Here is a 1,089,686-nt window from a genome sequence, read left to right as displayed (position 1 = left end):
GGCTTCTTGTGGCGAGAAAAGAATGCGCCAAATTGTTGGCACAGTCTTGCAGATTTGCTGTTAGTGAGTCTCCAAACTCATCTTGCTTGATATTTCATGGAGACCGCATTTGACAGATGACGCTAGATTTGACAAACGCAACAAATACTTGGTGGAGTCTATTCTTATCGTTTGTTAGCTGAGAATATCAATCCAACTCATGAAGAAGAAGGAGAGGCATTATCTTTGATATACGGTAGATTGTGTAGTTTCTTTGGAACATGAAGGTGGTGTAGATGTGCAGCTTTTATATCTCGACTTTTTACTACTACAATATGCTATGGTTTCTATGGTCTTGACGCCCACCAGCAAAGGAAACAGCATGGTTCCATTTCGTAAGATGGCTAGATTGATGATGATAATGTTGTCAACTTTCAGAATTCAGCTTTAGAGTCTTCCGAGGATAGCCAAGAAGCACCCCCTTCAAATCATCTGCTTATTATCTTGCTTTATTACTAAGCAACCAGGTTTATGTTAATTGGTTGACACAATTCACGCAACTATATCCTACGCCATCCAATTACCACTGCTTATTTTCAACAGAAATTGAAGGGCAGACAACTTTTCCTATAGGACAAAGAATCAGGGATGGAAAACATAGCATAATGGGTTATGGACGTTTTCACAAATTGGACACACGGCTCAATCATCTCAAAGTCAAGTAAACACACACACATTTGGGAATTCAAAAAGCCAACGGTAGATCATAGAGCACCTGGCGACTCGCAATACACCCCTTTTCCTATGTTTTCATTTGAGATATTATGTTTGATGATAGGATTAATATTTGTACAGTTGCATTTGAGAGTATTAAATTGTAGATTATGCTAATAGTAGGATTGCAGTTGGTAGTGGTAGTGTGGTTATGTATTTACAGAACGATTAGGTATTAGATTTGGTGTTGTGAAGCTCTGTCTTTCATCAGCAATTCATAAATGTCATTTCGCACTTCATCCTCATCATAAGCTGAATAATCATCCTCATCCTCATCATCCAATTCATCCGCAGATTCTCTACTGCTGTTGTTGTTGTGAATCATGGCATGTTTCTTACTATTCGTGGTGTGTGTGGAACGTGAATTCCACGTGTGCATGGACTGGGTAACAGAGATGGAATCTATTGATTTATGGCTTGATAATCGGCGTCGATAGCTTGATTTCCGAGCGGCCTTATGATCCGAAGACACAGAGTCGTTGGTGTTGCTGGTCTGATGACTTGATTTTCTTGCTGCTACATTACTGTTGTTCTTGATATTGTAGCCCATGTTTTGTAAAATGGCGGCAAGATGCTTCATCACTTCCATGTACTGATCCTGACTCAACGGCTCCTGACTGAATCTTGCAATCTCGTATCCTCTCAGATAGAATGATCCCAATTGTTTGTCGATCAGTCCTTGTTGTATCAAAAACTCAATGTATTGTCGAACTGGAACATAGAGAGGCCTGAAATAGTCGGGGTTGATGCTCAATGCAATCTTTTCTGTAGCGTGGCGTGAGTGAGTGGGCGCAATGCGATATAATCCAACTTACCAACAATCGCAGGTGTTCTAGCAATGGCTTGTTTGAAGTCTAAACCTTCAAATAAAGGAGTACCTGGTAGCAATGATATCCATCAGTCAACATTCTAGTGCAGATGGTGTGAATACCTACCTGGCTTGGCCCAACCCACAGCTTGAATATCTTCTGATCTTGGCCCAGCGAGTTTACGAGTCTGCTTGGCTTGCTCGAATTCGTGGCGAATCTTGTGAAATACTTTCTGTATATCCAAATAGAACAAATCAATATACAGCAAAAAAAATTGTAATTGATTGATCTACAAACTTACAGTGGGCAAGTCTTCCTTTTTGATGGGAATATACAGCTTTGGGATATCTTGAAGGGATCCTCTTACTGTCAGCATTCTACTACATGAGAATAGCAATGAAGCCAATGCCTAAATTCGTTTAGTTAGTATTCATCGGATAGACATCAAAGATTATTTACCAAGAGCAGGTAACTGCCTCCAACGACAATCAGATTTCGATAATCAAACTGGCCAGTATTTGTCTTGTCTGTGAGAGCTTGAATAACAACATCAGCAGCAGAGATGGCAACGCAAACAGCTGTTAGAAATATGAGAAAGAACAGAGACGCTGTGTACAGATACTGCGTTAACTTGACAGACTTCATGAATTGTGAAAATTACAAAAGAGAAGAAGAGCAAGAGCAAGAATGCTCCTCCCCCCAAAATAAGCAAATGCTTTGATGCTTGATATGGAATGGATGATCTCCATTGTGACCGTTGCCAGCCCAACATGAAGAAGGGTCAATTGAACGTTTATTCCATTTCTTTATTTCCATGCCACCTAAAAAGACCAACGCAGTGAACAGTGTTGTCAGTGACCTGATCAGAGCTGCTGCAGGTGCAAGTGCAAGGAATGTCTCGGATGAAGACGTCGACAAATATGTTGCTGATCTCATTCTCAAGGAAGCAGAGGAGAAGCGCAAAAAGTACAACCAGGTGGGCGTGAAAGCATATCAACCAGACACGTAAGGGCCCCATTTCATTATCCCATCATGCAACAACTAAGTATCTTTACTAGACCACCCAGCAACAAGCCAAAACCAAACACTCGATTCTTATTGAATATGGTCAAAGCAACAGACAGCCACAATCAAGCAGTGATCCGAGCAAATGAAGAAAATGTTGCAAGATTGAGACAAGAGCGATTGGAAAGGGAGAGAAAGCAGAGGGAGGAATCCAGACGAAAAGACGATGAAAGAAGGCGGTCGAGACATCATCGCCATCACCGCGAGGATCGCCACCATTCTCACTATAAATCCAAATCTGAATCAACAGGAGAACCGCCATCTCCCGAACGCTCTCACAGCAGCCGACACAAAAGACATAGATCAAGGTCAAGATCACCATTGAAAAAAGAAAGCAAGAGACATAAACATGACGAAAAAGAGAAGCCTGTGCAATTCAAAGGTCGAGGAAAGGTCAAGATCAATTTATCCATGGACAAGTATTTTTCAGAGGGGTATGATCCTTTATTAGATGTGGCATCTGATAAAGAGGATGACTACGTGTTTGCATTGAATGATGACAAGGAGAAAAGAAAGAGTCAAAGCAAGAAAAAGAAGAAGAAGAAGAAGAGTAAAAAAAGCGATACAGATAGTGATTCCTCAGTCGACGTTGGGCCACCACCACCTGCAGTGAGAGCTTGGGACGTAGGAAAGACATGATCAGCTTAACCGCGGAATTCACGCAACGTGTCCTAGTTGCTTGTTAAAATAAAGACATTGTACATACATATATAGCATTCATACGTACTTTGAGGTATTTATTGACATCTCTTGTATTGACTCTGCTTGATCCTCTTTCATCTGCAGCCTTTTCAGAATTCTTTGCTAATCTCTCTAGAAACATCAAAAAATTCATGTACATCTAGATACATGTAAGCTTTTCACAGGTTTGAAATACAGTGTCTCATTAATATTACAAGGATGTCAGTATCTCCAATGATCTGCTTTCCATCGAGGCCACTTTCAATTGATTTCTTGAATCTGGTGCGGCTGTATAGCTTTGTCATCTTGGCGTTCGGTTTCTTCTTTTCAGCAGGCATTGTTTATGTATTTGGATGAAATGACAAAAATAAGAATTGATACAATTTCAGTCTAGTTCAAGGCTGATCCAAGAGTCACGATTGTCACCAATAGAATGGGCATATAAAAGGGTAGGGAGCACAGACAGGAAGCTTGCATTACTCTTCTTTTACTTTCCTGTCTAATATTCGAGATGAAGTATAGTGCTGCGGAATACCCTACGAAAATGGCATTACTATCGAAGCATACCACCAAGCCAACATACTACAAGAGACATTCGAATAAGCAAAATTCATGTAAATCAAAGGTTTGTGTGTGTGTGTGTGTATATATATATATATATTTTCAAGCAACTACATCATGATGCTCATGCACATACACTAGTCTCGATATCAACATATGAAATCATACCATGAAAAAGACACCCAAAAGATAGACGCAGAGAAGCTAGGGTATCTTTACAAATTGAGACAGGAAGCGTATAATGACCTACATGCTCAACTTCAATCTTACAACGATGAATTTATTGCCCGTATGCAATACATGGAAAGCAATCCGTCTATGCCTTCAGACAAGCCCTTATGTAGTACAGACACGGATTCAATTGAGATGCAGAGCTTGGTAGAGATGTTTGAAGCTGGCACTGTAAAGGATTACAGCCAACTCATTGAATGGGAGGAGTCTTATCAGGTAAATCAGGTTATAGCTTAAAAATATGCCAACTTTGTTTGTTGATGCAACTGTGCGATAGAATATGCCAGCTTATTTCGAAGATCAAGGTCAATGCGGAGACCTCTGGTAGACTATTGAAGCTTAAATTGCCATCGTCATGTCCCATTTATACTTCTTTTTTTTTCATATACGCGCCGTATTTCATCTCAAGATACTTTTCATTTCGTTTCCATACCCATGTACATACTATCACAGAAAAAAAAATCACAAGATGGGAATCCTTTATGATGCATGTATCTGTATCAAAGCATCACACCTAAAATCTCATAAACAAATAAAACTTGATGTACGCTTCTCATTGCAAACAAACGACTGGGATTACCGTTAGGCACATGCACACTTTATGTATTTTATAAACAAAATTCAAGTTGAACAGGGCCGGTTATCACGAGTGTCTCTAATATGCAATGGGTCTGTCTCCATACACCTGCTACGGATGCCAGGTCCTGTCCCACGTCCAACGTATATGTATAGCCTAACATTTATAATACAGCAAGTACAGCTCTTGTTGATTAGACAGATCAATGGCAGGTGCATTAACTTCTAAGCCAACAAGATTATTCATTAAAGCATGATATATAGTTGCACCCTACCTACTATTGTGTAAGAAGGACTTGAGCGGTTGTCAGGCACCGAGAGCTACTTGATACCGTTTTGCTGTTGATACAGCATTTGGTTCGAGCATCTTATTCTTTAATCAAAAACAAGCATAATTTGACATTTCGGAATGACCTATAGCTCCATATATGCATCGTATGCATTGACATTTTTATGAATTTGCATACGATGGCTAGAAGTTGTGCAACAAACGATTGACAGTTCGATAGATTAGGTGAAAGCTTACATTAGAAGCTTTCTTGACAAAGTGAAGATCTAGAGCATTGTTTGCGCATAAGCCCCAAGCGAAGAACAAGACAACAACTGTATCCCAAAAAACCATAGAAAGAGACAGACTAGCCAATAGCACTATCTCGTATTTACAATACTGTATCCTTCCCTTTATTAGCTTCAGAAACATCATTCATCCTTTCAAGAAAGGCAGCTTGCCCAGCCAAAATCGATTCATTCTCCGCTAATCGTTTGCTGCTCTAGATTGGCCACGCTCTATTCAACTTTGACTCGATTGATCTATTTTGCTAGATTCGACTATACAAACTGTGATCATCATCCTACACGCTCTATAACATTCTCAAAGTACTTTCTGAGGCGCATCGGATGGCAGTAAGTACATTTGGAATCTTTACTAAACTTAGCAAGCAATCTGTGAAAATATGATTTGACGTTTTTCGCAAAAATGTCGAAATTTCACATATGAAGCTCTCGCAAACAAGATTTCCGGGGCTGCGTTGGATCTAGAAAAGTATTTTAATCTGACATGTACTATAGTAAAAGTTGTCCTTTTCGAGGCGAAAAATGCGATCGTTTGATTTTCAATGATTTTGACAAGGGGCACCTCATGGTTTGGAGACGATTTTCATTTATGTTTTTTTGATTCCCAAAAAGTTGAGCAAAGGTGTCAGAAAGTAACTGCTAGATGAGAGCAATTGTTTGGTGCTATTCTGATCATCTAAAACGGTCCTGAACGCAAGAAAAAGCAGCTCAGATACACTCAGGTTTTGTTGTATCAGGGACACTAAGGAATAAAAGAGGAAATACCGGTACGCTGCTTGCCCGTATACAGAGTAGTTACGTATACATGGATGTAGAGCATTACATAAAAATCAGATCCACAGATAATATGAAGGGTCTTCATGTGTAAGTAGAGGGTCAACATGAAAGTAGTAGTATTTTAATAAGCTACGCAGCAAGGGCAATCGGTAGCTCGAGCTGCCGCTGTGCAGGCTGCTTCTCACGAAAGCGAAGCGAAGATAAAGAGCCATCCGAAGCATAAACACTCATATGATTAGTGATTATATATCAATCAACAATCAAGGTTCTTCTAACATTTTAGTTATAAAAATTTTGCGATATTAGCCAAACACCCGTGGCAGCGCGAGCCGTCTCAACATAGGTTGGTTTCCACCGAAGCGAAGCGTAGGTCAGGAAACCACCCCAAGTGTCGAAAGGCTCGTACAGTGTAATACAACTCTACTCAAGAGTCTGACTATGCAATAAAATGCTCGAGTGAATGTGCTTGAAACTAATGAATGCAATGATCATATTATAGCTGCGATTTTTCACTCAGTGATCACATACTCTAAAACTACACGGCGTTTCATGAAAAAATCCACTGGCAGACAGCATACATGCAGTGCCTCTTACTACTTCAAAGTATCTAAAACACAGCGTAAACTAGATGTATTTATGCTGCATTTTCTCGTGTTGTAAGCTGCTTTAGACCCTCAGAATAGCGTCAAATCACTGCTTTCGCCTAGCACTTACTTCCAGGCACCTTTGTCCAACTTTTTTGGGATCGCCTAAAATCGTCTCCAAACCAAGAGGTGCCCCTTGTCAAAATCATTGAAAATCAAACGATCGCATTTTTCGCCTCGAAAAGGACAACTTTTACTATAGTACATGTCAGATTAAAATACTTTTCTAGATCCAACGCAGCCCCGGAAATCTTGTTTGCGAGAGCTTCATATGTGAAATTTCGACATTTTTGCGAAAAACGTCAAATCATAGTTTCACAGATTGCTTGTTAAGTTTAGTAAAAGTTCCAAATGTACTTACTGCCATCCGATGCGCCTCAGAAAGTACTTTAAGAATGTTGTAGAGCGTGTAGGATGATGATGATCACAGTTTGTATAGTCGAATCTAGCAAAATAGATCAATCGAGTCAAAGTTGAATAGAGCGTGGCCAATCTAGAGCAGCAAACGATTAGCGGCGTATGAATCGATTTTGGCTGGGCAAGCTGCCTTTCTTGAAAGGATGAACGATGTTTCTGAAGCTAATAAAGGGAAGGATACAGTATTGTAAATACGAGATAGTGCTATTGGTTAGTCTGTCTCTTTATTGTATGGTTCTTGCTATTAAATCAAGCTGTTGCCAAATGCGAATCCAAATACAGCTCCTAATAATGTGAAATGCGGCCAGTATGATAGCTCAGCATTTTTATCATTGATCTAAAGTGCATGATCAAATGGGCATTTGCTCCATCACACGTCTTGTACTTTTTGCCTTTGTTGCTTTTCATGCACTCACATTCGCTTATTGTCAGATGCTGTCATTTTCTCTAGCTGGTTTGGTGCACCCAATGACAGAATGGAATCGTAATGAAGCAAAGAAATTTTCTTACTGACACACTAGGATCTCAAGGCGCTTTTTGTTATTACTCGTCCTTTTGTGATGCTTAGGATGCTTTTTCTGGCCAAATGAAGCTTTCATCAAGGTTCTGAGAGGCGTTGTTCGTTCAAGATGCCCTCAAAAAGAACCTTACCCACCTTCTCGTTTGGTCTAGTGCATCTACTTCATCGTAGTTACTGTCCAGACTCTACACTCGCTGCGCTCTACTTGAACCACGTTCGGTTCTGCTCATCATGCCTATTTCACGAGAATGACAAATTCAAGTGTCATTTCAACGAAATTGACATTGATAAACCCATGTGCATGCTTTGTTACTCTAACATTTTATTTTTCTCTTTTTTCTTATATACAAACATAATCATAAGGAAAGAAAGAAAGAAGAAGCTACACATGTATATATATATAGATTTGCGTGTGTTGTGTTGTGTTGGATTGTGTTGGATTGAATAAAAGTCGAAAAAGTGTGTATATTTGTTCTTTCAATTAGCTAATTTTGATAGACATTTAGAAGCCGGGAGCTCTGAGTTGTTGAGGTTGCTGTTGAGGTTGTCCAGGAATTTGAGGTTGTCCAGCAGCCAACATCTAAGCATCAAGGCATCAGTATCACTCTGTCTCTGTCTCTCCTCTTTTTTTTTTTAAAGAGCTTAACGTTACCTGTTGTGTTCCTTGTTGCTGCATGGCTTCCTTTTCATAAGCAACCAAAGCTTGCTCCTTTTCAATCTCCAAAGCCAAGGGTAAAACCAACAAGAACATGGAAGTAGTGATAACCCAAGCACTCTTGCCCACAAAAGTAGCGCCAGTCTTACCCCAAGAGCTCAAGGTAGAGACACTGTTGGAGAGTCTGTTTCTGTGCTTGAGAGGAATGATGTCCTTTAAAGCGGTGATTCTGTCCAAAAGAGATTCATCCTCGTCATCAAACTCATCATCAGAGAAATCAGAGTAATCTTCCTCCTCGCTCAAAACTTCAACCTCTTCGTATTGATCAGCAGAGACTTCCTCGAGTTTAACCATTGTGTATTATATATTTTGTTGTTGTATGAGAAAAAAAAAACAAGAGAAGAAAAGCGAAAATATTTTAGTTTTTTTTTTTTCTACGCTCAGTAGTCTCTGCCCAGTGTGCGTGAGGGCCCTTGTCTCAAATTTTTCTCTTTTTTTTTTTCCATTTTAGCTTGTGCCCATTTGCCACTAAAAATGGGACTCTTTAAGATCAGATCAACTCGACACACTACAGTCTTAAATGTTAAGTGAATGCATACTCTCAGAGGAGATGATAAGCATTTGATATTGTTATTCTCGAGATGGTGTTAGCATGGGATCGGCATATTTGAGAAATGAAGCTGAATTCTGTATGCTAAATTGAGATGAAGCAATGGTTGCTCACCTTCAATCAGACATGTATATGTGATATGCAGACCGCTTCGAGCATTGGTTGTGCTTGATTCATATTCCATATAATACAAAAAGACAAGTAGCATGTCCAGTGTCTTGACGCTGTGGATACTTGAGATTGAATAAGACACATCCAGATACCAATGCTGATATCATCCAAGTGTTTTAGATTACGTAGGCATAAAGCGGATGCAATGTCATTCTGCCGTGCCGTTTATTTATGTGTAGCGGCATCCATAAGAAATGGGCTACGTCTCTACATGAGAGCTCGCTTATATGACCTGGCATAAGATGATGGCTGTTTGATTGACAGGACATATTCGCTCTGGCTATTCTTCCACAACATTGGGGTCATGTTATCTTCTCTCTAGCCGGCTGAGCGTATTTACAAAAACAAGCCTCCCTAGATAATGTATACATCAAAATGTACATTTGGTGATCCACATTCATGCCTGCCCAAATGTGGGGTATGAATGAATCATTTTGTAACATTGATTTCATTACAGCACATAAAAGAAATGCTCCTTACACACTGCCCTGCCTACCGCACACACACACTCTCTCTCTCTCTTTTCTCTCTTTAGAGACGCAGCAATGCTATGATTTATCACAAGCATCTCCATACAAGCTGAGTTTACATGTCATTTGGCTAAATGTGAAAGGGAAACACGATATGCTTCCAGTCGCGTATACAGCCTTTCTTCATTTTCAATCCCAATCAAACCCCTTTACTACGGGCTTTCTTTGTTTTTTTTTGCTGTCTGCTCCACAAACAATACCCATCCTACAATGTCACAGGAATCATGGACGTCAACAACAAGAGTATCCTCAGGCACCCACCACGAAGACGATGAAGATACATTCAGGATCCTGATTGCAACAGACAACCACATTGGCTATCTCGAGAGAGATCCTATTCGAGGCCAGGATTCGTTTCAAACGTTTGAAGAGATATTGCAAATAGCCGAGATTGAGCAAGTGGATTTCGTACTATTAGGAGGAGACCTGTTTCATCACAACCGTCCTACCAGATCCTGTTTGTATCAAACCATGAAGATGTTACGTCGTCATTGTTTAGGTGAGCGTACGAGCAAGATTTGGATTTCCAGCGATCAATCTATCAATTTCGCAGACGAATTCTGCAAGGCCAACTACCTGGATGACAACTTCAACGTCAAGATGCCTGTATTCAGCATTCACGGTAACCACGATGATCCGTCCGGTGTAGGCAATCTGTGCGCATTGAACTTGTTGCAAGTGTCTGGTCTGGTCAACTACTTTGGCGCATCACAAAGCATTCAAGACGTCGAGATACACCCCATCATCATGCGAAAAGGGAATAGTTCGTTAGCATTGTATGGATTGGGAAACATTAGAGACGAGCGTTTGCATCGACAATGGCGTTCTGGGCATGTGAACTTTGTAAGAGGAGCCGACGACTGCTTCAATTTGTTTGTGTTTCATCAAAACCGAGCTCGTCATGGGCCAACATCTCACATTCCTGAAGAGTTCATTGATGGCTTTATTGATCTTGTATTTTGGGGTCACGAGCACGAATGCCGTATTGTGCCAGAGTCATATGAAAAGTTTGACATTATCCAGCCTGGATCGTCCGTCGCCACGAGTTTAAGTGAGGGAGAGGCTGAACCGAAGCATGTTGGATTGTTGACTATCAAGGGCAGTGAATTCAGCTTGGACAAGATTCGACTCAAGACAACACGACCGTTGCAGTTTGCCACAGTGATCCTCTCACGCGTAGAGGGACTCAACCGCTCAGACACCAAAGCCATACAAACCTATTTGGAGGGAGTCGTTGAGTCCTTGATTGAAAAGGCTAGATACGCCTGGGAAGAACAGCAGCAACAAAGCCCGTACCATCTACCCTTGGAGGACCCTGATATGGAAATGCCGATGCCTCTTGTACGCATCCGAGTGGATTACTCTGGTGGTTATGAAACCTTTAATCCTCAACAGTTTGGACAAAAGTTTATCGACAGGGTAGCAAATCCAAAAGACATTCTCAAATTCCAGCGTGCTCAAACACGAGCTAATGCCAATGTAAAACCTTCTGATATAATCTCTGATTTGAGCATGGCTATTCCAGAAAGATTGGACACCTTGCGCGTCGAGGATTTGGTGAGTGAGCTGTTGTCTCGTGATTTGCTGATTCTGCCAGAAACAGGTTTGGAGGAAGCTGTCATGTCGCTTGTGGAGAAAAGTGACAAGGAAGCCATCCGCACCTTTGTTACAAGATCAGTTGCACAAACACGCGCAAGCATTACCGTTATACCAGAGGATCTTAGTTTAGACTATGTTAAACGCAAATCGGCCGAGTCCAAAGAGAGCCAAGATCAGCCTCGGCGTCAATATAGAACTGCCGTACCACCCACACAGGAGATGCGAGGTAGCACAACTCATGTCAACAATGATTCTGATGATGACCTTATGGCTTTACCGTTACGATCACAACAATCTCAATCTTTGCAATCGCGAACAACATTAGATACAACAATTACAGCTGGCAGAGGCGGAGGCAGAGGCGGAGGCAGAGGCGGTAGAGGAGGCGGAGGCAGAGGCAGTAGAGGAGGCGGAACAGGCACACGAGGCGCAAGTAGTACACAAGACGGAAGAGGTCGAGGAAGAGGTTCGAGCGCAACTGCTAGTACCGCCACAAGTAGACAACGCAAACGAAGAATTCAGCAAGACTCAGAGGAGGAGGAGGAGGAGGAGGAGGAGGAAGAAGAAGAAGATCCAGTGGAGAGTGATGAACAAGAGGATGCATCTCCATCTATTGCTGCACCCAGGGCAACAAGAGCACGACATGGCAGAGGTACATCTTCTCAGGCAGCTTATACAATTTCCAGTGACGATGACAATGATGATGGCAGCTATCATACCAACAAGAGACCAGCGCCAGCATCATCTCCCTCGCCCACACCAACACCACTTCCAGCATCACAGAATAAACGCAGAAGAGTTCTTCCTGGTAGTAAATAAAAAAAAAAACCTTAAACCATTACACGTAATTAAAAAAAATCGTTCCAGCATCGCTAAAGTGCCTTGGTTTGTTTATCATTTGATTTTTTATTTGTTACAAAAAAGAATGTATACATTCAATTTTTTTTTTATATGGATAGATGAATTGGATTTGTTTTTTTTTCTCTGCAACGTCTACAATAACTCTATATCATTCTCGATCTGACAAACATTCAAAATGGAAATCTGTTTACAATGACCATTTAGAACAGGATGAAAAAAAAAAAAAAAAAAGGTCGTATTTGTTTGTATGATGAGGGAAGGAGTATGTGTGTGTGTGTGTGAGAGAGTTAAGATTTTTTGTGTTTGGATGTGTGCGTTATGAGTTGGTGTGTGTAATGTATAAAAAAAAAAAAGGTACGGTTGGGAATAATTAGATTATATTACATTAAAAGGAGTAAAGGGAAAAAAAAGGAGTATCGTAACTTGATCCACCTATCAATCTTGTCATGAAATAGGAGAGAGAGAGAGAGAGAGAGAGGCAACGAGGAGAAGCGAGAGACACACCAAGAAAATTACAATACGGCAGGGCTATGTACAGTAGATTATATATATATATAAAAAAAAGCTTAAAAGATGTTGCGTATAAGCTTTCTTGTATTCTTGATAAAGGACTTTTTTGGCTTTTCCGATGTTGTTGTTGCTGCTGTTGATTTATTGAAAGGTTTGACAAACTGTTTAAGTATATATTTGAGCCCCTTCTTTTTCTGGCTACTGCTATTTGAGGTAATAACAAAGGTGGTGGTGGTGGTAGGTGCTGCTGATGGCAATGATGTGGATTGTGGTAATGGTGGTAACGGCTTTTCAACTTGAGGTGATACAACTGTTGTAATTTCTTGCTGCTCGGAACAAATGGAGAAAGATGCTACCGTCGTAGCATTCTTGTTGTTACCATGACGACCACCCGCTGAAGCCATTTGCTCGAATGGGCTAAAGTTGTTTTTGCGCTTTGGAATTTCTATTGTGTCTAAGTTATCAATTTCATGTCTGCCATAATCCACTGCTTCATTAAACCAGCTAAGACCAGGTGGCGAGGATATGTGTGTTGTATGGTTGTAATTTTGTGTATTGTTGGATTGAATGTCGTTTTGTACCAATGTAAATCCGCCCTTCAAGATATCATGCAATTCAATGCGCTCCAGATTCAGGAAATGTTGCGATAATTGTGACAAAAAGTCCTTTTCCTCTAATGTGGGTAGTGATAATTTGGGTGGCTCATAATTGAGGAAATCATCTTCTTCGTCATCTTCGTCTTCATCCTCTTCATTTTGCACTGGGATGTACTGCTTGAAACTGAGCAAGTTTTCTGCCTCTGTACAGGGTTTATCTTGTAATGTCTGCATGAATTCATCCAGTGCCCAATCTCTTGATTCAGGGATCTTGAAGGACAGAGGCGATGATAGCTTGGCTAATCCAGTATCTGAGGGGAAATGAAAGTCGCTTGAGTCGGAATCGTAGTCCATGATATATTTATATATAACTATGTAGAAACAGAGAGAGAGAGAGAGAGCAAGTGGATGTATAGAAAAAAAAATAAAAAGAAATGTTGGCCAACAACAAAGAAAATTACAATGGTCTTTTTATACTTTTTCAAGGCTTTTTAATTAGACTTTATAGTAAACCACTGTAAAAGGGGTCCATCTAGTATAGTTATATGCAATTCTTGTGATACGTTCGTATTTTATTTGTTTTATATAAACATGTCGTACATGAACAAAATCAACGGAAGCGAAGGTACCGAAGCTTGAACCCAAAATTAGCGTTGTTTTTTATTGATTTTCCATAAATTGCAAATGACCCCCCCCCCCAACAGTGTGCTACTACTCTATTCGAATCATTTGAAAAAAAAGGTAGCAAACGGATAGATGAACAAGAACAGGATGATGGCAATGATGAACAGTATAGTAAACAGGTTACAGAACCCTCGCGTATGGAAAAAATGCCGTTTCGCTGTAGCAGCAGCAGCCATATCTGAGGTTTCAATGTTCTTGTATTGTTCATCAAGCCAAATAAAAGAGTAAGATGCATCTTTAGTGATGATACGAGGGTGCATCTCAAGGCTGTAATTTGACATGCAACCAAGTTGACGTGTTGATATGGTTGCTGCCGATTTATTATACATGAAATCTGATGATTTATGCATATAAACAGGTTCTGGCATTTGGGTCTTTTCCTGCTTCTCCTGTTGTTCATCAGACAGGGCTTGTCCTCCAATGACAGTAATCTCTGTATCCGAGTGTGTGATGGTTGTATTCTCATTATTGCTGTTGTCTTGTACCATGTTGTAATTTATAGCAAGATGTATGTAAGAAGCAAAAAGAAAGAAGAGAGAGAGAGAGAGAGAGAGTATGGAATTGCAAACATATTCAATCCACATATATAACCCCCTCTCTTTTTCTACATTTTGTATCAAATTGCTGCTATAGCATTGTTTCTATAGTGTCAGAGAGCAACAATAACAACAACATTCATCGGTATGGCATTTCCGAGAGTCAAAAAAAAGGGGGGGGGGAGGGGTCAGAGCAGCACTAATTCCCAAAGCAGAGGGCAAAAATGTCTGTGTACAACAACACTTCTCTTGCATCTCCAATGTTGGATGATTTCATGTAAATCGCCTTACAAACACTCAAGAGGGTCATTGGTGGAGTTTCAACATCCTTCACAATAGAAAAGACCTATTGTGTCAACGAATTCTTCTAGCAGTATCCAATCAGTGCTAGAAAATCCATAATGAATTTTCCATTGCATAACAGAGTATATAAATGCCACTCGAGTATTAAGGGGTAATTTCTTCCATGTCCTGGGATAACTCAATATGCTATTAAAATGATTAGATTCAGCAGAGACATACACGCTAACACAAAGACTACGGATGACAGCAACAAGGCATCCACGTTGTCTGCCATCACCTCAGACACACCGTCTCCAGACGAAGAGGATGACCTATGCCATGTCCCGTCATTGCCGTCGGATGACCAGCAACCAGGGAATGACACACATCATCATCATTATCAATCAGAGGAGGAGGAGGCGGAGGAGGATGCCAATGACGGTGATGAACAAGATAGTAACACAGCACCCATCTGTGAATGTGGAAGACAGCTAGACAGTGGCTGGAAATGTTCCCACTGCAGGCGGCAGTGCCCCATTTGCAACCGATCTCTCTCCATTGACGCTGAAGAATACTGTGAGAGATGCTTTCGACTCTGTACATATCATGGCTTATTTAGCATCGCATTTGGCTCCATCGAATGCCAACAATGTAAAAACGATTAGATATACTTACTACTTGCTCTTACTATGCTGTGACTCGATTGATAGAGTGTCCTTCTTAATGGTTGCACACTGTAGGCAGAACGCATTTTGTTGAATTTCTCTTACCCCTTTTCACCTCCCCCCCCCCTCTTTTCTTATTCCTCATTTTTCTTTATATTAAATATGAGTCAAGAACCTATTAAAAAGAGAATAAAACTATCATTAGAACCTGCCATTGACAATAATGTGGTTGATATTACAAATGCAGGACAAGAAATTTTGAAAACGTAACATGAGTCCATGTCGCATGTGAATACAGAACACCCTCACTAAACACGTTTTTTTTTTTTTTTTGCAGAGACACCTCGTTGCCAGAAAAATTGATGCAATCCGTAGATCGCATTTGGTTTGAAAGAGGCGAATGGAAGGACATTTCAGAGAAATCACTCATGGCTTCCATCCAAAGACGCCAACAACAGCCTGAGCAGGAGCAAGACGGGGAGCAACAGGTGCACACAGAGAACGCGCTACCGTCGCAATCATTACCGCCTGGATTCGATATTGCCAAACTACGAGAGTCTGTCATCAACAAGCTGTTTCATGCCAAGAGTGAGATTGACGTGGCTCTGGATGTCATCAATATCCTAGCAGCAGGCAATCGTGGATCCTCGTCAGCCGCTGTCAAAGACCTCGTTTTACCTGCTGGATCACTGACCGCTACCTACGTGACAAAACCCAAGCAGACAACCAAAGCACAGCTTGAGTCAGTGCAGCTGAACCTCGGCTTGAAGAGAAAGAAACAGAAGCAGGCTTCCGATTTCCTCAAAAAGAGCGCTGCAGCATTGAAGCGTCTTGTGGAAAAGGAGCAAGTGTTTTGGGATGAGGCATTGGATCTGCGTAGAAACAATTGGCACATGCAAGCAAATAGCAATGCGGGCACCTCTTTTTTTGTGCAGTATGGATATACCGAAGTGGGCTCTGATTTCAACGAGCAATCCGTGGGCGAGTTGAAACGTTCCAATGAGGAGGACGGCGATGAGAAGGAGGGCTCGAATCTGCTACAAATGTCACTTCCACATGGTACCTGTCGCAAAGTGGCAGTGCGTATCAGTCAAAGCCATATGGGCAAACTAGGGCTTGGCGGTCAAAATGATTTCTCGGAAGGCATCTTGGGTATTTTGGAAGGAGAAGGTGCATATGCAGATCAGGAAGACAAGGAGAGGAGCACTTTAAAGCAAGGAAAAGAGGGGGTTCATGCAGTCAAAGGTAATACCCAGAGAGTAGCATGTGTAAACAACATGCTAAATGCAGTAATTCATAGTCTACTCCAACACGACATCGCACAGCAAAATACAGAATCAACTTGCAGAGGCACATTCAACGGTGTTTGACGCTGAGCTGTTCTCGGATATTCTAGCTGAAGCTCAGGCATTGAGTAGCAATGTGCGATTCCCCGACGACGAAATAGTCATCAACATTGATGGCCAAATCGATCTGCATGTCTCTAAAGTGCCTGTCATTTCGGCACCCAACAAAGCATCCAGTGCCAACAAACTCACATCGCAGCAGATCATCAGTCAATCCATTGACTTGTCCTTTCGACTGCTGCTCTTGCAACACCAACGATTCAACCTATGGAAGACCAAGGCAAGGATCTTGTCCAGCAATCACAAGGTCCACCAATTGCTGAGTGATACGGCTGTGGCTGCATCCACTGCATCCTCGGCTGCTACTCCTACTGCTACAACCAATGCACCTACACCAACTCAATCTGGCAATGGTACGACTGGAACACCAGCTCCCACCCCCACCACTGCTACTTCTGGTAATGTGCTACCCGTCGTCGGAACAAACGGTTCCGTATCCACCGCTACTAGTCGTGCACGGACAAGACTTGCTATGGCTGCGAACAACAGTGCAACTGCTACTGCTCGTGATCTTCCAAAGCACATTCCCATCCTATTGCCAATCATATCTCTCACGCGATTTTGGGTGCAGTTCGATAGAATCAGACATGTCACCAACAAAATCATCCGCGAATACCGCAATCTAGCGATGACGGTACATTACACATTTGCAGACGACAGCCACTCCAGTCAAGTGAGCAACAAGGAGACAAGACCCTACGATACCTATCCTGGTTATGGACAAGTGGCATTGTGCTTAGGGCTCGCTATATTAAGAGGGTAATGTGGAAGCACGATTAGATAATGATGATGCCATGTAACGAGAGAGCATAGTCCCCCCCCAAACTCACATTTGTATTATAGCCCATCTTTACATTTCAACCTAAGTCAATCGGGTTCCATTTCCGTGTGCCTTCCACAAACAACGGTTGTACTTCAGAACGTATCCGAATTCGAGGCTTTTCTATCACGAGAGATTAAAGTCATTTGTTTGCGTACAGTGTGTGATGTAGCAAATGACATGATCAAAAGCCAGCAATTATGGCAGGTCGATCAGGTAGATGAGGCTATTCACGGCTCCATTTGGTGGCAGCAGCAGAGCATTCCTCATTGGCGAACCATGTAAGTCTTATAGGTCATGACGACTGTGTGTGTGTGTGTTACTCTTGTGATTCGCTAATGATATCAACATTGAATCTATAGCACTGTACGCTTGTTGAATTCCCATCTTGAATTCAAACTATCGACTACGGCTACACCACAAGAGCTGGAAGACAAGAGAGTGTATATGCTCGAATTGAATCAAGTCATCACACCCATGCATTTCAAAGAAAGAGTCTGTGCCATTATCAAGCAAATTACTCTGGACGCACAAAAAGAACAATAACGCATTGACAACAAGGAGGGTATATCTGGATAGAGTACACACACACACACACTTGATCATGTTTAAACTAAATGAAATGATTCTTTGTTGTTGTCATGTATAACCATCGAGTAACAGAAAAAGTGCTGGGTTCCCGCCCTTTCATCATTTGAATAAAAGTGTGGTGTGTTTGATAAAAAAAAAAAAAAAAAAAAAAAAAAAAAAGGGCTTGGACCAAAATAGCCTATTAAAGAATACTTGTGCTATGTGATCCATAAGAGATGATGTATACATGGCAAAAAAAAAATGTATTCTTATTTTGGAAACAAGCCGAAGCTATTCTTTCATAACTCTACAATCATCCTTTGCAAAAATGCTGCATATACTAAATGGGCTTATGAAATAGAGATGATCAAAATTCAACATGTAATAACGTGCGTACTTGCCAAGCCTGGCTTTGCTTTAGACTAGCCTTGGCTACCAGTGAATTGTGTGTCATCTCTCGTTATGGTCACTTGCCATTTCCATATAATACTGTAATTTCGCTTTTCAACGTACCACAATCATGTGAGAGGCCTCCATAGCAGTGCATCTGGCTCTTCTACAGTGCTCTGCCCTGCATTGATGGGAACAATTGATATTCGGTTGGACTGCATACCAGCAATGCCTCTTAGACTAATGAAAAACAGGCAAATCACTACGAAATTTGGCAGTAATTTCCCATGTTAAGAAAGGCATTGAGGTCAGCCAGTAGCAATGCCGCTGCCAAAATCGATTCAAGCTCAGCTTATTTTTTTTTCTGTTCAAGATTGGACAGATTTTGTTTTCTTTTCGACTTTTTAAATCTGTTTTGTCAATCTATTCTGTAATCTATTTTACTTTGTCATCCCTTTTCGCATGTCAGACACTAGTCAAGTACATCAACGTTCCTCGCAAGCTGACACTGCGGCTCCACTGTTGTGGACTCATGTGGTTAACTCACGCCGCAAAGGGAACAACAGACAACAACAATCCATCGTCTCTTTCAATCCCACTATCGTCAAACGACCTGTAACGGAAGCAGAGGCCTCGCAACAGGCCATCAATGGGGATACTTCGCCACCTCCTCAGGCGGTTATCCGTCCATTCCTCAAAGGCGTGGAACAGGATTCCGTCTTCATCGATCTGACACCTATCAAGGATCGCAATCTCTTGAACAAGGCTCTTCTTCAATTCAACGAAGCCTCTAATGCTGAAGACATGTATGAAGAATTTCTTGGATACCGGAAACAACCTCGACACTACCTCAACCATGCCTTCTTGGAAACCATGTGGCTGCCCAACAGCGAAGGTCGTAAGACTCTCATTGAAGAAGGTATCACTCTAGAGGATGGCACCTTTGTGAAAGGGTTTGCCTCGTACCATGCTGATGCTACGATTGTGAAACTGACCCTGGAGAATCTTCCTTTCTTGCCGGCCCTTCAGTTGAAGGAGGAAATGGCTGCCCGACTTTCTGCGTTCGGGGATGTCTTGGATCACGGCATCTCGAGAACTGATGGGATCTATCAAGGAGAAGGTTATGCTACACTTAATCTAACGGTTCCTTCCAGCCCTGGTTATGAATGTCAAGAGTTACATCCCGTTGGGAAATCTTGCCCTGGTCATCGCCATTTGGAGAAACTCAGTCGTGTCATTGTCTGGGATTTGACAGCTTCGGATCAAAGAAAAGTTTTACTCCAATGGGATCAAATGCCGGCTTTCTGTCGTAATTGTCAGAGCTCTGAACACTGTCGGGCTGATTGTCCTGACTACAAGAAGTGGGTCCGCTGCCATCATTGCAATGAAACTGGACATGTGGTGAAGAACTGCAGTCGCAATGACAGCCCAAACAAGGTCCGTGCGGTGGAAAACACTCCTGCCAAACCCCGAAAGGGCTCTCAGGTGGCCAAAGAGGGTAAAAAGGGTACTCAGGGTGGCTCCAAAGTAACTCCTGGTGGTGCTCCAGTTGGAAACAAAGGTAATGCCCAAGGAAAAGGCCAGGATGTTGCATCTGGTGGTTCCCAAGGTGATTCCGATAATCGAACTACTGCTACCCAGCAAGGTAGCACTCAAGGTGACGCTGATAGTCAAACAGGTGCTAGAAAGCAGGTAGTTGATAGAGATGTTCAAATGGATGATCTTCCAAAACTCCAAGTTAAAGAAGTCGATGGGAAAGGGGCTTCCAATGATATTATCATGTACGACTCTTCTACCCATTCTGCTAATGAACGAGAGGAGCGCCCTGAACGCCCTGCGAAGAAGATCGGTAAATTTAATGGCGCGGATGATGTTAGTTCTGCCAAACAACAAGCTGCATCTAATGAAGTAGAGACTGGACATCAACTCGGCTTGACAGGCCCTCCTTCACCTCCCCAACATTAATATGATTAATCAGCAAAATACAGTGAAAATAGCCACCCTCAATTGCCGTGGCCTAAAAAAAACAGATAACACCAAAAAAAGACAACAATTTATTAGATATCTTCGAACATTAGGATATGACATCTTAGTGCTTCAAGAAACACATGCAACAGACAACACATTTATAGACATACTCAACACTCAATTTACTTGCAAGTCGAGTCTTTGGACTCAACATTGCGGCATCATTTCCCTCAACACTCATTACTCACTCAAACACATCTCAGAAGGCATTGATGGGGGTCGATTTATCTTGGCTTCCCTTCATCTTACTCGAGACCTGGAAAATTCACCCAATTCACCACCAATAGCAACAATACTTAATATTTACGGTCGTGCGTCCGCTCACACCGACCGATCAGCGTTCTATTCAGAACTCATTGGCACACAAATTGTCAAAGAAACTATTACTACTACAACAAACACCGTCTTTATCATGGGAGACTTCAACTACCAGTACAAGGATCGTCGAGTCGATGGCACCCTCACCAGTGCACCAGTAGAATGGACCGATCTACTCGATGATTACTTTATTGACGTTTTTGGGGAAGACAAACACAACACATGGCATAGTGGAAGCAATTCAGGGATTCTGGATTACATCTTTTGTAGTTCAAACGCCCATCATCTAGTCACTAGCACCAACCAGCAGTATCTGTCTCCTGCCTGGACCGACCATGAACTCTTGGGATTCTCTTTTCGATATCAAGATGCGAATGGCCGTGGCCCTGGTAACTGGAAGGCAAATCCGTTCTTGGCTTGCAACAAAACATTTAGGAAGGCATTGGCAGAATTCCTCATTGATAGTGAGGCGCGTCTGGCAGAAATCAAGCGTTTCTCCACTCCCCAACAACAATGGGATTGGATCAAAGCCGAAGTAAAGATGTTTATCAAACAGTATCAAATGGAGGATTTGAACTGGCGGAAACAACAGCTACACCGACTGCTATCAAAGAGAAACAAGATGATGCGGCATAAGAAGACAAGAGGCTTGGTGTTTCAAGGCTTGGACACGGTTAATCAACAGATTCAATCTCTCCAGCACTCTCTTGCAGAAATAGAGATCTTGAAGGCAGGAAAATTTTGGCGGGAACATGGTGAGAAATCTCCAGGCTTCCTGAAGCGCTCTGTGGTGTCTCGAGAAAATCGTCGTTCAATTGTGGAACTCAGGAACCCTACAACTGGCGATCTATGTCAAGATCAACCTAGCATCTCCAACATTGCTACCAACTTTTACACCTCACTGTTCACACCGGAGGCTCTGGATTCAACCTCCCTCAGTGTTATAATTCGCAACATCCCAGGTCATTTGAAGCTCAACAGCGAGCAGCAGGAATCATTGATGATGCCGATTGATGTGGAGGAACTCTTGACCGATAGCAAGCAGACTCGTCGTTTGAGTAGTCCTGGACCTGATGGATTACCTTATGAAATCCTGTACTTGGTAATGAAATTTCCACCGTTCCATGATCTCATCCAATTAGTCTACAATGAAGCTTTAAAGAAGGGTAAGTTCCCGCCATCTTGGAACGAATCCGTCATGTGTCTGCTTTACAAGAAAGGCGATCCAGCTGAAATGAAGAACTACCGTCCTCTGTCTCTGGCTAATTCAGACTACAAGCTCTTCACTCGCAATATCAACCGTCGAATCATGGAAGTCTCTTCCAACTTGATCAGCCGACATCAGCTTGGGTTTATTCCTGGTCGATTCATTGCTGAAAATGGAATGATCTGCCAGCTCCTAATGGAAGATGCTCAACGGAAATGGTCCATCGCTGAACAACAGGAAAATGATCCTTCCTTTAACACTTTGGATTATGACATCGGTCTTCTTCTGGATCAAGAAAAGGCATACGATCGGGTGAACTTGGAATATTTGAGGAAGGTATTGGGGAAATTTGGGTTTCCTCGCCCTATTATCAAGTGTATCTCCAAGTTGATGGGTGACAACCTCATACGTATCAACATCAATGGCCATCTGTCAACTGAAGTGGCGAAACTTCGAGGCTTGAAGCAGGGGGATCCTCTCTCTCCTGTACTGTACAACTTGGCATTTGAACCTTTTCTGCTTGCAATCCTGCATGATCGCCAATTTCAAGGCTACTTGATGGGTACTGCACGAACAAAACTCCTGTGCTATGCTGATGACGCTTTGGTGTTTATCCATGACTCCAATGATTTGACTCGGTTACAGCTCCATATGGCTCGTTACTGTGCTGCCTCCAACGCCAAGTTCAATAATGCCAAGGTGGAAGCCTTTTCAGTGTCTGGTCGGGATACATGGGATATGTGGGATGGTCCATTATCACAAATGGGTATCACACATCTCCATTCTGTTGAGGACGATGAACCGTTGACCTATCTGGGATTTCCTCTCGTCCAAAGTAGGATTCAGCGAGTTCACTTTATGGGTGCTTTGGTAACAAAGATCAAAACTGCCATCCAGATTCATTCTGGTCGCTCCCTGTCGGTCGTTGGAAAGGCTACAGTGCTGAACTCTCTTTTGCTCTCCAAGCTATGGTACATCCTGCGTGTTACGCCTTTGACTCAAGCTGACTTCAAGCAGCTGCGTTCTCTGGCTATTCAGTTCTTGAGAAGAAACATCTTCCCCGTCATCCCTTGGAAGGTGTGGACTCTACCAAAGGACAAAGGTGGTCTCGGTGTTGTAGACATCCAAATACAAGCTTCAGCTTTGTATTTTCGTTGGCTCCACCCATTACTGGTTCAAGATCAAGATGTCATAGATTCCCATCCTGTGTCGTACCTCTTAAGCTACCACATTCGCAATGTTAATGGTTACCCCCACCATCAAATCCCGCTGCTATTTCCCTCTGCTCGTCGTACTAAGGGGTTGAAAAAGCAACGCACGGGAACTGTCGATATGTTATATCGTACAGTTGACTATCTTCCTAAGTTGTTTGATGCGGCACCGATCAATTCTGCAACTGCCATGGCTCTTCCATTACAGGCGGCTTTCTATGTTCCTCCATCCTCCTCACTGGTTGTTCCTCTTAAAGTCAAAGAGATGATGGTTTCTGATGTATTTCAGTACGATGCCCGGCTTAACTTTGTACATTGGAGAGACACTCGTGACCCTTCCCTCCTCAGGTGGAAGAGAGCTCCTTCAACAGTGTTCAGAGGCCTCGCATCTGGCACTCTTAAATTCCAGCCCTACTTCCTCCCAGTGTGTAATCCAGCCCCTGTAGTAGATCCTGGAGTCTCTTTTGCGCCGCTGGTGGATCAATTTTGTCTGCACGATGGCCAATCTCTTAGAAACGCTCAGGCTTCCGCCAAAACATTTCGTCTGTCTGTACTGTCGTCGGTGGAACAGCCCTTGGTCTTGCAAAATGTCTCTGCTGCTAATTGGAAATTCTTTTGGTCCCTGTCTCTTACCTACATTCAACGTAATGTGATATACCGATTCATCGCAGGCTGTATCCCTTCTAGAAGCAGATTACACTACATGATGCCTGCATTTTTCGAGTCCCACAATTGTCCTGTCTGCTTGTCTCCCAATGAAACTGCCAGCCACCTGCTCTTTGACTGTCCATCCAAAGAAAAGGTATGGCAAGGCGTCATTTTTGAGTTCCTATGGCCCACCACGTCCATCACTGACATCAAAGAGGCTCTTCTGTCCCTGGACTTTTCAGATATCTGGTACTCCCAAGTCAAAGGCATCCATCCATACAGAATCCTACTCATCACCCTGTCTCAAATATGGCTAGCCCATATGCGCTTTGTTTTTGACGGCACTATCTTTGTCCCTGAGGCGATTCTGGTACATATCCACTCCACTGTCCGACAGACAGTGGATGAAGATCAAATCCATTCCCTCTTGTAATTTAGATAGTTAGATAGTTCCTTTTGTTAGTTTAGTTTAGTTTCCATTTATATTTATATTTTTTTCATTTCTCAATTGCACCCGCCTCTTCACTCTGACCTATTACTCTTAGTGTACGCGGCTCAATCAATAAACACAATTTAAAAAAAAAAAAAAATCTGTTTTGTAATATTCGACTATATAAACTGTAATAAACATCCGATGCTTCCTAATACATTCTTGGAGTACTTTTCAAGACGCTTCCAATGGTACCAAGTAAAATAGATGTTTTGACTGAACCTATTGAGCAATTTTAGAGAATATGAAATAAGGTTTTTGGCCAAGATGTCAAAATCCTGCGTATGAAAACCTCATAAAAGTGATTGCAGAAGTTGCTTTGGATCGAGAGAAACATTTTGGATGAATATATACCATAGTAAAAGTATTTATTTTCAAGGTGAAAAACGCGATTGTTTGATTTTCGATGAAAACCATGAGGTACCCCTCATGCTTTTTGGTCGATTTTTGACCATGTTTTTTAGGCCCCCAAAACGTTGAGCAAAGGCGTCAGAAAGTTACTACTACTCAAGTACCATTGTTTGGCACCATTCCGGTGGCTCAGAAAGGTCTATATGTCAAGGTATGAAGGCTTGAAAGCTGTCAAATCTGGTTATGTTTTTGCTTTATGGCTTTTATTTACACGGAATGGATCACATCGTTGGTAGCTGAGATCTTCTGGAAGGGCAGTTCTGCAGCCTGTGCAACTTCTGATTCGAATAGAAGGCATATTGATTTTGGTAAAGCTGATTCATGCAAATTTTGATGCGCTATGTTGCTGGTAAGCTTGATAATAACGGAAATGAGTGACCGAATTTGCTGCTTGAACACTATGGTTTTGAACCTTCGCTTCGCTGCAATCAAGCCCCTCTATAGATCAATGTTACCAAGTATTGGATTAGACGCCTGATTACCATGGCTTTGCGCTTTTGCTTCGCTACGGTAAAAACTCCCCTTTAAATCAATGCTATCTAATGTTGGATAGCAGACAAACGTTGCCCTGACATTTCGTGACGTTCAAACCTCCAGCATGAAAAAAAGAAACCACATATCGAAGAAAGCAAGGAAAAAAAAAAAAAAAAAAAAAAAAAAAAAAAAAAAAAAGTTTTTCTCTTTGATCAATTCAAACGCTTAGAAATGGATGGCAATAACAACCACAACAACCCACCGCAATACCCTTACAACCCATACTACTATCCACAATACTATACCAACTATCCACAGCAACAGCATGTGCCACAAGGAGATCCATCAGCCGCACTGCCATCCATGATGTATCAGTTGCAACAGCAGACACAACAGCGACAGGCAATGGGCGCCCTTGCTGCTGCCTCCATCTCGAATACGCTTGGAAGCAATCGCCAACAAGAGCAGTATCCACCTGTAGAATATTACGCCGATTACTATGCTGTGAACGATCAGCGATCCATGATTAACTACAATGATATTACGCATCCCAACGCCACTGCTGCCACTGCTGCTCCACCCACAGAGACAGCTGTCAATGAGAGTGATCCATCGCCAAAAAAGTATGTATAGATTTTTGCTTGTTGATGCATGTCATTTATACAACCCTAGGCCGAAATTTTGTTGCAATCGATGGCTGAAAAGTGCCGTTGCAGTAGCACAACATGAGAAACTTCATATCCAATGTCCAAGCTGTGATCATATGTGTTTGAAATCAGCACTACCAGAGCACGAAGAGATTGCGCACGGAAAAGAGAGAAAAGAAACCAACAAAAAGCCGTAAGTTGGGTTGATTCACATACTTCACATACACAAGATAACACTGTATACTCAACCAGATCTCGGCCCGATGGAGTGATTCCTCCCAATGCGCCTCGAATTGATACACCTGAAGAATTAGCAGCATGGATCGCAGCTAGAAAGAAGAATTGGCCCAGTAAAGACAATATAGTCAGAAAGGAACAGGAGATGGCTGAAAAGGAGGCTCGTGGTGAGCTGCCAGTGAACAACAAGAAGCGAAAATTAAACGATAGAAACAAGCAGCAGCAAAACAAAAAGAGTAAATCCGAGGAATCGTCGCTGGTAGATGCTCAATACGACTCGAATTCTGATTCTGATGATACCATGGACCCTGAAAAAGACGCCATTTCATCCAAAGATCCATCTGCGATGGGAAAGATCTTGTTGCCTGAGGATAGACCGAAGCGAAGATGCAAGTATTTCATGATGGGTAAATGCAAACGAGGTGATGAGTGTGGGTTTTCGCATGAAAAGCCTGAGCCCAGGCCCAAACAACCCAAGAATGCACCCGTGTTTAAAAAGAGGCCTAATCTCTTGTTCAAGGTGAGTTGAGTCACTGTGATTTGTTGGCAGCAGGAAATCTGATACTGCCGTCTAGTTGCTGGAAAAGGACATTATGCAGGAAAAGAGCGTCATTTTACAGTGCTTGCGATACATTACGGATAACAACTTTTTTGGTAAAGGAGGAGAGCCTGTTGATGTGCCATCATTGCAAGAGGAATCCAATGTGCCGACAATACTGGATAAAACAGAAGCTTCTATTACGAATGCAAGTGGGAGGATTGATGAGACGTCGGCCAGCTCTGAGCCTGTGGAGCAGCCAGTTGAGGCTGTCACTGTTGAGGAGAACAAGGAGGTTTCTGTAAGCCAGGAGCAACCGATCACTGAATGCAACACTGTCTTGCAGCAATAGTGGTGCTCGTATTCATGTAGTATTGTACCATAGAGAAATAAATTAGTTTTCATAGCAACGCTTTCTTGCAGACATAATAAGCTCAGGGACGACACTCTCTACAGCATGAGATCTAAGATGTGAGGGGGTAGGGGGGGGGGCGAGTCAGAGGGATGGAGGAGCGATTGAACCCAACCAAGATATAAGGCTGATTGTTGCAGTGCAACATTCAAAATACCTAATGGCTTCGGCTTGATCCAGGTAGCCCAAGGAATGATGGGAAAGATGCCGTTGTGTATAAATTTGGCACAGATTGGCTAGATTGCTTGTATAACGCTTTGAGAAAACGGAGCTACTCGCAACACATACAACCATTTGGCCAAAACGAGACTATCAAGAACAGTAGCGTTACCAACTACAGAAAGGCTTCGTACACTATGGATTTTGACAGCTGTTCCAAGATTGTCCAGGAGATCACCTATAAACACTCACGTTGTTGGTCTGATTGTAGCAGAGGAAACTCAAGATAGATGATTGGATTTGAATCCATGTTGGATGTAAATTAGGGCGCTGCTCATTTCAGTGGACCATGCTTGCCAGTGCAAGAAGCGCTTCTTCTTGGTCGTTTTTGTTTCTATAAGGAACGCTTCTAGGCTATCTTTTGTTTCCATAGATACAAAGGCGCTTCTTAAACAGCAGAAATAAAAAAAAAAAAAGAGGTGATTCCAAACAATCGTTTTCGTCCAATCATTTTAGTGAGCATTTAGATAGCATTAGAACTTACTTGCCTTCTTTTCCTTCTTTCTTTTCTCAATCTATATTCACAATATGTCTAATAAAACACGTCAAATTGCGCTTGCCATTGATCCCGTATCAGAAGAAGCCAGCAAGACGATAGAATGGGCCATTGAAAACTTTCTGCGGCCTACCGATGAGATTCATGCAATCATGGTGATGGTACTGGATTGCGAGTTTGGTGAGCAAGGTGAGTTGTATACGTCAGTACCAAGACGCACACATGGACTGACTGAGAGACGACAGAGTCTATTGAGCTGCCACCTACAGATTCGCTCGAGACGATTGAAAAGGAGGTGAGTACCACAGGAGTGTCGGCATGATGAGATAAGGCTTGCATATTGATTTTATCATACTAGTTGACGCTTGAAAAAATGAGAGCCATGGACAAAGCAGTGGATAAAATCAAAGCAGCAGGATTTCAAGTGAAAACACACGTATTCAAGACAGATACCACACATGCCTGCAATGTGCTTATTGATTTCCTGGATACCAAGACCATGGATTGTTTGATCATGGGAAGCAGAAATCTATCAGGATGGAAGAGGTATGCACTTTTTTTTTTTTTTATTATTATTGAGGATATGCAGTAAACTAATTGGGGTTATGAAAACAGGTTCTTTATGGGTAGTTTTAGTGATTACGTACAATCTCACGTTCACTGCCCAGTTCTGATTGTAAAATAAAACCTCAACTCTTGTTGGAATACAAAAAGAAGGACTTGACCTTGTGAAAAAAAGACTTGCGCAGAGATGATTTTTTGGTGGATAGCGAGCGAGATCTACCAGTGGATCTTGTTGAAGATGGTACATTGGTTATGGATAGTGCTGGGGGTGGGTTGTCGTACAATTGAACTGGCACATGCTTACCAAGGAACTGAGTCAGTGCAGGTGGGCTAGAGGACAGCATATCGTTGCCATTGATTTGATTGGTATTCGCTGGCATGTCATCTCCCATATAGTCTTGTAAGAGCGTCTTTTCACCATCCCTTTCAAATTGATATTTGGTGCTGGGTATCATATAGAGAACATCATGTGAATGGAGTTCTGCTTCTTGCTGTGTCACAGCTGCCATATTCATTTTTTACTATGCTATATTCACCTTCTTGAAATGAAGATAGGAAAGATAAGCAACATAATATAAATGCTATTTTACAGACGTTTATAGAGCTATTTTTAAACAGGAAAAAGGTTGTCAACACCAACAACAAAGATGGATCTGTGCAACTAATCACATCACTATGATCTACAGTCTGTGTGTTGATGGTTGGCCCTGGAGGAGATGAGGGCCCTGAATAGAAGGGGGGGGGGGGAAATGCATGGAGCATTAATTTTCCATTGCTCTTGGCGGATCCCTTTGTTAAAGCGACTCTAGAATGACTGGAACTCGTATTGTTACAAAAAAACAACAACAACGTCTAGCTAGAGCAAATTGCTGAGGTCATGTTTTGGCACGATTAGCCATACTGTTCACCACCATTGAATTTTAATTTACCAATTCCCTTGATGAGCTCAAGCATAAAGATCATTCTTCAGTAGTGCTTGAATACCCAATTCAAATACAGGATACGACGGAAATGAAAAGTATGCACCATGGCTTCAATTTGACAAACCCCCCCCCTTCTATCGATGAATGCTCCTCAGAGGCAATACACAACCTACGTAGCCATCTAAGAGTCTTGGATACTACTTTGAATTCCCTATCGAATGGTACTGAAAACTTTCTTACGTTTCACCAAAAAATATTTCTAGAATTGGCAATAACAGAAAACGTTTATTTAGCCGAAAAGTTGCATTTCGTATTAGTAACTCCCCAAAACAGCGATTGTATATGATAAACGAGCTTTCCAGGTCTCTATGTTACTAATACATATAGTAAAAAAAAACCGTCGTTTTGAGGGTGAAAAACGTGATCGACTGATTTTTGGAAAAATTCATGAATGGTAACTCATGGAAAAAAAAATGAGTGAAATTTGGTCAGCGGTTTTCGACCCAAAAAAATTGAAATAAAGTGTCAGCATAAGAGAACTGGTCGAAAGGAGTCGTTTGGTGCCATTCTGACGATCTACAGTGGCCTGTACAAGGAGGTAAAAAGGCTTAAAGGTAAAAAGTTCTTGTATGCAAGAACCTGAAATCGCAGCGAAACGCGAGCAGCCATGATTCAAGGAATATAATATTGTCAATGGTTAAACAAAAGCTAGCAACTGTGACGAAAAGCAACAAAAGACAAATGGTAACGCGTTTGCCTTAAATGTTGCGTTTACTGAATGTATTTACTAGAATGCTCTGATCCACTACTACTACTACTACTGTAAATCTCCCAATAGAATAGCCGCCAAGGAACTGTAGCGAATTTCTAAATGCAATCCTTTATGTTCAATAGCAGCGAATCACAATATATGTTACTTTATACACTTTTTTTTTTTGGTTACAAAGCTAATCTTGAAAAGGGTTGTGGACGCCAACAACAAGACATATGATTTGTGCAACTTACACAAACATCATCAAATGTATAAAGGGAAGAAGGGGTTTTACGTAGTACTAATATAATATATATACACTTTAAACAAGGAAGGGGGGGGGGGTAATACAGAGCATCTACCAGCTTTCATCAAATAATCCAGGAATCACCATGGCTTCTGTTAATTCTGCGCCTTGAACATTACCTCTCACTGATCTAGTCATGTACACTGATCTCTCCTTGCGTTCCTTACGCAATTCTAATTGTGGTGGTAAGGTGGGGATACTAAAGTAATTGGGTGGGTCATCGCGAGGTGTGGAGGTCATCAAGGCTGTTTGAATGGAGCCCAAGAGTTCACTTGGTAGCGCTGATTGCTCTGGCGGCTCTTCCAATGTAGGATCAAAGAACTGAGGACATTCCTTGCTGGTCTTGTAAAACTCAATGGACGTCAAACCAGGAATACGCAGTAGCTGGTCATACGGTAAATTAGCAATGGTGATGGGGATGGCGAATTCAGATGTGTGTGTGGATTTGAATAAACCGCCATGCTCCATTGTTACTTGGAATTGAATATCGTAGTAGACGCGCGTGTGATGTGATATGAAGGAGGGAGACACCAGTCGAGTAGGGACGTCGAATGAAATGTCTTGCTCAAACTTGAAATCTGAGCCAGGCACAGGTATTTGACCCTGCAACACGACACGGACATGCTCTCTGAACGCTGTGCCTCGTTGAACCAGCATCTTTCCTTCATGGTGTTTGCGAAATTTGAATCCCACTGATGTGATGCGAGAATCAGATTGACCCAGGAATATCTTTAAATGCATGATAAATGGCTCATCTATTAGTCATAAAGACGTTACTACCTATACCCCTTCCATGCTTGCGTGAAATGTGATGAGCTTACCCGGACAGTAGGATTGTTTCACCAGCTTGGCAAGCACCTCGGCGGCAATGGTTCGTTTATCTCGCATTAGCGTTTTTCTATACTCCCATTGACGATCTACATAGCATCAGTGAGCCATGTATAGATGGAAAAAGCACTGACTCACACGCCGATCTTACCTGGTGTTGATACAATGATTGGCCTGTACGGGGTAAGATATTCTCTGCTTTTCAATCCAGATTGAAGAGCAGGCCCATCTACTTGAGCTGTCCAAACATAGCGAATACTGAATCCTTTGGGCTCTTCCATAGAGGGAGGGTAGTTGACATTAGGAAACTGTACAGTGCGGTTAGATCCTGTTTCTGTCAAAAAGCAATCCGCCACCAAAACAAACTGACCTTTAATGCAAATGGGAATTCGTATTTTCCAGGCTCTAATTCATCCCAACCAGCTTGTGAATAAGCTTTACAGAATGTTAGATATGACGTTTTTTTTAAGACTCAATATGACCCATCTCTCTCTCTCTCTCTCTCTCTATATATATATATTACCCGTAGCATCATTGCCCCACAGCTTCCAATCTGCCTCAAAGAAGGTAGTGATAGTCTCGTGCAGTCGTTCGCCGCCCTTGTTTTCGCCTCCTCCTTCATCGATACGCACAATAGCTACTTCCTCTGCACGAAACTTGTTGCTGCATGTCAGTTTTTCACATCTCAAGCTCATTGTCATGCTTCTCACCTTGACCCGAATCCTTGTAACATAGAGTCTTTCGACAGCGGTCAATATCACTTTACCTCTGATAATACGGTTGGGTCGCACAATGACGTGAGTTCCACCATCAAATTCAATTGTCATATTATTAATAGGGCCATCGACAGCCGTCAGACCCACTGCCGAATTTCTTCTGCTGTCTAAATGAGATGCACTGTTGGAGGGTGAATGAGAAAGATGATTCGGTGCACTGGAAGAGTAATCGGCTGATAAGCGACGGGCATTTGCTGCTGCTGCTGTTGTGTGATCATGAGGATGGCTCGAGACATTTGTGTGTTGAGGTGGTGGCGGAACAGGCAGAGCAGTGGTTGAACTCAAATGCTGAGAATGACGATGACGGGTGGTTGCAGCACGAGCCAGATTACCGATCGTATGCGTGATACTGTTCGTTTCCATGCTATCAGTTAAGCTGGCTAAGCTGTTTGGCATCTCTTTTGTAATGTAAGCTTAAAGAAAAAAAAAGGAAGAAGAAGAAGAAGAAGAAGAAAAGACAAAAAAAAAAGTGTACCACATGGGATTTAACCTTATGGTTTGAGATAAACGGACACCAATGCCGTCATTGGCTCAACCACGGATCCAGAATTTCACTGTTCTACATGCTATATGCTACACGCTCCTGTCATTTGAATCGCAGTTTATCCGTCAAATGCGTGATACACACCACACTTGAAACGCTCGGATCGAGAGTTTTTGTTTATTGCAACTAAAAGTGGACACGCAACTCAAACAACAAACTTTTCGTGTTTGTACAAGTCTTGATCCAACATGTGCAATCCAAGTCCCTCTCCACCAACTCGTTTGATTTGCGTATAGCCCTTGGCGACGTTGGCGATGGTTTCTACCTTGTACTTTAAATGACCACCCCTATATAGACAGCGTTAGTATGGCGCCATCATACACTTTGGCAGCTTACTTGAGGATATGGCGCAAATGAGCGTCTGCGTTGTTGATGGCCAAGGCGGTCAAACTCAACAAGGATTTGTTGACATCCTTTTCAAGGGATAAGCAGGTTTCAACGGCATTGGTAGCAGATTTCCAATCAATCTTCAAGTAGTTGCATCAGTACACACGCCAAACCAACAAGCACACGCTTACCAATGGCTGAGGAATAGCACTGATAATACAGATGCCTCCACGCGTAATTTGATAATCAATCAAATGCTGAGCCATCTTGCCTTCATGCTCAGCACGCTCATGAAAGAACTTTGTAAAACCCTGTAGAGGATGATCAGACTCTGCACGCCATGCTCCAAATAAGAGCTACCTACAGGCAGTGCTACTTCTGCGTTATTGAAATAAGCAGCAGCAGCGATGTACGTCTGCTGAGCCATTTGGTACATTTGAATCTGCTGATTCACAGCATCTTCTGCCAATTGAGTGTAGTTTTGCTTTGCAAGAGATTGAGTTACCATGATGGATGTATATCTTTGGCTTGTTTTTGTCTATCTTAATGTAAGGAGGGGATAAACAGGTGCCTAGAAAAAAGAGATACTTGGTGAACAAAAAGAAGAAGAGCAGATAATAGTAAGAATTTTTCGTTTTAAATCTATGATTTGACGCATATTTTCGTGTGTAACCAATTTACACAAGCCTTTAAAGCGTGGGTGTTGATTTGATGATGCTGCTGTTGTTGTTGTTGTTGTTTATTGTAACATTGTTCCGTTCGCAGGACTGCAACTATAGATGCTATTCTGCTGTAGGTCTTGATGAACGCTCAATAGTGGACGGGATTTGCCTGATATCCACAAGCAAATGATAGCGGTAGTGTGCTATCTAGCGATAAGGGTATGACAATCCACCGAAATGGAGCAAAGAGTTACAGTACCAACCTTGGTCTATTGTCAGGTCAGTATATCATGGAGCAGCTTTCACGCAGCGCTCATGTCGATACACTTGATGTCTTTCCCCTTGGTTGGCTGTATAGGGCACATCCTTCCGGTATTCATGCTCTTGAATGATGCTCTCATTACATCACATTGAATCTGATGATCAGGCCAGCATTATACACCACTACAGCTGTCACATCCAAGGCAGCCGAAGCGGCCTCTCCGCTTTCCCTACATCAGCCTGCCCATCTTTTTTTTTTCTTCATTTATACACACTCTTGAATCGCGTCTAAACATGAATCATCCACAAGAAGACCACCTGTCATTAGAAGATCGCATTTTGCGTATGGCTGCTACGGATGCTAGTGATCTACCTGATTTCCCAGATGACAAGAGTGATTTGCCTTCCGATTTTGAATACCATCCTGAAGAGTACGATCAAGATGAAATGGAGGTCGTCGAAGAGATAGCAGAGAGTGAACTACTGAAATACTTGGATCAGCAAGAAAGTGGGCTCTCTGTGGCGCAAAGACTCTTTTACCATGAACTCAATACAACCGAGTATCAGAGACACAGCGGTTCATGGGATCTGAATTGCCTGTCACCTGAAGCTGTGGAAGAGCTGTATAGCAAAGGATGGACTGAATTGGAGGGACAATTGGACTTGGACACGTTGCGAGGTACAGAACGCATCGGTTACCTGGTGCCTAATGCAACGGACTGATGATCTTTACTTTTACTAGGTGCGCATAATGAATCTCTGCAATTATTGGAACAAGGTCAATTCACTCCTGCAAGCAATTTTAGTGAAAATGATCCCTCCAGAGACACAGCTGCCAGAGATGATTCCATTTTATGGTATGTAGACAATGCGAGCGTATAAGCATCAGTATTCATCATGTGTTCCGTGACAGGTTTGATCCTGACAACCAAGCAGACCATCAGAAAGGCATTGTCGATACACCTCCTTACTTTCAAAAGATACTCGAGTTTATCCAGGGCCCATTGATGCACGATATCAAGCAGATGGTGCGTCTGAACGGCCGTACTGAATACCAACTAGCCTACTTCCATCCTGAAGGCGCTAGATACGAACGTCATCGCGATGCACTGCCTACCGATGATCCAGCGGACCGACATCAGAGACGCATCACGGTGGTGTTCTACCTGAATCCTGGCTGGATCGCAGAGCATGGAGGCGAGGTAAAGATATACAGTCGCCCTGATGATCATGGGTTACCTGAAGGTGCAGAGAGAATTGTGAAGCCCTTACTGGGCAGGATTCTATTGTTGCTGAGTGGTGCTGTGGATCATGAAATCATGCCTTGCAAGCAACCCAGATTTGCTTTAACTGCGTGGATGCGATAGATGGATCTAAATAAAAGCCCAGATTGCTTTATGTGGCAATGGAGTAAGAAAAGATGCTCACGATGGTTGTTGGATCAGCTTGGGGCTTATCAAGTGCCATGGCATGAGCGCCTGTGTTTTGCCAGTCATTCGTCATTTTACATTATGTCTTGTATTTATTAGTATTTAGTTATATAGGTATGTACAGAATTGAGTTGGAACAGTAAAAGCTCAAGTTACATCATGGGATGCTCGTCGATGAAAAGAAACTTGTTCATCTTGCGAGGATTAAAGTAACGGAATCTTGCAGGGTTTTTGCCATTCGCTTGCTGCTGTTGCTGGTCGGGCGGGATATATGCATTGAATTGTACAAATGGAGGAGCTGTCGAGAAGGATGATTTTCGACTATTGATACCAGCGTTTTGTTGTGGTGGTGGTGCGGATGGCTGCCTGCTGCTGTTGTTGTTGCTGGTTGTGGGCAGTTGTTGCACGCTGAATTGATTTTGAAAAGAGATGGACTTTCGAGGCTGCTGCTTTGACGTCTTTGGTGGAAGAGATGATGATGATGTGGATGGTTTTTTGGATGACAGTAATGAGGATGATGATGATGGTGATAGTTTAATGAGAGATGCTTCATGAGGATGCGGTTGATGGTCATTGAGAATGGCGTTTGGTTTGAGATGAGCCAAAAAATAATCAGGCTTGTTCTTTTTGTGTGTCTCATCGTCAATGTGTTTCGCTGTATGGGTTGCATTACCGACTAACTGGTGTCTGCGGATCTCTACTTGGATCCAGTCTGCTACTTGGAACCAGTTCTTGCATGAAAAACGGAATTCTCTTGTGTTCTGCAAAACGTCGTATGATTTACGAAGGCCCACTAAAAAATCCTCCATTTTGATGCCGGTCAGGATCTTGGCTTGATCATCAGCAGAGATACACGTGTCGTAAATGTCCATGGTGACAGAGATCACTTCAGCAGCACGCCATAATTCATCGCGATCAAAGGCGCAACGACCCACATCGCCCATATTGCAGGTCTTGATGGCGCTGAGCTGGGACAATGCAGTGGACAAACAGATGTTGAGCGACTCCAACGAAGCTCGGCTTGGCCTTGTGTCATTCATCTCTGGAATGAACAGTTTGTGCAAAATGATACGCGTGGCATTGTACTCGATATTGACCCTCAAGCACGCCAGAAACAGATCTTCACTTCCATACTCGAACCCACTGTCAAACACCAGGTATTCAGGCAGGGCGCTATGGAAATCCAGCAAACGTTTGTCGTATTCAGCCAATTGTTCCACTGTCAATTCCGAGCTTTGCTGTTCATACAGGGCAGCCACAATGTCGGCCTGAATTTGCCACAGCGTAAGGCAGTGTGCAAATGTAATGACGCCGATTTCACCTTCGTCGATATCTTGTTCAAACACTTGGGGCAGATCCACTTGACCAGGAAACTTGGGTTGGGGTGTGTTCTTGGGCGAGCCCGCCGTGTACAGTGAAAAGTCAGCAGCCCATGCAAACCACCAAAGCCTGGTATCCATCTCCTTGTCGTAAGAATCCACATCTTGATTCACCATACGAGGGTAGATGTCCAATTCATGCAAAGCAGAGCCAGCCAAGCCGGCATAGTGATGTCTTTTGGAGGGTTCAGCACGCAAGCTCATGAACAGAAGCGCAGCCACAGTGTAGCGATCAGGCGTATCGAACGATTGCGACAGACATTCTCTGGCACGACTAAAGAAAAACTCTTCCTGTTCTTGCAATTTGTCTTGATCCTTCAGAAAGTGGCTCAGTCCTGGCCGTGGGTGGTGTATGACCATGTGGCGAAACACATAGGAGCAAATGGCATTGACAATCAGTGTATCCGTGGGAGCATCTTGTTGCTTATACCACATCATGAATTGGTCTTTGCGCAGGATGGGCTTGAAGCGAACCCAGCAGGTGAAATAGGTGTCGACACAGGCATCTGCAATCTGCTGTAAGCTTGTCATTGAATCAGAGTGTGGATTACTGATTTGGCCAAGTCTGCAAGTGGAAGCGAAAAAGTTGACTGGCTTGGTTTGGTTACTCTTGTTTCTGTACAGTAGCATTTTATCTACTACTCTTGATTTAGGCTCTTGTGACACATCCGCGCTTGAAATATCCCCACTGGTATTCGCAGTGCTGTTGGTGGCATTGCTGGCGTGTGCTGCTGTGGATGCATTGATGTTGGAGGAGCAGCACATCTGGCTAAACGCATCAATCAGTGAGCGCAATTCCGATGCATTCGAGATCTTTGCTTCCAAGTTAATTCCGACATCGCTGTACGAAAACTGGATCTTTGACAATACATCAGTGAGATGAGGTGATGCCTCTAGATGACCAGCAGCATGGATCGAGTCGGCAAGCACTTTTGGCGGTGAATTGTGGTTGACAGTAGATGCAATGGATGGTCTGTGTATGGGGCTCTGCATTGACTGCGCACTGTAAGTATCGTCTTGCCAGTAGCTGTTGGATTGCAGTGAAATGTGGTCATCGAGACTCGACGATTCTAGGTATTCTGTGTTGGTGGTGGCGCCTGCTGAATAAGGAATATCAATGGGTGTGGCAGATGGTGTTGCTGGCAGCAAGTAGTCCATGGATGTCGGTGAAGACAGAATGGACGACTGGTATGGAAAATATCTGCTTGTATCAAATTGAGAATAGTGAGACTTGGACCAATCTTGCTCCTGTTCCTGTGACGGATGTGGATGCTGGTGGAGGTGCTGTGGTTGCTGTGCCTGTTGCTGTGGCGGCTGATCGATACTAAACACTTCAAACGATGATGATTGCATGTACCAATCATCTTGATCGTCTTGGGCAAATCCATTTGCTCGAATTCGTTTTGTTGATCTCTCTACTGTATCAAAGGGCATTTGGTTTTTGTGCGTGGTCTTTTCTAGAGTATGTAAAGAAAGAAAGAAAGAAAAGAAGAAAGAGAGTGGTGGGAAAAATGCAACCTTTTGTATAGAGATATTAGGAATCTGTTACACCAACAACCTCTTCTGACTCAAGTATCAGTGATTGGGCACAAGGTATTTATATACATCGAGTTCATTCTAGGGCCATTAAAATATGAGATGTCCAAACACCAAAAAGATCTCTCCGTTTGTGATAAATGTTTGCTCAGAGAGTGTTACTCTTTGTCCTACTTTCCAGCTTCATCTGCGGAATGCTCATTTACAGCATGGTTGATGTGATAGAGGTGGAAGGCATTGGTGGTGTCCTGTTTTCCGACATCTCCGAGTGTCACTCTTATCGCTGTACTCCGCCATGATTGATTAACAGTTTTTTTTTGCTTTTGGGACAAACTGTTCCCTTATCTCACTTTTAAATAGCTTTCTGAGCTTATCGAAGATAACCATTGCTCCGTGGGCTCAATTTGGCTACCATGCACATATACACTCATTCAAAGAAAGGGAGCTCTGTTGTTTACAGTCTATTGACAGGTTCCATTGTCACTTATCCACATTGTTAAGAGGGAGCCGCCCCCCCCTCCTTTTTTTTTTTTTTTTTTTTTTTTTTGCACCAGTGCATGTACAGTTGATGACATTCAGATGTATTATTTCACAATGCAAATCAAGTGGTGGCACATTGATTTGTGTATCCCAAAACGTTGAAACAAGATTATGTTCTTTTTGCAACAAATCAAGCACCCTATGCACAATGGCATTCACGTCCGTGTATATATGCCATTCAGGCACACGGCAAGAAAAGAGCCATTTTTCAACCTGATCACGTATTTCAATGAGCTGGTGCGTTTATCTGTAGAAGCATTATACTTTTTGCCATAAACTTAAAAAAAAAAAAAAAAAAATGAGCACATGTGAATTATAGATTCATTACTATTATTGATTTGTTATTGTTGCACCGAGAAAATTAAACTGCTTATAAAGAAATTCCCAACTAGACAAATTGGAAAAACACCAATGATAACCAAGAGAGTCATGGCTGATAAACTATATGCTGGCACTATGCTGTTGCTACCACTAACTTTAGGCTCGAAATGATCCATGGGCATTTGTGTTACTGTCTAAATGAAATGGTCCCTAGCGAATATGCTTCAAAATCATGTAGATTTGAGAACAACATATATACATGCATGGCATTGTATTAGTTTTTGATATAACCTCACTGCCAGCAAAAAAAAAAAAAAAAAAAAAAAAAAACAGAGAGGCTTGTTTGACAATGTGAAGCGTCTTCAAGCTGATATGGTTGGCCGGATATACATTGAATGTCTATAAAATCAAAGAGTATTCGAAAAAAAAATGCAATGCCAACATGGATATGCTAATCATGACTTATACGCATGAGTGGTAGCGCAAGTAGATTAGCTCATTTTCCAAGCAAATGCATCACATGTTGACAAGGATCTTTTATGCCATGGTGCAGGATGAGATATCATTTGTAGAGAAAAAAAAAAAAGGCTTTCTATATGAATTGATACGACAATCCTAAAAGGGTAAAATTAGGAAAATCAAATGTCTCTTTTCAGTGTTACTCTCGCAGGCAATTCAAAGGAACCATTAAGAGATGGCGCGTGTCATATGAAATCCTCCCCAGAAAATAATGTGGCTCCTTTTGAATCGAAGCAGCGCACTGATTATTATCAATCCGATACACCATGTCCCGCGTCCTTCATTTGCACATGTAACCATCCCCTTAAGTTACCAGCCTATAGTGTAGAATGACCCCACACCTTTTGAAATCGTCCGCTTATTAAATTGTGCTCTTTTCTAATTATACATTTGGGTCTTTGAATAAGCATTGCTATTCATCGCTGTATGTCATCAGAAGCGTCGCATTTACACTTTTGTCGGGCACCTTTTTCGTATTTGACATGATTGTTGCTAGAGACAAGCACATCTAATGATATTTAGATTTAACGACAGTGAGTCCTAGTTTGTGTTGCATTCGGTACATAAGAAGCCACATAGGGTAATCTGATCGCACACACTCATTTCTCATTGTATCAAGTTGCCGAGAGAGTGTACATGGCGTCAAACTTTCAATGAGCAGGAAAAGATGATTAAAATGAATCATTATTCCAGAGAAACAACTGTAGAATTGAATCTACCTTTTAGTGCCTTTTGTTTAGCAGTTCATTCTCATTGACACGCCATCTTTCAATCTTTGTTGAAGTCTATATCCTATATTTGTTAATTTTCAAACTTTTTGGAATTAATTCGACCTATTTTGCTAAATTCGACCATAAAAATGTGATGCTCATCGCATACTTCCTAATGCTTTCTTGGGGTACTTTCCAATGCGCATCCAATGGCGCTAATTTCAAGAGATGGTTTGAACAGACTTATTGAGCAATGCTGGAAAATAGAAAACGAGGCTTTTGGCAAAAAAGCAGAGATTTTGCATATAAAGTTCTCACAAACAATGTTTCAGAGGTTGCGTTGGATCTAGAGGAACATTTTGATTTCATATATGCCTTAGTAAAGTCTTCATTTTTGCAGCCAAAAACGCGATTGTTTGATTTTCGATTTTTTGATGAGGTATCCCTCATAGGGCAGCCAAAGTTGTTTTTGGGCGTTTTCTGGTTTAAAAAACAGCACCAACCGAATGCCCTACAGCATTGGCCACCCTTGATCTGCTGCTGTTAATGTGGTCTCATATTCTTTCCTTTTTATCAATCTACAACTTGTTTTGATTACATTTATTATGCCACCATCTGCTTATAATTTGAAAGAAGCGTGAGTATATCAATAGAGGAGAGGAGAAATTGAAGGAGCAATCAGTGGCAGAAGAAACAGCTAGATGTAATGATCCACATTACATACGTTTCAATCCGCATGATTGAAACATTAGTATAACACACACACATATATATATATAGATAGTCTTCTTTTTTGACAAGCATTGAACGGTAGTGAAAATATCTGTCATTACTACTCATTATATACAGTACTTTTATCACAATAAATCCATCACTTGATCCTAATACTACTCGCCCAAAAATATTTTTCATGTTTTTTAATAAATATTGCCCAAGTTTAAAGACATACAAATAGTAACACCAATCCGCCCCTCCCTAGTAGATATATATATATATATATATTTTCACAGAATCATTGCACTCTTATTACACTAGACTTGTAACTGTTTTTTCAAAAAATGAAGAAAATTATGCAGAACGCCCAACTCTTGAGGTGGGCATTATTTAAGGTTTTGGTCGTTTTTTTTTCTTGCAACCAATTGGTCGAAAAAACGCACAAAAACAACTTTGGCCACCCTATCATGGTTTGGAGTCGATTTTTGGCGATCCCAAAAAAGGTGGGCAAACGTGTCAGAGAGCAAGTGCTAGACGAGACAAGTCGTTTGGTATTATTCTGGCGGTCTGAAGCAGCCTATACAAGGAGATATAGGCAACCATATACCATCACATTTTGCTGCATTTTGGCCTTTTATCGTCTCTAGAATGGTGAAATGGATATGGTGAAAATGCAATACACCGCATTCATATATCTGGATGTCGTGCTTTTTTTTTAAAAAAAAAAGTTAAATGTGTGCTTTGAAATTGGCTTCCAAGGCGAGGTAGCCGAGTATATAGCAACTAGCCGATCTATCTCGCTATGCTCGATGTCGGCGTCGCCCTGTGGGCTCTCGACAAAGACATTTTAAATCTATAGTACAATTTGGGTATATCAAGTAGAGTTTAAACAATTTATTATTAGTTAGTAAAAGAAAGGCTATACTAGAGCCACCAGGAGGAGGAGAGGAGGTATCTCCCTCAGCATTCTTTTTGCTTACACTGATATCAAACAGAGCCTACTATTGGGACAATAATGTAAAAGAAAATTCAGGTTTTATGCAGCATTTGTACATCACAATTGTCATTTTCTGATAATAGAGTTGCCATATCATTCGCTGCTGCTGATGCTCTTAATAGATAACGACATATAGCTGGTGATAAGTAAAATATAGGACTTGTGTAAGATTTACAGCCACTTTTTTGAGATATTGCCATTGCAAAAGACATATTCATGAGGCAAAGCTCCCCCCAAAAAAAGTATTCAGGCTATTCGATTGTCCTTTCAATTCCATAATCTCCATTTAATCAACATTGCAATCATCATTGTCATCAAAAGAAAGGCATTTAGGTCAGCCAGCAGCAATGCCGCCGCCGCCGCCAAACTTGATTCAAACTCAGCTTATTATTTTATGTTCAAGATTGGATAGATTTTGTCTTTTTTCGACTTCTTTAATTTATTTTGTTATATTCGACTATATAAACTGTGATGATCACCCTAAGCTTCCTAATACATTCTTGCCGTCCTTTTCAAGACTCTTCCAATGGTGCTAATTGTAATAGGTATTTTGAATGAAATTATTGAGCAATTTGGTAAAATATAAAATGAGGTTTTTAGCGAAAATAGCCATATTTTGCATATAAAAGCCTCATAAAAGTGGTTTCAGAGGTTGCTTTGGATCGAGAGAAACACTTTAAATTAATATATACCATAGTAAAAGTATTCATTTTCAAGGTAAAAAACGCGATCGTTTGATTTTCGATGAAAGCCATGAGGTACCCCTCATGCTTTTTGGTTGATTTTTGACCATGTTTTTTAGGTCTCCAAAAAGTTGAGCAAAAGTGTCAGGAAGTTACTACTACTCGAGTACGATTGTTTGGCGTTATTCTGGTGGCTCAGAAAGGCCTCCATGTCAAGATATGAAGGCTTGAAAACTGTCGAATTTGGTCATGTATTGCTTTATGGAGTTTATTACACGGCATACAACACATCTTTGGTAGCTACAATTTACTGGAAGGGCAGTTCTGCAGCCTATGCAGCTTCTATCTAATTCGAGTAGGAGGCATATTGGTTTTGGTAAAGCTAATTCATGCAAATTTTGATGCGCTGTATTGCTGGTAAGCTTATTAACAATGGAAATGAAAACCCGAATTTGTTACTTGAATACTATGGTTTTGCGCCTTTGCTTCGCTACTGTAAAACCCCCCTATAAATCAATGGTATCAAGTGTTGAATTAGACGCGTTATGTTCTTCCCCCAAACCCCCCCTCCCCATTGCCAGCTTTGCCGGTGAGTTTATTCACCTTGTACGGCACACAATTCTTTACATTTTAGAAAGGGTATGATTGGCTTTTCTGCTTTTTTTTTTGAATGCTTTACAGTATCTATAGTGAAGATGGATGTCGCTGTGAAAGCAGTACACTGTAGCTTCAATGAGAGATTCAGCTAGTTATATGCCTTACTCGAGAAAAACTATGCATTACATGTCTTTACAGTAACTAGATGATTGCATCTGTACAGGATATGTACAGATACACACACGCACACACACACACACATCTGGTGCACCATGAAAGCTCTGGATGTCGCTCTTGGTTGCACACAGTTAGGTAAGTCTCACGCTATGATTTCTCTGCACTCTCCTCTCCCCTTTCATTGTATGGCACCGATTGCTGTAAGAATCACCTTTAGCCATCGCAGAGCGTTTGAATAAAGGGGCATCCATTCATACTACATTTACGTGGTGTCGAGGCCAATTTTGGAATCGACATGATTGTGGTGATACTGTAACAGGGAACATCATCTCATCTCGAGACAGTGTCCCCTCATCTATTTTTTTTTCTGAAATGTAAATACTTCACGATAAGCTTGTGAAATGAAAGAACCGTAGCAAGATGAACTATAGACCATGAGTCGCAACTGCTCATATGTCAGAAGATCATTGACATGTCAGCGCGAAACATGGCATGATTCTTCTCCGCCCACTGATTTTATCAGATAGCATCTTTTTTTTTTTTTTTTTTTTTGGCTCTAAATTCAACTATTGCACAAGATGATTCTATTTGGCAATATTGTTCTCTTTTCATTTAGATCCCAGTTTTGATAATTACAAAACGATGTGTATAACTTTCTTTCTCCAATGCCACCAAAGGATGTTATGGCAACCTGGTGCAAAAAAGATATGAAATCAACATCAATGCAATGCTTGTGAAACGTAAATCTATTTTCATCGATATATACACCCAACAGAAATCTCGCGTTCTTTTTATTCAATGTGTCAACTGTATACCAGCATGTGCATTGAAGCGTACACTGAACAATAATGCCATTTCATCATGTTTCGGTGGGAACTAAATGTAACTGTGTTTATGAAAGGGGTTTATCGATAACCCCGAAACAGCACACGAAATTTGCCCTATTTACTAGGAATTTGCTTGGGCAATGATAGACGACATGCAATGACAAATATGATGTAATCTTGGCTAGTTGATAGCATCTCTTTCATGACTGCAATGTTCATGTTGTCTATATGAATATAAACGCTAATCTCAATCATCCAAGAGAGGGTTCATTGGAGAAAAAAAAAAAAAAAAAAAAAAAGGCCTTCTCGGTGTGAAACAACATTTCGCTTAACGGGACAAGATCCAAATCTTCCAATCTATATGATCAGTGTAATCTCTGTTCTCTCTTTCTGTGCGTCACTTTAATGTGACACGTGTCTTATATAAAATAACATAACCATGAGCGACTTTCATCTTGCTCTTCTTTTCCTTTCTTCTCTACTCTTCACATTAAATAATTAAACAATGGCCGGTGGTGGTGAAAATCCTAAAACTAAGCAAACTCCCAAGAACAAGGCTTGTCTCATCTGTATTGATGGTTGGGGTATCTCTCCCAAGGCTGATCATCTCGGCGATGCCATCTACAATGCTGAAACTCCTGTCATGGATAAGCTCGAAAAGGAGGATCCTTTCGTCCCCATTGCTGCTCATGGTCTTTCTGTCGGTCTTCCCGATGGTTTGATGGGTAACTCTGAAGTCGGCCATCTTAACATTGGTGCTGGTCGTATCGTCTATCAGGTAACTAGATAAAATGCGATCTTTACTACTTTTTACGTGGTGTGAGACCGCTTGTTTCACATACATATCCAGAGACAGATTTGAACTGATAGCATAATGTGTCACTGTAGGATATCGTCCGTATCGATCTTGCCATGAAGAACAACGAGTTTGGTCAAATTGAAAACATCAAGGGTGCTTTCGAGCGTGCCATCAACGGCAACGGTCGTCTCCACTTTATGGGTCTCGTCTCTGATGGTGGCGTCCATGGCCATATCGATCACCTCATCTCTCTCTTGACTGCTGCCAAGGCTGCTGGTGTCCCCGAATCCTATGTTCACTTCTTTGGTGATGGCCGTGATACCGCTCCCAAGTCTGCTGCCAAGTACATGCAACAACTTGTGGATGCTATCAAGAAGCTCGGTTACGGTAAGATCGCGGATGTAAACGGTCGTTACTATGCTATGGATCGTGATAAGCGTTGGGAGCGTATTCAAGTTGCCTTTGATGGTATGACCCAAGCCAAGGGTGAAAAGGTCTCTGACCCCGTCAAGGCCATTGAGGACCGTTATGCTGCTGGTGAGACTGATGAGTTCTTGAAGCCCATCATTGTTGACGAAGCTGGTCAAATTAAGGAGAACGATACCATCTTCTGCTTCAACTTCCGTTCTGATCGTATGCGTGAAATCGCTCAAGCTTTCGGTATTGCTCCTTGCCCTTTCGACTCTCCTGTCCCCAAGAACATTGAACTCTACACCATGACTCAATACAAGGGCGACTTCCCCTTCAAGATTGCTTTCCCTGCTCAATCCATGGACAACGTGCTCGCTGAATGGTTGGCCAAGAACGATGTTCCTCAAATGCACATTGCCGAGACCGAAAAGTATGCCCATGTCACCTTCTTCTTCAACGGTGGATCTGAAGCTCAATTCCATCTCGAAGAACGTGGTTTGGTTCCCTCTCCCAAGGTTGCCACCTACGATCTCCAACCCGAGATGAGCGCTGCTGGTGTCGCTGAAAAGGTCGCTGAAGCTCTCGACTCCAACAAGTATCCCTTCGTCATGTGTAACTTTGCTCCTCCTGATATGGTTGGTCATACTGGTGTCTATGAAGCCGCTGTCAAGGGTGTTGCTGCTACTGACAAGGCCATCGGTGTTGTTCTCGAAGCTTGTAAGAAGAACGGTTATGCCCTCTTTGTTACTGCTGATCACGGTAATGCCGAGAAGATGATTGCTGATGATGGCAAGAGTCCTTTCACTGCTCACACTTGTGCCAAGGTTCCTTTTGTCATGGCTGACGATGATGCCAAGTTCAAGTCTGATGCTGAAGGTGCTCTCTGTGATGTTGCTCCTACAATTCTTGCCTACATGGGTCTTGACATTCCCAAGGAGATGACCGGAAAGTCCTTGTTGGCTTAAGTTTTTATATAATTTAGTTGGTATATAGTCGTTGTTGGTTTTTCATATATTTTTTTTTAGATATACATAGCATTTTTTCATTATAAAAAAAAAATAAATAAATAAAAAACAACTGTTTGCATGTAAATTACCTTTTCCAATGGCTACTTTGGATTTAGAAACGTTTGACTGCATGACAATGTTGATGGTTGCTCGTTCCAGTGCCACGAAATGCGATAATCCGTGTAACAGGGATAATTCAGTGCTTCGCTGGTCGCAGATCCTATTCCATGCTATCGTGCAAGCAAAGTGGATAGTTGATTGACGAGCTACTACTCTTCGAATCACAGCAATGCATTGACAGACTCCTTGGCGTAACATCCCAACAAGAAGCCCAATTTCGGCATATCAAAAGAAGGGAGATGTCGATGATGAATCCTATCAAATCAAATGGGCTTTTAAAATGCAAAACGCTATCTCTGTGTCTCTATTCTTGTTTTGGGAAATATTTGAGGAGAACCAGAAAGAGAGGGACAAGAAGCGGATGAGTGCGAGAGGCTTGTGTATTTTTTTTTTCTTACCTTTACCTTCTTTCTATCTCACATCTCACTCTTAAAGATGCCATCGATATTGCCTACACAGATAAGTGAACCGCCTCAGAGGAAATTCTTTAGCAAAATCACATCCACAAAAAACCATACCCGTCATTTCATGTCTGACAACAACGACGCTACATATGACAAAATACCTCTAGACACTCATACAACAACCCATCGACATCATACAGCGGTCTCTACAGCATTACAGCACCATGTATCCCTATCAGACAACTCCAAATTTCTGCTGTGCTGCTTCATGTGGTACATTTGCTCTTCATTGTCAAGCAACACAGCTAAACAGATTATGAACACCTTCAAGTATCCCGTAACCTTGACTTTTGTACAGTTCCTCATGGTCTCCTGCTGGTGTGCCTTGATGGAGAGAGTCTTCAAGTCATCCGGCATCAAGAAACCCACCAAAGTCATTATACAGACGATTGTTCCATTGTCGTCGTTTATGATTGTGGGCCATGTGTTTTCCAGTATCAGTATCAGCCGAATTCCAGTGAGCTTAGTGCATACGATCAAGGTATATAATATACAAACAAAGGGAGGGGACAATGTCAAAACTAAAATCTACATACTCACAGGCATTAGCGCCTTTATTCACCGTGCTGTTTTATCGATTTATCTTTAATGTGCACTATTCATCGCAGGTATACACAGCCCTGATTCCACTGACGATGGGCGTTATTTTGGCATGTTCGTTTACCTTCTCCAACAACCTCATTGGGTTGGGATGCGCCTTTTGCTCATGTCTTGTGTTTGTGATGCAAAACATCTTTAACAAAAAGCTGCTGTTCAAGGAATCCAAGATGGGCGAGCACAACCCCAACAAGCTGGACAAGATGAACATGATGTTCTACTCGGGCTTTATTGCGTTTGTGTTGATGATCCCCATGTGGTTTTATTACGACGGCTATCTGTTCCTGATCTACAGCGAATCTGTGCAATTGGACGTGAGCAAGACACGATTGCTGATCTACTTTTTGTTGAATGGTACAACGCACTTTGCACAGAGTTGGTTTGCATTTACGACATTAGGCATGTCTTCACCTGTTACGTATTCAATTGCATCTTTGGTGAAACGTATCTTTGTTATTGTCATGAGTATAATTTGGTTTGGACAACAAGTGAGTTTTAGTCAGACATTGGGCATCGCATTAACGTTCATTGGGCTCTGGATGTACCAAAAGGCCAAGCGAGAGATCGACCAAGGCGAGACAAAGGCCAATGAAAATTCGATTCAGGTGCTGCCCACAAGTAACCTAGAGACGAGCGAGCATCCAGGCAGCAACAGCATCAAGAAATGGATCGATAATCGACTGAATAATGAAAAAATCTTGTAATAAAGGTGTTGTACAAATAGACTTGTTTTGTAGCTTATAAACGAGTTGTCTGTTCTAATTGATCTTTTTACTTTTTTTTTTTTTTTTTTTTTTCTTTTTTCCCTACAACAACTATAAAAAGGAGAGTCCCATTTCTCCCATTTTCCCTCTATTTTTTTTCTTTTTCTCTCTCTTCCTTCCCAAAAAAAAAAAAAAAAAAAAAATGTCTTCAGATTCGCCTATCGTTCAGGTACCAGAACCCGAAGAGACGTACAACAGCCAAGACCTCATCTATTCAGCACAGCAGCAGCAGCCACAACAACCACAGCAGCAGCAAAATGACCAGATGGACGAATTTGAGAATCATGACGCTATTCCTCAGAAATTAAAGCTAGACCTCAGAGGAACTCGTATGGAACTCCACAGAGACACATTGGTTAATTTACCCGAGAGCCTGTTAATTGCCATGTTTCCCAATGGCCTCGTTTTAGCACGACCACCAGACGAATACGAGGACGAGGACGAGGACGAAGAAGAGGACTATGATGGACTTTCACGCCATTCAGTTGGCGTTGACGAGCAAGTAAACCTCGTGGATTTCGACCCTGCTTGTCTGGAATATGTACTCAAGTTTTATACACACGCGGCTCAAGTTCGGGACCAAAACCAACAAGATGCCGATCTGCAGAGACTATTAACAGCATCAGCAGCATCGTCGCCCGTCTACTACACACTCTTGACAAAGCAGCCCATCATTGTACTGCGTGAGGAACTAGAATACTTTTGTCTGCCAACGGAAAAGAACCAAGATGCAAAGCATTTGAAGCTGGAATCAGGCAAATACCTCCAGGAACATGATCATATCTTTGACGCATTGCAAAAGAACATTTCAAGGGAGAACAACGTCGCTGAGCAGCACCTGATTGATATGCTGTGCGATGCAGGCTTCCAGAGAGATGATCGATGGGGATACCGTGAAATTGAGCCATTAAAGACCACAATTGTCAGTATGGCGCTTGTGCTGCTCAAGACCATTGGACCCAACAACCACATGGCAACAGCGCAAAAGCTATTTTTGTTTTGGAGAAAACCAGCAGTAAGTGATTTTTGAATGAGAGTCTATGATGATGTGCTAAGATTTTGTCTTGTAGCGCAAATGTTGGTGGGATGGTAATACAGTGGAATTAAAGGATCAGACAATCCGCCTATGGGCAAGGAGAACTTGGACATTAGAATTAGCTTTGGTTTAAGAGAATCAAAAAGAAACAAAAAGGACAGATATACCAATTACTTAATGTATTAAATGTATTTCAACGTATAGAAGCGACAGCACCTATACATAATTCAGACAACAAACACAAACGCATTGCACACAGACACCTCACACACACACAACAATATCCCCCCCTCCTCCTCTCCTCTTCCTCTCCCTCTTTTTTCTTTCTTTCTCCTTTTCTCTCTCTCTCTCTCTCTCTCTCTCTTTTCATTTTGTACTAGTAATAAGATCAATAAAAATTTATATACACAAAAAAAAAAAAAAAGACACTTATTGAAAGTAGAACGAAATGTCATCATCATCGCTGTCATCTTCTTCAAAATACATTCTAGTTTTACGATGTTCATCTACATTGGGTACAGATGGCAGTCGTTGACGAGTCATTGCAGGAGGTGATGGTGCCATACCGGCAGCGGCATTCACAGAGGAGGAGGAGGAGGAAGAGGGGATAGGAGGCAACTCTGCTCCAACATAGTGGTTTGTGATAGAGGTCGAATAAATGCTCTCTGGGTCGATTGAGTTTGATCGCTTCTTGATGGACAATGTCTTGTAGGATGAGGATGTATTGCTGCTTTTGCTTTGGTTCAGCAATGCTCTACGGGCCGTGGTGGTAGGTGATAAGAGATGGCCATTCTCTAAAGAAGAAGAATGGCTACTGTTCCTATTGCTATATGGCACAGGTGGCAATGGCATTGTATAGTGGTCAATGGTGCTGCCTGATGTCTGTGCGACGGAAGCAGGTGATGTGGGCCGAGAGTATGTCTTTGCTGAAGCTGTTGAAGTAGAACTACTCGTCGTGAGCTGTCTTGATAGCGTACTTGAATCATCGCTTTCGAGTTGCATCTTGGCTGGCTCCTTTTTACGGTTATTCTTTCGAGGAGGAGGATGTAAACCAACAAATGCACCACTAAATGGCGATTTCAATGCTGCTGCTCGGTCATGGTCGTCAAAAGGTGTACTAGACGCAAACATAGCTGATGTAGGCATGTACATGTACTGTGCGGCTTTATCTCTGTTGTTGTTGTTGTTGTTGTTGTTGTTGTTGTTGGCAAGGTGAATGTCGATGGATTGGACGGGTAATTTGTTTGATTTTGTACTGGAGGGCCTTGAGGTGGGTGGTGATGGTGTAATGGACCTACGCTTACCATTGCTGCTACCTCTCAGAAGGCTCTTTTCAGAACTCGTCCTCGTTCTTGAGATATTCTGATCCGATGCTGCCTTTTTAAGGGTTTTGCCATCTGCTGTTGATAACCAAAAGCTATCTTTCAGCGGGCTGCTCGTAGTGGAAGATCCATCCAATGTGCTTCGATAGCCATCATGCCGCTTTGCGGTAGGAATCGCGTCTGCGATCTCTACTGAAAGAGGCAGTTCATGTAGCTGTGCTTCAATGGCATGCTTTCTAAGTTTGTTGCCGCTGTCGCTGCTGTGGATGCTGATGGAGTCAGGCACGGAACTTACTATAACTGGAATTTTCGCACGAATTTCATCTACCTCACCACCAAAGTTAAAAGTCAATTCTAAATGATGAGTGATAGCGACCAAAGGAGAATCGATATCGTGCTCCAGCAACATATCCAGTTCTTGCTTGACCAATAAAGGCACCGAGATAGCACCGTAATCTTGATCTTGCACGTCCAAATTGTTTATTGTTGCTGGTATGACACGTTTCACGGTCTTGGAGAATAATCCGGCATCTCCGTACTTGACGAAGCTTTCAATAATTGGGCTATCCCTCTTGATGCCTACGATGGTCATATCGGCTTCTGTTTTAGAGACATTGCGACACCTAAATACAAGGAATGCGTAAGCAAAACTACCATGGCAAAAGGCTCTGGACACAGAAATTTACTTGAATGTGGTTGTCTCTATGATTTGCGTGTAAATTTGCTTGACTGAGAATGCCTCGTTTAGGCTTTTAAAGTCAATCAAGATTGGTATATAGCCTTGTTCGCTGCAAACGATCTTTGGTGTCTCTACTCTGAAGCGCAGCATGTCATTGACGCCATGCTCAAATGTTCTGGTGGTAATCACAGCGATCAAGTCTCTTGATAGAAACATGTGTCGACGAATGACAATGGTGCGGTTCACCACAATCGATTTATTGATGCCGCCAAGCGAAATTTTGAGTTGCACTTTGTAGTCTACTCTTGCTCTTTGGTTATGAAAGCTTCGAGGATAAATGTTGGGCACATCCAATTCCCAAGGCAGTACATGCTCTCCCATGGGTAATATGGCGGGTTTCTGTAATAATTTCATCTTTAACTTTGGCAGTAGAGGCGTTGTCACTTGGTTATTGTAGTCAAATGTCTTTACTGAAGATGCTCCCTTGAATTTCACTGTGATGGATTTGATTTTAAGAGCTTTCATCAATACGATGCGCACATGGCCCTTGAGGGTTTGGCTCTGCTCGATGGTGTCAATGTCATTGGTGGTGCCAATGAAATCGAGATACCTGACGGCTGGAACAATCTCTGCTAACTGTATGCCTTCTTTCATCAAGTGTGTTGTAATCTATAGTGACAAAAACTAAAAGAGAAGCAAGAGAAAATACAAGCACAAGGAATTATAGACATTATAACGCCGGCATTCAATTGTAAAAAAGGAAACCCGACTTCTAAATTCATTATGTGCAACAGGCTGATGTTACATCAACAGACCTTTTTCCCTGAGCTTTGGCATGATATAACTTGGCTGTTGTCGGTGCCCATTTGAGTAAATTTGCCCTGAAGATTATTTTAGTAAAAAGTTACTCTGTTTGAAAAAAAAAAAAAGAGTGCGGTATAAGTGCATGGACAACGTGTTTGCGGTATCACATTGAACTTATTGGTAATTACGAGGCATTGGTGAACAAGTGCTTGCCTTGATCCCAACTATTATTTTCTTCATTTTAGTCGTTGTTTGGTCGAGATGCCATTGAATATAGCATAAACTAGCTAAATTTTCAAGTGGGGTAGTCATAGATCAATGTACACAGTGTCTGGGATAGCTGCTATTAAAAGTATAGCAAACCCCAATTCTTTCTCATTGTTTATTCTTCCAGGACGCTCTGAGAGTACAAACATTATAGTTTGCAGATCGTCTTCAATCTCAGGTCCCCATCAATTTGATTGTTGAGAATAGAGTAGAAGCCCCAATTTAGTCTAATAAACGCAGCTGTTGCGAAATGGAGGCATGGGATTTTTCTTGCTTTTCATCTGCTGAAGCAAACTCGTTGATATTTATGATTTTACCATAGGCTACACAAATTTGGATATTGGCATGGTTGTAACCCAGTCGCCGTGCACTCGGATTATCAGTTTCAGTTGGGTATAATTGTTACACTCTAATTCTCTTGAGTTTTCAGATAAGATTCTATTTCCCATGACATGACATGCCAGACTTGACAAATGTCTCGATGGCTAGGTCGCAGTAAGCAGTGACAGGATCTTTGAAAGATCTACTATACAACATGGCATCACTTGCTTGTCATCCGTCTTTCTTTCTTTCTTAAAGACCAAATGAGTAGGGCGGTCAGCATATTGACACACCCAAAGTTAAGTGTCGAGCCAACGCCAATGTCAAATAATAGGATATGAAATACGTCGAGAATGCGGAAACTAAAGGCTCTTTGGTAATGCTCTTCAGGAGCAAAATGCCATTACGATATTTGCAAAATAGGCTTACCTGAGCTTTCACCTTTTAAATGATAAAATGCATTTCTTCCGTCTTCAGCATGAAAGTACCTGAAAGAGCAATCTCAAGTCTGAACAGCAATAGGCTCTCCACCCGTCATACTCAGGACCAACAGCCCCAGCCTTATGCGGATGCTAAAGGCTTGATATCAGGCCCACTTTGAGGGGCTGCTAAACGTATACAGGGTGATAAACAAAGCCAGAATATCAGAGACCTCGTCGAGCAAGCGATAGCTCACAGCATCCATTTTTCTGCTGTTAATGGATTGCCTGACAAAGCACAGGAGATCACGCAAAACATAACCATGGCAAGTCTTGTTGAAATTGTACTAAATGATACCTCACTACAATGACACGAGTAAGTTTATTACTGATTTACATGCCCATGTTGGTATCATACCAATATAAGCCAATCTTATCAGTGGTGGGAATTACTCGTAGGTTGCGTTTGGCAACAGTGTTTCCATTTATTGCCTTGATATTTTATAATAAAAATGTACTATTTCAAGTATATTTCAAGCAATCAGTCCATGGCTATGACGCTAGGACCCTTCCTAATTGTGGATTTGACTTTCCTACGATGATGCTCCATAACTGTTTCCATGGGAATAGCTCATATAAGGGCCCACAGAATATTAGCGTTGCCTCTCATACTGAAAATTATGCAAAACGCGGCAAAGGTTGGATGCATTCGAGTAGTGATTATTCATGCTAGAAGCTGTTTGGGACTGCCAGAGTAGCACCAAGCAATTGCTTTTATCTAGTAGTACTTCATTTCTGATCTCTTTGCTCAACTTTTTCTGGGTCAGAAAAACATGACCAAAAAACCATGAGGGATACCTCATCAAAAATACCAAAAATCAAATGATCGCGTTTTTCACCTCGAAAATGAAGACTTTTAATATAGTATATCTAACATCAAAATGTTTCTCCCAATCCAACGCAGCTCCTGAAACTTTGTTTGCGAGACATGTATATGTAAAATCTAAACATTTTCGCCAAAAACCTCATTTCTTATATTCGTGAATTGCTCTATACTTTTATTCAAAACACCCCTTGTACTTGGCACCATTGGATGCGCCTTGAAAAGCACCCTTAGAAAGCTTAAGGAAGCATTGGATGATCATTTCAGTTTATATAGTCGAATCGAGTAGAATAGTTTGACCAAGTCGAAAAAAGGATAGAACCTGTCCAATCTTGAGCAAGAAAGAAATTTCTGAGTCTGAATTAATTTTGGCCGCGGCGCTGCTGGCTGACTAAAAATGCTCACTACTATCATCTCATCTTTGATCGCTCCCGCCCCTGTGCTGAATTGTATTCAACTCAACATCCAAAAGGTGATCAATGAGGGTGTCATTCATGGAAGTCTATAGCTTATCTTTTATTTAAATCGTTTTCATACATTTGTCTCAATATACAATATCACGGAAAATTGCGCCCGTCGCCTGACTATAAGCATGCTATAATAATGCCATCTACAATGGAACTTTACGCAATGCATGAATAACCCAAAAATTAGAAGTCAATAAAGCCAAAGCACCGGCCTGATGAGCAGCGCCCAAGCTAATGGGCACCATGTAGATAAGCGTACAGATGCCCAAGGTAATTTGAGTAGCAGCAGCAAGCATCATGGCGTTACAAGCAGCACGCGCATTGGGAGGCAATGGCAAACGTCGAGAATAGAGCCAGAAGCCAGTTGTACACAACGCCGTGAATTCAGCTAATGTACGATGATCGAATTGAGCAGTTACTGGATTCTCCAACAAGTTGCGCCATTTACCCTTATCCTGAGGCTTGACATAATGGTCGCTCCAGAGCTCGTTCTTGGGAGGAATGTAGCCTTCGCCCATCTTGGGGTATTCAGTGTAGATTAAACCAGCATCTAGACCTGCTACAATACCACCCGACAGGACAGTAATGAAGATGAGACCACCCAGCCAGTGAGAGTATTTGCGCAATTGTTTCAAGACAGGGCTATTGATCATGTCCGCAACGTGTTTAGGGTAGGTGCCCTTGGCCAACTTGTCGTTACGTAGGATACCAGCAGCAGAGAAGATGGCACCAGCATAAATGATGAATGCAGTACAGAGATGAGCCGTGAGACGGTATTGACTAACACGAGGTACAGCACCCACTTCCTTCATCAAGGCCTCATTCAAACCAGACTTGACCATGAACCAACCCATAAAACCTTGGAAACCCATGACACTTGCAATGAACAAGACTTGCTTTTGAACAGATTTGGTCATGTAGCCACGACGAGCAAAGTAGATGCCAGGCAAGAGGATGGACATGCCAATGAAGCGACCAATCATACGATGACCCCATTCCCAGTAAAAGATACCTTTGAAATCCTCGATTTCCATATGACGATTCAAACTGTCAAGAAAGAGAGAGAGAGAGAGAGAGAGAGAGAGAGGGGGGGGGGGTGAGTACATTTCAGGGGAACATGTTATACACACACACGCATTCAACCTACAGCTTGTATTCTGGATATTGTTTGTATTTCTCAAACTCATCTTTCCATTCCTGTTCAGACCTTGGTGGTTTCATGCCAGAGATGACGTTCCATTCAACAATCGATAAACCAGACTCAGTGAGACGAGTTAAACCGCCTACAACAACAATAGCAAACACCATGCCAGCATTGAAATAAAGCCAATAAGCGACAATGGGCTTAGTGTGTGTAACGACGGCTTTGGTGGATGAAGACACCGTGTTGTGAGCAGATGCCGCCATGGACGACATGAACTTGTGTCTCAAACTAGCTCTGCTGCATGTCAAACGAGAGAGCACCTTGGCCTTTTGAGGCCATTGCATGGATGAAACGGCATTGGATGTCAACAGTCGCTTGGGTGTAGTAAATTGGCATAATGAGCGGGTCGACACAGTATGGCGAGGATTCAAAACTGGTCTACAGCGACTAGCAAGGCACGATAGTCTTTGCAGTGTGCGTGGTATCATGTTGTAGTGTAAGCAAAGCAAAAAACAGCAAGAAAAACAAAAAGAGGTTTCTTTTAAATATGCTGGATTTGGCGGGAAAATTTTTTTTCTCGAGAGAAAAACCACCTCATTATTTCAAGAGATGTATCAGATATTCCATTTTTCGATACAGGGATAGCATCTGGTTCAGTTTGGGAAGCATCCCTTTAAGCTGGCTTGAGGGTTGAATGCTCAAGCACGTTTGCTGTGATGCGCTGTCCATCCACATACAATGCCGTTGCAATTTTGTGATCCAGCAATTGGCCTCACTTTGAGAGTGTTCATGTTCACGCCATTTCCAGAAAACAAAGCCTTTTGATTACTAGCATGCGTCTGATTTGAGAGAGAAAGAGAGCATTCGTCTGGTATGATCGGTAAATTGGCCCCATAGCTTGGGTAAATGAACATTTCACTAATAAACAAGCCATGATCTATTTTCTGACAGATGTTGAGGCTTGCATGAAATGCTCGCTCCCTTTGGTCCTACATTACACACACACACACACACACTGCGCTCTCCGCAAATTACAACATTTTGAATTGAAAATGGAGCTACAATAAACATGTAATGTTTGCTTCTCTCCTTAGTGCAATAATATCAATGCTATTCCCTTTATTTTCTTGCCCCCTTACTTGGCCTACTATACTTCCCCCCCTTCTTGGCTAATCACAGTTTTTCACTTGGAATTCCATCTCTTTCTCTTTTTCTCTCTCTCTCTCTCTCTCTCTCTCTCTTTTACTGGCCTTTTTTCATATAGACATACGCGCCCTCTTTTGCACACAGAAAATGACAGATGATTACCTCGTAGAAGACAACAGGAGCTGTGCAACTACCGCCACTACCACTACAACACACACAACAGCAACGACGAGGAAAAACAACCAAAACACATTTTCGTGGTCTTCGACAAGTTCGTCCTTCTCCAATTCGACACTTTTGACGCAAGAAGATGCTGCTGCACAGGAGGACGAGTTCTCTTCCTTGTACCTGATACTTTTGGATGAGTTCTTTGACCTGCCCACCAACGACAAGAAGGAAAAGAAATTGAGTGAGATACTGGGCCGTGCTGCTTCGCATGGAGACATTCACACCGTACGACAGATTATCATGGACGAAAGGCTACGTCCGTATTTGAATCTGGATGCATCAGATGATGAAGAGAATGATGGTTCAACACCACTGATCTATGCAAGTTGCTTTGGAAAACTAGACATTGTCAAATACTTGCTTCAAGTAGGAGCCAAAGTGGATGTACAGGACAAGAGTAAGCTTATTGAGTTTGCATGAATTTCTGTTTATACTGACATTCTCTCGTAACAGTTGGATGGACTGCTCTCATGTGGGCAACTACCAATGGACACCATCACATAGTGCAAGCCTTGTTGGAATACAGCGCCTCATCAGAGACCAAATCTGCCAGCGGAAGAACAATTTACGATCTTGTGGATCTCGAGAACCAAGACATGATTAACATCTTGAATCAGACAAAGTTTGCAGAGACACAGCACCAACAACAGCAACAAGAGCAGCCCCATTTACCGCCTACCAAAGCACTGGACACTGAAAAGGAGCTGTTGCACTGTGAAGAGAGCTTTCGATCTGTACACAAGTTTAGCTGGGATCAATGCCTTCCAGACCAGATGTTTGTGTTTGCTCAAGAAGAAGTGGATCATATATTAAACGTAGCCATATCCAATTTAAAACTGCCCATCAAGTCAAGATCTGAAATCTACGTTCCTGCAAACATCATCTTTTTGTGTGCACGATTTGCTCATTACTTTACGAGTAGAGAACTGGTGCATGAGCTACTGTCCAAGGCAGTACAAAAGATTGACGCCGTAGTCAAGGTAAATGTCTAGCGCTGTTTCTTGCTCATCACTAAACAATGAATCCATAGTCCAATGGCAATGACATCCATACGCTGGCTTTTTGGATTGCCAATCTGTCTCAATTCTTGTACTATTTGAAAAAGGACGCTGGTCTTGTGGTTGCAACAGCAGAGCATCAACTTGAGATTTCAGAACTCATATCAGAAGCATATACACTGCTTGTGCTTGACTCGGAGAAACGCATGGACCGTATATTAGAGCCTGCCATGGTGGAATATGAGCAACTAGATGGCCTTGAAGTCGTGGCATTTGCGGATGACTGGCATCGCTTCTTTCGTCGCAGCAGGTCTTCTCCACCCAATAGACGGTCTCTCGGCAACACCAGTATCATGGATTCCTTGTCATCACCGCCATCACCACAACTACCACCATCCCAACAGCAACAGCAACAGCAACAACAAATAAGAGCTACATTATCACCCCAATCCATTACATCACTGATGACATCTATCCTGTATGTGCTTCAATCATACGACGTACATCCAGTGATAGTGATTCAGGCCATGGCACAGCTGTTTCATTTCCTGTCATGTGAAGTGTTTAATCGAATACTGTTCAACAAGAAGCATTTGTGTCGATCAAGAGCACTCCAGATTCGCATGAATTTGACAGTCATTGAAGAATGGGTGCGCGAGCATCATTTACCCACTTCATTAGGCGCCTATTTCAATCCCGTCATTCAGCTTGTTCAGTTACTGCAATGCGTATCACAACTCGCCGATCTGATGGATTTCATCCATACGGTCAAGGCGTTTGATTTGCTAAACCCCATGCAAGTGAAGCGTCTGGTGCTCAACTATCGCTATGAAGTCGCAGAGCCTAAATTACCCGAAGAAATCGAGAAATACACCATGCAAATAGCGGAAGACACACTCAAGAGTGTCCAAACAGAGAAGCAGCAGCAAGAAGAGAAGCGATCCATGGACACGAGTAATAGCAGACCTAATAGCATCTCCAGTCTGGGCAGTTTACTCATGTACAGCATGTCACAGCAAAGAAAGAGGAGGCCCAATGCCAATCGCCTTTCTGTGCAAAGTGTACCAGACACAGCCATGGACGATGATGCATGCTCCATGGCGAGCTTGGATGACGATGCGTTGACACACAGCAGAGAGATGATTGTTGAAAAGCGGGATTCCAAGTACATGCTGCCATTTTCACTGCCTACAACGACCAATATGGTGCATTCAAGATGGGACAGCAATCAAAGGCCAGAGCCCATCGGCACGAAAGAAGACATGAGTCTGTCGGATAGCATCTACTTTGAGCTCAAACAGAAAATGTCGATAGAAAGAGAAAAGAGCATGCGAGAACGCAGTATTATCCCCACAATACCAGAGGAATGGCTAGAAAGGTTAGACCACCACACGGGCCAATATTAGTACAGAGTGAAAACCGCATGTTAAACCGATGCTTTTGCTTCTGCTCTCTCCTTTTATTCCATATTCTCCTTGAATATAAATATATATATATATATATATATATATTTACCCCTTTTTTTTATTGTTATTGTTGTTTCGAGTAGCTTATTCACCCTGCAACATCTCTCTCATTTCATTATTTACCTCTTTCTTTCATCTCTTTTTTTTTTCTTTTTTTCTTTTTTTTCTTCTTTTTGCTACTGCTTGCTGCTGCTGCTACTACTACTCACTTTTGACATTAATAAAATTGATAATAAATTGTATTTATAGCCACACTTCGCATAATGAATACGACACAGCAAAGTGTCCTGGGCGATTCTTTGTATAATTCACTGGCCTTTGGAAAGCTACTGGTCGATGACTTGTACAGCAACATCAATCAGACAGATAACAGCACAGTCTACATTACGCCCAGATACAACACAACAGGAAAGACAGAATTAAAAGTACAGTTTGTCAGCCTACAAAAAATGGTACTTGCACTGACCATCACACATGTAGATTGGCGTGTTGCTTCCGTTCACTCAAAAGAACGATAATCTAACAGCTCAAATTGTGTGGGGGTAAAATCACATTAGCCATGTCTGTAAATTATGCATTAATCGAAAATAATAGCGGATCTTCGGCAATTCGAATGGCCGTCAATGATATCAACAGTAGACAAGTGATTCCTGGTGCCTACATTACACTGATCGAAAAGGACTCATTTCCTGACGCATCACTTGATCAAATGTCTGTAACAAATGCAGTCTATGCATCAGTAACGCTGCTTCAGCAAGGTGTCATTGGCGTCATTGGCGATATCTCCAGCTCTTGGACATCACTGAGTGCTCTCATGACGTCCACTCTAGAAATCCCTCAGTGCTCGTTCACAGCGAACGCAGTAGCTTTCTCTGACAAGACGCAGTACAAGTACTTTTTCAGGACCATACCCACCCAAGTCATTATCGCCGATGTTATGCTGGCTTTTGCATCAAAGCAAGGTTGGAACAAACTCGGTGTGCTGTACACAGACGATCCCCTGGGCCAGCAATTCTACCAACGAGCGCTGATTCAGGCAGGCACAATGGACCTTCATATTCTGCAGTACCAGGCCATTGCAGCAGGAAATGCACCAGACGACATTAGCAATGCACTGAAAAACATCACAAATGGTGGCGCGCGCATCATCATGGTCGCAGCAACTGCATCTCCACAGAGCCAAATCATGTTGCAAGCACATGCATTGGGTCTCATTAGCAAAGACTATGTTTGGCTGATGATGGGTGATACCACCAAAGAATTGCAGACGGGTGTGGATAGTTACAATCGAAACCACACGATGAAACAAATTGACTTTGCAACCGAGTATCAAGGCCTATTTTTGTTTGATAATTGGTTGTCGTTGAACGGCTATCCTCCTTTTGATAACTTTTTGGATCAATGGGCGTTACTGAACCCAGACGCCTATCCATATGCTGGCCATAGAAACATATCGTCCTATGAAGGGTACGCCTATAAACACTATTCCTTATATGTACAACGCACGCTTACAAATCTATAGTTTAGCATATTCATGCATGATGATTATGGCCGAAGGCTTTGGAAAACTCATCAACAATAGCAAAAACAAAACAGACGAGCTCTACAAGCTGTCGACTGGTGAACTGGGTGACGAAATGTTACCCAGCGCATTCAACATTGGCTACGTGGGTCCAGAAGGGCCAATGGTCTATGATTCCAATGGAGACCTCACGACAGGGTAAGCATCCGATATCTCCTTCATATACACATTGAACTAATCAAAAAAAAAAAAAAAAAAAAAAAAAAACTCACCCCAGGAATTACTTGGTTTATAACTTGCAACATGGCATCAAAAATGTGGTTGGTAAAAGCACTGGAGGTGTTCTTAATATTACTGCATCGCCCATGTTCTTTGATGGCACAAATCAGGTATTGTAAATTAAAAATCAAGGATGATAATAGCCCACATCTCCTTACATGTTCATTAAACTAGCCCCCTCTTGACTCACCGCCAAGCGCGCCTCTGAATCCAGACATTAGCTCTCCTATTTCACATGCCATCTTGGCTCTGTCCTCTGCTGGTATCCTCTTTTCGCTCGTTTGCTTCTTCATCGTCCTGTTCAATCGAAAGCATGAAGTGTTCAAGGCCTCTAGGTAAATAAGGCGTGTTTGAAATGGTGCCATTTTGTCCTCTCACTCATGGAATCACACATAGCCCCCTTTTTTGCTGCTTGGAATTAGTTGGATTTATCTTAACCTATATTTCTGTGGTTATGATGATCGGCATTCCCTCACAAGCCTCTTGTATTGTCACACCTGTAACATTTAGCTTAGGCTTTCTGCTCGTTTTAGGGTAAGTTACTTTGCACAATCGTATGATGTTTTACAACATGGCTCCCTAAAAAAAAAAACATCGACTAGAAATATGATTGCCAAAAACTATCGCATCTATCGCATCTTTAACAACATATTCATTACAAGAAATGTCATTACAGACAACCATCTGATTCAAACGGTAGTTGGCCTGGTGGGCATTGAAATGGTGATTTTGGTGGTTGGATTGATTGTAGCAAAACCAGTGCCAACAAAGTTTGAAGTGTCCTTTTCGAGCCATTACTGGACATGCGAACCACAGGGAAGCAACAAGATCATATTCCTCGTGTTATCCACCATTTATGCAGCCTGCTTATTGCTGTTTGCTACATTTCTGGCGTACAAGACTCGATTTGCTGGTAGGCAATACAATCGATACAGTGAATGTAAACAAATGGGCCTCTCTGTATAGTAAGTAGGTGACACAGAGGACATTCAACGTGTAACACTAACACGCGCTTTGACATGCAGTAATATTCTATTTTCTGCCCTCGTAGGATTTGCTGTCATTGTCAATCCCCTGGCTGATTTCTACACAAAATACTATATTGAAGTCATTTCCATATTATGGGCTACCAGCTTCTCGTTGCTCATTCTATTTCTGCCTAAATTACAAGCGTTCTATCGATTCAAGATGAAGGAGAGGAAAGAAGAGCTAGACAAGATGCAGCAAGAAAAATCCAGCAACAGTGCCACTTCACAGCAACACCGCAAAAGCATATTTTCGTTTTTGAAAGCATCCAATATCACCAACTCAAATTACTATGACAACCATCATGCTGAGTCACATCACCACCATCAGACAGGTGGCATCAGTGAGCTACTGAGCTTGGAACAAATCTTGGCTTCTGATGGTCCCGTGTTAGATGAAGATGATAACAGTTTGCGTAGACGCAAACCAAGTGCCATCAGCACCACAACCACAACAGACAATGGCGGAAGCAGCAACTTTATCGAGGTCCATGAAGGTGAGATGCCCATCAGAAAAGTGTTTCGCTATTTTCCCTTCTTGTCTCAATGGGAAATGCATCATATTATGGTATTTCCTTGGCTGGGCTATTTCTCTCATTTCTCTGTAAGTCTATTTCTGGGATTTTTTTTTTTTTTTACGTCGACTAACTCGAGTGATAGAAATACGCCAAGAAAGGCACCGTCATGTCCTATCATCAAGCATCCGTTTACTCTGCCAAATTAGAGGATTATGTCCTCAAGATCCATGGTCAAGGATGGTCTGACATGTACATTCAGTTGCCCAACCTCAATGCATTAAACACATGGGAACAATGCTTCAACCAAAAGAAGCCAGACTATCTCGACTTTAGACGTAAACCCACACATGACACCCTTAGCAAAAGAGGCTTGCCTGCATCCAAAGAGCAAGAGGAGGAAGACCAAGAAGTGCTGCAATCACTGGATATTATTCGACACCCGCATGATAACACAACAACTACCACAATGATGGAATCAAGCATGTCACAGGATTTATTGCTGAGAAGAATGAGTGATCCATCAGAGGAAGATGTGAGCAATCCAAACACTGTGACCCATGTGGCAGCAACAAGCAAAGACATTCGTACATAATCTCATATTCAAAACCAAAAAAAAAAAAAGCAGAGTTATATTATTATACAGCAACAATAGCAACCGACTTAATTTGACATATACGCAACAACAACAACAACAACATACACACATATTACAACCACCACATATCAAATCTACATTTATTTTCATAATCAATAAACAAATTATTATTTTTTATTGTACCATACATACACTCTTGGATTTTCCGGCGGTCCCATTGATATACGTTGATTTGGATAGCATTTGACATTGAGGACGCAGGTATCCAATGCAAGACGTTCAAGAAAAGGAGAAATTTTGCTCAGGGCTGGCAAACGTTCCGTGTATCTTCTTTAACTACTATAGTACCAAATCATTCATCAAGGCAGGCTGATGCTGGATGTGGCCATCAGCGAGTTTCAGTTGTTCATTGCCTGGTGAGTTTATCAGGAGCTCTTAAAGGTTTGATTTCGGCACTTTGTCTGTTGGACCATACGTTCGTTGATGTCCAATTCGGCCACATTACCAATCATTTTAAACAGATACGCGGCAGATTGTCGTCGTTAGTCATAATGTCAAGCTCTGCATATCCCTGTGAAATGCCTCTTCCCGCATCAATACTTGTTAAGCGGTTGCCCCAGAACTCAGGCTTGTATATCTACAGATAATTGCGCTTGCTCTTCACTGATTTAACAACTTTCTTGAGCATTTCCATACCTTCCATACTCCACATAATGAACGCTACCTGCCCGATATTCTTTACAACTTTTAGATAGTGCTCCGTTGCGCCTGTTTCGTTCAAAATCACAGGGCCTAGCATGGCATCCATGGTATTTATACTTGTACAAGAATTGAGTGTATCTTGCACGAGTGAGCCATCTACAGCTTTGGCGTTGGGAGTAAATGTCACCTGAAACAAGTCCTTGTAGGAGGGAAGCATGTCTGTATTAACGTTACAGTCAAGGTACATGGATTGGATGCAGTAGCATAACAGGGGCTTCTTGACTAGATGACTGTAGGATTGGGTAATGGCCTTCTCGTTTTTTAAATGTAGATTTTTTTTTTTTTTACTAAATATGGCTCTGTCAGCAAGAGAATCCTAGGATCTGCAGACCAGTCGATATTCAACCAACGGAGCTATACTCTCTACACGTTTGAGTACAATCAACCACACTTTGGGATACATTATTCTAGGTAAGGGTTATTCTCAAGTATTGTATGATAAGGTAATTTATAAAATGATATTTCTGAATTGAAAGCGATCTCACTTTTGGCAAGGATTTCGCTGGCCAGCCAGAGCTGGTTAAATCTCCGTTGAACCTGCTATGTTTTAGATTGGTCAAATTTTGCGTTTTTCGACTCAATTAATTTATTTTGTAAAATTCGACTATAAAAGTGCGATAATCATTTGATACCTTTCTAAGCTTTCTTGGTGTACTTTTCAAGGCGCATTCAATGGTGATAAATACAAGAGGTGTTTTGAATAAGAGTAGTAAGCAATTTTAGAGAGTAAGAGATGAAGGTTTTGGTCAAAATGTCGAGATTTTATATATCAAAGTCTCACAAACAAGGTGTCAGGGGTTGCTTTGGATCTATTTTGATTCAATATATGCTAGAGTAAAAGTCTTCTTTTTTGAGGTCAAAAACGCGATTGTCTGATTTTCGATGAAAACCATGAGGTACCCCTCATGGTTTTGAGTCGATTTTTGGTCATGTTTTTTTTTGGTCCTCAAAAAGTTGAGCAAAGGTGCCAGTAAGTAAATGCCAGCTCAGAGCATTTGTTTAGTGCTATTCCTACAATCTCAAACGGTCTCTATCTCGAGAAAACACGGTTCAAATGCATCCAAATTTCGCTGGTTTTGCATACTTTCAAATAGTTAGAGGTGATTCAAGCATACTGTCTTACCCAGAGATGAACCGCTCTCATTCATACAGACATGAAGCATCATAAAAGACTCAGACCCATAATCACAAGTCATTCATCAAAAGATATTCGAGAGATGGTGGAAAGATAAGAGGCGCAACTTCGGTATATATTGGTAGGATATCCTTCTACTCTATAAATCACACCAAACTCACTCAATAAACAAGTTTCCTCTGCCTATAATCTTATATCCGTTACTGTAAATAGTCAACTCTTGTTCGCAAATGCACAATCACATTGTGATGGCAACGTTGGCACTACAGATTAGCTATTTAAAATTGATTGCCTACCACAATCTCGCGTCATTTTACTTTCTGTAAACTTCACACTTTGTTTCTATTTCGTAATGGCTACAGGATGATTCTATTCAGAGGCTATTTGTATCGAAATATACGACAAGCTAATCTCTTCTGCCTTGTCAACACTATGCATTCTCCCCAAACACACATATACGCATGCTATGTATATGTAATTACTATAAAAAGAATGTTGAATGTGAGGGTATATATGAAGATCAAACAAGGAGGCCGTTCATGATGAACCCAAACCAACACTTTACATATGCAATCCAACGCAAGCTAATAGCAAGTGCTTGTTTGAATATGCAGTACATACCAGACGTTATACAGTATGCACAGCAAGTCCTTGTATATAGCAAACTTGGCATTGTATGTACAGTGCGAACGTCCATGTAGTGCGGATCCTGCTTCATAGTTGCTGTGGCCAAGATTTGCTTTCTTATCAGGTTATGTCCGTCTCACCACATAGTAAATACTTGTACAGAAATCTGTTTCCTCTGTAGTCTGATTGACCTGGTTATACCATGTCCTAATGATCTACATCAACAAGGTTCTATAGCGTAAAAAACAAACAAATCGGCTATTAGTCTTTTTTTTTTGCACACTATCTATACGTAACGACTCTAATTCGTGCGTTTGATATAAAAACGTTTCCTTTGTACTCATGTGTATAGATATCTCTCTCGTCATTCCTTTCTTTATGAAAAATGATGCATGCTCACTTTTTGATTCAACTAGCAGCAGTGTGAGCAGTAGACTCAACTTAAATATACATGCGACTCATTATTAACCCGTTTACACGCACACGGTTTCTCTATTTTTATAAAGTGCCAATACGTTTCCTCAAATTCCTTGTATTACTTGAGCAAAAAAAAATTTTTTTGAGTCATACCGCCTTCCGTGAATATGCATTTTTATTATCTCTCTGATTTCAAAGTCAGGATCAAAAAAGATCTGATAAGATGGAGATCGAATCCAGCAAGATAAAATCTGATAAAAAGCATGGGAAGAAGGTAAAAAGGTTCGTCATTATGTTGTGTGTGTGTGTATTGTACAGCTGTGTATGGTCAGTTTTATTATGTAAAAAAAAAGGAGAGGGGTTAAATGAAGAGAAAGATCAAAATGCAAGTTTGTTGTTATATATATATATATGTGGTTTTTTGTAAATAGTAAATTGTGCAATGTTGCGATAGATGGAGATAGTAAAAAAGAGTTCAGGGTATATATCTTTATGATATTTTTTTTTGGTGTTAAAAGATTTCTTGTTTGTGGAAATGATAGGATGATTGCAAGTAGATGGGAGACTTTTTCTTGTCTTGCTGCAGTTGTTGTTGCTCCCTTTGTTGATAGATATGCTGATAAAGAGAATCTCCACTCGTATTTAAATTAAACGTAGGCGGTTCCTTGAGCGATGGAGTAGGTGATAGCAATGGCGATAACGAAGCGGTAGATGATGAAGATGCTGTCAGAGTAGGAGACGCAGATGAGCGAGGGAAATCTTTGAGCTCGGCATAGTCATAACCCAACAAGGGATGGTGATTTAAGGCATCAGATCTTAAGCAATCTTCAGAGCAATACAAAGAGTTCTAGACACACAACGTGTTAGTGGTTGCTATGGAAACAAGAGCCTGTCATTTCTTATGTACTTACAGAATAGGAGTTAATAGCATTATCGCAATATGTGCACCAGTTAAGATCGCTCATGATGAAATGTTAGTTTTGATAGAATTGGAGGTTATAATTTAAATGAAGGAAAAAAGAAGAAGGATGGTAAATGAATTCATGCTATTTATAACTGTTTTTTTTTCTTACTCGGGTCACTTGCCTTACTACCCCTTAAAGTCTGTGCCTCCCCTTTCATTTTTTCACGCCAAATCAATACCACGAAATGATTGGCTTTCAATGACGGAACAGACCTTTGATCTTTCTACACACGCGCACCCAGGGCAGAAGAGGAGGAGACTAAGAAAATACTCACAGCCGCTATAGCAACACGTGCATAGTACAGATTACAGAGCAAACACATCAATTTACAACAAATACTACCCCAATTCTTTACACATTTTTATTCTAATTGCGACGAAGCAACCTGTAGAAAGTCTGTGTTTGCATATATGTTTCTAGACTGTAAATCAAGTGGGTGTGTGAGTACGTTATACTCACTGCTTATAGCCACTCTTACCATTTGCCAGATCTGCACGACATTATCCTCTGCTGCACTGGCCAAAACCCATCTATCAGTAGGATTCCAACTAAAGTCAGAAATTCGGCTTGTATGGCCGCTGTGGACAAACTATAGATATAAAGTTAGCATTTAATCCATGCTAGCATGCATGCATGTTTATTACCATGATTTCTGGTGGGCCATCCTCAGCATCTTCTGGTGTTTGCTCTTGTCCAATATGTCGCAAATCCCAAATAACAATTTTACGATCTGTACCAGCTGATGCTAATATAGGGTCATTATGGGGACTCCAAGCGACTTGCGTGATTTCCCCTTCATGCAGTTCCATAGAATGTAATTTTGTGTCAATTTTACGAATATCAAACAAACCGACCGTCTATTGCAAACATGAATCATTCAGGCCTGAAATCACATCATCCTCACCAGAGAGCCTTACCTTGTCTGAACTGCCAGTAGCCAGCATCCACTCCTTATTGGGATGAAAAGCCACAGAATTGACCTCGCCTTGATGGGCTTGCACTCTCTGCACTGGTTTGACAGGATCACGACTATCCCAACTAAATATGAAACTTGAGTGAGTCCCTAGGATCACCTTTCTTCACATAGAGGGCCCTTACATCATCAACTTCATATCATCAGCAACGGATGCAAATAAAGAATCATTGGCTGAATTCCAACTAACATCCTACATGAACATACATCCAATCGGGTATGAGTGAGTATCTTTTTCTCTGTGTGCACACTTGATTTGTAGCAGATTGTTTACCTACCTCGACACAGCCCGTATGACCCTCATATCTCTGATAAGGTTGCAATTCCTTATCGCTGTTTGGTGTGATGCCAGTATCCCTATAGACATATCCGCTTAGTAAAAAAAGAGGCTCTCCAATGCTACACAGTACTTTTACCAGTGACAGATCAGATTATCAAACCCGGCACTCAGCAGATGGTTCTGTTTGGCGAGATGGGGATTCCAGGCTAAGCCATAGCCTTCCATTTGATGACCTTTTAATCTCAAGATGGGTTCACACGTTTCTGTTGTTTGCGATTGTGTACGATCAAACACGAGAACATCACCATCCCGTGTCTTTGTTGCGAAAATATCAGGTTGATGAGGTTGGTAACGTGCCTTATTCACTTCTCCTTCATGACATATCTTTTGTGTAATGTACATCTTGGTCTTTTGCTCTTCAGGCGTATCCAATCCTTTCTCTGGAATGTCAATGTCAAGAAATTGCGCATAATTGTCCTCTTCGTCGTTGGTGTGTGTGCCGATCAGAAGCTCCTGCTTGACGAATCCATGTGCACTGTGAGGAATGATGAGTGATTTCCATAGATCAGCCAAGCCGACTACAACCTACACTGTGCGTTTAGGCAGCCATTGACAGGTCAAGGTGGGCCATGTAAGGTTGTGTGTGATAACCATGTCATACAACACGGGTGCTGTCTTTTTCCACTGAGTGTAGTCCTCCAAGATGCGTTTCTTCTCTTCTTGCTCGTTGCTTGCTAATCAGTCAAATGTTAGATCCATTGCTATCTAGTCTGCTCGTTTGCCTGTCTTCACTGTTACCTTGTTCAGCCATTCTGTGTCGATCTATGCAGTGAGTTGATACAAAAGAAAAAAGTAGATGAATTAAGCTCTTGCGCGACTTTTTCACAAGCAATAAGGAGTCACTGGTGTAGCAGCGTGCTGTCCAAGGTACAGATCAAATGTGGATTTATTATGACTTAAAGATTGTGCGCTTTTATGTGCTCTCGAGCCTTTTTAAAGTTCTCTGTAGATATTACAACCCATTGCTTCATGCTCTTTAAACCTTCTTCTTCGTAATCCTCTCTGTAATTCTCGAGGGGAGGATACTCCTGTCCGTTCTTGGCAGCGACAGTGGTGGCATGATGGTTCAACCAAACAATGAGTGGTTCTCTTCTACGTCTGTCACCATTAAACAACTCTAGAGGACTGATGCCATCATCATGTTCAGCAGAATACTTGAGCATAAGGTCTCTGTTGGGCAAAAGAGCAGCACCACTCCATACACGAGCTACAGCTCTTGCCTGGGTATCGTATTGCGACAGTGGACTAAAGAAAGGAGGCTGTCCAACAAATGCCAAAGTAGGATCGCTGGTCAAGAATGACTCGCGATAAACATTGAGAGGGAACTGGGGACCAAGCACGACATGGCTCTCGGGAACATCATCATAAATAGGCCGAGGTGGAGTATACTTGACATCTTCCTTTCCTTTGGGGATCACTAGGTCTCCAAGGAATGGCATGCGACTATTAAAACCACTGCAGAAGATGACTTGATCAATATTGTCCAGAGTGGAATCGTCTTCAAAAACGACAGATCCGTCCACTTGCCCTTCAGCATTGGAGAAGGCTTTGACTTCAGGTTTGACATTGACACATTTGGGAATCAAGGAGCGCAACACTTGATAGATGACAAATGGAGAATCAAATGGGCCCTTGATAGAGATGGTGATTGATTTGGCAATTCCCTCCAACGATCTCACAATATCCACAGCGGACACACTGCCACCCACAACCAATACATTCTAATCCATACAGCATGGTGAGTGCACTATCATGGATAACTATGCATACCCATACACACCTTGTCTATGTAATCTTCAGGCTTCCTATACTGAACAGAATGCGATACTTTATCAGGATAAATCTTGTTGAACGCTGTCAGATCCTTGATATCAGGCACATAGGGGTCTTGATGCTGACCAGAGGCCACGACAACAGCATCAAATGTCTCCTTCCAGCGAGTCTCACGCACCATACCACTTGTATACACATCGTATTTACTCAGGGTCAGTTCCCAAGTATGATCCTCTTGATTCTTAGTGACCAGATCCACGCTTGTATCGAATTCAATCAATGGCATCAAATCAAATTCATTTGCATAGTTTTCCAGATACTCTGCAATGCTGAAATGAGGAATGTAGGTGGGCGTGTTCTCGGGAAATGGAAAATCAGGCAATCCCATCAGTGGAGTGGCCGTATTGTTGTACAAGTCTCTGTAACATGCTGATGGTGGTTTCTTGGTGAGCAATAGGTTCTGCACTTCTGGCGTCATTTCAAAAAGCTTCTTTTGAGGTTCATTTGTTGCAGGATTGGTGGTGGTTGCTGTTGCATGCTCTGCTTGTCCTCTTGCTACACGAGACGTAGGCATCTTTGGTTTGGGTCGAGGTCTTTCTGAATAGACCCTGTTGCAGTGTGCAGGGGTCAACACTCAGCACATGTATATGTCCAGAGTCCATCACTTACCATACACCACCCACATGCGAATTTCTATCAAACACTCGAACAGAAAGCCCTGCTTCCTTCAAATGTCGTGCTGATACCAACTGCAAATACACACACTGGTTTAGTATCAAGATACCATACTGCAGAAGGACTCCCACTTACGCCAGAAGGCCCAGCACCAATCACTGCCACCTTTTGTATGTCTGATTTGAAAACGTAGGGATCTTTTAATGCTTCATTTGCTTCCTCCAAACTCTTGTTTACGATATCTTCAAACGCTATTTGTGTTGGCTGATCTCCTTCTTTTATGGACATTTTTTGATTTAAAAAAAAAAAAGAAGAGAAAGAAGCATCAGTCATCTTTTGGGGGGGGGCACACTATCAGCAATAAGTAACCCACCGGTCTATTGCACACAAAGTTACCATCACGTGCTAATGGTCTACCTATGCCAACACAATGTATTTGCTCTGATTTATGGAAGGTACCCAAAAATCATTCGATGTTAGTTACAACTCATTTACGAGAATAACGGGTGCTGCTTGAATTCTAATGCAATTCCCGTGTAACTTGTGTACATGAAGCGTTTTGCGAGATTTAGTTGAGCGCTTCATGACATCAAAGCCGAGTTCTTTAGAGGTCAGATAGGATGGCTATGAACCAGATGGCTGTAGGCTGTGGTAGTGCATAACACTCGGGCTTACTTTGGATAGATCGTAATGTTTAATCCCGCGCACAAGAGAGATGCGAATCAGTAACGCAAATCACATCACATGAAGCAATCATGCACAGAATGTCCATCAAACAGGGTCCGTTTACTGACATGATTTAGCAGTTTCCATCTCAAAGTTTCTGTTATCTCTTATCTGACATGCAGCCATTCCAACGTGTACCTTTTGGAAAATGGAACTTTCCTCCTCTTCAACAAGCTCGCCAGTTATAAGATTGACATCTAGACCAGATAATGATACACATACACACACACGCACAAACAATCGCTCCTGATAAGATGAAAGTATAAAAGGCAATTTTTTTTTGTTACCTAACGAAAAAATGGGCAAACGACCGAAGAGAGAAAGATTTTCCGTGGGAAGAACTATGCAGTTTTCCACCACTATCATCATTATGAAAGAAAAAAAAAATACAACAAAAGAGTCAGCTGAAACAGGTTTATTTCGTATAAATACTTTGAGTGTAACCCCCTCTATCTCTCTTTTTCTTTTTGCTTTACTATATCCAATATGAGCACTACACCTACCAGCGAGAGACCTCGTCGTCTTTCCATGCCTAAATTAACACGTCGCTTGACAAATGTTACTATTCATGTGGATGATGATAAGGATAATCTAGAGCCCGTCACTACGTCAAGTGTGCCTTCTAGCAAGTCCAAGCACATTGCATTGGATCCTGAGCATTTGAAGGAGTGGAAGCATGAAATGACGCCCAAGAAGAACGACAAGGCTTCCATCAAAAAGGACATTGTGCAGCATTCAGTAGAGACCCTCTGCCGCAACCCTTACAACTTGGACAAGCTCGCTGTCTATCAAGCAACTGCCTATTCCGTGCGTGATCGTCTCCTGGAGGATTGGAACATGACGCAAGAAGCCATTCACAAGGAAAACCCAAAGCGCTGCTACTATCTCTCCATGGAGTTCTTGATCGGTCGTGCTTTGGATAATGCTCTTCACTGTCTTGAGGTCAAGGATGTCTATAAAGAGAGTGTCAAGGATCTAGGCTTCAATTTGGAAGATTTGCTGCAACAGGAGCGTGATGCTGCTTTGGGTAACGGTGGTCTGGGCCGTCTTGCTGCCTGTTACATGGATGCTGCTGCTACTCTGGATTATCCTACGTGGGGCTATGGTCTGCGCTATCAATACGGTATCTTTAAGCAGCTAATCAACAGTGATGGCTATCAAATCGAAATGCCTGATTACTGGCTTGATTCCAATGGTAATCCTTGGGAGTTCCCTAGAAACGATGTGCGTTACGAAGTCCAGTTTTACGGTTATGTTGCAACCAAGGTAAATGAAAAGGGTGAATCGCGCATGTCATGGGAAGGCGGTGATAGAGTGCAAGCGATGGCGTATGATGTGCCTATTCCTGGTTTCGATACCAAGGGGTGTGGCAATATCCGTCTTTGGGCTTCCAAGTCTCTCAAGACCTTTGATTTTGCCTCCTTCAACGATGGTGATTACGACCGCTCTGTGGCTGACCAAAAGAACGCTGAAAACTTGACATCTGTGCTCTACCCTAATGATAACCACTTGGTCGGTAAGGAGCTGCGTCTCAAGCAAGAATACTTCTTTGTCAGTGCCTCTCTTCAAGACATTATCCACCGCTTCAAGCGATCCAACTGTGCTTGGAAGGATTTCCCTGATAAGGTCGCAGTCCAACTGAATGATACGCATCCCACTTTGGCTATCCCTGAGCTGCAACGTATCTTGGTCGATATTGAGGGCCTTGACTGGGACGCCGCCTGGGACATTGTTACCCGTGTCTTTGCATTCACAAACCACACTGTCTTACCCGAAGCCTTGGAGTGCTGGTCCGTGCCCATGATGGAGCATATCCTGCCTCGCCATATGCAAATTGTGTACGACATCAATCTTTTCTTTTTGCAAAAGGTCGAGAAGATGAACAGTGATCGTGGCCTGTTGAACCGTGTCTCCATCATTGAGGAAAGCAACCCTCAACAAGTGCGTATGGCTTATCTCGCTGTCGTTGGTTCTCACACTGTCAACGGTGTTGCTGCTCTCCACTCTGATTTGGTCAAGACCGAATTGTTCAAGGACTTTGTTAGCTACTATGGCCCTGAAAAGTTCATCAATATCACCAACGGTATCACTCCTCGTCGTTGGCTTTACCAAGCTAATCCTGATTTGCGTGATTTGATTACTGAAACTCTGGGTGGTAATCACTGGGTAACTCATTTGGATGATTTGAAGGGGCTCACCAAGTATGCGGACGATGTTGATTTCCAAGCCAAGTGGATGAACATCAAGCTCAAGAACAAGGTGCGTTTGGCCAGCTGGATCAAGGCCAATTTGGACATTACTGTGGATCCTCGCTCTCTTTTCGATATTCAGGTCAAGCGTATTCACGAATACAAGCGTCAATTCATGAACATTCTCGGTGTCATTTATCGTTACAAGAACCTCCAATTGTTGTCTGCTGAGGAACGTAAGGATGTCACTCCTCGTGTGGTCATTTTTGGTGGCAAGTCTGCCCCTGGCTACTACGTTGCCAAAATGGTTATCAAGCTGATCAATACCGTCGCCCAAGTAGTCAACAACGATGATTCCATTGATGGTCTCTTGAAGGTGGTTTACATTCCCGATTACAATGTCTCTCTTGCTGAAATTATCGTGCCTGCATCTGATATCTCTCAGCACATCTCTACTGCTGGTACAGAGGCTGCTGGTACTTCCAACATGAAGTTTGTCTTGAACGGTGGTTTGATCTTGGGTACAGTGGATGGTGCTAATATCGAGATCCGTGATGAAATTGGTGAAGAGAACATCTTTATGTTTGGTACTCTGGCTGACAAGGTAGCTGATATCCGCCATCAACAAAAGTACCATGGTGTTGAAATCGATCCCAACCTTCAAGTCGTGCTTCAATCCATTCAATCAGGTGAATTTGGTGGTCCTGAAACTGCTTCTGTCTTTGGTCCTCTCATCAATACCTTGACCTATGGTGGTGATTATTATCTGATTTCTGCTGATTTTGAGAAATATTTGGATGCTCAGGATAAGGTGGATGAAACTTACAAGGACACTGCTGCTTGGGCCAAAAAGTCAATTTTGTGTACTGCTGGTATGGGCTTCTTCTCTTCTGATCGTGCTACTCGTGAATATGCTGATAAGATTTGGAATATCAAGCCTGTCCACATTAAAGAATCTGCTGTCTAATTTGCATTTGTTGTATATCTTGTCTAAATACCGTTTTATAAAAAAGAAAAAAAAAATAAACATGATGTTGTACATTCAAATTGATTTATTGTTACCAAAGATTACTGTGTGGATGGATAGCTGCACTTGGGCAGACTGCTTTCAGTTGGATTGAGATGTCTACAAAAAAAAAAAGGTTTATCGAGAGAAATTCAACACCTGCTGTTTATTAATTTCACCTAATTTCATAAAGTTTTGTAATGCTTAAGGTTATCATATACTTTTGAATTGCACAAGATATTGGTATTTTAGGTCGCTGCTGCTGAATCAGCGTATAGTCAAAACTACTCGATTATATCAGGCTTTCTTGCGCTGTTGTGATAGAAACTCAAGTGATTTGCTAATAAAGGGGGAAACCTTTTCTTAGCTCTGTAATGATACGAGAGACTTAGTTCCAGGACCATTTATATTTCGACTTGGAGGGGTTACTTAACATAAGAACACACTTTTAGCTGCTACATTGGCTGTCAAATAATTCAGGGAAGAAAGTGTAACGAAATCAAATGAAAGAACAGTGGTTTGGGCGCTATTGTTCAACTGTTAAGTCAACCCGCTTTTCCCATTTATTAAATTTTGTTCTGCTGTGCTTGCTCTGTTGTACTGTACTAATGTTTGAATTATGCGGACTGAAACATATAAATGTAAACCATTATATGTACGAGCTTAATGTAACTTTGTTGGGAATCCCTTGACAACTTTTCAGACTCAAAGCCGTAAAGTTTAAGATTTTCAGTATATTTATAAAAGGAACGTACATCTGGTACTTAAAACTTTTATAGTATAATGGATATAACATAGAGCTATCGAATGGTCTTTGTTTTGTGCGAATCCAGTGTGTATGTGTCGAGATATGGTTAAAAAAAGAGTATCATGCATAATCATGGATTTTTCTTCAAAATCTGCCTGTGATAGCAAGCAAAAAAAACTGGGTGACCTTTTTTTGGTCAGGACAATATTGTCAATATTTCATGATGGAGTCATGCCAGAGCTTCAAGCAATAGCTCATTCGATAGGAAATTTTTTGGTCTGCAATGCCTAGTAATGCTTAACAACATGTTTTGATGACAGATAGTGATTAATCTTTAGAAAACAATCATAAAATTGCAAAAACAATTGTACCAAATATCAAGTGAACAATGTACACCAGAGACTTGATATGGATACCGTTGTATTTTCCTTTGAATTCTCTACAAGTTTTATATAAGTTTGAAGGGGTGGTTACTATCAAGAAACGCGTAATGTTAAGGTCGATAGATTTCGGAATCCCATGGATCATCACTTAGAACAATAGCAATTGAATCTCCGTTGAGCTTTCGCATGTGTACACCACACATGTATGCATTTGACCAAGCATTTTAAAAATTGGAGCGTACGAAAAGGGCCATATTAGCTTGCTGGTTTTAAGTTATCAATAGATACCTGACATGTTGAAGAATCTTGCTGTCAAGACTAGACAACTGTAGCTTGCTTTATTCAAGAACAATAACGTTTCCAATTTAAAGTATGTATATTCCCCCGCTTAAAAATAGCATCTCCAATGTCGATTAACTCATGAACCAAGCCTTCCCAATTGCAGGTTCCAACTCTAAAAAATATGGTTTATTTTCATTTTTTTTTCCATCTTTTTCTACTTTTCTTTCAGCAGATGGCTTTATATATTACTGTTTGAAGTCTTGTGTAACCGTAGTCTTTATATGAAAGTGGTTTAATACGCCTGACTCTCAATCCACAGGCTCCCGGTTTGGTCCTTGGCTTTTGAAGCTGTGGAGATTTTCATCTTGATAGTGTGAGATGTTTTTACGTTTACGAAATGTATTCGTAGTGTATTTGCTTTTTTTTTTTTTTTATATCTTTTGCTGTCAACTCAATTGTTGGAAGTTGGTCCGTTTTCATGCTTCAATGTTTTACATATTTTTCATCACAGGCACAACAACGCGGGCAAGTAGTCTCTTTATTTTGAACCAAAAGCAGATAAAGTAAAGTTTGTAACAACACCTATCTATTTTCGCTTCGAATCATATGCTCAGTCACTGTATTCAATGCACAAACCCACTCTTCCTTTTCCCTTCGACTCTTGGCCAGAAATGTCCACGTTTGACCGTTGGGGTTGAGACGCTGATCATGACGATAGACTCTTAGTCTTTGCTTGGTGGTGCTGAAATAGCGTCGCAATTTAGGCTTCCATATGGAAAAGATACATGACAATGCATCGTCATCAGTGGCTAAACCATTACTGTAGATGCGAGCAGCTTTCTTCCATTGATTGTCTTGATTGGATCCCTTCTTTTGCTTGCTACAGTCCACACCCGAATAAAAGTAACAGCCTGCAACATCGATAGCACCCTTTTTCTCGTGGCTGCATATCTTTTTGTTTGACTGGCGGTTGTAAACATCAAAGAACAGGATCCATCCATTGGCGGTCAGTATGAATATCTTTTGTGAGTAGGTGCCTCGCTTGTGAGGTTTGTAATAGAGAATACCAGATTTCTATGGTAAATGTGAGCCAAATTGTCTCTTTTTTTTCACAGAGAAAAAAAGAGAAACTTACCACTACATCACGGCACTGCTCGTATAGACAGTAACTCCAAATACGAGTGTCTGCTACCTTTTTCTCATTTTGATGCGCGCAACCATCTTCTGTGTTGGCTCCAGTTTTGATGAATGCATTTTCACTTTCAATTGCTGGTTGAGTGAGGAAATTGTCGTGTGAGTGTGCATCTTTTTCAGCTTCTTTGCGCGCTTTCCAATATACAACGATCTGTGCCAAATAATTCACCCATAAATCGCATGTTTCGCTTGAATACACCTAATCGAGGGGGAGGGGGGTGTCAATAACCATGTGACAAAGAGACATGGCCCAAAACTTACTTCAAAGCGAATCTGCAAACCGTTTTCCATAATCATCTCCAAGCAAGGCTTCCTGCGGCTCTGTTTGTTGGAAAAGATGCTTTGTCTCCCTGCATGCTTATCGCGTCTGGGCTGACTACTGCTGTGGTTTGGTAAGATGGGTGATCGACTTGAGCGTTTGCTCAGGCTCAGTTGACTTGATATGCCATTCTCTTCTTCTGCGTCCACGGTATCATCAGAAAAGGTTCTTCGTACATAAGAGACTTCCGTCAGATCAATCACTCCCTTTGATTCTGTCATTAATCGCATACGCCGCAGCACCTCGCCCATTTCTATATCCTGCGTGCTTGTGGATGTATAGGGAGACACCGCTGATACGTACGGCTGTGCTCTGATGTTTTTCGGCAACAGGTGGTCGTCAATGAAGCATGCTAAATTGGGCGAGGACACTCTACCAGCTGGGATGTAGAACAAGTACTGATCAAAGGACGCAAAGTAACTCATCTTCATCTTCATTTTGCTGAATGCATTTGTTGAGCCATTAAAGTCAAAAGGACGCAACAGGAAGCCCTCGACAGGCGGTGGTTCCTTCAGCACCATGTTTTCTCGAAGTATAATGTCATGCGGTGTATGCTCAATGAGTCTCAGTTCCAATCTGTGCGTTTGCTCGATATTTTGCGGGCAAATAGCATAATCTATGCGCTTCTTGGGATCCGACGCCGCATGTGTCCAGTAGATCCATTCAGCTCGATCTTTGGTCGTCCAACATAAGCCCAAATCATCCACGGATAAATTTCTGTCAATTTTGTCTGTATGTACAAGGCGTTGCACCATATCGCCTTCATCCTCCAGTATGCTGATGACAGCTTCCTTGACATCTTCCATGGTAACAGCACGGTTCTTCTTGGCCAATGGTAGGTTTACGGATAGATCCAAAATGGGTATGTAGACTTGACACCATTCAGGCATGGGATGCTTGTTTTCAGCAGGCAGCATATGGTACAGTTGCATGTACCATTCTTGGCATTTCAAGAATGATCTCGCCTTGAATGTCATTGTCACTACCATGGGTGTACGGCCAGAAGAAGACTGGAAACGCAGACAAAACGAGTAATCCAGCGCTGAGAGTAAGAACAGCTCCAGTCGCTTGGGTTTTCGACTGCCTTCCAAGTAGATTCGATGTTCTAATCGTTGCTTTGGCCAGAAGAGAGTCTATATTGACATCGAGAATACTCAGTTCTACATCCGCTTCATTCGCTTGGCACTCTATACTTACAGATGACGAGTATGTGGTCAAGTAAGTTGAGGTCAGCACCAACTCCACCTGCCTCCATTTCTCGGTGAGCAAATCATATCTTGCCTCTTTGGCTGCCTTGTAGCGGGTAGGTTCATTGCTGAGACATCCTGCTGCAGATCGCATACACAAGATGGGCTCTCGTTTGATAGGTCTTCCTGTCGGGATTGATGCAGGCTCTGGTGTCACCACAGTAGGTAGCCTTGACACAAACACAGATCCAGCCTTTTTCCAAACCAATGGCTTTTTGTTGCTGTTGCGATGAATGTATTTGGTCTTTCGTTTCTTTTTGTGAATAGATGGGAGAGGGGAGGGTGATTTTGGTGGCGTTGTTGCTGTTGGGGCCATGGTATCTTCATGTTGGGCTGGGGATGCGTCCAAGGGAGAGCTGCCTTTATTATTTGGTCTAATGGTTTTGGTGGATTCAGCATCACTGTTATCTTTGGGTGGTGATGGAGGCGATGTAGATGATGACGGCTGTCCAATCTGCATACCCGAGTTGAGTATACTGTAATCGATTTCCTCGTCTTCGTCCTCATCCTGCTGTTTGGCCATTTGCTCTAGATAGTGTGATTGCGAGTCGATGCTGCTGTAGATACTTGAGTTGGGTCTTGATCGAGCAGTAATAAAGCTAGTTCCATCTGAACTGGGTGTCACTAGCTGATCCAAAGGAGACCGATCCGAGTTGGGTGATTTGTAGGAGGTACTTGCACTTTCTTTACGCGAGGATCGATGCATGGCTTTGATCGAACTATCACTGCTGGCATTGGATTGACTATCAACGTCATGAGTATCACTATTCTCATTCAGTTGCTACTACAGATGAACAACTTACTCATTGAGAAATCTCATGCTCGAGTCGAATAGAATAGAGCTGTTGCTACTGTCGTAGGTGTTTGGCAGTATTTGTTCAGGCGATAGTGAGGGAGAAACAGGCGTCGCCCTAATATCCCAAGGCCCTATAAAGATGCGATTTGCACAGCTCTTACGATGCCAGAATTTAGTGTCGCCAACTTGTGAGCTATCCCCAGTGTCGCTCATGCTGAAAAGCTGCTGAAAATGATGAGTAAAGAAAAGAACAAAAGAACAGAAGAAACCAATGAGACGGTATATGACCAAGAGATGACGGCCGTTTTCCAAACTCGGGAACATGCTTTTCGTCTCGACCCAGATCCACATGGATCAGTAAGGCGAGAAAGTAAGCCACATATACCATCTCATCCATTGATTGCATACGTGCTTGTATTCTCCATTTGAGGAGCCATTTTATTTTTGCTACAAAGCATAATGATAGCATCATGGATGGCAGTGTGTATCCAATCACATGTACGCTTGGGAGATGCAATTCATATGCTGTAGGTCAATTTGGAGAGAGAGAGACTTTTTTTTTTTTTTTTTTTTTAATATATTTCTTGAATAATCCACCATGTCCACCGACGCAACACCAGAGACTTTGCTCTTCTCATCAAGCGATTACGACAATGAAGAATTAGCGCGTCTTGTTGAACTTCAAAGACGACAAACAGAGCTTTTACAACCTGACATTGATAACCTAGATTTCCAAGAGGACGATGAGGATGACTTTTCAGTGACCAACAGAAGAGCATCCATCAAAAAGGGGCCCACTGTACCCGATATGCGTTTCGAGAAGCAAGTTGAAAAGTCGATTGCACAACTGCAAGAGAAGGGAGCGTCCAACTTCTCCATCATGTGGTCTATTGTAGTCAAAGACAACATCCTTATACCTTTTGTCAGTGGCTTTACGTGGAGTGTGTGTTCAACAGCGTGGACCTGGTACAGAACAAGAGGTGTGGTGAATGCAAGAAACCCTGCAAAGAAGTTTGGTTTCTTTCGCGGTATCCAACATGGCATTGCTGAATGGACAAAGTGAGTGAGAGGAGAGGGAAGGGTTTTATTGAGACATGAATTAACATGCTATTAGGCTTGTTTATAATGCAGTGGCTGGAAGTACACAACATTTGCTGAATAGCACACCAACAATCGCTTAATGTGTGATTTTTACAATAAACTGCTTTTCTCTACCAGCACGACGTTCCATGATGATCTTTGCATTCATTTCGTATGACTCTTTCATGAGCTGCACCACTTGATCAGGCTTGTTTTCGTTGATTAGCAGCAGGTAGAATATGCCTTGGGGAGAGAGAATGCCCTACACAAGTGTCAATTGATAGGCCATCCCTCCATTCAGTGCACTACTATACATACCTTGACAAGTGGCAGCAACTGATCAATGACTTCTCGGCCATCAATGCCACCTGCCCACGCTGCTTCAATGCCCAGACTGCCAACCTCTTCATGTGTTGTCACCACATAGGGTGGATTGAAGCACAAAATATCGATGCGATTCTTCAATCGCGGCATGATGCCTTCGACCAGCGATGTTCTAATCGGTTCAATCTGTGTAATTCCGTTATGTAAACCTGTTTTCCGAGTAGTTTCACATGCAAATGCGCTGATGTCGGTGGTAAGGAACACTAGTTTGGCAATGTGAGTTACAGGCTGCATCTCATAGACACTGAGTTACCTGCATTCTTATTTCCAACTATTTTGGCAAGCAAGGTTGTAACACATCCGGAGCCAGATCTGCAATGGTTAGTTAGCCTGTATCTCTTATGCTACTACCTCGCTGTGCATACCCTATTTCAAGACAGATACTCGGCTTGAGCTGCTGAATCAACGCTTCGTCTTCTTCTAAAGCATCTAGTAATAAAAAGGTATCCTCTAAGCAATGGTATGAGTAAATACGACAGACTCTTTCAGCATGAAAAAAAAAAAAAGAAAACTTACCCGCTGGCTCATAGACTCTCTCAAAGTCCTCTTTCTTGATATGAGATAAATCCGGCGTAGGTATCATGATGGAGAGGCGGTAACAATGACAACATTTCAAAAATTGTTTGTTATCTTGCAAAAACACAAGTCTTGTCATCGGATGTCCAAATGGAAATGTTGTCAATGTATGCTCCATTGATCAAGCAAGCAAACAGATACTGTATAAATAATGCCGACACCAAGTGGCAGTATTTCCAATGCATCGCTCCTCTTTTCATCTTTCATAAAAATGACCAAAGATCAAATTGACGACATTCGCATCACAGGCTACAATTCTCTTTTGACACCATCGTATGTCAAGGAGGAATTCCAAATAGTAAGTGAGATGCAACATCCCAAGCAGCAATAATCTGATCTACTGTCATCTCTATAGTCTGCCTCATCAAGAAAGACCGTGCTTGAAGCAAGACAAGATATAGCAAATATCATCCAGAAAAAGGACGACAGAGTGTTTGTCATTGTGGGTCCTTGCTCTATCCATGACACCATTGCTGCAAAAGAGTATGGTAGGTGACATCCAACATGAGACACGCCCTTCAGAGTATTGACGCATCCACATCTGCTACTCTCACTATAGCCAGACTACTGTTAACTGCCAAAGAAAAGCACAAAAACGAGCTTGTCATTGTCATGCGTGCTTATTTCGAAAAGCCAAGAACAACGGTAGGCTGGAAAGGCTTGATCAATGACCCTGACATCAACGAAAGGTAAGTTTCTATCTGTCTCATATACAAGCATGCCAGATCTAACCACCCCCCCCCCCTCTCCCCCGACAAACCGCAGCTTTGACATCAATAAAGGTCTTCGTATTGGTCGTGGTCTCTTGAACGATATCACCAATATGGGCATGCCAGTATCCGTCGAACTGCTTGACACCATCTCGCCTCAATACATGGCTGATTTGATCTCTTGGGGTGCCATTGGTGCTCGTACGACTGAATCGCAACTACACCGAGAACTTGCCAGTGGCGTGTCCTTCCCTGTTGGATTTAAGAATGGCACGGATGGTAATCTGACGGTAGCTATTGACGGTATCGGTGCTGCTGCTGCTCCTCATCACTTTTTGGGCCTCAACAGTGCTGGCGTAGTCTGTATCACGCATACTACTGGTAATCAAGATTGTCATGTTATTCTGCGAGGTGGTAAAACGGGCCCAAATTATGACGCAGAGCATGTACAAAAGACCAAGGCGTTGTTGACAAAGGCCGGTTTACCTACTTCAATTATGGTGGATTGCTCTCACGGTAATTCCAACAAGGATCACAAAAACCAGCCCAAAGTAGCGCAGTGTATTGCGGATCAGATTGCTCAAGGAGACGATGGACTTGTAGGCATTATGATCGAATCTCATTTGAATGAAGGCAAGCAAAGTGTCCCTGAAGACGGCCCGTGCGCTTTGAAATATGGTGTATCCATCACTGATGCTTGCATCGATTGGAAAGAAACCGAAACCGTATTGCGTAATCTTGCCTCGGCTGTTAAGCTTAGAAGAGAGCATGCTTGTGCCAAATAAAGTCAGGCATGCCTTAGCATCTAGTAGTTGTCTTGACACATCTTTAATAAAATAAGCATTTGATGCAATTATTGTCTGATTTAAAGCTCGTTAAACGACACACTAGTTCTTAGCATCAACTGCACTCAGGCAAGTTTATTGATTTTTTTTTTACTATGTACTGTGATATTTATTCTAGAAAGGAAAAAAAAAAAAGGAGGGTTCAGATCAACACATTTAATAGGCCATGTTGTTTTTATAATAGGTGATGGAGGTGGGTGAGGTGGAGGAACGAGTTATGTAATAAGAGGTGATAAAGAAAAAAGAGGATGCGACTATATGTAAATGCTGCTTAAGCAATTTCGTTTGATACAACACGATCTACAAGAGGCTGAATGTCCTTGATCTTTTCCAAAAAGACATCGAGTGCTGAAAGGAAGATTTGCTCAGCTGGAATAATACCAGAGGTTTCGACATTGACTATTTGTACAACCACATGTTAGCAATTCAATTGCCCATCAACCACAAATTTGTTCAACTTACAAATAAAATGATCACGGACACGGGTTAAACGAACCTTGCCGTCAAATTTATCATGTCGTAAAACTTCTCTGCTAACTGTATCTTTGCGGGCATTGACAACCTTGGCAGTCTTTACACCATTCTCCATAACCACATCGACAACGCCATCAACAAAGCACTTTTTGAAATCCTCAGCATCTTCACCAGTGATGGGCTCTAAAATAGTGATTTCTGGCAAGATACGATAGGATGCTGTAGCAACAGGAGACCATTTAGCATGTTCTCTGCCCACACCCTTTTGACAATGCAATTCCATTTCCATCTCTTGACCAGGTCTTAACTTTGCAATGACAATATCATCATGAACAGGTCTGGGAGGATTGTCACCAAACTTTTCTTCTTGATTACCCTTGGGTTCCCATACTAAATCGCTAGAGTAAACTGAAGACACATACATGACGGATTAGCATTCTTGAACCATGTCCCTTTGTATATATATATACTGCATCCTTACCAAAACTGTTGATATATTTCTTGTTGGGATCAGTTTCATCAGCTGCAGCTTCAGGGTTGAATTCACATTTCTTTTTCAATTTGAAAACAAGAGTGTTGAGATCAGTGGGTCCACCATCTTCTGTCATGTAATCAAATTCAAGAGGATCAGCTTTGATAGGGATCAAACCCAAACGATGTGCGACGACTTCATCTTGAATAATGGAGGTGTTGTTCATCACATATACTTTTTCAATGGCCATGGTAGGAACCTATAGATGGTGTCCATTGACATGTCAATACACTAAATCCCCTTGCCCAAATATCCAAATAACACTTACCTCGGCAATCATGATACGACGAAAGGCATTAGCAACAGACGCGTCAATGCCAATCAAGTCAAACTCGACACTGTGCTTGGATAGACGCTGGATCTTTACTTTGAAGTTCTAAACACAACATGAACATCAGAATGCGGCTGATCTATCGACTCTAGCCTCTGTATAATACCTTTTTGAATTCTTCGAGATTGAATGCGTTGCTGATACCACGATATTGGTTAGGGTAATCACTACCACTGACCTAGATTTTTTTTTTTTGACATGTTGGACATTAGACATCTTGCAACTCTTTTCGGGCACTCTAGTCAAATCTGTATATCAGCGGCTACTCACACTGTAAACTCTGTCTTTTTCCACTATAACACGAGTGCGCAAAAGTTCGACATTTTCGGGAAGAGCGGCGTCCTTCATTTTATAAGTGATATGTAATCTATAAGCACAAGAAAGCTATTGTATGAAGAAAAGCTTTTTTTCGTTTCTGTCAGAATAAAAAAAAATTGGGACATGGTTTTCTCGAGTCACAGGCACTGTTGTTCATTAGGAGATGGTTTTGATATCAGGAATGGCATGGAATCAACATTAGCATCCATACTACTATTTGCTCAATACAATCACCGTTTGTTCAGCGAAATGTTACCTCTTTAGTATCACCAATGAATGTTACCCTCATGATGCATCTTATGTCTCCAATTCCTCATGGATGTCATCCAAATCCAACTTTCGGGGTACAACATTTGATAAAATGTCCCTGACCAATGATATGAAGAAACATCAGTAAACTCCATTGCCAAAAGCTGATCATCATGGAAAATGTGTGTAAAAAAAATGCTTTATTTTGTATTCTGGTGTATATATATGTGTGTGTGTGTGTGTGTGTGTGTTCGAGTGCGTGAATGTATGATAGAGTGAGAGAGCTGTATCTATTTTGCCTTTTTGTTCTTGCTTTGAGATGTTGTCTTTACAAAGAAAGCGGTGATGAGAGAGACACCTGCAACCAAAACAGCAGCAGGCAAATAAATAGCATATTCATGAGGAAGGAAATACTTTTGAAGGCTACTGTCTTCGCTTAAGAAAGGCTAGTTCCATACAGTTCAAATGTTAGCTACTGTCAAGTGAGTAGGCATATTCATGATGCTTTTTCACCTACCACAATAAAGGTCCAAGTAGAATAGTATACGAAAATGAAGAGTGCTGCACTGACGGCAGTAGCACCAAAGATTCTGTCTGTTGAGCCCTAAAATGCATTCGACCGCTTAGATATCTTCATCACCAAGGCATTTAATTTAATGTTTTACCATAATTTGTTAGATGTATCAGTAAATGAAAGAAAGGGTATCAATTCCACGCGCTTCTTGGATACCATTGTGTGCCATCCATCATACCTAACGTGGAAGAAGCACATCAAAAGTGACTATGTTTGATGGCTCAGTTCCCAAAATGGGTGGATTTTGCATAGGAATCAAGTGCAGTATAACAGCTTTTGATAGCAAAAGGCATCATGGTTTATGTGCTTTTTGATAAGGCAGTCCATAACATAAAAAGTGTGATCAAGCTCTTCATAGATTTCCAACAGCATCAATCGTCTACAGGACACGCAAGGCATCACTTCTGCCAGCAGCCAAAGTTTTTCAGCCTCCGACTAGCAGTTTTTTTCTTTTTTTTTTTTTTTTTTACTCGAAATGGGAATTTTTGATCAACTTTCGACTTGCTCGATCTATTTTGCAAGTGTCGACTATATAAAATGTGATAATCATCCAATGCGTCCTAATACATTCTTGGAGCACTTTTCAAGGCGCTTCTAATGGTACTGATTGTAGGTGGTGTTTTGAATAAACTTGCTGAGCAATCTTGGAAAATATGAAATGAGGTTTTTGGCGAAAATGCCAAGATTTTACATATGAAGGTCTCTCAAACAAAGGTTCAAGGGCTGCTTTAGATCAAGAGAAACATTTTGATTTAATATCATCATAACATAATGTTGAGAGGGTGCGGTAACGGGATGTAAATTACCTGTGCTTTTAGTAAAGATTACGCTTATTCAACTATAAAGAATTTGGACACGTCAAGTAGCTATTACGATCAATACTACTTCTCTAGTGTACAAAATAAATGGTTCCAACATCGACCCAGTCCACACCAAGCTTTCCTTAACATACTCACCAATGTCATTACCACCATGGATCGAATATACCTCGTTCCTTCACAACCTGTCACTTAGATTTTCATACAGGTTTATCATTACCTTTCCTTGAAATTATCTTACATACCCTCCCTTCTACTCACCCCCATTTCTCTTCTTTCACAGCTCCAGATCAACTGTTTGACCGACATCACGCCGTCCAGAAACTGCTCGCAATAGATGTGTTTACCTTTGGCTTCGACTTACAAGTGATCCGTCTTAGAAACTGGACCTTCCTTGAGTTTTGCCATTATCCAAGAATATCTCATCGAGTTGCCCGTTGGATTGAGGAAGGCCAAATCTACCTCCAACCATTCTTTCTCGCTCTCTGCCGTCAGGCCCCTCGCCATTCATTTACCAGTGCCTCCTTTGGTGCCAACCCCCACAACATCCGCCCACTCATTCGCCGTCTTATCAAACCTATAACACCACTACCTCCAACAGTGCCACTCAACAGTATTCAATACTATAAACACTTGGTTTCCACTGACATGCCCACCATCAACAACTCACCTCTTTCCCCATCCCAATGGCGCCTCTTTTGGAAACTACCTATTCTCCTTCAATCCCGAACTGTATGGTATAGACTTATCCATCGAAAAATTCCCTCCAAATCGATCCTCCACCACTTCATCCCCACAACTCACCCTTCACCTTCGTGTCCTCTCTGTTTGACCCAGAGCCCGGAGGATATCCAACATTTCTTCTTTACTTGTCCTCTCAAACTCGCTGTATGGCGGTTCCTTGCCACTACATACCTATCCCACACACCGATGACCGACGACGTCCTTCTCCCATTCCTCCACGGCATTCAAACTCTATCCATAGCTGAACCCACTCGCTCTGCCTCCTTACCTTTTCCAGAGCTTACCGTTTACCAAGTTTTCGCTACCAGTCTACTCTGTATATGGCAAGCCCACTGGCGCTCCATCTTCGACCATGTCCCTTTTGTCACCCTCAACGTTAACGCATCTATTGCCCGTTCTCTGTCTCGCTTGGAATCGGAATTACAGTTTGATTTGTAAGTATGTACCCCCACGTATTTTATGGTCGTATTCCACTTCCTTGCTTCCCTTTTTCATTTCCTTGCCTTTAAAAATATATCCAGTCTTCTTCTTCCCTCATCATGACATTTAGAGGACTTTAAATAAAAAATGGAGTACAACTCCCCTACAACAAAAAAAAAAATGCTTCCTTAAGCTTTCCTGGAGTACTTTTCAAGGCGCATCCAATGGTACCAAGTTATATAGATGTTTTAAATACACCTATTGAATGATTTGTAAAAATATGAAATGAGGTTTCTAGCAAAAATGTCAAAAACTTACATATAAAAGATACACAAACGACGTTTCAAGGGTTGCTTTGGATCGATAGCAACATTTTGATGTAATACATACCATAGTAAAAGTCATCATCTTCAAGGTAAAAAAAAAAAAAAAAAATGCGATTGTTTGATTTTCGATGAAAACCATGAGGGATACCTCATGCTTTTTGGTCCCCAAAAAGTTGAGCAAGGGTGACAGAAAGTTAGTGCTAGATGAAAGCAATGGTTTGATACTATTCTGACGGCCTAAAACGGCCTTTAACACAAGAAATCACGGCTCAAATGCATCTAAAATACGCTGTGTTTTGCGCACAATCGAGTAATAAAGGGTAATGCGTGTATCAGATCGTTGAAGGCCACTTCCATCCAAAGTAAAATTGAGTCAAGCGAGCCATGTAATCATTGTCTGACATACCAATATGCTCGCCGTCTCCATCCGTCCATGGTAACCGGGATTTTGTTGAAATGAAATATATGACAACGAAATATACAAAGATACAGCCATTTAGCCAGGTCATCCTTGGCTGTAGCATCATTCAGCGTACCAGAACAAGCCCAGCCAACATAGACGCAAAGACTCATGTTTGACATGAGGCAAAACTACAGCGTGCATAGTCCCCAACACCTACATATGCGAGCTTAGGCTTTGATGTACTTATATCTGCATGGCAAGATAAGCTGCCTCCTTCGGATCCAAAGAGCTTATCAAAAGCAGCTAATACATCCAATCCGAATTATTGATTTCCATAGCAGTAAACTTATACCCTTTGCATCTCATATCGACATTTATAATTTCCTGGGCAAATACAAGATTTTATTGATATAAAATAAGCAATGTTTAATGTGTACTCATATCAGGCACACGCATTTAATGTGTATTGTATAGTTTTTCATTTTATTTATTGTAAAAAATAATGGTCTCTCTTGGTTGCTTTTACAAAAAGCTTACAGGTTGAACCACGAGAAGGTGGAGACCAATCTCAACCCAAAAAGTGAAAGTAGGCATGGGGGAAGGGAAACACATGACAACACAGAAGACTTATTACAGAAGACTTATTACAGAAGACTTATTACAGAAGACTTACTACAGAAGACTTATTACAGAAGACTTACTACAGAAGACTTATTACAGAAGACTTACTACAGAAAACTTATTACAGAAGACTTACTACAGAAGACTTATTACAGAAGACTTACTACAGAAAACTTATTACAGAAGACTTACTACAGAAGACTTATTCCAGAAGACTTACTAGAGAAACCCTCACACCAAAGACACGAAACTCTCAAAAGACAAAGTACCAAAGACTTGAAAACCTCAGAGTGTGCCCTTAAAAAATCCCCCATGCGAAAGAATACGACCAAATAAATATAAATATCTATATACTAGGACCAGAGAGAGCCAGAGAGAGCCAGAGAGAGCCAGAGAGAGCCAGAGAGAGCCAGAGAGAGCCAGAGAGAGCCAGAGAGAGCCAGAGAGAGCCAGAGAGAACCAAAAGTATCCAAAGAGAACCAGAGAGAACCAGAGAGAACCAAAAGTATCCAAAGAGAACCAGAGAGAACCAAAAGTATCCAAAGAAAGCCGTCAAGTAGAATAGAACCAGTCTTGAAATACCATAAGCCTTGTATTGTGAACCACCCTGATTCAGAGCATGTTACCATCCGTTATGTGCAGACAAGACAAATATACTTACATGATCACCAGTCTTCTAGTAGCGTCTATTGTTTTTGAGAGAGAAAAAAAAAAAAAAAAAAAAAAAGATGAAGAAAAAGATAAAGAAAGGACGTGAGATAAAGAGAGAAATCTTCTACCTTTTATACCTTGATTACAGTAGCAACAATTTAAGGAGACACGCAAAAAACACTTCAAACGCAATTCTGAACGCTACTGGCATCCAGAGACAATGCAACTAATACCATTGGAATCGCCTTCAACTGCCCTACAATATGATATGCATTATTACTACTGTATACACACAAGATATGATATAAACTCATATGGTTTATTTCGTTTATTGATTAAACACAGTCAGCTTGTTTACATTTACATCTTGTATTCGGTTGATAACGGAAAGTGAACAATTTGATTCGCTTTGGATTTGAAAAGTTCGAGCAAAATGTAAACAATAACGGGTTCTTTATCAGTATAGTTTTGCAGTGATTGCAGTATATAAATTACATGTATTCACTATTTTATATGTACAAGCAGAGCTGTCAAAGTTCTGGTGCTACTGTCACCAACAGGATATGCTCTTACTTCTTTGAAAAGAATGTAGGCAAGTTGCACGGAAAACAAACAAACAAAAAGTCATCGTTCAATTAGAGTGAGCATATTGGTAGTAGTGCAAGCAAACCCATTTGAAGCTATATTTTACAATGTGTATCCAAGTAAAAGGCAATCTTGATCCGCTGCTTTTGGGCCTGTAGAACACTTGGGTGACATGACGCCGCCTCAAAATACAGTATTTGCATGATTTTTAAAAAAGTGTGTATGTATAAACCAGTTGTCTGTCTTCGTTAGTGCTCAGTAGAAACCTCACATGTATTTCATAATTAGTATTGCCATCTATTTGCTAAAAATTCCTAGTAACAGGAGATGTGATGGCCCTTACACTTTAATAAAATGGACATTTGGCATTAGGTTCCCAAGCGTATATGGTATTATAGCATTGCCTTAGTGGCTGCTATAGTATAGCCTAGTAGTGGTATCTCAATGTACAGTACATCAAACCTCAAGTGCCATTTGCAATTTTGAATAGCAAGAAAGTTTGCGTTTCATATTAGGCCATTTATTTGAATATGTAATAAACAATGATTAATCCGAGTGTCAGAAACAAAATGTGCTTCAGAATCAGGCAAAAGTAGAGAGAATAAGCTACTATAATACTTTTTTTCAAATTGCAATCCTCTTTATATTAGCTTCAAGATCGTAGATTACATTGATATCAGAAGCACTCAAAATCAATTGAATTCTCGCTTAACGTCTATTCCAGATTGGACAGATTTTGATCCAAAAACGACTTGATTCATCTATTTTGCAGAATTGGACTATATTAGATGCGATGATCATCTTATACTTTCTAATGCATTTCTGGAGTGCTTTTCAAGGCGCATCGAATGATGGTGCTTATGGCAGATGTTTATAATAAACGCATCGAGCAATATCAAAAAATATGAAATGAGGTTTCTAGCAAAAATGTCAAAAACTTACATATAAAAGATACACAAACGACGTTTCAAGGGTTGCTTTGGATCGATAGCAACATTTTGATGTAATACATACCATAGTAAAAGTCATCATCTTCAAGGTAAAAAAAAATGCGATTGTTTGATTTTCGATGAAAACCATGAGGGATACTTCATGCTTTTTGGTCATATTTTTTTTTTTGGTCCCCAAAAAGTTGAGCAAAGGTGTCTGTTGAGTCTGTAGCGGTTGCGGACATTCAGTAACTCAGCAAGAGTCGGATCATGATTTACATTGTCTCTCACTGTCTACGTTAGGACATTAGGTTCGACACAGAAGTGAATCATATAATCGATTATGATGGTCTCTGATAGTGAAGGATAATGATGGCTGCAGATTGTATTATCATGGCTGATAGAACGAATCGGATCCTTCAATTGACTGATATTAGATAAACATGATACGATGTATTGACTCAGTTGAAACAACAAGATAGATTGATGATTCATCAGTAATGATCTCTTATAAATAGGATGTGTTTGAATCAATTAATAAATCTTTAGTTTTCGTATCTGGTTACTTTTTATAGTCTTCCTTTTTTTAAAATCTATCTTAATTTGTTAATACTATATCTTTGGATACAACAGTGTCAGAAAGTAACTGCCAGATTAGGGCAAGTGTTTGGTCCTATTATGACAATCTAAAACCGCCTTGGATGCGAGAAAACGCAGCTCAAATGCATTCAAATTTTGCTGTATTATGGACACGAAGGACTAAAAAGTGGAAATACCTGTATTCTACTTGCCCGTATATGAAGTAGCTAGATGTATATGGATGTAAAGCATCACATAAGAATCAGATCCACACATAATATGAAGGGTTTTCATATGCAAGTAGAGGGTCAGCTTGAACGTAGTAGTATTATGATAAGATACGCAAGGGCAGCCGGTAGCTCGAGCTGTTGCTGTGCAGGTTGATTCTCACCGAAACGAAGCGAAGGTAGAGAACAATCTGAAGCATAAACACTCATATGATTAGTGATTATATATCAGTCAACAATCAGGGTTCTTCTTCTAACATTTTAGCTTTATTAATATTGGGATATTAGCCAAAGGCCCGCGGCAGCGCGAGCCGTTTGAACGTAGGTTGGTTTCCACCGAAGCGAAGCGTAGGTCAGGAAACCACCCGAAGTGCTGAAAGGCTCGTATACCATAGAAGAAATCTTCGTTTTCGGGGTCAAAAACGCGATCGTTTGATTTTCAATGAAAATCATGAGGTATCACTCATGGATTTTGATCGATTTTCGACGATCCTGAAAAAGTGGAGCAAAGGTGTCAGGCGGTTGCTGTCAGATGAGAGCAATTGTTTGGTGCAATTCTGGTGGCCTAAAACGGCTTCTAACGAGAAAACGCGACTCAAATGCATGCAGTTTGAGTAATATGAGGCAGTTTAAGCTGACTGAGGGCCTTAATATGAATTTCTCACACTGAGACGGATATGGAGCACCGTGAAAGAGCTAAACCCATTACTTAAATTCGCTCATGGACGGTTTTCATACGAGAGGAAAGTTTAGAAAGTAAAATCCAATAAGAGGTATAAATAATGGCAGATGAGGCTAATACAGTGCATGCCAAGACTATCTCGAAAGCAAGATGTGTATAATACTTTTGGATGATCTCTCTTGTAGGGATGTATTAGAACGTTCAGCTGTAAGCTTCACTACCTCTATTAGCGTAAGCTGTTTATGCGAAGTGATCGGTTCAACCCTCCGTTTCCAAGATGCTATACACATGAACAGCTCATTTGTAAACGAAGGTAGCGTTTTGTACATACAAGGGTATTTTGGCTTCTCCTTGTTGAAGTCAATAAATTTATTCAGCTAAATGTCAATAAGCAAGTAAAACTGTTTGCTTGCTTTCTGTTGACTATCTACTTTTGGCTACCACTCAAGTTGCACCAATTTCATTTTAACCCAAGGTACTCTAGCTCCTAAATATGTAAAGTTGGAAAAAAACAGCAGATCAGAAAGATTTTGAATCTACTTTTTGGCCCATCAATGCAAGAGTGAAAAAAAAAGGAAAGAAAACTAAAATAGTCCCTGGTTCATTAAAAGAACAAAATATTGGCAAGTTCAATTTGATACTTGAACACACAATAAATACAGTAAACTCATCTAATATATACATCGTTGCATATTCACACTGGATCTCATGTCTGAACCTACAAGTTTTCGTATGAAATAACATTTCGCATTACTCGACTATTTTGATAGCACTGAAGGAGTAACAGTTTTAAGGTTCTCTTCATCAGCTGGCAATGTGATGTAAAACGAGTGATTTGTGCAAAGATCAACGAGATACGATGGCTTCCAAGTGAAGTTCAAGATGACCTATGTGTGAATGATGCTTTTTTTTTTCGTATATCGAGATTTCGAGGCAAATAGTATCGTAGATGTGCAGCAGATCATTGTCTTTGACAAGATCAAGAAGAGATTGACAGCCTGGATCAACCTGGATCTTCCTCTGCTCCATCGGTACCTTAACCCTTCAAAATTTCATATTATCTAGTCACCCATGACGTGAGCTAAAGCATCCAATTAAAAGCTCAATATGAGAAAAAATTTATGAGTAGAAATCATAATAAATAATTTTTTTTTCCTTGCAGACAAAGGTTCATCCTCTCTTTTTGAACGTTGATATTTGACAATGAAGCATCTCGCAGCCTATCTTCTTCTCGTTGCTGGTGGTAACACCTCTCCCTCTGCTGAGGACATCAAGTCCCTCTTGACCACCGTTGGTGTCGAGGTTGATGAATCTCGTGTCTCTGCCTTGATCAAGGCCATGGACGGCAAGACCGCTGCTGAGGTAAGTTTCTAAACGTTCATTTGTACTTTGTGTGTATACTCATATTTCTGGATAGGCCATTGCTGAAGGTTCTTCCAAGCTCGCCTCTGTCTCCTCTGGTCCCGTTGCCGCCTCTGCTGGTGGTGCTGCTGCCGCTTCTGGTGATGCCCCCGCTGAGGAGGCCAAGGAAGAAGAGAAGGAGGAGTCTGATGATGTAAGTTGATGAGAGTGTGTATGAATAGATAGGATCATTGTGTATTTACTGTCATTCTTTTTCAGGACATGGGCTTCGGTCTTTTCGATTAAGCGCTGCAATTATCTAGCATTTACTTTAAACGAAACCTTTTCTGCGCAAGCAATCATTGCTTGTTAATAAAGACTATATAAAAATTCAAAAAATCAAAAAACGTGCCCGCGCTTCTGGCCGCTTCCTTCGTATATGGACAAACAAAGTGATCATGTAGTTGGATGTAGGAAAGTACAGTTGCTTGGAAATTCGGTGGCTTAGGGCATCCTCTTTTGAATGTCAAATGAAAGGGACATTGTATACATTTACACACAAGCAGACTAATGCTAGAGCAGAGAATACAGCTTGCAACTGTTAAGATATGCCACATTAGCATTCTTTTCGCTTCAAAGCACTGTGCATGCAGAACAATCGACACTTCACGTCAATGTGGCTTAGACGACTTCTGGAAAGGGCTCGATCTCCTGGTGGTTGCATGCTTTAAAGGTTTCTTGATGAACTATGGATCTGTCTCGTCGATTTGTAGACAGGATATGCACAATAGTTCACAATTACTATGAAATGAGACTGCATTTAATTGCTGCCGATTCTAATCGCTGAAGCTGCAGAGTATTTCACATCCAATTCATTTCGTAAGGATGAATCAGCATTGCAAATTAAGTATGTTGCTATGGTAACCTTAAAGGCTATATGGTAACCAGCAAATATCTAGCGTGATGACTTGTACGATCTAACAATATAAATTGTGACCCCAAGGATACGATTATCAACTATAGACATGAATGTGCTTGTTTATGAGCCTTTCAGTATGCACTTGAGCTACCATTTTGTGGCTGCCTATACTCTGAACATTTTAAGGCTTATGAATGTGATGTCACTCTCACGAGGGAGAGTTCGCTCTGTTCGCATTACATTCACACTCGCAGCAACTTGTGTATCAACAATTTAATTCTTTTATAATCAAAAATGGCCACATACGATGAAGAATCTATGGTAAAATTCATTTGACTCAAATATACTGATAGTATTATTTACCAAAATGTTACCTGTTCGTAAAGAGACAAGAGAAATTATTCGGCTCTAGTGAAGAGGAGGAGGAAATGAGCGACCTTGATGGTGATCAAGGTAATACATTTTACCCACCAGATACACAATGATGATGATAATAACGAGATATAGCATCTGATACCGAGGAGCCTGTCAGATCAACCCACATCGAAGAAGAAGAAGAAGAAAAAGAGCAACAAGAGGTGCAACATGACGAAGAAGCACCCAAGCCCATCACAAAGCTACCATCTTTCAAAAAAAAGCATAGAGACGTTGACGATGAGGAAAATGCTCGCTTAGAAGAGGTCCGCCGTGAAATTCGTGAATTAAAGAACAATTCGTCTCATCACAACAGCGCTGATGTTATTGAAGACGAGGATGAGGCTCCTATTGATCCTCGTCAAGGTATGAAGATTTGGCCGTGTATTTACTGCTCAAGCGATTCATCTGTATATCATTTTAGCTTTGAGAGATGAAATTGATAGAGAGTTTGCCAAGGCTTTGAAGGGCGGCAAAAAGAAGAGAAAGAAGCAGGATGGTGAAGATCTTGAAAGTTCTATGGATGAGGAATTATCCAACTTGAGAGAGCGCATGAGAAATGCCTCAGAGGAAGATGCTGTTGCTAATGGAGAGAGACGAGCTGCCACAGCAAAGTTGAAGATGTTGAATGAAGCTACCACGATGCTGACAAAGTAAGGCAGTTGCAATATATGTCGGCTTGATGATCTCACTGATATGTTGTTATAGCAAGCATTTGCATGATGCGATCTTGGATAACGGTCTTTTGGAGATGATAAGACTATGGCTTGAGCCTTTACCTGATCGTTCTTTACCTAGTTTGGATATTCAAAGTGAAATGCTTGATGTTTTGGACAAACTGCCCATCGCAGGTGATCATTTGCGCGAAAGTGGAGTTGGTAAAATCGTCTATTTCTATACCAAATCGCCTCGTATCGAACCCACCATGAAGAGAAAGGCTGATCAATTAGTAGCCAAATGGAGTCGATTGGTTATCAAGCGCAGTGAAAACTACAAGGAACGTCGACCAGCTGTCCAAGAGTACAGACAAGAAGATGCGTGAGTAACATTATACGTGTACGGTTAATAGGAAAATTGTGCTTATGTTTTCAAACAGACTTCATCAAAGAAAGAGATACAGACGTCCTGCTGAAGAACCAGAGGAAGACAAGTACGTTATCTCGTGTATAACAAAAACTTTAATATATTAACCTTTTCGTACCCGTTTCTAGACAAGAGAATAGACATTTTGTTCGAGTACCTCAAGCTGTGGCCGCAGATTACGATGTTGCACCTCAGAGTACTGTTAGAACCGATAAAAACAGAAACTCTCGAGTAAGTTTTTAACAGTAACTATCAAATGCATGAAACTAATTTTACTTGAATAGCCTGATAATACATTCAGAAGATTAAACAACACAATGCGTTCTATCAAGACTGGACCCAAAAGAACTACACCCAAGGTGTCTATTGAGGGAAAGGGAATGTCTTTCTAATCACATCATATCCTTGTAAATGTAAATAAAATAGCTTTCAATACAAGATAGTATCCTCTCTCGCCCATTTTATGTTCCTGAAGAATAGCGCGTTAGGGAGTGCCATTCGGAACCTAATCCGCTCAGATTATGTTCATTTGTAACACTGGAGTTTTTCTGGAACTATATAAAAAGAAATGGCATTGTCTTCTCGTCACTCCTCCTTTCCTAATAATATACTATTATTTATACAATGTCTGGTAAGTATTCAAGTAGAAGAGATGCCTGGTTATGCCATTCACTCATGGTATAATACAAAAAAAGACTCTGAAGAAATCAACTATGGCTCTCGCCCGGATGGCCCTATCCAATTTGGTAACCACATCTCTTTGAAGCACAACATGACTGGTCGTTATTTGACCTCTGTTGAAGGCAATATCTATGAAAACGGTAGTGGACAACAAGTCGTCTTTGCTGGTGGATGGGAACCTGACCATGAAACTACTTTTATCGTGATTCCTCGTATTGGTGATGAAATTGAGGGTCAAGTTGATGTCAACTTTGGCGATGTCATTCGTCTCAAGCATTTAGCTACCAGAACCAACCTTCACTCACATCCCAACATCCCTAGTCCCATTACCGAGCAACAAGAAGTGACATGTTACGGTAATGACTTTACTAGTGATGAAAATGATGAGTGGATCGTGGAGCAATGGACCTTTGATGAGGAGGAAAACGAGGAATTTGACCCTGAGGATGCTGTAAGTGATTTTAGCCATGATACACTCCTCCTTTTGGATATGTCTAACATGTTTACATGATATAAAGACTTGGTACACAGGTCGCTCTTTTGCTCTCCGTCATGTTGCTACTGGATTAACATTGTAAGTTTGGATACTTTCTTGAGCTTCCATCATTATGTTCTAACAACAATTTCTTGAAACTAGGCACAGCCATGATGAATCCCTTAATGAAGATCAAAATGAAGTTACTTGTTACGGTGCTGGCCCTGATGAGAATGATAGATGGCGCGTTGCTTTCTAAGCGATAGCTTGCTCAAAAGACACATAATAAAACTGACATTTCAACACACTACTGTAGAATTCATTCAACCTTAATAGCATCCGGTTACACGAATTTGATTGTAGTTTTTTTTTAGGTGTATTTTCTCCAGAAAAACGACTCATGTACAGTAAGCCTTGTGCATCTCCAATATTCCCTCTTCTGTTGAGTTCAATTGGGCTTCATGACCAGAATTATCTAATCGATTAAACTTCTATTTGGTACCTGAAATTATATCGATTAATGCTGGACTGGTTTTGACTCTAAGCAATACAAATTTCATATGAAACTGTCCCTGACAAAGCTGTATTGTACTTTGAAGTAAATGTGTATATTTAATAGGCAATAGGAAATGCAGATTTGCTAACATTATTTGCGTTTTTGATACTATTGGATGGTGAAGGTTCGGCCGTTTGAGTAGCACTTTGTAATGGAGGGAACACCACGTTTTCCAATTCACTTTTTGCCTTCATTTTATTCTGATAGTTAAAACTAGTGTTCAAAGAGAACGCTTATGAGCCTAATTCATAGTACCTTTACAACGAAAAATCTTACCTTGAAATACCCTTAAACTCGTATTGATCACCATAGGTAACATTGAAGAATCGTGGACTAAACTCTCTGCCCTCAGCTTCACGAAGCTTGGTTTCCTCGCGCTGTCTGTCTTCTATAAGCGTCTTTTCGTCCGTTGCTGTATCCATATCGTCTTTGAGAATGGCTGATGTCACCTTGGACCAGAGTCTGTACATAAATTAGGAATCTCTTTGCAAGTATGGATTAAGCGTCGTATATGTATACCTTCTGGATTCTAGTGGCTCTTGCTCATCAATGTCTTGCACCACCTTGGGATGAATTGTGGACGATTTCACATCAAAAAAGAGTGTCTTGTTGGAGGCCTATCGCAACATCATCAGCTTCAGCAATTACTGCTCTCAACTGCGTCTATTACCTTGGCCATCTTGATGTAAATCTCATTGGACCATTGACCTGATATCTCGTAAAGCACCTCGCCCGTTGATTCCTTTTTAACTTTGCCTGACACTGAGTTGTACTGCCCTGAAAAGAAGCCCTGATGACACCAATTCAGTAAAGTGTCTTTGGACGCTGCCTCCAAATCAACTTACCTTGGTTTTAAAATCAAGCTCGCATACCAAGTCGCTTGTTCGGCATCGAACGACACAACTGTCGCCCAACTCTAAAACCATTTTACCGACTAATCACAAAGATAATTAGCTCAAATGTTACCCCATCTTCAAATCTTACCACAGATACGTTACATAATATTCCTCTCGCATAGACGTTAGGCATCGTAATATCGTATCTTTCATTGTGCAAGTGCGTAAAGACGATATGATTCTCGCCTTCCATTAATGTAGCGGCACTGTTTCCGAGGAACCTCGATTTAGGTCTAAGATCACCTTGAATGTAAACGCCATTTTCAGGGCTACCATAGTAATAGGCGGAGATGGGCGGGTGATGAGATACTTGCTCGGCAACGTATGTTGCTTCCGTGCCATTGCTGTATTTATACTTGCACCTGAATATTTCACCTAATACAGGGTTGTATGGCTTTTTTACTCCCTATACGTGCAACAGAGTTTGTTATGATTTCATATGAGGAGACGATTCTGTAGAACCTACTTTTGGTTTAATATGCCATCCTGATAAAAAGTATCGCACTACGTCCAAGAATCGTACTAGGGGATCTGTCTTTGTGCTTGCCCTGATATGCCAAACGATGGTTTCAGCAATTGAAAAAAAGAGGACGCAAGAGAGATACTTACTCGATGAGCAATTCTGGATGACTCATAAAATCGGTGACTCTTTCAAGCATTGACCGAGGCTCCAGGACAAAAGTAGGAAGTGTCACTCTATGCAAATCCATGTCCTTTCTTAATTGGCTGATGATACCCATCAGAATACTACGAGAGTTGTCCTCTAACACTTCAGTGCAGTCTGGATCACCACCTTCAGCATTTGCATTTCCACGTCCAAGCATGATTTGAGAAAACCTAGGGAATTGAAGAGAGAAGAAAAGGAAGAAAGGAGAGAAAAAGCGTGAAAAGAAGAAAAAAAAGAAGAAAAAGAGGGGAAGCCAAGAAAACAAACAAGATCCCCTAATGGTATAAAAGCATAAATGATAGACATATGCTTTTTTCAAAAGAAAATCTTCTCAGCCCCCAGGTAGCAATCTTTGGAATTAATAACAAACAAAGTCTAGTCATCAACCTCGTCATTGTTTGTTTTCTTTCATAAACCCCATCTTCTCTAGGACTTCCATGTTGTTTTCTGCTTTTCTTTCAGATGTACATTTTACTGCTACAGCCTCTTGAATTCCCGCTTGAATATTGAATTACAATGTAAATAGCTTCAAAGCAGGGCCTAGTCCAACTTAAACGTGCTTATCACAGCCATCTGCTCGAGCTTACGTACATGAACATCTTGGAGTCAGTTGATCAGCATCCATAAATTGTCAACCACAAATCATCATGCATTTGGAACCATGTTTTAATCCCATAGGGGGGCTCTGACGAAGGGAGGAAGGGCCCTCGGATTTTGCTTGGTGAGACAGACTTACAGCAATGGAGTCTTTGTGTCAATTTTTATGCTTGCAAATGACCATTGCGTGTTACAATCATTTTCAATTGACCATAACTTCTTCTCGAACGGAGCATGATTCAAAACGATTGACACGAAAAGGGCCCTCAGCAGTAATACAGGTGTCCAATAATTGGAAATGTCTCTCTGTACGAGAACAGATCTCTGAGCACTTGAACCTAAAGTTATACTTGAGTTGGGAATATCATAGAAGCTCACGCGACACGATTACTTGATTATGCTCTTCAGTTACAGACTTCAATGGTCAAACAATTGCGTGGGATTCCATCTGTTTACAATAAGGATTCTATACAGCAGAGCACTCATTTCTCCTTTTTTCATGTCAACTACAAAGTTTTTTTACTTCATATGGTCCAACCTTTGTGTATCATATAGGATTGAGCTTTTGGTAGTAAATTCAGCATGCTCAATAGATTAATAACTTTAAAAGGCATTACCGGTTCGAACTCGCTAGACTAACTTTAGAGACTCTTTTTTTTTTTTTTTTTTTTTTTTTTTTTTTTTACTGAATTGATTTCTGTAAGGCATTGCATAATCCAGCTTTTATGACAGAAATGTTGATCAAACCGGTCTCATAATGTCAAATAACGCTCAGCTCTCGAACGATAATTGATTGAATCATATTGCCTTTCTGGTACCAATGGTAACCTCGGATGATCCAAATAGTGATATCGTCAAATATTGAAGTAGACAGGCATTTCAAGTCCCAGCAATGACATAAAGTCAAATGGCCCTTGAAAAGTTGATGCATCTAATATAGCAGGTACAACAAGCAATGTTCTAATAGTTTCTATGGAATGATGAAGCAAGCTATACATCTTCTGAGTCTTGGCAATCCATATCTTGATTTGAATTTGTACAAATACAGATGTTTCCATTCGTACAGACTTGATCTTGATACGTTTTACAACAATAGATTCTTGCTCGAGCCACGTGGATTGCCACGCTATTCACATCTCTACTTCCGTTTAGCAGCAGCAGTAACTGATTTGCGATCCTGGAGTACCTATGACAATATCCCTGATAAAACGTGGCTATTCTCATGTGCAATCGACATTGTAATACATTTACAATTTAAGCGATTCCAGTGCTTTCATTATTTCCTCCACATGGCATCTGTAACAACGGCAAGCTTGTAACACTCAAGCGAATTAAATTGGTGTCATCATTTGCCATCAAAATCAGTTCATTTCCCTGGTTCATGTCAAGGCGCAAAACTCAGATTCACGATTTTGAGCATTCGTTTAATGAAATCAGCACATGTTGTATCTCCAAATGTGATTGTTTACACATAAATTGACAGTTGATAACGAAAGCGAAAACCTTAAATTTACTGTTGTACATTACATTTCGATATAAATTTTATGTATATAAAAAAAAAGGTGGAAGAAAGCGAGAATTAAGTTATATATCACTCATGGTGAAGCATCAAGTACATATGGATGGTAAGAGAGAGAGAGAGAGAGAAAGAGAGGAATAAATAGATTGATCATAAAAGGGGGGGGAGGATTTTTTTTAGGCAAGAGTGAAATTAGAATAGGATAGTAGAGTGTAATAGGATTATCGTGCAAATGAGACATTACATTAGAATACAGCATTTGTCAGAGGCAACGTCAGGAGCATCTTGGATGCCAAATTGATCATGCCCCCGTGTTTCTTGCTCTTTGTTGTATCTACGGATATCACGAACAACCTCGAAAAAGGCTTCATCCACATTGATTCTTTGCTTTGCAGATGTCTCGATGAACTGACAGCCGAAATTCTTTGCCAAATCTCTTCCTTCCTGACTGGACACTTGTCTGTCACCCTCCAAATCACACTTGTTTCCTACCAATACCATTGGAAAGTAATCGCGATCCTTTACGCGGCAGATTTGTTGATAGAATGTTGTGATTTCTTCGAATGACAGGCGAGATGTGATTGAATACACCAAGAGGAAACCTTCGCCATTTCTCATGTACTGTTCACGCATAGCACTAGAGTTGATTTCGGTACCTTTTTTTAATTACAGCTCCTAGGAACCACAACATGATGCAACATACCTGTATTCCTCTTGACCAGCCGTATCAAGGACATCGAGTAGAGCAGTTTCAGAGTCAATTACACATTGCTTGCGATATGAATCTAATATAAAAAAATAATTTCTTGTGTTACTATACATAATATAATCGAGAAAACCAGGTACATCGAATAGTTGCGTTTTTACCTTCGATTGTAGGATCGTACTCATCGACAAAATGTGATTGAATAAACTGAATGGTCAAGGCAGATTTACCAACACCTGTTGCATGAGTTAGTTTTTGGTTTCAAGCACTTTTTTGCATTCTGGTCAAGATGAACCAAGATGGCCATTTTGCCCAAGAAAATCAATCAATACTTACCACCGCCACCAACCATGACCAACTTGTATTCACGTACAAATGAAGAAGCTTTTGACATGCTGTTTGATTCAAGAATAAAGGAACTAAGCGAAATCCAAAGAGAAAAAAAGGAAGAAGAATCAAAGAAGAGAAAAAAAAAAGAAAAAAAAAAGAGGAGAAGAAAAGAAAAAAGAAGCAAGGTTATACAGTGAGATGGAGACACACACACTTACACTCACACAGAAGAGAGATAATCAACTCAACGCAACAATAACGCCGTGACGTTGGTTAAAACCAAAGTTTAGTAGATTTCTCAAGTTACATTTTGGATTACCTGATGATTCTTCCATTGGTCAAGTGTCGCTTGTTGTTGGGAGATCCAGCCATTTATCCATCCAGCCCCTTGAAGATCCAATGTAAAGACATTCTGGTGAACGTTCTTGAGCTGGAATCACCAGGCCCTTCCCTTGATGTGTTGGATGCTGACATGCAGAGTTTCAGCTCTCATCATGAAAAAAAAAAAAAAAAAAAAAAAAAACTCCCTAGAGATTATTTACATCATATACGCCAGTTACACAGCGTATTACTCTTGTATATTTGATCTGTAAAGATTAATTGTGTACAGCCACACTAAAGCATCCATTTACAAGTTATGATGCAGCGATCGTTTTTCTGGATTGAACTGGTTCACATGTTGTGCCTTGCAATATTATCCCTGCTTGCTGTGATACTAGTCTACTCGTATGCAGCTAGCAAAAATGTCTATTGTAGTCAAGGGCTATATATCAATGCATTGCACCTAATGTAGATGCCTTGTTTGTATAGTGTTACCAGAGTAACGTTGTCTGGAGCAGCAAAAAGTACAAGTAGAGAACAGCCATGCTATCTAAAGGAAAGCGATCTAAACCACATGAACCTTTTAATTACGTTACATCTCACTTGTTGAGATGCATTTGCCAGAGGAACATAGTTTAGACATACATCTCTGGCCGAGAAGTGACACTTGAGGGTATTTATACCAGATCAGCATCACCTGAGCATCAAGATAAAGCTTTGAACGAGTTCATTAACTCTGTCAAAGAAAAAGCAGATTAGAGAAATAGAACCATCCTACTACAACGTATACTTAGTCCTCACTCCTCGATAGAAATCCTTTGTAAATTGCCTAGAACCCGCGGATCTGGCTCTTTTACAACGCTCCACGCCTATATCGTAAAAACAATTCACATTTGGACAGACAGCACACTTGCATCACCTCTTACTATTCAAAACTATGCAAAACACTGCAAAATTTGGGTGCATTCAAACCGCATCTTCTCGTGTTAAAAGCCGTTTTAGGCCACCCAGAATTGCACCAAACAATTGCTCTCATCTGGCAATCACTGTCTGGCACCTCTGCTCCACTTTTTCAGGATCGTCGAAAATCGATCAAAATCCGTGCGTGATACCTCATGATTTTCATCGAAAATCAGACGATCGCGTTTTTGACCCCAAAAACGAAGACTTTTTCTATGGTATGTATTAAATCAAAATGTCTCTGTCGATCCAAGGCAACCCCTGAACCTTTGTTTGGGAGGCCTTCATATGCAAAATCTTGACGTTTTCGCCAAAAAACCTCATTTCATATTTTCCAAGATTACTCAACAAGTTTATTCAAAACACCACCTACAATCAGTACCATTAGAAGCGCCTTGAAAAGCGCTCCAAGAATGTATTAGGAAGCATTGGATGATTATCACATTTTATATAGTCGAAACTTGCAAAATAGATCGAGCAAGTCGAAATTTGATCAAATATTCCCATTTCGAGTAAGAAAAAAAAAACTGCTAGTCGGAGGCTGAAAAGCTTTGGCTGCTGGCAGAAGGGATGCCTTGCGTATCCTGTAGGCAGTTGACGCTGTTGGAAGCCTAGAAGAGGGTATTGCAAGCTGAAGATTACTATAGCCTTGTTATAATACTTTAAATTGCACTTGTTATACGTATGGTTTGGCTCAGAAATAATGATAGAGGCCCAACATGCAGGAACAGAGCGCTATGTTGCAATATTGAATGATGTCGTTTCCAATATCGCTTATTATGTAGTTTTTCCCTGACACTAGTAAATTGAATGAGTGAGAGAGTGTATTATATTCTAAGCTTTTGAAAAAAAAAAGACTGATGTATATCGTCTGGATCGACCTCAAATCAACATGTAGATCTGGAAGTTTAAATTGAACATCTCACACTGGCCATCATTTGCATTTAACGTTTGTATAAAAATGCATGTATGGGAAACAAGGTCCAGCGGTATGCAGTATGCACCGATAAATTGTTAAAAGCTTTGCATGCATTGCGATACCAGAAGTAATCGTATTTCCTTTATACAGGATGCTCAATTGCAACATGTAGTGTAGTGCATCCTTTGAAGAAGCCATGTTTACAAGCCACGATTGTAGAGCTATTACTTTTTTTTTTTTTTCTTCTCGGAGGTTCTTTTCCTCTGCCTATTAGACGCGTTAAGGAATAATTCATTGCATCCTTTTCTCTCTACATACACAAAATGGCTGCTGTCCTTCGTATTCCCGAGAAAAATGCTAGTGAGATCCTCTTGGTCTCCAAGTTGGTTCAATCTGATGCCAAGGTTGAGACCTCCAATGACCTTGTTTTAGAGGTAAAAGCGAAACGATATTTATGCCTCGACACATTTAAAAACAAGAAGCTCCAACTGACATGTTACAATGTAGTTGGACGGTGAAAAGATTGATACTCCCAACTCCATCATCAAGGCTCTTGTTTCCAAGTCCAAGAAGGCTGAATTACTCGGTGCTGATAAGGCTGAACAAGCTCAAGTAATGACGAGAATGTATAGAGTGGCACATGTCGAACATTGGAAAAAACTGACAGCTCATGATGATAGGTCGAGGAATGGTTGTCTTTCACTAACCAATCTCTCAGAGGCGTTGGTAAGAAGGAAATTGTCTCCAACATTGAGGTAGGTTACAGTTTTGGAGGGAGATGTCAAAGCTAGCAAAGCAGATCATACTTATATCAACATGTTGATAGAAAAAAATCAATGACCATTTAAGCAACAAGACCTACTTTATCAACAACCATTTGACCATTGTCGATGTTGTCATTTTCGGTCTCTTGTTCTCTCATAGTGTAAGTTGGAGTCATGTAGGGGGTCTCTATGAAGAGGCAGTGAATCTAATACTGCGATACCACAGAAAAGCATCAAGGTCACTTCTGCTCCCAACACTTTGCGTTGGTTTGATCTCATCCAAAACACTGTTGTCAAGGCCAACAACTTGACTCAAGACTTCCCTCTTGTTGAAATCAACCTCGATGATGTTCCTGAGCCTGCTGCTCCTGTTGTTGCTGTAAGTCATTTGTTGCATGAAATACAGAATTTGATGACCAACATACGTCTATAGAAAAAGGGTGACAAGAAGGGCGGTGATGTCAAGGCTGCTCCTGCTGCTGCTGCTGCTGCTGCTGCCAAGGACAACAAGAAGCCTGAAGCTGCTGCTGCTGGTAAGGATAACAAGAAGGGCCCTGTCGAAGGCGGCAAGTCCAAGAAGGAAAAAAAGAAGGCTGAAAAGAAGCCTGCTGGTAACGTATCATGTGGGAAATGATCTGATAAGAACTTGGTTCTAATGGCATGCAACATGTAGCTCCTGCACCTGTTGAAACTGATCAACCTGTTGTCTCTCGTATTGATATCCGTGTTGGTTTGATCAAGTCTGTCAAGAAGCATGAAGGTGCTGATTCACTTTATGTTGAAGAGATCGATATTGGAGAGGAAGAACCTCGTACCATTGTGTCAGGTCTTGTCAAGTGGTATCCTGTTGAGGAGATGGAGAACCGTATTGTTTTTGTTGTAGCCAATTTGAAGCCTGCCAGTATGCGTGGTGTCAAGTCATACGGTATGGTTTTGTGTGCTTCTGCTGCTGATGGATCTGCTGTTGAATTATTGGCACCTGTTGATACATCCAAGGTCAAGCCTGGTGACAGAGTCTTTGTTGAAGGTCAAGAAGGCGAGCCCGAGAAGGTGTTGAATCCCAAGAAGAAGTACTGGGAGACTGTTCAACCTGAACTCCATACCGACGATAATCTCATTGCTCATTACGGTGATAAGCCTCTTCTTGTTAGAACTGCTTCTGGTGAAGCTATTCAAATGAAGGCTGCTACTGTCAAGAATGGTGGTATCAAATAAATAAAATGTCTTGTTGTATTCTGTCTATCTCTCAAAGCAACCTTGTCCATTGAGGCTATAAATTTAGATCAAACACTGTATGAAAATGGATATTATGTACGACATCAACCTTAAACCACTGTGTTTTGGTAGTCGTTCGAGTTGGTATACTAGAACAGAGGGCGCAGATCGGCGTGGTCCAGTGGCAGTTTGGTTGAAATCAAAATCAACCACCCCGCACGATACATGGAGCCATGACCAACAAACGACACACTTGTCCGTAAGAAGGGGCAGACCATAGAGCAAGTGTTCTTCCCATGGTCGGAGTGCGTGGTAAACGTGGATGCAGACCAAAAAAGGGGTGCAACAAATGGAAGCCAAGGCACACAGACACGAGAAGGTGGTTGGATGGCAATCCCATACTGACATGTTTTAGTAATGTAGTATATATTAAACATGGTATAAAATCTTGCCCTCGCTTTCTTCCCCCTTTTCTTTTCTTTTTTTTCTTTTTCACTTTTTTTTTTTTTTTTCCTTTTTATACATAGATCAACATTATACATAATACTACATTGCATTGGATATACTTGTATATAACTCAAAGCATAACTGTATCATACATCGCAAAACACAGACGCACGCGTACAAAATAGAGGTTATATATGATGCAACAGCCGTTTGCAATGGAGTTTCCTTCTTCTCGGGGACAACCTGATCTACAGCAACCAAAAGCCAGGAATCAACCACAGGGTCAGGTACAGCTTTGAATTCCTCCTTGGATTCATTCATCTCTCTAACCTACTGATAGCTTGCTGCTTTGATGAGAGGCCGCATGGAACCTGAAAATGAATTGTACCTGGATTTGCAGCAACAACAGCAACAGCAATTAGAGCAAAGACCAAGCAGTGCACCTCCTGATCCTCATCAGTTTCAGTTTCCCATCCAAAACACTACTGGAGAGCACGTAAATCTACTTGGCAGCCACCATGCATGGAAGGGCAACCATCAGCCTGTAGCTTCTCCTCTGTTTGACCCGTCATCTTCATCTCGTCAAGTATGGTCCAGTGCTAGCAACAAAAGCAATAAGAGCAGCCGTCCCAATATGGATCAATATTACAGTAAGTACAGCATCCACTAGATGCGAAAGCCCCAGTCATAACTGTAGGTTCATTTTAGGTTTCCAAGGCAATCAACTGGAAGAAAGCAGTTACTTTAATGTGGAAACACATCAGCAGCAGCAGCAGCAGCAGCAGCAGCAACAGCAACAGTTTCATCTCGATGTAAGTATATCTATGAGATGCACATTATACAAGCTAAACATCTGGGCGCTCTTTTGATATACAGAACTATCACCGATCAGGTTCACCATTTTCTTCTCAGGCACCAGCCAACAAGCGAGGTTTGAATCATAATGGCAGCAGCAGTAGTCGCATTCTGGACGAGGGCAATCATAATCAGCGAGGCTACTTCTCTGTGTTTTCTGGAGCCGAGCAGCCATCCACTCCTGCTTTTGCAGTTGATACTACTACTGATGGAAATGCAGATCTTCTGGCTCAGCAACAACAGCCTTATGCACGTTTCCCTTTGTCACGGCCCATGTCACCTCCTGTCCGCAGCAAGTATGTAGCCTCGCCTCCACCTCGTGCCAATTCCACTCCACCTACAGCTCAACATCATCAGTACAACAATCAACAGCAGCGTCAAATGGAAGACTACGAGTATAGTCAGCTACTGATGGGCATGAGTCAAGCAAGTCTGAATGAAAAGGTTTGTCATAGTAGCCTTTAAGTAAATCGAGTCTAAATTGCTTATCTTTCTTTTTTCTCCCTGATCCCACATTCACTCCTTAAAATACTTCTTTTGGGTTTGTTTAGCAGCATGAAGAGGCTCTGTCAAAAAGGCATTTGCAACAACAACAACAGCAACAGCAGCAGCAGCAGCAGCAGCAGCAGAGATACTATCAATGGATGAGTCAGCAACAGCAAGGCAACATTGCTGCTATGCATCCACCGCCTCAAAGCTTAGATGCTGTATTGAACGAGAATTCAATGCCATGGAGTGGTGCAATGTCTCCTGGTAACTATCTCAATCGTGTGGAGTGCGTTTCAAGGGATATGTATACTAATACATCATTTCAAGTGGACAAGAGTAGTAGAATGCAAACACCTCAAGGATACCACCCAAATACCATGTGGGATAGTAGTGACCGTGTGGGTACGCCCGATATGATGATGGAGTATAAAGGCAACAGATACAACAGCAATGAGGATATGATGCGCTCACCTTTACATCCTCCTCCTTCTTCTTCTTCTTCTTCTTTTGTCAATCAATGGGCCACTTCGGGCGAGTTCTCTGGTAGAGCAAGTCCTTCAATCATGTCCAACACGGATTTCAGTCAGCCAACTACACCAACCATTGCCACATCGAGCATGGGCCAGCCACAAGAGCAGCCATCACTTACCAATGACCGTTTGTTGCTCCAGTTGCAGTCTCGTCAACGCCAGATACTGATGCAACAGGAGCAAATTTTGATACTGAGAGAGCAAATGATGAGACAGCAGCAATTACAGCAGCAGCAGCAGCAGCAACCAATGCCATCTTTGGTTGCTGGTGTCTTGCCCAACCTCAGTACCTCTGGCTATTATCCCGGCTCCACCAACAATGGCCTCAGTGCATCCATGCCGAGTACACCTGCTAGCCCTGCTCCTCCTCGCAGCAGTCGCAACAACGGATCCATGACACCCAACAGCAACTCGATGCATGAATCCAGCACAACGCCATCATCATCAGCCGCCACCGCTGAGGCTGTTGTTCCTATTATCCGTAGCCCTTTGTTGGAAGAGTTCCGCAACAACAAGAACAAGAAATTCGGACTTCGCGACATCATTCACCATGTTGTCGAATTCAGTGGCGATCAGCACGGTAGTCGTTTTATCCAACAAAAGTTGGAGACAGCCAGCAGCGATGATAAGCAGTTTGTTTTTGACGAGATTCTACCCAACTGCTTGCAACTGATGACAGATGTATTTGGCAACTATGTGATTCAAAAGCTATTTGAGCACGGCAATCAAGCACAAAAGACGGTGCTTGCTAAACACATGGAGGGACACATTTTGTCCTTGTCGTTGCAAATGTACGGGTGTCGTGTTGTGCAAAAAGCACTGGAATACGTACTGACGGATCAGCAAGCAGTCTTGATCCGTGAATTGGATGGCTGTGTATTGAAATGTGTCAAGGATCAAAACGGCAATCATGTGGTTCAAAAGGCAATTGAGCGTGTGCCTGCGCAGCATATTCAGTTCATTATTGATACGTTTTATGGCCAAGTCTATCATCTAGCAACGCATCCTTATGGCTGTCGTGTAATTCAGAGAATGTTTGAGCATTGCCCTGAGGATCAAACAGTAAGTCCATCATTCTGCAGGTTTTATGCGTGGGTACTCAGACCATCCTCACTGTAGATTTACTTGTTGGAAGAACTACACAGAAGTACTAGCCAATTAGTGCAAGATCAGTACGGAAACTATGTGATCCAGCACATTTTGGAGCACGGTAAGCCCAAGGACAAGGCTCTGATTATCAGCAAAGTCAGAGGACATACACTTCAGCTCAGCAAGCATAAATTTGCCAGTAACGTGGTTGAGAAGTGTGTAGCCTATGGATGTCAAGAGGATCGACAAGCATTGATTGAAGAAGTGCTCATGACTCGACCTGATGGGTAAAAAAAAAAAGGAAAAATGCCCTCTCTTGTGTAGTAGTCTGACTTGTTGCGTAGATCCTATCCATTAATGTCCATGATGAAGGACCAATATGCCAACTATGTTGTCCAAAAGATGCTTGATGTCGTTGATGGGAATCAACGCGATCTGTTGGTAGCAAAGATCAAGCCTCACCTTCAAGGTTTGAAAAAGTATACGTATGGTAAACACTTGATTAGCAGTAAGTATACTTTCTATCTAAAGTATGGCCTTGATGCTTTGTACTAACTGCTCTTTGGTATAGCTTGTTTAGAGGTGGAAAAGCAAATGATGTATGCTGCTGTTGCCAACAACGCGTCCAATATGGCAGCAGGAAGTTCGTCGCCTTTGATCATTGAGAACCTAAGTATCGCCAAGCCCTCTACATCATCTTCTAACACTACATCAACAGCAATCTCTCCTGCTGCTAGCCATGATATCTCTTTTATATCTCACCAACGTACATAACTTTTATACATATGTTATTCTTTGTATCATCTCTGTCTTTGTCAAACAACCGCTCACTATTACTATTACTACTACTACTACTACTACTACTAACAAGCCTTATATCTTTTCCAGATATATTAATTCTTCTTTTCTTTTCTTTTCTTTTCTTTTTAAATACTATATATATACTCTTTGAAAAAAAAAATACTTCATATACTTTAATTTTCAATAAATAAGAAACCCCCCCTCCTCCTCCCCCTTCAATCTAAATATATGTGTTATTTCTTTTCCTTTTGCTGTTTAGCTAATCTCTCTCTTTCTCGGTTCTCCTCACGCAACTTTTTTTTCTGCTCCTTTTCTGCCAATTTTTGTGCTTTTAGTTCCAATCGCTGCCTCTTCTTCTGTAGCTTGGATTCCTCTAGCATTCGTTTACGCTTCTTTTTCTCCTCCATCAGAACCGTCGAATGAAGTGTATTGGATCCATCTCGTAGTGCTTTGCGCTTGTTACTGTTGATGTGTGCTGCATTGGCAGATCGAATATGAATAGGTGGGTATTTGGGGCGATTGCTCTTTTTAGTAGGTTTGAATTCATCTTCCATTGCAGCATTTTGTGGATTGTCTTGCATGCGTTTCCTGTACCATGGTTTTAATAAACCGATAAAGGCATCCTCGCTTTCTACAGGCGTGAATGGTGGTGGCGCTGGGTGCTTGCACTGAGGTTCCTCTGTTGTTGTGTCAAAAAACGTCAATACCAGGATGTGATCCGATGCAAGTGTGTGTAAAGAATCATACCTTTTGTTTTGCCTTGTGCCATCTTTTTTAGTTTTGATTCATCGTTTTTGAACCAAAGCTTGGCTGGTATTTGCAACGAACTCATGTTGTATTCTTGGTCCAATCCCAGCTCTTTAAAACCAAAGAAATCCTGGCCCAATGCCTCGCCAAACAATCCTCTGCAAAAAAGATACAAGTTAGAGCTTCTTGCAACGCGGTAAAGCTTCTCGCACATATATATATATATATATATATATATATATATATATATACTTACGCAGTAAATGCATCATCATCTCCAAACAACTCGCTTTCATCATGCACCGATGCTTCCGTAGATCCCGCTACCAGCTCTTGATACGTGCCTTCCAAACGTCTGCTCACGTCTTTTAAGCGATGCCCATATTTCTCCACATCATCCGTAACATAGGTCTCTAAATCCTCCAGCTGACTCACACCGTTCTCATGCAGCGAGTGCAGTAAGATCTCCTCGCCTGTCATGTCCTTGCTATGCGTATCGCAATATGTTTTAATTGTTTTACCAATGTTTGTGAAATACTCGGCCATAAGATCGGTCAGGACGTTCAAGGGGCCGCCTTGTGCTGCCTCGAATCCAGCATGCGTCAGTAATTGGATAATCGTGCGTTGCATCATTTGGTGAGTGGCTTCTTGACTGATCTCAATGGAGGAGACATCAGAACAAGCATTAGGTGGTATCGACGGTGCAGTATGTGTTGGTGTAGAGGATGTCGGCATGGATGCATCGTCGTCATCGTCCTCTTCTTCTTCCTGCTCCTCCTCCCTGATTGTATTACTGGATTCGCCAAGTGGGGTGTTGTTGCGAATGGCATTGCATTTTTTGTACATGAATCGAATGTTGGTGAGCTCTTTGATATTGTCATCCATGAGTGCACCTAAACCATGATCAGTGCGCTTTGTAGCACTGTATTGATCCAGCAGCACTGGAAGCTCTCTCTTCTTTTTATTGGATGCAGTGTGCTCCTGCTGCCCATCTTTCTCTTCGTCTTCCTCCTCATTGCCATAGTACTCATCTGCATTGTTAATTTCCTCAGAAACACCTTCGATCTCGGGCAATCCAGGCACGGTCGAATATTCGGGCAGAAATAGGTCATTTCGAATCGCATCGTCCTCATCGGTAGGCTTGGGTTGATCACTTTTACGGGAGAAAAAGAAGCCTCCGTCAAATCCATCTTCATCTTCAGAATTCAGGTCGAAATTATCATAGATGCCGCCGCCCATCCCCTCATATCTTTCCAACCACCTCGAGAATGCGGCCCGACTGCAACGCATGAGTTTCTTGGTGCTTTCAGGCTGGTGATGCAAACGCTCCATTAAACTGAACCGTTCCATGTCCAGTGACGATATGGTGATAGCATGTCTATTGCCAAAGTCAAACTGATACTGCTTCTCTATGTCCGTCTACATGAAAACCATCAGCATGTTATGCTACCTATAGCTACTGTGTGCATTTACCGTCGCTTTGGCTCTGGTCTTTTTGGTCACTTCTCTCCAGATTGTATTTTGTAATTCGCCCTTGTCCATTTCTAATTCTTGATGCAAACTCTGTTCTTCATGCGCTGTGTCGATAGCAGTGTGTGGTTGCGTTGTGCCTTTTTTAGGGTGTTTTCCAGCATAGTTGGCATGAAATCCTTCGTCCACCAATGAATCATGCGTGACGGATCTCTCTCTGGAGGCACGACTCGCACTACGTTCTCTGTGGTTGTTGTTGAGCGTCAGCTTGATGGTTGGAATGACGCCGCTTTCAGGTGCTGGTGTAGCCGATGCTCTCTCATCCTCGCTCATGTCCATGGGATCATCACCCTCCTCTCCTCCAAATCTTTCCTTGACATTGATATCAGGCACACGGGGTAATAGTCGATCCGTCTTTCTGCGCATGGCAATGGCATGTTTGCGATATTCGCTGTGAGGGTCTGTGTTGTAGTCCAAGCAATTTTGGTAGATCAAGTGCAAATCATTGGCGAATTCCTTCTTGTTCTTGTACTGAAATGCCTTGAGCTTCTTTGACACTGTGCCCAGATCCATTGGATTTTTGATCACTATGACAAAAATGGTCAAGTCATGGCTACAGGCATAATGCTTCCCTCCCCCTCCCCCTTTCATTTCATTTCTTACCTTCATAATAATCGGGCGCTTCTCTTTTACTGACTTTGGTCAAGAATGGTGTAGAATGTTCAGTGTAGTTTTTCAAATCTGTCAATAGTTTTTCGCATGCTTCATACAAATCTTCCTGTCCCACTTTGTCGTCATTTGCCCATTTCGATTTGTGAGGTTTGACGTCCAGTAACAGATTTCGCAGTTCTCGATCTGTCAGGTTTGTTTTTTCTCGGTTGTCTGCAATGCCCTTGAGCAAATACTTGAGGTTGAACTGATCTGAATCATCTAAAATGTGCAACTGTATTCCAGCAAAATGTCAGATTCCGTTTCGAAAAAAAAAAAAAAAAAGTCTCCTACTTACAGTCGAATTATTATTATTGTTTTGGCTCTTTTCTTCATCGTGGGCTTCTTCTTGTGCTTGGTATTCCTCTAGTTTTCGTTGCTCAATCATGGCCGCCATGTCAAACTCAAGTGTATGATAAATATCTAATAAAGGGACATGGTCACTGTTTTGAGCTGCATGTTGTTGCTCGTCTTGCTGTATCTGCTGCTGTTCTTCTGCTGTAATCGTGGTTGTTGAATCAGTATCCAGCAGCAATTGATTTTTTGGTATCTCTAGCTTAGCAATGGTGGTTTCTTGATTGTCTTGAATCTGCCTTGCTTCCAAGCATAGTTTATCAATATCCAGTCTCAATTGTTGGCAGCATGGTCGATTTTGCTGATCCTCTTGTTTGTTGTGCTGAAAGAAATGTGGTATAAATTGCTCTGAGAGTAAAGCACGCACTCGAAAGGCAGTGAGTTGATGGCTTGTGAATTGGCATTCTGGTCCTGCTGCTGTGTCCATCTTGAGTTCGATAAAGTGCTGCCATTGTTGAAACGATGCCAGTGCTGTGTGCAGATGCTCTTCTTCTGCAGGTGTGAGGAATGTCTTGGGTACATCTTTATGGACAAGGTGCTTGGCTAGAGCATAGGACAATCGAGGCCATGGTGGCAATTTAGTCGGTAGTTGTGTTGATGTAGCCATGATCTTTTTGTGTGTAGCTGTAGAGATGAAAATGAAAAAGAAAAAAGGTGTCAAATTTAGTCAGTTCGCGTTTTAGAATAATTTCAAAAGATGAGCTCAAAAAAAGGGGAAGGGGGTGGAGACCATTGAATACAAAAGACGTTGACATAGAGTTCAGCACTTGAAGCAATTCAAACAGGATTTTTGTATTAAAGTCGCTAACCCTAGCGCTCTTATTCCATCTGACGCTCATTAGTATGATATGCGTCTGTGTCAATAGCTGTTTCCACAGATTTATATATCACGAGTAAGCTTTCAGTGTGGAACGAGAAGATGCTGTTTACTGTTAATGCTTAGACATTACACTACTCCCTGTCAAAGATTATGTTATATTCGTTTTAGTAATTATCTACATCAGTTAGTTTTCAAAGCCTAAAGAATCCATTACTTCTCAAATCTTGTCCAAGCACTTTCAATCGCTGCATATCATCAGTACCCATATAATTGCAGATGGCATATGATCCTACTATTTAAGCTTCTAAGACTAGGCAGGAGCCCTTGATGGACAGCCTGTAGCAGCTCACCCAACGTTTCCAAGATACTCCATGTCGGTATCAGTGCAAAATAGCTTAAATACAAACATACAAGATACTCTTATTACCTCTTACTATTCAAAACTATGCAAGACACTGCAAAATTTGGGTGCATTCAAACCGCATCTTCTCGTGTTAAAAGCCGTTTTAGGCCACCCAGAATTGCACCAAACAATTGCTCTCATCTGGCAATCACTGTCTGGTACCTTTGCTCCACTTTTTCAGGATCGTCGAAAATCGATCAAAATCCGTGCGTGATACCTCATGATTTTCATCGAAAATCAGACGAACGCGTTTTTGACCCCAAAAACGAAGACTTTTTCTATGGTATGTATTAAATCAAAATGTTTCTCTCGATCCAAGGCAACCCCTGACCCTTTGTTTGGGAGGCCTTCATATGCAAAATCTTGGCATTTTCGCCAAAAAACCTCATTTCATAGTTTCCAAGATTACTCAACAAGTTTATTCAAAACACCACCTACAATCAGTACCATTAGAAGCGCCTTGAAAAGCGCTCCAAGAATGTATTAGGAAGCATTGGATGATTATCACATTTTATATAGTCGAAACTGGCAAAATAGTTTGAGCAAGTCGAAACTGTTTAGAATCTGGCCAATCTGGAAAGTATTTTTGAAAGCGGTCATTTCAAACCGTTTTGGCTTGCAAAATGCATTCTTACAAAAGGCAATTGATGTTTTTGAAGCTTGTTAGAGGAGCATTGCGAATTAACACATAGTGTAGCTTTACCTTACAACTCTCGTCTATGTCTGCTGCGTATTTCTGTATGTAATTGATGTACTCGTTGCGAATGGCTTATCCAAATACAAAACTCAAATATAGAATGCAACGAAATGGCATCTTGCTCAAGAACATTTGCTCATGATACTTTGACAGTGACTCATAGTAGTATTGCTTATTCAGAGGAATATTTAAAAATCGCAATTTGATTCATTTGCTTCACATGTTTGAGAACCAGATATTCGGAAGTGGCCAAATACAACATCGGATATACCCTTTGAGTGATCCCAACAGGGATATTCACAGCTGTATCTTTTGCAAGGCTATCACTTGCTATGGGTGTTATGCAACTGCATTCATTTAGTCTGTATTTTTTTTTTTTTTTTTTTTGAAAAATAGTGGCAGGGGTTTCACATAGTATGGCATATTTAAGATACCAAAGATCGCCGCAGATTTTCATGTTATCTCTTACATTATCAGAAATGGCTACACCAGGTAAATAGGTCAATATAGAGTGTTTAATCAACATTGACTTGGGCTCACTAAAAAAAAAGCGTTACAGATTTCAAGAAGCTTACACTTTGCGGCGCATTATTTTGTCCTTACGTTCAGCGCACTCGTATCACACTCGCAGAATTGGGCGTAGACTATGACTTTGTGATCATTGATGCAAAGAACAAACCCGCTTGGTAAACATGGTATTTGGTCTTTACCAGAAACCATATTGACGTTGGTATAATTTAGGTATCTAGACATTTTTCCAGAGGGAAAAATCCCTTGTTTGATCGACGAGAATAAGCATACCATCCCTGATTCTCTGACAATTGTTCAATATCTGTGTGAACGATTTGCTGATAAGAAAGCGTGAGTGAATTCAAAAAGTGGTTGTTGCAACATTGTCTCATACTTTCTCCCTCAGCTTGATTTCTGATGATCTTGTCAAGCGTGCTGATAGTCGTTATGCTATTGAATTCTACAGTAGCTCCATCGGGTCTGATTACAACAAATATCTCAATACATGTGGCGAAGACGGCTCTTTCAGGCACTACAGAATGGTCATGAACGCACATTTACTTCGTGTAAGTTGAAGAGCTCCCCGACTATGATTGCGTATTTGTTTAACAGGGATTCTACATAGCTAGATCAATTGCTAAGAGCTCAATCAACCACAGGACCCTACTTTTTAGGGACTGAATTCACTTATGCAGACATTGGCATGGCGTCGTTTGTGATCCGTATGCTTACGTTTAATAAACACATGCTCGATGGATTTGAATTTAGCGCTCTCGAAGCATGCCCAAGAGTAGCCAACTACTTTGAAGCACTCGTCAGTAGGCCATCTGTACAAGAAACATTCTTGGGTACTGAAGGATATCTCACTTGGTTGACAAATGATCACAATGTAGCAAAGCCCACCAAAAAATAAATAAAACGGGACCTTCATCTATGCAACTACAGGATTGTGTATTTCGCAATTTCAGGCTCTAGATGTAGCGGAGGTTCCTTTGAAAAAGGTAGCAAGATCACATCTCTGTTGTAAGCTTATATCATCAAGCACCTTAGAGATGTATAGATCAGGTAACACGATGCTTGTCATGCTTTTTCTGGTAAATGACCAACATCTATTGAATATTGTGCAAGCATCCATTTGCATTATACTTTAATTTTTTTTATATATATATACAATTAGTATCCGTGTCGTACATGCAATGGATCATGGGTATTGGTAAGACATGAAGGGAATGTCTGTTTAGCATGAGTTGTTGTACAAGCACAGACGTACAGGGTAGCACAACAAAAAAAGGGTTTGAATAAATGCAAAGGGTATATTTACATGTCATAAAGGAGGGTGGAGGTTTTGGTCAATGGTTAGGACATGCCACTTTGTATATATGGCATCTGTCCAAGCCGTGTGGATCTTCTCATAAGATAGGGTCAGTCATGGCTATAGTATGGTCATACTGCACACAATTCTAGCAGCGTATGGTGCAATACTCTTTCAGAGGATCAGATTTCCATATATATAAGCATTCAACTAGAGAGCCTCTTTATCCAATAGCATGTTACAAATAGCATCCACAAAGCCAATGGAATCACTGGAATCATGAAATCACGCAAGACGGATTTGAGAAGATACGATCCGTTTGATTTTTAGAATAACTTTGACACATATATAAAATCAAAATGTGTGCATCTGTGTGTGTGTGTGCATCTGTGTGCTTCTGTACACTGTATTGAGCTTTTTATTGAGATCGAATGTAGATTTTGTGTTCACAATAGACTATAGACATGTATGTTTATTTACAAAGAGTGATTGGATTTGTGTCAGTTTTTGATTTTTTTTTATTGAGTTCGTTTCAAAGATAGAATAACAAAAGAGATGATAGCCCCTTGAAAGGAAAAATTTACTCTGTATTCAATAAAGCAGGATCCTTTTCAACCACAAGCGCACGCAACCATTTGGCTTCTTTTTCTAGCTCAATGACTCTCTTTTCGAGTGCTTCGGCTTTGATAGTCATCTCTTTAGCTGTTTGCTCTAAAGCTTGCTCCCTTAATTTCTTTTTCATACGGAATCTAGCAGACGCAGCTGTGTTTCGCTTTCTCTTGTCTTCTTCAATAGCATCCGTGTGTTCCTCGTCTTTTGAATCTTTGATAGCTATCGATGCTTTGCGTTTCTTGGAAGGAGCAGAGGGTGTGTTGTGGTTTTGTTGAATGGGAGATTGGGTTTGTGGTTGTTGTTGTTGTTGTTGGAGTGGTGCGGGTGCTATTCTTGGTAATAATTGAGATTGGAGCTGTTGTGGTTGTGGTTGTGGTGTAGGTTGAATGGATTTTACAGAGGAAGATGTAGAGGGTAGTAAGTAATTGTTGTTATTCAAATAAGTGTTCATCAAATTGTTGTTTTGTGGTTGCAAATCATTTAAGCCAGCAAATGTTGCAAAAAGACCATGTTGTTCAGCAACAGCCTTGTAGGAATCATCCGCAATAGCTTGGCCAGGCTTTGTATCAAATGTGAATTGAGCATTAGCCCAGATGGCAAGCTCCTCACTGAGGGCTTCTTCGGAAAGAGGTACAGGCGAATCGTCTCCAAGTAAATTTAATGAAGAAATATATGACATATTGCAAACAAACGAAAAGTGAAGAGTGAGAAAAAGAGAGCTACTAATTTCCAATGAAAAACACATCGGATTTTTATAGCCTTATTTTCCAGACTTTATCACATCCGAACCGCACGCTTGTCTTACGAATGAGGTAAAAATTGCTTACAAATACGTTTATCTAGACTTTTGGTGTTGGTTTCCAGGCGCAAGAGGATGCACACGACCGAGAGCCATCATATTGATTTTGTAGACTCATGCTAATGCGTTTACTTGTTTCTAGTTTTTGTTTCAATCTGTTGTATCTCGACAATAGAGGGAGCTCATCTACTATCATCCTTTTGATTTCTTGACCATAGGCATTGCAACACGGACTATTTTCATACAGAAAGCGTTTATCAATCGGTGAATCAAGGATGTGTTAGTAGCTTGAATGGCTTTCTCAATGATAATGGGTAATGCGCACTGCCACCATCGTGGTTTTACATGGCATTAGGGATCTGAGCGATCTATTGGGCTACCGAACAAACGCACGCACTTATAGATCCATGATGTCAAATCATCGCCATAGTAACGAAATGACTTGGAATAAACAGTAACATGGATATTTCTTGCTTTTCACTGGATGAACAATCATGCTTGCTCTGTAGTTGAGTACCATAAAAAAAAAAGTAAGAGATTGGAATTTGATTTTTATTGATTTGACAAATTACAGAAAAAAAAAAAGAAATGTGGGTAAAGAAAATCAAATTATGTGTTGACGATGGTACCGCCGTTAGGATGCAAGACGGAACCGGTAATGTAGCTAGAATCCTTAGATGCTAAAAAGATGTAACAGGGTGCAACTTCACTGGGTTGGCCAGCACGGCCCATAGGGACCTGCTTGCCAAATTGTTCAACTTGTTCCTCAGTGAATGATGCAGGAATCAAGGGAGTCCAAATAGGGCCAGGAGCAACACCGTTGACACGAATGTTTTTGCTTGCTAGTTGTTGTGATAAGGATCTTGTAAAGGTGACAATAGCACCCTTTGTAGAAGAGTAATCAACTAACTGTTGGCTTCCCTTGTATGCAGTGACAGATGTAGTGTTGATGATGGCACTACCAGATTGCATGTGGTTCAAAGCGAACTTGGTTATGGCAAACATACCAAAGACTACAAACAGAGTGAGTAGAAATGAAAAAGAGTACGGCCTTTTAGACTACATACCATTGGATTTGAATGTTCTCTCAACTTGCTCGAGATCAATCTCGTTGAGACTATCACAAATGTGTTGCTCAGAGGCATTATTGATCAAGATGTCAATAGCACCAAACTCCTTCATGTGGTTGTCAATAGCCTTCTTTGCGAATTCAGTATCAGCAACATCACCAGCTTCGAAACGGACACGAGCACCATGCTTTTCAGCGAGTTTAGCAGTTTCTTCAGCATCCTTCTTTTCGTGCTCTCTAAAGATGATGGTAATACCATCTACGCCTTCCATAGCAGACATGACGACAACAGATCTGCCAATACCGGAATCACCACCAGTGATGAATAACTTTTTGCCCTTCAACTTGCCAGCAGCCTTGTAGTCCTCGGCAACAGCGGGTTGAGGATCCATTTTATGTTGAAGACCAGGTTGCTTCTCTTGCTTTTGTGCGGGAAATCCAGACATGTTTGTAAATATGATTTTGTATATGTGTTTTTCTAGAAGACGTAGGAAATCAGAGCTCTTTTATATGTATTTATGGTCCATGCAAAAATGACAAGGTCATCATTACATAATGATTACTTACACGCTCGCGCTATGTCGATATGCATGATACCATCCACTCTATTTTGGTGATTTCATTCTTATGCTAACGTTTGGGCCATCATCATGATTACAGCAACAAGTCAGCTCCGAAACAAGGCTTTTCGCGTCGTTTTGGCCTATTAGTTCAACCTTACGTAGAGCGATATTTGACTGAAACCCATTTCATGTTTGTTGTTTTTGACAGTAAAGTATATTCTATGTGCAATCACCGTGATATAATTAGGTTTGATTGATTGATATCAAGGCAATGAAGGGGGGGGGGGCCTTAACCATAACAGGCACTATCATAGTTTGATGGTGGTTGTGTTTATTGATTTGAATGAAGAAAATTTAAACATTAGCATTAGTAGAGTAAGAAGATGTTGAGAGATTAAGAATAGTATTATAGTTGAGTACATGAGTTAACGAGAATGATGTGGGTCTTCGTTTGTCATGTTATCTAAATCAATAGAGCATAGTGAAAAGGAAGACACATCAATGTCTGGTAGTAATCCGCCATCTACAGCAGGCACATAGGTGAATGCGCTTGTGTCAATGGTTGGTGCATAATCTTGAGTAGCCATAGATGGACGAGGTAATGTCTCTTCTTCATCATCTCCTTCAAGAGAAGCAGTGCGGCTAGTACGTCTACTGTCACTTGATGTGCGAGGTAATTGCTCAGCAAGGGCTCGTTCATGAGGATGCAAGGGTGTTAGTGGCTCTTCCATAATAGAAGCAGCACTGGCATGAGGGTTATTATTTTCTCCATTGCCAGTAGTGGCAGCAGCGTAAGCCATATGTTGTGCCTCCATGGCTGGAGATAAAGGTTGTTCCTGCTGCTCTTGTTGTTGCTGTTGCAGTGTAGCATTCTCTGAAGCCTCTATAGCTCTCAAATCAGCTCTCAATCCAGGCGAACTAGGCGCTTCTGTGCTTGTGATCACGGTGGATTGGCGTGATGGTTGCGTCTGTCCTTCTCTTGCAGCCGTATTAGTCGTTGGCAAATCACCCACTTGGCCTATTCTCTTGCGTCGATTTGCCTTGAATCTGAGGTATGGACGCAGAAGTATGCCTCGTAATCCAGTTACCTTGGAAGCAGCTACCAAACCATCAGGATCGTCTATGACCGTCTCAGATTTGCTATCGACAGAACAATCGAATTTACAAAGGGGACATTCTCCAGACTTGCAAGTCAACCAAGGGTCTATACAAGGCAGTCAGTAAAATGAGTGTTGTGTGCTGCAGCAACAACTTTACCAATGCAAATGCAATGGTATTCGTGATGACAGGGCAGCTCACGCACTTCATCCCCAATCTTGAATGCTTCCAAACATACAACACACATGTTATTGATAGGCGCATCAATCTTGATAATGACAGATGCCAATGAAGGCTTTCGAAGTAGCATCTTTCTTTTGCTACCAAAGAAGGATCTTTCGTTTTTGGCGGTTGCAGCAGTAGCAGACGATGCAGCCGTCGTATTCATTAGCGCTTCTCGTTGCTTTTCATCCGATAGAACCGTCTCCACCTTTTTGCGTTCTTCTTCGTCTGGCAATGAGTCAATGGTCCTGGTAGGAAACTCGCACAATCTAGCCACCGTGAGCAATGCTTTACCCATGGGCAAGCCTTCTGTGTTATTGGGAGCACGCTGACGCTCAACCACCGAATGAAGTCTCTGGTTCTTTTTCCACATGCAAATATGCATGAGCACTGGTTTATATATATACAAATTACTAAAGTGACCCTTTCATTTACATAGGATAGCAACCTACCTGAAAATACAATGCTTGTTCCTAAAATCACAAGCATGACAAGCAATGTATACTCCCAAGCAACAGGCTTGATATTGTCGGCTGGCATCAGCGATACACGCACTGTGATTTTGGTAGTGAGATTGGAATTATCATTGACAGACATCTTGTGTATAGGAACACCTGCCATCTTTTCCAACTGATGATACAGCTCTAAGCCTACGCTATGATCAGCGTAATATGCAGGTATGGTAATACCGCTCTCTGGTGGCACTCCCTAAAGACATAAGGTCAGTTCTATATACAAACGCTCGATCAAAGGCTCCACATTCAGGGGAGAGGGGAACAAGGTGCTCTTTACCGCTTTACGATCGTCAACATGAGTCGCATTGACCAGAGTATCATAGACAATGGCACCGATAGCGCCTTCATGTTCAGCATTCAATATCTTTTGAATCAATGTGCAGTTTCCACCTTGCTTTTTGATGAGTGCAATCTTGGGCACTTTGGTTGATTTGGGATCGACATCGTAGAATGGGAGAGGGATAGGCTGCTGGACAGTGAGAGGCGAGCAAGAATCATCTCGATTGTAGAGCACACCTGTTGCTCCATCGATGCTAGGCAAGGGGAGGTTGTCCAATGGAGCCACTGTCTGGATAAATCTGTTGGCAGGAACGTCCATGGCGACTTGAGTGATGGCGCTGGAATTAGAGTAGAGCCATATTGCGCCTAATGTGTGCCATGCTTAGCCCGACAGTGGCAAGCGTGTTGATGTTAGAGGTTACCTTGTAGAATCAGTGGATCCTTTTCTTTCAAAAAGATGCCTGCGTCTACCAGACTAGCAAGGCAAGTGCAAACAACTGCAATCAGTGTCTTTTTCATTTGATTGTTGAGCAAGAGAAAGAAGAAGCAAACAAAAAATACGAAATCCTTCGATTCGCATGATCTGATGGATTTCTCTCTCTCTCTCTCTCTCTCTCTCTCTCTCTCTTTTTCCGAAAGGAGGTTGTGCCCTTTCGTATTCAAAAAGGAAGCAGTTGGCCCTTAAACTTTCTGCAATCATCAATTATAAGCTTAATGATTTGCATGAAGCTCAACCATCAATGCCCTCCTTTATTATGTAAAATCACACGTTATTTTTGTGTGTGTGTGTGTAAATGGATAAACCTATTGCCAATGATTTAAAGAGGGTAAAAAAATTCTTTTTCTTCTCTTGTTCTTTTTGTTCTCTTCTCACAAAACACAAGCAAAGATGGATGTCGAATTAAACGCTCCAGAGAAATTCATACTCTGCAATAACGAAAAGTGTTCTACTGTATTCAAATACATGGATGTATCAGTTCATACTGTCGTTGATGGCCCTGATCCAAGAGATCACCTTGCCAATGAAAGAAATATACTGGCTTGGATTCGAACAGGCACTACATTGTCCTTAGTGGGTAAGCGCATGGTGTGTTGATGATGAGTAGTCCTTTTTAACAAGTGGATCTAGGTTTCATGACGCTGCTAGACATGCCCACCAAGAATTTTGCACCTTCTTACTCACTGCCATGGACCAATGAACCAGTGTCCATCAATGCAAAGATTGTATCTTACATCTTTGTCGGTCTAGGCTTCACATGTTTCATCTATTCACTGTTTAGTTACTTCAAGAACCAACAGCAGATTGTCAAGAGATTGCTTTGGGTGGGCCATGGCTGGGTTGGATACACTGTTGCTGCTGTCATTATCGTCTTTGTCATCTTCATCATGGTCATGGCATTGACTGAAATTCCACCACCTGTTTAGAAAATGCATCGTCTTGCTTGAATAGATACACCTATATATACCTCTTTGTAAATAAATCATTATTCTAAATACACTAGAACAATCCAAAGAATGCAGCAGATATTAGGAGATAACTTTATTTTCATCATCAGGCTCATCTGTGTGGTATCGTACATGTCCCTGTGATCTTCATCGCCGATGATTTGCTGTTGCCATGTTGGAATTGACACTGTGCGTTTCTGACAGATGTCTTTTGGCAGTACTATGCATAGACACTACTGCACCATGGCATCTTGCTTGCGCAAACGCACGTTTCATTTCAACAGAAAACATCCTTGGGAATAATAAAACGTACTACGGCACAACCATTGAAGCATTGGTGTCCATGCAACTAACCATTTGCATTGGCTCGGTTGCTATGCCAATCAGCGGATCCAATATGAGCAGAGCTGTTAGGTACAAGGTAGCAGATATGCGTTTCATCACTGATAGGCGTGTGCCAGCTAGGTGATACAGTCCTTCATCATCATTAGAAATGCAATACGTTGTTTCATACACAAAGTTCAATTGGTGATGTCGCTTTTTTTTATTCAACTGCCTATTTCTTTGTGCTATTCTTTTCCTCGTTCAACTTGCTCATCATGGCTCTGTAGATCAACTTTTCCTTTTCGTCCATTGATTTATTAGCAGCAGCCACCCTGGCCAATTCTTGCTTGACTAGAGCATCTGCATAGAAATAGTCAGCACTCATCAAGACACATACCCCACCCCCACCCAAACTGACCTCCGGGATTCTGCTTCTGCACTTCCTCAAGCAATGATTTTGCAATTTCAATGTTTTCAGCTCTTAAATGGGCCTGTCCCATTCTAAATTTTGATTTTGTGTTTGTAGGATCCAATTCATTTGCTTTGGTTGCATAAAACAAGACACGATCCCAACGGTCTTGCTTGGCAAAGACGGCAGACATGTTGTTGTAAATCATGACAAGTTGCTCGCTACTTTGTTGCTTAAATTTCGATTCCTCCTTTTGTCCACCCACAGCCTTCAAATGCAAGAGCGCATTGTAGTAGTGTGTCAAAGCTGGCGGTTGTCATCCATTCGTGTCAGCCGTTGTATCTTCTCTAGCGTGATTGCGTCAAGAGTTACCTTGCTTTAAATCTTGCTTTTTGAATGCTTCGTTGCCATCCAAACGAAGCTGGACGCCTTTATCAAAGTTTTCTTGAGCAGTACCCATGCGCTGTATATTGATTACAAAGAAGAAGAAGAAGAAGAAGAAGAAGAAAGAAGGTTTTCAGCAAACTGTAGTTGAGCACCATCTCTATTTTCAAGTAGCGTCACATTGGAGCAACATGATGGATGGTTGTATTTACATCTTTTTTTATTATTATTACTACTACTACTGCTTGAGGAAAATCAACTTAGAATCCTGATCTTATACGCATATCTTCAATCTTCTTTTGTACATCAGCAACGGGACGATCCAGCTCTTCAGCAATCATACGTCTCTTGTCAGCTGGCAGTGAGTTGAATTGTTCACATAAATCCCCGTCAATGACAGATTTAACGGGTATGTAAAAACTTCTATAAAGTAAATGATCTCGTCCAGCAAGTGGTGGCGCTTCTGCACGCATGTGCATTTCAAGCATCTGGAAAAAGTCGACATCTTCTTTGGACACAAATGGGACGTAGATAGAGATGGCACCCAAGAGCGACGTGGTCAAAAGCACTTCACGACCGCCTGATAACAATGTGGTTCTATGGATGGAAGTGACAATGTCACCCGTAAAGTATTCGCACAAGTTTTCAACCTAAGATCAGATAAGAGAGTATGTTAGTCCAATAGCCCGCCATGTCCATCATTGACAATCTTTACCTTGTTGGGTGCACCTTGTAAATAGCCCTTTTCATGATAAATACGGTTGCCTGTGGTATCTTCATCTATTTCGCGAGATACATGCTCGGGCAAACGATTCACAAAAATGTTACCAAACTTGTCACCACCTGCCACTGTTTCGTAATCGACCATGGTAGAAGCTGTCATCCAACGAGGAATAGTGTCATCTGCAAACACGACCAAACGGTTGTCTACATGCTTGTAAATCACATAATGAACAGACTCTTGGATGTCTGTTGCAATGATACGATGGCCTTGTGTGTGTAAATTGACAATGCAGTTGGGCAGTGTCTTGGTTTCGCATTTTCTCAGCATCTTCTTTTTACCAATATCATAAATACGCAGCGCCTTGCCTGCACCGACGAGCAAACGGCCTTGGAAAGCCAGTAAAGCATAGGGACATTCATCCAGTGGCGTCCTGTGAATGAAATCAAGACGGAGCACACCGTTTTCTCCTTGAACCACGCGATAGACACGAAGATAACCTGCTGTGCAGGAGCGAGGTGTCAGTGTCACATTTTGGCCTGTGCCAACCACCACGAACTGTTCATTGGCGTCTGTGGCATGGGGGTTGGTACGGAATTGCACCATGGCCACACTGAAAGCAGCTTCATTCTCCTCCAGTTCAATCAGCTGTAGCGTGGTGCCCTGGAAGGGCTCTACGAGTCGAATGCAACTGGCCCATTTACCTTGTGCGTTACGCACGTTGCCAAACTGCACAGGATCCAAGTCAGTGATCTCGGGATCAATTTCAAATCCTTCTTGTTCCTTTTCCAAAATGCCGCTAGCTTTGGCTTCGGGTGAGTAAGTGGCGTGGTCGCTTTCAATGATGACAAAAGTACGAGAAGGTGGGTGAAGCGCGAACTTTCGAGGCGTGTATTTCAAGGGAATCGAGACTTGATTGAAGATGTTGCCCAATTTTTCGACAGTAAAGATTCTATCTACGGTTTAGCATTCGTCCCTACACCAAGTGCTACAAGGCTTACCTCAATGTATTCCCTGCTACAGCGACCACACCTTCAGGGCATTGCTCACTCACAAACGCACTACCATACTCGAGCATTTCATAACTCAGAGGAGTCAAGTACAATCTATTTTGGAAGGTATAACTGACCCAGGGCTTTGTGGATAACGCCAATACAGCAGGAAGGCCTTGGATCCAGATTTTGAACAGCTTGACACTCTTGGCTCCAATGAAGCGAGTTCTTGTGTCTGAGAGTTGGCCCGTGATGGTATCCAAGATGGTACGCAGCAAGACACCGTTGGTCAAACCAATGTTCAAGTAGGTAGTGCCATGTTCAATACCGGTATCCATCATTTCTACAATACACAAACTAGAAGGCACGCCTTGAAGCGCTTGCATAGAGATAGCTTCTAGACAAGAGTCAGGATCCAAGCTCAAGATACGCACAGTTTGATCTTCACAGCCAGCAGCCAAGTAACGCGAGCGTTGACGACCCTCAGGCACATCGCCTAACGCCAATGCGGATACAGCAGAAGACATTTGCTTGCGCTCCTGGTGTTCGTTCAATTGGCCCATGTTGTCCATTTCAAAATACACTAGCTCACCACCAGACAGAGCAATCACCACTTGACGGCTGTTGGTAGCTGCTTGTCTGATCACTTGGCCATTGGGTGATTTCCACTCATTGACACGACCACCCGCACGAATATGACGAATACCTCTGGGATGCACTTGCAAAAGAGCATCATCACCAATTTGTTGCACGGCTAATGTGGGCTCGTTGGTCAGAAATCCAGTATCCTGCACCTCCTCTACTGTTTCTCCAATCGACAAGACAAGCGTAGCATTAGCGAATGAGACGACAATGTAGGCATGAAATTCATCATCGGCTTTGAGCTTGGTTGTCCATACAGCACTGGGATTACCGGGCAATTCACTGACAGCGAGTTCAGCAGCCTCTAAGCCTTGGTTCAAGATACGAAATGTGGATTGAGAGCCTTTGCCACAGATGGAGTAGATTCTAGGTGATTCCTCGTCGGCCAGATTCAGCACTTTGGAGTCCATCAAGGGCGCCATAGAGCTCAGTTCATCGACCAGTGACAAATTCTTCAGGGCACGAGGTTTAAAGTAGACCAGAGGTCTTTCTTCTTGCTCTGCTTCCGCCTCCATGTAATCTGCTGATGAAATCTCTGGATCATCATCGTCGTCACCGAGACTTTCAAAGAAGTAATGATGGCTAAAAAAAACCATGTGTGAGTGATGTCGTCCTGCACACTGATCGATCTACTTACTGGTTACCAAATTCGTTGGCTACAAACAAAAAGCCACTCTTCAGGATACAAAGCGATGTTGCAATGGGAATGGTATCGAAATACTTGATGGTCAGGCCATTCACAACGCCTTCCTGGTGATCCATGGTGACCTTGTAAAGGTCGCCTTCTTCAGACTGCAGCAAAAAGAAGAATTGAGTCTTTTTATCTACACGCATTCTGTGTACAGCAGAGGCAATAATGATGATGCCACGCTTGGGGTCTTCCAGAGGCTGAGCACGACGAGGAATAGGAATGCGAAGCTCTTCTTGTTCGGGATGCTTGTAAGTGATGAAGTTTTCAGTGCACACCAAGACACCAGAAGGTCCATCATTTCCACCAGGAACTGAGAGAGTTGAGATAGTGAGTTATCATGCCTTGTCCCTTTTCCTCCCTTTCCATTTTACCTGGCACCAACAAATTAGCATGACGATCGACAACATCGCTCCACTTGCGCACAACATGATTCAATCCAAGATCCAACTCGTAATATGTCAATGTCTTTTCTGCCTCCTTGGCAGCTTCTCCAGTAGGATCTGTATCTGCATCAGCATAATCGACTTCCAAACAAGCAAACATGGGGTTTTCGAATCCAACGTCGACAGCGACAATATGATGATTGATGGTGTGGCTCTTGTGTGCTTCCAATGGTGAAGAGATAGTCAAATTAGCCGCTGAATCACGGTTGAGAATATAGACGAGTTTCTGCTTTTCGACAGCACCAATCATGACAGCACGACCCTTGGGATCAGCTGCCAAATATTGGCCAGGCACAATACGACGACAGCCAGTTTTACCGTATGTCTCTTGGTGTACTTTATCAAATGTGTTTTTTGTTGGGTTGTATTCCAGGATGACTATGCGACCAGAATCTGAACCTACAATAATGTAGTCTGATAGCAGAATTGAATGAGATTGCTGCATACAACTGCAAATGGAATGTCCCTTGTTTTACCTTTACTACCACCTGTCAAGCGAAAAGGGGCTAAACTGCGGATGAGGCCAAAGCATTCATGTGAAAGCACAGTATGTACTTTTCCAGATGAAGCATCAGGACGCAGCAATTCCAAACGTGTCTGGCGAGCGACAATGATTTCCTGCTGCCTCGTGCCCGAAAAGTTACCATAGATAGCTTGGTTGATAGCTGTGGTTGGGTTGATGGTGATATTGTACAAAAACATGTCGGTCGCGTATAGATGTTGTTTCTTTCTCTTTTTTTTTTTTGCAACGGATGATGATCTAGATGCGTATCTTTTGAAATTTAAAAGAAATACAGTTGCGAGCTCTCTCTCTCCTTTTGTAGTTGTATTAAGAAAAGAAAGGGGTGCTTTCTTGCAGAAGAAAAAAGAAAGAAAAAAGGTAGAGGGAGAGAAATGGACAAAGGATTTGAAAATTATTCAGAAGGAAAAAAAAAAAGAGTACTAGCAGGGTTTCCTTTTCCCTCCACTGAGATTCAATGTGTGGCTTGACGATCTGAGGCATTATTTGTTCAAATGTCATGTTCTTCAGAGTGAATGATGCATTGATTTCTCAAATTCACACTGAACTTGGACCTTAGATGAGAGCGCTACTCTCATCTGGTTATGTTATCCAAAGTTTAACCGTAATTGCCAACGAAAAATTCGGCAGATACGAAAGCGAAATGCCTTGATCGAGTCACGTAGCTCTGCTTTCATCCAATGCTGCCAGGTTGGATCAAACAACCAAAGGCTTCACCTAGAAGGAATAAACCAAAGATAGCACCTTTTACTGCAAAAGACAATCAAGTTCCGCGCAGTTTCTATATAGCAATGGTATTCATTCATCTTTGATGTGTGTTGCCACGTTGTTTGTATCAATCTTATGTCGGTATTCATATATAGAGTGTATCAAATCATGTTAATTGAACATTGGACTCAAGGAAATCATTGGGATCACACCAAAGAATTTCGTTGCGTATGTTTTATATGCATTTAGGAAGAAGAAAGGATGGCTTTACTATCCAAAACACCTGCCATGAATTCCGCCAGTGCGATATAATTTAGGTGGAGGTGCTTTTTGTTTAATGCTTGCAAATCACCGATGATGTCCAATGCCATGATCAAATCATTCTGCAATGCTCCTTGTCCGTTTCGAAGCGAAAAGATATTATACAAGCAGACAACATACTGGCATTACCTCCAACCGTTCAAAAATATGCAAAATACAGCAAAATTTTTATGCATTTGGGTCGTGTCTTCTCACGTTACAAGAAGTTTTAGGCCGCTAGAATAGCATTAAACAATTGCGTTCACCTAGCACTTACTCACTGGCGCCTTTGCTCAACTTTTTGTAGATCCAAAAAAACATGGCCAAAAATCGACCAAAAAGCATGAGGGGGGTACCTCATGATTTTCACCAAAAATCAAACGATCGTGTTTTTCACCTTGAAAATGAAGACTTTTACTAGGACATGTATTAATTCAAAATATTTCTAACGATCCAAGGCGCTCCCTAAAACTTTGTTTGTGAGACTTTTGTATGTAAAATCTCGACATTTTCGCCAAAAACCCAATTTTATGTTTTGTGATGATGCTCGGTAAGTGTAGTAAGAGCATCCCTCATAGTTGGTACCATCAGAAGCGCCTCAAAAGGTACTCTAGGAAAGCTTAGAGGGGTATGAGGCAGTTATCACAATTTACATAGTCGAATCTTGCAAAATAGTTTGAGCAAGTCGAAAACGAACCAGAAATTTCTATTTCGAGTGAAAGAAATGGCCACCGGAGCTTCAACTTGTTTTGGCTGCTGATGGCTAGCAGGACTCAGCTTTTGCTTGAACAAAGTTATAGCAAGAAAGCTTCTTACGGCAGACAGTAGTAATTTGAGCAATAGATTATCCCAAAGCAAAACGAAGGCTCAAGCTTACATGGAATTAAAGAAAGAGCCTACGCATTCAATCTGCTGCAAAGTTTTATAGTTGTGAAAACAAGCTATTTGTAGTTGCATATATCAGATGAAATGTAGAATGATGAATGATAAATGATCCTTGACCATAGCTCGCTTATACTTGAAGAATGCCGACATAAAGAACTATTGCGCATGAGTTTGATGTGGCATATGTGTATCGCATAGCATCATGATTTTAACATACTAGGCACGCTGGAGCTAGAACACTTTATCATAGAAAGCCATGGTTTGATGCTTTATCTGATTGCCTCAAGCCTAAATGCTGCCGATTACGTGTAATTCGGCCTTGGCCTAATGTCGGATGATCCGAAACGGGCGGCAAACTTTTGAGCATGATGGATGTTTCACGTTAATATTACCAACAATGATGCAATGATTCAAATAGAAAAGCGACGATAATGTATGTTGTACCCAATGAAAAATATTCAAAAGAGTGGTGTTTATTGTTGGTTTACATGATTTATTTGTTGAGCATCTTGGACATCAAGCCAGAGGCAATAGCACCAAAGCCGCTATCACCACCACCACCATGCTGTTGCTGTTGCTGTTGTTGTGGACCACCTTGAGGAGGATTGTATCCGCTGTAGTCACCTTGGTTCTGTTGGTTGAATTGCTGCTGATTGTGTTGTTGGAACTGCTGTTGGTTTTGCTGCTGATAGTTCTGTTGGTTGTTATTGTTACTGTTATTGTTGTTGGAGCCACCACCGAGAAGAGAACCTACCATGGCACCAATGCCACCGCCACTGGAGTTTTGTTGATTGTTGTTGTTGCTGTTGTTGCTGTTGTTATTGTTGTTACCAGATGAACCGCCGCCCATCAACATACCCAACAAACTACTAATTCCTCCACTACTGCCTCCAGAAGAGTTGTTGCCGCCAGATTGCTTGGACATGTACAGTTTGAGAGCCATCATGGCAGCTTGTTGAATAGCAGCACTTTGGCTGTTATTACTGTTACGATTATCGCCGCTAGCAGCATTGCTGTTGTTCATGAGCTTGGACGCTTGAGCCATAGCCATTTGAATCATTTCACTCATACCACCGCCCGATTGTTCACTACGCTTCAATGCTTCCACAGCAGCAGCATTACCCACGGCTTGAGGAGATGCTTGATTTGGATTCTGAGAGACTTGTTGATAGGACTCTTGAGCAGCTCTGATTTCGTGCTCTTCAGCGGGCTGGTGACCAGAGACATTGGCCATCAAGTTGTTGAGGACGTGGTCAAAGCTGTTACCAGCATTCTGTTGTTGTGGTTGCATTTGTTGTTGGTCTAACGATGGAGAACGCCACACATTGTGAGCTGCTACTGGTGTTACGCAACACACAGACATTGGAGTCTACACTTACCAAAATTGTGGATACCTCCATCGCCACCACCGCCTAGGTAACTAGCAGCTTCGCCTTGTTGCCGTTGTTGTTGTTGTTGTTGATAATTCATGATTTGTTAGTTAAAAATGCAAACCAGGAAAAACTAGAAAGATGCATTTTATTTAAAGCCGTTTTTCCCCCAAAATTGTGACCTTTTGGAGAAAGTCTATCTCCATTCGAACACGTTGCTCAACAAACACACAGTGATTCTAAGCCTATCATTTGGATGGTTGTTGGTGTCTGCTTGAATCCTGTCGCATAATAAATAGACAAAAAGTTTGCAAAAACAGATGCCTTGGTATAATAGCTGCTCGCTGTCGATGCTGTAGTATATAGCGATTATATCATTTTACGCACTAAATATCTATATCATTTTGTATATTAATAGTAAAGGCAATTTATGGTATTTATCTGAGACACGAATATTGGCAACCCGGTTGATGCGTGCGTGTTGTATCATCATCAACACTGTATGACGCTGGTCTTATCTGCCAGCGCCTTAAAGTGGCGTTCTGAGTGTATGTTGATGCCTGTATCCATACAGTCTACATCGCTGCACAAAACATCGCTAATTCAACTATTATACAACGCATTCGCATTCAAATGTGTAATCTTGGCGCTTTCCTGGTTTAGAATTCATGGAGTACAAACCGAAGGCTTCTTTCCTTTCCCGACTGTAAATGAGCTTAGCCCACGAAATGGTTAAAGTAACAGCATGGCAACGCCTATAAATAAGCTTTTTCTTTTTTATTTTCTCTCGCTTTTTACTCTCTCTTTCTTTCTCTTGTATTACTACTGTAGCTTGAAAATATACACATAACATGGCTGTTGGCAAATTAACTGTATCTCCTGGTAAGTTTGATGCATGTAATAGTCATGTCGAGATTCTCGGTTTTAATAAACGCCCAATATAATCAGAAACTATTCGCGGTTTCCCCTCTGCTGGCTATGAAGGTAATGTAGATAAAAACGCTGCTTATGCACAGAATATTCTCAACTCATGCTCTCCCTCATAGACTCCAAACTCTTTGTTGGCTGTTTCATCAGAGAGTCTGAAAAGCACAGAACTCACTCTGTCAATGGACCCGAGCCTTTTTGGAAGAACTCTTTGGATGTGTAAGTGCGGAATGGGACAGACAAAAGAGAGGAGGATCCACGAATACTGAGTCTTGTTTGTTCTGCAGCACTGTGCCTGAGGGTGAAAACTACTTGAACATTGAAGTGGTCAATGAGGGCCCCAACAATGGTGGTATCGTTGCTACAGCCAAGGTTGCTTTGAATCAAGTTTACAGCCAAGGTCATGAATCAAAGTGGATTCAATTAAACTCTAATCAAGGTCGTTCTTATGGTGAACTCAAGTTGAACCTCACCTTCAATGTAAGTGCACTCAAAATCAGCGTGCGATCCATAGGTTAACATGCTGTCTATCGTAACAGGGTACCAGCTCTGTCAGTTCTGTTACTTCCTCCTTTGGTGACATGAATTTGGCTGGTGGTCAACATGCTTCTTACCAGCAAACTACCACTCATTCTTACTCCACCTCTCACAGTCAATCAGACAGCCGTCAAAGCTCCTTCTCCTCATTGGGTCCTTCCAACCCCATTCCTCAAAACTACGGCTCTGGTGCTCCTCCTCCATTCACTCCTCCTGCCGCTGTCTCTTATCCCGAGAAGAGCGGCAACAACAGCATGCCCGGTAGTAACAACTCCTATGTTGGTACTCCCACCGCTGGTGGTCTCGTAGGTACTGATGGCGTCGTGAATCCCGAAACCATGTCCAAGGGTGAATTCGAAGAAGCCAAGGCCAGAGGCACTATCCCTACTTGGGCTGTAAGTACTTTTTTAATATACACATATTAATGACGATGATGATGGTTTATTGATTGTTTGTGTTACCCTTGTAATGACATTAGAAATACGGTGGTGGTGCTTTAGCTGGTGCTGCTGCTTTGGGTCTCGCTGCTTGGGGCACACATGAACTCAAGGAGCATTTCGATGAAAAGAAGAAGAAGGAGGAAGAAGATGAAAAGAAGCATAAGAAGGATGAGAAGCCTTTTGTTCCTCCTTCTGGATACCTCCAACAACAGCAACCCCAACAACCTTATACCATCCACAACCAACAACATAACCAAGAACATCAACCTAAACAATATCCTGCCCCTCCTCAACAACATGTCTCCTCTGGCAATAAGGGCGATTGTCACAAAAAAGACAAGAAGGAAAAGAAAAAATCCAAGAAGCACGGTGGAAGTGGGTCTGACTCTTCTTCCTCTTCGTCTGACTCGGATTCCTCTGATGATGAGCGCAAGGGAAAGAAGCACGATAAGCACCACAAGAGAAGAGATAACGAGTGGCATTAAACTGCATTATAATGGTAACAATCGCGCCTTCTGAATAAAACCAATCTTTGATTTGCTACACATGTGAATACATGATTATTTCTTGGTGCTCCGTTGAGGGATACAACGACTTGCTTGAGTAATTGAATCAAGGAAAAAAGATAAGAATAAGCGTTCTTGAAGGCTGTAGATTAAACGGTCGTTATAAAAATAAAAGCACTATCATTAGCTAGACAGTTGAACAAACAATAGCATCTAAGCACTACTGTTCTTTATACATTGGTTTCGTTATATTTTAGTAGCTAAATCATTTGACAGCTGGTGTAGCGACTAAACATCCTTTTATATGCTTATTAACAGCCCCTCAAAATGGGCATACAGTATAATCTTCCTGACAAGAAGTCTTCAAGAGCATCAATGTAGGGCGTGAAAACGCTGCTCCTCCCCATTCTTGGTAAAATGCGCAGCATATCTTAAAACCTTTGCAAAACTACAATGAAGCAAGGTATCAACAAGCGATTTTGAATATAGCCTTTTCCAATACCGCATCTATTGATCTATTACGCGTAATCACTCGTAATTGACAGGCTCTTCTTATACAAAACTCATGACTGAAGATTGGGTTATTCTACAAATCGCTCGTTTCTCAACACCAACTGCTTTTATTTAAAATCCAATTGCACGATCGTTTTTCTTGCAGAATTTGGCAGTAGAAACATGCGATTCTCAGTATGTTAGGATCCAAGAGCTCGCATTTAGATAGGTAAAAAAAATAGACATCGAAATTCGTCTTTTACACTCAAAATACGATAACAGGTGAGGAGTAATACCCCCCACAAGAGTAAAATTTGTGATACATTTATGCTAAACAAAGCATATTTGATTACTATGAAGCTGCAAAGGCCTAGTGGACAAGTTGAACGACATTAGATGGCATTTTCTAAGCGGGGAGAGTATGTATGCCTTAACTTAGAAAGCTTAATGGAGTGGAGCAAAGTAAGTTACAGTTGCTTAGCCTTAAAAGTGCTAGCCAATCTATCTTGCTACGCTCGATGTTGGCGTCGCCCTGGGAGGGGGGGGCTCTCGCTCAAGACATTTTAAATCAGATATTGTCATTCCAAAAGACATTGTTGTGAGGCATATCTCCTCCAAAATAGTATTTGGGCTATTCACTTGTCCTTTCAACTCCATTGTCCCTATTTAATCAGCATCGCAATCATCATTGTCATCATTAAAAAAGCATTTGGGTCAGCCAGCAGTAGCATCACCGCCGCCAAAATCGATTCAAGCTCAGCCCCCCCTTTTTTTTTTTGCTCCAGATTGGACAGATTTTGTCTTTTTTGCGACTTGATAGATCTATTTTGAGGTATCCGACTATATAAAGTGCGATGATCATCCGATGCTTCCTAATACAGTCTTGAAGTACTTTTCAAGGCGCATCCAAGGGCACCAAGTAATATACATGTTTTTAATAAACTTATTGAATAATTTACGAAAGTATGAAAAGAGGTTTCTGGCCAAAATGTCGAAATTTTACATATAAAGACCTCATAAAAGTGGTTTCAGAAGTTGCTTTGGATCGATAGAAACATTTTGATTCAAGATATACCATAGGAAAAGTCTTCATTTTTAAGGCGAAAAACGCGATCGTTTGATTTCCGATGAAAACCATGAGGTACCCCTCATGCTTTTTGGTCAATTTTTGGTCATGTTTTTTTTTTGGTCCCAAAAAGTTGAGCAAAGGTGTCAGGAAGTTGCTGCTACTTGAGTACAACTGTTTGGCGTCATTCCGGCGGCTCAGAAAGGTCTACATGTCAAGATATGAAGGCTTGAAAGCTGTCAAATTTGGTTATATATTGCTTTATAGCTTATATTTACATGGCATGAATCACCGCTTTGTTGGTAACTGAAATCTTCTGCAAGAGTAGCTCTGCAGCCTGTGCAATTTCTAATCTGAATAGAAGACATATTGATTTTGGTAAGATTAATTCATGCAAATTTTGATACGTTATGTTGTCGGTAAGCTTATTAATAATGGAAATGAAAATCCAATTTTGCTGCTTGAATACTATGGTTTTGCACCTTCGCTTCGCTACAGTAAAACCTCATTACGATTAGTATTATCAAAATGCTTAGTTGCCATTTTTTTTACACTTCGCTGTGGTAAAACTGCCTCATAGGTTACTGTTACCAAATATTAAATTAGATGCATTATGTTTTTGGTGGATGAGCTTAGCACCGCCTCCAAACCCTCTCCCAATGCTGGCTTCGTTGGTGGTTTGTTCACCTTGTACGGTATTCAATTCTTTAAATTTTTTGAAAGGATATGATTTGTTTGTCTACATTTTTGAGTGTTTTACAAAATATATATAGTGAAGATGACTCATCAACATGTCAAGCATCCGTTGATAACTTGAAATCAACAACTTATTGAGGAGGTTATGGCACACTGCGAGCTCAACATAGGCCACACATTTGGTTGGGATACCATTCTGAAGCACACAAATTGAGATCCACGAGCTCCTGTTGTGTTGACACCAGTATATGATGCATACTCTCACCTTTTCATCGCTTGAACGTGTTCTTTTCAATAATAGCCACAGTTTTTAGTCCATAGTAAGTTTGTATACAAGTAAAATGCGCATCAAATGGTATCATTTTTGGGATTCCATGATAGCATCTACAACAGCCATCAATACCATAATCGAATTCTTCTTTGTGAGTCCAGACATCTTCTTTGCGTGATGGGTGTAGAAGGTAGCTATACCAAGCAAAGCTTTGCCCAAGCAAGATGAGACTAAGCGAGGGAAACGGATTAAAGAAAAGAAGGATGAAAGCGCTTTCACTTGAAGCTCTCTAGAATAAGGTGGAATGAGCTAAAAGGCGCCTAGGATCAGGCAGCCTTTTTTCCCCCTGATGCATACTGTAATTAAGGTTGATTTTGAGAAAATGCTCTCATAAAATCACTCACTCCACCATGCTTTTTACAGTAGTAGCAGCCATCTTGGCCTATGCAATACTAAAGGCGCTACAGTAGATGGCATTCAGAATCAAATAAATTGTACCAAAGAGGTTTATACTGTAGGATTCTAGATGTCCACGGCAAAAAAACACCAGCAGACATATAATAGAACTACGCTTTACTATGATGGCATGCATGTACACAACTATGATACCTGTAAATGGCTGGAATCATGTTCAAATGTGCCTTTTACCACACATTGACTGCAGCATATAGAGCCTGGCGCAATCTATGACAAAATTATGGTGTACAGTATATATCTATTGCAAGTTCCTATCTCTTTGTTGTCCGCACCGTATTTGAATTGATTGTAGTCAGTGATGCTTCGATAATAAGATCTTCAACATTGGTAGCATCCCTTACGACAATTGCCTTTGACTTTCTATAAGCAGCTCATTGATCAAAGGTTTACTCATTTGAGCTTATCGTGCATTGTTTCTCAAAGATGGTACATTCATCCAAGATGTACGGATAGTTGGGAGATCCCTCCTTCGTAACCCCACATGGAGCATCTGCATCTAGAATGCTCTGATCTGATCTTGATGTTCCATTACATTTGCTTTACCCAAATGCACAGCTCACGGCATGATTTAACACGCTTTCTAAATACCAGTGAACATTGACATGAGGTTGACGCATACAACACAGCAATACGAATCAAGCGTATGGTAATATAGAAGCTGCGAGCGATCTCATGAGACACTTTTCATATACACAGCACTTCTTATATTCATAAGTCACGAACATGAGTGCACTGGTGGCTTTTTACGCGGAAATGATGGACTCTTTATTTCCATGAAATTGCCCATTTAACCACGCCCTTTTTTTCCCATTCAACCCTCTTGGCTTATTCATAATCATCTCAGCAACAATAACAACAGCAGAGATACAGTCTATCATTTCAGCTATCCCATTCATACCAAAACAAACTAAGTGAGAGGTCTCGAGCATCGACGTTTTCACACACACACACACACCATTACAAACGCGCAAATTCAAATAAGCAAGAGAGAGAGAGAAAACCTACAATAAATATCAACTCCACCACCTCATCTATATTCACAACTGATCGACCAAGAAAAAATAATGCCATTAGGTCCTCCTTCTTCGCCTACCAGGTAAAATGCCATTTCATTCTCTAGAAACTGACTCGACTAAACCAATGCAGATCTTTGGTGAACACCGAAGCTGCTGCTCATAATACTACAGAACCCTACATGAGCTCATACAACTCTCCATCTGATGCTGCACGATCTACAGCGACAGTGGAAAGCAGTCCGTATCAAGCCAACTCCGTTCATGCTGCCTCTGCAAATGTAGCGTCGTCCAATGTAGCATCTGTAGATCAGCCATCATATCATATGCGCCGCACCTCTGAGACACCACCTCCGCCTCAGTTACCTTTACTGCAATCAAGTAACTCACCCAATTACTCGAGGTCAAGGACACCTACTGATGCAGCACCTAGTAACATTGCAGTTCCTGAATCCATAAGCAGCAACATGCCAGCCAACAATGCGGCAGTACCATCGGAAAACCATAGTGCCCCGCCTAATCCAGAGAAATCACCCAATGCTACAGCAACAACAACAACAACAACAACAACAGCAGCAGCAGCAGCAGTAGCAGCTAGCAATTCATCCAGTGGCTATCGTCCGCTCAACGTCAAAGATGCATTGACTTACTTGGATCAAGTCAAGATGAAGTTTGCTGATCAAGCCAAAGTGTACAATCGATTTTTGGATATCATGAAGGAATTCAAGAGCCAAGCGTAAGATACCGTGTGTCCCCTGTTTTGTTAATACAGATTATTAACTTGCCTTATACATTTAGGATTGATACACCTGGCGTCATCGAGCGAGTCTCCACATTGTTCAGAGGTCATCCAGCATTGATATCTGGATTCAACACATTTCTTCCACCTGGCTATCGCATTGAATGTTCCACAGATGCCTATGCTAGAGACATTATCAAGGTAACGACACCCACAGGCACTACCAGCACAACGAGTGGCGAACCGCTTAATCTACACTCTGAGAATGCAGCAACCCTTTACTATAGCCATCAGCAACAGCAGCAACAGCAACAACAGCAGAGAACACCAGCACCTACGCAAGCTTATCCAAATAGTAGTTATCGCAATGCGGGTGGTTCTTTACCACCAATCGCTACCTACCATCCATCACAACAGCCTTTGCATCATTCACAACGCTCGTCTGTGCCACCACCTTCTTCTTCTAGCGCGGCTATGCCATCTTCTCAGTCATCACACGCACATCGATCCAGCTCACCTCCTCCACCCTTGTCAGCAACAACAACATCCAACAACACTGCGGGGGATGACCATGGCACGCGTCGAGCTCCTGTTGAATTCAATCATGCTATCAACTATGTCAACAAGATCAAGAATCGATTCAGCAACGATCCCGAGACGTATAAGCAGTTTTTGGAGATTCTTCAAACATATCAAAAGGAACAAAAGCCCATTCAAGAAGTCTATGCCCAAGTGCAAACACTGTTCAATGGGGCCACTGATCTGTTGACTGAATTTAAGCAATTCTTACCTGATACGTCACAGCAAGCACCCGTTATCGAATCCACCACGACCCTTACCAAAAAGACAAGCAAGAAACAACGAGCTTTACCTCTTCCACCCAAACAAAAGAAAGCCAAATTACAGCACCACAGCACAGGAGGTTCTATAGCCAGCATAGCGAACCGCATGGATCATCACATGATCACGTCAGACATTCGTCGATCGCCTCTTGTTTTACCACCCAGTGCACCTGTCGATGGACCCATTATATCAGCAGTAGAGGCAGAGTTCTTTGATCGCGTCAGGAAGCACATTGGCAACAAGCAGACCTACCTCTCGTTCCTGCGTGTGCTCAATCTGTTCACTCAACAAGTGCTGGATGCAAACCAGTTGATTGAACGTTGTGAATCGTATCTGTCTGGCAATAAGGAGTTGTATCATCAGTTGAAGAAGCTGGTAGGGTATGATGGCAAAGATCGTATTATTGAAAATGTGCCTTTGGTGTCCTCCAAGTTGGACTATGGCGCTGCTTATGAATATGGTCCCAGTTATCGATCTGTACCCAAACATGTAAGTGATGGTGCGCTTGATGAGGTAAGGGATAACAGTACTAAAAAGCAGTGATAGTGGCAATCTCAAAAGTGCTCTGGAAGAGATACACTCTGTTGGGAAGTGCTGAACGACGAGTATGTGTCCCATCCCACGTGGGCGAGCGAAGATGGCGGATTTATTGCATCCAAAAAGAATGTGTTTGAGGAAGCACTGCACCGTGTGGAAGAGGAGCGATACCACTATGACTTGGACATTGAAGCCAACCTCAACACCATCTCACTGTTGGAACCCATCAACAAGAAGATTGCGTTGATGACGGACGAGGAAAAGAACGATTTCAAAGTGTCTCCTGGGCTTGGCGGCCCTTCCAAAGCCATCTATCAACGCGTGCTTAAAAAGATATATGGCAATCAAACAGGCGCCGAAGTCATTGACATGCTGCATAACAGTCCAGCACATGCAGTGCCCGTGGTGTTGAAGCGTCTCAAACAAAAGGACGAGGAGTGGAGAAGACAGCAGCGTGAATGGAACAAAGTGTGGCGAGAGATTGAGAGTAAAAACTATTACAAGGCGCTGGATTACCAAGGTGTCATCTTCAAGACAAACGACAAGAAGAACATGAGCATCAAGCAGCTGGTGAACGAGATTGAAGCCATTCACCATGATCAGACAGAGACGCAAGAACCTCAACTCAAGTATCAGCTCAAGAACAAGAAGGTGTTTAAAGATGTTACCCGCGTATTGTACAGCTACTTTGAGCGCCAAACAACGTATGGACATGAGGATTGTGCCGTGATGAAGGCGTTTATTGAGATGTTTTTGCCTGTGTTTTTCGATGTGCCTGATGTGCTACCTGAAAAGGAGCCATCGCAGGATATTATGCTGGATGACGAAGACGAAGATGTAGACGACGATGTGGATGGAGACGATGCAGATGACGATGACGAGGACAATGACACACAACATTCATACGACTCTTCCACAGACTCCAGGTCCACCAAACGAGGATATACACGCCGCAATGGCAGAAGATCGCCTCGACATAAGCCCAACGATGAAGATCATCAAAAACTGCTCAAAGACGTGCTCACCAAGAAGCTGAAATCCATCACAGAGACCAAAACAGGAGCAGCAGAACCCAAAATACAGCAATTGCCAGCAGAGGAGGAAGAGGAGGAGGATGTTGCGATGGCGTATCCAGACAGGGAGCAAAAGATTTACAACTTGTTTGGCAACACCACATTCTACTGCTTCTTCCGCCTATTCCAAGTGTGCTACGACCGTCTCTACCAAATGAAACAACTCGACAGAGCGTACAGAACCAACGGCCCTGAAGCCAAAGCTCTCACCAAAGCGGCGTTGGACCTCCATGTAACCGGCAAAGACTACAATGGGGTGCACATGGACTTTAAGAGGGGATATTACCAAGCACTGCTGAAGCTGATTGACCGCTATTTCGATGACGCCTTTGACCAAACCATGTTTGAAGAGTGCGCGCGGTACATCTTTGGCAACAAGGCGTACGTGTTGTTCACCATTGATAAGCTCATGCAATCCATCATGCGCCAACTGCACCAAATTGTCACGGATATGAAGGCACAAAAGATTCTGTCCTTTTTCAAAAAGAACCATGAACACGAAAAGAGCACACCAGAGCTGATACAAGCGTATCGATCCGAAGTGGCAGATGCCTTGGGACAAGACGACAAGTTGTACAATTTAGCATTTGATACCTTGAAGCGCACATTGTACATTCAGCTGCTGCAGAAGCAGGACAGGACCTTTGGATTGAATGATATGGATGTATATACCGATTATGTAGCTCATTATACCAACTGGGATGTTGATACACCTGGTATTGATCGAAAGGCATTGTCCAAACGATTCCTGAGCAGGTACGTTTTTTTTTTGTGCTAATTGAGGGGAGACAGGGTACAGATGGCTAACACCTTCTTAGAAATATCGTTCATCAAGCTGATACAGACTTTACTGTGAAATCAAGCCTCGAGTACAAGATTTGTCGCAGCACATACCATCTGTTCTACGTGACAGGCGAGGATGCCTTTGTGCGATGGACCTCACCACAACCGACTGCATTGGACAATGACACTGTCAGTAGGAACTTTGCTTGGAAGTCATGGCTTGATAGAGAAAAAGACACGACTGAATTAGACAGTAAAACTCGCTCATTATTCACTTGATTCTATTGTACATAATAAAGTTTACACATTTGTATGTCTTGGGCATCATTGGATCGTTGATTGGTTGGCTCAACGTAAAGTTTAGTGCGTTTCCAACGAGAAGTTTCGTGTTTCCCTTTTTCTCTTGTTCACTATTATAATAATGACAATTCATACTGGCGATAGACTGAAAGCTTTAAGAGCACTATTCCAATCTGAAAAGCAACCCATCGATGCCTTGTAACTATACCCAGAGACGGATGGAAACAAAGGCGACTCTAATTCATTCTATTAGTTTAATCCCTTCCGAAGACGCTCATCAAGTAAGAAATCACACTAGTAAGCAAAAAAAGGCGACATATAGATTGACATTTTGACTGGCATGGTAGAGTGAATACGGTGCCGAGTGCGACCAAAGACGTCAATGGATTTCTGGCTTCAATGGCTCTGCTGGCTTTGCTGTTGTTTCAAACCTTGAGGCCGCTTTGTTCACGGATGGTAGATACTTTTTACAAGCATCAGAGCAGCTGGATGAGAATTGGACCTTGATGAAGCAAGGTCTTCCCGGTGTGCCAACATGGCAAGAGTATCTTGTGAACGTAAATAGAGTGTTTTTATCAAATGGAAATGAGGCAGTAAATGACTGACCTGGATATGTAGAGATTACCTTCTGGATCTCGTATTGGCTTGGATGCCTCACTGACAACTGTTGCTGATGCGCATGATCTCAAGGAACGTTTGCAAACTGTAAATTCGGTGCTCGTTCCTGTCGAGCGCAACTTGGTAGACATTGCTTGGGGGGACCAAAGACCCTCTGCTCCTCATGATAAGGTGTTTGTCCACTCTGTAGAATTTGCAGGTAAAAAGGCTAGTTTTATGATTGTGTGTTACAACAATATTTAACATGGTTGTTAGGCGAATCGCACCAAGACAAGCTAAGCAAACTTGTTCAGCACTTGAAGGAAAGGGATCAGTTTGGTGTCATTGTGTCTGCATTGGATGAAATCGCTTGGTTGTTCAATTTGAGAGGTTCCGATGTGGACTGCAACCCTGTATTCTATGCGTACGCTGTGATCACTCAGAGTCAAGCGACACTCTACATCAACCCTGAAAAGCTGACAGCAGATGTACGCCAACACTTGAAGGGCGTCGACTTGAAGCCTTACGATGCTGTTTTTGACGATTTGAGAGAGTTCAAGAGCACTTTGGCAACGTCTCACCAGAAATTCTTGATTGACGGTAATACCAGTCTAGCAATTGAAGAAGCTGTGGGCGCTGAATTCGTGGTGGATGAGCGATCCTTTATCAATGACGCCAAGGCCATTAAGAACGAGCGAGAATTGAAGGGTATGCGTGATTGCCATATTCGTGATGGCGCTGCTCTGGTGCAATACTTTGCCTGGCTCGAGAAGCAGTTGGCTGCAGGAAAGCAACTGGATGAAGTGGAAGCTGCTGATCATCTTGAAAAGTTGCGTGCTTCTCAATCAGATTATGTCGGACTATCCTTCCCTACCATCTCATCCACTGGCGCTAACGGCGCCATCATTCACTATGAGCCAGAGAGAGGCAATTGCAAGGTGATTGATCCCAATCAAATCTACCTTTGCGACTCGGGTGCTCAATACAAGGACGGTACTACGGATGTTACTCGTACATTGCATTTTGGTACACCCACTGATTATGAAAAGGCCTGCTTCACTGCCGTGTTGCAAGGTCATATTGCGCTTGACATGGCTGTATTCCCTACAGGTACAACGGGTTATCTTTTGGACCCCTTTGCTAGAATGCCTCTTTGGAAGCAAGGTTTAGATTACCGTCATGGCACTGGTCATGGTGTTGGCTCTTTCCTTAATGTACACGAAGGTCCTCATGGTATTGGTGTAAGAGCACCCTACAATAACACGCCTTTAGCTGCTGGCATGACTGTAACAGATGGTAAGTGATATGATGCTACTACCATGTAACAAGCTATTCACCAAAGTATGTATGATATTAGAGCCTGGTTACTATGAAGATGGAAAATTTGGTATTCGCATTGAAAATGTGTTGATTGTTCGCAAACAAGATACACCCAACAATTTCGGCGATCGAGGTTATTTGGGCTTTGAGCATGTTACCATGGCACCTATTGGCATGAATTTGATCAATACAAGCTTATTATCACCCGCAGAAAAGAAATGGGTGAATGACTACCATCAAGAGTGCCTTGACAAATTGACTCCTCTCATCTCCTCTGATGCTGATGCTGTAGCATGGCTCACAAAAGAAACTCGTCCTTTATTGTAAAAAAAAAATCATTATAGTGGTCCAAAGAATTTAACGCCCATACTATCCTCGTCAGTTCCCTTAAATATTTGGGCGTTTCCTCGTTTTACTAAAATATTCAGTGCCTTGCTCAAAATTGCTTTATCCAGTTTGAAGAATTCTAGCATCGTGCTATTTAGCATATGAACATGTAGTAAGGAATTACGATCACATTGATTTTACCTTGTCCTTCGGCCAACTCGCCATGTGCAATTTCATAATATGTCACAATCTGGTTGTTTTGGCCCGTCTCGTTAATCTAAACAGATGCTGGATTAGACCCAACGTAGCAGTACAAGCTTACTATTAAACATGTTACCCAATTCCAGATCAGATTAGCCCAATCTTCAGGCGTATGCCAGTAGATCAAAGCTTCGCTCTTTGGCCCTTTAGACCCTCCTTCCCATTCTGCTGTACCTACACCACAACGTCCATGATTATTACCATATGATACACCTTATCCGTTGTTGTAGTTGTGTGTGTACCTTTTCTTGCCATTTCCTCGATAATGTTTTGCAAAGTTTCAAATGATAAGCGTCTATTAATTTTCTTGTTCTCGAATATTTCGTTTCCACCAGGAGTAGTAGCTTGATGGAGATCCAATCGAAATATGTGCTTTTGTCGAGTATATGCTAATATCAAGTTCTCCCATTGCATAACTTGACTTTTCCATGTCGACTCGGTAACCTGTCGTCTAACGTTGATATTTTTGTCCTAGTGAGTGAGTATATCTTGAATACGGTTGCTTGTATCTTACGTGAAAAATGGTGGAAAGTCAAACATTGGGGGGTATTGAAAGCTGGAGTTGCTCATTATTATATATATATCTTTGGTGTGAGATTGCAAAGGAAAAAGCATCTGAATGCTTACACTGCTTGCCTTCGTATAATAGTACGTGTTTCAAAGTACGATTGAAGCTCCCGGCTTTTCTTGACATCCATCGTCAATGCAAAATTATATTGAATTGATGTTGTTCAGGCAAAAGTATCAAGATGAAATATAATAATATCTAAACATCTGGCCATATGGTCTTGCTCTAAATTATTAGTCGAATAACAAGTAAAGGTACCATTGTGAGCAGAAAGGCGCTCTTCAGCTATTAAACAGCATTTATCGTTTAGTAAGACTCAACGTTGTGCTCAGAAAAATTCATATTTACGCTACATTTGCATGCAAGCAGCTTGCCATCAGTTCAATCATCTGTTTAGGCTGACAACTGGACACTGAAGATACCCCAAGAAGATAGCAGTTGCTAAACAACTGTATACTTGGCTTGCAATGTAAAAAATGTATATATGTCCTGCGACTTCCAATGGCGAATGGTGCACACTTGGCATGTGCCAGAAAACACCTCTAACCTATCTATTATCCGGATATACATCCCTTCTATCTTCCCTTTAGAAAAGGGATGCTTGAAATGCTTCGAACAGGTTCGTGGAGATTTCATAGGCTTATCAATAAAATAAAATCAAACATCAGTCTTTTCAATCTAACCTAGTCAAATTGTATTATGAAGAAAAAATATTTGAGTGTTAGGATAGTATCCATTTATAACAAAGACATTGAAGCGTAAAAACGGATCAGCTTGCAACAAATGAGTTGATAGCAAAAGATAAAAAAAAAAAAAAAAAAAAAGCAAACATACTAAGAATACATTTTGTGAACGTAAAAAGATCTCACGCTATCAAGATTAATATCTCGATAGCTTCAACAGCCAAGGATCGAATCAGGAGTCTCCGGATTGAGAGTCGGGCGTATTAAATCACTCTCGTATAAATACCGCGGCTACACAAAACGTTAAACAGTAATATATAAAGGCATCTGCTGAAAGGAAGCTAGAAAAAAGTGAAAAAAAAGAAAATACACCATATTTTTTAGAGTTGGAACCTGCAATTGGGAAGGCTTAGTTCATAAGATAATCGACATTGGAGATGCTATTTTTAAGCGGGGGAATATGCATACTTTAAACTGGAAAAGTTATTATTCCTGAATAAAGCAAGCTACAACTATTTAACCTTATAAGCAAGATTCTCCATCATGTCAAGTATCTATTGATAACGTGAAGCTAGCTGTGGAATTTGAGGCTTTATAGACTAAAAATCACGGAAAAAAAAGAATAAAAAACAGTAATGTCAACTTGATAAAGGTATGTTTTATTATCAAACTGACAGGTGTAAAGTAAACTGAAGTCTCTCTACTGGCCAGGTAGATGATCCTTCTTATATACTATAACAATGGATAAAAGTTCTATTAATTAGATTGACAAATAAGTCAACTCAGATCAACTAATGTCTAATTATGCTAAAAGACAACTCCAGCAAGCTAATCATGATTTAGCTCTGTCTGGATGAATAATTAGACTCTCATCCGAAGTACCCTGATCTATCCTTTCTATAAGGATAATTAATATCGATCTAGAAGCATGTATCCGATAGGTACAGTCTCCTTAGTCTATATCAGCAGTACATATCTAAGTGTATATCGCTGAGCATACATCTTTAACATGTATCTGGATATATGGCATGTCTATAACATATCGTATGCATGTCTATAGCATGTCTCACATATAGTACAAGTCTGTAGTACATAAAGTATCTGTAGCTAGTATCACGGATATAAGCATGTGTCTTATAGCGTGGATCATAAAGTACACATCTGAAGCAACAAGCTCATATTGCATTAATCTTGGTGCTTATCCAGATATGGTAAACATCCGTAGTCAATGTCGGAATACAAGTATAAGTCTGTAGCGCCATCCATGTCCGTGGTGCCATCTATAGCCTATATCTTATATAGTACAAATCCTATAGTACTAGCGTATCTGAAGTCCATATCTTCTTATAGTATAAATCGATATCGTACTGTACATCTAATCCGGTGTACATATAGTTTATATCTAAATCTGGTAACTGGATGAACTGTCGGAATGCAGATCATAGTGGATGTATTCCACAGATATTATGCAAGTTTGAATCTAACAGCTTGCTCAGGTTGAACGAGATATCTATTTGGTAAGCAGGACAATGTTGATGGTTGTCCATAACCGAGATGCCCATTTCTAGACGTGAAACTAAACTTAAAGTCTATGCACAATGCTAAACACTCGTATTTTATGGGAAATGACTGTTATTGGGCACAATACTAATAAGTCGGTTTTAGCACGATGAGTAGGGACAAACAATGAAATCACATATTAAAATGGACTGTGTTTAGAATAACAAAATATAGACAGAGTAAATACAATTAGAACTGAATATATTTATTATGTTATTCCAAGATTCAATCGGGATCAAAACTAGTGTAGAGATCAAAGGTATTTATAGTTATTTGACAGTGCCGCAGCAATAGGACCTTGATCTTGAATGCGGGATAACTGTATAAGCCTTGAACCAGTAACGAGGATGTGCTGCATCAGAACTCATGAACCACCAGTCAAGGATAAACAACAAAGACGATCCAGGATAGAATGTTCTTCCTAATGGCTTTGACGGAAGAACATTTGTTGGAATTGAAACCCACTTCCAGGGACGAAAGGCCATAGGCTACCACTCTCTAGGAACCAGGATGTAGATTAGCCATTTGATGGCACCACTCATGTTCCTTCGTGCTGCTTGAATAAAGACCTCTCACTTCTACTATGCATCTCAGCTCATTCTCAGATCCTCTTATGTAATAAACGACGCCTAATACATTTGCCTCTCAGAGATGATCTATATCCTCAACAGCGTTTGGGTGGCTATTTCATTACAGGCCTATTTGGATACTCTTTTATTACAAATATAAACTCACTAAAGATGACAGCTCAATAGGAGATCAACTAGCTAGAATCCTTCGGTCCCTAAACCTCTGAGCCAATCAAATCGCTCAAAAACTCCGCTGACCTAAAAAAAATTTTGCGAGGGTTTCCCTCTGTTTTGATGTGTGGCAAAATTTTAAGCGCCGCTATAATAGCAATATAGCCGCTGCTATCATCAAATTTTCCTCAGGTGCTAGAGCATGCCTTACTTACACCACCTAGCTCTAAATTCTGGCATTGAGACCCTCAATCATCACTAAAGTAAGTAGTGATTGTGGAATTTGAGGCTTGATAGACTAAAATTCACGGAAAAAAAGAATAAAAAAACAGTAATGTCAACTTGATAAAGGTATGTTTTATTATCAAACTGACAGGTGTAAAGTAAACTGAAGTCTCTCTACTGGCCAGGTAGATGATCCTTCTTATATACTATAACAATGGATAAAAGTTCTATTAATTAGATTGACAAATAAGTCAACTCAGATCAACTAATGTCTAATTATGCTAAAAGACAACTCCAGCAAGCTAATCATGATTTAGCTCTGTCTGGATGAATAATTAGACTCTCATCCGAAGTACCCTGATCTATCCTTTCCATAAGGATAATTAATATCGATCTAGTAGCATGTATCCGATAGGTACAGTCTTCTTAGTCTATATTAATAGTACATATCTGAGTGTATATCGCTAAGCATACATCTTTAGCATGTATCTGGATATATGGCATGTCTATAGCATATCGTATGCATGTCTATAGCATGTCTCATATATAGTACAAGTCTGTAGTACATAAAGTATCTGTAGCTAGTATCACGGATATAAGCATGTGTCTTATAGCGTGGATCATGAAGTGCACATCTGAAGCAACAAGCTCATATTGCATTAATCTTGGTGCCTATCCAGATATGGTAAACATCCGTAGTCAATGTCGGAATACAAGTATAAGTCTATAGTGCCATCCATGTCCGTAGTGCCATCTATAGCCTATATCTTATATAGTATGAATCTTATAGTACTAGCGTATCTGAAGTCCATATCTTCTCATGATCATAGTATAAATCGATATCGTACATCTAATCCAGTGTACATACAGTTTATATCTAAATCTGGTAACTGGATGAACTGTCGGAATGCAGATCATAGTGGATGTATTCCACAGTGATAACCAAGTGAAGGCAGCCTATCTACCTCCTAGCCTCGGATAGAGTCTTGTTGAGCTTCAGGGATAGGCACATCCACACAACGTAAAGAAAAGGTATGCTTCAAATAAGAAACATAATAATAATAGAAGAAAGGAGAAAAGAACATAATACTATAGGAGTATAGTAGTACATAGGCAAAAAAGGAATACTCACACAAAGTGAGTCAAAGAAAAGTGTAACAAATACAACATCAGAGACGTTCATAACAGCTCATTGCTGTTGCAACAAAAATGCATACATGAGCAATATGCGTGGTAATAGTCGGATGTAAAGCAACACAACCAACAAAAGAAGAAGAAAAATGCAACAAAGAAAACATCATGAATGCATTATCATGAGAAAGGAAGCAATAACACAAACGCTCAAAGACATTTTATATCATTGCGACCAGAAGAAAGAAGATACTTACCACTTACCATCACCGTAGATAGACCAGAAGATATGCAACCACCGGATATAGACCAGACAATAAACGTGCACCAAACACAGTAGACCAGGAAAGACCGTAATAGCAGCAGCAGCAGCAACACCAGTACCGTAGACAAACCAAAGAACAAGCGATACCAGCAGAGACCAGACAAAGGCCAAAGAAGCAATCACCAGACATGATAAACCAAAGAAGCAGGCAGCAGAAATGGCAGAGAAGTAATGGCAACAGCACTCAAACAAGCAGGAAATTATTAAAACCTAATAAACAAACTGAATTAATGTTACTTCTACGCCTTCCAGTGCTCGTTATCGAATGGTACCTAATATATTCCACTTAAAAGAAGCAGTATCAAGTTCTTCCAACAGTACAAGACAGAGTTGTCGGAAGCTAGAGAGTTATTATCAATCAAACGGTGTCCAAAACCACCATAGCTTGATACTAAAACGCGTTTTGCAAAAAGGGTAAAAAACGGAGGCATGGAGAAATGAGAGGGCACCCTATTCGACGTCACGACCAGTAGATTTAGTCTTAGTCTTGTACCGTAGCAGTCGTAATTGCGGCAAATTAATTTGAAGTTGTGCTGTGGTATTTTCGTGTTCAAACTTGACTTGATCTTACATCCTTTAAACGTTTTTGCTAAATTTGACTATGAAAACTCTCATCGTCACGCCCAACTTTTTAATACATTTTTAGAGGAATAAAGAAGCCGCATCGAGTGATGCTGGTTACATTCAGTCTTCAGACTGAAAATAATAAACAATTTGCAAAAATATGAAAACAGGCTTTCTGTGAATATGTCAAAATTTAGCATATGAAAGTCTCATAGAAAGAGTTTCCAATGTTGCATTTCATCTGTACGATCAATTTGGTCTGATATGTATTATAATAAAAGTCTTCACTTTTGACGTGAAAAACGCGATCGTTTGATTTTCAAAAATTTTCCCTTGCTAATACTCATGGAAAAACAATGATTTTCATGAATTTGCAACGACCCAAAAAAAATTGAGATAAAGCATCAAGAAGTAAAGCGTAGCCAAGAGAAGGCGTGTGAAGCTATTTCAAGCGCTCAAAACGCTTTGTGGCATGAGATATTCGTGATTGTAAATGGCTAGATTTGATCAGAATTCGACCTAAAACGACGGTGTAGTGGGTTGCGTTACCAGAAGAGTAAGTGCATTACAATTCGGTCTAATGTCCCTGATGTTCTGCATTGTACGGAGCGCAATCTCTAAGTTATCGATGCTTTTATTCTTGCAGTGAAATCAGGTTTGAATAGATTTCACAAAAAAAAATAAAGCAATAGTAAAATCCAATAGAAATCAACTGTATTTTATTTGTGTATAAAATGAACTGAAGATCCTGGAATTGAGTAAAAAAACAGAAGAGTATTTATACATTTGCAACTAGCTTGTAGGATTAGTAATGTTAGAGAGCAATAGGTGCTGCTTCTGCGATATCTGGCAAATGTTGTTGACGTTTGATTTTGTTAAGCACAAAGAATAAAAAGATTATTATTTGTAGCTTATAAAAAATGTTCAATATTATAAAAACAAGAAAAGACTTATTTGAATAAGATCAGACACAAAAACTAAAGATTTATTGATGAAGACAAGAGTTATTCTATTTATACTAAGTTCTGAATGCCAAAGTAGCAATTTATCTTGTACAACGCTTATCACATCTGGTGAACCTCAGTATTTAGATAGCTGAGATGCACTTCACTTATCATAGCTTGTCCATGTTGTTGCACAACACAGACATATCTACCCATCAAGAATACCTTAATCTTTATAAAAACTTGTAGCCCTTTTGGCACAACAACACAGAGCATCTGGGTTATCAAACAGAACTGTAATTTACTTACTTTTTTGGCAGCACAACATACTACACCTTATTTTTATGCCAGATTCTGCCCAAACCTATCCATTTTGAAGCAGGAATAACTCATGCTACAAAGCGTTGTAGACGCTTAGAATAGGGCCGAATGGCTCTCCTTTGATACGCTTTACTTACTGATGCTTTATCTCAATTTTTTCTGCGTCATTGCAAATTCATCAAAATCGTCGTTTTACATGAGTATTAGCAAGGGAAAATTCTTGAAAATCGAACAATCGCGTTTTTCATCCCAAAAATGTAGACTTTTTCTATGATACATATCAGACCAAAATTGATCGTAAAGATGGAATGCAGCACCCGAAGCCTTTTCTACGAGATTTGTATATGCTAAATGCTGACATATTTGCAGAAAACCGGTTTTGAACTTTTCGCAAAATGCTCATTATTCTCGGTCTGAAAGCTGAATGTAACCAGCATCATTCGATGCGCCTTCATTGACTCTTTATGAATGCATTAGAAAGTAAAGTATAATAACGACAATTTTCATAGTCAAATTTAGCAAAAACGTTTGAAGAATGTAAATTCGAGTCAAATTTGAACACGAAAATACCCAGTGCACAATTTCAGATTAAAGTACAGCAGTTGCGACTGCCACTGCAGAAGGCTGAGACTAAATCTACTGGCCGTGACGTCCAGTAGGGCGCCCTCTTATTTCTCCGTATCTCCCTTTTTTTTTACCCTTTTTGCAAAACGCGTTTAGTATCATACAATATTGGTTTGGAACCCTTTTAATTGAAAATAACACTTTAACTTCTGACAACACGGCCTTGCACTGTTATAAATACTTGATACTGCTTCTTTGAAATGGAATACATTAGGTACCCTTCGATAACGAGCACTGGAAGGCCTAAAATCAGTACTACTAATTGAATTTGTTTATTAGGTTTTGATGATTCTTTTTGTCTCTTTGACGTAGGTGCTGCTGCCATTACGTCTCTGCCATCTCTGCTGCGTGCTTCTTTGGTCTATGTCTGGTCTCTGCTGGTAGCGTTCGTACTTTGGTTTGTCTATGGTGCTGGTGCTACTGCTACTGCTACTGCTACTGCTAATATGGTCTTTTCTGGTCTACTGTGTTTGATGCATGCTCTTTCTCTGGTGTCGCTCGTTCTTTGGTTTATCTATGGTGCTGGTGTTGCTACTACTGTTGCTATTATGGTCTTTCCCTGTCTATTGTGTTTGGTGCATGCTCGTTCGCTGGTCTATATCCGGTGATTGCGTATCCTCTGGTCTATCTACGGTGATGGTAAGTGGTAAGTATCTTCTTTTTTCTGGTCGCAATGATATAAAATGTCTTTGAGCGTTTGTATTATTGCTTCCTTTCTCATGATAATGCATTCATGATGTTTTCTTTGTTGCATTTTTCTTCTTCTTTTGTTGGTTGTGTTGCTTTACATCCGACTATTACCACGCATATTGCTCATGTATGCATTTTTGTTGCAACAACAATGAGCTGTTCTGAACGTCTCTGATGTTGTATTTGTTATACTTTTCTTTGACTCACTTTGTGTGAGTATCCCTCTTTTGCCTACGTACTACTATACTCCTATAGCAGCATGTTCTTTTCTTCTTTCTTTTTTTATTATTATGTTTCTTTGAAGCATACCTTTTTTTTACGTTGTGTGGATGTGCCTATCCCTGAAGCTCAACAAGACTCTATCCGAGGCTAGGAGGTAGATAGGCTGCCTTCACTTGGTTATCACTACTTACTTTAGTGATGACTGAGGGTCTCAATGCCAGAATTTAGAGCTAGGTGGTGTAAGTAAGGCATGCTCTAGCACCTGAGGAAAATTTGATGATAGCAGCGGCTATATTGCTATTATAGCGGCGCTTAAAATTTTGCCACACATCAAAACAGAGGGAAACCCTCGCAAAATTTTTTTTAGGTCAGCGGAGTTTTTGAGCGATTTGATTGGCTAAGAGGTTGAAGCAACGAAGGTCTACAACTAGTTGATTTTCTTTTGATCTGCCATTTAACATTATTTTGTCTTTGTAATAATAAAAGCTTAGCCAAGTGGAAATAAAAGTATATGATCACATCTGTAATGTTCTTCAGAATGGAGACTGTTCATGTCTCAATGAAAACAATTCAGTAAAAAAACATTTGAGCTTGTGAAAAATACCTGGATATCACTGTGGAATTTGAGGCTTTATAGACTAAAAATCACGGAAAAAAAAGAATAAAAAACAGTAATGTCAACTTGATAAAGGTATGTTTTATTATCAAACTGACAGGTGTAAAGTAAACTGAAGTCTCTCTACTGGCCAGGTAGATGATCCTTCTTATATACTATAACAATGGATAAAAGTTCTATTAATTAGATTGACAAATAAGTCAACTCAGATCAACTAATGTCTAATTATGCTAAAAGACAACTCCAGCAAGCTAATCATGATTTAGCTCTGTCTGGATGAATAATTAGACTCTCATCCGAAGTACCCTGATCTATCCTTTCTATAAGGATAATTAATATCGATCTAGAAGCATGTATCCGATAGGTACAGTCTCCTTAGTCTATATCAGCAGTACATATCTAAGTGTATATCGCTGAGCATACATCTTTAACATGTATCTGGATATATGGCATGTCTATAACATATCGTATGCATGTCTATAGCATGTCTCACATATAGTACAAGTCTGTAGTACATAAAGTATCTGTAGCTAGTATCACGGATATAAGCATGTGTCTTATAGCGTGGATCATAAAGTACACATCTGAAGCAACAAGCTCATATTGCATTAATCTTGGTGCTTATCCAGATATGGTAAACATCCGTAGTCAATGTCGGAATACAAGTATAAGTCTGTAGCGCCATCCATGTCCGTGGTGCCATCTATAGCCTATATCTTATATAGTATGAATCTTATAATATAAATCAATATCGTACATCTAATCCAGTGTACATACAGTTTATATCTTAATCTGGTAACTGGATGAACTGTCGGAATGCAGATCATAGTGGATGTATTCCACAATAGATGCTATTTAAATCCTTCTTTATTCATAAATAAGATAAGACGCATTTGTTTAATATGGTATCCATTAAACAGCTTGATGTAAGAGTTATTGCTTCAAATTTACAATACGAGAAGGTAAACTGCAAGTAGTATTACTGAAGCACAGTATTGTTTACGTTGTTTTTGTTATAACAGTACCTAATTTAAACTTTTGAATCATCTGCAATATAGAGGAGGGTGAAAGAAGCGGATGGACCACTCCTCTTACAATCCTTCTTCATTCAAAATTAGAACAGTCGTCTGCAATGAAATGTGCATTTTGCTTCTCTATTTTTTATATAATTTGGTTCATATTATCTCTTCTCATCTGACAGCAGTTTAGTGGCTCCTCCCAATAATTCCATTATTTAGTTACTGATCCTGTGGATCAAGACCAGTATTTTAATATAAGCTATATAAATCATGCGTGAATAACAGCTTCTTTCATCGTTGAGCATGTATCTTTTTAAGGCTTATATGAATTACAAAACATTGCAACAACACCCTCCTTGATATTTACTTTAGTACTTGTCATCTCTTATTCTTTCAGAGTGCTTACCCTTGCCATCATCATGCAGTTGTTCTTATTATATATGCATGTCTTTTAATAGTAACATGGCCCCGTTGAGATGACAGTTGTTTTGGGCATTCTACAATGGAAATCAACTCTTGGCCACTTCACCATCTGTAATCAAGCTTCGAAATATTGATGCTGAAGCTTTGAAAGTAGCACGTTCCTAGTAGAGTCTGATTCTGCAAACAAAAGGGCAATAAGGTAATTGAAGTCTTATGATTAAATTGAAAGAGTTGCTATTGAGAAAAGACGGGTGAAAATTTGAAATAAGGCGATTTTGAACAAAGAAGAACTGTGTATAACAGCTATTGAAAGTTGATGATTACAAGTAATTACGAGCGAGTGATATATAATGTAGAGATTATTAGATGTTGGAAAATGTTGTATTTAAAACGGCTTGATGATGGGATGCTTCGTTGCGGTTTGGCAAAGGGATATAGTTGTTGTTATGCAGTGCGTTTTACCTCATGAATACTATCATCATCATCTGCGTTATTTACTGGAAAACATGAACACAAAAGCGTCGTCGTAGCCGATCAAAGATTAAAAGGTCCTCTCTCAAGAACATTACGCATCAAATTCAAGTGATTTCTTGTCTGTTAGTTGGCTTTGGAGGGAGTGATTTGTGGTTTCAAGGCAACATTTGGTAACATTGGCCTTGAGAAGGTTTACAACAGTAGCGAAGCAAACGCGCAAAACTATAATGATCAAGGAGCAGATTCGGGTTATCATTTTCATTGTTAATAAGCTTACTAGCAACATAGCGCATCAAAATTTGCATGAATCAGATTTACCAAAATCAATATGCCTCCTATTCGAATTAAAAATTGCTCAAGCTACAGAACTGCCTTTCCAGTAAATTGCAGCTACCAAAGATGTGATTTATGCCGAGTAAATAAACTCTATAAAGCAATACGTGACCAAATTTGACAGCTTTCAAGCCTTCATATATTGACATGTAGACCTTTCTGAGTCACCGGAATGACACCAAACAATTGTACTTGAGTATTAGTAACTTCTTGACACCTTTGCTCAACTTTTTGGGCCAAAAAAAACATGGTCAAAAATCGACCAAAAAGCATGAGGGGTACCTCATAGTTTTTTACGAAAATCAAACGATCGCGTTTTTCACCTTGAAAATGAATACTTTTACTATGGTATATATTAATTCAAAGTGTTTCTCTCGATCCAAAGCAACCTCTGAAATCACTTTTATGAGGTCTTTATATGTAAAATTTCGACATTTTGGCCAGAAACCTCTTTTCATACTTTCGTAAATTATTCAATAATTTCATTCAAAATACCTATTACAATTAGCACCATTGGAAGCGCCTTGAAAAGTACTTGAAGAATGTATTAGGAAGCGTAGGGTGATTATTACAGTTTATATAGTCTAACATCATAAAATAGATTAAAGAAGTCGAAAAAAGACAAGATCTGCCCAATCTTGAACAGAAAAAAATAAACTGCGTTTCAATTGATTTTGGCGGCGGCGGCAGCTTGCTGCTGGCTGATCTAAATGCCTTTCTTTTGATGACAATGATGATTGCGATGCTGATTAAATGGGAGTCATGAGTTCGAAGGAACAGTCGTTTAGCTTGAAGTCTTTTTTTTTATTTGGTTTTATTGGGAGTTTTTTCCCTGTATAGTAGGTGTCTTTTGCAATGACAATCTCTCTCAAAAAAAAAAAAAAAAAAAGTCGCTGTAGATCCCATGAAAACCCTGTGTTTACGCATGGCCAGCTCTGTGTCGCCATCTCAAGAGCAGCATCCGCGAATGGTATCACAGTTCTGTCGCCAGAAAATGCGACTTGGACGGAGGATGTAGTGAACCAGAAGTCTAGTAATAATACAACGTAAATGCTACATAAAAAATACTGATCTGTACCTCCCAAGTTCTGTCTTTTAAATCAAGTTTCATGCCTGTCTTTGGCGAGAGCTCGCAAGGCGACGCCGACATTGAGCGTAGCGAGATAGATCGGCCAGTGCAGAACATACTCAAAATGTGTGGTCAATGTTTAACTTTGTATACAAGTTGCTTATACCGTCTCATTGACTAATATCTGACGTGCGGGTGAGTCTGGGCTCAAGACAGTGTGCGTCTGCCTAGCCTTATGTTTTACAACTAGGCGTTCCAAATCAAGATGGGCAACATTTCCCTCGCTTAGCAACGCTTTCTGCAATGTCGATTGCATATACTGTATTCGAAAAGCATCTTACTGATATTTGTTACTCTTTTGCAGAGCCTTAACATCTTGTTTGCCATAAGGCTGTGTGTGTGTGTGCAAAACTGTGATTGACAAAGAATAGAGGACATCCTAACTCAGGAGCCTGAATTGGATGATTGCGAGCGTACGCTCAGAAAATAACTTTTCGAATTGAAGAGGTCTAGGGTGAGAGACAAATGTAGGTATTATACAGACAGATACTGAGATAAAGGGTATTGGTATTATTAGTGTTATTATAAAGTAATTAAATTAGAGATATATATTTTTTAGATAGGAAAAAAGGGCATGCAGTTTAAGCTACCACAGCCGTAGCTGTTGCTGCATTGGCTTCTTTACTTGTTAAATTAGGAGGAGAAGGCGTATGAGGGGCATCATCTAAAATGCTGCTACTATTTCCACCACTGCTACTAGCTGTACTTAAACGATGATTGGCATTGCTCTCCTCGTGGATCACTGGAGGTGCTTCTTCTTCTTCTTGTTGTTGTTGTTGTTGTTGCTGTTGCTTCTCGGTATTCAAGTAACCGCTTTTACCACCCAACTTGAGTGTGTCCAAAAGTGTACGATAGATAAACTTGTAAGCCCACACATTGCCTCTCATACGACGCATGTCCACAATATAAAGGCCTGGTAGGTTTTTGATCTTGCAAAGTTCCACGCTAAATCGAACTTCTTCTCCGGGATCCACGTTGGGATCACCATAGATGGTGGCAGGCTTGGTGTTACTGTCACTACTACCACTCTCACTGCTCTTGATGGTGGTATGTGTTGTCGTTGTTGTTGTTGCTGACACAGTGGATTGATGTGCACTGGATCTACGTAATAACATGCGGAAAGGAGGATTGCCACTACTGCTGCCATTTTGATGATAATGATGGCTGTTCATATTTCGTTTCTCAGCAGGGCGTTTGGGACGAGAACACTTGAGCTTGTATTCACCTCCATCTCGTTTGCATTCCAAGCCTGATGCCTTGAGTGCTGCTTTCACCTCTGCAAACACCTGTGCTGGCGGCCTCGAGGTGAGTGCTTCTTGATCCACGGCACCGTGATGCGTACGCAGCTTGGGGTCGACTACGGTGGTTGCATCTGAAAATCCAGAATTAGTGTTGGATGAGGAAGAGGGTAGATCATGACTGTTGTGCAACATTGTATCACTAGATTGGTTTGTAGATCTGTGAATGGTACCTGAAAAAAAGAGGTTAAGATTTGCATTTGTAATTCACAGTAAAATATAAAAAAAAAAAAAAAAAAAAAAAAAAAAAAAAAAAAAACTTACTCAAGGGCTTCTTTTTAAACCAATCCATTAATTTCTTGCCTGCGCTACGATGCTTTTCTTTGTCGGTCATTCTGTTGATCGTGTGTTCTGAAACAGAAGGCATCATGTGGACACGTTCCTCAGTTACTGCTGCTGTTGTGGAAGGTGGTGGTGTACGCGCATTACTCTGGCGTCGGTTCGAGAATGGCATTTTGGTATTGTCGGTCATGGAGTTGACCAATAGACTCAGTGTCTTTCTTCTTGTGCCTCTGTCATTCGTACGTGATGGCTGAGGTTGAGGTGGCGGTGTCATGGTGCTGAGACGGACATTGCGCTTGGTGTTGTTGGGCTTTTTGCTGGGATGAGGCGTGCTAGCACTGGTATTGGGTGAAGGCGATGCTTCAGGTGTGGGCTGCTGTTGTGGTGAGGGTGAGGGTGATACCGTTTTGCGTTGATTGATACTGGACAAAAATTTAGCTTGCAAAATGGAGGGTGATCCATTTTCAATTGCGAGAGACATGTGCCTTGTGCGCTTTTCATTGGTGTTACCTGGTTTAGGCGTGTTGCTATGACCAGAAAGGAAATGAAGAACCTTTTCTGTGGAGGAAATTGTTGATTTAGGTCTATTTTCAGTCTTTTGGTGAACAGTAGGTAATGGTGAAATTGGCTGCACCTCGTCCTGAATGATGGGAATGTCTTGCTTTTGAGGGGGAATAGGAGGTGATGGTGAAACGGGTGTTTTGCTCTCTTGTTTTGGTGGCTGCTGCTGCTGCTGCTGCTCTGCTTGTTGGTTGGCGGCATTTTCCTCTGTAATGGTTTCATCCGTTTCGTCTGTAGTCGCGGTAACAGTGAGAGGGGGTAGTTCGATGGTGGATATATCCTGCATCGGTGTGTCTTTGGTGGTAGCATTGGAAGTGGTATCCTCATGCTGTTCTGAAGGCAGCTCTTCCATTTCTTGATCCTCGCTCACCTCTTGCTCTTTGATTGTTTGAGGTATATCGACAATTTCATTTGCGTCATTTTGGTACTGTGATACGCCAATGGTGGTATTGCGTCTAGCGGGTTCAGGTATAGGTGTGTCTTGATCAGGCACCACTTGCTCTTCTTCTGAAATAGTATCGTCCTCTTCCTGGGGCGCTTGAGCAAACAAATGTTGGTGTGGGCTCAACCAAGGATGAGCCATGATGGTTTCCATTGTACATCGCTTCTCTGGATCAGGCACCAGCATTAGACTTAATAAATCGCATGCTTCTTCGGATATGTAGTCTGGGAATATCAAAGGGGTATTCAAAATGTACTTGTAGAGTAAATTGATGTTGTAGCTCTCTGGATTTGCTGGATCGTCGTCATAAGGCAAGTAACCGCATAGCATGGCAAACAAGATGACACCACAAGACCAAATATCCACCGCAGGACCGACATACACACCTTGGTTCATGACCAGCTCTGGTGCCGCATAACAAGGGGATCCACATGAAGTTGACATCAAGTCATCCTGAGGCGATGTGAACTGATTTGCAAAGCCAAAGTCAGTGATCAGCACATTGCGATGCTTGTCGAGCAACAAGTTTTCCTATAGTCATAGTGAGCATGTGCTTTTTGAAGAGTAGCAATAGACAACATACCAATTTGAGATCTCTATGGACAATGTGCTTTTGATGCATATAATGTACGCCACTAATCAGCTGTGCAAATAATCTGCTAGCGTCTCTTTCTTTAAGATAACGATGAGCAAGGATGTAATCGAACAATTCACCGCCTGTGGCGCACTGTAAGATGATGCCGATATATTTCTCTGTTTCAATGACATCAAACAGTTCAACGATATTTGGGTGTCGCAATACCTGCAATTTATGTGTGTGTGTGTGTGTGTGTGTGTGTGTGTTAGTCTTGTACAGAAATCATCAAAAGAGCCATTTTTACCCGTAACACAGATATTTCTCTTTCAACTTTAGTCATACGTGAGGTGGAATCAATACTATCTTTTCTAATGAGTTTAATAGCAACCTAATCAAAATTAGCTCAATACCAATATACACACAGCCAAATGGTTGTCTCCAAAATTACCTCTTGCCCTGTTTTCACTTCGATACCAAACTTGACCTTGCCAAACTCACCCTCACCCATGGTTTGCAACAGCAAATAGGGACCAAACACTGTTGGCTTTCTTCCCGGTGGCAGATGATAATGGTATAATTGGTAGTAGTATTGCCACCAAGGCTGATTATGACGAAGCTTCTCCTGATGCTCTGCTTCCTGATGTCTCATTACTGATTTCTGTAATTCGCTTGGCATTGCAGTGACAGAGTAGGCTCGTTGTTGAGGACGAGGAGGGGGTGGAGATGGTGATGAAGACGGAGTTTGTTGCTGTGCTTGTTCTAGATGTGCTTGTTGAGACATGGCGGTAGAATCTATATGAGAATCAGGCACAAATGTTGGCTTTTCTTGTTCAGATGGTTGAGGTTGCTGTTCAAGAGGATGAACAAATAAGGACATGCTTGTTGGATTTATATTTATATATATTGGTCAGCAAGAAACGTGACGAGAAAATTCTCTCTTTCTCTTGTTCTAGTTTTAGGTTTTGTATGGAGAGTGAGTGAGAGCCCAAATAGAAAAAAATAGAGGGGGGGGGGGGGAAGGGGCTGCTTTCGTGGGGGGGAGGAGGAACAGTATAATGCAAAAAAGAAAGAAAGAGTGAAAAAGAAAAGACTATTTTATTGTCGAATATATATATATATATATATAACGGAGACACAAGAGAAATTATTTAATAAAAGAGAGGAAGAGATAAAACACTGTTTTCCTTACGCAAAGGGTATGATATTTTGCTGTTTGTGGTGCTCTTTGTTCAACAAAGATTTATTAGAATTTAAACCCAAACTCGATTGTCTCTGTAGAGTGGATATTCTTCCTCTTCTTCTTCTTCACTCAATTCCTCTACTTCGACTGTTTCAAAGACATAGTAATTTGAATTGTCAAAGTAATGCTGTTCGCTATCATACGAATCCGCTTCCTCCTCTTCCTCTTCCTCCTCTTCTTCCTCTTCTTCTTCATCTTGTTGATCTTGTTCTGCAAAGTAACAGTATCGTAGTGGACTAGACGGCTTTGGAAACTGTGCAATGATTTCCTTCCAACTTGTCATACGATGCACGTTTTTCGACAATTCTCGAGGCGTTTGATGATACAGTCTTTTGGAGGTAGATGTCAGTGTTGGAGCAGAGTATTGTGCATGTCGCTTTTTCAGTATATCGTCATGATTCCAGATGTATTGGCCTTGTCTATCGTACAGCAAGATGTCAATCCCCAAAGTCGAACAGTCAAATGCATGCTCCAGCGAGTCATCAATCAGTACATCGACTCCAATCTCCTGGCAGATGACAGACTTTGGTTTTGATACGTATTCCAGCTGCTCAGAATCTGATAGATCCAAGTTGCAAAAGTAGATGCTATCGAAAATGCCTTGTTTGTCCTTGTGTATCAGTCCGTGTACAACAAAAGCCAAACATGTGTGCGTGTGGTTGCGTTACATACCTGGATAATGTCTATCAACAAACCGTTTTGTTTTTTCTGCAACAAATTGCTGGCGGGATGTGATGATAACCAAGGTGAAATGACGTTTTTTCAGCATCTTGAGTGCCTCCAATGCAAAATCCTGTATAGGCTGGATGCGATCAAAGTAGCTCGAGTCATAGAAATCTCTGATCTTCATACAGGTTTCCTCTCGAGTGCCTCCCCAAACCTTCCAGTATTCGTACGTATTAAAATCTGTAACATCAAGGTCGGTGGCATATGTGTCGTTATGCCATGCCACTAGGCTTTCCAATGTGTGTGCTAGTGTCTGATCGAGGTCAACAGCAATGACTTTGCGAGCTTCTTTGTGCATTGGGTGAATGAGAAATTGGAGTGCAAAAAAGCAGAAAATGAGAAAGAGAAAGAAGCGAAAAAAAAAATTGGAACCGCACAGATATTAGATGATGTCTTTTTAACATTGGGTTCCTTCTCTCACCACACAAATTCACATTGGCTGCTTAAAAGGCAACCCAATTCGATTGAAGTTTTAGGCGGGCGAGAAATCTGTAGGAGGGAGTTTATAAAAAATTTATCCCCTGGCCCATTCAAAAGAGCTTCCATTTCACTTACATTCTTAAACAGACCCAGTTATCATTCGAAATCGGTTTCAATTGAGTTTTAATGGTCGAGGATATGAAGGATGCAACATCACTCATTCATGTTTAATTGATTGATTCGAGGCAACATCTGGCTACTGTGTTGCATACATTTACATCTCCACCTTTACTCTCCCTGATTGCCTAATATAAACAAAGAAGCTCCCTAAATCAAGGGAGTGAATTACAGCCCAGAGATGTTGAGATAATCACTTATACTACGTGTCCAATTTATGATAGATGAATTGATCAACATGTCAGTGGAATAGTCCAACTCGATTCCGTCAACCAGCATTTTCATCTCCAAGTTCTCATCGGAACGGCTTATAGATATACTGATTTGTGGCAATTTCACTTTGTTTTAATTTGATCCATCTCCTGAGTTGAGGCTTTGCACTTGGCTTTTAAAGGCTTGCGATTCTTTTTAAAAAAAAAAAAAACGCAAAAATGATGTACCTCTGAGAAAAAAAATCGTCGTACCGAGATTTGGAGTACAAGGCTGTTGCCCCGAGCGTCTAACGTTGAGTAAGCATGGCCTGGTTTGACAATGTGTCTGTGTCCAATATCTTGGTTGTCATGGTGATTTTCATCTAGTGCTGCCCTTTTACATTCAATCCACTTTTATCACACTATTGAATCATGCACACCATTTTGAATTCCGTTTGGAGCTTCAAATCGTTCCCTTTTTGTGATCCACAGCTATTTTCAATGCTAGTTGCCTATTTAGTACATGCGCATGGTACGCTTGTGTAGCCAGCATGTAAACCTGGTGTCTATACGATGATAGAGCATAGTAATGTGCTTTCATTCAAATAATATCAAGTCGAGCGTTGGAGAATGTGCCTTTGGTTTTAGATGGATTTTAAGATGTTTTTGCAAATCATCGCCACTTGAAAAGCGTCAACATTGATTGTCTGTAAAGCATATCCATGTTTCCTTTTTGAGATCCAAAATCAATTCAAGCAAATTTTATTTTTTTTTTGGGGGGGGGGGTGCAACGATTTGAGAAGGAACATTTTTTCCAGCACCGTTAGGTGCCTGAAGAGGATACTAAATGCATATGTTCATAACGGCGGATCCGTCCGTTGACACATCTATTTGGATTGGCTTCAACATTCCATCTGGTATTATGTGTTTGTGCGATTATGAAAGAATCAATGATATTTAATTATGTCCAAAAACGAGATTCGGTCGTTTCAATGTGATATTGGCGGGTAATGTGTCAAACCTAGAACCAATCTCTTCGCGCTAAATGCCTAGTGTACTAATGACAGCACAACAAGTGACAAGACACGTGTGATACTCTGTAACATGTAAAAGTATATATGTGTATATTAGATAAGAAGGCCATTGTGGGTTTCAAATCATGATACAATGACGATGGCATCCCAATGCCAACCACTGTGGAGCCAAGATTTAGTAAAAAGAAAAAAATCATCGAGAGGGAGGCAGTATTTGAGCGGTTTTGTTAGCATAAATGTAATTCAGATGCTCTAAAAAGCAGCCCTGGCTTGTTTTTAAAGCAAATAATGAAATTGATAGGCATTTTAGTAGTTTCAAAGTGTTTGTTAAGACTCTTGTAAACGTAAGCGGCACTTGATTCTAGTGAAATCAGGTACCAATCACTCTTGATTTGATCCAACAACCAAGAAGACGAGAAGCAAAATGTAAAACAGAGTTGACAATCTTTCTAAATATACAAGCAGTGTCAAATAATTATAAATTGGGAGATGCAAGGGGTTGGTGCTCTGGAGAGAGAGAGAAAAAAAAAGGGAGAGGGGCTGATAAATGTTTGATGTAACGAAAATTGTAGTAGATCATTACAGCAAATAAAGAAACAAGAACGTCAAGGAGAGAATGAAAGCAGCGACGAGAAAGGGAGATGATGAGCAGTACATTATCTAATTGTGTTTGTGTGTGTTTATATATACATTGCATGTATCCATACACTGCTAGAAGCAAAGTGGCAATCTGACAATTCCTTGTCCTTGCTGCTGCCCCCCCCCCCTTTGTCGACTCCCTCTTTTATCTTTGGTCTATACATTACATTTGTTGTTTATTTGTGTAAAGAAATAGAATGAAAGCACTGTTTGTGTAATATTCAAGCTAGTGTACGTATCGAAATACACCACATAATATATACTGCCATGATGGTTGTCGGTTACAGGTTGCAAACAACTTGATTTTTGTAATACATGTAATGAGAAAGAAAGTGTCAGAATGAAACTATCCTGTCAAAATTTGTCTTTACCCGGTCATCAAGAAGCAAATGGCAACAAACATCTGTAGTTGATTCAAACAAAACAAACAACTTTTTTCTTCTTCCTGTTCTTATCGACTCCTGGCATATGTTGCTCCAAGGGCTTCCAGCTTCAATGTAGCAAAGAGAGAACAAGAAGGGCTGTCAAAATGATATAATTTACCCCTCAGTTTATTTCGATTTCCTTCTCCTCTTCTGATCTCCCCCTTCCCTCGTGAACCCCTTGGAGAGACTAAATTATTTATACCAACCTCCTTAATCATGGATGATGGATCTATTTCACATCTTTGCAGTCGATTGCTGAATGCAATGGTCATTTTGAAAGAGAGATCAAGACCTCTGGGAGTGGGAGGGAGGGGGGGAGCAACATGGCATTCAAGCCAGTACAAGGCATGATACACAGAGCACAGGCCAAATCAACCAAAAGAGCATGGAGATGTGTCAATTACATCCATCTTCTCTTTCTCGCTTGACAGGTTTTTATCGAATTACGAAACCAGCTAAAAGTTGTAAAACAACAACAACAACAAATAACTGCTGCTGCTGCTGCTGCTGCTGCTACCCACTCTAAATATCACAAACCTTTGCCTTGTGCCGATCAATCAGTCCTTAACACATCCGTATTTTATTTTCACGCCTTTCTGCTTTCATATGCACGTCCCTTGAAATCTTGAGTGCACTATATAAATAGCTGTACGTTTTTGTTGCCTTTTGCTTTTTTATCTCACTCTCTTTTTCTCTCTTTCGCATACATTCTGTATATCCGTCAAACAAAAATGTATCACTCTACTGCTACCACATTACAAAGCCAATCTGCAGATGATGCCAGTGTAAGTGTTTGCTGCCAGTGGCGGTGTGGCCCTCGCCTCATTCCATTCGCATCGTGTTGATTGGTATCCATTAGATCCGTATATTTAGCCCCATCATCTTATTTCATGATGCAAAGGCAGCTGAGTACTGTAGTGATAATCAGCTGATTGAATTGAAAAAGCAAAAGGTGGATGCAATGCTGAAAACAAATGTTCAGTTTTGGAGTAATGTCATTCAGAATACCAGACGTCAAGACTTGTCACCACCCGAAACACCCCCTCCATGTAGTCAATACATGCCAACCTCACCCACCTCATCAAGCTGCTCATCACATAAATGGTATTCTGCACCACCTCACCGCCGCCGCAGTCGCCAAAGACACCACCAACGTCATCGCCGTCAGGAACAAAATGAAGAAGATGCAGAAGATGAAGAGCACGATGATGCAGAAGGAGAAGAGGAGGATGAAATTGACGAAATCGAAGACAGCGAATCCGAGAAAGAGCAACATGTCAAACCAAAAGGCCGAAAATCTGTCCAGTCTAATACAGGCAACAACAAGGCAAAGGTTGCCAACAACAATGGTAGAAGACGACGAGGCAATCTGCCAAAGAGCGTAACAGCCATACTAAAGCAATGGCTTATTGATCATAGCCGACATCCATACCCAACCGAAGAGGAGAAGCGCGGGTTAAGGATCAAGACCGATCTTACTTTGAATCAAATTAGTAACTGGTTTATCAATGCACGCAGACGCATTCTGCCGTTGATTGTATCCAATCCTCCAAATGCATTTGTCCATGAAACTACTGAAGACATCAAGAAAAGAGCAAGCAAGAAGAGAAAAGCATCTTGGACATCTGAAGGTAGCACTTGAGATACATGAGCAATGTATATAGACTGACCATGATCAAGGTAGACCCTATTGCCCAATTGTGAAAGGAGTGCCATCAAGACAGCCAGGATTTGCCTTTCATGCTACCACTTGTTCGGAGATGAGATAACGCCTCGCCTTTGTAACATGTACATCTTACCAGATTCTCCCTATCAAAAGAAATTTTTTTCTTTATATATCGTGCGCTGTTCTGCCTTTCCTGTATGTATCATATCATATACCATTCGTTTATCGTAGAATAAAATCAACCCCCCCTTTTTTTTATAATAAATATCCATGCGATTTATTCAAGAGGGTTTTAAACCGGAGCAATGGCAATCAACCTCCTTTTTTTTTCACTCTGTGTGCATGGGCTTACTAATAATGTGTCATTTCCACACTAGCCAAGACAAAATCACACCTCAAAATCTTATAATTCTTACCTAAGAATTTCACAACATGGTCAATGGTTACAAGAATAGATTTTTTTTGACATTGGTGGCACAAGATTTACAAGGCCATTGGGAAGAAATTTATAAATCGATGGATTGTCATGCATTAGAGAAAAAAAAAATTTTTTTTTACAGATGATCCCATATCAAACTAGTGTGATAAATACTCTACACCTCGAAAATAAAGTTCAAACTATATTTCATGTCTTAAATCTTGATGCTAAATGAGCCCTTCAAAAAACCCATATAGAATGATCCAATGTTGAATCATTTTGAGCGCAAGCCAAAAAAAAAAAAAAAAAAAAAAAAAAAAAAAGATAATGCCATTTTTACAATCTAATACCTCAAGCAGGTATATTGATTGAATTAAGGTTTTGTCTCATTCGCAATAAGGAGTATATCTTTATATTGTCTTGGTGTTGGATTGATGCGGCGATTTAGAGATAAAAAAGAACAGAACAGGCTTTCCCAAAATGAGTAACGATGGCTACAATCTTTCGGGATTGCCAGGAACCTGAAACTGAACAGTGCCAATGATTGCGAACCTTAATCTGACCAATTTATGCAAGCATGTCTGATAGCCAGTGCCATTTGTGTTTATGATTTCGTCCATATAGACACAAATTTATCGCAAAAATAGCAATCTATCCTAATTCACTCTAGTACTCCTTGTTTCCCGCCAAGATCAAATCAATGTGGATTTTTTTTATCGTTTCAAATGTTGCTCTTGCAGATATGAGTACATTTTCATTCATGATTGCTTCCTGTTTCAAAGGCATATCTTGAACTTTATTTTCTTTTCGTCGGTTGACATGTTGTTACAAAACATTTTTATCGTTCCATGAAATTTTCTGTTTTCCATCACTATAGAAAGAGAAATGTCTCCATTATTAATTGCCGTGTGTTGAGCGCAAATCGCTCAATTTTTGAGACATGAGAAGAATATCCTTTTTTTTTTTTTGTTTCACCCCAAAAAGAAGAGAGGAGACAGAGAGCTGGAAATACAGGGCAGAGAATAAGGGCTAATGAATGGATACCATTGTTGACTTACGCTGTAATTTGTTATAACAAACAAAACAACAATTGAACACAAGATCGATTCGCATGATATATACAATGCGCCCAACACACACACACACACACACATACATACACACACACATACACACACATACACACACACACACACACATACACACACACACACACACACACACATGCGTATATACACACATACACACACTTGTTTTGATGAACTACGGGAAATAAGCGGGTAAAATGAAATGCCATGCTCAAACTGTCTCATTATCAGCTTTTTGAAAAGAGGAGAGGAAATAAATTTCGCAAACCTTAATGACAGCCATAACAGCTCTCTATCGATTAGATAGAAAGAAACGCAATATTCCCCGAGAATGACTGTAATAGAAAGATTCAGAGGCCCTTAATGCAAAAAGACGCACTCACTCACTCTCTCTCTCTCGTCTGATCAAATGACACTCGGACCATCTTTTCTTCATTTTTGACGCCATTCTAAAACGAAAAAGAAAATTTCTATTCAATGAGGTGGGGGGGGGGATTGATAGAGAAAATAACAAATAAAGTGTAACAAGTTCTTGTGTGTGAACAAGCAATATCTATCTAAAGTAAATAAACTATGGGGTTTTTATTTTACTTTATGGTTGTTAAATAAATAATCATATATCTTGTGCAACTGTCCAAGAAAAAAGAGGTCCAGACAGTTTGCAAAATATCAGATATAAACGGAGCAAAATCTATGGAGTTGGTGAAACGACCAAAACGAACTCTAAATAATTCACCTTGGTCTATTTCCTTCCATTATAAATAGAGCCTCTTTTTCTGCTTTATCTGGTCTTTCTTTCCTGTATCTATCACTTTTTCTCTTTCACTTTTTCGTTTTTCGTTTGTTTGTACATATATATATATATCTCAGAATGACATCTGCCCTATCTCCAACTCAATCCCATTACATGAACCCAATGCTTCATCAATACAGAAAGAGAGTCATGTTGAAGCGTTCCACACATCAGATCAATGATCCCGTTGTCGTGCAACAGAAATACACATCCAACAAGAAGTTGGTTCGATTTCATGATGACAAAGATCAGCTTGAACAAGTTCGCTACTTCTTCAAAACTCAATCACCCATCACTGTCAAGGATGATCCTCCCTTTATGGATACATCAGCTGATGACTACAAGCTTACACAGCCCAACTGGCCTACAAGAAACCAAATCTTTTACAATACTGAAAGCAAGATCCGTATGGAAGCGGTGCAATTGATTGATGGTGATGTTGAACACATGGCAGAGAACAAATTTATCATCCAGGGCCGTTGCAGAGCAGCCAATCTTTCATTTCACAAACTCGTATCCATCAGATACACCTTTGATTTATGGCGTACTTACTCAGAAACTACTGGTGAATACCGTGAGTCAATTGCAAGCACATCAAACACCTGGGATCGATTCTACTTTTCAATTCCTGTGGAGGCAAAGCAAGCCACTCAAACCGTCTACCTTGCCTTGAGATACACTGTCGATGATCAAGAGTACTGGGATAACAACAATGGCATGAACTATCAAATCATCATGACTCCTGATGAATCCATTATGAATACTAAACACAACGATACCAATAGCATTACACTCATGGATGAAAAAGAGCAGGCTCTCACTCCTATCACCACTACCACTACACCAACATCATCACCATCCTCCACTACCACCACCAACACACTCTCATCACCCTTCATTCCCGAAACAACTGTCCAGGAAAAGAAAGAAGCTACAAAGGTATTGGGTAGACGATATGATTTCACTGCTTCTCTTACTGCTGCTCGCAAGCCCATGTCTCCTCCTCCTTCCCCACCTGGCACTCCTGTTGATACTGAAATCTTTAATTATACCCCTCCCGTCTTCTTTGGTGATTCCCATCAATTCGATGTTGCTCCTGCTGTTACCTATCAAAAGTCTGAACCTATTGCAATTGCTTCAAAACCCCCTGCTTCGCCGCCAATCTCGGCTGAAGGCTTTCAAATGAGCTACTCTGACTTTGTCAACAAGTATTGCTTCTATAACTCTCATTCCAATCCTATTTACAGTACCTTTTCAACTTCTCCATCTGCTGTTCTTTCCTAAAAATCCGTTTCTTATCTCATACCATATTGTAAATACTTTCTTTTTCATATTCACACTTTCACTGCTGCGTTTTTTTTTTTTGCTAATGTCTTTCCTATTATTCTTAATACCAAAATAAAATGTTGTCTCTTTTCTTCTCGAGTAATTGTTGATTGATATCAGTGCATGCTATTAACATATGAAGCGGGATGACAACCCGCAGATCCGGGCTGTTGACTGTAAGGGTAGTACTACACTCGAGAAGGGGGGGGGGGGGACATGATAACTTCTCATACACCAGCATTGCTACATTTAGGAAATGAGCCGAATTCTCATCTTCTAAATCAGGCTATGTTTTCTTGATTGCTTCTTTCCTTGGGGGGTAATGGAATCCATGATAGAATACGACGGATAGAAAAATGACTCTATAAAATGATAGCATTTGCTTAAGCTTTTTTTTTTTGCACAAATGTTTAAAATGACAGCTAACGTTATAAAGTACTATTTTTTTTATATATATATATAGTTGGTGGTATCATCAGATTCCATTTTTTTGATGTCTTCTCACACTCGGACCACATTCAATCAAGTCTGCCTTATCGATACTTTAGTGTACCTGACAATAACAAAGATCGCTGCCGATAAAAAAAAATACTCACAAGCACACACACACACATTAGCACAAACACGCATATAAAACACACAATAAATGGCGGTTCCACATGTTTTCGGTTATCTACAGGTCTCACAAATCATTCATTGGATGAGAGAATTGTTGGAAGAATACGCCATCTCTCTCTTTTTTCAATGAGAAAATCTATTTGAAACTTTTAAGCTTGTTGTTGTTGTTGTTGTTTGTAGCAAAAAAATGACCACAAAACAAATAAATTTGGATATTTTTGTGGGGTAACATTAGACAAGTTTCTCATACTCAACAAGATGGCCATAATTTCTCTCACACATCCAAGAAATCAGGCTGTTCATAGTGGCTAAACTAGATGTTCTTTCTCACAGATTCTCTGCTTTGATATGTGTTAGATCAAAAATAGACACAATATTCTATATTTCAGTTTCATATTGTCTACATCACTCCCACACCCATATACATCCAATATATACATCTATAATAGCAGCCCCAGATACACCCGCACCATATCACTGAGCTAGAAGAGACCATACGTAATACATATTATTTCATCATAATCAGCTTGATCAAAGTTATATCTTGATCCATTTAAAGTACGCTGGAATATCTCTTTTCTTCTTATACCACATGTATGCTACATACCAAAGAAAGAAGGGCTGGGCTTTTTTTTTTATCTATTTTAGGCTCTACCTCTCTAACTATAAACGCAACTCATGATAGTAAGACGAATGAATCAAAGGTGGTTTAAGCGCATTCAAATAAATAAACACAAATCAGATCTGTATCAACTACACCAATCAAATGCAGATGTTGACATTTCTATCTATTGTATGTTTTTAGTAAATCGATGGAGGCAAATGCTGAGATTTTCACCCACTCTAGACCCCCTTTCTACTCCGCGTTATCGAATCTTAGTTTATATTAGGATGTAAAGGAAACATTACCATTGGACAAATGAAAAATCCGGGGAAAGTCGGTAGTTTCTCTCTCTACGCTCTCTCACTTGCTGTCTGTGGTATAACATGTAACACAAATGTGGAGGAGGTAGTGTAAGAAGCCAGTCAGTTGGAGTCAGCCATGAGGAATGGGAGATAAGGAATTGCTTGTTTCCGCTTGTGCTTGGACTCTTGTGCATGGCTTGATTGTTATATTTTGCATGCACATCATCAGAAACTTACATAATATATACACACAAAAGATTGATATCTGATCTACTCTTTTAAACGTTTTTCCTGCATGTATAGATTACATTTACTTTAAGCCTAGTGTAACTAGAGCGTTCGTTTGATGATTTTCCAAGCTAGAAGCAAAAAGAATAATAACTTACATTTTAGTTTGTTTTGTTGGGGAGAGTGAGTTGCTCATTGCCCAAAAGAAGGCCCTTACCTTTTTCTATCAGGGTTCAACTTTTGTTACACGTGTGGACAAGTAACAATCTAATTTTGATGCTTGAATGATAACAGAAAGAGTTTTATAAGTTTCAAGTTGAAATTGCTAAATTACATGGTAATTTCATGCATGATTGTGTACTCTGCACATGGGAATTTGCCATCGAATAGAATCTATACTCACATGGTGCTGAAGCGTATCCCATCGTACAAGTTTGTTCCCAACCAAGACGTTTGCTTATCATATTATTGACACCATAAAGTTTATTACACCTCTTGAAATCACTGCCTTGCATAAAAATTACGTAAAACAAATATGCTGTGCCTGACAGAGATAATGAACATGTATCTTTCGAAAAAAAGATACAGTTTATGCTTCTGAATCGCAAGACAATCAGTTAAAAATGAGAGTTTTGCGTTTGACAAAATGCTTATTAGATAGACCCCTGTATAGAGTGTATTTACAGTTCGATATGGAGTTGAACTAGTCTCCCATCAATTAAATGGCATGATGTTACAAAATTTAGCACCAGTATCTTCTCTTACCATGCCTAACAGACGCACAAAGGAGTACTAGGCAGCAACGATCGGATGTAACAACGCCCTGGCCATTCGTCTCTAGGCTTTTGATGAAGCAAATGTTTGTAAAACTTGCCAGATTTGTTTGCAAGACATTAACATTTTTGAAAACAGAGTTGATAAATAGTGAATATTTCTAACTTTTGTAACATTTTTTTACAATTGATCCCGTCAGATATTAAAATATATTATAAAGGAAGCTGGTAAGGCCGAGCTACTTTAGTACTTTCTGATTCGCAACACTCTCTTAATTAGCTCTCAAAACCATCGTTCAACTTCATCAGGAGGCATTTGGGCAGCCACATTTTATTCTATCTCCGACTGTTTTTTTTTTCATCCAAGATTGGACAGGGTTTACTCCATTTGCGACTTGATTGAACTATTTTGCCAGTTTCGACTATATAAACTGTGCTGATCATCCCACATTCCATTATGCTTTCTTGGAGTGCTTTTCGAGACGCATTCAATGGTGCTAGTTATAAAGCATGTTTTGACTGAACTCATCTAGCAGTCTTTGAAAATATGAAATGAGGTTTTTGGCCAAAATGTCGAGATTTTATATACAAAGGTGTCACAAACAGAGTTTCAGAGGCTGCTTTGGATCGAGAGAAACATTTCAGATTAATATGTGCCATAGTAAAAGTCTTCATTTTCGACGTCAAAAACGCGATTGTTTGATTTTCGGTGAAAAGCATGAGGTATCCCTCATGCTTTTTTGGTCGATTTTCGACCATGTCAAAAAAGCTGAGCAAAGGTACCAAAAGGCAAGCGCTAATCCAGAGCAATTGTTTGGTGCTAATCTGGCGGCGTAAAACGGTCTCCAACGCAAGAAATCACTGCTCAAATGCACTCAGATTTCACTGTGTTTGCACGCTTTTAGGTAGTAAGACGTAATGTCAGTATGCTATGTGCTGGTATATGAGCTATTCTCATTGAGACAGACGTGGAGCACTTTATATCCCCACTTAGAGGCGTTTTCTAAGTGATAATAGTATGTTAAAAAGTAAAATTTCAATGTTTATTAGTAGGAAGTTTTGTTAGTGACGGATTTCATCAAGGCTTCTTGAAGAAAACCGAGTAAAAAACATCTAGCTATACGGCGATTGCTACACAGTGGAAAGGTTTTTTGGGAAAGAGTACGTTGGCGTCAAAAAACAAACATTTGCTTTTTCTGCTTAGGCTTGATCTCAACATTGCGTGCAATTTAGTTACGCTGATATGTCCCAAGCTGCATACTCAAATTTAGGTTCAATTTTCTTGATCCGCATACACAATTGACATGTGTCTCAGTATGGAAAACGCCAAAGCCAGGGCCGGAAAGAGAAAAAGCAGGTACCACTCAATTAAAATACAGCATTTATAGCAATCCGTTGATAACTCTTGATTCTCTTCAACTCTTTTTTTTTTTTTTTTTTTTTTTTTTTTTTTTTTTTTTTTTTTTACAAATCACTATGATGCAGCAATCGAATCATGATGTGGAGGGCCAGAAACCACCATTGAAGAGACTCTATTTGATTATAGCTTCGTAAGTGTCGATATATTGCGGCGGATCAGATGTATTTGATTGTTTGTATTCATTCCCTTAACAAGACTATGTGTAGTTTCGTTTCTAGCAGCCTTTGATAATATCATCGTAGCCAGCAACACACCATTGATAGCAACAGGTATTTACACTCGCCTGTCAAGCGTTCTATTATGCTAATACAGACTATCCGTGCTTCACAGAGTTCAATGGATTTGGATTATACGGCTGGGTCAACACTGTAAATATCGAGATTTTCACGATTAATAATCACATATTCGATTTCTGCTCACACACACATAAAACAAATTTCTATAATTCAGGCCTTTTTGTTAACAGCATCCACATCTCAGCCCTTATATGGACGATGTGCAGACATGTTTGGCCGAAGAATATGTTTCCTGTTTGCAACAGCAAGTTATTTGATAGGTGCTGTACTTTGCGGCGCGGCACAATCAATGGTAATGTTGATTGTTGCACGTGCACTGTGTGGATTGGGAATAGGCGCATTTGACACATTGATGAAGATTGTAGTCGCAGGTAGTGTATACATACCGTCAGATGATGATTTCGATCTCTTGTGTTAAGGATACATTTAGACCATATTCCTGTGCGATATATTGGCATGTACCAATCCATGTTGGGGATATCTTGGGGATTAGGCTATGTCGTGGGAGCGCTTGTTGGTGAGTATTACATGCTAGTTTATCACGGTTGACATGTGATGGCTAATCGATCGTGGAGCACAGGCGGTGTCGCTGCGGAAAATACTGGATGGAGATCTGTCTTTTGGATGGCTGTAGGTGTGATTGCCTTGAATGCATGCTCATTATACTAACGATACTACATATAGCTTGGATTGTAAGTAGGAATTGGATTGTATTATAGTTGAGAAGGATGCGAGCCTAACTAATTGTTAAAAAGCTGTGTGGTCGCATTAGGGTTGATTTTCATTGCCATTGAAGGCCATTGCAGCATATACAGCGAGAATATCGGTCATGTCGATTTCATTGGTATCATACTTTGGTGCATTGGTGTAGTCTGTTTGGTACTGGCATTGAGCTGGGGAGGAACCACTTATCCATGGAGGAGTGCTGTCATCATTGCATTATTATGTGTCGCAGGTGTGTTATTGATCGTATTTGCTGTATTTGAGCAAAGACTGGCCAAAGATCCGATCATTCCTCGCGGTATCTTTGCAAACCGCAGCACTGTGCTTATCCTGATTGCTGCATTCTGCTATGGAGGCTGTTTCCAATCACTCATGACCTACGTACCTCTTTATCTTTCGGTGATACGACAGGAGTCAGCCATGGCGTCTAATTTGGAGCTTTTATGCTTAGTACTGCTCGCTTGTATATTCAATGTATTAACAGGGCTCCTCATTGTCAAGACGGGCACATATACATGGGCCACTCGAAGCTCCTTATGTATACTCGTGATTGCGTGTGGACTGTTGCAGCTGCTCAATGTTGATTCAAGCCGTGGGTTGATTGTGGGATTAATGGTAGTGACAGGCATAGGAAGTGGTGGCATGATCAACAGTGAAATTATTACAGCGCAAGCATCCGTTTCAATTGAGCAGTAAGTGGACCCATCATCCAAACCAAGAGTTTATGTTGATTTATAATTGTGAATTCAGTGTACCTGCTATAGTAGCCTTTATGACCTTTTGTGACCAAGTAGGTGGTATAACAGGCATCACAGCACAGGGAAGTATTCTGTCCAACACATTGAGCTCCAAATTGCATGCAATGCAATTGCCTGGAGTGACACCTGAACTTGTACGCCAAAGCTCTGCTTATCTCTGGAGTTTACCTGAACCTACACAGTCTATTGTGATGGATGTATATATGCAAGCAGTGAAAATGTCTTTTTGGGGATCGTTTGCATTTGCTGCGGCTGGTCTACTCGCTACTTTGGGGCTCAAAGCCTATGTGATGAGAGAGGATATGAACAATGTCAGCACCGCGACCTCTACTTTGAACGAAAAAGAAAATGGCAATGATGAAGATGGTGCGATTGTGGATGAAAACCCCTCTTCCGTTATTAGAGAAACACGTAGAAAAGAATAACAACATATACTACCTAGATTCCTTTATCAATAAATACCCCCCCCCCCTCAAGTGTGAGATCCATCATGAAACGTTTATATACCTATCAATTGTTCAATGTGCCGACGATCAGTGATTGATCCTGATGGCCAATTGCGATATTCAACATTGTCGTATGCAGATGTAACAGGATATTACACTTTGATCAATAGTACAATCTTTTACAGGCAGTATTTAAGCATTTTACTAGTATTTACTAGAGTCTCACTTTTCAACTTTCTACCATCGCCGCATAAATGACCTGAAGCTGTGGGTCTAGCTCTTTTGGGGTACTCCACGCTGAAAGCAGCGTGGAAAATCCATTTACAGGTCAACAGTATACTTGCATTGCCTTTAATCACTCGAAATTATGCAAACACAGCGAAATTTGAGTGCATTTGAGCAGTGATTTCTTGCGTTGGAGACCGTTTTACGCCGCCAGATTAGCACCAAACAATTGCTCTGGATTAGCGCTTGTCTTTTGGTACCTTTGCTCAACTTTTTTGACATGGTCGAAAATCGACCAAAAAAGCATGAGGGATACCTCATGCTTTTCACCGAAAATCAAACAATCGCGTTTTTGACGTCGAAAATGAAGACTTTTACTATGGCACATATTAATCTGAAATGTTTCTCTCGATCCAGAGCAGCCTCTGATACTCTGTTTGTGACACCTTTGTATATAAAATCTCGACATTTTGGCCAAAAACCTCATTTCATATTTTCAAAGACTGCTAGATGAGTTCAGTCAAAACATGCTTTATAACTAGCATCATTGAATGCGTCTCGAAAAGCACTCCAAGAAAGCATAATGGAATGTGGGATGATCAGCACAGTTTATATAGTCGAAACTGGCAAAATAGTTCAATCAAGTCGCAAATGGAGTAAACCCTGTCCAATCTTGGATGAAAAAAAACAGTCGGAGATAGAATAAAATGTGGCTGCCCAAATGCCTCCTGATGAAGTTGAACGATGGTTTTGAGAGTTAATAAGAAGGAAATCATGTCTACGCCCGGAACTTGTTATGACACCAGGGTTCTTGAAAATGCACGCTACGCTTCCGTGTAATAATTGTCACGGCCTTTCAGGTGAGGAATCGTAATCTTGATATGTAGTTAAAAGCCCATAGCATCTTTGTCCTGACGCCTGAACGTCAAATGCTAAATGGATTTAGAGTTGATGTTGGTATTCAAATACCAAGGCTAGATAGAAACATACATGGTTGAATTACTAGATTCAAAATCTTCTTTGCAAGGTGTATGGAAGTCATGCAGTATCGCTTCGTTGATGATAATGATGCAACTGCACAACTAAGATTTCTCCCTTGATACTTACAGTAGCTTTCAAGGTGCACAATGTTATGCATGGTGAAATGCTGGTAAAGCATTTTTTTTTGCAGAGATAGGTTGTGAAACAGTAATGCGTTGCGATGATTAAAAGTAGAAACTGATGTAATGCAATAATACAACAAATCCACGGCTTCGGAAACAAATCATTTGATGAATCTTAAATCTGGAAAAATAGTTCTTTCAAGATTTTGCCAACAGGAAGAGAAAGATGCCATCTTCCAGTATAATACATTGGACAAACGCCATCTACCAATCGACCAAATAGGTGCCCTTTTTGCATTGAATGTATTGTAATGATATATTTATTGCTTTCAACGTTTCTAGAATTGTTCCTGGAAACACCAATAACTCAACTGTTTGACATGTGTGTCTGAATTGAAATTACAATGTTTCCCTTGGCATTGTAATCACACTTTCGAGTCTAGCTAAAAAGTTGCAGTATACAACAAGTCTGGTTCTTTCATTCTGTTACATTTCATATATGAGCTGTTTATTTTTAGCAAACAACTGCACAAAAATTAATTCTGTAGAGCGTACGTATAATTAGAAAGAATGCGCATATTTGGTCTGATTGAATGATCGGAAGATCCACGATGGTCTACATCTTGAGCAGAGAGCCCTGTTTCTGTGCAATCATATCCTAGATGAGAGAACCAATGAAGTAAACATTCTCTAATAGATGATGAATGACACTCTCTTACATACATGCCAAACCATACCTGCTATCCGTAGATGGCCTATAAAATGCTTCGGGAAATGAGCCTTGTTGCTATAGATTTGTTTGGAAGCAATGTGTACTTGCAATCCATCATGATAAAAAATGATGGAATGAAGGCAATTTAAGCCAGGCTTAAAACGAATTGCTTTATTCTCGGTAAATAGGTATTCTGTCAATAAGGCAAGCCAAGCAAATGGACTGATTAGGTATAATGGAGTTCGACTTGGCATGTGCATTTAATTGTCAGATCAACAAATGATGATATCGAGACAGAAACCCCATCAAAGATTGTCCAATGCACTGATCCATATAAAAGGGCGAGTGGAAGTGAGTGTCTATATTTTGGCAGTTATAACATTCACATCATGAAAATCACGACTGGTAAAGTAAATCAGACATCGACAGCAAGAGGGTTAAACTAACCCGCTTCAACTACTAGCCATCGCCTTTCTTGCAGCCAGCATAGCTGGTGTAGCTGCATCTTCTACAATAACATACAATGTCATTTCACTTATTTCAGATAACCAGACGCTTGGTGTCATTGTAGATGATGAAATTTACCCACTCACTAGCACAGATGATGCTTCTACTTTACTCCACAAGGGTAAAGCGCCTGTTGCAAGCACATCTTACAAATATGCTATTCTCAACAAGGACAATACCACCAACATCATTGATCAAGAGAGTTTCTCTAGAGACCCCATCACAAACTCTAGCAAAACACTAAACGAATACTATGGCAGATTTTGGAATAGTAAATCTCTGGATCAGGTTCCAACTATCATGGATCCTCTTCCTATTATCAACCGTATTGATTCTGATCTTCATATCGATGGTGAAATCCCTACAATCCACATCACTGGTAATCAGACAGCCATTGATTACATTCATGCCAATGCAGAATCCGATATAGATATTACTGGCTTAAAATTGGCATACATAAGGTATAGTAACTTCTTCTTCGCAACAGGAGCATTGTTATTGACATTTTGCGCCCACTAGTCCTTCAGATGTCAAGTCCTTTAAAAACATCACTCTTGCCGTGTCTGGTCATTCTACGCGTAGCTATGACAAGCTTTCTTACAAGGTCAAGCTCCAGAAAGACGATGATTTGTACAATTACCGTCGCCTCAAGTTGAGATCCATGTCTACTGATGCCTCTTACATGAGAGAAGAAATAGCCTATGATATTGCCAAATCCATTGGTATGCCTACAAGCGACTATAGTTACGTCCGCGTCTATTTTAACAATCAAGCGATTGGTCTGTTTGGTTTGGGAGAAACGCTCAAGAATCCATGGCCAAAGAACGAGTTCAATAATGGCAAAAAGTACAATCAAGGCGCTTTGTTTGTTGCTGATGTGAGTGGCAACCAAGGCGGCGGCACCTCTTCCTCAGCAATAAGTGCGCCTTTAGGTCAAAACCAAACAGAAATTGGTGCTTCTGGACAACAGCAACAAAATCAAACAATGGGTAGCTCTCCTCCAAGCGGTGGCATGGAGGGCGGTGGTGCTGGTGGCGGTAACAGCATGGTTCAAGGATCTTCCTCTGATTTGAGCTATCTCGGTGATAACACGACTCTCTATACTTTACACTACCCAGTAAAAGAGGATCCCAGAACTGGCTCAGCTAATTATACTCGCATTGTTGAACTGACCAAATTCATCTCTGAACAATCTAATGTCACATCTGATGACAGCGCTGCCAGTCTTTGGGAACAATACATGGATGTCACTAGCTTCTTGCGAGGATTAGCGCTTGAAATTGTGATTTCTGACTCGGACGGCTACTTTACCATGGGCAACAATTACATTCTTTACGATGACCTTGACAATGAACGCATCCTTTTCTCTGGCCAAGACTTTGATCTTACCATGGGTAACGTTCAACATACTAACACTCGACTGATTGATGTGGCACTAATAGCCTTTTGTGGATTCAGGTACTTCGATCAATAATGCCACCTTGATGAACAGTGGCAACTATTCCGATTTTCCCAACTTCTCTACGCGTCCATTGACATCTCGTCTATTCTTGGTGCCTGAATTCAAGCAAGAGTTTGAGAATTTGATTGTCAACATGACAAAAGCACTTGTCAACCCTGATATACTGACTTCTCGTATCAATCAACTGTATGAAATGCTGCAAGAAGACGTTGCCTGGGACAAGAGCTTGCCACGTGTTGCTGCTAGTAATTCCTCTTCATCGCCCACTTCCAAAGGGATGGGAAGCAGCTCAGTGGATGACCAAACATTTTATGCCGGTGTCTATGGTCCTACTAATGCCTCCACATCTTTGGCAGAGTGGTTGGCTCTTCGTAGTAGCAATATCTTGACTTTTTTCAACGAATCCATTTAGTTTAATACCTTGCTATTAAAGAAATTCTCATTAAACACTAGCATCTAGACATCTTGTTTGAACTACTACACAAAAAAAGCTCAGTGACACCCGGTTTGGAATCGTTACTATACATGGAAGATGAAGCGACTAAGGTTCATTATATAAAGTCGTTCACGTATGACACAGTAAATAGTGTATAGTACGTCTTTTTGCTATTCATCAACAAACTAACTGGAGAAATGTGTAGAGGTTCGTAAAAGAGACACTTTTTGTCTCCAATAATTTGACAAGAATGTCTAATGATTACATTGTTTATTTAGCCATAAAACAGCACGGACATGGGAATGTGAATATGACGATCGAAATACAATGTAACCCACATGAAATTCAAGGGTTGGAAAAACGCAGGACGAGCAGTAGCTGCTAAACGTATGACCTGCGGGAAGACGACTGAAACTGCATAATATAACCGGCTAGACTACTTATTGGAAGCTTACCATGAACGCACTCTGCAATCTAATTGCAGGCCTTACATTGGAGGCTACACATTGCACTGTTTGGTAGGTCTGATAACCAAGCATAACAATTCCAGTTGATGGTGTTGCCACTCATTCGTGAATACAAAGCCATTCTCAAAACCTGAATCCGGGGAAAAGTTGAAAAAGAATCTAATCTCGAATCATTGTAACATTGCTTTCATTGATCACAGAAGAACCTTTTGATGTTACGTGGCAAGATGTGTTCTTGGCATATCATTGGTTCATATGACACATAAGATTCGTTCAGGTACTCAGTTGTATGTAGCTGGATCAATCAACCTGAAACTGTATAATGAGCTGATGCAGAATGCAGTGCAAGTACCCAGCTTATTTTACTGATGTAAAGAGATTATATCTTGCATCACCTTTTTCTTCAAAATCAAGCCATCCCATACATCAGCTGTTTATCATGGCATGGCTCGCATGTAGAGACATCAATCCATTTAGGCAATTTTTGCTATAGTTACCGAAGGAGGCTACCTTTTTAGGGAACTTTTATGACCCTGTTAGTGAAAGGATGTCAAATGCTAATAAGCACACACAGCCGCGGGGAAATGAGCTGACTGGGAAGAGGTAGAGAGAGAGAGAGAGAGAGAGAGAGAGAGGGAGGGAGGGAGGGAGGGTGAGAAGTCTATATGGGCTCTCTCTCTCTCTCTCTGTAGGTTCTCATGCGGGAAGGCCAATATTTCATGTAAATTATGTTTGTGTAATCTGGGATCTTTTACCATTCAGTGTAACATTTGGCTCATTCGATCAACGATCAATCGTTTTGTCACTGTATGAATTTCATTTCCCCTTGTACATGTGCTTGGGTATTGTTGTTGAAAAAGACGGGACGCAATGATGTGCTATTCGAGTGAGGAGCTATAGGTCTTTTGTGTAATCTTGTGTGTTGTATGTCTATCGATCCACAATTAAAGGTTGATAATGCAAAATGAAATGCAACTAAATCACACAACGTATATAAAGAGAGGCAATTGAGCAGTTTTTTTTTTTTTTCCAATTCTTCATCTCATCAAGCTCTCTCATTTCTCTTCTAATGAAGTTCTCAAATCTTCTCAAGAAGCCTCTCCTTTTGATCGCTGGTATCTTGGCTGCGACTGTTGTCGCCGAAACTGTACCTACTACTGCTGCAGTCCAAGTCAAGTCCTTTACCTATGATGGCTCTACCTTGGCTGGTCAGATTTATGTAGGCGCTAAGATTTCCAATCCGTTGGATGAATGCATTGCTAAATTTTCCGTATATATAGGTCAAGAACATTGCTTATACCAAAACAGTTACTGTCATCTATTCTGATGGTTCTAACAATTGGAACAACAATGGCAACACAATCGCTGCTTCTTACAGCGCAGGCATTTCAGGCACCAACTATGAATATTGGACTTTCAGCGCTCCTGTCAGCGGCATCAAGCAATTCTACGTCAAAGTAAGTTTTGTGATCCATGTGTGCTGAGTGCTCAATTACTAAGCCTTCGATCTGTACTAGTATGTTGTAAGCGGTACTACCTACTATGACAACAACAACAGCGCAAACTATCAAGGTAAATGGACTTTCACATGTTGCATTTGCATTGTCATACTAAAAGAGCCTTTTAGTTTCAGCTACTACTACTACTACTGCTCCTACCTCTACCACCACTGGCGGCTCTTCTACTACCACTGGTGGCTCCACTACTACTGCAACTAGCGTCCCTACTGGTGTTCCCTCTGGTTTCCCTACAGGTAACTCCACCATCAGCTCTTGGATCAATGGCCAAACCTCTGTAAGCCGTTATGCCATGCTCCGCAACATCAACCCTGCTGGTACCGTTCCTGGCTTCATTGCTGCTTCCATGTCTACCTCTGGTCCCGATTACTTTTATGCCTGGACCCGTGATTCTGCCTTGACCTCTCATGTCGTTGCCTATGATTACAACACCACTTTGGCTGGTAACTCTACTATTCTCGGCCTCTTGAAGAACTATGTCACCTTCTCTCTCAACAGCCAGACTACTTCCACTGTGTGCAACTGTCTCGGTGAGCCCAAGTTCAACGCAGATGGCAGCAGTTTCACTGGTGCCTGGGGTAGACCTCAAAATGACGGACCTGCTAGTCGTGCTGATACGTTCATCTTGATTGCTGACAGTATTCTCAAGCAAACAGGTGATGCTGCCTATGTCACTGGCACACTTGCTCCTGCCATCTACAAGGATTTGGATTATGTTGTTTCTACTTGGTCTAATGGTTGTTTCGATTTGTGGGAGGAAGTCAATGGTGTTCACTTTTACACTTTGATGGTGATGCGCAGAGGTTTGGTCAAGGGTGCTAGCTTTGCTTCTCGCAATGGTGATAACACACGTGCCACTACTTACACCAACACCGCTGCCTCTATCAAGAGCAAGATTGATAGTTTCTGGAACTCCAACGGTCAATATGTGTCTGTCAGCCAAAGTGTCACTGGTGGTGTCAGCAAAGCTGGCTATGATGCCTCTGTCTTGATTGCTGCCAACTTGGGTAGTCTCCAAGACGGTTTTTACACTCCTGGTTCTGACAAGATGCTTGCTACTGCTGTTGCCATTGAAAACAAGTTTGCTTCTCTCTACTCTATCAACCAAAACTTGAACGGTTATCTTGGTAATGCTATCGGTCGTTATCCTGAAGATACTTACAATGGTAATGGTAACTCTCAAGGCAACCCTTGGTTCATCTGTACCAACGCCTTTGCCGAACTCTACTACCGTGCTATCAAGGAATGGTTCAACAGTGGTGGTGTTACTGTCACTAGCATCAGTTTGAACTTCTTCAAGAAGTTTGATTCCTCTGCTGCTGTTGGTACCAAGTACACTGTTGGTACCTCTTCTTTCAACAGCTTGGTTCAAAATGTTGCTGTTGCTGCTGATGCCTTCTTCTCCACCGCCAAGCTCCATGCTGCTAACAATGGTTCCTTGAGCGAACAATACGGTCGCACTGACGGTTTGATGACTGGTGCTCGTGATTTGACTTGGTCTCACGCTTCATTGATCTCTGCTTCTTACGCAAAGGCTGGTTCCCCTGCTGCCTAAGAGCAACTCAACATTTAAAACAAATAATACTCTATTTCAACATAAACATACATTGAATTAACTCCTTTTATTATCAAATAAATAAAATCTTGGGAGCTGCCAACTGTTCCCTTTTTCAAAATTATATATTGTCTGCCGTGGAGTGTAACTTGTACCCTTGCTTGTGGGGAAGATCCATCAAGCGTTGAAGCACCGCCAACAGATTTCCTTTCCAAATACAGGTGGTTTTTTATCTTATCTCTTCTTTTCATACCCTTTTCTCACATTTGATTTTGGTCATGTCTGCTCGTACGTTCTTGACTTCAGGTAAAAAGATTGTAGCTATTGGCAGAAACTTTAGGTAATTCCATCAGACATTCGATATCAAGTACTATGCTCATCATTCCAATACCAGTGAACACGCCAAAGAGCTCGGCAATGCAGTTCCTAAATCGCCATTCTTCTTTCTGAAGCCCACTTCTTCCTACCTGGCTAATGGTGGCACCATCGAGATTCCTAGTGGCTGTGATGTGCATCATGAAAGTAGGTTAGATCATTGTGCTCAATGCCTCGGTGACTAATCCTGGGATTTGATAGTTGAATTGGCTGTGGTCATGGGCAGAGAGACTCGCGATTGTCCTGCTTCCAAGGTGATGGACCACGTTGCAGGTATATTTTTGTATGCTGGAAAATTGAGAGTACCATGTGTACTTATAAAGAAAGAAACATAAGGTTACGCTTTGGCTATTGATTGTACTGCCAGAAATCTCCAGGTAAGCTGAGGCAGTAGATGATATACACTCAATGCTAAACAAGCTTTAAATCAGAGTGATGCCAAAAAGAAGGGTTTGCCTTGGAGCGCTTCGAAGGGATTCGACACATTTTCACCCATCAGGTAAGAAGGAAAAAAAAAGGGGGGGGGGAAAGGCAATCCAGGCACCAGATGTTGATCTATATCGCTAGTGAGTTTATCCCCAAAGACAGCTTTACTGACACTGCTGATATCGATCTCTGGCTCAAAGTAAACGACACATTCCGTCAACAAGGAAACACAAAGGATATGATCTTCAAGTGAGTCTGACTGGGATACTTGTATACAATGAAATGCTAACTTGGGTGATATTTAGCGTTCCCTTCTTGATTGAGTACATTTCATCCATCATGAAACTTGAGGTTGGCGATGTTATCTTGACAGGTACACCTTCTGGCGTTGGTCCAATCAAGGCAGGCGATGTTATTACTGCAGGCATGAAGCCTGGAAAGGCAGACAAGGATATTGTGTCGTTAAAGTTTAATGTTGCTGATAGACACGGCCTTTTCAAAGCTTGATTTAATGTGACGTTTTAATCATTGAATAAAATCTGGTTCTGTCGTGTTGACAAAGAACTCTCTTTTCCAATCCTTCTTCTTTCTCCAAGTAAGCATGTCGCATCAAATGGATCCACTCATATTTTGGCTGGAGCAGGAGCCTACCATCAACAGGTAATGCCATATTGGCCAAAGAGATACCCCTCGAAATAAAAACTCATGAGAAATTTGTCTACACAGTGAAGACAATTTGGTATTCCTACCCGCGGATACCCCTACTGATAACACACTGAACAAATACAACTATCAATTAAGCAAGAAAGGACATGTCAGAAAACACAGGACAGTGAACAGACTAAGAGCATATGAAATGGAAAAGATTGCAATGCGGCGAAGGACGCCCCATGCGAGGGATGCGAGATCTCGTCCACTGGTCAAGCTGGAAGTCATCAAGGGCGAGGAATTTCTGAATACCCACAAGGGCGAATTAATGGAGCTCTTCAAGATGACCGAGAAATACCAAAAGGGCGACAAAATTGTCAACACTGCTACATATCGAGACTCTAAACTCTGCCTAGAAGAATGGGATCACAGTTATGCAAGAGGATTGCAAACGAAGGTAAGAATCTTTGTGTGCGGTTTATATAAATGTGTTGTATTAAGCATGTTGAATAGAATGCAGCTGTGATAGAAGAGCACGAGAAGGAATTCTACAGATTAAGGAGCGAGATTTACAATAACGAGGTGAGAGATCCTGGCCACCACTCACACACAGCATCATCTTCGTCATCCTCTACTGTGCCTCCCCATTCACCCACAATGTCAGGCAGAGATCCCCGAAGCTCCATCACGGACTCTCGCAGACCACAACAGTAAATACTACACATACATCATTCATACCACCATCACCATCACCAGACCATTACATTTTATTTAAATACTACTGTACATTTTTAACAGCAAAGAGATGGATCTACCTTCTTCTTTAGCTCAGAGATCATGTCTTTTCTATCCAGCACTAGTCCACCACCTTGATCTGCATTCTTGGATCTCATGTCCTTGATTCTAACTTGGTTGTTTTCAATTTCGTCTTTACCGACAATGACAGCAAACGGAATTTGCTCCTTTTCGCAAGCCAGCCATTGCTTTTCAAGTTTGGGTTTGTTTTTCAGTGTAAATGATGCATTGATGCCAGCGTCCCACAATTCCTGCACGAGTTCCATACGCTCTTTCAAAAGCCCATCACCCACAGAAATCACATAGACCTGAGTTGCATTGCTCTTGATATCATTGATGTTGCGACGCGACATGAGGATAGAAAATACGCGTTCAACGCCGATAGAGACGCCTACACAGGGTATCGTTTTGGGTTTACCAGCCTTGTTTGTACCTGAAAACATCCCCACAAGATTGTCGTAACGTCCTCCTGCTGCAATGGACCCCACGCCTTCAGATTTGTCTGTGATAGCTTCGTAGATAATGCCAGTGTAGTAATCCAATCCTCGAGCCAAACTCAAGTCCAACTTGACACGATCGCGCACGTTGAAAATCTCCAGGTACTCCAGCAGTAATTTAACGTCTGCTAACCCTTTGGCAGCACCTTCATGAGCCATCAATGCTTGATCATTCTGCAAGTGCTCTAGCAAGTTAGGTGTATCTTTCGTCAGCTGCACATAGTCTCCAATGCGATCTGCCGCATCTTCTGCCAACCCCTTTTCTTGCACCATTTCCTTCTTGACATCCTCCCATGACAGCTTATCCAGCTTGTCTACAGCAGCCGATATAGACCGAATGTGTTGTTGTGGCACACCGCATACCTCAAAGATACCATCCAAAATTTGACGATGGTTTAATTTGATGTGGAACGGGATTTTGACGGCATCCATGGTATCGCTTAGAATCTTGAGAATCTCGGCGTCTGGAATCATAGCATCATAAGCACCAGCAATATCGAAATCGCATTGGTAGAATTCTCGTAATCGGCCTTTTGTCATGATGGGCTGGTCTCGTCTATATACTTTAGCAATCTGATAACGTTTCATTTGCTGAGCATCCTTTTTCCCTTGCATGGCAAGGTATCTAGCGAATGGCACTGTTAAATCATATCGTAATGAGCAATCCTCGCCTCCTTGATCCGCTAAATCGTATATCAGTTTGCTGTCTTCTCCGTATTTGCCGCTCAGTATGTCTCTCATTTCAAAAACGGGTGTATCAATCGTTACTCCTCCATGACGTTGAAATACTCGAGTGATGGTATTGAATAAATCTTGGCGTACAGTCATCTCTTTTTCATTGTAATCTCGAGTTCCTTTAGGTGTTTTCAGTTGAAACTAGCGTACATGTTGGTCATCTGTGTCTTAAGCTCGCTTTGCTACTTACGTTGCTTTTCGACTTTCTCTCTGGATGCACATCCATCAATGGTCATGGTATGTCAGCGATATGCTCCCCACAATGTTGAATATGTATGTTGCTTACCTGGTACAGTGGCCATAAGGCGGCATGATGCAATTGTCAATGGCTTCTTGGGCTGATATCTCAGTAAATTTATGGATGCTTTAAACATGCTAAAAGGCGAAGAAATTATAAAAAAGTGTAAGGGGTGGGGGTGTGTGGCTTCTTGAAATGGTGTGTGTAATCGGGGATTTATTCATTCTGACAGCTCATGATCTGTAACTGTGTCTTTGACGAATGACAACAAAACTGTGTTCGTCCATGCTGTACATCTTTTTGAACCAGACACTCTGTATGAATTCAAGGTATCAACTCTGAAAATGAAATGATGTGATGTGTATTGACTGCGTACTGCTAACAAAGAGCTTTCACTGTTGCCAACAAAATGATAAATAAGAATAAGTGAGCTCTTTATACTCTCCATCTTGACAGACAAAAAAAAAAAAAGTATAAATTGAGTAAATCTATAAGCGAAAGTAGAGTCAAATCTTCTGAAAACCCCTCTATATTTTAAATATCTCTAATCTATCACATATTTGCAAGAAAGATGGATCAAGATGCTGGAAAGGTTATTGCTGGAACATTGCTGGCTTTGATGGTTGTGGCCTCGCTCTTATTTATGCTGGTTATGATCAACTGAAAAGGCTTACTACCATGGCATTTGCTACACCTGCTGCTTGCACGGTAGAAATAACTGCACATAAGCTGTTGAATTCTAATAATAAACGCTAATTTGAATTTGCTACCCTACTCACAGTCTTGCTATATAATCAGCCAAATGTTGAGCTGAACTTTTGATGTATGGCACCCGCTATGTACTGCAGCGAGCCTCTGCTAAAGCTGGAAATCCAGATCTTTTACAATTTGTAGAGCAATTGCCAAAGGATTTTAAATCAAGTCTGTGAAAGACTCATTATTATATGAAAGTGCATTGTTCAAAAGCGTATAAATAAGACTGGCTAATCAACCAGCTGGCTTCTCTTCCTTCAACCACTTATTCGAAAATCGCACACATACTCTATCACAACAAATGGAACCTGACTCTAGATCCGTAGTCGCTGGCTTTATCTTTTTTGCACTCGTTGCTGGCTTAGTCATTGGTGCAATCGTTTTGACGGTTTCCTTTTAAGCTGCTATTATATGAACGCTATCATACATGGTGGTGCTCAGTTGATTTAATAAATACAACCCTAATGATAGTAACATACTTATAGCCATCTAAGGCTTGAAATAAAAATCAATCACTTCAATCTATAAATGATAATCTTCTACAAGCTATGCTTTTCCAAATAGCAACGTGTGGATTTTATACAAATGTAGATCTGTCGTTTCTATGGCGCTTCCCATCTGTTTGGACAGAGAAATTTTTAATAGAGGTAGATAGAAGACTTGCTTACTTTTGTATGACAACAAAGCTGTGCGTGTCCCCTTTATACATCCCTCTGATCCATACATATTAGTGAGCCAACAAATCAATCCTTAAAATTCAATGTTATAATGTGTATTGACTACACATTATTGTTAATAAAGAGCTTTCAATGGTGCCATAAAAATGAAAAATAGGAAAAGGCGGGCTCTTTGTTTCTCTTCATCATTGAAAAGGTATAAATTCAGTAAATACAGAAAGAAAAATGAATTAAGCCTTCTAAACAAATCCTTTATTTTCAAAATTATACCTTCACTACATACATTACATACTTGCAAGGAAATGGAACAAGATGCTGCATCGGTCATAGCTGGAACGCTATTGATCTTGGTGATCGGAGGCTTGATGGTTGTTATGCTGGTATACACGACCTAAATTGGTGCACTACGATGGTATCCGCTAATAGCTCCTACGTACGTGGTAGAGAATGATCGCACACAGCTATTGAGTTTTCGCAATAAAAGCCTATTTGAGTCTACTACCTACTCATTGTCTTTATGGATGTTTACATTTAGCCAAATTACACATCTTCAGCGAGCCATTACTGTAATTGGAGACAATGATCATTAATAATATGTAAAACAATCAGCTGTAACTTTACTTTTGATTCATCTCAAACAAAGGATCTTTGAGCCTGTTCTTATAAGAGACTCGTTATGAAAGTTCATTGTTTAAAAGAGTATAAATTAGGTAGATTTATCAAACATCTGGCTTCTCCTCATACAACCACATATTCAAAATCATACAGACTCCATCTCAACAAATGGACCCTCAAGAAAAATGCGCAGTATTTGGCCTCTTAGCCTTTGTTGTCTTTGCTGGTCTAATAATTGGAATACTGACTTTGACGCTTTCTCTTTAATCTGCTACATACATGAACGTTACATAGCATTTTAATCAAATAGGAACAACTCTGCCAAACCTGATAGTTATAACTATCTAAATCCCTTGAAATAAACTTTTAATGACCTTTATTTTAATAAATAAGGATGCCTGGCAAATCATGCCCGTTCCAAAGTAGTAATGTGAGAATATGCAGTACATTTAGCTGTGGATTGGGCTCTTTCGCACTTCTCTGAGTTTGTATCAAAGAAACAATCCATTCACAAGTTGATAGCATACTTGCATCGCCTTTAATCACTTGAAATTATGCAAGACACAGCAAAATTTGAGTGCATTTGAGCAGCGTTTTCTCGCGTTAGAGGCCGTTTTACGCCGCCAAATTAGCGCTAAACGATTGCTCTGGGTTAGCACTTATTTTCTGACACCTTTGTTCAACTTTTTGGGGACCAAAAAAACATGGCCAAAAATCGACCAAAAAGCATGAGGGGGTACCTCATGGTTTTCATCGAAAATCAAACGATCGTATTTTTGACCTTGATAACGAAGACTTTTACTATGGTATATCTTGAATCAAAATGTTCCTATCAATCCAAAGCAACCTCTGAAATCATCTTTGTGGGACTTGGATATGTAAATCTCAACATTTTGGCCAGAAACCTCTTCTCATATTTTTACAAATCATTCAGTAAGTTTATTCAAAAAATCTATATTACTTGGTACCATTGGAAGCGCCTTGAAAAGTACTTCAAGAATGTATTACGAAGCGTAGGGTGATCATCACAGTATATTTAGTAGAATATCACAAAATAGATTAAAGAAGTCGAAAAAAGACAAACTCTGGCCAATCTTGAGCAGAAAAGCAGACTGAGTTTGAATCAATTTTGGCGCTGCTGGCGTTTCTGCTGATGACAATGATAATTAGGATACTGATTAAATAAGGATTATGGATTTGAAAGGACAATCGCCTAGCTTGAACATATATATATATATATATATATATATTTGCTTTTGTTGGGGGGGGGCTTTCCCTATAAAATTGTCTTTTGCAATGACAGTCTCTCAGAAAAGTCGCTGTAGATCTTATGAAAGTACTGTCTCTACGCATGGCTAGCTTTTTGTCGCCATCTCAAGAACAACATTGGTGAATGGTATGACAATTCTACTACCAGTAAATGTGAAATGAGCGAAGAATGTGGGGGTACAAATGCTGCATACACCTTGAACTCTTTTTCACATCGTCCTAGTAATAGCCTTCATTTAATACCAGACTATAAATAATGGCCGAGTGCAGGGGGGAGATACCTCTGACTCTTGGTCATCAAGCGTAGCGAGATCGATTGGCTAGTGTAATTATGCTGACACCAAAGCAACTTTTTGATCAAAGGTAAACGGATGATTTAAAAGTGGAGGCTATCTGCATTGGTATCACCTTATTAAACTGAAACCCAGCGGCAAAGTTATTCCATAGCTCAACAAGAGGCTGAGGACATTCTATAGATGGTATGGAAACATGGCAACACAAACCACTCGAAAAGTATTCACCCGCAAATGGGCAATTAATACGAATTAAAAATACGGCCAATTATGAATTTGCCAAGGAGCATTCTACCTGTCTCAATCCTACTTGACCCTACTAAACGATTGCATTGAGCACTCTTGTTGCACGTAGTAAATATAGAATCGTGCATTTTGAGTTTACATTAGATATCTGTACAAATAGACAAATGCTAAGCTGTCTCTATGGATTAATTATCTACAAGTAGTAGATGCATCTATTTGGCTATTTATAGTTAATTTCCTGTGCACTACTGTGATAAGGTTTGTTGAATCTTGGGCTGAGTGCTGTACAATACTTTACGGCGTTGTTGGATGACATTCTCAGTGTGACATTTCGATTCAAAAACCTGGCTCAAATATATGATCTATATATACGCATATCGCAATTAAGTCTATTATCACGACATGCTACTGACAACAGAGGCGTACAATGATCTACACGAACCGTTTCACAACAAAACGATGCATGCATCCTACTACAAATCAACTTTGAAAATGCCTCACCGTGGTGTCTTGGCTGTCAAAAATAGGAAAATAGGCTAAAATTAAGCATTGTACAAAAAGTGTTTTCTACATATTTAATGATATTTATATTACAAAAAAGAAATAAACAAGATGGTAAACAGGAAAGAATCATAAATTTACATTAGGCAGAAACAGCTTTATCGTACTTTCGCCTGAAGAGGCCACATCCACGCTTCCACCAACAGATGTACGCTGTAAGAGCCAGAACAAACAGGACACAGATAACAATGACAGCAATGAGCCAGCCGGGGAACGTGGATGAACGGCTGACTTCAGGTCTGGGAGTGGTGATGGTAACATAGGGAGGATCAGCTGCGCCAGTGCTTAATTGATGAGCAACCAAACCCTGGAAGGGAGCATTGTAATCAAGAGCCACTTCAGTTTGAGCATAGTCATCACGAATGTCATAAAACTTGTCATTCTTATCAGGTCCTCCTACAACAGCACCGTACAGCAAGTACTTTTCTTCTGGAGGAGAAGAGTCAATGTTACCAATATCAGTACCTCCAGAAGCGCCGGCATGATGGGGATTACGAGGCGAGTTCATGTGGATACCGCAAACATAAGGTGTCAGCATGTAGTTGTTGCCGAGCAGGTAATCGATTTGGCTTTTAGCGAATTTGGTGTAGGCATCAGACTTGGAGCTATCAATTTGACTGTACAAGAGCGCCAAGAGAGCCATATCCTGAGCGGGTACAAGCGAGTTTTGGTCACTGTAACCATCACACCACAACAAACCGCCGTTAGTAAATGTACAGGGCGATCCAGACCCACTATTCACAATCGTATCCAGCACTTTCTTGGCAGCTGTAGCATACTTTGTATTACTCGAATCGAGCTCAGCACCAAGGACATATACGCCGTTTGTCTGATCACTCCAATCCATGACACCAATCGGAGACTTGGCCAAATTGAATTGATCAAAGAAGTTGGAGGCCATCGTTCTATAAGTTTCGTTTCCAGAGGCCTTGTACATCCAAAGAGCAGCAAATGTGAGTTGACTAGTGTAGTTGTTGGTGCCGTAGAAATCCGCAATAGCAGGCACTGCATTGACATAGACGTTGCGAGGCTGGGCAGTATCGGCTAAATTAAAGAGGGATGCTGCTTTGTTTAACAAAGTATCAGCATAGGCTGAATCGTTCAAATTGTTCCTAAACAAGTAAGAGGCTGATGCCAATGCGGCGGCAGAGATAGCCACTGCATCCGTACCGACTGCTGTTCTATTGACTTGATAGGAAGGACGAGGTGTTGGAATATTTGTGTCGGGACCTATCAATAGGGTGTTAAAAATAGTTACAGACGTTATAGAAATGAATAATAAAAGCACTTTACCCCAATAGTTATTATCAATGTTGCCATCGCCTACTTGAACGTAAAATGTGTTTGGGTTAGGGTGAGCTTGCATCACCCAGTCTGTTCCCCACTTGATCATGTCCTTCAAGTAGCCCACTTGGTTTGCTTTCTGGTAGCCATCAAACCACTGAATGGCTCCCCATGCGACGGTTGTCAATGAGTAGGAGAGTGGTAGTGAAAACTTCAAATAATCACTACGTAATCAGCAGGTTAGACATCGTGGTGGTTTACCATATCCAAACAATCTATTTACCCGGCATCGTAATATCCGCCCGTTAAGTTGACATTGTTGTCACTGCCATCATTCAAAGCAGAGTCTGAGCGCCTATAATATGATTACAATGAGCCCATTATTACATGTATTTTCACCCGAGCTGAATTTTTTCCCCACTTGCCATGGCACTCGATTGTTGGCAGGTAATTTGCCACTACGTTGAGCCTCATAAAACCATAGAGAGTTGTTCATGAGATTTGCATAATGCACATTGCCAGTGACGCCAGGAGGGTTGGAAGGGCCGTCTGTGGTGGGCTGCTCTACTGCAATGACAGCAGATGTCAATGTGCCAATGAGAGCAATACTACTGCAAAGTATTGAAATTGGGCGAACCATGTAAAATGTTGTATTGAAAATTAGAAGAAAAAGATAAAAAAGAACTAAATTAAGAAAATCTTGATATATACTCAATTTGAAGAGGGGTGTACACACATGAAATGTCTATTTTAAGACATTAAATCTTGCCACTCAATTCCATGATCAAATGTATTCACATCAGCCTTTTTTATTTCCTATAAGGTGAAATATTCCAACTTGATATGTTTCTATTATGTGTACATGTCTTATAGTATAAGCGCCAAGACACACACACACACACACGGTAATACATGATGCACTTGTCTTGTTTTTTTTTATGGGCAGGTTACAGTTTGTGAAATATATTCAGCGGATCCAATAGCCAATCAATACTGAGGGCACGTTACTTTTTCTCTTTCTTCTGGCCCTGTTTCAATTGATTCAAGCGTCTATCGTCCACTCGCTGAAGAAACGCAACTTTCTCCATATAGCCGTCTTTGTTCTTGTACTTGAGATCATCCCGAATGCCTTCCCTATCCACATAGCCTTGCCAGTCCAATTTGCTCTTCTCCAATGTGTTCATTTTGGGCTCTTTGATGTTGTATTTAGAAACAAGCGATGAGAGTTGAGATTTGGGTCTCTTTTGCTGCAATGGTGATTTGGGCTTTTTGATTTGTTTCTTTTCAGGTGCGGCTGGTGGTTCAGATGATGCTGCTGTTGCTGCTGATGCTGCTGTTGTGGTTGTGGGTGGTTCTGGATCTGCTGCTGCTTTGTTTTTAGATGATGGTGTCTTTGCTGTGTTCATGTCAGCCCAAATTGCGTCAATTCTTGACTTTTTTGTGCTCTCTTCTTCCTCACTACCAGCATTATTAGACACCACTTCAATCAATACATCAACCATCTCTTACTTTTGCTCTTCAAGTGCTCTCTTTTTGCCTTTGGACATGCCAGTAGGTTTCACTTGCTCTTGTTCATCATCATCGTCATCGTCCTCGATTACATCCTGATCATCACTCTCATTCTCTAGTATGAGGCAGCGTTAGCAAGTACACACACATGCACTCCAATCAGTCTTACCATCTGGGACAAAGTCCTCATCATCCTCAGAATCTTCCTCGTCTTCAACTTCTGGATTATTGTAAAAGTCTTTCAAACTTGACATGATGATTGTATTCTGCTGCGAAAAAAAAAAAAAAAAAAAAAAAAAAAAAAAAAAAAAAAAGACTGAAAATTGTTTTCGCTTGTTGCGGCACGCTACAAAATGAGAACGAATAGCGTCGCGACTGAAATTTGAAGCCTGATATATCACCATGGCAATTTTGAAAGGGTCGCCTTGGACATGGATCACAATTTCATCGTAGACCTTAAGCCCAACATCTCAACTTTATGTTTTCATTCTATTACAACAACTTGAAAGGCTCGATTATGTACTTATGAGGCGCAAAAAAACGTGCGGTCATTCCTTGCTAAACCCCTTTTCTGAAGACTCAACTTTGGCTTGATTAGTAAAATTCCCTATGCCATCGATGAGATTCACAAAAAAAAAAAAAAAAAAAAAAAAAAAAAAAAGGACATTGCTTGTTATGTATCGAGTTATTTTATTTTATGAAGAAAAGAAGTAAATGATGAAATAAAATAAATAATTGCCTAATCAAGAGAGAGAAATAGATGAAAAAAAAAAAAAAAAGAGGTTGAATTCTACATCAATGTTTATATGCGTTTTGGTGTGGTTTCAAGTGTGCTGTTTACTTTAGTGAGAGTGTATTAAAAATGTTGCAATGGAAGTGATATTAGGTTGATTTAAGTATATAAAATATCTACTGGCGAAGATGAAGAGACTTGTTGTAGGTCCAAGCACCAGCATCCAAGTGATGTTTGGTGTCAATGTTCTTCTTCAAATCAGCATTCTTCTTTTGATATTCGCTTCCCTTGGGTCCATCAATATCCTTCTCGAATACAAACAACTTGGGCTCCCAAACTTCCTTCTTTTCCTCACGCTCTTTACGAACACCACGCTGCCAATCCTCAATCTTTGTCTTTTCAACATTGGCAACCTTGTAGTTCTTTTCCTTGAGTGCTTCTGTAACAGGCCCCCAAATCTTGTGAGTTTCCAGTTCGCCCTGCTCCTCCACAGGCACGGTGACACGATCTGCCATAGCCTCAGCCTCGGCATCAAACAAGAGCTCCTTTTTAGCATTAGCGTCATTGCTAGGTTTGCTAAAGAAGGACTGATGACTCCAACGGCCGGATAGGTTGTAGCACAACTTACCACCGGCGTAGAGAGAGCCCTTGATATGATTGTATTCACCACCAAACCAAGGCTTGGGGACAAACTCAATGACAGCCTTCGTGCCATTGGAGCCGATAATAGTGCAGGAACCACCCAATTCAATGTAAGCACCACCAGTCAAGACACCACGAATCAAGAGATCGGGGAAATCGATCATGTATTGCTCATCGAAATTCTTGAGATATAACACTGCTCTACCTACTTGCTCTACCTTGATGGAAGTGCCCTTGAACTTAGACTTTTGACCACCTATATTCGTGTGAACGCCATGACCAAAATACCGCACATACAACACAACTTACTATGGCCATTCAATGACACACCAGCCTTCTCATCCTCGAGGTAAAATGCGGAAATTGGGGGATGATGACACACCTGCTCGCATACGCATTTTGCGTTTCCCATATCACAATGGAACTGCTCGCCCAAGATGGGGTTGTAAGGCTTCTTTTCATATTTACCATCAGTGCAACGAGAAGCGTAACTACCATACAATGTGGAAATGAACCAACGAGAGATGGCCAAAAGACGTTCTAAAGAAAGAGAATACATTTTTAGCATGGTTATTTTAAAAGTCATTTTGTTCAAATATAGTTAAATCGTGCACTATACCTTCAGGTGCCTTTGCATCATTGATAGCAGTAAAAGTAGAAGGATGATCACCCCAGTATGTACCGTACTCTAACAAAGACAAGCCATTCAAAAAGAAAGCAGGACATGTCAATGAAGACAGGTCGCCAGTAAAGCTAATCACGACCTTCAAGAACTCTTTGAATTCCTTGAATTGACTCTTTTCAGCAGTGTCCAAGTTCTTCATGGAGAGTTTGTCGACATCGCTGCTGTTGGGAGTGTCCTCGTCCGAGGACTTGCTTCTGTTGACTTTGTTGCTGCTGCCAAATCCTAATGCCATGATTGCTATTGAATGTATAAAAATAAAATTGAACGAGTGAAAGAAGAGAGAAAAAAAAAAAAAAAAAAAAAAAAAAAAAAAAAAAAGAGAGAGAATGGAATGGAATGGAATTTCATGATAATGATATCAATCCGGAGTTTCTGCTGTTCGACAAGGTTTTGTACAGGTTTAAAGCAGCATTTCCTTTTTTTGAATAAAGCAGCATATAACTACGTATCACCACAATGAAGATGGCCATGTCATTTGGCATTGCTCGATGGAAGTTGAGATACGAGGTGCCTCGATGCACTTGGGAGAAGGCTGTCCTGAGCGAATGGCCGCATTATTCATGAGTGTTGTTTACTGCTTGAACCACTACAATAGGCAAAAAGCTACACCGGATATGGAGACAGAAATTCAATTTGTATGTGCAACTTTCATCCGTTTGCAGTGGCTTATTCTCAAGTTATCATACCAACACTTTCATACATTGAATCGCAGATGCACCATTAACGGAAGTTGGCCACGTTGGAAGATCGCTGGATGAACGCCATCTCTTTACAAGAAGACCTTCCCTTGAGGATTCCATTGTTTGTTCAGTGGATGTTTTATCAAACGATGGAAATCAATAGTGATATTAGTATTCCGCTGGAATGCGTAGTATTATACAGGCGGGAAAGGTTTTAATGATGTAGTTCATGTACAAAAGTTCAAATTAATTTAATCTGGCTGTGTGTGTGTGTGTGTGTGTGTGTGTGCATGGAATACCCAAGGCAATGCATCTGAAAATTGCTCCAGCGCGCCAATATTTGAACTTATGCAAGCGACTCTTGGTAACATGTACAAATATGCGAGATGTAGCCGCAGCAACAGCAACATCAGCAGTAACATGAGTCAGACCAGTCAGAGAGAGAGAGAGAGAGAGAAAGCAGGGACTTGGGAAACCAAAGTATAAAATACAGCAATCCGTTACATATAGACTTCTTCTCATCTGTTTCCTATACTACGATTCAATGACTGTTCCTTCTTTAGCTCAATTCTGTGTTCAACTGCCCAAGGTAGAACTCCATGCTCACCTTAATGGAAGCTTGAGTCCTGCTACAATGCGTGAACTCGTTGAGAGAAAGAAGGCTGACAAACCTGAATTGGCAGATTTCCAGATCCCTGATTCTCTGGATACAATTGACGAGTAAGAATTTATGAACTTTATGCTGTTTCTTGATCTCCAATCAACACCCCCCCCCCTTATCATGTAGCTTTTTCCCCCTGTTCAAATTTATCTATCAAATCACTGACGATGAAGAAAGTATCCGTATTGCTACTCGTAATATCATTAACGAATTTGCCAAGGATAATGTCAAGTACTTGGAATTGAGAACTACACCTAGAAAGAACGATGAAACAGGTAAGAATGAATGGCACAGAGGACAAGGAGGAGGAGGAGGAGGAGGAGAGGGCGTGTATTTGTATATGGACAAGTATAATAAAAATCTGATTTCTGCCATTCACAACAAACAAAAAAAAAAAGGCATGACCAAGAAATCGTACCTTGCCGCAGTAACATCTGTCATTCAAGAAGCTAGAGATGACATTATTGTCAAGTTGATCGTTTCTATTGATCGTCGCAACAGCCTCGATGAGGCACAAGAGGTCGTTGATTTGGCATTAGCCTTCCGATCTCAAGGTGTTGTGGGTGTTGATCTTTGTGGTGATGTCAAAGCTGGTCTTTTTGAGAACCTAAGACCTGCATTTGAAAGAGCAAAGCAACACGGATTTCCATTGACATTGCATTTCAATGAAGTCATAGAGAATGTTGTTGAATCATCTTCTTTACTCTCCATTCAACCAAATCGTCTGGGCCATGCTACTTTTCTGGATGATTATTGTAGAAAGACTATCTATGGCCAGAATATCCCCATCGAGATCTGTATGACCTCCAATGTCCTTTGTAAAACTGTAAAGACGTTTGAAGAGCATCATATTAAGGAGCTATTGGTGGATAATCATCCCTTCATTTTGTGTGTAAGTAGTTGGCTTGTATTGCTTTGAATACAGAATATGCTAATCATTGTGTGTTGCATTCAAATAACCATATAGACTGATGACAAGGGCGTCTTTTTCTCGGAATCCTCCAATGAATACAAACTGGCTGCTGAGACGTTCAACTTGAGCAAGGAGGAGCTTTTTACCATCACCCTTCGTTCTGTCGATGCTATTTTTGCAGATGATACAACCAAGCAATCATTGAAGCAAGACTTTCTTCGCTGGAAAGAGGAACATCAATCAGAATTCTAATCTGTTGAAGATGGATTAAATAATAGCATTTATTTATTATTACACTGATATTTACTTATTCAAAGACTTTTTAACTGCAATAAATGGTGATTGTTCTGAACGAAAAATGATCTGTCAAGGGCTATCAACAATCTGAGGCAGGAGAGTTGATTTTCATGGACATACATACTTCACTTTATTAAATTAATACCGTGAATGAAGTTTAAAGGCATCAAACGTCTATGATAGTACAGTCAACGAAGCTGAAAACTTTCAATAAAACACCTGTACTGTGGAGCGAACTTTTCCACGACAATTCACATCTGTATCAACGAGAAAAATCCATACACGGGCAGTCAGCATGCCTGCCAAACCGCTTGCTGCTCAGAATTATGCTTAATCTGGGCGCATTGGAAAGGCAAATTCATGCAAATTTTGATGCGTTATGTTGTTGATAGGCTTGGTAATAGAAACAAAAAGCTGAATTGGCTGCTTAAATGCTATAGTTTTGCACCTTCGCTTCGTTACGGTAAAACCTCCTTATACGTCAACATGACCAAATGTTGAATGAGATGCGTTACGTTCTTGGTAGAAGGACCAAGTCTCTCCCCCCCCCCTCCCCCCTCCTCAATGCCAGCTGAAGACTGTCGCCTTATCCAATGTTGCATTGATACTTCAACTGGCAGTTGATTTTATACATAAAGCATGCAGACCATGCACTTTACTTTAATTAAATTTTTGTTCTAAAGCACGAATGTAATGTTTGGGGTATTCGACTGTCAACAAATAGATATGATGTGTGTCCAATTCAATCTTTCCAGTCTTCAAATCAACCTTCACAGGAACATGATGTACACGTCTGTCAAATGATACATGATATCCACGCTCGGATAGTACATCCATCACAATGGCAGCAAAATGATCATTACCCAACAAGGGTTCCTCACTATGTGGTATATGCAACACACTGTCAATACAGCAGAGCCAAGTGCTGCTCAACATGACGGCTTACCTTCTTACGTTGGCATGTCCACTGATGGAATGACGATGCACTTGAGGAATCACATGAGCGTCTATAAATTTGATAGCCTTGTGTAACAAATCTGGCTCTGTATCTTGGTAGTGTTCTAGTCTGCTAATCAGATCTTGACGAGCATGAATGCCAATTTGAGTTGCGACTGGAATATGAGAAATCGAATCAAACGTATCTGAATCCAGTTCAAGCGATGATTGATATTCAAATTCCTTGAGAATAATCTGCAAAACTTCCTTGATGGATCCGGTGGCGTTGATCAAATCTAGTGAAAAAGGAACATATTAATGAAATGACACTATAGTTGGATCACACGACGAAATCATACGAAATGGAAACATTTTAGACAATTTCAGCAGCGAGCCATAATGCGCCTTGAAAATGGAATATCTTTCTCGGATCAACTGTTCAGTAGCCATTACGATGAGTAATGTCTTAACGATTTATAGTAGTAATTAACACTTACGCTTTCATCATTGTCTGTAACACGCTCATCCCAGAATACACCTTGACCCGTCTTTTTGACTTCAAGGTTGTGTTGGCGAATCATTCGCCCTCTCGACAATTGTCTTTGTACCGATATCTCTTCATCCACGTAGAGTACACAGATGCGAAACACAGGACGACTAATAAAGCATGAGATGATGCATCTGGTATGACCATACATTGCCAATTTACTCACGGGTACTGATCTCGTCTATCTGTGTTCCAAAACTCACGTCTTAATTCTGTCATGCGATCATGTAGCAACTTGAGTGCCTCTACCTGTATGTCAGTGCGTGGAAAACCATCCACGAGAACGCCAACAGTGGGGTCACAATCCAGCATGGCGTGCAAAATCAATTCTATCACATATCTGTCTGATATCATTTGGCCTTGGTTGATGAGTTCTTTGCATTCAGGTGCTTGCAGCAGTTGGGAAACAGAAATAGGAGGATTGGTGATGCCACGTGCACGCAATATAGAGGGAGTATGTGTGCCTTTGCCAGATCTAAAAGTAATGGCGTGGATAAGAAGGGTTGATTTGATGAAAATGTTGGTTTTTTTTTTCATTACCCAGGTGCGCCCATCAAAAAGATGAATTCACGAGGCAGGTGGATGTTCTCTCTGCCATAGTGATCTTCAATATTCTTCCATGCTTGGTTGAATATCAGTTTTGCGTCTTTTATCTCGGCGGCTCTACATACAATAGATGAGATGCTATTATGAGAATCGCAACGAGCGCTCATCATGTACTCACCTCGTGGATTCGTGGTTGTCCTGATTTGCAGCTCGAGAAGACGTCGTTGCTATACAACATTCAATTAGTGCTGATGTGAATGTGAGTTACTATGACAAAAAAAATAGTACTTGTTGGCTCAGGTACAGCTGCTAGACGCTTCAGCGAAGAAGTTGTGTACAGTGCTATCCGCTTGGACAACATTGGTGTTGATCTCGCCATTGAAATACGGGGTTTTTGAAGAAGAACAGGTAGGATTCTTCGAGTTGCCATAGTGATTATTAGGTGGTAAAGTAAATGAAAGAGATAAAGAGAGGAGGAAATGTGGGGTACAATAACGGTTAAATATTGAAGGAATGGCGGAGAGGGCCGAGCAAAGTGACGTATGTAGCATCAAGCGAGTGGTCCTGCAAATGTGAAAAGCATAAAAAGTTCGTAGTAATTGTTTTCCGTATGTGGAAATTACTCTTTTCCATTATTTATCTCCAAATTTAATTACTTTTATCATGTCTTTTGTGTCTAAAAGACTGCTGCAATCAAGGCCAATCAAGTTTGCACTGGGGACATGCCTGCTAGGCGGTGGTGTTTATGCCTACGATTCTCGAACAGAAGCGCAACTGATGACAAGAAATGTCAGAACATTTTACAATGGTGTTGCATTAGCCGTTGATTACAAACTCAATTTCAAGCCAGGACACTCACCAGAAGACGGCCTCCACATTGAGCAGCTGCATCAGAGAGTGGCAAATCGCATCTTTGACGTTTTTGAAAAGAATGGTGGGCTCTACATCAAAATGGGCCAGGTCATCGGGACACAGGCAGCAGTTTTACCAGTTGCCTATCAAATCAGAGCAAGGCGTCTGTTTGATTCTGCTCCCGCTGTTTCGTTCGAATCTGTGGAACGCGTGTTTAAGGAAGACTTTAATGGGAAGCATCCAAGCCAAGTGTTTGCTGAATTCGACATAACGCCGATTGCATCAGCATCGATCGCTCAAGTGCATAAAGCAAGATTGAAAAATGGAGACATCGTCGCTGTTAAAATTCAGAAACCTGCGATCCGAAAGCAAATGGATTGGGATCTACGGGCTTTCCGTATTCTGCTGCAGGTCTATGAACGCATTTTTGATCTGCCTCTGTCATGGTCGAGTGAGTACATTGAGGAGCATATGAGGATGGAGGCCGATTTTGAGATTGAAGCTGGGTAAGTGATGAACACGTATACATGCCTGTCTATTGACATCATTCTGTTGTCAGCAATGCGAAAAAGGCCTGGAAGCATCTGCAAGAGGAGAAATCATTGAAAGATCGGGTTTACGTCCCCAAAGTGTATGATGAGTATTCCTCAAGAAGAGTGCTAGTATGCGAATGGGTGGATGGCACGCAATTGACGAATGTAGACGTTTTGACAAAGAAGGGTATCGATCATGTGGATGCAATGAAAACTGCGATTGAGGCATTCTCTAGTCAGATCTTTCGCAGTGGATTTGTGCATGGTAAAGGGAAGGGTGCTTTTGAGACAAGGCATGATGCTAAAGAGATTTGTAGGTGATCCACACCCAGGAAATGTTCTAGTGAGAAAGCATCCACACAAAAAGAACCAAGACCAAGTCGTTTTAATTGATCATGGTTTGTATATCCAGGAGAGTGAAAAGTAAATAAAAGGACAGGATACAGGAGAGAGCTCAGTAACCGAACATTGCTACTAGATTCCGCCTGGAATACTGTCAACTATGGGAGGCGTTGTTTATGCTGGATATACCAAAGATGACTGAGATCTGTAAAGAATGGGGCATCCATGATGCTACCATGTTTGCTACCATCACGTTACAGAGACCATTTTCAGGCAAAAAGGCAGTGCATATAGATCAACAAGTGAATGTCAAGGACATGTACGAACTGCAAGCCAACATGAAGGAACGCATCAAGGATTTCTTACAGGATCAAGCTCTGTTTCCCAGGGAACTGATCTTTATCTCGAGAAACATGAACATTGTGAGAGCAAACAACAAGGCTGTTGGAAGTCCCATCAATCGCATCAATCTCATGGCTCGCTGGGCTGTACTTGGTCTCTCCCGAGATAAGGGTACATGGCTTAGCTGGAGATCTGTTGTATTTGAATGCACTCTTCTTTTGATGAGCCTCAGTTTTTGGCTGCTTCGATTCCGAGATGCCACTAACAAACGCATCTTTGGAACCAAGGCAAGGGGATTAGAAGAAATTTTGGACGAAAGAATGAAAGATCAGGTAGCATACACACAAACGATGGACCACATTTCAATGCTAAAATCTCAACTTCACATAGATGTTCAAGCAGTTTGGAATCAAGGTGGATCCCTCTGTATTTGATGGCTAAATTTATAGACTAGATTTTGATTTTCTGTATATACTCTCAATAAAAGACCACTATACCATAATGTGGCTTGTTGCTCATGAGGGACTTGTTGTATCCAACTGTGACTACAGACGTAATAATTTTTTTCTTCCTTTAAATAGCTTCTCAGATTTGGGGATGTGTTGTGTTCCCTCCCTAATTTCTATCCACTAAAAGGTAATTTCATACTATGCATCCATCCATCCATCCATCCATCCATATACTAAACATTGATACATTAGTTATTCAAAATGGGTAAAGAGAAGACTCACGTTAACGTTGTCGTTATTGGTCACGTCGATTCCGGTAAGTCCACCACCACTGGTCACTTGATTTACAAGTGTGGTGGTATCGATAAGCGTACCATCGAGAAGTTCGAGAAGGAAGCCGCTGAACTCGGTAAGGGTTCCTTCAAGTACGCTTGGGTTCTTGACAAACTCAAGGCTGAACGTGAGCGTGGTATCACCATTGATATCGCTCTCTGGAAGTTCGAGACCCCCAAGTACAATGTCACTGTCATTGATGCTCCTGGCCATCGTGATTTCATCAAGAACATGATTACTGGTACTTCTCAAGCCGATTGTGCTATTCTTATCATTGCTGGTGGTACTGGTGAATTCGAAGCTGGTATTTCCAAGGATGGTCAAACTCGTGAGCACGCTCTTCTTGCTTTCACCTTGGGTGTCCGTCAATTGATTGTTGCTATCAACAAGATGGATACCACCAAGTGGTCTCAAGATCGTTACAACGAAATTGTCAAGGAAGTTTCCGGTTTCATCAAGAAGATCGGTTTCAACCCCAAGTCTGTTCCCTTCGTCCCCATTTCTGGCTGGCACGGTGATAACATGTTGGATGAATCCACCAACATGCCCTGGTTCAAGGGATGGAACAAGGAGACCAAGGCCGGTTCCAAGACTGGTAAGACTCTCCTCGAAGCCATCGATGCTATTGAGCCCCCTGTTCGTCCTTCCGACAAGCCTCTCCGTCTTCCCCTCCAAGATGTCTACAAGATTGGTGGTATTGGTACAGTTCCCGTTGGTCGTGTTGAAACTGGTACTATTAAGGCTGGTATGGTTGTCAACTTTGCTCCCGCTGCTGTTACCACTGAAGTCAAGTCCGTCGAAATGCACCACGAAACCCTCTCTGAAGGTCTTCCCGGTGACAACGTCGGTTTCAACGTCAAGAACGTCTCCGTCAAGGATATCCGTCGTGGTAACGTCTGTTCCGACTCCAAGAACGATCCCGCTAAGGAATCTGCTTCTTTCACCGCTCAAGTTATTATCTTGAACCATCCCGGTCAAATCTCTGCTGGTTACGCACCAGTTCTCGATTGTCACACTGCTCACATCGCCTGTAAGTTCTCTGAACTCATTGAGAAGATTGATCGTCGTTCCGGTAAGTACTTGCATCCGTCAAAATTGAAAGTCAAATTACCATCATCGGGACGGGTTTAAATTGCATGATTTCTACCCCTGAAACGACATTGGTTGATTTTTCTTTCCATTTTTGTCTTATTTTGATTATTTTAAATGGTTTATTAACATTGTAATTTTCTTTCGGATAACAGGTAAGAAGATGGAAGATGCTCCTAAGGTTGGTATTAAGTAAACGAAACAACTGCACCTGAAAACTCATATTCTCTGTACATAGTTCGTCAAGTCTGGTGATTCCGCTATCGTCAAGATGGTTCCCTCCAAGCCCATGTGTGTTGAAGCTTATACTGACTATCCTCCTCTCGGTCGTTTCGCTGTCCGTGATATGCGTCAAACTGTCGCTGTCGGTGTCATCAAGTCCGTTGAGAAGGTTGACAAGGCTGGTAAGGTCACCAAGGCCGCCGCCAAGGCTTCCAAGAAATAAATTTCCTCTTAGTTTGTCTAACATGTAAAGAAAAAAGTTTGAAAGATCTTTTTTGTAAAATTTAAATAAAGAAATTTAATTAAAAAAAAAAATACTCTGCATCTGTGTTGGAGACATTGCTCTCGTTTATTAATTTAATATAATTGCAACTGTTGGGTTTCTGATTGCCTGTTGATGATCAGTGTTCTTGAGTAAGATATTTGATTTTGATCTGTTCATCGGAGAAGTTGTGATAGTAGTATTAATAATTTTAGAATATATATAAAAGTGACCAAGGGGATCAGACACTTATATTTACGCAGTGATTCTAGGTTGTAAGGTTCAAAAGAGGTTACTGTATAGAATCAGATTGGTGGGTAAAGACGCATTCATGGACATTTTCAATGGAGTGGTGTAAAATCTGCCCTCGTTGTAGCACCTACTTTGATTCATGTACCTTGAATAGCGTATGCTGAGCAATGATATCATATTGTAGAATCCAGCAATCAGCATATAAGATATTTATAAAGCTAGCGGTATAAAAGTGACGGAACCGGGATAGAAAGCTTAGCTTCCGAGAGCTTTCATATACTTTTTTAAGCATCTCCAGAGGTAAGCATCCTAAAAAAGGTATATACGTATTTGAGGCGTTGTCCTATTATTCAAAAAAAAGAGCTTTGCCTTTGTTTGTTGTTTCGATTTTGTCGCCTTTTTGAGAAAGATTGAGAAAATAGGACAACAATGATTGCGCTGATTGTAACACCAAAACGTAAGAGCGAGTTGCTTTTCTAAGAACACAATTACCCAAAACATGTCCGTTGTCCTACCTCGACAAAGGAGTAGTTCTGTAAACGGTCATGTTTGTTTGAAGCAGTAAAAAAAAAAAATAGCTACTCTTTCAAGGCATATGTGAACTCAAGAGGAAATGGTTCATTTTGACATGTATAGATGATGTCTATACATGGATCTTGGAGTGTATACCGCAATATGTATATAAAGAAGCTACTTTTTCTCGTTGATGTTGTTCATTTTATATCATCTACACTTGACAGCTTCTCAGAAACAAATATCAGTATACAATGGCAATTCAATGGGTATACGCAAATGGCTCACAATGGGTCCCTCTTGACAGCAAGGCTCAGAAGAGAATTGAGATGCTTTGGAGCAACAACTACTCCACTTGGATTGACTGCAGAGTATTTCAAACTGCAGTTTACATTGATCTGGATCAAATGGCACTTTTTTGCAATGGCTATTCATACACAATTGCTCGTCGTACAAGCTAGACTTTCACATTTGTTTTGCTGATCAATATTTACCATTACAACTGGCGTGTCAATCATTTACTATGCAATTTTGACATTGCATCATTTGAATTACTTGGTATGACTACTGCTACTACTACTACTAAGATTCAATGCCATTCAAACACTGTACATCCAAACAACATTTACCTTTGTTGGCTTTTTTACATCACTCAAATCACGCTCTTATAATAATCCCTCGCATAAAACAGCATTTCAACAATAAAACCCATATTACATTCATGACCTTCAGTTATTTTACTATTGGACACAGCGTCAGATCGAAGCTTTATAACTGCCGATATATGATCCATATATCGGCTGCATGCAAATAGTGAATATGTGCATCTTCCTTCATGTGATTACGCAAAGCATCATCATCTGCTACATTTGAACATTGATGACAAAGCATGTGCCTATTGCAGATCCCCAAAACCAGCTGTCGTTTGGCATCTCAAGCATCCTTGAATAGTCTTTTGCTCTGACAAAGATGCAAGCGGGTCGTTGAGTTAATAAGCTTCCTTTTCTCTTTTGCACTGTCGTGCTCTTCAGCCGGTTTAATGATTATGTTTCATGTTGACATACAATTTATCTAGATTGTTCGATCTAAAAGGAGGAGCAAGAGATCTACCCTCAGATGCCATCATTCAAAACATTCAAGTCTAGAAGACTAAAATGTGTGGTTGTACATATGGCGTTTGATGATGAATCTGCACTCAGGGGGGGGGGGGGGGAACACATCAAAATGAATCAGAGATCCCAGCAAGGCATGTCAATGTGCTGTGCTGTGCTGTACTTGCCATCCAATGTTTGCACATTTGCATCTATTCAAAGCGTTTGTATCAAATACTGTACAATCAGGGGTATAGGATCAGACAGAATTTAGAAAACTGATTTCATATCTATATATGGAATTGCAGATTTGATTTGCAGCGTGTCTCAATTCTTTGGATGAACCTTGGCAAAGGTTATATATCCACCAAACCTGCGGCTATTTAATCCACAGAAGGGAGCTAAAAAGAGGGAAAAGATTTTTCATCACATCCAGGAGTTTCTTTTTCTTCAGTTTAAACTTTTTTTGTTTTAGTCTTTCTTTTTCTTTCAATTTTTTTTTTTTTTTTTTTTTTGTACTTATGTACTTGTAGACACATTTCAGATTGCAACAAACAAACCCCAAACAAAATGAAGAATTTGTTTAATTCGGCTGACTTGGAAACCGCCATTCAGATAACAGGATATCATTTTGAGAAGCCCATCTTATTAGAAGGTGTTGACAATGTAGCCATTGCGCATGGCATAAGGTATGATCATACACACAAATGTGCAGAAGCAGTATGTAAACTAGACTCTTTTTCTTTTCTTTTTTTTTTTTTTTTTTTTTTTTTTTTTTTACAGAAATCGAGACAAGCTCCCGGTCGTAGCCAAATTGTCACACCAACCTCTCCGTTTAGAAAGAGAATTTCATATTGTGCAACGTTTATACAGACAATCATCAGGCAAAGATCTCCTTTGTAAACCTCTGGATAAAATCACCTTGTCGCATGATGGCTTGATTGCCTTTATTTACGAGGATTCTTGCAACAATCTACTGGACAAGTACCAACCCAACGGTACTCCTGAGTTTCTGAATCAACAAAACCTCGCTGCTGCCGTGGATCATATCCCTCATGTCGTCATGACGGAATTATTTATATCAATTCAGCAATTCCTCGACTTTGCTATCCAATGTTGCGATTGCTTGGAAATGATTCATAAGCACCAGAGTACGTATATTTGTCTGATACAACATGCATCGGCTCTTTTGCTAACAACACTAAAAATGCAGTTGTTCATGGCGAGATCAAGCTGAATGCATTTCTATGGCCAGAGGGGAACACTGTCAAAATCTGGAATTTTGGATCTGGATCCCGAAGCCTTGAGCAAAGCCTGACATCTGAAGGTTGGCGGAAAACAGTGCAGCGAAATGGAGCCAACAATTTCCTGCAGATGCTGATCTACATGTCTCCGGAACAAACTGGACGCACAACATTTCAACCTGATCATCGCACCGATCTTTACAGTCTTGGTATCACCTTCTTTGTGGCATTGACGCAATCATTGCCATTTGCTCATAGTAGTCCTATGGAAATTGTACATAATGTCCTGAACAAGAAATTACCCTCTGTGCATGAGGTCCGCCCTGAGACGCCTGTGGTCATCTCCATGATTATTGAGAAACTGACTAATAAGGTATGTGAACAAATGGGTAGTGTATGCCATGTGGCATTGACTGACTAGGTACCATAGTCTCCTGATGAAAGATACACCAGTGCTCATGGATTGAGAGAGGATTTGAAAGAGTGTCAAAAGCAACTGCAGCATGGAAACAGCATTTTAAAGCCATTTCCATTGGGCAAATTCGACATCGCTAGTATATTCACATTACCAAACAACGGCTGCTTTGGACGAACACGAGAGCTCAGTCTGATCAGCACCATCATTCGACGCACTGCCTACATGTGTGGCTTCAACATTCGCCGACGTAGATCAAACGAAATCACAACAACTGCCGCTGCAGCGGCCGTTTTCACGCCGCTCAAATTGGCTACGGAAGAGCAATCGCCTGCCTATAAACGTGTGCATAATAGAAACGAGGCGTTGAACGGCAAAAGTAGCAACAAAGTGCACAGCAATCGAAAGAGACCTACAGAGATTATTGCCATCTATGGCAATACAGGTGTTGGTAAATCGACACTTGTCAGAAACGTCCAACAATTTGCTAGAGAATACGGATACATTGCGATTGCCAAGTTTGATACTCGGCAGCCCACACCTTATGGATGCATTTTACGGTGCCTATCCATCTTTCTGAAAAACATCCTGACAGAACCCGCATCGGAAATCGAGCGATTCAGACGCATGTTAAAAGAGCAACTGGGAGCAGAGACCATCTCTCAGTTACCGACACTGTTGGTGGACAATATACCTGAGTTGGCTTCTTTTCTGGATCAGCCATTACTGCAACGCGTGCCCAGCACCAACAGCAATGCATCGAGCGGTTGTGAATGTGATATGGAAGGCGGCGAAATCAAGCTACGGTTTCATTCTGCATTCATCGAGATTTTTCAAGTCATGGTCAATTTCAAGTTTGTCACTTTGGTAAGTTGCAAAAGCTCGTATTGACGTAATATGCCATCTAAATGTCATCATCCATGTATAGTTTCTAGACGATTTGCATCAAGCAGGTAAATTAAATTTCGATTGTTCCATGTCAAATTTGGAAATAACCAGTGCGTATTTTTTTTTTTTTTTAAATGACAGATGAAGCTTCAATTGAGCTACTGGATTCGCTCATTTCAGCCAAACTCAACTTTTTAGTCATTCTCACCTATAGAAGGAATGAAGTTTCTAGCCTCATTACAAAACTACTACGCAATGAAAACTCGATTGTCAGTTACATCAAAATCGAGAATTTGGATCAGACAGCATTGATGGAGCTTGTGAGGACCACGATGCACCGATTGGAAGAAATTGATCTCGCTTTACTGACACCCTTGGTGGAGTTTATCTATAAACGTACGCACGGAAACCCGTTTTACGCCTGCCAACTGTTGATGACCCTGGAAAAGAAGAATTTGATTTATTTTACCTGGGAAAAGACAAGATGGGAGTACAACCTGCAAGAAATCGATAAAGCGCTGATATTGGACATGCAGGAGGACAACAATGGTGATATGGACATTGCCTTCTTGGTCAGACGATTAGAGGAATTACCGCGGGACGGTAGAAAGTTTCTCAAATGGGCCTCGTTTATTGGAAACAACTTTAACTATGAAACAGTGCGAAATTTAATGATGGAAAACGAGGATGTAGAGGACATGGATAATGACACTGAAGAAGAGGAAGACGATTCCGACGACTGTTCGGATCAAGACACAACGGCTACTGCAACATCAAAGCCATTTCCCAAAATGGTCATCAGTGGTGGAAAACGCAAATTTGATGCTATCAACGGTCTTCAGTCTGCACTGCAACAAGGCTTCATCCAGACATTCAACAATGATGAATTCAAGTTTACGCACGACCGCTATTCACAAGCAGCCATGATGCTGGCTTCGCCTACACAGCAAGATGTCTTTCATCTCAAGATTGCATCTCATTTCATGACCAAGGACAATGTCGATAAGTTCTGGGTAGCAGATCATGCCAAGGCAGCACTGCATCTCATCAAGAACAAATCCGTCAAATCCTCCTACAGAAAGGTACTGTCCCAAGCAGGCGATAAAGCATTTGATTCAGGGGCACATAAACTGGCATTTAGTTACTACACTGCTGCTCAGGAGCTGCTGACAACCACAGAAGATCCCTGGGTCGACGGACCCGATGCTAGATACGCTGAAACACTGCACCTGTACACGCGTCTTGCTGAAATCAGCTGGTTTATGGATTACGACTTGACACGTGGGTATTTGACAGCCATCTTGGATCATGCTCAATCTGCCATTGATCGTGCTGCTGCTTACCGAGTGCAGCATCGATATCGATGGTCTCGTGCCGGCAGTCAAGAAAGTGCTCCCATCTTGCTGGAATGCTTGCGAGAACTAGGCGTCAACGATATTCAAATGAACATGACGGAATACGACCAAGAGAGACTGTATGCGGCTACTCGCAAAGAAGTGCTCAAGGTCGGTATGAAAAATATCCTCAAGCTGCCTGTCTGCGATAGTCGGTTGACTCGTACGCGTTTCTCCATCATGGAAGAACTGTGCTTGTGGGCATACTGGACCAATGATATGCGCGCCATGCTGTCTGTGGGCTCTCGGTTTGTACTTAAAACGCTCAAGAATGGCACCACGCCAACGACAGGCGTTGGATTTGTGTTCTTTGGTATTGCCGTGATGCAGCTGTTCAAGGCGTACGAGTTTGCTGAACAAATCGGTGAGATTGGTGTTGCTCTTTGTAACAATTATGGTGGCAACTCTGAATCAGGCCGTGCTCGCTATCTGTATGCCGCTTTCCTGAGCTCTTGGAAGCACCCCTACCACAAGTCGATCCCGATGGCCCGTTTAGCCATGAAGCAGGGTTTGCTGGGAGGCGACCGCATCTATGCAACCTTTGCGCATTCTTATATTGTAGTTGGCAGTTTACTTACTGGCGAAAACATGGCTGACGTCTTGCGTGATGCCAAGAACTGTGTGGAAGAAGCAAACAGTCTGGGAGAGACAGTAGGCACCTCCATCTTGGCCACGACCATTGTGCGTGTCATTCTCGCTGTGCAAGGAAAGACATACTTGTCGCCAGACACCATCTTTGAGGACAAGGATTTCAACGAAGCTCAGTTCATTCAACAAGCCATGCAAGAGCATCCTGACTCAGATATTCAGCTATACTACTACTACGCCATGAAATCCATCACGTTGGGCTTCTTTGGGCTCGACATTGCCTCCATCAAGCTCAGTTCTCAGCACATGCACATGTCAGATTCGCTGCCATCCGCTCGTCATACGCATCTGATGTTCTTTTTCAGATGTATCAGCTTCATTCGACTCATGAAGAGCAAAGAGATCAGTATGGACAACATGGACGAAATGGAACAGAGTCGCACTCGATTGGCCAAGTGGGCGCAGCACTCGCACCCCACCAATCTTCAAATGCTCATCACTTGTATCGACGCAGAGCTCGCTGGGTTGAATCATCAACACTTGAAGGCGCAAAAGCTGTACGATGAGGCCATCCGTCAAGCCCGTCAAGGCAACTGGCCTTTGGAAGTCGCAGTCATTCATGAACTGGCGGGTACCTTTTATCTGGAAAACGACATTACATCCGTAGCTTGTGCTCTGATCAAGGAATCTATTGCTACCTTTCGTCACATTGGTCTCTTTGGCAAAGCAAATCAGCTAGAAAACAAGCATAAATCGCTGCTCAAGGAGTTTGCTAAGCCTGAACAGGCCAAGGAAGTCGGGATCCAAACAGAGACATTCCAAACAATTGTCAAGCGTGAATCCATCAGCGATCTCACTGTGCCTGAATCGTGCTCAGCAGACATGTTCAACTCACAGGCCAACAGCATCAACAATACAAGTCCAGAAGAAACGCTACTGACCTTGGATGTGGTGGATTTGGCCTCTATACTCAAGAGTTCGCAAGTCATCTCGAGCGAAATGAACTTTGAGCTGCTGATGAAGCAAATGCTGGGCATCATACTGGAGAACTCGGGCGCCGAATCAGGTGTCATCATTGTCAAGGAAAACACCTCCTTCCTGATCGTGGGCTGTGGATCTCAAACAGACGGCTGCGAAATCTTTAGCAAGCCCAAGATTTTGTCAGAGGAAGCAGATTCTATCATTACGCGGATATCACATTACGCTATCCACGCCCAGGAATCGCTGTTTATTGTGGATGTGCAACAAGATTCTCGGTTTTCGGATTGCACCACGCAAGCCAAATCATGCATCTGCACACCCATCATACACAAAACTGCCATTGTAGGCTGCATCTACATTGAGGGCGCTGTTGGATCACTGACGTGTCGACACGAGGTGGTGTTGAGGTTGCTATCACAGCAAATTGGCATTTCTGTGACAAACGCTCTCTTGTTCAAGAGTATCCAAAAGGTCACTTATGCCAATGTCAAGATGATTGAGAATCAAAAAGCAGCACTGGAAGAAGCGCGTAAAAGCAAGGAAGCAGCACTGCATGCTATGAAGCTCAAGGCTGATTTCCTGGCCAACATGTCGCATGAGTTGCGTACACCCTTCTCTGGGTTCTACGGTATGATTTCACTGTTGTCAGAAACCATCTTGGATGCAGAACAACAGGACATTGTGCACACAGCAAAAGAGAGCTGCGAAATGCTTCTCAAAATCATAGGTACGTTGTGTTTTGTGTGTTCATTGCTGTTATAGTGTCACTCATGCTCCATTATTGCAGACGATTTGCTCAATTTCTCTAAGCTGGAGGCTGGTAAAGTAGCATTGGATCTTGGCCCCTTGGTGATAGAAGAAGTGATTGCGGATACCATTGAGATCCTGAGCTCGCTGTCTGCTCGAAAAGGTCTCGAACTGGCTTACTTTGTGGATCCCGGCGTCCCTGATACCATTATTACGGACTCCTCTCGACTACGACAAATCCTGACTAATTTGCTTGGTAATGCCATCAAATTTACCCATCATGGTGGTGTTGTGATCAAGTGTCATGTGGACAAGGACGACCCTGAGTTTGCAGACAGCGATGAATTTGTGCGCCTCAAGTTTGAAGTCATTGACACTGGCATTGGTATTCGTCTTGAGCAGCAGAGACAGCTATTTGAGCCCTTTTCTCAGGTGGACGGCAGCACCACGCGCATGTATGGCGGCACTGGTCTCGGCCTCAGCATTTGCCTGCAGCTGGTTCGCTTGATGATGGGCGAAGTAGGCGTAAACTCTCAGCCAGAACAAGGATCCAACTTTTGGTTCACTATTGTGGCCAACAAACAGCCAAAACGCCTCGAAGATCCCAACAGCGTCTCAAAGACAACTGCGCTGAAAATTTCGCTAAGAAAACAGACCATCTTACTTGCCAGTCAGAACGATTTGAACGCTCAAATGATCCGATCGTTGCTGAGCGATTTTGCCATTAAACTCACTGCGGATATGCATCAAGCTGTGCCCAAGGCACTTCAAGAACACCATCCCATTTTGATTCTCGACATCCCTGCCAAACCAAACAACTTTATTGCGCATCAACTACAGAGTGTAGACGATGATCCTGAATGTGAACTGCATATTATTTTACTGTACACGCCGTCTACTGAGGGCCATAAACTCGCTGCTGAGGCTACCAATTCAGCGTCAGATCGTCGTGGCCGTCTCGTCAAGATGGCGAAGCCTGTACGCAGAGCCAAACTATTAAGCATGTTGGAGCAAGTATTGGATCAACAACAACAACGCGCCTCTCCCTTGCCACAGTTGCCTGCGCCTTTGGGAACCCGTATGAAGGACTATTTTGAAAAGGATGAGCTCTTATGGTACGCTGAAAAGCCAGTGCTCATTGCTGAAGATAATATGGTGGCTCAGAAACTGCTTCGAAAGCAGTTGGAAAAGATGGGATTTCTGGTAGAAAGTGCCAACAATGGCGAAGACGCTGTGAAGCTTTGGCGTGAAAGACCACCCAATTATTTTTGTCTTGGTTTCTTTGATCATCATATGCCCAAGGTGAGACTTTTATCGCTCAATGATTTGAATTAGATGATGTATGGGAAGGCTAACAACTATTTTTTTTTTCAGTGTGATGGCGTTGAAGCGACCAAGCGTATTCGTGCTTTTGAAGAAGGCACCAACAGTCGATTACCTATTGTAGCTCTCACGGCTGATATTCAGAGCTCTGCAAAAGACATTTGCTTTGACGCAGGCATGGATGGCTATCTCACAAAACCTCTTATTCCAAAAGACCTGGCTATTACGCTCCGAAAGCTGAATTTTGCTATCCAGAAACATTATGATGATACACCTGCCTCCTCCACTCCCTCATCACCACTCTCTTCTGTATAAATTATATATTCCATACATTTTACACTATTTATATTACTACATACAACTATAGTTATTTGCTACATTTAATTAATTAATTAAAACGTATACTAATAGAATCATAAGAAACTGCACGTTGTTGACAGATGTAGTAATTAGAGTATTAAACTAAGAAGAATTAGATTGGCAAATTTAACATAGTAAATGCACTTTTCCAAATTTCTCTGAATGTCATTCAGAAAATTTCGATAAATTTCTCGAAAAGTGCTAGTTTTCCGAAAAATGGATTTCTGGAATATTCAGGAATATTCAGATGTTTTTTTATTCACAGTGTACGTGCCATATTGAAGTGGTGCAAATCATGATTAAACAGTTGCGATTGCATATACTTTGGTGATGAGCCAGACTGACTGGCATTGCCAGATATAAAAATGCTCAGAAAAAACAAAAGAAAGTATTCAGTTTAAGCGATAATCCTTTCGAATTCATGTTCCTAGTTCAAACAGCATCCCAATCATCATTATCATCTACAGGAAGGCATGTTGGTCAGCCAACAGCGCCAAAAATTTTCAAGCTCAGAAACAAGTGTTCCTGCTTCAGATTGGGCAGATTGCGTCTTTTCTCGACTTTTTTTAATTTATTTTTCTATATTCGACTATATAAGTCGTGAAGATCAACCCATACTTCCTAATACATTCTTGGAGTACTGTTCAAGGCGTTTCCAATGGTGCCAAGTAAAGTAAATGTTTATAATGAACTTATTGAGAAATTTGGCAGAATATGAAATGAGGTTTTTGGCAAAAATATCCAGGTTTTGCATAGGGAGGCCTCACAAACAAATCTTTAGGGGTTGCTTTGGATTAATAGCATCATTTTGATTCAATGCATACCATAGGAAAAGTCTTTATTTTCAAGGTGAAAAACGCGATCGTTTGATTTTCGTCAAAAAGCATGAGGTACTCCTCATGCTTGTTTGTGCAGGCTGTCTTTATTTTTGGCCATGTTTTTTGGGTCCCCAAAAAGTTGAGCAAAGGTGTCAAAAAGTTACTGCTACTCGAGTACAATTGTTTGGTGTCATTCCAGAGGCTCAGGATGGCCTACATGTCAAGATATGAAGGCTTGAAAGCTGTCAATTTTGGCTGTATTTTACACATTTACTTGTATTGAGATACGATTAAAATCAAAATTTAAATAAAAATAAAAAAAAAAAGATTACCAGTTTATTGATACAATTAAATATACATATACAAACCCTTTCAAGCATCAGACATCTCTGTATCCGAAGCCTCTTCATACACTTCTTCAACATCGCTATCTTCTTCATTCGCTTCATTTCCTGGGCTTTCTGCATCTACTGCGTCAAAGAAATCGTCTTGATCAGATTCCTCATTTGTAGCGTCTTGTTGCATATCTTCCGATGCTTGATCCTGGTCTTCCTCTTCTTCGTCCTCATCTTCATCATCGTTTTCCTCCTCATCAGCTTCGTCTCTGAATCGTAAAGGTTCCTCCTCAACGCCGCTAGCATCGCTACTTCTTTCATACTGACTCCAACCATCATCTTCATCACTATCGTCAAACAAACGCACAAACCCATCCTCCTCTTCTTTTTCTCTAGCTTGTTCCTCGGCTTCTTGTATTAATGAAGGACGCGTCCACACTTTGGCAGCAGTAGCTTCTTCTACTGCCTTTCTTCTCTCGGCTTTTGCCATCTTTTGAGCATGATAGTATTGAGGACTGACCCAGCTACCCAATCGAACAATGCCTGCTGCTTGGCTATTCTGATTGCTACCTTGATCCTGTTTGCTTCGACGAGCGACATGCGGTAATCTACAGTTGGCGTTGGAGCATTTACCAGTTTCAGCAAACTCGGGACACACATGGACATGCTTTTCCTCACAGTCAAGACCCTTTGGACAGTAGCCTTCCATGGCAAAAGCTCTACAGACAGGAGCGTCTCTACTGACAAGCACATGAGCGTACATGCATGGATCATTCGTACAGTGTCCTTTTTGAAAATGAACACAGTGCGGCATGATGTGTGGGTTGGGTGTGTGTGATAATCGACATTCTGCTGCAGTCTTCTTGCATCGGTTTTGCAAGAAACGAGGACAAATGGCTCTTCTGTTGGTATCATGGACAAAGGGACATCTAGCTCCATTGGGGCATTTGCCATAACGAGTATAGAATCCACAATAACGCGGCTTCTTGACGGCACCTTTGTGGCTGTTCAAAACGAGCGATTTACCAGATCGACCTTGACGCACATAACCTTCGGGCCCTCGCACAAATACCATGTTCCCTTTCGAATGATGGCGACGTACTGTTGTTGTCGCAGGCTTGCGTTTGACAGTAGGCGCTTTCCCAATCACCATGTTTTTATTTTTATCTCTTCGCTTGGAGCTATCAGACGGCCATTGAGCATCAGATGTTCCTTGTGCTACAGTAAATATACTACCTTTTGATTGATTTTCGAATAAGTACTTTGGGTGCGGTTGAATTTGCCATCAAGAGATTGGTCTTGGTCATATTCGAGTCAAACAGGTCTTTTCGAATCAATTTCTTTCCCTTGACTACGAAATCTACGCCATCAATGGCAACTTGCTTTCTGCCTGTCGCAGTGTTGATTGATTTGACCATGGTATTACTCGTGGTTGCATTGCTACCTTTATGGTTGATGATGAGCTTTTTGTTGCGGCTCTGAGGTGGTAATGATAGTGGTGATGGAGTGGACATTGGTGAAGCTGGAGTGTTTACTGCTAGGTTGCGATGCTGATGATTTGCCTTGATCGATGGGCTCACATAATTTGCTGCTGAAGAGAGCTTCACAGTGGCAGGGTTGATATATTTGTTATTTGCAGGGTAATAGGGTGCAGTTGGGTGTCTCGGTGGAGTGTTGGAGAGAGACATGTTTCCACCTCGACCACGAAATGGTCTACCTCGAGCATAATAGCCGCCTCTGCTGCTTGCCATGTGTTTCTGCTGTTCAATAGCATTGCTCAGCTTGGCAATGCGATCCATCATCTCCTGGTCAGTAGCCATTGTGTAATGAATTCAAAAAAGTAGAAAAAAGTAAAATGCTCTAGTTTGTTTATGATCGCCTCACTTTTTGCAAGGTCACAGACATGTTCGATGGGAGTTGGAATCTCAAAGCCAATGCTTGGTTTTATAGCGAGATCAGATACACATGCATGAATGGCAATAGCAAAATGATAAATAGATATACAGAGGACAATCATGATGCCGCTTTGTTTGTTCAATTAGCCAACATCGAATACATGTCACCATGAATGAGTGTCATCAACTTGATAGGCTATACCCTCATCTAATGTTGTATGCAGAAAGCCTGATACACGTGTTATTGTAAATGTAAATATTGCTTGATGATACTCTATAAAGCTTTTATCAGTGAAATATCAGACTCTATTATTGTCAAATAGACATTTACTGGATACCTGCTTGAAATGCTCTTACATCGCTCTTGTGTCTCATTGGGTACAGTGTCACACAGCATTCTGCATCCCACACTGCTTTTTTAAGGCTCATATCAATCCAACAAAATCGAATTTTCCTTGCAAACCAAATCCTTTTCTTTAGGCTCTCATACTTGGAAATGGCACTCGAAGCAAATTTAAAGGACTTGTCTATTGACGCAACATTAAAGACGGAAGGCCCAAGCACATTTGTAACGGAACATGATGACAAAGATAACAAGACGGAACGAAAAGAAGCAAGCAGCGGCAGTAGCAGTTCAGGAGAACCCGTAGCACCTCAAACAGCATCAGCTCCAGTTACTGAAGACGTGCAGTCAGCTCCAGTCTTTGAAACAGTGCCTGATGCAGTTGCTCAATGCGATAAAGATGAATACCTTGTCAAAACGATCGATTGGAGAAATAAGAAAGTGCGTATTATTACACAAAATGGTATTGTACGCGAGCAAAGGACCAAGAATGTGTCTTTTTATTCATCCCCTACATTAGAAAACGGACCATGCCCTCTAGTTGCTATCTGCAATGTCTTGTTTCTACGTGGAGACTTAGAGATTCAACCGCCTGATAGAGAGGTTGTAACATTTGAATATTTGGTAGACAGATTAGGGGATTACTTGTTGAGCCATGCACCTACTGACGAAACTGTTGTGGTAAATGATGGCCACAAGTCTACTTACATGCCAGTGTCTCACCTTAATACGCTTCTTACAGGCCGAACCACCCCTTAAAAACGCTGAAAACCAACCACAACCACAACCACCTAAACGTCAAGATACATCAGAATTTGTACTGACGTATAGACACAACCTAGACGCAGCCTTTTCTATTCTACCTCATCTAAAGAGTGGCCTTGATGTAAATATCAAGTTTGATAGCATTCACGGTTTTGAGCCCACAGCTGAACTAGCCATGTTTGACTTGTTCAATGTCAATCTCGTTCATGGTTGGGTGGCAGATCCGCAAGATGTCGAGACATTTGATGTGGTTGTCAACAAATGCGGCACTTACAATCATGCGGTTGAATTGATAGTGCAAGCGGATGAGCTGAGTTCGCGCCAGAGCGATCATGGCCTCATGGTAACCAAATCGCTGACAACGGCCGAAGAAGAGAAACTGCATGAAGGTGCGTTGTAAGCCATTCTTGTTACACACATTAAACATTAATGTTGTATATGTATAATTTAGGCTTCGTGGCAACTGAATTTCTAAAGGATACAGCAACTCAATTGACCTATTTTGGCCTTAGCCTCCTTTTGGACTCGATACCTACTGATACCCTGTGTGTACTATTCCGCAACAATCATGTAAAACGCTATCATTTTATAACCTTTTAGATGTAGTATACTGATTCCCAACATTTAGTTTTCCACTGTTTACAGACATCCTTCATTGGGTCTTTACATGCTGGTCACTGACTCTGGTTTGGTATCTGAGCGATCTGTTGTTTGGGAAAGTCTGGCCGATATTGATCAAGGTTCGTCAGAATTTTGCAATGGTTCATTTTCCAAGCCGAACATTCAGGGGAGTAGCAGTAATAGCAACACGGCTGTGCAAGATGCCAATACAGATCTCGAGTAAGCAAACGGGTGGCCGATTTCGAAAAAGATCTAACGTTTATTTGTGAAATGCAGTTACGCCATTGCTGTATCCATACAAGATGAGCAAAAGAGGCAGCATCGACAAAGCATGATTGAACAGCAACAGTCGTTGGCACCACCTCCATCACAAGCACCATTATCACAGCGACAACAGGCTCCCATACAGAAATCGTCTTCAAACTCTTCGCATAAAAGCTCATCGAACAAAAAGAACAATAGCTGTATTATATCGTAAACTTTGCCTGATATACAGAGCCAATTACTTGGGTTACTGGGAGCACAAAAACGAGATATATACATACTCCCTTAATAAGGAATATATGTCCATTCTACAATAAAATCATGATCACAGTAACCTTTTCCTACCATATGGTCAGGGCAAATGTATTTTTTTAGTTTGCTGTTTACAAACGACTCTTACTGCTGCAATTATTCGGTGATGATACATTGCTCGCCTCCTGCTTGAAGGATCATTTTTAACAGTAACTCATTATTCTCTGTCGAGCCCCTCTCTCCCGAAATCCCTTAAATGAGGCCTTCCAAGAGTTTTCCCCTTTTGAACTGCACACACAGAAAAAAGAAACATAGCAAATCGCACAAACATCAGGTCATAATTCAATGTCGCAATTCAGATCCAACCTTCAATGAGCCAAACACACAACTAATAGCATGAAAAACATATGTATATTAAAAAAAAAAAAAAAGGGTTTCAATGAAAAATGTGCTTGCTGAATTCAACTTATTTGACCTATTTTTGGTAATTCTGCTATACAAAGCGATCGGGAAATTGGATGCATTCATTGATCGTGACAGGATTAAAGATATAAAGCGTGCTTGAATGTCCAATTCTTTCATCTCTTTTTCCCCTTTCTGTAACGTTTCATTATTTGATTTTCTCCCTCGCATGAAAATCAGAATCGCACTATAAACAAATGTACCTTTATTAAGTCCTCAGAAAAGAATTCCATCAAGCAATTTTTTTTATACTTCCCCAACATTTGAAATACCTACCAACATCTCAACTACAAGTTCAATCGATCGATTTATTTTTTTCAGCTCTCTCTCTCTCTCTACATCAAGGCGAAATCACTTTGAAAATCACAACCGAATCTCCACTCACAGCAAAAAGTTATACATCGCTCCACTCAGTGCCTGCAACATGACATTAGGAGGTAATGTATTTGCATCGACATTTCATCTCGAGAATAAGGCTGATCGATTCAATGTAGAAACACAAGATGCAAACTACCAGCAAACACATCATCAAAGCGAGAGTGAGGGCGGCACTGGACGCACTCAAGCTGTATTTGTAAATAAGCTATACAAGTAGGTATATACAGCTCAAATCATGACAGGATAAGACATCTCATCTTTTTTTTTTTTTTTTTTTTTTTGTTTGACATAGAATGCTGGAAGACATAAGCATTCAAAACCTTATTTCATGGTCGGATAGAGGAGACTTGTTTAGTGTGTCGAATCCTACGGCATTCTCTAAATCTGTGCTCCCTCAGTACTTTAAACATAACAATTGGCAGAGCTTTGTTCGACAATTAAACAGTAAGGCGGTATTCTCTGTTTGTACCTGCATAAACTGAACATGGTGGCTCAATCTGACCTACTTTCATATAGTGTATGGATTCCATAAAGTAAACGACATGATTCATTCCAACTTGACATCAGACAATCAAACCTGGGAGTTTAAGCATCCTCATTTCAAACGAGGCGCTATAGAAGATCTGCAAAATATCAAACGAAAGAGCACAAAGCCCAATTTCTCCAACATGCCAGCACGCATTCCTAATAATACACGAGGTCAATCCGAAAACGACGATGATATATACGGCCCAATGTACAAACACATTCTACATATTGAAGATCGGCTTCATCATGTATCTCGATCGTACGAAATACTGAAAAACGAGACCAACTTTCTGCGTGGGTTACTGAGCCAACAGCAGCATACCATTGGAGGCTTCGCCACATTACTAAATGAAGTCTTGGACGGGGAAGGTATATTCTTGATTGATTGATTCCATTTTTCGCGCCATCTAATGCACCTTCTTATCAACACTTTAGTTAATCTCGGTCTTCAAGAAGAGAAAAGAGGTAGCGTACACATACAGTATCTCACCCTAAACATGGCATACTCACCCTTTGTGTAGTGGCCATGCTCTCCAAACTATCAGAACTACAAAACAACATTATTCCACCTACATTTCAGTATCCTCAATATCCAAATCAGTTTCCATCCGATCAGCACAATCAGTATCCACAGCAACAGCCTTCACCAGATAATCCAAGTAACATTGCTACTCCTCCCTCTGGAAATCGAACATTCGAACAATTTCTACATACGCAGCAATTCCAGCTACATTCCCGATCATCCTACTCGTCTCAATCATCATCGTCATCTCCCAGCAATGGTAAGTCTTTTTTTTTTTTATATATATCTTGCGGATCCTATGTAATCTTGTATGCTCACAAGGAATCTAGTATCAACAAATCGAAAACTAGGATTTGGTAAAGAATCGCACCTCTTGAATCCAGAGCCTCCTTCCTTAAGTCATCCTGGGTATCCAACAAGCCAAGATGTCAAAGCTTCAGGTAAGGACAAGCAGGAATTTGGATAACTCAATTGATAGCTAAATCACATCGAAACAGAACGAGATGAAGTGGATTATTTCAAAAAGAAGCAAAGAACTGAATAGAAGCCACCTGACCCGACAGCATCAACTGCACTCAATATTAACTGTATTATGACATTTTTCTCTCCTACTATCCACCTTAATCAATACGTATATACTTCTTGTTCTTCTTTCTTTTATATATGCTTTCCATTTATCTTTTGTTATCCTTTCGTTCTATGTCTTTGTGCTTTCTATCCCCCCCCCGCCCTTTTTTTTTTATTATGAAGAAAAATATGACCTTGTTCTTTTTCTCTCGATTAAACATTTATGGTTTTACAGAAAAAAAGCGCTTCATAATAACAAATTTAGATCTGAACCGTACCGGTTTTTCGGTTTTAGTGCGGAATATACTTTATATCGCGAATTTGCATCTTGGAACAAACAGAAACATGTTATAAGCCAGGTTGGGTCTGTTGCTCTTCTTCTTCTCTCTCTACTTGTACCCATGTGCCGATTTCAAGGAAACATGCGATTGAGAAGAAGTTCTTTGTAATGCCTCCCTCCTCATTGCTAAAATAGGGTATTTGTCATATTCCCTGTACCACATGCATATGGATAAAATGCTCCATAATTCGGCATTCAGTGCAAAATATAAAAAATCGATATTGCCTAAATGTATCTCGGATCGAATTTGTGAGCACACGATGATTTTTTATTTTTGCCAGTTTCTTATAATAAGGCAAGTTGCTAGAGACTTCTCTTGAAGGTATTATTTGTTTACATGTATTTCAGAAGCTTCGAAAATATATCCGCGTTATTAAAAGCTAGTAAATTGCTTCCCCTTCTCATGAAAAAAAAAATAAACAGCTTGCATTGTTGTTTTACGTATTTCCATTTTGTATCTATCGAAGATTCCTCAATAAAACCAAGAACTGATGAAAAAAAAAAATTTTTTTTTTGCTAATATAATTGAATTGATTTCTAGACTTACTTTATCTTGCCCGACATTTTGTTAAGTTTGTATTGCGCACATGGGTTCTTGTTCTCTTGCTCTCTAACTCCCTGATCATCATGTTTCCAAAAAGAGTCATGTGGAAGAATGCTTCCTTTTTTTTCGTCATTGTGTGTGTGTGTGTGTGTGTGCAATACTCCTTGATTATTACATGCTTTGGTATGTATGTGGTTTTTTGGATCTGCGTCAGGCAACATTTTGGTGTCATGAGTAAGCCATTATTAATTGACAGGAGGTCGCTTTCTTGTGTGGCATTCTGTGGAAGAAAACCATTAATTTGCTCGATCTGATCTAAGAACACATGGTGGATCCAGTCAATTATCCCCTAAATTGCATCGTCAAAGACGATCCAAATATATCCGCTTCTCGAATCTCTGATTCTAGATAGTATTTCGAACAAATTTAATTTAGATGTACATAATAAAGGGTGGCATTGTTCAACTGATAGATAGAAGTTTATAAATTCATCATAAGCCCTGTATTAGGCAGTGTCAAATGTATGGCTCATTACTGTTAAAATTCATGTATATCCTTCAACAAATTTCAGCACTGATAATTCAAGGGGGAAGCACATCTATTCGTATTAATCATTTTTTCGTGGAGCACGCAGACGACTGAAGATTACATACAAGTGGAACGGGGCTTTCAATGAAAACGTTTTACATAATGATACTAAATTACCATAGTATGCAAGGAGCAAATTCGGGTTATCATTTTCATTGTTAATAAGCTTACTAGCAACATAGCGCATCAAAATTTGCATGAATCAGATTTACCAAAATCAATATGCCTCCTATTCGAATTAAAAATTGCTCAAGCTACAGAACTGCCTTTCCAGTAAATTGCAGCTACCAAAGATGTGATTTATGCCGTGTAAATAAACTCTATAAAGCAATACATAGCCAAATTTGGCAGCTTTCAAGCCTTCATACCTCGACAGGTAGACCTTTCTGAGTCACCAGAATAACGCCAAACAATTGTACTTGAGTAGTAGTAACTTCCTGACACCTTTGCTCAACGTTTTGGGGACCTAAAAAACATGATCAAAAATCGACCAAAAAGCATGAGCGGCACCTCATGGTTTTTGACGAAAATCAAACAATCGCGTTTTTGAGCCCAACAATGAAGACTTTTATTATAGCATTTATTAATTCAAAATGTTTCTATCAATCCAAAGCAACCCCTGAAACTGTCTCTGTGCGACCTTTATATGCAAAATCTCCACATTTTGGCCAACAACCTCATTTTATATTTTCAAACATTACTCAATAAGCTTATTCAAAAGACCTCTTATATTTAGCACCTTTTGATACGCCTTGAAAAGCGCTCCTAAAAAGCTTAAGGGAGCATAACTTGATCATTCCAATTTATATAGTCGAATCTTGTAAAATAGCTCGAGCAAGTCGAAAATGGATCAAATATTTCCATTTCGAGTGAAAAAAAAAATGGCAGTCGGAGATTCAACCAATTTTGGCTGGCAAATCCCAATGCCATGCCTATTAGGAAGGTAATCTATGCTGTTATAAGCTCTAAACAAAGACGCTGCAGTTTGGAAGTTACAGTAGTTTTGCCTGCTCACTCTATTTCTGCTTCTGTTTTGCATTTTAGTTTCTGATCAATGTGATTGTTGCAACATGCTCAGCCAAATGCGAATCGTAATGAAATATATACTGCTTATTATGTTCAAGGTAGGCTGGTCTTTTCGTCTTATGAGCAAACTAAAATACCAATCAATGCTTGTATAAATGCAATGGGTATTGAGCTGCCATATACATTCTCGTTCGCAGAGCGTGCATCGTCCTTTGAACATACACACTCATCACCTGAATTCAAGTCCCGTGTTAACTGGGAGAGAGAGAGAGAGAGAGCAGACCTGAACAAATATCCAGCGGGACAACCCAGTGGAATAAGCCTCTTTCCAATTAAACACGCAACCAAATCATGTCAAACAACCAGGAGTTTCCCTTACAGAACAAGCAAGCTGCCATCACTGTCAATGGCGTTCATACCGAGATTTTACTCACTGGGTACGCAGACAAAATCTTTGTTATTATTACACAATATGGAAAAATTGGGAGCCTGGTATAATTTTACAAAAAAATAAAGAGCCAAAAAGACACCATAACTAACATTCATGCTGCTTGATAGATACAAACGACACTGGATATCTCGCCTCAATTAGCCATGAACCCTTCAGCTGTACCTACCACCAGCCATTTCTTGATGGGAGAATCTACAGGAGAACAAAGCGATCTATACATCTTGTATTCCACCTCCATTTTACAAGCCATTGGTGCCATGAATCCACATGAAAAACGACCTTTATTATTAGGTATTGCGCTCAAGCCCTTGGAAGACATGTCTGCCAGAAAGCAAGTATTTCATCAAATCATAGATCAAATCATGGCAAATCGTGTTTGGTGAAAAAAAAAATAGATATATATATATATATTTAATATAGTACAATGATTAAAACATTTCAGCAAAGGCTGATTTATCTAATTTGCCCTTTCTAGCCTTTTTATACATTCGCTCTTCTTCAGCAAAGTCATCCCAATCATCCTCCTCTTCTTGTAATTGCCTCTTTTTCAGCTCCACTTCTTCTTGAGCTTGCTTTTTCAAAAATTCCTTCTTAGCTTGCTTCTTTTCTTTACGCACCAGCTTTCGTTCTTTAGCGTCTGTCTTTTCTGACCAAGCTGTGTTGGTCTTCTTCTTGGGTTGTTGTGGCTTGAATGCTGCTTGTTTCTCTTGGTATTCTTTCAGCTCCCTCAATCGCTTGGCTTCCCTCATTTTGTCTGTGTATTTGAAGGTGTCCCAATCCATGGCTTCTTCCACAAACTGGCTTTGGTCCTTTTGTGCCTTCAGCTCAGGCATCTTGGGTAATTTCAAGAGTCCAAATCCCATAGCTAGTCGACTCAGGTCTAGATCCTTGATGCGGAAAATGTAGCTTGCTTCGTGCTTGGAGTAAGCTCTGGCCCAGGATACAAAGGCCTTGATAGCGCGATCACTGATATCTCTGTCTGTCTTGACGATGGCACGCATTTGTTGAATGAAATCGGAGACACCTTCGTCTTTGACTTCCACCGAAGTGGCTCTCTCATCGTCTTGATCCTCCCCAGCAGCAATGCTGTTATCAAACAAGGTCAAGTCAGGCATGATGTATGGTCTGCGTTGAATAGGAATCTTTCGCAACTTGAGGAAATCAATGTATACTTCTTCACGACCACGCACCAAGATGACAGTAGCACGACCCTTTCTTCCTGCACGACCAGCTCGACCACAACGATGAGAAAAGGCCTTGGGATCTTGAGGAGGGTCCAGTTGAATCACATAATCTAAATCTGAGATATCCAAACCACGAGATGCGACATCTGTACAAAGCAACACTGCAGGAATAGCGGACGATAATTCTGTAAAGGATGTGTATGTTGCTGATCTGCGCTTGGTGTCCATTTGTCCATGCAGTGAGTGGAAGGAGAAGGGCTTCAGACTGGGTAAGCGACTCAGGATTTTGTAAAAGTAATCTACCATGGCACATGTAGCAAAGTAGACGATAAATTTTCGAGATCCATCTTGATCTGCTAATTCTGTCTCCAGGATACGAGCTGTTTGTAACAATTTCTGATCTGCATCGCACACCAAGTAATCAATGTCGAGTGTGGCGGGTGTACGCTGAATAGCACCCTTGTTGGCGAGATCCTCGACTTTGACGACGATACGCACTGGATTACGAAGGCCTGCACGGATGAGTTCTGAAATGGCATCTGTCATTGTAGCGGAAAAGAGGCCTGTACGACGTTGTTTAGGCAGTTGAGCAATGATGCTGCTGACTTGCTTGGAGAAACCCATATCCAACAATCGATCTGCTTCATCCATAACAAGCACTTCCAATTCCTTTGTGTTGACTAACTGTCCAGACTTAGTGAGCAATTCTTCCAATCGGCCTGGGGTGCCGATCAAGATGCGAGGATGCTCTTTCTTGAAGGATGAAATGTCTTCTGCCAAGGAGGTTGAGCCGCCAATGTACAATCCCAATCTGATATCGTCCTCTCTTTCGTGATCTTGCACAAACAGCTGGAATACCGAGTGGATCTGCTGGGCAAGTTCTCTGGTGGGCGTAATAATGACAGCTCCAATTTCATAGTTTTTAAGGGGTTCCTCTCTACGCAGCAATTTCTCAAGGATGGGCACAACAAATGATAGCGTCTTACCAGAGCCTGTCACTGCTTCTACCACCACATCCTTGTTCTTCATGAATAATGGGATAGCACCTGATTGAACAGGAGTCATTGTGTCGAAGCCCATATTATCCAAAGTTGATAAACTAATTGATTCAGGTGAATATTTACTACGTATGATGGCATCACACAGTCTGTAAAGCTTACATGGAGTCACTCAATGGGGTCTCTAATGAACGCCAAGAGCCAGCATGAGTAGGAGGAGCAGCTGTCATGGTTGTATAAGGTACTTGATTCAATTGAAAAAGCACAATAAAAGGTTTGCATTATAGATTTTTTTATTGGGACAAGAAACAAGCCACTTGGGGGGGAGAGGAGAGGGGACCTTCAAACGTTGAAATACAAATGAAATACAATGGATGGCAGAGGAATCATGGCATCAATAGCAAAGCAGGGCGGCAGCGTTTGATTCAACTTGGCAAACCTTGTATGTGTTTCAGACACTAGTGCTGTTACAACATTGACAAATCTCACCACGCCGAGCTTTCTCTCGCTCTCGTCTTTGGCTTGTGAGATGTGATCATAGTGCACCATCATGTCTGCTAACCGTTGCACAAGCAGCTCTCTACTTTCTCTATAAAACTTGAATCGGCTCTGTTCATCTTGCATACAGTCCATGTGTCTATCGCATACGTAGGTAGACTGGCCATACAGCATGTACAGGTATTCTCTAAAGCAGCCAGTAATCTCAATAAAGGTATATTCTGCCTTTTGTCTCTTGGTGTAATCTGTTGGTGTCAAGAGCGACATACCTGAGCCAGTGTCGCTTGCCAAGCTAGTAGAAGACGATTGAACTGACATGGCTTCAGGAGACATTACACCTGGCTGCATTTGCTGCATTTGTTGAAACTTTCTCTTTTTGCCGGTCTGAACGCTTTGCAGTTCGATATAATTGACGCTGATGTATTGCGCTTCACCCGGCTTGTCTGCACCCATAAATACAGCTTGCAAACACACGGCGTCTCCTTTACGTACTCGATTTTCATCCAGATATTGCACAACTTCGGGACGATGCGCGCGGCATGTCAGCGTGATCATGGCAAAAGCAATGTCAAATGTTACGAATTCATTCTTGACTAGTGTGGGATGAGAGGTGAGATGAGTCTCTGTATAAAAGAGTGTCATGATTGATGCCTATAAAGAAAACGAATAAAAACAGACAAGGCAGCAAGTCGTTCTCTGTATACATATATATATACATATATATATATATATACACAAGTATCCATGATACAATGAATACGGATAGACCAATATAATTATTAAAATGAGAGCATTTAAAGGGGCAAGTAATATGACACAATCAGCAACCTGCCCAGCAGCAAAACAATGAACACATACTATTGCATTTGTTTGCTACCCTTCTCTAAAAAAAGTCATTTTGTTGTATTATTTAAATGACTGAAACAGCATGTATATTCAAAAGATAAAAGGGTATGATGAGTTTATTATTTGTTTAATTCAGATAATTCCTGGATACGAGCTTGTAATTTAGGCACTTCAAGCAACTTGGCTTCAATCTATGAAATAGGTAGATGGTGAGACATGGTACGATCAAGACTTTTGTTTCAGCACTTACGGCATTCTTTTCTTCTTGAAGAGCTAATCTCTTTTGAGCATCTAATTTAGTAAATACATAGCCACCCTGACCATCATATTGAAGAATGTAGTTGTGGTATTTCCAAAGCGAAGGACGATGAGAGACGGTCAAGAGCGAGATACCAAGAGCAGTGGCATGCGTATACATGATCTTTTCAATGTCCATACTAACAGCACTGGTGCATTCATCTAGAATAGCATAACGAGGTGCATGGTAGAATAATCTTGCCATGGCAATACGCTGCTTATCGCCACCAGACAGGGCCAAAGTCCACTCCTTTTCAGTGTCCCAGCCACCCTCTCTTTCAACGATATGCTCAATTTGAACCACCTTGAGGATATCCAACAAATCTTGATCTGTTACATTTCTTTCCTTCATCTCTTTGAGGGTATCTGGATACAGAATTCTGCTCAAGTATGAGATTCATTAGATTCAATGCATATGGCGTAAGGTACACAGACTTACTGATCTCTGAGTGTGCCCAAGGAAAGATAAGGCCTTTGAGGAATATAGAAAATGTCTCGATGACTGGGTCTATGTACAGTGCCACCGTACACAGGCCACAAACCACCCAAAATACGAAACAGGGACGACTTGCCACATCCATTAGGACCAACAATCAAGAGATGCATCTAACAGGTATTGGTTTGAGTGACATTTTCTTGTACAACAAGCTCAATAATTGAGGAAAGAAAACTTACACCGGGTTTCACGTGAAAGTTCAACTTGGAAACAAGCACATCACCATTAGGACTGACAATGGGCACATTGACAAATTCAATATTCTCGCTCTCCACCACCTCGCCACGGCCCTTGAGCGTCTCTGCATTGGATTCTGTCGAGATGGAAGAGACCAGGTTCTTTTGATAGCGGCCTGCTTTTACATCTTCAAAGACCTCCAGTAAATCATTGACTCTGCTAGTGTAACCTGCCAATTCAGTAACCTCCTTATAGGCATACATGATACGACCCACAGCATCTGATGAGCTCACTAGCAAACGACGGTTGGTGACAAAGCCCTCAGTACGTCCGCCCACCGATGTATCGCCAGTCAAGCCAGGCACCTTGAAGAAGACAGGCACACTGCAAAGCACCAAACCACAGGCACCCCAAAAGTACTTGATGACAAAATCCTCCAGCATACCATGGGGCACACGCACTCGAAAGACACGATTCACATGACGAATCAGGGCATAATAGCTCTTGTCTAATTCGGTCTTTTCAATCGCTTGACCTTCAAACAGGGCAATTTCTTCTGCATTCTCGATCAATCGGCTATGTCTGAAACGGAATTCACCTTCGAGTTTCTGCTCTTCTGCTACCATTTTGCCAAAGGAGGGTGTGTATTTTCGCATAACGGCGGACGACAAGTTGATGATAAGTGAGCCCAAAAAGACGCCTTCAAAACCAACGCTTCTTGTCAGCTGGTAATTGTAAATAAAGACATCCAAGATTGGCTTTGCAAGATTGGAGTAGAGCTCGGCCAACGAGTTGGAGAATTTCATGGTATCCACAGTGATGCATTGATCGGCATTTTTGATACGGTCATCCAAGTTACCAACGGCATAAAAGGTCATGTTGGTCAAGTACTGATCATGGATGTAGGTGGTAAGGCGAGTACGGAATTGAATGGATAGCTTGCTCTGCATGTAACTCAACATGCTGTTGGTGTACGTTGCTGGTATGGCCACGGTCATCCACCAAACAATGCCCAATACAAATTCTCTAATTTGGCCTCTCACAAGTGCACTTACAATTCTGCCGTCCAAGGAAGCAATATATACTGACAAGACTGTTCTAAAGACTAAAGCAGTGTATTAGTTGAAGTGTCGGCTCTCAAGGCCACATCTGTTGCTTACTCAGGAATCCAGAATGAATAATCAGCAGCCAAAATTCCTTGGATCGAACACCAGGCATGACAATTTGCAGTAGCTTATACAGTTGTTTGAAAAATGTCATGTCCACCTTGTTGGTTGGTGGTATTAGATGACTACATAAAGCACAGCAGCATTGTATCTTACCTCTACTTTCTTGCTCTTGTTTGCTGTTGCTGGGTGTCGTTTTTTCGATGCGGGGTCATTGTTGCTCTTTTTAAAGGCTTTCACCAGTTGTCGCATGGATAGCAAGGAACGAAATATCAGCAGAAACAGAATGGAGCGTTGAATTGTGATGCGATGCTTTCCATAGCCTCTGATGAGCCTCATGACTTGAGGCACCATGGATAAACCCCATTCCTGTATTGCCAACTTGCTGAAAACGTTTGGCATATGAGATATCAAAGTGGGGTAAAGAGAGAAAAAAAAAAAAAAAGAAAGAGGAGATTATAAAAGAGTCGGTTCAAACAGCAGCATTTTAATATGTATATAAATTGATGTGTGGTTTAAAAAAAAAAAAAAAAAAATGCATGTGAAAATGATGCTCAACTAACTATCACATGTGTCCAGTAGGATGCGAGAGACTTTGTCTTTGAACTGCACTGGCAGCCAATCCTGAATGCATTTCAGTGAATGTTTGATCTAAAGCGTCAAGGTAAATTCAATCAGTCAATTCTTGAGCAGGGAAGAGCGACTAAAAAAAAAAAAAAAAAAAAAAAAAAAAAAAAAAAAAAAAAAAAAAAAAAAAAAAACGTACCTGTTGCTCCAACTGCTGCTTATACTTGATCTCTTTGTACTCTGTATTCTTCTGACACACGTCCCATGCCTCCAAAATGCTCTTCACAATCAACGTCAGCTTGTCTCCGTACTGATCTTGCTGCTTGGGTGTTGTTAAAGCCAAACATGCATTGATTCTGACTTTGAAGTTCTTGCACTGGAGTAACGAGTGGATCAACGCTTGATACAAAGTGTGTGTCCATGGATAGACGCCGCCTTCTTTGGGTATAAAGCCGATAGGAAAGTAAGGGTTCAGTAGCATGTTGCTGGTGGCATGGCAGGCATTCCATCGGATCTTCAGTGATCCCGTCTCAATGTTCTTTTCCAATCCTTGCATGGCATTCTTGACGAGAGACATGATTCGTGTGTTTTCATAGTATTCTTTGGGTGTAATGCGCAATAAACTTCCAATGGCTCGCACGGCATTCGATCGTAATTTTTCGTTATCCAGAGATCCATGGGTAGAGACTTCCAGCACTTGGATCCATTCTGTTGTCGACATGTACTCTCTCAAATTGAATTCTACGTTGGTACCGCTTTCGAGCACAAGTGCGTCGCATAAATTAGCAATCGCCCAACTCGCACGCACCCTCACGAGAATGGTCTTGTCGTCCTTTTGCAATAAAATAACCTTCAGCATGTCCGAGAAAAACAGGGGGTCTTCTCTCAACGACGGAAACAATACAAACACGCCCAATGCTCGGCATGCCGCTGCCCTCACATTTGCATCTGCATCGGATGCAAGTGAGAATATCAATGTTACTGCCAGTCGTTGATATCGATACTGATATTGCACAAAAGAAACAATCAGATACAAAGCTTTCATGCCATCCGCGCATCAACACTTACATGGAAGGTTTCAAAAATATCCCTAGACATACTGGCAAAGCAATCACAAGCAGCAGCACGCACAGAGGGCACATCCTCGTTTGTAGCCGCTTTCTGCAGGTAGTTTTCAATGACTGTCTGCCACCAAGACACATTTTGTTGCGTGAATTCGCCAGACTCATGGATAGCACTGGCATACGATTCTATGAATTTTAAGCTCGCAGCTGAAATGGGTAGATTGGATGTTGTTTCAATCAGCTTTTGCCACAACATGGGCATGGCATCCTTGAAATAGCACTTTGTCAGTGTAGAGCATGTTCGCCATACTTCGATTTGCGCTTCTTCGTCTTCTTTCACATTGCTGACAGCCTTCAATATGATCTGATCAATCACATCTGTTTGGACCAATTCCCTCAAGTTGTCTTGGTAAATGCTGAATACCGAGGAGATCACTTTTAAAATGGGTCCATGTAAGCCTAAACAGTGACAACACGTTAGAAATGAGGCAGTTTCCCATACAAACGCCCCTTACTCTGTTCTTTCCAATGATCTGCAATGGCATGGTAGATTCTCGGTAAATGCGACTTTGAGAGTCTCTCATAAGAACAGTTCTCGACCAGCACGGTTGCTGCATGCATCATCAGTGTCAAGACTTGGCTTGATTGCTCTTTCCCCAGTGCATAAATCAACCCCTGATGAACATCCCGAATGATGGAACCGAGATTTTCGGATAAGGATGTAAAAGATGACTTGTTCTTATCACTATCCATTTTGTTGATGAGGCCTGGATACATGCTACGTTGGCTGAATCAAGTTACCTTTCCTGCGCTATGCTTAGATATTGCTTGGACCCATCTAGTATGGACACAAGTGTATTGCAAACAGCTGTTCTTACTGTCACCATGGGATCGTACAGTAATATAGTAAACAAGGAATAGGGCTGATTATCTGATTTGAGCAAAGGTGGTAATTCACCGTTGAAGGCATTATTGTCTAGAAAGATGGAAAAGGTGTCTGGTAGGAATTTTTGCCAATGGGGGTACAATGCTTTTGGTGTCGTCTACTCAACGTGGGATGTCAGTGATCTGTGTTGATAGTACTATACAGGCAACTTACATGAGCAATAGCAGACAAGCACAAAAGCGCATTGATTCTGATCTTGGCATTATCTCTCTGTCTTCGTGGCGATAATTCAGTCAGACTAGCAGAATCCGATAATTCTGATTCTGAGCTAGTAACAAGAGAGGATGATCTATGCAATGGCGTTCTCCACGACATTTGAAGAGGTCTATGTGAAGTGCTGGCAGTGATTGGTGTCAAGGGCTGGGATAGTCTGTTTCGTCTATTGGGTGTCATGTTCAACGGTTGCCCCACACCGTAAGATTGTACATTGACATGCAAAAAAATAAACGTGTAGATGATTTCAATGATATCGCACAGCGGATTCGTCACTAGCGATTTATCTTGGGATAGCAAAAACTGGAGTGATCGTAGAGTGGAGCTCGCTACTTTTCTGACAGCTGTATCTGCAAAATCGAGCGTAGTGGAAGCAACCATGATGGTGCCCTGTGTTGTGCGATCTACCGCACATACGTTGCCCAACAAGCAAGCGTAGAAATCTTGAAATAAGGGCTGTAATTTAGTGCCTGCAGCACCCGCACAGGCGTTGCCGATACAGTTGATGGCCATACGACGCACTTCCAACGGCTTGGATGAACGATTCCCCAGTGCGAGCAAGGTTTTTGACAGTCGAGCGGCAAATCGCTGTGTGTTGTTGGCATTCTCAAATATCAGCGCACTCAGAGCTCTCAGCAGATCCACTCTATGCTCTTTATCGTCCTCTACACTGTCCACGCCGTCCATTAGGTACTTGAGGCAAACGTCGAATTGCGAAGGCCGAAAACTAGTCATCCGTATCTATCATAAAAACGCATGAGACGAGTAGCTGACATGACAATGCATCGATGGCTGCGTTTACTTGTTTCGATAGCTGCTTGTATAAGAACTGGCAAAATGCGCGAGACAAGGCATGTTGGTGGCCTAAACTCTTGCATCCACTGACAATCACATCAATGACTTGCTACATGCGCGTGCGTGCGTGCGTGAGTGAATAAGTTTGCTTCTATATCGATCGTCTACGTTACTTGGTCTGGTATATGCTTGATGTGATCAACTGTATCAAACAGATCAAATGTGGCTGCTGGGCTCGTTTCTTGGTCAATTAAATTAGGGAATGCGGTTTGCTTGTATTGATCCAAGAGGGAATAAAAAGCTTCCAGGCTCTTTGTATGAGCCATGGCGAGTATGTACAAGTGAGAAAAAAAAATGGAAAAAGAGGAACGTCCTATCCTGAAAGTTAAGCCGCTCATTTATGTATACCTGTGGAGTTTGTGCGGTAATCCTCTGCATGGCCGCATTAGACCGATGGTAAATCCAAGGTTGCTTAGAGCATTGATATCAACACCTCTACACTGAATGGCAAAGCAATGGCTTCTGTGTATTATGGTACAATAGTAGGATCTTTTTTTTTTTTTTTTATTTATTATTATTATCATTCTAAACAAGTGTTTCAACAGATTTAATCAATTGTTGGAAATCGAATTCAGCAGGCTTCTTGTGAAATTGTTCAACGAGCTTCAACTTGTCTTCACCACCAGTAACATAGAATTGTTGGAGAGCAAATGCCAAGAATTGAGCATTAGCAGTGTCCAACATACGGGGATCGTCATTGATCTCACCCTTCATCAAAACAATGCCCTTTGATTTCTCGAGTTCAGTGAAATGCGTCAGTGTAAGGAAGGGCCTGGCTTCAGTTCCTTTGGTCTTGTATTCTAACAGCGAGGTGAAGTTGGCTTGATGGAAATTGAACTGCAAAAACATGAATTCAACACCTTCTTCACGAGGCATAGGCACAACAAACTACAAGATCAGGTCATCAGTGGCGAGTCTTCAATGCATGAAATGTCACATCATACCATGGGATATTCTTGACTACGTTTGTAAAGCTTATCGTACACATCGCTAGGAATGACAGCAGTAATGCAATCCTTGTTGGCGTGTCCTGCATTCCAAATCTTTGCAATGTTCTCTGGTGTCTCGTTTTCGAGCAAATCAAGCTTGACGAGCTTATCCAATGTCTACAGGTAAAAGAGATCAATACGCTGCATAAATGGATGCATGTCATGTCAAAGTTCTTACAGGAGCAGATGAATCGTAAGGCAATTGAGATTTGGCAGCAATGGTGGCAGCTGATGCTTTCTTGGTGGTTTCAGCAACAACCTTGGGCGCTACCTTTTTGGGTTGAGCAGCCTTGAGCTTCTTGGCTGCCTCATCCTTGATCTTTTGCTTTAATTGTTCAACTGTCAATCCCTCTCTGTCAGTCAATGTTAGTGAAAAGATTGCCTGTCATCGCTGCAATGAGACCTACCTCTTGGCAATTTCTTGAATCTTTTGAGCATACTTGGCTTCGAAATCAGTTGCCTTGACAGCAGGAGCAGTGTAAAATCTGCCGTGGCCTACATTGTTCAAATCAGCTATTTGCTGTCCCCCCCCCCCCAGAATATTCTACGTTTGACATGTTTACCTAATCTTGAAGCAATAATGCTTCTTTCGAGTTGACAAAGAGGGGCCTTGACTGACTTTTTTTGCTGAGCATTCAAGCTTCTGGCAATTTGGCGAGAGATGGTTGACAACATTGAATGTAAAACGAAGTTGACGAAATATACAGGGCCAATCTGTATTCAGCTTTATGGAAGGGCAATGAACAGCGGCAAATCCCCCTTTCATCGTGACTCGAACACATAGGACTATGTTTTCTCTCATGAAAAACTGACCCTAGTAGTCCCCTCCCCCCACTTCCTTGATGGAAATAGCGAAGCCATTCATTCTCCCTTGCTTCCTTACAATATGCTTAGACTCACTGGTCGACTCGTTTCGAAAAAGTAACCAGAAAACCAAACCAGAAACATAGATAGTGCTGTACTGACAAAGCATTTACCATTAGTACATTTGCTCGCATTGGACAAAATGCCTCAACATCTCGTATGGTAAGTGGACCTGTCAATTGCATATATATATATATATATATATATAACAGCCAAATTTAATGACGACCCAACTGACATAGTTATCAACTGGTTTGATGAGCACCAAGAGATTTCAACCCTTGAGCGTCATTGCACAAAGAGCCGCAAAGAACAACAGTACTCGCATGTTGGGAAATGTCACCATCATGAATCAAATTGGTATTCGCCACTTGAGCACAGAGGAGAAGACAGAGGCTGTTGTGGATACAGCCAGCAATGTCAGTGATTCAGCCAAGGATTTGATCCAACAAGCAGCCCAGACGAGTTCACCTGATGCACTTGTCAATGCCACTTCACAGATTGGAGAATTCAAAGCACTTGGCTTATGTAACTTTACACCAGTAGGAGGATTGGAGGCCATGTTTGAGTATATTCATGTGTACAGTGGATTGCCATGGTGGGGAACTATTGCTGTAGCCACTATCGCCGTCCGTGTTGCACTTTTGCCCTTGATGATCAAGATCCAACGAAACAATGCTAGATTAATGAATATCAACCCAGATGTCAACCGTATCATGGAAAACTTAAAGGCAGCACAAGCAGAGGGTGATTCTTTGGCCACCGGCAAATATACACAAGAGATTCAAACATTGTTCAAAAAGAATGATTGCCATCCTATGAAGTCCATGGGTCTTCCTTTGATTCAAATGCCCGTGATGATTTCTTTCTTCATGGCCATTCGTGCCATGGCTGAAATGCCCGTTCCTGGATTGCAAGATCAAGGTCTTTTCTGGTTTACTGATTTAGCAGCCAAGGATCCTTATTATGTATTACCCGTGGTCAGTGCAGCTGGTGTCATGGCCGTTTTGGAGGCTGGCACCGAAGCAGGTGCTGCTAATCCCCAAAGCAAAGGTATGAAGAATGTTTTCCGTGCACTTACCCTTGTCATGGTGCCATTCACTGCTTGGATGCCTAGTGGTGTGTTTGTGTATTGGATCACTTCCAACTTCTTCTCCATTGGTCAAATTTTGGCTTTGAAGAATCCAGCAGTACGTAGCGCATTGAGTATCCCTAAACTCAAAAAGAAGCCCGAGGAACTTCAAAAGAACACAAAGGGGTTCATGGAAAACTTCAAGGATCAACAAAAGCATCATGACAAGTTGGAAAAGGAACGTGCTATTCGTGAAAGACAACAAGCTGCTGCTGCTGCAAGAAGAGCTGCTAAGCGTAGATTCTAATCTCTATTACCCTCCTACCCCTTCCTCGTCCATCAGTGTTTTTGATTATTTTAGACAAGCCATTAAAGAATAAGTAAAATAAAAAATCATGTATATTAATCTTAGATTCATGATGTGTATAGACGTATAATAAGAGGTGATTGTGTGCCGTTCACAATCCCACTGTTTGCGTTAACAGTGTGATATTGCACATAATTTTGATTCTTATGAATGATTGATTCTTGCTTCTTCAACGTGCAGTGGAATGGAGTCCAAAACATTTCATAAGAAACAAAATACACATTGATTAAACAGTCTGATGTCAGTGGCGATATAACAGGTTAGTAATGTATTTATAAAGAATTAGCTTGTGATGTTGGCCTTGATAGAGTGCTAAAGGCGATACTAAACGTTACCAAGCAAATATTGTTATTAACAAGTCAACGCTAGAGCATTAATCATAAATCCTACCTGAGTAATGATCCTTAGGCTTGGGTGAGTAATCTGCGCCGTTTCATGTCTAAAGAGTAACATAGCATCTATGTTATTGCATGAGCAATGCCGATATCACCACCCATCTGAATATTGCACGCCTACGAAGTATGAGTATACCAATTGACAAACATACGATAAGGATAGTCTGTCAACGAACTGTACGATATCTTCGACCTAAATAATAATGATATGATTCTTTTAACTCCCTTGCATTAGTAACAATTTATGCTCCAATTCTTGTTTCAAACGAATTTTATTGCGTATGTGTTGACCACATGTATCAACCTCGATAAGTCTATATTCGTTTTTTTTTTTATATAACTTTGTGCACATACCTTTATCAAGTTGACTTTACTGTTTTTTTTATTCTTTTTTTTTCCGTGAATTTTAGTCTATAAAGCCTCAAATTCCACAGTGATATCCAGGTATTTTTTACAAGCTCAAATGTTTTTTTACTGAATTGTTTTCATTGAGACATGAACAGTCTCCATTCTGAAGAACATTACAGATGTGATCATATACTTTTATTTCCACTTGGCTAAGCTTTTATTATTACAAAGACAAAATAATGTTAAATGGCAGATCAAAAGAAAATCAACTAGTTGTAGACCTTCGTTGCTTCAACCTCTGAGCCAATCAAATCGCTTGAAAACTCCGCTGACCTAAAAAAAAATTTGCGAGGGTTTCCCTCTGTTTTGATGTGAGGCAAAATTTTAAGCGCCGCTATAATAGCAATATAGCCGCTGCTATCATCAAATTTTCCTCAGGTGCTAGAGCATGCCTTACTTACACCACCTAGCTCTAAATTCTGGCATTGAGACCCTCAATCATCACTAAAGTAAGTAGTGATAACCAAGTGAAGGCAGCCTATCTACCTCCTAGCCTCGGATAGAGTCTTGTTGAGCTTCAGGGATAGGCACATCCACACAACGTAAAGAAAAGGTATGCTTCAAAAAAGAAACATAATAATAATAGAAGAAAGGAGAAAAGAACATAATACTATAGGAGTATAGTAGTACATAGGCAAAAAAGGAATACTCACACAAAGTGAGTCAAAGAAAAGTGTAACAAATACAACATCAGAGACGTTCAGAACAGCTCATTGTTGTTGCAACAAAAATGCATACATGAGCAATATGCGTGGTAATAGTCGGATGTAAAGCAACACAACCAACAAAAGAAGAAGAAAAATGCAACAAAGAAAACATCATGAATGCATTATCATGAGAAAGGAAGCAATAACACAAACGCTCAAAGACATTTTATATCATTGCGACCAGAAGAAAGAAGATACTTACCACTTACCATCACCGTAGATAGACCAGAGGATACGCAATCACCGAATATAGACCAGCGAACGAGCATGCACCAAACACAATAGACAGGGAAAGACCATAACAGCAACAGTAGTAGCAACACCAGCACCATAGGTAAACCAAAGAACGAGCGACACCAGAGAAAGAGCATGCATCAAACAAAGTAGACCAGAAAAGACCATATTAGCAGTAGCAGTAGCAGTAGCAGTAGCACCAGCACCAGCACCATAGACAAACCAAAGTACGAACGCTACCAGCAGAGACCAGACATAGACCAAAGAAGCACGCAGCAGAGATGGCAGAGACGTAATGGCAGCAGCACCTACGTCAAAGAGACAAAAAAGAATCATCAAAACCTAATAAACAAATTCAATTAGTAATACTGATTTTAGGCCTTCCAGTGCTCGTTATCGAAGGGTACCTAATGTATTCCATTTCAAAGAAGCAGTATCAAGTATTTATAACAGTGCAAGGTCGTGTTGTCAGAAGTTAAAGTGTTATTTTTAATTAAAAGGGTTCCAAACCAATATTGTATGATACTAATAAACGCGTTTTGCAAAAAGGGTAAAAAAAAAAAAGGGAGATACGGAGAAATAAGAGGGCGCCCTACTGGACGTCACGGCCAGTAGATTTAGTCTCAGCCTTCTGCCGTGGCAGTCGCAACTGCTGTACTTTAATTTGAAATTGTGCAGTGGGTATTTTCGTGTTCAAATTTGACTCGAACTTACATTCTTCAAACGTTTTTGCTAAATTTGACTATTGTTGTGCCAGAAGGGCTACAACTGTCTATAAAGATTAAGGTATTCTTGATGGGTAGATATGTCTGTGTTGTGCAACAACATGGACAAGCTATGATAAGTGAAGTGCATCTCAGCTATCTAAATACTGAGGTTCACCAGATGTGATAAGCGTTGTACAAGATAAATTGCTACTTTGGCATTCAGAACTTAGTATAAATAGAATAACTCTTGTCTTCATCAATAAATCTTTAGTTTTTGTGTCTGATCTTATTCAAATAAGTCTTTTCTTGTTTTTATAATATCGAACATTTTTTATAAGCTACAAATAATAATCCTTTTATTCTTTGTGCTTAACAACTATGAAAATTGTCGTTATTATACTTTACTTTCTAATGCATTCATAAAGAGTCAATGAAGGCGCATCGAATGATGCTGGTTACATTCAGCTTTCAGACCGAGAATAATGAGCAATTTGCGAAAAGTTCAAAACCGGTTTTCTGCAAATATGTCAGCATTTAGCAAATACAAATCTCGTAGAAAAGGCTTCGGGTGCTGCATTCCATCTTTACGATCAATTTTGGTCTGATATGTATCATAGAAAAAGTCTACATTTTTGGGATGAAAAACGCGATTGTTTGATTTTCAAGAATTTTCCCTTGCTAATACTCATGTAAAACGACGATTTTGATGAATTTGCAATGACGCAGAAAAAATTGAGATAAAGCATCAGTAAGTAAAGCGTATCAAAGGAGAGCCATTCGGCCCTATTCTAAGCGTCTACAACGCTTTGTAGCATGAGTTATTCCTGCTTCAAAATGGATAGGTTTGGGCAGAATCTGGCATAAAAATAAGGTGTAGTATGTTGTGCTGCCAAAAAAGTAAGTAAATTACAGTTCTGTTTGATAACCCAGATGCTCTGTGTTGTTATGCCAGAAGGGCTACAAGTGTTTATAAAGATTAAGGTATTCTTGATGGGTAGATATGTCTGTGTTGTGCAACAACATGGACAAGCCATGATAAGTGAAGTGCATCTCAGCTATCTAAATACTGAGGTTCACCAGATGTGATAAGCGTTGTGCAAGATAAATTGCTACTTTGGCATTTAGAACTTAGTATAAATAGAATAACTCTTGTCTTCATCAATAAATCTTTAGTTTTTGTGTCTGATCTTATTCAAATTAGTCTTTTCTTGTTTTTGTGGTGATATCAGATATTTTTTATAAGCTACAAATTATAATCTTTTATTCTTTGTGCTTAAGACTTTGTAGTGAACGTAGAAAACGATGAGATGGTGATGTGCTGTACGAGATATGATACGATGGATCGTGGTGTGGAATACATTAGTAGTAGGTGTCATAAATTTCTGTTCAGTCCATTTTGATATGTGATTTCATTGTTTGTCCCTACTCATCGTGCTAAAACCGACTTATTAGTAGTGTGCCCAATAACAGTCATTTCCCATAAAATACGAGTGTTTAACATTGTGCATAGACTTTAAGTTTAGTTTCACGTCTAGATATGGGCATCTCGGTTATGGACAACCATCAACATTGTCCTGCTTACCAAATAGATATCTCGTTCAACCTGAGCAAGCTGTTAGATTCAAACTTGCATAATATCTGTGGATACATCGACTATGGTCTGCATTCCGACAGTTCATCCAGTTACCAGATTTAGATATAAACTGTATGTACACTGAATTAGATGTACGATATCGATTTATACTATAAGAAGATATAGACTTCAGATACGCTAGTACTATAAGATTCATACTATAAGATATAGGCTGTAGATGGCATAACGGATATGGATGGCGCTATAGACTTATACTTGTGTTCCGACATTGACTTATTGATCAATTTAATTGATAGAACGTTTATCCATTGTTATAGTATATAAGAAGGATTATCTACCTGGCCAGTAGAGAGACTTCAGTTTACTTTACACCTGTCAGTTTGATAATAAAACATACCTTTATCAAGTTGACTTTACTGTTTTTTTATTCTTTTTTTTCCGTGAATTTTAGTCTATAAAGCCTCAAATTCCACACTGGATCTGAATTATCCTACACGCAGCAGCGTGTTCCCACCAAAAGACATTATTAGGTATTTTTAGTATGAGGAGCCAACAAACGTAATATGTACAGCAAGTAAAGGCTTTCATTTTGATTATCAGGCTTGCTACGTTATCAAGTGTTGATACCACGTAGACAGACGTTCTTTTAATGGACTTTTTGGTCGTTTTTACCGCAATGATCGAATCAACGAAGCGCATGTAGAGGGAGCATTTTGGCCAGAAATCGCAAATAGTGGGCTACAGAATATGAGAGATTTTTTTATTTTTTTTCCTAACCCAAAGGGAGGCTCGATGTTTTGACGATAATTTATCTAAAAAAATTATACAAATTTACTAGTTAAAGCAACGACGGTGCTGTTTCACATAGGTCTTATATTTATACTATTTCTACGATCAATAATTACTTAATCAATGGGACTTTCGAGTATATATAGTACTTGGTATAGCAACTGATAATCAGATCAATGCCTGCTATCAGTTTCCAGAACCTTCGAGTATACTCTGGCGCCTTTTAGTCGCTTTCTTCAAATTTGGCTTATACCTAAATTTAGGCACGACAAAATTGATAAATATCAAGCTCTCTATAATGATTACCTTGGTAGTTGGTAATCAAGATATAAGTATTGTTGTGTGGAAAGGAAGACTGTAAGAACTATCCCAATAATTATGAGAGATGAATTTAAGGGTTCTTTAGGTTTGTTCGTACTAGATTGGCACTAGTAACTAAACTCCAGATTAGAATAAGAAGAAAAAAATGGATGATGTTTATTAAGATGCAATTCAAAATACTATTTATATATGTCATTGTTCTATTGTTATTCTCCTGTCAGGCTCAATTCAGATCCGAATGTCAGTGCCCTGATCAAATGTAACCTCAAATTGGATTGCCTTCAATTTAATGTCAATTTCATGTACCCGCGTTCTTGAGTCGATCCTATCGTTTAAAATAGTAACACCCCAATTCCATTGTTGTAATTCCACTTGAATCTTGCATCGATTCGACATTAATTGGTTTGCATCTATCCTGAGTCAAAGTCCAGAATCAAATCCACATTTCAAAATAGTAATGCTTGGCTATTAGCGCGCAATCTCATTTAGATCCCTGACTAATTCATCGATTCAACATTATCGGCTCCAAATATTGATTAGATTTCGGCTAAACTTGATAAGAAGCACCACGATCAAACGAATATGTAACAACAACAAAATAGAAGCGACACCAATTGAGTAAGCACCAACATTGATTAGCAATACACCAAATAGAGACCACATCGGCTAGAATAACAGTATCAACGCACCATCAAGAGATAACATACAGTTTTACAACAATTATATGAGTGTGTCAATGCACCAGAACACCACACCAACGAGGAGTAACCCTTCAAGTAAGACATAGTAGTAGATAAATTAGAGAATTATACCTTGAATCCACCACATTGCGCCTTTCCCATATACGGTATATTGCCTCTTTAGGAAATCGAGATAGAGTCAAGTAACCAAGAGAAAGATGCACACGTATCAAAATGTCGTGCCTAAATTTAGGTTTAAGCCAAATTTGAAGAAAGCGACTAAAAGGCGCCAGCGTATACTCGAAGGTTCTGGAAACTGATAGCAAGCATTGATCTGATTATCAGTTGCTATATCAAGTACTATATCTACTCGAAAGTTCCATTGATTAAGTAATTATCGATCGCAGAGATAGTATAAATATAAGTTGTAAATGCAATCAATAAACAGTATCTTCGAACATAATTTCAATCTATTAGTTACACTCTAAGTTATTTGTTAACTCCTACCATTAGACCTATCTATCAAGACGACAAAATGTCAGGGTTGAAGGGTATTCTGACAGTGATTTAGATCTGCAGGATATCATTGACAGACTAAACACAAACAAGAATAAAAAGCGCAGGTTTAAACCTAGAGCGCCAGCTACCAGGAACATTAAACAGCGATTAACCTGGATAGCGCACAACATTACACAAACTATATTGGATAAAATCAATGTTCAAATCTAATATTAATAAAGTACCTTTTTATCCATTCAACTAAAAGGCTATATACATTCCTGCATAATCCCTACATCTATATCTATATCTATCTCGATCAGATCTCAGATTGCATATACTATCTCTACATATTTGCATCTGCCAAAATAAATTGAGGGGCTATGGCCCAATGGATAAGGCGTCTGACTACGAATCAGGAGATTCCAGGTTCGACCCCTGGTAGCCTCAATTATTTTTTCACATTTTTGCATTATCGTGATACGTTATGAATCTTTTATGATTGATATTCACTGGGTCTTTGCAATGGAAAGGGCTGTAGTCTGCACAAGATTCTCAAATATTGTTTCTGCTTGCTCGTTATGTTTTATCTGGAAAATAAAGAACGAATCTTTTATCATTGAGACATAAAGTATTAAAACTTCTGATTTGTTGCATAAAATGTTTTACGATGTATAAAATATAAATAATGATAAAAGGAGGGAATATATGAATGAATGATATTATAACTAGTAGTGTATGATATAAAGAAATATAAATAACAGTTGCGCCTTTAATCAAAACCTGAAAAAGCAGTATGAGCAGCACTCAGATGAACTGTGCCTGTGTCTAAATCAATAGCATAACAAAGAAAACTTGCATCAATGCTACAAAAAAAAAGACGGTTGGTTGTTCTGCGTACCATGATATTAAAAAGAACTTACATGCTCATCATAGTGTACGAAAAGAACTGAGACAAATACCAAGGCATCAATGTTCCGATGAGCCCCACCAGAAATCCATGAGGAGAGTGTAGGCTATGAGTGGCATAAACATAAGCGCCGAAACCAGATGACAATGCGATGACACTTGCTCCAATATATAGAATCAGTTGTGTCAAAAGATCTGCGTTTAAAGGTCACTGACAATGCCATAGTGTAATTCAATTGCATGATTTTGCTTACCACCAAACAACCCAGTTAGCAAATTGCGTCTAAATATCTTGGTTGCAGATGTAGCAGCAGAGCAGAAACTCTCCCCTGTGATACCAGCCAAACTAATCGTATAATTACTGAACGTACTAACAAGAGCGTCGATGTATCGTAGTATGAAGGATAGTACTGCTGCAAATGGCTTTGCTGTTTTGGAATACTTTCTAATAGATCTGGCAACAAATTGTAAGAATTGGATGATTGCCAAAATCAAGCTTCCAAATGCAAGCGTTCCAAACGATGTGGTTGAAGCTTTTATCAGTGCACTCTTCCAGGGCGGGTTGTTGTTTGTCGTCGAGGGGTCATTGCGATGAAAATACCATTGAGCAGTGATAGCTGACAAGGCAAATCTCTCCATATACACCAGTAATTTGGCTGTCCACATAAAGATGAATATGTAGAATGCCGCTAATGAATACACATAGTTGTTGACCACCCAGATAGCACCCGTCATTGAAGATTTATCGCCCAAATGACCAATTAACCATAGTCGATTGAAAAATGTAATCCATACAATAGAGAACGCAATGAAGGTAGCCAATAAAACAAAAGATACAAGAATGATACCAGGATTAAATCGAACAACATCACATGCAAGCTTATCATTCAGTTTGTGAGTATTTCCTTAATTGTGTGCCCTTATCCCAGACTAAAAAATGGTTTACTACGTACCTCTATAACAGACACCGTTTGATTGATTCTATGCTTGTTATCAAATATCACCTTGATGTAAATCAGATTTAGGATGAGAGGAATAAATGACATGACGGTCAATCCAGTGTCGTTTGCTGAAGATCGTTTCTCCCCTTCATACACAAAGTTGCTCTGTAATGACTCTACCAGCGTCCATATAAACACAACAGTCAGCGTGATTGGCACACACACCACTGTTCCCCACACAAATGTCTGTAATAAAACAGGTTAAGGTTTCGAATAAATCAAGAGCCATGTTTGTGTACCTTCGTAAATGTACGTAATATATACAGCCAGATGGTTCCAATCAATAAAGCGGTTGCAATTATAATACACAAGATGCCTAATGAGATAGCTAAGCAGAAATTCCATTGCGCTCGAGTGCTACTTTACCTGCGCTATCTCTTATTGCTTTGAACGTAGATCCCTTGACATAGTCTTCGATAGCGTGACTCTATCAGCAAGGAACAATGTGAGCAACCACACTCTAAAAGCACCCATCTTACATCAACATACATTGGTGGTAAATAATGTAATCAAACCCGATATGAAGAATATTGCAAAGCAGATGGCATATAGTCCAGCGAAAATGGGGTCTCTGTATTTCCTGTCCGCAGCGGCTGTGATTCCAGGTGGTATCTACAACACGGTCAATCACATCATCATATCCAATGAGCAAGATACTCAACTTACCGATGCGGATGTTGGCAGTAATGATTCTGATAAGGACCTTGTATTTGCAAAATCAAATGTGGAACTGCTGGGTTGATCAAGATAGATGGCCGAAGGTTTCTTTCAATTTTGTTAGTATCAACAATGACATGAGCTCCACCAGCAACTTACAGGGCTCTCTTCTACATCTGAATCATCATAATCTGCATCATCCTCTTGCTCAAACAGTAGCTGGCTTCTATCTGAATAGGCATTTGATTCAGTCAGCGGTATACTGTCTTCATTTATATTGTGTTGATTTTGATGAATGGAATAAAATAAGCTATGAGACATGGTATTGTCATCTCCATTGTCTTCGTTCTCCGATTCCTGGTCCATTTGTGCATAATGTCCTCCCCTGCCTTGAAAGAAGCTATTCTTCAATGTAGATAAGGCTTCTTTTGCAAAATTTGGTAAAGACTGTTCCATTGTTTGTTGGTAAAAGAGAGAAAAAAAAAAGAGGTGAAAACAAGCCGAATTCCTTTTTTTAGCCATCATATTATGCAACACCTGTGACTTGAATCATTTGCTTGATTGGAAGATCACTCAACATGAAGCACAAGTGACGATACGATGGTCTCCCAAACGTCTCACTTGATCACCAGCCAATGTAAAGCGAAAATTTAATATACCTTTTTAGGGCGTATTGGTGTTGTGAGAGTCTCTGTTTTTCTTCTGATGTGAGGATTTTCTCCTATAGTCAAAGTAAAACATTCTTTTCAATTAAAATGGGCGTTTTTTATATTATTCAATCAACACAGAGGCATATACACACAAATGTTGCAAGTGACGTACCTGAGAACAGCAGCATCTCTCATATCATATTCCCCTTTCTAGTATGCTATGAATCGTGCATATAAGCTCCAACTTTTTGTTTATTTATCTTTGAAATCTTCTTTTTCTTCTTCTCTACATAGTCTCCTAAAGCCAATTGTGTGCTTCTTTGATTTATAGCAGATCTCCCTCCGTCCTCCTATTTTGCATCGATATAGATTTGAGCAACTTGGTAGTAAGGAGCTTTTTTTTTTATTCTTCTTTTATAAATTCCCTGTAGATCTTTTTTCTTTCATTGAATAATTGCAAGTATAAAAGCAGCCAGCGTCTCAATTCCACATTAACCTTTTTGGCTCTTTGTAGATGATCATGACCATTGAGAATCAACAGCAAAATTCGACTCCATCCGGCTTGCAGCCATTTGATTTCTACAATGATGAAAGTCAGTTATCATCACGCTCAGTGCCTGGTTCAAGACGCAATTCTAATGATAAAAAAAGGTAATGCTTCTATAGTCAAGAAAATATCATCATATCATCTAATTCTATATTTTAAGCTTATTCACTCCTAACCATTTGAACGATGCGCCTATTGATTTCCTGATGAAACCGCCGCCTAGATCATTTAGCATTGATGTAGGCTCGATACACCATGCTAATGACTACTCGTCCGTTTTGTTCTTGGATGAGAGTGACTCAAGTAAGTTGTGTACAGTTTCTTTTGATTTGAACCATTGTTTAATTCAAAATAACATCAAAGCTGCAGCGACTTCTTTCCAACCTAATCTCTATTTGCAACCACGCTATAACAACAACAATGGTAGTAGCAGTAGTAGCAACAATACAAACACTTTTACCACTTCTGCTGGAACTACAAATTATGGACTGGTAGGTTTATTTGGCTGTTGAGGCTGCCTTGTTCTAATACTCTAGCTAGTTCAATTCCTCTGTTGGTGATTTGGACCTGGATTCCAGTCTGCGCAAAAGCTCTACTCGCAGTGTTGAATCCCTGAGAAGCAAGAGCTGGGCACAATTCTTGGAAAACAACAACCACAGTAGCAGTAATGCTCAATACTATTATAATCAGCAACAGCAGGAGAAAGGAGGACCTTTGGATATAAACACTCAAGGTGTGCAAGCTGCATTCTATGGTCAGCCTGCACGCAGATTTTCTCATGGCTGGGCGCCTTCATCCAATGGCGATCAGATGCAGGATAAAAGATACAATCACTTTTCTGTCAATAACATGAAAGCAAGTAGATTGGCAACCTCCTATTCCTACTCTGACCTTCATGTGGCTGCATTAGGGCCACAGAGAACCAATCAGTACAGCATCACTCATACTAGCATTGCTCCCAATGCATTACCTAAGGAAATCTGTCAGCGTTTCGCTCAATACGGGTATTGCAATCTCAAGGAGCAGTGCCCATGCTCTCATATTCCAAATGCGCTTCTGCAGCAACACAACGGCTTACTGAGAAATGATCACGCTGCGGCTACGGCAGCCATGATGGCCTATTCCAATAGTGCTACAACCACTACTAACTCAATGGCTACCACATCACCTACAACAACCTCTTCTCACTTCTTTGCGAATCAGCAACAGCCCCCGCTCAGATACTCCATCTCTGAATCTACAATGAACATGGACTCATTCTACAGCGCCAACTCGAGCTTGCCTCTGTTCAATGCCAGATCATCGCCTCACGTAATGGAGAACACGCACCATCATCATCAGCACCAGCAACACCCACACCAACAAAGACGAACATCTGGCAGTACCAACACAGATCCAGAAGTGAACAGATACACGGGTGCATCTTTGGATGAGTTTCAAGGCAAGCTATATGAGCTCTGCAAAGATCAAAACGGGTGTCGATTCTTGCAAACCAAGCTGGAGGAGTCACCGCTCAATGTTGCAGTTATTTACAACGAGATTCATGCGCATTTCGTCGACTTGATGACAGATCCATTTGGTAACTATTTGTGCCAGAAGCTCTTGGAGCGGTGTGATGATACGCAAAGAACCAGCATTGTTGAAGTGATTGCACCTGGATTTCTAAAGATCTGTTTGAGCATGCATGGCACGCGAGCTGTACAGAAACTGATTGAATTTCTATCCACCAAGAGACAGGTATGTGTTGCTTGAGGGGAGCATTCTTGCGTGTACCAGGAGCAGCACTAATGCAGGTGAATAGATACAAGCAGTAATTGCAGCGCTTAAACCCAACGTTGTAGCACTCATCAAAGATCTGAACGGAAACCATGTAATTCAAAAGTGTCTACATAAACTTAGTCCTGAACACAATCAGTTTATATACGACACAGTCAGTGAGCACTGTATACAAGTTGCCTCGCATAAGCATGGTTGCTGCGTGTATCAAAGGTGTATTGATTATGCCACCGAATCGCAAAAGGTTAAATTAAAAATTAAGCTTGTTTACCCTGTAAATATTTACCTTTCCTCTCTATCTGTAGGTTCAACTAGTAAATGTGATCACTCAACATGCTTTGCCTCTGGTGCAAGACCCCTTTGGAAACTATGTCGTGCAATACGTGCTGGGGTTGGACGACGCTGCTTATTATGATGGCTTGATTCGCAGGTTTATTGAACCGATTCGTGAGTTGTCTGTGCAAAAGTTCAGCTCCAATGTGATTGAAAAGGTAGTGTATAAAACAGCCTCTAGACAAAAAGACGCGCACTGATCCTCATGTATTGCAGTGCATTCGAGTCGCGGGTAAAGAGACCAGAAGACTGCTGATTGCTGGTATCATCGATCATCCCAACATGGAGAGGTTTTTGCGCGATTCTTTTGCAAATTATGTGATACAAACTTGCTTAGACTGCGCTGATGAGGACCAGCGCATCAAATTTGTAGAATGCATTCGACCCTTATTGCCTTCGATCCGCAATACACCTTACGGTAAACGCATCTATAGTAAGATTCATAGAGACATCAATGCACGTTCAGCATCTTCATCTTCCTCCACTCGGCACCTTCAGCACCAGAAATCCGCCATGATGGATAATACCACCAGCCTCATGATAGGAATGCACGCTTTGCATTTAAATTCCATTTCTGCGCCGACCTCATCATCTACCACAACCACAACCAACACTGTACATCAACAACATCCGATGGCAGCCAAGCATGGCAATAGTGACACTGCTCCTAATATTACAAATGCTACAGCTATTGCCTACATGTGATGTTATAATTCAACTGCTCTGGTGCTGTGCCATGTAATACCATTTTCTTCTCTTTTTCGTTGTATTGTAAACAATGTGTATACAAGAAAAAAACACATATCACTTTCTATCATTATCTTCACTTAGTAATAAACATCATTTAAGTCTTTCTTTTTCTGTTGTGCTAATTCTTGCTCTTCAAGGGAGATTTGCAATCAATTCTACTGTCTCGTTTCGTTAAGGGCTACAGATGTCAGATCAAAAGACCAGCTGAGTGCCAAGCACATTAGCTTAAAAGTCAAATCAGCCCCTGAAAATAGTTTAAAAAGATGGGATTGCTCTGTGTGGCGAATTAGTGTACTCGTATTTGAGGTACAGATGGATCAGTACTCTGTGTATTAATCAGATGTCAAACACGCACCGTTGCATTTACGCTTAGCAAGCTTAAGTATTGAATATAAATTAGTGTAACACTCTTGTAATGATAGTCAAAATTGCCATGTAGTCATGCAATATCTTGATCTACAATATTCATATCAACAAATTTATCCTTGTCCTACTCGAACCACCATGTACAGCCACCATTAAATGTAAGTGCACTCGAGGACTGATTCCTCAATTGGACAGTTACAATGCATCGCTGTTACTACAATCATTGTCGCATATGCAATGTATACTGGATGGCGTCCTCTCTTTTAGTATATATTCCATGCTAGATGCTAAGCCCCACCTTTTATACGCTGTTGCCGTAATGTGTTTACTGTGATACAGAGAACCTCAAACCTTAAATTAATATTTCATTCAAACAATACAAGATTACCAGCCCATTTAATTCATTTCTCTTTCTTTCCATCTTGATTTGATAAACATACAGAGAATGAGCGGAAATACAGTATTCTTTAAAACTATCAATACGTTGGCAATCATTGCATTGCTACTCAGTTTGATCGGTAACTTGATTACCTGGTATTGTAAGTATATAAACCTTCTGCAGGCACTCTTCAGTTACTGATTTAGTGGTACTGTAGTCTGGAATTTCATCCTCGCTGCCATCCTCAAAATGTATGTATCATCAAATGACATTGGCCAAGCGTGTAACTTACATACCGCAATATTAGCTTCTTGGTCGTATGCTTGATTTTGATCGAGTATAGACAATCTCCTTCATTAGTGAAGCCATTCTCTTTCATGTTCTTTTTCCTTGGCCGTGGTGTTTGTAAGTATACCAGTTCTTATCAGATCAAGCACTCTCAGACTAATAATTTATTTGCGTAGTCTATTTGACGTAAGGCGCACATCCGTAGTTTGTATAGATCAGATCGATTAATCATGTCCTTCTTTATCAGCCTTGGCTTTGTTTCTATGGGTATTGATATTCTCTCCATCGTTGGTAGCTTCCTCGTAAGTATCAGCAACAAACAGCGAACACACCAAAACTAATGCCTTGCATCTAGCTGGTTCTTGTGGGCATCATCTACATTGTCCTCCACTTTACTAACCACAATGGCGAGCCCGAGTTCATGTCCTTTGTTAGATATCAGCGTCTCACCAGTGGGCTTTCTCACGAGTTGCCTACTACATCCTCTGCAGCAGGCACTACTCAGGTACCACACAATTCCTATCCTGTAGCTCATCAAGTGCCCCTTGATAACACACTCTCTAGCGGACAATACAGTAACACCAGCCCTGTCACTCCAGATGTCTCTCATCAATCAGCTACTCCCAATATTCCTCATAGTCCTGCTCTTCCTGTTCACGCAGCGCAAGACAAAACAGAAGTCTAAACGAGCACATCCCATTTTCTATCCCTCTATTCCTAAATTGTCTAATAACTCCCAATAAATAATCTCACTCTGCTGTGATTGGCCTGATCTGCTATGGTCTTCACCACATCCCATGCAAATTAGATTGTCACTCTTAGAGTCACAATCGAAAATTTCTTCTAAAAAAAAAAAAGTATATAAAGAAAGCAAAAGTAAGCAATGATTCTGTTTCTTTAGTGACCGTACTCTACAGGATCTGTATGCAGTATGTTTCAATTCTACGTTTTCTAAACTAGATACAATCCCAAAGCTAGTCGATGATTTTTAGTAGACCTTCTTTTGAGTGAAGTGTGCCAATCACTGCTCTCTGAGCAGTTTTTGTCAGTTGATGATCTCGTCTGTCTTTATTCCAAGGACATGACAAGGAAGGAGCTACAGGTCTGATAGCTTATTTACATTTTTTAACCAAAACTAAATGAAAAAATTTCTGAAATCCATCTGAAAGCAGGTGTCTGTGATGGATGTCAATGTTGTTGCACCTATATATTTGACCCTGTTGATTGTGATTTGACAAAATGGTTTTATTGAAATCTACATCATGAGCATCATACTATCATCGTTTAAAGTTGTTATATCCTCGAGTTCGTCTGGATAGTGCACTTTATAGCTTTTAACGGGGCTAAAGAAGAAGGACTTCAGCAGTTTTAAATCGTACTGGGAATCTTCTCGGTGAGGCTCCACACATTTGCTGGTGTATTTATCCCAAATCAACTTGTTGTGTCTCCCCCGATGCGTTGTTTTGATCTTGAGTCTCATGTTGAAGATTTCTCTAGGCAGATTCTTGTCCTTCATCACAACATTGATATGGTTTTCATCATCTAGTAAAAATCTACCATGGAAGCACTGCTTTTTGTTGTAATCAGGCTGAAGTAACTTGACTACCTGCTGCGGTTCATTTGTGGTGACATGCTTTAGCACTTTGCCGTTGGGGAAAAAGCGAAGGTATCGATAGTAAGTGACAAAATGAATTGGTTTATCCCATCCAGTATCAGAAGCGCCAGGTCGAACATAGTTACATGTTGAAATGTAGACACCATCGTATCGAATGCGTGGTCTATCAATAAACATACGCATCCAATGTCCATTGTACTTTTGCACATAGTTTGTTTGAAATCTCTTTGATTGCTCCAAGGTCATTCCTGGTTCTCTGAATACTCGAATGCAAGCATATTGCCAGATGGAAGGATCTCTACTCAATAGAAAGAACTTTTTGCAGGCAAGTGCAAAGTAGGGCATTGCTGACACTGAGTGTAATACCAAAATTCGCAACATGTGCAACATGATTTCACCTATAATTCGTATTGCAATTGAGTTGATGCTCTTTTCTCTAATCTCCTTTACTTACTCGGTAACTTGGCAATTGCCACTGGTTTGTAGTCTACCTTTGGTATATAGGATAAGTTTTCTTCGTTCAAAAATTGATCTATCAGATCAGCCAAAGGATCTCTTCTGGTAGCCGATGGAGCTGTGTACTCTTTCCCCAGAGGGACAATGTGCTTGAAGTCTTCTGTATGCTCTTTGGGTTTATCCTGATTAGCTTGTATCTTTGGGAGAATTTCCTTTTGATAATGCTTCTGATAAGCATACTGAATATCAGGATCCAATTTGAAGGCACGGCGATAACCCTCCAGTGCTGCATGATGCATTACATTAGCCATGATACAAGCTAAACACCCTCTCCACACACTGCTTACCTTTGCCCAACTTTCCTTGCCTTTCGTTGTCCACAGCTACGACATAGTGGTCCATTGCAGTGACAGGTACTGCTCCCTCTGTAGTTGTCAATGCCTCTGTCTGTTCAATTAAGTTAGCAATAACCTCTTCCTCGCCCTTAACGTGGTGTGAGGTGTCTTTCTCCTTGTTGGAAGATGAAGGCTCGTCAGGATGCTTTTCATGGCTATGCTTTTCCTTGACTTCTTGACGCCAGGCATTTCTGAATTCCTCTAATGCGTTTTCTTGTTCAGTGCTTTTATCAGTGTTACCCATGGTGAAATTAACAGAAAGACGAGTGAAATGGAAAAGAGTGAAACGAGAGATAAAGAGAGAAGAAATGAAGAAAAAAAAATCAAAAATGTCATGTAATATAGGTAGAACCATGATGACTAATTGAGACTCAGCTCATCATTCTGCTTGTATCTGTTGCTTCGATGCACAAGAAATTAGCAACCAGAGACTATTATCCGCAGCAAGAGCTAAATATACTTTGCTTTAAATATATTACATATGCTTATCCAATATGTGTTGTTTTGACATTAGCATATCTCAAAACAATGGCAGGCATCCTTCTATGAAATTTGCCATTGAATTCTGCATCATCAGGATGAAACATACGCCCTTGATCCGTTACTTGGATACAATTGTATTATGGCTCTCAATTCAAGTTTTTTTTTTTTTTTAAAGCTTCATTAAGAAATATATAATAGCTTACTAAGTCCCGCAGTAAAGCCTCATTAACGATGTCTTTTGCCTTTGCATACAAATTCCATAAGGTGATGTACCTGTAGTGCACTCATCAGCAAATTTGGTGCCAAGATCCAATAAGACGACCAAGGGAGCTCCACATATTGCTACAGACATAAGCGTTTATAAATGGGGCTTCATTGATTGCCGTTAAAAATGTCAGCGTGTGCACCCCGATCTAAGTTGAGGTTGATGGCATTCCACATTTGATTTCCAGAAGTTCAAAATGTAAAGGGCTATAGCACAAAATAGTACATCTCACAGCGTATTCTAAGTCTACACCACTGTATTAAACAGCTCACACAAGTCTATGCTTGCGCAGTCAGAGGTTTCTCCTCTGTCACCATTTAGTAGAGTATCTAGCAGAAGTTTCTTCTTCAATGGTATCACCACAACTAGAGCTACTACTATGAATGCGAAACCAGCTGCTAATCATCATCTACAGCATCAGATTATACCTCAAAACATTTGCCTCGGTGGTACTATATAATGCGAGTGTATACATATTGTCTAACCTCATAAAATTACTAATGTTGATGAAAATAAGCACATTTGAGTGTCGATATCTTCTGTTGTAAGCTTCGCCTTGCGCAGTGAAGGGCACGAATGGGTTACTCTCGATCAGAAGATGCTTTCTGAACCACTTTTGCAACTTTTGCAAATCGTTGATTTTCACCCCTTTTTTCATGAGGTATACCTCATTGAAATCTTCAAAATTTGCTTAATCGCATTTTTCGCCTGGAAAATGAAGCAATTTACTACAACATAAGCTAGTACAAAATGACCGTAAAACTTGCATTTTTCGTGTAGCAGTGTCTCCATTCAGGTTGCACTAGCAAAAAATTGACTTTTTGGGCAAAATGTGAAATAGTAGTTTTTGAAAGATTAGTCTTTCTTTTTGCATTAGAATTCAAAATAAAAACTGCTATAGGATAGAGCGTGCTTTGTTGCATATATTATGATAAGGATTTATGTCGAAAAAATTCTTCAAAGATTATATTTTTTCTAGAAATGTCGAGATGGAACAAAACAAAACCAAATGCAAAAAGGTTCAATTTAAACACCGCTCGTTATATACTTGCATGCCTTGAATTTTGCGAGCATAACGTCTGACATCTGTCAACCATCATCATCTCTAATATATTTACCAGAAAACTATATAAAGAAGACGTCGGAATGGCCAATCAGAGATCAGAGACGTAAAAAACTTAAAGCACTGAGTACTGTACAAGGTTCGAAAAAACCACTGGCGAAGCTGGCACTGGGGAGGGAGACTTGGTATCTAATTCAACATTTGGTAACGTTGACCTATAAGGGGGTTTTACCTCAGCGAAACGAAGGTGCAAAACCATAGTATTCAAGCAGCAGATTCAGGATTTCATTTCCATTATTAATAGACTTATCAACAACATAACGCATCAGAATTTGCATGAATTAGCTGTACCAAAATCAATATTCTTTCTATCTGAACTAGAAATTGCACAGGCCGCAGAAATGCCCTTTCTCCGGAAGATTTCAGCTACCAAGGATGCGCTTTATGCCGTGTAAATAAAAGCTATAAAGCAATACATAACCAAATTTGACAGCTTTCAGGCCTTCATATCTTGACATGTAGACCTTTCTGAGCCATCGGAATGGCGCCAAACAATTGCACTTGAGTAGTAATAACTTTCTGACACCTTTGCTCAACTTTTTGAGGACCTAAAAAATATCGTCAAAAATCGACCAAAAACCATGAGGTACCCCTCATGCTTTTCATCAAAAATCAAACAATCGCATTCTTCACCTTGAAAATGAAGACTTGTACTATGGTATATATCAAATCAAAATGTTTCTCTCGATCCAAAGCAACTTCTGAAACCACTTTTATGAGGTTTTCATATGCAAAATTTTGACATTTTGGCCTAAAATCTCATTTCATATTTTTTGGAATTGCTCAATAAGTTCAATCAACACATCTATTTTACTTGGCACTATTGGAAGCGTCTTGAAAAGTACTCCAAGAATGTATTAGGAAGCATCGGATGATTATTACAGTTTATATAGTCGAACTTCACAAAATTGTTCTGTCAAGTCCAAAATAGACGAAATTTGTCCAATCTTGAATAGAAAAAGATAAACTGTGTTTGAATTGATTTTGGCGGCGGCGCTGTTACTGGCTTACCCAAATGCCTTTCTGATGATGTAAATGACGATTGTGATGCTGATTAAATGGGGACAATGAAGCTGAATGAACAATTGTTTTGCTTGAAGACTTTTTCGGGGAGTTTTACCTCATAAAGGCGTCTTTTGCAATGACAATATTTCAAAAAAAGCGCTGTAGATCTTACACAAGTCCTGTATTTGCGCATAACCAGCATTATGCGCCATCTTAAGAGCATCAGCAGCTAATGGTATAACGATTCTACCATCAGAATATGGAGATCGTGGTTTATAAATGCCGCATAAAACTTGAGTACGTCAAGGATCATTTCGATGCTATTGTAGTATCTTTACAGCCTCAGGCCTCTACGTCTACATCCACTGGTGAAAGTGCATCCATCCCAGCTACACCGGTTATTGCTCCTTCTGACTCTGTAGCGTTCCTTCGCCGTGACCTCTCTGGCATGGACATGGCATCCGACATGTCTTCTGTGTCTGGCGCCCCTTTACATGCAGCAATGTCTTCAATCTCGCATAATCCCTCTGATATATCCATGGTTGAAGCTCCCCCAGACAATGTAGAATACCGCACTTGTACCGTGTCTTTCAAGAGCCTTTTACGAAAGGGCTTGCCTTCCGACCTCGTCGAGTCATTTTTGCAGAAGCTAAATACTGTATTGCATGATGTATCTGACTATGTTATGGACTTGCAATTGGTGGTATATACATTGATGCTCTCAATGAAGTCCTCGTAGCTCTTAGCTTGTAGTGGTAATAGATTCTCCCCTCTCACCCATCTCGGTGCTGATGAAGGCAATTTGACTGACAGTACTGGTACTGCTGCTGGTAACGATGGCAATGGCGTTGATCAAGTTATTACGAACGATGCTATTGACAAAGATGAAATTCGTGATGGCAGTGTTAAATGCGATGGAGATCTCAATGGTGATGATGGCGACGCCGGCGCTACTGCTAATGGCCGTGGTCAGACAGCAATATTTGAACCTCTGCCAGAGTCATACAAGATGCGTGCTGAAGATATCGACTTTGGTTCTGGCCAATTCATGAGGCGAAAGATCACTTTGAAAGACAAGAAAACAACAGAAGAAGGAAAGAGGGTTCAAGAGATTCAGCAACAATTGCCGAGATCCAGTGTGTTCAGAGCCAAAGAGATAGAGGATGTCATGTCAAATCTTGATGCACACAGAAGCAATGGCCAAGCATTGCGAGCGTTCTATCACTCAAAGTAGCAGAATACTCTCTCTAACAAGATTGAACACATTGACATGCGTTTCCGTTCTTGTTTCGCTTCACGTGAAAGATCTTTTTGTGCTGGTGTTCGTCCCCAAACGTCACTTACAATGTTCATTAGAGATCGTGGTCTTTGTGTCGGCTCTCGTTTGAAGGGTCATTTGAAGTATGGTGGAAAATGGAAGCCTCGCTTACATTCAACTGTCGCCACTGTGCATACTACCAACGAACACAAGACATCCCAGACGTGCATGTACTGCTTTGGTCCCACCTCTTATCCCACACAAACCATCAAAGCAAAGGATGGTAAGACCAAGACGAGATCCATTCATGGTGCATTCCTGTGCTTAAATCCTGCCTGTGTGTCCGTTCTCAATTACAGAGCCATTCAAGGTAGAGACAGGACATCTGCTTTGGCCATCGCTGTCTCTGGGCTTTCCACTCTCTTATTCAGGCAGCCATTGCCTGTATTCAACCCAAAACCCAGTCAATCCAACACTGGCATTATCTCCAAGACCACCTCTTTCTGCAACAGAAACGAGAAACGGGACGGCAGCGGTGCTGCATTAGCGGATGCTTGAGTCTTCAAGGTAATAATGTGCTCAATCTGGCTTTTTTCAAGAGACTGCTTTACTGATTTATTATACTCGCGATTCAAGTTTTCGTATATACTTTGCAGTGTTAAGCCTGGCAACATAATATTCACTCAAATTACATGCGAACCACCCACTTGCGAGATACTTCAAAAGCCTCTGTAACGCATATTGATATTTTCTATTGGAAAAACACGTGTTTTTATATGGGTGCTATTCATTTTGGCTGCTTTTGTTGAGTTGAGTGGTGATGAGCAAGGAACACCATACTCGAAACAGTAGTAGATGCTTTAATAAATACTGTTTTCCTCATTTATAGCTGCTTCAAACTGTAAGCACACTCAATCCAGATACTATTTCATTTAAAAAGAGAAGATCGTGCACTCCTGAGGGGTTGTAATCGGCCGTTATTGGTTTATGATGAATAGGACGACTGCAGAGAAAATAGTGTCTGGAAGCATATGACAAAAGAAGGTTGCATGGGCAATGCCAATTCAAGGCACGTGAGGAAAGCTTAGGTTGCTCAAAGAGTACAAGAGAAAAAAAAGCCACTATGAATAGCATATGGACGCCAACTTCAGGATTCTGCTTATTTACTTCAAACCTTTTTTTTTTCTCTCCTCGCACTCTCTAACATTTTTGCTTGGAAAACAACATGAGTGATACTCAAATAGCGACATCTTCCTTGTTAGCAGACGCATTTTCAGAGCATGTGCAAGCAACTATTCGACTCACCAAAGTGGCGCTTGAGCTTGAGTGGACAGTATTTACACGCTTTACTGTAGGGGTTATTGCAGCAACCATTTTATCGGTCATCTATCTTGTCTGGACCCTTCGTCATTCTCGTCGACCTCTCGTAGTCTGGGAAAAACTGAACAAACCACTCATCAAGATTTTTCGACCCAAGATATTTGCATTTCTGCTGGGAAATATCAATCCCTATTCTGGATCTATAGGTAGGATAAACACGGTATCAACTGAGCGATAAAGCATGGCCTTGCTTATCAGGATACTTTTGTAGACATGAGAATTTCAACCTTTTCTCGTGGATTCTGTACTGGTTTTATGCGGGTAAGAAAAGAAATGATGTGATCAGAAAAAAAAAAAGTTAAGATTATCAAATGTTCACAAATCACATATGTAGGATAGACACAGCAACCGTAATCCATTCAAAAGGTATGAGCATCTGATGTTCGGGGTGGAAATGCAAAAAAGTGATATTCACATTTCTTAATAGTATTCATGCTACGGCACTTGCTACGTTTGCAGAATCTGTTGGTGAATTGGGCTTATTGAGCAGTTTGAAAGACGACAAGGATGAAATTACGCTGGTGTCGTTGGAGCTAGAGGTAATGTCGAGATATCTCTTTTTGGGAGGGGTAATATCTATTTATAATATTAAATCACCACTACCCTTTACTTGCTTTAATGTATAGTTTATTAAGAAGGCAAGAGGATTGCTGACGGCTTCCACTGATTTCACCATCCCTGATGAAGATACCAAAGAAGTCAAAATTGATGTGGTTGTCAAGGATCGCACATTAGACACAGTGGCGATCGCTCACTTGGTTTGGAACATCGAAAATAAATCTCTTTAGTGAAACATTAATCATAAATCGTAGCATTTTTTTTTTCAAAGCACCGAATGGAGCCAACATTTTTGTTGTATAATTTTTCTTGTGTGTGTGTGATGTGCACACTTGCATACAACTAGAACTCAAAATACTAAAAAAATGTTGGTCCCTGTTAAATTTTTCTTTATTTTGATAGTCCTTTTCTCTCTTCCTCTCTCTCTCTCTCTCTCTTCCATTACTTTCTTTCTCTTCTCTCTACTTTTTCTCTCTCTTCTTTTAACAAACCCCTCGGCTTTTTGTTAGCAGTAAAGATTGACATTTTGGAAAGAAGGCGATCTATTTCTTTTTTTTTTTTTTTTTTTTTTTTTTTTTTTTTTTTTCAAAATATAACTGGCAATGTCCGAGAATAATTTATTTCAGTTCGCTCAAGTAATAGCTGAATTGCCCATTCAAAACTCGCCTCAACCATCGACATCTCAACCGCCGCCATCGCATCATCCTCAACAACAGCACCAGCAACACTCAGATACCATCCACAACTACAATGCGAGATATTTGCGTATACGAAAAGTAAAAATGTCCACAGCGCAAAAAAAAAAAAAAAAAAAAAGAGTATGACTAAAAAAAAAATCTGTCAAAATGTGTAGAATGCTTGTGTCGTATGCAGCGTGTGTTTCACTTGTTCAAAAGTAAGTTGGGTTTATTGCAAAAGTAGACAACTTCCTTTTTTGATCATTTTTGTGATTTTTTGTTGGTCTCTTTATAGTATTATGGGGTCGATTGTACATGTCCAGAAGTTCAGCCAAGAAGAGGCAAAAACTTGCCTGAAGGGGGATTGGATTCGAGGGCAAAGAAATTGCATCGCAATGATCCAGACGATTTCGAATTCTCAATAAATTGGATCAACGAAAATGCACACACCATGTACAAAGATGAGAATGATCGAGTGATCGGTCTGAGAGAGTTGTCTGAAGTGTCACTCTGTAAAGCACATTCCAGTACGCTTTACAGAGCAAAGAAGCGACATGAACGGAACAGGGACATGATTCATGCTGCTCCTCCTTCTCCAGCCGATTCAGCAGCAAACGATCATATCCAGCCTTCGCCATACATGAATCCATATCCATTAAATCAGTCTATCGGCTCAGGTGGCCTAGCTGCCAAAGTGAGAGAAATCAGTTCTTCAAGTCAATACCACCATCACTATCCACCACCACCTGCACCATCTCATCAACAACAGCATCAGCCTCAAATGTTACGCATGCACGATGTACCCGATTTCACGAGATTGTCACACTCTACTTCAATGAAAAGAAAAAGAACATTCAAGCATGCTACTAAATCACCCAAGATGGAGTCTCAACCTCAACAACCACAACAGCAGCCGCACCAACAGAGGCCTCATCACAGTGTATCAACACCTCTTTTTACTAGCTCCTCTCGTATGAACAACTTTCTCCAACAACACTCATTTACCCCTAGTACCTCTACTTCAAATGTACCTGCCATGCCTCAAGGTTTTCAACAGCATGTTCAACAACAACAACAGCAACAGCAACAGCAACAGCAACAACAACAACATCATCAGCAACAGCAAATTATACATGTACCGCAACAACATGTCCATGTACAGACACCTCAACTAGTTGATAATTTCCCTTCCCAATTACCCCCTCTTCAAACTCGTAACCATCATGAGCCGATTGATCCTTTACCCACATCCTCATCTTCTTTGCATGCTCAACAACAGCAACAACAGCAACAGGCCCAGTCGAATCAGCAACAGCCACCGTCTCAAGCTCAGGTATATCCTCATGACACAATCATGACAAGCCCTCGACCTGAAGAAGCCGTTGCCCCCCCTCCCATGGTAATCGAAACGGTATCTTTGCGTCCTCTATCTACATCCAGTGAGGTCCCCTCTCCTTATTATTTTCGCAATCTAGCCATCACAGATTCATTCACGTTTCGTGATTTACTAGCAGAGATAGACATGACAGGTTCACCTCCTCCTGGAAAACGTATCGTTATATCCGATTCTGAGAAATTTTACCCGCTAGATCAAGCTATCCGTAATGTCATCAGAAGACCCAATTCCACGCATCTGGAATTGTGCCTGGGTTTGACAGATAAAGTCTCTATTGATTGGAATACAATTTCTTCATGATTTCATTGATACATTCTCTATTTTCCTAAACAGAAATCATCCTTTCTGCGTGTGTATATAAAGTCATCTGTTTATGATTAAGCTTGTGAATTATTCTGTGTCCTTTTTTCTTGTGTATCGTTGTGACAAGGGCGTTATATGTCAGTCTATTTGACGCTTTATCTGATATTGGAAGCATGCATCACAAATGTAGGCCAACCGCCAGAAGCAGCCACTAGGAAGACCTTCAAGATTTGGAATTAGGCTTCTGATCAGAGCAATTTTTAGAGAGCCATTTGCTTATCCAGTTATATCGCTTGCTTAGTCATTCATCAATTGATTCGACTTGATTCAATCCCTCAATATATTTTTCTATTCCAAGCACAGTGCAATTCTTTTTTCTTCTTCACTTACATTAACCTTTACAAGATACTCAAATGGTCAATACACCCACATTAAATATCACAGACCCATCAGGTAGGGGCATGAGCCGCCATGCCAAATTTGCCTTGTATTCACAGCTAGCATCGAAATAGACCAGACATTGAATGTCCCAGAATTTCCCTCTCGAGATGGCCCTCAACGACTTGTTGCAGCAGCTACGAAACAGCCTCGTAATCGAGAAAAAGTCAGATTAGAGCCTGGCCATTCACCTTTAGATTGGGCCAAGCTGACAAGCTCTGGAAAGGATCTTCGAGTAAGTATCAGTTTAGAACAACTCTTCCCGCATGGTTCTCAACCAGTTAGTAGGGAGTTCCACAGATTGGTAGATACACATTAGAACAAATTAGAGAGCATAGAACACCTGAGGATGCTTGGACAGCTATCCAAGGGAAAGTGTACAATTTGACACCCTATCTCAAGTTCCATCCAGGCGGAGTGAAGGATTTGATGCGTTGCGCAGGGAGAGATGGTACAAAGCTATTCAGTAAGTTGCTTTCAGGGCATCACAAAAGAGTGCTATTGACATGACGTTATATAGTGCTGACTCATTCTTGGGTGAATATTGATTATTTAATGGATAAATGCTTGGTTGGATTCTTGGTACCTTCGAATTAGTAGATGTTGTTACCCTGTAAATGTATATAGATAAAGTTTTAATTACGACATGCCTCTTCTTTGCCTTTCTTCATTTGGGTGATGCATGATCAGATGTCTTCAATCTTTCCCTCTTTCTTTGCGTATTTTTAGTCCTCTCTTGCTCCTCTTTTCTTTTTCTTCACCCAACATGCCAGACGACACTAAATCAAACCCGCCTTTCTGGAATCCAAGAGTAGATCCTAGCACTATCAAGCCCGTAGAAACCCTCACCTTCTCTAGACCCAGGTAATGCGCTCATCTCTCTTTGAAACGTGTCCCCCAAAGTTTAATCTTAATGTTGTACCCAATATGATATTGACAGACCGTATGATTACTCTGGCGTCGCTTGGGATCGAAAGGATTTTTGGTATCAAAAAGAGCCCATGACTGAATACTACTATTGGAAGAAGCAAGATGGAAGGGATAAGAAATAGATTTGGGTGCACAATTGCCATAATAGTGTCTCAAACAACAATCATTCGTTTAAAGCCTTGAAGTATACAGACGCAGCAAAATAGGTCGCCGATTTGTATCGTTTGCTGTATTTTATGCAAATAAAAAGTTACAGAGTGATGCCTATGTGAGATCACAGCATTTGGACACTGTTGACACCAAAAAAAAAATGCCTTGTTGTATGTTTAAGATTGAAACTATGCTGCTCCCCCCAACAATACAAATGCCATTGGCATTAGGTCTCAACATTGCGATCTGCAAATCTGATAACAATTAATTTCAATTGTAAAGCACCTTTTGTGATCTCAGGGATGTCTTATCATTAAAAATACAACATTTTTAGTCTGAATTCATCATTGTCTTTACGCACAACGTTTTGAAAGGCGGTATTAGTCTAAAACAGCAGCCCCTTGAGACGGAAAGCTATAAAGTGCATGGCCTGATAATTAAAAGCAATTAGAAATATAAGGCCCAAGGCGCGGATACAATGGGTAATCATAGATTCACAAGCACTCAACTCGAAATTTCAAGACCAAGGTGCTCAAAACAACATTGCAATACATAGAAAAACCTTTGTCCGTTGCAAACTCTAGCAAAAGACAAACAGACAAGACAGCCAATTCATTCTATATTAAAAAAAAAAAGATCAACAAGTTTTATGTAATAAAATTTGAGAATTATAAAGATATGCGAAAATATAAAATCAAAAAGGGATGTGTAGTAATTGTATGCTAACTTTTTTCTTCTTCTCTCTTTCTTTTTACTCGGGAGCATGAGAGAAAAGGTAAGAAACTGATTCACCATTGTGAGTTCTACGAATGGCTTCAGCAAGAGTAGGTGAGATATCAATGACATCAAGCTTGGGGCAAATATCCTATCATCATGACAACAGCATCAGTAAACCCTACTTCCGTTAGCTATACTCATCATCAACTTACCATCTTATCTTGGTGAGGGATTGTGTTGGTAACAACAAGCTTCTCGATAACAGAGTCATTAATGACCTTGATGGCCTTTCCAGAAAGGATACCATGGGCAACGATAGCGTACACTTTGACAGCACCATTTTCCATCAATGTCTTTGCAGCCAAGCCCAAAGTACCACAAGTATCGGCCATATCATCCACCAAGATGGCAATCTTATTTTGTACATCACCTACCAACACCATGCGAGAGACTTCGTTGGCTCTCTTACGTTCCTTGTGAATCAAAGCGAAATCCAATTCAAGGCGATCAGCAATAGAGGTAGCACGCTTAGCACCACCAGCATCGGGAGAAACAATAATGGCATTTGTCCAGTCAGGAATCTTGGTACGAATGTATTTGATCATGGAGGGCTCACAATATAAATTGTCTACAGGAATGTTGAAAAAGCCTTGGATTTGAGAAGCATGAAGATCCATAGTAATGACATGGTTGGCACCAGCAACGGTCAACATATTGGCGGTTAATTTAGCAGTGATGGGAGCACGGCTCTTGTCCTTCTTGTCTTGACGAGCATAAGGGAAACAGGGGATAACGGCAGTGATTCTACGAGCAGAAGCAGTTTTACAAGCATTGATCAAGATCAAGAGTTCCATTAAATTGTCATTGATTTCACCACAACCAGATTGGATGATAAAGACATCCTCATCACGAACAGATTCACCAACAGTAACAGAAGTTTCTTGGTTGGAATACTTCATCACAACAGCCTTGGCCAAGTCAATACCAATACGCTTAGCAACAAGCTTAGCGAGTTCAGGGTGTGAGTTACCAGTAAAGATTTTGATAGCGTTATCAGACATTTTGAAAGAAGAAGGGGTATGTATGCGTTTGTGGTGTGTGTGTGTTGTGATTTGCGTGCGCTGTGGTTGTGATTTGCAAGTAGATGTGTGTATAAAAAAGAACAACGAGGGTTCAAGCTTATGATTTTGCTATCCAAATGTTGCTATTTTGTTGTCTATGAAAAGAGAAGAAAAAGAAGAGGAAAAAAAAAATCTTTAAACATAGTCCCATGTGCGATTCAATTCCCGGGTGACTTTTTCCAAACGAGTATCGATTTGCAAGGTTCTTGGTTACTGAATCTTTCTAGAAACCAATTGATCTCTTGCTAGAGCATCCTGTAAATGTTGCTGGCTAAAGATAGTCAAATAGTATGTAAGATGTTTGATGCTGAAGCAGTTCCCATAATAGATAATAACGATGGATACAATGCCACATCAAAACACCATCATTGTGGGATGAGTGTGTGAGTCATACCAGAGATGGCTGTCAATTTTTTTTTTTTTTTTTGGGACGCTAAGAAATTAAAATGATCCCATGTTTCCCATTCATTGCAACGGAGAGAGGCACACTGAAATTACTCGAGTACAACGACTGCCAGGGCTTCATGGTGTACGACACTGATCAAAGGTTGCCCAATGTCAAATTTGATATCTGGAAACACTTACTTCAACATGGATACACATTTGCCTAGATCATTAAATATTTCCATATTCCAACAATACCGTTTTCATTGGGTAACCATAACATTTAGCTGATATCCATGTAGCGTGGGGAATTAGAGTTTTTCGATCGTATTTTCAAATGGAAGAAAAAATTTATCCTTCAGAATTTCACATGTCAATGCCTCAATAACGATTAAGCGAATGCCAGTTTCGTTGGTTTGAAACAGCACTGGGATGGGACGATCAACATCAGATCCTACAGTCATCTTGATGGAGCCCTGATAAGATCGAGACAAAAGAAGGCATTGCGCTGCATTGGAGAACGAAGACTTGATTTATCGCTGTACCCTGATGATTTCCCTTTCCAAAAGGCATTTGTCCATGTAAGTTGATTCACAATAAATTGATCATGTATTATTTTCTCTGCTTTCCGATTTGCCTACCATTCCTAAGCGGATATGATATGGACCACCTATATTTCAGCTAATTTTATACAGTAGTATACAGGACTTGTGTAAGATCTACAGCGACTTTTTTGAGAGATTGTCATTGCAAAAGACACCTTTATAGGGGGAAACTCCCACAAAAGCAAAGAAAAATATTCGGACTAAGCGATAGTTTCTTCAGCTCCATGATCCCCGTTTGATCAGAATCGCAATCATCATTGCCATCATCATTGTCACCATTAGAAAAGGCATTTGGGTCAGTCAATAGCAGTGCCGCCCGCCGCCAAAATCGATTCAAACTCAGTTTACTTTATTTTTTTTCTGCTCAATATTGGACAGATTTGATCTTTTTTCGACTTGACAGAACTGTTTTATGAGATTCGACTATATAAATGGTGTTGATCACCCGATGCTTCCTAATACACTCTTGGAGTGCTTTTCAAGGCGCTTCCAATGGTACCAAGTAAAATGAATGTTTTTAATGAGCTTATTGAGTAATTCCAAAAAATATGAAATAAGGTTTTTGGCCAAAATGTCAAAATTTTGCATATGAAGACCTGATAAAAGTGGTTTCAGAAGTTGCTTTGGATCGAGAGAAACATTTTGATTTGATATATACCATAGTACAAGTCTTCATTTTCAAGATGAAGAATGCGATTGTTTGATTTTTGATGAAAAGCATGAGGGGTACCTCATGGTTCTTGGTCGATTTTTGACGATATTTTTTAGGCCCTCAAAAAGTTGAGCAAAGGTGTCAGAAAGTTACTACTACTCAAGTGCAATTGTTTGGCGCCATTCTGATGGCTCAAAAAGGTCTACATGCCAAGATATGAAGGCTTGAAAGCTGTCAAATTTGGTTATGTTTCATACATTTGCTTATCAATAGGCTCATTTTTGTTATGATGCAAAGACGTAAAGATATTGTATACAGTAATTCAGATTTAGAGCATATTGCTACATCCCAATATTTAGCTTCAAACATTAGGCTGAGTGGCACTGTTATATTGCTGTATCACAGCGCAGTGATACAGTTTATTATTGAGGTGGTGGCGGCTGTAAGGCACGCTGGACATTCTAGACGCAATAGATAGTCTTCATCTAGTCCTTTCCTTTCATAACGTATACTAGAAAACTTGAACACAAAAGGGTCGTCGTAGCCAACCAGAGATTATAAGCCGGTCTCCCAAGAACATAACGCATCTAATTTAAGTGATTTCTTGCCTACTATTTGGATATGGATTGAATGATTTGTGATTTCCAGGCAATATGTGGTAGCATATACCTTACCATATTGAAGCAAACATGCAAAACCAAAGTAACCAAGCAGTAAATTTGGCTTCTCATTTTCATTATTAATAAGCTTACCAATAACACAACATGTTAAAATTTGCATGAATTAGCTTTACCAAAACCAATACGCCGCCTATTCGAATTAGAAATTACACAGGCTGTAGTATTACTCTTTTAGAAGATATCAGCTACCAAAGATGTAATTCATGCTGTGTAAATAAACTCTATAAAGCAATATATAACCAAATTTGACAGCTTTCAAGCCTTCATATCTTGGCATGTAGACCTTTTTGAGCCATCAGAATGGCGCCAAACAATTGCACTTGAGTAGTAGTAACTTTCTGACACCTTTGCTCAACTTTTTGAGGGCCTAAAAAATATCGTCAAAAATCAACCAAGAACCATGAGGTACCCCTCATGCTTTTCATCAAAAATCAAACAATCGCATTCTTCACCTTGAAAATGAAGACTTGTACTATGGTATATATCAAATCAAAATGTTTCTCTCGATCCAAAGCAACTTCTGAAACCACTTTTATCAGGTCTTCATATGCAAAATTTTGACATTTTGGCCAAAAACCTTATTTCAGATTTTTCGAAATTGCTCAATAGGTTCATCAAAAACATTCATTTTACTTGGTACCATTGGAAGCGCCTTGAAAAACACTCCAAGAGTGTATTAGGAAGCATCGGGTGATCAACACCATTTATATAGTCGAATCTCATAAAACAGTTCTGTCAAGTCGAAAAAAGATCAAATCTGTCCAATATTGAGCAGAAAAAAAATAAAGTAAACTGAGTTTGAATCGATTTTGGCGGCGGGCGGCACTGCTGTTGACTGACCCAAATGCCTTTTCTAATGGTGACAATGATGATGGCAATGATGATTGCGATTCTGATCAAACGGGGATCATGGAGCTGAAGAAACTATCGCTTAGCCCGAGTATTTTTCTTTGCTTTTGTTGGGCATTTTTATATCTAACAACGCTAGTCAGCCTGGCTTGCCAGCAAAATACATGTAATCGCAGCTTTTTGATCGTGCCTTGCAGCATTTCAACATGGCATGCAGGCAGTATGCCTTCCATTAACTCGCTTAAAAGAGGCTATTGCCGCTGGCTAGAAACATAGTTCGGCATGTGTCGAGGTTGTCTTTAAAACTTGTATCAGAATGTTCATTGGGAAAAATAGCTGCAATCTCGTTGACAGCTGGCAGATTCTGAGAGCGCCTGTCTTCACTGACAGCTAGCTCCACTCTCATTTGAGGGTTGAATCGAATGTAAGCATCCACGTTGATATGATTTCAGGCTTTTCGCCCTTCTTCACTTAGGATCTCTTGGACATGTTCATAAATGCAAACAAAGGTTTTTTTTTTTGAGCCTTGTCCGGTACTCAATATCAAATAGCTGCCTAATATTGGCAAACAGCATCTCAATATATACATATAAACAATGTAAAGCAATAACAAGCTAGGCCTCAAGTATATGCTTCGTCATGGAAAGAGACAGACATAAAAGTATAGCATTCTGTATTATACAAATCAATATACCTAATGTTGCGCTCAAGTGCCATAAGTATGGAATCAGTAGGTAGCCGGATTTAAGCCTGTTCCTAAGGCTCCTCATCAAGTTGAATAACAAGAAGGCATTGCTCCATTGTAGTATCACTTTGAAGGTTGATTCCAACACCAATAGTTACTTCTTCCACTTTGATCCATGGGCCTCAGCATAGCATACAGTCGTTTCCATTGTTTGTTTTGCCAACAAAAAAAAACTCCTCTCTGAAAAAAAAATCCATGTTGTTCAATCAATCCCATATTCCACTGGTAGCGCATAAATCAGCACTTGAAAGAGCAACTACCTTTCGCTCTGATACTGACCTCACCGTGAAATCAAGTAGACTTCATTCAGTTCAACTTGAAAAGCTGATGCCTTTCTCCAAATCACATCTCCCACATCCAACTCATCAACACCATCAAATAAAACGATCAAAGTGTGTATATTTGACAAGATTTCTACATATAGATACTTGCCCAAGCCAAAATCTTAGTTCACCATTCAAATGAACGGATCCATCTCTCACAGGACGTAAACCTGTTTTGGCATCGTGAGAGTCCGCTTTTCCTTCAACGTCTAAAGTGTCAGCAACATAAAACCAGACCTGCCTCTATCATCCGTTAAGGAAGAAAGAAAAACAAGTTACCTCCCCGCGTAAATCACGCCAATTCAGGTACGTGCCAAAGCACTGTAGTATAGTAAAATACTAGACCCAAGCTAAAGCGGCCGCTAGAGAGATAAACCGATCGTACATTGCATCTTCACTGACCAGAAACGCAGAGAGTTCCATTCTTGATACTTACGGGGCGATATACTTCCACCAGGCCTGAAGAGCTACTAATTCATGCCAATAAAGACATTATTTTTATTTGAGTTTTAGAAAAACCAAAAAAAAACGTCAATCAAAAGAAAAGAAAACATCCTTGTGAGAACAAAGTAGTTAACATTTAAAAAAGCTAAAATGTCAACCGCCTGATGAGTCAAAAGAATTGCCCTCTGATAAGATTCTTGTTTCAATTGACTGAGAGCAGGTTTTATTCATCACAAGGCCGGATCGCCATGTCAGAAAAAACCAACATGGAAACAAGCCAGTTTGGGAGGGTTAGGGTTGGGAGTTTCATGAACGTTGGCTCTCCACCGTAAGCAAAGAAGTAAAACTAAAGAAGAAGAAGAAGACGAATGCAGAATACGCGTTTGGATTATGTAGGCTCCGAGATGAGACGTCATTTTGAGGTCCAATGTCCACAGACACACACACACACACACACATACGCAATTTGATTACGCGGAAATGTTACTCACATAAAGGTTCTTTTTCATAAAGGCTTTTTTTCTTGTATTTTGCTTTATCCATCATACCTTTTTAGCAACCTATATATATATATATATACACAAAACAGATAATACAACATGGAGTGTCTTTTCGGAATTACAGGCAATGGATTTACTTTACTCGCTGCCGATACTATCAGTGCTCGTAGCATCGTTGTCATGAAAGGCACTGAAGATAAGTCTCGTGAATTGAACGCGCACACTGTTTTGCTCTACACTGGTGAACCAGGAGACACTGTCAACTTTGCTGAATACATTCAACGCAACATCAAGCTCTACGGCATCAGAAACGGTATTGAACTTAGCCCTAAAGCCACAGCCACTTTTACCCGTCGTCAACTTGCTGATTCACTTAGAAGCAGAGTAAGTTCTGTCAACATTTGGATAGCTGCTTGATCATCTCTAACCCGTTTCTGTTAGCACCCTTACTCAGTCAATTTGATTATTGGTGGTTATGATGCAAAGAAACAGCAACCCGAGCTTTACTGGATCGATTATCTTGGAGCCATGGCATCATTACCATTCTGTGCACAAGGCTACGGTGCTTATTTCTGTACATCACTCATGGATAGATACTACAAAGAGAATATGGATGTCGAAGAAGCAAAGAAGTTGATGAGCATGTGCATACAAGAACTCAAGACTAGATTTATCGTTAATATGCCAAATTTCAAGGTTCAATTAGTCGATAAAGATGGTGTACATCAAGTTGAATTGTAGTCTACTAGCTTCATTAAGGCAGAATACATATAAAAACGATTTAAATATATAGTTTATTCAGCGTGTTTGCGTGGGTTCAGTTATCTCGGCGTATCTGGGTAGCGTTGAAAGGGAAGGTGAGTAGGCGGGCGGAGGAGCATCATGCTGTTGCCTTTGTAACCTTCTGCTCCTTCTCTGCCGCCTTCTTTCTATTTGATCCTGTTCAATTAAATATAATCTCTGCCAGAAGAAGGAGGATGGATACGCTGGAGATGGTACAGTGATATGGTGATTTGTAACGGGCAGGCGTTGTGATTCTTGATTTACTAGCATCTGTTGCGCCTTCCTGCGCTTACAGTGCATCCTGATCAAGCGATAAGCTACGAATGCACCGAGAGCTGGAATTAGCAAGATGAGCCATTGTAACTTGGGAGTATTATTATCATAGACTGTTGCATCTTCTTCTAAGGTTATGTTCATTTTGCGTGGGAGATGAAATACATCAAACAAATCAAAAGAGTATGTGGTCCCATCTCCTTTCATGTAGTATAGCAAAGTCATCTGATGAGGTACATATATACAGAACACACAAATATTTAATTTTTTTTTTTTTAGTTGGAAGGAATAGTCTTTTGGAGGAATTGAGCAATATCTCTGATCTCCTCTTCATTGGCAGAATGAGGAAGACCTGGATACACCTTTCTAGTGACATTGTAGCCCATGGATTGTAATTTATCGGCTGATTCAAATCCATATTCAGGCTTTACAACAGGATCAGCGTCGCCATGACACATCAGGATGGGTGTCTTTTTGTTGGCATCACTGGCAATGCTAGGAAATTTAGCTGATAGGCCGAGCCATCCACTGCATCCAACAATACCAGCAAGCTTATATTCAGATGTTAATCCAGTCAACAAGGCAAGCACACAGCCTTGAGAGAAACCACCCACAATGATGCGATTGGCCGGGATGCCGTTGTCTACTTCATCACGGATGATACGGCTCACTAATCAAACACAGTGTGAGCATACAGCACTACCAATGGATTAGGCTGGTATGTACCTGAAGTAACGGAGGCAAGCATGCCCCTTTCATCCTCATCCTTCAAACTAAACTTGTCCAAACCTGAAAGATCGAACCAAGCTAATATAATCCAATATCAATCACTGTAAGCCCAGGATGAGTGCATCAAACTTACCAGGCATAGGGTAGCCACCATTCAGACTGACTGGTTTGATAGGTCTATACAATCGAATTAGCTATACAAGAAGTGCTCGAGTTGATAGAATCATACGCGTTGGGTAAAATCCACTTGACGTGAGGAAATAAAGGCGAGAGTTGCTCGGCCAAAAAAGACCAGCCTGACCCAGTGTCGCCGAGGCCATGACACCATAAAACAGTGGCTGTTTGCTTTGTCTTTGCAGCGACTACAACAGAGGTAAGAGACATTGTGGGCTTCTGATGAGGGGTAAAAATGAATTTTCCTTTTTCAAATGCTCGAGAATAAGGGCTGTAATTGAACGTGACGGTATTGCTTGAGAGGCATCCAATGATTACTGCTATGAAAAAGGGGGGGGGGGGTAATCAACGATTGAAACATGAATTGCCCACTTATGTAATTGGGATTTTATCATCCACTCATTGGATATTTACATGAGAAAGTAGGTATGCGTATCTGTGAATAGCTGCAATACCAGAACATAGCCACATTTCGATGTAACCCATTCTCCAAAGATGCAGATGTTTGTATGCAAAACGGGATGGCACAAGTTTCAGGCCCCGTTGTGTTGTGTTGAGCAAAGCACCTCCTTAAAATGAAACGAGTCGCCTTTTTCTCATTGTTGCTACTATGGTTCTCGACGAATATCAAGCATTAAACAAGCAAAGCAGCGATTGCACACTGCATTTTTTGGCTCAAGTCGAAAAGCAACCCACATGTAAGAGATACACATTGTGCACTGCTCAAATGACAGACCTTATTTACCACTGTGTTCTAGTCTCTTCTATGACCGAGAAGAGTTCGTTTTTACAATTACTTTTGAAAGATTTACAAAGCAACAAGGAGACATGGACCGAAGAGTGTAAGATAGTGGGTGCGATGGGACTACATACACACATGCTGATGATGTGGGCCATAGTAAAAACCAAGGCATTGTCTGTTATCAGAATTCTAGGCAGAGATCAAGCTGGATCAGATCCACTGTTCACCAAAGAGGCAAGCTAGTTCAATTACGCATAAAAATACATCCAAAGCTCATCCATCGACTAGGGAATCATGGTGCTTATTCAACTGGCTGGCCTGTACAAGCCCACCAAAGTCATTGACACACCCTCCTCCCAAGAAGCACTCAAATGTATCTGCAATAGCATCTTTTTAAATGAATCAGTGAAGCCCTATTTAGAAGAGGAGCATGTAGTGGATTCGTGCTTGTATGTGCTGCAGTCTGAGGATCGTTGCCTTGGCTTGGAAACTCAATTTCTGACATGCCGTATTCTTTTCTTTCTGACCGTACATCGATCTGATCTAGTAACATCACTGATCAAGTCAAATGTGGCAGAGGCTATTACCAGGGTACAAAGAAAAACATACCACGATGCTCATTCGAATGCTCACAAGTGCTTTTTTTTTTCAGGTCCTTTCCTCCAATTTAGCTCTATTAGAGGATCCAGCTTTGAGGATCCAAAGCGACCAAAATGCACCCATCAACCCCTGGACGGTGACTAGCGAAGCACTCAAGCTCCTTTTCAATCTCATGATGGTGGAGGCTCGTAGTGAGAATGCTATGGACACGAGTCAAGCCTTTAAAGAGTGTCTAGTCCCCATCCTTCGCTTGATATTCCATGTTCCGTTTGCAGAACCACAACCCTTGGTACCGCCCCATGCACAGGCAATCCATGCCTTGATGCAATTTCGATACACAGCCATTGCGCAAGTGTGGTCTGAGCAATCGCAGTGGACCCGGCAACTCTACAGTAAAGACGGCGACAATGACGATGATGCACATGGATACAGATATATAGCAAACACTTTGGTGGATGTGCTAGACAAGAGCATCCATGTGCTCATTCCAAGCGGTGATCCAGACCATGATGGCAGTCAGTCAGTAGATGCGACTATTGCACCGCTCCTACTGGTGTTGTTATGTTTGGCTGAAGGCGATGAAACATTCAAGCAAGCCATGATCAAGCAGATGTTACCTAGAGAAAAGTAAGTGCCCATCAAACAAACAAGCAAGCATGTGTGTATATAACAAGCGCATTCTTAATATAGAGATCGATTAAAACCTGTAAATGAAGGACCTGGTTTGCCTGCATACTTGATTAGGCTAATGACAAGTACGATGATGCCTCAGACTCGAGATGCAGCCTGTGAGGCCTTGTTTGTTTTGTGTGATAAAGATGGTAAATACGTCAATAATGAGCAAGAGAGATAAAGAAAACAAAAGGAGGGAAAATAGGGTCAAGGGGGGGGGGACAAAGAAAGGGATGATTTGATTAGGTATCGATGGAGATGAACTCACACACACACTCTATTCAATAGCAAGCAAGTTCACACAACAAGTTGGGTATGGCAATGCAGTTGGATTCCTGGTCAACAAAGGCATCGCTATGGAGCCACCTCAAGGCGGCACCGAAGCCGAGGAGGATGTGAATCCCATCACTGGCCAATATGTAAAAGAAGAGAAACTACCCGACTTGAAGGATATGACAGATGAAGAGAAAGAAAGAGAGGCCGAGAGATTGTTTGTGCTATTCGAACGATTAAAGAAGACTGGGATTATTGACGTTGAAAACCCCATTGCAAAAGCCATGCAGGAGAGCCAAGGAAGATTTGAAGAGATCGAGAGTGATTCAGACAGTGATTAAAAATAAATAAAAACTTGTTATTTTCATGTTGTGTATCTGTGTTTGTATGTGCGAGTGGATGATCCTTAATGCTTGTATGCTGTACCATTCATAGTGTGTGTGTGTGTGTGTGTGTGTGTGTGTGCTAAGCTGCTGCTGCTGCTTGATATACAAAACAAAAAGACAACCCCCTTTAACCCTCCTTGTTCCTCTTGCTCTTTTTTAATTGTATCAAACAGTAGTGTCTCTCTCATTCTCTCTTCCTCTTTTCTCTTACTACCTAATCACACACACACACACACACACACGCACACTCAGTTTTCATCCATCAAACTAAAATATATACTCCTTACTTGTACTTATTCTTATAAGCTCTCTTTCTCAAGATAGATCACACACATTTTCTTCTCTGCTTATAGATCATTACAATACACACCATAGTCCTGTCGTTCATAGTCACCTACACATCTCATGTCTGCTGCTGCCACTGCAAAACCCATCAAATATCGAACATCTTCCACAAGCCAGAAATTTTGGCCTCTGAAAAAGTTCAATCTTACCCATGGAAAGACAATCGCTGTAGTAGTAGATCGAACCAAGAAACCATCACCAGCCACAAAAACCATGAAAATAAACACGGCAGACAAGGCCACTCATGGTAAGATGTGAAGCAATTGCAATATTATGAATGATTTTAATTGACACATAACATGTAGTCGTACCTGCAACAACAGTACCAGCTGCTACTGCTACCATCACTGCCACTACACCACCACCATCACCACAAGCAGCAATGTCTATAGCCATCACAGATGACAATGCACAACAACAGCAGAAAAAGTCAAAAAATAAACGACTCAGGTGAGTCTTTTTTTTTTTTTACTCCTAGATATCCATGTCTCTCCTATGTGCCCATTTCTCAACTCATCTGCATAATAATTTACATCTTAGCTCATTACTTTCATCGAACCGTCGTCAAGAAGGTAATTAAGACCATCCCACATCAGCCTAAATTTAGAAAAATTCATGCAAATGTCGCTTTTCAGATGAACCCACGAGTGGTAAAAATGCATCCAATACGCCTACCATCACACGGAAAGCAGGCAGAGAGATGAAGGCTAGAACTAGTGGCAGAAACACCAATTACATGACAGCAAAGACTGCTGGATCAGGTACACTGACGAGAACACAATCACCTCCTTCCTCAATCGCCACGACGACATCTCCTCCTACTACCGCTACCGCTGTTTTGAGTAGAGCGCAATCCATGGCAAGCAAAACAACCACCACCAAAAAACCTTCCAAGCACAGCAGACCTCAATCGCCACCCTCAAAGCAATCAGCAGCCACTGCAACCAGCAACAATGACCAACCGAAAATCATGCTGGAAAGTGTGCAGCAACAGATTCAACAGGAAGAGAAAGAAAAGTTCAAGAAGCAACATAAAAAATCAGCCAACAATGATGTCGACTATGATTCAGCCATTGAGGATGAACAAGAAGATGACAGCAAACAAGACATGGTTCATGTTGTTGTCAATACAACTACAGTTGATAATAACAGTAATGATATAAAAGATAATAAAGGAGATGTTGTTACTGCATGTATCAGCTCAAGTAGCAGCAGTAAGAGTACCGCCAGTCATAGTATTCAAAGTTGCAGCAGCAGCAGCAGCAGCAGCAGCAGTAGCAGCAATCACAGTATAAGCAGCACTAGTGAGAGCTGCAGCGATACGAGCAGTAGCAGCATCCACCAACAACAGCACGCATCTCCATTACCTTCACCACCTGTGACTCCAGCAGCTACATCTTTGCCTGATGAATTCAGTATCAAGGAGGCTGCATCTACTACTGGTCCTATGAAGCTCATTCATAGCGAGCCTGCTAGCCCCACTATGTGTACATTTGATGTACAGTCCGTGCAACAACAGCACCAAAATCACACGGTTCACATGGACACCAAACCAAACAATCTGTACGTGCAACAGCCCATACAGCGTATCCATCGATTGCGACCAGCTGCTTCATTTGCTACACTACGCCAATTAGCTAGCACAAATAGCAACTATCAGCATCAGCAGCAGCAACAGCAGCAGCAGCAACAGCCAGTCAGCTACATTCAACATCTTGCAGCAGCCCCAACAAAGACCAAAAGACGACCCGTATCCTACATTGAGTTATCTAGCAACATGAATTACAATTACGCCATGGCTTCTCCTCCTGCTCCTCCTTTCGCCAATAGCACAGTAATCCACGATGACTATCTATCTGTGCATTCGACAAGGCCGACCTATTACCGCAGAACAAGCTCAGAGGATAATCGTCAACACTACCATACACGCCAAATAGCAGACAGCCATCCATCGCCTCCCTCCAGCATTGTCAATGGTGGTGGAAGACGTCTTGTTCGCTCCAACACCGTGCACAATCTCATCATCAAAGACGGTCAAGGCCATCGCATTGTTCAATGCGTAGGCTTGGACGATTCTCCTCCCTTACAGCCTTTGCGCACGGGCGAGTATCAGGACTGGTCTACTACTGCCTCTTCTACCACAGCAACCGCTGCATCCGACATGTTGGACGATAATAACACGACTGCCATTGTGCTGACTCGCCAACAACTAGAGGATTTACATTTCCAGGCACAACAACAACCATTGGAAGTGGATGCCTCTCCTGATCCACTTAGTGCTCAGCCATCACCACCTTTACCACAACAGCAGCGTCCTCGAAAGATGAAGCGCAAAGACAGCGCGAAATCACTGAGCAGCTTGTGCAGTGCGAGCCCACCAATCAACCATGACATGCGATGCGAGCAATTGAAAAATAAACTGGAAAAAGAGCGGGCTACAGTAAAAGCGCTTCAGAAGCAGAAAGAAGGTCTGTCTTTGTCCCTTGCTTGATTGTTTATTTACTTACATGATTGTCTATATAGCCTATAATAAGGACGTGCTATTCCTTAGTAAAAATGTCGATGAACTCTCTGCCGATAACCAGGAATGGAAGCGAAAATTTGACATTGAGAAATCAGCTAAAGAAAGATTTCAAGATGATTTATCGTCCACTATGGATAAGCTGAACGAAGCCACAGAGCAGATCAGGCAATTGGAATCTCAAAACCGTCTGCTGAAACAAGAGATTGACGACAAGAACATGGAAATTCGAGAACTGGAGAAGAGCAAGAAGAGTAAATCTCCTGTAGCGCGCGGTAAATCCACAGCAACAGCATCTGTTGAAAAATCAAGTGATCGCTTGCTTGCAGCTCAACTTCAGCATTCGCAAAATCAAGTAAGGCTGCTGAAATCCACCATGGAGCAGTTTCTTCGCATGGGTGTATTCAATGATGATCTATCTAGCATGACTTTGCCTATAACGTAAGTAGATTCAGGTACGCTGTTGGTGGTTGTACACTCATGCTCAAAGGCTTCAATATATATATATATATATATATATAGATCGATTGATGCTGCCGTCTCTGAACTTCGATGCGGAAGATCCAGACAGCGTCGACATCCTGCATCTACCACAGTGACAAAGAGCACAGGTACCGATCAACAATTGGATCCTACTTGTGCAACAACATCTACAACAAGTGCAAAGTCAAGAAAATCGCTGGTGCCTGTCGATACCAAAGTAAAAGAGCCCATCAAGAGCAACAAGAGCACGCCTACAGCTGAACTGGATAATCAACTATTGGAGCTACTAAGGGAAAAAGAGATTGTAAGTGGGGCATGTGCTTGTCAAGGTGTGTGTCATCTCCGTATTAACTTTTAGTGATAATGATCATTAGCTTCAAGCAGAATATAGTAAGGTGCCTTCCAGTGGCGGTAATGCGCTTGTGCGTAGACGCAGAGAAGAATTGGAATCTCGGTTAGATACAGTAGATTCTCAAATGTGTCGCATCAAATTAAAAATGCGTAATCGCAATATACTTTAAACATCTATACATACACATCCTACATATTACATTGTACATACACATACACAGAAGAAACCTCTTCTTTTTCTTTTTCCAAGCATGAAAATAAAAATCTGATTTTCTCATCGCAAAGCATCCTACCAGGCAGTTCATTTAAGACGCATGAATAATGTCTTGATTTTGTATACGCCACAGTAGCGCCATGCAATAGTAGTCACTGGCAAAGCGGTTTAATCAAAGTGTTTTCTATCCAACACCACTTTTTTCTTTACCAACGCATATTATTATTTAACCAATGTCATTAGTACAAGAAAGAGAGAGGCGCCCCAATGCCGGTAGTCGGTAAGGACTGCAAGCTATATCAAGTATGGCAGTAAGTAACGACGCTTTGAACATTAGTATGCGCGCTTTGTTGGACCAGGAGGTCGACATGGAAGAGTTGTTTGAATACAGAGACAGTGATGAAGAAGATGAAGAGTTTTCTACTAAGGGTAAGTCTATTCTAGGAGGCTTGGATTGATGTATGATGTTGAGCCAGTACTGTATAGCCGTTGAAGAAGAGGAGGAGGATAAAGTGGATTCTGATTTTGATCTGGATTCATCAGAAGGCGAGCAAGAGCACATTGAGGAAGGAGAAGCCATGGACAAGGAGCTTGACAAGGCAGAAAAGAAGGTAAGCCCGTGTTTGTGAGATTGAGAAAAAAAAAAAGGTGCATAGATCTGAAAACCTTGATGACATTGCCAGGCACGAAGAGCAGCGACATTCAATCCACCTCCATCCGCTGCTGCGAAACCCAAGAAACCAGCAGCCACACATCCTGAGAAGAAATCAAGCGAGAATAAGAAAAGAAGAGCGAGAAGTACAACCGTGGATCAAGACGAAAGAGGTGGAGAACGTAGCACTCGATTCTCATCCAGAAAAAACACAGTGCTCAATCGTCTGCTTGTGGAAGATCAATTAAGAGAACATGAGAAAAGAAGAGTAAGAAATCGTGTGACCCAACATGCCTATCCAAGGCTTTCTATTTCTGACAGATGTATTATAATAGGCATTACTGCCTAAACGAGATCGACCAGTGATCAACAAGTTGACACAAGAAGAATTATTGGCAGAGGCGGCCATTACTGAAGAGATCAATAGAGATTCGTTGCTCGAATGGCAGCAAATGGAGGCTGAACGAAAGGCCAATGCCAAAAAGAAAGACAAGCGAGGCATTTTTGGACAGTTTGTGAGATACCATTCATTTGCTGAGAATGATGGGCCCACGATGCATAACAGTAACGAGGATGACAAAAAAGAGGAAAACAATGAGGCTGCACCTACCACAGATATTAGTAATGCAGCAGCAACCGAAAGCAACATGGATACCGACACGACTATGACTGATGCGAATGGACCTGATTGGCAGATAAGCAACAACGCTGATCTGATGGGAAGAAACCTAGTTTCGTTTATGGATAACTCCATATTGATGGACGCACAACAAGCACAAGAATATCAACTGTATGGCAAGCGTGGTGGTACGGATGCGGATAAAGATTTGGAAAATGCAGATTTGATAGACCAATTGAGTGATTGGCTTGTTCGACCATCTAAACCAAACAGACCTGTGATTTGTCCGATTACCGGTGAAGTGGCAAAGTACAAAGACCCCTCCACCGGCATTCCCTATGCGAACATTACTGCGTATCAAGTCATTCGCGCTTGCTTGCATCACGACATGAGGTGGGCTTCTACATCAGGCATCTATCTAGGTTATATACCAAGTGCCAAAGGCGTTCCTGAAGGATGGGATGCTGCCATCTGATGTACCTAGTGGCAATGAATAAATAACTATATACCCTGCTTGCATTTCTCATTGGACAAGTGCAAGTTAGTCATTTTGCCATACAACCAAGATTGGTAAATGCAAACTATTCTCCGGTTTTGCGAGGTAGCACTAAATCTCGAAATAAAAGCTTAAAAGTGTGGAGATTTTGACTCACATGACATCCTATTAGTGGAAATGCGTGTGCAAGTGAATTAGATAGACATCTCGCAATATTTTGTGGGTTACAAGACTATGATGTTGTTGACGAAACCGATTGGCATATATAAAGGGGGGGGGAGCAAATGGGGCGGTCTTCATTGAGATCAGCCCCTATTTCTTTTCTTTTTCCTTTTTCTATAGCCCTCCACCATGTCTGAAAAAACGTATGAAAAAGAGCAACAGTTCCTAGAAAAGCCAGAATTGGTCGACTATGAAGAAGAAGCCATTGGTCGTGGCGACAAAGAGTTTGTTCCTCCTACTGCTGAAGAGTTGAAGGCTGTCATGTGGAAGCTAGATCTTCGTATCATTCCATTTCTCGGTCTCTTGTATCTCTGCTCCTTCTTGGATCGTGTCAACATCGGCAATGCTAAGCTGGCCGGCATCACCAAGGACTTGAGCATCAGTGCTACGGATTACAATATTGCTTTATCAATCTTCTTTATCGGCTATGTAAGTTGTGGATCTGATCTGCTCATCATTGTATCGCCACTCACAATGTAAATGTAGATCATTTTCGAGGTACCTTCCAATATGATTTTGAAATGGATTGGCCCAAGCAAATGGATTCCCATCGTCATGATTTCTTGGGGCACTGTGGTAAGTTCTTGAGAGATACTAAGATGTTGATCATTGAGCTAACCATATTGAAAAAAAAAAAAAAAAAAAAGATGGCTTCTATGGCTGCCTGCCACAACACAGCTGGTCTCTTGGCTTCTCGTTTCTTTTTGGGTATTACTGAAGCTGGCCTTTTCCCAGGTGTCATTTTCTATCTTACATTGTGGTATAAGAGAAGCGAACAAGCAACGCGTGTAGCTTTTTTTTTCTCTTGCTCTACCTTGGCTGGTGCCTTTGGTGGTGTTTTGGTACGCGGGCTATGTGGTGCCTACATCATTGATTCGCAGCGCTAACACATTTCATCTGTTTTAGGCTTACGGCATTATGCAAATGGATGGTTTAGGCGGTCTCCATGGCTGGCAATGGATCTTTATCATTGAAGCAATTCCCACTCTTTTACTTTCTGTAGCTGCTTATTACTTTTTGCCTGATTTCCCAGAGAACTCTAAATGTAAGTATATCGAGATACCTGCTGAATGTGGGGGGGGGGAATAAACCGAGTTGATGTGTCTGTGGCCGTGTGATTTATAATCGTTGTTGCCGTGTGTGTGGGAAATGCTTAAAAACCTGTCTTACTAACACGAAAACTTTCCAAACAGTTATCAATGACCGTGAGCGCGAGATTGTTGTCCACAGACTCAGAGAAGATGCTGGTCCATCTACTGAAACAGAATTCTCTTGGGTGCAATGGCGTGCAGCCTTCCTTGACTGGAGAGTCTATATGCATTCTCTCATCTACATTTGTGGGTCCACTCCTCTTTATAGTTTGAGTTTGTTCTTGCCTAGTATCATTCAAGGCATGGGTTTCACGGATCTTCGTGCTCAGGCAATGTCTGCTCCTCCCTATGCTATTGGTAAGTGGTGTTGTTTATTCAGTGCGCAATGGTTCATGTGTTCACACTCCTATCATTAGCTTGTACATTCACCATCTTGATCGCTATGCATGCTGATAAAAAGAAGGAGCGTGGTTTGCATGTAGCTATTCCTGCTGCTATTGGTGTCATTGGTTATGCTCTCTTGTATGCTCTTCGCCATAAAGGCGCCGTGGCCATGTATATTGCTGCTTGTATCACTGTTACAGGTGTCTTTTCTCACATCCCCGCCATGTTGAGTTGGTTTGGTAACAATATTGGTGGTCATACTAAGCGTGGTGTTGCTTCTGCCATCATCATCTCCATTGGTAATGTCGGAGGTGCCATTGGTGGTCAAATCTACAGAGCAAATGATGCTCCTTTGTATGCTACTGGTAATTTGGCTGCTATGGGTTTGATGATTGGTGCTGTTACCTTTTCTTTGCTCTTCAAATTCCTCTTGGAAAGAGAGAACAAGAGACGTGATAACCTTACCCCTGAGCAATATGCTCATGAAGCTGCTACCAATATCTGCGACAGACATCCTGGATTCAGATATATGTCCTAATTGGTTGGGGAATACTTTTTCAATCACTCACCCTTTCTCTTTACTATTACTATTACCATCTACTATAACCCGTTAATTCCAATATCACGTTTTTTTTGTATTTATATTTCCTTATTTTGTTGACATTTTATCAAATATAACTGTAAGCTGCAATATTTAATACTGAAGGCACAATTCTGAAAAATCTGGTCTAGTCATTTAAAGCTCACACTGGAAACGTGAAAAGCTGAATAGAGTCATTCGAGGAGCAATTTGCAACAATGAACTAATTGGGGATATAAACGTGTAGCAGAAGCATTGAATAGTAGTATGGCTGTGTTAAAGTGCTTTTTTAATTTGCAATCCTTTTCTTATCCTCTTCAAAAAAAACCATCAATTACCCTAAGAGAAATGCATGTGCCAGCCGAAATTTACAAACTTCGACAGGCATTGTTTTTTCTCTTGAATAGGAATTTTTGGATCTTTTTCGACTTCCTTGAACTATTTTGAGAGATTCGACTATAAAAGTCGTGGTGATTATCCTTTAGAGCCTTAAGCCATCTAGGAGTACTTTTCAAGGCGCATCCAATGGTGCCAGGTAGAATAGATGTTTTGATTGAACTTGCTGAGCAATATTAGAAAATATGAAATGGGGTTTTTGGCGGAAATGTCGAGATTTTACATAAAAAGGTCGCACCTACAAAGTTTTAGAGGTTGCCCTGGATCGAGAGAAACATTTTGAATTAATACATGTCATAGTAAAAGTCTTCGTTTTCGAGGTCAAAAACGCAATCATTTGTTTTTTGATGATTTGGATGAGGTATCCCTCATGGTTTGGAGGCAATTTTCGACGATCCCAAAAAAAATCAAGCAAAGGTGCCAGCAAGTAACTGCTGAATGAGAGGAATTGTTTGGTGCTACTCTGGCGGTCTAAAACGGCTTCTAACGCGAGAAATCACGGCTCAAATACACCTAAATTTCGCTGTATTTCCTATACTTTTGAGTAATCAGAGACAGTGCACATATGCTGTCTGTATGTTCATGGATTGTTTCCATGGATATAAGTATGAAACGCCGTAGAGGAGCCAAATTTACAGCTACAGGTTGTTTATAGAGAGTTCTTGCGTAAAATGGAGGAAAAGAGCTTGGTGGCTAGCAATATTGATGAGTGGCAATTCAGTGGAGCTGTACGGACCCATTAACATCGCATACGCTACACTGAATGACCCCATTCTTGTATAGGAAAAAAGACGTTATTTTCATATAATAAGACATGAGTAGAATCAACCTATTAGTCTAGTCTATTGCTGAAGAACAAAGGGCGACATTTCACTTGCAGAATCGCGTACCTCAGATGAAGGGAAAGTAATGGGATGAAGTGATTCAGGCTGTGGTAGAAGCTACTGCCCGAATTGTTTGAATGAACGGCGTCATGGCAGTTGAACTGCGACCCATCATCAGAATGATGCAAATGATGTCTTCACCTGTCGCTATTATACAACATGTACCACATGGTCGAATGCCTATTACAACATGACTGAAAGCATGATGAATGGCACATTCTTCACATCATGATGGAGGGCGCGCCCTTTGTGTATGTACCCTGGAATGAACCCATGCGATTGATTACATGCCATCACACCTCCATGCTACGCTAATGCAATTCATTCACCACGGAGTGCCAATGCGTTTAAAGGAATTTATGGATACAATCGATAAACTTACGGACACCAAAGAAAAATAAAAGAGGCTAGGTCAATCTTTACAGGTGTCAACCACAGATTTCTGGATTCACTGTGTTTTATTATTATTGCTTCTCGTTTTTCTTTTTGATTTTCATAGTAGTATAGTCTTGGATACACAAAATTTAATCAAATGTCGTACAATGCGATGGTCTTCATGATCAAGTGGAATGGAAAGGGATCTTCGAATGAACAAAAAGAACGTTCTTGTATACAATGCGATACGTGGTTATAATATAGCTTGATTTGTACAATTTATCAGAAACAAGCGCATCTGTGTATATGGTTGAGAAATGGATGGTTTACATGTCAAAAGTACATACTCATGCCATTGTTTTTTTATGGGGTTTTTGTTTAGTAAACATAAAGGCATTTAATTTATGGCACTAGCCTATTGCTAAAAATACGCATCAATCAAGACATTTCAGGGTTTTTACTTCTATATTGGCTTTATTTATTATATTGTACATACAATAGATCTTGTTACAAAAAAAAAAAAAAAAAAGAAAAAAAATGGGAGGGGGTGGCGGATTGAATAGGACAACTAGAAAGGGGGAATAAACGAAAGATACAAAGAGATACTATAAACATGAATACAAAAAAGAAAACTCTTATACTACTTTTACAAAAAGTAGATTGAGAGATTCTTTACTTAGGACATGTGCCAGCTGATCTTGCCAACACCCTTATTCATATCACCAACAATCTTCTTGAAGAGGACAGGAGTGAGATCGAGATCACCATGGCCACATTCAGGACAAGCATCGTTGACAGTAGCAGTAGCAGTACCAGCGGGACCAGTGATGGTGATCTTCTTACCACACCATGAAGACTTCTCGCTCATGTCACCGTATTGAGGAGCGTTCAATGCAACAATGAGAGAATGGTCATCTTCTTCAGGACCACAAGCACCAGTGGATCCACCTTCAGTGGCAGGTGTAAACCAGGTTGCGGTACCAGAAAAGCTCTTGCTGGATGAAGAGGAAGAAGAAGACTTGGCAACGGTGGTCTTCTTGGAGGACTTCTTCTTGGTGGTGGACTTCTTGGACTTCTTGTGATGCTTGGACTTTTTGTGGTGCTTCTTGTGGTGCTTCTTGCGCTTCTCCAATTGAACAGGAGCAGAGGCAGCTACAACATTGGAATCAAGTTGAACAATTGAGTTGTTTTCAACGGGTGCTGCAGAGGACAGAGCAGTAAGTGCGAGAACGACGGCTGTGAATAAAGAGAAAGTGCGAGACATGTTTGATATAATGATTGGAATGAACTTTATGTGATATACGATGAAAGAAAAATTGACAATAAAACGACCAGCGTTATATAGAAAGATATGTATATGTATAAAGAGAAAGAGAAAAGAGGATGTTTTTTTTAAGCAACACTGGGGAAATGTTGTTCTTATTTATACTGATTTGTCTAATTGAGAGTGAGAGGGGAGGGGACCCACCGCCCTCCGGTCAATATAGTATAAAGAGTAACAGTACACGAACTTGTATCATTGAAACGGAGAATGCTCGACATACTAGACCTTTCGCTTTCTGGTCTACAGGTACCAAAATGCCATTCATGTTCAGGCACCCGAGGCACTTTTTTAATAATTGCTTTCCATATCTGGTGGCGAGTTTTTTTAGAGGCCCGTTAAATTTCTAGTCAATTGTGCTTATGCTTTGGCCACACAGAAATTAGATCATCTGATGAAAAGCCATTAGGAGAGAGAAAAAGAGAATGGTTCTTTGTGGAATCCGATAGGCATGATGTTCGTATCGAATCCACACGCATGCATGTACGCTGCTAACCAGCGTGAGCGAAATAATGAATTTATCGCTAATATATATCGAGGCATCTCATTGGGGAATGTTTGATTATTTATTTGTTGTTGGCCATGTGCAGAGCAGGATTGTGGTTTAACAGTACGTTTTGATGGCTTCTTGTATAGATACATATCGACCAATTTGTGTTACCTACCATATCAAGGTTGCTAATTGTCTATTTTTTTTCGTTATATTGTATTTGTATATTTTGTACGTTTTTGTTCAAATTGCTTGCATCAAATGTAAAAATGGACCCACCTCGTGAGATTTACAGAACACCAGGAAATCGTATTGGTGATCCACATTATACGCGATGGACAGAATTTGCTAGGCAGCATCTCCGCCAGGGTGTACAACTACCACAGCTGATCTAGAAGCAGCAGGAGCATCGTTTTCTTGAATGGCGATACTTGCCAATTGAAACCTAATGACAAAGTTGATCAACATCAGCAGTGTCGTCTCCCATGTAAATAGCCTGCTATTTCTGGACATTGTTCACGATGTCTTTGTCGATTTATATTCTCGCCCTGTTTCATTTCTATCGTATTATTACAGAAAAGCGGGCCACTTGTTACATCATTGGCATCGGATGTCATCCCACTGTCTTTTGAATAAAACCAATTCATTGAATGTTATTATAAACAAATATGCAATACATTTGACATTTGATGCTTTATGCAATTCATATAAAATACGCTTTCGTCTTGAAAGCAGAAGAATCAGGGAGAACTTGTTGATCATGGCATTAGCTATGATTGGATCACAGCTTGTGATGGGACCTCTATGCCTGTACGTTTTTTTTAGCGCCACAACAATATCACAACGGGACGGAAGCGCGAAAAGAGGCGCGCACAAGCACACAAAAGGCCGGAACCAGTTCGAAATGGCCTGGTTACCATCTTGGATGTTTATTGACAAAAAGGCCTTAATTGATCCCGGAGGCGGTCATTTTAAGTAATGACATAAAGCAAAGAATCCAATTGAGAAGTTTCATTTTTCAGCATTTCATTGGAGCAAAGAACCCATTCGTTGTAATTTTAACGAATTGCCCTGAAAATTTAAAGTATATTCTGTCATTTGATTTCAAAAATGAGATTATAACAGTTTTACAACGGAGATTGACATCAGGAAAGGTTAGGGCTAGAAAGATAACTGAGCTTCGGGGCATGTACCCATTTAGCTCGCTTGAAAAGGGGGGGCAAAGCGTTCTCTTTGGTGCTCGGTGTATGGGTAATACCAATCATTCGGCTTGCATCAAAATAGCTGACAGGGACCTTGTATAATGTGTCTTTTTTTTTTTCATATGCCATTGTGCTGCAAAAAATTAAGATACTAGTGTGTATGCCACTTCATCAAGTGCGCGCTGTAATGAAATTGAATAATACGACCATTCAAGGAGGATACAGTGGACCAAAGAAGGGAAAATGGAAACAGATCCAAGTTCTAGGCCAACATTGCTTCATCTGTCATACGCCTACCATGAATCATTCCCTGACCAATGTCGTGTATGACGTTTGACACGAATTTGATTTGTTTGGGTACAATAACTGCATCAAATATAAACAATCATCTTGTACCAGTAGAGCAGAACAGGGTCTGCAATGTCAGATTGCAATTGCTGGCAACATATGCTATCAAACTCATAGAGAACAAATCGATGCGCTAACAAGGATTGCAAAAATTTAGTGGATCGAAAACCGACAGCACTCTTGAAATCTTGTATTTGAAACATTTAGTCTTCAGATTGACCAGAGATTCCAGATCAGAATTGTATTCCCTACGATTACTAAACAGATCGCTAATTAACGGCAGGTTCGTATGATGTTTGAATACAATCAAAACTTGCAAATGTGATCCAAGCTGATGTAAAAAAAAAAACACGAGACGCGTGGCATCACTGAATGTCTTTTAACGTAAGATGGATCTGAATAAGCATTTGAGTGTATCGCGCGGCAACTACGTAATGGACTAATTTCTAGAAAGCCCATACAAAGATGCAAGCTTGCTTATTGTGAAACTGACAGCTCTCAGACTGATATTTGTCAAGCTTGGTGTACGTGAGTGACATTCCATATCAGATGCTTCTAGTAGTTCCAGTATATAACAATAAAGCAATAATCATTCCAATGCCCAAGAGAAAGCATATAAAGGCTATGTCTTTTGATCTTGTTGAATAATTATCTCCAGGTACAGAACTCAGAATAAAGGGTACACAGAAAAAAAAAAGAGAGACATTTGAGATGCTATGTTTCAGAGAAATTACAAGGTTCCTTTGAGCCCAATTCATCATTCAACGGCTTGATGTAACACAATGCGTTTTTAAAGATCCTCTGACAGATAAAAAAAACAAGCAAGAAAACACCTCTTGAAAGCCTGTCCATAAATAGGTAAATGAGATGAATACAATCAGCACATTGATTTATTGATTTGGCTGCTTGCTCATGATATATGATGCTATTTTCTCTAAAACAATGAGGACAGTTTCTCTGCTGCCTTTTTGCGATCGTCAGGGCCCATCTGCTTTAACAGCTTGCTAAAGCCTTCAATGACTGCATCATGGTCTTGCAATCCAAATGTCACAATCTTGCTCTCCAATGTATTACGCTTCAATTGAGCCACACGTTGCTGGATAGTATCTCTGTACTGATCAAACCATTCAGCCACCATCTGCTCATTATCATCATCACCATCTGGCATGTCTTGTTTGAACCACTCTTGTACAAGTTTCATCATGGAATCACGGCCAAGACCATCATCTGTCACTGCCTTGATATCACGGATCAGGTATTCTTCACTCAATCTTCTGCGCACACGCCAGTAAAAGTATTGGCGCGCGTGTCGCCATTCTAGAGGCTTACGAATGACGCCCTTGGCCATCATACGGCCGGTACGATCATGCAAATCAGCAAATTGAATGGCAATCTGTTGATAAACGGGCAGAAGCTCTTGCTCACGCGCCTCTAATTGGCGCTTAATATCAGCCTTCTCCTCAGCGGGTACATCGATGGCCGATTCCAGATGTTTCTTGAGGTCGCCGTACTGCTGATCCAGACGAGCCATGGTGGCCAACAAGGCGGGTTTACGGTACTTGATTTCAACAATACCCTCAGGCTCCAGCACACCACCACGCGCCTGCTTATCCGCATACATCTCCATCATATCGGCATTGATGGTAGGATCTACAACCACCCAGGCACCGCCTCGTAGTTCACCATTAGGAATGATGTACACAAAAACAGGCTGTTTGTAGTTTCTGAGAGCATCCACAATTTGAGCACCATACTTGAGGACTTCATTGTACATGTCTCGTTGACCACCAGAGAAGCCACGCCAGTTGGCAAAAATCATGAGAGGTAGTTCTTCACCCTTGTTAAAGTCATTGATCGCTTGTGCCGTCTTGTAAGCCGAGTTGGGGAACCACACACCGCCAGCCTCCATAAAGACTTGCTCTGTGGAATCTGAGTTGGCAGGATCAGCAGGGATGATATTCTCCACAGTACGAGATTCAACAGCAATGACACCCATAGGGATACCACCGAGTCTAGCACGGCCGACCACCACAGTGCGAGCCCAGCCACACAACGTCTCTGTAAAGGAACCTTCATCAAAGAAGCCACTGACCCATGTATCGCCTTGGTATTTACCAGCCAAAAACGTGCGAGGATCATTGGGGCCCTTGGGAGGCAAGTATTCAATTTCGCGGTCCACAGGGTCAGAGCCCAATGCCATCGGAATAGGTGCGCCACGAGCAGCAGGGACATAAGCGAGCCATTGAATGATCTTATCGATACCTTCGAGATCGTTTTCTGCCGTCAAATGAGATACACCGTTCTTGTACATAATTTGGGTGCCACCTAATTGCAAATTGGATGTATATACTTCACGACCTAACACCTTGTTCAATGCCGGGGCGCCTGTCAAGATGATGGGTTGACCTTCATTCTGGATAGTACGTTGGCCAAGACGCACGAGATAAGCGCCAATACCGACTGAGCGACAAGTAACAAGCGTGATGGTAAAGATGTCATCATAAGCGCGCGATGTCTCGCCAGCAATCAAGCCAGAGCCCTTTAGGTTTTCCACACCCAAGCCATCCGTAAGACCTACCACATCTGTGATACGATATCTGGTCTCTCCTTCATCTTGGATCTCTTCCGCCACCACGCTCTGATGCTTAGAATCCGCATTCACCAACTTATACACCTCAGGCGTGACATAGAGGTACTTGAATCCCGAGCTAGGATTACCAGGTTCATTCCAGGCAACATTGAATTTGTTGATCAGTTCATCTGCTAGACCAATACGAGCACCCGAGTTGGCAGAGAGGTAGATACGCGGGATACCCAACTTACGAGCCATTTCAGATGCTTTGAAGAACACGGCATCTTCAGCTACACCAAAGGAACCAATCTTGAAGGTAATGTCATTTGCAATGACGATCATGCGACGGCCATCAGGGTACTCGGGCGTGCGAAGAGTGACAATCCAAGCGACCATACCGACCGTGTTGGTGCCTGGTGGACGGACCTGTTCACGCAGTTTGTTGACCTCTTCATCCAGCACCAGCTCTAAAGCTTCCACAATCTGAGATGGTATCACTGGCAGAGGTTTTTCACCAGCTAATTTCTTGGAACGCACAAACTGGCTCCATTGATTCTGAGTCGCTTGACGAAAGAGCTCAGGGAAATCATAGACATAAGTAGTACCCATGAGATGTGCCTTGTAACGACGAGGTTGAAGCCATTCCTTGGTAGGATAAGGAGTAGATACAGGCAGCATGTTCATGGGACCAGAGACACGGCCCAGCGATTTGAGGACCCAGCCACTCTTGTCTGTCTTAATCTCCTGGTAGGAATCCACTTTGAGCACAAACCCAGAGACATTGTCCATGACAAAACGGATGGGAATGGGTGCTTGGTTGGGATGCTTTGGCTGGATATTAAATCGAATTTCAGCACCTGTAACACGCAGCTTCCATAGACGTTTGCCATGACGATCCACGAAATCAGTCAACGCTTGCTCGACTTCGCTGGTTTCCAAAGCAAATGTAGGGATAAAGTTGATGAACAAGTGGTTGCAATCCGAGTTTTTGTATTCCTGCGAAACAATCTCCAATGTATCCAGAATCTCATTCAGTAAACGATCGCTTTCAGAGATGAGGTAGTCAGCCGTGCGCATCGAGTCCTTGACTCTGCCTGGACGCACCAAGGCACGGATAAAGAATCTGCAGTCGGATGGGTTTTCCTTGGCCACAGCATAATAGACGTACAGCTGCCTGGTCTCAATGGTCACTGGCTTGATGTCGAAATTGGAGAGACGAGACAGTTCCAGTTGATACGCCATGGCAGGTTCAATGTGACGAATGGTTTCGTCTTCCTCGTAATTATGACTCTCACGGAAAGTGTAGTAATCTGGCCATTGATCAGGACGACATACAATGACAGACATACGACGCAGGTGAGCTTGACGGAAGCTTTCTACGTGAGATTGAATTACCTCCTTGATTTTGGGCTGCCAGTACGCATTGTCGCATTCAGTGCCACTTTGAACGGCAATGTTGAGAATGTTCTCCATACGACCATCCACCTTGCTAGCAGTAGTATCGCTCTTGTCTTCTTGGAACGCGGTCAAAATACGAGGCAACTCGGAAATGAGTTGGTCCAAGGAGTGGACAGCTACCATAGCACCCGTACGGATTGGCTCAGCTTCTGTCTTGTTCAATAGAAAGGTCAAGTCAGAGTAGGAGGCAATGCGCTTGTCGTCCATGCCATGGGTTGCATTACCCAAGAGAAACTTCCAGGCAAAGATGTAAGGGTGGCCACTGAGATTGTAGGCCATATCCAAAACTTTGTAGGCATGATATGAGCGACGACAGTACACTTCAATGGCAGCGAGAGAGATGTAGGCATCTTCGTTGTAGAAAAAGTTGGGCAGCACATCAAACACGTTGAATTTGGTGTCAATCAGGTCCTTGTAAGCCTCTGGGTTGGGCGTGCGGTTCTCAATGCCACCGCCATACACGCGTTCAGTTACTGAATTCTTGAGGATGTGGTACATTTGAGCTTGGCGTTCTTCGTAAGATGGCATCTGACACAGGATGAGCAACTCGCGCGCCTTGAGAGTGACCTTTTGTGTGGCACGGCTATCAATGTCAGACAGTCGTTTCAAGATGGACAGGAAGAACTTGTCCAAGGCGCCACCGCCAATGGACGGGTAAATAATATCAAGCATCATCATGACCAAGTTGTTCTTGCTGGCTACCTTGGAGTGAGACAGCATAATGGCAACCACCTTGCCGAGATCCTCCTTGTTTTGATCACGCAGCTGCAAAATGACTTCTTCCTCGCGAATCTGGCCGCTGAACAAGATCTCTACATCGTAATATTGCTCCATCAATTCAACATAGGTGGCATATTCGTGGTGTTTGAGACCCTCCTTGTAGCGATCCAGAACAGCGACAATGGGCTGAACAGCAATTTTGTAAGCAGTGAGATCAGACTGAGAATGGATGTTGGTTTTAGCAAAGTCTTGGATCAGATGAGTGGCCTCTGCGATAGGGAATGGCTCCGCTGCTGCTTCTGCATGACTAAAGAGTCTGTGCAAAGCAGTTTCAAGACGAGCAGGAATACGACCGGATAAAACAGACATTTCAGACGTCATTTCAGAGTAAGGCAGTTGAGGGTTGCGAAGGATTTCAGTCATCTGCTTGAGCACTGTTTGAGCAAGCGCTTGGTTATCATAGCCTTGCATAATGTGCTCGAGAGACGCTTTGGCTGCCTTCAACATTTGATTAGGTTTATCACCATACATGTAAGGGGAACAGTAATTGGGCACTTGGCCAGTAAAAGGAAGCGCATGCTTGACACGGCTAGGATCATCCAGAGCCAAAATACCAATGATATCACCTGCCTCAAGCGTGGCACCCACTTGCTTGATGAATTGAACATGACCATCTTCTGTAGCCACCAAGGGCATGTACATCTTCATGACCTCAATTTCGGCATAGGCCTCTCCCGCTTTAACATGGTCTCCATTTTCCAGCAACAAATTGACCAGTTTGCCAGGAGAAGGGCTTCTCAATTGAGTGGGATCGCTCTCCTTTTCCAAAAGACATGTCTTGCCATCAATCATCAGTCGGGTCGCTTGCACTTCTTCTCTGGAATAGGTCGTATGGGATTTACCTGCAAGAGAGACCAAGAGGCCCCCGTCAGACAAATCTCTGACACCGATTTGCGTCTTGCTGCCATTCAGGTACAACGTGTAAAGACCAGGAGCAGAGCGAGTGACAGTAAAGTTGTAGCGTACTTGCTCGTAGATGAAATCAATGGTAAATACCGTCTTGAGTGCATCTCTGCTAGGCACCTGACCTCTCTCCAAATGCTGCTTGCAAGCGTTCCAGCTCTCAATGGAAGCCGTGTGAGCCTTTGTAACAGCACCACAGAACACAGCCAACATCGTATCCGGTCTCTCGGCCGTCAGCTTCTTGGAAATCAACATATCCAACCAGCCTGTGTTGATCGTGTTGTCTGCAAACTCCTCTGTCTCCAAAAGGCGGATGATATATTCCACGGTTGTTCTGAAATCACCACGAATAGATAGCTCTTTCAATGCAATGACCATGTTTTTGCGCGCTTGTTGACGGTTTTCACCATACGCAAAGATATGGCCAAACTGAGAATCTGCGTACTCATGAAGACCGCCTGAAGAGACCACAGAGAAGTAACCCCATACGTTGGTGCTTGAACGGAAATTCAGCTCGTGCATGATACCAGAAGAAGGCTTGAATCCAGCATCTGGGTTTTCAGCAGTGATACGGACAGCAATGACATGGCCCTTAGGTGTAGGACGACGATGGCTCTGAAGCGAGGTAGGATGAGCAAAATCAAAGTCGATTTCAGATGCGCTGTTGGCCTGTACACCGTAAAGCACGCGAATATCACGGATACGATGCAGAGGAATGCCCATAGCGATTTGGAGCTGAGCAGCAGGCAAGTTGACGCCAGACACCATTTCAGTGGTGGGATGCTCTACTTGCAATCGAGGGTTCAATTCGAGAAAGTAGAAATTCTCATCAAAATGGCTGTACAGGTACTCTACCGTACCAGCAGAGACGTAGCCCACCAATTTAGCTAAACGCACAGCAGCCTTTTCCATCTGCTCAAAAATCTCAGGTTTGGCAATCGTAACAGGTGCTTCTTCAATGATCTTTTGGTGACGACGCTGCACTGAACAATCTCTGCCAAACAAACTGATGGCGTTACCGTATTCATCAGCCAACAATTGCACTTCCAAATGTCTAGCATTACCAGCCAACTTCATGATGAAGATGGGAGAGCCAGGAATTTCACCTTGCACTTGAGAGAAACAGCTAGCAAATTGCTCGGGCTCATCTACTTTGCGAATACCCTTGCCACCGCCACCTTCGGACGCTTTGATCATGATGGGATAGCCAATCTTTTCAGCGGCTGCCAGACCTTCTTCTGAAGACGTAACACAGGCACCCTTATACGCAGAATCAGGCACAATGACATGGCCTTGTTCGTCCATCTCGGTATCCGTAATGCCATCGCCACTCCAGCCCATGGTAGGCACATGAGCACTCTGTGCTACAATGGTGGATGAAATCTTGTCGCCTAGAGAATGCATAGCAGATGCTGGAGGACCGATAAAGAGGCACTTGTATTTAGATTTGGCCAGCATCTCTGGCAAACGAGGATTCTCGGAAGCATGGCCCCTATGTAGCATGTGTGTCAATATACCAGATCTTTACGCGATTCCATATCCCGTATGCTACTCACCAACCCGCCCACACCGCGTGAACAGCCGTTCGTTCTGCAACATCGACAATCAACTCGACATTGGCATAGTTGTTGTTGTTGGAGCCACCAGGCACCTCAACATAATTATCAGCCATACGAATGTATTCTGCATTAGCCTTGAGATCCTCAGGTGTAGCCATGACAGTAAACTCGATGGCTCTCTCGTTACCAAACGTCTCGTAAGCCCATTTACGAACAGACCGGATTTCCTTCATGGCAGCCATACCGTTGTTGGCAATGAGAATCTTGCTGATGACTGTATGGCCTTCATTTGCAATGACAAAATCTCTGACAGGATCTTGAGGTGCTGTGTCGACTGAATTTCCACCTTGAAAACGAGAATGGAGTAAGCAAATGGGAAGAAATGCATTAAGCTTGTGTTACCAATAAAATGGGATGGCAGTTTGCTATGATCCACTACCATTGTTTTGTAAGTATAAAGAGGCAGCTAGGAAATGACGATATTTCCTTGAAATTTTTATGAAGGATTTGCCTAGAGAAAAAGAGCGTGTGATTTAACAAGATTATTTTACATTCACTATATACGCGAAGACGTTCTTCTTTCTGTTTCCCAAATAGCAAATACAACGATACAAAGCCAGGCTCTGCTAGCAAATCATGGCCGTGGCGTGGTATTAGCCGAGACATGCATCAGAATTGAGCCAATTGTCAAGTATATCTGGGTTCTATGCAAGGACTGCTTGAGAGTATGGGATCACACAAGGTGATTTACCCCAACCGAGGCTTGTTTTGAATGGGGACCGATACTGCGATGCTCAGCGGTGGTGAATGGGTGCATGAATGCCTGGAGCTTAAGCCAAGCGTCATTTTACATGCCACCTTAAGCTATCAAGACGGCTACAAGTAGATTAGCTACGTAAATCACAAATGTCTATGATTTTCAGTGGAATACATGTCTGGATTTGCTCCAATTTCTGCAAGTGATTCACGCTTGGACACTTTTTATGCATCCAATGTCAAATGTTGCTCAGTTTAAAGATTCGTGGTGATAGTGAAAGCATAGATCAGGAGGCTAGCAGCTCAGGTGAGGAAAATTTAGAGCGAGTTTGCTATGAGTATTGGCATTCGTGCTACTTGAGGACTGTTTGGAGTGTGCTGTGCACTGACGATTGATTCCTGCTGCTTTAATATGAGGTCGAACACGACTGAGATGTCAAAATAAGGCAATCAACTGTTTATGTATATTAGCTAAATCAAAATATTAGACAGACATCGCTAAAATTAGAACGTATATTAAGCTAGTTTGGAGCTTTGCTTTGTTTGTGGTATTCCAAATTAAGAACCAGCTATATATTGATGAATAGGTCAGGTAGCTAATGAGATCCATTGATGTTTGTTTCCGGATGTAACATTTAGTCTTGATTAGCGAAAGCCTGACCACGGCTGAAAGTATCCAACTCGTTTAGATGCTGCCGGGAATAGACTAAAATTCTATTCACCATCAGACACGCAGAAAAATTTCCTCAAACATCCTCATTACCTTCACTGATAGGCGCAGAAGAGGGACTAACATTGGACATCAAGGTGCCCTAAAAGTGGCCCGAGATGCAAATCTCTACAGGGCGTCAACCATAAATGCCATTAATAAAAAGTGGATGACCATGCCTAGCACACCCTCATTTGAAAAGCAGAGGACAGTTGAAGTCGGTTATAACTTCCAATTAGTGTTTGAAGACATCTTTAATCAGTCTCTTCAATGCAATTGTGGGGCTTACATAGTTCTTGAAATAAATGCAGTCCTCCGCAATTCATCAAAGCGCGTATCACTTGCTTTAAAACTGGAGCCAACTATCATTTCGAATCTCTCTTTTTTAGTTTCTTCTTGCTACATATTCTGCATAATATGGATGCAAGCACTTCGCAAAAGAATTGGGAGCTCGAAAACAACATTGTAACGGTTGATCCTGCTCAGGATCAAGTGTATTTCTACGATGCTGTGCAAGACAAAGAAAACGTAGCTCAGAAACCTTGGAAGAATGAGTAAGGTTTCATCTCTTGACAAATCGCCAACAACATCTAATTGATTCTATCTAGTCCTCATTATTTTAAGCACGTCAAAATATCAGCTATTGCACTCATTAAAATGGTAAATTGTTTGACGCTCGATCCAACGCCATCTTGATGACTGAATATCGTTAGGTGATGCATGCTCGCTCTGGTGGCAACATTGAGATTATGGGATTAATGCAAGGCAAAATTCAAGGCGATACTATGTATGTCATGGATAGCTTTGCGCTTCCTGTAGAGGGCACAGAAACAAGAGTCAATGCACAGAATGAAGCTTACGAGTACATGGTGTCATACATTGAGAAATCCAAGGAGGTAGCGTACTACATATAGCATGATTCTACAGATGATGCTAAACGGCCAACAATTTTAGGTTGGCAGGTTGGAGAATGTGCTTGGATGGTATCACTCACATCCAGGTTACGGCTGTTGGCTGTCTGGCATTGACGTGAACACACAAATGTTGAATCAGCAGTATCAGGAGCCATTTGTAGCAGTTGTGGTTCGTACCAAACACTTGATACGACGATCACTTCCATTAAACATATATTCACCCGTAGATCGATCCCAATCGTACCATGTCTGCTGGTAAGGTGGAAATTGGCGCTTTCAGAACTTTTCCCGCCGTAAGTATTGCAGTGATGAATTATTTTACTTGGAGCTACTTAGCAATTTATCGAAAAGGGATATAAAGCGCCCGATGAAGGACCTTCAGAATATCAGACTATACCCCTGAACAAGATTGAAGACTTTGGTGTTCACGCTAAATCGTAGGGCGGCAAAGTTGCTTTATCATCGTATCAGTTATTGATTTATTTATTTACGGCATAGATACTACTCTCTTGAAGTTTCTCATTTCAAATCAACATTGGATAATCAATTATTGGAAGTTCTCTGGCACAAGTATTGGGTCAACACATTGTCACAATCACCCCTTTTAACTGTAAGTGTCAAACACATTGGCGCTAATGATGGAGTTGCTGATCCTATTTGATTAGAATCGTGATTATGCAACTCGACAAATGTCAGATCTTGCACAAAAACTGAACAAAACAAATGAAAGTATGACGAGCCGCATGGGGGGATATTATGGAGATAGAAAGAAGAATGATGAAAGTCAGTTGAACAAAGTTACAAAGGATAGTTCAAAAATTACTGTAGAGGCTGTACATGGCTTACTCTCTCAAGTGTTGAAAAATCAAGTATTTAATAGTCCAAGAGATGGAAAGACAGAATAATGTAGTAGTAATTTTTTCTTACGGATCAATAAAGGATGATTCAGGGATTACTATACTATTAGTATAGTTGACATAGCGGAATGCGATATTTAATGAGGGTATCGTAGCTTTTGCGATGGGTCATACACCTTGCAAGTACAATCAAAATACGAAAGCTGCTCTGGATGAGTAAACCTCTTAAGGAATATTTGATTGCCTACAATGTCTATGCTCACCCCTTCTTGAAGGAAAACATCTAAGGACTCTCCTGATTTGCCCTCATATAGCTATAAGGACCTGGTACACCTGATAGTCGCATGTCTTGAGAAATCGAGGTTTTCTGAAAATAAAGAATTTATCCAAGGACTTGTCCATTGTCTCCAACAACCAGCAACTATGCTATTCTCAAAGCTAATATGCCGTAGCGATAGCTCACCCAAGCCTATATCAAGTTTACTCAAATGACCCCTTTCAACCAGCAGTGCTCTTGTTGCACCGAGTTCCACTGTATATCAACATTTATTACTGCAGTAAAAAAGGGGTTAAAAAAGCAAGTAGAATACTGTTAAATTCCTTCTTTATTTGAAATTAGGATAATGTGCAATAAAATGTATATTCTACGTTTCTACTTATATTATTTGGTTTATATCTCTTATCTGGCAGCAGTTTAGTAGTTGCCAGTGATTCCATTACTTTATATATTTCTGTTAGGTCATTTAGTTGTTGATCTGATGGATTAAGAACGGTATTTCAATATATGGTTTTTGAATCATGCGTAAAGAATAGCCCTTTATTGTTGAGCCTGTATCCTTTTTAGGTATATTTATGTTACAACACATTACAATACCTTTGACATTTACTTTAGTATCTGTCATTTCTTATTTTAGAGCATTTAACCCTTACTATCTGTAATGAAATAGCCACCCAAACGCAACTTAATTGAAAACCGAAATTCATCAAATAGCACTCATTCAAATTCATGCTATTTGGATCTATTAATGAAAGCGCTCAAATGTACATCAAAAACCCATTTAAAAATACTAAAGTAAAGATGCATGCTTATATCGCACATCGTGTGAATGAATCACTCCTAATCACAATGTATTCAATCCCACCCATGATGGTCGTAATAAGTGATAGTATCTTTATCCAAATAAAACCAAATCAATAACAAGCATATTCAAATATGACAACTATGCCCTGCTGCCATAGTTGCACAATATCCCAGATAAAGGGTTCTGTGGAGTACATCCACTATGATCTGCATTCCGACAGTTCATCCAGTTACCAGATTTAGATATAAACTGTATGTACACTGGATTAGATGTACGATATCGATTTATACTATAAGAAGATATGGACTTCAGATACGCTAGTACTATAAGATTTGTTAAGCACAAAGAATAAAAGGATTATTATTTTTAGCTTATAAAAAATGTTCGATATTATAAAAACAAGAAAAGACTAATTTGAATAAGATCAGACACAAAAACTAAAGATTTATTGATGAAGACAAGAGTTATTCTATTTATGCTAAGTTCTGAATGCCAAAGTAACAATTTATCTTGTACAACGCTTATCACATCTGGTGAACCTCAGTATTTAGATAGCTGAGATGCACTTCAATTACCATAGCTTGTCCATGTTGTTGCACAACACAGACATATCTACACATCAAGAATACCTTAATCTTTATAGACAGTTGTAGCCCTTCTGGCACAACAGAGATACTTGAGTTTACTTTACACCTGTCAGTTTGATAATAAAACATACCTTTATCAAGTTGACTTTACTGTTTTTTTTATTCTTTTTTTTCCGTGAATTTTAGTCTATAAAGCCTCAAATTCCACATCTACTGTACTTGGATAACATCTTATTACAAACGTAAAAACATGGATTGATACGAAATCTAATAGTTGTAGATCATTTTTTATTCAATCCCCGAGCCAATCAAATCGCTTGAAAACTCTGCTGACCTAAAAAAAATTTGCGAGGGTTTCCCTCTGTTTTGATGTGAGGCAAAATTTTAAGCGCCGCTATAATAGCAATATAGCCGCTGCTATCATCAAATTTCCCTCAGGTGCTAGAGCATGCCTTACTTACACCACCTAGCTTTAGATTCTGGCGTTAAGACTCTCAATCACCACCAAAGTAAGTAGCGATAACCAAGTGGAGGCAGCCTATCTACCTCCTAGCCTCGGATAAAGTCTTGTTGAGCTTCAGGGATAGGCACATCCACACAACGTAAAAAAAAAGGTATGCTTCAAAGAAACATAATAATAAAAAAAGAAAGAAGAAAAGAACATACTGCTATAGGAGTATAGTAGTACGTAGGCAAAAGAGGGATACTCACACAAAGTGAGTCAAAGAAAAGTATAACAAACACAACATCAGAGACGCTCAGAACAGCTCGTTGTTGTTGCAACAAAAATCCATACATGAGCAACATTCATGGTAATAGTCGGATGTAAAGCAATACAACCAACAAAAGAAGAGGAAAAACGCAACAAAAAAGTAAACGCCATGAATGCAGTAACATGATGAGAAAGGAAGCCATAATACAAACGTTCAAAGAAGTTTTATATCATTGCGGCCAGAAGAAAGAAGATACTTACCGCCTACCATCACCGTAGATAGACCAGAGAACGAGCTTGCACCAAACACATTAGACCAGGAAGGAACATATTAGCAGAAGCAGCAGTAACACCAGAACCATAGACAACCAAACAACGAGCGATACCAGCACCATTGACAAACCAAAGAACGAGCGACACCTACAGAGATCATACAAAGGCCAAAGAAGCAGGCAGCAGAAATGGCAGAGAAGTAGTGGCAGCAGCACTCATGCAAACAAACAGAAAATTATTAAAACCTAATAAACAAACTGAATTAATGTTACTTCTACACCTTCCAGTGCTCGTTATCGAATGGTACCTAATATATTCCACTTCAAAGAAGCAGTATCAAGTTCTTCCAACAGTACAAGACAGAGTTGTCGGAAGCTACAGTGTTATTATCAATCAAACGGTGTCCAAAACCACCATAGCTTGATACTAAAACGCGTTTTGCAAAAAGGGTAAAAAACGGAGGCATGAAGAAATGAGAGGGCACCCTATCCGACGTCACGACCAGTAGATTTATCTCAGTCTTGTACCGTAGCAGCCGTAGTTGCGGTAGTTTAATTTGAAATTATGCAGTGGTATTTTCGTGTTCAAACTTGACTTGATCTCACAATCTTTAAACGTTTTTGCTAAATTTGACTATGAAAACTGTCGTTGCCACACCCAACTCTGTAATACATTTCTAGAGGACTAAAGAAGCCGCATCGAATGGTGCTGATTACTTTCAGCTTTCACACCAAAAATAATGAGCAATTTCCAAAAATATGAAAACAGGTTTTCTGTGAATATGTCAAAATTTAGCATATGGAAGTCTCATAGAAAGAGTTTCCAATGTTGCATTTCATCTGTACAATCAATTTGGTCTGATATGTATTATAAGAAAAGTCTTCACTTTTGACGTGAAAAACGCGATCGTTTGATTTTCAAAAATTTTCCCTTGCTAATACTCATGGAAAAACGATGATTTTCATGAATTTGCAACAACCCAAAAAAAAAATGAGATAAAGCATCAAGAAGTAAAGCGTAGCCAAGAGAAGGCGTGTGAAGCTATTTCAAGCGCTTAAAACGCTTTGTGGCATGAGATATTCGTGCTTGAAAATGGCTAGATTTGAACGAAATTCGACCTAAAACGACGGTGTAGTGGGTTGCGTTGCCAGAAGAGTAAGTGCATTACAATTCGGTCTAATGTCCCTGATGTTCTGCATTGTACGGAGCGCAATCTAAGTTATCGATGCTTTTATTCTTGCAGTGAAATCAGGTTTGAGTAGATTTCACAAAAAAAAAATAAAGCAATAGTAAAATACAATAGAAATCAGCTGTATTTTATTTGCTTATAAAATGAACTGAAGATTCTGGAATTGAGTAAAAAAAGAAGAGTATTTATACATTTGCAACTAGCTTGTAGGGTTAGTGATGATAGAGAGCAATAGGTGCTGCTACTGCGATATCTGGCAAATGTTGTTGACGTTTGATTTAAAGTGGTAATCAATGCAAGAGCACTAGCCATAAGGGTCGATTTGAGTAACCTTGATGGGCTTGGGTGAGCTATCGTCATAGCATGGTTTAATGTAACCTTGATGGTTTAAAGTGTGATGTTTGTTATTGAAGTATGGAACCTGTGGAATTTGAGGCTTTATAGACTAAAATTCACGGAAAAAAAAGAATAAAAAACAGTAATATCAACTTGATAAAGGTATATTTTATTATCAAACTGACAGGTGTAAAGTCAACTGAAGTCTCTCTACTGGCCAGGTAGATGATCCTTCTTATATACTATAACAATGGATAAAAGTTCTATTAATTAGATTGAAAAATAAGTCAACTCAGATCAACTAATGTCTAATCATGCTAAAAGACAACTCCAGCAAGCTAATCATGATTTAGCTCTATCTGGATGAACAATTAGACTCTCATCCGAAGTACCCTGATCTATCCTTTCCATAAGTATAATTAATATCGATCTAGTAGCATGTATCCAATAGGTACAGTCTTCTTAGTCTATATTAATAGTACATATCTGAGTGTATATCGCTAAGCATACATCTTTAACATGTATCTGGATATATGGCATGTCTATAACATATCGTATGCATGTCTATAGCATGTCTCATATATAGTACAAGTCTGTAGTACATAAAGTATCTGTAGCTAGTATCACGGATATAAGCATGTGTCTTATAGCGTGGATCATGAAGTGCACATCTGAAGCAACAAGCTCATATTGCATTAATCTTGGTGCTTATCCAGATATGGTAAACATCCGTAGTCAATGTCGGAATACAAGTATAAGTCTATAGCGCCATCCATGTCCGTGGTGCCATCTATAGCCTATATCTTATATAGTATGAATCTTATAGTACTAGCGTATCTGAAGTCCATATCTTCTAATAGTATAAATCTGTATCGTACATCTAATCCAGTGTACATACAGTTTATATCTAAATCTAGTAACTGGATGAACTGTCGGAATGCAGATCATAGTGGACGTATTCCACAATTTCGGTGAGACTAACTCATGTAAATTTTGATGCGTTATTATGTTGTCGGTAAGCCTGCTAATGGTAATGGAAATGAGAATGCGAATATGCTATTTAAACACTAAAACTTTACATTTTGGCTTCGCTACGGTAAAACCACCTTTAAAATCGCTGTTATCAAGTGTAATGAAATAGCCACCCAAACGCAACTTAATTGAAAACCAAAGTTCATCAAATAGCACTCATTCAAATTCATGCTATTTGGATCTATTAATGAAAGCGCTCAAATGTACATCAAAAACCCATTTAAAAATACTAAAGTAAAGATACACGCTTATATCGCACATCGTGTGAATGAATCACTCCTGATCACAGTGTATTCAATCACACCCATGATGGTCGTAATAGGTGATGGTATCTTTATCCAAATAGAATTAAATCAATAACAAGCATATTCAAATATGACAACTATGCCCTGCTGCCATAGTTGCACAATATCCCAGATAAAGGATTCCATGCTTCAATAACAAACATCACACTTTAAACCATCAAGGTTACATTAAACCATGCTATGACGATAGCTCACCCAAGCCCATCAAGGTTACTCAAATCGACCCTTATGGCCAGTGCTCCTGCATTGATTACCACTTTAAATCAAACATCAACAACATTTGCCAGATATCGCAATAGCAGCACCTATTGCTCTCTATCATCACTAATCCTACAAGCTAGTTGCAAATGTATAAATACTCTTCTTTTTTTTACTCAATTCCAGGATCCTCAGTTCATTTTATACACAAAATAAAATACAGTTGATTTCTATTGTATTTTACCTTTGCTTTATTTTTTTTGTGAAATCCATTAAGCCTGATTTCACTGCATCAAGTATTGGGCTAGATGCTTGAATACTATTTTGGTATTGCACCTTCGCCTCCCTATGATAAAATCCTTATATAAATTAATGCTAACAAAAGTTGTATTAAATGCTTGATTGTCATGGCCATTCACCTTCGTTTGACTACGGTATAACCCCCTCAGGGCCAATGATACCAACAAGTGTTGCCTTGAAACAACATATCACGCAATCCATAGCCAAATAGCAAACAAGAAATCACTTGATCAGATACGCCATGTTCTGGGAAGAAGAGCCTTTAATCTCTGATTAACTACGATGGCGCTTTTGTGTTCATATTTTCCAGTATCCGATATATGAAACCTCCGTGGTGCTATACCATACCATGGCCTAGAGCTTACCTTGATAGTAGTTGGATGCACGTTTATACAGTACAACTCCAAAAGAATTCACTCTGAATTTGCTAGTCAGCAACTAGCAATACTTATATTACCGGAATAATCTAAAGAACCTTCTGCCATTACATTTTAACTAAATTATTTTCCGTTATTGGGAATAGTCAAGTCGATCAAATCAATTTCAAACTTTTCAATTCATTACATTCTTACCCATGAAAATGTGATATATTTAAAAAAAACCACAATTTGACAATATTAAGATTTTCTCACCATATATAAGGGTTCAATATTAGTTAAATGTCAGACGTGAGACCATCAGCGTCTTTATATAAAGAAGTGTGGCCCAGACGTGAGCTTTCGGCGTCAGTATAAAAGAAGCAAGCACCCCCCCCTTTTTTTTTTCATTGTCAGGTGTCAGGTACACACAGACTTTGTGTGTAACTTTTTTTAATTTAGTGTAAATATCAACTTAGTTTGCAAAACAATTAAGATCATCTTATATCTCAATTCTATTCTTTTATATACATTTATCTAAGTCTACTCTAAAACTATACCTATACACACGACACAGGTGCACACAGACTTTGTTAGTAACTTTTATAGTTAATATGAATATCAAAAATAATAAAGGTTATTTTTTTTTCTCACTTATACTGCTGAGACATATACATTTATCTAAATCTGTTACTTATGCTCACAACACCATTAAATAACAAACACTTTGTAACATTCTATGCGGAAACTTTTTGATAATTTTACATTTATCTGCCAGTAACTTTTAAACGAATCAGCTCTAGTACACTGTTATGTCAAAATACAATGTAAAATTGAATCTGCCAAAGAATTACACTTTTATTGAGAATGCATCCCAAGGATGCATTTATATACTTTTCATTATGCTAGGGTTTACAGCATGATGATGAACTATAATACAAATAGGTTTACTATCTACCCAACAATTGATTTGTAAATCATGATTAGCATGATTTACCCAAAGGACCTAAGAATAGCCTAAAACCTTTAGTGTGAGACCTTGCTATGACATTTGATATAACATACACATTCAAAATAACATTCATATATTACGAACTGTTCAACAACGCGATGGCATAGTAAAAGCGAATATAGTACCACAAAGTTTCGAGAACCTAATTCCACTACAGTAGCAGTTTATGAAGATTATTATCTACAGTCTGATTGGATTATTTTGTATATTCCACACGGTCATCAAGCGATTGAGAAACAATATCTAATGAATATTGTGGCAAACATTGTATCGTATAGTATTAAAAGACAATTTTTCATGTATGTTATCTTTTTACTATCTCATGCCGTGCAATAGATAGCATCCTAGTAATAAAATTAAACAGTATGGGCCCGCTTCTGCAACAAAGGCAACATAATAAAGCGTGCTACTCTTTGGGGGGGTATTCAATGCATTCATCTTTAATAAACTCAGTAAATCTGTAAGCCATGTCTTTCTACGTGTTGTATTCACATATAATCCAGCCCAGCCTTTCATAGTATTGATCTATACGAGGGCTTGATTGTTGCGAAGCGAATATGCAAAATCGTAGTATCTAAGTAGTAAATTCGATTTCTCTCTTTCTTTATTAATAACGGATTGTTTAAAATCTACATATATATAGCAGAGTTTATTATTGTTAATGATTTGGAATGTCTACGGCGACAGCCCACAGGGTGACACCGTCGTCAAGTGTAGTGATATTGCATCTAATTCAACATTTGTGTTAAGCACAAAGAATAAAAGGATTATTATTTGTAGCTTATAAAAAATGTTCGATATTATAAAAACAAGAAAAGACTTATTTGAATAAGATCAGACAAAAAAACTAAAGATTTATTGATGAAGACAAGAGTTATTCTATTTATACTAAGTTCTGAATGCCAAAGTAGCAATTTATCTTGTACAACGCTTATCACATCTGGTGAACCTCAGTATTTAGATAGCTAAGATGCACTTCACTTATCATAGCTCGTCCATGTTGTTGCACAACACAGACATATCTACCCATCAAGAATACCTTAATCTTTATAGACAGTTGTAGCCCTTCTGGCACAACAATTTGTTAATATTAGTCCTAATCGATTTTACCGTAGCCAAGCAAAGGTGTACAACCATAGTGTTCAAGCAGCAAATTCGGGTTCTCATTTGCATTGTTAATAATAAGCTTACCAGCAACATAGGGCATCAAAATTCGCATAAATTAGTCTTACAAAATCAGTATGTCTCTTGTTGAAATTACAAGCTGCACAGGTTGCAGAGCTGCCCTTCCAGACGGTTTTAGCTACTAAAGATGTGGTTCATGCCGTGTAAATAAAAGCCATAAAGCAAAATATAACCAAATTGGACAGTTTTCAAGCCTTCATATCTTGACATGTAGACCTTTCTGAGCCACCGGAATAACGCCAAACAATTGCACTTGAGTAGTAGTAACTTTCTGACACCTTTGCTCAACTTTTTGAGAACCTAAAAAATATGGCCAAAAATCAACTAAAAAGCATGAGGTACCCCTCATGGTTTTTTACGAAAATCAAAGGATCGCATTTTTCGCCTTGAAAATAAAGACTTTTACTATGGCATATATCAAATCAAAATGTTTGTCTCGATCCAGAGCAACCTCTGAAACCACTGTTATGAGGCTTTCATATACAAAATATGGCTATTTTCGCTAAAAACTTCATTTCAAATTTTATTGAATTGCTCAATAGTTTCAATCAAAACACTCATTACAATTAGCACCGTCAGAAGCGCCTTGAAAAGTACTTCAAGAATGTATTAGGAAGCGTAGGGTGATCATCACAGTTCATATAGTCGAATACCAAAAAATAGATTAAAGAAGTCGAAAAAAGGCGAGATCTGTCCAATCTTGAGCAGAAGAAAAAATAAGCTGAGGTTGAATTAATTTTGGCGGCGGCATTGCTGATGGCTGACCTAAATGCCTTTCTGTTGATGATAATGATGATTGCGATGTTGATTAAATGGGGATCATGGAATTGAAAGGGTAATTGCTTAACCCAAATACTTTTTTGAGTGCTTTTGTTACAAGTGAGCCTTTTGCAATGTCAATATCTCAAAAAAGTCGCTGTAGATCTTACACAAGTCCTTTATTTACTTATGACCAGCTTTATGTCGCCATCTTATTAAGAGCATCAGCAGCAGTGAATGATATGACAATTCTATTATCAAAAAATGGCATTTGTGATATACAAATACTGCATATAATTTGAATTTCTTTCACATTGTCCCAATAATAGGCTTTGTTTAATATCAACGTAAGCAAAAAGGATACTAACGGAGATACCTCCTCTCCTTCTCCTGGCTCTGATACAACCTTTCTGTTACTAACTAATAATAAATTGTTTAAAATCTACTTGATATACCAAAATTTTATTATATCTGGTTTAAAATGTCCTTGGCAAGAGCCCACAGGGCGACGCTGACATTGAGCGTAGCGAGATAGATCGGCTAGTAGAATAATATACTATATCTTGGCGTAAGATACGCGTTTAATGATAAAGCAACCCGCCACTATTGCATTACAGCATGCACTATTGAAATAATATACTTGAAAGCATGTTCAAACTGGGTACTCCTAGACTAATTTCGACAAACCTCTCAAATATACTGAATTTGTTCAGCTGTCAACACATCAATTTTTATTTGCAATAGCCTCTCAAGCTGCTAGTAAAACTATGGGACAATAGAAAGGTTTTTATGATATTTGAATAAAATGTTTTCAGCCGAGTTCTATGTAATTTACGAGAACAGCTAACCAAACACTTACAAATAGAGTCTGTCCTCTCCTTCTATGCATGATAACCTAATAAGGTAGCATTATAACCTCAATAGGATGGAAAGCAAAATGCATAACAAGTCCTTCTCTTCATTTGTCTAGGCTATTCTACCAAATCAGCTTTGCTACGTCTAAACTAGGCTTTCTTCTTATGATTCTCCAGCTGTGTTGTATATTAGCCTTGTTTTACTAGCAATGCATGTGATGAATTTTGCCGTTTCGGCACAACTAGTGAACTCAGATTTTGCGAGATTCACATTAGTATTCCTTGTAAATACCATTGGGTATGTTCTTGCTTCACAGCTCTTTCGAATTATGAATACTACCCAAGCAAGTTGAGAATTCATTCATGCAAACTGTCTATGCAAAGTAATCACGCTTGTTTCCTGCGTTCATTTCTCAAATATTACGTTTATTACATGACGAAAAAGTGGAATGTCTACACAATATCATCTAGCTAAGCAGTTTGTGATACCGCAAACTTCAACGCAAGGAATTGAAGAAACAACAGAAACAGAATACCGGATCACAGATTCTGAAATTTCTGTAATGAATTATAAGGTTAGTGGCTATATTATCGTAAATAAAGTTCAAGGAACAACAAGTTTTTGATGCAGAAGTAACTCGCATAAAATAGCATACAGTTGGTAAAATCATGTGCATTTCATTTGACATTTTGTGAGAATTGGTTGCATGTGTCTGGAGGCATTAGTACCACACAATGACCATTTTTCTGTTAGCAGATCACGCAATTTTGAAACAATGTGTATGATCATGTTGTCCTCTGCTCGTTCTCTTCCCAATGTCTCTCTTTCTCCCATTCATGCTTGCATTGATATCTTGATCTTCCATTTTTCCATATAAAGTTACGTCATGTTGTAATTTTGTCTTTTCACACGCAAAAATGAACTATTTGGGTGATATATATATTAAGAATTGCTCATGTCGAATTGTTTATTTACTTTTGTAACACATGGAGTCAACATCCACAACACTCTCACAACAGGATTTTTACTCGGTACCCGGTTTCCTCACCTTATGCCCACAAAACCTTATTTACCCAATCAGATCACAAAACTACAACGATTTAAGATAAGCTTAAATGCCTTTATAAGATGTAAGAAACATCTGTGCGTATTTCATCATAAGGAGCATTTACTTATTGTGCATCTAGAGTTGATAGAGTCTGTATGATGCAGCTCAGCGTATACTGGGCTCTCTAAACAAATCAGTAAATTATTTGCATGAAAGGATGTGTCTCAAAATGACCGAAAATGGTATTCCTTTGTCCAATTTGATCACATGCGTTATCACTTATTTACAATAATGGAAACGTCCGTTTTGGCTTCTGTCTTTTCTATTTGAAAAAACGTATTAATAAACAACAGAAAGCGTTGTGTATAAAAGACTGTATCCACTTGCCTTTTCCTCTTGTCTTTTCCACTTTTTCATTTCATCTAGTTCAGTTACACTGTGACAACATTTAATCAAACCCACGTTTTTTCAGCAACACGCAGTTACATTGCATAGTCGATTACATACATATACCATGTCGAATCACTCATCGTCCATTCTAAATCTAAGCATCACTCCAGACGCAGACACCATTCATACATTCAGCGATGATGGATCCACCCTGCCGAATGAATCATACACAATTTCAGGCACAGTAGAGATCAACCTTCTTCGACCTGTTCAGATTCGACAGTTATACGTACAATTAAAAGGCACCGTAGAGTGTGTGATCTCTACCTCAGACTTCTTCCAGCCACACGATTTAAAAGCATCAAACAGCACAGATGAAATACCAATGGACAAATGGAACACACTGGAAGGAAACGAGCTTGGATTTGTAGACAGATTAGCAAGAAAAGCAATGGGACATGCAAATGCAAGCTTAACTATAACACATGAACGTATTGTCGTTGTGGATGAGCCGCAAGTGCTTGGAGTGGGAAAAACGAAATGGCCATTTTCATTAAAGATCAACAACGTGCATAAGTTATCACCATCAATCCTGTTGCCGCATCATACAATACAATACTGCCTTTCAGCTAGAATTAAATTAAATTCGCTTAGTGAACGGTTCAAAGTATCCTACTGGAACGCCCGCATGAATATCCATGGCAGTTCTCTATCAAGCAACAAGAGAAAGCTAAGCACAAGCAGCGATGAGACCACCAGCAGTAGCAGCGCAGCTTCCACTTCCACATCAACTGCAACAGATGATGCTTCATCGATATCATCATCCAGTATCATCAGCAACAATTCAACCAAGAGCAAACGGCACATGCTCGGTGCAAATTGCCCTATCCAACTATGCCGACACGCATACCCTAGCCTATACTCACTTAATTCCATACCACGTATTCGATACCGTGGATCAAGACAGGATCACCTCAATTACGAGATTGGCATGTCCAAATTCACATGTCTCCAAAAGAAATCGTTCCCGTTTACCTGTCGGTTCAACAAGTTCTGTGATGATGCTATCATTGAATCCATGGAATACTACTTGGAGCAAGTTGAATCATATCCGTAAGTGTGTATAGATCATGTTGTACACATGCTTACTTGTGACACTTGGCAATTCACACTATTGTTGTTACATTTTAGAATTAGAGCTGGCGATTGGAATACAATTGTTAAACAGTTTCCTGAATCAATGGTACCACGACAGAGAAAGTTTTCTCGTAAGTTTTTTTTTTTCGCTTTTTACACTAAAATGTATATCTCATTGAATCTAATCAATGTATGTTTGATGAACCTAATTTAGGTGCCAAGTATGACATGTCAAATTATATAGATGGACAGGAGCTTGGTAAGTCTATTTCCTCCTGCTTGAATTGACACTTGCTAATCTCGACCAACACTTTTTTTAAACTTGCAGAATTGTCTCTTTCCCTTGATTTACCCCACATTGCTCCTCAAATCCAGACAGACATCTTACAAATCAGTCATAAGTTGCGCCTCATACTCAAGTTTCAAGACAGCACAAAAGAACGAAATATGTCGCTTAGTTTCCCACTCACAGTTGGCACGGTACCTCACGTTAGATCGTCGATGGACCGTGGAGATCGTAGAGTGATGCCTGAGGACATTGATGCAATACATGTGCGACAGGAATTGGACCAATGGCTACTTGCGCCCTCAGATCAACATTACGACGAATTTAACAAATTGCCCAGTTATAGAGATGTACTGCGTGAAGGATACCCCCCATCGCCGTTTATCGAAGATAATTACTAGTGCTATCATAATAAAACCTTGCACATCATGCTTGCTCAAGTGGATTTTCGATTCAAGTGTATAACGCGTGGTACAAGGCAACAAGATTTCGATGCCATCAACTCCGTTGAAAATCATCATTTGCTTTTCTGTACTATGAGTGGAGGCAAGTGCAGTAAGGTGATTTAATTGCATTTGTGCTAGTGTAAAGGTTTTATATAAAGCAGAACTTTATCCACCATGATTTCTTTTTTCTCCTTCTCTCTTTCATATTGTATAAACTAACATGGGTGCGGTTGTGTCGAAAAAGAAATCCAGCTCCAAATCATTCCGTTCAGGACACCGTCGTCCAAAGCAGCAATCACCCACATTGAGCCATCAAAGCTCTTGCCTGTACAAAAACAAGGCCAGCAATGTGTCCACTTCATCCTCTCATGGCTCATCATACCTACAGCAGCCACAAGCATTGTTTGATAAACACTCACTGCAGCCATACTCTCACAATGGCACCATCACATCTACAGCGGCATCTTCATGCAGGACATCGGTAGTTGCTCCAAACATCTTCAAGGTAGAGAGCCCTTCAGACAACGTAAATCACACAAACAGTTTCTTTTTACCGGATGATTGGGACACCGAGGAATTTCAACACAACGTAAGGCAAAGCACTCTGTGCCATTATACTGCATACTTACGCTAATTTTCAGCTACACTTTTCTCTCAAAAAACTGTTTAGTGGGTAAATGCAATGATGCTCCAGCCTCTGAATTACGATTCTCACAAGATTCTCTACAATAGAAATGTTACACCGGCAGTGGTACCAGTGCTAAAAAAGGGTGCGCATGTCATTCAAATGGGAACATGCTCTGGCGCTTGGATAATGGTAAATTTCAATCACATTTTCCAATATAGAAATTCGACTCTAAATTGTGTAAAAAAAAAACCCCCCCCCCCAGGACATGGCCACACATTATCCAGGCTGTAAATTTACGGCTGTTGAATTAGCCTCAGAGCAGATCCAGGTCCTTCCTGAGCTACCCAACATCACATGTGAACGAGGAGACGTATTAGAAAGAGGCTTTGTCTCTGTTGAAAATGAATCTGTCGATTATATCCACCTAAGATCTGTTGGCTCTCTAGTGAAAAGACATTGCTGGACAAAGATATTTGCAGAAGTTCACCGAATCTTGAAGCCTGACGGTGTCATTCGAATCGAAGAGATGCATCATTCGGTAAGCAATATACATATAAAGACATATTTAATCTCATGTTTACTAAACACCTTGTATATATGCAGCCAGCTGGAACAGTGATGATTGAATCCTTTATTGAAACACGTACGCTTTATCTCTTGCTTGGATAGATAAACGATAGAAAACTAACATGTTTGTGTAGTGAAGGAAATCTTTCACGATATGGATCAAGACCCCGAGATTGCACTCAAATATGGAAATATGCTCCAAACAGAGGGTTTCCAAGTGATTGAGAGCCAAAAGAGACGAGTTCACTATGGTAAGCTTTGCTCAGCCAGCAACATTTGTCTCATTTCGTCTAACACCTGCCTTGTAGCAAGCGATGGCAAACTGAGCCAGGAGTTTGTATCTGCTATTCTAAACTTGTACGAACAAAAGAGCTCGCTGATTGCACCTCGACTTGGCTTAGACTTGGAAGATTATAGACACCGTATAGAGCAAATCTGCTCAGAGTGCGTCAAGGTGAATGCCTATTTAGAATGGTACTCTTGGGTCGGCAAAAAGCAAACCAAAAAAGTGTAAATAAACAAAAAGATTGCAGATACAGAAAACGATAGAGCAGTTTCAAGGAGCCATTTGGTCTATCAAACTTACATATAAAGCGATTAAGACGAAATGCATAAAAGCATGACTCATTAACAAAACCAATAAAAGGGGTGTGTTTTAGTGTACACCAATGAGCCATGATCATGCTTTGGATTACTATAAAATGAGGGTTAAAGCAATGGGCTCCCCTCTTTTCTTTATTAAATCCCCCTTTTCTTTGTTCATATTTCAATGAAATCCCCCTCCTCCATACCAAACAACTATGGTGCAACTGAGCTAGTACAGCAAGACGACATTCTGCTCACTGAAGAAGAGAGGGACCTGCTGCAATCCGATAGACCTGGCTATGGCTCTCGCTCCAAGATTGAAAGCGCATTTAATCTTGTCAATTCGACTGTAGGCGCTGGAATTATCGGCTTGCCCTTTGCCATCCATTTAGCAGGATTCTGGACAGCTATTCTGCTATCCATCTTTGTTGCCATCATATCTCAATTGGGCCTTCACATGTTGGTCGTATCAGGCCAACGTTCGCAATGCTTCAAATTTGCAGTTTTGATGGAATATGTGTTTGGACGATCTGGGTATTATTTTCTAAACTTCCTCATACTTGTGCAAGCTGCAGGTGCTTGTGTCAGCTATTTCATTCGTAAGTGGCATGGAATGTACGTCATGACTACGGTACCACTCTTTAACGGCATTGCATATAGTCATTGGCGATACAATTCCTGTCTTGTTGCAACTCTATTTTCCCCAATACCCAAGTATCACAGAGAGATCATTTGTCATATCATTAATCGCCATTTTGTTTGTGAGTATTTACCATCATAATGACGCTACTGCATGAATCATGTACTCATTTGATACCATGTTTTGTGCACAGGTTTTTCCCCTGAATCTCTCTCGTTCCATCGGATCTGTCGCCAGATGGTCCATCTTATCCGTCCTGTGTTTGCCACTGATTATCATCACACTTCTTGTGAGAGCACCTGCCTACAGCAAATCACATGAGTCGCCCTTGGATTGGCATGGACCTGACATCTTCGGAGCCCTCGGCATCCTGGCCTTTGCATTTGCATGTTCACACGTATGCTTTAGTGTCTTTCTCAGTCTCAAGGACCAAACAATCAAGTCATGGACCATCACCACCACACTTGCATCCATCATGAGTTGGGTGGTATCCATTTCGTTTGCTGTCATTGGTTATCTCAGTTTTGGCAAAGATGTGCAACCAAACTTGTTTCTCAATTTCCCAGATGATGATCTTATTGTAAACATTGGCAGATTCGCACTTGGCTTCAGCATGATCTTGACCATTCCGTAAGTATATTCTAGAGGGCCATCTGTATGTACCTATCGCTAACTTGCTGTTCATTAGCATGGGATTCTACCCCACGAGAGAAGCAGTTCAAAAGTTGCTGGGATTCGAGACAGCAACCCGCCAGCCCAACAAAATCCAGCACTACACTGTTACAGTCGTTCTGTTCATCGTCATTACTGCACTTGGTATCACTGTTCGATCGCTAGGAAAAGTCTATGCATTGATTGGTGGTTTTGCTGCTACCTTCCTGGCCTACATCCTACCTGCTGCTGCCTGCCTCATCACTAGACGCTATCCTGCAGTCGCTGGTACGGTCACCACCACTCTGGTGGATGATGAAATTGGCATCAAGGCACCTTTGCTTGGTAAATTGTCAGCCACATCTTCAACAACATCATCATCTGAAGACATTTTGTTTGAAGAAGAGATTGTTGTGACCGAATCCATTATCATTGATGATAGTATACCCAAGTTTGGCTTGTTGGATTTCTCTGCCGTAATTTTGTTGATCTGGGGTACTGTTGTCATGGTTTTTGCAACATCTGGCGTATTCAAATAAGCCTATATACTATATACCCATAGCCTCTTATATATATATATACCTTCTGTAGATACCTTTTACACACGCACGCATACACTTACCCCTATACACACATATTATTATCAATAAACCTTTTGTCTTTTTCTGAATCTGCTGTTGCTGTGCCCATTAAAGTACCAGTTGGGAACATTTTGCATATGTAACTTTTTTGCTCTGTACCAAGATTGACTAGATGTTGACATTCTTTGGCCATTTCTGCTAGATTTGACTACATTTATGCAGATCATCATACCTTTTCCCTGTATATTCTAACAATCATTGAGTTGGAATCATGGCAAGAGTTATCTTGTAGCTCAACAGCGTAGGTTTAGCTATTCATGTGCCAACAATTTCGTGAAACGTCCATCAAATGAAAGCGTACTAGTATGCTCTCTTATATTACTAAATTGTCTGATTCTCTCTGCTCCACTGTAATCACGCAATGCACACTGCTGGCGGCTGGATGCCTGCTAAAATGTAGGTGGCTATGCATTATGGAGGCAAAAAACTAACGCTACATTGCCCCGTCTTGCCTAAAATGTCTAGCTTCAGCACTGATTCACTCAACCACTTATCGATTGACATGTTTAAAATCTTCAGGCACACAGGGAGCATCTCTAAAGTCATCCTGTCAGTGTCAATAGAGACCTACTGCCATTCGTAGATGTGTATCTCAGCTTTCTTATACACACACACACACACACACACACACACACATAGCATGATCTCCAATGAATCAAGCATCCTCGTTAAACGGTGCTTTAATTGGGTCGCAATCCAACCACTCAATTCACTCACACGCTTGCATTGCGTACACCTGTACAGCACTTGCTGTTTATACTATCTCAGAGATGGATTCAGGCTATCAAGTTGATGTATCCAAACCACCTTTGAGCCCATCAAACAGTGACAAATTGAAACGGCAAAACGATCATTAGTTTGAATCATTTTTTTTGCATCAATGCAGGCAAAAGGTACCATCTTTTTTCATGTCCCCTCTAAAACGGTTCTAATTGATGTACACACAAACAAAAATTTTTGACAAATTTTGCGTGTATATAAAACGAAATGATTAATCTACCTTTCTTTTGCTTTTTCTTTTACTTTTTTTTCTTTTTCTGTTCAAAAAACTCACAAACATGTCTTCTAAGCTCTTTATCGGTGGTCTCTCATGGAACACAACTGACGAAACCCTTCGTTATAAATTTGAGGAGTTTGGTCAGGTTACTGACGCTGTAGTCATCAGGGATCGTGATACTGGTAAGTGGCTAGTTAGCTGCCTATTTGGCCTCTTTCTTTACGTTTATCGCGGTTGTGTGTTCAAGGAGCATCGCTTGAACAAACATCATCGTTTATGCATATTGAAAGCCAGTAAAAGCGGGCCAGACAATGAAAATAGACAGAAAGATGGCTGGTACTAACACCTCTTCAATAGGCCGCTCTCGTGGTTTCGGTTTTGTAACTTATACTAACCCAGAAAATGCTCAACAAGCCTCCAATGCCATGAACGATCAAGAATTTGATGGTCGCCGCATCAGAGTTGACCTTGCTACGGATCGCCGTTCTGGCGGTGGTAATGGTGGAGGCTATGGTGGTGGCGCTGGAGGCTATGGTGGTGGTAGCGCTGGAGACTATGGTAGCGGTAGCGGTGGTCAGTGGTAAACTCTCTCTGTTCCTGTTGTCGTAAAGGACATTTCGTGTGCGCTCTCTCTATCTATTTTAATCTAGTTCCTCTATCTCGTTCGCTTTTACTAAATCAACTTTTCTCAAGTAGCTTTTGTATCATATTGGCCCCATATTAAACATCATTTTGCATACCCTCTATGAATAAAAACCATCGTAATTTACGCGTCAATGTACCTGCTCATCTACTAAAACTACCAGTGCAAGGAGTACAGCTCTCACGAAAGCTGTTTCTAGACTAGCGTGCATAGTGTGAGAAATGCTCACGCCTAGGTTGATAAACTGATACATGATGAGCTCATACAATCATGACTAGCTTAAATTGACCATCCTCGCCGATCGACTGTCGACACAATACTGATGAGGGACAGAGTAGATATAGGTCCTATAGTCTATGACAGTGCAGTGCAGCCAGCTTTATTTATCATTACTATTGCTTAGATTTCACCACAATCAACAATTGTTACACGCTTTGAGGTTTTACCATTTGATGATCCACATCGCTCCATCTCACGCACAACATTCATACCAGATACAACTTGGCCAAACACGACATGCTTTCCATCTAACCATGCGGTTTTCTCTGTACAAATAAAGAACTGACTACCATTGGTATTAGGGCCCGAATTTGCCATGGACAGTGTGCCCTATCATGGATCTATCAGTCGCTGAAAGCTTTACGATGTCTCATACTTACAGCCTCAGTATGCTTCAAGATGAAGTTTTCATCAGCAAATTTACCGCCATAGATGGACTTGCCGCCTGTACCATTTCCCTTTGTAATATCACCACCTTGACACATGAATTGAGGGATGATACGATGAAAGACCGAGTTTTTGTATCCAAATCCTGCTTCTCCTGTACATAATGCTCTGAAATTCTCTGCTGTTTTTGGTACAACATCACCACGAAGCTCAATTTCAACACGTCCTGCTAAAGATCCACCAATGGCAATATCCAAATATACACGAGATCTTCCTCCCTTAGCTGATGGTTTATATGTGTTCTTCTCTTCAACATCGCTATCATCATCGCTATTTGCTGTTTGCTGTGCTGTCTCGTCTGCATCTTGTTTGTTTTCCTCTGTGTTGGCATACTTTTGCAACCAAGATTCTTCGGTCCAGACTGTAGTAGTTGATGAACGCAATGTTAACGAGTGTCAATGAAAGCATCAGAATAGGGTCCATACCTGCACGATGAGAAGTAGCTGTGATGTTGTGGGGTTTAGCAAGTTGGACCTTGATGACCTTGCCGTGCAACTCGGCTAAATGCATATTATCAATGGCTGCTTGACAATCCTCAGGTAACTCGTATTCGACAAATCCAAATCCTTTGTGTGTGCTGCTGCCAGTTTTGTCTACAGGAGCGCAGTGTGAGTTGTATGTATTTCAGACAGCAGTTCAGATGAATGTACTTTTAGAATTATCAGGGCTCAATTGCACTGCTACAATTTCGCCAAATGGAATGAACGCGGCATGTAGTGTAGCTGTATCTACAAGCTGATCGATACCTCCTATCATCCGGTCAGTATCTCACTAGAGCCTCACGCAACTCAAGCCTTCATCTTACCGATATAAAGAGTGGTTTTGTTATCCTTTGCAATATTTACAGTGGCCATGATGTGAGTGTACAAGTGAAGAAAGAGCAAGCCACGAACATGAAGCATCACGGCTCCCATTCTCATGATGGAATTGGATGAAATCGAGTCACGATGAAGCATTCAACTCACCATACCGCGTTGCATTTTCCATTGCTTTCTTTTGAATCATTACATTATGCCAAGATCCCCCTCGCCACCATTCACAAAGAGATACTCTAGTAGACAGCGCGAGAGAGATTACAGAGATTTGGATAATCCCCGGTCAAGATCTCGGTCTCCTGGCTCGTCAAGAAGAAGACGTAGAGAAGATAGCTATGATAGATATGAAAGTCGTGGACGACGCAGAGACGATAGCCGTGATCGCTATAGACGCTCTAGATCCAGTCGCTCCCCACCATCCAGAAGAGATAGAAGAAGCCCTGATAGAAGAGGTAAGTTGAGTGCCTGATAGATTGCTTGATGTGGACAACTCATTTGAGTTTGGCATGTCAGATCGTGGTAGACCTGGAAACAGAAGTAGAAGTCGCTCGGAATCACCTTCATATCGTCGCCCTCGCTCACGAGATGGACCTATCAGTAAGAGACCTGAACAAAAGAAACCTGCAGCAGAAGACAAGGTTGAGCACATGGATCAAGATGGCGAAGAGGAGGAAGAGGATGATGAGACAAAAATGATGAAGTTGATGGGTTTTGGAGGATTTGATACAACGAAAAACAAGAAAGTACCAGGCGCAGATGTCTCTGGAGCAAAGATTCATAAGCCCATCAAGTACCGTCAGTACATGAATCGCAGAGGCGGCTTCAACAGGTAAAATCGATCCAGTGCATTATTCTGCAACAGACTACTCATCCGTGTTTCTTTGATAGACCTCTGGATAACTAAGGATTTGCGCTATTTACACAATTGGAGGTATTGAATCACTCGAGTCATTTCCTTGAAATAGCAATGATGGCTAATAAAAGATTAGGATACACATATATACGTGCGAGAGACAAGTGGATGTGCATTTTTTTATTTTATTTCTTTGAGCCTTCTTTTCAATCAATCATCATGCCATCATCACTTTGATCAGAGCTCGAGTCCTCGTTACAGGCAGCTGTGTCATCGCTGTCGTCCGTCTCGAGCTCTTGATCGTTGGATTTGATGGCAGATTTGATGGTTTTTTCAATCATGATGGACAACTCATTTCTTGTAACACGCTGCATCAATGCAAGCAAAGCCGTCTTCTGAGTAGGAACCATGTCAATACTGTAGCTATCAAAGAGGCAATTGCATGAGCTTTCCATGGTGATGGCAAAGAAATATGAGTTGCATACCTTTGAACAAACATGAGCAATGACTGATACCATATGATGGGCGGTTGCTGAGGGCTCTCTTCTCGTTGACAAAAGTATTTAAAGACCAACATGTCCACCACGCGATAAGGCAATGCCTGTTTCTTCTGCAGGAATACTTGAACAAGAATACAGATGGGTAAGGTAAAGAACTGCTCTGACAGCCTGAGTAATGCAGTTGCTGATTGAAGAGCAGGTATTTTGGTTTGTCCTAGCACATTAGCCAATATGCATGCCTCAGCGACACTGCAAGTGTTTGATTCGCAGAGTGGAAACAGTAATCCCTTCATGAACAGTGCAGGATTGCATGCCAGTGCTTTCTTTAGCGCGGTGTAGAGCGCGGGATCCAACTGGCTGTTCGCACTCTTTGCCAGGTCATTCCTCACTCCATGCAATAGCACAAACTGAAAGAATCTAAGATAGCGTCGATTAGCAGAAGATCATGAGCCAGCATCAAGCACTTACTGTTTAGTTTGAGTCGCTTTGACATTTGTCAAGAATAATCTTGTTATCTCACACATTGCCTGAGGCGTCCAAGAGGAAGGCTCTGTCAGTAACAAAACCTCATCCCAGTTGGGCAAGGAAGGAATAATCTTCAGTGCTTTGGGCAATCGATTCATTGTCGATTGAAATCGTGCTAGTGAGGAACCAATCCTGGGGGGGAGGAATTAATTAAATTGTTCGCATATCTATCAAACATTTGTACTTTTTGTAGATTTGGATGACTTGAGAGTTGCTCGCAGAGAGTGAGTGATCTAATCCAAGCTATGCAATCAGCATCTCACTTTATAGTTGGCATTCAAACTGCCCAAAGTACCTTTTTTTGATGCCTCTTTGGACAAGACAGCCTCTTTCAATGTCATTAATGATGTTTGCTGCTCCTGAGGTACTGAAAAGGACCCGCTTGATTCTTGATTCAGCAGTGATATCTGAAAGGCTTGGTTGCTTGCAGGAGAAGAATGAATGTCAAGTTTTTGAGCTTGTCTTGATATGAGGCCACTGCAAAGACGCTATCAAACTGAGTATAATAGCCATATTTGAAATGTCCAGTTGACTTTACTCATCATCGGCAGAATCCTCTTCTCTCAAACGCTGGATCCTTTCCAATTGCTCCTGCTCGATCCTCAATATGGTTCTGGTCATATCCTCATCGATAAATGTCTTAAAGGATGATTAATGTCCATATCGACTTCATTCCATCTGAATGGCATTTACCTCAAAATCATCTTCTTTGGCCATCAACCCAAATCGATGTGGTTTTTTGACCCAAGTTTCATTTTCATCCAGTTGCCATGGAGAGTACAATCGAGATGTACTGTTCTTTAAAAGTGGATCTTTGCCCATTCTATTATTCAGTTGTAGAAGAAAAGAAATAAAGGAGTAGAAATCGAGGATTCAAGTCGAATATGGAATTATATCGTTGCAACTTATAACCTCACCATGGTAAATAAAGTTTGAACATTCCATACATTTTCGCCTGTGTCATAGAAATCAAATGCATGCCTTGAAAAGCGTGTGTTAGTAATAAGTATTTCTCTCAAGATACCCAAATTTGGTTGCCTAGCAACAGGTTGGCAATACACTTAGACAACAACTGGGAGTCACATCTATTCATAATGGAATTATGCAAGCCAATGGATCTACTACTCAAGATTGACGTTATTTCCAAGTATATTGAGATCAGCCCCGTGTAATGAACAGACGGGTAGTGTTTTTATAAATGAATAAACGGATCTCAAATCCTCTCCTGTCTTCTGTCATGTTGAGCAATCAATCTCTGTATTTCCTCAGTCAAACAGACTTTACCTAATTATTAAAAAACCGAAATAGGTATAACATCAAATTTCTTTTGGTGGACTTCTCCCTCCTCTCTTCTCTTTCTTTCTTTCTCTCTCTTTTTCTCGCTTTTTTTTTTTTTTTGATTACAAATACACAAAGTCAACATGTCCATTAAACTGAATCTGGAAGACACCATTGCATTTGAGAGTAAGTAGATAACGGATCATTTGCCATGGACAAACGTACACAAGCTCTGGTCTTTCTTACGCTTATTCCTTCTTCCTCTCACGAAAAAACTAGGACCATTAACACGTGTCGTTAAACAGAACCTCACCATTCAAAATCCCCATGATAAGCCCGTTGCTTTTAAGGTCAAGACTACAGCGCCCAAACTGTATTGTGTCCGTCCCAACTCGGATGTCATTCCTCCCAATGGCTCTATCGACGTTCAAAGTAAGTGGTTGATGATAGGATGCTTGGAGTGTTATGATACTTATGTAAGTATTTAGTCATGTTACAAGCTCAAAGAGAGGAACCACCTTTGGATGTGAAATGTAGAGACAAGTTCTTGATTTTGAGTACGTACGTCAATGAAGTTACCGAGAAAATGGGCATTACAGAGCTGGTAAGTAACAACAATCGTATCAATGACAACAATGTCTGATACAACTTGGTGGACTGTAGTGGAATCATGTTGAAGAGAACGACAAGAGCAAAAAGACTATCCATCAACACAAGTTACGCTGTGTCTACGTCCAGAGCAAAGAGGCCGAGACTAACACTGCTGCCACTCCCGCTGCTGCTCCTGCTCCTGCTGCCAATCTCACATCCATCACACCAGTAGCTACTGCTCCTGCTGCTGCTCAGGCTAATGCTGCTGCCAACGACGCCAATGTAAGTTGTAATCCATGTGTAGAGTGCAATGACGATTAACAGACAATGGGAATAGACCAAGGGATCCCAAAAGGATCAAGAAGATGTTATTGAAAAGATGAAGGCAATGGAGCGAGAACTGAACAAATACAAGGAAGCTGAGAAGTTGGAAGTTAAGACAGGATTCCCTCCCAGCATCTACATCTTGATCAGTCTGATTATTGCTGCTATTGCTTATTTCATAACAACAAAGTGAAAATACATGTAATAAATTTCATCTCTTCCAGTCACAAGTGCAAGCATCAAGCAGTTCATTTTTGAAAGGTCTCTCTCCCGTTCTGATCTATTATTTCATGTGCAAAAAGACGCCTCTCATAATTGAAACACCTTTTTCTCTCTTTTTTTTCTTCCACTTTTTTCTTTTCGTTGCAAAATGCCTAGTTTAGAAAAACAGGGAGAAGGAAAGACGTACATTACATTGCAATATCTATCGAGGTTAGCGTTATGGGCTTATTTTCGAAATATCAAGATCATCTGTAGAGCGCCCGTGCCTGCTGAGGGGCCCTTATTGATTGCAGCCAACCATTCCAACATGGTGCTGGACCCCATCGTGCTCATCGCCACATTCCCTCACTCAAGACCTTGCCATTTCTGGGCTCTTGCTCGCTTCTTTCGTATACCTTTTGTTGGAAAGATACTGAAGGCAGCAGGTGTTTTGCCCGTGGATACAAAGACACATAGCAACGCAAAGCTGTTTGAACATACACTGCTCACCCTGGACAGAGGCGCTGTGGTGGCTCTATTTCCTGAAGGTAATGGATCCAATATAGAAAATATATTGATTGTGTGTATTCATTATGTAACAGGCACATCATACACTGCACCAAATCATTTACCTTTTAAGGACGGGATCAGTTGGGCAAGTTTTGAGTATCTTACACAATTGGCACAACGAGAAGAGGGGCCTAAAAGTGTTTCGATCATCCCAGTTGGTATCACATACAGCACAAAGAACAGATGGAGAAGCGAGATGGTGGTCGAGTAAGTATAAATAGAGTGGATGCCAAGCATAAAGGCGGTATTTATAGTTGGCATTTCATGCAGATATGGCGAACCCATCATCCAAACAGTAGAGGACCTGGAGCAATTCCACCAAGACCCAAAAAAAAGTGTTAAAAGTTTGACAGATTGTATCGCAAAGGGTGTCGAACGTAGTACGATTAATAGTCCAGACTGGTAAATTTCAAGTGCCAACACACAAAAAAAAAAGCATGCCATGATGGATTGACATATGAAAATTCAGGGATACATCACATGCAGCCACTGAAGCCAGATCCATTTTATTTGGTGACTCTAGAGGTGTCCGTCTAGAAGAATATGTACATGTATCTCAAAGGTAAGCAAGTATAGCATCATCATGACAAGCGTGTTGGGAGCTGAGTCCTATTTTGCATGCGATTAGTTTCATAGGACTCTTCCACCCAAAGAATACAGATGACACAGAGGCACTCTACTACAAAGAGAGAATGGAGCTGAAACAGAGGCTTCTCATGTTTTCAAAGCAACTAAAGAGCCTTCGATTGAATGCAGGCGATATCAGCATGTATGAGAACCAAGAAATCACAATGACAAGGGCAACAGTACGACTTGTATCCACATGGACTGGCCTCGTTGTCCAGATACCCTTATTTTTACCCGGCATCATCATCAACTCGCCATTTTACATCTTGGGTCGACTGATTGACTCGTATGAACCTTACACTGAATCTGTGTCTCAAGACAAGCTTATTTTCAGCTTCTTTCTGGCAATGCCTGTGTATGGTACCTTGATTTGGTTACTTTGGAAATTAACTGGCTATGGCCTAATCAGTTTATTGTGCGTGCTCATGTTACTGCCACTGTTTGCTTGGTATCATATGGCTTTGATCGATAAAAACTACGACATGTTGAAGCAAGTGATTGCGTCTTGGCGCATCTTTATCGCCATCACGACTGGAACAACAGGTGTGAATGCGGATTGGACTCACAGTAGAGAAGCCTTGGAGGATTGCGTGCGTCTACGCCGTTGGTGCAGAGATCAGACAAGACAACTGGTATTCAACTTGGCAAGGAAGGGAGATCCAGAAGCACAATATCTTGTGGATTATGGAAAGCCATTGTTTGCATCATTGATGGAGGAGAACCAACAAGAGTAGTAGATATAATAAAAAACGAATGCAAATGGGCACGATGGGTGGTTTCTTTGTCCTGATGGCTATATGTACTTTTTTTTTTTTTTTTTTTTTTTTTTTTTTTTTTTTACCAGTCTTCTCGAGACGAGAATGATTTGACAGACTCGCCATCCTCTTCTTCCCAATCAAATGATTTCGACACGACAATCGTGGTATCGCCATCCATGATCTGAAAATAATCTCGATCCGCTGACTTGAGAATATCAACCATGTTTTCTTGTGATCCGCAAATATGCTGCAATCTTAGTATGCTCCATAAGCTTGATATGCTAATGTGAATGGGTGTATGTGTGGGGCTGGTAGTGGTATAAATATCGGGTGTAGGCTGTTCACTTTGCTGTGTATCGTATTTCGACAAATCAAATGACTCCCAGTCGACGATGGTGATATCGAGGTCTGTGTGTTGTTGTTGTTGTTGTCGATCACTATCTTGCATTTGAAATCCTTTGCTAGGCTCTTGGTTTATATAGCTGTCCGCTTTGCATAAAGCTTCAATGTAATGCTCCAGTTCCTCTATGATTTTGTCTCTTGGTGGTGTCTCTCCATTGTAGTAAGGAAACTCGATGTGTTTGATCAAGTGATGTGGAGTTCCATGTGTTTGATCTGATGGTAGCAAGACAAAATCTGTTGCTCTGGTGAATACACATGCCTGCGTGCAGTGTCCGTTCTCCAGTTGATCATACTTTTGATGTAGCAACCCAATGCCATGGTATGCAGTGTTGTAATTGTACTTTTTTGCCCCCTCTTCGCACCTAAATAAGTGAGATTCGTCAGTCCCTCTGCTCATTACCGGCATGGGAGACATACCATGATTCAAATTCTTTGCGAGTCCATTCAAACTTATGGTCATCATGTCTGAATATCGACTCAGGTGTGTTGTATTTCAAATCAGGAAAGTTGACATTGTACTCGCCATTGGGTGTGGTGACAATCAGGACCTTGGGATGATAGACGCCTAACGTCAATTCCAGAAATGCATCCAGTACATCAGGGTACACATGTTCAATCACTTCTGAGCATACGATAGCTTGGTAGTTTTTCAATCTGTCATCAGCAACGCCAACAGACCCTGCTCGTATGATTAATCGCATTGCTACAACTACCATACATCCATGTTACCTTGATATATGTCAATCACAAGAGGTCGAGGTCTCAACTGTTCGAAATCACTCTTGTAGGGCAGGCAGCGCTCCACAGCTTCCTGCAGCACTTTTGGATCGATATCAATGCCAGCTATTTTTGTGAGTTTGTTCTCTGTAGCAGAGATCAAGAATGACAGCACGGCTGCTTCACCACAGCCATAATCAATGATCTGACAACAGAGTGTAAGCTTCAAAGTTCGAGGTACATTTGGAGCTGCTACCCACTGTCTCAATATTGTGCTGATTCAGTATGTCTTGGATAAAGGCTCTTCTTTGTCTCCATAATGGAGGACTAAAGAACTCGTTGGAGCTGCAGCTGTCTTCGCTGGTTGGTTTCATTCGATTGTCTAACAAAAGAAATGCCTCCCACCCTTCTCCCGTCAAGTACAGTACAACTTGCGGTATGTGACTCTATACTTCACGTGGCGATCTCCTTTCTCTTCTTCAAAAGGTACGACACAAACATGATGCAAGAGTTTCTTGGTTACCTTTTGTTATTTGATACAAATGTCTCATTGTCTAGAGGAGACAAACTTTAGTAAGCCTACTTACTGCGATCATTGCCAAGGTTTATTATGGGGCCTTGTCAAACAAGGCCTCAAATGTTCAGGTAAAGACATGTCTGCTGTTCAGTGCGAGTATCCATCCACTCACAGATTTTGTTAGGCTGTGGAGCTGTTTCTCATTTCAGCTGCCAGCAGGAATTGAAGCCTTGCAAGAATCCAAAGTTAGTGGATGATCCACCAGTGTATCGCAAACCAGATTACGATTCACCCGCAGCAAATGCCTTGCGATCGTTGCAACAGCAGCACTTGAATGATCCAAGCTCTCCTTCTTCAACGCCGACAGTGGAAGGAAGCTCGCTAGCCAAGCTCAAGAAACTAGCGACATCTGAGGAATTTCAAAATGTACTTGTATCTGCAGCCATTCATTCATCAGACACAACACAGCCTCCTAATGAATACCTCGCAAACTTGCCTCCTCTCAATCCTCAAAATACAGCCAAGAACTTTTCTCGATTTGTGTCTCGATGCGGTCCCATGTTTGCGTTTCGAGACAGCGTTATTCTGCTGCTCAGCTGGAACAAGCCAATTGATACACTAGCAGCACTCATCGTCTACTGTTTGATTTGTAAGTTTATTCTTTTGAGCGAGCCGCTGTTTTGATTCTCATCTTTCTCGCCTTTGTCAAGGTCTACATCCCAAATTGATGTTGTTTGTGCCACACGTAATTGTGCTCCAGATCATCATATCAGGCTATACAAAGAAATTCGGCAACAAGCATCAAGAGAAAACGACAGACAAGGACAAACGCAACAACCAACACCAAGGTAAAAAGCCACAGCCCAAGAAATCGACATCTGCTTCGACAGCTTCTTCACTTGGCGGGAGTCGCTTCAACTTTGCCTCTGCTCTGTTTCCTGCTTTTGACGAAGCCTCGCCCGAATACCTCAAGAATATGCAGAACTTGCAAAACATGATGGGAGAAATGAGTGGTTTATACGACTTGGTTGCTTCAAAGAGTCATCTCGTCGACTGGTCATCAGAGACAGAGACAATGCGCTTCTTCCAAGGCACGCTGATCTCTTTGGGTATCCTGGCCAGTGTCATTTGGTTTGTTCCTTTGAATGCCATCTTCTTGGTAGGCGGTGTTGCCATGTTCTTGTTGAATACACGATTTGCAAAGTTTGTGCTTAAGGAAATGCTTCCTCAGATCGCTGAAATTGGCCAATCGCAAGTGGATTCAGCTGTTCAATGGTACACTCAAGTAGAGAAACGACTAGACGATCAAGCCAATGTAAAAGAGCAATCACTTTACGAGAACCAAAGATGGTGGTCTGGAAGTGGGTTCGTGCCTCATGTAAGTGTGCTGACGCTGTGTAGAATGATGGAGGCCTTTGATTGATTCCTACTACTAGATGTTACCTAATGAGCGTGGTATTTGGTCTGACATGTCCGGTACAGTTGAATTAGCTCCTAAAGAAGAGCTGCCTGCTCCAGAGGGTTATCATTGGATTGAGGATAATTGGAGTCTGGATCAAAGTGGTCCATGGATAGATGAGATTCTCGGCATTGGTAAATAGAAACATTACGCAGAGATGAACAAGGACTGTAGCTAAGCCTTTAGTAGAAGTAATGGTGAGCCCTGAAAATGGGGGCTGGGTGTACACAGATCACAACTGGGAGAATCCAAGAAACGGAAACAATCTCATCAACAATCAGCAATCCGAGACTTCCGCCGATAAAAGCGTGACAAGAAGAAGAAGATGGATCCGTAAATGCGAAAGAAATATCAATAACAAGAAGTATAACCTTCCAGATACCAATTAGTTTAAACCATGTTTTTTTTTTTATTCATTTCCTATATGTACAAATAAAAAGTGGGGGTTTTTTCGTTGCAAACTACTACTCTTGCATTTCTGGTGATTCGCCAAAATATTGATCGACAAGCTTGTTTGCAAAAGCAAACAACTCTGGATCAGGTGCAGGCGCAACAGCAGCGAGTGCTTCCATACAATCGGGTACATTATCGATAATCTCTTTACCTTTGTGAGATTGTGTCAAAAGTAGTTCAATGTAGCCTAATCCCAATCGAATCATATCTGCATCTTGCGATTTTACGAGATCCAAAAAGGCAGGTAATAATTGCTTATGTGATAACTTATCCAGATGCTCGGATCCGTGATTGGCAATGTTCATGATGCAGTAAGCAGCACCTTTACGAATGTCAAAGGCACCACGTACTACGAGTTCAGACAGATGCTTGATCACATCGAGTTCTTCCAGTTTTTGAATGATTTCAGGATCTTGACTATGTGTTAAAGGAAGAAAGCGTGAGTTGGCATGGAAGCAGTATTTATGCCGAAATCTTACCTTGACGTGATATTTGACAGTACCCACAAGGCTTCCTTCTTGACAACCCTACTTGATTTGGTGATTGCATTAGGTACAAGTTTCTCTGAAGCAATGCATCACCACACTCACCTTTGATCTGACTTTATCAGGCTCACAACGGTTGGCAAGAATGCTTCCCTTTCAGCCAGAACCTTCAGGTAATCTTCAGAGCCTACCAAATTGCCCAATGTTCTGAGAACAGGCAATACAACTGGTCCCTGTTCAACTAAATTAGCCAATTCCTTGACAAGCGGATCAGCAAATCCCTTTGCCATGACCTCCTCGCGGAACTTTTCACTACCAGCTGTCAAATAGCTAATCACCCAGCAGACTTCAGTAGCAGCATCAGCATTGCCAAGGTTTTTCAGCAATTTGTCAGTGAGGCCAGCAGTAAAGAACTCCTTCAATTGGCCTTCCTGACCGCGCGCCAAATTAGCAAGAGCAAAGCATGCAGATTGAACTAGGCGAACATCACTGGAATCCAACATGTGTACCAAGGGCTTGATGGCTCCATTGTCTCTAATCGTGGCTCGGACTTTATCGTCTTCATCGTTCATATCGCCCAAGTCTTCAGCAGCCATGTTTCCTAAAGCGCCAGCAGCAATTTCGCGAAGATTCTGAAAGATTCATCACCACACATTCAGAGAAAAAAAATAGAAAGAAAGAAAATGTTTTAGTATTTTCTTTTCTTTATATCTTGCTTTTTTCTTCTCAATGTACCATATTATCAGAATCCAATAAAGAGATGAGGTAAGGCACAGTAGAAACAGATTTGATCCACAGGTCATAAGGGCCAGCGGCAATGTCTATGGTAACTAAGATCAGTATCAAATCGTCATGGACATTTGTTTTGCAAAGCTTACTTGAGATAGTTTGAGCTGCTTCAATTTGTTCATCAGAGTTGGATCCCGAAATCATTTGCTGCGTATGGATAGTTGTTAGATCCTACCACAGGCTTGACATGGTCACTGAAACTTACAGCCAAGGTTTCAATACAGTTGCCCTCCGTGATGTACTTGGTAAGAGCCTTTGCAGGCTCCAAAACGAATTTTCCAATATGCTGAGCAGCAACAATACGAAGGGCCTTGTCATCACTTGTCAAATCTTTGGCCAAACCTTCCACTTGCTCGGTTGACAGCCTGTAATAAGGACTTATCTCCTCTGATCAACCCGAACAAGTTAGCATCGCAAATGCAGATGCCTCATCATTAAAAGACCTTACCGTCATCCTCATCCTTCCTCTCTGAAGCAGGCTCCTCCTCCCCTGCACTTTCATATTCTTCATGTCGGTTTAGGTTACGGAAACGCTTTGCCGTAATTAGTTGTTCACGATGCTTTTTGCGAAGAGACTCATTGATGGCAACTCTTCTTTTGATAAGTTCATCAGGTGTTCTTGAGATGCTAGTACGCTTGTACAAGGAACGATGATCACCGCTGGAATTTCTTCTAGTTTTACCCATGGTATTACTGTAAATGTTTATTGAAAAAGACGAAACAGGAAAGAAAAAAGAAAAAATGTCATGGTATCTGTTAAATAGTCGACCCATGGGAGGATTCATGCAAATGAAAATTTGTTTTTTCCCGCTGTTGAATCGTGACTCGAGTAGACTATATGGTTCACATTAAACTTTCTTTCTGCCATTTGAAATAATGGTTCATGTGAAGATTTGGGCGCCATAGACAATGACCGAGAGTATTGCGTCTCATAATGATGCTCGTTTGAGTGTAATAAAGGCCAAACATAGCCAAGCACAACCTTTCACATAAAGCCAATCAAAGCAACATGTAACTTGATTGGGCATTCACATTTTTTGATGGGCTGCATAATAGATATCTGCCGGGACAAGACTGTACTGATTTGCTGATTTAGTTGTCAGTGCTTCTATTTTCTCTTCCCCCTTTATTTTCATTTCTACATCTTCTAATTAATCTCAAATGCCTAGAACACCACCAGCCATCATCCTTCCTAATAATTTACCATCTGCTTGGGTAAACCGTTCCAAAGTCAACAAGAAAAAATCCAACGCATCCAACATCTATGCCTCTCAAAAGCAAATCTCATTTGATGATACAGATGAGTACCTTATTATACCACCTATTCATTTAGCAGATTCCACTATCACTGATTCAAATGAGGTGACCTCGAGTATCATAGCTATAGATGAAATGCAAACAAGAACTTTGTCAGCATCTGTATCCACTAACCAAAGCTCTTACGCTAATACTACCACCCAACAACAGCAAAAATCACATCAGGAACATCAGCAACAACAGCATTTCCAGCAAACACAACAGCGACATCTTTCTGATCAAAAGAATGCCTGCTCTTCTTCTTCTTCTTCTGTCAAGCAAAATGCCTTAGCAGTTACTCCGTCTTCATCGCATAGTCATAGCAAAGAGAGCAACTTGATGAGCCATGAACAGGATCCCGATGTGACAATGGATGAACTAAATACCGCATTTGAACACCACAAACGCTCTGCAAACGACTTTCTTACACCTTCTAGTCAGCAGTTTGAATCTCTTGTCATGGGTCACTTAGGATTTGCATCGCATGATACATGTTGACACTAACTTCTTCTTTGCTATAGTCTCGCGAGATTTGGCATCCGATTTTCAAAAGTTTATGGAAGAGTATCGAGATATCAAAAAGTAAGAGTGTGTGGTTGTGGCTGCGCTGCCGTATATTCATAGTTGGCATTATCATGTAGGTCAATTGAGGATAAGAAGAAAGAACTGATTCAATACACAGAGGAACGTCTACGCTACTTGACACAGCGACAAACTCATTTCCAAAAGGAATTGAAAACATTACAAGAGTTCATTTAGGTAAAAGAGTTATAGTCATGCTAATACAGTAATGTATTGCTGTTCATCATCTGATCCATAATAATAAAAACATTCATTACAATCTTTAACCCCATTCGAGGATATAACAGTACACTATATGCACTACATTTCCGCAAAAGATTAAAATAATAGCATCAGTCCGTTTCGATCAGACGACCTCAGGGTTATGAGCCCTGCGCGCTTCCTGCTGCGCCATGATGCTACTTATATTATTTAAATCATAACTTATTATTCGATCCTAGCATAAACATCTTCGCAAATGTTAATCATCGAGTCTAGCACAAGAAAAAGCAAGTACAAATGAAATTGAAAGTCTTATCAAAAGTACGTTTGATGCACTTGTATAGTATATTAGTTTTATATTAGGAAGATTATCAAATAGGTTCCTGACATAAGTTTATTATCTGCAATATTTTTTCATTAATACTTATTGTTAAGCACAAAGAATAAAAGGATTATTATTTGTTGCTTATAAAAAATGTTCGATATTATAAAAACAAGAAAAGACTTATTTGAATAAGATCAGAAACAAAAACTAAAGATTTATTGATGAAGACAAGAGTTATTCTATTTATACTAAGTTCTGAATGCCAAAATAGCAATTTATCTTGTACAACGCTTATCACATCTGATGAACCTCAGCATTTAGATAGCTGAGATGCACTTCAATTATCATAGCTTGTCCATGTTGTTGCACAACACAGACATATCTACCCATCAAGAATACATTAATCTGTATAGACAGTGGTAGCCCTTCTGGCACAACACTTATATCGCAAGAACTTCCTAATAGCACTTCATCAAGACACATTCGACTAGCCAAAGCTAGAATTGGAGAGATTAAGAACCATGCAATATATTATTGTCACTAATAGCAATATTGAAAAAGGCCAGCAACAATTGTTTAGCCTTGACAGCAAGGTTCTTCAACATGTCAGGTATCTATTGATAACTTAAAACCAGCAAGTTAATATGGCCCTTTTCGTACGCTCCAATTTTTAAAATGCTTGGTCAAATGCATACATGTGTCGTGTACACATGCAAAAGCTCAACGGAGATTCAATTGCTATTGTTCTAAATGATGATCCATGGGATTCCGAAATCTATCGACCTTAAAATTACGCGTTTCTTGATAGTAACCACCCCTTCAAACTTATATGAAACTTGTAGAGAATTCAAAGGAAAATACAACGGTATCCATATCAAGTCTTTGGTGTACATTGTTCGCCTGATATTTGGTACAATTGTTTTTGCAATTTTATGACTGTTTTCTAAAGATTAATCACTACCTGTCATCAAAACATTTTGTTAAGCATTACTAAACATTGCAGACCAAAAAATTTCCTATCGAATGAGCTATTGCTTGAAGCTCTGGCATGATTCTATCATGAAATATTGACAATATTGTCCTGACCAAAAAAAGGTCACCCAGTTTTTTTGCTTGCTATCACAGGCAGATTTTGAAGAAAAATCCATGATTTTGCATGATACTCTTTTTTAACCATATCTCGACAAATACTCACTGGATTCGCACAAAACAAAGACCATTCGATAGCTCTACGTTATATCCATTATAATATAAGGGTTTTAAGTACCAAATGTACGTTCCCCTCATAAATTTGCTCAAAATCATATATTTTATGAGCTACAAGCGGGGGATATTCATTTTATATTTCATTTATCTATAATAACCATACCATCGTATAGAGAATTAAAAAAGAAACAGAAGCTATTAAGTTTGAAGCTCTCGTTCACTTAGTAAAATCCAGCGGTATGGCCCTTTGAAAATCGGTCATTTTGAACATTTTCCGTCATTACTCATTGACATCGTCCTCAATAACCCCACATCAATCATGCCCTAGTCAATAAATGTACTCTCTACAACTTTTACTACACATACATCTCACATTCATATAATAATATAAAAAGTTTTACTAGTACCATCTACTCATAATTAACCATTTTTCTAAATTCTCGCTTTTCTCAACAACCATGCTATCTACGTAAATTTGGTTTGTACCATCGTCATCTTGACAAAAGCGGAGCCCCAAATCGGAACGCGAATTGGAATTCGGAGTTCGAAATATTTATATGCCGTTTTTTTATAGCCCTGATGTTTAGGTAGTCTTTCGTACGTTTGCGATTAATTTTGTTGTGTTAAGGATAACGAGACATTTGAAATACCCGCGAGCGCAATTCCGTTTTGAAGTAGTTGAAAAAGTTGTATCTGCATCTGCTAGATTACGATGTATAAATAGTCGGCTTAACATTTATATTAGAATTAGCGCGAGCCCTACTAACAGGAGCATTCGCAGGAGCAATTGAAGATGACACAGCACGTTATGTTAGTAAGCTTAGCGTCTGCTAACTGTTTCTAGTTGTCAATTCAAGTTCTTATCATTGCTTTTCGAAATTAACGTAAGAAGGTAGAAGTTGATATTTTTGAATGGTTGTCATGGTGTTTGAGAGTATAGTCTACTACAAACAAATCTAAATGTATAACCCCTAGTAGTAGAAATACCGATACGATGCATACACTGAGGGTGAGCGCCTTGTTCATTTCTTTCCATGAGGATTTCAACTCTTGATGGCTTTCTGATTTGTTATTATGCCAAGAAATGAATTAAGAAAATGCTGTCGTCTCTGCTTACCTCGCATAATTTGCTTGCACATGCTGTACGTACTTTGCTCGAGTATAAAGCCATTAAAACAAGTGCTGAGAAAGATTGATATACGAATACAAGGATTGATTTGCATATCCCTTTTGAGTCAAAGGATATTTGGCGCATTTGCTGTGGTTAGCAAATTTCCACGCATTAGCAAGTGCTCTCCGAAGCCATACTTTGGAAGTGAGGTATGGTATTTTTGAGAGACATGCCAGAGGTACGTAAGAAGGCTACACCGATTGAAACATTACCTCGAATAAATAAGCTAGTAATACATTAATATAAAACTGGGTTCTTGAATGCGTTTATTTGCCAGTTAGAAGTTGTAATAGGATTCAACTTATTCAATGAAAAGCAATGAAGTCTAAACTCTTAAGAAGTACGTTATTGACCATCTAAGATTGCTTGAGCCTCATCATGGATCATCAAATGGCTCTGTACACCATAGCTGTATGAGTTTGCGTCTCGACTTTGATCAGATCCATCCTTAAAGGTTTCGCAGTGCAAACAGCCTTTGCGAAAAGCTAGTAGTTTTGTAAGGTCGTAATTAATCGGCATCGACCCAATTAGAAAATAGAGATAATCGCATTTGAGGAGATATCAAATTCCATTTCTAAATGTATCCATCATTATACATCACAGCCTCTTAAAGCTTCAATAATAAATAAAGTATCAATCTTCTCTATCATAAAAATTAGCTTCTCAATAGAAGTCTAGATTGAATGAGATACATTTTGTAGCACGCAGTGTTCTAAGTTTACCCTGCGAATTACTGTGTCGGGTTAATTCGTGTGATACCAAAAAAGAAAAGAAAAACATATAAAAAGATGAAATTTCCAGCTTTTTGTTTCTTTTCATTTATTCATTAAAGTTACCCTCTGATGATTGATACCAACAAGCCTATTGTAGTGATTGGTGCTGGTGTCATTGGCCTATCTACCGCATTGCAATTAAAGCAAAAGGGATATAAAAAAGTTATGATTGTTGCAAAGCATATTCCAGGTGATATGTGTATAGAATATACCTCTCCATTTGCAGGTAATGCTTCCAAGCTAGTGATTTATTGAGCGAAACCTGAATTACAATCTATTAGGTGCTCATTGGAGAACTATGGCACCCAACAACAACACATTATTGAAAAGTGAGCAGTGCTCGATTCATAAGACGTTAAATTGATCTGATTCCATTGTGTAGAGTTTGATACTGTTACATACAATCGATTCATGGAGCTCGCCAAATCCTCTGATAACACGGGTATTATGGCCGTTCCCAGCTATGACTATTATGATGACGCTGAATTGCCAGAGAATGCTGATCCGTGGTTCAAAGATCTAGTTCAGGACGTATGTTCATGCATGAATGAAGCGTATCAGACACTAATTTGCTATACATTTCATCAGTTTGAATTCTTGACAGAGAAAAACAACTTGCCACAAGGAGCCAGATTGGGCCACAAGTACACTACAGGTATTTTTTGAATTATAAGCTTGATCTACAATTGACTGACTCAGTGGGTAGTACTCATCAATACCCCAGTCTATATTGCATGGCTCGCGTCCAAATTCAAGGAATTGGGAGGAGAGATTGTGCAGCGCTATATTAGCCATATTGACGAAGTGTTCAACTTGGATAATAACCCATTTGTTATCAACTGTACTGGCTTAGGTGCTCGGTTCTTGGGTGGTGTCAGTGATGAAGCTGTGTTTCCTACAAGAGGACAGACGATCGTTGTCAAAGCACCCCACATCAAACGAACAATTACACATAAGGGTATGTTGAAACTCAGTGACATTATTGTGATGATAGGCGACTTTTATCCTAAATAGTAAACTTAGGGGCACAAGGCATTAATTATGTTATCCCAAGATCTGATGGCACCGTGATTCTCGGCGGAACTGCCACTAAGCATGATTTGTAAGCTTCGCCATTATGTAAAGCTGATGATTTTTTAATTCAAGGTACCATAGTAATCCATTCCCAGAGCCTCAAGTCAACAAGATCATCCTTGAAAAGACATTTGCTTTATGCCCTGAATTGAAGGACAAGCCATTAGAGATTGTAAAGTATAATGTTGGCTTACGTCCATCAAGAATCGGCGGTGTACGCATTGAAAATGAAATAATCAGTAAGTGGTATAAGATCCACATGGCACTATTTGATGGACTGACATTGTTGTGATTTACAGCCTCAAGAAACAAGCAGCAAAGAGTTCAAGTAACTCATGCTTACGGCCATGGCGGGTTTGGTGTGCAATCTAGTTGGGGCTCTGCTGAGCACATTATTGAAACTATGGAGAAGGGTTTCTCCACATTGACATCTGCTCGTCTTTAAAAATGACTGATGTGATACACGGCCATTTTATCCAATGCCATCTTGATTGGTGTATTGGGCGCGACGAAATGCTTCCATAGATTCAAACGCTACTAGAATAAATGTTGCATTGTAGGTTTGGTCAGCAGTTGCAATTGCAGTGTGGTACGATAAAAAGTGGTGCGGAAAATAACACTGAATAAGTTGAAGTTGTTTATTATCATGTTCCTTTATATGTCTAGTTGGTTAAAAGGGTAAGATTTGAGTGGGAAAAAAATATAAAATATGGTCTCTGCTGGAAGAAAAGGATAGTTTTCTCTTTCTTGATAAACAAAAAAAAATCAAATGGTTTGCAATGGTTGTAATTTAGGCAGGGTTACTGTCATCGGTGCTGGTGTGATTGGGTTGACTACAGCGCTCTTGCTTCAGCAAAGGGGTTACGAGGTAACGATAATAGCGGATCATTTTCCTGGCGATAAGGACATCCAATATACGTCGCCTGTAGCAGGCGCTCGATGGAGAACACTGGCACCAAACTCTGATTTACGTTTGCAGCGTAGGTTGGCAACACGCGTTTGCATTTGACTATATTGACGTTCAAGTAGGATACGACCGTGTTTCATTCAATTTCTTTTGGCAACTGGCTAAAACGCATGCGGCTGAAGCAGGTATCATGGTGGTATCTGCTTACGATTACTATCAAGATAGCAGTCAAGATGTGGTGAATCCATGGTGGAAATCATTGGTACCTACTGTAAGCTGTTTCTTTGATATATATATATATATATATATATATATTATGCAAATCGCTGACGAGTATCACATAGTTCCAGAAAATAGACGAAAAAGAATTGCCTGATCACATTTCGGCTGGTTACCATTACACCACAGGTAGCACAAACAAAGCTTAATTTTGCTACCTATAGAAACTAATCCCAAGTATAGTGTTGATCAACCCTTTGGTATATCTTCCTTGGCTCTTGAAACAATATCTTGCTATGGGCGGCAAACACAAGAGGCAAAAAATTGACCGGATTTCAGATGTTATATCTGATGAGGTGGACATTGTAGTCAATTGTACGGGTGTCAGGGCAAAGGATTTAGCAGGAGTGATGGATGCAGCCATAATGCCCACACGTGGTCAAAATGTCATCATCAAAGCACCACATATAAGAAGGACTATCTCCATGTTGAGTAAGCAATCTCTCAAAGTGATATGGAATCTGTATATTGATAATTTGGGATAGAGCGCGATAGTTATACGTATGTGATACCTCGTTGCGATGGCACTGTTGTATTAGGCACAACCAAGGACACTAATTCCACGTAGGATAGAGTATTTTAATGTACATTGAAATGCAAGTCTAACCGATTCGACATAGTGATCCAAATATTGACCCACACACGACAAACGATATCCTTCAGAGAGCAATTGAATGTTGTCCAGATCTGAGCCTACTACATAAAGGAGTCAATGATCTGGATGTCGTTGAAAACGTCGTAGGAATAAGACCTGTCAGACAAGGTGGCCCACGAGTACAAAATGAACATTATAGTAAGCTAGATATGATGTTGTCAAGATAAGCAATACTAAGGCAGTGCTTTAGAGCTACAATCAGGCAAAGAGGTGCTGATCACACACAATTATGGCCATGGCGGTTCAGGATATCAATCAAGCTGGGGCACAGCTCAAGAAGCTGTTCGCCTCATTCATCAGGGCCATAATGCATTGAGAAACGAATCAAAGCAGATGCGAAAATTGCTTTCTCGATTGTGATATCATTGACTGGAATAAATATCAAAATGATATGCTGCTGTAAAATGGGATTATACTGTATAAAACGAGGTTGGCACTTCAATACTAACGCGCATAGTCACTTGCCGTAAGACAACTGTTAATAAGACCTCAGACTGATTATGATTGAGATAATTTTGCTTAGAGTAAAGAAAAATATTGACATATTTATATGGTATAAAAGAAGGAGAAAGAGGTATAGTTATGCTCTATGAATAATACATCGTTGAACTGGATCAGTTGGTTCTGCTGAATTCCATTGAGTGATGGTTGAAAATGATACAAATGCCATACTATTGAGAACAAAGGTCAGCTTACTGCCCCACCCTAATGAGCGGCCTCTCTACTCGAACTTACCATATAATACCAAACAAAATCAATGCAAAATTAGCAATGCGTCTCGTGGTAGGCAGCTCCAAAGCCTTGAGATGAAACAAGGGAGGAAACACAAAGCAGAGAGGAATACAGAACAGGGCACCAATCAAAGCTACAAACTTGTCCAGTTTGTCCTTGGAGCCGATGATGCCAATGCCTGCACATAAAAACACCACAAACACTCGAAACACGTTCTTTTGCCACTTGACAATGGCATTGTTCTTTCCTGATTTGGTGGTAAACAGACCGTTTTCCATGATACGGATAGCCGGAAATAATTGCAATGGGATCGACAAGCAGATGGCTAGTGAATACAGTGTCTGGATGGAGGATACCATGGGATCCTTGCTAGGCAAGTTGAGTAAAATGATGGTTTGCACATTCTCGCCAAATGTCATGTAGGATAAAGCGCCCATAGTGATGAATAAGCAGGTGATTACCGTCAGGGCTCTGGTCAAGACGCGAGGGAATTTCTTGGGATCCTTCATGGATTCGGTAATGGGGATGACTAGATGAGACGATTAGATATACATATCTGGTTTCTATACTGACCAACACTAACCTAATCCAATGCCTTCAAATGTAAATGCTGCAGTGCCGAGGAAAAGCGGGTAATGCAAAGGATTCCACATCTCCACCTGCACCATGCCAACCGTAAACAGCTCCTTCAAATCATAGTAAAACAGGTAGATCAATCCAATCACAATAAAGACGTCTGCAATCAAAGCGAATACGGATAAGCGTTGGATTTTTCGAATCATGGCAAGTGGAATAAAGGCAAAACTTTGAGCCAATATCAACAGATGCATTGGGATGGTGAGTCGACACTTGGAGAACGTGAGCACCAATGACTGTAAATTCTCTGCAACAAAAATCATGTAAGCGCATACAAATCCAATCTGTGATAATGTGATGGCGACTAGTACAGCAACTCGCATACGGGATCCATACAGCACGCCTCCCATGTCTCCAAAACTAGCAGGCACGACGAGTCGAGTCTGCACCAGCAGCAAAAAGGACCATAGTGAGATCAGGGCCCAGGCAGTGATGGCAAAGATGGAGAACAACAAACCTCCATTGTAGAAACTATCCCACACAGTCAATGATCCAAACAACCAAAAGTGATCACTGTATCTACTTACGCTTTAGGCAAAAACATGATGCCAGTAGTGACAAATGACTTGAGTAGTAGGAACATGGCTTTACCCGGCGTCGCTTTTCCTTGCAGTGTCTGTCCTGGACGAGATCTGGACAACAGTGGCATGGTCTCTCTTGCTTGAAGCTGTTTGTATTGCAACGGGACGACGGGTCGTTTTGTGTTTGTTGAGATGGGTAGCGGTGAGCCTTGTGTAGCGTCTGTTGCTCCATACGAATACGATGCATTGTTCAAGGGCGGGCGATAGGCCATGATACCGCCCTCAGGTATGCTGTCATCCTCGCTGCTGGCACCTGCACCATTGTCATCTTCGCTTGAGTGATACGAATCTGACGAGGAATCCGAAGAGGATGATTCAGCATCGCTCAAATTCTCACCTCCAAAATGGCCATATAAACAGAGGAATTCTACAAAGCTGGATGTTACGAAATTAGGGGGCTTCTTCCCCTGTTTCGCTGCTTTGCTCAACACATAATGACGCCTGAAGCCACCAGGTTGCTTCAAGGACTGCAACGACACATCGACGGTAGGCTCGCGATGTGCAGGCAGTGATATACTCTGTGTGCGATTTCTCTTTTGCTGTTTGTTCTCTACTTGAGCTGTCCATTTGTAGATTTCATCGAGTATGGAGCCACCAGGTAATAAATGATGTGTGTTGTAGGTAGGCTGCTTCCTTTGCTCCTGTTGCTGTTGCTTCAGCTTCTGCTCCTTCCTTTGCTTTTGCTGCTGTTTGCGTTGCTGGCGTTGTTTGCGTGAGGGATGCGGTGGTATCAGTGAAGATGATGAGGATGCTGGATGATAAACGAGGTGGCGTTTCACCACTTTGGCTACTTGTTCGACTGGTAAGTCAATGGTTACTGAGCGTTCCATTTGTTCCTTCTCAATATATATCTATATCAATATACAAAATGATAGAAGAGAGTGTGTTTTGCTTGCTGGATTACTAGTAAAATTATGTGAAAAAAAAGAGGTTGCAAATGAAAAAAAAAAATAGACACATTCTCGTCCACTTGGCTTTAGTAGAGTGCTACTGCACATCACTCTTTCTACTACTCCCACACACACACACATACAATGGATCTCCGTGACGGCCTGAGCATTTGATCTGCTGTAGAGTGGACGATCCATCATGAAGCGATCGACATTTATATGAGGGAATGTAGTATGGATCATCTGGCATGTGTTTGCTGCATTTGCATTGTATGAAACATATGATATGATTGATCATTTGTAAATGGAGATTCATTGCAAATGTTCTTTCATGTTCTAAATGGCCATAAATGGCTTTTAATTTGATAAATCAGATACTAATGCCAATGGCTCATCAAGAGCATCTTTCCCTCTGTGGAAGCTTTCAGATCCGAGAGTGAGTAATTTTGTTTGATGAAAGGCTCATTTCCTATGGATTAGCGCTCTTGCAACAGATTACATTCGATCAGGAGGAGTGGCAAAGCAGCGTAACTCGTAATTGCCCATACTAAGAACAACAGCCCAGGACATGTCTCCCTTATTGTTTTGGTGTTTGCTACAGATCTGATACTGAGCGTTCAAGAGCTCCTCCAGTTTCTCAAGATTGGTTTTTGGAGATACATCAAATCGGTTTACAATACAATTGATTTGGCAGCCTTGGTTATGCCTCCAGTCTGCTTTTAGTTAATGATCACTAGTACAGGGAGTTACGTTAGAAAGCAAATGAAATCAGTTTATAAGACTCTCATAGTCATGCTGGTGGTCATTTTCGCTTTTACACATGCGTTCATCGTCTTGCTACTCTACAAAGATGACTCTTACTTTCAGGAGCAATACTCTGGATTAAGCAATCTAACGGATACCATGTCAAATGCCGAAAATAGTGTGAGCTATAGCGACACTAGTGCAAGCAGCAGCTCTACCAATCTATTACAGGCTTTTTCAACATTATGGCTTTTCATTTATGGTGTTTAGTATCCTATCACTGATGAAGATGCGGGAGATGACGTTATGATTATAGTGTTCGCAATGATGTTCTCATTCGTCACAGTGCTGTTGTTCTTCAATCTGGTTATGTAAGGTATTATACTAGAAGTGTGTCAGATAGTCAGTAGCTTAATGTAGCAAAATTGCTTCTAGAGGTCATTGCCGAGATAGAACAATTTTGGTGCACCAGATCTGAAAGGATTAACCGCAAGAATAGCCCTAGTGTCGTATATTACATTGCCACATACACTGCTGTACGGCAGCAAGCTGAATTACTAGAGAGAGAATGCGACTCATTGATAAAAAGAGCCAGAGGTTAAGCTAAAAAAAAAAAAAAAAAGCAGCGAGCCAACCGTTCGACCTGAAGATAGCTATACTGCAGTGGTCGAAATTATCTACTATTAATAAAGTGAAGCACTAATTGCATTTCCATGAAGTACTTGCCGACATGCGATGCATTCGGCTAACAACAAATACCTGTAAATTTATGAAGGTTATTCTTCTACCTACATGTCTACACGTTGCTACCATCCACAACAAATCAAATCCATGTGCATACAGAGATACCACCAATGGGACACCCCAAATGAGGTACTTTTCATATGCGATAACATAAATAGGTCTCTTTTAGAACCACGATCAACTTTCTCTCTTTCTCCCTTTATTTATCTTTCAACATTCGACTTTATATGGAGGAAGAAGAAGGTACAGACCTGTTTGATAAGCTAGTAAAGATCCTGGTATTAACAACAATGCAGAAATTTGTAGAGTGTGCCGTTCAGAAGGAACGCTGGAGCAGCCTCTGTTTCATCCTTGTAAATGTGCAGGCAGTATTCGATATGTTCACCAGGACTGGTAAGCAGCCATTTTTTAAACTTACAGAATAGCATTGATAAACGACATGTATAGTTTGATCGAATGGCTGACGCATAGTCGAAAAAAGTAAGCTGCTGAATAGCGTTTCATGTTGCATGTCAACTAAACGGAACAATGCTTAGATATTGCGAATTATGTGAACATCCATTTACATTTACGCCAGGTAAAGATGAGAATGGTAGAACCCAACGAGAGAAAAAATCGACTGAAAAGCCACCATGTATTATAGTGTATCGACAAGACATGCCAGACGTACTACCGCCTAAATTATTCATACAACAGTTACGGAAAAAACTCGCGTTTGCCATCACAACTACATTACGAGCCATCTTGGTGTCCTGTATTTGGCTGATTCTGTTACCCTATTTCACCATCTGGATTTGGAGATTGTACTTTTTCTTGGGTGCTAATCTATCAAAGCATTTATCAAGACTGCAACACATGAAACACCAGTTTGGATTTTCTTTAAAAAACAAGGACCGAGCTGAGATGATGCTGGATCTTGCGTTAGCTGGTGATCATGGTCTCCTTGGCAATGACACTTTGCTTACTGCTACACCACCACCATCACATTCAACTTGGTTTGAGGAATACAAATCCCGATTTTCATTGCAGTAAGAAGATGAATCATCGTCGAGATTGTCTCTATGGACTCATCGTTTCATAATTGTAGGACATTCTTGGCAGATTGCTTCGAGGGCCAGATCATCACTTGCGTTGTGGTCGTGATATTCGTCGCTGTGTTTCTGTTGAGAGAGTGGATTGTGCAAAATATACCAATGGATGCGCCCATCATTGAAGACGAGGAAGTCGCAGAGATCGAGGAGCATGATGACCAAGTGGCCATTCCACACCCACAAGAACCACAAGAACAGCCTGTTGATAACTTGTTTGACAATCACTGGGATCACCAAAACGAACCCTTCGACCTAGATCAAGGGCCCCCTTCACCCGTGGCTACTGCAGCATGGCTTGATCGAGGTGAAACCAGCGCTACCGATCAAATCTTTAGCTACAACAGCAGCAGCAATAGCCACAGCAAACACACCCGTGCAACATCGATGCCTCCCTCACTATCAGCCACAAGCTCGTTCTATGACAGCGATGAAGGGTACAATGGTAGTGGTTCATTGGGCGTAAATGAGCCATTGGAGAATCGCAGATCAGTTAGCATGGAGCCATATATCGATACCACACCCTCAGATCATCGCAATGGCGCAAGTAGTAGCAGTACAAGTACACCTGATGCTGCTGTTCTTCGAGGACATCCTCCCAATGCACCAAGATTAAGACATGCTGAAGCACCACGCCCCATTATTCGACCTATCTTTGAAGAACTAGAGGAAGAAGAAGAGGCACCACAAGCTCAAGCGCCCGCAGCACCAGCCATTGAAGCACGTCCACAGCAACAACAACAACAACAACAACAGGCAGTGAATGAGGCAGACGACGATGATGACAATATTGAAGAGTTTGAAGGTGTGCTTGAAGCCATTGGTATGCAGGGCAGTTTATGGTCCTTGCTGCAAAACTGTGCTCTGATGGGATTGCTGATTGCACTCAGTCTTGGAGCCGCTGTGTGGATGCCCTACTTGATTGGCATGTTGTTTATTATGACAGAGACCTTGGATTTGATCCGCATACCACTCAAACTGACGCGCATGATCACAGACCCTATTGTCGACCTTTTATTCTATGTGTGCACGGATTACATTGCACCTTGGCTTTCAGATGTCTACACGCAACATGTGGAGGGCTATTGGGTTGCCTTTTCGACCAGTCATCTATCGCAAAAGATCTCGATTGCCTTCATGTACATGTTCAACTACATTTTCAATCATGGCTTGCTGCTCTCAGATTCCTCCAATGCCAGTTTGACAGCATCCAATATACCCTCAGCATCAGAAGCAACTGCTTCCAATACCATCATGATGTCCATGGCTAAATTCATCAATGAAACAGAGCCCGTCTTGGAATCCGCTTTTCAACGCTACCAATCACTTGCTACAGGACAGACAGCGTTGGATCGTTTCGCTTGTATCTCTGTAGGCTACATCATCGTCACCATTGTCAGTTGCTGGTACCTTGCAAGATCAGCCAATAACAACAATACGGCAGCAGCTGCGTTGGGTCGTACAGCGCAAGAAGCTATCCGTCATCAAGGCATCATCTTCAAGGTAGGCATGTTTATCACCATTGAGCTTGTCATGTTCCCCATCGTCTGTGGTTTCCTGCTGGATCTGTCGACACTGCCTCTGTTCAAGTCGGCCTCTTTTCTGGGCCGTCTCTTGTATCTAAAGTCGCATCCTGTGCCTTCTGTGTTTCTGCATTGGTTCTTGGGCACAGGCTTCATGTTTCTGTTTGCCGTCTTGGTGACATTGTGTCGCGATATTGTGCGTCCAGGTGTCATGTGGTTCATTCGCGACCCCAACGACCCTCAGTTCCACCCTATTCGAGAGATTGTGGAGAGACCCATCTTGTTTCAATTCAGAAAGATTGGTGCCAGTGCCTTGATTTATCTTACAGTGATTATCGTCGGTGTAGGTGGCGTGGTTCATTTCATTGACACTGCGGTTGGGCAAATTCTACCCCTGAGATGGAACCTTTCGTAAGTGAAAAAACCATGCCAACAAAATTGATATCTTGCTTGTTTCGTCGAGTTAATGTGGCTTAACAAACTTAGTAGAGTTCCTCTGTCTGTGGTGCCATTAGATTTGATCATCATTCATGTGGGTATCCCAGCAATTGTCAGATACTTTAAGCCAAAGCAGACCATCAAACAGCTATTTGTGCAATGGATCACGCTTACATGTCGTCAGTTGCGACTGTCCTCATTCATGTTTGGCGTTAGGAAGGCAGATGAAGAGGGCACACTCATATACCATGATTGGATGGCCTGGCTGAAGCGCACAAGGCCCGCACATTATCCTGCAGACGGCACCATAGATGATGTGATTGGCCCTCGGGTATCTTACTTGTGGGAAGGTCAATTGCTGCGTGTGCCTCGCCATGACAGTGTCCCCATCATTGAACGTCGTCGCATGCTAGTCCCCGTTGACAATGTCACACTGGAGCCTATTGATGAAAATGAGAGACGCTTGGGACATCCTGCCGCCAGTGCGCCTGGTGGGGATGAAGTCAACACGGTCATTGTCTACAGCCCTCCTCATTTCAAGGAAAGAGTGCTTGTGTTTGTCGGCTTCATGTGGCTCTCTACAAGCATGTTCTTTTGTACCATCACTGTATTGCCCGTCCTGTTGGGTCGATATCTCTTTGAACATCAATTGCACGTGGAGACTGAGGTGCACGACATTTATTCATTTGTACTGGGTGGCTGTATCATGCTGTTTGCTGGTACTTTGCTGCTCCAGTGCTATCACTCCATCAAGGACATTGCCTCGCAATCTACATGGTCCGATTTTACTCTGTCCATCTGGCTTCAAGCCAAGAAATGGACCTTGTGGATGACTCGTTGGGCCTTCTTTGTAGCAGCATTTGGCGTCATCGTGCCCTTTTCGTTTGGTCTCTTGATTGAGCTGTATCTCGTACTGCCGTTTATCAATCTCGGTAAAAATGTGCTTTCCATTGAAGTGCTTCCCATGTGGGCTGCTGGATTTGTGTGTCAAGTCATCATGCATGGATTTATTCAGGTGATACCCAACAACAGAATGAAAGCGATATTGGATGATGTGAGTATAGGATGAGTTTCTTGAATGCGATGACTGACACAGCTCTGGCATACTAGATATTTCAAGGAGGCATCAATGAAATGAAGATTGAAACATGCTGTATAAAGCTGCTGGGCCCTGTTTTGTTTGTCACCATGAATGCTGCTTGTCTCCCCTTTTTACCTGCTTATATCAATGTAAAGATCCTTGGCAATAATCGTAAGTGGCTATCCCATGGACACAGCAGCACGACCTTCGTTAACGTATTCTTGTAGTTGAACGCAATGATGAAGTAACCATGAAGCTATTGCAAATGGCTTATCCTACTGCGCTTGTGGGTGTTGGCAGCTACTATCTGGGTAAAGTAGGCAGTCGATTTAGAACTAGATTAGTGCAGAATATCAGAGAAGACAACTATCTGATAGGCAGAACATTGCACAACTTGGATCAATAAGCATTTTATATTTCTCTCTCATTCATTATATACACACACACTCTCTCTTTCTCCTATATACATAGTTTCATTATATCACACACACACACACACACACACCATGTCATTATACTCTTTTCTTTCAAACCATATATTGTACATTTCATCTGTTTATTCAATTAAAATGCAATTCTTTACGTAAACGAGACAATTCATTCACGGCTAGTTGTCCAGGAGCTGCTGCAATCGACATGGTAGGATGAGTTGCAGGGCTTAGGAACTGGTTAGAGATTCTAGAGAATCGACCATGAATGCCCATATTGATCAGAATGATTTCCTTGTTCTTGTTGGCATCCACTTGACGTCTGAACTGCTCCAGTTCAATGTTATCATAAAAGGTGTCTGCAAAACCAACCAATTTGATGACTCCTTGGTGGTTGTATGTATCAAACAGAGACACTGCTTGCTGATAGACCTTTTTCATCGCAGCGTCAGACCAGGACAAAGTGTGGTTTGGATCATGGAAGGAGGAGATGATCTTGGTATTTTCATAGTGTTGATTCATTTCCATCATGACTCTCTGTCGTTCTTCTGGAAGTGTGCTGGACTCCATGTCAACATAGTCGCATCCCCATCGATGGCCCCATTGTAGCAATGTTTCGTAGAGATCGACTTGGGTAGGGTCAAATTTGCCAGCTTGAGGTTGTGTACGGACCGTGTAGATGATGGGCAGACGCGTCAGTTGACGAAGATGAGCAAGTTGATGGCCTACATTGGCAACCCAATCATGCAAGGTCTCTTGGACAGGTAGATGATCCACTCTGAATTCAATAGCATCTGTACCTTCAAGCCATTGTTTCATGAGACAAGGCAAAACGGTTGCATAGGATGATATCGTTGGTGTTACAAATGTTGTCTGCTTGCTTTGCATAGGGTCGATATGGCGAGGTTGAGACAGCATGCTGATATTGATAAAGTGAAGCAGCTGAAAGACAAACTGAGCATCGGCCTTTTGCGAGGGCAGGATAACGTACTCATACCAGACATCACCGCTGTTTAAGGGTTTGGTAGAACCTGCCTTCTTGGTCATGCAAATCTTGATCTCCTTTCTTGCATTGCTGCCGGCAAGCCTTACATGTTGGTCATCTTGAGAAGCCATATCAAGGCCCATTTTTTTGAATGCCGTACAGAGGGTACTGAAATACGGTGATAGATCGACTGAATCAATTGCGATTTTCAGGGGAAACGTATTCATGAAAGGATGTTCTTGAAGGAGCATCTTGGATGAGCTGCCATCACTGGATGAGGAAGAGATGTACTTGGCCAGGACTTGCTCAATAGCAACATCATCCACATTGGTAGGCTTGCTCTCCAGAGTTGATCCAATGTCTTTGAGTAGCACAACCCTCTTTTGAACGCCTTTGTTCTTCTTGTCTACCTTCATTGTGTCCATGACGCGCGATAGTTCCAGTACTTTCTTTGAGTACTCATCGAATTGAATAGGTAGATCATACAATTGCAAGCACTTCTTTAGCCTCTCAATAGCGCCGAGAGAACAGTAGCCCAGATAAGATGACAACTCTGCTTCGTGTATTAAACCAAGCGAAACACACTCTCCATGGAGCCATTCAGGAGACAAGTGAGCCTCATAAGCATGTCCCAGAGTATGACCAAAATTCAATAAACCACGCAATCCATTTTCCTTTTCGTCTTGAGTGACAACATTGGCTTTGAAGGCAGCACACGAACTGATGACATTCAACAAAAATGCTTTATCGGCATCTACTTCAAGCAAATAGGTTAATATATTGGTCATCTACGCACCACGGTATAAGCTAACACTCGCCTAAATTAGTTCCAATGTCACTAAAACCTATTATAGCTGATTCAATTTGAGATTTTCCAACTTCAAGCTGTGCAAACTCGGCTTCATTTGATATAGCAAATGTCTATTACGCAAAAAATGAATGAGATGTTTGACTGGTTGCCATGGCAACATACTATTTACCTTGATCACTTCAGCCATGCCATTCGCTATTTCTCGTTTTGGAAGCGTTTCCAGGACAGACAAATTCATATAGATACGCTTGGGTTGCCAAAAGGTACCAATCAAGTTTTTACCATGCGGTGTGTCGATTGCAGTTTTACCGCCAATGCTGGAATCCACCATCGCGAGCAAGGTAGTGGGTATCTGAACAAACGGTACCCCGCGCATGAATGTCGATGCCACAAATCCAACAAGATCGCCCATGACCCCACCACCCAAGGCAATCAGACATGTGTCGCGAGTGCACTTTTCATCCAGCAAAAAGTCCTCAATGGATGCCTTGACTGTGCGCGATTTCGATTCCTCGCCACAAGGCAAGATGCGAGTTAAAAGCCGTTGACTTGACTTAAGATGGGATTGAATGGATTGACACAAGGTGTCAAGATAAAGCGGAGCGAGTTGAGTGTCGGTGATAATCACATAATTAGATACGTTATTGATGTTTCTGGTCAAGTCGGTTGCAATGTGATCCATCAAATCATAGCCAATTTGAATAGCATTGGGAACGTTCAGCAAGGGAATCGTTGTAACATTGGGCAAGTCAAGTACCATTTTTGTATAGGAGAATATTACAGAGAAGAAAAAAAAGATCGAATGGCTGGTCATCATATAGGACATTTATATATACTTGCAATGTTGTTTGTTATTAGTAACATAACTACTGTATAACCCCGCATAAATTTGTTGATTGATTGATTGTATGTGCACATGTAGTCATTAGAAATTATAGATATAATGAGCCAGTTTGCAAATGAGAAATCAACAACTCTCTTTCCAGCGATGAAATTGTTTGTGTTTTCTTTAGCAGCTGTGTGTTTGTGCAGTGCTGCTGTGATTGCAGCTCCAATCAGCGATAATGTGGTCAATGAGGATGTTCGAGACATTCGCATGCCAAAGGACACATCCTATGTTGATTTTAGCGGTATGGGATTCCTGCAAAAAAGAAGAAACAGGCATGTAAAAACCGTCGTTAAATACATGACCAAGAACAAGAAACTCAAAACAACATTGACGCTGACTGTCAAGGGCAAACCTCGTAAAACTGTGTTCACCACTACATTAAAGCACAATAACAACAGAAAGCATCGCAAGACAACCAATAGCAAATCTAAAAAGAGCAATAAAAGGCATTCCAAGAGCAGCAAGAAAAGGCATTCAAAGCACACCAAGAAAACGCACATCAAGAGCACTAGAAAGCACAGCGACAAACACAAGCAAGGGAATAATGATTCAAATGACTATCCCAATGCTGGTAAAGGCACTTTTTTTTCGCCAAACAGAGGCTCTTGTGGCTGGAAGAATACAAAGAATGATTTGATTGTGGCTGTCAATGCACCAGACATGGCAAACAAGAAGCATAAATCAGATGAGAATCCCAAATGCGGCCGCATGGTTGAAGTTGTCAATGCAGCAGGCGATAAAGTCAAGGCTCAAGTTGCAGACACGGTATGTAGATAAATAGATGTCTGAAAGATGGAACTGACAGAGAGATATTCTCTTGTAGTGTCCTGAATGTAGTAAAGGCGACTTGGATTTGAGTCCTGCTGCTTTTATCAAGTTGGCACCTTTCAAGCAAGGCATTGTGAAAATCAGATGGAGATATCTGTAAACGATGCATCTATCATCGCATACTATATACGTTTCATGGATTTTGACATAAAGGCGGATAATTAATGCCTCTATTAGCTGTCATCTAGATTCTGGTAGCATCAGGTCCACTGGTTTTGATCTTGTCTTACTAGGTTCGCCTTTCAATTCAGGTCCTAAATAAATACTCTCAATTTGCCCCTAGGGAATTTTTTCTCTATCCATCATGATACCGACTACATGGGAGTCTCTATTACTAGAAGTGTGAATAAACATATTTGCTCGAATCAATAGTATAGAGGATTTCATCCAGTGTCGTTTGGTGTGCCAGATTTGTGTTCCTCTTGTCGGAAAGCCAGGCTCAGTCAAACCTTGCGCTTTTAAGAGAATAAAAGCAACGCAATAAAGCTTGACTAGCACTGGTCAAAAAGTCTTTCTTGAGTCGATATCAAGGAAGTTGGGATGGACACATCGTTCAGCGGAGACTAAGAGGTAGGCGTAGAAGATGTTTTGGAAATAGAGATTGTACAATAGAAAATCTAATTCTTGATTGTCAATGTCTGATAAAAGCAATACGACATGTTCTCGCTTTAATCTTCAATGACGATGAAACAAATAACTGCCCTCGCATTAAAAAGGGGCTGTCTTTTTGACATTTCGGAAGCTGATTCCTGCGGTTACAATAAAGCTGTCGCGTTCATTCTGTAGTTGTTTCTCTTTCTGATCAATTTAATCAAAATGGGCACATTATTTTCCAAAGAAAAGGTAATTAGACTTTGCATTCATTTGCTACATTGAATGCCTAATGTTATTATCTAGTCTGGTTCAGACAGTTTCGAGAAGGTGCTTTCTAAATACGACGATGATGTCCAGAAATACGAAATACAGCTATCCGATATCCGAATTCAAGATCGTCGAGTGAGTATTCTATGGGTATTGTATTCAACAGTGCTGTGGGCCGTCTATATTGCATATTATCTGTATATGCTGCATGGTGGATATTCAAACAATATACAGGAGCAATTGTTGGCTGCAACACCTATTCTACTTGGACCTATATGGTACATTTTGTGATAAACGAGACGATAAATTCATCATTGATGTAACAATTCATGTAGTATTTACTATGTGAGAAGGGGTCTCAAATGGGTTTACAACAAGCGCTTAAACAACATTACCACCAGGTTGAATACACTTCGCAAGAAGCAAAAGCTAAAGGTGGAGGAATTGAAGAAGAAGACTGCCTATTATACAACAAAATCATTGCTGGAACGATACGATCCAGCATCAGAAAAGAAAAGGGAATTGGATGAAATCAAGAGAAACAAGGTGATCGAAGAGCGAGAGAGACAGAAGGGTGTGTAATTAGTTTGAGACCGAGATTGTATGCTCACATCCTGGTATACCTACAGCATTGCAAAAGCAAAAGCAATCTGACAAGAATCCAGCATCGGTAATAAATCAACAACCTCCATCACAGCCATGGTATGACAAGTTAGTGGATGCCTTGGTTGGCGATGTTGGACCAGAAAGCAAATATGCATTAATTTGCATTCATTGTAATGCGCATAATGGGTTGGTTCTGCCACAAGAAGTGAATACAATTCGTAAGTAAATACACTCCATATAGGACTCAGTTTTCTGATATCTCTGATAGAGTACACTTGCCCTCATTGCCATCAATTCAATCCCTCACGAAAATCACGTATGCCTCACCCTGAAGGATCTGTGCTACCAACGGTGCCACCAAAACCAGATCATGACGAAAGTATCAATCTTGTCACCAGCGACAGCAGAAATAGTAACAACAGTGTTACAAAAGGCACGTTATTACGACAGCGAAAGACCACAGAAGACAAAGAGGAACCAGCAAAGCCCTATTCCATTGAATGAAAATGGGTATATTACCAATAAAACGTAAATTTTATTTCAGTGTATGTATATTTGACGATTAGTTATTTACAGAGAGCGCGCTTATAGGGGAGAGTGGGAATATCACAACCATTGTGTAGGTATCCTACTTGCCCATGATACCGTGTGATTATTTAAATGTAGGTTCGTTGTAAATAGTTTGCTGGATAGTAGCCATTGCTGTATGCTTGCCCATAGAGAGGTGCACTGTTGTACATGGAAGAATACACCGGTGTATTATAAGCATAAGTGGGCATTGTATAATTGCCGTACGCCGTAGCGTAGGGTGTAGATGCGTAACCTGTAGCCATGGCTGGATATAATTGCTGCTGTTGGTAAGCACTGTAGTAATTTGGCTGAGCATATTGCGGTGTGTAATAGGCACTGTATTGCTGGTATCTTCTGCAATATCTCTCGAGCTGATTTGAAGGCGTGAGTGTCATTGTGTATGCATTGGATGGCAAATCCGCCCAACGTACCTCATTGTTATAGCCATTGTATGCTCCACCGTATCCACCATAGCCATAGCCATAGCCATAGCCATATGGATCTTCCGCACTATTAACATTACCCATGATGTGTGTGTTGATTGTAAAACAAGAAATGAAGAAAGGGGAGAAACACAAACAGACAAGCTTTTTATACAATGGTTCTACAATTGGATCATTGTCATCTCCAATACTTATTACTCTTTTGAAACACGGGCTGCGTCGTTTATAGGTGTTGGTAATGTGACAATCAACGTTTTGTATAAACAAACAATCCTTCATCCGAGTTTTCCGAATATTACTCTTTTAAGGAGGGCACACTCAGGTAAAGACAAGCTGGATGAGGTTCATTAGCAATGGGAAGTAAATCAGAGAACAATGGCAATGATCCTTCCCACCAGTACCCTATTGATACAAATCATATCGCATTTTTTTTTTAGATGCTTGAACTATATTTCAACACTAGTGGTTCCGTCACCCACTGAGATTGGCTTTTTTGCGAAGCTATAAGTAAGCAGATCAAATTCGTAGATAGCCAAGACATAACTGCATAAAATACAGGTTATCTGCTTGCCTGAATGGATTTCAATAAAAAGTAAAACAAGGTATTGACATAATTAGTTATCGTCATAAATGATAACACTAACTCTCAATGGTTCGGGTATTCGCCAGCGTTCCAGACATTGTATTCAAGTGGCCACAAGCCAGTCGTTTGACAGGATACTTTAGCGAAAGAGTGTTCAGCAGTAGAGAAGCCATTCATCTCCTAGCAGATGACTGATTTGAGGCACGTAGCCATGTACTATTCATAGCATCAGCATTACTTGCTTTTATTACTCGTATAAGTCTGATGAGAATAGTGTCTAGGTGTGTTGGATAGCGCTTCATTCGTATAGAGACGTGTCGTATCATCCATGGACATAGATTTCTTGTGCGTCATTGCGATAGTACTGAAACCAGCAGCAGATGTCTCTACCTTTTCATTGTCCAACAAATCAGAGAGATAGTCCCTGTATTCCTGAGCATGCTGATTCCCATTTTCAACAGCCAAAGTCAGATAGTTCAATGCCATCATGTTGTCTGGTTTCACACCTAATCCATTCAGATACATGACGCCCACTTGCAACTGAGCGTCATGGCTATGGTTGTCAGCTGCCATCAGAAACCATTTCATGGCCTTGACATAATCCTGTTTCGTGCCATAACCATCATAGTACATCCATGCCAGATTGCATTGTCCCGAACTATTCCCATTTTTTGCCGATTTACTGTACCACTCAAAGGCCAAACGATGATCCACTTTGAGTCCTCCTAGTCCTTTTTTGTGATATACACCAATTTGATTTTGTGCATTGCTATTGTTGTTGCTGGCTGCTTTGATGAACCATTGCAGTGCTTGACGATGGTCCTGCTCTACTCCCCACCCTCGTTGATACAGGAACCCCAGCGAGTTTTGTGCTGCTCCAAGACTGCTGCTGCTGCTCTGTAGATTACTGCTTGCTTTGAGAAACCATTGATGTGCCATGGCATAATCTTGCGGCACTCCGCAATTACCGTAATAATACAGTGTACCCAGCTGATACTGTGCGTCGCCATAATCATGGATCGTTGCTGATTCTGTAAACCACTGTAGAGCTCGCACTGGATCATGCGGTGTACCCAAGCCATGCTGATAAGCGAGAGCCAACTCATGCTGAGCAGCCCCATGTCCTGATTCAGCAGCCTTCTGGAACCAATCCAAGGCGATGGACCGATCATGGTCGCTGGTTTCATCCTTGCCGGCGATGCACTTTTTCCCCAGCGTGTACTGCGCCTGTGCGTTGCCTTGCAATGCCTGTTTCTTCAACGTAGACGATACGACATCTGTTTATTGAGGGAGAATACTAAATATACAACCTTTTCTTTTCAATATAGTTCGCTGCTAGTTGTGTGCACAGCTTACCCTCTTTCTTGTCAAATGCCTTTTTCAAAAAGAAAGACTTGATCATTGTAATTGTATATTTAGTTGAACAAGAAGAAGAAGAAGCAGAAAAAAAAAAAGAACTGCTTGATCTTCTCTTGGAGCCAATACTTCCTTTGTGTCTCATCATATCATGTGGTTATATGTAATGGTGGGCAAAATTAATATGTGACACTTTGAGGTTATTTATAGCCTCTTCCAGTGGATCCTGTTTACATAACGATATAGTGTATGGAAGGGAAGAGCATACTCTGTAGGTATTGTGTTATATATATAGGTATTGCATGTTTAAAACAGCCCTTTGTAGATTGCAACTATAAAGAACAACTCTTTCCAAACAATTTATAAAGTGCCACATGTCAAATGACAAACGTAAAAAGTGCCCTGAAGTGTGATGTACATTTATTGATTTACACGATTTTCTGATTTTACATGTCCATCGTCTTCAAATATAGATTCTGTAGGCATGACACGGTTCTTGTCTTTGAAAATGCCCTCCAGCGCATTGACCCAAGTCCTTCTTTTGGTCATGGCGTGTACTGCGTGCTCTGAGAGAGCAGATTTCGAAGAAGCCGGTGTCTTTCTCTTTTTTGATTTTTGAGTCCTCTGTATGAAAAAGCATCATCATTAAATCGCTGACTTCCTTCACCGATATGCCAAGACTAAATACTTACAAATCGCTTTAGATAACACTGCTCTACTTGAATATCTAGGTTATCCAAAACATGTCTATATTGCTCGTACTGCAGCTGGTTATCAACTACGCTCAATAGACGCTTTTTCCGGTACTCATTTGTTGTGTATTGCTCCTTGAGTTCTCTCGCTGCTAGTCTTAGTTCTGCACAAATTTCATCATCCTCTCTTGCGCTCCAGTCGACCTTGAATACCATGTGTTAATATCCAATCTCTCTCTCTCTCTCTCTCTCTCTGCTTACGACCAGGTCAAACTCACATCATCTTCACCAAATAATCCTGCATATCTCAATTCAGTTTTCAACCTCTCCTCAAAAAGCGCAATGTCATCAGGGGGAACAAACGACATTTCCTCTATGGATCGATTGTGGTGGTAGTCTTTGGTCGTATTCAACAGCTCATTCGATATCACATCGTCTTGATCGTCCTCTTCGTCATGAATCATGATGCCTTCATCTGTCACCAAACTACTCAATAAGCGTTCTGTCAATCTTCCGCAGCTAATATCCTCCTTAAACAAGTGATCGTCTGTCAAAGGATGAGTCAAGTATTTTACATGATCGTGTGAGCCTTGTCTTGAACTTGAGCTCATGGGCGAGTGGGATCGACTCATCGCTGGTATATCATCCTCAGACCAGACGTCCATATAGTGTCTGCCTAGGGGCGGTATGGTGTAAAACTTGTCGTCGTCTTCTTTGGGTAGTAAAAATGACCTATCTTCCTCGGCAAGAGGTCGAAAGTGCGGATCAATGGCTGTCCAGAATGTCAAAATGGGAACTTGATCTTTTGCTTTGACTCGGACAAAATCAGTGTCGGGTGTGTTGGATCGATTGTGTGCTTTTGCGTGGTTTTGTTGTTTGCTGCTGTGATTTCTGTTTGTGTCTGTCGATTTCTTCTTTTTCGTATGCTATAGGTCATAGTGGGTGTCAGATCCAGCCACGTTTATGCAATTTACGCCTGTACCTGTCCTGATTTTGAGTGTGCTTTTGCTATGGGTGTGGATGCTGTGGAGGGGGGCGATAGACTGCGAGTAACTGTGCTGGAGGCTGCATCGTCCATTCTCTTTAGCTTTACAACGTTCAGTGGCGATTCGCTTCGAGATGTGGTACCTAAAGTGCTGCTTCAGTAACTATGAATCAGCATAACGACGAGTGCTATCTATACTTTTTGGTAGACTGATATCATCATCCCTTCTCCGTTTCCTCCGTAAGGCCTCCAACGCACTAAAAAAAAAAAAAAAGAAATAAGGTATGTTATTACTCACTCGTCTTGCATAATGGCTCTTGTGTGGTGGTTGTGCACTTTACAGTTGTCTTTCAAGCTGGTTTTTGCTATGTGTGTTTGAGTGTAGCATATCTGAAGACTCGTCTGCTTGTGAGAGCAAGGGAGAAAGAAAAGAAACAGAGAAAAGCAGCATGGTAAAAATAGGTTGAGCAAATATAAGATTTCGAGATACAAATAATGAAGCAACTGGAATACCTGTATTTTCTTGCTTGATTTGCAATTTCTCCAACATGGCTGGACTAGCACTCTTTCCCGATTTTTTGGAAGGATCTTGATGTTGTTGTGTCTGCTGTTGTGATAGCAATTGGTGCTGCTGCTGCTGTTGTTGCTGTGCTTGTTGTTGCTTCTTTTGAAGCTGCACCTGCTGTTGATCCAACTGCCTTTGCTCCTCTTGTGCTTATATAGGTGCAGGTGAGTTTCTAGGACGATACAGTCTCCAAAAAACACTACTCACTCAATTCTCGAACTCGTACATTCTTCTTGATGTTGGATAAATCTTTTGTGAGGTTTCGAATTCTTCTTTCTGATAAAGGCAGCAATGCCTCCAGATCTGCTTTGATGTTTAATAGTTCAATGTGGTCTGGGATAGAGCCCAGGGAAGAGTTAACGCTGGTGTTGTTCTTGTACTGTCTGTAATGAAGCGCTGTGGCTGCTGAAACGGGTACCGGTTGAGGGTAACGACGCGTTAGTTCATGATTCATGTTTGCACACAAAGAGAATTGTGTATAGAAAGGAAAAACAAAAGGAAAAAGAAGAAAAAAAGAGTATTTCATTGTTGTTGCCTTAGTATACTGTACACACAGCACACAAATTAATGTCTGACAATCAAATAAAGAAGGGGGGATGCTTGATTGCTCAGTCGATCAACATGAATTGAATCAGCTGTCGTATACCTACAGCATGGAGCTTTTGCACTTTTGCCTAAATGCATCAATAATGCTCTTGCCATTGAGAGGCTGGCATTTTAGGTGGAAACCCAAGCGAGATGCTCTGCAGTTTGAGCAAGTCTTATCAAACGGCTGCTCATAGCTTTGCATTCGCATGAACATTCACATTAGGATCCGCAATTTTGCAACGATTGAATCAATTTGTCAAGGATCGATACTCTTATTCTTTTATAATACATAAATTTACAAAGTTCAGGGCATTCTCATTGAATATTGCAACAAATGAAAGCTTGATGATGCGATATAATCCACTTTGTACACAGAAATGGTAAGTTAAGGGTGCAGTCAATAAGCCTTATATCCTGCAATGCTTAAAAATTAAGCCATACTGCATACAGAAGCAATTCAAAGCGCATAGGCTAGATTTATATTGATTTTCAGCTCGTAAACCTCTTCTAGTGAGCTTCTAACAGCATCGATTGCCTTCACAATACGCTTGGCATCACAACTGCCATGCAAAAACATTCAATCTCCGATTATCGCTTTTTTTTTTCTCTCGAAATGGGAATTTCTGATCAAACTTCGACTTCCTTGAACTATATTCTGTAATTCGACTGTATAAATCGCAATGATTACACTATCCTTCCTTAAGCTTTCTTGGAGTACTTCTCGAGACGCTTCTAATGGTGCTAATTGCGAGAGGTGTTTTGACTGAAGTGACTGAGCAAAATTAGAAAATATGAAATGTGCTTTTTGGCGAAAATACCGAGATTTTACATATCGAGGACTCATAAACAAACTTTTACGGGTTACTTTGGATCGAGATGAACATTTTGGTTTAATATATACCATAGTAAAAGTCTTCATTTTGGAGGCCAAAGTGCGATCGTTTGATTTTCGACAAAAATCATGGGGTATCACTCATGGTTTTTGGTCGATTTTTGATGATCCCAAAAAAGTTGAGCAAAGGTGTCAGAAAGTTGATGCTAGTCAAAAGTAATCGTTTGGTGCTACTTCTGCGGTCTAAAACGGCTTTTAATACGAGAAATCACTGCTCAAGTACTCCCACAGTTGGCTGTGTTTTTCATACATTTGAACGGTAAGAGGTAATGTATATGTGCTGTATGCTCGTGTATGAAGTGTTTCGACTGAGACGGATGTGAAGCATCATAGAAAAGCCAGATCCACAATTGAAGATTGGTTATAGGGCTCTGGTTTGATAGTGGAATGTTGAAAAAGTGACATTTTGCTCTGTAATAGTAATATGAGCGCGGTTGAACAATACAGCACTGCTTCTCTTGGGCTCTAATGTGGCACTCGCGTATTTCAAAAATACACAGAGCTCATTGTTCAAGTAAAGAAAGGTGCTCCTACACACACTTTCCTATATCAACCAACAAAATGACGTACATGAGCACCATCGGTTAATCAATTGCAGCTACAACAACACTCATTTCAAATTCATTTCGCAATAGAGATACACTTTTCTCATTAAAATAAGCTTACACAGATACTAATTTCTTGGTAAATTCAGTAAAGCAATCCTATACTCGTTGAAATAACCGAACCTTTCACTTCCAATAGAACCATCTTCTATATTCACTATGCCCGTAAGTCATCTCATGGGAAGTCTCGAAAGACACACCATCTAAAACGATATATATATGCAACCATTCTCCTTAGGCATATCATTCACAATACAACGAAGGCGATTATCAATCCGTTGGTAACATGTTTTTATTACCCATCAAGACGAAATTCAGAGGAAATGCACCTTTCGGTAACGTATCTGTAGAGTTGCTTTGGCACACACTAGGAAAAAGCGCACGCGTTAACTGTTTGTTCCATGACGATTTCAGCTGACCCCAATAGCGAGGATATTATCGACGAAGCACTCGACTTGTTCCGTGCCAACTGTCTCTTCCGTAACTTTGAAATCAAGGGAAATGCCGATCGTGTGCTTATTTATCTGATTCTATTCATCTCACAATGTCTTGGCTCCATCAACAAGCTGACACCTCAAGGTGAGGCGCTCAAGACGTTGAATACCTTGGCTGTATCCAATTTCGCTATTCCCAGTGACCCAGCATTTCCCTTGAATGCTATGTATCAAGCACCTACTGACAAATTTCAAACTGGTAAGATTGGGGGGGGGGTGGATCCAAAGAGCTTAAGGGAGAGTGTGGGTATTGACTCCATGTTATTGTATAGAGCAAATGAAGCAGTACATGCAACAACTTCGCCAGGAACTTGTGGTCAGATTGGTTGATAGGATTTACATTGATGGACACCCAAGTAAATGGTGGATGTGTTTCTCCAAGAGAAAGTTCATGAACCTCAGTCTTTAAAATGTTGAATAAAATATGGGGTATAATATAAACGGTTTATTTCTTGTGCTGTTGCCCACTCATGTCGATACCTCGTTTTGCCCAAAATGATTTGCCATAAGTAACCAACTATAGGACAAATTGTTTTAGTATGGGGGGGGGGATTATCCAGGAGCTAGCATCAAGATCAGCATAACTTACCAATTCATCTCCCTTTCTGATCTTGCGGTTGCCATTGACAAAGATGCCCACTTTGATATGTTTTGTCTTTTCATCCATGTAATTCATAAAACACACATTGGGCTCAGGCCCACAGCCACGGAAATCATTACAGAACCGTGCTTCATTGCCACATCGACCTGCATCGATGGATAGATCCGTGCCGTAACGCAGCACATAGTCTGAAGTAGCTTCGTAGCCGTCCTGATACTCTACCACGCCCAAGTAGTCGATAATCAGCTGCTTTGGCTGTAAAGTCTGTGCTGCTACGAGTCCATAAGCGCCACAGCAGGGATGTTCCTTGTCAGTAATCTTTTTGATCTTGACATTGCGCTTCTGCTCTTTTGTCCCGGGAAAAGTGCCAATCAAGTTGACATGCTCGTTCATGAAATTGATGGTACGTCGTGGGTCTTGTACTTTGGGGTTTGCTGGTTGGTAGAGATCTCTCAATTCTGCAGGTACATTGGGTGACCAGAAGAGCTTGTCAATGTATTTCGTTTCTGGTGTCCACCCAGACGGTGATGGCACTGTTTTGACATTGCGTAGATAGCTTAGATGGTTGTTGCTCATTCTATGAAATGGTCTGATTTGAAAGAGTGTAAAAAAAAAAAAATCTGAATTCAAACAGGGCCACTGCAAACAAGATTTGACAGTAGCGGAGTCGTGTGGATAGTTGGTAATCGACCGTGGCTGAATCCGGATGAACTTGCATTCATTTATCAAGAGCAAAAGTAGGGCACATGAAGGGCTACATTACAGCCATGCATGTACATTGCCATTGATTAGGGAGATTTATAATAGATGGATAAAACATTGCGTCTAGAGAAAGTGGATCTTGATCCATGTCGATGTTCCAATGTGCATTTCAATCCTACACATGTTCTAGTCTTGATGTAATGCAGTTTATTGAGTCAAATAGTAGTTTTACAAAATAGAGGTATAGTGGTAATAGAGGTATAGATGTGTAATATATGCAATGCGCTGTGCCTATTTAATTTCTTCAGTTAGGATACCAAATCCAGAGTCATTCAAAACGATAGTGGAGGAATCAACTGTGTGCATGAAAAAAAAAAAATGAGTGATACGATACATGAATCAAGGAGAATGATACATACGGTGATTAGACAGGTTACCTTGATAATTTGATACATTTGATTTACTAGAGAACGAGGTTGTATCGTCATTCTCATTATCTTGTTCTTGTTCTTGCTGCTCTGGATGGAGTGAGGCCTTTTTGCTGCCATGTCGAGAAGAGTGCTTTTTGTTCATGGCCCATTGGTTTTTGTGCTCTTGGTGCATTGTCTGAATCAGTGATTTCAATTGCGCATTTTGCACAGTGATCCAGTGTACACTTGATTTCAATAGATCCATCGATTGCGCCTGCTTGTTCATGAATCGCTTTGCCTCGTGTAACTCGGTCAAGAGCGCATTCAGCTCCTGAATGTGCATGTCTTCCATAGCCTTTGTCTGCCCCCGCAAATGAGGCACCACTGTTGTATCCACATATTCTCTGTAAACATTGAACCTCTGCTCCAATGTCTCCACCTTTGATGCACTTTCCTGCAGTGCACGATCTCGCTCATCGATGGTATTCAACAATGCATCGATTTCCTCGTCTTTAAGCACTAGGCGTGATTCTAACTTCTGTACTAGCCCTTGTTGTGCTTGCAATCGAAGCATGAGCTCATGGTTCACTTGTTTAAGGCTGACATTGTCGGTTATTTGGGTCTCGAGCTGTTGCGACAGCGAGGCAATGGAGCGAGTCATGTCCTCTAATGAATGGTTCAAGTCAGACAGCTGCAGCGCTTGTTGTGCTGCATTGCTTTGAGATTCCGAGAGATGTGCCGTCAGGGTCTGTAGTTGTGCCTCGAGCAGTGTGTGCTCCTGCTGGCTTGATTGCTGTGCCTTTTCTAGGTCGCACACGCTTTGTTTGTGTGTATCCACCTCCAAACGCAGCGCCTCAATGATCTGATCTTTCTCTTGCAATTGCCTTTGGTGTTCTGATTGTGAGTTTTGTAATGCTTCTTCTAATTGTTCAATCTTTTTCTGCAATTGTGCAGCCTTTGTTGACTTCTCTTGACGTTGAATCTATAAAGGAGGCATGAATCAGCATATTGCCCTGTTTTGTTGCTTTTGTACATGGAAATACTTGCGGTCTTTTGGAGCATGGCATTCTTGGATCTTAGATCTGCTAGTTCCTGATCTTTATCTAACAGTAGTGCCTTGGTATCTTGCTTCTCAGTCTCCAATGTGTGTATGGTGGCATCCATTTTTCTGGCTTTCGTCTGCAGGGTCTCAATCTCCTTTTGCATCGCATATCTGTACTTTTCAAAAGGGTTGATTGTGTCTGTAGGACTGATGGATGATTTTCTAGGCGAAGAACGGGATTCATCTGATGTTCTGTTGGAGCTCGTAGTGGATGAGATGGACAAGCTTGTGGTTGTCGATTCATTGTTGTGGGCATAGAATTCACTAGAGGTTGAAGGGTCTATTTGCACATATCATGTGTGAGTAAAGCCGCATACAAAAGTGTTCCCCCTTATAAACCAGTTACCTGGGCCTTCTGAAAATCGACTTGTTTGAGTCAGGAAACCATACCGCTTGTGTCTACCAGAGTCGTCCATCAACACTTCATATTCACCAGGACCAGGTATGTAGTCTTTGCCAGCTGAAAAGTAAACAGGGGGAGGAAGTGAGACGAGCTGAGTGATACAAGGCACATTCATTATTTCACTACTACCTTCGGGAAATCGCTTCGACTTTGAAAACATGTATTGGTTTTTATACAACACTAGATCAGAATATAAGGAGGTGGTGGTGGTGGTAGAATGAAGAAAGAAGGAAAAAAGAGATGGAGAGAGAAAAAAAAAAAGAGAGAGAAGAAATGTTTGCTATCTATTTGAAATTGCTCTCCATTGTAAATGTTCTCCCTTTTGTGCAATGACAAAAAACTCCCTTCCATCACATACAAATGTGTCATATCCTCAAGTCTCAGTCAGGGCTCAAATCACACTCTTCTTCCATGAGCCAAATTTCATCATTCACATTTACACTATTCGCATGCGTCTAGATTAAATCCTATTTATTTAATTGCTTGTTGGTGAATATAATATGTATCATTGTCGCTTTCAATTGTGGTGTGTATGGCGTGTTGTTGTAAAAATTTGTACATCTGATTGTTTAGAACAATTTCTTGGCTTGTTCAAGAGCAAAAGGAGCTATCGACTTCGTTTTAATTATCTCCCTTGACAAACTCGTTTTCATATACTTTACCAGCACGAATAGCTAAAACGACGAGAGCGAAATTGGAGACAGTAGCGACTGTACGTTGACGAAGCATGAGCTTTTGCTCGGGGGTAAGTTGGGGTTGCTATCAAAATCTAATTTAGCCGCTAATGACCCTTTTCCTCGAAAATGGCACAACTTACTTGAGGCATGAACATTTTGAAGGTATGTATATGTTTAAGAAGAAAAGAAAGAGAAAAAAAAATCTTGACCTCCCCCCCCCCCCCTGCTGGCCAACTAGAGGCTATGGAAGAAACTAAAACGACACGGAATTTTAATACATCTGGATGATGGACATGTCAAACGAAAGGCTTATCGTACACACATTTATACACTAAATGCAAACGATGCAAGGTAAAGCCAGAATTTATTGAACTCTAAATGTATGCGGCCTACCGTACAGTGCTCGATCAACACCTCCAGGTGAACCGTATATTGTCAATGGGATCTGGCAATCAAATGTACTGACTTCGATATCCTGCAAGCATTGATGATGAACATGCTTTTCATCTTTGATAATAGGTATAAAGGGAGGTTGGTTATCAATGCTCGTGATAAACTCGAATTTCAAAAAGTATTTCAGAGACACTAAACAATAAAAAGGGGGGGTATTTAGTGTTCTTGTATAATATGTAATGTCCCGACATCTCTCTTACCTCCTGTCGTCTGAAATTCAGGTGATGCGGTTGCTGGTATGGGTAGTGAAAATGAGAGTCGCTTGTTGTCTAGACAAAAGGAATGGAAATCCGAATGTGTCTTCCGAGATACTCGTGAAATGTGTTGTGGTGTTCTCAATGAGATGGTATCTTCAACTGACTCGCAGCTTTCCAAGAAAATGGAAATCTGCTTGCTATGTTAGTGTCATGCAATAATTCTCGTAATCTAGATGCCTCACCTTGTATGTGGACAGAATAGCTTCACTAAAGTCTAGCACGCCGATTACAGGCTCGCCTAGTCGGTGTGCAGTCTTGATCAGATGCAACTTTGCCACGCGTTGATTATTTTTACATATATCGTACATAGCTATTAGAAATGTCAGCCAGCCTGATCCCTTGTCCTACTTCTGCTCGGTCCTACCTTTTCTACTACGATGTGTGATGCGAGACACCACTTGAGAACATGATTTATCCAATATCTGCTCATCCGCACTTCGCTCTTCATACGCATCGCTCTCCCGTCTGGTAATCTCATGGATCGTATGGTTTTGAGTGCTATTTTCAAACAGTTCATTGACATAGTTCATAAACGCTTTCCGCTCCTCTAGCTGCTGTGCTGGTTTCTTGGGTTGCTTTACTGGTTTCTCCTCTGCCTTTGTCGCATTGTACTCATCCACAACGGCTTCATCTTTGTATCGCACGACTGGATTCATCAAGTCGTAGATAGGCCTTGATCCATCTTCTGATACATGATTCAATACTCGGAAACGAATCTGCGCTACTTGACCTTGCGTTGGTAAGCCGGATTTTGCTGTCGCTGCAGTGGGTGCTCTCTGTGCGCCTACCACAAGATAGTAATTGAAGCGAATGGCTTTTCCTCTGTGCGATGGTGGAATGTCATTAGGTAGTTGTATTTTGTATGTATCTATGTCGCGCAAAGAGATAAGTATTCTAAAGGTTTGTTTCCGTTAGCACACGCATTTACATTTTTTAGTCTCTCCAGGTGCAATATTCAAATCGACAAACAAAATGGATGGTGGTGTAGAAAAGACGGGCAATGTGCGTGTGTCTATTGGGATATTGGATCAGTAGGGCGTCTCTTCATCTCTATTTCCATGCCCTTTTACCCAGTGATGAGTCTGATTTGGCCACCATCATTCCTCCACCTCCACCAAATCCACCCTGAGGACTATACATTGTGTGATGCTTTAAGGGTCCAAATTCGTTCAAATTAATCAAGCTGGAATCTGCCACAAAACTGCCTACCACTTGCGCAAATCCACACAGCAAGTGCTCTGATACAGGCTTCTTTAATGGCGAGGAGGAATAGCGTCTGGCAGCGCTGTGTTGATAGGAAGAACGAAATGAAGCAATCGAGTCCATGGAGCTTCGAGGGCTTGGGTGCAGAAATGTATCGATGCTGGAACGAGGCGTTGGCGAATCGAGTTCCACAGGGATGCTTTTTTCTTCATCATCTTGATCAAGCACCAATGGGCGAGGTGGTTCTTTGCGTCCTACTGCATTGTTGGTCGTTGTGGATGATGCGTGGAATGATGGAGGTGTCGTGGGTTGACTTCTGGTTAGAAATGCGAGTGTAGAAGAGGCCAGTGAGGATATGGTGCGTGGTTGTGGCGTGGATCGCGTCTGCGGCTGCGCTGCATTTGTTGGAAACGGGATGGGAGCGGATATGGACGATTTCACTGGCTTATTGACAGAAGATAGGATGGGATTGGTAAAGGTTATTGTACATGATAGTGTTTCTCCAGCGTAAAATACGGCACCTTGAGAAAATGTGGTTGTAACTAGAGAGACAGAGAGGTTGAATACTCTCGTTTACTTGCTATATATACCATCAAGTACTTACCCAACACACTCATTATTATTTATATGGTCTATAACCAGAAAGAAAACAAAAGCGAGGATTTCTATGAAAAAGGAATTTAAAATAGGGCGTGTGGCAGCAGCAGAAGCAAGCAGTAGAAACAAGCGGCCAGAAAATCTAAACCACGCTTGATCACAGTTACCAAATGCGCTAGACGATTAATGCAAATCACAACAATAGAGTGTTGGTGCCATTAGTCTAGTGGTTTTTAGGGAGAGATTAAGCCAGCATTTAGTCTCTATGAGACGAAAGCTTGGTTCATCTCGGCTCATTGGATTTGGTCTAAAATTCTGCTTTCCACAAAGAACCAACTAGCTGCTTTTCATTAGAATAGGGGCTTCTCACTACCACAAGCCCTCTGTACAACACATCCCGGCTGCCAGCTATGTTAATGCTATGAGGCTTCTTTGGTGTCTATTTGCTCGTCAATCTGGCTGTAATTTGAATCGTTTGACACAAGTGATGATTGAGAAAAGAGGAGAGACCTTCCGTAAAGTATCTTCCATTTCTTTAACACTGCCTCTTTTATCAATGGCCTCATACTACTTGAGAAAACTCAACCGTATTTCAACTGAAATATACAAGCATTTGGCAGCTTGGTATGGTAAAGGGAAATTCAGTCGCTTAAATAGAGCAAGTCGCTATATAACCTATAATACAACCTTGGACATCTCATATGATATAAATGACTGATTTGAACGACACTAGCAATTCGGCTATGTGTACGACATTCATCTTTCGCATAAATGATGTCTCCAGCAATGAAGATAACTCTTGATACGATTACGACGGACATTTCCAAATTGCAAAGCAATCATCGCCAATACCAAGGATAAGCTGTCAGTAAATAAGATGCCAGTCTAATTTTACTGATTTCATATGCTCATTAGAACTGTTTGACCGGTAGTAGCGACAGGCGGTGTATACAAAAGGCACGGACGTAATCAACGTAGGCTAATGCCTTTCACTTACTAGGAATTCTACCAAAGCTTGTGCAAAAGATCATTTCAGCGACGATATTGTCAATAGCACCCCCAACAAGCAGCGTTTGCTTCCATTATTGAGCATTGATGTTATTTGGGATTTAACCTTACATCAACATTATTGGCACAGCAAAGGAAGATCCAATTGCAACCAAGTTTACTACCACCATTCGTCGCATGTTTGGAGATGATACGTTATCGTGTAATATTTTGTAAAACATTCAAAAAAAAACAGTAGAAAATTAAACCATGTTCTTTCAGAAATGTAAAGAATTGAGTACGGTACAAGATGGATAAACCATAGGCGAGGCCGGCATTGGGGAGGGGAGTTTGGAGGAGGTACTAAGTCCATTCACCAAGAACATTACGCATCTCATTCAGCATTTGGTAATCTTAACCTTGATGAGGGTTTTACCGTAGCAAAGCGAAAGTGAAAAATCATAATATTCAAGCAGCAAATTCGCTTTCTCATTTCCTCCATTATTTATAAGAGAACCCAACAACATAGCGCATCAAAATTTGCATGAATTGGCTTTGCCAAAATCAATATGTCTCCTACTCGAATCAGGCTGCAGAACTACCCTTCCAGAAGATTTCAGCTGCCAAAGATGTAATTCATGCCGTGTAAACAAAAGCTATACAGCAAAAGCATAACCAAACTTGACAGCTTTCAAGCCTTCATGCCTTGACATGTAGATCTTTCTGAGCCACCGGAATGACACCAAACAATTGTACTTGAGTACTAGTAACTTCCTGATACCTTTGCTCAACTTTTTGGACCAAAAAAAAAACATGGCCAAAAATCGACCAAAGAGCATGAGGGGTACCTCGTGGCTTTCATCAAAAATCAAACGATCGCATTTTTCACCTTGAAAAATGAAGACTTTTACTATGGTATATATTCATTCAAAATGTTTCTCTCGATGCAAAGCAACCTCTGAAACCACTTTTATGAGGTTTTCCTATGCAAAATATAGCTATTTTCGCTAAAAACCTCTTTTCATATTTTATCAAATTGCTCAAAAATTTCAGTCAAAACATCTATTACAATTAGCACCATGGGAAGCGCCTTGAAAAGTACTTCAATAATGTATTAGGAAGCGTAGGGTGATCATCACGGTTTATATAGTCGAATATTATAGAATAGCTTCAAGAAGTCGAAAAAAGACAATATCTGTCCAATCTTGAGCAGAAAAAATAAACTGAGTTTCAATTGATTTTAGCGGATGGCATTGCTGCTGGCTGACCTAAATACCTTTCTGTTGATGATAATGATGATTGCGATGCTGATTAAATGGGTATTATGAAATTGAAAGGACAGCTGACTAGCGCAAATACTTTCTTTGGGGAGTTTTGACTCATGAAGGTGTCTTTCGCAATGGCAATATCTCAAAAAAGTCGCTGTAGATCTTGCGCAAGTCCTGTATTTACTTATGCATCTTATTAAGGGCGTCAGCAGCAGTGAATATTATGACAATTCTATTATCAGAAAACGGCAATTGTGATGTACAAATGCTGCATAAAACTTGAGTTTTCTTTCATATTGTCTCAATAATAATTGGTCTCGATTGATATAAGCAAAAAAAAGGTGCTGAGAAAGATGTCTCCTCTCCTCCATCTCCTGGCTCTGATATAACCTTTCTTTTACTAACTAATAACTGGTTGTATAAAATATAATTGATATAACAAAATGTCATAATATCTGATTTAAAAAGTCTTTGACGAGAGCCCGCAGGACGACGCCGACATCGGGAGTAGCGAGATAGATTGGCTAGTAAATAGCATACTGTATATTCAGTAATTCTTTTAGTTCTCAAAATCCAGCTACTGTTTACAGCCGTGGCTGGTACAAATGCACAAACGTGTTGCTATAAAAGAAATCTGGTCATCTGGAAATGCTGAAACAGACACTGCAGTCTTAATAATTCAATATAGTATTTTTTTGTAGTTGATGAGATAAATTTTCAAAAGGATTAGCAGTGATTAGAGCAGAGCTAGTTTTAGTGTCGACAAGCAGAATAGGGGAGGCAATCTCAAGGTTGGCGTTCATATTCTAGTGCAGAGCCAAGGACCGGTATGCAGGAGTAAACTCTGTGAATGTTTGTAAGCACATGTGGTTGATAATATATGTATACTACAATGCTCTAAAAGCTTGCATCATTGTTTTTCTAGAAAAGAAGCACTAGCCCGCCATAGTGTGCAAATGTCAAACGAATACCGCTTTCGACAATCAAGGCTTGATGTCATTTGAATACAATAAAATGCAAAAGTAGAGCTGTTTATTAATTAATTAGTTATGGATATATGTTATTACTATAAGGATGAGATTGTTGTTGTTGTTGAGATGAAGATGTAGAGGGTAAAAACATTTTGAGTTTTTGTTGCTGCTGCTGCTGCTGGTGGTGGTGATATTGCTGCTGCATCTGATGCTGTTGCTGCTTCAAATGTTTCTGTTGATCATAGTCAAACAAGTACAACTGCTGCTGTGGATGGTGAAACTGCTGTAGTTGTTGTTGTTGCTGTTGGATGTATTGATGCGGTGGTATAGCAGGCGCCACAATAGACGGGTTGTTCATATATCTGGATGATCTCTTTTGCAAATCTTGTATAGAAGATGCTGATGGAGACCGTGTATGTTGTTGCTGTTGATGAAGCCCTACTTGACGCAATGATTTTTGCAAATCTGCCAAGCTCATGTCTTCTTCTTCTTCTTCCTCTTCTTCAACTTGGCCTTGGTCATGGTGGCTGGCAGTTTTGTATTTCTCTAGCTCCTTCTTGGTAGCTGTGAGTGACAGAAATTGCAGTGGAGACAGCGCATTCATCTTTTGTTGATCAAACAAATACTGCTGTTGCTGCTGGTATTGCTGATATTGCTGCTGGTATTGTTGCTGCATCAAGAGATTGTCATCTGTGAGTGGCATGGACGCTCGTCTAGTAATGATAGTGGGTCTTATGATATTAATATTATCCTGATTTGGACTTGATAATAGCCCTAATTCGTCTCCTAATTCTTTTTGTTGCTCGCCTTGCTCTGTGTAGGCACACTGCTGCTGCTGCTGTTTCTCTTCTATTTTTAATTGTACATTCTCAATACAAGGGCTCGCGTCTCCTTCATCTTTACATTCACTATGACCTGTTACTCCGGCAGGCATCGAGTCTTCTCCTTGATTGACTTGGATCAACTTTTTGCCTCGCACCGATGTATGGTATCTCAATTTATTGTCGTCTTGCTGCTGAACATTGTATTGCTGATGCTGACGATGTTCATACGGACAGACGTCGTCGTCGCAAACAGTAATGACATCTTGAAAAAAGTTCATGTGCTGAATAATCTCTGGTGAAGTTGACGAGTTGAGTTGGCTGTTTGCGTTATAGTAGGATTGGTTGTTGTAGTAATAGTTGTTGAGTGGCACTTGCTGGTACAAATCAGTAGTGGATAGTTTTTGAATCATTGGCTTTCTCCTTCTGCTGGATGTACTGGCTGCTCTATTGAGTGCAAGTGTTTGTTTACCATTGCTATTACTGCTGCCATTGTTCATCCAATTTCGAACATCGTCTGATCTTCTTTTCCTTAATGTGGGTCCAGGTCTACCCTCCAAGGGCAACTCCTGATGTTGATTGGACGATGTGGTTGCTGTTGCACCAGCAGGTGCTGTGCTATTCGTTTTATTGCGTCTGAGAGAGCGAGAAGTAGCCGATCTCTTTGAGTTGCCTCTTCGTTTTATGGGTTTAGGTCTGTTACTGACACTTGTCATGTCGGTAAATACGCTCATGGTATCGTCATCGGGTATAGGTTCAATTGGAGGTGGTGTGGATACCTTGATGCATGGGTCACTAGCCATCAGTTCAGCCAACGACCTGCGCCATTCTTCAATGACTCTAATCTTTTCATCTGAAAGAGCAGGTGGTCTAGGAAATTGCTGAATTGAGTGAACAAGAGGTATATTATCATCCACAGCAGCTTGCACAGCTGTCTGCTGCTGCTGTACTTGTTGTGCCTGCGCCTGTACTTGTGCCACTTGATGTGCTGCTGCTGCTGCTGCTGCTGCTGCTGCTGCTGCTGCTGCTGTTGTTGTTGTTGCATTTGGAAGGGTTGGGTAATAGAATTGTTGTTGTTGTTGTTGTTGCTGTTGCTGTTGAAGTTGCTGCACTTGATTCTTTACAGCTTGTGTAAACTTCCACATTTTGGTTAGTACAAACAACCATCGTTCTAAATCCTTCTGCTTTTGAGCCTTCAAGATGTAGTATTTCTGATCAAATGTACGTATGGAGAAGCACTTTGAATTGGATTGTTGCAATGCATTCTTTTTAGCTCTTTTTAGAACTGAAATTGCAGAGATATTGGCTACATCTATAGTCCATTCAGGCAATTGATAGTATTTCAATTCTGTCTTGCTTGATTCCACCAGTCTCTTGTTCTTATCTTTAGGTGTTGCTAACAAGGGCGATGTCAAAGAGTAACTGGATTCAATTGATTTCAATGATGCGCTGTGATTGGGTGGAAGTTTGATTTTACGTGTTGATAGGCAGGTGAAATTGGATCCATCAAATCTGAATAACCTCCACTGCCAGTGCTTTTTCTCTGTTCTGATGGAGAGATGGCCTTCAAATATGGGTGTGGAAGTTACTGGCACTTCTTCATCTCGGTCTAATGAGGATAAAAAGGGCATTGAAGCTATATGAAATAGTTTGGAAAGGAGAACAAAAGAGAGAGAGAGCGAGGGGAAAACAAGAAAAGAGAAAAAAAAAAAAGAGAGAGAGAGAGAGAGAGAGAGAGAGGGAAAAGAGGAGGGAAATTACCACTTTTTAATACCTGTTCGTTATTGTTACACCAGTTCAAGCATCATATTAAAATTAAAAGCAACTGTTTCCCTTCACTCATCATCGAACATTTCAAAATAACCATACGTCTATTGCGGGCTAGCCCCCCTTTTTCGGTAAAGAGCAAATTCATTTTTCTGTGGTGGCTGCTTGGTACTAAATGATCATGCCAAAGAAAGGGGAGCTTGTTGGAGCTTGAAAGGCTGGCATCCATTTAGATTTCATATTATTATTTTTCTTGATTCAGGAGTAAAGCTGATTTGTTGCCCATGAAATACCCTTTTTTTTTTACAAGCAAATGCTGCTGCTGCTATGATTCTATTGTCACCATAAATTTTGTACCACTGCGTATTTATAAATGCACGCCTTTTGGTTACAGTGAGCTCGATTCAATATGGAAATAAATGGCTGGAATTTAAAAAGAACACGTTGATGGATCTTGGTAATCTCTTCATATGATTCCAAGGATGAAAAGAAAGCCTGGGTAGGGTTGTCATATGGATACCGTATTCCCCAATCACTCTCTACATTCCAGACGCTGCGCTCTCAAAGAATTCGTCGGCTACTGGGACGATGCATTCTTGTTCAGGATGCTTCCAATGTTGGTTCGTACCTGGCTCTGCTCGATGAACACTAGATGCCTAAGCAACCATGGGCCATCTTGCTCACATGATCCACAGCGGAATCCTCTTTCTCGATGACAATAAAAACTAGTGATTTAGTGCCATTAAATACTTCAAATGCTTAAATTATTAGAAAACTCGTTGTATCCTTCCTTTATATATACGAATCTGTAACATTTGAAAGTGTCACACAGACATCATTGCTAAATTTGCATAAAAAAGTTTTTCAGTATCTGTTTTCTCGGACCACATAAATTGCACTCGTTTGCCTAGTCACGAGTGTGGTGTTGACACAGCCAGGGTTTGATTGATGGATACAGCTTTTCTTTGATCAACTTTAGTATATATATATATTCAAGAAATGGGTGGACCTCGCTTAGAAGTAGTCAAAGTATGCTATTGCTAGTCAGCATTTGGTATTGGAGATTAACGCTCTTTAGTTTGGATTCTATGTGTTCTTTCCTGTAGGCGTCATGCTCTACTTTGGTGGACCCGAATTCTATGATAATTATGTAAAAGGCATCAAGTTTTGGCCAGACATCAATACCACCTATGTAAGACAGCCAAGCCAACAACTAGGATGCCCATTGTATTGACGTATTTGCTCTATAGAAACCTCCTACCACTTCAGAAGAAGTCAGAAGCGCTTTGGATAAAATGAAATCTGACAGAGAAGATCGCTGGAGAAAGGCATTACAAGATAAAAAGAACAGCGAAGCATCCTCCTCTTCAACAACAGAATAAGCAATGTGTTATATATACAAGAACTTTTATTTAAATAAAGCTGCTATCGTTCAAGCCATAGCTTGTTCTTTGACCTCATCAACCGAAAGGCTCCAATGGGAATACGCTGCCATCGACTCAAGTCTCTAGAATAAGCGTCTTCAATTTCAGGCGAAGGTGATCTCGACGAAGATCGAGTATAAAGTTGTGATGTATCCACTAAATCATCCATGGATACTGCTGTTCCTTCTTCGTTAGCGTCGTCTTGCTCGCCGCCATCATCGTCAATCTGGATATTCATGTCTTCTAACTCATCAATGATGGCTGCGGGAGACGCAGGTGTGGAGAATGAAGTGGTTTCCAATGGTTGTAAATGCTGTTGATGTGCACTGGATCCCAGCGAATTTGATCGAGATGGCCTTCTCTTTTTGTCGTTTTCCAAGCCGTGCGTTGCTTTGCGTTTGTTGCTACTGTTGTTGTTGCCGTACGTGAGACTTTGTATCCAAGCTTCTTGGATTTGCTGTTCTAATGAAGATGTGGATGTCGACATTGCGGGGAAATAAGAACCACTGCCAGAGGGTTTTGGGAGGATTTGTCTAGATGTATAAATAGGTTTTGCTGTTGTTGATGCATTATTAGGGTTATTAGTGGGTGTATTGGATGTAATTGGTACTTTTTCTTGGTTGTTGTCTGCTGCGTCTCCTTCTTTGTCCTTCTCTCGATTACCGGCTGCTGCTTCCGTAATCGTCTTCGATCCTCCCTGAAGAATATCTAAAATTTGTTCTTGCAGTTTAAGATCAGTTGAAAGTGAAAGCGCTAGTTGAGCTGGTAGCATATCAGGACTGGTTGTCTCCTCGGTCACTGTCTTGGGCGTAGGCGGTCCTTTGGATGGGTGAGTTTCTTCTGATATATCTTCCACTTCATCTATAGGTTGAAGCGCAAGTGGTAGATCGTCAGACACAAGCGCTGAAAGTGCCCGCAAAGCCTCGGATGTAGAGAAATCCTGTGAGCCTCGCATTCGCCGTGCTGCAGAAACGGCACTACTGGGTAATGAGGGTCTTCTAAGAAGAATGTCGTTATGCTGGCGTGAAGTCTCGGCCGATAAGGCGCTTAATGCATTCGTCAACTCGAAAGCCGATAATTGATAATCGTCTGTCATGACAGGTGTATTAGCTCCAGTCGTTGTATCGCCGCCATGTGTGTTGCTGTCGCCTCCCATAGGTATCAAAGCCTGCATAAATGCAGCAGCAATACTGTCGTACAAATTACCCTCACTATCCAGTAGTGGCAACAGTGGGTTTGTCTTATCGTCATCAGCAGAGTCTATGCTTGCAACATCGTCTTCACTGGGTACAGCTGTTGTATAATCGAACTCCTCCTCCTCTTCCTCTTCAGACGACGATGACCAATGGCTGTTATTTCGCGCATAGTAGGCTTGCATGTCTTCTTCATCTTCTTGATCTTCATCGTCATATTCATCTTCCACAAACATGCCTCCGTCCTCATCCAATATATCGCTATCCATATCATCCATCTCTTCGTCACTATCCAGCGTCAATTCGTTGATGATTTTTTGAGTTTCGACATTTTCAATGTCTTCATCGTCACCCGAATCAAGATGAATACTCGACGCATAAGAGGTGGCATAAGGCGACATGGTGATGGACGATTCAGCATTGATATCACTTTCAGTGGGGTCTACATCAGAGTCATCGTCATCTGTAAAGAACTCTTCGCTACCAAGCAGTGAATTGTCGGATTCATTGGAAGAATGCTCTGAAAGTGGAGACATTGTTTCTAGCAAATCGTCCAGATCGTCCACAATCAACTCTTCGTCTGAATCCTCTTGGTCTCCATCAACGTTATCTTCTTCGTTGCTTGATGGGTACTTGACAGCCATTTTTTTGCCCTTGCCTTTTTTCGTAGGAGGCGCTTTTTGACGCACAATGTTGGCCAGCACCGTTTTGCTTTTGCCTCGTCTTGGTGTAGATTTCTTGGGCAGCATCTTTTTCTTGGGTGCCTTTGATTTGTGGCTCTTTTTAGTATCAATCCCAACTCTTTCAACCACGACAGGCTCATCATCGGATTCACTTTCGTCGCTATCGCTGATGCTAATGTTGCTATCGTCATCACTATCATCGGCGTGGCTGTTGCTAGTAGTGGTGTTGTGTACCGTCCATTTGTTGGATTTCCTTGATTTTTTTTTCGAGATGGCTTTGCTGGATTTCTTGGGTACGGGAATGACTATAAATAGGTTATTTTAATATTGTCAAATCAGAATATTCTCTCGCCCTGTTGACTTACTGATCTTGGTTTGCAATTTTGCTGGTGGTTGTTGTGGTTGTTTTTGTGGGGCAGGATGAGGAGGACTAGGCGGAGAAGGAGCAAGAGTGACAGTGCTTGTGGTAGGAGGGGCTGCTTCTTGAATGTTACATGTGCAATCGCCATCACACAGTACACAGATATCGTCGAGGTCTTCATCCTCATCGTCGTCTTGAATCGATAGTGTTGAAATCACAGGTATAGGCTGAGGCGGCGTGGGTGGTGGTTTCGTTGCTACAGGAAGAACAATGACTGATTTTTTCCGATTTGTTGCTGCTGCTGTTGGTGGTGGTATCAACGTCTTTCCTGCACTGACTGGTTTTCGTTTGCTTGTACATGATGAACAAGCATAATGATCGCTTACAGAATTTGGCTTTAATCCAACACAAGCACCATGAAACCATTCTGGACAAACAGCATGCCGGTCAGTCTTGATTTATGAAAGAGATTTTAGTATTCTTACCTTTGCAGTCTTCACATTCGATCATGAATTCTTTGCCATCATAACCTTTACGGCAAATGCAATACTTTTGAGCATCTTTCTTGGCTGCTTTCTTCTTCTTTCTTGGCTTTGCCTTTGTCTTTTTCACCGTCTTTTTGTTGTTACGGCGACTCTTTGCTTCTGACAAGTCTGAATCAGATGACAGAGACGATGCGTCTGAAAGTTGCAATGAAAGATCTGAATCTGACTGTGTACTGTCAACCTGTATTGATGATTTGCTCATATATTTTTGTATGAAAAAATAAATGAATTTTTTTTTGTGTTTTTAGAGGTATATTTTTGATGTAGAAGGAAAATTAGATTTCCAAATGTAAACGAATTGCACAATAAATAGATGTAATGATAAGAGTAAAAAGACTGAGAGTGTTATGAAGAAAGCTGAAACCTTAAGAAAATATTTTGCGGCACTAAATGTGTGTAAACCTTTCTACCTGACTGTCAAAAAATGTTACAAATGTCTTGAACCAATACCACCATATTCCGTTATTGGGTGAAGGAGCCTTGGGTATCACAGAATCCAGCTTTGTTTAAATGGAGAAAAGACTCAGAACTGTGCTAAACCATGCTATGCGACATTGTATGTCTGACAACTTTGGGTTCTTGTTGGAAATTGAAAAGTTTACATTTGCGTATCATTACTTGAGTTTTCACAGAGAAAGAGCTTTTGTTCATCTATTGCCTTGCATGAGGAGAGCAGATCCAAGAATGTCCCTTGAACTTGTTCGTTTGTTATACATTGCTATGAGAAAACTTTGTCATCGGAACCCAGCACTGTGATTGGGATGGGTTTGCCAGATTACATTTGACAATTATCGAACAAATTATTGTATAACAGTGCAAATGAAACTGTATGCTTGAGCCAAATCAGAAAATCTAGGTGAATTCACTTTCTCAATGCAACCTTTCAATGCCTACTTGACCATAATATTGTACATCACTCAGGCAAAACATGCCCAACCACTAAACTTGTATCAAAATTGCTTCATCAAAGGAAGTAATTGGGATTGCTATCTGATATTTAGGCTGTATATCAGATATATATTAACACGTCAAGCCTTTAAAATTAAAAATTTGCCTGATCCATGATAACAAGTAAAAAGTGAATAACCTACAGAGTATATCCCTCCAAGCAACAGCGTATATGGTGGACATAAGCCATTCGATACTGAACAAACGATCTCAAATGCGCATTCAAGTTATTGTAAAACATATTTAAACATGCCGGCTCTTATTACCAATCCTTATTTTACTCCAAGGGAGAATACTCCCGCCCATCATTTCAATACTACTAACTTTAAATGAAGGCATTTTGATGGAATATATCATGTACATTACAGCAGAGGAGGACCCCCCATAACTCGGTTTGATTTGTGAGAAGACCTTCAAATAAACATGCTACTAGTAATTGATGGGGTTCTAGCGAACCGTGATAGCCCAGTAATACACAGTATTTGTCAACAAATGTAGCGACTGAAAACACTTTTACATCTTTAGCAAGCCTTCAAAGTGGGCATATCATCTCTTTGATAAAAAAAGTCTTTAGCATCAACATAGGACGTGAAAAAGGTCTTCTTTCCTCCTGGTGAGATGCCCAGCATTGCTTAAAACTTTTGCCAAACCGCAATGAAGCTGCATCAACAAGCGGTTTTCAGTCATGCAACCTTTGCCAACATTTGATCCATCAATCTATTACTCGTGATCATTCGTAATCAACAGGTTCTCATATAAAATTCATGCTTCAACGTTGCTTTTCTTTCTTAACAATAAGCCTTCGAATTTTTGAAATCCAATTACACCTTTTTTTTGTCATAGCGACATGCGACTTTCAGAGCTCGCATCAATGTTTCAAAGTCCAATCCTAGACAGCCCTAACCTTGGTATGCTATAATAACCGCTTTTGTTAGGACGTTTTTCTATGTAGATAGTATGCCAAAATCAGTGATGCAAAAGATACTAGCTGTCTATTAGATTTATTTGATGTATACAGCAGCAATTTTTCTGGAAAGAAGCTGTAAAATTAAATTACTTTATAGCCTTATTGTGCATTTCCAGTTGAGGAAAAGGTTCTCTCCTTATAACATAAAGCATTGTACTATAGTTTTTAACGGCCAAAACGATTGTTTGGTGGCAGGATAGCCAGAACCTACTGTTGCAATAACATAGCAAGCACACTGTGCTAAAGCACTTCCTGTATTATAACTTTCCATATATTAAACTTAAAGATATCCCTTATCCTAAACTTTGTGATGGATACCCGATCAACAAACTGCATATTATTAACTTATTCTCGAACATAGAAAAATTTAAATTATATCTATTTGGATACACGTTTATTATGCTTAGAATAACGAAATATAGACAGAGGAAATACAATTAGAACTGAATATATTTATTAAGTTATTCCAAGATTGAATAAGGACTAAAACTAGGGTAAATTTCGAAGGTATTTATAGTTAATTGACAGTGCTGCAGCAATAGGACCTTGATCTTGAATGCGGAATAATTATATAAGCCTTGAACTAATTAACGAGGATGTACCGCGTAAGAGCTCATAGACCACCAGTCAGGAACAGACAACAGAATTGATCCAGGATAGAATGTTCTTCCTAGTAGGTTTGATGGAAGAGCATTTGTCAGAATTGAAGACTACATTCAGGGACGAAGGGTCATAGGCTACCACACTCTAAGAACCAGGATATAGGTTAGCCATTGGATGGCACCATTTATGTTCCTTAGTGCTGCTTAAATAAAGAAATCTCAATCTACTACGCATCTCTGCTCGTTTTCAAATCTTCTCATGTATTATACAACGTGTAATACATTTGCCTCTCAGAAATGATCTTTACCCTAAATATGACCTAAATAATAATATGATTCCTTCATCTCCCTTGCAATAATAACAATTTACTCTTCACTTTTTTTTTTCAAACGAACTTTATTGAGTATTTGTTAATCACATATATCAACCCTGTTAAGTCTATATTAGTTGCTCAAATAACTTTGTGTGCGGAAATGCACATATTTGCTTCAAACTTGTACAGAACATAAACAATTTTCGTTGCAACTTATTGATCATAGGCAATTGCTCATATAATGCTTCTGGCTTTTCATTGGTCGGCTGAAAGCAATTCAAGCCCATATATCGGAGTTTGTGGCCAATTTGAGACCCCGCTCTTGCCCTTTAAACAGTGTAGGATAAAAAATAAGGGTGGATCCGGATAATAGATAAGCCGTGGGTGTACGGGGCGTAGGTAGGGGTAGGGTGGATATGATGTAGGGGGGGGTACAAAGTACGTGAAATGAGTGTCAAATTTTAGATTTTATTCATGCAGATCTATTTTCTGATCTGGCAAATACGATAACATGCATACACCGTGTTAGAGATATCTTTCAAAAGACGCTCTGCCACGTCTATATCTGAGGTGAACACCTTCATTTGCTGCTGTTTCCAATTGTCAATATCTACGAGGTATACAATTCCGCCAATTGTCTTATAGCATCTTGTATAAAAATGCCTACCATCATAGCAAGTCGAGTAGACTCTACCGTGCAATTTGTATTTTAAAGTCTGTGATATGTGGATATATGTAGACAGGTAAACATATTTTCCTGCTGTTCGTCCAGAGACAAAGTTTGCACCATCTTGTATGAACAGGAACTCGAGAAACTGATCATCTTGAGGTAGTATTTTGAGTGATGTCGAAACTCCATCGCACCCTGGAAAGTTACACTTTCCTTTCTGATGTTCCTCGAGCACCTTCTCTCTGAACAAGTCATTGAATTTCACGTCCAGTGCCGCTTCATTGATAAATCCACGACAGTCTTTCAATTCCTTGACGATAGTAGCTGGAATCATGTAGATAAACTCAAAAAAGGCATCTCTAGCATATGCATGCGCTTTTTCTACAGAGCAAGACACTTTTCTTTCACTTTGCAATGACGGAAATGTACAAATCTTGCTTGCAAAGGCACCCGACAAACGCTGTAGTATCTTGCTCGCCAAATTGTGAGTATCACCTTCATGGCCTTTCGGGAATGTCTTGATCATTCGGGGAACACCAGAGACAATCTTGTATTCTGTCATATTCCAAACAAACTGTCTTGCTGTAAGAGTAGCTGCACGAATACCAAAACGAGACTGCTGGGAATAAGATTCATAATAAGCATCGACAAGAAGACTACCATAGGCATTGCTTTGGTGGTCAGCTGTTAAGCACAAAGAATAAAAGGATTATTATTTGTAGCTTATAAAAAATGTTCGATATTATAAAAACAAGAAAAGACTTATTTGAATAAGATCAGACACAAAAACTAAAGATTTATTGATGAAGACAAGAGTTATTCTATTTATACTAAGTTCTGAATGCCAAAGTAGCAATTTATCTTGTACAACGCTTATCACATCTGGTGAACCTCAGTATTTAGATAGCTGAGATGCACTTCAATTATCATAGCTTGTCCATGTTGCTGCACAACGCAGACATATCTACCCATCAAGAATACCTTAATCTTTATAGACAGTTGTAGCCCTTCTGGCACAACATCAGCGAAAGACATATCCACAAACGGAAGAACGGCATTGAGCAGGAGCTCAAAAGATGCATCGATAAAACAAGAGTTGTTTTGGTTGGGGAAAATGTACGTAGGAACAGGTAAAGACGAGTATTTCCCTGGATCGTTATTTTTGTAATCCTTTACGAGCCATTGATATTTTTGAAGAGACACCAATTTTTGTGGTACCAAGAAGCCGACAGTGGCAGATAACTCATTTTCAAGTCGAGACTCACTTGTCATCCTGGTCTCATCGCTTGTATTGGGTTCGATTGCTACTAATGTCGAAGTCTCATGGGGCATTGGAGGAGAGCAAAGATCAATTACTGTATCAGATATAGATTTTTGAATTCCTTGAATCGTAAGATCAATACGTGTACCATCACTTGCAGGAAAGGGTAAGTTCGAAGGAGGCGAAGGCAATGAAAAATTAGAATCGGATAGTGCTCTCATATTGGATGAGATAGGCTCAGACTTGCGTTGTAAAACTGACGGGAGGTTGCATTTGGTCTTCATTAAAGAAGAAGAAGAGGAAGAGAAAGAGGAAGATGATACGAGATTAATAACGAACAATTTGGATTCTTCATTTGAGTCGACAACATCTTCAACAGGAATTCCAAGGTCTAAAATATCAATGATACGTTACAGCCACAGCAATCAGAAACTATTGTAAGCATCCTTACCATCAAACATATCCTTAATGTCTTTATCTAGGTTCTCAGTTCTACCAAATACATTTTCTGCTTTATCGCTTTTGCATTCGTTGTCTGAGAGTAATTCAAGGAACAGTTTCTCATCACTGATATCATCATCTGGAAAATCATCTGGAAAATCATCCATCTTGGGACAGTTCCTCTCCATTTCATCAGCTTCATCCAGATGCTCAATTATGGCAGCATCCAAACTAACATCACGGGTTTTTGCTTTCTTGGCCTTGCGTTTACCATCCTCCTCAGCATCGCTAATGAGCACCACTTCTTGTTTTCTCTTCTTGGTGCCAAAGAGTGCAGTGTTGTTATCTGGCGCACGGCCGTCATTAATTTCATACAGAGTTGCATACTTTTTTGTTGGCTTCTTGGGTTTGTTTCCGTAATGTGGTCGGATATTATTGTCATAAAAATCCATCAACAACATCATTCTATCACGCTTGGCGACCTGCAACAAAAGTCTTAAGCTTGTGGAAACGGGCTGTCTTTTTTCTGGCATCAACTTGTACAAGGCGCTATGGAACGCCTCAATTGCATTGGATGTGCGGCTCTTGTGTTGCCTCAAGTCGTCCTTCATCAAAGACTTGCATCTGAACACCAGGTTGGAGCCACCACTGCAACCACTTTTTACAGTTGGGAAACAAGGTCAAAAGCTCCTTACCAGTTCGGTACTATTTCTTGTGGTACGGAACAGATGGACTAGTTTCAAGAAGGTATCAATCTCATTTGGCTTGACAACTTGGTGGTTGTTGGACATGCGCTTGACTGATTGCATCCAATGCATATAACATCCTTTTAAAAAAGGTAATGTATTGTGCTGCTTGACACCAAAGCTATCCCTGAGCGTTAGTATTAAACCTTCGCGTTGGGCAGCTGAAAAGTCCATAATGACTCCCAAAAACCTCTCCATTTTGACATCAAATTTTCTAAACAAAGCAACAAAGTACTCTTTGAAAACATGTGTAGTGCTGCTTCTGACTATCGCTTGATAAAACACGACATGCTTCAGGAGTTGCTCGATATAGATGACACTTGAGCATAGATAATAGCCCTTTGGGACAGCCTTGAAAGTGACATCTGTTATGATCGGTTGATCTGCGAATGGGAGATTACGCTGAAGCATTTCAGGTGAACAGAAGCTCACAAAAAACTTGCTAGGGATAATCTGTGCTGAATCCATGAAGCCTGGATACTTCTCATCAAGATCTTCAAAGGCAGCTACCACATCTTCCTTGGTAAAATATAGATCTTGTTGGATCTTCGACTTCCGGATCTCATACTTGGTGCGTCCATGATTTGCCATTACACTGTTGATTTCTCTGACGCTTTTTGTGATGGCGCCAGTAGATGGATCGATGCCAGCAATAGCAGCAGTAGTGATGTTTGGCCTATCTTTGACCATATTATTTAACTCTTTTTTTTTCGTGTCTATCAAGATGAAGCGAGTTGTAGATAGAATGAGTGTGCTTTTTTTCTCGGTTGTCTCTTGATACATTGTAACTGTGCTGCCTCTGTCTTCTCTGCGAATATCAGTTACACGGAAGATAAAAGTTGCACCAGCACCACAGTCGATCCGCTTCAATGGCGCCTCACAGTATGGGCATTGAAACTTTTTGAAGCAGCCAAGCTCGTCTTTCCGGTCAACAGGAGGTCGTTGATCTTTGACCCATTCAGGTCTTTTGCACTGCAGACTAATGCATCGCAAAGCACCAGCGCACTTTTTATGGATTTTTCTGTCGTAACGGCTCTCATTTTCAGCGAGTTTTTCAACTGGTTTGTACTTGTTTTAAGCTTTGCTGTGGCTTTTTTTTAAGGCCCATCCAATATTTAATCTTTTGATTCCGAATGTATTGGTGGTGCAGTCAAATGCAGCGGGAAGGACTTCTTCAACGGTTTCGTCAACAAATTGATTGAAGAAATCATACTCTATTTCATAACTAGAGTTGTCCATGTTGCTTAAAGTATTGAAGAAATATAATAAGGCAGATGAACAAAATGAAGTGCCTGATCCTACATGTCAAAAACTTTTACTGCTCTGCCCTGTCGAGGATGTACGTATAATGCAATATAATCTATCCATCCATTTCTAACTACACCATATCCACCCTACCCCTACCTACGCCCCGTACACCCGCCCACGGTTTATCTATTATTCGGATCCACCCTTACTTTTTATCCACCCTTTTTATCCTACACCCCCTTTAAACGATGGTGCAATTGAAATATGCATAGGTAGCATGGTTGTTGTGAAATCTGAGGTTTTATAGACTAAAATTCACGAAAAAAAAGAATAAAAAAACAGTAAAGTCAACTTGATAAAGGTATATTTTATTATCAAACTGACAGGTGTAAAGTAAAACTGAAGTCTCTCTACTGGCCAGGTAGATGATCCTTCTTATATACTATAACAATGGATAAAAGTTCTATTAATTAGATTGACAAATAAGTCAACTCAGATCAACTAATGTCTAATCATACTAAAAGACAACTCCAGCAAGCTAATCATGATTTAGCTATGTCTGGATGAATAATTGGACTCTCATCCGAAGTACCCTGATCTATCCTTTCTATAAGGATAATTAATATCGATCTAGTAGCATGTATCCGATAGGTACAGTCTTCTTAGTCTATATTAATAGTACATATCTGAGTGTATATCGCTAAGCATACATCTTTAGCATGTATCTGGATATATGGCATGTCTATAGCATATCGTATGCATGTCTATAGCATGTCTCATATATTGTACAAGTCTGTAGTACATAAAGTATCTGTAGCTAGTATCACGGATATAAGCATGTGTCTTATAGCGTGGATCATAAAGTGCACATCTGAAGCAACAAGCTCATATTGCATTAATCTTGGTGCCTATCCAGATATGGTAAACATCCGTAGTCAATGTCGGAATACAAGTACAAGTCTATAGCGCCATCCATGTCCGTGGTGCCATCTATAGCCTATATCTTATATAGTATGAATCTTATAATACTAGCGTATCTGAAGTCCATATCTTCTTATAGTATAAATTGATATCGTACATCTAATCCAGTGTGCATACAGTTTCTATCTAAATCTGGTAACTGGATGAACTGTCGGAAAGCAGATCATAGTGGATGTATTCCACATACATAATCAGATCATACGAAACCATATACCTTGACCCTTGTAAATAAAGTAAGCAATTCTTCATTCATCGAAAGATATCAGGACAGAAATATTATCAGACCACAAATCAATCCTATACTAACCAGGACATAATTACAGACAAAAAGAATAGCAAAATAGTATAAAAGCATGACTCTCAAAATCAATCAATAAAATCATCTTATACTCTACCAATATTTCAATACACATCTTTTATAAAGCTCATTAGTTGTTATATTTACTTCTTTTCTTATATCAAACATCTGTTATTTGTAATACCCCTTGAATTCTTTATACATATCATATATTATAATAGATTTATTGTAAACTCTTTTATATACATCTCTGTAATACTTTCTGTTTTCTACTTTTACTTCTGTTTACTTGTTTATTCTAGTTGGACAACTATAAACCTGGTGCTCATTTGATAGTTAGATCTGCTTTGGCTAATTTAATATCCCTTTCATATTCTTTTATCAAAACTATTTCGACCACTACCGACTCGCCTGTAACAGCAGATAAAAAAAAAGAACAATGTAGATGTTGAGCAATAGCATGAGACGTTTTTGAAAGCCAATTTTATAAAAAAAGAAAGCCCAACGGGGGGGTCGAACCCCCAACCTTGAGATTAAGAGTCTCACGCTCTACCGATTGAGCTAGCTAGGCAATCTATATTTTCCGCCTTTCTAATTTAGTATATCACTCAATACTTGTGCTCGCACGTTTAGATGTGCTGCTGTGCGTCTGGCCGGTTTCTACCTTGTGTCTTGTTCATCTCCCCCGTCTTGCGGCGCGGCCATTGCCATTCTTTCTTCTGTTTCTCTTCTCTGGTGGGTTTTGATGCCGTTTTCAATACTGGTCCCCTCCCGTTAGCAGCTCCCCTCAACCTTTAATTTAAACATGCTTTTTCCCGCCGAATCACTGTTAGTCTTGCAATATATGATCATACCGATTCCGCAGTTGACTACATTTGTAAATAAATAAAAACCAATATTAAACTGAGCTAGCTAGGCCATCCATATTTTTGTCGTCTTGATAGATAGATCCAATGGTAGGAGTTAACAAATAACTTAGAGTGTAACTAATAGATTGAGATTATGTTCGAAGATACTGTTTATTGATTGCATTTACAACTTATATTTATACTATTTCTACGATCGATAATTACTTAATCAATTGAACTTTCGAGTAGATATAATACTTGATATAGCAACTGATAATCAGATCAATGTCTGCTGCTATCAGTTTCCAGAACCTTCGAGTATGTGCTGGCGCCTTTTAGTCGCTTTCTTCAAATTTGGCTTAAACCTAAATTTAGGCACGACGTTTTCGTTAACCAATTTTTTTAATACATTGAAACTAAGTAATATTGAAAAATTGATTTAACTCTACAAATCCATACAATACATATCAAGAACACCATTACAAACTACATCAAAGTAAACCAGACATCAAGCTCTGCGTCCTCTCTTTCTCCTGGTCAAAAACGACCCAGTTCCTCAAGATCTCCACCTTTTTTCGCTGTAGATTTCACTCAACAGTTGAAAACAAAGAAAATGACACCCTCTCCAACCTCTCATCACCACCATCCACAAACATCAGTTGATATCATCAACATTTCTACTGATTTTGGATCAACAACTCCTCCATCTGCCGCCAAGACATCCGCTACTCTTGCTCGTCTTTTTGCTCCCCAAAGTTATATACCATCAGGTTATCAATTCATCTACTTTGCTACTCCTGTTTGCCGTCGTCTTTCTGAGCTGCGTCGCCTTGTTCAAGGCGTAGGATTGAATAACTCTCGTGTGCTGGATATCCAATATCCTGTACAGAATGTAATTTCTTTTCTTGTTCATAATGACTATGTTCTCACCCTCACCAAAGCCATGCATCTCCATGGTCGTGGCTGTTCTCCGTTGATTGACTTTGATCCATGTAATCCAGTCAATCTCAAGGATCCCAAATTTGCTTCTCTCTCTCCTGATTTGCGTATCCAAAAGGCCATTGAGGTCGAAAACCTTCGCTGTCTTCGTTCGCTGTCTTTTGTCCGTCGCTCTGTTCGTATTTCTGTTGCCCGTTCTTTTCTCTTGTATGATCGCATCAACCAAGCCCAATTTGAAGCCATTTTGAAAGAGGAAATGCTTGCTCGTTCCTCCTCCTCTGCTGCTGCTAAACCACCATCCCCATCCTCTGATCAAGAGCGTTTAGCCAAGAAACAACGTTTGAGTTATCTTGGCTACCTCTTGCATCATGATGCTGAAACTGCCTCTCTTTTGGCTTATGCTGTCTCCCCAACTCTCTCTGCTACCAAGGATCTTGAAATGTCAGAGTCTTCTGATAACTGATTGGCACCTTGTTGTTGAAATTTTGCTCTCTCATCCCCACTGTCATTGTTTCTGTTTCTGCTGCCTTTGTGGTAGTGTCTGTATTCACTTTGTCCTCCTTCTCTGCTTCTTTCTCGTTTGGTCCTTGTCTCTCTACTCGTTTTGCTATATGCAAATGCCTCGTTTTCTCCTTTTTTTTCTTGCTTTTTTTGTGCCACTGAGGTCTGTGGGTTTATTTTGTCTGTGCTGCTGCCTGAACATTGAGGTATCCTCAATTGCATGTCTCATACACCATAGCTTCCTATTCTCTACCCTTTTATCTCACTTGTTTTACTCCTTTTTCCTGCCTCTACTTCTTTTTTTTACCAGTTTAATTTTTAGTTTAGGACCTATTCCTTTTTTGGACACTTGCATGTCGTCCCTGCATGTTGTTCCTGCATGTTGTTCCTGCATGGAGATCAAACTATCAATTCAAGCTTTTTTGCTGTACGTCGCTTCCCAGGACTTGCAACTAATGATCCAAAGATCGCATGCATATAAGTCTATATTTTTTACACTGTAATTCATTGTAATCAATAAACAACCACAAATTTTCGCCTGAGCTAGCTAGGCTGCTGGTCCTCCAGTATGCTGGTTTGCGTTGCTGTCTTTGCTTCATGCAATCGACTATCTGGTCCACCCTTTGGCTACTATCGCCCCTGATCCAGATCCCGGATCATTGTGGTTCTATCCTCCCTCTCATGGCTAACTGAGATGAACGTTTGGCCGACTGTTTTCTTTGTGCGGTGCCTCGGTGGTAAGTCAAATCAAAGTTCTCATCCGTTGGTTCATCCCTCAAGATCAATCGTGCCACTACAAGTAGCCTTCTGCTCTTTTACTGCCATTTCAAACCTTTTTCCTCATCTTTTCCGTTGTCTCTGTTGAGGTTTTCTTTCTTTAGTCTATATAGTTACTAGTTTTATGACATAGGCTCATACCGAGTGCCCAATTATAAAACATTGTATATAAATAAAAACAATCTTTAAACTGAGCTAGCTAGGCACCTTGATATTATTGACTTTTGCTATGTTAATCATATACATAAATTTTTTTTTTCACAATTTAGTTACACTCCAGAAGGGAAATGATGGTTTTAAGTCATCAACTTGTGTCATATAGTGGCATAGACAGTTCAAACATTTAGATCTCATGTGTATTTTATTTAGAGCTATATTATAGGGAAAGCTTTTTTTTTTGCGGGCAATTTTCAAGATCTTCAAGTTAAAACTTTTTATTGAAGCGCAGAGTAGTAGTGTACTATTTGACAGCAGGTACAAAGAAAAATGTATGGACTTCAGAGGGTGATGAAGTAATTAGCCCTACAGGTGTCAATTCTACAACCACCATTTGGTTCTCTAATCCATAAATATACGTTAATCAACAAATCAGATGAACTTTAATGGTTTTTTTTTCTTAATAATGTGTTTGGCAATCCCAATGAATTCAACACCTTTCATAATATCCTTGATATCCTTATCACATATAATTGATCATAGATAGCTTAATTGTATACCTGTAACAGCAATTAGGTATTATAGCAGCAACGTCTGCCATCATTGCCTTAACCAGCCATATAGGTCTCAACTGCATATTCTCTATTGGTGCCCTGATCTATTTCTTTTTTATTAAAAAATAAAGAGGTTTTTCGGCTTGGTTTAGCATGCACATTCAATGATCGCATTAGCTCGTTCTTGTAATTGATACTCTTGGCAGATATCTGATACAGTGATATACTTTGCTATCAGCATGGGACGTACAATTCCAATTACTCGATTGATGGTGGTTGGCCATGATGAATAGTAACATTGAATCATTTTTATTTATTTCTAGTATATTTAGCAGTAGGGCTACTATTAGTAAATAGAATCAAATTCAATTCAATACTTTTCAATCTGTTCTGTAAGAATGGCAAGCTTATTCTATAACTTGTATTCACATAATGGCATCTCAGATGTCTAGGGATATTAAATATTCTATTGTTTCATTCTATGCACATGCTAAGCTCAGATGAATGGCATATACAAACTAAAAACACATACACAACCATGTATTATACTGTTGCAAGCGACGAAATGGATTTGCATTCTATATTCCATGCGCCGTGCCAGACGGATTTGTGCAGACTGTATGCTCAAAGCCTCACCTTTTATGAGTATTTGTTTATGATTTGCGAGCAAAGAAAGAAACATTCAGATTTCTTATTTGTGGTATCGTATGTATGATAACGAGGATTGAGGTATTTAAACAAATCAATCGATATATGTAACACTTTTTGAATTAAGGTTCATCTTCAATGCTGCTGCGTTCGTGAGGAAGATTCAGGTACTATTCTGAAACAAACAAAACCCAAATTAAAGAGCGGGAACTTTCTGATCCGACATTTACGACGATACACGATTTTGAAGGCATATATAAAGAGAGGCTGAACCGCTTGCTTCCATTTTTCAGCCGTTTACTTTTCTTTTCTTTCCCATTCACTTTTCATATCATAACATGAGCAACGAAAACGAACCTTTGTTGGGACAACCTGACGTCCATCAAGAGCCTACATTTTGGTCCTCCTTCAAGGTCACAGTCTTTTCGTCGTATATCAATTACTTTTTGATCTTTGTACCCATCGCCATCGTGTTTTCCGTTCTGGAAGCATCTCCTACTGTTGTCTTTACGCTCAATTTTATTGCCATCATTCCCTTAGCAAAATTGCTTGGGTTCGGTACAGTTAAACCGGTTTCTTAATGAGTTTGAATGCAAATCTAATGTGTTGTATAGCTACGGAAGAGATTGCTCTTCGATCTGGTTCTACTATCGGTGCCTTATTAAATGCTACGTTTGGTAATGCCGTTGAATTAATCTTGGGTGTCATTGCATTGAAAGAGGGGTTGATCCGTGTAGTCCAAGGCAAGTGTAGAGTTGGCGTGTCTTGTGGTCATGCAATGCTAACTGATTTGATGCAGCCTCTGTCTTGGGTTCCATCTTGTCGAATCTTCTACTCGTAAGTAACTGTTCGTTTTTTGAAGCGAAACAAGCTTCTTATCAAAATCTACTGTAGGTGCTCGGTTTTTGTTTCTTTTTGGGAGGTATCAATCGAACTGAGCAAAAGTTCAATGTTACAGGTAATTATGATTAAGGAGTGAGAGATTGACATGTTGTGGTAACACAAAGTACCAGCTGCTCAAACATCCTGCTCCCTTTTGGCTGTAACTACATTGTCTCTTCTGGTTCCTGCTGCATTTTCTGCTTCTACACCTGAGGAAGACACTGTTGAAAGTATTCTCGAACTGAGTCATGGTGTTTCCATTGTTCTGTTGATTGTGTATATCCTCTATTTGCTCTTCCAGGTAACACACATTTGATAATAGATAGACATGCTTGGGCGTAAGAAACAAACACTAACCACTATGAAATAGCTCAAGACACATACTTTCTTGGTACAACCAAAAAAAGAGATGAAACAATTAGCTCGGTTTTTTTTTTTTTTTTTTGCTAACCAGTTTGTATTTTTAGTATGAGGACGAAGAGGATGAAACAGAGGTGCCTTCCACTACACTGCCCTTCTCTGTCGGATCGTAAGTTTCCGCGTGTTCTATTTGTTGTTTGTTTGTTTGATAGTTAACCTCACCTTGAACTTGTTTAACCCATATTAGACTCTTGATTGTCGCATGTGTTGTATCCGTCCATGCAGAGTACCTTGTTGGAGCGTAAATGTTTTTATTTGTAGTCTGATTCATGGTATACTCATCTCGTTTTTTTCATAGTATCGAAGGTGTAGTTGAAAAGTGGGGCATCAATGAAACATTTGTGGGTCTCATTCTTTTGCCCATCGTTGGAAAGTAAGTCGTAATGGGTTCCATCGTGTTATCTTGTACACTGACTACCAGTTTCCAGTGCTGCTGAACATGTCAGTGCTGTCACATTTGCCATGAAGGACAAGATGAACCTGTGTATTGGCATTGCCATCTCGTCCTCGCTTCAAATTGGCTTGTTGGTTACACCTGTATTAGTGTTGGCTGGCTGGGCCATCAATCAACCTATGACCCTGTTCTTTGAAGACTTTGAAACTGTCATTTTATTTGCAAGTGTGCTCATTGTGAACTACTTGATCCAGGATGGTCGATCGAACTGGTTGGAGGGTATCCTTTTATTGGTAAGTAGTGTGGTGCAGCATATCAGACACACTATATCTCTAACTGGTAATTTGTTTACTCTATAGTCATCCTATGTGATTATTGCCATGGCGTTCTATTTATACCCTTAAATGTGAAGTTATTTGCCTGCAGTTATACATGTTTCCTTATATTACATAAATAGTTCCATTATTTGGGTCCTAATATTTATGGAGAGAGACAGACAGACAGAGAGAGAGAGAGAGAGAGAGGCCTATTTCCCCTTGAAAGAAAGAATAATGTAGTTGAATTACCAACAATGCCTTCTGAATACATTGACGCTGCTTAAAATGAATGGTATCAACTGAGAGCATTTGTTGTACATGGCCTGAATTTTCAAGTTGTATTTTCCAAGCCAAATCAGTTTCAGCAGTGTGATCTCTTATCGTAGTGCGTATCAGACACACTGTCCGTCCGTAGATCACACATCCAAATGGGCCATGTAACACAGACAAATACATGTATTTATTTGGATTATTGTGTGCGCTGCACTATTAAATTCCTTCTCTTCCTCTTTTCTTTACCCCAACATTCCTCAGGCATGACATCTGAAAGCAACACAATGACACATCATCACCCTCGAAAGAGCCACCGAGTGTATCGATCTCCATCCAGTCCAAGCGAACCAAGCCCTTATGCAAAAAGCAGCAAGGAAACAATGATGGAAATTGATGCTAAAGATGAGGAAGCTGGCACTATTCTGATGGCATTATCGCAGCATGCTACTCGAATCCGATCCAATTCAGTGAGCAATGATAGAGTAACTAAGCGGCGAAATCAGAAAGTGATGCATGTCCACTTACCGAGTTTTATCACAGAATGCAACTATTAAAGCTGCTGCTGCTGCATCTACCAGTGCGATGACAGCAAGAAGCAACTCCATGTCCATTCGAAATTTGCTGGGTACATTCACATATTTGGCATCAGGTCGTCCATGTTGATATTAATTAACATTTTTAGTAGATAATGAAACATCATCCAGCACAGAAATACCATCAGTAAGCGATACAAGGAGGTTGATGGATACACTGATTCAAACATAAACCTCATAGATTCGTCCATACCAATCAATTTCAACGGGCTATAAACCACGCTATGAAACAAGACGCAAAGGCTTTCAAAGTAACTACTATTAATGCTCGACTGATTCAATGCTGATGGAATGTGATACTTTGTTTGTATTGTTTAGTTTGCCTTACGCAGAGAAGTGCGGTATCAACAGATGAAGACATGTACCATCATCGACGTAAACAAAGATCATTTAGTAGATATCCCAACAATCACAATAACAACCACCACCACTCAAAGTACCATCCAGTGCTAAAGATCAGAGGCAACACAGCACATATCCACATTAGTTACCGTATTCATGCTCATCAAGCTTCATTGGTAAACATTCACCCTCTGATGAGTAGATACATATGCTAATCGTGTGTTGATAGTATGAAACAAATACACCCAAACCAACAAAAACAATACACTCATCATACCCCAGAACATCTCATTCAGCGCCTTACATGGACCATCACCACGGACATCCCTACTCCTATCGGTAGGGCGCTTGAATGTTGTCAGTGTCTTGTATGTCGACAGAAAATGTCTCGGGGAAAATATCAGCTGTACTGTATAATAAACCTGTCTGTGTAAAAGCTTGTCTATCCCTTCTTTGTATACAAACCACTAACATGCTGTATTGGATGCTTGCTTCATTGTTACTATTGTTGTCTGTAAACGGATTCGTGCCATTACGTAAACACCATTATCATATACAAACACCAATGAATGAAACAGAAGTGTTATCATCGAGCAACGATATACGCCATCTTTACACATCAAAAGGTGGCTGTGGTGAGGCCTCGTTATCTTGCATGGCATTTGGCTACACATCATCGATTCCTATACGATGTGGCATCCTCAAGAACGCTCCTTTATGTGAACGCTTGGATCCTATTTCAAAAAGTATGAAGTGTGATGTGTTTTGTGACACAGATGGGTAAGTTTCGTTATATGATGTGTTCAAGTAGCAATGATTCATGGTGCTTTGTAGTGGTGGAAGACTTTGTGAACAAGCCTTTCCATCGTGCTGTCTGGGTAGTATCAATGGGTGCACTTCCTCCAGACCAAGGAACATCAAACTATACAGAACGCAATAAGCATCTTTATGGTGAAACGTGAATTCATGCCACATTTTCCTGTACGGTAATCACAATGTCATATGCAATAAACATTTTTCTTTTTTTATATACATGTGATCACATTTGACTAGAACTTGTATGAAATAAATCACCATAAAGAGTGCCATCGAGATGGCTGATATTGGGGTCATGTTGGGGCAGTCTAGTGTAGATGAGGCTATTATGAGCTGCTCATGTTCAAGCTTGAAGCAAGTAGTGTTGATGCTTTCAATGATTTCGCCATGATGGCATGTCAGAAAACATAAATATCTTATTTCATCATGTCTTTGTCAAACATCATGAGGTCCCCCGAACATTGCATATTTGGAAAGATTGGATACTATATGTCCTATCAACCGTCTTTGTCGAGTGTACACGCACATTTGCTACGGCAATGATCTCCTTTTTTTTACTGCGACATGACACATTCAAATGACCTTCCATCATCCCTTAAAAACCAAGATTTAAAGAACTAATGAGCACATGGACCTATCAATAGCGTTTATAATTTCTCTATAGCGATTTGTAAGGCTTTTATAATCTGATGAAGGGCTGTTACTTGGGCTACCACTCTCATTGCCATGGGGATTTGCTGTAGCTGGTTGTCATGTTGCCTTTGCTTACAAGCTCACATCTTATAGAGCACCATGCCAAGGTCCATGTAATTTGTATCTATCTACTGTAAATACATATCGACCTTATGTTACGTTTGGCTTTTACCAAATATCAAAAAAGATGGCATGATAGACGCAAACCAGCTTTGACATCTGACTTGAATATTCCACTCAAACCAAGAAGAATATTTATAAGCTGAACACGCGTCATGTGACATGCCTGAAATGAATAAGATGGCTGTTTGCCATCACACACCAATGCACCCCTTTTTTGAGCTCTTCTTCCTTTATCTTTACCCAATTTCGTATACTATGGAACAAGAGCTTATTGAACTACTACTTGCTTCCAAGAAAGCTCTATCCACTGGTCAATCTATCTGCGCACAAGCCAATACTTACTTACAAACATCAGAAGGCCACGTTGAAACGATAGCCAAGATACATCCCAAGTTGCTCTTTGTCGATAACCATATCCTAGTTCAATGCAAGATTCTGGAAGGCGTTAGAGATTATGTGAATGTGAAGACCGAGTCTTGTCAGAACAAGATCAAAGTAAGGCTTTGATACGTTCGCTGTTTTACAGGGCCATGCTCACATTTAGTCCAGGACCGAGAAGCACATTTACAAACACTCACAATCGAGCTGACACAGATATTCAACCATCTCAAAAAATGCATGGTAGACAAAGATATACTGAGAGTCAATCGCGAGATTCAAGGGCCAAGTGAAGCAGACGAGACACAGCAGTATACTTGTTTGTTTGATTACATTTCTGATCAGGATATCATTGATTTGCAAAGGCAAGCGGATGATGAAATAGGGGAGATCGAGGTAGGATCAAATTCATGCTGGATATGGGAGTAGCGGATTGATGGATTGGACTCTAGACGGTGAGCAATGTCATGCAAAACCAATCCAAGTTGATTTCGACATTCTTGGCGGATATTGCGAGAGCAAGAAAAGCAGCGCTAAGTGTGCCGCTAGACGAAGAGACAGTGGCGTATTCGAGCGAGAGGATACAAATACAAGAAGACGAAATCTCCAACATGGCAGAAATACTGACCAGCTTGACAAATCATTACGATCAATTGGGCGAAGCGACAAGGTGGGCAAATGAGTTGGTTTGGCTCTTACAGACACTAACTCGTGGTGAAGGCTGTATCAGTCTGATCCAGATGGTCGCAATCAATTGGACATTACCGTATTAGAGGATGATCATGAACATATACCTAACATTTTAGAGGATTTGAGGCACAGTCTGGACATTGTAGAGTCTGTCAGGTACACACGGCGTCCTATAACATGTATTACTGGCATTGACATTGTTTTAGCCAAGAAATCCAGGACCGAACGCAAGTGTATCTGCATGTGAGGGATGAATTGATCAAGATATTGAATCAGTTGGAGTATTTCGGCATTGGGGGACAGGCCGATGGTATTTTGGAAAAGATGCAAGACGCAGAGGTCGAGATCAAGGAGAGAGAATACAATTTAGACGAATTTTTTAAACAGTTGGCATATTTGGCGCAATGGTATCGATGCTACGCTTCCTCGTACAACTACTTGCTACTAGAGATTGAAAGACGAAGAAAGTCAGAGGAGCGACAAGAAGTGCTACGTAGAGAAATAGTAGAAAAGATTGAGGATGCTTACAATGGCAAGTCATTTTTGATGTGATATGAATTCTTGTCCTAACCTTGGATGGCAGACGAATTGCAGGAAAGAAGATCTTGGTCTGCGCAACATGGACAGTATTTGCCCGAGGTGCTTTGTACCTTCATCAATGTGAGTCTGGAGAGCAGTGGCTTTACATGTGTAACATATTAATAGGAATCGATAGGATGCTCCTTCTATTTTAAGGGTAGAAGTGGAGAGAGATTCGACTCGACTTCCCGAGTTATCACCTGAAAATGTACAAAAGGTATTCTTTTACTATGCCCTTGCAAATGATTTTTTTTTTATTTACTTGGTAATTCGACTAGGCACTCGCTGAAATACACAATTCCTCCCACGAATAAATACTGTCGTCCATGTCTCTACAAGGGGTGGAAAGCCCATCATGAGGGCGTCTCTTTTTTTTTTTTTTTATTTGTGATATGATTACAAAATGAATAGAAATGTACATTGTTTTTTTTTTAAAGGTCTTTTACAAGTTCTCCAGGTCTGCCTGTGTCTGGGAAAGGAGTAGGTGTTGTCGATGTTTCGGCATGGAGTGATTTTTGTGCTTGCTGTGCTTCCAAGACGTCGTTCAAGCGAGCCTTTTGTTTTTACATGTTAATGATGAATATAGATTGAAGAAAGAGGCAATCTACTTACAAGTTCTTCATGAAGCTTTCCTTGCTTCTTCAATTCCATCCTGCGGTTGACCAGCATGCCAACATTGACCATGTAGTAAACTGCCATCATCATTAGTCGTCATGTGTGTATATACAGAATCGACATTTCTTATTTACCAGTGGTTCCTGCAAGCAAGAGAACTGCAGATTTTTGTGCAATATCAGCTAAACGACCAGTTACTGGCATATTGAATGATTTATGAAAGAGGAAGAAAAGAGGGAAAGAAGGAAAATGAGAAAAAAATAATGATTTCTTAAACACAAGCAGGCCTGGTCCAGGCGGAAAATGCTGTGGAAAGCCCTTTCTTTTCCACATATATAAAGCAGCAAATCTTTACCATGACGTATTCTCTCCCAATCTCTGATTTTATATTTTCGTAGTTTCTTTTCCCTCTTTCTCTTTTCCCTTCTCTCTTTTTCCCTCTTACTTTTTCCTGTATATCACATCTCGAAATGAACCTCTTCTTTGGTAAGGCAAAATCGAAAACTACAGCAAAGGATGCCATCTACAAACTGCGTGAGACTCTGGGCATGTTGGAGAAGAGACAGACCTTTTTAGAGACAAAAGCCGAGAACGAGCTAAAGATTGCCAAGGCAAATGCTACAAAGAACAAGAGAGGTAGGCATCAATACAGCAGCAGTAGCAGCCATCATGGCCATACTCACGCCTTACAACGGTAGCCGCTTTGATGGCTCTGAAAAGAAAAAAGACTTACGAAGCTAATATCGAAAAGATCAATGGTGCTCGTATGACCATTGAAACCCAAATGATGGCCATTGAGAATGCCAATGTTAATTTGGAGACGATGGGTGCTATGCGTGCAGGTGCTGAAGCCATGAAGAATATACACGGCTCCATGTATGTAGAAAACTGCAGAACAAATGATCACATCACAAGTTGACCCATTTTTGTTTATTAGGGACATTGATAAGGTTGATGCCACCATGGATGATATTCGTGACCAAATGGATGTTGCAAACGAAATTTCAGAGGCTATTTCTCGACCTGTGAATGTGGGTGATGAGTTGGATGAGGTAAAAACTTACATTTCATAGGTGCTATTTGACATGATCACTCACACACATCTTTCAGGATGATTTGTTGAATGAGTTGGAGGAATTAGAACAAGAAGAGTTGGATGCCAAGATGTTGGAGACGCCTTCACCGGTTGTATCTGCACCCAATGTGCCTACCCGTGTGCCTAGTAAGTTTGATATGCTGTGTGTGGGTGTGTTTGTATAGGTCGCTCAATGATGTTGTCTAGTTCATAATGTCACAGTAGAGGAAGATGACGAGGAGGCTGAACTTCGAGCACTCAAAGCAAGTATTGCCATGTAAAGAAACAAGCGAACCGGGAAATCCGAAACGATTGATTGCAACAACCAAATAACAACTCTACACATGTGCCAGTAAATTTTACCTTTCTGCCTCTCTCTTTTTTTTTTTTCTCTGATATTTTATATATATATACACACCTACTGATGCAAGCATGTTTTTTTTTTTTTTATTTTATTTTTTTTTGAATGGATTTGGTTTATACCGAATAAATCTCGATTATGTTTAATCAAATGTATTGTTGAAGTGTTTGTGTGATCTCCACATGGAGAGAGTGGATGAGGCACTCCAAGAACCGCAAGCCAATTTACTCTTTTTGGTGCTTCTGTGATCTGTTGGTGGTACCTGGAAATATAATGATATTCAACCCCTCCCATTCCTTGTTCTACATCTTTCCCTTCAATGTCTTCCAGTACACTTTTTGTAGAGAAACTTGGCAAACAAGTGCAGATCATCTTTGATTCAAAAAGCCTTCGTATTCAGTCAGATGCAACGGCGATCGTCCCTCAACAAAAGAAGTCTAAAAAATCCAGGTCTTGCGTTTGTTTACCCACTCTAGAAACAAACGACGATCCCACTTCATCACCAGCGTCATCTTCACTACCGATCCCGCATAGAAATATCTTGCATGCCAACTACAATGCACGCACCAACATGGTGCAATTGAACGCATTGGTCGCTGATAAACCGTCTGATCCAGAGTCTACGACCCAATTGTTCAAGTTTATGTACACGGTCAGAGATAATGAGCAAGAAAAAGCCACTGAATTTTGTCAAAACATCATGACAAACGTCTATCAGGGTGAGTTGTCTGTCACTTGCAAGTATTGACATACCCATCTGACCCACCATGTCCAGATCTGATACCGGAAAAGCGTCTGTTGGTCCTGATCAATCCTTTCGGAGGTCAAGCGAAAGCCAAATCCATCTTTGGAGAGAAGGTCAAGCCCGTTTTAGAGGCAGCCAAGTGCAAATTAGACATTCAGTGTAAGTAGCAATTGTATCTTGCAGGTCGGCACTCGATTAAAGTCGAATTTGACAGACACTGAGCATCGTTACCACGCTTTGGAGATTGCCAAGGGACTTGATATTGAATCCTATGACACCATAGTCACTGTCAGCGGTGATGGATTGGTTCATGAAGTGATCAACGGTTTCTTGCAAAGACCTGATGCTAGAGAAGCGCTTCAGAAAGTGTCACTGGGTCTCATTCCTGCAGGCACGAGCAATTCGCTTAGTATCTCCATGTCGGGTGAGAAATTAGGTTTTGATGCAACTCATAATGCGCTTCAAATCATCAAAGGCAGGCCGTTGGCTCTTGATCTTTGCTCAATTACATACGAGGATAACCGCTACTTTTCCTTTTTGTCACAGAGCTTTGGTATTGCTGCTTATGCGGATCTAGGCACAGAGCACATGAGGTAATGCAGCTATCTACAACGCATATAAACATAAGGTATCTTATTTCGTGAATTACATAGATGGATGGGAGACAACCGAACAGTCGTTGGCCTTATGCAAGAGATCTTTTCAAAGAGCACGTACCAGATGGAGGCATCACTACTCATTGCAGAATCAGATAAAGAGAAGATCAAGCAAAACTACAAAAGTGGGTTAAAGTCGTCTGAATGGAAGAGCCCTGCAGTGGGTGATGGAGCTGTGTTAGATACCATACCACTCTTATCCGACCCTGTGCCTGAAAATTGGACCACAATTAATGGGGACATTTCCATGTTCCTTGCCAGTAATGTGCCTCTCCTGAATCGTGGTATGCTTTCTCATCCTTGCGTGTCTGCAAACGATGGTTACATTGATTTGATGCTTGTACGTGGTGGTAAGGGCATCGGAAAGCAATTAAGTATGTTTACAAGTGTGGATACTGGTAAACATCTTGACATGGATATAGTAAGTTTATGCTGCTTGTGGAAGTGGATTAACGTTACTAAGCAGAGGCGATAGGTCGAATACTACAAAGTGAAAGCATTTAGACTGAAACCTATCATTAAGCCAGGCAAGAGTGCATATGTTGCAATTGATGGTGAGCATGCTTCTTCAAAGCAATTCCAAGTCGAGGTTCATCAAGCTCTTGGGTCTGTTTTAAGTTTAAACCCTACCTTTATCAATACCAATGTGCAGTAATCTGCACCCAACATCATACTATTTCATAATATTTAATTAATATAATGCCACACTTTGACTTTTCATCATCATACGGAAGCCCTATAAACGACCTGCGAGTGTAGACCTGGCTCTTTCACAATGCTGTGCGTTTGTATCAATAGAAGCAATTCATATACAGGCAGAAACCATATTGATATTGCCTCTTATTACTCGAAATTATACAAACTACAGCGAAATTTGTATGCTTTCGAGCATCGTTTTCTCGTGTTACAAGCCGTTTTAGACCGCCAGAATAGCACCAAACAGTTGCTCTCGACTAGCACCTACTTCCTGCCATCTTTGCTCGATTTTTTTGGGGTCATCGAAAATCGACTCCAAACCATGAGTGATACCTCATGGTTTTCATCGAAAACCAAACGATCGCGCTTTTGACCCCAGAAATGAAGACTTTTACTATGGTACATATTAATTCAAAATGTTTCTATCGTTCTAACGTAGCCTCTGAAATCATCTTTGTAGGATCTTGATATGTAAAATTTCGACTTCTTGGTCATAAACTTCTTTTCATACTTTCACAAGTTGCTCAATAAGTTTATTCAAAACATCTACCTTACTTGGTACCATTGGATGCGCCTTGAAAAGCTCTTCTAGAATGAATTAGGAAGCATTGGATGGTCATTACATTTTACATAGTCGAATCTCAGAAAATAGTCCAAAGAAGTCGAAATAATTCTTTTTTTTTTATAGGGAAGTCAAAATAATTCCCATTTCAAGAAGAAAAAAATAAGCATAACGGAGCTTTAAATTTTGGCTGGCAAAATGCCTTCCAAATGGTTACAATCGACATTTCTGGAGCTGATGAGAAGGGGATTGCAGATTAAAAAGTACTATAGGCGGCTTTCATTGCTCTAGTTGTGTATTTTTATATAGAAAAAGATTGTTCGCTGCAAAATGCTTCTTTAAATGCGGATTTCAAATGCAAAACTGTTCATTTCCTGGGTCATGAACAGATTTTGACCATGCATCTTTCATCAGTTGACATTTGAGATTTGCTATCATTTCATAAAAAGTTAGGTGCACGTTTAAATGGTATTATACTTGGATTATTTCGCTCTAATGCCTCGAAAGTATAGTTTGATCTGCATTATTGATGTCAAAAAGGTGCCTGTCATGCAGCCATCAACCACACAAACCCTTCACGGACTGCTTTTCATGGTGTAAAAATCTGATTTTTTTCAAATGTTTGAATCAAAAACCTTTTCCATCCACTTCCCATTACACCGCCATGCCCAAGTTAACTGCAAAGGCCACTAAGAAGGCAACTGCTGCCGAAGATATGAGAGCCTTTGGTCCTATCTTCAACAAGGATCTGGGTCAGCACATTTTGAAAAACCCACTTGTAGCTCAAGGCATCGTTGACAAGGTAAACCTCATTGACGTTTGACATTTTCATATGTTATGATCCATCTTGCTCATACAAGCCATTGTCGATTTAACAGGCCAACCTCATCAGCTCAGATACAGTATTGGAAATTGGTCCTGGTACCGGTAACTTGACAGTGCGTATTCTTCAAGCATGTAAGAAGGTAGTAGCAGTTGAAATGGATCCTCGTCTTGCTGCCGAATTGCAAAAGCGTGTGCACGGAACGTAGGTGTTTATGGAGACAGTGAACCACAAAGAGCGAAAAGGCTAACGCTGCAGAATATAGATCTGACCAAAAGAAGCTTCACATCTTGCTTGGTGATTTCATGAAGACCGAACTTCCCTACTTTGACGTCTGCATCAGTAATACCCCCTATCAAATTTCATCTGTTCTCGTCTTCAAGTTATTACAGCATCGTCCCATGTTCCGTTGTGCTATTCTCATGTTTCAGCGTGAATTTGCGCTTCGTCTTGTAGCAAAGCCAGGAGATGAATTATACTGTCGTTTATCAGTCAATGTTCAACTGTTAGCCAAGGTGGATCATGTCATGAAGGTCGGTAAGAACAATTTCAGACCTCCACCCAAGGTTGAATCTTCAGTCGTGCGTCTCGAGCCCAAGAACCCTCCCCCTCCTGTTGATTTTGACGAGTTTGATGGTTTACTGCGTATTCTGTTCACTAGAAAGCACAAGATTTTCCCTGCCAACTTTAAACAAACCACCGTATTGAATATGTTGGAGCAAAATTACAAGACATACTGTTCAGCACATGAATTGGTAAGCGGAAGAGAGGGAAAGCGGCATTGGATATACAGTGGACTTATAGTGTGTGTTTGCTGTGTATAGATGGTTGAATCTGATTTCGACATCAAGGCCAAGGTGATGCAGATCATTGAATCTGCTGGTATGTCTGACATGCGTGCTGCAAGATGTGATTTGGATGATTTCTTAAAGTATGTATACAGTGTGTGTGAGGCTTGATTGATGGATACAGAGTAACTAATTCAAGTGTGCGTAGACTTTTACTTGCATTTAACACTGCCAATATTCACTTTTCTTAATTTGCTTTCTTTTTGTATATTTCCTCCCAACTGTATCCTATCTTTTTCTTTAAATCAGCATCCATTCTTTCTTTTTTTTTTCTTTATTTATATAACATTTGTACCCATTTAGACGCTAATAAACGACAGCTATATAAGATAATGCAATGATTGAGGGATGCACCAAGCCATTGTGAGGCTCTTTGACGTGCCAGAGCTACAGAAATAGAGGAAGAGCCATTCACTGCCTTGTTACATGCTCAATCCATGGGATATATCAAGCAAAAGCATCGCAAACCAAGGCATTGAATCAAAGCACATCCTGAGAGCTGTGACCATCGTTTCCTGCTTGCATTTATGAAAGAAAGGAAAATCTTTTCTGCATCTGTACTCTTCCTGACAGCACTTCACTGAACATATCATGGACGCGCCAGCTGATTACGATATCAAAAACTACGAGAAACTCACAAGCAACTGGAGCAGTGATCCCACAGCATTTCTCAGCCTCTACTACTCATTATTCTACAAGCAATCAGAAGATTGCACCGTCTATGTTCGTCAAGCACCCAGCAAAGTATGTGTGCTGGGCATGAGCACGTATCCATCTAATCTGGCCCGTATCAAGATGCACACACAATTAGTGGGCGAGAAGGTGAAAAAGGACACTATACTGTGCGATCTGCTAGATGCGTCAGATCAAACCATTGGCCGTGTCAGAGCCGAGATGGAGGGTAAATTACTGGAGCTCAACAGTCGATTTGCCGCTGAGAGTTTGGACACATTACTGGGAGGGAAGCATCACATGGATATTGGCTTTATTGCCATCATTCTACCCAAAATAGAAGACACAGCTGTTCAATTGAAAGAATTCACGCCTGAAGAAGAGTACAACAATCAGCAGCAACAACAACAAATGTCCTAAATAGGATAAAATCATGTGTGGTTTGCCTGTGTGCTTGTATGATTTATGTGATACGGCTTGCAAAGAATAAACTACCATCCTTTTTTTAATTTTATTTTGCACACTTGTTCATCAAACTTCCTTTCAGCAGCACACACATACACATCTTTATTATGGGTCAAGCGAGTTCATCCCCTAATTCTCTTGGGTTCTTTAAAAAGAATCCACTAACAAACGAGTACGAAGACATGTCAAACAAATTCACCAAAGCGACCATGTCTACATTAGCTGTGCCAGTCATTATCGTCGCCTATCCAATGTTGAATGCGTATACGTTTCAGGACTCTGATATCACTGGATATCGAATAGTAGACGGCGCTATTGGAGGCGTACTGGGTGTTATTGGCTGTAAGTAGCTTGAGATGGTTTGCGTGTACATTGGTATGTAATACATCGACACACAGGGCCACTGGCTCCCATTATGGCAATATGGGGTGCGATCCAGATCAACTTCAAAGAGAAGCCGCCACTACCACTGCCAGTGCCTGCAGAGATATTACAGAAAGCACAGGAAGAGATCAATCTGAATATATCGCTATTCTACAACATTGCAGTAGTGGGATGTTCAGGAACAGGAAAGGTTTGTTGTAGTGGTCGATCCGTGCCTCAAATGCCAGTGGGATTGATAAATCAATAGAGCTCTATTGTAAATGCTATTCGAGGATATAAAGATACACATCCTAAAGCGTCTAAAGTGGGAGAAGTGGAGACAACAGAGGCACCAATGCCGTTTCAGCATCCTGATCTAGCTTCGATGGTTATTTGGGACATGCCAGGTGTAGGCACACAAAGTCACCAGAGAGACACTTACTTTCAAGACAACTATTTGAGTTGTTTTGATCTACTAGTGATAGTGCTAGGAAACAGGTAGGACAAAGCAGGAATGAGACTAGATCAGAGGCTTATATCACCTTTCCCAGATTAATGCAGGACGATATCGATATAGCGTTGCAAGCCAAGGAACACCGGATCCCCATCTTATTTGTTCGTAGTAAATCAGATCAAGTAAGCATCTTGCCGCCCAAATAATTCCGCCCATCTATTAATACCATGTAACAGGCAATTGCAAGCAAGACAAAGCGACACGAAGGCGATAGCTATTACGAATGGGCCACAGCGGTTGGGGAATTCACAATCGAAGTAAGATTTTTCCATGCTTCTGTGAGGCTCTTTGTGCATGTGTGTAACCAGGTCAATGTTTACAGGTTCGAGACTCTATCTTTACACAGCTCCGGCAACATCACTTGAACACAAAGAAGCTGTTCATTGTATCAGCAGAGTCGTTGAGGATGTTTGTCGCTGCCATCAACAAGCAAGAGGAACGAAAGGCCATTGAAACTATCGATGAAGAGCGCTTCATGACATCTTTGATTGAAGGCGTGGTTGCCAAAAGGGATTACTATCAGAAACAAGCGAAATTAGAGGAGAAACGGAAGAAGAAGCTGGACAAAAAACGTCAGAAAGATGCTTCATCTTTGAACAGTAATCAAAGCAACCTGAGCGCAGTATAATCCATCATTGCGTCAAAATCTAGATGTATATTTAATCAAATAAAAACTAATAATTCAAAACGTGAGATCCGGTGAGGGGTATTTTTTTTTTCCTAGTAAATGATAACATTTATATCAGCAAGGGCCAGTTTCGAACACGTAAAGTGTCGGGAATGGCGTATACATTACAAAATGCATGAATTGTGTCTTAAGCGGGAATGATATACCAACGCAATGACGTTCAGATCATGTAATTTGTATAGGTAAACTTGGTAGTCCGCGCTAGTTTCTTCCCCTTTGCAAATGTCTATTACATCATGGTTATGATGAATGAAACCATCATGAAAAGTGTATAAATACAGCCTGCTTCTTGAGCAAAAGGTATAATTTTTATTATTATTCATATAATTAAAAACTAATACATCTTAAAAATGGACGCCTCAAGAACTAACGCTAAGAAGAACGAAGTCGTTGGCAATGTCAAGGATACCGTTGGTGGTGCCGTCGGTAACGATTCTCTCCAAGCCAAGGGTCAAGCCCAAAACACCTCTGGTCAAACCGAAGGTGTCTTGGCTAACGTCCAATCCTATGTTGCCGGTGCTGCTGATCAAGTTACTGGTGCTGTTAAGGGTGCTGTCAACTCCTTGACTGGTGATAACTCTGGTGAAGCTGGTGCCAAGGTCCAAGAAAAGAAGGGCGAGGCCCAAAAGAACTTTGCTTCTTAAATCCTCTAGCAAGCTAAAAGACTGTAAATAATCATGTCAACTGCACCAACACCCAGAATTATGTACAAACAATCCTAAACACTAATTGTAACAAATAAATCACTTATTTTTACTATATATACTGGAAAACTATGGTCTTAAAAAATAGGCATTCTTTCAAATGTAATTCCAAAGACTTGAGAGCTGGACAAAGGTGAATAAAACCACAAGAGAAGCTGACAATGGGGAGGGGGGGGGGGGTTTGGGGGAGAGTTACTGTACCGAAGCAAAGGTGCAAAGCTATGGTAATTAAGTATTGAATCCAATACTTGATAGCATTGGTGTTAATGACGGCTTTGCCGTAGCACAACAGAGGTGCAAAACCTATGACAACTAAGCATCTAATCCAACACTTGGTAACATTGATCTATATGAGGGCTTGGTCGCAGCGAAGCGAAGGTGCAAAATCATTGTATTCAAACAGCAAATTCGATTTCTCATTCCCTAAATTAATAACTGATTGTTTGAAATCTACTTTATAGCGGATTTTTATTATTACTGATTTGAAATGTCTACGACGACAGCCCCCAGGGCAACACCATCGTCGAGCGTAGCGAGATTGCATCCAATTCAGCATTTGGTAATACATTAATCTTTATGGGGATACCGTAACCAAGCAAAGGTGTAAAACCATCGTATTCAAGCAGCAAATTCGGGTTTTCATTTCGATTGCTAATAAGCTTACCAACAACATAGCACATTAAAATTTGCATAAATTAGTCTTACCAAAATCAATATACCTCCTGTTCGAACTAGAAGTTACACAGGCCGCAGAGCTGCCCTTCCAGACGACTTCAGCTACTAAAGATGTGATCCATGCCGTCTAAATAAAAGCCATAAAGCAAAACATAACCAAATTGGACAGCTTTCAAGCCTTCATATCTCGACATGTAGACCTTTATGAGCCACCGGAATAACGCTAAACAATTGTATTCGAGTAGTAGTAACTTTCTGACACCTTTGCTCAACGTTTTGAGTCAAAAAAAGACATGGCCAAAAATCGATCAAAAAGCATGAGGGGTACTTCATGGTTTTCATCGAAATTCAAACGATCGCATTTTTCACCTTGAAAATGAAGACTTTTACTATGGTATATATCAAATCAAAATGTTTCTCTCGATCCAAAGCAATCTCTGAAACCACTTTTATGAGGTTTTCATATGCGAAATATGACTATTTTCGCTAAAAACCTCATTTCATATTTTACCAAATTGCTCAATAAGTTCATTCAAAACACCTATTACAGTTAGCACCATTGGAAGCGCCTTGAAAAGTACGTAAAGAATGTATTAGGAAGCGCAGGGTGATCATCACTGTTTATATAGTCGAACATTGCAAAATAGATTTTAGAAGTCGAAAAATGACAAAGTCTGTCCAATCTTGAACAGAAAAAAAAAACAAACTGAGCTTGAATTAGTGTTGGCGGCGGCGGCGCTGCTGCTAGCTGGTTCAAATACCTTTCTGATGATGACAATGGTGATTGCGATGCTGATTAAATGGGGACAATGGAGTTGAAAGAACAACCGATTAGCCCGAATACATCTTTAGGGGAGTTTTACCTTATAAATAAAGGGGTCTTTTGCAATGACAATATCTCAAAAAAGTCGCTGTAGACCTTACACAAGTCCTATATTTGCGCCTGGCCAGCTTTTTGTCGTCATCTTAAGAGCAGCAGCAACAGCAGCGAATGGTATGACAACTCCACTATCAGAGAGAATGGAGATTGTGGTGTAAAACTGCTGCATAAAACTTGAGTTTTCTTTCATATTGTCTCAATAATCATAGGCTTCGTTTGATATAAGGCAAAAAGGGTGCTGAGAGAGATGTCTCCTCTCCTCCACCTCCTGGTTTTGATATAACCTTTCTTTTACTAATAATTGATTGCTTAAAATCTACTTGATATACTAAAATTTTATTATAACTAATTTAAAATGTCTTTGGCGAGAGTCCACAGGGCGACGCCGACATCGAGCGTAGCGAGATAGATCGGCTAGGTTTTGTATACTGAAATCTATCATGTCTTTTATGAGTCTCTTATCCATTTGAATGAGAAGAGATGCCAGAGTTTATGCAAATAGTACTACTGCTTAAACATATGAAGCCGCCCGAAACATGACAGCCCAGAAAACGAATTTGCAATTGAGAGTAAGCATATACTGGACTACATCATGAAAATCCCACCCATCTTAAAATCACAATGTACTCTGCATGTCTATGATACAAAATTTGCAGTGAGTGTACATTTTCATTTACCTAGGTAATATCTACTGCCGTATGCATAAATGAATAACCGCTCTCTTTTGATACAATCATTCTGATGTTTCAAAGCTTTACTTTAGAGATGTCGGATTATATTGCAATCACAAGTAAAAAAAACTTTACAGTAAACGATAATGATTAAAGCAAGTCAATTAAATGCTATCATGTCGACTTTTGATCATACTACTTTATGGATTGTAATTGAAGATTAATGCAATAGACTATTAAAATGATGGTGCGCTCTCATGGCCTGCTTTGTCTTTGATCTTCTGGATCTAGCTACTGAAGCAGCCGCAGCTGAAGACGGCGATATGGACACTAGAAATGCCTGCGGTCTCTTTTGCAGTCTTCTCTTTTGAATAATGCGCTTGTTGAAGCTGTGTATAGATAGTGATGTTTTTGTATCATCGTCATCTTCTGCGTCTAGCTCGCTATCGCTACTGATAAAACTAAAAAGACTCTTGTTGTCACGCGATTTACTGGGCTGAGGCATTGGGATTGTACTGGTCATCGTCGTGTCTTGTTTGTTACACTGGCTCAAGGTACTACCAGCACTACTACTAGTGGCACGAGTGGTCGCTTGTGATGGGATTTCTACTTTTTCATCAAAGGCGCCATGATGACTATCAGCAGGGAGCACCTCCTTGAATTCGTCATTTGTAACCGCAAGTGAGTTCTTGACGTTAGTAGTATCCAAGAAGAGGGTGTCTTTCTCCTGTTCCTGATGAGGCTGCTGCTGCTGCTCTTGCCCCTTTTCTTGGTCGGCCTTCTGCTGCTGCTGCTGCTGCTGCTGAGAGTTGCTATTCTGAGATGCATAAAAGAGTAGTTGAGATGCTAACGTAAAAGATTGGCTGTTTCTTAGCATTGTCGGTTTATCTGCCGTGGTATTGTCATTGGCACCCGTTGACTGTATGGCCCCATCGATGGCTTCATTGATCATGTCTCGCAAAGAGATGGAACGAGGGCTTGGTTCCTTGGGTGCATGATCAAAGTGATGTCTGGGTGGTAGTGCTAAATGATCGCTGGTTTCATGAAAGTACGTTTGACGACGGCGTAAACTAACGCGCACCAGATCAGAAAGATAGGTTAGTTGAGAAGCTTCTTCGTCCTGTTCATCCTCCTTGTCAGCTTCTGCTGCTTTGTGTAGCGCTGTATTAGCTGCAATCATCTTGTTATGATGATGCCAAAAAATTTCACTCTCGTCTTCTTTATCATAGCCATGTAGATTCCATTGCTGAGTGGCATTGGGTAGCGATTGGGCACGCCCAATGTCGCTCAGTAGAGATGGACTGTAGCTACTGTTGCTGCTGCTGCCCTTATGGTCATGAATGGATGATTTATGAGTAGATGAGAGTTCATAAAAAGAACTATTGCGCCCATTGCGACCATTTCCAAAAGTGGTACAATTGCTTTTGTAGAATAACTGGCCAATTGTATCACCACCACTCTCGCTGATGCTGTTTGATCTGTTCATATAAGACGGTGATCTCAATTCAGAGCGTAATTTAATGAGGCGAGATGCATAGTGAATACAAGACTGTAAATTCTTGCTGTTAGCAGAGTGATCTTCATTGTTATTGTTGTTTGAGGTCAGGTTTGGAGCATCTGCTGAACTATATTTAGATGCATTCGTATGGCTGTTACTATGCAATGATGGGAACACTAATGAAGGTGGTTTTAAAGCAGTGACCAAGGATGATTCAGTTGATATTAAAGACATTGGGTTATTGAAATAGAGAGAAAGAGAAGAATAAAATAAAAAAGCAAGAGAAGTTAAGGGATAAATACACATTCGTATCAAGGCGGATGGAACAACTAAGCTATAGAACAGCATGTACCTATGTAATGATAGATCCCTTTCATTAAGAGAGAAAATAGAGGGAGTCGCTCAGCTGAATTCAGGTACAAATCGATACATCTCCCACGTCCCACCTTGCTGTCAAACTAACAGTATGTCCATTGTAGAGAGATAATAAAAGTACAGGTACATTTTATTACGGTGTGTATAGTATGTAAATGATATATGTGGTTATATGTACAAAATTAGAGATAATTACAGCTATTTAAACCATGTTATCAGCAGTAGCGCCTGATGATAACAGTAGTGGGGCGACCTCATTCTCCTTGCCTGTATAACCAGCGTCGTTGCATGTTATATCTCGCTTACAGATTGGGCACTATTTATATAGAGTTATTTTTTTTTACCGTCTGTAACATCTGACAATTTCAGCCCTACCAATTTCTTTTGTGTAGTGAGCCATGCATCCACACATAGTGTGTGAAATTGATGATTGCAAGGCAGTAATCTCAATTCATTGCCGCTTTGGTAGTCTTCCAAACAAATGGCACAGCTGTCAGGCTCTGGCTCTTTTTCATCCAGCTTGAATATTTTGACAGTTAGCTTCGATACAACTGAAACAGGCGCTAATTCTCGTCTACGCTGAAGTCCCTGTCGAATCTTCCAGGAGATGTAAATCATCACCAGCATGATACAGGGAGATACCGCTACAATGATCAGGATATCAATCAATGGCCTAATATACAAAACGGATCAGCAAACAAAACAACAACCACAAAAACAGAAACATCCCCTTCTTTTTTTTTTTTTTTTTTTTTTTTTTTATATATTTAACCCACCCCTCTTTTACCCCTATCTTCTACTTTTAAGGGTGTGTATCATGATTTGTAAACTTACCAAGTGACACTATCATCATACTGCAAAACGGCCATCATGGGTGTATCCAGTAATTTCGACAGATGCAGTATTTTATTGTATTCCTTCATTGCCAAAAATACACTTGGGATGGTTACGTCGGATGTATCGCCTATATATTTGTAGCACAAATGGGAAGAAAAGCTTAGTTGCCAAATTTAAAAAAAAGTGTTTTAGGGAAAACACAAAGCCCTCTAGAATCAACTAATTTTACCTGGCGCATACATGGTTATCCAGCCTGGATGCTCTGGATCACCCACAACCACAGCAACAGCACCGCTCTTTTGCATGTAGCGCACCTTGGTAATGAATGAACATCCTCCTCGTTTCACCAGTGCAATCCAATCTGAGCAGGGCGGTTCGACAATACTACATCCAGTTGGATCTTGACTTGGCTCAACTATAAAGCCGATTTTGCCATTGGAGGAGATGCGAGGACCAAATGCTGCATTTCTGTCTTCAAATGTTTCGTTTGATATCTATAGAATTGTTTAGCATGTGGGGGGGAGCAGCAGCAGCAAGAGCGCAAGTCGTGGTATAATTTACAGTGACATGTGTTGATGCATGGACCAAGGAGATGAAGTATGAAAACAACATGAACCACAGGAAACTGGATCTCATTTTGTGTTGAAGCTAGTGCAATTGAAGAAAGAAGAAGAAGGGAAGAAAGAAAAAGGAAAAGAAAAGAGAAACAAAAACAAAGCAGATTCTATTCTGATCAAATAGTGATTTGCAATCTGCTTAGCAGCTGCTTGTGATGTGTGGTTGCAGAAGCAATGATGATGGTAGTGAGGGCAATTAAATAACCGCAGCCTAGAAAACTTTTTCGCTCTCTCTCTCTTTCCCTTTCTCATTTCTTTCTCTCTCCTTCTTCTTCTTCTTCTTCTTCTCGTTATATACCACACTGTAGAGATGGAAGACCCTAATCAGCATGTGGGCCACAACCTCACGCCCTGGAAGAGCGCAGAACCAACGCTCAAGAAACGCTCATTTAGACGACTATCCTTTTTCAAACCAGCCGAGGACCATCCATCTGTGTCACCCGTGTTAACAACTAACACCATAAATAAAGAATACGACCCAGAAACTGGAAATAAAATTATTAATAACTTTATGATTATCAAAGAAATTGGAAGAGGCATGCATGGCAAGGTCAAATTGGCTGAAGACCTTGACACAGGAGAGCTTGTTGTAAGTCTTTTGCGTTACTCCCTATCTCCCCTTTAGTCACTCGTTCTCAACCCATTTAGGCAATCAAAATCGTCGACAAGCAATCCAGAAGAAGACAATTGGGTTACAGTGTACTCAGAGCGAAAAATGGAGAAGATTCCTATGTGGAAAGCGAGCAGAAGATCAGAAGGGAAATTGCCATCCTCAAAAAGTGTGCTCATCCGCATGTGGTTCGTCTGAGAGAGGTGATTGATGATCCCGCTAGCAGAAAAATCTATTTAGGTAATTTTGCATGAATTTTGATTTGGGTAGATTGGTTGTACTAACAACCAACTCAAGCACTGGAGTACATGGACGGCGGTGAAATTGTTTGGAGAGAAGACGATGAAAGCAACACGCCCGTATTGACCATGGATGAGGCTCGCAGTATATTTAGGGATGTAGTCAGCGGATTGGATTATCGTAAGTCTGATAAAGGGAGAAACCATCAAATCAATCCATTGACCAACACACCCTCGATTTAGTGCACTACCAGGGCATTATTCATCGCGATATCAAGCCTGCAAACTTGCTGCTGACGCATGATGGGATTGTCAAGATTTCAGATTTTGGCGTCTCGTATTTCAATCAACATTTGGCCGGATCAAAGAATCAGTACGACGATGAGATCGACAGGGATTTGGCAGAGACAGCTGGAACACCCGCTTTTTTCGCCCCTGAACTTTGCAGTTCATTAGAGAACAATCACCACGACGATAGACACATTACAAAGGCCATTGACGTATGGGCGCTCGGAGTGACGCTTTACTGTCTACTCTATGGTCAATGTCCATTCACAGCTTCTACAGAATTCGAACTATTCGACATTATTCCCACTGCACCGCTCAAATTCCCTCAAGAAACGCCTGACAATTTGGTCGATTTACTGGAAAAGCTGCTAGCCAAAGACCCGCAAGAAAGAATCACATTAGAACAAGTCAAGCGCCATCCGTGGGTGATTGAGGATCTAGAGGATCCAACGATTTGGTGGCGAGAAGCGGATCCAACCCTCTATAAGGCAGTAGAAGTAACAGATGAAGAAGTGAATCGAGCTGTTACCATCATGGATAGATTGAAGAAATCGATTCGACGTATATCCTCTTCACTCTCTAACCTGACGCATAGCTTTTCTCGAAAGAGCTCAACCACCTCCTCTATACCTTCCTCATCCGACATTCATCCTTCCCCTACCAACACAACATCTACCACCAATACCACTGCCACAACACATCACGAAGAAAAACTACAGCAACAGCAGCATTTCGACAATGGCTGGAAACCGGCATCCTTTCACTCGTTCGGCGATTCCGATGACGAACAAGTTCAAAATGAGGAATTGGAGCCGCCATTACCAAATCATATATATCAGCACCATCCTTTTCAAATTGATAGAAATGACTCTTCCGGATCATCCATGTCTGGCCTCGTTGTGACATTCAGTCGAAATAATTCATAGATCTAGTCGCACTCTTTTTGTTGCAGCAAAAAGGTTACAGATTATATATATACCTCTTTTTTATTCTTATAAAAATCATGCTAAGGTTTGTTCCTGAATGTACACATTTTAGTTGTCGCTCGCATGATAAACAATGTATATAGTCATTAGATCAGGTGTGAGTCCATATGAACTGATGGATCTGTCAGAATATATAGATAAACCTTGCTTGATGAAGCTTGTATGCTAGTGTCTCAAGCTTGAACACACACTTACATTGTGAAATCCAGTTTTTCGGTACCGTTGTCTTGGAATAAAGAGTTTGGTAGATCAATCCCTACTATCACTGGACCAAATATTGTAAGATCGCTCAATGGATAAGGCCAAGAAAGACACTACAGGCCCTGAAAGATGCTGTAATACTATTCTGGTCATGTAGCATGAAGAAATGGATGGCTTCGTATACCCTAAAATGCTAAATGTTAACTCTAGGTTAGCTATGTAAGGCATTACTTTTCGATATGTCAGCATATCCAGCTACTTTTCTCGCCATGATTTACAAGTAGACATTTACTAAGCTAAATGTGAATGTGATACGTTTTTGAATTTGAGCAAACCTCCTGCTTCAGATTACAGCAAAATTACGTTTACTGTAGCCTGCCACACATTTGGCGCATTCAGAATTCTGCCTTTTTCATGAGCTGGTACTACCAAATGTCTAAATATACACGTACTGACGTAGGACAAATATGCAGAACGCAACAAATTTGTGTTCCAATTTATGTTTGTACATTTACCACAATTGATTAATTACAAATCTATGTTGCATGTGTTTAAATATAGCCACATGCAAGCCATATATGTCAACTACATTGATTTGTGGGTGCAGTGATACACAGCTTGCGTATCGAAACGATTACCTACAGTGGTGCATGTGAAAAGCATATTCATAATGAATGTTTATCCGATTAACCTGGAATACAATTGCCCCAGATTCAAAACAAGGTTGCGAAATCTTCTAAATTGAAACTTCTGTTGTAATGTCATGTTTCAAACAAAGGCGAATAGAAAAGCCGGGGGTATATCTCCATCACGGACATGTCTTGTGAAGCAGTGCAAGCATTGTATACTGATCAACGGATGCCAGCAATCAGTGCTCCATGCCATAATGATGTCAAGGGCCTCTCCATATGGCCCGCCGTCAAGACTTACACATTGCATTATCCTCAATTCATGCAGATTGGCCTCAATAGAAACGTGCATTTAGTCGTCACCCTGCAAAATGTATGAAATGCGGAATGATTGATGTAATAAACAACTATTTTCCCTCTTCTTCCCTGTCTTTTTTTTCTTCCTCTTTTCACCCTTTTTCTATTATAAATAATGTATCGATTATCGGCACTATCTCGTGCCACAAAATGTGTTACCAAACAAACACTGTTACCCACAACAGCATCGTCCTACCTTCTTCGTCCCACCTTGACATCGTCTTTTGTGCAAGCGCGTCGTCATTATGCCTCTTCTCATCCTCCATCAGTCAATGATGGCTTCCTCCAGGGAAATGCAGCCAACTACATTGAAGAAATGTACGAAGCATGGCTTAAAGACCCTTCCTCTGTTCATCTGTCATGGCAAGTCTATTTCAAAAATATGGCCAATGGTGTACCCTCTGGAGAAGCCTATACGCCACCACCTACCATTATGCCATCCGACAGCGCTCGTATGCCTGACCTGCCCACAGGCATAGCTACCATGAGCGAATCCAGCAAAAAAGTCATTGAACACATGAAGATCCAATTACTGGTTAGAGCGTATCAAGTGAGGGGCCATCATCTCGCCAATTTGGATCCTCTGCACATTGAACATGCCAGCACCGAGAACCAGCATCCTCCTGAACTCACGTATCAGTACTATGGATTCACGGATAAAGACCTTGATCGAAAGTTTACCTTGGGTCCTGGTATTCTGCCTGCCATGGGTCAAACCAACAAGGAATTGAGCTTGCGTGAAATCATTGAGGCGCTGAAAAAGATGTATTGTAAGTGCGAAGCCGTTGGAGCAATTCATGCAAATGCTGATTTACAATGTAGGCGGTTCTATTGGTATTGAATATGTCCATATTCCTGATCGTGCTCAATGTGATTGGATCCGTGCTCGGGTTGAAAAGCCTGAGCCTTACAAGTACACGCATGATGAAAAGAAGATGATTTTGGATCGTCTGACTTGGTCTGACAGTTTTGAACGTTTTGTTGCTTCCAAGTATCCTTCCGAGAAGCGTTTTGGTCTTGAAGGTGGAGAATCTTTGATTCCAGGTATGAAGGCATTGGTAAGTACTAGATGCAAGGGAAGAGAATAAAGGATTTAGTTTATTCACGCATATACAGATTGACAGATCTGTTGATCTGGGTGTTGAGTCCATTGTCATTGGCATGCCTCATCGTGGTCGTCTGAACGTCTTGTCCAACGTCGTTCGCAAGCCCAACGAATCCATCTTTTGTGAATTCAGCGGCTCGATGGAACCCTCCGACGAAGGTTCGGGTGATGTCAAGTACCACTTGGGCATGAACTATGTCCGTCCAACGCCCTCTGGAAAGCGTGTGCACCTCTCTTTGGTGGCTAACCCATCTCACCTGGAAGCAGTTGACCCTGTAGTGCTCGGCAAAACCAAAGCACTTCAATTCTACGGCAAAGATGCCCCAGGTGACCATGCCATGTCCATCTTGATGCATGGTGATGCTGCCATGGCTGGTCAAGGTGTTGTTTACGAGACCATGGGCTTCTATGATTTGCCTTCTTACTCAACCGGTGGCACGATTCATATTGTCGTCAACAACCAGATTGGCTTCACCACAGACCCTCGTTACGGTCGTTCCACACCTTATTGTACCGATATCGCCAAATCAATCAATGCACCTGTATTCCATGTCAATGGCGATGATGTTGAAGCAGTTACCTTTGTCATGCAATTAGCCGCTGACTGGAGACAGACCTTCCACAAAGATTGTGTCATTGATTTAGTCTGCTATCGTAAACATGGACACAATGAAACGGACCAGCCCATGTTCACGCAACCGCTCATGTATCAAGCCATCAGTAAGATGAAGCCTGTCGCTCAAAAGTACGAAGAGCAACTCGAGAAGGAAGGCGATTTCACATCTGAGCAGATCAAACAGGAAAAGAAGCGTGTCTGGGAGATCTTGGAAAAGAGTTACGCTGCAAGCAAGACCTACAAGCCAAGCTCTCAAGAATGGCTATCCAGCAGCTGGCCTGGCTTCAAGTCTCCCAAGGAGCTCGCTACAGAAATCCTTCCCCAGTATCCTACCGGTGTCTCTAGCGAAATCTTGTCTCAAGTTGGAAAAGCCATGACTACACTGCCTCAAAACTTCCATGCCCATCGCAACATTATTCGTATTCTACAAGCTCGTGAAAAGAGCATCGCGAGTGGCAAAGACATTGACTGGTCTACCGCTGAGGGTCTCGCTTGGGGCTCTTTGCTCTTGGAGAACAAGCACGTTCGTGTCTCTGGTCAAGATGTAGAACGCGGTACTTTCTCTCAACGTCATGCCGTTTTGCACGATCAAAAATCAGACAATCGCGCCACCTTGCTGAATGATATCAGCCCTGAGCAAGGTGTTCTTTCCATCTCCAACTCCTCCCTGTCCGAGTACGGTGTATTAGGTTTTGAACTCGGTTACTCTCTCGTGGATCCCAACTCGCTTGTTATCTGGGAAGCTCAATTCGGCGATTTTGCCAATACAGCTCAGGTCATTGTGGATCAATTTTTGGCTTCTGGCGAGCAGAAATGGCTCCAGCGCACAGGCCTCGTCCTGTCTCTTCCTCATGGCTATGACGGCCAAGGTCCCGAGCACTCTTCTGCCCGTATTGAACGTTATTTGCAACTTTGCGACGAGAATCCTTACGTTTTCCCATCACCCGAAAGGCTAAAGCGCCAACACCAAGACTGTAACATGCAAGTCGTATACGCATCCACACCCTCTCAATACTTCCACGTCTTGCGTCGCCAAATCTGCCGTGATTACAGAAAGCCATTGATTTTGCCCTTCTCCAAGTCCATGCTTCGTCATCCATTGGCTCGCTCCAGTTTATCTGAAATGACAGGCAACACACATTTCCAATTGTATTTGCCAGAATCACATCCAGAGACCTTGGCTGCCCCTGAACAAATCAAGAAACACATTTTGTGCTCTGGCCAAGTGTATTACGCTTTGTTGAAGGCGCGTGAGCAAAACAAGATGAACGATATTGCCATTTCTCGCGTAGAACAATTGAATCCATTCCCATATCAGCAAATCAAGGAGCATGCTGATAAATATCCTAATGCCGAAATTATCTGGTGTCAAGAAGAGCCCTTGAATATGGGTCCATGGCAACATGTCGAACCTAGATTGACTACTGCTCTTTCCGAAACACAACATCATACTGGTAAATCACCATCTTATGCTGGCCGTCCTCCATCTGCCGCTGTCGCTACTGGTAACAAGAAGAAGCACTACCAAGAAGAGTATGATTTCTTGAGTCAAGCGTTGATTGGTAAATCAACAGAACCTAGAGGTATTGAAGCTGGTGTGCCTGTTTGGTAATTTTTTTTTTTTTTTTTTTTTTTTTTTTTTTTACATTTGAATAAACATTTGCTTCGAGTTACACTCCTTGACATGCTTGTTTGTTCATGCATATACGACATGTATGTAAATAAACATGCAAACATTACCAAATTATTAGAAAAAAAATGCTTAATCTGGTAGTATTGTCAACAATCATGAGTCAGATTCTTCTCGTCCTTCCACGGCTGTAAGTTTGGGTTTTAGGTAATTGGGCAGCAGACTTGGTTTTGCCGTAGAGGATAAATTACAAATTGTGGAACATGCAATCAAGCTAATGGCGTCCGTACAAGAGAAATAAATGACTGTGATCATAGTGTGAAAATTCGAGGTTTTGTATGGTGCCTGACAGGCACAGAGCAAAAAAAAACATTTGTAACATCACTATCGAACTGAGTAGGCATCTTTAGATGCATCTGACCAGATGCCATCTTTGGAGAATGCGCACACATTTGCCCTGACGCTTTGTCTGCTCTAAACGACGCTCGTAAGATGACACATTCTTGCATCAATTAAGGAACGTCATCGCCAGGATGGAACAGCTGCTGACGATGTATACATTCTGCAGGAGTTTACAGAAAATCGCATAAAATCATTTGCGCTCGCAATCAAGCCCGTCTTGGACATACAACGCAGGGGATTTGACATGCTGCAATTTCAACACATGTTTCTGCATTTGTGATGGATTTTACCGGGCAATTTCTATGACCGAGGTGCCTGATGTATTATACAGGATGGTTGCCTTATCAACTATACGAGTTTAAAGCGGCTTTGAAATAGACATCTGTTCATTTGACAACCTTTTCAGATTCACATTTTCTGCATCCAGTGCAGTTTGAAATCACTGCTTTATTGACACATTGAAAAACCAAACAAGTTCAAATGAATGAGATACTCTTACCTGTATATAATCTCAACTATAAACACTTGTAATCTATAATGGCTCTTTGGTGTAGCAAGATATCGAGTTGCGAAAAGATCAACTGGAGTTTGAAACTGTTGAATCTTTGGTCTACTGTAGCACAGTTTTCCTTCCTTAATTTCCTTGGTTTCCAATCAACTATTCTATTTTTTTAGTCTTAAATAAATTAGCTTCTTCCTTGCTTTCCTTCTTTGTTCTTTTTCTCCCTTTTATCCAACAAAAAGAGCAATCAAATGCTCCAAGATTTGAAGTTGTATTTATAAGAAATGTTGTTTAAGAATCATCTCATTCCAACGTCAATTTTGCTGTTATCACCGCTGTGCTTTCTGGCAAAAGCTGATTTCGTTGTGATTGAATGCAATTTCCCCTGCGCTGAAAGTGGAGATGTGTGCCAAGTGACAGACGCCTATGTGCAATGTAAACCGAGGACAGACACTACAAGGTAAGGGCACTTTTTTTTTTTTTTTTTTTCATCATCACAATCCCCTCCACATCGGCTAACTCCGATTTTGTTTTTCTTCTCAGATGGGTCCTTAAAGATACCATGTCATTACCAGAATACCAAGGATCTCTGATTCCACTTGGCCAACCGTGTATGACAGCTCCTCAACCAAAACTCAGAGATGCATCACATTTATCAAAGAATACGAGCGAAACATGTCTGGAATGGCCGCCAAATGATGACTATGATTCATACTACAGTAATTGCGCACATGATCTTTACTGCGATCGAGCCCACATTTGCGTCAAACAGCTTGCTCATGGAGAGGTATGCGAATCAGACAACCAATGTCTTGATGGCAACTGCAACAATCATACATGCGTTGAAAAGGTCGACAAAGCTAGCTCAAATGGATCGAATACAGCCCACATCATTGCTAGTGTGATTGGAGTTGCGTTATTCCTGGCAGTTGTCTTCTGCATCTACTACTTTAGAAGACGTCGGCTGATGAAGAAGAGGCTGTTGGTCAAGCAGCAAGAGCTTGATAAAGAGCAGCCAGAAGCGCTACCAAAGACAACCACTAGCGCCATCCGCTCCAATTCCTCATCATCAAATACAACCACGCAATCCACCTCCACTGCTTCATCAGCCACGCTGAATAACAGCACAATGCATCCATCTATCAACATGCTCCATCCTGCTTACGACTCGCATTTCCAGCAAGATAGCAGCAGAACCCCAAGCATGCAACAGCAGCAATTACAATACCAATTACAGAGACAAATCCTCTTTAATAAAACAAATAACAGTTCAACACAAAACAATCCTGAACCCTCAACGCCATTAACACCTCCACCGCCGCCTTATTCACCTTGAATTGTAGATATATACCCGTACTCATTCATACTCCCTACCTCTTATACAAATTATTCATTCACTACAGTAATCATAACGTTGGCTTTTTTACCTCGCTTGTTTCACTACTCCCTCTCTTAATAAAATGTACTATATCAATGCACTTTTGGCCTCTAAATGTCGTTTTTACGCGTCATTGCTAATGAAAATCTACATCAACACACATTTTATAAAGGGCTCAATGTACCTTCTATTGAAAAGAGCCTATTGCAGTGTAACACAAGTGCAGAATTTATCCAGGAACCGGGACCGAACGGCATTTCGTTCCATTAGGAAGATCAAAAAAAGCCTCTTTATATGGTTATTTCAATAGCTTCAGAAGCATCTCCAACGTAGGGTCTTGACGCTGACTCTCTGAAAATTCTTCTGCCTGAACAAATACAACAGACCAAAGCGATCATCCTGTCTATAGGAGACTGATGAATGTATGCTTCAATGGATTCCAAGGTGAATATGTGAAGGTGTAGTGCCCAAAGCAAACAGCTTTTTGCCTTGTTCACCTTGAATACATTCTTGCTGACGCTGATATCACTACCACACTCGGATTTCATTTCATCACAAGCAAATCCCTTCCGTGGTATGACGACTAAAATGGGAAGCGCGTTATATTGCTCGTAGAGTCTTGTGCTGCAATAGACAACATCTGCCATTGCGGTTTCATCAATGCTGTCGTGAATTACAATAGCAACAGGCGGTAGGTGCTCGAGTTTGCTATTGTTATTGTTTGGAGTATAGGTGATGCTGAATAAAGCTTCGTTGCAGGTATTCTCTTTAAATAAAGGGTATCGAGATTTCGAAACATTGGAATCTTGAAACAGCTTTGATAATGGGAATACAAATTATTCGTACATCAACGCCTACCTAGTATGGTTTTAATTATAATATCCTTGACTTTTTCGCGTTGTAACAACTTGCGACATTTCGTCCTCAACACAGTATTCGGATCGGTTATTCACTCTATATGTATCCAAAGCTGATGGTTATTGAAATCAACATACATACATTCATTATATACTCACTTTGTCTAGAGGAAATAAGGCATTTGTACAAGTAGTAGGTATAATACGACATTTGGTGAGAGCAAGAAAGAAATGTGCAGCGATCAGGGTTTACACTGTACTAACTACTGGATGATTGCCCCTTTTAACTTCTATGATAGATTGCAAATTGACATAAATAAACTGAATACTCGTCATGCTTATTACTTTATTGTGAACAAAGAGCAATTATTTTTATTGCATGGTAGCCATAATACTATTTTCAGCACTCCTCATTGTGCAATACGAGTGATTATGCTTTGGATGGCTCTCTACCTTCGCTTCGCTTCGATGAGAACCGCCCTGCGCAGCAGCACCTTGCGCTACCAATTGCCCTTGCATATCATCAAAATATTGCTACTTTCATCTTGACCCTCCACTTACACATAAAATTCTTCATATTATCTGTGGATCTGATTATTATGTGATGCTCTGCATCCATTACACGTAGCTACTTCATATACGGGCAAGCAGCATACTGGTATTACCCCCTTTCTAGCCAAGAGTGTGCCTAGTACAGCAAAATTCGAGTGCATTTGAGCTGCGTTTTCTCGTGTTCAAGGCCGTTTTAGATGGTCAAAATAGTACCAAACAGTTGCTCTCAACTAACACTTACTTCCTGACACCTTTGCTCAACTTTTTGGGGATCAAAAAAAACATGGTCCAAATTCGATCAAAAAGCATGAGGTACCCATCATGGTTTTCATCGAAAATCAAACGATCGTGTTTTTGACCTTGATAATGAAGACTTTTACTATGATATGTATTGAATCAAAATGTTTCTATTGATCTAACGTAACCTCTGAAATTATCTTTTTGGGACCTTGATATGGAAAATCTCGGCTTTTTGGCCAGAAACCACATTTCATATTTTCATAAATTGCTCAGTAAGTTTATTCAAAACATTTATATTACTTGGTACCATTGGATGCGCCTTGAAAAGTAATTCAAGAATGTATTAGGGAGCATCGGGCGATTACCACAGTTTATATAGTCGAATATCACAAAATAGTTCGATCAAGTCGAAAAATTGACACAATTGGACCAATCTTGAGCAGAAAAAAATGTTCTGAGATTGAATTAATTTTGGCTGGTGTGGCCGGCTGGCAAACTCAATGCCCTTTGCATCATGAAGGCAATACTGTAATAGATGCTTTGAAGTGTATGGAAAGTAGGTGGCAAATTGCATAGCACTGTTGTTAGCCATTCTATTTTCCTTGCATTCTATATTTAGTAACGCCCGTCTATCAAAATACTTGATAGATCAACTTCTTTCCTTTTTGAAGCTTTGGAGGCGTCTAGTAAACACCATAAATTTATTACATTACGATGAGCATTTCGATTCTTTGGGTGGCTTCCTGACCTACGCTTCGCTTTGGGGGAAACCAATCTGCGTTCAGGTGGCTCGCGCTGCCGTGGACCTTTGGCTAATATTACAGTACCTAAAATGTTAGATGAAACTTGATTGTTGATTGATAGTAATTTAATATAGAACCTCTGATCATATACGAACCATGGCTGACATATGCCTGGCAGCTCAGTTTCCATGTTAGGGTTGTAAAAATGTCTATGGACTATCGATTTATTATGTTATGCTAACGTTGTTGAGAACAGTACAAACCCTGATCCAACCAGAAACCTATCTACGTTCCCTGGCTCCTCGTGCTCTCAAGAGAATATTATCTAGACTGGGGATCCTTTGCTACAGAGTAGTATATCAAGAGGACCGGGTTACAGAGTGCTTATGATGCAGCTGCTTATTTGATCTTTTTGTCTAGCTGTTTACCTCGGTCCTCAATAAGAGATTTCATTGCTCAAAAGACACATCCAATGCTCAATAAGTAGAGCATCGGCTTTGCTCAAGCACAAAATTTCGAATTCCATCTTCTATCGAATAGTCAATGTGTACATGCATGTTATGGTGAATGACTTCAATGCATCTCTCAATGCCATTGCTGAACTATTTACATTTGAAGTACATGACTGTTGGCAAGCCAAATGGCGAAATTAAACAGTCTGTTTAGGCCAATGATACATTTCTATTCTGCCAGTCCTTGTGTTGCATTTTGATCTGCCAAAAATTTTTTCATCAAATTTTTTTGATTTAAATAGTTCATCAACACGTCTAGAGCCATGGCTTTCCCTTTTCTTCACTGAAGGGGGTCTCTTCCCTTCATCCCAAGCTAAGCTGTAAGTACACTATATATATCTCGTGTGGGTCACCTGATTCAAGGGAAATGTGATGATTCATATAAAGATGATTGTATAAAATGGGAATCTCTCTGAAAAATAATGAAAGAGAACATTTATATATTTAACTGAAATATGAATAACATCCATTTCTTTACTTGAATTTAGTATCTGCTCGATCTGTCTATCGTTTGACACTCTTTACTAATTTCATTTAATCTCGCAGTTGCTAAAAAGATCTCTTGCTTGTCTTGAAGGAGGTTCCTCTGCTGCAGAGAGGGGAATGAGCCATCTTAATTGGTAAGTAAAGAATATCCATCCCAATCTTGAATCTTTTCATTTTGTATGATGACACAAATGGTTTCAATAATTATCATGCACCACCACGCTTAGTAGGGCGAAAGCCTGTATGCTGATAGCGAAACATTAATTAATCTGAATTATATGAAAGATTCCAAACCACTTTGTTTATGATCTTCATACTAACATTCAATTAATTTTAGATTGTTCTTTCCTTGTACTCCTACTTATACCTTAAATCTGTAATAAAATCAATTTCAAATATAAAATCTCTTTTGTATCATGTTTAATGTGGCTTATGGTATCTTCATTGATCTTGCAAATGCCGATGTCTAGGGCATAATAATCTTGACATGTTTAGGACCTGACAGACACGGTGAACCATAGCAACGGCAACTGTGTAAAGTTCCAAGGGCCTTCTATGGATGCAGATGGCATGCAATATACGCTTTCTTATAAAAGGAATATCTTCCGTTGAATACCCATTTGCTAAACATTTGATACAGATTGTTTAAATTTTTTGAGACTGTTTTATCAGGTTTTTATTATAGTTAGCAAGCCAGACAGGCTGTGTTTATATAGTACATAAGAGCTGGATATATTTATAAGGAAAGGAGAGTAGGATAATATATGTATAGTACGATTGCCTCAGGCACATCATTTAAAGAGGTGACTTTTGATCAACACCAGGAACAAATTTAGGCTTGGAAAGCTCAAGGATCAAACGATCGTTAGCAAACTTTCTCTTGTTATATTTGGGGATGATGCAGATCAAGCCAAAGACACCACAGCAGAAGAACCAAAGACAATCAGATACACCGCACTCGTTTTCTTCAATTTCAGCTTCGAGTTGCTTGATCAAGGCTTCATCTCTGTATTGAACGGACATTTTGTATATGGTTTATGAAAGAGAGGAGAGAGTTTTTATAATTGAGGCGAGGTTGTTGTTGTGAATGAAGCTGGATTCTCAGAAAACATCCCTCTATTTATATGCGAGTTTGATCTGAATATAGTTTGCTTACTCTCTAGCACAACAAGCTGCGGCGTAGCTGAGTCACCATGCTTTTGTGGTTATGTTAGCCACTGTTGTGTCCAAAAAGAGGCGCATTGCCTAGTTTATTAAAGCACAAGCATCTTGTCCGTACAACAACGTGAATGCCTACTAAATTGAACATTTGCATTCATCTATGGATCTATAGTATTTGCCAATTTTTGGCAGCTGTCAATGCATGCTGCTTTACACACCATATGCAAATCCTACCAACGGATACATGTCTAGCTAGATCAAAAGCATAAAACGCTTCCAATCTCGCCTAAGCAGATATTTATAACTAGGTGAAAAGACGACTGATACCATCCTATTTCACAAGATCAGAGAATCCACGTGATACAAGGTACCACTGCTCAGCATATGAAATCAAACAAGTTAGACTTGATCTATTTAGCGAGGTACCATCATGCTGAACTTAAGGAGGCATTTTTTCCATCACTAGGCTGTCTAGGTGCAATGTTTGCTTTCTGTAGTATATTTTGTAACCTTGATTGTGGTTTTTGGTCTACTATGGCAGTGCTCGCTTTCTTTTTTTTTTTCAAGGAAACATGGATCGAGTCATTGAAAAATAGAACAAACTCAATGTGATCGAAATAATATTACACAGTGGCGAAGCTGCTACAACTATAACATTTGTATCCACTTTTGAGACACTTGTCTGCCATAATTGTATCAGACGCATGAGCACCATTTTAAATACACCTTATATTATAGATAGGCGACGTTCCATCTTCTATTAATGAATGTAGATCAGAACCTAGGCGAGTAATCACCAGCAATTCTTATGACGCCATGCAAGTATACGATCTCTTGGGTTTTGAACTCCATTGCTGAGCGTATTCCAGCGAAATAAACAGCAAGAAAAGACAACAGAGCATTTTAAATGGATGGGAACTGATATACACCGCATGGGTCATGGTAATAGTAGATGTGTATTAATTTAATTGATGCTTAAACATTAACAAATCAATACTATGCATCCTCCATCACAGAAGATGTGCTATTTTGTCTTGTAACTAGACCAATCATGCGCTGTAAATTCTTCAGTACACTTTTTCGCTTCAGTTCTTCATTATTATCAAATACGTCAGGTATTTTCTGATAAGCATCTAATGGTATATAACTTCTTGCTTCTTCGACTTTCTGCGCTGCAATTGCTACTCGTTCTTTTGTAAAATGCTGTGTCTCTTCAACAAATTTGCTTGCGGTATTCAATGCCTGTCGTACTTGAGTTACACCAGGATCAATGATTTCCTTTGTTCTTCCAAACATATCCTCTTCATCCGTATCAATTGACCTGCAATATTCATAGTAAAAATCTTGTTGAGTTTCATCTAAATTGTCAAGCATAGAATCGATATCGATGTCATTGTACGCCATAATAGGTGGTTCCTGTGTGGTGATGTCTTTGGTTTCTGCATGCAGCTGAAATACTCTTCCAGAAAAATCTTTCCAATCATGCAGTTCGTCCTGGAAGCTATACAAACATGATTTAGCATTGAGCGCAAGTATATACTGCAGTTGTGTGCTATTTACATCTGAATGCCTTTCTCTAGCTCTACCAGCTTTTCTGAATTTGCAATGTTGATGGGATTTTCCCTCTCCTCATCTTGATCCGGCATACTGAATATCGAAAGATCCACCCCAGAATGCCTGAAATGTTGCAGTGCTTTCAGTTTGACTTGTCTTGCAATGTGCCATCTTCTTTGAACAACTGGATCATGGCTCGCTAATCCACTATTGTCATCCTTTAGACTCTTTTCAATGATCCATATCAAAATTTGTGTCTTTCGTTGTAGTGGTGTCAATCCCGGCGATGTATATTTATAATATTCAGATGTTGGCACATGTGATGGTGGCCTTGGCTCAACTGCAGTTACATTTCATTAGTTTACATACTATATCAGACAATGTGGCAGTACGCACCATGGATTGTGGATATGATGGAGGACGATGAATTGGATTGTGTATCATAGATGGGTAAATTTTCTGCTGTAATGAGTGATGCATTATCGTCTAATGTATATTTGTGCTGGAATCTGGAAGACGGCGCAACAGGAGGAGGCGTTATTGGCGAGGATGGGTTGGCTTGAGACGATACAGGTGTATAATCAAACTAAGTTACATGAGTATCAATCACACCAAAAGCCAACTTTAACTTACATCTGGACGCTCTAATAAGATGGGTTTTCTATAAGCGAACCCTGATTGTGAGTCTATCTGCATGGCCCCATGATGCGGTGGTCTTTCTATTGCTATGGTAATCAATGAATATTCTACTCTGGTGATCTGTTTGTATGCCTTACGATTGAGATGTGGTGCCGCCTATTGAAGAGATGGCATGGAAATTAGTCTTCTATGTGTCAGCAAAGACATGTAAAAAGCAATTACCTGTGTCCGATAATTAGGAAGTGAATATCTTAAGCGTCTATCCGACATCATCTTCAACAGCGTTTGAAGAATGAAAAAGAAAAAGCAAAACAAGTAAAAAAAAAAAAAAATGAACAGGTGCACCACAAAAGTAGGAACAATAGCTTTCCACCAATTGCAAATGCTCCCCTTTCTACTCCATTACTTAGAAACAATGCTGTTGACAGTGTTGAAAAGGTCAAATTTATTCATGTTAATCATCTATTATCGAATCTAGGTAAATTATGACAGAAAAAAAAATGAATATTGTTACAGGAAAAAAAAAAAAAAAAGTTCATAATCGCTATGAACCGAAAATCATCTAAATTGATTTTGTGTCATTCTAAGGAAGGGAGATTTCTAAAGGAATTGGAGGCATGGTCTAAAAGGAGTGTATACAAATCTGCCTCCAAATTGTCTAATATATTACAAGTCTATAGATACAAATATTGATGGTATAATCCAAGAAGAGTCGGCTTGACATTTGACTAACATTTTGTTTGTAAGTTTGTTGATGAGGACAATACCAGAAACCAAGATAGGCGTTATCAGTGGTATTACCCGGCCATACGAAGAACAAAAGAAACCGAAACGAGAGAAACTTTAGACGAGCAACATCTTCTTGAAAATATAGTGCAATAAATGAATGGAATGCATGGCAAGGAAATGTCAGATTTGGCGACATGTGTCCTTATTTATATATACAGGAATTGGCCATAATGACGTTCTTGCTGTTTCTGTTTGGAAAATTTCATATTTCTACATGACGTGTTAGTCATCATTTCGAAACCTAAATGATAATCTCGGTCATTCATAGGTGTGCCTTGATATATCGATAGATATTCTATCAGAGTCATCGATTTCATCGATTTTTCTTTATAATGAAAGGCTCACAGAAAATTGACGGAGGGCATTGAAGCCTATTCAGTAATTCCCGATGACCGTAATGCAATACCATGTTCAAATTAAATGTGTTGTAGTAAATATGACAAGACATCTTCAGAGCTCATCTTACCATGGGAGAAGTTTTTTTTTTTTTTTAACTTTTCACTGTTCAGCAAGAACCCTATAACCGACATGAAGATACGGATGCACTTACTTCCTGACACCTTTGCTTAACTTTTTGGGCCGAAAAAAACATGACCTAAAATTCGACCAAAAAGCATGAGGTACCCCTCATGGTTTTCATCGAAAATCAAACGATCGCATTTTTCACCTTGATAATGAAGACTTTTACTATGGTACATATCAAATCAAAATGGTTCTCTCGATCCAAAGCAACCTCTGAAACCACTTTTATGAGGTTTTCATATACAAAATTTCGGCATTTTCGCCAAAAACCGCATTCGGTATTTTCTATTTTTGCTCAATAAGTTTAGTCAAAACATCTCTCACCGTTAGTACCATTAGATGCGCCTAAAGAAGTGCTCCAAGAAAGCTTAAGAAAGGAAGGGATGATCATTACAGCTTATATAGTCGAATTCCACAAAAACGATTGAGGAAGTCGCAAACCCATTAAAAATTTCCATTTCAAATGAAAAATATGATAGCCGGAGATTGAAAATTTCGACTGCTGGCACGAAGCATTTCTCTCAAGGTTATTGATGTTTTCGAAGCTAATAAAAACAGAATTGCCGATCAAAAAGCACTATCGTATCTTCATAAGACAGGGTTGACTACTCATAGCAAATTCAAACGGATTTATTCATTTAATTACACGTTTCTGCCACTGTACCTTCTCCAGATACACTAATGATATCTGCGGACATAAACACTTTTTGAAGACTGTAAAATGTACTCAATACCATGATCAGAATACCAAACATCATGCACAACCAGTGAGGAATCTTGCTTCTCTCCCATAGCGATCCGCCTGCTAACTTCAAGAAGCATAAGGGCGGTAATACAAAGGCCAGCACCGTCGCTGAGAAACCACCAGTCAGTTCCAAAACGATGCCCAAATTACAGGTCAACAAGGAGATAGTCAATGTGATGAGAATGAGCGCCGTTGTGATGAAAAAGTGTCGTGTTTTATCAAATGGAGCAGATGGCCAGTAAAACGTCTCCAGCACCTATTTAATATCAGTACGTTGTGGCTGCATGATTTATGCCAACTGCATCCATCAACTTACTTCTCTACAGACAAATACTTCCAATGGTATCGTTGTGAACATGTTTAAGCCAAACGCTAATCGTGCAATGTTGATAAAGGTATTATCAGATGGGAAATTGTTCAAAATGTTGCCTGTATTGAGACATGAGTTCACATTGGATTCTAGCTCTGCAACATTGTGTAGGATGTATTTACCAACTGTCTTGTCTGTAAAGACTAAATATCCAGAGACAGCTAATGCAAAGCATGTAAAGAAAGCAATGCACATACTCCAATGTGTGACAACAGCAAATCTGTTTAGCGATGGTTGCTTCAAAGAGCCAAATATAAGAAAGCTGTTGTGATGGCACACAAAGGCTATACAGTTTTCACAACATGAGCAAATACATCCTCTTCCAGATTACCCACACATATACATACCAAAACTTATAACAGCGATAGCTTGGAATACTTCATCGTTTATAACATTAAACATGACATCTGATGATCCTCTGATATCCGCTGACGCTCTAGGCCCTTCCACCGCCACACTCACGATGATGACAATGATTGCAATCAGAGCCAATGCACTCGTTTTTGCTAGCTTTGATATATCCCGGTAAAGTGAGAGCGGGTACGATACAAACAATGTAAAGAATGAAATGCACAGTCTTCTGTCTCCAAATATCCAGAGGACGGGTACTTGGTGGATTTTAGGAAACAATGACCGTATAACATGTGGAATAGTGTCACCTATACGTCTGTTAATTCAATTTGAAGTTCTGTTATATAGACTCCTAAATGCTTTATATCCATGGTGTATACGCATACCTATGATGACACAGTAAGCGCACATGCCTCCAAATGCAAATGCAAATTGAAAGATAGAAATCGCAATCAATCCCGGTCTGCCAAATGCAAATTCCATCAAATCTTGATATGTTGATCTGCCAGCTAGCTTTCCGTTGTACATCAATAATCTCACAGTCCAATCTTTATGGAATGAAGTCAGCTTAATATAAGGTTGTTCCTATCTATTGGCGTTCAATTTACCTACGATGATTGTCAATGCAACCAATAACAAGATGCCCATCCAGAATCCCTAACATACAAGCATATGAGCCCTTCTCGTTGGCCATGTTTTATTTTCATCACATACAGCTTCCTTAAATGCAAACGGCAATCCAATGATTCCTGCCCCGATAATGCTGTTGGCCATGTTGAGCTATTCGTTGAAAAAGAAGGAGGGCAGTTTGAGTATAATGCAAGTCTCGTAGGATAAAAGTGATATTTACAAAGCTCGAGAAGATAGTACCTCCCTCCGAAGGTAATTTATACTGCTTTTGTTCTGGATCATCCAGCATCGACTCTTCATCGTCGTCACTCGAGTCTATATTGGATAGCAAAGGCTGATGATGGTTGTTATCATCGCTTTCATGTGAAGCGTCCTCGAAATCAAACTCGGCGTATTCTGTTGTTGTTGGTCTTGATTGGGCACTGTATTCTCTAGTGTTTTCATGTATTGCCGGTGATTCTGACATGGTATATATATGTCGTATGTGTGATTTATTCAAAAAAACAAGCTAAAGAAAGAATATCAAGAAGGAAAAAAGGTGAAAAAGGAGACACATCTATGTTTAGTAGTTGATGATATGATCTTTGAAAGAGTCACACAAATAAGGAAAGCTAAAGCATCTCAACATGTTGAGTGAGTGTACGCTCAAGCATAAATGCATATTAATGTTGACAATATCGGATCTTTGTCTCTCTCTCTCTCTCTCTCTTTTTTTCCCCCCTCTTGACATTTTACAAACCCTCATCCCACTTGATTCCAACCAAAGGGACCAAATACTAGGAACGCAATCCATCCAATCATGCCATCTTGGCTAATTATCATATTTAGCTTCATTTCACATGTGTTACTAAACGCCTTTTGTAGTTTGAATGGGAAAAAGCAGCAAGAAATGTGATGACGATGATTTATTGATATTATAATAGGTATTTTTTTTTTACAGAGAAATTAATAAACATATAAATGGGATTTTACAGATTTAGAAACCCAACAGGGAGAGTGCTGCAGCAAAGACAGCAGTGAAGCCCAATGCAGGAACGACATTGCTATTGGCAGCATTAGGCTGAGGTGTAGCGGATGGTGCTTGAGTCTCAACACTAACACCGCTGGCAGCTCCAGTAGCGGCATTGGCATTGGGCGATGCCTCAGAAGTAGCTGATGGGTTAGCAGAGACAAAGTTGCTGGCATCAGCAGCTACAGATGAAGAAGCGCCAGCGGCAGCTGATGAAGCTTGACCAATGATGGACTGTAAAACGGAGGGAACACTTTGAGTGGCACTATCAGTAGCAGCAGAAGCAGAAGACAAAGCAGAGGTCACAGCATTGGAGGCAGAAGCGACGGCAGATAAAGCGTCTGAAGCACCGGATGAAACAGGGGCATCATTTGTAGCACTATTAGTTACCACAGGTACAACACCAGTGGGGGCAACGGTGTTGGCAGAAGCATCTGTACTGAGAGTAGCACTGTTTGTTACTACAGGAACAATGCCTGTGGGAGCAACGGTGTTGGAGGATGCATCTGAGCTGGTACTGCCAAGAACAATGTTGGTCTCTGAGGCAGCAGTACTAGATGTAGTAGCAGTGGCTACATTAGATTCAGAGCTGGATGCGGCAGCACTGGTAGTAGTAGCAGCAGCAGCAGAGGTGGTTTCTTTTGAATGGGTTGTGGCAGTAGTAGCAGTGTTGGCAGCAGTGGTCTCTTCAGTGGCACCGGGCCAACCTCCAATACAGTCTTCGTAGCAAGAAGTATTTCCATTGCAAGCTTTGATACAATTTTGGGTATTCTCAACTAAACAGCTCACATTTAGTATCTAAAAATCCATTGGCTTTGACGATCTCTGTTCTCTATACTTACCACATTTTGAAAGGCAAGTTGTGTCACTGGCATCACAGTTGCATTTGCTAGCTGCCATGACAGCTTGTACACCGAGAGCAATAGCAGATAATCCGACAAAAGTGATCTTCATTTTGAGTCAACTAGATGTTCTTGAGAAGAGAGAAAAGAGTAATCGAGTTGTATGAAATCAAGAGGAGGGGTCCCTATTTATACAATGATTTGACCATGCTAAACTTTATCACATAACTTCATTCGGAGCTGTGATGATTGTTCAGTTAGATCATCTTATAGGTATCTTGGCTATACAACAACAGCTCGGAATAACTTCCATTGTAGTGTAGATGTCCGCTTATTAGGCTTCTTCTGATCAGTATAGCAGGCAAATGTGCACTAACAATCCTCCATGCCAGCTCCGATAGAACTTATATCAACCCGATATCTATCACAAATGTTGCCAGCTTGGCAAGGGAATCTTGAAGCAAAGACATGGCCCCAGAATTCACGGTAGTGTTTAATGCATGGAATTCGGTTCAAAACTTGGCCAATGATGCTGGGATAATTCACACATTTTATCTCATCTAGAGCGAAAGGTACCCGTTCTTTATCTCAAATGTAGGGTGATACAAGAACGTCTTTTGGGCCGTGCATGACATTTTGACATGTTAAAATTCTATCATGATGATATCGTTTGAGAAAATGTGTATTTATAGATATTTTTGTAAGGGTGATAGCGTAATTACAAATTAGGAGAAGAAGCTGCTGAGCTAATGACTTGCTTCATTTTTGCGAGCTTTTCCTTGAGAGCAGAAACAGACTGTTGTCTATCTGATTCGCCTTGGACATCGCGGTAATCCTACAAGAATATAAAGTTTAGGTTCCATCACCTTCTTTCTATCTTTGTGCGTGTACTTACATAGTTGCTCATACTCGACTGTCTACGCGAATACGTGGGGGAAGTGTCTTGTCTGGATGGTGTAATCTGATGCGTGTTGGTATAATCCGTGGTAGATAGGCCACCAATGTTGGTGGCGGCAGTGGGGCTTGTCGCTGTTGTATGATTTGAATCCTCGATCTATTGTTCAATGAAACCAATTTAGATGTCGCCACGCAGTGCAAGTTTCAATGTCTTACCTCTTGCTGTTTGACAAAGCCAAATTTCTGTTGTAATCTTAATAGTCGCAACTTTATCTCTGCCGCATCATCTAGAGCATCATCAGGATATGAGGTTAGATTTGCCATGCCAATTCACAATGTCGCGGTGTATCTTACCTCCACCTGCTGCTGAATGGACGCTTGCTCTGTTACTTTGACTATCAAAGGAGAGTCTGTCATTGGATGTTTGCTCCATCATGGGCGCCGAGCTGATGGTCGGTGTAGTAGGCGTAGGTGAGAAGGATGTATGATGGTAGTCGGTTGCTGTGGGTGTTGGTGCTACATGAGCAGCAGCGGCAATGGACTGACTCGCTGCTTGTGCTGCTGCCAATGCTTGTGCCTGTGCTGTAGCTCTCGCCTCGTTATCCTCTGCTGCCAAGTTACTGAGACCTCTTCGGATGTAGCTTTGAAAGTAATTTCCAGTCTGCAGCAGATAGCCATTGACTTTAGCTTCTGCCAAGGGATATGTCTTTTGAAATTCGTACAGCTCCACAATGCCTTGCTTTGTTTGATCTCTTGTGCCAATCTTTTTAAATATGGCCGTCAATGCCACATTGAGGTCTTGATCGGATAGCGAGTGATGAGTAGTGTCATTCGTATGAGGTTCATCGATTTGCATTGGTTCAGGATGGCTGTTATTGATGGATGGCGCGGTTAAGCGAGGACTTTGATTTGTTGGTTGCGGAGTGTTCTCTGTAGCAACGTGGTCTCCTTCCATAGAAGATGGATGTGATGCCATTGAGGGAGATCGCATCATAGAGTTGGATTTGAAGGACGACACAGAAGAGGGTCTGCCGAGAGATGAGTTTCTAGAGTGTGATATGAATCTATTTTCCTCTGTAGTCTGTTGTTGCTGCTGCTGCTGCTGCAATTGAGGAGATTGCGGTGGACGAAGCTGTTGTTGTTGTGTAGGCAGCTGTTGAGGCTGTGGTTGTGGTGAATGTTGCTGAACAGCAGCTGGTAGTGGTGGTTGTCGATGTTGCTGTTGCTGCATTCTGTCCTTTTTGCGACATGCCTCCAGCATATGATGAAGGTAGGGATATACGCTGCTTCTCTGTGGATCCTGAATCAATGTCAAATGTTGGAATATAGAGTCACCCAAGCCATTCACCAGTTCCAACAACAAGGTCTTGACAGTGCGAAGTGGCATCTCACCCAAAGGCACCTTTTCACTGGCTCTGCGCTTCCATTCTGGAGGTGGTGTGTTGATGAAAAAGTTGTTGATTTCAAACAAAAGCTCATCAGGGTTCAGTATGCCAGTTCTAAGGTTGTCCTGCACGGTTTTAGCTAGCTTCCAGAGACATTTCATGATGAGTTCAGTGTATTTGGTGTCTTTGGCAGTGGGTGAATCACCGGGACGCAATACAGCAGAGCACTGAGCTAGGATGGAGAGCAAGGCACTAATAAAACATATATGAGCATCTATACTTGTAAATACTATACAATTACTTGCCTAAAAGTGACATTTCTAGCACTATTCTCCAATACCTTGACCATGGCTACATTCAATGCCTTTGATAACTGAGGGCCTGATTCCAAAGCGAGCATTTTTTGATCCAAGAGTCGATGCGACAGTTCCTGCAACAGATGGTTCAATGAGATTTGAGGCACCGCACAAGCCAAGTCTCTGTTGGAAAAGAGCATGACAAGTGCATTGACGAGATGCTTGCAAAGACGCGTTGTAGCAGGCTGACGTGGATCCACAGACGAGTAAGCGATACGTACTTGCAGTGTAATGGCGTTGATCAAAGCTTCAATATCAGGCAAAATAGCCTCTGGATTATGAGATAGGAATTTATCCAGATTCTTGAGTGCTTCAATACTGGGTTGTGGATCGCCATTTGTAATTTGTGTGATGATATAGTCCACAAGGTCTTCTTGCGTCTCGTAGGCCTGTTGCTGTTGCTGTTGTTGTTGTTGTTGCTGCTGAATGGCAGGAGCTGCATGCTGGTGGTATCCAAATTGCTGTGTGCGTCTGGTATCAATCTGATTGCGATGGCCGTATTGTGGCTCTGGAATACGCTGTCCATAATCATCCGTAACATCCTCCATGGGTTCCGGTTCGGGTATACTTTGCACAGGATGAACTGAACGTTGTTGAGGATGGACAAGGTTACTTCTAGGCTTTCCAATATGTGATCTACCACCGAGACGAGGCAAGTTGCTAATGGAGGGCAGCTCATCTACTTCCATCTCTTCAGCTTCTTGTCTAGCTCTCTGCTCTCTTTCTGCTGCTGCCAGTACGGTGGCTGATGGTTTCGTGCGCTATAATATCAAAGAGTGAGTACAAGGCCTTGAGTCAACATGTACAACGTTACCTTTAAACGTTCTTCCAGCATACTCTTTTCTTTATCTCCAAGCTTGGTCATGTACTTCATCACACTATCACCAATCAGAATATAGGCTTGCGCAATAGCACTGAGAGCAGCATTTCTGACACCAGCATCTCTATCACCAATATGAACAGCAATCAAGGGCAGCGCCTTGTTGGGAAGCATGATTTCCACGCCCTTTTGTTGAATCAGACCACCAACTTCCTCAAGACACTCTGCACGCGCCTTTGCATTCTTTGAGCTCGCCACAGACTCCAGCAACCAATTGAACATCTTGCTAGGAGGGTAGATGCGGCAAAGCGAGTTGAGGATAGCACGTACACGCGCACGCATCACTTCTTTGGGATCACCCACCTTATTGATCAAAAAGGGCAAAAAGGAGACAGCTTCGTATTCAGTTAAGTTCACACCCTCTTCATCCAAGACAGCTACAAGGTTTTGTGTGATATCCAAGCATTTGATCAGCATACTGGTGTTGGTATCAAAGAATCGGATGGTCAAGTACTTGAGGATCAAATCCAAATTAGCAACATAACGCTTCTTCATGTCGGCATAGTCGATATTGTACTTGGAGGCACACAATTCAGGAGAACCAAGGCACTCGTTCAAGATACCAAGACCATTCAAGCGATCACGCTCTGCATACTGACTGGTGCTAAACAGCAGCGCAGTGAGTTCAGGGCTCATGTTGGCTTCAAACTGGGCTTTGAGGCCATCAATCACGTCTGATCTAGGCGTATCAAATTGCCATCTGTTCTCCTTTTTGGCGCGCATTTGTTTAGCACGAGGTTCGCTTGTCAAGATGGGAGCAGTAGCATCTTCAGAAGCGCTAGCAGCACCTGCTTGTGACATGGCTTGTGATCGAGGTGCAGGTATACCGCCCACCTTCTTTCTGCTGGTAAGGGTCTTCATACGACTAGGAGTTGCACTGGGGGATCTACCCACATGATCATCTGCTGCTGCAGCATGAGCCGACTCGGGACGCTTCTTCGCAGCTACAACCGCACTGGCAGCAGATGAGACACCGCCACCACCACCACCCATAGCGCCAGGAGATCCTCTCGCTGCCTCAACAAATGGCATTACGGTTTGACGTTGTGCAGTCTTGAGTTCAGATGTTTTGCTCACCACAGCGTCGTAGCCCACCACACCAATCAATTCAGGAAGAGCAGATTGAGCTGCTTTACGCACATCCGCATTACGATCTTGCAGGCAGGAAAACAAGGGAGAGATCATGCCATTCAAGTCGAATTTGGCAGCATCAGGTTCCTCTTTGATGGCCGTACTGAACCAGGTCAGTAGTTCTTTGCGCAGAGTAGGCGTTTCGTTGGCCAGACTGGTACCAAACACGGGAGCCATCATCTCCATGGAGCACGATTTCCTGATGTTCTCCAGTGCAGCAACACCAGCCGCTCTTACATTGGCCTTGTTATCAGATAAGACAGCAATGATAGGCCCAGTGAAGACTTTGACGTACTTGTCAAATGGCTTGCCCATCGCCACAGCTAAATTACCGGTAATATCCACTGCCTGCACTTGCAAGTTTTTGTTGCTGTCGTTCAGTCGTTGTTTAAGCACACCAGGGAATTCAGCGCCCAAGGAAGGTTTGATGCGGTTGTTGGTTTCAGCGAGAATGCTTGCTACTTTGTCCAGCCCTTCTTTACGAATCTTCCAGCTGGCGTCTCCGCATTCTGCTACTGTTTTACCCAGTGGACCAGAGATATCGACGCGAGGAAACAACGATTCAATGGCATCAGCACTGGCACTAGCGTCTCCATCATCGCCATCGTCTGCTGCACCAGCCTACGTACATATAATTAGATGGCTGCCATCTTATCTCTCATACAAGGCCAACTTACTGCGCCGGAGGGTGCTTTTGTGGGCTGTGGTGGATCGAGTCGAGACACACGTTCAAATTCTTGCTCAATAGTAGCTAGTAACGCAGGGCTGACATCTTCTACAAATGACTTGACCTCTACATATACATTATGTACATTGTGAGCTTACTAGTTGCCATAGACGCCACTTGTTTTGCTTACCTGGGCCAATGTACTGTCTCAAAGCACCCAATACTGTCACTGCACTTGTTCTGACCGATGCATTGGTGTTTGACAAGCCAAATTTCAACAAATCAATCAAATCACGCACTTGCAAACCATGAATACCGAAATCCATCAGAGCAGCATGAATCCATAAGAGTGAATCCGCCAGCACTTTGGGTGATTTTGCCTTCTTAAGTACGGGATACGCCTGCGAAAATACAAACTGCAGTGATATTTTTTCGGCAATCGCCACTAAACACTCACCCGCAGGCTTCTTGAGCTTGATGTCGCCCAGTTTCTCCACCATGGCAGGAATACACAGAGCAGCACATGCCTTGTTGAATTTGGGACATTGCTCTGCCAGTGTCTGAATAGCAAAGAACATTTTACCCATGACTTGAAAGTTCATTTCTTTCCATCCTGGCTTCTTGGAGAAGGAACGAATCACAATTTCGGGTTCAATGGAGGCAGCATCCGTTTGTTCAAAGTGTTGGCATAAGGACTCCATGGCTGCGAGTCGTACTTTCCATTGCGCTTGCTGTAAATCGTTGTGAATCGCTTCCGGGATGAATTCAGTGGCTCGCGCTTCAGCATCTTCAGGGGAGAATTTGTATTTGATCTCTTCAGGACCACTGGGAGGAGGTAGTTTGGCGCTCTTTTTGGAACCTGAAGCTGTAGCAGCACTAGCAGCAGCAGGCTTTGGTTTTGCTGATGATAATGCAGGCTTCTTCATACTACTTGCACCGGCTAAACGAGCAGGAGGTTTTCGCTTGGGAGGAGTTACCACTGTTGCAGCAGCGTATGGATCCTCGTCAATGGCCATGGGCTCAGCTTTTGGTGCTGGTTTCGGTGCAGCAGCAGGCTTTCTTACAGTGGCAGGCGCTTTCTTGACAGCAGCAGGAGGGGGAGCAGCCTTTTTGACCTTTGCCTTCACTGTCGCCTTTTCACAAGCTTCTTTGATTTTACCCATTTTGATATCATCCAACCCATCCGTGAATGCCAGCATTGGCTTTTCGCCTATCAGTTTCATCAAGGTACCCAAACCCTCAGCACCCGCTTCGCGTGCATTGGCATCCGCATCATCCAATAGCTTTTTAAACATCTCTGCAAATGCCTTGATCTCCTGTTTCCCAGGGATTTCCTTGACTTCCTTTAATCGTCTCGACACCAGCTTGAAGCATTCCGATCTGACTTGTGGGTTTTTGTGTTTGGATGCAGCCGTAACATCTTCAATCAGCTCAGACATGGGCACAGATGCAAATACGGCGTTGAGGCCGTTGGCGAGTTGCTCCAAGATGGCCGGTTTTCTCTCTTTTAGCTTTTCAATCATCACAGGTGCAATGATGGGCTTGTATTTGCCGAAATCTGTTCGTAATCCAGTGGCTATTTTCTCGACGCATGTTGCTGTTGCTCCCACCAGTAATATATTAGAATCGTTGATGCGCTATTCAATACGTGTGTGCCTTTAGGTGAGCAATTTCCATGCCGTACACAGAACAACACTGCTTACCTTGGCTAGTAATGCTATCAAGTCTGTGTAATCCTTGTCCATGATCTTTTCAGTTTTCGCCTGCTCCAGCAATGCATCCAATGCCTCTCTTCTTTCCTGCCATTTCTTTGATTCAATCAGCTCTTTAAAGTTGGACGGTAATTTAGCAGTAATATCCACTGGATCGGCGAAATCGAAAGCATCTACTTCGTCTACCTCCATGTCATCATCATTGTCGCCCTGAGCATCTCCTGCATGTCATAAAATGGTTAGTATGTACTCTTTAAAAGGGTGTATTGATTGAAGCTGTACCCATTTCCTGATCATCATGTGCTTGTTCTGGCTCTTCAATGGCCTGTTCAGATCGGATCAGACGTTCAGGGGTTGGTTTCTCGGCAGGTAATTTCGAGAAAGCTTCCTCTAATTCTTTGATTTGAACTGGTTTTAAGGTGCTGATACTTGGCATTAAGGGTTGCCCAATCCAACGGTATAATTCCACTGTTAATGCAGATGCCTCTGCTCGAACATTTTTGTCTGTGTGGCCAAATAACTTGGGAATCACTTTGAGAATAGGCTTTGGATTCACCTTTTTGATGCCAAATTGTCGAACAAGCTCTTTGAGCACGACGACTGTCTGAGTGACTAACTTGGGCTGCTTTGCATTCAAACCAGGCAGCACAAATTCCTAAGAAATATATTAATGTTTGCATATCCATTTTATGTTTGGGCTAGTATTTACAAGGACGGGCTCTGGTGTATCAATCTCTGCATAAAGTAATATAATGTCTGTTGCCTTTTGCTTTGTGCCTGCTTTGGTTGCTCCCAGACATTTCTCCACAAGAGCAGGTATCATGGTTTCGCGTGTGCTGTAAGCGTATAGACTTGAGCATAGGCTTGTGTATTAGTGTAATAAATAGATATGTACCTTGAAGCATTAGGTGCGTTGCTGACGTATTCCACAAGTGCAGCTAAACCAGCTTCTTGCGCAACGGCATTTGGCTCCACGGCAAGCTTCTTGAGAAAGGATTCGTATGTGTGAAAATCTCCATCTTCAGTGGTGATCTTGAATAGCTTTGTGAGATCCTCGCAAGCAGATACACGGGCCTTCCAAGACTAAATGGTTGCAAATGTGAGCAAGCGCATTTCAATGTACACTAGGTAGCCTACTTTGTGCTGTAATCTATCTGCTATTGATAAAGAAGAAAAGTCTTCTTCTTGGTTGTCCATCGTTTTATAAAGTATGTAAAAAAAAAAAAAGAAAGAAAGAAAGAAAGAGAGATAAAATGAAGAAGTATAAAAACTAGAAATACTTTATTTCCATGCTATGCCCACTACAAAACTCTATATCCACACGACACTGGAGACTCCGTGCCTATAAACGCGAAATTGGAATGTGATACACACATTCAAGATGAAGCAAACAAGGGCGCGTTCCACATTTGAGAAGCAAAAAAAAAAAAAATGTTGCCAATGCATACGACACAGCAAAAAAGCTGCTTTTTCGTTATAACAAGTGATAGACTTGTCATCTAGTCTCGAGGACAAATAAGCCCCGGCTTTGGGGCTGATTTGAGACCAAGGGGGGTCCATACTATTGTCTCATGAATGTCTACCGCAGGCCACGAGAAAAGAAACAATGAAATAGCAGCACCTCGAGCTCCAAAACGATTGGACAGTGGCACAATCAATGTTCAGATCAACATTGTAAATTGCAAACAGTTGCAATACAGGTCCATGTCTCCTCCTCAACTGCCCCTTCGATTACCATATTTCTCTCGTCTATAAATGTCTGTTGTTTTTCGTTATTTTTTCCTTTATTTTACCTTTATTTTTTTTTGTCTCTCTTTGTCCCCCTTACCCTTCTCATTTGTTCCTCCAAAAATTTATGCTCAAATTATGAATATCACTGATCTGCTTTTACCTCAAACCATCCACACTGCTGATTCTGAAAGAAAGGAAGAAATCATCAAACCAGTGCCAATTGACATGAAGGGTGCTCCGATACATGACGATGAGTTGATGCGCTTATGGGAATCAGCTCTAGAGAAATCTGGATTCGCAATGAAGACTTCCAATGAACGCAATACATTGACCGATGCCATCTTGTCGCCCATCACCTACTCTAGCTTTGTCAATGAGATTCCAGTCCACATCAAGGTCATTGGCAGACATATGAACGGCTCCTTCCGATGTCATATTGGCACTAGCAAAGCATCTCGTCCCATCCAATCCATTGAATTATGTCGTCAAATGAGGCTCTTAGCCGTCTTTTTCCGCACTGAAAATGTGAAATCGCAGCTGGTGTCTCCTGAGTTTATCTTCTTTCCAACGTGGCTGCTGCATTTGTTTCGCTACACGCAACATGACTCCACTCCTGGCAGAACAGATGTGCGCTTCCTGGAGAATGCAAACATGGCCAAAGAAGACCACATTTACCGCTTGAATCATGTGCTGAACACTTTATTTCGGTTCGATATTCGCAGCTTCGACCCTCACAAGATGCGATCAGCTATTGAGTTGGCTAATTTCCTGTTTGATCAGGCTGGTTTGGATTATCGTAACTTACCTCGCCCTCTGTTTGCCAATGAGACTCCTCCTCCTTCTTACCATCAACTCTTGGAACAGCCAGCCATGTATCCAGCTTTGCTCTTGCTGCTTCATTCTCCCAGGCCAACCAAGTTCAAACCCATGTGCCATAACTGCAATACCAAGCCTGCTTCAAGACGTCGCCTGTGTGTTGCTTGTTACCGCTATCAGCTCAAGCACAACGAGCCCAGACCTCTACGCTTAATTGTTGCCAACAGACCAGGTCCTCGTGTGCATCAGCACCACCAAGATGATCCTCCCCCTCTTGTTGCTCCCACTGGTAAATCATTGCCCATGGTCTTTTACTCGCCCAAGGTCTCTGCTGCTGCATCTCGCACTCAAAAGTTTTGTGCCAACTGCCATGTAAAAGAAACGCATCAATGGTATCGCAATTTGTGTGGTCATGGCAACTGGTGTGAAACTTGCAAGAGCTACTATCTTCGTCATACAAAGGTCAGGCCACCCGAGCTGTTTGTCAAGGCTGCCAAACGCAAGGTAGATGTCCGTACCTTGGTCAATTGGAAGACGTGGTGCTGGGATGATATATCTGCTGAGACGCTTGAAATGGCCACTGCTGCTGTCTTGTCCAACAATAACAACTACAGCTACTATACCGGCAACATGGGAAGTCCAACCACCAGTACAGCCTCATCCACCTATTCTTACCCTACTACTCCACCCCCTGCATCATCCGCAGTTCCCGCCAATTACTACTACTATCAGCAGCAGCCATCTCAAGCACAAAGAAGACAATCATTCTACTCTTCCAGCCCCTCATCGCCAACCACATCTACATGGTAAAATCATCACTCTACTGTCCTTTCATCTAATTATGCTACGCTTCCTTGTATGGTACACTATTTGTTTCTGTTTGTTGTTGTTTCCAACTGTTTATGTAACTATTTTTTATGATCTTCTTGCCAACTCTGTATGACCCTTCCATTCCCTTGCTTACCATCCGCATATTATATCATTATCATTACCATCATAGCAATAATAAACTCATCCTATAAACAACACATCTCAATGAACTTGATATAAGCTTGACGGAATGTTGGCTCAAATAGAAAGAGTAGCTTAAATCATGACCAACTGACTATACAAGTACTCACATATTTGCAAACATGAATGCCGACTATGTTTCTCGAAAAAGAAATCGACAAATTAGTAGGTCATCCTTTTCTCCTGGTCAAGCACCCCCTTTATTTGCAATTGTCTAAACATCACATTAAACATTTGATTATTCTTTTTCATGCGTTTGCATTTGTCACAAGACACCTACCTGGTATGTTAATGATCCATGATTTGAATTGATTTGCTCACGATCAACGTAGCCCTAGTGTTTCTATTATTACAAATCAAAACACAGCGCCTTTCCCCCCCCCCTTTTTTTTTCGTAATAAAAGTATTAGCCGATCTATCTTGCTACGCTTGATGTCGGCGTCGCCTTGTGGGCTCTTGCCGCAGACATTTCAAATCAGTATATATATATTAGAAAAAGCGCTATTATGTTTGCGGGCATGTAAATAGCCTCATGAGATGAAACTGGTCCCTGAAAAATCTGATTTTTACTCATCTCGTGCAGCGTTGCACATCTCAGTACAGAATCTTGCTTTGGATGTAGTCGATGTTAAATGCTTATCCTAGTAACTGCCTTGCTTTGAATCACCATGTGGGTCATCATATTTGGCAGAAACTGCAATAGTAAGGTAAAATGAACAGCGCTACTGATCTCTCCTCTTTAGAGAACTCATCTCAATAGCATACAATCACGTTAAATGGCAAGAAAAAGCAGCATGTTTTAATCATAGTTGATCATAAAGCAGGGTAAGAAATTTTATTGTTATCATTATTGCTGGCATATATACAAAATAAAAAGTAATTTGGTAGTGGCTGTTCATACACTATTAAAGCTACTACGAATTCATATCTGTTGATAACGAATGCATGAGATCCATCATGGCGTCTATAATAAATCACAAGTAAGCTCAGAGATTGAAATGAGTGGATGTACTTTTACTTACTTATACTCGGCGATCTTTCATGTCTCGAGTCTGGAATAGAGCTCATCAGTTGCTCAAACATGGGGTGTGTTGAGCCATCAGACAAATCAATGGGTGATGAAGCAGCATTTGCTCGATGCAACAAGAATCCATCAAACATATTTGCGGGTGGTGAGCCAAAGTCAAAACCACTCGATAAATGGTTTGAATCCAAAGGTTGAAGTGTTGGCATACCAGCTGTCATTTGAGCAAATACATCATCTGTCCAGACAGAATCACTGCTGCTTGGCTGCGAGGTAGAAAACACGTCTTGCGGCTGTGTTTGTTGTTGCTGTTGATGCTGCTGCTGCTGCTGCTGCTGCTGCTGCTGCAAATGCTCATCTTGTTGTTGCTCAATAAAGATGGCCGTCGGTGGTTGTGTGGGAATGGTCTCATGCCAATCTGAATGTTGGGTAGTAGTTTGAGCGTCCTTGGTTGTTTCTTTGGTAGTAGTGACACCTATCTCTGGTAAACCCTTTAGGCGTCTCCATGTATTGGTGCGATTCACGTCGTAATTAATAGCCAAATACCAAAACTCTGAAAAGAATTCGGCTGGCAATTCCCAACTTGCACTCATCGTCGGGTCTCCTCCATGGTAAAGAGCGCCATTCAGTAACATGGCAAAGCAACGGTCGTAATCCATTTGGTCCCTGAAAATAATCATTCGATCTCGCATATGGGGCGTTGGTATGAGGTCAATACGAGGATCGTGAGGTATAGCTAGCTGAAGAATGGTAGGCTGTAAGCGCACAGAGGATTTGCCAATATTGGAAATGGTAGATTGCACCCGTAATTGCAGGCGGATGCGCTGAATGGCACTAATACTGGATGGATTGGGCTGTTTATCATCGTCGCCGTTTTCTTCCGTGCTTGTACCATCATCCTTTTTCGACTTGCTTGCCTCCTCCTTGTCCTTTTTAGCCTGATCTCTCAGTTTTTTGTTTTCATTGTGCTGTTTGATCCATTGTGCCATGGTTTCATCATCGTCTTCCTCTTCCACTTTGACATGGTAAGGTGTGTCAGAGGACAAACTAGAGTGTCTTCGGTAGCCCGTAGCGTTTGATTCTGATGTCTTTTGTTCGCTATACTCGTCGTCTTGATCGTCCTCGTGCTGATTGCTCTCATCCATCATTTCAGTATCATCCTGCTCATCCTCATCATCTGCAGCATTGTACGTTGCCTGCTCTGGCGAGTCCTTGCTATTGGCAGGTGAATTTGCGAAATGTGCGGCCATGGTGGGTTTCAGATTGATGTTGTTTCTGGTATAAGCATTGACATAGGCTTCAATGGCATGAGGTGTTGTCTTTGCCATTTCACTCAATGCTTCCTCGGTCAAATAGGGCGAATGAGTCGGTATATGAATGTTGTGATGAAGACAGACAAACTGCAATGTAAGAACAACACCTTTTAAATACCAATTCTCGGCTCGATAAGCGTCCATTTTGCTCTTTGTTTGATTCAATTCCTTCACTGCGCTATTCCTTTGCTCTCTTAATTGACGTATAGTTCCCTCTAAATCCTTCAAATGCCGTTCTTTTCGCTCACGGAATGCTCTTTGGGCAGCTCGATTCTGTGCTTTTCTCAGAGCTGGAGAAGCTGGATTTGGTTTTCTGCCTGGCTTCTTTCTAATCTTTATAGGCTGTCCATGTTCATCGAATTGCTGCTGCGGTGGTTGCTGCTGTTGCTGTGGTGAATGTGTCATGAGTGGGACATTGCTGACATAAATTGCGCCTAATGAATTGGCGCTGTAAGCATTCTGTTGATGATGTGGATGTGGTTGCTGATGTGGTTGCTGATGTGGTGGTTGCTGCTGTTGTTGGTTATAGTACCACTTGTTCTTGTTGGAATCGGAGGGTAGAAAGCTGTTCATTGATTGACCTCCATAATGATCCATTTTTTTTTATACAGGGGCAGATGCAGGCGTACAAGAAAGTGTGTATACGAGTGAGAAAAAAAAAAGATACAAAAAGGAAAAAGAGAGAGAGAGCAAAGAAAGAGAGAAACAGGGGAACACGGGATTGTTTGGTCAATGGAATCACACGTGAATTAGTTTAATGCAAAGCTTAAATGTGGGGTTCAATTACCATCTGTCTATCAGATTTGATTCATAGTGTCTGGATTCAGTTTAGCCTTTCTCTTTCAGTCATTAATAATTTGATATGCTATTTCTTACCATAGTATTCCCAGAGAAAAAAAACATATACACTGTTGCAGCCATGGCTCATCGATTGGGCATTGGTGCAAATCATAGCAATCCAGTTACACAATAATCAATAGATTCCCCCGCAAATTAAGAGATTTCTTTTGCCCTGTGAATCATTTCTGGTTGCCATGGTAACTCGAGTTGATCAAATCTAGATTGACACCATGATGTTTTTTGTTTGATGCGAGTATGAATAGGATGTTTATTGATGATAAAAATAAGCAAGATGATGTAGAAAAAAAAAAAGATGAAATGGATGTAGTTTTCCCGCTTATATGATACATTTCCCATATAAAATTAAGCGTATGTAATGTTATATGCTTCTAGTCATGAATTCGGGTGAACTATTTTTGCAGGTGGTAAATTTCAGGGATGTCCCTTTCACTTAAGCCATCCATGAAGCGGCACCCACGACACCAGCCAAAGCCACAGACCAGCCCAAGACGGCTTGCTTGTTGGATCCACTCGTGTTGGAGTTATCCATGTTATTTTTTGGGGTGTTGGATCCATCACTCTTTCCTCCTGCCAAACTACTGGTTGGCTTGGTGGACATGGTGGATGTAACCATGATGGTTGAGCCGCCGCTAAGTGTGCTTGGATAGGTAGAGACAGAGGCTAGAGTGTATATGCAAGACAAGGATCAATCAAGGGCACATTTTCATTTCGGTGATATGCATACCTGACATGGATGCAGTAGCAGACATGGTGGCTCCAGTCGTAGTGGCGCCATCAGCAGCTGAACTGGTTGAATTGGAGGCATCAGCCAAGATATCCTTCTGAGCCTTGGGCATGGCAGATGGCCTATGTATGTAGAGATTGAGTATTTCATATGATAAAGCACCAAGAAATTCTTTCAAATGTACCAATTTGAAGTAATACATGCTTCCTGACATGAATCACCTCGATTTTCACATTTCACAATACAGCTATTTGCGGCGATAACTATTGCGTGTTTTACAAACAAATAGAGTGAATTTCCTAATATATCCATGATTTATATGTCATTTTATTTACCACATTTGTCCAGACAGGCTTGATCTGCTGCTTTACAGTTACATGCTGCCGAGCAAGATGCTACAAAGAGACCGAGACCCAAGAAGATGGCAGAAGAGAATTTCATGATTATTTTATGTTCTGATTGATTGAATGTACGGAAAAGAGAGCGAGAGATAGATGCGGATGCCTGCATTTATATACGTTTGATTCAAATTGTCGTTCTATTATTATTATGGCAGATATTACATTCGCCATGTAGTAGTATAGCTTCACACAGACCCTCTCATAGCAATCCAGGGGAGAGTTCAGTTTTTTTTGATATAACCAAAAGAGGTAACGGATAGTATTCAATCTTGCTCTTCATTACGTACTACTATGCTGAAATGTGTTACATGTGATTCAACAGAATAGCGCAGAGACAAGAGGCGAGTGGGGTTCCCCACATGTTAAAAGTACTTTAGATCGACAATCATTCAAGCAGAGAAGCCTATACATGCTATATATTTCTTAGCCTTGTTAGCAGTCGGAAGTCATTGTATCATGAAGATCCCCCATCGCTTTTTTTCGAGCAGATCTTTGTATAAAAAGGGGTGGGCTATTTTCTACAACCCCCTTTATTTTTCTACCTCTTTCCTTTCATCCCTTAAATTCTCACTCTTTTTTTTTGCCTCTAATTTTAATTAATTAAACTCATTCTTCACCACATGTCAGGCATCGCATTCGAACACTTTGATCCTGAATTGGAATTGGGAAATTTAGACGAGAATGGTCGTCCTATCAGGCCCCGTAAAAAGCCTGGAAGAAAGCCCAATCCGCCATCTCCTGCTCAAAGAAAGGCCCAGAACAGAGCCGCTCAAAGAGCATTCCGTGAACGAAAGCGCAGAGAAATGAGAGAAGCTGAATCTACTGTCAAACGATGCATATATGCCCGCGATCAAGCGTTGGGTGAGGTTCGCCGCTTGAAACGAAGATTGGAGGAACTGCAGTTTGAAACAAATTACTTGAAGGGTTATGCTTTAACCTTGAAAATGGCTTGTGTCGCTAATCAGGTCGAAGTTCCAAAATTCTGGGATACAGGTGTTACAGATGAAATTGGTTCTGAAGAATTGACCTTTTCAAAAACCAAAGGTGTGCCTCAGCAACTGGAAGTGTTCCTGGACAAGAAGATGAACATCATTAGCATTGATCAGCATGTTTCCTCGCTTCATCATTTGCAGAATGAAACCAATACAATGAGCGACAATGATCTACCTCCATCCTCGATTCTGTCTTGCTCGTCTTCTATCAGCTCTTACTTGGTCGATGAAGAACAGGCTGCTCAAAGTCCTCTGTCTTCTTCGACCTCCTCCTCTTCTTTCTCTGATGCTGTCAGCCCTGGTGCCTCCTCGTTTGTCTCTGATTTCGAAAATGCAATCCAAGCGCATAACCATCATCCTAACCTTGGCAGCAACAGCAACAACAACAACAACAATGACTTTGATATCAACGATACCTTATCATCTATTGCTCCTCAACTGGCAAGTCATTTGGAAACACCATTCTTCCAACAATTACTGAATACAGACTTGGTCGGTACTCATCTTCAACAACCTTGCGCAACACGTTATGCAACCTCACCTTCTCCAACATCAAACGACTTTCCCACTACTGAACAACAGCAGCAGATTGGCATGTCTTCAGCCAGCCCCAATGATATCATAGATCAACAGCAGCAACCTGTAGAGGAAGAAGAAGAGAAGGTGATTGACGCTAAAACCGGCTTGGTGCGCACTGTTACTGAGTATGTGGACACCATGGACGCAGATGACAGTTCCTCCTCTTCAGCATCATCAGCATCATCAGCATCATCAGTGAATTCGAGTGACAAGAAGGTATTCCCACCCATGACGCCATTAGATGCCATTCATCAGATGAGAGCTGTTAAGAACCTGAGTCCCTCCACAAGAGCTTTATTCACACCAAGTAAGTTTTACATTGTATCCAAAAACCTAAATTACAGCAATACTCACACACTGTCTAAAGCTGAATTGCAACGAACGATTCGCCATGACACTCGTATTGATGTAGTCCCTGGAGCAGCTTTACGCGACCATATGATTCTGTTTCAAGATTTCTACAATGCCAATGACCTCTTTGACTATTTAGCCGAGAGCTCCGTTTTTCTTGGGGGAGAATTGGGTAACCCTGACTCGTGGTTTGTGCCTCCAAACTTTTTCAAGCGTTATTGGTTCTTGTGTCCCAATCACAAACACAAGCGTATGGACAATGCAGCGGAAATCATGGTAAATTTGGGGAAAAAGATGATTGAATTGATGGCACAAAGAAAGCAAATGTATATTGAGCGTGATCAGTATGCCGACTACTTTCCTGAGCCTACAAAGGAGCAAGTGGAGCAGCAAGTACAACAAGCGGTGGATGACGAGTTCTTGCACAGAGATGAACAGCAGCATTTAAATGACATGTATCAGCAACAACAGCAACAATGCATGGAAATGTTTGCTATGGATGAGGACGATGATGAGGACATGCGGGATCAAACCTCAACATCAGCAGCAACAGCACAGCAACAACATGGACCACTGAACTTGCTAGATAGTGATTTGCCACTAGGTATGTTTTACATGGGATGTAGATAGTATAGCATACTGATGATATTGTGTATAATAGATCAATTTATGACAATGATAAACAATGCAACTATGCCTAGATTAGCACCCCATTCATTTGCTGTTTAAACATGCACTTTTGCTATCTAATATATACCCCACTCAAATCTTTTTTGCTATACTTTCCAACTCTTCTTTTTCTATACACACTTGTTTTTTTTTTTTTGCATATATCACCTCTCACTTCCTCGTTTTGGGAATGTTCTTGTATACAATATAGTCTCTCTTTCTCCTCAACCCTCTCTTTTTGCTCTATCATATGAATTAAAATTTACAGAAAAACCAACAAAGCTTAACAGTGAACCATGCATGCCACATGGTACCTGAAATGAAATATTATGATTTTCATATGCTTCTTGATAAGATTAAGGTTTGGTTGGGGTGGTACCAGCTTTTTGGGCTCGATATAGGCTGTTACATGTATTTATGCATTGTTTCGTGCTAATGAGAATAATCTGTCAAATATAGGTACATATCATATGTGCGTACATAATACCATAAATAAAAGGGGTTTGGGTATACAGCATAAAGCAAGTAGTGCTGGACGTGGTATGAAAACAATACATGCCTGATATATGGGCTATAAAATGTATAGTTGCTCATAACTGATTAGCGACATCTTCCAGCAGTTGGCTGCCTAATTACAAATCTCATAAACTCACCAACGTGTATTTTTAAATGTTGGAATGCTGTTGATATCAAGAGTAATTCAATTATCCTTCCAGATGGACAATATTTGAGGATTTGACGGAAGGATAAGAATCAACCAAATAATGAATGAAGTACAGTATAAAAAGATCGCTACGCTCAATGACGGCGTCGCACTGCGGGCTTTCATCGAAGACATTTCAAATCAGTATATCAAACAAGCAATTAATAGTAAAAGAAAGGTTATATCAAATTCAGAAGGGGGAAAGGTATCCCTTCCTCCCAATCCCCCTTTGCCTATACACTGATGTCAAACGAAAGCTATGATGGAGGCAATGTGAAAGACAGTCGAAGTTTCATGCAGCATTTGCACAGCACATTCTCCGTTCGTGCCACGTTTTCTGGCAGTAGAACTGTCGCATCATTTACTGTGTTGCTATTGAGATGGCAACATAAAGTTGGCAAGCAATGCGTAAATACAGCACTTTCATAAGATCTACAGCGACTTTTCTAAGAGATTTCATTGCAAAAGCCACCTTTATAGGGGGAAACCCCTCAACAATAGTAAAAAAAAATATATCGGAGCTAATCGATTGACCTTTCAAATACATGTCCCCTATTTAATTAGCATTGCAATCATCATTGCAATCATCAGAAAGGCATTTGGGCAGGCAACAGTGCCAAAATTGATTCCAACTCAGAATATTTTTCGACTCCAGATTGGACAAATTATGTTTTTTTCGACTTCTTTAATCTATTCTTTGATATTCGACTATATGAACTGTAATGATCATCCGATGCTTCCTAATACATTCTTCAAGTACTTTTCAAGGCGCTTCCAATGGTGCTGATTGTAATAGGTGTTTTGAGCGAAACTATTGAGCAATTTGGTAAAATATGAAATGAGGGTTTTACCGGAAATAGCCATATTTTGCATATGAAAACCTCATAAAAATGATTTCAGAGGTTGCTATGGATCGAAAGAAACATTTTGATTTGATAGATACCATAGTAAAAGTCTTCATTTTCAAGGTGAAAAATGCGATCGTTTGAATTTCGATGAAAACCATGAAGTACTCCTCATGCTTTTTGATCGATTTTTGGCCATGTTTTTTTTTGACTCAAAAAGTTGTGCAAAGGTGCCAGGAAGTTACTGCTACTCGAGTACAATTGTTTGGCGTCATTCCGGCGGCTCAGAAAGATCTACATGTCAAGATATGAAGGCTTGAAAGCTGTCAAATTTGGTTATGTTTTGCTTTATGGCTTTTATTTACACGACATGAACCACATCTTTAGTAGCTAAAGCCGTCTGGAAGGGCAGCTCTGCAACCTGTGCAGCTTGTAATTTCAACAGGAGACATATTGATTTTGTAAGACTAATTCATGCGAATTTTGATGCCCTATGTTGCTGGTAAGCTTATTATTAACAATGCAAATGAGAACCCGAATTTGCTGCTTGAACACTATGGTTGTACACCTTTGCTTGGCTACGGTAAAATCGATTAGGACTAATATTAACAAATGTTGAATTAGATGCAATATCACTACACTTGACGACGGTGTCACCCTGCGGGCTGTCGCCGTAGACATTCCAAATCATTAACAATAATAAACTCTGCTATATATATGTAGATTTTAAACAATCCATTATTAATAAAGAAAGAGAGAAATCGAATTTACTACTTAGATATTACGATTTTGCATATTCGCTTCGCAACAATCAAGCCCTCGTATAGATCAATACTATGAAAGGCTGGGCTGGATTATATGTGAATACAACACGTAAAAAGACATGGCTTACAGATTTACTGAGTTTATTAAAGATGAATGCATTGAATACCCCCCAAAGAGTAGCACGCTTTATTATGTTGCCTTTGTTGCAGAAGCGGGCCCATACTGTTTAATTTTATTAATAGGATGCTATCTATTGCACGGCATGAGATAGTAAAAAGATAACATACATGAAAAATTGTCTTTTAATACTATACGATACAATGTTTGCCACAATATTCATTAGATACTGTTTCTCAATCGCTTGATGACCGTGTGGAATATACAAAATAATCCAATCAGACTGTAGATAACGATCTTCATAAACTGCTACTCTAGTGGAATTAGGTTCTCGAAACTTTGTGGTACTATATTCGCTTTTACTATGCCATCGCGTTGTTGAACAGTTCGTAATATATGAATGTTATTTTGAATGTGTATGTTATATCAAATGTCATAGCAAGGTCTCACACTAAAGGTTTTAGGCTATTCTTAGGTCCTTTGGGTAAATCATGCTAATCATGATTTACAAATCAATTGTTGGGTAGATAGTAAACCTATTTGTATTATAGTTCATCATCATGCTGTAAACCCTAGCATAATGAAAAGTATATAAATGCATCCTTGGGATGCATTCTCAATAAAAGTGTAATTCTTTGGCAGATTCAATTTTACATTGTATTTTGACATAACAGTGTACTAGAGCTGATTCGTTTAAAAGTTACTGGCAGATAAATGTAAAATTATCAAAAAGTTTCCGCATAGAATGTTACAAAGTGTTTGTTATTTAATGGTGTTGTGAGCATAAGTAACAGATTTAGATAAATGTATATGTCTCAGCAGTATAAGTGAGAAAAAAAATAACCTTTATTATTTTTGATATTCATATTAACTATAAAAGTTACTAACAAAGTCTGTGTGCACCTGTGTCGTGTGTATAGGTATAGTTTTAGAGTAGACTTAGATAAATGTATATAAAAGAATAGAATTGAGATATAAGATGATCTTTATTGTTTTGCAAACTAAGTTGATATTTACACTAAATTAAAAAAAACTTACACACAAAGTCTGTGTGTACCTGACACCTGACAATGAAAAAAAAAAGGGGGGGGGGGTGCTTGCTTCTTTTATACTGACGCCGAAAGCTCACGTCTGGGCCACACTTCTTTATATAAAGACGCTGATGGTCTCACGTCTGACATTTAACTAATATTGAACCCTTATATATGGTGAGAAAATCTTAATCTTGTCAAATTGTGGTTTTTTTTAAATATATCACATTTTCATGGGTAAGAATGTAATGAATTGAAAAGTTTGAAATTGATTTGATCGACTTGACTATTCCCAATAACGGAAAATAATTTAGTTAAAATGTAATGGCAGAAGGTTCTTTAGATTATTCCGGTAATATAAGTATTGCTAGTTGCTGACTAGCAAATTCAGAGTGAATTCTTTTGGAGTTGTACTGTATAAACGTGCATCCAACTACTATCAAGGTAAGCTCTAGGCCATGGTATGGTATAGCACCACGGAGGTTTCATATATCGGATACTGGAAAATATGAACACAAAAGCGCCATCGTAGTTAATCAGAGATTAAAGGCTCTTCTTCCCAGAACATGGCGTATCTGATCAAGTTGTGGAATTTGAGGCTTTACAGACTAAAATTCACGGAGAAAAAAGAATAAAAAAACAGTAATGTCAACTTGATAAAGGTATGTTTTATTATCAAACTGACAGGTGTAAAGTAAACTGAAGTCTCTCTACTGGCCAGGTAGATGATCCTTCTTATATACTATAACAATGGATAAAAGTTCTATTAATTAGATTGACAAATAAGTCAACTCAGATCAACTAATGTCTAATCATGCTAAAAGACAACTCCAGCAAGCTAATCATGATTTAGCTCTGTCTGGATGAATAATTAGACTCTCATCCGAAGTACCCTGATCTATCCTTTCCATAAGGATAATTAATATCGATCTAGTAGCATGTATCCGATAGGTACAGTCTTCTTAGTCTATATTAATAGTACATATCTGAGTGTATATCGCTAAGCATACATCTTTAGCATGTATCTGGATATATGGCATGTCTATAGCATATCGTATGCATGTCTATAGCATGTCTCATATATAGTACAAGTCTGTAGTACATAGAGTATCTGTAGCTAGTATCACGGATATAAGCATGTGTCTTATAGCGTGGATCATGAAGTGCACATCTGAAGCAACAAGCTCATATTGCATTAATCTTGGTGCCTATCCAGATATGGTAAACATCCGTAGTCAATGTCGGAATACAAGTATAAGTCTATAGTGCCATTCATGTCCGTGGTGCCATCTATAGCCTATATCTTATATAGTATGAATCTTATAGTACTAGCGTATCTGAAGTCCATATCTTCTCATGATCATAGTATAAATCGATATCGTACATCTAATCCAGTGTACATACAGTTTATATCTAAATCTGGTAACTGGATGAACTGTCGGAATGCAGATCATAGTGGATGTATTCCACACAAGTGATTTCTTGTTTGCTATTTGGCTATGGATTGCGTGATATGTTGTTTCAAGGCAACACTTGTTGGTATCATTGGCCTTGAGGGGGTTATACCGTAGTCAAACGAAGGTGAATGGCCATGACAATCAAGCATTCAATCCAACTTTTGTTAGCATTAATTTATATAAGGATTTTATCATAGGGAGGCGAAGGTGCAATACCAAAATAGTATTCAAGCATCTAGCCCAATACTTGATAACAGCGATTTTAAAGGTGGTTTTACCGTAGCGAAGCCAAAATGTAAAGTTTTAGTGTTTAAATAGCATATTCGCTTTCTCATTTCCATTACCATTAGCAGGCTTACCTCTGCAACCTGTGCAGCTTGTAATTTCGACAAGAGACATATTGATTTTGTAAGACTAATTTATGCGAATTTTGATGCCCTATGTTGCTGGTAAGCTTATTATTAACAATGCAAATGAGAACCCGAATTTGCTGCTTGAACACTATGGTTGTACACCTTTGCTTGGCTACGGTAAAATCGATTAGGACTAATATTAACAAATGTTGAATTAGATGCAATATCACTACACTTGACGACGGTGTCACCCTGCGGGCTGTCGCCGTAGACATTCCAAATCATTAACAATAATAAACTCTGCTATATATATGTAGATTTTAAACAATCCATTATTAATAAAGAAAGAGAGAAATCGAATTTACTACTTAGATATTACGATTTTGCATATTCGCTTCGCAACAATCAAGCCCTCGTATAGATCAATACTATGAAAGGCTGGGCTGGATTATATGTGAATACAACACGTAGAAAGACATGGCTTACAGATTTACTGAGTTTATTAAAGATGAATGCATTGAATACCCCCCAAAGAGTAGCACGCTTTATTATGTTGCCTTTGTTGCAGAAGCGGGCCCATACTGTTTAATTTTATTAATAGGATGCTATCTATTGCACGGCATGAGATAGTAAAAAGATAACATACATGAAAAATTGTCTTTTAATACTATACGATACAATGTTTGCCACAATATTCATTAGATACTGTTTCTCAATCGCTTGATGACCGTGTGGAATATACAAAATAATCCAATCAGACTGTAGATAACGATCTTCATAAACTGCTACTCTAGTGGAATTAGGTTCTCGAAACTTTGTGGTACTATATTCGCTTTTACTATGCCATCGCGTTGTTGAACAGTTCGTAATATATGAATGTTATTTTGAATGTGTATGTTATATCAAATGTCATAGCAAGGTCTCACACTAAAGGTTTTAGGCTATTCTTAGGTCCTTTGGGTAAATCATGCTAATCATGATTTACAAATCAATTGTTGGGTAGATAGTAAACCTATTTGTATTATAGTTCATCATCATGCTGTAAACCCTAGCATAATGAAAAGTATATAAATGCATCCTTGGGATGCATTCTCAATAAAAGTGTAATTCTTTGGCAGATTCAATTTTACATTGTATTTTGACATAACAGTGTACTAGAGCTGATTCGTTTAAAAGTTACTGGCAGATAAATGTAAAATTATCAAAAAGTTTCCGCATAGAATGTTACAAAGTGTTTGTTATTTAATGGTGTTGTGAGCATAAGTAACAGATTTAGATAAATGTATATGTCTCAGCAGTATAAGTGAGAAAAAAAATAACCTTTATTATTTTTGATATTCATATTAACTATAAAAGTTACTAACAAAGTCTGTGTGCACCTGTGTCGTGTGTATAGGTATAGTTTTAGAGTAGACTTAGATAAATGTATATAAAAGAATAGAATTGAGATATAAGATGATCTTTATTGTTTTGCAAACTAAGTTGATATTTACACTAAATTAAAAAAAACTTACACACAAAGTCTGTGTGTACCTGACACCTGACAATGAAAAAAAAGGGGGGGGGGTGCTTGCTTCTTTTATACTGACGCCGAAAGCTCACGTCTGGGCCACACTTCTTTATATAAAGACGCTGATGGTCTCACGTCTGACATTTAACTAATATTGAACCCTTATATATGGTGAGAAAATCTTAATCTTGTCAAATTGTGGTTTTTTTTTAAATATATCACATTTTCATGGGTAAGAATGTAATGAATTGAAAAGTTTGAAATTGATTTGATCGACTTGACTATTCCCAATAACGGAAAATAATTTAGTTAAAATGTAATGGCAGAAGGTTCTTTAGATTATTCCGGTAATATAAGTATTGCTAGTTGCTGACTAGCAAATTCAGAGTGAATTCTTTTGGAGTTGTACTGTATAAACGTGCATCCAACTACTATCAAGGTAAGCTCTAGGCCATGGTATGGTATAGCACCACGGAGGTTTCATATATCGGATACTGGAAAATATGAACACAAAAGCGCCATCGTAGTTAATCAGAGATTAAAGGCTCTTCTTCCCAGAACATGGCGTATCTGATCAAGTTGTGGAATTTGAGGCTTTACAGACTAAAATTCACGGAGAAAAAAGAATAAAAAAACAGTAATGTCAACTTGATAAAGGTATGTTTTATTATCAAACTGACAGGTGTAAAGTAAACTGAAGTCTCTCTACTGGCCAGGTAGATGATCCTTCTTATATACTATAACAATGGATAAAAGTTCTATTAATTAGATTGACAAATAAGTCAACTCAGATCAACTAATGTCTAATCATGCTAAAAGACAACTCCAGCAAGCTAATCATGATTTAGCTCTGTCTGGATGAATAATTAGACTCTCATCCGAAGTACCCTGATCTATCCTTTCCATAAGGATAATTAATATCGATCTAGTAGCATGTATCCGATAGGTACAGTCTTCTTAGTCTATATTAATAGTACATATCTGAGTGTATATCGCTAAGCATACATCTTTAGCATGTATCTGGATATATGGCATGTCTATAGCATATCGTATGCATGTCTATAGCATGTCTCATATATAGTACAAGTCTGTAGTACATAGAGTATCTGTAGCTAGTATCACGGATATAAGCATGTGTCTTATAGCGTGGATCATGAAGTGCACATCTGAAGCAACAAGCTCATATTGCATTAATCTTGGTGCCTATCCAGATATGGTAAACATCCGTAGTCAATGTCGGAATACAAGTATAAGTCTATAGTGCCATTCATGTCCGTGGTGCCATCTATAGCCTATATCTTATATAGTATGAATCTTATAGTACTAGCGTATCTGAAGTCCATATCTTCTCATGATCATAGTATAAATCGATATCGTACATCTAATCCAGTGTACATACAGTTTATATCTAAATCTGGTAACTGGATGAACTGTCGGAATGCAGATCATAGTGGATGTATTCCACACAAGTGATTTCTTGTTTGCTATTTGGCTATGGATTGCGTGATATGTTGTTTCAAGGCAACACTTGTTGGTATCATTGGCCTTGAGGGGGTTATACCGTAGTCAAACGAAGGTGAATGGCCATGACAATCAAGCATTCAATCCAACTTTTGTTAGCATTAATTTATATAAGGATTTTATCATAGGGAGGCGAAGGTGCAATACCAAAATAGTATTCAAGCATCTAGCCCAATACTTGATAACAGCGATTTTAAAGGTGGTTTTACCGTAGCGTGTTGAGGATATAGATCATCTCTGAGAGGCAAATGTATTAGGCGTCGTATATTACATAAGAGGATCTGAGAATGAGCTGAGATGCATAGTAGAAGTGAGAGGTCTTTATTCAAGCAGCACGAAGGAACATGAGTGGTGCCATCAAATGGCTAATCTATATCCTGGTTCCTAGAGAGTGGTAGCCTATGGCCTTTCGTCCCTGGAAGTGGGTTTCAATTCCGACAAATGTTCTTCCGTCAAAGCTATTAGGAAGAACATTCTATCCTGGATCATCTTTGTTGTTTATCCTTGACTGGCGGTTCATGAGTTCTGATGCAGCACATCCTCGTTACTGGTTCAAGGCTTATACAATTATCCCGCATTCAAGATCAAGGTCCTATTGCTGCGGCACTGTCAAATAACTGTAAATACCTTTGATATCTACACTAGTTTTGATCCCTATTCAATCTTGGAATAACATAATAAATATATTCAGTTCTAATTGTATTTACTCTGTCTATATTTCGTTATTCTAAACATTTTTTACAATTAATTACTGTACCCCTATATATTGCATTATATTATCCCAATCCTAAATCAAGAATGTCTGCTGGTTCTGTGTCCTCTAATTCTACTGCTGGTTCAGCAAATGGTTCGATTCAAGTCCCTGGGGCTACTGCGGCTGGTCTTCCTGTTACGCTGGAAGATTTCGATCTCAATCCTTCTATGGATGGTCTTACCGAGGTTCTGTCTCAAGACGGTCAAGTGCTTGATGAAGACGAATTGATGGCTGAACTTGGTGGTGGTTCTTCGGCTTTGTCTGCGTTTGAGCCTCTGGAGAGCGTGAGTGGAGAGGTTGGATCTGGGGGGAAGTCCGCAGCTGAGCCATTGAGTGAGGCGATGGAAGCAAGTGAAGAAGCTTCATTAGAGCATGCGTTGAAGGCATTACGTGAAGAAAATGCGAAATTGTTGAAGGTGGTAGTAACGGCACCTACTGCGAGAGAGCGTCATGAGGCTCTGCGAGTGATTAGCAGCAATAAGGATGCGATTGTGGAATTGCGTAGCTATCGGGATGTGGTCAAGCCCAAGACAAGTGCGATGAGTCGTGGAATGATGCGTAGTGAAAATTTGGCTCTGAATCGTCGCGATTTACCCAAATTCCAGTTGGTTTCTGCAGCGGTGAAGGCTTTTCCCAACGAAGAAGTGTTTGAGAGCGTAGATCATTACTTGCGTACTTTTGAGAGCATCTTGAATTCATCATCGTTGGACTTGGAAGCGCAGTGGGCCAAGTTACTTCCGTTGTGTATGCCCAATGGGGATCGTGCGTGGGTCGACAAGACTTTGTTGAAGTGCAGCTCGTGGTGGGAAGCGAAGCAAGTGTTCTCTAGACGCTTTGGGTCTGCAGTGATTACTCGTCGCAATACGGATTTAGTATTTACGATGGTGATGAGTGCGTCTGAATCCATTATGGATTACTCGTGTCGATTCCAGCAAGCAGTGTACAATGCGGGCCTCCAGTTGGATGATCCAAGAGTGGCTGATCGCTTCATGGCGTCGTTAATCTTGCCGGTGCAAACGGCTGTGCGCATTACCTTGGTGAGAGAACAAGGCACTGAGTCGTGGACAGTGGATCGAATTACCCAAGTGGCGCGCGATGTGTTGGGAGATGACAACCGTTTCTATGCGCATGCAACAGCTTTGCTGCCAGGTGCTGCGTTTGAGGATCGTCAAGAGCGTCGTGGGTACCAAGGATCGTCAAGAGGGATGTCGTCAAGTGGAAGACGTAACCATGGAGGGTTCAAGCGAGTGGAGAGCAGTGGTGGAACCAAGAGGTATCATTGTAAGCAGCATGGTCCGAATGATTCCCATGGGTCTAAGGAGTGTCAGTTTTTGAAGTTCGAGAAGGCCAGGAGTGAAGGCAAATGCGTGAAGTGTTGGAAGCCATTTGAAAGGGGACATGATTGCAGCACTCGTCGTCCTCCTGGGGTTGGTCCGTCCAACACGGCTCTGAATCATGAGGTCTTCGCGGCAAGTGTGGTCACCAAGGACAATGAGTCTTCGTCCTCGTTAGGGGCATCATCTTCGAGGGATGCCAATGCAGACGATGCCAATAGTGTCGCTGATCAAGATCAGCTGATGAGTGAGTTGGCTTTCCAATGTAAGTTGCCTAGTGTGAATGTGAACAAAGCAGAAACTAATTACTTTGCGTTGTTGACCCCGTTGTTGATATGTGTAGAATCTAAGAATATCAAGGTCATTGGCAAGGTGGACACCGGGTCCCAAATTAGTTGTATTAGTTTGAAGTTTCTAATAAATGTGCTTAAGATCAAAAAAGTGAGAAAAGTTGATGGGTACCTGAAATTTTTATCCAAGTCTGTGAAGCGAGTGGCAATGACATTTCCATTGAAATTTAAATATGCTAATGGCATTGTATTTGAACATGCATTAGAAGTGGTTCCGTTTGAGCAAGGGTTGGACTTTGATGTCCTGTTGGGAGTGGATGTGTTGCCAAAGATGAATATTGGGCTTACTGGTGTGGCGTTTCGCATCGACAGTGAGCATCAGCATTCAGATGCTACAGAACATAATGAAAGAATGTTTGAGAATATCAATTTGGACTTTGAGGGCAAACATTTAGAGGCGGATAACGCACCTGCGGGTACTGAGGAAGAGCGTCAGGAGTTTAAGACATATATTAGCGAATCCTTAAAGAGAAATGAAGAGATACTTATCGAGTCGTGTTGTCCATTGCCAGAAGCTATAGTGAAATTACCTACAAAAGAAGGAGCGACGGCGCATCGTCGTCCCTATCCGATTGCTGAGTCGTTGAAGCCTGTAGTAGAGAGACAAATTCAAAAGTGGTTGGATACCAAGACGATCGGACGTTCGAGAATCAATTCGTCCTTTAATAGCCCTTTGCTGGTAGTACCAAAGCGTGACAAGTTGGGAAATGTAGTGGATCATCGTGTGTGTCTGGATGTGCGTTTGTTGAATAGTATTTTGCCACCTCCCTACAATTTCCCAATTCCTTTAGTAAAAGACATCTTTGAGAACTTGAGTGGTATGAAGTATTTTGGGACCACGGATTTGAAGGATGCTTACCACAGATTTCCCATTGAAAAAGAGAGCCAATTTAAATGTAGCTTTAGTTTTAACGGCCAAGGATATTATTTCTTGAAGGCTTGTTTTGGATTATGCCAGCTGCCAAGCCAGTATCAATTTACACTATCTACGTTGCTAGCAGGATTGCAACAAGTGCGTGACGAGTCAGGACGAGTGGTATCTACTACGCAGAATTTTCTAGACGATATCATTATCGCTGGCGTGGATTTTGAGCATTACAAGGTAGCCGTAAAAACGGTGATTGATCGGCTTACAGAGGCAAAATTGATTTTACAGCCGAGCAAGTGCCATTTTATGCAGAGAAAGGTGCGGTTGTTAGGCTTTGTGGTCGATGAAAAGGGTATCCGAGTAGACAAATCCAAATGTACAAATGTGGCGAATTGGCCTGTACCCTCAACCAAGAAACAAGTGCAGCAGTTCATGGGATTAGTGAATTATTTGCGTTCACATATTCCAATGATCTATAGAGTGGCGGCTCCGATCACGGACCTCATTAAAGACAACAAGAATGTGATGAAGCACTGGACGAATCAACATACAGAGTGTTTTGAGGCAATTAAGAAGATATTGCAAGCGGATTTGTTGATCAATTACCCAGATTTCGACAAGGAATTTATTATTGCGTGTGATGCCAGTTTGTATGGAGTAGCGGCTGTGATTTACCAAGAAGATGACAAGGGGCGTCATAAGTATGTGGGTTTTATTTCAAGCACACTGAGTCCAGCGCAGCGTCGTTGGTCCACAACGAAGCGAGAATTGTATGCGATTGTGTTGGCGTTGCGGAAGTTTCAAACGTACATTTATGGGCGTGCGTTCCGGGTACTGACAGATCATCGAGCATTAGTGTATTTGCATTCTCAGAAAGTGGTAAACCCTATGATGGCTGGATGGATTGAGACTATCCTAGATTTTACATTTGAAGTCGTGCATTTACCAGGAGCAATGAACATTTTTCCGGATTTATTGAGCAGACTATATCCACCTGTGGAGAATGAGAGTACGCAGTTAATAGTGGAGGAAAGTGAAGAGCGTAGTCGGGAGAGACATGAGCAAAATCGCAAGAATCGTGGTGCAAAAAATATGATTAAGAAGAAGCGGTATAGCAAAGATCAAGCAGTAAATATCTTTGCTACACAAGTGATTGAAAATGCGAAGGAAGATCTTGATTACATGACACCTCCTGAGGAAGAGCGAGATGAGATTTTACAAGAGATTCACATGTTTGGGCATTATGGCGCACAGGCGATTGTGAGAGAATTGCACTCGCAAGGGTTGCATTGGGCTAATGTGTATGAAGATGCTAAGAGGTTGGTCAGTAGCTGTCCAGAATGTCAGAAGCACAATATTGCAAAGAGAGGGTGGCATCCGCTCAAGAATGTAGTTTCGCTTCAGCCGATGTCGCATGTGTCAGTGGATTTGGGTGGCCCAATGACGATGACCTTTGATGGATATGTGTATATAATGGTTGTCACAGATCTGTGTACCAAGTATGTGATTTTGCGCCCATTAAAGTCGAAGGAAGCAACGAGCATTGCTAGAGAATTGATTAAGGTGTTTGGGGATTACTCATTTCCTATTATTATGCAGAGCGATCATGGTGGGGAATTCGAGAATCACTTGCTTCAGGCAATCAGTGAGAACCTAGGTTTGCAGCGCAACTATTCTACCCCATACGCAGCCAGAGGTAATGGGAGTGCGGAGGCGAGTGTGAAAATTGTGATGAATACGCTGAGGAAAATGTGTAACTCTAATGCGCGAGAATGGAGCGATTACCTTCCAATTGTGCAGCTTTGTTGTAATCGTTACATCAAGAGTAAATCGATGACTTCGCCGTTCTCGCTGATGTTTGCCAGGCGAGTTACACTGCCAGAGGATTATGCCAACAAAGACAAATACCCGATCCCTAAGGATATCATGTCAGTAAAAGAGCTTGAAGAGCGTATTGACTACATGCACAAGGTGGTATTTCCAGCGATCAATGAACGAGAGGCCAAGATGAATGCGATTATGCAGAAGAGGTTTAATGACAAGCATATGCTCGTGGACATTCCAGTGGGTGCTCATGTGATGGTAAAGATACGTCAACGACCAAGCAAGTTGAGTCCCATTTATGATGGTCCATATACGGTCATTCGTAGAAATCAAGGCGGGTCATACGAGTTGAAGGATGAAATGAATGAGATTCTTCATCGCAACTATGTACCATCCGAGCTAAAGGTGGTGAACATAGATGAAAAGGCCATTGATGATGAGTATTTCGAAATTGAGGCGATTCGAGATCATAGGGGCAAAGCAGCGAATCGTGAGTATCTCATCAAATGGAAGGGCTATGGTGAACGCATGTGTTCGTGGATAACTGCAGAAGATGTATCGGATCCCCATATTTTGCAAAGATATTGGCAAAAGCATGTGCAGCTGCAGAAGCAAGAAGAAGGGCGCATCCGAGAGCGAGTGGCTCAAATGCCGAGTAAGCAACAGAGGAAACGTGCTGCCACTGGGGAAGCAGATCAGGCGGGGGCTCCTCAATCCCCAGCGAAGCGGCGTCGGGCCACTTATGTTAGGAAGAAGACAGGATAAGTGGGAAGGTGAGCGACAGTGGGGACGAGGTAAGAGTGGTGATCGAGAGGGTGTTGTCATGTGTTGTGGTAGCAGTGTACCTTTTTACCTGATCATTGTTTTTTTTTTCCCATTGGGTTTTACATTGATTGGGATGTTTTAATGGCCATTGTTCCGAATTCATGATAACACATAGGAAGTATTTCAACGAGCCAAGCTTGTGTGATCTATCTCCTGTGGTGTAGTGTTTATCGAATCGACAATTCTTGCAGTATTATCGATTCTGGTGGGGACGAATGTTGAGGATATAGATCATCTCTGAGAGGCAAATGTATTAGGCGTCGTATATTACATAAGAGGATCTGAGAATGAGCTGAGATGCATAGTAGAAGTGAGAGGTCTTTATTCAAGCAGCACGAAGGAACATGAGTGGTGCCATCAAATGGCTAATCTATATCCTGGTTCCTAGAGAGTGGTAGCCTATGGCCTTTCGTCCCTGGAAGTGGGTTTCAATTCCGACAAATGTTCTTCCGTCAAAGCTATTAGGAAGAACATTCTATCCTGGATCATCTTTGTTGTTTATCCTTGACTGGCGGTTCATGAGTTCTGATGCAGCACATCCTCGTTACTGGTTCAAGGCTTATACAATTATCCCGCATTCAAAATCAAGGTCCTATTGCTGCGGCACTGTCAAATAACTATAAATACCTTTGATATCTACACTAGTTTTGATCCCTATTCAATCTTGGAATAACATAATAAATATATTCAGTTCTAATTGTATTTACTCTGTCTATATTTCGTTATTCTAAACATAGCGAAGCCAAAATGTAAAGTTTTAGTGTTTAAATAGCATATTCGCTTTCTCATTTCCATTACCATTAGCAGGCTTAGCGACAACATAATAACGCATCAAAATTTACATGAGTTAGTCTCACCGAAATTGTGGAATACATCCACTATGATCTGCATTTCGACAGTTTATCCAGTTACCAGATTTAGATATAAACTGTATGTACACTGGATTAGATGTACGATATCGATTTATACTATGATCATGAGAAGATATGGACTTCAGATACGCTAGTACTATAAGATTCATACTATATAAGATATAGGCTATAGATGGCACCACGGACATGAATGGCACTATAGACTTATACTTGTATTCCGACATTGACTACGGATGTTTACCATATCTGGATAGGCACCAAGATTAATGCAATATGAGCTTGTTGCTTCAGATGTGCACTTCATGATCCACGCTATAAGACACATGCTTATATCCGTGATACTAGCTACAGATACTCTATGTACTACAGACTTGTACTATATATGAGACATGCTATAGACATGCATACGATATGCTATAGACATGCCATATATCCAGATACATGCTAAAGATGTATGCTTAGCGATATACACTCAGATATGTACTATTAATTTAGACTAAGAAGACTGTACCTATCGGATACATGCTACTAGATCGATATTAATTATCCTTATGGAAAGGATAGATCAGGGTACTTCGGATGAGAGTCTAATTATTCATCCAGACAGAGCTAAATCATGATTAGCTTGCTGGAGTTGTCTTTTAGCATGATTAGACATTAGTTGATCTGAGTTGACTTATTTGTCAATCTAATTAATAGAACTTTTATCCATTGTTATAGTATATAAGAAGGATCATCTACCTGGCCAGTAGAGAGACTTCAGTTTACTTTACACCTGTCAGTTTGATAGTAAGACATACCTTTATCAAGTTGACTTTACTGTTATTTTTATTCTTTTTTTTCTCCGTGAATTTTAGTCTATAAAGCCTCAAATTCCACAGGTTCCATACTTCAATAACAAACATCACACTTTAAACCATCAAAGTTACATTAAACCATGCTATGACGATAGCTCACCCAAGCCTGTTGTGCCAGAAGGGCTACAACTGTCTATAAAGATTAAGGTATTCTTGATGGGTAGATATGTCTGTGTTGTGCAACAACATGGACAAGCTATGATAAGTGAAGTGCATTTCAGCTATCTAAATACTGAGGTTCACCAGATGTGATAAGCGTTGTACAAGATAAATTGCTACTTTGGCATTCAGAACTTAGTATAAATAGAATAACTCTTGTCTTCATCAATAAATCTTTAGTTTTTTGTGTCTGATCTTATTCAAATAAGTCTTTTCTTGTTTTTATAATATTGAACATTTTTTATAAGCTACAAATAATAATCCTTTTATTCTTTGTGCTTAACAAAGCCCATCAAAGTTACTCAAATCAACCCTTATGGCCAGTGCTCTTGCATTGATTACCACTTTAAATCAAACATCAACAACATTTGCCAGATATTGCAATAGCAGCACCTATTGCTCTCTATTATCACTAATCCTACAAGCTAGTTGCAAATGTTTAAATACTCTTCTTTTTTTTTTTTTTTTACTCAATTCCAGGATCTTCAGTTCATTTTATACACAAATAAAATACAGTTGATTTCTATTGTATTTTACTATTGCTTTATTTTTTTTGTGAAATCTATTCAAACCTGATTTCACTGCAAGACCCTTTAAATTTTTCTTTGCTTAAGAGTAAGATAATAAGGTACAATTGTTTGATTTGGCATCCATTATACTGTTTGTTTTGTGAATGGTGTCTTTTAATTTTCCTATATCACTTCATCTATAATGTTACCCGTTGTGTAGAATCAAAAAGCACCCATCATTTGGGATCTTAGTTAAAGCAGCAGCATCAGCTCTCGTGAACAACCTTCAGTGCCCAATAGGGCAGCTCCTGTCAAAAGTGTCCAAAATCGATGGATGAAGGCTAACTTTTGCTACAGCAGGGGGGCATATAAGATTCTTTTTGTGCATTGCCATCAGTCATACCATGCGCTAGATTTATTTTATAGACTAGAGCATCACATCATACAGATGCCTCCCTAGTGTTATTTATGAAAGCCCTGTTTTTGTCACTGTAACCTCCAATTTGCGGTCAAAAAGCCTATTTTTACAAGGAAGCACCATCGTAAGTAGTGCCAAAACATGGTCTCATTTTTAGAATCAACACAGGAAAAAAGTTTGATTAACGAAGGACGGAGACAGTGGATTGATTTAACAGATTTGCATTACACTGTTTTTGTTTATTTATTATGATATTTATGTAAGTATAATTCAGAGTAGATTCTTCCCAAATATTATGACGGCTTACCCTGACATTAGGGTTATAACATCAAACCTGACCTTGAATTAGAGCGTCGTACACTGTAGCATACGATTTTGCATAACTTTAGTAGGTTTACATTTATTATATACAGCAGCATGTCCTTATATTTCTAATGCAATTCTATTATGACTAGACGTATCTAGTTGATTACTTTTTGATTGCTTCTTTGCGATCCAATTTAATCGATTTGCCCATTTGGCGCTAAGCTGATATAACCATAGAGCATAGGCTAACGATTTATACTGCCACCAAGCGCTGAATAATTGCTTTAGTAAATCAAAACTAAATCCAATCATCTTGATTCTTTCCACAATGTGTTTCTTGGTATCAAGCCAAACGGCTTTTGAACAGTAAAATCCCATGATAACATAAGTATCGCGATCATCTGCGACCTTGTTCAGTTTCTCATCCACATGTCGAAGGAGATCATTTGTTTTCAGCAGCAGTAACACAGGTCGAGGCAGCTTACCAAGGATATCAGCGACTTCCACCAAGTAGGTCATGGCTCCATCAGATATTCGACCCACTTCATCGCTTTCGCGGATACTGCTGAGATCCGACTTGCTGATCTTATCCCACTCGCGACCCGTGAGCATGCAGGCAAACAACTGATAGATGTCAGTACCGCCCACTCGATAGGAGTACTTGCGGATTCCCTCTTCGTCTGCCTTAATTAAGGATGTCCACAGATGAGCGTAGTTGGATCGAAGGTCTTCTGACAGATCTCGATAGAGCCCGTGATCCAAAAGAACGAGATCAAAGTTGTGCTTTGAATGCTTGGGATTTTTAGCAGGTCGAATAAAGACATTTCCAGGGTCTAGCAATACATGAGTTGTTTGTTTATACTGTTTGTGCGTTTGGGTTACTTACGAGGATCACAATGGACGAATCTATGAAAGGCATGATTAGGGATAAAGGATTTGAAGTGGATGAAAAAGCTCTGTACTTTACCCGTGCAAAAAGATCATTTCTGAAAAGACTCGGGTCAACTCGCTGGACACTTGCTTGGGGTCAATGTTGTGCTGCTTCATGTATTCTAGATCATCCACTCTGGATCCGCTTATAACTAGCAAGCAAGCATACATGTCAGCGTGTATACCATAATGCTAGACACAGACAGACACTTACATTCCATGCACATGATGCGTCTCTTGGCCCAAACGACGCGAGGAATCACAAGCGAGGTGTTGTTTCTACGCCTCTCCTCAGCAAAATTGGCTTCTACTCTTCTGGCATTTTGAGTTTCATGCACGAAATCCAGCTCCTTTGGAATGGACTCTCTCATCTCCTCTGCAAACCAATCAAATCCAAAATCAGGGAATACTCGCTTTACGATTTCGAAAATGAATGAGACAGTGTCCATGTCCAACTGACAGTAATCATCCAGATAAGGGTGTTGTAATTTCACTGCTACCCAGCGATCCTCCTCGTTATCGATCCACTGCTCATTCTGTTCCAGTAATTGTACGCTTTGTTTTGATAGTCTCGCTCGGTGGACTTGTGCCAATGAAGCGACGCCTAACGGTGTGTAGTCGAATTCCTCAAACACTTGCTCTACTGGTAACCCATAATCAGACAGAAACAATTCTCGAATGTCATCAGGTGAGGTGGGATCACAACGATCTTGCAGCACTCGCATTGTCTGGCACCATTCATTAGGCAGCAGGTACTGCATCACAGAGATATGCTGACCTAATTTAACGTAGACACCACCCAAGCGTTGAATAGCCACCAACACTCGCTCAGCACATCGCTGATGACAGGCACGCTTGGCTTCTTCAAAGGTAGCTTCATCTGCGTAGTCTTTGGAGAGGGTGCGCTGATAGTCATAGGCTACTTTGGCACCTACAGCACCTGCAATGCCACATCTCTCCAAGGCATTGCCAACATGACGAAAGCGATCATTGGTGTTGTAGAGGATCGTGCCGCCTACGCCTACAGTGACAGTGGTAGCCAAAGTGGCCATGGCAGCACCACTCACAATTCGACGCACAAGGCTCTTTTTCTGTAATTGCTGTTGTTGTTGCTGGATTGTTGCATAGCATCGACGTTGCCACAATGCAGCCATAGCTGGTCGCCCAAGTAATAATCGGCTTTGATTCATATAAACAAAAGACGGGTTCGTTGGCAGCAGAACTAAGAAGAGAAAAAATTTAATCAAACACATCTCGACATGATGATATAATTCAGGGATAGGTGTAGCAGCGATTGGCTCGGATCTGACGGGTGCTCGTGAACCGCGCGCACAGCAATGATGGCTGTATGTTACCCCAGATTGTAAAGAGTGTGGTGGAAAGAGACAAACAGCACATATTAGGGAACCATCGAAATGCTGTCAGGGAGTTAATTTGAGATATTGCAAGTTGAACTGCATGCTAATATTTACGCGCGCGCGGTCTCTGTCCAATGTCTGTTCCTTGCAGCAACAGCAGCAGAGAACAGCCGATCCTTATGCCGCTCTCTTGGTGAATGGTACCATTTGCATTCAACTCAAAGAATTGAGGGAGTAGCTGTCGACCGTTAATTAAGGACATCGGAAATTACTGCAGAATGTGTGCTGTATTGCGCTGTCTCTTTCATGCTTTTGATGCCTTCTTGTTGCGGGTCCATTGTGTATGCTTTCTCCTAACAATCAATGGAAGAAAATTATCATGATAACCGCCACTTGCATGCAAACTTGACTCGAGTATTTATAGCCAACATTCTGGCTCCCTTTGCTTTCATTCTTCTTTCTCTCTCTCTCTCTCTCTCTCTCTTTCATTCTTCACAACATGCATATGCTTCCCATTTACCTGGTCTTGTGCAGTCTTCTGCTCTGGGTTGCTCAAGGCCTCATAGATCAGAACAGCCCTACGTATGGCAGCCACCAGTTGATCACCTATGTTGTTGATTGGGTGAGTGTGTGTTTAGTGCTTTTGTGAAAAGACATTCTTGACAACTTTTGGCGTATACGTAGGATGTGCCAAAGATCATTCCCTGGACAAAACTCGATCACGTTGCTTATGCTTTTGCAGTGCCTGACAGACATGGCGATTTGACCATGTTTGATGCAGAACAGCTCCAACAAGGTACTCTAAGCCGGATCCTAGATTCATGCCAAAAAGCTTAACCAGTTGTCATTCTAGTTGTCGAGGAAGCTCATGACCATGGAAAGGGTGTCAGTCTTGCTATTGGAGGGTAACTTAGTTGAATGTCGTCAAGAATGAAATGTGTAGATAGTAATCATTATTGGCATTTCTAGCTGGACTGGTTCCATTCACTTTAGCACATTGGTAAGAACTTCTGCTGACCGTAGAAAGTTTGCAAAGAAGATCATGGCAGCGGTTGAAAAGTACGACCTGAACGGTGTCAATCTGGATTGGGGTAATTATATACACTGTGCTGAATGGACGCGGACCTCATGCTCTTTTGCCAGAATATCCTAATGATCCCAACGGCATCTCCTGTAACAGAAAGTATGTATCGTCGTGTGTATATAGACATTACGTTGGCTGACTCGATCAGTACTCGATTAGACATCCCAAGGACACGGCCAACTTTCTGGCTTTCATCCAAGTCCTCCGCAGAATGCTGGATGAAAAGTATCCTGACGAGCACAAGCTGATTACTGCCGCTGTCAGTGCTCACGTATTCAGAGATGCTGATCGTAACGTTATAGAAAATCTCGATGATGGCTGGGCTGATTTCATGGATGCATTCTATATCATGGTATGTAATTAGAAGCCTAAATGCTTTACGGGGGGTTACTCAGACCAAAGTGATAGGCTTACGATATCAATGGCGTATGGAGTGACAAGACGTCTGCAAATGCTCCCCTGCATTATGGTGTTGCTGGACAGCATGTGAGTGTAGAGTCATCGATCCAAGAATGGCTTGATGCTGGTATTCCTTCTGACCGCCTCTATCTCGGTGTCCCATTCTACGGATACACCCACAAGACACTGAAGCCTATGGATCAACAGACTGGCTTGAACGTGCCTCTGGATAGATCCATTGAGCAGATCAAAGGTGACCAGTATGATGACTATGCTATGGATCCTTGTCCTGGAGCACAGCCTGCTTACTCTGGAGAATTCCAATGGAGAGCAATTGAGGCGTCGGGTGCAGCTTACAATGCTTCTGGATGGGCCACTTACTGGGACCAGAAAACTGAAACTCCCTTTTCGTACAATAATCTTTCTCGCCAGTTTGTCACATATGATAACCCTATTTCCCTTCGTCTCAAAGCACAATTTGCACAAGAAAAGAAGCTCGGTGGCATCATGCTCTGGTCTCTCGAGATGGACGATGCTAGTAACTCCCTCTTGGATGCTATTCAAGACGTTCGTACCTGACTTTAATCATAATAATAAAACCACACACACTGTATAAAGTGTTGCTAATATTCCAAACATACAATGCTTCAGAGCACACCTTGTGCAGCGAATGAATAATGCATCCACTATTCAGTCGAATACTACATACGAGGCACATTTCATCAATATTCACTTCCTACTCGTCCTATTCAGTTCTCAATCGTTCCATGTTTATTCAGAATCAAACTTGGGTATTGACAACAATTGACAATTTGGCCTGCCAGTGTCCAACTCTGAATATCAAATCACAGGAGGCAATCTGATCTCAACTATCATACACATGCCAAGCATATTCAAGATGTCTCCACTGAAAACCAAAATAGAGCGCTGGGAAATAGCATTCTTCATACTCGAACTGAACACTGCCTTCCTCAGATTCCATCTTCATCCAGTTATCTATACTTCCACTGCCATCCCAAATATCAGCTTCGAGTAGAAAAAACAAATCATTTATAATAGAAATCAAAAAATTGCGGGGTAAATTATACAGAGAAAGATGCCATGAATGTTGTGGATGTGGTTTCGACAGTTTGATATCCACTTGGTGCCTTGATGCCCAAAATTTCGTTCAAGCGTGTTTGATCTCCACTGCTGGATGCCATTCTCTTTGCACGTAAAAACTTGGCACGAGCACTGTGCGGTTAGAAAGGTGGGTTAGAGTGTGGTTTTGCTAGTAATCTGACAGAATGACTTACGCATTACGAAGCACAACGGGTGCTGGTGCCTCTTCCTTTTTGCTCTTTTTGCTCTTCTTTTTGTCCTTGCTCTTCTTTTCCTTTCTGCTTTTTTTACTCTTTTTGTTCTTCTTTTCACTGTCAACATCCTCTTCTCCCTCATCATCATCTCGGGATCGCTTTTTGCTCTTCTTTTCCTTCTTGTTCTTTTTGCTCTTCTTTTCTTTTTTGCTCTTCTTGGTCTTTTCTTCTGTTTCGTCTTGCTCTTCCTTGTCAGCTGTGTCTGCTGACTCTTCAGCATCAGATGCATTGACGCTGCTAGCTTCTGAAGCGGTTTGAGAGTTGAGGTCTGCTAATAATCTGGAGAATGCGTCTGTGTTTCCAAGCCAATTGTCAATGTTCTTCTTTGTAGCACCCACACCCAATGTATTGTCCTTGAGCTTGATCTTGACATGCTCCTTCTTGCCATCTTCCTTGACACCCAAGCCTTTTCCAGGAGCCCAACCCATCTTTTGCAGCATTCTGAAGCCGAATTTGGATTCATCTTTACTCCAGAACAAGTTGTTGGGATCTTGACTGATGCGCTGCTTTTCCTTCTGTCCTGCTAACCCCATATTTTTATGATCGATTTGTTTAAAAGAGAAAGAAGAAGGCCCAGATGCCAGTCGAAAAATTTATTTTGAGGAAAAAAAAATCAGGAAAAAGATTCCCAGTCACCGAGCAAACTTGCATTATCAGACCTGAAATGAAGGCATCTACACAACTGCAGCGTTCGTTTCATCCCGTTTTCCATGCAAAACTGATCTCATGCAAGCAAAGAGTAGAGCGACATCAACCCACATGACATCATTATGAAAAAGTAGCAGCACCATCGTAATACAGGTTCAACATTTTACTCGTTTATTGAAACTGCAGCACTGGATTTAATGCGAGCAATCAAACTTTCAACATCATCTTTGCAATTGACAACTTCTGATTCTAGCGATTGCTCTTCTTCAACTGGCAGTTGCTTCATCAAAGCCATCAGTTCTTGCTTAACTTGCTGGATAAACTCTTGGTTGTTTGCTTCGATCTCCTTGTGCACCTTTTCGAAATCTTGGATCAGCACCTCTCTTTCCTTGGCTTGTTTCTCCACCATCTGCTGTACTTCTTTAGCTACATCTTTTTCCTTGACATCCTGGACACTCTGTTGAACAGAGGCTAACTCTAGCTCCAAAGCTTGTATCTCTTTATCGAACTCAGCCTGTGATTGTGCTACAGATTGTTCAAATGTCTTTTGCTGCTGCAATTGCTTTTCCTTTTGTAATTGAATTGTGCGACATTCCTTCTCAATCGTGTGCTCTCTCCGTTTCAGGTCATCCAACTCCTTTCTAGCTGCCATGGCTTCGTCCTTGAGTTGTTTGACTTTATTTTCCGTGCTTACATATGTTTGTTTGGTAGAATCCAACAGCTGTTGCTTGGACTCTAATATTTGCATCACTTCTTGGATATCTGATCTAAGCTTCTTGTTGGATTCGATGTATTCCTCATTCTCTTTTTCAAATTGTTCCTTGTTCTCTTTAGCCGTTTGGAGCTAGCAAATGTACAGCATGTTAGCACAAACATGATCCCCTAACTACTTCAAAGCAAACCCCTTCATTTCAAGATGAGAGAAGCCCCCCACTGCCTTGAGCCCTTCTTCACCCCCCTTGGGTTCCTTTTAAAGTGTTATTGTAGTTGATGCAATGTATCTTACTTGTGCCTTTGTGTTTTCCAAATCTTTTTGAATGCTTTCTAAGTTTTCTTGCAGTTCTTGAAACACTCTGTTGGTTCTTGAGCTAGAGGAAGCTGGGCGGGGTGTCGACAGCATATGTACGTTGTTTCTAGGGCTGGTCGTCTGGAGCATGTAAGTGAAGAATTGCTTCGAAGCTTACAACAAGTAGGTTAAGCTAAAAAAAAAGAAAGAAAAAAAGAAAGTTCGTGTAAACGAAAGAGAGGAGGAAAAAAGATGGATTTCATGGCTGATGTTTATATCAGTGTTGCAAAATCATGAACGGGGCATTTTTATTGGTTGCTTTCAAATGGATCCAAAAGTTTAGGTATATGCCTTTTGCCATTATGCTTCTCCTGGCACTTTTTGTTGTGGTCCTTCAGCAACTACATTACTAGAATCGGTATACATTGCGATGTAGTATGTCCTTCTACAAAGAATTATTAGATTTGAAATAAGTTTTGTAACTAGAGTCTGTCAGATCATATTGAAATCCATGCATAGCAACATCAGTGAAATGCCGAGCCTTGCACTTCTCTTCAAGTGGCATGATTGCTATTGCAGTTTACCATGTACTGAATGGACAGTCTGATCATACCTGTATAGAACAAGAAAATCGTGTGTGGTAATTGAAAAGTTTGATTTTGAAGGTAAAGTAATAAGTTTATTTTTAAGATCGCTCAAAGAGCGATACATGTATGTACAAATTAAGAGTATATATATAAAAAAATATGTCGATCAACGAACATGATAGCTAGTATAACAATAAATTTAAACAGCACAATCGGTCATGGCAATGATGACACCGGTGGAGACTGCAGGATGAACCCAAGAGTTGACATTGATGTAAGTGGTGTATACCAACATACCAACGCCAAAGAGAATCAAAAGGATATCAACAATCTTGAGATAACGATTGGATGTAATCTTGTAGTGGAAAAGACCAGGAAAAATGAAACAGAGGGGCATACAAGCAACAGAGCCAACGAGGGCGACAAACTTGCTCAAGTTTTGAGCACCAACACCGAAACTGACAGCAGCACAGACAATAGGAATCAAGGAGCGAACCATGTTCTTGCTGTACTTGATCTTGAGGGAGTTCTTGCCAGAGCGAGTACCAAAGACGTACTTTTCAATGATTTGCAAGGGAGGGAAAAGCATGAAGGGAGAGGTCAAGATCATGGCAATGGCATAAAGGACTTGGACAGTGATGGACAAGGGGATTCTAGGAATGTTGGCAACGACACTGGCTTGAGTGATATCACCGTAAGCAACGTAACCAATGGCACCAATCAAGGTGAAGATAATAAGGCAAATGATCAAGCCAACGGTCATGACAGCGGGGAATCTCTTGGGCTCTCTCATACCTTGGACAATAGGCAAGACCATGCCAACACCCTCAAAAGAAAAGACAGCGGTACCAATCATCAGACCAAAGTCGTTTTGATTGACGAGATGGATATTGTTACCAACACCGTGAGTGGCAATTTGGCTGGAACAAAAGTAGAGAATACAGATTAAACCAAAGGCGATAAAGGTATCAGCGACGATAGCGAGGTAAGACAGCTTTGCGATTCTTCTAACCCAACAGAAAGGAATGATAGCGATAAGAATGATCCAGATGTAGTATTTGGCCTCAAAGGGAGCGTTACAGTGATTGACAGTATCAACAACGATGCCGATATTTTCAGAGATGAAGATCATATAAGAGGCAACGAAACCCATTTGAGAAACACACAAGAAGAACTGGATCAAATGTCTCAAGTAAGGACCATATAAACTCTGAGCCACATCACCATAATCACCACCAATCTTCATCTGAGCCTTTACCAGCAATTGGAATGCAACCAGACAAAGGAAAGCAATGACTACCATGAGAATGATGGATAACAGCAAGCCACCGCTTACAAAACTGCCAGGCAAAAAGATGACACCTGTACCGATAAAAGCCTTCAGCAACATGAACAAGGCTTTGCCGAAAGAAGCGGTTCCTCGAGGCACATCTTCCACTTGGACCTCAGAGATGGAATGATCTTCTTGGTATTTTTCATTCACAATGGAAGCAGGACGAGAGTCAGGTTTCTTTTCGTAGTCAGTATTCATTTGGCTTTGTAGAGGAATAATGAAATTTTAAGTGATTTACCATGCCCTATTTATACTTGAGATATGTAAAAAGTGGGGTACATGCTTTACCAATAGAATGATTTGACATTCCATCAATGTCCCTTTCTTTGTGTTACTACTTCGTGAGAAAAATGTCTCTTGGAACCAATAACTACAAGGAGATCGAAGGGTGGAACAAGAACTTTATCGACTTTTCGTCATTTGTAATAATACGAGGCATTTATTTATTTTTTCATTTTATTTGAGCAGTGTTTTGGATTAAAAAAAAAATAGCAAGCTTGGACGGCAGTTACACTCGTTTGTATTTGAGTTTGTTATCAATGAATATAGTTGCTACGCCGCCGTATCAGAATAAGGTCCCAGATTTACCAACGAGTAGATCAAATTCAAAATTACCATTTACAGACGGCTCTCTTTTCGTTTGATATGATTGTCCATTCTGGGGATTCATTCGAGTTCGAGATGCAACATTGTAACCAGAACATCAAATGTCAAATAGCTGTACACATCACAAGACCTCAACGTTGACTTCAACGTGTAGCTGGTGACAGTACGTGCATCGTGTTTGATAAAGTATATTAATATCTAGCAATATATACATTGGACGGGCTTCAATTGAAATTGATAATGTGTAACCAGAACATTTCATATATAACATGTACCCATTTGATTTGCCATGTAAAAATTGCTATCCGCGGCGAGCTTTCTAAAAGGTTCATTTCTCTATATGAAACCCACAAATTTCATTCATTTCCCCACACTCAACAATATGCTTCTTTGTCTTTGATTGACTGCGGGATATATGCAGCAAAACGACAGCATTTTACAGTAAAATTCATCTCTACGCTTCCTAAAAACATGACTAATGCATTTCCTTACAGGGCATACAGCCAGGCACTTTTTTTTTTTTTTTTTTCTTCCAGTTCTGGGATTGAAGATGGCTGTCTTCTTGCCTTTCTTTTGATACGAAATGACAGGTGGATACAATTAATTACATGCCGTCATGATACTACTTCATACCACCATTACCTTATAAATCCTGCTCAAGTGGTACATGAGAGCTCCCCTTCTTGCACTTCTAAAAATACTAAGATAAAGTTCATATCGCAAAGCTTAATTCGAGACATTAAAAGAGGGGCATCTGAATCATTTTTCATGGGGTAACGAATACATCCAATCAGTTACTCAAGACAGCCAGGTCTAACTCTACATGGCTTGCTGCTTCCATGTCTTTCACGAGGACGTCTGTTGCTCTTCTAATTCAGCCACAGAGGTATTGCCTCATATGTGATAATTTACTTGTATATGGGCATCTGACAGTTGACTCTTTACATATGGAGCATTTAAATTGAATGCAAGTACAGACACATTACGACTACACAAGAGGCTGCTGCGTTTATTTTTGAATAGCGTAGGTTTTCAATCCAGGTTTACGTCTACATTTGTCAACCACAAGGAAATTCGGAGAAATGTGGATGCTACATACGATGTCAAGTTCCATTCAAGTTACATGGAAAATTGTGTTGTTTCACACATCGTATCGATAGTTTTTCTAGCCTTTCTAACATTTTGCCGAAATGGCGCTGTTTGACGTTATCTCTAACGCCTGATTACACAATACCTGCTCATATATATGCATCATCCTTACTGATTGCATTGATACGCAATAAACCATACATAAATCTCCGTTTAGCGCTATATTGAATCAAATACATATAAATCAGATAATTCCTTTCACTCTGACAGTGGGTTCGAGATCATGGTTAGCGCAAACACGCTCTCAACACGGACAAAATCCCAAATTGTAGCCATAAAACTGAGCACCAAGGCAGTTTGGCTGCTGTTTTGTCATGCACAAGAGCACTTGCGCAGTGGGTAATTGTGGATTTGGCTTTTTTAAGATGCTCCGCATATGTAGCAGCAGGATGAATCCAAACATGGACGAACAGCATATTGACATTGCCTCTTATTACTCACAGAGATGCCAAAACACAGCCAGATTTGAGGGCATTTAAGTGGTGATTTCTCGTGTAAGAAGACGTTTTAGACGGCCAGAATAGCGCCAAACAAATGCTCTCGATTAGTACGTGCTTTCTGACACCTTTGCTCAACTTTTTTGGGATTGTCAAAAATCGACCAAAAACCATGAATGATACCTCATGGATTTTGTCGAAAATCAAACGATCGCGTTTTTGATTTCCAAAATAAAGACTTTTACTATGATATATATTAAATCAAAACATTTGTCTCGATCCAGAGCAACCCCTGAAATCTCGTTTGTGAGGTTTTCATATATAAAATCTCGACATTTTCGCCAAAAACCTCATTTCATACTTTCTAATATTGCTCAAAAAGTCTATTCAAAACACCTATTATAATTGGCACCATTGAATGCGCCTTGAAAAGTACTCGTAGAAAGCTTAAAGGAGTATTTTTTTTTTTGTAGGGGAGTCGAGCTCCAGGTTTTATTTAAAGTCCTTTAAATGTCATGCTGAGGGATAGAAAAGACTGTTGGTGGACCCAATGTCTGCAAAGAAGGGGAATAAGATATTTTTTGAACTAAGTTGGGAAAGAAATCTACTACTAATAAGGTGCGACTCCTAGAGCCAGTACAGTCTTGCGGAAATCGTCAAAATATAGATCATGGATAAGAGCACAAAACACCAAACGAGGACATCAGTACTACGTCAAAAAAATCAAACAACTTGCGTTCACCAGGATTTGAACCGGGGATCCTCCCGTTGGCATACGGGAGTTCTACCACTTCGCCCTACCACCAGGGACTAGCTTAAAGGAGTATGGGGTGATCAGCACAATTTTATAGTCGAATCTTGCAAAAGAGATCAAACAAGTCGCAAATTGATCAAAATGTTCCCATTTGGAGAAATAAAAGAACGACCGGAGATTGAATTGATTCTGGCTGGCAAACATCATGATGCCATCCTCATTAGGAAGATAATCAAAGCTGTTAAAAGCCCATGAGAGTGACAGTCTGAATTAAGATATACCACAGCGTAGTCTTGCCATTTTTATGGGTTTCTTTGACATGTATCCGTTGCAAACTGCAAATCCAAATGCCATGGCTGATTCTATTGATTGTATCATGAAAGCCTATGCCAACACTAAAGTTTATTCTGACATAAAAGAGGTATATGGAACACATCATTAAACTAATCTAATCCAGCATGTAAATTCTTGATGCGACATCATTAACAACCCAATCCATGCCTTTTAGTAGATTGTCTCCTGTCACTGCACTACAGGGCAAAATAGCCCAATGATGGCTTTTAATGTCATCTAACCCAAGTGCATTTTTGATCTCGAGTTCAGTCAAGGCACCAGCGATATCCTGCTTATTGGCAAAGACTAGCAATGTCGCACCTGCCAATCTCTCCTCTTGTAATAATTGTGCTAATTCTCGTTTACAATCCATCAATCTTAGACGATCTGCTGAATCCACAACCCAGACTAATGCATCCGTTTGCTCGAAATAGTTTCGCCAGTAGGATCGAATCGACTTTTGTCCACCCACATCCCAGATATTGAGTTTGTAGCTTGTATCGATGTCTGTTAGCCTATTTGTCTGTTGGTGCATTTGATACAGAACTTACTTTTCGTGCTCTAATGTTTTGATGTTGAAGCCAAGTGTAGGAGAGATGGTGTCAATAGGCTCGCCGTTGATTCTTTTTAAAATAGTCGTTTTGCCTGCATTATCCAAGCCTCTAGAATTTGCTGTTGGTGTCTGCAGTGTAATATACATGCACTGGATGCTTACTACAAACTTACAGCATGAGGATACGCATCTCCTTTTCATTTTGTCGATTCTTCTTCAATATGGTAAGTAAGCCCATGATAAAATTGTTCTATGGAAAGAAAATTGGTGCTTGATGTTGAGCAAAAGAAAAAAAAAATTGGTTAATAACCTTTCAACGGAGTTGATTCTACTGTTGTCGCTATTGATGCACTGTGATGCCACGATGCTTTACCCTATGATGTGGTTCAAAAGATGGGTGATAACGTGCTTGGATTTATACCAACAGAAAAGAGCTTTATAGTCTTTTGAAAAGGCCAACATCTCTATGTTTTGTTTGAGTAATATAGCATTTTCTTAATGGCTTCAGGAAAACCCCATCGAATAAGGTTGCATTTCCCAGATGATAAATGTGTCCAGTAGCAGATATTTCGAGCATTGCGCTCTTTCTACACTTGTCGCAAGTCTTTAGCTGTAAGCACGTTCCAAAATCTACATGTAATAGCTACGCTTGCAAACAATCAGATTACTGCCTGGTTCAATGTAACGTATGGATTTCATGCAATCACTCGTGATTTAATTCATGTCTGTAGGCTCTTGTAGCACTACTTGTCTCTTATACGCATGACGCCTGTCAACCCACAGTATTATAACTACATCCCAGAGTTTTCACTGCTCTGTACTACAAGTCCATTATCGTTGAAAGCAGCTAAGGGTTGGAGGTGGTAGCTTCACCGGGGCTTTAATGACCAGTACTGTAGTACTTGGTTTCTCGTTTTTGATGTCGTCAATGTTGATGTTCAAGAAACATTTTCATGAAAAAAAAAAATCCCGCTTCATTTCTCACTCTTTCTTTCCATTACAAACACTAAACAAAAAGCATGTCAAACAAGCCATCTGAAGGCCCTTCATCTTCCAGCAAGAAGGTGTCGCAATCTAGCAGCAAGAAGCCTTCGGCGATTTCCAAGCAAGTGCTCAAGACAAACCCTATTCCACAATCAGTGCAAGCAGCCAACAGCAGCAGTTCCAACTTGACCAAAAATCTCAATGCACTCAGTGATAAATCTAAAGCAAAACCTACTCAACCGTTAAGAAGTACCAAGGTATCCCAGAAACTGGTCTTGTTTCCGCAATCCACAGCTGATGAACCAGAAACGAGCATGCAATCCACCTTACCCGTGGACGCCAACCTCGATCGTAAAACTGCACAACAGCAACAACAAGAGGCTGAGGCCGCTGAGCTTCGTCGTAGGTCAACCACTTCATTTGACGAGCATCAACAGCAGCAATGGCAAGATGAACAAAGTCAGCCTCGCACGGCAGGTGTTCCACTGCCCATAGAGTGGACATTTGGTTCACGTACACAGGCAGAACGCATGACAAAAGATGAGCGTGAATTAGCCTTGCTACCCCGAGCAGCAGCTTATTGCACTGGTGAAGGATACGATCTCGCTCGACTTCGACCCTTCTTGCGTCAACACCACCGTGTATCGCCTCGATTATACGATGAATGCTTATACGCTGCTTATCATTTCCCGCTGAGAACATTGCGTCCAGATAAAGACAACTTATACAACATTCGAGTGAGAAGCAATGTGCCTCAAGCACTAGGCAACCACCGTCATAATACAAACGACGAAGAAGAGATGGACTACGATGAGGATCATTTACAGCAAAGTGATGTTCCCGTCGTTACTCAACCTCGACCTGGCCAGCCGTATCCCGACGATTACTATCCAAACCGCAAGGATTTCTATGAAGAGGAGGAAGAAGCTAGACAGCAGCAAGAGCAGCAACAGAGGCTACATGAAGAGTTCCAAAAGCAGCAGAACGATTCACCCACTACGCCTCAGGAAGAAGTAGAAGAGGGCGAGGAGGTAAAGGGCATCTTTGATAACCCGTTTGTAGAGGAAGGAGATGATCTCGACAAACCAAATGAAACTATACCCGAGCAAGAGCAGCAACACAAAGAAGAAGAGCAGCAACAACACCAACCTCCTCGCGAGATATTCAAAGGTGGAGAAGTGTTTATATTTGACTATGGTGTGGTAGTATTCTGGAACTTCCGTCGTGCCGAAGAATTGTTGATGCTGGAGGATTTCATGCAATTCTCTATTGATCCTTTCCGCGACAACCCAGACGAAGACATGCAGATTGAAGAAATCCACTTTCAGTACGACACATCGCAAATGAAGCCTCGTATCTTTAACGACATGATTACATTGAAGAGCAGTAATCATATGATCAAACTGACATTATCGCATGGTTTATCGCAAAGTGCTGTTGTAGCTCGTTACGAGGATATTATGGATAAGACAATTGAAGACACAAAGCATTTGCCTAAAGAGATGGCTGAAACGGGTCGTTTAGGTAAAACGCGTGCAGAGATCACTAAAATCAATGGCCAGCTGTTTACACTGAGAATGAACGTGAATCTTGTGTCAAATGTGTTGGATACACCCGAGATCTTTTGGTCTGAGCCTGCGTTGCAGCCAATGTACACAGCAATCAGAGAGTATTTGGAGATTCCTCAGCGTGCTCAAATCTTGAACGACCGTTTGCGAGTCATTTCTGATTTGTTGTCCATGTTGAGAGATCACTTAACTAATTTTGGTGTGGAATATCAGACGCTAATCATCATCTACTTGATTATTGTCGCTGTCATTGTAGCTTGTGTAAGTAAAGAGGGCCCCGATCTGATGTGTACAGAAATACTCAATGTTTTGTTTATTTCGTTAGTTTGAAATTGGCGTCAAGATTTTGCAATCCATCGATGTTCTCTAAAATGTGTGTGTGTGTGTACATATATAAGCATGATTTCGAAATAAACAACTCGTAATTCATTGAAAATCGAACAGGCTTTTTTTTATTATTCAGAAGTAAATGTAAATAGTGATGTAAATGAGAATATATGAACAAGGAAAGAGAATTCTAGATTGGAATATTTTGAACAGGGACAATACCTGATAGTAAGGATTTGCCCAGTATCATGGGAGCAGCGACGAGGCCAATAAATAATAAAAACATGCTATAGAACATAATACCATAGCAGATTGCAACTCGCTTTCTCTCTCTGCGTTGCTTCGCTGTCCAGATGTGTGCCCTGATTTGCTTGGAAGGTCGAAGCCAGAACAGCATCAAAGAATGAGCGGTATTGATATAAGGAATAATGATAAACAGGGAAAGGAAGAAGAGGATGATGTGGCCTAGCAAGAAATCCGTGGAGAATTCAGTCATTTCAATGATTTTACAAATGAACTCACGACCAGGCTGTGTGATGACTACAAGAGAAAGACAGAGATGAGTACATATATAATCAATAGGCATGTCAAATACATCAACTTACCATGCCATCCAAGCTGTGAAAGAATAAGAAAAAGACGCTATTTAGTACTCACATCAGGCTCCAAACAGTGCGCATTCAACTTACCCCACGGCCATACCACTTGCCAGTCCACCAGCCTCTGTTGGTTTCATCTTGCTTGAATTCTCTTGTCAAGCAGCAGACAGTCAGCAACTTGAGGACGAAACGTTGAATTGCCACCATAGCGACCACACCGAGGACCACATTTGTCAGCTTCCAATCTTCCAGTAAAAAGAAGACTTCAAAGATGATAATGACACAAATGACAGACCAAGCATGGGCCAATGCAGCCATGAGAGAGCCAAATTTTACCAGCCAGATACTGAGGATAGATCCAATGCCCACCGACATGCCAAAGAAGACCATTAAACCGACAATGTTGAGTAGAATAGGAGCAAGTGCCATGACACCAATGCGGATCAAAGGACTGGGTCCAGTAGCAGGGAGTGTGGCATCAGTAGAATCAAAGCTCTTGACAAATGTATAAGGGATGATACATAGCAGCGCATAAAAGAATGGCAAGATAACCTCGCTGACAAAGATGGCACCAAGACCAGCACGGGGCATGTCAACAATCTTACTGGTAGCCTCTGTTGGCTTGCTACGCTTGTAGCCTGTGATACGTGCTCTTGAGGCACGCGTATGGCTGATCCATGAATTGGCATGCGTTTTGGAGTTGCCACGAGAGAGCCAACGTATGAATTCCTTGTAATCTACCAAAAAGTCGATAGGGGAGAACTGATTAGGGTTAAACACAAATGGAGACACAATCAGAGCGACCACAGTAAACCAAAAGTAAATCAGATGCGGGATCCAGTAAGCAATGGAAGCAAACAGCATGATGACCAGATTTCTAGCGCCAATGTAGATACTAGGGCCCGTGAATCGAGAGTACAAAGTAGAGAATGGAATGCGAGAAGTAGCAAAACCACGACCTGTACCGATATACTGAGCACCACCGTAGACGAGATTCTCCAGCACAGAGTTGGTGTAGATTTGAGTGACAAAGATCTCAAACAGAGGCGAAAGTGACATAAAGTGTCTACCCATACGAGTTAAACTTCTCCAGAAACCTCTTTCAGTCAATTCTTGAAGAAACAGTGGTAAGAAAGCAGCAAAGAACACTACAAAGATGGACAGAATACAACGCTTGACCCAGTCAAAGATGGGCACCAGATTATAGCAGCCTGCTGGTATCAATGGAGCCTCAGGTGGCGCATCTGCATTGTATTCACAAATGGTCAACGTAGCACCCATAGCACTGATGAACAAGATGGCCAACATGAACATTTGCACAGACATCATGATAAAGATATTGTTAATGTGGAAACCAGGATGAGCATAGTAAAAAGTCAAGAAGCGATCCAAAGGAAGTTGCGTACCAATGTAGTAGTATTCTCTCGACAGCATTTGCTCACCCATACCCGTACCAATCTTGGTGGTAAAGTTCAAAATGGACCCAAAACCTAAATCACGGCCTTTACCGCACTGAAAGTACTCTGTGTGCTTGATACGGCCACCTCGCGTGAATGCGTTCATACCAGCATAGATGTCTTCGTTCAAATGCAGACCCTTTTGCGCTTTGGAGACACCACCACGCGTGTTCATAAAGATGGCGTTCAGAAAATCAGGATGGCCATAATGCAGTTTACCACCAATCTTGGCCATAATACGTTGCGTCAAAGTACCAAAGGTCTGTTCCTTACCAGCAGCTACATCACCGAGGACACCCACATTCTCTGAGAAAATGTACTCACGAGCACCCACAATGGCAACAGGGGAACGATTGGATTTTGGATATGCAGCAGAGTAAGGCGATATTTGCGAGGGTTCCAGTGTCTCGAATTCACCCAGTACGTTACGGATCTTGAGGCACTCTTCCAGGTAGTTGTCTTGGTTGGCATCAACCAACTGAAGGAATTCACCGCGGTAAAAGATGATGGCGTGGTTTTGGTTATCAGATTTACCATCACCCAAGATGGGATTACCAGGCAAACGCACTCTGAAGCGAGGCTTTCGCTTACCGTTCTCTGTCAGCTCGCAGGTACCGTCAATCAAGGCAGAAAAGTAGGTAATATCACCAGATTCAGACACCTCTTCATCCACGTAGGCTACTTGCAGATCAGGAAATGCCTTGAACAAGAATTCAGCATCTTCAGCTTCACTGGCATTGAACTTGGCATATCGCTGCATGGCTACCAAAAACTTGAACTTGCGTCGAGACAGTTTATCCAAATCATGGTCCAGACCCTCCTTATCACCACCGTACATTTGCACCGTCTCGGGATTTTCAACTCGATACAGCAACTTGATGGCCTTGCGATAGTTCATGAAACCAGACACAGTACGATACAGTGTTTGTGCTCTTAGGGAGGCCCAAATACGAGTACGCAATGTATACTCGGGTTTGGACGACTTGAAACCAATGCAGTAAAATGGCAGATCGTCGATATTACTCTTGGCTAGGTCCTTTTCCAGTGTAGCAGCAACCGACAGCTCAGAATCGCTCCTGGCGCTTGGATCCAGGCTACGTTTATCGTCATCATCCACAAGTATCTTGGTGTCTTTTACGAAATTCTCCCATTCAACAGCGTGCAGTTGCTTCAAGTATTCCAGCAGCGTCACTCGCGTGCTTGTATCTTCCTCTCTAATAATTTCACGAAGACTAAGCAAGATTTTTTCTCCGTAATGAGGCTAGCTTGTGATTTAGTTTTACATGGACAATGTCATACAAGAGGAGACTTACGGTAAGCACGGTGAATGTGGGCATACATTCAACTGGATGTGGTGGCGGCATGGGTGTTGTCAGACTCTGAGCAAAGAAATGAATGCGACGCTCTGCTTCACCGCTTTGAGGAAAGTACTCTGTCTTGAATGAAGTGTCCTCTTGAGAGACGAAAAAGGTGGGTGCCTTGAGCGTACGGTTGCCATCCATCGGGTTGACTTCCTATAGTATAACTTTTAGTGTACATGTCAGTAGTATGTTGTACAAAATTTACCTGTTGATACAGCATGCGCTGTGCGTGATCCGCCGTAATCAAATGCTCGCGGTACATGGTAATCACAATAGCGTTCCAGATTTGAGAGCAAAGCACCTTGGGCTTGTACTTGACTTGGATATCAGGTGTGGCCAGCAACTTGACAAAGATACGCTTGGGCAGGTTGGAAAAGATATTTCTCCATGGCGACCAGATCGAAATACCTAAATAGAAGGATCTAGACACAGAGAATATAGTATTCCAGATAATGTACCATAAGTATGTATCCAGGAAGTAGAGCACCATATCCATCAAGAACATGATAAAGATGGTAATGCGAGGCATCTGTTCGCAGAGCATGGTGCCAATAAGCGCATCGTTGCAGTTGGTAATCGTCATCGTACTGATTACCTTGAGCGGATCCTTGAACGAAAGAGCCAAGAAAAAGTAGGATTCCAGCAGTTTACAGGCAAAGACACAGACCCAGAGACAGATGGACATGATGCGGTCGATGCGCTTGAGGGAGGGGAAGTTGGCAGTAAAGTGCTCATTGGCCAGTTCTTGGCGCGTATGTTGAGACGCACGCATAAAGAGACGAGAAGATGGTACAATAGACAGGAATAGTGTTGTAGCCACGCTGACGAGCAGCTGGATGATGGACACTAGCTTTGCAATGGAACTGGTTCTATCCATAACGACACAGTAGTAAGAAGGGCCCGCATTGATCAACATGAGCAGAATCAAAAAACAGATTCTACGCAGCACGTATTTCGAGTTGTGCCAGCTTGTAGGCAGATACGCAAGCTCGGCGCAAGACCCAGTGAGGACCAGAAGACAGGCGACCACACCACCCAGTGCGACAATCGAGATTTGCACCGCCACCTCCTCTTTAGCCACTTCTTTGTCCACATTCAGATACAGGGAATAGGCATTCGCCATGATATAGTACCAGAAGGTGACAATATGGATTACCCATACCCGAGAAAAGTTGATGGAAGCGTGCATCCAGGTTCGCTTTTCGAGATATGTCTTTTTGAACGTCTTTTCCCAGTCTACATTTTTCAGAGCATTGTAGCGCTCATGCGGCAGTAATTTACCGAGTGTTTGCTCCTTCCCCGCCGCAACCAAAATCTTGTCGTAAAAGGTCGAGTGCCAAAAGAACTGATTCACATCATCGTAGCCCACCACTTGGTTGTGATCCCTTTCTCGTTTGGCGTATTTACCGTTGCTCAGCACATAGATTTGATCGCGAAAATAGTTGTACAGAGGCGACACCACGTTGTCTAGATAAGCACCTTCCTCAGCATCCGGTGCAGTGTCAGCTGTGGATTCATGACAGTAGAAATCAGATGCCATTTTGTAGATGAAACAGAGCGCCTCGGGTGTAAATCTGACAGGCGCAGCTTCTCCCCACAGACAAAGGTACAAGGCGAGATCACGGGCCTTTTCAGCGTTTGACAAGTTGCGCATGCGTAATGACCATTTCTCTTGCATACGAAGCAGCTGTTCATGCTCATCACCAACATCGCTAGCCACCTGCTTTTCTTGCTCGGTTTGGTCATACGTGTCCATCTGGGAGGCAAAGTACCATTTGCGATAATTTGCATTTTCACCGCCAATGTAGTCAGCATGCAACGAATCAAGCGCCAACTGAGGCGATAGACGTGATGCTCTCGAATCCAGCATGACCTTCAAGTGTTCACTCATGTTTCGCATGCTGTCGTGTTGAAACCCGAATTTGCGTGCTATGGCCAGAAAGATGTCGTCGAGTTGTCTAAAGGTGAATGGAATAGCATCTTCGGGGCCCCAGGCAGGGTACGGTGAGTCCTCGGTAGCATAGCCTGTCAGCATGTTGACGTTGGTTGGAGGTTTGATGGTGCCATGTGAGCTCTGGATGGATGCCTGCGATTCATTGGAGAGCCCCTTGTTGCCCTTGTATTTGCGACTCTCGAGCAATGCCAGCATGGAATCAGCTGATGATGCATAGCGCATGTATCTGCCGTCGTCTCCATCAGTAAGAGCAGCTAAGACGTCCACATCAACTGTGTTGTTGTTGTGAGGCACTGTAGAGGAACTGTCTATTGATACAGGTGTGGATGAAGGTGCTGGTGCTGATACATATTGTGGAGGAAACTCGCTCTTCTTTTTGTGGGGCTGTCTCTGCTGTTCTTTCAATTGTCGTATTTGACCTAAATTTTGCAGGCTTTAATTAAACTCAAATACACAAACATTCCAATGCAATATTTACCTTCTGAAGCGGATATGGGTGGTAAAATAGGTGAGGAGATATTGGAATGATTCGAACCCGAGGATGAGGCAGGCGAAGAAGCGTCGCTCAACTTGGATTTCATGATGGTGGGTGACAGAGAGTCGTTGCTCTCGGTTATGGTAGGGCCTATGGCGAGATTGGGTGGCTGTCCTGCAATGCTGCAACGAAAAGAAAGGTTTAGTATGTCAGCATGTTAGGGAATATATAGCTTACTTTGCGTAATAAGCACGAATTTCTGGGAAATCCTGGTGATTGCTGGTGCTTTTAGATAAAGGATGGCTTTTTGGTTCATTATTGTGTTTAGGGGTATGTTGAATATCGGGTAGTGAAGCTTTACTCGAGGAAATATCTACAGATGAGATGGATGCACTGAGTCCAAGTGCAGGTGCTGAATCCGAAGGTCTCTCTTTATTCACCACCGCGTTCAAAGAAGGCTTTTCTTTTTTAGCAAAAGATGAATCCTCCTCCATTAGGCTGTTTTGTTAAGAATAAAGAAAGAGAGAGAAAAGAAGAGAGAAGGAAGATGTGAATATTCCCTCTTTACAATGCCAATAGTTTGTATAAAACAAATAGACAGAAAGCAACAGGTAGGGAAAATGTACAGTTGCATTTAAAACGATCTGACAAATGACGATAAATTAGATTTGAGTAAGGTATGTTGTGTAAATCGTGTTTGCTTGAATGTTTATGCACTGAAAGGCTTTTTTTAATATAGACGTATAATGATTGTCCACACAATGTGAAATACATATTGAAAATTGAGTTGGGCCCTAAACTTACAATGGGAAATGGTGTAGCACGATAAGCAAGGCAAGCACGTCTTGTATGTTTTTTCCATGTCAATTAATAGCCGAGGATTCTTGCTATCAATTTTCTGGACAATCGCTTCTCTCTCTGTGTGTGTGTGTGTGTGTGTGTGTGTGTGTGTGTGTGTGTTTATGGCGGAAATTATGGTAATTTTCGTATAATAAGTTATCGATCAAACAAATCTTCGACGCTCTTCGTATATGTGGAATCTGGCATTGGCGTGTATTTTTAATGATGAAAATGCGCGCTTTTTGATCCGCATTGACAACACCAAGCAAATTTCAAAAGCAGATGTTTAGCTACATAGATTGATCGATGAAATTACACATGATGTCAAGAGCATAGAGAGTTGCGACATATCCCTCTTTAAGCTAGGAGGGGCTTTATGTGTTACATATTGGTAACGAAGCCTTTGATACATTAGATCTATCACTGACAATGGCATTTATAGAAAGAAGGTGACACTCATTGCTGATGCACAAACCACTGGATTAAAAATAATGTTCTAACGATGCCCTGTATCATGATCTATCAATAAAATGCATCAATTCCATCTCTTGATACCAGTAATGTCTCTCGCTCTTCATCTAGAAGCCAGAATTGCAACAGCATCTGGCGATATTCAAGTCTTGATATCTCCATTTCTAGGCGCATCTAGACATCCAGAGTAAAGCCGAGTAGTTGCCCTCGATATCTAGTAACTTCTTATCACTTTATTACAATTTTTTTTTGTCAGTGAAAAATCGATGATTTTTACCATTTTTTCATGAGGTCTAGTAAGGCCGAATTCTAAAAAATCAATCAATTGGATTTTTGGAGCGAAAAAATGAAGTTTTTCATTATGGTATACGAGCCTTTCAGCACTTCGGGTGGTTTCCTGACCTACGCTTGGCTTCGGTGGAAACCAACCTACGTTCAAACGGCTCGCGCTGCCGCGGGCCTTTGGCTAATATCCCAAAATTAATATAGCTAAAATGTTAGAAGAAGAACCCTGATTGTTGATTGATATATAATCACTAATCATATGAGTGTTTATGCTTCGGATGATTCCCACCGAAGCGAAGCGAAGGTAGAGAACCAACCTGCGCAGCGGCAGCTCGTGCTACTGATTGCTCTTGCGTATTTTATCAAAATACTGCTACTTTCATTTGGACCCTCCACTTACACATAGTAACCCTTCATATTATCTGTGGATCTGATTCTTATGTGATGTTCTACATCCATATACACGTAGCTACTTCATATACGGGCAAGCAGCATACTGGTATTCCCACTTTTTAATCCTTAGTGTCCCTAATACAGCAAAATATGAGTGCATTTGAGCTGCATTTTCTTGCGTTCAAGGCCGTTTTAGATCGTCAGAACAGTCCCAAATGGTTGCTCTCATCTGGCAGTTACTTTCTGACACTTTTGCTCGACTTTTTGGGGACCAAAAAAACATGGTCAAAAATCGACCAAAAAGCATGAGGTACCCCTCATGGTTTTCATCGAAAATCAAACGATCTCATTTTTCACCCTGATAAGGAAGACTTTTACTATGGTATATCTTGAATCAAAATGTTTCTACCGATCCAAAGCAACCTCTGAAATCATCTTTGTGGGACTTTGATATGTAAAATTTCGACATTTTGGCCATAAACCTCTTTTCATATTTTTACAAATCATTCAATAAGTGTATTCAAAACATCTATATAACTTGGTACCATTGGAAGCGCCTTGAAAAGTACTCCAGGAAAGCTTAAGGAAGCATGGGGTGATTATCATACTTCACTTAGTCGAATCTGCAAAAATAGCTCGATCGAGTCCAGAATCATCAAAATTTGTCCAATCTAGAACAGACTATGATTCTGGGTTTGAATTAATTTTGGCTAGTGGGGCCAGCTGGAAAACTCATGCCCTTTTCATACTGCAATACAGCAGTAAATGCCCTTGAAGCGTATAGAAAGTAGGTGGCAGGTTATAGCACTATCGTTTATGATGCTATTTTATTGCCTTCTATATCGTTCATAATGATATTTTATTGCATTCTATATTTAATAACGTTAGTCTGGACATTGACGATGCATGGTTGCATAAAATGTCTGCAGTAAGTAGTGAAATCTTTGAGGCTCCGAGCCGTCGTTCAAAGAAAACATTGACAGCATTGAGCAGAGGAAAGAGGGTAGAACTAACAGTGGTTTTTGTTGATTGATTGTGAAATCATTATTCTCATATGAGCCAGGCCAGACAGATGCCTTGAAACTCAGGTTCCATATTAGGATTGTAAAGTATCTAAGGACTGAACATTTATTATTGTTGAGAGGGTGCGGTAACGGGATGTAAATTACCTGTGCTTTTAGTAAAGATTACGCTTATTCAACTATAAAGAATTTGGACACGTCAAGTAGCTATTACGATCAATACTACTTCTCTAGTGTACAAAGTAAAGACTACACAGAAGAACAAAACTAAAAAGGGGATTTTCTTAACTGTGTTTATTGATATGGCATACGAGTGATATTTATATATAACGGCTTTGTTTACTTGCTTGCTTACTGATTTTGCTAACCTCCCAGATGTAGTCTCGATGCGGACATCACCGCTCACAACATTATGTTATGATACTATTGAGAAATAATTGTATGAATGTATTGCTTCATGTGAAACTTCTTTTTTGGCAATTTACTAATCGAAATTTTGAGTTTTCGACTAAAGAAGCATATTCTGATTTTTCAGCGTAGCAAAATATTTTGTTACAAAAAGTACTCTAATATTACCACCATTCGATGCAGAGACCAATGCTTAATTTAAAACCTGTAATAAGCTACCTAAGTTAGATATACCAGTTTCCGAGTAATCCTCATTTCAAAGGATTTTTTTTTTTTTTCTAAAAACCATTCAATTCAGAAATCAACAATGGCCGCTAGACGACAGAGATTCAATCTCCGATATAAGAGGAATGGATGAGGATTATACCCTGGTTTGCCAATCGACCCCTATAATCTCAACAAGCCACTAGTGTTATAACTCAAATTCCAGCATGAGAGCATTAATTCTTCTTTTTTCTATATTTTTCCTCGATAGTTTTCAAAATTATGTTTCGTAGAACAGCATTAAGATTTCAAAAGACTGCATCAGCAGCATTGAAGAGAAATTACACTAGTGAAGCACCTAGTTCCTCTGCTCACAAGCTGGCCGAAGAAGCTTTAGCCCAAAAGACAGGCGCTGCTACCAAGAGCAGAGCTACACTTCCCAAGGGTGACAAGAAGCCTACCAAAGCCAAGGGAGAAAAGGACAACAACTACAAGGAGATTGCTTTAACGGCTGGTGCAATCACCGGTCTTGGTCTCGGTGGTTTGTTCTACTACGGTATGTGTATTGGAAATGTGTTGATACTTGTAACATGTCAAACTGAACTATGCTCTTTCCCTCTCGTTCATCTTAGGTCGTCCCTTTGAGGATGGTAGACCCGACAAGGTATGTTGCAGTCCATAGCTATGGATTGATGTCAAGTTTTGTACAAAGGATGGGTTGGATATTGATACACAAGTATGCGTAGTACGTCGAGGAAAATGCTCTTTCTGCTGCCTACAAGCGTTGTGTTGATCGTTTCAATGAATTTCAACAGGTAAGACCGAGTGGGATAGACTATTTAGATGCATGAGATTTTGACACATTATGCCAAACATTGTAAAATAGGGAATGAATGAGCCAATGTGGGATAAGCTTCTTCCTGAGCCTTTGCCCGAGCCCTATCGTCGTGCCTACACTTTGGTCATCAATTTGGATGAGACGTTGGTCTACTCCACTTGGGATGTAAGTTATCGATGGAAGGATATAAAAGTAGACTCGGACATCTGAACAGTGATTATAGAAAGAACACGGTTGGCGTCATGCAAAGAGACCTGGCGTCGATTATTTCCTCTCATACCTCTCGCAATTTTATGAAATCGTCATCTTCACCTCCCAGTCATCCATGAACGCCATGCCACTGTTAGATAAGCTTGATCCTTACCAATACGCCATGTACAGACTCTACCGCGAAGCGACTCGTTATGTTGATGGAAAATACGTCAAGGATTTGTCACATTTGAACCGTGATTTGAGCAAGGTGATCATCATGGACTCCAACCCTGATTCGTTCAGCTTGCAACCAGAGAATGGCATTGCATTGAAGCCTTGGAAGGGAGAAGTCAAAGATCAAGGTCTTTTGGAATATATTCCATTCTTGGAAGGTAAGCATCCGAGATAGTTTAGACGCAGGGAAATCTTTGTTTACAATTTGTTTGTGTGTATTTGATAGCTGTTGCTTTGACCACTCCTGAGGATATCCGACCTGTATTGAAGAGTTTTGAAGGACAATATATTCCTATTGAATGGGCCAAGCGTGAGCAAGAAATGAACAAGATGCATAGATTACAGTGGGAACAGGAGCAAGCCAAGAAAAAGACATCTCGTAATCTAGGATCTCTTTTGGGCGGTGGAGGATCTGCTGCTGCTCAAGTGGAGGGGCCACCACCTACCTATTTAGAACAAATGAGAAAGCATGTCAGAGAGACATTTGCATCTGAATTTGAGCAGCAAAAGAAGAGCCAAGAGGCGGCCATGGCACAGGACATGGAGCGACAGATGGAGATGATGAAGGAGATGAAGATGTCTGTTTGGGATTTGATGACACAAGCAGCCTCTGGCCAGCCTTTAGCACCTCCTCCACCTCCATCTGCTGAGGAGCAAAAGTAGATACTACCATAATAAAAGCTTGTAGATTTCTTTGACGTAACATGTGGTGTACCTTATTGCATGCAAAAAGGCGTATGACGAGAAAAACGGAATAGTTTCCGTCTCTTTTGAGCCTAATGTAACACAGTCTTCTACGCCTTGTAATCATCATGAAAATCATCAACTTTAAATTGTGTTGTTAAGCATCAGGTGCTAAAACGATCATCGCTTTGTCGAGGCTGCGATACACTAACAAAACTAAAGCAACATGAAATGGTACCAATGAACATGTCGTCCATGTTGAACAGCAAGGCCATCTCCTACTCAGTCCCACCTAGGGGAAGCAGGAAGAAAAGCATCAAGAACATGAAACACTTTTTAATTTGCCAAATGTGGACAAACAGGAATCCTATATCAGTTCGTATTTCAACAGCATTGGCCCTTTTTAATAAGACTGAAAATGATATAGATCTCTTTATCGATGCCTTGATGGCTTTTCATGTAAAGCGATAATACGGAGCATACTCGCAACCATTCACACTCGCAATCCCAGGGACCACACGCATATATACAGCCACAGCACCATCCTACATGCTCTTCTTTTTTTTTCACAGAGAAATGGCTTGAATTAGATATATATATATCTTAGAGTGCATACAATATGTAAGGTTGGAAGCCCCAACTACTAAACTGCATTATACAGCTATTAAGCAACCTGTCATACTCATATCTCGACTGTGAATGAGAAAAATGGATTGAAATATGAGACATTTAATATGTTCATTTGGGAGGCACACCACCCGTTGTCGTCGTTGAGAGTGTGTATGTCATGGCATGTAGAAGAGTAAGCGATTAAGGTTTTAATGTGTGCTGCTGGATGAGCTGCAATGCTGCCTTGTACATGTTTCCTTGGATTCCTTTTCTCTCTCTCTCTCTCTCTCTCTCTCTCTCTTGTTTGCCAGTGCCATGAAATCGAATTGCTCAACCAGACAAGCTGATACGTAAACCACGTCATTTACTAACAGTACGGTTCAAACGCAAATGATACTGGAGTGCCACCTGATTACCAGATACTCTCATACACACCCCTTTCATATGCTGATACCTCTATTTTTTTTTACTTTACTCGATTTATACATATATAAAATTCATATATAACAACATGTTCAATTAAAAAGCTCTTTTTCTCTTCTTTTCCTCTCTCATTTTCATCTTTTTGTAATATAATATACATAGAAATTCCAGTATAAAAATGCAATATCTTACATCAAGAAATATGTCTTCCATTGCTACCCCTAAGATTCATAAAATGGGTAATAATACTCCTTCTGCTGTCGTTGATAGCACGCCTTGGATGCAGCCATCATCAACTGCCATGACAGATCACTACTACTCATCCTCCTCAAACACATCTCCCTTGCTGAATTCGTCGGACAATGACAATCTGTATCTGCCTGAATCCAACACAAAATCCCACAGAAGCCGTACATCTACCAGCGACATGTGCGTAGAAAAGAACACGGAAGGGAAGCCACCATACTCATACGCGACATTGATCAAGTATGCTATTGAACGTAGTGCTGAAAACAAACTGACTCTGAGTCAAATCTATCAATGGGTCATTGATCATTATCCCTATTATGGATCTGCAGGATCTGGCTGGAAGGTTTGTCCCTAGTTGAGTCTCATGTACTTGAGAGCGATTGCTAATGCTTCAGTAGAACTCTATCCGTCACAATCTCTCCCTCAACAAGAGCTTTGTTCGTGTGCCCCGTCCTGTGAATGAGCCAGGCAAGGGGTCTTATTGGACTGTAGATCAATTTGCAGTGGATACTGAGCAAAGAGTCAGATCGAATGTACGTGGACGCTCCAGCAGATCCAGCAGCGACACATCTCTACACCACCATCGAAACAGCAATGATCCTTGGTTACTTGGTGTTGGCCTCAGACATGGCCGTGATGGTAGATCTCTCTCCACCGATGCAGGCAACCCATCTTGTTCATCTTCCTCGTCTTCCTCATCTGCCGCCGCCGCCGCTGCTGCTGCTGCTGCTGCTGCTGCTTCTGCTGCTGCTGCTAGCGCATCGGGTCCTGCTGGTACTGGCGGACTCGTGCGACGAGTGTCTGGCACATCCCGGTATGGATACTACAGCCATCCGTACGTTGGCTATGGCGATATGAACCAGACAACCAGCTACACTGGGGGGTATTCCAATTACCATTATCAGCAACCACAGCAACGAATGCCCTCACATGAAACGCTTTTATCTGCTCGTCAACATTCCTCTGTAACTTATAGTCTACCTGCTACTGCCACAACTACCAATCAATCTTGTCCAAATAACTTCTCAAACAACACAAACAACAATAATATGTATTCTTTAAATAACTCGATGCATCACCAGCAACAGCCATTTTATTCTCATCGTCAATCTTGCCCAGACTTGACTAGCATCTCTACTCATTCTGAAACAAATATGCTTCCAAATTTTAATACGGCCTCTGCAGCAGCAGCAGCAGCAGCAGCAGCAGCAGCAGCATCTGTATCCTGTCCCAACACCTACAACACCGCACCATCATTCTACGTGAACGAGTCGCCCTCAGCCGCTTCAACCAAATTCATCTCATCCGGTTCTACATCGCCATGTCTAGTCAAGGGGAGATCATCTCAGCAACCGGTTGTTTATTTTGATACGACCAAAGATGTTGGTGTTACCCATTCTGATGTTGGTCTTGCCACTGCCACGACGAATACGTCTAGTGCAACCAGTCATGGTTTACCCGCTGGCCTGCCTTCTCCCGTGTTATCCTCAGGCACCTCGCCTTCTTCTTCGCAACATCTGTCGGTGGCAGATCCACTCTCCATGGTAACACAACAACAACATCAACAACACCCTTCACCCGTGACAACAACATCAGTAGCAACTTCTGTTACCCCTGGAAATAGATTGGCACCATCTTATTTCTCATTGGTATCCACCTCATCTCCTACGGATGCGACAACATCCAAAGAAGAGTGTCTGACTTCACCATCCTCGCCGCTTGTCATGACAGGTAAACCAGAATCAAACTATTGGCTTAGTAGCATGCAGGACTGATTGTGGCATTGTAGATCTATAGATATGCCGTTATATACATTATCCCCCCCCCCCTCATTTCATTTTGAAAATTTATGCTCATTCAATAAAAAAATAACAATCTTTATTATCATCAACAGCAGCAGCAGCAGCAGCGATCCATTCTAGAATATAAACCTTAATAGACACAAACAAACAGCCTTCAGATTTTCCAAACAGAGTCTTTCTTTTGAGCCCAAGCCTGCAGCAAGCACAGTAAAGCGTATCCATCTGTCGGCTCAAACGGCTGATGGAACGACTCTAGAATGCCTTGTGTAGGATTCGGATTCAATAGTTCTTCCACTGTCAATACAATGACTTTGGTCCTACAATAATGTGTGAAATATGCCATCAGTTGTTTTGTATTAATTAAAAACACACTGTATCACACACCTTGCTCGTGATAGCGCTACATTCCATCGTCTAAAGTCGCGTAGAAACTCATTGCTGCTTGATCTCTTGTTATTCGTGCACGAGAAACAGGCAATGATTAATTCACATTCCTGCCCTTGCATCTTCTCTACAGTGTCCACTGGAATCGCTGAACTCGACAACATGTCAAGTTTTCTCTTGATGGCAATGCGCTGCTGATGATGCGGCGTAACGATCATGACACTAGGCTTGGGTCTGATATTGGAGTCCAAGTAAGCAGACACCAGTTGCTGGACAATGTTGGCTTCATTCTCAACTGCATTGGTGGCAACAGGTGGCTGCTGTAGCTTGACGAGTGATATCGATTTCAGTGGGTCTAATATAGCCTGAATGATACTTGCATGATGATGCTGTTGAGGTCTAGTCCAATCAAGCTGTAGCTTGGTCTCTGGGAATCTCGACGTGTAATCAGGGCCGTAGATTTGTTGAAAGAAGCTATTGAGTTCGTTGTTCTATGGCAACGTGTATCAGCCTATCTGTCCACATCATAATACAGCACTGTACACAACTCACCATGCGCCAGTTATCTTTGAGTTGAAGTGTATTTGGTCCAAAGTCATGCAATGCACCTTTCTTCAAGAGGAACTCCCGGGCGGGGATTGCATGATTTTCGTGAGTGCGCATCAAGCACTGCTGAATAGAACCATACAGCAGCGGGTCATCTATAGAGGATGGGATATCCGAGTAGCTATTTTTAATAATAGGTCCCAGTTGCTATGATACCAAGCAGCGCGTAATGTTAGAATACGTGTGTGTATATATGTGTGTGTGTGTGCAATGTGCATTGCATGATGAAGGTTACCATATGATCTCCTGCGATGATAAGCTTGCCATTCGGTTTAGAAAGACAGGCTATTGCTAAAATGGCATCCGAGACCAGCAGCTATCATAACTTAATGTGAACAATTCACGCTAAAGAAGCCAGCAGAGGCCTTACCTGGGTGCTCTCATCGAGAATCATGATATCACATCCCTTTTGCTTGAAGCGTTTCCAATTGCTTCTGATGCGGTCCCATCCCCATACGGTAGCACCTACGACGTAAATCTTGATGGACGTCGCCTTTTTGAGCTTGTTGATGGTCTTGATCGAGTCTTTCCACTCGACGCACATGATGTTGCTGCCCTCCAGTGCCTCGCCGCCGTCCTTGTTCACGTACATGATGGAAAACAAATCGCTCAACCCGTGCTGCTGTTGCACCTTTTCAATACGTTTCAGCAAATTTACGATAGCATCACGTGTGAACGCAGTAACTCCAATCATTAATTCTTTGCTTTTGTTTGCATGCTGATCATTGAAGCATTTGATGTACCAGTTGATAAACAAAGCCAAGAATTCTGTCTTTCCAGATCCCTGTTTGTAAGGAGGCCGTTTTAGTGTGTGTGTGTGTGTGTGTGTGTGTGTGTGTGTGTGTGTGTGTGTGTGTATGTGTGTGTGTGTGTATGTGTGTGTGTGTATGTGGGTGCATCTCATGTACAACTTACAGGCGGGCCCCATATGATCTGTAGTCGTCGTTCAAAGATGCTGGTAGAAATGTGCTTTTGCGATGAAGACATGGCAAATTCATCCAGTAGCTGCTGTGCTCGCGAATTGTTGCGTATGTCAATGTAATCGTTGCTAGTAGGATTCTTCATGGACCATGCATTGGGATTTTGCACAAGTTCCATGACATCAGTCAGCCCCTCCTCGTCTTGGTCTTTATCCAGGTTCCTGAGCGTTTCAGTGCATCGATCCACAGTAAAGTCGGTGTATCGCTTGTACAGTCTCCATCGACGGAAGCTCTTCTTCAAGTTGTAGGAACTGACGACAATATGGTTGAGACGCACTGCCTTGATATCGACGCAGCGGATAAACTTCTTTTGAAAGGTGCCTACATGTATCCATTGAGAAACCTGCTACTGGGCTGAAAACAGCACGTTACTTACCTGCTGTCTTGTACTGCAAATCAGGGTACACAATCGTCTCTATAATGCCGTCTCTGTCGTCAGGCACCAGGATATACTGCTTGAACTTGTCCATCTTCAAACTGTCCATCTTTTGCTGTACATGGGGTCCGTTCAGCGCTGGACTCACAGAGAAGGTATGATCATAGTCAAAGTCTGAGCCTACGCCGTATTCGTACTCCAATATCAGGCCTCCTAGCGTGGCTTCATTGACGCTAATGTGGTGCTCCAGCTTGGACAAGTCTCGGATGCGATCCATGCGCACCTCATCGCACGATTTGATACACTCCAGTTGCTTAAAGAAGACCAGCTTGGCCAGTATTTGGTTGTTGAATTTCTTGAGTGTAGGCCACTTGAACGGCTTGCATTTGAGAGGAAACAAGTCGGTGCCTGTCGCTTGCATGTACTCGGTTGCCAAACGCCAATAAGTCGACATGATCTCCTGCAGCCATGTGAAACGCTTTGAAACCAAAAGCTCAGTTGCAGAAGCAATGTCGTTTCCCGGCGTCTTCCAGTGTGTATAGATTTCGTTGAGATCGAGCCCGTTCATGGCTTCCACTAACTCATCTTCCTTTTCATGAACATGGCTTGTCATCCATTCCACAGCATCAGAGAGACCATAATAGCCTGAAACACCCAGGGCAATGTTTTGTTGCAGCAACTGTTCAATACTGGTAAATCGGCCTACAGCGCTTGTCTTTGGTAAGTCATCCATATCAGGAAAGTGCACAATGCCAGGTAGGCCCAGCAGCTGAGTGTCTTGGAACAGAACAACCAAGCACTGCATGGCTTCTGAGATGACCTTTTTCTTGTCGTCTTCTTGAAGGTTCACAAGATCCTCATTTCCGTGTATCACCACATTGTACAGAAACCGCTGGATTTGCTTCTTTTCTTGGCCATCATACACATAAAACAAGCACCTGGAAGTTTGCTGGTCCATGTACTGCAGCACACGAGTCAGATCAGTGACAAATTTCTCTGCAAATTTGGTGTACACAACCAACTCGTCCTGCAAATGCTCTTGGTAGTCGGCAGTAAAGTAGTACTCAAACACTGTCCGAGTGTTTTGCGCATCCATCACTTGTATGCCATACACAAATGGACGCTGGGAATAGGTGTCCATCTGAAGGTAGATGTAGATGGCATGGTCGATGGCTTGAGCAGTGTAAACAGAGGCGTACCCCATGAATCGAGGCTGATGGTCGTTGTAGGCGCTGACATAGTCTTCGTAGCCTGTCAATGCTCTTTGCTGCTGCTCTCGAGCGGTATCATCAATCTTGAGCGTGTCGAGTCGCTCGGAGAGATCTTCAATGTTGACCATGCTGTTGTTCTTGAGCTGCTTTGCCTTTTCTTCATTCATGTAGGGAATGGATCTGACAGTGCCCGCTGCATCTGATTTGCATCGCTTCAAGAAGGGGCAAGAGATACACTTGCTGCCAAGCACCCACTGCGGATTAGGATCCATGGATATCTTGACAAGCGTGTCCATGTACATGTACTTGATCTTGTTGAGCACGAAATCAATGCGAAACTGCTCGGGGGCATCCATATTGGAGGGAAGCCAAACGCCGCCCATATCGTCCACCTCCAAGTTGTGTATGTCTGTAATCAAGTACGAAAGAAAGAACGCGTACGAGGAGACTTGAAATTGGTGCGAATTAGACATCTTTTTGGACGCTTTGGCATCAATGATAAAGATCTTGCGCATATTGGTGACGGGATCAAGCCGAATATACAGAAAATCAGGTATGAAATTGTTGATGCGGTAAGAGGTGGTATTGTGGATGATGTCTTGGTAAAAGGACTCGGGTAATGAGCATTTCAGCTGGTAAAGGTATTTGCCTGGCTCTGCTTTTCTAAGCGCCTGCTTGAAATCTTGTGTTTTGCTGTGATCCACCATGAGGAGTCGATGGCGTCTAAACAGCTCTTCTTCAAACTCGTTACCTCTATCACAGTGCGCTTCTTTGACGGAGTCGTTTTTGGCAGTGTCGCTTCCATTACTGCTGCTGTCGTTGAGTTCTCTGGCTGATTTAGATAGCAAGTAAATGTGCTTTTCGCAATTGTAGTAGATACTGCTAGCGAGCGAGGATATCGAGTACTTTGCTATAGTAGGCTAGCATACTATTTGTATAAGCGGCCCTGTTTCTTATTTGCTATGTTCTATCGCAGCTGCCACTTACTGCTGGTTGCTCTTGGTCTATCCCGGATGCCTTCAACATCTCTTGGAATATGCGCTGTCTAAGGGTATGCAGTTTAGTTGTTATGGGAAACAAAGAGAGATGGCTAGAGAAAAAAGAAAAGCTTGTCAAATGCACACAAGTAAAATGGATTAGCTTTAAATGGAATCCTGATACAGTTTTTACACTTCAAGTTCAGACAATGTTAGTTTCTTTCTGGACGAATCAAAATTAATTTTTGGACAGTGTGTTTACCTTTTTTAGACAAATAAGAGAATGAAGTTGAGACTAATGGAGATGATCATTCAGACTTTTTTTTTTTTTTACCTGTAATAATCTAAATCCCAAAGAGGGAAACCGTGTTGATTACGGCGATGGGAGAATGTAACGTTTATCGATTGTTTCTTCTGAAGATTTTGGGTATTGCATCGTCGATCCAGACAGAAAGAGAAATGGACATCATGTTTTTTGCAGCGTTTACATCTCTTTGCCAAAGTGTATTACATGTTGTACAGACAAGTACACTTTGACCTTTGACATTTGAATGGCCTTTCAGTGTCCGACTTTTGCATATATTGCAAATTTGGGAGGTCAGAAATTCGTCAATAGTTATGACTAGAAGATCACCAGCAGCTTCTCGTTTCTTGAGACATCTCCACATGACCCCAGCAACACCACAGCGTAAGCCTTTCAGCTTTACCAGATCTTTTCCGAACATTCCGTTTCCAAATACAACAAGTGGAACTTTGGATTTGTCTTCTTCCTGATATTTTAAAGGTCTCCACTTATTTCGCCTAGTAAAGTGCATAAAATGAGTAGGTTTATAGGAACACATGAAACTGAATTAATGAACTTACTTTCTGTACTGTTGTTGCTTATTCTTTCCTTTCTTATTTTTGTTCTTGTGCAACCGCTTCGTTTTCTTGTTATGTCGTTTTTGTTTTTTGTTCTTCTTTTTAAAACGCTTCTTCTTATTGTATTTAGCACCGCCGTTTAACAACATGTTGACCATCATGTCAGGAGCTCTTTGTTTTCCTTGGTATAAGTTAAACCGATGTTTAGCAGTACTGAAGCCATAAAAGGTGAACAACGTGTCCATGTTTGGAAGTATGTAATCTACATATCGTAAAAATTGGGTATTTCTCGCAGTTTTCGCTGAAGGTATAGCAGACTCAATTGCGGTGATTCCGGCGGTGTCCTTTTCTTGTTGCAACTTCTTTGCATACACTGTGGAGCCTGTCAAATGGTAGTACTCTTTTGTTGTGCACCGTCTCACTTGATGTACATCAGGATCTAGTCCAATAGCTGCAGTAAACACTGTCTTTCTGCCAGGGTCAAGGAAACTTGGTCTATACAATTGGGTGACCTCTTCTATGGTAAAGTCCTTTATACCCAAATCGTGATTTACTGTTGATATTTCGTCCGTTGTACCAGAAGTTCTTTTATAAAAGAGAAAATCAACACAGAAGCCATCAGACCTGACGATATTGCCAAACAGCACGTCATTCTCTTCATTAGGCATCAGTTCTTCAATACTATGGTTAAAGTCAAGTTGGTGTCTTTCCTTGGTTTTAGATTTCGAGATATTGTATTTACCTGCTATAGCCTAGTAATTTGAAATTGAATACTTGGTAAAACAATCGAAGTTGATTGGCATAGCCTCTAGGCAATGGATTCTTGACAAAGACAGACAACGCGTTCGCACTGATAGCCAAAGATCTCCAGTGCACTGAAGGTGTTGGTAAGATACTGAATAATCTTGGTATAGGAAGCCGCCGAACATCAAAGGCATGGTGAAGCTCGTGTTCTCCTTTATATTGATTCAAGATGTGCTCGAGACATTTGTACACCTTTTCGGGGGCAGAGGATAGAGTAATCAGGGTCACCCTTTGATCAATGAGAGCTCTTATTGACTCACATTCTTGGTCTACACGGTTTTTTATAGCATCTTCTAAGAAGCCTGAGGGTATAGTCAAATCGTTTGGCCATATTGGATCTCCTTGGCACACGTATTGGTAGGAATAATCTTTGGCAATCTTTTTCACAGTGTTACGATCCATTTGCTATATGTCATATATATATATATGTGAGTTATATATTTTAGAAGGAGTGCTTTACATTTTTGCATTACCTTGAAAATGTTTTGCAGTTGGTAATATAGATATTTCAGAAGATGCGCCTCAAAATTCTCTACTATATTGTTCTGGTAGCTAGTGGCTATCTCAGTGCACACCTCGGCTATACATTGGGAGGCTCCTCCTTCAACCTTCTTTTCATAAACAATAGTCCTATGAGTAGATCTAAATCTATTCCAGACTACTAGTATATCTGATGGTATGTTTGTACTGCTTGTAACTCTTTTTGCATTCACCATTTTGACAGACGGAATACCAAAATTGTTGAGTAAAGATACAGTGAGGGATATCATTGTTTTGCTGTTGTTGGGAGCGAAGTGTAATATAATAGTTTACAAAGAGCTTGGCACGGAATACTATCTCCCGTATATCTCTGCTAACAGAAATGATTGCTGGCTTCAGGCGGTTTATATATTGTTGGTGGACACAGTTGTCGAGAGGCAGCTTTCTGGTGAAAGCTTGATATCCCTGGCCAAGATTTTCTTTGAGTGTGGCTTGCTTGGAGGCGATATGAGCTTCACATTTTGGTGATCTTGCTGATTTATGGCCAGTCTTGTGACACTTCTTGCATATATCTTGGCTGCCTTCATTGCTAGAAGAAGCTCTAAGCTTCTTTGCATGTCTTTTGTCGGCTTTCACACTGTCACTCTGTTTGCGTTTTTTTGCTGGACGTTCCAACTTTGATATAATAACATCAGAAACAAACAGGGTATAAGGGTAGAGTACTCTTTCAAAGCATGTATACTTACCATCATCGGCATTGATTTGTTTATAAAGTTTGCATTTCAAATAAGCCTTTGAAAAATGACCAGTTTCTTTGCAGTCTTTGCATACACTTGTACTATTAGCAGAGCCAACTCCTTCTTGAAAACTGTTTAACAGAAACGATATGCAATATTTATACCTTCTTCTAAGCACCTTTGTTCTTTCACAGACTGAATCTTATTCAAAATTGTTGCTTCGTACATAAAGAGATTTTACATAAACTTAGAAACTTTGATAACAGAATATTGCGATAGAAAGAGAAAGAGAAAGGAAGAAAAATATCAATTGGTTTATCACGCATAATACGTATAAGTTTAATTCTGACACAACAGATCAATAAATCACTACTAATTTAACAGTTAAAAGAAAGCAACTTTCTACAATTGATGATGGCCAGATCTTCAGCATGTATTACTGCAAAGAGCCGTTCCTTCTTGATTCAAGAAAAAGAAAGGACACCTAAGCTGATGGTGGTACTAAGAAAAAATACAATAGAAATCAAGAAGCAAGCAGAAACAGAAAGCCAGGAACAAAAGGAGAGAAGAGAATGACAATATGTTTGCTTTTGTAAACCAGTAGACCGGATATCATTACTGCAAAAATATATACAGTATATGCATATTAATGTATTTGATAGAGAGAGAAACTATACGAAATGCAAGCCAAAGGCTTCTTTGGTATTATTTCGAGCCGATATGTTTGGCAAAGATTCGATCCGCTTGAAGGGATAGAACTATGGAGTCACCGGGATCTTTTACAAAGCTTTGAAGAGGAGAGAAAGGAACGGCGGTTTGACAGCTGTTTCTATCGATGATCATCCTGCTCCAAAAATATGTTTTAAATGTATGAGCAGCACTCAAGGTGTATCAAGCAGCATCATGGTTGTATTGCTCCTGTTTGTAAGGCAAGAGGTAGATAAACCAAACAAAAATCGGCGTAATAAGCACGGTCTTCCTTTTTTACACTTTTTCCCAAAAATGAAAAGAGACAAACTCAGAGGTTCGAGTGTCCTATTTACTACAAAGGCTGTTTATTCAAGCATGCCTCAAATTTGTTGACAAAATAACGAGCAAATCCCTCAAGATCGCTATACAAAACGCTGTTACATACATCGGCTATTCTACTAGTGAGGTTCTCGTCTGACAATAACCTTTCTCTTTTCAGCTTGCTTTTTACGACATGCCAAAATTGTTCAATAGGGTTTAGCTCAGGAGAGTATGGAGGAAGATATACACATCTGTAGCCTTGCTGAATGATACATCTTTCAATGTCATTGGCCGTATGAATAGGCGCATTATCCATTATGATATAGAAGCCTTTGAACCTATCATCCTTATCCAAAGCATCCAGTGTCTTAGCCACAAAATTGAAACAATGCCCTGTTACGGTACCCCCCAGATCCTACTTTGCCAGAGCCTCCGCCTATCTTTCTTTTCTTAACAGAGGCACCTGGTATTCTTACTTGAACATTGGTAATGCCCCAAACACTTACTGCACCGAGAATAGTTGTGGTTTTGGCCCTCAGTACAGGAACAGCCACCTCAGCACGAGTTCCCCTCTCAGACCAAGCCATTGTTCGCTTCAGGTTGATAAGGAAAGCAGATTCATCAAGGAAGACGTAGTTCGACATGTAGTCCATATCTGTTTGCTCCCATTTCTTAACCCATTCGTAGCGATTTTGGATACTTTCAGGGGAGTTTCTTTGCTTTGAGTGGAGATGGGCCTTCTTGAATGACAAGGCACAGTTATTGACCATATATTGATGGACCAACGACTTACTGATCTTTAAGCCAGGAAAAGCTCCAATTAAATTTTCCATGGCCTGATCTATAGTGGCAGAAGGGCTGTCCACAAACTCTTTCTTCAGGTGCTCCTTGTGGTCATCGTTGAGAAGCCTTGATCGGCCAACTTTCTTCGTCTCAGTTGAGCCAGGAGTGTCTTCGCCATCATCGTTTCTCCTGTTGATTTTGTCTTGGTCATCTTTATACCATCGGTACGCAGTAGACCGAGGTATGTTGGCAGCTTTAGTAGCTTTGCCGGCGGTCATATCGTCATTGTATATGAAGTTGAAGAACCTGGCCTTATATTGATCGGTATAAACATTATGGGCTCGAGTAGATGTGTCCTTGTTTTTGGCATTCTTCATCTCAACGTCGCGAGTAACCTTTTCTTTTTCAGCAGGCTTTTTATCAGTGCAGATACTGTAGTTTGTAATGTCCCCTAATGGATAGCTCACCTCATCTACCTCCATGTTGACAGGCCCACTTCCATATTCGTCTACAGGAGGATTAATGCCATCCTCTTGATAAACTTTGTAGGCAATCATTTTTATGATTATTAAAAAGTGAAGATTTGTGCCAAACAAATTTGAGAATTGCCCCATCTGTTTTTTAATTCTGTCCCTTACGTTTTCGCAAAGTGTCCCAATCATTTTGGGAAATCCTGATATTGCTTGGGCGTAAATAGTCAACTGAAAGGTTTCACGAGGATGACTTGAATAGGAACTCGAAAGTTTTGCACGATGCGAAGACTGGAACAATAACAAGCACATGTAGTTGGAAAATGAGTGTGTAATTAGACACAATGGGAGTTACTATTCAGGTTTGATGCCAAAGAGTATGTCATTGGATTCGCTGGAGAAGAAGCCAGAGACTAAGAATTTTATTAACAATGCAAAGTATCTAAATGGGTGAAATTTTAAAAGGTATGTCAATGATTTAATGCTTGGAGAGATCACCAGTAATGGCTTCAGTGAAACCACGATTTTGATCGTTCGATGAAGAAGATCCACTGTCGACCTGAGCCTTACCAAAGCTATTGCTGGAATCAAGCTCAATTGTATTTTGATCATTCGACATGTAACCTTCTTCAAATTCAGAGAGATCTTTGCCCTTGGACTCTGGTACCCAGAAGAATGTGACAACGAAGCCCAAAAACATGACAGCAGAAAAGATGCCCAATGTTTGAGGCAAGAAGGCATGCTGTCCGGGCTTGGTATCACCAACTTCAACCAACACATTAAAGGCAAAGGAAGCGATGATAGCGCCTGCCTTGCCAGAAGCAGCAGAGATACCATGAGCAGATGCGCGAACCTTGGTAGGAAAGACCTCGCCAGGGATGATGAACGTTGTCGCATTGGCACCGAAATTTTGAAACAGCTGTGCCAATGTAAACAAGAAAATGAAGGCAGGCATCGAGTTTTCAATCAGGAGATGGTAACAACCAGCGAGGATAGCAAAGATGACTGTAGTGACAGCAAATCCTTGGAGTTGGATCCATCGTCTTCCTAGTTTCTCAACTGTAAAGACAGTAATGTAGTAACCTGGGACAGAGCCAAGCACAGTGATGATGACTTGACCGATGGCATTCCACCACAATGATTCAAAGGGTGTAGACTTGTTGGCAAACCCAATAGCAGCCAAAACAGCAGAGTTGTTGAGACCAAGACCGTAAAAAGCGATATCCAACAAGAACCAAGAGAGAGATGTACCGAGCAGCACCTTCAAATGTTTCCATTGACTGAAATAAGCACGGAATTCAGCCCAGTGATCACGCTTCGTTTCTTCTCCATCGACAGTACGCTCTCTTTCAGCTTCAACATGCGCTTCTTGGAGCTGCTCACCTTTGACAGCAGCGGCAGCGGCAGCTTCTTCGATATCATGCTTAACATTGAGTGCATATCGAGGAGATTCTGGCATAGTAAATCTGAGATAGACGGTAGCAACAGCAGGAACAGCACCAAGACCGATGCAAAGACGCCATACGTAATCCAAATTCATCACATCAGCAATGATGGCTTCCTTGAAGATGGCGAGTAAAATGATGGTAACAATAGCAGCAGCAAGAGTACCAATACCTATGAAACCTTGTTGGAAACTGATATATCACTCAAGACTGCAATGCTTACCTTGCATACTGAAAATGAGAGCCATCATTTGACCACGCTTGCCAGTGGAGGACCATTCAGAAGTGATAGTAGCAGACATGGGGTAATCACCACCAATACCAATACCCAATATCAGACGCCAGCACCCGAGAAAGCCAATTGCAGAGACACCACGAACAGCAGAAGAAGCAGTAGCACAATTGATGGTACCAACAATGATGATTAAAAGCTCAAAACCATAGATTTTACGGCCCAAAATATCGCCCAAGAAACCAAACAAGAGCTGACCAATCAATGTACCTACAGAGGCCATACCTTTGACAATACCTTCCACATCAGCAGGCATTTTATTGCTGTTGGAGGCATAATACACATAGCCTAGCATCGGTGTCACTAGATTGATGATGAACACATCGTAAGAATCTGTAAAGAAGCCAGCGCCTGATGTGAGGATGGTTCGCACCATGAACCAATTAAAGGTTTTGTCTTTTTTCTCGAGAGATTGTAAACTAGCAAGATTTATTTCGGCTTGCTGGAATCTGGAGGACCCTTGATGCTCATAATCGTCATAGTAACTCGTTGATCCCATTTTATAGTGTAATAGAATGTTTGATGTAGACGAAGAAAAAAAAAAGCGAACGTTGAATGGCATTTAGGCCATCATTTTATATGAAAAATACAAAGCAAGTCGTGTGAGGTCGTGTGGAATAACGTTGATTGGCATTAGTTGATGAGCATGCCCTTTACACAAGCCAATCAGTAAGGAACTTTAGGTGCTCATGCAATCAGTTGTTGATGATGTTTGATTTTCAAAACTAAGACCACGCCAGCGGGATTATCGCCTGATTTTGCTACCCGCATACCGAGGGACACAAAAAATCTACAAGAAAGCATCCTTTTCTGGAAGTATTATAGAAATTAGGAAAATGGGGTTTCTACTAATAGCAACATCAAGGCATTTTGGATAATACCAATATTCATTTGAATCACTGAAAAAGAAGAGGAAATTCCAAAGGTGATGTGGATAAACTATAACTACATTTGATATCATGCTTGGAACGTTTTGAACGTGGAGATCACCATCCATCTGATTGGCTTGATAGACATGGGGAAAATGATTCTTCCTGGCTTGAAAAAATTAGCATCGTTTCTGCGCTTGAAGGTTTCAATGAATTGGTAAGCAGAAGATTGGTAATAAATAACGATGCATAAATTACTTACAGTCATGAAGGCTTCCATTTTTTTTTGTCGATATACAAATACTTCCCAATCAGTGATGTGAGCATACACTGTTGCTTCACTTGAATAAGTGCGAGTGTAAATGTTACATTCGGTATCAGTAATTGTCTTTGCTACATGTTGCTTGCTAGCTAACTGAAGCCTAAATGCACATTTGTATGTAATCATTGCTACCGTTTGCATACAATATTAGTGTTTACGTTTATTTAAATAGTGATTGCAAGTATTTCTCTCTGATACCTCCATTAACCTTCCTCATTTTCCGGCGACCAAATCATCAGTACTTTTATCAACAATTTAAAACACTTTCTCAAGACATTCTTTGAGAACTCCATGTCTTCTCAAGGACAAAGACAAATAACAAGCTCGTATTACTCTATGCATATCTAGCCATCATGTAATGCTACTTGAAGAGACAAAAAACGAAACGCTGCTGAACAATTACAAGGTTATTCTTATAGCTTATCCGATCTCTTAAAATCAATCAACATTAACAAAACAATAAAGCAACCGCTACATGCACTACGGCTCGAGATTTTGCAAAAATGAAATGCTCATTAACAGGGTCGAACTGTTGACCTTGGCGTTATTAGCACCACGCTCTAACCAACTGAGCTAAACGAGCATGGATGCTTGAATGGCTCACTTGGTTAGAGCTTCATGCGGAAGCAGTGAGTATGCCGAGAGGTCGTGGGTTCGAATCCCACCTTCGCATCCATATTTTCCGCCTTTCTAACCTGGCATGTTACTCGGTATTTGTGCTTGCACGTTTAGGTGTGCTGCGGTGCGTCTGGCCGGTTTCTACCTTGAGTCCTGTTCGTCTCCCCCGTCTTGCGGCGTGGCCATTGCCATTCTTCCTTCTGTTTCTCCTCTTCTCTGGTGGGTTTTGATGCCGTTTTCATTACTGGTCCCCTCCCGTTAGCAGCTTCCCTCAACCTTTAATTTAAACATGCTTTTTCCCGCCGAATCACTGTTAGTCTTGCAACATATGATCATACCGATTCCGCAGTTGACTACAATTGTAAATAAATAAAATCCAATATTAAACTGAGCTAAACGAGCCCCGTTTTTCGACACTTTTTGCCACCCTCTTCGGAAAAAGTATCCTGAAAACCACAAAAAACGTAATATCTCATCATCCAGTACTCCAATCCGCTCGAAATTGTACCAGTATACTTGCATCCATCAACAGTTTATTGTGTTATAATTTCAGAATTGTCGTACACCTGTTTCATATTTTTTCGAATTGTTGGAATTTCAAAAAATATTCAACGCCATGGACACCAATCTACAAGCTCTGGATATGAGTCACTTTCCAGCGATACTGCAACAAATCCAGCAACAACTTACTTTGGTAACAGAGAAAGTTAACAAGCATGAGGACCTCCTTACACGTTTGGCTGCTTTGGAACAAGAAAACAAGGATCTGAAAAAGATTTTACAAGACAAAGACCTGGTTATTCAAAAATTACAACAAGGTCCAGTTACTAGTCACACCACTTCTCCTGGTTCGGGTCGACCGAAGGGGGGCGAAAGTTCCTCTATCCCAGTGTCTCCAAAGCCTCTCAAGGAAGCTCCTAATTTCGCCCAAATCGCTACTGCTGCTGCTCACAAGCCTGATCCTAAGAAAAAAGACAAAAAACGTCTTGCTGCTGGTCGTGCCTTTACCACTCCTGCTACCAAAGGTGTCCAGGGCTATCAATATGTATATATTGGTAGATCCCGAAAGATCCAACGTTCTGAAGTGCGTAAGCATCTAGCTAATGCTAGTGTTGATCTGGGTCGTGTCTTGGATATCTGCTTTCCTGCCTCCCATATTATTGGTGTTCTGTTGCACGTTCAATACGTTGAGGAATTTACTGCTTTATTGACCAAGGCTAAGGGTGAACTGTTTCCTGCTTTTGATCCATTGGACCCCAGCAATATTGCTGATCCCAAGTACGCCAGCCTCTCTGATGATGATCGTCATGCTCTGATCCACCAATTTACTGAAGCTCGCTGCCTGCAAACTTTGTCCTTCCTCCGCCCACTTAATGTTAGTGGTGTCGGTAAGTACTTTATACAGAAAGGTTGGATCTGCGATGAAAGTCTCTCTGTTGCCGTTGCTCAGGCCGTTGAACGCTTTGCTAAGAAGGAGCCCAAAAAGGCTGATTTCCTGTTCCGTCGCAAGCTGAACTCTGATTCCCAGGACAAGGCTGGATCTGATAGTGATATGTCTGATGTGGATCAATAATGAGTTCCTTCTCTGCCCCATCTATACTGCCTAATAATGTTAATGTGCCTGTCTCCCCGGTTTTCGTCTCTCTTTCACTCTGGAATGCCAATGGTCTTCGCCAATCAACAGTCCATGATGTTCTCTCTCATGTACTGGATACTCAGGTTCTGCTGGTTACTGAAACTTGGCTTACATCTGGCTCTTTTCCAACAAACTGGTCTCAATTCCATCTCTATGGTTCAAAAGTACCTGGTGCTTTCAATCGTGGTTCTGGTGGTGTCACTGCCTTTGTCTCTCCTTCCTGTCCCTTCACTGTCTCCCAACTACCTTCTTATAATCCGCACACTCTGTCTCTAAAGGTTGGCACCCTTACGGTTCATTGTGTTTACTTTCCTCCACCCTTATCATCTGATAAGGTGCTCTCGGCCCTTAGTTCACTACCTATGACTAGGGATACTATCCTCTGTGGCGATTTCAATGCTCGGTTGGGTTCTCTCACTGGTGATGCTATCTCCAATGCTCGTGGTAATGCTCTCAAACCTTGGTTTGATGAACATTGCTTGTCTGTGCTCAATGCGTCTTTGGCTTTTGGCGTTACGACGTACTCTTCTTTTCGGCAGCAGCAAGAATTGAGTAGTGTCATTGATTTGTTTTTGACAAATATTGGTGATGTTGCTTTGGTGAATCCTCAACTGGTGGTTGAGTCTGATCTGTCTCTTGGTTCTGACCATCGATTGATGTCACTTACTTTCGGGTATGTGCCACCTCTCGATGACACTGTGGCTCCTGGTGATTCTGTTCTGGCTCCTCGGCGTCAATGGAAGCTCTCGAAATTGACGAAAGAGAAGCCTTTGGGCTTACTCCGTGAATCCTTTCGATCTTCTGTTGCTCCTCTGGTTGTTACTCTCTCTGGTTTGGTGTCTGCTCCTCCTGGTGTCCGTCCAGATATTGATGCACTCAACGATTCTTTGAATCAATGTTTGTATGAATCTCTGGATAGTTCTATTGGTGTAAAATCCGGTCGTCCTGGCCATTGGAAGAAGTACTGGATACAAGAAATTCAGGATGCTGCTACTGCACGCGATCGCTCATATAGTCAATGGAGGCATGCCTTTGGTATTGCCAAAATTGAAAAATGGTTCTTATACAAAGTTGCTCATCGCAAGTTTCGTTCCCTGGTACAAGCTGCAAAGCGAAGGTCCTGGCAACAATTTTGTACTGCCCTGGAGTGTGATTTCTCAAAAGCTACTGCTGCTATTAAGCGCATCAAGCGTAATAAAGAATCCTCTCCTACGTACAGCCACCCTGATGGTCCTGCTGCTTCTGTCTCTGCTATGGGTTCTCATCTCGCCTCGGTGTATGATGGCTCTCTGCTTGCCACTGCTACTCGTCCTGCTGTTCCTCCCACCTTTGACTCTGTTCTGCCTTTCTGTGTGCCTGTGGACATGTCACTGTTTGATGTTGATACTTTAGTATCTCATATTCGACGGCTCCCAACACATAAAGCTCCTGGTCCAGATCATATCAAGGCTGAGATGCTCAAGTCCTTGGTCTCTGAGATTGCTCCTGTCTTGTCGTTGCTCTTCAAATTGTGCTATCAATGGTCGTATACTCCTGCTCTCTGGCGCCAAGCCCAAGTCTTTCCCATTTTCAAGAAAGGTGATGCTTCTGACCCCGCCAACTATAGGCCTATTTCTCTGACTTCTGTTGTGCGCAAACTGTTTGAGTTCTCTCTCATGCCTGAGCTGGATGCCCATTCTCCTGCCCTTGACATTGCCCAAGGTGGTTTCCGCCCTCAACGTAGTCCTCTGGATCAAGCCCTCTGCTTGCATGACTTGATGCATGATTACTTTGTTGCGCACCGTCGTCGTCCTGTTGTCGCTTTCTTGGATATCAAGTCAGCATATGACACAGTCGATCGTCGTGTTATCTGGTCTGCTTTGGCTGGTTCTAGTCTTCCTCGTGCTGTTCTGGGTCTGTTGATCAACATGTTTGATGATGTGTCTGTCTCTGTCTTGATTGCTAATCACAACTCGACTGCCTTCTCTCCTGTCACTGGTGTTCTGCAAGGCTCAGTGCTCAGTCCTCACTTGTACTCGTTGTATATCAACTCTTTACCAAGTCTTTTGCGTTCTGGTGCTACTGGTGCTACTATGCTGCCTGTGCCTGGTGCTGATGCTCCTATTGCTATCAATAGTCTCCTGTTCGCTGATGATGTGGCTGTCTTTGGTTCAAAGTCTGAGGTTCAGCGTATGTTGGATCTTGCTGCTGGTCATTCTGTCTCTCTTGGATATAGGTGGAAGCCTTCCAAATGCGCTGTGCTTGGTACTGCTGCTGCTCTTGCTGGTTCTCCTCTTGTACTATACAATGAAGCCCTGCCTGTCGTTGACGAATTTACATACCTTGGTATGCCATTCCGATACAAAGGCCTGCATGCTCCTGGTATTCTGTCTCTGCGTTCTGCTGGTGCTGTCAAGACCATGGCTCTGTTAAACTCTGTTGGTGTCAACCGCAATGGTTTCTCTTTGCTGCTCTCCTCTCGCTTGTACAGGACATTTATTCGTCCTAAGCTTGAATACGGTCTGGCCATCTCGCATCTCTCTGCTCGTGATTTTACTGCTCTGGATACTCTGCAAAACCGACTTGTTGGCATGTTTGTGGGTAGTACTTGGGTCAATGTCGCCAAGCACATTACCTGTCTTCCCAGTATCAAACATCGCTACAATGTCCTGGCTACCCGTTTTGCTCTGCGTGCTGATACTCTGCCTGACGATTGTCTGCTGGTTCTGCTTCGTGCCCATTTGCACTATACAAGGTTGGATCGTTTTATATGTGAAAACCCTCTGTATCAGTCGCTGCCTGACCCTGTTCCTTCTTCTGCTGGCTTGCGTACTACCTTTGCTGCTTATTGGCAAGATCAGGTTAATCTCCAACTCTCTGCTGCTACTGTCACTGGTCGTCATACTTTGCTTCGTGCTTGTCGTCCTGATACCACAAGGCCTGATCCCATCCTCTATCTGCCTCTTGGTCGTATTGCCCGTAGTCGTTTGGTCCGTTGGCGCCTTGGTCGCTTCACAAACATGCGTGAGGAGTGCCCATGTATGTCACCTGCAGGTGTTCACATCTCTCGTGATCACTTTTTGTACTGCCGTGCTCTTGATCCTGACTTAATCGATGCCTTGCCGCCTGCTCCTCCTGGTGTGCACCGTATTGATCATGCTCTTAATTGCCTGCCAACCACTGCCTCTGCTGGTCCTCCTGCTTACTGGTCTGCTCTACTGAACCTACTGTATGCTATCGATTGCCTTGTGCATCCTCTGGCTGTCATTGCTCCGGATCCAGATCCAGCGTCTCTTTGGTACTCTCGTACTGGTTGATCTGACAGGGATGAACATGTTCCATTGTTGTTTTCTACGTGCGGCTCCTCGGTGGTAAGTCATTATCAAAGTTCCCATCCGTTGGTTGTCCCTCGAGATCCTCAATGTGAGCACCACTAGTCTCCATGTCCTGCACTCTTGTCACTGCATTTTTTGTCCTTTTGAAAGTGCTCTGGAGGATTTTTTTAGTTACTTGTTATATATTTGTTCTTGAAATTAGGCTATGCTCCCATCGAGTGCCCACTAAATTTCATATAAATAAAAACCAATCTTAAACTGAGCTAAACGAGCTGTCTTTGCTTTGATACGTGTGTATCTTTCTCTTGGTTACTTGGCTCTATCTCGATTTCCTAAAAAGGCAATATACCGTATATGGAAAAGGCGCAATGTGGTGGATTCAAGGTATAATTCTCTAACTTATCTACTATGTCTTACTTGAAGGGTTACTCCTCGTTGGTGTGGTGTTCTGGTGCATTGACACACTCATATAATTGTTGTAAAACTGTATGTTATCTCTTGATGGTGCGTTGATACTGTTATTCTAGTCGATGTGGTCTCTATTTGGTGTATTGCTAATCAATGTTGGTGCTTACTCAATTGGTGTCGCTTCTATTTTGTTGTTGTTACATATTCGTTTGATCGTGGTGCTTCTTGTCAAGTTTAGCCGAAATCTAATCAGTATTTGGAGCCGATAATGTTGAATCGATGAATTAGTCAGGGATCTAAATGAGATTGCGCGCTAATAGCCAAGCATTACTATTTTGAAATGTGGATTTGACTCTGGACTTTGACTCAGGATAGATGCAAACCAATTAATGTCGAATCGATGCAAGATTCAAGTGGAATTACAACAATGGAATTGGGGTGTTACTATTTTAAACGATAGGATCGACTCAAGAACGCGGGTACATGAAATTGACGTTAAATTGAAGGCAATCCAATTTGAGGTTACATTTGATCAGGGCACTGACATTCGGATCTGAATTGAGCCTGACAGGAGAATAACAATAGAACAATGACATATATAAATAGTATTTTGAATTGCATCTTAATAAACATCATCCATTTTTTTCTTCTTATTCTAATCTGGAGTTTAGTTACTAGTGCCAATCTAGTACGAACAAACCTAAAGAACCCTTAAATTCATCTCTCATAATTATTGGGATAGTTCTTACAGTCTTCCTTTCCACACAACAATACTTATATCTTGATTACCAACTACCAAGGTAATCATTATAGAGAGCTTGATATTTATCAGCTTTTGACAGATTATAATACATACAAGTAGTATATGCAGTTTGAGATCTGATCGAGATTTAAATGGAAGTAGATATAGAGAGTCTGCAGGAAGATGTTATAGCCTTTTAGTTGAATGGATAAAAAAGTTGCTTTATTAACAAGTAGATTCGTTAAAAACTGCTTCATCTATGAATATTGCTTTCAGTAAAAATTAAATTTAACTAGATAAGCTCAAAACCTTTCTGCATACAGTACGTTTTGTTTTTCTTGAAAAAAGTCAAAAATTGACTTTATGGTCATTATTTTACTGAGGGTAGTTTTGAGTAAAAACCAATTGGCCCAAATGGGCCGATTCTTTTACCAACAATAACTTGTGTACAGCTTTAAGCAACTTTATTAAAAAAAGTTAGAGAAGCATTTCAACAACTATAAAGAATTATTTAGTTGTGCTTGGAGCTTCCAAATATCATGCAAATGTTGTTTATGGCAAGCCTCACAAATTGGTGTGTCGGGGTTGCAGCTGCACGATTTCTCGACTCTGATGCCACTGTTACCTGACAAGCGGCAAGTCTTACAAGCTAATCGAACACGCTTGCTTTTATTATTTCGATTCATTGACACAAGCGTATGAGTCATGCATCTTCTGAGTGGTCTTCGACTTTCTTCTTCTTCTTCGGCGTCGCTATTAGCCAGCTTTTGGCAGTGCTTCAGCATATTCCATGCCAATATACCGTTGAAAGAAGCATGTGATATGCCCTTTTTTCCATCATTGGCAAAGACCCGAAATGAACTAAAGGCATTTGCTTCGCATATTCCCAAGAAAAAGCCAAAAAAGCGCATTTCCCACCTCTCAGTTGAGATGATATCGTGATACGAGGCCATATTATCTCTCAAATTATTTGCAGCATCGATAAAGCCTAAAATTAAAATGTAAATTTGCATGCCTCTATATACTGCTACTATTTCCTTACTTTTGTGTGTCTCGTATTCCTCTGCAACCTCAGGCCTTTGAATAGTAATTATTCTACCGTGAATTCCCTCGAGCACCTTCTTGCCAGTAAGTATTGTTGTGCTACATGATGAGACAAACGCTTTGACTTTTTGATCGCGATAGGCACAAGTGAATAGACTACTGCCACCATTACCTAGACATTTGCTCATGGTGTAGCAGCTACCATAGGCTTCTTCAACCTTTTCCACAATGCCTGTTTGAGGCATTCCACGAGGCCAGTAGAGGCGCTTGCACACTTGCATGATAGAGAACAAGCCAAGTTTGAAAAGCATTTTGACCATATCTGGAGACCCAAACCAAGAGTCAGCAATTACCGTTCTTCCACTACCAAACCAGGGCTGCGCCAAACGCTTAACGGTGGCGGTCAACTTCTTTATGCCAGGCTAAAGTCTACTCTAAAACTATACCTATACACACGACACAGGTGCACACAGACTTTGTTAGTAACTTTTATAGTTAATATGAATATCAAAAATAATAAAGGTTATTTTTTTTCTCACTTATACTGCTGAGACATATACATTTATCTAAATCTGTTACTTATGCTCACAACACCATTAAATAACAAACACTTTGTAACATTCTATGCGGAAACTTTTTGATAATTTTACATTTATCTGCCAGTAACTTTTAAACGAATCAGCTCTAGCACACTGTTATGTCAAAATACAATGTAAAATTGAATCTGCCAAAGAATTACACTTTTATTGAGAATGCATCCCAAGGATGCATTTATATACTTTTCATTATGCTAGGGTTTACAGCATGATGATGAACTATAATACAAATAGGTTTACTATCTACCCAACAATTGATTTGTAAATCATGATTAGCATGATTTACCCAAAGGACCTAAGAATAGCCTAAAACCTTTAGTGTGAGACCTTGCTATGACATTTGATATAACATACACATTCAAAATAACATTCATATATTACGAACTGTTCAACAACGCGATGGCATAGTAAAAGCGAATATAGTACCACAAAGTTTCGAGAACCTAATTCCACTAGAGTAGCAGTTTATGAAGATCGTTATCTACAGTCTGATTGGATTATTTTGTATATTCCACACGGTCATCAAGCGATTGAGAAACAGTATCTAATGAATATTGTGGCAAACATTGTATCGTATAGTATTAAAAGACAATTTTTCATGTATGTTATCTTTTTACTATCTCATGCCGTGCAATAGATAGCATCCTATTAATAAAATTAAACAGTATGGGCCCGCTTCTGCAACAAAGGCAACATAATAAAGCGTGCTACTCTTTGGGGGGTATTCAATGCATTCATCTTTAATAAACTCAGTAAATCTGTAAGCCATGTCTTTCTACGTGTTGTATTCACATATAATCCAGCCCAGCCTTTCATAGTATTGATCTATACGAGGGCTTGATTGTTGCGAAGCGAATATGCAAAATCGTAGTATCTAAGTAGTAAATTCGATTTCTCTCTTTCTTTATTAATAATGGATTGTTTAAACTCTACATATATATAGCAGAGTTTATTATTGTTAATGATTTGGAATGTCTACGGCGACAGCCCGCAGGGTGACACCGTCGTCAAGTGTAGTGATATTGCATCTAATTCAACATTTGTTAATATTAGTCCTAATCGATTTTACCGTAGCCAAGCAAAGGTGTACAACCATAGTGTTCAAGCAGCAAATTCGGGTTCTCATTTGCATTGTTAATAATAAGCTTACCAGCAACATAGGGCATCAAAATTCGCATGAATTAGTCTTACAAAATCAATATGTCACCTGTTGAAATTACAAGCTGCACAGGTTGCAGAGCTGCCCTTCCAGACAGCTTTAGCTACTAAAGATGTGGTTCATGCCGTGTAAATAAAAGCCATAAAGCAAAATATTACCAAATTGGACAGTTTTCAAGTCTTCATATATTGACATGTAGACCTTTCTGGGCCACCGGAATAACGCCAAACAATTGCACTTGAGTAGTAGTAACTTTCTGACACCTTTGCTCAACTATTTGAGAACCTAAAAAATATGGCCAAAAATCAACCAAAAAGCATGAGGTACCCCTCATGGTTTTTTACGAAAATCAAAGGATCGCATTTTTCGCCTTGAAAATAAAGACTTTTACTATGGCATATATCAAATTAAAATGTTTCTCTAGATCCAGAGCAACCTCTGAAACCACTGTTATGAGGCTTTCATATACAAAATATGGCTATTTTCGCTAAAAACCTCATTTCAAATTTTATTGAATTGCTCAATAGTTTCAATCAAAACACTTATTACAGTTAGCACCGTCGGAAGCGCCTTGAAAAGTACTTCAAGAATGTATTAGGAAGCGTAGGGTGATCATCACAGTTCATATAGTCGAATACCAAAAAATAGATTAAAGAAGTCGAAAAAAGGCGAGATCTGTCCAATTTTGAGCAGAAAAAAAATAAGCTGAGGTTGAATTAATTTTGGCGGCGGCATTGCTGATGGCTGACCTAAATGCCTTTCTGTTGATGATAATGATGATTGCAATGTTGATTAAATGGGGATCATGGAATTGAAAGGGTAGTTGCTTAACCCAAATACTTTTTTGGGTGCTTTTGTTACAAGCGAGCCTTTTGCAATGTCAACATCTCAAAAAAGTCGCTGTAGATCTTACACAAGTCCTTTATTTACTTATGACCAGCTTTATGTCGCAATCTTATTAAGAGCATCAGCAGCAGTGAATGATATGACAATTCTATTATCAAAAAATGGCATTTGTGATATACAAATACTGCATATAATTTGAATTTCTTTCACATTGTCCCAATAATAGGCTTTGTTTAATATCAACGTAAGCAAAAAGGATACTAACGGAGATACCTCCTCTCCTTCTCCTGGCTCTGATACAACCTTTCTGTTACTAACTAACAATAAATTGTTTAAAATCTACTTGATATACCAAAATGTTATAATGTCTGATTTAAAACGGCTTCGATGAGAGCCCGCAGGGCGACGCCGACATCGAGCGTAGCGAGATAAATGGGCAAATAATAAATACTGGAAGCCTTGAACATAAAAGCGTCGTAGTAGCAAATTAGAGACTGCAAGCCCTTGTCCCAAGAACACACTGCATCTAATTTTAATGATGTTATACCTGCTATACTTAGCTGTGGATTAAATGATTTGTGGTGTCAAGGCAACATTTGCTAACCTTGACCTTAAACAGGTATAATAACCCTAAGGAAGCAAACGTGAAAAGCCATAATAAAGCAGTAAATTTGGTTTCTTATTTTCATTTGATGCATTTCACACCATAATCCATTATATCACACCTAATACAACACATCAACATCTCATCGGTTTTTACATACACTACTAAACGCACATCAAGACCCATCAAATAGTCAACTAGTAGGATGACTATTACTGAAACAATACCACTTAATTCAATGACATACAAGAGCGGTTACAATTACACGTAACTGTAGATTATTTACACATATCATTTACGACAATCTACTACTGGATCATCACACTTGACTTTAGACCTCAGGATTTGACATTATTCACAAAGATATAAATGGGACCACACAATTCATTCAATAAAGGATCGTCTTAATTTTGCACAGAATGATAAACTAATAATTTACTGATATATTTATTTGTATGATTTTAATTATTTACAATATTTGTCAATCTAAACAGAACTTTTATCCATTGTTATAGTATACTAGTTGCACAACACCGCTTCGCGGTGTATACAACGTCGTGCTGCCGCACGCTTAATCCACCATTAAACAAAGCTTTATATCTGTTGAGGAATGATGAGACTAACGGCCTGACAATAAAAAATGGATGTAATTTGAGATATAAATATATAAAAGCTTTATTGAAAGACCTCAGAGTATACTGTATTGTGTGTATAGTGGCCAGGTAGGTTTTCCAGTACAGAAATATCAGGATTAACCATGATTCTTATCGATGATGGCTTACTGGCCCTTGACATTGCGACGTACAACTGACCAAGCAAGAAGACGTGAGAGGGAAGATATAGTCCAACGTTAGATAATGTTTGGCCCTGCGATTTGTTTATAGTCATGGCAAAGGCCAATCTCACAGGAAACTGGGTGCGGCTGAAGTCGAAGGGAATTCTACCGTTGGCTTCTGTAATAAACTAGATCCTTGGGATATACACAACGTCACCTGCTTTTGGCCCTGTGACAATGGTGGCTTCAATTATTCTAACACCCAAAGGTTTCACGATTAGCTTGGTTCCATTGCATAATCCAGCTGAAGGATCTAAGTTTCTCAAGATCATTATTGGAGACCCAGCTCTCAAAACCAATCCATGTGGAGGCAGAGAGCCAGATTCTATGGAGTTGAGAAGCTCGAGAGGCACCTGCATTCGAAATTGAGAATCACAGACTTGATCATAGCTGTAATAAGTGAACTTTCTTCCCGGCAAGTTGTCAAGTAGCAGATTGTTTATGACTGCAACATCTTGGTTCTTTGGGGTCAATATAACACGTTTCGCAAAATATTGGTCAATCGTTGAGCTATTGCTGATGTTTGGAAACACAGTAGCTAGCAAATCCAGCAAGTTGGTAGAATTGAGATACATTTCATCTGGGATACGCACAAAATCCGAAGGAATGTCCTCAGGTAATGTCACCGTTCTAACTTTTCGTTCACCAATTTGTAGTAAATAGCTAGAAAACTGTTTGTAGTTTGTTGGCTAAATCCTGATTGTTGTCTTCAAGTGCTTGCTGCACTCGCATGTTAGTTTCCAGCTTGAATTTTCTAACTTGTGACCAAAAGTAGCAGCGGTTGATACATTGAGACACAATGCCTGATCTACTTGCACCTGGGACGATTGGGAGAACTTGGCGAAAATCGCCAGCGAAAACGATCAAGCGGCCACCAAAAGGTAAGCTGTTTTTCATCACGCCTTTGAAGGTTCTGTCTATAGTTTCAATCAAGTCTTTTCGAATCATGGAACACTCGACCCATATAATCAGCCTTGCTCTCTTGATGAATTGAGCTATTTCAGAGGATGGTGTAAGATCACACATTGTTGTAGATGAGGTGTCGATAGGTATTTTAAAGGTAGTGTGGGCAGTTCGACCTCCTTTCAGCAGCAGAGCCGCCGTTCCTGTTGAAGCAACTGCAATTGCAATATGATTTTGTTTGCGAACGGCATCTAACAAAGCATTGATGATGAAAGTTTTCCCGGTACCGCCAGGCCCGTCAATAAAAAAACAGTTTGGACTGTGCAGCATCATAGTTTTCGTCAGCTAACGCGCAACGTTGAATGGCATTGTAAGCTATCAATTGGCTTGGATTGAATGGCAAAGAGTTTGGGTCAGGAGCTTCCAAGGCTTCAATTAGCAGAGTGGCATGCATCCTTTCCAGCGGGGTAGAGTGCTCAGGGTAAGCATAGTTATCCCTAGTATTATCAACAGTAGGGAAAACGTTCTTGAAACCATCCATAGTTTTCAAATCAAATTGGTTGGCAACCAAAATTTGATTCAAATCAAGAAGGCAGTGGCCATACATCTCGTCTGTTATTTCAGTGGGAACAGGTTGGTTCAGAGCTCTTGCCTCTTGTTGCCTACGATACAGATAGTCCTCAGCTAGATGTAGTCTGTGATTCAACCATAGCTGAAAAGGATCAGAGACATCGCAGAAGGAGAGCAGAATACAGAAGAGTTGCCGTATTTTTTGAGGTGACATAGTGGTGCTTGCTTCTGACATGGTATCATTCCATTCATTATTGTCATCTTGCAGAAGACCCATTGCTCTGGCAGTAGCCTGATAAGACGGATAGACGCGGCCATTGTACGTTCGCATGTAGGTAAAGGATGTTGCTCCTGGAATTCGATACAATAGGATTCTTAAATGATACTTTTCAATATCTTTTGGAGATACAGCGTAGACTCTGCCAATGGCTCCACCAAAACCTGAACGTCCAGGTTTCCAAACTCTTGGGTTCTGTTGTTTATAAAAAACGTACTTTTCACAGAAGTCCGGATACAAAGTTTGCTTAGCTTCGTTATCTTCAGGATTTTCGAGATTGTACTTGAACCAAGCTGTCAGGGTTGTTTCTGGAAGTGTACGGTTCAAGACCTGGTCAGAACTTTCGTTCTCGTTAAAGTACACCCTTCTATCGTTCTCCAAATGGATATCCAGGCGCTGTGTAGAGGGGTATTCCTTATGCATAGGGAAAGACATGATTCTCCAACAGGCTTCAGATTCCGAGACATATCTTGCATCAAGAAGCTTTTTGATCTCATCCTGATGATCATCTTGAGCAGATGAGCCCGTGTATACCTGTGCTCTGTCATGGCCCTTGTATATATATTTGTATATGTATTTGACCGAGTTGACCTGGCTGCAAATCTCCATGCTGATGTGTGCGTTGTATTTAGCAACCAAATAAAGATTATGAGGCACGACCCAACGATTATCAATAGTGATTCTTCCACTATGCCTGGAAATTGTACGATCAGTCATCAATCAAAACGTATTGAAGAGGATCAAAGAATTGATTGGTTTCATTAATTCTTGTTAGGTTATCACCAGAACCTTTCAATCTTAAAACGATATCACGATTTTTTGGCTGTTCGTTGCTGCTTTCATCGCCGCCATCAAACAATAGTACACCAATTTCTGGAACTCTAGGTCTATTGTACCTTCTTGGATCAGGAGAATCCTCTGAACGAAATATCATTCGTATATTCTGAATTCCTCCAGGTTGCCCAACTGATAGCTCCTCCATGGTTTTAAATAAGTCAACAAAAGGATTGACTTTGTGCATCATATTTTGGAGGAGACGCATAGTGGTTCTCTCAACGTTGGGGTTTCCAGCAACATTCAGTCGGTTTTGGAGCTCATTTTCCCCATCGAATATATATATATATATATATATTTGAGCAAATTTTGGGCGTGTATCATTTGCTGGCATAAGTGCAGAGTTCATGAGATGATAGACGCTACCGTGAATACGGAATGCGTAGGCACCATTTTGATTATTCGCAGCTAATTGATCTAAAGTTGCATTCATGGAGGTAAAGCTGAGAGCAGAATTGTACGTTCTAATGTTCGATTTGAACTCTTTGCTAACATCGTCATTGCCACTCAAAAGATTGACAATAAGCTCTGGAAAAATGGTATACTGGCTTCAAGATTGCCTAGCCATCTTGACAGCAGGTTTGTAACGTTGGAGAAGCCCTTGCTGTTCTTTGCTTTCTTTCATCAATCCACATGTAGGCTCCACATTTTGAGCACAAAGCATTCATGCCTCCCAAATCATTTCGGTTAGCCTCAGGTGCCTCAGGATTTCGCGCCATCAAAAAAGAATCTATTGCACCTGTACGTAGAGGATTTTCGGCACAATTATAATGAGATCGGCGTTGGCGTCCTTCTATTCCACAAAAGGGACATACAACTGCTGTTACAATGACATTTGAGTCCAGAGTTTCGGCTGTGGCCTCAGATTGAGAGGCATTTGGAAAGTCTTGTACAATTGGTGTTGGAGACGGTTGCTCAGATGGCTGATTGATTGGATTTAGCGCACAGTCAAGATGATTTCTGCGTGTATGTCCTTCTCTATGGCACCATGCGCAAATTGCTCTCCTGTCAGAAGTATTTCGAAGTATCCTCATTCCACAATCCTTATGCGAACACCTTTGGTGTCCAGTGCGGCCACACCAATTACACCTTACTATATTCTTGTTGACGGTAGCTCCTAATTCCAAAATTGGGCTCGTGTATGTTGGGGAAGTTGTTACTGGAATCTTACCTTCAATAGGTTCAGGAACAACAGGATTTGCAGTTTCAGGAAAGTTGTGAAAGACAAAATATACAGTATATAGCTTAACTGGAGTATTCAAAGAATCAGAGCGGTTTAAACGACTTCTCAAGCTTCGAGGCATTTGGATTGTTAGGTAAAACTTGGGAATATGAAGAGAAAAGGATTATGTAAATGCTTTATTTTCCAAGAATTTTGTTAGGCTTCTGCCAAGCTGACAATAATGGCTGCTTTCCCTACGGGCACTCTTGTAATTAACTTTTTACTATGTGACGGCAGAATAAAATGCATTACTTTAGAAGTTTGGTAATAAGAAGGATCATCTACCTGGCCAGTAGAGAGACTTCAGTTTACTTTACACCTGTCAGTTTGATAGTAAGACATACCTTTATCAAGTTGACTTTACTGTTATTTTTATTCTTTTTTTTCTCCGTGAATTTTAGTCTATAAAGCCTCAAATTCCACAGGTTCCATACTTCAATAACAAACATCACACTTTAAACCATCAAAGTTACATTAAACCATGCTATGACGATAGCTCACCCAAGCCCATCAAAGTTACTCAAATCAACCCTTATGGCCAGTGCTCTTGCATTGATTACTACTTTAAATCAAACATCAACAACATTTGCCAGATATTGCAATAGCAGCACCTATTTCTCCCTATTATCACTAATCCTACAAGCTAGTTGCAAATGTTTAAATACTCTTCTTTTTTTTTTTTTTACTCAATTCCAGGATCTTCAGTTCATTTTATACACAAATAAAATACAGTTGATTTCTATTATATTTTACTATTGCTTTATTTTTTTGTGAAATCTATTCAAACCTGATTTCACTGCAAGAATAAAAGCATCGATAACTTAGAGATTGAGCTTCGTACAATGCAGAATATCAGGGACATTAGACCGAATTGTAATGCACTTACTCTTCTGGCAACGCAACCCACTACACCGTCGTTTTAGGTCGAATTTCGCTCAAATCTAGCCATTTTCAAGCACGAATATCTCATGCCACAAAGGGGTTTGAGCGCTTGAAATAGCTTCACACGCCTTCTCTTGGCTACTGATTTATCAGAAATAAATTATTTATAAAAAGGAGTATGAAATTAATCAGGTAAAGAATATCGTTTATTACATTGAAAATAAGAGGGTTTATATACTATTCGAATTGAGGAATTTGATGTGAGGATAAGGTATTAGATGGGTTGATTTGGGTGATTGGATAATAGACTCAATCTATTATTCTGAACATGCCATGATATGGATCGTAACTGAATTCTGTTTCATGTCAAAATTTATGATCTGATGTGACCGGTGCTTGAACTGCTTGTTTCTACGCATTTGGAGATCCGGTTTAGAAATAATATATCAGTACACATGCGAAGGCTAAACGGAGATTGAATCTTTATTGTTCTGGATGATGGTCAATGAGTTTTCTAAATCTATCGTCCTAAAACTATTTGATTCTTGATAGTAAACATCCCTTTAAACTTATATGAAACTTGTAGAGAATTCTAAGCAGAATACAATAGTATTTATATCAAGTCTCTGGTGTACATTGTTCACCTGATATTTGGTACGATTTTTTTTTGCGATGTTTTTGACTGTTTTCTAAAGATTAATCAGTATCTGTCATCAAAACATTTTGTTAAGCATTATTAATAATTGTAGACCAAACGATTTCCTACCGAATGAGCTATTGCTTGAAGCTCTGGCATAACTCTATCATGAAATATTGAAAATATTGTCTTGACCAAAAAAAGGTCACCAGATTTTTTGCTTGCTATCACAGGCAGATTGTGAAGAAAAATCAATGATTTTGCATGCTACCCTTTTTTGAACATACCTCGACAAATACTAACCGGATTCGCACAAAGCAAAGACGATTCGATAGCTCAATGCTAGATCCATCATAATGTAAGGGTTTCAAGTACCAGATGTACGTTTCCTATATATATTTGCTGAAAAACATATATTTTACGAGGTACAAGCTGATATATTCGACAAGGTGCTAAATAACTAAAATCATACAAATAAATATATCAGTAAATTATCAGTTTATCATTCTGTGCAAAATTAAGACGATCCTTTATTGAATGAATTGTGTGGTCCCATTTATATCTTTGTGAATAATGTCAAATCCTGAGGTCTAAAGTCAAGTGTGATGATCCAGTAGTAGATTGTCGTAAATGATATGTGTAAATAATCTACAGTTACGTGTAATTGTAACCGCTCTTGTATGTCATTGAATTAAGTGGTATTGTTTCAGTAATAGTCATCCTACTAGTTGACTATTTGATGGGTCTTGATGTGCGTTTAGTAGTGTATGTAAAAACCGATGAGATGTTGATGTGTTGTATTAGGTGTGATATAATGGATTATGGTGTGAAATGCATCAAATGAAAATAAGAAACCAAATTTACTGCTTTATTATGGCTTTTCACGTTTGCTTCCTTAGGGTTATTATACCTGTTTAAGGTCAAGGTTAGCAAATGTTGCCTTGACACCACAAATCACTTAATCCACAGCTAAGTATAGCAGGTATAACATCATTAAAATTAGATGCAGTGTGTTCTTGGGACAAGGGCTTGCAGTCTCTAATTTGCTACTACGACGCTTTTATGTTCAAGGCTTCCAGTATTTATTATTTGCCCATTTATCTCGCTACGCTCGATGTCGGCGTCGCCCTGCGGGCTCTCATCGAAGCCGTTTTAAATCAGACATTATAACATTTTGGTATATCAAGTAGATTTTAAACAATTTATTGTTAGTTAGTAACAGAAAGGTTGTATCAGAGCCAGGAGAAGGAGAGGAGGTATCTCCGTTAGTATCCTTTTTGCTTACGTTGATATTAAACAAAGCCTATTATTGGGACAATGTGAAAGAAATTCAAATTATATGCAGTATTTGTATATCACAAATGCCATTTTTTGATAATAGAATTGTCATATCATTCACTGCTGCTGATGCTCTTAATAAGATTGCGACATAAAGCTGGTCATAAGTAAATAAAGGACTTGTGTAAGATCTACAGCGACTTTTTTGAGATGTTGACATTGCAAAAGGCTCGCTTGTAACAAAAGCACCCAAAAAAGTATTTGGGTTAAGCAACTACCCTTTCAATTCCATGATCCCCATTTAATCAACATTGCAATCATCATTATCATCAACAGAAAGGCATTTAGGTCAGCCATCAGCAATGCCGCCGCCAAAATTAATTCAACCTCAGCTTATTTTTTTTCTGCTCAAAATTGGACAGATCTCGCCTTTTTTCGACTTCTTTAATCTATTTTTTGGTATTCGACTATATGAACTGTGATGATCACCCTACGCTTCCTAATACATTCTTGAAGTACTTTTCAAGGCGCTTCCGACGGTGCTAACTGTAATAAGTGTTTTGATTGAAACTATTGAGCAATTCAATAAAATTTGAAATGAGGTTTTTAGCGAAAATAGCCATATTTTGTATATGAAAGCCTCATAACAGTGGTTTCAGAGGTTGCTCTGGATCTAGAGAAACATTTTAATTTGATATATGCCATAGTAAAAGTCTTTATTTTCAAGGCGAAAAATGCGATCCTTTGATTTTCGTAAAAAACCATGAGGGGTACCTCATGCTTTTTGGTTGATTTTTGGCCATATTTTTTAGGTTCTCAAATAGTTGAGCAAAGGTGTCAGAAAGTTACTACTACTCAAGTGCAATTGTTTGGCGTTATTCCGGTGGCCCAGAAAGGTCTACATGTCAATATATGAAGACTTGAAAACTGTCCAATTTGGTAATATTTTGCTTTATGGCTTTTATTTACACGGCATGAACCACATCTTTAGTAGCTAAAGCTGTCTGGAAGGGCAGCTCTGCAACCTGTGCAGCTTGTAATTTCAACAGGTGACATATTGATTTTGTAAGACTAATTCATGCGAATTTTGATGCCCTATGTTGCTGGTAAGCTTATTATTAACAATGCAAATGAGAACCCGAATTTGCTGCTTGAACACTATGGTTGTACACCTTTGCTTGGCTACGGTAAAATCGATTAGGACTAATATTAACAAATGTTGAATTAGATGCAATATCACTACACTTGACGACGGTGTCACCCTGCGGGCTGTCGCCGTAGACATTCCAAATCATTAACAATAATAAACTCTGCTATATATATGTAGAGTTTAAACAATCCATTATTAATAAAGAAAGAGAGAAATCGAATTTACTACTTAGATACTACGATTTTGCATATTCGCTTCGCAACAATCAAGCCCTCGTATAGATCAATACTATGAAAGGCTGGGCTGGATTATATGTGAATACAACACGTAGAAAGACATGGCTTACAGATTTACTGAGTTTATTAAAGATGAATGCATTGAATACCCCCCAAAGAGTAGCACGCTTTATTATGTTGCCTTTGTTGCAGAAGCGGGCCCATACTGTTTAATTTTATTAATAGGATGCTATCTATTGCACGGCATGAGATAGTAAAAAGATAACATACATGAAAAATTGTCTTTTAATACTATACGATACAATGTTTGCCACAATATTCATTAGATACTGTTTCTCAATCGCTTGATGACCGTGTGGAATATACAAAATAATCCAATCAGACTGTAGATAACGATCTTCATAAACTGCTACTCTAGTGGAATTAGGTTCTCGAAACTTTGTGGTACTATATTCGCTTTTACTATGCCATCGCGTTGTTGAACAGTTCGTAATATATGAATGTTATTTTGAATGTGTATGTTATATCAAATGTCATAGCAAGGTCTCACACTAAAGGTTTTAGGCTATTCTTAGGTCCTTTGGGTAAATCATGCTAATCATGATTTACAAATCAATTGTTGGGTAGATAGTAAACCTATTTGTATTATAGTTCATCATCATGCTGTAAACCCTAGCATAATGAAAAGTATATAAATGCATCCTTGGGATGCATTCTCAATAAAAGTGTAATTCTTTGGCAGATTCAATTTTACATTGTATTTTGACATAACAGTGTGCTAGAGCTGATTCGTTTAAAAGTTACTGGCAGATAAATGTAAAATTATCAAAAAGTTTCCGCATAGAATGTTACAAAGTGTTTGTTATTTAATGGTGTTGTGAGCATAAGTAACAGATTTAGATAAATGTATATGTCTCAGCAGTATAAGTGAGAAAAAAAAATAACCTTTATTATTTTTGATATTCATATTAACTATAAAAGTTACTAACAAAGTCTGTGTGCACCTGTGTCGTGTGTATAGGTATAGTTTTAGAGTAGACTTAGATAAATGTATATAAAAGAATAGAATTGAGATATAAGATGATCTTTATTGTTTTGCAAACTAAGTTGATATTTACACTAAATTAAAAAAAAGTTACACACAAAGTCTGTGTGTACCTGACACCTGACAATGAAAAAAAAAGGGGGGGTGCTTGCTTCTTTTATACTGACGCCGAAAGCTCACGTCTGGGCCACACTTCTTTATATAAAGACGCTGATGGTCTCACGTCTGACATTTAACTAATATTGAACCCTTATATATGGTGAGAAAATCTTAATATTGTCAAATTGTGGTTTTTTTTAAATATATCACATTTTCATGGGTAAGAATGTAATGAATTGAAAAGTTTGAAATTGATTTGATCGACTTGACTATTCCCAATAACGGAAAATAATTTAGTTAAAATGTAATGGCAGAAGGTTCTTTAGATTATTCCGGTAATATAAGTATTGCTAGTTGCTGACTAGCAAATTCAGAGTGAATTCTTTTGGAGTTGTACTGTATAAACGTGCATCCAACTACTATCAAGGTAAGCTCTAGGCCATGGTATGGTATAGCACCACGGAGGTTTCATATATCGGATATACTGGAAAATATGAACACAAAAGCGCGATCGTAGTTAATCAGAGATTAAAGGCTCTTCTTCCCAGAACATGGCGTATCTGATCAAGTGATTTCTTGTTTGCTATTTGACTATGGATTGCGTGATATGTTGTTTCAAGGCAACACTTGTTGGTATCATTGGTCTTGAGGGGGTTATACCGTAGTCAAACGAAGGTGAATGGCCATGACAATCAAGCATTTAATCCAACTTTTGTTAGCATTAATTTATATAAGGATTTTATCATAGGGAGGCGAAGGTGCAATACCAAAATAGTATTCAAGCATCTAGCCCAATACTTGATAACAGCGATTTTAAAGGTGGTTTTACCGTAGCGAAGCCAAAATGTAAAGTTTTAGTGTTTAAATAGCATATTCGCTTTCTCATTTCCATTACCATTAGCAGGCTTACCGACAACATAATAACGCATCAAAGTTTACATGAGTTAGTCTCACCGAAATTGTGGAATACATCCACTATGATCTGCATTCCGACCGTTCATCCAGTTACCAGATTTAGATATAAACTGTATGTACGCTGGATTAGATGTACGATATCGATTTATACTATAAGAAGATATGGACTTCAGATACGCTAGTACTATAAGATTCGTTCTATATAAGATATAGGCTATAGTTGGCACCACGGACATGGATGGCACTATAGACTTATACTTGTATTCCGACATTCACTACGGATGTTTACCATATCTGGATAAGTGCCAAGATTAATGCAATATGAGCTTGTTGCTTCAGATGTGCACTTTATGATCCACGCTATAAGACACATGCTTATATTCGTGATACTAGCTACAGATACTTTATGTACTACAGACTTGTACTATATATGAGACATGCTATAGACATGCATACGATATGCTATAGACATGTCATATATCCAGATACATGCTAAAGATGTATGCTCAGCTATATACACTCGGATATGTACTATTGATATAGACTAAGGAGACTGTACCTATCGGATACATGCTACTATATCGATATTAATTATCCTTATGGAAAGGATAGATCAGGGTACTTCGGATGAGAGTCTAATTATTCATCCAGGCAAAGCTAAATCATAATTAGCTTGCTGGAGTTGTCTTTTAGCATGATTAGACATTAGTTGATCTGAGTTGACTTATTTGTCAATCTAATTAATAGAACTTTTATCCATTGTTATAGTATATAAGAAGGATCATCTACCTGGCCAGTAGAGAGACTTCAGTTTACTTTACATCTGTCAGTTTGATAATAAAATATACCTTTATCAAGTTGACATTACTGTTTTTTTTTTATTCTTTTTTTTCCGTGAATTTTAGTCTATCAAGCCTCAAATTCCACACCTTTATCAAGTTGACTTTACTGTTTTTTTTATTCTTTTTTTTCCGTGAATTTTAGTCTATAAAGCCTCAAATTCCACAGGTTCCATACTTCAATAACAAACATCACACTTTAAACCATCAAAGTTACATTAAACCATGCTATGACGATAGCTCACCCAAGCCCATCAAAGTTACTCAAATCAACCCTTATGGCCAGTGCTCTTGCATTGATTACCACTTTAAATCAAACGTCAACAACATTTGCCAGATATCGCAGTAGCAGCACCTATTGCTCTCTAACATCACTAATTCTACAAGCTAGTTGCAAATGTATAAATACTCTTCTTCTATTTTTTTACTCAATTCCAGGATCGTCAGTTCATTTTATACACAAATAAAATACAGTTGATTTCTATTATATTTTACTATTGCTTTATTTTTTTGTGAAATCTATTCAAACCTGATTTCACTGCAAGAATAAAAGCATCGATAACTTAGAGATTGAGCTTCGTACAATGCAGAATATCAGGGACATTAGACCGAATTGTAATGCACTTACTCTTCTGGCAACGCAACCCACTACACCGTCGTTTTAGGTCGAATTCTGTTCAAATCTAGCCATTTTCAAGCACAAATATCTCATGCCACAAAGCGTTTTGAGCGCTTGAAATAGCTTCACACGTCTTCCGTTGGCTACGCTTTACTTCTGGATGCTTTATCTCAATTTTTTTTGGGTCGTTGCAAATTCATGAAAATTATCGTTTTTCCATGAGTATTAGCAAGGGAAAATTTTTGAAAATCAAACGATCGCGTTTTTCACGTCAAAAGTGAAGACTTTTCTTATAATACATATCGGACCAAATTGATCGTACAGATGAAATGCAACATTGGAAACTCTTTCTATGAGACTTTCATATGCTAAATTTTGACATATTCACAGAAAGCCTGTTTTCATATTTTTGGAAATTGCTCATTATTTTTGGCGTGAAAGCTGAAAGTAATCAGCACCATTTGATGCGGCTTCTTTAGTCCTCTAGAAATATATTAGAGAGTTGGGTGTGGCAACGACAGTTTTCATAGTCAAATTTAGCAAAAACGGTTAAAGATTGTGAGATCAAGTCAAGTTTGAACACGAAAATACCACTGCATAATTTCAAATTAAACTACCGCAATACGGCTGCTACGGTACAAGACTGAGATAAATCTACTGGTCGTGACGTCGGATAGGGTGCCCTCTCATTTCTTCATGCCTCCGTTTTTTACCCTTTTTGCAAAACGCGTTTTAGTATCAAGCTATGGTGGTTTTGGACACCGTTTGATTGATAATAACACTGTAGCTTCCGACAACTCTGTCTTGTACTGTTGGAAGAACTTGACACTGCTTCTTTGAAGTGGAATATATTAGGTACCATTCGATAACGAGCACTGGAAGGTGTAGAAGTAACATTAATTCAGTTTGTTTATTAGGCTTTAATAATTTCTTGCTTGTTTGAGTGCTGCTGCCATTACTTCTCTGCCATTTCTGCTGCCTGTTTCTTTGGTTTATCATGTCTGGTGATTGCTTCTTTGGCCTTTGTCTGGTCTCTGCTGGTATCGCTTGTTCTTTGGTTTGTCTACGGTACTGGTGCTGCTGCTGCTGCTGCTATTACGGTCTTTCCTGGTCTACTGTGTTTGGTGCAAGCTCATTGTCTGGTCTATATCTGGTGGTTGCATATCTTCTGGTCTATCTACGGTGGTGGTAGGTGGTAAGTATCTTCTTTCTTCTGGCCGCAATAATATAAAACTTCTTTGAACGTTTGTATTATTGCTTCCTTTCTCATCATGTTACTGCATTCATGGTGTTTACTTTTTTGTTGCGTTTTTCCTCTTCTTTTGTTGGTTGTATTGCTTTACATCCAACTATTACCATGCATGTTGCTCATGTATGGATTTCTGTTGCAACAACAACGAGCTCTTCTGAGCGTCTCTGATGTTGTGTTTGTTATACTTTTCTTTGACTCACTTTGTGAGAGTATCCCTCTTTTGCCTACGTACTACTATACTCCTCATATAGCAGTATGTTCTTTTCTTCTTTCTTTTTTTATTATTATGTTTCTTTGAAGCATACCTTTTTCTTACGTTGTGTGGATGTGCCTATCCCTGAAGCTCAACAAGACTCTATCCGAGACTAGGAGGTAGATAGGCTGCCTTCACTTGGTTATCACTACTTACTTTAGTGATGATTGAGGGTCTCAATGCCAGAATTTAGAGCTAGGTGGTGTAAGTAAGGCATGCTCTAGCACCTGAGGGAAATTTGATAATAGCAGCGGCTATATTGCTATTATAGCGGCGCTTAAAATTTTGCCTCACATCAAAACAGAGGGAAACCCTCGCAAATTTTTTTTAGGTCAGCGGAGTTTTCAAGCGATTTGATTGGCTCAGAGGTTTAGGGACCGAAGGATTCTAGCTAGTTGATCTCCTATTGATCTGTCATTTATTATAATTTTGCGTTTGTAATAAAAGCGTATCTAAATAAATACAATTTAAGTTGTTCTTTATTCAAAAGTAAGACAAGAAGCAATTGTTTGATCTGGCATCCATTTCGCAGTTAGGTGTGTGGGATGTCTCTTAAAGTTATTTTATAAGGAAGTCATAATGCATAGGAACTACAGTCCTTTAGCATGCACAGTGCTGTTTGTGTTGTTGTTACAACGACATCTTCTAGCTATCACCCTATTGAACAATCGTTTTTACTGCTAAAAACTTTAGTATAACGTTTTATGCTTGAAAGACAATATCTTTTTCTCAACTGAAAATGCATTACGCTATTATAAAAGTATTTACTTTCTTCGCAACCTCCTTCCAAAAGCATTGCTGTAAGAGTCAAATGAATTTATTAGACAGCTAACATCTTTTGCGGCAACATTGATTTTGGTGCAGTGCAATCGGGTTTAAACAAAAAATAAAGCAAATGTAAAATATAACAGAAATCAACTGTATTTTATTGTGTATAGAATGACCTGAAGATCCTGGAATTGATTAAAAAAGAAGAGTGTTAATATATATGTCGTAACTTCAAGTTCTCAATGGGTGCTTTACATGTTGATGAATCATGATGCATATAAGATTAGGTTCAAAGCAATGGAAATAATCGATATACGGACAGGTGCTATATTAGCATTCACTCTTTCAACTTCAACGTATGCGACACAACATTATCACCCTGTGCATAACTGCATTTGACACCCACAGTAAGGCTAGTGATGGTATACTCTAAGTTTATGGACTCTTCCCTATTTAATTTTCGGTATATTGAGACATCCAGAGATGAGCTTTACTGTTTACACCAGGGATTCTATCCCTAAATCTAGAGAGTGCGCCTTAATGTAGTATAAGGCGCACGCTCCTCAAAGAGCCAAGTACAAACAGCAGTCGCAGGCACAGCTATTCTCATAATTAAAGCTAACATGTTTTTGATGTTAGCCATATTGACTCATACAATTTTGTACTTGATCACAAGTACTTGCCCACATTGACTACATGTGCTTGAATGCTGACATTGGAGCCTCCACAATTGAGTCTCAAACCAGGCAACTATCAAACACACCATGATCAGTTTGGGGTTGTACATGGGGAATATTTTTTATTTTACAGCTCTTCTTCCTTCTTATATATGATTGTCAATGGGTAATCAAGTGTCAACGAGAAAGAAAAAGACATCATCCGAGAAAAGGAACAAGACATCAAGTGTTACCTCAGCAGCGAGGACCTTCACCGACAGTTTCAACAACGGATCAACAGTATCTTCAAATCAGCCCAAATTTACGGCCGAAGTGTTTCCCAGCACAACACTGGAGGCCAACAGACAGCAAGGAGAGCACTATCTTTTGAAACATGTATTTCAAACGAGCTACTTTGCGCCGATAGACGACATTTTATCCAAGCCAGATACGGCCTGTCTTGATATCGGATGTGGAGCACATGCTTCTTGGCTGGTTGACATTGCGAACGATTTTCCGAGTTGTACATTTCATGGCTTTGATATCATTCAACCATTTTCACTGGATGAAGACAACGCTGACATAACTTTCCATATACCCAGTAACTGCCAAGTCAAAAAGCAAGATCTTTTTGACGGCTTTGGATATCCTGACAGCTCATTTGATTACACTCACCAAAGAACGATGCATTTGATTTACCACAGTGACAAAGTGCCTTGGATGTTTACAGAGCTGATGCGTGTGACAAAGGAGAATGGCTGGATAGAGTTGGTGGAGCCTGAAGTGATGCCTAAACGAGCAGGCCCTATCTTTGGAAAAATGATGGTTGGAAGTATGTCAAAAAATCCATGGGTAGATTTATATCAAATTAACTTGGAAATCATAGTTCGTTCCTTTTTAAAAGACAAGTTGGGCAATTCATATCTTCAAGCCAATTCACTATGCAAAAGGATGGAGGACAGCGGAATAGTAGATATAAAATCAGACTATGGATCTGTCCCTGTGTGTTGGGGCGGTTATATTGGCAAACTCGTTTATGAGGTATGAATAGATGATGCACGGTTTGTGTTTTGTCCATCTAAAACTTGCTTTTTGTAGGACATGCTGCTGATGTTTCAACATTTGGGTCCAACTTTGTATGAATATCTGGATTTTGAAGGCGAATTCAACAAGGAAGTTTACGATGCTTTGATAGACAGTGCGTTTGATGAATGCGTCGAGTTCCAAACCTTTTTCAACGTACGATGGGCTTATGGTAGAAAGCCCTCTACTACGACTAATACTACCACTAACACTATGGCAGCACCTACAAATGTACAATAAGTCCCTTAACTAATAGATATATATGACACAAATTAATTTAATATTGCCACCTACTTATGAAGCTATATGAATAAATCTCAACCAGCTTGTATTTTTTTTTACATGACATTCTGCATCTTATTCATGTTCATGCCTTTTGCGTCTTGTTATTTCAGATCCAAACGAGGAAAAGTGTTTGATTGCCTTGAAAAATGATAGGGATTTCTGTATGGTGTATCTGGAAATAATGAAGAGCGCACACTCCAAAAGTGTTCTTGATATTCTTACTACATTACACATCGTTGATCTGATAGTAACCATCAAGTGTCAGAAGCACTGTCTTCCTCACAAGTCACGAGTACAATAAATGTAATCTGAAAATGCAATTTCTATTGATTTCTTTTACTTTCTATCACATCAACTATCCGATATGAACGTTTCAGAAGCAACAAAAAAGACAGCAGATTTGTTTGCCAAGGCTAATGATGCTTTCTTTGACGATGACTACGACGAGGCTTTGACCTTGTTTACCGATTTAGTGACATTGGAGCCTGAAAATGCAGAATTTCTTTTAAAGAGGTTTGTTATGAAAGATGGTCCTAGTACGCGCGAGGTGCAATTGACTCATTGTATGCACATATTAGATGTCAGGTCCATCAAAAATTGAATCATTTAGAATGTGCTTTGGAAGACGGCAACAGGGCTTTGGAGTTGTTGAAGCAAGGCTCTCGTAGTTTATTGGCCAGAGCTCATTTGCAACTTGGGTAAGACCACATTTATGCAAACGTAATTTGATGTCAATTTCATTTACCTCGTTGATATAGTATCACTTTACATCGTTTGAATCGATTCACTGAAGCGCAGAAGCATCTTGAGCAATCCAAAGAGCTGAATCCTAACGAAAAAACCTTGGTGACATGGTTGAGGAAGAATGCTGAAAAGCTACCCAAGGTAGAAGAGAAACCAGAGGCTGTCAATCCTCCCCCTGCTGCTGCCGCTGCTGCTCCTATACCCAGTGCTCCCAAGGCAGCTGGAAGGTATGGCTCTGGTATTATTTGAGCTCGAAAAGAGTATACTGACCTCTTCTTTCAGACATGAATGGTTTCAAAACGATACATTTGTCACTATCGAAGTGTTCCTAAAGCAAGTTAAACCTGAGCATGTGGATCTTAACTTTTTCGAGAATTCAGTAAGTGACGATTCAATCAATCATGCAACTCATCTAATAGTTGTATCCAGCTGTCATTGAGTGTTAAATTACCAAACGGATCCAACTATTCCCTTGAACTTGATCCACTCGCACACAGCGTTATTCCCAAAGAATGTACCTACAAGATCTTATCCACAAAGATTGAGATCAAGTTAAAGAAGGCCATGGCTGGTATCATGTGGGGAGCATTGGAAAGTGATAATGATCAGGGAACTGCTAGTAAGCATGGTATGCCGTCTTGAAGTGAAGATGCGGATCTAACACATGTGTACCTGAATAGTGGCTCAAACATCATCCATCGCTAAACCCAAGAAGGATTGGAACAAACTCACCAAAGAAGTCGAAGAAGAGAAACCAGAAGGAGAACAAGCATTGAACGCATTATTCCAGCAAATCTACAAAGACGCAGATCCTGATACACGACGAGCCATGATGAAGAGTTTTGTCGAGAGTAACGGTACATGTCTTTCTACCAACTGGGCTGAAATTGGAGCCAAAAAGACCGAGATCAAGCCTCCAGAGGGTATGATTGCTAAAAAGGCAAGTTGATATTATTCATGCGCATATTCAAGATTTGACACTTATACGTTTATTTGTGATTAGTATGAGTAAAATTAACTGCCTTGGGCTTTCATGTGCCGAATAGTTTGTGTGGGGAACAGTAGTTTCCTTTTTCACGCATTTGTCAATGACAATTCGTTTTACTCAGCGTGGAATTCACACACACATAACACACAAGATGATTGAAACAAAATAAAGTAGCTCTTTTCTTCTCTCTCTATCTACATTTTTTGTATCCTTTTATTCTTTTGCTTTCAGTTGGGTAATTGTAGTTGAAACATATCACATCTAGTCAACAAAGTCATGTCTATTACAACGCCTATTTATAAAGTCCTCATTGCAAATCGTGGTGAAATTGCTTGTCGAGTCATTCGTACCTGTAGAAGATTAGGTATTGTCACTGTTGCCGTTTATTCTGACAGGTAAAATGATAAAAACTCGTAATGATCTGCAATCTCAATCTATTCAATTATATCAGTGATGAGAATGCACCTTTTGTAAAAATGGCTGATGAAGCGTATCACATCGGCCCTTCAATTGCAGCAGAATCGTACCTGAATGGAGACAAAATCATTGCTGTTGCAAAGAGATCTGGAGCAGATGCTCTTCATCCAGGCTATGGTTTTTTGTCTGAAAATGCCGATTTCGCTGAAAAAGTGATCAATGCTGGCATCAATTTCATCGGCCCTTTGCCTGACAATATTCGTGTTATCGGTGATAAGATTGCAGCCAAAGTTTTCATTACAGAAAATGCTTCATCGATTCCTTTGATTCCAGGTTACAACGGCAAAGACCAATCAGTGGACCGTTTGGAGAGCGAAGCCAAGAGAATTGGTATGTGTCGAGAGGCAAGAGTTTGAGGTTTGCATTAATTTTACTCTATTTGAATGCAGAATTTCCTGTGCTGTTGAAAGCAAGTGCTGGCGGTGGTGGTAAAGGCATGCGAGCAGTTTATGAAACCAGCAAGTAAGTATAGAGCTGACATGTAACACTGCTCTTATTGACAATGATGTCAGATTGAAGGAAGAAATTGAAGCTGCTCAAGGCGAATCTTTGCGTGCATTTGGCTCGGATCGACTGTTGATTGAAAAGTATTTTGAAAGTATTCGCCATGTTGAGGTACCAAGTTGCTGTTATCAACGTTTTATCACAACACCTGTCTTATTTTTCCCATATTCCAGATTCAGATCTTTGGCGACAAGCATGGCAATGTCTACCATATCAACGAACGTGATTGTTCAGTGCAAAGAAGACATCAAAAAGTTGTAGAGGTATATAAGTTTTCCCCACATTTCATGCTTTTTGTCATTTGTTTTAACCCCAAAATGGGAATTCATTTGAAAATCCAAATAGGAAACACCCTCTCCTGCCGTAGATGCTGAACTTCGTGCTGCCATGACAAGTGCAGCTGTCGAATTGGGCCGCAAACTGGGCTACGTTGGTGCTGGTACCGCAGAATTCATTTTGGTATGTATACTGTGTCATTGACATTGATAGAAATGGCTGTATTAACCCACTCAAATTCAGGACGAGCATACCAAGAAATTCTATTTTTTGGAATTAAACACTCGTCTTCAAGTGGAGCATCCCATCACGGAAGCTATTTCTGGCTTGGATCTTGTCGAGTTGCAGCTACTGGTCGCTCAAGGTGCTAATCTCAAAGAACTGGGCGTGTTGGACAACATCCAGTACAATGGCCATGCCATCGAAGTGAGATTGTGTGCTGAGGATCCTGACAATGACTTTGGCCCTAGAACAGGTGTTATTCACAAATGGAGTCCTGCTGATGCTGCCAAGTACATTCCTGGTGTTCGTTTCGATACGGGTGTCGAGGACGGTTCTGCGATCTCCATCTTTTATGACTCCATGGTTGCCAAGGTCATTGTCCATGCTCCTACTCGCGCTGAAGCTGTCCGTCGCATGAGCGCTGTACTGGCCAGAACTGTTATTGTGGGCGTTACTACCAACCAAAAGTTCTTGATCAGTATCATGAATAACCCTCGCTTCCAGTCTGGCACATTTGATACAAATTTTATCCAACAAGAAAAGGAACGTCTCTTCCCTGTTCCTCATATTAATGATGTCAAGAACAGTATGGTCGCTGCCCTTTTATTTGACTGGACTATTCGTCGTAGCCAGCAAGTTCATTTAAAGAACATCCAAACTGGTTGGCGTAACGTAAAATGGCGCAACAAGCGCATTGATTTCGCTGTCAATCACGGCCAAGAGCTTCAAATTCAATACGACTACTTGGGCCAACCAGGAAATGACAAGAGACATGTATTCAAGGCACACGTACTGGACAAGGAGTCTTCCAAAGCAGGCGAGGATGTTGCTGAACTGCCCATTGATATTGTTCTATTTGAGAATGATCTAGGCAAGGAGGTTGCTGGTCCAAGAGGCATCCACGGCTGCAAGGGCTTATTGCGGTGTACTATTGGTAACTATCTGTTGCGTGCAGTGCAAATCTCCACTTTGCTCACTCCTTTTTACATCAAATAGATGGCGCTCAACAGCACTTTTACATTGCTGAGGATGTCAAGGATGTCAATGAAAAGTCGGTCTTTGTGCATGATTTTGTTCGCGGCCATCAAGTCGAGTTGGTCAAATTGGATCGCCTCAAGAGTAAATCTGCTGCTGCTGAGGACGACAGAGTGACACCATACACCTCGTCTATGCCCTGCCGTGTGCTCAAGGTGCTTGCTCCAAGCGGCACTGTCGTCAAGAAGAACACTCCTCTCTTGTCGATTGAGTCCATGAAAACTGAGGTCAAGATTCTTAGTCGTCATGATGGTGTTGTCACTATGAGGGTGGAGGAAAATCAACTGGTGGATGCTAGAGTGCTCTTGTGTTCTGTCGATGATGCAAAGAAATAAAGCCAGTGTGTACATTTCAACGAAATATTTATTCTTTAAGCTATATCTTAAACTCTCAAGTTCAATTTGTGTTCCATAGTTGCATGTATATCCAAAGAATCGACTGACATGGCAGGATCTAATGAAATGAGTTAGTAAAAGCATGTCATGGTCGTAACCAGCAAGTATCCTTACCATTGAGGAAATCTTCGTAATCAATGGTCTCATCCTTTCCCATTAGAATATCTAAATGCATGTTGGAGGAGGGGAGAACAGGCATACGTTGACGCTAAAATAAGAAAAAAAAAAAAAAAAAAGAAAAAGCACTCGCTCATCAGTATCCACAGCAACATACACTCCATGGCCATAGTAATTACCTTTTCAACTATACTCTTTTCCATCATCATCTTTACAGGTGCATGCATACCATAAGCTTGACGCGCCAAATTCAGTTTCAACTCCCATTGTGTTTCATCCCACTATTCATTCCATCGTCAATACATTTCCAAGCGCATGGTCATGGATATATACGTACTTGGTTTAATCTGCTTTCGAGAGGATGACCGGGCAAGACCTCAGTCTTGATCGAACGAGTACCATAACGTAATGTATCATGGCCACCGAATTCTGAATGAGTAGTACTCAAGGTACTGATAGCTTTCTCTGGGTGTGATTCGGGTGCAATACGAAGAGCCTATATAAACACGACGAGGTGAGTAATAGTGCGAGTATATAACAATAGTGCCGGTCTATACCATTGTATAATATGTTTTTTGATTAAAGAGTAGGTTGGAACAAAATGCAATACAAAGCAACCTTATAATCCACAGAACGCTTGCGCGTCTTGGTTATTACCAGTCACCGCAAATCGTCATTGATTCATTCGGTACCTTGATTTAACGGCATTATGCTTGTGTGCGTTATAAGATATCGAGTTCTTGGATTACGTAGAGGAAATTCTAGTGTCAAATATGCTTTTTGATTGAGAAAAGATGGCTTAATCAAACCATGCAAAGAGTAGCTAGCATCCGCAATGTTCAGTAGACACCCAGAGCTAGATTCTCTTTCGAAAAGCGATACTCATTCAATGCCTCTTAAGCAAGGCATATATTTGTTAGACACTCAACACTTGTGGTTGATAGATGTAAAAAGTTGCTCATTACTTTGCATATCTCTGTTTGATCTGGTGCTCAGGCCAGGATGAAAAGTTTTTCTGTAAGACCAAAGTAAAGTACATCATGCAAGAAAAAATTTCTCGTCAAATGCTTTGTGATAATGGATGCGCATGCCGCTTAATGCTCAACACCACTGCAAATGATGGGATACTTTTCGTGCCTTCAAAAACATGCATTAGAGTGTCAGGCTATGGTGCTGACCAAAGAATGCATCACCAAACAAATACAGGATCAAACGAGAAGCCCTTGGAAATTTCCCACCAAACGAATTGCTGGAGGTCATTTATGCTTTTAGTGTGTGAACATCCTCGGAGAAAACGGCGCGTATCTTGCAAATAAAAACCCCTAGGTGTGCAGGAAAAGCATCATTAAGAGCAGGAAAACCTCCATTGCAGAGTAGCACAATGCTGATGATTATATAAAACTAGCTTTGTCTCAGAAGAAACTGTTCTTTTTTTTTTTTTTTTTTTTTTTTCATCATTCTTACATTTATCCACAACAATGGGGCCCATTCCTAAATCCATCGTCGACGCACATGTTCATTTCTGGCATCCTGATAAAGTCAACGTGTCCTGGGTGAGAGGCAGCTCATTCGATACGCACAAAGACGCAACTGAATACTCTGAACAAGTAAAGAAAGTGCATGTGGATAAAGCCATTTATGTAGAAACTGATGTGGATTGCCATCACGGTCTAGTGGAGGCAGATTGGATCACACAATACGCGGAGCAACTACAATCAACCGAGGTATTTGGAGGTATTGGCGGCATCGTAGCATTCGCACCTGTTCATCAAGGTGATCATGTAAACGGTTACCTGCGTACGTTAATGCGTATCACCAACAGCAGATTAAAAGGTGTGCGTTACTTGATCCAGGATCCCACCAAGGATCCTCAGCGGGTACTACATGGCGACTTTATTCGAGGTGTCCAGCTTCTGGAATCGTATAATCTGAGTTTTGACTTGAACATCAATTGCAACGATTCTCCTGAACAGTTTCCTCCTTTGAAATCACTTGTAGCACAGTGTCCTCGTGTCCAATTTGTGCTTGACCACATGGGGAAGCCGCCTTGCGATAGTCAACCGGGAGATACGAGATTTGAATTCTGGAAAGAGCAAATGCACGGTCTGAGTAGACTGGACAATGTCTATTGCAAGGTATCAGGTCTCATTACCGAGTTCAAGGTGGACGACCATAAAACACAGGCCCAAGTGGCACAATGGCTGGAGCCGTTCATCCAGGTGGCCAGGGATGCATTTGGTATTGACAGATTAATGTTTGGCGGTGATTGGCCTGTGTGTGAGCTATCAAAATACGAATTGAAGTGGCAGCAATGGCTGGAAATACTATGCGACATTATAAAAGACTGGACAGAGGAGGATAAGGAAAAATTGTTTGTTGCAAATGCTACTCGCTTTTACAAATTGAATCATACCAAGTAAAGATGTTGTGCTTTTATTTTATTTTTTATTTTTTATTTTGTATCATCTGTGAATTTAATAAACCGACACTTCTTGTGTTCTATCGGTGGTTATAAATTATTGTCATGATTACAACAAACTCTATAAAAAATACGTATAAATAGATAGCAAAAGCTATCAATTGCGTCTCTTTTTCACTTTCTGATTGCGTTATCTTTTTCTCTTTCATACACCATGTCTTATAATATCATCCAGCACTTTCATACATCGCCCTCTTTATACCAAGACGACGAGAAAAAGGTGAATTTTTAGTGCCTTTAGTATGCAAATCAGCCAATTGAACCCTGTCTTGTATAGTCAATCTTGTCTCATCACTATTCATCGCAAAGAAACTATCTGCCAGAACTACCTCCAACGCCATCATCGTCTACACTGTCATTTCTAGTCAATGACTCTGGAGAGTCAATAGGTACATTGAAACTTGCAATTAACGATGATTAATCTAACATGATCCACACTAGACAATAGCACACTAGAATCAAATACCCATTCACCTAGATTACCGTACGCAACCCATCCGCAGTATGGCTCCGTGTTCTCGTCTTCATCATCTGGTATGTGTGTGTAATAGATCAACAATGTTACAAGTGGTGCAACGTGACTAAATGGTACCATTTGATGATCTAGACTTTAATTACATGCAGACTACATCTACAACAACACCATCTACAATAAGCCCAAATGATGATGATGAGGGGCTTTACTTGCTCTGGACACATCAATTACTAAGGGAAAGAGGCTATCACCCCTCATCCTGTAGAATGGAGGATGGAGACCAAGATGATTGCGGCAGTATGGACAGTAGTATTACAGACCTTTCAACAGCTACTTACGAGCAGCAGCAATCTCAGCGACAGAAATCAACAAACCTACCCTCTTGGTTGTTATCGTGGTTCCCAATGTGCTAGTATTCTGTCCAATGGCAAGCTCTTACAGTCTGCACCTGACATATCATGACCTACGTTTGTGTACCTTTCTTCTCTTTATTGTAGAAAACATAAAACAACCAATAAACACTGATCAATGACGCTATCATGATACATACATAGCATGAAATATAGAAATAGAAGGCCGCTGGGCTTAAGAATGATCTGCATCCAATGAAACTAGACAGGATTACTGAAAAAGAGATACGTAATTGACAGAGACAGGCATGGCATCCGTTTGTTGATCTGATCATTCTGCAAAAATTACATCATTGTATCGACAGCAATACGCGTATGCAATTTGAATTAAGGGAGAGTATATGCAATAAGGGTTATTGGTAAGCATCTAGTAATGCCTGAAAACCAGGATGGGATAATTGTGTGTATTGAGAAAGATCATCAACCTGACATAATTATTACACATTGAACGGCAATATCCATCAATTGGCAACGCCAGATCGTTATTATGAGGGCCTGTTTCAAAAGACTCACAATCTCAAATCAAGGGGCTCATATTCTCAACGTCTAATTCTCCGCCATCACAACGCACAATTAAAATATTTGACAGCAATCTTCTGTGAACTACCTTTATAAACTTCCCGTGCATGTGGGTTCGACTCCTCTACAATGCTTCACATCTGTAAACGTAAAAACAATATTTATACGAGCGAGCAGCATACTGTTATTGTCTTTTACTACTCAAACGTATGCAAAACACAGCGAAATTTGGGTACATTTGAGCAGTGATTTTTCGTGCTAGAAGCTGCTTTAGACCTCCAGAGTCGCACCAAACAGTTGCTCTCGCCCAGCAGTTACTTCCTGACACCTTTGCTCAACTTTTTCGGAATGGTCGAAAATCGATCAAAAACCATGAGGGATACCTCATGGTTTTTGTTGAAAATGAGTCGATCGCATTTTTCACCCCAAAAATGAAGGCTTTTTCTATGGTATATATTAAATCAAAATGTTTCTATCGATCCATCGGAACACCTGAAACTTTGTTCGTGAGATTTTGATATGTAAAAATTTCAACATTTTCGCCAAAAACTGCATTTCACCTTTTTATATTTTGCTCAATTTGTTTAGTCAAAACACCTTCTATGATTAGCACCATTAGAAGCGCCTTGGAAAGTACTCCAAGAAAGCTTAAGGAAGGACAGGGTCATCATCACAGTTTACATAGTCGACACTTGGAAAATAGTTCAAGGAAGTCGAAAATGGACCAAAAATTCCCATTTCGAGCAAAAAACCAGGTCGTCGGAGACTGAATCTATTTTGGCTGGCAAACATGATACGATGCCAATCCTGAAGGCAATCAATGCTGTTGGAAGCCCATGAGAGAACATGTTGCTATCGGGTAGATTTAAACATTACAACTGCAAATCCTATTCAAGTATTTACCATAATTCTATATCTCGCAATAACGATTACATTGTACCATCAAATGCCAAGCACACATCATCATAACATAATAAATGTTCAGTCCCTAGACACCTTTACAACTCTTATATGAAACCTGAGTTGCCAGACATTTGACAGGCATGGTTCATATATGATTAGAGATTTTATATCAAATTACTATCAATCAACAATCAAGTTTCATTTAACAATTGAGCTATTATTAACTTTGCAATATTGGCCAACGGCTGGCGGCAGAGCGAGCCACCTGAACGTAGGTTGGTTTCCACCAAAGCAAAGCGTAGGCCAGGACATCGACCAAAGAGTCGAGATGCTCATCGTAATGTAATAAATTTATGGTCCCTACTAGACGCTTTCAACGCCTCAAATAGGAAAGAAGTTGGTCTAACAAGTATTTTGATAGACAGGCGTTATTAAATATAGAATGCAAGAAAAATAGAATGGCTAACAACAATGCTATGTAATTTGCTATCTACTTTCCATACGCTTCAAAAGCATCTATTACTGTATTGCCTTCATGATGAAAAGGGCATTGTTGAGTCTGCCAGCCGGCTCCACCAGCCAAAATTAATTCAAGCCTAGAATCGCAGCTTGTTTTAGATTGGACAGATTTTGCTATTCTTCGACTTGGTCGAACTATTTTTCCAGATTCGACTATAAAAGCGGGATAATTATCCCATGCTTCTTTAAGCTTTCTTGGAGTGCTTTTCAAGGCGCATCCAATGGTACCAAGTAAGATGGATGCTTTGAATAAACTTATTGAGCAATTTATGAAAGTTTAAAAAGAGGTTTCTGGCCAAAATGTCGAAATTTTACATATCAAAAGTCCCACAAAGATGATTTCAGGGAATACGTTAGATCAATAGAAACATTTTGATTCAAGATATACCATAATAAAAGTCTTCGTTATCAAGGTGAAAAATGCGATCGTTTGATTTTTGATGAAAACCATGAGGGGTACCTCATGCTTTTTGGTCTCCAAAAAGTTGAGCAAAGATGTCAGAAAATAATTACCAGATGAGAGCAACTGTTTGATGCTATTCTGACCATCTAAAAAGGCCTTGAACGCAAGAAAACGCAGCTCATATGCATTCAGATTTTGCTGTATCAGGGACACTAAGGACTAAAAAGGGGAAATACCAGTACATTAATTGCCTGTATATGAAGTGGCTACGTGTATATGGATGTAGAGCATCACATAAGAATCAGGTCCACAAATAATATGAAGGGTTTTCATGTATAAGTGGAGGGTCAACATGAAAGTAGCAGTATTTTGATAAGATACGCAAGGACAATCGGCAGCGCGAGATGCCGCTGCGCAGGTTGGTTCTCTACTTTCGCTTCGCCTCAGTGAGAACCATCCAAAGCATAAATAAACGTTTACATAATGACAATCAACATTATCTGTCAGGCTAATCAACTCACAATAACACATGTCAAATTAGATAAAGCAATTGCCTGTATGGATGGAGTTGGATGTCTATGATACCTCAATTTTTATTTATATTTTGAAATAAAAACAGGAGAATAGCTTAGTAGAAGAAACCGAGGATCTTACCACCGGCGTGCTTAGCACGAGCCTCTTCGTGATCCATGATACCAGCAGAGGTGGTCAAGATAAGGTAACCGAATTGACGGGCAGGCAACAAGTTAGCGGTCCACTTTTCGAGCTCGGGGAGCTTGATGTTGAAACGGGGAGAGATGACACCACACTTGTTGATACGACCATTGAGTTGGATGACAATCTTACCGGAACGGTGATCATCGATCTCCTCGAATTCACCAATGTAACCTGAAATGAGAAGTAAAAGATGAGCAAATGAATCAAGAAATAAAGGTTCTGAAAGGATTTGAAATCATAAAATGTATCTGTTCTATAAACAATACTCAACACGATAATCAGTTGAGCAAGTGTAAGAGAATGAAGTTATTCTACCGCAGATTTAAAGGTTGATGCTCGTGGTAATAAGCAAACACCAGCTAGTTATACTACGGGGTGATGTATGTGTGTGTGTGCCCCAGAACCGAGATGATTTCAAATCCTTCAAAAAGTAGCAACAACTTACCGTGCTTTTGCATGACAGACAAGAACTTGACAATGACCTTGGAAGAGGGACGGATCATAACTTGTCTCTTTCCACGCTTCTCAGCGTTGTTGATGTTGTTCAAACAATCGTTCAAGACGGAAACTCTGACCATATTAGAAAGTGCACAAAAAAATTCTAATAATGATGTGATTCGAATGTTAGTTGATGAAATGAAGGGGCTAAAATGAGTGTCGCCGCATCCATAGTATTAAACGATTCATTAAAGCATGATGCCTTGATTCATTTCAATCCATTCAACAGGGAAAAGTGATGTGATGGATGGATGGATGAACATGAGTAGTAAAATAAGATGGATGGATGCACAAGATGAAAAGGCAGATGGATATTTTATAGTTTACCTGTTGCGAAGAAGAGGGAGATCTACTTTTGTGATACAAACATCCATCTATGTTATACGAATCTGTCAAATCTGGAATAAGCCACTGTATGAATCAAATTCCCGTTTATACTTTGAATGTTTCTGCTTTTTTTTTTCAAATTCGTCCCGGAATGCCATCCGTAGCATCAGATCAGACAACTCTGGTTGTATATGTTTAGACCCATGGAACAGGTTATAAAAAAGCAACATTTGGTTAAAGAAAGACCTCAAACTTTCACAAATGACATGTCAGGATTTTTTGAGAATATCTTTAGCTGATGTCCTTGCGACCTCTAAATCTTTGCAACCTTACATGAGATGTAGTAAGGGTATGTGCTCAAAAACCAATTAATCCCATTGCTCTCAACAAAAATCGCATTATCATATGCAAAAACGACCTTAAAAACCATCAGATGCAACACTTTGGATTGCATTTTCAAACGTTGCATAGACACGCTTTGGTGTTTTCGACAAAGCCCATCATTCAAATGATTGGAAATCGCTTTAAACTTTAGGTGAACAAGCAACATGAACATAGTGCCTTCAGATACGTCCTGCAAAAAGTTGAATATGAGCACAGTCAACGATTCTAGAGCTACTTTTGTGCGGAAGACATGCTGCTCAGGACATTCTATTAAAGCAAAAGCCATGGTTAATATCATTGTCACCAGTTGTTTTAAATCGATAGCAGGCTTATCGCTCGACTTGATTCATCATCACAGCGGGTAACCTTGGCTTGACCGCAAGCTTATTGATGTTACGAAACTGGATGAAATTTGACATACAAACGTATTTCTTAATTTAGCTGTAATTGCTGTTTTGGAATTTGGAAGCATACGATGGTTTGATGGAATATGATTTCATTCGTTAAAATGTAGGCGATCTTCTAGAACAGCGACAAACCTTTATCCTTCAATGACTTTTTCCTTTAACCGAACTCATAATGCTTCCATTAGCTTCATCAATCTCCGCGATGGTATGAACCGTTGATAAACCGTAACACATTAAAACCAATGTCTAGGCGTACGTATATATATATATATATATATATATATTCAAACTTACCAAAACTGTATCTGGCCAATATCAACCATCTCACCACAGAGGTTGATACCTGCTTTTCGGATTTTTTTAACGCAGCCAGTCAGACAATATTGAGTAATGTATACGAAACATCTCATACATTTGCCACTACAGCTAAACACACTGATGAACGTGCTCATTGAAATTCGAAGGCAGCATGCCGACGAGGGTCTTCGCTTGTATCCATGTCGATTTATGAAGAATTCTTCCCTATCAAAGAAGGTCATAGTATCATGTACATTAGAAGGTTATTGGCAGATAGTACAGATCGATGGCCAACTCAACATATATGTGTTGAAAAATAGTGGAGCGACTGGTGAGTGACATGAAATCGTCAGTGACAAGATGAAAATCACATTACAATCTGCCACCGAAATCAAGGCGAAATACGGGAAAATCCAGAGTGATACAAAATAAAATTGCATCAACAGAATAGACGTTATAGAAGAACAGAGAAATGTATGTCAAAAATGAAAGAAAGAAAGGTAGAAGAGAAAGAGAGTGAGAGAGAAGACAGCTCATCCATGTACTCTTGATCAAGACTCGAAATTCATATTTAAGTTCATTTCAGATTTATCGCTACAGACGGATAACATATACTGCGAATCAACGATTTCCCGAAATCGACCGTTTGTATATACATGGAAACATATGGCAGTAATGACGCCAAGTATACTAAACGATAGCAAGTGAGTCAAGGGGTGGTTCTATCTTGACAACTTTGCATGTCTGACTAAACCCCAGAGTTTCAATCTGGAAATATATATAAAGCATTGCCAGTGCACTTGATTGTGTGCATTATCAATAACAAATCCAATAGGTATTTTCTATAAAGAAGCTTCATTAGACATATCATGTACCTATAGCATAATTGAGACCAAGCATCAAGGTTAAAAATATAAATCACATCCGCACCATCGAACTCTCCATGTTCTCCAACACTTGTGCTATTCAATAGTGAGAGCTGATGTTCATGGCATAAAGCATCTGTTTCGTTACATGAAGTGCGATCACAGATTACGTATGTTTGTTGTTATCGCCTAGATTAAAGTTTGGATTAGCCTTCTAGACGCATATGTGTTGACAATCATTCATTGACAACCAAATGACCTTTAACCGTTGGCCGCCATCTCAACATCTTGGTTGTCCAAACTCACAACTTGAAACTGAGATGCTTTAGATTGTCCCGTTCACCTCCACCTTTTTACGTCCATTCTTTGGTAAAATACCTGAATTGGAAAGCAACAAGATTTGCATGAAAACAAGCATACAGATTTAAACACAATATGAGGCATTTAAGTATGTTCATCTGATTTCCTGTCTATCATTTGTAGCGCCCATGTTGATACAGGCTCTCTTTTGCAATCAGCATAATTTGAGATTTGCTCCGTATCTAGTCATCTGTTTACCATTGTCTTGATATTGTATTAAATAGGCGTAAAAAGGTATAGGCGACATACGCGAATAAGATGATTCAACGGAGTTTATTCCTGGGATTCGAGCTTCGAAAATCAATGATTTACATCAACGGATAAATGCTAGACCGTTTGAACGGATCCTGAGGGGAAGATTGTGGATCCAGATCACAAATGTCTTGATTTTATTTTGAAACATGCCTAAAAGATTCGATTGGAATTGTATATAAATAAGCCATGTTGTTTAATGCAAAAAAAAAAATAATATTTGATTTCATCTCTATTCCATTCTTATTTATATTTTGTAGTGCACAGCCTAATATCCACACTACCTGTATACACTACTTGTTCTTATTGACTTTTTCTGATCTCTCACTACTATATCACACATAATACGCCTGCCACAAAAATGCCAGAGCCAAATACAACTACAGACCCTGCTTTACAAGCAAGAAAAGAACGCAGAAGCTCCAATGATAGTGAAACAAGTACAGTTCGTGATACTTTCACCATCAATGAGCCTATTCCTCTCCAAGAAGTTAGCTCTTATCGTGAGCAGATTCGAGAGCAATTACCTCCCGGTGTCCTCGCTACAAGAACCTTATCTATCAACCCTTATCCATCAAAACACACTGATCTCGAGGCTGTCAACTCTCGTATCATGACACATCAATCTGAAAAGCGTCCAGTCATGCACTACGTGAATTGGGATGTCAACGATCCAGAATGTCCTTACAACTGGGACAGTAAACGTCGTTGGGCATACACCATCCTTGTCGCTTGTCTCGTAGTTTCTGCTGCTTTTGGTTCTTCAGTCATCACTGGCCGAATCAATGGTGTCGTCGAATCCTTTGGTTGTTCTGATGAGGTCGCCATTCTCCAAGTCTCTCTCATGGTCTTTGGTTTCATGCTTGGTCCTCTTCTTTGGTCGCCCTTATCTGAATTATTTGGTCGTAAACCCGTCTATGTTGGTGCTCTCTTTGTCTATGCTATCTTCAACATTCCTTGTGCTGTTGCAACCAACATTCAAACCGTCTTGGTGTGTCGTTTCTTCTCTGGCTTCTTTGCTTCCTGCTCTTTAACCCTTGCTGGTGGCTCCATTTCCGATCTCTTTCCTACCGAGACTCGTGGTAATGCCATCGCCTACTTTGCTGCTGCTCCCTATGCTGGTCCTGTATTGGGTCCTATCGTCGGTGGCTGGATTTCCGTTGGTACAGGTGGATGGAGATGGATTTATTGGGTAAGTTGTGAAACCACCACGTTTGACAAGTTCATGCGACTAATCTATGCTATGCATTTATAGGTTAATATGATTTTCGCTGGTGTCATGTGGATTCTCGTTTGCCTCTTGCCAGAAACATACCATCCCAAGCTTCTTGCTGCTCGTGCTAAGCGTATGAGAGCAGAAACGGGAGACCCCACCTATATCACAGTCGAGGAAGAATTCCCTGTGCCCGTCTCTGAACTGGTCCAGGCTAATTTGGTCCGTCCCTTCGTCATGCTTGCCACTGAACCCATCTTGTTGTTGATGTCACTTTATATCGCTGTCATTTACGCTTTGCTGTACGCCTTCTTCTTTGCTTATCCTATTGTATTCCAAGGTGTTCGTGGTTTCAACGATGGTGAAGTTGGTTTGACCTTTATTGGTGTCCTTGTCGGTACCTTCTTTGCTCTTCTGACCACTCCAGTCTTTGAAAAGAAGTTTAGGAAAGTTGTTCAACAAAAGAACGGTAAGCCTGATCCTGAGGATCGTCTGCCTGGTATGATGTTCTCTGCTCCTTTCATCCCCATTTCTCTGTTCATCTTTGGTTGGACTTCTTTCCCTTGGTGTCACTGGATTGGTGGCTGTATCTCTGGTATTCCATTCGGTTACGGTATGGTTATCGTGTACTATGCTGCCAATAACTACATTATCGATTGTTTCCCTCGTTATGTCACATCTGCCCTGGCTGCAAAGACACTTATTCGTTCCGGTTCAGGCGCTGCTTTCCCTCTATTCATCAACCAAATGTACGCTCGTCTGAACAACCAATGGGCTAGTACGCTTCTTGCCTTTATCTCTATTGCCATTTTACCAATTCCCTTCTGTTTCTACAGATGGGGTGCTAAAATTCGTACTACATCCAAGAGTGCTTCTTAAATCATTCTGTCCTTTTACTCTTATGCTTTATATTACCTACACTCTAATTTAGACTTTATCTCCTTTCTACCAAGTCCACTCTACTACTAATACTTGCATAAATTATTATTCATTCTTTGATTATATTTCATAAAAACTATGTAAATAAAATTAACAAATCAAACATATATCTTTTCAACATTTCCTGCACAGTTCCTTTCTAACGATTATTAATTGGAAGAAAGCGTACAACTCCATGTCAACAGTGTGCATCATTTTGAAAGGGGCCTGTGTATTTGACAGACATTTGGAGAAAAAGAGACTGAGGCAGTTTGGCAAAGCACAGTGTCTCCTTAAAACACAGCTCTATTGTAGCACCCTGATTGACGCCAGATCAAAACCCTTCCTCCTTTTCATTATTACTCCCTAAAAGAAGTCTGTCTTCCTCTGACTATGATATCCCTTTCATGCGATAAACATTTCTTTCCTTCTCATTTTTTTTTTAAATTAAATCATACACTTACTATCATTACTTGTCTCTATAAAATGGACTGCTGTCATGAATCAGAGGAATGCGATCCCTCCTCGTCCTCCTCTCAAGATTTAGTCACCATTCTGAGCAATCTACCACAGCAGTGCGTCGATATGCCGTCTTATGAACCACAGCCCCAAGGAACAACCAAAATGAAAGTCTCATTGGATCTGCCAGGATACCAAGAGTACTTGCCTACCTACCTGCCAGGACAGCAGATCACTGGACACGTCAAGCTACAGAATAAAACCCGCATCAAAGTAACTCACTTGAGAATTGCACTGTTTGGCAATGTGCAAGTATACGGAGATCGACCTGGCCATCCCATGACTAATGGCCTCTTTGATTATCAGAGAAATGAGCAACTTATCAACTCTGGCTTGCGCATTATTAGGCACCCCACGCCAAATGATACGGACGAGCAACAATTGGTGTGCAAGCGAGATGACAATCCTCAAGAGACGAAGCGGCAAAAGACAGCGCAAGACAGACACATTGAAAAGCTGATCAGAAAAGCAGCAGCCATTGATCACACCACAAATTTTAGTCACGGCATCTTGAATGATGTTCCAATGCTCATGCAAAACAGTAATCAACAAGACACTACTGCTTTTGAATTAGACAGCAATTCGTATCAGATCCAGTTTTCTGTCCGTGTCCCGACTTCTCGCCGGCTCTCGGGTACCTTTGACCATCCACATTACCCAGTTTCGTATCGCATTGTTGCTATTATGAAGTACAAAGACAAGGAGGATGCATCTAACAATGAAGTAACATGCTACTCTACTGTCAGACTCTGTCTGGAGCCTTTTTTCAACCTGAATCAATTCCAATCACGCATTCAAACATCGCCTAGCTATCAATATGTCCAGAACAAAGATACAGCGTGGAACAGCATCTGTACTCAATTTCTAAATTGTGGCATCATGACCATGTACATGAACAAGCAGCAAAAACATACATCTCATAGCAGCATTGAAGCACGCCTAGAACTGCCAAAACAGGCTTTTGAACGTTCTCAGTATCTGCCATTGCAACTAAAGCTAACAAATCATGCCTTCAGCAACTTTGGTATATCCGTGGTTAAGATCAATGTAAACTTTGTTCGACGCATCAATATGACATGCAGCATGAATGAGCAAGTAGAACTGCAGACAATCCAATCCACCACCATTGTATTCAAGAGCTCGCAGGAGCAGGAGCAGCAGCTGTTCTTTAAGCATGCTCTTTTGGCATTTGATTTGTCCAACCACACCCAGATACCAACAGACAGTGTGTGCACCATATTCTCTGTTGCTACCAAAGATGTCTTTAGTCTTGGCTACGACTTGAACGTCAGTGTAGATATCACTGGCGTCACTACAACCGCCCATAATAGCACGACAGCGGATCTCTGCAGTTTATCACCGAATCAAGAAAAGTGTTACATTGCTAATCAGCCCCATCATGTTTGGTGTGGAGATGAATCGCACCAGGATTTACCTCCAGAACCTTATCATCACAAATTTAAAACTTATACACTGAATTTGGATCCACTGGCTGTCATTGTAGTGGGTCACTCGGATTACTAAGCTTGAAAAGTCAGTCATTTGATGCTTCCCGGCTGAGAAACTGACATTAACAACCTTTTTATACATGCTCTTCGTCGTAATATTTAGTAAAACTATTCACCGTATTGTACACACCAAATGAAACTGCTGACCCCCCTGCTTTTTGAGGCTGTCTTTGTTGTGAAACTGAACATCCGAAAAGAGCATTTTGGTCTTTTATTGAATGAAACAAGGAGAGAGAGAGAGAGAGAAAGAGAGAGAAAGAGAGAGATAAAGGATAAGGTTAATGCGAAAAACGTGGTGTTTCTACAGGCGATATTTGAAATCTAAACGGTTGTTTCCCTGAGCTTCATGCTCAATGTTGTAAACCTTCTTTTGAAAATCAGTCATTTGACGCCATTGATACGCTCTCCATTTGTTGATCAGGTCATATTTTGTTCTTTGATAGAGAAACAACGAAATTGTTATGATATGCAGTAACATGTTGATCTTGTTGCCGTGTCTGTACCGAGGAGCATCAGACACTTGATATATCTGCGATCCTGGCACGCCATTTATATTTGCTGCTCCAATCACGGCTGCCAAAGCCAAGGTCCTTTTACCTATGGGTGCTATATTTGATGCCATCCAGGCAATCTGCATACCATGCCATGAGGGTGATGAGGCTGTAAAGAGGGCGGCCGCATACAATGGCCACTTTCCAATAGAGTCTGGCAGGATCTCCAACAAGCTGAAGCCAATCAAGCCCCATATGGATCCTATCAAGGCGTGAAAGACAACATTGCCACGTTTATCCGAACTCCTTGCTATCAGAATTGAAAATATCAACCCAATAATATGAGATGGGGCTGTCAAAAGATTTGCTGTTGTGGTAGAGAATCCTGCATCCTTGATAATAGTTGGCAAATAGGTGTTAATGGGTGAGGCTGGCATATTACTACGAAACAAACGCATTGAGCACAAGCATGTATTGCATTTGTATCAGGCGAATTTACCCTAGAAACGTGATCAGCAAATGCGTCCAGAGATTAATGTCAGTGATAGCTTGATGAACATCTGTACGGCTAATAGATTTGTTGTGCTCCTTTTTGGCAGCATCATCTCGAGTGATTCTTAATGCGGCTATTCGGATTTGCCTCTTTGTTAACCAACCGTCTTGGCCTCGCAGACCACCCTCTGTATGAGCCGGTGAAGCAGGTAAATAAAAGCTATCATTGTGTACAATCAGCACTTACTCCAAGATCAAACCAGCAATTCTACTTACAATGCAATCAAGCCAACAATGTGCGTTGCGATGCCGTCAATGATGAACAGCCATTTCCAGCCTTCCAAGCCATATATACCTCTCATTCGGAAGACACCAAAGGAAATTAAACCTGAAACTGCAGATGCTAAAGCCTGTGCTCCCCAGAACCAAGCTAACCGAGTCGCCAGTTCATTCGTCTTGTACCATGAAGACATGTAGCCAAGACATGCGGGTATAAATCCTGCTTCCGTAATGGCGATCAAAACTCTAACAGTAAGAAATCCCCTGAAATCCTGTTTTTATTTGAGAGAAAAAAGGTGTGAAACACTGCAAACCCAAGTATCGCATACATGAAAACTTACATAGATCAACGCATGTGCCCAAGTAACAGCAGCCCACGAGCTCATCAAAGTTGGGATCCATAGATGAGCGCCTACTGCCTTCGATACAGCATTAGACGGTAGTGTGAATAATGTGAATACGAAATGATAGACTGAAATGCTGGTGTTTACATCGTCGTTTGTGATATTGAGATCCACGGCTAAATTATCTGACATTGCATTTGCTTCGGAAAGTTCAAGGTTAACATGACGAGAATGGTTACGTTGGAACAGAGTGCTTACAAATATTCGTTCGATCCATGTTCAATACAAAGGTCATTATCAGAATAAACATCATGAGATATTTGTCCAAGATGCGCAATACTTGAGCCTCCTCTTTAGGAGTCCAACTGAATTCGTCGTCTATAAACTCACCATCGTCGCCGTCATCTTTAAGCGAAGCCTCTTTTGTTTTCAATATGTGGTAGTTATCAGTCGATTGATACGATTTATGGGATGATGAGGGTGCTAGTAATAACATGCTTGTATTTCCGTGTTTTCAAAAAGAATAGAAAAGATGAAAAAAGTGCTATTTTCAAGAGTAATGTGAATGCTTTTATTTCTGTGAGAGAAAACAAAGTGTATCAATTATGCCATCTTTTCTCTGAATTGGTCTTTGTTATCGTTATTGTCAGCCGTGCATTGCAACCACACAATTACATTAATGCAGCAATAAAGAGTAGCATTAGGTTACACCATTTACTCACGAGCTGTCAATGGCGAGATTGGATTCAAATAAGGCACCATCCATAACTACTCATTAGTGCGTATTTCTGTTTATTTGTAATATTTTTTCGATAAGGCTTGCAGCCATAATCTGCTTTTATTCGGTAAAGCTCATAATCGAAATGTGTAAGATACATCATCAGCCATAGATTTTGTATATGAATACCAATACCCAAAGCAAATACACATCATGTACATAAACCAACATTCCACCTTGTAACTTTTTATGACCATATCATAGAAAACCTCTTATAAACAATATGTAGCTATGAATTTGACATATCTAGAGTATCCCGCGTCTGAAACAATCTAAATACATACTAGCACGACCTTTTATTCCTCGAAAGTATGCAAACCACAGCGAAATTTGGGTGCATTTGAGTAGTAATTTTTCGTGCTAGAAGCTGCTTTAGACCTCCAGAGTCGCACCAAACAGTTGCTCTCGCCCAGCAGTTACTTCCTGACACCTTTGCTCAACTTTTTCGGAATGGTCGAAAATCGATCAAAAACCATGAGGGATACCTCATGGTTTTTGTTGAAAATGAGTCGATCGCATTTTTCACCCCAAAAATGAAGGCTTTTTCTATGGTATATATTAAATCAAAATGTTTCTATCGATCCATCGGAACACCTGAAACTTTGTTCGTGAGATTTTGATATGTAAAAATTTCAACATTTTCGCCAAAAACCACATTTCACCTTTTTATATTTTGCTCAATTTGTTTAGTCAAAACACCTTCTATGATTAGCACCATTAGAAGCGCCTTGGAAAGTACTCCAAGAAAGCTTAAGGAAGGACAGGGTCATCATCACAGTTTACATAGTCGACACTTGGAAAATAGTTCAAGGAAGTCGAAAATGGACCAAAAATTCCCATTTCGAGCAAGAAACAGGTCGTCGGAGACTGAATCGATTTTGACTGGGAAATGTTTAGTTTGGAAGCGATGGATGCTGTTGAGAGCTCATAGAGAGACCATTGCGAAATGAAAAAGCACTATACAACTGGTATGTATCTGCCTTGTATTTTAAGGTAGTGCGCACATATATTGTATGCCCTTCAACTGTACGCACCTCAACTTTCAGTGGTGCGAATGACATCGATTCATTTGAACCAACAAACTCAATCACAAGAATCCTCAAAAAAGTATCCCAAACCACAAATCTTTTATCATAATTTTTCAAAGATTTATTATACAGCTATTTTTACAAAATTCTTTCAATCATGCCAATGCCCTCTTGTTCCAACAGTTCAATGATAGGCTCATTGATTTCGTTAGTCATGGGAGCAAGAACACCAGTGGCGGTCAACTTGCCGTCCAAGACAAGTTGGGTAGCGATACCACAAGGAACACCAACAGTCTTGGCCATGGCAGAGTAGCCACCAACCTTACCATATTCGACCAAGGTAGAGGTACGAGTTTGGTGAGAGCCATCCTTGAGTTCAATTTCGAAACGATGTTGTAAAAAGACCAAATCACGCTCATTTTCGCCATATTGCATCTTTTCTTCAAGGGTGGCACAGAAGGTATCAAGCAGTGAACCACGACGATGTACATTGGTGTTGGAGAAGAAACCTAACCAGCGCATACCATCCAGAATTTGATCCTTTTGGTCATTGTTATCAAGATCACACTTGGCGATGATGGCAGCTTGCAAAGCTTCAGCAGATGTATCGTTGATGCCAACAGCCTTGGCGAGAACTTGGCTCCAGGTGATGTCTTGAGCATCAGCAGCAAAGTGAGCTTCCTCTTCTTCGCTCAAGAAGCCGAGAATGACAAGAGCCTTGACGAATTGACAGAAACCATCATAACGCATAGTACCACGGATGATAGTCTCAGCTTCGGGAATGTTATAACGCTTATCATAAGGGGTGGAATCACGGTTACCGTAACCAACGAAAGCGAAACCGGGGTAACCAGTGTTCAACTTCTTTGCAGAGTCCATGAGAGCAGTACCAGAGACCTCAACAACCTTACCCTTTTCAAGGTATCTAGCAGTGTTCTTTAAAGCCAACAAGACACCACGAGCAGACCAAGAGAACTTGTATCCGAAAGGATTGTTGGAGTCCTCAGGAGCAGGAAGACCGCCACAGAAGGAAATGAACTCCTTGAGCTAAAGAATGGGAGATTAAGTTTAATCTCATTGTATCCCCCAAAAAAAGAAACATTTAAAATATTATGCTTACCTTGCCACCCTCCTTGTGAACTTCCTCAATGGTCTTGACAGCATAGAGATGATCAATTCCAGGATCAAGACCAATTTCGTTCATAACAGTGATACCAGCATCTTTAGCACTAATTTTAAGATGAATGAGAACAAGGTACATCTTTGTTTGGTATCTAACTCTATTTGGGGTTGATATTGAGATTATCAGAAAATAACTTACGCTTGATCATATTCCATCATAGCAGGGGAGACATAAGAAGTGGTGACAACATGCTTCTTGTGCTTGACAGCAGCCTTAATAACCAAAGCATGGTAAATATAAGGGATCAAACTATCAAAGTTATCCTGGTTAGGGCCCGAGCACATCCAAGATATTGATTGCAACAAACCTGATGGAGACATCGTGCTCAGCAACCAACTTTTCAATCTCTGCCTCGTTGTTGATATTACAAGAAACAGCAACAGTGCCAGGGAATTGCTTGGCCAAAGCTTGGGCATTTTCGAGTCTTCTACTAGCTACAATATGCAATTGGTGTCAACCATCATATTGACGCGACGTACTTTGTATACGTTTTATGCTTACCGATGGTGACCTTATTCTCGGGCTTACGAACGAGATATTCGACACAAGGGGCAGCAACGAAACCTGATCCGAGCAAGAGAATCTTCCTGCAATGTTTCGCGTTGATTAGCATTGTACGCGACATTCTTCTTTGGCACACTCGACTTACTTATCAACCATTATGAATTGTATAAAAAATAAAGTTATTGAAGAGAGAAAAACAATTAAAAGTTGAATTGACAGACGTTAAATATCAAGGAAAATCTTTAGATGGCCACTTCCATATTAAGAAGCATCAAAAGATGAACTCATCTCATTGGACGCATGGAATAGTCGCAGGACACGAAGGTACACTATAAGTTCGATAGTTCTAAAGTTTTGTGACTATAAACAAACCATCTTTCTCACGAACATTCCAATATTTAAACATGAACCACATCTGAGAGCCTCTCGAACAATGTTGATCCATGTTTCTATAATCTTGAATTCAAAAATTTGGTTTCTCAACACTTGATGAGCGAGCCTGCAGCCGCTTGCAAAATTGCTGAAGATGGATTACGATGCATGAAGGGAGATTTTAGATTATCATCAAATTAAGCTTAGACTGCGGTTGTGCGATAATCTACATTTGTTTAACCGACATCTTTTCGCACCCGAGGTCCCTAACTTGATATTTTAAATGACGAAATTTGAAACAAGATTGTTGATACAAAATTGAACGGTGCAGTTGATCTGCTCAATTAAGAGCGTTATCCTTCGTTTGCGCTCGTATACATGGTCAATTCTATCAAAATGTCTACATGTTGAATGCAGTGTACATATGTTATTCTGCTTATGCCCAATGCTTCATTCTGAATTTTGTATGAAGTCACTTTTCCTGCCATTGTAACCATCAGAACAACGTAGCATAAAGCTATTAATGACACCAATTCAAGTATATACGGAAATGCTACAGTTGGAATGAAAGCAGGTTTATTGATTTCATTACCCCTGAATTTTTGACACTGCGCAACTCCGACTGTCGATCTGTAGTATTTGAATGCTTCAATGAAAGAAACGGCAAGCTAACTGTAATGCTAGTATGAGAGGTCAAATAAAAGCTAAAAAACGCAGCACTGTTCATCAATTTAGTTTTTAAAATGAGTGATATGTCCTCTCTAAAATAATATAGGTATGCAGATTTGAGCATTTGAAATCTGAATGGCGGTTGGTTCCAGCGTACTGATATTATACTCAGTGATTTGCTCTTCTAGCCAAGACAGCCTACTGTGCTAGCAAGAAAAAATGGACATAAAAGGCATGTTCTGGTACCTAAAGTTCATATTTGCAATTGAACGTAGTAAATACATGCCCTTGTTTTACCAACATCTCTTAGATCACATTTAAGAGATGCAGATCCCATCTTTTCTCTCTTATATGTGCCAACAGTCTGACATGATATTTCAATTCGATACATCCAGTAACACAGTGGTTACACATGAGAAGGTTCTTTGTATTATTTGGGATTGGCTAAAACCGTTTATCTGATCATTTTTGCCCCACAATTTCAATCCTATACTAGCAGGAGTACGCATTGTATCCCTTAGACTAGTGTTAGGCTGTACTATTCAGTAATTTTACATTGTTTTCAGTGATATAATCATGGATCTTTTTAAGATTAGTTTCAGAAAAAAAATCTCATAAACCCTCATCGAATTTCAAGCAAGAGCCAACATTTGATGAGGCCAAAGTTAAATACAGGACAAATGTCCGTTTATTTCTTTAATCAAACAGCAATAAATTCAATGATGCAATCAGCTTCAAGGCTTTTAGCGAAAAATTGAAAGACCCAAAAGTCAATGTAGCCTGTTCACATGGACATGATATGAACCTTGTTCTGACAGGCGATTATCAACAGGTTTGTGAGTCATCGTGAACCTGCATTAGGCAACTCCGATAAACGTCACGAAGCCTTCTTTATCATGGCATTGAATTGCCAGTTTGTTGACGGCATTTAAGAAACCAACATTGTTGAGCCTTTCCTCTTTTCTCTCTTTTTTCAATTTCGTTTGGGTTGATTCTTTGGTTTTTTCGTTTTTCCCTTGAACTTTTTCTTCCATAAGAGTCAAATCAATATGCTTTCCATTGCTCGAAAATCAACAATCTCCGGCAACATCTCTCGCCTTGCCCAAAGAACTGTAGCAACAACTGCTACAGCCAGACCTCTTGTCCTCGTTTCTGGACAACAATTGAATCAGAGACGTCAATATACAAATGCTAGTGCAACTGCTGAAAAGGTAATGTTAATTGATAAGATGATTTATCCTCTTTTGATTTCAGGTCCAGATCATCAGAGGCATTTTACTAGAAGGAATAAAAATTAACGCAATATGGCTCACTCATAGGAAACCATTACCAAGCTTTTATACAACATTGGTTCTCGCAAGGAAGTTGAACAGTATCTTCGCCACTTCTCTTCTGTCGAATCCCAAAAGTTTGCTGTGATCAAGGTTGGAGGCGCCGTTTTAACAGATGAGCTTGAGACACTTGCATCTGCTTTGACCTTTTTGAACAGAGTAGGTCTCTACCCTATTGTTCTTCATGGTGCCGGACCTCAATTAAACCGCTTGCTTGAAGACGCAAAGGTGGAGCCTCAATATGAGGAGGGTATCCGTATTACTGATCCTCAAACATTGGAAATTGCCCGCAAGGTATTTATGGCCGAGAATTTGAAGCTTGTGGATGCCCTTGAACGCCATGGCACTCGTGCTAGACCCATTCCTGGAGGCGTATTCGTTGCTGATTACCTTGATAAAGAAAAGTATGGTTATGTTGGAAAGATCACGGGCGTCAACAAGGAAGTCATCGAGTCATCTATCCGTGCTGGTGCACTTCCCATCTTGACCTCTCTAGCTGAAACACCCACAGGCCAAATTTTGAACGTTAATGCCGATGTAGCTGCTGCTGAATTGGCCACTGTGTTGGAACCTTTGAAGATTGTTTTCTTGAATGAAAAGAACGGTCTTTACCATGGTGTTACTGGTAAGAAGATTGATGTTATTAATCTTGATGAGGTAGGACAGAATAAGATAAGATGCAGTAGATGAAAGTACTGATATCATGTGCTTGATTAGGAATATGAGGATCTTCTCAAGGAGCCCTGGGTTAGATATGGTACCAAGCTCAAGATCAACCAATGTAAGGAGCTTCTAGATGGCCTTCCCAGATCTTCATCCGTCGCCATTATCTCTGCTGGCCATTTGCACAAGGAATTGTTCACTGATTCTGGTGCTGGTACTTTGATTCGTCGTGGTCACAAGTTGTTCAAATACAACAAGCTTGATGAGGTCGATCCTGATAAGCTTCGCCGCATTATGGAGGCTGAGGACGCTTCTATTCAAGCTGGCGAATCCTCTGTTGCCAGCTATCTCCGCTCTCTTCAACAAAAGGATGTTCAAATCTACACTGATGAGCCTGGACAAGTGTTGGCTATCGTTACCAAGGATCGTAATGACCCCTCCAAGCCTGCTGTCCTCGAAAAGCTTTTGACCAGCAAGACAGCTGTATTGAACAATGTCCCTGAGAACTTGTGGAACTCTATTCGTAAGGACAACGAAACTTTGACATGGCGTGTGGATGGTAAGGCAAAGGAAGGCAATCTCGACCCCTCATGGCACTTTGAGCGTGCTGACGGTTCCCTCAAGAACTCTCAAGATGGCTCCACCACTTTCTTCTATGGCATTGCTGATAATGACAAGATCAAGCAAACACTCAACAGCATTAGCTCTCAAAAGGCTAGTGTCCCATCTGGTACTCGCTCTTACTCCACCTACCGTCGCAGCAACTCTCAATTCATGTCTCGTCGTGGTTTTGCAAGCGCTGCTGGCCCCAAGAATGTTGGTTTGATCGGTGCTCGTGGTTATACTGGTCGCGAGTTAATTAGCTTGATTAATTCTCATCCCAACTTGAATTTGACTCATGTTAGTTCTCGTGAATTGGAAGGAAAGCCTCTTGAGGGCTACACCAAGGCTGATCTGACCTATGTCAACCTGAAGCCTAACGATCTCAAGGCCCAAGAACAAGTTGATGCGTGGGTGCTGGCTCTGCCCAATGGTGTCTGCACTCCATTTGTCAAGCAAATCAATGAAGATGTCAAATCTGGTCAATCCTCTGAAAAGGTCTTGGTTGATTTGAGTGCTGATCATCGTTTTGATACCACATGGACTTATGGTCTTCCTGAATTTAACCGCGAAAACCTCAAGGGTGCCACTCGTGTTGCTAATCCCGGCTGTTATGCCACTGGCGCTCAAATGTCACTTCGTCCTCTCCTTCCTTTCCTCGACAAGCACTCTGCTCCCACCGTGTTTGGTGTCTCGGGATACTCTGGTGCCGGTACCAAGCCCTCTCCCAAGAACGACCCAGCTTTTTTGAAGGATAACTTGATTCCTTACTCTTTGACAAATCACATTCATGAGCGCGAAGTGTCTTACCAACTCGGTACATCCGTTAACTTTATTCCTCATGTTGCTTCTTGGTTCCAAGGTATTGCTTTGACAGTCAATGTGCCTTTGAATAAGACCATGTCCAGCCAAGATATCAAATCTGCTTTTGAGGAGTTCTATCAAGGCGAGCAACTTGTCAAGGTGTTGGAGTCTGGCGAGCCTCTTGTCCGTGATAATGCTGGTAAGCATTTCGTTCGTGTTGGTGGATTCAATGTTCATCCCGATGGTCGTCGTGCTGTCATTACCACGACAATTGATAACTTGTTGAAGGGCGCTGCTACTCAAGCAGTTCAAAACTTGAACCTGTCTTTAGGCTTTGATGAATATGCTGGTATTCCCACAAACTAAGCTACCGCTTACTGTAATTCACTCCCCTTCCTCCCTGTCATATATACATCCAAATAAATAACACCAGCCAACGTATAGAATTACATCTGCATGTTTAGTTTTTTCCGTTTTCAAGGAGTGCGTAAAGAACAGTGCACTGTCTAATAGATGCAGATTATCTATTGCGTCTAAAATGTCCAGCGTGCCTTACAACCGCCATTACCTCAATAACAAGCTCTATCGTAGTCCGTCAATACAGTGTTACAACAGTGCTACTCAACCTAACATGTCTAGCTTATTAATTGGATGTAGCAGCATGCTCTGGATCTTGATTAATGCATGCAATGTCTTAAGCGCTTTGTATCATAACAAAAACGCGTCTATTGGCAAGCAAATGCATGAAACACAACCAAATTCGATAGCTTTCAAACCTTCTTGCCTTATCATGTAGACCTTAATGAGCCACCGGAATGACGCCAAACAATTGTACTTGAGTAGTAGTGACTTCCTGACACCTTTGCTCAACTTTTTGGGGATCAAAAAAATATGGCCAAAAATCGACCAAAAAGCATGAGGGGTACCTCATGGCTTTCATCGAAAATCAAACGATCGCATTTTTCACCTTGAAAATGAAGACTTTTACTACGGTATATATCAAATCAAAATGTTTCTATCGATCCAAAGCAACTTCTGAAACCGCTTTTATGAAGTCTTACTATGCAAAATTTTGACATTTTGGCCAAAACCCTTATTTCATATTTTTTAAAATTGCTCAAGAATTTCAGTCAAAACATCTATCTTACTTGGCACCATTTGAAGCGCCTTGAAAAGTACTCCAAGAATGTATTAGGAAGCATCAGATGATAATCACAGTTCATATAGTCGAATACAAAAAAAAAGATTAAAGAAGTCGAAAAAAGACGAAATCTGTCCAATCTTGAACAGAAAAAATAAACTGAGTTTCAATGAGCTTTGGCTGCGGCGACTGGCGGCGCTGCTGCTGGCTAGCCCAAATACCTTTCTGATGGTGACAATAATGATTGCGATACTGACTAAATGGGGATAATGGAATTGAAAGGACAATTGCTTAGTCATAACTCTTTGTTTTTATTGGTAGCTTTCCTGTAAAGGCATCATTTGCGATGACAATATTTCAAAAAAGACGTTGTAGATCTATACAAGTCCTGTATTTTTGCATGGCCAGCTTTATATCGCTATCTCAAGAGCAACACCAGCAAATAATGGTATGACCATGCTACTACCAAAAAATATGGCATGAACGGAGAATGTAGTATACAAATGCTGCATAAAACTTGAACTCTTTTTCATATCGTTTCAATAATAGCATCCGTTAATACCAGTGTATAAGCAAGGGAGGAGGATACAGGGAGGAACACCTCCCCTTCTGACTCTAATATAGCCTTTCTTTACTATTAATTGATTGTTTAATATCTACTTGATATTCCAGATTTTTATTATCTCTGGTTTGGAATGTATTCGGCGAGAGCCCGCAGGGCGACGCTGTCATCGAGCGTAGCGAGATTAATCGACTAGTAGAAAATATACTCTGAATCGTAATACCCGGTAGTCTTACATTGGCTGTAATCTTATAATTTGTATGTTTTTGAGTGGGGAAATATGGCTACCATGGCTACCCTTTTAGGGGCTTGTACAAGATAAGCTTGGAAAACATTCCAAGTAATATACACTTGTAAATTTATGTGAGCGTCTAAAAAAATCACTCGATACATGCTTAAAAAATCAGACTAAGTTCTTTGGTTTCGCTAGATCAGCTTCCTGTGCTCTAACTTCATTGTTCAAAGTCAAGGGAAGATGCCAGCTAAAAGATGCCAGCTAAAAGATGCCATTGAACAAATCGATTCGTTTGTGATTAGTATTTGACATACTCAAGCCGAATGCCGTCAGATGTGTGTAATCTTGGCCCTTAGCGTTACAAATCACATTGCCATTATATTTGACATTGAAAGTCTTGTTTACAAACAAATTGGAGATTCATCAATCGAATATAAACAAGATGCGCTTTTGTGTACCACAAAAGAGACACGAATTGTTAGGGTTGAGCAAAGATGGCTCTGTGATCTGAAGCAAGAGCCGCAATCAAATACAAATGCTAATGTGAGTAAAGTGAATCAGAAATGACTACAATGAATACACAAGATTTTAATGATATTTGGCTAGACAATGAGCTTCGAGACTTTTCAGGCTACATAATCTCTGGCAAAGACTCCTTTGTTATCTGATCTATAAAAGCAAAGCTTATTCTGGAACGCTACCCTTGATCATTCAAGCCACTTTCTTATATACCTGTCCTACAACAAGCCTCTCCTGACATATCAATTCAAATCAAATATCAACATGGAAAAAGAAAAAGTTGTTGGTACACTTGTTGCTGTTCTCATGACCGGTGGTCTTTTGGCGTTGATGATGTTCGTTTCATTCCATGATTACTCTAAAGACACTGATTTTTAAATATACACATCAATAAACTGCTTTCAAAGGAGCATTTTCTACAGTCATACATAGACATCCTCTGACAATGTATCTGATTAAATAATAACTGACTCGTTTCAATCCTCTTTATCAAGTAGTTACGTTTGTTCTCTTTCTCCAAAACATGATTGTCAAACAGAAATGTTCATTGACTAAAATACTCTAGATCTATCCGTAACAGACAATTCAGGTCAGCCTGAATATTGAGATAGACACAGTGAGTAAGACTACCCAAGACTCAAAAATTTTAAAGCATAGCTTGACAGCACTGCGTTAAAGCATAGCTTGACAGCACTGCGTTAAAGCATTCTTGAGAACTACACACATCCTGTCGTCGCTATTTGGAATTTACTTCCAGAACGTTCATCGCCAAATAAATTGGATGAAAACCCAAATATGCAAATGTCTCTCTCTCTCTCTCTCTTTTCAATATTTAAATATCCAGAAACAATGCTTAGATCACTGCAGCGTCTTGGCAATCCATCAGTAGCTCTTCCGCGCACATTGAGTCCATTTGCGAGGTACTCTTCTCGAATGCTGATGACACCGAAACTATCCACATCCATGATTGTTCAACACAGCGCACGAATCCCTAAGCCGTTTTACACAGCCTGTCAAAACCACGGATTTCACACGATAACACCTCTTTTCAAGGAGCAAGAACCTAATGTCAATAGCAAGCAACACCAGATGCTGATTGGGTTTACATGCAAAGTCTGTAATGAACGCTCTCATCATACCATGTCCAAGCATTCCTACACCAAGGGAGTAGTGTTGATACAGTGTCCTGGCTGTAAAAACCGTCACCTGATTGCAGACAACCTAGGATGGTTCAAGGATAGTAGAACAACGGTAGAGGATCTTGTCAAGGAGAAGGGTGAAGCCATTCGCAAGATTATTGTGGATGATCAAGGTGTAGAGCGATTGGGCGACTTGATGGAATGGCTGCCAGAGATTACGGAGGAGGAAAAGGCCAAGAAGGAGGAAGCTAAATTGAAAGCAGAGGAATTGAAAAAATCGCAGGAGCAACACAAGGACCAAGAGTAATAGATGTATATATGTATCTCAACAATAGACTATGAATAAAGTGAATTTACACATGTAATTGGCATTGAAACAGCTGGCTGGCATACATATATTGAACATTGGATGATATGAGTCAAGTTCAGCAATAAAATTTATTATAGTATGGGGAATGAATATGATACATGCTGGTCAAGATACGCTGATCTAATCCGTATTATGGAAATCCAAGCCAGTAATGGTCTTTTTGACATAGCCAGCACGAATGACCCAATCACCAAAGGGCTCGCCTTGTTCTCTCTCCAAAGCATATCGTTTGATCATGGGTTGTACTTCATTCAGGATGTCTAGTTCCTTGAGATTTTCACGATAGATCTTGTTCAACCGTTCGCCCTTGTTATTACCGCCCAAGTACATGTTGTAAGTGCCAGGCGCTTTACCAACAAATGCCAGTTCGGCCAAGTAAGGGCGAGCACAGCCATTAGGACAACCCGTCATACGTACCACGATGGAGTCATCAGCAAGACCAGCCTCTTCCATTGTCTGTTCGAGAAGAGTAATCAGTTCAGGAAGATAGCGCTCAGATTCTGCCATAGCCAGACCGCAGGTAGGGAGAGCCACACAAGCCATTGCAGATTTACGAATGCCAGTGAAGGAGAGGTTGTCCAGCTTATACTTAGCCAAGTGTGCTTTGGTTTTCTCAAGATCGGCTTCAGGGACATTGGCAATGACCAGGTGTTGATTTGCCGTGAGTCGGAATTCACCCTTGTGGAATTTAGCAAGCTCTCTTAATCCAGTTTTGCAGAGGAAATCAGGTGTATCCTTGACACGACCATTTTCAATGAACATACCAAAGTGCCAAGTACCAGCGACACCTTGAGTCCAGCCATAACGATCATAATTGTCGCTGAATGTGTAGGGTCTTCCTTCTTCGAATGGAATACCACTGCGAGCCTCAATCTCCTTCTTGACCACCTCCACACCCATATCATCCACTGTGTACTTGAAACGAGCATGTTTGCGATTGACACGATCACCATGGTCACGTTGCGTAGTAACAACAGCTTCAGCCACCTTCAGGACAGCATCAGCAGAAATGTATCCAATAAGTGAAGCAGGACGAGGGTAAGTCTTCTTGTTGCCGTGTGTTTGACCCATTCCACCACCGATCAGGACATTGTACCCAAGCACCGTTTTTGTCTCGTGGTCGACGATAGCAATCAATCCAAGATCATGCGCATACACATCGACATCATTGTTGGGAGGAACCGCAATGACCACCTTGAACTTTCGAGGCAAGTAAGAGGGACCATATAGAGGCTCAAAATCTTGCACAGCATGACCTGCTACCATGCTGTTATCAAGCCAGATTTCATGATAGGCGTTTGTCTTGGGAGCCAGTAGGTCGCGTAACTGAATGACCAGGTCTTGCACTTGAGCATGGATCTCTGGAATCTCAGTAATAGCTGTGCTCATGATGTTACGATTGACATCGCCACAGGCAGCAAGCGTGGAGAGCAGCGCCTTGTTGATACGACGAACAGTTGTGCGCAAGTTTTTCTTGAGGACACCGTGAAGTTGGAAAGCTTGACGCGTAGTCAGTTTCATGGTATTGTTACCGTACTTTGTAGAGAGCATATCCATAGCAAGCCATTGAGCCGAAGTAGAGACACCGCCTGGAGTGCGAACACGAATGAGAAAGCTGTATGCCTTTTCCAGACCCTGCTTCTTACGCTCTTCACGCAAATCGCGATCATCCTGGACATAGGCACCATGAAACTTCATCAGCTTTTGAGTGATTTCAGTGACACCACCCGTAGAATCATCTACCAATTCAGCCGAGATATTGCCGCGCAAGTAATTGGAATCAATCTTCATCTGGTTATCAGTGTACGGAGGCTCCTCATCATTGGCACCGACATCCTTGACACCAAGCGCCTTCCAGAGTTCAGGTTGCCAGATGCCCAAGGCAGTTTCAAACCCATCTTCGTCTTGATCATCACCCAAGCCAAGAGCAACGAGTCTTGTTGCCCCCAAATTCTCAAATTTAGCATCCAAAAGCTTACCAGGACGATTATAAAAGATGGCATCTTCCTCGCGGGGCCAGTAATGGCTATCACCCAGACCAAAAACAGCCACATTCAGATCAGCGAAATTGACATCACCCACGGTCAGACCGTTCAGGGCCTTCCAGAATTCCCGAGCATTTGACGGCATTTCACCTTGACCAGCAGAAGAACAGACAAGCACCAGATTGGTTTCATTTCCAAGTTCTTGCACGTCTTCATAGTCATCCATGGCCATCAGCTTGACCTGAAGACCTCTGGCCTTGGCACGGTTGGCAATCTTCTTGGCAACTTCCTCAGCATTTCCATTGTCAGAGCCAAACAAAACAGTCAGAGGAGCACCATTGCTGGTACCCAGACCTGATAACAAGCGAGCATAGTCAGCACGAGCCTTTGCCTTGAGCTCAGCATGACGCTTTTTGACATCCTAATTCGTTAAATGCATGTCAGTAAAATGGATGAATAAATGGGATTCATGTACTTACAGATTCCAATGAACTGACTAAGGCATTTGAAATGTCAGGATGGCTTGACACTAGTTGAGTTAGATAGTTTTCTCTGGCCAAAAAGGCTTCCAGAGACTTCTTGATACGCTGAGAGTCCAGAGAAAACATATCTTGACCAGCAGCCTCTTCCAATGCAGGATTCCAACGATATAAGGGCCAAGCGCCCGTATCGACGCTCGTCTTGGTTTCTTTCAGAGTAGCAAGGGGATTTGGCACGTCGTACAGTTGAGGTAAATAAGCAAGAACAATCGAAGGGCCCTGATAGGCATCAGCCTCCATAAGAGCCTGTAGCACACCCGTGTAAGACGCATAAACAGCAACAGAGGCAACGTAGACAGAGCCATAATTCATCGCATAGAGGCCGATATCCTTCTTTTGCTGCTCTCGCCCGGTTTGACTCGTGTAAGCGGCTGTATCGACAATCAAGATATTGATGTTATCACCTGATGTCATGACATGATGAAGACCAGATTGACCGAGATCATAAGCCCATGTATCAGATCCAACAAGCCAGTTTGATTTCGTGTAAAGCAATTCCTTCTTGTCCAGTATGGATTGAGCAGCAGGGTACTCACCAGCAACAAAAGAGAGTACGCGAATCACCAAATCAGCAGCTTCTTTTACCTTGGACACGATCGACTGGCGAGCATTCACAAGCATGAGCCATTGAGAGAGAACACGAACAGCTTCCAAAGGAAGAGATGAGCTGCGAATCGCTTGCAAGACGAGGTCCACCAGACGTGATCTTTCTTGAAGACGGTTGACAATACGACCGTAGCCAAATTCAGGCGAAGCAGTGTGAGGATGAGAGACATTGGGAGACCACACGGAGGAAGCATGATACGCATTGGCAATGTCTAAGCGAGAGCCAAACACTTGATCTAGCATTTTGAGGTAGGGTGTTTCCACAGGTAAGATGGCTTCATGTTTCTTGCTGTTCTTGCGTATGTTGACCTCTAAAGACAAATCTTGTTGCTCACTAGCCCATTCATTAGGAGCAGTGATGGACAATGAATCAAGATCAGCCAGGATATCAGACAAGCTCTTCCTTGTCAATGAGACAGAAAAGTCCCTAACAGAAACAACAGTAGCTTGTTTACTGTGGGCAGCCTTCTTGACACCAGCAGGGAGGGTATTAGTATCACCGTTCATAAGAATAGCGCCTCCATGAGATAAAGCTTGAACAGCCTCAACAGCCGCCTGTTCTTGCTCGTGATGCAACGGCAGATGGGCTATTACAACAGCATCAGCAGATTGGATTAGAGATGGCAAAAATGAACCAACATGAGACGAAGCAACACGAACATGAGTAACATCTGATCCTTCCAGAGTGTAAACCTGAGCCCCCTTTCCCTGTGCAGTTTGCTGAGCAGCATAAGAGGAAGCGAGAGAAGGGCTTGATACGAAGATGACCTGTTCAGTGCCTAAAGGAACAACCTGCCACGGGAGAGCCTCCCTAGGTAAAGAGGACACTTCGAAGCGACGATTTAAACTGTTGCTGATCAATGACTTTATGACAGAATACACCATGTCAGGAGAGAAATCAGCATCTTCTACGCCATATTGTCCACTGACAATGTCCACCAGATCGTTGTTCGCTGTTTGATAAGCAGCAGCAACGTCCAAAAAGAGAGGGCTGTAGGTCGAGGTAGAGTCGTCTGTTGGTTCAAGTACGGCAATGCGCTGGACAGTGCTAGGTAAAGCATTTAAAAGAGACTGATCATTCCAGGGACGATAGAGACGAATCTTGAGAGCGCCCACTCTCAACGAAGGATTTGATTCAACCATTGCACACAGAGTTTGCTTGACCACATGAGCACCAGCACCCATAGCGATGATGACATGTTTAGCCTCAGGATGGCCTATGTACTCCAAGGGAGCATAATGCCTACCAGTGAGTTCAGCAAACTGATCGGCGACTTGATTGAACACAGCGACAACATCCAGTGGAGGAGATGTTACCTGATCTTGCTCTGTTGAGTCCTTTGGTTGGGCTAGACTGGCCTTGTACTTCAAGTAAGCAGATTGCTGGACGAGCTCGGGTACGGTCTTGCTCTTAAAGGAATCGTTCACCAGTTGCTCAGGAAGCAATCTCAACAGTTCATCGTTGCTCAGCACTTGAATAGACGTATACTCATTGGAGATGCGCTTGCTGTCAAAGAAATGAAGAAAGGGCGTAGAGGCTTGAAGAGACACAGCTTGAGCAATCAGGGCCAAGTCGTACGCCTCTTGTACACACGCAGCACTGAGTAGGGTCAATCCACTTTGTCTAACAGACATGACCTGAGTGAAATCAGCAAACGAAGATGACGAGTCATTGTGATCTGCAGCAACATGCAACACCGCCGAAGATGCATCTGAAGCGAGCTTGTACAAGTAAGGGATAGCAGCTAGCAAAGATTGAGAGGACAAAATGGCGCTGGACAGTTGACGACGAGCAATGGCAGTTGTAAGCTGCGATACAGGGTCTTCCATGTGATGAAGTTTGACAGCTTGGTTCCAAATATTCGTCTGAGTAAGTTGAGGCACGGATGGATCCACATTTGCATACACACGCTCATTTGTCAATTGAGCTACCAGGGTAGAGGCTTCTCTACCGTTGAGAAATTGCATCTTGAAAGCGTTAATAGACAGTGAGAGGGAGAGAAGAGCAGAGTAGGGGTGAAGAGGAGGAGAAATGCAGCAATGATACAAGAAGCAAGCGTATTTAAACGATCCTGAACTGATGTATAAAATTAAATTCGAAATAAATGTCGCTATAGCACACAATATCTTGTTATTGTTATTGGGCGTACTCAATCATTTTTGATAAGGGGGTGTCAATACACTCGCTCACTCCGCTGGGTAAAATTCAGGACAGGACATGCTGAAACAATCGATGAATTGATTGTGAAAGATGGTCTGATTTTTATTGAATCTGTCTAGGATTTGAAATAGTAGTATATGTATTGTAAGGTATTAAAAAAGGGTATTATTCTAGTTTTTGGTCTTGCTCTTTTTCCATTCACAAGCATACGGGTTCAAACGTGTTTTATGCGTGGATGTTGGCGTCGGCTTGAAAGCGGCAGTGTTCCGACGTTGCTGATGTGGGTTTGGTGCGCTGCTGTGATTGACGTTTGGGATCTTTATCGTGTATTTGGAAGGCTGCCCATTGATTTCAGTCGTAAATGTCAAATAGCCATCTTCCGTTGTGTATCCTCCATTACCCACTGGCGCTTTCTTTTTCTTCTTTTCATGGCATTTGTTCAGTTCCATCTGCAAGTAATTCAGCTGAATCTGGTTGACTTCTTCAGCTTGTTTAAGGTGGCGAATCGTCTCGTCCCTCTCCATCAGCGATTGATTCAAATCAAAGATCTTCTTTTCGTCATCCGAGTGCGCCTGCTTCTTTTCAAGCTTCATACAGGCTTCAAAATAGCTTGTTTGCAATTCTCTGTATTTTTTTGCCCATTCATCAGCACTCTTTTTAGCCTCGTCTTCGGATTCCATCATGTCTGCCCAATTATCCATCTGTTTGCCAGGCTTCTTCTTTGTCTTGCCAAAGTCTTCGCTGCAGTCAATACCGTCGACTGTCGTTGTGGTGCTGGCGGATGGCTGGACTTTGCGCTGATTCTGCTGCTGCTGCTGCTCTTTCAATTGCTCTATTTCCAGGATGTGTCTCTTTTTATCTTGCTCGTACACAGTGGCTTGCTCTAGTAGCTGTTGATTGATCTCTTGCAAATGTTTCAATTGCTTCTTCAATTGCGCGTTTTTCGCTTTGAGGTCGTATGTTGGCTTGTCATCAATCATTTCTTTCGCATTGTTCTGCTTGGCGTTGGGCTTTTGCTGTATTGCCTCCTCTTTTAGCTGTTTGATCGTCTTGAGATCCATTTCATGCTGCTTTTCTAGTTCCACGTTTCGAGTCTTCAACACCTCTAGTTCAAACAACTGCCTCTTTGCCTCTGTGTACTTTGATTTGTATAGGCCAAGTTCTTTTTGCTGTAATGCTATATTAACATCCTCCTTCTCAACTGGGCTTGCACTGGCAATGGACTCAAACGTCATTCTTCTTTGCATGTCCACTTGAGTTTCCATACGATCGATCAAAGTCGCTGCGAATCCAAACATCTCCTTTTTCTGCTCTTCCCAAAACCTGCGCGCATCCAAATGGCTCTCTGATGCTCTCCACACAATCTGGCCGAGATGAAACTGCAATTGAGCTTCAATGACGCTATCAATTCTGTCGAGTAGTTGATCGCTGTCAGCACTTGCTTTTGGTTTACTGGGTTTTTCATCTTGAGCGGCAGTAGCAGCGGTGGTTGATTGGTATGTTGAAGGGATTTGTGGAACAGGTGGCACAACTGAGTAGGATATGGAATGCGATGGTAACTAAGAATTCGTGGTGTTTGTTATTACATGGATAGTGACATGATACATCTGCTATAAGCCAACTTACATTGGTCACTTCGCTCAATTTCCTCAGGGCCATGAATCTCGGGCTGACAGCACTATTGCTGCCAAATTCCTTTGTGTAGTTGTCCACGATGGATGGTTTGTGGTTCTTGTCCTTCACTGTTACGGGAGTCGAGGCTGATGGTTTTATGATGGTTTTTGAAAGTCTGCGTGCCTTCAAAACGTGTGAAGGGGGACACAGAGCATTCAGCGAGTTTCTCTCTTGCAGCAATTGCGATGGCCTTCTGCTGAACGATGCCTTTCTTTCATAAAGATTGTCTTCCAATGTATTCTCCACATTGGTATGAGCACTATTTAGATAGCCTGTAGACAAAGCAATCCATTAACAACAGGTCCCTTCTTTTTTTTTTGACATACAAGGGGTTGGGGGCGTAGTTGCATTGTATCACATACCTTGCTGTTGTTCCATCATTTGTTTATCTTCATGAATGATGGGTGCAGTGGGATGGTAGCACACGCTATCATCGTGTTTACTGTTTGTATGGTACGGATGAATGCTTGCTGGAGATGCCGACTATAGCGCTTATAGGTTAGATATTTGTTATTTGTTGTCATGATGTAGTGTGTCTACCTCGTGTGCTAAACCCATAAACGTATCCTGCTCCTCGTCCATGTCAGAATCGTCATCTGTCATCATATCATCATTGATGGTAATCTTAAAATCTTTCTCGAGTAGATCCTGAAGAGTAAATGAGTGATTTAGCATACAGGCTAATCGTGTAATTGAGCGGTTTGCTACACTAACCATTTCGGGTTCCTCATAATGAGTATCAATAGTCGCAGTCTTTTCGTTTGATTCACTACCACGTGGTGGCGTCTTTTCAACTGTGGTGGTGCCTGGCTGTTGTGAATGATTGGTGCTTGTTGAATTCAATTTCTTGGACAGTGGCCGCTGTGGAGGGCTGAGATGAGTAGTAGTCATGATTGAATTGATGGCAATGGCAGTGTGTGTGTGTGTTTGCTCGTATGTCAAAGTAGTCGGAAAAAGGAGGAAAGCAGAAGAGAGAAGAGAGGAAAAGGAAAAAGGGACCCCATCTAATAAACATTTTATATATATATATATTTAATATTGTCAATTCGAATCCTAAATAAACTTGCCACCTTGCCAGAAAAATGGTGACACTTACTCAAAAAGGCCATTCTACAACGAGCTCTGTAATATTACAAGTGGTGATACAGCTCTCACCTGGCACCAATTGACTCTGCCCTTACTCTGACGCTACACCTGTCAAAGGACATTTGCCATGCACAAAGTTACGACAATAAAACGTAGCTTTAATTGATTCATCTGTCATTTATAGGCTATCATACTTTTTCTTCTTAATTTGGGCATTCCATATGCCACCTCATATGTCAAAATAGCCCCTTTTGTACTGCTGGTTGCTTATTGTTGCTATTATAGTCCTTCAGTGTGATCGGAAGATCTGATCCCCACAATAAATGTCACTAAAAAAGTCAACTTGACAACAGCAGCACTTTGTGTAGAACAGAACTCATAATGTCGTATATTTGAATACTGATTTAAGTCTTATTATAACATCATGTTATTTTACTTCTTGCTGCAACTGGGCTAGTGTTTAAACATGCATGCATTTTAGCAGTGGGATGGAAATTTCTGCTATGCCTTTTCGTTTGTAATTACTAAAGTAATCGCGGCAATGGGGAAATTTCTAGATCCAAGACGGACGTTTCATGTGCTCGCCTTGTCATCCTGAATCATAACTATAAAGAGTTTGCCAATATATGCACTATCATTTTAGCATTGCAACCTGTTGTTGATATGCCTAGGTAAATTTAATTAGATATTAAGCACGATGGGAGACAATGTTGTCCAAGAAGTCTCTGACGTTATCTAAAAGCATTTTGAATGCAAAATCTGAGCAAGGAAAAGTCTAAATGCTTTCAAAAGATGGCTCTTAAATCCCAAAGGGCGTTTTTAGTTTTATCAAAGGTGTCCAGAGGGCAGATTTGGGTTCTTTTCTCTTGACCATTGCCAAAAAGGCATCACCTTCAACACCAGCATCTACAACAATACCAGCGTCCTTCTTATATCATAATCAAATCCATAGAAATTCAGAGGCAAAAAGATAGAGATTAGAGAGACGGCCAAGAATCAGAAGTTCTTCATTAATCGCGCCTATGATAATTGGACCATTGTAAAGTTTTTGGTCTATAAAAATGAAATGCTTGTAAACGTATGATGGACTGGGAACAGTAGTTACTATTGAAAACAATTCGTTTGAGTGATAGAAAGGCGCAAGTATACATCATACAGCGATGCTACAAAATATGAGAATAATATAAGTTCATTTATCAGCAAATGCAAAAAGCAACTTGATCCAAATTTGCTTGAATATTTGACAGAGTTAAAAAATGAGTTGGTAATGCCCAAATAGAAAAGAAGAAACGCGTATACTAACACTAGCCGATCTATCTCGCTACGCTTGATGTCGGCGTCGCCCTGTGGGCTCTCGCCAAAGACATTTTAAATCAGGTATTATAACATTTTGGTATATCAAGAAGTAGATTTTATACAACCAGCTATTAGTTAGTAAAAGAAAGGTTATATCAGAGCCAGGAGGAGGGGAGGAGGTATCTCCCTCAGCATCCTTTTTGCTTACATTGTTATCAAACAAAGCCTATTATTGGGACAATGTGAAAGAAAATCCAAGTTTTATGCAGCATTTGTACATCACAATCGCCATTTTATGGTCGTATCATTCGCCGCTGCTGATGTTCTTAATAAGATGGCGACATAAAGCTGGTCATAAGTAAATTCGACATTTTGGCCAGAAACTTCTTTTCATATTTTTATAAATTATTCAATAAGTTTAATCAAAGCATACCTTTTAGTTGGTACCATTGTATGTGCCTTGACAAGTACTCTAAGAAAGTATTAAGAAGTACATGAAAATTCTCACAATTCATATAGTCAAACTTTGCAAAATAAGTTTATCAATTTGACCAGAAAACAATACCGGAGATTGAATCAGTTTTGGCGGCGGCTGGCTTATGATGCCATGTTAATTATAAAGGTAATTGATACTGTTGGAAGCTCGCAAGAAAAACATAGCGGATTGAAAGTGCTATCACTTTGTCTGACAGCGTTTGTCGTGTCGTTTTGTACCTGATAACGCCATTAAGCTCGGCTTATAATCACAATTGTTGTAAGTACAGTTTCCTTTTCGAGACTTCGGAGGTGTCTATCGACAATAAATTCAACATGCTATGATTATTATGAGATCGTTGTAACCAGACGCAAACAAAATTTGAAATATTAAGAACTTTTTTTAGCTGTATTTTATTTGTTTTTAAATAGAAAACGGAAATTGTAAAGAAATGTGTATACCATAGAAATAGAAAAGTGTTTAAGCGTTGATTTGTTGGTTCTCGGCTGCGAACTTGTCCATTCTTGCTTCTAATTCGGGTCTGAAATGACGGATAAGACCTATAGATCATGATTGTTAGTTTCTCTTATCTATCTGACATGAAATCGCAACATTACCTTGCACTGGCCAGGCTATTGATTTGAAAAAGAGAGCATTGTGTTAATCAAGACATACTAGACATTGTAAAACAAAAATGACACTTACCAGCAGCATCACCAAGGGCACAGATAGTATGGCCTTCGATTTGCTTTGTTAACTCCCAGATTTGTTCAATTTCTTCTCTTTGACCACGACCAACTTCGAAACGATCCATCATAGATTCGAGCCACTTGGTACCTTCTCTACAGGGTGTACATTGACCACAAGACTCATGACGATAGAACTTGGCAAATCTAGAAATAGCACCAACAATATCTGTAGACTTGTCCATAACAATAACAGCTACAAATGCAACAAAAATACATTTTAATCGAGATCCACTAGCATGTCAATCGATCCAAACTTACCAGCTGTACCAAGACCGGATTGGACATCACGAAGAGCATCGAAATCCATCCTGTAAATTATGATATGATGAGTGCGCAATCCAATGTGGCAAATGTCCATGAAAACTTACAAAACATCCTCACAGATATCTTTGGGAATGACGGGGACGGAACAACCACCGGGAATGATACCAAGCAAGTTATCCCAACCACCTCTAATACCGCCACAATGCTTCTCGAGCATTTCTCTCAAAGGCATTGACATTTCCTAAATGAGCTATATGTTAATATGCAAAGCCTCTAAACAATATATACTATCAAGTTACCTCTTCAAAAGTGGCAGGATGGTTAACATGGCCGGAAACACAGAAAAGCTTGGTACCAGAGTTGCGGGGACGACCGAAACTGGCGAACCAAGAACCACCACTACATCATGCATCAATAAGCATCGAAGTCTAATATAGCACATGCATCAAACAACTTACCGTCTAAGAATAGTAGGGGCGACAGCAACGGTTTCGACGTTGGTGACAGTAGTAGGACAGCCAAAGAGACCGATATCGGCAGGGAATGGAGGCTTCATTCTAGGCTTACCTTGCTTGCCTTCAATGGATTCGATCAAACTGGTTTCCTCACCACAGATATAAGCACCAGCACCGCGATGAATGTAGACATCAAAGTCATAGCCGGTACCACAAGCGTTCTTACCGATCAAACCAGCCTTATAAGCTTCGTCAATTGCGATTTGGAGATTGTTGGCTTCTTGATAAAATTCACCACGAATATAAATATAAGCTGCACAATCCAGAGAGTTAATAACATTCAATTAGCAGCTACTTTTATGGGATATATTACCAGCGTTGGCCTTCATGGCAGAACCAGCAAGAAGACAACCTTCAACCAATTTGTGGGGATCACCACGAAGAATCTCACGATCCTTACAAGTACCTGGCTCACCTTCATCAGCATTGATAACGAGGTAACGAGGACTATACAAATGATGCAAGCAATTAATGTCCACAATTGATGATCGAGATTGATGGGTGAAATGTCGATATTTACCGGCCATCTAAGGGTTTGTTCATGAAACTCCACTTGAGACCAGTAGGGAAACCAGCACCACCACGGCCACGAAGACCAGATTCCTTCATCTCCTTGAGGATCCATTCATGACCCTTGAGGACCATTTCCTTGGTCTTGTACCAATCACCACGCTTCAAGGCACCCTTCAAACGGAAGTCGTGCTTCATGTAAAGATTGGTGAAAATACGATCCTCATCACTGAGATTACCGTAGGTTGTCTTGCCAGTGATGGGGTTGGCATTTGGGTCGGGAGTTGCTTCAGTAGCAAAGGTGCGTGCTACGGAAGGAAGGGTTCTGAGCTGTTGGCGAGCTAATATAGGTGCTGCTGCGAATTTATAAAAGAAAAATGTTATTCCACAATCATCCCACATCAAATTCTACAAATAAAGAATCATTACCACGCTTAACGGTAATTGTTCTCAACATTGACCGATTGAATTATACAAAAAAGAGGGGGGTGAAAAGGTTTATAGAAGAGAGGGGGGTTGTTTAACAAAAGAAAAAAATCTAAAATTCAAGTTGGCAGCCTTGTATAGTTGTTTTTTGTTTGGTAGGCCATCACATTTTCACCCCCCGTTTGCTCACTGCCCCACATTGTTTCCAAAACCATGGCCTTCACTTGAATGACGTCGCATCGGATAGCCAATCTAGCCTTCATTCTACGGCTACACAATGCCCCTTAATGAAAGCACCATGGATCTGAAATGTCAAATGTGAGAATTCTCGATCCAAATGTTGCCATGGCAACCATCCCTCTGGTATTCATTTCTATATAAATAAGCAATTTTTATGAATACTTTTGCTCTTTTCTTTCATTAAATTCATATTTCATGATGCTACTCAAACTTGCTTTCATCATATGTTGCGTCGCTTACAATGTTATTGCCGGATCCAGCGCATTCTATGGTCTCAATTATGGCGTGAGTAAAGAAGCATGTCCTTCGTTTGATACGGTCAAAAGAGACTTCCGTGTACTATCTCAATACACAAACACGGTCCGTGTGTATTCTCTCAAGGATTGTGATATTGGCCAACTCGCTCTGCAAGCATCCCAAAAGGCCAAAATGAAGATTTATCTGGGAATGTGGATAGACAAAACAGATTCATTTGAGCAAGAGTATCAGGCTTTGAAGAGGCTTGCAATGTCAAATAGCCTCTACAATGTTGAAGCCATCATCGTAGGATCTGAGGTCATGTACAGAGAGGATATGACAGCCGATGAACTTGCCAAACGCATCAACATGGTAAAGAGTTTGGTTGGACCCAAAGGAATCAAGGTGACCACATCTGAAGTATACTACAAATTCTATCCCGAGATCATTGATGCTGTGGATTTCCTCATGATGTAAGTTTTATATACCACATTGTTAAAATAATATAGACATTTAGAACGTTTGGATAGGAATGCATTCATTTATTGGGAAGGAGAGCATATTGACAATGCTGTGGACAAATTGAAGGAGCATTTCTTGTCAGTAAAAGGCATCTCTAAAGGAAAAGTTGTGCGTATTTCGGAAACTGGCTGGCCAGACCAAGGGGATCAATTCAAAAACTCAATCCCATTGCCAGAAAATCAAAAAAAGTGAGTTAACATCCCAATTGGCGTTTGCTTCTATGTTTACTCATATCATCAAACAGCTTCTTGATGAAAACCCTATGCATGACTCGCACATTAGGAATTGACATGATTTGGTTCTCTGCTATTGATGAGCTCTACAAACCAGGCGTCGAAGGACATTTTGGTCTATTGGATTCGAACAGAAAATTAAAATCTTTCTATCAATTTGACAACTTGATGAATCCCTGCATCGCTTAATTTAGCTCATATCCCATTAACAAATCCCGTTTTTTTTCACAACATAATTTCAGATTAAATAAACACATAGCATATAGATATTCATCTAATTACATATCGAGGGGTATCAACATTTACTTGTTGTGGAATGGTATGGCGTTGCCTACATGTCGCGCGTGATAATTAGAGACTCCAGGGGCTGAACGCTCTTTAGAGAAAACACATGTTACTACAGCTTTGTCTTTGCAGAAAGGCTTCTGTAGCAGCAAATGAGCAGTTGGGTATGTAGACAAAAAGATTGGCTTGAATAGGTTTTTTTTTTATTGCTGGAAAAAACGGATTAAAAATTAGTAGTAATAGTAGGTCTTTTTCCTTTATATCTATCTGATTCATTAAAATTCATATCCTTCCACCTTGAATAGCTCGGCAAAATCGAAATATTGTGTCATCAATTGCTGCACAGGACGGGGTAAGTTCATGGAAGTCAACATATTCTGCATCTTGGAGAGGCCCTCTCTGCGAATAACAATGTTGAGGTTACGAGCAATTTCGCTTGGGTACTATGTGGATCGGATGAGCCTCTAAAGTATCACAATTCCATCAATGATTACTTACCACAATTTCATGGTACCAACGCTCATGGTATACTGTCAATTTCACTGCAGCTAAAAGAGCTCTTTGGACGTTGGATTCAGTAACATATATCTCCAAAAGCTTCATCCAAGCCTTGGCAGAGAATTTGTGATCCAAGCACTGTTCATATGCCTCTCTTGCTTCATTTTCATGCCATAATCTAAGAGCAAGATCACCCAATAGCTCCCATTCAGTACCAGTCTTACGATAGGGCATTTGTTGAGCACGATAATGTGCGGCTTCGGTTCTCCAGAAAGTATAGATACGCAAATCTTCGTACAATACCATAAACAGATTGTCTAGCCAACGCTCACAAAGACGTTTGTTGCTGAATGAAAAGTTGACACCATCACTGGGGTGTGGTGTGTTGATGGGCGCATCGTTGGAAGTAGACGTGCCTTCAGTCTAGAGATAAAACAAGGGTTAGCATGTGTATGAATGTTGATTGTCACCAGAGATTGCTACCTTTGAGTTGTCCTCCGCTGCTTGGGTAGGACGTTCAAGTGGAGTGTGATGCACCTCAACCTTTGGTTGCTGTTGGTTTTCTTCTTCAGCTGCTTGCTGTTGATTACTCTCGTCAGCATTTAAATCAACAGTGTCCATTTGATCAGCCAACTCATCAGAATTTTCAGTGGTTTCTTTTGTTTCCTCTGATGGTTCTCCATTTTGAGATCCTTCCTCTTCTTTAGCGTCTTCTTCCTTCTTATTTTCCTCGCTATCAGACACGGTGGTAGCACTAGTCTCTGCTACTTGCTCCTTTTGCTCGACACTCTCTTGAGCATTAGCACGCAAAGATGCTGTGGGCTCGTCTTTGCTGTGTTGCTGTTGCTCGTTAACGGATGTGCTCGACTTTTGAGTATCTTCCTTGGCCTTTTGCATACGGTATTCCTCCTCCATAACGAATACTTGAGATCTGCATTTCAATAAATCGTCCCATCCAATCTTACTAGCTAAGCGAGTCAAAAGTGCATACGCTTTAGCAAATGTTCCATGTAATGCGGGAGCGGGGAGACGAGCCAAGTTGGGGTCAGCCTCATTCTCTCTTCCAGCAGCATCTTCTTCCATGATGCCTGAATTCATGATCTCTGCTTTGATAGGTAAATGTGTCTTGATGGGCGCAGGCATACGATGCATATCACGCTCGCTGTAAGTAAACATGGGACAAGAATTCAATGTCAACAGTGCCTGTAGAACTTGTTAGCATATTGAATTTTGCATGAAATCAGCCTGTATGTAATTTACATTCTTGTAGTCCTCAAGATCAATATAAACTAGACATCAGAATGTAAGTACCACTGTCGGTCTGGCGCTATCAAGTTTGATTTACCTTCAGTTAGTTTGGCCCATGTTAAAAATTCGGAAGGTGTAGTATTCACGGCAAATTTAGCCAGTTTCAGAGCCATGTGATATTCGCCCTGTCGTCAAGCAGCCAGCGTCAGTCGCTATCACAATAGCCATGAATATCAAATACCTGCCTTACTGCGAAGATAATCTACTTGCACATGCAACAAAGGGTAACTCATGGGCATACGCTTCAAATCCTCGTTCAAAACTTTGACAGCTTTGATTTCCTCGTTCTGTCCAATAAATGATTGTGCCAGCAGAGCACCTACTTCAGGATCTTTCTTTTGCAGCTTTTGGTAGAGTTCAATGGCGGGACCATAACGGAAACTGTCGCCAAAGTACTTCATCACGCCTGATGTCAAATGATTATGTACAGTGGTGGCAGTTTGAATTTCGGGGTTGCTCCCTAATTGCCATCCACGCCAGAAGAGAGCTTCCACAGCTTCCAAAAATCTCTGTTCGCCGGCTAAATTGTTGATGGGATCGATCTTGCGATACCCAGCTAGTCTGTAGTAACTATCGTCAGAATAAAGGATGGCACGAAGGACAGCTGAAAGGTATGTCTCTTGCCAAATAGCGGCAGTGGCTTCGTGTCTAACGTACGTTTTATATAGTGAGCAGTGTGATGATCAATATCTCGTCCTACAGCCAGCCATACCTCTCTCCTCTCACATCCACATAATAGCTCTCTACACCGCCGGGAATCTTTACTTCGACACGAACATCCACACGAGAGAATGCATTGAAACAGCTAGTGATTTTAATTGTCAGAATATATTAATCCTTGGTTGGACGAGGTACTACATTACCAGTATATTCCAGAGCGAATTCTCCAAGCATTTGACTTGGAAAACCAAGATTGGGTGTCATCCTAGATGTGTTCAACGTCAGTCCTGATTGAATCTTATGCCTCTCAGCCATGCTAGTACCAGTGAGTATGTGAGTGAGTTCAGATAAGCTGCCAACGTAGCGGAAGAGGAGGCATCAACACCAGAGACATAATGGTAACTGCCAAGCTATTTCAAACAGTGTGAGTCGAAAACTCGTCTGAATAAGTTTTCAGTATGAGGCTATGTACCTCTTTCATTCCAGGTTTTGAGTGAGCTTTGATAACATGGCACAAGTCTGGTGGACCCAGTTCACGAAAGGTGCCTATAGATTACATGTTGATATACACATATACCTACGCGCCCTGCAATATGTAACTATACCTAAAGCGTCAGTACGTGCGGCGATGGACTCGCCGAGTTCAGTCTCAAAGAACTCTGGGATGTCTTTGAGTGTATCAGCCATCTTTTGTTGTGGTTTTGAAATGTTGAGAAAAAGATAAAAAAGGGTAATTTGAATTTCGTGTACCGTTTTTGAACTGGAATATACTCTGTGCTTCCAGATGCGTCTCTCCATTTAAACCGCACTATACACACCTTGCAAGCGGTCCAATCATACATGGAATATAGCAGCGTGTGCATACCAAATGTCAAGGTTAGGAAACCAACAGTTCATATATGTGCTGTTAATGTGATCTACAGGCAAGCTGTCTTGTCACAGCCTTGATGTTCTGCTATTGGGAAGCCCCAAGCTGCGGTTTCTCGGGACATTTGTCATGGAATACGGTGCTTTGATTGAAATCAATAAAAAACGTTTAATAATACGAAAGCTCTACAGGGTATTCACCACTGTCAGATCAGCAAAAGAAGCGATCTGTTCTTTGCTCAACCCAGTAGCTGTGGAGAAATAGCCACTTTAATCCTTAACGCTATTTACTGTACAATCAATGACCAGATCTTCTTCATCAGCTGCGTTCATGCATCGTATGCCTGCAATGCAAACTGAAGAATGAGGACCTGATAATTGTGTGTGCGGTTGCGTTGAATGCCGATATCGAAGCTTCTGTTGAAGATGTGTAGAACTAGCTGAGTATCCCAAACAAATGCCTGCAGGAAAGTACAGTAGTTCAGACCAAATCATCCAGTGATGTCTTCAACTTAGTGTGTTTTTGATGTTAGCCTGTGAAATTAGAGCTCGTCATTTAAATACATGAAAGCTGGTATATGAACGGTGCCATAGATCATACGAGTTTTTGATCCATAAGGTATTACAGAGACTCCTTGCGATAGCAAGTAATCCAGTCAACACCGGCAAAAATGGGATTTCTGTAAGAATATACCATAGATATGCTACACAACATTCAAAGCACAGTGTCTTGGTTAACGAGTCGAGACGATATTGGCAAACTTCTTCTCCTTAATGTATTATTTACGAAATACCAAGAAATGTGTCAATATCCTGGTAACTAACTTGATCCTAACAAGTACACAAACTATAAATCTGTGAGCCCCCTTAAGCATGGAGTGTAGGTTAATTGTTATGCACACAAATCATATGTCTATGATTGATGTCATTTGCACAAAATTGCTCATAGATTATGCTTATGTAAAATACGTAGAATCGTGAACAAGGGTTCATTTAGAGTTGCAATGCAAAAAAATGAATTAAATGTAACTAAATTCGGACTAATTAACGGTCATTACGTGCATATATACTTGCTGCCACTGCTGTTGCCTACTGCTATGGCTTATTCGTTTGCAGTTTGACATAATCATCTTCTTGTGGTGTTCATTTGTTTGGACACTTCTTTTTTATTCTCTGGCTCAAGTCTCCTTAAATTGATTAAAGCCGCAAGATCATATAAATACAAAGGCAAATCAATGTCAAAACGAGATATCCCAATTCCCACTTTGATTCTAGTCCCTCATCCCGCACCTGAATTTCTTGATCTGGCACCTTTCAAAGCGATTGAATAGAGTACCCTGATCCTTCTCCCTTTGTTCTTATCTTTCTCTTATATAAAAATATAACTCCCTGTGTAGAGACATCACTACAAACAACGATAATCACACATATATCACTGTCTGGTTCTCGATCTGCCTCCTTTTCCTCATCCATCTCTTTTTTTTTTCAACGCTATTTCAATACAGCCATGATCTCTGCATCAAACCCAGTTATGATCAACTATCCAGCACTAACATACAAGCAAAAGATCAATGATAACCTATACAATTTCCCAAGGCGATTCAAAGCGTATCTACTAGGGCTTTTCCCAATCATTCAGTGGATTCATCGCTATAACTTTTCGGTAAGAGGATACTTGAAGCTGGCTGTTCTCAAATACTTACTCAGTTTATATACACATTCACGTACAATAGTGGCTAGTCCAAGATGCAATCGCAGGCATAACGGTAGGAATGCTTATCGTGCCTCAAGGCATAGCTTATGCAAAGATCGCAAACCTGGATCCACAATACGGCTTATAGTGAGTATATATGCGCAAGCTTATGAGCTTACATGGCATTAATCATGTCATAGTACATCATTTGTGGGCGTTACATTATATTGCTTCTTTGGAACATCAAAAGATATCAGCATTGGCCCCATTAGTAAGAATTGAAAGAATATGTACTACTAGTCCACCATCTAACTATCAAATCCTATACAGCTGTTGTCTCACTCCTCGTCGGCCAAGCTGTAACAAAAGTAACTGAAGCACATCCAAATATCACTGGGGCTGAAATAGCTGTTTGTCTTTCGCTGTTTTCTGGCCTTACTACAGTACTGATTGGCCTTGTGAGACTTGGGATACTAGTCGACTTTATCTCAGAACCTGTCATTGCTGGTTACATGACAGGCTCAGCCATTACCATCTCATTTGGTCAATGGCCCAAAGTGTTTGGTCTGAAAGCGGTAAATACGCATGAGTCTCCGTATCTAATATTTTACAACTTTTTCAAGCACTTACCAGAGACCAAGCTTGATGCTGCCTTTGGATTGACAGCCTTGATGGCTCTGTATATCATTAAAATCGGTGGTGCTCATCTGAGTCAAAAGGTCTCTAAGCTAAAGAAGCCGCTCTCCTTTTTGGGAATCATGCGAAGCGGTTTGATTGTTATTCTCGGTACACTCGCGTCGTATATCATCAATGTTCACCATCACAGCAAGCCATTAATCAACATTATTCAAGAAGTACCTGCTGGGTTTGATGCCATAGCAATTCCAACGTTGAACATGACTATTTTAAAGGAAGCCAGTGGTGTGTTGCCTTCCATTGCATTGATTCTAATCTTGGAACATGTCTCTGTTGCAAAGTCATTTGGTCGTATGAGCAATTACAGTATCAATCCAAACCAAGAAATTTTAGCCATTGGTATGAGCAATATTATAGGGTCTTTCTTTGGGTAAGTCTAACGATAGTTAAATAAGAATAAGGTAACTAACATGGCGATATAGCGCATATCCTTGCACAGGTGCTTTCAGCCGCACCGCTGTTATGGCTCGTTCTGGCGCAAAAACGCCAATGGCTGGTGTGTTCTCAGGTGCTGTTGTTGTTCTTGCATTGTATGCGCTTACACCCGCCTTTTATTACATACCTGAGTCAGTCTTGGGTGCCGTTGTGATTCATGCTGTTATTGATTTGATCTCAGGTCCCACTTTCCTTAAAAACCTTTGGCAGCAAAGCGTACTGGAGTTTATGATTTTTGCCATTGCGGTTGCCATTACGTTTTTCATGGATGTTGAAACTGCCATATACGTCTCTGCGGGTCTTTCTCTGTTGCTCATGTTGCTGCGTCTAGCTCGCCCATCTGTTTCAAGCTTGGGTCGCGTAAAATTGAACCCTGCATACAGTAACCTTTCGGCATCATCTTCGTCTGCAACGCCCAAACAGAAACATGCCGCACATAATATCTATGGCATGGATAAGACAGCCCGCTACATATTTGTGGATGAAAAGGATACGCATTTCTCTGGTTTACTGGACCCACTTCCTGCTGGTATTATTGTGGTCCGACTAAGCAACTCCATCTTGTACCCCAACGCAAATTATATTACTGAAAGAATGACTGAACTGATCAAATCTCGTACTCGTTCTGGCAATGAAGACGATGATAGCTCACAGCAAGAAGAAAGTCCTTGGAACCAGCCTGTTGCTTCAGCAAAAGAGGATATGCTTCATCGACATGCTCTCAAGCCTTATTTAGAAAGCATTGTATTAGACTTTGGCAGTGTAGACAAATTGGATGCAACTGCTCTTCACACATTGCATGCTATGAAACAGTCTTTTGATAGTTATGCCGGTGGTAAAGCGGTAGAGTGGCACTTTTGCCAGATTGCGAACCAGCAAGTGAGGCAGCTGCTGATTGAAGCAGGGTTTGGGTATTTATCAGAAGCCGAAAAAGACTTTACATGGTCATCTCTGGTTGATTTGAAAAGGGCAAAAGATACAACAGCTATACCTGCAACGGAAACCCCATTTTACAGTGCAGGCAGTGTTCCCACTATGAATAGCTTATGTGATCCAATGGGTATGATGTTCGTTGAATCATTTGATTCATCAACATTGAATGCAACTACAGCCTCTCACCAAGAATATCAAGAATCGAGTCCTATTGAACTTCTGCCAAAAGATACCTTTCCTGCTTTCCATTGGGATGTTGAAGAGGCTGTTTACTCTATTTGTGCTAGACGTCATAACCAGAAAAAAAATTGTCAACAACTTCAGAATTCTTCTTCAATTACTGTTACCATATATTAAAATTACCATTATATACTGTAAAACATTCAAAAAATAGTCGAGAAACAAATCACATCCTTTCAAAAATTTAAAGAATTGAGTACCTTACAAGGTGAATAAACCACCGGCGAAGCCGGCATTGGGGAGGGGATTTGGAGGAGGTGCTAGGCCCATCCACCAAGAACATAATATATCTAATTCAACATTTGGTAACATTGTCCTATAAGGCAGTTTTACCGTAGCGAAGTGAAGGTGAAAAACCATGGCAACTAAGCATGTAATCCAACATTTGGTAATATTAATCTCAATGAGGGTTTTACCGTAGCGAAGCGAAGGCACAAAACCATAGTATTGCACCTGGAAAATTCGGGTTTTCATTTCTATTGTTAATAAGCTTACCAGCTACATAGCGCATCAAAATTTGCATGAATCAGCTTTACCAAAATCAATGTACCTCCTATTCAAATTAAAAATTGCTCAAGCTACAGAACTGCCTTTCCAGTAAATTGCAGCTACCAGAGATGTGATTTATGCCGTGTAAATAAACTCTATAAAGCAAAAACATAACCAAATTTGGCAGCTTTCAAACCTTCTTGCCTTATCCTGTAGACCTTAATGAGCCACCGGAATGACGCCAAACAATTGTACTTGAGTAGTAGTAACTTCCTGCCACCTTTGCTTAACTTTTTGGGGATCAAAAAAATATGGCCAGAAATCGACCAAAAAGCATGAGGGGTACCTCATGGCTTTCATCGAAAATCAAACGATCGCATTTTTCACCTTGAAAATGAAGACTTTTACTATGGTATATATCAAATCAAAATGTTTCTATCGATCCAAAGCAACCTCTGAAACCAGTTTTATGAGGCTTTCATATGCAAAATATGGCTATTTTCGCTAAAAACCTCATTTCATATTTTATTAAATTGTTCAATAATTTCAGCAAAAACATCTATTACAATTAGCACCATTGGAAGTGCCTTGAAAAGTACTTCAAGAATGTATTAGAAAGCATAGGATAATCATCATAGTTTATATAGTCGAATACCACAAAATAGATTATAGAAGTCGAAAAAAAACAAAATCTGTTCAATCTTGAACAGAAAAAAAAAAAAAAACTGAGTTTGAATCGATTTTGGCAGCGGCTTGCTGCTGGCTGACCTAAATGCCTTTCTGTTGTTGATGGCAATGATGATTGCGGTGCTGACTAAATAGAATCATGAAATTGAAAGGACAGTTACTCAGCGCAAATACGTTTTTTTGGAGAGGTTTGCCTCATGAAGGTGTCTTTTGCAATGACAATATCTCAAAAAAGTCGCTGTAAATCTTACATAACTCCTGAATTTACTTATGACCAGCTTTATGTCGCCATCTTATTAAGAACATCAGCAGCGGCGAATGATACGACAATTCTATTATCATAAAATGGCGATTGTGATGTACAAATGCTGCATAAAACTTGGATTTTCTTTCACATTGTCCCAATAATAGACTTTATTTGATAACAATATAAGCAAAAAGGATACTAAGGGAGATACCTCCTCCTCCCCTCCTCCTGGCTCTGATATAACCTTTCTTTTACTAACTAATAGCTGGTTGTATAAAATCTACTTGATATACCAAAATTTTATAATACCTGATTTAAAATGTCTTTGGCGAGAGCCCACAGGGCGACGCCAACATCAAGCGTAGCGAGATAGATCGGCTAGTGTTAGTATATACTGGTATATATCATCGTGGCATAAAAAAATTATTGTCCCTACACACTTTCGAGGCCCCAAAAAGGAAAAAGTTGATCTTCCAAGTTTTTCGGTGGACTGGCGTATTAGATGCAGGGCTTCAAAAAAATAGCTTATTTAGAGGTAGTGTTATGTGGTTCGCCACCTACTTTTTATTGGCTTCAAAAGCATCTATTATTGCTTTCAAAATTAGAACGCTATTGAGTTTGTCAGCCTGCCTCATCATCCGCCAAAATTAATTCTAACTCAGAGCATTATTTCTGCTCAAGATTGGCCAAATTTTGCTAAGTTTCGACTCGATTGAACTATTTTGTGACATTCGACTATATAAATTGTAATTTTCATCCGATGCTTCCTAATACATTCTTGAAGTACTTTTCAAGGCGCATCCAATGGTACCAAGTAATATAAATGTTTTGAATAAACGTATCGAGTAATTTGCGAAAATATAAAACGAGGTTTCTGGCCAAAAAGTCGAGATTTTCCATATCAAAGTCCCACAAAGATGATTTTAGGGGTTACGTTAGATCGATAGAAACATTCTGAATTAATATATACCATAGTAAAAGTCTTCATTATCAAGGTCAAAAACGCGATCGTTTAATTTTCAATGAAAACCATGAGGTACCCCTCATGCTTTTTGGTCGATTTTTGACCATATTTTTTTGATCCTCAAAAAGTTGAGCAAAGATGTCAGGAAGTAACCACCAGATGAGAGAAATTGTTTGGTGCTATCCTGACCATCTAAACCCCCCTTGAACGCAAAAAAAAAGCAGCTCAAATGCGCTCGGCTTTTGCTGTATCAGGGACACTCTTGACTAAAAGCGGGTAATATCTGTATGATACTTGTCCGTATATAAAGTAGCCACATATATATGAAAGTAGCAGTATTTTGATGGTATGAGCAAGAGCAATTGGTGGCGCGATCTGCCGCTGCACAGGTTGGTTCTTACCGAAGCAAAGCAAAGGTAGAGAGCCTTCCGAAGCAGAAACACTCGTATATATATAGTATATATATATCAATTTTAGTATCTGCAGTATTATTTCTTTCATTGTGGACTTGAAATCAAATCTTTTGTATTAAGAGAAACTCCAGAGAAATTCGTACATCAGATAATGAGCTTAATAGGCTAAATCGAGAGATCAACCTGATGGGCCGTTTGAATGAAATGTACAGCTTGTCAATGTTTGAATAGCGCTTCTGTATTAAATAAGTAATTTTTATCAAATTGAATATAAATGTTAAGTGAATGTTATTAATGCGTTTTAAATCTATGCAGCAAAATTGTGATAATATTAAGTGAGATGGAAAATCAAAGGATAAGGGTATTGCTTGTAGTAGTGTATACAGTTATTGTGGTGATTAATTTTGCTCTGAATCAGAATCGCCATTGTGATACAAAGTAACTAAATAAACAACATTCCATAATAAGCAACGAAATCCAATTACTGTAGTAAACAATGTGTACTTACGGGAATCAAATTTTTCGAATGGATTTGATTTTTCAATCTTTTTCATAACCCTAAGACCATCTGCTTCCAGGTCCAGACTCATGCTTTCTTGAATCTTTCTAAAATTAATGGCATCAATGCCATTAGGCTTCGATATAGCAGGTAAAATGGGTGGTGTCTTGTTTCTTAGTAGTGCAAAGTTGGTGTTTTTAAAGAACAGATGCTGTTTAATGTCGGCCGCGCCTGCACGGGATCCAAGTCGAGTATGTTCATCTTTTTGTAATAGCTTGCGTATCAGATTCTTGCAGTTACTCGAAATATTGGCATTGTAAGGCGCAGGTTGATGGGGAAATTGAGGCTCGGTGTGTAAGATTTTCGCAAATGTCTCATTTCTACCGTTTCCTTTGAAGGGTGTAGTTCCATACTACACAACGTTTTAGACACTCACCCTCATCATCGCCCCTGTACACTGCTACTTACCAGCATCTCATAAATAAGAATGCCCAGTGTCCACCAATCAACTGCGCTTGTATGACCACATCCCTTAATTACTTCTGGTGCAATGTATTCCTCTGTTCCGACAAAACTGTTCGTTCGGAGACCTTCGACACAGCTTTTCGTATCAATTGAAGGAGGCTATTTTGATTGTCTGTTGAGCAATTATCATGAACAAGTGGTTTCTCAAGAATCTTACCTGGTTGGGTGATTTCGATTTAACTACACCTGGTCTACCTGGTGGGCTAGAGCCTTTACTTAGATCAAAGTCGGTTAGCATTATATGTCCGCTTTGATGTAATAAGATATCTAATTTGATCTTCAAGTTAGCTACATGGAAGGAAAGATTTGCAAATTAAATCAACTTACTCTCTGGCTTAAGATCGCGATAGATGTGCCCTTGCAGATGAAGGTATTCAAGCGCTGCTGTAACTTCCGCAGCATAAAATCGAGCTCCATCTTCGTTTAAACATTTTCCTGGCCTCAATTGCAACGCTACATGAATTATTAGCAATTGTGGGATACAATGAATGCAATTCGAATCTGTACCTCTGAAGAATTCACCGCCCATGCAGTATTCCATAACAAAATAAAGATACTCTTGACTTTGAAAGCAATGGTATAATGTAACAATAAATGGATGATTAGATGTCATTAAGATTTCTTGCTCAGCCAAGGCGCGTTTAATCTTGTTCCGTTTGATCATTTCTTTCTTGGATAGAACTAATGAAGCTGGATTGGTTTTCATGATAATCAGAATGTGTCTCTTCATCCTACCTTTCATGGCAAACAGTTTATCGGTTCCCTTTTGTCGAACCATGTAGACTTTTCCGACATCGCCTTTACCCAGCATACGGACTTTGACAAAGCTAGATGGGCCAACCTCCACATTCTTTACTTTGATACTGCTACTGGAATAGGTTCTTCTGCACAATTTCATTTTTTCAAATTGGCCTTGTTGGGCAATGCTCTGGTGCTGCAAAGCAGATGAAGTATAGGACCGAGTGGGTTGAAGATTATTAGCATTGGGTGCTGAAGCCACTCGACGAATGGCCTTGTTATTTGGGCGAAATGCATTGGTATAGAACCATGAGTTTGATTTCGGTGTTGTTGCGACAGCAGCAGGCTTTTCTTGTAATTGAAAATTATCGGGAACTGTGAATGCAGGTGCGAGTTCAACTTGGCTGCTGTTGCTACTCTCAATGTTGAAACTACCATTGCTATGATTATTGTTGGAGTAGTGAAGACTAGGAGAGAAATGTGTAGGTAGTGGCGCAGATATAGAGTTATCGGTATCTGTGGAATAAATCATAGACATGGTAGATATTGTTTCAAATGATAAAAAAAAAAAATATGAAAGAGAAAGGATTATAAGATCTGCTTTGTTCTCCTCTTCGGGCTCTTTTCTCTTTCTGCTGCCTTTAATTGTTCGGCTTTTGCTTTTCGCTTGTATCTCCATCACACCACTTTCTGCACAGACAAAAAAGGTGACTTGATTTCTTTCACAGAATCAATACAAATCACTTCAATCTAGAAGCAAACAAGCTTAATTTTGTATGGATAGTCATATTACCTTCGCTCTCTTGCTTTCCTCTGATTAGGGGAAAGGAACTACAAAGAAACTAAAATTAAAAATGGTGCATCAGTATTTGTGTTGATCATTTTCATGCATACGGAAAGAAAACAGCTCACAAATGAATTCAATGTTTCAAAACCTCATGTCAATTACAGCTCTCGGTTCAGTGTTCCTCCCCTCTACCCCTATATCCCTTGGCCTGCTTGATCAGGCTCGTATCAGATTCAATTGCTCAGTCTTAACAGTTTGATTTCGAAGAGGCATATTCAATTGGCGAGATCCAGTTTTACAAATTGGTAGAAATTAAGAGTTTGGTAATAGCTTGAGTTGCAGAAATCTAATCAGAAATTAACATATACCTGACTTTTGTGCGTTAAGCTATGTTATATTTGGACTAAATTAATTATATATTCATAAAGATTGATCACTGCACCGAGGTTGCGACTATGAAGTTGATGTTTCTTGTAGCATCTTGCAGAGTAAAAAGACATCAAATGCAAAGGGCGTTTAAATTACTGGGTAAGCAAACATTTGATCAGTGGCTCCATCTGAGATGCACGAGTCTTTGTTGGCTTGATCCCAATATGATGCATACTTGCACCCTTTGATCGTTCAAACGTATTTTTTCAATAGTAACTATTGTTTTCATTCAATAGTAAGTTCATAGAGAATTAAAATGCGCATCCAATGACACTACTCTTGATAAGCATAGGAAAAATTGTGTTTAAACAAGCCTGTTTTTTCATGTGGTTTGGGAGTTTTCTTTAAAGAAAATCATGTGCTAGATATGTATCAACTTACTTATATCATTATTCATTGCGTAGAACTAAAGATCAGCGCCCGTTTGAGACCTTATTTAAATCTGTAGCATCACTTCTCATGGCTCTATAATAGTACCCAATAGGTCATCCTCAGCCAAGTTGTTGAAAAACGCTCGCTCAAGGCTAACTTTTGCTGTAATGGCGCATATAAAATTCTTTTAGCACATCACTATTAGTCATACCACGCCCTAAATTTATTTTATAGACTTTAGCACCACATAGATGTTTCCGTAGTGTTATTCAGAAAAAACGTGTTTTTGCCACTGTAAACTCCAATTTGGGGGTTGAAAAAACGATTTTTACAAAAAAAAACATCCTACAAGTTCAAACGAGGTCTCATTTTGCAAAGCAAACAAAGGGGAGAAAAACTCAATTAATGGAGAAGCCAGGTTGACTTGACAGTTGATCGAGGAATAGCGCCCAAACGCTGTTCTTTTATATGCACATCGTGTGAATGAATCACTCCTGATTACACTGTATTCAATCACACCCATGATGGTCGTAATAAGTGATGTTATCCTTATTCAAATGAAATCAAATCAATAACAAGCATATTCAAATATGACAACTATGCTCTGTTGCCATAGATGCACAATACTCCAGATAAAGGGTTCTACACTTCAATAACAAACATCACATCTTAAACTGTCAAGATTACATTAAATCATACTGCTACGATGATAACTCATCCAAGCCCATCAAGGTTACTCAAATCGGCCCTTATGGCCAGTGCTCTTGCATTGATTACCACTTTAAACCAAACATCAACAACATTTGCCAGATATCGCAATAGCAGCATACTGGTATTTCCACTTTTTAGTCCTTAGTGTCCCTGATACAGCAAAATATGAGTGCATTTGAGCTGCTTTTTTTTGCGTTCAAGGGGGGTTTAGATAATCAGGATAGCACCAAACAATTGCTCTCATCTGGCAGTTACTTCCTGACATCTTTGCACAACTTTTTGGGGATCAAAAAAATATGGTCAAAATTCGACCAAAAAGCATGAGGGGTACCTCATGGTTTTCATTGAAAATTAAACGATCGCGTTTTTGACCTTGATAATGAAGACTTTTACTATGGTATATATTAATTTAGAATGTTTCTATCGATCTAACGTAACCCCTAAAATCATCTTTGTGGGACTTTGATATGGAAAATCTCGACTTTTTGGCCAGAAACCTCGTTTTATATTTTCGCAAATTACTCGATACGTTTATTCAAAACATTTATATTACTTGGTACCATTGGATGCGCCTTGAAAAGTACTTCAAGAATGTATTAGGAAGCATCGGATGAAAATTACAATTTATATAGTCGAATGTCACAAAATAGTTCAATCGAGTCGAAACTTAACAAAATTTGGCCAATCTTGAGCAGAGATAATGCTCTGAGTTAGAATTAATTTTGGCGGCTGGTGAGGCAGGCTGACAAACTCAATACCCTTTTCATTATCAAGGCAATACAGCAATAGATGTTTTTGAAGCGTATGGAAAGTAAGTGGCAAATTATATATAACGGTATAGCACTATCGTCAGCCATTCTATTTTCTTGCATTTTATATTTAATAACGCAGGTCTATCAACATACTTGTTGGATCAACTTCTTTCGTTTTTGTAGCTTTGAAAGTATCTAGGGACCATAAATTTATTAGCATTTCGACTCTTCGGTTGGTTTCCTGACCTACGCTTTGTTTTGATGGATACCAACCAACGTTCAGGTAGCTCGCGCTGCCGTGGGTCTTTGGCTAATATTGCAAGATTAATAGTAGTTTAAATGTTAAAAAAAACTCGATTGTTGATTGGTAGTATTTTGATATATAATCTCTAATTATATATGAGCCATGCCTGGCAAATCCCTGGCAACTCAGTTTTCATATTAGGGTTGTAAAAGTGTCTAGTGACTATAAATTTATTATGTTATGATGCTTATCTGTTGATGGTAGTTTGGTTTGATTGCGATAACATTTGTATTGGGTATTTTTTATGAAGGGAATCTAGTCTAGTTCACTTCACTATCGAAATCCGAGACTCAATCTGAAGACGCCTGCAGCTCAACCGGATGGCCAGGCCACGAAAAAAGGGATTCATTAAGTAGTATTCATCCGCATTGCCTTAAGTAGACGTGTGGTATAGGATGTTGCAAAGGGCAGCGGCAGAAGTAAAATTAATAGAACTGATGTAGTTCGCCAAACCCTAACCTTTCAGAACGAAAAGCCATGCGATGCTAGTTGTTTGTGGTGAACGTGAGGGCTAATTTTACTGTCACCGTTTGCTGATCTGTAGTTTTAGAAATTGGTGATAGTTCGCAAGTAAAATTCAATGTCTACTACCCTAATTACCTAAGAATTGTGCTGCACTTCAAGTTGAAGTGAAAAGTACAAGACGCTTTGTTTTCTATACATTGCTCTTCAGGCAGGTTGATTTAATTACTTTGAAAGCTTACTTGAGGAATAGAAGATGATTAAAATTGCTTATCCAACAACAGAGGTCGTGTACCCTTCATTGCCAAGGAGATCAAGCATCAATTTAGTGAGACTGGACACTGGATCCAATGTTTCGATCTAAAGATTTTCAAGGGGCTACATCACAGAGGCGCGGGAAGATCTAAAAAGAAACAGTTACTCATTGCCGCTTAAAGTTTTACTTCTAGCTCATCTGTGAATAAAACATTACTTCTTTCTTATTTTTAAACTTTTTACACAAAATGGGTAACTCACAGTCTATGGAGAAGGTGGAACACGTTGTGAAGGAGGGCATCAACATTTATAAGAAGGTCAAGAAGGAACAAGAGCAACAACAGCACCACAACAACTACAACAACAATAGTAATTACAACAATGATAATAACAACTACAGCCATCATTCAGGTGGTGGATCATCCTATCATCCTTCAGCAGACATCGACGATGATGAGGAATACTCTCAACTACGAGCTCAAGCACACCAAGAGGCTGAGAAGCGTAATGATTGCTACGCCAGAAGTCAAGAGGCATACAAGAATGGCAACGGTGCAGAAGGTACGTTTAATAAATCTCAAGGATAATCGGGCGTTGATCTGTTTACATCACATGTAGCCAAGGAATTATCAAATCAGGGCCATCATCATGACAACTTGATGAAACAGTACAACCAGAGAGCAGCAGATCACATTTTCTCAGTCAAAAATCAAGGACGCCCATCGAACGAAATTGACCTGCACGGCCTTTATGTAAAAGAGGCATCTGCAAAGGTGGAGGAAGCTGTGCAACGTTGTCAAGCTAATGGAGAAAGAAGTCTTGTTATCATTGTTGGAAAGGGCCTTCATAGTCCTAATCAGATTGCTAAATTGAAGCCTGCCATTATCGAGCTTGTCAAAAAGTACGAGGTTTCTTGTCAGCCTAATATCCCTAATCCTGGCTGTCTTTACATTGAATTCGGTAAAGGTACTGGCGATCTTTCATGGCTGGATCGCTTCACTGAACGCATGTCTAACAATGATCAATGTTTGATCATGTAAATGAAAGAGGATCTTATACATCATGTTATCTAATTAAATTATACAGCATACTATAAGGTGCGCGCTTTATTCTCTCCTGGAGGAGAGAGATTGTATTTCAAAGCACAGCGTCAAAGCTGAGAGCAGTGATTTCATTTTTTCTCGACATCTTTATATATGATTATGTTTTTTTATGGGCGATTTTTATATATAAGGGTGCAAAGGATATATATATATATATATGTGTGTGTGTGTGTTTGTGTGCAACAGATGAGATGGAAGAAAGAATCAAAAGAAAGAGATGAGGGATGTAATTGTAACCTTCCTTTTATCATTGTTTGTAGCATCATCCTCTAGACTATGAGAAATGAGTAGGAGCAGGAAGGGTGTATAGGAATACGATGATAGTTATAATAGTATAAAGAAGGAGGAGGAGTGAAAAGTATATAAATAAGTAGAGCAATAGTAAATAGCTAATATAAAAAGTGTAATATATGGTGACAAGGAGAGAACAAAGTTCTTTTACTAAACAAAAGATTATGTTTATCTGTACGATCCTTCGTTGTGTGCTGTTGTGGGTGCTGATGTCTTTTGATTGTCCTCTGGATAGCTGTGAGGTGTTTGATACACATTGGAGTTGGTTGTAACAACAGTAGCTGTGTTGGATGTAGGTGCTACAGTCTGCTGAGGCATGGTAGGAAGAGGAGCCATAACATTGGTATTCATGACGGATGATGCATGCTGTTGTTGTTGTTGATATGGGTCATATTGAGGTTCTGCGTAGTGTTGATCGTAATGGGAATCGTAATGCTGCTGTTGTTGGTATCCAGCATTAGGGTCGTAGTAGGCTTGTCCATTGTAGTAGTTGTTGGGATCTACGCCATAACCCATTTGTGGAGAGTTGTAGTAAGGATCATGTTGCTTAGCAACGGTAGCCATGGGTGGTTGAGGAGACATCATGGCATTATTGTAGCCATAGGGCTGTTGCTCTGCCATTTCCCATTGTCCATGATTGTTATTATGCTTATGAATATCGTCAGCTGCGGCAATAGCAGAAGCAGCCATGGCAGGAGAGGGACGAGTGTTGTTGAAAGGATCAGGTTGGTAAGAATTGGGATGTTCGTAAGGGTCGCCATTCTCACTGTAAAGTCTTTTGTTGCGACGGTTGTTTCGTCTCGTCTTGGAGAAGAAAGCGTAGGCAAATCCTGCGCCGATGATAGCCACAAAACCACACACAGATCCAACAATAACGCCTACGTTACTACCACCAGGCGATTCGTCACTTGTAGGAGTTTCAGAGGCAGATGCAGATGGAGTAGTGGATGACATGGAAGTACTGGCAACTGAAGAAATTTCAGAGCTGGTGGATGAAGGTGCTACAGATGATGAAGTTGGAGAAGCTGACGATGTTACTGGAGGTTTGGATGAGGAGGATGGCTTGATGGAAGAGGATGAAGGTACAACTGAACTGGAAGATGGCAAAAGAGCTGAGCTAGAGGAAGCAGGAGCTGAGGAAGTTGCTGATGGTGATGGTTCCTTTGTAGATGATGCTCCGGGAGCAGCAGAGGTAGATGTACATGTATTGAATACTTCACAGAGGAATTGGGCTTTGATCTCTTGCACAAAAAGCAGGGCGACAAGTAAAATGATCAAATGAATCGACTTCAATTGCATTTTTTCTGATTGGAATGAGAAAGAGAGACAAACAAAATGAAAAGAGAGAGAAAAGAGAGATGGATAATGATACTAAGGAAAAGACTAGAAAATAGGTTACAAATGTAACATTGGAGTTAGCTGAAAGGAGAGGGGGATCAGTAAAAGGGGACTGGGGAGGTTCATTTAAGATGATGCACATAATTGGCCGTGTGTTTCGTTTGTTTCTGCCTTGTCATTTCACAAGAGAGATTAGTTTGGAAGTTCACTTATTTATAATGTTTCGTAGTACAAATCTATGGTTAAAATATATGGATTACCATGTGAATCTGCAGCATGGTCAATGTATAGTGCATATACGGCGATATTGTAGGACATGCCAGAGACTCAATGTGTATGGATCGTAACCAATGTGCTTGAGACAAGGGATGATCTGATTGTTTAAGCAAACAAAGTTTTACTATATGTTGACGGTACATGTAGAAAGAAATGTAGTGTGCATATGCAAGCAAAAAAAAATCAAATCAAGTATGATCACACGTGTGCTTTATTAGAATCCTTTTCTTACTTTAGCAGTAATATTGCTCTGTCGATACTCCAAATTCCTCAATTCAAACTGATCAATCATCACAGCAACTTGGCTATCCACCGACACTTCAATTGAACCTCCTAGGGCCTTCTTGATGGCTTCAAATCCTAGTTTCTTGGTCATGACGGGTATCTTTTCTGACTCTACAACAATGCCTTGGCAATCTTCTACATCGCACTTGGGCGGTGGCAGCACCATAGGCCCTTTCCATCCCTCTCCCTTGTCCTCAAAATCAGCCACCATTCTACCAATTTCGTAAATCTCGTAGGTTGCAGATGCGTTGATCTTGTTGATAGTCATCTCTATGCCTGGAAACGGATTTCGCATGCTCATGACGACGGTGGATGACAGAATGTTCATTTGACAATCTGCTAACAGTGGCTCCTTGTCGAATGGAGGTGGCTGCACGTCAAATGATAGGCTTCGTAAAAAGTTTTCTAGGAATTTTGACCTGGTTGGATTAGGGTGGTTTCCTGAAATAGTGAGAGTGACATTACTAGCAGCAGTTATGCCTATAAAGCAAAAAAAAAAAAAAAAAAAAAAAAAAAAAAAAAAAAAAAAAGTTTAAATTAGCTTTCCGGTGTAACCTGTGGCGAAAACATATATGATTACCATTTGAAATGAATTGCCCTATGAAATCAATGACATGCCTATTATCGCCGAGCAGCCATGCGCTTACGGTTAGCTCGTTAAATACACCGGGTGCTAGGGCGAGTTCTGGTATGGTTGTGTTACCAATCACATGGTCGTTAAAGAGTAGTAGCATATTCAGTTCACCCAAGTTGATGTGGACATCAGCAGGGCTGTAGATGCGAATCACCGTGCTCGCATGCAGCGCATCTGGGTGGCCTTGCACAATTGTCATATCCGTTACTTGAGGCGGTGGATGTTGCATGCCCTGCAGTCCTTGTGTCTCAATTTCGCCGTTGAACTCGAGATCACGGATATTCAAATGTCCAAAGGCGCTATCTACTGCTGCGTTTGAGGTACCATGAATATACACCTTTCCCTTTTTCTCATGAAATACTCTATTCAAAAATTCCTCGAAATCCTTTTGTCCTCCTGGCAACACTTTGAATGGAGCGCGATACAGTCTTGATGTCACCTTCATGGTGCCCAATGGCAGATCAATGCCGTTTCCTTCTTCCGTGCTTGCGGGGCAGGGTCGATTAGGTTTGACAAGCGCAAAAGGGTCTGTGGAATCCACGTTCAGGTACAGATACACGGTGGGATCGATTTCTGTCACATCCATATGAAATTGCATCTCTTGTGGCTTCTTGAGCAGTGCGATTGCGTCCCCTGAAATCAACGGATTGCCTGTGCTTGAAAAGTCGATTTTAATGTGTGACAATTCGAGGGATTGTATCAGATCAGTCTCGGTGGCACCAGGAAACGGAACACTCAAAACGACAGATTCTAATGCCTTGCGCAACCAGCGTGGCGTTGTGCTGACATGTTTCTTGTGTGGTTGATCGTCAGGACCAAATGAGCTACCTCGCACATGCACCCAGCTGGTATTGCCGTGAAGATAGCCAGTCAAAAAAGACTCCATTAATGCTTGCGATTTCTCGTCTTTGGAAATAGGCAGTGTGCGGCCTGTGACATTAAAGTAATTCATGCGGTGGCCTTGGAGATCGGCGTCCACTGCTTGCACAACCGCCATTTGCGCGTCCTCGTCCTCCGGTGAAGCAGCAGGCAAGAAGATGCCAAAATCCATATCGCCTAATGACAGACTCAGTACGCTGGATGGATTGTAGATGCCTACTGTGCCAATCACAGATACACCACCTAAAGGATGAGGACCAGGAAACACCAGCGACTGCAAATCCGTTTTTTTCAACCCGTCCATGCCCTCTAATTCAATCGTCTTGTCCAGATCCACATTGGAGTCCCAGGGCAGCCAACCTAATGTTACGGACAATGGACCAGCAACACGCCACATGATGGTTTTAGCAACCACTGCGTCTTTACAGAAATCCATCAATGCATCTGTGTCATCAATCATGAATCGGGTGATAAAGTCGAAATTCGTCACTGAGGAGACACTGTTGAGATCCAACGCTGGCAGATCAATGGTGCCCATCGACATGGAGGACAGGGCTAAAAACTGCTGGGGCTGATAGTGTACTTGTAGGGCGCTTTGTTGGATGCCAATGGTGCCAAACAGGGCATTGAACTTTTTCTGCAGATTGAATAGGTCTGGCTTCAGTTCGATTTTACCGATAACATGCATGGTAATGATATTGTCCTCTGTCACATTGAGAATAGATGCCTTTTGGAAGCTGAACCCGACCCCGTCTTTGACTGAACGTTCTGCAAATGTTGGAGCAAACCACAGTAAGCAGAACAAAATAATGACACTGCAAGCAGTGATGGAGATGGCGATATATGTACAAGTCTTTTGTGATTGGCGAAGGCGTATGGAGGATGCTGGTGTATTGGGGTTGTGCTGAGAAGCAGAGGGTGATGTTGTAGCGGGTATGATGGCACCATAGTCTGAAGAAGCGGATGGTGTGAGCAGCGGTTTCTGTTGTTGCTGTTCGCTATCAGCGTAAAACGGCTCTTCTTGATTGGTAGGCGAATACTTTTCCTTTCCTTTTCTATTGTTCAACAGTTGATTCGAAGAAGACGAACCTTCGCCTATTGAGTTATACGACATGATGGCTGTTCGAGATAGAAAGAGAGACAAGGAGAAAAAAGAAGAAACATGATCGAAAAAGCAGACAATCCCATTTTACACACACACACATTGGGTGTGTCCTTCTGATCTCTTTGAAACCCAGCGTCGAATCCTCCCATCATGATGAATCCATGTTCCTCCTCGAATGCCATGATGAATGGCCACTTTATACAGAGAAAACACTATTTCTATGTGGTGTTTATTGCTACTGAAAAACTTGATTTTGCAAATGTAGCATTCGAGGAAGAATGGGTGCTCCAGATGGCATTTCCCGCTACTTACCAGCATTAATGCAAATGTACCAATGGCATGGCACCGTGCTACGGCATTATGTAATACAGCAGCCGTTATGTGGTAGTAACCGTTTTCGTAGCCTTTCTATGCCATCCGCAAACGATGCTACGAGCTTGGTCACTCTTATGATGCTTTCAATGGATCTTTAAAGACGAAACAGTGCAAAATCTCGATCATTCCAGGTTGCGTTGGCTCATCATTTGACCCTATCACAAGTGGCTAAAAGATTGGTATATTTATGAGAAATATAGGGGAGAGGGCAGTGCGTTGTCATCTAGCAACAGACTCGGCATATGTGATGCAATTACCTTTTGAATGTATTACATGGCATTGCAGTTAATCCGGAATACATCTTGTATAAATGGGGGCTTTTATTATAAATTAGCAAACTATGTACAGTTAATAATACTTCTAAGTGTATATAATGATTATAATTAAGTGCGTTATGCTACAGAATTAGGCAACTCTTCAAGAGGGGGGTAATTCGCTGAGCTGCTGCTGTTGTCTTGCGCGATGTATCGCTTCGATTTGTCGTCTTCTGCTTGGCACTTGGTTTCTAGGCTGCTTCCAGGACCTTGTTCAGGTTGGGCATAGCTAGAACGGCCATTGTGCAAGACAAGCTCTTGCTCGCGCACAATATCGTTATCGTAAGGAAAGTATTGATGCAAAAAATGCATAGCAGACATACGAGGCAGGAAACAAGCAACAATGGTCAGAATGAGCACCATCCAGTAGCAGCCCGTACCAAACAAGACATCCTGGCCAGCAAAGATAAAGGTGTTGAATTGGGCATAAATGCAAACAAAAGCATAGTACACCAGGATCGATATCCAAATGATGAACAGTTGGATCCACGTGAAGCTGTATAGGGAAGTCATGACAAAGAAGTTGGCTACAATCACAGCGATACTAGACACAATGGTGCCCAGCTCATACATGCCGTTCTGATCTCTGCCTTGAGGGTCGGGCGGGCCACCGAGCAAAAGCATGTAGGGGAAAAAGAAGCACACAGACGACTGGAATATGGCATCGACAACTGTCAAGTAGAATCGCCATGGTTTAAACTTGTCGTTGCGAAGACCCATACGGTACATTTCAGGATACAGATCAGAGACCTTGGCATTGACATCTTGATCCCAGATGCCCAAGAAGATGATAGGCAACGAGGTAAAGATAAGATTGTAGAGAGCCACGAGAGCGTACTCAAACATCATGGATCCATTGAATCTAGCACAAGTCTATGTTAGCTATCCTGCACTACGCCTAAAAGCAAAGCACAACTTACTGGCAAAAGATCTGATACCAAAACAAGACAAATGTCCATACAATATTCTTGAAAAAGAAGCCCATAATCATTTCTGCTGTACGCAAGTAGGACCAGCGGCCATGCACCAGTAGCAGCTTTTCCAGGAAACGAAACTGAGCAATCGCATAGTCAGAGGCCATGACAGCCTGTCTGCCTTCCACGCCAGAAATACCGATGCCCACATTGGCTTCTTGGATCATGGAGACATCATTGGCACCATCGCCAATAGCCAGTGTCATGACCTTGAGACCCTTTTTAACGAGATGGACAACCTGCGCCTTTTGTTTGGGACTGACGCGACAACAAATCACACTTGCACAGCGCATACCGAGATCCAATACTAGGTCCTTTGTTTTGGGCTCCAATGCATATTTGAGTGTCGTACCATCAATAACCAGAGCGCATCTCTTTTCGCCTACTAAGGAGTCCGTATGCTTAATGGCTTTCTCTAGCTCAACCAGCGTTTCATCACGATCATCTGCCTTGACAATCACCAATTCCATATCCAATGTGATCAGATTACACGAGAAGCCAATGTTAATGGCTGTTTCAGTCTTGTCTCCAGTAAGCACCCACAATTTGATACCGGATTGAGCCAGCTTGGCAATCGTTTCAGGAACGCCGTCTTGCAGACGATCCTCAATTGCAGTGCCACCCATCAGCAGCATGTTACTCTCAATCTCCTCAGACACCTCCTCAATCTTTTCGTCACGGTTGTAAATGGCAGCACTGGCTTCTTGAAATCGTCGGTTCCACGTTTTGTATTCTTTGGGTGAAATGAATCTATAAGCCAAACACAGTGTACGCAGACCTTCATTAGCGAAATCCTCCAAATGCTCTGAGGTGGTGGCCTGCAAATCCATCTGCTGCTTTTCCAACTCATGCTGGTCGCCGAAATCGCTGCAAAGACGCTCATAAATGACAGAATCAGCACCCTTACACAGCAGCACAATTCTATCACTATCATGGGGCCTGATAATCACACTCATGCGCTTTCTGGTAGAGTTAAATTCGAGCACGTTGAGCAATTCGTACTTTTTCTTCTCGCCCATGATTTCTGCAGTCAACGTGTTGGATTCCCGGCCTAAAAAGACAAAGCCCAGGTCTCGAGCTGAAGCGACCAGTGCAGCTTCGTCCGGTGATTGCGCTTTGTACTCGATGATGTGTCTATTTTGTTTGTCAGGTCGCTCTGCAATGGCTGTATGACATAGTGCTAATGTGGTGAAAAAGTGAATCATGGCTGTAGAGTGCGCATTTTGCTGTCCTAGATCCACAAAAAAGTTGGGATCAATGAATGTCGGCTTGGGCCCCAGATACTTGTTTTCAAAGAGATCGTCTTGTTTCTGGTACATTTGTCTGCGTGCTTCGTCCATGTCAGAGAGGTTGGCAGCATCCAGATCCTTTTCAGAGTAAATGGAGCCACGACGAATCTCAGCGCCTATTGATGTTTCTGTCTTGCCAACGCCGTAAGAGACGCCATTGACTGTGCCCTTTCTTGCTTCCATGACATTTTGCGTCAGTGTGCCCGTCTTGTCCGAGAAAATGTATTCGATTTGGCCGAGATCGTCAGAAATGTTCCATGTCTTGGGGATACAGGGTGTGTCTGTTGGTGCGTAGTACATGTCGATGTCTGCATAAATAAAATAAGCCTGTGTGCGGAGGCCGTCAGTAGTTGCTCCGTGCAGTTGCTATCAAGATACTTACTGCCAGCGTCTTGACGATTTCCACGGAAATGTACAAAGAAATGGGCACAATATTCTGGTACAAGATCAATGTGACCCAAAACGTGATGAAACCAAGATACGATCCACTTGAGCCCTCAATTCCAAAGTCGAAAAAGCGAGCAGATCCAGGAGCACTGAAAAACGCACTCGCCAGAGCAGATGATACGATACACAAGATGGCCAAAACAACGAAATTGGCGATAACCTACAGACGACATTTTGTGTAACTGTTAGTTGCATGAATGATGCTCGTTTTGAATGCACTTACAAAGGGATTGGTTGCCTTGGCCATTTTGCTACGCTTGGATGGTGTTTTACCAGAATTCAGCATGATTTTGGTATCATCGCCCGTAAACACAATGATGCCGATAGCCCATCTCGTATTTCTCAGCACACAGCCACGCAAAAGCAGATTGTTGTATGTCACTGCTTCTGTCTTTTGATGCGACACGGACTCTTCCTCTTGATCCTCCACAGGCTGTTCAATGTTCCAACGCATGACACCGTTATAAGAGTACAGATTGGCGTGAGGCGGCTCACTTTCGAAATAGAAAAAGGCTCTCTCACAATCATGCACTGACCTCAGCTCGCTGGTTGCTTTGAGGCCCTCCCTCACCTTCAAGTTGGTTTCACCGTCCAAATTTTGAGTTTCCACATAACACAAGTTGTCCTTTTCAGATGTCGATAAAATAACGATATCAGCTGGTACGTTTTCATCGTTTCTGATCATGACATAATCTCCCACTTGCAGATCCTGCCACTGCACCTCTTGCCACCACACTTTACAGTTGTCGACCGGTGGATCCCCTGCTGGAAGGTCGGAGCATTTCAAAGCGCCTGGGTGGACAGAAGAGGATTTGCGTCGGATGCTGGGTGTAGGTGCTCTGTGTAGCACTGAGTGCGGGATAGTGCCTGGTCGATAGAACTTTTTGCGTGCTGCAGACGCAAACATGTTGTTGAAGGCGGATCCAATGGTGTCGGATCGTTGTCTTACTTTGCCCAAAAAATTTTTCTGCTGAGGAAGAGCTAGGAAATCTGGAGAAGCTTCTTGCTGCTGCTGCTGCTGCTGCTGATCATCGTTCAATGAGGCGCTCTCGGACGAGGCGTTTTCGTCCACTTCATTCAAGGGCGATTTATCATCATCAAAGTTGAGCTCCACCTTGGATACAGGTACATCTTTTGCGGTGGAGAGTCGATAGGCATGAGTGTATTTGTTGTCCACTCCCGCCAGCATGCAAAAAAATCCTAAAACGACATGCAGGGCATGGAATCTGCTCTTCTTCTCCTCGGGTATGTTGACGTTTTTCCAATGGCTCAATGTCAGCGTCTTTGCTCTGTTGACCTTCTGATCAGACTGATTTCGCTTTGCATCCTCGATGCCGTCCTTGATGGCTGTGATGATTAAAATGACGATGAGTGGAATCGCGGATACACCAGGTTCTGTCACACCAAATAAGGGAATACATTGCAAAATGACAAGGAATAAAAAATACAGATTGGCGATATTTCGAAACTGTTCAAACAGATTTTTTGGTATAAATGACAGTGGTGTGTATTTGGCTGTTCGGATTCGGTTAGGCACATAGGAATGATCAATCAAGTTGCCATTGTCGTCGTATTCAGAGGATGGCGGCGGCATGTTGACGTAGATCTTTCGTCGCTTTTGCATGTAGGACGAGGTGGATTCCGTCCTTTTGATTTCGTTTTCGATCGTTTCATCTTGCAGCTGTTGCTTGGCCTTTTTTGAGAACAATGCCTTGAACCGTAGCTGTTTATTCATGCTGAAAGAGTGTGTATGTGATGTCAGTATTAGACAAAGTGTGTGGAAAATTTGCCTTCCAAGCGGTTGTGGATTGAAAGAATTCGAATATTATAAAACAAGAGAAGAAAAAGAAAAAAAAAAAATCGGATAATGAATAAGCAACCTGCTTATAAAGGATGATCTAAAGAAAAACATTTGATAGACATGAGGTAGGACGGATAAACTTAACCCGGTAATACATTTGAAAGGTAGTGAAAACAGACGACAATGCTGCAGTGATTGGTGGTCCCGTTGATGTATTGTTTCATCTTGGATTATCGATAAAAGAACATCGCCTCTTTTAGATGGGGGGAGTGATGCGTAGGGAATATGCGCTCTACTCTAAGCAGCCAAATGAATGCTCGGAGACAATCATCTTAAATATTTAAGCGCACGAGCCATTTTCTTGATGAATGTTCTACCAATATCTCATACACAGCCAATTTGTCATGTTCGGAACACAAAAATACTCATTTGACATGTGTTCTGTTATATGACTTTCGGTCAAGCATCTATTATTACTATCATGAGTATTTCAGCTGTTACTATTTCACTTTAACCAGTACCTATCCTTGCATGTGCAGCTGGCATTCCTAAAGAATTGGCAGCAAAAGCAGATGCTATGTCGGACGATCCAGGTGTCATTCAAAAGTTCGTTCTGGGCTATAAAGAATTCTGCCTCTATAATGAATTCAAGCTACTTGATTGCACGACAGACGTGAGGGATTTAAGCGTAAATCTTGAGAAAAAAAAAAAACTGTTTATTACAGGATGCAATGAATGATACCTATTTGTGTACACATGCGTAATCAAAATTGCTGTTATGCTTGATTGAAATGGCCAATGCTAATTAAGATGATGAGAGCTGTTGGTTATGCTTTCAGTCGTCAGCAACAACAACTTCGCCATGTGTGTAATGACAATCAGTGCCTGCTCATTGTTGTTGATGTAGACAACATGGCTTGCTGAATACGGGCGGCGATGTAGTCGTGTCAATGGCTGTTAACCAGAGAAAGAGTTGCTATAAACTTGTAATGGTGTATAGTTTGAAGGAGTATATCAGAATGCAATGAGTGCTTTAAGATATGCTGTTTCTTATTAGCTATTAGATATCATACAAATCTTGAAAAACCAGAGAACCGTGTTGTTTATCTCATTTACAATGTAGCCAGATCAAATCACTGAATTATATTAGAGTTTGAGGTAATCATCGCTGATGATGAGTATCAACTCTACAAGAAATCAGTTGTCCTACTACTTAAGGCCGCCTCTCATACATTCACTCAAAAATCAAAGCAGCTACATTCAACATTCTATGCAATTTTCAATGACAGTGAATGGGCGGGAGGTAGTGGCTTATGGGTCTATTACACTTGACTTCATTTAAAAGCGCGGATATCTGTGTTTGGGATCTCTCTTTCAGTTTTTATATCAATAAAATGGTTATGCTTGATTCCAAAATTACCTTATTACAAGAAATATCAGACGCAGCAAAGAAATTAGAAAACATTTTAGTCACTCAGTTTGACAAGAAGCTCGAAGTATGGTTATTGGCATACAAAATACAACGATAAACACGATGGCTGATATAAAAGCGTATGATAGGGGACTTTGGAGGCAGATAGCCAAGCTACCATCGATTATGACAAGATTGGCATCAACTTTGCTAAACTCAAAGATCGCCAAGTAGGCTCTTTTACTGCAACCCTTGAAAGTAAGCAAGCTACTGCTGAAGCCAAAGACTACATGAACGAGAAGCAAGTGGATCTTCACGATGTCATGTACGAGAAGCGTCATATTTTAGAGGAAATTGTGCAATGTAGAAAGTTTAGGTAAAAATAAACATATGTAGCCGTGTGTAGGGTTTTAACCAAAGGAAATGCGACCTGTAGATCAGTATATCAAGATGTTGAACTCATACCATTAGACGAATTCATGGCCAAAGCAGGACCTGAGTATCTCGAGAACTCAGACAACCCACATCAACTGTTTATCAATCGATTAAAATACGAGCTTGTTGTCAGAGCTGCGTAAGTAATAAATGGTGTGATTGCAATGCTTTTTCACTGACTATAGGCTCTGTTGGTTATAGATTGAAGGAACAGCAAGAAGAACTCCAATTAAAACGAACTCAACTGATCAAGGAGAACAGAAAAGCACAAAAGAAGGTGGATCAATACGACAAGTTACTGGATGACTTTGTGCAGGTAAGAATATCACTTACAGCTCTTATTCAACGAGGCTAAATCGACATGTTGATATAGTCTGCAGTACCTTTGGAGGAAGCATTGGAAGCAGAACGCAAGGCACATAATGCACCTACAGATGAAATGATCGCAGATCAACCAAAAGAAACAGATGAGGCAATAACAAACACAGTCGAAATAATGGATACTTCTTTATAATGTAAATAAAAATTTATTGATATAATCCAGTTTGTTCATTCAATGTCGTGAAAATGCAATCTAAATTGGTAAAAGTCAGACAGAGAGACAGGTTTGGGTTGGATAGGAAAAAAGAAATCGAGAAAACCAAAGCAGACAGATACAAAGAGGATTTGATTGATTGAGAAAAAGGAGAAAAGAAGCATTTGTAATCTTGATTCATGATATCAGAAAGGCCAACCCAATGTTAAAACTTGCCGGAAGTTGATGTAGCAGAAACCTTCCTAACGAGTGTGTCTACGTTTCTGGATGCATTCGCCTCGCTCGGCGAGAACCAACCTGCGCAGCGGCAGCTCGCGCTGCCAACAATTGCCCTTGCGTATCTCATCAAAATAATACTACTTTCATCTTGACCCTCCACTTACACATGAAAACCCTTCATATTATCTATGAATCCGATGCTTATGTGATGTTCTACATCCATATACACGTAGCTACTTTATATACGGACAAGTATCATACAGGTATTACCCGTTTTTAGTCAAGAGTGTGCCTAATACAGCAAAATATGAGTGCATTTGAGCTGCTTTTTCTTACGTTCAAGGGGGGGTTTAGATGGTCAGAATAGCACCAAACAATTGCTCTCATCTGGCAGTTACTTCCTGACATCTTTGCTCAACTTTTTGGGGATCAAAAAAATATGGTCAAAAATCGACCAAAAAGTATGAGGGGTACCTCATGGTTTTCATTGAAAATTCATGGCTTTCTCCGCTAAAGATCACAAAATAGCAGAAAAAGGTGGGATTTCCAGTAATGGAGGTTCCACGCTGGATTCTAGCCATAATCCAGGCAACAACATTTTTACCTATGCATCACTTTTTCAAGATATCAAGAGTCAGAAGCGAACAACCTTCAACATTGCTCCAGCTATCGACAACAACGCCTCCACAACTGGAAGACCTTTGGACTACAACTCAACATTCGTAGAAGCTAAAGATGACTACTCTCTCGTCATTGATTGTTCTCAATTTGCTGGGATGGTATTCAGAGAGAAGCCCTTGCTCACTTGTCTTCGAGATCACTATTCCAAAGGATTGGGAATTAGAACACGTATGGTTGGTAAGAACCATAAGGTCATTGAAATCAGCTTTCCAAGCCAGGAAGATTGCGAGGAGGCTCTGAACAAGGAACTCGTCTTACAAGGGAAGATAATTAAGGTGAACAAGACTTTGGACAAAAATGCCAACGTCCTCAGAGTAGGTGTCTCTGAGCTTCCTTACAAAACTGAAGAAGTTTTGAAGCCTTTGATGGTGGAGACCTTCCAAAAATATGGGGACATTCTCAATCTTGGTCTTAGCTATACCAAAGATGGTAATTGGTTTACTGGTCGCGGTTTTGTCACTCTAAATAGGGACAAATTAAAAAGTTACGCAGCTGAACTTACCCCTCAGATCCAGTTTGGGAATTTCAAGGAGAAGCTACATTTGGTTTGGAGTAACATGAACCCAATTTGTCAAGACTGTCACACTGATGATCATATCAAAGCTGATTGTCCTCGAACAAAGAGGAAAGCATGTTTCCGATGCGGAAGCTTGGAACATCTCATCGCCGGGTGCCCATTAGCCTCATGGAATAGAGTGAAGAAAACTAATGATCACAACAAACAAGGTCAACATCGCCAGCAAGAAAATGTTGCCCAACCTAAACCTATAGGTAGAAAGGTTGACCTTTTAGATCTAATGAATGTGGACCCTCCTAAGTACCTCAACCACAAGAAGGGGAAAAGGAAGGCTACATCCCTTTCGTCGAAATCCACAAGCGATGATGAGGCACTTTCCAAGGGGGAAGTATCTTCAGCTGACGAGCCAGAGTCTGATTCCGACGCTGAAAATGTCCAAGAACATTCAACCAACTTGAACGACAGCAAGGATATGCAAATGGAAGAGGAAGGTGACTCCCATGATGGTGAATCTCAGGGTGATGAATCTCAGGTTGCTGAATCCGAGGGTCGGGAATCTCAGGCAGGTAGCCTCTCACAAGAGGATGCTCCCAAGGGACATCTCGAGGAGGAGGAGGACAATAATTCCTTTGGTGATGAGGAGTATGTCAAGTCTACTAGCGAGGAAGATAGCGATGGGGAATCTCCTAAGGTTGTTCAGGACAATGTAAGTAGATATAACTTGCGACACTCTGGGCACAAGAACAGTGTAGATGAACCTACTGAGGAACATCCCAAGCGATCTATCGATGAACTGGCTTCTACCCCTCCAGTAGAGGACAGCGAAGGTCCTAGCAAAAAGCAGATTAAACAGCAAGAGACTAACACCAGAGACGAAATGGTCTTGGATGGATCATCAACCACAAACACATTATAATTAATTAATGAGTAACACCAACCAAACTAGAAACATTAACATTAGGATAGGTTCCCTCAATTGCAGGAACCTCAACAAACAATATAACACCAATACAACAAATAGGTTCATCACCTACCTTAAGCAACAAAAGTTAAATATATTACTATGCCAGGAAACAAATATTCCTCACCATTCCTTTGAAAACATTACAACAAATTTTAAATATCAATTCCAGTACCACCAAGCAATTTGGACTGGACAATGTGGAGTCATCAACTTCAATCCATCACTGAATCTACAACAAATCAAAATACTAGAAGACGGAAGAGTTATTCTGACCAAGCTATCACTGGTTAACAATAACATGCCTCCAATTTACATTTTAAATATCTATGCTCACTCTGATGACTACAGGGCGAGAAATCACTTGTTCGACCAAATCATCAGTCTCCTCAACTCCATGCCTGAGATTATCCCTTCTCTCATCATAGCCGGTGACATGAACTGCTGCTTCGACTCCACAAGCCAACGCTATAATCGCCAAACTGGAAAGCCCAAAAGTTTCATTGAATTTTTGAACACTCACTTTTCAGATTGCTTGAACCAACCAAATTTACCGCATGATTACACTTTTAGACGTGGATCGTCTCTTTCCACTCTCGACTATATGTTTGCAGGCCGCGATGCTTTCTTCAAAATGAGTGATGGTGATATCACATTTCTCTCTCAAGAATGGACAGACCATGCCTTGTTAACCAAGACATACACTACCGGCATGACTAACTGTGGTAAAGGTGTTTGGCGGGCCAACCCCTTTCTTGCGAAGAACCCTATCTACGTCAACAAATTAAACACTGCTATCTCTAACTACGTTGAAACCAAATTAGATCCTAACCTATCTGCTCAAGAAAAATGGGACCTGATTAAGAAGAAAACTAAGCAAGTTACTCTAAACTTCAGCCGCACTCACTGTTCATGGAGGAAAGCTAAAATCAAGAAGTTACAGAGCGAGAGGAACAATTTGCTACGTAGGTACCGGGATGATTCCGTCTGTCTTAATCTTTTGCTTTCTCCTGTCGAAAAGGAGCTATCCCAACTCCAACAAGAGATAGTTGACGTCCAACGACTGAGAGCAGGACAGAGATGGCACGAGAAGAGTGAAAAGTCTCCAGGTTACATCAAGCAAACATTAGCGGAAAAGGCATCCAAGCGAACAATCTCTAGCCTAAAGCATCCTACTTCCGGGGAACAATGCTTGGAAACTAGTACTAAACTTGACGCTGCCAAAGTCTTTTATCAAGACCTATACACCGAGGAAGAAATTGATCTCAATTGTGTGGAAAGAATGCTACAATATATCGACAAAACAATTCCAGCTGAGGACTCACAGGACATCATTGAAGACATACCTTACGAAGATATCATTCAAGGATCTCGAAGAACGCCAAATGGTAGTAGTCCGGGCCTGGATGGTATATGTTACGAAATTTTGCACCTTCTAGTAATCAACCCGAGCTGTGAAGCGATTATTCTGCAAGTGTTCAACGATGCTTTATCACTAGGCAAATTCCCAAAATCCTGGCAGGAATCATGTATTGTGCTGCTACCAAAGAAAGGGGATATGACTGACCTTGGCAACTACCGTCCAATAACCCTAATAGCCTCTGATTGCAAAGTGTTTACCAGACTACTTAACTCACGAGTCATAGAGGTAGCAAGTGACCTTATAGGCCCCCACCAAAGTGGTTTCCTGAGAGGTAGATACATTGGAGACCATGGGATGTCGTTGAAAGTGATTGTAGACAATGCACGTGAAGCAAGATGGAACAATTCTGGAGAATTTGTCGAATATGCTGGGATTATGCTGGACAACGCCAAAGCGTATGATAGGGTACATCCCCAGTATCTATCCAAGGTCCTAGTGAAGTTTGGTTTCCCAAAACAGTTTGTCCAATGCATCTGCAAGTTATTCTTCGACAACTCCATTTACGTGAATGTCAATGGCTTTTTAACAGATCCTATCGAGCAAAGACGCGGCATCAGACAAGGAGACAGTATATCACCAATGCTGTTCAACTTGGCTATTGAACCATTTCTGCTATCTGTGACCAAAAGTACAACTATCTCGGGGTATAGTCTCCAGCACGTCAAGCCTATAAGCAAGAGAACAAACAGTTGGGTGGCTCCTCCTCCATTGAAAGTACTCGCATATGCGGATGATGTCCTGACTTTCGTCAAGTCTCGGGCAGAACTTCTTGATCTGGAAGAAAGATTGAGAACTTACAACAAGGCCTCGAACTCCAAGATCAACTACGACAAGTCCGTGGCCTTCCCTCTTCATGGTGGAAGAATGACAAGCCAAACTGGTGGCCTAATTCAAGATCATGCAACAAACAATCTCAAAATCAAATGGTATGATTCTACGTCTACAGGATTTATAAAATACCTAGGTTATCCAATTTGGTTCTGCAATCAACAAAGAGACGTATACATCGCTAAACTGCTGGGTGATATCACTACTGCTGTTGAAAGGTTTGCAGCACGACAAGTCTCACTGTACGGCAGAGCGAATATTGCCAACACTATGATATTGTCCAAACTATGGCATGTCATTCGGATCGTTTCCCTGCCCAAAGACACAGTCAAGAAGATAACCTCAATCATTTATCAGTTTGTAATGTCTGGCTTGTATCCACCTCTAAAGGGCAACTCTCTCTTCCTACCAAGGTATCAAGGCGGTTTAGGACTGATTGATATAATGGCGCAACAAAAGGTTCTGCAATTCAGATACCTGAACGCTTTGCTGACAGAAAACAGCAACAACATACCTGGTCTCACGTATAGGCTACTAGTGGATTATTTGAAGATGTCGCACGACTCACCATCGCACATAATCCCTATACTGTTCCAAACGGCTAGATACAAAAACCAGTTAAGAGGCTTCCACCCTTATCACATGATGTTCGAGGCAATAGATACTTATATGAAGCATTCCCCATTCTCACTCGCTTGGTCTGTCAAACCAAATGTCATGACACTCTTGTCATTGCCAGTGCTGGAAATTCTTGATTTTGTCAATGAGGAAGTAGCCATGGGATACACAAGCAGAGACTCGATCAGGGAGAGTAAAGTTCATGACTTCTTCCACGTCAACCAGGAAACAAGTACTCTGCAGATAAAGCCAAGAAGTGAATGCAAGCGACCAAACATTAGGAATCAGATAGAAAGAGGTCTTCTCTGTGGGAACATCAGATTGGAATCTTTCGCGGATACAAGAAACATGGAGGCTCATCTAGACCTACAGCCTTTCGTTGCTATGCTTAACTACCAAGACCGCCCAATGCTTCAAATGTCAAACAAATACTTGAGATCAATTATGCTGGACATACACAACCTTGATGTTGGACGAAAGTTCAATCATACCATCAGCAAAGTCCAGTGGAAACACTTCTATCATCAAAACATGCATCACTCTGTGAGAAATGTCTGGTATAGAATGATACACAAGCAATGCCCGAGCAAATCAGCTCTTTTCGTTCGACGCCTGAGGAACGTCGAAGATGACAAATGTACCCTCTGCAATGATACTGAAGATGCCAAACATCTCATGGTTAGCTGCCCCCACAAAAACGACATTTGGTCCAACATCTTTGAACAATTCCTGGGATACCCCAAGGTTGCTAATCCACAACAAGTATACCAATCTATAGTTAACTTAAACCTGAAGCAATATTTCATCTACAACCTCGATATCAAGATTACAATCTTCGACCTGTTTGCTGCCACCATTCGTATGATATGGAGATTCCACCTCCTACAAACATTCGAAGGAGTGCCATTTGATACCAACAATGTCACCAACAAGATCAGTGCTGAAGTGATGAGATTGTCAGATCTCAAGCATCAATATTAGTAGTAGCTTTAATAGATTTTATATATGGCAAGTCACTTTGTTACATACACTTGTCCATCATTTGATGTTCTTATTATAATGTATATTTACTAATAAATAAGCAACATCCATACAAAAAAAAAAAAAAAAATTTTCATTGAAAATTAAACGATCGCGTTTTTGACCTTGATAATGAAGACTTTTACTATGGTATATATTAATTCAAAATGTTTCTATCGATCTAACGTAACCCCTAAAATCATCTTTGTGGGACTTTGATATGGAAAATCTCGACTTTTTAGCCAGAAACCTCGTTTTATATTTTCGTAAATTACTTGATACGTTTATTCAAAACATTTATATTACTTGGTACCATTGGATGCGCCTTGAAAAGTACTTCAAGAATGTATTAGGAAGCATCGGATGAAAATTACAATTTATATAGTCGAATATCACAAAATAGTTCAATCGAGTCGAAGTTTACTGACATTTGGCCAATCTAGAGCAGACAATAAGCTTGAGTTTAAAATTATTTTGGCGGCTGGTGAGGCAGGCTGACAAACTCAATAGCAGCCTTTTATCATGAAGGCACTACTACTAGATGCTTCTGAAGCCAATGGAAAGTAGGAGGTGAATTTGATAGTACCATCGTTAATCATACTATTCTCTTTTGAGTCTTGCATCTAATGATACCAGCCCACTAATATACTTGCAAAATCGTCTTTCCTTTTTTCAATTTCAAAAGTGTGTAAATCTATCATGATATGATAGTGTAAAGTGTCTCAGGGCAAATACAAGTGGACTATTGAAAACTTATTGAACTGCCACAAAAAGGGTTTGAAGGCTTGGTACAAGTTTATCCTGAATTTAACCGCAAAATACAATACCCCTCTAAAGAATTGCTACGTAAAAAGATTATTTCAACAATCCCAAAACGCAAACTGGCCATCATCACACAGAAGAAGATAACAATCATTTTATAATCTTTCGTTTTATAAATGAACAGGCTTTTTAAGAGGTTTATAGCAAAATTTATTCAAATTCCAGTAACAAAAGAAAAAAGGCAAGAAATATATGTATACAGCTGAATTTAAGAAGACCATTTTATTCTATCATGGCAGCTTCTTTGCGTGCAGCGATGGCTTGTTGATTGAGAAGATATTTGAGTGTATATTGGTTTGAATCACATCTACATAAACAGAGCATAAGTACATTATTTATACAAACAGGCTTTCAAACTTACAATGTAGCAATATCATCTCTGACACGATTCACACCCTTATGCAACGCTCTAAACACTGGCTGGAATTGACCACGGTGGTCGCGAAGGTATCTTCCATGAGCTGTCATGACACTGGTGACCCATAACAAATGGAATTCAATGTGTGGGCTTGTTTCCATGTGCATACCCACAAATGTTAATAGCTTAAAGAGGTACTTTTCAGGCATGCTACGAGCAACAAGGTCCACAGAATCTGGAGGAACGCCTTCGAATACAGTGTGTAGTAATGGTTTTTCGTTCAATCTGAATGCCATACAGAGCGACTTGAGGTATTCTTTTTCACCAAGGGCTTCAATCACAGTTTCTGGTGTGATATCAATCTCCAAATCAAATGGGTCAAAGAGGATATCTTCGTCTAGGGAGTAAATCATGAGACCATCTGTTGTCGCAGCAGCCCATGATCTGCCTGTGGGAGAGAAGCGCACTGCTTTGGATTTGATTTCAGGCCTTGTGTTTCTAACAGAGAGATCGCCGGATCGTGTGCCGGGTAGAGAAAAGTCTACACGCTCCTCACGGTCAGATCCTTCGTCTTCCAGCTCTTCCAAACTGCCGAATTCTGTCATGTATTTCGAGTTGAGCATTTCTTGAGTGCCGTCTAGTGAAAGGTTCTTGGAGATGGTGAATTTCTTGATCAAAAAGGAGCTTGCCACATCGTAAATACAGATATATTTGCTGGTGCCAGAGCCAATCAAACTTGTGCCATCAGCTGTATAGCAGATGCTGTTGAAGCATTTGCCCGAGGCAGCATTATCAGATGAAGTACGATCATCCTTCTTGCGACCACCCATGATATCCTTGCGACCATCAATGGTGCCAACAATATTTGCTTCTTGAATGTCCCAGAATGTAATATTACCATCCAAAGTGGCAGCAGCGATCTCCTTGCCATCGGGCTTGAATGCCACAGCCAATACTTCTGTCTGGTGAACAAGGGGCTCAATGCTCTTGGTGCGACCAAATACATCCCAGGTACGAGCAGAATGATCCCAACTACCACTCACAAGCATCATACCCGTAGGTGAGAAAGCCAATGAACTGATGGGGCCTGTATGACCAGCCAAGATATCAAGCAATTTACCAGTCTGTACACTCCACACGTAGATTTCAAATGTATCCATGGTACCAGCGCAGACAATTTCACCACTAGGATCAACGGCCAAAGAAGTGAATTGAACAGGATTAGGGCTAGTGAATGTTCTGAAATTACGATAACGCACCAAATCAAATGCACGCACCGTACCGTCCAAACTAGCCGAGAACAGCACCTGCCCCTGTTTAGCAAACTCAACAGCATTGACACCACTGCTGTGCTCACTGAATGTCACAAAACAGAAACCACTTGCTGTATTCCACACCTTGACTTTACCATCATCGCCACCAGTCGCTAATGATTGTCCGTCGCCTGAATAGCTGACTGAATTGATATCGTAATAATGGCCTTGCTGCTTCAACACATATGTTTCGGATTGCCATTCCCACACCAACAATTGACCCAGGGCTGCCGAACCGAACGCAAGCCATTCACCAGTAGCGTTGATAGCGACTGTGTCAATCTTCTTTTGCGAAATACTCAGAGTGTGAATGGTGGTGAAATTGGGCACTTCGTAGATGCCAAACAAGCCGTTAGCAAAGCCAGCTACAACGAGATTGCTGGCAGCAAAGAACTGTGCTTCGGTGACTTTGATGCTGGTGCTGTTGAAGTAGTTTTTCTTTTGAATTCTCCACTTGACCTTATCCACACGAACAACCTCGTTTCCATCTTCATCCACTTCCACCATCTCTGTATCAGAGTCCTCATGCATGGCAGCATATGTCGAGTTTTTCCACTGGAACAATGATCCGTCTCTGCTGATAGAGTAAATCTAATGGAACTGTGTGTCAGTAACGCAATGCTGCAGTCAGTCTCGCTCTCTTGCGCTTACATTCTTCATGTCTGCAGAAAACCAAGCATTGACGATATAATCACGATGGCCTGATAGAGAAGCTGGCACGAAATCGATGGATCTATCCACTGTAAAAATTCTGCATGTCATGTCCTTTGAACTAGTGATGAAGAATCTGGAATCAGGACTCCAGTTGATGTTGGTTATGGCATCATGATGACCGAGTGCTGTGAAATAGAGCACAAAAGGTGCGAATTCTCGAGTGTGGCCGGGTGCTTTCCAAATGTTGACAGTTTTGTCGCTTGTGATGGCAAAGTATTTGCCATCAGGGCTGAATTGAATGGCTCTGGCTCTCGTTTTAAAGTTCATGTGATGGAGTACAACTCGACGAGGTAAATTAATCAACAGTGCTCTGCCATCTAGAGATTGAATTCAGCGTGAGTTGGTTTCTCGTCTTGATCGAGTAAATCGACTCGTAGTTTACCTTTATCGACGGTAACTAATAATGTGCCGTTGGGTGAAAGTGCCATGCGGTCAATGTTTTTGCGCATTTCAAAAGGAAGTGTGCATGAGGTATTGCTGTGATGAATGCATGTTAGCGTGCACATGAATTACATCCTAGTCATACGCTTGGTCTTACTTGACGAGATCAAACATGGACACACGGTTGCCTACGGGACTCAATACTGAATTACCATCGGGTGTGAACAAGACATTGGCGCCTGTATACACAGTGCCTAATAAATTGGAAAACTAGATGTGAAATGATCCATGTCAGCTTTGCTGATGAGCGACATGAATATGATCTATCCTCACCTTGTAAGATGATTTCATAACGAGAGCAGTTTAAAACAAGGAAGAAAGGAAAAAAAAAAAGCAGCACTCGCAAGAAAAAAAGGTTTTGCTTTAATTTGACAGGTGGTGGCTTGTGTGTAGCTTTAAAAGCAGTAGTATCAGCTTCATACGGCCCAATCGCTCAAGGTATCAACAAGAATGAAATGCGTTTTATTTCTGCAAAACTTGACTTTGATCAAAAGATAAAACAGAGATCGATTCTCTTGGATTACTAGACTTGATGTGATGATCATTGGTATTTTGTGCAGCAGCCGTTGATGCTGATGACGACGATGCTTGTGCTCTTTGGGAATAGTATTCGTTTTTCAATGCATTTGCAGCAGACATGTTTCTCATGTGCGTTGCAGACGTGGGTGCTGTCGTCGCCTCTCGGATATGGCTCATTGTATGTGGATTCAAGTCGGATCTCTCTCGAAAATCGTTCCTAATACGAGTCATCAGCCTACTAGTTCAGGCAACACTGCCCTCTCGTCCAATTGCTTACATGATCTGCCCCAGTGTATCCAGCTTGTTCATCAGACTCTTCAATGCCATCTCTTTCTTGTTGAAATAAACGAGATTTCGCTTGTATTCATCTTCTACATCACCTGATGTTTGTATCACTGGCAGTCTTGTGGTTTGGAAGATGTGGTTACAGCACTGAAGTGAGAGAAATGCTTCTTTTATATACATACGACATATCATCAATGGACTCCAGACTGATATGTTCAGTTGCTAGTTCAATCTGCTTTCGTCGAATCACATCGACTTCTTTAAAAATTCGACTTGTATCACGACCTAGAGAGATGATGAGTTCAATGTGCAAGCGACCCTCTCGTTGCTTATTTACCAAACACTCTCAAATCATCATTAGCATACATCTCATCCATTTTTTCGAATTGCAAGTTGAGATTGGACTGAACATCATCAGGGTGTGGCATTGGAGGTATGCTTGTAGTTTAGTAGCAGAAGAAAGAAGTAGGAAAATGCAAACTGTGTGTGCTCCTGATCAAATAATTGAAATCCCTCAATCACAAGCTTTTACTTGAAGCGGTGTCTCTCTCCTGTGAGCATCCAAAGCATGATCAGCAATTAATTGCCAAGACGCTTTAAAACCACTGTGGCCTGGCTTCTCTACGATGCTCCACCACTGTATCAATGGAAACAACTTATAAGGGCAAGCAATGTACTTGCATCACCTCTTGCTAGCCAGAAATAGGCAAAACACAGCATACTTTGAGCGCATTTGAGCCGTCATTTCTCACGTTAGAAGCCACTTTAGATCGCCAGAATAACACCAAACAATTGCTTTCATCTAGCACATACTTTCTGACGCCTTTGCTCAACTTTTTTTTGGGATCATCGAAAATCGAGCAAAACCCATGAGTGATACCCCATGGTTTTTGTCGAAAATCAAACGATCGCGTTTTTGACCTTGAAAATGAAGACTTTTACTAAGGCATATATTACATCAAAATATATGTCTTGATCCAAAGCGACCCCCTAAAACTTTGTTTGCGATAACTTCATATGTAAAATCTCGACATTTTCGCCAAAAACCTCATTTCATATTTCTTGATATTGCTCAATGAGTTTATACAAAACACCCCTCATATTCAGTATCATTGGATGCGTCTTGAAAAGTACTCTAAGAAAGCTTAAGCGCGCATGAGATAATTCGCACAATATACATAGTCGAATCTTGCAAAATAGATTAAATAAATCGCAAATTGATCAATTATTCCCATTTCAAGACGAAAAATTACATGTCGGACATTACATTATTTGGCGGCTGGCCACTATGCCATGCTCATCATAAAGGTAATCAACGATGATCATCGAAAATCTCATTCATGCCAGCCTATAATTTGTCCTTTTGTTAAGTTGCTCTCACACATTTTCCTTGGCATTTAACATTACGGAAAATTGCATCCATTGCTTGATTATAGTTATGCTACTATAGTGTACACAGAGCAGGCTATAAAAGCCTCTAACCTAGAGGTAACCAATGCTGTTTAAAGCCAACGAGAGTGGGAGTGTGAGTCAAAAAGGTACTATAGCTTGGTCTAGATACTTTTCTTTCTTCTGCTGTACAGTTTTGCTTATACAAACTCTTTTTTTTTTATTATTATTATTAAGGCTTTAAAAGTGCCTGCGGCATATTATGTTCTGATGTTAAGCAGGCTTCAGACAAATGCATCAAGGCGTGCTTTATCTTCCTCTGTGGGCTCCAAAAGTGGAGGAGGGCAGTACCCAGCAGGTGCTCCTCGTTTTCTCAAAATGTACTTTATGCTTTGAAGCAATCCAGTATCCAATACCACCTGAATCTTGGGCACCAAAGAAGCCAACAATTCCTTTCCCTTTTCAATTTGGTCCATATGCAAAAACTCTACTGCTTGCTTCATCTCCTTTGGAAACACATTACCTGCAACAGATGTGATTCCAGTATAGCCTTGCTCTGTGTAGGCTTCAGCATACTCTTCATCTATGCCCGTAAAGAATGTGTGCTGTCTAGCCTTGTCGCCCAGTAATTGCTTGACCTTCTTGACATTGGCAGAGTCACCAACCTCTTTTAAACCATACACGTTGGCAGCAATACTTGCAATACTTGCATACGTCTCGGGCTCAATTTGAACACCATTGCCAGCAGGATTGTTGTATAAAAAGATGGGCAGTTTGATGGATTTGGCAACATCGATAACATATTGCTTCAGCTCTTTTTGAGATGGTAAACGGTATGGAGGAACACCCAACATGATACCAGCGAATCCAGATTTTTGAGCAGCTTGAGCCAACTCGATAGCATCTTTAGTCTTGAAAGCAGCTACACCTGCATACAATGGGTAGTCCTTGGAAACAGTGTCACCGACGATTTGATACAATTGCTTTCTTTCAGCTATTGTCATACAGTGCTGTTCACCTGTGCTTCCACTAATCAGCAACCCAGGTGCTTCCAACTTGTGTATGTAGAACTTGACAAGCTCAGGAATGGATTCAATGCATAAATCCCCTTCTTTGGTGAAAGGGGTCACCATGGCGATAGAGTAGGAAATGAATTGTTGTTGTTGCTGTAACATTGTATGCTAAATAGAATGTGAGATCAAGAAGAAAAACCCTTTGAAATTCACATCAGAATGATTCATTTTTTATATGCGAGCATTTAGCGGGGTCTTCCGGATGTAATACTTTTCAAGTGTGTTTCACTGCCGTAAACCAGGACGTTTGATTATAGATTTGTACATTTTATACGTGATGGCATGTGTGTAGGTTTGCTGTAAAAGGCAGTTGGCTTCATAATCGAAGCATGGCTCCACTCTTGCAAGGCGAGATGCCATCAATTTGATATAAAACATGAATGACATGCAAATCCAACCCCCCAGGATGACAAATCAGAAAAATTTACACATGCTCTATAAAGAATGCTGATTTAACAATCAAACTCAATTCTAAACATATCTGCTTTGAAGACGGATCAGGTACCTTCCTTACTCGTTGGTGGAGGTATTTCTCATATCGACAAGCTGTCATTCAAAAAGCATCTAATCTAAATCCATTCAAATGCTGATATATCATGGCACTGCGATATGGGAGAATATGCTTATACTGCCTCGAAGCTGCACTGTCAAGTAGTACAGTAGATCAACCTGTCATTTACTTGCTATAGAGCTAGATGGATCTTTGCAGTCATGGAAGGCAGCACTGTAGTCTTGTCATTCCGTCGTTTTTCTAGAGATGATCTGTCAACCACAACCAGTCCCCGCTAAACTTTCCTCACTCTCTAGAAAAAAAAAACCCTTGGCATGGTGAAACCGACAGAAATCAACAATGCAAACTTTCTGTTTAGTTGCAAGCATAATGAAGCATTACTGCGGCGTGAGTACAATCATGCTAATATGTACCATCCTGTGTACCTTGAAAGGTTATTCATATGATCGGTAAAACAAATTTGCGATCTGTAATAACATATGGTGGCAGTAGATGACCTCCATCTATTATACACCTTAATTCAAAGCAAGAAAAAGGGGCGAAATCTAGAAAAATCTCTTTTTTTTTTTTTTTTTTTTTTTTTTTTTTTTTTTCTTCTTCTTCCTTCTCTCTCTTTTCTTCGCTCCCTCATTTCAGCGTCTAATGCGGCAAGAAAGACTCAATTCTTTCTCTTCCAATGATCCCATTTTCAATCAACAAGAGGACGACATTGAAGAGCAAATTCATCAGCAAAATGCAAAAACAGTAGATACATCGACTTACAGCTTTGACAGTGTGTTTTTCAAGCGGTTTGCCCGGCTTTTAGGTATTCTATTCAAGAGTAGCCGCTTATATAAACCATGGTCCACCAAGAAAGAAGCTCGCAAGCACAGTTTATTCTGGCTCTACATTACCTTTATCACTCTGGGCGTCAGTTACGAAGTGCTTGTCTACTTTGTGGGCATGATACCAAGTCAATTTTACTCTATTTTGACCAGCAGAGATGCGATTGGATTCTCAAAGTACATTCTACCCTGTCTTTTGCTTGTTTTCAGCACTGCTACCGTAAGTTGTTGACCAGAATTCGATCTCGCACCCTGTTTTATTTAGATCCAATTTTAGTGCAAAAGTTTACTCAACTTTATGGGCGGTCTCTTTGCATTGAAGGCAAGAAAATTGCTGACAATTCACTTGCAAAACAAGTACATCAAGCCAAAATCCATGTATACCCTTGTGATGAATCATGAAAAAGTGGATAACCCGTAATATCAACATTTACGTTGTGATCACATCTCTGTGTAACTTACCACACAATCTTATTTTGTTTACAGAGATCAACGTATTACTCAAGATGTCGATAAGTTTGCAGAGACGTTGCGTCAAATTGTCACGAACCTCATTATTGCACCTGTCATGGTTGTCTACTACACATACAAATGCTGGATCGTCACTGGATTTGCTGGACCTTTGTTGATCTACGTCTACTTTTTGCTGGGCTCATTCATTAGTCGCAAGTTTATTCAACCCATTGTCAATGCTGTGTTTTTCAAGGAGCTGCAGGAAGGAAACTTTCGCTATCTTCATGTCAGGCTGAGACAGTATGCTGAATCCATTGCTTTCTGCGATGGTGAAGAGGAAGAGAATGGCAGAGCACAGCACAGCTTGGAGACACTGTTGACATATCAACGTACCATTGTAAACAAAGAGCTTCCCCTGAAAAGTAAGTTGGAACCTGTCAACAAGTGTGTCCCCCCCCTCCCCCTGAAACGCTCAACATTCTTGATTTAGTGGCAAATGAGAGCTTCTCTTACTTGGGGTCAATCCTCAGCTATTTAATTATTGCTATCCCTATCTTTGCTGGCGTGTTCGATGGAAAGGATGCTTCTGAGCTGAGTGCTATTATCAGTGCAGTATGTGGAGTTGAGAACACAATGTAAGAAACAATATTAATATGAGATTGCTGTAGAACTCCTTTGTCGCCATGTATTTGATCTATTTGTTTTCAACCATCATTGAACAGTCCACCAAATTGTCGGATCTCGCAGGCTTTACTGCTCGTGTGGGTGAGCTGTTGGAAGCATTGGATCAAGTTGCTGTCGAGATTGAGAAAATGGAAACCGAGCATCCCGTTAGAAAGGAAGAGCAAAGCGATACCATTGAATTCGAGAATGTGTCCTTGTTCTCTCCTCGATCAAAGCTCATTGTGCACGATTTGAATCTCAAGATTTACCAAGGTGATCATGTCGCCTTTGTTGGCCCCAATGGATCTGGTAAGACTTCCATTTTGCGCGCGTTGGCTTGTCTATGGCCCTGTAGCGAAGGCAGAGTACATGTCCCCAAGGTCATCATGGGGAAAGATATTATTTTCCTTCCTCAAATGCCATACCTCATTGAGGGGTCGCTGAGGGATCAGATTGTATATCCAAATACAACACCAGCTGCTAAAAGTAAGTGCTTGGTGTTGGGCTGGTGATGTGATTATACTAATCCAAGCGTGCACAGTTACAGATCAAGAGATTGTCCAGCTACTACAAAAGGTGCGTCTTAGTCACCTGTCAGGCTTGGTGAAATCATATGATACTGTGTATGGTCAGGAGTGGTCCAAGATGTTATCTCCTGGTGAGCAACAGCGATTAGTGTTTGCTCGTATCTTTTATTGGAAGCCGCGATTTGCAGGTATGCTTGGTATAGATTGCTGACTATGGAAATGTCACTCAATGCTCGGTATCGTAGTTCTTGATGAAGCAACTAGCGCAATGGATAAGGACACGGAGGACTATTTATATGAAGCACTGATTAATATGGGAACCAGTGTTATTAGCGTGAGCCATCATCCAAATGTGATTGACTACCATAGCACTATTGTTATTTTAGACGGGCAAGGCGGATACACCATTGAGACCAAGGAATCAAGCTCATCGCTGGTTGCTGTGTAGAATTGTACATATAAGAGTCAGAACCCCTTTCAATTTTATTGTAGGAAAATCAAATCAAATCTCAAATAAATACATTATGAAAGAGCTCATCGTAATGTGAGAGCACATAACTACAAAACTGAAACAATCCTATAGTGAAAAAGTACCTTTGAAAGTCTATTCGTCAATATCGCCAAAAGTCTATTCATGAGGTTGCTCAATCATGGACAGTATTACGAGACTCTGTTGCCAAACTAGTCCTACAGGAAATTAGTCTAAAGTCTCCACTACCAAAATTCATTGTCGACAGCTACTATACATCCCCTTTCAGCATATTCGATATTCAATAAGCAGCAATGCTGCTCGAATCCAAAGACAGCAATAAACGTTTTGAGATTGAATTGGTTGAAATATCCACACTCAATCTAATTCACAATTCCTGTATCTTTTTGCTTTTGTATTCACTACTGCATTTCGAAAAAAAAAGGTGAGCGTGTAGACCACAAGTAGATGTTTATCCATAGACTGACAGGCAACTACATGTGTTAGCGATGATTACAGATACCCAACTTACACTGATTGCCAACTCTCTTGGTGTCATTACTATGGTTTTGATTGTCGCGTACCATTATATATCAGTCAATGGCAAAAGCAAATCTTCATAAACACTCATTAGCAACAACAACAACAACAACAACAGCAGCTACAGTCTATCAAGCCTTGTTAACATCAACATTTTATTAATAATAGTACAAATAAAAATCTACATATGTAACTCTCGTTTCAACTCCAAAAACCAGCCAACAGCTTCAGTTCTTCTCATATCAGAAATGCCAGACCCGCTAACAGTTTCAAACAGAATCTTCATTGTAGCCTTCTGCATGACACGAGTTTCTTGAGCCAAAATCAGCGTTCTAATTTCATCCAAAATAGATGGGAAGAAGGGACCCAGCGAGAGAGGTTTGAGTAGATCAATCAATGCCGTGGTATATTCGTTACGAAGTGGAATGTCCTTTTCCTCATTAAGGGAATGAATCTTGAGTATCAATTGATTGACTGTGAGCCAGGCTAATGCATCGTCCAGGCCACACAGTGCTTGTATTAAAGTGTTGAAGCCAAAGCGAAATTGGTCTAGATTCATTGGCTCGGGAAAGTTCTATCAGGTTACATGTTGGCTGTTTGAACTTGTATTACGCATCGAGAAAAAGAAACTTACATCGATCAGTATCTTGGCATAGACTCCTGCCAATTCTCGAGAAACGGGTTTTTCAGCTATAAAGGCAGTGATGACAGCCGTATGAGCACTTTCATACAGATCCTTGTTTTCAATTCGCTTCCACTTGAGAACGGGATAAATAACAGGCAAGATGTCATTTTCCAGCACTTGATCATCCACATTGGTCATCACTTGCTCGATCAAGTCAGTAAAGAAGGTCAGACGAGATTGCTTTACCATGGACAACAACTCTACAGTGGGCTTGTCGTCATGCACAAACTTGGAGGGAGCTATGATAGAGTGTTAGTATCATGTCCCCCCCTAATCACACATTGACATACCATATTCCTTGAAAGCCAATGACAACAGTCTGTTCAACTCGCATTGATTGTCATCATGCAACAAATAAGCAACAGCATTTGTCAACGTATCTTGATAGGCTTGACGACCTGCACCTTCTCCCAGATGCTCAGTGATAAAGTTAAAGTTGGCATACACCGAGATGGTGTCTTGAGCAGCGTGAGGAACCTGAATGAGGCCCTTTCCATCGGGTATATCGACAGCCACAGCCTTTAAAATGACAGTAAAGGCAAATGTCATGCTCTTGAAGACGGTCCATACAGCGTTCTCCAATTCCTTGAAATTCTTAGCTTCATCAGGGGTCATTGATTTGTCTGCTGTGTCCATAATGTATTGATCCCAGTCAAAGAACACATTGTAAGAGAATCCAACCAGGCGATCCAAGAGGGCTTGCACTACATCAGCAGATTGCTCATTGAGCAAAAGAATTTCTATTATTTTGGCCATGGCTCTGGAAATACGGCCAATGTCTTTAAAGAGAGGCTGGTTGACCAATTGAGTCATTTCTTTTGTGATCTCTGGCTTATTTTGTAGTCTGTGAATAACATCGCTGTTGTTGAAGGTGTAGGGACTGGTCAATAAGCTTGCGCCAAGTAACTTGAGGAGCGTAGAAAGGTTCTTCATGGCAAGTGTCAATTCAGATGGAATTTGTATGATGCATCTGCAAGCAAAGAAAGCAATCATGTCTAGTAAATGAAAGATAAGTCGATTGTGCTTGCTTGATCTAATCCGTCCTTTACCTTGGTTGATGGCAACATCATGAACATGCTCTGGGGAAGTAACCTTGTCAACAGCCATATCCAACTGAGTGATGAATGCCTTTTCAGCATCTTGTCTTAGGCCAAGCACCTTTTTTGTCTTCTTTCCTTGATTAAACTGCAACATGCGTCTGTGTATTCTGATCAGAACAATGACACACATACACACACTCAAGCATACAGCCACTACTTACACTACACCGGCCAACACGGCTAAACATGTGAAATTGATAGCTAATGTCTCTGGTTGATCCTTTACAACATCCTTGGCCATATTGACAAGCGTCGCTAAGTCAGCTTCAGCTCTACTCTGGGGCTTCTCCTGCGATCTGATATCTACCACATGCTCAATAGCCGTCATAATCGCACGGGGACCATCTGCTCTCTTTGCGCAATACTGGATGTGAGCATGTAATAGGTTTCGGCAAGACTCCACTTCAAAATCATTGAGGGCGTTTGTTTGAGCCAATGCGTGCGCTACACCTGCATCCAACGCTTCTGACAAGGCGTGTATCCTCTGGTCGTCGTGGCCCAAGGTGTACAGTTCCAATACTTTTGTCATGCCTTCCAATAAAGTGATATCCTGACTCTTTCCCATCAATGATACCCAGCCAATCCATGCGTCTTTCTGAATCGCCAAATAACGGTTGTCTGTTGACAAGAGCAGTTCCAACAAGGTGTCCATGACAAGCTTCAATCTCGAATCATCCACTGCGTTCAAGCGACGGAGCCAACTGGAGAATAAAGTAATGATGGAGGCAAGGCCTTCCAATTGTCCATCCAGCATGAATCTACTCTTGAATGCAATCAAGGTATCTAGGAATTGTGGCGTGAACCATGAAGTGGGTAGATCGCTGCTATACTGTGCCAGTTGCTTTAAACTGTTGATCATCTATATTGGAGTTATTTCAGCTGAGTCATAGTATTTTGTTAGCAAAGCATGCATACCTGGGCTGGCGTTAGGGTTGAATGCTGCAAGATGTTGTAGTAGGCATCCGACAGCATCTTTGCCAATTCCTTAAGATCAGGCTTGTTGTTGTTGTTGTTGTTGCTGCTGCTGCTGGCTTCTGGCTGTGGCATGATGTGATCTGAAAAGAAGAGGAAAAAGAGTATGAGAAAAAAAGAGTTGCGTGTGGAGTTTTGTATCAAAAACAGTGTGCTGTCATTGGTCCTCCGTGAGTAACTTGACATGGCATCAGAGGTATAAAATTGGACGCTACGAGCATTGCAAACTGATGGATGAAGCCAGGCAGCATTAGCACTTCTCATTGGCAGTACATGGACGTGTTTGATAGAGTGCCATTTGCATTTCATCTTGCTAAAATTCAGCGCTGATTGATGGATACTATATCAAAACTTGTGCCTGATTTTTAAAGCATACATTGATCATTTGGATTTGAACTCTAAACAATACATTTAAGCTGTTTGAAGATACCACATATCCTATAGACCAAAGTAGGCATGGAAAGTATGAACGCATCACCTGTATTCAGCGAGCAACCCAAAATCCCGGAGCGGTGGCACAGATTTGTAACCGTGGATACACTCACACTCCTCTGGCTATACATTTCATGCGATTCTTGTCTTGGATCTTCGGTAAAACAAAAGTTGCACCTGTCATTCAAAAGCAGGATGTTACAAGAAACCGACGAAAAAGATGCCTCTTCTGACAGCCCAAACAGGAATTTGAGCTAGATAATGAGAGCAGAGCATGTATGTCCTTTGGTGCTTGTTAGGGTGGTTTGTACGAGTTCAAAGTGCTTTGCCATGATGATACATTGCGAAGTAAGTGTAGGGGTTTCAAAGACATTTGATATAAATATCATGCCCAGCAGGCTAGGTGATTTCCCACTCCCTTTCTTTCTCTCTCTCTCTCTCTCTCTCTCTCTCTCTCTCCCTTTATTTTCTCGTTTATTAACTAAAAGTTAAGCTTGATATAGCACTACATGCAACTTCCAGTAGATAATCCACAGTCAACGCTGTTGACTCTACATGATGCCATCACTGATTCTCCAGTTTACCGGTCCACAACCCTTCATTTCGACGACCAATTGGATTTGCTGGAAAAATGGTTAGAGTCGTTGTCAAAGTATATGAAACTCTATGTGGGTCAACTGAATAGTAAGTTGGGGAAAGAGGGAGCGTTTGATACGATATGGACTATGTAATAATCATAAATCCCCTCAGAATTCAACTTGGAAACCAACACATTATGTAAAAAAGTTATTCCGGTCGGTATTGATGACTCCATGATAGGTATAAACTTGATAGAGGCTTGCGCGCTTGCCACTCATTCACTCACATACTCAATCTAGACCCTAACTTTACTGGCGCTGTAATCAAGAGCTTTTCAGATGCTTTGCAAACGGGTTTAGCTTTCAAAACAAAATTGGTATAGTATAAATATTTGCATGGCGCATAATGAATGGGAGGAGATGGGGCTAAGCTTCTTTGTATTCGTATAGGTGTCTGACCTCGAGGACAGCTTTATTCAGCCCCTTCAGCTCTTTGTCAAGACACACTTGAAAGATTTTAAAGACTTTAGAAAGCAGCACGAAAAGACATTGGAACGATACGATGCACAACTGTACAAATACACAGCACAGAGCAAAACCAAAGAAGCCTCGGCAGTAAGAGAGGAAGCATTCAGGTTGTACGAAGCAAGAAAATCTTATGTGCGTATGTCTGGGCAGCATGTTGTACGTATTTTGCATTTCCGATCTCTGTTGGAGCATTTCCTTGTGGAGCGATTTGCGTTGGCGTCCTCGTTTCATCTCAAAGACTTTGAAGGAGGTTCTGATTCTTGGTCAAAGTTGCAATCCAAGTTGATTTCCTGGAAGCAGTGGCTGCTGGATGACAAAGATACGTGCAACTACCAACTGGATCAGCTGCAGTCGTCTCGCATTACGCTGGAAACAAAGTTCTTGAACGTCGTGCGTCCTGCCCGAGACTTGGAAAAGTACAACATCAATGCAAACCAGCAAGCCAACAGCAGACACTCGCTGGATTACTCGTCCGTCATCAACAGCGCCAATCAGCCGAGCCATAAATGGGGCTATTTATTCGCAAGAGGCGCACGAAATTATTGGAATCGAAAGTGGTTCTTTTTGTATGATGGATGCTTTGGCTCGTGCAATGTGAATGCCTCCAACAGACTGAAGGGAACAATCACCATGGGGGAGCGTGTTTCGGTCTTGCTGTGTGACATCAAGCCTTTGAATGATGTGGATCGACGATACTGCTTTGAGGTCATGTGTGCTCACCAGTAAGTAGCATGTGCATCTATATATAGGATATGCCTCATTCATACGTTGATAGGCCGCCCTTCATTCTGCAGGCTGAGACGGAAGAGGACATGCGTGAGTGGATGGGCGCATTTGAAAAATCAAAGCGACTCATGCTGCAAACTGAACAACTGGATTATAAAAGCGGAACTTCTACTACAACTACTGCCATCAATGCTTCGTCGGCCACGGATACAGATGCAACACTATTGAACAACTCACCTCCCAAGGCCAATTCAGCTGCCTTGACTGCCAAAGCAAAGCCTACCACCATGCTAAACGAATTGCCTGCCGTCTCGACCCATAGTTCCTTGATCGACACTGGATTGGAAGGTTCATCAGAACAGCAACAGGCATTTCAAAAGCCTTCCATTGTCATGCTGTCTACTACTCCGGAGAACGACCAACAATCATTAAGTCAGTCTACCTCTCTCACTCCTTTGTTGGTATGGGAAGCCTCGCGTGCCTCACTGAACACCTCACCGACTTTGCCCACATCAACTCCTTCATCTCCTGCCACACAATCTTTTTCTGCAGCCGCTTTATCCTTGGATGCAGCGTTGACTGAGTCAGATGAGGCGAATCAGAATACGAATGGAACGAACGGCAACAGTGCAGTGAACACCGGTGCAACTGGTACAAGCTCGTCATGGGGTATTCCATGGGCTTTGGTGCCTAGCATGTTCCAAGGTGGCAGCACAGATGATATTACCAGCGAATTACCGCCTACTCCTGGTTCGCCTAATGTACCAGCAGTAACAGATGCAGAGGGACATCAGATCATTTGGCCCACACGAGTAGATGATTCCAACGTCCCCAAGGTGGAGTTATCAGGCTATCCGTCTGATTTAGATGCTCGCAACAGAGAACTGAGACATTTGTTTGGTGGTGTTGGTCCGTCTGAAGTTGTGTTGACCAGTAAGTACACCTAGTATCAAGTCTGCCAACGTAGCTAATGAGTGTTATTTGATAGCCTTCATTGGTTTATTGAAAAAGAAGCCTTTGCATGACACCAACGAGTCCAAGGATGTGGAAACACCCGCCTCACCAACAGTTGCCAACAATCCCGTCGATTCATTGGAACAAGAATTCAACAGTCAGCTTCCTAGCACCATCAAAGAGCCCTCGTCTTCGTATGGTTATTCTTACACTGGCCGTGGTTTCATCACCCAAGAAACATTTTGGTTCTACAGCTGTGTGCTTATGAACTGCGTGAATACAGTGGCTATTCGATTATGTGATATCAAGACGATTCGTTTGATTCGTGATCCTTCTGTTGCTAATATTGGCACCAGCTCAAATCTAGCACTAGCAATTGATTTAGTCAGTAGTTCAGGCACAAACGATGCTCAAAGCCCCTTGATATTCACGACATTGATGGATGATATTGAAGTGGTTGCAGAAAAGCTCAAGTTTGCAGTGTCAAATTCTAAAAGCGCAGAGGTAAGCTGACTATTGCGTACGGTACTAGGTATGGTATTCACCCCCTATGCACACAGCCTGAACCTCTTCAAACAATCTACGATGTCATCCATAGTCTGTCAGCAGTAGTCAACAAGAGCAAAGGCACAAATCAAGTCAGAACCATCATCAAATCAGCCACTGATCCAATTCGTTCTACATCTGACATCACTAGCAACAACTCGTCTACTGTATCGCTCAACTCCCTCTCCTCTGCTAGCAGCACACTCCTGGATCCCAATGTCTCACCTCTACCCAGTCGATCCAGTGACCCTAAAAAGAAGACACCAAAGACACCTCGCAAGTACTCTGCTCCCGTCCAGCCTAAATCTGGAGCATTAGCAGCAGCCATGATGGCCGCCACTGTCGCTGGTGGAAGTGGTTTCCTGGATGCCAGAAAGGGAATTCAAGAAGAATCACGCGGTCTACTTAGAAACAAGCGATCCAAAGCTACCCTACAATCAGAAGAGAGCGACATTCCTCCTGTGCCCGTACCAAGCTCTAGCTTGGCTTCCTCTGCTTCATCCATGGTGAACGTTCCCTCCAAGCTAGCAGACAGCACCACTCTGAAGGACGTTACTGCAACAGAGGTACCTGAGGCTCCCAAAGTCAACGATCGTAAGTACATGTGCTGTTTATCAGATTCCAGGCAAAAGTCTAACATAAGTATAATAGCTCATGCTGTGCCAAATGATTTCAGCCACCCATCTGGACCTGTGAGCTGTGGATGTGATAACCACCTGGATAAACTGGAAGCAGAAATTGAAGTACCCATATCAGCAAAGCATTTGTTTTACATCATGTTCGCAGAGGAGAACCCTCATGCTATTGATATCTGGGAGAAGAAGACGGTGGAGAACAAGAGCAAAGGTAACAAAAAGTGCCCAGCTTGAAAATACACACATGGCTCATGCCTGTAGAATAGATCTTACCATGACACCATGGCAAACTGTCGACGATAAAAAGGAGCGTACACTCAAGTACATTATACCTGTCAATAATGCCATGGTCAAGTTAAAGGAAGCTGAGGTCGTGGAAAAGCAAGTGATCGAAAAGAAGGATGATTATTTGTGAGTATTGCAGTGGTCTCCCAAAGAAAACGTATTGACATAACCATACATCCAGACGCTACGTCGTTTTGACATCTACAAAGACTGCTCAACTGCCTTATGCCGACGCATTTGTGCCCTATGTCAAATACTGTATCACTTGGGTGACCCACGATCATTGTAAACTCGCTTGCCACACTGGCGTCAAATTCTTAAAGAACATTCTAGTCAAGGGCATGGTCAGTAAGGCTGCCTCAAAGGGCATGGCTGAAAACCTGAGCGTGTTTATGCCGATTGTCAAGCAAGAGGCTAGCAAGCATACGCATAGAAAGAGAAGCGGTAGTAAGGAAAAGGCGGATCAAGTGTCACTGAAGCGTATGGGCACCATCAAACGACTCACTGCCAAGGACGCATCCGAGTTGACAGAAAAGGTCAACAAGGAAGAGCCCTCTGCTGGTGGATGGTACGGTGAACTGAAGAAATGGGTGACCATGATTCAAGATTTGGCTGAAGTTGTGCCATTTGCTGTCAAGGTGGGCATTGCCGTTGTCATCTTGCTATGGTTTATGTTTAGTTGGCTTCGTGCTGGTTCACGGCAGCAGTCGGTAGTGCCCAAGTCATCATCGGAACAAAGCCCACAAGTTGTATCTCGCGCCGTGTATCTGCGCGACATCAATGAAGGATTGTTGAATGTTGAATATGAGCCTGCTTACGGGCATTCAGAAAGGTAATGAGTAGTAGAATGGAAGCAGCAACGAACATCTGACTAACTTGCATGGTAGCTTCCGATCATTCCTTGAATCTAAATCAGGCAACCGTACATTAGGGGCACATCCTCACCGCTGGTACAGCTCTCATCACCATCAATTTGCTATCGAGCTTTTATTCAGCAGAGAGCGCTTGGCCATGCTTCGTCATGATACCTTAGTTTTGTTCCAACTTGTCAATGAAGTGGATGCCCAGCTATTGGAAAACGAATATACAAACTGGCTGATGGATACAAGACTTCAGTGCCGTGCACCAGATGCTGATTACGATGGGCTTCATTGCGATGATGTGAAACGTCAATTGAGATCATTTCCCATAGGCACTTATCAGAAAAAGTCTAAATAAATAAAATGGATCAGTGTGCAGAACAGTAACCTGTCCAATACTCGATCCGACTGATTGGATTGACAGGTCCCGTTGGATTGTGACCTTGGGGATGTGACCTTTTTGCGTGACATTTCTATTTTTTTCAGTGTTGGAATTTTTCTAGCATCTGCTTTTTTCTTCTCCATTTCACACTACAGTTTGACATTCATGGCAGCCGTACCCAGTAGAACACTTAGCAGAGTGGCTGCATCACAAAAGAAGGCAACTGAAAAGAAGAAGCAGACAGTTGCGCCCGAAGGATCCAGTTTCATCGACATTGGTGTTGAAGCATGGCTCAGCGACACATTGAAATCCATGTCCATCAAGGAACCCACAGAGATCCAAAGAGCTTGTATACCTCCCATTCTAGCTGGAAAGGATGTCATTGGTGGTGCCAAGACAGGTTCTGGTAAGACAGCTGCCTTTGCTCTCCCCATCTTGCAAAAGCTATCTGAAGATCCTTACGGTGTCTTTGCGTTGGTACTGACTCCTACCAGAGAACTTGCATTTCAGATTGCTGAGCAATTTCGAGTGCTTGGTAAAGGAATGGGTGTCAAGGAGTGCGTCGTAGTAGGAGGAATGGGTATGTTGGATAGTGCTATAGGCATACAGTGTAGTCTAACTTGGTTTCTGTAATGATGCTAGATATGATGACACAAGCATTGGAACTTGCAAAGCGGCCTCATGTTATCATTGCGACACCAGGCCGTCTTCGTGATCACATTAGAAGTAGCTCAGGTGCTGTCGATTTGAGGCGTTGTAAATTTTTGGTGATGGATGAAGCAGATCGTATGTTTACACCAACATTTGTGCCTGAATTGGAGGTGATCTTGCCCTTATTGCCTAAACAAAGACAAACACTGCTCTTCACAGCCACCATGACTGAATCCATCTTGGCATTGCGTGACGCAGAGGAAGATCCCAAGAAGCAACCCTTTGTTCACATGTGTGATATGTCGACATCCACCGTTAACACGTTGGACCAATACTACGTCTTTGTGCCATCTCAGGTCAGAATGGTCTACTTGGCTCATTTACTGCGTACGGACGATTTGAAGGAAAAATCGATTATTATCTTTTGCGGACGATGTTCAACTGCTGAACTGATGACCATCATGCTGAAGGAATTGGGTATTCGCTGTACAGCTCTTCACTCTGAAATGTCGCAGCAGCAGCGTTTGGATTCTCTTGGTAAATTCAGAGCAGAAGTGATCAAGATCCTTATTTCTACTGATGTTGGCTCTCGTGGTTTGGATATTCCTTCCGTGGAGTGTGTCTTGAATTACGATATCCCTCGTGATCCTACGGATTACATTCATCGTGTAGGTCGTACTGCTCGTGCTGGCAGAGATGGTAAAGCTATTTCAATTGTAGCTGAAAAGGACATTCAGCTGATTCAAAATATCGAGGAGCGCATCAGTAAGTTGAACGTGATGTGATCGAACCTTGAAGCGCGGTTCTGACGGATATTGTTTAGACAAAAAGATGGAGAAATATGAAGTGAATGAAAACGAAATCTTGGAAGAGTTATCCAAAGTGACGGCAGCCAAGCGAGAAGCCAGCATGGTATGTTGAAAGGGACATTTTTATTGAACACTGTTGCTAATGTCATTTGGACAGCAATTGCACGATAGACAGTTTGGAGCAAAGACACATATCAGAAAAAAGAAGAAGATGGCAAATCAGGAGGATTGAAGCAATACATACATGAAGCATTTAGAAATACAATAGACATTTTACCCTTTTTCTTTCAAAAACCATACTTGTAAATAAATAAATTAATATGACAAATACGCAGCTCTTTTTCGCTCACTAGCGGATACAGCCAACGTAGCTGCAAACAAGCCGACTGCAATACCCAGGGAAGCCACTACCATTTGTGTAGCAAACGAGATTCCTTGATCATCTTGGCGGATCAAGAAATAAGCGCCCTGAATTCCAATACTTCCTGGTACTAGCGATGCAATACCACATGATAGAGGCACTAGCGCAAGATCACCTGTCAATTTAAAGTAAAAGTTTCCAAATAAACCAACCGAGAAAGCACTTATGGTGCCCACAATCTGAAAATTGGCGATGACTTTACTCGATAGCACAGATACACCAAATCCAATCGCAGAGCAGCATACCATGGAAGGCCATTGTCGCATGGTCGCCCCTAGATTGATAGACATGCTGATTGCCATCAAAGGAAATAAGCAGATATGAAGCCAGGATGGTGCATGGCCCTTGCATACATCAAACACAGATGGCGAAGAATGTGCATCTACTGCTTCGTACAAACTGGTTCCAATCTCCAACCCGTAGCCTATAAACAGTGCATAGATCATGGCATATACAAATCGGACAGTGCCAGTAATGACATGGCGTGCGGATAGCTCCATCTATTCATTAGTGTCAGATAATTAGAGGGTCAAGGTTTGATGAGACACGTACGATGGACATGGTTAACGTATATCCTGGTATCAAAATGGAAGTAGCTGACAACACAACACCCGTAAAGCATATCCATTGATCCAATGCCTTTGCGATAAACGCAATCAATACTGTTGTCGAGATCTCAAATATATTGCAGTACGCTGTGTATCGTTCGGATAGTAGAATCAATAAACCGACGAGCAGCCCAAGAGCACCACTGAGTGCCGTATCTATGAGTGTCCCATGAAACATGATGAGCGATGTAAATAAGCTGCTGAGTGTGTATGATAGCAGGGTTATCCAGGCATTCCAGGTTGGTTTAGCTTGAAAGATTTCTTGTAATGACTGGATGCTCTGTACCACAGACATATGATGTTCTTCCTCTTGCTTTAAACACATGCGTTGAATGATCCGATTGACTTTGGTCAGCTTTCCCATATCAAAGCCCTGAGGGCACTGCACAAGGATGGTTTGAGAGTGGCAGTAGCATTGTTGCCATGGAAACAATGGCGTTGTGGTGGTTGACTCATCGATGGGTGTGTTGTAAAATGTCATCATCATGATGCCGGGTATAAAGATGAAGGTGGCGTGCAGTGATAGTGCTTTTGATACATGCTCTAGTGCTTCTTCCTAGTGTGAAGACAAAGACGATGAGTGAAGCAAAGATAAAAGCAACGCGAATACACTTACTATGCGATGGCATGGGGCTCCATACAGCATCAGCGATTTGCACAATGAAATCAGTGCCTTTTTCTCAACTTCGTTCATGTGATGGTCATGATCCGTATCCCCGATTGTCTTTTCCTCATCATGTTCATCATCCCATTCACAATGCTTGTCTTGCTGGGAAACAACGGATGCAGTTGCCGTGGTAGATACGATTGAGGATAGTTCAGGGCTACTCCAACGGGGCACTAAATATTGCCATTTTTCCCAATGTTGCATAGTGTCCTCATGATGATGGATTGGGGTATTGCTGCCGATGGGCAATTCAAGGGAGTGCCTCTCTCTTGATTTCATGTCGAGTAAGAAAGGATTAAAATTGAAAGCGATCTCTTGGAGCATGCCTAATATATGACTGAATACACTTAATATCTTTGCTGGTCATTGTTTCAACAAAATGTTAATGTATAGAAGCTTTTGAAATGGAATTTCTTTTATCCTCACTCGTGCCAACATTTACTTATTGTCAGCGTGTACGTGCTTGCTAGGGGCCTCTCATTACGATGCTTGTGCTTTTGATTAGTTTCTTGTGCAGGGATATCTCTCTCAAGTATGTTTTTGTTTACTATCAATGCCAATCGATAGATCATCTATTCTCCCCTCCCGTTACCACGGTAATTTAGTTCCCGGATGCTTTTCTCTCTCTCTCTCTCTCTCTCTCTCTCTCTCTCTCTCTCTCTTTCTCTCTTTCTGTCCTTGCTGAATAACAATACAAATGACAACGTGGACCATAGAAAATCGCTTATAAGCTGCCATTTGTTCTTTGCAGTGACACATAAGATGAATGATTTACTGGTGCAACATTGTACCATAACTTTATTATTGCTTAATTTGGGTCATTTTTTCTGTTCGTATGGATGGCAATGGTAGATTTGGTATATAAAAGTCAACAGAGAAGGTGTTAAGTAGAAATACTTGGTCAGTAAAGTGATCAACCAGAAAGTGAAAAAAAAAAGAGCTTGGATCACCCTTCTTTTTCTTCCAGAATACGGATTGCATTACAAGCTGTGTTACCTGCAAGCCTACATGCGATGAAATGGAATGGATAATACAGCTTTTTTTATTTCAACAATCATGGGTATAGTTAGATAAGATGGCATCTAAATGATAGTGATTTATCTTGCTTTGAAACTTTTTATACATGTTGGATGGTACAATGGCTTGATCTAATAAACACTCAGATCGTTTCATTCGCTCTTTATCGCCATGATCCTCATCCGTATCATCGTGATCTCTCTTTCTTTTTAGAGTGGGTGATGGAGCAGGCGAATCAGTATTTGGTGGCGATAACGGTGGTGATGCTACGGATAGTGATGTAATTGACGACAACGTGCATTGGTTGTGGTTCATGAGCGCGTGTCTTAATAGCTGATCTCCATAGGCCTGCATGTCCTCCAGCTTGACATGCAAGTCAAAGTTGCATAAGAACAAAAACTCTAGCTCTAGTTGATTTAGTTCGCATAACGGAATACCGCCGACCTAGAGTATTGCTATTGAGTCAAATGTGCTATTACAGCAGTAAAAAAAAAACAACAACTCACTTTGGCATATCTAGAATTTGGATAAAACACATCAGATGTAAACTTGGATGCTACGACAATGCTTGTAATCAATAATCTATGGACAGTAAACGAATTCACTGCGTATCTCGTCTTCTTCAGCTTGGCGATTCTATCAAAATACACAAGCAGACACAGCAACACTTCATTCGAGAATGGAGCAAACTTGAGAATGCGAGCAAGATATGGATAGACAGCAATGTTGGGTATTGTCCGTGAATGAAAATGCGTCACTGTGGTTGTTGAGTTGTTGCTGATGAGCTTGTCGTTTGTCTCAATGATGGAATCGAGCAAGTTTGCCACGATATCAACGAGTGAGTCGACTGGATAGTTTGCAATGTCTAAAGTTGTTGTTGTTTCTGTAGTTGTTGCAATGGTTGGTTTAGGCGGCATTCAATTCGATAAATGTATAAATATGGAAAATAGAGCCTTTCTTGAGGATGTTGGAAGAGTGAAAAAGAGGTAGAAAGAGTGAAAGAAAGAGAGAATGCTAAGGGATGTACAGATGCTACGAGAAATGTTGCGACGCTATGATGTGAGTATATATGTTTTGTATTCTGTGTGTGTGCGTGTGTCCACATTCTTTTTCCCTTGAAATCATTTGAAATTTTAATTACTTCTTAAAGGCTTAGCTAAACAATCAAAAAAAAAAAAGCATCAGGCACCCAATCTAAAGGCCCAAATTAAGCATATGTCGATCTGATATTTTTTGCGCGTGTTCATACTAAGGATTCTGGTTGGGTCACTGGTTTATTTTTTCCATCCACGTCTTGCTCTAGTTTCAAGTCCTAATGCACATCTCAAGGGACTTTCCAACACAAGTCTGGCTTTCTCTCGGCTTCTTGATGGGCCATGTAGTAGTGCTGAGTGAGGTTATACTAGAAACCGGCGCTCCATAAAGAATCCGATCTACTTGTGTTTATTGATTGTAAAAATCCGTACATAGTATCATTTACGAATTACAGCATTGGTTTGAATTGCATTCTCCAAAAATGTGGTATCATCTGCCAGATCATCGTGTGTTGAGATATGCTTACATAATGACCTGACCATTTGATTGGCATTAACATTACATCCACAGCAATTCAATCAGTGTACTTGTTATCGCAAGCTATATAATGAATATTTATTTGAAATCTACCTAGAAAGAAGAGGTTGTATTTGTAGTGCTGGTGGAGGTGGAGGAGGAATGGAGAGAAGAGCTGGCGGTGGCGGGTCTTCTTCTGCCAGGTGCAACGGGTCTCTTGAAGCCTTGCTTTGTACCGCCCAACATTTGAATACGATCACCCACCATACTACCAGTAGGAGAACTCACATTAGAGTTGCCGGCGCTTTGTAGTTGTTGATGTTGTTGTTGCTGAGCAAGTTCTTCATCAAAATACTCGCCAGTTAAATCAGACAAGTCGCTGGTTTCAAACTACAACTACTGATTAGAGAACGACATGCTGTATCTAATCGGCCCACTTACCTTCTTGGCTATTTCGATAGAAGCCTCATGTTCAGCAGCTGTAATGACATTGGCTTTGGAAGATGAATACAGCATGCGCTCCCTGATCTTGGAGCTTGAAGGGCATGTATAAATGAAAACTAATCATGTACATGTGAGCAACCAAGACTCAAATGTAACAGCTTTTGTCTTACCGAGTGATTCACTAGATCCATGTTGATAGATATAAAAAGTAAATCTTGGGGCAGTTGCACTAATTGTCTTGCTCAGCTCGTCAATGGAAACTTGTGTTGCACTATCCAAGTCAATCTTTTCATTATCCAAATGCTGATCAAGTATAAATTAGCAATCTACGCACCATTTACACATTCCAAATAAGGCTTACCAAAGAAACAAAATTGTATGATCTATCGTCAGTCTTTTTCAACTCTGAAAGTGCTTGAACGGCCTTTTCTGTCAGAGGAAATGCAACTCCAGGCGCATAGCTCTTTCGAGTGGCAGTACCTTGATAATCAGACACTGTGGCAGCCTGATTTGCTATCCTTCAGTGATGTGCTCATAGCCCCCCTTTTTTTTCCCCTTGAAGACTTACCTCAGCAGCTTTGATTTCCACTAGCTCTTGCTCACGTCTTGTCAGTGGAGCCTCTGCATTCTTGTGAGCAAGATGCTTCTTGTATCCATCCCAGGTAAACTCCGCCTAACACAAAAGAAAGCATGTTAGCATGCTGCATTGCATTGACTCAATAACTCACCTTATCGGTACCATAGATGCTATCTGAAAATCTGTAATCCCCAAGCTCCTTGGTCAATGTAGCTCTAGTTGAAGCATACAACATCTTATCACGGACTTTGGCATTATCGGGAACGTAACAGAGGAACAGCCATTTGTATTCTCCAGAAGCATTCTTTTCGTCAAAGCGAACAAAGATGTAGGATGGTGTAGTAGACTCGAGATATTCTTCGATATGCTGCTTGTAATCTGGGTGAATGACGCTGTTGAGTGATCGTTTTGGAAATATAAGAGTGATATCATTTTACCAGACTCGAAATCACCTTGGACAGGAGAAGTGCCGTTTGGAATCAAAGATTCTACATGGTTTTATCTAGCATTTAGCAGCCTGCAATAGCTAGGCCTGACAGGAACTTACCATGCTCAATAGATACACGGAGAATACGGACGTTTCCGTTAGAGACAGCATCAGCAAACACCTTGGAGAGGTCCTCAGACACTATGTTGATGTACATTTAGACAGGACATTCGGGAGGACAGACAAGTTCATATCAAGTACCTTGGATACCACTTTGATGAGACATAACGCGTTTTGTGTTTTGTAATAGATTACGAAAGAAAACAGTATTCTTCTCTTCAAGTTGCAAGTTACTCTCACGGGATTTGAATAACTTCTCTGTAAACAGCATGTAATTCGCTTTACATGACGTAGAGAGCTCGAATGACATGTATTCAGCCAAAGAAAAGAACATGCAGATGGCATTGCAATATCCACAAGTTTTGCTATGAGCGAGCATCGTATGAGCTCTGTAGAGTGAGTGTCAAATGTTGCAAATGATCCATGATTGAACTGAATCAAGCACATCGATGTGGGGATGATGATTGGATAGGTAAAGTGTATTGTCTCAACTGCGAAAAAGGGTCATAAAACTTTTTTTTCAAGGAACATTTCAAACGCTTTTTTTTTTTTTTTTTTTTTTTTTTTTTTTGATCATCTCTGTCTTGAACATCATGGTCAATACCAGAAGGACTAATGATCCCCACTTTCTCTTGAGTCACATCGAGTTTCCACAAGGCCGTGTGGATTACAGAGGTAAAATTTGCTTTTAGATATTCAAGAATCAGGGTCCAGAAGTTGACAAGCTGTTTATTGTTTCTAGCTATCTTTGATGAGAACGACCCAGAAAAGTTTGCCTTTATTGTGAGTGGATGTAGATTCATATAGCACTCGATATTGACTGATGCGATCTCGATAGAAACTGTTAGAAGCCATCAATTTGAGAGCAAGCGAAATGTCAGCTTTACAGCCTACTTTCCCAAAAATGGATTTATCAGCCCTCTACTGCTTGGGCATCACTATTCAAGAGTATGTAAGACACTTGAGCACAGATGTGCTGGCGCAGAAGAGAGCAGCTGAAAACAAGTCGCCTATCAATAACTCTTACACGCCACAAGAGATCAAAGCAAGAACATTGGAAGCTGTCATCCAGAAGTATAAGCCTCAAACAAGCACAATAGCAAATGCGCAACATGCTCCTCCCGTCACAGCACGCCCTAATATAGATCAGGAGCTCCATCATTCAGCCAAGCATCCCCATCATCAAGTCGAGATCAAGACATCTGAGAAAGCAGGTCGTTATGATAAGATTGCGTCCGATCCTAAATGGACAGGAACACTTGTCAAAAGCCCTCGAGATTTGAAAGCCAATTCGGAACAAGCGGCTGCCAGAAGAGCCAAAGCAGAAGCAAATCAGAAAAAGAGATTAGAAGCCCAACAAGCAATGATAGAGAGGGAAGGGCGGCAGCAAGAAAAAATAGAGTTACTGCTGCCTCGCAAGAGAGTGAGATCTGCGGATGATGATACCAATTACGACATATTCGATAAAGCAAATCATAGTAAACCGAAAAAAGCCAAGGGTTCTTCCCGCAAGAAGAAAAAGACAGCACCATCAAGTCAGAAAGGCTTTTAGAAAGCAAGGTGTATTCAAACAAACAAATCCTTACAGTACATATAAATTACTCGAACAGCAAAGGTTGTGCATCATACTCTTGTCTGTCAATTAGTATATAATTCCCTCTTATTCTTATTCTATGCCGCAAAGCTTGCTTAATAATAAACTATGCATACAAGACTTGTCCTTGACCGGCAAAAAAGTGCTATTGAGGCAAGCATGTTAGGTTTAGAGAATCAAACATGCGTGACTAAAACTAACCGTTCAGGGTTGATTTCAATGTGCTTATCAAAGATGGCATTGTAACGGACACAGCGCGCATTCGAAGGATACTACCGACCATCGACTATATATTTCAGCAGAAAGCGCATGCCGTCATTATCATCTCACATCTCAAGCGACTTTACGGCAAAGTCGAGTCAAAATACTCGTTAGCACCGGTTGCTGCTGAACTGCAGACGCTAATTCCAAATCGTAGAGTACGCTTCCTCAACGACTGTGTAGGTCCAGATATTGAAGAAGCCTGTCGATCCTGCGATGAAGGCGATGTCATTCTCTTGGAGAATTTGCGATTTCATTCAGAGGAAGAGGGTCTTCTGCCTAAAGATGAACAGGGTCAGCGCAAGAGCACAAGCAAGAACGCCAGCAAGAAATTTCGAGCAAGTCTCTCTCGACTGGCAGATTTCTACGTCAACGATGCACTGAGCACCAATGCATCGCTCTCACGCCTCTATCACAGGTGTCAATTTACCCTATAAGGCAGCAGGATTGCTGCTACAACAAGAACTCGAGGTATTTGCCAAGCTTTTGGATCAGAATTGCAGCAACAGCAGCAACAAGTCCTTTTTAGCCATCTTGGGTGGCGCAAAGCTCTTGACAAAGTACAAGCTGATATTGCATTTACTGAGCAAGGTAAACACAATGATCATCTGCGGTGCTTTGTCATGGCCTTCCTTGAACATAGGGGACGAAAAAGAGCAAGATGTGGTACGTCAAATTATGGATATGGCCTCAGAGAAGCATGTCGAGATGGGGTTTCCTGTTGATTTTGTTACTGCTTCGGATTTTAACCCTGCGCCTGCATAGATTGCTTTGGCCACTGTTGATGCACAGCAGCAAGGAGATCAAGATCCACTGGATGGGATGCTGGGTTTGGACTGTGGACCAGCATCATCAGCATTGTCTGAGCAAAAGATCATGGAGCATCAAACTATCCTTTGGAATGGTACTCCAGGTGTATATGAATACCAAGAAAACTTCTCGACTGGTACAAAACATCTATTAGAGGCTATTGGCAAAGCTACTACAGAAAATGGCGCAATGAGTGTGGTGTGCGGCAAAGGTACATTGTGTTGACTGTTGTGTCACATATATTTCATGCATGTTCTAAATGTCGATTAGATACCACCGCTTTGGTTGCAAAATGGTCTTATCAAGGTAAATTATCGCATGTTTCTACTGAAGGAAACGCTTTTCTGGAATCGCTGGAAGGCAAATCGCTTCCTGGACTAGCAGCACTATCACCAAGGCAATGAATGCTGATATATTCGAGTGCATCGGAAAATGAATGCAGCATGTAATTTTGTCATTTCGAGGCTATTTATAAATTTTTTTCGTTGTTGGGATGTCTCTTTCTCTTTCTTTCGTCAATCTCCACAAATCACTTGCCCTAAAATGTCCTCCAATCTTGTGCAATGCATACAAGATCAGGCTTCGTATTACAGAAAGTTAAAGGCAGAACTGGATAGCGAATCTAATATACAAAATGCATTGGATGATGCCAAGCTGATCAGACAAGATTTTGAGAGAGCCATTCAGTCGAAAAAGGCAGAGATAAACTCTTTGGAAGAATACTCGTAAGTTTGTTTGGCTATGCCACGCGGGAATTGATCACTCAACATGGCTTGTAGTAAAAAAGAGTACCGAGATGTGCGTAGGATGCGGCATTTGTCGTTTCGATCAGCAGCTGCAACTTTATCTGGCAAAAAGAAAGAACGTACAGCCAAGGAAGAGGCTAAATATCAGCTTGCATTCGAGAACGAACAACGGTCCAAACGAGAATTAGATGAACTACAAACAAGCTATGAAGGTGCTCTCACAAGAGTAGGTTGAACACTGTTGGGCCGCATTGTTTGTTTGCTCATTCTTACATCTTAGGAAGAAGAGCTTGTGCAACAAAAGAGCCATTTTGAGGATACAAGGCATCAGTTTGATTCATTGCTGGAGCAGGTACGAGTACAGTACCATGATTTACTGCTTGGCTTGATTGACTAAATGCTCTACAGATTTTTATGTTGGAGGACCCGAATTTTCCATTGGAGCCACAATTGAAAGCAGAGCTAGTCAACTACAGGGAGCAAAAGCGCTTGGTAAGTACAACACAGACAAGAGCGTGGATGAAACATCTAACCGCTCTGCATTATAGGCAAAACGGGATAAAAATAGATTTAGTGAAGCTGAGCAATCTCTCTCAACAGCGTTAGTCGACATCAAGAAGGTGATTAGGTTATTGGACACAGTCATCAATTATGTGCCGTTTGAGATATTTGGAGGACCCATCATTGATGAGGAACAGGTCGCTTATTTGGAGGCAGCCAAGAGGAGAATTTGGGAGATTCAGAGACTGATGAATATCGCTCGCACAGTACTGCCTGAAATTCCTTACCCTCAGACACTGGATGTGGTTACCAACAATACGCTATTGCAAATGCAGCTCAATCTGAACTACATCGATATTGCATGGAAAGGTAAGCATAGAAGATTACGTGTTAAATGCTCGACAAGGATTCTCATTTTGGCGATAATATAAGCAAAAACCTCGCAGTGTTTTGGTATGTTGGCAACAGCGTATCGTAATACCCAGAATTCGTTGACTTGGGTGAAGCAATACAAGAATTATGCAGCTGGTGCATTAGTTCGACTGGATGAAGCGGTGAATGTGATTAAGGAATCTTTAAAGACTGAGCGCAAGCGTATTATGGACACAGTACTAGCTGGACACACTGGTGGTAGTGGAACATCCTCTTCTGCTGCAGCTGATCATCCTCCCTTGTTCTCAACCAGCTATCATAACGCCAATGATCCTCCTCCTCCTGTCTATGAAGCACCGCCAGTAGCTGAACAGTACAATAATCAAGGTCAGGGAGCGACGCCCTCAGATCAGCATTTACCGGCTATTCCAGCCAATTTAACGCCTGCCACTTCATTTCTCAACTTACCAATGAATGAGGACAGTAACACCGCCATTACAAACTCACCGTTAATGCCGCCCATCACACCACACGATAATAACAATAGCAACACTCCACCTCATCCTATCACGCCCGTCTTTGAAAATACGAACATGTCATCGCCCTCACCACCGCAATCAAACGTTAATAATAATACTAATACTCATCATTCTGCAGCTAGTAACACTAATCAGTCGTCAACCTATATATCACATAATGTAAATAATCCCTTCCAATAAAAGAAAAAGCATGTAGTTACGGTGAATTTCGTACTCTATGAGCGAAGATGTCATTGCTAGCAAGATAAATTATGTACCGCATGTTATTCTTTACGGCAATACCGTATATTATAATATCATAATATTTGTTATTTTTTTAACTATGATGATGGCATGCTGAATCCGGCCATCATGAGAGCAATGCCAATGAATTATCTCCACAAAAAACGATCGAAACTGCTCGATTTTCAATGACTATGCATCTCTGTACTTTAGCCAATGATTCAATAATGTTCTATATTGTTTTTCGCTTCTATTTTTCCGTTAAATTTGCACATATAAATCAAGTTGATATTGAACCAACAACCTTTATTACTCTTTGCTGCTTCTAAATTTCAGCCAATCAAATCGCTTGAAAACTCCGCTGATCTAGAAAAAATTTTGCGAGGGTTTCCCTCTGTTTTGATGTGAGGCAAAATTTTAAGCGCCGCTATAATAGCAATATAGCCGCTGCTATCATCAAACTTCCCTCAGGTGCTAGAGCATGCCTTACTTACACCACCTAGCTCTAAATTCTGGCATTGAGACCCTCAATCATCACTAAAGTAAGTAGTGATAACCAAGTGAAGGCAGCCTATCTACCTCCTAGTCTCGGATAAAGTCTTGTTGAGCTTCAGGGATAGGCACATCCACACAACGTAAAAAAAGGTATGCTTCAAAGAAACATAATAATAATAATAAAAGAAAGAAAAAAAAACATATTACTATTATACGAGGAGTATAGCAGTATATACGAAGAAAAAAAAAAAGATACTCACACAGAGTGGGTCAAAGAAAAGTATATTATAAATACAACATCAAAGATGTTCAGAACAGCTCGTTATTGTTGCAATAAAAATGCACACATGAGCAACATGCATGGTAACGATAGTCGAATGTAAAGCAACACAAACACGCACAGCTGCAAAAGCAACAGTGGTATTATCAGTATGCAATGCAACATAATGACTAATGTTGTTTTATGTGAAGCCACAGAGGCAACACAACCAGCAGCGAAAGAAGAAGAAAGTGCCACAAAGGAAACATCATGAATGCATTATCATGAGAAAGGAAGCAATAATACAAACGTTCAAAGAAGTTATATATCATTGCGACCAGAAGAAAGAAGATACTTACCACTTACCACAGACACAGATAGACAAGAGAAAAATATGCAATTACCAGAGGCAGGCCAGGGAACGATCATGCACCAAATACAGTAGACCAAAAAAGACCAGATTAGCAGCAGCAGCCACGCCAGCATCATAGAAAAGCCACAGAATGAACGACACCAGAGACCAGACAAAGACCAAAGAAGCAATCACCAGACATGATAAACCAAAGAAGCAGACAGCAGAGGTAGCAGAGAAGTAATGGCAGCAGCACCTATGTCAATCAGGCAAAGCAATTGTCGAAACCTAATAATAAACAAATTCGATTAATGCTTGTTCTACATCTTTCTCTGCTCGTTATCGAATGGTACCTATATATTCCACTTTGAAGAAGCAACATCAAGTCATTTAACAGTACAAGGCAGTCTTATCAGAAGCTAGAGTGTTATTCTCAATCAAGCAGTTTCCAAAACAGCCATGGTTTCATACTAAACGCGCTTTGCAAAAAAAGGTGAAAAAGGTAAAAAAAAACGATGATATAGAAGAATGAGAGGACGTACTATCCGACGTCACGGCCAGTAGATTTAGTCTCAGTATTGTACCGTAGCAGCCGTAATTGCGGCAATTTAATTTGAATTTGTGCAGTGGGTGTTTTCATGTTCAAACTTGACTTGATTTGACATCCTTTGAACGTTTTTGTCAAACTTGACTATGAAAACTCTCGTTATCATACCCAACTTCCTAATATACCTTTAAAGGACTAAAAAGGCCGCATCGAATGGTGTTAATTACATTCAGTTTTCAGACCGAAAGTAATGAGCAATTTGAAAAAATATGAGAATAGGTTTTCCGTGGATATGTCAAGATTTAGCATTGTGGAATTTAAGGCTTGATAGACTAAAATTCACGGAAAAAAAAGAATAAAAAAACAGTAAAGTCAACTTGATAAAGGTATATTTTATTATCAAACTGACAGGTGTAAAGTAAACTGAAGTCTCTCTACTGGCCAGGTAGATGATCCTTCTTATATACTATAACAATGGATAAAAGTTCTATTAATTAGATTGACAAATAAGTCAACTCAGATCAACTAATGTCTAATCATGCTAAAAGACAACTCCAGCAAGCTAATCATGATTTAGCTCTGTCTGGATGAATAATTAGACTCTCATCCGAAGTACCCTGATCTATCCTTTCCATAAGGATAATTAATATCGATCTAGTAGCATGTATCCGATAGGTACAGTCTTCTTAGTCTATATTAATAGTACATATCTGAGTGTATATCGCTAAGCATACATCTTTAGCATGTATCTGGATATATGGCATGTCTATAGCATATCGTATGCATGTCTATAGCATGTCTCATATATAGTACAAGTCTGTAGTACATAAAGTATCTGTAGCTAGTATCACGGATATAAGCATGTGTCTTATAGCGTGGATCATGAAGTGCACATCTGAAGCAACAAGCTCATATTGCATTAATCTTGGTGCCTATCCAGATATGGTAAACATCCGTAGTCAATGTCGGAATACAAGTATAAGTCTATAGTGCCATCCATGTCCGTGGTGCCATCTATAGCCTATATCTTATATAGTATGAATCTTATAGTACTAGCGTATCTGAAGTCCATATCTTCTCATGATCATAGTATAAATCGATATCGTACATCTAATCCAGTGTACATACAGTTTATATCTAAATCTGGTAACTGGATGAACTGTCGGAATGCAGATCATAGTGGATGTATTCCACAAGCATATCAAACCTCATAGAAAGTATTTCCAGTGTTGCGTTCCATCTTTGCGATCAATTTGATCTAATATGTGTTATAGGAAAAGTCTTCATTTTTGGGGTAAAAAACACGATCGTTTGATTTTTAAGATTTTTCCTTTACCAATACACATGAAAAAATGAGGATTTTCATCGATTTGCAATGACCCAAAAAATTTTGAGATAAAGCATCAGTAAGTAAATCGTGGCCAAGATGAATCGTTAGGTGCTAAACTAAGCGCTTAAAACGCATTGTGGCATAAGTTATTCCAGCTTGAAAATGGCTATATTTGGACAGAATTTGACTTGAAAATAAGGCGTATTTGGTTCTGTTAACGAAATAGTGAAGAAACTAAAGCATGGTTTGATGTCTCTGATGTTCTGCACTGTACAAAACTCAGCGTCTACGCGATTGACGCTTTTATTCTAATTCTAAGGCTCAGGAGGTATCTCTTTTTGAAATGCGCGAGTACAGTAATTTTATAGCTTGAGCGTCAATGGTATTGTTATGCAAACCTGAATCCAACAAATTGATCGAATTGAAAGAGATGCGCATCAAGTCAGCAGGACACTTTTGATGGTAGTCTACAATAAGTATATTATGCTTAGCCGTACAACTAAACTTAAAGCCTATTCTCAACAACGTTGGACCATTATAATTAAAGAAAAATGACTAATACGAGACAGGTTGAATCGTTGTCAGAACGATTGGGGGATCAGACAACGAAATCTTGTATCAAAATTGAGCGAACAGAGATTCATGATACCTGCATATTCTGCGATACAAAAATCGACAAAAACAAACCTGTTAAGCACAAGGAATAAAAAGATTATTATTTGTAGCTTATAAAAAATGTTCAATATTGTTGTGCCAGAAGGGCTACAACTGTCTATAGAGATTAAGGTCGCGGTATTATTGATGGGTAGATATGTCTGTGTTGTGCAACAACATTGACAAGCTATGATAATTGAAGTGCATCTCAACTATCTAAATACTGAGGTTCACCAGATGTGATAAGCGTTGTACAAGATAAATTGCTACTTTGGCATTCAAAACTTATGATGAATTCGTAATAATAAGTCGATGATAATAATCAGTTGTCAACTGTATCTAAAACGAAAGCAAAGAGCTTCTTTATTACAGGGCATCTAGCTTGCTTAAATATGGTAGATCCCTGGTCAATGACTACTACGTTGAGATGGTATATAAATAGCAGGCCACTGGGACCTTATGGATTGTTGGTATAGCTTGTTGAGAGGCCACCTAAGTCGATATGTTTCATGTAGTGTAGGTGGATCTCGATATCTTGACATTGGGGAGATTGAATGTATTGTAGTTCCTGAGGCACCTGTGCACACACAATTGACTGGACTTGTAAACATAGATGTGATGTGACACGATAAACATCATCTATGCTGCTACACTGTAAAAGGTGGCTTGAGGAGAAAGTGAATGTAGCCTAAGATGCATGCTTGTATGCAACAACTTAGTATAAATAGAATAACTCTTGTCTTCATCAATAAATCTTTAGTTTTTGTGTCTGATCTTATTCAAATAAGTCTTTTCTTGTTTTTATAATATCGAACATTTTTTATAAGCTACAAATAATAATCCTTTTATTCTTTGTGCTTAACAGTAGACTTGAAGTCTAGTTTTATGTCCAAGTATGGTATCTCTTCTGTAATGGGCGATCATCGAAGGCGTCCTGCTGATCGCATAAGCATCACTTTCAATCCCAAAAATATGTTGGATTCAAATTTGCATGATATCATTAACGCCCAAGTCTTAAATTTACTATTTTAATCACGCATTATAAATAGAAAGAGCGACTTAAGCCTTAGAATAAAAGCTTCTATTACTTAGTGATTGAGTTCTATACAACGCAAAACATCAAGAGCATTAAACAGAACTTTAATATACTTACTTCTTTGGCAGCACGACATAGTATGTGTGGAATACATCCACTATGATCTGCATTCCGACAGTTCATCCAGTTACCAGATTTAGATATAAACTGTATGTACACTGGATTAGATGTACGATATCGATTTATACTATGATCATGAGAAGATATGGACTTCAGATACGCTAGTACTATAAGATTCATACTATATAAGATATAGGCTATAGATGGCACCACGGACATGGATGGCACTATAGACTTATACTTGTATTCCGACATTGACTACGGATGTTTACCATATCTGGATAGGCACCAAGATTAATGCAATATGAGCTTGTTGCTTCAGATGTGCACTTCATGATCCACGCTATAAGACACATGCTTATATCCGTGATACTAGCTACAGATACTTTATGTACTACAGACTTGTACTATATATGAGACATGCTATAGACATGCATACGATATGCTATAGACATGCCATATATCCAGATACATGCTAAAGATGTATGCTTAGCGATATACACTCAGATATGTACTATTAATATAGACTAAGAAGACTGTACCTATCGGATACATGCTACTAGATCGATATTAATTATCCTTATGGAAAGGATAGATCAGGGTACTTCGGATGAGAGTCTAATTATTCATCCAGACAGAGCTAAATCATGATTAGCTTGCTGGAGTTGTCTTTTAGCATGATTAGACATTAGTTGACCTGAGTTGACTTATTTGTTAATCTAATTAATAGAACTTTTATCCATTGTTATAGTATATAAGAAGGATCATCTACCTGGCCAGTAGAGAGACTTCAGTTTACTTTACACCTGTCAGTTTGATAATAAAACATACCTTTGTCAAGTTGACTTCATTGTTTTTTTATTCTTTTTTTTTCCGTGAATTTTAGTCTATCAAGCCTCAAATTCCACAGTATGCATTATTTTTAGACCAAATTCTGTCCAAACTTAGTCATTTTGAAGCACAAATAATTCATGTTACAAAGCGTTGTGGACGCTTGGAATAGGGCCAAACGGCTCCTCCTGGCCACGCTTTACTTACTGATGCTTTATCTCAATTTTTTTGGGTCGTTGCAAATCCATCGAAATTCTCATTTTTTTCATGTGTACTAGTAAGGGGAATTTTTTGAAAATCAAATAATCGCGTTTTCACCCCAAAAATGAAGACTTTTCCTATGATACATATTAGATCAAAATGATCGTAAAGATGTAATGCAACACAGGAAACTATTTATATGAGATTTGTATATGCTAAATTTTGATTTATTCACAGAAAACCTGTTTTCATATTTTTGCGAATTGCTCATTACTTTCAGTCTGAAAACTTAATGTAATTGGCACCATTAGATGCGGCTTCTTTAGTCGTCTAAAGATGTATTAGGAATTTGGGTGTGGCAACGACAGTTCTCATAGTCAGATTTGGCAAAAACGTTCAAAGGATGTCAACTCAAGTCAAATTTGAACACGAAAACACCCACTACACAAAATCAAATTAAATTGCCGCAATCACGACTGCCACGGCAAAAGACTGAGACCAAATCTACTGGCCGTGACGTCGTATAGGGCGCCTTCTCATTTTCCCATACCACCGTCTTTTTTTTCCTTTTGCAAAACGCGTGTAGTATCAAACCATGGTGGTTTTGGAAACCGTTTGATTGATAAAAACACTCTAGCTTCTGATAACGCTGTATTGTACTGTCAGAAAGGCTTGATGCTGCTTTTTTAAAGTGGAATATAATAGGTACTATTCGATAACGAGCACAGAAAGGCGTATAATTAACACTAATTGAATTTGTTTATTGGGTTTTGATGATTGCTTTGCCTGATTGACATAGGTGCTGCTGCCATTACTTCTCTGCTACCTCTGCTGTCTGCTTCTTTGGTTTATCATGTCTGGTGATTGCTTTTTTGGTCTTTGTCTGGTCTCTGGTGTCGTTCATTCTGTGGCTTTTCTATGATGCTGGCGTGGCTGCTGCTGCTAATCTGGTCTTTTTTGGTCTACTATATTTGGTGCATGATCGTTCCCTGGCCTGCCTCTGGTAATTGCATATTTTTCTCTTGTCTATCTGTGTCTGTGGTAAGTGGTAAGTATCTTCTTTCTTCTGGTCGCAATGATATATAACTTCTTTGAACGTTTGTATTATTGCTTCCTTTCTCATGATAATGCATTCATGATGTTTCCTTTGTGGCACTTTCTTCTTCTTTCGCTGCTGGTTGTGTTGCCTCTGTGGCTTCACATAAAACAACATTAGTCATTATGTTGCATTGCATACTGATAATACCACTGTTGCTTTTGCAGCTGTGCGTGTTTGTGTTGCTTTACATTCGACTATCGTTACCATGCATGTTGCTCATGTGTGCATTTTTATTGCAACAATAACGAGCTGTTCTGAACATCTTTGATGTTGTATTTATAATATACTTTTCTTTGACCCACTCTGTGTGAGTATCTTTTTTTTTTTCTTCGTATATACTGCTATACTCCTCGTATAATAGTAATATGTTTTTTTTTCTTTCTTTTATTATTATTATTATGTTTCTTTGAAGCATACCTTTTTTTACGTTGTGTGGATGTGCCTATCCCTGAAGCTCAACAAGACTTTATCCGAGACTAGGAGGTAGATAGGCTGCCTTCACTTGGTTATCACTACTTACTTTAGTGATGATTGAGGGTCTCAATGCCAGAATTTAGAGCTAGGTGGTGTAAGTAAGGCATGCTCTAGCACCTGAGGGAAGTTTGATGATAGCAGCGGCTATATTGCTATTATAGCGGCGCTTAAAATTTTGCCTTACATCAAAACAGAGGGAAACCCTCGCAAAATTTTTTTTAGGTCAGCGGAGTTTTCAAGCGATTTGATTGGCTGAAATTTAGAAGCAGCAAAGAGTAATAAAGGTCGTTAGTTCAATATCAACTTGATTTATATGTGCAAATTTAACGGAAAAATAGAAGCGAAAAACAATATAGAACATTATTGAATCATTGGCTAAAGTACAGAGATGCATAGTCATTGAAAATCGAGCAGTTTCGATCATTTTTTGTGGAGATAATTCATTGGCATTGCTCTCATGATGGCCAGATTCAGCATGCCATCATACTAGTTAAAAAGTAAAGGACATGTACATGACAGTAGTATGATGTATTTTGCTAGTAGCAGCAGCTAATACTTGTACATTAATCCTGTGAATTTCATGAAGGATAGTATCTGCTCGAAGCTTTGTGTTTCTCAAATTTATCGCTGTATGATGGCTGGTTGTGGGTATGTCTAACATAATTTAGCTTGATGCGTCATTTCTAAACAGGATCTCCAAGTGGGAAGAAACATCGGACTCAAGCACATATTACAGCAGGTCATAAACCATGACATGAAACTGGATTCATTTACGGATTCAGTCATGGCATGCTCAAGATTATATGTAGATTGGATTTATTATCCCTGTCACCAAATTACCCAATTAATACCTTATCCTTACACAGGTTTAATCAGTTCAGGTAGTATTGAATCCCTCTAATTTTACAATGCAATAAGCAATGTTCTCTATCCGCCTAATGTTTATACTGTTTTTTTTTACAATAGGTTACGCCTGATAAATCAACACTTTATTACTACTACCTATTGTGAATACATTATTTATTCAGGGATATACAACAATGTTTGATATAATGGATGATCAGTCCAATTGTTGATACGCATATTCGGGAGGACTCAGTATGGCAATCAGAGAGAGAACGACGGACAGCATGATACTCAAAATCCAACTGATGATACAGAATATGAATGAAAAATTGTAGCGAGTCCCCATATAAAATGTTGCGCTCGAGTTGTATAAGTAAGCGATGGTTCCCATCGAAAACGCTTGAGGAAGAGCTAAACATAACATGGTGGTCATTTGATGTCCTTCATAGTAATACATTTATCTATTCTTTGCCTTACCATAGATCAGAAACATTCTAAAAAAAAAAAAAATCATGAAAATTAATTCATCTTTTCACTCGTATAGGGTACATATTCTTGTAGCTTACAATGAGATGGGTGCCCATGCTTTGCTTCTCTTGCGTCTTTGACTACACATGGTAGCCAATAAAGCAAAGATGGTCAGTCCACCGATAACTGCTGCAATCACCATTCCTGCTGCTGCTGCTCGCCTATTTGTCTGTAGTTAACACACTTGATTTGACTCCTCACCAAGGCACTTTTGGTTACCATAATTCGCAAAATCCCTCTAAAGTATGCCACGCAAACTATACTTAGAACCGCTTGACTCTTGTACTCAGACTTCAAGATGATACAAACCTTCTTCGCAATCGCCGTGTTCATAGGAAGGAAAGGGTCTACAGTCTCTTGTCATACTAATCATTCGATCGTCAGTCATTCTGTTGCTGTGATAGCGCCTACAAGGGCATACCTTCTGCAGAGCCTGAACAAGCCATAGTTTGTTTCAATGTAAAATGGCACTGGCGTTACAAAGGTGAGCCTATATACAGATGGCCGTAAATCAGCTGTTATCTAGCTTTCTTTCTCTCCCTTTTTTTCTACCATTTGGGAAACACGATGGAGCATATCGTCAATGTGTAGTTGCAGATGAATATAAAAAACGTTACGACGTATGCAAATAAAGAGACACTCATCGTCAAGTAAAATGAATCAAGTTTAAAAAAGAAGAGAAACGAATGAAAACGAAAAGAAAATTGCCATTTTTGCTGCATGTCCTGCGTGGAGCTTGTTTTATGATGTCATTTGAAGCTTCGATGTGTATAAATACCCCCCCTTTTTATCTGGAAAATTTATTCAGGAACCAAATACCTTTTTTTTTTTTCTCTCTATCTTTTGCACTCAAAACAATGTTTGGATTGTTTCATAAATCAAGCGACAGGCCACTGTCTGAAAAGGGCCTGCTGGGTGTTCTCGAGTACTCTCAAAAGTCAAGCCGTTGTATCGGTCAACTGGCTGACGATAATCGTGTTTCAGCAAACAACCTCATGACATACGGATCTGTATTAGGCGATGATTTGACAGTAAGTAATGCTACGCCTCATGTCTTGATGCATATACTCATTCGCATACATCCTAGGACGTTACCAACAAGTTGGGGCATCTTCTTATACAATGGTCCAATGTCCTGATGGAATTCCAAGATTCAGTGGATCAATACCGTGACACTTTGAAATCCATCATTGTCAAGGAATCCAGCTTGCAGCCAGGTCGTGACCAGAAGAGGAAACTTAGGGATCAAATTGAACGTTTGCAAAACTCGTTGTCTTCCATGGACAAGATGAGCAATCTCAAGGAACAACTCGCTCAACTGGAAGAATTCACTGCGCCTGACGAAGCGGAAATGAGCAACTATAAGCGTATTGCTACACGCGAGGGCCTCTATCTATTGCTGAACGGTATGCATGCCATGGCAAGCAAATCTGACATTATCTCAACATTTGGTAAATACATTGTCGACGAGCTGGATGTGGATCCGATCAAAGCAGGCGAGGAAAGAAGACCTTATGTAGGTGCTGAAAAGACAAAGCGTATTCAGGATGATGCACAAAGAGCTATTGAGCAATGGAATCCAGACAAGACCAAAGTACGCAGAACACTAACAGCTCACCATGGCCACAATCCTCTCATTGTAAAGCAATTGCCACCTGTTCCTCCCAAAGATGATGCGGTTGTCTCTCCAACTCCTTCTGCTACAACATCCACCAAGAGCAGCAGTACAGATGAAGCCAATGTGCCTCCACGCCATGTATCCTTGGAAGAACAAAATAAGCAATATTCATTCTACAAGCCTGATGAAGTTGTTGAGGACGAAGACGAACCTCGCCCAAGTGAATCCACCAGTACAACGACGACGACGACGACTACTAATATAACCAACACAACACATGGTGGAGGTGGTGGCTTCTCTAGTGTCTATTTGCACCATTCTTCGCCCTTTCAAAGCCAGCAACAGCCATTTCAACAGCATCAGCAACTGAATCAGCAAAACCTGTATCAGTTTTATCAACACTATCTACCTCCTCGACCTTATGATGAGATGAAGAGCATCTTTAGTCCAGGTGCTGTATTCAGAGGAGAAGAAACAAAGAGGCATGATGCTGGAGGATTCGTTTTACCTTCCACAAACCCCAACTATCGACCCAATCCGTCGACCTCATCAAGATCTGTGTCTTCCTCCAAGAGCATCCCATCAGATGGCGATAAAGACGACGAGCAATGATAGACCCACCAATACACATAGATACACACACACACACACACACACCCAATAGATATATCCAACCACATTCACGTTCACCCCACATTATACACTGCAAAATAAAGCTCTGATTTATATCAAGTATACCTAATTCTGTCAATGCCCCGACTTCTTCTTACTTGCATAATGGCCACTAGTTCTTTGATGGCTTCTTCTAGAATGACTACGTTGTTTAGCAACATGGAGAGTGAGATCTCGGTCGACTTGTTCTTTCTACGCTGTGATGGGTGCTGGGTCGGTGCAAATACATCCTCGTCATCTGCATCCAGACTCAAGATGGGATCCCTATCAAACTCAAAGTTGGAGGGAAATAAGGGTTGAATGTGAACCTGCAGCGTCCTTTTAGCGTGCAATGCAAGTGGAGACATGGGATGAACAGCCGGTGGATGTGGAGCAAGCGATGCTGCTGCTCCTACAGTTGATGGCGTGGACAGCGTGGGTGCAATCGTGGTGGTGGACAAGGACTTTGACAAGTTGGCAGTAGTGGCTGATGTAGAAGGCTTCAGACTAGCCACCGAATTTCGACGCTTGCTTGTTTGTTGTGATGCATTGTTGCCAGCAGTACTGCTACCACCATTAGCATGCGACGTGCTTGAATTGTGGGTCGCCGAGCTCGAGCTCCCGCCTAAACCAAACAGCTTGCCGACCATGGATGCAGCACTGGTCGTTGCTGTGCTAGTCGATGCAGAAGGCTGTGAATCTAGTGTAGATCCTCGACGAATGGAACTCGACAAGGAAGGCACAGGAGCAGCAGCAGCAGCCATCGTAGTCTGGCCAAATAAAAGGCCACCCCATCGTTCATCCAGCAAGGCATCAAAGCCATCGACTTCTGATCTATAATAGTCCACCTGCTGTGTCAAGGTACGGAACAGCGTATAAAATGGAGGAAATGATTTGAACTGTGTTGGCGTTGTCATGTGAACTGAATTGCGCTCTGCACCAAAATCCAACGATTTGTCATCATCATCATCGTCATCCGTAGTCTTTGAATTGCTAGCTTGGGTCTGGTGCATTTCATGGAAGGCAGGCATGTCCATAAGACCACTGTTTCTGGCACCACCCTTGCTGCCCAAATGCAGTATGTCGTTTGCATTGGTACGGTCTGACTCGCAAAACGAGATCCATCCCTCCAAGCTTCGGTATGGACAAAGAGCCAGCGCAGAGATGACACTGGTCAATGCGAGATTGAGTTCAGAGGATTGTGCAAAAAAGTGCGACAATAAACCCAGTAAAAGCTGAAGCAGAGTGTCTGTGGATCGGATGCGCTGGCGCACTGGAGGCTGTCTCGTTGGCAGTATACTGTGCTGGTGTGGTTGGTGCACTTCTTCGTGTGATGCACCTGCCCGCTGGCCATACTTGAAGCTTCGACGTCGCTCACTTTTTGAAGGCGCAGGCTTCTTATGCAATTGCTGTTGTGTGGTGTAAGGTGATTCAAGCAGGCCCTGGTAGCATACATCTTGCTCTAGGGTTGTCTTTACATCCTCTAAATAGTCCTCGTATCCCATGGCCAGAATGTCATCTGCATGCACTTGATCGATGGCTGATATCAGTGAAAAGTAGAGCTGAATTTCGCGGATATGGTGCGAGACATTGGTAGAAGGCGGTGCTTGTTCATCGTTTCTGTCGGGTACTGTGGACAGTAGTCGGTCAGAGAACCTGCAGTGCTTGACAATCAAAGTCTTGAGTAGCTTCAGTGTTGCAATGACAGTGGGTTGTGAGCTTGATTTGAGTCTGGTAAAGATCAGGTCCTTGAGTGTGAACCGCTCTGCTGCCGTAAAGTAAGGTGTGCTCTTGAAATCAAGCTCTACGCCTCGAAAGCTCGTTGGTGTCGCCATCATCAACTTTTGCACTATCTGCTCTTCGTCGTCTGTCTCCTCCATAAGAAAGCCTACCATCACCGACGCTAAATCCTGCTGCTGTACAATCTGCAGTATCAAGTCGATATAGCTGATGACAGCTACTGACGATCCATCTGCATCAGAGCATTCTAAAATGGACGGATACAAGATATTCTCCATGAAAATGCCACGAATACACTGTAATAAGCGCTCAGAGATAGCATTGTTTGGACATCGAAGCAGCACATCCTGACAAAACTCGAGCAGCTTCAAAAAGGAATCTAGCTGGTACTTGAACTGAGCAGAGCTGGATTGCTCGACACCAAATTCGTCTGATGGGTAAGATCGAGGGTCCAAATCTTGACCCAACAAGTAAGATGCTGCTGTGCTATTGACTTCCTTTTCGTCTTTGATGATGAGCTTGCGAGGCAGTTGCGAGTACAGTGCGCCTAATCCAGCGGCCATGATGGTAGCAAAGTCTGATTCCAGTATAAAGTCGCCTAGTTGCTCTGTCGCCATCTCCATCAAAAACAACAATCCAGTGCGAGCGTAGTCTCCAGATCGTCCCTCACGATGGATATATCTCAGCAGGTATGTAAACAACAGGAATTCGTATTCAGGTGGGGCAACGGGTACCTCTACCATAGGCGTCATGATGGGCGTATCTGCTGCTGCTGTAGTAGCTGTTGCGGTTGCTGATGGCTTTTGTGGTGTTGTAAGCCATTGCTTGTCATGAAAGAAGATGTTCAGTAGTGCTGGAAATCCATGAATCTTGGAGCATATCGTGTACATGAGGTCCACCAAATCCTCGTGATCCAATTCACTTTGTCTCTCATCCAGGACACAAAATCGAAGCAGCTTGATGGTGGGTTTATGAACTGCATTATGGACGAGAAAGCGGTCATCCAGTAGATCCACCATGGATGCGATGGTGCGAATGCTTTCGCCACGGATGCCCTCTGGATAATCCATCTTTTCAGACACGTTGACCAAGTACTGTAGTATGCCATGCTTCAAAAAGTACTCCATGCACACGCCTGTTGTATTGTCCTCCTGTCGCGCCTCTTCATCTACCAGCATGTCTACCATTTGGCGCAATCTCTCTGGGATCTCTGTCTGTTTGACATGCAAATTGGCCCTGCGATCCTCTGCTATAAAGATGTTCTAGTGCATACGTTGTAAGCATGGCGAATGGATGGCGCATATGAGCAATGGGGATTCTTACATGAACATAGTCCCAGCATTTATGAAATTTGACTAACTGCAGTGCACTGGTCGGCTGTGCTTTGGGTGTTACAATACGTTTCTTGAATTTGGAAAAGTAATCCATATATACATGTAGTTTCAGGCACGCTTTTTATGAGGGAAAGACAAAAAAAAAAAAAAAAAAAAAAGAGACAGAGTTAGGATTCACTTGGATCTGTTTGTTATTTTGGGCTACTTGACCCCTTAAATCAGCTAGTGAATGTGAAACGCATTGTCTTTGTTTGCAGCAATGGAAACACTCGACTCTGTGACCTATCTTGTAGAGGTGCTACTGATGGTGTTGGAAGCATTGCCAATGTCCAATGGCTAATGATATATATATATACATCAAACATGGCATGCAGCCTCATTTGGCACTCTAGAGCAGCTCCATCTACTGTCAAATGAGAGTAACTACACATGACTTTTTTGGTCAGGAATCATTTCGGCACCTACACTGACGGCACACCATTTGCTGCGCTTCTGTTATCAGTTGGTGGTTGGAGTGGATCAAAGCAACATGCATATGATTAAAAAGGCTACATTCATTCGCCCCTTATCTTGCTGAAACCCCTCATACAAACATACGACTTGAAACGATTGAGCATCATGTCATATCCCAAAAAAAAAAATCTACTTTGTTCCATGTGTTCAATGCTACATGAATAAAGTGTTGATTGCTCTGGATGGAAAATTTTTCATAGATCGACAAGCGTCAGATCCAATGGTTTCATACACTCAGCGCAATAGAACATCCACATGACATGGTCATGATTGGAAAGATATAGAACAGAAAACACATGGTTCCATTGAAGAAAATGGATCTGATAAAATTTAAGCGTTGTACATGACCTTTTGTATTATTAATTGGATCCAAATAAACAAATGTTGTGCATGCCTGGGTTTCCAATGAACGCGGAAATGCGGTTTAGAGTGCTCGGCGCAATCACCGATACTGATCTTTTAATGTATTACCTTCTTACTGCTGAGGCGAAACGAGCTTGATTTGGAAGATTCTCCTCTGCATGCTGATGGTAAATTCCATGCTTCCATCCTGCTTTTTACTTTTATCAAACGACACACTGGGATGTGTAGATTGCAAGGCCTAGTTTAGAGTTTAAATGGCTGTAGTCTATCGCAGGTATCCAGTTAGATTGAATGGGTCATTGCTTACAAATGAATCAAACAGTCCACATGTTACACGATCAATACTCATTTCAAACAGATACATGAATAGATCAGAACAGGCAACCTAATTGTATGTGTTCTTCATCGATCTTCTGTGTGCACAATGGCCGTATAGCGTCAGGATGAGGCTTTGATAGAACTGTAGAACGTTTTAGGCATTGCCAATGTTTTAAAGTTTATCAAAATTACGTGGCTAAATCCTAAAATAGTAGTATTTGTATTTGTGGAATAGAGCAATCCCTCTAGGCCGCAACCCCGCACGTTTTGGCCAGAACCCGACGGTTATCAGCTTCATTTTATGAGTCAAAAATTTAAGGTATAAAAAGGCAGAAAATTTTTGTGTCAATGTATATAATCACTCTCTTCCCATTGACACTTTTCCATCTTCATCATACAGCATACAATGACTACATTTTTTGAAAACCCACACTACTACTCTAGCCAAATCAAATTGGAAGAGCCCAGTATACTGCCATCATCTTTACAACAACAACAGCAACAACAACAACAACCACAACAACCACAGCAGCAGCAGCCATCCCACCAAGATGATTTTCAAGATTTCTTTGTTGCCTACAGATCATCACCGACAGATTTGTGCAGAAACGTCGACTATTGGAAATTTGCAGTATCCCAGATGCAGCAGCACATTTTTAATACGAGCAGTGCAACCTACTCATCGCCCGAAGCCTACTTCTTGAAGAAAACTAAAAAGAACACATCGGTTGCCAAAGACTTGCTTGCAATGATCAATGACAATGGCACATTTCGATTCAATTGCGACCCAATGTGTGCTTCAGATCCACTTACATACCGCAGACACAGATCTGAGAATCTGCTGCTGCGTATGATTCATTGCAGAGACTTGGATATGAACCAAATCTCTCTGATGCGACTGTCCAAAGGCGTCTTTGTCCATCAAAAGTGGCAATCCAGCGTCCCTCAACCCTCTCCCACATTGTCTTGCATTGAAGAGGTGATGGCGAATGATTTCATTGATACACAAGGTATGTTATCACACACACTAAAAGAGCAATATAAAGCACATGAATTGAACATTTTTGCTATAGACGAAGCTCCCATTGATACATTTCAGTTTGGCAATGCATGTCATATGATTAATAACCTGACAAGCTCCTGCTACGACATGTTCATTCCCTACAGCTACACATTTGGCGCAAGATATACAAACCCATATAACAATGCGAGTGATCTCGTCATTCGTGGCAAATTACCCTTGTGGTGTCAAACGCTGTTCTTGTCAAACTGTATAAAGCAAACAGAGCCTGTTCAAGCACATGTCCCTCGATCGGGCCTCTTCCCATTTGCACCTCAAATCACTGTTACATTCAAGCCTTTAATACAAGATGAAACAGATGCCATCATGCCTGAATTGACCGTCTTATACGAGCGTTTCACTATGGAGGACATGGACGCATTTTCTTTCCCTGAGCTCACGGATGAAGAATTGGAACTGACATGGCCTGAAAGAAAGAAGCAAGTCTATCAAAGAATCCTTGTCTGCGATATTCCTGATGACTTGGCCAAGATATTGAGTGATATGGCTACCATTTGGGCCGCAAGCAAAGGATTAATGCTTTGAATACTGGCATACACGCTCTTTACTACACTGTACATAAACTCTATACCATCATTTTCTTGTAAAAAAAAACAATCCCCTACTCTTTTTCTCTGTCTAGTCCTCCCCCCCCCCTTTTATTCATCATTAATAAAATCCTGTGCTTTTTGACAATTTACATCAAAGGGACCTGTACTGTAGCACAACATGTTTTTACCACAAGAGAACTGGAAACCCACATTTTCACCTGAGCATTGAATGATGGTCTACCGTCATGTCAGCCATAAAGCTTTCTCTTTCTTTGAAATCAACTTACTGAACCCTGTCCATCTAGTCGAAGACAATAAAGGCCTTGAGACACATTTTTGCATGATGGCGTCCAGCTACCATTGGGAAGCTTGAGTTTGTTTGATGGATCAAACGTTGTATCACCCATAGGTGGTGGTTTGACTAAATCAACAGCCTCATTGACTGATAATGCTGAGCCTTTCTTGATCCTGGTCTGCTAGTAGTCCTCCTCATTTGTTTGTTTTTGTACCAGATTGTAGAAAGGCGTACTGTTGATTGCCGTACTAGGCACATTTTGCTCGGTCCTCGACTCCTGTTGATCAGTTTCTAAATCAGGCGTTTTCGTTGGAGGCAAGGATGGTAGTGAATGTGTCACGAATGTGCCAAGATCAGGCTGCGATTGCTGTTGTTGGGCGGTTACAGCACTGGGTGTTGGTTGAATATGCTTGTAGACATACATGGTTTTATCAGGACCTGACTCGACAACTTCCATACTGAATATGGGGCGAGACAATGATGTAGTAGTAGTAATAACAGTAGTTGAAAGATGATGTATTTTGCGCTTCAGATCGTCGATTTGCTGCTGATCTTGTATTAGTTCGTCGTGTTTTATTCTAATCTGTTCTTCTGCTGATTGAATTCGCTCTGCTATCAAACTCTTGTAATCAAATAGGTTGCCATGCGTTGCGACTTCCAATGGAGTGGTTTCAGCAATAGGCACTTTGTAGACTTTGCTGTTAAGATCAGAGTCAATACCAGAGATATAAGAGTCCAAAAGTGCCTAATCGAGCGCATCGAAAAAATCAAAGCGCGTGCTTTCTTCCTGCTCGTCGTGCCCCTTCTATCCCTGGTTTCCGTCGACCTGAATGGCAGGCGGCAACAGTACTTGTGCATCTTGTTGATTGCTAGCTATTGGCATACTGCTAGCATTCATCAAAAACCTCTCTATTTGCGTAGTCGGTTGTGTCACTAGCAAGTTCATTTTTAGAAAAAGCATTGCGTGTACCAGTGTCCATTAATGTTGTATCACGGTGAAGTTCTTGTGCTTCAGATCCACTAGGTTTCATGATGATGTCAAAAGCATATTCTGTATCACTAGAGATGCTATTCTTATCACTGGCCTCCTTGACTGTCGTCTGCGAGTCTAATTGGCCATGGTGAAGAGTTGTCTTGTTATCATCTGTATTATCCTCTCTGGTCGCCTCTTGGTTCACATCAAGATTGATATTTGGCTTGTTGTAGTTTGCACGACCTTTTTGTTCTTTCTGCCTGCGAATATCCTGATCTGCAGCATGTTCATATTCTTTGTAATTGCCTAGTCCAGTGTCCACTTTATCATTGCTGCTGCTGCTGGACATGAGGTCTGTCCACTGAATCTTTGGATCAGACTCTACCACTACGGCTTCATTCAATGGTCTTGCAGTAGCAAGGGCGCTAATAATGACTATTGCTATACAAAGTGAAATACGTATATGGAAGAGTGTAAAAGAACTGGAAAGAACATCTCTCCAGCTATTTATGCTTGGAATGGGCAATTGAAAATAGGGCTAAATGGCAGTAAAAAGAAAAACATTGCTCCAACGAAAGGAATTTGTGGCTCTATTAGACATTTTTCTGTCATATTTAACATTTGCATCTGAATTCTCTGGCTATGAGATGAGGTTGCGCAACATGTTAGAAATTCGAACCTTAATTGTTGCTTTTGATGTTAGCAAGCATCAGCTCATATGAGCTCATCATTAGATGATAGCAAAGAGAATGAGCTGAAGAACACTCTCCTTGTTTTTCCATCGCTCTAATGTGTTCTGGCTTCTCGTAAATATTCATTGTATGAGGCATGATTTGGCTGTACAAAGCCATGCTTGATATTTAATTGGCCAATATCGTGAATACAATAAGGTTTTGCGAATGCAGGGTCAAACAAAAAGCAGAGTGATTATACAAATTGACAGAGAGATAGAGAGCTCCATGAGTAGAGCATCTCTTTACAAAGATATATAATATGGCTTCTCAATTAAAGTATCTCTTTGTTCTGTATTCTCAACATGTCTCAATTAGTTTACTATCTGCTACAGAGCATTACTGCTGTGTATTCGGCTCGATCTATGGCTGTCATGCCTTTTATCATGGTCATGGCGTACATGGCCTACTACTACAACAAGCGATATAGATCACCGCTGGCTTCAGTACCACTTGCGCCAGCAGAACATTTTCTCGTCAAGTATTTTGGCCTGGCACCTCCTCCAAACGACGCTGAAAAAGTCGATACGTTGTCCAGATTTCTGATCCGTGTGGGTCAAGATGCTTCCCTGTCTCCCATCAGCGTCTGTTGGTCTGTTACTGGCACACCTCTTGTTATTGTCAGCTCACTAAAAGGCATCAAAGATGTATTGATTGATGGGCAAACCAAGAGCAAGATCAAAGATGAGCCTTCCAATGTGCAGCGTGGAAATTTGATCCGTTTGATTCAAAATCTAGTATTTGGGGGCAAAAGCTTGAACAATGCGGTTGGCGAAGTAAGCACATATATGCTTCATCAAATCGAGACTTGTTCAGCTAACAAACTATCAATAGGAATGGCGCTGGCGTCGACATGTTCTTTTGCCTCCATTTCAACCAAAGCAACTCGTACCCAAATTACTGCCGTATGTTGCCAGTCGAGCAGCAGCGCTGCTGAAAGTATTCCAGGAGCAATCAGAGACAGGCGAGGCAACTGAGCTGGACGGTTTGTTCATGGACATGACGATGGATGTTATCAATTACTACCTGTACGGTCGAAGCGATTTGAATTACGGCATGGTGGGTGGTAGACGCAATTTAAAGGTACAGAGCTATCCTACCAAGCAGAGTTACTGGGCTAACATTGGCGACTCATAGAATGAGCACCATCGACTAGGTTTAGGCTTCATGTCAGTTGAGGCGTGGCTTCCTTTTGGTATCAACAAGACAGACTGGGCTCAAAGAACATACAAACCTGCTCGTGATTTACTGAAAGCATTCATCAAAGACTCGTTGGTCTACGCTTTCGAGGACTACAAGAGAGATGTGAAAGAATACGAGGAGCAAGGTATTCCAGAAAAACAACGATCCTATCGCTCTGTCGCAGCCTGCGCTTTTGCTAGTGGACGCTACGCTGATGACCAAGTTGACTTGATCAATGATCTGCTTTCACTGACTTTTGCTGGCTATGATACCACTGCTCATACATTGGCCTTTGCCTTTTCTGAACTGGCTCGCAACCCTGCACTCCAAGATGAGCTGTTTGCGCAAGTGCGTCAAGTTCTTGGCCCTCCTCCTGTAGCTCCTGATAGTGTCACTGTGGAGAAGCTTGCTCGTATGCCTTTGGTGACCGCCATCTACCGTGAGACACTTCGCAAATACCCAGCTGTTGTCTTTATTCCTGTGCATGTCAATCGCGACACAGTGGTGGATGGTGCCATTGTCCCTGCAGGAGCAGAGATCTGGTGCAATGTGCGAGGCGTGCAAATGAATCCTGCCATCTTTCCCGATCCAGATAAGTTTGATCCTACTCGCTGGTTACGTCCTGAGGACAAGATGGCCGATGGCACATCAGACAATGCCTTTGACAATCTGACAACATCAAACAACAGCCATGTTACCATCACGCCGGAAACACAGTACAACTTTCCTGATTTATCATTTACCTTGGGCCAGCATGCTTGTATTGGAAAGAACTTGGCTATTCTAGAGCTGAGAACAGTGATTGCGTGTACCATGAATCAATTCTCTTGCAGTTTGAAAAAGGACTCGGTTATTGACACCAAGATTGTGCTTACAACAAAGCCTCGCCATGGGGTATGGGTTCATTTTAAAAAGCGTTAGTTTACAAATCACATTATAATAAATGTTCAGTTCCTAGACACTTTTACAACCATAATAATATGGAAATTGGGTTTCAAGACATTTGTTGTCAGGCCTAGCTCATATATGATTAACCAGCCCCACCAGCCAAAATTAATTCAAACCCAGAATCATAGTTTGTTTCCAGATTGGCCAAATCCTAATGATTTTCGACTCGATTGAACTATTTTTTTGCGGATTCAACCAAGTAAAACATGATCATCATCCTGAGCTTCTTTAAGCTTTCTTGGAGTGCTTTTCAAGGCGCATCCAATGGTACCAAGTAATATAGATGTTTTGAAGAAACTTATTGAGCAATTTATGAAAATATGAAAAGAGGTTTCTGGCCAAAATGTCGAAATTTTACATACCAAAGTCCCACAAAGATGATTTTAAGAGTTACGTTGGATCGAGAGAAACCTTTTGATTCAAGATATACCATAGCAAAAGTCTTCGCTATCAAGGTGAAAAATGCGACCGTTTGATTTTCAATGAAAACCATGAGGGATACCTCATGCTTTTTGGTCGATTATAGGTCATTTTTTTTTGGTTCCCAAAAAGTTGAGCAAAGATGTCAGAAAGTAAGTGCTATTCAAGAGCAATTGTTTGGTGCTATTCTGACCATCTAAAACGGCCTTGAACGCGAGAAAACGCAGTTCTTACGCACTCTGATTTTGCTGTATCAGGGACACTAAGGAATAAAAAGGGGAAATACCAGTATGCTGCTTGCCTGTATATGAAATACCTGCGTGTATATGGATGTAGCGCATCACATAAGAATCAGATTTACAGATAATATGAAGGGTTTTCATGCGTAAGTAGAGGATCAACATGGAAGCAGTAGTATTTTGATAAGATACGCAAGGGCAATCGATAGTGCGAGCTGCCGCTGTGCAGGTTGGTTTTCACCGAAGCGAAGCGAAGGTAGAGAACCATCCGAAGCATAAACACTCATATGATTAGTGATTATATATAAATCAACAATCAGGGTTCTTCTAACAGTTTAGCTATATTAATTGTGCGATATTAGCCAAAGGCTCGTATTCAACAAAGAATGGTTTATTTATTCTGATCATCACATCTACTATACTTGCTTCTTTTCTTTGAGAGACTCTCGCACTTGCGCAAAATATGCTTTCTGTTGTTTGCGAATTTTATGTGAGTCTTTTGCTACCAAGGCTGCCTCGTATATGTTGTAGAACGTATAGCAGGCAAACCCAACAAACAGCAATGCAAATGTCACCCAGAAGCCCCATAAATCAAGGTTATGTGCCTTTATAAAAGACATTTCGCGGCTTGCTGGATAGCGATGGGTCAACTTACCATTGTCACTAGCAAACAACACTTCTTCTACCAAGTCTGCAGCCCTTACCACACCGTGCTGAGCATGGAGCTGCACCATAGCTTGGAAGCGATTTACATGACGCTGGAAAGTACCATTGACATCTCTAGCAACACGATCGATTTCCTGGCTAAAGACGTCTTGAATCATGCCTTGGTTCAATTGAACACCGAGATGTTGAGTACGCATCATGTAAGCATTGCTCATCTGATCGCCGTAGAAAGGATACAAAGCAGTACGGACACCAGCGTAGGCAGCCTCATGCAAAGACCCCAAACCAGCATGAGACACGAATAGCTGTGTATGCGGGTGAGAGAGAATAGCCATTTGAGGTGCCCATTCGACAAACTGAGCGTGCGTGTAACGTCCCTGCAACATGTCTTGAACAAGATAGCTCTGGTTCGTACTGGATACAATGTTGTGGGGGAAACGATGAATGCTGTTGCGCATGGCCCAAATAAATCCATCCAAAGCGCCAGACTCGATAGCATCAATCAGGGATCTCAGTACAAGCTCAATCTCGATATCTTCAATCTCGACACTCTGACCAAATGCGACATATGCCACCTTGCTATGTGCATCGAGGAATTCTTTGTTGTCCTCTGTCAGATCAGGATAGGATTTAGACATGATGGGGCCCACCAATTCGACCAAGGGGCCAAGCGGACGCGCAGGTTCAAAGCCAAACAGATTATTGACAATCTTGAGAGAGTCTTTCCAGTTGTCCTCAAAGGCTGGCATGCCTGTTAAAGGCAACCAGCCCAGCTCTTGCTTCATTTTTTTGGTATCGTCTATCACAGGCTTGAGATCCAACACAAAGTTTACTGGTTCTACTACTTTGGCAATCATGCGTTGTATAAAGCTCATGTCTGCTGTTGTAGTATCGTTGCTCTCCAAAAAGTTGTTGATGTAGGATGCAGTCGCGTCTATAGATACATGCAAGTTTAGCCAAGTTCTCTAAATCAGTGAGCTTACTAGCAACCGTACCCTGGGAAATGGCTAGTGCAGTGGTGATGATGAGAGGAATATCCAAATTTTGCGAGATATCCACACATGGAATGGTGAAATGGTCGCATAGCGCGACATCGAATCGGGTGCTCTCCAAAATGCCCTTATATTTTCGCATCTCTATGAATTTCTCTTCAGTTTCTCAAGTTCAGGTTGATTCAAAAGCACAGCTATTTACTCATATCGTAGTTTGTATGCACCGCATTGTATACTTCAATCAGAAATAATGCATTGTCTGTGTGGCGCTTCCTGTTCCCGGGAATGCTCAAGTCGACATCATTGCTGCCAATGGATACTGTCTTGAGATTGGGATGCTTCAGGCCATACTTTACCTCATTGTCCTGTCTCTGGCACGTCAATACGAGTTGTTATTGGTGGCATTGTGCTGTAGCTTACGTGAGTAACAAATGTAATGTTGTGTCCTCGATCAGCAAGCTCGTCCAAAATAGATAGGACCCATTCAATGTGCGATGATCCACCACCAACACTACCAAAGAGAATATTCTTTGGCTGTCTAAATGATTCGCCAAGCTCAAAGGCACGAGCACAGAGTGCCATGGACATAAATGTTGCCCATGAAAACAGTTTCATCGTAGCGAAGAAAAAAAAAAGGTAAATGAGAAAAAAAAAAAAAGATCAAATGATCAAGGCTTAACATTTATGCTTCATTAGGTCTCAGTTCATGACTTGGATCCATTGTTGCTGATCTTTGGGTCGATCATCTTGACAGGATGTATGCAAACATTGACAATAGAGTATACATGAATATGAGGGAGGGGGGGGGGGCAAGTCTTTATCTTGTAGATGGCTGACGAGAAGAATGTCAATAATGGCCCTGTACTCTATTATCCTTATATGGTCAGCATCAGTCATCACTGAGACTGTAATGTTTCAAACGCTTGTAGCAAATCAAGATGCAAATGTCTTTGTTAGAAGCTGTGATTGACCGCTTCCTCTGTTTAACAACCTGATAATCCCATTTGAGGCTGCTTAGCACGACTCTGGGTAAGTCCAATAGCAACACAACGAGAGGCAACATGTGGATCACAAATATTAGGAGAGAAAGGCACTGTAAGAGGACAATAGCAAGCATTGCAATCTTGGTGGTCAATCAAGGTGTGATCCCAAACAACAATGGATCTAATACAAGCGGTTCTTCTATGACATTACCAATTTCGACTTTGAAGAAAGATCTCCCGTCTAATCAACCGGGAGAATTTAGTAACATTTCATGCTTTGCCCTTTTTTTTGCGTAATGCAAGCTCTATAAAATGTATTGCGGCTAAAGATATGTAACTATAGCATACGAGATGAGCCGAGAAGCATCAAATTGTTTTTTTAATTTTAAAATGAACAAAAACGGGGGCATGCTCAATCAGTGCTTTGTGATCAATACAAGCGGAGTGGCCAACCGACGGATAAATTCAAGCACGTTTTCCATCGTTGCACCATTGTGATACAGAATAAAATAAAATAAAATGTTGACAAGAAGATATTTATTAACAGAAATGAAAGAGAAAGAGAGCAGCTATGTCTTTTCAGCTGGTTCAAGTTAGAAATCCAAAATCTGATAGAGTAGTAATATTGTAAAATAATGATTTAGCTCGAGAGGGCAAAAAACGTGGAGAATGAGGATAAAGGGGGATATTATCTGATCCGAAAACTTTTTTATAGCTGTTGACGGAAAAAAGTATAACGATTTTGCCCTCTCAAGATTAAGTAATGTTGTGCAAATGGAAGAATCGTTTTTGCCGTGGATAAGAGTAATATATAAAGTAGGGATGGGTTCGTTTTCTGTGCTGATGCTGTTGGATTGAGTTGGGTGGACGTATTAGCAGTAAAATTAAATAATAAATAAGGGATGAAGTGTAACAAGAGTAATAGTAAGCGACGGTGTGCCAAGAGAGGAACAATACGAGGGCAGAGATGGTTATGTAAATGTAAAGGCAGATGAATATATATATATATAAAAAAAAAAAGCTCGAGTTATTTCGATTTCTTGTTCTTGAATGCACCTCTCTTTTCTGCTTCCTTTATCGACATCTCTGTGCCTAGCAATTTGTCCCAAAAGGTAAAGAAAGGTTGCGAAAAGTTCCTCTTGATGCCAAATGCTTGATGATGAATATCATGACTAGTTTGCAAGGTGTGTTAAGCACAGACGCACATACAATTGAAATCCATCCCTCCCCTTTTATACACACACACACACACACACACACACACACACACACACACACACACACACACACACACACATACACACATATATATATACACATATGAATGTCAACTTACTATTGCACATTGTTTCCAAATAAGAATTGCAATGGGTCCCATGGAAGTGCATAGCCACAATGATCATCGACTAAATAAATACAAATTAAAAAAAAAAAAGCATACTCTACGAGACATTCAAACATACCTGTCTTTAAAGTGGAAAAGGTGAAAAACACTACAGTCAACCTAGGAGTCATTCTTGTTAATTCCATAGCAATTGTTGCACCAACTGAATCCAACAAGAATCCTTCCACTGGGTGGTTGTAAAGTGCGCCGAAAGCATAGGGCACATACAAGCGATGGTGATGTGAATGTACATGCTTATACAGGAATTTGTTGACATGAAATAAACGATGAAAAAAGTATTGATGAGCGTCCATAATGATCCTATTCGGTATTAGTCATAGGTGAGCATACATACACATACACTTTTCCACATCCACACACACGCAACTTACATGCCACTCACAAACTGAATTGCAGGAATCACAATCCAATATACAACTCTGGCTAGATGATGAGATAAACCCAATCGATGAGTGCCGGATAAAAACAATCCGGTCCACCATCTCAAAGCGTTTTCTTGTTCGATAGCGTTTGACACAGGGTCAATGGGGTGTAGAACAAGCACACCAAGCACCACTTGGATGATTTGTTGGAGAGCCACCATACTCAGCACTCTTGGCAGACTTACTCTGTTTCTCTTTTCCATATCTCCTAATGTGTGGATTCTGTATTGTTCAAAGTATGGGATTTCAAACTTCATGACAAAATGCCAGAACGTAGAGTATATCCAGTAGGCAGCTATAGGCAGCCACAAGGCGAGGATTTCATCTGACCAGGGATCTTTAGTTGCAAAAGTGTTTAATCCACTTGTCAAGAAGGTGGAGAAGCTGGATGTTGCGTTCATGGTATGCAATGTACAATGTCTCTCTACTAGGATGAATAGAGTATGCCTTTCAAGAAACTAGATGATCAAGTGAATGTTGAAAAACAAAAAAAAAATAAAAAAAAAATAAAGTGAGGAGTGAGAGGAAGAAGGGGAAACGGAAAAAAGAGAGCAAGAATCGATTGCTTGAGGGGCAAAAAAAAAATATAACAGCGAAAGAGAAGCACACGGATGGCACTTTGAAGAAGCGCAAATCAAGTCTAGGAGTTTTAATGAAACTCGATGAACCACAAACATTGCTCCATTGGGGGCTGTATATATTTGCACAACAGATAAAAAAGAAGCCTTTTTTTTCTCTTTCCGGTTTTCTATACACACAAGTAATTCAAAATGGATGACGATACTATCGAATATTTCTTTGATAATATTGAAAGCTTCTATGCTGGTAAAATGGGACAGATCACGGATTGTTTGATTTGCAATTTCAAACTTTATTCACAATGTTGTTGTCATTTAGAATTAGACGATGTGTTGAACAGGCCGTATACAACTGAAGAGGATGCAAAAAGAGTAACGACACAATACATTCGATTCCTAGTTCGATACCAACGTAAGCAACCTCGCACATATAGTCTGGTCCGCAGTGTTTAATTCCGTCATTGCAGAGGAATTTCTCAAGACTTCAGTTGAATTTGCCCAAGTGGCATACAAATTGATTGATTCCAAACTATGTCTAGACTTCAGTACAGTAGTACTAGCTCATATCTTGAACCACCACGCACTTGTATCGCAAGATAAAGCAGAACTCCTTGTCTCCTATTCTCTACTACTTTATGCAGGTAAAGACGAGCCAAGGTGGATGGATTTCATTCTGTTGGAATCAATTCACAAGAAGAGAAATCGACTGTTCTGCAAAATAATGACCGAGGTTCGTCTTGGTTTCTACAATTGCTACAAAATTTTGAGTGCTTCGTTTGCGCTTTGCTTTGAAATGTGTAAGCTGGCAAAATTGGAGAAAGAAGATCTCGGTATGTTGATAGTCTGTTTGCGTTTTATACTTGCATATGTACTCTAAACAAACATATTTTCTCTAGTGCTACTGGACACACCGACGGTAAACCACTTTTTGGATCTGGTGGAAGAGACACGTGGCGATGCTGATGAGTCTTTCAATTATGATGTCATTCGCTTGATATTAGTATTGAATGAACAGTATATGATGTCTGGAATGAGCGACAATCTTGTGCTGGATGTATTGTCTCAACGTTTTGGAACATCAGATACCTTCAGTGCGAACCTCATGTTCATGTTGAACAGGTCTAGTAAGTATTGCGATTGTTTAGGGAGCAAGCATTGAATCCCTTGCTCACATCTCCGATTCTCCGTGTGTCTAGATGATACTTGTGTTCAAATGTTGATTCTCAAATTACTCTATGGCATTTTCACAAGGGCATCTCTTTACGAATATTTTTATACCAATGATTTGTATGTGCTGGTCGACATCACATTACGAGAATTATGTGATCTAGGTGATACAAAGGAATCACAGACTGTAAGTGGTAGACATGTCTCGTACCATTCAGCATGTAGAACTCATCTTGAATTAGCTACGTGATGCTTATTTGCGAGTGTTGGAGCCACTACTAGAGAATACGCAGCTTCGATCTCGCCCTTACAAAAAGCAAGAAACGTACAAAACACTACAAAGCTTACTTAACCCTGGAATGCAGCGAAAAGTGAATTCTACCACCAAGAGATTAGTGAAGCGAATTTTAGAAAACTGGTGGGAGAAGTTGACTGGATTACAAGTGAATTGGTGCTACGACAATGGCAGTTCACCTAATCTATCGCATACGTCCACTCTATCGTCATGTTCGTCTGGCCCAACAACGCCTGCTGATGATCTTGGTGTGGATGAAATTTCGGCCGTCATGACTCGAAAAGAAGTAAATAAGAAGATCCAGCAAGATACAAAAAATCCAAATATCGTTGTTGTGTAAATAAATTAATTCATGTCACAAAATACCATCATTTACATTTACAAACCATTCGAGTGCCCCACGTCTTTACGCAATGTTGCCGATATGTGCTGCCATGTTTGCCACATTTAATGCCAATCGATCAATCAAAGAGTGCTGATGCGTGGCAAATGGGTCGATTCAAATGGTATAGCAACATTGTAGTAGATCGCATTGGATCAATAGACACGGGCACTTTATACTAGTATTCGCATTTAGACGAAAATTTCACAACGTGGATACCTATTAGATTTAAAATTTACAATAGAAGCAACCCAAAGTAGTAAGCCTAACCTATCCTATTTTTTCAGCCCGTAAGGTCCTTCTTATAAGCTTCTATCAGCATAAATGACTATCCTCATGAACATGGCAACACGTTTGCCAGCCAAAATCGTTTCGATCTCCGATCCTGTTTTTTTTTTTTCTCTTGAAATGGGAATTTATGATCCATTGGCTCCTCTACAAGAAAAAAAAAAAAAATTATGATCCATTTGCGACTTGGTTGATCTATTTTGCGAGATTCGACTATAAAAATTTGATAATCATCTCATACGTCCTTAAGCTTTGCTGGAATACTTTTCAAGGCGCATCCAATGGTACCAAGTAAGATAGATGTTTTGAAGAAACTTATTGAGCAATTTATGAAAATATGAAAAGAGGTTTCTGGCCAAAATGTCGAAATTTTACATACCAAAGTCCCACAAAGATGATTTTAAGAGTTACGTTGGATCGAGAGAAACCTTTTGATTCAAGATATACCATAGCAAAAGTCTTCGCTATCAAGGTGAAAAATGCGACCGTTTGATTTTCAATGAAAACCATGAGGGATACCTCATGCTTTTTGGTCGATTTTGGGTCATTTTTTTTTGGTTCCCAAAAAGTTGAGCAAAGGTGTCAGAAAGTAAGTGCTATTCAAGAGCAATTGTTTGGCGCTATTCTGGGGGTCCAAAGCGCCTTCTAATACGAGAAATTGCCGATCAAAGACATCCGTATTTCGCTGTAATTTGCCTATTTCTGACTAGTAAAAGACAATGTCAGTGTGTTGTCTGTCCGTATAGAAGCTGTTTTCAGTGATAGAGACATAGAGCATCGTAAAAGAGTTAAATCCATAGTTACAGGCCGTTTCTACAAGTGCCTACGTGATGACAGAGGGCCAAAAAGTGACATTTTAGCTTGTATCCGTTGAATTAATGGGCTTCAAGTGCATTGCGGTGCTAACCAGTGTATGCTCCAAGCATTGAATTTGTTTAAATACCTCACAAGAGCAAGACATGCGATCCGGTGCTTGAATGCTGATACATTTGCTGGTCTGAAAATGAACCTCCTTTCGTCCAGATATAGATACTCGTAATATAGTTACATTCAGTCGCCACTCTGTGTAGGGAAGTCTCCCCCTAAACAGTTTCTCGTCCTTCTTTTCTCCTCTCTTCTTTTTTCTTAAATTAACATAGCAAGGAATCACCATCATGGCAACCGAACAAGCAAAGAAGAAGCCACAAATACCACAGCAACCCAAGACATCGCTCTTGAGCCAAGGCTTGATTGGTTTATCATGGATTATACTGTTCTTCTTTTTGGGTTCGTACTTGATTACGGAATCATGGACTTGGGGATATCGTGGTAAATGGACCAACATCAACACTTACATTCCAGTAAGAGCAAGCGCCTGCAAGCTTTTATCCAACAACTAAACGTGTTGTATAGCGCAAAGAGATGATATTCACAGAGCAGGAATTGCTGCAATACGATGGTTCCGATCCTAAAAAGCCAATTTACTTGGCCATTGAGTAAGTTGTAGTGCGATGCAAATGTATCAGTAAACATATTAACTCTTTATAAAGTGGTGATGTATACGATGTAACTCTCGGTGGAGGATGGTATGGTAAGGGAGGTAGTTACCATCATTTCGCTGGTAAAGATGCAGCCAGAGCTTATGTGACAGGATGTTTCCAAGATCATTTAACGCACGATACCAGAGGACTCAGTGAAGAGCAATTGAAGGGCATTGCACATTGGAAAAAGTTTTATGACAGACATCACAAATATCATAAAATCGGGCGTGTCTTGCACGATCCCATTCCAGCAGATGCACCTATACCTAAACCTTGCAAATCTGCAGTTGGCCAGAAACCATAATATGGCAACACGTGAGTCAATTTGTGTAGCACTATTACTCTCGTATTTCAAGGGGAAAAAAATTGAAATATCATAAATCTTTCTTGTTTATTTTTAATCAACATTCTCTTTGTTGTTGTTGTTGTTGTTGTTGTTCTTTGTTGGTTGTTGTTGTTTTTTCTTCTTTTTTTTTATAAATATATATATATATATATATATAATATGCCCCATATGATGAATGATAATGATGATATCAGAAAGACCAGTGTTGCACCATGTGTCAATCAAAGCAACCCAAATGACAAGCTAGTTCAGCAACTATTGAAAAAGTTGGATGAGGTATTATAGGTTGAGGCAAAGAGTAGCACTGTGTAGACTCATCTCCTATTTTTTTTGCACTTAGGGTTCAGAAACAATACTAAATTTACGTTCGCTCTTGACCTTGAAAACTGTGGAACTAAACGAGCTAGTACATCAATTGGAGCTGATTGACCAAGTCCTGATGAATGTGGAAAATGGCACAGAGCAGATTGAAATTGTACTCAAAGACGTGCTAGTCAGCAAAAACCAGCAAGACAAACTACTGAACGCTGAAGCAACACTAGATTCTGCAATCAAGACTGCCTGCAGCCTTTACTCCATAGATTTATACTCGGTAAACAACAAACAGCCTTCTCCTATAAAAACCACGTCTATGCTCAAGAAGATCGCCGGCATCTTGAGCGAACTTGATATCGAATCCACCATTGATTTGTATAAAAATGGCAAGTATTTTGCATAATATATCAAAGCACATCAAGTAACTAAATTATCGCATTGAAATCAGATGATATCAAGGTGCTACAAAAGGCGTATATGGATCTCGATTTAGCAAAAACCATTGCTACGTCCATAAAAACTGACTTTAAACACAGAAGCACATTGATGAAAAAGAAGCACACTTCAGTATCATCAATGGACAAGATCAAACAGGTACAATTTGCTTATAATTTACATCGAGCCGATATTAAAACAGAGCAATTAGCTTGGTAGCAGCATACGAAAGCAATTTGCAGTCTATCAATCGTATACTAGAAATGCGCCTCTCATCATGTATGGCAAAGAGGACATCATTACTATATTAGACCGCGAGGACCATATTATAGCCTCAAGAAAAATGGTATTGTATTATGCTGGCAGCATCGCATAGTGTAAGCACTCATGTATCACGCTATGGATAGGTGCATACTACACCCAACAATCAACAACAACAATCAACAGAGAAACCCGCACGTATGCATTGCTCCTCCACAAACACACCCAAAAAACGTCAATCGTCCGCATCTTCATCATCACCCATCAAACTAAGATCAAAGTCGACTACCAACACTACGGCGACTACTACCACTACAGCTAAATCCACTTTGCAGATGATATCGAGACCAACACTCACCTTTATGGCTAAATGCAAAGAGAAAAGAGCAGTGAATAATGGGCCTGGTTCAACATTGAGATTGCGTAATATGCTAGCCAAACGAAATCCAGCGTTGAAAATGATCAATGAACAAATGATGATAGGTAGCACAGTGTGCTAGGTTACGACTTAGGCATTTGGCACTACCATTTTGCAATTCATCGCATCATCCCTTTTCCCTCCTTTTATCTACTCGTTTCTTTTTTTTTTCTTTTTTTCTTTTTTTTTCCAATTGTTGCTGATATATAGCACTCCTTTTTCAAGACATCTAGCATATATATTTACTGTAACAACCAATTCCTCTTTTTTTCTCTTTCCTTTTTTTTTTTGTTTTTGTTCTTTGAGGACACTTTTGAATCATTAAAGAAACATGCCTACAACAACAAAAAGTGTTACAAATGCCAGTAAATTGGATAATGAATCTACAGTTCGAAAATCTCGATCTGAATTGACTTCAAAGCAACATTTGAACAACAATAATAAGCAAATTCTATCCAACAAACGACGATCATTAGGCTCCAATTCGATTAAATCCACACAAACTGCAGTCAATCATCAGGTAATCCTGCAATTTGTTTCCTTGCTGCTGCTATAGTCATGCTAAATTGCCTTGCTAGCCGAAAACACATTGGAGATCGCCTGGCCACTGCGAGATACCAAATATTCTAGGAAATGCTTATTTAGAGCCATTTACGATATCTGATCGACAATTGAATCATATCAATCAATTAACCCACCATCAGCATCAACATCAACATCAACATCACCAACAGCATGAAAGTGGTCCTAAAAGGGTATGTTGAAATCTGTTTATTAAAAAAGAAGGGGAGTTGCTTCTAAACAGGATAAAATATAAAGCCTCCTTGGGTTCCTGCCTATAACTGGACACCTTCTCCACTACCACCCGTCATTCGAACCGATGAAACTGCATTTGAAAAAAGACTGAAAAAGGCCTTGCCAAAGATCCATTTAGTTACCATGCCAAAAGCAAGATATGTTGGCGCAAAAGAAATTGGCACAGGGTAATTACAGAATGTCAATAAGGATCGTTCATGCGCTAATCACTAGATATAGTGTCAATGGGGCTGTGGTTCAGGTACAAGTGAAAAATTCAAATAACAATCAGCCCTCCAAGTTAGCATTGAAACGTTGTAAATTGGACAGTGATCGAGAGTATCGCACTGCCATAGTGCGTGAACTTCGTATTATGTCCAGTGGTCATTTCAATCTAATCAAGCTTCGCGAGGCTTCTGTTTTTAGAAATGAAGTCTGGATTGCTATGGATCTAATGAGATGCAGTGTGTTTGCTGTACTATGTGCAAGAGGTTTACCTGAAGATTGTGCCATTTACATTGCTCGCGAAGTAAGTGCTGTGTATTGTTTGCATGTATTTACTATATTAAATTCGTGCCAATAGACACTCAATGCATTAAGCTTTTTGCATTCAAAAGGCTTCATTCATCGTGATGTAAAATGTGAAAATTTGCTTGTGGGCCATAATGGAGAAATCAAGCTAGGTGAGAGAGATTAGTTTTACCATTGTCTTGAAAAGGTTACCAACAACTGTACAGCTGATTTTGGACTAGCTACAAGCACAAAGCATGTCAATCGGGAACGATTAGGTACAGCCAAGGTAAATGAAAAATCAATTGGCATTTGCATGGAATTCATGGGCTAAATGATCATGTAAACATTACAGTGGATGGCCCCTGAAGTCATCAGAGAAAATGCCTATGATGAAAAGGTCGATTTATGGTCTTTGGGAATTACTTTAATTGAGATGATGGATCGTGTGCCTCCTCATTACAATATAAAGAATGATGAAAAGGTCTTTAGCAAGATTTTGGAGGATCCCAGTCCAACATTCACTTATTCCTATCCTACCATCTATTGCACTGGACTAGTTGCATGGCTACTAGAAGACGATCCAGCCAATCGCCCCACAGCTAAAGATGTCATTACTGAATTGGACTTACATCTTGAGCAAGGCTTGTTAAAGACCACAACTGCTCAAGAACTGAGCAATTTTATAGTCAAGACATTGAAACCATAAAATTTACCCTGCCATATATCATTATTTATTATAATTAAAGTCTTCTTAATGCTTTCTTTTTATCGTTCTTTTTGATTTTGGGCTTTTTGCTTTGTGGTTGCTCTTCCTTCATATTTTCTTGTTGCTCTTGTGGTCGTTTTTTATTTGAGATAATAGGGGATACAGGAGATGTGTTTGATAATGGTTTCAGTACGCTGCTCGATGAATCTTGAGCCAATGCCATGTATTCACTCTTCCCAGATGTTGCTTGAATAGATGTATATAACTTGGCTCTCTTTGCGTAATCCTCATAGTGCTCCAACAATAATTTGCCTGCCTCTTCGTTCAATGCGGACTCAGGATTAGGCACAATCAGTAAGCACTTGATTGTCTATATACTACATAAGTACCCATTCATCCGCAAATCACCCACTAAATCTTACCAGCAGCACATGCTCAATGCCTAGCTTTGATTTCCAATCCTTCTTGAGCGTATTTACGCAAATCTCTCCTTTTTCAGATACATTGGGATGGAAAATCTTGGTCAAAAAATAGCCTTTTGGTGGAGTGTCAGGGAAACTTTCATCCATCTGCAACTTTACTTTAAAATAGCCCCCTTCATATGGCGTTCCATCTAATGACATCCATAAATCAATCTCGTGTCATGTCCCTTTGTTTGCCATGCTTGATCGTACCTGGTCCTCGAATCCAAGCCTGAACCTGGGTAAGATTCTCATCGTCAACAATCACCTGAATGTCTTCTGGCGGTGATGTTTGCAATTGTTGCAGTTCCTTCACGACACGTTTGATCGCTTTGGATGACAATGTTGCAGCAGTCATTTCGAGGAGTTTTCCAGGAAAGAAGTGAAAGGTGGAGGAGGCCGAGAGACTTACTGTTGAGCAAAAACGTCACGGATAATGTAAGAACTGAGCCAATATATCTAAATCAGTGAGGAGCCTCGATATGACCGTTCATGCAAGAGGATATACAAACAATGCACTTATACTTGTAAACAACAGTGACAAAAATGTATAAGACGAACGAAACTTAATTTATATTTCTTGCTCTTTCTGATCTTTGAAACTATATTCCAATGAAGTTGATTAGTAGCTGTTTGTCAGCGTTTATATTTACAGCCGCTATCAGTGCAATCGCAATTGACCCGGAGGATGGTATAATGTGGATTTTTTGATAAGCCAAGGTGTCACATATTAACATGGCTACTACTGACAGCTGCATCATTGGAGGAATCAGCATCGCTAGTCTGTCCAGATTATCAATTGAGGTGTCCAGAGTGCCTTGATGGTCAAGCATGTGTGTATCCAGACAGTGGAGGGTGTTCAGGTGCTGGTATTCCTGTGTGCCAGGCGATTGATTGTCATGGTATAATGTGTCTGACAAAGCGACTTCCTTGGTATATAGTATAGCTTTGAGCAATTGGATCGAGACACTAATCAATGACACGTAGTCCTCATGAATGCCCATTCTCATGTCGTTACAACGGCCCATCTTGCTGCCCGTTTCTAGGACAACCTGTGTGCGAACCTCCGTGTCAAACATTTGCTCCTTGTAAAGTGACACCATGTCCAGCAGAATGCCCTGACAGTTGTCAGTACCCAGATGCAGATTACTGCTGTCCTAAAAGCGGTACAGCAGTTTGCAACAGCAATGCATTCGACAAACGTGCATTAGGATATCTGAGTGGTGGTCTTCCAGAGGGTGTCGAATTATACGCTGGAAACATGCCTGCTGCTGGCATGGATGATGATGATGATAATATCTGGGGTTATCAAAGCTTTGGATTAGGTGTTCAGGCATATCAGGATTTTCCACGAGAAGAATATCTCCACCAACACCATCATGATCATGCTTATTACCATGGCGATGGTAATTATGGTCATAAGACAAAAGGCGGATGTCCCACCTGCGCAAAAACCGTGACAGATGTGAGTGTCCAGCTAGAGTTTGTCACGACCACCCGAGAGCCTGGAAAGCCTATTGAATGTGGTCATTATATTGAGCCTTGGTAAGTCTATCAGGTAAACAAGCTAATCATAGTCAAGACCTAAAGTTATTCAGTCCTTATGAATGTCCATTCAATTGTATATATCCCATGAATGAGCCTTGCCCGTTCATGCAGAAGCCGTGGTGTCCTAGCATATTGGATCAGACAGCCCTGCCAGAGGAAGATTGCGACACTATATACAACACGGAAGGATACCCATATCCTTATTTCCCAAGTTATGATCCTTATTACGAAATCTTTACTTCAATATTGAATCGATCGGGTGTCACATCAACGCCTTCCTTTGTAACAGACCAGCCTACAGAGGCGCCTGCAGTATTCTGTCCTTTAATCTTCATTATGTGGTGAGTCTACAGTATGGCCTAACTAAAAATTTCAAAATACCTTATATCATTCATATCTTAGTCCTAAAGAATGCCCTGACACTTGCCTCAGGCAAAACGTACTATGCTCATTCACCCACGAAGGATACTGCCCTGGCAATGAGCCACCTGCATTGCCATCATCCGAGTGAGTAAATAACTTCAGGTTACATATGATTACATTAATACGTAAATAGAGCTTCACAAGAAGTAACGACTCCAGGCGAAACCACACTCTCTGATGGAGCTATTATATGCCCTCCGTACATGCTAGCATGGTAGTTTATATTTTCTCCTTGATTTTTATGTCTTGACACTGAGAACCTCTCCCGTTTTTTCTAGTCCTTACTGTCCTAACGGATACTCGTGTATAAGAGAAACCACTGGATACTGTCCTAATACCAACGTGCCTTACTGCTTCTCAACAGCAACTGCTGAACCTGTAGTCATTCCAACAGCTGCACCTCTATTTGAGTTCTATCCTGAACCCTATCCTCCTCAACCGACACATTGGAGAGGTTGGGAGCAATTTGATAATCTACCAGAGGACTTGATATACCACGCCATGAGCCTCTTTAGCCGCAGCAGCAGTGGCGATGATGATGTTAGTGCATCTACATCTAATTTCTATACCCCTGAACAACTAAAATACTACGTGAAGGAGGAGGAGGAGAATCAAGATATCTGTCTAAGAAATGGCTTTATCCGAATTGCGTCAAAGCAGATTTTTGATCAAGTGCAATCATCGCGGTATGGTTGCGAAGGCTGTCCAGAGTTGAAGTGGGATGGTGCATGCGATAATATATGCGTTTTCCGTACAGAGAAGGATTGTTGTATTCAATCAACTTGTGTATCGAAAGAATAAAAAGGAGACAGTAACTGTTGAGGAGGATAATGATGTATGATAAAAAAGCGCTAGGATTATAAGGGCATTGAATAAATCCAATTAAACATATTTCAATCAAAACCTTTTTTCCTCTTTCTTTCCTCTTTCTATAAATTTCCCTATAGCATGTACAGCTTAAACCTTCTCTCCATCTCAACTCTTGTCTCGCTCTTGATTTTTACTTCTAGCTCCTTTCAGCAAGAATTGGATGAAGTGGTATACCAAAACTGTCGCAATCGCTACCAACCTCACCCAGCCATGTGCAACAAGTTTGATTTCATGTCAAGCGAAGAGGTAATGCTGAATGATCTGAAGTGTTCATATTTAATAATATGATGAATCAGGCTGTGAAAAAGGGCTGTATTGTTCCTAAAAATGGCACAACATTCTATGACTTGAATGATCTGCCTCAGGTTACTGAAATGAATGTGAATACGATCAAGATGGCTAGCTTGATTACAAATGTATTTGAAGATGGCGATTCCAATTTCGCATTTGCGTAAGTTTTCTTTTCCCCGTTGCTTATTTAACTGCATGGTTTGACTAATGTATCGAGACAGTTCATGCTCAGATATCCACGATCTAAGAGGGTTTACCAGTGGTTACGCAGGGTTCACTGTATGTATGCCATTTCTGTTTCTATCATCTGGCTCCTTACACTGCATATCTATTTAGACTGGCACAGGAGATTCAGAAACTTTGATTCAATTATTCTCTCAAAACTACCCAAATAATCGACTTGAACGATTCTTGCCCAGGTGCCATGAAATCAGTAGCCTACCTCATTGCGATCGTCAAAGCCGTGGTACAACACAAGGCTTGGAGCAATTCTGCACAGCATGGAAAGAAGAGGCTTGCGATGTTAGTGGAGCATTTGCCAAAATGCAACGCCAATGGGTGTTTGAACACTACATGATCCCTAGCGCAAGATACGCTGCTCAGAATGGCGTTACATCTGCGTTGGGGCAAGCTATATTCTATGGTATATTTGCATCATCCAATGCCAATTGCCAGTTGTACTAAAGAACTTATTACTAGATACAATCATTCAACACGGGTTCCAATATGTTGAGCCCGACATTAATATTGTTAGAGTCTTGACATTGACAGGTCCAAGAATGAGATTAGAGAGTGAAAAAGACTATTTGACAAGATTTATCACAACTCGAAGAGAGCTTCAATGTTGTTATCCGTAAGTGATCTACTGTTTGCATCGCTACATTTGACCATCTTATCTGATATTATTTTGCAGTGATAAAGTGTGGCCAGCAAGCGCTAGTCGCAGTGCAGATTTCCAAAGTTTAATTGATGATTTTGAAAAATACAAAAATCTGGATGTTCCTGTTCCCCTTATCAAGTTTGGGAGAGAAATTACAGGGAACGAGAATTTAGAAAGAGATGAAAAACATTGCAAGTAATGCTAGTGCTTTAATAAAAAGTTTAACTAAAGATTTCATCGCAAACTAAGAGACGAAGCACTACCACAGCTCAAAAAGGTTGACAAGCACGTGACACTAAAGAAAAATTGGGTAATTATATAAATTACATTGATTTTATAAATTGATAAACCAGTACGTTGTTGAGGTAGCAAAAATGAGGGAGCAGATGAGTAGATTCAGATCAATAAACCTGGGAGATGACAACCAATTAATCTCTGTTCAATTGTAGCACCTTGGCCGACTGAAAAAACCAACTTACAATAACAGGTACCAAAAAATGATGTGTCAAATGTAGATTTAGAGAAAAGACTTTGAAGGGTGTTCGAAATAAAGTATTTCTTAGTAAAGATGATATGTTCATTTATTCAAAACTTCAAGATTATTTATAGCTTTCCAATTCCTGTATCGTTGTAACTTCATTGCTTCTTGTTCAATTCCAAAGGTTGCCCATGAAATCTCTTCGCGTGTTGTTTATTCCAGTGTCGATGTGGATGTGGGAATAATGATTCATCTTGACATGCGTTGCCAAGTGTCTAGTTTGGCGTGAGAGTCTTGATCCATGTCTTACTTATCTTGTTTTTCAGTTAGTGCTTGGTTTTGATGGGTGTGAGTATTGATTTTTGAAGTGATTGCTTGTTTGATTTGTATAAATATTGATGTTTGATAGATAAGGCCAAATTGTTGAGAAGATGAGAGCCTTTTAAATGTGTTGCTAATTATAAGTTTGGTGGTTTTACATTGTTTTCCTTATGTGATGCTTTTGGTGTCATAAAATGTGTATACTGGTAATCTCTATGCGTGGACCTAAACTATCCCCACACATTTCACATGAATTCCTCTAATTGAAGATAGGTTGATAATCTCAAATACATCCACCAAATACTGATGCAATCATGTCGTATGTTCTTGATGATTCCACATCCATACTTGAATAAACCTTCATTGATTTGCCTGCACCAGCTATTTGCCTTGTATTGATCATCCTCCCTCATCTCGAATTACTGTAACTCAACAATCTCAGAATGATGCCTATACATACTCATGTAGTGAACTTAGCTACGCACGTGAACAGAAAGCACAAGTAAAATTAACAACCTATAGGAAGCAACACAATTATCAAAATATAACATGGTTTCATAGTGTAATGGTTATCATATCGGTCTTTGAATCCGGTGATCCGAGTTCGATTCTCGGTGAGACCTTTTTTTTTCGACGCAAATTTGAAGTGCATGTAGTATTCTTTGGTTCTGCAATAATCGTAACAAAATGTTTTGAGTAGTGTGAACCGCTTTGACATCACAACTTTAATTCTATTAATTCTGTACGTCTATCGTAGAATATCATATTTTTGTACAATTTTAGGTCATGTTTTCTCCATTATCATAATCTTAACTTAATAATTTGTCCTCGGATTATTAATTAACAACAAGACCGTGTATCATATCAAATATCAGGTGAACAATGTACGCCAGAGGCTTGAAACAAATACCATTGTATTCTCCTTTGAATTCTCTACAAGTTTCATATAAGTTTGAAGGGATGTTTACTATCAGGAAACGCGTAATTTTAATGTTGATAGATTTCGGAATCCCATGGATCATCATTCAGAATACTAGAAATTGAAGCTCCGTTGACCTTCCGCATGTGTACACCTCACAAGTGTGCATTTGACCAAGCATTTTAAAAATCGGAGCGTACGAAAAGGGCCATATTAACTTGCTATTTTCAAGTTATCAATAGATACTTGACATGTTGGAGAATCTTGCTTTTAAGACGAGAGAGTTGTACCTTGCTTTGTTCGATTATAATAAGTCTTCCAATTTAAAGTATGTATATTCCCCCGCTTAAAAATAGCATCTCCAATGTCGATTAACTCATGAAGTGGGCATTTCCAGTATAATGTTCCCACTTAAAAGCTGCTCCAATATCACTATTCTACAACATATTTCAGTTTTATATGATTCTAATTTTTTTTACCTATGAGGATCTGGATGTACAAAATGTTTTTTAATTTTGAGGTTTTCAACTTTTGGACGATCGAAAATCAATTTTCTAAATATTGATGCTAGAGCCTTGAGACTAGCATGTTTCTATACCAGTTTTTTGCCCTCTAAGCGATGGTGCAATTGAAATTTGCGTAGGTAGCATGGTTGTTGAGAAAAGAAAGATTTTAGAAAATAGTTCATTTTGAATAGATGCTGCTAGTAAAACTTTTTAAATTACTATATGAATGTGTAATGTATGTTTAGTAGAAGTTGTAGAAAATACTTTGATTGACTAGGACATGTTTGATGTGGAGTTATTGAGGGAGATGTCAATGGGTAATGATGGAAAATGTTCAAAATGACCGATTTTCAAAGGGCCATACCTCTGGATTCTACTAAGTGAACGAGAACTTCAAACTTAATAACATCTGTTTCTTTTTCAATTCTCTATACGATGGTATGATTATTATTGATAAATAAAAAAAAAGTTGATTATCCCCTGCTTGTAGCTCATAAAATATATGATTTTGAGCAAATTTATGAAGGGAACATACACCTGGTACTTGAGACCCCTATATTATAATAGATATAACATAAAGCTATCGAATGGTTTTTGTTTTGTGCAAATCCAGTGAGTATTTGTCGAGATATGGTCAAAAAAAGGGTATCATGCAAAATCATGGATTTTTGTTCAAAATCTACGTGTGATAGCAAGCAAAAAATCCGGTGACGATTTTTTGGTCAGGACAATATTTTCAATATTTCATGATAGAGTCATGCCAGAGCTTCAAGCAATAGCTCATTTGATAGCAAATTTTGTGGTCTACAATGTGTAGTAATGCTTAACAAAATGTTTTGATGACAGATACTGATTAATCTTTAGAAAACAGTCAAAAAATCGCAAAAACAATCGCATCAAATATCAGGCGAACAATGTACGCCAGAGGCTTGAAACAAATACCATTGTATTCTCCTTTGAATTCTCTACAAGTTTCATATAAGTTTGAAGGGATGTTTACTATCAGGAAACGCGTAATTTTAATGTTGATAGATTTCGGAATCCCATGGATCATCATTCAGAATACTAGAAATTGAAGCTCCGTTGACCTTCCGCATGTGTACACCTCACAAGTGTGCATTTGACCAAGCATTTTAAAAATCGGAGCGTACGAAAAGGGCCATATTAACTTGCTATTTTCAAGTTATCAATAGATACTTGACATGTTGGAGAATCTTGCTTTTAAGACGAGAGAGTTGTACCTTGCTTTGTTCGATTATAATAAGTCTTCCAATTTAAAGTATGTATATTCCCCCGCTTAAAAATAGCATCTCCAATGTCGATTAACTCATGAAGTGGGCATTTCCAGTATAATGTTCCCACTTAAAAGCTGCTCCAATATCACTATTCTACAACATATTTCAGTTTTATATGATTCTAATTTTTTTTACCTATGAGGATCTGGATGTACAAAATGTTTTTTAATTTTGAGGTTTTCAACTTTTGGACGATCGAAAATCAATTTTCTAAATATTGATGCTAGAGCCTTGAGACTAGCATGTTTCTATACCAGTTTTTTGCCCTCTAAGCGATGGTGCAATTGAAATTTGCGTAGGTAGCATGGTTGTTGAGAAAAGAAAGATTTTAGAAAATAGTTCATTTTGAATAGATGCTGCTAGTAAAACTTTTTAAATTACTATATGAATGTGTAATGTATGTTTAGTAGAAGTTGTAGAAAATACTTTGATTGACTAGGACATGTTTGATGTGGAGTTATTGAGGGAGATGTCAATGGGTAATGATGGAAAATGTTCAAAATGACCGATTTTCAAAGGGCCATACCTCTGGATTCTACTAAGTGAACGAGAACTTCAAACTTAATAACATCTGTTTCTTTTTCAATTCTCTATACGATGGTATGATTATTATTGATAAATAAAAAAAAAGTTGATTATCCCCTGCTTGTAGCTCATAAAATATATGATTTTGAGCAAATTTATGAAGGGAACATACACCTGGTACTTGAGACCCCTATATTATAATAGATATAACATAAAGCTATCGAATGGTTTTTGTTTTGTGCAAATCCAGTGAGTATTTGTCGAGATATGGTCAAAAAAAGGGTATCATGCAAAATCATGGATTTTTGTTCAAAATCTACGTGTGATAGCAAGCAAAAAATCCGGTGACGATTTTTTGGTCAGGACAATATTTTCAATATTTCATGATAGAGTCATGCCAGAGCTTCAAGCAATAGCTCATTTGATAGCAAATTTTGTGGTCTACAATGTGTAGTAATGCTTAACAAAATGTTTTGATGACAGATACTGATTAATCTTTAGAAAACAGTCAAAAAATCGCAAAAACAATCGCATCAAATATCAGGCGAACAATGTACGCCAGAGGCTTGAAACAAATACCATTGTATTCTCCTTTGAATTCTCTACAAGTTTCATATAAGTTTGAAGGGATGTTTACTATCAGGAAACGCGTAATTTTAATGTTGATAGATTTCGGAATCCCATGGATCATCATTCAGAATACTAGAAATTGAAGCTCCGTTGACCTTCCGCATGTGTACACCTCACAAGTGTGCATTTGACCAAGCATTTTAAAAATCGGAGCGTACGAAAAGGGCCATATTAACTTGCTATTTTCAAGTTATCAATAGATACTTGACATGTTGGAGAATCTTGCTTTTAAGACGAGAGAGTTGTACCTTGCTTTGTTCGATTATAATAAGTCTTCCAATTTAAAGTATGTATATTCCCCCGCTTAAAAATAGCATCTCCAATGTCGATTAACTCATGAAGTGGGCATTTCCAGTATAATGTTCCCACTTAAAAGCTGCTCCAATATCACTATTCTACAACATATTTCAGTTTTATATGATTCTAATTTTTTTTACCTATGAGGATCTGGATGTACAAAATGTTTTTTAATTTTGAGGTTTTCAACTTTTGGACGATCGAAAATCAATTTTCTAAATATTGATGCTAGAGCCTTGAGACTAGCATGTTTCTATACCAGTTTTTTGCCCTCTAAGCGATGGTGCAATTGAAATTTGCGTAGGTAGCATGGTTGTTGAGAAAAGAAAGATTTTAGAAAATAGTTCATTTTGAATAGATGCTGCTAGTAAAACTTTTTAAATTACTATATGAATGTGTAATGTATGTTTAGTAGAAGTTGTAGAAAATACTTTGATTGACTAGGACATGTTTGATGTGGAGTTATTGAGGGAGATGTCAATGGGTAATGATGGAAAATGTTCAAAATGACCGATTTTCAAAGGGCCATACCTCTGGATTCTACTAAGTGAACGAGAACTTCAAACTTAATAACATCTGTTTCTTTTTCAATTCTCTATACGATGGTATGATTATTATTGATAAATAAAAAAAAAGTTGATTATCCCCTGCTTGTAGCTCATAAAATATATGATTTTGAGCAAATTTATGAAGGGAACATACACCTGGTACTTGAGACCCCTATATTATAATAGATATAACATAAAGCTATCGAATGGTTTTTGTTTTGTGCAAATCCAGTGAGTATTTGTCGAGATATGGTCAAAAAAAGGGTATCATGCAAAATCATGGATTTTTGTTCAAAATCTACGTGTGATAGCAAGCAAAAAATCCGGTGACGATTTTTTGGTCAGGACAATATTTTCAATATTTCATGATAGAGTCATGCCAGAGCTTCAAGCAATAGCTCATTTGATAGCAAATTTTGTGGTCTACAATGTGTAGTAATGCTTAACAAAATGTTTTGATGACAGATACTGATTAATCTTTAGAAAACAGTCAAAAAATCGCAAAAACAATCGCATCAAATATCAGGCGAACAATGTACGCCAGAGGCTTGAAACAAATACCATTGTATTCTCCTTTGAATTCTCTACAAGTTTCATATAAGTTTGAAGGGATGTTTACTATCAGGAAACGCGTAATTTTAATGTTGATAGATTTCGGAATCCCATGGATCATCATTCAGAATACTAGAAATTGAAGCTCCGTTGACCTTCCGCATGTGTACACCTCACAAGTGTGCATTTGACCAAGCATTTTAAAAATCGGAGCGTACGAAAAGGGCCATATTAACTTGCTATTTTCAAGTTATCAATAGATACTTGACATGTTGGAGAATCTTGCTTTTAAGACGAGAGAGTTGTACCTTGCTTTGTTCGATTATAATAAGTCTTCCAATTTAAAGTATGTATATTCCCCCGCTTAAAAATAGCATCTCCAATGTCGATTAACTCATGAAGTGGGCATTTCCAGTATAATGTTCCCACTTAAAAGCTGCTCCAATATCACTATTCTACAACATATTTCAGTTTTATATGATTCTAATTTTTTTTACCTATGAGGATCTGGATGTACAAAATGTTTTTTAATTTTGAGGTTTTCAACTTTTGGACGATCGAAAATCAATTTTCTAAATATTGATGCTAGAGCCTTGAGACTAGCATGTTTCTATACCAGTTTTTTGCCCTCTAAGCGATGGTGCAATTGAAATTTGCGTAGGTAGCATGGTTGTTGAGAAAAGAAAGATTTTAGAAAATAGTTCATTTTGAATAGATGCTGCTAGTAAAACTTTTTAAATTACTATATGAATGTGTAATGTATGTTTAGTAGAAGTTGTAGAAAATACTTTGATTGACTAGGACATGTTTGATGTGGAGTTATTGAGGGAGATGTCAATGGGTAATGATGGAAAATGTTCAAAATGACCGATTTTCAAAGGGCCATACCTCTGGATTCTACTAAGTGAACGAGAACTTCAAACTTAATAACATCTGTTTCTTTTTCAATTCTCTATACGATGGTATGATTATTATTGATAAATAAAAAAAAAGTTGATTATCCCCTGCTTGTAGCTCATAAAATATATGATTTTGAGCAAATTTATGAAGGGAACATACACCTGGTACTTGAGACCCCTATATTATAATAGATATAACATAAAGCTATCGAATGGTTTTTGTTTTGTGCAAATCCAGTGAGTATTTGTCGAGATATGGTCAAAAAAAGGGTATCATGCAAAATCATGGATTTTTGTTCAAAATCTACGTGTGATAGCAAGCAAAAAATCCGGTGACGATTTTTTGGTCAGGACAATATTTTCAATATTTCATGATAGAGTCATGCCAGAGCTTCAAGCAATAGCTCATTTGATAGCAAATTTTGTGGTCTACAATGTGTAGTAATGCTTAACAAAATGTTTTGATGACAGATACTGATTAATCTTTAGAAAACAGTCAAAAAATCGCAAAAACAATCGCATCAAATATCAGGCGAACAATGTACGCCAGAGGCTGGAAACAAATACCATTGTATTCTCCTTTGAATTCTCTACAAGTTTCATATAAGTTTGAAGGGATGTTTACTATCAGGAAACGCGTAATTTTAATGTTGATAGATTTCGGAATCCCATGGATCATCATTCAGAATACTAGAAATTGAAGCTCCGTTGACCTTCCGCATGTGTACACCTCACAAGTGTGCATTTGACCAAGCATTTTAAAAATCGGAGCGTACGAAAAGGGCCATATTAACTTGCTATTTTCAAGTTATCAATAGATACTTGACATGTTGGAGAATCTTGCTTTTAAGACGAGAGAGTTGTACCTTGCTTTGTTCGATTATAATAAGTCTTCCAATTTAAAGTATGTATATTCCCCCGCTTAAAAATAGCATCTCCAATGTCGATTAACTCATGAAGTGGGCATTTCCAGTATAATGTTCCCACTTAAAAGCTGCTCCAATATCACTATTCTACAACATATTTCAGTTTTATATGATTCTAATTTTTTTTACCTATGAGGATCTGGATGTACAAAATGTTTTTTAATTTTGAGGTTTTCAACTTTTGGACGATCGAAAATCAATTTTCTAAATATTGATGCTAGAGCCTTGAGACTAGCATGTTTCTATACCAGTTTTTTGCCCTCTAAGCGATGGTGCAATTGAAATTTGCGTAGGTAGCATGGTTGTTGAGAAAAGAAAGATTTTAGAAAATAGTTCATTTTGAATAGATGCTGCTAGTAAAACTTTTTAAATTACTATATGAATGTGTAATGTATGTTTAGTAGAAGTTGTAGAAAATACTTTGATTGACTAGGACATGTTTGATGTGGAGTTATTGAGGGAGATGTCAATGGGTAATGATGGAAAATGTTCAAAATGACCGATTTTCAAAGGGCCATACCTCTGGATTCTACTAAGTGAACGAGAACTTCAAACTTAATAACATCTGTTTCTTTTTCAATTCTCTATACGATGGTATGATTATTATTGATAAATAAAAAAAAAGTTGATTATCCCCTGCTTGTAGCTCATAAAATATATGATTTTGAGCAAATTTATGAAGGGAACATACACCTGGTACTTGAGACCCCTATATTATAATAGATATAACATAAAGCTATCGAATGGTTTTTGTTTTGTGCAAATCCAGTGAGTATTTGTCGAGATATGGTCAAAAAAAGGGTATCATGCAAAATCATGGATTTTTGTTCAAAATCTACGTGTGATAGCAAGCAAAAAATCCGGTGACGATTTTTTGGTCAGGACAATATTTTCAATATTTCATGATAGAGTCATGCCAGAGCTTCAAGCAATAGCTCATTTGATAGCAAATTTTGTGGTCTACAATGTGTAGTAATGCTTAACAAAATGTTTTGATGACAGATACTGATTAATCTTTAGAAAACAGTCAAAAAATCGCAAAAACAATCGCATCAAATATCAGGCGAACAATGTACGCCAGAGGCTTGAAACAAATACCATTGTATTCTCCTTTGAATTCTCTACAAGTTTCATATAAGTTTGAAGGGATGTTTACTATCAGGAAACGCGTAATTTTAATGTTGATAGATTTCGGAATCCCATGGATCATCATTCAGAATACTAGAAATTGAAGCTCCGTTGACCTTCCGCATGTGTACACCTCACAAGTGTGCATTTGACCAAGCATTTTAAAAATCGGAGCGTACGAAAAGGGCCATATTAACTTGCTATTTTCAAGTTATCAATAGATACTTGACATGTTGGAGAATCTTGCTTTTAAGACGAGAGAGTTGTACCTTGCTTTGTTCGATTATAATAAGTCTTCCAATTTAAAGTATGTATATTCCCCCGCTTAAAAATAGCATCTCCAATGTCGATTAACTCATGAAGTGGGCATTTCCAGTATAATGTTCCCACTTAAAAGCTGCTCCAATATCACTATTCTACAACATATTTCAGTTTTATATGATTCTAATTTTTTTTACCTATGAGGATCTGGATGTACAAAATGTTTTTTAATTTTGAGGTTTTCAACTTTTGGACGATCGAAAATCAATTTTCTAAATATTGATGCTAGAGCCTTGAGACTAGCATGTTTCTATACCAGTTTTTTGCCCTCTAAGCGATGGTGCAATTGAAATTTGCGTAGGTAGCATGGTTGTTGAGAAAAGAAAGATTTTAGAAAATAGTTCATTTTGAATAGATGCTGCTAGTAAAACTTTTTAAATTACTATATGAATGTGTAATGTATGTTTAGTAGAAGTTGTAGAAAATACTTTGATTGACTAGGACATGTTTGATGTGGAGTTATTGAGGGAGATGTCAATGGGTAATGATGGAAAATGTTCAAAATGACCGATTTTCAAAGGGCCATACCTCTGGATTCTACTAAGTGAACGAGAACTTCAAACTTAATAACATCTGTTTCTTTTTCAATTCTCTATACGATGGTATGATTATTATTGATAAATAAAAAAAAAGTTGATTATCCCCTGCTTGTAGCTCATAAAATATATGATTTTGAGCAAATTTATGAAGGGAACATACACCTGGTACTTGAGACCCCTATATTATAATAGATATAACATAAAGCTATCGAATGGTTTTTGTTTTGTGCAAATCCAGTGAGTATTTGTCGAGATATGGTCAAAAAAAGGGTATCATGCAAAATCATGGATTTTTGTTCAAAATCTACGTGTGATAGCAAGCAAAAAATCCGGTGACGATTTTTTGGTCAGGACAATATTTTCAATATTTCATGATAGAGTCATGCCAGAGCTTCAAGCAATAGCTCATTTGATAGCAAATTTTGTGGTCTACAATGTGTAGTAATGCTTAACAAAATGTTTTGATGACAGATACTGATTAATCTTTAGAAAACAGTCAAAAAATCGCAAAAACAATCGCATCAAATATCAGGCGAACAATGTACGCCAGAGGCTTGAAACAAATACCATTGTATTCTCCTTTGAATTCTCTACAAGTTTCATATAAGTTTGAAGGGATGTTTACTATCAGGAAACGCGTAATTTTAATGTTGATAGATTTCGGAATCCCATGGATCATCATTCAGAATACTAGAAATTGAAGCTCCGTTGACCTTCCGCATGTGTACACCTCACAAGTGTGCATTTGACCAAGCATTTTAAAAATCGGAGCGTACGAAAAGGGCCATATTAACTTGCTATTTTCAAGTTATCAATAGATACTTGACATGTTGGAGAATCTTGCTTTTAAGACGAGAGAGTTGTACCTTGCTTTGTTCGATTATAATAAGTCTTCCAATTTAAAGTATGTATATTCCCCCGCTTAAAAATAGCATCTCCAATGTCGATTAACTCATGAAGTGGGCATTTCCAGTATAATGTTCCCACTTAAAAGCTGCTCCAATATCACTATTCTACAACATATTTCAGTTTTATATGATTCTAATTTTTTTTACCTATGAGGATCTGGATGTACAAAATGTTTTTTAATTTTGAGGTTTTCAACTTTTGGACGATCGAAAATCAATTTTCTAAATATTGATGCTAGAGCCTTGAGACTAGCATGTTTCTATACCAGTTTTTTGCCCTCTAAGCGATGGTGCAATTGAAATTTGCGTAGGTAGCATGGTTGTTGAGAAAAGAAAGATTTTAGAAAATAGTTCATTTTGAATAGATGCTGCTAGTAAAACTTTTTAAATTACTATATGAATGTGTAATGTATGTTTAGTAGAAGTTGTAGAAAATACTTTGATTGACTAGGACATGTTTGATGTGGAGTTATTGAGGGAGATGTCAATGGGTAATGATGGAAAATGTTCAAAATGACCGATTTTCAAAGGGCCATACCTCTGGATTCTACTAAGTGAACGAGAACTTCAAACTTAATAACATCTGTTTCTTTTTCAATTCTCTATACGATGGTATGATTATTATTGATAAATAAAAAAAAAGTTGATTATCCCCTGCTTGTAGCTCATAAAATATATGATTTTGAGCAAATTTATGAAGGGAACATACACCTGGTACTTGAGACCCCTATATTATAATAGATATAACATAAAGCTATCGAATGGTTTTTGTTTTGTGCAAATCCAGTGAGTATTTGTCGAGATATGGTCAAAAAAAGGGTATCATGCAAAATCATGGATTTTTGTTCAAAATCTACGTGTGATAGCAAGCAAAAAATCCGGTGACGATTTTTTGGTCAGGACAATATTTTCAATATTTCATGATAGAGTCATGCCAGAGCTTCAAGCAATAGCTCATTTGATAGCAAATTTTGTGGTCTACAATGTGTAGTAATGCTTAACAAAATGTTTTGATGACAGATACTGATTAATCTTTAGAAAACAGTCAAAAAATCGCAAAAACAATCGCATCAAATATCAGGCGAACAATGTACGCCAGAGGCTTGAAACAAATACCATTGTATTCTCCTTTGAATTCTCTACAAGTTTCATATAAGTTTGAAGGGATGTTTACTATCAGGAAACGCGTAATTTTAATGTTGATAGATTTCGGAATCCCATGGATCATCATTCAGAATACTAGAAATTGAAGCTCCGTTGACCTTCCGCATGTGTACACCTCACAAGTGTGCATTTGACCAAGCATTTTAAAAATCGGAGCGTACGAAAAGGGCCATATTAACTTGCTATTTTCAAGTTATCAATAGATACTTGACATGTTGGAGAATCTTGCTTTTAAGACGAGAGAGTTGTACCTTGCTTTGTTCGATTATAATAAGTCTTCCAATTTAAAGTATGTATATTCCCCCGCTTAAAAATAGCATCTCCAATGTCGATTAACTCATGAATCATGGCTCTCAACAAACATTAATCTCTTATCATGATGATTCTACGACACAATTCAACTTGGGTTGCTAATTTATGGCCTCATGTCTGGTCCTGGGTATATAGAGTCTATTTTAGATTTTGACGTTGGCTACTTACAGACAATCGGAGATTAACTTCTCAAAAAAGTTATCTGAGTCTTGGATTCATATCATTTCGTAAAAGCGAAAATATAAAGGGCTACACACACTATCTTTTTGTGAACAAAAAAAAATATTACCCAGTAGGGGGGTCGAACCCCTAATCTTCCGTTTAGAAGACGGATGCCTTATCCAATTGGGCCAACCGGGCTGTTGTTATCTTTTTTTATTTTAAAACTTACCAATGTAACCAAAACCAATTTTTTATGATATCACGTGACATTTTTCTTTCTGCCGTTTTTCTGAAAATGGCTTAACAGTATACTGTGATGTCCACAAGCAATGCCAAACTATCACAATTCAACGTCTTATCTATAAAAAGCACAACACATAGTAGTGTATGATGCCTATGTTAATGAAACGTCAAAGCCTCCGTATTGTTTTTCATAATTTGCGAATACTCTTTGAAGAAAAAATGCCCAGTGTTGTAATCTTAGCATTCAAAATATGATATTTAAACTATTCAGATTCATTTGAGTTTAGCAGTTGTGGTAGATCATTTCTGATTGCTACCAAACACCATCCAACTACGGAAGCTGTCAGATGGATTGTGTAAATCCTAAACAGTCCCAATTTTTTTTTCTTCAATTACTATGGAAAACAAGCCAACACATCAACGCACTTTATTCATTGCATCTAAAGTGTGTATATATGCTAATATTGTTACAACAGATCCATCGTGTAATAATAAGAAAAAGCAGCAAACCCTTTCAAACATATTTGAATCAACAGACCAAGCAGCTCAATCGTGGAATGAAAGCATATATTCAAATAGTTGGACAAAATTCACCTGAGGGCCCACCTAGTTTGGTTCTTCATTACGACTCACAGCGATACCTGATCAACTGCCGAGAGGGTACTCAACGACTCTGCGTGCAAGAAAAAGTTAGACTTGCAAAACTGAGCAACGTCTTTTTAACAAGAGTGGATTGGGATTGCATTGGTGGTCTTACAGGTAAATATCTACTTTTGATGCAAAGGTAGGATCATGATCTGATTGAGTACATGCATATTTCAGGTATGCTTCTTACACTTACGGATGCTGGTGTGCGGAATATTGGCCTTCATGGAGGAAAGAATCTATCTCACTTTGTTGCTGCTACTAGACAATTCGTATATAGGTAACATGGATCCGAGATCAAAGTGGAGCAGGCATATGATTCTAACATGATAAGAGTAGAACCAACGCAACAGTAAATGTTCATGAATTCAGTGACACATCCAAGCCATTCAGCGACAAGAATTTGACAATGACACCAGTTGTAGTGCTTCCAACCAGTTCAAAAAAGAGAAATTATGACCAATATAGCGGCAGTAGCAGTGGCAGTGATAATAGTAGCGAGAGTAACAGCAGTAATGAATCATCGTCCAGTGGAAGCACCAAATTCACAAAGAATAGCATCTTGTCTCAAGTAGAAGCCGATGAATATCGGCAGAAAGTGATTTCGCTCATGTTTACAAACGTCAGCAAAGGGGAAAAGGCACCTGGACACACCATTGAAGCGGATTGTTCACCTAGACCACCATCACCTTCAAAAGCAACCAAAACAGCACATCCACTCTCCTCAGCAACCTTAGCTACAGAGGATCTTGCAATGGAAAAGGCCGTGACAAATCAAAGGGACCATTTGATGAGAGGATTACCTAGAACAAAACCATACCCAGCAGCTGTCAGTTACATTTGTCAAGGTGTGCCAGTGCCACGTAAATTCAATAAAAAGGCCGCACTTGCACTTGGTCTCAAGCTAGGACCTCTCTGCGGCCAGTTACAAAAGGGTATCTCGGTCACCTTGGAGGATGGACGAGTGATTACTCAGGATATGGTCTGTGACCCAGAGATACCAGGTCATGTGTTTATGGTGATTGATTGCCCTCACATCAGCTACATTGATAACCTTATACACTCGCCCAAATTCAAAGACTATCAAACTGGAGGTGCTCGTAAAGTGAATGTCATGATTCATTATGTTGGCAAGAATGTGCTTCAAGACGCAAGGTACAAGAAATGGCTTCAATCTTTTGACGCAACCACCGATGTAAATGACTCTATTGTCGTGTGATACCATGTTTTTAATATTTTTTTTTTTTTTTATATTTATAGCATATTTTCGGATCTACAGAGATTTGTGCTCAAAGCGTTCAGTTCACATCACATGCTGTTGGCCAAGTAAAACTGTCCATGTTGAATGAGAATATCTTTCCCATTCCAAAATACAGCAACACGCCATCCTTGCCCTTGGATCAGAGTGAGTATACTAGCCAACGATCATAGCGTGCGCGCCACTAATCATTCACCAGTCGAGGGGTTGCCTAAAAATAGCTATAGATTAGAAAGCATGGCTCAATATAGTCTCGAGCCTAGAAGCGGTATACAGTATTTGGATAGGCCCGCATTCAATCACACCAATTTTGAGATTCCCGAAATCAAGAAAATAGACGACGACAAGGAATACCACGAAGCTGTTCGATTATCCAGAGTGAAAGCATCTCAAGTGGACTGCAGCAAGAGATTTCCTGGCGATGATGTGCAAATCATCACACTTGGCACAGGCAGCTCGATTCCAGCAAAGTATAGAAATGGTATGAAAGAGGAAAAAGCGGCTGATTATATAATGTCTAAGAAGCGATTTATAGTAAGTGCTACTCTGGTCAGGATTCCTGGTTACGGATCCATCATGCTGGATGCAGGCGAAGGCACCTATGGTCAAATGATGCGACGATTTGGCATTGAACGGTTGGACGAAGAGATGAGAGCTATTCGATGTATATTCATTTCCCATTTGCACGCTGACCATCATTTGGGTGTTGTACAATTAATTAACAAATGGAACAAGGTAGAATCTCTTGACTGATGTCATGCCTCTTTACACTAGCTAATTGACTTGATTAGGCTTCTGATAAATCTGCCGTCTTGACAGTGGTGGGGCCTTTTGTGTATAAACATTGGTTGAGTGAATACAGCGATATTGAATACGTGGGATCCAGAAGAAGCCGAGTCAAGTTTATTCGAAATGAAAGCATCCTCAAGGACAAGGCGACCAAGGGCCAAGATCTCGCCAATTTGAACGAGTTGAAAAACGCACTTGATCTTACCGTGATTGAGCCAGTAGAAGTTGTGCACTGCAGATGGGCGTATGGTCTATCGATTCAGCACAAGTCTGGCTGGAAGCTTGTTTATTCTGGCGATACCCGTCCTTGTGATAAACTGGTTGAATCAGGAAAAGATGCCACATTATTGATACACGAAGCAACACTTGAAGACGCCGAGTTGGAGAAGGCCAAAGCCAAACGCCACAGCACAACAGGAGAAGCTATTGACGTTGGAAAGAGGCAAGTTTAGTCAAGAAAGTCATATGAAAGTGGAGGCTAACTTGATTTATGTCATGGTAGAATGAATGCCAAATTTACACTATTGAATCATTTCAGCCAACGTTATCCCAAGCTGCCCATTCTGTCTGAAGAGCAATCCAACGTCTGCTTTAGTTTTGATTTGATGACGATATCAATGAAGCAGATTCCTTTGCTGCCTAAATTCACAAACGCTATTCAACTCGCCTTCAAAGATGAAGAGGCCGAGGAAGATAAAGACGTTGAGATGATCACCACCACCAAGACACCAAGCAAAAAACAACAGCAAAGGAAGAAGGATATCAAGTGATCTAAATATTTTGTGTCACTTTGATAGTCTTTCATCATGATGAAACCGTTTTATCATGCTGCACAACACCAACAACACATAGAGCAGCGTATAAATAAACACGTAATAAAGACTTTGCCTAAGCCCTTTCTTTTCGCTTTTCTTTTCCTCTTACTCTTCTAAAAAAAAAAAATGGCTGATTTCGCTCAACCTCCTTCTATTGATACCACACAGCAACATCTCCAACAACAACCCAAGCTGGATGAATCTCCCGTTCCATCTGCCACAGCACGTAAGTCTACTCTAGCTGTAAGTTTTCAAGTTGGCTGATGATGATGTGATTAGCACCTGCCAATGGAGCTACTCTTCCCGCTGCCAGCAAGGATGCTGTCTTTGATACCCCTCCTCCCTCTGTAAAGCCAGTCATCAATACCAACACCACCAACAAAGTTCCTTCTGGTAAATCGTTTTCCTACAAGTCGCCTGACATCAAGTTTGAGGATGGTATAGTATAAAAGGCTTGTAATTTTCTCTGCATGGATATTGACGCCACTACTATTAGATGCTCCTGCTTATTTAAAGACCAAGGTAGAGTCTCTCATCTACTGGGAATATCCCAAGAAGAGCGCCGTCTTCCTCCTTTCATCTCTCAGTATCCTGATCTTGACACAATATTACTCTCTCTTGCAAATAATTGCTGGTGTATTCACTCTTGTTACTGGATTGAATTTGGTATTTGTTCTTATACACAAGCAAGGTCAACGGTTCATTAGCGGAAAGTCGAGTGACAACATTTCCAATCCTCACAGGTAAAAGACATACATGTAAGATGTTTATGAGCAGCAGTGATGCTAAAAAGGCATATTTACAGTGAACGTCTCAACAGCAAAGGATCCTATATTCCCCGTGATCGCGTCTTACGCACAGCACAGTTAACCATCGATGTTGTTGAAGTGATCACACAGCAAATCACAAAGTTAGTATTGATTGAAGATACCTGGCGCTCTGCCATCTCCTTGGTTGCCTCTTACTTGGTCTGGACTCTCGCAAAATACGTATCAACAAAGTACTTGTTTGGATTCTTCTTGGTGTCTGCATTCAGTTTGCCTCGCCTCTACCTTCAAAATCAAGACATCGTTGATGCCCACGTCGCTCGTCAATCCAAGAAAGCACGCATCTTGGCTGAGCAATATGGTGGTGTTGCTGCTACCAAGGCCAAGGAACTCACTGCGCAGGCAAAGACCTTTATCAAGTCCAAGTCTGCCTCTGTTCCCAAGCCTGGTGCTGCTAATCCAGCTGCCACTATCCAAGAGCCAACAAAAAAGACTGAATAATTGCTTTACATGTCTATGATTTACCCTTCCTTCCCACTCCAATATATATATAAAAAAAAAATGACGCTTTCTTCTATCCCCTTTATTATTGTTGTTATTGTTGTGTTTTATGAAAATGGAAGGGGGTTAGGGTCCCAGGAAACAAGGGAAGAGACAGGCAGATGCATACTGTTTGTGCACCCATCAGCATAACAATAGTTCGGCTTTCATGTTGTATTACCATCACACAGGAGGAGCAGCCGTAGTAACCGGGAGACTGATGGTCTTTTTGCCGATTAACTTGTAGTACAGGAAGCGTAAAATTGCTAGTGTTGAACGTTAGTTTTATTGTTAAACACCATGCCTTGTATCATCTCTGCTCACATTGCAACATCACTCTTGTAAGATGGGCTAATAAAACATAGTAACCGTGCCTCCAGCCTGTTTGATAGAGCGCTTTTATAAACTCTTTATCCGCCACATAAAACGGCACATAGTCGATCAATCTCGCATACAATTCCTTGGAACAAGGCTGGTATTGCTGAAGACACACCAGCGTGCCAGGGCCTTTGTACTGATGCACATCTCGGGGCGCAAACCCAACCGTAACATGAAAGTTGCTCTTCCCTAGACCTACATATTGACGTATCATCTGTCCCTGTGGCCAATAGATCACCTTGTAATAAGTTTTGGCATCGGCTGATTCAGTGGACCCCAATCCAAGATCAATCGGTTTCTCCCACCCTGATGCCTCGCCAAACTGATTTAGAATGGTAGATAGTAATGTGTGTTGTCCCTGCTTAAATAGTCTCTTCTTTTGCTTGTTTGACGTAGAAAGCTGTTGGTTGCCATTCTCATCCGGTAAGGTTTTGGACGTCTTTTCAGCTATCTCCAAGTGATTGATGACTGTAATGTGATGTCCTTTGTTTGCGCCATCTCTGGTTAATCTGTTCTGGATATAATGCTCTGCAATAGGCTGATCTAGCCGTAATCCAATGGTATCAATGAATGATCCTCGCAATGACAGGAATCTCCCCTCTATCTCGAACGCTATATCTGTCATATCAAAAGCGTAAAAAATAAAAGAAAAGAACACATAACCCAAGGGAGCTTTAAAATTTTTTTTATTGTCTGTAATTTATGCTAGCAAATCAGTCCCTCCAAGCAATGTGAACCTCATCTGTTCTGAAGCGTTGTGTAATTGTGCTTTCTTCCAAGGGCGTGGTAAAGCCAGTCTTGTAAGCCAGCAGACCAGCATGTGCAATCATGATGCCGTTGTCAATGCAAAATCTGTCGTCTGTTGCGCATACAGTGGCATTTCTCTGTGCTGCCATTTCGCCCATCATCTCCTGCAGTCGAATATTGCATCCAACACCACCGACCAGCAGCACCTGGTTTGACTCAACGTGTGCCATGGCTCTTTCTGTAATCTCCACTAACATGGCAAACAGTGTCTCCTGGAGCGAAAAGCACAAATCCTCTGGCGTCACTTGTCCTTTTGGAAGCTCTGATTTTGCCATCTTTTCAATGTGTGATAAAATGCCAGAAAATGACACATCCATGCCCTTGACGGCGTAAGGTAGCTGAATAAACTTCTTTCCTCTCTTTGCGTACTGCTCAATGTTGTATCCAGGACTTGGTGCGTTTGATAGGTTGAGTATACGAGCGAACCGATCAAGACAGTTGCCAATAGCGATATCCAATGTCTCTCCAAAAATACGGTAGCGTTGTTGCGAATAAGCAATGACTTGTGTGTTGCCTCCACTCACATAGAGCACAACTGGGTTGTCTGCTTTGGTCACCTCTCGTCCCATCTCAATGTGTCCAACACAGTGATTGACACCCACAATAGGTTTGTTCCACAGCAAAGAGAGAGTGCGAGCAACAAGTGCCACGCTCACTAAGGGTGCTCCCATGCCTGGTCCCTTGGTATAACAGATCACATCGATATCTTGGGGTTTGAGGTTGGCTTCTTTCAATGCTTCCTTTGTCACTCGTAAAATACAATCGCGGTGGTGCTGTGCTGTATCGCGAGGCAAGAACCCTTGTCCTGGTGGTGTAATGTATGTATCTCGCACATTGGCCAAGATGTCGACTTGATCGCCTTCATGTCGAATGATGCCAACACCAAGCTTGTTGGCTGAACCCTCAAATCCAATAGCTACAACCATATTATATAAGAGAAAGGAAAGAAAACGGAGGACTACATTTGAAGGGATTCAAAAAATTTGCCTCTTTCAGGTGTATGGGTAGTGTTTATAGACCATCACCCACGATCGTATGTGATTCCATTCGGATATCAGTCTATATACATGTCGTTTTGCTAGTATGTTGATTGACGTTTTTTTTTTTTTATATATATATATATAAAGGAATTCTTTTTATTATTACAATTTGAGAGAGTTTACAAGTATTTTTTTTTTTCAAGTGTCTAAAAGGCGAATCATTGCTTTTTACTCGACAACCTTAGCGAGGATCTCGGAATCACGGAACAAGAGGTATTCCTAATAAAACCATGTCAATGGCTCCATGCCACTCTTATATACCAGACTCATAACATACCTCACCGGCAACCTTGACAGGGCTACCACCATAGGGAGGAAGAAGGACCTTATCACCAGCATTGACTTGAAGAGGGATGTGCTTACCTTCCTTGTTGAGGGCACCCTTACCAACAGCAACAATGACACCTTCATTCAAAGCTTCTTGAGCCTTCTCAGGAATAAAGATACCAGAGGCAGTTTTCTAGATGATGGGCGTTAGGTACACGAATGAACACACACATGTACCCCACATGCAACTTACTTGTTGAGGCTTGATGCGTTGGACCAAGACACGGTCAAGGAGAGGGACGATATTCTTGAGCTTGTTGGCAGCAGACTATACATTTCAAATGTATCAGCCATTGATCTCTGCTTTTTCTTCCCTCCGTAGACAGCATGTACTTACCATTTTTCTTTATAATTGATGAGATGAAAGAAGAAAGAAAAAGAACAAACTGAGATGCCCAACCCCCAGTTTATAATGGATTGATGGGGGGGGAATGAACCTCTTGCTCTTCAAACATCTATGGGATCGCAGTAGTCACACGAAAAAGAAGTTCCTGGAAATTTCCCAGGATGTTGAATGGTTGTCGTTTCCGGAGAGATCCAAATGGTGCTACATTGAGTGTATAGACAGCTCAACAAGGCCATTGGATGTGTAAACAGACTCCTACCGTCTCTGAGCAACTGATCCACTTTAGGCACACAGCAACAAAGACATGAGGGATGCATGTACGCATGAGAAACGTCCGCGCTGAGATGACATATTCAGACATGTCCCACTAATCAAGATATGGCATTTGATTCAAATCAAGGTGTTTTTATTTGTATTCACGCATGCAGTCCGACAACACTATGATCCTGAAAACACATGCCATGAATTATTGTATATAGAAGGATTGCTGTTCCAATGGATGTTGCTGTGGATCGCTATTGGACGTAGTGCCAATAGGAGGAGTAGCAGGCATGTTAATGCTGCAATGATACTCGGCAAGCTGTCGAGAGGGAAGGTAGCTGTTTGAGAGCAGAGCGTGAATGCTAGTGTTCTTTAACGGTGTTGACATAGAGGCTGCTGAAGGATAGCTGGGTATGGGGGTATTGGGAGTCGATTGCGTTGGCGTAGGCACGTTGGATGATGGTGTTGTATCAGGTTCAATCATGGGTGGTATTCTAAAGTTTTGCTTCGACAACAGTTCAGGAGAGATCTCTAAATTGGCCAATTCTGGAACCACCGAAGGAGTACGAAGCTGATGCTCCAACACATCGTTGGGATGATAATACGAGACGAGATGAAGTGGAGCCCCATTGACTACCAACGACATTGTCTTTTTAATCAAGCCATGTTCTTTAAAGTTGTATGCCTCTGAAAGACTGCCCACTAATTGTCGGTTTGTGCGATGATGATGATGATGATGATGATGATGATTGCCATCAGTCGTTGATTGACGTATCTTTGACGACGCAGCGATAGTTGCATCGCTCAGTGTACTTGTGCTGCTGGTAGATCTCTTCCTTACCTGCTGCTTTTGCGATGCTGATGGCTTCTTGTCCAATTCACGATATATTAAAAAGTTGCCCAAGATGCGAGAAGGACTCCACACCAAGCCATCTGTCCATCGCTTAATGCCTGTCAATGGCATGATGGTTATCATACTTTTGTGTCGAGTGCTTATAAGCCAAGCTTACCGGAATCCTTCTCATCAAAGACAAACACGGAACCTGAGCGAACCATTTTTCGCTCTCTCTCCTGCAAGCGTCTAGAGATTTTGGGCAGGATGTTTCTTCTGCAGGCTTCAAACACCAAGAGCGAATCCTGAGTCGTTTCAATATAGCCATGAAAGGTTTCTGACACTGACATTTTATAGTGATGTAGAAAAAAGGAGAGAGAGAGAGAGAGAGAAAAAAAAAGAAAAAAGAAGGGATACAAACGAAAGAGATAAAAAAGACACAACAACAAACAAATCAAGTGATGAACGTATCCAAAGCGTTAGATCTATCATACATTCTGAGAAGTTTGACCCTATTAAATTAATCAAATGCAGCGTGTTTTTCTTTATTTATAAAAAAGTGTGTATCTACTCGTCATCGTCATCGTCATCCTCCTCTTGAGAATCCTCTTCGTTCAATTGCATATTATCCTCTTCTTCTTCCTCGCCTTCGAAATTGATCTGTTCGTCCTCTTGCTCCTCCTCGGCTTCCTGTGCTTTGCTTTGCTTTTTAGCGTCCTTTTCAGCCTTCTTCTTTTCGACATTTTGCTCTTGTTGCTCTCTACGGGCAGCCTTTTCTTCCAGTGTACGTTGTCTCTTGCGTTCACTCTCCTTGACTTCCTTTTGAGTCTTTGTAATGTATCTGTGGTACAGTACTTCACCACCACACATGCCATTTTCAACCTTGGTGAGCTCCAATGTTAAGCGAGGGCCTAACTCGTGGAGACGAACAGCTCTTTGTTCATTTCTACGATTATTGCGTCCGGGGTAGTCTTGTGGTAAGGTCACCGTGGATTCGGGTCCATCCTCCACATCACTTTCTGAAATGATTGCCTCCTTCAACACATAGTCTGAAATGTCCTCATAATCACCGAGATTGGGCAAGTTGGTGTTGATCACTCGTTTGATGGATTTGGATACGCCAGTTGCTTTGACGCCAATGCTGTAGTGTCTCATGTCAATCATGCCTGTATCTTCGTTGTAGTTGAACAGCAGTACACGCCTTGCCTCCGAGAGCTGCATTGTTTGTACATCCACTGAAGGGAACATATTCTGTAACATAACGGTCATGACCTTGAACTCTTTGCCAGGCTGCTGAAAGTTGTTGAGAACGAGCAAAGGACTCTTGTGATATTCGACGTCGGATGTCTTGGGGTTCTTTTGCAGTGCTAAACAATCCTTGGCCAAGGCGTATTCTGCCACACGGAACGTTAATGTAGGGCCACGGGGCACACGAGCAATTCGAAGATTGACATTCTTTTCAGTGCGACTAAAGATCAGGAAATGTGTTACACCCAATTGACCTGCCACCATGACAAAATCCTTAAGTCGATTTGATCTACGTTCCTACAAAACCATGTCAGCATTGGATGCATCGCATAGTCTTGATATATTGCAGTGTATTTACTCTGAGATGACTAGCTGTGTTGGGCTCCAAGACTCGACGCACATCACGAACGAGGGCAGTAACAGATGTACCTACGATACCCGAGCGCATTACAAAACTCTTGGGGATCTTGTTCATTTCCTCTTCGGAGGGCTGGATGTGGGTTCTGTTCTTTCTCTAAACGCTACAGTATCAATATCTCGTTTAGGCCATATCCTTGTCTGTCAAATCTAACCTTTCTTTTGGCCATTTTCTGTAGTGATTATGGATACAAAATGGTACTAGTCTAAAAGATGAAAAAGAAGTTTTTTTTTTTTTTGAAAGGCTTCCTTTAATACACTCGTAGAATGACAACGAAAGACTGTCACATCAAGGTCACTTCAATGGATGTCAATGCAACTGTAATGCTTCATTTGGCTGCCCTTATGTAATGTCTTTGCTCTAGTGAAAAAATGATACCAGTCCATAATTTATTTCTTATTAACATGATGCAAAGGTGAATCAGCATTATAATACATTTCGGTACCACCCACAGTGCCACCGCCACCGCTTACACCAAAGGTAGTCCAGGTCTTGACTTGATCGTTGGGTTCAAGAGATGCCCAAGAGATGCCACTGGTCTTTTTTAAATTAATTTCAATCTTTGTTGAGAGCACAGTGAATTTGGAGGCAGGAGTATCGATTGTCTGTTCATTTAAAGGAGGTGAATAGGACGCCAATGTCTCGTTTGATCTCATCTACTTACAGCAAAGAGAGGGAATGTCTTCTTGTAACGCTTGTTACCCTTCATCTTGATGTCAACATTGATAGAGTCCTCAGTGAAATCAACTTTTGTATCATCTTTGTTCTTTGCAAAAATACTCAAAATGACATTGGTTTGAGTCTGGTACCAATCAGTACGGCAATCGACCATTTCCTCGGTCTAAATCACACATTTAGCCTCTTGTGTTGAGCATCCCATCATAGCAACTTACTTGACTGTTGGCACCCACGAACAAATGCTTTCCTTCCTTGCATCCTTCAATCTTCAAAAATTCATCAAAATCCAAGACCTTGCGAGAGCAACAGCTCCAGCCCTTGGATCCCTCATGGAAAATGGGAGAACCAGGATGATGGCGACATGTAGCCTCAGCACCAGAGCCACGAGATGTAGCTTGGTCTTTCCATACACGTCCACAACCACGTCTCTTACATGTAGTGCCCTCAGGTACAGGTACAGATTCATCGTCTTCCTCTTCGATTTCAGGCTTCTTCTCCTCCTCTTCCTTCTTGGGTTCAACGGCAACAGCAGCAGGTGCGGCAGGTGCTTCAGGCTTCTTGCCGTACACTTCCACGCCCTCTTCAGTAACATGAGTTGCTTGAGCTGTGACGGGAACATCAGCATTCTTTGCAGCCTCTGAAGTGCCTACTGCAGCAGGGGCAGCGACAGGCTCGGTGGAATGGCGACCAAAAGTACAACCAGGAAGAGCAAGGAATTCATCGAAATCAGATACACGCTTCTTACAACAAGACCAGCCCTTTAAACCTAGATAAAAGCCGGTTCAATGTCGCCGATTCGTGCTAGAATTGCCCTTGTCGCTCTTACCTTCATGAAAGACGGGAGCGCCTTCGTGATATTGACAAGCTACGGGCTATATCAGTATTCTGTTTTCACTCAAGAAATGACAATCCATGTGAGCGTACCATTGTCCTTGTTCTCTGCCTCATCAAAGTCCTTTCCGCAACCTTTATGTGTACACTTGGCCATGTTGATAATCTAATATGAAAATGAAAAAGAGTAAAGAAAAAGGTCAATTGAAGTAGAGGGTCCGTCGTAATTCATATCCCAAAAAACTGACACTGATGGAATTTACTAGACATTTCCTTCAATATCATTCAATATCCGCCTTCATGGCTTTTGTGTGTGTTGGTCTCAACCTCCCTTAATCAGCAATTAGAAGGGTATAGATGGGCTCATGTCACATGCAAACATTGAAGCATCAGTGCTCTTTATTACTCAGTATTGACTGACTAAATACGCAAGCATATTCATCCAATGCCGCTACCAAGAAAGCCCAGATACATGGCTTTTGCTCATGCTGGTGGTAGCTGTAGCTGCAGTAGCTGTATCCAGTATTAAGTTGGGTGGTCGCATATTAGATCTTGCTGGAAAAGGCTTCATTGCAAAGCGATGATGCGCAGGTGCTGTTGGCTTCTTTGCAGTGGACACAGTGGAATCGGTTGGCTGCGACGCAGCATCAGCAGATGAAAACAACTGCTCAGTGGAAATGAAGCTCGTTGAGGAGATGTTAATGTCTTTTCCTACAAACATTTCGTCTAGAGCCATCGCATGAGCAGCTTTTTTTTTTTTTTACGCTTCATTGCATCAGTGTATATGTACCTTTGTTGGTTGGGCAACTGCCAGAGCCATCCAATTCACATACTCGCTCGAGTGCTTGCTTTGTAGTATTAGGAGTGCTGCTAATCTTCAATTGACTTGTTTTACGAGTGATGCTCTTTTCACCTTTGATTTTCTTGGATCCAGAGACAAATCCTTTCTTCAAGTCCTGTAGCAGGGTTGATCTAGATATGGATGGCATGGGCGGTATATCAGTGCTAGCCATTGTGGATCTGCTTCGTTTCTCTTCATCGAGAATGGCCTCTCTAAGCAGTCGAGATGATCCATTACTGCCTATGCTACTCGCTGGTGATTTGTTGTTGACAGATTTGGGCCGCTGGGGCTTCTTTTGTTGTTGCTGCTGCTGTTTTGTAATAGAGAGATAGGATGAGGACTTGTTGCTTGATAAGCGATTTGTACTAGCAGATCGCAACACTTGAGGTATATTGAACGAAAATCCTGTTTGAATATGTGTCGATAGAAGGCCAAGCCGAGCTTTGTTGTTGGGAATAAAGAACTTGTCTGATTTCAGAGCAGCATTCTCCGCATTGATCACTATTGTAGGTGGATGAGCCCTTGATATCACAAGACGCGTACGTTCAACCTACATTTCAATGTCAAAAATTCCTTCAATGTATCGTCATCGTAAAGCAATGGAGGGCTGGGTGTAGTAGGGCCAAATTCACCCACATTGCTCTTTGTCAAGACCTCAATTCTACACCGTATTTATTAGCTTTGTCTGTATAACAAGCTGCCACCACAGAACTTACCTCCAGCATTTCTTGCCACTCACCACTTCAGGTCGAATAATTATATACACATGAAGAAACTGAGACCGGATAGCTTTGGGATTGAACGTTTGGCTGCCCTCCAGAAATATGATACACACAATATCTGCACATATTGTCAGTTTAGTCAAGCCATGTTTTTTTCAACTAAATTTTACCATTGCCAATGTGTTTTTTGCGTAGCACTTGTTGTTTATCATTCTTTTGGGAAGGCATCAATGGTGCCACATGATACATGATATCAAAATCATTCCACTTTGAAATGTAAGCATACTCGCCCGACTCGCCAGCTTGGATGAACAGTGCTATTTAGTACACAAAAAACAAATAAACAAGCGTAAGCCGACTTACTTTTAGTATCCAGACCAGCTGAATAGCCCCTGTATCCTTTCAATTTGATTTTTTGGCCCATGATGCTGAGGAAATCCTGTAATTGCTCTGATAAGCCAGTATTCGAGAACCAAGATTCCTCGGTTGTTTGGTTGTCCCGTATTGTTAGCACGCCAAATTTATAATGTTTGGGTATCTTGTATCAAACAGATGTTAACTATATTCAAGGAGTCCTTTTGAATTCATTTAACTTACATGAATTTCGTCATATTTTAATAGATCTTTTTCCAAGCCTGCCATAATGGTAGATTCAGCCGATAGCTCTTTAAATGAACGCAAGTCTATATTAGGACAAACGGATAGAATAGCTGCTCGAAGCATCCTTGATGTTGTCGTATTATTAGCGTCGCTTAATTGAGGCATGGAGGACCCATTTTGGTTGATATTTCTACTCATAAAGGGTCGCAGTCGCTTGTCGTGGTGGAGGTGCGAGGTACATTTATCGAGCTTGTTGCTATCACCCCGTGCTTCGAGCGATGATTGGGTCTCTTTGGCCATACATTCATGGATAATGTAACGCATTTGCTCGGCCTGTATAGCGCATTTAGTACTAGTAATACAGCATTAATTCAGTCTTACCTCTTTGCTACGAATGATAATTCGATACTGGGACCCAAGAATAGCGGCAGCGCCATTTCCAGGGCCACTGAAATCCTTTGCTCGTTCCTGAATCACCGAAATTATGCCGACAGAGTCGTTTGTCAGTGGGGTTTCATCCACAGAGTTGCTTCCAAAATAAGAGTTTAGTTTTGATTTGCTCTTTTTCGTACTGGCGCTAGTGGTTGTTGTTGTTGTTTCAATGAGGGGCAGATTAGCGGGTGCGTCTTGTTTCAAGCTGCCAATAAACGTATGGTATGGTTTTCCAACAAAGTAGCGTCTAAACCAGCTTGCGTTGGCGTCAATCTGATCCGACTGTAGTTCTCGATAGTGTTTTGCAGTGTGCATCATGGAATCAATCTTTGCAGTCTCCTTTTTGAATCCATCCGATACATTAAAACTTAAGCATGGTGCGTTTTCATACAATGTCAAACATTTCTTGCAAATAGTTTGTATTTCTACCAGCTAAATTGAATACAAGATGGAAATTAAAATGAAAGTGCTACAACAACATGTACCAAACTCACGAATAATTTCATTGTCTCCACCGACGCATAGCGGTCTTGTTGCTGGATTTGCTGTCTAGCGTCTTGCAAGCAGAGAGATTCATCACATGCATCTATCAATGTCATTGTTTGGTTTGACAACAATTCCAGCTCTCGGACGTGAGAAAAGTCCATGTCATTTGCAATGGTACTAGCAGCAGCAACATTATCATCAGTGATAGTAGTAGTAGCATTGGCAGTGTTTGTTGCGTTCAACAAATCTATTAAATGTGTACAACGCTCAGTTAAGGCATTGGCATACTCTTCAATAGACGATTTTGTAGGTGCAGGTGTGGATGAGTTATTATTTTTGATAATCATAGGTAACATTGGAGATGGCGGTGGTGTGATATGATGGTTTAGTATCGAGTCTGCAAAGGAGGAGACAGATGAATTCGAGAAAGAAAGAGGAGAAAACAGGTTGAATTCATCTTTTACTGTGTCAGCTGCGGTATTGCTGCTGTTGTGATGGTGGTTGATCTTGTTGTGATGTCTGCCACTGTTGCTGTTGTAGTAATATGAATAAAAGTCTGTTCTCTCAGGAGATGATATTGAATAAGGAGAAGAAGAAGATGATGATTGCGTTTGATTGTTATCCAATGCAGCAGTTGCTACAGTCAGTGGATTAGATTTAGGGTTGCTTTTGTTATATATCTGGTAAAAGAGGAATGAATAATCCAATTCAACACAGGAACAAACAACTTACTCGCCCTGCTTCATGTGCTGGAATATCGAGGCTTCGAGAAGGATAGCTGCGACCAGTATCGATGCCATGGTTGCTACCGTAGTCTAAGCTCTGTGTGGATGAAGATCTAGACTCTCTGATAATCGATTCGCTCGTAGTTCTCTGCCTGAATAGCATGTGGCTAATACGAGTTGATAATCGGTCATTATTAGGGCTAGTAGTAGGGTTGGGGTTGATCAATGTGCTGGCTGATGGTTTCGATGAAAAAAATGCTGATTGTGCTAATTTCTGTGGTATTTTGCTGGCACGCGATGAAAGTGATGATCTTTTTGTAGGTGCAGGTACAGATGTGAACGCTGATTCATTATTCAAATTCATAATATCATAACCAGAATGTCAAATGAATGATAAAATGAAAGAGGAAGAAGGGCTGATGGAAATAAGGAGCAAGATGAATATATAATAAAGAAAGGTCGATCTTGTTTATTTATGCTTTATTTGGCGGGATAAATCACTTTTTTTTTTTTTTCATGAGTAACTATTCCAATGTGTGAGTTGTTTGTGTGTTTGTGTATATGTGTTGTGTGTGTGTGTGTGTGTGTGTGTGTGTGTGTGTGTGTGTGTGTGTGTGTGTGTGTGTGTGTGTGTGTGTGTGTGTGTGTGTGTGTGTGTGCGTGTGTGCGTGTACACTGTGATACAACTAGATATACAATCTATTACGAGATTTCCTCTCCATCTCTCCTGCTGCTGATATCAACCGCTATGTTGATCGCTCCACTGTCACGTACACAGCCAATTGCCAGAGTCATTGCCAGCGCATTGCCATCGAGAATGGCTTTACAAATGTTGATGATCATTTCTGATCAGTGTCCAAGGTACCATTTAATTTCTTTGTGTTCCCAACACTATAAATTTGGAGTGACAATTACTTCAACTCCGAGTAGTAAAGCAAGGAGGTGTTGTATAAGATGATGGCAACAACAGCATGGTATCCTATCCTTTCCAACTACACAAAATCTCCACACACCACATGATTGTCCTATATTAAGGAATCCGCACGGGCTCTTTCAAGTCAAACAAGAAATGAAAAAGACTTGGCTGCATCAAATGTGGTAGATTATCAAGCACAAAACTTATCTAGATTGCTGAAAACATACCACATTTCATTCGTTTTTCACTGAATGTATATAATATAGGGAAAGGAGGTTTACTCTCTGCATCAAGTATGATACTATTTGGCGTAATCATAATGAATCAATCAATACAGTGTACAGATTTTTTTTCCTTTTATAGGGTATTCCATTTTGCTTGCAATTATGTAGCTCTTTTTTTTTTTAAAAAAAAATCTGGAGGTAGTGATCTAATAATCTAGTTGACTTTCTTGGTGTAAGCCAAGTCTACCATTGTATGGCTACTCAACACGCTCTTTTATTTTAAATGAATCAATATGATCCAATCGAGTTAAAGTTTGACATTAGTTGGCACGACAAGAAAATGTCAGTTCCTGAATCCAAAATTTGAGATGCTAAATTACATACATTAAACGTCTAAACTCACAATATCAACAAAATGTCAGTACTTCAGTTGACGAATCCAGTGATAGTGGATATTGTTTGCGCACTACATTGCTCTTGTATTTTGAGGCGCTATAGCTTGAACTGAACAAGTATTTGCCGCGCAGATGAACTAATGGAAAGATCTGCAAAACGTAATTGAGTAGACTAGTACTACCTGAGAAAAGTACGAGCCTTTCCTTTGGCAATCAAAAGACCTTCATAAGGTAGATTTGCAGGCTGTCTTTTTTTTTGTGTACGCTATCTTTTTTCTTTTTGTCATCCTTCTTTTCAGCAACCTTTTCTTTTTCTCGTCATGGTTATAGTCAACAGAGAACAGGCCATATGCATGTTTTACTGTGAACCGTATAACGAATCAAACGTCGTCATGTTATCAAAGTTGATTGATGACATGAACAATATCGAAATCTGCTACTCGGAGGATCCAACAGAGCCTATGCTCCTTTGTCAAACAAGAATCAACCAAAATCCAGTCAAATTTTGTATGGAGGAAGGCAGGCTGCCACTCGTATTATGTTATTAACATGCTACCAAAAGACTATTCTACCTAAAACGACTAGTCTATAAGTGTGTGCACAAGAGGGACAAGAAGGGCATGACTACTAATTTGAATTGTTACTGGGGCAGAGAGTGTGTTCTTACGAGAAGAGTCCAGGAGATATTTGACTAAGGATAGTACTGTCAGCACTTGATCAGATGGTTATCGCGAGAGAACAAAGATACTCGACCGAAGCCGCAAGCAAGAGAGAGAGAGCAATCAGAACCACACCAACAACAAAGCAAACGTTCACGTCAGTGAAACCCATCATCCACAGTTGAGAGCAGAAGAGACTCGGTATATGTGATAAATCACATACCCTGGCTACTCCTGACGTTATTCTTCTATGTTGAAAAAAACCTTGGTAAGGGAAAAACATAGCGACTATGTACTCTGTCAACTATCGAGATGGGAGAGACCATAATGTGCGCCACTACCGCACAAAACTAGGGAATCACCCCGTTTGACCAAAAACCTCGTAGAAAAGGGGAAAGAAAGGTGAAAACCCAGTCAAATTCAAAACGTACATCAGCAGAAATATGATTTCGTCGCGTATAATAGAGAATGAAATGGTTCAGGATCGCATGATTCTCAGTAAGATGCACAAAAAAAACGAAAGCACTGCTGATACTAGATAGCATTAATACTCCTGTTACTTTTATACAGCGAATCAACAACAGATTGTGCAATTCCTGAATATATGTTTCTACCTTATGATCCGGGTAACGACCAACTCTATGAAGAGGAAAATGTTACGAATGGCGAAATATTTTCAAATTTATTGCAACACACAGAAATATTCAATGACAAGAGTGTCGCGTCTTTCGGAAACTGGTGTTCATCAAAGAAAGTTGACTTTTTGATGTGCAAGCCCAAAAGGAAACGTTATGCTAATAATTCAATGATCTCTGTTCGGTCGCTATACATTCTAAGGGAAGAATATTTTGCTAAGACGGGATGAATATGTGTTCCAAGAATACAAATGCAATGGATTAATTTTTTTTTTGAAATTTTAGCCGAAATCGTGAAAAGGATTGTTCAATTCCTGACTAAATACCAAGCACAGATTCGAAATTTGAAGAAGCAAGGATTCAAAATACTGGGTTACGCAAGAAAGTCAGAAGGAGACGAAGACCACGAAACACGCATCAAATTATTGAATCTCATGTGTCGACGGTTAAAAGAATGATCGTTGGTGGACCACATTTTCGTTTCTTATAATTCTTAGGCTAATGATCCGTTGGCTGAACGAGATATGAAGCAGAAAGATGAACTGCTCACACAGTTATCTGCGGAAGGAAATAGTCAAGGTAAGCAAATCAGTGTCTCATTGTATCCAAATTTGTTGATTGCTTCTTTTTACTAGATTTGCTGGCGTACATTACGAATACAAAAAAAATTTGCTTGGTAGCATTGGGCTACGCTGGCTTATCAACCAACTGCAATGACCTGTACGGCTTCTTGACGTAAGCGGATAGTTATGAAACCCTATGAAATCAGAATAGCTCGTTAGCTGCTTTTTGTAATAGACAACATCCAAACCTTGAAAAAGTCATGATCGACACCATGCCAACTGAGAGCGTCGTTCATGTCTATGAACGAAATCAGCTATTGAATAAGCCAGAAATGTTAAAAAAAAATTGAATGCAGGAAGAAGCCACATCAACGATCAAAGTAGAAAAGATTTTTGTGTCCAAAATTTGTATGTTTAAATAAAAAAAAACGCGACAAAAATATATGAATTGTGTTTTCTCTCATTCATTGGCATGATTGTTGTCCTTGTCCTTTTTACAGTCCTTCACAAAAGCAGGATATTGATGATATTTGAAGGGACTAGCGTAGAGTGATTTGAGTGAGATTAACATCGGCTCTGTTGGATCATCCGAGTAGCAGATTTCGATATTGTTCATGTCATCAGAAAAGGTTGCTGAAAAGAAGGATGACAAAAAGAAAAAAGATAGCGTACACAAAAAAAAAAAGACAGCCTGCACAAACAGCCTGCATGAAAAAAAAGAAAACTCTTCAAGGGAAGACTATAATAAGTAACCAGATACGAAAAACTTAATGATTTATTAATTGATTCGAGCACATCCTATTTATACTAAATTGTTATCGTTAAATCAATCAATCTATCTCATTGTTTAACCTGAGTCAATACATCGAGTTATGTATATCCAATACCAATCATTATGAAGGATATGATCGTCAGTTCAGCTACGATGATACGATTCACAACCTATCATCGTCACTTGCAATCACAGACTTTCATAGCCAACCATATAGTTCACTTCTTGTTGCACCTTGCGTCCCAACATAGACAGTGAGTAACAATGTAAATCATGATCCGACTACCACTGAGTTACTATTGAGCTCTCGTAGCTTCTACAGACCCAACAATGATGAATTTAGTGAATTCAAGTATAAGTCGTAATTGATCATATCACTACAGGATAAAACTGTCATCAGTTACTGATACAAGTACGGCATGCTTCTGGAATATATTGCCTTATCACCCATCAAGTAGATCTTCCCACTTGATAAGTTATCTTTGCATTACTTCCATTAGTTTGAATAAAGTATGAACCGTGTGATTTCTCAATGTAATAAGAGATTTTAAATACGTACATATTTATATTTGCGAATGTTATAACAGTGTTTTTTTTTTTTTTTTGCTTAATGCTATCTCATATTGCAAGACACATAGACCCCTCCTCAATTGCTGAACACTTGTTATGAAGAGAAGAAACAGATTTACTCAAAAACAGTAGTGCCTCAAACAGTTGAAAATTTTTGCATTGCACATATGTCCTGATTCAAGCTATTCTAATGATCCCTGAAGCAGAATTCCATGACTGGAAATAGCATATATTGAAGCCCCAGGTATAGTACAGTCGTCTCAACCTGCGTGCCCAACCATTGCATCATATAATGCCACAAGTAGCCATTGATTTGTGAATCAATTTGCTCTGTCGTAGAGTGTAGATGCCAGCTCAGGTTATCATAAACCTCCAAAACGATAGTGATGCTTCATTCATGGCAGTCATTTCGACAGACAACAGCTTTGGATGATTGTTAAACGACAGGGCCCCGACTTGATTTGAGATGTTCAAATCTGGAATGTTCGCAATTAGCCACTAATTTAAGAGAATAACGAAAAGCCAAGTATGCAAGTTGCAACATGTGAGTATTGTGTATATTATTGTTTGTGCTTGGATTCCACATTGTCTATGGCTCTTTTTAGATTAAAATGGTAGCACAAGGTGCAATTAAATTAATGAAAGCTTTTATAATATGTCTTTTCTGAATCCATGTCTCCCGTCCTTTTTCCTTGCTTTCATTCAATTTGAAAATGGCACCAAATACGAATCAAATATTATTTATAGTCATATTCTCTCTGCTTGCGTTTATTTTGGTCTTACTGACATATGTGTGCTGGTTAAAGAGAATGAAGATGAGAGCTAAGCGAGACATTTTAGCAGAACAACATCAATTGGAACGTCAGCAGCAAGCACAGAACAACGTACTGACTACAGCAGAGTTACAGCGAATGAAGCCAGTATTATTGCAGCAATTGTATGAAAGAGACATGCAACCAACTACCGCTGCTCCTGCTTACAGTAATCCATTTGATGATACCCCACAGTATACCCCTCGCCCTGATGATCATGTCTTGGTTGATATCCATGACGAAAGAGAAAGAGACGCAACAATTATACATACAGAGCAACAATACAACAATGCCAGTAATAACTCGAGAAGATAATTGCTTCCCGGTAGCGTGTGTGTCTATCTGGTATAGATCAAGAAGATGGAGTGTATTCGGGTGGTGAGAGACAGCAATGTAATTCTTTGGTTGTATGTAGTAGCAATAGAGAATAAATTGGCCAATTGTAAAGTACAATGCATTTGTCTTGATATTAGCAATAGGGATTTATTTGTGTGTTTGCCTGATAGAGTGATATAAAAGCTTGTGATTTCAGAATCCAGCGGTAACTATTGCTCATGTGTCAATAATAGATCAAGATTGATCCACGCACAACCTGCTCTTTGTACCAGTGACTGCCGCACATGTTCCTCTAATTCAAATGTCATAATGAAAAGCAACCAGGAAATATGTTTCTCTTTGCATTACATTTATACCTTGCATAGAATGTTAAGCGTTCATCATTTGAAAAGACCAAGTGTATCCAAGCAGGTGCTTCGAGCTTGGCAGCCACTTCAAACAACGATTCGCCAGCAGGGCTCATGCTGCTCGAAGAAACAGGATGAAAAGCCTGCAGCAATCACCAGTGTCAAATTTTGGTCAGATCCTCTTACATGGCAACGAACAAGAGTCAACACATTAAGGTGAGAACAAGATATAGCAATTCAGCTAGCATCGGTACTCATGCTTGCCCATAGATGTCTCATTGGATGTACCACTGGCGATTTTTCTGCCATGTGGTATCTGCAATACAATTACCCAGAAATGTCTCCCATTTACAGTACAGCAGCAGCCATGGTAAATGTTGCATATTTGATGCTCCTCGTCGGTTTGTTAAATTCTCATATAGGTTGCTGGGATATCAACTTCCTTGGCATTAGAAACAGTATTGCTCAAGCGATCCATGCAAGTTCCATATCCCGCTGCCTTCAAAACTGCCATGGGCATGAGTTTTGTATCCATGCTAGCTATGGAACTGGCAGAGAATGTCACTGATTGGCATTTGATGGGAGGCCAAGTCTTATTCCATGATCCTAAATTCTGGCTTGCAGCAGCAATAAGTACTACAGCAGGTTATCTTGTACCGCTGCCCTACAATTACTGGCGATTGAAGGCGCTTGGAAAGTCATGTCATTAGTCATATCACTTGCTAATAAACTTTATTCAATATGCATTGTATCCAGTAAACTGGTGCTCATCTTATTGAGTGTTTCTATATAAATATATATATATATATATATATATATATATATACATACAAAGTTAGAGATCTCATGTTCATACTACTTGTAAGTCTACTTTTTACCTTCCACATCAGCTAAGGATGTATCCTTTTTCGCGGCAATGAGGTACATTTCGGTATAATCGTTCATGTCATCATCTCTGGAACATTCATCCAGAGAAGATATATTCTCATGCACCACTGTGTTTGCATCGTCTTCTGAGGTGGATGCTCTCAAGGTATTGTAGAGTCGATTACCAGCAATCCAGTGATTTGCTGTCGATCGGGTATAAACTTCACTTGTGCGTGGAATTTTGTTGAAATCCTCTCTCACTTCCAATAGTTGCAAAAGCATCTCATTTGTTACTTGGATAGCTGCCTTCTTTTCCTTGGGATTCTTGGATGTTGATCTTGGGTCGATCATGGTGGATTTGATGTTGAGCGTGGCATTGTCGTAATAGAAGCACTTGTAGTTCTTTCCAAGGTTTAAGCTACAGACAATCAGAGACTGCCTACTCTTCGACTACTTGAGATCACTCACCTCTTTTCTTGCACGCTAGCAATGTTCTCTACTAGCACCTGTGTCAGCGTGTCCAAGTTCTTTTCGCTCATGTAGGTTTCCAAGTCAGTATAAAATATGGGATCTGATAACAGATTTTCTGATTTGGATGTAGCAGGCAGTAGAAAGCTCCAGACCAAGTTGCTCTTGTGCTTGTAAACCAACAAGTAGTATTCTTTCAGTCGATTCTCCTGTGGCTGCTGCTCTGCGGTGTAGGCACTTGATATGTACACTCGCACAAGGTCAGATTTTGTCACTGGCCGTTCCTCTCCATTCATACCAATGGCAGTTGACTCTACCAGCCCTGTCAGATAGATGCCCTGATTTGTGTTTTCAGGCACCAATGATCCATTGGGTGACGATGTTGCTGACGGTATATCCAGAGAAGAAGGTAGCGCTAATGTCGAGTCAATGGAAGCTGTAGCCGAGTTGGGTGTTGCTGAGGAGTTGGCTGTGTCTGTCGATTTGGATCCACCTGATGAAAAGTAGCTCAAGATGTGTGAATGTGAGAGTGATTTTGTAAACTGCTTGAGGCCAGAGACCTTGGTCGAGTCCTTCTTGATCAATGTCATCTCGATGTCCTGCTTTCTCTTTTCTGATTTCGCATGATTTTCTACTTTTTTCAATACATGTTTGCGTAAAGCACACACGTCGTCAATCAAGAGATCGGGCGAGCGATACACGAGACCCCCATCTTGCACGTTTAGCACAAACAGATGGCACATGTTGCTTTCAAAGTGCTCCTTGATGGATTCGTCCAGTCTGTTGATGTTGAGGTAATTAGCACGCAACACGGGCTGCACTGGCACGCCATTGAATACGGCCGAAAAGGTCATGATGTCCAAGCGGTCGAAATCCCACTTCCAAATCCACTCTGAAAAGAACTCTTCGATAGCGTGCATCAACGTCTTTGTGCGCTGGCGGTTGGTTTCTTTTTTGTCGTCATATAATATTGAAGAAAATGTGCCATTTAGCAGCTAAGCAAAATAACCTTAGATATGGCATTGAACTCGTTTGAATACAAAGAGTGGCTACCTTGAATTGCTCGTACCCAATCTTCAAAACTGCTTCCAATGCTGTGTCGTTCAGTTGCGAATCCAAGTATTCCGTCACCAGCTTCTCCTTTCCTTTTGAATCTTTGATTTGCTTTCTCAGAATGCCCAATTCCACGCACATATGCATCCAGAAGCCAGGTTCTGGCTGGAGAAAGATCATGCGGTTCTTTTGCGAGTGCACGTTTTGCGTGGGATGTGAGGGCGAAAATGTGCTAAAGAAAGATGCTGATGAATGCGGCGTTACAGAGTCCATGTTCGGCCTGTTTCTACCTTGTAAAATTAACCAGTGCCTGAGCGAGCCCCACTTGCTTCATTTTAACGTCTGCAGGAACAACCTTCTTGGCTGTATAGTACAAAATCTGGTCTTTGGTGTTTTCTTCATGAGGTCCCAGCGAAGGATTGTATACACAAAAATACGACAAAATGGGTGAATTCTTGCCTAATCGAGGCAACACGGGAGCATCGTCTTTGTTGATGCTCTGAATCTCCTGGCTAGACATGATGCTAGAGAAGAAGAAAAAGAAGAAAAAAACAAAAAAAGAGTAAAAGAGATACAAAGCGTTGCGCGATTACAAAATGGCTGCTTATTACTACCAGATGTTCAAATGAACCACTTTGGATGACCGTCTTTTTCTCAATGCATTCGCATTATCCCTTCAAGATGGCTCTATTCTCGAGGCATTCGATACAAATTTACACTAAAGAGGGTTGGATGTAGCACGGCCATTGTTGACATGGAGGCTGAGTGCTTGATCCCAAAGAGGAGGTGCCTGCCACCAGCCAAATTGCCATGTTCCTTGTCTCAGCGCAAGATGCGAACGAATGATCTAATCTAGCTTCCACAGACGAATGGACTTGCATGAGCACGCTTTTCATATCGAAATAGGCTCAAATGCCAAGTTTGTCGCAGCAAGCTTGCTTTTGCTTGGATGCACCACATGATGATCTCCACGACGACGACAACAACAAATATTAGGATCCATGGTCTCATCATAAGACCAAACTTGTTGTTGTTGCTATCAGCAATTGAAATCATCGGCTAGCACCCTCATTCACATAGCCTTCTGTTTTCGTGCGTCAAATGATGCCTACTGATAAGACAAGAACAACAAGGTTACTGGAGGCAATACCTGACACATGCAACATGTTGCTCTGCCATGAATCAAAAGATGTTGACAGACACTCTGGAGCCGCTCTTTTTTGGTAAGTTATGTGCCATACTGAGAGAGCCTATCGTCATCAGGCAAACGCCAACTAACGACAACAAAGGGGGAGGGGGGACGGCGTATGGGGAGAGGAAAAGCCTAAAATAGGCTATAAGAAGGCCTCTTTTTTCCGCCTTTTCCCCCTTGTTCTCTCTACTTTTTCTCTTTCACAAAATGATCATCAACGAATATAGAGTCATCAACAACTGCACAGAGGAAGAATACCAAGTTGGTAAGATCAGAGACGGGTCTATGTGCAGTGTGCGCAAGACACTCACCTGCTTGCTTTTGAATAGCTCAATTATACGCCACTGCATTGGCTTCCAAGGAGAATACAGGAGGCGGAGAAGGTGTAGAGGTCATCAAGAACGAGCCCTATGAGAAAGAGAATGAAAAGGGTCAATACACTTACAAGATCTTTCGTCTTGCTTCTCGAGTGCCTGCTATTGTGAAGGCAGTTGCACCCGCAGGCGCACTTGATTTGTATGAAGAGGTTTGTAGGATGAGGAGGAGGGCTTTTAAATGGAGACAATGCTAAATTACGCATTCATAATTTCGTCATAGGCATGGAATGCATATCCTTATTGCAAAACTGGTAAGTTGCTTGATCTTGGCCGTGGGTGATTGATTCACTGACCATCTCCATCCAAACTGTAGTACTCAAGGTAAGAATATTAGTGTAAACGAGGAGGGGGGGGGGTTCACAAAACTTGACATCATATTATTGGCTACTATTAGAATGGTTACATGAAGGATCATTTTTCGATTGTTTATGAAACATTACATGTCAATGGATCACGCGGCGAGCTGGAGAACGCTTTGAAGATCTCAAAGGAAGGCAAGTAGAAGCACGCTGATTGCATCCGCTTGTTTGACTGACGCAGCGTATAGATTTGAAAAAGAGAAATGTCATCATCATTGATATCGCCAACGATAAGATCAGTCCCAAGGATTACAAGCAGGACGAGGATCCCAAGCTTTATCACTCTGAAAAGACAGGTCGTGGCCCTCTGACAGATCCTGAATGGCAAAAGAACGTTGAGCCTGTCATGACGTGCTATAAGCTTGTCTACATTGAATTCAAATGGTTTGGCATCCAAGGCAAGGTAGAATCCTTTTTGGCAAAGACTGTCCAAACACTGTTCACAAAGTTCCACAGACAGCTGTTCTGCTGGACTGACAAGTGGTATGGTATGACTATTCAAGATATCCGTGATTTGGAGGCACAAACCAAGGAGGAATTGAATGCAAAGAGAAACGAAGGCGAAGTGCCTGTCAGTTCTTTAGACGATATGTAGAAAAAGAGCAAGAGAGAAACGCAAATTTGTATTTAAATGAATAAAGAGCTTATCATGGCTGGTCGCATTCGCACTGATCACAAAGCATAGTATGCGCATACCACTGTCTTATACTGCCATTCAGCTATAACCAAGCATCTGTATTTTATACGTGTGCTAGTAAGGCCCATCTTCACACTGTAAAACAAAACGCCCTTGCTTGCATTACAGTGCATGGCTGGTTCCAATTGCCACTGCTGCAGCCATCATCCATTAGAATCACGCATCCTCCATCAACACGAATTGAGGTACACCACATCCACCGTCTCAAGTCCAGTGTCTATCACAACCAAAACCGTTGCATACATTGACACAGCTCCTGGATAGCTCTGTCTTTTTCATGGCAACAAGCTCCTTTCTCCTTACATCTTGCTTGTAAGAGACAATACCAATGCAAAAAGGCCATGTTTTACGCCACTGAGTTTCAAGAAGCACATTCATCCTTACATGCCTGGGGGGGGGGGAGGGGGTGTACATCAGGCCCCACTTTTTAAACCAAGGGAGCGCGGGTTTGGCCCAAGCAAAGAACGGCTTAGTCTTTTTTTTTTCTTCTCTCTTTCTCTTACTAGTTAAACTCGTCTCATTCTAATCAACATGCCTTGTATGCAACTTTATGTATGGGGACCTGCTTTTAATGCACCCTCCATTGATCCCAAATGTATTGTCATCGAGTCTTATTTACGTCTTGTACAACAAAACTACACAATTGTCAAATGCAACGATCCTCAACAAAGTCCAACTGGTAATTACTTGTCATTAGGGGGGTTAGAGTGATTTCACTGATGGGTATGCTGTGTCGCTATAGGTGAATTGCCTCTGTTGAATGATGGATCTGCTTGGGTTGCTGGTGTGGACCGTATTCTCAATTACTTGTCTCAACGTGATAAAGATGCCAACAAAGACCTCAGCGCAGAACAAAAGGCAGATTACACTGCGTAAGAATGGCCGAGCGAGGAATCAAGGCATCAACTCATATTTTTCTACTCTAGTTATTCTGCATTAGTCCAGGATAAGCTCTATGATTGCATGGTAAGAAGCTGTAGCTGGAGAAAGAGAATCCACCATGATACTAATGGCCCTGTGTGTGGATAGCTTTATACATGGTATGCAGATTCCACCAATTTCATCAAACATATTCGACCCACCTACGCAACACTATTATCCTTTCCTAATCGATACATTGTGCCTATCCAACTCAAGAAAAGTGCCAAAGCTAGATTAGAGAAATACAATGTCGAGATCATCAGAGATGACGTTGGATTGCCACAAAACGAAAAGGAGGAGATGAAGGAGCTGTTGAAATCTGGATGGCATCATGTAAGAACTTGGACGCACACAAACACAAGGCAGCACACTAAAACGAGCGTGTACACTAGATGTTCCAATTGGCCAGAGAGACTTACGGCATTTTACAATCACAATTGGGTGAGCAAGATTACATGTTTGGCGAGCAAGCGACTACATTGGATTGCATTGTATTTGGCTATTTAGCCTTGCATTTATATCCTGATTTATCGCACCGAAGACTGCAGCACATTCTCACCAACGAATACCCAACACTAGCCCGCTACTGCGACAGAATGAAACAACTTTTATTTGAGCAAGAACTCGTCGAATCTGAAGCTGCAGAGGATGTCCCTTCGCTCTGGAGAACATTTAGAAACAACCCGATGGGATTCTTGGGTACAGTCAAAGACGACGTTGTTTCATACATGGGCACCGAGACAGAGGATAAAAAAGAAAAGAGTCAATCCCAAGTCGATTTTGAGCGCAAGCGTATTTGGTCTATTGCGGGTGGTGTTACATTCTTCTTGGCCTATGTTATATATAATGGCATTGTGAGCATAGATTTGAGCGGTGAAGAGGACTACGAGTATGAATATGAAGAGGAGTATGATGATGAATAGAGACACTTGTTGGTGTCAATAAACGCAATTTTTATCTTGTTACAACATTTGGATCAATGGTATCGAGGATGCTTTGTATGTCGTAATAGAATCTTAGTGACTGCACTGCCTTCTTTTCTCGCTCTGTCAGATGGATTTTCCCTTGATCCGAGTCGCATTTCTTTTGTAGCAATTGTGCCAGGAACTTGTATTTCGTGTCATCGTAATCAAACATGTCCATGTAGTCGATGGCCTATGGTTGACAGCACGGATGAGCACTGTTATTCGCAAAATATCAGCTAAAATCATACCTTCTCCAGCAATTGATCTTCTAGACCAGGAAGCGTAGATTGAATCGCTCTGTTCAACACTGCTAGCCTCTCTCTGTCCAGACGGCATTTCTGTAGCCTCTCCATAATGTCTTTATCGTTGTACGGCACATCTGCTGCTGCTGCTGAGGGGGAGCAAGTTGGTGTTGATTCACTTAGGTCGAGCAGCAGTGGTTCGTCGCTTTGCTGTTGCTGTAGTTGCTGGCCAGTGAGCAGCCTATGTCTTAGGCGGATCCATCTTCTTCGACGAACAAATGATCGAAAGTGTTTGTAATTACCTGATTTGCGTGTATCAGTATGTTTTCCACCAGTTGTCTATTTTTAACGCTTGTTTATTTACCATGCCACACAGCGCCGTGGAACTTTAATGCATACTGCCAGCCCGCTTCATCGACATCTTCAGTCATATCAATCATCCAATCTTTGCTCACCCACTGCCAAGTAGGATCTGGTAGTTGGTAGTTTTCTATATTCATAGGCGTGAATCTTTTCGACCGAATTAGCACGTGTATGCTCTGCATGTCCCAATTCAGCATATTACCTCATATCGGCATCACACCATGGATTGGGGTCAAACTGCAGAAGCCTATATACAAGTGTTGGTTGCTTCAAACCTACTAGACAGATGAGATACACTTACGTTTTGCTACTGTAGCCTACAGCCAGCGATCTTTTACAATCAAATGAGTCACTAGACATATATAAATGCACATGTTGCTATACTGTACCCTCTTTGACATTCAAACAGCACATCATAGGCATATTCCTCGCACTTGTGATCGTGGTATGGCAATGGAGGCAATGATAAAGCAGGGTTGTTGCTCGATTTCGATACTCTTGATTTATGCACCAGCTCTCTCAGCGACTTTCTGATTCTAAACGGCCTCTGATGCTTATCGTGGTCTTGCTCTACAGTCATGTTTTAGTGCTAGTAGTGGAATACAGATGGAAAAAGGGAAAAAAAAAACGGAGTTGCTTCAATAGATATGATTTATATGGTTGGAGAGTTTCAGTAAATTACATAAAAAGGGGGGGGGGGGTGAAAAAGAAAGAAACCAAGGCAGAATACCCCATCTCTCTCTCTCTCTCTCTCTCTCCTTCATTCCCTCTATTTATTACGTCAAACAGTAATTTGTATCTTACTGTTTGATTATAAAAAGCAAGAAAAAGCTAAAAGTTTAATTCAGCATCTCTCTTTCTCTTCACTTTTTCTGTTTCTGATCCCAATGTTTAATACGATTCCATGCTCGGTGTCACCGATGAATACCACATCTTCGTTGCAAAAGTAAGTGGCAGTGTGCGCTGTCTACTACTTGTAAATGTGCTTATCAGAGTAACTACAGACGAAGATCAAAATCGCTGGATAATATCATCATCAGAAAGAAGGGCGATCGACTGTCCTGCTATCAAGACACATTCACATCGACATCGCCCATCGTAGCCATTCATGATTTACCACCAAAGAGAAGGCACAGCATACACGAGCCGCATCAGCGATTAGCCACCATCTACGGTTGGGTAACCACTGCAAAATCAAGGTAAACAATTTGCTGTTATTTTTACTCCTTGATTTTTTATTGTGTATATAAACATTCCTCCAAATCAGTCATAGTATGCATGAATCAAATCGGCGCCTGCACACTTCTCAATCGTTTTCGCATATTCCTGCTGCTGCTGCTGCTGCTGCTATAGAAGTTGATTCTGTCATGGGCTTGCCAGATCAGACTACCAACAAGCTCTCTAAAATGCTGGAAAAAACCAAAAATATCTCACTACTGTTTCCTAATAAAACCATCACTGGCATCAGCAGCGACAACAGCCACTCACATTATCACCACCACCACCACCACCACCACCACCCCCGTCAACATGTGGACCAGATTCTACTGGATCCAATGCAGCAACAGCATCAAAATGATGAATCCTGGGTACAACCAATATCAACGGTACAGACGCTAACATCACTACAACACGCAGACGCAGTAGTAGTAGTAGCAGAAAATAGACCACCCCCTTTACCTATTGAAAATGATCCGCATATATTTGATTTACTAGCTAAAGATACATCCAGGTTCATTCACTATGGCAAATCAGATGCTACCATTACGTCGGCCACAGTAGAAAAACTGATAGAGAAACTGACTCGTGAAATGGGTATGTATGTTGCCTAGCAACGAGCACTAGGATCATTTGACCCTGACTCAGTTTTCTCTATAGATAATGAATTCATAATGGACTTTTTCTTGACATTTCGACAGTTTTTGACACCCATCAAGCTCTGCAAACTGCTGATTTTGAGATTTCGCTGGGCGCTGCTACAAGACGATGATGAACGTCGATTAATTCGTATAAGGTATTAATTGTAAATTGCTTGATGCCATTGCTGTTTAGTTTAAGGAGTGTCTCGCTTATAGGACATTTGTAGTCATTCGTCATTGGTTAACTCATTACTGGACCTACGACTTTACCACATCTCGCACACTACGCTACGTCTTGAGCACATTTCTTACGCAGCTACAGTCAAATCCAGTGATACTGGCATCACCTCGCGATGATAGAATAGTCAAGAATTTACGCAATGTATTGAAAAGACAACGCAAGTTCTATCAGCAGCGGGTGGATCCCCTTCAGCAGCAGGAACAAGATGAAAATGGAAAACTACCTTCCAGAAAAGACAGTGCCATTGGTATTTCATCCTGCAGAAACAGCCTTCACCTCCACCACCACCCAGACAGCAGCGCTCACAGCAACACACCTGTACCTTCCTTGTCTTCATGGACTACTAAAATGAAGAGATCGCTCAAGAGAACAGTGTCCATTCGACAGTCGCAGTCCAATGCAACAGCACGACCATCTACTTTATACTCGACCGTCAATAATGCACCGTGTAGCTGCCACCTTACAGATTGTTCACTTAGTACTAGCAGCAGTGTCAGTCTAAACAACATTCAGCATAAAGAGCCATGCACGATGCGCCCTTCTTTTACAAGACCACCACCTGCACTTCACACCACCAACCGCTTTTTTCGTGCTTCCAATGCATCGACGACAACACTCTCACACTACAAATCCATCGTTCTCAAGTACCGTTCAGAAGTCATTGCACAGCAATTTTGTTTAATCGAGCGGGCCATGCTTCAGAACGTCACTTGGGATGAACTGGTGGATCTCAGGTGGAGAAAGCGGTCTGCTCAGAGAAAATCGTTTGTAATTGAAATGACTACATTGGATGATGATGTGCCTGTAGGCGTAGACCAAATGATCGGCTTCTTCAACATGGTAAGTGATGAATGCTGGCTTGATGCGTTGTGCCGTTTTCTAATTCATATATGAAATAGACCTGTCAGTGGGTTGCGTCTGAGATTGTGCGTTCACAGCAACTAGACACAAGAGTCAAAGTCATTGAAAAGTTTCTTCGCATCGCATTGAAATGCTATCACCACCGAAACTACAGCACGTTGATGCAGATTCTACTGGGCCTACAATCGCCTGCTGTATCACGGCTAGAACGCACCTGGCAAAAAGTGGACCACTGTCAAATGGAGCTGTTTAATCAACTCAAGGAAATGGCAAAACCCTTTCGCAATTGGAAGAATGTACGCGACTGCATGACAAAAGCAACAGAAGAAGTAGCTGAATCATTTGCAGTGGAAAGTGTGCTGACAGGGAGCCTCAAAGAGTTTGACAACACGCACGGCTGTATACCCTTTCTTGGCCTGTATTTGTCTGATTTGGTTTTTGTGGCTGAATTACCTACGTTTATAGGATCTGCGCTGCCTGATGAGGAGGAAGAGGAGGAAGACACGGAGCAGTTGAAAAACGACGACACGGATTTATGCGAGAGATTAAGTCATCACCTTGTCAATTACAACAAATTTCGAATCACAGGTAAGCCGGTTCATCGATAAGCGACGTATTTTATTTCAGTAATTAACACGACTATGGTATATAGCATCTGTTGTCAAGCACGTACTAGCATTTCAAGTGCTATCCAGAGCCTACAATTTTAAAGTGCATCCAACACTCCATACACATTTAAGGTCCATCCGCTCGCTGGACAATGCAGACATTCGAAAAGCCAGTTTTCTTTGCGAAGAGTAACGCTTACAGTTCCTGTGGATGTTGAGCAGATTCAATCAGTTCCTTACTGCCAGCATTGCTGGTATTCTTTATAAAACATGCTCGAAATGCTTGCATTTCCTTTTTGCATTTTCTCCAGTCTTTTGTATCAAAAAAGCACAATTGCAAATCTTCGTTTTCTTGATAGCAGCCAGTTTTCTCGATTCTCGCGTTGTAGGGGTCGTCGTCCTCTTCTTCTACTTGCTCGATGGCGGGTGCTTTGTCTGCTGTGGGAGTCGTGCTGTTACTGTTGCTCATTTCTCTCTGTTGTGTGTATATAGACAAGTGTCAATAAAAATGCAGAAAAAGAAAAAAAAAAAAAAAAAAAAAAAAAAAAAGGCAAATTGCAAGGGCTGTAGTGATGAGATGGGATTTGACATTTATGCGCAGTCTAAACATGTTGCATTGATGTGTACCCTGAGTGTATGTCTATAAGCGTTTATTGCGAGCAAGTTGTATGCATACAATGATGATAAATCTGCCATAGATTGCAAATGGTATATAGTGTACATGAAAAGAAAAGTCTCATTTGCGTATCAACTGGTAAATATTGACACCTGTGTCTTTGTAGATGGCATCGGGTTCATCTTCATTCATTATCCAACCCTCTATAGAGCTCTTCTTTGTTTGCCTAATTGCGGTGGCCGTGCCAATAGCAGGCATAGCCGATACAGTGATGATATCGAAGCGTTGTGCACACAAATCAAAAAACTTTTGTTCATCGCACAATGCTAATCCTCGTCGCTTATAACCCACGTAGATCTCTATTTGATTCTTGTTCTCATCACTTAACCAGCTCAGCGTTTGTACCAGACTGTGAAATGTTGAGGGTCTATACAGCACATCTGATGCAATCACTGTATGCAACGGACCTTCTAGAAGCAAATTTTGCACATCTTGGTAATTGCCCCATTCCAGAGATTTGACACTCGTGTAACCTTCCAGGTGGTTGTAGGCGCGGTTCCGATATATTAAATTCAAGGCATCTGGCAGATCAGTCAAGGTGATGTGTGGCATTGAGTGTTGATAGTTTTTGTAAATGTTTTTGTATAATGCTGCTATCAACAGACCAAGACATCCAGTTCTACACATCAATTTAGGAAGGCTATATATATATGTATATATACACACGCGCACAGATGATTGTTAATTACCCTGCACTCAGATCCACCAAACCACGCTTTTGAAAGTAACCTGGATTATGCTTGATTCTGTCTGCGATCATTTGAGATAAAACAAGCGCAGAGTCCCACATTTTGCCTGGTGTCCCCAAACTCCAGTCCTCCTGAATGATGAGAAACGAGCTGTCCTGCAGTCGGTAGCCATGGTATATTGTATTGGACATGTTTTGCTGTTTCCACTGATCGTTCAGGAGCGGCTGTTGTGATGATGCGAGTTGCATGGTCTGTTCTTCTATGGATATAGGGCCAATCATCAAGGGAAATGCCATAATGGAGGAGGGTTGCTGCTGTTTGGGGTATATCTGAATGTAGTATTTGGCTTTGATGGAAGCAGTAGACGAACTGACGTAGCCTTCATCTTGCAACGACACCATGAATTCTAAATCACCCACAGCGTCATTTTGGAATCCAGCGATATCTGACGCTGTCGTGGTATCCCATGCATCATGCTGTAGTGGTCGACACTGTATCAGGCACTCTTTGCAAGGGATGATGGATTTGTTCTTTTCCACTAGTAAATAACACCCCACTTCCAACCAGCACTTGCTTTTTTGTTGTCCAGTCAGTGACAGATCCAGTTCGTTCACCAACTTTAAATTAATTCTGTACCATTGTTTGGATATCACATTGGTGGAATAAGGCGTTGCCAACAGAATTCTATACAGTGCAGAATAACGTTGCAGATGGTCAAAGTAATCGACGTTTGAGTCCAAGGTTGCTTGTGGTGGGTATGATGCTGCATCAGCATGATTCATACTAGGAATGGAATCAAGTAGCGAAAACACGAGATTGGAAAAAGAGAGAGAGAGAGAGAGAGAAAAAAAGAAGGAAATGAAGTTGAGTTTATTTCTTAATTCTTGTGTGTGTGTGTGTGTGTGTGTGTGTGTGTGTGTGTGTGTGTGTATGTGTGTGTATGTGTGCTTCTCCTATTCAAGAAATAATGGTGCCGGGAGCATTTTGATCTTTTCGAAGGTCCAAAATAATGCCCTTCATTCTAGAAACATCTCTGGTAGGATAAGCTGCTTTGGCGTTCGAGATGTCGAATTCTCGGGAAACACTATTCCAGATGTTGGTCGAGGCAGATGACTCTTCACGGCTCTTTAGCATCTTGTCTTCACGCTCTCTACACTACCATATTAACACTTGACTCATTGCACTACACACTGAGTCTATACCTGTTTTCCTCAATGGCCTTTTGCTTCTTATCGTTGTAATCTTCGTAGAATCTATCAATATCCTCTCTTGCCTTGTTCAGCACTTCTTGTTTCTTGATGCTCTCCTCTTCATCTCGCTTTGCAATCACTTGCTTTTGCTTTTCGCGCCATTGTCTATACCACCATCATCAGCAAAGAGAGAGAGAGAGAGAGAGAGAGATCTCCTTGATTTCAGTTATTGCCTTACCTCACTACATCAGGCTCTTCTTCAGGTAGCATGGCTTTATGAAAAGCCTAATACATGCTTCAGTAAGTTAATCAGCCAAACCTAAGGAGATTGATATATTACCTTGGAAGTCTCTAAATTCTCGGCCTTTGGGTAGCTAGACTCAAACACCGAATAGTCATTTGCAGGTGTGGAAACAGCACTGCTAGGCGACATGGCACCATACTGACTCAAGGCGCTGGAGCGACCGAGGTCAGGTGTGGCTGTGAAAGAGGTAGGGGAAGTAGTATCATCGAGTGTTGTAAAGATATCAGCGTCTCCACCCAGCACAGCTCTTTCGCGAGCAAGGAAATCAGCAGTGGGATCGTTGGAGGAGGAGCTAAAGTCGCCGAAATCAGACATTAAGTTCTATATGTATAAGAAAGAGGAAAGAAAAGAAAGACCAAAGCAGAAAAAAAAAAAAGACCAAGGATTATATTCTGGTCATGTACATGGTAACACCAATCTTTCTTGTGTACCTGTGTTTATGGGGATCACTGGAGTGAAGCTTGGCTTTCTATCAGCATCTGCAATCTTGCAAGGAGCCTCACAGTCGCTCATTTTAAACCAGCCTGCGATGTTAGCAACAAAATTTATTAATCTAGATATTAAATGCAGTTGCATCTTCGTACCAAAAGGTGCGAAATCTGCACTTTTCATTCCATTTTATATGTGCATAGACACATGTCCTATCTATTATGATGTTCTTGCCAGCCAAAGCCAGTTCAATCCCCGACTTACTCATTTTCTTGAAATGGGAATATTTGATGAATTTGCGACTTGTTTAAACTATTTTGCGAGATTCGACTATATATGGTGTGCGAATTAACTCATGCTCCTTTAAGCTTTCTTGGAGTGCTTTTCAAGGCGCACCCAATGGTACCAAGTAAGATAGATGTTTTGAATAAACTTATTGAATGATTAATGAAAATATGAAAACAGGTTTCTGGCCAAAATGTCGAAATTTTACATATCAAAGTCCCACAAAGACGATTTCAGAGGTTGCTTTGGATCGGTAGAAACATTTTGATTCAAGATATACCATAGTAAAAGTCTTCCTTATCAGGGTGAAAAATGAGATTGTTTGATTTTCAATGAAAACTATGAGGGGTACCTCATGCTTTTTGGTCGATTTTCAGTCATGTTTTTTTGATCCTCAAAAAATTGAGCAAAGGTGTCAGAAAGTAAGTACTAATCAAGAGCAATCGTTTGGTGCAATTCTGACGGTTTAAAACGGCTTCCAACACGAGAAATTAGCGATCAAAGACATCCAAATTTCGCTCTGATTTGCATGTTTTGGGCTAATAAGAGGTAAAGAAAATATGATGCCTGATTGTGTAGTATAATCGATTCTATTGAGATAGAGGCGGAGCCTCTTAAAACAGTCAAGTACACAATACGATCGTATGTTATCACGATTGCTGAACAGTTGAATGCACAATAAGCATTTATTACTGCCGCATCATCAGATGAATATACTGTTTAACGCAATAATTGCTAGACTACATTTATTTGTTTAACAAATACTTCTTTACAAGCTGAATTGGCACGCGCAACACAACAGTGTTCATAATATTTGGCTTTTGTAAGAGGTTAGACGATGATAAAGGCACTCTTTCATCCTTTTCGTTAAAAATAAAAATTTCTTTGGTAGGCGTAATCTCGCATTTGATGGTTCGATTTCCCAGATCAATAAAGCTCTTGTGTGTTTTGGCAGTTGCATGCTTGTCTGATATCTTTTGAGCCATCAATTTGGCATTCGAAACAAAATGATCAAACGCCAACTTCTCAGTCATATAGTTATCCCATGCCTTGATATATTCCAATACACTCATGGCTGCGATTCCAACTAAGACCATACATATCAGCCGATGGCGCTGATACACATATGCAAATCCCTTCCACATTGGAATCTTGACACTGTTGTCCTCCTCAAGAATAGAGTCATACAGAGGCCTTAGCATAGGGGACCTCAACATGTAGGCTACTTGGTTTGTGATTTCAAACTTTTCCTTGGCATCCATCTCTACGGACGTCTCGGGGCTGAGTATTCAGATTGTTAGTCATCTCAATGCCAGTGAGATCACCAAGTAACGTCTTACTGTAGTTTTAATACGAGTTGTCTATGTGCTTTCCCAATCTCCAGTGCGTCTGCTGTCGGCTAAAAATCATCAATCAATTACTCGTATTGTGTAGCGTTGGTAGGTCAATAGCATACCTCTATACCCAACCACTGATAGAAATTTGTCTGGTTTCTGCTCATGCTTGTTGCCAGCTCAAACAGCTTAAATTCATCTAAATATACAATCAACACGTCAATATACACAATAGCATCAACCCCCACCCGCAGCCTTACCTTCTCTCCAGTTCCATGCTCTGATAACTGGAGGAATAACAAGACGAATAAAGAGAATGAACGCTATGATCTGCAGAGCAGTTTTGTTTCTTTCAAAAAACATGAAAATAAGGCAACAAAGAATGGTTACTCAGGCCAACAAAAGAAAAATAGTTGAATCCACGGTAAAAGTGCGGCTATTTTGATTAGCCATAAGCATTTGGAAGGTAGTAATAATAGAGAAGAGAGCAGAACCTTTGATCATGATGAATCACATTGAGCCATTGGTTAACCATGAGCTCCTTCTTTACCACAGTAAAACCGAAACCTATTGAATGGTTGACCTTTTTTTTTCAAATGATTTGCATTATGTATCACAAGGGTTCTTGTTCCCTCTGCCTCATGTCTGGGAGAAATGACGATGATTTCATGTATGAATGAGGCAAGGCGGAGATGTGCATTTCTACTTTTGGGTTTGCTGTTTACCAACAACCTCTTCTTTCTTTTTTTCTTCTTTTTCATCTCACTTCAACACAAATACAATGTCATCAAATTGGGAGTCGCAACTGACTGCCAGAGAGGTTAATGCCTACAAGCAGTACTTTCAGGCTGCTGCCAAGAGCCAACCCAATGTAGTCTCTGGCATGGAGGCTGTCCAGTTCTTTGCCAAGTCTGGATTGCCCAACGATATACTATCTCAAGCAAGTATCAGCGAGCGATAAATCACATACCAAATTGCTAATGGATTGTCAATAGATTTGGGAAACTGCTGACGAAAAGAATCTCGGGTATCTCACGCCAGACACATTTGCTATCGCACTCAAACTTATCGCTTGTGCGCAAAATAAGATTCAGGCAAAAGAGCCATTGTTTTCGACTGGTAAGCGAAAAAGAGTGATTCGGATTGAATTTCGCTCTTAACTCGTCCCCATCTAGTGACACCATTGCCCAACATCCAAGGCGTCCAGGTGATCCACTCATCCAGCAGCAGCTTAAACTCGACTACATCTTTTACTGCCGCTATTTCGCCACAGGAAAAGAAGAAATATCAGTCCATTTACCATAGCCAGCAGCCGACACCGAATGGCATTCCTGCTGAAACTGCCAAAGCCCTTTTTGTTAAGTCGAGATTACCCAATGACCAACTAGCTCAAATTTGGTAATGTATAACGAGCAAGAATATAGATATATATATAGACATTAACATCGAAAATAGGAATTTGGCCGACATTCGTAAATGCGGATATTTGGATGAAACTGAATTTGTAGTCGCCATGCATTACATTGCTAAACTTATGGACAAAACATTAACATCACTACCCTCTATTCTACCGCCCGACGTCTATCTAGCAGCATCCTCGGACAACAATGCAACACATCCAAACTTGGTGTCATCGCCCAAGCCCATCATGTCGTCTCCATTAATGCAATCCAGGGCCAATAAAATTGACAGCATTGGCAGCATGGCATTTGCTCCTTCATCGGCACCTCAACAGCAGCAACAGGAATGGGATATTACGGCTCATGAAAAGGCCCAGTACGATACGTTTTTTGCAAAACTGGATAAAAACCATACAGGCATTATTCAAGGCACTGACGCAGTGGACTTTTTCAAAAATTCAAAATTGCCAGAGTCTGATTTAGCAAAGATTTGGGATTTGGCGGATATTGGCAGCACTGGATCACTGAATGCAAACGAATTTGCCATCGCTATGCATCTCATTCACAAGAAACTGACTGGCCAAATGCTGCCTGTCGTATTACCTCAGTCCTTGTTTCCACCTCCAACGCTAAAAATGCCTTATTCACTCGATCAGTCACTGCCTGCGAGAAATCTCACTAGCTCATCCTTTGCAGCAGCTGCAGCAGCACAACCACCTCCTCCTCTCCAAGCCGAGGAAGATCTACTAGGCGATTTTGGAAACGAGAATTTGACAGAAGAGACAAACAAGGTTAATTTGCTACAAAATCAAATCACATCTACCAAGAAGTCAACCGCGGATATCGAAGCACAGCACAAGAAGGCAGTTCAATCACTTGGATTTTTGCGTGAAAAGAAGCAAGACCTCCAGAGCCAAGTAGACAATCTGAAGAAGCAAAGCGAAACAGAGGCCAGCACCTTAAACACTTTGAAGGCTGATTTGGAAAAGGAGCAACCTACATGGGCCTCTGCACAATCGGATGTCGACACTGCTGAAGCAAAACTCAAACAAGTGCAAGAGGAATTGGCTCAAGCTAAGCAAGAGCTTAAAGATGGTCAACTAGAGAACGAGAAATTACGCCGCAGTGTGCACAATGTTCAAATGGAATCCATGCGTTTGGAGAAGGAATTGGATGCTTTACATGAGGAGAATAGAAAGAAGCAAGAGGCTGCTGCTGCTCGTCGTAAGAGAAGAGAGGAAAAGGCTGCTGCTGCTGCCGCTGCTGAGCTCAAGCGAAAACAAGAAGAAGAGGAGGCTGCTCGCAAAGCTGAAGAAGCAAGATTGGCTGAGGAAGCACGCCTAGCCGAAGAGGCCAGATTAGCAGAAGAAGCTCGTAAAGCAGAAGAGGCCAGATTAGCCGAAGAAGCCAGATTAGCAGAAGAGGCTCGCAAGGCAGAGGAAGCTCGTTTGGCTGAGGAAGCTCGCAAAGCAGAGGAAGCTCGCAAAGCAGAGGAAGCTCGCAAAGCCGAAGAAGCTCGTAAAGCAGAGGAAGCTCGTTTGGCTGAAGAAGCTCGTAAGGCAGAGGAAGCTCGCTTGGCAGAAGAGGCTCGCAAAGCCGAAGAAGCACGTCTGGCAGAAGAGGCTCGTTTAGCAGAGGAGACTCGCAAGGCAGAGGAAGCTCGCAAGGCAGAAGAGGCTCGTTTAGCTGAAGAAGAAAGGCTCAAGGAAGAAGCTCGTAAAGCAGAGGAAGAACGTTTGGCTGAAGAAGCTCGTAAGGCGGAAGAGGCACGCCTAGCTGAAGAAGCTCGTAAGGCGGAAGAGGCACGCCTAGCTGAAGAAGCTCGTTTGGCTGAAGAAGCTCGTTTGGCTGAAGAAGCTCGTTTGGCTGAAGAAGCTCGTTTGGCTGAAGAAGCTCGTTTGGCTGAAGAAGCTCGTTTGGCTGAAGAGGCTCGTTTGGCTGAAGAAGCTCGTAAAGCAGAAGAGGCTCGTAAAGCAGAAGAAGTTCGCAAGGCTGAAGAAGCTCGTTTAATTGAAAAAGAAAGACTCAAGGAAGAGGCTCGTAAAGCAGAAGAAGCCAGATTGGCAGAGGAGGAAGCTCGCAAAGCAGCAGAGAAAGAGGAAGAAGAAAGGCTAGCTGCTGAAGCACGATTAGCCGAAGAAGCCAAGCTCAAGCAAAAGCAAGAAGAGGAGGAAGAAGCGGCTCGTATTGCTGCCGCCAATGAAGCAGAAGCAGCTCGTAAACGGGCTGAAGAAGAAGAGCGTATTCGACTTGAACAAGAGGAAGAGCAGACAAAACAGGCTCAATTAGCTAAAGAACAAGAGGAGAAGCGATTAGCCGATGAGAAACGTGCTAAATTGGAGAAAGAGCAGAACGATTTGAATGGATCAAAGCTTACCAAAATTGCTGCTGTAGGCGCTACTGCTGCTGGTGCAGCTACTGTTGCTCATCGCCTGTCAGAGGAAAGAGGTATTTCTGCTACTGCTACTGCTACTGATTCAGAACCCTCTGACCCCAACACATTGGATATGGTAAGATTAATTTATCGATACAGAGTGTGCATTTTTCATTAATGAAATATCGCTTAAAAAGCAGGAGAACGTGACCAAATCAGATGAAAATAACGATAATATGATAAGAGATTTAGCTGCTGCAGTCCCTGCTTCTGCAGTTGCTGCTTCCAACATGGATGGTGCTGGCACCAAACTAAACAGTAAAGCTAGCGAAGAAGTGCTGACAGATGAAACGGAGAGTATGGATGATTTCTTTGATGCCGAGGAGGATGGAACACCTGCTGTCCCACGAAGCGCTCCTTCTGACAAGCAACAACAAGACCGTGCTGCTGCCAATGCGACGCCAACTGACGAGAATGAATTTGTCATGATTGACCACCCTGCTGTTGTACCTGAAATTCATGCAGAGACCAGTCCCAATCCAGAAAGCAATGATCCTGCTACTACCACCACTACCACTGTTCCAACTGCACCTATGGATAACCTAGAAGCCACTCAATTCAGGGAAAAGCAAGCCCCTGTAACAGACGCTAATAAACCGGTAATCGCGGAGACCGCTCATCAACCCGTTAAGGAAAACTCGACTCCCTTTGATGCCGTTTTTGGTGTCAACCAAGACCAACAACAACAACAACAACAACAACAGCAACAACAACAGCAACAGCATGAACAAGATGAACCTGTTATGGTCAGCTCTCTTTCTAGCTCAGAAATATCTGATCCTTTTACCGCAAGCACAAACAGTAGCACGCATCGTGTTGCACCACCACCACCACCACAATCCAGACGCAGCGCATCAACTACAACAACACCCTCATCATCTACTCAACATGCCAAGAAGCCTCCTGCCCCACCACCATCTCGCTCTCAGGTAGCAGCAACAGTAGCTGAGCCACAAGACTTTGATGCCATCTTTGGTACGCCTGTGCCACCACCACCACCAGCAGCAGCAGCAGCAGCAGCATCCTCAGCGTATTCAATGCATGATGGATTTGAGAGCGACGATAACGATGAATTTGATACATACTTTTCAGATCCAAAGTTTGCCAACAACAACAACAACAACAACAACAAGCACGGAGAAACACCAAACCAAGAAAGTGAATTTGATTCTGTGTTTGCTGTTACACCAACATCTGATATTCATGCTGCTTCTTCAGGTCCTAGCATGAATCATGCTGTTGTGTCAAATGAGAATATTAACAATGTCAACAAAGAACATGTCTCGACAACTAGCCCCTTCGGTCCATCTGGATTTGAGACACACGCAAAAAACGACCCATTTGCCGCTACACAACCCCAGCATGGGTTTCAAGACTTGTTTGGCCAGTCATCAACAGTGCCCGCTGCTTCGTCAGTTGCATTACCTGAGACTGAGCTTGCTGGTTCATCATTAAAGGGTGAAAATCAAGGAGTAGAATCTACCATAAATGATACGAGAGGGGTTAAAGAAGAACAAAAACAACCACAAGGCCAGCAGCGTGTCAAGGAGCAACAGGAGCAAGCAAGCACAACGGCAAATGAGCCTGCCACTGCCACTTCCTCCAAATCAGTGCCAGATGATGGCAAAAAGAAAAAGAAAAAGAAAAATATCGTGTCATGGGCCAAGAGTTTTGGTGGATTCGATTTTTCTGGCCTCGACAATGAAGACAAAAAGAAGAAGAAGGCCGAAAAGAAGAGCCACAAGAAGGAGCAACAACAATCCAAGAATCACGCCAGTAGTAGTAATACATCATCCGTAGCATCAGTGCCTACTCAAACTCGAAACAGCAGTGGATTTGATGATAGTATTCAGCAGGCACCCACTGCACCCACAACAACAACAGCACCGTCGCAAACAACCACGACACCCGCTGCGACTACTACCATAAACACAAACAATAACACCAACAACTTTGCCTACGACTTGGACACGATTCAAGGCAGCCATATTGCTGAATTAGTAAATATGGGATTTGATCCAGCTGCTGCTTTGGAAGCATTGGATCGTTACGACCAAGACTTGGAGAAGGCTACCAACTTTTTATTGGATCAAGCTTATAATTAATCTTAATAAATAATATGTAATCTGAGAAGTGCAACTAGTTTTCTGGCAAGGAGTCTTTTGCTTACATTTAAAGAAATTCAAAAGGTCCAAGCGTCCGAGCATGTTTATATATATATATATATATATGATGCTATCCAGATTTACACATATGCCATGGTTATTCAACGTACATATAGACACGTTATCAAAAGAGAATAATCAAGGAGCCACAACATGAATGTGTATGTAAACATAGACACAACTTGTAACAACAATTAATCCTCTCCCTATTCATCCTTATTATAGATGAACTCTAATTAACAACCTTTTTAAATGGAGGATTCTAAGCTTTACAGTGTTGTGCATTTTTTTTCTCTGCTTCAAAAAAAAAAAAAAATGGAATCCAATGTATCACAACAAGCCTACACATCCATGATGAAATTCACCATTGACGGTCGTCCTTATTTGAAGGTTTGTTCTATAATGCATGCAACCATCCCAAACAAATAAACTCACATCAAAACACACCAGGATATACATGATCTATTCGCTGCGCTGATAGTTCAGATACCACTCGACACACACAGATACTTGTTTCGAAACTACTACAATACCTTCTCGTCTGAAGACGCAATCCAAGCATTAGGCAACTTGCGATTCTCTCACACTGTCCGCACTCCTGATCCGAACGACTCGTCTCGCTTACAGAGAACCACCACCACCACCACATTCAACATGGCTCGAGAAATGGCAAAATCACTCTGTCAGCAATTCCAAAACTGCCGCCTGATGGAGAACGCTGTCGACCCACAAAACAGAACATTCCGTGACAAGGGCATCTGGCATTTGACACCCAAGGGCTTATGCGTACTGCAAGATTTCTGTGTGCGTACCGAAGTCAACATGACAGCCCTTCGAAAGCACTTTAGCCATATGGAAGCCATTCATCTCGTTCGTCTCGACCGCAACCCTGATGACGATCAGCTTATATTGAACCGTGCCTGTGTGTCTGTCATATTCAGAGTCATGATGACCTGTCTGCCCCTGGATGGTGAACTGACGAGCTCTGGCAACGCTAGCTCCATGTCTGTGTCCTCAAGACAGCAAAGCACCAACAGCACGCCTCCCTCCTCCACTTCATCCTCTGTATCATCTGCCACCTCCTCCTCCACGCCTTCTCTCAGTGCACCATTTGCCATGTCCTCTACTGTGTCCGGCAGCGATTCCAGAGTCCATATGCTGGGAAACTACCTCCTTACGCTCTCCAAATCTGGCCGTACAACAACGCAACTCAAAACTGCCAAAACCATGCGTACCGTGTTCTCCTCGCAAATGTGCTGCGACTGGCTGTTGGACTATAATACTGTCTCTTGTCGTGAAGAAGCAGAGGCCATTGCACAAGAGTTCATCAAGTACAACTGGATCGAATTCCAAGACCCCAAGCATCACTCACTGCCACTGAAATCGTCCAAAGTCTCCATGTTTGTAGTGACCGACAAGGGCAAGCAAGTCGTTGCTGAACCCGTGAAGCAGCCAAATTCACCTTCGATCAGCCAACAGCTTTCTGATCGATCGAAAATCACAACCACTTCCAACGTTGTCCGATCACGCAGTAACACAATTACTAAAGAAGACGAGGAGGCATCTGAAGAAGAGAAAACAACCCTGCGAGAGATACTATCACAAGATCCTGACTCCCTATTAATTACTCAACAATCAACGACCACGACCGACGACACTGAAGACGCTAGCACACACACTGACCACTCAGCGTCATCCAGGCCACCTAGCATCGCCGTCGATAATAGCAGCAGCAGCCATGCCACTGTCGATTCAAAAGAAAGCAACTCGGCTCGTCTCAAAATCATACTTGAAAATGCCAAATTGCGCTCACCCTTCAAAGACTTTTTACGGGCCAACTTTTGCGAAGAAAATCTGGACTTCTGGATCGACTACAACACATTGCGCAGAAAATGTCGTACCCAGAGCCCTGCTCTGCCATCGCAAAATCAGAAGGATCTGTTGGAGGATGCTTACGACATTTGGTCTACATACCTAGCTCCTGGATCCTCATGTGAGCTCAACGTGGAGCATTCCCTATGTCAAGAGATGGCACGCATTGTTCATTCGGTCGTTACAGTCATTCCGGCCTATCCCGGGCAAGGCAAGCCCACGATTGTCATCACTGCTTCATCGGCTTCTCAGAGTTTACGCATGATGCTGAAATTATTTGACAGGGTCAATGAACACATTTGTCGTTTGATGGCTTCGGACTCTGTCCCTAAATTTGTTAAAACTGAAAAATACCGTAAAATCATCGATTCTATTGAAAGAAGCGAGCGTAAACGTCAAAAGGAGCTGGAAGAGCTGACAGATTCATTGCGTAAAATGGACTCTACTGACGATTTGTATCAAACAAACATCGAAACATCTTGAAATGCATTTCTAAATAAATTTAATTCAAAGTCCACCGCACTCCTTGCCCGTTTTGTGTTTTTTTTTTTCTTCTTTGATATTGAACCCCCTTGCTTATTATCACATACAAATGTCTGGTGTTGCTACATATTATGCAAAAATGTTTGGTGCTGGTGCTGCCATGGGCGCTGGATTAGAAGTGCTGCTCATCAAGAGCAACTATTGTAAGTGGATTTGTCTCTAGTATACATGTGGAGAGGCTCACATGTTTGATTCATAGACCAAATGCTCGCTGCATCAGAAGCCAAGCAACGACTCAAGGATCTCAAGCAGGAGCAAGAGGATCTCGAACGCTACAATCGCATGCAAAAAAACCAACAAGCTTCTTCTTCTTCTACAAATTAGAGATGGAATTCGTCTTTATATCATTCTCCTTGTATCAATTACTCGCATTCATTACATTCTGCTTGGATAAGGAGTCTTTTTTTTTATCGTACGACAACAGCATCAAGAATTTTGTACAGTGTCGTTCAATCAGTAGTAGTTGATGATGATAGCTTGATCGCTATGTAGATACGAATAAACAAATGCTCATATCATGAATGTTCAATTAAAAAAAAGGGGGGGTGAAGGAGTTCACAATCGACATTAGAATCAATGAGATTCACCAGATCAAGAACGAGATAAACGACTTGTTGATAAAAGTATGTACTAAATTGGCTGTCAATGTTCTATCCTTCCTCCTTGTATACCATCACAGCAGCTTACTGATGCTTTTCAATCATTTTGAGTTAGGTCTTTTGGCTTGACGATGCGTATCATGCAGACGTTGTTTTTTTTTCTCATTACATTTAAACTTTATGCCCTGTGATTCGTCTTTTATAAGCGTGTACCTGCTATATATTTAGTTACCATGGATACAGAATGCATAGGAGTCTCCTTGTTCATTCCAAATAGGACAAACATATGCGGGTTTGACCGTAACACACAAATAAGCATTTGAGAATGTTGACATTTTCTTCTTGCTCGGAGGTGAAGCCGATGCTGAACAGCCTTACATTGATCTGGGTAACTGAACAAGTGAGTCAAGCAGCAGGATTGCGTGTTACATAAATAAACAACTTGAAACAACATGATATATGCCCTTGATCTGATGTCATGTTTATCGTTTGCAGCAGCAAGCATCTACGACACAGACTCTTTTATGATGACGGACATTTGCAGCAAACAGTGGCACAAACAATGTTTATTCAACATTGCAATGAGACAAGGATGTACATGGAAATATGAGCTAGACTATTCCAGATGACAAATGCGAAATTAGTTGGTTAACTGCTTATTAGAATGAACTAGACGTATGCTACATGGATTGGAAAACAGCTGGATAGGTGGCATCGCACATGTGAGGGTTTTGGCCACTGTTATATTACACAAGTTTAGAATTAGCAAGTTTTTTTTTTTTTTTTTTTTTTTTGTTTGTGATAGTGACAAACAAATAACACACTTACCACCATAATGGTTGCAATGCTTCAGCTCGAATACCTCGTTTAAGTAATCTGTAACGCCAATCAAATATTCTAGGCATGGCATCCCCAATGTCTCTTTTAATGCTGTTCTCGTCATACCGTCCAGACCACATGTTTTCTGCAGCTGCAGCTGCTCTAGGCCTGTGTTTGATATGTGCGTAAATTAGAAAAAATGACCAAGAATAGTAATTAGTAAGATCAATTTACCAGAGTCTCACATCCAATGCTGTTTCATCTGTCTGCTCTGCCCACAAGGCTACCTCCCCACCCAAAATGTTCTGGGCCTCTGTCTCTGTGAGATTGAAAGCGACATCATAACTGTACACTCTTTGCCAGGTTTTGAAAGGACTACAGATATGTATTAAGACATCTCCTTTGTTTGTCTGTGCTATGTAATATTACCTGCACCAATCTCCACCTGAGCCTCCCCAATTGGGCGTGTTGTAATTGCCAGAAACGCCATTTTTCTCTAATGCTGCTGCCACAGCTTTAGGAACAGCAGGAGGCACCTGTTCCTCATAGCTCGTGTCGTTGCCGCTACCACAATTGTTAGTATCTTCATATCAATCAATTGAAATTTAGTGCCTTACCCCCATCCACCATGTCCGCAATCAAGGTACCAAAAGTTGTAGTTGGAGGCAATGACCTTATAGCCCTTTTTGACGGCATTCTGTACAGGATTGGTCCAAACCTGCAAGATCACATCTTTTGAAATAGGCAAGTTGTCATTGGTAACAGCATCTGGGGACACTTGATTAGTACCAGTGGCTCTAAGAGCACATCAGCATTGGCTTACCTTCCCAGATGATGGCAGTCTTGTTTGATTTTTGAATAAAGCCCAATTCCTTTTGGAGAAACGTGTTCAGTAAATCAACACCAGTGGCATTGTGTTCCTTCATGTAATCCACAACGCTTTGATCCTGATTCCAGCATTTGTATACAGGCTCGTCGCCACCTCCGTGAAACAAACTATCGGGGAACAAGGAGGCTACTTCTGTAATGACCTTGTCCACAATCTCATATGTTTTGTTCTTGACGGGATTGAGCTGTCCAGTGCCAGGCTCGGCAGCTAACCTCTCACTCCAGTCATCGCCAGGAAGGTAATGGACACCTGTGCATGTTCTACATAAAGAATAAGGAGGGATTAGCCATCGTGCAAGAATACAGAAGCGAAGGAACAGCGTAATGCAGTGTGTTTAAGGAGAGAGCTTTGTATGCTACTTACGTTATATCTTTGTGGGATAAGGCCCATGAACCAGTGTGTGCAGGCTAAGACGGGATAAGTCAATCAGTCGAATCAAGCGGCATTACATAATATTTTACCATATCAATCTCGGGAATGACGCGCACGCCACGCTTGTAAGCATATTCAACAATGTTTTCAACGTCGTTTTCGGTATAGACTAATCTTCGTTGGTGTAGTTTATAAGCACCCTGCTGAGCAAGTTCAGGAGCAGTTCTCAGCTTGAGAGGGAAACTTTGCGAGTCAGTGATATGCCAGTGGAATACCTTGGAACTTGTGTATTAGAACTCTTTGAATGCATTACGGGCTGAGCTATACTTATTTACATTCATCTTGTTAAAAGCCATTGCGTCAATCGTTCGAAGAATGTCTTTGACTGGAAAGTAGTTTCTAGATGTGTCTGAATGCGAGAGTCCTTTTTTAGTATCGTCTTGACAATCCCCATTAGTTTGCATAAAGATAAACTTACCCAGCATCAAGCCTCGGTGCGTGTATTTTGGTGCGTCTTCAACACGAATGGGTGCATTGGGAATGTAAAGCTCTTCAAATCCAACATTGTCATAATCAGGTTCCTCGTCTGGATCGTAGTCTTCGATTTCCTCCCTCCCATCCTCATTGAGATTTGGACGAGCCTGGACCAGTTGAGAAAAGGTTTCGAGCCCACGAAGAGTTCCCCATAAAGTCTTTGATTTCAAAGTGCCTGTGCCCTTTCCAACAGGTATATCCAATATATAGGATTCGTCGACCTGATGCTCTAATATCTGATCCTCATCTTCGATGATGATATTCAAAGCCCCTAATGTAGTACGTGATTTTTTCGGTTTGGTGGTTTGATTGTTTGCTGGAAAAGGAGCCTGCACCTAGAGAATGGCACAAAAAAGCATCAGGTAACAGTAAAAGAAATGCATAAAGAACCCAAGCTCTTACTGGTATCCATCTTTCATTGGTGATGAGTTGAGTGTAGCGATCAATTGCGTCTTGTAAATGCTCAACATCAGGTCCAGATATGTGAAATGATGTCTAATCGAAAGAAATCTATTTGAGTATTGGGTAATGGATGACATGAATTGTCAACATGTCTACATACATCGAGTTCAAGCTCTGTATGGCCAGATTCCATTCTCTGAGGCACAGGCCACAACAATGATGTCGCCAATGTGAATGAGGGAAAAGCTACAGTCAATGCTGCAGTGAGTGACAACAGCTTCATCTTTGTTACGGATTCACAGAAAAAGGGAGGGAGAGGTGAAAGAAAGACAAGTAAATATATATATATATATATATCAATCCAACGTATTTTTTGGTTGGGATCGCAATGGTGCATGAGCGTTCAGTTTCCGCTGCTGTTTGTTTGTTTGTGCATTTGGTAAACATGCGAGTATGTAATTCAACTTATGTTTGAAAAGCGTCGATAGCATTGTTGATAGAATTTCTAACAGTATACGTGATGCAGATAAGATTTTGCATTAAATTGAGAGATCTATTACGTTTACAGAATCTAGAAAATAAATCATGTATAAACAAGTATTTGATCTAACGCTCGATTGCAGTGATGAATAAAATTCACATATTTGTCTTCATGTAGAGTGGGTTATATGAAGCAATCAAAAGTATTATTGTATGTGTTACTCAAATGCATCAGCTACTAATAAGCCTCATAAACGATTGACATTTGATGTCAATCAGCCAAATTTGTAAAAGAGTTGTGGCATAAGGTCCAACTGTATGCTAAAATGAGAGCAAATATCACAAGTGGTATGCTTCAATTTTTTGGGAATTGCATTGCTCTGGGTGAAATCTCACATTGGCATTGTATCTACATTGATATAGTCTGCGAGGCTGTATGTTGTGCACTCTCCAGAAAGGGTTTGCAGCCTCTTAGTAACATTCTGGCGTATTTCACTAGCCTTGAACTCATCGATGAGGAACACACTGAATCCATGCTTTCTCAACATACGACGGAAACTTAAACCACGAATTGATTCGTGAAAGCGAGCCATGGAGCAGACCAATTGCTCATGCTGTAGGTGACATCTCAAAATTGCTCTTGTAGCTTTATAATCAACTCTCAGTCTATCCTATCACCATTGCGTTTTGTCGATAATTTCAGTTTAAAGATAAAGAAAGAGGGCATCCTTACTGCTTAAATAGGGCCAGATGCTCCAGATCAAAACCTTTATTTGTTCATATCTATACTAACAGCGACATCATATATCAAAAAAATAAATCGTATACAGTAGTCGCTCTATATAAGGCTACTTTTTTGGCGAGGTTTTTTTAGCCTTATTGCCCGCATAGCCTTAACTGGCGCGCGTGACTTCTGTCAAAAAAGTCGTGCGCGTAGAATCTATTACTATAATAGTTGATCAAATAAATCAACTTGATACCTCCCCAGTAACATTCATTTATCTGTTTATTTTACTTCTATTGAACGTAATATCCTATCATGTGCCTTAATCAAAGATCAAGAGATCGCCTCACAATCGAGCAAAAGTATCGCATTATTATGCACAACATGCACTTTCCTAATCTGACGCAAATGCAACTCGGTCAATGGGCTCAAAAGGAATTCAACCTTCATCACTCAGTCAAGCAAAAAACTGTATCGAACGTCTTGAATTCACAGGACAAGGTGATCAAAGCTTACGAAGGAGGAAATTTGAAGGGAAAAAGCAGCAGAGCCTTGACGATGCCACAATTGGACAATGACATTTTGGAGTACATTCAAGCCATGAATGCAAAATCTCTTCCTGTCAATCGTGGAACTATTGCAGCTTTTGCAAAAGTAGTCGCACACAGAAAGTACCGCATGCATGAATTGCCAAAGAATAAGCAAATCCATTTCTCAGATGGATGGCTAACCGATGTTTTCAAGAGAATTGGTGTCAAGTCAAGACATTTATATGGTGAAAAAAGCTCAGTCGACTTAACATCATCTAAGATTGTCGAAGAACTCAGAAAGATTGAAGAATTGTTGGAGCCATATGATCCCAAAGATATTCTCAACTTTGATGAAACTGGCTTATACTACGAGCAACAACCAACTCGCACCATTTGTCAGGAACCTTTAGGTGGTTCAAGAAAAAGCAAGAACCGATTCACAGTTGGACTAATCACCAACTATGATGGATCCTATAAAGGGCACCCCATTGTAATTGGGAAACGAAAGACACCAAAGGCAGCAAACAAAAAACCTGCTTTGTACAGAAGAACCACCAACATCGGGCAATCCCATTACGTGGAGTACCATTCATCTCCCAATGCATGGATGAACACCGACATCTTTAGGAAGTACGTAAAACGTTTGAATGCGTCTTTCGTTTACGCCGGAAGAAAAGTTGCTCTCTTGGTTGACAATGCTTCAGTGCATAAATTGAAAGAAGAATTCAGCAATATTAAGTTGATTTTCCTTCCAGCAAACACAACAAGCAAGTTGCAGCCTTTGGATGCCGGTAAATCAACAAATTTCATTGATATACGTACTCATCTCTAATCACACACTCGATAGGAATCATTGCGAACTTCAAGGCTCAGTTTCGTTGGCACCAATACTACAGGGCAGTGAACAAGTATCTTGCTGGGGTAAGCCTTGATCTTACCGAGGAATACAGAATGGATGAGGTGGATGCTCTGTATTTTCTTGCTGATTCTTGGATCAAAGTTAAGCCTCAAACAATCCAAAATTGCTGGGATCATACGAAGATCCTTGATTTTAAGTTTGCTCAGAGACAGAGAGTCGACTCGGAGGATGTACTCCCATCTTTCGAGCTACCTTTAGACGATGATCTAGTCAGCCAGTTGAACGAAATCATCCCTGAACTTCCTGGAAACAGAAGTAATGATGGGGTTCAATTGGTAACTGAAGTAAACGACTTGGATCTAAATGCAGATGAGTCTGATGCAATCGTTTTTAATCCCGTGATTGTTGAATTTGAGGATGGCGATGATGTTACCCATGGATCACAAGAGCTTGAGGTAGAGGAAGAACCAGTAGAGATTTACGATGTTGATACGAAGGAGATAAGAGAGAAGTTGAAGCATGCGTATGAAACTATCTTGTACCATACCATCCCAATGGATGAAAAAGAAAAGTCTATGCTGAAAACTATCCGTAGGAATCTGAACGATATCAGATCGGAGGAAGTAGCAGAGAAAAATCAAACAGATTTACGTGATTATTTTGTTTAAATGTGTTATTTTTCAATAAAAGCTATATATTTTTTATTATCTGATTGGCCTTAAATTCAATCTCAGCGATCACCACTATGAAATAAGGCTAAAATTTTTAGAATCTGTAGCCTTATATAAAATTAGGCTATTAAGGCTAAATAGCTGGTAAAAAAAAAAAACCTGAAAAATTTCAGCCTTATTCCCCGCATAGCCTTATATAGGACGGCCTTATATAGAGCGACTACTGTAGATAGAATCTGTTTAGCGTAAAAGTGATATACATGCAAACTGCAATAGATAATCGCTCAATAAATACACACGCTGTCTTTGATTGTTGTGCAGAGCAGTTCTTGATCTACAAAACAGAGAAATGACGTTCATTACTGAGGTTTGCATTTGGATGAGCAATTCGCTCCGTTTTCATTTATCAGATATAAAAATTGGCAAAAGAGACAGTAGAAAGTAGCCAGTCTAGGGCATATTACTCTTCATTTCACAATTCCCTTCCTGTTAGCTCCAAAATATGAATTGTTTTCATGAGGAAGGCGTTTTGGCAGCCAAAATATGTTAAATCCCCAATGGGGTTTCTTTTGCATGCCTTGAATTTTGCGAGCATATGTCTGACATTTGCCAACCATCATCATCTCTAATATATATTTTTTTTTTGTAAGGAAGAGTTTATCTCTTCTGTTTTTATTTAAAGTCCTTAAATCGTCACTAGATATAAAGGAGAGGAGGTAAAGACTGTGGGATATAAAGGGAAGCTTAAATGATAGTATCAAAGGAAAGTTGTGAGCCGAGATGGTGCAGTGCACGATGAATGGAGTGGATGATTATTGACGGAATGAAAGGAGAGTGTTGGAAAACTTGGCAGTAATGAGCAGACCATATGGCCTGTTGAATGCAAGCAAAGACTTGGAAAACGGATAGATCAGGAAAAAGTTCATGAGAAGATCGGTCAAGAGTAAGGCGCAGGTGAAGGATAGCTAAATATTCCTCGTAGGCGAAGTGGGCGAAGCGAGGGGAGATGTAGAGAGAGAGAGAATGGCGCCAAACTTCCAATTTGAGGGGACAGGAGAAAAGGAAGTGCTCTGTGTCTTCGATGGCAGGTGGTGTGGTGGAGGATGAAGACTGACAATGAAGGCAGTACGGCGGAAATTGGTCGCGCATGCGTTGGTGGAGTAGCTGCCTAGTAGTAACTTTTTCATGAAGTATCCGAAACCAAGTATTGCGAGCATTCAAAGGTATCTGGAGGGCCCAAAACTGCTTCCATTTGGCAACACCTAAAGGAGACGAGAAAGAGGACATGTTAGTATGTAGAGGAAGGGATTTATACCCGTGGTTAGTAGGGAGAGACATAAGGAAGGAATGGGACTCAAAGGAAAATGAGGATGACATTAAGGAAATGAGAAGAGTAGAGATATGGGTGATACTTTCGGTATAGCTGGTGATGGTAGAGAGGTCGATGTGGTGGATGACTGGACGAGGGACGAGAAGAAGCCGGTTGAAATGAACGAAGTTGGCGAAGAGTAGTTGTTCAGATTGTAGGAGTTGAAGGGCTCGACGGCTGGTTGTAGGATGAGGGAGGCCGCGTGTTGAGATTCGAACTTGGAGGGCTTGAGTTGCTGGGTCAAAGGTTAAAACATCGTTACCTGTGAGGGTAAGAACGCCAGGACAGCGTACAGTCACTTCCTGTGGGGGGCAGAATGTAGCCGAGAGGCTATGAGATGATGGCAGGCTATGTTCGATTAGGGTTGCAAGCGGGAGGCGCAGACAAGTACTAAAGGGAACATGGCAGACACCAAACTTGCGGGCAATAGCATCGACGGCTCGAAGGAGGTTGTAGAGTGGGGCAGTGATAGCTGTTGAACGGGATGGCCGGCAAGCAGGGGAAAGAAGGGACCAGTGGTAGGTAGGATAAGAGGGAGTAGCAAGAAAGAAGTTGAGAATGACACGTATGTAAGGAATCGAGGTCTTGGTAGGAGGAGTGGGGTTTGCCGGATGCAAAAGAGGGTGTAACCATCGCCACTGAAGAGCATTGATCTGTTTAGCGGGATCCAACAGATTTAGACCACCTTGAGATCTAGGTAGACAAAGAGTGCTGAAAGAAAAACGGGTTAGTTTGGCCTGGTTATTAACAAATGAAGCGCCCAGATGTTGTAGTTTGCGGATATCGGTAGCCGAGAAAGGAAACAGACGGGCGACATGCCACACTTTTGAAAACAAAAGGGAGTTCAGCACCGTAACCCGGCCACGAAGGGTGAGGGTACGAATGGAATGGAGACGACAAAGATCGCGTAAACGAGATAGTAAGTTATTGACGTATGAAACCCGTTGTACCGGCGACGAACAAACAGGGTAGCCGAGATATGTAATGGGACTAGTCGCAGTCTTATCATGCCACGAGGAGATGCCTGTCGCTCTAAGACCGGCGATCCAGGATGCATGTGAGGCGCCAGAGAGAGACAATGCTTGCGTTTTGTGGTAGTTGAGGGAGGCATTGGACGCATCGGCATACCTACTGACTAGTTGTTGAAGCTGGTAAAATTCACCAAGATCGTTGAGGAAGACGAGAGTGTCATCTGCATACGCAAGAACTTTGACTGGATCGGCTACAGGAACGTGATGAGTAAGTGGTGTGGGGAAACGTGAATTCGTGTTAGCAATATAGTCAAAATCAAAGCCCTGAATATTCGGATGGTTGTTGATAGCACGAAGGAAGGGATCGAAAATGATGTTGAACAATAGCGGACTAATGGGATCCCCTTGGCGCATGCCGCGGTGGGTAGTAAACGGGGCGGACAGATTTCCATTGATGTTAACCTGTACCTGAGTGGTAGCCAACAGCGCAAGCAGTGATGATGTTAATTGAGGAGGCATGTTAAAGGCAGTGAGTATAGCGGAAAGGTAGTCAAGATTGACCCGATCATATGCCTTCTCCTGATCTAACAGTAAAGCAATGGACGTGGATTGAGTGGCCGTGGCAAGAGATTGGGCGCAATGTAAAATCATAGCTGGTTCACCAATGAAGCGCTGAGGCATGAAGCCAGATTGAGAGGAACTCAAGCGGGTGCGAAAGTGTTCCATGAGACGAGCGTTCAATAGCCTGGTGAAGATCTTAGCATCACAACAAATGAGACTGATGGGGCGCCAGTTCTGTAACAGTGACAGGTCGCCTTTCTTGGGAAGCAGCACCAGGCAAGTTTCCTGCCAAGATTGTGGGAACAGACCATGTAACAGAGCGTCAGAATAGACTCGAAGGGCGACAGCAGCTGTGGAAGTATGAGTCAGTAGAAGTTGAATGATGGCGTAGGGTATGGAGTCAATGCCAGGACTGGATTGTTTAGGGGCCCGTGTAGCGGCGTCGGCTAAATCATCCAAGGTAAAAGGCTCACATAATGCCGGGTGTTCAGAATCTGGAATTTGGTCAGTAGCAGGAATTTGGTCAGTGAAATACCGGATCGCGTCAATGTCCACCGCATCAGCAGTATATAAGCGGTCGTAATATGCGACTGCGGCTGCCTGCTTGTCAGTTGTCGTCTCACAGGTGGTGGTCGAGATGGGATGTATCAAGGTGGGGATGGCCCGTTGTTGAGTGCGTTGGGTGGCCAACCGCTTGAGGAAACCGGCGGATTTCTCACCTTGTTCTCGCCATTTTATGCCGGACCGTAGTGCTTGGATATCGGTTAGCTCCTGCTGAAGGTGGCCGATCATGGCTTCGATTTGTGGGAGGCGATCGTTGCGTATCTGCGTCGTCTTGTAGAGGCGAAGGTACTTGTTGCGTTTGCTTTGGAGGCGACAGAGCAGACGACGACGCCATTCGGCCTGTCGACGACTACAGCTTCTTGCGACTTGACGGGTAATTGCTTTAAGCTGATCCCAAACTTCCTGAGGCCTGATGCCAGCGGATTCGGAGGCTATTTGATCGTGGAACTCGCCAAGTTTAGCAAACAGACGTTGTTGAAAGAACTTGTTGTGAGCTAGTTGGGGGTTGATTCGCCATAGACCTTTACCAAAATCCGGGTTCGCAAATGTCAGTTGTGTAGAAAGTAGAGCATGATCGGTCCATTCAGAATGAACAAAGTGAACGAAGTGATCGGTTCTGAAATCTAAAAGTTGAGGATCCATAAACATGTAATCGATGGTAGAGAGTGTGGTGTTGCGGCGAAATGTGGGCACCAAAGGGTCCTGACTTAATTCATGCGTACTTTCCTGATAATAATGGGTAAGCACCGAGTGGAAAAGCCATTGTGGATGAATGTTAGTGGATGCCACGGTGGGTGGTGGGCGATATTGACGAAAATTGTAGTTGAAATCACCTAACACAATAGAGGGAGCATCAGGGACGGTGGCCAGGTAGTTGTTATGCATCCCATCAGCGGTGTGCATGTTGTTGAGAAGGGCTTGAAAGAGAGGCTGCTGAAGTAGTTGGTCATAAAAGGCATATCGGTCGGAATGAGTGGCAGGTGCGTAGATATTCATGATCTTTAAAGGGGGAAACTTGTTAGTAGAATGGGAAACATTGCAATATATAACTCGACCGTCCTCGGAAACAAAGATAGGATCTAGAATAATGTGAGGTTGAAGACTTACTATCCCGCAGTGGGATGTCCAAATGGATGATTGAGCTTGTAGTTGTATGTTGAGGCGGTTTTGGATGGTGGGTTCGTGGGCGTGGGTTTCTTGGAGGCAGAGAATACTGGGAGGCGGGTCGTATGAATGGCGCAGAAAGCGACAAAAGGATTGACTGGCGGGGACGTTGGATGGTTTGGATAAGCTACGACAATTAAGACTACGAATAGACAAGTGAGTGTGTTGAATATTATTTGAATTAGAAGATACCGAGGGGACAAAGACATTAGGAAGAGGAGCCGAACGATTGACTAGAGGAGATAATGAAGGCTCACTCATTGATGAGATTCTTCGGGGTCAGTCGAGTGTGCACTAGGGTGGAATTCTTCGGTGACCTCCATGAAATCGGATTCGACGACATTGCCAAAGAGATCGTACAGCACAGGTTTGCGTAATTGAGATGCTATGCTGGGCTCAAGTAATAGTTGACCGAGGTTGGAGTGAATGTTGGGAGTACGTTTGGGAGGGCGAGGAAGCAGTTCAGCGGAAAGCGCTTGAGCTTTGGCTGTGGAAATCCAATTTTGGGAAATGAAGAACTTGAGAACACCTGGAACAGTATGAAGCTTGACAAAGCGTACTGTGCGGACGCATCTGTCGGCGTGAAGAGCGGCGGCGATACGAACCAATTGAGGGGCAGGCATATCAGCAAATTTGGGGTCGGCAACGTGTTGAGCATCGAGAGGGTTGAAATCAGGGATCGCTGTGAGCCCACCTTCAGTCAAACGGCGAAGGATGTCGTCTCGGTAGTCAGTGTGGATCAAGATGGTAGCGATATTGCGAGCCGGGAAAGTAACGTCGAGGATGCGCTTACTATCGATGCCAACGGCAGCGAGAGTGGCACGGTATTCGGCGTGAGACATACGGTGAGCACGGTGGAGATGAATAACATCATAGGCAGGAGTGTCAGTAGGAGTGCGTGGTGGTTGAAGAACACGGATGGCATGTTCGCGGCGGCGTTTGGGGTTGGCAGAAGCAGGACGTTGAAGGACTTGTGTCCATTGGGGTGGCTGGGTACCTGATGGGTGGGGTTGAGGCTGTGGAGCTGGCGTCGTAGAGGCATCCGAGTTGACAGTGTTGGGAGGGTTGGCGGGAGCGGTGGTAGGAGAGCGGACGAGCTTCTCGAGATTGCTGATAACAGAATGAAGGTTATTCACATCCTGTCTGAACTGATCATTCAGGGCCTGTTGAGCCTGTTGCGCTTTTTCAAAGACATCGAGACGAGAGTGTAATGCCTTCACAGATTCCACAAGAGCGAGAATGGCGGATTGGTCGATCACGATGTTTGACATGTCGATCAATCGTTACAATGTTTATTTGTTGTTTGCGATCGCTTTTTCAGGGATTTTTCTTACAGCGAGGATCAAACTATGTAAAATTTGAAAAGCGAAAGAAAGGTCGTCTCTAATATATTTACCAGAAAACTATATAAAAAAACGTCGGAATGGCCAATCAGAGATCAGAGACGTAAAAAACTTAAAGCACTGAGTACTGTACAAGGTTCGAAAAAACCACTGGCGAAGCTGGCACTGGGGAGGGAGACTTGGTATCTAATTCAACATTTGGTAGCGTTGACCTATAAGGGGGTTTTGCCTCAGCGAAGCGAAGGTGCAAAACCATAGTATTCAAGCAGCAAATTCAGGTTTCCATTTCCATTATTAATAGACTTATAAACAACATAACGCATCAGAATTTGCATGAGTTAGCTTTACCAAAATCAATATTCGTTCTATCTGAACTAGAAATTGCACAGGCCGCAGAAATGCCCTTCCTCCTGAAGATTTCAGCTACCAAGGATGCGCTTCATGCCGTGTAAATAAAAGCTATAAAGCAATACATAACCAAATTTGACAGCTTTCAGGCCTTCATACCTTGACATATAGACCTTTATGAGCCGCCGGAATAACGCTAAACAATTGTACTTGAGTAGTAGTAACTTCCTAACACCTTTGGTCAACTTTTTGGGACCAAAAAAAAACATGGCCAAAAATCGACTAAAAAGCATGAGGGGTACCTCATTGTTTTTCATCAAAAATCAAACGATCGCGTTTTTACCTTGTAAATGAAGACTTTTACTCTGGTATATATTGAATCAAAATTTTCCTCTTAATTCAAAGCAGCTTCTGAAACCACTTTTATGAGGTTTTCATATGCAAAATTTTGACATTTTGGCCTAAAACCTCATATCATATTTTCTTGAACTGCTCAATAAGTTCAGTCAAAACATCTATTTTACTTGGTACCATTGGAAGCGTCTTGAAAAGTACTCCAAGAATGTATTAGGAAGCATCGGATGATTATTACAGTTTATATAGTCGAACATTACAAAATTGCTCTGTCAAGTCCAAAATAGACGAAATTTGTCCAATCTTGAATAGAAAAAGATAAACTGAGTTTGAATTGATTTTGGCGGCGGCGCTGCTACTGGCTTACCCAAATGCCTTTCTGATGATGTAAATGACGATTGTGATGCTGATTAAATGGGGGACAATGAAGTTGAATGAACAATTGTTTTGCTTGAAGACTTTTTTGGGAAGTTTTACCTCATAAATGTGTCTTTTGCAATGACAATACCTCAAAAAAAAACGCTATAGATCTTACACAAGTCCTGTATTTGCGCATAACCAGCATTATGCGCCATCTTAAGAGCATCAGCAGCAAATGGTATAACGATTCTACCATCAGAATATGGAGATCGTGGTTTATAAATGCCGCATAAAACTTGAGTACGTCAAGGATCATTTCGATGCTATTGTAATATCTTTACAGTCTCAGGCCGCTACGTCTACATCCACTGGTGAAAGTGCATCCATCCCAGCTACACCGGTTATTGCTCCTTCTGACTCTGTAGCGTTCCTTCGCCGCGACCTCTCTGGCATGAACATGGCATCCGACATGTCTTCTGTGTCTGGCGCCCCTTTACATGCAGCAATGTCTTCAATCTCGCATAATCCCTCTGATATATCCATAGTTGAAGCTCCCCCAGACAATGTAGAATACCGCACTTGTACCGTGTCTTTCAAGAGCCTTTTACGAAAGGGCGTGCCTTCCGACCTCGTCGAGTCATTTTTGCAGAAGCTAAGTACTGCATTGCATGATGTATCTGACTATGTTATGGACTTGCAATTGGTGGTATATACATTGATGCTCTCAATGAAGTCTTCGCAGCTCTTAGCTTGTAGTGGTAATAGATTCTCTCCCCTCACCCATCTCGGTGCTGATGAAGGCAATTTGACTGATAGTACTGGTACTGCTGCTGGTAGCGATGGCAATGGCGTTGATCAAGTTATTACGAACGATGCTATTGACAAGGATGAAATTCGTGATGGCAGTGTTAAATGCGATGGAGATCTCAATGGTGATGATGGCGACGCCGGCGCTACTGCTAATGACCGTGGTCAGACAGCAATATTTGAACCTCTGCCAGAGTCATACAAGATGCGTGCTGAAGATATCGACTTTGGTTCTGGCCAATTCATGAGGCGAAAGATCACTTTGAAAGACAAGAAAACAACAGAAGAAGGAAAGAGGGTTCAAGAGATTCAGCAACAATTGCTGAGATCCAGTGTGTTCAGAGCCAAAGAGGTAGAGGATATCATGTCAAATCTTGATGCACACAGAAGCAATGGCCAAGCATTGCAAGCGTTCTACCACTCAAAGAAGCAGAATACTCTCTCTAACAAGGTTGAGCACTTTGACAGGCGTTTCCGTTCTCGTTTCGCTTCGCATGAAAGATCCTTTTGCGCTGGTGTTCGTCCCCAAACATCACTTACAATGTTCATTGGAGATCGTGGTCATTGTGCCGGCTCTCGTTTGAAGGGCCACATGAAGTTTGGTGGAAAATGGAAGCCTCGCTTACATTCATCTGTCGCCACTGTGCATACTACCAACGAACACAAGACATCCCAGGCGTGCATGTACTGCTTTGGTCCCATCTCTCATCCCACACAAACCATCAGAACAAAGGATGGTAAGACCAAGACGAGGTCCATTCATGGAGCATTCCTGTGCTCAAATCCTGCCTGTGTGTCCGTTCTCAATCACAGAGCCATTCAAGGTAGAGACAAGACATCTGCTTTGGCCATCGCTGTCTCTGGGCTTTCCACTCTCTTATTTAGACAGCCATTGCCTGTATTCAACCCAAAACCTAGTCAATCCAACACTGGCATTATCTCCAAGATCACCTCTTTCTGCAACAGAAACGAGAAACGGGACGGCAGCGGTGCTGCATTCGCGGACGCTTGAGTCTTCAAGGTAATAATGTGCTCAATCTGGCTTATTCAAGGGACTGTTTTACTAATGTGTCATTTATTATACTCGCAAGATTCAAGTTTTCGGTTTCTTTCTCTGAATTTGGTGATTTTTGCTCAAATTTCGACTTGCTCGACTTATTTTCGGATTTCAATCTATTTTATATTTTTGGATTTTGTAATGACATCGCAACACCCACTTCCTGAGTTGTGGACTCATGTCGTTCGCAACAACAAGAAGGGCAAACTACGACAACAACAGCAAAATGTTTCATTCAATCCTACGTTGATCACCCCTCCTGCCGACTCGATCCAGAACGCGTCTGCAGCTAACACCACTCCTCCCAAACCTATTGCAATGGTTCGACCATTCATGAATGGGATAGAAGAGGACTCGGTATTCATAGACTTGACTACAGTTAAAGATAGAACTCTTCTGGACAAGGCACTTGTCAAGTTCAATGAAGAGGCAGAAAGAGATGATCTGTATGAGGATTTTCTAGGATATCGAAAACAAACTAGACACTACCTTGGTCACCAATTCTTGGAAACTCTTTGGCTACCAAATGCAGCTGGCCGAAAAACTCTCATCGAACAAGGAATTACCTTGGAGGATGGGACCTACCTGAAGGGCTTTCCCTCTTTTACCGAAGATGCCAACATTGTGCGTATCACTATGGAGAAGCTACCTTTTCTTCCTGCTGTCCAGCTGAAGAAAGAAATGGCGGAGCGCTTCTCTTGTTTTGGAGACGTATTGGATCATGGTATTTTCAAGACAGAGACTGGTATCTTTCAAGGTGAAGGATATGTCACCCTCAATCTCACCTTATCCAATGTTCCTGGTAATGAATGTATGGATTCACATGAAGCTGGAGTTGAATGTAGTGGACAGCGACACTTGGAACCTCTCAAGAGAGTTATCATTTGGGACACTCGCTCGAAGGAAGATGACCAGCGACAAATCCTATTACAATGGGATCAAATGCCAGCCTTTTGCCGCCAGTGTCAGAAACCTGATCACTGTCGTGCTGACTGCCCAGACTACCACAAATGGGCAATATGCTACCACTGCAACAAACGTGGACATGTATCGAAGAATTGTGATAGAAACAACGCAGAATCGGTACCTGCAAAGGTTCGTGCTGTTGACAGAACTTCTGCTAAGCCCAAGGAACGAAAGGGAGCCAAGCCTACTCCCCCAAAGAGGGCCGATCCTGAACGTCGAAGCAAACCAGTAGAAGACAAGGATCATATCATGCAGGATGCTCCTCAACCTAATGCTGATGCACCCTCCCCTGAAGCTTCTCAACAACAAACCAAAATAACTGGAGATACCATTATGGAAGAGAACAACACGAATACAAAGTTTTCTGATGCGGATGCATTAAACAGTGTTTCCAAGGATGTGCGCAGATCTCATCCTGAATTTGATCCCTCGAAAGCAGCGAAGAAGTTAACCCGCCAGGAAGGATCTTTAGATATCGGTTATGCCAGATATCAACACGCTGAAACCTCTAACCCCCACAGTGATGCCAGGCGCATGTCTGGTGATGATACGGATACGATTGATAGGAATTTGACACCACCTGCACCTCCAGGTACATCACCTTCCACCAATCTTTAAATATGAATAATATCCACTATCAACTCAAAATAGCCACCCTCAATTGCCGTGGCTTAATCAAATCAGAAAATCCCAAAAAAAGACAACAATTCATTCGATATCTTCGAACACTAGAATATGATATACTGGTGTTACAAGAAACACATGCTACAAACTCAACATCAATTGACATACTCAATAATCATTTTATCAGCAAATCAAGTCTCTGGACACAACATTGTGGCATCATAGCCCTCAACAAACATTTAACAATTAATCTTATATCGGAAGGCATCGATGAGGGACGCTATATACTAGCTTCTGTTCACCTAACTCGCGATATACAGGAATCTACAACTACAACACCAATTGCAACTATTCTAAACATATATGGTCGATCATCGCTTCCATCAGCTCGATCAGCCTTTTATACAGAACTCCTTGACATACCCATTGTTAAGGATACTATTACCAACACACTACACAACACTTTTATTATGGGGGACTTTAATTATCAATACAAGGATCGAAGGATGGACGGAACATTGTCTAGCGCCCCTAAGGAATGGACGGATCTGTTAGATGACTACTACATTGACATTTTTGGAGATGACAAACAGATAACATGGCATAGTGGGAGAAACTCGGCCATCTTGGATTATGTGTTTTGCAGTACGAATGCTCATCATCAAATTCCTAGTATCCATCAACAGTATCTCTCTCCAGAATGGACGGATCATGAATTATTAGGCTTCACTTTCAAGTATCAAGACAACAATGGACGAGGACCTGGCAGCTGGAAGGCTAACCCATTTTTGGCTCGCAATCGACAGTTTCGCAAGGCATTAGCCGAATTTCTCTTGGCTAATGAAGAGCAATTTACACTAATCAAATCCTTTTCTACTCCTCAACAACAGTGGGATTGGGTAAAAGCTGAAGTCAAGATTTTCATCAAGTCATTTCAATTAGAAGATCTGAATTGGAGGAAGAAACAACTGCATCAGTTACTGTCCAAGCGAAACAAGATGATGAGACAACACAAGCATAGAGGTTTGGTTTTCCAAGGCCTCGATCATGTCAATACTCAAATCAAACTACTGCAACACACTATAGCGGAAATTGAGATTCTCAAAGCCGGCAAGTTTTGGAGGGAAAATGGTGAGAAGTCTGCTGGTTTCCTGAAGAGGAGAGCTTTGGCCAGAGAGAATCAGCGCTCTATCACTGAATTGAGGGACCCCACTACTGATGAACTCTGTCGCGATCAACAGGGTATCTCCACCATAGCGACTAACTTCTACTCTACTCTATTTACTCCCGACCCAACTGATTCAGTAGCTCTTAGTACTTTGATACGATCCATCCCTGGTCATTTGAAAATCTCTAGTGAACAGCAGGAATCTCTGATGTTATCAATCGACATGGAAGAACTCTTGGAAGATAGCAAACACACCCGCAGACTCAGCAGCCCTGGCCCAGATGGCCTGCCTTACGAGGTTCTGTACTTGGTTTTGAAATATCCTCCGTTGCATGCCCTTGTCACCGATATATTCAACACAGCTCTACAGAAGGGTAAGTTTCCTAAATCTTGGAACGAAACCATTATGTGTCTTTTGTACAAGAAAGGCGATCCAGCTCACATGAAAAACTATCGACCTTTATCCTTGGCCAACTCGGATTACAAGCTTTTTACTCGATGCATCAACCGGCGTATCATGGACGTCTCTACCCAGCTTATCAGCCGCCACCAGTTAGGATTCATTCCAGGACGATATATTGCTGAAAATGGTATGATTTGTCAACTAATCATGGAAGACGCACAACGAAAATGGACAGTTGCGGAACAACGGGACGACGATCCTACATTTGGCTCTTTGGATACTGATATTGGCCTTCTCCTTGATCAAGAAAAGGCATATGATCGTGTAAATTTAGACTACCTTCGGCACGTCTTGCTGAAATTTGGCTTCCCCCGCCCTTTGGTGAAATGCATCTACAAGTTAATGGGTGACAACCTGATTCGCATCAACCTCAATGGACACTTATCGTCCGAAGTGGCGAAACTGAGAGGTTTGAAGCAGGGTGATCCACTGTCTCCAATCCTATACAATCTAGCTTTTGAACCCTTCTTGTTGGCCATAATTAACGATCGTCAATTCCAAGGGTACCTTATGGGAACTGAACAAACCAAGCTTCTTTGTTATGCTGATGATGCCTTGGTATTTGTCCATGATTCTGCTGATCTCGCTCGGTTGCAAATACATATGTCCAGGTATTGCGGCGCTTCCAATGCCAAATTCAACTACGATAAGGTGGAGGCCTTTTCGGTATCTGGCAGAGATACATGGGATATTTGGGAGACCTCGTTGGCTCAAATCCACATCAATCATCTACATTCCGTTGAAGATGATGTACCTTTAATCTATTTGGGGTTTCCTTTGGTTCAAAGTCGTCTCCAACGTGTCAACTTCATGGGCTCGCTGGTAACAAAGATCAAAATTGCCACTCAAATACATTCTACTCGATCACTGTCGGTTGTCGGTCGAGCTACTGTCTTGAACTCTCTTTTGCTCTCCAAACTTTGGTACATCCTACGGGTTACTCCGTTGACTCTGGCAGACTTCAAACAGCTGAGATCTCTTGCCATACAATTTTTGAGAAAGAACATATTCCCCGTCATCCCATGGTCTGTCTGGACTCTCCCAAAGGAACAAGGTGGTCTCGGGGTGATCGACATCCAGCTACAAGCTTCAGCGTTGTACTTTCGATGGTTGCAACCTTTGTTGGTGTATGATCAATCCACCATTGATGCCCATCCTGTGTCATCTCTTCTCAGCCATCACATTCGAAATGTTAACAACTGCCAATTTCACCAAATCCCTTTGCTTTTTCCCTCGTCTCGTTCTCAAGGGTTACTGAAACAACGAACTGGCACTGTGGATATGATATATCGTGCTGTTGATTATCTCCCTCGTTCTTTTGGCTCTGCCCGCATTAATACAGCTACTGCTATGGCGTTGCCACTGCAGGCTGCAGTGTTTGTACCTCCCTCCTCCAGCTTCGTGCTTCCCCTTCGTGTCAAAGAAATGATGGTGGCCGACGTTTTTCAGTATGATTCCCGGCTCAATTTCGTCCATTGGAAGGATACTCGCGACCCCTCTCTGCTCACCTGGAAAAGAACTCCCTCCACAGTGTTCAAAGGCCTAGCGACAGGGAAATTACAGTTTCAACCTTACTTCGAGCCAGTCTGTAGCCCAGCTCCTTTAGAGGATTCAGTCGTCTCATTTGCTCCTTTGATTGAGCAGTTTCGTCTCCTTGATGATCAACCTCTTGGTAATGTTCAGGCCTCGGCTAAGGCATTTCGTCGGGCTGTCCTTTCGTCTGTGGTCTCTCCTTTGGCATTGCGCAAAATCTCTGCGTCCAGCTGGAAATTTTTTTGGTCCCTGTCTCTTACCACTGTCCAACGTAATGTGATATACCGTCTCATTCTGGGTCGAATTCCTCACCGTCGATTTTTGCATTTTATTATGCCCAAAGTCTTTGTGTCTCCTCTCTGTCCAGTTTGTTTGTCTATGAACGATTCCCCAAGTCACCTCCTCTTTCATTGTCCTTCTAAAGAGAAAGTTTGGCAGGGAGTCATCTTCGAGTTTCTGTGGCCTACCACCTCGATTCTAGATATTAAAGAGGCTCTTCTGCAACTTGATTTCTCCAACGTTTGGTATTGCCAAATTGCTGGAATCAAGCCTTTCCGAATCCTCATCATCACCCTTGGTCAACTGTGGCTTGCCCACATGAGGTTCATCTATGACAATGTTCCTATGGACCATACAGCGATATTGGCCAGTATTCGAACCAGTGTTCGTCAGACCATTGCGGAAGATCAGTGCCATTCCCTCCTGTAATCCAAAGCCAATTATTAGATAGTTTTTTTTTTATATAGTTTAGTTTAGTATATTATTCTTCATATTTTAGCTTATAGTTATCCAATTCTTTATCTAAATTGCACTCGCCTCTTCACTCTGACCTATTACTCTCAGTGTACGCGAATCAATCAATAAACAAAATTTAAAAAAAAAAGACTTATTTTCGCAGATTCAACTATGCAAACTGTGATAATTACTCGATACTTTCTAAAGCAATCTAGGAGTACTTTTCAATGCGTATCTAATGGTACTAATTAAAAGAAATGTTTTGAATGAGCTTATTGAGCAGTTACAGAAAACATGAAATGAGATTTTTGGCCAAGATGTCAAAATTTCACATAGCAAGGTCACACAAGAATAATTTCAGAGGTTGCTTTGGATCGCTACAAACATTTTGATCTAAGATATGCCATAGTAAAAGTCTTCATTATGGGGATGAAAAACGCGATCGTTTGATTTTCGACGAAAACCATGAGGTATCCGTTGTGCTTTTTGGTCGATTTTTGACCATGTTTTTTTGGTCCCCAAAAAGTTGAGCAAAGGTGTCAGAAAGTAAGTACTAATCGAGAGCAATCGTTTAGTGCTATTCTGACGGTTTAAAATGGCTTCTACTACGAGAAATCACATCTCAAATATGTTCAGTTTTCGCTGTATCTTGCATAGTTTGGAGTCGTAATAAACACTGTAAGCATGCTATCTGGGTCTATTCAATCTGTTTTCATTGAGACAGGCCAAGTGCATCGTGAAAGTATCAGATATACAGTTACGGCTCGTTTATCAGAGGTTCTCACGGCATAATGGAACGTCAAAAAGGAAATTGCAGCATGGTTTTTTGGGATTGGACGCTCTTGCAGTCATTAAGCTCAAGCCTCATCTCTGCTAATCAAAATCAAACATGTTTATGGAAATAACATCCGCCATGATATGCTATAACGAGGCCTATATGTCTCTCATTTCCAGAAGAATCAAGCCACTTATTCAGATTCATTGGATGATGTAAATTATGTCATTGGCAACGTAGAGTTATGTTGAGGCCGAAGCACACGGAAGCTTGAGCTTGCGATGAATGTTGAAGACGAATTTGATTCGATCAAGGAGGTTCTTCTGTTAATTATGACTTCCAACCACTAGCTGGCTAATTTGATTCATGTGCATGATGATCTGATGTACACAACAATGGCAATGAATATAGCATCTTACGATATGCAAGCGTATAAATAGCTAAACATGCATTATGAGTTCATGACAATAATAAACACTTCATGTAAATAGCCAATAGTAACCGATCAAGCATTCATCTCTTTACTTGTTTCGAGAATGCTTTGTGTAAAACAACCAATTTAAACACCACGCCACTGCTTTACCCCTTCAATAAATCGTACAACTCTCGTGTGCATTTAGCAACATTTATTTTAACCTTTCATTTTTTTTTTCCTTTGCCATTATTACTTTCTCTCATTCTATTCCCATAACGCACAGATGCCACATCTTCATCCATTCCAAGATTCGTTTTGGGCTCCTACAGCGTCCAACGATTACAACATTGGATACTCAGTCCTGCATAGTAAACTCAAGCAATCTACGGCCGAAAATAAAGTTATTGTAGATTACATTAAGCAACGAATCAATGCCGAGAAGAATCATGCTACATTGCTAGCGAGTATTGTCGCTCCTACTACACCTTTCGAGAGTGATGTTGGCGGCGCGCTCAAGAAATGCTTCGAAGTTGTATGCGCAGAGAGTCAGGATTCAGCCAAGGAACATACAAGCAGAGCCAACGACCTAAACACTACGACATTGGATCCCTTGGTACAGTTTTTCAACAGATACGACCGCATCATCACTCAAGCCAAGAAGACAGTCGAATCTCAAATCAATCAGTTCGATGTGGCATGCAAACTTATGGAGGAAGCCAAGCTATTCTATGTAAATCGATGTAAAACCCTGTTGGCTGTCCAGCCTGACTACACAGATGTGAAAATGGGAAAGGCACTGCAATTCCCAACACGTGATCATGCTTGGGTTTGGTTCACAGATCTGTTCAAGGAAGAAGAATACACTAAAGAGCAACTCCAGGATCTGCTAAAAGATATGGTCTCCGACGAAGAAATTGTAATCAAAAGCCTGCTGGATATTCAATTCTTGAAACTGGAGGATAACAAGTATATCAAGCAACAAAGTCTGATTGCTTCTGATGAGACAGACAACACAGTAGTATCGGAAAGCAAAGGATTCTCTGGATTTCTGGGTAGATGGGGCGGTCAACAACAAGCCAAGAAAGAAGATATGCTCTTCGACATGATGGAGGCAGACAAAGCGTATCAACGATCAGTGACTCAAGCAGAGCTTTTACGAACACAAACTGAACAAGTGCTATATGTTCATTATGAAGAGATGGAAAGTTTGGAATTGGAAAGAATTCAAACGATTAAGCAAGGTACATGTTTATCGCAAAAGCACCTGCCGCCCCTATCTGACATGTCGGACAACAGCATTTATTAGTATGGCGGCCTCGTTATCAAATACAATTCCTAGATGCAAAGAGACATTCGATAATATGATGCTTTACCAAGAGACGTTGAAGCCAGACAAAGATGTGCAGTTTATTGTTGAACAATACAGAACAGGGCAATACTGCCCGAAACCTATCCTATACGAAAATTACTTTCACAGTGTTGCTGCAGGTACATGGTTACTCGCAGTAGTATTGTTATTGCTGCACATATTAACATTGCATACTACACAGATCAACTTTTTGGCGTTTCACTAGAAGAAATTGCAAGAGTACAAGGTACAATGGTACCACGACTGATCACTGTAGGTTTATCTGTGATTGAATCAGGTGAGTTGAAGCTATACACATTGCATCGTACGTTCAACCTCTAAATTTGCTGTTAAAAATAGGCTTCTCAAAATTGTACGATGAGGGTAAATCTCCTAGATTATCAAGATAGCTAGGATGTGATAAGAGACTAATGTACACTGTAGAAAAGAATGTTGTCTGGACAGCCAGTTTGCCATTAGACAGAGTGCATGCAGCGCGAGCAGAGATCAATACTAGCAAGCCAATTACATGTGAGTCTCTGCAGAAGTTTGACCTCCTGTTGCTAGCGTCTCTACTTCGACTCTACTTGTTGGAGCTACCCGAATGTTTGTTTACATTTGAATTATATGAGCCATGCAAATTATTGTACTCGAATCGTAAGTTTTGCTCTGTTTCTTGTGCGACAGATTCGCGGCTAATACATTTCATTCTCAAATGTAGAGAATCAAGATACGGACAGTCGGTTAATGTCGATCAGCAAGCTATTGGCGACATTACCAACAGCCAATTATCACACAGCGATGGCGCTGTTGGGCCACTTTCATAAGCTTGTAAAGCAAATAACCACGGATACCCAATTCACATCATCGTCATTAGCCAAATCATTCAGTTATATTCTCATGAGACCTCACACTGAATCAAAAATCAGCATTCACGAAAAACATCCTCAGCGTTTGCTATATGACTTGATTGAGAACTTTGATGCTATTTTTACCCAAGAATCACACTATGCCCAGGAAAAGAACTCGTCGAGACCATCCATCATTATACCCAAGGAGAAAGAAGCAGCAGATCCCATTGCAAAGAAGAAGTCCAACTCGCTGGATGAAAGCAGCAGCAACAATAGTAGCAGTGCAAGCCCAAGCGCAAGAACTAGCACATCGTCTTACAATGTCACTAGGAGGTCGTCCATACTCTCCTCATTCATGCGCAGCAGTCAATCTACGCCTACTTCTGCTATGAAATCCAAACCGCCACTGATCATCCCCATGCCATCATCCAGTACGCTATTCGAGGACCCTGATGAAATTGAGCGATCCTCAGAGTCAACGGTAGTAACCACACCTCCGCATACAACGTCTTCCTCTATTGAGCCTCATCACAAATCAGTGCAGCTGGACGATAGTTACATGATGGAGGAACTGGCAAGTCTAGATTCCTTTTTTGAAGACGAGGATTAGGGCCAAAATTAGAAGGTTCTTAATGTGGTGTGATACGCTAGGTTTTTTTTATATCTCTTTTCATATCTGGATATCATACCAGAAAATCTTCTGAAAATGTCAAAGTAAATCATAGTACATCACTAAATAAAATCAAAAGCAGCACAATGCATTGCTCATTGTAGAGAATAGAGTTTCTAAATGTGGAGACATCAATGCAATTTTATTTGAAGGAAAAAAAAAGTGGAGAACATGATCAAAGACATAAATAAGCATGTCCATCAGACGAGGATAAGATTAGAAACTTGTCAAGGAATCGCATGATTCAGTACTCTGATGTCACCTTTGATAGGCTGGATTGAAACCTTACCTCAACTGTGTGTCCGCTAAGAGACAGAAAATGGGAAATATCTAGAATATATTGACAGCTATCATCCAGAAATCTTGGCCCGGCCATTCACTTTGCTCAGATTGATATCATAAACAGTTTGAATGATATCAAACGTAACCGATTCTGCCTCATTCGTATTCAATATCAAACATTCAATTAACTGACTTTACTGTGAGATGCAAGTGGAACATGAATACATTACATCTGGATCTTTCCCAATGTCTTGTAGTTACAAAAAGTCGAGTAACTATTGAAAGCAGGGATTAGCGAGATGGAATTTTCGGTTCAGATGTTCATCTTGATGTCGGTTACCATAGCATCACATTTTGCAAAATAAATGTCGTCTTAAACAACGCCCGGATCGGATATGAATACTAGAATGATTTGATCCCGTATCCTCTTCGTTTCCCGACCTATTCATGTTTCTGATTGATATCGAGACAGAGTTTTAATAGGAGACCTGTCAAAACTAAAAAAAAAAAAAAAAAAAAAAAAAAGTATATATAGAAGGCCATAAATGGGTCCTGAAAGTATCTTACCCTCATTTGAAATTCACAACATCATTCATACCCCACAACTACCACATATAAACAATGGCATTAGATAGTAAAGAATATCATCATGATGGAGATCACGATAGTGTGCATAGCGGACGTAGTCAAGTCAGTACAATGACAGCATACGATGTGGATGTCGAACAACCAGATATTGCACCATCACCACCAGCAGTAAATCGCGTGACAAAGATGTTGACAACCAACTCCTCCGAGCCGTATTCTGTATTCCCTCACAACAAAAAGCTATTGATCGTTGCCATCTGTTGTCTAACGGGCATCGTATCACCACTATCAGCCAATATTTATTTTCCTGCATTGGACGCCATCCAAAAGGTAAGACGACAGAGTTACACAAGATCAGAAAAATAGACATTCGTAACTGACAGATACATAGGATTTGGATACTACAACTGAATTGGTGAACTTGACTGTTACAGTATATATGATTTTTCAAGGCCTCTCTCCTTCATTTTGGGGCTCGCTAGCTGATCTATGGGGCCGTCGACCCGTTTACCTTGCCACGCTTATGGTGTACATGGGCTCTTGCATCGGTCTTGCATTGGCACCTAAATATTACGTTTTGCTCATCTTGCGTATGCTTCAGGCATTTGGATCTAGTTCTGTCATTGCCATCGGTGCTGGTGTAGTAGGTGATATTGCAACGCCCTCTGAGCGTGGTAGCTATTTTGGTCTCTTCTCAATGGGTCAGATGCTTGGACCTGTTATTGGTAAGTCAGAGCACATCACGCATTCCAACAGATGATACTCACATTCATTTATATAACAGGGCCTGTGATTGGCGGTATTATCTCTGAATACCTGTCATGGAGATGGATCTTTTGGATCTTGCTGATGGTCGGCGCTGCTTTCTTTATAGCCATCTTATTTTTCTTGCCTGAAACTCTTCGTAGCCTAGTCGGAAATGGCTCTGGTCATGCTAATCCCACTCCAATTCAATGGTGGAGACACCGTCAAGCTCAAAAAAATCGTCAAGAGCAACCTTACACTGATGACGATAGCTCCACTATCCACGACATCAAGAAGCCCAACCGTTTTCTTCAGATCCCCAACGTCACCCAGCCCTTCCTGTACTTGTTTGAAAAGGATGTTATTTGCGCATTGCTTTACAATGCTATTCATTATGCAACATACTACTGCTATCTGACATCCACTACTAGCCAATTTGTCTTGCTCTACAACATGTCTGAAATCCAGATTGGTCTCTGTTTCTTATGCCAAGGTGTTGGCTGCATCTTGGGCAGTTATTGTGAAGGCAAGCTGTTGGACTACGACTTTAGAAAGACAGCTACTGAATCTGGTTTCGGCAATGCTACCCGCGGTAAATTGCCTACTGAATTCCCCATCTTTCGTGCTCGTCTGCGCAACGTGTGGATTAGTGCTGGTTTGATTCAAGTGATCACTCTATTTTACGGCTGGATGCTCTACATTCATGCGCACTTAGCTGTCATCTTGGTTCTTCAATTCTTGGTTGGTTTTGCAAATACAAGTCTTTTCAATATCTTCCAAACTTTGGTGGTAGACTTATTCCCTGGTAAAAGTGCTACAATTACTGCCACCAACAACTTGGTACGTTGTTTGCTCGGTGCTGTTGCTACTGTCAGTATTGAGCCTGGTATCCAAAACGTAGGCGTTGGCTGGATTTTCACCATCATTGGCCTTGTTTGCGTCGCCTCCAATGTCTTGGTTCCTGTTCTCTTCAAATTCGGCCCACGATGGAGAAAAGAAAGGATTGAAAGATTGGCTCGCAGGTTGAAAGAGCAAGAACGTTAATTGTACATAATATCATCGTTTGTAATTATTCTTCACCATCTTATGTAATAATATTCCCCTTTATAAGCATTATAAATAATATCATACACATTTACGTGAGATTACGATACACGCAAACTGTCATTCTACACATACACCATAAAGTGTCATGTATAATCTGCAAAAATAAATGCCTAGTTTACTTGAGAGTGCAAATGCTTGAAAATTACCTGCTATGGAGATTTGTTTTCAAACTGTATGTAAGTCTCAATCATTATATTTACTGTAAAACACTCAAAAAAAAAGTAGCATATCCTTTCAAAATTTAAAGAACTGAGTACCGTACAAGATGAATAAACCGCCGGCGAAAGCGTCATTGGGGAGGGAATTGGGGGAAGATCATAACGCGTCTAATTCAACACTTGATAGCATTGATTTATAGGGGGTTTTTACCGTAGCGAAGCAAAAGTGGAAACCTATGACAACTAAGCATCCAATCCAGCATTTGATAGCATTGATCTATACGAGGGCTTGAATGTAGCGAAGCGGATATGCAAAACCATAGTATTCAGCAGCAAATTCGGTTTCTCATTTCCATTGTTAATAAGCTTGCCAACAACATACCACATCAACATTTGCATGAATTAGCTTTATTAAAATCAATATGCCTTCTATTCAAATTAGAAATTGCACAGGCTGCAGAACTGCCCTTCCAGAAGATTACAGCTACCAAAGTTATGATTCATGTCGTGTAAATAAAAACTATAAAGCAATACATAGCCAAATTTGACAGTTTTCAGACCTTTATATCTTGACATGTAAACCTTTCTGAGCCGTCGGAATAACGCTAAGCAATTGTACTTGAGTAGTAGTAACTTCCTGACACCTTTGGTCAACTTTTTGGAGACAAAAAAAAACATGGGCAAAAATCGACCAAAAAGCATGAGGTACCCTTCATGATTTTCATTGAAAATCAAACGATCGCGTTTTTGAACTTGAAAACGAAGACTTTTACTATGGCATATATTGAATCAAAATGTTTCTGTCGATCCAAAGCAACCTCTGAAACCACTTTTATGAGGTTTTCATATGCAAAATATAGCTATTTTCGCTAAAAACCTCATTTCATATTTTACCAAATTGCTCAATAAGTTTAGTCAAAACACCTATTACAATTAGCACCATTGGAAGCGCCTTAAAAAGTACTCCAAGAATGTATTAGGAAGCATCGAATGATCATTACAGTTTATATAGTCGAATTGCTCAAAATAAATTAAAGAAGTCGAAAAGGGGCAAAATCTGTCCAATCTTGAACAGAAAAAACTAATCTGCGTTTTAATTATTTTTAGTGGCGGCATTGCTGCTGGCTGACCCAAATGCCTTTCTGTTAATGACAATGATGATGATAATAATGATGGTTGCGATGATGATCAAATAGGGCTCATGGGGTTGAAGTTACAATTGCTTAGACCGAATAATTTCTTTTTCTTAGGAGTTTTTCCTTATAAAGGTGCCTTTTGCAATGACAATAACTCAAAAAAGTCGCTGTAGATCGTATGCAGTTCTGTATTTTCTTATGACCAGCTTTATAGTGCCCTCTCAAGAGCAACATCAGCGAATGGGTATCTCACTCTCCTGACTCTGATATAGCACCCTCCCCCCCTTTTTTTACTATTAATTGGTTGTTTAAAATCTACTTGATATGCCAGATTTTCATTATCTCTGATTTGAAATGTCTTTAGCAAGAGCCCACAGGGCGACGCTGACATCGAGCGTAGCGAGTTTGACCAGCTAGTATGATACAAAGCAGGAATCAAGCGTCTCCGTCATACTTCACTTGAGTGATCAAGTAAGGAGAGTAAATAACACGAATGAAACATAGCTTCATTATTCCCTTTCCAGAGGAACCACTAGTAGATCATGGCTTCAAATTGTAAATGAGTAAAGCAATGCACATTTCATACAAACTTTTGTTGTAAGTGATTGTCAATTGCAAGCTCACTCGACCTTTAGGGATGGAATAGACGATGCAGTGATCCATATGCAATGCAATTAGATTTGCAATATTACGGCCTTTGACTGCAGGTAATATTCTGGCGTCTACTCAAATTACCTCTCTGCCTGTTTGTGATGATTTGACATGGATAGCGCTTTTTGCAATGCATTTGCAATTGCTTGGTAGTTGCTCCAGAATGCCTGTAGACACGAAATGTATGCGAAATGTATAGCCATTTTCAGAATGACAGACATTTTTTTTAATACGACATTACGCCCTGCTTTGCCACACCTCGAGAGTACACACAAACGCTCCTAAAGCAACACTGCAACACCTTCTTAGATGATTAATAAAAACGAGTAGATCCAGTGGATGCTGTAAATGTGGGCTGATTCTTTGGCATTCTAGAATACTTGGTAGTATTGATAGAAAAACTAAAATGATTGTGTGTACCTCTTTTGTAACTGTATTGGGAAGATGTCTGTATACATGACATGACATGTTTAGATGATAAACTACCCAACGCTAGGATCTGTTTCTTTTCTATTATTTAGTAAATAACTGTCTGTACATGTACAACATGAACGGATAATCCGAAGATAATGTATCACCAAACCAAAAAACATGCCATTTCCTCATGTAACTTGTACAACAGTTTACAAACAACTTTTTTCTCCATTGCAAGCGATACATTTGGATGGTAGATGCTCGGACCAATGGACGTGTGTGATTTGAAGTTTATTGAATCATGTAATCTTATAGATAGCCGAGAAGAGAAAATCGAAACAAGACTTTGGTATACGATAACATATTCACATATTTATATAAAGAGAGGGGTGGGGTAGAGGTGATGTATATAGTAGTGAGGGTATAATAGTATTGTATATATAGATTTGTTATCAGAAAAAAAAAGTTAGGGGTGGGAGTTTGCGGTCAACGCTTATTTACATATAAAAAGAAAGTTGAATGTGTGTGTGATAGAGAAAGAGAGAGAGAGATATTGTGTACATAGATCAAGTGAATGAAGGCGATGAGCTGGAGAAACGTTTGTAGGAAGGAAGGAATGTAGTCAGTATATGGGTTCAGAGAATGGCTGCTTCAGACATATCATAAAATGGAGTAATAAAATCAAGAAAAGGTGCCATGGTTAGCTTAATAGTGCATAGAGTTGTATCACAAGAGTAAGGCCGGGGAGCCACTGCTGATGAAAGAAGCATCACCAGCTTTTTCAAATGCATTTTGAGGTTGTTGTTGTTCAGTGAACGAATACAGATGATGCGAAGAAACGGATGTGACAGAGGAGCGACTACTAAAGTTGTCATCGCAATCCGGTGTGTTGGAGTCTTCGTATTCGAGTTCTTCATCGGTTTCTTCAATAATGCTGTCCGTGCCAAAATGGTCGCTTGTCATTTTGTAAATCAAATTCTCATTTGCTTGACGGAGCTGATCAATTTCAGATTGGAAGCGTTCTTCCTTCTGAACCGTTTGTTTAACTAGATACATGTGGCATTAGACACTGCGAGTCAACATGGAAGAACACGCTGCTACTCACCATATTCAAGCGTGCGCTCAATGATAGTGCCTTTGGAAGGTCTGCGATCATTTTGCAAATTAGGTAGTGAATGTGCAAGCTGCTGGAATTTGGTGTTCAAACATTCACGACGTGCACGCTCAATGGCATTGTGCTCAGCTCTCTTTTGAGCTTTATTGCCACCCGTAGCGTTGCTGGCTCTATCTTGTTGGTTCGGGAAATGGCTATGAATTACATTGTTACACTTTAATAATTGTAAATTTTGGTGGCACTTTTTTTTTTTTTTTTTTTTTTTTTCTTCTGGTAATTCATTACCTCATAGAGTGAGAAGGAGGGGATGCGGAGGAGGAAGGTGAGTAATGACCCATTTGAGGTGTCATGAATTCGTTCAAATGTTCATTGGACAAGAGCAATGGGCCCATTTGATGGTTTTGTGGATTCTGATGAAGCATTTCTTGTTGGTAATACATCACTAACAGATCAAAATGTGATTAGATATATTTCAGGGGTGAGGCTCTCATTCAACTTACTCTCCAATGCTCTCTGCTGCTGGATAGCAGCTTGTTGCTGTACCTGACGAATGCGTTCAAGTTCAAGCTGCTGCAATGTCATATATTGCTGAAGATGCTGCTGTTGCTGCTGCTGAGGTTGTTGAGAATAAAATGCTGGATCGACGACATTGAATGTCTGATTGTAGTGAGTTTGCTGCATGGAGCTCATATTTGAAAAGAATGCGACAGTTTGCTTGAGGTTTTATAAGATATAAACAACAAGAGGAAAGAGAAGAGAGGAGAAAGAGTTTGCGAGCACGAAAAGTGGGTACCTTTTAAAGTTTTTTTTTTTTTTTTTGTTTATCACAAAGCCAGAGCAAGGGGTTAATCCCAAAGTGAAATGATTCCAAGGCAAAGCCAAGCAGCAAAGGGATAAACTCCCCGTCTTTTTTTTTTTTTTTTCCTGTGTGTGTATCTATCGTTTGGGTGCACAGATACTGAGTCTACACTACATCAAAAATACATGCATTCAGTATATGGTATGCATCTCTCTTGCTCTTGCCGATTTCGCATCATCCCTTTACTTTTATCTGTGTAAAATCCAAGGAACATGTCGGTTTAACTGATTCAAGAATTTCCGCACCCTCACATCAGCAAGTTACACGACTTGTCAATATAATTTTCTTGTGTAAATTGTATTGAAAAATTGGATGATGTTTGAGAAGATGTTACAAGAGTGATTCGGAACTAAGTTTGTGGTTCTAACCGTGCTTTCACTATATTTGTTCATTGCCGAAGAAACTAGTCTCTGTCGCATCTAGTTTGCCTTGCCCTGTTTACTGACTTTCATGTCATGGGCTATAGATGTCATTCCCGTCTTCTCTCTTTTGCCCAGTGCCCCTCATCCCTCCTCACTGGTTGCCTCATAACCCCAGGAAGACCAGGACATTGGGTCGTACAATCTGACGGTGCACGAGCCTTCAAAAACGAGCCTTGTCAATTTTTAAGTTTTTTTCCCTTAGATAAAGCAGTTATTGCAACACTCACGAACAGGCACAGTGTGTGAATATTTGCCTTTTAATTGGTGGTATGCAGTCAATTATGTGTATCTGCAAACAACAACAACAGCAACAACAAACAGTATAACCGGATTTAAGAAATTGGCTGCTGGAAAACTTGATCAGTTGTGTAACTGATTTCCAAAAAGAAAAGCAGATGTTACGGAATACATGCCCGATGGGAATATAATAAATAAATCAATTTTATTGTGCTGTTTGTGATGATTATTTACAATATTAATTCACAAGGTAAGGCCCTTGAATGTGTGTTTGATTGAAATTCAACGGTATAAAAAAAAAGACGGATCTGATTTGAGGATATTTACATAGAGTAATGGTCAACATTATCATATAAGAGGATGGCTTTTGAAGTGGAATATAGATGTTAAAATGCAGATATTAGGCCTTGGTTCTAGCCTTGATTTTGGTGGCAGTAGAGGAGCCCTTGTTATTTCTGTGAATGCGGATGTGTTGACTCAAATTGTCAGTTCTTGCAAAGCTTTTACCGCAATCTTTGTAGGGACAGGAATAGGCTGTGAGTAGAAGGATGAGTATAATGCGCTGAAGGGATATTCGCATGGATAGACTTACGTTTTTCTTTGGTATGGATGGACTTGATGTGTCTTTTCAAATGCTCTGAACGTTTAAACAACTTGCCGCAATCGTCATACTCGCACAAGAACTGCTTCGCATCAAGCTCACAGGAAGTCTCTTTGTACTTTTTGCAATCATTAGACGTAACACCAGATACATCATTGCGTCTAGCACGTGTTGATTTCTTGACTTTGGCTTTTCCTCCACCAGCAGCACAAGAACTGGCCTTGGTATCCCTCTTGTCATTAGCCTCATTAACGGTTTGTTTGTTTTCATCTTGATCATCATCATCATTTGTTGCTGCACTGTGATGTGACACAAAGGGTGATGGAGGAGACACGCAGTAAGCCTCTTGCTGTTGATACTGAGTAGGAACCAGCTCCAATAAATCGTAGATGGATAATTCATGCATCTGAGATGAGCATGAGGATGAAGACAGTGATGGAGTCATTAATTGAGAGGAGACAATAGTGGGTGTAGGTAGTGCATCAAACATCATGAATTGGCCCTGCTGCTGCTGCTGTTGTTGGTGTAATGGTGGAAATGTGAATTGGTTGCATAAAGGTGATTGCCAATCCAAAGGGCGTCGATAGGCTGATAGTTGATCTACAAAGCATCCGTTGCTGTGAATGCAAGGGCAGCAGCTCTTGTGGCTGTTACCAGGCAATTCGCTGTTCATGGCCAGTGGTGAGGGTGCTTGCTGATGATGGCTGTAGTCCAGAGTGGAGCCCACTGGTGATGTCTCGAGAGAAGAATCACTAGTATAAGAGAGATAATCACCATAGCTCATTCTTCGAGCAGTAGGAAAAGGAGGAGCCAGCTGAGGATCACTGTTGTGTCTAAAACGATGATACGTGATGGGGCTTGAAGGCTGATGTTGATTCAAGTAGTTGGAATACATATGATAGATTATGAAAGAGTGGATGAGAAAGAAAGAAAGAAACAAATGCATTCGACCGTGATTTGAATGCCCCTTTTATACTGTTTGATTTGATCGTATGGTTCAGATCATCATGTAATTTCCTTTTCATTTCATGCTTTCAAGGGCTGTATGATATACGCATATAAGAGATTTTCATTACACATCTTGTGTCTCTCCAATTAAACCTCGGACAGGGTTCCGAGAAGAGTTGAAGGTGGATATTCATTATACTACCACCACTACTTTTCACCCTCATGATCACTTTTGTTATTATTATTACAAGATCTGCATTTGACACTCGACCTTAAATAGGGGATGATTTACGTAGTTCTTGTTCGCAGAAGAGACCCATTTCTTTGTTCATATCAACAACAACCTTGATTATATCATAACAACAACCTTGATTGTTACACTCCATTCAATATCACATCTATCAAAATTACTCTCAGGCCACCTCGTGTGCTCCACACATTGGCATTATGCTTTTTTTTTTCTGCCTTTTTATTTAGACTTTCAATGATGTGCGAAGCACGAGTAAGCCGTGAGCCAATCAAAGGCTATACTTGGCAGGCAAAGCATAGTAAATAAAGGAGTAATAGGCGATAAACAAATAAAAACGTGCTCAGACTACATACTATAGTAAGGATTTGATCCGAATAATGCATAATTTTATTTCAAATGCTGCTGCTAACGATGATGTCCATCTAACAAACCAGCTTCCTCCTCAGCATCCAATGCATCAGCAGACTCTGGTTCGCTGTTGTTGCTAGGGGCTCTGAATAGTGCGATCAAGAAGCCCAGGATGAACGATATTAAAAATAGCCATTGAGAATAATAAAAGATGAGGCCAAAGATGGGAGTATTTAAGGTGATGCGGTCGATCAAAGTGGCAGAGACAGTTGGAGTACAAATTTCTATTGAGAATAGTCAGTACCTAGCAAACATTGGATTTATCCGATACTTACCAGTGGGAGCATAGATATCACAAGGCACAATCTTGTCTACCTCATACGTACAATCTCTTCTTCCTCCCTCGGTGTGGTTACACTGCAGTTGAGAAGTAAATTAGTGTTGTTCTGATTACTATTATGTGTGCATGACATACATATACTTGGCTACCATAATGCGCATATCCCGGCGCTACGACGGATGTGATGGAGTAGTTCAATGCCAACAAGCCAAAGGTGAGCAGAATGGCAGAGAAAAGCAATCCCTGTGGAGCAGTAGATCCTCTCTTAATACGGTACAAGGTGACCCAAAAGAATCGCACGCCAATATGAATGATGCCTGTCATGGTAGCCAGGAAAAAGTAGATGATGATGGCCACCATAAAGATATAGTCCAAGGGGAATAGCTAAATATAAATATAAATATATATATATATATAAATATATACATGCATTGTAAATGAATGCATACTATCTCATTACAACAACAACAACAACAACAACAAACCTTTTGCAAATGCACAAATATAAAGTTGATGGGATTAAATAGCTTGGGATGGCTGATGATATAACCACACTTTCTACCGCACACGGACCAAGTTACTTTGTCAATGCTATGATACATGTCGTCAATAGATATGAAATATTGGTCTGCTTTACAAACTTACATGGTCATAAACATGGATACAGCCATCAAGACGACAAAGACTAATATGATCAATCCGATTAAAACCTAACAATAAACAAAAACAAGTATGCGTTACACCAATAGAGTCGATAATAAACAAACAGCTCCTTATTTTACTTACTTGAAATGGTCTAAGCACCTTCAGTACTTTTTGAAGGAAATTGCCCTTATCTTCCTCAATGCCACTTAGACGACGCACAAGAATTCTGGATTCAAGTGTGTTATTAATAGACAAGCTCCATTTTAGACATCACAATTTAGCTTACCGTTCTTCGTCGTTCAAGTTCTCTAATGTACGGTAATCATGTGCTGACAATGCTTGATCTGATCCAGCATACTTGTGTTCAATCAAGCGCTGCTGTTCCCGGACCACAACTAACCGATGATTGATTTCATCATGTTCTGCATCAATTCTACGCTTGCCTTTAATTAAATTAAATGGTATAATAGATAAACCGGGTGCCTATGTATACCAAATGCAAGACATGAGTCTGGATGATGCGAGATGGAGTGAAAAATAGACTCACCGTATAGACAATGAAAACAGCCATGCCGGGTACAAATAAACAGCCTACAACAAACCAGATTGCCTTTGCTCCATCTATAATTGGAAATTAATCATGCTGCATTTTGTATAATCATTCCTGACGTACGACTCTCTGTGAGCAAATACTTGAACCAATCCAAATCAATGTGTGGAGGCAAGATGTTTGGCTTGAGGAATAAGCCAAATAAGAACAAACATCCAACAATGGAAACTGTAAAGATGGTGTATTTCAGTGCGCTTAATCTGCGTTGACTCTTGGATTGACCCTCCTCTTCGTACTCTTCATAATAGAAATAAGCATATGGGATCACGAAGAAACTAAATGCTACGATGGATCCGTAAAAGACTAACGATATAAAAAGCATGTTGGTTACCATGGCAACTTTACAAGCCCAAGCCTTAATCTTAATCCCCCCCCTTTCTTTTCATCTTTATGTCCCTCCCTCCCTCCCTCCCTCCCTCCCTTGATCTGATTTGACAGTTGATGTATTCATGCTTACCGTAATACATGATTTGAACTGTAAATGTCATCCAATAGATGGTATCTTTATCTGCCCATAGCTTTTTTAATCCAGTACGGGAATCCACGGTGGATGAAACCAAAAATATATCGACGGGTAGTAATGCAACGGTCGCAAATATCAATGCAAGTGCAATCATGGTGACAACCGTGGCTGATAACTCGGAATCCCTTCTACTTTGGTAATATTTTGTAAATGCAATACTAAATAAAGACAAGCACTGCAAAGGGTGCGTGTGTGTGTGTTATTATCATCCTTGCAAACGAAAAGCATCACTTACAAGAGCCGTGATTGCAAACACGGTCCATGCTATTCCTACAGCGGCAGGCATATTAGGCTGGTGAATTGCGATGGTGATGAATAAAGTTGAGGAAAAAGCGATAAATTCGAAAGCTTTATTTTGTATGAAATATCTAAAACTACAAATGATGTCATGATGATCTTTGTCTCACTGAAAAAGAGGTTGTTGTGTTCCTTTTGCCTTAATCCACTGTTGCAACAAAAGTGTCTTCTTCCAACAAGTCTGTTTGTAAGAGGCTTTCTATAAAGGGTAAATCAGGTTTGGATAATGTAAATGACGACTGGTATACGTATAAGCCAACATGCTCGATAAAGAAGGATAATTGGCGTATCGATGCTATGCTGTGCATGGTCAGCATGGGTCGCTTCAGAGATCCCAACGATGGCTGCATGCTGGACTCGGATAGGCTGAAATCAAAGGCATCTGCTGTGGTAATTTTGGTCATCTTTTCATTCAGTGATTCCATGATGGGTATAGGTCCTTCCGTTTTGGTTTTGATGACAGTTTCCACCGTGTCGCGAATAAAGATCCATTGATAGCTATAAGGCGTATTAGCCGATTGCATTAGTAAGGAAAGACGAACGAGACTTACATTTGAAAAGCATCCAGTTCGAGCGTACACAGCAGATCCAAAAACTTGCATCCAGCCAGTGCAATCTGTGCCTCCTCAGGTCGATCTTGGAAATCATTATATACAAACGAGTTGAACAGACGCATCAGTTCTGTGATCAGCAGCGGCCAAAAGTTCATGAGATGCTTTTGAGAGAAGCGCAGCAGGATGATACGCAGACAGAGATAGATCTCCATGTGCACCATTTCACCGTGATCCAGCTTGAGCAGTTCTACAATCTTTTCCTGAATGATGGGTAGTTGGGGCACGTACTGGTCTCTTGAACCTGCAAACAAGACAAACGAAAGCCTTCTTAGATTGAGTGATCGATTGAGTGTCTCTTGATCCTTGCTTGAGAAGAAGGTGTTGGAAGGCGAGGTTGTGATGCGAGCCATGAGCTCTGTCATTCGCTCCTTTTCAATGCTGAATGCTGTTTGTATGATACCCAGCCATTTCTTGCACGTTGCACTGTTCATGTAAAAGAAACGATTGTCGATAAAGACCTCCCAAATCTCCTTTCGCCACGTCTTGTAAGTGAATGGCATACGCGCCATCTCGCACAGCTGATCCAGCACCACAGGACTCTTGGTCTTGGACTTGAGTGAGGGCCCCACAACATAGTACACCATGTTGTTTAGCAGCGAGTTGATCTTGTCGTTGTCTCCAATGAGCTGGCGTAGACGAGGTATCACTTGATGTGCCAGATACTGATTGACTTGGGTGATCATAATATCTTCTCGCAGCTTCCAGCTAGCCTTCTTTTCCATGTCGGATACAATGCTGGTAGAGACATTGCGGGTCATGGTATCTGTAGTATGCGATGCAGTGCTGTGATTGCTGTGCTGTGTGATTTGGTTGTAATGTGTTTCATTGGATTCCACAGTATGAATTGATGATGTATCGTCACCATCATCGTATATTGTGCTTCTGCCACGCATCCACAGGCTCTGATCAAATGATTTGCCAGATATCAGAATACAGTAATCAATGCAACGCTGATATAGCTCTTGTGCGTCTTTGCGGATGCGTCTGTCCTGCTCGTACCCACTGGATTTCGACAGCTCCTCTAGAGCGACTGTCAAAAACCGCATCAAACTGGGCAGAAAGATCTTGTAGGTGTTGGCCTGCGAGAGATAGTCTTTGGAGAATGAGTGGATGATGGGCCATAACAAGACGATGGACTCGGGATTCTTGATGTAACCACAGTAAATCTCGGCGAACCTTAATATAGAAGTATCCGTTCTATATGTCATTGTAAGTAATTCGTATGTCATTCTGTCTGTAGAGCCAAAACACTTACAATTTGCCCTGGCGCAAGATCTTTCTTCGTCTGTTTTGGTACGTGCCAGGCGTTCTCTGTCGAATGCTCTCGAGCAGTGTAGAGATCACATGCTGGGGTGTGCTGGAAGGCGTGTAGGACAGGATATCCAAGGCGATCGTCTCAAAATGCTCCTCCTGCTCGGGTGTCTGATCAAATTCGAGTGCTGAGGGGTTCTCCATGTAGAATATCTCGGTCAAGCCCTCCACAAAATCCACAGTCGAGTACTTGAACAGCTTTTCAAAGATGATCTCCAGTCTGCCTTTTGCTTGATCTGCTGCGTTAGAAAAGCTGTGCAGGATGGCGTCTACTTTGGCATCCCCCATGGAGAGCATGGTCTGTTCGTCCCATTGCGGTCGTCGGAAAGCATGCCATGCGTTGAGCAAGATTTGCAGTACAACTGGCAAGTGGTACATCATGGTCTCTCTTGGTTTCTCGTTCAGTTTGGGGAGTTCCTCTGCATGCACGACTTGAGCCAGACCAATCAAGGCGGAACTGTCAGGGATGTGGGGAATAGGCAAGTCTGTGCTTGCATTGATAAACCACTCGTCATTCAGCACACGCTCCGTCAAGCAGAACATAAGCATCTTTTCAAGACCTATCAGGAGCACCATCACCTCCTTTTCAACCAACGTACACGAGGATGTGTTGGGCTTTTCATGGATGGCAATTTCAATTGTATCGCAGCGTAGGCTAATTTGATGGCAGATGCACATCAGCACAGGCACAACCAAGGTACGAAAACCATGCTTTATGTAAGGCAGTGTGGCCAACACAAAATCCATCCAATGCTGGAGCATGCTGCGATTGCTGGCCTTGGAGAAGGCGTCAGTGATGCACTTGACATACAAGTCAGAGGACGCCTGAATCAGTGCAATGGCTTCGTTGGGCTGCTGCACGATATGAACCGAATTGATGCTGTCTACTGAGCCCTTCTTTTGATGACCGTTAGGCGACTTGTCCTTATGTGTCGTGCTTGCACATGTAATCGCTAAACAAGCGTGTAGCAAATGCAGCAGTTTTTGCTGCAAATCCAGATTTTCTCGGGTAATGCAAAACAGTAGTTTGTGAAGCACCATCATTTGCACTTGCTGGACTAGCTTCATGTTGACAAAATCAAGCTTGGAGATGATGAGGTACAGTAAATCAGCCGCGTGGAGTTGGATGCTGCAAACAGGCTTGCCAAGTGAATGAACGATGGTGTCTCTCGGCTCGGTGTCTACATATCTAAAGCAAAACGGTGTCATCAATGGCTACTTTCTCTTCATTAGGAAGTTTGTTGGCTTACCTGATTGCAATCAATACTAACAGATCCAAATACGTCAAGGGTTTGCTGGTGTCGTAGTCCAATGCTGCTTGTGCCATTTTTGCAATCTTCCCTTCATGATCAATTGTGTGATTCTTGCATGTTTTCAGCACATTGAGACCACCGAATGTAATGAGTGTGATGAGCGTAGCAAACATGTAATCAACGACATCTGTATCAAACGCCTTTAAATAGACGAAATACGAAATGCGTGTGGTCTTTTGCTCTGTCTTGTTCTTGAATCGCTGTTCTCTCCATTCTACACTAAGCTCTGTGGATCGACGCAAAATGTGCTGATCCAGCATGGCCAACAGAAATGGCTCCAAGAGTCGCACATAGCTTTTTAGATGGCATCGAATCCACAAATCGCCCGCCCTTCGGTCCAAAGGCGAGGCACCGTCTCGCAGTAAATCCAGCATCAGGAACATGGGCCTTGAGAAGGTCATACTGGCGCCTGGCATACTGTCAGACAGCTCCCACACCACGCCAAACTTTTCATAGCTGCTGAGTCTCTCCTGATCATTTTCGGGGTGGATGATGTAATTGGAAATGATGGTTTCAATCTGATGCGGCAGAGAAGTGTCAATCAGCTGCCATAACAGCTCTACTGTGCGCATGTGAAGTAGCTGCAGTGATGGCGATAAAAACCCCCATAATCTGTCTACAATGGCTTTGATCTGTGAGGCGTGCTGAAGGACTGATGGGTTGATGAATCGCTTGTGTTTGACAAGCAATGTCAGTGTAGATAAGCCTGCATCTACAATGCCAAACACTTGCACTTGCTGACAGCATTTCAGCAGGACAGCAGTGAGTGCCTCTGATCGTTTCAATTCTGTGTCGTTGTCAGCATATTTGGCAATCAAAGTGAGAGCAGTGCAGGCAGCTAGAAATACATGCTCCAAATGGTGTTCAATATGCTTGAGTCGTTTTCCCTCTACACCGACATCGACGCCACTCAGCAGATTGTTGGCAATGATGTAATCGTTGACGAGGTCGATCAAAAAGCTGGCAAGGTGGTTGGAGATCTCTTTAACGAGCAATTGTCCACGTAAGGGGTCGTATTCAGGACGAGACTGGAACGGTTGATGCTGGGGCTGAGATTTCGACATGTTGGCAGAAGACGATAAATCGCCTGCTTCTTCATTGTTGCTGCTATTGAGTTGGTCTCCGTCGTTGTCTGTTTCTAACAGTTGTTTTGGCGATTGCTGAGATGATGGCCCTCCTACTCCTATGCCGTAAAACTCGCGCACATAGTCTAAAATGCTCATATCTGATGTAAACTGCTTACGACCTTCCTTGCTGTTGTCATCTTTGATTGCAGGTGCGGCTCGGTTCGAAAGCACAGATTCAGGTAAGCGATCCAAGAGGGTAAGAATCAGTGTGATGCACTGACTGACTTGAGGCAAAAGTTCAATGAAATTTGGGCGTTTCAGGGCATCGTTCAGTTTTTTACACAATGCGGCAACGATCAATGAAAAGTGGATTTGTCTGATTTCGTCGTCTGCAAAGTGGAATGACTCTAGTGTGAATTGTATCAATCGCAGGGTTTCCAAGTGATCGCTGAATTTGGCTCCCTTTTTGGGCGTTGTGCCTGAAAAGCAAGTGTCTATCAATTCGAACAGTTTCATGCAAATCAGGTACGGCTCCACCATGTCCATCCACATGTTGGCCGTTTTGATCACTTCATCGTGCTGCTTTTTAGATTTCATGTTGGATTTGAGACTGATCAGCGAATCCACAAACACATTGTTGACAATAGGTTGTCCCAACTCCCATTTATCCATCAATGAAATCAAGATTTTGTAAGGTCGTTGCTGCTCCACGTCTGTTGATGATGTGTCTGAATGTTGATGCTGTTGTGCCTGTAGCATGCCTCTCACTGCTTGTGTAGCTGGTTTCTCTGCAAAGGTGTTGAAATACAAGACTTGTGCCTGGGTTGTTCCTTCTGCTCCCAACAGCCATGCATACAAACGTCTGTTCAGCGACATGTCTTTTCGCAGCACAATCCCCAAAGCAGCTCGCATTAAAATCACTAAATCGTCGTGAGGAATCATGCGACTCTTGAGCATGAAATTTTGCACTAATAATTCCAATATGCCACGTTGCACCAGTAGTCGTTGATCATCCAGCGTTGAGGCAAAGGCTCTCACCATCAAACTGACATTCTCTTTGCCACCCAATACAAGAGCAACCGCTAAACAAAGGCCCTGTCAGTCTTACCACTATGAGCCCTCTCTCATCCTGCATTATATCTACCTTCTCTGTCTGTAATTTTGGGCAATTTTCGAAGCAAGTAATTCAACGCTGGTGGACGAAGACTTGGACTGCCAATCATCACCAACCACATACACGAGTAGAAGAAGGGTAGCTCTACCGTCTCTGATACACTCTCGATCAACAATACCACTTTATCAAAGTACTCGCTTCCTTCTTCCTCCAATGCTGGTAACAATGCAATGATGAATCCTCGCATGGCAGGTCGTAATTTGCCCTTTAATGGAATGTAGTATCTCTCGAAAATCGTCAGCAATTGAGGCTATACACAAGCTACATTAGTATCCCCTTCACTGTGTAGCATGCCGTATACTCTATTACCTTGACATGTGTAGCGGCATACTGAACAAACGGGAATAAACCTGTCGACCACAATGCTAAATCTTCTGCCAGCTGATCCGACTAGTCATCAAAATTAAAAACCGTGCTGTTTCGAGTATGCATGCAGCCAAGATACATTACCCCAATGGTCTTTAATATAAAAGCATACACTTCTAATGTCTTTTGATGAACACCAGCGGGAAAACCTGGATTTAAACATTGCGCTAATCTCTTGGCAACCAACTGCTTGCGAGGTATAATTGGAAATTGAGGATATGCTTGAAATGACTTGGAGGATATCAATAAAACGATCAACCTTTCTGTCAGTATAGCTTACCTTGAGTAATCTGCCGAGAAAAGAGATGATGTCTGCCCATTCATTCACTGCATCAAACGATTGCAAATTCTTTTCCACTAGTTGCACATATTTTCTGAATCTCGAGTCGTTTTGAAATGCTGGCACATTGTTAAATAAGCATTCGATTACACATGTGGATATACTCTTCTTTTACCTTGTTCAGTCAGTTGAGGACCTGTTCGAGGTAGCACTTGAGTTCACGCGTGAAAGGAGGGGGGGGGGGAAAGAATGCACTTTATGACTTACTTGGTACTTCAGGAGAACTATCCATGGTGTCGCTTGTATCTGAATTAGTGTCACTTAATGCTCGATTGGATATCTTTTTTAGTAGTTTCTGAGAGATGGAGAGCAAGTTGTCATTATCACTCATTCCTCGTAATCTTCAGTTAGTATATTAAAAAAGAAAGAAGGGAAGAACACAGCAAAAGAAAGAAACAACAACAGGCAGGTTTTTAAGTTTTTACAGATACTTACATTCAACTCCGTGTTTTATTCAAAAAATTACAATTACAAAAGGACCAACGTACATCACGTGTAGTATAGCAAAAGGTTAAAAGTGATGTGTTCTCTTCTTCTTGCCCACTCTCTTTTTGGATGCATTGGGGTTCTTGCGGCCATAGCCAATAGTGTCTGTACCAAACATGTTGTTGGTTACTTCCTTGGTGTCTAATTTGCCGTACAATGGGATGAAATCGGGGTCAAACATGTCCACAACATTCTTCTTTTGTTTCCTCTGTGTAGCCTTGATATAATCACGTTGATCCTCTCTCAACACAATGTTGTTGGATTTGCGGCCGCCCTTGGGAGGTGGGATATCGTATACTGTGCCACGCAATCTGTATTGAAAGTTCTTTTTCAAGTGATAAGCAATCTCGCCTTTGCTGTTGGTGCTGCATGTCACTCGCTGAAGTGTGGCATTTCCACATTTAGGACAAAACTTCTTCTCCAGGTCATTGGTGACAAAGAAACAAGCATGACATCTCATGACAGAGTTTCTGATCTTCTTGACTCTGTAACCACCAGCAGACACCAGGTTCAAGTTCATTTGCAACAAGACATTTTGCATGGCGAAATCGGCCGTCATACATCCAACGGCCATGATGGCCTTTTTCTTGAGTTCGTCAGCAGTGACACCAATCTCGGCTGCCTTGTATTCATCCACATTATCGGGTGTAATCCACTCTCCACCATCAGAATCAGAATCATCTTCTTCTGTCAATGGTATCTCGAGTTTCTTTTCATCTTGGTTGATATCCACCTTCTTTACTGCATCAGCAAGTGCCTCTTCCTCTTTCTTGGACTCCTCCTCCTCCTCCTTCTCCTTGATCTCCTCTTGCTTGGGCTCTTCCTTCTTGACCACAGGCAAAATCTTCTTGGGTGTATGATTGTATTTCTTGGCAGGTGCTCTCTTTGTATTGGTTGCAATCTCCCAGCCATCTTCATCTACTTGTTTTTCTAATTGAGGTCTCTTGATGTATGACATGGGTGGAGGCGCACTAGGAAGAGCACCACTTGGTCTAGACTATTGTAATAGAGACCAACCAGTCAGTCAACGCTGGAGCTGTCAGAAAATGTCCATTCAAGCAACTTACAGTCAAAGGCTCTGTGCGGATGTTAGCATCGCCATTCTCTCTCTTTTCCAACGTATATGTAAGGGCAAGCACTCTTAAATCAGGTTGTGACAAGACACCATAATCGCCAGTCTTTTTCGAAAATTCAGTTACTACAGACTCATGTTAGCATTTGACGTTTCATCAGCGGCATAAATCTTGATCTCCCATTGCGACATTTACCAAACTTCATTGCTTCTTCGGTAGGATTCAAGATCTTCAGTTCGAATGGCAAACGAGACAAGAATTCTCTGGAATGAGCACTTCGTAACTCGTACAATACTTCGGGGCAAGTGTAGAACTCTTCGGCCATGTTTCTCAATGACATGCCGTTGATGATGGCGTTGGTATCAATGACAAGGCATTTCAATGAGGCATTGGATTTTGTATCTACTTGTTGTTGTTGTTGTTGTTGTTGCTCTTCGACGGCTGGCACAGGTGCTACTGCTGCTGCTTCAGTGGGTTCTGACATTGATGCTGTTTGATTCAAAAGAGATCAAGAGAAAAAAGACAATATGAAAAAATCTTTTGGGATTAGTATGAATAAAGGTCACTTTAAATGGTCACGATGAAATGCTTTATCATCTATTTTGCATTTGTTTTTCAATACAAACTACTGCGAGCTATGGATTATACAATTGATGACACTGTGCTGTTCTATGCCGTTATCAAGAACGTCAAACATGTATTGAAACTGATAAAAGCATTAGAAATCAAAAATGTAACATTACATGTGGACCCGTCATTTGAGTTGTCATGTAAAAAACTGATGCACATTCAACGACTCTATAGGTGGTCTCCTTGTACATTCATGATGAGGGCATCATTCTGACAGTAGAGGATCAGCGAGCAGTGAAAGCAATGGCCTACTTCAAGCTGCACTTATTTCAGATATTCAATTTGAGAGAGGGCGTCAATGTGCCTGCACTCGGTCTGCCAGTTGATGTTCTCAGTAACGGCCTTCGAATTATGCTCCCTGCTTCAGAAATGGTCAATATCTTGCAAGGAGCAAACGACTATTGTGAAGTGATATATGATGGCACAGGCTCGTATGTCACATTAAGGCATGTAAACTGGCATGTTTTGCGTCTGTATTCTTGCATGATAAAACTGGATTTCATAGACGTTTGATCCGTGAACCCAATAGCCAACAACATCAGACTATGAAATGCGAATTAATACCCTTTGAGCCTGACGAAGAAAGCACTCAACTGCAGTTTGAGGATTCTTCCAATGAAGAGTCTCAAAGAATGATTATGAAAGTAAGTTGTATTATGGATGTGTGTCAATGTAATGGCTGCCAACATTTGGATGTGATCCAGTCTGTCTGGTTCAAGGATTTGATGAATGATCTGGATTCTGGATACAACAAAGTCAGTTTAACCATGTCACCAAATGATCCACCCTTTCGAGTGGTTGCTGAAGGCACTGATCTACTCACTGAAGCTGATTGTCCTCAAGATTCCGAGCCGTTCATCAATTTTGTATGTAATCGAGAATTGACATTCAGGTAACGATGCCAGTTACACAGAGATTTGATAATCTAAAAGTGACTGATCTGATGGATAATCTACCTCTTGTAGCTACCTCTACGCCCATATTGTGCAGTGTAAGCGAGCACTCGATTTGTCAAATGAAGTATCACTCGAGATGTACAATAATGGAGCATTGCGATTATTTGTAAGTTTCTTCAAGATGTAAATGCACGGTTTCGATGGCTCACATCTTGAATAGTTTCAAATTGAAGGACCCCTTGGCAAACTCGATACAGTTCAATTCAATGTAAGCATGATTTCGTGATAGATACCATTATTCTGATACTCATCCTAAAACCCCACATTTACAAAGTTTCTTCCATCAACCAATATTACCTAAAAAGGAAATGGATCGGAGATTCGAGGCATAAAAGAAATGGATCATAGATGCCCTATTCCTTTTGGAAAAACATACTTTTCCTGTAACAGGCTTTCCATTTTTCTATAGTTTGATTGATCACTCAACCTTCTAGCATAATAAAGTCACATCTGTTATCCATCTTGTTGCAAAAAATCAAGTATAAATAGCTGCTCTCCATTTAGTCTCTTTTGTTTTCCACTTTACTTCAATTACGGACACATTTCTTATAACCGACATGGCCACTACATCTAACACTGCCCCTCATCTCTGGCTTCGTGCCGAGACCAAGCCTATGGAACACAGAGCTGCTTTGACTCCTGCTACTGCCAAGATCTTGTTGGATGCTGGTTTCAAGATTACCGTTGAGCGTTCTGAACAAAGAATCTTTGATGATGAGGAATATGTCAAGTAAGTGGATGAACATGTTTCATGTCCATGACTTTAGTCAATTTACCAATGTGCGTGTTTCAGGGTTGGCTGTCCTCTTGTTGAAAAGCTCAGCTGGAAGACCGATGCTCCTGCTGATGCTTATATCGTTGGTTTGAAGGAGCTTCCTGAGAACGACGACTCTCCCTTGCATCACACTCATATCTTCTTTGCTCATTGCTTCAAGAACCAAGGTGGCTGGAAGGAGTTGTTGCACCGTTTCGACGCTGGTAACGGTACCATCCTTGATCTCGAATTCCTGAATGACTCCAATGGTACGTTTGTATATGCATGTCGTGTCGAAAAGTGTGGGAAACGTTGATATTAATCCATCGCGTGCAGGTCGTCGTGTTGCTGCCTTTGGTTACATGGCTGGCTTTGCTGGCTCTGCTGTCGCCATCGATGTTTGGTGTCATCAAAAGACTGGTGCTACTGAAAAGTACGGTGCCTTGACTCCTTATCCCAATGAAGATGCTCTCATCTCTTACACCAAGGATCGTTTGACCGCTGCAGGTAAAATAGTGCGATGATAAAAAGTGTGTGATGCTGGAAAATTGATACTAACTCGGTCATCCAGTTGCTCTCAACAATAACGAATATCCCAAGGTGATGGTAATGGGTGCTTTGGGTCGTTGCGGTACTGGTGCCTGTGATTTTGCTCGTAAGGCAGGTATCCCTGAGGAGAACATTATTAAGTGGGATATCAATGAAACCAAGAAGGGTGGTCCTTTTCCTGAAATTGTTCAATCTGATATCTTTGTCAACTGTATCTACCTCAACCAAAAGATTCCTCCTTTCATCACTCAAGAGTTGATTGATGGTGATGATCGCAAGCTTTCCATCATCTCTGACGTCTCCTGTGATACCACCAACCCTAACAATCCTATTCCCGTCTACTCTATCAACACCACTTTTGACAAGCCTACTGTCCCTGTTGAATCCTCCAACCCTTATCCTCTTGAAGTGTGCTCTATTGATCACTTGCCTACTCTCTTGCCCAGAGAAAGCTCTGACATGTTTTCCCACGATCTTCTACCTACCATGTTGGCTTTAAAGGATCGTGCTACTAATCCCGTTTGGTCTGGTGCAGAAAAGTTGTACAAGGAGAAGTTGGAGGCTTCAAGAGCTTAGGTCCCATCATCCCAAGGTTTATTATTGTTCATTTTCCCATTGAAAATTAATTAGTTTTTCATACCATTCTTGTATATTATCATTAAATTTCTTGTCCCTTGTTGATATTGTAAAATTTTGCTGAATTTGTTGAAAATGGATTATCTTTGAGCAATGGGATGAAGGAACATAAAGTCGGCCAAGCATGCAATGAATATAGAATAAATTGAAAATGCTGCCTTATTACAACGATCATTTTCTGGACATGGTAACCGAAGAGCGTATTTGCTTAATATCTGATGGCTCTTTCCAAACAGTCTCTTATTTTTTTTGTATATTTTCATTTTAGCATAATTTCATTAATTGCTCTTTTTGTTGTGATGGAACAGCGAGATCATTGCTTAGAAGGAATGAAAAGTATACTTAGCAATCACGATAGAATCTAGACAAGAGACATACGCTGAGAGGGTATGTTTTTGTATTTTTCAGTGTTTTGTACCTAAGGCTTGCTAGCAATTGAAAGATCCGTCCCTTGGTCATATGACACGCTTGGTTACTGGTTCATTGGAGCCAAAGCATCTGATAGTGTTTACTCGCTGAAAAACGTATGAAGCGAAGAGAGCTTCACTTGGGGGTTACTGTTTTATAGCCTCGCATCAATTACTGAAGATACTAATGCGTCTTCAGCATTGTTTTCAAATGAAACTACATTAGCAATGTTATATCAAATGTCCTAGTAGGACCTCACACTAAAGGTCCTCGACTATTCTTAGGTCCTTTGGGTAATATCGTGCTAATCATGATTCACAAATCATTAGTGGGACAGATAGTAAACCTATGTGTATCATAGTTTATTGTCATGCTGTAAACCCTAACATAAGGGAAAGTATTATATAAATGCATCCAGTGGATGCATTCTCAATAAAAGTATAATTCTTAGGCAGATTCAATTTTACATTATATTTTGGCATAAGAGGCAATAACAGAATTAATACTGTGAGATAGAAGTGATAATGTATCAGCAGCAATGAGGCTTTCAGGTGGCAATGCAGCGAGATTAATATCAGCATTAAAATTGATTGCCTTGTGAAGAAAAAAACTACCAGTCTCTTTTCATACGTTCGAATTTCGGATGAATCCGGTGAGTATTTGACGAGATATGGACAAAAAAGGGTATCATGCAAAATCATCGATTGTTGTTCAAAATCTGCCTGTGATAGCAAGCAAAAAATCTGGTGACGATTTTTTGGTCAGGACAATACTTTCAATATTTCATGATAGAGTTATGCCAGAGCTTCAAGCAAGAGCTCATTCGATAGGAAACTTTTTGATCTACAATGTTTAGTAATAGTTAACAAAATGTTCTGATGGCAGATACTGGTTAATCTTTAGAAAACAGTCAAAAAATTGCAAAAACAATTGTACCAGATATCAGGTGAGCAATGTACGCCAGAGACTTGATATAAATACCATTGTATTTTCCTTTGAATTCCCTACAAGCTTCATATACGTTTGAAGGGGTGATTACTATCAAGAAACGTGTAATTTTAAGGTCGATAGATTTCGGAATCCCATGGACCATCATTCAGAACAATAGAAAGTGAATCTCCGTTAACCTTCCGCATGTGTACATCACACAAGTGTGCATTTGACCAAGCATTTTAAAAAGCGGAGCGTACGAAAAGGGCCATATTGTTGCATACAAGCATGCATCTTAGGGTACATTCACTTTCTCCTCAGGCCACCTTTTACAGTGTAGCAGCATAGATGATGTTTATCGTATCACATCACATCTATGTTTACAAGTCCAGTAAATTGTGTGTGCACAGGTGCCTCAGGAACTACAATACATTCAATCTCCCTAATGTCAAGATATCGAGATCCACCTACACTACATGAAACATATCAACTTAGGTGGCCTCTCAACAAGCTATACCAACAATCCATAAGGCCTCAGTGGCCTGCTATTTATATACCATCTCAACGTAATAGTCATTGACCAGGGATCTACCATATTTAAGCAAGCTAGAAGCCCTGTAATAAAGAAGTTTTTTGCTGTCGTTTTAGATACAGCTGACAACTGATTATTAGCATCGACTTATTATTACAAATTCATCAAGATGCCACAGCATCGGAAATGATAATCTGATCAATGCTGACATGTTCCACAATCTATTGCATAGCATTTGAGATTTAATGATTCCACAAAGTAAAACGTAAAGCAACAATATAGATTAATGTCTATAGAAATCAACGTGTCTTAATTGCATGTAAAACGAAAAGATCCTGTATGTCAGTAAAAAAAGAAGAGCCTTTACACATTTGAATTTGGCTTACAGTGTTAGTGACGATAGAATGCAATCAGTGCTGCTATTGCGACGTCCGGCAAAAGTAATTGATGTTTGATTAGAGAGATAATAAATTCAAAAGCACCAGCTGCAACAAGAATCAATCCAAGTAACCATGACCAGGCTTGGAGAAGCTATTATACTAGCAATCAAAGCAGTTGTAATGCAACATTGAACACTGAATGTGTTATATTAGTTATTGTAATAAGTTGTTTATCCTCTTTTAAAATGCTGTGCAATTGTAATATCTAGGTATTGTTCGCAAACTTAAGTGTTTCCTTACTGAATTGTTTTCATTGAGACATGAACAATGCCCATTCTGAAGAACATTACAGGTGTGATTATACACTCTTGTTTCCATTTGATTAAGCTTTTATTATTACAAAAGACAATATCATATTAAATAGCAAACCAACAGAAAATCAGCTAGTTGTAGACGTTTTCTCTTTCAACCCTTCAACCAATCAGATTGCTAGAAAACTCCGCTGACCTAAAAAAAATTTTGCGAGGGTTTCCCTCTGTTTTGATGTGAGGCAAAATTTTAAGCGCCGCTATAATAGCAATATAGCCGCTGCTATCATCAAATTTCCCTCAGGTGCTAGAGCATGCCTTACTTACACCACCTAGTTCTAAATTCTGGCATTGAGACTCTCAATCATCACTAAAGTAAGTAGTGATAACCAAGTGAAGGCAGCCTATCCACCTCCTAGCCTCGGATAAAGTCTTGTTGAGCTTCAGGGATAGGCACATCCACACAACGTAAAAAAGGTATGCTTCAAAGAAACATAATAATAATAAAAGAAAGAAAAAAAACCATATTTCTATTATACGAGGAGTATAGCAGTATATACGAAGAAAAAAAAAGACACTCACACAGAGTGGGTCAAAGAAAAGTATATCACAAATACATCATCAAAGATGTTCAGAACAGCTCGTTATTGTTGCAATAAAAATGCACACATGAGCAACGTGCATGGTAACGATAGTCGAATGTAAAGCAACACAAACACGCACAGCTGCAAAAGCAACAGTGGTATTATCAGTATGCAATGCAACATAATGACTAATGTTGTTTTATGTGAAGCCACAGAGGCAACACAACCAGCAGCGAAAGAAGAAGAAAGTGCCACAAAGGAAACATTATGAATGCATTATCATGAGAAAGGAAGCAATAATACAAACGTTCAAAGAAGTTATATATCATTGCGACCAGAAGAAAGAAGATACTTACCACTTACCACAGACACAGATAGACAAGAGAATAATATGCAATTACCAGAGGCAGGCCAGGGAACGATCATGCACCAAATACAGTAGACCAGAAAAAACCAGATTAGCAGCAGCAGCCACGCCAGCATCATAGGAAAGCCACAGGATGAACGACACTAGAGACCAGACAAAGACCAAAAAAGCAACCACCAGACATGATAAACCAAACAAGCAAATATTAGAGATAGTAGAGAAGTAATGGCAGCAGCACTCGCATCAAGCAGACAAAAAAATCATCAAAACCCAATAAACAAATTCAATTAGTGTTAATTGTACGCCTTTCTGTGCTCGTTATCGAATAGTACCTATTATATTCCACTTTAAAAAAGCAGCATCAAGCCTTTCTGACAGTACAATACAGCGTTATCAGAAGCTAGAGTGTTTTTATCAATCAAACGGTTTCCAAAACCGCCATGGTTTGATACTACACGCGTTTTGCAAAAAGGAAAAAAAAACGGTGGTATGGGAAAATGAGAGGGCGCCCTATACGACGTCACGGCCAGTAGATTTGGTCTCAGTCTTTTGCCGTGGCAGTCGTTATTGCGGCAATTTAATTTGATTTTGTGTAGTGGGTGTTTTCGTGTTCAAATTTGATTTGATTGGACATCCTTTGAACGTTTTTGCCAAATCTGACTATGAAAACTGTCGTTGCCACACCCAACTTCCTAATACATCTTTAGACGACTAAAGAAGCCGCATCCAATGGTGCCAATTACATTAAGTTTTCAGACTGAAAGTAATGAGCAATTCGCAAAAATATGAAAACAGGTTTTCTGTGAATAAATCAAAATTTAGCATATACAAATCTCATATAGATAGTTTCCAGTGTTGCATTACATCTTTACAATCGACTTGATCTAATATACATCATAGGAAAAGTCTTCATTTTTGGGGTGAAAAACGCGATTGTTTGATTGTCAAAAAATTCCCCTTACTAGTACACATGAAAAAAACAAGAATTTCGATGGATTTGCAACGACCCAAAAAAATTGAGATAAAGCATCAGTAAGTAGAGCGTGGCCAGGAGGAGCCGTTTGGCCCTATTCCAAGCGTCCACAACGCTTTGTAACATGAATTATTTGTGCTTCAAAATGACTAAGTTTGGACAGAATTTGGTCTAAAAATAATGCATACTATGTCGTGCTGCCAAAGAAGTAAGTAAATTTGAGTTCTGTTTAATGCTTTTGATGTTTTGCGTTGTATAGAACTCAATCGCTAAGTAATAGAAGCTTTTATTCTAAGGCTTAAGTCGTTCTTTCTATTTATAATGCGTGTGTGGAATTTGAGGCTTGATAGACTAAAATTCACGGAAAAAAAAAGAATAAAAAAAACAGTAATGTCAACTTGATAAAGGTATGTTTTATTATCAAACTGACAGGTGTAAAGTAAACTGAGGTCTCTCTACTGGCCGGGTAGATGATCCTTCTTATATACTATAACAATGGAAAAAAGTTCTATTAATAAGATTAACAAATAAGTCAACTCAGATCAACTAATGTCTAATCATGCTAAAAGACAACTCCAGCAAGCTAATCATGATTTAGCTTCGTCTGGATGAGTAATTAGACTCTCATCCGAAATACCCTGACCTACCCTTATAGAAAGGATAATTAATATCGATCTAGTAGCATGTATCCGATAGGTACAGTCTTCTTAATCTATATCAACAGTACATATCTGAGTGTATATCGCTGAGCATACATCTTTAGCATGTATCTGGATATATGGCATGTCTATAGCATATCGTATGCATGTCTATGGCATGCCTCATATATAGTACAAGTCTGTAGTACATAAAGTATCTGTAGCTAGTATCACGGATATAAGCATGTGTTTTATAGCGTGGATCATAAAGTACACATCTGAAGCAACAAGCTCATATTGCATTAATCTTGGTGCCTATCCAGATATGGTAAACATTCATAGTCAATGTCGGAATACAAGTATAAGTTTATAGCGCCATCCATGTCCGTGGTGCCATCTATAGCCTATATCTTATATAGTATAAATCTTATAGTACTAGCGTATCTGAAGTCCATATCTTCTTATAGTATAAATCGATATCGTACATCTAATCCAGTGTACATACAGTTTATGTCTAAATCTGGTAACTGGATGAACTGTCGGAATGCATATCATAGTGGATGTATTCCACAGAACCCTTTATCTGGGATATTGTGCAACTATGGCAGCAGGGCATAGTTGTCATATTTGAATATGCTTGTTATTGATTTGATTTTATTTGGATAAAGATAACATCTCTTATTACGACCATCATGGGTGTGATTGAATACACTGTGACCAGGAGTGATTCATTCACACGATGTGCGATATAAGCATGCATCTTTACTTTAGTATGTTTAAATGGTTTTTTGATGTACATTTGAGCGCTTTTATTAATAGATCCAAATAGCATTAATTTGAATGAGTGCTATTTGATGAATTTCGGGTTTCAATCAAGTTGCGTTTGGGTGGCTATTTCATTACAGGTCTATTTGGATACTCTTTTATTACAAATATAAACTTATTAAAGATGAAAGCTCAATAGGAGATCAACTAGCTAGAATCCTTCGGTTCCTAAACCTCTGAGCCAATCAAATCGCTTGAAAACTCCGCTGACCTAAAAAAAATTTGCGAGGGTTTCCCTCTGTTTTGATGTGAGGCAAAATTTTAAGCGCCGCTATAATAGCAATATAGCCGCTGCTATCATCAGATTTCCCTCAGGTGCTAGAGCATGCCTTACTTACACCACCTAGTTCTAAATTCTGGCGTTGAGACTCTCAATCATCACTAAAGTAAGTAGTGATAACCAAGTGGAGGCAGCCTATCCACCTCCTAGCCTCGGATAGAGTCTTGTTGAGCTTCAGGGATAGGCACATCCACACAACGTAAAAAAAGGTATGCTTCAAAGAAACATGATAATAATAATAAAAGATAAAATAAAAGAACATGCTACTATAAGAGTGTAGTAGTATGTAGGCAAAAAAGAGACACTCACACGAAGCGAGTCAAAGAAAAGCATAACAAGTACAACATCAAAGATGCTCAGAAAAACTCGTTGTTCTTGCAATAAAAATGCATACATGAGCAACGCGCATGGTAGTAATAGTCGGATGTAAAGCAACATGGCACAAATACGCACAACTGCAAAAGCAACAGTGGTATTATCAGTATGCAATACAACATAGAGACTAATGTTGCTTTATGTAAAGCTACAACAGAGGAAATACTACCAACAAAAGAAAAAGAAGAAGAAAAAAGCGCAACAAAGCAAACATCATGAATGCATTATCACGAGAAAGGAAGCAATAATATAAACATTCAAAAAAGTCTTTTATCATTGCGACCAGAAGAAAAAAAGATACTTACCACTTACCACATCCACAGATAGACCTAGGGTTCGAAACCATCGGATATAAACCAGAGAAAGAGCATGCACCAAAGACAGTAGACCAGGAAAGACCATATTAGCAGCAGTAGTAGCAACACCAGCACCATAGACAAACCGAGGAACGAACAACGCCACCAGCAGAGACCAGACAAAGGCCAAAGAAGCAATCACCAGACATGATAAACCAAAGAAGTAGACAGCAGAGGTAGCAGAGAAGTAATGGCAGCAGCACCTATGTCAATCAGGCAAAGCAATTATCGAAACCTAATGATAAACAATTTCGATTAATGCTTATTCTACATCTTTCTCTGCTCGTTATCGAATGGTACCTATATATTCCACTTTGAAGAAGAAACATCAAGTCTTTTTAACAGTGCAAGGCAGTCTTATCAGAAGCTAGAGTGTTATTCTCAATCAAGCAGTTTCCAAAACAGCCATGGTTTCATACTAAACGCGCTTTGCAAAAAAAGGTAAAAAAGGTAAAAAAACGATGATATAGAAGAATGAGAGGACGTACTATCCGACGTCACGTCCAGTAGATTTAGTCTCAGTCTTGTACCGTAGCAGCCGTAATTGCGGCAATTTAATTTGGATTTGTGTAGTGGGTGTTTTCATGTTCAAACTTGACTTAATTTGACATCCTTTGAACGTTTTTGTCAAACTTGACTATGAAAACTCTCGTTATCATACCCAACTTCCTAATATACCTTTAAAGGACTAAAAAGGCCGCATCGAATGGTGTTAATTACATTCAGTTTTCAGACCGAAAGTAATGAGCAATTTGAAAAAATATGAGAATAGGTTTTCCGTGGATATGTCAAGATTTAGCATATCAAACCTCATAGAAAGTACTTCCAGTGTTGCGTTCCATCTTTGCGATCAATTTGATCTAATATGTATTATAGGAAAAGTCTTCATTTTTGGGGTAAAAAACACGATCGTTTGATTTTTAAGATTTTTCCTTTACCAATACACATGAAAAAATGAGGATTTTCATCGATTTGCAATGACCCAAAAAATTTTGAGATAAAGCATCAGTAAGTAAATCGTGGCCAAGAGGAATCGTTAGGTGCTAAACTAAGCGCTTAAAACGCATTGTGGCATAAGTTATTCCAGCTTGAAAATGGTTAAATTTGGACAGAATTTGACTTGAAAATAAGGCGTATTTGGTTCTGTTACCGAAATGGTAAAGAAACTAAAGCATGGTTTGATGTCTCTGATGTTCTGCACTGTACAAAACTCAACGTCTACGCGATTGACGCTTTTATTCTAATTCTAAGGCTCAGGAGGTATCTCTTTTTGAAATGCGCGAGTACAGTAATTTTATAGCTTGAGCGTCAATGGTATTATTATGCAAACCTGAATCCAACAAATTGATCGAATTGAAAGAGATGCGCATCAAGTCAGCAGGACACTTTTGATGGTAGTCTACAATAAGTATATTATGCTTAGCCGTACAACTAAACTTAAAGCCTATTCTCAACAACGTTGGACCATTATAATTAAAGAAAAATGGCTAATACGAGACAGGTTGAATCGTTGTCAGAACGATTGGGGAGATCAGACAACGAAACCTTGTATCAAAATCGAGCGAACAGAGGAGATTCATGATACCTGCATATTCTGCGATACAAAAATCGACAAAAACAAACCTGTTAAGCACAAGGAATAAAAAGATTATTATTTGTAGCTTATAAAAAATGTTCAATATTGTTGTGCCAGAAGGGCTACAACTGTCTATAGAGATTAAGGTATTATTGATGGGTAGATATGTCTGTGTTGTGCAACAACATGGACAAGCTATGATAATTGAAGTGCATCTCAACTATCTAAATGCTGAGGTTCACCAGATGTGATAAGCGTTGTACAAGATAAATTGCTACTTTGGCATTCAAAACTCAGTATAAATAGAATAACCCTTGTCTTCATCAATAAATCTTTAGTTTTTGTGTCTGATCTTATTCAAATAAGTCTTTTCTTGTTTTTATAATATCGAACATTTTTTATAAGCTACAAATAATAATCCTTTTATTCTTTGTGCTTAACAAAGCTCATATTGCATTAATCTTGGTGCCTATCCAGATATGGTAAACATTCATAGTCAATGTCGGAATACAAGTATAAGTCTATAGCGCCATCCATGTCCGTGGTGCCATCTATAGCCTATATCTTATATAGTATGAATCTTATAGTACTAGCGTATCTGAAGTCCATATCTTCTTATAGTATAAATCGATATCGTACATCTAATCCAGTGTACATACAGTTTATGTCTAAATCTGGTAACTGAATGAACTGTCGGAATACAGATTAGAGTGGATGTATTCCACATTCTATACGACGGTGTCGTTTCTATAGATTGGTCTTAGGGGTCTTGAATATCCCCTGCTTGTAGCTCATGAAATATAAGGTTTTGAACGAAATTATGAAGGGAACGTACATCTGGTACTTAAAGCCTTTATATTATAATGGATATAACGTAGAGCTATCGAATGGTCTTCGGATTGTGCGAATCCAGTGAGTATTTGTCTAGATATGGTAAAAAAGGGTATCATGCAAAATCATCGATTGTTGTTCAAAATCTGCCTGTGATAGCAAGCAAAAAATCTGGTGACGATTTTTTGGTCAGGACAATATTTTCAATATTTCATGATAGAGTTATGCCAGAGCTTCAAGCAAGAGCTCATTCGATAGGAAACTTTTTGGTCTACAATGTTTAGTAATAGTTAACAAAATGTTCTGATGACAGATACTGGTTAATCTTTAGAGAACAGTCAAAAAATTGCAAAAACAATTGTACCAGATATCAGGTGAGCAATGTACGCCAGAGACTTGATATAAATACCATTGTATTTTCCTTTGAATTCTCTACGAGTTTCATATAAGTTTGAAGGGGTGGTTACTATCAAGAAACGCGTAATTTTACGGTTGATAGATTTCGGAATCCCATGGACCATCATTCAGAACAATAGAAAGTGAATCTCCGTTAACCTTCCGCATGTGTACATCACACAAGTGTGCATTTGACCAAGCATTTTAAAATTTATTAGCAATTATTATGTAATAGAATCCGTAAAGAATTAGCAAAAATGTATAAATGAATATTAGATTATTAAGAGTAATTTATTGCTGAAGTTATTATTTGAGTAAATTGTTTTAGATTTTATGTAGTGAATCAGCATGATAATTATTTGGCATGAGGATCATTAAGATCACAAGCACCAGGGTGACGAGCACAGTATTTAGGCTGAACGGGTTCAGCGTCAATGCCACGAGCTTGTAAACGGAAGACCCAATCGTAGAAACGTTCAGATACAGTCTTGACAGTACGTCTAGCGCCTTTATTGTCATAAGAGCCGGACCAGTAGACCTCAGCAGCAGCAGCAGAGCGAGGCCAGAGACGTCCATCAATGACAGTTGGGCCAGTTTGTTCAGCCCACATGGCAACTTCACCACCCAAAACCTTACCCTTATGGGCCTTATCAATGCCGTAAGTCATATCGAAACTGTAAATACGTTGCCATGTCTTGAAAGGAGCACACCAGGAGCCACCAACGCCACCATAGTTGAAAGTATCAGTAGCAGTTTCAGTTTGAGTAGGACTGATATAACGCTCATCATTACCAACCCAACCGCCATGACCGCAATCAAGATAAAAGTAATCATAGTTGCTGACGATCACATCATAGCCAAGCTCAGTGTAAACGGCAGGAGGCTTTACCCAGGACTGGACAATCGTGTTCTTGGGGTAGCTTCCGCCATCCTTGATAGGATCTTCCCAAATAATTGGACGCTTGTTGGTCTCATTGTTGACAAATGCCAACAACTTATTGGTCCACTCAAACCAGATCTCATGTGTGGTCAAATTGTTTTTCTTGCTATATTCCTTGATACCAGCGTCCAATTCATAACAAGCAGTGTTGATTTCATCACCACCAGTGTGATACAGCGTGTCGGGGAAAGTCTGAGTAGCTTCCTTGACAATATCCTTAACGAGACCAAAGGCTTTGTCATTGATAGGATTCAGTTGACCTATTGAGCAAAGCAACTGATTAGGAACAACGCACTTTTGTACTTTGTTTTAATACAACTGACCTGCAGGAGGCTCTGCGGCATAAGCAGCCCAGAACTGGTCTGTACAAATCATGTAGTCAGGATGAGACTCGCCAATGGTAGCTGTGTGAGCTGGCATATCGACTTCCAAGACGACTCTGATACCACGAGCCTCGGCATAAGAAAGGATCTTTTGCACATCTGCTTGAGTATAAACTTCCTTGCTAGAATAAGCACCCTTTTCAGAGAGTTCAGGATGGCTTTTGAAATACAACGGCCATGATTGGGAGTCGGTTGCATGCCAATGTAATACATTCATCTTGTTGTAAGCTTGAGCATCCAGCACACGCAAGATATCATCCACTGGATAGTAATTGCGAGATGTATCAAGCAAGATACCACGATGGCCATAAGAAGGAGCGTCAGTGATGTTGGCAGTGTGAGCAACCAACTTGTCGCCTTCAGAGACAACTAATTGAGAAAAGGTTTCCAGAGAACGGAGTGCACCCACCCAAGTTTCGGCACGCACATTAGCAAAACCACCCAATTCAGGAACAACCAAATTGTAGGACTCATCGACATCGACATCCAATTTAACAGTATTGTCAGATATTTGAAAGTTGATACCTTGAATCTCGTTGCGGGTCAATTTAACAGTAGAGTTGTCAGTAGGGACTTGAACAGGAACCCACTGTTCCTTCTTGATCAAGGCCAAATAGCGATCGGCAGCAGCTTGCACAAGCTTGTTTTGAATGCCCTGAAATTTGAAATTGCTAGAGACGATGGCGCTAGTACCGGACCATGCAACGTCTTGAGGAATAGGAAACAGGAACGTTTTGGCCTCAATGCCAGCAGAAACCAAGGCGCAAACAGCAACTAAGGAGAGTAGTTTCATGATGTATAGATGTGTCGAATACAGAAAGTTGACGAAAGAAGGGCCTATTTATACGAGTACAGAGGATGGCAATGATCCCGTCAGGGCATATTATATAATACATTTCGAGAACATGCCTATAGAAACATGGGAACTGATTCTATTATCTAATTAACTCTATTTTATAAGGGAAACCCTTTCTTGTTGTTCTCAGGGAAAGCCCATGTACATGACCTGATCAAAGACATTGTACTCGCCGTAAATGTAATGTGAAGAAATACCAGAAGCCTGCTTCTTTTAGATGTTGGTACGAGTGAGAGTAGTATTATCTAATACAGCATTGCACTACACTATTACCATGGAAAGCCATTGTTTAATACATTTGATGTAATGCTGTAATGTCAAAGAGTAGCGTTTGTGCTTGTATAACCCTCCGATGAGTTTGGGTTGGGGGTATCCTTGCCACCTGCAATACCTTGTGTTCAGACGAGATGTTCCCATGGAAGGAAGAGATTCTTTAAAGGACATTGCATGAAGAGAATGACTCAGTCCATGTTCAAGCCCTCTTAACCAGCCATGCACACAGATACTCTTCTTGCTTAATATTGCCCTTTGTAGGTCTGCAGACCGATATGACACAAGAAACTACGCATCGGTCTTTGTGTTGTCTCCTCGGTCTTTCTTGGGAAACACGCATAATGCATTACACGAGCACAAATCAATACACAAGCAATAATGGTGCAACCTGAATCCATTCGACCCTGAGCCATATAGCATCCGCTCTCATGCTTCCAATTTTTTTTTGCGGCATCTAGCAAATAGGCCGTGTAGAGCGTTTTCTTATGTATTTGTCAGCAGGAGAGCCTCGCATGTTACAACAGAGCAAGCCTGAAAAGAGAAATCACACAGTTTGTAGATAGCACAATTTAAATTGAAGCTTTAATAGTGGGTATTTAATTACGAATAGGGCCAGCCATTTAATCAAGTTCCATGTGATCATATCCAGCATTTTGATCCAACTCTGTCTCTAATAGTTCCTTCAACACATCTATCATGGGTCTTTGCTTGAATTGTGCTGCTATGCCTGGAAGATGCTCGCCAGTATCTGCTGTTTGGTCTCGGTTGTCTCGAATTACAGCAGTTGTTGGATAGGCTGAGCTTCTGTCTTCAAACGACATGTCAACGAGCATGGGCTGATCTTGGGCATTCACTACTTCAATCTCCACTTTATGAATCGATTCGCTTTGATACTTGATCGTTATGGCGTGCGTTTTCTTGAGTTGACCCACCTCTTTTAAGATTTCACGCTTGGTGACATAAGCTTGAAGTTGATCGTGCACAATACGAATGAATGTCTAGATATAATACATAAGCTATACAAGCCTAGAGTACAGTTCAAAACCTACATCGAAATCAGCAGGCAAGTGTGTTTTCTCAATGCTACTCAGATGTATAAAGTTTGGTATGGTGTGGTGTTCTATTAAAGATTGTCGCATGCTTCTAATCGAACTCGCGTGGTATGTTTGGTCTTTTTCGTAAAAGATGTAGTAGGATTCTTTGTATGTTTTGTCGTAAAATGTCTCGAGACGGACACAGCTACGATCGCCCTTGAACTTGAACAAGGTGCGTCCTGCAAGACGATGGTAGCTGATGGCTTCTCGGAGACAGCAGGCTTCCAGCGTTGACATCATTTTGGCGAATACTTCTCTTCCCATGGTATCAAACTCATAATCAGCCACTCTAGTAGGATCTGATTGCAAGCAATAGCTCAGTCAAACGACAAGGGCGAAATCATGCCAGAAAGTTACCTTGTATCAGATCCACAAGTGTTGATACAGTCATGTAGGAAAGGTCCTCTTCTATCAATTCCTTTTTCAGTTGCTTATCTCGCACAGTTGCTGCTGCCACTATGGGATACTTGTCAGTAACTAGATGCTGTACTAGGCGCATTCGACATATTTACATCTTGTCCTCATCTCTTTGATTTGCGCCTTGAGCCTGTCATTTTCAGTAGGTAAGCTGTATTGATACAGATTAGATACACTGCTCGACTCGTGTGCTGTTGCTGCTTACAAAGCGTCTTCTTCCATTTCTCGTTCAAATAGTGTGCGTCGAAAGAAACAAAAGAGAAATGCATATTCGTGACTATTGGACTTTATAGCATTGGATGCGAGACACACGTTCAAGACCAAAACGCGAGACCAAATTCAGCATTTCAACGCTCTTATTTCCCTTCCGCTTTTCTATTAACAAGATGGTAGATTTAACACCTGAGCTGCTTGAGAGGCCAGACTTTCATGATCAAGTGAAAAGGTAAGTTACTAATCAACTCTCATCAACCTCTTTACTAACGCATTGTCATTACAGTATTATCAAGAATGGCGATCCCAGGTAAAGTCCATGTCATGCATTCTAGGGAGGCATCATTCATGTTGAATATCATGTTTGCAGCTCCTTGACAGCAGGTCAAATCCGTAGCGAACTGGAAACGCACTTTGTAGGTGTCATTGATGAGAGCGAGCGCCTTATGAATCTAATGCCTTGGTTAGGGATTAGAAAAAGATGCTTTAAAACAAAAACCTTACAAAAAGGTGTTGAACGAGATCATCGATAAGACCTATACCGAATTACAAGATGAGCAGGAGCTTCAAGAACACACACCAGCGACTATTGATTCAGCTAAAGAGGTTTCTCCGGTCAAACTCTCTTCACAGAAGAGAAAGGCCGCCTCTCCTGAGAAGGAAGAGGAGCCACTGTTCATAAAGAAGGTCAAAGTTGACTCTGACGACGACAAAGAGGACATACAGCCAAAGAAAACCATACAGAGGAAGAGGCAATCGAAAAAGGTCATTTCGGATAGTGACGAGGATGAGGAAAACGAGAAGGGTCCTGCAGTGAGTGCTGTTATCAAGAAAGAGGATGAGAAGAGGAAGGATGTTAGTGACGAAGACGACAGAGAAGAGGACAAGGTAGATGAGGACGATGACGATGAAGAGGGAGAGGAAAACGACTTTTCAACACCACCTCCAGCAACCAAAAAGACCAAAAAGAAGACTGCAAAATCCAGCGCTGCTACGGTAAATTTGACGTTTGATAAATTTCACCATTTGCAACTATCTTAAACAAGCACTTATAGACAAAAGACGAGGAATCCGTAAAACGACTCAAACAGTTCATCAACAAATGTGGTGTTCGCAAGGTGTGGTAAGATAACCGTGTCAGTGTGGGTCAATGTCATCCACTTTTTTGCTGATCCAAAAACTCCACCTCAGGGCTAAGGAATTGAAAGACTGTGAGGATACAGCCGCAGAAATTAGAAAACTAAAGTCCATGTTGAGAGAATTGGGTGTTCACGGCAGACCCACTCTTGAAAAGTGTGAAGCTGTCAAAAAGGAGAGAGAACTGAAGGCAGAATTAGACAGTCTGGATACAAGCTTGATCATCAATGAAACTAGCCGCAGAACAAGGACCAGAAATAGTAGTCAAAGCAGACCTTCTTACGCAGTGGATGATTCTAGTAGCAGTGAGGACGAGGATGAGGAGAAGGAGGCGGGACAAGAACAAGAGGCTGCAGACAAGGCTAATGAAAGTGGCAATGAAAGTGACGCCGAGGCTGACGATACAAAGGAAGAAAGCGAGGATGAAGAAGAGTCATCAGACGTAAGCTGACTGCAGAGAGTATGCAAAAATGAATGACTCACAGACTGCAATTGCTAGGACGAATTCCAAGGAGATGAATCTGATGAAGATGCCTGATTGCCACACATGATTTAATTCACATTTATGCAAACTTACTATTCTTTAGCGACCAACATATATTGCGATTTACGTTTTATTTATACAGATACTAAAAAAAAAATGATCCTCTTTTACTGATTTGAAGCAATAAATTACAGCTCTACATCTCCAATTATGCACGTCTCTCTTTTGTATGCTGCATTGTAGCAAGCGCTTCTTCTGGCTTGTTTGGCGTTTCTCTACCATCATTGCCAAAACTAAGCTACTGAGATACAGAAAACAACACTATTATCGGATAGCGACACTGCCTCTTCTACGTCAAGCACCATAAATGATGTATGCAGACGTGTGCCGCTTGTGCGAATCAAATGGCAAGTCGAGTAGCTTGGCTTTTACATTTGATATTTGTACATGGTCAACGGCCTATTGCAGAAAGCATCCATTTTATTGTATGCGAGGTCTTTTGGTATAGCTTGTTTGCAAGCCGATAGTAAATCCCTATTTCTGATCCTCTTGACATGTTGCCAATGCAACAACCTGCTTAAATGAAGGGCGAATCGAGTGACACAGTGCCTAGTCTATTTCCAAAAGAGCTCATCGGGTCATGAATCCAATTGAACTCCATATCATCATCCACTGCCCAGGAAAATGAATATTCTTTCTTGGTATATCCATCCTCCTTTTTTTTTTTTCCTCTTTTTTTCCTCTTTTCCTCTATTTTACATCTATTTGAACTATAACTATGTTTTCAAGAGCAAATCCATTTGATGAATCTGTCAGTAAGTAGTCTGCCGTATAAGAGATGTCTGCTTGATTGCTGACAAACATCAGTCGCTGCAACAAATGAAAACCTCACTGTCGAGAACTGGGAGCTTATCTTGGCAGTAACCGACAAGATTACTCGCGCTTCACCAGAAAGGTACGCATGGCTGATAGGAATAGACACTAGATCTGCTGTTCTTGTTACTCACTGCCTTGACTCAAATCACCTACAGCGCAAGAGAGTGTGTTGCTGCGGTGGAGAAACGATTAAACAACAAGAACCCCAATGTTCAACTCTATGCCATTGCCGTAACTATTTCGTTTTGTGTGCAAAAGCATCACAGCATCGCAGCTCACATTTATTCCTTCGTAGCTGACCGAGGCTTTGGTCAAGAACTGTGACATTACCGTGCACCGTGAGATATCTTCCCGCTCATTCACCAACACACTTACAAAGCTTGTTCATGATAAAGTAGGTTGACAAGATCCATCGTTTGATGATCGCCCATAATTAATCATCTTGCATAGACTGTCCACCCTAAAGTGAGATTGAGAATTCTAGAATTTATTCAAATGTGTTCTTTTGAATTCAGAGCTGATTCCACACTTGGATTGATGAACGAAGTGTACCATTCATTACGTGCTGAAGGAATTCAGTTCCCATCACCTCAAAAGCCTAAAAAGGAGTTTACGCAGGTAACAAAGAGATTCTCTGGATGAGACTTTTTTTTTTTTTTTTTTTTTTTTTTTTTTCCACTCACTTGTTATATGAACTAGTCCGAATTGGATAAGCAAAAGGAGGAGGAAGAGTTCCAGCTCGCTTTAGCGTTGTCTCTTTCCGAATCAGAGAATCGTCCCTCTTATAGAGTAAGTCAGAAATGAACCAGGAGGCAAAGGGGGGGGGGCTGTTTCTTATATTAACATACGTAATCCCTCTCTTTCTAGTCGTCTGCAACTCCTGCTGCGTCTACTGCTCATGCTGCCACCACCAACACTGCATCCTCCACCAAGGTAACACTTGTCAAATGACATGTTTATGTACACATATTGAGCTTTATGCGCATCTGTAGCCCAAAGATGAAGATGCTGCTCCTCAAATTTCCAGAGTAAGAGCATTGTACGATTTTCAACCCACAGAACAAGGTGAACTCGGTTTTGAAAAGGGCGATATCATCCGTGTGATTGAGAGTGTTTATCGCGATTGGTGGAAAGGTGAATTGCGTGGAAAGACGGGTATCTTTCCTGTCAACTATGTCGAGAAAATTGTAGATCCTTCCCCTTCTGATTTGCTAAAAGAAGCCTCTGTGGAGAATGAAGTAATGAATGAAACCCGCAACATTGATCGTTTGCTGGAAATGCTCTCTAGTAATGATCCTCGCGCCAAGGATTCCTTCTCAGACAATGAAGAACTCCAGAATTTGTATAATAGCACCTTGTCCATTAGACCTAAATTGGTCAAATTAATCGAAAAGTACAGTTTGAAGAAAGGTGAGTGGATGAGATGTGCATTAGAGGCAGTGAGATTAATAGTGTGCTTTGTAGATGAATTGGTTGCTTTGAACGAGAAATTTATGCAAGCTAGAACAATGTACGATGGCATGCTCTCGAATTCCATTGCTAGGTATTCATCTCCATCTGTGGGCGGCTATGGCGGATATCCACCCAGTCGCCAGCCTTCTTATGATCCCCAGCAACAGCAGCAGCAGCAGCCTTATGGCGGCTATGGTGGTTATGCACCTTACCCATCGCAACCTTACGGCGGTTATCAGCCATTATCCAGCCAACCTCAGCAGCAACAACAACAACAACCTCAAAGCCCTGCTACTGTTGCTGCTGCACAACACCAAACACCCACTCAGCAACCAACATACGCTTACAATGCTGAGGCCACTCCTCAAGTGAACAATGCTGCAATTTCTCAGCAACAACAGCAACAGCAACCTCCATATGATTATAATGCTCAACAGAGCCCATACCAGCCTTCATATGATAACCAACAACAGCAACCACCACAGCAAACCTCTGATTACTCTTCTCCGTCTTACCCTGCTGCTGCGTCTTCTGCCACACCTTCTCAAGATGTCAATTATACTGTAAATCAGCAAGCTCCTCCTCAACAGCAAAGTTATGGTGCCTATGTTGCCACCACGGGCACACCTGAAGGATACCCAGTTGCCACTTACACTTCACCTCCACTTCAACAGCATCAACAACAACCACAACCACAACCACAACAACAACAACAACAACAACAACAACAGCAACAGCAATATGTTGCCCCTGAAACAACTCCTGGATATCCAGGACAGCCGCAACAGGCCTATAACTATTAGCAACAAACATATACATAAAGATATATAAGGGGTCTTTTTTTTTTTTATATATATATATAAAATACCACAACAGAGAATGTAATGTGTTTTGACAGCAATACCACATATCATTCTATAAATGCATGATTCTTTTTCTTTCTTTTTGTAAACACATCTATTTCACAAATGTTGTATTCTGCCATTTTATATCTCATTGCAGCATGTTGTTTTCATATTACACAAGCGGTTCAATTGGGCCAAGATGTGACAGATCAAAACAAGTACCCATTTTACATCATGATTGGCAATCCCCATGTGTGTGGTGGCACACTGATTTCGTATGATCCACCTCTGATATTAACTGCAGCACATTGCGTGGATGCCCCTATTCACCCAACACAATTCACCAAAGATAAAAACCCCTACTTTGCCCTGTACAATGACATTCATCGCGACGAACAGAAAGCAATGGCTATTGTTGATTGGACGATTCACCCTCTTTACAACGTTTCAGGCACACTCAATGTGCGATATGATGCCGCCATTGTTCAACTCGAGTCGCCGTTACGGAAATCTGCTCGCATAAAAAGAGCGCCATTCTGGTCTCCCTCCATGTCCTTGCCATTACCAAGCAAAGCCGAATTGGTGGGTTTCGGTTACTCGGATTTAAAAGGACATTTAGCAGACACCCTGCAGCTGTTGCCTTTGGACATCACCAAATTCGATCCCAATAGCACTGACTACATTGAAAGCAGATCAGATACAGAAAACCGTGTTGCGTGCCATGGCGATTCAGGTGGACCTCTCGTTGTATACCATCCTGTTCTTAATCCAAAAACAAATCACACGGTAACTGTGCCATTCGTCTTGGGTGATCTGACCCGTATATTCGGTGCTCGCGATGCCAAACCAGATCAGCTTACATGCCCTGTGGCATTGACTACCCACGTCAATGGCACGCAAAATACCGTGATTGAAGTCTTTACCAATGCTGCCGGCCTGCTGGACTGGATATCTTCGATTTCTGGCATCTCAAGAGACGACCTGTCGAGTCCCTTCTATTCGCCACCCCATCCACCTTGCAAGAATTGCGGCATCAATGCAGTGGGCAAAGGCAAAACAAACACCTCCAAAAGCAATAACAGCGATGACAGCTTTTACAATGTTGATGACGATGATGAAGTGGACGATGACACAGAAACTGCCAGCGATGTCCATCCACATTCTCCTTGGCGCATTGGCGTGGTGGCAGATGAGAATGGACTCCTGGACACTGAAGAAGCACAGCACTTTTGGATTGGATCCATGGTCAAGAACTTTCTTCTCAAGACGGATTCTCAGGAATCAACCGCTGTTTCGTTAGTTCAAACATTATACTCTACCATGTTTTTCACAGCATGCATGCTGCTTTCTACTTTTATCACACTTACATAGACTACATTGAATATGTACATTAATTACTACAAATAAACGATCATCCTCTCTCAGCATCGTCAAGGTTGCTTGAAGTATATGCTGTCAAACCATTTCGAGCAGTTCTGAGACGTTATTAATTTCATTTATACACAAGATATACGCCTACGCTTGAAAGAGGCAGGTATTCCGTAAATACACGGAACCCAAACAATGAATATGCTTCATTCAGGCACCAGTACAAGGCGTAACAAAACGATGAACCCATTTCAGAATGGAACAGCGGAGACATAATCGCCTACTGTGATAAAAGATGAAAACAACCGTTTCACCCTTTTTCTTCCTTGTTAGATAATCAATTCATCACCAAGAAAAAATGACTATCGAATTGGACACCTTGAGTTATGCTTTATTGACTTCAATTGTTGGCGCTGCAGCCTTGTTGTCTGTCAGAAACTCCAAGGCACCCGATATTCATCCATTGCTATTAAACACTCAATCCGATGTTTCGCGACTTCGACACCCAGAAGAAAGTGCTGTATATCGCTCCAGAATGTATCCCATGGGCACGCCCCTTTGCTCTACATTTGATCGATCCATTCGCACAATGGCCGAGTTCTACAGACTGGGTGGATTGGAGAAGAACAAATCTGCAGCGTTCTTGGCTCAGGACAATAATGCTCACTACGTAAGCTGATATGTGCCTATTTTAGAAGGATGTATTGCTGATTTTTGAATGTATTTTTGATAGTCAAACTATGGTACGCCTAGATTGGCTCTCTGTGCATGGACGAGTGCTAATCGTATCTGTAGATGATATTGGTAAAAGAGTCCCATGTGTTTATCAGGGCCTCAGAAGCATTGCAGAATTGGTACCTCAATCCGGAGATGAGAACTCGTTTGTCGGTATTTATGCTAGAAACTCTCTCTGTAAGTTGGTGATATATGCGAGCTGCAACCGAGAAATATTAATGCTTTTTGTACGCTAGATACCATCCTCACCGAAATCGGTAAGCTATAACCAAGGATGCCAACAGTAGACTCTAGGTCAACTCACATTCATCTGCAGCATGTCATCGGAATGGACTAGTTACTGTGCCTGTATCGGCTTCTGCATCCATCACACACTTGTCTCATGTCATTGAAAAGACTGCGCTCAAGGTATTGCTGACAGATGCTGGCCTTTTGGACCAAGTCTTGTTGCTTGCCAAGGGATCTTTATTGAAGAAGCTCATTGTCTTTGGTCAAGCATCAGCTAAAGATAAGCAACAGGCGCAAGCTATTGGCATTGAATTGTTGTCGTTCGAGGAATTGGAAGCGAGAGGAAAGACGGCCAGTTATGAGGCTGTTACAGTTGGTAGGCCAAAGCAAATGAAGGGAACAGCAGTGCGGATGTCTGATCAATGCAATTAGCTCCAGGCGATATCGCCAGTATCTATTTTTCCTCTCAACATGTAGGTTCAGGTATATTAGCTCATGTTTGCATTGTGCTAATCAACCTCCTTTGTGTAGGATTCCAAGAATGGCGTTGTGCTGACACAAAAGGTAAGTGCATTGGGTATTACTGTACCGTCTTTATTGATTGTTAATGAGCTCTTTGGCAAAATAGAATTTGCTTGCAAGTGTTTGTAAGTAGACGATGATAGGCGCTTTGGGTTGAGAGATATGTGTTGATTTTTTTTTTCTACAGCTTCTTACTTGTTGGTTGTTCCACCTCAACAAAGAGTTACACCCAAAGATAGATTGGTGTTGAATCTGCCTATTGGTAAGTGAGAGTGGGATAGCATAGAGTAGCGTATTCATAGAAACGTTGTGCATAGATAACGTATTTGGACACGTATTGGTGGCAGCTGTCAGTTTGTTGGGAGGATCTATTGCATTTGGAAAGGATATTGACGATGAGCAAAGTATTGATGTTGCTGCATCTCTCGCATGTATTGCTGAAGCCAAGCCTACTATCTTTGCCAGGTAACTTTAACAGCTAGGGACTATGCCATGCATTGACTGACACACTACACATTGACAGTGGATCAGCATTCCTCCATCAAGTCAAGCAATTGATCCAATCGCGTTATGGCAAATCGTTCTTGTTTAAGCGTGGGTTTGGCATCAAGGAAGGCTACCTCAAGGAGAGTCGCTTGGTGGAAGACTGCAAATACGATATGCTGGTATTCAGAGACATCCGCAAGACCTTGTTTGGAGGAAACTTGAGACTTATTTTCATTGACAATGGTATGTGGCTCTACTCGCGGCCTTTGAGCCATATTTAACATTGCTGCTAGATGACAATACCGACCCTGCCTTGGCTACTTTCTTGAGAGCAGTATTGAGCGTCCAGGTTTTGCAAGCGTTTAATACAACAGAAACTACATCTTCCATTACATCTTCCATGTTTTACGACTACAACGCTATCCCTGAGGCAAAAGGAGCCCCATTACCATGCAACGAGGTTAAATTGATTGATGTACCTGAGCGCTCATTGCACGCTGAAGACAGCCCTAATCCTCGAGGCGAAATTTGGGTTAGAGGTAATAATGTATTTGGCGGCTATTACAATGACGAAGCAGCTACCTCTGAAGTGCTTGATGCTGATGGTTGGTATGCAACTGGATATCTCGGTGAAGCTTTGGCAAACGGTACTTTTAAGATTATTGGCAAGAAATAGGATGTTTGTATTATTGTATGATTTATAAGCCTTTGGATAAAGAACATATACATTTGATGAAGCTAATGTCTAATATTAAATTGTACCTTGAATGGGCGTCGTTTTAACGGATGGGCTTCTGTATTCAGTACATATTCGTCAAGAGAAATCACATTAGGTGGGCTGAAAAGCAAATACAGGTATTTAAGCGTTTCTGCGAGCAAAAATCTGTCAAAGCATAAGCATTCAAGTAATGGACACGGCATCTGCCTAGTACTTACGTCTCCATACTGTCAATCTGATTCAAGAACGGTTTCTTTCTGTAAGAATGAACATTTTTTACTGAAGCATAAGCACTGGGAGTTTTGCAGTAGTTTTCAATCCCTTGGTAAATCTCCCAGCCATATTCTTGGTATCTGGGATCACCTGTAATTCTGTAAAGGACAAACAAGCTTTCAAGCGTCTCTGGACGTAACAGATAACGAGCATCATTTGACACAACCCAGCCAAGAGGCAGCTTGGCCACAGCATCCAATGTACGATTTTTGGTATTGGGAACTTCCACTGGATCCGTGATGGCTGGACCAGTGAGCTTGTCCCACCATGCGCCCAATTTGCTCACCTCTTCTTTTGTCTTTCCAAAAGTGTATTTGTTGTAAGGCATAAACTGGTCATTATCAATGATCCAAGCATCAGGCGAGAGGTTGGTATTTGACGAACGATACATGTAAATGCAAGTGTCCAAAATACCCTTGGCAATGTTCAAATCCTCAGGTCTATTCAATAGTTTGGATCCCATGGCCAGCATGCCAGGTACAAAGCATGTCTGTAAAAAATCAGCAAATTTGATAGTACATGTATACTTGAGTGAATTTACCAAATGATCCATGGTATTATCCACCTTGCCTCGTTTGGTATTGAATGTAGGAAGATGCAGCATTTTTGTACCTGGGATTTGAACCAGCATGTTGGCCTTCATTGAATCAATTGCCTTTGTGTCTACTCTAATCATTAATCTCTCATTGTACATTTGGCTATGGATGGCTTACACATTCGTGAAAATTGAGGCATTTGGCCATCTGTAAAGATGTGCTCCTTCAGAAAGTACTATCACCCAATGGCTGTTAATTTCACAACCTACGAGCAGCAATAACCTTACACGAACCTCGTACGCACTGTCGCCCATTGCTCCGAATCCAATGGAAGCTATATTCATCATTAGCACAAGAGACATTCAAAATGCTGGGTGTCACCTACAAAACAAAAACTTTCCTGTTCTAACGTTGATTTCGTTAGGAAACAGCCCTGGAGGAATGGCTCCATAAGTGTAATCACTTCGTTTGTATGATTCCAAGAAATCAGTGATCGCTTGAGCCTGTGTAGATTGTCAGTATGCTAGTAGAATGGACCAAATCAAGATTGACGTTACCTTTTCTGCGTATATTGGATTCTGTGTGTGATGTGATAAAGTATAGAACTCTAGCTGAATTGTGGCTGCATCAGCTAAATAGGTACGATAACTTTCATAGCCAAGCCTACGCTATTTTCTTTAGAATCTCTTCACTACATACCCTACTTGAAGACTTACGTTATAGGATTAAATTTGTAATAGGGTATTCCGAATGGTGTGTCAAAAGCTGGTAACAATGCAATGGCCAATTGTTCTGCCTTTCTCAGCAGGATATCTCGTTCTGGGTGATTTGATAGCTCATATGCGCTCAAGAGACCACCAACATACCGAATCGTAGTTTCAAACACACTCAACGACTCGTTGACGTGCACATTGAGCTGATCCACAAGCGGCAGAACTTGCTGAAATTCTTGATCCAGACCCATAATAAGCATAGTACTTAAACTGTCGATCATGGTAGCGCCGAGTCCGCCAAATGGGTTGTTTGTTTTGTTTGATAGTGGTCGTAATTCGTCTGCTCCCATAGCGTATGTTTTGTAGCCGTTCCATGCATGCATAAACGACGCTTTGACCGCTTCTCGTCTGTTCTCCCTTGTCAGCCTTTCCTCCTGTGTTTCGGTCTCAAAGTCAGTCTGTATTCTGGGCAACTGCGATTGAAAGTGAATGTCACTTCCAGAATCCTGTTTTGGCTTGAACAATGTTGCAGAATATTCATCTTCAGGCAGGCTAGGTTTTTGTTTCCAAGACGCTGTATTGTCGTCATTGGAGTGCTTGTAATGATACGTAAATAGGATGATCAGAAAGCAAATAAAAATAACGCTGGCAGCTCTCCACCTAGGCGGAATTTTAGAGATGAGGGTCTGGTGAGGCATCTAATCAAGTGAGAACAAAAGGAAGAAGAAGGGGAAAAAGGATACCAAGGAGTATTTATATCGTTCGTTGAGTTGACTGCCAAATGGAACAAACCTGCGCGAACGCAAATGCTGGTTTCAGACATCAACTAGTGTGCTCTAGTACATGAAGCTTGATCAGCATGATAGACACAACCAAATGTCCTCAATGTTTGTGTATCTGCTGTGTATCATTTGATCGACAACTATACGATAGCTAACGAATGTACGCGAGATGTGAAAATTTCCGATCGGATAAGGCACGTTGTCTTTATTACTTTTGAACTTGGGATATCAAAAACGCCATTTGCTCTGCTACATCGGATAATCGAGAGTCCTGCTCAGATCCTCCGCCCCCAAAATGACCGCGATCGAGATCCATCTTCAACAGTGTTGTACTATTAAATGTAGGCGGTGTAAAGTGGCGGAGACGAGCTACAAACTTCAAGGGCTGCCAATACGCTACACGCTGATCTTTCATGCCTCCTGTGACAAACAGTGATGGAAGGGAAGAGCGAGATTTGAAGAGGTCTGCATTGATGTTTTCATAGGGCGAATAAGATTCAATGAGGTCGTACGCCCTGGCATCCTCTGTAGGGTTTCCCCATTCAGGATACTCGATTTGAGTGAGTGGAAGCTCAGGATTCAGCATAGATGATAGCGGGTCAACAAAAGGCACTTTGAGCACCAATGCCTTGAAAAGGTCAGGCCGCATGTGAAGCATGGCACCCACAAGCAGACCGCCCGCACTTGTGCCCATGGCAGTGAGATGGTCGGGCGAAGTGAGTTTGGAGGCCACGAGATGTTCTGCCACTGCTATAAAGTCCTTGAAGCTGTTCATCTTTTTGTCGAGCTTGCCATCTTCGTACCAGTCTTTCCCTAACTCCCCACCTCCACTACACGAAAGAAGGGTGGATTAATTGTTCAGTCAGAACAAAGCGACATTAGATAACGTACCGCACATGAGCTAACGCAATCACCCAGCCACGCTCGATGAGAGGAAACTGTTCTACTCGAAACTCAATATCTGTGGATGTGCCATAAGCACCATACGATCTCATTAGCACAGGGTTTCTACAAAAATGCATGTCAGTCTCTCTTCAACAGCAGCCTTTGATTCAACACGTACCTTCCATTAAGCTCAATGTCCTTTTTGTGTATTAGAGTAACAGGAATCTGCTTGTCGTCGTGTGATTTGACATGAATTTGGCTGCAAGTATACTTTGATCTGTCGAATTCTACACAGCTTTAAGATTAGCACAAACTCCCCTTGCTCTAGTTGTACATACTTCGAATGGTCTGTACTCGAATGGGATGCAGTTTGCGAGTAGACATGTCGTATTCATAGGTTGATTCATGCGTAAATGGTGAAATCACTGAAAAACGAAAGACATCTGTATTGAAATCCTGTCAAGAGAGCATCTTCTTAGTCTTCGTTGAGCTCTGTTCGACAAAAGCAAGGTACATACCAGATTCGTGCCGGGATTCAAGACACAAAACTCTTCAGGCAATTGCACTTGGTGCGTCTCTTTTGTGCGTAAATCATGACATAGTATCATGGGTAAGCCGTCTCTGCGACCATAGATAACTACATTGTTCTATACAAGTAATTCAGTAATGACGATTTTAAGTGCTGTGTGTCTGGCTTACCTGAAATAAATCAACATCCTCTATTTTCTCTGTAGGTTTCATGGTGATTAGATCTGTCCAATGCGCTTTCCCAATGGCATCATCTGGTGTCAGTACTAGCTTGAAGTTTTTGGCATCATCAGCATTTGTTAAGATGTAAAATGTATCGTCATGATGATCCACATAATATTCTACGCCAGGAACACGAGGCTTAACGAGTTGTAGTCTGGGTGCAGTCTTGTGCGTGAAATCATGGCTTGTATCTATTACTCTGACTTCGGATGATGAGAGAGAGTTTGCATTGATGGTAACGTAGTTCTATTCTGTATTGTTGGATATCCATCACATACGCTGTATTTAGTAGTTACTTACGCCATCTTTCGAACTAGTGATATCAACAAATACTGTGTCATCTAGCTCCTCATAAACAAGCACATCTTGTGATTGCTCTGTGCCAATAACATGCGCATACACCTTGTGTAAAATTTGTTAGTTGATCCACATAGGCTGCATTTATCCCTGTCTTACTTGATAAGGCCTCAACTGGGCATTGGGCACAGTGTAGTAAACAACTTGATTATTTGCCCACACAAAATTAAAGACATTATCCAGAACCTCATTCTACAAATACGACTTGACAGTAAACATCGGTGAATCTGATACACGAAATTTCACTTGCCTCCCAATGCGCTCTATTGTTCAAGTCCTTGAAGTGCAATTCACCGTATTCCATGCCCTCTCTCTCGGTATTGTAAGCAAATATCGAATGGTCTGGCGATAATAACACTTTTCGCACAGACATGTTCATTGATCTCAGAAATCCCGAGTTTAGTAATACTTGCTAGTAGAAACTATTTATAATCTAGCTCTTGGCTTGGGGTTGGTTTCATTCTCTATAAATACCTCTGGTGCATCTCTTCCTTCGCCTAGCTTTTTCCTCAAATACACCATGCCATATGCTGATGTCGTTGAATAGTATTCGTATCCATTCGCTACTGTCTTTAGCGGCGGTAGTACATTTGGTATGTACAATCTTCGTTTCATTTCTTGTAAGACAATTTTATGTAAAAACTTGTGTTGACGCATGGATTGACGTGTGAATCTATACAGCACCAGCGTGAACAACGGATAGAAACCTTAAATCGAGGAAGAAAGCAAATACTCACTCATTTTCGGCTTTAATGTAGCTTCCTAAATGCTGTTGCAAACACAATCGATTTTAGTTGATATGGTTACTATTTGCATGAAAGAATGTGTCAAATTCGCATTTTCTTTACTTGATCTGATAAGTTTTCCATCCATGAGAACAAGTCTTGCCGAGTTTTTCCATGATGTAATTGGATATCGTTCACTGTTTTAGGTATAGGCACCTTATTTTTGCTTCTATTATTATATCACAACATCTCAGTACATGGTGTATCTTTCTCGTTCATGTTGGGTAATTACTTTAGAAATACATTGCGAAGTGATGTAAACAGAGTTCGTGATTGATTAGATCCGCTATATAAGAGTGAGAAGGATGCATGAGAAACAAAAATGGAATATCAGTTACCATCGCTGTGAAATGACAAGATGCTTCGATACAATAAACATGCTGCAATATAGCTCAAAAAGACAAGTTTCCTAGCAGCTAGGGGCAAGTGCAAGAAGGGCATTTGTGCACCGGGATCTAGTCACGGTGGTACCTTACGGAAACAGCATCGCTTTGGCATTGGAGCGGCGCAATGCATTGCAATGTTGAAAGAAGGCAATACAATGCTGGCTAGATGTGCATTCATGTGATGTAAAACTGCTGTTATAGCAAGTCTAATTGATATAACAGTGGCTTGTTATTTGTATAAATTAGCTTTCTTTCCTCCATCTCTCTGTTGTTGTTTCTTCCTTTCTTCTTTCTAGATTATCCATTACCAATGCATCCAATAGCCGTTATAGCAATCATTGTGGGAGGCGCCTTTGTGTTCTGGGGCGGCTATGAAGCTGTCAATACCTTGTACGAATGGCATCAAGACAGAAAAGAACAAAGAGAATACGAAGAATATGTGAGAATGTACAATGAGAAAAGCCAATACGTGCCTGTGCCTTTATTCAACAATGATGAGGATGAGGATGAGGATGAAGACGAAGATAACGAGCCACTGGGTATTTGGAAGCAAAAGCGAGATTCACTACGATCAAGCGAGCTACGACAACGCAAACCTAACAGTAACAATGAAGAGGTAATTAGTAAACCTATCATTCCCATTGGTGTCTCATTAACTCTATATGTATATAGCCTTTGCCTAATTATGAATTTTCTGAGATGGAACGCTCTATTTCAAATCGCAAAAGCTTTCTGCAAAGAGAAACTGAACAATTGATTAAAGAAGAGGCAGAACTACAAAGAAGCAGAGAGCTACTTCGCTCAAAAGGCAACTCTATTACAGGCGTAATTCATGATGAAGAAGATGCAAATCCATTTTCAGACGACTTTTTTATTGAACGATCAGCATCGCCATCACCTTTATTACCATCAGCAGTTGATAAATCCGATTGTAGTTGGTCAGATCTTGAGCAAGACAAAGCAAGTGATTCAGCCGAGAGCTTTGAATCAATTCATCACAATCAATTGTAAATGTAACTTGACACAAAAAAAAAAAAAAAAAAAAAAAAAAAAAAAAAAAAAAAAAAACTTGATGATTTGAAATAAAAAGAAAACGCTTCATGGTTATCTATTGGAAATTTGCTGTCGTATCAGCAGAGAATGGGATCTAATGTTACAAATCTTGCGCTTGCAGTAAGGTCGTAACTAGACTAGAAACGTACAACGTTTAAGCATGATTCGACAAAAGTGGCATGAATGACTTGAAAAGCGCAACGAGAGCTACAGTCATGATTCATTAGGAGCGATTCTGATATGTTAGGTACTCACAAAAGCATGAGATTGATGTAGGAGGTGTTTTATACAGTGTATACAACCAAGACAGACTGAAATACATCTTTTTTACTTCTCACTGTCATGTTATAACCGTCTATTAACGACATACAACTGCGAGTCTAACTTGTCTACGGCACTACACAACAGTATCAATGGAAACAATTCATATACGGGCAGGCAGTGTACTTGCATTGCTTCTTTCAAGCCAGAAATAGACAAAGCGCAGCATAACTTGAGTGCATTTGAGCCGTTATTTCTCATGTTAGAAGCCAATTTGGACCGCCAGAATAGCACCATACAATTGCTCTCGACTAGCAGTTACTTCCTGACAGTTTTGTTCAACTTTTTTTAGGATCGTCAAAAATCGACCAAAGACCATGAGTGATACCCCATGGTTTTTGTCGAAAATCAAACGGTCGCGTTTTTCACCTTGAAAATGAAGACTTTTACTATGGTATGTATTGAATCAAAATGTTTTTCTCGATTCAAAGCAACCCCTTAAACTTTGTTTGAGAGACCCTCATATGCAAAATCTCGACATTTTGGCCAAAAACCGCATTTTATATTTTCTACAGTTGTTCAATAAATTTGCTCAAAACGCATATCGTGATTAGCACCATTGGATGCGCCTTGAAAAGTACTTCAAGAAAGCTTAAGAAGTTACGGGTTGATCAGTACATTTTATATAGTCGAATCTGGCAAAATAGTTCAAACAAGTCGAAAAGGTATCGAAAATTCCCATTTCGAGGGAGAAAGTTTCTATCGGAGATCTAAATAATTTTGGCTGGCAAATGTAATAGTATGCGTACTGTAATGACATTAGATGCTTTTGAACGCTAATTAGAAAGGAATTGCGCATCAAAAAGCACTTTTAGCTTATCTTGAATATACACTCTGCTTTGCTATTGTTACGCAATTTTCTACCTACATAACATCAATTTAATTGTTGCAAACGGCTCATCCAAGTGTGTATTCTGCGAAATGCAAAATTGTCTCTTTGTCTAGCTTGCATGATAGTTCGAGTTTGAAACCAATTTTCTGTGAGAATGCATGCACAAAATTTGTTTTATTTCTTAAACTTGTCGATATATTCTTGCTTGAATGGTGAATTTTTAGCTAGGACAATGAAGGAGGGCACACCATTCTTGATAATGTATTGATCAAGCGACAATACTTTGCCAAGAGACAACTTCTTTCCAATCTTGATGAGTTTAGGGTTCAATCCGCGAGTATCCTCGAAATAAATCTCCATGTTGTCTAACGTGTATTGATGGTTCGTATCCCAAGGTGCCGGCTGTTCAAACATGATTTCTAAATGATCTTGGAATGTATTTGTTTCGTTGAATGATTGAATGTAGTCGCTTTCCTTGTATTCCGGGTACAAGAAGAACACTGGCCAGTTGATGGTCTGTGTTTCGTGGTCGTATTCAATATTGGCCTTTTCTCTCACCTCTTTATCCTCGACTTGAATTTTAATGTTGCGCTCCTAATGCCACCAGTCAGTACACTTTTTCCATACACATCGGTTTGTGTCTGTACCTTGAATGCATTTTCCAATACCTGCTTCTTATTACGCTCACGTTCCTCTCTCTCCTCTTTTTGTCTAATTTTTTCGTCAATCACGGTTTTACGCTTCAAGGCTTGTTGACGGATATCTTGGATAGGCTTGTTGTCAGCGTCTACTTGCAATGCATGGTCACAACAGTCGATGGTCTCTACGAGTTTGTCGAGGGCAAAGAGCGCCTTGGCAGATCTGTACCATGCTTTGATGTTCTTGGGGTTGATTTTTAAACATTTACTGCAATCTGTCAACACACGACCGTAGTTCTTCAATTCCAGATTACATGCTGCTCTGTTGGCCAAGCATGCTTCAATGATGCTGTTGTCTTTGCATTCTGTTTCAATAGCCTTGGTGTAAAAGGCAATGGCGTCAGGGTACTTTGCTTTACCAGCACGGAAACAGTCGTTGCCTTGCTCCCTAAAGTTTTGTGCCACCTCTACCAATATCATGTTAGATGCTCATCCTCCTGCAGAAAGCGTTCAGTTGTGTATCCTACCTTCAGGTGTGCCGTCAAATACAAGTGATTGGAGTGCTGCCAAAGTGTCATTTTCTTCTGCGGGCAAATCTGTCATAAAGAGAGGCACTTTGGATAATTCCTCGTCCAGGTTTTCGAAATCCATGGCAAATTGGCTTCTAAATTTTTTGGGTCCTGCTTCAGTAGGCTGATCATGAACCTCATGATTGCTGTTATCGATGAGCTGTTCTTCGGCCATGATTGTATGTGAATAGAAGTGAATGGAAAGAATGTCCAAGAAAAAATCCAACATGCTCTCCATTTCATCGCAGCAGAAGTGTACAAGCCACCTTCTCGCACACTGTTTGTCAGCATTTAAAAGCCTGCCCCGCATTAATTCATTGCTGCTGCTTTATTCCACACAAATGTACAAAACTAGACTTTTCATATTGACAAGAGCACTAGAGAGGCCATCTTTGCTCCGTCATAACCCACTTTTTAGGCCTACGAGACAGGCATACTCGTCGCTTCGTAGACCTCGTCAGCCAGGTATGATGATGAATCCACATGCTCTTCGTAGCAAATGACAAACCATGAAGCCTAGGTCCGCGCAGTCGAGTTTTGAATCATGTAGAGCCTATTCGTAACAAGCCAATTCGACATACCGTAGAGGAAGTTGCTCCCAAGATTGCGACAGAAGAGGCCTTGTTATACGAGAAACCGGCACCCTCTCAAGACGCACACGCTACCATCGATACGCTTGTAGAAGTGCCCATCGACAAGGAACACCAGGTTGTCAAGCCTGATTCTCGAGGAGCAGCTTTATTAACACAATCTGCATTGGTTGTTGGCAGAGAACTGGAAATGATGAATGTGTTTTTGGGCTACGAACAAGCCAATCGATACAAGATCATGGATCCTCAAGGCAATCATATTGGTTATATTGCTGAAGAGGAAGGATTTGGCAAATCTATCAGCAGACAACTCTTGCGAACACACCGCAAGATGAACGCTACCATCTTAAATACTCAGGGTGAAGTCGCTTTCAAGATTGTTCGTCCTTACTCTTTGTTCAATAGTCGCATCTTTATTTACACAGCTGATGATGAGCTTGTTGGCGAAGTGCAACAACGATGGAACCTAGTGCGCAGAAAATATGATTTGTTTGTGGGGTAAGTCATATGCTGTGTAGACATGTTAAACAAGTACTCACTATCTATTGTGTAGAACAAACCAGTTTGCCTCGATTGACACACCTTTCTTGGGCTGGGATTTCAACCTGCAAGATGAACATGGCGGTACTCTGGGTAATGTCAGTCGTAACTTTGTAGGCTTTGCAAGAGAGATCTTTACAGACACTGGCGAGTATGTGCTTCGTATGGACGCTGTAGACGGTAATTCTCGAGGCATGACATTAGATGAACGAGCAGTGACATTGGCTTGCGCTGTTTCTATCGATTTTGATTACTTTTCAAGACATTCGAGCCATGGGTAAGTGTGCAAAGGACAATAGTAACAAGATCAAACAATGTAACTGAGATTTTGTTGATACAGTGGTGGCGGGTTCATGCCTTTCCCAATGTTTGGCATGGGCGAAGGCGGAGCAAATCAAGAAGAGGATGCAGGTGCTGCAGCTGGTGGAGCAGCGGGCGTAGGCACAGGAGCAGCCATGGGGGGAGGTGTTGGTGGGAGTGGCAGTGCTGGAGGAGAGCCCATGCCTCCACCTCCACTTTCGGAACCCAACACCAACGAATGGGGAGATCCATGGTTAACCGATGAACAAGCTGGTGTCAGTAACCCAGACGACCAAGGTAGTTTCTTTGACACCTTGAGCGACTTTTTCGGTGATAGCGACCCATAAATAAAATGTGGCAGTTGATAAATTTTCGCCTTTTTCTTTCTCACATTTACACACACTGATTCACCACATGTTGTTGACTACAAGTCGCGTGCTCACTATTAGTAAACGCAGCTTTCATGCGTATCCGATTGCCAAAAAGTTTGTGATTACTCCCGAGATCAAAGCAGCCATTGGCAGAAAGGGGCCTGTTGTTGCTCTTGAGTCAACTATTATCAGTCATGGTATAGATAGAACATCCGCCTGTTTTAAGCATCCTGATATTGATATCTGCCATAGGCATGCCATACCCTCAAAATGTCGAAACAGCAAAAGCAGTAGAAAACATTATCCGTGAACAGGGAGCAATCCCGGCCACCATTGCTCTCTTGGATGGCAAAGTGCATATTGGTAAGTCAGTCTCCCTAGGTTAAAGTGCATGAATCTGATCTGTGTCTAGGCTTGACTGATGAGACACTGGAGCATTTGGGTAAGATTGGACCCAAGGCGCAAAAGACATCTAGGCGGGATTTGGCTGTAGTGCTATCTCAGGTAACATTGCGACTAGGTCTACAATCACCTGATACTGATCAAGACGTTTAACACAGAATAGAGCAGGCGCAACCACCGTTGCTAGTACAATGATTTTGGCTAGAGCAGCCGGCATTCCTATATTTGTTACAGGAGGCATTGGAGGAGTACACAGAGGAGCTGAGCAATGTAAGCCTGTGTTTGTGCGTTCAGGTGAAAGAGAGATGTTCAACATGTATGATAGCATTTGATATCAGTGCGGATTTGACTGAACTAGGAAGAACACCTGTAGCAGTGGTGTGTGCTGGTGTAAAGAGCATCCTGGATATCCCAAAAACATTAGAAGTGCTCGAGACACAAGGTGTCACTGTAACTACGGTTGGCAAAGACAACAAGTTTCCTGCCTTCTACACGCCTGACAGCGGGTTTAAGGTGCGTAGGATGGATCTGACACACATTTGACGGTATACTAAGTTGTATTTACAGAGCCCATATTATGTGGAAGATCCACTGGCCGCTGCTAAATCCATTTGTATGTAGCTTGATGCTTTATGATATATACTCCTACCAGTGACTAATAGATACACTCTCATAGACGCCAATCATGAATTGGAGATGAATAGTGGCATGGTTTTTGCCGTTCCAATTCCCAGTGCATCTGCTGCTGATGCTGCATCTATTCAACGTGCCATTGACATTGCTATTACAGAAGCTAGAGCGAATAATGTCCATGGTAAAGAGGAGACTCCCTTCTTGCTAAAGCGTATTGCTGAACTCACCAAAGGCGAATCCTTGGCAGCAAGTAAGTCGAGCTTAACATTTGACAGGTTATTGAAACTCATAAACATCCACATTAGACATTGCACTTGTAAAGAACAATGCCAAAATTGGTGGTCAAATTGCCGTGCATTTATCCAAATTAAAGAACAGAGCTTAGCTTATATAATTTGAGTTGAAGGTATCCAGTTTTATTTGTACAGTATATATAGTACAATTATAATACACTAGGGTCGCTATTGTTTTCAAGCGATTGAACCACTTGTCTCCAGATACTAACGCTCTGCAAAAAAAGCAGTATGAATAATCGAGTTATCATCTGAACATGTGGGCACTTACATCTTGGTAAAAATTGACTTTGGCGTCTGTGTAGGTTTTGAGCACATCAAACATCTCGATCGTCTTGTTTTGATTGAAAAATGCGTCCTCTTTTTTTACTTGGTCTGAGAAAGCAGTAGACACTTGATGTGTTTGATCAATGGCATCCTGCAATTCGCGTACTCGCTCATCCAATTTCAACACCTTTTCTCGCTTAATTTTATCCGTGTCTGCGCCTCGTACTTCATTCAACTTGCCAGTGAGGAATCCAGCGACACCTCCATTATCGCCTGTTCGAATCTTCTTTTCTCTCTCTTCAATCGTCGTCTGTAGATAGTCTGATAATTCCTCAAAATCTAGTTGCTTTTGATCCCTCAGTTTAAGGACGTCCTTGACAGCATGGAAATAAGCCATGTAATCGTTCACTTCAATCTGCCACTTGCTGTCTTCAATCGTCATGGTCTTCATGTTGTACGAATACTTTTCCAGCCCTTCTGCAAAATTGTTCAATAGCGCCTTGTAAGATGATTCAATTTCTGCTAATCCACGCACACTGGAAGTAAATTCCTCGTAGTCATGGCATAAATCCTCTGTGCGTTTGTTTGTTCTCAGCAATGTCTTTTGTAGTAGATCCAAATTCTCCTCCATGCGATCATTTCTCTCTTTCATCTCGACAAATCGTGGGTCTGGCTTGCGTATCTTTGAGAATGCATTCAACAACGAATCGCCAATAGTGTCCATCACTGTCTCTTGTCCCTCTCTCAGCGCTCTGGCAGAGGCGTCATTCTACTTTCTGGTTTAGTATATCGCAATCATCCAAACGCTCAAGGACATACAAACTCGGAGGATTCAAGAAACATGACAAAGAATTCGGCACGACTAAGGATTGGATGTCTAGCAATACGCTGCACAAATCTCTCTAGGCTGATGCGTCTCTTTTCAATGAAATCAGTGCTGAAACGATCTCCCTTTACATATTCTATAAATGAGCAACATGTGTTACCTAAAACAAGAACAGCACCAATGACGCTATGTTTTTTCTTACCCAAACGATGTTTATCTGGCAATGGAGGCACAAAACAGGCCGGGAAATGTGTGTATAAGACGTTATGTAGCCATACAAAGTCTTGGAATCGTCTACGCACTTGCTTTTTCTACAGAATACAGGTGTGAGAATACGGATAAGACAGTAATTCAGCAGTATTCTGCTTACATTCGATTGAACGAGATACGATATGAATGCGCTCTGTTGCTCTGTTTCTTTTCTAGGATCAGACACATGAATTCTGCTCTCTGGCAAAGCGTGCGATGGCTGCTGTTCCTCGACTGACGCTTGCTCATGATGGATGCTGTTCTCGCTCATGCTGTCTCCGTTTTGACTGGTATCGTTGCTGAATGTCTGGTGCTTGTCTGAAATGTCAATGTCAATGTGCGATGACTCTGATAGATACTATTGCGGGTGTCAGCTATATACAGTCGGATGCTAAGATGGAATTATACTCACACTCTGCGACGATAGTATAGCAGGTTCATTGTGATCAAACTCGCTCAATGGATCAAGCACCTGGCCATGATGAGAGTCGGAGAGAATATCCCATTGAACATTGAATTGGTCTTCTGTCGTAGAGCGTTGCATTTTATTATGTAGAGAGGGTATTTAGGAGAGTAAAATGGAAAAAGAAGAGTAATAATTAGAATAGGCGTCGTATTCATTTTTTTATGCTTTGGCTGTCTTGGAGCGCCCAATACCAGCACACCTGATGTTACACCTTAAAAGTAGGTTTCATTCAAATGACAATATGCTCTTTGATGGCATTACAGAATCCAGAACTTATTGTTCTCTTGTCAAAACGACTGCTGTATCTATACGTGAGCCTGAAATGACATTTGGTTTTAGCTGGAGGAAGACTTGGTTGATATGGTAGATCAATTGTAACGAGATTGTACATTGGATGTCGATAGAGACAAAACATAGTAGCACTACCCATAGCGGCTATCTCGGAATAGCCATATACAAATATCTACTATTTTTCAAGGCCATTAGATCATACATAGGAAATACCATCACAAGTGTTGCTTACAGACACAGGCATATCACAAAAACTGTCATTATAATTAGTGTAGAACTTTATAAACAAGATTCATCGTCCTTGTAGCAAAGGAAGCGCATTCGATCAAGTAAATGGTATCGTTCACATGACCTTAACGCAGAACGAAAGCTGCATCAAGTGCATGATATCCGCACGATTCCCTCCTTTTATTTTGTACTAGAGATACTATTGTTTATTAGTCTTGTAATTATTAGCTAAGCAGTAAAAGAAGATATAGTCTTTAGTATATCGAATCCATCATGTACACTCTAGGCCATCGATTTATAGTAGAAATGCAATACCAGCAACGCCAGCTAGAGCAGCTAATGTCTTTGTTGTCAACGGAGCAATCGAGGAAGCAGCGCCTTGAGCAAAAATAGAGCCAGGTGACTGAGAATGTTCAGGAGCTCCTGTGCTTTGGGTTTTGATACCAGTAGAAGTAGGAACTGCGGCAGGACGAATCTCAATGGGAATTGGCAACTTTGTGTTTGTCGATTTATCGAAAAAGACAGCATTGTAGTTACCAGGCTTGACCGTGGTAGGGATATTGAAGTTGATTGAGTGTTCAAAATAAGTCAAATTGCCCTCACGTTTCACAAATGCATCTGTCTTGGACACATCAGCTGTAATGGCGATCGGGATAGTCGTCGTGTTTGTGCCAACAGTTGTCGCTTCCAAATCAATTTGGAGATTGAGAGCTGTCGCATGAGAAAGCATCAATAGCTAGCATTTTAGAGAGCACAACAATAGCAAGAGCCTACCTGAGCTATCCACATCAGAAAAGAGACGGTAGGTACATGGCAAGATTTGACCGATCACATAAGGGCCGTTGCTCACAGGGCTTGTTACATTATAGTTTCTTGTGGGAGCAGTAATCTGGGCAGCTGCACTCACGACAGCTGCAAAGACAAGACAACTCATGGAAACAAACTTCATGTTGATACAAGTTGGGAGTTTTAAGACTGATTAGTAAAAATGAAAAGAGAAAGAGAGGATAAAGAAAGAGAAATAAAGAGTAAGAGATGTTTTAAAAAGACGTGCCTCCATGTATCTCATGTAGGAGAACGAGTAAATCAAGGTACAGCTCTATGTATGTGTGTGTTTGTGTGCGATTCAGGGGCAAAAGCTACTCTGTATCCAGAGCGACATAATGTTCCTGACACAATTTTTGTTGCACCTAATTGTAGTCAACAATAAAAACTCGTTCTCCAATGCGTGCTTACAAGGAGAAGGTGCTTTTTCATGGTCAAAAATAGATTAAAGATGGAATAACTATTGATTTTATTATGTATGGTTTGCAGTAAATATGATAATTTCTATTAGCTTTTATATGTTTAAGCTAATGTCAACAAGAAAGCTAAAATACCAACAGTTGCAATACCAACAGATACTTCAACATGGCTGGATCCACTAACAACGCTGGGTCCAGCATAAGGCCTGGCTGCAGAAACAGATGGCAAAGGCGCCTTGGAGGAGGCAACATAGGTGGCAGATGGAGCATTACCCACTATAAACCAAAGTTGATTAATTTTCATGACATGGAAGCAATCGCTTTTATCTTTCTTACCACTGGCAACCCAAGAAGAAGCAGCACTTACAACAGAAGATTGAATGACAGAGATATCAGAAGCAACAGAGGATAATGCAGAGACTGCAGAAACAGTAGGCAGCGAAGCAGAAGTAGCAGACCAGCTATCTGATGTGCTTGAGGGGGTGACAGAAGTCCAAACAGAAGCACTTGATGCACCAGTAGAGCCTGAAGCGGTTGCCATGTTCATTTGATGCTTGTGTCCTCCCTCGTTCTCATCAGGTTCGTTCTCATCGGGCTCGTTCTCATCTGGTTCGTTTTCTATCACCTAGCATTACTACCAAAACATGCTAATATTGAGTTTTATTACCATTCTTTGCGCATGTAGCGTCTTTAGCCAATACAGCCAGAATAGCAAGCAATAAGACAATATTTTGTGATTTCATTTTTGTTGTAGTTTTATATAGACAAAAGAAAGAAAAGAAGTACAAAGTGCATCAAATCTGTAGCCTTTATATATTTAGCTTTTTTGTTCCTTATACCTTAATTTACATCCTGTAATTTACAATTAAATCAAAAACGATTCAATGTGAATTATCACACTAATACAGGGTTTTCAACTAGCTTTCTGATCCAATGAATCGTTTTATTCATGAACTCAAATAAACTAGGCATTGTTCATGTAGCTTCTGGGCAAACTGTTGATACATTGGCATCTTTGCTAAAAATAAAATGTTATGTCTAGGCCTCGGATTCTAGGCAAGATACACTGATTATCGTCCATGCATGAAATCTTTCATGTACGGTCCTCCAGGTGCCTGTCTGTTTTTGGCTTTGAATAGCCCCTTATTCAAGCCAAAGATACATTGGTGTTAGGTCGAGATCTCTCTCCCTCTTCTTGCTCCTCCCTCTATTGGTGAGTTTTAAGATCTACTCCTCATATATGATACTACACATCACAAACCAATTTCACTCCTTATAATTCATGGATCATCAAATCTATCACAAAATTCTGGTGTTTAGCCGGCGATCTTTTTTTTTTTTTTTTTCGTTGAGCAAGGAGTTCACTTAGGCTGGGAAGTGTAATGATGTTCAAGAATGCATGCCTCTCTCTCACTCTTTTTCTTTCTTTCTCCAAGACGACGTTTGCAGTCTGTAAAAGTGATCAATCTGGTGGCAAGGGATAACGAGGGGACACCGAAACATGACCATCATGTAGATTTTTGATTCCATCTATATGCACGTGCGATGTTATGTAGAGACAGGCGCACATAGGAGAAGCTTGACAAATAGAGGCTATTTAGTTCTGGTTGAGTAGTTGTTTATTTTGTAGTCAGCAACTTGATAGCGTATTTCATGAAACTGCATCAGGACACCCAAATGCCAAATTTTTAATATACTGCAACTTTATCTCCCTTGTCTCTTACTATATTATTATAACACGGACACAACGTATTACATACTGATAATTTAAATAAATCAATAATTGATCGTTTACAGTTATTACATTTTCAGGGATTAATAGACTGGTTTCTTTGCTATACTTTCAGAATAGTCGTAGGTTTGCACGGAGACTGGGTGATTGAAAATATGAGTTCTTCTACACATACATTTTTGTAATAATATTAGATTTATTGTACATATTAAATAACTTGCTTTCCACTCAACCTTCTTCTCTTTATCACTATCTGCTTTCAGCTCTGACATTAGAGCTTATGAGTTCAATATTACCAGACACAGGCATTAGCATTTACAGGTGTCGTTACACCGATATAGACGAAATCATTATTACTCAGTTGATTACAAGTATTTATCTAGTTTATACTGTACTTTCCGCTGTATTTAATAGAATGTATAGTCAATCAAATGGAGTCAGGTGCAGAATAATGCTAAGGTGAGGAAATGAAATCTCGAACAATGCAATCGCTCTTCAACATCCAGATACACAGAGTTGTGTTTCGTTGATATATTCAACGAGGATATTGCAATTTTCACCGCAAAACAGCCTTAGATAACTCATTATACGAATCCCAAAAGCTATAAAGCTCCATTTTTTTTCACTTCTTTCTCATATAATCTGTCTCTTTCTTCTACTTGTATTCTACTTTGAATTAATAAGCTTTGTGTTAGAGCTGTGAATTAGAGCGAAAACTTGGCGATAGTTTAAAGGAGTTGAGGCAAGTTTTTCTTATGAAATATAAAGGCAAATTTAATGAAAAGCAAAACTTGGAAGGGTGACACCGTATAAAACATGTTAGATATTGGAGCAGGTCAGTCAGATAGGTAGTCATTAACAGGGTTTGGTCAAATATACATATCGCAAAAATTATTTAAACTCGTACAAGTCATTCATCCCCATGCTGACTACAAACGCAATGCAAAGAATTGGTACTTTATAGACAATAAGTACTTGTATTCAAGAACCATCTCTGTATATGTAGAAAAATCGAGCAAAAAAGCAAAGTTTACTTGCAACATGATTTAATCTTCAGTAATAGATCGACGCCTGATGTCGCAGAATGGATTTTCAGAAAATAGTTGACAGTTCAGGGCAGACTGACAGTTTGTGTCAGCAAAAAAAGGAAGTTAAGAACTCCTTACCCAATGTTCGAAACAACCATCCTGACTCAGGTACTGAAACCTGCAGTGGCTTCGCTCATTACAAGTTGCCCTGCGAGATATGGTCATGTCAATATTTATAAGCATTCTAAATGCAATATTTGTGAACCAGAGTCGTGTTAACACATACTAAAAACAAGTTTACACATAGACAGCGGCATCACCAAATCTGGGAAACTGCTAAATACTGATTTGACCAGAGAGATTTGCTGTAGGCATATAGATAGGCCAGCTCCATTTATTATAGGAAAGCATTTTCTTTATATCAAAGGAACCTGATGCGAGCATGCCATCTTCCAAAAAGAGTGCTAATGTTGCTAATTACGATTAAAATCTGCAAATCATAATACTAGTAGTTGCTTTCGTGTCAGAAAATGAAAGTCAAAAAACAGATATTCTACAAAGCTTACCCGACAAATCATGGTAAGACGTTATTATTGATTGATTTACAGTGGTTATTGAATGAACCTATTACCAAAGACTACTTTTAAGTATGTTGTATTAAGGTCTTTCAAAAAGTAATGAGTTCACATACCTTGGCAAGAACGTAGACAAGTTAGAGAGAAGAAAGACAAAGAAACGAATTCCTTTTTAGGAGGAAAACGATATATAGAACTAAAATAAACGCACCTATCACATACAAACTAGGTTTTGTACAATACAGAATATTTGGGTCATCAAAAAAGACTGTAGTTTACTTACTTGTTTAGCAATACAGCCTACTACGCCTTATTTTCAGGTCAAATCCTGTCCAAATCTAGCCATTTTCAGGCACGAATAACTCATGCCACAAAGCGTTTTGAGCGCTTGGATAGGCACCAAACGGCTCCTCTTGGCCACGCTTTACTTACTGATGCTTTATCTCAAATTTTTTTGGGTCATTGCAAATCCATCAAAATTCCCATTTTTTTCATGTGTACTAGTAAGGGAAATTTCTTGAAAATCAAACGATCGCGTTTTTTACCTCAAAAATGAAGACTTTTCCTATGATACATATCAGATCAAAATGATCGTAAAGATGTAATGCAACACTGGAAATACTTTCTATGAGGTTTGATATGCTAGATTTTGACATATCCACGGAAAACCTATTCTCATATTTTTGCAAATTGCTCATTACTTTCGGTCTGAAAACTGAATGTAATTAACACCATTCAATGCGGCCTTTTTAGTCCTTTAAAGGTATATTAGGAAGTTGGGTATGATAACGAGAGTTTTCATAGTCAAGTTTGACAAAAACGTTCAAAGGATGTCAAATCAAGTCAAGTTTGAACATGAATACACCCACTACACAAATCCAAATTAAATTGCCGCAATCACAACTGCCGCGGCAAAGGACTGAGACCAAATCTACTGGCCGTGACGTCGGATAGGGCGCCCTCTCATTTTCCCATACCACCGTCTTTTTTTCCCTTTTTGCAAAACGCGTGTAGTATCAAACCATGGTGAGTTGGGAAACCGTTTGATTGATAACAACACTCTAGCTTCTGATAACGCTGTATTGTACTGTTAGAAAGGCTTGATGCTGCTTCTTTAAAGTGGGATATAATCGGTACTATTCGATAACGAGCACTGAAAGGCGTAGAATTAACACTAATTGAATTTGTTTATTAGGTTTTGATGATTTCTTTGTCTGCTTGATGCGAGTGCTGCTGCCATTACTTCTTTGCTATTTCTGCTTCCTGCTTTTTTGGTTTATCATGTCTGGTGGTTGCTTCTTTGGTCTTTGTCCGGTTTCTGGTGTCGTTCATTCTTTGGTTTTTCTATGGTGTTGGTATTGCTGCTGCTAATCTGGTCTTTTCTGATATTTTCTGGTCTATTGTGTTTGCTGCTGCATGCTCGTTCTTTGGTTCATATCCGGTGATTGCGTAATATTTAATCTATATGTGGTGGTGATAAGTGGTAAGTAACTTGTTTGGTCTTTGTCTGGTCCCTGCTGATGATGTTCGTTCTTTAGTTTTTCTATGGTGCTGGTATTACTGTTGCTGCTTTTCTGGTCTACTGCATTTGGTGCATGTTCGTCCTTTGGTCTGTCTCCGATGATTGCGTATTCTCTGGTCTATCTACGGTGGTGGTAAATGGTAAGTGGCTTCTTTCGTCTGGTCGCAATGATATATAACTTCCTTGAACGTTTATATTATTGCTTCCTTTCTCATGATACTGCATTCATGATGTTTCCTTTGTGGCACTTTCTTCTTCTTTTGCTGGTTGTGTTGCCTCTGTGGCTTCACATAAAACAACATTAGTCATTATTATGTTGCATTGCATACTGATAATACCACTGTTGCTTTTGCAGCTGTGTGTGTTTGTGTTGCTTTACATCCGATTATTGTTACCATGCAAGTTGCTCATGTGTGCATTTTTGTTGCAACAATAACGAGCTGTTCTGAACATCTCTGATGTTGTATTTGTTATGCTTTTCTTTGACTCGCTTCGTGTGAGTGTCTCTTTTTTGCTTACATGCTATTATACCCTTATAGTAGTATGTTCTTTTCTTCATTCTTTTATTATTTTTATGTTTCTTTGAAGCATACCTTTTTTACGTTGTGTGGATGTGCCTATCCCTGAAGCTCAACAAGAACTTATTATCCGAGGCTAGGAGGTAGATAGGCTGCCTCCACTTGGTTATCGCTACTTACTTTAGTGATGATTGAGAGTCTCAACGCCAGAATCTAAAGCTAGGTGGTGTAAGTAAGGCATGCTCTAGCACCTGGGGGAAATTTGATGATAGTAACAGCTATATTGTTCTATAGCGGAGCTTAAAATTTTGCCTCACATCAAAACAGGGGGAAACCCTCGCAAATTTTTTTTTAGGTCAGCGGAGTTTTCAAGCAATCTGATTGGCTAAGGTTGTTGGGTTAGGAGTGGCAATAAAAGGTTATTATAATACATCTGTTATCAGCTTGATTTACTTAAGAAAATAATGATGATAATGACGCAGTATAGGTTATTTTTCGGAGCACTGGGGCCTTTACCTTTTCAATCAGCAGGACATTGAGGAACTTGAGTCATTTTCTCCTATATCAAGTGTAAGGATCTCATATATGTCCTTATTATTAAGAGAGAGATCTACTTTTGCCAATGTTTATTTATAGTGGGGATGCATCGAGGGCCTAAGGCATGGCATGTAGTACCTGCTGCGTTGTCACGTTGTTGTCTTTCGTGCATGTTAGTACTGTCAGAACTGACTACTTCTTGACTCATTTTGGTGAAATTTTGTTGCTTTTTAGTCAGAAAAATAATAGATGGTGCTAGCAATAATAATGATTGCATTCCTAAGACAATATGACATACCATGCGCGTTGAAAGAAGAGAAAGATGGAACAAGAATATCAAATCAGTGGTCAGTGAACATTAGAGTCACATTTAGTGCTCAAAATTGTATCGTCAGACTCGGTGGAGAGGTCCTGGAAACCGTCTTATTCGTACATCATCACAAACATTCGAATAAAAGACAATGGCCGAGATCTTGAACAGCCATCCTTATGCTCCAAGCAGCTTGAGTATACCGCATTATGTACCAAATGAAAAAAGCACAGCCGAATTACTCTTCATCGCTGGTGGCATTATGACAATATTGGTTGGTCTGAGCTATGCCATTTCTCGATCCTGGTTCTTCAACACGACTTCTACTACTAGATTTACTTGGTTTGGCATCTGTGGTCTTATGCATTGTGGTTTTGAGGGGTATTGGTTGTGGAATAGGGCCACACTAGCCAGCCAAAATGACATCTTTGCTCAATTATGGAAAGAATATGCCCATGGAGATTCTCGGTATTTAGCAAATGACGAATTGTTACTGACATTGGAGATCATGACAACTGTAACATCCATGATTTTTGGTCTACTGATTGATGTATGCTCATATCCTCTCTCTCCTTCTAGTTCATCTGGGGTCCACTGTGCTTGGTATCTGCATACTTCATTCTACGAAATTCCCCCAAACAATACATTTTTCAGTTAATTGCGTCTCTATGTCATCTATTTTCATGCTCTCTCTACTTTATCATGGATCTGCCAGAAGCCAAACATTGCGTATCAAGTCCAATGTACTTTTACATTTACTTTCTCGGGTTCAATAGTCCCTGGATTTTGGCAAGCATCATATTGATTGTTGTTGTGTACTGATCGATGTTGAACTAATGCATTCTATAGGTGCCTTTGTTGTTGCTGAATCAAAGCTACCGATACTTGGATCATGCACTCCACAGTAAGCATAAATCCATATGATTACAGTAATATATAATTTTTTTTATTTTTTTGGTAAAAAAAATTCTAATAAAAAGAGGGGGCGAGAAAGGCTTTTTCCCGTTGAAATCAAAAGAGAGATGCTTGTTGGCGAAATAATGAGTGAATGAGAGAGAAAGAGAGAGAGAGAGAGAGAGAGAAAAGAAAAAAGTTTAAATCTACAGCCACGCAGCATGAGTAACCCACGATACCAATTGAATAAACCTTACAAAACTTACATCATCAATATCAAAATCAAATTCAACTTCGTCATCTTCTTCGCCACCAAAGTTATTGTCGGTTTCGTTGATCTTGGCGGTATCAGGTAATTCACCATAAGATTTCAATTGTCTAGCTTCATCAGGGTTGTAACGTTGAATAACATCGGCTTTCTCGTCTTGGAAATCACGCAAAGACAATAAAACAATATCACCCTGGTTAATCCAAACCTTCTTACGCAATTTACCACGAATAAGTGCTAAACGTTTGACGCCATCGAAGCATTGTGCTTCAACACGACCGTTACCCAGCATTTTAAGGACTTGAGCGTATTCTGCATTGTACTGTTAATAAGCGAAAGAGACTGCGCATCGTGTCCATTTGAATCTACCTTGGCCTTCTTCCTTGAAGACGAGCTCACGCTTGTCGTTTTCAGTGTCGTTCTTTCCTCTTCTTCTGGATTTACCACCCTGAAGATTACGTGTTAAGTTGGTACAGATTACAGCGTGTGTATGCCATCATAAATCAACTTACTTTTCCCTTATTTTTAACCATATTGGACTTTCAGTATGTAGAAAGAGGAAAAGAAAAAAACCAGACCAAAAAAAATTGTGCTCGCCTTATTGAAACTGCGGTTGGTTTTCTTCTACCTTCTTTTTCATATTTCCCGTGGCTTGTATCCAATGCTTTTTCCTGCTATACAACATTTCCAAGCACGCATTGATCTGCTGATGGTAAACTTATGTGGTATCTGAAGGACTACGACCCCATTCAAGCTGGCTCCATTGATGGCACGGATACTGAACCACATGATGCTGCAATTGATCGAGCTACTCAATCCCAATGTAAGATGGCATTTGACCCAAAAGGCTATGAAAGCTCTAAAATTTTTTTTGTATCCCTTGAAAGACCGCCCACCACATCACTTGAAAACTGATCCAAACTGCACTGTATTCGTGGGTAGATTAAGCTTTGATACAGTGGAATCAGGATTGAAAGTGCATTTCGAAAAGTATGGAGAGATGTCAAGCGTTTCTGTTGTAAGAAATCAAGGTATTTGAATGATCATCCTACCAGGATCAAGCGCTCAATTATATTTTCAGTTACGGGACTATCACAAGGCTACGGATTTGTTTCATTCAAACTGGAAAAAGATGCGAGAAGGGCCTACAAGGAAGCCAACAGATCAGTTTTAGATGACCATGTGATATTGGTTGATTTTGAAAGAAGTCGAGTAATGAAAGATTGGATACCAAGAAGATTGGGCGGCGGCTTTGGTGGCAAGAAGGATAGCGGTCAACTAAGATTTGGGGCAAGGGATAGACCATTCAAAGCACCAGCTTCCAGCCATGTACGGATACCTTGCGAGCAAAAGTTTTCGGATACATGGAGACATCATCATAGCCAGAAGAAACCTAGCCGATCAAAGTCTCCGTCTAGATTTCACCATCGTTCCGAGTCCAATAAAAGGCGTAGATCAAGATCACCTTCAGAAGGAAGGTCTCGGCATTCAAGCAGAAGACCACCCTCAAATGACAGGCACCAATACTCACATAAATACAGCTCTTCCTCAAACAGATACTCTAGTCATGATCGTCATAAAAGACGTAGCCATGAGTATCTCGGAGGAAAGTCGAGCGGTAGCAGATAGCATTCAATTCCATTAAATCATGCCCATTCAGATCTAGTAAATCAGCTTAGATTCCATTGAAGCAATACATGTGTAGGGTTGTCTAATAGAAGTCAAGACTTAAAAGGTGTGTGAGCGTATTTATGCATTGTTGACTGATTAAATGGCATTTGGTTTCAAACGACTCATTTATTATGTGCAACTTGAAAGGGGAGAAGAGATTGATTGTGAGCATTATGATGCTTGGATAATGTGTATGTGTTTACATGAGTATAAGCTATATAATGAGAAGAAGGAATAGCATCAACAAGCTCCTGGGCCTAGTCATCCTTTCCTTTGAGTACTCTTTGGAACATGTCGACAAGTTCATTTAATTTTTGATAGATATCACCAATATCCTTGCTGTCTTCCTTCTTGTCCTTCTTGTCATCAGTCTCTTCCATGACCTGGTCCTCGCCATCTTCGATTCCCTCTGCTCTATTGGCGCTATGCTTTGCTTCGTTCAAAGTATTTGTAATGTCACTATCAGTAACTTCGCCGCCTTTGATTTCGCCATGCTTGTTCTTCTCGGGATCCACATTTTCAGGATGATGAACTTGATTGACATGATCAGAAAGCTCCTTGAGGCCAGCTTCAGGACAGTGAAACCAGCAAGATGCACAAGCATAATGGCTAACATCATAGTCATCCACTGTGTCAGGGTCGTTGTTGTATTCATAGTGTGGGTCTTGGGGTCTTTTGTGGCCAACTTGACGTACAGGGAGCTTGTAGCCGTGAATGACTTCGACATGGTTGATGGCTTGTCTTGCCTTTGAAAGTATGTTGCCACAGATGTAGCAAGGATATGTGAAGGTGATGACTTCCTTGGCGGATGGTTTCTTCTTTGCTGCCATTGTAAAAAGAGTGTTCAAATGTTGAATAAGAAAGAGAAAGAGATGGAAGAAACGTGGTCTGTTGGAGCTCATTTATATCAGTAGGATCGTACATGGTTTCGTCAACATGCCGTCAACCGGTATCAGGCTTGTGTGAATGCAGAGAGACATGGATGTGATTAATTGATCTGCCACCACTGTACTGTACGGAGTCCTTGATTTCACAATGAGTAGTGAGCATTTATTAAACCTCAGCGTGTTTTTGTTTCTCTAAAACTTTTCTTCTTTCATCCTAATACAATCATACCTAGCATGAGCCAGCAACAGTATATAAAAGATGTTTGCTGCTCCTCATTACCGAATACCTCAGAATACCACAAGATTCGTGCGGCAGTATGTATACACCAGCTTACATTGCCATCTCACAATACCAACGTTTATGTAGCTCTACAGACAGTCGTATCTGATATTCCAAAAGCTACATCAAAAGTAAGGCATATTGCACTGATTCAGCTACTGTTTGACTAAATATTAAGCTATAGATCAACTCCAATTACAGTGAACCAAGCAGCAAAGGAGTACGATGACACTCTGAATGAGCAAATCGAGCTGGTAGAGCAGGTAATTCAACACTACATTGCCATGCTTGCACCCAATAGTAACTCAATTATAGTATTACCACGAACTTGCACTGAACAAAGAGCGCCAAGAATATTTGAAGCTATCAGCTATATGGCAATTGTGTAAAATTGTTTATTTCAGCGATCAAAAGGATGACATTGAGGCATTGATCAAGTGGTACAATCGAATCAATTCATGTATGCATGAGCAACTTGAGCCACTTGATGCGTTTGATAACTGACAGGCTCTTTTTACAGCTCTCTACTACGAATACGACAGACAAGCCATCTTCAACCATCCCGATGGACCACTAGAACATCCCAGTTTTTGGCCTTTCGCCATTCGCATGACTCTATTGGGCCGTATCGATCAGTTATCAGCACTCTTAAAGCACACGCTACCAGATGTTTCGTTTTCGAGAAACAGCGATATTCTGCCCTACATTATTGCACTGAATGACATTACAATAGACTTCCCACTCAATAAAGAAAAGCTGTCAGCAATCATGGCCAATCTACAAGCCAGCAAACGGTTCAGCCCAAAAATCGACTATCATGCACAACAACTGCTTGCTGTATTGGCAATTCTCTCGGGCGATGAAATGATCACACTTGAACACACGCAAGACGATATCCACGCTTACATTTGTTGTCGATTCTATCAATCCGCTGTGGGCTCATTCACTGACTTTACTGCACGACACCCATCCTCATCAAACCAAAACTCATTCAGCAGTCTTTTGCCACCACAAAACGTATTACGATCCATCATTGCAGGCGATATCTATCAGGCTATAGAAGAGTGTGTTCATTACGACTGGTGGCTACTGGCCCATTTGACGGATTTGCTCAGCATGAACCAAATGATAGATCGAGACATTAATATCCCAGTGAGACAAGATACGGTATCCGTGCCAGTAAAATCGCATTTTATACTGTACTATGCATCAACATTGAAGAATCAGTTTGGATTATGGAAGCAGGCATACAGTTACATGTTTGAGTGTGGTGAATTAGGAAGACAAGCTGTGATTGAGGTGAGAAGAAATGCACTGTGTTGGCACAAAGAATGGCAGTATTAATTATGGGATGTAGCATATGAGCAACATGGATTTAAATGTGGATGATAATGCACTAACAGAGGTCGTGGATTTTTGCAATCATCATTCGTTAGAATCAACAGGCGTCGAATTATACAAGGTAAGAAAGCTTACCCAACAGATGACAGTGTCAGTGTATCTAATTTGTAGCGGATTTAAGCGAAAGGCAGCCATGTGTATGGAAGCAAAGGATTACAAGAAAGCACTCTACTACTATAGAACATCCAAGCAGCATCAGTATATCGACACAGTATTCTACGAGATGATCTGGCACCTTGCAATGACAGGAGAATGGTCTGATATTTCATCCTTGAGTCCTGAAAGATACGATGGAATTTATTATACCATTTACAAGCATTTACACAATCTCCATAATCACATTGAAAGATCAGAACTCAAAGAAGCAGCACATGAATTCAGGGCACTCGTTGAAAGCGATTCTGTGCCTAACCATATTATGGCAATCGTTATTTGGGAGGGATTAGCTCTTGTCAGAGGTAAAAAAAAAAATACAACATCCTCTGTACTGCCTCTAGCACTGACCATTGCATGCGCTTTTTAATAGACTTGGATGCCTCTCAGCTCACCGCTGCCGATATTCTACGTATAAAATCACAATGGCAAAAACTGAATAAGCTTTCACCGGCACAGGATTTTAAGCTGCTTTATTTCTACAACAATCAAGATAAACTAAATGTGCCTGAGCGAAATGGCGACCTTGAAAACGTACTGAAATATCAAAAACAGGATTTCCTAGATACAACAGGTGTTTGGTTTTCAAGAGCTCTTGAAAAAACTGACTCATAAAAAGTAGATTTACTATGGCAAGAAGAGATAACATGATGAATAAATTGCTTCTTTTGCATGGCCTAATCGCTTAACTACCAGATGAGAGGCTCGAATAATGATGAGTTTATTCGTATATATTATTATGATATAAAGTGTTTATTAGGAATATGAAAGTTAAGCTTCTGTGTATTTAAAGTGAGCATGAACATAAGGTAAGGAACAAGATACGAGTAATAAGAATACAAATATATAAATAAAGGGAGGGAGGTTCGATACGGTATGGGTGGGTATCATATTCGTAGCATAAAGTGATAATCAGGAATATATATACATGTACATTTTTAGTTCATATTGCTATGAATAGTTTCTTCGACGATAGGATTGATCCACCAAAATCTATCTTGCGTGGTGAGCACTGTTAGTGGTGCAGCTTGCAAAGCTTGGAAATTGCGAGTGCTTGTTGTGGTCTTGACCGTACCATCTTGCAATGGAGAAAGGATGTTGAATGTGCCGTTACTCAATAAGGCGTTTGTCAATTTGAATCGGTTTCTTCTTGCTCTGGGAGGTGGTGGTAATGAGAATGGATCGTTCACTGTGCTGGTGGCTGACAGATCCTGATCGGATGGTGTCGTCTCCAGTCTTTCCTTGAATGTGTCCATTTGAATAGAAACGTCATCTTCACCGCCGCTACTATACAACATGCGCTTGCCATCGTAGTTGGTCTGCTGACGATACATTTGTTGTTGCATCAGATAAGTAGGAGGCGCTACTGCTTGATTACTGGCCTTGTAAATCGCGGCTGCTTGATCTGTAATGAACCCAGAAAGCGGTCTATAGACAGTCAGGGGTATGCACTTGATGGGCTCAGAGAACGTGTGATTCACAGCTGCCATGGCACCAGGCGTATTGACAAACGACTTGAAAAGAATCAGTTGACAGGGGCCAGTAGACAGTGCAAACGGAGGCAAGTCGAGAATGATGGCATGCAGTTTGGAGGTCTGGTAAAGAGCGCGACTGTAAGATGTTGATTCAAGCAGTTGTTTGGCAGCATTTTCGATGCCACGGATAAAGTGCTCGCTGGGCAGTGTGAGCTTGACATCTTCATGCTCCTTTGCTTGATAGGCCAGCAGAGTTTGCGTCAAATTAGCCATGTCAAACAGCGAGTAGCCTTGCAGTCTGTGGAGAAACTCGACCTGGTCTGCTTCGAGATGGGTGGGATACTCCATGTTTTGATCCAACGCCAATTGAACAAGAGGGAACGCAAATCGCTTTGCTTTCTCTACCAAAATGTGCATATTTGTAAGTTCCTTTGTCTCGTCTACAAGAGCAAATGCGCCAACGTAGACAGCGCTCTTGGTGGATGCCTTGAAAAGGGTTGGATTGGGTGCTGGTTCGACGGCTGAGGGAATCCAATCATGTTGAGTCAAGGCACAGATAGAGTCGCACATTTGTTGCATGTCAGCAAAATGATGGCGCATGTGTTCAGCTGGTATACGTAATCTGGCGCCCATCGTCTTGGCTATAAAGATAGGCTCAGCAAATCGGTATCCTTGCGAGAGAAGGCGTTCAACGTCTTTCTCGAATACAAGCTTGCGGACCATAAAGATATGCTTGTCTTCACCGTTAGAATCTTCTACAGATAGGCGATCATTAGCAGATTTGACGTCTTCCTGGTGCGAGTTTTCGTCCGAAGATGAGCGATGTCCAGCACTGTTTCGAACAGCCAGTGTAGTGCTGCCCGACGAGCGCTTGCCGTTGAGGGTGTTCACGCTTTCAATCACTGTTTCTTCGTCATCGACAGAGGATTTCTTCTTTTGATGGCCCCATTTGCAGGGCTTTTTGTTTTTTTTTGTCCCGTTGCCTGTGCTCTTGCTATGACCTTCTTCGTCGTCAGACTGAAGGTGATGTTGTAATTGCTGAAATGACATTTCATGATCAGTCAAAGAAGATTGGCCAATCGAATTCATCACCACTTTCTTGGACCAGCTGGAACCAGATGAACTTCTGAACAGTTGAGAATTCTTTGCGAATTTGTGTGTTGCCTTGGAGATGGTATCTGTTGTCACCACAATGTCGCTGAGGATGCCAATATCGCCATAGTCGTCAAATCGAAGCTCTTCGTACAATTCACGGCAGCCTTCCAGAAATTGACTTTCAACCGCATCGTACGTCTCGAGTGTGGAGGTGGCAGATATACCTGATGGACGATTTTCGCCGCTGAATCGAAGAGATGCTTTATGCACCGCTGTCTCAAACAGACGAATGAATAATGGATGACTCGTTGAGAAATCTTGCTTGGATTCCTAATTGATAAGATAAAGACATTAGGTTGGTTTCAGGTTCCATGTCAATCCAGGGATCAAAAACCTTACATTCAACTCCAAATGGCGCACCACTTCAGTCATGGGCAATGTGCCGTCTACTTTCACCAGGATGCGGCCGATGGGATCGAAAATGACAGAATCCAGAATGAGTCGTTTGTTGGTGTTTTTCTGATACATGGGCAGTTTTTGCATACCCGCCTTGACACTAATGTACAACAAACCAACGCAGGCTGAGACGATGACAGCTGAAATTATGCCAATAAGGGCAGGTGTCTGTAGCTTTGGAACTGGCACAGGGCCGTGGAAACTGGGCCTGTAAAACTCAGTGCCTACCAGAGCTGTGTAATGCATGCCTAAGACAAAAGATTAGTCATGAATGACAAAAAGCATTGAGGCTGAATCATATTACCACAAACAGCCAAAGCCATCAAGCAGGCACATCCAAAACGCTTGTACCAGAGGTTCATCCACTGTTCCCTCAACTTGAAGAAGATGTAGAGGGCGACAGTAACAGCAACACAAGCGATTACTATTGCACCAATTAGGTAGCCTATCTTGTAGACTAGTACAAAATAATCAATGGCGAATTGGCCTATACAAATTCCGTTTAATGTTTATTGCGCGCACATACACACACACACTGCTCCATTCGTTTTACCCATATAATGCATGCAGACAATGCCCAGCTAGAAATGTTGATTTAGTAACGGCTTACTTGTATCCAATAGAGTCTGATATATTTACCCCAGCAAATATTCCGCTTGGTATGATTCTTATCAGCTTTGCATCTTCAGTAATACCAACGAATGCAAATGCTAAGAACATGCAGGCTATTGCCACTACTAAGCTGGCGAAAGTGTAACCTACATTGTAAGACAACTGATAGGACTCGTCGTAAAGGATAAGTGTCATGCTGTTGTTGCCTATGAAATGCATCGACCATATACTGACAGCGCCCATCACGAATGCAGCCGCTGTTAATAAGAACCTATGTCGAATTCCACATGTCAATCCAGTGTCCAACGCAGCCAGGCAATCAGAATCATACCAGTTGTAGTATCCTCGAATATGTGTTCTTCTCGTCAACAGCTCTAATGTTGTTTGTGCTCCAGCGACAGAAATGAGGTAGCTGACAAAGATAATGCCGCCATTGAAGCTCTGAATGGCCTCTACGCCCATAGCACTGCTAATGTTGCTATCGCTGCTACTGCTCATCTTCCGCTGTTGTTGTGTGTGGATCAAAGCTGGATTGAGCGATGCGAAGGTTGGATTCGGCACAGGGTTGATTCAAAAGAAAAAAAAAAAAAAAAAGTAGAGAGAAAGAGGAGAAAGAGGGAATCCCAATAATTTTTGACAATTGATATTTTAATTTTTTTCAAAGAATCTCTGTTACAACAGATAATTACTATAAATGATGTGCAATGTTCAACCAATAAAAAGAATGTCAATGAGCTGTGTATCTTGTAAAACAGCAGCCTCACATCCAGAGATGCATGGAATTTCTGTACCAATTTGGCTTTCGGCGGATACATGGAATCTTGTCTCGAGCGCACGGGCATGTAGAGGCAACATGTCGACAAGAGACGGCATGGCTTGTGTGTGTGTGTGTGTGTGTGCAAGAGGCGCTTATCATTGACACAAAGTAGGGTTGTTCATTTAGAAATCTACACGCTCAGAGTTACACAATAAGATGAACCTGATGAAACTGGCTGCTCCAAAGGGGGATTGAAAGGACAATGATTGCACATCTCTTGTATGTAAGTTCCGATCAGAGTATTCGATTTGGCACACATTCCTGGGAGCTGTAGTACCATACAAGCCAATTTAATTCGCAGATTTCTGTGCTGACCACAACTCGATCTGCGCTCTTCAAACTTCACACGCCAGTATGGACTTTGAATGCATCGATGGCTATGTAGCACAGATTAAGGGAACGTGGTCTTTTATGGACAAATCGTCCTTGATATAGAGTGCTATGCGATCTAAAGTGAACAAGACTGTAACTGAGTGTATAAAGGGTCCTTGTATTCGAAACATGGAGAAGCAAATTAACTCAGTATTTTAATTGGCCTGTTTTTTCTAATCCGAATCGAAACACATGGGCACCAAAAGGTGCGTTCAGTTCTTAGGGATCTTGGCCGGAGTGGTTGGTTGATCACTCTCATCAGCCAAATTACGCTTTTTAGAAGCACCATTGTGTAGTCCCCGCAATGTGATATCGTAAACTACCTCCTCGATCTTCTTGACATCATATTTGATGCTGTCGAATCTATATTCTGTCATTTTAGTCAAGATGTTAGAATTTGTTTAGCCTTCATTTTACCTTTTGCGCAGAATGTCGTTTTTCAAATTCAATATCTGAAACCCTGCACTGAGATCCTTGACGTGCTTGGAGATGGCAAGAGGCCGTTCATAATCGCCTACTGTCACGGAGTTCACACATAATCTCGACTGTGAAAATATACCTATTTTAGCGCATTACTGGTGAGGATAAGCATGTACTTACCAATTCATTAATTAGTGTGATGTAAGCATGCAAGATGTCTTCGAGTTGAATGTGAAATTCGTTCAGATCATTGTGAATATCCACCTTGACTGAATAACATTCAATTAATCAGATAAAATTGATTCCATCGTGATTCAAATATACCTAGTAGAGTCTCTTCGACGGTGGGAATGATGTTGATGATTTCACCTCGATCGAGATACGATTTGAATACAATCAGAAAAACCGCTTGTTGCGTAGTTCTGGACCACAAATCGTTGTACTTGTAAAACTCATTGTCTGGTATCAGTTTGGCTAAGGTCTGTAATGTCTCTTGGACCTGCGTGAAATCGAGATTGGGAACTATGAAAAGAATGAGAAGAGCTCGGATAATATCGATAATGATTCAACTCTACCTGGTCCAGTTGGATCAGCATGCACTTGGTTCAGAGTCGCGTTTAGTTGTCGGCAAGCTCTATCCAACTCTTTGACTGTAGTGCGAATTTCCTACAGTGATACTCCATAATCAATACATTATACAGATGCAACGCGTCTATTTTAGTTTCATACATCTTTTCGAGTAGCCTCTTGCTCCAGTGATTGCTGAAGGTCGTTAAAGAAATTAAGATCCATTTTGTCAACGCATAAAGAAAAAGAAAGTGCTCTTCTTCTAACACCAGCATTTCGTGCAATGTTGATTGAGTTTGATTATTCTTGAGGAGAATCATCCTGCTTATGGATTGGATGTCTAGCCCTTGAATCGTTTTTGAAGACGCTCAGAAATACCTGTATGTTTAACTTTACTCAATATCAATCTGCCGTAGGTGCGTTTGCCGTACCTGTTTTCTATCTGTCTTTACATGATGATAGGACACATTGTTTACGCTTCATAATGAGATGCTACCTAATCTGATTCAGAGCGAATGGTTGGTTCAGATTTAGTTTTCCATTGGCTGTTACCCACTCAGCACCCAACTATATGCCAGCGCCCCCCACCCCCCGGGATCCCCATGATGGTGAATAAGGGGGGCTCCAAGCGTCTCTTTTCTTCTTTCCTATCTTTTCATTCCAACACAAATTATCATATATCATGGCTCAACAAGCAAAGCAAGCTGCCCAAAGATTAGGCGGTATGTTCCCTAAGGGCTCTGGCAAGGGTCTTGGCTCTGCAGTTGGAGCTATCACTGTTTTGGGTGCCTTGGGTTATGGTGTCAATGCCTCTCTTTTCAACGGTAAGTAAATCCAGCCAAAAGCAATGCGTAGCTTATTTACATCTGTGTTCATGATAGTTGATGGTGGTCATCGTGCTATCAAGTACACCCGTCTTTTTGGTGTTCAAAACCAAGTTTATAATGAAGGTACTCACTTTATGATCCCCTGGTTCGAGACACCTGTCATTTATGATGTTCGTGCAAAGCCTCGCAATGTTGCTTCTTTAACTGGTACCAAAGGTAAGTGATGAAACGAGAAGAGTAAGAGATTGGAAACTAAAGAAAGAGCTCCGAACTAGATTTGCAAATGGTCAACATCACTTGTCGTGTGCTTTCAAAGCCTCGTCCTGATGATCTTGCTACAGTATATAGAACATTGGGTCAAGACTATGACGAACGTATTTTGCCCTCCATCGTCAACGAAGTTTTGAAATCAGTTGTTGCTCAATTCACTGCATCTCAATTGATCACTCAGCGTGAAAGAGTATCTCGTCTTGTCCGTGAAAACTTGGTTCGTCGTGCCTTAAGATTCAATATTATTTTGGATGATGTTTCCATCACACATTTGAACTTCTCTCCTGTTTTTGAGGCAGCTGTCGAAGCCAAGCAAATTTCTCAACAAGAAGCTCAAAGAGCTGCATTCATTGTTGACAAAGCTCGCCAAGAAAAGCAATCAGTCATTGTCCGTGCTCAAGGTGAGGCTAAATCAGCCGAATTGATTGGTGAGGCTATTGAGAACAAACCCGGTTTCTTGGAGTTGAAGCGTATTGAGGCTGCTCGTGAGATTGCCACAGTGATTTCTCGTTCTGGTAACAGAGTCATGCTTGATTCTGACACTTTATTGCTCAATGTCAACTCACCTGTCAGTGGCAACGCATCATCATCAGAGGCAACAGCTTAAATTATTTCCCATATCCCTCTTTCCTACCTCTCTCCGCTCCCCCCCCCCTTTTGTAATGAACTCTTTTCCCCTTCCCCTGTACCTTGAAAACTCTAAACTATGAATAAAAATAATGTAAAACCGGCAATTAACATTGATAAAGTCCAAAAGACGTCTATAAAAGTATATTTCAAAATAACATGAAAGTTCTCTATTCGATTGCGATCAATTCAGTAGGAGTCAGTTTGGATCCGCAGTGTAAACAATAACAATAACAATATCAAACCAGATCAAAAATCTGATGGAAAATAGGCCGGCTTTGTAGACTTGAATGGAAGGTAAAGAGATGCGGTGAATGCGAAATGTCAAAAGCATTTTCATCTGAATCATGTCAGCTTGATGTGTACTACGTTGCCATGGTTACACTTTCGTGTGTCCTGGCATTGGCATGACGGCATTAGCAATGTATGTGCTCACTATTATCAAGCCATGTATTTTGGCCAATCCAGATCTTGATTTATGCAGTTTGTGATTGAAAATAGATAAGCTTTCCTGGCCCAAGAGAGACTTATGTGTAGTAAAAAAGGAACAGTGTTTATGTCGGTGATACAAACCGGCTTACATACTAGAGAAATGTGGATTTCCACGCGTAAAACCAGATGCTGTGCACTCATGTGGTTTATAATGGTGTGGTCTGGTAAAAGTGGGCAAACATGTACTTACGGAGTGGCGTTTTGTAGTCAATTGATTGAAAACGTTGTAATCTACTTGATATCGCTCGATGACAAAAGTTTGTAGGGGTCAATGTTGAAATGAAAATAAGTTACTGTAATAGTATAAACACAAATACACCAAGCAGGCAGGGCAACAGAAAGAGGTATTTGAATTTGATGGGTGGGATGGAAAGTTCGTTTTGGGTAGTTTGTTGTGTAACTCACTAGCAATATTGAAAACATATAAAAAGAGACCATGGAACTCGCATATCCTCTTCTCTGTACATACATCTTCAATCTTCTTTCTACATGTCTCAACAACAGCAGCAAGATCAGCAATATTATCCTCCAATGGACTTTTCTCAGAACGATGGTTATAGTGTGATGCATTCATTTCCCTTTATTAATGATGGCCCCAAACCAAACTATCGTCATAGCTATCATCCTTCTACATCACACCAACAGCAACAACAATTTCCACAAAAAGAGCCTTTGCAAGCGCCCATCGATAAACCCAAGCTTACAAAGCAAGTGCCTCCTGGCGTCATTCACATCAAGCCTACATGGAAGCCTGTCAAATTAGATGAAAAGCCTCCATTCTCCTACGCTACCATCATTGCCCATGCTATCCTGTCTAGTGAAAACCGTAAATTGACACTGAGTGAAATCTACCAATGGATCTCTGAACAGTATCCTTGCTATAGCATGAAGGATCACAGATGGCAGGTACGTTTTTTTTTTTCTGATTTCATCCATGTAAAATGTCTCAAATTAATCATGGTGTCATATCATTTAGAACTCCATTAGACATAATCTGTCTTTACAAAAGGCATTTGTCAAACTGGAGCGCGATGCCAACACACCATCTGGTAAAGGATGCTTTTGGACCATCTTGCCTGGCTATGAACAGCAATTTATTGATAATCTGGTGAAAAGAGGCATGGGTAGTGCAGCTGGAAGCTCAAACAATAGAAAGCATGCGACTAGTCTTAGCAGTACTTCGACTAGCAAGCAGTTCCGCAAATTCATTGATGCTTCTGTCAACAAGTCAAATGCTCCATTGTTTACCATCTTTCGTATGAATCCCACTACCACCGTATCTGCTTCTGCAACTTCAAGCCCTTCTAGTAAACGCAAGAAGATCTCTTATAATAAGAAGGCGGATGTCAAGCAACAGGATGAACCAGATTTGCAGTATGATTCAGACTGTGATAGTGGTGTCGATCTAGGCTGTGAAACTCATCCTACAAAGACGCAAAGGCCAGCCTCTATGTATGCGCAAGTCCCATCTAAATCTGCCTCTTTGGCTCCTCCTCCTCCTTCCATGTCTCTTCACCAAACGCAACAAACCTACAACTCCTTACTGATGGAGAACTCCATGTTTATTCCGGATGAACTCTTTGTCTCTCAGCAACCCAATGCCATGATGTCTACTGCTTCAGATGACAACATCTCTTACTTTGACAATGTCTCAACACCGTCATCTATCATCATGGATCAGCATTTATTCAGTAATGACCCTTCTCTGGACAATTGGGCACAATCAGCACAGCAAACTCCCATGTTTGACTTCCAGCCTCAATCGCAGTTTTTACCCGCACAAGCTACCCCTTGTTACGATCCTTCTGTCGCAAGCTTTGCCTCACTTGGTGCTGATAGCAATCAAAGCGACTATTTGCTACAGCAGCCTTATCAGCCATTTCAAGATTATTACTTGTATAATGACTTTTGCTAAAGCTTTAATGCTGGTGCATCTACATACCTACTCCCCATTTATGTATTCCTTTGTATATACCTTTCAGCCATTTCATTTGTTGTTTATTGATTTATTTCTGCCTCTTCTACTGTTCTTTTCAAAAGTAAACTTAACCTTGTATTTATCTGATTAATTAATAAAGTCTCTTTATAATTTAAATACTTGAAATGTGTTATACACTGAAGTTTTCAGTTTGCAATTCCCTTTTTATGAGCCTCCAGCAGCATAGATCACTTCTTTATAATAAGCATGGCGGTTACTTTGACAGCCAAAAATATTTCAATTTCCCACTTCGGATTTTCACTCGAAATGGGAAATTTTGATCACTTTTTCGACTTGACCAAGCTATTTAGCCAGATTCGACTATATAAAGTGTGCTGATAATTCCATGCTCCCTTAAGCTTTTCTGGAGTACTTTCAAGGTGCATCCAGTGATGCTAAATAAAAAAGATGTTTTGAACAAACGTTTCGAGCACTACTCGAAAAATTAAAATGAGGTTTATGGTCAAAATGTCATGATTCTGCATATCAAAGTCGCACAAAAGTGGTTTCAGAAGTTACTTTGGACCAAGAGAAACATTTTGATTCATTATTCTCATATGAGCCAGGCCAGACAGATGCCTTGAAACTCAGGCTCCCTATTAGGGTTGTAAAGCGTCTAAGGACTATGTTATGATGATATTGATTTTACAATCAATCAACAAAAACCACTGTTAGTTCTACCCTCTTTCCTCTGCTCAATGCTGTCAACGTTCTCTTTGAACGACGTCTTGGAGCCTTAGAGATTTCACTACTTACTGCAGACATCTTACGCAGCCCATTTTAAAATATCATTATAAACGATAGCTTTATGGCCTGCCACCTACTTTTCATACGCTTCAAGAGCATTTACTACTGTATTGCAGTATGAAAAGGGCGTTGAGTTTGCCAGCTGGCCCCGCAAGCCAAAATTAATTCAAGCCCAGAATCGTAGTCTGTTCCAGATTGGACAAATCTTGATAATTTTGGACTTGGTGATGGCTTCCTCCGCTAAAAAACAGTGATAACAGTGATCCACCCACACAAGGTGGCTCAATGGATTCTAGCCATAATCCAAGCAATCAACTATTTACTTACCAATCCTTTACCGATGCTCTCAAGGAACAGAAGAGACACAACTTTGAAGTTGTGCCGGATGTGGATAACAACACATTCAAACCTCTGAACACCTACTCAACATTCATTGAAGCTAAAGAACGCAATTCTATCGTCATCGACTGTGCTCAGTTCTTGGGCATGGAGTTCAAGGACACGACTCTCCTCAAGGTACTGCGAGAACAGTTTCCCAAATGCTTAGGTCTCAAGCCTAGGATCATTGGCAAAAACAGGAAGAAGGCCATTGAACTTGGGTTCTCAACTGAAAACCTCTGTCGCGACGCTCTCTTGAAGGAGTTCAAGGTCAATGGAAAAGTCATTGAAGTCAACAAGACTCTGAATCACACTGCAAACGTAATCAACATTGGTATCTCTGAGATCCCACTCATGGAAGAGGATGAATTGAAACCAGCCTTGATCAAGACATTTGAAAGATATGGCGATATCTTGAACATTGGTATCTCAAAGAGTGGAGACTCTGACTGGTTCACTGGAAGAGGATTTGCTACTCTTAATCGGGATAAATTAAAGGAGTCCACTTATGCAAACACCCTAACCCCTCAAGTTGAATTGGAAGGTTTCCCAGGCGCCCATCTGCACTTGGTATGGTCCCAGATGAAGCCTATCTGCACCGACTGCCACACGGACGAGCACGTTAGACTTGACTGCCCCAAGAGAAGAAGAAGACTCTGTCACCGTTGCAAGAGTCCTAACCACTTGATTGCGAAATGTCCTGTGGCCCCATGGAACAACAAATCAACGGAGAATAGCAATGAAACCAAATCAAGCAAGTCTACCCCTGGATCCAATGAGAATGAATTCCAGTTGGTGTCACGAAGAAATTCCAGCAGTAGAGAAGTCAACCTGCTTGATCTTGTGAAACAAGGTCAGCCACAACAACCAGCATCCCAAAACCAATTTGAAATATTAAATCACGAAGTGGAAATGGGAGAGGTCGAAGAGGTCGAAGAGTCCCAAGGAAATGAAGAAAACGACACTGAAAAGTCCACTTCACTAGACAAAGGTGTCAAAATGTCTCGCTCCTCAAGTGAACTAGCCAACAAGAAGCCGTTCAATGTTACCCCATCTGTCACACAATCTACTCCTCGCCTCGCCACCAGAAGTAACCAAACTTTGAAGCTCACTGACGTTGACAAGCTCACTCCATCGAAATCCAAGAGAAATCTGGATGATGCTATATCCCCAAATGGTCAACAGGAAACTGTCCCATTTTCAAAAAAAAAGAATACAAAAAAGAATGAATCAAGCACCAACGAAGCAGCCGGTTCTTCCAATACCTCTGGTAGCGGAAAGCCACCGCTAAATAAGTTGGATTAGAACTTGAGCCAGAAAAAAAAAAGAAAAAAAAAAAAAGAAAAAAAATAATAATAATATATATAGAAAAAAAAATGAATAATAATACTAAACACCTAAACATCAAAGTAGGATCTCTTAACTGTAGAAACCTACATTTGAACACCAACCAACACACTACTGACACCTTTATTGGCCTGCTGAAAGACAAGAAATTAAATATACTACTGTGCCAAGAAACCAACATCCCTTCTCACTCTTTTGAAGAAGTAACAGACAACATGAAGATCAAATTCAACTACCACCAAGCAATATGGACCCAACATTGTGCCATAATCAATTTCAACAACTCACTTAACCTGGAAAAAATCAAAGAATCTAACGATGGTAGAATGATCCTGGCAAAACTCTCCATAGCCGACAACTCCATTCCACCAGTATACATTTTGAATCTGTACGCTCGCTCAGGTATATTTGCTGAAGAAACCTCACAACGCAATCAATTCTACAAGAGAACAGTAGAGATGTTGCTAACAATGCCTGAAATTATCCCTGACCTGATAATGGCGGGCGACTTTAACTATAGCTTTGACAGCTCATCAAACCACGCTACTAGGCGCATAGCAAAACCGAAACATCTCATCAACTTTGTAAAGGGGTATATGAATGACTGTATTAACACAAAAGGTGAAAAGTATACCTATACCTGTATTCAAAAGCGGCGAGAACGAGTTACCCTATCCACAATCGACTACATCTTTGCTGGCACCAACACTCACAAAAAGATGCACGACGGGGACGTGGAATTCTTCAGCGATGTATACACCGACCACGCTCTAATTACGATTACACTGACAGTGGAAATGAGCAACAATGGAAAAGGCATATGGAGAGCAAACCCACATCTGGCTAAAAACAAGAGATTCACCAAGAAGCTATCAAAGGAAATCAACAACTATGTACAACACAAGCTGGACCCGGATCTTTCTGCACAAGTCAAATGGGATTTAATCAAGAACATGGCCAAGAAAGTTACAACAAATTTCTGCCGCCATCACAACCAATGGAGAGAGACTAAATTGAAACAACTGAACAGTGAAAGGAACAGAATACTCCGACTCTATGGAAAAGAACCCCTAACTTTGAAGGCACTACTACCACCTATACACCAGGAGATCAGCAAAATCCAAGAAGAAAAGTACAACATTAGCAAATTGAGAGCAGGCAAGCGCTGGATGGAGCAGAATGAAAACTCGCCAGCATACATCAAGAAGACCATTGACAGGCGACTAGAAACGAAGACAATGCCCATGCTGAAGCACCCAACTACTGTAACAGAGTGCACTGACACCAAGTCGAAACTGGATGCCGTCCATACCTTCTATTCCAAATTGTATAGCCCTGAACGGATCGATATAAATAGCATGGAAGGCATACTGAACCACATTACTGTATTTATTTCCCAGGAGGAAAGCGATCAGATCATTGATGACATTCCGTTTGCAGAGATATTCGAGGGATCCCGTAGGAGCCCCAAGTCTAGTAGTCCAGGTTTGGATGGACTTCCATACGAGATCTTACATGTCATAGCAAGTCAACCGATATGCCAAAGAATTATCACCCAAGTATATAACGACGCAATCAAGCTCGGTATATTCCCAAAGTCGTGGCAACAGGCTTGCGTAGTATTACTGCCCAAGAAAGGCGACTTATCTGATCTCAGCAATTGGCGACCTATTACACTGATCAATACAGATTGTAAAGTCTTCACGCGGATCATGAACTCACGAATCACGACAGTGGCAAGCAGACTCATAAACAAAGTACAGACCGGGTTCATGCAAGATAGATACATTGGTGACCAAGGAATGGCCCTACGAGTGATGATGGACAATGCCAAGACAGCAAAGGGAAATAACAAGGACGAATTTGAAGAATATGTGGGAGTCATGTTGGATAACAACAAAGCCTACGACCGAGTGCACCCACACTACCTGGCTCAGGTACTCCAGAAGTTTGGATTCCCAATGGAGTTCATTAGATGTATAGAAAACCTGTTTTTTGGCAACGAGATTTTCATCAACATGAACGGATTTCTAACCAAACCAGTCAAACAGAAGAGAGGATTGCGACAAGGAGACTCTATTTCACCAATCTTGTTCAACTTTGCAATAGAGCCCTTCATACTGTCAATCATCAACAGTCAAGACATATCTGGATACTCAATACAACCAACCAAGCCAGCACCACAGAGGACAATTCAGCTCAACACCCCACCACCTACAAAGATCATGGCCTATGCGGACGATATTCTCATCTTTGTCAAATCAAGAACGGAATACATGGCAATGGAGGAATGCATCAAGACGTATGGTAAGGCATCAAACTCAAAGATCAACTATGACAAGTCATTGGCGTTTCCCCTACATGGTGGCAGAATGGAAGGGTATTTCGGTACAAGACTGAAAACTTACACTCAACAGCGAATGAAATGGTTCGACTACAGTAGCCCAGAGTACATCAAATACCTAGGGTATCCAATATACTATACAATACAACAACGGGATTGTTTCATTGCAGACTTAACCGCCAAGATCAAAGCGCAAGTAGAATTCCTCAAGCCCAGGAAAATATCAATGTACGGTAAAGCTAATGTCGCTAACACAATTATCCTGTCCAAACTGTGGCATGTCCTCAGGCTGACACCTCTACCGAAAGCAACCATCAACAAGCTCAACTCCATCATATATCAATACATAGTGGATGAGAAGAGACTGCAAATCAAAAAAGATGTGTACTACCTACCCAAGGACCAAGGAGGACTAGGTTTGCTACATGTAGGCGCCCAACAACAAACCCTGCAAATGAGGTATATCACAGCACTACTATACCACGACCAGCACAAAACAATCCCGCAGTACCTATACCAATTGATGTCACATACGCTACAAATGGAGACGAACCTGCCTTACATTGATACCATACTGATATTTAAAGAAGCAAGAAGCTACAAGAACAACCTAAAAGATGGGGCCATGAAACTGATTATTGAAACAATGAATAGTCTTCTTGCAAACTGCCGACCAGACTTTACCAATACACCCATCAATATCAACACTTGTTTAACTTTACCACTGACCACTATATACAAGGACTGGGAAGACTTGGAAACTACTGACTACCTCAGGAACCCTACAGCCAAGAGAAGCCTAGTGCAGGATTTTTTCAAGCCAAATCTTAATTACACAGCTCTCGAATACAAGACAAGACAAGAATGCAAATCACCGCAGATACTGTACAAGCTCAAAAGAGACCACAACAACAACCAGTTACACCTTCAAGATTTCTTCAGCAACCTGCTTCATCCAAACAACTCAACTCCCAACAACCAGGAAGAGGCAGCAAGTCTAATCCAACATTTTGAGCACGATAGCAACATCATTTGGCTCTGCAAGAACAAAATAATCAGACAACTGCTCCTCAAACAACTGCCTATACAACTGCCAAAAGATCACAACAAAAACATCAACCCCAAGCAATGGAAAGCATTCTACAGATCACATATGCACCAGTCACCTCGAAATTTATGGCTCAAGATCATATACAACAAAGTCCCCTGCAGAAGTTTCCTATACCAAAGTCAAATCAAAGATATAGAAAACAACAGATGCATACAATGTAACGAAGTAGAAGATGCCAGACACCTTCTCATGGAATGCGGAAACAAACACGACGTCTGGGAGTCCGTCTTTAAAGAACACCTAAGCTACCCAACCACAATCAACACTCACCGCATATACAAAGACATGCAGAACCTGACATTATCAAGATACTACATTTACAACCTGGACCTCAAGATCAACATCTTCGACCTTTTTGCCACCATAATCCGAATAATCTGGACCCACCATTTCTTCGTACACTACCGTGGTACCCCTTTTGAGCCCCAAACAGTTGTTAGCAATATCAACAGAGAACTGGATAAGCTGTCCAAAATGGATAGTATTGATTTATAAGACCTCATAAGATACAATATGGCAAGTCACTTTACCTAGTATACACTTGATCCATTTATACAATGATTTTATTAACTATTTATTCATAACTACTTAATAAAACTTTCATTCCATACAAAAAAAAAAAAAAAAAAAAAAAAAAAAAAAAAAAATTTGGACTTGGTTGAGCTATTTTTGCAGATTCAACTAAGTAGAATATAATGATCATCCTCTATTTTCTCAAGCTTTCTTGGAGTATTTTTCAAGGCGCATCCAATGGTACTAAGTAATATAGATGTTTTGAATAAACTTATCGAATGATTTATGAAAATATGAAAAAAAAGTTTCTGGCAAAATGCCGAAATTTTACATATCAAAGTCCCACAAAGATGATTTCAGAGGTTGCTTTGGATCGATAGAAACGTTTTGATTCAAGATATACCATAGTAAAATTCTTCATTTTCAAGGTCAAAAACGTGATCGTTTGATTTTCAACAAAAACCATGGGGTATCACTCATGGTTTTTGGTCGATTTTTGACGATCCCAAAAAAAGTTGAGCAAAGGTACCAGAAAGTAAGTACTATTCGAGAACAATTATTTGGTGCTATCCTGACGGTTTAAAACGGTCTCTAGCACGAGAAAAATGGCCTCAAATGCATCCAATTTACGCTGTGTTAGTATACTTTTGAGTAATAAAAGGTAGTGCAAATATGCTGTCTCCCCGTGTATGAATTGTTCACACTGATACAGATGCAATAGACTATCTTGAGAGCCAGATTCGTAGTTAGAGGTTGTTTTTGGAGATCTTTACGGAATAACAGAGAATTAAAATTGTAATTTCAGCATTTATTGTTAGAATGGTGTGCCTCCGTGGTAGCATAACTCTGATGCACGGATCATGAAGCTGATTGCCATCGTTTTACCCCTGAATCTGAGTGCAAATGTCCAACGGTATACTGCACATATAGCATCTTTGTTGAATTACTTCAAAAAAGGCTTTATCATAGAACAAGCAGCAAATTCGGCTTCTCATTTCCATTATTATCAAGCTTATAAATAACAAAACACATCAAAATTTGCATGAATTAGCCTTACCAAAACCAATATTCCTCCCACTCGAATCAAAAGTTGCACAGGCTGTAGAACTGTCCTTCCAGAAGACTTCAGCTACGAAGGATGTGATTCATATCGTGTAAATAAAAGCTATAAAGCAAAAATTCAACCAAATTGGACAGTTTTCAGGCCTTCATATATTGCCATGTAGGCTTTTCTGAGCCGCCGGGATGACATCAGACAATTGTACTTGAGTAGTAGTAACTTCCTGACACGTTTGCTCAACTTTTTTTGGGATCGTCAAAATCGACCAAAAACCGTGAGTGATACCCCATGGTTTTTGTCGAAAATCAAACGATCATGTTTTTGACCTTGAAAATGAAGAATTTTACTATGGTATATCTTGAATCAAAACGTTTCTATCGATCCAAAGCAACCTCTGAAATCATCTTTGTGGGACTTTGATATGCAAAATCTTAACATTTTGGCCTAAATCCTTATTTCATATTTTTTGGAATTTATTGATAAGTTTATTCAAAACATCTATTTTACTTGGCACCATCGAAAGCGCCTTGAAAAGTACTCTAAGAATGTATTAGGAAGCGTAGGGTGATCATCACAATTTATATAGTCGAATATCACAAAATAGATTAAAGAAGTCGTCAAAAGACAAACTCTGTCCAATCTTGAGCAGAAAAAATAAATTGAGTGTGAATTAATTTTGGCAGGCGTCGCTGCTGCTGACTGACCCAAATGCCTTTCTGACGATGACAATGATGGTTGCTATGCTGATCAAATGGGGATCATGGAATTGAAAGGGTAATTGCTTAGCTGGAATGATTTTTTCTTTCTTGGGAGTTTTTTTTTTCCTTATAATAAAGGTGTCTTTTGCAATGACAATGTCTCAAAAAAGTCGCTGTAGATCATACACAACAAGCCCTGTATTTGCACATGGCCAGCTTTATGCTGCCATTTCAAGAGCAACATCAGCGAATGGACAACTCCCCCTCCTGGCTCTGATATAACTTTTTTTTTTTTTTTTTTACTAATAATTGATTGTTTAAAATCTACTTGATATACCAAAATTTTATTATATCTGATCTAACATGTGTTCAGCGAGAGCCCGCAGGGCGACGCCGACATCGAACGTAGCGAGATAGATCGGCTAGTTAAATAATACTATAGTTTGTGTAGATCGACGGCTATATTACTAAGATGATCTCTTTTCTTTTGCTTGCTTTGATACCGATGTCTCTATTTCAGTATCGCGTAATAAAAATTTGTAAAATAAGGGAGCCAGAGGGATTGTAGCAGCATGCCACAGAGAATGAGCGTCTAGGATTTCCTTGATAGGAGGGAAATCAAAGACCTCTAAGCTCATGGCACAACTAATCAAGACAACAGAGACGCCTGCCATGTAAGCATAGGGCCTTCTTTCTGGTTGCCCCCATTTTGTATATTGCAACACAGACCATCCTAACCATAAGTTTGTCTGTAATAAACCCACCACAATGCATGCTGTCATGTTGTATCCGTAATCAAATCGATCCAAGGTTGATAAATAAGTGACATGAGCGATATAAAGCAGTGCGCAAATGGTAGTCCAAATCAACGCCACTGTATTCTTCAAGTAAAATATACGCACCACAGCAACGCAGAGACCGTAGAAAATGTACAAACCAGCGCTAAAGTAATCCAATTTCTCTGTGATGGGGGTATCCCTCGTATGAAAGACAGTGCTCCACAGCCATGCATTCATACCAACGACTGCAATGCCAAGGTAGAATTTCTTGAGGCGATACGTATCGTTGACTTGCTGTTTAATGACTTTAAAGTATCGCAAATGCATTAGACCGTTGAGAATAGAGAATACAACCGAGGCTGGCTCTTGAATACCAAACACGCGCTGAAATGGCCATTTTCCATGGTACTGATGAATATAGTGTTTGTTAGCAATTGCTCTATGCGTGATTGTCTGCATGCAATGGTATCCGCAATTCTGTCGAACTGTCCATTGTAACAGTCTAAGGTGGAATGGTAGTTGGGAAACGTCTGTGTTGGCTGTGCATTGTTCCACGCATTGAATGTATTCTGGTAATCTATCACCACTTGACGCAAGGCACACTGTGAAAAGAGTGAGGAAGATGACTGTGAATCGTAGTGCAGATGGCATGTTGCTAATTGGGACTCGACTGTTGCTACCCTCAATTGTGTTCTATAGGATAAAAGAGAGAAAGATAAACAAAGTGTAATTGTGTGTACCCTGCTGCTTACAATGAAGCTTTAATATCGGGAATTCAACCATGTCAGACATTGGAAAAGGAACATGAGGAGGACGCAGCGGTTTATTGAGCAGAATTGAAACATTTACTATTACCATGGCGCTTGGATCTCGATTCCCTCAGCAGAAGCAATGCCCTTTGTCACCACGTATTCTGCACTCGCAACACAACCCTCTAGCAAAGGAATCCCCTTCCAACAATACGAACCAACAAACCAGATGCCATTCTTGCCTTGACATGCTCCTAATGATATTTCATTTGTGTCTTTATCTACACTGAACAACTGCTGTAAGGCTTTCTTGGATTCCAATGTCACAGTAGCACGCTCAAACCAAGCAACAGATAGCACCTTCTTGGGATCCACAGCCACGCAAGGGTTGGTGGTTTGCATGTAGAGATGATCCGTTTTTTTCTTCAAACTGCTATGTGTTAAGTTGATGATGTGCGTGGCCATAGTCGTGTCATGGGGATAAGGCACAATGAGGTCGCTGTGTCCGGGATCCACACTTTTGTCTACAATGGCTAAATTAAGCGCCTTCCAATTGCTCTGATCAGAGGGGAGTAATCTTGTATCAGTGTGATTAATGACAAGCGCAGTGTCGTAACAAAAGGTTTGCAGCATGTCCATTTGAGCTTGCACACTCTTCATCATGGGTTCGCGTGCAGCTTTCCATGATTCAAATGATTCCTCTTGTTCTTGCTTGAGCGACGAAACGTATTCATTCAGCATGGAGAGGGCTTGGTTGCCTTGAGTAGCGAATACAATGTGGTCAATGTCGTACACTTGATCGTGCTCGTCTGTAAGTTCGAAGCGATGCTGAGGCTTTACGTTGGGTTTGATGCTGGTGATTTGCGTTTCTAAATGCACATTCTGTAATGGAGTCGAGATATTCTTCACCACCTGCTGTACACCGAAACCAGCAACATATGATTCCTGAAACAAGCCCATTGCCATATATTCTAAAGATATACGAAGTGATTAGGTCATTGATCTGCATGAATCTTGCGCATGCGTGAGTATAAAAATACCTAAGATATCTGATGCTGGATAGCTCAACATGGATTGATACGAATTGGTGCAAACAGCTGCGAATAATGGCACGAATATCTCATGCGCAAAGTATGAATGAACGTGGTAAGTCTTGAAAAATTGGCCTAGTGTCATGTTGCAGATGGGATGATGGGGGTTGTGAAGATGGCCGCGATAGTACATCCACAGCGAAATGAACATAAGCCATAGGTACGAAAAGGCAACCACAAACGATCTCCATATGAATCGGCCAATGTCTCCAATAAAGTCCAGCATGGTGGAGGATGTCGATGATTTGACCATATCCAAATGGCCCACAGTACGTGCACCACTGTATACTAGATAGGAGTCATTCGTCGTATAGGATGCAACCTGGCTTGGGTCCATATTCTTGCACAATGGTTTTGATTTGGATTGCATGATGCGATACCACCCAAAGCTAAACTTGGCCTTTTTAGCCGGAATGTTTAAATGCTGGTACAATCTGAATAGGTGTGAGTAGTAGCCTACAATGATTTTCTGATTAGATGGCTGTTTGTGGTACAAATTTATTTATTGTTTATCTACCAGACATGTATGAACGCATTGGGACCTAATGCACAAACAAGTTTACGTTATTCAGGGGTTGATGAGATGATGGCAATAAGCACAAATCTTACATCGATTCTAAAGTCTTTCTCTGGTCCAACGGATATGGAGGCAGCATCCATACCGACAGAGGCGTTCTTTTCGAATAAATGCACATTGATGTTGTTATGCTGGCTGTTCTCTAGCAGATAAGCAGTGGATAACCCGGCCAATCCAGAGCCGATGACCGCAATGTTGATTTGTTTTTTGTCTTTCATAGCAGCTTGATACTGTGGATATATGCAAAAAAAAAAAAAGAGAGAGAGGGAAAAAAAGAGTAATGCTATAAGGAAGAGTAGAAAGAAATTTTTGTTACTTTATAGCCAAATGTTGAGTTGTAAATCATGGATTTAGGTAGCACGATCAGAGCAAGTACCTTCTGTCAGTGATTGCCAGCCGGGAACTGTGATCACATTAGTGGGAGCTCCCCAGTCACTGCGTGTGCGATGAGCGCAGAAGAGACAACCATGACGATTCTTGCCATTTGTAGATTTAACATCGCGTAGCCAGAACAACTATTTTTCTTCTTTACTTCTTGACATTCTCTCTACAATTATGCTAGCATCTCCTATATTCACTGTCAATCATACTGGATTGGCATTTGATTTTGAAGAATTCATTAAGAATGAACTTGGCTTGAAACTAGACAACCAAACAAAACGAGAAGGTAAGCCAAAGATTCCAAACAGTTGATTATGACAAATCCTAATTGCCGTTTATTCAGATGAACCCATCTGCAAATACTACCTAAAAGGAACTTGTACAAAGGGCAGCAACTGTCAGTTTAGACACAAAGGATACGATAGAGACAAATCAGTTGTATGCAAGCATTGGCTGCGTGGCTTGTGTAAAAAGGGTGATGGATGCGAATTTTTGCATGTATTCAACATGAAGAAGATGCCAGAATGCTGGTTTTACTCCAAATACGGCGAATGTTGCAATGGAGACGAGTGTATGTATCTCCACATTGATCCAGAAAGCAAGCAGAAGGAATGTCCGTGGTACGCTCGAGGATTTTGTAAACATGGTCCAAACTGTCGCAACAAACATGTACGAAAAATGGTTTGTCAAAACTACCTGACTGGCTTCTGTCCTGATGGACTCAACTGTTCCAATGGACATCCAAAATACGAACTGCCAGTGATGTACAATGCGCTAAATGATCAGCCAGATGCCTCGCAACAGCAACAGCAGCAGCAACAATCCCACCATACCCAGGATAAAGTGCCATTTAGCAGACCAAACAACATGCATCAATCATTCCATAACAGCAATAGCCACGGCAATCCGCAACAACAAGGCACTTTTAGGAAATTGGAGGATGTGACATGTTACAAGTGCGGGCAGCAGGGCCATTACGCTAACCGCTGTCCTCAGGGTAGATCTGGCCCACCAATGTAGAAGGGATTGAAACACGGCAAATTATAGAGTACCTCATACATCATACTTGAATATTTGCGCAGGAGACCCTTTTTTTATCTCAAACAGAACAAACCAACTTTTCGACTGCTGTTACTGCTTACATTGCACGCATGATGAGAAGCTCGCAATCGACATTTTTTGGAGAGTGAGGTGGACGTAAACCCCGATTTTATTATATAGAAGCATATTTAAATAAATGTTAAAATCCATATTTACACTGTAAAGCGGTATGTACCAGCATTGCAAAATGGAAAATCGATCTGGTTGGCAGTATGTACATAGTACAAACCATATCCGCAAAAGAGAATTCCATGCAAATTCTAATTTTCTGAAACAAAACAACCCGATACAAAGAACTGGCGTTAAATCAAGAGCTTGGCTTTGAAAGAAGCTTAATCCTTATCATTTGGTGCGTAATATACGTTCTCGGTCGAGGACACGAGTAGACTCATACTACTATCAATATGGAGGCACCTTATTCTATTTTACATGTTCATGTGTATTTAACTGATTGTCTCTTTCAAATCAAGATGATTTCTAAGCATAGTGTAATGAGACATGATCGTTTCCTGCTTATCGGAATTTCAGAGGCAAAACGCTTACATTATTTATGTACATTATGTTGATCTACGTTGTAAAATCCATCAAACCAAATCTTGATTCCCTTGCGAATTATTTTGCGTATAAAAATATAAGCTTTTGTCTCTAAAAAATCTCTTTCTTTCCACTTCTTTACACAACTTGTTTGAATAATGATGACTTACAATATGGATCCTTTGCCTTCTTTTGATTTTATTGTATTTGATAAAATATCAAAACGAAAGATCTCTAGTTATCTGTTAGGTATAATCACCATGACAACCTAAATTCCAGCATTGTACTAATATCGCTGTGCACATATAGACTATGTAACAAACGAGTTTGAAGCAATCATATCCTGCCCTTCTTCCTCTAGAAATGATACAATTACTCCACCTTCTTCGTCTATATCTTCTGTTAGAGGTGGCAATCATTCCAATGCGAACAATAGCCCCCATTATCCGGATAAAACTGGTTCTACATTTGATCACTCTGGGTTACCATCGCCTCCTTTATCTACGTCTCCCCAACGAAGAAACTCGGTTCATTCAAATGTCCACATGACACCTTTTTCTTCCTGTACTAATTCGACTACACCCATGCCACTTCGTTCATTTATTGAGATTGTAATGAAGAAATCTTGTTTGGACACTGGAACATTATTGACATCACTTTGTTATGCTCGTCGTTTAAAGTTGAAGTTATTCAAGACTTCCAAAGGTAGTTACTCCGAGCAAAATGCTGCTGTCAAAAATACTGACTCATTCAACATTAGGCATGGAATGCACTCATCATCGCATTTTCTTGGCAACATTAATAATAGCAACAAAATATATCCACGATTCAGCCATTAAAAACAAGTACTGGATCGATTATTCCCTTAAGCTCTTTTCCGGCAATGAAATCAACCTGATGGAGAAGCAACTGCTGCAATTATTAGACTACAAATTGGAGATTCCCTCGCATGACTTCGAGCTCTTGGTAAACGATATTGTGCAGTTGCACTTCCAGCATAAGCTTCAGCAATATGAATGCCCTACCAGTCCTAATGCTGAGCCATTTCAATGGTATCCCGACAGGCAACATTATGGTGATAGTGCCTATCAATCTGGTCTTCCCTCTCAAAATAACTTTTATTTGGCTACTACTCCTGTCAGCACATTGCATGCACTCAACCCTTTCAAACCCTCTCCTCCGACGCTGCATTATTAGACCTCTTTTTTTTTTTTTTTTTTTTGTAAATCACACACCCTTAATAAATTTCAAAAATCAAAATATCAAACAAACTGCTATTAATCGACACTATGACGAATAACAATACATTGGCGCGAAATGATATAGAACTTGACAAATGCAATTGTTTTCTTCTATGAAACAGCAGCAGCTTACCTATTGGGTCGCCGGAAATTAGGCTCTATTGTAAAAGCCTAAGCTCTTGACCAGTTCTATTTTCGATCTAATTGCTTCTGGAATTTATGCAATGGACTAATCTCGTACAAAGCTCCATGTCCACCGCGCTATCTTTTTAGCGGGTTCAAAATCAAATCGATCGTCGAAGTCTACATCTGGAGATTTGCAGCAACTTCATGCATTTTGACATGTCAAGTGCTATTATAAAATGTCTCTTGCTCCAATGATTGCATAAACTTTCTTTTCAAGACGAACAAACAATTGCCAACGCTTGATTTTAATCTTGTGCGAGATATTCACACAACAAAGCACTCCAGTTGCAGAAACAGCATGGTCGTGTGAAATGTCTCTTGTTGATGTGTGGAATGTACCCAACAGTTTGTATTTTGGGCGGTTTGTTTGTTTGTATATGATACAGCAGTATCCAAATAGTCATGGTCGTATGTCATTGTCGTATGGAAAAAGTCTGAGCTCAGTTAATTGGGTGGCTGTCATGAGTGTACGTTAAATCTCTCATGAGCGACATCAATTGTATGTTGCATTTTAAATGGCTGTTATCAAATCGCAGAAAGCATCGTCAGTAATTCACAGAAGCTAAACCCTGTCATTTTGGATCTACAAGTGTAGAATATTTGTATGGTGCACCATTCAAATGTAAAGAAGATATTTGTATTCACCGGGACTCCTGATCAACATAGAGCCTACGCTGTACTTCCAGCATTTAAATATTTGCTCGCTTTGAGCGAACTGTCACATTTTACATGAAAATACATATAACAGGTGTCACACTCGCAAGATTGTAGGTCATCTTTAGTATCAGTGAATGACACTTTTGCATTCCACACTAAGAATCACCACATTTGGCTTCACAATTTGCAACAATTTAATGAACTAATATAGTTAGAGAAGGTTAAAATTGAGTATTCAAACTAATTTAGCAATTTGCACTCACTTCGAATTAGCTTTCAATAGCATTGATCGTCATCACAATACGCATGTCATCAATACATTTGCCAGCAGCCAAATATATTCAATTTCCGATTAGCGCTTTTTCACTCGAAATGGGAATTTTTGATAAATTTTCGACTTGTTTGAAGTATTTTGCGAGATTTGACTACATGTATTGCGGTGACCATCCCTTGCTCTCTTAAGCGGTCCCTGGTGGTAGGGCGAAGTGGTAGAAACTCCCGTATGCCAACGGGAGGATCCTGGTTCAAATCCTGGCGAACGCAAGTTGTTTGATTTTTTGAAGTAGTACTGATGTCCTCGTTTGGTGTTTTGTACTCTATCCATTATCTATATTTTGACGATTTCCGCAAGACTGTTTTGGCTCTAGGTGTCGCACCTTATTAGTAGTAGATTTCTTTCCCAACTTAATTCAAAAATATCTTATTCCCCTTCTTTGCAGACATTGGGTCCACCAACAGTCTTTTCTATCCCTCAGTATGACATTTTAAGGACTTTAAATAAAACCTGGAGCTCGACTCCCCTACAAAAAAAAACAAAAAAAAAAAAAAAAAAAAAAATTGCTCTCTTAAGCTTAAAGGACTGTAAATAAAACATGGAGCTCGACTCCCCTACAAAAAAAAAAAATTGCTCTCTTATGCTTTCTTGAAGTACTTTTCAAGGCGCATCCAATGATGCCATTTATAAGACATGTTTTGAAGGAGCTTATTGAGCAATGCTTGAAAATATGAAACGAGGTTTTTGGCCAAAATGTAGAGATTTTACTTGGTAAGGTTCTAAAAAGAGAGTTTCAGGTGTTGCTTTGGATCGAGAGGAACATTTTGACTTAATATATGCCATAGTAAAAGTCTTCATTTTGGAGGCGAAAAACGCGATCGTTTGGTTTTCGATGAAAATTATGAGGTACCCCCTCATGGTTTTTGGACACTTTTTTGGCCATGTTTTTTTTTGGTCCCAAAAAGTTGAGCAAACGTGTCAGAAAGTAAGCGCTAGACGAGAGCAATTATTTGGCGCTATTCTGAAGATCTAAAGCGGCCTCTTTTATGAGATAACGCGACTCAAATGCGCTCAAATGTCGCTGTGTTTTGCATGTATTCAAGCTTATGTATATAGCTTTTAACATGAAGCAATACACAGGGGCACTGTATATTTATACACATTATCGCCGTTGCAATTATGATTTTAGTACCATCTCAATGATATCGAAATTATGATGGAAGCCTTGCAAGGTATTGCCAAGATTTATATAAATATGACAGCCATCGATGTAATTTCTTTACATCATCCGGTTTGGTATAATTAAGTTTGTATTGGGAAAGAATGCTGGTCGGAAAATCATCTATAGCTCATTAGTGCCCCTGTAAGTAATATTACATTAATGAGGCAACTTATGAACCTGAAACAATCGCATTTCGACTGGCTGTTTGCAAGACATCGAGGAAATCCTTTAGATAAGGCTAGTGGAGTATAGCCAAGAAGACAACGTTTCTCGGGACGCGCCTTATATGGGAAAAATGAATCCCTGTGTATCACCAACAAGTTGAATACACTTTTAATAAAACGCTAAAAAAGCGCCGTATCTCGATTAGCCTCAGTAAAATCTGACGAAACCAAGGCCAGCAATATATAGATCATCTTCAAACGCACCGCCGGGCCTGGAGCCTAGACACATGCATAGAGATAGATGCCTAATGAGAGGTAGCACTGAAACCCTACATCAACCACCATGACGTATATTTCAGACACTCTCGCCAACGTGGATCATGAATGGTAATTTACCCAAAGCAGAACTCAGACCATCAATGTCTGTTTGATTTGAATCATGCCCCCCCCTGATTCCGTTGCCTTTTTTATCCAAGCTACAAAACCCAACATTTCAAGTATGATCCTAGAAGAGCATGCTTGTGTAGTACTTGAGGTCATTGTTTAAGAGCATCCTTTGTTCGATACTGAGGTTCCCCCGCTCTTTCTTGTCGCTGCCCTGGTTCAGGTGCACCCAAGATAACAAGGTAAACCCCGAAATAACGCTAAATTTTTTCTTGTATTCTCAAAACACAAGCTAAAATAAATTTCAAAATCTTGCGAGAGTTTTTCTCTGTTTTCACTTTTCACAAATCTATATTAATTTAAGCCTAATCCAGTGCGGATACTCTTAATTAATACCCTTATATTTTTTTTCCAATTTTTTATCATTTTTTACTAGCTCTCTATCAAATTTAATGCAATAGACATGTACGAAACAAAGGTGCAAGATGAAGCTCATTTGGGGCAAGATGAGGCAAAGCCCACAGATCGAATTGAAGATCCACATTCACGCCATGACAACAATGCCGCAAATGACACCACAGCACCCTCTCAAGATGAGCCATCAACCGCGCAAAACTCACCTGAACCTACACATCAAGCGCAAAGGCCTCTCAATGCAAGAGCCCACCCCTCTTCCATGTCAGTCGTCAGCACAGATGACGATGAATTTCACGATGACCGACTTTTGATCGATGATGGGATCCCGTCTAACGTGCCCTTGGAAGCCCTTGCTGGACCTGCTTTGATCTTGCCATCAAACGACATTGATGGACGTACGCTCAATGAAGAGTTTGACTGGACCGGCAGAGAAGATGATGACGATGACATGGACAAGAAAGATGAAGATGAAGGCAAGAAGAAGAGGGGCGCATTAGCACAAAACAGTGTCATCATCTGTCTAAACGAAAACTCTTCGCATATTGCCTGGACGTGCATCCTCTTGTTTGGCTGCATTCTGATTGCAATCGATGTTGCTATTTTCGTTTCTTATCGAGATCGTGTCAGTGGCACTTCGTATGGCTTGCAGCTGTGGTTTACTTGGCTTTGCTTCATGTGGTGGATCGGCTTTATGTCACAGATCCTTGTAGAGCTGGTTCCTTGGGCCATCAAGAAGGCTGTCGGCTACTTGAGGCCTCAATCTACAGAAGTCCTCCGCATGAGATTATCGGTGAGTCTGCTTTTTGACATGTTGCATATACAATGGCTAAATAATCGAACCGATCTCTAGTACTATATGGCTTTGCGTGTCTACATTAAACTGTTTGCCATCTCAGCATGGGCCTGGGGCTCATGGGCTTTCATCAAGGCACATGTCCAATTGCCGTTGATTAGCTCCACGCCAGAAGAAGGCAACAAATACGAGTCTGAGCCTACCTACGTTGGTGTTTTCTACAGCATCTGGGAATGTTTTTTCTTTGCGACACTATTTCTTTTCATAGAAAAGTTTATTTTACAATTAATTGGTAATACAGGTTTCGGATAGTATCATGCTAATGTTGTACTAACTCTAAAATTTTTATAACGCAGTTACATCCTTTCACAAGTAAGTTATCGAATGTCCGCATTCATTGCTCAATGCTATAAACAATCTAGTTTGCTAATTTACATATTGTTGTACGGCTCATTAGGAAAGCGTATGGAGATCGAATCAAGGAAAACGACAAGGCGCTCCGCATTCTGGACAGACTCAAGAAAATGAAGCGCAAGAACCCGCAAGAATTCCTCATGAAACGCATCCGTCGTAAGAACAAGACTCCCAGTGGCACAAACACAAACACTCCAAGCAGATCACATTCTATGGACGAAAGCACATCCAATGACCATTATTTTAGCGCTAAACACAATCCCCAACAACAGCAGCAGGGCAAGTCCATCATTGCTAATCAGCAGCAGTACACGGATGGCAAATCCACTGTGCGCTTCCCCACTCAGAATATGGACACCTTGATCGCTATTCCTCCCTTAGAAGACAGAGGCAACAGCAGATCGGATGATGAGAAGCACGATTTCACAGAAAAGGAAGAACATGTCGCTGCACCCGATGTCATTAACAAATCTTCTTCTGGCTATGATGACATACCTCCTACTCATCCCAAAAAGAAGGGGTTCATCAACAAGTTCACACACAAGATGAAGAAGAACCACCAAGGCGGCCCTCCCGTCAGTCAACCCGAAACACCTTCCGGCGATGAAGGTGCTGTGTGCCCACCTCCTCCTCACTCATTGTCCAGGGAAAACACATGGTTTTCTCGAAATAGTCAGGATGAAAAGAGTTTCTTTGGTGCAACCCGTGATTTCGGTCTAAGCACTACTGCTATTCCTGGCAAGCTCCTTAAAGGCGGCTACAACAAGTTTGTATCACAGAACAACAATCTCAAAGCTGGTCATCAAGCAGGCAACTCAACCCAACAAGCCAAATATTTAGCCAAGAAAATTTACACAAACATAGTGGGGCCCGATAGTCACCGTGATACTATTGTCGAAGCCGATCTCTATCCATTCTTCAGAACTACCAAGGAAGCTACTTTTGCATTTGGTCTCTTTGACACGGATGGAAATGGCGACATTAGCAAGAGAGAGTTGAGATCCGGATGTATCCGCATCTACCGCGAACGTAAAAACTTGACTCGCTCTATGCGTGATTTATCTCAGGCAACTGGCAAACTGGATATTATCTTGATGATTGTCTTTGTCATCATCTGGGCCATCATTGTTTGTGCTGCCTTTGGTGTGGATGTCGGTACCGATTTGATGCCCCTCTGGAGTGCCTTTGTTGCTGCTAGTTTCGTCTTTGGTACATCGGCCAAGGATGCCTTTGAGGCTATCATTTTTGTGTTTGTTACTGTAAGTTCATTTCATTGATCGTGCTGGCATTCGACTCACTGTTCTGTGACAGCATCCGTTTGATTCCGGCGACAGAGTCTTTATCCAAGGTGAAAACTGGGTAGTTCATAACGTTGGCTTGCTGGTCACCACTTTCCTGTAAGTGCCCATATGGTCTATTAGAGATGTCAACTAACCTTTTATCTTGCAGGAAATGGGATGGTTCAATTGTCTATGCCAAAAATTCAGTCCTCACCACACAGTACATTATCAATGTCAGACGATCCGGCCGCACTGGAGAAACAGTTGGTAATGACATATAGTATTTCGGCTCATTGTAAATATGTATTAACAGCAACGCAACTGGTAGAACTTCAAATAAGCTTCGCAACACCATCTTGGAAGATCAGAAAAATCACTGACCACATGATTGAATGGTGCAACAAATACCCAAAACTATATTCAACAAATTCGGCCTCTACAAACATCACTGGTTTCCAGAATCAAAATGTCATCAACCTCTCCTTCTACTTTGAACACACTCAAAACTGGCAAGACGCTGGTGGTCGCTGGCTTCGTCACAACAACTTTATGATGGAGCTCAAGGAAGAGTGCGAGCGTCTCGAAATTACCTACACTTTGCCTCCTCAACCTTTTGTCGAGGGTAACAGACAGAACGATGCTTCTCCAGAGGCCTATAATATGGGCGATAAAGCTGGCTATGGCCTTGACGGTATGCAAAGAAGAAGACCCTGGAATGACGACGATGACGATGGCTACAAGAACGCGCCTATTGGCAGTGAATCCAATGCACATTCTGGTAATAATGATAGTTCTAATGACTCTGGCGCCACTGCAGGAGCTGCCTCTGCTATGATGTTTGCTGCTAGTATGTAATTTTGTAAATTTAATGTTAAATAAAAAAAGAGATTTTGATTTTACTTGTGGTTCCTGAAGGTGTTGTTGCGTTATCAGACAGGCTAATGTTACAATTGAAGCAATTGCATTCTGCTTCATACACCTTTGCTTGTGTCCATTCAACCTCAATTACTGCTTTATCAATGCTGAATACACTGTATTACTCTTCTTTGAAATATGGAGTTCAAATAATAACCATGTCAGATACAAATTAGAACTCTGGCTGTATGATGTTCACACCCGAATTAGCAAATGTAATGCGCTTTCAATCCTGATTCGCACTGGTTTCTCCACTCACAGACAGCTTCAGAGTAGTATCTACACTCAAATTATTAGTGTAGCACTCGGCGATCCTTTATTGTTTCGCTTGTATGATACTCGATTCATACGAACCTCCTGAATCATTACGATTCTGACTGCTTCTGTTGTTTCGTATACTAGAGCATGAGTAGTAAGAGTTTTCTTCTGTAACAGCATAGATCGTTCTTTTTTCCTTTTTGCTCTCCTTGTCCTAATCAGCAAAAAAAATGAATACTGCTAGTACCGTAGCCACTAACGCATTTGAGGCATACAACAGCACTGATCGTACTATGCAACGGCAAGCGCAAACGCACTACCAACAGCAGCAGCACCCTTTTTTAAATCAAGAGCAACTGTACGGTTCTAACCGTCAATCAGGTGCGATGTGGGAAAGACAGCATCAGGGGTCATACAACATTTCTTCTAGCAATGACTGCACGCCCATGTCTCAGTATATGCGTGATAAATACCACTCACTCTCGACTAGCACATCTGCCCAAAATTACACTCGAAACATCAACACTGAAGATGAGCCTCCATTGTCTGTAGGCAGTGCAGCAGAATTCTCTAAAATGACAGCAAACAACAAATATGGGAATAATTCTTCTCTTGAAGATAATGGCTATCTGAATTTGATGAACGAAAAGTCTAGTAACACAACGATTTACGCAGAGGACGAGTGTCAAGACCAACATGAGCGAAACAAGGACACGGATCAAGACGATACGCATGGAGAGGAGAGGTAATTTGGGCTATATTATCCTTAAACCACATTTAAATAATGACAAAACTGCTCTTCAGATTGACATGTCCCAAAGAAAATGTTGTAGAGAGGAAGAGATACAGAAGAGAATCACATAATGCAGGTTTGTACTAATAATAGGTCCATTGGTTCGTACTAAATGACATCGCAGTCGAGAGAAGAAGACGAAACAACATCAATGATAACATCAGGAGCCTAGGCTTGCTCTTGCCCGAATATATGTGTCAAGGTAAACTGAATAAAGGTACTATATTACAAGGCTCAGTGATGTATGTACACATGCTGAACGACCAGCTGTCCAAGTACAAGGCAAGACTGGAGGATCTCAAATATGAAGCAGCTGCCCTGAATCCTTCGCTGTTGCATTCAGCCACCTCAGCAAAGTACAGCCATCCGGCTCAGAACCAGCAAATGTAATATCGCGCTCTCTGAGAAGATATGTCGCAATGAAGCTATGCGCATAACGTTAGAAATGAACAACAAATGGAATTAAAATTCATCAACACGCATTCCCGTTCATTTCTTTTCATTTCTAATAAATTTTTTAATGCGACGTACCAATCGAAGATATTCTTCTTACTATGTCTATGGATGCATATGTTATTTCTAAATGCTGCAGTGGTAGAGCAAGTGAGTTCCCAGGCAACACAGGGCGATGCAGCTTCATTATGGTCTGCTATAAGGCAGAAATTGAGACACGAAATTCAAAGGGAGCCAGTTGAATCAAATCATAAAGGACCGATACAGAGCAAACCAGATCAAAAGGAGCAGTATATGCTAGAGAGAGTGTCGAGCCAAATGGCACCTATCGATAAGCCATTAACATATCTCCATCCAAAAGTGAACGAGAGATGGGTGATCAAGGAACAAGGGTAGGCAACAGAGCGACAAAAGGGAGAACGTGCACTTATTGAGCACTTACAGATCTATTATTTGGGCAGTGTCAGATATTCTTCAGTCAAAAGCAGATACTATCTACATGGTAATGTGATGGTTTATTTCTCAGTGATGGCTATATACTTTATTCATTCTCTCAATAGAACTGTAACTTGTACCAAGGCAACAACATGCTTTTATCAGTTTTTAAAGGTGTTCCGTTGGCTGTTGGTACAGAAAGGTAGGCCCATAATACCGGAAGAGTATATGCATATTTACACGATTTTATCAGCTGGACACCACCTGTATTTCTCGAACCAGCACCTAATTATCGCTTTAGATTGTGGAGTCAACCATCAGAGGCAGGCATCATCGATGAATACAGCGTCGAGTTTTCCATGGTTCCTCGCCCAGAAGATGCCTATATGTTTTCGTACAACAAATCAATTGTGATGGACATTTCAAATTCTACCCTACCACCAGATACAAGAGTTCGAATTGGACAGTATGCCTTGCCTCCAGTGAATGAGACGGAACATTCAGACATCATGTTGGACGTAAGCGAAACTCCAGCTGCCTCCTTCTCAGACCCAAATATACCAACAGGAATATATGCATTGTATCCTTCAGACTCGTGGCAGGTATTGCTCGAACCGCATCTGTTTGTGCTGGTTGCCATTACAGCTTATATAGTGGCAATTGGGTGGTAGTATTTTTGATTTGTGTTCTCTATTGATCTTGATGCAGGATTTACATAAATGTGCTTCAGAAACAATTATCATGTCGCTTGGAGAATGCCCTGAATAAAGTCATTTTCTATAACAATTGCCCTCCTTACGACTGTCATTCGTAGTGCAAAGCATACATGTCTCACAAATCATAGTATTCGCGCTTGATTTGTGGCCGAGCTTGGTCGACTGACATTCATCTGCATATTCCACAAGGGCAATAGTTATTCGCTCAGTGGGTGCACTGGTTCGATTATGACATGCTTCTCTGCTTGAAGCTCACCAAATGATAAAAATAGACAACAAAAATGACGTGATGAAGGGATCTAGGGTAAGGAACCACATAAAATACGCCTTTCACGCTGAAAAAACGACAATAAAGAGCAGATTACATGATATACCATGCCACGGGGATCATTGCAATAGCGAGAATGAGGTTTACGACGCATTTGCACCTATCAAGGCTGCTCAATGCTGATAGCAATATTGTTAACATGCGAAACTCCATGGACAAAAACGCAAAAGTGTGACGTATTGGAGTGTACATTTAGTCTCAGGAAAACAAACAAAATCAGAATAGATCAATAGAGCAACATGCTATGATCCCTTGACTGAATCGACATCTTGCTCTTTTTTTTTTTTTTTTTTTTGTTTATATATTCTTCAATTTGTTTTACATTTGCAGCCCCTTTCTTTTTCAAATCAAACGTTATTTCACTAGCCAAATACTCTCTGCATATTCTAGCAAAGCACGATACCTCACATGTGGAAACAAAAATCCTGCAACTTCCTAATTACTGCTTTGAGTTTGTATGAATAACCGCACTTTTTTTTTATTAAGATTATATATAGTTTGATTTACAGGAAAAAAGAAGAAGCAAAAAGAATGGGGTGGAGAAGAATGCCAATAAATATTAAGAAGGTAAGGTAATTTTTTTAGATTGAGGAAATGTTGGTATATGTACAAAAAGTGAAAAAAGTAAATGAAATTAGCTGTTTAGATGTGGAATAGTTGGCTCATAAGAGGATCCATCAAGTGGTCGTCCTCAGTCTTGATATAATCACATTGCTCAAAATCGACACCGGCAGAGGGTAACTGAACGGGTCCAGCATACAACTCAAACATGGCAGTATCCTTGAAGAGTGTTTCATCCAATTGCTCGGTCTTGACATAAGGAGAAGCAACCAAATCAGAGCCACTGCTGCTGCTGCTGCTGATACTATGACGGCAAGAGTCATGACTAGGTTCAACAAACAGAGGGTGCTGTGAGCTACCAAAGAGCAAGTCATCTGACGTAGTGGGGATGGACAACATAAGTTCATTGATGGAAGCATTGGGAGATAGGAGCATGGAGGAGTCAGATGTAGAAGGTGAGTTGCAAGAGTCAACCTTGGTGGTGTCCAAAAAGAGGGAAGAATGTGTAGTAGTAGCATCTGCAGGAGGAGAGAAACAATCATGGAAATCAAGAGAATCAGTAGTACCACTGTAAAGGGACTCATCATCATCCACCTTGTCACCAGATCCACGACCACCACGACGGACAATCTTGGGATTAGCCAATTCATGCTGTTGAGCAGCGAGGGCAGCGACAGTCAAAGGAGTTGAGGAAGCAACAGTTTCATCTTTGGCAGTAAGCATATCTGTATCAATAGAAAGACGGTTGGGAGGATTGGGCATGCGAAGAGAGTTCTTGCGAGGATTCAGTTCTGGTAGGAATTTAGTACGGTATACATCAAGCACGCGTTGAAGTAAGTTTTTGCGATTAGCAAGCTGCTTAGGGTTCAGCCATGCTAATTTCCATCCTAATTCGTTGCATTTAGCTTCTTCGATTTGACGTTGAGAAGCAAAAGGTGAGGATGTATTGATTTCCATGGCACGAGGGTAGACGCAGTTGGCCTTGCGGAATTGCATATCGATAGTATCAAGAGAAACGGTCTCAACGTTGATGCGGATACGATGCTTTGCACCACCAACACCATCATCGATGCTGACAGTCTTGGGAAGGTCAGCATTGACAGAAGTAGACCCAGGAACACCATCAGCAGGAATAGCGGAGATTGAATCGATGGATTTGACAGACTTGACAGGTCTCTCTTCGTCTTCACCTAGCTCTTCAGATTCACGTTGCTTACGCTTACGGAGAGTGCCCTTCAGCAGCTTTTCTTGACGAGCAACACGGCGGGAGCGCATGCTAGGATAACGATTACGATAGGAATCAACAGCACGTTGGATTAAGCCACGCTTGCCAGCGATTTCGGAGGAATTGAGATGAGCGAGTTTCCAGCCCAAGGTATTACATTCAGTTTCATAAGCCCAGCGGTTGCCTTTATATTCTTCGCGAGGAAGATTAGCACGAGGATAAACCTAAAGAGAAGACCGGCAAAGGTTAGAAATGACTCAATACAAAAAGGTAAATAGGCAACCCCGCAAAAAAGCTGAACTTGTATACGGAGATGGGATATAGGATGACAGACATTTGGTTTTATCATGCTGACCCCTTGCCTACATTGCTAAAAACGAAAAATCTGAAACTTACGCAGTTTTCGCTCTTAAATTTATCATCCAAAATATCAAGATCGACTTGATCTACATCAGTACGAATGGAGTAACGACGCAAGACGCGATGATGAGAGTAGACAAAGCTGACCCATTCAACACCATCGCGGATTTCAGTGCGAGGTTCATGGTTGGGGACTACTGAGCCAGCAGCAGCAGCGGTAGATGAAGAGGCGGGATTGGCGGGAGTATTTGCAGGAGAAGAGGTAGGTGTGTTGTTGGTATTTGAAGGGGATTTTGTGGATGCTGTGGATGTAGATACAGTAGAAGTGGCAGGTGATTTGACGGAAGCTGTTCCGGTAGCAAGTGGAGAGGATACAAGTGGCTTAGCGTTGTTCGATGCAGATTTTGCGTTATTGTTGTTGCTATTGTTGGATGTCGATGTATTAGCAGCAGTTGTGATGCTGTCAGCCAAAGCCTTAGCAATCTGAGCAGCGACTAGAGCCCAATCGTGATGTAGAACAGAGGGATTTGCTGTTTGTGTTATTGGGCTTTGGTTAGATGTGGTAGCTACGGAGACAAAATGTGGAAATCAATTAGATAAATATTTTGACATCTTGACAGATTTCAAGCAAATTACCCTTTTGTGATGATTGCTTCTTGTTTTTGATTTTGGATAGTGTCTTTTCGATTTCTTCGAGCTGAGATGATGTGAGAGCTTCCAGTAATGATTCTGATTTCTCTGTGGGATGGAGTAAATCATTGACACATAATTGCAGATGTGGATTGGCCGTCATTATGAATATTTGATTCAAACTTTGTAATGTAGGAAACGCGTAGTATGCTTAATATATTTATGTAGAAGAAAGTTTTTAGGAAGGAAAGGCGAAGCTATTAGGATAATCTTGTTGTTTATAAAGGTTTCTATTAGAATATAGGAGATGGAAAAATTTTCTCCTAATTGAACTGCCGAGTGAAAATGGAAAGGATTCTTCCAACTGGAGAAGCTGATTAAAACCCCAGATGACGATGAGTCTTTCTATCAAACCATGCTACGAATGCTGCTGTTTTAAAAAAAAAAAAAAGTGATTTTGGTGATCCCCCAAGTTTCAAATATCTTGATTTTGGCATGCGTCTTTTTTCTTTTAACCAACATGAACCGCTTCATTTCTTCATAATTAAGAGAGTGGTTACACTAATGGAGACTACTTTGATTTCATTTTGCCTTCTATTGGACACCTTATTTCTAACAAGATGGCAGATATTTTAAGTCAATTTGCTTATGATAGGGTAACCGGAGTCAGGATCGCTTCGAGTTGCAATGCCTACTGAATTAGTGTCAAATGTTTCAAAGGAACTTTTCCACATTTGTTGATTCTTTCAGTGATGTTTTATGTTTGTAGCTTACGTATCTGAATCTCTACCAATTGCACATCATTAATATGAAATAAAAAAAGTACACTAATTTCGTTTTGTTAGAATCGGCAAATCAACAAGCATTTGTATCACCAAGAGTTCATGGTTGTCTGGTTTCACAAACGATAAACAGTGCCTGCCTATATGTTACCTAACAGATGAATCAGTTTAGGATAAAAGTTTAGGTTCATAGCATATGTTTTGACTCATTTTACATTTGTTGCGAAACATACGAGATGCATCTTCGATCATCTCAAAATCGCTATTGATGAAAACGAGCTATTTTTGCATGACTCTAGCAACTTTAATTTAGAATACCCTTATGATAAACATTTATCTTCGGAATGCCAATGTCCTAAACTGTTCTAGCCCAATTTCTTGCCATGGAATCATTTTATCTTGCACGCAATGTTTCTGCTTTGACTATGTCTATGCACTTGGAATGTTACACATTTGTAAATCTTGATTTCATGAGCCTATTTTAATCAAATGGTATCGTAAAGCAAAGTTGCAGTAGTTCAAAATGGAAGAAAAAATGACGATTGCCCATTTCTTTGGTGTTCTTTACGGGAGCAACATTCAACATTGAAATGGATTTTGTCCAATTACATGCATTTGCTGCCAACGTATATCCTGTTTTTTTTTTTCAGAGAAAACTCTAATTGAAACGGCTAATAAACATTAAAAAAATTCTTTTTGAGAAAAATAGTATCAGGATAAACGCAAGGATGGTTCGAAGAATATTGTAGCACTAGTAAAACACAACAGAAATCCTGATATCAGGTACATAAATTACAATCAAAAATCTCATGTCAAATCAGGCGGATCAAGGACACTTGGCGGAACATCTACAACAAGAAGCTTCCAGCATATACAAATTGTATACTGAAACAGAATGCTTTCTACAAAAGAGTATGATTTATCTGGAAGAGAATGATTTGGGTCGTACAAATGTAACCCGCTCCTCGGATTTCAGGTTTTGAAACCACACGGCCAATGATACATTAACTCCAATTAAACGCGAGAAGGGAAGGAAGGTGGAGGAGTCAATGGAGGAAAAGGAAGATAGCTACAGATAGAGGAGGAAAGATGGAAAGGATAGGAGAAGGAAGGACTGGAAGGAAGGTAGGAGGAACAATATGCGGAAAGCTGGGTAAGCGTTGAGCAGGCTCAACATCTCTAGCAAAATACTTGACGGTTAGTTTAGATATTTGGTGTAGTAAGCCAAATACTTAAACGACAGCAGGAGTGGCTATCTTGCATTGATCCCAAGCCGAAGCGGAAGAAGAACGGCGATCCAAAGTTTAATCTACAACAGCATCGTTGTCCTGACTCTTGGCCGGAGCTGCTACTTTTGCACGATTGCTACCAAGATGACAACTCAGAGCAAAGTTACTAATTTGAAGGGCTTCTGCATTTTGATGGTAGAGGTTATTATGCGCTACCTTGAAACATATGGTCAATTTCTTCTAATTTATACTGAATGTCAAAGTTGAAAACCAACTTTTATAAACATAAATTTAACCGTATGACAAAACTTGGTTCATCCTTATTAAAGAGGCAATGCTTTTGCACTGGAGAAACCACGGGATATTTGCCATTCACCCAATATTGTCGCTTTGCCTGATTCCCAATTATTGAATCACTTGAGTAACCACCATAATAAATCACAAGCTATGACAGGCTTCTGTGATCCTGAAATAGATACGCAGAATGCCCCTTTGTTACGTATATATTGCTTAGTTGATTCCATGACAAAATCATACGCGAATGCAGTTAGGACGAAACAAAAATTTCGCTCTCCAGAGGGGAGAATTCGGGACAAACATCTTTTCAACGTGTAAAATCTTCAGCATAATTTCATGAAAAAAAAAGAGGAAAATGCATCTGGTTACAGTTTTTGGATTCATTTGTATAGCATTCTAAGCAATTCTCATCTGGTATCAAGCAAATATCAAATGATGGCAAGTAATGAGTGATATTCTTACATTTGAAATCGAAAGACAGCTGTAGATTATCATATCATTATAGCATTGAGGAAGGTTATATAAATATGTGGTTCGTATTGCAGCAAAGTACAACCAAGATTGACATGTCATTGGAAAATTCCATATTTTGAGACACGGGTATATTTTTTTTTAATGAGACCTTGATTTTCAATGAACCCCTATTATTAGATACTAATTTATATGATAAAAACTGATGCAATAAATAATGATACATTCATATTAAACAATCAGCATGAATACTAGTATCAGTGCATGCGTTCGTGTTCACAATGGCAACTGTCAAAATGTCAAAGCGCTCGTGACTCGTAGTGCCAAGTGACAGACTATTCTGAGAAGCAGGAAATGCACCAAAAAAAATTTGTACATGAGCATGTCTTTCACCATTGCGCGAGATGAACATCAATTTGTACAGAAGAAGAAGATTGCGATCCACGCAGCCTATCCTGACTAGAGTTCAAATCAAAGATCTCGGCCGGATCATCGGTCACACGTCATTTAGGCAATCTGTTGAGTTTCTCATGGTATGAAGCACATCTGACACATTCAAATAAGCATTGATATGTAAGAAAAGATGACATAGGATCCATACAACTACTTCAAATTAAGCAAAGTGAAGATGGCCGAAATCCATAATTATCTGCTGGAAAAAGGAATCACCATTGAGAAATGCCCCAATTCTCACATAAGACAAAACGATCATTCCAGAGTGTTGATCTCTATCTTGTTCCCTGGATACCCAATCATGAAAGCGAGCGAGCACCATTACCAAGATTTGAGAGAAAAGTAAGAAAGCACCTTATGTGATATCGATCCAGTTCTCACTGTTGTGTGTCATTCTAGTCGTTCGCCACAAGCCAGAATCATTGATCTGGCTTACGATCAATTACCAACGTCAGATAAATACGAGAGACTAGATGAATTATTCAGATCCGATGTTGATTGGTTCAAATCACCTTGCAAAGACGGTTGCTATTCGCTCCATATACCATTAAAAAAGTTAAATAGATCGATTGTTGTGGAAGGACATGCTTCATCCAAAATCAATGTTCGCCTGTTTTTATATTTATGGACATCAGAGCGAATGGCATGGACACCTACTACAGATATAAAACTATGTATTGACAGCAAGGAAGGAGATTGCTTGTCCGATTATGATAGAGTGAGTTGTGTATTCTGAAATAGCACCAATCCTATTAACAACTTCAATCAAGAAAATCTATGGTTACGGCTTCAAGCACACGGACATTACTGATAAGTCAAACGCAATTCAGAAAGCAAACAGACGGAGCACAAGCACGCTGTCATTCACTTTCAAATTTAACGATAAACAACCCAGCATTCGCCATGTATCTGTATGCGCTGTTATGGAAAAGTCAACAGATGAGCTGGCGAGTCAACTTTACTTGCAAACCGCGTCTCTCTATATTGGACGAGCCATGGAAAAATCCAATAGAAATATACCAGTTGCTCAACAAGTTCAGCAGACAGCAGTTAAAATATTAAACCAGTATGATTTGAACGACAAATTACAGTTAGAAAAGACCGAAACTCTATTCTTGTCTTGTGCAAAGGCCTTTATTACAGAATGGAATGGTAAATATACAAACTAGGATTGTCAAATAGACATTGATAAAAAAAACTTTCGAACGGTGCAGAGCACGAAGATGAAAAGCAGGATGATCAAGACGTGGAAATTTTCACAGGCGATGAAGTTGTATCTGTGTTAGATCCAATCAGTTTAGCGAGAATCCAACATCCTGCTCGATGTATATTTTGCACTCATAAGACCACGTTTGATGCGGTGACATTTTTCAAGTTTCAAGTAACTTCCATGGTCTGGAATTGCCCTATTTGCTCTGTTAGAATTCGCGGTATTCAAGTAGGTTTCAATCCCTTAAAATCGATCACAAAACTAATGAAAATCACCTGCAGGACATGTACATTGATTATCAGACAAAGGAGGCATTGCGTGAATACCCTGAAGAAGAAAAGTTTCTAAGAGGAAGCAATGATAAATATAGTGTGATTCCCAATTTAAGCGAAAATAAGATTGCTGCTTCGATTGCCGAGAAACGACCCTTGGAAGATTATCAAGTCATTTCTATTGACGATGATGAAGCTGATAAAAGCACAAAAAAGGCCAGAAATGCCTAATAAAAACTGGGCTCATACTCGAAGCATCCAATGCCATTTTGAGTAGGGTAACAATATTGCATTCACAGAAGAATTCGCATTTAGACGATCAAAAATGACCAAATGAAGCAAAAGTACAGTAGATATGCTACTAGCCGATCTATCTCGCTACGCTCGATGTCGGCATCGCCCTGCGGGCTCTCGCCAAAGACATTTTAAACAGATATAATAAAATTTTGGTATATCAAGTAGATTTTAAACAGTTTATTATTAGTAAAAAAAAAAAAAAAAGGGTTATATTAGAGCCACCAGGAGGAGGAGAGGAGGTATCTCTCTCAGCACCCTTTTTGCTTACACTAACATCAAACGAAGCCTATTATTATTGGGACAATGTGAAAGAAAATTCAAACTTTATTATGCAGCATTTGTACATCACAACCACCATTTTCTGATAATAGAATTGTCATATCATTCGCAGCTGCTGATGCTTTTAATGAGATGACGATATAAAGCTGGTCGTAAGTGAATACAGGACTTGTGTAAGATCTACAGCGACTTTTTTGAGATATTGTCATTGCAAAAGACACCTTTATGAGTTAAAACTCCCCAAAAAAGTATTTGGGCTATTCAATTGTCCTTTCAATTCCATGATCCCCATTTAATCAGCATCGCAATCATCATTGTCATCATCAGAAAGGCATTTGGGTCAGCCAGCAGCAAGCCTCCGCCAAAATTATTTCAATCTCAGTTTTTTTTTGTTTTTTTTTTTTTTTTTGTTTAAGATTGGACAGATATTGTCTTTTTTCGACTTCTTTAATCTATTTTTTGACGTTCGACTATATAAATTGTGATGATCACCCTACGCTTCCTAATACATTCTTGAAGTACTTTTTAAGGCGCTTCCAATGGTTCTAATTGTAATAAATGTTCTGACTGAAATTATTGAGCAATTTGGTAAAGTACGGAATGAGGTTTTTAGCAAAAATAGCCATATTTTGCATATGAACACCTCATAAAAGTGGTTTCAGAGGTTGCTTTGGATCGAGAGAAACATCTTGATTCAATATCATAACATAATAAATGTTCAGTACTTTTGCACTTTACAATCCTAATATGGAACCTGAGTTTCAAGGCATCTATCAGACCTGGCTCATATGAGAATAATGATTTTACAATCAATCAACAAAAACCACTGTAATTTCTACCCTCTTTCCTCTGCTCAGTGCTGTCAATGTTTTATTTGAGCGACGTCTCAGAGCCTCAGAGATTTCATTACTTACTGCAGACATTTTATGCAACCCATGCATTGTCAATGTCCAGACTAACGTTATTAAATATAGAATGCAATAAAATATCATTATGAACGATATAGAAGGCAATAAAATATCATCATAAACGATAGTGCTATGACCTGCCACCTACTTTCTATACGCTTCAAGGGCATTTACTACTGTATTGCCTTATGAAAAGGGCATGAGTTTTCCAGCTGGCCCTACCAGCCAAAATTAATTCAAACCCAGAATCATAGTCTGTTCCAGATTGGACATATTTTGATAATTTTGGACTCGATCGAGCTATTTTTGCAGATTCGACTAAGTGAAGTATGATAATCACCCCATGCTTCCTTAAGCTTTCCTGGAGTACTTTTCAAGGCGCTTCCAATGGTACTAAGTAAAATAGATGTTTTGAATTCACTTATTGAATGATTTGTAAAAATATGAAAAGAGATTTATGGCCAAAATGTCGAAATTTTACATATCAAAGTCCCACAAAGATAATTTCAGAGGTTGCTTTGGATTGATAGAAACATTTTGATTCAAGATATACCATAGTAAAAGTCTCCATTATCAAGATGAAAAATGCGGTCGTTTGATTTTCGATGAAAACCATGAGGGATACCTCATGCTTTTTGGTCGATTTTTGACCATGTTTTTTTGGTCCCCAAAAAGTCGAGCAAAAGTGTCAGAAAGTAACTGCCATATGAAAGCAACCATTTGGGGCTATTCTGACGATCTAAAACGGCCTTGAACGCAAGAAAATGCAGCTCAAATGCACTCATATTTTGCTGTATTAGGGACACTAAGGACTAAAAAGTGGGAATACCAGTATGCTGCTTGCCCGTATATGAAGTAGCTACGTGTATATGGATGTAGAACATCACATAAGAATCAGATCCACAGATAATATGAAGGGTTACTATGTGTAAGTGGAGGGTCAAAATGAAAGTAGCAGTATTTTGATAAAATACGCAAGAGCAATCAGTAGCACGAGCTGCCGCTGCGCAGGTTGGTTCTCTACCTTTGCTACGCTTCGGTGAGAACCATCCGAAGCATAAACACTCATACGATTAGTGATTATATATCAATCAACAATCAGGGTTCCTCTTCTAACATTTTAGCTATATTAATTTTGGGATATTAGCCAAAGGCCCGCGGCAGCGCGAGCCGTTTGAACGTAGGTTGGTTTCCACCGAAGCGAAGCGTAGGTCAGGAAACCACCCGAAGTGCTGAAAGGCTCGTATACCATAGTAAAAGTCTTCATTTTGGAGGCGAAAAACGCGATCGTTTGGTATTCGATGAAAATTATGAGGTACTCCTCATGGTTTTTGGTCAATTTTTGGCCATGTTTTTTTTTGGTCCCAAAAAGTTGAGCAAACGTGTCAGAAAGTAAGTGCTAGACGAGAGCAATTATTTGGTGCTATTCTGAAGGTCTAAAGCGGCCTCTTTCATGAGATAACGCGACTCAAATGCACCAAAATTTCAGTCTGTTCTGCATACATTTGAATGATAAGAGGTAATGCAAGGATGCTGTCTGTCCAAATATGAGTTTCTCTCATTGATACAGACGTAAAGCATTACAGAAGACTCAGATCCCCAGTTACAGGTTGATCTCAACTGGTATTACGCTGCGAGAAGCCTTGCAAGAAGATTACTTGCACATTGAGCATCTCGACAATTAACGAGATTGCATGGAGGTTTTTGAGACAAAATAACTGATAGCTATTCTGCACAAACTGATGCAATATCTCCGTCAAATTTAATATACACCAACGAGCAAATTCATTGTTAGATTCAACGATTCCTGTTTTACTACAGACTTTTATAATGGTGGTTGCTCACGATGTTTATTGAGGGGCCATTATTGTAATGTCCAGTCCGTTAATAATATGCAGCTTGCAAATCCATTAACTCACAAAACTGTAATATGTATAAAGCATCCCTTGCATGCAAGTCAAAGAAATTTTAAGAGTTACAGTCATGATACCATTTCCTAATTCAGGTTTATTATTTTGAATACTGTCAAGCGATGTCTCTTTCTAATAGGTATAGTTATTTACAAAAATGCACCGACCAACACTTCTCCAACACATAATAAAATTCACATGTTTATCAATAAGGCACTCTCGTGTAACTGCAACACGGTATAGTATCACACAAAAATTTTCAATAGAGTCGGGAATTCTTAATCAGAAAAAAGAAAACAATGAGCAAGATGCTCACATTGACCGCCTGTTTCGCCCTTGCGGATTCTATCAAACTGCTTTCCGAGGACTATTAGTGATTTGCATTCAAATGAGTCTATGAACGGCAGGCTCGTGGTATGGCCATGCGTAATTTCAGGCACATTTAGACCAGCTATTGCGATATTATCCATTCAGCAGTTACACGAAACTCAAGGTAAAACTATCTTCAAGTTATTCTTCTTTCAAATCTGTATGCTGCGTTGTATGGGAATGAAATTTTTAGATGAATTATTGATATGAATGCGTAATGTTTATACATGTGCTGATAAGGTAGCTGATTGGCTTTATAAATAGTGCTGAGAGCAAGTAGTTTATGGCCTGCATGTTGCTCAAAAATGATGATATAATAGATGGTTATATCATCCGGGGTAACGTGGTGTCGTATTTAAGTATTTTAGATTAAGCTGATGGCAGAGCGAGTGAGTGAGAGTAGTAGGAAGGCTGAAGTAAAGGCTATTTTAGATGGATTTAATCTCGCCATCATTGGCTGGAGAAAATATTTGCGGGATCTAGTAAATGTTATGAGGGGTAAGGATCCCCTTTCTTCGTTCCGGCTTTCTCCACTTTCTCTAACTTTTTTGTTGTTTATCCTTGCTCAAAGATGAAGTTATTCAAGTCAACTCATGAATACAACTATGAATGGAGCTTAGTGTCTGCAGCTCAATGGCAGAAATACCCAAATCCCAATTGCCCTCATGTATCCCATGTAGATGTACTCAACCGTACTGTTGATCCTGAAACTGGCATCTTGACCACCGAAAGATTAATCACTGTTAATCAAAATATACCCACCATCATCAAAAAGATCTTAGGATCCAGCTCTACACAATACGTTAGAGAAATCTCCATCATTGACCCCAAAAAGAAGACATTGACCATGCGCTCCATCAACTTGACATTATGTAACCTGTTGAGCTGTGAAGAGACCATCGTTTACAAAGAACATCCTGAAGATCAACAAAAGTAAGTCTTGATTTCTGAGCATAGGGAGACACAATTACTCATTTTATATCATAGAACCCAATTTACTCAACAAGCAGCTATCAAGGCTGGTAGTTTAGTCAGTGGTTGGTCCAGCGTTTTGGAAGAGTTCTCTCTGCGTAGATTTCAACAAAATGCTGATGTTGGGCGTGCTGGTTTCAACAAGGTCTTGGAGCGTTTTGTTGTGATGGCAGAAGCACAACAAACAAAAACAGCAGCTTAAATTTTAGAAGATCACCCATCACTCCATTACCATTATTTATCATTCCATACAAGCATGCCTTCCTCTCCTCCTCTTCCTCAACAAAACGAAATTTACTGATGCTGTTTACACTTATTTATTACTACAAAAAAAGCTCATTCCTAGATGTATTTATTGAATAAAAATTTTCCATTTCAAAAACCAGAGAAAAAAAAAAAAAAAAAAAAAAAAAAAGAAGATTGCGGCTTGACTAGAAAATTCAGGGGTGAGATGCAATTATTAAACAAACATCAAGTACCGTATTGTGCTTGATATTTGTATTTGTATTATTATGGACAAGTGTAGCAGCGCATTTTTCATAGGCCATATTATCGTTATAATCGACACAGCGTATCATGGGCCCTTGTGATTGCAAGGCATCGCAGCAGCCAAATCAACGGATCGATGTTGACAAAATGAATCGCACAACTAAAAGAACAATGAGCATCTCAACCCCGTAGCTATTGCCATGATTTCATTATAAATTTGGCAGTGTCATAGTCTTATAATGGACCCCACATTCAGACATCTACGTCCACACGCATACGCACAGAATCACGCTGACAACATAAACGTATCAAATCAATTGACCAATCCTGAATTACAAGCTGACACATTTTTATTCATTATTTTCACACTCATTTCTCTTGGGTTTTCTTGATACTTTCTCTTTCGCATTTACCGCTATGGAATACCTGAATTTATACGAAGATTTTCTCTTGAAGAATGCCTCTCAAATCACCAGCATCGAATCATCCCTGAGATCCCTTACATACATTTTGCCTGGTATATATTTTCTATATCAGAATTGTGGCATTTGAATTAAAAATACCATCTATTTTTCCACAGGTAGATTCCATGATGCTGAATTAGCTTCTCAAGCACGTAAAGTAGATGTCAACATAGATCTACCTACTCGCATACTAAAAATTGCTGTTGGAATGTAGTGTATGCTGCTCTAAATCTCATAGGCTTGTATCACAACTCGATCTTGAGACGAGCCGCTCAAGCACACGCTGAAGAGAACAAGACTGGCCCTGTTGAAGAATCGACATTTAACAAATATCTCAAATTTTGGTCCTCCAAGTCAAAGCTGAATGCTACAGCTTCAACTGCGTTATCTGTGATTTCTTATACCCAAGTTTTGATGGAAATGGCAGTGCTTAAGAAGCTGGGCAAAAAGAAGCAATGGCAATTAATCGCTTCTTTGGAAGCCATCAAGTAAGTACTGCTCTAAGCGTCTGATGTTATGATGGCTTATCGTACACGTTGTAGAGTGATGTTGAGACTGACATTGTTCCAAACAACTGGACAACGCATGACACTCTATCCAACTCACTTACAAAGAGATGTCGATCCAGCAACCCTCGTTTCAGCTGGTTTGACTAGCAACATATCCAGCAAAGATGATGGATGGGTTGGACAAAGAACAGGTGTTACAGTGCCTTCTTTATCAAGCTCAATTGATCTTAATAATGGACTTAGAAACAAGAATGCACACACCGACGTAACAGAATATCTACTATCCAAGGTATTGACGCCCGAGAAATTGCGTAAACCCGAGCAGATGGTTCAAGTCCAAAAGAACATTTCAAAATTGGGCGAATTACTCTATATTTTAAGACCTCTGGTCTATGGTAAGAAGGATGTCATGTGAGGTCTTTTCGTTGAATTGACACTCTGTGTAGTATTGTCAATTTTGCGTTGGGGCAAAAAGTCATGGAGACCATGGTTTATTTCATTTTTGGTGGAGCTTGTCTCTCAGATTGCAGTTAGAAAGGGCTACGAATCAGCAAATAAGGGCCGCAACCACATGATGACATTGGAGAAGCAGGAATTCAACAGAAGATTAAAAGCAATGGTTCTGAATGTGATGAGAGGTGCATTTTACCTCAAGATCACTCGTCCACGCTTGGAGAGATTCTGCAATCATACCGAATCAAAGCCCATTATATCCATGGCAGCAGGTAAGGATAAATGTCACTTGCGAGGGTGTTTCTTTACTAAAAAAAGCGTTAAAAGGTGTTCTTCGCGATTACTTGCCTCTCTGGGAACAGATTTACTTTTACACTTCAGCTTCCTAGTAGCATCAATAATAAAGAGGCAGTTGGTTCTTCAACAAAAGAAGATCCCCGAGAACATTTTAGGTCTACCAATCAATCGTTGGGTTTCACCAGCTGTTTATCTTGGTGCGATATTGGTATAATTTTCTTTCCAGCAATGAGTTTAGTTCCTTTTCTCTCTCTTTTTCGCTTTTTGCTCTTTTCGTCTCTACCATGTTGTTCAGTTCAAGGATACAGCTCACTACATTTGTGCTAGCTAGCTGTTTCCTGCTATATTGGTTGTTTAGTAGCCCTTCAATACCACCAGTGCAGTGGAATTCAAACAAATGTAACTTGTCAAATCCACCAGACCACACTACAACAATACAAGGTGCTCAGTATTCGTACATCAATATGAACAATGATAACGGCCAAACAGAGCTCCAGGGCAACCATTCTGGACACGTTCTGATTCTCACCCCATTCAAGCAATCTGTGCAGTTTATTGATCGATTCTTTGACAATGTAAATAAGTTGACTTACCCTCATTCTCTCATCTCTTTGGGCTTCTTGGTGTCTGATTCGACTGACGGAACTATCGAGAAGTTGAGAGAAAGGGCAGAGCTTGAATCAAGGGCAGAATCATGGAAACGATTTCACAGTATTGCTATATTTCAAAAGGATTTCAAGTTTGAGCTGGCATCCAACGAAGATCGCCATGCTTTTGAAGTTCAAGTTAAGCGTAGAAACATCATGGCGAAAAGTAGAAACACATTGCTTTCAGCAGCTCTTAACGAAAAGCATGAATGGGTACTCTGGTTAGATGGTGATGTTACTGAATATCCAGAAACCTTGCTGGAAGAGCTGATCGGGATGGATAAAGACATGTTGGTACCCAATTGCTACTGGCACTCGTATAACGAAGAAGGCGGCTATGACAAGAACAATTGGCAGGAGACGGCCGAAAGTTGGGAGTTCCAAAAGACGATTCCAGCTGATCAAGTGCTGGTAGAAGGTAAAGTGTGGTAGAGTAAAACTCTAAAAACTTGGCATTAACATGATGTATTCATAGGGTATCCTGAACTGATTACTCATAGGAAGCTGATGATTGATATGAGATTTGAGAACGGCAATACAGATTTGTTCCATGCTGTACCTCTGGATGCTGTTGGTGGTACTTGTACATTAGTCAGAGCAAGAGTGCATAGAGACGGTGCTATATTCCCTCCATTCCCTTTCCAACATCAAGTAGAAACTGAAGGCTTGGCAAAAATGGCAAAATCATTAGGATATGAAGTGTGGGGCTTACCAAATTACTTGGTATATCATTACATTTAACTTGCCTGGCTGCATTCCCTACTCCTTCTTCTGCTCTCCCTCTCCCTTTGCTTTGTTTTATCCCCTTGATTTGCTATCATTATATACTAGTCACGAAATAGAAATAAAAGCCCATGGATTATGTTGCCTTCGAGACAGATGCACATTGATTTTTTTGTACTGGAAAAACACTACTTGACATGGAAAACTTGGAGTTTTTAGAAGTTAGTGACGATGAAGAAGAGTGTTTCTACGAAGTAGAAGCCATTGTTGGGATGCATATCACCGAAGACGGTGAACGCATGTATGAAATCAAGTGGAAAGGTTATAGTTCATCGTAGTAAGTACTCTGAAAAAAAAAACATAAAGGTTGTGGCTCATATTCACTCATTGCATCCAGAGTATCAGATCTGTACATGACGCATCAATAATTGACGCTTTTTATTTCGTTGATAGGGAGAACACATTTGAGCCTGAACGCAACTTGAATTGCCCAGAGTTGCTAAAGGCATTTTTGGAGAAAGTTAATGCAAGTAATAAAGAGGAACAGCAGCAATAAAATCCTAGAATAAAGCCCTTGCATCTCCATCTGCCAACAAATAAATTCATTTTGACATTATCACGCAAAGCACTCATTGCATTTTTGAAAATTGATGTTTTATTGATTGCTCAGAAGGCGGTGGGGTTTGTTTTTGGTGAATTAAGATTGATGATCACAGTCTAGCCGTTCTCTCTTCAGCAATGTTTGTCATTGAAATTTATCAAAACAGTGCAAGATACTGGTTATCAATGCGTATTGCCTGCTAGGTTATCATGTCTGTGAATCAGTCTATACGCACATTAAAAAATTTTCGGTCACCTTTTATGGCTGGTAAGCAAATTTTAGAAGTGCACTCAGTCCGGATGTCGAGATCTGCTATTTAAGATATTCATCCACTCCCAGTTTTAGATTCTTTCTCTTTGTCTTCATCCATAATCAAATATGGTAAGTTGTCTATACATCAAGTCCATCCATCCATCCATCCATCTAACACAATATGCTATTCAATTAGTCCAACAAGAAGGTTGCCCCCAAGGTCGTCGAGAAGGTTACTCTCGGTCCTCAAGTTCGTGAAGGTGAGCTGGTTTTCGGTGTTGCTCACATCTTTGCTTCTTTCAACGATACCTTCGTCCATGTCACTGATCTCTCTGGTCGTGAAACTATCTCTCGTGTCACTGGTAAGTGTTGGATTGTTATGTAAAGGACGCCACTTTCCATCTTGCTATAAGATGGAGAGTCTGAGCGGCGTGTGTTTATTTGTTCATCTTATTGACTTATACACATCCCCCTCCCTGTGTACCTTTTTGTGTTTTTCTGTTCTGTAGGTGGTATGCAAGTTAAGGCTGACCGTGATGAGTCTTCTCCTTACGCTGCTATGTTGGCTGCCCAACAAGTTGCTGCCAAGTGTAAGGAACTCGGTATCAACGCTCTCCACATTAAGCTCAGAGCTACTGGTGGTACCGGTACCAAGACTCCCGGCCCTGGTGGTCAAGCTGCCCTCCGTGCTCTTGCCCGTGCTGGTATGAGAATTGGTCGTATTGAGGATGTCACCCCCATTCCCACTGACTCTACCCGTAGAAAGGGTGGTCGTCGTGGTCGTCGTCTCTAAACGGGTCGCTTCATACGTGCGCTATCCTTCTACATATTTCTGCATTTTTTTTTACATACAATTATGAATTAATAAATTCTTGTAATTGCTTTTATTTGTACATATTATATCTCTGAAACGAAGTGTATATCCGTGTGTTTATCAATTCATATATTTCGCATCCAGGATCGTATCTGAATGAGAAATTTACAACGATTTCATCTGTAAGGTATAAAAATTGACAATAAAAAAAAAATAGAATAGCCATGCTATTCTATAACGCTTTTCAGTTTGCAACCCCTTTATAATTAGCTTTTAACAGCATCGAATATCATCACAAAACGCATGGCAATACATTCGCCAGCTAAAAATTATTCATTCCTCGACTGTCATTTTGTCACTCGAAATGGAAATTTTTGATGCATTTTCGACTTGCCCCAAACTATTTTGCTAGATTCGACTATATAAGTCGTGCTGATTTTCTCATACTCCCTTAAGCTTCTTTGGAGTACTTTTCAAGGCACATCTAATGGTGTCATTTATAAGACATGTTTTGAATGAACTTATTGAGAAATTCTTGAAAATATGAAACGAGGTTTTTGGCCAAAATGTAGAGATTTTACTTGGTAAGGTTCTACAAAGAGAGTTTCAGGTGTTGCTTTGGATTGAGAGGAACATTTTGAATTAATACATGCCATAGTAAAAGTCTTCATTTTGGAGGCGAAAAACGCGATCGTTTGGTTTTCGATAAAAATTATGAGGTACCCCTCATGGTTTTTGAATAATTTTTGGCCATGTTTTTTTTTGGTCCCAAAAAGTTGAGCAAACGTGTCAGAAAGTAAGTGCTAGACGAGAGCAAGTGTTTGGTGCTATTCTGAAGGTCTAAAGCGGCCTCTTTCATGAGATAACGCGACTCAAATGCACCAAAATTTCAGTCTGTTCTGCATACATTTGAATGGTAAGAGGTAATGCAAGTAAAATGGTTGCCCGCATACGAATTATTTCATTAGCACAAGCGGGGGGGGGGACATCGTAGAAGCGTTATATTTACAGCTCTAGATCGTTTGTGGACATTATCGCAGGATAGAAAGCAGACAAGATGGAGAGCCTCAGTAAATATCAGTAGGATGATCGAAATTGAAAATGCTCTCTGCAGTATATGTAAATCAGAACAATTGCGCTGGCTGCCAAATATGAGGTAATAAGATGGATCATCCGAGTTGTCATTTCTTGAATGGAAGAATATTCGCAGTAGACTGGCGAAGGAGTCTCTTTGACAGATGAGCTCCGTTTGGCGGGGCAAAGTTTGTCCGTTGGTAGACATTGGCGATTATCCTACTGGAAAAAAACAAACAGGGCCACTTGCTAGTCATTTATTGATCTTGATGGCAGCACACCCCTCTATTCCATTATTGAGATTGCCCTACTTGGCATTATCTACGGCGATTAGGGATTTTAGCAGATACTGGTATTCGCACGGGTCATAAACAAGAATTTGCATCTGTTCTGTTCTGAACGATTATCAAGGATAGGCAAGGGAGGCTGCGCCTTTAGAGAGATCCCAAAGGTTACCGAATTAGCATAAATTGACAATTCTGGATCGTGTAACAAGACTTGGACCGTAAACTAGAGACGTTGTTCATGATGTAAATGACTGCGGTAGCTGAGGATTTGTCCTTGGATCCATGGCCATTGGGAGGCAAAAAGTCATTTGCTTTCTGATTAAGCGAACCCCGATTATACCGATGATTACTAATTCACTTGGTTGGATCAACAGAGTTTCATCTCCAAGATATACTTGAACAATCTACGAGATAGAGGATATTTTGCTAAAGAACATCTGGAAGCGTTGGCTAAAGAAATATAGAAAAATAGGGTTCAAATTGTAAGATCCTGTTCGACATTTCACAAATGAGATTGCAGAAATGTAGAGAAGATCTGTGTTTATAAATAGCCCTAAGGGTGCTGTCAAAATGAAAAATCTTCCATTTCTCTTTCTTCACATCTCTGCTGAATTTATATGACTATCCAGCTTTACAAGTGGCCATTTACCGAGCAATTAAAGCGATATCTCGCTCAAAACGGACCCACCACATCCACCATGTTGGGTCTTTTATTGCAAACCGGTCTGTACCCCTCGGTAGATCCCATCAAACCAGTCATTTGGTCATCGCATCCTGATCCATTCAATACGAGCAATGTAGTTGTTTGGATCATTGACAGAGGCGGATGCTTTTTGCGCACTCTTGTCACTTCCAAGATTCATCTAGACCAAGCACCCATGAACCCGGATAGCGTTGCCAAGTTGAGAGCTGGTGAGAACTGCTTGAACAAGCCATTGTTTGTAAACCCTGATGACGAAGCATTGTATCAGCACAGTATGCAAGTATATGCTTCTGTTTTGGATCATTTCATTTCTGAAAACTACACAGCTGATGATGGTATAGTAGACAGATGCTTTTAACTTTTGTCATGAAGCCGCCAGAACTAATCAGTTAATGTAGAGATCAAATTGGACGACACAGGCTTATTGTGGACACCGGTATTGAGCAAATTATTAGACATGCAGCTTCTGTCAAAATGCTTTATTTTTGTTAGGAAGGCATCGCTTCCATTACCGTCTATCCAACTGCCTGAAGGAGCTATCATGGATCGCTTAACCAGCCAAGAAGACGTGATGCTTACAAGAAATAGAAACAAGATTCTTTTTGATCCCAAATACGTTGAAGATGGTTGTCATATGTCCAGTGGCATCCGAATCAATGGTGACTTGGCCGCGAATGCCTTTACGCACAGAGACAGTACTGTATTTTGACATTCAAAGTTGTAAACGCTGGGATTGACGCATCGTTTCTCTATAGTGCTTGTTGGCGCACTACATGTGCTGCCAGAGTATCGCCGCAGAGGATTCGCAGAGATGGTCTTATCTGATATCTGTAAACAGCACAAGGAATTCTTCCAACATCAACTACCAGCTGACATCTCTCTAGACCATGTTTACTTTACTGCCTGTGTTGAACTGTACAACGTTCCTAGTGCTAGCTTCTTTACGAAAGCAGGCTGGACAAGCGTTGGTGCTGGCACACAATGGATCCAAGGAAAGAGAAGAGCTCAACAATAGATATGATAGACGTACCTGTTGAAATAAAGCCAACCTTGGCCATCCGAATGGCTGGGTAATTGGTTTTACCACAATTGCTGTACCACCTTGTTGTCATGTTTGGTGAGAGAAGAAACATGCGATTACGTCCTCTTGTGATAGTTTGTAGTGATGGGCTGGGCATGGATACAATGGAATGACTGTGTATCGTCTGCTCATCATTATGATACCATGCCTCCAGTTGAGCTTACAACGATCTCTGGTGCGCTCGACAAATGTGCCAGCGCAGAATGAGCTCATCATTCAGAGCGAACACTACATCCTATTCTATCGATCCTCTTTGTGACTCCACACACACTTGAACACCTCCTTCCAAATAGTACCTAAAGACACACTCACAAACCTAATCCAAACTTACGAAAGGGAATACAGGCAGAACCGAAACCTTTTTAGTCTTTTATTTTTTATTTTTTTTTTCTGTCCTGTTTGAGATTTCCTTCTTTCTTCCATCTTCTTTTCCTTTTGCCTACATTAACATGGCTAGAAAAACGTTCAAGACCATAGAAGCAGATGTGGATGCCGGCACACATGATGATCGACTTTACAACAAGGCGTTTGAGGGCTTTAGAGCCAGCTTGAGAAATACCCTCTTACCTCTTGTTCGCCACGAAACTCCCATATTGGCCTCCATGCAGGTAAAGCAATCTACTGAAGCCTTGTGTTGTCATTCCAACGCTTTTCTACCCATAGAAATCAATCCGCACACCTGGTTTAGATCGATATTTTGTTTGGACAGCTAATTTGGGTACGCATACATTTTTCATGATCTTCCTGCCAATCTTGATTTGGTTCGGCAATGCAGAGCTTGGTAGAAAGTGAGTTTTGATGGAGCTTTTTTTTATGGAGTCTGTCAACGTTGACCATTTTGTATGTGTAGTGTTGCATTTCTAGCAGCTTCCGGTGTGTTTTGGTCCGGATTTGTCAAGGCAAGTAAGCTTGTTGAAGACTATCTGTCTTTCTAGCCGTCTAATGATCACAATGCCATGTAGGATTTCTTGTGTCTTCCTCGGCCCCTATCGCCACCAGTGCATCGATTGACCATGTCGCCTTCCGTTGCTCTGGAATATGGATTTCCCTCAACACATTCGACTAATTCAGTCTCAGTAGCCTTGTTCTTGATGTCAATGGCATGTGAAAAGCTCGCCCCTGAGTCACCTGCTCGTTTAATCAGTGTCATTGCATGTACATTTTACGCTGTGAGTGTTGTGTTTGGCAGAGTCTATTGCGGCATGCACACAGTGACAGGTTTGTATTTGTGAGAGGAATCGGCTAGGAAACATGTGCACTCATCGTTTTAATTTCTATGAAAAGATTGTATTGGTGGATCCATTTTAGCTTATTTGGTTTACCTGGCTCAATGGACGTTTAAGGATCAATTCAACGCATTATTCACAAGCCAATCATACTGGGGTAAGTGGAAGCTGCTTTATCAAGAATGGAATGGGTATTCATCCGTTTTCCCTGTAGTGTTCATGGCGATTCCCATCTGCTTAATGCTTGTCTCCCTCCAGTAAGTAGTTGTTGCACACACGAGAGATGCCTGAAAAACTCAATCTATCCGCCTGCTCTAGCCCTGATCCCATGGAGAGATGTCCTTGTTTTGAAGACAGGTAAATAGTTGCAGTGCGGATCAGTAGAGACGCAGCCAGTAACCACTTCTTTGCAGTGTTTGCTTTATGGGTGTGTTGATTGGACTAATGCCAGGAAGTTGGCTGTGTAACCAGACAGACTTTTGTTACACTGGGTTGTCTTCATCTGTTTTATCAACACACATTGGCATCATGGGTGCCTTGTTTTTGCTAGTCAAGTTAGTCGCTGGCGTCGCTTGTCTGTTCATTTGGCGCATCGGTTGCAAGAAAGTCTGCTATTACATTTTGCCTCCAATTTATAGAGTATTCAACCTTCCTCACCGCAAGTTTGAAATTGGAGCCAGAACATACAAAAGTTTGCGCAGAGAAAGCATCCACCCTGTCCCCTCTGTCTTGGATTTCCAATCCATCACTGGCAACATGGAGGACCATGAGCATGTGGGTATCCAATCTGCTATTGATCTGAGAGAAGCTCAGGATCAAAAATTGTCTTATCGTGGTGGTGGTGGTGGTGGTGGTGTCAAGGAAGAGATGCCCATCTCAACATTTGCCAACGACAAGGAGGCGTTTGATCCCACTTCACTCTTAATCGTCGAGGATGCTCCACTTAGATATGATGTGGACATTGTCACCAAATTGATCGTATACGCTGGTAAGGCTTGTTTGTATAGGCTGATCAATGTGTGTTGCTGTACTGATTTGTTTCTTTAGGCATTGGATTTGTTGCCGTGTATGTGGTCCCAATGTTGTTTCAACTAATGTCCCAGTTTACTGTATAAATATATATATATATATATCCCCTCTCTCTTTATCGCCTTTATATAACTCACTCTTAAACTATCCCCCATCCACTTTTAATCTTATTGTCCATGCGAAATGACGTTCTGAAGTGGGCTTAATTATTAGTCGTGCCTGTCTCCCAGTTCGCCATTTTGCCTATCATACTACTTGTCTCCAATATACATACCATTTTTAATGCAACTGTCTATTATCCACTAGACGCACAAGCACTGATTTGAGTTAGTATAATACAGTTTTTATTTATGACAAAAAGCGACGCATTTTAATTTAAAAGGAGGCCGTTAGAATAGACCAATGACCTCTCCATTGTCATCTAAATCAACATCAAAGAAACAAGGGCGCGTAGGCAAGCCTGGCATTGTTTGCATAGTGCCAACCAAAGGATAGAGGAAACCTGCACCGACAGAGGCACGGATATCACGGATAGGTACAGTGAATCCAGTAGGAACACCCTTCAGGGCAGGATCATGACTGAAACTGTATTGTGTCTTGGCCATACAAATGGGAAGAGGAGCAAAACCTTGACGGGTATAAGTTTCAATCTTTTCCTTGGCCAAATCACTGAATTCAACACCATCAGCACCGTAAATCTCGCGACAAATGGCCTCAATCTTCTTTTCAATAGGGAGATCAAGCTCGTACAAGAACTTGAAGTCGGTAGGTTGCTCACATGCTTTGATGACAGCCTTACCAAGATCAACAGCGCCAGCACCGCCACGAGCCCAATGATCACAAGCAACAGCATCAAAGGCACCGGCTTTCAATGAAAGGTCACGAACGAGTTCCATTTCGGCATCCGTATCATTACTATATACACAAGTCAGTTCAATTATCTCAACAACCTCTGAGAACGGCTTACGTGAAACGGTTGACAGCAACAAGTACGGGAACACCAAATTTCTTTGCGTTTTGAATGTGCTTGACCAAGTTGCAACAGCCCTTTTCTAACAGTTCCAAGTTCTCTCCAACGTAGGCTTCAGGCAAAGGTTTACCAGCAATGATCTCAGGTCCATCGCCGTGAGTCTTGAGAGCTCTGACAGTAGCAACAATGACAACAGCATTGGGCTGCAATCCAGATACACGACACTTGATATCAAAGAACTTTTCCATACCCATATCAGCACCAAATCCGGCTTCAGTGATAACATAACCTGGCTCCATATCAGCACCGTCAGAACCAGCCAACTTGAGTGCAATCTTATCAGCCAAAATGGAAGAGTTGCCATGAGCAATATTGGCAAAAGGGCCACTATTAAGTAGGTGTAAGTTGCTTATTAACCAGTATGCTTACGATAAAACTTACGCGTGAACAATCGTAGGCGTACCCTCAAGGGTTTGCATTAAGTTGGGCTTAATAGCATCCTTCATCAACACGGTCAAGGCACCGCCAATACCGAAATCATCAGCAGTAATGGGCTCACCGGCCTTGGAGGAAGCAACTACCATGTTACCCAATCTCTGTCGCATGTCCTTCAAATCAGTAGCCAAAGCAAGCACAGCCATGACCTCACTAGCAACAGTGATGTCGAAGCCTGTCTGGCGTTCCATACCCTTTTCAGTGGGGGCTTGACCAATGGTGATCTTGCGCAAGAAACGGTCATTGACATCGACACCGCGTTGCCAGGTAATGGTGTTGGGATCAACATCCAAACGTACGAAACGGGAGATTTCATCTTGATCCAATTCAGCAGGATCCGTCTTGTTGATACCTAGCTTTTGAAGACGCTTCAACATGACAGGCGCAAATGAACGAACACCCTTCTTGGCAGGACACAAGCGATTGAACAAGGCCTTGTCAGTTTGAGTGTTCTCGTGGAATATACGTGCGTCAATAGCAGCAGCCATCAAGTTGTTGGCAGCCGTGACAGCATGAAGATCGCCTGTCATGTGAAGATTGAATTCGTCCATGGGGATCACTTGAGAGTAACCGCCACCAGCAGCACCACCCTTGATACCAAATGTAGGGCCCTGAGAGGGCTGACGGACACACGCAAAAGCAGCCTTGTTTAAGTGAGCACCCAGGGCTTGCACGAGACCAATGGTCGTAGTAGACTTGCCCTCGCCAAGAGGAGTAGGAGTAATACTGTATATACGCTGATTAGCATAGGATGATCTCTTTACCACAGATACCAATGCACATACCCAGTAACTACAATATAGCGACCATCTTTACGGTGATCAAGTCTGTCCAAGACATCAAGGTTGATCTTTGCTTTGGCAGTGCCATACAGCTCATACTACAAGCACTGGTTAGCATATACTGACCCGAATAAAAATAGAACCACAATACAATACCTCGCTAGCACTCAGACCAATTTCTTTGCATAGTTCATCAATGTGCTTGGGAGTTTGAGCCTTCGCAATTTCAATATCAGAGGGAACGGGTTCCTTTAAATCCAATTCAAGAGCAGAAATATCACGCTTACGGCTCAAAGTTAACCAACGCTCAGCACTGATGGCGGTATTTTGCATCAACATGGCAACTGTCATAGGGCCAACGCCTCCAGGAACAGGTGTGATGAAGGATGCAACCTCCTTGGCCTTTGCAAATTCAACGTCACCAACCCAACGAATACCAGACTTCTTGGTGGCATCTGAAAGTGTTTCAACTCTTGAGCTATCTGGGACCACAAAAACACACCTTGATAGCTTACCTTCAACAGCGTTGGTTCCAACGTCAATAATAACGGCTCCCGGTTTGATCCAGTCTCCCTTAACAAGCTCAGTCTTGCCAGCAGCAGCAACCACGATATCAGCTGCTCTGACCTATATCCAACAAATCAGTCCATCTAGACATGCTGTATAAGCAGTACGAAACATACAATGGCTTCAATGTCAGGTGTCTTGGAGTGACAAAGGGTAACGGTGGCATGTTCAGCTGTGAGTAATGTAGCAACAGGCGCACCGACAATATCACTGCGGCCCACAACAGCAGCTTGCTTGCCAGCAATGTCAATACCTGTAGATTTCAGCAAATGAATGATGCCCTTTGGGGTGCAAGGCAAGAAGAGAGGATCACCGCCCTTCTTGGCCATGTTGCCAATATTGATGGCATGGAAGCTACGATATGTCAGTCTGTTGCTCTGGTCTTTGCCACGAATGACTTACCCATCTACATCCTTTTGATAGTCGATAGCTTCAATCACAGCAGCCTCACTAATGTGGGAAGGCAATGGCATTTGAACGAGGATACCATGGATTTTGTAATCGTTGTTGAGTTGCTTGACCTTTCTTAAAAGTTCGCTTTGACTGATGGTCTCGGGCAGCTTTTCCATGGTAATGGAGATGCCAACCTATATGTGCAACGTATGAATATTCATGCCAGCAACACACAGTAGCAGCAGGAACATTCTGTGCCTTATGCAACTAAACGGCTTACCTCTTTAGCAGCCTTATCCTTCATTTTGACATAGATGGATGAATCCTCGCGAGCACCCACTTGGATCATGGCCAAATGAGGGCTGAAATGAGGATACTTTTCCTTGATGGCCAGGATCTTGTCTTTGGTTTCGTTGCGAACAGCTCTAACGTCAAGACATAGGTTAGACATGTCAGATTGCAGCAGATCAGCCAGCAGAATACTTTACTGAGCAATCGCTTTTCCGTCAATGAGGGTTGCAGTCATGTTACTATATGAGCGTTTGAGAACGGACAAAGAGGTGAAACGTGAACGCGAGAGGGCTGACAGCATTTAAAAACGAAATGGAAGTGTGCGTGTGACAATTGATGGAAGGCCGGGGAGTGTAAAACGAAAGATGCTCTTTGAATAGCCGAAGGAAAGCACCATAAAGCATCAAGATCTATTGTTGCAATATGTATTACCCTTAAAAGACAGTCCATTTCAAGATCATCTCTTGTTGTGTCTCAATCTTGATTTCGATGAGACTTTTGACTAGTATACAACCATTGGCATCAAGTTCCAAAGGAGCTCATCTGCCAGCAGCCAAACCAAATGTTGGATATGAAATCTTGTTTGATTGAAGATAGCGAAGAGAAAAGCATATTTTCTCGAAGCATTGTATCACAGAAGGAGATGGAGAGACTATCAGGGCGGGGTCCTCGAAAAGCAGCAGCGTCTGACTCACCCTAAATTTGTCATTCGGCAAAAATTGCATAATACATTGATTTAGTGTAGCAAGATGTCACTTTATAATAATTTGTTTATTGATCTACAATGTGGCTGTCATGATATATGGCCGTGCTAGTTACATATGAAAGTACTGGTTTGCTTGCCTGCTTACATGTGCATTTCTTTTGCTTCGTCATTCAGTGGGTTGATTTATCAAATGAAGATTATCTGTAGCATTTGTTCGCAAGAAATTGGACGCAACGACGCCGTATCGTTGGCCGTCTGTGGCCATGTATTCGATTTGACCTGGTATACACGCTGATCGTTTAGCATCTCTCTCAACAACCGCTGATTTCAGTTTATAGTATTTTGCACTGCTTACAGGTGAATAAGCGATGTCCTTTGTGCAGCCAGGATGTATTTGGAACAGCAAAAGAGCAACAATTCATCAGAATGTACTTTTCTACTGACAATTCGGATGAAAAGACCATCAATCAAATGAACCTCAAAATGAAAAAATTGTATGAAGAGATGCAGAGGCTTCAGGAGCAAGCCAGAGAGTACAATACGTTGAAGCAGCAGCACACTGAAGCAAAGGAGGACCTTCAGAGATCTCGAGAGCTAATCACATTGCTTCATGAAAAGTACAGCAATTTGAGACTTGAATTAAGCATGGCTAAGGCAGATTTAGCAAAGAAGAACTAACTATCGCTTCGTTTTGGCATATTAAATAACCCTTCTCCTAATTCAAAGCACTCATATGCTATCAAGACAATAAACTCGTAGTTTTTAGTCAGAAATTGCTTGGTCGATTCATGCTACATCTGATAGACAGTGACTCCTTTCTTTCTCAACATGACAATTAAGAAAACCCGCAGCTTGACAAGTTTTTTTTTTTTTTTTTTTTTTTTTTTTTTCGTCTTTCTTTCTCAATTTAAACACTCCACACGATTCAAAATGTCTGAACGTAAGGTATTGAACAAGTACTTTCCTCCAAATTTCGATCCGGCAAACATCCCAAGACAGTAAGTGCCTTCAAACATGCAAAGAATCATCATCTCATCTGTTGTGCCATTGTAGAAAAAAGCCCAAGGATCAGCAGCATAAGGTGCGTCTTATGTCTCCCTTCTCTATGCGCTGTGAGAGTTGTGGTGAATACATCTACAAAGGAAAGAAGTTTAATGCGAGAAAAGAAACGGTGGAGGGTGAGATGTATCTCAATATCAAGATCTTTCGATTCTACATCAGGTAATTTGCAGGGCCCACAGTAAGGAGGTTCTCGAACGTCTTTCTAATCCTACACTGGTTATAGATGTCCTCGTTGCTCTGCAGAAATCACCTTCAAAACAGATCCCAAGAACACAGATTACGTGGCTGAGAACGGAGCCAGCAGAAATTTCGAACCATGGCGTGGCGAAGAAGACCCTGAATCAGGATCTGACGATGAGCCTGATGATCCCATGAAGTCATTGGAAAGCCGCACACTGGATTCAAAGAGAGAAATGGACATTATGGATGCATTGGATGAAATTCGTACTAGAAATGCTCGATCAGAACGCTTGGATGTGGATGAAGTGCTAGATCGCTTTTCAGCAGAAGATAAAGTGGTGATTACAGACCGCATGAAGAAGGAAGAGGAGGAAGATGAGAGACAGGCAAAGGCAATTTTTGAAAGTGCGGATGGGCAACAAGTACGAAAACTAAAGGAGGCCGAGCCAGACGCTATTTCGTTAGTAGGTGAATCAGCAAAGGATATACCCTCGTTCAAACCAGCCGCGATTATCAAGAAGAGAAAGCAGCCTACATCGAGCTCCATTGTCGTGGTGAAAAAGCAAAAGAACGAAGCACCCAAATCAGCCAATGCGTTATCCTTACTCGCCAGTTATGATGATGATGACAGCAGCTCTTCTGATTAAGCACTTAATAAACTGGAAACTTTGTATTTACAACCATCATGCAGCTATGGAAAAGTGTAATTGGATTTTGATCGGAAGAGTTCAGAAGAGGATGAAGTACAAGTCTAAGTAAAGACCTTCAAAAAAGACCGCGAAAGCTGCTAATTACAAGTGATTGCGAACAACGAAGAGAGAGATAGGGTGTTGAAGCATCTTGTAGTGGAAACCCCTTGACCATACCTTGCTTCGCTGTCGTTTGGCAGATAGTCAAAGTTGTGCCGCGCATCTGATCAAAAAAAGGGGGGACAACTTTTTTACACCATATGTTGATGCCAAAGAAGACTTATCAAAAAGGTTATATACCGGACCTTGAGTGGTTACTAAGAATACCTATGAAGGGATTCTCAGTCGCTACATTGGTTATTGTCAAGCAATTAGGCGAGGAAGTGTAAAGTAAACCAATATATATTATATAAAAAGCCTGTGTTTCGATGCTATTATACGTTGTACAATTACCAACTCCACCAGGCTTCTCTATTCTTAATCAGACTTTGCTCCACTGTGTTTACTCTACAAAATGGGTCGGCATTTGAGCACCTACAATAATGCTTCCTTTCAAACCAGGTTTTCTACCCCCCAAATTGGAGTTTACGTTGGCAAAAACACGTTTTTCCTTAATAGCAGCACAGAAACGTTCATGTTGTGATGATCAAGTCTATGATATAAATCCAGGGCGTTGTATAACTCATACTAGCACACAAAAAAAAATTATATGCGCTACGACGGTAGCCAAAGCTAGCTTTGAGCGATTGATTTTGGACAATTTGGCTGGAGCTGACCTATTCGGTAGTGTAGGTCCGTGAAACCATTTAGAGTCGACTTCACTACAATCTCCTGGTGTCGAATCTGGCATTACAGAATCTGTAGGTATCATAAACTTCTATTCGCTCGACTCTGATACAAAACTTCGTTGTTTGCTTCCCCCATTATGCTGACACCAACTCAAACTGTCCGGTTTCAGCCATTTCTCTTTAAATATGAGTGTATAACATTGTGGATAGACTTTAAGTCCAGTTTCACAAATAGATATGGCCTCTCTGTTGTGGACAACCATCAAAAGTGTCCTGCTAACCTGATAAACATCTCATTCAATCTGAGCACTTGGTTGGATTCAGATTTGCATTATACCATTAGCCCTCAACTAGTTCAGAAATTTACCGTATTCGTGCATTTCAAAAAGAGAGACCTCCTGGGCCTTAGGATTAGGATACAAGCATCGATAGCTTAGGTGTTGAGTTCCGTACAATGCAGAACATCAGAGACATCAGACAGTGCTTTGGTTTATTTACTTTTTCGGCCACACAGCTTACTACGCCTTATAGGTCAAATTCTGTCCAAATCTAACCATTTTCAAATATAAATAGCTCATGCCACAAACCGTTTTGAGCGCTTGGAGTAGCACCAAACAGCTCCCGTTGGTTGCGCTTTAATTACTGATGCTTTATCTCAAATTTTTTTGGATCATTGCAAATCCATGGAAATTCTCATTTTTTTCATGTGTACTGGTAAGGGAAAATTCTTGAAAATCAAACGATCGCGTTTTTCGCCCCAAAACTGAAGACTTTTTCTATGATACATATTAGATCAAATTGATTGCAAGGATGAAAGGCAACATTAGAAGCTCTTTCTATGAGATTTTCCTACATGAAATTTCGACATTTTGGCAAAAAACCTGTTTTTATATTTTTGCAAGATGCTCATTATTTTCAGTCTGAAAACTGAATGTAATTAACACCATTCGATGCGGCTTCTTTAGTCCTTTAAAGGTATATTAGGAAGTTGGGTACGATAAGGAGAGTTTTCATAGTCAAATTTGGTAAAAACGTTCAAAGGATGTCAAATCAAGTCAAGCTTGAACATGAAAACACCCACTGCACAAATTCAAATTAAATTGCCGCAATTACAGCTGCCACGGTACAAGACTGAGACTAAATCTACTGGCCGTGACGTCGGATAGTGCGCCCTCTCATTCTTCCATTTCACCGTTTTTTTACCTTTTTTTGCAAAACGCGTTTAGTATGAAACTATGGCTGTTTTGGAAACCATTTGTTTGATAATAACACTCTAGCTTCCGATAACACTATCTTGTACTGTTGGAAGAACTTGATACTGTTTCTTTGAAGTGGAATATATTATGTACCATTCGATAACGAGCACAGGAAGGCGTAGAATTAACACTAATTGAATTTGTTTATTAGGTTTTGATGATTTTTTTGCCTGCTTAATGCGGGTGCTGCTGTTATTACTTCTCTGCTATCTCTGCTGTCTGCTTCTTTGGTTCATCATGTCTGGTGGTTGTTTCTTTGGTGTTTGTTTGGTCTCTGGTGTGGTTCATTCTTCGGTTTTTCTATGGTGCTGGTATTGCTACTGCGAATCTGGTTTTTTCTAGTCTTTTCTGGTCTACTGTATTTGGTGCATGCTCGTTCTTTGGTTCATATCCGGTGATTGCGTAATATCTGGCCTATCTATGGTGGTGATGAAAGGTAAGTAACTTGTTTGGTCTTTGTCTGGTCTCTACTGATGATGTTTGTTCTTTAATTTTTCTATAGTGCTGGCATTGCTATTGCTGCTGCTGCTAATATGGTCTTTTTTGGTCTACTGCATTTGGTGCATGCTCGTCCCCTGGCCTGTCTCCGGCGGTTGCGTATTATTCTCTGGTCTATCTGTGTCTGTGGTAAGTGGTAAGTAGCTTCTTTCTTCTGGTCGCAATGATATATAACTTCTTTGAACGTTTATATTGTTGCTTCCTTTCTCATGATAATGCATTCATGATGTTTACTTTGTGGCACTTTTTTCTTTTTTTGCTGGTTGTGTTACCTCTGTGGCTTCACATAAAACAACATTAGTCATTATGTTGCATTGCATACTGATAATACCACTGTTGTTTTTGCAGCTGTGTGTGTTTGTGTTGCTTTACATCCGATTATTGTTACCATGCATGTTGCTCATGTGTGCATTTTTGTTGCAACAATAACGAGCTGTTCTGAACATCTTTGATGTTGTATTTGTTATGCTTTTCTTTGACTTGCTTCGTGTGAGTGTCTCTTTTTGCCTACATGCTACTATACCCTTAGAGTAGTATGTTCTTTTCTTCATTCTTTCATTATTTTTGTGTTTCTTTGAAGCATACCTTTTTTACGTTGTGTGGATGTGCCTATCCCTGAAGCTCAACAAGAACTTATCCGAGGCTAGGAGGTGGATAGGCCGCCTCCACTTGGTTATCGCTACTTGCTTTAGTGATGATTGAGAGTCTCAACGCTAGAATCTAAAAGCTAGGTGGTGTAAGTAAGGCATGCTCTAGCACCTGGGGGAAATTTGATGATAGTAACAGCTATATTGCTATATATAACGGAGCTTAACATTTTGCCTCACACCAAAACAGGGGGAAACCCTCGCAAAATTTTTTTTTAGGTCAGCGGAGTATTCAAGCGATTTGATTGGCTGAGAGGTTTGTGGGATACATCCACTATTATCTGCATTCCGACAGTTCATCCAGTTACCAGATTTAGATATAAACTATATGTACACCGGATTAGATGTACAGTACGATATCGATTTATACTATAAGAAGATATGAGCTTCAGATACGCTAGTACTATAAGATTCATACTATATAAGATATAGGCTATATATGGCACCACGGACATGGATGGCGCTATAGACTTATACTTGTATTCCGACATTGACTACGGATGTTTACCATATCTGGATAAGCACCAAGATTAATGCAATATGAGCTTGTTGCTTCAGATGTGCACTTTATGATCCACGCTATAAGACACATGCTTATATCCGTGATACTAGCTACAGATACTTTATGTACTACAGACTTGTACTATATATGAGACATGCTATAGACATGCATACGATATGCTATAGACATGCCATATATCCAGATACATACTAAAGATGTATGCTCAGCGATATACACTCAGATATGTACTATTGATATAGACAAAGAAGACTGTACCTATCGGATACATGCTACTAGATCGATATTAATTATCCTTATTATACTGTAGGGGGAAAAACTGTCCCGTTCGTTTAAAAAATTGTCTTTTTGCATTAGTTTTTAGTCATTTCTCTGTATACAAAATCGAGATATATATCCTTTGAATGAGAGAAAGTATTGCTATCTATACATATTTATGACTTTTTCAAAAACTAAAATCGAATGATTTTGTTATTTAAAAAATAAATATAGAAAAATGTACATTATACAGTGCGCGAAAAAAACGTTCCAGTGTTTTGCCAAATTGCACTTATAGCCAGTTTCCTCTGCAAATATCAAAGCTACTGGGGTTTGCTTAGTTTCTTCAATAGCCTAAGTAGTTGGCTATCAGATGATATATTATGCGCTTTATTCACGTAATTAAAAAAAAAGTATGGTAGCCTCATGAAAAGTGAAAAAGTCGAATTTATTAAGTTTTATAAAAAAAGCTCATTATTATTTAGTTAGACCACCTTTACTCTTGATAACCGCTTTGATTCGGCGTGGCATACTGCCTATGTATTTAAGACAGCCTTCTTTTGTGAATTTATACCATTTCTGTTCAATTCTGTCTTCTAGCTCAGAAAGGCTGGTGGCCCTAGTAGGGTACTTGTTCAAACGACGTTTTAGTTGATGCCAGACATGTTCAATGGGGTTTAGGTCAGGGCTTTGGGGGGACCAATCAAGGACACTTTGCACAGAGAATCCGTGATGCGTGAGCCATTTTTTAATGGGACCAGAAGTATGTGGTCTTGCGTTATCTTGCTGGAATCTAAACGTTTTCTTGTCCAGCCCATAGTACTCGATAGTGTCTGATGTATCATTTCTAAACCGGATCTCCAAATGCGTAGAAACAAGCAGTTCAATCACCAATCACATCAGATCATAAACTTTGACATGAAACAGGATTTGGTTACGATCCATATCATGGCATGTTCAGGATAATAGATTAAGTCTATTATCCTATCACCCAAATCAACACATCTAATACCCTATCCTCACATCAAATCCTTCAATTCGAATAGTATATAAACGATATTCTTTACCTGATTAATTTCATACTCCTTTTTATAAATAATTTATTTCTGATAAATCAGTAGCCAAGAGAAGGCGTGTGAAGCTATTTCAAGCGCCCAAAACTCTTTGTGGCATGAAATATTCGTGCTTGAAAATGGCTAGATTTGAACAGAATTCGACCTAAAACGACGGTGTAGCGGGTTGCATTGCCAGAAGAGTAAGTGCATTACAATTCGGTCTAATGTCCCTGATGTTTTGCATTGTACGGAGCTCAATCTCTAAGTTATCGATGCTTTTATTCTAGCAGTGAAATCAGGTTTGAATAGATTTCAAGCAATAGTAAAATACAATAAGAATCAACTATATTTTATTTGTGTATAAAATGAACTGAAGATCCTGGAATTGGGTAAAAAAAAAGAAGAGCATTTATACATTTGCAACTAGCTTGTAGAATTAGTGATGTTAGAGAGCAATAGGTGCTGCTACTGCGATATCTGGCAAATGCTGTTGACGTTTGATTTAAAGTAGTAATCAATGCAAGAGCACTGGCCATAAGGGTCGATTTGGGTAACCTTGATGGGCTTGGGTGAGCTATCGTCATAGCATGGTTTAATGTAACCTTGATGGTTTAAAGTGTGATGTTTGTTACTGAAGTATGGAACCTGTGGAATTTGAGGCTTTACAGACTAAAATTCACGGAAAAAAAAAGAATAAAAAAACAGTAAAGTCAACTTGATAAAGGTATGTTTTATTATCAAACTGACAGGTGTAAAGTAAACTGAAGTCTCTCTACTGGCCAGGTAGATGATCCTTCTTATATACTATAACAATGGATAAAAGTTCTATTAATTAGATTGACAAATAAGTCAACCCAGATCAACTCATGTCTAATCATGCTAAAAGACAACTCCAGCAAGCTAATCATGATTTAGCTTTTGCCTGGATGAATAATTAGACTCTCATCCGAAGTACCCTGATCTATCCTTTCTATAAGGATAATTAATATCGATCTAGTAGCATGTATCCGATAGGTACAGTCTCCTTAGTCTATATCAATAGTACATATCTGAGTGTATATCGCTGAGCATACATCTTTAGCATATATCTAGATATATGGCATGTCTATAGCATATCGTATGCATGTCTATAGCATGTCTCATATATAGTACAAGTCTGTAGTACATAAAGTATCTGTAGCTAGTATCACGGATATAAGCATGTGTCTTATAGCGTGGATCATAAAGTGCACATCTGAAGCAACAAGCTCATATTGCATTAAGCTTGGTGCCTATCCAGATATGGTAAACATCCGTAGTCAATGTCGGAATACAAGTATAAGTCTATAGCGCCATCCATGTCCGTGGTGCCATATATAGCCTATATCTTATATAGTATGAATCTTATAGTACTAGCGTATCTGAAGCTCATATCTTCTTATAGTATAAATCGATATCGTACTGTACATCTAATCCAGTGTACATATAGTTTAAATCTAAATCTGGTAACTGGATGAACTGTCGGAATGCAGATAATAGTGGATGTATTCCACAATTTCGGTGAGGCTAACTCGTGTAAATTTTAATGCGTTATTATGTTGTCGGTAAGCCTGCTAATGGTAATGGAAATGAGAAAGCGAATATGCTATTTAGACACTAAGGCTTTACATTTTGGCTTCGCTACGGTAAAACCACCTTTAAAATCGTTGTTATCAAGTATTGGGCTAGATGCTTGAATACTATTTTAGTATTGCACCTTCGCCTCCCTATGATAAAAACCTTATATAAATTAATGCTAACAAAAGTTGGATTAAATGCTTGATTGTCATGGCCATTCACCTTCGTTTGACTACGGTATAACCCCCTCAAGGCCAATGATACCAACAAGTGTTGCCTTGAAACAACATATCACGCAATCCATAGCCAAATAGCAAACAAGAAATCACTTGATCAGATACGCCATGTTCTGGGAAGAAGAGCCTTTAATCTCTGATTAACTACGATGGCGCTTTTGTGTTCATATTTTCCAGTATCCGATATATGAAACCTCCGTGGTGCTATACCATACCATGGCCTAGAGCTTACCTTGATAGTAGTTGAATGCACGTTTATACAGTACAACTCCAAAAGAATTCACTCTGAATTTGCTAGCCAGCAACCAGCAATACTCATATTACCGGGATAGTCTAAAGAACCTTCTGCCATTACATTTTAACTAAATTATTTTCCGTTATTGGGAATAGTCAATTCGATCAAATCAATTTCAAACTTTTCAATTCATTACATTCTTACCCATGAAAATGTGATATATTTAAAAAAAACCACAATTTGACAATATTAAGATTTTCTCACCATATATAAGGGTTCAATGTTAGTTAAATGTCAGACGTGAGACCATCAGCGTCTTTATATAAAGAAGTGTGGCCCAGACGTGAGCTTTCGGCGTCAGTATAAAACAAGCAAGCACCCCCCCCTTTTTTTTTATTGTCAGGTGTCAGGTACACACAGACTTTGTGTGTAACTTTTTTTAATTTAGTATAAATATCAACTTAGTTTGCAAAACAATAAAGATCATCTTATATCTCAATTCTATTCTTTTATATACATTTATCTAAGTCTACTCTAAAACTATACCTATACACACGACACAGGTGCACACAGACTTTGTTAGTAACTTTTATAGTTAATATGAATATCAAAAATAATAAAGGTTATTTTTTTTTCTCACTTATACTGCTGAGACATATACATTTATCTAAATCTGTTACTTATACTCATAACACCATTAAATAACAAACACTTTGTAACATTCTATGCGGAAACTTTTTGATAATTTTACATTTATCTGCCAGTAACTTTTAAACGAATCAGCTCTAGTACACATTCAAAATAACATTCATATATTACGAACTGTTCAACAACGCGATGGCATAGTAAAAGCGAATATAGTACCACAAAATTTCGAGAACCTAATTCCACTACAGTAGCAGTTTATGAAGATTATTATCTACAGTCTGATTGGATTATTTTGTATATTCCACACGGTCATCAAGCGATTGAGAAACAGTATCTAATGAATATTGTGGCAAACATTGTATCGTATAGTATTAAAAGACAATTTTTCATGTATGTTATCTTTTTACTATCTCATGCCGTGCAATAGATAGCATCCTATTAATAAAATTAAACAGTATGGGCCCGCTTCTGCAACAAAGGCAACATAATAAAGCGTGCTACTCTTTGGGGGGTATTCAATGCATTCATCCTTAATAAACTCAGTAAATCTGTAAGCCATGTCTTTCTACGTGTTGTATTCATATATAATCCAGCCCAGCCTTTCATAGTATTGATCTATACGAGGGCTTGATTGTTGCGAAGCGAATATGCAAAATCGTAGTATCTAAGTAGTAAATTCGATTTCTCTCTTTCTTTATTAATAATGGTTTGTTTAAAATCTACATATATATAGCAGAGTTTATTATTTTTAATGATTTGGAATGTCTACGGCGACAGCCCGCAGGGTGACACCGTCGTCAAGTGTAGTGATATTGCATCTAATTCAACATTTGTTAATATTAGTCCTAATCGATTTTACCGTAGCCAAGCAAAGGTGTACAACCATAGTGTTCAAGCAGCAAATTCGGGTTCTCATTTGAATTGTTAATAATAAGCTTACCAGCAACATAGGGCATCAAAATTCGCATGAATTAGTCTTACAAAATCAATATGTCTCCTGTTGAAATTACAAGCTGCACAGGTTGCAGAGCTGCCCTTCCTGACGGCTTTAGTTACTAAAGATGTGGTTCATGCCGTGTAAATAAAAGCCGTAAAGCAAAATATAACCAAATTGGACAGTTTTCAAGCCTTCATATCTTGACATGTAGACCTTCCTGAGCCACCGGAACAACGCCAAACAATTGCACTTGAGTAGTGATAACTTTCTGACACCTTTGCTCAACTTTTTGAGAACCTAAAAAATATGGCCAAAAATCAACCAAAAAGCATGAGGTACCGCTCATGGTTTTGTACGAAAATCAAAGGATCGCATTTTTCGCGTTGAAAATAAAGACTTTTGCTATGGCATATATCAAATTAAAATGTTTCTCTCGACCCAGAGCAACCTCTGAAACCACTGTTATGAGGCTTTCATATACAAAATATGGCTATTTTCGCTAAAAAACTCATTTCAAATTTTATTGAATTGCTCAATAGTTTCAATCAAAACACTTATTACAGTTGTCACCGTCGGAAGCGCCTTGAAAAGTACTTCAAGAATGTATTAGGAAGCGTAGGGTGATCATCACTGTTCATATAGTCGAATACCAAAAAATAGATTAAAGAAGTCCAAAAAAGACGAGATCTATCCAATCTAGAGCAGAAAAAAAATAAGCTGAGGTTGAATTAATTTTGACGGCGGCATTGCTGCTGGCTGACCTAAATGCCTTTCTGTTGATGATAATGATGATTGTGATGTTAATCAAATGGGGATCATGGAATTGAAAGGGTAATTGCTTAACCCAAATACTTTTTTCGGTGCTTTTGTTACAAGCGAGCCTTTTGCAATGTCAACATCTCAAAAAAAGTCGCTGTAGATCTTACACAAGTCCTTTATTTACTTATGACCAGCTTTATGTCGCCATCTTATTAAGAGCATCAGCAACAGTGAATGATATGACAATTCTACTGTAGGGGGAAAAACTGTCCCGTTCGTTTAAAACTTTGTCTTTTTGCACAGGTTTTTGGTCATTCCTTTGTATACAAAGTCGAAATATATATTCTTTGAATGAGAGAAAGTAGTGCTATCTATACATAACTATAACTTTTTCAAAAACTAAAATCCAATGATTTTATTGGTTAAAAAATAAATATAGAAAAATGTACATTTTATTATAAAATCATTAATAGTGAGTTGAACCACCGTTGCTCTTGATGACAGCGTTGATTCGGGCAGGCATACTATCATTATATTCCTGGCACTCTTTTTCTGTTATTTTGTACCACTGAATGTTAATACGCCGCTCTAATTCTTCTTTTGTAGAGTGCCTAGTGGGATACTTATTAAGACGAAGCTTTAGGAGATGCCAGACATGTTCAATGGGATTAAGATCGGGACTTTGGGGTGGCCAATCCATAACTTCGTCTAGGTTAAACCCATTGTCGGTGAACCATTGTTTAGTAATGCCCGATGTATGCGGTGTTGCTCTGTCTTGTTGAAATTGTACATCAGATGGTGTCTTCCCAAAGTGCTCAAGAGTGTCGTTCAATGGTGTCTTCAAAATATCGACATACAAGCCCGAGTTTATTGCGTCTTCAATAATGGTAGTACCATAGCCAGGCCCCTCCGCTGTTATACAACTCCAGAACATGACCCCACCGTCATTTCCCTGCAACTGAGACTTGACTTGATACGACTGCATGATTCGGCCACCATTCGTTCAGTAAAAAGAATTACCATCTGAGCCTCAAAGGTTTATTCTTGTTCCATCCGAAAACACCCAACGACGCCAATCAGCAATAGTAAGATGCCTATGCTTTTTAGCCCACGCCAATCGAAGCCGCTTGTTTATCTTGCTAACAAAATTTATCTTTGCTTTTATTCGAGATTTAAGACCATTTCATTCCAATGACTTGCGGATGCCACCGATTGACATATCTTGACCCATCAATCTTAAACTCTCTTGCGCTGCTCCGGGGCTATCTAAAGTACCTGATCGAAGTTCTCTTGACATTAGGGACATAGTTTTAGCACCAAGTTTTTTCGGTCTTCCGCCAAGAGGTCTAGCTGGGTCAGGGCAATATAGTTTTCTGAGCCTTGTGAGAGTAGAGTTACCCACTCCTGGATACAAATTTTTTTATCTTTGAGAACGACAGACCACGTTGGAGCAAAGATTGGAGAGTGTTGCGCAAATCTTGTGTTAAACGAGCAGGCATAATGAAAGTTTTGAAAAAAAAATAAGAAAGCAAAGAAATAAAGAAAAAAATATGAAGAAATTAGCTTCCTTTATACTTTTAGAATGCTTCTCGTGTATTAAATATTCTGAGCATACCGCGGGTAGTTTTTTTTAGATCTCTCCGATACGTTTATCGGAATTAAAGATATGGACAATTTTATATTCTTTAGAATTATCCAACTAACATTTTTGCCACGTCTCACTTTAGCTGGTTATACTGGGATTAAAATATAGTCCAGCCATAAGGTTTTTATGTTGCTGTAATCCCTATAAGCTGTTCTATCAAACGCAGTATGGGGTAGCTTTGTTTTCTGAGTTTTGGCAATATACTGGGTAAAAGTCAAGATTATTTGAACGAACGGGGCAGTTTTTCCCCCTACAGTATATATACTAAGTTCTGAATGCCAAAGTAGCAATTTATCTTGTACAACGCTTATCACATCTGGTGAACCTCAGTATTTAGATAGCTGAGATGCATTGCAATTATCATAGCTTGTCCATGTTGTTGCACAACACAGACATATATACCCATCAAGAATACCTTAATCTTTATAGACAGCTGTAGTCCTTCTGGCACAACATCGATAATTCTTTCAAATTCAAGACCCCCATTTAATCAGCATCGCAACCGTCATTGTGACCAACAAAAAGACACCTAGGTCAGCCAGCGGCAATACCGCCACCACCAAAATTGATTCAAACTCAGTTTATTTTTTCTGTTCAAGATTGGACAGATTTTGTCTTTTTTCGACTTCCTCCATTTGTTTTGAGATATTCAACTATATAATTCGCGATAATCATACGATGCTTCCTAATACACTCTTGCAGTACTTTTTAAGGCGCTTCCAATGACACCAAGTAAAATACTTGTTCTGACTCAACTTAACGAGCAATTACAGAAAACACGAGATAAGGTTTTTGGCCAAAATGTCGAAATTTTGCATACAAACACCTCATAAAGTGGTTTCTGAAGTAGCTTTGGATGGAGAGAAACAGTTTGAATTAATATCATAACATAATAAATGTTCAGTCCTTAGACACTTTACAACCCTAATATGGAACCTGAGTTTCAAGGCATCTATCTAGCCTGGCTCGTATGAGAATAATGATTATACAATCAATCAACAAAAATCACTGTTAGTTCTACCCTCTTTCCTCTGCTCAATGCTGTCAACGTTTTATTTGAACGACGTCTCAGAGCCTCAGAGATTTCATTACTTACTGCAGACATCTTACGCAGCCCATGAATCGTCAATGTCCAGGCTAACGTTATTAAATATAGAATGCAGGACGATGTCATTATGAACGATATAGAATGCAATAAATTATTATTATAAACGATAGCTTTATGGCCTGCCACCTACTTTTCATACGCTTCAAGAGCATTTAATACTGTATTGCAGTATGAAAAGGGCGTTGAGTTTGCCAGCTGGCCCCACAAGCCAAAATTAATTCAAATCCAGAATCATAGTTTGTTCCAGATTGGACAAATCTTGATGGTTTTGGATTCGATTAAGCTATTTTTGCAAATTCGACTAAGTAAAATATGATGATCACCCCATGCTTCCTTAAGATTTCCTGGAGTACTTTTCAAGGTGCATCCAATGGTACTAAGTAATACAGATGTTTTGAATAAACCTATCAAATGATTTATAAAAATATGAAAAGAGGTTTCTGGCCAAAATGTCGAAATTTTACATATCAAAGTCCCACAAAGATAATTTCAGAGGTTGCTCTGGATCGATAGAAACATTTTGATGTAATATATACCATATTAAAAGTCTCCATTTTCAAGGTGAAAAACGCGATTGTTTAATTTTCGATGAAAACCATGAGGGGTACCTCATGCTTTTTGGTCGATTTTTGTTCATGTTTTTTTTGATCCCCAAAAAGTTGAGCAAAGGTGTCAGAAAGTAACTGCCAAATGAGAGCAAGTGTTTGGTCCTATTATGACAATCTAAAACGGCCTTGGACGCGGGAAAACGCAGCTCAAATGCATTCAAATTTTGCTGTATTATGGATACTAAGGACTAAAAAGTGGAAATACCAGTATGCTACTTGCCCGTATATGAAGTAGATACGTGTATATGGATGTGGAGCATCAGATAAGAGTCAGATCCACAGATATTATAAAGGGTTTTCATGTGTAAATAGAGGGTCAGCTTAAACGTTGTAGTATTATGATAAGATACACAAGTGTAACCGGTAGCTCGAGCTGTCGCTGTGCAGGTTGGTTCTCACCGAAGCGTAGCGAAGGTAGAGAACCATCCAAAGCATAAACACGCATATAATTAGTGATTATATATCAATCAACAATCAGGGTTCTTCTTCTAACATTTTAGCTATATTAATTTTGGGATATTAGCCAAAGGCTCGCGGCAGCGCGAGCCGTTTGAACGTAGGTTGGTTTCCACCGAAGCGAAGCGTAGGTCAGGAAACCACCCGAAGTGCTGAAAGGCTCGTATGCCATAGTAAAAGTCTTCATCTTTATGGTAAAAAATGCGATTGTTTGATTTTCGATGAAAATCATGAGGTACCCCTCATGGTTTTTGATCGATTTTTGGCCATGTTTTTTTTGACCCAAAAAGTTGAGCAAGGGTGTCAGGAAATTACTACTACTCATGTACAATTGCCTGGTGTTATTCCAGAGGCTCAGAAAAGTCTACATGTCAAGATATGAAGACTTCAAAAGTGTCCGATTTGGCTGTATTTTCGCTTTATGGCTTTTATTTACACAGCATGAATCACATCTTTCTTAGCTGCAATTTACTGGGAGGGCAGTTCTGTAGGTTGCGCAATTTTTAATTCGAAGAGGAGGCATATTGATTTTGGTAAAGCTAATTCATGCAAATTTTGATGCGAAATGTTGCTGGTAAGCTTATAAAAGCGGAAATATATACTTGAATTTACTGCTTGAACTCTACGGTTTTACACCTTTGCTCGGCTGCGGTAAAGCCTATTATGACTAATATTACCAAATATTGAATTTAATGCAATCTCGCTACGCTCAATGACGACGGCGACATCCTGCAGGCTCTTACTGGAGACATAATAAATCAGATATAATAAAATTTTGGCATAATATGAAGTTGATTTTAAACAACCAACTATTAGTAAAGGAAAGGTTATATCAGAGTCTGGAGAAAGTAATAAAGATACATCTTAATACAAAAAAAAGAGCCTGGAGGAGGAGGAAAGGAAGTATCACCCTCAGCGCCCTGTTTACTTACACTGATACCAACCGAAGCCTATTATTGAGACGCTGTGAAAAAAAAATTCAAGGTTTATGCAGCATTTGTAAACCACAATCTCCATTTTTTTTCAGATAATAGCATTGCCATATCACTCACTGCTGCTGATGCTCTGAATAATATGGCGACGTAAAACTGATCCTAAGTAGATTCAGGACTTGCGTAACATCTACTGCAACTTTTTTGAGATACTGTCATTGCAAAAGACACCTTCATGAGGAAAAGCTCCCCAAAAGAAGTATTTAGGCCAAGCAATTATTCTTTTATTTCCATGATCCCATTTAGTCAGCCTCGCAATCAACATTATTGCCATCAAAAGAAAGGCATTTGTCGTAGGTTAGCCAGCGGCAATTCCGCCTCCAAAAATGAGTCAAGCTCAATTTATTATTTCTGTTCAAGATTAGGCAAATTTTGTATCTTTCTAGATAGCTCCTCCATCTACCAAGGGCTTCAAATCCCTTCCTCCCTCACCTCCCTTGAAGACTCCACCAAAAATTCTGGCACCTTCCAAATGGCAAATGCTTTGATCCTTACGCCTTCCCTTGAATGCAAGAAATACATGGTACCGCGTGCTTCATAACAAGATCGCTACTAGAGAACTGCTACAGAGTAGTCTCAAAAACCCTCCTGACCCCATCTGCTCTATACGCAATTCATCCATGGAGACTACAGAGCAATTTTTCTTTGCTTGTCCTGCCAAACGCTCCTTTTGGTCCGCCGCCTTCAACATGTATATGCCACCCTCCGTCGCACAGAATACCTATTCCAATTTCAGAAGATTCCTGCTTTTAGAACACCGCATATCTCGACAACATCATCCAGTATACCCAGGCCTTTCAGTCCACCAGGTCTTTTTTGCTTGTATACTGCAGACTGTATGGTATTACCACTATCAGCACCACTTTAACAACACCCCCTTTCCACCTTCCATTCTCCTTTATCTTCAAACATCTCTCACAACCTTACATTCCCAGGAAAACCTAGATCAGCTTCTCTAAATCGATACCCTGTATATTCATATATCCAGTCTTTTTCCCCTCTCCCTTTATTTAGGTGACGTTTAAAGGACTTTAAATAAAGCATTTATATGCCCTAAAAGAAAAATTGTATTTTTCGATTTCCTTAATCTATTTTGTGATGTTCACCTATATAAATTGTGATAATCATACGATGCTCCCTAATACACTCTTGCAGTACTTTTCAAGGCGCTTCCCATGACGCCAAGTAAAATACTTGTTTTGACTCAACTTAATGAGCAATTACAGAAACCCCGAAATAAGGTTTTTGGCCAAAGTGTCAAAATTAAGCATATAAAGATCTTATTAAAGTGATTTCAGACGTTGCTTTGGATTCAAGGAAACATTTTGATTTAATACTTACCATAGTAAAAGTCTTCATTTTCGAGGTGAAAAACGCCTTTGTTTAAATTTCGATGAAAATCATGAGGGGTACCTCATGGATATCCACCGTAATGTCATCTATCGCTTCCTCACACACACCATCCCTACCAAACGTCTGCTACATTACGTTGAGATAGCTGAATTACCTCTCTGCCCGATCTGTGGTAACGAAGAAAATGCTGTACATTTGCTTTTCCTCTGTTCCAGCAAGATATCCATCTGGAAAGCTATCATCTTTGAATTCTTGTGGCCAACCGTTTTGATTGGTAATATTATCCAAGCCTTTTCCTCTTTTGAGTTTGAAAACATCAAGTATGTCTCCAAATCGTACACCACTGCTGACATGGCCGTACTGGTAACACTTGTTGGCAACATTTGGCGAGCTGAAGTTCGTAAGATCTTTCACTCGACTCCATTTACATGGATCGATGTGGTCCAGCAGATCAAGAACCAGCTTCAACTACATGTCCAAACTGAAATTCACAAACAATTGTAATTCTCTAATCACAACTGTCATCTATCATCTGTTCCTGTCATCTATCGCTTTATCCTAAATATAATTGAATATCATACCAATTGCGCCCGCCTTTTGGTTATGCCTTAGGGACCTACTTACACGGAGTAATCAATAAAAACAATTTTTTTTAAAAAAAAGTACCTCAAGGTTTTTTATCGATTTTCGGCTATGTTTTTTGGGTCCTCAAAAAGTTGCGAAAAAGTGACAGGAAGTTACTAACACTCAAGTACAATTGTTTGGTGTCATTCTGACAGCTCAGAAAAGCCTACATGTCAAGATATAAAGGCTTGAAAGCTGTCAAATTTAGTTATGTTTTGCTTTATGGCTTTTTTTTTACACGGCATGAATCACATCTTTAATAGCTGAAGTCTTCTGGAAGGGCAGTTCTGCAGCCTGTGCAACTTCTAAATATAATAGGAGGTCTATTATTAATTTTGATAAAGCTAATTCATGCAAATTTTGATGCGTTTTGTTTTTGGTAAGCTTGATAATAATGGAAATAAGAAACCGAATTGGCTGCTTGAATACTATGGTTTTGCACCTTCGCTTCGCTGCGATCTGGCCCTCATATAGATCAATGCTATTAAGTGTTGAATTAGATGCCTAACTGTCGTAGGTTTTTTATCGTTGCTTAGCTATGGTAAACCTTCCAACCCCTCCCCCTCCATTGTCACCCCCATCTATTGTCACTGTTGTCCAGCTCTCACTTTAAAATTATATTTGAAAAAATGAGATTGGCTTGTCTATTTTTTAAGAACATAGTTTTCCAGTATCCATAATGACAATGATTAAAAATTTAGGAACATGATCTTGGCCTGGTTCACTGTAGGAGGACGTAAAAATTGTAATGTCTTGTAAACTTGCTGATTGAATATTTCTTGCATGTGCTGATTTTGCTCATCTAAAGGTGTATCCTTGAATGTAGGGTCAAGTAAATTGACGGGATCAAGCGGGTTGAGATTTGTAATAGGTACAGGTATTCGACTCTCAGGAATTCTAGAGCTTTTGGGATAAAAGCATTGTGAGCTAATAATGCCACTACCTTACTGGCTGGATAATGGATACTAATAATAGAACCGGAATCGAATTTAGCTTTGCGAAGTTTTGAGCAATTTTCCTTGAATGGTTTTCGAAGGCAGATGTACTGAAATTCTTGGTTTTCTGAGACTGGTGTAAACAATCGCAAGTCGCCTTTACAAATGGCCGTCATCTGGGTACCTGGTGCGGGTGCATTCGGTGATAGGGTGGAGTTGGCGTATTCGGACTGCAAAGATGGGCATTCCTAATCTTGTATGGTTGTTATTGGATTGGGGCTTGTGGGCTAATAAGCGTTGCGTAACATTTCATGCTGATTTGATTCCGGACGTTCCAGGCGTTTGATAACATCAAGAACTTGGTCTTGTGGTATTTGTTGATTAGTATTAGTGGAATTGAGCTTGTCTTTCATGTTTCTGTACACGTGAGTCGACAGTGGATGAGAAAAACATGATATTCTGTTTCAGCCTCTCAAATTGAGGGGCTAGCCATCATCGAGAGTAATGAGATCGTTCGGCTAGTAGAGAGATTTGATTAATACCTAGATAATAATCTCTACTGCTCAAAATAACAAATGTTCATTTGAAGAGAAGGCTGGCAGGCAAGTTGCAATGAAAGACTCACGCATGCTACTTTGGATTTGTTAGGTTAAACAAATGCTCATCATATGCTGCTGCTGAGCAATATATTCCAAGTTGAAGATGGTGATACACTAAAATAACAAAATGCAGAGGCTGATAAAAACAGCGTGGTTTTGGCTTAGTTCTAGCTCGCCGCTCATTAGTTTAGTAATCGTTATTTCATGGGAAGTATTCAGCACTATATATAACCTTATGCATGCCAAGTACCTATTATCGTCAAGTATTTGGCAATGCCAAGAATCACGCAATCATGAGTTATGCTTTTTAACCACGATTAGTAATAATGATTACAGATCATTACGTATGTCCGCGTAGTCCTGATTACAAATCATTACCCATGCCGTAATAATCACTCATGTCTCGGCGCTAATGTCCGCACCTTTTGTCAAGTATAAATATCATGCCCCTTTCCACTTCATCCGTTTTCAATTGTAAATTATCTTCTATATCCTTTCTTACCTAAAAACAATTATTCTTCTATAACAAACCATCTCAATCAAATCAAGTATCAAGTTCCAAGTTTCAAGTCCAAGTTCCAAGTCCAAGTTCCTGACAAGAATACAAGTATAATATGGTCAGTATACAGTGTGCAGCTACCTTGCGATGTGTCAACTAACTGGTGATTCAAGGATATTTTCTGCCTGGTGTCTGGTTGGTCTGTGGCTTTTCATCCAAGCGAAAAGTCTTCTTTTGTATGCTTTCAAATCAGAAAACATAACAAGCTTACACTATTTCGCTTGTAATTGAAATGGTAGACTGTGCTTATGCTTAATGTTCGACTGTCTTTAAACTTACTCGAGAAGCCTAACGGCACCAATGTATTCAAAAGTCTGGTATATCAGGTAGTTTATTCATGGTAGTCTATGGCAACCCTATCCTCGGTCTATTTTTCCTTGTTTGGTAGATTTTGAGACGCGGCCACTGTCACGCTACCCCCTTTTTTCTCTCACGTTTTCCCTTTTTTTTTCCAGCATATTTACACTCTTTACAGTCAATTTTATTTTTTATATTTTTTTTTTCTTTTGGCAATGACTATCCTCAACTTTCCAAGTCTCTTCATACTGAAACCAGCGGTGGTAGACCTAGTCAAAACTAGCAAAGGTGAATGGTGCTGGTAACGATACTCTATTATGAAGGTAATAGTGCTAGCGGTGCATCCTAGTCGGTACCGTTCGAGTTCTAGGGCGAGTAGCTTTGTAGCTATTAGCATCTCCACTTGAGCTTCAATCTCATCAAACAAGGTTCACCAACTGATTTGTGCGTCTTTGTCATCTTTTTGACTTTGCATGTTCATTTCAGATTTCTTTTTGGGTTCAACTAGTATCTCCCTTCTCGTGGGTGAACACCGTCAGTAATGTATTAGTATTTTCTACTACATGAAGCTAAATGATACTGCCAGAATAGTTCTTTTTTGTTATTTAATAAATTCAACTTGTATTATTTACCAGCTCCTCTTATTAATGTCTACTTGTGTTGTCTAAAATTTAATTAAAAATAATGAAAAGGTGATTCATGTTGAGGTGAGCTCCTATTTCTATAATGTTATTTATTGAGTGATACAAAATACTGAAAGGTGTTGCAGAAGTATAGTTAATTGAGAAGGTACACAAACCCAAAGAAAGAACCCTACGTATTATACTTTGATTGTTTTTTGGAAAGACAATTGGTACCGCCGTAACATTGAACAACTGTTTTTTTAGAAGCTTCTAATGTAAAATATCAATGACATACTGCCCGTTGTAAGCATATAAATTTAAATCAAAAAACTGATGGTCAGCAAACTAGGGCTAGATATTTTAGCTACTGCTGGATTGCGAGTGCGTAAAACCAAACTGCTGCAAGATGTATCAGAGATGAAAATAAAGACCCCTTCATTATTGAAAACTAAACTATGGGCATCACCGATGGACCTCTTAGTCAATCGTTTTTTCATGAGCTTGACGGATATAGGAAGAGACATAGGAATTCCATATGCTGCTAGAAGATATAAATCTTCCATACTTGACTCATTGGCAATTAATATCACATCATCACCTAGGTATGATGCCCATATATTCTTGAACTTCACCGTCTCGCAGTAGTAGGCAGATGATGATTTCGTTTGATCTGTTCTATTCTCCTTGAATAAGCAAATAGAACTAAGCATTACAATTTTTGCTTCAATAGATTTAGCTATGTTTTTTAATAAAGCAATGCGGATACCAACAGACGACATGTCTAGACAGTAATCATACTGAATATGTCCGTTTTAATTGAATTGGTGATAGTGTGTTGCTGTCAGTGCACGATAGATTTCGACCAACAAAACTCAGGAGGATACTATGATCCAACGCTCCAACTTTACCGACGAAGCAACAATCATATTTTTTTCCTAGGATGATGATTGCTCCCATGCTGAATGGGGTATATGTACATTCAATGACAGAAGTAAAGTGAGCATTAGAGCAATTCAGATTGAACACCAATGCACTGATGCTTGGTTACTCCCATTTTATAAAATGATTGAGAATGCGTTTTTACATCTATACATTCGTACATCCAAAAAGTGGCATTCCTTGCGTACATTTAGAAAGGTCACTATGGAACTTGTTTTCATCACTAAAACCCCTATCATACTCGCATTTAACAGCTTATTTTACTCTTTTATAGGGCTTTACTTCTATTGCAATGTGATTCGCTGATGCGCGTAAAACAGCCAGCATTCTTCCGTCACCCCATCATTCAGGAATTTGAGATATACAGTAACACTTGGATGAATTTGAGGCCCAAGCTCTGGCGTTAGAAATCGTTGTAAGCCATTGGAATAGCGCCAAATAGTTGCTCTCAACCATGAGTCATTTTTTAACAGCTTTACTCAATTTTTGGGAGCCGAAATTTCATCACCTAGAATTGGCCCCAAACTATGGGGACATACCTCATGAAAATCGTTGAAAATTCTTGCCTGGATACGGAAAGCAAACTCAATGATACTGAAGCCTTTTATCAGGATTTGTACATGGAGGAGCCGATTGACATGGATTGCCTGAACGCCATGTTGGGACATATCAATCGCACTTTATCATCGGAAGATACTGCACAGATTATGGCGTCAATAGATTATAATGATATCTTGGATGACGCCCGTCCAACACCCAAAGAGAGTAGCCCAGAGCTAGAGAGCATTGGCTATAAGATACGTTACCTCTTTGTATCCCATCCAAGCTGTCGGGACATTATCCACCAGGTATTCAATGAAGCTATCCATTTGGCAAAGTTCCCAACACCTTGGCAGGCCTCGTGTACCGTCATTCTACACCAGAAAGGTGCCAAGAATGACCTCGCCAACTATCGGCCCATCACACGTATTGCAGCTGACTGCAACGCTTTTACCCGAATAATGAACTCTCGAGTTGTCCAAGTTGCTAACAAGATTATCACCCCCTACCAATGTGGTTTCCTGCCAGGTCGTTATAGCGATGACCATGGCATGTCCCTAAGTGCTTCTAGATAACGCTCATTCTGCCAGCTGGCGGAATCCCTCTAACTTTGCAGCCTATGCCGTCATCATGCTTGATAACGCCAAGGCTTTTGAAAGCGTTCATCCCAAGTATCTCCCACAAGTGTTGCTGAAATCTGGTTTCCCTGAAGCGTTTGTCACGTATCACAAACCTCTTCGTTGATAGCGATGAATTCGTAATAATAGTCGATGATAATAATCAGTTGTCAACTGTATCTAAAACGAAAGCAAAGAGCTTTTTTATTACAGAGCATCTAACTAGCTTAAATATATTAGATCCCTGGTAAATGACTACTACGTTGAGATGGTATATAAATAGCAGGCCACTGGGGCCTTATGGGTAGTTTGTATAGCTTGTTGAGAGGCCACCTAAGTCGATATGTTTCATGTAGTGTAGGTGGAACTCGATATCTTGACATCAGGGAGATTGAATGTATTGCAGTTCCTGAGGCACTCGTGTACTCACAATTGACTGGACTTGTAAACATACTGTAGGGGGGAAAAACTGTCCCGTTCGTTTAAAACTTTGTCTTTTTGCACAGGTTTTTGGTCATTCCTTTGTATACAAAGTCGAAATATATATTCTTTGAATGAGAGAAAGTAGTGCTATCTATACATAACTATAACTTTTTCAAAAACTAAAATCCAATGATTTTATTGGTTAAAAAATAAATATAGAAAAATGTACATTTTATTATAAAATCATTAATAGTGAGTTGAACCACCGTTGCTCTTGATGACAGCGTTGATTCGGGCAGGCATACTATCATTATATTCCTGGCACTCTTTTTCTGTTATTTTGTACCACTGAATGTTAATACGCCGCTCTAATTCTTCTTTTGTAGAGTGCCTAGTGGGATACTTATTAAGACGAAGCTTTAGGAGATGCCAGACATGTTCAATGGGATTAAGATCGGGACTTTGGGGTGGCCAATCCATAACTTCGTCTAGGTTAAACCCATTGTCGGTGAACCATTGTTTAGTAATGCCCGATGTATGCGGTGTTGCTCTGTCTTGTTGAAATTGTACATCAGATGGTGTCTTCCCAAAGTGCTCAAGAGTGTCGTTCAATGGTGTCTTCAAAATATCGACATACAAGCCCGAGTTTATTGCGTCTTCAATAATGGTAGTACCATAGCCAGGCCCCTCCGCTGTTATACAACTCCAGAACATGACCCCACCGTCATTTCCCTGCAACTGAGACTTGACTTGATACGACTGCATGATTCGGCCACCATTCGTTCAGTAAAAAGAATTACCATCTGAGCCTCAAAGGTTTATTCTTGTTCCATCCGAAAACACCCAACGACGCCAATCAGCAATAGTAAGATGCCTATGCTTTTTAGCCCACGCCAATCGAAGCCGCTTGTTTATCTTGCTAACAAAATTTATCTTTGCTTTTATTCGAGATTTAAGACCATTTCATTCCAATGACTTGCGGATGCCACCGATTGACATATCTTGACCCATCAATCTTAAACTCTCTTGCGCTGCTCCGGGGCTATCTAAAGTACCTGATCGAAGTTCTCTTGACATTAGGGACATAGTTTTAGCACCAAGTTTTTTCGGTCTTCCGCCAAGAGGTCTAGCTGGGTCAGGGCAATATAGTTTTCTGAGCCTTGTGAGAGTAGAGTTACCCACTCCTGGATACAAATTTTTTTATCTTTGAGAACGACAGACCACGTTGGAGCAAAGATTGGAGAGTGTTGCGCAAATCTTGTGTTAAACGAGCAGGCATAATGAAAGTTTTGAAAAAAAAATAAGAAAGCAAAGAAATAAAGAAAAAAATATGAAGAAATTAGCTTCCTTTATACTTTTAGAATGCTTCTCGTGTATTAAATATTCTGAGCATACCGCGGGTAGTTTTTTTTAGATCTCTCCGATACGTTTATCGGAATTAAAGATATGGACAATTTTATATTCTTTAGAATTATCCAACTAACATTTTTGCCACGTCTCACTTTAGCTGGTTATACTGGGATTAAAATATAGTCCAGCCATAAGGTTTTTATGTTGCTGTAATCCCTATAAGCTGTTCTATCAAACGCAGTATGGGGTAGCTTTGTTTTCTGAGTTTTGGCAATATACTGGGTAAAAGTCAAGATTATTTGAACGAACGGGGCAGTTTTTCCCCCTACAGTATATATACTAAGTTCTGAATGCCAAAGTAGCAATTTATCTTGTACAACGCTTATCACATCTGGTGAACCTCAGTATTTAGATAGCTGAGATGCATTGCAATTATCATAGCTTGTCCATGTTGTTGCACAACACAGACATATATACCCATCAAGAATACCTTAATCTTTATAGACAGCTGTAGTCCTTCTGGCACAACATCGATAATTCTTTCAAATTCAAGACCCCCATTTAATCAGCATCGCAACCGTCATTGTGACCAACAAAAAGACACCTAGGTCAGCCAGCGGCAATACCGCCACCACCAAAATTGATTCAAACTCAGTTTATTTTTTCTGTTCAAGATTGGACAGATTTTGTCTTTTTTCGACTTCCTCCATTTGTTTTGAGATATTCAACTATATAATTCGCGATAATCATACGATGCTTCCTAATACACTCTTGCAGTACTTTTTAAGGCGCTTCCAATGACACCAAGTAAAATACTTGTTCTGACTCAACTTAACGAGCAATTACAGAAAACACGAGATAAGGTTTTTGGCCAAAATGTCGAAATTTTGCATACAAACACCTCATAAAGTGGTTTCTGAAGTAGCTTTGGATGGAGAGAAACAGTTTGAATTAATATCATAACATAATAAATGTTCAGTCCTTAGACACTTTACAACCCTAATATGGAACCTGAGTTTCAAGGCATCTATCTAGCCTGGCTCGTATGAGAATAATGATTATACAATCAATCAACAAAAATCACTGTTAGTTCTACCCTCTTTCCTCTGCTCAATGCTGTCAACGTTTTATTTGAACGACGTCTCAGAGCCTCAGAGATTTCATTACTTACTGCAGACATCTTACGCAGCCCATGAATCGTCAATGTCCAGGCTAACGTTATTAAATATAGAATGCAGGACGATGTCATTATGAACGATATAGAATGCAATAAATTATTATTATAAACGATAGCTTTATGGCCTGCCACCTACTTTTCATACGCTTCAAGAGCATTTAATACTGTATTGCAGTATGAAAAGGGCGTTGAGTTTGCCAGCTGGCCCCACAAGCCAAAATTAATTCAAATCCAGAATCATAGTTTGTTCCAGATTGGACAAATTTTGATGGTTTTGGATTCGATTAAGCTATTTTTGCAAATTCGACTAAGTAAAATATGATGATCACCCCATGCTTCCTTAAGATTTCCTGGAGTACTTTTCAAGGTGCATCCAATGGTACTAAGTAATACAGATGTTTTGAATAAACCTATCAAATGATTTATAAAAATATGAAAAGAGGTTTCTGGCCAAAATGTCGAAATTTTACATATCAAAGTCCCACAAAGATAATTTCAGAGGTTGCTCTGGATCGATAGAAACATTTTGATGTAATATATACCATATTAAAAGTCTCCATTTTCAAGGTGAAAAACGCGATTGTTTAATTTTCGATGAAAACCATGAGGGGTACCTCATGCTTTTTGGTCGATTTTTGTTCATGTTTTTTTTGATCCCCAAAAAGTTGAGCAAAGGTGTCAGAAAGTAACTGCCAAATGAGAGCAAGTGTTTGGTCCTATTATGACAATCTAAAACGGCCTTGGACGCGGGAAAACGCAGCTCAAATGCATTCAAATTTTGCTGTATTATGGATACTAAGGACTAAAAAGTGGAAATACCAGTATGCTACTTGCCCGTATATGAAGTAGATACGTGTATATGGATGTGGAGCATCAGATAAGAGTCAGATCCACAGATATTATAAAGGGTTTTCATGTGTAAATAGAGGGTCAGCTTAAACGTTGTAGTATTATGATAAGATACACAAGTGTAACCGGTAGCTCGAGCTGCCGCTGTGCAGGTTGGTTCTCACCGAAGCGTAGCGAAGGTAGAGAACCATCCAAAGCATAAACACGCATATGATTAGTGATTATATATCAGTCAACAATCAGGGTTCTTCTTGTAACATTTTAGCTATATTAATTTTGGGATATTAGCCAAAGGCTCGCGGCAGCGCGAGCCGTTTGAACGTAGGTTGGTTTCCACCGAAGCGAAGCGTAGGTCAGGAAACCACCCGAAGTGCTGAAAGGCTCGTATACCATAGTATAAGTCTTGCTTTTTGATGTTATGGAATACATCCACTATGATATGCATTCCAACAGTTCATCCAGTTACCAGACTTAGATATAAACTCTCTGTGCACTGGATTAGATGTACGATATCGATTTATACTATAAGAAGATATGGACTTTGGATACGCTAGTACTATAAGATTCATACTATATAAGATATAGGCTATAGATGGCACCACGGACATGGATGGCACTATAGACTTATGCTTGTATTCCGACATTGACTACGGATGTTTGCCATATCTGGATAAGCACCAAGATTAATGCAATATGAGCTTGTTGCTTCAGATGTGCACTTTATGCTACACGCTATAAGACACATGCTTATATCCGTGATACTAGTTACAGATACTTTATGTACTACAGACTTGTACTATATATGAGACATGCTATAGACATGCATACGATATGCTATAGACATGCCATATATCCAGATACATGCTAAAGATGTATGCTCAGCGATATACACTCAGATATGTACTATTGATATAGACTAAGTAGACTGTACCTATCGGATACATGCTACTAGATCGATATTAATTATCCTTATAGAAAGGATAGATCAGGGTACTTCGGATGAGAGTCTAATTATTCATCCAGATAGAGCTAAATCATGATTAGCTTGCTGGAGTTGTCTTTTAGCATGATTAGACATTAGTAGATCTGAGTTGACTTATTTGTCAATCTAATTAATAGAACCTTTATCCATTGTTACAGTATATAAGAAGGATCATCTACCTGGCCAGTAGAGATACTTAATTTTACTTTACACCTGTCAGTTTGATAATAAAACATACCTTTTGTTGCATACAAGCATGCATCTTAGGCTACATTCACTTTCTCCTCAAGCCACCTTTTACAGTGTAGCAGCATAGATGTTGTTTATCGTATCACATCACATCTATGTTTACAAGTCCAGTCAATTGTGAGTACACGAGTGCCTCAGGAACTGCAATACATTCAATCTCCCTGATGTCAAGATATCGAGTTCCACCTACACTACATGAAACATATCGACTTAGGTGGCCTCTCAACAAGCTATACAAACTACCCATAAGGCCCCAGTGGCCTGCTATTTATATACCATCTCAACGTAGTAGTCATTTACCAGGGATCTAATATATTTAAGCTAGTTAGATGCTCTGTAATAAAAAAGCTCTTTGCTTTCGTTTTAGATACAGTTGACAACTGATTATTATCATCGACTATTATTACGAATTCATCGCTATCAACGAAGAGGTTTGTGATACGTGACAAACGCTTCAGGGAAACCAGATTTCAGCAACACTTGTGGGAGATACTTGGGATGAACGCTTTCAAAAGCCTTGGCGTTATCAAGCATGATGACGGCATAGGCTGCAAAGTTAGAGGGATTCCGCCAGCTGGCAGAATGAGCGTTATCTAGAAGCACTTAGAGACATGCCATGGTCATCGCTATAACGACCTGGCAGGAAACCACATTGGTAGGGGGTGATAATCTTGTTAGCAACTTGGACAACTCGAGAGTTCATTATTCGGGTAAAAGCGTTGCAGTCAGCTGCAATACGTGTGATGGGCCGATAGTTGGCGAGGTCATTCTTGGCACCTTTCTGGTGTAGAATGACGGTACACGAGGCCTGCCAAGGTGTTGGGAACTTTGCCAAATGGATAGCTTCATTGAATACCTGGTGGATAATGTCCCGACAGCTTGGATGGGATACAAAGAGGTAACGTATCTTATAGCCAATGCTCTCTAGCTCTGGGCTACTCTCTTTGGGTGTTGGACGGGCGTCATCCAAGATATCATTATAATCTATTGACGCCATAATCTGTGCAGTATCTTCCGATGATAAAGTGCGATTGATATGTCCCAACATGGCGTTCAGGCAATCCATGTCAATCGGCTCCTCCATGTACAAATCCTGATAAAAGGCTTCAGTATCATTGAGTTTGCTTTCCGTATCCAGGCAAGAATTTTCAACGATTTTCATGAGGTATGTCCCCATAGTTTGGGGCCAATTCTAGGTGATGAAATTTCGGCTCCCAAAAATTGAGTAAAGCTGTTAAAAAATGACTCATGGTTGAGAGCAACTATTTGGCGCTATTCCAATGGCTTACAACGATTTCTAACGCCAGAGCTTGGGCCTCAAATTCATCCAAGTGTTACTGTATATCTCAAATTCCTGAATGATGGGGTGACGGAAGAATGCTGGCTGTTTTACGCGCATCAGCGAATCACATTGCAATAGAAGTAAAGCCCTATAAAAGAGTAAAATAAGCTGTTAAATGCGAGTATGATAGGGGTTTTAGTGATGAAAACAAGTTCCATAGTGACCTTTCTAAATGTACGCAAGGAATGCCACTTTTTGGATGTACGAATGTATAGATGTAAAAACGCATTCTCAATCATTTTATAAAATGGGAGTAACCAAGCATCAGTGCATTGGTGTTCAATCTGAATTGCTCTAATGCTCACTTTACTTCTGTCATTGAATGTACATATACCCCATTCAGCATGGGAGCAATCATCATCCTAGGAAAAAAATATGATTGTTGCTTCGTCGGTAAAGTTGGAGCGTTGGATCATAGTATCCTCCTGAGTTTTGTTGGTCGAAATCTATCGTGCACTGACAGCAACACACTATCACCAATTCAATTAAAACGGACATATTCAGTATGATTACTGTCTAGACATGTCGTCTGTTGGTATCCGCATTGCTTTATTAAAAAACATAGCTAAATCTATTGAAGCAAAAATTGTAATGCTTAGTTCTATTTGCTTATTCAAGGAGAATAGAACAGATCAAACGAAATCATCATCTGCCTACTACTGCGAGACGGTGAAGTTCAAGAATATATGGGCATCATACCTAGGTGATGATGTGATATTAATTGCCAATGAGTCAAGTATGGAAGATTTATATCTTCTAGCAGCATATGGAATTCCTATGTCTCTTCCTATATCCGTCAAGCTCATGAAAAAACGATTGACTAAGAGGTCCATCGGTGATGCCCATAGTTTAGTTTTCAATAATGAAGGGGTCTTTATTTTCATCTCTGATACATCTTGCAGCAGTTTGGTTTTACGCACTCGCAATCCAGCAGTAGCTAAAATATCTAGCCCTAGTTTGCTGACCATCAGTTTTTTGATTTAAATTTATATGCTTACAACGGGCAGTATGTCATTGATATTTTACATTAGAAGCTTCTAAAAAAACAGTTGTTCAATGTTACGGCGGTACCAATTGTCTTTCCAAAAAACAATCAAAGTATAATACGTAGGGTTCTTTCTTTGGGTTTGTGTACCTTCTCAATTAACTATACTTCTGCAACACCTTTCAGTATTTTGTATCACTCAATAAATAACATTATAGAAATAGGAGCTCACCTCAACATGAATCACCTTTTCATTATTTTTAATTAAATTTTAGACAACACAAGTAGACATTAATAAGAGGAGCTGGTAAATAATACAAGTTGAATTTATTAAATAACAAAAAAGAACTATTCTGGCAGTATCATTTAGCTTCATGTAGTAGAAAATACTAATACATTACTGACGGTGTTCACCCACGAGAAGGGAGATACTAGTTGAACCCAAAAAGAAATCTGAAATGAACATGCAAAGTCAAAAAGATGACAAAGACGCACAAATCAGTTGGTGAACCTTGTTTGATGAGATTGAAGCTCAAGTGGAGATGCTAATAGCTACAAAGCTACTCGCCCTAGAACTCGAACGGTACCGACTAGGATGCACCGCTAGCACTATTACCTTCATAATAGAGTATCGTTACCAGCACCATTCACCTTTGCTAGTTTTGACTAGGTCTACCACCGCTGGTTTCAGTATGAAGAGACTTGGAAAGTTGAGGATAGTCATTGCCAAAAGAAAAAAAAAATATAAAAAATAAAATTGACTGTAAAGAGTGTAAATATGCTGGAAAAAAAAAGGGAAAACGTGAGAGAAAAAAGGGGGTAGCGTGACAGTGGCCGCGTCTCAAAATCTACCAAACAAGGAAAAATAGACCGAGGATAGGGTTGCCATAGACTACCATGAATAAACTACCTGATATACCAGACTTTTGAATACATTGGTGCCGTTAGGCTTCTCGAGTAAGTTTAAAGACAGTCGAACATTAAGCATAAGCACAGTCTACCATTTCAATTACAAGCGAAATAGTGTAAGCTTGTTATGTTTTCTGATTTGAAAGCATACAAAAGAAGACTTTTCGCTTGGATGAAAAGCCACAGACCAACCAGACACCAGGCAGAAAATATCCTTGAATCACCAGTTAGTTGACACATCGCAAGGTAGCTGCACACTGTATACTGACCATATTATACTTGTATTCTTGTCAGGAACTTGGACTTGGAACTTGGACTTGAAACTTGGAACTTGATACTTGATTTGATTGAGATGGTTTGTTATAGAAGAATAATTGTTTTTAGGTAAGAAAGGATATAGAAGATAATTTACAATTGAAAACGGATGAAGTGGAAAGGGGCATGATATTTATACTTGACAAAAGGTGCGGACATTAGCGCCGAGACATGAGTGATTATTACGGCATGGGTAATGATTTGTAATCAGGACTACGCGGACATACGTAATGATCTGTAATCATTATTACTAATCGTGGTTAAAAAGCATAACTCATGATTGCGTGATTCTTGGCATTGCCAAATACTTGACGATAATAGGTACTTGGCATGCATAAGGTTATATATAGTGCTGAATACTTCCCATGAAATAACGATTACTAAACTAATGAGCGGCGAGCTAGAACTAAGCCAAAACCACGCTGTTTTTATCAGCCTCTGCATTTTGTTATTTTAGTGTATCACCATCTTCAACTTGGAATATATTGCTCAGCAGCAGCATATGATGAGCATTTGTTTAACCTAACAAATCCAAAGTAGCATGCGTGAGTCTTTCATTGCAACTTGCCTGCCAGCCTTCTCTTCAAATGAACATTTGTTATTTTGAGCAGTAGAGATTATTATCTAGGTATTAATCAAATCTCTCTACTAGCCGAACGATCTCATTACTCTCGATGATGGCTAGCCCCTCAATTTGAGAGGCTGAAACAGAATATCATGTTTTTCTCATCCACTGTCGACTCACGTGTACAGAAACATGAAAGACAAGCTCAATTCCACTAATACTAATCAGCAAATACCACAAGACCAAGTTCTTGATGTTATCAAACGCCTGGAACGTCCGGAATCAAATCAGCATGAAATGTTACGCAACGCTTATTAGCCCACAAGCCCCAATCCAATAACAACCATACAAGATTAGGAATGCCCATCTTTGCAGTCCGAATACGCCAACTCCACCCTATCACCGAATGCACCCGCACCAGGTACCCAGATGACGGCCATTTGTAAAGGCGACTTGCGATTGTTTACACCAGTCTCAGAAAACCAAGAATTTCAGTACATCTGCCTTCGAAAACCATTCAAGGAAAATTGCTCAAAACTTCGCAAAGCTAAATTCGATTCCGGTTCTATTATTAGTATCCATTATCCAGCCAGTAAGGTAGTGGCATTATTAGCTCACAATGCTTTTATCCCAAAAGCTCTAGAATTCCTGAGAGTCGAATACCTGTACCTATTACAAATCTCAACCCGCTTGATCCCGTCAATTTACTTGACCCTACATTCAAGGATACACCTTTAGATGAGCAAAATCAGCACATGCAAGAAATATTCAATCAGCAAGTTTACAAGACATTACAATTTTTACGTCCTCCTACAGTGAACCAGGCCAAGATCATGTTCCTAAATTTTTAATCATTGTCATTATGGATACTGGAAAACTATGTTCTTAAAAAATAGACAAGCCAATCTCATTTTTTCAAATATAATTTTAAAGTGAGAGCTGGACAACAGTGACAATAGATGGGGGTGACAATGGAGGGGGAGGGGTTGGAAGGTTTACCATAGCTAAGCAACGATAAAAAACCTACGACAGTTAGGCATCTAATTCAACACTTAATAGCATTGATCTATATGAGGGCCAGATCGCAGCGAAGCGAAGGTGCAAAACCATAGTATTCAAGCAGCCAATTCGGTTTCTTATTTCCATTATTATCAAGCTTACCAAAAACAAAACGCATCAAAATTTGCATGAATTAGCTTTATCAAAATTAATAATAGACCTCCTATTATATTTAGAAGTTGCACAGGCTGCAGAACTGCCCTTCCAGAAGACTTCAGCTATTAAAGATGTGATTCATGCCGTGTAAAAAAAAAGCCATAAAGCAAAACATAACTAAATTTGACAGCTTTCAAGCCTTTATATCTTGACATGTAGGCTTTTCTGAGCTGTCAGAATGACACCAAACAATTGTACTTGAGTGTTAGTAACTTCCTGTCACTTTTTCGCAACTTTTTGAGGACCCAAAAAACATAGCCGAAAATCGATAAAAAACCTTGAGGTACTTTTTTTTAAAAAAAATTGTTTTTATTGATTACTCCGTGTAAGTAGGTCCCTAAGGCATAACCAAAAGGCGGGCGCAATTGGTATGATATTCAATTATATTTAGGATAAAGCGATAGATGACAGGAACAGATGATAGATGACAGTTGTGATTAGAGAATTACAATTGTTTGTGAATTTCAGTTTGGACATGTAGTTGAAGCTGGTTCTTGATCTGCTGGACCACATCGATCCATGTAAATGGAGTCGAGTGAAAGATCTTACGAACTTCAGCTCGCCAAATGTTGCCAACAAGTGTTACCAGTACGGCCATGTCAGCAGTGGTGTACGATTTGGAGACATACTTGATGTTTTCAAACTCAAAAGAGGAAAAGGCTTGGATAATATTACCAATCAAAACGGTTGGCCACAAGAATTCAAAGATGATAGCTTTCCAGATGGATATCTTGCTGGAACAGAGGAAAAGCAAATGTACAGCATTTTCTTCGTTACCACAGATCGGGCAGAGAGGTAATTCAGCTATCTCAACGTAATGTAGCAGACGTTTGGTAGGGATGGTGTGTGTGAGGAAGCGATAGATGACATTACGGTGGATATCCATGAGGTACCCCTCATGATTTTCATCGAAATTTAAACAAAGGCGTTTTTCACCTCGAAAATGAAGACTTTTACTATGGTAAGTATTAAATCAAAATGTTTCCTTGAATCCAAAGCAACGTCTGAAATCACTTTAATAAGATCTTTATATGCTTAATTTTGACACTTTGGCCAAAAACCTTATTTCGGGGTTTCTGTAATTGCTCATTAAGTTGAGTCAAAACAAGTATTTTACTTGGCGTCATGGGAAGCGCCTTGAAAAGTACTGCAAGAGTGTATTAGGGAGCATCGTATGATTATCACAATTTATATAGGTGAACATCACAAAATAGATTAAGGAAATCGAAAAATACAATTTTTCTTTTAGGGCATATAAATGCTTTATTTAAAGTCCTTTAAACGTCACCTAAATAAAGGGAGAGGGGAAAAAGACTGGATATATGAATATACAGGGTATCGATTTAGAGAAGCTGATCTAGGTTTTCCTGGGAATGTAAGGTTGTGAGAGATGTTTGAAGATAAAGGAGAATGGAAGGTGGAAAGGGGGTGTTGTTAAAGTGGTGCTGATAGTGGTAATACCATACAGTCTGCAGCATACAAGCAAAAAAGACCTGGTGGACTGAAAGGCCTGGGTATACTGGATGATGTTGTCGAGATATGCGGTGTTCTAAAAGCAGGAATCTTCTGAAATTGGAATAGGTATTCTGTGCGACGGAGGGTGGCATATACATGTTGAAGGCGGCGGACCAAAAGGAGCGTTTGGCAGGACAAGCAAAGAAAAATTGCTCTGTAGTCTCCATGGATGAATTGCGTATAGAGCAGATGGGGTCAGGAGGGTTTTTGAGACTACTCTGTAGCAGTTCTCTAGTAGCGATCTTGTTATGAAGCACGCGGTACCATGTATTTCTTGCATTCAAGGGAAGGCGTAAGGATCAAAGCATTTGCCATTTGGAAGGTGCCAGAATTTTTGGTGGAGTCTTCAAGGGAGGTGAGGGAGGAAGGGATTTGAAGCCCTTGGTAGATGGAGGAGCTATCTAGAAAAATACAAAATTTGCCTAATCTTGAACAGAAATAATAAATTGAGCTTGACTCATTTTTGGAGGCGGAATTGCCGCTGGCTAACCTACGACAAATGCCTTTCTTTTGATGGCAATAATGTTGATTGCGAGGCTGACTAAATGGGATCATGGAAATAAAAGAATAATTGCTTGGCCTAAATACTTCTTTTGGGGAGCTTTTCCTCATGAAGGTGTCTTTTGCAATGACAGTATCTCAAAAAAGTTGCAGTAGATGTTACGCAAGTCCTGAATCTACTTAGGATCAGTTTTACGTCGCCATATTATTCAGAGCATCAGCAGCAGTGAGTGATATGGCAATGCTATTATCTGAAAAAAAATGGAGATTGTGGTTTACAAATGCTGCATAAACCTTGAATTTTTTTTTCACAGCGTCTCAATAATAGGCTTCGGTTGGTATCAGTGTAAGTAAACAGGGCGCTGAGGGTGATACTTCCTTTCCTCCTCCTCCAGGCTCTTTTTTTTGTATTAAGATGTATCTTTATTACTTTCTCCAGACTCTGATATAACCTTTCCTTTACTAATAGTTGGTTGTTTAAAATCAACTTCATATTATGCCAAAATTTTATTATATCTGATTTATTATGTCTCCAGTAAGAGCCTGCAGGATGTCGCCGTCGTCATTGAGCGTAGCGAGATTGCATTAAATTCAATATTTGGTAATATTAGTCATAATAGGCTTTACCGCAGCCGAGCAAAGGTGTAAAACCGTAGAGTTCAAGCAGTAAATTCAAGTATATATTTCCGCTTTTATAAGCTTACCAGCAACATTTCGCATCAAAATTTGCATGAATTAGCTTTACCAAAATCAATATGCCTCCTCTTCGAATTAAAAATTGCGTAACCTACAGAACTGCCCTCCCAGTAAATTGCAGCTAAGAAAGATGTGATTCATGCTGTGTAAATAAAAGCCATAAAGCGAAAATACAGCCAAATCGGACACTTTTGAAGTCTTCATATCTTGACATGTAGACTTTTCTGAGCCTCTGGAATAACACCAGACAATTGTACATGAGTAGTAGTAACTTCCTGACACCCTTGCTCAACTTTTTGGGTCAAAAAAAACATGGCCAAAAATCGATCAAAAACCATGAGGGGTACCTCATGATTTTCATCGAAAATCAAACAATCGCATTTTTTACCATAAAGATGAAGACTTTTACTATGGCATACGAGCCTTTCAGCACTTCGGGTGGTTTCCTGACCTACGCTTCGCTTCGGTGGAAACCAACCTACGTTCAAACGGCTCGCGCTGCCGCGAGCCTTTGGCTAATATCCCAAAATTAATATAGCTAAAATGTTAGAAGAAGAACCCTGATTGTTGATTGATATATAATCACTAATTATATGCGTGTTTATGCTTTGGATGGTTCTCTACCTTCGCTACGCTTCGGTGAGAACCAACCTGCACAGCGACAGCTCGAGCTACCGGTTACACTTGTGTATCTTATCATAATACTACAACGTTTAAGCTGACCCTCTATTTACACATGAAAACCCTTTATAATATCTGTGGATCTGACTCTTATCTGATGCTCCACATCCATATACACGTATCTACTTCATATACGGGCAAGTAGCATACTGGTATTTCCACTTTTTAGTCCTTAGTATCCATAATACAGCAAAATTTGAATGCATTTGAGCTGCGTTTTCTCGCGTCCAAGGCCGTTTTAGATTGTCATAATAGGACCAAACACTTGCTCTCATTTGGCAGTTACTTTCTGACACCTTTGCTCAACTTTTTGGGGATCAAAAAAAACATGAACAAAAATCGACCAAAAAGCATGAGGTACCCCTCATGGTTTTCATCGAAAATTAAACAATCGCGTTTTTCACCTTGAAAATGGAGACTTTTAATATGGTATATATTACATCAAAATGTTTCTATCGATCCAGAGCAACCTCTGAAATTATCTTTGTGGGACTTTGATATGTAAAATTTCGACATTTTGGCCAGAAACCTCTTTTCATATTTTTATAAATCATTTGATAGGTTTATTCAAAACATCTGTATTACTTAGTACCATTGGATGCACCTTGAAAAGTACTCCAGGAAAGCTTAAGGAAGCATTTTTTTTGTAGGGGAGACGAGCTCCAGGTTTTATTTAAAGTCCTGTAAATGTCGCTATGAGTGATAGACAAGACTGTTGGTGGACCCAATGTCTGCAATGAAGGGGAATAAGATATTTTTTGAACTAAGTTGGGAAAGAAATCTACTACTAATAAAGTGCGACTCCTAGAGCCAGTACAGTCTTGCGGAAATCGTCAAAATATAGATAATGGATAGAGTACAAAACACCAAACGAGGACATCAGTACTACGTCAAAAAATCAAACAACTTGCGTTCACCAGGATTTGAACCGGGATCCTCCCGTTGGCATACGGGAGTTTTACCACTTCGCCCTACCACCAGGGACAAGCTTAAGGAAGCATGGGGTGATCATCATATTTTACTTAGTCGAATTTGCAAAAATAGCTTAATCGAATCCAAAACCATCAAAATTTGTCCAATCTGGAACAAACTATGATTCTGGATTTGAATTAATTCTGGCTTGTGGGGCCAGCTGGCAAACTCAACGCCCTTTTCATACTGCAATACAGTATTAAATGCTCTTGAAGCGTATGAAAAGTAGGTGGCAGGCCATAAAGCTATCGTTTATAATAATATTTTATTGCCTTCTATATCGTTCATAGTAATATTCTCTTGCATTCTATATTTAATAATGTTAGTCTGGACATTGACGATGCAAGGGTTGCGTAAGATGTCTGCAGTAAGTACTTAAATCTCTGAAGCTCCGAGCCGTCGTTCAAGGAAAAGGTTGGCAGCATTGATCAAAGGAAAAATGGTAAAAATAACAGTTGATTTTGCTGATTGATTGTGAAATCATTATCCACATATGAGCCAGGCCTGATAGATGCCTTGAAACTCAGGTTCCATATTAGGGTTGTAAAGTGCAAAAGGACTGAACATTTATTATGTTATGATATCAAATCAAGATGTTTCTTTGAATCCAAAGCAACTTCAGAAATCACTTAGATGAGAACGTTATATTCAAATTTTGGCATTTTGGCCAAAAACCGTATTTCAGAAAATCTGAAACTGCTTGTGTAGTTCAGTGAAAACATTTATTTTACTCGGCATCATTGAAAGCGTCTTGAAAACTACTCTTTGGATGTATTAGAAAGTAGGGGTTGATCATTGTTACTTACATAGTCGAATAACACAAAACAGTTTAAAGAAGTCGAAAAACAACAAAATCTGGCTAATCTTGAGCAGAAAAATAAACTGAGTTTAATTGAGTTTTAGTGGCGGCGGTGGGCGGCGGTGGACGGCGTTGTTGCTGGCTGGCCCAAATACCTTTCTGATGATGGCAATGATAGCAAGTGTTATGTCAAAATACAATGTAAAATTGAATCTGCCAAAGAATTACACTTTTATTGAGAATGCATCCCAAGGATGCATTTATATACTTTTCATTATGCTAGGGTTTACAGCATGATGATGAACTATAATACAAATAGGTTTACTATCTACCCAACAATTGCTTTGTAAATCATGATTAGCATGATTTACCCAAAGGACCTAAGAATAGCCTAAAACCTTTAGTGTGAGACCTTGCTATGACATTTGATATAACAGCAAGGACGATTGCGATACTGAATAAATGGGGAACATGGAATTAAAAGGCCATTTGGTTAGCCCAAATGCTATTTATTTTCTTGTGGGTTTTTCCCAACAAACGCGTCTTTTGCAATGACAATATATCAAAAAAAAGTCGCTGTAGATCTTATACAAGTCCTGTATGTACGCATGGTCAGCTTTATGTCGCCGTATCATGAGCAACATCAGCGAATGAATAACTCCCCGCCCCTTCCGACTCTGATATAGCTTTTTTTTAAACTATTAATTGATTGTTGAAAATCAACTTGATGTTGCAGATTTTATTATCTCTGATTTGAAATGTTTTTGCGAGAGCCCCCCCCCCAAGGCGACGCCGTCATCAAGCGTAGCGAGATTGATCAGCTAGTGTAATTGTAGTTTGTTTCAAAACAAAGCCTTTGGTAGTAGCAGGAAATCGAAGGGTAGATAACCTTTGCGCTTTTCCTTCGCCTTTATCGTTGCTATTTTTGGTGACTCTCCCCATTACTGTTGTTCACAAAGCGCACGAATAAATAAATAAAGAAAAGGGTAAATCAGATAAGCTTTGCACGTAGTATAGTAGGGTTTTCCCTTCTGCTATCTGGCTTGTGGCATCTCCTGCGTGTGGTTGTGGTTCCTGACAAGTGGCTGGAAGAGGTTCAGCGCGTAGTACGCCAGTACATCGTCTCGTTTTGGCCTACTGTGGCTTGGGATCCTCTCTGCCTTCCTAGGAAGCATGGAGGTATTGGTCTGGTTGACATAAAGAAGCAGCATCTCATATATGTCAAGCGTCTGCTTCATTCCAGATCCCCAGCGGATTTCCTCATTCCCTGGCTGATGTATACATTCCATGTATGCTCAGGTCATGTTACTGTGCTGCCTTTGCTGCTATACCCACGTACCTGCTGGCCTCGTGTGCGAAAATGCCCTTACTTGGAGCATCTGGCTCGTCTGCTCGCTCGTTTGCCTTCCTTGACTGTCACTCCTGAGTGGCCGTCTAGGTGGCTCCTACCGTAGGGGGAAAAACTGTCCCGTTCGTTTAAAACTTTGTCTTTTTGCACAGGTTTTTGGTCATTCCTTTGTATACAAAGTCGAAATATATATTCTTTGAATGAGAGAAAGTAGTGCTATCTATACATAACTATAACTTTTTCAAAAACTAAAATCCAATGATTTTATTGGTTAAAAAATAAATATAGAAAAATGTACATTTTATTATAAAATCATTAATAGTGAGTTGAACCACCGTTGCTCTTGATGACAGCGTTGATTCGGGCAGGCATACTATCATTATATTCCTGGCACTCTTTTTCTGTTATTTTGTACCACTGAATGTTAATACGCCGCTCTAATTCTTCTTTTGTAGAGTGCCTAGTGGGATACTTATTAAGACGAAGCTTTAGGAGATGCCAGACATGTTCAATGGGATTAAGATCGGGACTTTGGGGTGGCCAATCCATAATTTCGTCTAGGTTAAACCCATTGTCGGTGAACCATTTTTTAGTAATGCCCGAGGTATGCGGTGTTGCTCTGTCTTGTTGAATTCGCACATCAGATGGTGTCTTTCCAAAGTGCCCAAGAGTGTCGTTCAATGATGTCTTCGAAATATCGACAAACAAGCCCGAGTTTATTGCGTCTTCAACAATGGTAGTACCATAACCAGGCCCCTCCGCTGTTATACAACTCAAGAACATGACCCCACCGTCATTTCCCTGCAACTGAGACTTGACTTGATACGACTGCATGATTCGGCCACCATTCGTTCAGTAAAAAGAATTACCATCTGAGCCTCAAAGGTTTATTCTTGTTCCATCCGAAAACACCCAACGACGCCAATCAGCAATAGTAAGATGCCTATGCTTTTTAGCCCACGCCAATCGAAGCCGCTTGTTTGTCTTGCTAACAAAATTGATCTTTGCTTTTCTTCGAGGTTTAAGACCATTTCTTCTCAATGACTTGCGGATGCCAGTAATCGACATATCTTGACCCATCAATCTTAAACTTTTTTGCGCTGCTCCGGAACTATCTAAAGTACCTGATCAAAGTCATCTTGACACTAGGGACATAGTTTTAGCACCAAGTTTTTTCGGTCTTCCGCCAACAAGTATAGCAAGGTCAGGGCAATAGAGTTTTCTGAGCCTTGTAAGAGTACAGTTACCGATTCCTGGATACATATTTTCTATCTTTGAGAACGAAAGACCACGTTAGAGCAAAGATTGGAGAGTGTTGCGCAAATCTTGTGTTAAACGAGCAGGCATAATGAAAGTTCTGAAAAAATAAGAAAGCAAAGAAATAAAGAAAAAAACATGAAAAAACTAGCTTCTTTTATACTTTTAGAATGCTCCTGGGATATTAAATATCCTGAGCATACCGCGGGTAGTTTTTTAGATTTCTTCGATACGTTTATTGGAAGTAAAGATACCAACCATTTTATATCATCTAGAATTACCCACCTAACATTTTTGGCGCTTCCCACTTTGGCTGGTTATACTGGGGTTAAAATATATACCAACCATAAGTTTTCTATGTTGCTGTAATTTCTGTTAGCTGTTCTATCGAAGGCAGTATGGGAGGGATTCTCTTTTTGAGTTTTGGCAATATACTGGGTAAAAGTCAAGATTATTTGAACGAACGGGACAGTTTTTCACCCTAGAGTATTTAGACTGATCATCTATATCTGAAATAATTACCATTTAGCATAAGTGAGGATTGACACTAAAACTTAGCATGAGAACACCATTATAGACGGGTGTGTAAGCAATCCATAAATCTTACATATAAATAGCAGTAGACATTCACTCTTCCGTCTTCTCTTCATCTGATTTGACGAAAATAAACTTATATCCATTCTCACGTACTTTCAGATTTACAACTTTTTTTTACGTGAACCATGGCAATACCAAATAACAACGAGCAACATCATCAACCCACTACTGCTACAGGCGGTAACACTACCACTTCATCCATCCTTTCATCTGAACAACGTTCTAAAAATGAAGACATTACGATGGAGGAGACCCATCAAGATGAATCCCCAACCGCTCCTGTTACGCCTGTGGCTACTGTCACCGATAATACTCCCACCCGGGCATGGATAATATCTACCACCCCAGAACCGGCTTACCTAGGGCTCCCATCCCAAGCACTGGTCAAGCGTGCAATGGTTAGAGACTTACCTAAGTTCAAGGTCTTGAACGATGATACAAAGGACCCAGATGACGCATTCGTATCCGTAAATCAATATTTCAAGGCATTTGAAAGAACTTTCAGAATGCAGAATGTTGATCTCCTCGAGCTCAACTGGAGAGATAACCTTGCAAATGTCATTGGAATAGACTATGCCAATTGGTACTCTGATACTATTATCGAACAGAATATGGCAATCTCTTACACGCAAGCAAAGGCTATGAACATGGATCACATAGAATCCCCTGCCAAGGCCATCAGCATGTTTAACAAGTTGGTAAATCTTCGACAAAAGACTGGGGAACATGCTGCTGACTTCGGCAAACGTTTCATAAGGGCTGCTCATGCTGCTCAGTGTGCCGATAGTAACTTCATAGCTCGTCTTTACATGAACAACTTGCAACCCTACTAGAATTTGAGTGTTCGCACATCATTATCAAGCCATCTCGGCATCTCATTCTTACATCGATTGAAGTCCTTCCGTCAAGTCGAAGCCTTGATCAGTGGTCTAGAAGTACATGTATCTGAAGGTCCTTTTGTCGCAAGCATGAGCAAAAGACCCAAAAGAAACCATGAGCCCAAGTTGAACGGAGGTGAACGTTCTTCTGGCAACAAATCAAATAAAAAATGCTATTACTGTAATCAACCTTGGGAAAAAGGCCATCGCTGTTCTGAATTCCACGAAGCAAAGAAAGCCAAGCAAAACCAAGGCCAATCCACTCATCATAAATCAGCAAACAACAATCAAGTAAGAACCATCATGATGGACCAACTCAAGGAAGAGTGGACTAACTTTGACATGAAAAGCAGTAAAGAAGATGAAGCGATTGATAACGCTATTGCTGCTTCAGAAGACGACAACACTCGTAAGTGTCGTAGTATTAAACAAGACTTCAATAACTTGGTAACTAACAATCCTTTCTCTTTGTATACTCCACTATTAATACAAAACACTAGAGCAATTGGATTAGTTGATACAGGCAGTGAATTATCTGTAATTAGTAAAAAGTTCATTTTATGCAATAAAATTCCTTTTGTAATAAATAATCATAATGCTATTCTTAAACTGGCTGGTAAAAACAACACTATTAATAGAGTGGGTCGCACTGAACCAATTGATATAAGCTATAATGGCAAAGTTTCCACTCACACCTTTGAAATCATCGAATTTGATGATGACGATCAAACTGATGTGATTTTGGATTACGAAATCTTACCTAAACTCGGCATAGCATAAATGGGTGTAGCACACAACTTTGACGACGCTGTGATTTTCGATGACTTAATCAATGATGAAGTGATCCCAAACAACTCGCCCGCTGGCTCTACTGAAGATCAAAGGCACTTTATTGAGGAAATAAAACCATTGCTTGACGCCAATCAATCCATCTCTAAACACAGCTTTTGCACTGTCCCAGAATCCGTCATCTATCTAAACGCAGTTAAGGGAGAATACGTAAACATCCCACAGTATCCCATTCCTTATAAACTGAGACCTAAGATACAAGAACAAATCCAAACTTGGTTAGCTAACGGTACCATTGAAAAAGCACCCGTAAACACCAAGCGGAACTCACCTTTAACACTTGCTGCCAAAAAGGATAACCAAGGCAATAAGTCGGATACCAACAAGCGTGTGTGTCTGGATACTCGCTCCCTCAACAACATCCTCCTGGATGACGATGTACAAAGCCTACCACACATATTTGACATATTCTACAAATTAGCTGGCTGTTCTGTATTCACTACATTTGATGCTTTCTCGGCTTTCCATAGATTTGAAATATTTGGGCCAGACAGAGTCAAGACTTCATGGACTTCACTGATTGACGGAATTCAATACTGTTTCAAAAGCTCGCCGTAGGGGATAAAATTCCTCAGTAATGTTTATCAACGGGTCATGACACGTCTATTCAATGACGAATATGAATACGTGGATCCTGCTGCAAACAACGGTAATACCCAACGACGCCGCAGTATCCTCAAAAACCATGTCGCATTTTTTTGTGGACGATTTGGTCTGCTTCAGCTCCAGTCTACACGACCATCTAATCCATGTGAAAGAAGTCATTCGTATCCTTAACAAGGTCAACCTAATCCTCAACATTGAAAAGTGCCATTTCGCACAAAAAAGTATCAATTTGCTGGGATTCTCTGTCTCTGAGCAAGGGAAAACCATCGACACACGTAAACTATCCAACATTGAATCTTGGCCACGTCCCAAGACTGGCACTGACGTTCAAAGATTCCTGGGTCTAGTCAACTACATGCGTGATTACATCCCTAAAGCTGCTGCTTTGATGGCCCCTCTGGATAAGATCCGCAATGCTAAAGTTATCACTGAAAAGGAATGGACTCCAATAATGGAAACATACTTCCAGGCTATCAAAAATGTGTTAGTTTCCAATATAGTCCTCAGCCCTCCGAATCTAAACCATCTGTGGAATTTGAGGCTTTATAGACTAAAATTCACGGAAAAAAAAGAATAAAAAAACAGTAAAGTCAACTTGATAAAGGTATGTTTTATTATCAAACTGACAGGTGTAAAGTAAACTGAAGTCTCTCTACTGGCCAGGTAGATGATCCTTCTTATATACTGTAACAATGGATAAAGGTTCTATTAATTAGATTGACAAATAAGTCAACTCAGATCAATTAATATCTAATCATGCTAAAAGACAACTCCAGCAAGCTAATCATGATTTAGCTCTATCTGGATGAATAATTAGACTCTCATCCGAAGTACCCTGATCTATCCTTTCTATACGGATAATTAATATCGATCTAGTAGCATGTATCCGATAGGTACAGTCTACTTAGTCTATATCAATAGTACATATCTGAGTGTATATCGCTGAGCATACATCTTTAGCATGTATCTGGATATATGGCATGTCTATAGCATATCGTATGCATGTTTATAGCATGTCTCATATATAGTACAAGTCTGTAGTACATAAAGTATCTGTAGCTAGTATCACGGATATAAGCATGTGTCTTATAGCGTGGATCATAAAGTGCACATCTGAAGCAACAAGCTCATATTGCATTAATCTTGGTGCTTATCCAGATATGGTAAACATCCGTAGTCAATGTCGGAATACAAGTACAAGTCTATAGCGCCATCCATGTCCGTGGTGCCATCTATAGCCTATATCTTATATAGTATGAATCTTATAGTACTAGCGTATCTGAAGTCCATATCTTCTTATAGTATAAATCGATATCGTACATCTAATCCAGTGTACAGACAGTTTATATCTAAATCTGGTAACTGGATAAACTGTCGGAATGCAGATCACAGTGGATTTATTCCACACCATTGACGCTCAACCTATAAAATTACTGTACTCGCGCGTTTCAAAAAGAGAAATTTCCTGAGCCTCAGAATTAGAATAAAAGCGTCAATCGCGTAGACGCTGAGTTTCATACAGTGCAGTTCATCAGAGGCATCAAACGATGCTTCAGTTTCTTTACTATTTCGGTAACAGTGTTGTGCCAGAAGGGCTACAACTGTCTATGAAGATTAAGGTATTATTGATGGGTAGATATGTCTGTGTTGTGCAACAACATGGACAAGCTATGATAATTGAAGTGCATCTCAGCTATCTAAATGCTGAGGTTCACCATAAGTGATAAAGCGTTGTACAAGATATATTGCTACTTTGGCAATCAGAACTTAGTATAAATAGAATAACTCTTGTCTTCATCAATAAATCGTTAGTTTTTGTGTCTGATCTTATTCAAATAAGTCTTTTCTTGATTTTATAATATCGAACATTTTTTATAAGCTACAAACAATAATCCTTTTATTCTTTGTTGTGCTTAACAAACAGAACCTAATACGCCTTATTTTTAAGTCAAATTCTGTCCAAATTTAGCCATTTTCAAGATGGAATAAGTTATGCCACAATGCATTTTAAGCGCACAGTTTAGCACCAAACGGTTCCTCTTGGCCACGCTTTACTTACTGATACTTTATCTCATTTTTTTTTCATTGCAAGTCGATGAAAATCCTCGTTTTTTTCACGTGTATTAGTAAGGGAAAATTCTTAAAAATCAAACGATCGCGTTTTTCGCCCCAAAAATAAAGACTTTTTCTATGATACATATTAGATCAAATTGATTGCAAGGATGAAAGGCAACATTGGAAGCTCTTTCTATGAGATTTTCTTACATGAAATTTCGACATTTTGGCAAAAAACCTGTTTTTATATTTTTGCAAGATGCTCATTATTTTCAGTCTGAGAACTGAATGTAATTAACACCATTCGATGCGGCTTCGTTAGTCCTTTAAAGGTATATTAGGAAGTTGGGTACGATAATGAGAGTTTTCATAGTCAAATTTGGTAAAAACGTTCAAAGGATGTCAAATTAAGTCAAGCTTGAACATGAAAACACCCACTGCACAAATTCAAATTAAATTGCCGCAATTACGGCTGCCATGGTACAAGACTGAAATTAAATTCACTAGTCGTGACGTCGGATAGTGCGCCCTCTCATTCTTCGATTTCCCCTTTTTTTGCAAAACGCGTTTAGTATGAAAGTATGGCTGTTTTGGAAACGGTTTGACTGAGAACAACACTCTAGCTTCTGATAGCGCTGCATTATACTGTTAGAAAGACTTGAGGCTGCTTCTTCGAAGTGGAATATATTAGGTACAATTCGATAACGAGCACAGAAAGATGTAGAATAAGCATTAATCAAATTTGTTTATTAGGACTCGATAGTCGTTTTGCCTGCTTGACGTAGGTGCTGCTGCCATTACTTCTCTGCTACCTGTGCTGCCTGCTTCTTCGGCTTATCATGTCTGGTCTCTGCTGATGTCGCTCGTTCTTTGGTTTTTCTACGGTGCTGGTATTGCTGCTGCTGCTGCTAATCTGGTCTTTCCTGGTCTACTGTATTTGGTTTCATGCTCGTTCTTTGGTTCATATCCGGTGATTGCGTAATATCTGGCCTATCTATGGTGGTGACGAAAGGTAAGTAACTTGTTTGGTCTTTGTCTGGTCTCTACTGATGATGTTTGTTCTTTAATTTTTCTATAGTGCTGGTATTGCTATTGCTGCTGCTGCTAATATGGTCTTTTCTGGTCTACTGCATTTGGTGCATGCTCGTCCCCTGGCCTGTCTCCGGCGGTTGCGTATTATTCTCTGGTCTATCTGTGTCTGTGGTAAGTGGTAAGTAGCTTCTTTCTTCTGGTCGCAATGACATATAACTTCTTTGAACGTTTATATTGTTGCTTCCTTTCTCATGATAATGCATTCATGATGTTTACTTTGTGGCACTTTTTTCTTTTTTTGCTGGTTGTGTTACCTCTGTGGCTTCACATAAAACAACATTAGTCATTATGTTGCATTGCATACTGATAATACCACTGTTGTTTTTGCAGCTGTGTGTGTTTGTGTTGCTTTACATCCGATTATTGTTACCATGCATGTTGCTCATGTGTGCATTTTTGTTGCGACAATAACGAGCTGTTCTGAACATCTTTGATGTTGTATTTGTTATGCTTTTCTTTGACTTGCTTCGTGTGAGTGTCTCTTTTTGCCTACATGCTACTATACCCTTAGAGTAGTATGTTCTTTTCTTCATTCTTTCATTATTTTTGTGTTTCTTTGAAGCATACCTTTTTTACGTTGTGTGGATGTGCCTATCCTTGAAGCTCAACAAGAACTTATCCGAGGCTAGGAGGTGGATAGGCCGCCTCCACTTGGTTATCGCTACTTACTTTAGTGATGATTGAGAGTCTCAACGCCAGAATCTAAAAGCTAGGTGGTGTAAGTAAGGCATGCTCTAGCACCTGGGGGAAATTTGATGATAGTAACAGCTATATTGCTATATATAGCGGAGCTTAAAATTTTGCCTCACACCAAAACAGGGGGAAACCCTCGCAAATTTTTTCTTAGGTCAGCGGAGTATTCAAGCGATTTTATTGGCTGATTGTTTGAAGCAACGAAGGTCTACAACCAGTTGATTTCCTATTGATCTGTCATTTGTCATGATATTGTAACTGTAATAAAAGAGTATTCAAATAGACACTTTAAATTTCTCTTTGCTTAAGAGTCAGATAATAAGGTACAGTTTTTTTTTATCTGTCATCCATTACACAATTTGATATGAAAGAGATTTTTTTAATTTTCTATTTGGGAAGAAGAAGTTATAAATAAACTGCTTTAACACTAGTGCTGCTTGCGATGTTATCACAACAGTATGTTCCGGCCATCCCCCCCACCGAACAATCGTTTTTATTATTGAAAGATATAGTACAACGCTTTAATTATGCTAAGGAAAGCAACTTTTCCTCAACTGCAAATGCTTAGGGGCTTATAGTAGCTCAATTTCGCAACCTCTTTTCTGAAAATTGTCTTATGAGGCAAACGAATCTTCTATACAGCTCACATCTTTTGCAGCATTGATTTTGGGCTACTACCTACATAAAAAAAATCGCCCTAACAAAAGCGATTTTGATTTCGAGATTGGGCCATCCAAAATCGAGTTTTGAAATATTGATGCAATGTTAGAAGAGCTTTAAATATAAAAGTAGCATGTTCCGACGGCCAAATTTTGCCATGATTTATTATGGATATAAAGAAGAAGGAGGAAGGTTCATACTATTACTGCAAACTAAGCGGGTCTACAGGCACTTTTACAAAGAAATGTACATGGATCTCTTTTTACCAGCCGGATAAACAATCATGGCAGCAGCAAACAAACCAGCCGAGAGGCCCAATGCAATGGTCAGCATCTGCATTGGAAAATTACCTTGCGTTAAATCAGTCTGATGTAATACAGAATATGCGCCTCGAACACCTGAACATGTAAGAAATAAGGTTATCTAAAATGAAATTGTTTCAATACAAGCCATGACCTCTTATTTACCTATACTTCCGGGTACCAACAGAGTGACACCTACACATAGCGGCGCCAAGGGTGGTTCACCTGTGATCTTGAGTGCAAAGTTGGAATAGAGCCCTATAGCAAACGCAGCAATACTGCCTACAATCTGACCATCTGGAATCACTTTACCCAAAAAGTAGGAGAGACAGAAGGCAATGGTAGCCGAAAGTGTTTGCGAAATCCACTGCTTTCGAGAAGATCCATAGGATAATGCAATGGCGATGCTTAAGACGGGCAAAAGCAAAATATAAAACCAAGGAGACACCAAAGGCTGCCCACATAAACCGTCTTCTGGAGCACTGGGATCAATGGCATTATAGACACTACTGCCTACCTGTAATCCATACGCCAATTGAAATGCATAAAATACAGCATAGACAAGCCGAACGATACCCGTAGTGACATGTCTTGCGGATAGTTCAATCTATGAAATGTAATCAATATGTGTGCATACACTCAGAATATGTAGCATACTTACCACACCGACCGTCATTGTGTAGCCTGGCAGTAAAATAAGGATGGCGGACAGAACCACGCTTGTAAAGCAGCAGTAATTATGCAACGCTCTAGTAATGATGGCCACCACAACGGATGCCGAGATTTCAAACACTCTGGCGTAGATTGGAAAATGAGCAGACAAGATGTACAGGATGGCCACCAGCAAGCCAAGGGAGCCGCTGATACTGGCATCGACCCAGGTGCCTCCAAACATCATGGCGGAGGCAGTAAAGCTACTCAGTGTGAAGAAGGTAACCGTCGACCACACACCACAGGTTGGAGGCGCTGTAGCAACGTCATGGAGAAGCACCAGGCAGCGATCTAGATCCAGCTCACCTCGCTGGAAAAAGTTCATGATATCATTGATCTTTGCTATTTTACCGTTGTCGAAACCTTGAGGCGACTTGACCATGATGGACTGGGTCTCATCGCCGTCTGTAAATGTGATCAGGACAGAATCAGGCAAAAAGGAAAAAGAAGCATCCAGTTCGAGAAGCTTGGATGTATGTTGCAATGTTTCGTCTACTCTGTGGCATGGACACCCACATTTGAGCAGTAATCGTCCCAATAAGATGATGATACTCTTCTTTTTCTCGTATAGAAGCTCGTCTTTTACGCATGGTGTTGCATGAAGGCTGTGCTGATCAAGGCTGTCTGTCAGGTCTGCATGAATGGTAGTGTCTTCATCGTCGTTTCTTGCGCCGCTAATGCGATGCTGATGTAAATGCTGCGGATTGTCTCTGGACACCATGATGTCGGCCCGCCGCATGCTGATGGCCGTGGCTATGCTATTGTCTCGCTTGAGATCAGTCTGATAGGCTGCTCCTGTTATGGAGTTGTGGTTATTCGATGCGCTGGTAGACACTCGGTCAAGTTTATTAAAATAGTTGGACTTGATGCTTGCTCCTCGCTCGAGATCAGGCGTGTTGTTCATGGATCTCGAGTTGATGGTGTTGGCTCTCCATAGAGAGGGTCTGAAAGGTAACGGCGCATCCATGGCAGGTCCGATGGCGGCTACAGCAGGAGGCACCGTAACAGATTCGCTGGTTTGCTGTCGAGTAAGGCGATTGATGGTCTGATTGCTATTGGATCTTGCTGGTAATTCAGTCAATGTGGCCTGAGATGCGATGCTAGAAAACGATCCAGCATCGTAGTAGCTGGATGAGAGGGTCTTTTTATGAGAAGCGGGCATTAGTGAAAAAGCGTTAATATATAGTATAGTAGAAAGAGAAAGAGTACTTTTTTGTTGGATGCAATGAAATATAGATCGTAGCTATAGTAGAGTAAATCAAAGATGGTTACAATTGCAAATACCAGTAAAAATTTTATAGCAAATCCAACCGTGGAGTAAGACCATGTCTATACACTTAAGGTTAGAAAATAAACGTGAACATCTAACAGCCTCATGGCATCATCATTAATGATGGTTGGGTGGAAAACAGGGTTACTTGAGAGGCATTGAGTATCGGTAAATGCTACGGGGTTGCTGCTATTAATACTCGTTTTGCGTGTTGCACATGTACCTTGGCTTTCATTGTTGCTATTGATCCGCCCATGACTCATTAATCCCTCGATTTTTTTCCAGGCAAGCTTCTTAATGCATTCGTTCTAGATTAGGATCAAGTATCAGTCCATGATTCGTTGATCAGATCAGTATGTGTTTTCTGTGCGAAATCCAAGCTGGATGATGGCACTCATTCTATACACCTCAGGACGTCATTTCGGATATTGAAACAGACGATTGTAAATTGAAATGTTTCGTCAAATGCTTCCGAACAGTAACTGAAAGTTTTTCTTTTATAGACAAATATTAAACAGCACACTATGGCAGGCAAAACAGCCAAGTCTTCGATACCCTCCACCTCTGCTAATAAAGACTTGAGTTGCTTAAGATGTAGAAAGAAGAAAGCAAAGTAAGCTCACATGCAGCCCTGCTGATACAGTCTCGACTCTTGTACTTACTATCCAATACACACAGGTGCTCAAAGACTCGACCTACATGTACCCGTTGTGCCCGTTCGAATCAGCCGGTATGTAGCTAGTTGACTGAGTGGCGATACCTTCATCTAATATGCAGTGTGCAGTGCGAGTATCCAGATGCACCTCCCAATCTCACAGATTTGTCCCAGAAAGTGCTCACACTCTACGATACACTGCGTGAACTTGAAGGCGAATTCCTGGTCAAATACATGCAATCCATGGACGAAGAGGTGAACGACGCACTATCCGAAAGAGAACAAGATTTTGATCAGCAGCCATTTCCCAGCATAGAATCTGCCAGCAGCAACTATTCATTACCTAGCAACCCACCGTCATCCCATTTAGACAGCCATAAACGTCAGAAACTAATAAAGCAAGAGCCAGAGGAAGTCTCCATCGAGGAAGAGCAGGAGCCGTCAGGTTGGTCCATGTCATTGACCTCACACGGGCTATCGATTCATGCTGTTACTCGAAATCTAAACGAATTCAATGAATTTGCAAAGACGCTGTCTCGACAAATAATGCGCGATTTTGGCCCAAGTTACTTGCCCAAACAATGGGATCCTGATGCAGAAGGCTACTTTGAAGATTCAGAAGACGAAGAGCTTGCCGAAGATGAATATTTGGTCACTGTGCCTGTATTTTCAACCAGTTCACTGCTGTTCAATGTCACACCAAACCTCCCAGACAGCATTCTGTCCACCATAAAGCAAGAGGCACCTTCCCGTGATGTGATGCGAACATTACTCAATGGCGCGGATACACTTGTCACTTTGATCCAGTCGCATTTCCCTCACATGATAAAGCATTTGGACATGCGCTATCAGTGGCTAGAGAAAGACGCTGCTTGTACTGCACCACATCACCTTGTCATCTTGATGCACCAGCTGAAAATGTACCTACCGGATTATGCGCCCCATCAGCCGCCTCCCAGCCATCTACTCAGTACAGACTCTGTTGTTCAAGTGTGCATTTTGACAGCCTACGTTGTCTCTGTGACACTACTGCCTCCCATCCCACATTTGACATTTCCGCCGTTGCCGACATCACTCTGGCGTGATTGTGCAGAATACGCTACCATGCTGCTCGTCGATGTGGTTCTTTTAAAGGGCGATCAGGTGAATCCTTATCCAGTCATCCTTAGCGGTATCTTACTGGCTTGGATAGATGCTGAACTAGCATCTGATGAATTCAAGGCAGACACCATGGTCAACATCTCGCTCCGGGTACTATGTGCCTCGGACTGGAAGAGCGAGGAGCCTGCATGGCAAATACTGATTGCTGCTCTCCTGTATTTGGACGTGTATTCTGCTACATTTCGGTTCAGACGACCACAGCTTCGGGGCGAAGGATCAGCGGAACTATGGAAAGCAGCCATTCAGATGAGAGAACCAAGCCGTTGGGACGGATCTTTTCGAGAAGCGGGCATTGTACTGGAAGCCAGACTCATGTCTCTGTTGAGTAAAGTGGTTTCGCTTTTCTACGAGGTAGACGAAGAGCGATCACCCTCGCAAGAAGAGAATGAGATCAATGTGCGAAAAATAGACGTGGACGAAGTGCTGACGCTGGTGCGAGACGTGGAGCTATGGGAACATGAATTGCCAGAATGGGCAAAATGGAATGCAGGTCTATCTGAAACAGAACAGCAATCAAGGACAGGGCTCAAGATGCACATGCACATGATCCATAACATGGTCAAGATACTCTTGTTTAGGCCCTTCAGCACGGATCTTCATCAGCAGAAGGAAAGCGAACAGACATTTACAAAGACTACTTTTTTGGACATGTCCACTAGTTCAGCGGATAGATTGGCAACCTGTCTCTGTCACATTCATGAATACGGATTTACAGGCTTTTGGACACGCGCAGCAGGCAATCTTGTCAGAGATGTCTCCAGGCGGGTCTTGAGGATGTTTGATAAGGATCAGGACATTGTGAACCAACTAGACATGATTCAGCAAAGATTGCAAAAGGCTGAATTCATAAAAAAGGAGAAGTAATAAAACCACATAGAGCAGTAGAAAGGATGGATAGTCTCATTGGCTGACACCAATGTCCATGTTCGCCTTGAAATTTTTCATTAAAGCCAAAAGGGAATTGAATTTTTCCTTTTTTCCCTTCTTTTTCTTGTTCTGCTCATTTGTTTGTTAATGGAATCGGTGTTAAAAGTGATGAATTATGATGGCCCTTTACAAAAGAGACCCCTACCTACATTCATAAAGAAGCTGTGGTTGTAAGCACACATGAAATCAACTAAACATGCTGCCCTTGATTACTTAGTGTGCATTTGTTAGTCTTTTATCCGATTCTGCAACGCAAGACTACATTTTCTGGGTGGATAATGGCCAGGTCATTTGCATACCGAATGCGACTTCTTTCTCAAAGACGATCCTGCCTAAATTCTTCAAACACAATAATTGGCAGAGTTTTGTCAGGCAACTAAACTGTAAGAAGAATGGATTAATTTATATATAATTTTTTCTAGAACAAAAAGAACTCATATTTTCAAACCACCAACAGTGTATGGGTTTAGAAAAGTGTACCAGCTAAACTTGGCCTATGACGAATCAGCAGAAAAGAGAACAGTTTGGCAATTTAAGCATGCTAGTTTTAGAAAAGACGCACCCGAAAAACTATGCGACATAACCAGACGTACTAGCAGGTCCAACAATCAGCAACAAAGCTCACGATCCCCTTCTCCGCCGCTGCCACCACTACCTCCTTCATCGCCTCCAGCTTCCTCCTCGTCCATGTTTATTTTTTCAGCACCACCATCATCATCATCACCACCAAGAGCAGCAGCAGCACACAACGGCAATTTTAGGCCAGACACCCGAAATACAGGAAAGCAGCGATCCTCAACATCGTCTGCATCGGACTACCATGAACAAATTGAAATCCTGAACCAAAGGATCTCTCAGCTGGATAGGAAGTGTCAGGAATTGAACAATGAGACTATCCAATTACGGACATTGCAATTGTCTCAACAGAATGTAAGCGCTGAAGGATGGTGGAGCAGAAGGATGGTCGACCTAACTCTTTTCTATATGCTTATAGTCGATCAACTCGCTTGTTCAACACATGCAACACATTGTGCAAAGAGGTTTGAGACAAAGCTTCTTGTTTTTTTTACCTATATTTGTAACTGACCCTTTTCAGTAGATCCAGAATTGGCAATGGATAGCAATCTTCAGTTTTCGTGTAGGTGTTGATGTGTTGCATATGTGTACATTCCACTGACTGATCCGCCCTCTAGTTCAACAAATGATGCCATCCTCTTCACAGAATGAAGCAGATACGAACAGCAATCAAAACTACACTGGACCTGTCCTGAATCATGCATTAATGTCTTCGGCATCTTCGTCAAAACCACAATATCCAGCATCACACTTATTTCCCCACGTCTCTTCCTCCCCATCATCGTCATCATCATCACCGTGTAATAACAACAATAGTAATGAGCAGTCGTCCACTGATTCGACCCCTCAATACTACCCTTCTCGACACAATAATCAACAGCAACAACAACAACAACAACAACAACAACAACAACAACAACAACAACCACAGCGAACACAGGGTCTTCCCCCTATTTCGTCCTTGATTGGCCAAGGTTCCACAAGGACACGCCCAAATCTTGAGCATCCATGAAAACAAATAAATAATAGTGAAGAAAATGAACATGTGTATACTCTGATCTTGTTTGAAATAAAAGACATTTTTTTCCCCCTTTCTAATTACCCATTGCAAATAAATAAATAAATAAAAATAAAAATAAAAAATAAAAATAAAAATAAAAATAAAAGTGCCAGATACCTAATTCTTTGATGTCTCTATTCAGTTATTCTAGAATAAATAAATTTCCTTTAATGAAACGTGCCGTGCTTAAAAGATATTCCTGTTACACCACATGCAAATGGTGGGTGTTGCTCTTGATCCTTCTATGATAATAGTAGCAAAATACAGCCATTTACAGGCAAGATAGCCAATCTATGGATGCCGGCGTATGTACTGCTATGGCTCTGATATGCTTAATTTATGAAGAATATACCTACAAATTGTATTAATTGGACACTCGCTTAATTAAAATGTAGTACGGTTGCTTTGGGATGTCCGGATATTTCAACTCATCCATCAACTCGCATCATGGCAAGCGTCTTTTTTTTTTAATGAATGACATTTAAGTGGAATTTGTAGTGAGGACTAAAAATTGAAGAAGTTCGAATGTGGTATATTTAAATCTGTAATAGCTATTGCAAAGCCATTTACATATTTACTCCTTAGGCTGTATCCATTGCCCTGGTTCGTGAACGGATCTGGTGTTGAAAGGAGATCGCGATTGCACAAATTTGGTCATTGAACCGGTGCAATTCATTGTGAGGTGCACTGAGCATTGAAAATGTAGGTGTCTACAGCGAGAGCCTTGTCACCAAATTAGCTATACGCACGTTTTGGCAAATACTGTGCCAAAATGCCGAGGATAGGGGGGAATACAAGCACTGTGTGGCACCGCGGATGTGCAAATCCCCTGGTTAACAGAAACATATTGAATCAAAAGAGTAAATCGGATGAAAATGAACCACTTCCATACCACATCAGAGAACTGTATACGATAATACGCTAATGTCAGCGAGATCTGTAGAGACAAGAGAAACCAAGTCTTAAGACACTTGGTGTCAATTAGATTTTACATCATGCGTACATCATTCATTGTGTGAATGGCCTCATCTGCCAGCATGATTCCGTAGTCCCAAGACGATGGCCTACACCTGTTTGACAAAAAAGCCTTTTAGAAGTGAAGAATTCTTGACATGACAGAGAATGGAAACAGTAAGTGATCGAAATTGAACAACGAGATCACCCGAATGTTCATACCGTGAGAAATAGAAAAAAAAAAAAAAAAAAGTAACAAGAGGGTTTTATTGGCTTGTTTGTGGATTTATACAAATATTTATATGATTGTTGCAATAGGAGAAGTTACAATTTCACTGTTGGGTGTAATTGTTATTCTGCAATCACGAGGCAGCAAATTGCTGTTGCTGCTGGATGAATTGGGCGTAGTATTTGGCAATGATGTGGATGATGTGGATGGGGATGATGCTATAGATGTAGATGTGGTGGATGCTGTTATGTTTGATGATAATGAGGGTATATGAGATGGCGGCGTGTGTTGTATTGATTCTTCCTCCTCTTCGTCCAGATCATCGCTGGAATTTCGCAAGGGAGAATGATGCTCGCTGTTGCTATGATGGTGAGGCTTCATGTGGCTAGAATTAGTGTAATTCTCCTCCTCCTCATCTTCTGCCGACATCACACGTCGATTTGTGCGTCTTGTTCTTGCATTCAACATTTCCTCAGCTTTTGAGATTGTGTTGCAGAGCAGCAGTCGTTCGCGAACATGATACTGCTGCTTGCTTCGCTTATCATCTCTGTCCAATTTCTTGCATCCCAATGTGTATGCTTTGTTTGCGATTTGGCGAGGCGAAAGAGTGGTTGTAGAAAATATTGTGCAAGGTGCAGAGCGATTGTTCGTCGATTGGAGTGTGCTTTTTTTGGACCACATTTTCTGGGTGAAATTACGTCTTAGCTAATGATCTTTTTGGATGGAAACAATACATAAAAGAAGTAAGAAAGGCAAAGAGAACAAGTGGAGAGTGAGAAATGCACTATATATAATCCTCCAGATCCAAACTTATTAAATATCAACTAGTTCAGCAGGTCTCACGGGTAACATCGGAACCATCAACATATGAAAACTGTAAAGGTTTTCGAAAATGCGGGTCCAATCAGATCAATGGCAGAGGTGTAGAGTGAGTCATCATAGTATAATCACTCTTGTTTATCACACACATACACGCACACACGTACACACTTGGGCACACGTTGCCATCTTGTCACCGGGTGAATCAAACCATAAATTAAGAGAATTCATGCAACACTTCTGAATACTTCCGAAGATCATTCCTCGTTGACTTTTTTTTTTTTTTTTTTTTTTTAAACAAGCCAATTTATTCACAAGCCAGATTTCATCAAGTGCGCTTGTACAACTAGGCATAATCAGCCATGATCCAATCACCCCAGACAAAACGATTTATACCTTATTTGTTAGTTTTAAGGAGCAAAGAGGCTGTATAGTTTATATTTTTTCCTTCTTTCAAATATGACCAATAGTAGCACATCGTTCCTGAATGATTCAGAGAGCCCTTTCCACAGTTATGAACATGATCAAGACCCAATCATGATTGCATCTCGATCAGAGCAACTGCAAAAGACTCGGTGGAGATACTGCTCTGAATCTACCCTGGCGTCTAAGCCTATGCAGAGACGACATACAAATCTACAGCAACCTCTCAACTTGGTTGCGTTGGGAAGAACTGGCGATGGCAAATCGAGCTTGCTGAATGATTTGCTAGGCGCCAATGTCTTTGCACAAAAAATTTCGGCCAAGGTAAGAAAGAAAGGCACGCAAAAACGCACAGCCCTCGTTTATCTCTGTTTAATAATTGCATAAAGTTAGTCTCAAACAAAGGAAATCCAATCTAGTCAAGCATTCTGGGCACCTCTTCATCCTTACATGCACGGTAAAGAAACATTTGGATGTCAAATCAATGTGATTGACACACCTGGCTTTGGCGATTCTCAAATGAGAGATCAAGAGTTTTTCAATACTATTCAACAAGCTCTTTTGGATACAGCTATTCACAAAGGAGGCATCCATTGCATATTGATGGTCTTTAAGATTACTGCAAAGTAAGTATCGCATCTAGTTGGTATACAAGGTATTTCGTCTGACCTGTTATCTTATACAGCTCGGATAACGTTTTCAAGAGCATTGAATCATTTCACAAGCTAGTATCGCCCTACACTGTGAATCAGGACTTTTGGGGCAATGTACTACTTGTCTTTACCCATGTAGACATCGTCAACGGGAATACAAACAGATACCAGAGCCATAAGGTTGCATTGAAAACTAAAGTGAACCGTGCCTTGAAGGAAAAGTATGGGCTGGCATCTGATTTGCCCATGTTATGGATCAGTACTCAAAAGTATACTTGTGGATTTCTGAAGGGACTGAGCGATGTCTGTGATTGTGAAAAAGGAAATCGATATCATTCGGATTGCAGAAGACGACTCTATGAACAAGTGATGAAGAGGAAGAATACACCATTTACGCTCAAAGAAAAGGTGGAAGAGGAAGAGGAAGAGGGAGAGGGAGAGAACGTGGAGCAGGATGCTGGCAAGTCTCCTGAAGGAGAATCATCATAGTTGGCTAGCATTTTGAATAGCATAGATATAAAATTTTACGAATAATACTTCAATTTGCCTTTCAACTTTACATTATCAAGTGTGAGACTTTCATAAACTGCTTGTAACTGCGGATCTGGCTCTTCCATGTTGCTCCACGTTTGTATCAGTGGGAACAACCTATACACAGGCAAATAAGATACCAGCATAGCTTCTTACTACTTCAAAATATGCAAAACACAGCGAAATTGCGCCGCACTTGAGGACTGATTTCTCGTGCTGGAAGCCGTTTTAGACCGCAGGAATACCACCAACCAATTGTTCTCAATTGGTACTTACTTTCTGGCACCTTTACTCAACTTTTTTGGGATCGTCAAAAATTGACCAAAAAACCATGAGGGGCACCTCATAGCTTTTGACGAAAATCAAACGATTGCATTCTTCACCTTGAAAATGAAGCCTTTTACTATGGTATATATTGGATCAACATGTTTCTCTCACTCCAAAGCCACCTCTGAAACTACTTTTATGAGGTTTTCATATGCAAAATATGGCTATTTTCGCAAAAAACCTCATTTCATATTTTACCGAATTGCTCAATAATTTCAGTCAAAACAGCTATTACAATTAGCACCATTGGAAGCGCCTTGAAAAGTACTTCAAGAATGTATTAGGAAGCATAGGCTAATCATCACAATTTATATAGTCGAACATCATAGAATAGATTAAAGAAGTCGAAAAAAGACGAAATCTGCCCAATCTTGAACAGAAAAAGCAAACTGAGTTTCAATTGATTTTTGCGGGTGGTGTTGATGCCGGTTGGCCCAAACGCCTTTTTGATAATGACATTGATGATAACAACGATGGTTGTGATGATGCTGATCAAATGAGGATCATGGGGTTAAAATTACAAATGCTTAGCCCGAATAAAGTCTTTCTTGTGTGAGTTTTCCTTATAACGTTGTCTTTTGCAATGACAATATCTCAAAAAAGTCGCTGTAGATTTTACGTAAGTTCTGTATTTACTTTTGACCAGTTTTATGCTGCCATCTCAAGAGCAACATCAGCGAATGAATAACTCCCTCTCCTGACTCTGATATAGCCTTTTTTTTTTTTTTTTTTTTTTTTTTTTTTTTTTTTTTTTTTACTATTAATTGGTTGTTTCAAATCTACTTGATATGCCAGATTTTTATTATCTCTGATTTGAAATGTCATCGAGCGTAGGAAGATTGACCGGCTAGTATTGATATACCAATGACTGCAATCATTTACATGGAAAATGCCAATAACTGCTATTAAGTGAATGTAGATTTTCAGATAGATCTTCATTGATTGCTGGCTCTTCACTGGAAATATCTCATCAAGATTCCGGCATGTTGATTGAGATGGCTTCATTTGATATCAGAAAAATGCACGATGTGCATTGTAATATTTTTGATCAACGAGTTTATTCGAAGCATCTACCGACATTGATTGAACTGCTTTTTCTATACCCAGAGATAATCGGCGTGCTCAAATTACATAGCCAAAGTCATTGCTTTTGATTAGTAGAAGCATAAAGTAAATTACAAGGCCATCATCTAATTTCAATGAGGTCACATTTTCGCATTAGGATTTGTATTTGAATGAGCAATTCTGGATAATCAAAGCTATCTGATTAGTAAGTTGGCAACAATATCGGAGAAAAAAGAGTAGCAATGCTATGCTATTGCATATTTTGACTCGCAATTTCCTTCGAATTAGCTTAATAGCATTGATTGTCATCACAATACGCATGCCATTGCATTTGCCAGCACAAAACTGGTTCAATCTCCAACAAACATTTTTTCACTTGAAATGAGGATTTCTGATACACTTTCGACTTGTTTGAACTATTTTATGAGATTCGACTATATAAATTGTGATGATTAGCCTATGCTTCCTAATACATTCTTGAAGTACTTTTCAAGGCGCTTCCAATGGTGCTAATTGTAATAGCTGTTTTGACTGAAATTATTGAGCAATTCGGTAAAATATGAAATGAGGTTTTTTGCGAAAATAGCCATATTTTGCATATGAAAACCTCATAAAAGTAGTTTCAGAGGTGGCTTTGGATTGAGAGAAACATGTTGATCCAATATATACCATAGTAAAAGGCTTCATTTTCAAGGTCAAAAATGCGATCGTCTGATTTTTAGCAAAAACGATGAGTGATACCTCATGAATTTTGGTCAATTTTTGGCCATGTTTTTTTTTGGCCCAAAAAGTTGAGCAAAGGTGTCAGAAAGTTACTACTACCCAAGTACAATTGTTTGGCGTTATTCCGGTGGCTCATAACGGCCTACATATCAAGATATAAAGGCTTGAAAACTATACAATTTGGTTATTTTTTGCTTTATAGAGTTTATTTACACGGCATGAATCACATCTTTGGTAGCTGAAGTCTTCTGGAAGGGCAGTTCTGCAGTCTGTACAACTTCTGATTCGAACAGGAGGCATATTGATTTCGGTACAGCTGATTCATGCAAATTTTGAAGGCGATATGTTGCTGGTAAACGTATTAACAATGGAAATGAGAAACCGAATTTACTGCTGAATACTATGGTTTTGAACCTTCGCCTCGCTGCGATCAAGCTCCTAACCTTCCTATAAATCAATGCTACCCAATGTTGGGTTAGATGCATTATTGTGTTCTTGGTGGAGGGGCTAAACTCCTCCCCATTGCTGGATTCGCCGGTGTCTTTATTCACCTTTGCCCAGCTCTCAATACTACAAAATTTTTGAAAGGTTATGATCAGCTTGTTTACTTTTTTTTAGAATGTTTTACAGTATATATTTCAGATGAAAACCAATGAGTCGCATCGACTAATTTGACGATGAATCATCGCATAAGAATGGTTTTTAGCGATAACTATGAGTTTTAAGGGAATTCTTTGAACTTGAAACGATACGCATCATCACAATCAATGTTTCAAGACATGATCTAGCACAGCTTTGCTATAGAGAACATCCTCAAATTGCTTCAAGCACTGCTAGTGTTATCTGAGAGCATAAATAGGTTCACATGTGGGCTAATTTATGTCATAGCAAGCAAGCTAGTGTCATTTTTTTGGAATCTATTCACGCTGTCATAGTCCACACACATACACACAAACATGGCAAGATATATTTAGCTAGATCCGCATTTATTTCTTTTGTTTCGAGCGAACTATGTGTACACTTTGCTTCAAATTCTCTTCTTGGATTGGCAAAACTCTTCACTGCCGAAAATTACTTGATGTCGAGGAAGATGGGCAATTTTCAATGAATAAAAATGATGTGTTCTATTTAAAGCAAATAATACAATTAGATAAAGAAAAGGGGGTTAAGATTTAGTCCTTCTTCTTTTCGAGATCGAAATCAAGGTTAGCCTTCTCTCTCAAATCTACAGAGGTTTTGTGTTAGTGTGAGGCCATAAAAAACACAGCCTTCTCAACTTACTTCCAACGATGCCAGATAAATCAATATCTCCTTGCTTTGCTTGAACCTTGTTGGCATTTTCCAAAAAGATCTCGGTGATGGGAAGAGAAACGCCAGCCTCTTTTGCCATGTGTGTGATATGACCGACATCCTTCTTTGCGGCAGAAATGGGGAAAGCAATTTGATCGCGGTAAGTATTGTTCAGCATGCGGCCAGCATAGATACCCAAAAGAGAGTTAGGGAATACACAATCAAGCAGTTCCTTGACCTTATCTTGACCAACGCCAGCTCCTTCACCCAATGTCATGCCTTCAGCAACCATCTCCACCACACTGGTGATAAAGAAGTTACCGCACAACTTTAAACGCAATGACTCGCTCACATCTTCGCCAAGCTCAATAACCTTCTTACCAATAACTGGGATCAACAAGGGCAGTACCTTGGAGCGAACATCCTTGGGACCAGCCATCAAGACAGTCAAATCGCCAGAGGCTGCTTTTACAGGAGGACCCATAACTGGGCAAGCCAGGTAGACAACACCCACTTGCTTCAATTCAGCAGCGAGTTCTTGTGCAACTGAGGGGCTGATGGTAGACGATTCAACGAGGATGGCGCCAGATTTCAGATGGGGCTTGAGGGATTTCACAGTTTCAACAACAGCAGCATCATTTAAAAGACATGAAAAGATGATATCAGCAGACTTGGCTACTTGTTCCAAAGAAGAAGCCACCTCGACAGGATGTGTCTTTTTTAAATCTTCAGCGCGCGCTTGAGTACGGTTGAAAGCCAAGAGAGCAGGGTGGTTCAAAGAGGCGAGCTTGTTGGCAATGTGGCCAGCCATGGATTTGCCCATAGCGCCCAAGCCAATGTAAGCGCATTGAGGAGTAGCAGTGGAAGAAGACATTTGATGAGAAAGATAAATGAACAAATTGCATAAATAGACACGCATTATATATAGTCTATTCTCCGGAAAAAAGGAGACTGTATTTGTCCAATTTTACCCGTTACAGTATATATATATATATATCATCACTCTACATGCCACATCGAATTGTAAGCGATTACTAACTTTTTTACAAGTATTTTATTAATTTGTTGTACAACATTTAGCCAATCATAAATGTTTATGGGTTTAGAGACAAAAACTGGTTTAAAAAAAAAGGGAAATCAAAAAGAGGGATGAGTGGTATATGATTCTTTGGGCATGTGTGTGTATATGCATACATGTCATAGACTAAAGGGCATATTAAAAACAAAAAAAAAGGGGGATTGCATAGCATATAACTCAAAGAAAAAAGAAAGCCATCATGAAATTTCAAACCAATGGTAGAAATTACATAATCATAGAAAAGAAAATGCATGAGTAATGGGGAGGGAGGGATAGATGGGCAGTTATAACACGCCAATTCGAGATGATTTTTTACCAGTGACTAAGCTTTTGAAACTCTTCCACATCTTACCAACCGTGGTGGGCACACGAGGAGGCGTAATCTCATCTCGAGTGGTGGCCACATCAACACCCTTCTTCTTGTGATTGCTGCTGTCCACACTGGCAGATACATCGGAACGTCTAAATGAAGAAAACAGAGATCGCTTTGATTTGGGTGCCTCGGTGACGGGAACAGGCAGTGATACAGGAGGTGAAGTTGCTGTCGTACTAGTCCACTTTTTAGGCAATGCCATGACTCGTGCCGAGATCTTCTTGACCTCAGATTTCAACGTCTTCTTGTCAGTGGGATCCTTGGGAAGTGGTTTTATCGCAGGCGTGGTGCAGGAGGTTGTCAACTTGGGCTCTTTGGGCTTCCAAATGGCTCGGCTAGCAAATTCAGCAGCTCTGGATTTCAAGGATTTGGGTTGAGATGATGCTGGAGGTGTCACATTCATCTTGAGAGCAGCCATAGGAGGTTTGCCACCATTGTTCTTTTTGGAGGATGCAGCAGCGATAGAGACTCTAGAATAGTTGATAGGAGATGCTGATGATGATGATGATGATTCGAATTGGCCGATAGTAGCACCAACTCGTCCTTTTTGTTGTCTGGGCGGTGGCTGTGTTACATGTTGGACCTGGATGTTGTTTCTCTTCAAGGTAAACATGTCTTTGATCGATTGAACGGTGCCTTTCTTGATCTCCAATTTTTGTAGTGGAGGATTTGTGCTTGGAGCAGAGCCGGTATAGTTGGTTTTTGTGGTATTGTTTGTCTGTATACGGCTCAGATCTCTTGAGTGACTCTGGGATTCAGGTAACTGAAAGAGAGATCTTATTGAGCGCACGGTGCCACGTTGTATTGTACTCAGAATAGAAGATTGATGACTATACGACGACTCGGTATCCAGACCTCTCTGGCTTGTGTTGCCGCTGTAGCTGTAATTCTCATACATTCTGGTGGATCCAATTGATGTCTTGCTGGATTGCAGAGAGGAAGATCGATTCAATGATGGAGAAACTCTAGCTACATCGCGCGGATCCGCTTCCGCAATGGGTAAAAAGTGGTCATCGTTGTGAAACGGAAAGGCTAAAGGTCTCGGACAAGAATAAACAAGATCAGGTTGTCTAGGTGGTTGATGTCTCTTTGATTTCTTCTTCTTTGCAGTGGGAGGCGGCATGACCACCACCACATCATGGTTTGCTGAGGTCACATGATTATCCGCAACTGCTGTTGCAATGGTAGCTGGCGAGCAAGCGGTGGCAGTGGTAGGAGATGTACTAGATGGCGTTGAAGAGGACGAAGTGTATCCACTATCTGCCCCTGAAATTTCTGATTCTAAAGACAATCGTTTTTTATGTAATGTTGCTCTTGATGTGTTTGAACGAATGAGATATTGTTCATGTCTTGAACTGGAAGAGTGGAACATGTATAAAAGGTGAACAAAGACTTGAAGAAATGGAAGCTTCTTTTTTTAAAAGATGTGCGGGTATATGTAAATTGTATGCAAAATGGTGTATATACGAAATAACCTAGGAAAAAGAAAGAAAGAGAGAGAGAGAGAGAGAGAGAAAGAGAGGAGGAAGAGCAAAAGAAAAAAGAGTGAGAGTATCTCCAGAATCCCCTTTTCCACCTTGTCTGTCGTACACCCAGCCAAATATTTTCAGCAGTGGTACTCTCTAATATTTACTGTAGCACAATATTAGCCATTTCCAAGTGGTTTTTGTAACCAACATCTTTTGTATTGTAATTTATTTTTATTGCTATTCCAATAGATGGTAGTAGCCATTGCCAGAGATCGAGAATCCGGTCATAATGAATGCCAAAATAACGTTCAGGCACCAGGATATCGCACTCATAATGAAAGATTGGTCATAGCTTGTGCCTAGTTGGAAAATGGAGCTATTGATGTTGGACCAATAGACCACAGCTGAAAATGATACAACCAACGGAATAGCTAAAAAAAGGATGAGAGAGTTAAAGATGAATCATAAACGATGTAGTACCATGAAGCACAAGCATCCTGTTTAAATTAATTATCAACTCTGGAGTGTATACATTCATTAAATGTCTATCTTACCCTGCAATCAGCTTTCATCCTTGATCCCTCTTATCTCTTTGACTGGATATGATCCCTGTGAGCGCAATCATTGTCAGTGTAACACTAAAAGTAGCCAGAATCACACCAGCAACTACGATTTGCCTATCATCTTGATCTAAGTAAAACTATACATATGTAGCCATTTACTAAAGAAATACCACAGCTGGCATGTCAATAGATCGCTTCAAATGCCTCCTTGGTATAATCTGAATGTACCAACCTTCTATACAGTCATTTGGCTGAGGAAGAGATGTGCATTCGCCCGTGGAACTATCGGTGCATTGCAAGCAGAGTATCAGCTATGGTACATGCCATCAGAAAATGCAACATCTCACCTTTTGCATCTTTGGAATAGTCCATACGTGGTTTCAGAATAGTGATTTGGATCTTGGACAAAAAATTTCAGCCTACATCAAAAATTTCAAGCTATAAATTTTAGCTATCTAGAGGTTTCATTTAGTGTCACTGTACCATTTGGGCAGAATCAAAGCTGTAATGTCTAGAATGTAACAGCCACTGAACAGAAAGAAGACAGCAACATACAAAAGCAGCGTCATTTCAGTATTGCAAAGAGATAGAAAAAGGGACATTTGTGCATCCAGTACTCATCCCTGTTGCAAATTCGTTGATTCTGCATGATGGCATACAGGCGCCAAGGGATCGTACGCTTCCGTTAGAAAGTGTGGGTAGTGGCTGAGACCACCACCGAGAAATTTTTGCTTATAAACCAATGAGAGGGATAAATTTCTACCTGGCATGAGTCAAATTATGAGGACGCACCCACAGGACAGATGCTTTTCGTCTGTTTACTTGATGCAAGAAATTCACGTATAAATAACACTGACTTCCTCCTCTCCTTCCAGCCCCCGATTAGATAATAATTGAGAGATTTTCGCTACAACACTGTTTGTTCCTACATTTTGCATTATTCCCTTTCCTCTTATTCGCTCTTTCATATACACAAGCATGACTCTATCGATACACCAAACCCTTAAAGACTTCTTGGAGACTTTGCAGCTTGAACGATACCATCAGGCATTCATTGACGCAGGCGCAACTGATCAAGATTTGGATCAAATAGCTCAGTTTACTGAGCAGGAGCTATCAGAGTTTTTATCTGCTTTGAACATGCTACCTTTTCACTCTATCAAATTCAAAAAGGCAGTGAGAGAATTGAATGCAACGCACCGGATACAAGGACCACTTGCATCTGTAGCCCTGACAACCACAAATGATACCGTAAAGTAGATTATAGTAGACTTTCTAGAGAAACTTCTCTGTTAACCTTCTATTGTTCTGCATTAGACTACAGCGTCTACAACATCTACCAAAGAATTCATCATAGCAAATGCTACCATCTACGGAAAAAAGACAAGCAGAGCATTGACATCCTATGAGGAAGCCATCAACCGTGCATCAATTCAATTAGCACTGGATAACCCTCTGTTGATATCTAAAAAAGGCGATTTGTTTGATCTAGCCAAAAAGAAGCTGCTTGAAGAAGGCTATCACTATAAAAGAGGTTCCAGCAGATCTAAATTGCGAGAGAAGAGCACCACGCCTCCCGCAAAGAATGTAACAATGTCGCAACATCATCATGATGATAGTCAGCAACGGGCAATCATGATGAAACGACAAGAAAATGCAAAGCGCCTATCAGAACAGCGATTAGGAAAAATTGAATCTCTTCAACAGCAAGTAGATCATGCAATTCAGAGTCGGCAGGCAACAGAGAATCAATTGGCCCAGAGCAACATGCATCGTGACACTTTGACACAACTTGCCATGGAAGCTGAGCTGATACGATACGAAGAGACAAAAGTCAAGCTTACAAAAGAGATCAGCAAACTGAAAGCACAAGAAAGAAAGCATCAATGGTACAAGCGTCGCAAGATGGAACGATCAGCGAGTCATGCTAGTCAATACACAGACGAAGGTTTGTCTTCCCAGTCATCCTCTTACTTTGAGGAAGATAGCTTCCATCATCAGCATGACATCAACAGCAATACCACTGCCTTCATATCTTCTCAGTCTTTAAACGTGGGCTTCTCTATGTATAAACCTTTGTCTCCCGCTTCCTCCTATGCTGCATCATACCCTTCCTCTCAAGAAAACAATGACAATGAGGACGACGAAGAAGATGATCGGCTAACGCTGCAATCAAGGAACTCTGTTAGCTCACAGTCATCAAGTGCAACAATCTCCAACTTGCTATGCTGTCCTAGAGAAAGTGATGTCCGTGCTAGCTCAATACATAGATTTGATCATTGAATCCTCAATTCATCTTCATTCACTTAGCACTTGTATACACATTTTAGCTAAACGGGCCATATACCGAATAAACCGTTCATTCTATAGTCTTGATTAAATGTTCACATCGTGGATGATAGCCCTGTAGCAAGTTCATCTTTGATAGTGGGTTTTATTTATGCAACATAAACGTATGTATCTCTCTCTTGTCTTGCAATAAACTGCTTCTCCAGCAATTGCTCAATGCATTTCTTGATCATAATAACAGATGGTGAAAATCTCGAGTTTGCTTGATCGATGATCTCTTGAATCAATTGCACATGCGGCAACACTTGCCTAGACTTCATGATGCGTACAATGGCTGCCTGCAAGTACATGCGCCTGTCCTCATCTACAGACTTTCTAGCAGCCTGGCTTTCTTGCTGTGATTCGTTTTGAGAGGCTGCTGCTGCTACCTTGATCTTTGTACGTTTACTAAATACGCCACATCAGCTGTCAAGCTGGCAAACATACACATAGGACTAGCACTTTACCTTGTGAATGATCCGTTGACTCGAATTTCGCTAGTCTGAGATAATGCCTCGTGCTGATTTGAGATGGTTAGAATTTGTATATCCACCAGTGGTTTCAAGCTCTTCATTGTGTCTGACACACTGAGACCCGACTGATTGACAATTTCATTGACTGGGAGCGATACACCTTGATTGAATAACAGTAAAATGATCATTTGGTATAAACTGACTTGAAGTTCGTAGTTTTTGTCCAGGCGGTTGATTCTGATTTCACCACGCGTCAAGTTCCACTGCCATAATAGACGTCTTCCACTGTATTGATTACCATAGAAGTTTTCAAATGATGTGATGTTGTTTTCAAGCTACAAATGGAGGTATCATCTTGATGAGATGTGTGTGCTTTTGCTCCGGTCCACTGAACTCTTACCACGGATGGTATCTGTAGTTTATTGGTATCTGGGCCTGCATCGTCCTTTTGATTCAATGGCCAGGCACCTGCAGTAAGCACCAGTATATCCATGTTGACTAGACCTGTAGTTAGGAAAAGTGATTGTTAACTGCTGTTGTGCGATTATCCACTGTGCAACCAACCTTGACCATTGCCCTTGATGTAGCCTCTGAACTTTGCATTCAAATCGCTACTCAATGACATGTCTGTGAACATCTTGTTCAATTTACTCGTATATTCGACACCACAAATCTCCTTGAGTCGATTGATCATGTTCAATTCCAGCTCTTCAGACGACGAAGCACCATAAATGAGACGCTTTGCAAGCATTCTGGAATAAAACTTTTGAAATACATCCTTGTCATCGACATACTTGAACAATGTCACCTACAAGGAAAAAAAAAGCATATGGATGAAAACCCTTTACGTATGTACTCCCATGTCAGCCTTACCATCTTCATCAATCTCTCCTCCTGATCACCTTCGTCCATATCAGCAACTGGCTTCTTGATGCCCTTCCTCTTACTTCCAGCGCTTGGTGTTCCTGCATTTACATCTCTTTTGCCAGCATTCTTCTTCATCATCATGTCGCAATAACGAGCCAACGTCTCAGGGCCGTTGGCAGGCACATTGGCGCTTAATGTATCGTTGATGATCGTTCTAAATGCCTTATCGACAGAAGCAGTGAATAGAGGATCTGACGAAAATACTTGCTGATTGACATGGTAGTATTTCGAATGCAAATTCAGTAATTGGTCCACATAAGATCGAGGATTCTTGGTGACACTGGTGCCTAAACGGGAAACAATTTCTTTGCCCAATTTCGCAACGTAGTTTTCATAAATGTCCAAGATTGGCTTGAGTCCCTCGGGAATTCTGCTCAGCAAGGTATAGGCCAATGTGCAATCTAGTGGGGCTGTTAGACCCTACATTGTTGATGAAATCAGCCCATTACTTACCTCTGAAACGCTCATCCTTGAGCATGACTTCAAATTCATCAATGATGCGATCCTGATACGCAGTGATGTATTGAGCTTCAAATTCTTTAACAATGCGTCCGTGTGATGTTGAGTGACAATACTGATTGTTACGCATAATCTCCTGCTGTAATCGCTCATTGGCTTTCTGCATGAAATTGCTGATGCTGCCTGATGCAATTTCGCGAGCAGCCTCTGCCTCATAGTATCTTTTGGTGTGAACCAAGTAGGGTCTTTCGAATTCCTCAATGTAGAGTTGTAAGGGCTGTTCTGTGAAGGAGTTGACTTGTACTAGTGAAGTAACGACTGATTTGATCGTGCTGTGAGGCGCATCATCTCCATCGCGGTCTTGTCGAATCCATTCAAACACTTGGTAAAAGAGCTTGTTCTGGTATCGATCGCGAATAGTGAACAGTACATTGGATTTCCACAACAGCAAGGCCAACGCTTCCACGTTTTGCTTTCTGTATTTCCCCGAATGATGGGCACTGGAATTGCGTCCGCTTGTGTAGCTAGATGTATTGATTCGATCAAGATAGCAGCATCCCCTTGACATGTATTCTGCTGCCAATGCAAAGCGTTCGAATGCTCGAGCGTAGGAAGTGACAATATCGTCATGAGTCAGCATCATCTAGCGATGTGGTCAGCAAATGCGGGGTAGCACAGAAAGGCTGGACTGCACGTATTCCAATTTACCTTGCATTCATTTACTGTATGTCCATCAATGTATTCTGCTATGCCTGTGAATACTTTGTCTGTAAAAGGTCGAGGAATAGCTATGCACATGTCATACACAACTCTAGATTAGTACCGTGGTTAAGGAACAGTATACGGAAATTATATTCGTGGGTTAGTTTCATAAGACATGCTGTAAAAAAAAAAAAAAAAAAAAAAAAAGGATACTGGTACATTGTCATGCCCTTAATTTGCTGCTGTTTGGACGAGAATGAGTATATGCCATTCAGCATATCTATAAGCTGTGAGAAATGTTCGTCAAAATTGATCGCTTTTCTTCTTAGTGTCATGTTGTTTGTGATTATATAAGATACGCAATGAATGAAGAGAAAAAGAGGCCAAATATCTTTGAAGACGTAGCCTACAGGTTGAAAGGAGGAGTACATATGGGCACACCTTCTCCAAGACTTGCTTGACGCTAGAGGAAAGGTCTGGCCATGGATTTGATTGGCGTTTTTCAACGTATCATTAAAATGCATCACGAATCACATTAGGAAACACAAAGCATGCAGTATCCATCTTTTGATGTAGAAATCTTCAAGCATCTCAGCCAAGTAGAGCTTGTGATTTATATGCCGAATCTCGCCTAAGGACATTGATCAATCAGCCTCTTGAATCCAACGTTTTGCAACATGCAAAGCTAGCTTTCTCATGCACAGGTGCTAAATGTATAGTTTTTGAGGTGCTGTTTTATTTCTTTTTAGTAGAATTAAGTTTGATATATATGACAAAGAGTGGTGTTTTTTTTTTGTATACACAGTTTTTTGTTTTTGGGCTTCGGCGAGCGAGAGAGAGAGAGAGAGGGGCGGCTGTAATTTTATGGTATAGATGTAGGTTATGTGTATGTAGTCGTCCCATTTACTGTCTTCAAGGGCAGTGGGAGAGAGAGAGAGAGAGGCAGGGTGAATATAAAATATATAGCAGTATGTATGATTGATATAATATCATGCCATGCTGATTTATGATTGCAATGAGGCTGTGGTGGCAGCAATTTTCTCAGCCATCATTGCAACAATGGCTGCTCCTACAATACGAGAATGTTTGACGACGCCTACTGAGAGCTTACCAGCAATTTGTTCTGGAATCAAGTCTTTGATGGTTTTGCACACACGAGGATGGAATGATGGATAATCTTCGTATATACTTCCGCTGATGGCTGTGTAGGTGGAAGACGATAATCAGTATGCGGGAAGGCGGAACATTCTATCATGCTGCAACTTACAAATGGCATATCCCTCCTCAGTCATACCAATACCCTTTGCTGTCATATGTTGTACAATAGCTGCAATGGAAGCTCCTACCAATACAGCAGCACGGGTACCTATTAACTCGCAAACCTTCTTCACTACCTCACGATCACCGACTGTAGTTTTAGATAAATCCAGCATGTCCTCTAGTACAATGCGAGTATCCTCCAGCGTTTCCGAGTCATCAGCCTCACACACATACATATAGCTGGTATCAAAACTGTGGGCTGTGTTGAGTGTTTCTGAAGATTCACCGCCAAACAAGATGTCTCGATCAACCAGATAGATTAGAATGTTTCGCACAAGCTCGCCGAGAAAAATACCGGTTGTCATCTTCTCAAATACATGAAATTGCGGATTAATTGATTCGCGAGCCAGCTTTCGATCGAACCATGTGCAGGGCAGTGTACGTCGTGAAGAACCGAAATTACACCACTCTGTATTCATAATCATATCTGTATTTCTTGTCACACTCTGGTCTCTTAACTTTGTTACATTTCTCACTGGTTCGTAATAAGCACAATTTGTGCCAAGACTGTGGACGATGCCTAAGCGGGTGGTTGGATGTTGGTAGGCATGAGCAAGCAATGTGCATACTGAATCTAGTACATTAAGGTTAGTTTCTGAAATCAGGGGTAATTGTGTCGACATATGGTACCATTGGCAGTTGCTACGATTTTGATGGGTAAACCCTTTAACCTAATACGTTCATGCATTAATTCGACAATATCCACACCAACACCATTTGGGTAGCTGAGGCCATAGCCCAGTGACAGAATTCGACCTGAATCCAATCTCGTCTGCTTGATCGCAAATCCAAAGGATACAGCCATGGGGTATACAAATAAATCTTGTGTTCCCACTCGCATTAAAAAATCAGATATACATTCAACAACATAGTCGATCAGAACTGCAAAATCGTCTCCACTGGCCAGATCCTGAGGAATTTTGTACTGATACTGATTGATGGCTAATTTCCCCGAGTCGCCTTTCAGCTTGACTTGACAAGCATAAATATCCATGCCAGCAATCTCCAATGCCAAGTAGGTGCCTTTTTCATCACCTGTTGGATAACCTAGATGTTTGTTCAAATTAGTACATGTAATGCGATGTTTTTGACACTAATTTCCTTTACCAGTAACATAGGTTGGAATCATGTTCAAATCACTAGACCTATCATCAGCCAAGCCTGCTACGAGTTCTTGCTGAAATGAGTCGACTACCTTCAATAATGTTGGTTTGTCTAGACAGAAGAGCTGCTCCAATTCTTTGACGGCATCAATTTGGCCCTGATTGCCATGGCGAAGTTCTCCCAATGGAACTGACTGACGTTGGCTCATGATCTCGAGTTTAATAAATGAAAAGAACAAGAAGAAAGAGAAAAAGAGAAACTAAAAGCTTCCCTTTAAATTTTTTTATTGGGTAACGGAAATTGGCGGGATTCTCGCTTGGTGAATCAACCCCTCACAATATCAGGTATTACAAGCCGAAAAGAAATACGCAGAAAAAGGTAATATGAATATGGAGAGTCTGTGTGTGAGAGTGGAGTAAAAAGTGAGCATAGCCGGCCTTAATAATACATGTACTTGGGAATATTTAGTAGTCTCCTTCGAATCGTTCCAAGTACCATTGCTGGAGATCACTGTCTTCTGTTCTGCGGTAACTAACGGTAACTGGAGAGCCACTGTCCTCCTACATGTTGCTGGGTGATGAGCGCGATTCAGGATTATATGATGGACAACGTACCTTGGTGTCGAGTACAAGCCGAGGATCAGCAACTGGATAGACAAATCCATCACGAATTCCCCATCTTTGGTTATGAGCCCTGCCAGTATAGGTACAAAACAGTAAATTTTCACATCATTTTGGAAAATACTTTGATCAGGGCTTACATGGTCTTCTTGCGGTCAAACTGCAACACTCTCTTGTCAGACCTCAAATCGCCTTTTAATCATTATTAAGCATGTGAAGGAATTTCTTTTTAGCATTCACTGTACTTTACCTCCCTCAATGCCCACAACTGTGTAAATCAGTCATTCAAAAATCATCAGTTTTCCATCTTTCTTGACATTCCTTTTGTTCTATTCCCCCCCCCCCTACCGAGTGAAGTCTTTTTTGAAATCAAATAGCCTTGCTCAAAGGACCACAGCTATTCGCGAATGTTAATCACCGCAAAAGCAACTGCATGTGTGTCTCGTTTCATACTTGATTTTCCACTTGAGATTCGTCGCCCTGCACAGTATGTGGTGAGCACTCATCGCTTTACGGCCACGTTCTGATATACTTTCTACCTTGGGTCTGATGACAAGCTTAGAACCAGCCTGCACACATATCACATCAATTTTAGGTCGCGCCTCTCTTTGAATTTTGTGCTTTTTACCTCGTTTTCGCCGTTAGTGTCCAAAACCAGACCCGTCTTTTGAGATTTGAGAAAGAAATATCCTTCGCTTGGAAACATGTTTTTGGTACGGAGAGATAAATAATAGAAGAAGAAAGGAAACAGGAGAAAAATAACGAGTAGTAGCGTATATAAATGTGGGTAGCCAACTATATAGAGTAGACCGAGAATGGAGTGGTACAAACAATCACATCCTCTACCCTGCTCTTGAACTGCTGCTCTTGCTGGAGTCTCTCTTCATGTTGACCCTTTTGTCGTGGATAGTGTTTACGCCCACTTGTTTACATTGGAGTATAGAGTAGCACATATAGTAAAGCACTGTTGATCCAGGCACCTCCCTTTTTAACATCTGGTATTGTATTGCAGGCACATGGTAAGCAGTCGGTTAATTAAATCAAAATGCCTTCATTTTTGGTGTTTGTTGTACAATGAATTAAACTGAAAAGGATCCTCTTCACATGGATCAAAAGAGAAGATGGTAGTATGACGTCGATATGAGAGAAATAGAGCTGTACGAGGATTACAATCGCTGAATTGCATCAAATCATGCCACTATAAGCAGGAGACTATACTTGATCTGTGTCTGTGTACATAGGGATATAAGCGGATATGACATGCCAGGGCACATCATGTCATCATGTCAACTGATAAGGACAAATCAAGGTATGTTACAAGTTCAAAAAAAAACCGTGCCGTTTCTTACAGTTCATTAAAAAAACTGGAATGATTTCTCAAATGTAAATGAGGGGATCCTACGGGAAGAAAGCTTAAATTGCCATGCTATAGTTTTGTCACCCGATTACTGCTGCATTTGCATGGTTCTGAAACATATACAAGGTGGATTTTATTAGTCGATGCTGTATTTATAAACAAAGATAGGCGTCATTAGGAATTTCGTTCTTGTCGCTGAGATCTCTGTTCCCTGAGCTGCTCTAATGTCGCAAGCCTCTGACTCTTATCAAGCGATCCTCGACTGGTACTACTACTGCTAATCAAGACGATATTATCAGGAAGGCTTTCTGTATCCTGAATGTGTGTCGCCCGTCTCTGGATCAACCTTCCTGTAAACAATGGCTCTTCATCGTCGTATCCCTCCTCCTCTGATACAATAGGAACTGTTGATGGGAGACTGTTTGTTGAAGCAGAACTGTTGTGTATGTGATGAGTATGTGTGTTGCTAGATGCGGGTGGTTGTAGGGTTGAGCGTTGATGGTAATGGCTTTGCTGTGGCGTTGAACTTTGTTGTGTGCGCAGTGGTGTTTGGTGCTGATGAGCTGATGTAGATGTAGATGAGGGCCTTGTTGATGGCGCCGGTGTTGTCCGTATGGAATGTGGAGTAGGTGTGTAATCAAGTTCGCTGGTATCCACGAAACTCACTTCAGTTTCATCCTGAGTGTCATACACATGAGGTGGTACTGTCTGCAGCGCCATGTAAGACACCACTTTGTTTTCTGACGTATATCTGTTCAAGAGTGGCCTGCAATGGATTTTAGCACACTGTAAACCACTTGCTACAGGATACTTACATTCCAGCAGCTTCATACTGCAGCTCTAATGCACCGCCCAGATATTCAATGTAATCCACAAATGATTTGAATTCTTTTAGATTGATAACAAGTTTGGCTTTCTTCTTGATGTCAAAGGTGTCGAAATCTGCTTTGTATATAAGAAACATGGATTTGACGGGTGGATCTCCTACGTTTTGTTCATGCACACAGGTCAATTTATCATGCGTAATTGTGATGAGAAGTAGGAGCCCTTACCTGTGGATACCGTCCTGTTCTCTGGATGGGTCATCAGGACCAGGCCCTGATCAGTGCAAGTAAATTCAATATCCTGCGTTTTGTGATCGAATCGTACAAGGAAATCTTTGATCAATTGTGGCTGGCAGATTATTCGATTTTCATATTGGTTCTTGCAGAACATCACAACAGGATCCCCATTCGAGTACCAAAGCGTGTTCTTCTTGGTCACTCCATTTTTGTAGAGAATTCTCATGTAAATCCTCGACTCTGTATGATGTGCAGCATGGATGTTGCCCTGCGTAACACTGAGTTGGCATTCTTTGATAGATTTATAGCCTCCCATGTTCTTTTTAATAATGTTGTAAAAGTTCTGCATGTCAAATCAATCAGCTTCAGTCCATAAATGCTTTCCTGTGAGCCTTACTTTGTTGGATACATTGCATCGTAAAATGGTGTCTGGTGAACCTCTTCTAAGCAAAGCGTAGTTCTTGAAAAAACTTCGAGAAAGATGTACAACACCTTGGCCAGTTCTAGAGCTATTTAGCGTGCTCATCACAAACTATAGATGATGTGAGTGCATTCAGTCATTTTGATCCAGGATGTCATACCTGTCCATTGTGTATCTCTAGCGTAACTACTTCGCCTAGAGCTGCTAACACCTGTAGTGCACCCGAGAAAACTAAGCAACAGTGCATCAGCAACACTTCTCCCTGCAACATCCCCATCATCTGCATATACCTCTAAACCCTTCTGCTGTAATGACCGCTGAAAATTCCATGAAGCAATTCAGAGAGATAAAAAACGCAACCTTGTTGAGCAAAGTTTCGAGTTGTGGAAGAAAAGATGGAACTCAGTTGGTCAAACGCGATGCTTTAATTTCAATTGGCGTGGTGGCGGATGTCGCAATGCTCATGCAATTTAGGCTTTATATTTTCCTGCCATCTTCACTATATATGCTGTAAAGCCTTCAAAAAACTATACAAACAAATCATATCCTTTCAAAAATTTAAAGAATTGAGTACCTTATAAAGTGAATGAAGCCGGCATTGGGGAGGGGATTTGGAGGAGGTGCTAAGCCCATCCACCAAAGACATAGCACATCTAATTCAACATTTGGTAACATTGACCTATAAGAGGGTTTTACCATAGCAAGACGAAGATGCAAAACCATGGCAACAAAGCATCTAACCCACTATTTGGTACTATTAATCTCAATGAGGGGTTTACCGCAGCGAAGTGAAGGTGGAAAACCATAGTATTCAAGCAGCAAATTCGGTTTCTCATTTCCATTGTTAATACGTTTACCAACAACATAATGCATGAGTTAGCTTTACCAAAATCAATATGTCTTCTATTCAAATTAGAAGTTGTACAGACTGCAGAACTGCCCTTCCAGAAGACTTCAGCTACCAAAGATGTAATTCATGCCGTGTAAATAAACTCTATAAAGCAAAAAATAACCAAATTGTATAGTTTTCAAGCCTTTATATCTTGATATGTAGGCCGTTATGAGCCACCGGAATAACGCCAAACAATTGTACTTGGGTAGTAGTAACTTTCTGACACCTTTGCTCAACTTTTTGGGCCAAAAAAAAAACATGGCCAAAAATTGACCAAAAACCATGAGGTATCCACTCATCGATTTTGCTAAAAATCAAACGATCGCATTTTTGACCTTGAAAATGAAGCCTTTTACTATGGTATATATTGGATCAACATGTTTCTCTCAATCCAAAGCCACCTCTGAAACTACTTTTATGAGGTTTTCATATGCAAAGTATGGCTATTTTTGCTAAAAACCTCATTTCATATTTTACCGAATTGCTCAATAATTTCAGTCAAAACAGCTATTACAATTAGCACCATTGGAAGCGCCTTGAAAAGTACTTCAAGAATGTATTAGGAAGCATAGACTAATCATCACAATTAATATAGTCGAATATTATAGAATAGATTAAAGAGGTCGAAAAAAAAGCGAAATCTGTCCAATCTTAAACATAAAAAAATAAACTGAATTTGAATTAATTCTGGTGGCGGCATTGCTGCTGGCTAACCTAAATGCCTTTCTGTTGATGGCAATGATGATTGCGATACTGATTAAATGAGGATCATGGAGTTGAAAGGGCAATTACTTAGCACAAATACTTTTTTGGGGAGCCTTGCCTCATGAAGGTGTCTTTTTCAATGACAGTATCTCAAAAAAGTCGCTGTAGATCTTACACAAGTCCTGTATTTATTTATGGCCGGCTTTATGTCGCCATGTTATTAAGAACATCAGAAAATGGCGATCATGAGGTACAAATGTTGTATAAAATTTGAATTTTCTTTCGGATTGTCGCAATAATAGGCTTTGTTTGATATCAGTGTAAGCGAAAAAGGGTGCTGAGGGAGATGCCTCCTCTTCTCCTCCTGACTCTGATATAACCTTTCTTTTACTAACCAATAATTGGTTGTTTAAAGTTTACTTGATATACCAAAATGTTATAATATCTGATCTAAAATGTCTTTGACGAGAGCCCACAGGGCGACGCCGACATCGAGCGTAGCGAGATAGATTGGCTAGTACTTGATACTGTAAAACCCCCCCTCAAGTCTTGATAATATACCAAATCACAGCTAAAGTTGGCTATTTTTGAGCACTGATCTCTCGTCGTACAGGCTGTTTTAGATCGCCAGAGCAGCACGAAACGATTGCGCTCGATTAGTAGCTACTCCCTGAAGCTTTATCTCAATTTTTTTTTTGTCGGTGCAGATCGATGAAAATCTTGATTTTTTCATGAGTATTAGCAAGGAAAAATTTCCGAAAATCAAACGATCGCAATTTTCACTCCCAAAACGGTATTTTTCCTTATGATATATATTAGAACAATTTGTTCCTAGAGGGTTGACGCAGCACCAGAAATTGTTTTGACGGGACCTTTGTATAAAAAATCTTGACATTTCTGCCAAAAACATGTTTCCATTTCCTGGTAGATTGCTCAAAATTTTCAGTCAAAAGATTAATTGCAATTAGAGCCATTAAATGCGCCTTGATCAGTTCTTCGTAGTTGTATTAAAAAATAAGAAACAAAACTCACGATTTATATAGTCGAATTTGGCAAAAACGTTCAAAAAGAGAAATCAAGTCGATTCTGAATCAATTTTTCTTGAGCAAGAAAAAATATTTCAAATACCGCTGCAGCCATCACCGATATCATGCTAATGTCAAACTCTTCTTTCCTGTGATTTCTACAAAAATAAAGAAGAGCAAACATATATATTTACCTTTAGTAACAGCTGGAGAGCTTAGTATTCTAGTGACATGCGGCAACAAAGATATTAAGGTAAGAGCTGTGCATTGAATGATTACAATATTTGGCTTGGCAATTGCATTGGCACCTATGAGAATGATGTCTAAAAAAAAACTGGGAGTCCCAGGGCAGGCCATTGCTTCGCCATTATCACAATATGGCCGTCATGTTTCCTCATCATTTCACGGCCTTGAAAAGACAGTTCTCCCCTTTCACGTGGCAGCCAAATCTGTTTGAGAACAGAAAGGTTTTCGATTCGACTGCAAAGACGAGAGCTTATTGATGCGTGGTTCATTTTAGTGGTGAAATAAGCCAGGGTCAATCTTCCTTCTCGAGGAAACGGAGCTGATGCTCCATACTGGCCGGAGGATCTCACAGATAAGAAAGTAGTGAAGTATATTGCCTTGAATTAGTTACAAAAATAAAGTGTTTATTGTACAGATGGTATCCATCTACCCCCATTGTCTGATAGAATAGAATTGATCCTAGATTTCAAGGTCCTCATTTGATCCAAGTGGTACTTGGAAGCAGCAAAGCAATCGCATTGACCCTTTTTGGAAAAGGAGCAATTAGGTGCTTTACTGCTAATAAAGGCATATTTTGGAGGCGAATGCAAATTAAACTTTTTCTGTATGTCTGGTATCAGTGTTTCAGTTATGCTCTGTTTCTTGCTGAGAATATTCGGCGGGAACTTGAGATTGGGATAATAGTCAACTCGAGTGAATACCAGCATGACATGATTCCACCATGTGTTTGGCTGAAACTGTTGCATCATACTGTTGAAATGGTCAAGAATAGACATGATGCTATTATAAAACGGATTAAATTCTGGCAATGTATAGATTCGAGTTAGACTTTACTTGTTTGTTGCTGAATCGCACTGAAATACCAGCAGAAACGCATCAATGCCTAATCGACCGCCGAGATCGAGTATGTAATCTTGAAACACCTTTAAAAACTCGGCGTCTCTCTGCATGGTATCTGCAAATCCAGGCGTATCAGCCACAGTGATAATGGTCTCTATTTGATCGATCGCCCAGACGCCTGTTCTCTCGGTAATGCAGTCAGTGACAGACTAGTTTGAGGGTTTAGTCCGTGATAGTCAGCTTCATCTCAAATGCGTAGACTTACTTTGGCAGCAGCTTTTGCCTTGAACTCATCATAGCCCAAGATCAAATTCAAAAGGCTTGATTTACCTGCCCCTGTTTTGCCCAGAGGCACAACGACCAGATGTTGCATTGGATCTTCGTCTGGCTCAGCAATGAAAATCTGTTGTACTGTATTGTTATCATTGGATGGAATCAACGGATCGAAACCTGTAATAGGCTGAAATGGGAAGAGATTGCTCGCAGCCAATGATCGTTGCAGCACTTGCTCGGATCCTCGACGTATGCCTTGGTGCTGGTGTCTCTGTGATTCATTCAAATCCCACATGGTAGCGTGCCGAGTGGGATGGTGGTAGGGCTGTGGCAAGGGAGCTCGGTAAAGATTGGAGGTGGAATCCACCGAACGCACGCTGTTTTCACCTCTGTTGAATGAGTTGTATTTGTAATGATCTGGTTGAGGAGAAACGGGCGTATTTTCTCGAGACATATATAATAAGAGTGTTTACTTGAAAAAAGGACAAAAGAGAATACCACTACATACACAAATCTGCTGTGCTTTACAGCCCTTTTTTTTTTTCTTGTAACACATGAGAGCAATAAATTATTTATTTGAAAGAATGAGAGAGGGCCACACTTTAGCCCGAAATAACCACTTTCCCCTTTTCAAGAAAACCATGTTCACGATCACCACCCATAAATGTAGGACATATACAGAATCGGACCAAGCCATTTGTCCTGCCCTTCACTTCTGTCATGGTTTCCTCTTCAAATGGCTGCTTGCTGCCCTCCTCGATAGCCACAGTTGTAATCTCCACTTCCTGGCCGCGAATAGCGATGCATAGTTTGAGCGCTTTATCCACAATATCGCAGATCTTGTTGTAGTATCGCTTCTCCTCCTCCACAGCAGCATCGTTTTCACGTAAAAATGGATGGTAAATATCTGCTAAATCATCGTAAATCTTCTTGGCGATAGCCTGTTTTTCTTTCTGAGCAGCCTGCTGAATCTCTGTCTCTGGCTTGCTTTTTGCAACAACAGCGGCCATTTGTTGTCTGAGGCGCACTGAGAACTGAGAGTTGTGTTGTTGGAGCCATGTGTGTAAGGCGTAATAGGCGTCGTTGACCTTGAGTCCAGGATAAATGGGTGACTTAAAGACATAGTTGACCAAATGTTCATGCACCAACTTCTCGGCCAGCAAGTTGACAAAGGAAGGCTCCAACTCGTTTGTGGTGGGATCCAAAATGGGTAGATTGGGCCACGTTTGGCAAAACTTCTCGGCAGCCTTGGCTTTATCAGCCTTCTTGTTCAAGGTCATGATCAAACGAGCAATGGAGTATTTGAGCAGTTTGAAAGAGTCGCGAATGGTGGATAGATCATCATCAGTGGCTCGAATAGCACGTGTGTGCTCAAAGAAGCTGTGTTCAATGCTAGAGTATTCAGCTTCTCTCTCTTTAAAGATGCGTTGGGCTTCGTTGAGCTCGTTCTGAAGACGCTCCTTGTTCTTCTTTTCATTCTGCATCTCTAAAGATCTTTGAGCAATGAGTTCGTTTAGCTGTTCTAATTCCAGTTGAAAATTCATGTGTTGCTGCTGTTGTTGTTGTTGTTGCTGTTGTTGCTGTTGTTGCTGTTGTTGCTGTTGTTGCTGTTGTTGCTGTTGCTGGTGCTGTTGGTTCTGATCAACCTCATCTACAGGTGAAATATTGGATTTGACTTCATTCTCGGTGATATTCATATCAAAGCGATCTTCTGCAATTTAGAGAGGGAAAAAGAGAGAGAGAGAAAAAGGGGAGAAATAAATAAAAACAAGGTTATAAATAAAGGAACATCAATATGAACAAATATCTGCGTACCTTGCTTTTGATGAGGCTGCTGCTGCTGCTGCTGCTGTTGCTGTTGCTGCAACTGTGCCTGTACTTGCGGCTGTGTCTGTGGTGGAGGTGGGGCATATTGCTGTTGCTGGTGTTGGTAATGAAAGTTGTCGCTTGCGCTTGTTGGGCCGTAAGAAGCAGACGTCGCCAAGATAGGTCTGGTCAAGAAACCAGTATTATCATCACCACTGCTATTGGACGATGTAGAGGATTCCTTGTTTTTGGTGTTTTTAGTCTTGAATAAACCTCTCATCTTACTTCCTGCAGAGTTAAGGTTACGAACTGTCTTTGAGCGATGAACCGATTTTGAAGGTGTAGGAGAAATATCAAATGGCTCATGTGAGGGCACTTGAGGTGGCTGTTGCTGTTGCTGTTGCTGTGCTGGATAGGGTTGCTGCTGTTGCTGCTGATCTTCTAATGAATATCTGGTAACTTCACTCATATTTGGCTACGTTGTATAGGGAAAAGAAGAAAAATAAAAAATAAAATAGAAATAGGGGTACTTGAGAAGGTCAAATTTAATAATTTATATTTAGTTTGTGATCATGATTGGCCTATTTTTAAGTATCTATTATGGGCTCTCTATCTTTAAAGGGCCTATCGAATGTGTGTGGCACATTTGAGGCAATGTGGAAAAATCCGGGCAGCTAAACGGTACATATAATGGTAGTAAGCACGATTCTTAATAAACCAGAACTAAGCGATTGAGTGAGTAACCAGCTGGATTTGGATTAGCTGCAAAAGTCTGACAAGGGTTGAGAATTGCTACATTCTGGAGTGATGGGCGGTTGTCAATTATAACGCATGGAAGGATAGAGAGGTCTAAGCGCACCGCATCGATCAACAAGTTGCTATAAAAGGCCATCAATGCAAATGTTTGTCTACATTTTTCTTCTTTTCTCTTTACATTATCCTTACATTTTAGAATGAAATTAGTTAGTTTTATCATTCCACTCACCGTGGTAGCTCAATGCTGCTTGGCTCAAAAAGACCCGGTTGGTGATGCCTATGTCGTTGATGCTGGCACCACTGAGACTACCAACTTTGGTGCCAAAATCAACAACACTGACAGTCTAACTGTCGGCAGAAGAGGCCCCACGCTTTTAGAAGACTTTCAATTGAGAGAGAAGATTATGCATTTTGGTAAGTTGAATGCTGCTGAGGCTGGTCATCGATACTAAATGTATCTACCCATTCTCCTCCTTTCTACAGATCACGAAAGGTATGTCTCATTTATCTACTACGGATGGCTCCATGATGCATGCACTAACATCTGTCACTTTGCTTTAGAATTCCTGAGCGTGTTGTCCATGCAAGAGGCGTTGGTGCTCACGGCTACTTCCAACCCTATAAAGACTGGTCCAACATCACTGCAGCCAAGTTCCTTCAGGATCCTGATGTTAAGACGCCTACCTTTGTTCGTTTCTCCACTGTATTGGGCTCAAGAGGATCTCCTGACACAGTGCGCGATGTTCGCGGTTTTGCTACACGATTCTACACTGGCGAAGGCAACTTTGATCTTGGTAAGATGGAAAAGGACACCCATGTACAACATGGTACTAACGTAGCATGATTATGACAGTCGGTAACGTCATTGCACCCTTCTTTATCCAAGGTATGTTTCTTGGTTGATGCAGTAGTGATGAAACTATGATTTTAATATAAGCGTACTAGATGCTATCAAATTTCCAGACTTGATTCATGCAGGCAAGCCTGAGCCAGACAAGGAAGTCCCTCAAGCAGGAACTGCGCACTGCACTTCGTATGATTTCTTTGCTGAACATACAGAGAGTATTCATACTGTCATGTGGGTTCTTTCAGGCCGTGGTCTTGCCAAAAGTTTCCGACAAGTCGAAGGGTTTGGAGTTCATACGTACGTAAACATAACTTCATACGGATGATTTGATGATGGCGTCATATTGACCAATGTTTTATAATTTATCAAACTTTAGGTTCAGATTTATCAATGAGGAAGGCAAAACTGTATTTGTCAAATTTCATTGGAAGCCATTGCAAGGTTTGTCCAACTTGGTGTGGGACGAAGCTCAGAAGATCGCTGGTAAAGACATTGACTATCATCGTAACGATCTGTACACTGCCATTGAAAAAGGAGACTATCCCGAATATGAACTTGGTGTCCAGATCGTGAAGCCTGAGGACGAAGACAGCTTTGACTTTGATTTGCTCGATTCTACCAAGATCATTCCAGAGTCCATTGTGCCTGTTACCAAGCTCGGTAAGATGACATTGAATCGCAATGTGGAGAACTTCTTTTCCGAAACCGAGCAAGTTACTTTCCATATGGGACACGTCGTCAGAGGTAAATGCACACATTCTCTCTCATACCAACGCGATGCTAACACATGGACTACGCACAGGTATCACCTTCACCGATGACCCTCTCTTGCAAGGTCGCTTGTTCAGTTATCTTGACACTCAAATCAACAGAATGAACTCTGCCAACTTCCTCCAATTGCCCATCAACAAGCCCTTGGTCCCCGTCCACAACAACCAACGTGATGGTTACATGCAACGCAATGTTTACAAGGGTAAGGTCGCCTACTTTCCAAATAAGATGCAAGACAACACACCCGCTATGGCCAATAACAAGACTGATGGCTACTTGGAGTATCCCGAGCATCTCAATGCCAATAAGCAAAGAGGCAAAGGTGGCAAGTTTGCTGATCACTACTCTCAAGCTACTCTCTTCTGGAACAGTTTAACTACTCCTGAGCAACAACAGTTGGTCGATGCTGCTCGCTTTGAAATTGGCAAATGCGCTGACAATGACGTCCGCAAGAGAATGGTGCAAGTATTCAATCATGTCGATAACAATTTTGCCGTCCGTGTTGCCTATGGTCTGGGTGTACCAGAGCCCAAGCCTGTTACAAAGAATGACAAGAAGACCTCTAAAGGTTTATCCATTGAAAACTATCCCAAGCCTAACCATATCCGTGCTAAGAAGGTGGCCATCTTCACTGCCCCAGGCATCGATGTCTCTGAAGCTAAAACCATGTTTGATTTCCTCCAGAAAGAAGGTGCTTATCCCGAGTATGTTGGCTTCAAGTTGGGTGAGCAAGACGGTATTCTTACCAACCACACTTTCCTTACTACATCTTCTGTGCTCTACGATGCTGTCTATGTGCCTTCTGGAGAAAAGAGTGCCTTCCAATTGTTGACAGATAGCGTCTCTGCTTTCCCTTACAATGAACCTTCTGTCTTCTTGTTGGATGCTTACCGTCATGGTAAACCTATTGCTGCTTCTGGTCGTGCTACAACTTTGTTGAAGGCTGCTCAATTGCCCAGTGAAGCTCTTAATATTAGCACTCCCAAGCAAAAAGAGATTGGTGTCTTTGTTTCCAGCGATGCTGGAAGCGATTTACAAACCCTCTTCAAGGATGGCATCATTCAACAGCGTTATTGGAACAGATTGCCTATTGATTCCAATGCTGAAAAGTCTCCCACTTCCTCTCAAAAGATGATTCTCCAAGAATAGGTGCAATCAATGCAATTCTTTTTTTTTTTTTTTCCTCCATTCGTTTAGCATTTTATTCTTTCAATAAAAAAAAAAGTGTATACTTTTCTCTCATCTCCTGCCCTAAAACAGATTTGTGAGTGTGCATGCGATCACATTAAGCGATTGCATAAATTGTTGCTTTAATAATATCGTTTGCACCATAAATCAAAAGACAAAAATGCATATTTTTCTAAATTGAGAATAGTCGATCTTTTGCTGTGGTTCTGATTGCCCATTGATGGATAACATGCTTTTGGAGGATACATGAAAGAAATTTAATCGTTATATTCAACTTTTTACACATGGCCAGATGGCATACAAACAATAAATAGATCACAGTTTCGTGAGAATCGAATAAGACTGTGGTGAACATCGTGATGTGATCGATCTGTGCACCCATTCATCATGATTGCGATCGAGATGTTTTCATATTCAACTGCATCAATGCGATTTGTGCTACGGAATAGGTACACCCAACCAAATAGTCCAAAGTAGCGCATTGACGTTATACACATTGGACAGCCCAACGCACCATCATTATGAAACTATCTTACCGAAACCTTTTGCAACGGCCATCATTACTATTCCATTCTGATGCAAGGGTCAAGCTACCTCTATTTTATTCTCTGTACTTTTGGAAAAGCTCTGTAGCCTTTACTAAATCAACATTGCCACCACAAAGTACAACACCAATTCTTTGGATGCTCTCCTTCTTCACAATCTCTTTAAAGTCCTGATTGTACAAAGCAACGGCTACACCAACAGCTGCACTGGCTTCAATGCAAAGCTTCATTCGACCCCAAACCAGCTCCATTGCACGAATAATCTCCTTTTCTGAAACGGTATAGACGCCATCTACATTCTTGTGTATCTCAGAGAAGGCAATATCACCAAGGTTCGTCAACAAGCCGTCAGCCACGGACTTGGCTATCTCGTTTGTGGCACGCTCCTTATTAGTAAACGATCGATAAGTGTCATCCACAGCGGCTGGTTCAGCAGCAAACACTTTAATACCTGGCTTCAATGCTTTGGCAGCAATAGACATGCCGGTAAGCATCCCACCACCGCCTACAGGAATAAGCTTTTATAATGTACAAGTAAGTTTTCCCAAAGCTAACCGAGAACCAACAGCACATTGACTGAACCACTTACAATAGCATCGAGATCTTTCACTTGAGAAAGCAATTCGAGAGCGATTGTACCTTGACCAGCAATGACATTTGGGTTGTTGAAAGGGTGAATCAAGGTAGCGTTTGTCTTTAATCTGACTTCCTCGGCCTACAAATAGAAAGGTTGGTTCAGCGTCATTGAGGATGATCTACAAAAGTAAATAAAACTTACAGTTTTCTCGCGCACAGCCTGAATAGGCTGGCATTCGATGATGTTGGCTCCAAAGCCAAGTACTGCTGCCTTTTTGATGTCTGGTGTGGTTGTTGGCATAACAATGTAAGCAGGAATGCCTCGGTTTCTAGCTGCCAAAGCCAAAGCCTGTGCATGATTGCCACTAGAATGTGTTACAACACCATTAGCTGCCTCTTGGTCGCTCAAGAGTGCGACAGCATTGCTTGCACCTCTAAATTTGAATGCTTTGGAAAGCTGATTGGCACTTCTATCTTGTGAGTGTTGGTGCTTACAACTTACATCCCGTTTTTTGTAGCAATTCGCACTTGAAAAAGAGTTCCACAGGTGCATCTGGTTCTGAAGCGAGGTCATCCAAAGCTGTGCATGTTTGAACAGGGGTTCTATGGACTTGAATACGCTCGCTGGCTTGAATGATATTGTCAATGGTGATTGAAGACATCAGGAATACTAAAAATCAATTGAAGAAAAGGGTGAGAAAATTGGAAATGAAAGGTACAGAGGGTGTGAGATACATTTCTGTACCACGAGCAGAACTTGATTGGACATCGATATTAAAAATTTGATGGCGAGATGGTGGCATTGAAGAACAGAGCAAGCCTTGTTCTGTACAGTGCGATCTTGTGTAGCACGGCACAATGAGATCTCAGTTTGTGAATGAACAGAGATTGTGCTTGTGCCAGCCCTCACTCTGCCTCTGAGGAGCGAGGTTAGCATACTCCAAAGAAGAGACGTCAGTCTAAAGCATCAATGCAATTTTTTTTATTATTATTATTATTATTATTCCTATGATACCAGAGTTTTGGGAGATAAAAGTAAAGGTATTATAACCTAAAAAGCTCAACTCTTTATTGAGAAGCCAATCTCTTACACATCTTGCTGTTATAAGCTTCAAGATGCTTCACGTCGCTGTAGATTTACATTTTGAAAATGGTCAACGTGTATCACCAATGTAAATTTAAACCAGCACCCACTATTTGACAATAACGGCTCTTGGTTTATCTGCTATAGGTTGTTCAAAAGCAACTGATCACAGCCGAAAGCACTAGCTTTGCTGTAGACGACAACAACATGCTTGCTTCACTAAAGCTGCTGTCAAATGTGAGGCAGATCAGGTTTGATGATTTGAACGCGGTAGTTGAATGATCGCTGCCACAAAATGTGATGGTAACAAGGTCCCCCCTCCCCTCTCAGTTCATTTTTTTCATCTGAACCCTTCTCCACATCACTTTGTATACAACAAGTATGTTTTCAGCCTTTAGAAAGAATGCCTTGAGCACCTACAACACTACTTCCAGCATTATCAGCAACGTCTTTCAACGTCAACCTGCTGCCATCACACAAACTGTCCGTTTTGCATCCAATTTCTCACCAAAGCGTACCAAATACCGTAAAGCACACAAGGGTAAGATCCCAATTCCCATCGGTGGATCTACCAAGGGAACCACAGTTGAATTCGGTGATTACGGTTTGCGAGTTAAGGAGGGAGCTCGTCTTACAGGTCGTCAATTGACAGCTGTTCACAATGCTCTCAAGCGTAAAATCAAGCCTGTCAAGGGTTCACAATTATGGATGCGTGTATTCCCTGATATTCCTGTCTCCAGCAAAGGTAATGAAGTTCGTATGGGTAAGGGTAAGGGTACTTTTGAATACTGGGCCTGTCGTGTTCCTTTGAACCGTATCATCTTTGAGATCAGTGGTATGAGAAAGGAAATTGCCAAGGAAGCTTTCCGTTTAGCTTCTCATAAGCTGCCCGTCAAGGTTGAAATGGTTGAACGTGGTGCTAAACCTATTGTTGGTGCTGGTTTCTCTCCCGCCAAGGCTACCATTGTCAAAGAAGCATCACCCTCAACACCACCATCTACAACAGCACCAGCAACAGCAGCTTCTGGCCCTTCCGCCACTGCTTAAATGATTTCCTCCCCTTTCTATTGCACTTTTTGCTTTCATATAGACGCCTGTATCATAAATAAAATATTTACACACTAATAAGCAGTTGAGATATGACTTTATTCAGAGAAAAAGGAGGCAAAAACCTACATCAAATGTTCATGTGCACACATTGACATTGATCAAGAGAGATACGGTTCGAAATAAGATTCGTATAGGAAAACATATCAAAAGCACCCAAGAAAAGATGGTGAAAAAAAAAAAAAAAAGTATATATAAATATATATATAAAAATGTCTAATAGCGTTATAACGAATCACTCTCTCATTAATGCAATAGGCAGGTTATTTGTAGATTGTTCATAAAACGAAAAAATTGAATTTGAAAGCAACTAGATAAAATATATAACTCGTTACTGTTGCTGCGCTTGAGGTTGTTGTTGTTGTTGAGCCTGTTGCTGAAGAGGAGATCCAGCAGGAGATGAGCCAGGTGTACCATAAACACTGTTGGGTGCACTGGTGTTGCTGTTTGTGACATGAGACAAGTGGCTATTGACATAAGTGTGAGCAGAATCAGCAGTGAAGCTGGTTCCAGTGATGATGTTGTTTTCATGAGAGGCTTCACGAGAGTGAGGACGACTTGGAGGAGGAGTGTTTTGATGTGTCTCTTCGGCCTTGATTTCGTCCAACGTGTCTGCAGGTTTGGCGCCATCATTGTTGGCCAACACAGAACTGCAAAGTTGAGATAGAATGGTCAATTTTGATCCCTCATCATCGTCATCTTCTTCCACTTTGGCCATGTTTCCATCGGTAGCTGCGGGAGTGGAATTGGTAGGAGTGGCAGCAGCACTATTGTTGGCATTTGGATCAGGGGATTGTTGATCTTGTCTGAATCCATTGTTGAGAACAGGAGATTGCTGTTGCTGTTGAGGTGAAATGATGTTCATAGCAGCTTGATAAGATAAAACGGGGGGATTGGTAGGATACATTTGAGCGAGGTTGTTGGGAACCATATAAGCTTGAGGCATCATGGCATTGCTTCCGTTGTAGCCGTAAGGATCGTAGGCTTGAGTGGTTTGGAAAGGCTGATAGTGGATAGGCATTGTGTTGGAAGTGGTAGGCGTGGTGGCGGTTGAAGTAGTAGCAGGAGTGCTGGCACCGTTTGTTTGCGTAGGAGGAGTGTAAAGGTTGGCGTTGACTACAGAGGCTGGCATGGGCGTGGAAGCACCAGATGAAGTGACACTGTCAGTAACTAAAAAATTACACAAATTAATACCCAAACTTAGATTTTCGAGATAGGCAACATACCATTCTTGTTTCTCTTCTTGTAAGGTCCACGCTTAACACCCTTCTTACGCTCCTTACGAACCGAGTTGACACAGGTTTCTGTCAATCCATACTTGATGCATCTTTGACATGGTCTACCCACATCACATTTCTTACAGGCCTTTTGACAATTGACTAGGGATGTCATCAGTATACAGCATTGTTTGTGCCATCATCCACATGATACATTACCACATGCATTCTTGACCTGCTTTCTCTTAGGTTTGCCATGAGCCCCAATGTCTAGACCCTGTTGCTGTTGTTGCTGTTGCTCTTCCATCTTGACTTGGGTGGCAGCCAGTACAGACAAAGGAGGCATAGCGGCAGGACTGTAGATGGCAAGATTAGTACCACTCAATGACATGGGCTGCTGAGGCTGTGTCTGCTGTACTTGGTTGTTCTGAGGCTGTTGTTGATTCTGATTCTGATTTTGCTGCTGTTGGCCATCAAAACCAGGAAAGTAAGGTGTGAATTGTTGCATTTTGGAGTGAATTTAAATTGCTGCAAAAGGCGAATTGTCAATGTCAGTGCTTCCAGAGGAGTTTTTATTTCCTGGGCTACTACTTACATCTTTTAGATTGCAAAGCAATGTTGTTATTTTCGTCGAGAGAGAGAGAGAGAGAGAGAGAGAGAGAGAGAGAGAAGAGAGATGTCTTTCTTTTTTTCGTTTTTTTGTTTTAAATTTTTTTCGCAGCAAGCAAGTCCAACTTCAAAAAAATTTCTTCGGATTGGGGTGTGGATGAGCAGAAAAACTTGTATCGAAAGGTGAGTCTTCAGATGCTTCTTGAGGGTGAAATGTGTGCTTTTCTGCCTTGTTATACAATGATATCAAAAGTGTTTGTATGATTGTGCAAAAGTAGTAACGGAGTCTCTTTAATTTTTGAAAAATCGGAGCACCAAAGGCCTTGTGTTTAATAGCAGCAGCAGCTACGTTTGTACAAAGAGAAAGAGAGATGTTGTATGTAAAAAAAATTTTCTTGTATTATGATTCAAAGCCATCCATCTTTTGACCGTCAAATTCTTGTGATTGTTTATTCTTTACTTTATTTAGCAATCATCTAGATGTTACTTGATCCACAACATTCTATGGATTTGTCATGAATCGAGTGATGAATTTCTCGAGTTCTTTTCTGCTGGATGAGTTGGATGGTAGGTAATGTCTACAGAAATCATACAGTGAGTGTTTGAGTTTGAGTATGAATTTCACAAGCAATTAATTTCTTTACCCTCCTGTATGACGGAAGATGGTTGGATTTTCAAACGTCTCGGATAGAGATATCATTGCCTCGGGTAATACTAGTGTGTCTAAATCACCAATGAAATGCATGCTAGGTGTTTTTACTGGCTTATCTTTGTTCAGCATGATGTTGGTTGCCTCTTGCATTGTGGGCTTGAAGCCTGCAACAATGATTGAGAATTTGAAGGGTGGATGTTCAAATGTTGGAGAGATCAAATCAGGAAAGTATGTTCTGTCTTCCAACAACTCAGTCAGGAGTGCAGCAAAGCAAGCACCTGTTGCAAGATTCGGGTCAGATCAAGAGCGTTATTGTTAATTACGATTCATGCGAACCTTGTGAAAATCCCATAATGCCATCAAATGGTCCCTATCCGCCCAAATGAGTCTTTCCATATTTACATCTAACAAGTATGTGTTTGATACCTCTTTTACCAACACATCTTTCACATAATCGATCGACTCTTTGAACCCCACAAAAAATCCGTTCTGTGTGGGTTTATATTTAGGAGAGTACCACCATCCAAATGGTTTGTGCTCTGCTCAAATGATAATTGTAAGCATTGGAGGATTTTATACAGACACATCCACTGATTACCTTCAGATGACTCTTCTTTGGCTGCTTCTTCTCTTTCTGTGATAGTAGAATACGTTGGTGGGCTGATATGATGTGGTCCAGTGATATATACTAGCAAGTTTGTCAATCGACGAATGTAAAGATGTTTGCATTATGCTTTACCAAAATCAGCCAAATCTTCGACACTTTTACGAGCGACAGCTGTTTTCGTGCGAAACATGGTGGCATTTTGAGTATATCCATGAAGACACAAGATCCTTAGTTTGCTGGTCGTCATGATCGTCAAAGCGCAAGTCGAGACAAAGACAGAAATAAAGAAGAGAAATGCAAAGATGAACAAAATTTTCCAATCTATTGGAACTCAACATATGGTATTTTGGGGGGGGGCATTTACCTCATACATGGAAAACCCAATATATGTGAAGGGCCCCGTCTTGATTCATTTGCGCAAATAACCACTGCATGATAAGATGGATAAAAGCATTATTTCACCTTTGTTTGCGCTACATTTGATGACCTGATTCACAATTAAGATTTTGTTAATCAACAGTTTTTAATACAAGAGCTCATTACATAATTTGCGGGAATTCTTTTGCAGGCGAAAAAAGTCTAAATGCATTGATTTACATATCAGCAAATGCATTTTAGGATTGCGGTTGAACCAGAGCAGTGCCCTGATAATGGATGAACCCAAGATTGGTCCTTGCGCAATTACATCTCAGCTGCGATAAGCCTTTTGAAGTATATCATGTCTGGGCAACAGACTTTCCAGAAACACGAATGCAATGAAAGACTAAATCACCTGAGAATGTTTTCTTTTAAGCAAAGAAAAATGAGCATCACGCATCCATTTGGGTATTCAAATTTGGTATGCATTTGCTCATCTTTTGTATATAGTCTTCATTGTATGATCCCAAGGGCCATGCCGAGTATATGCACACAAGCAAATGTATAAAAGACAGCCAGATTTGACAGCTTTCAAGCCTTCATATCTTGACATGTAGATGCTTCTGACTCACCGGAATAACGCCAAACAATTGTACTTGGGTAGTAGTAACTTCCTGACACCTTTGCTCAACTTTTTGGACCAAAAAAAAACATGGCCAAAAATTGACCAAAAAACCATGAGGGGCACCTCATAGCTTTTGACGAAAATCAAACGATTGCATTTTTGACCTTGAAAATGAAGACTTTTACTATGGCATATATTGGATCAAAATGTTTCTCTCGATCCAAAGTCATCTCTGAAACTACTTTTATGAGGTTTTCATATGCAAAATATGGCTATTTTCGCAAAAAACCTCATTTCATATTTTACCGAATTGCTCAATAATTTCAGTCAAAACAGCTATTACAATTAGCACCATTGGAAGCGCCTTGAAAAGTACTTCAAGAATGTATTAGGAAGCATTTTTTTTTTTTTTTTTTTTTTGTAGGGGAGACGAGCTCCAGTTTTTATTTAAAGTCCTGTAAATGTCGCTATGAGTGATAGACAAGACTGTTGGTGGACCCAATGTCAGTCATGATGGGGAATAAATTATGGAAAGGAAGTTGGGAAAGAAATCTACTACAAATAAGGTGGGCACTTAGAGCCAATACAATCATGCTAAGTTGTCATACAGAGATACTGGATAAGAGAACATTCACCAAACGAGGACATCAGTACGACCGTAAATAATTAATCAAAATGCGTTCACTGGGATTTGAACCGGGATCCTCCCGTTGGCATACGGGAGTTTTACCACTTCGCCCTACCACCAGGGGCTGTATTAGGAAGCATTTTTTTTTTTTTTTTGTAGGGGAGCCGAGCTCCATTTTTTATTTTAAGTCCTTCAAATGTCGCTATGAGTGATAGGAAAGACTGGGTATGATTACAAGAGGATCGGAGGAACGAAAGAAAAAAATAAAAATAACAGATAGAAAAGAGCAAATGGATAAAAGAGGAAAAACTGAATACTTACGAATCTAGCTTTAACTCGGCATCCAAGCGAGCAAGAGAGCGAGCAAGACGATGTTGAACAGTGTCAGCGATGAACGGGGTTCGGTCGAAGATCCAGCGCCAGTGCGCTTGCCATATTGTCAGCAGAGTAGTTGCGAAAAGTTGAGGAATAGAGAGATCATTGAACGAGAGAGAGAGATCACGATCAAGATAGGGAGAGGAGCAGAGTAATATTTGTTGGAAGAAATGAATCAGATCAACATCAGAGATTGAGGAAGAAGCAGAGAGATAGGTGTGGTACATGTGTCGCCAGACCAATAACTTGGGAGGGCAGGAGAACAGAGTATGGGTGATATCCTCCGTGGTAGAGGCAGAGCAGATGGTACATAGGGGAGAAGGGTGTTTTTCGGGGATGCGTAAATGTAGCAGAGCTCTTGAAGGGATTTTTTCGTAAATAGCTCGGTACCAGACCGTGCGAGCAGCCAGGGGGATTGAGATTCTCCAGAAGGAGAGCCATTGAGCCGGCCGGAGAGGAGAGAGTGAGGAGGAGGTAGAGGAGAGGGTTTGATGTATTAGGAAGCATAGGCTGATCAACACAATTTATATAGTCGAACATCATAGAATAGATTAAAGAAGTCGAAAAAAGACGAAATCTGCCCAATCTTGAACAGAAAAATGTCGTGTAACACCATATCAATGGTATAAAGATCCAAGCATCCACATCAATAAACGTCAGTCTTTCTTCTTCCTACATATTATAGTGGTCCCTTTATTCCTGAACAATACATGGTGAGGCTCCCTAACTGAATTCTCGAACCCGGAAACCACTAGATATATCAAAGGCTCACACTCGACTACACCAAATCACACATATCGCAAGATCACACATATCGCAAGATCACAAAACATCGCTCCAGCACACAGCTGCAATCACCTACTCGCAAACAGGCCCGAACAACAGAACCAAAAAACTACTTCACGCAGCAAGTAAAATTTATCGCATCCCTTCGAAAGGTTTACACCACAACAAACAGTACCTCGTCTATCACATCATCTTATCACACCACCCCACAGTCCGTTAACATGGCCGATTCCAACACCAAGGAGTTCATCCAATACATGAACCTTGAAAAGGTCAAGTCTATTGACATGCCACGGTATGAATTGCATTCTAGCTTACGTACCTACATCAAAGAATTTGAATTACAGGCAAATTTCGTAGGCATTGAAAACATGGATATCTGTACCGTCCAACTAGGTCGCTTCATGCCTCCCGTCATCAAAAACTGGTTACCTACCTTACCTTCCTCAGTCAGACAAAACTGGGCCAACGTAACTGAACAAATGCTGTTACAATTTGGTCGTCCTGCCGACGAGGAATATCGAGAGTTCAAGTCCAATTTGAAGCGATGTCAACAACCCAAGCAGGAGTCCATCAAACTACATAGTGCTAAATGGAAACATTTGCTAAGTCTGCTGCCGGATAATCATATCTCGGATGCTCATCAAATATCTTTATTTACTCAATCGCTACACGACAGAGGATTACGTGCTACATTAACAGCGTATGTAGAACTCGCTAAGGTCACAACGGTGCAAGAAGTTATCACGAAGGCCATCGATTTTGAACACAAGGCTAGGCTCAATGATAATACTGATGAACAAGCACACTTATCGGGATCCCACACTCAATCCACGATGGATGACCCAATGGAAGTTGATTATGTTAATAGCTCAAACTCGTACAAAGACAAAAGTACTAAAAGACCATTCAGAAATAGCAAAAAGTCATTCAATTCCAAACCTCGTTCACGATTTCCTCCGGATCCTGTACCTCGATTATACAACAAACAAGGACATCCTGTCTGCGGTCACTGCTTCGGCGAACATCGAAATTACGAATGTCCCACACAGGCATCCTCTGTGCATCAGACAGACACTATTGAACACCCAGAGGATGACTCAGGATTAATGGAATTGGGGTCCCCGGTTCCTCTTAATCACATTCGTGCTACTTCCATGCATGCTATTCGAACCACTCAACATGACAGTTTCACTCCCACAACTAAAATCGTCATTGGAGATCACACTATTCATGCATTATGGGACACAGGTTCTGCTATCACTGCCATGGATTATGACACATGCGTTACACTGCAGTTGACAATAGACAACAATCAGATCATCAGTTACACAGACGTGAACAATCGTACAGCACAAACGATGGGTATTACTAAATTGAATCTTTTTGGTTACGAAACGAAATTTCATGTTATACGCGGTTTGGCTCGTCAGGCTATCATCGGCTGGGATTTCATGTGCAGATTTCAGGTCAATATGAATACTAAACTCAAAATGTTCACACTACAAACTGACAATCATCTTATAAACTTACATTACGAGACCACAGCTACGAGGCGTTGTAACATCCAATTAACCGATTCCCAAGATGCTCGGATACAAGATGTATTACAAGAGTTCAAAGAATTATTACGCAAAGACTCGGACAAGCCCTCAGTTACTACCAAAATGGAATTCACCATCGACACGGGAGACCATCCTCCCATTTACATTCGACCAAGACATTACCATCCTGACATACAATCGAAGATCGACGCCAAGCTCTCTGAACTGGAACGCAATGGAATTGTCAGCAAAGTCAACTTCACGGATTGGGGCTTCCCAGTAACAGCGGTCCCTAAGCCAAACGGCTCTCTTCGCATATGCGGAAACTACGTCAAACTAAATGCGATCACAAAGACTATCAAGTATCCGTTTATCAACCTCCATCATGCACTGCAGTCTCTGGGCAACGCAAAATATTTTTCAAAAATAGATCTCCTGTCAGGCTATTTTCAAATTCCCATTGCTGCTGCTGACAAGCCCAAGAGTGCCCTGGTAACACCTAACTCTACATATGTTTTTAACACGATGGCCATGGGGATGAAAAATGCCCCAGCACACTTTCAATTATTAATGGATCAGGTACTCGGGGACATGAGATACAGAACTGCTATCGCTTATCAAGACGACACCATACTGTTCTCTGATACCTTTGACAATCATGTGCTCCAGTTACGCAAACTCCTAACGAGACTGAGGGAAGCCAATTTGACCATCAACATTGAAAAGTGCCAATTTGGGCTAAATCAAATCAATTTCTTAGGTTTCATTGTCTCTGATCAGGGTGTCCATGCTGACATGGATAAAGTTACACCTATCACTAATCTACGGGCTCCCACAAATATAAAAGAGGTTGAAAGGTTACTCGGCATGGCAGGAGTGTATTCCAAGTTTATATCCAAGTATCAAGTAATGGTGGAACCAATTCGACGCTTGAAGATCAAAGATGTACCATTCGCTTGGGAATCCGAACAGGAGCACGCGTTTCAAGAACTCAAAAGGTCTCTCGCTGCATTACCTTACTTGAAACAACCCAATTTCAAACTTCCATTCGAGCTTCATTGCGATGCTGCCACCTCAGCAGGCATTGCTGTCATACTCTGCCAACGGTACGATGACACACCTTACCCTCTCTCCTTCGCATCCCGCAGTGTCACCAAGTTTGAAAAAAACTACTCCATCCGTGAATTGGAAGCTTTAGCCATCATCTTTGGGGTTAAGAAATTTAGAATGTATCTTGAATGCAACCAATTTACCGTATTCACTGACCATTCATCCCTCCAGTGGCTTCTTAATACCGATGCGGACAAACAACCCAGACTTTGGCGATGGTGCCTCTTTCTACAGGCTTATGATTTCAAGGTCATATACATACCTGGAAAGGTGAACCATGCTGCGGATACACTATCTCGTGCTGCGATTCATGCAATTGCCTCTCATCATCCGGACATCGATTGGGCCAAGGAACAAAGACTGGATCCCATGTTACGACCATACTTTAACAACACGAATGTCAAGTACTCCAAGCATAAAGTCGTCGATGGCATACTATACAAGGTAGAAAACAAACAGCACAAGACCATAGCCACAGACATGTACATAATGGTACCTAGCCATCTGGTAGCGAATCTGATCAGCAAACATCATGACTCCAAGTTTGCAGGACATGGCGGTATCGCCAAGACCAAGGCTTCCTTGGTAAAAGCGCACTTGTACTGGACCAACATGACTCATGATATCAATGCCTATATTCAGAAGTGTCAAATTTGTCAAAGAATCAAGGGACATGTTGCTACTAAGCATAATATGACCACTACCCATGGAACAGCTCCGTTCATCAAGGTCGCAATCGACTACTTTGGTCCTCTGCCAACGTCAAGCGCGGGACATCAATACGTGTTGGTGGTTATAGACACATTCACAAAATACGTAGAACTATATCCTACCAGGTCTACAGCATCTCAAGAATTGGCTTCCATCATGTACACTCAGTTTATATTGCGACATGGCGTTCCCAACGAGATCATGTGTGATAACGGAAACAGCCTTGGATCACAATTCACCCAGCAAGTAGCAAGATATGTAGACATCAACATCGTATACACACCGCCGTATCATCCATCATCCAACGGGATAGTGGAACGATTCATGAAAACACTACGAACAATGATTTTATCATACACGGATATCAACCAGATTTCTACAAGATGGAGCAGCAACTTGAGGATAATTCGATTTGTATACAACAATATGTATCACCATTCTATCAAGACGTCCCCATTTGAGTTGGTCCACGGGCGCACAGCACGCACACCATTATCAACGATAATACCAGAGAAATTACCGGATTCATACAATGAACAAGACACCCCGGAATCACACTTCGCGAAACAGTTACAAATCAAGCTTCAAGTTACATTTGAACATGTACACAAACATTTGGAGAAAATATATGATAATCAAAAACTAACACCACAATTTGAAATCAATGACAAAGTATACATTTTCAACAATCGTATTTCCACTCGCAACAATCCAAGAAAACTACAAGTAGATTGGATAGGTCCTTGCACAATACAGAAGGTCCTGTCCACCACAAGATACGATGTAATCAATGATGCCACAGGTCAAAAACACAAAAACACCCATGTGTCTTTTCTGAAACCATCTCACTGATCAACTTCTACCTATCATCAAGCTTTTTCCTATATTAGGTTTTTTAACGCGATTTTCATTCATACATTTATATCATAGTCCTTATTTAAATTCTATATCTTATCACAGCGGTGGGATGTCGTGTAACACCATATCAATGGTATAAAGATCCAAGCATCCACATCAATAAACGTCAGTCTTTCTTCTTCCTACATATTATAGTGGTCCCTTTATTCCTGAACAATACAAAAAGCAAACTGAGTTTCAATTGATTTTTGCGGGTGGTGTTGATGCCGGTTGGCCCAAACGCCTTTTTGATAATGACATTGATGATAACAACGATGGTTGTGATGATGCTGATCAAATGAGGATCATGGGGTTAAAATTACAAATGCTTAGCCCGAATAAAGTCTTTCTTGTGTGAGTTTTCCTTATAACGTTGTCTTTTGCAATGACAATATCTCAAAAAAGTCGCTGTAGATTTTACGTAAGTTCTGTATTTACTTTTGACCAGTTTTATGCTGCCATCTCAAGAGCAACATCAGCGAATGAATAACTCCCTCTCCTGACTCTGATATAGCCTTTTTTTTTTTTTTTTTTTTTTTTTTTTTTTTTTTTTTTTACTATTAATTGGTTGTTTCAAATCTACTTGATATGCCAGATTTTTATTATCTCTGATTTGAAATGTCATCGAGCGTAGGAAGATTGACCGGCTAGTATTGATATACCAATGACTGCAATCATTTACATGGAAAATGCCAATAACTGCTATTAAGTGAATGTAGATTTTCAGATAGATCTTCATTGATTGCTGGCTCTTCACTGGAAATATCTCATCAAGATTCCGGCATGTTGATTGAGATGGCTTCATTTGATATCAGAAAAATGCACGATGTGCATTGTAATATTTTTGATCAACGAGTTTATTCGAAGCATCTACCGACATTGATTGAACTGCTTTTTCTATACCCAGAGATAATCGGCGTGCTCAAATTACATAGCCAAAGTCATTGCTTTTGATTAGTAGAAGCATAAAGTAAATTACAAGGCCATCATCTAATTTCAATGAGGTCACATTTTCGCATTAGGATTTGTATTTGAATGAGCAATTCTGGATAATCAAAGCTATCTGATTAGTAAGTTGGCAACAATATCGGAGAAAAAAGAGTAGCAATGCTATGCTATTGCATATTTTGACTCGCAATTTCCTTCGAATTAGCTTAATAGCATTGATTGTCATCACAATACGCATGCCATTGCATTTGCCAGCACAAAACTGGTTCAATCTCCAACAAACATTTTTTCACTTGAAATGAGGATTTCTGATACACTTTCGACTTGTTTGAACTATTTTATGACTTCTTTAATCTATTTTGTCAATCTATTCTGTGTGGTATCTTTTTCGCATGTCAGACACTAGTCAAGTACATCAACGTTCCTCGCAAGCTGACACTGCGGCTCCACTGTTGTGGACTCATGTGGTTAACTCACGCCGCAAAGGGAACAACAGACAACAACAATCCATCGTCTCTTTCAATCCCACTATCGTCAAACGACCTGTAACGGAAGCAGAGGCCTCGCAACAGGCCATCAATGGGGATACTTCGCCACCTCCTCAGGCGGTTATCCGTCCATTCCTCAAAGGCGTGGAACAGGATTCCGTCTTCATCGATCTGACACCTATCAAGAATCGCAATCTCTTGAACAAGGCTCTTCTTCAATTCAACGAAGCCTCTAATGCTGAAGACATGTATGAAGAATTTCTTGGATACCGGAAACAACCTCGACACTACCTCAACCATGCCTTCTTGGAAACCATGTGGCTGCCCAACAGCGAAGGTCGTAAGACTCTCATTGAAGAAGGTATCACTCTAGAGGATGGCACCTTTGTGAAAGGGTTTGCCTCGTACCATGCTGATGCTACGATTGTGAAACTGACCCTGGAGAATCTTCCTTTCTTGCCTGCCCTTCAGTTGAAGGAGGAAATGGCTGCCCGACTTTCTGCGTTCGGGGATGTCTTGGATCACGGCATCTCGAGAACTGATGGGATCTATCAAGGAGAAGGTTATGCTACACTTAATCTAACGGTTCCTTCCAGCCCTGGTTATGAATGTCAAGAGTTACATCCCGTTGGGAAATCTTGCCCTGGTCATCGCCATTTGGAGAAACTCAGCCGTGTCATTGTCTGGGATTTGACAGCTTCGGATCAAAGAAAAGTTTTACTCCAATGGGATCAAATGCCGGCTTTCTGTCGTAATTGTCAGAGCTCTGAACACTGTCGGGCTGATTGTCCTGACTACAAGAAGTGGGTCCGCTGCCATCATTGCAATGAAACTGGACATGTGGTGAAGAACTGCAGTCGCAATAACAGCCCAAACAAGGTCCGTGCGGTGGAAAACACTCCTGCCAAACCCCGAAAGGGCTCTCAGGTGGCCAAAGAGGGTAAAAAGGGTACTCAGGGTGGCTCCAAAGTAACTCCTGGTGGTGCTCCAGTTGGAAACAAAGGTAATGCCCAAGGAAAAGGCCAGGATGTTGCATCTGGTGGTTCCCAAGGTGATTCCGATAATCGAATTGCTGCTACCCAGCAAGGTAGCACTCAAGGTGACGCTGATAGTCAAACAGGTGCTAGAAAGCAGGTAGTTGATAGAGATGTTCAAATGGATGATCTTCCAAAACTCCAAGTTAAAGAAGTCGATGGGAAAGGGGCTTCCAATGATATTATCATGTACGACTCTTCTACCCATTCTGCTAATGAACGAGAGGAGCGCCCTGAACGCCCTGCGAAGAAGATCGGTAAATTTAATGGCGCGGATGATGTTAGTTCTGCCAAACAACAAGCTGCATCTAATGAAGTAGAGACTGGACACCAACTCGGCTTGACAGGCCCTCCTTCACCTCCCCAACATTAATATGATTAATCAGCAAAATACAGTGAAAATAGCCACCCTCAATTGCCGTGGCCTAAAAAAAACAGATAACACCAAAAAAAGACAACAATTTATTAGATATCTTCGAACATTAGGATATGACATCTTAGTGCTTCAAGAAACACATGCAACAGACAACACATTTATAGACATACTCAACACTCAATTTACTTGCAAGTCGAGTCTTTGGACTCAACATTGCGGCATCATTTCCCTCAACACTCACTACTCACTCAAACACATCTCAGAAGGCATTGATGGGGGTCGATTTATCTTGGCTTCCCTTCATCTTACTCGAGACCTGGAAAATTCACCCAATTCACCACCAATAGCAACAATACTTAATATTTACGGTCGTGCGTCCGCTCACACCGACCGATCAGCGTTCTATTCAGAACTCATTGGCACACAAATTGTCAAAGAAACTATTACTACTACAACAAACACCGTCTTTATCATGGGAGACTTCAACTACCAGTACAAGGATCGTCGAGTCGATGGCACCCTCACCAGTGCACCAGTAGAATGGACCGATCTACTCGATGATTACTTTATTGACGTTTTTGGGGAAGACAAACACAACACATGGCATAGTGGAAGCAATTCAGGGATTCTGGATTACATCTTTTGTAGTTCAAACGCCCATCATCTAGTCACTAGCACCAACCAGCAGTATCTGTCTCCTGCCTGGACCGACCATGAACTCTTGGGATTCTCTTTTCGATATCAAGATGCGAATGGCCGTGGCCCTGGTAACTGGAAGGCAAATCCGTTCTTAGCTTGCAACAAAACATTTAGGAAGGCATTGGCAGAATTCCTCATTGATAGTGAGGCGCGTCTGGCAGAAATCAAGCGTTTCTCCACTCCCCAACAACAATGGGATTGGATCAAAGCCGAAGTAAAGATGTTTATCAAACAGTATCAAATGGAGGATTTGAACTGGCGGAAACAACAGCTACACCGACTGCTATCAAAGAGAAACAAGATGATGCGGCATAAGAAGACAAGAGGCTTGGTGTTTCAAGGCTTGGACACGGTTAATCAACAGATTCAATCTCTCCAGCACTCTCTTGCAGAAATAGAGATCTTGAAGGCAGGAAAATTTTGGCGGGAACATGGTGAGAAATCTCCAGGCTTCCTGAAGCGCTCTGTGGTGTCTCGAGAAAATCGTCGTTCAATTGTGGAACTCAGGAACCCTACAACTGGCGATCTATGTCAAGATCAACCTAGCATCTCCAACATTGCTACCAACTTTTACACCTCACTGTTCACACCGGAGGCTCTGGATTCAACCTCCCTCAGTGTTATAATTCGCAACATCCCAGGTCATTTGAAGCTCAACAGCGAGCAGCAGGAATCATTGATGATGCCGATTGATGTGGAGGAACTCTTGACCGATAGCAAGCAGACTCGTCGTTTGAGTAGTCCTGGACCTGATGGATTACCTTATGAAATCCTGTACTTGGTAATGAAATTTCCACCGTTCCATGATCTCATCCAATTAGTCTACAATGAAGCTTTAAAGAAGGGTAAGTTCCCGCCATCTTGGAACGAATCCGTCATGTGTCTGCTTTACAAGAAAGGCGATCCAGCTGAAATGAAGAACTACCGTCCTCTGTCTCTGGCTAATTCAGACTACAAGCTCTTCACTCGCAATATCAACCGTCGAATCATGGAAGTCTCTTCCAACTTGATCAGCCGACATCAGCTTGGGTTTATTCCTGGTCGATTCATTGCTGAAAATGGAATGATCTGCCAGCTCCTAATGGAAGATGCTCAACGGAAATGGTCCATCGCTGAACAACAGGAAAATGATCCTTCCTTTAACACTTTGGATTATGACATCGGTCTTCTTCTGGATCAAGAAAAGGCATACGATCGGGTGAACTTGGAATATTTGAGGAAGGTATTGGGGAAATTTGGGTTTCCTCGCCCTATTATCAAGTGTATCTCCAAGTTGATGGGTGACAACCTCATACGTATCAACATCAATGGCCATCTGTCAACTGAAGTGGCGAAACTTCGAGGCTTGAAGCAGGGGGATCCTCTCTCTCCTGTACTGTACAACTTGGCATTTGAACCTTTTCTGCTTGCAATCCTGCATGATCGCCAATTTCAAGGCTACTTGATGGGTACTGCACGAACAAAACTCCTGTGCTATGCTGATGACGCTTTGGTGTTTATCCATGACTCCAATGATTTGACTCGGTTACAGCTCCATATGGCTCGTTACTGTGCTGCCTCCAACGCCAAGTTCAATAATGCCAAGGTGGAAGCCTTTTCAGTGTCTGGTCGGGATACATGGGATATGTGGGATGGTCCATTATCACAAATGGGTATCACACATCTCCATTCTGTTGAGGACGATGAACCGTTGACCTATCTGGGATTTCCTCTCGTCCAAAGTAGGATTCAGCGAGTTCACTTTATGGGTGCTTTGGTAACAAAGATCAAAACTGCCATCCAGATTCATTCTGGTCGCTCCCTGTCGGTCGTTGGAAAGGCTACAGTGCTGAACTCTCTTTTGCTCTCCAAGCTATGGTACATCCTGCGTGTTACGCCTTTGACTCAAGCTGACTTCAAGCAGCTGCGTTCTCTGGCTATTCAGTTCTTGAGAAGAAACATCTTCCCCGTCATCCCTTGGAAGGTGTGGACTCTACCAAAGGACAAAGGTGGTCTCGGTGTTGTAGACATCCAAATACAAGCTTCAGCTTTGTATTTTCGTTGGCTCCACCCATTACTGGTTCAAGATCAAGATGTCATAGATTCCCATCCTGTGTCGTACCTCTTAAGCTACCACATTCGCAATGTTAATGGTTACCCCCACCATCAAATCCCGCTGCTATTTCCCTCTGCTCGTCGTACTAAGGGGTTGAAAAAGCAACGCACGGGAACTGTCGATATGTTATATCGTACAGTTGACTATCTTCCTAAGTCGTTTGATGCGGCACCGATCAATTCTGCAACTGCCATGGCTCTTCCATTACAGGCGGCTTTCTATGTTCCTCCATCCTCCTCACTGGTTGTTCCTCTTAAAGTCAAAGAGATGATGGTTTCTGATGTATTTCAGTACGATGCCCGGCTTAACTTTGTACATTGGAGAGACACTCGTGACCCTTCCCTCCTCAGGTGGAAGAGAGCTCCTTCAACAGTGTTCAGAGGCCTCGCATCTGGCACTCTTAAATTCCAACCCTACTTCCTCCCAGTGTGTAATCCAGCCCCTGTAGTAGATCCTGGAGTCTCTTTTGCGCCGCTGGTGGATCAATTTTGTCTGCACGATGGCCAATCTCTTAGAAACGCTCAGGCTTCCGCCAAAACATTTCGTCTGTCTGTACTGTCGTCGGCGGAACAGCCCTTGGTCTTGCAAAATGTCTCTGCTGCTAATTGGAAATTCTTTTGGTCCCTGTCTCTTACCTACATTCAACGTAATGTGATATACCGATTCATCGCAGGCTGTATCCCTTCTAGAAGCAGATTACACTACATGATGCCTGCATTTTTCGAGTCCCACAATTGTCCTGTCTGCTTGTCCCCCAATGAAACTGCCAGCCACCTGCTCTTTGACTGTCCATCCAAAGAAAAGGTATGGCAAGGCGTCATTTTTGAGTTCCTATGGCCCACCACGTCCATCACTGACATCAAAGAGGCTCTTCTGTCCCTGGACTTTTCAGATATCTGGTACTCCCAAGTCAAAGGCATCCATCCATACAGAATCCTACTCATCACCCTGTCTCAAATATGGCTAGCCCATATGCGCTTTGTTTTTGACGGCACTATCTTTGTCCCTGAGGCAATTCTGGTACATATCCACTCCACTGTCCGACAGACAGTGGATGAAGATCAAATCCATTCCCTCTTGTAATTTAGATAGTTAGATAGTTCCTTTTGTTAGTTTAGTTTAGTTTCCATTTATATTTATATTTTTTTCATTTCTCAATTGCACCCGCCTCTTCACTCTGACCTATTACTCTTAGTGTACGCGGCTCAATCAATAAACACAATTTAAAAAAAAAAAAAAAGAACTATTTTATGAGATTCGACTATATAAATTGTGTTGATTAGCCTATGCTTCCTAATACATTCTTGAAGTACTTTTCAAGGCGCTTCCAATGGTGCTAATTGTAATAGCTGTTTTGACTGAAATTATTGAGCAATTCGGTAAAATATGAAATGAGGTTTTTTGCGAAAATAGCCATATTTTGCATATGAAAACCTCATAAAAGTAGTTTCAGAGATGACTTTGGATCGAGAGAAACATTTTGATCCAATATATGCCATAGTAAAAGTCTTCATTTTCAAGGTCAAAAATGCAATCGTTTGATTTTCGTCAAAAGCTATGAGGTGCCCCTCATGGTTTTTTGGTCAATTTTTGGCCATGTTTTTTTTTGGTCCAAAAAGTTGAGCAAAGGTGTCAGGAAGTTACTACTACCCAAGTACAATTGTTTGGCGTTATTCCGGTGAGTCAGAAGCATCTACATGTCAAGATATGAAGGCTTGAAAACTATACAATTTGGTTATTTTTTGCTTTAGAGTTTATTTACACGGCATGAATCACATCTTTGGTAGCTGAATTCTTTTGGAAGGGCATCTCTGCAGCCTGTACAACTTCTATTTCGAACAGGAGGTATATTGATTTTGGTAAAGCTGATTCATGCAAATTTTGATGCGATATGTTACTGGTAAGCTTATTAACAATGGAAATAAAAACCCGAATTTGCTGCTTGAAAACTATGGTTTTGAACCTTCGCTTTGCTGCGATCAAGCCCTCCTATAGATCAATGTTACCAAGTATTGGATTAGACGCCTGATTACCACGGCTTTGCACCTTTGTTTCGATACGGTAAACCCTCCCTGTAAACCAATGCTATCAAGTGTTGAATTAGATGCTTTATTATATTCTTGGAGAAAATGAGGTGACATTCTTTTTAGCTCTGAAATGAAAGCGACAGGTGTTCTCGGTGGCCATGGTGCTTTGGGGTGGTCTCAATGCAGCTCTTTTCGTTTTTTTATTTATTTATTTATCAAATTCCTCTATTTACTCGACATACATCTCATTTTCGAAAATTGAAATCTTCAGTTAGTGCAACTCTACAGGTTACACAGTTTCTAGCTTGAACAGGAGGCATGACAATTCAATTTGATTTTAACAAAAGATATTTGCAAATTGTGATGCTTGATGTTCTTAGTGGAGGGGCTAAGCCCCTCCCCCAAACCCCCTCCCCATTGCCGGTTTCTCTGGTGGTTTTATTCACCTTTGTCCAGCTCTCAATTCTTTAGAATTCTATTTGAAAGAATGTGATTGGCTTGTCTATTTTTTATAAACATAGTTTTCTAGTATATATTGTGAAGGTGATGATGATGATGAATGTATATGTGAGCTGGACCCTGACCTGAAATACAATTACGGTTCCACGTGAGATTGAATCGCAGAATAGATATCAAATGATTATGATTTACTTTCAAACAAAGCTTTGGAAAAAAGGATTGTATTTTATTATGAAAAGTATGTACAAATGTATGTTTTGCAGAGAGGGGTGTAAGTGGATGTATGATGATTAATTTGTAAGAACTGCTCTATAACGGGGATGGCCATACCTAACATATTCAATAGCCTCGTTTATTTGATCCATGGGGAATTCGTGGGCCCAAGTGCGAACGCCATGCTTAGCAGCAAATTCCAATGACTTCCTAATGTCATCTGGAGACCCAATGAAGGAACCAGCAACATTAAGCTGCTTGGCTGCCATGGTAAGCGCATTCAGGCCAGTTAATGGGACTTCAGGGATATCACACATGATAAATGTACCGTTCTTTTTGAGCAGGGCAAAGTAGTCATCCCAATTCTTGTTGAGAATCTTGGTAGCAAGAATATGACTGAAAGAGTCCATATGGCGTTTCATCTGTTCAGGCTGATTGACAAGCACATAGTCATCGCAACCCAGGGCCTTAGCATCAGCAGCTTTATCAGGAACAATATCGTAAGCGACCACTTCAGAGCCAAGAGCTTTGGCCCATTGAACGCTATATGAATATGAATGTTGGTAAGCCATTCGTTTCTCGAGCAGTTGTGTATGCTTACCCAAAGTGACCAAGACCTCCTAAACCGAGCACAGCAACCTTGCTACCTTTACCAACGCCAAAACGCTTCATAGGCGCAAAAGTAGTGACACCGCCACACAGGATAGAGGAGGCATCCACACTGGAAAGGGCATCAGGAATCTTGAAGGCAAAATCCTTGTTTCCTCGCCAACGATCACTAAAACCACCATATGTTGTATCGCCATTAGACCAGTGATCATTAAACGTCCAAATAGCATGATCCTCGCATAAGTTTTCCTTGTGATCCTTACAGTTGGTGCATTGATGGCAAGAGCCGCATTGGCACCCTACACCTGCTCTATCGCCTACTTTAAGATGCTTTACATTCTTGCCCACTCGAGTCACTCGGCCAATGATTTCGTGTCCCATCACTGCAGGATAGTTTGTTGGACCCCAACCAGAATCGATACAATGAATGTCAGTTCCACAGATTCCGCAACAAATGATATCCATGTCAACCGAATCATCATCAAATTGAGTCAATGGAAATTCAGCCTTCTTCAATGGCTCTCCTTTTCCAAAGCATGCCCAGCCATTCAAAGTTTGAGGAACGTGTTGGGTGGTGGTGGTGGTATTGTAAGCTCTCTGCAAGATGCATATAGTGGTAGCACGAGGAAAAATGCGAGATTGTTGTCTGGCAAATCCAGCTCTGGCTTGTTGAGTGATTGCTGTCAGATCCAAGTTTCTAAATCTGTTCATTGTGTTATGTGTGTTTGATATATAAGAAGATTAAAAAGACGAAACATTTGACAGATTGGCATGATTTTTATATCCATATCTCACTGTGACTAGGACCAACCGACACAATCTATACTTTAAAGTATAGTTCTTTTGTTTCAGAAGAGATAAAAAAAAATCTACAGATTATCAAGTTGATTTAATATTGCAAATGTCATACGATGTCTGCTTATCTGGTGTGGAGTAGAAATGATGAAGCTGCTAAAAATGTAAGATAGATCTTTCTGCTGGATCTCAGTTCTCGGAAATCGTACCTTATTTGGATTCCTCATTGATTGCTCAGTCGAAACATTTAGTTATCCTCGGATTGGAGCCCTTTTAAGAATCTGGTCTGTTAGATTGGCATATATGATTGCAGTCATTTAAAATTCAGGCAATGGCATCTACAGTATACTTTTGCCAAGCGCTACATGAGACTAGTGCATTCCAAGGCTTCATATTCATATATAAAGAAATCTAAAGCGTACATAGACATTTTGTATGCTAATACATACTACTGTATAAGGCTTTCAAACCCATTCAATCTATGCTCTCGTCATACTAAGTAAATCTACTAGCCGTCTGCCCTCGATGATACTCGGTGCAAACCTTTCTTTATCCTGTAGTTCAATAGATATCATCGAAATAAGATTATACCAGTACCCACAACAGAAGTATCATAAGACATTTCGAGTAAGGTGACGCTTTTGCTTTTCGCACTAGATTTCGCATTTGGATAGGCTATTCGCAATTATCTCATTTAACAAGAATGAAATTTTGCTATGGCGGTAGAACACAGTGGCTATGTTATGCTATAGCACTTTTTCGAAACAATCCTCTTCTAAGTAGCTTTAAATAGCATCAATTGTCACCACAATAGGCATGGGATTACATTTGCCAGCCAAAATTGGTTCAATCTCCACTTATTGTTTTTTCACTCGAAATGGAAATTTTTGATGGATTTTCGACTTGTTTGAACTACTTTGCGAGATTCGACTGTTTGAATGTAACGATCATCCTATGCTTCCTTAAGCTTTCTTGGAGTATCTTTCATGGCGCATCCGACAGTGCTAATTAAAAGACATGTTTTGAACAGACTTACTGAGCAATGTTTAAAAACATGAAATGAGGTTTTTGGCCAAAATATCGAGATTTTGCATATAGTAACCTCGCAAAAGTGGTTTCAGAGGTTGCCTTGGATCGAGAGAAGCATCTTGATTCAATATTTACCATAGTAAAAGTCTTCATTTTCAAGACGAAAAACGCGATCGTTTGATTTTTGATGAAAACCATGAGGTACCCCTCATGCTGTTTGGTCAATTTTTGGCCATGTTTTTTGGGTCCCCAAAAAGTTGAGCAAAGGCGTCAGGAAGTAAGTACTAATCGAGAACAATTGTTTGGTGCTATTCTTGCAGTCTAAAACGACCTCTATGAGCAGGAATTGTAGCTCAAATATATACAACTTTCGCTGTGATTTGCATATTTTGAAAGGCCTTGTCTATCCGTACATAAACTTTTTTTGTGTATACAAATTCAGAGCCCCACCAAAGATCCACACTCACAGTTACGGGCGTTTCTCACGAAGAGACAGAAGCTTCAAAGTGGAATTTCAGTGTTTACTAGAGGGATGCCATGTACTACCTGTTTAGTAATCATTAATACATAAAACATCGTCTCATGATCTGCAGTTAGTAAATTTGTGGCGTGAAAATAAATACTAGAGCTTCCCATGTGCCTTCAAAGCTATTACAATGCATTCATCAATGTCGTTTGCCAACCCATAGCCCTAGCTTAACTCTAAGAGTATTCAAAGATATCCCGTACCGCGGGGTTTCAGACTTACAAAACAGCAAGCGCTACATGTCTAAAGACATGTTATGTAATCAAATCATTGCCATCTCTCTGTTCAAATATACCAGTAAGATAGACTCGAAAATTATGTGGATTGCAGCCACATGCAATGAATCAGCGATGACACATGCTTATTTTTCAGGCTAGAAAGGCTGTAAGATGGGTAAAAAAAGATGTATTCTGCACTTGCAAATCAGTAAGCTAGGCCCTGAGGACCCTCATTGGATCGTTTCCAAGGCATTTTTGAATGTATGATATCACGACTACATCAATGCCTACAAGACATTGGCTACTAGGTAGCTTGTTCAAGGCACAAGAGTCTATTTTTTTTTAAAAAAAAAAAAGTAAATATCATATGATAGCAAAGTGGGAAAATTCAACAGTGCCCGTCTAACAAGTACACTGGATCAATTCATGAGCTGTTCATTTTCATCATGAAAATAACCGCATTTTCATCCATCAATGGAAAATGGAATATCGGAGTTGATGGCGAGGGGAAGAATGGGGCATTTTGTTTCTTCTTTCAGCAATGTATTCGTTTTACGTTTTTTTTTTTCTTTCATTTCATCATAACATTTAGAAACTTACAACATGAACAATACTGCTAGTAAGTATTCTGTCCATCTGGAAACTGCTATAGCTGTCTAAACTCTCTGCTCGTCTTCATCCTATAGATTTACGTATAGCTTGTGTGGTAATGTAGACGATACATGCGCTGGTGATTGAGTGGTGTAGTGTATACTAAACGATGATATTCAAATTGACGCAGATGGTTGGTTTGCCAGCTAGAGGAAAGACATATATTGCATGCAAAGGTATGTGAAACATACGCGGGTGATTTCTCACTGCAGGTTTGTCTCTTACCAACATGGTCTTTTATTTAGTCAGTAGATACTTGACTTGGCTAGGCATCAAAACGCAGATATTCAGTGTGGGCAACTACCGTCGAAAGATTGCAGGATTGAACCTACCCCACACCTTTTTTGATGTGCGCAATGAAGAAGCAGTAAAGAAACGCCACGAAGCAGCTGCTATGGCATTGAATGATATGATTCAGTGGTTCAACAAGGAGGATGGAACTGTGGGCATTCTGGACGCCACTAATTCCACCAAAAAGGCTAGAGCATGGATCAATCAAGAACTGACAAGTCGCAACATTCAAGTGCTGTTCATTGAATCTATCTGCGATGATGAAAATGTGATTCTACACAACATCAAAGACGTCAAGCTGTCTTCCCCAGATTACTGCAACCGAGATTCGGAAGCAGCTACTGAAGATTTCATGAAACGCATTAGTCATTACGAGGCGTGCTACGAAACAATCACAGAGCAGGATTTGACTTATATCAAACTGATCAATGTCGGCAGTCAATACATTATTAATATGATTCGTGGTTATCTGGAGAGTAGAATTGTGTACTATCTGATGAACCTACATACTCGTCCAAAGAGAATCTGGTTCAGCCGAGTAAGTGAGATGTCATGTATGAAAACTGATCTGCAGGCTCATCTTTTATGCAGCATGGCGAGTCTTTGTTCAATTTAGAAGACAAGATTGGAGGTGACGCAGGATTATCACCTAGAGGCGAACAATATGCATTGAAATTGCCTGAACTTGTCAAGCAGAATATTGGAGACCGACCTCTCACTGTCTGGACCTCATCCATGACACGTACTATTCAAACCGCGAGACATTTGCCATTCCCCAAAAAGCAATGGAAAGCATTGGATGAGCTTGATACAGGCGTGTGTGATGGCATGACATATGATGAGATTGCTGTGAGTATAGGGAGCGAGTGTTTCAACATCACAGGAGTGATGCTGATTTGCCATTCATAGTTGAAATACCCTGATGATTTTGCAAGAAGAGATGAAGACAAGTTCAATTATCGATACCGTGGTGGCGAGGTGATATTCCAGTCGAATAGGATGTAAAGACAAAAGAAGCTTACTGTATATTATAGAGCTACCGCGATTTAGTTTTGAGATTGGAGCCAGTAATTATGGATCTGGAGAGACATGAAAACATCTTGATCATCTCGCATCAAGCAACTATCCGCTGCATGTACGCTTACTTTATGGGTCTGAGTCACGAGGAGTTGCCCTACGCTCGTATTCCATTACATACAATTATTGAATTAAAACCAAAAGCATTTTCATGTGAAGAAAAGCTCTACAAAGGTAAGTGGAGCTTTTGACTAGTAAGGAGGGGTCGCGAATCTAACCTTATCGCAATGTGTTTATAGTCGATGTTGGAGCCGTAGATACTTTTAGACCCAGGGGCCAGATGGCTCGAAGATTAACTAATGATCAATTCGTGACCAGTACGATCCCACCTTTGCAAGAAGGAGCCAGCGGTGAGATTGCTGATCCCAAAAGTTCGATTTTGCCTATAACACCAGTCAGTGTTGCACCCTGCTAAAAGAAATGTAACTTATTCTTCATTATATCGTATATCCCATTTTTCCACATCTTTTTTCATTTGCGCTTGTTAATCAAGATATGAACTTTGTTAATAAAGATATCACTATTGTTAGGATTTATAAAAGAGCAGGCGGTTATACAGGCGACATCTTGGAGTGCAATGCATTGGGAGATAGCAAATGAATTCAAATTTATAATCACGAACGTCTTAGTTGATTAAATGCCTACCTCTATTTAACCGAACTCGGTCAAAAAGACTGATTTAGATTAGTTGAGTAAAAGTAACACAAACATAGTCGCTAGTCATGGGGATATGATGCCATTTTCATGGCGATACAAAGATTGTGGGCGCACTGACAGGGCAATCACTCTTGTTCTTTCAAGAATCAACTATTAATACCGCGGCTTGCTTCTCATTAGCAGTATAGTATATTGCAATCAGCTGGCGAATCAAGTGCTCATCTGTGCTCGTTCTACAGTATACATTGCATTAAATACAAATTAGTTCCTATAATCTGTACATTCATCATACAGTGAGTGCAATCATCGACAATGTGTAACTCTTGTTGTATGATAAATGTGATGGATTATTTCCATACACATTTATCTATTCTGCTTTTTTTTTTTTTTTTTTTTTTTTAAGTTTGAAAGCTGAACTTTTTATATACGACTAAAGATTCTATTTTAAAATACAAGGGAAAACGTAATTTCATTTCATCAAGTCTAATTCACAAGCACAGAAGCCAAGAACACCATAATTTCTTGATGACCTATAAACTAACAAACATGCTAGACGGAGGTAGAAGAAGGAGGAAGAAATCAAGCATGCATCCCACACTGCAAGCTACCAGAGAGAATCCTGTTAAAACGGAACAGCAAAATCCGAGTAGCGTGTGGGTACGCACTGTTCTTTGGTGGTACAGTGGATTTTTACTTTATCCTGTCCTGCACGATCACAGACATGCTTAATGATTTGTACATTGCAGTAAAAGTGACACATGATGGAATTAAATCTTGAAGAAATAAGCCTATATTTGTTCTATGCTCAGGGTCTATTAAAACATCTAAATCTAAATAGAAACCTTGCTAATTTTTGTATTAAATTCTATTTGAATGCGAATGAAACGGTACTATAAATTTGTAACATCTAGGATCACAGAAATATGTAGAACAAGAAAAAAAAAAGGTACCATCAGCATGATTGCCATTAAAGGTTGGCCATGTTTCAGATGCAAAATGTTCCTATATTTCCCCTTCCTCTCGACATTCCCTCTGTGAGTTACGATTACTAGTGAGAATCAGAGGAACTGGGCTGCAAAAGCGTATCATTATTTTGAGCCCAAGAAATGCTACGATTGCAAAAAAAAGGTAACAATGTGAATAGAATTACAGTCTTGTGCAATAAAAGAATCGAACTAGACCACACTTCGGCCAGCCTTCGTTTGTCCTTCTACTCATTTTACAGATACAGCGGTCGTGTCTAAATATATAACATGTTCAATTTACTCGATTTAGTTTCACTAGTAGATCATGAATCAAAGACCAATTAGCAAAGATTTCGTACAATTAACTTTATGATAGTAATTTAATACGCTATCTGGATGAGTGACACCCAGATCAAAAATGTCCTGTGAGAAATGTCATTTTTATTCACACAATAAGAGAACTAGGATAGAATCCAGAGGGAAACCAACCTCGTGTGCCGTGTCAATGTTTATAGTATGCGACCGGATAATAATAGTGTGCCATTATGCATCTCGCTGACAAGGACAAAATAGTGAAAATTGCTATTTATAAACGGCAAATGTGCCACTGATTTGCCATGGTAAATCGCACCATGCATAGCCACAGCGACCTACTAATTTTGTCGTCATAATGATCAAATAGAACACAAAGGCATCGGTTATAGTTTCGCCGTACTCTCTCTCTCTCTCTCTCTCTCCTTCTCTTCATGAAATACAAGGCACTAACCACATTGTGTAGATCGAATGGAGGAGCTTAGCTTTAATTAGTGAGTGATTTTCCTTCCACCTATGATTGCTTCTAATCTTCTCAATCGCACAAGAAGGCCTTAATTCAATGCGAATACATGATGACTTTAACGGGAGAGTGAGACAATGTCTCTCAAGATTAGAGTAAATGCTGATTGCTACAGCAATGGGCGATTCCTTTGACTATAAACAGCTCGAAATAACATGTCTGTGCGGTCAAAGTTTTTTGTTTCAGTTGAGATCAATCAGGGCAAGGCGTGCCTATATAAAGATATTCAGCAACAATCCATTCTGACACGATCTTTCTCGCCTTCCCTGCTGCTGTTTACCTATTGCTAACAGAGAAAGACCAAGAGTTCAAAAAGGAATTGTGTTACAAACATATCGAACACAGGGCAACACAAGAAACCAGTAACTGAATCAATGAGAATCAACAATGCCATTTGAACATGTTGCAATGCTTCAATTTGAGTACATGAACTAAAACCACTTTACGTCTCCGTTTTTAGTCGGTGATTCACATTTTCAGATTAGATGACAGATTTATGTTGTTGTTGTTGTTGTTGTTGTTATTGCTATGACTAGACAGATGTTTGTGCTGCTACTTTTTGATATAGTTGTTATGCTGCAGATAATATCGATTAATCGATTGCTTATATAAACTCATCATCTTATTCTTTTTTGCCTCTTTTCCTTATCTTTTCCATCTTGTTATTTTTTAATCGTCTAGTAATTTATTTTGTTGATCAAAAGGTTGCTCTATTTATTCCACCCTTACTCTTTTTTCTATATACCACTATTACCCACAATATGTTTCCCGCTCAACGAGGTTTATACGGTCATAGATCTACTATGAACCAATTCGCTAAACCAGGATACCACTTCATGAATTTTGATCCATTCCCTTTTACCAATGCCAATCTCACTGCTGACATGTCAGGCAACAAATCGCCTTTAATGCAGTACCCCTCCTCAAGCGATGATCTCTTTGATGCTGACTTGGCCAAGGAAGATGCCACCAACTCATTGAGCACTAAAAAGTAATGTATTTGCATTATATATATGCCATGTACATGTATCAATTAATCAATTCTTAAAATAGACCTTTGAGCAAGGCTGAACGTCGTGCTGAACATAATGCCATTGAACGTGCTCGCCGTGAAAACTTGAACACAAAATTCCAATCTCTTGCTCAAGCTCTTCCCAATCTCATCAATTACCGCAGACCCTCCAAGAGTCAGATTGTTGAAAAAGCTCTCGACTGGGTCAAGCAAAGTATTTCTAGAGAAGAACGCTATCGCTACCAAGTACTGCAGCTCCAAAGAGAAAACAAGAGACTGCTGGCTCAGTTAATGCAACCGCAAGAGACTCCTGCTGCTTCTGCTCCTGTTTCTGCCATGGCTCCTCCTTTGATCAGACAGCAATCCATGCAAATGCCCTCTGCTCCTATGATGAATGCCGCTTCTTCCAATACCAATATTCCCCATATGTATACCGACTTATCTTCTAACAATGGCTGGTCCATTAACAGCACAAATCATTACATGGTTCCCACTCCTCAAATGACTCCATATAGCAGTACTGAAGAACTGACAAAGCAGGACTTTAGTTCTAAAAGTGATGATGAAGACAATGTGTCCAGTGCTAACGAAGATGATATTGAATATCAATCTTCACCATGCAACCCCTCTTATCTTGAACATGGTTCTCCCCAAAACCAGTATGAAGCCAACCACCAGCAAAACCACCGCGCTCTCATGGCCGCTGAATTGTATCGTAAGTATACAAGACAAATGCCGATAAACACACAAACTAACCTTTCACGGTTAGCTGTTGGCTTCCAGTCAAACGACACCCATTTTGACCCAAACATGATGAACACTTGGAGTTCTTCTAAATACTCTCCCTCCATGATGAACTCTGGCAATATTGACCCTGGACTTGGCAGTAGATCTGCTTCTACCCACATGCTGTAACCATTGCTTCTCTTACATAGCCCCATTTTTATACATAATATCTAAACTATTATCCCATGTCTACATTCATTCACTCCATCTTATATCATTTATATCTATTATTATTACTCTTTATATTTACCCAACCTATACATATATATATATATATATATATATCTTTTACCCTCCAAAAAAAAGCATTGCCCTTTTTCCATCAAGATCCACATACAACGTCTCTCCTCCCGCTGTCATCTCAAGAGCTGTCCGGCTCTATTAAAAGAAATCAATCTCAAATCTTACTTTATATGTCTTGTTGTTATTGTTTTCATAGAATGTCAAGATGGCCTGCCGTTGAAATAGATTGAAACCGGCCAAGATGTTCAAAATAGGATGATTTCTTCTGGTAGATAGCGGCAGTGACACCAAAGTATGGTTGAACTGTTGTCAAAAAATAAACTGTATCACATTACGAATCGTGCAACTCAAGTTCAATGCAATCTAGTGTGGAAATTATTAAAATACACAGCAACCACGTGTGCATAAACGAGCCATGGGGATTTCATGCCATAAATCTAGTCATTTTATTATTAAACGAGTCCATGATCCCTATGTACAAATGTGTTTGTGTTTGTGTTTGTGTTTCTGTTTGCGTATGCTGCCACAATGGTGTTGCTAATTGGTGGTATGCCTGCTTTTGGAGAGCCCAAAGCGAGGTCTTCTCTTTGGCTCTTGTGATTTGTTCATGTCTTCGTTGCTACTGATAGTAAATGATGGTGTGCTCGATTCTTTGCCGATGTCTTGTTCTACAAAAGTGTCAATAAGAATGGCCGCGTGAGATATAGAATAACAAGACACTATCATACCTGTTTGGCTATTAATGGTACTTGGATGCAAAAAGTAATCATCAATCGTCGTGGGTTTCTTAACAACACTAGTGCGAATTTGCTTCTTGTCTAATCTGACAATCTGGCTCTCGAGAGCAACCGGGATAGGCGACTCTGCTTTTCTTTTTCCTCGGCTTGTGTGCTTGATTTTGAATGCAACTTCCTGCTCACATTGGAGAATATCGCTCTCTGTAATATCATCAAACAATTCATCTTCTGTTTGCTCGTTTTCGTCAAAAGGCAGCAGCACCGGTGATGAGGTATCAAAAGCAGCGCTGCAGTTACCAGCTTCATTATCTCCATTCAGGGAGGCCAAAGGAGAGACATAATCACTATCATCAAATTCGGGCAGGAATGGGAAGACATCTTTTGGGACGTCGTATGGAATCTCGGGTAGACTATCCGGTGCTTCTTGTTGATCTCCCAGCAACGGTGTATCTGGATTGTATGGCTGAGTATCCTCGCCATATGAATTGTGCGATTGTGTATCCTCGTCTTCTGGATCATAAGGCTGTGTGTCTCCTTCGTCTAGCTCATCTTCCCCATATGGTATCGTGTCTTGAGAATCACCTAGACTGTTGCCATGGAAACTGGGAGCAGGATGTGGTTTGCATAATTCGTTTAATTCTCTCTCATACTCCAGATCTATCTCTCTGTGAATAATATCAGGTGAACGAAGTGTTGTTGATGCAGTTTTATACTCGGCAGTTGTTTCTTCATCTTGATCGTTTTCATTGAATCCATCATCTAGCAGCGGCATGAGATTTGTTGGGCTTGTTGCCATGACAGAATACTCGTTAATAGCTAAAGGATATTCTATGCTCTCTTGCTCGTTTTCTTCGTCATCAAGGTGATCGTCGGATAAAAAGCTGGCTCGACCTCTACCGATGTTTCCATTGTCGCTTTCTTCCTCTTCATTCACTTCCAGTAAAGTAAAAGACTTGGTCGGCTTATGCCAGCTTGTTGTTGGTCTATTAGGTGAAGCCCAAGGTGGTAAGTCGGTGCAGCTGGTGTCACTATCTTGTTCATTGTGCGAATCCTCCAGAGGTTCTTGCTGACTAGAAGTTTTATAGATCCAGTTTTCAATGAATGTTTGATGAAATGATTGATTGCGTGTGGTTGACGATGGTGATGTTGATAAATGGCCCATAGATGGAGTTTTTGGTGTAGTCTATTACAGAAACAAAAAGAAGTTAGTTCAACAAAAGACGGATTCTTCTACACACTAACACAACCAACATACGATTGAGGCTGTTGAAACTGGAAAACAGCAAGAGTTAGTCAACAAAGTCATGATATGTAGGAAAAAAACTTTACCTCCCGAGCTTGTCCTATCCCCTATTCTTGAAGCTGTAACAAATGATCTTGCGCTTGATTGTCGTCTACTAGGAGGTATTTCACTGAATGTGAAGGGTGTATCATTTGGCATATCCATAGTGATAAAATGGACGAAGTTTGATTGAGAGGAAATGAAAATGAACGCGCGATGAGGGATTGGACGTCGGTCCCTGATTGATCAACGCGGGTCAGCCTTAGGTATTCATCTGTGGTTAACAGCGTCACATTGCTTCCTGTTTCAAGACCTAAAAAATCAATCTGTATGCAATTAAAGCTTGTTTAGAAGGGCTAAAGGTTACAGCGATGAATTAGATGCTATCTGGTTTGCTTTTACTATAACTTTCCGACTTTTAAAGTGAAAAGGTGATGAGATATTGTGGAGCAATCTGCCGTTGATGCTTTGTTACAAGAGTTGAGATCAGCATTGAAGTCCAGAGTTTATTAAAAGCAAAGAGGACAGATCTACAGCAACCATTGCTCGAGATTGCCAAAATCCTCAATATCCGAGCTGATATAGATCGATACCAATAATAAGATCTACATCTTAACGCATACTAAATCAATCATGGCTCGAAATACGTTTACCATCACTGGCAGCTTATCTGCTAAAGACATTGTAAAGCTCTACAATACCGACCTGGCAGGCAAGGCTGTCATCATCACTGGATCTAAGTCTAGTATTGGCTTTGAAAGCGCTCGTGTTCTCTTCTCTGTTGCTTCCAAAGCTATTTTTTTCCTGTAAAGCGCTCGAAATTGCGAATGGAGCTATTCAAGAATTCGAAAAGACGGTGCCTCAAGCAGACCTGATGCCAATGATTGGGTTTCTTTTCCATCAAAGCTTTTGCTGATGCATTTTAGGCTTTTGGTTTACCTCTCTACGTTCTCATCAACAGCACGGGCGTTACGGCGTGTGCCAGATTATTCACTAAACATGGTTTCGAGTTTTAATTTAATGTGAATCTTCTGAGCCACTTTTATCTCACTGAGCCCTTGACAGACAAACTCAAATAAAGTACTCCAGCTCGTGTGGTCAATGTCAGTACCTTAGATGGTAATTGTCTCATGCCAGATTCTAAAAGTATCAAGTTTGATGATTTGAATGCCGAGAAAAGATACGGTGTATGGCACAATACAAATTTGCAAATATCCTGCACGCAAACGAACTTCAACATCGATTTGATGCTCAAAATGTCGATACTACGCCAGTAAGTCCGCATCCTGTTTTTGTTGAATCCAATCTGAGGTGCCACCAGTCTATCCCTATGGCACTTGGTCTCTTTTGTAGCATGAGAAACCAATAGATGTGGACTATCTATTGCATATAAGATGTCCAGTGTACGTTATAGCTGCTATCACTTCACTACTAATAAGCTATATCATTGTGTTATAACACAGCAATACAACAGTGCCATTCAACCTAGTACTTCCAGCTGAGTATTTGGATGTAACAGCATGCTTTGGATTTAGATTAATACGTACAATGTCTTTACGCCTTTGTACCATGACAAAAACATGCCTATTGACAAGTAAACGTATAAAACACAGCCAAATTTGACAGTTTTCAAGCCTTTATATCTTGACATATAGATGCTTCTGAGCCGCTGGAGTGACGCCAAACAATTGTACTGAAGTAGAGGAAACTTTTTGGCACCTTTACTCAACTTTTTGGGGACCCAAAAAACATGGCCAAAAATTGACCAAAAAGCATGAGGGGTACCTCATGGCTTTCACCAAAAATCAAACGATCGTGTTTTTTACCTTGAAAATGAAGACTTTTACTATGGTAAATATTGAATCAAATTGTTTCTCTCGATTCAAAGCAACCCCTGAAACCACTTTTGTGAGGTTACTATATGCAAAATCTCGATATTTTGGCCAAAAGCCTCATTTCATATTTTTAAACATTGCTCAGTAAGTCTGTTCAAAACATGTCTTTTAATCAACACCATCGGATGCGCCATGAAAGGTACTCCAAGAAAGCTTAAGGAAGTATTGGATGATCTCACAATTTATATAGTCGAATCTCGGAAAATAGATTAATCGAGTCGAAAAAAAGCCAAAATTTGTCCAATCTTGAGCAGCAGAAACGTTCTCTGAGTTTGAATTAATTCTGGCGGTGGCGCTGCTAGATGACTGAAATGCCATTCTGATTATGGCAAATGAAGATTGGGGTGCTGATTAAATGGGGATCATGGAATTGAAAAAAAAACTATCGCTTAGCCTGGATACTTTCTTTTGCTTTTGTTGGGCATTTTCGTATCTGGTAACGCCAGTCAGCTCGACTCTCGACCAAAATATACAGTATATAATCGCAACTTCCTAATCATGATTTGCAGCATTTCAGCATGGCATGTAGGCAGTATTTGTTTCATTAATTCGTTTAAAGAGACCACTGCCACTGATTGAAAAGCTATTCTGGGATGTGACGAGAAAATGTTTAAAACCGCTTTCCAATAAATGGGAAATAGAAGACAAATCGGCATAGAAGCATCCACAAATGTGTATTACGCTGTTTCTCCAAATGTCGAGAAGGGCGCCTTCTATAGTGGCAATACCGTTAATACTGTTTTATTAAATGAGCAAGTAGATAATCAAGATATGGCAGAAAATCTTTGGGATGTGTCAAGCAAGATGATAGCATCCGCTGGAATGTAACACCTTTTCATCAACATCAGCTCCTAATAAAGCTAATAACTTAATCTCATACATTTCTCTGGTCTTTTGAATACGCATAATAAAGAAGCAGTATCACATACTATTCTGCTACTTTAAGCTCCCTTTTGACGCTTTGTAGACGACATTACAAGGCCATGATCTCCCCTGAACAGAAATAACACTCTCTGATTCATCCTGTGTACATTTGAAACAGAGCATTACAACCAACTAATAAACCAATCAAATCTTTTCATACTGATATAAAAGATCTGTCTATACTGCAATTGGTTTTTATCCCTCTTTCTCTCTTTCCTACTAGTCATCCCGCAGCCATGTCGCAAAATCTTATCAACGCCAATCCAACCATTTACAACACAAAGACATTTGTCCGCAAAGAAACTGAAGCAGAATATGATGACGATATCGAAGATGCTATTGATTCACAAGAAGTCTTTGACCTTATCCGTTCCATTTCAGACCCTGAACATCCCTTGACTTTGGAGCAATTGAATGTCACTCAGTTTGATCATATCGAAGTGAACAACGAAACAAGCAAGGTTCTAATTGAATTCACACCCACTATTCCCCATTGCTCTATGGCTACATTGATCGGCTTATGCATTCGAGTTCGTTTGTTGCGTAGTTTGCCAGATAGATTCAAGGTAACTTGCTTGACACTAACTAGATGTTGTATAGCTGACTAAGACGACTGAATGTAGGTGGATATCCGAGTTCGCAAGGGAACTCATCAGTCTGAAGGAGCAGTTAACAAGCAATTGAATGACAAGGAAAGAGTAGCAGCAGCTTTGGAAAACAATCATTTATTGGAGGTTGTCAATCAATGCTTAGCAACAGCCAGTCTTCGTGGTATGGAAGTGCCCACCAACTGAAATGATTACTCTTGTACATAATTTGGAATAAATATAAAAAGTTATTTTACACATTTAATTAAAGCGATAATGCTTTTATGAATGACCAACTTCTAAATCCTCGGTCTGCTCCTCTTCCGCCTCTTGTTCCAGCAGTTCCAGTCGCCGAGTATCTTCAATCAGTTCAATCATGTCCTCTGTCGTTCCAACAGATCGAAGGAATGGGTGTTTTAGCAGCGTATCCGCATCAGGTCTCTCCTCCTGATTCACAGTAGTGCAAAGTGATAGAAATTCTTTAAATTGATCAGACCAACGATCTGGCTCTTTCAGCGGTGGTAGCCCATTGGATACAATCAAAAATAATGCCTAAAAGAGTGGATTAGTGGCCATGCAGCTAATTGACAACACATTGCACTCACTCTTAATGGTGGATATTCAACATAGGGTGGATCTCCTTCTGCCATTTCAATCAGCACAACGCCTAGGCTCCATATATCCACTTTTGCATTATATTGTAAGCCTTTAATCACTTCAGGCGCCATCCAGTACGGTGTGCCTACAATTGAATTTCTTTCAGGCTGTGTTTTCGATAACTGTGCACAATGTCCGAAATCAGCTTTTGAGATTTAGAGTATTAGTTTGCTTCTAACGCACTGATACAACATGTACATACCCAATTTGATCTCGCCTCGCATATTCAGCAGGATATTGTCGCTTCGAATATCTCTATGAATACGGTTCAAACGGTGTATTCTGCACAGTGCTCTGAGCGTGTCTCTTGCCACGCGAGCAATTTGATCCTCCCGCATACGAGGGCTTTCAGATATAGAGATTATATCAGCCAGCGACACATCCATGCATTCCATGACCACCCAGATATCGTCAGGTGTTGTATAGCAGGCGATGAATTCCACTACGTTGGGGTGTCTGCTCATCTTCATGGTGGTTAATTCGTTGCGAATCTTGCTCAGTTTTTCCTGTGCAGTGTGGGGAATCTTTTTGATGGCGACAATGCGTTTAGTAGTGATGTGTTTGGCAGCGTACATGGGACCTGACTCGCCCTCTGCAATGAGGATGAGGTCGGTATATAGTTTGACAGGGTCTGCTGCATCCACAAGATCATCTAGACAGAGGTTTTTAGTTTGGTTGTGTCTGCCTATAACACCTTGTACTTACCGATAAAGTTTGAATCGAGTGCCAAGTGTGAACCAGTGCTGTTGTTATTAATTGAGGTATTATTGTTAGTAGTATTATATGTTATGGTGGGATCCTCTATCTCTGGAAGAGGTGGTATATCTGTGGATGATTTAAATAATGAGAGATGTAGTAGCTTGGAAGATCTTGCACGTGAGGGTGGTGCATATCCCATCGGTAACTGGTCATTTTGCTGTTGTTGCTTTTGATATTCTTCATGATCTTGTTCGTCTGAAGGCTCTTCCTCGATGGTATGTGTCGATAATGAGGATGAAATGGTTGTGGTGGTGGATGTGGAGGGTTTGTCGGGAGACGCATGGTGTGCAGCATTGGATTGAAGTGAATCAGGCATACGTATATTATGCATCAGTTTCTCGACTGTAGCAGGATTATTTTTAACCACTTCCTCAGGTACTCCCGAAGCCAGTAGGATTTTTTGCCATTTTATGGGTAATCCCTTGAATCCATATTTTCCAACTTGTACGTGCACATTGTGCTGAACATTGTATGGCTTTCCAATCAGTGTAGGTGCTTTCTGTAGTGTGCTTGGATCGCCTATAATAATGAGAAAAACGGGAGGTTAGAATCTTATACAGTATGAAGGGGACCCACCACACCAACAGATAGAAAGAAGAAAAAAAGCGAGGGTTATATAGCCCATAGAGAAAAAGCACATGTTTACACTCTCTTTTTAAAAAAACTATACATTACGTTCTGGTTTTACTGGCGAAGGCACAAGATGAGGAGTAACATAGTGGGTGTCCAAAACATCATCACTGGGTAGATTGGATTGCCAAACATCAGGTAAGCCCTATTACAAATGGATGAATCATCCTGTAGTCATAGATACATTTTAACAGACTATACCATATATTTCCCACTGTCTCTATTATACTCTACATGTATGCCATGCTCAAATTTCGTCGGTTTGCTGATGTCCAATATCTTTTCCCCAAAATTTGATGTGGCTCTACTAGCTGACCTGCTCGACATCTTTGATGATAATGAAGTCTCTGAACGGTTGTTTTGTCTGTACATTTTCAAGCTCGACAGAGTCGATGAGGAAGTCATTTTTCGTAGGCTTTTTGTGGATGATGGTTTCTGAGAGGGTCTTCGAGAGCTGTGAGATAATGTGCCTCCATGATGATGATGTTGGTCTGGCTGGTTGGGCGTTGATATGGTATTGCCCATTGATAACTAGCTGATCAAATATATAGCGTATATATCGTATATACTCTATATATTTTTGAACCAATGTATAATGTTTGAATCTTTCTTTTTTTCCCTCGACTGAAAAAAAGAGAGAGTGAGAGAAAAAATATATAATCTAACAACGAGAAAAGAGATATCTTTAAAGGGAAATCGACAAGAAAATTATCAAGAAAACTCCCTTTTTCATTAATATGGCTCGAGCCGGATGTCTTTACAGTCGTAATTGTAAACGGTACATGAAGATGGCGCCAATCATTATACAGACATTTAAAGTTTTGTACAAAGAGAATATTTTGTATTACCAACGATGGGGGATGAAATTTGTTTTTTGATCTAGTAATTGGTTTCCATGGTGATGGCGACTGACGGGATGCAAATATCTTGTACCTGGTTGCTATGCAGAAAGGATCACTTCATGTTCCCGGTTACCATAACAATATATAAGGTGGAATATTAAAAATGCTTGTATGTATGCTGAAAGAATAGAGAGAGAAGGGATATATGTGAAAGAAGTGTATTTAACAAGCTGGCAAGTAAGCTCTACAGACTGGGCATTCTAGCTTAATTCTCATCCACTATATAGATCAGAGTGAATTTCTTGATCTGACATCCATTTGTCCTCACACACTCGCTTACCTTCTCTAGACATTCTGTGTGAAACATGTGGTGACAAGGTGTTATCATGTAATTTGTTCTCGATAATACATTGAGACCAGCGTGTCCATGATGATTGGTATCTACTGGCAGCATACAAATGGCACAGTCTTTTGGTTGCTGCGGTTTCCCCATTGGATCCTCGCTTGTTTCCTCGTCATCGACCGATAAAATTGGATGGTAGTTGTAAGTCTGAGGTAAGTAACGAGATGGTACAAAGAATCTAGGCCCAAATGCATCCTGAAGGAACAGAATCATGGCTTGTACTGCAACATACGCAACGAGGGCATACACCCAAGGTGTACTTTGGTGCCCAATGAGATTGTTTGGACATCCATAAAAGTATAATGGAATGCCTAAACGAGTAGTGCTCATCACCAAAATGTAGCGATGGCTAAGAGGATGTCGACAACCTCTGAATACATTTCGTACAATTTGTGGAACCCAAAATGAATAGAACAAGAATCCCAATGTGCCTACAATGATGTTCTGTACAAATGCTGATCTGGTCACCGACTGATAAAATAAGAACAATCCGAGTAATAGCACAGCGTATAATCGATAGTACAAGTAGGTGATGTCGCGTTGAGGATTGGGCACCTCAGCTGTGTTGGGTCTTCGCACATTGGCTACAGGTATCAAGTTTTCGGTATCGGGAGCACGGCGATCACTATCCTCATCATCATTAGCAGCCGGTGTCGGTGTCGGTGAGCTTGGCCGAATGGACTCGGGCCTTTGTATTCTCCACACGACCAGCAAATAGCGCATGCCAAACACGGAGACCAAGACAAATGTGAAGAATGCAGCAGTAGCAAATGGTATAAACACATTTTCAACTACAACACCTGTTGTAATATACAGTAGGCACAGATATCCGTCCATGATAGCCTGCATAGCAATCGTCCAGTACGACACATTGGAAACGCTCTATCACACTAGTTAGAACAGGGCAATACAAGATCAAGTTAGCTCTCTTACCGAAGGGGTAGGCGTATACTCCATTTGATGGGTCAGTGAGAATATCTGTATCACGGCTATCACACTTGCAATGCCAGCATAGACGACTGCCTTGCTGTAATAGTTCTCAATCTTGATACCATCCGTCTTTCTGCTCGAAATCAATAGTTCGCAGTTGGGAGAATACATCTCGGTGGATAACAAAAGAGGTGGAGGATCGATCGTCGAAATACCTTGAGGGTACTGGAGCTCTGTCCTTTCACATCAATACCGTATCAATACACACTCGTCTAACAGAACAAACCTCTTTCGTACTCTAACAGCTCTGACATTTTGATGTGTGATGACACTGGGTGTAACTGGCCAAATAGCTGAAATTGGCATGTGAATGGTAAGTTGGCTGTATTATCCGCATCGTCTATGTCTTGCCAATCCCAGTATTTCTCTCGCCTTAATTCATCAATTCTCTTATCAATTTGCTCGTCAATCACATTTCTAGCCGCTACCAGCGTTTCATTGGTGGGAAGCATGTGCAAAAGATCATCTAAAGGAATAGCAAACCTTCATTTGCTATCAGTAAAAAAAACACACCTGATGATAACTGCATCGACTTACCCTTCTGGAACAGCCATCATATACAGCGATCCGTTATTCAAGAAATGAACGCCCCCTGCCAGCAGTAGCGCGCCAGAATCGCTTTTATCTGCATCTTTCAGACGAATGTATCCCTTCAATTGGTGATTATTAGACGTTGCTACTGGATTTTCATATTAAATGTTGCTTCCAAACCTCGATATAGTTGATGTCTTTGTCCAATGTTACTGTCGACTTGAGATTCAGAGTGAATGAACCAGGTCCATCAAACTGAAATGTGTGTCTCGCTTGCTCCATGGCCGTTTTATTGACATACTCGGGCACGCTGATGTTACTGTTCTTCCACTCACCTAAACAAAGCAAGCGTTAGTCATCTAGCAGTAGTATAAGCAGGCTCCATTTTCACCTCTAAAGATGCCTGTAATGTTGTGGTAGTAATGAGATTTAGGCGATTCTTCAATGGACCACAGGTCTTGTAGAGGCGCTTCAAGCGAGTGTGGTAAAGGCTACAATGCAACGTGTTAGCCCACATATACACAGACTTGTTTGTAAGCCAAGCAGTTACATGAGTGATATTAACACCAAATGTCAGGTTGTTCAGCAACTCTTTCTCCTGCTCCAAATCTTCCAATATATCATTCTTTGTGGGCTTTCCTGTTCTGACAGAGCTGTCGTCTGAAAAGTTGAAAAAGAGCAAGGAAAACAGGAAAAGAAGCATATAGAAACTTGACCGGTTTACTTGCTGTCTCTGTGCTGCTATCTGCTCCTCATTTGCTGGTGTTGTAGTGTCCATTTGATTGTACAAGAGGCAGATGAAAAAGAATAAAACGCAAGAAATGGTGGACTAAAGCTGGCCACCACCACTACCACCACGTCACAGTGATACACAAATCCTCATTCTGCATTATATTTCGAAAGCTATTAATATAAAATGCTTAGATGAATCTTGGTTTCAAGTTTTTTCTTTTTTCCTTTATCCAACATTTAACATGTCTACTCCCACTGCTGCTGCTGACGCCAACTTGATCCCCTCCTCCAAGCCAAACACTGCTGATGTCTCTCCAACAATTGAAGAGGTTGCTCCTGTCGTTGTGGAACAACCAGCCGTCAAGGTAAATGAAACACAAGAGCCAGATGTCACTTCCTCTGTTACTGCCAAGAAGCCTGAGCAAGACCACAGCGAGATGCGCGTTGCCCAAGACGAACCTGCTGCTGCTTCGGCCGAGGATGCCAATAACAGACGCAACAGTACCATCAATCCCTCTACCATCTTGGAGACTACCATTGAAGGACTGGCTACCATCTCATCCAAAATCAACCCACTCACAGAAAAACTCGGCAAGGGACTGGACCAAGTGAGACAAGTGAGTGTGTTACATGTTCTCCCCGCTTTTTAATTGCTAATTTGTATTATTAGTACGCTCAAGAGAAGTTTGGTACAGCTGATGAAATCACAGAATTACCTCAGGAATATAAGGATTTGGAAAAGGTTAGTTTGGTAGAGATGGGTATCTCCGTCATGCTATCTATTTGACGTATGCTAACTCATTCATGGCTAGCGAGTTGACACAATTGCGCGAGTCCATCAAAACTTTCTTAAGGTGGCCAAGACGTACAACACACCCAACTATGACTATCCTGTGCAGATCCAAGAATCCCTCATTGGCTTCACAAACACTGTGACTAATCAGATTCAGCAATTGAGAAACAAGCCTGATCGTGCACAGACAGTCGAACATCCCAAGACCCTTTCTCACGCTATTGGTCGTGTCGCTATAGATGGTGCCATGGAAGTCGGCCATGAGGAAGCGTTTGGTGTGGCTCTTGATAAATTAGGTGATGTGTCCAACAAGCTGGGAGATGCTAGACTTGCCATGGATAGCGAGATTGTCACCAAATTCAATACACCCATTCAGGTTACACTCAAGACTGCTATTGAAGGTGCTAACAAGACAAGACGTAATGTTCAAGTAAAGCGCTTGGCTCTGGATGCTGCAAAGACCAATTACCGTGAGTCGCCTACAGTGAAATTGGATGCCGCTCGCAGCCAAGTGGAGCAAGCCGAAGATCAGTTTGTAGGGGCAGTTGAAGAAGCAACCCATTTGATGAAAGCAGTATTGGAGGATGTAAGTTATACATGGTTAAAAATGGCTGGAGTAAGAATAAAGACTAATATGCTGCTGATTAGCCTGAGCCTTTGCGTGATTTAGCAGACTACGCTCAAATCCAACTTGCATACTTCAAACAAGCACAAGAGTTATTCAGTGGACTAGTACCTGAACTGGAGGAGATTCGAGTGACTCAAGAATCCATGTATCGTGATGCTGATGAATAATGGACATTAACGTAGCATATATCATTAGTCGGTCATGAACAACGGCTCTTGTTGTGTAGATCACATGCCTTGCATCACCCTACTTATTTGGTGCTTTATGTCCCCACCCCCTTTATTAATAAATCCAGCACAATACATTATTTCATACATTTCTCTTTCCTCTCAACATTTTTCCACATATTTTGAAATGCTTCGTAGTTGGTTTAACACCCCTACTACTATAGATACTAAACCTTTGGCTGCTAAACAAAGCATGGCAATCGATACAACAGCTAGACATCAGGGTGAAAAGCTGTTTAACACAATTACTACTACTCCTCTTCCTCCTCCTACAACTCCCATGACCGCCACTGCAAATGCAACAAACACAAGGACTATGATGGTGAGTCCAAAAGTGCTGCCCACTGTGAAATCAACATCTGTCAATGTCAACATGGATGATCAGATCAATACTGCCAATAATGATTCAGCCATGTCATTCGAATTCGACGCAGAGCCCTTGCGATCTGCCTCTATATCACTGTCGATTGAGCTGGCTAAAAAGACATCTTACTCGTCATTGAATAGCCCGTCGAGTCTCAATACTACAGCTACCAGCAAGCCCATATTCATGCAAAAACCAGACAATATTACTCCGCAGTCCAGTTTGCCAAAATACATCCATAAGCATGCACAACAGCAAGAAAGGCCTTCTTCTGTAGCCAGCCATTCCTCGAATTCATTGTTGCAACGCATGGCTCATTCACCTAAAGCGGCCCCAGCAACATTCTCGACAAGTGTGTCTGCAAATGGCAAAAATAATTCACACCAAGCCAACACTGAGAGCAGCAATACATCAGCGGTTATTGAAAGCTTATCAAAGCAGATCAACCCTCCTGCTCCTCCTGCAGCTGAAGATTTAGATGAATTGACAGAGGAAGACATACACAATGTTGCTACCAATACAGCCACACCCGCGGTATCCATGAACACAACAGACGATGAAGAAAACGTGGATCATCAGCAGGAATCACAACAGCACCCACAAGAACAGCAACAAAAGTTAGATTCCTCACAATCCACCACGTGTGCAAATGCCACGCAGAAACCATTCGTCGTCGCTCAGGAAAAAGGAAATCAGAAAGTCGGTGGATTTTGGACTTGGCTTGGCTTCCCATCCTCGGATACAGAGTCGACAGTGGTGGACACTATTACAACAAGGGGTACAGTTGCAACAGTAGAAAAACCTTTGGGGTCGAAAGGAGAAGACACGCATCAGGATAAACCACAGCAGCTACAGCAACAACAGGAAGGGGAAATAAATGGGATGAGAGAGGCAGTGGATCAGAATAATACAACCACCACAACCACCACAACCACCGCGGCATCTAATCTAACAGCAGCAGCAGCAGCAGCAGCAGCAGTAGAGTTGGATAAATCAGACCAGAAAATCAAGACGTCTTCTTGGTCATCCTTCTTATTCTCATCGAGACCGTTGTCGATCCACCAACAGCAACCACAACAAAAACCTGCTGTTCCTGCAAACCAAACGTTAGAAACATCCACATCCACATCAACAACAACAACAAATACAGATACAAATACACAAGCAGTTACCACAGCAGCTGACGAGTCGGCTTCAGATGCAAACCTTCGCAAAGTGAAAAGCACATCGTCTCTGCCGTCTTCTCCTTTATCAACAACACAGACTTTGCGCTATTCAGCATCCATATCATCCTTTCAGCAGCCATCAAAAAAAAAGAACTTTGTGTTTCCACCATTCGAATCGCAATTTTTAGAGAACGACACTGCAGAAACGAATACAATTTCGGCATCAAATGCATCTACAACCACCAGCACTCAGCATAACAATAGCAGTAGCCTGATTATCAAAGCGATGGATGCTATCAATTCCATCCTCATACCTGTGCCTGCACCACCTGCTGAAGACGACAATACATCTAATTGGATAGCAAAACGAATGCGTGCTAAATTCTCCAACTTTGTGGAAGATATCAAGCAATATACGTCGGCCAAGGACCCGGTGCAGTCTGCCATGCTTGATAAACGCATCGTTGTGGTGGGTGTGCATGGCTGGTTCCCCATGAAGGTAAGTTGCGCTGTTGTGCATCTCGCAATCTAGTATTAAATCATGGCCACGGAACATAGCTCGTGCGTAGCATGATAGGTGAGCCTACAGGAACATCGATCAAGTTCTGTGAACAGATGGTTTCGGGTGTAAAACTTTATTTTGAATCGGTTCATCAGGTCACATTGCCTGATGATGCTATTACAATGGTACCATTGGAGGGAGAAGGCAAAGTAGAGGACAGAGTGAATCAACTGTATACAAAGCTGATTGACAACTCGAAATGGCTGGAAGCAGTGTCTTCAGCAGACGTCGTTTTATGGGCAACACATTCCCAGGGAACTCCTGTCTCCATCATGCTCCTGCAAAGACTACTAGAGAGAGGTCATATTCATGTGATACGACAATCCATCTGTGTGCTAGCCATGGCTGGTATCTCCAGCGGGCCTTTTCCTGCTCTCAAAGGCAGCCTCATTGTCAAGGTAAAATCATATAGCACAACTATTCACATACCACAGCATCACTCACCTCTGCATTATCCAGTATTTCGAAGCCGATGCCGCACGTGAATTGTTTGAATTCATGGACTCCAACAGCCCCATCTCGATCAAGTTCCGCCAATCACTTTCCTATGTGCTAAGATGTGGAACCAAGGTAGTGCTCACAGGCTCTATGCAAGACCAAGTGGTGCCATTGTATTCTGCCATCATGTCATCGGTGAATCACTCGAGCATATTGCGTTCTATTTACATTGACGGACACATTTATTCCCAGAACGACTTTCTCATCAATTTGATTGTGTTTGCATTAAGGTTGCGGAACTCGGGTCTATCAGATCATGATTTACTGACCCATTTGAGCGAGGTATTGGCAGGCAGCTTATATGCATTGGAGGGTGGTCATTCTACCATTTACGAAGAATTGGAAGTGTACATGACAGCCATTCGATATACATTTGAAACAGCTCCTTTTGGTAAATACACTCGTCGCATGTCTCCTTCGTTCCAAACACCACCATCATCCACACAACCAAAGAAGTCAGCATCAGCAGAAGATGCAGTACTGGAGTCATTTCAAGCAAAGCAGCAACAAAACCCTTTTTATCTGCCTTGGGCATTACATGCTGTGTGTACAGATCCGTTGATTCTTGCAGATGAACCACTGAAAGAGGATCTTCGTCATTTGCAGGAGCTTTTTGAACAGTGGAATCCTACCAGTACTCGATTGAGAGAACTAAAATTTAGATTAGATCCTCTTCGAACTATCAAGTTGTAAATCACACATAATTCTCGTACATATCGTAAATACATATATAATTACGGCTTCTTTACATGTTGGCACTGATTCTTCATTTCAGTAATGATATACGTAAAGAAAATGAACATAACGTTCGCAGTTCTTCCGAAGCAATCAGTGAAGTAAAATGATACACGCCTCCAAGGTGGTATACTTGCATATATGTTGTCAAAGTGAGCCAGAGTATTACAAAATATTATTTCTGGACCAGGCCTGATCTGATTATCGGGTTCAACCGACATACCACAGATCAAAATATTCTTCGTACGCGCATGAATTTTGTGGTGTGTATTCATTTTTTAAGAAGACAAAAGAAATTGGACGTATTTTAAAACAATGAAGGCCTTATATTTCGTTTGTCAGTGCACATTTACATTGATCAATGAAAGAATATACCGTGAGGCCAGAAAGTACACAAAAACGTATCACGAAAATTGACGATCAGCAAAAAAGAATCGCTCCCGGGTGGGCTTGAACCACCAACCTCCTGATTAACAGTCAGACGCGCTAGCCAATTGCGCCACGGAAGCATTCCATGCATTTGTCAGATGCTAATACGTAGAGATAGTATATGCAATCTGAGATCTGATCGAGATATAAATGGAAGTAGATATAGAGAGTGTGCAGGAAGATGTTATAGCCTTTTAGTTGAATGGATAAAAAGGTGCTTTATTAATATTAGATTTGAACATTGATTTTATCCAATATAGTTTGTGTAATGTTGTGCGCTATCCAGGTTAATCGCTGTTTAATGTTCCTGGTAGCTGGCGCTCTAGGTTTAAACCTGCGCTTCTTATTCTTGTTTGTGTTTAGTCTGTCAATGATATCCTGCAGATCTAAATCACTGTCAGAATACCCTTCAACCCTGACATCACCCCCCTTCGAGACAAATGTTCGACCCTGAACATCACTTGAACTTGATGAACCAGTGGCAGTGTTTGGCATATGAGAAGAGAGATCGACGATTTTTGCAGGTTGGGTGGTCTCATTTTGCGTGTGGATCTTTGGAATGGCAGGAGTTTTGAAGACAAAAGTACTTTTTGGTGGCCCAGGACGAGAAGTAAGTGCAATGGGAGTTTGGTTTGTAGCAGCAGGAGGGAAAAAATTCACAGTAGTAGTGGAATCAGGTTCTGGAGTAGTAGCTTGAATAACGGAAGGTGGGCTGACAGGAGAAACAACATGAGGTTCATTTCGAAGACCTGGCACCATTTCTGTGTTTTCTGGCTCTGATACACGTTCATCCAGTTCAAGATCTGTATCAACACTGACTGTTTCATTGATTATTGCTGCATCACCACTACTTATATTCGATACTGTAGACTGAGATGACAAATAAGACGATTCTGTAGAAGGAGATGGTGGTGGAGACATGGTATGTGGTGGGGATAGTGTTGGTGGTTGATCTGTGTCTTCAATATCGCTATCAGTAGATGACAAAAAGTCGTATCCATCCATGATTTGACCCAATCCACGTTCGTTGTCCTCTGTTTCATCCATCACACTACTCCCATGTAGAGAGCTATCCTCATCTGATATTTGTTGTGTAAGTATGTGATGATATTGAGAGTGAGTTGGCGGTTTATTAGTGGTAGTAGGTTGTGTAGTGGAGCTGTTGTTTGGCGTGCTCTGATCAGAAATTGGCATGTCGATAAAATCATCTTGAGGTTGATTTAGACTTGGGTTTGATGAGAAAATCGAAGGTGATGGTGAAGAGGAAGTAGCAGTGGTACCATTGGGGTCAGTGGAACTAGTATTTGAGGCCATACGAAGAGAATCGGCTTCACGAACAGCACGACGACTAGTAGTAGGATCATACCATGGCTCCCTGGGTTTGTCACCTTTCGCTGCTTTCAATCTGTCCACATGTACTAACGATTGCAATGGTTCACCAGCAATAGTTTCCAGTTGATAAGTACCAAAATCAGGGAACACCTTTGTCACAATGTAGGGTCCTTTGTAGCGAGGTTCTAGGCCAAATTTGCCTTCATGAGTCAGCATAACCATATCACCCATTTCGAAGTGCGTGGGTTTAATCTTGGCATCCCAACGCTTCTTGTCCGCTTCGCTCATGGCTTTCAAACGAAATTCAGCAGCAGCACGATGTTGACCAAGTAGTTCTAGTTCACGCGAGGTTAGGTCAGCTACCGTTCGTTTGTCCAACAGCATTTCCTTGGTGATATAGGGTCTCAAAACATCTCCAGGCAGTCTAGGTTCACGTCCATACACCAAGTAATAAGGGGAAAAACCTGTTGTTGAGTGCACTCGAATTCGACTTGCCCACAAAGCCGCATTCACAAAGTCATCCCAGCGATGAATAGCACCATTGACATACTTACGAAGCATTTGCTTGATCACGCCATTGTATCGCTCTACCTTGGAGTTGGTGCGCGGGTGAAATGCCGAGGTGAGCTTGTGATTTATTCCAACACGTTTGGTGTAAGCTGTTACAAGACCACTAGTAAAATTGGCACCTCGATCCGTCACGATTTCAGAGGGACAACCAAATCGCATGACAATCTCCTCATAGATAAAATCCGCTACCGCTTCCATAGATGCTACTGGTACTGATCTTGCAATAGGCCAGTTTGTGAGGTAATCCACAGCCGTCAACAACCATTTGTTTCCGTTTCCAGTTGTAGGCAATTCACCCACAAAATCCAAATGCCAACGATCAAAAGCTTGAGGTATTTGCAGAGGATGCATGACATCTTGATGAACCTGATCACGGCGACTATTCAGCTGACAAGCAGTACAAGTTTTCAGCCAGTCTTGAATATCCTTTCGCAAACCTGGCCACCAGTACCTTTCAGTGAACATTTTTAGCATAGTCTTGATACCAGCATGGCCAAAAGCTTCATGATACTTGAAAACCAAATCAGCACGATCCGAGAACGGAATAAATTTGACTTGCTTTATGCTTCCATCCTCCATCTTGACTAGTCGATACACTGTTCTTTGGCGTACCACAAACTGATCCTCCTCCTTTTCCATGCGTTTTCGCAATGCATCTGATTTCATTTTTTCGTAGTTCTTGTCGACATACAGAATAGGCCAATCAGTCTTGATAGTATCAGATAACTGATCCCAAGCAGCATATAAGTATTCAGGTGCCAACGAAGGTATATTCTCTCCATTTTCCACAAGTAAATCTGGTTTTCTTGAGAGAGCATCCGCCACTTCGTTGTCTTTTCCAGCTTTGTACTCGATATTTGGCGAGAATGCCTCATAATCTGCAATCCAACGAACAAGACGAGGTGTTGGGTTCAGTTGAGACTTGAAGTAGATCAGAGGCTTGTGATCACTATACACAGTATAACCACCTTGACAACCGTCCACAAAACATCGCCATGTTCTCAAAGCATGGATGATAGCAATCAGTTCACGTTCCTGGGCAGGCAATTTTTGTTCAGCTTGAGATAATTTCTTGGATTCATACGCAATTGGCAACCAAGTAGAAGAATCAGGATCCTCCTGTAAAAGCACGGCGCCTACTCCAAAGTCACTTGCATCGGTTTCAATGCGGTATGGCTTGCTCATATCAGGTAGTTTCAATAAAGGAGATGATGTTAGCATTTGTTTGATAGCTTTGAAACTAACTTCACATTGATCATTCCAGACAATAGCACGTTTCTTAGCACCATTACCATGAGTCAATTCAGTAAGAGGAGCAGCCACAGAAGAGAAGTTCGGGCAGAAACGGCGATAATGCTGTGCTAATCCAACAAATTGACGCACCTCTTGCACATTAGTAGGTCTTGGCCAGTCTTGGATAGCTTTCACTTTCGATGACGATGGTAAAATACCATTTGCGGAGACCTTGAATCCCAGAAATTCTAGCTCACGCTTACCGAATTCACATTTCTTCAAGTTGACAATGAGCCCTTCCTTTTCAAAGATGGAGAGTACTTGACGAACATGCTTGATATGGTCTTCTAATGTCTTGCTAAAGATGCAACAGTCGTCCAAGTAAACCAAAGCGAATCTGTCAATGCAATCTTTTAAAACTCCGTTCATCCAAGTTTGGTAACTGGGTGGAGCGTTTGAAAGTCCGAAAGGCAGCACGAGCCATTCCCATTTACCATATCGGGTATTAAATCCAGTAAGTGGGATATCAGAGTCTTTTAGCCTAATTTGGTGGTAGCCGGAACGAAGATCCAGGCAAGTGAACCACGAAGCGCCTTGCAAACGGTCCAGGCATTCATCTATGCGAGGTAAAGGAGTAGAGTTGCGAATAGTGACCTTGTTCAGAGCGCGGTAGTCAATGCACATTCGCATTTCACCATTTTTCTTCTTGACGAATAATACCGGAGCACCCCATGGTGACGACGATGGTCGAATGAGGCCCAGAGATTGCAATTCGGTCAGTTGACGCTGCAATTCATCAAGTTCAGCTGGACTCATACGAAAAGGAGGTCTGTTGATGGGATTGACACCTTCAGGAACGTTGATCACATGTGAGAAATTTTGTCTGTTGGGTGGTAGGCCAGGTAATTTGTCTTGAAAAACCGTTGGGAAATCCTTCATCAGTTGATCTGTCCATACCACATTCTCTTGAGTAATTCCAGTACTTGCGCCATCCTTCTCTCCTTGGTCCATCATGTACAAGAAACATGCATTTGTGCCTTCCTCCTTCAACATTTTCTCTGCTTGAAGATGAGATACTAAGTAATTTAATTCAGGCGGTTGTTGAGTTGGTGTGCTTGACACACAGGAAGACGACGTGGGTGAGATAGTGGTTTTACCAGGACCACAACAAGACAAGGTCCACGTATCATCAAACCAATCTGCAACAGGCTTGTGTTCCTTGAGCCAGGATCTACCAAGAATGACATCGAACTTTGTATCAAAGACGAATGCTGACATTGGGCTTGTATGACCTTGCAAATTCAAATCGTAGACAATCTTTTCATTAATAGGAGATACATTGCCACCTGCAGTTTCAACCTCTCTTCCATGGATCACGCTACGATGGCCTTCAATCATGTTTGCAATTCTACCTGAGATGTAGTTTTCACTAGCACCATTGTCAATTAGGCACTTGACTTTGACTACACCCAGAGAATGGTTGAGTCTGACAGTTGCTCCATACAAAGGTAGAGTTGAGGTATTTGCTGCATTCAATAAATTTGTCAGGTACACAGAGTCAGTGGTGAGGTCAATGGTGGTTGACGTATCCAAGTCTTGAATGATAGGAGACAATTCCACAGGACGACGAGTATTTGAGTTCGCAACGACAGGGTTTAAATTCACCACTGGATTGTTGTCTGGCACAGGTACAGAGACATTATCCGGGGTAGTAACAGGCACAGAAACCAAAACAGGAGAAGACGCAACAGAGGAATCCATCATGGCAATGACTTGACTCAATTCATCCATCTGTGCGTTTCTTTTCTCAACCGCAATTTTATCACACAGGGACAACAGGTAAGAGGATCCACTAGCTTTATTACTACTTTGACACTGGTTGCAATCACAACCATAGTTATCCTCTTCTCTGTATTCAACATCCAAAATACAGTTCAAAACACCAACATTCTTGAAAAGCTTGCGTCTAGTGTCCAGATCCAACTTGTCAAATGCATGCATAATTTCAGTGGCACGGGAGAGGCAATTCTTGGTGGTATGTCCAACTTTCTTGCAGTGAAAACATGTGAGGCTGGGATCATACCTATTACGGCCGCGATTATTGTTGTTTCTCCTGTTGTTATTTCTGTTTCTGTTGTTGTTGTTGTTGCTGTAGCTGTTACTGTTGTTGTCGTTGTTACGATGCATGATGGCATCTAGGTCCATAGGCTGTACATCACTGTTGTTGTTATTATATCTAGTGTTTGTCTGAACACCAGCACTGATCTCCGGATGGTGGGCGAATTCATGAGCCAGAGCATCAGAGAACAGCTTCTCCAACGTACGTGATTCAATAGGCATGGCGCGAATTTTGGCAATCAATTCCTTGTCCTTTAAACCTCTCATGAAACGATCACATTGCTCACGTTCACTAATATCCTTGATGGGAATGACAGCATCCATAAAACGATCCACATAATCCCGAATTGAACTGGTTTGGCGAATGGTGACCAAAACATCACGGGCCAAATCTTGATCGTTGGTGGGACGGAAATTGCTAATCAAAATGTCCTTCAGCTCCATCCACGTTGTAGGTGTGGTAAGATTACTGTCGGGATCTTCATAATGGGCAACAATAGTGGCAGCACGTCCAGATAGCAAAGAAGAGGCAAAATTGTAGGTGCGTTCTTCATTCCAGCTGTTGTGCAGCTTTTGTTTGTCAATCAAACGAATCCAGGCATCAATTTCACTTGCATTGCGAGTGCCACTGTATGTAGGTGGTGTTGGCAACTTGACAGCAGGTGCTTGATTTTGTGCCTGAATGAAGGCAGTCATCATGCTGGTGAGCATGTGTTGGTTTTGTTCCATGAATTGAACATAGTTGGGTGGTATTTGTGGTTGTTGATTGTCTTCAGCCATGTTGTTTTAATAAAATGTGGTGAGAGAGACCAGAGAGAGTGTTGACTCGAGATTTGTGTGTTTGTTTTGATAGTTGAATAATTATTTGGGATCTCCGAGTTCGTGGAATAGGAATCAACAGCGAACGAGATGAGGTAGGTGGTGTTCACAGAGAGGAACTATGAACAACTGTAGTAAAGAGGGTTGACTATTATGATTCAGTAAATGCAAAGATCTAATATAGATGTTTCGATCTTTCCCTTTAATGAATACTTAGCCGGCGTGCCTTCATGATCGACTTTTGTTTACTATCTGTTATAGGCGACAAATAGAAAAAAAGGATTTAAAAAATAACAGAAGTTGCTACCAATTGTCAGATGCTAATACGTAGAGATAGTATATGCAATCTGAGATCTGATCGAGATATAAATGGAAGTAGATATAGAGAGTGTGCAGGAAGATGTTATAGCCTTTTAGTTGAATGGATAAAAAGGTGCTTTATTAATATTAGATTTGAACATTGATTTTATCCAATATAGTTTGTGTAATGTTTTGCGCTATCCAGGTTAATCGCTGTTTAATGTTCCTGGTAGCTGGCGCTCTAGGTTTAAACCTGCGCTTCTTATTCTTGTTTGTGTTTAGTCTGTCAATGATATCCTGCAGATCTAAATCACTGTCAGAATACCCTTCAACCCTGACACACTTGTCGTTTACAATATATATGAACAGAATATATATATACAAAATTAGATGAGAAAATAAAGATCCCCTTTTTTCAATTCAATCGAAACGCTGTTTATATCTTAGCTATATATTACGGCTGACTTCAGTCACTACCGTTAGCTTCTGCTTCTTTCTAAATTGTCTGCGGACCGGAATGGTTGGCTTAAACACTCGCCTCTTATTGGCGTTGTGTCGCAATACGGCTTCAGGTACCAACCCATCAAACATGTCAATGACACACTGTTACGATGGTAAAAGGATTTTGTGGTGGTGCTGATTTCAAGAAGCGGTATCTGAACTCTGAGCCTATTAGAGTGCTGTTCCTGAACTGGTGTTCAAATTGTTTATTCTTACATTTTTTTATTTTGACATATATACTTGAATCTATACAACTGATGAATTCGTAATAATAAGTCGATGATAATAATCAGTTGTCAACTGTATCTAAAACGAAAGCAAAGAGCTTCTTTATTACAGGGCATCTAGCTTGCTTAAATATGGTAGATCCCTGGTCAATGACTACTACGATGAGATGGTATATAAATAACAGGCCACTGGGGCCTTATGGATTGTTGGTATAGCTTGTTGAGAGGCCACCTAAGTCGATATGTTTCATGTAGTGTAGGTGGATCTCGATATCTTGACATTGGGGAGATTGAATGTATTGTAGTTCCTGAGGCACCTGTGCACACACAATTGACTGGACTTGTAAACATAGATGTGATGTGATACGATAAACATCATCTATGCTGCTACACTGTAAAAGGTGGCTTGAGGAGAAAGTGAATGTAGCCTAAGATGCATGCTTGTATGCAACAACAACACATTGGAAATAAATCGAACTTTCTTACGTTTAAATCTTTTGGGTACACAACTTTATATATACACTTAATCGCTGAGATACTGTCTACATCAAGTTTATTACAACACATCAGCAACTTAAACAGCTTTAATTACTTGGTTTTGTCTCGGGATCAACTATTACTGCAAGATCTTCCACACATTTCGCTACACATTTCACAAAACCAGCACCGCAGAGTATCAGCATGCGTCGTGCCTAAATTTAACTTTAGGCCAAATTTAAAGAAAGCGACTAAATGGCGTCAGCATATACTTGAAGAAGGTTCTGGAAACTGATAGCAGGCATTGATCTGACTATCAGTTGCTATATCAAGTACTTTATATACTCGAAAGTTCCACTGATTAAGTAATTATCGATCGTAGAAATTGTATAAATATAAGTTGAAAAAAATGTGGAATTTGAGGCTTTATAGACTAAGATTCACGGAAAAAAAAAGAATAAAAAAAAACAGTAAAGTCAGCTTGATAAAGGTATGTTTTATTATCAAACTGACAGGTGTAAAGTAAAACTGAAGTCTCTCTACTGGCCAGGTAGATGATCCTTCTTATATACTATAACAATGGATAAAAGTTCTATTAATTAGATTGACAAATAAGTCAACTCAGATCAACTAATGTCTAATCATGCTAAAAGACAACTCCAGCAAGCTAATCATGATTTAGCTCTATCTGGATGAATAATTAGACTCTCATCCTAAGTACCCTGATCTATCCTTTCCATAAGGATAATTAATATCGATCTAGTAGCATGTATCCGATAGGTACAGTCTTCTTAGTCTATATTAATAGTACATATCTGAGTGTATATCGCTAAGCATACATCTTTAGCATGTATCTGGATATATGGCATGTCTATAGCATATCGTATGCATGTCTATAGCATGTCTCATATATAGTACAAGTCTGTAGTACATAAAGTATCTGTAGCTAGTATCACGGATATAAGCATGTGTCTTATAGCGTGGATCATAAAGTGCACATCTGAAGCAACAAGCTCATATTGCATTAATCTTGGTGCTTATCCAGATATGGTAAACATCCGTAGTCAATGTCGGAATACAAGTATAAGTCTATAGCGCCATCCATGTCCGTGGTGCCATCTATAGCCTATAACTTATATAGTATGAATCTTATAGTACTAGCGTATCTAAAGTCCATATCTTCTTATAGTATAAATCGATATCGTACATCTAATCCAGTGTACATACAGTTTATATCTAAATCTGGTAGCTGGATGAACTGTCGGAATGCAGATCATAGTGGATGTATTCCACACTAGGGATAATTTACAAATGTTCTTTTTGCAGGTAGATGATAAGTTCTTGGAGAGCTCTGTGAATTGAGAAACAGATGCTTTTGAAAGTGTTAAGCACAAAGAATAAAAGGATTATTATTTGTAGCTTATAAAAAATGTTCGATATTATAAAAACAAGAAAAGACTTGTTTGAATAAGATCAGACACAAAAACTAAAGATTTATTGATGAAGGCAAGAGTTATTCTATTTATACTAAGTTCTGAATGCCAAAGTAGCAATTTATCTTGTATAACGCTTATCACATCTGGTGAACCTCAGTATTTAGATAGCTGAGATGCACTTCAATTATCATAGCTTGTCCATGCTGTTGCACAACACAGACATATCTACCCATCAAGAATACCTTAATCTTTATAGACAGTTGTAGCCCTTCTGGCACAACAGAGAGTTTTAAAATTGAACTAAGTTTTAAATGATACATAGATACTGTTGAATACATTTTCAATTAAACTGAAGCAGTAAATAGTAAAATAACTTCCTCATATATATTACCCAACAGGGTAATATGTACACTTTACCCCTATTTTAACCCTACAAAATGTTTCCTTGCACGTCAGCTACAGCTGTCTAGTCTTAACAGCAAGATTCTTCAACATGTCAAGTATCTATTGATAACTTAAAACCAGCAAGTTAATATGGCCCTTTTCGTACGCTCCGATTTTTAAAATGCTTGGTCAAATGCACACTTGTGAGGTGTATACATGCGGAAGGTCAACGGAGCTTCAATTTCTAATATTCTGAATGAGGATCCATAGGATTCCGAAATCTATCGACCTTAAAATTACGCGTTTCTTGATAGTAAACACCCCTTCAAACCTATATGAAACTTGTAGAGAATTCAAAGGAAAATACAATGGTATTTATATCAAGTTTTTGGTATACATTATTTGCCTGATATTTGGCACGATTGTTTTTGCAATTTTTTGACTGTTTTCTAAAGATTAATCAGTATCTGTCATCAAAACATTTCGTTAAACATTACTAAACGTTGTAAACCAAAAAATTTCCTACCGAATGAGCTATTGATTGAAGCTCTGGCATAACTCTATCATGAATTATTGAAAGTCTTGTCCTGACCAAAAAATCGTCACCAGATTATTTGCTTGCTCTCACAGGCAGATTTTGAAGGAAAATCAATGATTTTGCATGATACCTTTTTTTGGCCGTATCTCGACAAATACTCAACAGATTCACACAAAACAAAAACCATTTGATAGCTCTACGTTATATCCATTATTATGCAAAAGTTTTAGGTACAGGATATACATCCCCTTTATGAATTCGCTCAAAATCTTATATTTCATGAGCTACAAGCAGGGGATAATCAATTTTTTTTATTTATCTATAATAACCATATTATCGCATAGAGAATTGAAAAAGAAACAGAAGTTATTAAGTTTGAAGCTCTCGTTCACTTGGTAAAATCAACCGGTACGGCCCTTTGAAATTTGTCCATTTTCACTCTTTTTCCTCATTACTCATCGACATCGTTCTCAGCAAGCCCAAATACAACATTCCCTAATCAACCAAAGTACCCTCTACAACTTTTAATAGACATACAATCTGCATTCATATAGTAATTCATTGACTTTTATTAGTAGCACTTGCTCAAAATTTGCAAATTTTAAAAATCTCTGATTTCTCAACACCAGCGCACCCTATCTAAAATCCAATTGCTCCATTGTTTAAAGGGCAAAAACTGGTATAGAGACATGCTACTTTCAATGCGATTTTCAAAGAGAATTCAAAAGAGATGAAAAAGAGAAAAGTGGAAGAAATAGAGAAAAAGGTGCGCGACTGATGATTTCAAGGTATACCCGTTCGGTTTAGGAATAAAAGCGCTAGTCATTTTGGACGGTTTTCTTGTATGTATGACTATTAAGGCTTCCTTTTGCTAGATTGTGTTCTCATTTTTTATAGCATGGCATTTGAAAATCAATATTGACAGCTGTTTCAATCTATAAGCAATAGTCTGCTGTAAGGTTCTGTAGGACCATTATCCAGACATTAAAGAGATAGATTTAATCAACATTTCCAGCGAAATCTCTACACTCAACAAACCATTTTCATAATAGTAGACACCTTTAATTTAGGATTGTGAAGACAAGTAGCAGGGTTTGGGTTGTAAAGTGGAAAATTTGAATTGTAAGAACATAAAATTCAAAATGATGCGGTTATCAAGGTCTAGCGGAACCGTATGTGGATCTTATGCATTATTTGCATGGTCCGATAGATGTTTTGTGTGCAGAACCGCCTATTGCGATGTGGATGTACAAGTTACGTTGGCTCCCCAAAGAGCACGTTATGTAACCAAATATTTCAATTATCTAATCTATTATATTGCAAATTGCGACAACAATTTTGATTTTGATTCTGATCGTCATCCGAAAGTTTGGAGAGAAGCTAATTCTGCACATCTGTTACAGAAGACATGGGCCAGGACGCAACGGAAACTGAGCAGTAGCAATTACCGTCATGCATCAGATAATGACTGAAATTGGATGGTTTTTGTGAACTGGTACTTTCACAAACATTGCTCCTTGTTGGTAATACTTGGCCCTTAATATTGAGCATAATATCTTTCAGATAATAACGCTAATACATATGGCCACTTACATGGTAGCCATTTTAATGCTCAGGTTAATTGTCATGATGATCCACATTATAGATTTTGAGGGGATAACTGACGTTGCGCTTTACTACGGACAATATCTTTCTTGCAAAATTATTATTTTTCAATTTGCTCATAGCTAGTGAATCCCATACCTGATGTGCCAGTTGATTAAATGATGACTGAATAGCTAATAACTCTCGGCATTTGGTATTATTTCAGACTGATGTAGCATTGCGAGGCCACTGATGAGTTATAGCGGATCAATCAATAAGATAGCCCTCATTCAAATGAGTAAACTTCAGCACAGCATACCAACTGCAGTCTCAATAATTTGGATAACTAGCGAAACCCATTTCATGTCAAATAAATGCATGATCAAATATGCAGATCGCAATCAAACAAAGTTTTCATGTGAGGATTTGGAAGTTATTTGATGTCCGTGCTATGACTGTTGATACTTAACGCAGCAGGCTTCAAAAATCTCGATAAAAACCTTTTCATTTAATCATTCGTAAATCATGGGCAAAGCAAAGAGAGAATCAAGCATCAAGAAAACACCATATACCCGAAACAATTCAACAAAGCCCAAAGACAAAAAGGCAATTGTCAAGAACAAAAAGCCCTTGACTAAATCCGAGAAATTAAAGAACGCCGACATCACTGAGGATTTGGATAATTTGATGGATGATCTTACACAGCACCTCGCACCAAAGAAGAAAAAGGCCATCAAGATCAAGAACGACAGCATGGACGATGTAAGTATTTGATCTGCCTGGTGCGATCTGAACTGACCTTTCGTTGTCTGCAGACATCCAAACTAGAAGAGGAGCAACGCCGTTACGAGAAAACACAGACTGACATGGATGATGCATTGGGTTTATTGACTAGACTATAGTTGACTACCATTTTGGTTTGTTTTTTTTTTTACTGATGTTTATTAAGTAAAGGGAGATGTAGATGAAAAAATAGAATAAAAAAAAAACAATTTGCTTACGGTCCTTTTCTTAAAGTGAAGAGAGAATAATGGTTTAAAAAAATTTATGTGAGGAAAAAGAGAACTTTAGGGAAAAAAGATATATAGTTTGGAACAAAGAAAGTAAACAAATTGTCCTTTTTTTTTTTTTTTTTTACTAAACAACTTAGAAGCACTTTCTGTGGACAATAGAAGGTCCGGATTCGTCGTATTCTTGCTTTGAGATCCACATTTGTTGGAAAGTAGAGAGAGAGGCCAAGATGGAACCACCAATCCAGACGGAGTACTTTCTCTCTGGGGGAGCAACGATCTTGATCTTCATGGAAGAAGGAGCAAGAGCAGTGATTTCCTTTTGCATACGGTCAGCAATACCAGGATACATAGTAGTACCACCAGACTATGAAAAGAGAATGATGAGTAAACAAATGTATGCCAAAATAACAACCTCCATAAATTGTGTATATATATATATATATCTATACTTACCATGACAATGTTAGAGTACAAGTCCTTACGGATATCAACATCACACTTCATGATGGAGTTGTAAGTAGTCTCGTGGATACCAGCAGATTCAAGACCCAAAAGAGCAGGTTGGAAGAGAGCTTCAGGAGCACGGAAACTAAATGAAACAAACAAACAAATAAGTACACCCGTATAATGTAATAATGAAAACTTTGCCCTTACCGTTCGTTGCCAACAGTGATGACTTGACCATCAGGAAGTTCATAAGACTTCTCGAGAGCAGAGGATTGAGCAGCAGTTTGCATCTCTTGTTCGAAATCAAGGGCAACATAACAGAGCTTCTCCTTGATATCACGAACGATTTCACGTTCAGCAGTAGTAGTGAAGGAATGACCACGCTCAGCAAGGATACGCATCAAGTAGTCAGTCAAATCACGACCAGCCATATCCAAACGCAAGATAGCGTGAGGAAGAGCATAACCTTCATAAATAGGAACAGTGTGGGTAACACCATCACCAGAATCGAGAACGATACCAGTGGTACGACCAGAGGCGTACAAGGAAAGAACGGCTTGAATAGCAACGTAGAAGGCAGGAGCGTTGAAGGTCTCAAACATGATTTGGGTCATCTTCTCACGGTTAGACTTGGGGTTCAAAGGAGCTTCAGTCAAGAGGACAGGATGTTCCTCGGGAGCAACACGAAGTTCGTTGTAGAAAGTGTGATGCCAGATCTTTTCCATGTCGTCCCAGTTGGTAACAATACCGTGTTCAATAGGATAACGAAGAGTCAAGATACCTCTCTTAGATTGGGCTTCATCACCAACATAAGAGTCCTTTTGACCCATACCGACCATGACACCTTGGTGACGAGGACGACCGACAATAGAAGGGAAGACCTGCAGATGTAGATGATGAGCATCTCTCCACCACATAATTTCATACAACACTTACAGCACGAGGAGCGTCGTCACCAGCGAAACCGGCCTTACACATACCGGAACCATTATCAATAACAAGCTAAACACGTAAAATTCAATACACCGTTGTCATGTAGCAACATTTGAGGCAACTTACAGCAGCAACTTCGTCCTCCATTTTGAGATATATAAACTTTGAAAAGTGAAAAAGAAGAAGAAAAAAGAGAAAAACAAAAAAGAAACTGGCAGAAGAAGGGATTATAGCCTAACCAGACCCAAAGTGACGCAGATAGATACGATTGGTCTCTATTGGAGACGCTGTGTATCAATCTTTTGTATTTAACCAACTCAGATTCCATTTTGTTGGTTATTTTTATACATCAAAACAGCATTAAGATCCTCCAATTTCTCGTGTTTTTGCTTCATGTTACACTCCTAATAAAACTTGTCCTTGATGAACAACATTGGACAAGATGGCCTTCCTCCATTTCCCCTCAAACTCATGCTCCTGGTCCCCTGACATCCTGACATTGGGATAAAGAAATGTAATAAAGCTTCATCACAAGGTAAACATTGGCCTGTCTCCTACCTATTTCGTGAATAACAGACCTGGACGAAATGTAGTGATTGTTTGAGTGTGCATTACACAAGAAGCATGAGCTGTACTTCTCCTTTGATATAGTAGGAAAAGAAAGGCAAGCCTTAACTGATCTTGTTTGTAAATGTACAGATACAAATGTCTCCTTGCATGCCGAATGCTCTCGACTGTTTTTTTTTTTTTTTTTTTTTTTTCATATATTTGCTCTACACCTTTGCCTGCATAGTGTATAAAGGAGATTCAATCCCATGTCTTAAACCATCATAATCCAATTAAGGATTATCACATCGTCTAATGAAAAACGCGAAAATTTCAAAGACAAACCCTATGCAAAACTTCATTGAGATATCGGTCTATCAAAAAAGATATTGGAATATTCCAAGTTTTGATTGCTGTAGTGCTATCTGAAAGGTAAGGAGGAGGTGGGGACAACCTATATTGGGATTCTTGTATCTGTTGAGGTTTGAAAACAGACCGTGATCTTGTTTTGACTGTGTCGTACAATTATCATTAAAATAACGAGTCTGTCTACGCTACGAATGGCTTTCTACCTTCGCTTCGCCTTGGTGAGAGTCAACCTACGTAGCGGCAGTTCGCGCTACCAATTGCCGTTGTTCATCTTATCAGAATATTGCTACTTTCATTTTAAGCCTTCACTTACACATGAGAATTCCTCATATTACCTGTGGATCTGTCTCATGGATGTTCCACATTTGTATGCACGTGAGATACTTTATATACGGGCAAGCAGTATACTAGTATTACCCCCTTTCTAGTCAAGAGTGAGCCTGATGCAGCAAAAACTGGATACATTTGAGCCGTGTTTTCTCTTGCTAAAGGCCGTTTTAAACTGTTGGAATAGCATCAAACAATTGATCTCATCTAGCAGTTACTTTCTGACACCTTTGCCCAACTTTTTGGGGACCAAAAAAAAACATGGCCAAAAATCGACCAAAAAGCATGAGGTACTCCTCATGGTTTTCATCGAAAATCAAACGACCGCGTTTTTCACCTTAAAAATGAAGACTTTTAATATGGTATATATTACATCAAAATGTTTCTATCAATCTGACGTAGCCCCTGAAATCATCTTTGTGGAAGCTTGATATGCAAAATCTCAACGTTTTGGCCAGAAACCTCTTTTCATATTTTCATAAATTGCTCAATAAATTTATTCAAAACATCTACCTTACTTGATACCATTGGATATACCTTGAAAAGCACTCCAAGAATGTATTAGGAAGCATGAGATGATCATCATATTTTATATAGTCGAATGTAAAAGAATAATTCAATCAAGTCGAAAAAAATTAAAATCGGTCCAATCTGGAACACACTACGGATCCGGTTTAGAATTAGTTTTGGCTGGTGGGGCCAGCTGGCAAACTCAATGCCCTTTTCATCGTGAAGGCAATACAGTAATAGATGCTTTTGAAGCGTATTAAAAGTAGGTGGCAAATTACATAACACTATAGTTAGTCGTGCTATTTTCCTTGCATTCTATATTTAATAATGCCAGTCTATCAAAGTACTTATTAGATCAACTTCTTTCTTTTTTGAAGCTTTGAAAGTATCTAGGGACTATAAATTCATCATGTTATGATAATATACATTGCCACACAAACGAAAGGCGATGATATTAATTTGTAGAAGCTCAGTGCTTTGATATTATCCATTGCCTTCTTCCAAATTGAATGTCACTAGCTTTGGCGGCATCTCTTGTATTCCAACCCAATGCAACATTTGTGGAGCGCATCGCAGTGCCTCTAATTGGCTTGGCCAGCGAGAATACTATGATGTACACAATGTGTCAAGTAATACTATTTTACTAGAACCTGCGCTCTGCTGTCTGTTCTTCTATGAAAAAGCCTTCCAAATGTCACGGAAATCATCAAATCTTTCTATTAAATGTTCAGGAACAGATTACTGCGTGAGCCTTACTGGGTACTATTGCATTAGGCACGTTCATGTAATCAACTCGAAATGTTAATAATGACATTTTATATACTACAATTAGTATGAAGATTAACAGTACTCAATCTGTAGCTAATGATGGCATGCAATCAGCATTTCCATTTCAATATTCGATGAAAAAGTTGAGAATGTGTTGGACTGGATTGAGTAGAATGCGAATAATGCAGCAATGATTGCCTGATCTCGATCCCATCTATACGTTAAATAGGCTATTGGCATTGAATTGAACACTACTCTGGATACAACCACATGTAGAGGGTAACTTTTGTCAATACAGACTAAGTAGATGGTCTTCTGTTCTTCAATAGAAGAGCGAGGATGACCATTTGGAATTAATGTGATTTGTCAGATGGCTCGCTAGTCTTCTTTGAAAGATGATGTGTTTATCAAAATATCCCGGTTCCAAACGTATGCTGTTTTGGAAATGAAAGAAACACAGGGGCCTATTTAATGCACTGCATCCCTATCTTTATCATCCATCAAGATAATATTCATGCAAGTGCGAGAAGAATGATGATTTGCGCAGCTACGTCATGAATCATTTCATGGTAACACCATCTCTTCCTGGTTTGTGTTTAATTCGTCAGTGTGCACGCAAACGAATAAAATTTGCTCCTTTAAATATCAATTTGGAAAATAAATAGTCTAATATCGTTTTTTATTACAATACTCTATGATCGCATACGAGATTCATTTCTTCTTTAATAATTGTATCAGTCTGTATTGTTCTTCCAGCAGTTCATCCAAGCTCAATTCTTGATCCGCCTCCTCCAGATGCAATACATCATCACCTTTGAGATACTCATTCTGTATCATTCTATACATTGATTTAGAATTATCTAACACCTTGTATAATTCCCCTAGTGTGAGTCGCTCCTTTGTGTTTTTTGGGATATAGTTTGGATTGAATGCATTGTTTGATGTAGCAGTGATTGGCAGAGAAGCAGGAGTGATGATGTGCTGTTGTGTCTGATGAAGACAATGGCTGGATGAGTGTGGAGATGGCGGCAATGATACCAACACAGAGGCATATCGTGCTTGAATTCTATTGAATATCATAATGTCTATAAATAGGTAAATCTAAAGAAAAAGAGAGAGAGAAACAGGAGGAGAAATAGATGGAAATGAGTAGATGTATATAAGCATTTCTCTGTGCGCCACCTTGGATCATTTTGCCACAATGATTTCGACTAATTTGCACAGTCCCAAAATGTGCAATGTTCAGGCACATTTCAATGGGTATTTGCTACTGCAAAAGAAAAAAAAAAAAAAAAAAAAAAAAAAAAAAAAAGTCGCTTACAGGATAGGAAAGGGAAGGGGGGGGGGGTTTCTCTCTCTCTCACTCTCTCACTCTCTTTTTTTTTTTTTTTTTCTTTTCTTTTATTATAAAAAAATTTTCATCAGAGGAACATGCTTATCAAAAAAAACCATCAGGAAGAAACCAAATTTAATATGGACAAATTACAGCAATTCAAGAGAAAAAAGAAGAAAGAGATTAAAGCATTAACTGCAACATCAAATTACATGAAGGGATTCCACATTGAAAACCAGTACATGTCGCTCACATCCTTGGTGGAAGCAATGTATCCGCCAAACAGATGCTCTTTATGCGATGGCATTTTTGCGTCAAGAATTGAATCAAATAAGCATTTCAAGGAAAAGCATAAAAACTGCAAATCAAGATATATCTGTATGCATCCGTATTGCGACTATAGATCTGTAACGCGAGGTGCTCTGCGTGTTCATATTTCGCATGCCCATGTATTGATTCAATCTGATAAACCATTGCCTGATTCATTCCAGCAAGAAGAGCTCCTCTTTTCAGCGGCAACGACAACGACAACGCCATCGCCCACCATGTCAAGAATGAGCTTAGAGCCAATGTCAATGCCTGGTTCGCCTCCACCTCTACTTCATCCTCCTCCCCCACCACCACCCGTACCACAATTAGCACCACCGCCCGTCCCGTCGCTCTCCATCATGTCAGAGCCCGCCATTGTCATCAAGAATGAATACAAATCGTCCAAAATGCTGCAGTCTTTGTCATCGTCCTCCTCCTGCAATTCCTCCAAATCTTCCTCGCCTCCAAATAATATGACAGGTAGCAACAACCATAAGAAACTCATGATGGCGAGACAGCCCACAGTCTATGCTGTCAAAAAGCAGCCCAAATCGACATTTATAGACAATTTGACACCATCACCACCACCCTCACCCTTTTCCATGTATCACCCCAAGAAGGACTCACACAGCAAGAAAGCCATCTTGTCCAAGAAGGCAGAGGCCTTTTTGAATAGCATTTATCCCCCATTACAATGTCCAAGTTGTAAACAAAATTTTCCTAGAAAAACTAATGTGATTAAGCATTTGACAGATGCTCATGTCGGCCAAGAGCCGTATCGTTGCATTTATCCCAAATGTAACCACCCAAAATTATACACAACCCGTGAAGGTCTCATTTATCATATTGTTCGTGTCCATGATGTACAATAAAACGCACGCTCTTTAATCTGTAAAATCAAGCTGTCCATTTGAGACATCGAGTTTCCATGTGCGTTGCTAGACATTTGGTGGAGCAGTACTTCATGCCGCACTTGAGACATTTGTATTCACTGGCGTATCCACATACGGAACAAAACTTTCTGGCAGGGTATATAGAGGGTTGGACTTGACAGTTTTGATAGCAGTGCGCTGTGATAGGCTGTATGCATACAAGGTCAGTGGCTGATTGCTAGGACATGGTGCTTTACTCGCTACTTACACTAGACTCCAGCAATGCACTGAGTGTAACTTTGGTCGAGTATATGTTTTTCGATCTATTCCGCGATTTACGCGTGCTTCCTGGACCGCATGGTCAGCATCAATGACTCGACTAGAAAGCGCCAAACAAACCTTCTTCTTCCTGTGCGGTCAAAGCAACTGTTACCAGCCCTTCAACACTGCTGATGGATGTGTGATTGTCCTTCTCCAATGACTCCAATTGTCGCCTTAGATGCCTTGAATGTGCCTCTGGATCATGGTGCGTGAGTTTGGCTCTTTTTGACATGACAGTAGACTGATTAGAAAACTAGAGAAAAAGGAGCAACAAAGCCAAACGTTACTAAAAACTCTTTAAAAAGGCTGCGGGGATCGAGTCATTTTCGTGCTCCTTTGCCTTGCTTTTTTCTTTTCATTTCATCTAATCCGCAGTTATGAAGGATGGCACAGAGATCATGGACCAACAGACGCTATTAGAGGCATTCGCTGATGGTTTTGAAGACGAAGAAGAGGGCTTTGGAGACGATATTGACCTCGAGGAGCTAGTACAAGTAGCAAAAACAGTTGAGCAAACTCACGCAGCAGGCCAAATTAGCTTTGTGCCAGACGATGACGATCCAGCACCTCCTCCACCATTGCCAATCACCACACCATGCGCACACAGATTTGACCCAGAAGAGATGCGAACATGGGTGTATCCAACAAACTATCCAATTCGCGGCTATCAGCTGAATATCGTCCACAGGGCAATGTTCAATAATATCTTGGTGGCACTGCCTACTGGTTTAGGAAAGACCTTCATTGCAGCTGTCGTTATGTACAACTATTGGAGATGGTTTCCAGACTCAAAGATCCTCTTTTTGGCTCACTCCAGGCCTCTTGTAGATCAGCAAATTGAAGCATGCTTTACGATTTGCGGCATACCTCAGGATCAAACAGCAGAGATGACAGGCGTATCAAAAGCAGACAAACGTCGAGATCTATGGAGGGCCAAGCGTGTGTTCTTTGCTACACCTCAAACAGTGCAAAATGACCTCAGGTCGGGTATCTGTCCTGCTCACCTCGTTGCTTGTGTTGTGCTGGATGAGGCTCACAAAGCTACTGGCAATTATGCATACACACAAGTCATTCAAAAGATCTACAAAACGAACAAGAGCTTCAGAATATTGGCATTGACAGCTACGCCTGGCAGCACTGTAGACGCTGTGCAGAATGTGGTGACCAACTTGCACATTTCAAAAATCGAGATCAGAACCGAGGAATCCATGGACATCCGTCAATTCTCTCATGGCAAGAATACGCAGCGCATCGTCGTCAAATTAAGTTACACTGAAGGCTCTACTGGCATCCTGCCTCGCATCATTAACGATTATGTAACTAAAGTCTTTGAGCCTATGCTGATCGACCTGTCCAGGAAGCCAACTGGTGTGCCAGCTTCGGCCAAGAGTGTATCGACTTACTATTTAATGATGCTTCGACAACGGTTTGCAGCAGAGGCAAAGAATTTGAACCAGAACCTCAAGTGGGCAATTTCCAGTGGAATGCTGGTCGCAGAAAGTGCATGTCGAGCTTATGAATATTTGACTCAAATTGGCGTTACTCCCTTTATCGAAAACCTGGAAACTTTGTTTGCGGAATACGAGGAGAAGCGTGCAAGCGGCGGTCGACTTAGCAAGGCACAGACTGCGTTCCAGAATAACGCTGCCCTGCAGGGTATTTTACGATTTGCTAAACAAGAAGCACAAAAACCCGACTTTATTGGCCATCCCAAGATGGATCATTTGGTATCCATTCTCTTGAATCATTTTGGAAGCTTGTCTGACGGTGAAGTTTCCAAGGTTATGGTGTTCTCCAGTTTCCGTAGCTCTGTTATAGATATCCGCAATGTGCTTGATAGACATAAGCCAATGATTCGAAGCACCGTGTTTGTTGGACAGGCCACTGATAAGCAGGGCACCAAAGGCTTGAATCAAAGAGAGCAGCAAGAGGTAGGCATGCCATTGCGTAAAACACAGACTTTGGTTGATTGAGCAGATATGAGTAGGTCTTGCGCAAGTTCAAATCCGATGAATTCAACGTGCTGGTAGCAACAAGTATTGGTGAAGAAGGTCTCGATATTGGTGAAATTGATTTGATCGTCTGTTTCGATTCTCATTCATCGCCAATTCGTATGGTAAAGTATCCTCCATCGTTTTGGTTCACATATAATCAGTAACACTCTATGTTCTAGCTTCAAAGAATGGGTAGAACTGGCCGTAAGAGAATGGGTAAATGTATCCTGCTTCACACTGAAGAAGAAGAAAAAAAGTTCAACAAAGCCAAAGACGCCTACGCTAATGTACAGAGAATGATATCAAGAGGTGGCGCTATCAAGTATTACAAGCCTGAACCGCAAATACTGCCCGTCAATTATAAGCCAACCATCTGTCGCAAACAACTTGTAGTGGGCACATATCAACCGAAAATAAGCACCAAAAAGAGAAGAAAGAAGGCAGAAAGCACTGACTATACCCAAGATGGCTTCCTTCAAGACGAAGCAGAGCGATCATTCATTCGTGCCTTCTGCAACGCACGCCATAATTATACCAGCATGGATCAAATTACAAGCGCATTCTGGCCGAAAGACAAAACTGTACACAGTGTCAGTAAATTTGTCCCTCTGCAATCTCGGCTACAAGCTACTCATCGTATCGGTCACTCCAAAAGAACTCTGCAATTGTCAAATCTGGTGGAGAAAATGGAGTATCGCATTATGCATCCCGAGGAAAAGATCAGTGCACACATACCCAAGCAAATGACACAACTCAAGCTACCCTCCAAATTTTCAACGAATACCCTGACGATGCCTACACCTCGTAAACGGCGAAAAGCGCCTTCAAACGCAAGGCTTGACGACGATGATTTCGATGCGTTCATGCAGAATAACAATATCAATCAGATTGTAGATCTGCCTTTGCCTGAAGACGACCAGGAGACTCGACCACCTATAGTGCAACAGCAGCCCAAAGTCAACAAGGGAAAATCTAGAATGACACTGAGCCAGGAAATGCGGGAGATCAATGTTATGACAGAAGACATGGATGTAGATGCTAGTCAGCAAGCGTCCAGTAGCCTTCCATCTTGGGATAATGAGCCACGATCATGGGAACAGATGCTGCCGGATGATGTGTTTGAAGATGTCGATCCGCTGCCTGACTTGGGCCAGCAAGGACCTTCTATTCAGACATCATTCCTCAACAATACTCCGCGTACACCTACACCACCCTCTCGTCGTCCTATCCACCAACTTCCATCACCAGCACCACTGCAGCCATCAGCCTCTTTGATGAGCGAGAGCGATTCTGGAGATGAATTTGATTTCTCATTGGATGCCTCATTTCTGGAACAAGCGGATGCATTAGCAAAGTCAAAAACAGAGCTTGGCTTTGATGATGCTCTAGAGCCTAGGTTTGATTTTGAAAAGACGAGCAGTGTGTCTGGCAAAGAGAACAAAGTATCTACGTTGATTTGGCCTAGTCATCCTCCATTCAGTGAAAAAGGACTACGGTTACTGGAAGAACGTCAGAAGAGATTGGAGGCAAGAACAGGACATTATATTCACATGCAGTTCAAGAAGCCTGCTACTCGCAATAGTGATCCTCAATCATCTCCTGCAGTTACCGCCACAGCCACTGCTATACCGTCGCCACCACCACCGCCAGAGCAGCTAGATCACTCAATGGAGGAACCAGAGAAAAATGCGGAAGAAGACGAATTTTGTGATTTGGACTTTAATGAAGATATGTTTGCCAACTTTTTGGAGAACAAGATTGATGACGATGGTTATTATGCAGAAAACTTTATGTTTGGTCAGGGCGAGACATCTACACAGAATATCGCAGAGCAGTCCATCCTGCTTGCTGATTTGGCCACTGAACAACCCTCAACCAGCCATGAGCCGATTGTGCTGTCTTACCCGCAACATGCACATCCCAGCAGTGCGCCTCCATTAAGCAAAAGCACTCAAAATCAAAGTCAAAGTCAAAATTATCAGTGGTATAAAGATGCTTCTACGAAGGAAGAGGATATTATTGAATTCGATGTGGATGCCTTATCATCAGCTTCTGACGAAGAAACAGCAACTGCTCCTCAGGATGCTGCTACGAACAAGCATGACACCTTACAGAGACAACCTAGCATATTCTCTATCGAGGATTCTCAAGACATACCACAACAGAAAGAACAGGATGAGCATGTTGAGCTGAGCGAAGATGGGAGTGCGATCAGTCCTATCGTTCATAGACACCGTCGAAAGATAATCATTAGTGAAGATGAGCAAGAGAGTCCTAGTCTACTATCTGCGCTATCAAAAGGCCTATATACCCCGTCCCCATTGCGACGAGCCGCTGAAAGTGAATCCCCTGTTCTGATCAGAAGAAAGCTGAAGAGGACCTTAATTGAAGACGACGACGATGAACAAGTAGAGGAAGAGGATTCTGTCGATGATAATGATAAGCAGACAAAAAGCAAAGGCAGAAAACGGCTCAAGAGAAAGACGGTTCATGATGAAGACGACGATTTTGTGGTACTTCCACCCTCAGAACAAGAATTGAAGAGGCGTTTGTTGCAAAGCAGAGAACTCAACAAAAAGCATCACAAGAAGCAATATCATGCATCAGCTCAAGATGAAGGATTTACCAATCCATTTGTTGAACACGAGGCTGATTATTCATCTGATGGCAGTCATACAGACGAAGACGTGGAAGGATTGTTCAACTCTAGCGCTTCATCCGTATTGAATTCCTTTATCGTGGACGATGATGATTGCAGTAGCATAGGAAACGGTAGTGCATTGTCAGCATCTGATGGCCTTGGACCCCCGATGGTCTTGCGTACACTTGATGAGGATGATCCCATTCGACGTATTGGAAAGCATTGGATGAATCGATTCAACGCGGATAAATGGCTCAATGTGAATGAAGAGGATGATTCTGTTGTAATCAGTGAAGAAGAAATGGGGAGCGAAGAGAGCATCAGCGACTTCACTTCGGATCTGAGAGAGCCGTTAGTCCCAGTAGCTGATGATGATGGAGACTTCATGTAACATAATAATGTAGATAGTACACTTAATTCAGATCACAATAGATTGTATATGATAAATAAAGATATCTCTAATATCTATTGAGGGCCAGTGTCATGTGGGAGTTAACAGATGGGGCAGATCAACTTGAGAATGGCACATTTGGCACAAATCAACAATGACTGACATGCAAATTTGGATTTCAAATTTGTTCCTGAAGCAACAGCATCAAAGAAAGCTGACCGTATGGTAATAAAGCTGCTATATAGACGTGCTATTATTGACACATGCTTCATTTCAATGTTATTCACATCTCATAAGCTGAAATTCCCGCCGTTCTTTTCGTAAAAAGGCTCGAATAGCAAAGTATTAAGGATATATTGGATCATTTCTGTAAACCCAATTCAAACTCACCCGTTAAAGCAACTTTCAATTGCTGATCTACTGCTGATTTTACTCTTTTCATCTCTCTTACATTTCAACAATTGCCAGCGTTCATAATGACAGACATCATCAAGCATGTGCCACCTGAAGTATGGTTGAACGTATTTCATCAAATTGGAAGAGCAGGAAAGTTGTGCCAGTCTCGCTTAGTCTGCCGTCAGTGGAGCCAACTTGCTGAGATTGCCATGTTCGGTGAGAAGCTCTTCGTATATGGAAGCAGAGTAGCCAAGCTATTCGCTTATCTAAAAGAAAAGCCTCAAAAAGCTCGACTCATTAAGAACCTAACTATGCAAGCCTTTCCAGAAAAAGAATCAGCATTCATTGACCTTTCGAGAGCAGCCTTTACAGACAACTTGGAGTATTTATCAACAGGATCATGGTCAGCAAGCGAGTCATTCTATGCAGCCTTAGTCGAGGCCGCTGAAAGTTTATCCACCACTGAATACAAGCTCAAAGCTATGCCAAATCCAGCTGAGGAAAACAGCAAGAAGTTTATCAACGCTCTGCTTACTTTTAGAGATACACTGCAACAGCTGCAAATTTCAATGGAATGCATCAATGAAAACCCTGTTCTCAACAAGCTCAAGGTATTCAAGCAATTGGAAGATTTAAGCCTGAATGCCGAACCTCTCATCAATGTCAAGGGGCTGGATACTGTATTGCGAAATTGTCCTTTCCTGAGCGAGCTCAAGCTAGCTTATCCTGATAGCGATGAAAACATGACACAAAGCGATCCTTTTACGATAACATGGACAGTAGACAGCGTGGAGAAAGTCAGCAGCCTTCAAAAAGTAGCCATTGACATGCCTCATTTGGATCTAGTTTTATACTTGATCTACAAATACCCAAGTATCCAACGTTTGATCTGCGGAAGTCGAGTATTCTATCAAGAAGAACTGTCTGGTCGATTGTTGGATGCGATAAAACATATACCTCAGACTTTTGTCGGTTTCAATTTCGCTACCGTGCAAGGTGTTCGACCTACAATCCCTGCAATCTGTGGTAAAAGCGACACACCAGTCAAGATGTCAGTCCGCATCTGCCACTTTAAGGGGAACATTGGGTTTAAGGCTTACATGAACGTTGCCGAAATTGAGGGACAACAAGAACTGAGAATTGGAGTGGATGGATTGGCCGCAAATAACGTTCAACTGGGCATCTTGGATGAACTATGTACCATGTCGGATCGCTGTACCATTGAACATCTCTGTGTGGACGGTTTACGCTCTCGTTGGTGGGATCCAGATACCGGCCATCAACTGATTTCTATTTACCATGTATTCGAGACTTTACCTTCGTTGAAGACACTATCCATCTTTGTAGAGCGACTTGAATACAAACCAATAGAAGCAGACTCGCGCATGAAGGGGAAGCTGGAGGAGTTGGATATTGAGAATGCTGCAATTGACGCTGGCATATTTCCCCAAATCAGCCAGCTTTACCCAAAGCTGTATCGTCTGCAGCTTGCTGATTGTTCAATTATCAATGCAGATGGCCAGCACCAAGTGGATGTCTTTTCGATCACTATGCCTCACACATCCCTCGCTTTTCTATCGGTGGACTTCACTAATGTAACTTACAATGGTGTTGATCATGCTCAAGTCATGCGCGACAAATTAATATCACATCATTCTTGCTATCTACAAGTCTCTCTGCTCAGTCTTGAAATGACCGTCTATTGCAAATTGGAAAAGGGCACAGCTGTATTTATCACGTACCAAGACTTTGAACTGGAGCGTAAAACAAACGAATCTGTGCTTTTCTCTGTTACATGCGAAAACGTTGCACGTATTCATGTGAATGCCATAGCAGATGCTCAAGTAGATATTGCCACCTATGTAATGCAGCAATTACAGGCTTCTCTTGACAAATTACAATTGGTGTCGAAGTTGGATACTCAGAATGACAGCGAAAGGGAAGATTTGGATATGAGACTAGCGGTTACAGAGCAAAAGCATGACAAGTATCTTGCGACATCCGCATCCTTGAACTCGAAATTGGAAGAAGTCTTCGGGTTCCAGATGAAGGGCAACGAAATAGACAACTTCCTCTTTGCCAAGCGCTTCTTTTACTAGGTAGTTCCTCTGCTCCCATCATTAAATTAGAATATCAGTCAATAAAGCCTTGCTACATCAAAGATGCTTTTAAAATTGGGGAATCGCATATGATATTCTATAATTCAAGGCCGTTGCTTTAACAAGAGAATTAAAGCTGATCCAACTTGCTCTTGGCAGGCATTATTTAGGTAACACACATGCATACAATAGCGACGGCAAATTCACATTACAGTCATCTCGTTTTATCCAAAAAAAGCACACACTTGTATAGAGCATTAAACAAACCTTTCCGCTTCTTCTTTGCTTCTTTTCTTTCCCTCATCAATACTCTCTGAAACACTATTATCATGTCATTTCTATCTGAAGGAGAGTTTGAATCATTCGAAATCCCTGAATTCCCAGAAAAGAAACAACAGCAATTAAATGAGAAGATAGCTGATGTTGTCTGGCCCAACGAATTGGAGAAAGAGTATGGCTGGACTCTGGGAGCTCCTTCCTGGGCTGTCAAGCCTCTGCTTGAAGAGTGGCAAACATTTGCCTGGGAAGAATCCCGAACAGAGATGGCTCAATGGCATCACTACCGCATGAAGATTGATGGCTTGCTAATCCACTATGTCCATGAACGATCCTCCAACCCCAGCGCCGTTCCCATTGTCTTGCTACATGGCTGGCCGTCGACATTTTACGAGTTCCACAAGCTAATCAATCCACTCCGAGATGGAATTCGTGGCAATCAAGTACGCCTATCGGATAACAACACGATAAAGCTGTAGATTAATTCTGCTACTAATAGGCATTTCACGTCATTGTGCCAAGCTTACCAGGATTCGGGTTTTCAGACGCGCCAAAGGAAAGGGGTTACGGTGTCGCCAAAATGGCAAGTACAATTAATGCGTTGATGATTCATTTGGGGTACGACAAATATAGTAGGTTTCATATAAAATGGATCGACAGGAGCGTGGCAATTAATGACTTGAATATTTCACAGTGTATCATGGCGGCGACTGGGGCGCTATCATAGGCAAGTGGATTGCCACGCGTCATAGCGACCACTGCAAGGCGTATCATACGAACTTACCAATGATCTTGCCGCCTCTTCCAACGCCAAGAAACTTGATATTCTATCCATTCAAGGTAGTCAAGTTCTTTTCCAGTTTGCTGCTAGGGTTTGATAATGTGTACGGTGCTGGCAAGACGGTACTGGGAGGCGCTACATTTGCAAATGCTGAGCGAAATAGGGATTGCGGCTATCGCAGCATTCAGGGCACCAAACCCTATACACTGGCCTACGGACTGAGTGATAGTCCAGTGGGATTATTAGGTATGGCATTTTCTGTAGGGAGCGTGTAGCAAGTATCCCCAACTCATGCTTTCATAGGATGGATGTTGGAAAAGTACCATGATTGGACATATCATCCAGTGGAAAGACAGGAAACAGAAGCATTACCTCAAACCATCAGTTCCAAAGAATTCTTGACCCAAGTTACTCTTTACTGGCTTACAAATACAATGTCATCTTCGATTCGTATATACTATGAATGCTTGCATCAAAATGAAATGATCAAGGTTGTGCTGCCTCGTGTCAAGATTCCAGTCGCTGTCTGCGCGTTTGCTCATGACATCTCCAAGGTATGTAACCTATAGAAGTTTATTAGCAGAGGTGAGACTAATCCATGTTTGATAGATGCCCAGAGACTGGTTGGAGACATCAACAGACCTTCAACAATACAATGAAATGATTTCTGTAAGTTCCATTTGTAGCATCTCCAAGCACTATATATATAGTTTTGCTTATTTTGATGTCATTTATAGGGCGGCCATTTTCCTGCATTAGAAGAGCCTGACATGTTGATTGAAGATTTGCAGCAATTTGGTAAAAAGATCAAGCAACAAAACAAGCACTTTTAACATATGAATCTGTATGGCATGCCCTGTTTAAGATCCCCATAAGGATCGACAGCTTCTGCGAATTCTGTGGAGGAATCTGAATCCATAGCATTGGTTCTCTTGGCGCAGAAATAAAAGAACATACACGGTTATTCTGAATTTTAATGACAATGTGCATTATGTAAACTATAACGGATAGCAAACTTGCTAAAATGTATGTCTCTGACGTTGTTTGATTTGTGTGCTTCTACATATCGTTTCTAATTGCTTTCTCGGAAGCACTGTAACTATGTGTTCCCTAGATATATTAGCATTCACTACATATGCTTGCTTTTATTTGACAGATCGACAAATCGCTCGATTTGGGCTTTGCGCTGGGCTTCAATCATTCGATTTTGACATTTGGCTAGTTTGACATCTACTCAAATTAGAAGAGATATCAAGCGTGTGATGTGGCCTGGAGGAGTGAATATAACCAAGATAAGTATTTACTGTGCATTCGGTTGAGTAAGTAATAAATCAAGCGTATTGCGCATCTAAACAATGAGAGCGTACAATGATGAATTACAATATGAATTGACATTGGAGCATGCTAAGGCTTCTGACACTGCGTCAATGCATTGGGTCTTTTGAGCTGGAATGTATTTAATGACTGACAGGAATGAATCAAATGACCAAGGGTCGAGATACATCACATGTGTCTTTTATCAAATCTTGAGATTACAGCTTTTTTTGATACATTTGAACCCGGAAAAATCCAGCCTTCCAATGCTTGAAATATCTAAAACTGGAGCTAATCATAGCAAAAGGTTTTACAATTTCTCTCGGAGTGCTAATGAACATGGCAAACAGCCCAAACGAGAAACCGGGAGACAATCCGTGCTCATGGCAAATGAGTCACAGCCAATTTCTCTATATATTGAGTGTAGATTTCTGGACATTTCCTCCTTTTCTTTCTTCTCTGTCTACATAATTTGTGCTTACCAAGCGTTTTCTCAAGGGGTACAATAAATCGCATAACAAACATGAAGGAAACTTTACCTGATTCTGATGTAAATATGAAATGAAGACAAAGTGTCATCAAGACATGTAACTCACCATTTTGCCCTGTCAACATCAGACTGTCGTCAGTGTGCTGCAGCGCATCGCAAATGAAAAGAATTGGTCTGCTGCTGATACTGAACAAGATTTCGCTGTGCTCGCTAAGCACCGTCTGGTCTATGTCCGTGATTTGAGAGCATTGTCAGGGGAAAGCTGGACAGTAAGTGATGATGGGGTTGGTTACTATAGACAAGTGTTGACCGTGGCATGTTACATAGCAAATTGAATTACTGCCTTTGGTGAAAGATCTCCTGCGAAGCTCAATTGATCCTCACTGGCCTCCCCAAGGTACTATAGTAAAACATGCAGTGTATTAGCAAGGAGACTAATTTGCAATTTTTATCAGATCATATTTCAAACACCAATAGCAACAACAGCAACGTGGATCACATCATGTCAAGTGATGAGGAAAAGACAAATGGCAAAAAACAAAAGAAAAAGGACGGAAAGAAGCAAAAGAAGGACAAGAAGAAGCAGGGCAAAAAGGACAAGGGATTCAAGAGCCCATCGCCTCTCGGAACACCAGTTGTGCCCACCATTCTGACAAAACCCTCATCTGCCATCCAAGAATTGAACGACTCCACCAGTAGATTCAACCTGAATGACACATTGAGCCAAGATCATCTCACCATTCAAAACACCATCCGCAACGGAAACACAGCCAATTCCTCCTCTGACGTCTCCTCCACAGACGACGACAACGATAGTGATAGCGACATTGACGACGACGTAGATGTGCCCATGTCTCCCCTCAGTGAAGAAAAGCGCAAGAGCGTTAGTTTCTCCAACGAGACAGCCATTGGCGTTGCTGCCAGCGTAAAGAACGAGCTCGGTAAAGAGGACAAGGATACCAAGAAAAAGGACAAGAAGAAGGACAAAAAGAAGGACAAAAAACAAAAGAAGAAGAATAGCATGGCAAGTACTAAATACAGCGGTTACCAGAGTTTCACCAGTCATCCTTATACCACCCATCCAATAGTGAAATTCAGAAAGATGAAAATGAAGCACTGTAAACGATTACCACCTGTTCCTGCAAACGACCAATTCTTACAAGGTATTCGTGACAAGTTGGAATCAACCTCTTAAATCGTATTTTGTACATGTAAATTTCTCTGTATTTCTAGTTTCAAGCACAGTTTTATTCTTGCTTCCCTTCTTTCATTCTTCTCTCCCGTTTTTTTTATCATTCTACATAGCTTTTTTCTTCTTCCCTCTTTTATACTACGAATATACGCTTTATTATACACTGTATTACAAATCACAGAATCAAATGACTACCAATGTAAACATTTTGTCTGTTTGACAGTATTGCAAAGCTAAATTCTCCATTGTAGACTTGCTTGACAGCTTCAGTGCTTTTGTCTGATAAAGAGAACATGGGATGTGGTATGGAATTTTGTGTGTGTGTGTGTGTGTGTCTCCATGTGCGGTAGTATATTAACCTGTGCGAAAAAAGTATCACTAAGAGATTTGATTTACCATGTACATGTTATACAATGACACAGCATGAATCTATTTTTATGTTAAACCACATTCGTTTAGGATGATTTGATGTCAATGGTTCAATTTAACTTTTTGGTGGATATTGATTTTCTCATGTCGAATGTTAAAAACAAGAGCATTCCAGTGACAATAGTGCATGGTTTGAGGGAATCTGCAAGGGATTTAATGGAACAAGCACGACAATGGCCCAATATCACAGTGGCAACACCACGAATTCAAGATAGATATGGTTTGTTGCTGCATTTTGGCCTTGTAAAGTAGCACACTAACACAGTATCGCACGCAGGTGTTCATCATACCAAAGTACGTGTAATGATATCATACATACATGCACAAACCCTGACACTTTCAATAGGCTATGCTACTGTTCTTTAGAGACTCGATTCAGTTGATTGTGATGACGGCAAATATGATCCCTCAAGATTGGCAGTAAGTGCGTCTACCATGGTTGTGATATATAGCTCAATGTGTTCATTAGAGTCATGACACAAGGTGTTTATCGATCTCCTAAATGTTCCTTCAAGACAAACAATCCAACATCGGCAGCATCTCCGTTTGAAACTGATTTGATAAAGTATTTGCGAGCATATAATCTGTCTTGTCTTGGCTCAACCATCGCCTCTGTATCACGCTATGATTGGTCTGTATGCAAGGTAATTCATCTTGATATGTTTCAAGCAAGGGCAGGCCCATCAATCCATATTGAATAATAGGCCATCTTGATTGCGTCTGTGCCAGGGTATCACCGACAGAGTGGATCATCATTCTGTAATTGGGGCCTCCAGAGATTAGCAGAAGTGCTCTGCCAGTATGTAACATTGCCCACATACAACTGTCAGAATTCGCAAATCATTATGCAGGTGCGTATACATACACGAGATCAGGGCTAAAGTTAGGACATTTTCTTATCTTGTCCTGTGATAGTGCTCTAGTATGCCCCATTCCCCAGAGAAATGGTTCAAAGAACAGGTGAGTCGAGCCATGGCTGAATTCAAGAATAGAAGATCAACGCTGTCAATCAAATCTCCTCGGGTATGCGTTGTTTATCCGACAGTAACCGCAGCATCAAACAGGTATGTATCTTTCTTATTAGTGTTAAGTGATATCTTACAATAAACGATTGATCCGTTGTTGTAATAGCTTTACTGGGAGAGACATGAGTGGTGATTTCTTGAGATTTGAAAAAGGCAAGTAGTGTGTCGACTAAGTGATTAAAAATAGATACTTACAGCACCCTAACCAATCCAAATCCAGCTTCTTACGGTAAAAACCATTCCTGGTTTGATCCATACTTGTATGAGTGGAAAAGCGAACGAGCAGGTCGACAATTCCTCATGCCTCACATCAAAACTTATACGCGAACCTATCAAGACAAGAATGGAAAAATACACATTGCATGGCACCTCTTGACATCGGCTAACCTCAGTCGTGCAGCTTGGGGCGAATATCAAAAAAACAGGACACAAATTTATATCAAAAGCTTTGAATTGGGCGTTTTATTTTGTCCGTCTTTGTGGGATGACAATGCCGACTTGGTGCCTGATAATGATCTGGATAGTATGCAAGAGAGATCCAGCGGAACAGAGGTAGCTGAAATCAAGGTTCGACTTCCTTTTGATTTGCCTTTGATACATCATCCGGAGCCATTGCAATGCTTTACCCGACTAACATAATCTATTTGGAGACAATCTTGTCATGGTGTTGGTTGGCTTCCGTTTGATTCAAGTATGGTGAATGGTTTTATTACTATACACTATATACATAACATAAAAAATGTTGGATTGGATCCAATTAAATGGAAAGTTTATTTGAGAAAACTTCAGGAACCATTTTTAGCACATTGCTCTGCTAAAAAATCCGTTGATTTCTGACAATGATACAGCTGTAAATATGGATATAAATTTTATATGATGTTCCAAGTCTGAATAGACGAAAACCATTCATATACGGCCATACATCCTACCAGCAATGTCCTTTGCTAATCCAAAATATGCAAACCACAGCAAAAGTTGTGTGCATTTGAGTAGTGATTTCTCGAGTTAGAAGCCGTTTTAGACTGTCAGAATAGTACCAAACAGTTGCTCTGATCTGGCACTAGCTGTCTGACACCTTTGCTCAACTTTTTTTTAGGATCGTTGAAAATCGACCAAAAACCTTATTTTATATTTTCATAAATTGCTCAATAAACTAGTTCAAACCACTTACTTTAATCGGCACCATTAGATGCGCCTTGAAAAGTACTCCAAGAAAGCTTAAGCAAGTCTTTTTTTTTTTTTTTTTTTTTTTTTTTTTTTGTAGGGGAGTCGAGCTCCAGGTTTTATTTAAAGTCCTTTAAATGTCATGCTGAGGGATAGAAAAGACTGTTGGTGGACCCAATGTCTGCAATGAAGGGGAATAAGATATTTTTTGAACTAAGTTGGGAAAGAAATCTACTACTAATAAGGTGCGACTCCTAGAGCCAGTACAGTCTTGCGGAAAATCGTCAAAATATAGATCATGGATAAGAGCACAAAACACCAAACGAGGACATCAGTACTACGTCAAAAAAATCAAACAACTTGCGTTCACCAGGATTTGAACCGGGATCCTCCCGTTGGCATACGGGAGTTTTACCACTTCGCCCTACCACCAGGGACAGCTTAAGCAAGTCTCGAAGAATCATCACATTTCACATAATCGAATCTTGCAAAATAGATCAAAGAAGTCGAAACTTGATCAAAACTTCCATTTCAAGAGAGAAAAATAAGACCGGAGATTAAATCAGTTTTGGCTGGCAAAATGCATTTTTTTTTTTTCAATGCAACCAACGTTTATAAGCTAGTACAAAGAGGATTGCAAATCGAATAGCATTATGACTAAGCATAGTTGCCATATCTTGCCTTTGCTGAATATGTTTATGCTGGATAGCTCCAATAACTGCAAATCATTCATACAAATGCGAAGCGTAATGTGGGATGCAAAATTGCAATTGTAATCAACATTGCATGTAATATTTATATTGTAACCTTGACAAGTGCTTTCTAGAGCTCTACTATGTGAGTCTAGTCAAATGGAGTCTGCGGCATCCATAGCATTGTGTATGTAAAGTGTTTGATGAGATATTTGTCTCGAGTCATCGAGGAACACATCAAACTGACCTGAAAGCAATAAACGTCTGCAGGTCAGCCTTCATGCCATTGAATGGTAAGCATGAGGGCAGAGCAATAGACTAGAGATAAACTACGACAATGTCTACATGTTGTTTTGCTCAATCATCAGCCAAAATTACATCTAGCATGAGATTATGCTTCGGCGGTGGAAGTTAGCTCCTCGCAATGGGTCTGTGGGGTCTTGTTGGTGACGTTTGGCGGAGATGTTTCACCATGAATTGAAATATACCACTATCATCTACCACCGAGTATATAAATCTGGTTTCTCTCTTGAATACAAAACAATCGACAAATCATGTCTATCAAGGAAGTCAGTAGAAACAAGTGCTTTGGCGGCCATGTTGTCAAATACGAGCATCATTCCGAAGAGCTCAATTGCGACATGAAGTTCAATGTCTTTCTTCCCAAAGAAGCTTCAGAGCAAAAGGTGCCTGCCATTTACTTTTTGTCTGGTTTGACGTGCACTGAAGACAACTTTATCCAAAAGAGCGGTGCTATGGCTGAAGCTGCCAAGTTTGGTATTGCTTTGATTGCTCCTGATACCTCTCCTCGTAAGTACAATGTCAAGAGCAGGATCAACACACACTGAATTTATGCATGTGCTGGTATATAGGTGGTGTTAGCATTGAAGGCGATAGTGACTCATGGGACTTTGGTACTGGTGCTGGTTTCTATTTGGATGCTACTGAACCCAAGTGGGCAAATCATTATCGTATGTACTCTTACATTGTCAAGGAGTTGCCTCTTCTCGTCTATGAACAATTGCCTATCGTAAGTGATATGTGGGGGGGGGAAACGCCAAAATTAATGGTTTAACTGATTTCCGTGCATTTAGGATGAATCTCGTGTATCTGTCATGGGTCATTCTATGGTAAGGCGCAAATAATAAAAAGAGTGGAATAGAGAGCTGATAGTATACCATTGCAGGGCGGTCATGGCGCATTAACCATTCACATCAAAAACCCCACTCGATTCAAGACAGCCTCTGCATTTTCACCCATTGCCAACCCTATCAACTGTCCCTGGGGCCAAAAGGCTTTCTCCAACTACCTCGGAACTGACGACAAGGAAGCTTGGAAGAAATACGACACTGTGGAATTATTAAAGACTCACATGAATGAGCGCTTGAACATCCTTGTGGATGTGGGTACTGCAGACGGATTTTTGGAGAAGGAACTGCTCATTGATCAATTGCAAAAGGCCACCAAAGACTTGGGCCGTGAAAGCGAGTTCACTATTCGCTACCAAGATGGCTATGATCACAGTTACTTTTTCATTTCTACTTTTATTGCTGATCACATCAAACATCATGCAACCATTTTAAAGGCCTAATAAAGTCCACTAAATAATAAAAAAAAAAAAAAAAAGTACGACAAGCCACGTATTTGTGCATTTCCGAATATTTTTCTTCTTTGCTCTCCATATCATCATGTCTGACAAGAAGGAAAAGGCCAAGATCAACACCGAAGAGAATGAAAAGATAAAGACACAGATCGATGCATCCATTGGTATAGCAAGGTCGCTCATTAATTCATGGCTACCTCCACCTAAGCCTGGAGAAAAATTGGATGATGATGATGATGACGATACACTCACTAAATATTCCACTGGTCGACCTGATAGGTAATGGAGCTCTGTCTCTCTCTATTACATTAGCCTGAATATACCTACTAATATCACACATAACCAACGTAGACTTGGCCTTGGAGCAAAATTTCTCTCACATGCTGAAGCAATGAGACACAACAATGACAACGGTTTGGCATCAAAAGAGGAGATCTTGCTAAAGAACAAGATATTGAACCAGAACAGAAAAGCAGCAAGTCATCGGGAAACACCTACTCCTATTGGAAAGCGATTTCGTCCTCAAGATCAAAAGTCTGATTCTTCAGAAGATGAAGAGGAATCACGATTTACCACCATTGGTACAAGGCAACCTTCCAAAAAGAAAGTCAAGGCGACATCAACAGGAACAACACCGGCTCCTTCTAATGCAAATAAGAAGAAAAAGATTGGGAACCAAGGCGATTTCTTGTCCATGTATCTATCAGAACGTGCGGGTAAAAAGAAGAACAAAAAGTAATCAAGATATACCCACCCTCTCCCGTCATCTGATTTGAATAACCAAGAGCGTGTGCCCTGATAACAGTCTGATAGGTGTGCAGGCAAGGTATGGACCTGAATGGATAGATAGAATGGTATAATAAACTTTGTGGTGCAGCCATACTATGCTCCACTTAGTGAATGTAGCAATGACTCTACGTGTTGAGTGGCAAGCATTTCGGGATGTCTTGAATTCATTGAAAACTCTGTTATGTCCAATGCTACAAGTTTAACAATGTGTGCGCTACTGATACGGTCAAGATGAACACTGTTTCTTACCATTCTTGTTGTCAAAGTGGGGAATTCCGAAGCAATCGTTCGTTTACATATCACACTAACGACACTATCTGTCAGGCACTGCGAGCTGCATGCCCAAGAATGAAGCACGTTTTACATAAATAAATGATCAGCAATGTTACAAATGTTACGCCGTTTGTATCATAAACATTTTCAGCGTTTATGGGCATCAACAATATGGTTGATTCGCCTGATGCGAAAGCCGCTCAGCATACTAGAGCATTTAAAAAGAGTAAGGCAAATAAAAGCTTAAACTTCACAGCGGATTATATATACATCATCTCATCATGTATTCACGAAACAGCAAAAAGAAAGATAGTTGTTTATAGTATAGAGTGATATAATGTTGTGTGTGTATATATATATAAATGCTTGCAATGGCCCATTACCATCCGTTTTCACTATTTTTAGTCTTGATGTATTCCAAAATTTTATCACCCGTTGTCTCTTCTCGCACTTGGATCATGTAAACTACACTGTTCTTTTCCAGCTCATCGACCATCAAAAAGGAAATTCTCTTTGGGCTTAGCCTTTCGACGTTTCTACTTTGTACCATCGCGCTGACCAATTGAGTTACTTTGCCGCCTTTATGCGATTCCATGGCAATATGCATCTTTTTGGTTGTATACTGTTGTGATACCTTCATGTAGACGCTTCCAAAACTATTCCACTTGGAGCTTGCACTCTGAACAAAGAGCTTGCATTTACATTGCATTGCCAGCTTGAATGTCTTTTGCAGCTCTTCAGGTGTCAATGTGTTGTTTGCAGCCAGAGATGCTGTGCGCGTTAACAGCGGAGGGGCGCCTCTCAACGTGCTTGTGGCGGAGATGACCATGTTCATCTTGATGGACTCTTGATGCATTTGCTCTAATATGCTTGTCAAACGGTCAGCTTCCAGCTTGGATTCGCAATGGATTAGGTAGTTCTCTAGTTGAGATTGACTACTGGTGATATGTAACGATAAACTCAGATCCGTTTCTGTGGTGCGACATATAAACGTGTCGGGTAGCACCCACGCGTTCAAATAGAGTTGCCCAGTCTCCTTCATATGTATAGCCACACAAGAACGATTGCTGTATGTTTGTCGAACTTCTACAGAACATTCCCCTTGCACTGCGTACCAGGATTCGTCTTTCCAGCGGAATACCTGTGATTGTTGATTGCTGTATAAGACGGATTTGATTGTGTTTCCATGCTGCAGTAAAATATCAGGCTAAATGGCAAACAAAATTAGTAACAGAAACGTGGTATACTACGAATAGAAAAACTCACACTTTCCGGTGGTGATCCCAAGTCCTCAGATGATGAAGAAGACGGTGTTTGATAACGAGAGAGTCCAACAGGGGTCATGGATCCAGGACTCGATGCTCTGCTTAATGGTGGAGTTAATGCTAGGCTAGATTGACTTGATGCAAATGATGGCGTGGAATGATTATTTATAAATGATGAGCGTTGTTGGCCAAATGGGCTTTGCTGGTGCGAAGGTATAGTTAGGTGCTGAGGCGGCAAAGGTGGCTGTTGTTGTTGTTGTTGTTGCTGATGCTGGTCAGTCGTCAGATTTGCTGCTGAGTAACGGCGCATTAGGGCAGGATCAGTAGGTCGCTTTAATGTTTGTTGATCAAGCGACACTGTGCTTATGTTTTGCATTGCATTCTTGCTTGGTGGGCTCTTCAAGTTGGGCGTCGACGATGACAAGACAGAGTCAATGCTTGGCTTGAAGTTTGATTTCGAATGGCGTAGGGAAGAGCGATTGGACACAGCTGCCATGACAGAACGCATGAAGGATGGCTTTTTGGTGTTGCCATTGCTCACAGAAGAAGAGGACGAAGATGAAGTGGAAGACGTGGTGGATGGTGTTGTAGATGATGATTCTATGATAGGTTGTTGTGGTTGTGATTGTGGTTGCGGTGGTTGAGCTGTTAAGGATCTTACATTGGATGGACGTACAGGCGTAGGCGTGTCAGGGGCTTTACTAGTAACATCAGGCGAAAGCATATGTGAAGGAATAGGAGGCGATTGCCTTAATGATTGATTACGAACCGGAAGAGACTTTGTACCAGAAACAGCAACAGGTCTATAGGGTTCCTTGGGTGGTGGTTGTAAGGGGAACTGAGGTGTGTTCACAGGCTCTTTTGGAGGAGGGGCGGGCGGAGCAGTTGTAGCCATAGCAACAGAAGCAGAGATAGAGGAAGAGGAAATGGAAGCAGAGCTTGATTTATCTATGTGATGGCCGTTTTAAAAATAGTCAGTTTTGGGGCGATTCTTAATAATCAATGTAGTTTAATAAAAACCAACCTGCTGCTTTCTCCTCTTGTCCTCCACTGACTGGATCATCGTTGTCTTGGTCGTCTTCGCTATCTTCCTCATCAGACGAGACCAATGGAGAGATTTCGCCCGCCTGATCCGTGTAGAATGTGAATATGTCTCGAGTGCGAATCGACTTGGTCGGGGCTCTTGATTGCCTTCGAATGTCGTAAATCTCCACAATGGCCAATAAAGGCGCCCATGATACAGCGACAGTGTCTGATGTCTTTACATTGCTATTCATATCCAGGCCAAGCCATGTATTTCTCTCTTGCTTTGATTTGGTTGTAAAAGTAAATAGTCTATGCTGGCTGATCCAAAGCTGGACATGATACTCTCCTAACAGCTCACGGTCAATGTGAATAGTTCGAATTGAGATATCGTTGATATCAATGGGAGGGTAGAGCAAATCGTTCTTTTCTGGACAGCAGAAAACGAGATGATTTACAGTTAAAATGAGTTGCACACGCTTGGACAATTCTGTGCAATTAAATGTATCACAAAGCAAGATTTTGTCTAATTTTGATAGTTGGTAATTATGGATGGGGGTATCGCTGAGCACATCCACAACCGAGCTGCAATTGATCTTGGTATGAAACGACGGGTCTAGGTTGACTGGAGGCAGCGAGTTTTTAATCATGAGCGAGTCGAAGAGCTGATTTGCCTGTACGAGGGTGGGTTGATCAATGCTGCTATGAGGTTTCTAATCAACAATAAAGGGTTGAGTAAAGAAAAAAAAAGGGGAGTTGTCCATGAACTCACATTAAATAGGGATTTGTAAAAGCGGATCTGTTGTAAAGGAGCAGAAAACAACATCTCGAGAGACATTTCTTTTTCTTTGCCAATGTCCTATAATATGCTGTTTAAGTGTCATGTGAGAGATGTTTCCATGTTTGTTTTACGTTAAGAAATTGCTGGATCGACGGTGCACAGAGAATATCTTGACGTTGGTTCAGATTATTAATGTAGTTTTCACTGAATGTGAGATAAGGTAATTTTATAGCAGAGATCTATTCTAATGGTTCAGTGCGTGTACATGTTTGCGTTTCCAATGCCACTCTACCAATTGCTTTAGAATATCTTTAAGATTGCATTCGGTGGACTCGAGTTTTGTTGAGATCAGCTTCTGCATTAGATGAAAATTAGGTTAGACTAGAATCAAATCTGTTGATAGCTATATGTACTTCATAAAATGGCTTATTGACTGAAAGAAGGTCTTGAATGCACTTGAGCAATTCGCTAAAATCAGGTGCAATAGATTGCAACTGCTTCATCCAGAGTGGAGATAGTTTCTAATCCAAATGTTAGATAAAGATACACAGCAGTGCAGATCCATGTATACCGAATCTATGAGTTGCAGATTATCAAGGTAGCTTTTCTCGGCATCAATCAATGACTGCAAGGTTTCTAATCGAGTCGTAAAAGTGGAAGTGGTGTCGGACATGTTGCGCTATAAAAATAAAAGGGAAGGAATGGCTTGTAAGGATAGTGAGTGTCTCTATGTAGATTTCATAAAAAAAAAAAGGAAAGTGGGGAGATGTATCAAGAAGAAAGGAAGAGAGAAAGAGAGACAGTATACAAGCAGACAGCGAAGAGTACCTATATAAACGGTATTATTTGGTATCACACAGCAGTAAGCCCTTGAAATCAACCCGGAGTCGAGGCCTTTATTTTGCGTTTTCAACCTCTTCTTTCTCTCTCTTCCGATGAAATGATATAATTCTCATTATTTTTAGTCCTTCTATTTTGACGTTGTGCTACATGACAATAGAGGCTTCTATCTTAAATGTTATCAGATACAGATTATACAATATAAATATTGTATGGATACATGTGTGTCTATACAAGTCAGCCCCTGAATCATATTCTTCTTTCTCCTTTTCCAATGATATTCTATTAACCCCTCTTTTTTCATGTGCTTTCTATATCGAACGTGATGTACATTGGGTCTGAAAATTGATCGGAGCGCTGTTGTAGTGTATTTCAGGGCAGATGCTTAGATGCCAAAAAATTTAGATGTCCCTACTTGAATGAGTTGGGGCAAATGGCATTCAGATTTGCTTTTTGTATACGTACTAAATTATGGCTAAGCAACATTCAATGAAAAGCTATTTATACATTGGATTCCTTGTGTCACTTTTTTAGCTGAAATTCTGGGTTAATACATATCAGAGGGTAAACGATTAACGAAATGGCATTTTGTCATTAGCAAGATTCAACTGAATTCTGCCTTTTACCGAATCTAAACTGCGTGGATTGGCTCTCAGCCTTTTTAATATCAATGACCGAGCCGATGTAACGGATTCGGTTGATTCGGGAACATCTTGCTGTCAAGCATACACTCTGGAACTGCTTTTCATACGTGTATTAAGTAATGTGCTGGAAATTAGGATAATTTTTTATACAAAATGTAAATCGCAAGCAGTAGGAATTGATGCGCATTTTGAGAATATACTGTTTTGTGCCACAATACATATAGCAGTAGATGACGATGATGGTGAGATGATAGTAAATGTAGACAATTAGCCACGTTGTTGCACAGTAAGTGGTAT

The 1,089,686-nt window shown here is 40.8% G+C and overlaps 379 protein-coding genes and 7 non-coding genes across 386 annotated transcripts; 204 read left to right on the top strand and 182 right to left on the bottom strand.

The window, feature by feature from the left end:
* Nucleotides 1-928: 928 nt before the first annotated feature.
* On the bottom strand, nucleotides 929-2,207 carry VPS70_5 (Vacuolar protein sorting-associated protein 70; the record flags this gene model as incomplete). Its single annotated transcript, XM_064830923.1, has 5 exons — nucleotides 929-1,518; nucleotides 1,569-1,631; nucleotides 1,689-1,794; nucleotides 1,864-1,971; nucleotides 2,022-2,207. The coding sequence occupies 5 exons, from the start codon at nucleotides 2,205-2,207 to the stop codon at nucleotides 929-931; spliced, it is 1,053 nt and encodes a 350-aa protein (XP_064683425.1).
* Nucleotides 2,208-2,376: 169 nt separating this feature from the next.
* VPS70_4 (Vacuolar protein sorting-associated protein 70) lies at nucleotides 2,377-3,266 on the top strand (the record flags this gene model as incomplete). The annotated part of the gene is made up of 2 exons (XM_064830922.1): nucleotides 2,377-2,567; nucleotides 2,621-3,266. 2 exons carry the CDS (start codon nucleotides 2,377-2,379, stop codon nucleotides 3,264-3,266), a joined length of 837 nt encoding a protein of 278 aa, XP_064683424.1.
* A 5-nt stretch (nucleotides 3,267-3,271) lies between these two features.
* Nucleotides 3,272-3,646, bottom strand: ATC70_011735 (uncharacterized protein; the record flags this gene model as incomplete). Its single annotated transcript, XM_064830921.1, has 3 exons — nucleotides 3,272-3,298; nucleotides 3,355-3,468; nucleotides 3,524-3,646. The coding sequence occupies 3 exons, from the start codon at nucleotides 3,644-3,646 to the stop codon at nucleotides 3,272-3,274; spliced, it is 264 nt and encodes an 87-aa protein (XP_064683423.1).
* Nucleotides 3,647-3,852: 206 nt separating this feature from the next.
* ATC70_011734 (uncharacterized protein) lies at nucleotides 3,853-4,428 on the top strand (the record flags this gene model as incomplete). The annotated part of the gene is made up of 3 exons (XM_064830920.1): nucleotides 3,853-3,933; nucleotides 4,011-4,316; nucleotides 4,378-4,428. 3 exons carry the CDS (start codon nucleotides 3,853-3,855, stop codon nucleotides 4,426-4,428), a joined length of 438 nt encoding a protein of 145 aa, XP_064683422.1.
* A 3,681-nt stretch (nucleotides 4,429-8,109) lies between these two features.
* Nucleotides 8,110-8,616, bottom strand: ATC70_011733 (uncharacterized protein; the record flags this gene model as incomplete). The annotated part of the gene is made up of 2 exons (XM_064830919.1): nucleotides 8,110-8,187; nucleotides 8,260-8,616. 2 exons carry the CDS (start codon nucleotides 8,614-8,616, stop codon nucleotides 8,110-8,112), a joined length of 435 nt encoding a protein of 144 aa, XP_064683421.1.
* A 1,167-nt stretch (nucleotides 8,617-9,783) lies between these two features.
* Nucleotides 9,784-11,991, top strand: ATC70_011732 (malate dehydrogenase; the record flags this gene model as incomplete). The annotated part of the gene is made up of 1 exon (XM_064830918.1): nucleotides 9,784-11,991. One exon carries the CDS (start codon nucleotides 9,784-9,786, stop codon nucleotides 11,989-11,991), a length of 2,208 nt encoding a protein of 735 aa, XP_064683420.1.
* Nucleotides 11,992-12,599: 608 nt separating this feature from the next.
* On the bottom strand, nucleotides 12,600-13,493 carry SKY1_2 (serine/threonine protein kinase, CMGC; the record flags this gene model as incomplete). The annotated part of the gene is made up of 1 exon (XM_064830917.1): nucleotides 12,600-13,493. The coding sequence occupies one exon, from the start codon at nucleotides 13,491-13,493 to the stop codon at nucleotides 12,600-12,602; it is 894 nt and encodes a 297-aa protein (XP_064683419.1).
* A 371-nt stretch (nucleotides 13,494-13,864) lies between these two features.
* Nucleotides 13,865-14,311, bottom strand: ATC70_011730 (uncharacterized protein; the record flags this gene model as incomplete). Its single annotated transcript, XM_064830916.1, has 1 exon — nucleotides 13,865-14,311. One exon carries the CDS (start codon nucleotides 14,309-14,311, stop codon nucleotides 13,865-13,867), a length of 447 nt encoding a protein of 148 aa, XP_064683418.1.
* Nucleotides 14,312-14,856: 545 nt separating this feature from the next.
* ATC70_011729 (uncharacterized protein) lies at nucleotides 14,857-15,306 on the top strand (the record flags this gene model as incomplete). Its single annotated transcript, XM_064830915.1, has 1 exon — nucleotides 14,857-15,306. One exon carries the CDS (start codon nucleotides 14,857-14,859, stop codon nucleotides 15,304-15,306), a length of 450 nt encoding a protein of 149 aa, XP_064683417.1.
* A 162-nt stretch (nucleotides 15,307-15,468) lies between these two features.
* On the top strand, nucleotides 15,469-18,078 carry ATC70_011728 (uncharacterized protein; the record flags this gene model as incomplete). The annotated part of the gene is made up of 5 exons (XM_064830914.1): nucleotides 15,469-15,572; nucleotides 15,644-16,551; nucleotides 16,607-17,471; nucleotides 17,556-17,813; nucleotides 17,895-18,078. 5 exons carry the CDS (start codon nucleotides 15,469-15,471, stop codon nucleotides 18,076-18,078), a joined length of 2,319 nt encoding a protein of 772 aa, XP_064683416.1.
* An 876-nt stretch (nucleotides 18,079-18,954) lies between these two features.
* Nucleotides 18,955-20,457, top strand: ATC70_011727 (uncharacterized protein; the record flags this gene model as incomplete). Its single annotated transcript, XM_064830913.1, has 1 exon — nucleotides 18,955-20,457. One exon carries the CDS (start codon nucleotides 18,955-18,957, stop codon nucleotides 20,455-20,457), a length of 1,503 nt encoding a protein of 500 aa, XP_064683415.1.
* A 475-nt stretch (nucleotides 20,458-20,932) lies between these two features.
* On the top strand, nucleotides 20,933-24,337 carry ETR1 (mitochondrial 2-enoyl thioester reductase; the record flags this gene model as incomplete). The annotated part of the gene is made up of 1 exon (XM_064830912.1): nucleotides 20,933-24,337. The coding sequence occupies one exon, from the start codon at nucleotides 20,933-20,935 to the stop codon at nucleotides 24,335-24,337; it is 3,405 nt and encodes a 1,134-aa protein (XP_064683414.1).
* A 1,173-nt stretch (nucleotides 24,338-25,510) lies between these two features.
* On the top strand, nucleotides 25,511-27,053 carry ATC70_011725 (uncharacterized protein; the record flags this gene model as incomplete). Its single annotated transcript, XM_064830911.1, has 4 exons — nucleotides 25,511-25,902; nucleotides 25,952-26,119; nucleotides 26,179-26,683; nucleotides 26,739-27,053. 4 exons carry the CDS (start codon nucleotides 25,511-25,513, stop codon nucleotides 27,051-27,053), a joined length of 1,380 nt encoding a protein of 459 aa, XP_064683413.1.
* An 807-nt stretch (nucleotides 27,054-27,860) lies between these two features.
* ATC70_011724 (F-box domain-containing protein) lies at nucleotides 27,861-28,513 on the top strand (the record flags this gene model as incomplete). The annotated part of the gene is made up of 4 exons (XM_064830910.1): nucleotides 27,861-28,017; nucleotides 28,074-28,123; nucleotides 28,187-28,374; nucleotides 28,444-28,513. 4 exons carry the CDS (start codon nucleotides 27,861-27,863, stop codon nucleotides 28,511-28,513), a joined length of 465 nt encoding a protein of 154 aa, XP_064683412.1.
* Nucleotides 28,514-28,517: 4 nt separating this feature from the next.
* On the bottom strand, nucleotides 28,518-28,907 carry ATC70_011723 (uncharacterized protein; the record flags this gene model as incomplete). The annotated part of the gene is made up of 1 exon (XM_064830909.1): nucleotides 28,518-28,907. One exon carries the CDS (start codon nucleotides 28,905-28,907, stop codon nucleotides 28,518-28,520), a length of 390 nt encoding a protein of 129 aa, XP_064683411.1.
* Nucleotides 28,908-30,424: 1,517 nt separating this feature from the next.
* Nucleotides 30,425-32,373, bottom strand: ATC70_011722 (uncharacterized protein; the record flags this gene model as incomplete). The annotated part of the gene is made up of 6 exons (XM_064830908.1): nucleotides 30,425-31,128; nucleotides 31,195-31,290; nucleotides 31,353-31,509; nucleotides 31,572-31,636; nucleotides 31,725-31,857; nucleotides 31,912-32,373. 6 exons carry the CDS (start codon nucleotides 32,371-32,373, stop codon nucleotides 30,425-30,427), a joined length of 1,617 nt encoding a protein of 538 aa, XP_064683410.1.
* Nucleotides 32,374-32,666: 293 nt separating this feature from the next.
* On the bottom strand, nucleotides 32,667-33,356 carry ATC70_011721 (uncharacterized protein; the record flags this gene model as incomplete). Its single annotated transcript, XM_064830907.1, has 4 exons — nucleotides 32,667-32,808; nucleotides 32,858-32,988; nucleotides 33,040-33,159; nucleotides 33,213-33,356. The coding sequence occupies 4 exons, from the start codon at nucleotides 33,354-33,356 to the stop codon at nucleotides 32,667-32,669; spliced, it is 537 nt and encodes a 178-aa protein (XP_064683409.1).
* A 709-nt stretch (nucleotides 33,357-34,065) lies between these two features.
* On the top strand, nucleotides 34,066-35,138 carry HMG1_4 (3-hydroxy-3-methylglutaryl-coenzyme A (HMG-CoA) reductase isozyme; the record flags this gene model as incomplete). Its single annotated transcript, XM_064830906.1, has 3 exons — nucleotides 34,066-34,450; nucleotides 34,514-34,628; nucleotides 34,685-35,138. The coding sequence occupies 3 exons, from the start codon at nucleotides 34,066-34,068 to the stop codon at nucleotides 35,136-35,138; spliced, it is 954 nt and encodes a 317-aa protein (XP_064683408.1).
* A 215-nt stretch (nucleotides 35,139-35,353) lies between these two features.
* Nucleotides 35,354-38,014, bottom strand: ATC70_011719 (uncharacterized protein; the record flags this gene model as incomplete). The annotated part of the gene is made up of 1 exon (XM_064830905.1): nucleotides 35,354-38,014. One exon carries the CDS (start codon nucleotides 38,012-38,014, stop codon nucleotides 35,354-35,356), a length of 2,661 nt encoding a protein of 886 aa, XP_064683407.1.
* Nucleotides 38,015-44,706: 6,692 nt separating this feature from the next.
* Nucleotides 44,707-46,376, top strand: VMA3_2 (H(+)-transporting V0 sector ATPase subunit c; the record flags this gene model as incomplete). The annotated part of the gene is made up of 2 exons (XM_064830904.1): nucleotides 44,707-44,979; nucleotides 45,090-46,376. The coding sequence occupies 2 exons, from the start codon at nucleotides 44,707-44,709 to the stop codon at nucleotides 46,374-46,376; spliced, it is 1,560 nt and encodes a 519-aa protein (XP_064683406.1).
* A 597-nt stretch (nucleotides 46,377-46,973) lies between these two features.
* On the top strand, nucleotides 46,974-48,303 carry DYS1 (Deoxyhypusine synthase; the record flags this gene model as incomplete). The annotated part of the gene is made up of 2 exons (XM_064830903.1): nucleotides 46,974-47,483; nucleotides 47,545-48,303. The coding sequence occupies 2 exons, from the start codon at nucleotides 46,974-46,976 to the stop codon at nucleotides 48,301-48,303; spliced, it is 1,269 nt and encodes a 422-aa protein (XP_064683405.1).
* Nucleotides 48,304-48,505: 202 nt separating this feature from the next.
* Nucleotides 48,506-49,532, top strand: ATC70_011716 (uncharacterized protein; the record flags this gene model as incomplete). Its single annotated transcript, XM_064830902.1, has 2 exons — nucleotides 48,506-49,378; nucleotides 49,434-49,532. 2 exons carry the CDS (start codon nucleotides 48,506-48,508, stop codon nucleotides 49,530-49,532), a joined length of 972 nt encoding a protein of 323 aa, XP_064683404.1.
* Nucleotides 49,533-49,828: 296 nt separating this feature from the next.
* Nucleotides 49,829-52,054, bottom strand: ATC70_011715 (uncharacterized protein; the record flags this gene model as incomplete). The annotated part of the gene is made up of 2 exons (XM_064830901.1): nucleotides 49,829-51,344; nucleotides 51,408-52,054. The coding sequence occupies 2 exons, from the start codon at nucleotides 52,052-52,054 to the stop codon at nucleotides 49,829-49,831; spliced, it is 2,163 nt and encodes a 720-aa protein (XP_064683403.1).
* A 2,650-nt stretch (nucleotides 52,055-54,704) lies between these two features.
* Nucleotides 54,705-55,595, bottom strand: ATC70_011714 (uncharacterized protein; the record flags this gene model as incomplete). Its single annotated transcript, XM_064830900.1, has 1 exon — nucleotides 54,705-55,595. One exon carries the CDS (start codon nucleotides 55,593-55,595, stop codon nucleotides 54,705-54,707), a length of 891 nt encoding a protein of 296 aa, XP_064683402.1.
* A 109-nt stretch (nucleotides 55,596-55,704) lies between these two features.
* Nucleotides 55,705-56,193, bottom strand: ATC70_011713 (uncharacterized protein; the record flags this gene model as incomplete). Its single annotated transcript, XM_064830899.1, has 1 exon — nucleotides 55,705-56,193. The coding sequence occupies one exon, from the start codon at nucleotides 56,191-56,193 to the stop codon at nucleotides 55,705-55,707; it is 489 nt and encodes a 162-aa protein (XP_064683401.1).
* An 805-nt stretch (nucleotides 56,194-56,998) lies between these two features.
* On the top strand, nucleotides 56,999-59,483 carry ATC70_011712 (uncharacterized protein; the record flags this gene model as incomplete). Its single annotated transcript, XM_064830898.1, has 3 exons — nucleotides 56,999-57,476; nucleotides 57,533-58,059; nucleotides 58,110-59,483. The coding sequence occupies 3 exons, from the start codon at nucleotides 56,999-57,001 to the stop codon at nucleotides 59,481-59,483; spliced, it is 2,379 nt and encodes a 792-aa protein (XP_064683400.1).
* A 323-nt stretch (nucleotides 59,484-59,806) lies between these two features.
* On the top strand, nucleotides 59,807-63,479 carry ATC70_011711 (uncharacterized protein; the record flags this gene model as incomplete). Its single annotated transcript, XM_064830897.1, has 10 exons — nucleotides 59,807-59,968; nucleotides 60,024-60,085; nucleotides 60,138-61,010; nucleotides 61,066-61,263; nucleotides 61,343-61,454; nucleotides 61,519-61,679; nucleotides 61,741-61,878; nucleotides 61,947-62,309; nucleotides 62,370-62,973; nucleotides 63,030-63,479. 10 exons carry the CDS (start codon nucleotides 59,807-59,809, stop codon nucleotides 63,477-63,479), a joined length of 3,123 nt encoding a protein of 1,040 aa, XP_064683399.1.
* A 3,455-nt stretch (nucleotides 63,480-66,934) lies between these two features.
* On the bottom strand, nucleotides 66,935-67,388 carry ATC70_011710 (uncharacterized protein; the record flags this gene model as incomplete). The annotated part of the gene is made up of 2 exons (XM_064830896.1): nucleotides 66,935-67,270; nucleotides 67,335-67,388. 2 exons carry the CDS (start codon nucleotides 67,386-67,388, stop codon nucleotides 66,935-66,937), a joined length of 390 nt encoding a protein of 129 aa, XP_064683398.1.
* A 361-nt stretch (nucleotides 67,389-67,749) lies between these two features.
* On the bottom strand, nucleotides 67,750-69,452 carry TOR1 (phosphatidylinositol kinase- protein kinase tor1; the record flags this gene model as incomplete). Its single annotated transcript, XM_064830895.1, has 9 exons — nucleotides 67,750-67,809; nucleotides 67,867-67,977; nucleotides 68,033-68,245; nucleotides 68,306-68,426; nucleotides 68,487-68,554; nucleotides 68,640-68,718; nucleotides 68,778-69,176; nucleotides 69,231-69,375; nucleotides 69,440-69,452. 9 exons carry the CDS (start codon nucleotides 69,450-69,452, stop codon nucleotides 67,750-67,752), a joined length of 1,209 nt encoding a protein of 402 aa, XP_064683397.1.
* A 145-nt stretch (nucleotides 69,453-69,597) lies between these two features.
* KCH1_2 (Potassium transporter) lies at nucleotides 69,598-71,437 on the bottom strand (the record flags this gene model as incomplete). The annotated part of the gene is made up of 4 exons (XM_064830894.1): nucleotides 69,598-70,422; nucleotides 70,482-71,082; nucleotides 71,144-71,223; nucleotides 71,285-71,437. 4 exons carry the CDS (start codon nucleotides 71,435-71,437, stop codon nucleotides 69,598-69,600), a joined length of 1,659 nt encoding a protein of 552 aa, XP_064683396.1.
* A 924-nt stretch (nucleotides 71,438-72,361) lies between these two features.
* ryh1_3 (GTPase Ryh1) lies at nucleotides 72,362-75,031 on the top strand (the record flags this gene model as incomplete). Its single annotated transcript, XM_064830893.1, has 1 exon — nucleotides 72,362-75,031. The coding sequence occupies one exon, from the start codon at nucleotides 72,362-72,364 to the stop codon at nucleotides 75,029-75,031; it is 2,670 nt and encodes an 889-aa protein (XP_064683395.1).
* A 2,034-nt stretch (nucleotides 75,032-77,065) lies between these two features.
* Nucleotides 77,066-80,252, bottom strand: RPS0_3 (structural constituent of ribosome; the record flags this gene model as incomplete). The annotated part of the gene is made up of 5 exons (XM_064830892.1): nucleotides 77,066-77,557; nucleotides 77,619-77,876; nucleotides 77,939-79,129; nucleotides 79,194-79,986; nucleotides 80,047-80,252. The coding sequence occupies 5 exons, from the start codon at nucleotides 80,250-80,252 to the stop codon at nucleotides 77,066-77,068; spliced, it is 2,940 nt and encodes a 979-aa protein (XP_064683394.1).
* Nucleotides 80,253-80,637: 385 nt separating this feature from the next.
* Nucleotides 80,638-81,102, top strand: RPL27B_3 (60S ribosomal protein L27B; the record flags this gene model as incomplete). The annotated part of the gene is made up of 1 exon (XM_064830891.1): nucleotides 80,638-81,102. One exon carries the CDS (start codon nucleotides 80,638-80,640, stop codon nucleotides 81,100-81,102), a length of 465 nt encoding a protein of 154 aa, XP_064683393.1.
* A 114-nt stretch (nucleotides 81,103-81,216) lies between these two features.
* Nucleotides 81,217-82,086, bottom strand: ATC70_011704 (uncharacterized protein; the record flags this gene model as incomplete). Its single annotated transcript, XM_064830890.1, has 5 exons — nucleotides 81,217-81,381; nucleotides 81,438-81,706; nucleotides 81,757-81,815; nucleotides 81,869-81,953; nucleotides 82,020-82,086. The coding sequence occupies 5 exons, from the start codon at nucleotides 82,084-82,086 to the stop codon at nucleotides 81,217-81,219; spliced, it is 645 nt and encodes a 214-aa protein (XP_064683392.1).
* A 204-nt stretch (nucleotides 82,087-82,290) lies between these two features.
* Nucleotides 82,291-83,574, top strand: ATC70_011703 (uncharacterized protein; the record flags this gene model as incomplete). The annotated part of the gene is made up of 4 exons (XM_064830889.1): nucleotides 82,291-82,377; nucleotides 82,435-82,567; nucleotides 82,639-82,768; nucleotides 82,845-83,574. 4 exons carry the CDS (start codon nucleotides 82,291-82,293, stop codon nucleotides 83,572-83,574), a joined length of 1,080 nt encoding a protein of 359 aa, XP_064683391.1.
* Nucleotides 83,575-83,905: 331 nt separating this feature from the next.
* Nucleotides 83,906-85,319, bottom strand: TMEM97 (Transmembrane protein 97; the record flags this gene model as incomplete). The annotated part of the gene is made up of 6 exons (XM_064830888.1): nucleotides 83,906-84,033; nucleotides 84,097-84,516; nucleotides 84,590-84,839; nucleotides 84,909-85,016; nucleotides 85,078-85,149; nucleotides 85,242-85,319. 6 exons carry the CDS (start codon nucleotides 85,317-85,319, stop codon nucleotides 83,906-83,908), a joined length of 1,056 nt encoding a protein of 351 aa, XP_064683390.1.
* A 509-nt stretch (nucleotides 85,320-85,828) lies between these two features.
* On the bottom strand, nucleotides 85,829-86,206 carry ATC70_011701 (uncharacterized protein; the record flags this gene model as incomplete). The annotated part of the gene is made up of 3 exons (XM_064830887.1): nucleotides 85,829-85,984; nucleotides 86,056-86,142; nucleotides 86,204-86,206. 3 exons carry the CDS (start codon nucleotides 86,204-86,206, stop codon nucleotides 85,829-85,831), a joined length of 246 nt encoding a protein of 81 aa, XP_064683389.1.
* Nucleotides 86,207-86,883: 677 nt separating this feature from the next.
* ATC70_011700 (uncharacterized protein) lies at nucleotides 86,884-88,112 on the top strand (the record flags this gene model as incomplete). The annotated part of the gene is made up of 2 exons (XM_064830886.1): nucleotides 86,884-86,899; nucleotides 87,214-88,112. The coding sequence occupies 2 exons, from the start codon at nucleotides 86,884-86,886 to the stop codon at nucleotides 88,110-88,112; spliced, it is 915 nt and encodes a 304-aa protein (XP_064683388.1).
* Nucleotides 88,113-94,300: 6,188 nt separating this feature from the next.
* ATC70_011699 (uncharacterized protein) lies at nucleotides 94,301-94,744 on the top strand (the record flags this gene model as incomplete). The annotated part of the gene is made up of 3 exons (XM_064830885.1): nucleotides 94,301-94,459; nucleotides 94,515-94,652; nucleotides 94,718-94,744. 3 exons carry the CDS (start codon nucleotides 94,301-94,303, stop codon nucleotides 94,742-94,744), a joined length of 324 nt encoding a protein of 107 aa, XP_064683387.1.
* A 907-nt stretch (nucleotides 94,745-95,651) lies between these two features.
* Nucleotides 95,652-97,246, top strand: ATC70_011698 (uncharacterized protein; the record flags this gene model as incomplete). The annotated part of the gene is made up of 8 exons (XM_064830884.1): nucleotides 95,652-95,678; nucleotides 95,744-95,810; nucleotides 95,865-96,137; nucleotides 96,196-96,424; nucleotides 96,480-96,809; nucleotides 96,868-96,921; nucleotides 96,983-97,085; nucleotides 97,139-97,246. 8 exons carry the CDS (start codon nucleotides 95,652-95,654, stop codon nucleotides 97,244-97,246), a joined length of 1,191 nt encoding a protein of 396 aa, XP_064683386.1.
* Nucleotides 97,247-97,478: 232 nt separating this feature from the next.
* Nucleotides 97,479-98,269, top strand: ATC70_011697 (uncharacterized protein; the record flags this gene model as incomplete). The annotated part of the gene is made up of 4 exons (XM_064830883.1): nucleotides 97,479-97,485; nucleotides 97,550-97,986; nucleotides 98,054-98,109; nucleotides 98,173-98,269. The coding sequence occupies 4 exons, from the start codon at nucleotides 97,479-97,481 to the stop codon at nucleotides 98,267-98,269; spliced, it is 597 nt and encodes a 198-aa protein (XP_064683385.1).
* Nucleotides 98,270-98,622: 353 nt separating this feature from the next.
* On the bottom strand, nucleotides 98,623-100,286 carry ATC70_011696 (uncharacterized protein; the record flags this gene model as incomplete). Its single annotated transcript, XM_064830882.1, has 8 exons — nucleotides 98,623-98,779; nucleotides 98,843-99,028; nucleotides 99,086-99,183; nucleotides 99,237-99,356; nucleotides 99,412-99,500; nucleotides 99,565-99,868; nucleotides 99,929-100,010; nucleotides 100,072-100,286. 8 exons carry the CDS (start codon nucleotides 100,284-100,286, stop codon nucleotides 98,623-98,625), a joined length of 1,251 nt encoding a protein of 416 aa, XP_064683384.1.
* A 2,199-nt stretch (nucleotides 100,287-102,485) lies between these two features.
* Nucleotides 102,486-103,345, bottom strand: ATC70_011695 (uncharacterized protein; the record flags this gene model as incomplete). Its single annotated transcript, XM_064830881.1, has 4 exons — nucleotides 102,486-102,882; nucleotides 102,949-103,030; nucleotides 103,113-103,187; nucleotides 103,288-103,345. The coding sequence occupies 4 exons, from the start codon at nucleotides 103,343-103,345 to the stop codon at nucleotides 102,486-102,488; spliced, it is 612 nt and encodes a 203-aa protein (XP_064683383.1).
* Nucleotides 103,346-105,804: 2,459 nt separating this feature from the next.
* rga1_3 (Rho-type GTPase activating protein Rga1) lies at nucleotides 105,805-107,460 on the top strand (the record flags this gene model as incomplete). The annotated part of the gene is made up of 7 exons (XM_064830880.1): nucleotides 105,805-105,915; nucleotides 105,989-106,093; nucleotides 106,162-106,236; nucleotides 106,308-106,406; nucleotides 106,472-106,624; nucleotides 106,679-106,856; nucleotides 106,919-107,460. 7 exons carry the CDS (start codon nucleotides 105,805-105,807, stop codon nucleotides 107,458-107,460), a joined length of 1,263 nt encoding a protein of 420 aa, XP_064683382.1.
* A 4,444-nt stretch (nucleotides 107,461-111,904) lies between these two features.
* On the bottom strand, nucleotides 111,905-115,557 carry NOG1 (Nucleolar GTP-binding protein 1; the record flags this gene model as incomplete). The annotated part of the gene is made up of 6 exons (XM_064830879.1): nucleotides 111,905-112,350; nucleotides 112,419-112,576; nucleotides 112,675-113,837; nucleotides 113,892-114,475; nucleotides 114,552-114,831; nucleotides 114,895-115,557. The coding sequence occupies 6 exons, from the start codon at nucleotides 115,555-115,557 to the stop codon at nucleotides 111,905-111,907; spliced, it is 3,294 nt and encodes a 1,097-aa protein (XP_064683381.1).
* A 1,792-nt stretch (nucleotides 115,558-117,349) lies between these two features.
* ATC70_011692 (uncharacterized protein) lies at nucleotides 117,350-118,293 on the top strand (the record flags this gene model as incomplete). The annotated part of the gene is made up of 5 exons (XM_064830878.1): nucleotides 117,350-117,362; nucleotides 117,430-117,556; nucleotides 117,612-117,731; nucleotides 117,787-117,946; nucleotides 118,006-118,293. The coding sequence occupies 5 exons, from the start codon at nucleotides 117,350-117,352 to the stop codon at nucleotides 118,291-118,293; spliced, it is 708 nt and encodes a 235-aa protein (XP_064683380.1).
* A 979-nt stretch (nucleotides 118,294-119,272) lies between these two features.
* Nucleotides 119,273-119,983, bottom strand: ATC70_011691 (uncharacterized protein; the record flags this gene model as incomplete). Its single annotated transcript, XM_064830877.1, has 1 exon — nucleotides 119,273-119,983. The coding sequence occupies one exon, from the start codon at nucleotides 119,981-119,983 to the stop codon at nucleotides 119,273-119,275; it is 711 nt and encodes a 236-aa protein (XP_064683379.1).
* Nucleotides 119,984-120,712: 729 nt separating this feature from the next.
* ATC70_011690 (uncharacterized protein) lies at nucleotides 120,713-121,618 on the bottom strand (the record flags this gene model as incomplete). Its single annotated transcript, XM_064830876.1, has 2 exons — nucleotides 120,713-121,116; nucleotides 121,171-121,618. 2 exons carry the CDS (start codon nucleotides 121,616-121,618, stop codon nucleotides 120,713-120,715), a joined length of 852 nt encoding a protein of 283 aa, XP_064683378.1.
* Nucleotides 121,619-122,160: 542 nt separating this feature from the next.
* ATC70_011689 (uncharacterized protein) lies at nucleotides 122,161-124,368 on the bottom strand (the record flags this gene model as incomplete). Its single annotated transcript, XM_064830875.1, has 5 exons — nucleotides 122,161-122,939; nucleotides 122,993-123,445; nucleotides 123,508-123,763; nucleotides 123,848-124,215; nucleotides 124,272-124,368. 5 exons carry the CDS (start codon nucleotides 124,366-124,368, stop codon nucleotides 122,161-122,163), a joined length of 1,953 nt encoding a protein of 650 aa, XP_064683377.1.
* Nucleotides 124,369-124,738: 370 nt separating this feature from the next.
* On the top strand, nucleotides 124,739-125,274 carry ATC70_011688 (Malic enzyme; the record flags this gene model as incomplete). Its single annotated transcript, XM_064830874.1, has 2 exons — nucleotides 124,739-124,925; nucleotides 124,979-125,274. 2 exons carry the CDS (start codon nucleotides 124,739-124,741, stop codon nucleotides 125,272-125,274), a joined length of 483 nt encoding a protein of 160 aa, XP_064683376.1.
* Nucleotides 125,275-125,851: 577 nt separating this feature from the next.
* STE23_1 (metalloprotease) lies at nucleotides 125,852-126,488 on the bottom strand (the record flags this gene model as incomplete). The annotated part of the gene is made up of 3 exons (XM_064830873.1): nucleotides 125,852-125,979; nucleotides 126,038-126,334; nucleotides 126,401-126,488. The coding sequence occupies 3 exons, from the start codon at nucleotides 126,486-126,488 to the stop codon at nucleotides 125,852-125,854; spliced, it is 513 nt and encodes a 170-aa protein (XP_064683375.1).
* Nucleotides 126,489-126,672: 184 nt separating this feature from the next.
* ATC70_011686 (uncharacterized protein) lies at nucleotides 126,673-130,603 on the bottom strand (the record flags this gene model as incomplete). The annotated part of the gene is made up of 6 exons (XM_064830872.1): nucleotides 126,673-127,062; nucleotides 127,128-128,085; nucleotides 128,135-129,349; nucleotides 129,405-129,768; nucleotides 129,830-130,315; nucleotides 130,378-130,603. 6 exons carry the CDS (start codon nucleotides 130,601-130,603, stop codon nucleotides 126,673-126,675), a joined length of 3,639 nt encoding a protein of 1,212 aa, XP_064683374.1.
* Nucleotides 130,604-132,807: 2,204 nt separating this feature from the next.
* On the bottom strand, nucleotides 132,808-133,784 carry ATC70_011685 (uncharacterized protein; the record flags this gene model as incomplete). The annotated part of the gene is made up of 2 exons (XM_064830871.1): nucleotides 132,808-133,616; nucleotides 133,694-133,784. The coding sequence occupies 2 exons, from the start codon at nucleotides 133,782-133,784 to the stop codon at nucleotides 132,808-132,810; spliced, it is 900 nt and encodes a 299-aa protein (XP_064683373.1).
* A 751-nt stretch (nucleotides 133,785-134,535) lies between these two features.
* Nucleotides 134,536-136,073, top strand: ATC70_011684 (uncharacterized protein; the record flags this gene model as incomplete). The annotated part of the gene is made up of 6 exons (XM_064830870.1): nucleotides 134,536-134,566; nucleotides 134,633-134,668; nucleotides 134,731-134,830; nucleotides 134,899-135,091; nucleotides 135,151-135,543; nucleotides 135,627-136,073. 6 exons carry the CDS (start codon nucleotides 134,536-134,538, stop codon nucleotides 136,071-136,073), a joined length of 1,200 nt encoding a protein of 399 aa, XP_064683372.1.
* Nucleotides 136,074-140,160: 4,087 nt separating this feature from the next.
* Nucleotides 140,161-144,363, top strand: sge1_5 (Global transcription regulator sge1; the record flags this gene model as incomplete). The annotated part of the gene is made up of 5 exons (XM_064830869.1): nucleotides 140,161-140,192; nucleotides 140,243-140,845; nucleotides 140,908-142,180; nucleotides 142,238-144,057; nucleotides 144,120-144,363. The coding sequence occupies 5 exons, from the start codon at nucleotides 140,161-140,163 to the stop codon at nucleotides 144,361-144,363; spliced, it is 3,972 nt and encodes a 1,323-aa protein (XP_064683371.1).
* Nucleotides 144,364-144,505: 142 nt separating this feature from the next.
* ATC70_011682 (uncharacterized protein) lies at nucleotides 144,506-146,628 on the top strand (the record flags this gene model as incomplete). The annotated part of the gene is made up of 6 exons (XM_064830868.1): nucleotides 144,506-144,582; nucleotides 144,638-144,665; nucleotides 144,732-144,941; nucleotides 145,003-145,201; nucleotides 145,258-146,277; nucleotides 146,339-146,628. The coding sequence occupies 6 exons, from the start codon at nucleotides 144,506-144,508 to the stop codon at nucleotides 146,626-146,628; spliced, it is 1,824 nt and encodes a 607-aa protein (XP_064683370.1).
* An 11-nt stretch (nucleotides 146,629-146,639) lies between these two features.
* On the bottom strand, nucleotides 146,640-147,459 carry ATC70_011681 (uncharacterized protein; the record flags this gene model as incomplete). The annotated part of the gene is made up of 5 exons (XM_064830867.1): nucleotides 146,640-146,767; nucleotides 146,830-146,905; nucleotides 146,966-147,063; nucleotides 147,132-147,340; nucleotides 147,404-147,459. The coding sequence occupies 5 exons, from the start codon at nucleotides 147,457-147,459 to the stop codon at nucleotides 146,640-146,642; spliced, it is 567 nt and encodes a 188-aa protein (XP_064683369.1).
* A 12,602-nt stretch (nucleotides 147,460-160,061) lies between these two features.
* ATC70_011680 (uncharacterized protein) lies at nucleotides 160,062-163,517 on the bottom strand (the record flags this gene model as incomplete). The annotated part of the gene is made up of 5 exons (XM_064830866.1): nucleotides 160,062-160,951; nucleotides 161,043-162,594; nucleotides 162,647-162,865; nucleotides 162,945-163,028; nucleotides 163,089-163,517. 5 exons carry the CDS (start codon nucleotides 163,515-163,517, stop codon nucleotides 160,062-160,064), a joined length of 3,174 nt encoding a protein of 1,057 aa, XP_064683368.1.
* Nucleotides 163,518-163,890: 373 nt separating this feature from the next.
* ATC70_011679 (NAD-and Zn-dependent alcohol dehydrogenase) lies at nucleotides 163,891-164,904 on the bottom strand (the record flags this gene model as incomplete). The annotated part of the gene is made up of 2 exons (XM_064830865.1): nucleotides 163,891-164,480; nucleotides 164,553-164,904. 2 exons carry the CDS (start codon nucleotides 164,902-164,904, stop codon nucleotides 163,891-163,893), a joined length of 942 nt encoding a protein of 313 aa, XP_064683367.1.
* Nucleotides 164,905-168,223: 3,319 nt separating this feature from the next.
* On the top strand, nucleotides 168,224-169,261 carry LCB1_2 (serine palmitoyltransferase component; the record flags this gene model as incomplete). Its single annotated transcript, XM_064830864.1, has 3 exons — nucleotides 168,224-168,277; nucleotides 168,352-169,123; nucleotides 169,173-169,261. The coding sequence occupies 3 exons, from the start codon at nucleotides 168,224-168,226 to the stop codon at nucleotides 169,259-169,261; spliced, it is 915 nt and encodes a 304-aa protein (XP_064683366.1).
* A 2,274-nt stretch (nucleotides 169,262-171,535) lies between these two features.
* Nucleotides 171,536-172,741, top strand: rec14 (Ski complex subunit Rec14; the record flags this gene model as incomplete). The annotated part of the gene is made up of 1 exon (XM_064830863.1): nucleotides 171,536-172,741. One exon carries the CDS (start codon nucleotides 171,536-171,538, stop codon nucleotides 172,739-172,741), a length of 1,206 nt encoding a protein of 401 aa, XP_064683365.1.
* A 4,043-nt stretch (nucleotides 172,742-176,784) lies between these two features.
* ATC70_011676 (uncharacterized protein) lies at nucleotides 176,785-178,930 on the top strand (the record flags this gene model as incomplete). The annotated part of the gene is made up of 9 exons (XM_064830862.1): nucleotides 176,785-176,858; nucleotides 176,924-176,997; nucleotides 177,059-177,096; nucleotides 177,179-177,395; nucleotides 177,455-177,541; nucleotides 177,605-177,654; nucleotides 177,709-177,716; nucleotides 177,780-178,439; nucleotides 178,498-178,930. The coding sequence occupies 9 exons, from the start codon at nucleotides 176,785-176,787 to the stop codon at nucleotides 178,928-178,930; spliced, it is 1,641 nt and encodes a 546-aa protein (XP_064683364.1).
* A 2,450-nt stretch (nucleotides 178,931-181,380) lies between these two features.
* TAD3 (tRNA-specific adenosine deaminase subunit tad3) lies at nucleotides 181,381-183,372 on the top strand (the record flags this gene model as incomplete). The annotated part of the gene is made up of 4 exons (XM_064830861.1): nucleotides 181,381-181,396; nucleotides 181,455-181,959; nucleotides 182,018-182,892; nucleotides 182,957-183,372. 4 exons carry the CDS (start codon nucleotides 181,381-181,383, stop codon nucleotides 183,370-183,372), a joined length of 1,812 nt encoding a protein of 603 aa, XP_064683363.1.
* Nucleotides 183,373-184,932: 1,560 nt separating this feature from the next.
* Nucleotides 184,933-186,935, top strand: ATC70_011674 (putative lipoate-protein ligase A; the record flags this gene model as incomplete). Its single annotated transcript, XM_064830860.1, has 4 exons — nucleotides 184,933-185,082; nucleotides 185,144-185,320; nucleotides 185,381-185,435; nucleotides 185,491-186,935. The coding sequence occupies 4 exons, from the start codon at nucleotides 184,933-184,935 to the stop codon at nucleotides 186,933-186,935; spliced, it is 1,827 nt and encodes a 608-aa protein (XP_064683362.1).
* A 278-nt stretch (nucleotides 186,936-187,213) lies between these two features.
* Nucleotides 187,214-188,243, top strand: ATC70_011673 (uncharacterized protein; the record flags this gene model as incomplete). The annotated part of the gene is made up of 7 exons (XM_064830859.1): nucleotides 187,214-187,275; nucleotides 187,330-187,457; nucleotides 187,512-187,583; nucleotides 187,647-187,687; nucleotides 187,742-187,809; nucleotides 187,878-187,985; nucleotides 188,042-188,243. The coding sequence occupies 7 exons, from the start codon at nucleotides 187,214-187,216 to the stop codon at nucleotides 188,241-188,243; spliced, it is 681 nt and encodes a 226-aa protein (XP_064683361.1).
* Nucleotides 188,244-188,349: 106 nt separating this feature from the next.
* URA6_2 (bifunctional uridylate/adenylate kinase) lies at nucleotides 188,350-189,098 on the top strand (the record flags this gene model as incomplete). The annotated part of the gene is made up of 3 exons (XM_064830858.1): nucleotides 188,350-188,396; nucleotides 188,463-188,841; nucleotides 188,898-189,098. The coding sequence occupies 3 exons, from the start codon at nucleotides 188,350-188,352 to the stop codon at nucleotides 189,096-189,098; spliced, it is 627 nt and encodes a 208-aa protein (XP_064683360.1).
* Nucleotides 189,099-189,175: 77 nt separating this feature from the next.
* SAC7_5 (GTPase activating protein (GAP) for Rho1p) lies at nucleotides 189,176-190,785 on the bottom strand (the record flags this gene model as incomplete). The annotated part of the gene is made up of 3 exons (XM_064830857.1): nucleotides 189,176-190,552; nucleotides 190,602-190,621; nucleotides 190,698-190,785. 3 exons carry the CDS (start codon nucleotides 190,783-190,785, stop codon nucleotides 189,176-189,178), a joined length of 1,485 nt encoding a protein of 494 aa, XP_064683359.1.
* Nucleotides 190,786-195,145: 4,360 nt separating this feature from the next.
* Nucleotides 195,146-196,987, bottom strand: ATC70_011670 (uncharacterized protein; the record flags this gene model as incomplete). The annotated part of the gene is made up of 4 exons (XM_064830856.1): nucleotides 195,146-196,293; nucleotides 196,357-196,571; nucleotides 196,631-196,702; nucleotides 196,773-196,987. The coding sequence occupies 4 exons, from the start codon at nucleotides 196,985-196,987 to the stop codon at nucleotides 195,146-195,148; spliced, it is 1,650 nt and encodes a 549-aa protein (XP_064683358.1).
* A 364-nt stretch (nucleotides 196,988-197,351) lies between these two features.
* On the bottom strand, nucleotides 197,352-198,110 carry SUA7_2 (transcription initiation factor IIB; the record flags this gene model as incomplete). The annotated part of the gene is made up of 3 exons (XM_064830855.1): nucleotides 197,352-197,805; nucleotides 197,857-197,971; nucleotides 198,026-198,110. 3 exons carry the CDS (start codon nucleotides 198,108-198,110, stop codon nucleotides 197,352-197,354), a joined length of 654 nt encoding a protein of 217 aa, XP_064683357.1.
* A 655-nt stretch (nucleotides 198,111-198,765) lies between these two features.
* On the bottom strand, nucleotides 198,766-200,148 carry SPT7_2 (Transcriptional activator spt7; the record flags this gene model as incomplete). The annotated part of the gene is made up of 3 exons (XM_064830854.1): nucleotides 198,766-199,487; nucleotides 199,541-199,771; nucleotides 199,851-200,148. 3 exons carry the CDS (start codon nucleotides 200,146-200,148, stop codon nucleotides 198,766-198,768), a joined length of 1,251 nt encoding a protein of 416 aa, XP_064683356.1.
* Nucleotides 200,149-201,140: 992 nt separating this feature from the next.
* TIM17 (translocase of the inner membrane) lies at nucleotides 201,141-202,422 on the top strand (the record flags this gene model as incomplete). Its single annotated transcript, XM_064830853.1, has 4 exons — nucleotides 201,141-201,316; nucleotides 201,384-201,532; nucleotides 201,656-202,149; nucleotides 202,225-202,422. 4 exons carry the CDS (start codon nucleotides 201,141-201,143, stop codon nucleotides 202,420-202,422), a joined length of 1,017 nt encoding a protein of 338 aa, XP_064683355.1.
* Nucleotides 202,423-203,127: 705 nt separating this feature from the next.
* ATG3 (E2-like enzyme) lies at nucleotides 203,128-204,857 on the bottom strand (the record flags this gene model as incomplete). Its single annotated transcript, XM_064830852.1, has 8 exons — nucleotides 203,128-203,347; nucleotides 203,414-203,699; nucleotides 203,763-203,838; nucleotides 203,901-204,060; nucleotides 204,117-204,425; nucleotides 204,491-204,613; nucleotides 204,675-204,723; nucleotides 204,785-204,857. 8 exons carry the CDS (start codon nucleotides 204,855-204,857, stop codon nucleotides 203,128-203,130), a joined length of 1,296 nt encoding a protein of 431 aa, XP_064683354.1.
* A 302-nt stretch (nucleotides 204,858-205,159) lies between these two features.
* On the top strand, nucleotides 205,160-207,006 carry ATC70_011665 (uncharacterized protein; the record flags this gene model as incomplete). The annotated part of the gene is made up of 5 exons (XM_064830851.1): nucleotides 205,160-205,854; nucleotides 205,908-206,146; nucleotides 206,199-206,304; nucleotides 206,360-206,897; nucleotides 206,956-207,006. The coding sequence occupies 5 exons, from the start codon at nucleotides 205,160-205,162 to the stop codon at nucleotides 207,004-207,006; spliced, it is 1,629 nt and encodes a 542-aa protein (XP_064683353.1).
* Nucleotides 207,007-207,275: 269 nt separating this feature from the next.
* On the top strand, nucleotides 207,276-208,881 carry ATC70_011664 (translation elongation factor EF-1 alpha; the record flags this gene model as incomplete). The annotated part of the gene is made up of 3 exons (XM_064830850.1): nucleotides 207,276-208,419; nucleotides 208,592-208,617; nucleotides 208,675-208,881. 3 exons carry the CDS (start codon nucleotides 207,276-207,278, stop codon nucleotides 208,879-208,881), a joined length of 1,377 nt encoding a protein of 458 aa, XP_064683352.1.
* Nucleotides 208,882-211,346: 2,465 nt separating this feature from the next.
* ATC70_011663 (uncharacterized protein) lies at nucleotides 211,347-218,671 on the top strand (the record flags this gene model as incomplete). Its single annotated transcript, XM_064830849.1, has 8 exons — nucleotides 211,347-211,465; nucleotides 211,560-211,927; nucleotides 211,990-212,393; nucleotides 212,451-213,302; nucleotides 213,364-213,388; nucleotides 213,465-217,013; nucleotides 217,074-218,335; nucleotides 218,408-218,671. 8 exons carry the CDS (start codon nucleotides 211,347-211,349, stop codon nucleotides 218,669-218,671), a joined length of 6,843 nt encoding a protein of 2,280 aa, XP_064683351.1.
* A 1,235-nt stretch (nucleotides 218,672-219,906) lies between these two features.
* ATC70_011662 (Malic enzyme) lies at nucleotides 219,907-221,022 on the bottom strand (the record flags this gene model as incomplete). The annotated part of the gene is made up of 1 exon (XM_064830848.1): nucleotides 219,907-221,022. The coding sequence occupies one exon, from the start codon at nucleotides 221,020-221,022 to the stop codon at nucleotides 219,907-219,909; it is 1,116 nt and encodes a 371-aa protein (XP_064683350.1).
* Nucleotides 221,023-221,101: 79 nt separating this feature from the next.
* Nucleotides 221,102-221,689, bottom strand: ATC70_011661 (Phosphodiesterase; the record flags this gene model as incomplete). The annotated part of the gene is made up of 1 exon (XM_064830847.1): nucleotides 221,102-221,689. The coding sequence occupies one exon, from the start codon at nucleotides 221,687-221,689 to the stop codon at nucleotides 221,102-221,104; it is 588 nt and encodes a 195-aa protein (XP_064683349.1).
* A 571-nt stretch (nucleotides 221,690-222,260) lies between these two features.
* ATC70_011660 (uncharacterized protein) lies at nucleotides 222,261-223,971 on the top strand (the record flags this gene model as incomplete). Its single annotated transcript, XM_064830846.1, has 6 exons — nucleotides 222,261-222,570; nucleotides 222,628-222,788; nucleotides 222,850-223,261; nucleotides 223,324-223,442; nucleotides 223,501-223,712; nucleotides 223,770-223,971. The coding sequence occupies 6 exons, from the start codon at nucleotides 222,261-222,263 to the stop codon at nucleotides 223,969-223,971; spliced, it is 1,416 nt and encodes a 471-aa protein (XP_064683348.1).
* A 924-nt stretch (nucleotides 223,972-224,895) lies between these two features.
* On the top strand, nucleotides 224,896-226,444 carry ATC70_011659 (uncharacterized protein; the record flags this gene model as incomplete). Its single annotated transcript, XM_064830845.1, has 8 exons — nucleotides 224,896-224,908; nucleotides 224,966-225,062; nucleotides 225,142-225,293; nucleotides 225,366-225,746; nucleotides 225,813-225,842; nucleotides 225,899-226,159; nucleotides 226,230-226,340; nucleotides 226,398-226,444. 8 exons carry the CDS (start codon nucleotides 224,896-224,898, stop codon nucleotides 226,442-226,444), a joined length of 1,092 nt encoding a protein of 363 aa, XP_064683347.1.
* Nucleotides 226,445-229,316: 2,872 nt separating this feature from the next.
* Nucleotides 229,317-229,799, top strand: ATC70_011658 (uncharacterized protein; the record flags this gene model as incomplete). Its single annotated transcript, XM_064830844.1, has 2 exons — nucleotides 229,317-229,457; nucleotides 229,524-229,799. 2 exons carry the CDS (start codon nucleotides 229,317-229,319, stop codon nucleotides 229,797-229,799), a joined length of 417 nt encoding a protein of 138 aa, XP_064683346.1.
* Nucleotides 229,800-229,844: 45 nt separating this feature from the next.
* ATC70_011657 (uncharacterized protein) lies at nucleotides 229,845-231,828 on the bottom strand (the record flags this gene model as incomplete). Its single annotated transcript, XM_064830843.1, has 2 exons — nucleotides 229,845-231,699; nucleotides 231,761-231,828. The coding sequence occupies 2 exons, from the start codon at nucleotides 231,826-231,828 to the stop codon at nucleotides 229,845-229,847; spliced, it is 1,923 nt and encodes a 640-aa protein (XP_064683345.1).
* A 112-nt stretch (nucleotides 231,829-231,940) lies between these two features.
* ATC70_011656 (uncharacterized protein) lies at nucleotides 231,941-232,738 on the bottom strand (the record flags this gene model as incomplete). Its single annotated transcript, XM_064830842.1, has 1 exon — nucleotides 231,941-232,738. One exon carries the CDS (start codon nucleotides 232,736-232,738, stop codon nucleotides 231,941-231,943), a length of 798 nt encoding a protein of 265 aa, XP_064683344.1.
* A 323-nt stretch (nucleotides 232,739-233,061) lies between these two features.
* PSY2 (Platinum sensitivity protein) lies at nucleotides 233,062-235,480 on the bottom strand (the record flags this gene model as incomplete). The annotated part of the gene is made up of 6 exons (XM_064830841.1): nucleotides 233,062-233,133; nucleotides 233,193-233,619; nucleotides 233,679-233,845; nucleotides 233,915-235,017; nucleotides 235,073-235,178; nucleotides 235,235-235,480. The coding sequence occupies 6 exons, from the start codon at nucleotides 235,478-235,480 to the stop codon at nucleotides 233,062-233,064; spliced, it is 2,121 nt and encodes a 706-aa protein (XP_064683343.1).
* A 156-nt stretch (nucleotides 235,481-235,636) lies between these two features.
* Nucleotides 235,637-238,989, bottom strand: ATC70_011654 (uncharacterized protein; the record flags this gene model as incomplete). Its single annotated transcript, XM_064830840.1, has 8 exons — nucleotides 235,637-235,729; nucleotides 235,845-236,648; nucleotides 236,714-237,168; nucleotides 237,225-237,454; nucleotides 237,511-237,752; nucleotides 237,809-238,609; nucleotides 238,671-238,772; nucleotides 238,837-238,989. 8 exons carry the CDS (start codon nucleotides 238,987-238,989, stop codon nucleotides 235,637-235,639), a joined length of 2,880 nt encoding a protein of 959 aa, XP_064683342.1.
* A 259-nt stretch (nucleotides 238,990-239,248) lies between these two features.
* Nucleotides 239,249-240,387, bottom strand: ATC70_011653 (uncharacterized protein; the record flags this gene model as incomplete). The annotated part of the gene is made up of 5 exons (XM_064830839.1): nucleotides 239,249-239,611; nucleotides 239,668-239,829; nucleotides 239,891-240,065; nucleotides 240,120-240,207; nucleotides 240,276-240,387. The coding sequence occupies 5 exons, from the start codon at nucleotides 240,385-240,387 to the stop codon at nucleotides 239,249-239,251; spliced, it is 900 nt and encodes a 299-aa protein (XP_064683341.1).
* A 211-nt stretch (nucleotides 240,388-240,598) lies between these two features.
* SKI3 (Superkiller protein 3) lies at nucleotides 240,599-241,955 on the top strand (the record flags this gene model as incomplete). Its single annotated transcript, XM_064830838.1, has 3 exons — nucleotides 240,599-240,633; nucleotides 240,696-240,738; nucleotides 240,819-241,955. The coding sequence occupies 3 exons, from the start codon at nucleotides 240,599-240,601 to the stop codon at nucleotides 241,953-241,955; spliced, it is 1,215 nt and encodes a 404-aa protein (XP_064683340.1).
* A 1,810-nt stretch (nucleotides 241,956-243,765) lies between these two features.
* Nucleotides 243,766-244,095, bottom strand: ATC70_011651 (Aldolase_II domain-containing protein; the record flags this gene model as incomplete). The annotated part of the gene is made up of 1 exon (XM_064830837.1): nucleotides 243,766-244,095. One exon carries the CDS (start codon nucleotides 244,093-244,095, stop codon nucleotides 243,766-243,768), a length of 330 nt encoding a protein of 109 aa, XP_064683339.1.
* A 4,630-nt stretch (nucleotides 244,096-248,725) lies between these two features.
* ATC70_011650 lies at nucleotides 248,726-248,798 on the top strand. The gene has a single exon. It is a non-coding gene; the product is annotated as a tRNA-Arg (tRNA).
* Nucleotides 248,799-249,120: 322 nt separating this feature from the next.
* ATC70_011649 (uncharacterized protein) lies at nucleotides 249,121-251,371 on the bottom strand (the record flags this gene model as incomplete). The annotated part of the gene is made up of 9 exons (XM_064830836.1): nucleotides 249,121-249,214; nucleotides 249,272-249,452; nucleotides 249,512-250,136; nucleotides 250,211-250,444; nucleotides 250,498-250,574; nucleotides 250,625-250,685; nucleotides 250,748-250,870; nucleotides 250,925-251,023; nucleotides 251,075-251,371. The coding sequence occupies 9 exons, from the start codon at nucleotides 251,369-251,371 to the stop codon at nucleotides 249,121-249,123; spliced, it is 1,791 nt and encodes a 596-aa protein (XP_064683338.1).
* Nucleotides 251,372-252,085: 714 nt separating this feature from the next.
* On the top strand, nucleotides 252,086-254,926 carry ATC70_011648 (uncharacterized protein; the record flags this gene model as incomplete). Its single annotated transcript, XM_064830835.1, has 7 exons — nucleotides 252,086-252,216; nucleotides 252,273-252,415; nucleotides 252,476-252,603; nucleotides 252,653-253,849; nucleotides 253,914-254,132; nucleotides 254,194-254,379; nucleotides 254,438-254,926. The coding sequence occupies 7 exons, from the start codon at nucleotides 252,086-252,088 to the stop codon at nucleotides 254,924-254,926; spliced, it is 2,493 nt and encodes an 830-aa protein (XP_064683337.1).
* An 856-nt stretch (nucleotides 254,927-255,782) lies between these two features.
* On the top strand, nucleotides 255,783-256,689 carry ATC70_011647 (uncharacterized protein; the record flags this gene model as incomplete). Its single annotated transcript, XM_064830834.1, has 6 exons — nucleotides 255,783-255,876; nucleotides 255,934-255,967; nucleotides 256,024-256,121; nucleotides 256,181-256,190; nucleotides 256,252-256,306; nucleotides 256,360-256,689. The coding sequence occupies 6 exons, from the start codon at nucleotides 255,783-255,785 to the stop codon at nucleotides 256,687-256,689; spliced, it is 621 nt and encodes a 206-aa protein (XP_064683336.1).
* Nucleotides 256,690-257,259: 570 nt separating this feature from the next.
* ATC70_011646 (uncharacterized protein) lies at nucleotides 257,260-258,714 on the bottom strand (the record flags this gene model as incomplete). The annotated part of the gene is made up of 3 exons (XM_064830833.1): nucleotides 257,260-258,017; nucleotides 258,074-258,361; nucleotides 258,423-258,714. The coding sequence occupies 3 exons, from the start codon at nucleotides 258,712-258,714 to the stop codon at nucleotides 257,260-257,262; spliced, it is 1,338 nt and encodes a 445-aa protein (XP_064683335.1).
* Nucleotides 258,715-261,605: 2,891 nt separating this feature from the next.
* Nucleotides 261,606-262,580, top strand: ATC70_011645 (uncharacterized protein; the record flags this gene model as incomplete). The annotated part of the gene is made up of 2 exons (XM_064830832.1): nucleotides 261,606-262,016; nucleotides 262,086-262,580. 2 exons carry the CDS (start codon nucleotides 261,606-261,608, stop codon nucleotides 262,578-262,580), a joined length of 906 nt encoding a protein of 301 aa, XP_064683334.1.
* Nucleotides 262,581-262,691: 111 nt separating this feature from the next.
* On the top strand, nucleotides 262,692-263,162 carry ATC70_011644 (uncharacterized protein; the record flags this gene model as incomplete). The annotated part of the gene is made up of 1 exon (XM_064830831.1): nucleotides 262,692-263,162. The coding sequence occupies one exon, from the start codon at nucleotides 262,692-262,694 to the stop codon at nucleotides 263,160-263,162; it is 471 nt and encodes a 156-aa protein (XP_064683333.1).
* A 667-nt stretch (nucleotides 263,163-263,829) lies between these two features.
* ATC70_011643 (uncharacterized protein) lies at nucleotides 263,830-264,772 on the top strand (the record flags this gene model as incomplete). The annotated part of the gene is made up of 5 exons (XM_064830830.1): nucleotides 263,830-264,130; nucleotides 264,196-264,245; nucleotides 264,319-264,350; nucleotides 264,412-264,523; nucleotides 264,611-264,772. The coding sequence occupies 5 exons, from the start codon at nucleotides 263,830-263,832 to the stop codon at nucleotides 264,770-264,772; spliced, it is 657 nt and encodes a 218-aa protein (XP_064683332.1).
* Nucleotides 264,773-265,144: 372 nt separating this feature from the next.
* Nucleotides 265,145-266,915, top strand: ATC70_011642 (uncharacterized protein; the record flags this gene model as incomplete). The annotated part of the gene is made up of 3 exons (XM_064830829.1): nucleotides 265,145-265,318; nucleotides 265,396-265,437; nucleotides 265,515-266,915. 3 exons carry the CDS (start codon nucleotides 265,145-265,147, stop codon nucleotides 266,913-266,915), a joined length of 1,617 nt encoding a protein of 538 aa, XP_064683331.1.
* Nucleotides 266,916-267,331: 416 nt separating this feature from the next.
* ATC70_011641 (uncharacterized protein) lies at nucleotides 267,332-267,953 on the top strand (the record flags this gene model as incomplete). The annotated part of the gene is made up of 4 exons (XM_064830828.1): nucleotides 267,332-267,371; nucleotides 267,431-267,591; nucleotides 267,645-267,822; nucleotides 267,877-267,953. 4 exons carry the CDS (start codon nucleotides 267,332-267,334, stop codon nucleotides 267,951-267,953), a joined length of 456 nt encoding a protein of 151 aa, XP_064683330.1.
* Nucleotides 267,954-268,122: 169 nt separating this feature from the next.
* On the top strand, nucleotides 268,123-268,408 carry ATC70_011640 (uncharacterized protein; the record flags this gene model as incomplete). Its single annotated transcript, XM_064830827.1, has 2 exons — nucleotides 268,123-268,220; nucleotides 268,297-268,408. The coding sequence occupies 2 exons, from the start codon at nucleotides 268,123-268,125 to the stop codon at nucleotides 268,406-268,408; spliced, it is 210 nt and encodes a 69-aa protein (XP_064683329.1).
* A 779-nt stretch (nucleotides 268,409-269,187) lies between these two features.
* On the bottom strand, nucleotides 269,188-270,214 carry ATC70_011639 (uncharacterized protein; the record flags this gene model as incomplete). The annotated part of the gene is made up of 2 exons (XM_064830826.1): nucleotides 269,188-269,301; nucleotides 269,366-270,214. The coding sequence occupies 2 exons, from the start codon at nucleotides 270,212-270,214 to the stop codon at nucleotides 269,188-269,190; spliced, it is 963 nt and encodes a 320-aa protein (XP_064683328.1).
* A 5,341-nt stretch (nucleotides 270,215-275,555) lies between these two features.
* Nucleotides 275,556-276,197, top strand: ATC70_011638 (uncharacterized protein; the record flags this gene model as incomplete). The annotated part of the gene is made up of 2 exons (XM_064830825.1): nucleotides 275,556-275,840; nucleotides 275,898-276,197. The coding sequence occupies 2 exons, from the start codon at nucleotides 275,556-275,558 to the stop codon at nucleotides 276,195-276,197; spliced, it is 585 nt and encodes a 194-aa protein (XP_064683327.1).
* Nucleotides 276,198-276,787: 590 nt separating this feature from the next.
* Nucleotides 276,788-277,625, bottom strand: ATC70_011637 (uncharacterized protein; the record flags this gene model as incomplete). Its single annotated transcript, XM_064830824.1, has 4 exons — nucleotides 276,788-277,182; nucleotides 277,239-277,319; nucleotides 277,375-277,418; nucleotides 277,471-277,625. 4 exons carry the CDS (start codon nucleotides 277,623-277,625, stop codon nucleotides 276,788-276,790), a joined length of 675 nt encoding a protein of 224 aa, XP_064683326.1.
* A 400-nt stretch (nucleotides 277,626-278,025) lies between these two features.
* Nucleotides 278,026-280,043, top strand: ATC70_011636 (uncharacterized protein; the record flags this gene model as incomplete). The annotated part of the gene is made up of 7 exons (XM_064830823.1): nucleotides 278,026-278,113; nucleotides 278,174-278,257; nucleotides 278,315-278,391; nucleotides 278,446-278,748; nucleotides 278,810-279,384; nucleotides 279,448-279,578; nucleotides 279,718-280,043. 7 exons carry the CDS (start codon nucleotides 278,026-278,028, stop codon nucleotides 280,041-280,043), a joined length of 1,584 nt encoding a protein of 527 aa, XP_064683325.1.
* Nucleotides 280,044-280,493: 450 nt separating this feature from the next.
* On the top strand, nucleotides 280,494-283,958 carry ATC70_011635 (uncharacterized protein; the record flags this gene model as incomplete). The annotated part of the gene is made up of 7 exons (XM_064830822.1): nucleotides 280,494-280,680; nucleotides 280,739-280,883; nucleotides 280,974-281,005; nucleotides 281,069-282,901; nucleotides 282,957-283,395; nucleotides 283,477-283,741; nucleotides 283,812-283,958. The coding sequence occupies 7 exons, from the start codon at nucleotides 280,494-280,496 to the stop codon at nucleotides 283,956-283,958; spliced, it is 3,048 nt and encodes a 1,015-aa protein (XP_064683324.1).
* Nucleotides 283,959-284,235: 277 nt separating this feature from the next.
* On the top strand, nucleotides 284,236-285,748 carry MSM1 (methionyl-tRNA synthetase; the record flags this gene model as incomplete). Its single annotated transcript, XM_064830821.1, has 5 exons — nucleotides 284,236-284,282; nucleotides 284,340-284,431; nucleotides 284,489-284,613; nucleotides 284,686-284,922; nucleotides 284,990-285,748. 5 exons carry the CDS (start codon nucleotides 284,236-284,238, stop codon nucleotides 285,746-285,748), a joined length of 1,260 nt encoding a protein of 419 aa, XP_064683323.1.
* A 372-nt stretch (nucleotides 285,749-286,120) lies between these two features.
* Nucleotides 286,121-288,004, top strand: ATC70_011633 (uncharacterized protein; the record flags this gene model as incomplete). Its single annotated transcript, XM_064830820.1, has 6 exons — nucleotides 286,121-286,420; nucleotides 286,478-286,567; nucleotides 286,639-286,833; nucleotides 286,898-287,036; nucleotides 287,185-287,439; nucleotides 287,499-288,004. The coding sequence occupies 6 exons, from the start codon at nucleotides 286,121-286,123 to the stop codon at nucleotides 288,002-288,004; spliced, it is 1,485 nt and encodes a 494-aa protein (XP_064683322.1).
* Nucleotides 288,005-290,377: 2,373 nt separating this feature from the next.
* ATC70_011632 (uncharacterized protein) lies at nucleotides 290,378-290,965 on the bottom strand (the record flags this gene model as incomplete). The annotated part of the gene is made up of 1 exon (XM_064830819.1): nucleotides 290,378-290,965. The coding sequence occupies one exon, from the start codon at nucleotides 290,963-290,965 to the stop codon at nucleotides 290,378-290,380; it is 588 nt and encodes a 195-aa protein (XP_064683321.1).
* A 3,031-nt stretch (nucleotides 290,966-293,996) lies between these two features.
* On the bottom strand, nucleotides 293,997-300,776 carry ATC70_011631 (uncharacterized protein; the record flags this gene model as incomplete). The annotated part of the gene is made up of 3 exons (XM_064830818.1): nucleotides 293,997-300,267; nucleotides 300,332-300,680; nucleotides 300,737-300,776. 3 exons carry the CDS (start codon nucleotides 300,774-300,776, stop codon nucleotides 293,997-293,999), a joined length of 6,660 nt encoding a protein of 2,219 aa, XP_064683320.1.
* A 1,440-nt stretch (nucleotides 300,777-302,216) lies between these two features.
* Nucleotides 302,217-303,618, top strand: ATC70_011630 (uncharacterized protein; the record flags this gene model as incomplete). The annotated part of the gene is made up of 8 exons (XM_064830817.1): nucleotides 302,217-302,353; nucleotides 302,408-302,459; nucleotides 302,513-302,695; nucleotides 302,754-302,882; nucleotides 302,941-303,006; nucleotides 303,065-303,150; nucleotides 303,212-303,323; nucleotides 303,379-303,618. 8 exons carry the CDS (start codon nucleotides 302,217-302,219, stop codon nucleotides 303,616-303,618), a joined length of 1,005 nt encoding a protein of 334 aa, XP_064683319.1.
* An 11,695-nt stretch (nucleotides 303,619-315,313) lies between these two features.
* ATC70_011629 (uncharacterized protein) lies at nucleotides 315,314-317,013 on the top strand (the record flags this gene model as incomplete). Its single annotated transcript, XM_064830816.1, has 4 exons — nucleotides 315,314-316,302; nucleotides 316,381-316,457; nucleotides 316,541-316,585; nucleotides 316,655-317,013. The coding sequence occupies 4 exons, from the start codon at nucleotides 315,314-315,316 to the stop codon at nucleotides 317,011-317,013; spliced, it is 1,470 nt and encodes a 489-aa protein (XP_064683318.1).
* A 265-nt stretch (nucleotides 317,014-317,278) lies between these two features.
* ATC70_011628 (uncharacterized protein) lies at nucleotides 317,279-318,767 on the top strand (the record flags this gene model as incomplete). The annotated part of the gene is made up of 7 exons (XM_064830815.1): nucleotides 317,279-317,647; nucleotides 317,700-317,731; nucleotides 317,791-317,875; nucleotides 317,949-318,224; nucleotides 318,290-318,329; nucleotides 318,388-318,504; nucleotides 318,562-318,767. 7 exons carry the CDS (start codon nucleotides 317,279-317,281, stop codon nucleotides 318,765-318,767), a joined length of 1,125 nt encoding a protein of 374 aa, XP_064683317.1.
* A 255-nt stretch (nucleotides 318,768-319,022) lies between these two features.
* On the top strand, nucleotides 319,023-320,668 carry ATC70_011627 (uncharacterized protein; the record flags this gene model as incomplete). Its single annotated transcript, XM_064830814.1, has 4 exons — nucleotides 319,023-319,437; nucleotides 319,499-319,599; nucleotides 319,672-320,108; nucleotides 320,167-320,668. The coding sequence occupies 4 exons, from the start codon at nucleotides 319,023-319,025 to the stop codon at nucleotides 320,666-320,668; spliced, it is 1,455 nt and encodes a 484-aa protein (XP_064683316.1).
* Nucleotides 320,669-321,828: 1,160 nt separating this feature from the next.
* ATC70_011626 (uncharacterized protein) lies at nucleotides 321,829-322,351 on the top strand (the record flags this gene model as incomplete). The annotated part of the gene is made up of 2 exons (XM_064830813.1): nucleotides 321,829-321,949; nucleotides 322,125-322,351. The coding sequence occupies 2 exons, from the start codon at nucleotides 321,829-321,831 to the stop codon at nucleotides 322,349-322,351; spliced, it is 348 nt and encodes a 115-aa protein (XP_064683315.1).
* A 458-nt stretch (nucleotides 322,352-322,809) lies between these two features.
* On the bottom strand, nucleotides 322,810-323,990 carry ATC70_011625 (NADH dehydrogenase [ubiquinone] 1 beta subcomplex subunit 11, mitochondrial; the record flags this gene model as incomplete). Its single annotated transcript, XM_064830812.1, has 5 exons — nucleotides 322,810-323,019; nucleotides 323,070-323,497; nucleotides 323,562-323,729; nucleotides 323,787-323,885; nucleotides 323,942-323,990. 5 exons carry the CDS (start codon nucleotides 323,988-323,990, stop codon nucleotides 322,810-322,812), a joined length of 954 nt encoding a protein of 317 aa, XP_064683314.1.
* A 157-nt stretch (nucleotides 323,991-324,147) lies between these two features.
* Nucleotides 324,148-324,420, top strand: ELC1 (elongin C; the record flags this gene model as incomplete). Its single annotated transcript, XM_064830811.1, has 1 exon — nucleotides 324,148-324,420. The coding sequence occupies one exon, from the start codon at nucleotides 324,148-324,150 to the stop codon at nucleotides 324,418-324,420; it is 273 nt and encodes a 90-aa protein (XP_064683313.1).
* A 37-nt stretch (nucleotides 324,421-324,457) lies between these two features.
* LPD1_2 (dihydrolipoamide dehydrogenase precursor) lies at nucleotides 324,458-324,784 on the top strand (the record flags this gene model as incomplete). The annotated part of the gene is made up of 1 exon (XM_064830810.1): nucleotides 324,458-324,784. The coding sequence occupies one exon, from the start codon at nucleotides 324,458-324,460 to the stop codon at nucleotides 324,782-324,784; it is 327 nt and encodes a 108-aa protein (XP_064683312.1).
* Nucleotides 324,785-325,010: 226 nt separating this feature from the next.
* Nucleotides 325,011-326,651, bottom strand: ATC70_011622 (uncharacterized protein; the record flags this gene model as incomplete). Its single annotated transcript, XM_064830809.1, has 7 exons — nucleotides 325,011-325,227; nucleotides 325,290-325,721; nucleotides 325,773-325,961; nucleotides 326,014-326,062; nucleotides 326,125-326,306; nucleotides 326,368-326,468; nucleotides 326,523-326,651. The coding sequence occupies 7 exons, from the start codon at nucleotides 326,649-326,651 to the stop codon at nucleotides 325,011-325,013; spliced, it is 1,299 nt and encodes a 432-aa protein (XP_064683311.1).
* A 599-nt stretch (nucleotides 326,652-327,250) lies between these two features.
* On the top strand, nucleotides 327,251-328,215 carry INT6 (eukaryotic translation initiation factor 3 subunit E; the record flags this gene model as incomplete). The annotated part of the gene is made up of 5 exons (XM_064830808.1): nucleotides 327,251-327,293; nucleotides 327,387-327,539; nucleotides 327,596-327,711; nucleotides 327,771-327,980; nucleotides 328,036-328,215. 5 exons carry the CDS (start codon nucleotides 327,251-327,253, stop codon nucleotides 328,213-328,215), a joined length of 702 nt encoding a protein of 233 aa, XP_064683310.1.
* Nucleotides 328,216-328,392: 177 nt separating this feature from the next.
* Nucleotides 328,393-330,154, top strand: ATC70_011620 (uncharacterized protein; the record flags this gene model as incomplete). The annotated part of the gene is made up of 5 exons (XM_064830807.1): nucleotides 328,393-328,771; nucleotides 328,826-329,000; nucleotides 329,064-329,195; nucleotides 329,263-329,355; nucleotides 329,422-330,154. The coding sequence occupies 5 exons, from the start codon at nucleotides 328,393-328,395 to the stop codon at nucleotides 330,152-330,154; spliced, it is 1,512 nt and encodes a 503-aa protein (XP_064683309.1).
* A 103-nt stretch (nucleotides 330,155-330,257) lies between these two features.
* Nucleotides 330,258-331,671, bottom strand: ATC70_011619 (uncharacterized protein; the record flags this gene model as incomplete). The annotated part of the gene is made up of 4 exons (XM_064830806.1): nucleotides 330,258-330,942; nucleotides 330,998-331,259; nucleotides 331,310-331,502; nucleotides 331,558-331,671. The coding sequence occupies 4 exons, from the start codon at nucleotides 331,669-331,671 to the stop codon at nucleotides 330,258-330,260; spliced, it is 1,254 nt and encodes a 417-aa protein (XP_064683308.1).
* A 168-nt stretch (nucleotides 331,672-331,839) lies between these two features.
* ATC70_011618 (uncharacterized protein) lies at nucleotides 331,840-333,662 on the top strand (the record flags this gene model as incomplete). The annotated part of the gene is made up of 5 exons (XM_064830805.1): nucleotides 331,840-331,942; nucleotides 331,999-332,463; nucleotides 332,525-333,192; nucleotides 333,251-333,407; nucleotides 333,463-333,662. The coding sequence occupies 5 exons, from the start codon at nucleotides 331,840-331,842 to the stop codon at nucleotides 333,660-333,662; spliced, it is 1,593 nt and encodes a 530-aa protein (XP_064683307.1).
* A 75-nt stretch (nucleotides 333,663-333,737) lies between these two features.
* MgSsk1_2 (Two-component response regulator SSK1p) lies at nucleotides 333,738-335,686 on the bottom strand (the record flags this gene model as incomplete). The annotated part of the gene is made up of 7 exons (XM_064830804.1): nucleotides 333,738-334,143; nucleotides 334,206-334,256; nucleotides 334,317-334,843; nucleotides 334,947-335,032; nucleotides 335,090-335,147; nucleotides 335,206-335,387; nucleotides 335,449-335,686. 7 exons carry the CDS (start codon nucleotides 335,684-335,686, stop codon nucleotides 333,738-333,740), a joined length of 1,548 nt encoding a protein of 515 aa, XP_064683306.1.
* Nucleotides 335,687-336,161: 475 nt separating this feature from the next.
* ATC70_011616 (uncharacterized protein) lies at nucleotides 336,162-337,055 on the top strand (the record flags this gene model as incomplete). Its single annotated transcript, XM_064830803.1, has 3 exons — nucleotides 336,162-336,759; nucleotides 336,818-336,878; nucleotides 336,938-337,055. The coding sequence occupies 3 exons, from the start codon at nucleotides 336,162-336,164 to the stop codon at nucleotides 337,053-337,055; spliced, it is 777 nt and encodes a 258-aa protein (XP_064683305.1).
* Nucleotides 337,056-337,205: 150 nt separating this feature from the next.
* Nucleotides 337,206-337,278, bottom strand: ATC70_011615. Its single transcript has one exon. It is a non-coding gene; the product is annotated as a tRNA-Met (tRNA).
* Nucleotides 337,279-340,623: 3,345 nt separating this feature from the next.
* On the top strand, nucleotides 340,624-342,073 carry ATC70_011614 (uncharacterized protein; the record flags this gene model as incomplete). The annotated part of the gene is made up of 8 exons (XM_064830802.1): nucleotides 340,624-340,780; nucleotides 340,836-340,883; nucleotides 340,937-341,085; nucleotides 341,143-341,209; nucleotides 341,261-341,512; nucleotides 341,578-341,656; nucleotides 341,710-341,867; nucleotides 341,928-342,073. 8 exons carry the CDS (start codon nucleotides 340,624-340,626, stop codon nucleotides 342,071-342,073), a joined length of 1,056 nt encoding a protein of 351 aa, XP_064683304.1.
* Nucleotides 342,074-342,397: 324 nt separating this feature from the next.
* Nucleotides 342,398-343,829, top strand: DIB1 (U4/U6-U5 snRNP complex subunit dib1; the record flags this gene model as incomplete). The annotated part of the gene is made up of 7 exons (XM_064830801.1): nucleotides 342,398-342,608; nucleotides 342,658-342,806; nucleotides 342,880-342,943; nucleotides 342,998-343,246; nucleotides 343,300-343,378; nucleotides 343,435-343,607; nucleotides 343,660-343,829. 7 exons carry the CDS (start codon nucleotides 342,398-342,400, stop codon nucleotides 343,827-343,829), a joined length of 1,095 nt encoding a protein of 364 aa, XP_064683303.1.
* Nucleotides 343,830-344,049: 220 nt separating this feature from the next.
* On the bottom strand, nucleotides 344,050-346,248 carry ATC70_011612 (uncharacterized protein; the record flags this gene model as incomplete). The annotated part of the gene is made up of 4 exons (XM_064830800.1): nucleotides 344,050-344,140; nucleotides 344,205-344,730; nucleotides 344,785-345,308; nucleotides 345,365-346,248. 4 exons carry the CDS (start codon nucleotides 346,246-346,248, stop codon nucleotides 344,050-344,052), a joined length of 2,025 nt encoding a protein of 674 aa, XP_064683302.1.
* A 1,775-nt stretch (nucleotides 346,249-348,023) lies between these two features.
* QCR7 (Cytochrome b-c1 complex subunit 7) lies at nucleotides 348,024-352,332 on the top strand (the record flags this gene model as incomplete). Its single annotated transcript, XM_064830799.1, has 9 exons — nucleotides 348,024-348,039; nucleotides 348,093-348,189; nucleotides 348,244-348,276; nucleotides 348,333-348,373; nucleotides 348,440-348,824; nucleotides 348,884-350,818; nucleotides 350,894-351,899; nucleotides 351,956-352,097; nucleotides 352,154-352,332. The coding sequence occupies 9 exons, from the start codon at nucleotides 348,024-348,026 to the stop codon at nucleotides 352,330-352,332; spliced, it is 3,834 nt and encodes a 1,277-aa protein (XP_064683301.1).
* Nucleotides 352,333-352,486: 154 nt separating this feature from the next.
* ATC70_011610 (uncharacterized protein) lies at nucleotides 352,487-354,910 on the bottom strand (the record flags this gene model as incomplete). The annotated part of the gene is made up of 3 exons (XM_064830798.1): nucleotides 352,487-354,093; nucleotides 354,158-354,260; nucleotides 354,320-354,910. 3 exons carry the CDS (start codon nucleotides 354,908-354,910, stop codon nucleotides 352,487-352,489), a joined length of 2,301 nt encoding a protein of 766 aa, XP_064683300.1.
* A 228-nt stretch (nucleotides 354,911-355,138) lies between these two features.
* KRE5_14 (killer toxin resistant protein) lies at nucleotides 355,139-355,967 on the top strand (the record flags this gene model as incomplete). The annotated part of the gene is made up of 2 exons (XM_064830797.1): nucleotides 355,139-355,804; nucleotides 355,863-355,967. The coding sequence occupies 2 exons, from the start codon at nucleotides 355,139-355,141 to the stop codon at nucleotides 355,965-355,967; spliced, it is 771 nt and encodes a 256-aa protein (XP_064683299.1).
* Nucleotides 355,968-356,683: 716 nt separating this feature from the next.
* ATC70_011608 (uncharacterized protein) lies at nucleotides 356,684-357,838 on the top strand (the record flags this gene model as incomplete). Its single annotated transcript, XM_064830796.1, has 5 exons — nucleotides 356,684-356,710; nucleotides 356,765-357,006; nucleotides 357,064-357,302; nucleotides 357,358-357,552; nucleotides 357,603-357,838. 5 exons carry the CDS (start codon nucleotides 356,684-356,686, stop codon nucleotides 357,836-357,838), a joined length of 939 nt encoding a protein of 312 aa, XP_064683298.1.
* A 152-nt stretch (nucleotides 357,839-357,990) lies between these two features.
* On the bottom strand, nucleotides 357,991-358,431 carry ATC70_011607 (uncharacterized protein; the record flags this gene model as incomplete). Its single annotated transcript, XM_064830795.1, has 2 exons — nucleotides 357,991-358,275; nucleotides 358,336-358,431. The coding sequence occupies 2 exons, from the start codon at nucleotides 358,429-358,431 to the stop codon at nucleotides 357,991-357,993; spliced, it is 381 nt and encodes a 126-aa protein (XP_064683297.1).
* A 733-nt stretch (nucleotides 358,432-359,164) lies between these two features.
* On the bottom strand, nucleotides 359,165-360,332 carry SLD5 (GINS complex subunit; the record flags this gene model as incomplete). The annotated part of the gene is made up of 2 exons (XM_064830794.1): nucleotides 359,165-360,207; nucleotides 360,287-360,332. The coding sequence occupies 2 exons, from the start codon at nucleotides 360,330-360,332 to the stop codon at nucleotides 359,165-359,167; spliced, it is 1,089 nt and encodes a 362-aa protein (XP_064683296.1).
* Nucleotides 360,333-360,706: 374 nt separating this feature from the next.
* On the bottom strand, nucleotides 360,707-362,982 carry ATC70_011605 (uncharacterized protein; the record flags this gene model as incomplete). The annotated part of the gene is made up of 7 exons (XM_064830793.1): nucleotides 360,707-360,910; nucleotides 360,979-361,182; nucleotides 361,257-361,904; nucleotides 361,961-362,106; nucleotides 362,162-362,220; nucleotides 362,305-362,677; nucleotides 362,736-362,982. The coding sequence occupies 7 exons, from the start codon at nucleotides 362,980-362,982 to the stop codon at nucleotides 360,707-360,709; spliced, it is 1,881 nt and encodes a 626-aa protein (XP_064683295.1).
* Nucleotides 362,983-364,772: 1,790 nt separating this feature from the next.
* ATC70_011604 (uncharacterized protein) lies at nucleotides 364,773-365,516 on the top strand (the record flags this gene model as incomplete). Its single annotated transcript, XM_064830792.1, has 4 exons — nucleotides 364,773-364,778; nucleotides 364,852-364,948; nucleotides 365,028-365,306; nucleotides 365,380-365,516. The coding sequence occupies 4 exons, from the start codon at nucleotides 364,773-364,775 to the stop codon at nucleotides 365,514-365,516; spliced, it is 519 nt and encodes a 172-aa protein (XP_064683294.1).
* Nucleotides 365,517-365,552: 36 nt separating this feature from the next.
* On the bottom strand, nucleotides 365,553-366,284 carry ATC70_011603 (Protein kinase domain-containing protein; the record flags this gene model as incomplete). The annotated part of the gene is made up of 2 exons (XM_064830791.1): nucleotides 365,553-365,624; nucleotides 365,697-366,284. 2 exons carry the CDS (start codon nucleotides 366,282-366,284, stop codon nucleotides 365,553-365,555), a joined length of 660 nt encoding a protein of 219 aa, XP_064683293.1.
* Nucleotides 366,285-366,701: 417 nt separating this feature from the next.
* On the bottom strand, nucleotides 366,702-368,485 carry hob1_1 (BAR adaptor protein Hob1; the record flags this gene model as incomplete). The annotated part of the gene is made up of 4 exons (XM_064830790.1): nucleotides 366,702-366,766; nucleotides 366,830-367,802; nucleotides 367,868-368,202; nucleotides 368,269-368,485. 4 exons carry the CDS (start codon nucleotides 368,483-368,485, stop codon nucleotides 366,702-366,704), a joined length of 1,590 nt encoding a protein of 529 aa, XP_064683292.1.
* An 881-nt stretch (nucleotides 368,486-369,366) lies between these two features.
* On the bottom strand, nucleotides 369,367-371,532 carry ATC70_011601 (uncharacterized protein; the record flags this gene model as incomplete). Its single annotated transcript, XM_064830789.1, has 7 exons — nucleotides 369,367-369,587; nucleotides 369,656-369,842; nucleotides 369,895-370,022; nucleotides 370,077-370,580; nucleotides 370,641-370,724; nucleotides 370,783-371,457; nucleotides 371,520-371,532. The coding sequence occupies 7 exons, from the start codon at nucleotides 371,530-371,532 to the stop codon at nucleotides 369,367-369,369; spliced, it is 1,812 nt and encodes a 603-aa protein (XP_064683291.1).
* Nucleotides 371,533-374,814: 3,282 nt separating this feature from the next.
* Nucleotides 374,815-377,190, bottom strand: ATC70_011600 (uncharacterized protein; the record flags this gene model as incomplete). Its single annotated transcript, XM_064830788.1, has 1 exon — nucleotides 374,815-377,190. The coding sequence occupies one exon, from the start codon at nucleotides 377,188-377,190 to the stop codon at nucleotides 374,815-374,817; it is 2,376 nt and encodes a 791-aa protein (XP_064683290.1).
* Nucleotides 377,191-378,325: 1,135 nt separating this feature from the next.
* On the top strand, nucleotides 378,326-378,708 carry MAM3_3 (cell agglutination protein Mam3; the record flags this gene model as incomplete). Its single annotated transcript, XM_064830787.1, has 3 exons — nucleotides 378,326-378,355; nucleotides 378,405-378,518; nucleotides 378,577-378,708. The coding sequence occupies 3 exons, from the start codon at nucleotides 378,326-378,328 to the stop codon at nucleotides 378,706-378,708; spliced, it is 276 nt and encodes a 91-aa protein (XP_064683289.1).
* Nucleotides 378,709-378,751: 43 nt separating this feature from the next.
* Nucleotides 378,752-381,734, bottom strand: TSA1_3 (cTPxI; the record flags this gene model as incomplete). Its single annotated transcript, XM_064830786.1, has 3 exons — nucleotides 378,752-380,931; nucleotides 380,992-381,414; nucleotides 381,473-381,734. The coding sequence occupies 3 exons, from the start codon at nucleotides 381,732-381,734 to the stop codon at nucleotides 378,752-378,754; spliced, it is 2,865 nt and encodes a 954-aa protein (XP_064683288.1).
* Nucleotides 381,735-384,845: 3,111 nt separating this feature from the next.
* Nucleotides 384,846-388,171, bottom strand: ATC70_011597 (uncharacterized protein; the record flags this gene model as incomplete). The annotated part of the gene is made up of 5 exons (XM_064830785.1): nucleotides 384,846-384,973; nucleotides 385,031-385,717; nucleotides 386,002-386,685; nucleotides 386,746-387,352; nucleotides 387,431-388,171. 5 exons carry the CDS (start codon nucleotides 388,169-388,171, stop codon nucleotides 384,846-384,848), a joined length of 2,847 nt encoding a protein of 948 aa, XP_064683287.1.
* A 2,335-nt stretch (nucleotides 388,172-390,506) lies between these two features.
* ATC70_011596 lies at nucleotides 390,507-390,579 on the bottom strand. Its single transcript has one exon. It is a non-coding gene; the product is annotated as a tRNA-Lys (tRNA).
* An 890-nt stretch (nucleotides 390,580-391,469) lies between these two features.
* ATC70_011595 (uncharacterized protein) lies at nucleotides 391,470-392,258 on the top strand (the record flags this gene model as incomplete). The annotated part of the gene is made up of 1 exon (XM_064830784.1): nucleotides 391,470-392,258. One exon carries the CDS (start codon nucleotides 391,470-391,472, stop codon nucleotides 392,256-392,258), a length of 789 nt encoding a protein of 262 aa, XP_064683286.1.
* A 2,511-nt stretch (nucleotides 392,259-394,769) lies between these two features.
* Nucleotides 394,770-396,531, top strand: ATC70_011594 (uncharacterized protein; the record flags this gene model as incomplete). The annotated part of the gene is made up of 11 exons (XM_064830783.1): nucleotides 394,770-394,989; nucleotides 395,046-395,174; nucleotides 395,231-395,268; nucleotides 395,326-395,389; nucleotides 395,445-395,614; nucleotides 395,684-395,704; nucleotides 395,781-395,842; nucleotides 395,921-395,974; nucleotides 396,032-396,106; nucleotides 396,162-396,420; nucleotides 396,487-396,531. The coding sequence occupies 11 exons, from the start codon at nucleotides 394,770-394,772 to the stop codon at nucleotides 396,529-396,531; spliced, it is 1,137 nt and encodes a 378-aa protein (XP_064683285.1).
* A 449-nt stretch (nucleotides 396,532-396,980) lies between these two features.
* Nucleotides 396,981-397,995, top strand: ATC70_011593 (uncharacterized protein; the record flags this gene model as incomplete). Its single annotated transcript, XM_064830782.1, has 6 exons — nucleotides 396,981-397,199; nucleotides 397,258-397,342; nucleotides 397,403-397,437; nucleotides 397,492-397,561; nucleotides 397,629-397,828; nucleotides 397,882-397,995. The coding sequence occupies 6 exons, from the start codon at nucleotides 396,981-396,983 to the stop codon at nucleotides 397,993-397,995; spliced, it is 723 nt and encodes a 240-aa protein (XP_064683284.1).
* A 1,544-nt stretch (nucleotides 397,996-399,539) lies between these two features.
* Nucleotides 399,540-401,245, top strand: BNA2 (tryptophan 2,3- dioxygenase; the record flags this gene model as incomplete). Its single annotated transcript, XM_064830781.1, has 8 exons — nucleotides 399,540-399,779; nucleotides 399,834-400,058; nucleotides 400,115-400,332; nucleotides 400,383-400,508; nucleotides 400,559-400,884; nucleotides 400,936-401,012; nucleotides 401,068-401,148; nucleotides 401,210-401,245. The coding sequence occupies 8 exons, from the start codon at nucleotides 399,540-399,542 to the stop codon at nucleotides 401,243-401,245; spliced, it is 1,329 nt and encodes a 442-aa protein (XP_064683283.1).
* Nucleotides 401,246-401,362: 117 nt separating this feature from the next.
* On the bottom strand, nucleotides 401,363-401,750 carry CTK2 (RNA polymerase II C-terminal domain kinase beta subunit; the record flags this gene model as incomplete). The annotated part of the gene is made up of 3 exons (XM_064830780.1): nucleotides 401,363-401,485; nucleotides 401,544-401,623; nucleotides 401,681-401,750. 3 exons carry the CDS (start codon nucleotides 401,748-401,750, stop codon nucleotides 401,363-401,365), a joined length of 273 nt encoding a protein of 90 aa, XP_064683282.1.
* A 266-nt stretch (nucleotides 401,751-402,016) lies between these two features.
* Nucleotides 402,017-402,902, top strand: ATC70_011590 (2-Hacid_dh_C domain-containing protein; the record flags this gene model as incomplete). Its single annotated transcript, XM_064830779.1, has 5 exons — nucleotides 402,017-402,182; nucleotides 402,245-402,422; nucleotides 402,484-402,598; nucleotides 402,657-402,768; nucleotides 402,829-402,902. 5 exons carry the CDS (start codon nucleotides 402,017-402,019, stop codon nucleotides 402,900-402,902), a joined length of 645 nt encoding a protein of 214 aa, XP_064683281.1.
* Nucleotides 402,903-403,301: 399 nt separating this feature from the next.
* ATC70_011589 (uncharacterized protein) lies at nucleotides 403,302-405,038 on the top strand (the record flags this gene model as incomplete). The annotated part of the gene is made up of 5 exons (XM_064830778.1): nucleotides 403,302-403,701; nucleotides 403,758-403,886; nucleotides 403,942-404,320; nucleotides 404,381-404,804; nucleotides 404,859-405,038. The coding sequence occupies 5 exons, from the start codon at nucleotides 403,302-403,304 to the stop codon at nucleotides 405,036-405,038; spliced, it is 1,512 nt and encodes a 503-aa protein (XP_064683280.1).
* A 1,267-nt stretch (nucleotides 405,039-406,305) lies between these two features.
* ATC70_011588 (uncharacterized protein) lies at nucleotides 406,306-407,503 on the top strand (the record flags this gene model as incomplete). Its single annotated transcript, XM_064830777.1, has 5 exons — nucleotides 406,306-406,443; nucleotides 406,520-406,668; nucleotides 406,730-407,219; nucleotides 407,289-407,395; nucleotides 407,461-407,503. The coding sequence occupies 5 exons, from the start codon at nucleotides 406,306-406,308 to the stop codon at nucleotides 407,501-407,503; spliced, it is 927 nt and encodes a 308-aa protein (XP_064683279.1).
* A 400-nt stretch (nucleotides 407,504-407,903) lies between these two features.
* Nucleotides 407,904-408,404, top strand: ATC70_011587 (uncharacterized protein; the record flags this gene model as incomplete). The annotated part of the gene is made up of 1 exon (XM_064830776.1): nucleotides 407,904-408,404. The coding sequence occupies one exon, from the start codon at nucleotides 407,904-407,906 to the stop codon at nucleotides 408,402-408,404; it is 501 nt and encodes a 166-aa protein (XP_064683278.1).
* Nucleotides 408,405-408,556: 152 nt separating this feature from the next.
* ATC70_011586 (uncharacterized protein) lies at nucleotides 408,557-409,954 on the top strand (the record flags this gene model as incomplete). Its single annotated transcript, XM_064830775.1, has 6 exons — nucleotides 408,557-408,791; nucleotides 408,848-409,023; nucleotides 409,081-409,310; nucleotides 409,364-409,448; nucleotides 409,503-409,583; nucleotides 409,649-409,954. 6 exons carry the CDS (start codon nucleotides 408,557-408,559, stop codon nucleotides 409,952-409,954), a joined length of 1,113 nt encoding a protein of 370 aa, XP_064683277.1.
* A 410-nt stretch (nucleotides 409,955-410,364) lies between these two features.
* ATC70_011585 (uncharacterized protein) lies at nucleotides 410,365-410,658 on the top strand (the record flags this gene model as incomplete). The annotated part of the gene is made up of 1 exon (XM_064830774.1): nucleotides 410,365-410,658. The coding sequence occupies one exon, from the start codon at nucleotides 410,365-410,367 to the stop codon at nucleotides 410,656-410,658; it is 294 nt and encodes a 97-aa protein (XP_064683276.1).
* Nucleotides 410,659-413,164: 2,506 nt separating this feature from the next.
* On the bottom strand, nucleotides 413,165-414,676 carry cwf19 (Pre-mRNA-splicing factor cwf19; the record flags this gene model as incomplete). The annotated part of the gene is made up of 1 exon (XM_064830773.1): nucleotides 413,165-414,676. One exon carries the CDS (start codon nucleotides 414,674-414,676, stop codon nucleotides 413,165-413,167), a length of 1,512 nt encoding a protein of 503 aa, XP_064683275.1.
* A 343-nt stretch (nucleotides 414,677-415,019) lies between these two features.
* NEO1 (putative aminophospholipid-translocase) lies at nucleotides 415,020-416,290 on the bottom strand (the record flags this gene model as incomplete). The annotated part of the gene is made up of 5 exons (XM_064830772.1): nucleotides 415,020-415,133; nucleotides 415,193-415,490; nucleotides 415,652-415,781; nucleotides 415,884-416,148; nucleotides 416,216-416,290. The coding sequence occupies 5 exons, from the start codon at nucleotides 416,288-416,290 to the stop codon at nucleotides 415,020-415,022; spliced, it is 882 nt and encodes a 293-aa protein (XP_064683274.1).
* Nucleotides 416,291-416,581: 291 nt separating this feature from the next.
* On the top strand, nucleotides 416,582-418,334 carry ATC70_011582 (uncharacterized protein; the record flags this gene model as incomplete). Its single annotated transcript, XM_064830771.1, has 4 exons — nucleotides 416,582-416,860; nucleotides 416,920-417,121; nucleotides 417,179-417,301; nucleotides 417,364-418,334. 4 exons carry the CDS (start codon nucleotides 416,582-416,584, stop codon nucleotides 418,332-418,334), a joined length of 1,575 nt encoding a protein of 524 aa, XP_064683273.1.
* Nucleotides 418,335-419,696: 1,362 nt separating this feature from the next.
* DID4_2 (ESCRT-III subunit protein did4) lies at nucleotides 419,697-422,914 on the top strand (the record flags this gene model as incomplete). The annotated part of the gene is made up of 3 exons (XM_064830770.1): nucleotides 419,697-420,351; nucleotides 420,404-420,639; nucleotides 420,698-422,914. 3 exons carry the CDS (start codon nucleotides 419,697-419,699, stop codon nucleotides 422,912-422,914), a joined length of 3,108 nt encoding a protein of 1,035 aa, XP_064683272.1.
* A 1,206-nt stretch (nucleotides 422,915-424,120) lies between these two features.
* Nucleotides 424,121-425,172, top strand: MCA1_5 (Ca(2+)-dependent cysteine protease; the record flags this gene model as incomplete). Its single annotated transcript, XM_064830769.1, has 2 exons — nucleotides 424,121-424,296; nucleotides 424,380-425,172. 2 exons carry the CDS (start codon nucleotides 424,121-424,123, stop codon nucleotides 425,170-425,172), a joined length of 969 nt encoding a protein of 322 aa, XP_064683271.1.
* Nucleotides 425,173-429,399: 4,227 nt separating this feature from the next.
* ATC70_011579 (DDE_3 domain-containing protein) lies at nucleotides 429,400-429,627 on the bottom strand (the record flags this gene model as incomplete). Its single annotated transcript, XM_064830768.1, has 1 exon — nucleotides 429,400-429,627. One exon carries the CDS (start codon nucleotides 429,625-429,627, stop codon nucleotides 429,400-429,402), a length of 228 nt encoding a protein of 75 aa, XP_064683270.1.
* Nucleotides 429,628-430,761: 1,134 nt separating this feature from the next.
* Nucleotides 430,762-432,231, bottom strand: ATC70_011578 (uncharacterized protein; the record flags this gene model as incomplete). The annotated part of the gene is made up of 6 exons (XM_064830767.1): nucleotides 430,762-431,266; nucleotides 431,326-431,659; nucleotides 431,716-431,905; nucleotides 431,953-432,044; nucleotides 432,096-432,114; nucleotides 432,181-432,231. 6 exons carry the CDS (start codon nucleotides 432,229-432,231, stop codon nucleotides 430,762-430,764), a joined length of 1,191 nt encoding a protein of 396 aa, XP_064683269.1.
* Nucleotides 432,232-433,907: 1,676 nt separating this feature from the next.
* ATC70_011577 (uncharacterized protein) lies at nucleotides 433,908-435,831 on the bottom strand (the record flags this gene model as incomplete). Its single annotated transcript, XM_064830766.1, has 8 exons — nucleotides 433,908-434,270; nucleotides 434,331-434,443; nucleotides 434,507-434,668; nucleotides 434,732-435,043; nucleotides 435,122-435,283; nucleotides 435,344-435,392; nucleotides 435,450-435,515; nucleotides 435,586-435,831. 8 exons carry the CDS (start codon nucleotides 435,829-435,831, stop codon nucleotides 433,908-433,910), a joined length of 1,473 nt encoding a protein of 490 aa, XP_064683268.1.
* A 510-nt stretch (nucleotides 435,832-436,341) lies between these two features.
* ATC70_011576 (uncharacterized protein) lies at nucleotides 436,342-437,328 on the bottom strand (the record flags this gene model as incomplete). The annotated part of the gene is made up of 2 exons (XM_064830765.1): nucleotides 436,342-437,150; nucleotides 437,217-437,328. 2 exons carry the CDS (start codon nucleotides 437,326-437,328, stop codon nucleotides 436,342-436,344), a joined length of 921 nt encoding a protein of 306 aa, XP_064683267.1.
* A 606-nt stretch (nucleotides 437,329-437,934) lies between these two features.
* On the bottom strand, nucleotides 437,935-445,441 carry ATC70_011575 (uncharacterized protein; the record flags this gene model as incomplete). Its single annotated transcript, XM_064830764.1, has 13 exons — nucleotides 437,935-438,051; nucleotides 438,112-438,270; nucleotides 438,330-438,400; nucleotides 438,468-439,750; nucleotides 439,804-440,615; nucleotides 440,669-442,486; nucleotides 442,543-442,658; nucleotides 442,723-444,169; nucleotides 444,236-444,465; nucleotides 444,527-444,899; nucleotides 444,954-445,080; nucleotides 445,140-445,327; nucleotides 445,382-445,441. The coding sequence occupies 13 exons, from the start codon at nucleotides 445,439-445,441 to the stop codon at nucleotides 437,935-437,937; spliced, it is 6,801 nt and encodes a 2,266-aa protein (XP_064683266.1).
* Nucleotides 445,442-446,110: 669 nt separating this feature from the next.
* ATC70_011574 (uncharacterized protein) lies at nucleotides 446,111-447,601 on the top strand (the record flags this gene model as incomplete). Its single annotated transcript, XM_064830763.1, has 1 exon — nucleotides 446,111-447,601. The coding sequence occupies one exon, from the start codon at nucleotides 446,111-446,113 to the stop codon at nucleotides 447,599-447,601; it is 1,491 nt and encodes a 496-aa protein (XP_064683265.1).
* A 1,115-nt stretch (nucleotides 447,602-448,716) lies between these two features.
* Nucleotides 448,717-450,736, bottom strand: ATC70_011573 (uncharacterized protein; the record flags this gene model as incomplete). The annotated part of the gene is made up of 2 exons (XM_064830762.1): nucleotides 448,717-448,766; nucleotides 448,825-450,736. 2 exons carry the CDS (start codon nucleotides 450,734-450,736, stop codon nucleotides 448,717-448,719), a joined length of 1,962 nt encoding a protein of 653 aa, XP_064683264.1.
* A 694-nt stretch (nucleotides 450,737-451,430) lies between these two features.
* ATC70_011572 (uncharacterized protein) lies at nucleotides 451,431-452,165 on the bottom strand (the record flags this gene model as incomplete). Its single annotated transcript, XM_064830761.1, has 4 exons — nucleotides 451,431-451,660; nucleotides 451,725-451,846; nucleotides 451,909-451,987; nucleotides 452,060-452,165. The coding sequence occupies 4 exons, from the start codon at nucleotides 452,163-452,165 to the stop codon at nucleotides 451,431-451,433; spliced, it is 537 nt and encodes a 178-aa protein (XP_064683263.1).
* A 580-nt stretch (nucleotides 452,166-452,745) lies between these two features.
* Nucleotides 452,746-454,776, top strand: ATC70_011571 (uncharacterized protein; the record flags this gene model as incomplete). Its single annotated transcript, XM_064830760.1, has 3 exons — nucleotides 452,746-454,003; nucleotides 454,064-454,651; nucleotides 454,709-454,776. The coding sequence occupies 3 exons, from the start codon at nucleotides 452,746-452,748 to the stop codon at nucleotides 454,774-454,776; spliced, it is 1,914 nt and encodes a 637-aa protein (XP_064683262.1).
* A 9,040-nt stretch (nucleotides 454,777-463,816) lies between these two features.
* On the top strand, nucleotides 463,817-468,913 carry ATC70_011570 (uncharacterized protein; the record flags this gene model as incomplete). The annotated part of the gene is made up of 1 exon (XM_064830759.1): nucleotides 463,817-468,913. One exon carries the CDS (start codon nucleotides 463,817-463,819, stop codon nucleotides 468,911-468,913), a length of 5,097 nt encoding a protein of 1,698 aa, XP_064683261.1.
* A 3,298-nt stretch (nucleotides 468,914-472,211) lies between these two features.
* ATC70_011569 (uncharacterized protein) lies at nucleotides 472,212-474,214 on the bottom strand (the record flags this gene model as incomplete). Its single annotated transcript, XM_064830758.1, has 4 exons — nucleotides 472,212-472,927; nucleotides 472,981-473,000; nucleotides 473,062-473,176; nucleotides 473,239-474,214. 4 exons carry the CDS (start codon nucleotides 474,212-474,214, stop codon nucleotides 472,212-472,214), a joined length of 1,827 nt encoding a protein of 608 aa, XP_064683260.1.
* A 667-nt stretch (nucleotides 474,215-474,881) lies between these two features.
* ATC70_011568 (uncharacterized protein) lies at nucleotides 474,882-476,444 on the top strand (the record flags this gene model as incomplete). The annotated part of the gene is made up of 7 exons (XM_064830757.1): nucleotides 474,882-475,004; nucleotides 475,067-475,178; nucleotides 475,236-475,287; nucleotides 475,352-475,473; nucleotides 475,526-475,565; nucleotides 475,626-475,818; nucleotides 475,875-476,444. 7 exons carry the CDS (start codon nucleotides 474,882-474,884, stop codon nucleotides 476,442-476,444), a joined length of 1,212 nt encoding a protein of 403 aa, XP_064683259.1.
* Nucleotides 476,445-476,947: 503 nt separating this feature from the next.
* Nucleotides 476,948-477,753, bottom strand: ATC70_011567 (uncharacterized protein; the record flags this gene model as incomplete). Its single annotated transcript, XM_064830756.1, has 2 exons — nucleotides 476,948-477,098; nucleotides 477,161-477,753. 2 exons carry the CDS (start codon nucleotides 477,751-477,753, stop codon nucleotides 476,948-476,950), a joined length of 744 nt encoding a protein of 247 aa, XP_064683258.1.
* A 278-nt stretch (nucleotides 477,754-478,031) lies between these two features.
* ATC70_011566 (uncharacterized protein) lies at nucleotides 478,032-478,988 on the bottom strand (the record flags this gene model as incomplete). Its single annotated transcript, XM_064830755.1, has 2 exons — nucleotides 478,032-478,712; nucleotides 478,875-478,988. 2 exons carry the CDS (start codon nucleotides 478,986-478,988, stop codon nucleotides 478,032-478,034), a joined length of 795 nt encoding a protein of 264 aa, XP_064683257.1.
* A 672-nt stretch (nucleotides 478,989-479,660) lies between these two features.
* On the bottom strand, nucleotides 479,661-480,992 carry ATC70_011565 (uncharacterized protein; the record flags this gene model as incomplete). The annotated part of the gene is made up of 1 exon (XM_064830754.1): nucleotides 479,661-480,992. One exon carries the CDS (start codon nucleotides 480,990-480,992, stop codon nucleotides 479,661-479,663), a length of 1,332 nt encoding a protein of 443 aa, XP_064683256.1.
* Nucleotides 480,993-484,188: 3,196 nt separating this feature from the next.
* Nucleotides 484,189-484,864, bottom strand: ATC70_011564 (uncharacterized protein; the record flags this gene model as incomplete). The annotated part of the gene is made up of 3 exons (XM_064830753.1): nucleotides 484,189-484,567; nucleotides 484,625-484,735; nucleotides 484,800-484,864. The coding sequence occupies 3 exons, from the start codon at nucleotides 484,862-484,864 to the stop codon at nucleotides 484,189-484,191; spliced, it is 555 nt and encodes a 184-aa protein (XP_064683255.1).
* A 781-nt stretch (nucleotides 484,865-485,645) lies between these two features.
* ATC70_011563 (uncharacterized protein) lies at nucleotides 485,646-487,548 on the top strand (the record flags this gene model as incomplete). The annotated part of the gene is made up of 2 exons (XM_064830752.1): nucleotides 485,646-487,439; nucleotides 487,504-487,548. The coding sequence occupies 2 exons, from the start codon at nucleotides 485,646-485,648 to the stop codon at nucleotides 487,546-487,548; spliced, it is 1,839 nt and encodes a 612-aa protein (XP_064683254.1).
* Nucleotides 487,549-487,695: 147 nt separating this feature from the next.
* On the bottom strand, nucleotides 487,696-493,845 carry ATC70_011562 (uncharacterized protein; the record flags this gene model as incomplete). The annotated part of the gene is made up of 7 exons (XM_064830751.1): nucleotides 487,696-488,045; nucleotides 488,111-488,123; nucleotides 488,195-490,822; nucleotides 490,875-491,075; nucleotides 491,128-493,295; nucleotides 493,355-493,533; nucleotides 493,589-493,845. The coding sequence occupies 7 exons, from the start codon at nucleotides 493,843-493,845 to the stop codon at nucleotides 487,696-487,698; spliced, it is 5,796 nt and encodes a 1,931-aa protein (XP_064683253.1).
* Nucleotides 493,846-497,256: 3,411 nt separating this feature from the next.
* Nucleotides 497,257-498,901, top strand: ATC70_011561 (uncharacterized protein; the record flags this gene model as incomplete). Its single annotated transcript, XM_064830750.1, has 6 exons — nucleotides 497,257-497,530; nucleotides 497,607-497,638; nucleotides 497,721-497,789; nucleotides 497,861-497,977; nucleotides 498,036-498,396; nucleotides 498,465-498,901. The coding sequence occupies 6 exons, from the start codon at nucleotides 497,257-497,259 to the stop codon at nucleotides 498,899-498,901; spliced, it is 1,290 nt and encodes a 429-aa protein (XP_064683252.1).
* A 1,255-nt stretch (nucleotides 498,902-500,156) lies between these two features.
* ATC70_011560 (uncharacterized protein) lies at nucleotides 500,157-502,000 on the top strand (the record flags this gene model as incomplete). The annotated part of the gene is made up of 3 exons (XM_064830749.1): nucleotides 500,157-500,546; nucleotides 500,602-501,934; nucleotides 501,993-502,000. The coding sequence occupies 3 exons, from the start codon at nucleotides 500,157-500,159 to the stop codon at nucleotides 501,998-502,000; spliced, it is 1,731 nt and encodes a 576-aa protein (XP_064683251.1).
* A 159-nt stretch (nucleotides 502,001-502,159) lies between these two features.
* ATC70_011559 (uncharacterized protein) lies at nucleotides 502,160-506,588 on the bottom strand (the record flags this gene model as incomplete). Its single annotated transcript, XM_064830748.1, has 8 exons — nucleotides 502,160-502,322; nucleotides 502,390-502,880; nucleotides 502,942-503,142; nucleotides 503,231-503,311; nucleotides 503,366-503,779; nucleotides 503,911-504,296; nucleotides 504,352-506,482; nucleotides 506,550-506,588. 8 exons carry the CDS (start codon nucleotides 506,586-506,588, stop codon nucleotides 502,160-502,162), a joined length of 3,906 nt encoding a protein of 1,301 aa, XP_064683250.1.
* Nucleotides 506,589-507,399: 811 nt separating this feature from the next.
* On the bottom strand, nucleotides 507,400-508,606 carry SCS2_5 (phosphatidylinositol-binding protein scs2; the record flags this gene model as incomplete). The annotated part of the gene is made up of 2 exons (XM_064830747.1): nucleotides 507,400-508,081; nucleotides 508,143-508,606. The coding sequence occupies 2 exons, from the start codon at nucleotides 508,604-508,606 to the stop codon at nucleotides 507,400-507,402; spliced, it is 1,146 nt and encodes a 381-aa protein (XP_064683249.1).
* Nucleotides 508,607-510,800: 2,194 nt separating this feature from the next.
* On the bottom strand, nucleotides 510,801-511,772 carry ATC70_011557 (uncharacterized protein; the record flags this gene model as incomplete). Its single annotated transcript, XM_064830746.1, has 1 exon — nucleotides 510,801-511,772. One exon carries the CDS (start codon nucleotides 511,770-511,772, stop codon nucleotides 510,801-510,803), a length of 972 nt encoding a protein of 323 aa, XP_064683248.1.
* Nucleotides 511,773-512,163: 391 nt separating this feature from the next.
* ATC70_011556 (uncharacterized protein) lies at nucleotides 512,164-513,921 on the bottom strand (the record flags this gene model as incomplete). Its single annotated transcript, XM_064830745.1, has 2 exons — nucleotides 512,164-513,302; nucleotides 513,354-513,921. The coding sequence occupies 2 exons, from the start codon at nucleotides 513,919-513,921 to the stop codon at nucleotides 512,164-512,166; spliced, it is 1,707 nt and encodes a 568-aa protein (XP_064683247.1).
* A 1,201-nt stretch (nucleotides 513,922-515,122) lies between these two features.
* ATC70_011555 lies at nucleotides 515,123-515,196 on the bottom strand. Its single transcript has one exon. It is a non-coding gene; the product is annotated as a tRNA-Ile (tRNA).
* A 651-nt stretch (nucleotides 515,197-515,847) lies between these two features.
* On the top strand, nucleotides 515,848-516,804 carry POB3 (FACT complex subunit; the record flags this gene model as incomplete). Its single annotated transcript, XM_064830744.1, has 1 exon — nucleotides 515,848-516,804. One exon carries the CDS (start codon nucleotides 515,848-515,850, stop codon nucleotides 516,802-516,804), a length of 957 nt encoding a protein of 318 aa, XP_064683246.1.
* A 425-nt stretch (nucleotides 516,805-517,229) lies between these two features.
* On the top strand, nucleotides 517,230-520,163 carry EPL1_2 (Enhancer of polycomb-like protein 1; the record flags this gene model as incomplete). Its single annotated transcript, XM_064830743.1, has 1 exon — nucleotides 517,230-520,163. The coding sequence occupies one exon, from the start codon at nucleotides 517,230-517,232 to the stop codon at nucleotides 520,161-520,163; it is 2,934 nt and encodes a 977-aa protein (XP_064683245.1).
* A 6,380-nt stretch (nucleotides 520,164-526,543) lies between these two features.
* Nucleotides 526,544-527,441, bottom strand: CHT2_4 (Chitinase 2; the record flags this gene model as incomplete). Its single annotated transcript, XM_064830742.1, has 2 exons — nucleotides 526,544-527,104; nucleotides 527,175-527,441. 2 exons carry the CDS (start codon nucleotides 527,439-527,441, stop codon nucleotides 526,544-526,546), a joined length of 828 nt encoding a protein of 275 aa, XP_064683244.1.
* A 175-nt stretch (nucleotides 527,442-527,616) lies between these two features.
* Nucleotides 527,617-528,882, bottom strand: ATC70_011551 (uncharacterized protein; the record flags this gene model as incomplete). Its single annotated transcript, XM_064830741.1, has 1 exon — nucleotides 527,617-528,882. The coding sequence occupies one exon, from the start codon at nucleotides 528,880-528,882 to the stop codon at nucleotides 527,617-527,619; it is 1,266 nt and encodes a 421-aa protein (XP_064683243.1).
* Nucleotides 528,883-541,033: 12,151 nt separating this feature from the next.
* ATC70_011550 (uncharacterized protein) lies at nucleotides 541,034-542,173 on the top strand (the record flags this gene model as incomplete). The annotated part of the gene is made up of 3 exons (XM_064830740.1): nucleotides 541,034-541,682; nucleotides 541,737-541,891; nucleotides 541,949-542,173. 3 exons carry the CDS (start codon nucleotides 541,034-541,036, stop codon nucleotides 542,171-542,173), a joined length of 1,029 nt encoding a protein of 342 aa, XP_064683242.1.
* Nucleotides 542,174-542,582: 409 nt separating this feature from the next.
* ATC70_011549 (uncharacterized protein) lies at nucleotides 542,583-543,911 on the top strand (the record flags this gene model as incomplete). Its single annotated transcript, XM_064830739.1, has 6 exons — nucleotides 542,583-542,731; nucleotides 542,797-542,916; nucleotides 542,977-543,189; nucleotides 543,245-543,341; nucleotides 543,392-543,581; nucleotides 543,643-543,911. 6 exons carry the CDS (start codon nucleotides 542,583-542,585, stop codon nucleotides 543,909-543,911), a joined length of 1,038 nt encoding a protein of 345 aa, XP_064683241.1.
* Nucleotides 543,912-544,226: 315 nt separating this feature from the next.
* Nucleotides 544,227-546,799, top strand: ATC70_011548 (uncharacterized protein; the record flags this gene model as incomplete). The annotated part of the gene is made up of 8 exons (XM_064830738.1): nucleotides 544,227-544,345; nucleotides 544,402-544,757; nucleotides 544,817-544,889; nucleotides 544,940-545,042; nucleotides 545,105-545,194; nucleotides 545,277-545,390; nucleotides 545,451-546,363; nucleotides 546,426-546,799. 8 exons carry the CDS (start codon nucleotides 544,227-544,229, stop codon nucleotides 546,797-546,799), a joined length of 2,142 nt encoding a protein of 713 aa, XP_064683240.1.
* A 47-nt stretch (nucleotides 546,800-546,846) lies between these two features.
* On the bottom strand, nucleotides 546,847-547,536 carry ATC70_011547 (uncharacterized protein; the record flags this gene model as incomplete). The annotated part of the gene is made up of 5 exons (XM_064830737.1): nucleotides 546,847-546,917; nucleotides 546,974-547,067; nucleotides 547,156-547,257; nucleotides 547,314-547,472; nucleotides 547,534-547,536. The coding sequence occupies 5 exons, from the start codon at nucleotides 547,534-547,536 to the stop codon at nucleotides 546,847-546,849; spliced, it is 429 nt and encodes a 142-aa protein (XP_064683239.1).
* Nucleotides 547,537-548,454: 918 nt separating this feature from the next.
* Nucleotides 548,455-549,396, top strand: ATC70_011546 (uncharacterized protein; the record flags this gene model as incomplete). The annotated part of the gene is made up of 1 exon (XM_064830736.1): nucleotides 548,455-549,396. One exon carries the CDS (start codon nucleotides 548,455-548,457, stop codon nucleotides 549,394-549,396), a length of 942 nt encoding a protein of 313 aa, XP_064683238.1.
* Nucleotides 549,397-549,609: 213 nt separating this feature from the next.
* Nucleotides 549,610-550,343, top strand: YEA4 (golgi uridine diphosphate-N- acetylglucosamine transporter; the record flags this gene model as incomplete). The annotated part of the gene is made up of 4 exons (XM_064830735.1): nucleotides 549,610-549,675; nucleotides 549,733-549,844; nucleotides 549,897-549,989; nucleotides 550,063-550,343. The coding sequence occupies 4 exons, from the start codon at nucleotides 549,610-549,612 to the stop codon at nucleotides 550,341-550,343; spliced, it is 552 nt and encodes a 183-aa protein (XP_064683237.1).
* Nucleotides 550,344-553,312: 2,969 nt separating this feature from the next.
* ATC70_011544 (uncharacterized protein) lies at nucleotides 553,313-553,979 on the bottom strand (the record flags this gene model as incomplete). The annotated part of the gene is made up of 2 exons (XM_064830734.1): nucleotides 553,313-553,572; nucleotides 553,847-553,979. 2 exons carry the CDS (start codon nucleotides 553,977-553,979, stop codon nucleotides 553,313-553,315), a joined length of 393 nt encoding a protein of 130 aa, XP_064683236.1.
* A 3,174-nt stretch (nucleotides 553,980-557,153) lies between these two features.
* MRPL2_2 (54S ribosomal protein L2 mitochondrial) lies at nucleotides 557,154-558,884 on the top strand (the record flags this gene model as incomplete). Its single annotated transcript, XM_064830733.1, has 2 exons — nucleotides 557,154-557,984; nucleotides 558,048-558,884. The coding sequence occupies 2 exons, from the start codon at nucleotides 557,154-557,156 to the stop codon at nucleotides 558,882-558,884; spliced, it is 1,668 nt and encodes a 555-aa protein (XP_064683235.1).
* Nucleotides 558,885-559,409: 525 nt separating this feature from the next.
* ATC70_011542 (uncharacterized protein) lies at nucleotides 559,410-560,966 on the top strand (the record flags this gene model as incomplete). Its single annotated transcript, XM_064830732.1, has 1 exon — nucleotides 559,410-560,966. The coding sequence occupies one exon, from the start codon at nucleotides 559,410-559,412 to the stop codon at nucleotides 560,964-560,966; it is 1,557 nt and encodes a 518-aa protein (XP_064683234.1).
* Nucleotides 560,967-561,251: 285 nt separating this feature from the next.
* ATC70_011541 (uncharacterized protein) lies at nucleotides 561,252-563,052 on the bottom strand (the record flags this gene model as incomplete). Its single annotated transcript, XM_064830731.1, has 5 exons — nucleotides 561,252-561,882; nucleotides 561,941-562,153; nucleotides 562,210-562,484; nucleotides 562,554-562,741; nucleotides 562,815-563,052. 5 exons carry the CDS (start codon nucleotides 563,050-563,052, stop codon nucleotides 561,252-561,254), a joined length of 1,545 nt encoding a protein of 514 aa, XP_064683233.1.
* Nucleotides 563,053-564,500: 1,448 nt separating this feature from the next.
* PHO80 (Pho80p cyclin) lies at nucleotides 564,501-566,205 on the bottom strand (the record flags this gene model as incomplete). Its single annotated transcript, XM_064830730.1, has 6 exons — nucleotides 564,501-565,409; nucleotides 565,483-565,591; nucleotides 565,684-565,794; nucleotides 565,853-565,979; nucleotides 566,047-566,132; nucleotides 566,195-566,205. 6 exons carry the CDS (start codon nucleotides 566,203-566,205, stop codon nucleotides 564,501-564,503), a joined length of 1,353 nt encoding a protein of 450 aa, XP_064683232.1.
* A 1,934-nt stretch (nucleotides 566,206-568,139) lies between these two features.
* Nucleotides 568,140-570,854, top strand: ATC70_011539 (Mitochondrial import inner membrane translocase subunit TIM10 (Tim10); the record flags this gene model as incomplete). The annotated part of the gene is made up of 3 exons (XM_064830729.1): nucleotides 568,140-568,301; nucleotides 568,410-569,078; nucleotides 569,139-570,854. 3 exons carry the CDS (start codon nucleotides 568,140-568,142, stop codon nucleotides 570,852-570,854), a joined length of 2,547 nt encoding a protein of 848 aa, XP_064683231.1.
* Nucleotides 570,855-573,794: 2,940 nt separating this feature from the next.
* Nucleotides 573,795-574,391, top strand: ATC70_011538 (uncharacterized protein; the record flags this gene model as incomplete). Its single annotated transcript, XM_064830728.1, has 1 exon — nucleotides 573,795-574,391. The coding sequence occupies one exon, from the start codon at nucleotides 573,795-573,797 to the stop codon at nucleotides 574,389-574,391; it is 597 nt and encodes a 198-aa protein (XP_064683230.1).
* Nucleotides 574,392-574,574: 183 nt separating this feature from the next.
* Nucleotides 574,575-579,552, bottom strand: ATC70_011537 (uncharacterized protein; the record flags this gene model as incomplete). The annotated part of the gene is made up of 2 exons (XM_064830727.1): nucleotides 574,575-576,860; nucleotides 576,919-579,552. The coding sequence occupies 2 exons, from the start codon at nucleotides 579,550-579,552 to the stop codon at nucleotides 574,575-574,577; spliced, it is 4,920 nt and encodes a 1,639-aa protein (XP_064683229.1).
* Nucleotides 579,553-579,915: 363 nt separating this feature from the next.
* Nucleotides 579,916-582,310, bottom strand: ATC70_011536 (uncharacterized protein; the record flags this gene model as incomplete). Its single annotated transcript, XM_064830726.1, has 5 exons — nucleotides 579,916-581,304; nucleotides 581,372-581,691; nucleotides 581,782-581,902; nucleotides 581,960-582,067; nucleotides 582,134-582,310. The coding sequence occupies 5 exons, from the start codon at nucleotides 582,308-582,310 to the stop codon at nucleotides 579,916-579,918; spliced, it is 2,115 nt and encodes a 704-aa protein (XP_064683228.1).
* A 2,446-nt stretch (nucleotides 582,311-584,756) lies between these two features.
* On the bottom strand, nucleotides 584,757-586,771 carry ATC70_011535 (uncharacterized protein; the record flags this gene model as incomplete). The annotated part of the gene is made up of 10 exons (XM_064830725.1): nucleotides 584,757-584,836; nucleotides 584,894-584,908; nucleotides 584,982-585,218; nucleotides 585,284-585,333; nucleotides 585,394-585,530; nucleotides 585,589-585,688; nucleotides 585,748-586,057; nucleotides 586,118-586,251; nucleotides 586,325-586,670; nucleotides 586,744-586,771. 10 exons carry the CDS (start codon nucleotides 586,769-586,771, stop codon nucleotides 584,757-584,759), a joined length of 1,437 nt encoding a protein of 478 aa, XP_064683227.1.
* A 404-nt stretch (nucleotides 586,772-587,175) lies between these two features.
* On the top strand, nucleotides 587,176-588,161 carry ATC70_011534 (uncharacterized protein; the record flags this gene model as incomplete). The annotated part of the gene is made up of 3 exons (XM_064830724.1): nucleotides 587,176-587,690; nucleotides 587,748-587,927; nucleotides 587,984-588,161. 3 exons carry the CDS (start codon nucleotides 587,176-587,178, stop codon nucleotides 588,159-588,161), a joined length of 873 nt encoding a protein of 290 aa, XP_064683226.1.
* A 371-nt stretch (nucleotides 588,162-588,532) lies between these two features.
* ATC70_011533 (uncharacterized protein) lies at nucleotides 588,533-590,176 on the bottom strand (the record flags this gene model as incomplete). The annotated part of the gene is made up of 5 exons (XM_064830723.1): nucleotides 588,533-588,700; nucleotides 588,756-589,178; nucleotides 589,239-589,958; nucleotides 590,016-590,044; nucleotides 590,101-590,176. The coding sequence occupies 5 exons, from the start codon at nucleotides 590,174-590,176 to the stop codon at nucleotides 588,533-588,535; spliced, it is 1,416 nt and encodes a 471-aa protein (XP_064683225.1).
* A 60-nt stretch (nucleotides 590,177-590,236) lies between these two features.
* ATC70_011532 (uncharacterized protein) lies at nucleotides 590,237-591,410 on the bottom strand (the record flags this gene model as incomplete). Its single annotated transcript, XM_064830722.1, has 6 exons — nucleotides 590,237-590,711; nucleotides 590,776-590,868; nucleotides 590,927-590,988; nucleotides 591,047-591,133; nucleotides 591,196-591,269; nucleotides 591,329-591,410. The coding sequence occupies 6 exons, from the start codon at nucleotides 591,408-591,410 to the stop codon at nucleotides 590,237-590,239; spliced, it is 873 nt and encodes a 290-aa protein (XP_064683224.1).
* Nucleotides 591,411-593,097: 1,687 nt separating this feature from the next.
* Nucleotides 593,098-595,704, top strand: ATC70_011531 (uncharacterized protein; the record flags this gene model as incomplete). The annotated part of the gene is made up of 5 exons (XM_064830721.1): nucleotides 593,098-593,253; nucleotides 593,324-593,430; nucleotides 593,484-593,554; nucleotides 593,614-594,349; nucleotides 594,402-595,704. 5 exons carry the CDS (start codon nucleotides 593,098-593,100, stop codon nucleotides 595,702-595,704), a joined length of 2,373 nt encoding a protein of 790 aa, XP_064683223.1.
* A 3,081-nt stretch (nucleotides 595,705-598,785) lies between these two features.
* ATC70_011530 (uncharacterized protein) lies at nucleotides 598,786-600,687 on the bottom strand (the record flags this gene model as incomplete). Its single annotated transcript, XM_064830720.1, has 7 exons — nucleotides 598,786-598,829; nucleotides 598,896-599,298; nucleotides 599,355-599,510; nucleotides 599,569-599,678; nucleotides 599,739-599,864; nucleotides 599,919-600,092; nucleotides 600,147-600,687. 7 exons carry the CDS (start codon nucleotides 600,685-600,687, stop codon nucleotides 598,786-598,788), a joined length of 1,554 nt encoding a protein of 517 aa, XP_064683222.1.
* Nucleotides 600,688-604,469: 3,782 nt separating this feature from the next.
* On the top strand, nucleotides 604,470-605,261 carry RPS8A_2 (ribosomal protein S8A; the record flags this gene model as incomplete). Its single annotated transcript, XM_064830719.1, has 2 exons — nucleotides 604,470-604,782; nucleotides 604,840-605,261. The coding sequence occupies 2 exons, from the start codon at nucleotides 604,470-604,472 to the stop codon at nucleotides 605,259-605,261; spliced, it is 735 nt and encodes a 244-aa protein (XP_064683221.1).
* Nucleotides 605,262-605,783: 522 nt separating this feature from the next.
* On the bottom strand, nucleotides 605,784-606,914 carry TGL1_1 (cholesterol esterase; the record flags this gene model as incomplete). Its single annotated transcript, XM_064830718.1, has 1 exon — nucleotides 605,784-606,914. One exon carries the CDS (start codon nucleotides 606,912-606,914, stop codon nucleotides 605,784-605,786), a length of 1,131 nt encoding a protein of 376 aa, XP_064683220.1.
* A 529-nt stretch (nucleotides 606,915-607,443) lies between these two features.
* YET3_2 (Endoplasmic reticulum transmembrane protein 3) lies at nucleotides 607,444-610,141 on the bottom strand (the record flags this gene model as incomplete). The annotated part of the gene is made up of 2 exons (XM_064830717.1): nucleotides 607,444-607,994; nucleotides 608,095-610,141. 2 exons carry the CDS (start codon nucleotides 610,139-610,141, stop codon nucleotides 607,444-607,446), a joined length of 2,598 nt encoding a protein of 865 aa, XP_064683219.1.
* Nucleotides 610,142-610,899: 758 nt separating this feature from the next.
* ATC70_011526 (uncharacterized protein) lies at nucleotides 610,900-615,266 on the bottom strand (the record flags this gene model as incomplete). The annotated part of the gene is made up of 4 exons (XM_064830716.1): nucleotides 610,900-611,683; nucleotides 611,742-613,411; nucleotides 613,467-613,691; nucleotides 613,755-615,266. 4 exons carry the CDS (start codon nucleotides 615,264-615,266, stop codon nucleotides 610,900-610,902), a joined length of 4,191 nt encoding a protein of 1,396 aa, XP_064683218.1.
* A 1,460-nt stretch (nucleotides 615,267-616,726) lies between these two features.
* ATC70_011525 (uncharacterized protein) lies at nucleotides 616,727-617,692 on the top strand (the record flags this gene model as incomplete). The annotated part of the gene is made up of 5 exons (XM_064830715.1): nucleotides 616,727-616,828; nucleotides 616,893-617,119; nucleotides 617,180-617,317; nucleotides 617,380-617,494; nucleotides 617,552-617,692. The coding sequence occupies 5 exons, from the start codon at nucleotides 616,727-616,729 to the stop codon at nucleotides 617,690-617,692; spliced, it is 723 nt and encodes a 240-aa protein (XP_064683217.1).
* Nucleotides 617,693-618,429: 737 nt separating this feature from the next.
* Nucleotides 618,430-620,046, top strand: ATC70_011524 (uncharacterized protein; the record flags this gene model as incomplete). Its single annotated transcript, XM_064830714.1, has 1 exon — nucleotides 618,430-620,046. The coding sequence occupies one exon, from the start codon at nucleotides 618,430-618,432 to the stop codon at nucleotides 620,044-620,046; it is 1,617 nt and encodes a 538-aa protein (XP_064683216.1).
* Nucleotides 620,047-620,392: 346 nt separating this feature from the next.
* ATC70_011523 (uncharacterized protein) lies at nucleotides 620,393-623,941 on the top strand (the record flags this gene model as incomplete). Its single annotated transcript, XM_064830713.1, has 1 exon — nucleotides 620,393-623,941. The coding sequence occupies one exon, from the start codon at nucleotides 620,393-620,395 to the stop codon at nucleotides 623,939-623,941; it is 3,549 nt and encodes a 1,182-aa protein (XP_064683215.1).
* Nucleotides 623,942-625,024: 1,083 nt separating this feature from the next.
* STR3 (cystathionine beta-lyase) lies at nucleotides 625,025-627,919 on the bottom strand (the record flags this gene model as incomplete). The annotated part of the gene is made up of 6 exons (XM_064830712.1): nucleotides 625,025-625,109; nucleotides 625,164-627,064; nucleotides 627,125-627,504; nucleotides 627,570-627,664; nucleotides 627,726-627,838; nucleotides 627,902-627,919. The coding sequence occupies 6 exons, from the start codon at nucleotides 627,917-627,919 to the stop codon at nucleotides 625,025-625,027; spliced, it is 2,592 nt and encodes an 863-aa protein (XP_064683214.1).
* A 171-nt stretch (nucleotides 627,920-628,090) lies between these two features.
* Nucleotides 628,091-628,860, bottom strand: ATC70_011521 (uncharacterized protein; the record flags this gene model as incomplete). The annotated part of the gene is made up of 4 exons (XM_064830711.1): nucleotides 628,091-628,364; nucleotides 628,425-628,550; nucleotides 628,615-628,717; nucleotides 628,770-628,860. 4 exons carry the CDS (start codon nucleotides 628,858-628,860, stop codon nucleotides 628,091-628,093), a joined length of 594 nt encoding a protein of 197 aa, XP_064683213.1.
* A 1,245-nt stretch (nucleotides 628,861-630,105) lies between these two features.
* ATC70_011520 (uncharacterized protein) lies at nucleotides 630,106-630,996 on the bottom strand (the record flags this gene model as incomplete). Its single annotated transcript, XM_064830710.1, has 1 exon — nucleotides 630,106-630,996. The coding sequence occupies one exon, from the start codon at nucleotides 630,994-630,996 to the stop codon at nucleotides 630,106-630,108; it is 891 nt and encodes a 296-aa protein (XP_064683212.1).
* Nucleotides 630,997-632,047: 1,051 nt separating this feature from the next.
* On the top strand, nucleotides 632,048-634,320 carry ATC70_011519 (uncharacterized protein; the record flags this gene model as incomplete). Its single annotated transcript, XM_064830709.1, has 7 exons — nucleotides 632,048-632,449; nucleotides 632,507-632,646; nucleotides 632,716-633,104; nucleotides 633,173-633,294; nucleotides 633,351-633,831; nucleotides 633,887-634,060; nucleotides 634,118-634,320. The coding sequence occupies 7 exons, from the start codon at nucleotides 632,048-632,050 to the stop codon at nucleotides 634,318-634,320; spliced, it is 1,911 nt and encodes a 636-aa protein (XP_064683211.1).
* Nucleotides 634,321-635,062: 742 nt separating this feature from the next.
* GPX2_2 (Glutathione peroxidase 2) lies at nucleotides 635,063-637,713 on the bottom strand (the record flags this gene model as incomplete). Its single annotated transcript, XM_064830708.1, has 6 exons — nucleotides 635,063-635,455; nucleotides 635,516-635,805; nucleotides 635,857-636,561; nucleotides 636,616-636,764; nucleotides 636,828-637,525; nucleotides 637,582-637,713. The coding sequence occupies 6 exons, from the start codon at nucleotides 637,711-637,713 to the stop codon at nucleotides 635,063-635,065; spliced, it is 2,367 nt and encodes a 788-aa protein (XP_064683210.1).
* Nucleotides 637,714-638,579: 866 nt separating this feature from the next.
* On the top strand, nucleotides 638,580-643,540 carry ATC70_011517 (uncharacterized protein; the record flags this gene model as incomplete). Its single annotated transcript, XM_064830707.1, has 11 exons — nucleotides 638,580-638,754; nucleotides 638,821-638,889; nucleotides 638,949-639,025; nucleotides 639,099-639,898; nucleotides 639,952-640,835; nucleotides 640,891-641,360; nucleotides 641,417-641,996; nucleotides 642,054-642,248; nucleotides 642,304-642,448; nucleotides 642,504-643,154; nucleotides 643,210-643,540. The coding sequence occupies 11 exons, from the start codon at nucleotides 638,580-638,582 to the stop codon at nucleotides 643,538-643,540; spliced, it is 4,377 nt and encodes a 1,458-aa protein (XP_064683209.1).
* A 189-nt stretch (nucleotides 643,541-643,729) lies between these two features.
* DLD1 (D-lactate ferricytochrome c oxidoreductase) lies at nucleotides 643,730-645,256 on the top strand (the record flags this gene model as incomplete). The annotated part of the gene is made up of 4 exons (XM_064830706.1): nucleotides 643,730-644,144; nucleotides 644,207-644,980; nucleotides 645,039-645,127; nucleotides 645,182-645,256. The coding sequence occupies 4 exons, from the start codon at nucleotides 643,730-643,732 to the stop codon at nucleotides 645,254-645,256; spliced, it is 1,353 nt and encodes a 450-aa protein (XP_064683208.1).
* Nucleotides 645,257-645,339: 83 nt separating this feature from the next.
* On the bottom strand, nucleotides 645,340-646,999 carry ATC70_011515 (uncharacterized protein; the record flags this gene model as incomplete). Its single annotated transcript, XM_064830705.1, has 3 exons — nucleotides 645,340-645,945; nucleotides 645,998-646,609; nucleotides 646,670-646,999. The coding sequence occupies 3 exons, from the start codon at nucleotides 646,997-646,999 to the stop codon at nucleotides 645,340-645,342; spliced, it is 1,548 nt and encodes a 515-aa protein (XP_064683207.1).
* Nucleotides 647,000-647,767: 768 nt separating this feature from the next.
* ATC70_011514 (uncharacterized protein) lies at nucleotides 647,768-648,654 on the bottom strand (the record flags this gene model as incomplete). The annotated part of the gene is made up of 2 exons (XM_064830704.1): nucleotides 647,768-648,181; nucleotides 648,244-648,654. The coding sequence occupies 2 exons, from the start codon at nucleotides 648,652-648,654 to the stop codon at nucleotides 647,768-647,770; spliced, it is 825 nt and encodes a 274-aa protein (XP_064683206.1).
* A 748-nt stretch (nucleotides 648,655-649,402) lies between these two features.
* ATC70_011513 (uncharacterized protein) lies at nucleotides 649,403-650,953 on the bottom strand (the record flags this gene model as incomplete). The annotated part of the gene is made up of 8 exons (XM_064830703.1): nucleotides 649,403-649,678; nucleotides 649,730-649,848; nucleotides 649,903-650,035; nucleotides 650,094-650,237; nucleotides 650,301-650,405; nucleotides 650,461-650,687; nucleotides 650,747-650,797; nucleotides 650,857-650,953. 8 exons carry the CDS (start codon nucleotides 650,951-650,953, stop codon nucleotides 649,403-649,405), a joined length of 1,152 nt encoding a protein of 383 aa, XP_064683205.1.
* Nucleotides 650,954-651,449: 496 nt separating this feature from the next.
* On the top strand, nucleotides 651,450-652,408 carry ATC70_011512 (uncharacterized protein; the record flags this gene model as incomplete). Its single annotated transcript, XM_064830702.1, has 3 exons — nucleotides 651,450-651,531; nucleotides 651,599-651,639; nucleotides 651,695-652,408. 3 exons carry the CDS (start codon nucleotides 651,450-651,452, stop codon nucleotides 652,406-652,408), a joined length of 837 nt encoding a protein of 278 aa, XP_064683204.1.
* A 150-nt stretch (nucleotides 652,409-652,558) lies between these two features.
* On the top strand, nucleotides 652,559-653,925 carry ATC70_011511 (uncharacterized protein; the record flags this gene model as incomplete). The annotated part of the gene is made up of 5 exons (XM_064830701.1): nucleotides 652,559-652,611; nucleotides 652,659-653,053; nucleotides 653,130-653,377; nucleotides 653,477-653,732; nucleotides 653,792-653,925. The coding sequence occupies 5 exons, from the start codon at nucleotides 652,559-652,561 to the stop codon at nucleotides 653,923-653,925; spliced, it is 1,086 nt and encodes a 361-aa protein (XP_064683203.1).
* A 139-nt stretch (nucleotides 653,926-654,064) lies between these two features.
* On the top strand, nucleotides 654,065-655,859 carry ATC70_011510 (uncharacterized protein; the record flags this gene model as incomplete). Its single annotated transcript, XM_064830700.1, has 6 exons — nucleotides 654,065-654,246; nucleotides 654,301-654,493; nucleotides 654,548-654,619; nucleotides 654,676-654,759; nucleotides 654,816-655,137; nucleotides 655,201-655,859. The coding sequence occupies 6 exons, from the start codon at nucleotides 654,065-654,067 to the stop codon at nucleotides 655,857-655,859; spliced, it is 1,512 nt and encodes a 503-aa protein (XP_064683202.1).
* An 8,500-nt stretch (nucleotides 655,860-664,359) lies between these two features.
* On the bottom strand, nucleotides 664,360-665,317 carry ATC70_011509 (Glycyl-tRNA synthetase; the record flags this gene model as incomplete). Its single annotated transcript, XM_064830699.1, has 7 exons — nucleotides 664,360-664,556; nucleotides 664,623-664,639; nucleotides 664,712-664,834; nucleotides 664,893-664,911; nucleotides 664,983-665,038; nucleotides 665,095-665,163; nucleotides 665,226-665,317. 7 exons carry the CDS (start codon nucleotides 665,315-665,317, stop codon nucleotides 664,360-664,362), a joined length of 573 nt encoding a protein of 190 aa, XP_064683201.1.
* A 213-nt stretch (nucleotides 665,318-665,530) lies between these two features.
* ATC70_011508 (uncharacterized protein) lies at nucleotides 665,531-666,903 on the top strand (the record flags this gene model as incomplete). The annotated part of the gene is made up of 2 exons (XM_064830698.1): nucleotides 665,531-665,704; nucleotides 665,761-666,903. The coding sequence occupies 2 exons, from the start codon at nucleotides 665,531-665,533 to the stop codon at nucleotides 666,901-666,903; spliced, it is 1,317 nt and encodes a 438-aa protein (XP_064683200.1).
* A 116-nt stretch (nucleotides 666,904-667,019) lies between these two features.
* Nucleotides 667,020-670,110, bottom strand: ATC70_011507 (uncharacterized protein; the record flags this gene model as incomplete). Its single annotated transcript, XM_064830697.1, has 2 exons — nucleotides 667,020-669,944; nucleotides 670,006-670,110. The coding sequence occupies 2 exons, from the start codon at nucleotides 670,108-670,110 to the stop codon at nucleotides 667,020-667,022; spliced, it is 3,030 nt and encodes a 1,009-aa protein (XP_064683199.1).
* Nucleotides 670,111-671,616: 1,506 nt separating this feature from the next.
* On the top strand, nucleotides 671,617-672,816 carry GYP5 (GTPase-activating protein; the record flags this gene model as incomplete). The annotated part of the gene is made up of 2 exons (XM_064830696.1): nucleotides 671,617-672,220; nucleotides 672,284-672,816. The coding sequence occupies 2 exons, from the start codon at nucleotides 671,617-671,619 to the stop codon at nucleotides 672,814-672,816; spliced, it is 1,137 nt and encodes a 378-aa protein (XP_064683198.1).
* A 481-nt stretch (nucleotides 672,817-673,297) lies between these two features.
* Nucleotides 673,298-674,438, bottom strand: ATC70_011505 (uncharacterized protein; the record flags this gene model as incomplete). The annotated part of the gene is made up of 3 exons (XM_064830695.1): nucleotides 673,298-673,861; nucleotides 673,943-674,025; nucleotides 674,087-674,438. 3 exons carry the CDS (start codon nucleotides 674,436-674,438, stop codon nucleotides 673,298-673,300), a joined length of 999 nt encoding a protein of 332 aa, XP_064683197.1.
* A 687-nt stretch (nucleotides 674,439-675,125) lies between these two features.
* ATC70_011504 (uncharacterized protein) lies at nucleotides 675,126-676,923 on the top strand (the record flags this gene model as incomplete). The annotated part of the gene is made up of 3 exons (XM_064830694.1): nucleotides 675,126-675,596; nucleotides 675,655-675,903; nucleotides 675,958-676,923. The coding sequence occupies 3 exons, from the start codon at nucleotides 675,126-675,128 to the stop codon at nucleotides 676,921-676,923; spliced, it is 1,686 nt and encodes a 561-aa protein (XP_064683196.1).
* Nucleotides 676,924-678,025: 1,102 nt separating this feature from the next.
* Nucleotides 678,026-679,855, bottom strand: ATC70_011503 (uncharacterized protein; the record flags this gene model as incomplete). Its single annotated transcript, XM_064830693.1, has 4 exons — nucleotides 678,026-679,209; nucleotides 679,271-679,411; nucleotides 679,470-679,632; nucleotides 679,688-679,855. The coding sequence occupies 4 exons, from the start codon at nucleotides 679,853-679,855 to the stop codon at nucleotides 678,026-678,028; spliced, it is 1,656 nt and encodes a 551-aa protein (XP_064683195.1).
* Nucleotides 679,856-681,277: 1,422 nt separating this feature from the next.
* On the bottom strand, nucleotides 681,278-682,478 carry ATC70_011502 (uncharacterized protein; the record flags this gene model as incomplete). Its single annotated transcript, XM_064830692.1, has 4 exons — nucleotides 681,278-681,422; nucleotides 681,587-681,656; nucleotides 681,714-681,955; nucleotides 682,027-682,478. 4 exons carry the CDS (start codon nucleotides 682,476-682,478, stop codon nucleotides 681,278-681,280), a joined length of 909 nt encoding a protein of 302 aa, XP_064683194.1.
* Nucleotides 682,479-682,847: 369 nt separating this feature from the next.
* ATC70_011501 (uncharacterized protein) lies at nucleotides 682,848-684,457 on the top strand (the record flags this gene model as incomplete). The annotated part of the gene is made up of 6 exons (XM_064830691.1): nucleotides 682,848-682,902; nucleotides 682,975-683,067; nucleotides 683,123-683,485; nucleotides 683,552-683,779; nucleotides 683,852-684,009; nucleotides 684,065-684,457. 6 exons carry the CDS (start codon nucleotides 682,848-682,850, stop codon nucleotides 684,455-684,457), a joined length of 1,290 nt encoding a protein of 429 aa, XP_064683193.1.
* Nucleotides 684,458-685,941: 1,484 nt separating this feature from the next.
* tom22 (mitochondrial import receptor subunit Tom22) lies at nucleotides 685,942-686,611 on the top strand (the record flags this gene model as incomplete). Its single annotated transcript, XM_064830690.1, has 3 exons — nucleotides 685,942-686,127; nucleotides 686,180-686,262; nucleotides 686,317-686,611. 3 exons carry the CDS (start codon nucleotides 685,942-685,944, stop codon nucleotides 686,609-686,611), a joined length of 564 nt encoding a protein of 187 aa, XP_064683192.1.
* A 210-nt stretch (nucleotides 686,612-686,821) lies between these two features.
* Nucleotides 686,822-688,164, top strand: MRE11 (meiotic recombination; the record flags this gene model as incomplete). The annotated part of the gene is made up of 5 exons (XM_064830689.1): nucleotides 686,822-686,929; nucleotides 686,994-687,354; nucleotides 687,417-687,562; nucleotides 687,615-687,749; nucleotides 687,811-688,164. 5 exons carry the CDS (start codon nucleotides 686,822-686,824, stop codon nucleotides 688,162-688,164), a joined length of 1,104 nt encoding a protein of 367 aa, XP_064683191.1.
* Nucleotides 688,165-688,413: 249 nt separating this feature from the next.
* Nucleotides 688,414-690,096, top strand: ATC70_011498 (uncharacterized protein; the record flags this gene model as incomplete). Its single annotated transcript, XM_064830688.1, has 7 exons — nucleotides 688,414-688,602; nucleotides 688,661-688,837; nucleotides 688,902-689,065; nucleotides 689,118-689,406; nucleotides 689,461-689,560; nucleotides 689,615-689,676; nucleotides 689,743-690,096. The coding sequence occupies 7 exons, from the start codon at nucleotides 688,414-688,416 to the stop codon at nucleotides 690,094-690,096; spliced, it is 1,335 nt and encodes a 444-aa protein (XP_064683190.1).
* A 34-nt stretch (nucleotides 690,097-690,130) lies between these two features.
* Nucleotides 690,131-690,915, bottom strand: ATC70_011497 (uncharacterized protein; the record flags this gene model as incomplete). Its single annotated transcript, XM_064830687.1, has 3 exons — nucleotides 690,131-690,466; nucleotides 690,519-690,709; nucleotides 690,771-690,915. 3 exons carry the CDS (start codon nucleotides 690,913-690,915, stop codon nucleotides 690,131-690,133), a joined length of 672 nt encoding a protein of 223 aa, XP_064683189.1.
* Nucleotides 690,916-691,533: 618 nt separating this feature from the next.
* Nucleotides 691,534-694,768, top strand: ATC70_011496 (uncharacterized protein; the record flags this gene model as incomplete). Its single annotated transcript, XM_064830686.1, has 11 exons — nucleotides 691,534-692,102; nucleotides 692,156-692,446; nucleotides 692,508-692,612; nucleotides 692,662-692,742; nucleotides 692,807-693,214; nucleotides 693,539-693,644; nucleotides 693,695-693,849; nucleotides 693,911-693,968; nucleotides 694,026-694,332; nucleotides 694,389-694,542; nucleotides 694,603-694,768. The coding sequence occupies 11 exons, from the start codon at nucleotides 691,534-691,536 to the stop codon at nucleotides 694,766-694,768; spliced, it is 2,400 nt and encodes a 799-aa protein (XP_064683188.1).
* Nucleotides 694,769-695,919: 1,151 nt separating this feature from the next.
* Nucleotides 695,920-695,991, top strand: ATC70_011495. Its single transcript has one exon. It is a non-coding gene; the product is annotated as a tRNA-Gln (tRNA).
* Nucleotides 695,992-707,123: 11,132 nt separating this feature from the next.
* Nucleotides 707,124-707,197, bottom strand: ATC70_011494. The gene has a single exon. It is a non-coding gene; the product is annotated as a tRNA-Arg (tRNA).
* A 602-nt stretch (nucleotides 707,198-707,799) lies between these two features.
* ATC70_011493 (uncharacterized protein) lies at nucleotides 707,800-710,386 on the top strand (the record flags this gene model as incomplete). Its single annotated transcript, XM_064830685.1, has 7 exons — nucleotides 707,800-708,001; nucleotides 708,065-708,167; nucleotides 708,227-709,082; nucleotides 709,148-709,292; nucleotides 709,345-709,626; nucleotides 709,681-709,880; nucleotides 709,937-710,386. The coding sequence occupies 7 exons, from the start codon at nucleotides 707,800-707,802 to the stop codon at nucleotides 710,384-710,386; spliced, it is 2,238 nt and encodes a 745-aa protein (XP_064683187.1).
* A 51-nt stretch (nucleotides 710,387-710,437) lies between these two features.
* Nucleotides 710,438-710,704, top strand: ATC70_011492 (uncharacterized protein; the record flags this gene model as incomplete). The annotated part of the gene is made up of 1 exon (XM_064830684.1): nucleotides 710,438-710,704. The coding sequence occupies one exon, from the start codon at nucleotides 710,438-710,440 to the stop codon at nucleotides 710,702-710,704; it is 267 nt and encodes an 88-aa protein (XP_064683186.1).
* Nucleotides 710,705-710,875: 171 nt separating this feature from the next.
* On the top strand, nucleotides 710,876-712,017 carry ATC70_011491 (uncharacterized protein; the record flags this gene model as incomplete). Its single annotated transcript, XM_064830683.1, has 4 exons — nucleotides 710,876-710,975; nucleotides 711,029-711,187; nucleotides 711,246-711,492; nucleotides 711,555-712,017. The coding sequence occupies 4 exons, from the start codon at nucleotides 710,876-710,878 to the stop codon at nucleotides 712,015-712,017; spliced, it is 969 nt and encodes a 322-aa protein (XP_064683185.1).
* Nucleotides 712,018-712,239: 222 nt separating this feature from the next.
* On the bottom strand, nucleotides 712,240-713,059 carry ATC70_011490 (uncharacterized protein; the record flags this gene model as incomplete). Its single annotated transcript, XM_064830682.1, has 2 exons — nucleotides 712,240-712,322; nucleotides 712,381-713,059. 2 exons carry the CDS (start codon nucleotides 713,057-713,059, stop codon nucleotides 712,240-712,242), a joined length of 762 nt encoding a protein of 253 aa, XP_064683184.1.
* An 88-nt stretch (nucleotides 713,060-713,147) lies between these two features.
* On the bottom strand, nucleotides 713,148-714,167 carry ATC70_011489 (uncharacterized protein; the record flags this gene model as incomplete). Its single annotated transcript, XM_064830681.1, has 1 exon — nucleotides 713,148-714,167. The coding sequence occupies one exon, from the start codon at nucleotides 714,165-714,167 to the stop codon at nucleotides 713,148-713,150; it is 1,020 nt and encodes a 339-aa protein (XP_064683183.1).
* Nucleotides 714,168-714,449: 282 nt separating this feature from the next.
* ATC70_011488 (uncharacterized protein) lies at nucleotides 714,450-714,948 on the bottom strand (the record flags this gene model as incomplete). The annotated part of the gene is made up of 4 exons (XM_064830680.1): nucleotides 714,450-714,500; nucleotides 714,559-714,741; nucleotides 714,802-714,876; nucleotides 714,946-714,948. The coding sequence occupies 4 exons, from the start codon at nucleotides 714,946-714,948 to the stop codon at nucleotides 714,450-714,452; spliced, it is 312 nt and encodes a 103-aa protein (XP_064683182.1).
* Nucleotides 714,949-715,420: 472 nt separating this feature from the next.
* Nucleotides 715,421-716,397, bottom strand: ATC70_011487 (uncharacterized protein; the record flags this gene model as incomplete). The annotated part of the gene is made up of 2 exons (XM_064830679.1): nucleotides 715,421-716,166; nucleotides 716,226-716,397. The coding sequence occupies 2 exons, from the start codon at nucleotides 716,395-716,397 to the stop codon at nucleotides 715,421-715,423; spliced, it is 918 nt and encodes a 305-aa protein (XP_064683181.1).
* Nucleotides 716,398-716,614: 217 nt separating this feature from the next.
* ATC70_011486 (uncharacterized protein) lies at nucleotides 716,615-717,882 on the bottom strand (the record flags this gene model as incomplete). Its single annotated transcript, XM_064830678.1, has 3 exons — nucleotides 716,615-717,592; nucleotides 717,654-717,809; nucleotides 717,868-717,882. The coding sequence occupies 3 exons, from the start codon at nucleotides 717,880-717,882 to the stop codon at nucleotides 716,615-716,617; spliced, it is 1,149 nt and encodes a 382-aa protein (XP_064683180.1).
* Nucleotides 717,883-718,102: 220 nt separating this feature from the next.
* Nucleotides 718,103-719,379, bottom strand: IPGM1 (2,3-bisphosphoglycerate-independent phosphoglycerate mutase; the record flags this gene model as incomplete). Its single annotated transcript, XM_064830677.1, has 5 exons — nucleotides 718,103-718,318; nucleotides 718,378-718,554; nucleotides 718,607-719,157; nucleotides 719,218-719,256; nucleotides 719,316-719,379. The coding sequence occupies 5 exons, from the start codon at nucleotides 719,377-719,379 to the stop codon at nucleotides 718,103-718,105; spliced, it is 1,047 nt and encodes a 348-aa protein (XP_064683179.1).
* A 294-nt stretch (nucleotides 719,380-719,673) lies between these two features.
* ATC70_011484 (uncharacterized protein) lies at nucleotides 719,674-723,392 on the bottom strand (the record flags this gene model as incomplete). The annotated part of the gene is made up of 10 exons (XM_064830676.1): nucleotides 719,674-719,948; nucleotides 720,013-720,564; nucleotides 720,618-720,724; nucleotides 720,780-720,903; nucleotides 720,956-721,087; nucleotides 721,149-721,323; nucleotides 721,383-721,718; nucleotides 721,767-722,249; nucleotides 722,312-722,983; nucleotides 723,036-723,392. 10 exons carry the CDS (start codon nucleotides 723,390-723,392, stop codon nucleotides 719,674-719,676), a joined length of 3,213 nt encoding a protein of 1,070 aa, XP_064683178.1.
* A 5,179-nt stretch (nucleotides 723,393-728,571) lies between these two features.
* Nucleotides 728,572-728,889, top strand: ATC70_011483 (uncharacterized protein; the record flags this gene model as incomplete). The annotated part of the gene is made up of 1 exon (XM_064830675.1): nucleotides 728,572-728,889. One exon carries the CDS (start codon nucleotides 728,572-728,574, stop codon nucleotides 728,887-728,889), a length of 318 nt encoding a protein of 105 aa, XP_064683177.1.
* Nucleotides 728,890-729,276: 387 nt separating this feature from the next.
* Nucleotides 729,277-729,967, top strand: ATC70_011482 (uncharacterized protein; the record flags this gene model as incomplete). Its single annotated transcript, XM_064830674.1, has 3 exons — nucleotides 729,277-729,473; nucleotides 729,528-729,627; nucleotides 729,680-729,967. 3 exons carry the CDS (start codon nucleotides 729,277-729,279, stop codon nucleotides 729,965-729,967), a joined length of 585 nt encoding a protein of 194 aa, XP_064683176.1.
* Nucleotides 729,968-730,124: 157 nt separating this feature from the next.
* Nucleotides 730,125-732,165, bottom strand: COX15_3 (Cytochrome c oxidase assembly protein cox15; the record flags this gene model as incomplete). The annotated part of the gene is made up of 4 exons (XM_064830673.1): nucleotides 730,125-730,542; nucleotides 730,593-731,587; nucleotides 731,646-731,877; nucleotides 731,936-732,165. The coding sequence occupies 4 exons, from the start codon at nucleotides 732,163-732,165 to the stop codon at nucleotides 730,125-730,127; spliced, it is 1,875 nt and encodes a 624-aa protein (XP_064683175.1).
* An 879-nt stretch (nucleotides 732,166-733,044) lies between these two features.
* On the top strand, nucleotides 733,045-733,553 carry COX15_2 (Cytochrome c oxidase assembly protein cox15; the record flags this gene model as incomplete). The annotated part of the gene is made up of 4 exons (XM_064830672.1): nucleotides 733,045-733,102; nucleotides 733,167-733,363; nucleotides 733,435-733,465; nucleotides 733,528-733,553. 4 exons carry the CDS (start codon nucleotides 733,045-733,047, stop codon nucleotides 733,551-733,553), a joined length of 312 nt encoding a protein of 103 aa, XP_064683174.1.
* A 64-nt stretch (nucleotides 733,554-733,617) lies between these two features.
* ATC70_011479 (uncharacterized protein) lies at nucleotides 733,618-734,168 on the top strand (the record flags this gene model as incomplete). Its single annotated transcript, XM_064830671.1, has 2 exons — nucleotides 733,618-733,708; nucleotides 733,762-734,168. 2 exons carry the CDS (start codon nucleotides 733,618-733,620, stop codon nucleotides 734,166-734,168), a joined length of 498 nt encoding a protein of 165 aa, XP_064683173.1.
* Nucleotides 734,169-734,801: 633 nt separating this feature from the next.
* ATC70_011478 (uncharacterized protein) lies at nucleotides 734,802-736,114 on the top strand (the record flags this gene model as incomplete). Its single annotated transcript, XM_064830670.1, has 5 exons — nucleotides 734,802-734,949; nucleotides 735,013-735,142; nucleotides 735,197-735,236; nucleotides 735,300-735,524; nucleotides 735,584-736,114. 5 exons carry the CDS (start codon nucleotides 734,802-734,804, stop codon nucleotides 736,112-736,114), a joined length of 1,074 nt encoding a protein of 357 aa, XP_064683172.1.
* Nucleotides 736,115-736,145: 31 nt separating this feature from the next.
* Nucleotides 736,146-737,341, bottom strand: ATC70_011477 (uncharacterized protein; the record flags this gene model as incomplete). The annotated part of the gene is made up of 6 exons (XM_064830669.1): nucleotides 736,146-736,346; nucleotides 736,405-736,700; nucleotides 736,763-736,908; nucleotides 736,964-737,008; nucleotides 737,063-737,092; nucleotides 737,151-737,341. 6 exons carry the CDS (start codon nucleotides 737,339-737,341, stop codon nucleotides 736,146-736,148), a joined length of 909 nt encoding a protein of 302 aa, XP_064683171.1.
* A 340-nt stretch (nucleotides 737,342-737,681) lies between these two features.
* On the top strand, nucleotides 737,682-740,523 carry HAT2_3 (Histone acetyltransferase type B subunit 2; the record flags this gene model as incomplete). Its single annotated transcript, XM_064830668.1, has 7 exons — nucleotides 737,682-737,707; nucleotides 737,766-737,960; nucleotides 738,029-738,576; nucleotides 738,640-738,775; nucleotides 738,837-739,701; nucleotides 739,761-740,310; nucleotides 740,375-740,523. The coding sequence occupies 7 exons, from the start codon at nucleotides 737,682-737,684 to the stop codon at nucleotides 740,521-740,523; spliced, it is 2,469 nt and encodes an 822-aa protein (XP_064683170.1).
* Nucleotides 740,524-740,526: 3 nt separating this feature from the next.
* On the bottom strand, nucleotides 740,527-740,799 carry ATC70_011475 (uncharacterized protein; the record flags this gene model as incomplete). Its single annotated transcript, XM_064830667.1, has 1 exon — nucleotides 740,527-740,799. One exon carries the CDS (start codon nucleotides 740,797-740,799, stop codon nucleotides 740,527-740,529), a length of 273 nt encoding a protein of 90 aa, XP_064683169.1.
* A 267-nt stretch (nucleotides 740,800-741,066) lies between these two features.
* Nucleotides 741,067-742,477, bottom strand: GPH1_2 (Non-essential glycogen phosphorylase; the record flags this gene model as incomplete). The annotated part of the gene is made up of 2 exons (XM_064830666.1): nucleotides 741,067-741,625; nucleotides 741,696-742,477. 2 exons carry the CDS (start codon nucleotides 742,475-742,477, stop codon nucleotides 741,067-741,069), a joined length of 1,341 nt encoding a protein of 446 aa, XP_064683168.1.
* Nucleotides 742,478-742,652: 175 nt separating this feature from the next.
* On the bottom strand, nucleotides 742,653-743,504 carry ATC70_011473 (uncharacterized protein; the record flags this gene model as incomplete). Its single annotated transcript, XM_064830665.1, has 4 exons — nucleotides 742,653-742,845; nucleotides 742,898-743,050; nucleotides 743,124-743,170; nucleotides 743,226-743,504. 4 exons carry the CDS (start codon nucleotides 743,502-743,504, stop codon nucleotides 742,653-742,655), a joined length of 672 nt encoding a protein of 223 aa, XP_064683167.1.
* A 1,145-nt stretch (nucleotides 743,505-744,649) lies between these two features.
* Nucleotides 744,650-745,600, bottom strand: ATC70_011472 (uncharacterized protein; the record flags this gene model as incomplete). Its single annotated transcript, XM_064830664.1, has 4 exons — nucleotides 744,650-745,184; nucleotides 745,244-745,302; nucleotides 745,360-745,436; nucleotides 745,498-745,600. 4 exons carry the CDS (start codon nucleotides 745,598-745,600, stop codon nucleotides 744,650-744,652), a joined length of 774 nt encoding a protein of 257 aa, XP_064683166.1.
* Nucleotides 745,601-746,018: 418 nt separating this feature from the next.
* MTQ2 (S-adenosylmethionine-dependent methyltransferase) lies at nucleotides 746,019-751,176 on the top strand (the record flags this gene model as incomplete). Its single annotated transcript, XM_064830663.1, has 5 exons — nucleotides 746,019-746,177; nucleotides 746,233-746,356; nucleotides 746,413-746,635; nucleotides 746,693-749,147; nucleotides 749,209-751,176. The coding sequence occupies 5 exons, from the start codon at nucleotides 746,019-746,021 to the stop codon at nucleotides 751,174-751,176; spliced, it is 4,929 nt and encodes a 1,642-aa protein (XP_064683165.1).
* A 375-nt stretch (nucleotides 751,177-751,551) lies between these two features.
* ARO4_2 (3-deoxy-7-phosphoheptulonate synthase) lies at nucleotides 751,552-753,591 on the top strand (the record flags this gene model as incomplete). Its single annotated transcript, XM_064830662.1, has 2 exons — nucleotides 751,552-751,626; nucleotides 751,687-753,591. The coding sequence occupies 2 exons, from the start codon at nucleotides 751,552-751,554 to the stop codon at nucleotides 753,589-753,591; spliced, it is 1,980 nt and encodes a 659-aa protein (XP_064683164.1).
* A 109-nt stretch (nucleotides 753,592-753,700) lies between these two features.
* RPC40 (DNA-directed RNA polymerase core subunit rpc40) lies at nucleotides 753,701-753,975 on the top strand (the record flags this gene model as incomplete). Its single annotated transcript, XM_064830661.1, has 2 exons — nucleotides 753,701-753,794; nucleotides 753,851-753,975. The coding sequence occupies 2 exons, from the start codon at nucleotides 753,701-753,703 to the stop codon at nucleotides 753,973-753,975; spliced, it is 219 nt and encodes a 72-aa protein (XP_064683163.1).
* A 955-nt stretch (nucleotides 753,976-754,930) lies between these two features.
* ATC70_011468 (uncharacterized protein) lies at nucleotides 754,931-757,549 on the bottom strand (the record flags this gene model as incomplete). The annotated part of the gene is made up of 12 exons (XM_064830660.1): nucleotides 754,931-754,988; nucleotides 755,079-755,237; nucleotides 755,304-755,444; nucleotides 755,499-755,633; nucleotides 755,687-755,837; nucleotides 755,893-756,218; nucleotides 756,322-756,365; nucleotides 756,420-756,605; nucleotides 756,666-756,739; nucleotides 756,809-757,199; nucleotides 757,267-757,359; nucleotides 757,427-757,549. The coding sequence occupies 12 exons, from the start codon at nucleotides 757,547-757,549 to the stop codon at nucleotides 754,931-754,933; spliced, it is 1,881 nt and encodes a 626-aa protein (XP_064683162.1).
* A 1,236-nt stretch (nucleotides 757,550-758,785) lies between these two features.
* ATC70_011467 (uncharacterized protein) lies at nucleotides 758,786-760,527 on the top strand (the record flags this gene model as incomplete). Its single annotated transcript, XM_064830659.1, has 2 exons — nucleotides 758,786-759,791; nucleotides 759,848-760,527. The coding sequence occupies 2 exons, from the start codon at nucleotides 758,786-758,788 to the stop codon at nucleotides 760,525-760,527; spliced, it is 1,686 nt and encodes a 561-aa protein (XP_064683161.1).
* A 747-nt stretch (nucleotides 760,528-761,274) lies between these two features.
* Nucleotides 761,275-764,991, bottom strand: RPP2B_2 (60S acidic ribosomal protein P2; the record flags this gene model as incomplete). Its single annotated transcript, XM_064830658.1, has 1 exon — nucleotides 761,275-764,991. The coding sequence occupies one exon, from the start codon at nucleotides 764,989-764,991 to the stop codon at nucleotides 761,275-761,277; it is 3,717 nt and encodes a 1,238-aa protein (XP_064683160.1).
* A 425-nt stretch (nucleotides 764,992-765,416) lies between these two features.
* On the bottom strand, nucleotides 765,417-766,430 carry IWS1 (Transcription factor iws1; the record flags this gene model as incomplete). The annotated part of the gene is made up of 1 exon (XM_064830657.1): nucleotides 765,417-766,430. The coding sequence occupies one exon, from the start codon at nucleotides 766,428-766,430 to the stop codon at nucleotides 765,417-765,419; it is 1,014 nt and encodes a 337-aa protein (XP_064683159.1).
* A 1,396-nt stretch (nucleotides 766,431-767,826) lies between these two features.
* On the top strand, nucleotides 767,827-769,383 carry ATC70_011464 (uncharacterized protein; the record flags this gene model as incomplete). Its single annotated transcript, XM_064830656.1, has 1 exon — nucleotides 767,827-769,383. One exon carries the CDS (start codon nucleotides 767,827-767,829, stop codon nucleotides 769,381-769,383), a length of 1,557 nt encoding a protein of 518 aa, XP_064683158.1.
* Nucleotides 769,384-769,569: 186 nt separating this feature from the next.
* Nucleotides 769,570-771,012, top strand: OSH6_2 (Oxysterol-binding protein OBPa; the record flags this gene model as incomplete). Its single annotated transcript, XM_064830655.1, has 1 exon — nucleotides 769,570-771,012. The coding sequence occupies one exon, from the start codon at nucleotides 769,570-769,572 to the stop codon at nucleotides 771,010-771,012; it is 1,443 nt and encodes a 480-aa protein (XP_064683157.1).
* Nucleotides 771,013-771,488: 476 nt separating this feature from the next.
* On the top strand, nucleotides 771,489-774,890 carry RAS1_3 (Ras GTPase; the record flags this gene model as incomplete). Its single annotated transcript, XM_064830654.1, has 1 exon — nucleotides 771,489-774,890. One exon carries the CDS (start codon nucleotides 771,489-771,491, stop codon nucleotides 774,888-774,890), a length of 3,402 nt encoding a protein of 1,133 aa, XP_064683156.1.
* Nucleotides 774,891-776,390: 1,500 nt separating this feature from the next.
* Nucleotides 776,391-778,916, top strand: ARC1 (G4 quadruplex nucleic acid binding protein; the record flags this gene model as incomplete). Its single annotated transcript, XM_064830653.1, has 6 exons — nucleotides 776,391-777,348; nucleotides 777,404-777,595; nucleotides 777,658-777,753; nucleotides 777,816-777,839; nucleotides 777,900-778,112; nucleotides 778,177-778,916. The coding sequence occupies 6 exons, from the start codon at nucleotides 776,391-776,393 to the stop codon at nucleotides 778,914-778,916; spliced, it is 2,223 nt and encodes a 740-aa protein (XP_064683155.1).
* Nucleotides 778,917-779,879: 963 nt separating this feature from the next.
* On the top strand, nucleotides 779,880-781,634 carry SPT7_1 (Transcriptional activator spt7; the record flags this gene model as incomplete). Its single annotated transcript, XM_064830652.1, has 3 exons — nucleotides 779,880-780,176; nucleotides 780,238-780,571; nucleotides 780,631-781,634. 3 exons carry the CDS (start codon nucleotides 779,880-779,882, stop codon nucleotides 781,632-781,634), a joined length of 1,635 nt encoding a protein of 544 aa, XP_064683154.1.
* Nucleotides 781,635-784,782: 3,148 nt separating this feature from the next.
* Nucleotides 784,783-785,860, bottom strand: ATC70_011459 (uncharacterized protein; the record flags this gene model as incomplete). Its single annotated transcript, XM_064830651.1, has 4 exons — nucleotides 784,783-785,102; nucleotides 785,162-785,364; nucleotides 785,456-785,612; nucleotides 785,671-785,860. The coding sequence occupies 4 exons, from the start codon at nucleotides 785,858-785,860 to the stop codon at nucleotides 784,783-784,785; spliced, it is 870 nt and encodes a 289-aa protein (XP_064683153.1).
* Nucleotides 785,861-787,088: 1,228 nt separating this feature from the next.
* ATC70_011458 (uncharacterized protein) lies at nucleotides 787,089-788,184 on the bottom strand (the record flags this gene model as incomplete). The annotated part of the gene is made up of 2 exons (XM_064830650.1): nucleotides 787,089-787,222; nucleotides 787,281-788,184. 2 exons carry the CDS (start codon nucleotides 788,182-788,184, stop codon nucleotides 787,089-787,091), a joined length of 1,038 nt encoding a protein of 345 aa, XP_064683152.1.
* Nucleotides 788,185-788,892: 708 nt separating this feature from the next.
* ATC70_011457 (uncharacterized protein) lies at nucleotides 788,893-791,239 on the bottom strand (the record flags this gene model as incomplete). Its single annotated transcript, XM_064830649.1, has 11 exons — nucleotides 788,893-789,119; nucleotides 789,171-789,252; nucleotides 789,311-789,559; nucleotides 789,661-789,766; nucleotides 789,821-789,885; nucleotides 789,962-790,046; nucleotides 790,107-790,303; nucleotides 790,368-790,441; nucleotides 790,494-790,733; nucleotides 790,888-791,128; nucleotides 791,189-791,239. 11 exons carry the CDS (start codon nucleotides 791,237-791,239, stop codon nucleotides 788,893-788,895), a joined length of 1,617 nt encoding a protein of 538 aa, XP_064683151.1.
* Nucleotides 791,240-791,390: 151 nt separating this feature from the next.
* ATC70_011456 (uncharacterized protein) lies at nucleotides 791,391-797,766 on the bottom strand (the record flags this gene model as incomplete). The annotated part of the gene is made up of 10 exons (XM_064830648.1): nucleotides 791,391-791,748; nucleotides 791,802-793,061; nucleotides 793,120-794,364; nucleotides 794,426-796,637; nucleotides 796,700-796,979; nucleotides 797,039-797,119; nucleotides 797,180-797,326; nucleotides 797,376-797,494; nucleotides 797,551-797,571; nucleotides 797,643-797,766. The coding sequence occupies 10 exons, from the start codon at nucleotides 797,764-797,766 to the stop codon at nucleotides 791,391-791,393; spliced, it is 5,847 nt and encodes a 1,948-aa protein (XP_064683150.1).
* Nucleotides 797,767-797,946: 180 nt separating this feature from the next.
* ATC70_011455 (uncharacterized protein) lies at nucleotides 797,947-799,478 on the bottom strand (the record flags this gene model as incomplete). The annotated part of the gene is made up of 3 exons (XM_064830647.1): nucleotides 797,947-798,918; nucleotides 798,989-799,119; nucleotides 799,190-799,478. The coding sequence occupies 3 exons, from the start codon at nucleotides 799,476-799,478 to the stop codon at nucleotides 797,947-797,949; spliced, it is 1,392 nt and encodes a 463-aa protein (XP_064683149.1).
* A 153-nt stretch (nucleotides 799,479-799,631) lies between these two features.
* On the top strand, nucleotides 799,632-800,881 carry ATC70_011454 (TPR_REGION domain-containing protein; the record flags this gene model as incomplete). The annotated part of the gene is made up of 7 exons (XM_064830646.1): nucleotides 799,632-799,727; nucleotides 799,799-800,070; nucleotides 800,130-800,268; nucleotides 800,329-800,516; nucleotides 800,590-800,686; nucleotides 800,741-800,788; nucleotides 800,855-800,881. 7 exons carry the CDS (start codon nucleotides 799,632-799,634, stop codon nucleotides 800,879-800,881), a joined length of 867 nt encoding a protein of 288 aa, XP_064683148.1.
* Nucleotides 800,882-801,137: 256 nt separating this feature from the next.
* On the top strand, nucleotides 801,138-802,459 carry RSE1 (pre-mRNA-splicing factor rse1; the record flags this gene model as incomplete). The annotated part of the gene is made up of 4 exons (XM_064830645.1): nucleotides 801,138-801,310; nucleotides 801,374-801,603; nucleotides 801,671-801,841; nucleotides 801,906-802,459. 4 exons carry the CDS (start codon nucleotides 801,138-801,140, stop codon nucleotides 802,457-802,459), a joined length of 1,128 nt encoding a protein of 375 aa, XP_064683147.1.
* Nucleotides 802,460-812,633: 10,174 nt separating this feature from the next.
* On the bottom strand, nucleotides 812,634-814,394 carry ATC70_011452 (uncharacterized protein; the record flags this gene model as incomplete). Its single annotated transcript, XM_064830644.1, has 2 exons — nucleotides 812,634-813,478; nucleotides 813,542-814,394. 2 exons carry the CDS (start codon nucleotides 814,392-814,394, stop codon nucleotides 812,634-812,636), a joined length of 1,698 nt encoding a protein of 565 aa, XP_064683146.1.
* A 956-nt stretch (nucleotides 814,395-815,350) lies between these two features.
* Nucleotides 815,351-816,463, bottom strand: ATC70_011451 (uncharacterized protein; the record flags this gene model as incomplete). Its single annotated transcript, XM_064830643.1, has 5 exons — nucleotides 815,351-815,728; nucleotides 815,780-816,123; nucleotides 816,182-816,280; nucleotides 816,337-816,392; nucleotides 816,447-816,463. The coding sequence occupies 5 exons, from the start codon at nucleotides 816,461-816,463 to the stop codon at nucleotides 815,351-815,353; spliced, it is 894 nt and encodes a 297-aa protein (XP_064683145.1).
* A 164-nt stretch (nucleotides 816,464-816,627) lies between these two features.
* On the top strand, nucleotides 816,628-818,129 carry ATC70_011450 (uncharacterized protein; the record flags this gene model as incomplete). Its single annotated transcript, XM_064830642.1, has 7 exons — nucleotides 816,628-816,686; nucleotides 816,741-816,764; nucleotides 816,825-816,870; nucleotides 816,923-817,450; nucleotides 817,510-817,577; nucleotides 817,646-818,033; nucleotides 818,091-818,129. The coding sequence occupies 7 exons, from the start codon at nucleotides 816,628-816,630 to the stop codon at nucleotides 818,127-818,129; spliced, it is 1,152 nt and encodes a 383-aa protein (XP_064683144.1).
* A 724-nt stretch (nucleotides 818,130-818,853) lies between these two features.
* ATC70_011449 (uncharacterized protein) lies at nucleotides 818,854-821,206 on the top strand (the record flags this gene model as incomplete). The annotated part of the gene is made up of 9 exons (XM_064830641.1): nucleotides 818,854-818,890; nucleotides 818,943-819,030; nucleotides 819,107-819,182; nucleotides 819,247-819,345; nucleotides 819,402-819,569; nucleotides 819,651-819,740; nucleotides 819,819-819,884; nucleotides 819,944-820,361; nucleotides 820,416-821,206. The coding sequence occupies 9 exons, from the start codon at nucleotides 818,854-818,856 to the stop codon at nucleotides 821,204-821,206; spliced, it is 1,833 nt and encodes a 610-aa protein (XP_064683143.1).
* Nucleotides 821,207-821,371: 165 nt separating this feature from the next.
* Nucleotides 821,372-822,619, top strand: ATC70_011448 (uncharacterized protein; the record flags this gene model as incomplete). Its single annotated transcript, XM_064830640.1, has 1 exon — nucleotides 821,372-822,619. The coding sequence occupies one exon, from the start codon at nucleotides 821,372-821,374 to the stop codon at nucleotides 822,617-822,619; it is 1,248 nt and encodes a 415-aa protein (XP_064683142.1).
* Nucleotides 822,620-822,974: 355 nt separating this feature from the next.
* ATC70_011447 (uncharacterized protein) lies at nucleotides 822,975-825,263 on the top strand (the record flags this gene model as incomplete). The annotated part of the gene is made up of 12 exons (XM_064830639.1): nucleotides 822,975-823,286; nucleotides 823,350-823,359; nucleotides 823,412-823,528; nucleotides 823,588-823,608; nucleotides 823,668-823,955; nucleotides 824,012-824,052; nucleotides 824,111-824,143; nucleotides 824,208-824,226; nucleotides 824,289-824,363; nucleotides 824,419-824,566; nucleotides 824,625-824,830; nucleotides 824,881-825,263. The coding sequence occupies 12 exons, from the start codon at nucleotides 822,975-822,977 to the stop codon at nucleotides 825,261-825,263; spliced, it is 1,653 nt and encodes a 550-aa protein (XP_064683141.1).
* Nucleotides 825,264-825,325: 62 nt separating this feature from the next.
* Nucleotides 825,326-827,525, bottom strand: ATC70_011446 (uncharacterized protein; the record flags this gene model as incomplete). The annotated part of the gene is made up of 8 exons (XM_064830638.1): nucleotides 825,326-825,470; nucleotides 825,524-826,068; nucleotides 826,120-826,241; nucleotides 826,292-826,349; nucleotides 826,408-826,448; nucleotides 826,500-826,617; nucleotides 826,672-826,777; nucleotides 826,831-827,525. The coding sequence occupies 8 exons, from the start codon at nucleotides 827,523-827,525 to the stop codon at nucleotides 825,326-825,328; spliced, it is 1,830 nt and encodes a 609-aa protein (XP_064683140.1).
* A 292-nt stretch (nucleotides 827,526-827,817) lies between these two features.
* Nucleotides 827,818-830,765, bottom strand: TOS8_4 (Homeobox protein tos8; the record flags this gene model as incomplete). Its single annotated transcript, XM_064830637.1, has 14 exons — nucleotides 827,818-828,439; nucleotides 828,501-828,617; nucleotides 828,673-828,781; nucleotides 828,833-828,950; nucleotides 829,013-829,141; nucleotides 829,194-829,490; nucleotides 829,545-829,646; nucleotides 829,701-829,793; nucleotides 829,852-830,013; nucleotides 830,076-830,274; nucleotides 830,339-830,370; nucleotides 830,450-830,555; nucleotides 830,619-830,672; nucleotides 830,725-830,765. The coding sequence occupies 14 exons, from the start codon at nucleotides 830,763-830,765 to the stop codon at nucleotides 827,818-827,820; spliced, it is 2,181 nt and encodes a 726-aa protein (XP_064683139.1).
* Nucleotides 830,766-831,082: 317 nt separating this feature from the next.
* On the top strand, nucleotides 831,083-831,783 carry ATC70_011444 (uncharacterized protein; the record flags this gene model as incomplete). Its single annotated transcript, XM_064830636.1, has 2 exons — nucleotides 831,083-831,388; nucleotides 831,445-831,783. 2 exons carry the CDS (start codon nucleotides 831,083-831,085, stop codon nucleotides 831,781-831,783), a joined length of 645 nt encoding a protein of 214 aa, XP_064683138.1.
* Nucleotides 831,784-833,152: 1,369 nt separating this feature from the next.
* ATC70_011443 (uncharacterized protein) lies at nucleotides 833,153-834,360 on the bottom strand (the record flags this gene model as incomplete). The annotated part of the gene is made up of 3 exons (XM_064830635.1): nucleotides 833,153-833,572; nucleotides 833,626-834,083; nucleotides 834,144-834,360. 3 exons carry the CDS (start codon nucleotides 834,358-834,360, stop codon nucleotides 833,153-833,155), a joined length of 1,095 nt encoding a protein of 364 aa, XP_064683137.1.
* A 166-nt stretch (nucleotides 834,361-834,526) lies between these two features.
* Nucleotides 834,527-835,962, top strand: ATC70_011442 (uncharacterized protein; the record flags this gene model as incomplete). The annotated part of the gene is made up of 4 exons (XM_064830634.1): nucleotides 834,527-834,650; nucleotides 834,706-835,273; nucleotides 835,329-835,592; nucleotides 835,656-835,962. 4 exons carry the CDS (start codon nucleotides 834,527-834,529, stop codon nucleotides 835,960-835,962), a joined length of 1,263 nt encoding a protein of 420 aa, XP_064683136.1.
* A 67-nt stretch (nucleotides 835,963-836,029) lies between these two features.
* On the top strand, nucleotides 836,030-837,406 carry ATC70_011441 (Glucan 1,4-alpha-glucosidase; the record flags this gene model as incomplete). The annotated part of the gene is made up of 8 exons (XM_064830633.1): nucleotides 836,030-836,183; nucleotides 836,239-836,349; nucleotides 836,399-836,490; nucleotides 836,547-836,658; nucleotides 836,714-836,901; nucleotides 836,956-837,001; nucleotides 837,065-837,271; nucleotides 837,327-837,406. 8 exons carry the CDS (start codon nucleotides 836,030-836,032, stop codon nucleotides 837,404-837,406), a joined length of 990 nt encoding a protein of 329 aa, XP_064683135.1.
* A 57-nt stretch (nucleotides 837,407-837,463) lies between these two features.
* FAHD1_3 (Acylpyruvase fahd1, mitochondrial) lies at nucleotides 837,464-839,200 on the bottom strand (the record flags this gene model as incomplete). The annotated part of the gene is made up of 6 exons (XM_064830632.1): nucleotides 837,464-837,529; nucleotides 837,586-838,350; nucleotides 838,401-838,543; nucleotides 838,610-838,718; nucleotides 838,778-839,014; nucleotides 839,069-839,200. The coding sequence occupies 6 exons, from the start codon at nucleotides 839,198-839,200 to the stop codon at nucleotides 837,464-837,466; spliced, it is 1,452 nt and encodes a 483-aa protein (XP_064683134.1).
* Nucleotides 839,201-839,936: 736 nt separating this feature from the next.
* ATC70_011439 (uncharacterized protein) lies at nucleotides 839,937-840,590 on the bottom strand (the record flags this gene model as incomplete). The annotated part of the gene is made up of 2 exons (XM_064830631.1): nucleotides 839,937-840,352; nucleotides 840,416-840,590. The coding sequence occupies 2 exons, from the start codon at nucleotides 840,588-840,590 to the stop codon at nucleotides 839,937-839,939; spliced, it is 591 nt and encodes a 196-aa protein (XP_064683133.1).
* A 398-nt stretch (nucleotides 840,591-840,988) lies between these two features.
* HTS1_2 (Cytoplasmic and mitochondrial histidine tRNA synthetase) lies at nucleotides 840,989-841,628 on the bottom strand (the record flags this gene model as incomplete). Its single annotated transcript, XM_064830630.1, has 3 exons — nucleotides 840,989-841,161; nucleotides 841,222-841,503; nucleotides 841,553-841,628. The coding sequence occupies 3 exons, from the start codon at nucleotides 841,626-841,628 to the stop codon at nucleotides 840,989-840,991; spliced, it is 531 nt and encodes a 176-aa protein (XP_064683132.1).
* A 5,630-nt stretch (nucleotides 841,629-847,258) lies between these two features.
* On the top strand, nucleotides 847,259-847,765 carry ATC70_011437 (Endoglucanase; the record flags this gene model as incomplete). The annotated part of the gene is made up of 1 exon (XM_064830629.1): nucleotides 847,259-847,765. The coding sequence occupies one exon, from the start codon at nucleotides 847,259-847,261 to the stop codon at nucleotides 847,763-847,765; it is 507 nt and encodes a 168-aa protein (XP_064683131.1).
* A 436-nt stretch (nucleotides 847,766-848,201) lies between these two features.
* ATC70_011436 (uncharacterized protein) lies at nucleotides 848,202-848,802 on the bottom strand (the record flags this gene model as incomplete). Its single annotated transcript, XM_064830628.1, has 4 exons — nucleotides 848,202-848,207; nucleotides 848,268-848,581; nucleotides 848,639-848,717; nucleotides 848,782-848,802. The coding sequence occupies 4 exons, from the start codon at nucleotides 848,800-848,802 to the stop codon at nucleotides 848,202-848,204; spliced, it is 420 nt and encodes a 139-aa protein (XP_064683130.1).
* A 187-nt stretch (nucleotides 848,803-848,989) lies between these two features.
* kes1_6 (Oxysterol-binding protein 4) lies at nucleotides 848,990-849,898 on the top strand (the record flags this gene model as incomplete). The annotated part of the gene is made up of 3 exons (XM_064830627.1): nucleotides 848,990-849,092; nucleotides 849,157-849,300; nucleotides 849,351-849,898. The coding sequence occupies 3 exons, from the start codon at nucleotides 848,990-848,992 to the stop codon at nucleotides 849,896-849,898; spliced, it is 795 nt and encodes a 264-aa protein (XP_064683129.1).
* A 299-nt stretch (nucleotides 849,899-850,197) lies between these two features.
* Nucleotides 850,198-850,770, bottom strand: ATC70_011434 (A_deaminase domain-containing protein; the record flags this gene model as incomplete). The annotated part of the gene is made up of 1 exon (XM_064830626.1): nucleotides 850,198-850,770. The coding sequence occupies one exon, from the start codon at nucleotides 850,768-850,770 to the stop codon at nucleotides 850,198-850,200; it is 573 nt and encodes a 190-aa protein (XP_064683128.1).
* A 291-nt stretch (nucleotides 850,771-851,061) lies between these two features.
* On the top strand, nucleotides 851,062-853,276 carry ATC70_011433 (uncharacterized protein; the record flags this gene model as incomplete). The annotated part of the gene is made up of 8 exons (XM_064830625.1): nucleotides 851,062-851,142; nucleotides 851,195-851,238; nucleotides 851,292-851,370; nucleotides 851,423-851,567; nucleotides 851,628-852,406; nucleotides 852,465-852,569; nucleotides 852,630-852,966; nucleotides 853,035-853,276. 8 exons carry the CDS (start codon nucleotides 851,062-851,064, stop codon nucleotides 853,274-853,276), a joined length of 1,812 nt encoding a protein of 603 aa, XP_064683127.1.
* A 323-nt stretch (nucleotides 853,277-853,599) lies between these two features.
* Nucleotides 853,600-856,797, bottom strand: ATC70_011432 (uncharacterized protein; the record flags this gene model as incomplete). The annotated part of the gene is made up of 6 exons (XM_064830624.1): nucleotides 853,600-855,561; nucleotides 855,631-855,935; nucleotides 855,992-856,174; nucleotides 856,241-856,268; nucleotides 856,327-856,570; nucleotides 856,631-856,797. The coding sequence occupies 6 exons, from the start codon at nucleotides 856,795-856,797 to the stop codon at nucleotides 853,600-853,602; spliced, it is 2,889 nt and encodes a 962-aa protein (XP_064683126.1).
* A 903-nt stretch (nucleotides 856,798-857,700) lies between these two features.
* Nucleotides 857,701-858,700, bottom strand: TEF1_3 (translation elongation factor EF-1 alpha; the record flags this gene model as incomplete). The annotated part of the gene is made up of 6 exons (XM_064830623.1): nucleotides 857,701-857,851; nucleotides 857,906-858,033; nucleotides 858,089-858,177; nucleotides 858,233-858,430; nucleotides 858,484-858,574; nucleotides 858,638-858,700. 6 exons carry the CDS (start codon nucleotides 858,698-858,700, stop codon nucleotides 857,701-857,703), a joined length of 720 nt encoding a protein of 239 aa, XP_064683125.1.
* A 457-nt stretch (nucleotides 858,701-859,157) lies between these two features.
* CHK1_3 (Chk1 protein kinase) lies at nucleotides 859,158-860,179 on the top strand (the record flags this gene model as incomplete). The annotated part of the gene is made up of 3 exons (XM_064830622.1): nucleotides 859,158-859,299; nucleotides 859,357-859,518; nucleotides 859,578-860,179. 3 exons carry the CDS (start codon nucleotides 859,158-859,160, stop codon nucleotides 860,177-860,179), a joined length of 906 nt encoding a protein of 301 aa, XP_064683124.1.
* A 1,001-nt stretch (nucleotides 860,180-861,180) lies between these two features.
* On the top strand, nucleotides 861,181-862,606 carry ATC70_011429 (uncharacterized protein; the record flags this gene model as incomplete). The annotated part of the gene is made up of 2 exons (XM_064830621.1): nucleotides 861,181-861,597; nucleotides 861,668-862,606. The coding sequence occupies 2 exons, from the start codon at nucleotides 861,181-861,183 to the stop codon at nucleotides 862,604-862,606; spliced, it is 1,356 nt and encodes a 451-aa protein (XP_064683123.1).
* Nucleotides 862,607-863,701: 1,095 nt separating this feature from the next.
* Nucleotides 863,702-865,099, top strand: ATC70_011428 (uncharacterized protein; the record flags this gene model as incomplete). The annotated part of the gene is made up of 1 exon (XM_064830620.1): nucleotides 863,702-865,099. The coding sequence occupies one exon, from the start codon at nucleotides 863,702-863,704 to the stop codon at nucleotides 865,097-865,099; it is 1,398 nt and encodes a 465-aa protein (XP_064683122.1).
* A 71-nt stretch (nucleotides 865,100-865,170) lies between these two features.
* ATC70_011427 (uncharacterized protein) lies at nucleotides 865,171-869,091 on the top strand (the record flags this gene model as incomplete). The annotated part of the gene is made up of 1 exon (XM_064830619.1): nucleotides 865,171-869,091. One exon carries the CDS (start codon nucleotides 865,171-865,173, stop codon nucleotides 869,089-869,091), a length of 3,921 nt encoding a protein of 1,306 aa, XP_064683121.1.
* Nucleotides 869,092-871,334: 2,243 nt separating this feature from the next.
* SFL1_3 (Flocculation suppression protein) lies at nucleotides 871,335-872,297 on the bottom strand (the record flags this gene model as incomplete). The annotated part of the gene is made up of 1 exon (XM_064830618.1): nucleotides 871,335-872,297. The coding sequence occupies one exon, from the start codon at nucleotides 872,295-872,297 to the stop codon at nucleotides 871,335-871,337; it is 963 nt and encodes a 320-aa protein (XP_064683120.1).
* A 200-nt stretch (nucleotides 872,298-872,497) lies between these two features.
* Nucleotides 872,498-874,281, bottom strand: ATC70_011425 (uncharacterized protein; the record flags this gene model as incomplete). Its single annotated transcript, XM_064830617.1, has 4 exons — nucleotides 872,498-873,366; nucleotides 873,436-873,942; nucleotides 874,004-874,028; nucleotides 874,096-874,281. 4 exons carry the CDS (start codon nucleotides 874,279-874,281, stop codon nucleotides 872,498-872,500), a joined length of 1,587 nt encoding a protein of 528 aa, XP_064683119.1.
* A 337-nt stretch (nucleotides 874,282-874,618) lies between these two features.
* On the top strand, nucleotides 874,619-875,464 carry SPB4 (ATP-dependent rRNA helicase spb4; the record flags this gene model as incomplete). Its single annotated transcript, XM_064830616.1, has 2 exons — nucleotides 874,619-874,730; nucleotides 874,788-875,464. 2 exons carry the CDS (start codon nucleotides 874,619-874,621, stop codon nucleotides 875,462-875,464), a joined length of 789 nt encoding a protein of 262 aa, XP_064683118.1.
* A 788-nt stretch (nucleotides 875,465-876,252) lies between these two features.
* On the top strand, nucleotides 876,253-877,276 carry ATC70_011423 (uncharacterized protein; the record flags this gene model as incomplete). The annotated part of the gene is made up of 3 exons (XM_064830615.1): nucleotides 876,253-876,328; nucleotides 876,389-876,784; nucleotides 876,840-877,276. The coding sequence occupies 3 exons, from the start codon at nucleotides 876,253-876,255 to the stop codon at nucleotides 877,274-877,276; spliced, it is 909 nt and encodes a 302-aa protein (XP_064683117.1).
* Nucleotides 877,277-880,670: 3,394 nt separating this feature from the next.
* On the top strand, nucleotides 880,671-883,966 carry PXA2 (ATP-binding cassette long-chain fatty acid transporter pxa2; the record flags this gene model as incomplete). The annotated part of the gene is made up of 7 exons (XM_064830614.1): nucleotides 880,671-881,414; nucleotides 881,475-881,709; nucleotides 881,774-881,789; nucleotides 881,875-883,090; nucleotides 883,143-883,228; nucleotides 883,281-883,378; nucleotides 883,440-883,966. The coding sequence occupies 7 exons, from the start codon at nucleotides 880,671-880,673 to the stop codon at nucleotides 883,964-883,966; spliced, it is 2,922 nt and encodes a 973-aa protein (XP_064683116.1).
* A 548-nt stretch (nucleotides 883,967-884,514) lies between these two features.
* Nucleotides 884,515-885,467, top strand: ATC70_011421 (uncharacterized protein; the record flags this gene model as incomplete). Its single annotated transcript, XM_064830613.1, has 3 exons — nucleotides 884,515-885,029; nucleotides 885,089-885,153; nucleotides 885,202-885,467. 3 exons carry the CDS (start codon nucleotides 884,515-884,517, stop codon nucleotides 885,465-885,467), a joined length of 846 nt encoding a protein of 281 aa, XP_064683115.1.
* Nucleotides 885,468-885,848: 381 nt separating this feature from the next.
* ATC70_011420 (uncharacterized protein) lies at nucleotides 885,849-886,636 on the top strand (the record flags this gene model as incomplete). Its single annotated transcript, XM_064830612.1, has 4 exons — nucleotides 885,849-885,922; nucleotides 885,975-886,032; nucleotides 886,091-886,167; nucleotides 886,219-886,636. The coding sequence occupies 4 exons, from the start codon at nucleotides 885,849-885,851 to the stop codon at nucleotides 886,634-886,636; spliced, it is 627 nt and encodes a 208-aa protein (XP_064683114.1).
* A 1,015-nt stretch (nucleotides 886,637-887,651) lies between these two features.
* ATC70_011419 (uncharacterized protein) lies at nucleotides 887,652-889,948 on the bottom strand (the record flags this gene model as incomplete). Its single annotated transcript, XM_064830611.1, has 3 exons — nucleotides 887,652-889,019; nucleotides 889,192-889,721; nucleotides 889,792-889,948. The coding sequence occupies 3 exons, from the start codon at nucleotides 889,946-889,948 to the stop codon at nucleotides 887,652-887,654; spliced, it is 2,055 nt and encodes a 684-aa protein (XP_064683113.1).
* A 3,020-nt stretch (nucleotides 889,949-892,968) lies between these two features.
* Nucleotides 892,969-894,730, top strand: ATC70_011418 (uncharacterized protein; the record flags this gene model as incomplete). Its single annotated transcript, XM_064830610.1, has 6 exons — nucleotides 892,969-893,097; nucleotides 893,157-893,359; nucleotides 893,417-893,735; nucleotides 893,788-894,169; nucleotides 894,232-894,455; nucleotides 894,509-894,730. The coding sequence occupies 6 exons, from the start codon at nucleotides 892,969-892,971 to the stop codon at nucleotides 894,728-894,730; spliced, it is 1,479 nt and encodes a 492-aa protein (XP_064683112.1).
* A 4,103-nt stretch (nucleotides 894,731-898,833) lies between these two features.
* ATC70_011417 (uncharacterized protein) lies at nucleotides 898,834-899,436 on the top strand (the record flags this gene model as incomplete). The annotated part of the gene is made up of 2 exons (XM_064830609.1): nucleotides 898,834-899,195; nucleotides 899,250-899,436. 2 exons carry the CDS (start codon nucleotides 898,834-898,836, stop codon nucleotides 899,434-899,436), a joined length of 549 nt encoding a protein of 182 aa, XP_064683111.1.
* A 704-nt stretch (nucleotides 899,437-900,140) lies between these two features.
* On the top strand, nucleotides 900,141-901,538 carry ATC70_011416 (uncharacterized protein; the record flags this gene model as incomplete). The annotated part of the gene is made up of 6 exons (XM_064830608.1): nucleotides 900,141-900,240; nucleotides 900,304-900,339; nucleotides 900,402-900,675; nucleotides 900,730-901,091; nucleotides 901,143-901,421; nucleotides 901,477-901,538. 6 exons carry the CDS (start codon nucleotides 900,141-900,143, stop codon nucleotides 901,536-901,538), a joined length of 1,113 nt encoding a protein of 370 aa, XP_064683110.1.
* Nucleotides 901,539-901,910: 372 nt separating this feature from the next.
* Nucleotides 901,911-902,834, top strand: ATC70_011415 (uncharacterized protein; the record flags this gene model as incomplete). Its single annotated transcript, XM_064830607.1, has 2 exons — nucleotides 901,911-902,511; nucleotides 902,569-902,834. The coding sequence occupies 2 exons, from the start codon at nucleotides 901,911-901,913 to the stop codon at nucleotides 902,832-902,834; spliced, it is 867 nt and encodes a 288-aa protein (XP_064683109.1).
* Nucleotides 902,835-903,013: 179 nt separating this feature from the next.
* On the top strand, nucleotides 903,014-903,372 carry ATC70_011414 (uncharacterized protein; the record flags this gene model as incomplete). The annotated part of the gene is made up of 2 exons (XM_064830606.1): nucleotides 903,014-903,150; nucleotides 903,270-903,372. 2 exons carry the CDS (start codon nucleotides 903,014-903,016, stop codon nucleotides 903,370-903,372), a joined length of 240 nt encoding a protein of 79 aa, XP_064683108.1.
* An 811-nt stretch (nucleotides 903,373-904,183) lies between these two features.
* On the top strand, nucleotides 904,184-904,462 carry ATC70_011413 (uncharacterized protein; the record flags this gene model as incomplete). Its single annotated transcript, XM_064830605.1, has 1 exon — nucleotides 904,184-904,462. One exon carries the CDS (start codon nucleotides 904,184-904,186, stop codon nucleotides 904,460-904,462), a length of 279 nt encoding a protein of 92 aa, XP_064683107.1.
* Nucleotides 904,463-906,461: 1,999 nt separating this feature from the next.
* Nucleotides 906,462-907,562, top strand: ATC70_011412 (uncharacterized protein; the record flags this gene model as incomplete). Its single annotated transcript, XM_064830604.1, has 3 exons — nucleotides 906,462-906,882; nucleotides 906,946-907,242; nucleotides 907,303-907,562. 3 exons carry the CDS (start codon nucleotides 906,462-906,464, stop codon nucleotides 907,560-907,562), a joined length of 978 nt encoding a protein of 325 aa, XP_064683106.1.
* Nucleotides 907,563-908,077: 515 nt separating this feature from the next.
* On the top strand, nucleotides 908,078-909,969 carry ATC70_011411 (uncharacterized protein; the record flags this gene model as incomplete). The annotated part of the gene is made up of 9 exons (XM_064830603.1): nucleotides 908,078-908,236; nucleotides 908,292-908,416; nucleotides 908,479-908,527; nucleotides 908,591-908,846; nucleotides 908,913-909,011; nucleotides 909,069-909,111; nucleotides 909,173-909,211; nucleotides 909,268-909,842; nucleotides 909,902-909,969. The coding sequence occupies 9 exons, from the start codon at nucleotides 908,078-908,080 to the stop codon at nucleotides 909,967-909,969; spliced, it is 1,413 nt and encodes a 470-aa protein (XP_064683105.1).
* Nucleotides 909,970-910,272: 303 nt separating this feature from the next.
* ATC70_011410 (uncharacterized protein) lies at nucleotides 910,273-913,616 on the bottom strand (the record flags this gene model as incomplete). Its single annotated transcript, XM_064830602.1, has 10 exons — nucleotides 910,273-910,798; nucleotides 910,851-911,240; nucleotides 911,295-912,074; nucleotides 912,134-912,228; nucleotides 912,287-912,585; nucleotides 912,646-912,757; nucleotides 912,814-913,051; nucleotides 913,100-913,284; nucleotides 913,371-913,515; nucleotides 913,579-913,616. 10 exons carry the CDS (start codon nucleotides 913,614-913,616, stop codon nucleotides 910,273-910,275), a joined length of 2,808 nt encoding a protein of 935 aa, XP_064683104.1.
* An 897-nt stretch (nucleotides 913,617-914,513) lies between these two features.
* Nucleotides 914,514-914,765, top strand: ATC70_011409 (Cytochrome b5 heme-binding domain-containing protein; the record flags this gene model as incomplete). Its single annotated transcript, XM_064830601.1, has 1 exon — nucleotides 914,514-914,765. The coding sequence occupies one exon, from the start codon at nucleotides 914,514-914,516 to the stop codon at nucleotides 914,763-914,765; it is 252 nt and encodes an 83-aa protein (XP_064683103.1).
* A 252-nt stretch (nucleotides 914,766-915,017) lies between these two features.
* On the top strand, nucleotides 915,018-915,976 carry ATC70_011408 (uncharacterized protein; the record flags this gene model as incomplete). The annotated part of the gene is made up of 3 exons (XM_064830600.1): nucleotides 915,018-915,085; nucleotides 915,141-915,308; nucleotides 915,373-915,976. 3 exons carry the CDS (start codon nucleotides 915,018-915,020, stop codon nucleotides 915,974-915,976), a joined length of 840 nt encoding a protein of 279 aa, XP_064683102.1.
* Nucleotides 915,977-925,917: 9,941 nt separating this feature from the next.
* PRS4_2 (ribose phosphate diphosphokinase subunit prs4) lies at nucleotides 925,918-926,436 on the bottom strand (the record flags this gene model as incomplete). The annotated part of the gene is made up of 1 exon (XM_064830599.1): nucleotides 925,918-926,436. The coding sequence occupies one exon, from the start codon at nucleotides 926,434-926,436 to the stop codon at nucleotides 925,918-925,920; it is 519 nt and encodes a 172-aa protein (XP_064683101.1).
* A 5,240-nt stretch (nucleotides 926,437-931,676) lies between these two features.
* Nucleotides 931,677-932,117, top strand: PRE1 (Proteasome subunit beta type-4; the record flags this gene model as incomplete). The annotated part of the gene is made up of 1 exon (XM_064830598.1): nucleotides 931,677-932,117. The coding sequence occupies one exon, from the start codon at nucleotides 931,677-931,679 to the stop codon at nucleotides 932,115-932,117; it is 441 nt and encodes a 146-aa protein (XP_064683100.1).
* A 4,614-nt stretch (nucleotides 932,118-936,731) lies between these two features.
* ATC70_011405 (Abhydrolase_2 domain-containing protein) lies at nucleotides 936,732-937,304 on the top strand (the record flags this gene model as incomplete). Its single annotated transcript, XM_064830597.1, has 1 exon — nucleotides 936,732-937,304. The coding sequence occupies one exon, from the start codon at nucleotides 936,732-936,734 to the stop codon at nucleotides 937,302-937,304; it is 573 nt and encodes a 190-aa protein (XP_064683099.1).
* Nucleotides 937,305-938,015: 711 nt separating this feature from the next.
* Nucleotides 938,016-938,534, bottom strand: ATC70_011404 (uncharacterized protein; the record flags this gene model as incomplete). Its single annotated transcript, XM_064830596.1, has 1 exon — nucleotides 938,016-938,534. The coding sequence occupies one exon, from the start codon at nucleotides 938,532-938,534 to the stop codon at nucleotides 938,016-938,018; it is 519 nt and encodes a 172-aa protein (XP_064683098.1).
* A 4,262-nt stretch (nucleotides 938,535-942,796) lies between these two features.
* ATC70_011403 (uncharacterized protein) lies at nucleotides 942,797-943,538 on the bottom strand (the record flags this gene model as incomplete). Its single annotated transcript, XM_064830595.1, has 2 exons — nucleotides 942,797-942,969; nucleotides 943,013-943,538. 2 exons carry the CDS (start codon nucleotides 943,536-943,538, stop codon nucleotides 942,797-942,799), a joined length of 699 nt encoding a protein of 232 aa, XP_064683097.1.
* A 4,614-nt stretch (nucleotides 943,539-948,152) lies between these two features.
* ATC70_011402 (uncharacterized protein) lies at nucleotides 948,153-948,593 on the bottom strand (the record flags this gene model as incomplete). The annotated part of the gene is made up of 1 exon (XM_064830594.1): nucleotides 948,153-948,593. One exon carries the CDS (start codon nucleotides 948,591-948,593, stop codon nucleotides 948,153-948,155), a length of 441 nt encoding a protein of 146 aa, XP_064683096.1.
* A 5,941-nt stretch (nucleotides 948,594-954,534) lies between these two features.
* On the bottom strand, nucleotides 954,535-955,053 carry ATC70_011401 (uncharacterized protein; the record flags this gene model as incomplete). Its single annotated transcript, XM_064830593.1, has 1 exon — nucleotides 954,535-955,053. The coding sequence occupies one exon, from the start codon at nucleotides 955,051-955,053 to the stop codon at nucleotides 954,535-954,537; it is 519 nt and encodes a 172-aa protein (XP_064683095.1).
* Nucleotides 955,054-956,198: 1,145 nt separating this feature from the next.
* ATC70_011400 (uncharacterized protein) lies at nucleotides 956,199-957,465 on the top strand (the record flags this gene model as incomplete). The annotated part of the gene is made up of 3 exons (XM_064830592.1): nucleotides 956,199-956,771; nucleotides 956,907-957,360; nucleotides 957,452-957,465. The coding sequence occupies 3 exons, from the start codon at nucleotides 956,199-956,201 to the stop codon at nucleotides 957,463-957,465; spliced, it is 1,041 nt and encodes a 346-aa protein (XP_064683094.1).
* Nucleotides 957,466-957,731: 266 nt separating this feature from the next.
* Nucleotides 957,732-958,358, top strand: ACC1_2 (acetyl-coenzyme-A carboxylase; the record flags this gene model as incomplete). The annotated part of the gene is made up of 1 exon (XM_064830591.1): nucleotides 957,732-958,358. The coding sequence occupies one exon, from the start codon at nucleotides 957,732-957,734 to the stop codon at nucleotides 958,356-958,358; it is 627 nt and encodes a 208-aa protein (XP_064683093.1).
* Nucleotides 958,359-958,410: 52 nt separating this feature from the next.
* On the top strand, nucleotides 958,411-958,983 carry RRI1 (COP9 signalosome catalytic subunit rri1; the record flags this gene model as incomplete). The annotated part of the gene is made up of 1 exon (XM_064830590.1): nucleotides 958,411-958,983. The coding sequence occupies one exon, from the start codon at nucleotides 958,411-958,413 to the stop codon at nucleotides 958,981-958,983; it is 573 nt and encodes a 190-aa protein (XP_064683092.1).
* A 4,157-nt stretch (nucleotides 958,984-963,140) lies between these two features.
* ATC70_011397 (uncharacterized protein) lies at nucleotides 963,141-965,081 on the bottom strand (the record flags this gene model as incomplete). The annotated part of the gene is made up of 3 exons (XM_064830589.1): nucleotides 963,141-963,304; nucleotides 963,374-963,815; nucleotides 963,870-965,081. 3 exons carry the CDS (start codon nucleotides 965,079-965,081, stop codon nucleotides 963,141-963,143), a joined length of 1,818 nt encoding a protein of 605 aa, XP_064683091.1.
* A 632-nt stretch (nucleotides 965,082-965,713) lies between these two features.
* On the top strand, nucleotides 965,714-967,869 carry ATC70_011396 (uncharacterized protein; the record flags this gene model as incomplete). Its single annotated transcript, XM_064830588.1, has 3 exons — nucleotides 965,714-965,802; nucleotides 965,868-965,919; nucleotides 965,974-967,869. 3 exons carry the CDS (start codon nucleotides 965,714-965,716, stop codon nucleotides 967,867-967,869), a joined length of 2,037 nt encoding a protein of 678 aa, XP_064683090.1.
* Nucleotides 967,870-968,019: 150 nt separating this feature from the next.
* On the top strand, nucleotides 968,020-969,520 carry ATC70_011395 (uncharacterized protein; the record flags this gene model as incomplete). Its single annotated transcript, XM_064830587.1, has 6 exons — nucleotides 968,020-968,102; nucleotides 968,164-968,315; nucleotides 968,390-968,862; nucleotides 968,927-968,972; nucleotides 969,032-969,070; nucleotides 969,126-969,520. 6 exons carry the CDS (start codon nucleotides 968,020-968,022, stop codon nucleotides 969,518-969,520), a joined length of 1,188 nt encoding a protein of 395 aa, XP_064683089.1.
* A 1,300-nt stretch (nucleotides 969,521-970,820) lies between these two features.
* On the bottom strand, nucleotides 970,821-971,432 carry ATC70_011394 (uncharacterized protein; the record flags this gene model as incomplete). The annotated part of the gene is made up of 1 exon (XM_064830586.1): nucleotides 970,821-971,432. One exon carries the CDS (start codon nucleotides 971,430-971,432, stop codon nucleotides 970,821-970,823), a length of 612 nt encoding a protein of 203 aa, XP_064683088.1.
* Nucleotides 971,433-972,029: 597 nt separating this feature from the next.
* Nucleotides 972,030-973,135, top strand: CYP10_2 (Peptidyl-prolyl cis-trans isomerase cyp10; the record flags this gene model as incomplete). The annotated part of the gene is made up of 3 exons (XM_064830585.1): nucleotides 972,030-972,317; nucleotides 972,387-972,619; nucleotides 972,679-973,135. The coding sequence occupies 3 exons, from the start codon at nucleotides 972,030-972,032 to the stop codon at nucleotides 973,133-973,135; spliced, it is 978 nt and encodes a 325-aa protein (XP_064683087.1).
* Nucleotides 973,136-976,464: 3,329 nt separating this feature from the next.
* On the bottom strand, nucleotides 976,465-977,456 carry ATC70_011392 (uncharacterized protein; the record flags this gene model as incomplete). The annotated part of the gene is made up of 2 exons (XM_064830584.1): nucleotides 976,465-976,517; nucleotides 976,574-977,456. 2 exons carry the CDS (start codon nucleotides 977,454-977,456, stop codon nucleotides 976,465-976,467), a joined length of 936 nt encoding a protein of 311 aa, XP_064683086.1.
* A 488-nt stretch (nucleotides 977,457-977,944) lies between these two features.
* Nucleotides 977,945-979,405, bottom strand: ATC70_011391 (uncharacterized protein; the record flags this gene model as incomplete). Its single annotated transcript, XM_064830583.1, has 1 exon — nucleotides 977,945-979,405. One exon carries the CDS (start codon nucleotides 979,403-979,405, stop codon nucleotides 977,945-977,947), a length of 1,461 nt encoding a protein of 486 aa, XP_064683085.1.
* Nucleotides 979,406-981,043: 1,638 nt separating this feature from the next.
* Nucleotides 981,044-982,348, top strand: ATC70_011390 (uncharacterized protein; the record flags this gene model as incomplete). The annotated part of the gene is made up of 2 exons (XM_064830582.1): nucleotides 981,044-981,316; nucleotides 981,383-982,348. The coding sequence occupies 2 exons, from the start codon at nucleotides 981,044-981,046 to the stop codon at nucleotides 982,346-982,348; spliced, it is 1,239 nt and encodes a 412-aa protein (XP_064683084.1).
* Nucleotides 982,349-982,503: 155 nt separating this feature from the next.
* Nucleotides 982,504-985,289, bottom strand: SCS2_4 (phosphatidylinositol-binding protein scs2; the record flags this gene model as incomplete). Its single annotated transcript, XM_064830581.1, has 8 exons — nucleotides 982,504-982,801; nucleotides 982,861-983,201; nucleotides 983,267-983,370; nucleotides 983,431-983,674; nucleotides 983,740-984,194; nucleotides 984,247-984,895; nucleotides 984,961-985,063; nucleotides 985,168-985,289. 8 exons carry the CDS (start codon nucleotides 985,287-985,289, stop codon nucleotides 982,504-982,506), a joined length of 2,316 nt encoding a protein of 771 aa, XP_064683083.1.
* Nucleotides 985,290-985,958: 669 nt separating this feature from the next.
* On the bottom strand, nucleotides 985,959-987,586 carry ATC70_011388 (PlsC domain-containing protein; the record flags this gene model as incomplete). Its single annotated transcript, XM_064830580.1, has 4 exons — nucleotides 985,959-986,155; nucleotides 986,222-986,848; nucleotides 986,905-987,321; nucleotides 987,382-987,586. 4 exons carry the CDS (start codon nucleotides 987,584-987,586, stop codon nucleotides 985,959-985,961), a joined length of 1,446 nt encoding a protein of 481 aa, XP_064683082.1.
* Nucleotides 987,587-987,842: 256 nt separating this feature from the next.
* Nucleotides 987,843-988,704, bottom strand: ATC70_011387 (uncharacterized protein; the record flags this gene model as incomplete). Its single annotated transcript, XM_064830579.1, has 8 exons — nucleotides 987,843-987,938; nucleotides 987,993-988,071; nucleotides 988,139-988,190; nucleotides 988,249-988,266; nucleotides 988,347-988,395; nucleotides 988,452-988,478; nucleotides 988,538-988,567; nucleotides 988,627-988,704. 8 exons carry the CDS (start codon nucleotides 988,702-988,704, stop codon nucleotides 987,843-987,845), a joined length of 429 nt encoding a protein of 142 aa, XP_064683081.1.
* An 825-nt stretch (nucleotides 988,705-989,529) lies between these two features.
* ATC70_011386 (uncharacterized protein) lies at nucleotides 989,530-991,167 on the bottom strand (the record flags this gene model as incomplete). Its single annotated transcript, XM_064830578.1, has 6 exons — nucleotides 989,530-990,121; nucleotides 990,171-990,339; nucleotides 990,408-990,759; nucleotides 990,814-990,948; nucleotides 990,998-991,068; nucleotides 991,128-991,167. 6 exons carry the CDS (start codon nucleotides 991,165-991,167, stop codon nucleotides 989,530-989,532), a joined length of 1,359 nt encoding a protein of 452 aa, XP_064683080.1.
* A 2,942-nt stretch (nucleotides 991,168-994,109) lies between these two features.
* ATC70_011385 (uncharacterized protein) lies at nucleotides 994,110-995,272 on the bottom strand (the record flags this gene model as incomplete). The annotated part of the gene is made up of 3 exons (XM_064830577.1): nucleotides 994,110-994,485; nucleotides 994,540-994,754; nucleotides 994,811-995,272. The coding sequence occupies 3 exons, from the start codon at nucleotides 995,270-995,272 to the stop codon at nucleotides 994,110-994,112; spliced, it is 1,053 nt and encodes a 350-aa protein (XP_064683079.1).
* Nucleotides 995,273-995,420: 148 nt separating this feature from the next.
* On the bottom strand, nucleotides 995,421-997,093 carry ATC70_011384 (uncharacterized protein; the record flags this gene model as incomplete). The annotated part of the gene is made up of 2 exons (XM_064830576.1): nucleotides 995,421-996,529; nucleotides 996,634-997,093. The coding sequence occupies 2 exons, from the start codon at nucleotides 997,091-997,093 to the stop codon at nucleotides 995,421-995,423; spliced, it is 1,569 nt and encodes a 522-aa protein (XP_064683078.1).
* Nucleotides 997,094-997,577: 484 nt separating this feature from the next.
* On the top strand, nucleotides 997,578-1,000,147 carry ATC70_011383 (uncharacterized protein; the record flags this gene model as incomplete). The annotated part of the gene is made up of 7 exons (XM_064830575.1): nucleotides 997,578-997,794; nucleotides 997,864-997,873; nucleotides 997,942-998,174; nucleotides 998,234-998,266; nucleotides 998,326-998,524; nucleotides 998,604-998,971; nucleotides 999,030-1,000,147. The coding sequence occupies 7 exons, from the start codon at nucleotides 997,578-997,580 to the stop codon at nucleotides 1,000,145-1,000,147; spliced, it is 2,178 nt and encodes a 725-aa protein (XP_064683077.1).
* A 640-nt stretch (nucleotides 1,000,148-1,000,787) lies between these two features.
* Nucleotides 1,000,788-1,001,969, bottom strand: ATC70_011382 (uncharacterized protein; the record flags this gene model as incomplete). The annotated part of the gene is made up of 4 exons (XM_064830574.1): nucleotides 1,000,788-1,001,249; nucleotides 1,001,321-1,001,446; nucleotides 1,001,510-1,001,754; nucleotides 1,001,810-1,001,969. 4 exons carry the CDS (start codon nucleotides 1,001,967-1,001,969, stop codon nucleotides 1,000,788-1,000,790), a joined length of 993 nt encoding a protein of 330 aa, XP_064683076.1.
* An 803-nt stretch (nucleotides 1,001,970-1,002,772) lies between these two features.
* Nucleotides 1,002,773-1,003,438, top strand: ATC70_011381 (Aa_trans domain-containing protein; the record flags this gene model as incomplete). The annotated part of the gene is made up of 1 exon (XM_064830573.1): nucleotides 1,002,773-1,003,438. One exon carries the CDS (start codon nucleotides 1,002,773-1,002,775, stop codon nucleotides 1,003,436-1,003,438), a length of 666 nt encoding a protein of 221 aa, XP_064683075.1.
* A 391-nt stretch (nucleotides 1,003,439-1,003,829) lies between these two features.
* Nucleotides 1,003,830-1,005,223, bottom strand: ATC70_011380 (uncharacterized protein; the record flags this gene model as incomplete). The annotated part of the gene is made up of 3 exons (XM_064830572.1): nucleotides 1,003,830-1,004,668; nucleotides 1,004,725-1,004,877; nucleotides 1,004,935-1,005,223. 3 exons carry the CDS (start codon nucleotides 1,005,221-1,005,223, stop codon nucleotides 1,003,830-1,003,832), a joined length of 1,281 nt encoding a protein of 426 aa, XP_064683074.1.
* A 603-nt stretch (nucleotides 1,005,224-1,005,826) lies between these two features.
* Nucleotides 1,005,827-1,006,830, bottom strand: ARO1_2 (3-dehydroquinate dehydratase (3-dehydroquinase); the record flags this gene model as incomplete). The annotated part of the gene is made up of 6 exons (XM_064830571.1): nucleotides 1,005,827-1,005,902; nucleotides 1,005,969-1,006,254; nucleotides 1,006,313-1,006,346; nucleotides 1,006,403-1,006,515; nucleotides 1,006,575-1,006,664; nucleotides 1,006,716-1,006,830. The coding sequence occupies 6 exons, from the start codon at nucleotides 1,006,828-1,006,830 to the stop codon at nucleotides 1,005,827-1,005,829; spliced, it is 714 nt and encodes a 237-aa protein (XP_064683073.1).
* Nucleotides 1,006,831-1,009,575: 2,745 nt separating this feature from the next.
* On the top strand, nucleotides 1,009,576-1,013,571 carry ATC70_011378 (uncharacterized protein; the record flags this gene model as incomplete). The annotated part of the gene is made up of 1 exon (XM_064830570.1): nucleotides 1,009,576-1,013,571. The coding sequence occupies one exon, from the start codon at nucleotides 1,009,576-1,009,578 to the stop codon at nucleotides 1,013,569-1,013,571; it is 3,996 nt and encodes a 1,331-aa protein (XP_064683072.1).
* A 1,385-nt stretch (nucleotides 1,013,572-1,014,956) lies between these two features.
* ATC70_011377 (uncharacterized protein) lies at nucleotides 1,014,957-1,016,459 on the top strand (the record flags this gene model as incomplete). Its single annotated transcript, XM_064830569.1, has 1 exon — nucleotides 1,014,957-1,016,459. The coding sequence occupies one exon, from the start codon at nucleotides 1,014,957-1,014,959 to the stop codon at nucleotides 1,016,457-1,016,459; it is 1,503 nt and encodes a 500-aa protein (XP_064683071.1).
* A 475-nt stretch (nucleotides 1,016,460-1,016,934) lies between these two features.
* ATC70_011376 (uncharacterized protein) lies at nucleotides 1,016,935-1,020,339 on the top strand (the record flags this gene model as incomplete). Its single annotated transcript, XM_064830568.1, has 1 exon — nucleotides 1,016,935-1,020,339. One exon carries the CDS (start codon nucleotides 1,016,935-1,016,937, stop codon nucleotides 1,020,337-1,020,339), a length of 3,405 nt encoding a protein of 1,134 aa, XP_064683070.1.
* Nucleotides 1,020,340-1,022,032: 1,693 nt separating this feature from the next.
* On the bottom strand, nucleotides 1,022,033-1,023,275 carry ATC70_011375 (uncharacterized protein; the record flags this gene model as incomplete). The annotated part of the gene is made up of 2 exons (XM_064830567.1): nucleotides 1,022,033-1,022,498; nucleotides 1,022,557-1,023,275. The coding sequence occupies 2 exons, from the start codon at nucleotides 1,023,273-1,023,275 to the stop codon at nucleotides 1,022,033-1,022,035; spliced, it is 1,185 nt and encodes a 394-aa protein (XP_064683069.1).
* Nucleotides 1,023,276-1,025,735: 2,460 nt separating this feature from the next.
* On the top strand, nucleotides 1,025,736-1,027,566 carry NGG1_2 (Transcriptional regulator; the record flags this gene model as incomplete). Its single annotated transcript, XM_064830566.1, has 8 exons — nucleotides 1,025,736-1,025,751; nucleotides 1,025,819-1,025,838; nucleotides 1,025,914-1,025,959; nucleotides 1,026,029-1,026,612; nucleotides 1,026,666-1,026,923; nucleotides 1,026,984-1,027,052; nucleotides 1,027,109-1,027,325; nucleotides 1,027,391-1,027,566. The coding sequence occupies 8 exons, from the start codon at nucleotides 1,025,736-1,025,738 to the stop codon at nucleotides 1,027,564-1,027,566; spliced, it is 1,386 nt and encodes a 461-aa protein (XP_064683068.1).
* A 2,803-nt stretch (nucleotides 1,027,567-1,030,369) lies between these two features.
* Nucleotides 1,030,370-1,031,535, top strand: ARC18 (subunit of the Arp2/3 complex; the record flags this gene model as incomplete). Its single annotated transcript, XM_064830565.1, has 3 exons — nucleotides 1,030,370-1,030,599; nucleotides 1,030,662-1,031,335; nucleotides 1,031,390-1,031,535. 3 exons carry the CDS (start codon nucleotides 1,030,370-1,030,372, stop codon nucleotides 1,031,533-1,031,535), a joined length of 1,050 nt encoding a protein of 349 aa, XP_064683067.1.
* Nucleotides 1,031,536-1,032,186: 651 nt separating this feature from the next.
* ATC70_011372 (SET domain-containing protein) lies at nucleotides 1,032,187-1,033,833 on the bottom strand (the record flags this gene model as incomplete). Its single annotated transcript, XM_064830564.1, has 4 exons — nucleotides 1,032,187-1,032,317; nucleotides 1,032,378-1,033,569; nucleotides 1,033,642-1,033,658; nucleotides 1,033,716-1,033,833. The coding sequence occupies 4 exons, from the start codon at nucleotides 1,033,831-1,033,833 to the stop codon at nucleotides 1,032,187-1,032,189; spliced, it is 1,458 nt and encodes a 485-aa protein (XP_064683066.1).
* A 2,890-nt stretch (nucleotides 1,033,834-1,036,723) lies between these two features.
* Nucleotides 1,036,724-1,037,281, top strand: ATC70_011371 (uncharacterized protein; the record flags this gene model as incomplete). The annotated part of the gene is made up of 2 exons (XM_064830563.1): nucleotides 1,036,724-1,037,053; nucleotides 1,037,111-1,037,281. The coding sequence occupies 2 exons, from the start codon at nucleotides 1,036,724-1,036,726 to the stop codon at nucleotides 1,037,279-1,037,281; spliced, it is 501 nt and encodes a 166-aa protein (XP_064683065.1).
* Nucleotides 1,037,282-1,037,356: 75 nt separating this feature from the next.
* Nucleotides 1,037,357-1,039,645, bottom strand: RGP1 (Golgi membrane exchange factor (Ric1p-Rgp1p) subunit; the record flags this gene model as incomplete). Its single annotated transcript, XM_064830562.1, has 6 exons — nucleotides 1,037,357-1,037,626; nucleotides 1,037,680-1,037,876; nucleotides 1,037,934-1,038,383; nucleotides 1,038,437-1,039,009; nucleotides 1,039,166-1,039,265; nucleotides 1,039,322-1,039,645. The coding sequence occupies 6 exons, from the start codon at nucleotides 1,039,643-1,039,645 to the stop codon at nucleotides 1,037,357-1,037,359; spliced, it is 1,914 nt and encodes a 637-aa protein (XP_064683064.1).
* A 539-nt stretch (nucleotides 1,039,646-1,040,184) lies between these two features.
* ATC70_011369 (uncharacterized protein) lies at nucleotides 1,040,185-1,042,664 on the bottom strand (the record flags this gene model as incomplete). Its single annotated transcript, XM_064830561.1, has 8 exons — nucleotides 1,040,185-1,040,241; nucleotides 1,040,303-1,041,247; nucleotides 1,041,299-1,041,528; nucleotides 1,041,582-1,041,838; nucleotides 1,041,893-1,042,005; nucleotides 1,042,067-1,042,221; nucleotides 1,042,278-1,042,377; nucleotides 1,042,437-1,042,664. 8 exons carry the CDS (start codon nucleotides 1,042,662-1,042,664, stop codon nucleotides 1,040,185-1,040,187), a joined length of 2,085 nt encoding a protein of 694 aa, XP_064683063.1.
* Nucleotides 1,042,665-1,042,860: 196 nt separating this feature from the next.
* On the top strand, nucleotides 1,042,861-1,044,206 carry ATC70_011368 (uncharacterized protein; the record flags this gene model as incomplete). The annotated part of the gene is made up of 4 exons (XM_064830560.1): nucleotides 1,042,861-1,043,235; nucleotides 1,043,289-1,043,360; nucleotides 1,043,431-1,043,997; nucleotides 1,044,060-1,044,206. The coding sequence occupies 4 exons, from the start codon at nucleotides 1,042,861-1,042,863 to the stop codon at nucleotides 1,044,204-1,044,206; spliced, it is 1,161 nt and encodes a 386-aa protein (XP_064683062.1).
* A 187-nt stretch (nucleotides 1,044,207-1,044,393) lies between these two features.
* ATC70_011367 (uncharacterized protein) lies at nucleotides 1,044,394-1,047,549 on the top strand (the record flags this gene model as incomplete). The annotated part of the gene is made up of 3 exons (XM_064830559.1): nucleotides 1,044,394-1,046,295; nucleotides 1,046,355-1,046,756; nucleotides 1,046,818-1,047,549. The coding sequence occupies 3 exons, from the start codon at nucleotides 1,044,394-1,044,396 to the stop codon at nucleotides 1,047,547-1,047,549; spliced, it is 3,036 nt and encodes a 1,011-aa protein (XP_064683061.1).
* Nucleotides 1,047,550-1,048,026: 477 nt separating this feature from the next.
* On the bottom strand, nucleotides 1,048,027-1,048,100 carry ATC70_011366. The gene has a single exon. It is a non-coding gene; the product is annotated as a tRNA-Asn (tRNA).
* A 148-nt stretch (nucleotides 1,048,101-1,048,248) lies between these two features.
* On the bottom strand, nucleotides 1,048,249-1,054,053 carry ATC70_011365 (uncharacterized protein; the record flags this gene model as incomplete). The annotated part of the gene is made up of 1 exon (XM_064830558.1): nucleotides 1,048,249-1,054,053. One exon carries the CDS (start codon nucleotides 1,054,051-1,054,053, stop codon nucleotides 1,048,249-1,048,251), a length of 5,805 nt encoding a protein of 1,934 aa, XP_064683060.1.
* A 6,011-nt stretch (nucleotides 1,054,054-1,060,064) lies between these two features.
* ATC70_011364 (uncharacterized protein) lies at nucleotides 1,060,065-1,060,441 on the top strand (the record flags this gene model as incomplete). Its single annotated transcript, XM_064830557.1, has 2 exons — nucleotides 1,060,065-1,060,301; nucleotides 1,060,355-1,060,441. The coding sequence occupies 2 exons, from the start codon at nucleotides 1,060,065-1,060,067 to the stop codon at nucleotides 1,060,439-1,060,441; spliced, it is 324 nt and encodes a 107-aa protein (XP_064683059.1).
* A 244-nt stretch (nucleotides 1,060,442-1,060,685) lies between these two features.
* On the bottom strand, nucleotides 1,060,686-1,062,079 carry ATC70_011363 (actin; the record flags this gene model as incomplete). The annotated part of the gene is made up of 5 exons (XM_064830556.1): nucleotides 1,060,686-1,060,916; nucleotides 1,061,006-1,061,141; nucleotides 1,061,207-1,061,880; nucleotides 1,061,936-1,062,001; nucleotides 1,062,059-1,062,079. 5 exons carry the CDS (start codon nucleotides 1,062,077-1,062,079, stop codon nucleotides 1,060,686-1,060,688), a joined length of 1,128 nt encoding a protein of 375 aa, XP_064683058.1.
* Nucleotides 1,062,080-1,065,163: 3,084 nt separating this feature from the next.
* On the bottom strand, nucleotides 1,065,164-1,065,532 carry ATC70_011362 (uncharacterized protein; the record flags this gene model as incomplete). Its single annotated transcript, XM_064830555.1, has 1 exon — nucleotides 1,065,164-1,065,532. One exon carries the CDS (start codon nucleotides 1,065,530-1,065,532, stop codon nucleotides 1,065,164-1,065,166), a length of 369 nt encoding a protein of 122 aa, XP_064683057.1.
* A 393-nt stretch (nucleotides 1,065,533-1,065,925) lies between these two features.
* ATC70_011361 (uncharacterized protein) lies at nucleotides 1,065,926-1,066,966 on the top strand (the record flags this gene model as incomplete). Its single annotated transcript, XM_064830554.1, has 1 exon — nucleotides 1,065,926-1,066,966. One exon carries the CDS (start codon nucleotides 1,065,926-1,065,928, stop codon nucleotides 1,066,964-1,066,966), a length of 1,041 nt encoding a protein of 346 aa, XP_064683056.1.
* A 25-nt stretch (nucleotides 1,066,967-1,066,991) lies between these two features.
* SNF7 (ESCRT-III subunit protein snf7) lies at nucleotides 1,066,992-1,067,519 on the bottom strand (the record flags this gene model as incomplete). The annotated part of the gene is made up of 3 exons (XM_064830553.1): nucleotides 1,066,992-1,067,174; nucleotides 1,067,235-1,067,314; nucleotides 1,067,366-1,067,519. 3 exons carry the CDS (start codon nucleotides 1,067,517-1,067,519, stop codon nucleotides 1,066,992-1,066,994), a joined length of 417 nt encoding a protein of 138 aa, XP_064683055.1.
* Nucleotides 1,067,520-1,067,664: 145 nt separating this feature from the next.
* Nucleotides 1,067,665-1,072,313, top strand: LCB4_2 (sphinganine kinase lcb4; the record flags this gene model as incomplete). Its single annotated transcript, XM_064830552.1, has 3 exons — nucleotides 1,067,665-1,069,218; nucleotides 1,069,275-1,069,403; nucleotides 1,069,461-1,072,313. 3 exons carry the CDS (start codon nucleotides 1,067,665-1,067,667, stop codon nucleotides 1,072,311-1,072,313), a joined length of 4,536 nt encoding a protein of 1,511 aa, XP_064683054.1.
* A 476-nt stretch (nucleotides 1,072,314-1,072,789) lies between these two features.
* On the top strand, nucleotides 1,072,790-1,074,808 carry DIM1 (Dimethyladenosine transferase; the record flags this gene model as incomplete). Its single annotated transcript, XM_064830551.1, has 1 exon — nucleotides 1,072,790-1,074,808. The coding sequence occupies one exon, from the start codon at nucleotides 1,072,790-1,072,792 to the stop codon at nucleotides 1,074,806-1,074,808; it is 2,019 nt and encodes a 672-aa protein (XP_064683053.1).
* A 329-nt stretch (nucleotides 1,074,809-1,075,137) lies between these two features.
* ATC70_011357 (uncharacterized protein) lies at nucleotides 1,075,138-1,076,698 on the top strand (the record flags this gene model as incomplete). The annotated part of the gene is made up of 6 exons (XM_064830550.1): nucleotides 1,075,138-1,075,527; nucleotides 1,075,584-1,075,716; nucleotides 1,075,779-1,076,111; nucleotides 1,076,169-1,076,419; nucleotides 1,076,475-1,076,534; nucleotides 1,076,603-1,076,698. 6 exons carry the CDS (start codon nucleotides 1,075,138-1,075,140, stop codon nucleotides 1,076,696-1,076,698), a joined length of 1,263 nt encoding a protein of 420 aa, XP_064683052.1.
* Nucleotides 1,076,699-1,077,702: 1,004 nt separating this feature from the next.
* Nucleotides 1,077,703-1,078,864, top strand: ATC70_011356 (uncharacterized protein; the record flags this gene model as incomplete). Its single annotated transcript, XM_064830549.1, has 4 exons — nucleotides 1,077,703-1,077,729; nucleotides 1,077,798-1,077,938; nucleotides 1,077,997-1,078,066; nucleotides 1,078,125-1,078,864. The coding sequence occupies 4 exons, from the start codon at nucleotides 1,077,703-1,077,705 to the stop codon at nucleotides 1,078,862-1,078,864; spliced, it is 978 nt and encodes a 325-aa protein (XP_064683051.1).
* Nucleotides 1,078,865-1,079,374: 510 nt separating this feature from the next.
* Nucleotides 1,079,375-1,080,954, top strand: ATC70_011355 (uncharacterized protein; the record flags this gene model as incomplete). Its single annotated transcript, XM_064830548.1, has 8 exons — nucleotides 1,079,375-1,079,510; nucleotides 1,079,568-1,079,584; nucleotides 1,079,637-1,079,710; nucleotides 1,079,760-1,079,934; nucleotides 1,079,995-1,080,141; nucleotides 1,080,206-1,080,354; nucleotides 1,080,422-1,080,468; nucleotides 1,080,536-1,080,954. 8 exons carry the CDS (start codon nucleotides 1,079,375-1,079,377, stop codon nucleotides 1,080,952-1,080,954), a joined length of 1,164 nt encoding a protein of 387 aa, XP_064683050.1.
* A 1,771-nt stretch (nucleotides 1,080,955-1,082,725) lies between these two features.
* Nucleotides 1,082,726-1,083,762, top strand: ATC70_011354 (uncharacterized protein; the record flags this gene model as incomplete). Its single annotated transcript, XM_064830547.1, has 4 exons — nucleotides 1,082,726-1,082,981; nucleotides 1,083,044-1,083,201; nucleotides 1,083,266-1,083,301; nucleotides 1,083,358-1,083,762. The coding sequence occupies 4 exons, from the start codon at nucleotides 1,082,726-1,082,728 to the stop codon at nucleotides 1,083,760-1,083,762; spliced, it is 855 nt and encodes a 284-aa protein (XP_064683049.1).
* Nucleotides 1,083,763-1,083,859: 97 nt separating this feature from the next.
* Nucleotides 1,083,860-1,084,513, top strand: ATC70_011353 (uncharacterized protein; the record flags this gene model as incomplete). Its single annotated transcript, XM_064830546.1, has 2 exons — nucleotides 1,083,860-1,084,053; nucleotides 1,084,126-1,084,513. The coding sequence occupies 2 exons, from the start codon at nucleotides 1,083,860-1,083,862 to the stop codon at nucleotides 1,084,511-1,084,513; spliced, it is 582 nt and encodes a 193-aa protein (XP_064683048.1).
* A 702-nt stretch (nucleotides 1,084,514-1,085,215) lies between these two features.
* Nucleotides 1,085,216-1,088,578, bottom strand: ATC70_011352 (uncharacterized protein; the record flags this gene model as incomplete). Its single annotated transcript, XM_064830545.1, has 8 exons — nucleotides 1,085,216-1,086,043; nucleotides 1,086,103-1,087,049; nucleotides 1,087,126-1,087,837; nucleotides 1,087,897-1,087,983; nucleotides 1,088,037-1,088,144; nucleotides 1,088,198-1,088,260; nucleotides 1,088,319-1,088,426; nucleotides 1,088,477-1,088,578. 8 exons carry the CDS (start codon nucleotides 1,088,576-1,088,578, stop codon nucleotides 1,085,216-1,085,218), a joined length of 2,955 nt encoding a protein of 984 aa, XP_064683047.1.
* Between the last annotated feature and the right edge of the window lie 1,108 nt (nucleotides 1,088,579-1,089,686).

This window comes from Mucor velutinosus (genome assembly GCF_035048745.1).
Source record: "Mucor velutinosus strain NIH1002 chromosome Unknown tig00001564, whole genome shotgun sequence".
NCBI classification, from domain to species: Eukaryota; Fungi; Mucoromycota; class Mucoromycetes; order Mucorales; family Mucoraceae; genus Mucor; species Mucor velutinosus.
This window is presented reverse-complemented; position numbering and strand designations above follow the sequence as displayed.